Source organism: Vanellus vanellus (genome assembly GCF_965231255.1).
Source record: "Vanellus vanellus genome assembly, chromosome: 9".
Lineage (NCBI taxonomy): Eukaryota > Metazoa > Chordata > Aves > Charadriiformes > Charadriidae > Vanellus > Vanellus vanellus.
Genome location: NC_138914.1, coordinates 313878 through 1343378, shown reverse-complemented (window position 1 = coordinate 1343378; position 1029501 = coordinate 313878). Strand labels below are relative to the sequence as shown.

The following is a 1029501-nucleotide window of genomic DNA, read 5'->3' as shown; positions in this document are numbered from 1 at the left end:
GCACGCAGCCGCCCCGCGCACTCTGCGCGCCGCCCCTTCGGCTGCGGAGCGTGTGGCGGCGGAGGGAGGGAGGGAGGGGGCGGTTTTCGGGGGGGGGGGGGGGGGGGGAATTGAGGCGAGGTAATTTGCCGTTCGCGATGCTTCGGATTTTGCGCTCTCGCTCCAGCGGTGTCCGCGCGAAGTTACGCGTGTCGTTATGTGGCAGGGGGGCGGGGCTCCCTCTTGGGTGTCCGCGTCCCCCGTGTCCCCCAGCCGTCTGCATCATTGCCAGGGTGTCCGGTCCCCCCCGGTGTGTCGTCATCAACCCCCCTGAAATCATACAGTTCTCTCTGTCCCTTCAGTACTGTGTATTGCCAGAGGTTCCCCCACAGAATCATCTCTATTTTTTTGTTTGTTTGTTTGTTTCATGCTGTGCTGGGTATTGCCAGAAATTCTCACCAAAATCACACAGCTTTTTTTTCTCCCCACTACTACACGTTACTTTGGGTGTTGGCAGAGGCTCCCCCCCCCCCCCCCAAATCATACAGCTTCCCCCCTCCAATACTGTACTGGGTATTGCTCTCTACCCCCTCCAAAATCCCATAGCTTTTTTCTCCCCTCACAATATGCATCATTCTGGGTATTGCCTGAGGCACCCCTCAAAATTGCTGTTCTTTCCCCAGTATTGTGTGTTATACTGCGCATTTCCTGAGAGCCCCCTCAAAATGAGAGAGTTGTCTGATATTTTTGCGGAGTCAGGTGGAGCCCATCCCAAGGCACTCTGCATCCAAATTGTGATCCACACACACCCCCACCCCCCACCCCCAACAGCAGTTTCTAAGTGATTGATAACTTTGCACAGGAAACAGAAACAGAAAATGGTGTGAATTCAGGATGAAGGGATGGTTGCTTGTACTTGGCATTTCCTGGCGGTTCTGTGGTCTGCTGAAGTTTAAATTTCATTCAGAAGTAGTTTTCGTCTGTTTCTTTGGTAATTATTTCCATTATGGGGATTCTGTTTCAGAAGGGAAAGGGTTTGGCAGGGGTTTATCAGCGCGTGCTGTGCTCAGCTCTGGCTCTGTCATTTGCTGTGACCATCTCCTCCTCACTTACCTGCAAACCTTCCACATCTGTGGTGTTTCCAGAGGAGAGGACATGGGCGGCAGGAGGAGGAACAGAATAGGAAAATTCAGAAGTCATAGCTGCTCAGTGGAATGGCAGTGATTTTCTGTTTCCCCGCCTCAGCTTAGGGATCACTAAAGCAGAGCCCTCAGGGCTTGGGTACTTACCACTGCTGGGCTCTGACTTTTCTGGAAGAGGCTGTGGCTTTGTGTCCATCCAGGTTTACCCGGCGCAGCACAGGGTGCCAAATCAGTGGATTACACTGCAGCCGAAGGGCCCCTAATTAGGAGGCGTTGCGTTTTCATAGGCTTTCCTTTGACTTTCTCTCCACATCCCAGGTTGTGCCTGCCAAAAATTACAGTTGGAAGTTAAAAGTGCGGTCCTTACTAGGCAAAAGTGTTTATCCCACTAGGGATTTTACCCGTGTAAGGATTTAAGGACCTGATTAGGTGCCCTTGAGGGCACCGCCCTTCGGGGCGTGCAAAAAGTGGAGAAGGCGCTTGCGTAAGGATTTATCTAAAACAAAGCAAAAAATGTATAGGCTCTAAAGAAAGTTCTTATGCAACTTATCGTTCATTAAATCATTTCCTAAAACAGGTGAGGCTTGAAGGTTCAAATCCCATAAAAATAAAGATAAAAATTTGAGTTAAATTTCCCTGAATTTTTTGCTCCTATGAAAACCAAATCCCCACGTGCCTTGACCTTTTGGATTCTGCAGTGACATCTGTGCTCAGTTACTTACTGGGCTGCTCCAGAAAAACCTGCAAAATATTCCCCTTTCAGCAATCGATACCTAACTTTACAGATCTAATGCAATAGAGAGGTAGTCAGGTTCTCCCCCAGTACTGAGACTTACATCTTCAAATGGTGGCTCCCTGCTATGGGATGAGGCAATCTTAAAGTGAGTTTCAACAGGTCTCGTTACAGGAGAAAAGTTATTAAATACTACTCCAATCTCACAAAAGAAGAATAAAAGCAATGGATGATTTTTTTTTTTTTTGAAAGAGCATTTGCATCAGTATTTTTCTGACTGATTCAAAATCCTTTGCAAAAGCTGTTAATTACACCATTTTATATTTAAAATATGTTTTTACGTTACTTTAGGGTTTCCTGTCCTGGAAAGTGACAAATCTGAAACTGCCCCCCTGTATCTTGGAATTAGAGGAATTCTACACTTTCCATCCTCAGAGCAAACATGCAAGTAAGATGCAGAACACTGTCTCCTGAGGAGCGCAGATGACTTCAGACCCCTATAAGCTGCTAAGGAAGGTTTTCGAGTGGCAGTGCTCCCATCAAAACCCAGAAGGGTTCAGGCTGGATATTCACAGTAGTCCCCTCAGGTCTGAACTTCTAAAAACAAATCTGTAAACCGCCAATGTGGGCACGGACGGCTTGGTGCAGCATGCTGTGGTACAACGTGTACGATGACCCGCTTTTCCTGGAGCGGCAAATCAATCATTGCATCGCCACACATCAGTTTCGGAGCCGTAGTGACGGAAGTCGCTTTGTTTCACATTAGCAATTTGGGTGGGCAGAGAAATGGAAAGATGTACGGTGGAGATCCAGAGAACAAAATTAAACACGGTTAAATGAGAATCCATTTCCTGCAGTATCTCTTTGCCTGCGGCACACTGTCTATCAACAATACACAGGTACAAATTGGCCTGGAGATGTATCTTTAACTATCCAAACAGAGAAAACTGCATTAGCAGCGTGTTGCTCTGCCGGACCGGTGCCGTGTGTCTGGGGAGCACGTACATTAGATAGGGCAGCTGATCCTTTCCCAATGACTGGAGTGCTGTGGTGTGATTAAAATACCTGCTACTGTATGAAGCGGTTGTAAAGGGACGTTATAACATCGTGCAGTTAAACCACCATCTTGCAATATCTACCGTTAAACGTGGTGGGTGCAGTCAGGGTGAAAGGAATAGGATCAGCATCTCTGGTTTGCATGGAACAGTGAATAAAAGATAACTTTTATCTTTTTTTTCCCTCCTGTTTGAACAGGTAATATTTTTATGCTGCCTTCATCAACATATGGGCATCACTCCTGGGAAAGAAATGAAAGTCTGTTAATTTATTTGATCAGACATGAGAAATAATAGAAAAATGAAACAAAAAGACTCGCATTTGTCATATGTTTGAACTAGTGGAAAGCTGAAGAAAGCAGAAAAATATTGCAAGAAGTTCAAAGATGAGAGGGTTTATTGAATTAGAAAAATATTAATAGCATTAATCATTTCCAAAACAGGCTTCTTAACATCTATAATGACTATATAAAGGATTGGGGAAATAAAAATCACAGAAAAAAATCAGATGTAGAAAATTACACTTTTTTGTGTTTAGAAAGAAAGGGATGAGTTTTCACTGATTTACATCCAGCCAGCCTCTCTGAAATGGTTAAATCGTGGGGGAAATACCAGATGAGGATCGAGCCCTGAAAGGATAAATCAACATGAAGTGCCTGAGAAAACAGCTACAGTTCAGATTATAAGTAATGTGAGGTATAAACTTCCAGGTTAATTCAGCAGCCCTAGTTCCTGTCTAGCGTCACATAGAAAGGAAAAGAAGAATGCTGAACTTGGAGTTTCATAAATTATGTTATTGCAGTTACTTTCTCGCAGCCTCAGGATAGATGCATTCTTCTCAGAGTGCGCCATGAGGCTTTGAAAGTCTTAACAAGGCATCTGAGAACCCGCTGAGAAACAGAGGTGGAGGGCAAGCATAGCAGCTGTGAGGAAGAAAAAGACAGAGGGCTTTATTTCAATATAATCATAGCAATGGGCTATGTTGTTTGATTTGTGCAGACATAAAAATAGATTAACTCAGAGAGGCAGGTAAAGCAAAATGTATGAAAAATGTTGATGGGTGACGCAAACTCTAGGTAAAGACATATGCTGTAGGTCAGAGATTACCGCACATCTGTAGCGGTACCAGCATCGCATGAATGAGGGTATCTGAGTGCTGACTTGAGTGATGCTCCAAGATGTCCTGGCTGGGCAGTGTCCCACAGGGTTTTGCACAAGGTTCTTTAGGAAGACCCATACATTTCTTTCCCTGTGGTCTATAAAAGGAACCTCCACCTTAGGGTACCCTTAGGCTAAATCATTCAGTACAGACACTTGGTCACATGCTGAAAAACATACTTGAAAGCTTCATCTTAATCTTGAAGTCATACAGCTCTCTTGTCTCCTGAAATGGCCTCAAAATGACTGTGTTCTGTAAAAGCGTGTGGAGGGGCAGACTGATGAGCAATGAGTTTCTCTCTTTCAAAAGCAACTGTAGTTCAGAGTCTCATGGTATGACCTTGGTAGGGCTCTAAGTGTGTGTTTAATTCACAAATCCTCTCTTGTTAAAAGAAAAGAAGAAGAAAATCTATTACCAGTGTAGCAGTGAGCTGAGCAAGCATGTTAATGACTGGAGCTGAGGGATGAGCATGAAAGACCCATCTTACTGTCCTGCTTGTCTGTTACCCTGTAAGTAGCTCACCAGGAACACAATGTCTTTGCAGAATTTAAGGTGGCAACTAATGAGACAACAGACTGATGAACTTTCATTGTTGATGAAAAAAATTGTTTATAGGTTTCGATAATATTTGCGTTCAATGTAAGCATTGGGAACGTCAGTTGCAGAAAAGCAAAAATCCTTTTGACTGGGAAGGCTCTATCCGGCCTCGATGTTTTTGCACTATCATGCAGCTTGCCAGTGAGACATCTGCAACTCTCAGGTTTTTTCTACACAGTGAAGTTGACTCAAGGACAGGCAGGGTTTGTAGGCAGCATGAACTCAGGCTGAATATAAGCTGCAGTAAGGAACAGCGTGGGTGCAGTGTGCTGGGCCTAGTTATATTATAGACATAGTTAATATAAGAAATCTTCTTGTCTCTACTGACCTCAACTTCCAGACCAGTTGTCTTCCAGAGATCTCCAGAAAGCCACTATCACAATGGGATATCAAAGGCCTCATGCATTACAACCAAAACATCAGACTCCATCTTTTCCCCTGTAAGTAAATCAGTGAGAATGAATACATTTATTGAAGTTGGAATTTCTGCTGTTCCTTTCCCCCTCTTCCATTTCATTGCTACTTTCTGTCAAAGGAGTTAGTGCAACATGCTCCTGCCTTCCTGCATGGATGTCAAAAAGATGTGTCAGAACCTACTTGTGAAGGGTAAAGTCACAGGCGTGCAATGGTCCCAAGGGGGAGAGGCAATAATGGCTCTGTGACAAGACGTGACCTTCTAATATAAAGCCATTGCAAATGGTGTCCAAAGCCAGGCCACTGAAATTGCTCCACAATGAAGACCAATCAAGCAGACTGCAAAAAATACTTTCCTAGCCAATCCCAGGTGAGCACTTTAAGGCAAACCCCCTCTCTTCTATAAACAGTAGAACCAGTCTCCAAATCTGTTTAAGGAAAGAAGAGAAAGTTAAAGAGGAACATTTGCCAAACCCATGTTCTTTCAGAGATACACTTTTTGAGTGCAGGTCTAAGATGATGCGCAAACTTGTGTGGTCTGGCTGCCTTTTTAGTAGGTAATATCTTACAGCAGCTTGGATAGATGTGAATGATTAGATTCCAGAGATGAATGTAGCCCCTGGGGGGCGGGGGGGAAGGTCTTGACAGAAAAAAGGAACAAATAACATTTGTGTGTTACAGGGACAAGTAACTCTTACTTTATTTTGGGCCCCGTGTATTGCAATAGGGAAATGCAGGTTACAGATTGCAGCATAGTTTTGCCTTTGCCATTCCTCTCTGGTTCCACAGATCTGTGTTTGTTGTGTTTTTTTTTCTCATAACATTATCAGTTACTCAAATATGGGCTTGTGTGAAGCACTCTGGATTTGAGTGTGGACAGGCAGTACATTAGCTAATATGATTCCATTAAAAAGGGATTCCATGGCCAGTGCCCCAATTAAATGAAGAAGTGTCAATATCAATAAACCTTCCAAAGAAAGGGATAAAATCCGATACCCACAGTGACCCCACAGACATAAGCACTAGTCAGATCAATACATACCCATAAGCATTGATGGAAATAGCTAAACAACAAAAACATATCTAGGCCGCTGAAACTTGGCACTAAGCATAAAGTATCCTTTGTTTTCTCCAGTTTTGCTTTCCATTCCCTTACTCTCCAGCCAAAGATCAGTGTCATGAGAATGAGCTACCTGTCTGCAAACAGTTTCTTGCTAGAGTCCATCCTGTTTCCTCTTGATGCCTGGTCTAAAAAGGGTTTCTTGGAAGTGTAAAGATGCTGTCCAAAAAGTTGAATAAGCACTAATCGCAGCCCCTGCCAGCTTACATCCTTAATGCAACTGAAATGATTTTCATTCATCTTTTCAATTGTCATCACATATAGATCCACTGTAGCTGGGCACAACTCCACTGACGTAAATGACTGGGCATTCACTTTCTTGGAACTACACCTACTTGGATCCAAGTCAAAGTTTTGCCAATGCAAGGAGGGATGTGACCAAGTACCACAAAAATGCAGTTGTTACTTTCTACAGTGTTTCGCTACTTTGGAAGTGTTGCAACACTGTGCCCTTATCTTTTCTACCCAGATTTCTGTTCATGATGCATATCTTTGTGCCATCAAGGTCTGCTGGTTACAATGCACTGTGCTCACAGCTACAGTATAGGAGGGTTTAAAACATTTTAGAATTTTAGCATCTGTTTTATGTTGATTTCAAGAAGAGAATGGGAGAAGAGGATGCCAAGTTCCAGAGAACAATAAACACTTTGGGCCAAATTCTCCGTTCCTCTACACTGGTGTAAATCTAATGTCTCTTCATCCAGCTGACACGTAGATTTGAACCAGTATAATATAGGGCAGAGTCAAGTCCTTTAATTTGGAAGAACACAATTGCTTCCTCTGGCCCATGCCCAAGAAAATATATTTAAAATATACAATAGATAGTAGAAGAAATTTTAATTAACAATTTTTTATAGGGGTATTGGGTAAAAGCATTCCATTCCAGACTGAAAATGAGGCTTTCAAAACTGAGCCAAAAAGGGGAATATTTATCAAAAAAGCACTAAAGAGGAGTACAATTAAAATGTGTTTAGAACCTTGAACTGTTCTGTTCGGTTAATCAACATGAACTTATAGTTCCAGGTTTTAAAAAAACTAATGATGTCCAAATAGATTTTAGCATCTATTAAAGGTATCATCTTAAGACACATTGTTGGGGAAAAAAGAAACTGAGAGTAAAATTGCAAGACTAGTTCATGGTAAAGAAATATGAGGTCTCATAATTCTTCCCAAAGCATCACAGTTAGTAAAATATTACACTTTTTTTTTCTACAGGAGAAACACAACAGAACAACATTATTCTCAAGCGGTCAACATTAATTGCAAACTGATGGCCACTTCTGAACATGGGAGTCTTCACTGGGCCACATTTAATTATGTTAACTGCCAACACAGCAGCCCGGCTAGCTGCGCTGCTCTCAGCCGCGCCGGCCAAAGCACTCGTACCACACGGGGGAGTCTCTCTGCACGCACGGAAAAGTTCATGTTTCATAAATTACTCGCTTTGAAACCTGATTTCTTTGTACTGCAGCTTTGTCAGTTTGAGAGATAACACAAGATCCACAACGCTTGGCAGGGCAAAAAACAAAGCCTGAACTATGTTGTTTCTATAAATGAATTGATAATAAGTAAGGTGAGTAGGATTTTGTTGGTGGGGAAAACTGTGTCAAGCACGAGCCTCTTTATTAAACACTATTTAAGACACCAACTTGCCTGGTATTTCCATATAGAACACTAAAAAAACTTTGAGAGATCTCAGCTATCCGTTAATAAAATACTACAGATTTTATTTAATCATTTTGGAAAGCAGAGGGTGTGGCAGGTTCCTTGCACGGCATGGCAGCACGTTATCTCAGCCCAGCAAAAATGGAACAACAATGCTGGAGCAGGATTCAGCTATTTCAGCATCACATTTTTCATTGCAATGTGTAGCATAGCCTTCTACCGTGCAGTTACAGGAGTAACAGGCACAGACCACGGTGTAGGCTGTCTCTGAGTACACCTCTCCCGGGATTTAATGAGCCTGATATCTTGACAAAACACACCTTTCATGAAGTCCAGGCCATGAGCAGTGGACAGCCTGAAAATCGTGTAATGTATCTTGCGGGCTGAACCATCCTCATTCCCCAAATCCATCTCAACCCAGAGGATACAGTGAGGAGGCTCCTAACTGCACACAGGGAAGTGCTGACAGAGCTCTCTCAAGGTGGCACAGTTTTTTTGTAGCCTCAGACCATCCTAATGAGCTTTCTCTTGGATTTTTGTACATCATTCTTATGACCTTACCATGCCACACAGGAGACTTACTTTGCCAGCTCATTGTTACCTGCTACTAATACAGACTGCTGCTAGCACAATATACCATTATCCAGCAAAACAACATGTACTGACAAACACTCTTTAGTGGGTATTGGCTACCAATCTGAGAAAGCCAGGGTCACTGCTGAACAATACCAAAAGAGGTCTCACTAGCTTCTTCTCCTTCCTCCATTGAATGAGCTGTTAATAGACAAGCTGTTATAGAGAAAAAGAACTAAATAGTTTACAAGCTTACATTTGAAGGCCTGTGAATTGCATTAGCTGAGCCAGCTGACTGAGAGCCAAGGCAATCTCCCCAGGACTGTAGAAAATGTGGCATTGAGGCATGTGGAGGCAAAGGAAGAATGACAGTGACCAGGTTTACAATATGCAAAGCTGGAATAATTACTGCTTCCTGTGGCATAGAATCTTTAGCTGAACTACGATTTGGAATAAGCATCTCCTTTAAATGCACAAGTGTGCACGTGTGTTCAGATTTTAAAACCTTCCCTCTTTTATGCAAATATTAATTTACAGCCTTAATAGAAACTCTGTGAAGTTGACTTTTAATTTTTCCCCACTGGACCTTTCCCCCTCCTACCCCTCTTTCTCTACTGCACGGGCCACTCTCAGTATGAGCAATGACCACGGTTCCTTTTTATTACTCACTGTTTTCTTTGGGCCTAGCAGTTATGAATTGGAACGTGAACCACTTCCAATTCAATTATCCGGACAATTATTTGGGATCAGTGGAACTGGAACGTGCAGCTGAAAACATTTTTGGACCCTCCAGTTACCAGCCAAGAGACTGACAGCGTTCTTTTAAAAATTTTCTTCTGTTCTTTAGCTTTACCAGAGACACGACAGTTTTAAGAAGTGGCAGAACAAGAAAAATTATTAATAGAGAAACAGCAAAATTGAAAAATAAAGACTAGAACTCTCAGATCATTCATTTTAATACATTCAGCGGCAGAAAATAATGAAGGAAAGATGAAGGAAAGGACAGTTAAAAACCAGCCACCACTCTACACTGATCATTCAAAATTTCTAACTCCGAGAAAAGCTCAGAAACTTTTATGGGGTCAGATTTTCACACAAAAGAATCGCTTTGGATCAAATACAATTTTTAAAAGTTTCAGGTTAAATATTTCAACCTGATTACGAGTTTCCCTCTTTGTATTGTCCTCCCAGTTTTATACAGTGTTGGGTTAGAAACAAGCCAGGTGACATCTCTAACCCGTTGCTGCAATGACAGCTGTCTGACACAGGGCAGCAAGGGCTGAGGCCGCCGGTTTAACGCAGCCCTCACAAACAACCTAAGATGAGGCGATGGCGGAGAGGATATTCAGCAAAGTGTAGCAGTGGCGTTCGCCGTAACCTGCACTAACGGGTAGCTATCTTTGATAGCTCATTTACAGTCCACTTAAACCAGACAGAAATCAGCCTGACAGGAAACACATTTTTGGCTTTTTAAAAACAGATTTCTTGGTACATTATCATATAAATCGTTCACAAACTGGACTAACCTGGGTCAGTGATCCAGATAACAGCTTTTCTAGTCAGACTTTAGCTTTGCCCATTAAACTTTGTCTCGGAATCTGAGTATCTTTACCACAGAGAAACCTTTCAGTCACGCTAACTTACAGTATCAGCCATCTGTTGCTTACATCTAAAAGGAGAGCATTAGTCTATACTCAGAAATCCAACATCCCTCTACATGGGGGGAGAATTTCTGCCACTATTTTAAGGCCAAGGGCAAAACTCATGTTGACTTCAGAAGGGACAGAGTGACTCGCTGACTCGTTAGATGCTCTCTTTGGCTTCCAGTCCTGCAGTAACAGTATAGGCGAATCAGCTTCTACAATTATATTCACCTGAGATCAGACCAAGTGGAGATTATGCATTTTCAGGTCCCTGATTATGAAATTTTTTCAAATGCAAAGCTCACTCTTTCAGGGTATGGCTTACAGTTAGTTAATTTCACTGGAATTTCTCTTCATCCTTTTGGAACTCATGCTTTGGCATGCTTCAATATATCACCCTTTCTTCCATATTTTGGGAAGCTAAATGCTGAAGTCCCATCTCAGTATTTGCTGAGCAAAATTCCTTTTAAAGGCTTCAAAGAAACCATCATGTCAAGGGCAGTTTGTTTCAGTGAAAGGCTCAGGATTTATCTAATCAAACCCGGGAATTGTCCTCTTCTGTTTTGGTGGGTTGGTTCTTCTGAGCTGTTCAGTTTGCCCTCCTGTTAGATCCCTTCATTCAAGGTAGTAGTTTCCTCAGGTTGGCTGATCTTTATTTCTGCTTTTAATATTCTCTATTGATTTACTGTAGTGCACTTACATGCTGTTCAACAGTCCCCTACTACTGTAAATAAAATGAGATAAATAACTTGGCTTTCTTTCTGCATTTAAAATGTTTGGCAGCAGCCGTCTCCACCCTTAACTGAGCATTTGACAGTGTTACTGCCAGAACCAGTGAGGGCAGCTCCTGAGACCTGCGTGCCCCTCGTGTGTCTCTAGTGTGGATCATGCTAGTTAGATAAAGCTAGCTTGGGCTCCGCTGATATTACTGGCTGGCTTTATCTAGCAAGCAGAGCTACCAGTAGCATCTGTGCATCTCTTGGATGTGCCGACTGGGGGCAGCTGCCCTCGCAGACACGGGCAGTAATAGCAGTGTTAACACGTGCATCTATGACCAAGCAAGATATTGCTTATCTGCAGTATATGTGGAAGCCACTGAGGCTCCTGTTCTCACATCAGCTAGGTGTTATTCCTATCTATCACTTACAGACTTCGACTTAACTGGTCACTTAAATAACAATGATAAGATACAAAACACAGCTTCATCTTTCTTTCCCCTTGTGACAGCTCATTGCAGACATTCCTCTGCCCATTCACTGTCCTCGGGGAAAAAAACAACATAGTCGAAGTACAGAAGGTGCATTCCCCTTGGCTGGCAAGTCTGTAGAGCATTCCCAGCATCCACGCTCCCTTCAGACTCCTTGGTGTTGGTGGTGTCACCAGCACAGTTGGAGGTCAAAGCAACTGCTGAAGGGCTGGGGCAGGTTCTGGAGCAGAACCTGCGGCCTGCGCCAGGCTCTGCTCCGCCACAGTTTGCCGAGTTGGTCCTCACGGCATGTGGCTGTAGGGGCTGCGGTACAGACCTACCCTGAGAGTCCTGCCCTGTGAGCAGACACGGTACCAGAGCTTATTCTAGCTAGTTGGAGTATTGAAAGCATAGCAGCTGACTCCGACTGCTTGAATGAATGCCAGGGTCTGCTGGAGGCTCTACAGTCTGCTTAAGCCAGCATGGGGCCATCTTCATTGTTATTTCGCCCTGACCGAGACAGATTGGTCTGGGTGCAGGCTCCATGACTTCCCAAGACTGACTGCACCAGGTCTGAGTGGCTCAGTATTGATGTCCTCTACCTCTGCCAAGGTTAGAGATTTCAGCCTTACTGTGGGTGATGCTTACTCATCTTAAAGCCCTTTCTTTCACACACATTTTTTTTTCCTGTTGTGTCTGTAAGCTAGCACTGAAGATCGAACCTGGGCGGAGGTTCAGATCAACACTGCCAATAGACAGCTTTATTTCATCTCCAGAAATACACACCCTCTTGCAGATGTGTCTTCCTGCTGTGCCTTACATGGCTGCAGCCAAGACAGCCTATAAAACAGACCTTCACATGGGTATGTTCACATCCAGACATGCCGAAACAGTGCCAGCATTTTCTCCAATGTCCCAAATTTTAAAGAGTTCAGTGTGGAGTTACTGCTTTTGACTTACTTTTACTTAAATATACACCTGAGATCTAAAAAGACTGTGTTCTTTTAAATTTGTTCTCGTAAAAATAAATCTATTTCGGTTAGGTAATACAAACGATTTTGAAAAGAGCTGCAGAGTATCCCTATAAATATATTGTGAAAACAAGTAATTAAAATAGCCAAAATAATGAGTAAAAATCACATGACTTTAAGAAAGCAGATAAAGAGTAATCAAGCAGGGTAAAAGCAAATAAGATTAATTTAAGTTAGAGACTCGTGTATATGGTGTATTGTATTCTTTGGACTGAACAGAAACGCATGCTGTGAAAGGGTGTTCTGAACTCCATTAAAGAGTAATCTTTGTATGCAACAGTAGTGCTGTGCAAATAAATGTTGTGAGGAAAAATAAATAAGTTTTGAGAAATGAATGACTTTAGCAGTAGTTTGCCAATTAATTAGAACAAAGAGGGAAGTCTAGCAAACAACACAAAGAGGTAAATAAGAAAGAGTTCAAGTTGCTGTTGCTATTCTCTCACTCTACTTTTTGCTAATTCCTCTCACAAGCTTTGTGGGATTTTCTTTGGAGGGGGAGGGGATCCAAGAGGATGCAGTAGCACTTTTGCTCCCTCTTGAAATGCTATCTCAGGGTCTTACCTCAAAAAAGGTTAATTGTAACTTGATCCTTACCACAATTTGTTCTAACAAGGTAATGGAATGTGAACTAGAATGGAGAAAGAATTAGAGAAGATTTATCTAAGTTGCATATAGACTAGACAGCAAGACCTGTTCCCCTACAGCATTTAAGGAATTAACGAGTGCAATTTCATAATTATTAGTTACCATCTCTCAGAACCTGTGGAGGATAGGTCAAGTCCCAGAAAACTGGAAGAGGGTAAATGTAGTGCCTGCTTTCAAGAAAATGGAAAAAGGAACTTCCAAGAAACCATGGATTTCTCAGCCTAACTATAAACAAGCTATAACTGGAAAGAATAAATTAAAGATTATAACATTTGTGAATGACACCATCTTGGAAGGGACTGAATTAGAACTGGTGCTCTGGGAAAACCAGGGAAATTATCCCAATTCAACAAGGTCACATTTACTCAAGTGAATTAAAAAGAACTACATATAGGCAGGAGAGGCCAATTGTCCACATACCAAAAAAGCAGCAGAAGCCTGCAAGATCTGAAGGTGATAACATCCACAGTAAATGAGAAGTGAGATGTTCTTGCAGGAAAGCAAATCTCATAAAATGTACTAACAGTAGCACTGCTTGTAACATGCCAAGCATCGTTACTCTGTTGTGCTCAGAACTATTGGAGGTTTACCAGTTTACGTTGAATATGGCTTAAGTACCATATTTTTAAATAAAATGTTCAGTCCCGCTGGACAAGAACAGGAGTAAATAGAAAACTCTAAACGCATAAGCTATGAGAAAAGTTTGGAGAAACCTAGTTTGTTTCGTTTACACAACTGAGGGGAGTATGATAACAGACTTCCAGTGTGTAAGAAGCTACTAAAAGAAGAGAGTAATCCATTACCCACCAAGGTTAGGCCAGGAAAATTGCTTTAATTTCCACCACGGGAGATTTAGGTTATCTTTCTAACTATAAACCTAGGTAAGCACTGGAACGGGCTCCTAGAGTGCCTGTAGAATCTCCATTATTTGGGGTTTTAAAGAGCAGATAAGATAAGCCAGCTGCCAACCTTGTTGGGTGTATTTGATCCGCATACCTCAGCAGAGGTGGACTTACACCAAACATCCTTTAAGCTCCTTGCCAGCCCTACCTTCCTCAGCTCCTGAAATGCTGTAGTTTTGCAGCTGCAGATACACCATAATTTTAATTAAAAAAAAGCATACAATCAACCAACAACAACAAAAAAAAACCAAGAAAAGAAACTTGAAAATGTGTATCCTAGCATTTCAAAGACCAGAAATATGTAAAAAGAGTCAGTATCTTTTTGCTGACTCTGATGATTCTGAATCAGCTGTGTTTTAATAGAGGTATAGGACTTAGACAAAGACGAAGTAGAGATGCTGAAGGTGGGGATGGCAGAACTGGGGAATAAGGTACCCACCCTCTAAGAGCCTTCCCTGTATCTTTACCTCCCAGAAAATTTGGGAAGCTCTTGTTCTGTTTTTTCATTCTGTCTTTTCTCTGCTTTTGCATAGAGTCCAGGAAGAGTCCAGGAAGGGACCCTATGAGATGCATGAGCAAGAACTTGGTTGGAGCTGAAAAGAGCTCACAAACAGGTCTCTCTGAACATTGTTGCCAGCATTTCCATGTTCTTCTTCAGCATCACACAGTCTATGGTTTGAAACAGAGGATCCACAGAAAGGAGGTCAGAGGGTATATAAAGGTAGCAACAGAAAAAAGCAAGGGAGTGTCTTACGCAGATTCCTCCCCTGCACTGAGAGAACCCATTCCCCACGCAGCGGTGTCCTAACACAGTGAAATTTGCAGGGACAAAAGTGGCAGATTCAGCAAACATTGGGGGGTAGTTTAATATTGCTTTAACTATCCTCAGGCACTATTTTTTTTTTCTGTATGTTCAATTATGCTGTGGATTTACTGATAAATAAACCAAGCCCCTGCTTTCCATTTGCACACTGAGGGAAGCCACAGTTGAGTTGCAGAATTTTAGGAATACATTCATCTAAGCCTGTGAAATTCTCTTTGGTCTTTGAGTCCTCTTGCAAATAAACTACTCTTCCCATATTTATGGGGTACCAGCTTTTCAACTCTTAGTTTATAATCCATAGTCCTATGCCCTTTTGCAAATAACTTCTATCTTGCCCTGAAAGGTAGTCTGTCTCAGCTCACACAACCTATGTGTTTGTGCCTGTCTGCATTATTTATATCTCCACTAAAGACATTCCTCTTTTCCATGTTCTTATAATGGTGCCTATCATGCAATATTTGGACAGCTACTTCTTGTTGCCGTTGAGAGTTTGTCCTCTGCTCCCACCTTTATGGTACAAGCTTTCAGCACAGTTTTGAATTGTTGGCCCTGCAGCAGAGCCTCAGTAGTATCACGTCAGCTTCACGCAACAGCAGCAGATGTCCATTTTGCAAGTGAGTTATCAGAGGTATCTGGTGATGTTTGGAGTTTGATCTCAGCTTTTTTGAATTATGCTTTTTCATTTTGAATACTCATAGTGTTGATGTTCACTTCTAAACCATCATAATTTTGTGAGTCTCATCCAGCAAGACATCAAAGAGAGAGCCTACACCACATTTTCTTCCTCAATTACACTGAGATGTAGATTGTCTTCAGACAAGCTGTAAGCAGTGATTCCTACATATTAACTCTCTGTTTAAAAACATCTGTATTCCACAGCTGAAAGATGAAGAGGACAGTATTGCCCTCCTTTTCTTCCCTGATGTATCCTGACCTTAACTAAGAAAGAACCTTCCCAATCCTATCCGTGCTGAGTTTCAGAGAAGTGCACCGTGACATCAGGCCAGCAATCGCTACCCATTTCGTCTGTGCTGTCAGCCCTGTGACGAGAGCTTAGTGCTGATGGCTAAGTGGGCACATGAGAACCACAAGCTGTCTTAGTGATTAGACTGGCAGGAGGTGATAGCTCCAAGTCCTCCTAGAACCCCTTATTTTGTCATGCCCTGCAGAGAGATTGTAACCATATTTAGATTTCTAGCACAGCACCTTCTGGTGAGCTACTTACACGTTAAAGTAATGCCCAATCCCATAGCAGGATACACCTGGGAAAAAGTCTGTTCCCAGGAGTTATGAGGGAAAGGCTCTTGGGTTTTCAATATAAATATTTTAGCAAGCTATACAACCCCAGAGGAGGTGTTTGCTCCCCAATTCTGTCTGTTGATGCTTTTGTCTGAACTAACCAACTCTGCTTTTCACTGTCATTTGTAATTACAGTCTATAAATATTTTATATTACTTTAAAATCAAATTTTACAATATTTAAATTAAATGGGGCTGGTGAATTAGATAGCCAGGAATTTGAAACTGAGCTTGTCTAATCTTCTGTGCTGCTTTCTTCAGCTTTTAACTGTAGCCCAAACTCTCCCATTTTCTGCAGGATAAACCGATGGGAGATAATTTTACTTGTAACATATGAATGGTTTGATTCGGTTAGCCATGTTTTGTGTTTTCTTGCAATTATTTCAGCTAACTGAAACTGGGCTAACCAGGTTCCCTCTGAGTATCCAGGCTGCCGAAATATGAATTTGGATGGGTGGGCACCACAGAGGATCTGCCTGAGCCTTGTGAAATTCCACAGTTACAACCAGGATTTGTCTGTGAAATGGGAACCTATTGTGACATATCTTGTAGTCATGCTGTATGCTGTGCCCCATGCAGCACTCCCTGTATTCCCTAAAGTCTACTTAAGCAACAAAAAGATCCAGTGAATTCTCAGATGTCCCTTTTTGTACTGTGTCCAGTGACCACTTCAGGGCCTAGAAAGGATGTTTCCAATATATTCTGTATCATAGATACGTCGTGGCAATTGCCAGCATGTCCCATGCTGACTCCTGTAGCGACTACTTGTAGGAATAATCCCACAGACAGCATGCTCAAACTTAAGTTTTTATTTGGCATCTGAGATACATATAATGGGAACTTCCAGAGCTGAAAGTTATTACCTATTAGTGTGATGTTTCCTTTTACCCCAGGCTTGGGTAGTGTCCATGGAAGATTTTGGATGGATTGAAATGATTCTGCAGGCTGTTCATCAGGGAATAACTAAGGCAACAGTTGAAATCTCGGGGAATTGAGAAAGAGCGGATAAACCTGTTGAAAGTGTTTACTACAGTTATTGAAAGTTATTGAAAGTTATTGAAAGTTATTGAAAGTTATTACTACAGAAGACAACTTAGAGGCCCTGGGTGTAAAAGGCGAGGGAAACTTATGCTTATCAGAGTTGTTTTTTAGGAATATTTTATTTTCTTAAGAAGCTCAGATAAGCTATTATCTTTAATAACCAGAGACCTGTCTGATTTTCAAACCAAATACTGTCAGTCTTATTCAACAAAGCTATCCAGTTGTCTACCAGCTTGTACTGTGAGTGGATCTTGCAGGAGAGGAAGAGGAGAAGACGACAATCACGGAGGAAGGTATATTCCTGCAAGCTCCATTACCATTTATGGAGTTACTCACCTCTTATTCTTTTTAATCCTGAAGTGCAAGCTAATATTTAAGAAACATTTCTGGTATGAAACTCAAAGATACTGGATAGTAAAGCACAAGTGACACATTTCAATTCTTTTAGTAGAGCTTAAGCAGGTGTGAGGCCAGTGTCTCGTCTCACACACTTGGAACTCCTAGAAAAAGAGGAAGCTTGGGGCAAATACATATTTAGGACCTTTTCCTTAAATCCAGATCTTGCATTAGATTATTACCTTGTGTGTTATCCATAGGCTGAAGCAAACTATGGTTTCCCCTACCATCCCACTTAAACCCTAGAAATAGGGTTTATTTCACACACATTGACTAGTTGGGAGCAGGGAACAGTATGACTGATTTTCGCTGTGACAAAAGCCACCTGGTTCTCCTGGAGAGAGGACAGGGAGGAAGAACCAGACTTCCTCTTAGCTAAGCTCTTCATCTGTTTCTGCTCTACTAAAGATTATCTAAGGCCATTTTTTTCCTTGCAAAGCAAGTCATGCTTTGCATTCAAAGGAAATTTGTCCCAGGACTGTAATCATGGCATAAATAGACCTATGCAGGGCCTCCTGAATCTGCATTCACTGAAAAATCCATACCCAGCACGTCTGTGAGGAACCATTCAACCAGCTGACTAAGCGCATAAAGCATTTGAAAACACTAGCCTTATCTCCTCAAGAGTCGACAGCAAAATGTATGGCCACGTTGAAGTTTCTGGCAGTTCTAGAAATAGTGCCTGCTGAGCAAATAAGGTCAGAGTGGGTGGGTGAAAATAGATTGTTCTCAAAATTTGGCACATAAAACTTTAAAAGTGCTTTATGAACAGAAATCATCCTCTCAGGTCTTGATCCTGCAAAAGCTCATGTCGGTAGACTTCTCAGGCTCATAAATTTAAAGATCTGTTTATGTTTTTGCAGGGTGGGGTTTTAGACTAAATAAAAGGTGAAACACTAGCTACAGGAGGTTTCACCCTCAAAGGAAGATATCCATGCCTTTCTGGTTATTAGTTTTCCTGTAAGCAAAATACTTGACAAAATCATTTTTTTTCATTTGCCCACCCTTTCAAAACTTAAGAAGCAGTTCCTCTAAGGCACTCGTTTTGATTTTTCCACTTAGGTATTCTAGGAACTTGCTTAAATCATTTGACGTTTGTGTTAATAACATAAAATCGTAGTGATGTGAAATCTTTATATAATCAAGCAAAATAATACAGCTCCCTACATGGAACTAAAGTAGTTCGGGGAAATTCTCAGTGGAAATAAGGATGACTCATTCCTCAAGCAACACCAACAATTAAGTATACATAAGCTATCAGTTCCCAATTGGAAAAAATGGGGACATTTATATAATAAAGGACTTTCTTAATCTGCATGGAAAGATGATAAGGTATTTGTACCAGCTGAGATTTTATTCAGGAATATGTTTACCAGTACTCAAGTTTATTCTCAAGAGCAGCACCCAGTGAATAGGACCATACTGGTGGTAATTTTAAGCCTCACATATTTGTAAAATCATTATGCTGTCAGTCCTTTCTGATGCCAAAGTCTGCATGCTGTGCATTTAAGATTTTAGGATGAAGGACTGAAAAAAATTTCTACATTTAGGTATTTAGAACCAAACAAGAGTTGCGATTTGGGCAAAATCCAAAGAAAGAAAACCTTCTAAAGAAAAAGCAGCCTTAGGTGCTATAAAATCATTATCTTCCTGGTAGAGTTATATCATTTTGAAACTCTGTGTACCATTCAGCTTCTTCCTTTGATGTCAGCATGCCCCTTCCCTTCACTTTATTTGTCATGGCTTGAATCTGAGGTCTAATCACAACCATGCCATTGCACGCCTTGTGCAGGGTGATGGACATGCAAACCCTGGGATGCGTTTAGATCACCTCTGCCATTTGGGGTTTTGCCTGTCCTGCTGACAGAGAGATCCACGTGTGGAGAAACTCAACAATTCCTAACTTAAAGCACCACCAGGGGTCTGTTTGTAATTAATCATGTATTGGCACCTATCTCAGCTCCAGAGCAAAGCTCATCAGCCAGTCCCCATGCTGAAGGCTATGTGGGCCCTCAGCATTCACAAATGGGTGTCAGTGATATTGGCTAGCAGCACTGCTTGTGTTCCAGTCCCTGGTTTTCCCCCAGCACAACTTGGAATCCCACATTGTTTGTCTCCTGTTTATCACCTTGTTTCCCACTGAAATCTCATATTCTTCTCAACAGGCAGGGGCCAAGGCTGAGAGGAGAGCCAGCCAGGGTCACAGAGAAGGCTGTGAGGGCTGGAACAGTCCTTTGGCTCCGACCAGAGCTCCCCTCTGCACAGTGGGGCAGCAGCATTCCTGCACTGCAGGGCACTGTGAGGGGACATACCGCACTGTGAGGCTTTCAGACACTACAGGGATGCAACTGCATGACCAGAGCCAGGCACCTTTTTGTAACCTCTCCATGGCAAATGCTTACATCTAAGACCTGCTTAGCTGGTAACAACAACAGCTTTACTGAACCTATAGTTTTAGGAACACCAGCACATCATCTGTTCTTTCATCCTTTGGCTTTTTAGAGGCAGCTTGTCAGGAAGCATCGTGTCTATTAAACTTGCAGCTTGACAGATACGGCTCTCTTTTGATAGCTAACTTCATTACATGGGTGTCTCTTTGCTTACACAATACACCCAGTTACACTCCTTATTTCCTGAGGAGTGAGATGCTTTTTAAACTGACGCAAGATTTGATCCACCGTGTTTATAGCACATATTGGATGAACCCTAATTTGCAGGAAGTTTTTACAAGTGGAAAACCTTGCTAAAACACATATTATTGAATGGCTATCTTGCTGTGCTTGGATCAATGAAGCTTATACTGTGGCTTAGGCCTAATCTTATGACAATTCAGCAATTGAATCTCCTTACGTTAGTCTACTGGCAATGTTGCAGGACACATTTTGTATCTACTGATTAACTGTGTTCAGTTTGTGCATAAAATGAAGAAGAAATCAATGAAAACACTTAGAAAAATAAAATACAGAGAAAGAGATAGATATATCAAAAAACAAAAAGAAGAAACAGGCCTGTAGATTCTGTAGTGAGATGGCAGATTTCTCTGAGTTAGTATCTTTTTCTTGGTATCCTGGAATGATTCTTAGGTCATCACACTGTAAATTTAATTTTTAAACATTTAGTACTTTAATTCTTAAAACAGCAGCAGCTCTGGACATGTGATGGCTTTATGTAAGACCACTGCAAAAAGTCCACTGGAAGGTCATCGGCCAGCAGAAAGGACCATGATACTTGATAACATGATCAAGCAATGTTTCAGACTGGCTTCCTGGGATCATGCAATTATGGAGATGGGCACAGGGATGGAGTTCTCTAACTCCTACAGCTTTCATACACAGTGGCAGGCAGTGAGAGGAAAGAAGTGACCCTAATGATTCTGCTAAGGGGAAAAAAACTTCAATCACATCTCACACCTTATTAGATATTGGGAACTACACAGAGGCATCCTGAGTGTAATCCACAGAAAAACAGGCAATGTTAGTTTGGGATGCTCACAGAACTACTTGTTATGAATATGGACCTAAGAATTCAGCTCTCCCTGCTTAAATATTTTGGAAGTAATTTTCACTGTTGGATTCATCTCCAAATGGAAAAAAAAGTAGGTATATTAGCCGAGATTTTTTTGATCTTGCAAAGCATTCCCAAGGTCTGTCACTTTGTTCTTGCTAAGTGGCTTCATGTAGCTAGGGATACATCTTAGCATGTGTATTTAATGCTTTTGAAAGGTGCTTAGCTGACAGTCTCAGAGGATGATTCCTGGGCATATTCTGCCTTCAGATACGTGCAAGTTACTCCCCTTGATATCAGTGAGAACCACCTTTGTTTATGAGAGATGTAGACATCTTACCTCTTCCTCCTGTCTCTCCTCTGTTACTTTGACATACTGGCAACCCTGAACCTTCCCTGCTTTTAATTATCATTTTTAATTGTTACATGATTCTTATATGATTGATTAAAGTGTGCCTACTGGAAGTCAGTGCTGGAACTGTGGCTGTGTGAATGAAGCTTGCTTCATCATTTTGATCTTTTTCTTTAGACTAGCCTAAGCATCCCTTGATGATTTCTATAATTGTCCCCCAAATGCCTCTATTGAGTACATTATTCTGTATTTGCCTATGTTTTTACACCTTGATCTGATGCAGAATTATCTCACATTGGATTTGTGTTCTGATGTCTGTTTTTGTACTTGCATCCCTTCTACTTCTTTCCAAATCTGACCTAAGTTCCTGTTTGGGTACTATTGCTTCCTCTCTCAAAGATCTGAATTTGCTTTTGTTGCTTTGATCTTTGGCCATCTATTTTTATCCACAGGTCTAGCTTTCTAGTTCTCTCTGTTTTATTCTGGCATCCAGTGGCACCCACAGCGCCATCCAGATTGAGCTTGGCCAAAAAAAAAAAGCAGGTCCCTAGAGTGGCAGACAGTCATTGGTTTCAAAATTGCCATGGCCTGGCTGTGGGACATCACTCTATTTTGCTTACCCCAGCCATACTGACAACTCCTTCTGATGCCACAGGAGAGGACAGGGCAGGCAAGTGTGGTGAGGGAGCGGCACCATCCTCCCCACTGCTCCCATGAAAGCAGGAGGTGCTGCCTTATGATCCACAAATCTCTCCGTGCTCCTCAGTCCCAGCTATTTTCTTCAGAAGAGCAAAAATCAAATTTGCCTGCACTTCTGAGAAGCCAGGAGCTTTCTTCTGATGCCATCAGACTGAAGCATTGTCTGCTCTACACTTCTCTTAATATTCCCCTCTCCGCCCGCTTCCATTCCTATTGCTTAGGCTTTGTCATGATTTGAATCATCTGCTCTCTGACAGTAATCAGATTAAAATATTACGTTTCTACTTTTGAGATTTCCTTTCCTGACACTCACAGAAAAGAACTGCAATCTAAAGTGGTTCCTCAAAAACTGCTATCATAAAGTCCTATATTTACCCAAACTAAGTTGAAATTCACAGTCTGTACTTTAAGCATCACTTCCATAGATTATTTTACTATTACCCTTAAAAGACAATGCCAACAAGTTCTTCTTATGCTGCACTGATTTTCTAATTTCTTTTCTATTTTAATTTAAGCTAAAAGCTAACCATAGCCTTCCCACTGTTCAATCTATTGCTTCTTTGCCAGGAAATCATCTTCTGCAAGTGTTGTATTTGTGACCTAACAGCACACAAATCAGAAAGGAACTTTTGGTTTCCAGACTTACACCCAATGGGTAATAACCGCAGTTTGTAGTGCCAGGTACTTTTTCCTGTGATGTTACTGTGAGCACACAACCAAATCCTGCTTTTCTTATTAATGGAAAAAATCAGTGGAATCATACTAAATCTGCAAAGATGTTAATGTGCTAAGAAGCTGGTCAGGCCTTAGATGAGATAAGAAGAGGCCTCTATTTCCTAAGAAATAAAGATATGGGTGAAGATGAACAAAATCCTGTGCATAAAATGGAAAGTAAAGATCTTTCTCTTGTTTCCAATAGAGTGCTGCTAGAGGGTCTCCCAAGAGATCTAAGTTAGTCCATATATTTTAGATTCCTGGAGTTTAGTTGTTGCAGCACAAAAGTAATGAAATAATATAAACTGATGTCACAGCATACCCTTTTGGCTTGGTATCAGCTGTCTGAAGTCTTTAATTTTGACCAAGGTGCTACATCTCATCATTTGTAGTTTAGTTTAGGTTCACTTCTCATCACAGAGCTAATGGATTCATTCAGACTTGCAAGCCTGAGTGAGCTGGACAGGGGAGGGCTGGCAGCCAGAGATCCATGGTGTGGGTACAACTCAATAGCTTTCCTATAGTTTGGTTTTGAATATCGTAAAAGCCCATTCTTTGGTGACAGACTAGTGCATCGTATACTTAGTGCAATATTGTACAAACTCTGATGAATAATTACTTCTTTATCAGTAAATGTAGCCACATATACACAAAACTGTTTATACATCAAATAATGCCGGCATGAACATGACTATGTAAGTGTAAGTGTCTTTCCTTTAGTGCATAAACATTAATTTTTGTTGTGTTTAACTGCAACAGACACATTTTTATTAATTGCTTGTAAATTCCCTTCATACAGGACTTTTCAATTATTATTAATTGTTCCTATCCTCAAAGAAACAAGCCCACTATGTTCCAGAGTGCTGTCTCATTACCACTGTACATCTGCGCATAGATTGAAGCTGGGGAATGACTCGGCAGCACTCAGACGGCAGGTGCACTCAGCCTTGGTTTCTCCTCCATGGTAATATTTATAACCAAGAAGCTAACAATCAAAACGTAAAAGGGTAACAGAAGGTTTCTTCCGGGGTTGCATCCAAACCCCAAACCACATCAACAGTGGGTTCTTCCTCTTCTATTTCCCAGGCAGCTGTTTCACAGCTCTCGATTCACGTGTGAACATTTTATGTTGGTGAGTCGTGCTAAGGGATAGCCGGGCTGCAGCCCTTCCTCCTGCTCTGCTGGGGACTGCCCTGGTGCAAAAGGGAGAGGGTATTTGCCTCACCTTGCGGACACAAGTTATTGGGTGCAGACTGGGAAATACTACTGCTCAGTCATCCTAATGCTTGTGAAATCTACAGGTTTCTGACTGCCCTGCAGTGTGCCTAATTATTCCCAGCACAGGTACATACAAGCTGCTTTCACCCATGCTGTGGCATAGGGGTGCAGCAAATTTGCTCCCATTTCTCTGTGCAATAGATACTAAGTGCTGAAGTGATGTTAAAGTTGTGGCCTTTTCACCCTGTCCAGGCAGATTTCTGCCACTGAGCATGAAGGCTCTGTTCAGCTGCTGTCCTGCTGCATGCCATGCCCACTTTTATTTGTCACTGTCCCATCCATGTTCATCCACCAGTTGTAGGTTGACATCAGTTCCTTCTCATTCCTCCTGGTTGTACTCTGGGTTTAGCAAAACCTTAGCTTTTAATCTCAGATGATAATTTTCAGAAAGTAAGAGTTTCATAAGCAATAAACAATCCTGAATTTTTGGAATTAAGTGTAAGTGATTTCATGTAATTCTCACCTTTCAACTATCACTTTCAACTTTGCCTTTTATTCTTTTGAGTTGCTCCTTGTCATGTTGCAGTTCAGAAAACATTAAAAATAACCTTTTCCTTATGTTACAGATATCAGGAGAGTTGTCTGCCTGAGTAATGGAAATGTTTAATTTGAAGGGGGGGAAGTTATCAGCTGACTAATACAAAGGAAAGGAATTACATCTAGAGGCAAGGTCCCTGGACTGGGACTCAGGGATCTTCTCATCTCCACTGTGTGAATTTCTTTCTACCCCGTTTTCTCTTTTAAGCTTTATATATCTCATCTACTGGAGCACCTCTCCTATGAGGAGAGGCTGAGAGAGTTGGGGTTGTTCAGCCTGGAGATGAGAAGGCTCTGGGGAGACCTAGTGGAAGGTGTCCCTGCCCATGGCAGGGGGATGGAACTAGATGATTTTTAAGGCCCCTTCCAACCCATTCTATGATTCTATGATTCTACTTAGGCTTTAAGTTCTTTAGGGTAGGGGCTCTACCATGCACCAGTGCAGTCCCCAAAACTATGGCTCACTGAATTTTAACTGGAATGTCTGCGTACTTTTGTAATTGCAAAAAAAAAAAAAAAAAGAAATAGTAATAATGACTGGTAGAAACTAGTTCTCCTGGATTTTGCTTCTAGCTCTATTCAGTGGCTTAGTGTAGAAAACAGGCAAGCTACGTTGCCTTTCTAATCCAGACTCATTCCTAAAGGCACTCTGTTCATCATCTTAGCCTTTTACCACTATCTGAAGTTGGTTCTTTGTGTGTTTACGCACCAGTAAAGTGTACGCTGAAATTCTCATCTACCTCCTAGGGGTGTTATTAGGTTTAATACATTAATATTTATAAGTACTTTTATATGCTTGGACGAAAGTAGCTATAGATATATAGCAATGCTCTACATTAATGGCAAGGCTTAACATTAATAAAGCACTATGGAGAGGGAAAGGGGGCCTTGCATATAAGATACAGCCTCTCTGGGGGCAGCATGAGCCATAGGGGCATCCCAGTCCACGGATCTTACGCTGGGCACAGCATGTGTTCCTGGAGCTGAATGAGACAGGAATGTGCTGGTGAGCAAGGCTGCCCCATGGTGGGGAATGTGCTTGCCACTCAGAGCTCGAAGTACTGCACATAACTGTCCTGCCAAACCACAGAGCTGCAATCATACAGCTACCACACTTCTGCAGCAAGAAGAAGTCCAAAGAGATTTAATTGCTCCAGTTTTAGAATTGGGTAATTATAGCTGGTCAAAGTGTTTCGGTACTGAAGTAGTAATTAACCATGTAGTGCATTGGTTCTCCAGTCAGCCCTACAGTCCTCCTTCTCTATTAATATGCCTTTGCAACAAAATCTATGCCACTGACCTTATGTCTTAATGACCATTTGGGTATAGGAAGAGATGCAAGTCAGAACCCCAGAGATTAAATGTATCTAACTGCACAGTAAAAAAATACAATTTGGTCTGGGAACTAATTTCAGTTAACTTTGAAAAAGAAAAATCTCCATTACATGAGATGATTTTTAAATGCCAAGATCATCTATTTAGAAAACCTATTAAAAAGATTTTGTATTTCTGAGTTCCTAGTCTATTCACTTTATAAAAACTTCAGGTGAAAACTATATAATACAGACATTAAATATATTATACCAATTTATTTAAATTTCAGATTTCGAAAATTCTCCTTGGAGCACTATGTAACTACAAGTTCCTGTGAAGAAATTCCTCGTGTAAGCCAAGAGTCCAGTTCCTTGAGGACTGAAAGATGCAGCAATAATATTGGGTAGATGTGGCACTATGATGATTTTGAGTAACATGTGCTTTTAGAGAACAAAAAGAGAAAACCAGAAGAAGGCAGAGTTAATGAAACTGCCTGGCTGCTTGGGACAAATCCTGCAGACAGGAGATATTTATAAGATGCTTTGTGGTTATGCTGTGGTGGACCCATAGTTCAGTTCAATTTGATTAAATAGCTGGGGTCATCAAAGCCTTTGTGAGGCAAGTAACAAGTGTATGTTGGATGCGTGCCTACAGGAGGTGTTTGGAAAGCACAGAAAGATCAAATTGGGCGCTTTTCTGCCAATGGGATCCACCCACTCAACAGTGCCATCTGTGTTTTTTAAGCGAAAGAGACTACTCTGAAGAAGGTGACATATTAGAAAAGTCAGAATTTGAGCCGGTCTTAGGAGTTCATGACATTCAAAGTATTATATTTTAATTTATTTCATTTCAATTCAAGTGAGTCTGGCTGGATAGGAAGAAATCCTCCACAAAAGAAAAAGTTTTACAGCAGTTATTAGGTCTCTTGCATCACTTAGAAACCCTTCAACAACAGAACTAGGCCAACCACAACCTTTTTGTTGTATTTTGGGTCTCTAAAAGCTTGTAATGAAAAAGGGTAATTGCTCAGCAAGTAATCCAAAACCCCACTGAACCCCTCAGCCAGGGAAAAACTAGGTTCTGCATCCAGGGGAACTGACACTTTTGCTAGAGGGTTACCTGAGGCTGCTGGTAACAGTAGTAGGCTGCTCTCCCTTTGCAGACCTGCCGATTAAAGATGGCATTCACACTCTTATTGTCATTGATAGATATATCACATTAAAGAAAGTTTGGTTTGTACATATCATTGTTCAGAGACAAAGTATTCTGAACCCTGACAATGAAAAAAAGCTACAGAGTTAAAACATTCTTGAAATGGCTATGTGATGCAAATATATTTACAGAATATTTGCACAAGTTACATTCCAGTGTTGCACAGAGCATTTCTGCTCGCAAAAAATTATTCATTTGGAAAAAGAGAACAGGAAATATCACTATATTCAGTGCATTGTTCTACTGAGGAAAAATAACCTATTTAATTAAAGTGAATTGACTAATTTGAAGATGTCTGGAAGCTATTTCTGGACAATATTAAGGTGAAGGATAAAATGTATAGTTTATAGGAAACATGGCAAATGATATCTTCACTGATCATTGACTAGAAGTATTTGATATGAAACATCTGTCTCTTAATGAAATTGTTCCCCAAAATAATGATTACAAGGTGCTTCAGGAAATATTTAAGTCTAATTTAGCTTTATTACTAGTGTTCTAGGTTAATGAAAAGCACTCCCTATGCAGCTGCACATTGCCTGCTGAGTTTTTTCTTACTCTGTATCTCATGGCATAAGCCATAAGAATATTAAAAAAATACATGCTACAGGGTCGTAATGCACTTACAAGCTGGTGGAACAGTGTGAGCATACAACAGTCTGGCTACCTGCTCCAGCGCTCCTCTCTGATATCTGTGACGTTAGCAGCAGAAAGCAAATACAATTATTTGTGAAGTGTTATCTGTGTTCTTTATTTAAGAAAGGAACAAAAAAAAAAGTGAAACATACCAGTTAAGGTGCTGAAGCACTGGAGAGCCATTTACCAGCAGAAGTCCTTCCTAATGGAGATTTTTTTGCTTGAAATAATGTATACTGCATTATGTCTCTGCACTTTTCAAAGAACACCACCAAAGGTATCTGTAATGCAAAAGAACAGCCATTGATATGGTAATCAAATGTAAATGTCATAGTGGGTTACCTGAGATTATGTATTTTACAACCCAATTACATTCCCATTAAATTAATACAGGAATCTTGCATTAGCAAGTCACACTTGGTAGCAAATACCTACTAAATGGTTGTCTCTTACAGTGCAGAAAAATGCAAATTTTGACTGATGTTGAAATGCACTGCTTTGTTTTAATAGACAAATAATAAAATTCTAGTTAATCTAATTCTCAGTGGTTTGTGGGTTTATTTTTTCCTTATCTAATTTCTAGGTTTACAACCTAGGTACTTAATACACTGACCTGTATTTCGATATGTGATTGAAAAAAAAAAAACAACCAAACCCAATCACTGGGAGAATGTACAAGTTTTCATGTCCAAAGGGGAAATGCTTGAATAATTTATGTTTCTAATACTATGCCTTCTTTATCTTTAGTACACACCTCTAAGTACCAAGCTTAAGTGGTTTCCTGACTTAGGATTTTGTGTTGAAAACTTCAAAGTGGAACAACTTATTGTCCTGTTTATAGTCTTGAGTCTACTCTTGTCATGCTACAAGGTTCCCTACATTAATGATTTGTTACTTCCAGTTGATAGTATAAAGCCGCGGGCATTTGGCAGTGAACATATCAACTGCACTGAGTTACTTGATACAAAGGGCTGGAAACCCTTTTTACTTTTTTTCTTGCTGCAGCAATGGAAATCCCTACTTTCAGCTTCCTGACTTGCCAGGAGAGATGGAGAAAATCCTATATCCTGATGAGAACTCCAAGAGGAATTAGCATTCTCAAGATTTCCACCTAGAAGCTGTCCTTTTTCCAGAACTCTACAGGACTCACTATGTCTAACTGGGCTCTCTGATACTCTGGGAGACATTCTCACTGTCTAAACTAAAGTGCTTTGATAAGACATGCTGGATGTTTTCCCCTTTCTCCAGTGACTGGAAAGAGACTGCTGAAAGTTATGGAGGCCCCTACGAAATAAAAACAATATGTGATGGAAACTTGGGGCTGTTTCCTTGGCTGTGGTAGCTCAGAATAACTTTCACAAATTCAGTGCTGCTACACTTAATTACTCTGAATAAAAAATTTTGGTCCATATTTTCATCAGCCTTCCCAAGCAATAGAATCTTTGTCACCTACAACGCAGCCTTCATGGTGGCATACAACAGAATTAACTATGGCCATGAAAGCAGCACAGATCGATCACTGAATTAAAAAGCCTTGTTACTTACAAAGACAGACTTGCATTAAGTATGCACAAATCATAGGCTGAGTCAGAACAGCCTTTCCTATAGCAACTGTCAAAGGCTATGAAACAAAGTATTTGTGTAGATTCAGTTCTCATCATAGATATTAATGCATCCAAGTTCTTTCTGGATTCCTTTCTACAGCCACAAACCTTAGCTCAGTCTTAATCTCATGATTTGGCCTCAAACTTAGAAAAAAAAGTTGGTCATGTAGCATTTGCAGGCTTGCTGCAACATAATTTGTAGTAGAATGCTTGATTTATTGATGGTGCTCGCTTAAATCTTCTGTACCACAATGGATTGCATCTCAGTAAAAAGGGCCAAACCAAAATGGTATTTGGATGAAGTATAAAGCTTTAGACTCTGACCTGACCACATTCCTAAGACTCAATGACTTCATCATCCAGCCATTGCTAAATTAAAGATGAAGAGTGTAGGAAGCTGTGCATAGCATGTGCAAATGTGTTTTATATAGAAATGTGCTAACTTTGGCTATTTTTTTGTATTGTTTGCACACCCAAGGAAAGTAAGATGAATTTATACAGATTCTCTGTGGGTGTAGGAATTGCACACTTATCTAATAAAGGAAACTATATACATTAAAATTCAGTTTTCTTGGAATTTAACCAAATTCATCTCTGTGATGAATTTATATATATACATATTATATATATACATATATATATACATATATATACATGTTAATGTTTTTTTCTTCAAAGTACAAAAAATAATCAATCCTTGTCACAAGTCCACCTTAAGAGATCTGAGTTAAATAGTAGCAAAATGCATAAATTACATGGAAATCTCTGTGGTGATGTCCTTGTATGACAAAGACTGAATGTATATAAAGCCAAAGCTGAATAGGTTTATGAAACAGAGAAAAGTTTAAATGTCTGCTCTGGAGCCGAAAAGAATTGGAAAAAATCTCCTGTATGCTGAGAAAGAGGTGAAACAAAAAGAAAATTTGAAAACTGCCTCATATAGTAAGTAACACTATCTGTGATCTACATTTTAAGAGCATCTTCAGAAAGAACCAAGTCAAAACAAGGATTATCAATACAAAAGAATCATCATCAAGGATAGAATTTTATGGGCCTCCTTCCATGCTTAGACAAAGAGAAATAAACTTGTAAGTAGGAGGCTGAGAGAAGATTATGACATTAAATGGAATAATTATGCTTTTATTTCCACATGTAATCAAATGGAGAAACAATCAAGTCAAACTCAAGACATCCTTGCTTCTTTTTCCCTTTGTCTGTTGCTCTGATGAGGAAATTACAAATTCACAAGTGATGAAAAATAGTAATTCACAAGTTGTTCCTCCATTCAGTGTCAGAACTAGTAGACTGTGTTTACTTATGTAGGTATTGTGAACATCTGGAGCAAGGATGGTGAGCAGGGTCTGGATTTGTGAACAGACACAAAGGGCCTCAACTTAAGAAATGAAAACTTATAAAGAATCACTGCAAAAAGGATAAAATATATGTACAAATGGTCATTCATGAAAAGTAACATTCAGTGATGACAATAGTATTGTAGTCACTGTGGCAGTGAACACTGCAGCTCTCATCTTTCACACACTGCTTTTAACCCAATCTTAGTTCAAGTGTCATTGCCCATAAAGCCCTGACCAAATGTTTCAAGGTGACACTGGAATGCTTAGGATACCTTTTTCACCTCTTTTTTGATGTATGTGTGTTAAATCATTCTTAACTCTTGCTAACAAAGAGCTTGTATTTTTTCTATTTCTGTATGAAAGCCTAGAGCTCTTTTTTATGCAAGCACATACACTTCTACTCATTGCATTTAACCTAAACATTTCTATTTTTATTTAACACTTTATTTATATATAACCATTTACTATATCAAGATAATATAAGTTAATAGAAGAAGCATTTACCTTATAATGAGGATGCAGCTATTTCAACCTGATCGACCTTGTTACAGCTCGACTTTCAATTTCTTAATTAAAAAGATGCAATTTTGTTTCTATAAAGCACCTAAGGAAGATGAAATTCTGAACTAAAAATAAGCTAAACCTCTTCTGGAATTTATTTATAAAGAAATCTCTTGTCATATTCCAATGTGAAAGGTCATTGATTTACTGCCTCTGACTAATTATAATTAATTTGGAAAACAGAGTGTTTCTTACCCTCATTAATATTTTCCATTACCATAGGGATAGAGGTCTGCGACTTGGACAAAACAAGAAAGGTCATAAATGTAGAGCATCATTCTTTTTCTCTTTTGAGAATCTGCTGAAATCCTCAGAGAGGCAAGGTATTTAAGAATGTGCTTAAATGTCCCCTGTCGGTAAAGCACATTGGCACATTCTTGTTTGCTTGGAGATTTAGGTATCTTTTTACTGTGCTTGGTTGAACTGAGGAATCTTTCTAAATTCAGAGATAGAGCACAATTTGTACTGTAGGAAAACAGGGAAATATAAACACAAATTCCAACTTCCTCATAAAAAAGAATCTTAGCATTATTTGTCGACTCCATTTTGCAGAAATGAAAATAGACCATTTACACATATCCGCAAAATGCTTCTTTGGCAGTGGTGCTTTGCAGTGAGGATTGCTCCTTGATGTTTCCTTTTCAGAGTATGATAACTATGAAGAGTCCAGCTTTGTCTGATGGATTGTCCTCCAGTCACACCATTCATATGAGAAACTCCATCTATAAAGAAGATGGTAAGTTTCGAAAAGCAGCTGCCAGGCATCCTATCCAAATGGCAATGAGATCAGCATTTCAAGGAGCAAAGGATACGCTACAACCGGTTCATCTAATCCAGCCAAGCCCGGCAGTGTTCAGCAGGTGATGCCAAAAGGGTGTTACAGATGTTGTGACCAGTTTAATTTTTAAGGTTCTATTACTTTCTACATAATTTCATAAGCAGTTCACAGAAAGTAATGCAAGACATTAATTCAAGCATTGCATTTGCAGTTTAAAAATAAACTCACAACTGTAAATGCTTATATGTGTTAATAACATCACCAATGCAAACTAAGGACAAGCAAGTGTAATGTTACCTGGTGTATGATACTACAGATCTGAGTGAAAGCCCTTAGAAATCAATGGCTGTCAGTCTGTCCACTGACATCTGTCAGCTTGCTAAACACCGAAATAAATGTGGGTCATTCTGGAAGGTATTTTTGTCTGTTTTCTCCTGGGTAACTGCATTGTGTCACTTTTTATTCTTCCCCAAGAGTCAATTAAAAATGAATGCAGGAGGAAGGACTTTTTGCTGAGGGAAAAGTATCTTCTTGATCTTAGATGATTATAGATTTAATTACTCATTTCATTAGTTGACACTGCTCTGAATGTAAGTAGTTAAGAAAATATCAATCACTGTTTAAAATCCAGCTTCAAGTATTTGTCTGCAAATAGTTAACAGACAAGATGGATGGCGGAAGATGGAGACGAAGACGGTGCAGCAGGTTCTGTTGAGCCTGTTGTTGGCAAGAAGAGTTTCCATTGCAGAGCCCATTCCCTAGGCTCTGCGCAGCTGTGATTTTCTGCAGAGCACAAACTGAGGAAATGACCTTTGCAGTGGTGCTGCACGTAGCAAAGATGAGAAGTTTCAAACATCATATGTTTATTTCCAGCAAAGGGATGGACACCTTGTCAGCAACTGTCACAGAATGACACTGAATGACGTCTAATTCATCCTTGCCACTAGATGACAGCACAGCAACACACATCTATAAAGTAACCAGTATTTTGCTACGGGTTAAGAATTCCTGGACAAACAGGCTTCAGGAATTTGAGGACTAGCCCCATGACAAGAAAAGATGCCATGAAATTTCTACGTCTTTGGACTTTCTAAAGTCTTCGGACTTTACCATCCAACATGAATGTTGAGAAGGAACTTGCAGGACTTCTGTGCTGCTGAGCAGGACAAAAAGCATCACATAAAACGGAATGCTCTGCATCTGGATGGTTTCCTTATGTTTGTATAGATAAAGCAGAAAGTATGAGAATGTGGTGGCTAGCAACTCTCAATGCCAAAACACAAGCATGGCTACTAAATCCAAATGTTTTAAGGAAAGTATTTGGTATGAGAAGAAATTATGTGCATACTTTTGAAACTGGATGACTTACAATGTTTTAGTTTAACAAGCCTTCTCTCAATGCGGATCTGGTGATTCCAAGGATGCAGTAGACTTGTAGTCTACGCATTGAAAGACTAGAGAACTCTGATACTGATGGATGCTTTTGACTGGAAAACACCAATAATTCTGCCATTATTTCATGCACACTTCTTGACACACGCAGCACTTTTGGTTAAATACTTAACTTTTGTCAGTTGTTCTGAAGAGAAATAAAGACGATTAAGGGAAAAAAATCCATGGGTTCATTTTCAAATGCTAATTCTGGAGAGTTTACCGGAACAAAGGTCAGTCTGTCTTCTCTTTTTCCATACTCCAAGTTACACTATTCTTCCAAAGGAAGCGGCTGTAGTTTCCAACTAGGGAAAGGAGAGAGCTACCACACAAACAGGTCCCTTCTCCAAACTGCCAGTCCACTTACTGTGTGCTCATTGCAGGGAGGTGGACTACAGGACCTCTGTCAAGGTCCTTTCCAATTCCATTTTTCTTTCTAAAGTCATTGTAGTCCTTGAGTTTGAATTAATACAATATTTAGCTACGTTAATCCTTCAGTCCCAAAGGAGGAAGATTTAGGAGTAAGTCAGTATTCCCATGTCACAAGATAGCGCTCTACACCAGACTGTAATGAGAAAGGTCTTTCGTGATGGAATAACCCTCTCCTGGTGGAATAATAGAAGTAATTAACTGTTCCTTCAAATGAAGTCTTGGACTCGTTTCCCATACTCATGCAAGAACCCTACCTTCAAGATATTCTGGGGTCACTCCCAGTCTCTTTCCTCCCCTCCACCTTTTCCCAGAAATTTCTGAGCCTAAGACATTTTATTGCCTGTCAAAGAATATGGTGCATTCCTGTGAAAACTTTTGCTTCTGACAAATCACTGTTTTTCCAAGAAACACTGTTTTGTTTCCAAATCTTTTCCAATCAACAGCTGGAGAGAAGGTTTATGATTTTCTGTGTGGCAAAAAAGAACAACTATGGATTTAATTTCAATCTAACAATTTAAAACCTCAACAAAAAATATATTTGTCCTCACTTGTCCTTTCTTAAAGGCGTACTTGTCTAATACTCAATGAAAATAGTAGTTGCTCTTGCTTACCTCCACTTTCAGCCAATGTCGCTGATAATTAGCGCTACTGCATACGTGTATGTATTCACCACATACAGGTTGTGACACAACAGGACTGTAATATATTAGCATTTTGTGACCAATTCTTAAACATGTTTACAATTTTCTTCAACATTCTGCTTTCTTTCAAAGGCCAAGGAGAAATTACAGCCCACTGAGAAAAGTAGGAGAGAATAGCTGTGTGGGCAGAGAATAAGTATATTCCAGGATTTTGTGGCTTTTTCTTTCATCTATTTCTTTCTATTTGATAATACAGCTGGTGTATACCATACAGGGAGTACTTTATAATTGGCAAAAAATGTGTAGGAGAAAAAAAAACCAAGCATGCCATTAATTGCTTATAAATATATGCTCTCAACCCTAGCAACCAGCCTTCAGGATTTCTAACCTCTAAATTCTGTTCAATTCCTTCATTTGAATAAAATTATCAACTTGTATCTTTTCTAGCATGATTAAACACATTGCTTGCAGGGAGATTATGATTGAATAGGAAAGATTTGCATTTTTTGAAATACACGGTCTGTTTCTCTCTCTATAGGTGTGTCTATGTGTATACATGCAGCTATATAAACTTACACACATACACATTACACATACACACATGCCTGTATGTACTTTTGTCATACATACTTTTGTACATACACACGTGTGTGTGCATGCATGTGTGTATGCACATGTCTGGATATAAATGGAGGGCTTGGGGAGCAGGAAAAGCACAAAGGAAAGAAAAACCAAAGCTAAGTTAGATGGAGTCACCTAGATGTTAAGGCCAGATTTCTCAAGCTTCTGCACCCAGTTACAGCCACTGTGACATTCAGCAGAATTCAGTACTGGGTTTCTCAGGAAAGTTTAACACCCAAGAAGCTCAGCTTTTCTTACTCTTCCAACCACATAGCTTAAGGAGCTCAGCTGGAGGTTGTTATTTCTTACCTAGAAGACCTGTGTTTTAAAAGCAAGTAGGAAGAAAAAAGAAACTCAGCCTGCTGAAAGCTTTTTCTTTAGACAGTCATGCCTTACATACAAATGGTTGCACCTGCAAACACCATAGGCCTGTTGAAAAGCTGGCCATAAAAGTAATTTTCCCCAAAGCCATGGCTATAAAAAAAATTCCTTACCAAAACATTATGCACTTTTAAATCTGTTTTTATTTTCCTTACTTATTATTTACTGTCATTCCCCCTCCTGCCTACAGAGTACCAAGTAACCAATACAGCTGTGCTTGCAGAGAGACATAAACATTCTCTCCTGTTATGATCTGACACTGTGATGTGTTCTGATATTGCAATAATAAATGAGAAAATTAAGTGCCTATAATACAACATATCAGTATATGATAGGAAAAACCACACCAGTGATGGTAGAAAGGGAAGTATCTCATATCTGCTAAATGGTAATTGGGGCTGAGGTGAGCACTTTTGCTGATCATATGTCTGCCTATGGCAATTGAGTCTGAACTTCATATTTCTATCACTTGGATGGTTTAACACTGATATACCACCACTGTGGAATTATGGCCAACTGACGCAGGTAAAAGGGAAAATTAAGCCTTTTCTGCTGCATATCATCCAGTTGATCTTCTTATCCTCACAGTCTCTAGCTTTCCTCTGCCTGTGGCCAGCTAAATAGGAGGCTTCTTGTTCTTCTAGGGCAGGGTGCTTAATATGAGGTTGCTGTTCATCCTGCAGTTAGAGTTGTCAATCAGCTTCATTTGGTCCCATAGGACCAAAATGCAGAGAAATTCCATGTTATCATTTTCACTTCCAGTCTTCTATCATGAGAATCAGGAGTTCATCATGTTAATAAGATTATGGTAAGAAGAATGTTAGCAAGGCACGACAAATTCTAATGTCATGGGACCCATATGTCAGACAGTAGAGCTTTTCTCTTCATTCATCGATTTGCGTTACATCACTGCTGAGAGATTCTACTGTACTCCTCAGTAGAGAAGCTTGCAATACAAATAGGCAGGACTGATGAAGGCTAGGAAAAACCAGAATCATGATTCTAGACAGACAGACGTCCTGGGTCTCCATGAGATTAAATGATCTGCCCAAGACCGCACAAATAGTCTGTGGTAGTGCCGATTTTCTGTACTTCATACAGTCTTTTGTAAACCTGTGTGCTACACAGTCAACAGGTTTGCAAGTTGCCTTTTGACCTGTCTTTCATACCGTGATCTTATGCTTCAAAATAAGACCATGACTATGTAGCAAATGTAATTTAAAACAGTGTACACAGCCATTGTGATTCTTTTGGCCTAATTCTTCATAGGACAAGTTCCTCTCTGATTCCTACCCTATGCAGGAAAATAATTTAAGGTAAGGTAAGTAAGGTTTGATCTTTTAACAAGGAGCAGAAGAGCACATCTTTCTTTTATACACTATGCTATATTTTCCCTATTTTTTTTTTTTTTTACCAATCCAGAACTACTGCAGCTTTAACTGAAGAATGAACATTTTTAAAGTGAATTTGTCAACTGAGATGCATACCTTTATGTAAGCATGGTTAATTTTAAGTTCAAACTGACATCTACAGTCAGAATTTTTCTCCCTCCATGACGGGACAATGGGACACTTACTGCACACTCGTTTTCTAGCCTTCAGTCTGAAAGCAACAGTATGACTCTCAGGCAGCCCATATCGTATATACTAATAAATTATATGAAATTAAATTTTCTGCACTAAGTATGTGAAATGCCATTGCTAACCTGATGCTTAATTTAATCTCAGGAAGTAGAACAGGTTTACCTTGCTTAGTGATTATGTCTCGTTTGGATCAATAATAAAGACAGCTTGCAACAGAAAAATTCAACTGTGAGGAAGTTTGATGGTGTTTACAATACTTGCCAAACCTGGGAAATACTGAGCAGCTTCATTTCCTGGTTTAGCTCCCTCACAATTTTATCCACCTGGGCTGCGGCACAGTGATGGTACACCAGTTTACCCCCTGAGCATCTCATTCATGCATTCTCCCCGACTTTGCAACCTATTGGTGCAGACGTGTCACTTTTGTGATTCTGTCACCACTCAACAGGAGTCAATGATCCATTGCAGTAAATAAAATTTTCCTTATTTTTAATGTGACTTTTACAAAGATAGAAAGAGATATAAGGTTAAGGACTAAGAGTAGTTTTAAAAATGTATTTGGCAGGAACAAAGCAAAAAGATTTCAGTAAAGTCATGTATGCTGTAACAATGCTGATTTCAGGAAAATTGTGCCAAATAAATTTGACCCATTCACTTTTCACTTCACGTGAGGGGTAAGGGATGCTCAGAAAAAGACAGTCAGAAAGGACTAAACCAACCACAGATAATTCAGGTAAAAGGAGCTTAACGTGTAGCTGATCTACAGCTGACTAGGAAGTAGAAATGGCTGTAGTTAGACAAGGAAAATCCATAATTATTTGGGTATTTGCATGGACTGCACTTAATATGTTTGGGAATGGCATGCATAAAGTGCTAAAATTCTTTAATAAGCCAACTGTGTATTTGGGTATGGTGGAAAATCAGTTGAAAGGACTAAGAAAAGGTGGTTACACATATGGGGCAATGCTAGCATGACAGATGGTATTTGTTTTATTTATGTCTTCACAACTGTGTTTATGTTCTTTTAAGAAGTCTGTCTGGGTGGAGCCTTGCAGAGAAGTTGTGCAGACTCCTTCCCTGGGGAAGCTGTTGAGTATGTTCAGACAGAAACAATTGCAGGCTTCATGGGGCAGGCAAAAGATATACACAGAATGAAGATAATGGCTTGAAGCTCATGCAAAGACGCTGCAGGACTGGGAAGGGGGCAGTGAGGCAAATCTCACAAAAGGTGAAGAGGCCCTCCCAGGGACAAGAGGAGAACAGAATTTGCTCAGTGGCTTAGGAAGTTATTGAGTTTTTATTGATTGAAGCAATCAACTGCCTGCAAGGACAGAGGAACATGGGATAGCTGTGTACAAAACATTGCAATGCTGTTCTGTCCTCCCCAGCTGTTTTAAGTAGTATTTAATTTAAAAGTCTCACACCTAGTTTTTCTTCAAGTAAATGTTGGGTTTCTGAATTTAAAACGATTGTCTGCTCTGGGGTGAAGGTCTAGGCACACCAAACAGTGCTGTGGTTGACTCACTGTCCTGTCAACAGTCAAAATACAAAAAGTGTTAAAACAACCTAATTTAATGCAAACACCTATTAAACATTTTCTGACTTCTTGGGAAAACAGAAAGCACTGGAATTGATTGAGTTATAATGAAACCTTAAATTACTATTTTGGTCTTTAAACCTTTTTTCAAGAACAATGGATTATATTTAGAAAAATATCTTCACAAAGTACTGTTTCAGGAAGACTCACACTCTCCTAACAGAAGTTTATTTTTGCCAGATGTTTTTAGGAAACAAAGTCCCTTTGGCTCAATTGAATTTTCTCTTAGCACATAGTTCCATCTCCAAGTAAGTCTTTGGAGCAGATCACTAAAATACTGTTTATTCTTGTTGGTTCTTCAGATAACTGCTTCAGGTGCTTTTTGGCAACTGTAAAATAGAACTCTTTTATGGTGAAAAGATTTTGTTTTTTTCAGGACATTCCCAGGAGAACTGGATCATTCAGCTGTCAGTTTCTGTTAGGTAAGCAGCATATCTTGGACCTTAGCACAGAAGTCTCTCATTGCTACTACTGCCTATAGCATAATGCAAGCAATTTATACTTCCCATTTATGTTAATAGTGATTTATTAAAAATTCATCAGAACAACTGAAGCTGGCAGAATCCCTCAGAATCCCTAAATAATTAATAACTCTTCCACAAAGGTGACCTAGGCTCAGCATGCAATACCTATTTTTTGGCTTACCGGTGGAGTTTCTTGTCACCTACTAGAGTAAATAACTAGTCTCCCTATTCCAGCGCCAGGGAAGAACTAGGTATCTTTCACAACTATGTTGTTGAATAAGATGCTGCCTAATGTAACTGATAGTAAATGCCAAGGAGAGAAAAAGTTATTTCCTGATCTCCACTTTTTTCTGGCATTTTCCCCCCTCAGACCCATACAGATGTGAATTGCTGGCTCTCTACTTCAGATCCCTTTTCACAAAATACAGCAAGAAGTGGTGGTGTCGCCACTACCTTTTTATCTAGGTGATCAAGGGTTAGAGTGTGAAGGATATGAAAAATACAGGCTCAAATCTCTTTTTAGCTTCAGCAGAATTTAAGACACATCTTCATCCTTCTGTTTTCCAGCAGCCTGGTTGATTTTGAGAGTTGCTCTCAGTTTTGACTGTTATCATTTCCATTTGATATAACCTATCTGAAATAAAATACTTAGTTAAAAATATAAACAGTCATTGAAGAAAGAACCTAGGACTCCTCACTTCCCAAGTGGAGAGACAGATTTTAGTTGCACTCACTATTTTTATCTCTCTTTCTATAAAAATACATTGCATTTTCCATTAATATTCAATTTTCCCATGAAACATGCTACAGGTTCAAGAGATGAGTATTGTCTGTTGGAATAATGAATAATTGGGTTTTGAGGACAACATGACGGAATTTGCAGGGTCAAGTCCTCCTCAGGAAAAGAGAAAACTCAATATGGATCTGTCATGTCTTCAATTTGTTCATTCAAACATTTCAGCAAATTTGAGACGGACTCTGAACTGTTCAGCACTGGCATTTCTGATCATGATCAGTTATTGCTTGGCTGTTTATGATCATGATCAATTACTGGTGGACAAGTTTCACATTTATAGACTTCAGGTTGCAACTGAAGAGTGAATCTGAGGATTAAATGTGGTGTGAGTGTCTAAAGTCACACTTAGGTATATAAGTCCAGTATAAGGGCTTTAGAAGACCTTGCTCTTACTGAATTGTTACCAGTTGAATAACTAGGGCTATAGCATTACACTAGGTGTAATGCTGCGCTTTTCCTACTGTCATCTATGAGTAACTTCAATAATTTCAATTGTACCAGTTGACAAAAGAGGGGCACCTTCATTTCATTTCTACAGAATGGGAATCATAAATTATTTAACTTTTTAGTATTTTATATTATGATTAGAACAATGACTAAAAAAATACAATCATTTTAATGAAGAATGAAGGTCTGGAGTCTGTTACAACTAACTATACAAAACAATACTTTCTTTTATAGCTGTGCAAGTGAAACCATTTGTGCAACTGGTATCCTAAGGTATTGGTCAGGAAATCTAGTCCTCCAGTATTTTGCCTTTTTCATTTCATAAAATGTAAGTATCCATAGTCCTTCACAGTCATTTTAAAAAGGAGCATTGAAATGTATTCCTCCTTCCAAGAGGTTTGAATTACTAATTCTGGAGGTTTGAATTACTAATTCTGTTGGTTTGCCAGTACAATAATGTTGAAGTACCTCAGTAAGTGCTGAATTTGAGCCTGCCACAATGATCAGAGTTTTTTTGGACTGCCAGACAAATCAGTCTTAACAGCATATGTTCATTTCCAGTCTCTAAGTCTATAAGGACGCAATACATATTTGCTTACTCTTACCAACCTAATGACAACTGGTAAACACATGAAATTATAATGGGTACGTATTTGAGAGGATGCATATCTGGCCAAGGAGGATTGGAATATTAAATGAAAAATTTGTTCAAAATTATTGCACAAAAGAATCTGTTGGGCTGAGGGATGTTGTAAAGAGACAAAAAGAGGCCAACAGTGACCTTTCAACATTCAGACTAGAAGACTGCCTTATTATAACTTGTTTACTTAGAGACAGGAAGAATCTATTTGTTTAGCAGAGGAAAAGAACTCATTTGTTCCTCAGATAACCCACTTTTTATATGCCTTTGTGACATTTCTATCCCCCAGCCTTGCTCCCATATAGGAATCACAATGAAAAAGATAATGTAGAACTATAGAATATGTGTCCTAACACTGTGCTGTTGCTATAATGGGAATTACTTTGGGCGACTTTAATGCTCCTTAAGAGCTCACTTCATCAGTAGAGTGGCAAATGGAGCTACCTGGCACAAGGAAGACCAAACAATAATCTGGACCCCCAAAAGAGAGGGAGATTTCCTGTGGAAACGAGTAAGTTGCTCTCTCTGAGGAAGTATTTTCCCCCTTCAGTCCTTCTTCTAGACTGTGATCTTTAGGTGTGTGCTTCTTAGAGGTGTCTTGTTCTCTCTAGCTGAGTATAAAGGTAACTTTAATACTTTTGCGTCACCTTGAATTCTATTCTATTAGAGTGTCCTTGAAATCTCCCAGAGAAAACAAGCCTAACTCCTCATAATGGCTTTGTATCAAAGACTCTCATAACCCGGAACCACCCTGACTTCCTGCGCTGCACTCATCTAGGACTGACAGCATCCCATACATGATAAGGTAATCAAAGGTGACGGCAACACTGCAGATGGAACCAGATTTTATACACTATGTCTTTTCATTAGTATTCTCTGTCTCTGCATTTTCCTCTTTCTATTGATGCATTTCAGCAAGTGTGGTTTTTTTCAAATTCACTGGGATGATGACTTCAAGTAATTATTGACAACAGCCCTTACATATTCTTTTTCTGGTCAGTACTCTGCACAACTTTTCTATTTAATAAGTACTTCCTACTTCCTTACACAAACCCAAATTACCCGTATTGTTGGAGACCCTGAATGTCAGTTGCTCCTAATTCAAATACAGTTTATATCCCTTGGTAAAAGCCACTGAACGCCCCTGTGGTTACTCAGCTATGTAGCCTTCCATTATATGCCCACTGACTCGTAAGAACTGTGCATCCTGGTTGATGAGCAAGGAGACAAAGAGGAAATCATCTTCCTTTGTCAGACAATGTCTAGGTCTCTGTTATTACTGAGCCTGCACTCTTTCTGCCTTACTGTGAGAGGCCATTTTTTTCTTTAGAGAAACTAACATCTAAACAGACAAGATAAAGGATGGAGAAAGGAAGAATATATTACCCATTTTATAGATAAGTAAAAAAGGTACAGGGAAAGTAAGTGGTCACACAAGAGGTCTTTGGCACAGGCATGTTCCAAACAAAGCCTTCAGTCTTTGGTGAGGAGTGTATGAACTGTGAGTTGCAAGGATGTTAAAATTCTTTTGTTAAATCATGTTTCCTCTTTTAAGCAACATACAGCAGGGCTTTATATGGTAATCTTCTACGATGTTCCAACTAATCATCTTCAGACATATCAGTGCAGACTCAGTACCTGTATTTTCATGGAGCTGGCATTTGGTTTGGGGTTTTTTGGTTTTGTGTATGATGAAACCCTACCTGAATTCCTCCAGGTGTTTTGTTTTTATTAAACTTCACTGTCCCCCTGTTGCTGGCCAATTTCCTTGGTTACACTAATACTGTCTTCACTATGTGTGCAGCAGGTACCTGAGCCAAGTAACTGGTTTGTGCACAGAGTGAGCAGAGTTAATGGCTCCTGGTGCAGACTGGCTGTATCTGCACTAAATCTGGGCTAAAGTGAGAGAGTGAAGCCGGCTCAGTTACCACTGGAGCACTGCATGATGTGGAAGGAAGAAAACTTGTCTCAGAGTGCATTGTGTCTACACAGTGTAACACTGCCCTTTAATCTATATTAGGGTCTCTCTGTCCAGCAAATGAACTGGTTTTATCCAGAATGGGGTTAGGCAAGAAACTAGTACGTATATAGTGGGGACAACCGGGAGGCTTTGGCTTAAAGGCAAGCAAGTGAATCAATACAGCAGTGAAGCTAATGCTAATTGAATCTTTCCACTCAGCACAGGGATTAGTTTTGGCTGATTCTAGCATGGCCTTTTCCCTGATATCCTCACAGATGTCTTGTCAGCAGAAAGGATTAGTAGAGGACAAGCATGGAAATCTGTCTGATGGCACCATTGCTCTTGTATTCCCTTCTTGATTTGTCTCAACTTTAGAGCATGGCCTGAAAACTACCATTGGGCAGGACAAACAAATTCCCAAACACCTTAAATAATTTGCACTGTTAGACATCATCTAAGTTTCCAGGGGGTTCTCTGTTCCAGAGGCCATGGCTACCAGCATGGGTCAGGAGCACAGGTGGATGGTAACATGGACCTGATTCAGAATATAGTTTATTGGGGAATGGTGAGAATCAGGGATAAGTGGCAACGTGATAGGAAAGAAGCAAAAATACTTACAACCGTGCTCTTCTCAGGGAATAGTTTTTGTCTTGGAGGCATGGTTAAAAATGGGACTAAATTTGCATGTGTGCTTATGATCCCAAGAGTGGGTCAGGGCCTTTCAGTACAACGGAAGTACAGAACGGAAAAGCAGCCACAAAGAGCCTACATAAGAGACAGAAATTACTTTTCTGTTCCAGGACTAAGTGTATTCATCACATCATGATAGCTAGAATTTTTGTGGCTTGGTTTCCTTTGTTTGGTTGCTTTGCATTAATATTAAAGGATGACTGGGGGGGAGAAGAACATCTCTTGAGAAACAGAAATGCAAAGGAAAAAAAACCTTTTGTTTGCAAGTGCATCAGACCTTATAAAAGTATATAATCCATGGATCATTGGCACAATCAACTGTAATGGCTCCAAAAGAGCCATTGTGCTAATGTAGCCGATGAGCATGAGTACTGCCTCTGCATACTAAAAATCCTCATGAAAATTTTAGCAACATGCAGATAGTGGATAAGTGCAGCATGTAGTTGTTTTTAAAATCAAGAACATAGTACTGTAAGCTTCATCAAAATGCAGAAGGAAAACTGAAATATATCCACCAGCAAAATGTAACTTTAGCAACATCTGATATTTTTCCTCAGATAAAGTAACTGATTTTTGACAAAGGAAATGAAGTAGGTCTCATTTATCTGGACTTCATAAAGGTTTTTGATATAATACCATTTGGGAAATTACTAGTTAAGCAAGAGAAGTTGGGGAATATAGTACAAGAAATCTAAAGCAGACGAGAAAATATCTAAAGAAGAGATAACAATTTAAACAGAAAGCATTGCAATGAAAACAGCATGCTAATGGAGTTCTTCAAAGACTGATTTAATATTTTCATTAATGAGCATGACATGGAAAGGAAAAATGTGGTAATGAAATTTCCTGAAAACAGAAAATTGGGAGATATCATCAACACAGAAGAGGACTGGAATATCATGTGGGACAACTCAGATGATTTGATGGTCTCAGAAATACAAACAGAATGCCATTTAATATTGAACACCACAAAGTCATGAGTTCAAAGATAAAAAGGAGAATTTTTGCTTTCAGTCGGTGAAAGTCCACAAAAGGAGATCTAGGAGGCTTAATCAGCTGCAAGATAACTGTAAGGATCAATGCAAAATAGTAGTGAGAAAGGAAATCATCTTAGGACTTATCAGGAAGGTATGGGAAACAGTATTGCATTTAGACAGTGATGTATGACCTGATCTTGAATACGGTAGAGAATCACAGGCTGAAAGAACAGGATTACTAACGTGATTAGAGAAAATTTAAAGAATCTGACTTGTTTAGCCAGCAAAACAAAGGCTGAGAAAGGTTATAGTTAATGTCTGTAAATACTGCAGAGAGGTAAACACCAGACATAAAGCTATCTAAATTAAATGTATTGCCAATAATGGACAGAGTCACATTGGCAATGCATACTTTTTATTTGGAAATTAGAAGGATTCTGGTCATTAAAGGAGTGACATACTGGAACAACTTCTGATAGGAATAAGTGTCAAATACCTACTGGTTGCTAATATAGCATGTGAACAGTTTGTGAGTCAGACAGGAGATAGTGGTGGCAAGCCCACATGATAGGAATCACCTTTGCATGCCAGAATGTTATCTATGGAATAATATATTTTGAATAGTAATCTTACTAACTAACCTCTGAGGGAAAAGTCTGATCTTGGCACATGATTACGCAATTCGAACAATTATTCAGACATATGTCACATCTTCTGTTGCTTTCCATGAGAACTGGTATTGCTTTCCGTAAGTCCCATTTATGCTGGGACTGAACTTGTGCATTGAAAAACTTCTGTACTTTAAAACAAATGTGTAATTCTAAATCATGGTATTTCTAGCCCTCTTGATTTTTTCCTTTTATAATCCCTGTTTTTTAACTTTTCAGTTTCTACAATTTTGTAGTGAAATATTCTGATTTATTATGTAAAGAGTTTGTTTATTTCCAAATACTCTGGATTGGGTTTTTTGAAATTCATTACCTGTTACTTTTATCCAGCAACGATTAAGAATGAATGATAACCAAAAAAAAAAAAAGAGATGGACAGAGACACAGAATTTACAGCCTCCAAAGAGTATTCTGATGTTGCTGTGCATCGAATGATACACTATTAGTTATATATTTACTGCGGTATTTTCCATGGTAGGGAATATTAGGAACTTGCTTGGACTTCTCCATTTTTTACATTTTTCTGCTTCCTAAGAATCATCCCTCTTCAATCCTTTGGTATCTAACCTTTTTTCCATGAGGTCTCAAAGATGTCTGTCAGACCCTTCTCAGCCAATTCCTCAAGAACCTTTGGTTGAATATGATTTAGACCTTCTGAATCATAAATATTTAAATTATCTAAATATTATTTTACCTGCTTTTTATTAATTCTGCTGCTAGATATTCACAAAGCCTCATTAATATTTATCTCACTGAGCTCCATGCTTCCCTCTTCTTTTATATTAAATACTGGGAAAAAATGTAGATGTTGAGCAATTCTTTTTGTCTCTGGCCAGTATCAGTTGACCTTTCTTTTGATTTAAGATGATCTTTGTTTTCTTTTATCCATAGTGTATTTATTTTCTTCATCTCTTCTCCCAGGTTACACCCTTAACTTGAATTCTATTTTGCCCTCTCCGTTCTTTATTATTTCTATTGTTCTGTATACAGATGTACCTGCTTGTATTTTTAGCTCTTGTCTATTATGGGTTCTTTTCCTCCTGTAGTTTTGTAAATGGACTGTGTTGCCATATTTATGACTAAGCAATGTTTCTATGTAGAACTTGTATATTAAATGTGACTGCCTCATAAAAATATTAAAGTATGTACTTTATATATTTTTCATATGTACGGCTATATAAGAATAATGTCTGTTCAGTTTTGCTAATTTAAAATAATGGAATTTTAAATAGTAATTTAAGGAGGGTTGTTAGATGCAGGTGTTTGAATATGAACACTGTGTGATTAAATGCTGGCATCATTGTAGTCTATGGGAATTTTGCCATCGGCATCAGCTGGGTTAGCATTTTATTCTGATTCTGCACTTATACATAGATTTAACTTTATGCCTAGAACTAGACCCATGGACTTAGTAGAAGTTGCAAAGCAGTAACATTATTCCTCTGCCTAAGAGTTTGTTGAACTTGGGCAATATATTCCAGGTAAGAAATGTTTTCACACAGAGAACAAATTAATGTAAAATTAAGATGTTCCTATTTTAGAGTTAATAAACAACCTGAGCGAATCCTTCATGTGCACCCGCTCAAAAACCAATTTAAAAATAGCTTTGGACAATGTATTCTTTTAAAATATCTGCTATATACACATTCTCATTTTTATAAATGCTCTTTTGCAGTGCTCCATCCACAACAAAGCAGAGCAACTAAAACAATATTTTATTAATTAAGTAGTAAAAAAATCCTTAACTTGTGACATTAAGTAACCCTAATTCCAAAACAGAGGGACTTAAGTTTTTATTGTTGATCTTCCTTGATACAGGTTGCTATTTTTGGAATTTGGGGGTAATGTCTAACAAAAAAACCCCTAAAAAATACTACTGCTATGCTATGGCTACTATTACAGTATAGGTATGCATGCATATAAGTTCTTTTTAACCAATGATTACTCCACAGAAGCAAAACTTGCATTGTGTAGATAGTTGGAGTGTCACCTAAATGTAGGGTCCAGAGAAATTTACTAACTGCATGGCATTCTGCAAAAGGTCATACAATTGGTGCTGATATGTATTTGCAAGTGTGGCTGAAAGCTAAGGTGGGACTATGTCACATTATCTGTCTGCAGACTTGTCAGTTAAGGCTGGTCCAAGAATATAGCATCTTTTTCTCATCTGACTTTAATTTATTGGTTGGGAGTAGTTCTTTGAACTGCATCCTGAGCTTTTAAGGACATTGTTTTCTTATGTTGTATAATTAAAAGTCTCTCTATAGATATGACAAAAAAAACCTTACTCTTTCATGTTCTTTGTGCCGTTTCTTATTGCCAACTAAATAGATACTGAAATTTTTAATTTCTTAAAAATTAAGGTTACCATGGAAAAAACAGGCACTATATTAACTGCACTGAAGCCAAAGTTTATTATAAATATCATTGGTCCAGCTGTAGCTTTTTTATTGTAAAAGCTATCTTCTTAACTATTTCATTCAGAGTCAATAATGATAAATAAAACAAGACCTTCAGACACTACATAAAAGGACTATATGTAGACTACATTTCATGGAATCAGTCTACTTTTACAGGTTATTAATATGGATTGCGATTACTGCACTTTTTTAATTCACTTTCCATCTGCCTTTACCTTATGTTCTAGAAAAGGCATGTTTAGATAGAGATCTTGAATATCTGTCTTATTGGCTAAGCTGCTAGAAGCTGTAGTGCCAAAAGAATGAATGTGAAAACTGACATGCTATGAAGGCTGATAAATAGAGATGCAATAGCACGAAAATTATGGTTATGAATAAAAGATTTATCCTCAAAACCATGATTTCTGATATAGTTTATATCATCATAGTATACGATTTTCCACTGTCACTTACTCCTTGCTTGTGAGATTCTTCACAGAAAAGTAACTGATACTTTCAAGTCAGGAATACCAGCAATTGTTCAATAGCTAAAACAGGCAGTTGCATGAGAAATGGCCATAACAATGAGTTGGAGCTGCTCATCTGGGATCATTTTGTTTATATTGATCTCTTGCCAGTGTTTGCATAGAATAAAATATCTTAGCCAGTTTGTAGCATGGAAATAAATACAAATGTTTGAGGAGGTACTGTCTGTATCCTTTCCCAAATGTTGGTGTGCCAGCAGGACACTTTCCAATTTGCTTGTCTTCTTTCTTAATTCCATAAAAGCCCTTTTCTACCAAGAATATTAAAGTAATAAACAGACAGATCATGGGAACCCAATATAAAATGAAGATTCCTAAATATTTACTAAAAGTTTGTTGCAAAATGTCAGTGATATTGAAGTAAATCAACAAATATGGCCACCACCATTAACAAATGAAACACATATGAAAAACGAACTGAATCGCCACTACTTTTCCACTGTTGTGCAGCTCTAACTCCACGCTGTCTCTAGTGTGGCAATGCATTACTGTGGCCTGGTAGGTGTAATAGTCAAGTAAATACAATGAGGGCTCAGAGTCTGCTTCTTTCTACCAGACATTTATATGGCCCAGTCACCAAACATCATCAAGCACATGAATGTGTCAGCTAAAGGTCATATATTACACCTGCTATTGTATCATAGAAGGCTGGCTTTGCAGCTTGCTTTCACTGGTTTTACACTAGTGCAACTCCACTGAGTGAACAGTAATCTAGGACAGGTAGAGTGAGCTGAATTTCAAGCCCACCGGCTATCAGAGGTTCTCTGTTCCTGTAAGAGGAGGGAGTGGAAACAGAACGATGCCTTTAATTACTGGGTGCTACTCTGTCTCTATCACAGGTTCTTTGTTAGAGTATAATGTTTAAAACCTCTGATCAAACACTGTGCTCTGGTTCTGGACCCCTGTTTCTTCACTGCATGTCCCTCCACATCTCTGGAAAGTGGAATGGCTCATTGTTATGCAAAGAGGAGACAATCTGATGCAGGTGAATTCCTACAAATCACATCTTGCAGACCCATACTGTATCTTACTGAATATTAAATACAAAGCAGATACAATCTATGTTGTGCAGCAAAATTCACCATGCACCATATTTGCTGTATGTTTGTAAGTGGAATATTTCACCACGATAACAGTTCTCTGTTACTTAACACTATTCATGTTTGATTACAGAAACAGAGTATTGACTTCAAAGTTAAAACCCCCATTGCATTGAGTTGTTCTGTCCAGTTCATTACAAGGGATACTGCATGCAACATGCTTTGTATTGTGCAAGATTATGAAAATCTCCTTTCTGCATGAAATTCTTCAGGCTTTTCTAAGTCATGGGTGACCATATTTGATATTTCAGTGACAGCTGATTTTCTAAAACGAGTTGCAATATATATTTTAAAAGGCTTCTACATACTCGAAGTACAAAAAAAGTCTAAAAAACCTAAACCTGAATTTAATCTGAAAATTCAGGTTAAATTTATCACTCAGATTCTAGCTATATATTTTTCACTGGCTTGTTTTTCTGAAGATGGGGTACAACTATTTGAACTTACTCTAAATCCTAAGATTTTTCATCAGATTCTGTTTGACTTAGTAAAATTTGTGCTGCACTGCTTAAGTTGATGTCACTGCGCAGGGCTCAATTATGATTTTTCTATATGTTTTTCTATATATTTCATATTTTCTACAACCTTTGAACGTTCACCCCAATTAATCTGACAATGATACCAGCTCTGAGTTTAGTAAATCACAATAAACAGCACTTTACAGGCTTATGCTGCTAATTTGGTAAACATGTCTGTGATAAGAATATTATTTGGAAAGGAGACAGTGGTGAAAAATAACTGGTATTTGTTTACTTAAAACTTCTTGAGGTAGATAACCTGCTGACAATTAGGGGTTTTGTTTCCTGTAGAACAATTTTTTCAATTGATTTAAATCTGGGCCCTAATGAATGCCATTATTCCCTGGGTGTGACACTCAGTCAAAGGCCATACTAAAGCCAAATAAAAACAATTTTGATTAGTTCCAACCATTTAATATTATACATAAAATAACCATCTCAGCTACTGCCTAGGGATTCACACTATAAAAGAAAAAATCCAGAATAGCTAGTATTTTGTAACCTATCATTCTAATTGTGCTTTTGTGTACTTACACATGAGGAGGTAGTACACAGATAATAGCTATATAAGAAATTTAAGTAAAGAATCCTGTCATAAAAATCAGCAGCGATCATTTCAACTTCATTTTAAACCAGCCAAATTTTAAAGTAGATTTTTATGTGTCTTGGTATTCTTCAGGTATAATCCTTCATAGCATTCAAATGGAATGTCTTCAGGTTTTGTAATAAGGAAAATACCTGCCCAGCGATAGGCCTTATATTTTATGCTAAATATATTAAAATTCAAATGACATCTTATGGAAAAAAAGACTGAAACCAAGAGCCATTTATTAAACATCACATAAAAATTTTAGAGCAGCCAGGGCTAGATTCTGCTCCCCATGGAGGTATACTATAGTAAAAGGCAGAAGTGAGAAAGTAGGAATTAGGAAAAAACACGTGGACTTTCTTTTTCAGCACAGTAAGTTGGTTATGATTTTCCCCAGTGCCCAAGGATAGGGCTGCGCTCATTTGAACACTGTAGCTTCAAGATGGAATAATCTTTTTCTGACTTTCTATGTAACCTATTATCTATATCCTATTCCCATGTTACCCAGTGTATTATGTCATGGTGTTAACAAATCAAAGTGCATGCTGCTTCTCTTTCAAACAGAGAGTAGCTACATGTGCATTTTAGAGACTGAGTGAGGAATAAGTGAGGACTAAAGAATCCTTCCCCATCTTAAAGGGATCACAAAATATATCAACTAGGACAAGCCTTTTTGCCTACTCACTGCCTAAGTGGAATGCCAATCTAGGTTAAAGTTCTGCCTATAGCTTTTAGCTATTCTCCTCTACCAAATACAATATTATCCTCTACCAAAATAAAAGAAACATTTTTTTTCCACCACGAGCATACTACATTGCATTTAAATGTTCCATGTGGCCTGATGTCTGTGAGACTGGAATTTATCTGAACGGTTTTGTTGCCATTCTGTTGGCAATCAGTCTAGGCTTGCTGTCTTGCCAAATAAGAGATCTTAATAGTACTATCTGTTTCTTGAGTAGCACCATTTTTCTCTGTAATTCTCTACTTGCTTCTCATGTTAATTTTGCATTGCTTAGAAGCTTCTTGACATAGCTATGCAGTTTTGCTTTGTACTCTAATCTTTTTGCACAAAACGTATGAAAGCAAAAGGACAATTTAAAGAGTTTCTCTAGTGAATCATTACGTTTCGAAAATAAGTGGCTTCATAACGAATCCAGTTGGGAGGCTTATAAAGGACTGAATCTAAGCCTCAAATATCTTGGTCTTCCTCTTGAATTTAGCAATATAGCTTTTGATTAATTTATGCAGCTTGTATTTTTATAAGGTTAGTCTCAGTTGGTTGATCTCACTTCTGGACAATTCGTAGTGAGCACACAGAAGACACAGCCACAGAATACTGATGAAGGTGAAAGCAGAGTGGCAGCCTATGGTTAATTACTGTAAATCACCATTGAAACCACCTTCTTTAGATTCTCCCTCTCTCCAACCAGCAGTAGAGGCAACTTTTGCTGATATCCCAGTCTGAAACGCTCTCCTTTCCCCAAAGGAGTGGTGTAGGTGGGAATGTGACAAGACTGTGCTGAGATTGTGACGTTGAGTGCTGTGAATTTTTGTCAGTCTTTGCACAGGGCCATGCTGCTTCTACTACTGCCTTCCTGCTTGCAGACTACATTCCCAGATTAATGCCAGATATAAGAACCATATGTTAATAGAGAAAACTGGTCATGGTCTTACGTTAATTGGGGAACATCTATTCAAAACTCCATGGATTTCTTATTGAAAGAAATGTAAGACAGGGCCTTATGTGCTTTATTAAAACTCTCAAGTATAAACAAGAAGACATATTACTGGAACTATTATTAATATTAAAAGTAACTGAAATCTCAGCAAACAAATCAAAAGTACATTGATATAAAAGCAACCAGTCAACAAATGACTGCCAGGATGTAGTTCAATTATCCAGTTAATTAATGCTTAAAGTAATAATTTTTACACATTCTGAACACTTGAGAAAAATGACTGGTTATAGATGCCAAATAAAGAATTTACAAGGTGAGTCATATCTGTGATTTATACTCGTTAAAAAATGGCACCAAACCCAAGTTTCTTAATGTCCAAACCATAATTCTGACATCAGGTGTAAAGATTCCTCTTGCAGAATTCAGCTTATACTAATTTTGAAATTGTACTGTGTACCTGTACTGTGGTACTTCTATTGTGGAGGCTTACTCTTCCCTCACAGCAGTGATAGTGTGATACAGATTAGACGGAGAGCTTTGCTGATGGGAAGGGGATGACTACTGCTCCCAGTTTGACATTGTCTTACTTGGTATAGAATCATAGAATATTTTGGGTTGGAAGGGACCTTTAAAGGTCATCTAGTCCAAGTCCAACCTCCCCTGCAATGAGCAGGGACACATTCAACTAGATCATATTGCTCAGGACCCATCCAGCCTGATCTGGAATGCTTCCAGGGGTGGTTCTCTGGGCAACCTCTTCCAATGTTTCCAGTTGTCAAATTTTTTTTCCTTATATCTAGTCTAAATCTTCTCTCTTCTAGTTTAAAGCCATTACCCCTTGTCCTATCGTAACAGGTAAAAAGTTTGTCCCCATCTTTCCTGTAGGCTCCCTTTAAGTACTGAAAGGCCACAATAAGGTCTCCCCGGAGCCTTCTCTTCTCCTGGCTGAACAACCCCAACTCTCTCAGCCTGTCCTCATAGGAGAGGTGCTCCAGCTCTCTGATCATTTTTGCGGCCCTCCTCTGGACCCGCTCCAACAGGTCCATGTCTTTCCTGTGCTGAGGGCTCCAGAGCTTAATGTAGTACTCCAGGTGGGGTCTCATGAGAGTGGAGTAGAGGGGCAGAATCACCTCTCTCAACCTGCTGACCATGCCACTTTTGATGCAGCTCGATATGGTTGACTTTCTGGGCTGTGAGCAGACATTGTCAGCTCAGGTCCAGCTCTTCACCCACCAGTACCCCCAAGTCCTTCTCCAAGCAGGGCTGCTCTCAATGCCTTCATCCCCCAGCCTGTATTGATACCAGGGGTTGCCCTGACCCAGGTGCAGGATGCTGAACTTGGCCTTGTTGAACCTCATGAGGTTCACACGGGCCCACTTCTTGAGCTTTTCTAGGTCCCTCTGGATGGCATCCTGTCCCTCAGGCATGTCAACTGCACCACTCAGCCTGGTGTCATCCACAAACTTGCTGAGGGTGCACTCGATCCCATTGTCTACGTCATTGATGAAGACATTGAACAGTGCTGGTCCCAATACAGACCGCTGAGGGACACCATTCATCACTGATCTCCATCTGGACATTGAGCCATTGACCACTACCCTCTGGATGCAACCATCCAACCAATTCCTCATCCACCGAACAGTCCACCCAGCAAATCCATACTTCTCCAATTCAGAGAGAAGGATGTTGTGGGGGACTGTGTCAAAGCCCTTACAGAAGTCCATCTAGATGACATCCATAGCTCTTCCCTTGTCCACTGAGGTATTCACTCCATCATAGAAGGCCACTAGGTTGGTCAGGCAGGACTTGCCCTTGATGAAGCCATGTTGGCTGTCTCGAATCACCTCCCTGTCCTCCATGTGCCTTAGCATAGCTTCTAGGAGGATCTGTTCCATAATCTTCCCAGGCACAGAGGTGAGGCTGACAGGTCGGTAGTTCCCAGGGTCCTCCTTTCTACCCTTTTAAAAAATGGGTGCAATGTTTCCCTTTTTCCAGTCACCAGGGACTTCACCTGACTGTTTCAAATACCATGGAGAGTGGCTTGGCAACCACATCAGCCAATTCCCTCAGGACTCTGGGATCCAACTTGTCAGGTCCCATAGACTTCTGTATGTTCAGGTTCCTCAAGTGATCACAAACCTGATCTCTTACAGTGGGAGGGACTTTGCTCCCTCAGTCCCTGCCTTGCAATCCATCCACTTGAGAGGTGTAGGGATAAAGATTGTCAGTGAAGACTGAGGCAAAAATGTTGTTGAGTACCTCAGCCTTCCCCTTGTCTGTTGTTACCAGTTTGCCAGATAAAGATAGCATGATGTGTGACCAGGGAGAGACCGTGGTACTCTGTGGACTCCCTCGTCCCCGCTAGCAGCCCCATAGATGCAACTGTCCTTGCAACTGTTCAGAACAAACTTGAGAAACAGTAGTTTGATGATTCCCCTATACCAAAAATTACAGTAATAATATCAGTTCCTAAAGACTTTAAAGGTCAGAACACTCTTTAATAAAAAAGACTCTGAGACAGTATTTTAGTACTGTTTAAAACTCATTACTGTTTTTTCTAGCATTTTTTCTTCATTGACTGCATAGGTGCTCACAGAGGTATGTGCACATACAGTTTCCAAAACCTATGGTCACTTTCAAACCCCCTCCCTCGCTTGCAAAAAGAAATCACCAGAGAAACCAAAGAAAACAAAAAAATTGAAAAATATTGGAATATTCCCTATGAACTAAAAAGGGAGTACAAAGAGGAAAACGTGAAACATTTAAGCTATCAGGGGTCTGGAAACTCATTAGCTTTCTCAGTTTTCTGTTATCTGGTCAAGTAAGATTGGAACAGCATTTAAGTAGCTGCTGGCACAGCTGTTTTCACCACTGAATGCTTTCCACAAGCATCGAGAATTGTCGAAGGATGACTTATGTGTTTGTTGATACTTTGTCATACTGCTGTCAAGGTAAATATCCTTCAGGTAATTTATGGATTCAAAGGACAAGTTCTAAGTTGGGCCAGCAGGAATTGATCAAAAAAAACCCCTGATTTAAATCAGTTTTATGTGATTTAGGAAAAAGGTCCACAAATGACATTGTGTCAGTGACATATGGAAATTTTATAAAAAATACTCACTGAAAGTGAACCCATAGCTATATGTAGTTCTTCAATATTAGTCCATCAGACAATTTAAAATATATTTGAGCAAACTTATGATTGTTTTTGTTACTTCCAGTGAGACATTTACAAGAGAAATTTAGAGCATTTTCCTATGTAAAAGAGTTCTAAATCAACTTATCTTACAGAATCTTTAGGAGGAAAAGACAATTTGAAGCTTATCAAGATGAAACCACTTCACACAAGAAATTTTAAATTTTATCTAAGTTCTGTAAATCCATATGAGCCATATCCCTCACACAGAGTTTGTGTGTGAAGACTAGAGCTAGCCTGGAAAAGCACAAAGATTGTAACAATGCTTACCTATGCTGCTTTAAGTGCTGTTACTATCCTGCAACTTCTCTGCCTTTTGTTTCTTCCTTCCTAGTAAAGCACAATACTTTATAAGTAATATACTTGGTAAATTTTGAAAACATTTTCTAAATTCTGACATGCCATACCATGTGCCAAAACAAAAGTAATTTTCCCTTGATTTTGCAACAAGTATTGCACTTTGATGTATGCCTTTGATAGCATCACAACATGAATATTCTTTGCATTATTATTCCCATCCATTGTTTAACAACTTTTGAAGCTAACATATGTGCTGCCCAACCATTACTTCTATATTTAGTTATAGTAATATATGTTTTAGTTTCTGTGGTTCCTCACAAAATTGCCTAGATTTTGAAGGCTAAATGAGCTTTTGGTAGTACATGAGAGCTTCCTTGCTTTCTTTGTGATAAAAATACAGTTCTTTTTATATTAAAATGATCTTGCTTAAGGTTGTTGTTGCTCCTTTAGTTAAACAGGCACCATATACCATCTTTTTTCAAGCATTGCAGAAGGAATTAAAATAAACCCTCAAACAAACAAAAAATCTTTATTGTTGTTTTCAAAAAGAGGTAATGAGCTGTGATCATAAGAGTTATGTAAATACTGAAGTCATTATGTACAAAGCTGTTTATTTTTTTGCCTTTGACACTGATATTCTACTCATTATCCTCTAACAGTCTCAGGGTATTCATTGCATGGTATCTTTGGAATAGGCCCTCAGTCCACTCAGGCAAGCAGCATTCTGAGGAATCATCATGCCTACATTACATCGACCTCATACACTTGTGATTTAGCTCACTCAGTGTGTCCTTTCCCAGTAGCTTATGATTGCAACATAGGCCGAGTTATACTGTTAGTAAGGTCATTTAATAATAGAAACAATTGATAGGCTTTCCCTTAAGCTAGTGCATTGTTAACTATCTAAAGAATTACCTAATTTAGTCTGCACTGATCAAATTCATTTTTGATGGAGACAGCTGCTGTTGCATATGATGACAAACGAGATTCCCTGCTATACTGCAAAGTTTTCTGGCTAAATTGACTAGTTTCCCACTAGCCTCAATGGCCACGGAGAGCAAGAAAAAAAAAAAAACAGATGAAAGAATGACCCCTTAATGGGTTAGAAAAATATTAACAGTTCCCAAAATTTTTCCTTCATCTTTACCAGTTAGCTGAGGGATTGTAATTTAGGACTTACTGTGTGGGTGGGGTTTTTGTTTGGGTTTTTTTCTGTCTCTAAAATTTGAATTCAAGTTATCAAGCTGTGTTGATTCGAAAATTGGAGTTTACATTTTATTTATTGTATTGTATGCTATGACATATGTCTATGACCCTACATCAATTAACCAGTTTCTTTTTCAAGATGAGTGTTGTTTCAATTATCCTTTTGAAATTTTATTTGAGGCATGCTGTAATTATACCTTGCACATATATTTTGTAAAGTTTCCCGTTGAACTGAGAGACTGTGCATTGTGTTCACAAAAACCAGTTTGTTGTGTTCTCTGTATTGAGCATGCTGCGAAAGCTTGTCCCTTGTGCTCAAAATGTAAATTGGACGTAGCTAATTGCATCTACTGCTGGTGATCATGTTCAGAAAGTGCAAATTTCTGGAGGGAAATGTGCCTACGCTTCTCCTCATGCTTAGATATAACCGTGAGTCCTCCTTCAGATATGCTTTATTATTGGCAGGGTTAGACTTCATTGCCAGCGTTTCTTACGAGAAAGAAAAACATTTTGTACTCTACTTGTTGATATAAACCTGGAAATCTTTTTCTGTATTGGATTTAGAACTCTTCTCATAACTTTCTGTGCAAAATCCACTTCCTAAAATCTTAAGTGATGAAACTCTATCCTTAGAGTAAAAGTAACAGTTTTATGATTTTGTAGGTTCTTTCAGTCAAGAGAGAGGTACAACACATAACGTAAAGAGAGGCTGCAGTTCTGTGGTCAGCAGCTGCAGCTGCTGAGGTAGTGAAGAGGAAAGTTCATAAAAGGATGTGGTGCTCTTATTGAAAATACAGAATCATTTGTGGATGCCTTGTGGGTGCAGTCACGGGAAATGCACAGGGTGTAAACTCAGCAGACATCTGGCTACCAGAGAGGAATTAATGACTGGCTTCACAGAAGGGGCTGTTTTGGTTAGATGCAGTATCATTGTTACTCTGCCAAAAACATGAATACTGTTCCCAGTTTTGAGGAAAAGAGAAATGACTAATAGTGAGTTAGAAGAAACAGCCAATTGGTCTTAAAGAAGTAGCTGTTGAGTTGACCAGTGGACCATTGTGGCTTGAAGAAAATACTTCATGAGAGCAAACCTGCATCACAGTAATAAAAAAGTAGCCATGAAAGTGAAACTGTCTTAATGCCTAAGACCCAGCCTGCTTAAATTATTGGTAATCCAGCACAGTATATTCTCTGGATTCCACCTAAAACCAATAAAAGATAGCTTTAGGATTGAATACTAAAAAAAAGAAAACAATGAAAACTTCTTACAAAAGTCCTATGATGCTTCGTTGCTTTTCTGACAGCTATACACTAAGGTCACTTCTAACAGATGTTTGAGGATTGTGAATAATGTCATTTTATGTAGAAAGAAGAAATAGACACACACTTTAAATCTCAGGACCCAGCAGAAACAGACCATAAGAAGAATAACCTTGTTATATGAAGGATGACAAAACTGCAAGGTTTTGATTTACTAATACCATTGTTACTTCTTCAGAACTACTGTGTTCCTACTTCTTGGATACACAACAAATATTAAGGCAAAAGGCAGAAGAAAGTTTGTTTGAAAATACATGCTATGTAACATCACAGCTCTAGGACTTGTAATTTAAGATAAAAATAGTTTCATAGTGGAAACCAGAGAATTCACTGAAACCTAAACTACAATACCCATGCATCACACAGCCAGATAGACTCTCATGTATCACTTTGCAGGTAAAACAGCTTTTAAAAGGACCCGACTCACTGAAACTGTGAGATTGGCAAAGACAAGATATTAAGGGCTCCTGCTCCTGCTAAGGATTAGAGGGAGAAAAAAAAATGTTTCTGTGTAAGTACAAAGCAGCTGAGTGTGAAGGAACAAAGTGAACTGTCCCATCGAACAAATAAGCAGTAGCAAGCTAAAAGAATGTTTTCCTGGGTGGCTTTTCTTTAAGAGGAGATTTCATGCTCAGTTCAATGTTAGAAGCAGATTATCTAGAAACACACTTCACTTTTGCTTAGGTATTGCACTTGTTTTTCTCTGTTAATAACAGACTATTAAATCTATCTTTGGTAAGCAAAAGCTTCTGCTGTAGCAGTAGCCCACCTCTTCATGTGCTTTTTACATATTTTAGCAAGTATTTATGTAACACATAATCTCTGGTTACAGACAGAGGTTGAAACATTAGAATGGAGAATTATGACTAGAGCTATTCAAAGAGATTAGGATTTGCAGTTTGTTTTCAACGCTGTTGAATAACATTAACATTTGTGTTTTTCTTTTGTTGGTTTTAAAACTTTCTGACATATTCAAGCAGATTTTCTGATGTGCTGCTTTACTGAAGTCTCAATCCTTTTCAGCGTACACTTCAGTACAGTGTTTGTTTTCACAGTATCACAGGAGTGTGCCTGGGACAAGTGTCTTAAATTTTTGTTTGCAGACCTCAAAAGAGGGAAAGTTTTTGAAGACTATTTTAAAATACTGAGTAAACAAGGGACAATACATAAAAGGATAAATGAGCATATTTTTATCAGGGTGTGATAAGCACATCATCTCACACAGTACTCTTTGATTTGAGTGGAGTTCCATCTGCAAATGGCAGTGAAACTTTCTACATAGAAGCCTGATGATGTTTGGTTTTACTAGTGATATAGTCTCCTTAACAATTAATGGCAGTAAAGCATGTAACAAAGGGAAAAGTGAGATTCTTTCTTACAGGGTGGGATGACCAGAAAAGTCAAATAACTTAAAGGCAGCAAGGTGATGCAGATTAGGCTGTTGAAGTGACGGGACAATATGCACTGCATTCATGTTCCTTAATGACAAATTGAGTCAATTTGGGTAAACAGAGTCACTGCTATTTGCCTGCTCTACTATTATATATTATCTCAGTTCAGTGAGATCAATAAAACATGAGGAAAACTACCAAATAATTGCAAGGTAATAAAATCAATGCACAACTGTAATGTCATTAAAAACACTAGGACTTCAGGAAAGTACAAAGCAATCTTTATAGAGTCAAAATTTACTACACAGAAATTAGCACTTGCAATGACCTGGTAATTTGAGAGAAAGGTCTGTCTGCTATCCAGGGTGTAACTGCAGAAGATAATCATTAAAAAATATACAAAACCGACCCTATGATGTCAAAATATTTTACCTTTACTAAATAAGGGAATTGTACACACTGTATTTGCTTTTGTAAACAAAATGAGTGCTCAGTATGTTTCTCAGGATCAAGTGGATATAGGAAGAGCAGCCAGTACTGGATTATCAATTGCATAGTACTAGAAGACAGGTGTATGCACTTTAAAAGGGACATACCATCGGGGTAGCTTTGCAGACAGTTGACACAAGGGAGCTGTCACTGTGCACTGTCACAAAGGGCTGGCAAAACATGTAACAGAGGGGGGAATTAATGCTGTCCCTTCAGCATGGAGTGATTTTTTGGGATTAGGCAGGGGACTTTGCTGTATGGAAGTACAGATACCAAAGCATTATCCACAGCAGTGACATCAAAAGGCAATCTTGGCTCTCTGCTGGCATTAAGTAATAATGACGCTTGATACCACATTCATGGGTTGGTGACAACGATGTCTTCAATATGACTGTACAGGATAAGCTATGATATTTGCAGTATTGGTCATTACTTGTGGCAGTGTTCATTAATACAGCAATAAGAAGAGTGCCTCGCATTAATTCTCAATGGTACTGGCTCCAGCAAATAGATCAAACCTGTCTTCCATTTGTTATACTCATTTCCTTCAGAATATAAAGTAAAGTTCAAGGTCTGGGCTTGAGCCCAGCATATCTGATTGCCTGAAGCACTGGAATAACAGTAATGTTCAGCAACTTCATTCCTCTACAGTGGATGTACATAAAAGTAGCTCTATAAGAGAGCTTTCTTAGATACCAGACTGAAAATGAAATCTTCTCCAAACCAGTGGCCCCCTCGAAACCCGTCTTTCTACTGTAAGACCTCATCTTCACTAAAACGACTCAGTCCAACTGAACTAAAGCAAGCTACTAACCATGCTTTTTCCCTTCTAGGAAAAGGGTGGAGAGAGAAATATTTAATGGCAGAAGCTAATCGCAGTGCTGGATGCAGCGCTCCTGAAGGCGCCCGCTGCTGCAGGGGGGCCTGGTATGACCCCGGTGGTGAACTGAGGAGCACCAACACCTTGGTCTGTGCCAGGGAATCCAACAGGGACAAAGTCTCACTATCACTACACAGAAACGTAAAGTTAAAGCCACATGAGAGGAAAGGTAAATCGATGTTAATGCTGCAACTCTGTCACCAGTGTGGGCCAAAAGCAGGTACCTGGGCAACAGCATAAGCACGGGACACACACCGTGACACTACTTCCCCTCCTTGCCACAGTCCCTACTTGTAATGCTGAGTCAAGGGGGGGGACACCAGACAACTTGTGAGACTTTTCCCTACCGACTCGCTTGGGGCACAGCTGAACCCAGACACCGGTTTTACCGCCCACAGCAGAGCCCCAGCTGTGCTCCTCACCTCACCAGCTGTAACTCGTCTCTTGAGGGCTGTAACCCGAGGGGCGGCCACCGTGGCTAAGGAGCTGCTCTCCTCACGGTGGGAGAACCGCCCACCTTCCCCCGCTAACGGGCGGGCGGCAACACCCCCCCGCCACAGACCCGCCACCGTCCTCAGCACCCCGCGCATGCGCACAGACCTCCCCGGCGGCCATTACTGGAGAGGCGAACCCTCCTACCTGCCCGCCCCTCAGCTGCCACGGGCCGGAGTCGGCACGCCCCTTTTTCCCGGCCCAACGCATGCGTGTTAGGAGAGGGAGTGTAAGTCTCCATTTTGTCTTCCTTCTTCCTTGCTCCCACCTTATGCTGCTGAGCTTTCCAGCGGGGAGGAGACGGTGGCGGCCGCTGAGGAGAGCAGGGAGGGCGCGCTGTGCCATATCCCGCCGCCCTACTTCAGCGCTGGCCGCGCGCTCCCTGAGGCGGCTGCCGCCGGCGCCGCCCGCTGTTCCCTCAGCTCCCGGCTCACCGGCCCTTTCTTCCCCCTCTTTCTCCCGCCTCGATATTGAAAAACCGTGACGGGAGCGTTTCGCCCTAGTTTAGGCGATTTATTTGCTGGGACTGCTTTGGCCATGTCCCCTCGCTTGGGGCTGGCGTCGGGCGGTGCGCGGGCAGGGCGGCCCCTGGCCGCTGTGGTGGCATTTTCCCTCGGTGGTCAGCGGGAGGCGGGGGGGAACCCGCTCTCGGGCAGAAAGGCGGTGGGTGAAAGCAAATTAATTAACGCTCACGCCCCAGCAAAACCGTTGCAGCAACCTGCCTATGTTAGGAGCGTGGAGTCGCTGGCCGATCGCTTCAATTTAGATTTATGTGTAAGGTAGTAACGCTTAAAATCATTTTAGGTGCTTTACACGCTTTGTCCAAGTCATCGATCTGATGCTCTTGAAACACTTCATAAAATTTTAGCTGAACCTGGGTAGACTGAGTGAGAACACAATAAACACAGCAAAGGTAGTTGTGTTTTCTAAGGATAGCATGTGTCCAGGGAACAGATTATTTTTGCAGATTTTTACTAAGTCACTTAGGAAATCAGTAAAATCAAGATGGAGAACTGAAAAAAGTCATCTTGCTCTTGGTTCGAGGCTAAAACTGAAAAAAAATTGAGCTCAGGGATGTTCAGGTGAAAGTTGCTTTTGAGAGAAAAAGAAGCTTAGGCTTAAATTATTTTTGTGGGGCTTAATGTAATTAAAAATCTTAAATGATAACATTCTTAAAAAGAGGAAAATACAAACTCCAGTTCAAAGAATAATTGCACACAATATGACATCTGTAAGCAGTTTTCTGAGTAATTAATTTTCAAGTGGTGGATGTTGGTGATTCAAATAAGGCATTCCAGAGCATGTGCTAAGATCTTGGCTACCTAATTTTAAATCGAATCACTGAAATACCTGATGGAAAAATGACATTAAATACTTTGCCTTTTTCCTCCGGACAAGATATCTCATCTCTTATAAAGAGTAGGCCCCCTGATTTCATAACAGCTTTCATGTTTCCCCTCAAATGCATTTATAGATATTCTGAGTAGTTTTAAATCTTTGAATGACATCAGAGTACCATTCCTGTCTTTAAAAGTTACATTCTGTGTGCTGAAAAGAAATTCTGCACGCACACACTGCTTTTTTCTTGTGTTGGGCCTAGAGTGCAGGTAAAAGCTGAATTTAGTTCACTTGTCAATTCTGCTACTTAGTATGAAACCTTTAGTTGTATTTCTTTCGGCTTGTTTACTTTTTTCCCTTGTAATATATTTGGGCAGAAACATTGCTGTTTTCATTCAATGTGAGCTGTTATGTTTCCAAGTATAGCACTTCTGATGCAAGTTCTAATTAAATCTCTTCAAAACATGCTGTTTATTTAATTGGTATTATAGTCTTGAGAAAACTTAGAAGAAATAAAGCTGCAATATGTGAAAACTGTGAGCCTACCTGTTTTTATTTACTTATTTATTAAACAGGGTTTTTTTAGTTAAGTCCATTTTTCAAATGTTTGGTTCAGCTGTTTATAATTTTGCTTTACCTTTGTTATGGTTTATGTCTCAGTCTCAGAGTGCAATGAGAAGAGTGTGTTTAACTAAGGCTGTAGTAATAGTCAAATATTTCAGTTTCACAGCCTTTGAGTTGTACATTTGCAGTGTCCATTGACTTTGCTAGTAGCTAAGTTAATATTTTTACATGCTAGGAAAATTGGAGGATATAGAGATCATATTGGAAACAATGGCTTGGGTCAACTCATGTAACAATGTTGAGCACAGGATTATCCACTTGTCTTGCATATTACAGCTGTGTATGTACTTTACAGGATTTGTCTTTTTGTAGTTACAATGTGTAATCTTCTCATGTTCATTTTGTCATGTGTCACACGAATCCTTTTGTGAATTTTCAGTAAACATAATTATTCAGTTTTATACATGCCAAAGTCATTCTTCTCCAGTGTCTGCAGCTTCATTTATGTCAATTATGTTTATTGATATAATTTAATATATTTATAATTTTGTCTATTTCTGCAAAAGTTAAGAATATTGCCACTTTTCAACCCTTGTCAATTGATTTGCATACAGAATGTCAGTAGTGTGTATATAAACAGCTTCCAATTGGTAATGTTTACTACACAGAGGCCCAAATGTTGATCTAGTAAGTCTGCAAGAAAACTGTTGTTGACTTCTATAGCTCAAATTCTAATACTAGAATGATTCAAACGGCAAGTTGATTATTTCCAAATAGTTTGGTGCTATGTAGGCAATGTTTTATTTTGTGCATTAAGGTTAATTGTTTTTAAGTGGAACTTACATTGACCAGTATCATCTTTATTTTCTCCTTTTTTTTTAATAATAGCTTAAACGTCTTCTTTGCCTTACTATAGATTCTTCACACTTACATATAAATTATTCTTACAGGGCTACATGTTTTGTTGCTTTGTTATTTCCATAAGCTCTAGGGGAATGTGGCCGCTTTAAAGAAGGTCTTAATAAATTATGTTCATTCTTCTTGTCTTTCCCTACTGCACCAGTAATTTATCAAATAAAACTGTCGGATATGTTTGGCAGCAGTGTGTTCTTTGTGTATCTTTGTAGTTTATAACTCATATTTTCTTAGTGCAACATTAAAATCTGTATCTAATGGATTTTTTGTTGTGGGTTTTTTGTTTTTTGTTTTTTTTTTGGGGGGGGGGATGTTTTTAAAAAGCCTAACCAAATTTAGGTTTGGTTTATTTGGTGATAAAACGCCTACTGAGTTCCTTTGAGTGGTTGAGTCTACATGAGGGAAATATGATTGTCCCTAAAGCTACAAGGTAATTCTAAATATCCATTGTAAATACTCAATGTCAGAATTTGAAGCCTTTCACTTCTGAGTGTTTGTAAGTTTTTATAGTGAAATACTTAGTCTTTACATAATAGCATGCACACAAAGTAAGGATAAAATTGGGTTGTATGAGAAGCAGCTTCATAATGTTCAGCATTTAGAAAGCTTTATTAGTAAAATTGAAACTTGTTTTAGTTGAACTTGATTCCTATGCTTTTTTGGCTGTATCTGTAAGCTGAATCTAGCCCTGTTTATGGCTAACCCATCACTTTCTCTGTTGATGCAGTCTTATTGGTGAGTGTGCTACTAAAATTTAGTTGTTCTGTCAGAAGCCAGTAATTGATTGAGATGCTGAAAGAGCTTCCACAGAAGTCCTTTATTAAAGCTAATTCCCCTTCCCGCTTAAATAGGTTAATTGTATTCCTGCCAGAAACAGATTGGAGAGTTGTTATTGAAAAGAGCACTCCTCTACAAGTGCTTAGATTGTGAGAAGGAGTCCCGTACTGTAGAAGAATCCTAACAGAATGTAATCCCTCAGGGAGGTGTATCAGAGCCGGAGGGCTGAGGTTACATTCAGAAAGGAGAAAGTACATAGATAGGCTCCTGCAGATGGTTCTGATAGCAGAGTAGAGGACAAGACTGGTTTTGAGTGCATTGGACTTTGTTACTTTGAAGAATACACCCACCCACCCCACCCCCCGAAAGTTGAAATCTTTAACGTAAGAAATCCTGTAGCTAGACAGCACAATGTATTGAAGGTCTATTTTCTATTTTACTTGTTTCCCCTGTCTTCAGGTGAAGTACAGGAGATAAACATTGCAAACTTAGTGAATGTTTTCATAGATATTCAGTTTTAGTTGATCTTTTGCTATTATTGTGATATTCCAGCAGAAGATACCATTGTGCTGAATTTCAAGGATTGGGACAGTAATCAGATGAATCATTAGCTACTTTTTAATAGAATTATTATCTATAGTCAGCCAGAGAATTTGCTTTGATCGGCAAATGGAACATTAAAGAATCATCCTTGATTCTTAGTCTGGTTAAATTTTAGCTTGGGGTGGTGTTAAAGAGGGGCTTGATCAGCATAGCAATTATTCAAATATAGGAAAACTAGCATTCTGGAGATATATCTTACAGTAATCAGATTATTATAATTGTGGACAGTATGTTACTGACATTTCTAAGGAAATGCTTTGTTGTCCAGATTTTATTTTACTACAGTAATTAGAAATTTCTTTTTCCTCCTGTCTTACTTCTTGTGTATAAGAAGTAGTGTCACAGACCAAGTAGAGTTCAAAAAAAGCAAGTTTTCATAATGAATAAACAAAACAGCTAACACTATTTTTTAACTTAATTTTCCTTTATTGACACTTTATCCTTGTTAAAGTCAGCTGCTGATACTGGACCTTTCCACTCCTACTTGCTTTTCCAGATCTCACAAGATTACTTCAGCTTGCTTCTGCCAGTTGTTCTGTGTGAGTTACCAGGTTTCAGCTTCTTTGGAACAGAAGACAGGCAAGATAGTGTTCTGATGTACATTTCAAGTAAGTGAAATATTCTCCTTGCAAATATTTGTAATGAAGACCAAGGAGTACAGAATGTGTATTTTAAAATACTTAAGGTAAAAGTAAATTAGAGCGCTGACTCCTGTTAAAAAAGGAAGAAGAGATTGGGAGTACGAGCAGCTGTATAAATAGTGGTATATGCCTATTGTCCAGGGTGCTACTCCTCTGGCAGGGATCCCTAGAATGCAGTTTATTCTTGGTTTATACATGCACAGCACAGAAATGGTGATTTAGTTGTAAAGATTCAGGATACTGATTTGTCTTCATGTAAGTGAAAACTTTTGAACAGAAATGCATTTGATAATATTGTTTTCTCTGGGAGAGCCACAGATTCCTTGGGTCTTAGAAAAACTGCACAGAAAAACACAGTCCTGTCACATTAAAAAAAAAAAAAAGACAAAAGGAAATGCGTAGGAATTACTTAAAATAATTATCAATATGCAACCCTGTAGCAGAGTCAAACATTGGTATTTGCTGAAAATCAAATAAATTGTCATGGCCAGAAGCCCCTAGTAATTTTTGCTTTCTGTTTCTTCTTAGAAGGAACTTGGAAAAGTCAGGCATATTTTAATGGTCAACAGTGAATAGATGGGCAAGATGTAGACTTTGGACAGATCGTGCCTAGCAAGGTGGTGATTTAATGAATTCAAGATAGGTCATTGATAGCTAATACCTGTTTTTCATATGTGAAAAAACAGATATGCTGTATTTTGTTTTTCTTTTGAGGATAAAGGGTTATATTCCTTTGCGCCATGAGAAATAAGAGTATCCTTGAATGGTAGAGAGGTTTGGGTAATGCCAAATCTAATTCTTCAAAACCAAACCCTCAGTAACAAACATTTAAAAGTATAGTAGAAATTTTCTAAAGTATATAGTGTTTCTAGAGGCCTACTCTTTTTGGAAGTGGTGTGGTCATTCTAGTAGTAAACTTGAAAAATGATAAATAGGCCTTGGTAATAGTTGTTTTTAACCTTGTGGACAACACTAAAGAAAATTATTTAATTGTGAGATATAAATAGACCTTTTGATTTTAATCAGAATGTGTGCTTTTCCTCTCATCAATTTTTGCTGTGATACTTAACATTCCCACTATAGCGTATCAGATTTGCAATGTCATGCAACCAACTCCACAACTACATTTATCAGCTTCACGTTTTTAGATACTCCAAAGTACAGGTTTTCTGTATTGGCATCATAATGCTGCCTGTTACTTAATCAAAATAGTGCTGTGGCTTAGTGCATGGATAGTCAAAAACATTTACATTAATTCTTCTGAACATAACTGTGTTTTAGCATTAGCATTTGCACAGATTTTGCAAGTTGCTAAAAATCTGATGTGTCTGGTAAGTATTGGCTTCTGAGTGTATTCTGTTGTCTAGAAGTCATTGCACACTGACTTGTTGAAATAGTTTACATACGTCATTTAATTTGTTTTCAGAATGTTTTCTGAAATGTTAAAGAAAAAGGTTTAAATTGGCATAGTGCTGACATTTGGCACTAAGTATGCATATTATTTGTCCTGTTCAATGGTATTATGCTAATACTGAAAATTAAGCACCTTCTGAACTGTTTTGCTGGATTTGTGTACAAGTCTTAACTGAGAACTAAGAGATAATGAAGGCATGTTAGTGCTAGGTAACATACAAAACTCAAATTTGCATTTAGCTTAAGACTGGGAATCAGTGTTCTGTTAGTAAAAACAACATAATGATTCCCTGAACTGATCAGAAGTAAAGTATTTCATAGTCTTTTTGGATTTGGAAATAGCTTTTAAGTGGCATTCATGTGTTATTATATTTCTAAATGGTCACTAAAAGGAAGTGGTGCTGGATTTTATGTTTTCTGTTGTCAGTATTTTGTTCTTTTTGATTCTTTACCTGATTCTTGTGACCTTTTTGATATTCCACTTTGAAAAAAAATTCATTAATTTTATATACTTTACCCATGATCTTTGGCATCTCAGTGAATCAAAACCAGTAGCTTCGTAACATGCTTATTTAATATACAGTAGCAGAGCAACCAAGCTGACAGTCTTTAGATCCCTATGTGAAAGGACTTTGAAATTACACTTGCAGAGAAATCTGTGTCTCCTTTTTATTTCTTGTGCTGGGACATCTCCTAATGATTTCAGGCTTTCAGTCTTTTTAGTGCATGTTGTGTTATTAAATATTTAAGAATGATATGGTTGTGATGAATACTATTTCAGAATAGCATTCATTGCAGAGAAGTTTTCAGGTCAAATTTGGCTTTAAAACATTCAGTTTTAGAGATGGGGGAAGGACAGAAGGGAGCTTGCCTAAATCTAAGGTTTATAAAACTCTTCAGTCATATTCTTGATTAGGTAGATGTTTTGCTGAGGAAAATGTGTAGTCTTGTTTAAAATATTATATAGGTTCACATGTTTATGTAAAAAAAATACAGACAAGCACATCTGGAACGAATAGCTAATAGTCTGCCCAGTATTTCAATAGAAAATGTTATGACCCTGGACTTCAGCTTCCATTGCTATGCAAGATTTCATAGAAGTTGTATTTAAGTTATCATGAAACTACAGTGATGTTATTGTTTTGTAAAATGTTGGTTGTCGAACTATTGTGCCTTTTTGCATATTGCTGCATGCCATTTATCAACTAATATTTTTGGTTCAGTTATTATTACAGACTTTGTAAGAGTGGTCATATGCCTACTAAAACCCCCAACTAGTATTATTTCTATAATAGGTATTATTAAATACTTATTTTATTTATATAATAAATCATTATAAATTTATTTATTGTGCACTGTCCCACTAAGTACTGAATAGGAAGAGTATTCTTGGCAATTGGACTGTAGCAATTAAACTGTTCAGTGTGAGATGGTAAGTGGTTACTGGTCTGTAACTTTGTAGCAAAAATCAGGATTAGTTTTTGCAGTTATATAAGAGGATACTAGGTGCAGGATTTAAAACAGGAAAGATCTAGTGGTTGGATGTTTATGCAACATAGCTCAAAGAATCTTACTGTGGTTTTTATTTTGAACTCAGGATGCAATTTGAGGTACTCTAACATTAGACAAGTACTGCATTTTGGTATAGATATTTTTATGGGAGTAGTCAAATAAGTGAAAAGGGCTTTCTTAGGAAAACAGGTCTTTTTAAAGGATTTGTGTGCCTAAAGATGTGGACAAGTGCTTTAAAATTTGGAAAGAAAATATCAGAATAGAAAGAGGTTTTATTCTGTATTTGGCAGCTGTTTTTCCCTGTATTTTTCTAGAGTAATGTTAGTTTTTGAGGTACACTTAGCATGTATGTAACCATTCTTCGTCTGTACATTGAAACTACGAATATGAAGGCAGCATTAGAAAAGAGAAAATCACCCTATATTATTCCTTGAATGTTTTCTGTTTATTATAATATACCTACATCTTAACTAGTTCTCAGTTTTGTGTGTTGAGGCTGCATTATGCATCTACCAATAATATTTTCCAATGTTGCAAGAAACAGGCTATTGTAGAGCTGTTAATTCACAAATATTTTTGTACTAAATCACCTTATGAAACTTAGATACTTCAGGGCTGATGGTGAACAGATGATACTATATTCTTTCCTCTAAGCATCAGAGGTTGAAATCACATTTTAATTATTCAAATGATAAGAATATGTTTCTGAGACTGCTGCTGCCAGACCAAATGTGTTGCTGCTATGGTACTAGCATCGAGAAGGATAGAGCCATACAGGCAATTGAAGTGACTCACTTTGGAAGCTGTGCTAACATGGATTGAGTCCATGCAGAAACCACTGCAGAAATGTTCAAAGTCAAGGGTGGGAAAGATAGCTTGAAAATGGGAGTGAACTACACCTGTACTTGTAAGACTAACTTCTTGCTATGTAGGTGCAAGAAATACTGAGCTAGTACTCGAGTCTGGATACAGGGGTACATCTAGAGATACTTGGGTAATCATTTAAGGTAAGAAGTGATTAAAAAACCCCAGTTTCTAAACGGACTGCTAACTAACAGCATAAGAACTACTGCTTTTTTTTACGACAGAGTCGGTCTTAAGAGATTCAACCACTGCAAAAAGTAGGAATTATTAACAGAAGCTTTCATTCCTTGTTTTTATTTATTTTATTTTTAATAGCACAATACCTCTTCTCACAGGTAATTAATGACAGAACAAGAGGGAATGGCTTCAAGCTCCAACAGGGTAGGTTTAGACTGAACATTAGGAAAGAATTTTTCACAGAAAGGGTGGTCGGGCATTGGAATAGACTGCCCAGAGAGGTGGTTGAGTCACCATCCCTGGATGTGTTTAAGAGATGTTTAGGTGTGGTATTGGGGGATATGGTGTAGGGGAGAACTTTGTAGAGTAGGGTAGATGGTTGGCCTCGATGATCCCAAGGGTCTCTTCCAACCTAGACAATTCTATGATTCTATAAAATAATTTTTCCTTATATACCTTTAGCAGCCAGCCCAGTATATATATATTGAATTAAAAGTTTTTTAAAATAATGAAATAAACGCTACCTTAAAACCTATTGCTTGAAATACGTGTGACTATAAATATTTGGTGTTCCTAGGAGAAACTTTAAACTTTCCCTGACAGTTTAGAACTTATCATGAAGTCAAATTTGAGTGACTGCATACAGTGAAGTCTCATTCCCCTACCCCCCAGTTAAGATAGGCGTTCAGTAGTTCCTATTGAAAACAATTAAATTGTCCATTTTGATTTTTAGGAAAGTTAGAAAAAAAATCTTGAATGCTGTACTTGAAAAAGAGAAAAGCAATTTTAACTAATAATCAGATCAAGGTTTCTTCAGTCTAAATTTTTCTAAATTTATTTAAAAAAAAAAAAGTCTTGAAGAAAAAGAAGCAGGTTTTGACGGAATGAGCTTTTCCTGAAAGTTCAGTTCAGCAAAGCATTGTATTTCTTTACATCTTTTTATAGAAACAATCTTTTTCCTTTAATGATGTGAGTGGTGGAACTAGTATTTTTTTTCTACTAGACTCTGATGAGCATTCCATAGATTAGAGCTTTGCTAAGTGGAAACTGTAGTAATTAATGGTACATGTAGGCTTCCTTCTTCTACCCCAAACAAAACAAAACTGGAATTTACCTTACAGCAGAGTGATAACTTCCATTTCATGTTAATAAATCATAATGCAATAACATTTACTCCACTACTTATTTACCCTATTTTCAGCTCATTTGATATTACTTTCTGTGTCTGGAAATTGGGTCTTGCTCAAATTTCAGTCTCTCTAATGTTCATTTCCAAATGCTAGGTCCTGTATGACTCTGTTTGTGAGGTCAGAATGCTTTACATTGTTAGACTGTGTAAGTGTCTGTACACAGTGATCAGGTCCCTTTTCAACCTACCTGATAAGCTGAATAAGTTAAACTCCTTATTACAAAAAGATGAGCATATCAGATAGCTGTGGCAAAACGCAAGCTCTAGGATAAAATCCACCGTGAGCAAAGGAGAGCAAAAAAGACCAAAATAGTCTGGCAGAAGAGGAATGTGATTGTTGCCATAGTCAAAAAGGGTTGGCTGGCCTACAAGAAACTCAGATAATGAATTGCTGACACAGAAATGTTGAATTGCTGTTCTGGAAAACTGTCTTGTTCGTGATCCCACTTTAACGTGTTAGCTCTCATCAGCACTGCTTTTCAGATGATTTACAAACTCTGTTCTGTTGCTTATTGTCTCAGAGGCTATGTTAAATGTTATGATAGGATGAGGTGACCAAATTCTGTCTTTAGAAATATGTTTGGTTCGCTTTGCTGCTCATAGAAGTTACAAGGGTAGTGGTGGGTCTGCAAGAAAACAGACAATGTACAAAATTCATCCGCGAGTCATGCATAGTTACAAACTCATGGAGTTAACTATTTGTACTTCATTTCTGGCTGTTCTAATGTCTAAGTGGTTTGTTAAACTGAACATCTCCCTGTAAATGCTAAGAAGTTAAGCTTTAAACCAACTAGGCTAGAATCTAGTAATTTGAACTATTGCTGTTAGATTGAAACACATTATTTGACGAAGCTATATTGTCTTATTGCATCCCTCAAACAGAGTTTAGTCTTGGGTAAATACTAAATTAATCAGGATCTCTATTCTACTCACTGTTATTCTTTTCTCAAAAGCACCAAAGCTCACCTTCAGCATTTTAAAAATGTCTTTGTTTAATTAGTTGTATTTTACTCTCGTGCTATGTTTTCTAGTTTGGGCAGAACCCTGTTGTCACTTTCTCTGTGGAAGGTGTAGTCTGTTGGAGGTCGCACATTCTGAATCTAAACAGGGCTTTCACCCTTCCATGTTAATTCACGTCATTTCACCAGGCATAAGTAACACAGCTAGTTGCAGTAAGCTGTTCTGGAGCTTGCATAAAGTATGAGGTTTCTTTCTTTGTTTTTCCAAGTGTTTCAAGCAATGGTCAGCTTTGGTTGTTGATAAGTGGTTTATAACTCTTGTTGTAACATCTGTCCTTCCAGAAAGGAAGGTATTGTTGGCTGGTTTCAACTGAGTCTAATGTGTGTATAGTTCTGAGATCTTCTGTTCTTTGTAACTAGAGATTTTTGCTTGTCAGCACTGCTTGTCAGATTATTTATGCTGCAAATCTTGATTATTTTTGTTTTAACTCATTATCTCTGAAAATCTAAGATAATCAATGTAACTGAGAAGCTTTAAGTAGCCTACTGTATCCTGGGTGATCAAGAAGGCAACTATTGGCCACTTCTACAAAACCCAATTTTTAAAATGTTTTTGTAACTTATATTTTCTCTTTTAGGTGTCAACTCTTCAACTTAACTGATAGAAACTTGCATAACTGGCAGAAAAGGCTTTTCTATCTAGAGCTGAATTGTGCAGCTTTAGTTGGACACTGAGGGAGTAGAATTTCAGAAGAATCTTTCCTGAACCTGAGACTCTATGGGATGTTGTCTATTTAAAAATAATATTTAAAGATGCTTTTATTTTGGTAAAATGTTGTCTTTTTTTTTCCTTAAGTAGTTTTGTCATCTTTGTGTTTCTACATGGAAAATGAGACAGGCTAACGTTGTGCAAATCTGATTAAAATTATCTGTGCTGTTTCAAAGGTCAGGCACGCTCAGTGAATTTGCTTTCAAATTATTTTGTTTATTCTGTGTACGTATGCATCTTGAGCTCTATAAAGGTCAGGAGAGGGGATTCATTTTGGAATTTAAAGTTAGGTTTTTACTGCTGGTAGCCCTTGTTAGTTTCATTTGAACTAATGAAAATTGTTTTCCTTTGTTGTTTTTTTTCTGTCAGTTTTATTTCTCTAGTGAAGCTCATTTGTAACTATGAGGTCCATTTGAAAATAAAGCAGTATTAGTAAAGCATTTTATTTTTTTGTGTTTTATGGGATCTTAAAAATTAAGTACTGTTTGCACATATTAAACAGTAGTCTTATTTGATTTTTGGTTTCTTGGCTTGTTTAATTCATGTGGCAGACTAACATTTTCCTTGCTAGAATAATGTATTTAAAGGATACACAGTATTTAACTGTCTCTTGCCACAAATGGTATAATAAAATAGGAGTGGAAGTGCAATCTCTTAGAATTTTTAGCAGTCCTGCTTATTAATGTTCAGGTTGAATAATATAACCACAAAAGGATTCATGTGTGTGTCAGTGAAGCATAACTAATTGCAGTTTTCAGTCACAGAACCAAAGACAATTAGTGAGGAAGTGGGCTTCTGTTAAATACAGAAGAAACTGCGTCTGTAAGGTGCCTAATTTTTGTCCTAACAAAGGCTGTTATATAAGTCCCCTGACATTGTAGTTCTGTCTGTAGATGGTAGACACATTTTTGTTGATATTTAAAATGGTAACTCATAGCAATAAAGAGATTTTCAAAACAATAATAATGATGATTCTTCACTTAAACATGAATACTTTTTTCACAGTTTACATTCACTTGGAAAGTCTTGAACTGTTTAACCAAATCAGATTTATCTATCAAAAGTATTCTGATGTTCTTTCTTTCCTGACTTTAGGAGACGATATCTGAATGAGGCAGAACATGCTTATTGAATGAACATAATACCAAATCTTAACAAATCTCTATGTTTTAGTGCACATGGTATGGAAAGGATGGACGTATTTTGCAGTTATATGAAAGGTTAGAAAATTGTTCTGAGTCTCTTTTTATGGGTAAAAATATAAATCTCATCTAGGAAGTTGTGGCTCCTTCAGTAGTAAGTAATATATGTCTTTGCAAATAGAGCACTAATCTTCCTTGCCAAAGATTAATTTAGTATATATTTAATTTGGAGTTCCTTTGGATTGTGTGGATCTAACCAAGCTTGGATATTAGTAGCAACAGATTGGTCACACAGATTTCTTTTTAGTTTAAAAAATTGCTTTAGTAAATTCAGTGTTTGGTCAGGCTGGTGGACTCTAATTTCATGTGGCAAACAGTTGACTACTGGTACATAGTAAAGACATAGAAGACATAGAAAGACATAGAAGTTGATGAGTCCTAGACTGGTAGTGTGTTTGCTTTTGGGAGTTTTGCCAAGATGCTGCTACTGCTTTGAGGCTCTTATTTTTCTTGCCTGCTTCTTACTAATTAGTATAATTTGTAAGCTTCCCTCCTCTGATTCATTATTGTTAGTAGCAGGCACTGTCTTTTCTCTTTACCTGTGTCTTCAATTAGAGAGATTTCTGTGTCAGCTTTTCCTCAATTTTGCCGTTTGAATCCTAGTCCATTAAATATCTCTAGCGTTTTGTACCTGTTGTTTGACATACCTTCCCAGGGCTGCAACTGAAGCAGTATCTGTTAGGCCATGACAGTACGATTTAGCAAAACTAAAAAAATATAAAATCTGGGAGCTTTAGGGTATTTGAAGTACAACTTAGAATGTAAGTGTTTTATAACGTAAGCCATACAAAACTATTATTCATATTTGGTTTACTACAAAAACTAGTTTCTATTAAACAAGTTTTATCCTGTTTTTAACTCTCTCTGGTATCAGGAAACAAATTGCTTTCTGGTATTGTGACATTAACACTTTTCATCTCATGTTAATTCTGATGTGTGGCATGTTTTTCAAAGACTTGATTAGCTGGGATAAAATTTCAATATGACATAAGCTATAGTGGCTTGTCTCCAAGTGGTGAGTTTGAGTATCAGAATTAAAGACAAAGTATCAGTATCTAAATGCAGACTTATGTTAGCTCAGGTGAAAAGAGAAGAACAGAAAGGGAGAAAAGGTAGAGTGAGAAAATTATGTTCTTTAGAAGAAGATTAATAATACTTACCTTTTAGAGTGACATATAATGCCTGATGAAGCACTTAATCAGAATTAGAAATGGATGATTATCCACAGCATCTGGCTTATCTAAATACTTTGGATACTACTTAAAGGTTCTAAAATTACTTCCTTATTTTTCTCCAGAATTGTACTGTAATGTAGAGCCACATTCATATTAATATGCATAGCTTTACAGATAATGAAACATTGGTACCGGTGAAGATGTTTTAAACTTTCATATACATAAAATAATTCTCTTGAAACGTTTGGGTTTGTTGGTGGATTCCGATGCTATTAGGTACTAAGTGTCCTGTGAGATACACCAGGAGTCCTACAAATAGGGATACTTTGAACTTTTCCTTTGAACTTTTTTATTATTACTTGATACTGAGACTAGAGCAACAACTTTCTCTGTGTATGGAAATTTGGTATATGGGTGTGTTGTCAAATGTTCTGATATCTGTATGCTCTAGTGGGCACTGTATAACTATAATAGACACAGTCGTGAACTGGTCTAATAAGACCAGTTGAGGATGAATCCAGATGCCCGTGGAACAAATGTGAGTGTGTGGCATTGACTTGATTAGCATTGGGGTTCATACCAAGTAATTTCTTTAACCAATGTGACATTTCAGCAAAAGGCCTTTGCAGTTGCTTGGAGAAGTAAGAGTTACTAGACCTGACTTCATAGATGCTTACTTCTGAGGTAGCAATATTTCTTTGAAAGTTACTGCATATTTAAATTATGTTTGCATGTACATTAGATGTAGTAGGATAGGACTGCTTTGCCGAAGTTACTTAAAGTGTTAATCAGCATTTTGAATGGGGAAATAGCAAAACTCTTAACAGTGTAGAATAAAGTTTAATGAGCAGTGGATGTTTAACCTAAAACTGTTTGGCGTGTTCTGATGGATTGTCTCGGACTGTATTCCCCTGGGCACTTCTAATTAATGCAGTGTATGCACTGCAGGTATGTTGTGCAGCATATGCTAAGACAGTCTTACTTTCAACTTCTTGTGGATATGTACTGCAAACAGTGGAAACTAAATATGAAAAAAACTAGTGTTTTCTTAAATGCAAAGAATGCAACTGGCTAGGTGTTTGTGCATGTTGTTGTATGTGCATCTGTGATGTGAGATATCGGTGGCTGGTATTGTCTTCTGGCAACATCACTTCTGCTTTTGTGCCTGTAAATTCCTGAAGCTGAAAAGTTGTGGCTGTATTCTTTCTTTTTTTGCTTCAGCGTTATTCCATCATAAACATAAAGAATGTATATAAAACATGGAAGTAAATGATGCCGAGTATGAGCATTGTTCATTTGGTCTATATATACTACATGCTTATGCTGTTATCTATTTAGGGTTCTGTGCTCATAATTGACTGAATTAGTAACGCATTTGTTGAGTTCCACTTTGTTTTGGAGTATGTAGACTATGTCTTCAGGAAGTTTGAAGAAAAAGTTGGAGAATACTAAGAATAAAGTATTGTCAGTGTTGATGAAAAACAAATCAGAAAAAAATCTGGTAGCGTTGTTTAAGTAGCTTCTCATAAACGCATAAGATTCTCATTAGTCCAAGATCAGAAGACTAATGAATATTAATGAATGAGATCAAAGACATTTAGAAATCAAAGCAAGTAAACAACAATTATTTTTAAGAATTATATAAGTTTTTAACTGCGTAAAAATACATATCTTCTTAACTGAACAGCTCCATGAGAAGTTTTTCTTGAAAATATTTTTCCTGAAAATTTTTCTGTTGAACTAGAAAAGCATTTATGTAATATAAACAAAACAGAAAAATATATACATCAAAATCTGAAATATATAAAATGTTTTGAATATGGTGTATTGAAATACCTATAAATTCAACTGTGGAATCTAATAGATTGGGAATTTGAGTGTGGCCAAAGTCCATGATTTGAGCTTGATTCAGACCGCCAACACAAATTGGTGAAATATTGAGAAGGAAATTACTTTTGAATGGTTCAGACTTCTGCTCTTTCCTTCTGCATTTCTAGTGTTTTTGGACAAAAGTTACCTTTGCTGAATCATATGCATAGTGTAATTCTGTTAAAGAAAATAGTTTTATATGTCACTTAATAAAGGTTCTGATGATCAAATGTTAGAGTAAAATCAGAACTACCTTCATCTCAATATCTGATTTTTCAAATGTTATCTAGATCCACAATGTAACATGATGTTGTGGTTTAACCCCAGCCAGCTACTAGGACCTCTCAGCCGCTTGCTCACTCCCCCCACAGTGGGATGGGAAAAAGAATTGGAAAAGTAAAAGTGAGAAAACTTGTGCGTTGAGATAAAGACAATTTAATAAGTAAAGCAGAAGCTGTGCACACAAGCTAAGCAAAACAAGGAATTCATTCACTGCTTCCCATCATCAGGCAGATGTTCAGCCATCTCCAGGAAAACAGGGCTCCATCCCATGTAACAATTACTTGGGAAGACAAAAAGCCATTACACTGAACGTCTCTGCCTTCCTCCTTCTTTCTCCAGCTTTATATACTGAGCATAATGTCATATGGCATGGAATATCCCTTTGGTTGGTTGGGTTCAGCTGTCCCGACTGTGTTTCCTCCCAACTTTTTGTGCGGTCCCGGTCTACTTCTGGTGGAGCAGTATGAGGAGCAGAAAAGAAAAGGCCTTAACTGATTAGCATCAACCAAAACCATTAGCATGCGATCAGTAGTGTTCCCATCCCAAACCCAAAATGTGGCACTGTACAAGCTGCTAGTAAGAAAGTCCATCCTGGCTGAAACCACTACACATGATCTGTATACCACAGTTATTTAAACTTTGAACTGTGCACACTAGTAATATTGCATGGAGTATTTCATCATCACAATGTAATGGAAGTGAATCTTCCAAGATTTAGGGAAGGAATTGAAATAAATTGTTAAAGATTACCTTTTAGTTCTCTTTAAATGTCTACTGTCATACAATTAGTAATTCTTCTATTCCACTAAAAGAAAATAAAAACTTAATTTCTGTATGAGATGAGGATTTAAACAAAATAATAGATAGGCACAAGTTTAGATACTTTTTTTTTTTTTTATTTCTGCAATTAAAAAAAAGATATATACCTGTATAATCTTTCTTTAAGACGCTGAGAGGATTTTAACCTATTTAATCCACAAATGTCACAAAGGAAATATTACTCCTGAGGCACAGATCCCCTGGTGCAATATGGGAAGTGTTCTGGTCTTAAAGTACCCAATCCCTATGGGCAATAGTGACATTATTTGACAATTTGTGATTCCTACAAACTCTAATGGCAATGTAGGGCTCACAAGAGGATTCTTCAAATACTGTCAAAGTAACAGTTTCATTTTGAACCTAGATATAAAGCTAATGGTATCTAACAGCTTTTAGTGTCACTGAATCAGATTCCCCAAATAGAAAGAATGGTTGACATTCTGTTTTAAAGTGACCGTATGTTTGACCCAGTTCTGTGATCATGGTGTCATCGCAATTGTATCTTGCTGCTGTAGACTCTTGGAGGCTGACAAGCGGAACAAGTTGCTTTAGCTCACGTAGCTCATCTGTCACACTGAGCCACTTGCAGATGTCTATTATCTGAATGAAATGCAGAGAGAGTACTTCTCCCTGCTCTCTGCCCATCAGCATAGTCAGCAACCTGCTCACACCCCAAGTAAAAGAGTGAAATGAAATGCTAGAAAAATAGACAATAAAAAATATTTCCAGAGATGCAAATGTAAGCCACATTTAATAATGAAAAGGTTTGTGGTTAAAAAAAAAAAAAAAAAAAGAAATAATGCCCAGGAACTAGACAAATGGCTTTGAATTGCTTGGAAAGTTAATTTCCAAAGAAGGCTTGTGATTACCTTGTGTGAAAAGAAAGATTAAAAGCTTTTAGTTGTATATTTAAGATCCAATGCTAAGAACAGTCTTGTAGTTCAGGAGGGCAGTGACAGTATTTTCTGTTGTCATTGTGAGCACTTTTTTAGCATTTAAAATGTTCAAATATTTTGTTCTGGTGATTTTGTTATATTTTCCCAAAATAGTGCAGCTAGAATTTTGTACACTAGGCCAAATCTTGCTATAATCTCAACATAGAGTGCTCTGAAGTTCTGTGATGAGAGCAATGTTAGGTTGGTCTTTGAAGTTCATATGTGGCTGGCTTGACTGCTTTACTCTTGCAATGACTGATTTTTACTTGTCATTTTGAGACTATTAGCAAAAGAAGCACAAAATATGATGCTTAGTAAATGTTGGTTGGAGGTTTTTCCCATGTCAAACATAGGAAGAAGTTTTTCTAGCCCTTTATGATATGTCTAGTTTTTAAAATGATTTGACTAGAGTAAAATTTCAAAGTATAGTAACTGTTGAGTTTTCTTATCCACCTTAGAATAATCAGCAGTAATGCTCCTTTTAGGGTTATTGAATTAGCCATTATAGGAACCACAGAAAGTACATAACACTTCAGTTTGTGTTCACTTGAATTTGGTTTTTAAGCTTTGATGGAAATTCCATTTAACCAAATATTTTGATTTACAATAGTACAATGTTTTAACTCTTATCTGAGTAAAAATTGAAAAAAAAACCAAAACGTTTTATTGATCCTTGCTTTCATCTGTTGTAGCTACTTAATATAGTTCTAAAAATGTTTATTGGTCCTAAATTAGAAGATTTTTAGTCTCTTCTTCAAAGTACTGTCCTTTTTTCCTCTATGAACACTCAAGGTAAATTATATATAACTTTAAGTATATATTTTATATTTTAGTATATATGTAAGTATATATAATATATAAATATATATTTTATATTTTAGAACTATTTTACAGCGCTCAAATATAAAAATAGTAGTAGTAACAAATGATAAAAATTAGATCTTTGGGGAAAATTATTATGGGTTGAGTTTTAAAATGCATTGAATTGAGGTGTAATATTTAAGATTTGAAATACCTAAGACTTCTTTTAAATCATTACAGGTCTTACGGTAATGAGGTGATTCACACATAGTGTATACATATATTTTATAATAAAACTGCTTTGGTCTAGTCTTTTGAATTAAGGCATCATTTTCCCTAATGCATACAAAAATATGTAGTTCCTCAGTACCCCTAATTTTGGTAACTGCAACAAAAATGTGTGCAGTAGATAGTAAGCTAGCAAGATTGTGACTTCTCAAATAAAAGGGGTGTACCCTTATAGTTTTTATATTTTTTTTAAATGCTGCTGTGAATTACCTGTTCTGATTCACATCAACTTGCATCCAATTAGGTGTGCACTTGACTGATATTTAAAAATAATTTAACTGCAAAACTGAATACAAGTGTAATTTTAATAGTGAAAAGTAATCTTGCGATACTGGTGTGGATTTTTTTCTTTTGCTGTTTAAAAAGCATTAATTTTCTTTTAATCAGCTCTGAAAGCCAGCTATAGAAGTACTGCGGCTACTGGATGTAATGTTTACAAACACAGGATGTAATTTGTATTTAGTTATAGTACTTGTGGAATTGTCTTGTGACCTTTTTATTTGAAAGATTATGCTGATTATATGTTTTGTCTATTGCTTCCATAAACACATAGCACCTTAACTGTGTCTGCATTGTGCATGTCTTAAAATGTCTGTATGTTGAGAAAATTTAACCTTTCTCTACTGTGGCAGTAACAGTCTACTTTGGTGGTGGGTTTACAGAGGTGTTTAGAAACTAGACAAATGTTAGAACTGATGATCATTTGAGGATGATTGTGAGGCATCAGTGGAGAACATGCTGTTAAAAGTAGACAGATCAAGCCTTTGCTTTAGCTTCTAACAACTACAAACTGGTTTCTGTTTTTTATAATAAGAAAGTTTGTGGCATCCACAAGCAAAATGATCCATATGTGGCGCATGTCAGAAATGCCCTCTGGTATGTAAGAATGAGATCGATTACACTGGGGGAGAAGCCTGTTAATAATGTTTTTTTTCAAAGTAATGCTGTACAAAATTATTCAAATTTTGTACAGCATTACCAGCTGATATTTCTATCGAGGAAATGATGAGCTGAACCACCACAAACTAATCAAAAATAGGACTATGGAATGTGTGGCATATGTATGAGTTAGGAAGATATTTATACCTTTGGGCTTTACAGCTTCAGTGGAATAGAAGGGGTCATTCTGTAGTGATCGATGGATATGTGGTGAATTGCGTGAGATCTGAGAAAATGAGGATTGCATTTATCATATCTAAGGGGAATGTCAAAGTGTGTTACTGCCTATAACCCTATCAGTGGTAAAATGATTACAATATGCCTTTGGGAGGTACCAATCAATATGACTGTTGAAAAGCTCAACAACGGCTGATGACAATTCAGTTGATGAGTTCTGTGGATAGCTTAGAGAACTATAAAATAAAAACCAAAGAAAAATATAATCTTTGTACCCAAGACCTGTGTGGAAAAAGTTTGAAATAAGTCTCATAAAAATGAAATGTGACACAAAGTTCTAGGTTTGAAAAATTAGATAAAGATGTTCAGCTGAGTTCTGTTCACTTGGTCATTATAGATAGCACCTGTGCTCAATATCATAGTTGAAAGCATAACAAAGTACCAGAATGACTTCTCATGATCTTGAAGACTGAGCGTATAATGAACTTCCCGGAGTGCAATTTGTTGGTAAAACCATTGGTTTTGCTCAAAAGAAATAAAAGCTGTGACTTCTGACCAGAATGAATCAATGGCAATGTTGCAGAGGTAAAAAGAATATTCAAAACAAGCTTTGAAGTAAAATGTAAGTGAACAGGAACATTTTAAAAAGTCAGCAGAAGGCTGCTTCTTCTGTAATGAACTCTAAGCATATAAAGGCTAAAATGTATTTTGTATGGGGTTGTGGTTGGTTTTTTGTTTTTTGGGGTTTTTTTTGGTAAAAGACTGAAATCAGTTTTTCTGTGGATAAGAGAGAGGGATTTATGAGAGGATAACCCAAATGCATGCTGGTAAAAACATGGATATACAATTTATACATGCACACTTACAGTCTCTCTAAAAATTTCCAGCAACAGTGAAGATGTACACACCTGAAATCTACGTTCCTGTTTCCTAATTCCTAAGTTCCTAGGTGATACATGTGCAGCTTTGACCCTTGACTTAACTCATTTTTGTTGGAGTGGGTATCTGGCTCCTTAGATAGCCAGATCTTGCTAGCCTAGATAATCTGAAAAATAATTATCATTTAGGTGCAATTGTGAAATTAAAAGAGGGAAGAGGATAGAAATGTTTTTTCTTGGTCGAGCAGTAATGAGGTGAAGACAAGAGGTAATTCTCCCTCACATGATTATTCTCCTCTTCCAGGAAAACTGAAAGAAAGACTGATAAGAATTTGGGTTTGGACAAGTTTGTGTTTCTTCTTGTGCTAAAATAAGATTAAAATTGTACATAGGGTTACTAGAGTGATGTTTAGATTCACAGTAGTAAAGACCAGAAGAGAGCATTGAAGCGTTCAGTTTGATCTCCTGTGTCAGGAATGTGAATTTCACTTCTTTCTCTTGATGGAGGCAAATAACTTGTGTTAGGCTGAAGTGTATCTGCTGGAAAGCTTGTCTTCATTTGAAGAAATTGAGTGGGATGAGCATCCACTTCCTTTGGTAATTAGTTCTACTTGTTTGTTAATTATCTTGCAGATTAAACTTCGGTTTGTACAAATTGATCTTTTGGCTGTGTTGAGTTGTCTCACTGACAAACATGCAGGGCGGTTCCTCCGTAACTTTAGAGGAAATCAGTACTGGCCAAAATCACCTTAGTCTTGGCTCCCCTCTCTTTGTACACGACTGCTGGATGACTGTAGCATTAATGACTAAACTGTGGTGTCACTAAAACTGTAGAGAGAACCAACATCTTATTAGTACAGTCTTTTTTCGTACAGTCGTAGCTGAACAAAGTAAACATGATTATTAATATATAGGCCAAACATTCTCTTTTTAGTGGTAGGCAGGTCATTACTTTTATGTATGTATTTATTATCCCTTTGTAGCCTTGAAGCACAGAAAGAAGATACTGTAAAGGTAAGTGTATTTATTGCATCGCATTGACAAACATTGCCTTACACCCTTTGTTGTTATATTCACAGATCTAAGTGCATAGATTAAAGATAAAGCTGACAGGACAATTTCTTTAGTGACCTGGCTTCCCTATGATACAGAAATGCTGAGTGATAGAGGGAAAATGTAAAGAAAGTTGCTGTGCTGATAGTTGCCAAATCTTAGAGAATGACTGCTGACTTCTGCTTAGTTCACAGGGATTAAGATATTCTGGTGTAGTTATGTTTGCAAAATTTAATGCTAGGGTATTTAAAAGTAAATGCACTGATACTGGTTCTGGTCCGCAGCTAAATAATGTCAGGTGGGGGGAAAAAAAATTAAAAGTGGCTTTTTTTATGGTTCTTCTGAATTTGCATGAGGCTTGCTTATGTAGTAGTGTGCATCAAGCATTTCTACAGAAAGCAGGAAATTAAGATATGTAATACTGCATAGCTGTGGATTTTTCACTCTGTTGTAACTGGATAAATACTTAAAATGTAGGTAGCAGAGCGTAATAGTTGTCTGTGTATAAGGTATCACAGTAACTTTAGTCTTTCCTTTGAAGATACTTTAGCATTCTGTACTTACTCATAAATGTGTAACTTAATTGTTCTTTGATTAATAGTTAAAGTAGAAATAATTTTTTACTGAAAAGAGACTGGATAATACATCAGGCACCCTGACAGAGACCTATTTTCATCAATAAGCTTTTTTGGTCAGATTCAAATATCCCGTAATCTCGTATTTTTTTTAAATGACTACTTTTCATTCTGAGATGTTTATAGGTAGATGAATTAAAAAGAGATTGGCGCAAATAATTTTGGTGAATAAAAGTATTTTCAAAGGAAAACTTTTAAGAGAAGCAAGAAAGTGTACTTATATATGTGACAGCAGCAATTTGTAGGTTTACAGCTGTTTGTACCTGCATAATCTTTTGTGTAACTATAGTTATCATGGTAGCTGTAGTGGTGCATGCCATAGGTGGCCTGTGAACCAAATATCCTTATTATATTTATATTAGATGGTTTTGGCTTCCATTTCTTATACACACACACAGAGTTCTTTCTTATGTGCATAGCTGCTGTCAGATGCTGTTACCTGCATTCATTGTAAGGCTTGCCTTTCCTTGTAGGGGTGCTGGCAAGAGGAGAAATCTCCTCTGAGGAGGAGGTGATTAATTCTGCCCTAGTGTGAGCAGATTTCTTAAACGTTATGGTCCATGCAGAGAGAAGCTCTTCACACCTTCATTGTGAACTGGTAAATATGAGCTAGCTCCATCCTGAAGCTGCTGTCTCACACCTTTAGCACTGAGCTGAGCTCAAGCTACTATGATTTGCCCCGTAGCATAAGCTACTGATCTGGGTTTGATGCCAAATTAAGAGAATCATGTAGTTTTTCTTTGGAGTAAAAAGGCAGTGTAGCTATGCCTTCAGTATTTTAGTAGGATGTTAAGCAAACACACTGTGGTGAGCAGAAAACAGCAACAAAGAATCTCAAGTGTAGAAGCCTGTACTTGGCAGTAATGGAACTGTGTCTGTTGATCTCTGTGTCTCAGTGAGAGCCCGATTACTTTGCTTTTGAGCCCTGAGCAGGCCTGGTGAACTGGATCAATTTGTCTTTTTGTGAGAATGTGTGGCTTGATTTTCTGATTCTCTGAGCATGCTTGTGTTTGAACTGTGATTAGTCTGGCTCCACATACAGAAACCAGGAGCTCTGAAGGCATCTTTCATAAGAAAGCAGTGCCAGTGTCTTTCCTTCTGCAATTCTGTGTTCAGTCTGGTAGTGGAGGAGTTGTTAAGAGCTACGACAGTTCTCTTTCCTGTTGGAGGCCAGTGGTCATTGTCTTTATATGAAGTGTATATTTGTGTGTGTGAATTGGTAATCTCAAATAACAGATTAGAGACACAGCAAAATCAGAAATATTTTTGGACAACCAGAACTATGAAAGTCTGTATATGTGACCCAAGAAAGGAATTGATCATGTAGACAGAATGGAAGGAGTAGACTTGACAAGACGTAGTCATCAACCAGTCATCATTCTGAATTCTGCAAGAGAATTGGCATCCTGAGACAGCCAGGCCTAGAAATTTCAAGAACATATTCTGTTATGTAAATGTCTACGCTATGGAAATTGGTAAAGATGTAAGCACAGATAGCTGCTCAGCCCAACCTTTTAAACCTAAAAATAACACATATTTAAGTTTGAATAGACTACTCAAATACTGGCAAAGTAAGAATGTAATGGTGCATAGCAAGTGTCATTGTACTGCTATGCAAATTACAGATGACTCTTAATTTCTTAGAGATGTTGAAGGTTTAATGTCCGGCTGCTCTTCTCAAACCATTCATTCAAAAAAGGAAAAATTCGTCAAAGGAAACTCTGACTAGACTATTAGTGAAAATGTTTTGTGGAGTATTGACTCACCTCCAATGGGGAGGGGGGGCAAGTCTGCTTTTTGGCTTGGAATATTAAAATAAATATTTATAGCCTGTCTGAAAGGACTGAAAGAGTCAAAGGGTAGGGAGAACAATACTATGGCTAAATCGTGCCGAGTATTAGAGTTACTGGCTATCTGGAAACAAACAATGCTAAATACTGATGTATCAGTATTCTAACAGGGAAAAGCACAAGCAACAACATTAGACAGGGCTACAGGACACCAAACTGTATTTGAATATAGGATGCTGACATACCTAAAACCTGTGAAAGGTGGGACTTGCTATCCTGTCACTGAAAATGAATTCTATATACTGCCAGTTTTAAAATAGTCTCAGATTTTCCAATAGATAAAGGAAATAACCAAGGAAGGACAAAAAAGGATTGAGGAAGAGTGATTAAACTAGAAAAAAAGAACAATAAAATCTTAACCACTGGCACATCACTACCTGACAATAATGGTAATGCTTATTAGCTGGAAAGACAGAAGTGTTCTGGAAAAGCAGTTCATTTCCAAAGCAGCAGACTGTATTCACGTTGTTTTGCTGCTTGCACTGCAGTGGATCTAAATTTGGTCGAGTATTGTTGCCATTGAGAGGCAGTAAAAGTTTCCCCACTAACTGTTCCTAATGCATTTCTCTTAATTTATTGTGGACTCGAGAGTTGGAAACACTAATACTTGCTAAAATTCCACAAATGAGTGGGAGCAATCCTACCTTGAAACAAAATAGTAGTATCCCGTTCCTAGAGGAAGAAGTGTGTTCTCTGAATGCATTTATATTTCAGCAGATTAATTTAGGCACTTGGTGAAAGCAGCAAAGACCTGTTTTCCAAACTACCTCTTTTCATATATCTGAGATTTCTGTAGTAGTTGTTTGCTTGTGAGATGATTGATTTTTATTTTTTTCTGGGACAGTTGTTTATGGAAGCTATCACTGGGTTATATGTATATGTTCAAAATATAATTGCATTGAACAGCATAGGTTTAACTTTTTTTTTAAATAAATCATCTGAATTTTGAAGTAGTTGACTTTAGACACCTGACTCTGTCCTGTAGAAATCAGCATGGTAGAATTGGAATGTATGATTAATACGTCCTCTTTTTTGGAGACCGAATATTTATAGTAACAGAGTACCAATTACATTATTGATGCACCAGAAGAACGGAAAGGTGATTGCTTGAATTAAGGTGACATTGTATGCGAGTGTGATCGAATTTAGGTTCCCTCTTACCAAACACAATTGGTAAGCCCTTAGAATCTCCAAATAAATACATGTGCTTTAAGGTCAGTCCAGACCTCATGGATTGCTTTTGCTTTCCCTGATAAAAGCAGATGCAAGCATGCCAAATTGCTTTGCTCCAGCTTAACCCTAGAACTGTTTGAATTCATAAATGCTACAAAAGGAAAGCTTATAAACGCATATAACAGTGAAGTGGAAAAATGTCATGCCTCCCTAAACTATTTCCTGGGAAGGGGAGAAAAATCTCTTTATTCTTTTACTGAGACTTGGGGAATAAAATGAGGACTGGATATTATGCTTATAATGAAGAATTGTCTTTCATATTTTCAGTGGATATAAACCCAGTGTTTTCTGTTGTCTTTCTGGTATATTGTCTCTGAAACGAGACAGTAAAGGAACTTTTTTACTGTATTAAATGCAGCATACTATTCCAATTAAAATTATTTTTCATTTTTCGTACTTGTTTATATAATAGCTATTAAACAGCTGTTTTTCTGAAGCTTTTGGTTTAAGGATAAATTGTTCAAATGGTAGCACACCGTTTGGTAGATGAAACAACACAATGCTACATAAGAGCTTTATACAGTAATTAGTCTACAGCAATATTAGAAATGGTATCAATGGGAGCTTTGCTATGAATTGATAACAAGTACATAGTTTTAAATAACTTGGACAGGAAGAAAACGTTCCTAAAGTAGAACACTTCAGGGAAAATTAGGTTTTCACACTGTAAACAGGGTCCTTTGAAAGCTGGGGGAAGGAAAAAAATATGAGGGGGGGGAAAAAAGGAATTCATGCTGTGTTTCCATCATCAAGTTTTTGTCATAGCTTTGTGGCTCAGGACAAACTATATTTGCAACAGCCACTTTGTCAGAGCGCCACAGTACAGTAAGTTAAATCATTACATCATTTTAAGAACACATCCATTTGCAGAGGGTGGTTTTTTTTCAGACATCAGTAAGATGAATTGTTGAGAAAGGAAGTAAGTGTAGTAGTAGTGGGTAAAGTTCCATGCATGTGTTGATACTGCATCTTTTTGTATGCCTAAGTTGAATAGCTGAATGGAGTAATTTTCCCCATTATTACTTTCTGTAATGGTTTTCTTGTATCATGTTGTCTTAAATACTTCATGTACAGCCAGATATTGCAGTCACATGGTAATTTTTAATTCCTTGTTCACAGATGAGGACTGGGTGAGTTCCGAGTTGCTTCCTCAGTTTTAGATAGTATGGAAAACTATTACTGACACATCAGTCAAGATGTACTATGCTTTTGTCAAGGACAACAGTAGCGTTACACACATTGTTCCTTTACTGAAGAGAAGGATGTTTAGCGAGAATGGACTTATAGCTGTATGTAGTGTTTTCACAAATATTTTCTTTATATTTGTGCATATACTATGGGCATTTTAAATAGGTAGGGTGAATCCAAAAAAGGAAAAAAAGGTGTTTCCACAAGAGCCAGTGTTTTTTGTCCTGTTATATGGAAGAGTTCTTTCTTATTTCTGAACGTTGGTAAAGAAACAGTGCCTGGAAGGATTTTCTGGTTTCTCAACTGATCATCTTTGCCACTGTATTCACTGTGTGAGCTTATCAGGTACTGTCCTTCAAACTTCTGAAGATTAATGCGTTTTACACCTTGAAATTTAGGATTATATCTTTCAGGCTGTATACCACATTGATTTCTAACTTTAAATGTTTTCCACATACTAGTTTCCCAATTTATGTTAGAATTTAAGTATGGATGGAGAATGAGATAACAGCAGTGGCAATCTGTTTTCTAGGTGACTGCATCATATGGCCTAAAAATTCTGTATATCATGATAGGACTAAAATACAATAGCTCCATACAACCTGAAATGTGCATTTATACCAAGATTCAGGTTGCGTAACACTTATTTCTGATCTAGGAGGTTCAGATGATATTAAAAATGCAGCTGTCTCGGGATTAGTGTTCCATTTTTATACCAATATTTCTTGGCTAAGATGGAAATATTAAAATTGCTTACAGGTGATTTTTTCTAAGTGAAACAAAGTAGTTAACCTTCATAAACTGTAATTGTTGGAAATGCGTTGTTTACATTACTGAAGGCGGTTTAGTGGTGTTGTAAACTACTACCTGTAATCGTTAGTTAATCTGCAAACAGAATTTAAGTAATGAGATGTTCCTCAAGTTTTAAGTGAGGATAACTAATATCTTGTGTCTTATCAATGACTCTTACTTTATTTCATCAGAAATGTAGCACAAAATGATTTCATTATAAAGTTGAAATTCTGCATCTAACGGGTGTTGAAGCCTTCTCTTTTGGAAGGTGGTGTGTAAACTTGAATGCCTCTCATTGTGGTTCCAAGCCTGAAATAGGGCATGTTATTCGTAAGTTAAAATAGTTTTCCAAATGTTATAAATTCTTAAAAATAAAAACCAAAACCATTTTAGTAGGCAGTCTGTCAGCCCAATGAGGTATCGACAGGAATTTATAGGATGTGCAAAAGGCAGAGAAAGATCTAGTATTTCACCGCTAACATGCATTTTTCATTTTCTTTCCAGTGTCAGTCTGGTTATTAGGTTGCTACTTTTCCCACAAAACATAGTGTGTGGCTACCTAATTAGATTGCTTTAAAGCCCATTGGTGATGCCAAATTATTTCTCATAATCCTTTTGCCCTGGGTTGCTTTTGTTAAAGGCTAACTTCTCAGTCTTGGGAGAAAAGCTTGTTCACTGAGCTAAACATGAAAAATGCATTATGCTTGATGTTATGCTTGATGTTCTTTGTAAAAGTATAATGTGCAACAAAATTCTCTCTATACTGTGTCTCTTGAAGCTGTAGCTTCTGGGCAGAAATGGCAAAAAGATGTTCAGATTACAGTTAAAGGGATTCCACTTAATCATAGTTGGTAAGAGATTAAACTTTAATCATTCAATTAAAGCTTTTGGCCAAACTTTTTTAACACTAGAAGTTCAGTAACAAAAACCTTGGTCTGAGTAAGCGCGCGTTGCTTGACACTGCAAAACAGTATGCTCTTTGCACTACCATATTGAGTATTTTGTAAAGGAACGGTTTGTATTTAGTAGGGTAGTTGAAGAAATCACATAGTAGTACTTGATTTTTTTATATGCATTAAAATAGTCCACTAATGGAACCTACACTGTGACTGCTGTGTGAGAGCAGCAAGTCTGAAAGATCTTATTAGGCAATCGCTTATTTAAAGGTACTCAAACTCAGCTGCAGAGAATTGAAGTCACCAGGAAGATTTAGCAAAGAGCTTTGAATACCGTGCAGGAAGGCTGGACACTTTCAAGCCCCTCCATTTCATGTACTCTCAGGGTAAAGACAAAGCTAATGTTTGAAACCATTCAGCTGTCTTTTGAGCAGAAGCAGACCCAAAGCTGGACTCAAAAGCCTAGGCGTGGCAGGGCCATCGCTTGTCATTAAGTATGAGAAAATAAATTTTTCTTTTTAGGAGGCTCTTATTTCCTTCAACTATGTTTTAAAAAAATATTAAAAGACAAAAAACCAAAATAAACAAACCCCACCCTTGGCTGTATAACCTCTGGCATATATTTATTGTTTTATTGAAAATATTTCTGAAGGAAAAGCCACTGAAATACATCAGAACCCTGATGAGGGAATTTTGTTAGGAATAGAAACAGGGATAGTACATGTCACTGCAGGTGTTAGGCACCCTTTAAACTAATTAAATTAGGAAGACTGTCAAAAAGTTAATGGAAATCAATTTTCAAAAAAGACAGTCTTTATCAAGCACTTCTGAAATTGTAGTTTTGAAGTCTTATTAGAAATTAAATAGAGTCTAATTTTGTCTTTCATACTGTATACTGTCAACTTAAGAAGCTGGCTTAATTCAACATGAGTTCCCATTTATAGCTCAAAGTTGTAATTTTCATTATTGATACGTAGATTTAGGCATTATTCCTGGTTATCCATACTAGATGTGTATAATGCCATTTTTGTATGATGATAAAGTTTAATATCTAAATAATCATACTACTAAAATGCAGTATTGTATGTTACAGTATTTGAGATTTAAGACTAGGAATTTACAGCAATTTAAATCAAATTTGCATTAATTTGTTATCACTAAATATTTTGGTCACCAGTAAATAATTCTACAGTAGTCCAACTCTCTAAACAATTACTCTTCAATAAACAATTTTCAAGAAGCTTCTGTTTATCATCTTTAAACCCACATTGCATTTTTGTGGCTCTAACTGTTGTCCTCCGTCTTCATTTTTGAATGAAAAGAGCGGTTCTTGGAATCTCTGCTGAGATCTCTGGATCTCAGAGAAATCTCTGCTGGAATCTCTGCTCACTTCCAAGCTTGGACAACATTGAAGGGTCCTAAAAAGGATTTGCCCTTTCCTTATGTATTTAAAGACTAAACACAAGAATAAAAGTTTAGTGGTGAATACACTATTCTAAATTGATTGGAAAGTATGATAATGCATTTTTTTGCCTCTCTTAACTTAGAAACTTTTAGCTTTTTCATTTTCCCCTACCTGACAAAAGCTAATTTAATTAAGCAAACCAGATTGCACTTTGAAAATGTACAGAAGTTTGGTCCTATTTCATATGAGTATTGCTCCCTGGGTGTGTATCACCTTTCTCTCACAGGACTAATAGATGCTTAAATGGAAGAGATTCTACTTGTAGTGGGAGGCACTGACACCAGTTCAGTTGACCAGGTTGTTGGTGCCGTCTGATGTTGTCCCTTCTAATGTTACAGAACAAATTGCCTTGCAAAAGGTAAGAAGCATGCCCCGTCTGCCTTTATTGAAAGCTGTTTCTTCTGATCTGTCATGTCATGATAGCTTGTTTGAACAGTTTTCTTGAATAATCTTACGTTAAAGCCAAACTTTCAAAGCAGATTCCCATGGTGGAGTGATTGACTGTGGATGGGTATCAAAAGGCCTATTCACTATAACATCAAAGGGTCTATCTATTGCTACTAAAACATGTTAGATTATATTACAGATCTGCCGGTATCATGTGTTGGCAGGAGTGTTCTGCCATAAATCCCTTTGTTCAGTCACCAGATAACGAAACTAACAAACTTGATTTGTCCCATATAATTGAAATGAAGAAACAGATTTATTAATGGAGATCTTGCTGAAGGATTTCACTCATTCCCTTCTTTCGAAGTTCCATCTTTCCTTTATCCAAAACTGTGATTAACATTATGTTTTATGTGCTATATTTTATGCATTCTATTTCATGGGTTTTCTAATTGCATGTTGTTCAGCAGACGCTATGTTGTTTAGATTTAAAAATAATGAATTCTTAGCCTGAGCCTTTTTAGGAGGGAGAGGTTTACTGTAAACACTCCATAGCATGCTTACAGTTATACTGAAAAAAGAGAAAGTGATTAGCTGTAGCTTCTTCTTTCAGTTAAGTACTTCTTCGTTTTGTTAGTATTCAGAAAACTCGACAACAGCATTGGATTGTGAATCTGTTTATTGAACATTTTCTGTATGTTTTAAATAAGCTGTATTGTATATGATACAAGGACAAATCTTTTATTAGAGGTGGTATGTTCTGTTGCACTGCTGACACTTATGGCAAAAGGAGCTCTGGCCAGTTTTTCTCATTATCAGCTGTCTAATTAACTGTTACCCTCTTCCCATAAATACATGTTGTATGTTAAAGTCATTTTAAAAAAGGGAGGGAAGGAAAAAGGTGCTTTTGACACTATTGGTGTAGGAAAAAAAAGTGTTGGGAAAGGAAATCTGCTCTCCAAAGGTGGACATCAGAAGAAGAAGTGTAAGCAATTTCAAAGAAAACTTTTGGAACAAACACATGTATAGGTAGCCCTCTTTGCTTGGGAGGAGTCACTGTGTGTGAAAACTGAAAAAAGGATAATGATCTATGGAAACTCTGTCCACTGGAGCATTCGTACGGCAGAATCCATGTTATGAATTTAAGTTCTCAGAGCAACCTACCATGTGGGTATGAAGTGTTTATTTTTATTAGAACTGTATTCAAACAAAAGGTTTTCATAGGTTTTGTAGAATGAGTAGGACATACTTGAGATGTGAAAATTAGATGTTGGTTTGCTTGGGAATGCAACAATTCCGAGTAACCTTGCAGGGCTATTTCATTACAATGACAATGTTTTTTAGTGTCTTCGTAGGCAGAAACAGGTAGAAGGAACAGAGGCATGAAGATGAACTAGAGTTAAAAATGTATTACTGTACATCAAAAACATTTTTGAGAATGTTTTCAGAAGATGTTTTGATGAGTTCAGGGAGGAGTTGGTGGTATCATTAAATAAGTTGACAACTTCTGTAACCAGCTTTTTGGTATTATAGCTCAAGGGAAAGTCAATAAACTTTGATTCCCAGCATTAATGTAATTATTTTGATTTTTCTTTTCTTTTTTTCTGTTCTGGCTCTTTCTGCAGAAGGCTGCAGTAATGTAATATCAGATGGCCAAAAGCAATTCAGAAAGTCAGTATCCCATAGGATGACGTACAAATGTAGGAAGACTGGGGGTGGAATAAATCATTTCCTCTGATCTTGTTAGGGATGAAATTATTATAGAAGAGCAAATGTAATTTGTTGAATATTCTGGGAGGAAGAGAAGTATGAAGCTCCTTTGATTACCAAAGTTATTCTTCTTAAAGTGTTTTCCTCTCAACTACAGTATTTTCTTCACACAGTATACAAAGGTGTTCTCATTGCCACATGTTTTGGTAGTTGTAATATACTACTTTAGGTCAGCTGCTACTCTTGTATTTTGGTTGATTTGGGATAATCAAACATTAATCTTCATCTTCCCCTGTCTTTGGCCTAGTGAGAAATTACTTTAAATGTTTCAGTAAGCAAACTTACATTGTCTTTCTGATTATTTAATTATTCTGATATTAATGTATTCAATTTCATGCTCCCATGAGAGAATATGGGACAGGTGAGATGAGTGAATCGTAATAATATAAATGCCCTTTTGAATAGTGTAGGCCAAAGAACTTGCAAGTTGACGTGAAAACACAAAAGCTTGATCAACTTCCTGTGAAAACTCTTTTCTCTGAACAAAGGAAAATTAAAAGATGATGTACTGAATCTTTAAAATGAAACCTTGTTTGCAGGATTCAAAGAGTAAGAATCCTGAAAATACTAGCTTTTGATGTGTTTTGATACATTCTTTTTTCCTTCCCTTTTGTTTTTACTATATCTTCAGTAGGATGTATGAATACAAGAAAAGGATTTTAAATGCCTAAACTTCATCCTTAGAACTATATCTGCAGAACTCTGGTGGTGATAAAATAACCCAAGCCCCAAAACAAAGAAAGAGTTTGCGTGCTGCCTCTAAACAGAAAAGAACAGGTGATTTGTTTAGCATACACAAAGAGGGATTCTTGCCAGGTCCAAGCAGAAAATGCTGGAAAGTTATTCTTTTTGTACCTGCACCATACATTCTGGTATCATGCCAGTCCCTCTTGAGTGTGCAGCTTGTCCCAGGATGGTTCTGGTTTTAAGTATCTGGTCTGGGGGTGGTGCTGGAGGAGGTTTCTCACAGGACAGTAAAAGTAACTGTTCCAGACCCAGCCAAAAGTACCTGTCTGCTGTAAATAATCTTTGGTGAGCCCTGGTGCTGCCATTCCTTCACCTGAGAGCTACACCATCTGTGGTAAGCTTTTCCTTTCACCAGTCTGGCAGGCTTTGACCCAGAAGTCTACTCTGCTCCCCAGCCCTACTTCTGCCAGCACAAGCTGTAAATTATAAATGTGCAGCAGAGGCTGTATTCCAGAAGCATTTCGTCTGAAGTGATATGTGGAGCCTCTATAACATCCTGGTGGGACTGTGGTTATCTTCATAGCTTCCTACCAAAAACTGCAACTTAAAATCATCATCAGTATGGTTATTTAAGGCTGACCAACTGTGTTCTGTTCAAAGCATCATGTACAGCAGTAAAGGTAATCAGGTGTGATTTAGCAGCTGTGGTCATGTAGATCTGCTTTCAGTCACTTGAGCAGCTAGCAATTAGCAGCCATCATAGAAGGTTAATTTCAGTGTTAGTCTCAATGTGAGTCTGCCCTGAAGAGTCAAACAGTTACTAATAACTGTAACTAGGCAAGTACAATTCCATGTAATTTTCTAACTTTCATAATCTGGGATTTGATGTGCAGTGTTTTCTAGTTAAAACCTGGTTGGTTAGAGTTGTCAGTTATTGTTAGGGCAGAATAATGTTCCAAATGATTAAATTTGAGGGTAAGTTTTTCAGATATGCCCAACTGACTAAAGTGCCTGAATTCTGATTTTGGGAGAGGCTTGACTTTAATTAAGGTTAACGCTTTTTTTTTTACCTCATAAATTCAATGAATAATAAGAGAGACAGAATTTACTGCTTGGTGGTTTTCTGCGGTCATTCCCCAGGTAAACATTTGTAGAGCATACTAACATAAGATGCTTTTGTTTGCACTGCCTCACACTTGCTGCACACTAAGAGACATCCAGAGAATTAGGTTATATCATGATTAGTCTTACCTTTTTTTGTCATACTAACTTCCCCATGAAGAAAATCTTAGAGGTTCACCAGTACAAAGGAACCAGTTTCACGAAGCAATTACAGGTTTGGATGATGCAGCTAAGCATGTCTTATAAATCCCACTGTCTGCATTATTAGACATTTGAGTTGGGTGACCTGCAGTAATTAGATTGTGTGATCCTTCAAAACAAGGACAAGGCTCTTAGGTCACTCAGGTGTTTTGGAAAATGGTACTTTTTGATGTTTATCTGGTACAACTGCGATTTTCTGGCATTTAATAGGGAAAGTCTTTTACTACATGTAAAACTGAACCTGAACAAGGTAGTCTAAATGTTCCTTCCTTGTGGTTTGCTTTTGTTTTTTCTTATTTCCCTTTTGGTAGAAACTGGTAATCAGAATAGCAGACCTCTGTCTGGTAAGAGCTGTTTTGTATCGCTGGAAGTAGTACTGCACTTCGAAATGCTGACAGGCCTTGCATAAACCATGATCTGATTTTTCGTGCCTTCTGGCAAGACGGCAAGATCACGGTGCTTTATTATTGAGGCAGGTTCTTGTGTAGTGTAACTAAAGCTTGAAAAATCTCACATTGTTCTTAAATTTCATTTCTATGGGTTTGATAGTGCCAAGCTGTTCCCATGATTCTCTTCAGCAGAGCCTTCAGTGCACTGACTCACAAGTGAATTGAGCCAACACAACAGGAAAACACATACTTTTTCCTGACTAAAGAAAATATATACGTTAGAACTATAGAGGCTGAGTGGAGGTGAAAGTAAAAAAACATAATTTAACTCACTTGTTGGTTTTACTTATTACATAGTTGTTATCCTGCCGAAGTTCTGCAGGTAATAAAACTGTTTGTGTTGAACCCTCTTTGTTGTTGTTGTGGTTGTGGTTTGTTTTCATTGTATCACCACCTTAGAATGTTTTGTTTGTTTTTTTCCTGAAGACATAATTTCACCTTTCCCAAGCGTGTATTTTGAAGTGATCATTAGGGTCTATCCTTTGGAAATATGTTGTATTGGAGCATTAACAGTGCAGCTGAGTCATTGAAAAATGTGGGAACCATGGGCACATGAGGCATGCCAGGTATAGTTTTCTGTTAGAGAGTAGTAAGATTTTTTTAGTGGTTTTGAGTAGAGACGACTGTCAATCATGTTTACCTCAGGGAAGACAATGTATTGCAAGTGGAATAAGATGTAAAGATGTAAGTAATGTTATGGTTAAAGGTAATCTTTAATGGTGCTTATTAGCAGATGACACAGTTGCCCATGAAACAGATTACATACAGAACTGTCCTGTACACTATACTTCTGAAACAGCTATGTCAGTTGACTTATAGGTAATTATAGGTTTAATGACTTTTTGCATGCTTTCTTGAAAATTGACATGGGGAGTCTATAGTTATAGTTAATGGTAGCATCACAGAGGATTATTTTGCGTAGTGACTTGTGGTTTATTCCTAGGTGTGCACATACAGATCATTAAATTCCAATTCATGGTGCAAATATTTGTGTAAGTTCAAAATCCTGAATGACCAAGCAAATTTTATAGTTTGAAGTAATCTTCCACAGGCAGTTGGCTGTATGACTAATAGAATTATGTATGCGTAAAATTGCTTTTACTGTAGAAGCCAAAATGCAGAATAATAGCTTGTCAAACTGTCATTTGCAAGTGAGATCATAGATTTCATAGTCCAAATTAGGTTGTGTTCTTTTTCTTTTTGTCAGGTCACATTCTAATAACCATATTGTGCATTAAACCCTGTGATTATCTGAACACTTGACAGATGGTAGGATGTTAATTTATATGTAAGAGACAGTGATTGCCTGTGCGGTAACGTTATTCAACAAAATATGAAATGTCAAAATCCACTTTTTTGTTATGTTTTTACTTCACTTATTTCAGCAAGGTAATTCTAGCAGAGTAAATTTTTTTTTTCATAGTTAAACATATGCTTCATTTACTAGTGTGTTAACAGGTTTGGGGAGTCTTAAATCTTTTTGCATTGAGAGATGCTTACATGTTGGTGTACAGTAGAAGAAAGTTGTAGAGTACAGTGAAAATAAAAGAAGTTATTACAAATAGGAGTCTAAAGTTTCTAATATGTATATTACTCAATTTTAAGGAAAATGAGATTAGTTTTAGGATTGCTTAAGAAATAGTACGATACTGATCAGTTGGGTTTACAATAATGCAACTGTCCTAACTTTATACCAGAGTTCGATTAAATTGTTATCAAATTGAGTAGTTAGTTGCTCCTAATGTGTTTTTTAATTATCATCTTAACTCACTTATACATGTTGTGGAAAACAATCCATTTGAGTCCAAAGGATTTTGCCTTTTGGTGGATTCAATGTTCAAATGTATAGCTGGAAGGGAAAGAGTAAAAAGTGGCGCAGTACAGTTGCATGCACTTACCTGTACGAACTACATGAATGTCATGGATGTGCTTCCCAACCCAGTGTTTGTTCATCTTCATGAAAGCTGTGTTTCAGAAACATTTTGGTCTGCAATTGCTTGAAGGAAGTAGAGATTTGATAAACAGAATTTGGAAGAGTATTCCAAGCATACTGAGCAGCATGGAAGAGGTCTTAAACATAAAAAGAACATTGCTGTATTGTCCAGAGCAGTTAACACCAACAGGAGTAATTTCAGTTGCCTAGTATTTCTTGAAAGCTCTAACTTACTTGAATGGTTTTCCACATAAGTTGTCTATACATAGTTCAGATCGCTGGGATTGTGCTTTCTTGCAAATCATTGTAAGGTATAGGGTGGCTTTGCAATAATTAATGGTTAATTGGAAACATTTACTTAACCTTTGGAAATCAGGCTTTTTCACAAATAATGTGACTATTAATTGTTATTGGTTAATAAACTAATAACTAGTTAATAGAAATTTGACCTAGTGGTCAAAGATTTATTCTTAGTTTTACAGTTCAGTTGGTTCCTTAATTTTTACAAAGAAGTGTCTTTCATATCTTTTTCTTCAAAAGCAATACAAAAATAAAATTTCACCAGCTCTTTTCTCCAGATTGACATGCTTCTGAACTCTTAAAGAATGGCAGTTCCTCATAAAATTAGTTTTATGCAACTGCTGGAATTGTTTTATTAGGTGTTCAGTTGCTTTATAATCGGGATAGGAATAAGTAGTCCAGTGGAGTAGAGGAGAACACAGGCAGATTTTATTGGATGTTTGGTGTAAAAGCAAGACCGAGACTGGCAAGTAGGGGGTAAGTTGGACTATGTTGCAAGAAGTTGTGGTAAAACCATTTTGGAAAGGTCTAACTGGATAACAGTGACAGGTTTTACTCTGTAAAAATGAAGTCGTATGCCCAGTTATTAGGATTCTATTGTAATCATAAGTTCTAAGAGTATAAATTCTATTTTCTTTATTGAATGGGCTTTCTACTCCTACCTTAACCCCCTACTGGCATTTCAAATAAAACTTGTGTAAATGCTTAAACTCAAAAAGTTCTAGATGTTGAAGTCTAAAACCAACCATTATTCAGTGGAGATGTAGTGGCTGAACACTGGAAGTGGTATCTAGAAATCATGCATTCAGAGTGTTTGGAGAACTGACTGAATATAAAAGTATGCTGAAACCTGTTTGGAAACATAAGCACTAGGACTGCTATGAAGCTAACAAACAAGAGCATTCAAAGTACTGACAAGCAAATAAATATTGGACTTTTTTTTTTTTTTTTACTTACCTCAGATTTTATATGTACTTTATTGTCCTCTGTTGCCACTCATACCTCTTTTAAACCAGGGTATGAGTTGCTTTGAAGCCAGAATACTGACCTTCAAATGTAAGGGCAAATCTATTTACTTTATCTTATGATTAAGAAATCAGTGTTTTATATCTAAAATTTTCTGAAAACTAACTCATTCTGCAAAGAAAAATTGCCTTAATACTAGTACGGAACTAGAGATAGTCTTACTGCCTTTTCTTGAGAGTAGGGGATCCTATTGTAACTTTTATTAAAATGTTATCTCAGAACTGGTGGTTGTTCAGAGTTCAGAGAAGTGCCTGAAAAAATACTAGACAATACTAGAGAAACATCAAATTCTAATATTGATAACACTTTAAATACAAAAAGTGCATGACTCATGAAATAACTTTCTGAAGCTGAAATACCGATACCCAAATAAACTACCTGACATTTAACAATGCTATTTTCAGAAAATTCTTTCTACCTTTACCTCTTGTTGAGGAATTCTTTACTCCCTTGAGATCATTGAGCTCTCTGCTTGTATGCAGGTTCACAGGATTTGTTTATTTGTTACTGGTTTGTTATCTGCTGAACGTCCAACTAAATTTTAACACCTCTGAGTTGAAAAGCTTTGCTTTATAGGAGACTAAGTCCCCCAAATACTTGGCTTTTCAACAAACAGCTGAATTTTGTAGTTTTCTAATACTGGGGAAAAGAAATCAAGGAAAAGAAAAATAGGCAGCCAACTATTTCCTTTGCTTGGAACACTTTCCAACAGAAAAAAGTTGAAGTAGAAACTCCCAACAGACCTAATGATGCATTTTTACAGTTCAGTTGTCTTTGGCTGACAGATTATTATTATTATGCATTTATAATCGATCACTGTTGTATTTAGATATTCAGTAACTCTTGACTCACGGAGGAATAAGTTCCTTATTAATGTTCTTTAATAACAAACAAAATTAGTTTTCTGTAAGCTATGTTTCAGTAGGCCGAGAAAGGAGTCATCAAGCCCTAAAGAATGGCAATTGCTTTGCTTGTATTTCTAAGTGTCACAGCATTGTATTGTAATTTTCAGAGTGTGTATGTGTGGGAAGTCTTAAAGGCTGTGAATTGGTACTTCAGGAATAGAAATAGCAATGATCGTTTTTATGGAGTATGAGTTATAGGAATTTTTTGTTGGCTTCCAGGCTTGGGGAAAAAGTTTGTCGTCAACGTAGTTACTATGTATTATGTAAACACTATAAAAATATTAGCTCTGAAGTGTAATGTTCTTTAGGTGGAAGACCATGTACAAGAATTTCATAAGCAAAATAGGTTATGCTTCTTTTACAAGACTGATGCTTTTATCTAAATGTTCTAATCTCATAGACATTATGAAGGTATGTACAGTTAAGATATTTTAAAGGGATTGCAGAACAGTGCAGTATATGATGATCTGTATGTTATTGTTGTAATGATATTTCATGTAATCTTTTCCATATGCGTGCAAAAGCATTGCTTTTCTAATTTGATTATGTTCTAAGTACATACTGCCAAAGAGAGAAATTTAAATTTAAGTAACAGCATTGTTGCAGCTGTTCAGTTTTTCTGTAGTTTTGCCTGGTGTTTCCTGTAACACTAAAGTTTATTTAAAATAGAAAATGTGATTGCTAAGATTATCTTTTGCAGTACTAAAGAGTAGACCAAAAACCTACTGGGTCTGTCTGTCAAGCCAAGCTGCTGCTTAGTATTTCTTCTTAGAAAATACATTCCTTAACTTTGTAGTATAGTAGTAGCTGCTTCTTTAGTAATTTATTTATTAATTTTCTATTGTGGTCTTAATAAAAGTGTTGGCACATGGTTAAACAATTATTTGTATATCTGCCATTTCTGGATAAAAATCCTGCAGTTGTGCATCAGTCAGTTGTTACAAGAATTTGCTAATGGTTTTGTGTGCTCAGTTACTTGTTCTCAGGCCTTCTGTCATAGTGATGGAAGCACAAGCACAAAAATGGTTGCTAGAAGACATCACAAAAATGCTTGAAAGTGTTCCCTGCATTAGGATACTTGCATTCCATAGCTGATTAAAAATACGTTAAAGAAAAGCTTCTGAAAAGCATTAAGGAAAAGAGCGCCCACTATAGGATAAAGGACAACTGTACGAAACACATTAGCTAGAGCCTTAAATATGTGGTGTTAACAATGTTTATTTTAATGATTGTTGACAATGTAAATACTCCTATTTGTACTAGAAGTGTTGCATGGGGATTTTTGGTACCTATTTTCTGCAAGATTGAATACATTCAGGAGCTTTATTTAAAGCATACCACGGTAGCTGCAAACGTGGTATTGTAATATTGTTGCTTTTAATTTGATTAATAGACTTGTCTATATACTCTATGCCATTGAAACTTTTGATAGATGGAATTTTGAACAGAAGATTAAAACTTTTAACAGAGGCCAAAATATGAAGTTCTCATGGAGTCTCCTTTTGAAAAGAAAATCTTGAACAAAATATTTTTTCATTTAAATAATGAATCATTCTAGATGCACTCTTTATACGAAACCATCTTCCATTAAATTAGCTTTGGTAAATATGTCAAATGAATGATCCACATGCAGTATTTGTATTAGCAACTGTTTGGGGCGGGGGCAGAACATTAGGCATATCTAGTGGATTATAGACCTTAAATATGTTAGAAATTGTGAAGGCTGAGTGAAACACTAACGTTGTTGAAATATAACCTGTTATGCACCAGCAGCTTGTAGTTACGCAATAAAGGAGATAAAAATCATTGTACTTACTGCAAATATAAAAAGAAACAAACCAAACTGAAAATAAGTGCAAACATTAATGTCTTTTAATTAAAACATTATCTTCTGCTTCTAAAGAGAGTAAGCACTCCAAAAGGAATGATGTACAGGTGTTCGGGGCAGGAAGGAACTTGGAACTACTTTTCAACTTTATATTTTGTGGAATTTTTTGGACATAAAAGCCATTTCCCTTTGGGATAGCTGAGTGCTCAAAGTCCAACAATGCTGCCAAGAATTTGCCAACCATGATAGCTGGAAGAAAGAATGTTGGTCCTCATAACACTTGCTGAATCTTCTCAAAATCCTCATTCATCCTGAATAACTTTGGTAACCCCCTGTGATGACTGCCAGTTACCTTATCCATTCAGGTTTTGTCTCATTACTGCATACTTCTTGGAATGTACTACTTCCTATTGCAGTCTTTTCTTGAAGGCAGATAAGAATCAGGGGGCTATGTAATATATAAAAATAAGGTACAGTGAAATGTTTCAATATTTTTCACTGGAGTTGTGGTGGAAACGAGCTTTACAGCTTGCAGTCAGAACTAGATTCTTAATTGAGAAGAATTCTGGTGCACTGACAGACTCTGAGGAGCTCTTCAAAGTTAATTGCAATGTGTGTAGTTGCAGCTGACGAGTATCTGATGAGTTCTATAAATGCAGAGTAATAATTAATTCTGTGCGTAGTTGAAGGAAAAGATGTATAATACGTAGCTTTTTGTTATTTTGCTTGTGTTTTTTATATGGCGCTGATTATATTTTCAGTGCACCTAAAGTCACTCAAATACTACTTATGAATTGACATTTTACTTGACAGTGAGGTGTGTTTTCAAATAGGAATTATGTTCCAAAGTACTGTTTGAAATACTAAGCCTGTTTGTATTCCTGTAGTATGAAATGCTGTGAGATCCTTAGATGGATATAAGCATTAATGAATTAAGCCTTACTGCAAGGTAGGTATTATCCCAATTTCACAGATTGCACGGAGGTTAATTAACTTGCCCAGAGTCACTCAGTGATCTGTGATGAAATTGGTTTCTATTTAAAAATGTCTGGATTTGCATTCTCATGCTTTAACCATTAGACTGTGCTTCCAAAATAATTTTTGTGGTTGAAAATAATGTTTGGCTTATTATCAAGTTATGACAAGCTTTGTCTGTGGACAAAATAGAGTTGAGGTGACCACGTAAGTTTTAATTTTATCTGGGTACTCTGCAGGTTTTGAGTATAGACAACCGAATGCAGTTGCATTTGAGCTGGGTTTAATCTAAAACGAACTTAAATTAGTTGAATAGAAAACAGTCTTAATGCAAAGAGTGTGTCTGTGTGCAAGTTTGTGCTAGTTTATGTCAAAGTATAAATTAAAACTAGTGTTCTTTTTTGGTTTGAGTTTTTAATAGAAACAGTCTCATTTCACTTAATCTAATTTAACACAGATAATACAAGTTAAAAAGTGAGGGGAAAAGACATTTGTCAAATAATTTTAAAAGTCATTCTGTCACATGTCCTGTTGGTTCCAATTATTTAAGTTGTATAACCACCACTTCTAATTAAAAAAATATAAAAAATTGTTTCCTGTTCACTCTCATTAATGAAAGATACAACTTCAGCTGAAGAAACTTATTAGTAAAATTTTATTTCTGGGAGAATCCATCTCTGTAGTTTTTCTGGCTTGATAGGAAAGAAAGTAATTTAGGAGAGAAGGCTTTGTTTTATTTGATTTGCAGCCCTGTTTCCCCTGCTGGTACACCCAGGTATGCAGATCTGATAGTAAAAGTGATGATGCTTGGCTCCTAAGAAACCTGGAGCTTCTTTAGACTCCTGCTGTTGGTTCATCATGTATCCTTTGACAAGTCATTTAAACTGGTTTTAGTATAGTTACTGGATCTGCAAAATTAGCGTGATACTTGTAACTTCAAACTTTGAAAGTTTGAAATCTGTTATGGTCAGGCAAGCATTATTTTTATTATAAAAGTGTTAGAAGCTTTTCAAAATAGAATAACCTTTATTTCAAACTTTAAATTCAACCTAATAAATCCCAGCTAAATGCAATTTTGTTTAATGAATGAGGCTGGAATTCATCACTCATTCTCTTAATTAGCAGCGCAGGCATTTTGGTTTATACACCAAAATGCCTGATTTGAAAACTGTTACTTCTTTGCAGTTTAAAATAAAATAAATAAAATTTTAGGGCATAAAGTTTTTTTTTTTTAAATGCCCTATGAATTTATTGTCGTGATTTCTGATTATCAGTAATGCAACACCTATGTAGAGCATATAATTGTTGCACAACACAATTCTTCCAGCATTGCTGCTTCTAAGGTAATGCAGTAAGTGCGTAAGTGAGTGCTAAAGTTTTAAAGAGGAACATCATGTGATGTGGCATTCTCACCTAACAAACTGGTTTTTACGGCTTCAAATGCCATAAATTTTTAACATACAGGTTAATACATTCAGAAGATTTGCCTCTCTCAGAAATAAGACAATGAACCTTTCAATACTTCCTCTTCCCCTCTCTCCCATACCTTGTTTTTGGTTGAAAGCAAGCATATATTTGTAGTTCACCAATTCTATACTGGTTTTCCTAGATTTCTTTATTTTTGTCCATGCGATGGCAAAGGTTCTAAGACTATTCTGAAGGCAGTGGTCCCCTTAGTGCTGACTGTAACAACTTAAAATTTGTGTCTTCACTTGTATCTAATTTCCATAATGGCACTGTGGCCTGTAAGTGCAATATAATCTAAATAATACAACATGCTAACTAGGAAAAACAGTGTCCTGGTTCCGGCAAGGATGGGGTTAATTTCCAAGGAGCCGGCAGGGGAGGCACGTATTCCATACCACGTGACCCACGCCCCGCTATAAAAGGCGCTAGCCGGGGGGGGGGGGGGGGTCGGTCGCCACTCGGGGGCGGGCTGCGGCGGTGCGGGTCCGGTCGGTGCGCTTCGCGGCGGTACTGTAATCGCGTTCTTGTATTCCTTTACCGGTGTTATTGTTTTTCTTTCTTTCTTTTCTTTCTTTTTTCCCTTTGTCTGTTCTGCTAAATTATAATATTTCAACCCACGAGTTTTGCCCTTTTCTGCTGATTTTTCCCACGGCTGTGGGAGTCGTGCGAGCGGCTGCGTGGTTCTCTGTTGCTGGCTGAGGCCAAACCACGACAAACAGTTTAATAAATGTTCCTCCAACACATTAGTCATTCATTGCATATAATTACTTGGAGACTCAGAATAAGCATAGCTGTAATATGGCTAGTGTTAAAGTTGGAATTTTTCAGTAACGTATTTCATAGGTTACTTTTTCAGGTTTCCTTCAAGTTCCCTTCATTTTGTATTGTGCAGAAAATGACTTCAATCAGAAGTGGATTGACTAGGAAATGTTTAGTCTTGCTGCCACTCAGGCTTCTGAGAGAGTAGACTGGATTGTTCAGTTACACAGATGTAAAGTTAATAGCAGGTAAAAGCTTCCTGTGTTTGTCAGACTATTGTTTTTTTGAACACAATGTGATTGCTGCTTGAGGTATAGAACCACAATGAGAAGCGGCTGTGTGTAAATACAAACTTACTTCCCAGTGAAATAATTCAAAAATTTCAAGAACATGTTGCAAACAAAAACAGAGTGCCAGCCAAAGGTATACTCAAAGATTTGTCTAATTGTATTTGTACTGTACTAAATAGAAAAAAAAAGTTATACGTTTGACCAGAGTGTAGAGAGAGTACTACAACCTTGTAGTATTGGTAGTCTTGGTCATACGTTGCATTCTTGAAACACAAATTTGGGTCACTTTTGGTATGCGTGGCTACTTTAAGAAATGGACTTAATGATTTCAGTTGGACTTGCAAAGTCTCATACAGTTAATGCTCTTCACTGTTGAAGAAACAGTGTCCTGTCAGGTAGAAAATTGTTCTCAGTATTTCTTTATCCCACAGGCATGCTGAGAACAATACTAGTTGGGAGTAGCACCCAGCTTTTCTGTAGAATGGAAGATCAGTCTCTTCAGTTGATTTATTTCTAATTAGAAATAAATTTTATGTGGTATTCTCAGAAAAATCAGATGCAACTGTCCAGGGAATATATATCAAGGTAACACTATGCTTCCATGGTTAGGACAATATTTATTAGTTGTGTATTTAGTAGTAGGGGCAGGATTGTTATAGTCATTTTTTCCTCTTAATTTTGCTTTCAAATCTTTTGAACATTAAGGTGTTGTTATCTATGCCACAAAAATATGACTTCATACCATAGGTCATTTAGATGCTATTGAAAATTTACTTAAGGTTTCTCTAGATATGTTTGTATGTCTTTTCCAGGTTGGAAATGAAGATTTTTAAGATTTGTTTGATAGTGTTTCTTGGTTCTTTTTGGTGATCCTGTTTTGGTTTGATGGATAGGATTGTCTTGGTCTTCCTCCCTAAGTGTTTCAGAGCAGACTCAAGTATGCATTGCACGCCTCAGGTGGCTTAGGTGTGAGTGGGTACCTATTTGTCAAGCTGGAAAACTGTGATGGCTAAGGGGCAATTACAACATTATTTCTTTGTAGTGTGTTGGCTGCAGGTTCTGGCATACGTGTGCTAGCCCAAGTAATGTCGAAGCACTACACAACTTTCTTCATGTAACATCTGAATAGCTTTTGTAGAATCTGTCATCATATAACTATTATCTACCTTGATACCATCAGGCCAAAAGTAATTGAGGTTTTAATTGATTTTTTTTTTTGTAGGTAGACTTTGGTAAGTTATTTCACTGTTTCTTTGTGTTTGGTTAAATACCATCATTCCCAGTTTCCTGGGATTTATGGAATGACAGTTTGGGGCAGGGGGGAGGGAGTTTCCTTCTTCCCCTGTGTTTGCTACAGCTCTCGGGGTTTTGCATGTTTTTTTATTCATGTTAATGCCTTTCCATTGATAAATAAGACTTACTAAAAGTCGTAATGTAGTTCATCTGAGCACTTGGGCTGGGGAAAACCAATACCTAGTACCAAGGGAATGAACATCAAAAGAGACTATGGATTAAGGTTTTTTATTTATGGGTTTCTATCTTTTCTCCAGTTAATCTTGGTTTTAGCACATGCCTATGGAATGTCAATAGCATAAGAATTCTTCCTTTCAAAATTCTTGCATATAATAAAGGGATTTGTTCTATTAATACTCAAATTTGTTGTGATTCTGTGTAGTGACTCGGAAGTTATTTTGTGACGGTAATTATAAAGCATAAAAATCTACTAAAAAGAGGTCTTGACAATTGAAAATTTTGGAGGAAAACTGACTTCCTTTTCTTTTTTCCTAAAAGTAACTAAGGAAAATAGCCTAGTTCATACTATAACGTAAGGGCAGAATATGAAGCTGCTGAAGGTATGACTGCTCAAATGGCTGTTAAAGATAGTAATTTATGAACAGGAAAGATGTTTAGATTTTTCACTGACTTGCTTTTAGCGTGATGGATTACAGAAATCTATAATATAGGAGGCAGAACATGTTACTACCTGACTTAAACATTGAAAAAAATAGTTGTAGGAAAAAGTTTGGTAGTATTTTTTTAGTCCCCCCCTTTTTTCTCCCCCGTGTTCCTTGCTTTCTACTTTCTGCTGTACATTCCATCAAGTACTTCAGTGAAGTGCTCTGAGATCTGAAGGCAAAAAAGAGTGGATTTAGAAATAAATAATGAAAATCAGGCGGAGAACCATCTGACTCCTATTTATGCTTATAGTTGGAATGTAAGAATCAAGTATATCAGTGACAGAAAACATGAAAGTAAAGATGAACAAAAAAGGTGCTACTCTTGTGGTTTGGCAGCACATCTAACTTAGGAATTATTTTGTGTTAATAAGAAGTGATGTTAAACACAAATGAACCCCCCTTCTAAGTATTTTAACAAATGTGTGCTTCAAATTATTGTTGGCTTATACCAGCTGTTACTGCCTCTGCATAACAGCCTTCACAGTGGAATACCTCACCTGTATCAAGTTGAGTATATGCATAAATCTTTGTAGGACTGGAGCTGTAGCATTTCATTAAATGCAAAATGGTAAACTTTTATAGTTCTACACTTAATGTTTTTGTAAGCCAATCTATGATTTCATTATGGCAGGGGAAATTTTCTGAGTTTTATGATAAGCTGTCTAAACAATGACATTTTCTAAGTCTTTTAGAAGAGAGGAGATAAAAGGAAATGGGCTTTTGCTAGTGCTGAAGTAAATCTGTTTTGCTGTTGTTTTTTTTTTTTTTTAATGGAGCTGGGTGTATCCCTGCACACCCTGTAATTTGAGAATGTTTGTTTAATGAGGATCTTGTGTTGCTGCTTTTCTCTTGCTGTACTTCTGGCTCATAGGAGAAAGGCATCAGCATAGGGGGGAAAAAAAAGCTTGTTAGCTAAGAGGGTCTTGGTAAAAGACAGTAACTACATTTATCCTATCATTGTTCTCACTTTGCCATATGGCTGTTTTGGTGCTCTTATCTGTCATGTCATGTCTTCTGATCAAGACTGTAACATTTTATCCTTTTTCTAGGCACATAACTTAGCCCGATAAGTTGACTGATTGTCTTTGGCTCCCTTCATATTCAGAAGGGGGGAAAAGTGTGTGACTTAGAGCATCTCCAGAGGAGCTAGCCAGTCTCTTCTGCGTTTAGATGGCACATAAGAAGCTATAAAAGGTAGCAATCCACGACTAAAGCTACATAGGTTGCTGACATACTTTAATGTCTCAAATTTTTATTTTTGTTAGAAAGCAAGGAACATGAGATTTTTAAGACCAGGCTCAAACTCTTATAGGTTTTTATAACAAGTCAATACTCGCTTTGTAAAATATTTTTTTCTAGTTAGAGAACTGCTTATAAACTTTGGTCTTTGAGTTCACTTCTGCCCAGATTTGTCTCAACTTAATGTATGTATTCACATAGGCATGGTATTAAATTTTGCATACCTGAGAAGTTCATAAACTTGTGACTTGGACTTGAGTTCTGGCAGTTCAGAGAGGATTTGCTATTCTGGTATTAAGTTATGATGCATATAAGGAGGTAAAGTTCATAGTGGTGTTCAGTGTGGTAGAATATGAAAAGGGTGCAAAAAAATTTTTTAAAAAATCGCTCCCCAGTGATGCTTGGACTTGTTCTGAATGTGGTGGGTTGTTTCTGGTTTTGGGTTTTTGATTTTGGTTTGGGTTTTTTTTTTTTTTTTGGAATGATTCAGCTTTTTTGTTTCACATGGCTTTATTTTTGGAAGTCATAGCAGGGACAAGTTGGAGGCGTGTGAACTGAAGTAATTTCAGTTATGCATCTGAATAGCTATGTTAAGATATATAGTGGTGTATAGTTCAACTTCTTACGTGGCAGTGCTGAAGGAATGTTAGTCTTCTCAGATACTGACTTTTAATTAGTAATGGGGTTTGTGGATACTTACAGATAGCAAGATGTCACTGCTGGTGGGTTTCTTATATGTGTGGGTGTTTTTTGTTTGGTTGGTTCTTTTTCCTCTGAAGAAGAGCAATAAATAGCAAAGCATGTCGTTTAAGTGATTGCTGAAGTTGGTCTGAAGCAAAGATGAAACTTCTCCAAACTTTAACTCAAGTAAGTGATGTTAATAGCCTTCCTTTTGATTTGCAGGCAATACTTTGCTCTGTCATAACTTGATTAAAAACCATAAGACTCAAAATGCAGTTCTAAATTTTATAACTTTTTTGTGCAAGCAATGAATTACTGATGATAGAATATACTTTGAGAAAGAAAATTAATTGTTTTTGTTAAATTCTATTTGCACTACATTTTACTTGAATTTGTGGTACATACAATTTTCTAAGACATCTGTAAATGAACTCAGTGCAGTCATATTGAAATCATATTTTGGCCCTGGATAATTTTTCTTTTCAAAGCACAACATGCTATTACTGATTCTTAAAAATATTTTTTGTTTGTTTAAACATATTATTTCTGTTTCTTCTTTCCATCTTATATATGTAGCACCTAACATAAGGAAGATGTTTTCTTTTTCCCGCTTTATATTTTTAAATAGACGTTCAAACAGACTTCAGAGGTAATCTTACAGTTAGGCCACTGGGGAGAGAAGAGCAATCTATGGTGACAGGCTAAGGATGGAAACTGTACTCCCCAGATGCTGGTAGTATAGAATTTATGGAGTTATCCCAAGGGAACTACTTGGGTATCTAAAGATAAGCAAGTACATAAGTACTTGCAGAATTGGCAGCTAAGTGGCAAATAGAATATTTTATGTGGTGCTGCACTCATTCAGACTTATTTTGAGCAAATTTATCAGAGCCCCTTACCTTCATTTTCATGTTATTGCTAAAATAAAATCTCAACGTATTTGGAAGTCTGCACTTGGCATGTGATGTGTAAAGTTCATTTCCTATGCTTGTACTAATTCTTTTACAGATATGTTTTTACAGAAATAGTTGTAGAGAAATAGCAAAATTTGCTTTTACTATTACTCTATTATAGTATTGTGGTTTTGGTTTTTTTTTTTTTTTTACGATAAGTGTTGGGGGAAGGGTAGCTGAGTAGCTTAAGAAGCAAAGCTAGGTGGAAATGGTATGCATAAACTAATTGTTTCATAGGAACTTTTGGTCCCTGCTACTGCAACTTTAGGGTATTGAATATACTTGTATAATATTTGTTAATGATCCAGAGCTGATCCGCAGTAACAGAATGAATGTCTTTAAAAAGAGCGAATTTAATGTTTTTAAGGTATGAGTATAAATGAAACTGTCTCTTCTTAGAATTTTTTGCTTGTAATTGTTCAGTTTACCTGTATCCTTCCTCTTTAAAAATACATGTGTGAGAGATTCTAATGCATGTAATCAGAGCTTGCAAAAAGATTTACTGTGTTCTACCTAGAATATTAGTGTGGGGAGGTCTGAACCAGGTTTGAAGTTGATTTGCATCTAGCTTTTTTTTTTTTTTAACTACCTTGAGCTAGTTTTGCTCTTTTGTGACTTTCTTCTTTAACACTTAATTACAGGGATCATTTTAAGAAACAACGACAAAACCCCCGAAACAAAACCCCAGTTGTGACTAACTTTACGAAATCATTCTAATCCAACATCAGAAAAGAAAATTATACAGCATGAAACAAATCCACGTTTTGAAGTCACTGTAAATTATATAAATCTGTAAATATTGAGGCCTTTTATCTGTTACTTAGTTTATCATTATAGAAACAACAGTATCTAGAATTATTATTTACAATTATGATTTTGGCTACAGAGAACTTGTCAAGGCTACATATTTTCCTGAACCTTTAGTTTACTAAATGTGTCTTACATTCTAAAATGAATTTGAATGCACATACTAAATGAGTTGCAAGTCTTGGACTTGCTTCGTAAAAGACTAAAACAGACCCCCTGTGCCCAAACCACCAAAACAAAAAAAAAACAGCAAAAAACCCACCACAAAACCATAAAAATATCCACCAAAAAACCCACCCCAAAAACCAAAAAAGCCACACCAAAACCACCCACCCCCAAACCAAACCAAAATAAACCCCACCCCAAACCAATGATTAACTATTTATTTATTTGGCATCAAAGAAACAGTTGAAGTCTCATTTTGCCAGAAGTTTTGACCTCTCTGTGTACCAGTGATATCAGATGCAAGATGCTTACTGAACAGAAAAAGCAAAATTTAAATATTTTATATAGCTTGTGGTTTAAGGAATTATATTGGCAGGTATTAAAAATGTTCTTTGGAGTGTGCAACTTGGTTTGTATAAATTATTGTCATGTGTCTAGCGACACATGAATAGCAAGTGTATCTCATTTGTTAAAAATATCCTGCGCCAAATCAAGAATAAGCAGCTGTTTTGGTTTTGTTCATATTTGCACATTGATAAGTTAACTACTTTAACACTGCTTAAAGAAACTATGAAGAACAAGGTGCCAATGATGTTCATAAACTGTAGGAATTTCTACCCCGTGTCCTTAAAACTTCTACTTAAGTCTCCCTTATTTAAATTGCTCATTAAAGTTACACTATTAACTAGAAGCACAGCAAGTAGGACACAAAGAAAGAGGGCCAGACTGGATACTTAATCTCTTTTCTAGGGTTTATAAGCTCGTATTTAAAAAGGAAATGAAGAAACCTTTGTGCCAAATATACTGTATAATTTTGGGAAGTGATTAAAATCTGAAATGGCTTGAAATGCCCTTCTTTTTGGGGAAAAAAAAAAACAATTAAGCTTTCTTCACAGTACATGGTATTTTGATTTGTGGTATTGCAAATGGGACGTGATCCCATGTTCAAAATATCTTAAGAACAGGATGAATAGAAAAAACTAGTTCATGGAGCTAGTTCTGTCATCCTGACCTTATTACTACTTTTACTTAATTCTGTGAAATACAGTTGACCCTTTAAAGGCAACTTAATTAAAAAAACATTGGAATCAAAACTGGGAAACTGAACACTAAATTCAGTTCCTGGCTGTCATTCATGTTGCTTGTAATCTTGGCATGGAGGCCAAATTCAACTGTTTCAGTGTATTTTAATATGTGGTAATAGATGTTTTAGATTGTTATTTTATTAATGTACAAATTAAATAATTGTACAGAGTGACTTTTTTTATATAAAAATGGTATAGCTTGAATGAAGTGCTGGAAACGGATGTGCTTTGTAGGATGAATATTTACATAAATGTTTGAATCTTTCCCTTTGGCTTAAACCTTTTTATTTTCTTATTTGCTATAGAAATTAAAATGATAATATTGCATGTTGACAAACTCAGCTATACTGTGTGGTTTACCTAGGAGCATGTAAAGTGGCATCAGCCTTATAACTAAAACTAGAAATGATTGAAAACACTTTTCAAGAAACCCATGGGGATATAGCACCCTTTAATATTTTTTTTTTAAAGTGCGTGCTTATTAGAATTACTGCATACAGCTTAGAAACTTTAATAAAAAGGTAGATGAATTCTGAATTCTAGCAGGTTTTCTGTGCAGTTGGGCTATATGGAGACAGAGTTGTGAGATGGATTCCATTCTGGGTTATAGCATTTTACTGCCTTAATTAGTGTGTTCAGGCCCTATAGTCGTTATACCAATTCTCTGCCTTTTATCTTCAAGAAGCCACTTGCTGCTTTTCTGAACTGAAACTTCTCATATGTAAAAATGTAGCATTTGTTATTTGATTAATACAAGATTCAATATTCTATCTTGCCTGGATTTCCCACAGTAATGAAAACTCATCTTTTTTCATTTGGTTTAGTTCAGGAGTAAGCAAAACAAAAGAGCAAAACTTGGCTGTTACTTCCTCTCCCCTTTTTCTGCTCAGCATTCTTTACAGGGCATGACTGCATGGAGTCACACCTATAACTCCATGTAGTCATCTACAAGCTTGTCTTTATTACAGTTTTAGTATACCAGGAGATTTCACCTAAATGTCATGACTGAACATTTGTCTTGGAAAAGACCTAGAAGGCTAGTTAAACTGAGTAACTATACCTCCAGCATACACTATTGCCATTTTCTTAGTATTTTTATTTTTATTTTATTTTGAAAGTTTGTGAAATTCTGGAGGAATTTTTCATCAAGAACTGTGGAACATAAAAGGTCTTAATTTAGATGGGAGAGGTGTGGGGGGTTGGACTAGATGATCTCCAGAGGTCACTTCCAACCCTGACCATTCTGTGATTCTGTGGATGATATTATATAAATGGATGAGTCTGGACTCTGTTAAGCATTCTAGGAGGTCCCTTATGTTCCTGAGTTGTGTATCTTGGTTCCCCTTGCCCTTTATTGTGTCAATAAATCTTTGGCATCCTTTCCTAAATCACATACCTTATGTAAACATGCTGTGTTTCTGTCTATCAGTCCTCTCATCAAACTCATGGATCAATGTCAAATTTGGAAAAGGACCTCAGATAATTGAGGTCCTGTGAATTTCTGAGAGCGTGTGCTGACCAAACATCATCTACTTAAGATAATAACCGGGTTTTTATACTGTCAACAGTGCACAGTTGACTCTGCAACCAGCTGATGCCCGTGGCTGTTGGCAGCGATGACTCTGAACCATCTTTATCTGCCCTCTTTGTTGGCAGCTCCACAGCAGTAAGTCTTGCGGCCCTTCCCATTTGGGCAGGGTAACCAGTTTGAGAGAACAACCTTTTTAGTTAGTGCTTATCACTCTAGGTCTTGATTGCTTCTGGGTGTTTGATTGCTTCTAGCTCTCTTCAAGGAGACTTATCTGTAATGGCACAAAATTGGGCAAAAAGAGTTGAGTGTTAATATATTGAGGTAGCGTATTGGTAAATCAGTGCTGCCTTAGCAACCATCGTTGTTCAAGTGTTTTATATTAAAAAATAAATCATTAAACCTCCAAGTAGCCCTTGGACAAGTTAAAAGCATTGGTGGAAAAAAGTGAGTTGAATGAATTAATGAGTTATCCAAAGTTACCTGAAAACTTTTCTCTGTAAAGGTTAAACTTCACCATATTTTTTGGTTTAGAATTTTTCTGTGGATTTTTAACATGCTTTCCTCATTAACAGACATTTTACTTACCACTTAACAGGAGATGGATGTTGTACTTTGCGTTGAGGAACAGTATACTTTTAATATGATGGGAATCAGTTTATTATAAAGTTGGCTTTTTCACCCCAGGGAAGTTCTTAGACTTTCATAAACTTTTACTTACATGTTGGCTTTTTTATAGAATGATTTAGGTTAAAATGTTTAAAATTAGGGTTGAAAATAAGGTTTTCATTTCTTAATACCAAAGCATCCAAGTCTGTCTTGTGGGAGGAAGCTTCTCTCCAACTGAAATCCTGATGCAAGTAAATTTAAGAATTGCAAATAGCCTTAGTAACGCCAGTCCAGCAAACTCAACAATTTCACAGCATTTGAAAGAGAACCTGGGGGAGAAAAGATCCCTAGAAAGACGCGTTCTAGAAGATGGTGGGGTTATAGATGAGGATCAATCAGATGCTGACGTTCAGAGTAGTTGGAATTCAAGGTGCTGTAGATATTGTTTGTGATATGTATAGCGTTATTTAATTCAGATCTGCCGTGCTTTTAGATTTACAGTTAATTGTTGTTGTTCAGCTTTCTGATGGCATATTAAAAATATGGTCATAACACCCCTTTAATGTTAATGAGGACTGAATGTTCAATTCTCATCATGTCACTGATTTACTATTAAGTTTTTTGCATTTCTGAAGTCTTCCAACTTAATGTCAGCAGCCCCAAAGAAAGGGGACTGACTAGTATCTCTAGAAATCAAGCTTAATTTAATTTCATATACAGAGAACTATTTCTATAGGACCCAGCCCATGTTATCTCAAAGTCAACAATGGTTTTCCATGGACATCTACTGACTTTGGATCAGTTTCCTATAGAACCTGTTTATTTAACAACGTGAAGTGTTATTTTTTCCCCAAAAGTGGAAGATTACCTTTGGGTATGCAGTTTATTGGAGGAATGATAATAGATTAAAATGTATGCCAGGGTATTTGGTGGGTAGAATTTCTGAAGCTGTGTGTTGCATCTAAAACAACTATGTTGTTCAGTGGTAACTTATTTGCATTTTAGAATCTTTTACATGAATGTTATACACTGTCCTAGAGTTACCTCCATTTATTGATTTGGGACATATGCCAGTCTCTAATTGTTTCTTTCAAATAGCATTTGTTCGCAGTGCTGACTCCATTCTATTAATTCTTACCCTTCAGACTGTACTATCCTTTGCCATATTCTGCCAATCTCCCCAAGCAGTTTGAGGGGTTGTTTACTTGATCAGTCCTAGTCTTTGACCTACCAAATTCTTTCATACGTAAAGCATTTTGAAACTACTTTTCTGTTGCTAGCAGGCATTTTATTTTTTACATCTTAGTCTGTGAATTATGTGTCTTAAAACTCTTCTGTTTCTATGCCAGATGGAAGCATTCCATATGTCAGAGTACATCTGAATCCTTTACATACTGTTTTCTTTCTGCAGCCTAGTAGTCCCTCACTCTTTCGGACAGATTTATGCAGCTCCTTTCCCTGGAGGATCTTTCAGTTATATTTTATGCTGGTTACTTATTTTCTCATCACCCTGCCCCCAGCCCACAAAACTTAACAAACTGCATTTTCCTCTATCCCTCAGTTTTATTTCATTGCAGCTCAGACTTGTGTATTTTCATTCTTCTTTCATTCCATTATTTGCAAATAGTTATTTTAGGTATGTATTAATTATGGAGGAGAAAGTATTCTTATTTCATTTACATATATATGCTATGTATGTATATACAGAAAGATATATATGGTTTGTTAGAAGAACACTTTTCGATAACTTGAACAATTCTGATTTATGTTATGCACACGGTTTGGGCTGTGGGTTCTGCCCCCTCCCCATTTAGTGCTGGCATTGTTGTAGGTGTCTCGGTCAAATAGTGTTTGATTTTAAGTTTGGCTTGTTTAGTGGGTCAGGAACCTCCTTGTTCAGCCAGAGTTTTCATCCATTGTCTTGAGAATAGATACATAACTCCGAAGTAGAACATTTGGACACACTGATGCTGAACAATGTTTAAGTTGTACTTTCCTCTCTGTTTACTGCCACAGTTAAGACTTGAAACTAACTTACATTCCAAGTTTAAATTGGTAAACATTGTATTCCCTGTGAGAGGGAAATGAGTGAAAGGTGCTCAGGGAGACTTAAACTGTACCACTAAAAGTTAAGCGAAAGTTTCTTACTTAGAATAGCTTGCCCATTAGCACTACTGATAATTGAAGGGGGGGGGGGGGGAGGGGAGGGGTGTTTTCTGTGTGGGTTTGGGGCTTTTTTTTTTGTTTGCTTGTTTGATTTTTGGTTTTGTTTTTAAACCCTTTCCAAAGAGGTTTTAACTCAGCTGCAGAGAAATTTTTTTCCTTAGTTGAATCTAAGCTGGCTTCTAGAATACATCTCTAATCAAATGTGACAGACAGCTGTTTGAGAATTAAGATTATTTCTAGTCTTTAAAGTAGCCCTGGAGCTGCAAATATCACAGTAGTGCTGTATAATGAAGGAAAGGTTGGGGTGAAAATAGATTAAATGTTAACAGATATGAGCTCAGTTCCTAGCTCTTGCTCCTTAATGGCTTCTTACTTTGCACTGATAGAATAATTTTGGTTTGTCCAGTGTCTTGAGGATTTTATTTTCATAAATCCCACTGACTTTCAAAGTCAAAGGAATTTAGATGTGGAAGCAGATTATTTTGAAAAATTTTACCTTTCGTTCTTCGCTCCCATCTGGAGACAGATGATGATAATTCCATTCATTTACCTCCTTTTTAAATCTTCACTGGACAGGGAAACTGCGCTCCTGCATGTGAACAATGACCGTTCCAGTAGGACAGGGACAGTTTGAGAGTTCCAGAGCTCGTAGAAGACTATGGTAGAATCATACAATGGTTTTGGTTGGAAGGGACCTTTAAACATCATCTACTCCAACCCCCCTGCAATAAGCAGCAACATCTTCAACATTGTAAAAAATTTCTTCCTTATATCTAGATCTTATATCTAAATCTACCCTCTTTTAGTTTAAAGCCATTACGCCTTACCCTATCGCTACAGGCCATGCTAAAAAGTCTGTCCCCATCTTTCCTATAAGCCCCCTTTAAGTACTGGAAGGCTGCTATAAGGTTTCCCTGGAGTCTTCTCTCCTCCAGGTTGGACAACCTCAACTCTCTCAGCTTGTCCTCATAGGACAGGTGGTCCATCCCTCTGATCCTTTTTGTGGCCCTCCTCTGGACCCACTCTGACAGGTCCATGTCTTTCCCATGCTGAGGGCTCCAGAGCTGGATGCAGTACTCCAGGTGGGCTCTTATGAGAGTGGAGTAGAGGGGCAGAATCACCTCCCTCGACCTGCTGGCTACACTTCTTTTGATGCAGCCCAGGATATGGTTGGCTTCTGGGCTATGAGCACACATTGTTGGCTCATGTCCAGCTCTTCACCCACTGGTACTCCCAAGTCCTTCTTGGCAGGGCTGCTCTCAATGCCTTCATCCCCCAGCCTGTATTGATACCAGGGGTTGCCCTGACCCAGGTGCAGGATGCTGCACTTGGCCTTGTTGAACCTCATGAGGTTCACACGGACCCACTTCTTGAGCTTGTCCAGGGCCCTTGGGGTGGTATCATTCATGGAAATGTACAATGCGATGTTAAAAATTCTTTGAGATCTTGAAAACTGCAAATGAAAGGCATTTTTTTTTTTTTTTATTAAAAAAAGTCTATTTGTAGAGGTGCATAGTGGAAGTTATTATTGTGTCATCAGATTTCTTAGAGGTATGCTGAACAATAGCTCAGCTGAAAAAAAGCAAAACAATGTAATACAAGTTTGATGGATATGAACTATTTATGCAAAATGTCCTGGCAACTATAGTTTCTACATGGAAATTTCAAGGAGGAAGATTTTATTTTAGCTCTTCAGAAGAAAATTAAAATAACAAAATACAAACCAGCAACAAGAACTCAACTTGCCTGGATGCAAAAAGTATGAGAAGAGTTTTTGTAAGTATTTAGTTGTCTTAAATGTCTCGTCAAGGAGCTAGCCAGAATTGGATTTCAGTCTAAGTTAATGGCAGAACTGATAATAGGTTCTCTCAGCATGGAGCAATAGTAATAAACCTGATGCCTTGGCATGTCAAGAATTCCAGGAAGTACTGTGTTTCCCTGAGACATAGTGACTCCTACGGTCATATGGAAATGTATTTGGTGTCTTCAGAAGACTAATAGGTTCAAATCAAAATGATCTTGTATGATGCATAAAAAACAGGAGACTGAAATAGCCAGTTGGTTGGCCCAACTGGTATGATACAACTTTCAGCCATATGCCTAGCCATCAGCCTGTGCTTTATTTTTAAGGCAAAATAGATGTGTGCTTTGCTTGTTGATAACTATGGAATCACTTTATTTTTCAATGTAAGAGCTATTCAAATTAGATAAGAGATATAAGGTTTTTAATAATGGGTAAATAGATTTAAAACATCAGAGCTTTTAGCAACAGAACAAATAGGGGTCTTATGATGATGCACAACAGCTCCATTTATGTTCATCGTACGTTGGCTGTTTCTTAGGAAAGCTGTCATTTAGGATGTGGCTGCTGTCTAGATTATGTATGTGCAAAAATTAGAAATGCTGCTTTTGGTAAAATGCCTGAAAACCTATTAGAGGATTTTAAAAATGTGGAAAGCTATCTCATGGGTCCAGGTAATAAAATTATTTTAGCAACTTCAGGAATTGTATTTTGGTAGAATTATTAGAAAACGTGCATTCAGTTGATCTGGTTTGAAATTCTGAATTACTACACATGTCACCAAAAATCTGAAGGTTAGAAAGGTTTTCCTTTGTGGGGATGAATAGCAAAAAATTCTGTTGAAATACTGAGTGTGTAGATTCCCTCCCTCCCTCACCCGTTACCTGTTATATACAGCGGACAGTTAAACAAGTTGCAGTGGCTATGCAGCTTTGCTGCCTGATTTATGGCGCATTTAATTTAATTCACCAAAGGTGACCTTTTTGTATTTCACTGCAGAGACACAAAGTTTGCTGGCTCCGATTACCCAGTCTTATGTTGGAACTTCCCATGGTAAAAATGACATGAGAATTGTACCCACATGCGACCTGTTTTGTGAGCATTTATTTACCTAACTTGCCACTGTTTTAATTTCCTCGTCAGAGTTCCTCATTTTTAGAGGCTTGACTAAAAAAATTTCTCAAGCATGTCCGTAGCTACTATGTGCAAGCTACCTCAAATAACAGCTGCTTCTTCAGCACAGTGCAAAAACCTTTTGGACTGTTAATTGGAGAGAACACAGGATGGTTTTGTGCTACTGCTGTTTCTTTGGGTCTCTGATGTATGGAGGAATTACTTTGTGATATATATATATTTGTAGCTTTGAATATGTAATGCAAAACCTGTTCTCTCAGGAGAAACAGAGGAATGATGTCTTGCAAGAGTCAATTTCTTTGAGTGCATTCTGTGGGTAAGTTTAAGTGTGAGCTGGCCCTGTGGGTAGTTCCCGCAGTGCTACAAGTTAGTCCTTTGAACAGGGGGGAGTGTGGAGTGTAAGGCTGTATCTGTGCCTTTTGCTTTTTTTGGAGTGGGAGGTTGGCGGTGTTAGTAGTTGTTTTTTGCCAGTCAGGTCTCTCTTGGAAGACCTGGGAACTGATGCCTCCAGAAGCTTTCCCAAGGGATGGAAAATAAATAATTTTTAGGCAAAGAGGACAAGGCTTCCCTCTTTGTCTTTTGCCCGTCTCATACTTAAGGATGTAAAAAATGAATGACTGACAAGTGGTTCACCTGGACAGATCATCTCCTGCCTAGCTCTAGATTTTCTTTGTCCTTTCCTGGAACTCATAGGTCTTAAGTCAGTCTTACTGGAAAGTTTAAACAGTACCACTGTGGTTACTTTTCCTCAGTACTAAATTCCAAAAGTAGATCTAGGCAGTTACTGTGAAATACTGATTTTTACTCTGCCTCTTTTTTGTTTCTAAATAAGATGTCATAAAATAGCAGTAATTTTCTTCTGCGTTCAGCTCTAATTTAGTGTCAGAATTCAATCTAATTGACATATTTCAATTTTCCAAGAGAAGTTTGACTCTAATTTGATGTTTAGACACAGGTTGAATCTTGTGTATTTGCATATTAATAAGTATTCTAGAAAGGTATCTGATTTTCACAGCAATAAATTTTAACGACTTCTGTTTGTACAGCATTAGAAAACATCTGGTGTTATCAAACCTTATAGGCAAAATGAACTTGCTGGAGAGAAGACTGTACTTTTCTACTCATAATAACCTCAGCTGTTTTATTTACCCTTAAATGAAACCAAATTTGTGTGTATGTGATAATAAGACCCCTGCATTATTATATTTTGATATTATATAAAATTTGAAGAGCTGCTTTTGCTTACACAGTGATTTGGTGATGTAGGGTTTTTTTTCGTTTGTTGCAAATAGACATTTCCAAGTGAAAAAGGACAGTGTAAAAGCTGCTTTCTTCTAACTTGTGGAGAACTCTGTGTGTTTTTATAGCTGTTATACTTAAGTGTGTCTTGCAAAAAATATGCAAGAAGCGTAATAGTTAACTGCATAAAGGCTTTTTGGAAAATGACATAGCTAAAATTTTGGAAAGTTGCTGTGTGTATTTGCACCCATCCAATCCACCTGTAGAAAAAAGAACAATTACTCTCTTGAGCTTAAAATTTCGTAATTTTGTTGACACCTATGTGTGCTACAGATTTATGGTATTAGCTCTGTCACTGTGTTAGTCTGGTTTGTAGGTCGAAGGAGGTCATTCTCCCCCTCTACTCTGCACTGGTGAGGCCACAACTGGAATACTGTGTCCGGTTTTGGGCTCCCCAGTTCAAGAGGGACTGGGAACTGCTGGAGCGAGTCCAGCGAAGAGCAACTAAGATGATGAAGGGCTTGGAGCATCTCCCTTATGAGGAAAGGCCGAGAGAGCTGGGGCTCTTTAGCCTGGAGAAGAGAAGGCTGAGGGGAGACCTTACTATGGTGGACAAGTATTTAAAGGGTGGGTTGAAGGAGGATGGAGCCAGGCTCTTTTCAATGGTTCCCAGTGACAGGACGAGGGGTAATGGGCACAAGTTAGAACACAGGAAGTTCCGTTCAAATACACGGAAACACTTCCTTACGGTGAGGCTGACAGAGCACGGGCACAGGCTGCCCAGGGAGGGGGGGGGAGTCCCCTTCTCTGGAGATTGTCAAGACCCGCCTGGATGCAGTCCTGAGTAATGTGCTCTGGGCAATCCTGCTTTGGCAGGGGAGTTGGACCAGATGATCTCTAGAGGTCCCTTCCAACTCTGAAAACTCTGTGACTCCGTACCTCTATTTAATTTTTTTTTTTAATATATATGTACTAGTATTTAAAGTAGTAGTGAATAAGAAACATTGAGTAATACAGAAGACTGTTCATGATGTGTGCCTGATCCTCAGTCTGTATATTATAACTGATTTCCATCGTCTGTCGCGCCCCCTCCCCCCCCCCCCCCCCCCCCCCCCCGATTGAGATTATAGTGCATGAAAAGCAGGATGTTTGTAAATAGGGTTTATTCTTCTCCTTCAAATCCACCCAAAATGACTGTAGGGAATGGAAATTACTCTAGGGGACAGAAGTTAAAGATGGACAGTGTGGAGCTATACACCTCTGCACAATGGCACTCCTCACAGTAGTTCTTTCAAACAATGGTTATTTCACAGCAGTGTCATCTTCACTTCAGTATTATGGAAATTCCTCATGCTAAGTGATTTACCACTCACTGGATCTTCTTCTCTGCCACACAAAAAAATCCCAAAGGGTTGTTTAGGACAGCAAGCAAGTTGACTGTTCAAAGATGAGTGGTTTGTGGGTGTGGTGTGGTTTGGTGTGTGGCTTTGGCTTTTTTTTTTTTTCTTTCTCTCTCTCTGGTACCTGTTATCTGTTGTATCTTGGCCAAATCTCTTCTATCTTATCTGTGTGTTTGCAAGCACAATATAAAGACAGCTGTGCGTTGGAAAAGGATCTTGCATCAATTGCCAAAGCTGGGCATATGTGTGGCTGTCCCAGAGGATGTTATGTTCTGGAAACAAAGGGTAATATTGTAATAATAATAACAACTTTAAAAATAGTAAGTCCTGTATAATTTAAAAAAACACACAACACCCCAAACCAAAAAACTGTTGTCACATTTTGCAGTCTCCCGGTTTACCCTTATGAATATGAGAAACACGCTCACTGTATTGAATTTTAGTCCGGGGCAAATTCAGTGGAGCAAAGAATATTTATTACAGCACTGGGAGTTACACAGGGGATTTCTCCTCCTGTGGCTCATTTTTCCTTTACAAACGCTTGTTTTTATTTTGTATTCCTTATACTTATTCATGTTTCTTCTTGGAACATAATTTGCATAATCAAAGAGTTTTCGGAACACAACCCACCCTCAACTACATAATCAATTAGTTCTTGGAATGCAATCCACCCCTGAGCACGCCCCCTCCCTTCTAGCGGCGCAGGTGCTATGCTTCCTCAGGGGTCTTCCTGGTAGTCATTGGAGGCTCCAAGTCTTTATCATCATGTCCTTCTTGTGGGTTCTTCATTCTTTACACTCCTGTGGTTATCTTAGCTAACTACACCACCTTTTGTTCTGCAAGTTTCAGTACTTCCAACTGTTGCTTTTGTATCCTATCTAACACTATCCCTTTTCCAAACGCATAGCAAGCCCACACCCATCTTAGCTGAAGCCATAGCAAGCACACATTCATTTTAGCTGAAGCAAAATTCTTTTGCTTAATTACTTATTACATGTATAAGAAGGTTACCAAGTAAATAGTATGCCAATAATAAGATGTGAACCTGTTGGAGGGGGTCCAGAGGAGGGCCACAAAAAGGATCAGAGGGATGGACCACCTGTCCTATGAGGACAAGCTGAGAGAGTTGAGGTTGTCCAACCTGGAGGAGAGAAGACTCCAGGGAAACCTTATAGCAGCCTTCCAGTACTTAAAGGGGGCTTATAGGAAAGATGGGGACAGACTTTTTAGCATGGCCTGTAGCGATAGGATAAGGAGTAATGGCTTTAAACTAAAAGAGGGTAGATTTAGACTAGATATAAGGAAGAAATTTTTTACAATGAGGGTGTTGAAACACTGGAACAAGTTGCCCAGAGAGGTGGTAGATGCCCCATCCCTGGAAATGTTCAAGGTCAGGTTGGACGGGGCTCTGAGCAACCCAATCTGGTTGAAGATGTCCCTATTTAATTAGAACATGCTTCACCATTCTCTTCCCCATGAAGTATCATGAACAATTCTTCTCAAACTTATCTATATTTTTCTTAAATTTATGCTGAATTTGAACATGAGAAATTAAAGTGTTTTGTTGAAATAGTGAGAGAGACAGTTTGATCACTGTTGGAAAGTATGAACTAACTGTATTTGTGGGCTCCAAAATCAGAATATTAAAATGGCAGCCCTGAACCACTCAAAGCAGAGATTTCTTACTAGGTACATAGACAGATGCATACAAATACAATTTCATTTGACAGTGTGTGGTTTGTTTTTTTTTTTTAATCTGTCACTCATTTCTGTAGTTTTATGAGCAGGAGGCTGTAATCCTCTGTAATCTTGCATTATTAGTAGTAACATTTTTGGTTGTGTGTAATTATCTTGCTTTTTTCCCCCTTTTTGCATTTGTGTTCCATTCCCCTCTTTTTCCTGAACAATTGCTATTGTAGAATTGAAAAGCTGAGGCATGCTTTAAAAATATCTGTACTTTTCATACAATACCAGGTGTGCATTATGATTTCTTGTGAAGTACTTCAGGTCAGTGTTCTCAGAATATTTATTTAAAACACGTGTCACTTCCTCAATTATTTTCATGGACTGAGAAATTCTTATGGTCTCTTTCTACCCAAGATGAAAATCATATGAATAATTGTATGCTTACTAATGTAGACACTTTTTGTACATCAGTGAGTAGAGTACAGATGCACTGACTTAAGATGGATTTGAAATTAAAGGTTTGGTTGTTACTTCTTTGGGTAGGGCCATAGAAATGTTTCAGAGTATTTCTTAATTTTTTTTCAGTGATTTAGAAAAATACGTTGAAACTGCTTGGCTCTAATGTGTTGTATGTGGGTTTTGTTTGTTTGTTTTGTAGAGTTAATACTACTATATTACAGAAGCCTTGTTTTAACTTCAGAATGTTTTTGCTTTATCGGAGTGGAAGAGTAAACATCAGTCCTGAACATCAAATGTCCTGAGGAATCTTTTGTCTTAAGTGGAAAGTATTATAATATCCTACAACTTTTATCTTGAAATTTTCATATTAAAGGTAGTGGTGTTATGAAGGTTCATGTACACAGTGAAATGGTGTCAGTATTTGCAGGAGAGTAACCCCTGCCATCTTCAGTCAGCTCCTCTTCTTCCTCTTGCCTGTTTCCTTTCCCTTCCGTAAATTCCCTGAATTCCCTCTTTCTCCACGCAAGAGTTCAGGCAAGCTGATACAATTATTCAGTCCTTGTGTTCAGATGTTATATTGTAAAATGTAGTCACCCTAGTTCATGTATACATTTTCAAATGACTGCTTTTAGAGCTTCTTAAATGCTTCAGTAAGGTTGAATTGCATTTGTCTGGAAACAAGGCAAAAAGCAGGATGAGAGCAGAATCTTTTTCAAAAGAGTTTGGTCCTATCCAGTTTAATTGAAAAAGCAGCATGTTGGACAGGCTGTTATCCCTGTCTCACCATTCCCTTAAATCTGAAATTCTTGTAGACTATGGTAACGTCTTAAATAACATGGCAACTAACCCCTCTTGTTAACTCCCTGTAGAGTTGTTTTTTTCAGATCTGATTAGTGGCTGCTTACCAATGGACGTTTGTATTTTGTTAAAAACTAATTTTTGGACCGTTTGAGCAACAAGGAGCAGAATAAGAGTGATCTCAGACTCTTCACTCAGGAGCGTTATACGTATACTTTCTTCTCCAGCTGTGAGTGTAATAGCTTCAGTAAGGAAATCCTTGCTCACTATTTCCAGACCTGCCTCTCTGGGTCACAGTCTTGTTTTCTACTCTCTTGGGATTAAACTTTGCTTTTTGGCCTTTTAGAGTTTTTTTTTTTATTTTTCCTTCTGACACCTCCATGAATCTGGGGGTGGGATGTTAAATCAGTGAAATGCCCCAGGCTTTGCAAAAACACTTCTATCATTTAAAACTTGATTATTTTCCCAGAGAAACTTGTAGCATAGGCCTTTACGACTGATCCAGTGACTTGGTTAGCATCTTCTGCTGTTTCAGCTACATGAGCATATTAAGGAGCTTAAGTGCTTATAACATTTAGCCAAAGAAAGGTGGCTTAGTAAATTAATATTAAAATAATCAAGTAAATGTCAGCAAATTACATGAGCTACTTTCAGAACCTAGCTAGTAACATTTTGTGCTATATAATTCTGCAGAATAGAAACAAAGCAGCCGTGTCTTCAGAGAAGTTAACGTGCTCAGGACTGTGTAGGCAATTGATCTATTTTTGGAAAAAGCGTCAGTACCTTTTACAAAGATATATGGAGAAATAGTGGAAAAATGGTAATTTTCAGAAGAAAATCCAAATGGTAATTTTCATAATTTATGTATTTTAAAATTTATAACAAGAAGAAAAGTATTCCGTAATACTTTTCTCTTTGCAGAGATGAAGATCTAAAATTTTACTACGAATACAACTTATGTTAAAAGCATTTAATTCTAGGAGGTCTTCATGGGTTTTATTGAGCACTTAGAGTCACCTACATAGACTGACATACCTTGCCTATTGTTACTGCTAAATTAAATTTCATTTTGACAGCTGACCACCAAGTCACTCTTCCAGAGACTATTTTGTTCTTGGAGTGAATGTGACATAAGTAAAATTGTTTATTTGTGACTATTATTGCTTGTAGATTTTTTTGCTCTTACAGATATGCTTTAACAGGTTTCAAGATTCTTAGAAGAGTGCTTTTTTCATTCTCTTGACATTTTTTTCAGTGTGAAATTTGTGAAGTGTTGAAAGCATAGATTTTCCTTGATTAATGTAGCCTTTGAGATTATCAGCTTCTTGGCAGCACGTCCGTAAAGATTATTTTCTTTCTTCTTTTGATCCTCCCCCACCCCTCCCACCCCCCCACACCCCCCCAGGATACAGAGGACTAAACAGGTATATATTTCCCAGGGAAAAGAAATGCAAGGAGAACTTACCCCTAAATTTAAAAATAAAGTTGTTTCTTTGTTTTCTCCTGCTTCCCCCACCCCCATCATTCCCCTTCACTCACACTTTTAATGGGCTGTTTCCTTGTTAATAAAAAAAATGAATTGTTTAAAATATGTGTGCATCAGGGAAGTGGGATGACTCTTGTCTGTGTAGAGCGTTGTCATAAGAGAAGTTTGTTGAAGCATGAAGAAAAGCTGCGATGTACTGATGCTAAAAAGTTGAGTAAAAATAGTATATTAACTGAGTAGGAGGTAATCTAATTTTACAGATATAAGGTATACGAGATCTGTGAAGACAATGTGACATTGTTACAGCGTCTTGATGTAGTGTAGCATCAGTTGAGTGTCTTGATTCCGAATTGTCTGTAGACCTTATCTTTTAAAGCCATTCTAAATGCAGGATCAAACTCCACTGATTCAAAACCATGCTGTTTTGCTTTAAATCAGGAAACAAAACTCACTATCTACACTTTTTGCATTCAGAATAACATTAATATCATGAAGTAAAATAATGAAGACAGCGTGCCTGGTCTTTTTTGACTGCCTTTAGTTTGTGAAAGATGCTTCAAGTTCTAGTTTTCACTTTATGCGCTTGACTGTAGGTGTCTAGTGTTACACGAACACATATATAATGAAAATACTTGCAAGTAAAATTTACTATGTTTGATCTGTTTGTTTAAAAATATGCCATAGTATTTAGTCTGCGTACTGTAGGTATGAAAAGTTCCATGTTAGGTGATTTGTGTGTAAGGCTGATAAGGAAATGCGAGCACTTGGAAAAGTGTTTCCTAAGCCCTTCTAGAAACTGCTAAAAAAATAATTCTTAGCTATTGTTGCAGGAATAATTCAGCTTGTTAGATACCATATATCACCGCAGTGTTGAAATGAGCTGATGTTGTGTCTGTTGCACTGATAGTGAGATGTTTAGTAAACGTGACTACGAATTTAATTGTATAGCGCACTGAATTTAATTAGCCAATAAATTTGTCCTTATAGTGTCTTCCTTCATAAGTATAACGATTCTGTTTATATATCTGTTCTATGTCCTGAGTTTTCTCCCAAATTCCTTGTCCCTGAAAGATAAATAGATCCAACATACTTTTCATGCAGAATTAATCTTGTTTCAAGATGTCTTCAGTAGTTAGAGGGTTGGCAATGGAGTTTGAGCCTAGGCCTGAATCTGGACCTTCCTTGTGGGGGCTATTGCTGCGTACAGACTTGCAGAGAGCATCAGATGTTATCAGTACCAAAGCAGATATAATGTCTATTTTCTTGAGCCTGTTTTCAAAGCAGTCTCGTCTTCGTATGAAGAGAAACTTTCAGATTAAAGGCTTTGAAGAAGCTTGCTGTATTTGGATTGGGATCTCAGTTACAGAGAACCTAAGCTAATTGCTAGCGGTGTCTGAGTGACTCCTTCAGACTGATCTTAACCAGGTTTGAGTAAGATCTCATTCCTCATCAGTACCGCCCAATTCACAAATGGACAGATGAAATGTGAGCGAGAAGTAGATTGCTTCACAGATATCTTTCTTTGGGGATACTTTTCTGGTGTTTGTTTCTCCTGGGACAAAAGATGCAGAACACTGGAACAGGGTGGGTTTCTGAAGGCTGGCTGATGTTGTGTGCAAAGGCCGTTCCTGATGTAAGGAGAGGGGTATGATGGCAAGTCTTTAAGCTGTCTTTAGCCTTCTTTCTTGTAGATTGCTGTGCTCCACTACTGGGTAGGCAGTGAGCCTGTCAGAGAAGGAAACCTGTGCTGCAATCCCAGCAGGGGTTTTGTGGGAATGAACGTGGTCCTGCACAGCTCAGCAGCAGTGTGGGTGGCGGTCTTATTGGAGGGCTGAACGGAAAGATAAAGTTTAAAGGAAGCTGTCTTTTCTCATGATACTGTTCAGCCTATGTGTAGAATGCAATTATCACTGTTTTGATCTTTCAGATGATTTAGTTTTCTGCTTTTAAAACCTTTTGTCAGTCAGGTATATTCATGCTTGGTTTGGATTTGCCTCATTACTGTCTGTGTAGACTAAACGATGACCATTACTTTTGCTATTAGAATCAGCAGTGCAGCTGCAGAGGAAAAAGCCACAGCTATCGGTAGACATTAAAGAAATGCTTCTTGTTTGATGTTCAACTTGTCATGCCTTTTTTCTCATTGGGTCAAAATCTTCCTTTGTTCTTTTGAACATTTGAGGAATTAGGCTACATAGAAATGACACTTGCACCTGAACGTGGGGGTACCTAACTGCAGAACTCACCAACAACGTGAATTTCATACCTGTGAAGAGCTTACAAAGCAGCTTGCACTCTCTGACAATTTATGCTTAATTGGTTGAGATTTAAAGAACCTTAAGACAGCATTTATTCATAACTGTTTTTATTTTCCTCTGGTATTTCATATTTCTTACCTGAGAGCTTTCTAGCATTAATACACTGATGTTTTGAAATATAGATATATAAGAAAATAACTTCTTAATGAAGAGCATTTTATATATATATATATTATATATATGTAAGTGTGTGTGTATATATATATATATAAAAAACTGAGAGAACTAGATTTGTTTAAAAAAATCTAGATCTTTTGAGGTTTTGGAAGTGGGCTGTTTTGGTCTTGAGTCTAACTGAATTCTAGAAATAAAAGGCTATGATTTGTCAGTCATAAATGCCAGTCTTTTAAAATAGGATTTTTTTTTACCTTCAGTATCTGTATATCTATTTTTTATAGCTAGGATGATGTCATTGTGCCAGACCATGCCTTTTTTTTCACCCCTTACTGGAGACTGAGATTTTTTTTGTTTGCAGGTAATCTCAGGTGATTCCATTTGCTCTCTACAGTGTTTCATAAAGCAAAGACCCTCATTGGGGAAAGGTCAGTTTGTGTGGTCTTTGTGCATAAATGTGTGTTTAATTCACCTCAAGGTGTACAATAAAAATTCCCCAATGCTTTCCTTTGTTGGTAAGGTTCCATAACAAACAACTGCTTCTAAGTGTAAGAGAGTGTAAAAAGGGGGAAAAATGTATTCGGAGCCTCTGTACACTATAGACAAATATGAAGAGTAGTAGGCTTTAGAGTAGGTTAAGTAAGTTTTCAAGTTGTATCTCAAGTTATTCCAGCTATTGACAGTCAAATTAGGTTTTTTACTGAACACTTCTAGGAAATTAAAAGGTGATACGTAAAATATCAGCTCTGAAATAATGAAATCTGAATAACTATGCATTTCACAAGCTGCATTTCTCAAGTTTTGTAGAAGATTGGTATGGCTGATGGTTAGATTCTCTCTTAGCAGAGAATGTGATAAACCCTCCTCTCTTGGTCCAGTTCCAGTGTTGGATAATAAGAACATAACTAATTCATCATCTTTCTACAGATTTCCAGTAATCTGTTGTTAATGCTTGTATTGAAGTAAATATAACTAAAGCTGACAAATGGAAAAACTTGCATTCACATCCCAATGATGCAGTGAGGTGTGGAAAAAAAATGGCTAGGAGCTGTAAAGTATAGCCTTTTGCAAAACCTAATGACAGTGTCTAACTTTATGATGAAAACACATTATTGTGAATGTCAGCGCACCGAGAATTGTTTAGACAGACTGAAATGATGATTGCTAAAGAAAATATCAAAAGCAATAAAATGTAGAACAACAATCTTCCATTGGTTTTGTTATAATTCAAATATGTTATCACTTGTATAGTATCATTTCATACAGAGAATCCCATTCAGTATGACAGGTGATACTTTAAAAGGAAGTAATGGTAAAGAGGTTTGCTTTTGCTTTTAATATCTTAAAGGCTTAATATGGATGCTGGCATATATTTTGTGTCTAAAACCCAATATTACAGCAATTTGAAATGGAAGAAACTTTGAATTAGTTAAACTCCACCCACAGAAAAAGAATAGTTTGAGGCTCCAGTTAACTTTCATTAGGAATTAAAAGATCTACTCTGAACAGAATTGATTTGAACGGTAATCATACATAGTGGAAACAATTTATTAAAGGGGTTGTCTGGTTCTATCCTTTTTGCTTCTGCACATCAAGCAAATCAAAGGAGGCTGCTTTCTGTTGGTTGCCAATAAAAAAAGTTTGTATTTATGAACATTGGTTGTTTAGTCAAGATTGTTTCTGTATTCCATTTAAGATACGTTAAAGTACTGTTTACAATACTTTGTGATATAATTATATTTTTAGAAAGGAGAAGGTTTTATCCTTTTAAAAGGTCACTATGTACATGAGTTAATAAAACTCTCTGAGTTCCCTTGAAGTTGAAAATAAATTGCAAACCCTTGATCTCATACATCTAAATTATAGCTTTACTAGCAAATATCAGTTAGAGGTTAGTAGGGTGGAGTCATGCAAGGCGCACTACTTAAGGATACAATAGAAGGAAGCATTGAGGCAGTCGCCTTTGCATCTACTCTGTCTCATCAATGACTCATTCCTGAAGCCTTGAAGACAAGGCTTTGCAGAACTGTCTGATGCAGTGGGCGTTCAGAGACAAGACCACGGGCTGTGTCCTCTGGATGTGTTTTGTAATGTTGGCTGTTTTGGGGTAACCTTCAGTCCCCCATTATCCGCTCCTTTGGCACGAGGCACTTGTCCTATTATTGGTGTGAATGTCTCTCCTTGGTTAATCAGTGGCATTCTCACTCAGAAAGTAGAACCCTAGCAGAACTCAAACTTACAGCTCAAAATATAACTGATTTGTTCTGAATATGCTTATATGAGAAACAGGCAATGTTTACTACCTGTTTATAAAATTTTGATAAGTTCTAGTAATTTTTTCCTGTCTTAACTCCACACAATACCCCCTGTCCTTTCTGAATGAGTTAGGCTATCATTAAGGTGGATGAAAATACTACATTATTAATTTGTCTGTTCTGCTGTAGCAAATCAAATACTTACTTAAACACTAAGCAAAAAAAAATTTAGGATACCAATTTTTACATTAAATGTTTTTATTATTTTTTTTAAAAAATGCTTTTAAGACTTACATTCAGGGACAGTTTTATGGTGGGATGGGAGGGTAACTAAAAATAACTTTGTGCCAATCAAATTTAATTTTCTCCTAGTGTAATAGTGGATTGTCTTTTTGTGACACCTTGTTGATCAGAGTGTAGTCGATTTAAGCTTTCACTGTGTTGCATCTGTGGAGAGACAGAGATGGCTGAAGAGAATATAAAGAATCTCTGTTTTATCAGTTTTTTCTCTTTTCAGTGAAAGTGCTAGTTAGGTCCCTTGGCTGCCTGAACACAGACGCAAAAAGCAAGAAGAGATAGTGCAAGAAAAAGAATTTGTATGTAGGATTTCATCTAGTGAAATACAGAGAAACTTCCCATCCCCTTTCCCACTTCTGCAAAACCAAAAGCAAATTAATGAAAGCTAAGTAACAACAAAATCTTAAAAATTCAGGTCTTAGGTGAGTTTTTATGTTGGTTTTGTTGCATGCTGCTGACAAACTAGGATAACTTTTTTAAAATGTTAAACTGTTATAACTGAGTCATGCAGAGTACCTTGTCCTGTCATCTTGAATTTCTGTCTCTTCAGTTCAGTGAGCCCTTTCTAGTGTTATCAAACATGACTCAGTACTGGGAAATACTATGAGAATATTAAATTTGATATGGTTTTATTTTTAAGTTTCACTTATTGATAGGAAGCATCCCTCTTACATACAGAACTGTTGGTTTGGATCACTTCTGTTATGATAAACATAATGAATGAAACACTTTAAGTCCAGGCCATCTGAATGCTGCTGGTGAAGTCATCTTTTGTTCTCTCTCTCGTCTCCCTTCTTTCCTTCTCCACCTCACTTTATCTGGACTGCTCATTTCTGTTCCAATCGGTTTTGTGTTGCAACAAAGTAAAAATTCTTATTCTTTCTTTTAAGACGGAACTGTATATGTTCATAGTTAGTCTCTGTTCCAGGTTTTTCTCGTGTCCTCCAAAGCCTCCTTTTCCTATAAAGGCTTGGAAAAAGTTAAGTCAAATACAAATGTGAGAAAAGTGGTCAGAAATAAATGCTTTAATAAATACAAGTTCTGACCGTGGCAAAAATAATCTTCTAAGAGAAACAGAGTTTGTAATTTTTTTTCTTTCTTTATTCCAGATGAACAGGGTCTACAGAAAAAGGATAATAGGGGAAGAAGGTGGCTGAGGCCACCAAATCACCTCTGATCTCCCGTTTAAAAGCGGTGACCTCTAATTCTTCCTTGCCTGGATAAACACTAACCATTCTCTCCTTTGCAGGAGAGTACCCACTTCACTTCCCGTTTATGTTGACCAGGGGCTACATAATATATATGTGAAGATTAATACTGAAACAGGGACGAGGGAGATGGTAGACTTTATCTAATGGCTATTGGCCTACCTATTTTTTGACTTTTTGGATAATTAACTGAAGTGAAAGTTAAATGCTGGTACTTGACTTGTGATATGTTATTTTAGCATTAAAGGTATGTGTGAATAAAAAGGAAGTATTTGTCTCTAAACCTATTACACGGACAAATTCAGCTAAACTACAGTATACTACAGCATACTCTTCTGTATTCCATTTTTTAAATATAGAGAACATAAAAATTAAATATAGAGAACAAAAATCTTAAAATCTGTTACTGGATTGCTAAAACAGTCCACAAGCTTGTAGTATTCTTAAATTCTATGCTTGCATGGAAATTAAAATTTGAGAGAAATATTCACTTTCAGTTGTATGTAAGGACAAGATTATATGCAGATATTGTGCACTTAGATCTGGTTGTGGTGATCCCTAGCCCTTGTGACATCTGGCCTTTGCTTTTGTAAAGTTCTGCGTTTAGATGTGAAGTCAAGTCCTGCACAGTGCTGAGTACAGCAACCAGCTGTCTGAAAAGCAAAGGTTATTAGGAACGTGACACCTCCATCAGCACTTCCGTGTCTCCTCTTTGAGTATTTTAATGCCTGTGTCCTATTTTTTAGGTTTCATGCATGACTATGGCCCTTAATATCCAAAAGACGTCTTATATATTCAAAATAGTGATCTTTATTGACACCTTTTTTCTGCTGGCTGTCAACTGGTAGCTGAAGGTTTATCATAAATACCAAGCCACTTTTTTCTCTGTTATTTTTAAAAAACCTTTCTCATTCTCATATTTTATATTTGTATTAAAAAAAAGACCAAACAACCACAACAACAAACTCTGTCTCCTGGTGATAAGGTCAGAAACGATTGCTATCACACAAAGAAAGAGTTTGAATACTGTTGAAGGGAGCCAGAAAAAGAGCTTGCATAATGAGAGAACAGATTATGCCATTAAAGGGGCAGTGAAGGAAACTTGCTAAGTTTTTCAGGATCAAAGAAAATGTTTTTAAAGATGGTCATGGTGGAAGAGTAGACAGCCAAGTCAAGGGAAACTGTAAAAAATGGAAGAGGGATAACTGGGAACAAGAGGTGTTAAGGAATGTGGAGGAAGTTCTAGGCTTAAGGGTATATATTGGAAGCTACAGAAGAAATGCATTTGATTAGGAAGATACAGTAAAATATAGAGTGCAGGGATGATGGTATGCTATTTCTAAGAAGTAGCTGGCACTTGCATTCATCATTGGACCTGTAGTTATTGAAAAATCAAAACTTTCTTTAAGGAAAAAAGTTCATAAATAGCCTTTTCTATAATTAACAGCCTGTCTGGTCACTGAGCTGCCAAATATATGCTGAGCTTAGTATTCCCACTCTGATTTCTTTTTCCATAGTGGAAAGAGCAGGAATGGCTTTCATAAAAACTGTTTGCCATCTTTTAAAGCATGTATTGTTTTTCTCATTGACAAACTTGGCCTTTGGCATTCACAACTTGTGCTTTTCATAAATGCAATTCATTGTCAGAGTTAAACGTTCTGAGGTTTGTAAGTAGGATTGTATCAGGCAAACTAACTTGAAGAATTACTTGAATGCAGGATACCGTATACTTTCTGTAATGCAAATAAAGTGTTTAATAGACAAAAGCATAATCAGATGTTTTTACTTTTAATGGAAATATTTAAATTTGGAAGCCTAAATTATATTTGATATGTTAACATTACTTTGTGCTTTCTTTTACATGAGCTTCCTGCTTAAATTATGATTAGAGTGTTAGTTCAAAGATACAATTCATAATGAAGCCTTCACAGCATAATAGATGGGAGGCTAAAATGCAGCTCCTTGGCTCCAATTCAGCAAACCAGAGTTTGTTTTTTCAAAGCTGCAGTGACTAGTATTTGTAACAAATTATGTAGGTACTTAGAGACTATAGCAGATTAATAAATTTTCTGAAAGCTATAATAATCTATTTATAATTAATGTGATATTGTCATAGATTATTTCAGAGGAATATATTATAAGCCTGTGTTTGTTCTGTAATGATATCCAAGCAGTTGCAACTACTGTTGTGGCTATTATTCCCTGCTACCAACAGGTTAAATTTCAGGTCTGTATGACTTCAAATCAAAGGTTGTGTATTTATCATAGTTAAGAATCTGTATTTTGGGGCCTCTGCAAGCAAATTCTATCTTTAAAGTGAATATTGGCAAAATAAGCTTTCCCGTTAAATGTTAGTTATCTGTCTTTGTAAACTTGAGATGTGCATATTGAAAATAAAATTTTACATTTTTGTAGTAATGTGGAAAGGGCAGTGGGAAATAGGGAGTTTCTTACCATGTGTTGTATTTGTGGAGGGTTTTATTCTCTTCTGTGATCATGGCTGATGGAAGCTGAAGCTATCCATGGGGATATTTCAGAGTTTATTTTTAATTAAAAATGGATATGCTTCTTACTTGATTCAGTGTGGTGTTTTGAATGCTGTTAAATATTCTACAGGAGATATAAAACATTACCTTGCAAATAATCATTCTGTAGTCTAGGGGGAGATTGTTGTCCCTGAGGAGTTGGCGGCATAAAATAGAGAACTCTTAAGTCTTTTCTGGGATGAGCTCCACTATTGCAGAGAACGTTATTTTTGTCTAAGGTTTAATAATATTAAATACTCAATGTTCTGTGCACGTGTTTTACCAGGTGAGAAGACTCAAACACTTCACGTGTTAACTGTGACAGGAGTGATGATGCTAAAGAGTTTGGATTTGATGCCCCTGAGAATTATGAAAGAGGAGGCACAGTCAGGTCTATTCGAAAAACAGAATTGCAAAACAATGAAAAAGCATATGGGTGGTCAAAACCAGTTGGAAAGTCGGGAAGACGCACAGGGCAGGGAAGAGGAAAGAATATGGAGGAAATACGAAGCAAGAGGTTGGGGAAGAGGAACTTAGAGACGTGGACTGGTAGCTGTGAACAGGACTGCTGTAGGACAGGAGATGCTTGCTTTGATTATAATGATAAGCAGTTGTATGAATGGTAGCACCTTGTAAACTAAAGGCAAACTCCGCTTTGAAAAAGGAGTATTACAGTGATACTATTCTGTAGTCAAAATGGCTTCACAATTTTTTCATCAAAGAACTTTTATACTAATACAGAATCATAGTCTAACAGTAACGATGTATATCACTTTCTGCAATGTGAAATAACTTATGAACTAAAATACACTTCTTGATTTTAGTATTCATTGCCTTCTTAGGAAGTACACAAAGCAAACACTATGACTAAATATTGTGAGGGGGCATATAATGAGATTTATTTAGATTATAATCTATTATATTAATTAATTAAACTTTGTATTGGAATGCTGGTTTAGGTCTCTCTGTAGGATTGCAATTTATCCATTTTATCTAATGGAAATTAAAATTTTGGTGATGGTCAATATTGACCTGCAAGCCATTGACTAAATTTTGTGCTTGTTTGTTTCTGTATGTTTTAGGGACCTTGCTGTCTTTTTATTCCAGTTCTCATTTTGTTACTTATAGCAATGTCATAGTTTTCATGAACCTGTACTGAATGAAACTGTGTTCCTGATGACAGAACTACTTTAATTGAATCTGGAACTTCTGTTAAAAGGTGTGATTTTGGGATGTCTGGCATGTGCTTAATATCTCAGTTGTTTCAGAATGTATTTGGCTTTGCATTTGGTTAACAGGATTTCATTCTAAATCTAAATGTGCTGAAAAGATGGAGTTGCAATGGTTTTGCAATGGAGATGAGCCATACAGCTTTCTGAAGAAAGCTTTGTAGAAAGCTTTTGAGTTTTGAAAGCTTTATAGGAACAAGGGCTTTAGTTTTCTCTGATTATGAAAATTGTGGGAATTACAGCTTTAGGAAAAACAAAACCAACCCAAAATCTGCTGCTGTATTGTCATTACTTTTAAAAATATCTCTTTTATTATGCAGAAATTATTTCCTCAACTTGAGACATCTTGAGAATCAATCAGAAGTACTAGCATTATATGTGTTAGGGCATAGGTTGTTAATGCTGGCATTGTTCCTTTTGTCTTTTGAATAAACAAGGTAGGTGAAGCAGGTCACATCTGTCTAACCTTCATGTACTCAGAACAGGTAGGTCTTTCTCATTGTGTGACTTCCTCTGTGGAGGATTCTGCAGCAACTGGCAGAGTTGATGAAGTGGGGTGAGTGCTGTCACCAAATTTGCAGGAAGAAAACAGAAATGAGTGTTAGGCTACTGAGGCTGCGCCGCAGAAAAGCATGCAAGAGATACTTACTTGTTGCCTGGAGGCAATTAATGTGTCTGTTGCTAGCCACGCTTGCCAATCTTTATATAAAGACAGATAACTGCTTAAGAGAAAAAAAATGGGGGCAAACTCTGGGATGGAGTTTCAGCAGCAGAGAGCTATTCTGTGAAGAGGCATGCTGTTTTCCAAATACATGTTTCTGTGGCACCTATTGCAATAAAAAGTAAAAGTCAGATTCTCAGCTGCTAAAACTGGTTTAGTTTCAGTTATGCCTGTTATCCTCTTAAATTCATGCAGAGACTTAAGTGTCATGCTCCTCTAGCCTTACAGCATGTGAAGGACAGCAAATCATAAAATGCTGCTTCGTTCTAGGAATAATGTAATTGCATTGCCTAGTTCATTTGTTAATCAAATTTTCTAATAGTCTATGTTTTCTTCTGTACAGGTGATATAATGTAAGAAGAAAATAATCCCCAAATTTTGGGAAATAAATTTTGCTATAATGAAGCAAAAATGTAATGAAAATATATGGACATATTGGTGTTTTGCAAAAGGCTTTTTCTCTTGGCTGTTGTGTGCAGTTTGCACTGGTATTTATAAACAAAATATTCTTGCAGTTGATGTTTATAGTAATTGCTAGTTAGTCTTACTTTGCTAAATTATATCTAGAAGTTTCATAGCTCTAAATGTGCAAAAAACTAAGAATTCCAGAGAAAAACAAATGAAGAGTTCCAGAGAAAACTAGGATTCCAGAGAATTGGAATCTATGTTATTTACTTTTGAAGTCCTGCTTCTCCTGCGAAATAATGAAGTTCCACAGAAGTCTACTTTTTAGAGGTTACAATTATATATAGTGGTACATAGATGAGATACCATTGGAATATGTCATAGTTTCCCGATCTTCAGAAGAGTGGGTGGAGAAGGAGGGAGAGGAGTTTTAACACTTTGTTAAGAATCTTTCAGCTTAGAAATTGTTTTGTTTGAATTGGCTTAAAGCAGATGAGCATGATATTTTCATCATTATAAGGTACTACATAATAATTTAATGTCACCTGCAAGAATTAATTTGTAGAGGAGTTGTTTTGTACTTATTTTATCACATGGGAAACTGGTTGTGAGTAAGATATAAAATAAAAAAGCATAAACAAATACTCTAAAGTTTCCATAACTCTGGTAACTTAGTAGAAATAAAATGGGTTACAGTAAAACACACAATTCTCTTCTGTGCTCCGCCCCCCCCCCCCCAAAAAAAGCAGCCAACCACAAAACCCCCAAAACTCAACAAACCCAACCCCAAGCTCCACCTGTACTGTTGCTTTAAGGTTTTTTGGTATTTTAAGTATTCAAATATACCTTTTGGTGTTAGAATACGAGGTGTTGGATTTCAGTTTAGCTGAAATAGCAGAAAATAGCACTGATCAACCCTTCCTGTTGGTCCTCTTGTAGGTACAATTCTTAACATTTGATGTGAAAGGAAGGAATCTGAAAAATGAACAATAACAAACAGTTACTGCATTGAAGCTGTTTAACTTACCTTTAGATATAGAATAACTTACTCTTTAGATATAGAATAGTTGCCTGATTTTTTTTGTTGTACTTAAAAAAAAAAAAAAAAAAAAATCTTTGTGCCTTCTCAAAATCTCCAATGCCTTCTAAAAAATCTCATTTACACCAGTTTTTAAATTACGTTCTTAAATCGCCAACTTTTATTGACACCAGTAAGACTTTAATGGCTATTGACTACTGGGAGTGTATTTGAATTCAATATTAAATATTCTGTTTTAGAAAGACATTTATGGAGTGAAAAGAATACTCTGACTCCTTCCCTCCCTATAATTAATAATTTTGTCATGTGCCTTCTCTGTGCCTCTTCAGTAACCATGACTCACCTTAATACCAGTGTTTGACATTAGAAGCCTCTCCAGAGAGGAACAAAATCATTCAGAAATGAGTTGGATAAAGGTTATTAAGCCAACACTTAAAATTCTAGTCCTGCACGTTTTCCTTTACCCCTAATTAAATGCCAAGAACAGCAATGTAGAATTTCCAGTATATACATATGCTGAATATACCTTTATCAGAGGAAAAGTACGTACAGGGCAATGAAACTTTACTCCCAGCAGTTATATCATCTTGCTTATATACTTGGAATGCTTTTGTTTCAAAATGGGGAAAGAAATCTAGGGGATTGTATGTCCTATAACTACATGTTGAAGTAGATGTGATTCTTTTCTTACCCTTTCGTGCGTGAGTCACGTTTTTAGCTTGAGTTGTGTTATTGACTTCAGTGGTACTATTTGTATAAGTAAAGGCAAACTGCATGAGTAAAGTTGGTAACATTAGGTCGATCCTGTGTGTATATATCACTGCTTACAAGTTCCTCATTTGTCATCTCCCAGAAATCTCCAGGACTAACTTGAGTATCAATATGAATGATGGAACACCATATGAATTTTTTAACTGACTGAAACCTTTGAATTTGGAGGTGGGGGGGAATATCTTTGCACCCCAAAATTCTGTCTTACCTTATGTTTTTCTATTTCTAAAGCTTCTACAAGCTGTGTAGTCTTGAAAAAAAATTAATTTTTAATCAACAGAATGTAATGTGCTTAGTTACATTCTCTTTACATGTATGAGATACTGGCATCTGGAAAGCAGTGATAATTTGCAGCATTATCATTCTGACTTGCAGTGCATGACCCTGGTGAGGTCGGGTCCTTTCAATTAGCAAGATGATGGCATTAAATCCCATGCTATTATGCTCTTGTTGCCGGGCTCTACCACTGATTTACAGACTATTACATAGGTTGGCTTTTAAAGTCTAATTCCTTCAATAAAAATTTAACACAAACTTCTTTTCCTAATTTACAAAATTATCTACGTCTTTTTCTAACAAATTTTTTCAACCTTATGCGCATCAAATTCATACTTTGTAAAAGTCTAAAAGGCCTCTGGATCTTAAGTCTCTTGTGTTGGCTTTTCCAGTGAACTTTGCGTAATACTTTATTAAATGATTTTACTCTCATGAGTGGTAAACAGGTAATTAATTCAACCTTGCTGAGTACAGGTGCTATTTTTGACATTTAGTGCTTACTGGAAAATTTCTAAATAATTATAGCATCTCTAAAAGCCTTAGAATCCCTAAAGTGCTATAAAGCTGTGCTGGTACTTGTCCAGGATAGCTAATGCTTTTTTTTTTTTTTTTTTTTTTTCTCCTTTCCTGTGAGAAAACCAGGCTACCTTATAACAACCAAGGACTGATCGTTTAAATGGAGATCACTGTATGATGCTGCTCTTTCTATTTCATTCTGTAGTACTGTGATGAAGAAAAAAAAAAAAAGCGTTCCTTATTGAATTCTGATGAGTGATGATTGTTCTACAGTAAGTAGAACCGTGTTTGCCAATGAATGATTTGTTCTATATCAAGCACATAAAATCTCTGACAGTATGTTTTACTTTAAAAAGAGAAGTTTTCTGTAAATTCTCTGGTGGGATGCCTTCTAATGACATTTTTAAAATTAAAAAACTGAACAGCAATACAGCAAGCCCACATAATCACAAAATAAACACTACCTGGTTTCATGGAGGCTTATCTCTGTAGCGTGGACTGTGGCTGCTAAGGATTGTTTATAGTCATGTTCCTACTATGCCTTTTCTCTGTGATCTTTGTCTTGAATTTTACTCAAGTTCCTCTGCTGCCACCCCTTCTTCACACCTCCATGCCCTAAAGTTTGCTTGGTTGTCTCCCATGATTCCCACATAATCCTTGCCTGCATTTTTTCATTTCTTTTTTTCTGCACGTCTTTGTTGGTCCCTGAACATCAAGCCCTTCTGACAGCCTGTTGTTAATTCGTTGTTGCTCTAAGAAGAAAAGAAATCAGGAAGAAAGGTTCTGCTTTGAATGGTGGAAAGTATCTGTGAGAAAGTTGCAGGCTATTTTGAAAAGAGGAATAACCCAGGTAAAAATAAAAGCTGTCACACTGAATCTACACCTAAAAGACCATTACTACAATGAAGATATTAGTGCTTCCAGCCTCAAAAGACATGGAAGAAGAGAGCAAACTGACCAAAAAAGGTAATCCTGGATACCTCTATGGTGGATTTTAAATGGGATTGAAGGGTTTAGTTAGCAATGCATGGAAAGGAAGGAGAAAAATTCAAATTATATGCTGAGATATTCATCACTAGGTTTTTAACAAATTCTTTTCATCCATTTAATCAGAGGAAACAGGAAGGAAATTGTTAGTTTTTACACTTTTGTGACAGGTCAGAAGTTTCATGTTTTGTTTCCTGTAGCTGAATCGTGTTCTGTGCATTAACAAGTTCTTGACCCAGAACAAGAAATAATAATATTATAATAATATAATAATACTGTCCTAACAAAGTTTATAGGATACTGAGTGCTACCAACGTGTGTATCTCCCATCAAGAAGAATTGCTGCTCTTTTACAGCTGTCTTCTCCTAGATTAAGTGGAGATTTTATAAATACTTTTTTTGAAAAGAGGGTATGGCAGGAGAATGCGCTGTGGGTCAGGGGGCAAGGATAAGATACAGCAAGTATAGGAGAAAATGGTTTCTACACAGGTACTTCCTCCGTACAACTCCCAGTAATGGGATTATTCATGATAAAATTCCTGCGTTTGTTGAGACCAGTGACAGTCACAGGTGGGACCAAAGTTTGCCTTTTAAGTAAAGTTTGACTTTCTGCAAAGGCCCTTTGAGTTTCTGTTCTGCAGCCTTATTCTTCCTCTCTTATGTCCTGCAAACATCAGTTTTTAGGATCCCTTATCTGTCCTAATGTTACTTCCTATATCTCACTTCCTGTTGAGATGCTAATGCTGTGTCTGATGCCAGCTTCTCTCTTGCACTTGCGTAATGCTGTTCCTTTAGCCTAAACAGTTACCCAGTTCAGAAGCTATCAGAAGAAAAGGATGTTAGGATTATTAGGTGTAAATCTATTTATTTGCAAGGCTACAGAAATGTTTCCCTTAATGCCCTAGGAATTGAACAGACAACTTTGATATGCACTCAGCTCCAAGCAACCCTCTCCAGTCACCTCCTAACCTGAAAACCCTAGCAATTAACTGCTCTCAGGGTGATGCTTCCTGCAGTTATTCTCATTATGTTCTTGGATTTTGCCCTGCTTCATCAGTATGTGCTTTTGTTTCTTTGAAATATAAAAGTTGAACGTGGCTCCGTAAACAGTAAGTCTATTCGCATCTACTGACATCCCTAAGAAATTGCTTTTGTATTGGTGGCAAAGCTTCTTTAAACTCCTGAGGTGCAAGTGTGAATTATGGGTGGTGACCGACATTGCTTTATCCAAACAGATAGATAATTACCCCTCCTTTGGTCCTGCATGTCAGCTCAGCTCTTATGTCCAACAGTTTTAGTGAAACTTAAATTATTATATAGAATTAAATTTACTGGTAAGCACCTCTTGTGATTTCTGTCATGCTGCCCTTTCTACTTAGGAGTAACTCCCCTTAAATGCGTTTATAGCTACTGAATTATCTGTATTGAAACTTGTCCGTATCTCTTTAACTGTCATGTCCCGAAGATCTTAACATTAGGTAGGTTTCAGGTTTGCAAACAGTACTGCACGACTGCATAATTTCCTTTAAACATCTCATCTGCCTTTTGGAGTCTCTTGACTGAGCTATCCTACTTTGATCCATGTTAACAGAGAACCTAACAGCACGTTTATTCCCTGATTAGGCTTATGATACCAAAAATAATAATATGGCACCCCAAAAGCAAATTTTAGCCAAAATGAGAACTTCTAAATTGGCAAAACTTCTTATTAGGAGCCTATTTTCAAGGAACACAAAAAGCGGTGCTAGAAAAAAAAACTTGAGAATTATGAAAATCTGGAAATTCTGTTTGGATTTTTTGTGGTGGTTTCCAGCCCCTTCCCTCCCATAGGCGTGGTTTATGAAACAGCATTTATTTTATCTTATTTCTCAGTTCTTGAAATTCGCAGTGATAGACCTTGACAGGCTTGAGAAGTGGGCCTGTGTGAACGTCATGGAGTTCAACAAGGCCAAGTGCAAGGTCCTGCACATGGGTCAGGGGCATTCCCAAGGACAAACACAGACTCGGCGGAGAGTGCATTGAAAGCAGCCCTGAGGAGAAGGACTTGAGGGGTTGGTGGATGAGAAGCTCAACATGAGCCAACAATGTGCACTCGCAGCCCAGAAAGCTCTCATGAGACCCCACCTGAAGTACTGCATCCAGCTCTGGGGCACCAAAAATAAGAAGGGCATGGACCTGTCGGAATGAGTCCAGAGAAGGGCCACAAAAAAAAAAAGATCAGAGGACTGGAGCACCTCTGCTTTGAAGACAGAGCGAGAGAATTGGGGTTGTTCAGCCTGGAGAAAGCTCTAGGGAAACCTTATAGCAGTCTTCCAGTACCTAAAGGGGGCCTACAGGAAAGGTGGAGAGGGACGCTTTATCAGGGAATGTGGCGATAAGATGAGGGGTAACAGTTTTAAGCTGAAAAAGGGTAGATTTCCATTAGATATTAGGAAGAAATTCTTCACTCTGAGATGGTGGTGAGACACTGGCACAGGTTGCCCAGAGGAGCTGTGGCTGCCCCATCCCTGGAGGTGTTCCAGGACAGGTTGGACGGGGCTGGGAGCGACCTGGGCTGGGGGGAGGTGTCCCTGCCCAGGGCAGGGGGTTCGGAACTAGATGATCTTTAAGGTCCCTTCCAACCCAAACCATTGTGTGATTCTATTTGACAGTGACAAATTGAAATGCTGAAGATAAAAATCACACTCCAATTATATAAGTCAGAATAAAAGACAGATCTTGTAAGATTATGCTGTATGTATATGCTTTTTTTTTTCTTTGCATGTGCACGTAACCAGTGCTACTTTTGTCTCATGGTTCAGTTTTCATGTAAATACCTAATAAAACAGGTAGATAAACTGGACAGAAACAAATATCAGGGATTATGTCTTCTTGGTTTCCCAGTTTCACATCTATGAATAACAAAATTAGAATTTTGTTTTCTTAGCTAAGGATGCAGATTTCTGGTTTTAAAGGTTTCTCTGCTTCTTCATTTTAAGAATAGATATTCAATTTTTTTGTTGTTTTTATAAACATATTTTAATCCTAATTTGTAAATCAAATCATCCTGTTTCTTTTGAAACGCCTTACCCAAGCGTAGTTACAATGTTCTGCCCCTTGTGTCATTATCATTGTTCAGTGCAGAGGGAATGGTGCAGCATTACTGTTGCTCTTTGTCTCTTAAAATTCCTGTCATTTGCTTAAAAATCAACTTTCATGATGCACAAGAAATAAGGGCATCTGTCCTAAAACTTCTTAATGCTATTTTTAGATGTCCTTCATTTGAATCTGTGTTTCTTTTCGTATTGTTCTACTTTTTGGTGATATGATGAGAAAACAGCTATACTGCAGTGTCATCACTATTGATACCTTAGGAATGTTTATACTCGGTTAAAAGATGCAAAATTGAGAAATAACTTCATTAAAAATGTATTTCATTTAGCCAATGTAACATTTGAGAAGGGCTTTGATTCTGCAGCTAGTATTCATATTAATGCACCAGTAGCTGTGTTGTGTTCCAAATTTGTTTCTGATTTTGCCTTCAAAATGAGTAGCATGTATTCTTTGATTTCTCTGCTTCCTACTGGATATTTGCTGGCTTGCCAGAAGGTGTTTAATTGCAAACTAAGCCTATCTGTCGTGCAGTAAAGTAGATATATTTTTTTTTTTTATTAAACCTTAACTTTTGATAATGTAAAAAAACCCACAAACAATTGTGGTTATAAGACATCTATAAAGCAATCTTTTAATAAGATGAATGAGAGGTGAAATAATGAAGTCTGAGGATGTGGAACAATTTTCAAACCCACTTTTAATTTCATTAAATATATGCAACAAGGAGGAGGACAAGGGCTGGCATTTTATGCAGAATAAATACGAGAGAATTTGTTCATAAATTTCTTACAAAACATGGATGGTCAAAAATAAGGAGAAAACCCATAGTGTTTCTCTTCTGAGCTCATCTAAGTGATTTTGAAGAAGTTGAAAGAGAAGTCAAGGGGGAAAATGCTGAAATTAGCCTCAGGGAGGATGGGTGGATAATGATTAAAAAAAAAACCCCTATGCTAATTGCTGGTGTACCTAGTAGGTGTTAGTGGAGAGGAGGGTGGGAACCCTGCCCTTGAGGCCTTGATGAATAGTGGAAATTACTTGATGGAAAATAGTGTGTGGGTTCCCCATCCACCTGCCTTTTCAGGCTCTATTTGAGTTAGTTTTGTGCAACTCATTCGACTGGCTTTTAGGCAGCCCTTTTTTCAGCAGAGTTTTATAACCCAAAGGATTTTGCCAACGTTGCACAGGGCTATGTGGTAAAAATGGGACTGTGTCAAAAGGTGTGTGTGGAGTTGCTGTGGAGTAACATGCAGTGGTAACGGTACCAGAATTTCTCTTATGTTTCTTAAGTGCTCTTCATATTACTGGTCAGGTGAGTGATGCTACTAATTACTTTGCAGAGTCTTGCACAAGTAGACTGACAAGCCTGGCAGTAGTTTAAACTTCTCTGAGATAAAAGATAGTAACATTACTTCTTCCCTGAAAGTCGTACACGCAAGTTTCTGCAGGATTCACTTTCACTGCAGCTGTATAGGCAGTGAGTGCTTGGCTTGGTGGTGAAACAAACATGAATAAAGATGAAGAGTTGAGATATGTCAAATTAAATTATTTTTTGTCTTCTCTCTTCCAAACTCCTCGTCTCTCTGTGTTCCTAAACAGCAAAATGAAGGAAAGTTTCAAGTACTGAATTTGATTCAAACTCACAAAGGTTATTCTGATTTTGGGAGCTAATCTTTTGTGATGTTTTTACTTTTATAGACCATGATATGCCAATTTTAGTAATCCTAAATTGTTTAGATACTTTACATTTGCTTTTCAGTATTGTCTTTTAAATTATTTGTGTAATGCAATCTGAATTCCTCACCGTTACTGGTATGGCTTATCTTTTGTTCACATGCACACATGTTTATATTTTTATTTTTGTGAATGTTTACATCTGTCTCTGACTCACGTCTTTTTTGGAAGGTAATTTGGGGACATGCAGTTATCAATACGTAGATGACAATTTTTATTAATTCAAGAGTCTGGACTACTGCTGCTTTGTCAGAATCTGTTGATCTGTAGTGAAATTAATAGAGTAGATTTAATTAGGTGTGCTGGAAGGAGTATTAATTGAGAGAAAGAAGCATTCTGATGTGTGATTGATGCTAATGCAGGTGTTGCCGGTACAGCTTTTGCCCAAGTGATTCCTGTCTTGACAAGCCTGGTGGATGCATTGTTGTTTGTGTATTGAGGGTAAGAACTGGCAATCTGTAGGGTTATTGATTATCTGCAGCTGGCCAGGGGATTGCGGTCATTCATTCTCTAATGCTGGTTTTATAAGCTCCTGTAACTTATCTACGACCTGGTTATTTGTAGGTTTGACTGTTTTAGCCTATCCTAGTCTATGTTTTAGGGGGAAGAGAGGAAAGTTCCTGGTAACAGTCAAAGCATAAATAGTGGCGTGGTCCACTGGGAACCCCTGGTTCTCAAGGCTCAGCAGTAAGAGCTTTCAGTTCTCTTCTTGATATGGTCTTGATTCTTGGTCTGGAATTTAGTTATTGAAGGGTTTGACTTTAGCTCAAATCTCTATGAGATGAGATTTGTTAGAAAGCGTGCACATCTTGAGCTGCAGTCTAAAGCCTCCATATATAGATCTCATTCCCTTTCATGGTAACCCACAGAGCCAACATCTAGAAATGTTTTAGAGACAGTTAATTTGCTTAATCCCTTTTTAAGTCGTGTTTTGAATCTTAGTTTTTAAGAACTAATGCTGTAACACAATTGTTGTGATAACTGCTAGATTGATATCTGCAGAAATACTTATACTTCTTGTCTTATCCCAGACTTTTTCTGACTATAATTAAATTCACTGTATGTAATATATCTTCCAGAGTAACAGTCAGGTGCAAAAATTTTCTAGATTTGCTTTCATAATATTGATTGTGATATACAGGAGCGAACCAGTTTTACATTTGAGCAGTAACTCAGGAACCAGCATTGAATCATTTTAATAAATAAAATCCTATCATTAAAAAAAAAAAATCAAATACAGTGTGTGTTGTGCATTGAGTACTTGTCTCCCCTCCTATTATGGCAATTGTAATGGTCAACTGATATTCTTGACAAGGTACAGAGTCAGATTTATATAATTAGTGTACAGTTGCTTTGAGCTTTTTTGCAAAGGAGACGTGTTACTATTGAAGGTCTGTTCTCGTCATGTAGAGAACATTTTAGTCTTCAAACAATTTTCACTCCCTTAACCCTCTTTTTTTGTTGTGGGTGTTTTGGTAAGGTGTGTGTGTTTTGATTTTGGGTTTTTTGGGGGGGAAGCTATTATTGTTGGAAAGGTGCTAAAGTGTCCTTTATGAAGCCATTTGCGAGTGTCATGAATTTGCCAGCAGGGTATGAATAGCAGCGCAGCTGGTGGTCTCCCTATCCCCTCCAAGGCTACTGTTGCTATTTCACTTACAATAGTCTTAAACAACAACATTCTGTTGTTCTGCTTTGCAATTCATATTTTCCATCTTACAGTGCAATAAACTTCAATTCTTTTATAAAGCTATAGTGTTTCATTAAAACTAGCTATTGTGACTGTTTACTTAAATCCATTTTTGGTAAAGCAGAAAATTCAGTTTCTAAACCAAGTAAGTCTCTACTAACCTGTCTCATTTTATCAGTGAGCACTTGAGAGATTTAGTAGTCTCGGGAATCTTCCTGCATAACTGGTATGGATCAGTGGAGTTGAAGAAACTTGGTGTTTATGCTGGAATGGGGATGTAGGTGGAGTCCTTCCTACAGTAGGCAACAGGGATGGGAGCTGGCTATGGAACAATTGCTTTTAAGACCGTTCTTTCATTATAATACTAGTAAAAACAAGCTACAGTGGTGTGTAGTATGCATAGAGACCTCTCTCCTGCTTGACTTAAAGCACTTCAGTAATTTTTAGCAGAGGAACTTTTTAATTTCTTGTAATAGGAATTTTTAGCATTTTCTATTACCTTTTTCTGTACTTACCTGTTGTAACAAGTCTGGTTCTTTTATACATTTGTCTGATTTCTAAGAAGAGATTGTAAATGTTCCTAATAGCCAGCTGGCACGCAGAAATCAGAAGTAGTGGTTGCTTTTTTAACGTCTCATATAACTGTACTGAGTGTAGGAATCACAATTTAGTAGTGGGGGGGATGATCCTTTTCTTTCTAGCAGGGGGATAGAAAATGTTCTTTGTTACATTTGGTAGTAGTTATTCATAGTAGGAAAGATTTATATGGCAGACTTCTGCTGGAATATTAAGAAAAACTAGGAAAAGTCAATCAAAAATATTTATTTAGAAATATTGTAACTGCAGAGAATAGCTACTTATGATTATGACCAGGGCAAAAAATATCCCTCCAAAAATACTAACCTAGATTGTGGCTGTTGGTGTAACTGATTGTTACTGCAATAAAAGTAGTGGAGTGATTGCTTTTATTACGTGGACAGTCCAGGAACTGAGAAAAGATGAACTAGAGAAGGATTTTCTTCCTGTTTTTTTTCAAGCATCATTTGTGGAATATCTTCCATTTAAATTGTTACTACTGCTATTTGTTGGATTATTTCAGCTTTTATTGCTTTATATTTTCCACATTCTTTATTGTGAAATATTCTGTAAAAGTAGTAATTAAAATTTCCTGTGTTGAATCCTGTGTAAAATCGTAGTAAATGAAAGATAAAAACATGGGGAAGTTAATTCTAGGAATACGTACAATCTATAAAATCACATAAGATTCATTTTATACTGTCTTTATGTTAATCTCTCATCAGTACTAGAGGATCTAAATGCCTAAGGTTGGTTTGTACTCAAAGGTTATATTTGTGGGAGGGATATCCAGGGAAGCTTTGTAGCGCTCTGCCAGACAGGATTCTGAGGAAGAGAGCTCAGTGCTAAGAGGGGTTGGAGAAATAAGTCTTACTGAAGCTTGCGGGAATATCAGCGATTTATCATGTGATGGTTCAGATTTTGAGGTGAAGATGATTCTGAATACTTCTCTTAACAGCAGACCAGACAAAAATACAGTGCAAGCACTTGCTTTTGAGTGCATCGTAGCATTTGGATTCAATAAGAGGACCGTAATTAGAAAAAGCATCAATTATAGTTGGTTTTCTGTGGTTTTTTTTTGTTTGTTTTAATAATGTTAAATCTTTATATTTATATTGTATGGCTTGCCAAGAAGTATTGAATATCGTGTTCCATGATTTGCAGATTAATTATACAAAAAAGGTCTCTTAAGAAATCACTCTCCAAGGAAACTGTAGGGTGGAAATGTATAATTTTTGATGTTCTTGTTATTTACTTCTGGGTTTCTGAGCACTTAGCCTGGGTGGCTAAGTTTTTACTCTGAAAGAAAGGAGATGAAAAGTAGCTTTTTTTAAAGCATGGAAATATTTTGAAAACTTTGGCTATTCATTATTTAAGAAAAATACCAAATATTGCATCCTGCTGTACAGTTGTGAGTTCAATGCAAATCCCATGATGTTGTGAAGTGTTTAAGTCCTTGTAAAGATAGTGCTAAAAAAAGGCTGAACCATTTTTTCCTTCGTATTTGTCTTTATCACTCAAATAAGTCACTCAAAAATATCTGTTGGTGTGCTGCCTCATGAGAGTTTAATGATGACTTTCATTCAGCGTAAGCTGTCAGTAGGTCAGAGATGCCTTGTATCTTGGATGGAGTTATGAAACTTCCTGAGTTTATTACCCTATTAAAATTCATTTTAAATGTCAAAGTTTCTAATTTGTACAAGGAAACTTAATTTAGGACCATCTTCAAAGTAATACACAATTTTCTCCTTGAGTATCAAGTGAAGTATCAGATAAAAATACAAGACCTTTGCAGCATATTATATTCAATTATTTCTATGTTTTATCTTTAGATAGAGAGTTTGCAGAGGTGGGTATCAGAAATAATAATTTTGTAGTCTTTTATGGCTTTATGGCTTGTCTTTTATATTAAAAACAATTTGTATAAAAGTCTATCTAATTTTAACAAAAAATACTGATTATTTTTTTTTTTTTTAGTCAACATTCTCAGCAAAGCCCGCCTGCTATTTTTTCCTTAGAAAATTCTGTACTTTACTATCCCATGAATGGCTCATTGTTTGCTTTGACCCAGTTTGCACTCTGTTCTGTGATGTTAATTTAATTCTTTTGTCTGGCAAAGTTCTGCCCTGTCTGCAGTAGACCTTGGCCTCTGAGCTTGTGTAGTGCAGATTAGTTCATCTTCTTGTTGTATTGGGTGTTTTCCTAGTCAGGTACCTCCAGCTTCAACTACTGAACGAATGTTTTACAGGGGGTAGAGTATTACAGAGCAAATAGGTGGCAAGGCTAGATTGTAGTCCAAGTCTAAAATTGTTCAGATGAGCAGGAAGATTATCAGATAATGATCAAAGGACATTTTTTCTGAGCCTTTTTGGTGTGGTTCTGTTTTTGAAGCTGCACCCACAACTGTCCTGTCTGTGAGCTGCATGTAAAACCTGAAGCTTTGATAAATAGATTTTTTTTTTTTTCTTGTTAATAAAGAAATACGTCATTAATGATATTGGATAACATAGGTATTGGTTTCTTGCTCTCTGATTAATTCCTTTTGTGGAAGTTTGAGATTACCAATGGAGGACAAAAGACATGATAAATTAGTTCAGTGATAAGGACTGAGGGAGTGTAATCAGGAAGTAGCTTGCTGGTTTGTGAAGCTTAAATGTTACCACTCTCACACAAAATAATACTTGTGCTGTTTATATCCAGTATCACTAGATCCCTGTTGAGTTTTGAGGATAGCTAAATGTAAAGCTAAAGACAGCGTTTGGGAAATGAATAGCATGTATAAAGTGTATCTCGAATAGTCAAGTATCACTTGGTATCACACCATAATTTTTATTTCAACAGGAAAGTACAGCAGCATAGGAGAAAAATAATTGTACGATGTTTTTAAGTCACAATGAATTTTGTTTGAAACAAACCTCTTAGTGGTTGATACCTGCATCATAACCGAGTATGTGTAATGTTCATCCGAGTCCCCTCGTTACTGTAACTTTCTGTCAGTGCATGCTTACATGCTTACACACTCACAATCTATGTTAGAGATACTATTTTCAGAGATGATGGCCCGCATCTCTAATTGATAGTTGCTGTACTTGTGGGTCTTCAGTAGCTATGCATAAGCTCATTAGTCTTTACTAGATATTAGAAGTCTATATGGTATGCCAAAATCATTATTAAAACAGACTTAAATTACTTATATAAGAAAAGGGGATGACGTGAATGGTAATAAAAACTTATATTTAATGATTATATTTTCATGACTTGATCTTATGAAGTTTTGATTATGGAATCACAGAATCACGGAATTTTCAGAGTTGGAAGGGACCTCTAGAGATCACCCAGCCCCACTCCCCTGCCAAAGCAGGATTGCCCAGAGCACATCACTCAGGACTGCATCCAGGCGGGTCTTGACAATCTCCAGAGAAGGGGACTCCCCCCCCCCCTCCCTGGGCAGCCTGTGCCGGTGCTCTGTCACCCTCACCGTAAGGAAGTTTTTCCGTGTATTTGAACAGAACTTCCTGTGTTCTAACTTGTGCCCATTACCCCTCGTCCTGTCACTGGGAACCATTGAAAAGAGCCTGGCTCCATCCTCCTTCAACCCACCCTTTAAATACTTGTCCACCATAATAAGGTCTCCCCTCAGCCTTCTCTTCTCCAGGCTAAAGAGTCCCAGCTCTCTCAGCCTTTCCTCATACGGGAGATGCTCCAATCCCTCAATCATCTTAGTTGCTCTTCGCTGGACCCGCTCCAGCAGTTCCCTGTCCCTCTTGAACTGGGGAGCCCAAAACCGGACACAGTATTCCAGTTGTGGCCTCACCAGTGCAGAGTAGAGGGGGAGAATGACCTCCCTCGACCTACTGGCCACACTCTTCCCTATGCAGCCCAGGATTCCATTGGCCTTTTTGGCAACAAGGGCACATTCCTGGGCCATGGATAATTTACTGTCTACCACGACCCCCAGATCCTTCTCCTCAGAGCTACTTCCCATCAGGTCCGCCCCTAACCTATACTGGTGCCTAGCATTCTTCCTCCCCAGGTGCAGGACCTTGCACTTCCTTTTGTTGAACCTCATTAGGTTCTTCTCTGCCCAGCTCTCCAGCCTGTCCAGGTCACGCTGGATGGCAGCACGGCCCTCTGGGGTGTCAGCCACCCCACCCAGTTTGGTGTCATCAGCAAACTTGCTGAGGATACACTCTGTCCCCTCATCCAGGTCATTAATGAATATATTAAACAAAATTGGACCAAGTATTGACCCCTAGGGGACACCACTGGTTACAGGCCTCCAACTAGACTCTGTGCCGCTGATCACAACCCTCTGAGTTCTGTCCCCCAGCCAACCCTCAATCCACCTCACTGTCACCTCATCTAGCCCATACTTCCTCAGCTTCCTAATGAGGATGTCATGGGAGACAGTGTCAAAAGCCTTGCTGAAGTCAAGGTAGATGACATCTACAACTCTCCCCTCATCCAGCCAACCAGTTATAACATCATAGAAAGCTATCAGATTGGTCAAGCACGATTTACCCTTGGTAAATCCATGTTGACCCCTTCCAATAACTTCCTGTTCCTCAACGTGTTTGGAGATGACATCCAGAATGAGTCCTCCATTACCTTCCCAGGGACAGAGGTGAGACTAACCGGTCTGTAGTTCCCTGGGTCCTCCTTCTTGCCTTTTTTGAAGATCGGAGTGATGTCAGCCTTCCTCCAGTCCTCAGGCACCTCTCCGGTTCTCCATGACCGTTCAAAGACAATGGAGAGTGGTCTAGCAATAACATCCGCCAGCTCTCTCAGCACTCGCAGGTGCATGCCGTCAGGGCCCATGGACTTATGAATGTCCAGCTTGGCCAAGTGGTCTCTGACACGGTCCTCCTCAACTGAGGGAGATTACGTGATATGTTTATTTAGAATTTAAGTCACTGATTTATTCAGTCACTTAAATGTTAGCCTTCTCAGTTGAATGTGTTCCTCTGAGCAACTGTTCAAAAAATACTAATTTTGCTTGTTTCTTGTAACCCCACAGGAAAAAGACCCTATTTTTTGTTCTACAATGTGAGCACGAATGCAAACTATCTTAAATTCCGATATTGAGGTAAGAGGAGTTAATATCGGGAAATTGAATGTCTTTCATGTGCTCCAAACATAGGTTTCAAGACAGTTAATTTCAGAATGGCATATCTCAGCAGATGTGTTTATAACAGATTTCATCTTCACTATGAGCCATAATATATAGTTATATAAAAATTATAGAAACGTCAAGAAGATGGGGAAAAGTCTCAGTGCAAATCAATAACAATTTAGCTGTGTTGCCAGGTCAGTTGTATTCTGTGGTTTGTAATTTTTCAATGAATAGGCAATAATATTTTACATCTGCATTCTCATTTCTCTTTGTACTGATTCATGTTAATAGTTCCTTCTAGTTAACAGCATTACTATTATTTGTTTGACAGTACCACCTAGTGAATGCAGTTGTTGTCATAAACTGTAGTGTAAGTTTCTGCTCACACGTATAAGATACCTTACCAATAATACCAAAAGCAGGACAAAATATTATCTCCCTTTTACAGATGGCATGCTTAATGTGAATACTTACCTTAGCTTCTGGGCAAAATTGTACAGTTTCTGTAGGAAACTATGCTGCCACAACTACGCTGGTGGGCACTTTATCTCTGTAAACCCATGTCCTGAATGTTTTATTCATCTGCTCCTGATCCTTACCAACAGGAACTGGAACTGGTGGTGTTGCCTCTTCCATTGCACAGGGCTGACCGTGTTCCTGCAAAGCCTTCTCAAGACAGACAGCTTTTCTTCATTGAGCAGCCTAGTGCTTGGCAGGCTCATTGCAGCTCAGTCTGCTCTGCAGCTGCTCTTGTCTGAGTGGTGGTTGCAGCTGAGTGGCATAAAACAGTCTCTAAGATTTTTTTTGGAAGGCTGGATGTAAATATTAGTCTGTCTTATACCCATTCAGCAGGGGGCTATAGCTTGACCTATGACCCTCATTTAGGTCAGAGATGAGCTTGTTCATGTAACTGAGCTCCTGTTGAACAAAGGACAGTTTCTTTGTTAATCTAAGACCTCCTCTATTAATCAGAACGAAAAACATGATTGGGTTTTTAATCATCAGCATCAAAACTGTCAATAATAGTTCTCCATGAGTACAATGTGAGTATAGCTTTTATGCTTCACTGTATATTGTTCAGTGTACTCATTAAGGATGACTTCTCAGGTGTCCATCTTCCTTTTTGAGTTGGGTAACTATCTACAGCTCTGTTGCTTAGTAGTTGCATTTGTGAGATTGAGTATTGTGATAGCCTCTTTTTGTCTGTCTGTCCCCAGCTCTGTTTATCTTCCTCTCTCTTCCTTCCTCCCTCAAGCACACATAGATTTTTGTCTTGCTGTGTTTTAAAGTCATTCCCCAGTTTTCAAGTTGTTGGATTAAAAACTGTCATGATACAAGTAGATTACGAAGAATGAATTTCAACTAGTCAAGGAAGTGTATTCACACTTTATTTGCACAGATAAAGACAGACTGTAAAAAATGTTCTGGTCCTCCTGGCCACTGTTGTGATCCCCTGAATTTTATTGTGCAAGTAATTGTATCTTGATATTGAAGGGCATGTATCAGATGCTAGCTCAAATGACAGATTCTTTTGGTTTTTTTTCAATTTGTGTATTTTTAATATTGTTTTATATAGGTACTGTTGATTGAACACATACACTCTTAGGGGTGACACAAATTAATTCCACTCCCATCATGAAATCTCTCCATGGATTTATCACAAATTGCTGCAGCTATGAGTGATTCCATGCTCTCATGAGAAGTATGAGATTAAATTCTGTCACTACTGTACTATTTTTAATTAATTTAACCTCCAAACTAATCATTTCCCAGTGCCAGGTTCTCTCTCTCTGGTCAGTAGATTAATTAGTTAATGTCAAATTAATTAGTTAGTGTAGTCAATGTTTAAAAGCTTCATAAAAGTGATAAGAATGACTAGTTCAGATTCTGGAAGTTATGGAAGTAGGGGTTCATGTTTTTAACAGGAAAAACAAAAGTTACATTTTCACATTAGTCACTTGACTGCTGCTGTTCATTTGAATATGGAACATGCTTAGTTACAACAGCTAAAACCGTAGTGCCAATAGCTAGATCCTGAAGTGATCTTTCTCTAGTAATTTGGAGAATAACAAAAGAAAACAGGAATAACTCAGAGCCAAAAAGAATTGAACTGCGCTGCATGCTATGGAAGGAGCATTCTATTTATTTTGGAACAGGCATTGAGGTATTTCAAAACTAACCATAAATTTTTGAGCTTTTTAAAAGAGTTTGAAGTCCTTAGCATTATCTTATTGCTGAGTTTAGTCTGCGTGTTCGTATTGAGCAATTTCTTTATGTGGTGAATAATGGGGAAATGAATGCAATAAACTGAGAATTGTTGCACTTCTACTATTTTAATGAAGAATGTTCGTGCATTTGGCTTTCCTGGGAGATTAGCTTTACAAGGAAGGCTTAAATGGTGAGTGGGGCAATGAGCCTTGAAAAGCACTGTTACCTGAGTTGGCAGTGTCATCTCATCATCCTCAAGTCCTGACCTGTCAGCTTTGCCAAAACTGAGAAATTGGAGCTGTTTACAACATGTGACACTGAAAAAGGCAGAGGGAAGTTATGGGGTATAGCCAGTTACCACAAACTATATTTAGAAGTATCTATATTATGAAGCAAGATGTTTGCAGCTTGGTACTGGTAGAACACAGGGAACTAAGACAAAGTTGTGTCTAGCCAGGAGTTTGCGGAAATCGCCAACTATAGATAAGACAGCATTGAAGCACCTCTGTTTTTTGCAAATTGAGTCTCCTTTACTTAAGTGGCTTCTTGTCTCCTCTCAAACAGGTATATCTGTAGTCTTTCATATACCAGTAAAGTCATTTCTGTCTGCTCTAGTGGTTGGAACCTAGGGGTTATAACACAGACGCATTAGATTGATAGATCCCTCCAAAGAAGCCAAGTTTGAGTCCGAGTGCTGAAAAAAAGATAGAACAAAAAAGAATGACTCAAAACTACTTTCTGTAGGAAAAGAAACACTTATAAATGCTGTTTTGCTTTTGCACTGTCCAACTCATACCCATATGATTTTCTGAATACTTATGTCCTGGTTTCAGCTGAGATAGAGTTAATTTTCGTTCTAGTGGTTGCTGTGTTTTTAGATTTGGTATGAAAGGAACATCAATAATGCATATTGTTTTAGTGGATGCTAAGTGATGTTTCTACAAGTCAAGGACTCTTTTCAGCATCCCATAGAAGCTGGGAAGGAGCATAGACAGAACAACAGAATGGCCAACGGACTATTCCGTATCGGAGACGTGGTGCTCGCTATATAAATGGGGGTTGGCTGGGGTGGGGGTGAATCCACAGTCTTTGCTTGGGTCAGGCTGGGCAACCAATTGACTGGGCGATTAGAGTGACTTGTGTCTTGTATATTCTTTTACTGTTGTTATTATTATTGTTATTTTCCTTTTCCGTTATTGTTCTATTAAACTTTCTTTATCTCAACCCATGAGGTTCTTTTTCCCCTTTCCCTTCCTTCTCTCCCTCGTCTCCCTACCCTTCTGGGGCGGGAAGGGGGAGTGGGAGAGCAGCCGCATGGTCCTAGTTGCTGGCTGGGGTTAAACCATGGCAGCTTACAAAACTTTCAAATACATATGTGAACTTTGTGCTCTTACCTTTACTTGAAAGCAGTGTTTGAGTGTGATTTCTTGTAATTTCTGAAATAATGCCAGATTTTAAATACCTGTCACAAGTAAAATTTGTCTGTATGTCTAAGTGCTTAAATTAAGACTGCTAGGTGTAATAGGATAGGTGTTCATTCTGGTAAATTTGCAGTACGCTGAGGCCCCTTGAGATTAATTTTGTGCAAAATTATTATCACCACCATCAGCAGTGCTCTTAACTACCAAAGTATTTTGCATTAGCAAAACCAAGGTAATCAAACATAATGCAGATTGATTTTAATAGAGGAAATAACATGTCATGATAACATGTTAGTTCTGGGTTATGAGTTAGGTTATCCCACTTCTGTCAGTTTTCTTTCTAAGAGCTCTTTTTGCCATTTGCCACAGTCCTCTTTAGGGGGAAATAAAAAGGGAGTAGGGGGAAAGACAAAACAAGGCAGAAATGTATGTTAGTTACTTTTTACCTATAGATCATCTTATACTAAGAAGGATAACCTGTACTAGCTGTTGCAGAACTTGGAGATTATCTCTGCAAATCTGAATACACTTTTGACAAACCATTTGTGTATGAACTAGTTGTTTCTACGTTGCACTTTGAAGCTGGAAGTTGTGAGAGCCTTTGCTCATCTAATCATCTTATCAGCCTGTCTCTAAACGTACTCACTTTTCTTCAATTTACGTATCCAGGTCTGGATGGAAAAGTCCTGATACTATGTCACCAGTGGGCCTAGTATAATACTTACTGTTGGGTTAGGGATTTTTGTGCGTTCTAAGGTTTGAAAATCTTATGAGCATACCACAATAGCTCAGCATTGTCCTGTAATAAATTCTGTTCTTGTATCTCTTCTGCTGTTTGCAGTTGATAAGCTCTTAAGTCATTTTGTTATGGGCTCCTAAGTGTACAACTTCACATATTTTACCATGTATTTTTAGCCTATTTGCTTTTTCCAGACCTCAATATTGCCTGATTCTCTGTCTATAAGTATAGTGATCATCTTGTGTATTGGCAGTGTTGACCAATTCTAATGTTAGGAAACATTATCAGCACATACCCAATATTAATAAACATATTCAATGACTTGTGTTTCAAAAAATTTATTAACTTTTCTTCAACCTGATAAATCTCTTTTCAACAGTACTTGTTTGCTTTGCTTGAGCCCTCCAGTTACCTGTACTGGAATTGTCCCTGTCTCTTCTGTGTAAAGCTGTTAGGTCTTAATTTCATGGGTAAAAATAATTCTGTATATAAGTGATTATAAGCAGCTGGGATAGAAGGACTCTGTTCTGTAGGAATATAAATAATAGAGCAAAGGGATATTCCCCCCCCTTTTTTTTTGTCTTACACCGTCTAGTTTGGTTCTTTAGCATCATGGAATGCTTTGAAGAAGTTTTCATGAAGAACTTTCAATATTAAGTTTGCATTCGTGTACTATGTGCTCGTGTGCCCACTATATTACATGAGTGTCTCTGTCTATAAAAATGAGTGCTGAACTGTATTCACAAAATATTTGTGTACAATATTTTCCACTTCTTGAGTTAGCATAATATTTGGAAAAAAAATGCATGTTTCTATACCAAAATTAATTTTAAATCTAATGAATCAGTCTGGTGATCAAATAAGGTACACTTGCCCTCTGTATTTTGTGAATATTGTCAGGTACCATATTAAGAACTTCAACACTTGAATTTTTTTTAAAAGTTGTGATTTAGATTGGATTTACTGTCTTTAAGTGTGTTTAATCATGTAGATACTGACTTAACAGGGAGGATGAAATGCATATTTTGCAATTTTAATGAACCATTACCAAAGACATTTTGTTACTGGTTTCAAAAGTGGCATTGCGTTCTGTCGTGATTTTTTTCTAAATTGGGTATAAATGGGAAAAACAGCTGAAGTTATCCTGAAGATGCTCAGATAGGAGACAGCAAAAACTATTTCAATGATTAATACATAGCAAATGGAATTATTTAGAATGAGTGGCTGAATCCTTGCCAGTTAAATGAGTGTCAGAACAGATAATGGTTAACATGATTGGAAACGAGGTAATTTCTTCAAAATACAGTGGCTCATATAAAACAATTACATATACAAAAAACCTCAGTAATGATTTTAGAAAACCATCTCCTGTTATGCTGCATTTAATTGAACAGGTTTAATGTTTGTCATTATTTAGAGATACAGAAAGTTCAGAAATTATAGAGCTTGGTGAACTAGTGTGATGTTGATGTTCTGTAGTGAAGACAATGAGATTAATTTTAATGGGACCTTTAACATTTTTTTTTCATATTTTAAAAGAATACAAAATTGGTTAAAAAGACAAAGATTGTATACTGCAGTTGCAGCACAGGCAATACAAAAATGAAAAGTAAGGGAGAAATTTTCTCTCAAACCAATTTTTTTCCAATCTTTCTCTCTTTGAATTAAGTGAGTTCTAAACACTGTTGTTTGAGTAATATTTATTTTGGGTATTGAAGATTTCTGGCTACTTTTGATTTTGTTTCTGTGCTATAAGAAGTTCATTCAATTTCTTGTTTACTTGGCATGTGAAGTGACAAGTATGTGTTTGTCCTGAATATTAAACTGATTTATCTAAAGAAGTCAGGTAGGCAGAAAGGATGAATGTTTTGTGCTTAGCGTTTTTAATTGTCTTGCTCTGTTTCAAAGTCTTACAACCAGATTGTTGAACTAATTCACTGTTCGACTGACCTTTCTCATCCCTGGACTTCAGTATTGACCCTGCCTACTGTACCAGAAACAGAAAAGAAAGGCCTTTTTTTTTAGTTATTACAGCATTGTCATTTGCTTGTATTGAAACTCTTGCTTATATACTTGCAGCTTCTGGCTGGGCACTGCAGACAGCATTATTAAATTACAATTATTGCTCTGTATTCTGGCATGATGAGATGCTGTGTCAGAGGTGTTGATCACTGAGAACATTTTCTCTGCAGATGCTGGCAGCAATGCATCTCTGTTGCGATAACTGGCAAAGTAGTGGAGTTTATTGTAAGTATAAGTAATTGTTGTATTGCTACTAATCCCTGCTGGCGTCAAGAATGATTTCAGAAGTTCAAAACTGTACTGAAAATCTGGGTCTCCTTTGATATAAATAACATTAGATTTTATGTTTCCAATTTCTGTGTTTACAAAGCAATAATTGCAATTTTAAAAGTTACTGTGATCTTTTTCTACATTTTTTATTAACTAATAAAATAGCAAATTAAGTTAAATATTATATTTACTGCTTCTCTTTTAGTATACTGTATGATAAAGAGGCTTTAGGGCATTGGAAGATCTTTTCTTTCTGAGCTCTGACACTGAGGAGCTGTGTAACTTCAGGCAGAAAGTTCACACTCTGTATGTTAAATCTCATCTCTCACATCAAACTTAGGCGTTACAGACCTTGTGTAGCAAACAGGTACTGAACTGACATATCTGTAAGCATAGCCAGGCACAAACCAGATTCAGTGGCCTATGAAGATTATAAATAATGAGCTTCATGTTACATGTGGATCTTAGTTCAAGTCCTGTTCAAGGTAGAGCTAACTTGGACTTTATATCAGATTCCTTAGAGCCTTGTCCATTGGATGTTAAAAATCTCCAGTACTGGGAGATTCCACAGCTTGGCTGGATAGCCTGTTGCTTGGAAAGGACTTCTATATGTCATCTGCTTAAAGCACGATCACTGCCAATAATAGATCAAGTCAAACCATGGGTTAGTTAAATTTCTAAGGGTGTTGACCTACTACCATGTTGTTCCATTTATCTTAGTCTGTGTTTATTCTAAGTATTACTATTTATGAGTAGTAAACTGACTTTATTGCTGAATGTAAATTTATTCTACCACACAATAGTATTTTTATGGAATGATTTTTTTCTTTTTCGTAAAAAGAACCTTGTAAGTGACAGAGCCCAATGGAGATGGCTGTATGCTTACACTGTCCTTACGTACATCTATTCTTTGAAACTTGCATTGGGTTTTGGTGGTTTTTTTGTAGTGCTTTTTCCCCCCTCTCCTTCCATGCATTCCTATCTACTCTTTAAGAAATAACAGAATTTCTCCAGTGATGATTCAGGTATACTTTGAATTTTGCCGGCGTTTCCTGTATTTATTGCTTAATCTTTTCAAATGCTATTACCCATTTGATGTATTATAAGCTTCCGGGGAGAACAGAACACTAGTTTCTACATGAATAACTTATAAGAAAATGACCAAGTGGACTTGTTTATAGACCTAAAACATAGGGTTTCAACTCTAAAAAGAATGTAAGAACAATGGGCCCTGGTTAACATTCTGTGAAAGTCGACAGCTTTGATGTCTGCAGAACACAGATAATCATTATTTGGAAAAGGTGTGCAAATTAAAGATCTACTTGACCAGTCATAACGACAGCATTGTAAGGACAGAGTGGCACTGAGAAGTAATAAAATGGCCTTTGATCTCTTGCACTGTCAATTATAATCTGTTTGTGGCTAAGAGGAAATATTTTGGTGGCTTTAGTATACCATTCATGTGACTGCTAGGTGGGGTTTTCTTAACTTACAGACTTTACTCTGAGATAAGAAGCGTGTATTGCTTAGGAATTTCTTTAAAGAGGAAAAGCAGCTAAAAATGTGCCTTATTTCTTGGTTAAAAGCTCATCTGTTATTGGGGTTTGACTGTTACTCTGACTTCCTTTCTTTGGCATTGAAAGACGGGAGTTTTACACTTTTTATTTTATGATGTTGTAGCTGCCTGTGTTTTATTGAGATACTACAATGTCTTACTTAGCACTTAACCAAAAGAAAGACCTGTTCGCTTTTTTTAGAGCAAGTATCTCCATTTGGTTGCTGTGCCCGTTTTACCCAATTATAGTTCTTCAGGGTTTTTAGGATCAGTTACTTTACTGCGTTTTGTAACACTGCTTTTCTTTTATTTTTAATTTTTAGGTGTTCCTCCATCTGAATTTTGATTAATTAAAGTGAAATATGAGTGTTTCTAGTACTTAAGCTCTTTATTATATCAACAGAAAGCATAAACCATCAGACTAAATGTTCAGAAGAAAGAAAAACATACTAGAAGGGAAAACAATGACCTTACAGAATTGGACAAAATCATGCACTGTACGGGTAAACTTTACATTGTTTCACCTTCCATTACAGAATCAAAGTGTTGGCGTTCAGAAACACTGTGTACATTTCTCAGCCCTTTACAACGGAATACCAGAAGGTAACATTAAGCAGGAACTAGTAAATTTTTCTCTGTATAAGAAAAGCAACTCCAGTATACCGCCAGGAATAATAAACCAGGTACTTGACATGTTGTATGAACTATGTAGTGCAATCAGAGATGATATTCTTACACCAGAGGATTAAATTTACACATTACTGCTAAATAGTGCTTCTCTGTGCTTTTTGGTTCCTAAGGAAAAGCAAGATTTATAAGTTGCAGCTTAATACCACCTAAAGCGCCAGTTTCTTCTTAGTGAATTGTGAAATTTGCAAGTGGCTGTTTAACGATGGCCATGGCACTGTTCTTTCCTTAAGGGGTAGTAAAGCATGTATGGGTAGGAAAAGACTTTTACTGTGAGTACAGTCCAACATTGCTGACTATGATGCGGAGAATGTATTACGAATGCACCCTGTGGGAGAAGTCCCAGTAGAAGATGTGGAAATGGGTGGCATTGCTGGGGTTTGTTCACAGGGTTAGGCACTCTGGCTGTTAATGGACATACAGAAATGTTATGCTGAGAATTCTATACATTCCACTTCTTGTACCAGTTGTTTCTTATGCTTTGAGCTGAGACCTGTGAGACTGTTCTCAGGCCCTCTGGACTATGTCTGTAATTCAGCAGGAGTAGTGGGAGCCGTCATTTCTACTGCAGTGAGTACAAGTAAAGCTAAGTGGAAAAGAAACAAGTTCTGTCCAGAAGGCTACAAGAGCTAAGTGAACACAAATATCAACACAATTCAGTATTTTTAGTCTGCTGGGTATTCTATTTACTATTACTCTTTTCTCTCTGATTATGAGAATAAATAATTCTTATGCTGACTGTTTTGTAAACACTTTAACAATCATTTCATCTTGAATGATATTTTCAGCGGTTACCTGCTTTTATAAGAATCGTGGTGATATAGATTGCACTGTAGCATACTAAAGCAACTTCAGTATTTATGAAGAATATAAAGTGCTTGAGGTCTTAATAGCTGCAGTTTAATTACATTGATAGTAAATCAGGAATATTCTGAAAAGAATTTTGAATTAGAAACTTGGCAAGATTCTGAATCACTGGTATGTTTTTCGTTCTCTCACACGAAGAATGACTTTGCTTTTCCATTTAGTTTGCTTTGTTTTCTACACAGACCAAATACACTGAGAATTGGGATATGGTAGGTAGTGCCTTGTATTTAGATTTGCAAATCAGGTAAAGACAAACAGTCTTTAAAACCTCATTTAGTTTTAGTAGCTTTCACAGTAATGTTAACAGAACTATTGTCAGCACCTTTGCTGTCTTACTTAAAGTGCTGACACAAAGGAAGCCTGAGCTAGATCAAATATAGATTATTTTTTTCTTTTCAAAACTGCCATTCAGTTGTTTCTATCGTGCTTTGATCATTATAGTCAAATAGTTTCAAGCGTATTCTTTTCATTGACCGACTTACTTTTCTTTAATATACAGTTAGTGCAGTTGCACCAGTGCTATTCAGGAAAAGATGGACTGATAGTAATTCTTCTGTGTCTCTCCTGTGACTGTGCTAAAGCACCCAATACATTCCTAATCTTGGACTGTGTGATAAAAGCTTTAACCTCCTTTGCTCTTGCCATAATGCCAGTGCAGCTACCTCACCCACTATTTTCATTATATCATTACTCTTTGTTCCTTTGCTGATTTTCCTTTTGTCCTTGTGTCAAATTTTTAAATTCTTTATTTTAATTTTTGATAACAGTATTTAGAGCTTTGTTAGTTCTTACTCTTCTGCATCCTAAGCATTTTGGGATTTCTGCTGTTGCTCAAGTTCTGTCCTTGCATTTTTGAATGATTGTCTCTCTAGATAGTCCTTTGTAACTAGATCTTTTATGTTACTACTTTACTTTTGGCACAGTTTTCTTCACTATCGAGACTTTTTGTCTGTTGAACTCTTACTACAGCAACCATTTTAGTCTAATTATGACTGCCATAGTTGTGATACAGTGGTTTTCCAGAGTCTATGGTTGTCAAGGAGAACCTGCTGTTATTTCATGCAATCGTAGGATAGTAGAAGTCTCTAGACCAATTACCTGCTCAAAGCTAAAACTAAAGCAGATTGCTCAGGACCTTTTCCAGTTTAACTCTGAAAATCTATAAGGATGGGAAATTCTACAGCCTCTCTGGGCTACCTGTTGCAGTACTTAATTGTTCTGTTTGTGAAGAATTTTTCCTTACATGATTGGAATTTTTAATGCTACGGCTTGTGCCTATTGCCTTTTGCCCTTGCTTCTTGAGATGGAATTTGGAGAGTTGCTTATTGTCAATACCATAACTACAAAGAGGAATGCATAACAAAGGATACCTGTTAATTTGCACCGATAAATCTGTTCCCGTAAGTTTCACAGTCTGAGCCAAATAGCAGCAAAGTGATTGAGAGTGCTACGTAGTTTGCTAATTGAATTATTAATTTTGCCTACTTTCACTGAAATAAGAATATTAGCAGATCTAATACCAATATTGATTGCAGAGACTAACAGGTTTCAGGGAGTTTTCTCCCAGTATTTGCAGAGTTGGCTAACAACCAGAGAAACAAGAAACTTGCGAAACCAGAAACCATTGCTATGAATTAATTCTCATTTCATTGGCTAACTTGAAAAATCTGCTAAAATTAATTTCCAGTAATATCTAGCAGGAGAGGTAGCACTGTTGCACAGCAGGTGCTTGCAAATAATTTAAAACAAATATGGCTCTGGTTTCTTTTCTACTAAAGTAAACACGTACCGGCTAGAGACAGCTCAGAGGTGCAGCACATACTTGCTCACTGTTGTCAGAAGAGCCTTAACCTTTGTTTTTCCTAAATGAACTTCATGATCCTAGCTATATCCACTCAGTATCAAATACACTGTGAATAAATAACTTACCTTTTTTTGTGTGTTTTTAAAAAAATAAAAATAATTGTTGTATTCCCTACAAGTAGAAGTATCATTAAATTTAGCAATGATATAATGAAAATTGCTTCCAATTAAAACCCCTCTCATAACTTCCTCTCCTTCCGCTTCTTACCTCAACTAGAAATTTCATCTCTGTGTTACCTGTTGATCCAGCAACTAAAAAACTTGTCAGAGCTTTATTCTTGAAGAACATTGGAGAAGACTGTTCAGAAAAACAAGCCAAATGCTGTATGTCATCTTCAAATGTAGAATGTAAATTACCTCTTTGCTGTTCAGAAAGAATGTCGTAGCCTTCAGCAGATGGGAGGAAGGGAGACCATCAGGTTGCTTAGTTGGAAAGAGAATGTCTTGCGTTGCTGCAGTGGTTTGCACTGAAATATTATGGGCAAGTTTAGGTGATTTGGGACTGTGAACTGACGACCTTCTCTAGAGCTGTCTGTACTGGTGGGAGAGGCTGCTTACCTCTCTTCTGCTGCTGGTGGTTACCATGTTTTCAGACGTGCTGGTGAGGGTTGCTTGTCTGAGCACTTGGAATAAACATTGCAGTCAATGTGCTGTTCTAGTAAGCTTTTTAAGTTAACCTGGCTCAGGAAGAAGTACAAGGCTCTTGTTCTCATTTCTCCTTAAACTTACAGTTGTACCTGAAATTATACCATTTAACTTTTGAGCGATTTCTCAATATGTGACATTTAGGCTAGATTTGTTGTTCTGTGGATTTCAATGGCCTATTACTCAAACCACTAGTGGTATGAACTTCTGCTGTGGTTGTACCTGTTCCTGTGTTCTTTGGTATATATCCTCAGGAGTGGATCTGTTGTTCATGCGCCCCCCTCCCCACTTCCCCCCCTGCCTTCCTGCTGTGATATTGACTTTGGAATATCTTGAGTGGCCTGTTGTCTAAGGCATAAGCAGTCTTGATTTACTGTAAAAGTGTCATTTCTGTGATTCTTACTATCTTTCTTGGTGGGAAGTGTGCACCTGAAGGGTCTGGTAGTCGTTACAATGGAATAGATGTTTTTATTTGGTGATAAGGGTTTGTTAGCCTCTAGGTAGAAGTTTACAATATGTGGACAGATAGCTTCTGCCAATTAATTCTAACCAATGTAGGCACTCTATCTGACGGCCTGGGTACATTTGTTGTTATATGCCTGTTGTCCATACATTGAAGCCTGTCGACGGTCTGCTGGAAGGTGTCACTCTAGCAGGAAAGCATGATGGAAAACAAAAAACAGCAAAGAAAATGCTGGTTTCCCTTAGGGCAATAACTTTTGCTTTTATGTAGCAGCCATTTTCTGACAGGACACAGAATACCTTACTAAGCTTTCAAGTTTCTTGTATATTTTCTTCCCATGCTCCACACAAGGCATCCTGAGATGTTTATGCTTTTTTTTTTTTACTTCACTAAAGCACTTCCTTGGAGGAATAGTTCCTGTTCTCTTTGTGAGTCTTTCTACTTGGCTTGTTTTGTGTAGAATTATAAAGATGAGGAGGGTCAATACTACTACTTTTTTCAACAGGGGGAAAAAAAAAAAGTGTTTTTTCAAGACTCCTGTACTTAAGCAGGCTTGAAGGCAGGAACAGAGAACGTAAGTAAATACAGCTTTTGCAGGCATCTGGTTTGTAGACAGTAAGTATTTATCAAGCCAAGAAAAAAGCCTTGACAAACTTTAACATATCAATACAAATAATCTCCTGAAATCTGATTGCTCACAAACATGTACTGATCTGAAACATTCTTCAAAAATATAGAAATTACTTACTCTTGACTTTTGTAGTGCTCTTTTAGAACACCTTCATCAGAATCTCTCTGAAAGAGATTCTCTTCCCTTTGACATATTATTAACATGGGAAACAGGAATGTCACTGGCAGGAGTGATAGACCTATGGTGTTCTGAAGATAAATAAGAAGGTGATGTTACTTAGACTAGTTTTATTTATCTTATGTAAATAATGACTTCCATATGTATTTACTTTGAAAATAAGCTCCCCTTAAGAGGCCATCAGTAAGGATTTGATGAGTTTTATCGCTTGGGGGGCGGAGGTGGTGCGGTGCTTCAAAAGAACCAAAGTTATTAAAAATATTAGTAATAAACTTTAGATTTTGTATCAAAAAACCATTCTAGCATGGTTCTCTTCAGGATTTTGTGACAGGTAACTTCTAAATACTATTGAAAAATATTTTAGTCTCTAACATTTTTATGCTGCTTTGTCTTGTACAATAAAATGAGCAGAAGCGATTAAAAGCTCCTTTTTTTTTTTTTTTTTTTTTAAGACAATCTCTTTGCCTTCTTGAAGGAACATGAAGAATGCTTTTAGACTAATGTTTCTGTGAAACTCTCATTTTCAGTGTTTCAAATGGTAAAGATATCATTCCCATGTATGAGAGATGGATCTAGGCCACTGCTGCTTTTCCTCGCAAAGCAAGATTCCCCTGGACTGAAGAAGGGACGTGAGGCACTGGTGTGATGGTTTCAGAACTGGTTTTCAATTCTAAATTTGCAGCATCAGCATGAACAAGGTCACCATAGGGATTTGAAACGCAGAGCAATACTTAAAGAAATTCAAACTGTTTCTACCAGCTGAAACAATGTGAAATGTGTGCAGGAGAAAAGCTACCTGAAGCTCAGAGACCAGTGGTATTCTAAAGGCCCGAGAGAGATGCATTTTAATGCAGTGGCTTTATGTATCACATAAGATTGCTGGCTTGGAGGTTTGTTTTTTATAATGGATGGAAATAACTTCTAGACTCTGCCTATGGCTGCAGATATGTTAAAATCCTATTTGATAAATCGATTTCAGTGCTTCGGGTGAAGGCGTGTAAGTGATTCTAGGTTAAGAGTTTTTGGCTGATTTTCATTGCCAGGCCCTGGGCTAAGAACTTTTATCATCCTTTAGAATAACCAACCTATGAGTCCTTTTCCGAAGAAACTAAATAGTAAGTCCAATATAGACATAATTTGTTTTGCAAATAATTTATTCATCCTTGAATAAGAGAAACGGTAATTGTTGGTGAAAAGGCTGCCTAGGTGAGATGGGTACTTATGGGATTCTTTTGTTTGTGAATTTAAACACGTCACTGTTAGAAAAATATAAAAAGTGGCAAGTCGAGCAGGGAAATAACAGAATGTAGGCATAATGGCATGTGTAATGAAAATTTACTGAGCAATAAAATAGATATTGACAACACAAATTTCTTTCAGAAAGAAAAATGACACATGACATAATGGAAGCACGAAGTGGTAGTGGTTTGTGTTACAAATAAACAACTCCCTTGAGAAACCTGAAGAATTTTGTTAAATGGGGGCATTACTTCCACTGTATTGAAATGCACATTTTTACTCCTTTTGCTTTTCTTATGACAGCATATTTATATTAGGAAACTGCTTTCTTCTTCTTAATGCGGCTACACCACTGAAAGTTCTCATGTTGGCATAATTATTCCTCCTTAGGAATTACCATCATGTAATACTGATTTATATTGGTAAAAAGTCTCTATCTATTCTATAGCTTGTATTGGTAGGATCGAGTTCATATCACATCACTCGTTAACATATTTCAACTTCGAAAATTTTTACATTGTTTACCATTCTTTTGAGCATAGAGCATGTTGTTTCTGAAAAGACAGTTTTCCTCATAAAAATTGTCTCTGGTCTCAGAGGTCTGATCAGTGGTTGCACCTTATTTCTCACGACTGATGTAGTTGAGCCAGTGCAGGCCTTGTCTTATGTATATACAGATTATATGACTTGTCTGAACATTAACTTTGAATTGTGGCCAAAACTGAGGTTTAAATCTGTTATCTGTGTTTTTTTCTTAAGCTAGACTTCTAAGCCTACGGTAATGCTTGTATCATGGCTTTAACAAATAAAAACATTTAAGGTAAAAGAGGGTAGCTGAGAGAAAAGACTGCCCATAAAGGTCAGTAAATATATAAAAATACTCAGCGTTGATCTAATTTGATTAATTTTGAGAAGGTATCTAAAAGCTTTCTCCTTCCATATACAGTGTTTTCTGAATAGGTAGAAAAAGATTTTTGGAAAGATTTTTTAAATTATTCTAGCTTGTGTGAAATACTTGCTATTTCATTCTTACTCAGCTTTGCTCTGCAAAGCCTGTATGTCTTATTCCTATAATAATACCTTTATGACTAATGTCATGATGTGAAAAGTTATTGGAATTTATGGGAGGTTATGAAAATCTCGTAGGATAATTTTGCATTTCCTCCAACGTTCTGGAGGTCAAGATCTTGTCTTTGACAAGATCTTCAAGAACTGGAGGAGTACTAAGACATTCTGCTGTTGTGTTCCAAGAAAAAGGGAGAGCAACTGTGTAATCTCCAAGGGCACTTCAACTATGACTATCAGGCTGGCTTAGGCAGACCAGCCATAGACCCGTAAAATTATTTGTGCAAATCCTATTTGTATAGGTGCTTAGCCACCCACTTGAAAACCATGATGTCATAATTATATTTGAAACATTTGGACTGAGGGAGGTGCAAATGAAAATAGGCAAAGCGAAAATGAAGGCTGCAGTGTTGGCCTTGCATTACCCAGCCATACTGCAGAACAAGATGTTATGTGCCATTGAGATAAGCTTTCAGTACAGTAGCAGGACTGCCAGAAGAGGTAATGAGGTTTGCTGAAGGTCCTGACAGCAGACTAGAGTAAATGGCATAGATGGCGTAACATTTCACTGAACGTCTGTCAGTGTTTTAAGGGAGTGGATACTTCTGTACCAAATGGATAAACCCTTTTTGTCTCATCTTAATTAACAATAGCATGTTTCCTTCCTACCAACCTGAATGAGAAATTTTGAAAGCTGGCTTTCCTTTTGTTGAACATTTTGTGCTTGTTTTAGGAATGCATGGCAAATGGTTATCTCCAGAGAATTATCAGGCATATTCTTTTTTCAAATGTCTTGAGCACACTGCTCTTTAGAGTGTAGAAATTCAGATATATGGCTTAGACGTTTGTGTATTTAATGATGATGTATACCATAAAACATTCTAGGTGTCATAGTGATCTAGGGGAACTGGCACATACAGGCGTCCAAAGTTCTTGCTATGAATTCATGCATGAAATGTTCTAAGATTCATCTCACCTAAAGATGTCATGTATTGTTTCTTTTTTGTGTCTGATCTTTATTTTTGCAGATCTTGGTGCAAAATGCCAATTAATTAGTAGAGGTCAACAAAATAACTAAGAAAAAAAATCAACATTCTTTCCAACCACAGCACTGTAAGTCTTTCACAGGTTCACAGATTATTTTTCCTTCTCAGAAAAGCTAATTAGACAGTGGTTTAAGCTTGCATGACATGAAAACACTTCAAAGATGTGATTATCAGATTTCTGTGAAATCTCAGTTTGTTTACAGTTGCTGATGCATAGGATGTAGGTGAAGATTAACGGAGAACCAGACTGGCAAGAATTAGAAGTGTCTAGCATTATGTTACAAGCGTTTTTACCTGCTGTGGTATTCCCACAGAAGATACATTAGGCATGTTGAACAAGCAGAACAGTTTAAAAAATACATAAATATGTAAAAAAAAAAATAAATTTACTGTGTGACAGCAAAATCACAAGGTTCCAGTTTTAGACTTTTTCCTTCCGCTCCTGTGTTTGAAGAGCTTCAGCTGTTCTGAGAGTGGTTTTGGTTTCCTTCAGTTTTGGGATGGGCTGGAGCTCGTCCCTAAGGAAGGCCCTTCAGACCTCCTTCAGGAGAGATTCTGAGTTGGTCTCCTGATCTCCTCTTGGCTTGAGAGAGCCAGTTCAGGTAGCTTAAAATAGCCACTACTTTTTACCTACCTGTTCTCCTGGTTCATTAGTTTACTTACACGAACTGTAGGATCTACATTTCCCCTTTATTCAATGTTAGTGCAAAGTATCTTTAGTCTAAGAGTAAATTGGTCCCTTAGCAGTGTTGCTGGTATTTATAATAGTAAAGCTTCTTAAAAAAATAAAAAATCAGGAAATTTGAATTGTTTGCGGTATCTTGTGTAGAATCCGGTTACTAAAGAACAACTGTCACTTTCACCTCTAGAGCTTCATTAGCAATTTTTATGAAAAAAATGAAGTGAACTAGTTTAATCTAGTTCCCCCTGCCTCCTCTCCCCGAGGATGGGCGTCTTCTCCCATCTCATCTTTGCTTATCACGTGATCTCTGCTTTGACTCATCTTTGGGCTGACAGGTGTGATGGATGTGCAAGGAGTTCAGAGTTATTGCCAAGCTTTAAGCTTTTTTTTTTTTTTTGAAGTACCATGCTTTCAAACACTTTTTTCCTTATAAATTACTTTTCAAACTACAAATAACAGCAATAAAAAGGTTCATTAAATAGTTTGAAAATGCGTAACACCAGATCATGCTGACTTGCTACCCACAGGATGTCATTTTCATCTGAAACTAGCTAGAAGCCTTGAGTAAATTACAAATTTTTCTTCTGTATTCTAATTAGTATGAGCCGTGTTTAATGTGTCTCACCGTGGCTTTACCAGCTACCCAGTTTCTTTTTGTTATTAAATGACCCCTTTATACACTGCGATATTGGTGAAGCGCAGCCCTTCACAGGATGTCTGCTTTAGGAAGAAGCTTTCGGTGTTCTTGTTTTCATTCTCTTGCACACAGACAACATAGACTTCTCAAATATTATGGTAGTTTGTCATGTGTTGATCTTTGGCTTGTAATGTAGGAAACTTCTTGTTTCGCAGCTGGGGAGACAGGCCGCAGGACAAAGGAACAAGTGTGTTACAGGCGAGACCCAGAGCAAGGTCCTAATGAATAAGCGCGGCTGGTCTGTGCTGCCTGCGTGCAGAGCCGGGGAGATGTATCCACTCCCCGCTACTCGGAGCAATATTGCTGGGGGACATGTGCTGCAGAAATAACCAGATGAAGATAGTGTAGCTTGGAAGGGTGACTGCCACGGCTGCAGCCTGTTGTGAGGAAGAGTGGTGGCTTTAGCTGATGTGGCGGGAAAAGGTGTGAAGAGTTCCAACCCCTTCCATTCATTGAGAAACAAGCCAGGAAGCTCTGGTCTATACAGAGGATGGATGTGGTAACCAGTGCGAAACTAAAGTACTTCTGGAATGAAGGGGAAAAATATATTTGTGAAGGATCGTGAAAGTGGAATCCTGTTTTCAGTGGCTGTCCGTATATATTGTTTATGTCTATAAAGACTGTCAAGACCAGACCTGTTGTCTTGACCCTTAGGATAGATTTGGAAAACCTTTTTTTAGTGGTTTGCGTTTGCGGTTTTTTTGTAGTTTTGTTGTGGCAAATTTGTCTTGTGAAATATTTCTGAAAAGAAAAATTGGTTCTCAAGCTTATCTTGTACAGCGAGGTAAATGGACCTGCTCTTCTCTTTGACTACATGGTTTTGTATGGCAAAAACATAACTAGGTATTAACTTCTGCTCCAGATGCTCAAAGTGCCAATTCAACAGTATCTTACTACTGGACATTTCTCAATCTGTTTCCAAAATAAGTAGCACAAATAGGTGGTGCTAATGTAGTTCAAGTAGCTGAGTAGAAAGCCTTTTCTGTGTGCAAATATTGTCTTGCTCAGAAGGTGATAAGACTGCTTTTTGCTCACTGGTCCTTTTTGCTGCACGTAAACTGCAACTATTGTTGTCCTGAAGTCTGTGACAGGGCAAAGTACTGAACTCGGGTAACACAATTCTCAAATCTACTGACTAGATGATAAAATTATGCTTGCTGAATATGGTCTGGGAAGGAATTTTATTTGAAGTGTAAACTAAACAAAATAAAGTTTCTAGTTTTTTAACAATTCACTTATTTCTAAGCAATTTCAAACCTCAGCATTATCTGTAGTATAATTTGGACTTTCTTCTGTGAAAGGGGCAGTTCAGGAAGCAAACCTCTCCAGGGATGCTTTTAAAGAAAAGCATGAAAGTTTTTTGGTGTTTCCCCCCCTATTTTTGGAAAAACTATATCTTTATTTCTTGGCATTAAATAAAAGGATTAAAAAAAAAAGGAAAAGAAGAAAAGAAAAAAACTCGCGTTGGAGTAGTCACTGGGGAGACTATAATTTATATTTAAGATAATTGTGGAAGGTGGTAGAAGAGTGTTTTAAAAGATTCGATGCTACTGCCTGTTTTATCAGACTTCCTGCTGACTGCTGATGACAGCTGCTTTGCTGAGATTATTAGTTGTAGCATTTATTGTTGGAGTTTTAAAGCTATTTATGAATAATGAATGAACAAACTAAATGGTAGCATATCCCTATCTGTGCTTCGTTAACAAACAGGCTTACAGGAATATACTGACTTTCTAAACTTACGATACTTAATGCCAATCCTTAATGAAAATCTGTGCAACAGATTTCTTTCATACTTTTGTTTTCAAATTACACCTCTATACTCCTATGGGTGAGTTTTCAATGAGAAACTTTGCTTGAAAGCAGTGGGAATAGATGATGTGGCAAGAGTCTCCAAATTCCTTGGTTAATTTTTTAAAAATAAGTTTCTTTGCCAAGTGAATTTCATTTTGCTGCAACTTGTACTTGAACTGGAAATTCCTGTAGTTTTTGGTTAGGTGGTGGAGACAAGAACAACACCTGGCCTCAGAAGAATCAGGGTGCTACTTGCTTCCAGCAGCAACGCTGTCTTTGTGTATGGACTATTAAATTATTTTTGGTTTGGCTTCATGTATTTCTTCCATTCCTTTGTATGTTTGTGTCTTTGTGGTCTCACTTATTTGTGTAATTCATTCATGTTCTCTGTGCTTTTGTTCTTGTACTGCCAGTGGACTGGTATAAGACTTAGATCCTTCCTACAGTTGAGTGAACCATTGTAAATACTTTTTTGCAAGTTTAAATTCCTGGGTATAATAATGTTGTTTGTTTCGTTTACAAATCCATTGGGTTGATAAAATGTGAACTCTTCATCAGTAGTTAAGCATGTTGGCTCTCTGTAGGGTGCCTTTCTGTTAGTAGGCTGGGAAGAGTCTATTAGGATTAGATTTAGGTCTGTTTCCTAAATGGTAAGTAACACTTTGCAGCTTATTTATATCTTTAATTTCATGTCTCTGTTAAATGCATAGGATGCAATTAGCTGTGACTTCTTTTTGTTGTTGCATTCTGAAAGGTATTTTACTCCCTTTCTCCTTTGCAGCCCTGTCCCCCTAGTCCCCCCGCAAAAACATAAAACCACCCCAAACAAACTCTAAACTCCTGAGAAGATAAAAGGACTTTTAGACTTGGGACGAACCTTAGAAAAACTTATTCTCAGTATCTTCTGTGCTGAAGATACATTCAATCAGCTGTACTGTATCATCTCCTATTTGCCTACTGCTGCACAGTTTCACTGATGTGGAGATGTCTGATGGAAAAGAAATTCAAGATTGTTGTCTTTTTTCTGCATTGAAAATTACCTAGACTTTTACAAAGCTTTCAGAAAATTATTTGCAGTCCATTTGGGGAAGCTGGCTGAGCTATCAATAGATAAGTAGGTCTTTGCTTGTCTGAGCTATCCTTGAAAGTAAAGAATGCGAAAGGCTGAATTTTCTACTTGAATTTAACAGCTGCAGTTGTTCCAGAGTGAGCACTGAAAAAAACTACTGCATAGTTTTCTCCAGATCGTCTTTGCTGAAATGATAATGAGTGCTGCTGAGGGCATTGATTTTTGATAATATAAAATGATAATTTTACTTTTAAGGTAACACACTGTTTTACTCTGATCTGAGCTCTACTTGGTTACTCTGCCACAAAAAGAACAATATTTTTTTTGCTTTTGAGACTTAAGGATAGATTAGATCTTGCCTTTCTACTTTCATGCTTAGTAATCAGGTCCTGTATTACCTGTGGCCCTGGAGGGATGGGAGCATCTTAAACTCTGGGCCTACAAGTTGTGTGGACCCATTAGTCAATGCCACAGCGGTGAAGGAAATGTGTCTATAATTACGTGTTCATGTAGGCCTGCATCTTATATATTGTGCCTTCTTCCCACTAGAAGGTCCATTATCCAAACTTGAGAGCCTTGTGTTGTGAGAAAGGGAAGCTTGAGATTTTTGTGCTGCATTTATCACTTGCATATATTATTTCTCATTTCTAAGTATGAAAGGCATAAATGAACAGCTGAGTGCCAGGTGAAGCTTTCAGATTAATTCAGATTTATCCCAGATAGATTGTATGTCCATCTTTTAAGCTCTATGGATTAAGCCTTGTGCTCTGTTGGGAAACCATAGAAGATTAAAGCCTTGGCCCGGACTTCAGTTTCAGCAGAGCGTGATGAAGGCTGTTTCATCTGGGTGCTTTCTTATTTCAAGCGGTTCTCCGGACACTTTTTTGGGTAAAAGATGAGTGTCGTTTCTGTAGAGGTTGTGGTGTGGAAATTACTTGTGTTTTGATTTTCTGGGTTTATCTGGAAAAAAAAATAATTCTATTTGAGTTTTGCTTGAGATACGATCTCTCCAAAAGGAGGGCCAAGCAGGGAGTGTATGGTATGAATTATGTATTTAGATAAAGTTGTTCTCTTAGGTTATACAAGGGCTAAGTATGCTTCAGGTTGCTCAAAGAGCTCTTTGGACCATTTGATTATCTTAACTGGGAAAGTACACCTCTGTGGTGACAGGTCTGAGATTTGCAAAACTCTCTATAAAATCCTAGAATAGATATATAAGAACAAAGAAGGGGAGTGAAGTATATTCACCCCAGATTCTGCTGGGGAAGGTGTCTATCTAGATATTGTCATTCAGTGTAGATTTAATTCCTGTTAATCAGGGCACAAAACACTGCTTAGAGGAAATAAACTGGAAATCTTTAATCTTCTGCAAAAAAGCTCTTCCCAAAGTGGACAATTTAAAAAAAACCCTAGCAAAATACTGTCTGTTGTTTGAATGGTCTGCAGGCTTTATCTTCAGTTTAGACAAAGTAGAAGTTTCAAGTGGGGTTGCAGAACTTTGTTGTATTATGCTCTCTGCTACCATAAATTCTAGGATCTTATACAGAGGTGTAATGAAATCAACGCTAGTTGGAAATTCACTAAAATGCTTAGTAATTACTTTAATCTGTTCACTTCTTTCTCCAGGCTCTCCCATAGCTTTATTTTTACTTCTAAAATTATGTGACTTACCTAAGTTGAGTAAGCTTTTTCCTCTTCTTCTAAATTCCAGTTTTAATTTTGGTATTCCTCTAGTTTGCTTTGTTAGCTTTTTGGCCACTTGTTTGCTTTTCACTGGTCCAATGTTATTTCCAATTCCTTATTTTATTTTACATGATCTGAATATAATTGGAAGATTACTGTGCCCTCATTAGAGCCTAGGTTCTTCTCACGAGTGATTTCTCTTTGGCTATTATGGTATTTAGTGGGCTGATGGCTTTTTAAAGGCTCTAGATTTCAGTACTGTCCAGAGACTTCTTTGAGGTAGAAGTGCTACAAACTATTTTGCCTTTCCCTTCCTCTCAACCAAAGCTAATAGTGAAGTGGTAAAATGTGAAAGTGGGGCTGTTAGAAACAAAAAACTCCCCAAGGATTTTGCAGAATTCGAGGAGAGAAAGAAAAAAAAAAAAAAAAAAGAAAAAAAAAAGAAGTAGGATCTTTATAGTGGAAAAATTTAAAGATTTGGACTATTCCCCTAATCTGAATCTCTTGGAGCGAATGGGACGGCTTGAAGGATGGAAGATAGCAGATGTAATATTTCACGTGTCACCTGTTTCTCAAGTGTCAATCCTGAATTCTGACAATGGTGTGCTTAACCTGCTTTGTAGTTTGTAATATTAAATTAACCAACCAACACTGATATTGCAATTTGCATACACGTTTTATGTTGGTAGGAAAAGGAAGGACCAGGGATATAATAAAAGTTGACTCTACTCTGCCTTTTTGCTCTGAGATGTCCTTCAACTGTAGGGTTATTTCCGTTAATGTGGAGAAATCTGATGGTATCTTTTTGTGCTCCGCTGTTGGACCTTTTACTCATGTTTGTTCTCATATTTTTGCTGGTTTTCATTCTTTGTTTTTGCATCCTCCCCTGCTTTCCTTCCTGTTGTTTTTTTTTCCTAGCTGTAAAATATTTAATGATTCTTAAAGTTCAGGGCAACTTTGATTGACATAGTCAATTCAGAGTGCTAACGAAGTTGAGGAGTTTGGCAATTGTACAGAAAAGACTGTGTGGGTGACCAGTTTTCTGTTACAGTTGATGGCATTCACACTGAGAAAATAATTTAAAAGATACACTATTAACTCTTTTTAGATATTGGAAGTAATCAGGTGTTTTGGAATGTCTCTGGTGTTGGAAGCATGGGGAAGGAGAGGTGTTCTGTGCCAGCTTCTTCTTCCCTTTGTACAAAGGTAATGTAATGACAACTCTCACATCTGGGTTTATGGTCAGTGGGAGAAGATAGTAATGTGCCCTTCACCTAGAAGGCATTAAAGTACAGTTATCATTCAGTGATTTTGATTATTTCAGTGTCTACTCCCTTGTGTTTGTGGGTTTTTTTTAAGTATGAGTGAAAGTAATGTGGACTTTGAGAAATAACGTTGATTATTTAAAGAACCACTCATGATAAAATATCTCTGTCTGGGAATTTGTGTTCCAGTATATTAGTATTATTGATCATTCTCTCCTCACGTACTCTACAGATGATTTTAGAAATCTGAAGCTATTAGTCTTTTCTTGTCTGATGTAATTACCAGTACAAAGAATAATCTAATTAGAAGAAAACAAGGATGCATTCTAATTGTTCTAATAAATTATGTTAGTGCTTTATGCTTGCAGTCAGGTTTAGTAAGAAATCATTTGACAAAGTGACAGCTTGTCTTACGGTGCTAGCAAATATAGCTTCAGTTTTCTCTGACTGAAGCTTACTGGTAGTAGACTTGAAACTCTGTGTTAGAGGGTTTGGGCTCTTTGGGTACACTGCAAATTCTTAAAAATCATTTCCTATCTGTTTCTGGTAGTGCCAGTAGACTAATCTGTGTTTAGTCATTGGGGAAACCAGATGAATTGCTAACTTATCCTATGCAGTTCTTAAATAGTGCAGTAGGACAAGAAACAGGCATTCAAACAGTCCGACCACTTGTGAAAAATTTACTATGTAACTACACCTGGGACAAAGTGTGCTCGGATAGTGTGCAGATGTTTAATCTCTGGTTAGCTGTTTCTCATTGTTTTCATGGACTAAAGCCATTCTAGGCCGCTCTGCAGGACTGTAGAGTTGAATCTCTGTAATAACCACATGCATGCTTCTGATGCCTTTGGAAAACTGTCAGTGGACCCCATCTGCCTAATGATTGGGTTGGCATTACTGAACACATGAGTGTACGTTACCGTGCAAGGATCAAAAAATGCCTACAGACCTGCCAGGCTGTAGGTAATTAACGCAGGACTGAGTTCTTTGCTTAAAATTAATAAGATCATGCTTATGGCAACATAAGAATGACCAATATCCGTTGAAACCACGTGAAACAGAGCAATTGATAGTGGGGATGAGATTGGGGAAAGAAGATGTCAGATAGATTTTAAGTATATTCTACTCAACTCTTCTAATAGAAATTTCCCTCCCCTGCGTACCACCCTTTGATGATATTTTCAATGTATTTCCTATTGCTGACAAAATATTTCTGGCAACTTAAATCTAATAGGTGATCTCTCTTTCTCCAGAAAGAGATGTAGTACTCAGTTCTCACTAAATTGATCTCTGCATTCACTCTTGATTAGATGAAGTACTGAAGGTGGCACTACTTTTTTGTAGTATTATTATGTCTCCAGGTCAGAGATGAGTGCCTGCACGATCTATGATTAGTAGCATTAATGGGCTATTTTACTTCTAATTGTTGGCAACAAAGGGTAACAAGAAATCAGACTATTAATAAATATTTTATGATATAATTTGGAAACCTTTTCCCTGGACTTCTCTTCTTCTATTATTTTTATTTTTTTAAATAGAGTACAATGTGCAGGTAGAATTATTTCAGCGATGCCTGAGCTGCTTAGGTTTAGTAAACGTGCAATAAATAGTTTAAGACTATTAAGAGACTTTAAGATCACTTAAGTTCTCTCTAAACACTGTGTTCAAACTTTAGGCTTTACCTAGACCTTTAGGAAGGTCTGCCCTGACTGATCAACAAAACAAATTTATGTTAACAGGCCTTTAAAAGTTAGAATGATGGTATGCTGGTGAAACTTTGAATGGTAGTAGAAATTGTGGTTATCCTACACCAGGTTAGTTCCATGCATTGGCTATGAGACACAGTTACATATAGGAGGGATGTAAAAGGGATGCAATTTAAATATTTAAATAAAAACTATATTGGTAAAAGATACATCCATCCTTCTGATGGCTAGATGAAATTGCACTGGGTTACTGTCTGTCTCTATAAGCCATGCACTACCCTGCTGTTAAGTAGTCTTTCTATTTGTGTGTATGAAGAAATACCTTGCTCTTCATTTGCTTAATCTAAAATTCAAATGCTCATTGCAGTGTGCAACTGCATTAGGAGTACTTAGACAAATTAAATGATTCAGTATGGTAGCTTTGAAGAATCTAATTTTCACGTGGGGAATCATTTTTTATCATCTGGCAAAAAGACAAAACTTAAATTTTACATTGGCCGCTTTTTTTGTAGCTTTTATGTTGCACGGAGTTTGCTTTATTGTTAATCCAAACTCAAAGCATGGACCTGTTATTTAGCTCATAACTGCTTAACCAATGTTACAGATTTTTAATTCATTTACAGATATTAATCTGTCTACTCTGTTCTGAACTTCTCCTTTGCACACAGGTTACCGTGAGCTCTGCTGGAGCAATTCTTGTATTGATGCAATTTTGAACCATGATTTTCTTTGTGATTTGTACCTAACTGCCTCTGTAGCACCATTACGGTTTGTAACATAGTTATGTATCTACAGCATTTAAAAATATATGGTACCTGGAAGATACCTGTGGTGTACTGAGTTTGTCAGGAATTTTTTTGTCTTCATCTTCTGTTGCTGTGAATATTTATAAAAAAAGCATAATTTATCCATTGAAAAGTTTTAGTCGATTTCTGGTAATGAAGTAGGCCTTTGATAACCTTTACTAATATTTGTTCTGAAATACTGAAAATTCACAAACTTAAGAAGAAAATGGTATCTAGTCTGCATATTCACCTATCAATAACTAGTATTGACTAGTCGAGTGGGGTGAAGTTGCTTCTCGGATTGAAGCAAATTCTGTGGATGGCTCCCAGCAGGTCACTGCCTGGGGCTCCTTGGGTGGACGAACATAGGTTGTAACAATGGTTCTGAAGGGAAGCTGCAGAGACCTGCTGGTAAAAGAACTTTCCCTTTTGTTCATATTTTCTGCCTAACCTTAAGAACCTCAGATGTCATTCTTTTATTGCATTTCTTTTGGACAAATCTGGGTTGCTTTGAAGTTAACAGAAGCTTTGCCACTGATTCTAGGAGATCTGCAGTTCATCGCTGCGGATGGTTTAGTTCATGAATTTAGATTGCAGAATACTAGGTTTTCTGCTTTTATTGTTTTTTTTTCTGTTTTGTTTTGTTTTCAATTATAAGGGGAATAAGGAAAAAATAGTTAAACTAACTCTGCATAAGGCAGCTATCAATCTGAAGGTTTTTGCAGGCGTGCAGGGAGGTGATCAGTGCTCGTGCATGCTGCCAACAACCTATTGTCAGTCCTTTATAGGCTCTTAGAAAGCTAGTGCATAATTAACCTTTGCTTGAAATTATTCTCTTAACCAGAGAAGAAACCTCCCCGGATAAGCATGAAAAATATAATGGATGTTTCTAGATGCTTCTTTCCTGAACATTTCATGGCTTATTCCCAAATGACAGTGAAAACCATCAGGGCAGCAGCAGCCTGCTCTGGGAGGGAACTGGCTGATCAATATATTTGAGACCTTGGGGTTTCTGTATAGCCTTAAATTTTACATACAGGCCGAAAGTGTGTTTGCTGCTTTATAGTGTGTAGCAAAATACAGTCTGAAATCTCTGGTGCAGCCAAGACACGCTCTTAGCTAAAAAAAGGTTTATTCAGGAACAAAAAATGCATGCAAGTCAAAATCCATTAGGTAGTTCCAGGAGTGGGGTTAGAGTAGGGGATGTGAGACCGCGTGCTGACATAAGCTATACGTGTGTGAGGTTATCAACTCAAGCCATTAAGTGGGCACTTCAGTTGTAGCAAATATTTGGGCAAATATTTGTTGAAGCATAAAGGTTTTGTTTGGTTTAGCCTGGTTCCCTTTAGCTGATTCTAATCTCAGTTTCTCTTCTGCAAGCCTTCAGCACTTTCAGGTGTTTTTAATACATGGTTCTGGACTTACTGGAAACCATCTTAGGTACAAGAGACAGTGCCTCATTGAAGTTTTTGCTTTATTCGACCAAAATTCTGAGCACTAGTCTTGTTTTAAAATTCACGCTTCTCTCTGCTACCTGAGGTATAGCGCGTACTTATTTACCTTACTGAGCTAGACTCGGCAGGACTCCTGGGAGCTGTAGGTTCAAAGTTCAGTTTACAAGGTTGTGGGTGGGAAGCTGTTTCCTGCATTGACTGCGTATGCTCGGGGATATATCAGGGGGTGGGGGTGCTGTTTGGTGGGGGGGCTTTGTTGGTGTTGTGGTGGTTTTTTTGTGGTGGTGCTTTTTGCCTTTTTCTAAAAAAGTTGTATAAAGATGGCAAGAGAAGAAGTAGAGGAAATATTTTAAAGAGGGTGAATGGAATTCCAGGCCTTTCACATGAGAAGCAAGGCATGCCCCCAGAGCTGGGGGAAGATGAGAATATAGGGCATGGATATATACCAAGGTGATGAATCTTTCATGGCTTTTTTTTTTTTTTTCTTTGGTTTACGATGTTCTCTGACTATTGGGCTTGCAGCAAATCTGGGGATACAAGTATGTACGTCTCCTTTAGTTATCTGTCTGCTTTTTGGAGAAAATGTTTTGCCTAAAGTACAGTCTCCTTGTAAGTGCGGCGGTTTGATATCCTGCCTGTTAAGAAAATAATGGTCTGGGAAGTGCAAGCTAAGTCCTGTCTTAGTATAAACAAGAGGAAAGCTGATCGTTTTCCCAGGCCAAGCTTTACATCATTCTCACAGATGAATACTATAAATTGTAGACTTTTTTGTGTTGTTGGCTTTTCTTTACAGAAACTTCTGAAATGCAAGAATTTTAGACGAAAATGTAAAATAGCTGTGCCATGATCAAGGCTAGGATCAGACCAGTTCTGTCCTTCTAATTTGTGATTACAGTTTTTGCAAATTTGCTCCGTATTCTTGCACTGTTCAACACAAGCTGAGTACCTGAAACAATGCACCGTTGAATATTGCAACAACTCCCAAATTTGTCTTCAACTATTTTTAAGAGATCTTTATCTTCCCATGAAAGATTTTTAAAAAATGCTGGGGTAAAAAAGGTAATACTGGAAAAACTGTTAAGGCAAAATACGTATTTTTTGCTTTTGTCCTGCAGACCTCTCAAAGTCTCAGGTGTAGAGGTTCTGGATACAGATGGTATTCTAAAACTTGTGTTTTGATATTCCCATCCTTTTGACATTCCCTAAACACTCAGTTCCAAAAACTTTTGTATTAGCTTCAAGAATCAGAATTTTAGGGTGGTTTCATAGTGACCATATAGTCATTGTGTTATAAAAAGACCTATCTTGAAGCATGACAATAAACTATTATGAGGTTCTTCCAAATGGGTTTGAAATTTCTGTCTCCCATCTTTCCTAAATTTTGCCCAGATGTCTCATAAACACAACATTTCAAGCAGTATACTAGACTTGGCAGATACTAAATTCAACAGAATGTAAATTGCATTCAATGTGCTTATATATCCTCTTGGCATTTTTCTACTTCTGTAGACTCGGCACACTTTGTTACCCCAGTGAGTCCCGTTTCCTAGTAGGCTGGAATTCAACTGCAAGAGAATACTGTTTAAAAAATCTCAAGCAGCTCACTACAAACTTATGATCTTACAAAAATTACTTGCTACTTTATTTTTTATGATTTTCTTACTTGATTGTGTATTATAGTTGTTTTTTTGATGTCACCAAACTGTGGCAGTAGCTGTTAAAGTATCTATCCTGAAGTCTGCTCTTGTGGAAGCTGCTCTTAAGGGACTTTTATTAGCAGCTGCTGCTTTAAGGCTTGTGCATAGGATTTTCAAAAATTAAGGATTTCAGTTTTCAAACAACTATTCTGTGTTTTCAACTTGGTTTAAGCTCATCTTACTCCTGCACAATGGTAGAACTTTACAAATATTTGAATTTCTCAATGAATTGTCATTTTCCACGTTAGATATCATGGGTTTAACAAGCCACATTCTCATAAACTGGATTACTGTAGCGCTGAGTAATCAAGCTGCCAACAACTACCTTACAGAGCTATAGGGAAAAACCCTCTGATCCAGACAGCTTAAGGCCTCCAAGTGGAAGACTGAAACAAGCAGTACAGACGGATAGGTGGGAGTATGGAAGTACAGAAATAAGGTGTTGGCATGCTGGGCAGTTGTCTTAAATGCCCAAACCCTTATCTGGTACTAAGGTTTTTGTAGGTAAAACATATAGGCAAAACTTACAAGAAACTGAAGAGGATTTTTTTTTTTTTTTTTTTTTTTAGCTATTAAGTAGCTCTCATCCCTGAATTGCACTATATTGCTTGGATACTTTGCAGTTGATTCTCTCCTTTAATGACTTCTGGACATCACCTGAACAGAAATGAAGGTTAAAATCTTGTCTGACTAGCTTAACTAATACAGACCCATTAGCTGTCACAGGTGTCTATGATTAGCCTTTGGTTTAGCAATTACAGAAAAATGTTAAATACTCCCATTTGACTTTACAGAGTAAAAGCAATTTCAAGTATTCTCTGCTTGCTAGTGTTTCATTAGAAGAGTCTAGTTTTGCATATCTTTATAAAAAAGCAAACTGTGACTAACAGAATGAGTAAAGCATACAGTAAAACTGCCTCTCTGAGTAGTCTTTGGATTTCGATTTTCTCAGAGCAAGCTACAATCATCTGCCTTTTCTTGGGAAGGAACCACTGAAAGATCTCTGTGACTAAATTTAAACCTTCTAGCTGACATCTTTGCTGTGCATGTAGTAGGTGATGGACTGAATAAAAGTTCTAGATGGATTTGATAAGTTATGTTTGCTCCCTCCTCACAATTAGGAACGGCTGACTGGAGTGGGGAGAAGGTTACGCTGTAGGTACCGGCAGTATTTTGGTTGAGATTTTTGATGCAAGATGTAGTATTAAATTAGTGACAAGTTCAAAAGACTGGAATTCATTATGAAATCCTTAGAAATCAGTAAAAAAAATTCATCTGTGGCAGGTAGCATGACAGCCTTTCCGGATAGCTTTTAGCCTTTACACCCCTGTCTCATACTTCTGTACATGTTTCCCCGTGTTGTGGAGCTAGATTTGTTCTTGCTTGGACTTAATAAAATAGGATGCACCAATGTCAGTATTAATGAAAATCCGTCCACATTGAAATTCAGATATCCCAGATATGGAATATATCCTACTATAAATCACTGGTAGGAGCATACATCTTAATGTTACGGATGTGTCCGAGGATGAAAATATAGACGTTAATTTTTAAGATATTCGATACTTCAAGCAAACAAATCCTTCTTGGTTTTGCGTTTTTTTAAATGATGGAATATGATTAGCCCCATTACATGGACATGCTTATGTAACAGGTTATAAATATATATGAAACCCTTCCTACAGAAGATACAGTCTTTACTCCAGTGGTCTTAGTAACTTGCTGAGATGACAAATTTAGGGGAAAAAACCCCATACACCCTGATAAATGAATGTCTCCTCCTCTTTTCAACATTTCAAATGCCAAATCCCTCTAAAAACTTCCTGATAGATATATAAAATTTGCACTTTCTGCTTTGATTTGTCAGTACTTTTTCTTTGAGCCCTCTTCATCCTCGAAGAGACATGGTAGTTAATGATAATTACTAATTTATTGCTTTAGGTTATAATGAAAACCCCACCCAAATAATCAAGTTTCTTGCTGCTCCTTGTTTAAAAGGCTGTCCTGGGTTCTGCCCTGTAAACCTGAGGCTATACCTTTGGGTTTTAAATCCTGTGTTCTTTATTCCAAAGAATCAAAATGGTGGGCCTTGAAGCCGTGCCGCAGAATAAAAATTCATGAACCTGAGAACCGATGGAGTTTTTATATAATGAGTAGAGATCCTGCTTGTAACCTTTGGCAGTTATTTTTAAGTATCTTTCATGAATCTATCTGCTTTAGTCTTAAATAATGATTCTGAGACATACGCTGAGGAACGAATGTGTGTGATGTCAAGGAAGGTCAAATAACTGAAATATTAATATAGTTCTAAAACATACCTGAAATATGTTCAAGTATAAAGCTTCTTAATTAGCAGATGACTAGGCTTTTTGTTAATGTTTGTCTCTGTCAGTCTTTTCAAAGTGTTGGCTTGAAAACTAGTGTTTATACATGCTATATATATATGTTATCATCTCTAAGTTGACCTCTAAAGTTGCCTTTGTGCTGTCGAGTTGCTTAGCTGGAAAAATACGGGGATTTTTTTTTCAGGATAAAGAATAGAAGGTTTTTTAATGGGATTAATAAGGAAGACAAAATATTTTGGTGTTCCCTTTTATGTGGGGAGGAGGACTTTTTTTTTTATTAAGATTTCTTTTAACTGCTTGGATTCTCTACTTATAATGGCTTTGGAAAGAGCAGTATTAAATCGGCGAGCCGTGAACGGAAAAAAGAAAAAAAAAAAAAGGCAAACTATTCATTCCTGAAACACCAGCGAAAGCAGCCGTAGATGTTTCATAGCTCAAGTGAAGTTGCTCTGAATGCTCACGGCAGTGCATTTTATCCTTCCATGTTCTATCAGCTGAAGGCTATAAGTTTTGTACCAAAGGTAGGCTGTGCTATGACTTGAGACAGAAAAGAACGCGCACAGTAATCTCTCCAGAGACCTGGCACCCTATAAAGTGATCCCCTTCTGTTTGAACGGCTTCATTCAGATGTCCCCTTCTAGTTGAGAAAATGAGAATCAATATTTATCTTCTTTCCCTTATTCTTGGCAATGGTGAATACTAAAAGCTATGTGTGACTCAGTGTTGGTCCCTAGTGTTGGGCCACGGAGACACTTCAGTGCAGGGCGTATTGACTGTTCATGTTCATAGAATATTTAGGACAGGAGAATCCGTTCTTATTTGATCCTTAGCCACTAATACGGTAAACTGCTTAAATTACCAAAAAGTAAAAGTAGGAGTCAAAACCAAGCAAACAGTTGCTCTGTTAATGCTGTCAGAGGTAATGTTGAAAAAGGATTCCTGAAGAAACTTCTCAGTCTCAAGGAGTCTGTCCCAGCGTTTTGACCTTCCTTTAAAGATTGCTACTGGAATGATTGGTTATTGGTGCTTCTCTCCAGACGTGGTTTCCCGGAGTTGTTAGTTATTAAAATTCAATTATCCATGATTTATTTTATTCTTATTTTTCCTTGGAGGTACTTTTATTACCTTCTCAATCTGAGGAGAACATTTTTTTTTTTATTAGTGCAGATCCTGGTTTAGAAGTGGTGTTCAGAAACTGCTGAAACTTGTCAGCAGAGTATGTTGCTCTGGCAGTGTTCCCAGTAGCTGATATTAAGGTAGTTCCCAGTGGTCTTTTCAGGCCATTTTTGGTTAGGTCTCCAAAACCAAACTCTGGGTGTCGACTCTGACATCTGCCAATTCTAATCCAGGTGCTAGCGCTAGAGTGAACATCCTAGGGTGCTCATTAGCAGTCAAGTGTACCTTTAACGAGTCCTTATATTTTAAAATACTGTGTCCCTACGAACCAGAATTTGTACTTTCTTTAAACCTTTCTTTTCCATATTGTTAACCTTTCGTAATACCTAATGCTGTGCACACTGTTGTGAGCTTTTTGTTTGCATTTGAGAAAGGTGCTTTGAAGAATACAAAATGTATGTGTTTCTTCGTTCTTGTGATTCAACAACAGTCTATCCCAGACACTGGAATTACATTTCTGGAACAAGTTATTGCCTCTTTATAGATACTTACGTTACTTTTATGAAACCAAAAGGTTTTTATTGGATGACAGTAAATCATATTACTGGCAACAAAACAATAGATGAGTTACTGATGAGGAAATGACTGTCCCACAAAATGTGCACCTGGATAGAGAGATTTAATAGAACCATGGACTACTACGTAGAGCACTCGCCAGTGTTGTTAAACGCTTCGTAGACTGACAAAATGCCACATTAGGATAATTCTGTTCATAGTGGCTTTGTACTTATGCTTAGAGAAATCTTCATGTCACTAATTTACAGTAACAGTGTGGATTGTTTCATATACTTGTGTGCTCACATTGGCATATTTCTTACCCCAGGCCCATATTTCCTAATAACTCATTATCAAATCACATTTCGAAAAGGGACTGCTGAATTACTTAGCTAGAATGCAGTCATAGGTTTGGCCTTACTCATGACCTTCACCAAATAATAAGAGGCAGCTGCATACATCTTGTGCATGACAGGAATGTTTAATCTCCATTCTCCTGTAATATAGTAGTGTAATTGAGAGTGAAATGCATAGGGTCATTTTGTCTCTTCCTTGCACACTACAAAATCACTGTAATCATCCTCTGCAATGAGCTATGTGGTATGGATTTTTTTTTTTTTTTCATATCCTTGGACCTAAAATAGGTCCTAACAAGGAGTTCCTAACAGTATAGAAAAATGACAAATACCTTTGCTTTTCTGCTCTCTTCAGACAATGCATTGGTTTACTGTATAGTAGCGGGAAGTTAATGTCATTTCATGTAACCCTTTTAGAAGGTTGACTAGCTCTAGGTGTGCTGTCTGTAAGAACAGAATTGTGACTTGTTCTAAAGAGCAGATCTAATTAAAAAATTAATCTTTGGGCTGAGGCTTAAAAGAAAACCTGAATGAATGATGTAATGTTGAAGCTTTTCACCGAAGAAACATTAGGGTTGTCAAGGTTTTGCTTTATGGCAAAATTTGTGTTCAGTGGTTATCCTAAAATGCATGGTATTGATGGTAATGCTTTCCAATTATGACACTATTTACTAAATAGACATTTTGGCAACCGGTGCTTTAACAGGTAGCTGATAATTGATGCTCTAAATGTTAATGATTATTGAATTTTTTTGTTTTGAGGGTTTTGTGGTAGAAGTACGTACTGTAAAGCAATGTACACTTTTGTAACTATATGACCCCCAAAAAAAGTCAAATGTAAATTGAGTTCCCCAAAACTGAACTGTCCTATTCTGAGGAGTTCAGTAAGATTCCCATGGAGAATACAGACACAACAAACAACAATCAATTATGGATGAGTTTCTCTATTGAATAATCTTGTGACTCTCTTTAATAAAGGCCTCTAAGTTGTGTTTTCTTCTTTCAGGTAAAGATTGAGTAATACGTAGAAGAGGCCTCCTGCAACCTCCTAATGTAAGTTTGTGTTTCTCATATGAACGTACCACTCTGTTCACTGAGACATGAGACCCATCAGGGATTTCTTCACAAAGTCCTGACAGCAATGAACAAAGAAATGAATAACAAAATCCAAGTTGTTAACGTATTGTCACGGGGGGGTTATGTGACACGTATCCATTTCAGTATCTATTTAAACAGTGTTTGGAAACACCTTGAGGGGAAAGAAGCCACCCCAAAACAGGTAAATAGTGTAACAGGAACACCTGTGAGTCTCTAAATCTACATGCCTCATCTTTGAACTGGGAGCACAATCTTATGCATCAGAACCTGTTAGAAAGAGATAGAAAGATTACAATAGATCCAGTAATGCAAAACAGCTTTAGGTACTAAGGACACAGACTGTATATAAGGCTCTTTGAATAAGAGGTGAGGCTGAAGAATCCAACAACCAGTAGACAGAACTGGGTGAGGGTTATTTTGCAATCTGCGATGGAGCTTATTCCTCCATATCTCTTGCAAAAATGTTTTAATGCGTTCACAACAGCAGATTTTATGAAGCCAAGCACTTGACATTGGTAAACAGAGTACAAGCAAAGAAGGCTCTTACGTTTGGATTTCATTGGTCTTGTTATGGTGCCCCTCTTTGATAGGATTGTGGATTTGTTTTGGTAAACTGCAGTGGAGTGCAGTGGAAATGATCCAAGAAAGCATGCGGTAGAGTATGTGGCTGGCAGTACAATGGATTGAAGTATCAAAGCCTTGGATATATCATCAATTAAACATCTGTGGTCTCAGCTATTGGGGTGAGGGGAAGTATGCTGTGTTCCCACTCTGTAAATAAATTTCTTGACTAATATAGAACTGATCTAGTTAAAGCAGAGTCTCACTTGATTTGCCATTTCTCGAGTACTTCTCAGGCTCCAAATTCCTAAGAATTTAGGTTGTTTAGCAAGTAAGAAAAAAGAAACAAAAAACCTCTTATGTCTTCAAAACCAGAAATAACCATTGCAGAGGGGAACAAATTGAAATTTAAATAAAGTTTCAGGTTAGATGAGAAATACAGCAAGACTAGTTAAACATGCAAATGGATCAGAAACTTGATAATCTTTCTGTTTTGAATACGAATAGGTTATGGCAAAACTTCTGTCAGGCTACCTTGCAGCTCTTAGGTTCTTTGACCATCTTGGGTAAATAAAGCGGCTAATTCAGAAATGACCTGGGTTTATCCTGCAGTAGGGTGAAAATATGAACCAGATAATATCCAGAGAAACTTGCTTGCCTGCTGACTCACTGAGTGGCATAAAATGTATATGCTGCAGGACAGTTTGATATCAAAATTGTCCTTCTTGCATTTGTATTTTTATGAAGACAAAGAATTATTATCAGTCAGTTTAAGAATAAACCCATTATTAAACGTGTCATCTGAAAGGAAAAAGGGTTCTTTTGAAAAGCAACGGATACATATTCATTAATTGTTAAGCATTATGAAAAGAATTGTTTTGAAATTGAAACTAGTTTTAGCTGTGGAAGGACCAACTCAAGCAATTGGTGTATTGGCAGACACATACCTAGTAAATGAGTTCTAAATTATTCACTCTGATAACCAGCAGCTTTCACATATGTTGATATTCATCCCTTTTCCCTTGTATAAAACTGTGGAGGGTCATTAGCAACTCTTCTTGGAAGTAACCATTGCTTTTTGGTGATGGGGAGAAGTTGCTTTTTCATTTTATGCTTAATTCAAGGAATTTCTACTTCCTTAACTCTGACTGAGATCTACTTTTATTTTTCTTTTTTAAACAGGTTGCTTGCAAAAGGGAAATTAAAAAAAATTAAAGTTGTACCCTTTTCCATAAATCTTTTTCCCTTCTGATCCTCCCCCCCCCCCCCCGTAAGCTATGTTTTACTCTAGAGAAATGAGGTCTTGTCCAGTGGAAGGATGCTCAAAGCTGACCAAATAGCAGGAGACATTTTCATTTTAGTGAGAGAGAGGAACAAATAGATGTGTCTTCCCTGATCCCAGCTTTACAATCACAGTGAGAAAGAGGCAGACACTAGAGTCTGAGTCTGTTGCAGCCAGCTTGCTCCCCAAAGGAGGTAAAAAAGATAGTTGAATGCCGAGAATAGGGTGCGTTTTTTTTCTCCCCTCCAATGATGTTTTGTTGTTGTTGTTGTTTTTGTTTTGGATTTGTTTGTTTGGTTTTGTTGTTTGTTTTTTTTTTCCTCCCTGTCCCCCTGCCCTTTCCCCTTCCCATGGGAAGGGGCTGAAAGGTGATACAAGTACTACTTGCACGTGTTTTCAGTAACTGCAACAAGGCAACACTGATAACTGTTAGTTCTATACTTACATTGGAGACGTGCAAGGCTCAGGTGCCTCTCTGTAAGATGAGCAGCAGCTGATTGTCAGGGATCATCAATATTGTCTTGCCTACAATATACGGCAAATTCCAGATAGCCACATGTATTGCTTTTAGTCTCTGTTTCGAATGTGTGGATATGATTGTTCAAATACAGTGGCCTGAAGTTATTTATCTATTGAAATGATTCTCTTCAACTGTCTTGATCCTCAAAGTACTCTTGACAGATAAGAAATGTGCTATTCCTTATTTTATAATCAGATCACCTCTAGGGTACATCTCAAATAGCTGTGTATATAATACATTTTTCCATTTAAAGAAATGTTTTTAATTTCTACTAATCTCCTAATTTTTTTTTTTTTCAAGTCTGAAAACTGTGATTATATCACTTTGGATCTTTGCAGGACAGTGTATGTAGTGTACTGCTTTTGAGACAAAGAAGTTGTACATGAACATTAGATATTTTAATACATGATGTATTTGACATCAGTTTAGTGAATCAGACAAGAGATGCTTGTGACTATGTCTGCTTGCTGAGAATAAACCAGCTGGTATTTACTTGGGAAGTATTCAGAAAACACCCCCTTGTTAATGATCCATTGCATGATCTGGCATCTGGTAAACTAATATATTGTCATCTTTATGGTGAAAATCACCACAAATCATTAAAGCTTTTAAGAACCATTCAACTTCTTTATGCTTTCTAAAATGCGCTAATTACGGTAAAAATTGTTCTTATTAGCATCATTATTGAATGATGGTAACCCAAGACCGATCTGTTAGCACAGACAATAACAAATGTTAATTGCAGAAGTAGTTTCCCTCTTAAGCAAGCAGGTGGCTGAGGTTAGTAGAGTTTCGTTTTGGTATTGCACATGGTAGGATACAGTGGAGTTATTTTTTAATGGAATCCTGTAATCTAAACTGTTTTATTGACCCCTTCACTGAAGAACTGAGCATCTGGAGCCATCTTGACTTGATTTTATTTGTTTCAGTGAGACTTCTTAAGGTGAGAGTTACTTTTTCTCTTTTGAAACTGTATATGTGAGTGCATAACAAGATGATGTCAAGCTCCTTTTGAACCTTCCAGAAGATACGATTCCAAATGTAGCTTGAAATTCCTCAGAGGCATTGTGAAAGTTTCCCTTACCTATTCTGCAGTTGGTCAGAACTTAAAAAGTAGTATTCAACTGTTCTTGATATTTCATAGAATTGGTAAAAATAATAATTTTTCTGATTTTTGAAGATGTGGGATTCAGAGCGATGTCTAGGTGACAGAAGATAAAAATTCAAAGTTTTTTAATATGCAGCTTCAGTATACTTGTGGTGGGTAGCCGCTTAAGATTATGTGCTTGGTTTAAAAAACGCAAATTATTGAATCAAATCTTGGGATTTTGGGGGGAAGAATCATTAAAAGAGAAATGAAGGCTCTGAAATAGATAGGACAAGATTTATTCCTTCACTGAAATAAGGAAGTTCAGACAATAACATTTGGAGATGGAATCTCTAAGACCCATTTCAACTGTCAGGATCTTCTTGTTAGATCCTTCAGTTTAGTTTGGTGTCAATTTTCTCTTTTAGTGGACTTATGAGGCAGCAGATAGGGATGTAATGCTGGTGATTTAAAGACAGATGGATGCAAAGCCTATCTTTGAAAAGGCCAGACATCTGTCTCTCCCTCTTTCTCTATTTGCCCAATAACTGTCTTTCAAATGCTTGTCACCTTTTAAAGTTTATATCACTTGTTGCAAAGGTTGTCATAGTGGTTTATTTTCCATCGTAACTATTCTGTGTAAAGCATTTCTTCCAACGTTCTCTTTGAAGATGACCTTTCCTTAGCTTAAGTTCATGCCCTTTGTTTTTATATTTGACACAAGCTGCTATAGCCTTATAAACCATACCTTTTGGTTTTTTACAAAATTCTTGTCTAACTTGGCAAGATCTGCTGTTAATTTCCTTTTCCAAAGACTAGACCTCATTCCTCTAAGGTGTTTTTTTTTTTTGTTATTATTTTTATCTCAGATCTTCCAGTACCTGCATGTTTGAGTGATATCTTTATGTCTTTATTTTTGCATACTTCTCACAAAGCAGTGATTGGAAATGTGAGCATAGTTCCACATGTACTCAGAATCTCATATGTGCAATAGATGACGTTCCTCTGACTTACAACATGTTCATGCATGAAACTATTAAAAAATGTGTAAGCAGTATTTGTTGCATTTGAACCCACAGTACTATAGGATCAAATTTTCAGTTTTTTTTCCCATGGTAGCTTTTACTCAAAACATGAGTCTGCATAATTGGCAACTAAAGAAATGACCCTATTCATGGGCATAATCTGCACTAGAAAAAGTCAGTTACGTACCAGAAACAATCTAGCTTTCTATCAACTGAATTGCTGTACAAGTTCATCTACCTGCTTTAAAAGTGTCTGCACAGAATGGTAATTTGCCAAGATAAATCTGTGAATTTTCTCTCAAATTTGCAGTAATTGGTTTAAGCTATTTTTGGTTCTGTAGGAATGAATATACCACAGGAAGACAACAACAACAACAAAATCTTCAAATTCTTTGTTAGAACTGTTGCTAAACATCTTTTTACCCATCTTAAATTGTCTTTTATATTTGAGGGCCCTAATAGCTCTTGTGATAAGGAATCTCTCCTACAATGATACATTCAAGGAACTAGACATGTGGTGTTGCTTGTTCTTTCATGGTTAATACTTTCTGTAATATCAGAATTGTTTATCGAATTACTGGGAAGTACTTTTGAGTCTCTTGGCTATCTTTTAATAAAAATATTTATTGTTTTTCTTATTTTTTCCAAAGCTAAAATGCCTGGAGTCTTGAGAAGGTTGTCTTCTGTAGTAAAAGCTAAACCTGATCTGATTCTGATGAAGTGCATACTTTCTTTAGGACGTAAGTCATCTGACACTGGTTACTCGAAGACTTAACTAAGTAATTCTCTTAATAGTACTGTTACCACTTACACTATAACTAACAAACTGTGGGTGTCTTCTATGTCCTTTTCGATGTCTTACTTTATTCCTCCTTTTATGTGCCTCAGAATTCTATTTGTATCTATACAGCTTCATTGTTTATCTTCTGAAATCAACTCAAACTATATAATTTTCTTGTTTTTTATTGTGCCTTGCTGCAGGGCTCATTGCAAGCATCTGTTGATTTCTTTTGCCTTCCTGAAAGGGAAGGGACCAATTTAATTACCATGTAAAAATCAGTTTTGCACTGCACAGTATGGTAGAAAACAGGCTTTCTAAGGAAACTATCCTAAAGGTTGATTAGATAATCATATTTTCTTTAGAATTCTGTAATTTGTAAAATTAACTGTATGGAAGAATTATGAACTTTTATAATAAATGGTTTTGAAAGTTTTCATAAAACAGTATTGCTAATGTCTGTGACACACGCTGGTTTTGTCTTTATTAAAGACTGTAGGATATTATCAGAAGGATAATTCTTATGGTGCAACATAAATTATAACTCTTCAGTGCTTTTCAGCAAGCAATCCTGTTTTAAAATATTGTTTCTTCTTTTTGGTTACAGAGAAGTACTTTGGCTATTTCTCATGCCACATCAATAGCCAGTCCTTTGCATCAGCATTGCTTGCTATCTTATTGTCACTACTTTTTTTGAGATTTTTTCTTAAATTATTACTTAATCTTGATAATAATCCTTCCCTCTTTTTATCGCAAGCCCAGTTGTGAAAAACACAAATCCACTGAATATGATCCATCTCAGTGTTGGGCAGACATCAAGTTACTGGCATGGATTCTGAGAATGCAGAAGTACCATTAGTAAAATGGCTTCAGCATTGAACCATGTTGTTAGTTTGTATTTATATGGTGCTGGATTTTATGTAGATAGTTTGAGCAAACACTGTCTAACCTTGGCCTTGAAGGAAGGAACTTTATTTCAGTGTCCGTTCTTTGACTATACGTTTGAGTTCTGTGCCATCCGTGAATGGGAAGTTGAACATACTATTTAATTATACAGATATATCCAAAAGGGAGGTAATCATGTGTTTTACCTTTTTTTTTTTTTTTTTTTAATGCAATACAGGATCCAAATTCACCAAGGTGTACTGTGGTGAAAAAGCAGCAGCATGTAGGAGTTAGTAATGGCTTCTTTATGGAAAGAGACAATAATGTAAACAAATGTCAAAGGCAAGAATGTCAACGTTAAGTAATACAGTAGACTTAGGGATTCTTTCTGAAAAGGAGGAGAAAAATTCGTGACTGAAAAAGATTATTTACACATACACACGTATTCAGACACACAAAACCAAAGGTTAATTCCTAGATCTTGCCTTCATCTGTGGCATGCGTTTGGGCTGTTAGGCGCAATAAAATCTAATGCAGGTTCTGCTGCATAAGGGTGAACAAGACATTCTTGTCATGAGGGTATAGAAGGAGAAATCAAGCTGTACTGGAACCTTGATTTGTATGAGGGAGAAAATAAAAAGTTATATGAAATATCTCCCTAAGATTCTGTTGTCTGTTTTCCAGTACAGGATAATCTTCACTGACTTTGACTAAAACTTCTTAGTTTTGTCTAAGGAAAACAAAAATGCTTTCAAACTCTGACAATATTAAGAAAATTTCACTTTCTAAGTCTTAGTCTTACCTCAAATCTGATATCCCTAGCATGGATCATTTTTCTGCGTTTGCTCACAACCAGCTGGCAGTACCTTTCTGAGCAGAACAGGCTGTGAATACAAAATATTAATAAATGAGAAACATGGAGTTCCAAGACAAGCAGTTTTTAAAAATTGCATTATGTATACTTAATGCCTAACTGACCTTTTTTGCTGTTTCTTAAATCTCTTAAAAATTCATCTAATTTCAAAGCCAGAGTATTAGCCCATTTATATGTAAATTGCCTTTAATTCATGCATTGATTTGAAAGACTAATCCAAAAGATCCTTTACCACAAGTGACCTTTTTGACACTGTACTTCTGGGAAGACTGTAAAGTGGTTTCTTACGACCTCACATCCACCTGTAGCATAACATATGCCTACTTCAGTCTCTATAAATCAGTCATAAGAGAGTGGTTTTCAACCAACATTGAATTATTAACACTATAACTGTCTTGGTTACAGTTATAGTTAAAATAGGTCCTATTTAAACCAATGATTATTTTCTGTTGGCGTTCTGGTTTATTTTAGGTGTTAAATACAATTAAGGTGTTCCCTGATTATGCCCCTTGAATAATAAAGAGTAGTATAATCTAGCTTTTAAATTACAGTCTCCAAGGATTGTAAATTTCCAAAAACATTCAATATTTATAATTTGCCAGAATTTTAGGTCACGACACCTGCTAGAACAAATATGCTAAAGCTGACTTGTACTATTTCCTCTAGTAAAGATGAAACACTTCCCTTTGCAGATGAGAGTATACAAAACTGGGATTATGATGTATTAGGGATTATAAATTTATGTTTTCAACCATTCACGCTCCAGAAAGCCACTCCTGATCCACACAAGTGCGGCACTGTATGTTTCACTGCAGAGAACGAAGGCTCACCTGGCTGCATGAGCAGTCTATTATTTACTGTTTTCTCATGGTGGCAGGTTATTACTGGGAGGCTCCATAATAATTCTGCTGAATTACTGCAGTTGTTTATTGCTAATATATAATGTCAAAGAAAATAAATGCTATTTTTGTTTCTCTTTTCAAATAATCTTTTTTTTTTTTCAGTCAATTAAAGCTTCAGAAGAAAATGGTACAAAGATCTAACATTAAAGCTTGTTGCCTTCTTGCATAGTCATTGATAAGACAACAAATGATCTAATGTTCTCAAAATGTATTTTAGTTCAGTTATGATGAATTTTTTGGACTACGGAAAACCAAAATCCAGTTAGGCAATGAAGTATACCAGACAGTGCATTTTTATATTATTATCATTATACAGTAAGTGAAGATTATTTTTGTGTTGCATGCTTCATATGAGAAGGCATAAAATACTTTACACTGAGTTATAATAAAGGAATAATTATTTGCCAAGTTACATACAGTCATGGAAAAAGCGTGGCGATAATACGAGCTCCAAATTGGCCTGCGTCTATAATTATCACATACTTTTTCAGTCATGTCCGGATAAATCAGTATTAATGGTCTTTGTGGGAGGACAGGCCTGTCTGCTCTCTGTTGGCTTGAGGAGATTTTTTTTTTTTGGAAGAATGAGAACAAGATGGCATGAGAAGTAGTGCTTTATCATTTGTTGTTAAAAAACACACAAAAAAAACCCCAACCCAAACCCCACCTACCCACCATTGTTTTCAGGATAATATAAGTTATTTTAAGAAGAAGATATGATAAAACCACACAACAGAAATTGGTGCTGGAAACAAGAACATTTCCTGGCAGATTTTCTTAATAATTAAACTATCTACTTATGTGCTGGTTTAGCCATAAGTTGTTAATTATGTCCTAACTTGGCTTGTGGAGATTTCCTACTGTTAATAAGCTACCTCACTACTGCATATGATTTATTTTCCTTCTGAAATAGTGATCAAGCATTTAGTTACCCTGATCAAGGATTTAGTTACCATCAGTAAATAGTGTTATCTCAGCATATAAAGATCAAAGGGGTTTTACTTAATGTAAGTAAACATACAGGAACACTGGCAGAACATACTTGGTTAAAAAAGAAATTGGCATTTTGATGAGACTTGGAAGGTTTGGTAGAACTGAATTGGTTAAAAATGTTTTTTTTAAAAAAAAAGAAAACAAACAAACAAAAAAAACACCCCAAAACAACTACCCCGAAATCCTGTAGATGATAGGAGAACATCCTAATGATCTGGCTTTGTATTGAAGGCCTGAATGGCTGTAGCTGCGAAAATCACACGCGCAAGGGAATCGGACAAGGATATATATTAGTATCCTTGTCTGGTTTGCTTATGCATGTGATTACCCTTATTATTTGCTATGGTAATACAGTTGTCTGCTCAAAAATTAGAGATAATTAGATAATTAAAGGAATAGATGTAGGAAAGGCTGCTGGAAATTAGCTGCACATGCCAACAAATGTGGTGGAGTTTGTGGCTGAGCCAAGACCAAGAACAAAGCTGTCTAATGTGAGACCGGTAAATCTGAAATTCCTCTGGGTTTGAAGATACTCGTGAAAAGCTTGAAATGGTAGTATTGGGTTTAATTGCCAAACCCAGAAGGTGGTGTCCATCTAGAGGTTCCTTTGTTTTCCTGTTATCATAGTGTGATATGATAAAGAGTAGGACGGTGTACACTGTTACAGAATTTGTCAGTTTTTTCAACGGGTTGAAAGGAAATAAATATTTCAATTTGTCTTACACTAGTGTACATACAGACATAAATATGTATATGTATGTGTTTATATATATAGGCTTGTTACCCAGAGAACAAAATGCAAGAATGTATGAACAAGTGAATAAGAATAAGATGAGGGAGAAAAAAAGTTTTGATTAGAGCTAGTATTTAAATATTCTCATTATCTATTTCCTCTGGCTGGATAACTGCATGGCTAATAAGATCTATTTTTCATCATATTCTGGAGTGTACACGAGAAGGGTGGAGGAGGAAAAGCACAGAAAGACACCAACTTTTGAGTGTTTTCTGAATTTGTGAAAAATGCATTGCGCTATGGAGAGTGACGAGTGATAATACTCTTCTAGCATTACTGCTGTTTATTACAGCTACGAATCTGTCCCAGTGATGACCGCGTTTCTGAAAGCTATGTCCATTATCCTCCTTCCGGCTCTGGGATGGATTTCTGTTTAGCTGATATGAAAAATGTTGAATTTTGATATTGGGTAGCAGTGCAGAGAAAAGACGACTTCAATTTTCAGCTGTTCTAAATAAAAAGGATTCAGCTTCGTGTTTGTATGCATGCAAAGATGTGGAAGGGCTAACAGCTGTGCATACAAATTCTTGTCTCATATTTACTATGTGCTAGTATATAAAATTAAAACTTTATTTTTTTCTGTAACTATTTCATCGGTAATTCTATTTCAGTATAATAAGGTGTTCCAGTATAAAGTGGGAAGTGGTGCTGCACTAAATGTTAAATGAAATGACACTTTGAAGAGATGTGAGAAATTAGCTGGAGCTTCCGATATCCATGGTTTGGACTCCTTGCATCCTCACTTGACTATTGCTGAATGACTCTCTTCACCATTATAAACAACAAACATCTCTCAACAGTGCTACTTCTAAGTAAAGCCTCCGTTGCGGCAGGTAGCATTTAATGGGGTGGGACTTACGACTTTGTGGAAGTCAATTCCTGAGAGATGAATTTATGTTCAAACCTGGGAGGATCAAGGAGATTGATAATAATATATTAACAGGGTAACTGTCAGGAGGGACAGGACTGCAATACCAGGGATAAATGAAGATCTTGGTTCAGCATCGTAATACTTCACAGAGTGACAGCAAAAATAAGATGACAGAAAAGATTTATATTGATCAAAAGAAATACTAGCCTTGGGCTAAAGGAACAAAGGGATTAACAAAAAGTGATGCAACTGGCATTTAGTGACTAAATTTTGATACGATTCAGCACACATACCTTGGAAAACCCATGAATTCATGTGTCAAGGAGAGGGTTTCATGGCTGTATTAGTGCTGAAGTATTCTTCAACTGGATAAAAGAAAAAAGGGGTATGTAAAGGGGCATATGAGATTATGTACTGAGCTCCTTTGCAGTGTGTCTTAGACTATCGTGATTATACCCCCAACGTCACACGTTAAGGAAGGACTGCATTAACTTGTGGGTGCCGTGGAGATAGCTTTCTTCTGTGACTGTGCTGTGCGTATGTGGGATGGCATGACTTACTGCCCACCGAACAGGTAACCGGACCTTGCCTTCATAAAAGGTGTTCCAGTTCACCAGGTTTAATGTGCTGTGTTAGTCTGGTTATTTTTTGAGTTACGTGTTACAAGGAGAATCGGGGCCCTTTCTGTAAAGACAGATAGATGACCGTTATCCCTACTGTGATTTCCATGGCTGGAGTTGCACCTTATTACAACAGGGATACACTAATAAAGCAGGAAATGTGCTTTTCCTCACACAGGAAAGGGGCAATCACATCCTGCTGTGGTGTCTTGGCATACGTCAGCTGTTCAGTGATGGGTTCACTGCTCTCTTTGGTCATGTAGTAAATGAAGTACTACTCTGTGGTCCCTGTAAGCTTCTGAAATGAAGGGCTCAAGACGCTGTAAAGCATTCTGTCTAACTTCTGCTGTGAGGAGGAGCAACAGCAGTGTAGTAAGCGTATCAAAGAGAAGGTTTAGCTAAATTCAGGCAGGTGTGCTGTGGGTGACCAGCCCGTTCAGTGCTGTTGGATAACCAAGCCTGCACCGTGACAGGGAGGAGCACATCAATATGAGGATGAGGAGAAGATGGACAACTGTGTTTGAAGTACTTTTCTCTGGCTCAAAGGATCCTCTGAAGTGGTCCTCGGGATATAAATTGGCAAATCCATGCAAAGTGAGATTTGTCTCTAAGCTTCTATTGTGCTGGAATTTCTGTCCTTTTTCAGTACGTTTTTAGGATACTCTGGCTGGTACAGAGACCAGCTTAGATTTTTGCCTGGAGTTTTCAAAGAAAAAAAGAAGCTAACCCTGCAAGAATATGGTGGGCTCTAGACGCTGAACTCCCTCATCTTCTACATCAGTTTCAACAGCAATAAATGAACGAAACCATGTCAGTACTGACTGAAGAGATCTCCTCTAGCAGAGGGGAAGTCTTGTAATATTCTCATCCTCGGTAGCAGTTTTGTTTGTGTATCAGCAAAATGGCAGTAAGAGACGCGAATGTGGAATGGAGCTGACCCATAGCTTCTTGAGGGGTTGTTTTCTGTGAAAGTACCTTTTCCAGTCCTATACGAAGAAATATATTTTTGACATTAGAGTTGGTCTGATGACTGTAGTCAGATCTGTCAGCTTTCTGAAGATAGTCCAAAACCAGGACAACAACCTTTGACTGAAAATTTTGTTGAGAGAACCATTTCATGCTTTGACTCCCATCCCATCCCATGACTGCCCCCATCCCTTTTTGTTTCCTTTTAGAGTGTTTAAATTGAAAATATCCCTGACTTTGTTTTATCCAGTTCTTAATTTCTTCAATTCATTTATCTTTCTGTTCAAAAGGAATCATAGATCATAACTAGGAATTTTAACAATCCTTTACAGACCTTATGTTAGATGATGACTGGTATTCTGGTACCTCTGGTCCTTGCTGTTCACAAATACTCAACAAAGAACCCATGAAAGGTTATCTTTCTAATTTACAAGAAACAGTCTCAGAACCTTTATATCTTGCATTTCTTCTCCCATTTAAATTTTGGTACTAGAGCAATTGCATTGTTTTTTGATGAAGTTAAATTTTGAGCCTCTTATTGTTCTTCAGAAACTTTCTTTTCATGACAAGTGGATCTGATTTTCAAGATGTTAAATTTTTTTACCTCTTGATATAATAGATAATCCAAATACCATGCAATATTGGGAGAACATTTTTAGCCTTCTGCAAATAGCATTTCCTTGTGTGAATTCTGTAAAGTAAATTGTTTTGCTTACCCAATTTGTCTTGTGTAATACGTAGTTAAACTAAAGTTTAAGGTTCACTTGTTCTTTCCATCTGCAGCCTATTTTATAGTTTAGATATAGTTGCTAGTTTTGGGCTAATTCTCAAAATGTGTAGAACTTTAACCATGAGACGTATCCTTGTCTGATTCTTAAGTTCAGTTTATTTTTTTCTTTGTGGAAATGAAGCTAAATGGGATATTTACTTGTTTATATCTCTAGTTAATTCTTTTCATCTTTCTTTAATTTGTGCCGTAGCATCTTTTAATCATTCTTGTAGGGTATGCTGGCTCTGCTGCAGAAGAAAACCTGTCAAACTGGTCTAATAGAAATAACTTTATACTATTTCAGTCTTATCCCCAAAATGTTTAATGCTACTGGGCTATACCACTCCGTATTACATGTAGTTAGGAGATTCAGAGCATGTTCCAAATCTTAAAGATGTGATTATCAGCTTTGGCTGAGCATCAGTTTAGTCTTGGATTTGGATTATAGGCAAGATCGCTGTTGCTATCACTAAGTGCAATAAAGCTGCTTGGGATCAAGGCAAACACCTGTGTTCCAGCCTCTTTCTTTTTTGGGGTGACCAGAAATCTGGCCCTCAAGGTCTGAGAATGGATTTCTGTTCTGATTTTTGTGTTTTGCTATTATTGGTTTTCTTTTTGTGTTTTGTGTGTGTGTGTTATGTTCACATCTTTGGTATCAGATTGTTTTAATAGTAAATGTCTAATGCCTCCACTACTTTGATATTTTCTTCTCCCTCTTGATATGATGAAAAAGAAACATTCCAGTGTCTTTACTGCTTGCCCCATGTCAGGCAACTTTCTTGCAACTTAAAATCACTTCTGTTTGTTGCATCTTGTCAGGTGATATTTGGGTTTGACATGAAAGATGGAATACATGTTTCCTAAAACTGTTTCCAGAGTTATTCTAATGTTTACTGATGATGGAGGGCATGCAAATTTGAAAATTGCTTTTTCTAGAGATGTTTGAAAATCTGTAAAAGGCAGGCTGGTCAAAAGGAAAATGTCTTAAGGTTGGCTCTCATCTTATAAGTTGTTCATGGCCAACTCAAATCATGAATGTTCCTTTGAGACCACAAACTTTTTAATTTGCTATGGATAGTCTGTCTGACCATTATTTTTAGGTACAATGATAGGTATAACTTTGTTCATCTTAATTATTTTTTAAAACCACGTTGCTAATGAAATAACATCAGTTGTAAAAATACATTTAAAATAACAGATGCTTAATTTTGTTTCCTATTCCATTTTTTGAAGTTTGGAAACTGGAATAATTGTCATTGACTCGCGTTTAAGGGAAGTTACCTGCGACAGCTGAGCTGTTCTAACAACTCCCTACAGGTAGCAGGGGACCTGTTACTCTGCTCTCCCCACTCTGATGTGTGTTGAACTCATCCCTGTACCAATTCAACTTGTAATGTAACACAAAGTGTGTGTTATGCTGGGTTTGAGCATTCTGGGTGCCAGAGCTGAGCAGAGGGAGTACGTCTGGAAGGACAGGGGACATGGAAGAGGAATTCCAGGGTGAGAGGGGATTCCCCTTTTAGAGGCAAAGTCTGAGCTGGTGCAGCCGTCATTTGTAACTTCATTCTTCAGATGTTTACATAGCGATGCAATGCAGCCGTGTTTATGCTAAAAGTACTGAAAGGCAAAGGACTTCTCAGATTAAATATTAACTTATAGTTTTTTAAAATACAGAAATTCTGTTGCTCAATTTTTCAAAAAGCTGATGTGATTGTAAGTAAGTTGTGGGTGAATTTCATTTCATGCTATCCCAGAAGAAACCTCTCATTTTCTCATTCTCAAAATTAATCATTGTTTCCTGCTATTTAAGCTGTTGCTGAGCAGATTAAATCATGTAATTTGATTTTTTTTTTCTTTTAAATACTTTTTTTTTTTTTTTTGCAATGAGGGCAATCTAAGTGAAATGGATAGTTTGAGGGGGAAAAGGCTTGCTAGACTCCTCTATCAGTGTTATCTTGTATTCATTTCGTACTCCTCTCAACATCACAATGAAACTACTTCATTGTGTAATTTCCATGCATCTCCTTTTGCCTCTTTTTTCCCCAAATTCTAATAACTGCTTGCTGTTGTATCACAAAAGAACCAAGGAACCAGTGTATTTGTATGAAGGTCATTTTAAATGCTGTTGTCAAGGGTCATTAATCATTGTTGTTGTTAGACCTATAAAGCTCAATTTCTGCATACAGGAAAGACTGGGAGGTAGGAATCCAGTTTGGAAATAACTCTTTCGAATTAGCCTTTCACTTTCTGTGAGTTGCCAAATGCAAATTAAAAAGAATAGCAAGTCAAAATAGTTCACGTATCTTTGAGTTTTCTGCATCTGTTCTCCATAGCATTTGTTTTGAGAACTTGTGTTGTCATAAACACTTGCCACAATTTATATTCCTTCTATTTTTAAAATCCTTTTTCCTTCAAACTTTTTTTGGTTTTTTGGTTGCACATATTTCCTGGAAAATTACCTTAAAAGTTTTTCTTTGTTTTCTTAAATTGTAAACCCAATAGGCATATATCTGCTTATTTGAATTAGTTCTCATTTTTTTTTCCTGCAGGGAGAAATGTATTTGTTCTCAAATGAAATTAGACATTACTTAGTTAATCACTGATAGGAGCTGCATGAATGAAAATGTATAATTTACTATCAATACTGTATTATTAATAATAACAACAAAGCCACAGAAGTCAGTTTGTCAATGGCATGAATGGCTACAGATTCTGATGTTTTGAGTAACGGTAAAGCTAATAAAACACAACTTTGCTGTTCTTAAGAAAGGTCCACGGTGATCGTAAATGCATTCATTGTTGGCTGGAACCAGGTGCTCGTGATTCCTCCTACAGGCTGCTGTTAGGTTAGCCTGACTTACTGTTCAGTTACTTATCTGCCTGGTTAACTGCTGGCTGTGGCTCATAAGCGAATGAATTGCAATTTCCTTGTTAGCTGAATAATGCTGATGCAGTGTGCTGTGCTGAAAGCTTATTTATGCTAGAATAAATGTTTACATTTCAGTTTTTCATATAACTTTAAAAATAAAAATCCAACAAGAAAAAAGAAAAGGATGTTGGAAGTCTTCAGCCTAGCTTAGTAAGCAGGAAATTTAATAAGTGGTTGTGAGTTAAATATCTGCTATAGTGCAAGCTATCAAATGGAAAGTAGTGTATTGAGCATTAATTGACCTTAATTTCTTGTGAAAAATCCCAATACGCTATTTTCAAGCTATATTGCAATTGAGTGCTGACTACAAGTTTACTAAACATAAGAGGCAGAAGAGAAGTGATTTTATAGGTAAGCAATGACATTTTATTTCGGCAGTTTAAAGAAAAAAAGAATAAGATGTATATAATACCCTCCAGTGTGGAGTGGATTAGCATCTTTGTGTAGCGGACAATCATTGATTTGTGTTGTAAAGATTACCATGTTAGGCATTTTTCTTTATCTACAGATGATCAGAAAGGACTTGATACACGTAGTTACCATTTTGTATTCCATTGTAAATAAAGGCATGTTATGCGTTATGTACTGTTATGAAGAATAAGAAATAGTATAGAACTATAAATAAAATATACACTTTTTGTGAAAGGTGAAAGGTGCAAATGTTATTTTGTTTAAAATTGGTTAAAGTTATATGGAGATAATGTGGATGCAAAGCTGTGATTTGTGGAGTGTATATTTAAGAATCCAGTATCAGACTTCAACATTTTAATTACTAATTTGGGGAGAATAATTGAGAACGGTATAATATTAATATGAATATGCTGTAAACAAATCGGGAGTTCATTGCATTTGCTTACTCGCTTACTCTTTGATGAAAAATACAATATCCTGTAGAAATAGCAAAGCCTTGCTTCAGTCCATGGACCAGTAGGCTTTATGGAGATACTGCAACTTGGTTATTCCAGTTTGCCAAAAAACAGGGAAAGCTGCTTTCCCCTTTTGTGTAATTCTACTGCATGGAAAAATTCTCACTTTCGAGTCACAAATAATTAAATTAACAATTCCCATCCCCTTACTGCAATTTCTTCTTTAAATATCCATCTATAGAGTTTAGTCTTGGAAATTTTTTTAGTTTCCTTAAAAATGGTTGCTTTCAGATCCAGTTCTGTGGAAAGATCATCAGTATGAACTCCTCTGCATCGGAAGAGCCTGGCATGGTTATAATAAACCAGTTTAAATGTTTAGTGTGTTAACTAATAATAACTTATTCTCCTATCACATGATTTTACTTCGTTAGGAGAGGGCCTGGCTGCATTGCGGTTCTGTGAAGGTCGGGACTTCAGTTTAGAAAGATGGAAGAACTTGCTGTTCTCTTCAAACGTTGACCAAGAATAAACCCACTAGATCATGCTTATACTTGACATTTGTCTTCCTGAGCTAGAGGACTCTTATCAGAAAGCACATCTGCCTTCGTACCGTCTGAAGCATAGGAAGACTCTCTTCATACTGATTACGGTTCTTTTCTTCCTTGTTACTGATTGCGGAATTTATTTCTTGAGGAAGAGAAAATCATAAACTTTCCCGTTTATTTACCGCCTGAACATCTCGGCTTCTCAGAGTTTCCCCTTCCAGAGGACCACTTTTGGAAATCTGTAGCTAATCACTTTGGTAGTGTTCTTGCACTAAGCGTGATGTCAATAATGGCACAGGTAGAAGTTCTATTGACTTAAAAGTAACAACAACAGAAAAGGAAACTTAAACACTATACTCACTTTGGAAATACAGTTTTTTTCTTATTTATTTCAATGGCTGTTGGTTGATTTATTTTGGAATCAGTGAACTTTGGATCAAACAAAAAATTATTTCCCTTCCATCTCTTCTTTCCTCCTGTCTAAAAAGTGTTTCTTTCCCCATCGCTGACAGTCTTTATGTGGTTTTATATACACCCTACCCTATTTGAGCAATGTCCAGAGATCATAGTGCCGCCTAGGGAAATTTTACCAGCATCAGGATAATATTAAGAGGAGGAATCAAGCACTTAATTTATTTCAAGGTAAGATCAGCATATCTGACTAGATATTATATTACTACGTGTAGGAAAATTTCAAAGTTAATTTAGACTAAGTGAAGTAAAGTCATCCTTTTTCAGATGCATGAGAAGAGATGATTAAATTCCAGATTCCAGTGTAAATTAGCTTCTAAACATAGAGGTTTGCAGCTTGAATTGAATCAAAGAGTGTTTCAGAGGCTCAGAGTGTTAACTATTTGCTGATGGCTTTGCTCGATTCATTTCTGGAAATGATATCTCACTGGGGTTGTCCAATTCACAGTATATAATGGATTAATGGTTTGGAACTTTATCTATAATTCTTTGGCTTTATGTTTAAACAGTTCATAAACTCTTGATATCCTTTTCCCCCCTCTTGAATTCATTAAGAAAATACTATAAAGGAAAGCTAGCCCTTTCCTTTCTTCATATTTTATTATTTAGAAAAATGCATGGTTATGTCAGTATTCTAAACCACTGTAATGTAATAATTTAAGGACTTTGGGGAAGGAAGAAAACAGAAGTCAGTCTTCTGTTGAGTCGCTTCTGTTAAGAAGAGCTAAAATGGACAAATTCATCAAATCCCTGATGGATGGGGTGGTTACCTTTTTAAGGCTTTTCTAAGCCTAAGCTTTCTGGCTAATATTGCTCTCCTATGCAGCTCTTGCTGACCGCGTAGTACTGTTGCCATGGGTATGGCAGCTGCTGGAACACAATACAGAGCAACCATTGTTTTTAATCTTTGACTTCTGTCACTAACTCACTTAATACTAACCCTAATTCTGAAATGTATTCCATGAAAACTGCATTTTCAGGATTTTGAGCTGGACACAGCTAAGTCTGTCCATGTTTCCTGCCACCAGCTGTTGTCTTGAGATTTGTGGGAATGATTCTGTATCATTTATTTCGCACAGAATTCTGCTCGCTTTCCAGTGCAGTGGTTTCCCTCTCTGTCCCCTCACTTTTGTTAGTCTATACTTCGTTGTCATATTCAACATTTCTGTTTCAATTCATTTGGCTTAGATTATGAAATATCCTCCTTCGTGAGGGCAGTGGCACGTCCAGGACAGCGTTCTGTCTGACAGCAGTAATTTGAGATGCTGTTTAAGGGAGAGCACCTGGTCCCTATCGGTAGTCCATCCTCCTTGTCCTCTTAGCATCCGCAGTAGTCACCCTTGGTCTTTGCCTAGCAGATCTAGTTCTGGTCCTTTAAATAATTAAAGCAATTTCTAATATTTTAAAAGTTATCTCTGCAAATTCTAACACGCCTTCACTCTTTCCAGTTCTTCTTTTGATGATGCATCTTCTCAATGGCGACATATAACTTTTCTGCTGATTAGTCCTCTGTGAACTTGGTTTTATTGGTCTGTGCTCTCTGCTTACTTCCAGGGTGCTTCCTACTCTTTCAGATAGTAAATAATGCAATGGAGTTAAAGTATGGCCAATGAATGTTTTTTTTGATGTGGATAAGTGAGAGGGAGTGGATGAATACTGAAATAGGAAAAAATGGCAGGAATAAATGTTTGATGTAATTATTCCTTTTGGGGATGCCAAGATAAAAACTTGTTAAGCACTGAATGTATAACGTGCATTCCTGCGGAAAGGTTTACTTCGTTGGTAGATGATATTTACTAGCTCATGAGTATTAATAAACATTTGGAAACATTTTTGCTACGTCCAATTTTCATGTTCCTTTCATTACTGTTCCTTACCTCTTTCTTAAAAAAAACCCAAACCAAAACAAAAAAACCCCAACAAACAAAACAAACAAAAAACCCCAAGCAAATACAAAAAGCAAACAAAAAAACCCAAACAAAACCAACCAAAAAAATCCCCAAACCCAAGGGGATCTGACTTTGTCCAATATATACCATGTTTCCAACATCAGCAAGTTGGAGACAAGCCCCGTGTCTATGGAAGCAACCTTTCTTCAAATATTCAGCTGTTGGTGCATAAGTACATCTGATTCAAGCCAAGGAGGCAAAGGGCCAGTTGTGGTTTCTGAACAATCCCAGAAGCATCAGCTCTTGCAGGGCAATAGTTTTTGGCTTGGTAACACCAAGTATGAGCTATTCAGTGGCTTCTCTGATCTTAGTTTTCAATTCTGGAAACTATACTTTGGCAAAGAATCCATATTATTAAGAAATTGAGGAAAAAACCAACAACTTGGACACGTTTTTCTTGATTCCAAATTAATAGTAATGTATTTATCCAAATTCTCTGTTCAGAGATATCTGCATTTCGTCAAATCATTTTTACTCTTCACTCAAAAGCAGTATAGCTTCTTATCTTCCCCCCCCCCCCCCTTGAAATTCTAAACTGCTGGGAAGCAATGTGAATAATTGATACCTTTTATTACTCATTGTTCATTGCTCTTGCATAAAGAAAAAAATTTATCTTTTATAGTTTGCTCTCCTGTGTACTAAACTGGCTTTAGGCATGCAAAAATTAGCAGCTATAGAGACTACCATTTCTGAGGAGGTTTTTCATTTTCTGACTAGCTTGATGGACCTGCATTTTTAATTAGGAAGTCAACAAGCACTAGTGTGGTAGTAGTAGAGCTTAGGTGAAACGTGATCAGCCAAACCCATTTTAATGAGTGAAATTACTCTAGAGATTAATCTGTCTTGATGTAAAATGAAAGTGCTAGGAAAAACAATTTTCCTTGGAAGATACAGCTGTTTTCCTTCTGAAATGTTTTAGAAGCAGTTACAATTTAGATGTTATAAAGTTCTATGCTGGGAGCTAGTCAATATTTGAGGTTTATATCCAGCACAGATTTGATGTCAGATGAAGTATAAAATAGGACATTGCAATTCGTCTTTTCAAATTAACAGTCTGGTTCCAGATAAGTTCATCTAAAAAGAACAAGGAATTAATTTTACAGGCCAGCTTGAGACATTGTCACTGGCATGTACTAGAACCTGTTCAGTGAAGGTTTTGCGGACTGCTGTCACAGTATTTTTAATACATTTTAACTTTCTTGTGGCACGAAGATACGGCAATGCTGGTAGGCTTTGTGTTTTCATGTAAATAATAGGATAAACGTGAAGCTGTGTAGCCTTGGAAGTAGGATAAGGAAGAGGGTGTCGTATCTAAATTCTGTCTCCAGCTTTGTCACCGTTAAGACTTTGGCCATGTTACTTATCCTGTTGTGCCTTGTTCAGTAAAAAAGGGATAATGATGCCAGCTTAATATTGTTAAGCATTTTCAAGATGACAAAAACTTATAGTGTGGTGGCATTGCTTTTCTTAACGCGTTACTGGTAAACTTCAGTTCTGAAAAGAACTTTCATCTTTTGGGAGGGAGTGCTCTGCAATCTGTGGCCTGCATGCAAGACTTGTGGAAGGAGCCCTATTTAAAAGGTGCTGCTACCACAAGAGGAGAGGGTGATCTCTCACCACATCGCAGTGAATTAGTGACCGCTCCATTATTTTTTATAATGCTCTTTAATTTTTAGTAATAGGTTTGAGATTTTGAGAAGTTGATCTTTATGTGGCATTATTCAAGTTGGAAAATCTTGGATTAAATAATCATGCAGGGTTTTAGTTCGTTTAAGGAGAGAATAAAGGAATTTGAAATGTAGCTGAAGGTAGCTGTTGGCGGTTACTCCCTAGCTTGCTTTTGTTTCTGCCATTCGGTTTCCTTCATAAGCAGTGATATAAGCTTTTGCTTTTAAAGCCAAGCGGTATATTCTGGAAATGGGAGTGTCCCTTCATTTCATGGATATGTTTATAGTTTAGAGAAATGCTTTACCTGTGAAGTTAAAAGGATGGGTGGCTGGCACTTATCCACAGCTGTTAGTTCCAATTTAACAGCAACAACTGAATGAATATGGTTAGACACCATGAAGAAAATACTGAAGTGCTTGTTCAATGCTTTTGTAGATCCTGATATAGATCAAGACTGTGACAGTTGAGGACTGTGAGTTGAGGTAAGGTAGCAAAATTCTGTGTGCATTTGAAGTCTTTGAGCCATTCAAGTACTTTCTTCAGTGACTTGTCTTTTCCGCCATACACACTGTTTAGATAACTTCTCGACGAGAGTGAAATAGAAGCATAAAATATAAAAACATTTAAAGTGTGCCACTTGCTAAGGTGAATAGACCTCAAGAAGTAGCACAGTTCTGTAAAATATTATCTCAAACATTAACAGAAAACAGAAGAAAAGATAGAGCCACTACAAAAAGACATCTTTGGTTGCAGCAGGAAGGGAATTTGGCATAGTACTTTAGTGATTCCTGAAGTGGTAGAAATGGAATCCAAGTAAGTGTATTGATGTAGTGATTTAAAAAAAAAATATGTTTTTTAAGACAGCAGAATTCATGTGGTGCTGTTTTGTATAGGGTATCCTTTGTGTAAACTCTTGTGGTTTATACTTCCTGCTGCCAGTCTCAGTACTGTAACTTGTTTTTCAAACAAGGCATACTCAAATACCAGGTATGCGGAGCTGTGGACACCTCCAGAGCTGTCCCTCCTAATTTATACTGTTCTTTTTTTTTGTTGTGAAAATGAAATTGTGGCGAACTACCAAGTTTCTGCAAGCTTGAGTGTTTCACAGCGTTTGTACTTCTGTTCAATGCCCGCAGGCAAACTTCATTAGGAACAATTAAAAGCTTGGAAAGCTGGAACTTGGGAATGAGTTGTTTCTCAGTACAGTTAGGGCTTATTTTTCCCCGCTTTACAACTTCGTGGAATCATCAAGTAAACCCCAATTACTCAACTATGATGCATTGCAAGTAAAAGGCACATGCACAGAAAGGAGAATGAACAAACTTTAGCAAATGTTATCCTCATCACGTAATGAACTTTTTTTAATGTCCTAGACTTCACCAGTTCATGCTTGTCATAGGAGCGCAATGCTGTTATCAACACAGCATTCCCTGGCCTTCTTTCCAGAACATCTCAAGTTCATTATTCTCTGTTAAGATATGTAAAAGCTAAATTGAGCAATGCCATTTAATTACATAATATCATGATAGGAAAGGGGGCAAATGGTCATATCCTGAATCTTGTTTATCAGTTAATTCGTTATTATAGTGGAGCAGCAATTGCATATGCAAAGTGGAATACTAATTACATTCTGCATTTGTGTATAACAGTGTAGTAGTTTTATCAATGCTATTTAGCTGCATAATGCACACAGCCCAAACTATGGTACAGCAATAAAAATAATCTCTTTAATTTTCTATTAATGACTCTACAAAATGGAATGGTATTAGTATTTTCAGAACAAGTGGTTAATTACAAACATCACTTGCGTATTACCCTGTGTTGCTGCTGTATTTATTTGTTGACACTGGTTATAATTCTTTTGTGGAGAGTGTCTCATAGTGGGACATGCCAGGAGGCTGATGTCAAACTGTCTAGATTTTGGCCCAGATATCTCTCTTCTCAGAATCCTGCACAATGCTGGTGGTGAAAGTGTTCTGGGTTTTCGACTGGTTTTGGATTTTGTTATTTTTAATGGGTAAGTAGAGAAAAGAAGGTGGAAGAGACACAATGGAAGGTTTTCTTTTCTCATGCACTAGAAGCATTCTTTCATCCACTTTCTAGCTACAAAAGAGATTAGGTCTGAAAATGGGATTTTTCAAAGCTCACTTCTCTTGTGTCTCTTTTGAGAAGAATTTTGCTGTCGTAGAGGCACGGAGTTTCTGACAGTGCAGCAATTCATCAGTTTACTCATGTAGGCTGATTTTTATGCCTGCTTTTGTGGGAGGAGCAAAATGGAAATGAGTCCTGAAAACCCCAGCAGTCGGTGGTAAACATAGCATGAGGCTTAATTATCCAGTCACTGTGTGTTTATTAGGAAAAGAAGCTAGGCGGTAGTTAAATATGCCTGAAATATGCAGCAGAAAGCTCCCTCCCCTAGTTCAGTCGTTGTCTTAGTACATAATAAACTGTGATAGAGAGGTGAGAATTACTCATTCATGGCCAAGGCTTTGTTCTGCACAAGTAGCTGGAATCAGATAATCAATATAGTTGTTATTGCCAGATGTTATCTTGTCAGGGAAAAGTACCACTGATTAGGTCTCCTTTGTGGACAAAGAAAAATTTATTGCTAACTATAGGAACAAAAAAAACCTATAGAAAAAAAAATTAAAGTTTTAAGTCTGAAGTTCAAGTATGTTGACTGTCTCTTGAAAATAAGTGATAAATCTTCTCTTTAAATGTGTTTTTGTCTGCCTTTGAGCAGACATTGCGTTCACTGTAACCTCAAAATTCCCATTGTTGTCTTTATTAAATTATTGTCTTGTCTTTATTAAACTCGCTGGCATTCCCTGTTGATCATCATCTTCAGTAAACTCCAGTAAGGGTGAGAGTGCAACAGGGAAGTTGCCTTTTCATCTTTGACCTTTAGGTGGTTCAGTATCTTACTATTTTAAAACTGCATTGGGTTGACAATAACCTGCTAACCCAAATAACAGTTTGCTTAGAAGAAGCTGAGCACCTAGATTATCTAGCTGCTTGCATTTCTGTCTCTTCATTGGTAATTGAATACTAGATGCCTGAAGTGAGACGCTACCTGCATTTCTCTCACTCCTGTTCTCTCCAGAGTGAAGGGGGGCAGCCTGTTAAACTTTCAGTCTCCACCTATCCTGGCCTTAAGGAGGTATCATTTGATTCTTGTGGTATGGCTGCTCCTGGGGACTCAGGAGTTTTAGTATAAACCACGATTGATTAGCAGGTCTGATCGGATATTGCTCACTACAGTTCTCTTTTGGTAGGTAAAAGAGTACAAAAAACCTCAACATAACCTGTTAGTGGAAATAAGAAGTTAACAAAATTGTAGATAACAAGTCAATGTGCATCAACTTCAACTCAAGGGACAAGTCCAGCTTACCTTGGCCACTATTCCCTGTGCTTTAACTATTCTAAAATACTGTCACATCTTTTCTGATCTAGTGCTTCTCCTTTCCTTTGTTGTGTACAAAGCTATGTTTTTTTTGTTGGAGATTTCAAAGATAATCAAACAATTATCTGAAATGTTATACCTTAAACTGCTGCAAGCTCTTAGTTGCATGCTTGCATTCATGTTTTGCTTAGAGTCGCATGTGTACTGTCCGTGTCCATAATGCCTTACATCTTCTATCAAGAAGAATATGCAGCAGCATAGGTAAGGATCCATAGTCCCAGTAGTCCTTTCCCTAGCATCAGTTGTCAGTTTGCTTCTGGCACTGGCTCCCTCTCGATGGAGTTAGCAAGCAGTGACATCAGATATTTTAATTCTTTGCCTGTCTTCTTGCTCCCTAATCATTTACTAATCATTTTTCTCCTTGTTTGTGATCTTAGAGAAGAGTTGCCGGAGCCTAGGGATTTTGATTTCTTCACATGAGAATTATATATTTGAGGGAGAGGTGAGCAAGATGCTGAAAACTCTGCCCCTGCTTTGCTGTTGATTCTTACCAAATCTCACATGTAATTGTGCTGAAGTTGTACTTCACTTGACTCAGAATTTAGTTCACTTCTCTGAAATTGCTTTGGTTTTCCGCCCTGCTTTTTCTACTCTAATAAGCGGAATGAAGATTGTTGCTGTTGAAATATGTGCACTTTCTGTTAAGCCACATGAACTTGCAAATCTTTTTGCTAAGATTTGAAAAGTCAGACATTAAGGAGAATCAGAGAAAGGGTACTGACTGGTCAACAGAAAGTTTATCCAATTCAGTCTCATGGTTAGGCTTATTAGGCTTCATGGCAGCTTATTTGGAAACAGACACTGCAATTTCTTCTTATCAGCTCTGGCTGTAGACTCATAAAGTACATACATTAACCAAGAAAATAGTCTGTCTTCAGTTTACTAGTTTAATCTGTTATTTTTTAAATGTTACTACATGTGTCTTCATGTCTTTCTTTTAGCAGAACTAGCGTCTTGCCTTCAGTTGTCCATTTTGTATCTTCCACTCTATCCAAATACACGTATGTGTGTGTAAGTGTATATATATGCTTGCAAATACATCTATAAAATAAGTGTATTGCTCTAACCATTCAAAGAAGGAACCTGGTTGGGGGGAATCCTAATGGGTTTGCCAAGAGTCATAATTCTCTTTTGTTGCCTTCAGGTGAGATTTGATTGTATCATGTAATTCCTTTGCCTTATTTACTCTGGCTTTCTTCCTGGTCTGACTGTATTTTGTTTTAAAAATACTGGTAGTATTAGCATTTTGCAGCGAAGGGTTTCTCTTGAAGGGGAAGTTCCCGTCGTGAGCAAGACAGAGTAATCACCATGTAGTGGATCTGGATATTGGGATGTATTTAAGAACAAACAAGACAAGAGCTTTTACCCTGCTTGCTTATCACACTTGTTCCCTTCTAGCATTGCGTTCACTTGGTCTTGACTTTCCTTCCCAGTTGGGACATCACTTCCCTCTGGGAAGGCTGGGCAGAAAGTTGTGTCAGACTTTGCTGTTATTTTATTGTGGTGGTGTTGGTGTTGGTTTTGGTTGGTTGGTTTGTTTGTTTGTTTGTTTCCTATTTCCAGAAGTGTAGGTCTCCTTATGTTTCCTAATTTCCAAACAGATTGTAGTGGAGGGCAAAAATTTCATCCACGTTTTCTGGTGGCTTCCATGAACAAATCATAAAATATCTACACAGTCCCACTTTGTGAGTAGTGTTTGGGGTGAGATGGGAGGTTTGCGTATTTTTAGCCCAAGGTTGCAACAACATAAATTTTAACTGCTTAGGCCTGGGGAGCTTCTACTGTATTGATTTTTTACTTTGCAAAAAAGGCACTAGTGTTTGTATTTAAGAATAAAGACTTGGGAAGTACTGTCTTGGAAGAAAAGTACCACAGTTGACATAGAAGAAAGATTAATATTAGCTACATCCGACTACTTGGTATTCTATAGTAGCATTTCATTAACATTGTAAGGTTGTTTTGCACTTGGTTTCCTAGGGAATATGAAGCTTAATTTTAAAAGACTCCTAGTCTGGCAGTTCTGTCCTCTGGAGAACTTAGAAACCGCTTTTTCTGAGGACTGACTCCTTTCGGGGTCCCTGCTGTTGGCCCTGTGCTTATTACTCAAACAAAACTTGCTTTTCCTTCAGCAGACATCAAAGGCAATTTTGCCTGATTTATTTTTTGAGGATTTGGCCTGGAAATAGAGATGACCACTGGGAAAGTAACAGTTTTTTGAGTTTCATCAATGCTGTCCTTGCATTAGGCCATCCTTAAGAAATGAGTCTTTGAAATAGAAGTGTAAAATGGACACACCAGAAATTATTAATATTAAACATTTATTAACTGAGGTATTCCAATATCGAAATAGTCTGATATTTCTACTCAGGCTGCTCAGTAAATCTGTGAGATTTAACTTCAGTTCCAGAGAATGAATTTGACATTATAAAGTAACCAATAAAAGTAAACGTTCTAGAATTCTTTTTAATCTTTTAACTTGCTCTTAATTTTCCTAAGCCTACCGTATAGGTTGAAATCTAGCATCCCTAAAGTCCTCTGAAAATGCCAGTAGAATAATTCGATTGCTGGGCTTTTGTTTTTTGTGTTTGTTTTTGTTTGTTTGCTTGGTTGGTTGGTTGGGTTTTTTTTGTTTGGTTGGTTTTTTTGTTGTTTTTTTTTTTTTTTTCAATCTGAGAAGTATGCAGAATTTGTGAAATAGAGGCAGGTTAATATTCTTCTTCTAACATTCCCATTTGCTGACATTGCAGATGTATGTGTCCTTGCTTCCTACACTTGGCTGATAATTTATCTTTGCATTAATATCACTTTTGCATTTCACTGTGCATACAATGGCTGAAATTTTTGTGGTACTGAAGCCTACTCACGTTGGTAGGACTATTATGTCTCAAAACAAGCGACTGGATGATGCAGTAAGTGATCCGGTTCTGTTACAGGGCTGAGCAGAGACATAACCCTAAACTACATTAGAAGCAAAAGCATTTAATCCATTTTAATGAAGCGTTTTCTGAAGTGCTAAGCATCTGTTCTCTCTGTTAAGTATTAAGTTTACAAAATTTAGTTCACAATATACTTTAAGTAATGACTGTATTCTTAATTTGTGATCTCAGAAAAACAAGGGAAGTTGAAGAAATCCACTTTATTTAGGGCAAAACTTGTAGCTCAATTACAAAATACTGGTAATCTTTTTAACACAGAATTCTCAACCTGAATAATCTGATTTATTTAAAAAAATGAAATTTGATCAGAAGTATGGCAAGGACTTTCTCCTAGTCTTTGATTTGGTACTTGATGTTGATACCGTTTGGAACAAACAGTGTGTATCTTGTCTCCCTTTCACCTGTTTCTAAGGATGGCATGGTATTATTTGTTTTGTTTTTCTTCCCAAACAGTAAGCTTATAATCAAGATAGATAGACTCCTGTTCAGGAGTTTAGAGTAATAGAAATTCTTTATCACGCAAGTAAGTTCTGATTCTTTTAGAGAATTTCAAGTCTGACAATGAATTGACAGCTAAGGAGTAAATTCCCTCCCTTTCCTTGGAACCTCATTTAGGTACCTCAGTAGAAACTGTGTGTCTGTGAGCAGCTGATTTAGACCTTCCCTCCACAGTCAGAAGACCACTGGCTTGTGCTTTGTGGCAACCTTGAGTCAATGTTCACCTCCTTATTTCCAGCAGCTAAATTTCATTAAAAGACAGGCAAATTATATCGACTAGCTTGCTAAAATTACTGTCCAAAATAAGCAGTTGCACTTGCAAGTCATAATGTACAAGAGAGCTGTGTTTACTGTTTAAGTAATGGCAATTTTAAAATAAATTGACTATTCGTGTCCTTGATTATGGCTTCTTGCATTAGGCAGCGTCAGTTTATTTGTGTCTCAGGTGTTGTCTTATAAAGTACGTTCTTTCAGGGAATGTTCCATAATAGTCATCAATTGACCGTGAACCCACAAGGTTATAGACTAAGAATCTTCCAGTTTTAAAATAAGTAACTTTTTCAGCTCAGTAAGTTCGATGTGGATGTCTGAGCAGCTACATGCTTTCAAGCAGCTGTCCGTGACTAAAGAATTCTGATTTGACTTGCTTCTTCCTAAGTAGTGATACATGAAAACACGCAGCAAAGGAATCAAACCGGAAGAATCGGAGGTTTGCACAGAATTGCAGGAGTTTGGTCTCACTGGTAGAGCAGAGATGTAGTGGGGTGGCCTCTTGGCTTGAGTGCTGAAATGTATAGACACAGGATGAACAGACTGGGAAGGGGAGGGGCGGGGAGCGCATCCTATGGGGAGGAGGGGTCTGAATGCATGGAGCTCTGCTTTGAAATAGGTGATGAGCCAGTTGAGAGCTTTTTGGGTAAAGATCATTCCGTAAAATAATCATCCGTAAAAAATCTTTTGGCTTTATAGTGTTTTAATTTGAACACTAAGAACTGGAAAAACTTGGCATCAGTAATTTCTTTTAAAGAACCTTTTGGTCTCAGCCCCTTTGAGACTAGGGAGCTTTAAAGTGACTATATCAATATATTATGAGGTATTTGCATATAATATTGAGCAACCTGCACACTGGAATTTAGAAGACTAATGTAAGGTATTCCTTCCCCTGCCTTGATTTTACGGAATAACAGGGCAAAAAAAAAAGAGTAAAATCATAGAGATGGGAGAAAGCAGATTCACTTATAAGAAGGAGAGGTGGCAATAGATAAATTAGAACAACTGTGCTCCTTAAAACTGTTTTTCAGTGTATGTTAAAGGAGGCAAGTAAGGCTGTGGAGTGAAAATCTGAGAAGTGAATGAATAAATAACTTCATAGAAATCCAGATACTCTTTTGGAGTCCTGTTATCTTGACTTGAGAGGGGATGTACTGGGGGCTTGTACATGAGATGTGCTTTGCCCACATCAGAAAGCAGTTCTATAAGACTAAGATTCTTCTCAGAGGCCTGGTGGATGGCATCGCAGAAATAATAGCTAAATATACGTTTTTTCTAAATTTTGGCCAACGTTTTTAACCTCAGGTGCACAAATGAACTAGTGTCATTCTGTCCCTTGGTGGAGAGGATGTTTGACGTATGTGAGGTCACACTGCATAGGGTAGCAAAATTGATTTGTGCTAAAATACAAGAAAGGGATTTTCTACATTGCAGATGCATAGATTTGTAAAATGCAGAATACGTCAACCAGCATGGCAGTATTTTCCAATATATAGACAGAATGGCTGTGAAAATGCGTGCAATGCAGTAACAGGTCTGGATTTCAGAAACTTCACCTTTAACAGTGATATTGAAAAATAGCACAGTAGTTGATGGACAGGAAAGAACAAATTATTATTATTATTATTATTATCAGATTAAAGGTCTAGGTCTAGATATGTTAAATCCTGAGATGTAAATTACTAAATTGAGCAAGGAGCTACATGTGTATTTCTCTGGTTAGTGTAGGTGTGAAGGGGAAAAAGTGGTGGTGGTGTTAATTTTTGTCCATGTGTTTTGTTCCAAGATCAGCAGTCCTATAAGGAACAGAAAGTGGCAAATGTGCAGCAGTATCTCAGGGCAGTCCTCCCTTCCTCTGTGAGCAAAGGACACCATTTCTGCAGGAGGATTCTTCCTGTTTTGAGGCATCCAGAGGGCTAATTGGCACCAAAATAAATTTTGCCCGATTATAAAAGATTGCAGGGTTGACAAGGTCTACTGCATCAGTTTTCTAGACACTGGAATAAGCTGGTTTTGATTGCTTAACACTTTGATTTTTTGGGCCAGATTTAAAAAAAAAAAAAAAAAAGGAAATTGAAGATTAGACCCCCTATATGCTCCTGTGATCCAAATGTAATTTTCAGAAGTGTTCAGTATCCAGTCATTCTCATTAATGTCTCATTCAAGAAAATGTGGAAGTTAACCTGTACTCTGGAATACAGCAAGCTGGAAAGAAAATAGAGTTTTAGCATGTTCTTTAGTCATGAGATATACTTGCCTATCAAAATAAACAAAACAGAAGAATAGATAGAGGCATGGCTAGTGTTTATAAAGAAATCACAGGCCTTCCTGATAATAAAAAACTGTTCAAGAGGAATTAATCCTTGGGAAACGATTACCTCTGTCATCCAGCCAAGGTCAGTGGCACATTCAGTTGATAGCTACGTCAAAGACAGAAGCATAAATTAAAAGAATACCATAACTCCAAGTCAGTTGGGGCAGAAAATGAAAAGAGTGCAACTTGTAGGTTCTCCCTTAGCAGTTCCAGTTTTTGCATACAGGCTTATGGTCTTTTCTGTGGTAGTTTTCATTGTTAATAGTTCTCTCCCAAATTACATCCCAAATAGCCCAGGAAAATCAAATCTTGGCTATGTTCCGGTAGTGCCAAGATGCTATGGCCAGTAGACAGAGCTCTGATTTTGTGCCCACAGTGGGTATGTTGGTAAGCCTGGAAGTGATTCTACTGAAATGAATTTAAGCACTAATAGTTGTCGCTAAGTGGTAGAGGAAATATCTGTCCACAAACGCAGAACACGTCCAGTGCCGGAGGCATGTACACGTGCACGTGCTCTGGCAGTTGGACTCAACAACTAGTCCTGTCACAGCCAGTATTTATACATACATGAAAGTAGTAATTTTATTTGTGTCATAAACATTTGAAAAGTGAAAATATAAACCTAAAGGATTTAAATGATCCCTTCTCCTTTTGTGCCCCACTGCCCCAACAGTCAGCCAGAACCCCTTCCCACTGCTTTTCTTGCAGTTTAATTTATAGGTTATAAATAATTCTTTTCAATAGGTTTTGCTTTGAAGTCTAACTTTTGAACTTTAATGTGCACTACAATACTATATTGTTGCATTGGCAAACAATTGGCTGAGACAATGTAATATGATTTTAAAGCTGTTTGCTTTTGCCTATTTTAATAAAAAAAGAAAAATGGAACAGAAGATATGACTAAAAGAGGTCTGAATGATCTTAAGGCAAGATGATACTGTTACCACATGAGAAACCTTGTTTCATGTCACATGGGACTATTGGGAATGTTCTTTCTGTCTGTAGCCTTTTAAGGAAAATAAACAATCACGTTGACTAATGTTTTGCGTTTCCTTCTACTCGTCTGTGTGTATTCCCCTTGTCTGTCCGTCCAGATTGGAGTTCTGGGGCAGAGATTGTGCTGCTTTTTCTATCTGGATATAATGTAGTGACTCTCGGAACCTGTCTGAGTACGTACTGTAATAATGTTTAATCACACAATACAGGCAGGGGCTTCTTCCTAGGTAGAGACCCTTCCGTTTTATGTAGCGTGACTTGTGGGGAGTAAAGGTTTAGGTTTATTTTCTGTTTGCTTTGAATTTACAAATAGGTGTGTTTTTAGAATTTTCATGAACGTTATGAAGTAGAATGAGGTGGTTGTTTTTGTTTTTTTTTTTAAGTTACAACCGATACGATATAGGGATAGGAAGGAAATGTGGCTACGTTAATCAAAGTTGGCAGCTCTTGTTACTGGAGCACTCTTTGTATCCATTTTTAAAGTGTTTAATAAAACATAAGGACTGTTTCTCCTCTTTCTAGTCTGTAGTCATCTAACTGCACTGAAGTCAAGGAAGGTACTTTTCATGTACCCCACAGTAATGAAAACCATAGATTCTCTTCTGCTGAAGGTTTCAGCATCTGGTAAGCAGTTTCTTTTCCTGGGTTGGAAAAGAAATCAGCAGTAGGTAATGACCTCTGTTTAAAAGTCTTGATGCACAGTTGGCAGCTTTTCCTGGCTAGCTCTGGGGCACTGGTTATCTTGGATATGAATTTTGGGTCAAATTTTATGTAAATTTATTTCTGTAAATCAGATAAGGCTCTAATTTGATTTACTTGTTTAAGGAGTGAGAGGATAATTTAGTCTCTTGGTTTTATTACGTATTCTCATTGTGCAATTCTGTACGAGTGTATTAAAAATAAGTGAGATTGCTTGATTTTGCATGAGGCTAGGAAATGCATCCTTTCAAACCTCTGAAGTTTATGTTGTGTACTAAATGCATAAGTAGTTCTGCTGCCTTTCCAAGACGAGATCCTACCCGGTGTAGACTTTGGCAACTGCATAATTAAGACAGCCACAGAGGGCAGCAGTTTAGCTTGGGAGACAAGCACGAATTTCCCACTGAATTGAAATGGAGATTGTGAGGGTTCACCTGAGCCAACTCAGGCTGTCCGACTACTGGAACTACAATAGGGAAAGGAACTCTGCAGTTCTCATGGATGAAAAATAAAACTTGTTTCACTGTGCTTCTATAAGAGAAGATGTTGAGTACAGACATCTCTGTAAAAATTACTGCTGACAACTTTGCAGGAAGAAATAGAAAAGTGTTTACAAGAAACATTTTAAAACTAATTAGAATGGAAAGCAGTTTCTGGGTCTGACACAGAAAAGTGGTTTGCTGAACTCTTTTTTTTTTTTTTTTTTTTTCCTCCTTTTCCCATTTATCAAAGAGATTTTTCATCATATTGCACATCTGCAGCCTTCAGAACAAATTCTGGCAAGAGTACTCAGCGTCACCATGAGAAAGAGCCTTAGATATTTCCCCAGGATAGAAAAAAGCCGACCCCTATCAATTCCCATTTCTCAGACAGAATGATGCCTTTAACGGTCTGTAATGAAAGTTTTTATATGTGAGGGGGATTACTAACATCAGCCTGTATTGTTCTTCGACGTGCCCCAAAAATGTTGCAGTAGAAAGGTATTAAAGAATAAATTGTGGGAACTGAGTAGCCCCACCAGCACAGTTTGTCTCTTTGCCCTTAACCAGTTTGTGTCAGGATGAATTCCCTCCTTCACTGGGCTTATTGAGTTTCGCTAAGTATTTCTGTTTGTGTGCTTGTTTTGGTTTTTAGTTTCATATGTTCATCTCATGTACGTTGGTGACTTCTTGTTCTGCATTCATTGTCATTATCTCATAATTTAAGGGAAAGAAGTAAACCAGTAAAAATCTTGTGTCCCACTCCTCCATACAGTGGGAGCAAACCTCCTCAATCCTTTAGATGCAAAGGGACGGTTTGCGTGGAGGTTGTGATTGAGTGTCACTGAACTGGTAATCGTGTGAAAACCACTAGGTCTAAATCGTTAGGTATCAGCTGCTGCCATTCTCCAGAGAGTACTTGCTATGACTTGAGGTTAGTGCACATCATTCGCCTACCCACAGAATTATATTAAAAAATAAAAATTTAAAGAAGTCATCTATTTGGAGTGCTGCAGTTGTTGGTCTGTGCTCCCTACTTATTGGGATGAATATACAGAACAATAATTTCCCTGATATTTCTCAAAAAAACTCAACATACAGAAAAATCCATATGAATTATGTACATTTTTGTAACTATTTCCTTAATTATAGAAAATTAATTCACACATGATTTAGAACATATAAGCATGGACTGAAAGATAAATATCTGCATAAATGATTTAATGAAAAGGGAACGGATACATGTGAAGATTAGCCTCAAATGCAGTTCTGAATCCAGAGCTCAGATCTGATATGCCTAAATTAAATAATTTGAATAATTAGAAATTTATCCTCTCCCTTAGGGAACATTGTACCTTTCTAATTTTTTAAAATGTGGAAATATAAATTAAACAGAGCTCACTTTTTAGCTTTTCCTACTGTTTTTTTTTGTTCTTGCTTTGTGAGAGATAAGATCAAGAGTTAAGCCCTGCCTAAGGGCTGCTAATCTGTCTGCTCTTGATCGCCATGCCTCCTTCCAAGAGGCCAGAATACTGACTGTAAGGTTGATAGGTTTCTGGGTTCTGTTCTTTGCTTTTCAGTCCCTGAAGAGTACAGGGTCTCCTGCTAAGACAGTTCTTTTTATACTCTATCCTGTAGTAAAAAGTAAGCTGCATTTTAGCAGGACTTATGTTTTTAAACAAATGAAGATGTGCCCTCAGCAGAGGTATTTATACAATAGCGTAATCATTGTAATGGTTCTTTTCAGGCAAAGTGAGACATTTTAAATGAGCTCTTTTCCTATTCAAAACTCTGGAATCATTGGAGTGGGAAGCTAATAAAGTTCAATTTTAAATTCTAAAGGAGCGTGGGGTTTGTGTGTGTGTGTGTGTTAGGAGTCACTAGTCTTTGCTATTTCGCCTGCTAAACGTGGGCAATCCGTTTCTCTGGCTCTCAGGACACCTGCCTCGCTCTTAGTTTTCACTGAAGTGGTATTTGGCATTGGCCAAATCATCTCTTACTCTCTGTTTATGAATCCATCTCTTCAGCTTGTTAAATGAGATGGCAAATGCTTTTTCTTTGCAGTGTTTATGCTGAAGCTGCTGCCTAGCATTCCTGATTTGGCTAGGATCTTAGTTTTGCTGTAACACTGAGAAATGACTTTTTTTTTTTTTTTTTGTCTCCGCATCCTAAAAAGCAGCAGCCGCATAGTATTCTGCTGGAAATGGCTCTCTGGACCAGAAGAATGTTTAATTTTCCTTCAAAAACTTAAGGCTGGATGTGAGTGCGTAGGTGACAATAGAGACATGTAGACAGTAAGAAAAACTGTAGCCTGCTAAGTGCTGGTTTCTTGCAAGAGCTTTTGTAATGGTACTGCTGGTTCCCTGCCTGGAACCTCCAAAGGGGTTTGGAGCCCAGAAGTCGTTGCTAATCACTGCTAGCTGACGATAATGACAGTTTCCTGGATTAGTGGTATAACTGCTGTGTCTGCTCCCAAAGATGGCTACACTTCCAGAATGAAAGAAATTGTTCCCATGTAAATAATCTGTAAATTGGGTTTATAGTTTGTCAAGAAAGTTGGGTTGTTTGGAGGTAATAGTCTCTGTTTAAATATGCCTTTCTTGTTGCAAGAGTTCCTATCAGGTGAAACGTAACTGGGATCTGTCTGTTGGCTAGCTTTCTTATATGAAACTTGATTTTATTTTTTTTTTTCAGTACTTTTTAGACTTACCTCGGAATGCATTGGGTCACGCGGGTCTGCAAGAGTTGCATCCACCTTTCATCCTAACCAAACGCTAGGATGCGCTAGCATTCCCTTGTAGGAAGGCTTTTTCTGGAGTAATTTTCTCTTGAGATTCCTGGAGACTTGTATTAGACTTGTGATAGGCCTTGCACCAGCCCTGTAGGATGTGGCTATGCATTGCAGAAGCTGGCGGAAACACACTTTTACTGGTTTTCTTTATTGCCCAGAATCATACAGCCATTGCTGTAATGGAATACAAGTGAGCATGCTTTGATCTACATTAAAGATCCAAAAAATGCTGCGCTTTTCTGTTGGTTCTGAGTTGGCATGTCCTTCCCTTAAAATTTTCAGATGTTTTCTGTTTAGAATAGTGCTTATATTTTAGATGCATTGAAATTAATCGGAAGCTTCAACACATGTTTGAGTGTTGCCTGGAATAGGAATGGCCTTTTTTTTTTTTTTTTTTTTTTTTTTTAAAGGAAAAAGTGCATAAGTGTATTTCTGAATCAATCTCCAGACTCCAGAAACATCACTTTCTTCTACCTGGAGAAGCACTGTGACATATGACGGTGGCAGTGGCTGCTGAATCCTTCTGAAAACTTAGAACTATGTTGTATGAATTTTGTCTGGAATCTTGGAAAAAAAAACAACCAAACAAACCACTGGAGATGAAAGACCACTGCTCCATGTGCTGCTTTATACAACTCTCTAAGGATCAATTTTTCTGGTACTGGTGATGAGCAATTGTACCTAGTGGTAGTTTGGTAGCCGGTAAGTTGATGGAATTCCAGGACAATACAGACGTTTAACCATCTGCCTTTTTTGTTTTCACTTGAATAAGCTTTGCCCAGTTCAAACTAAACAATTTTGGAAGAGACTTAAGAGAGAAAAAGCCAAATATGTGTTCACTTATTTACAAAACAATATATTGTACTTAGTTTCAAGTATTGCTTACACTGTAATCAGCTTTTTAAATTTAGTTTTATACCAGATTGGAAATAAAGATGTATGTACGATTAGTGACGACCAGCCTTCTAACAGAGATCCAAAACTCTTTAAGTTATATTTTGAAAGTAAAAATAAATCACTGTTTTCCTGCCTGTGCTGGCAGACTTTTTTTGGCACTGAGAAAAGAGGCTGCATACCAAGTTTTCAAAAAGGTGCAAAGATAATGTTGATTAATATGGGTTATTATGTAAGTACTGGGCTAGCATTCATAACAGAATCAAAGGTGTAACAGAAATTAAACTTGCATTTAATTTTAATTACAAATTGCCTCATTTACTCAGTCCCCTATCACACCTGTCTGCTCAATGATCATTATTGTGACACTAAAAGCAACAAAATATTGGTGAACCTGCCATGGACAGCAGAAAGATTGCTTAAAGGAGCTATTTCCTACTTCAGAGAGGCAGACCCCAGTGTGGTCACCTTAGTCAGACTTCCACAGCCACTGGAGAAAGCTGTACGACTTCCTCAAATTAATTCATGGTTGAATTAGGTCTTTCAGAAATACACCTTATCTTGATTTCTTAAAAACGACTCTTGATAGAAAATCACTGCTCTTGGTAATTTATTCAAATAATAAATTATACTTAAGAGAAATACACCGAACAAAACATGCACTTAATTTCTGGTCTGACCTTTTTTAATAGTTACCATTTTCTATCAGTAGAAGCTTTTATACCATTGTGTTTTTAGATTGTGAAGATCTGTGTGGCTTGTAGCTGCTTTTGCACCCAAGACACTCCTCAAGCTTCCCTTCAATAAGTGAGATAGATGGAGTTCTGTGCCCTTTTGCAAAGTATGTTTTCGAACCGATTTGTTGTGTTTGTCTTGCTCAAATATTCTTCAATATATCCACCTGATTAAAAAAAATATAAATGCTTGAATGAAACCCTTTTCCAGCTGTGGCTGTACCAGTGCCAAATACAGACATTACTTTAACATCCCTCTGTGCGCTTGGAGATTTGCCTGTGTGCGTGGCCAGTGATGATGCTAGAGCTCGGCTGCAAGGTATGGGAGATTAATTCCAATGACTGTAGGTCTTTTCTAAACCGCTGATTCTCAGTGTAGTTTCTTGACACGCAAATATGACAACATACTTTTTGTTAAACTTGACATTTAGTGCAGCCTTTACTCTTCTTTGCTCAGCTTTCCCAGTCAACCCATCTTCTTGCTTTGTATTTTTGTATTTTAGAGCATTCTTCAGTCTATCATGCACAAGCTTTATCTGTAATGATTTGTTTCCTTTAAAATACCAGTAAAGAAGTTAATGTGGGGTTAAATGACAAATTCTGCAGTGTTCAGCTAAAAGCAGGTGATTCTTACTTACAGTTATTTATTGATGTCTATTCATGATTTTTTTTTATATATTTTGTGTAGTTCTTGAAGACTTTACATAATTCCAGTTTTCTAATGAAAATGTCGTGGACTGCTAAGTTGTTTTGCGAAAAGTGTATAATTTTGAAGATGCAGTCTTTTTTATCAGTCAAGCTTTTGAAATGCGTTAAAAAAAAAAAAGTTAGTTTCCAGATAGCTAACTTTATTTCCCATAAATCTATCTCGAATGGCATTAGTTTTACTTTATTTTAATTGCTTATTAGTAAAGTTGTATATCAACCACTCCAGTATTTTGCCACTAGCTGATTTCAGGCTAACAAGAATATAATTACCTGGCTTGCCCAATTTGTGGGTTTTGGTTTTGCTTGCTTGTTTTTTAAAGCTTAGCAACGTAATCTTTTTCTGACACTCTTGATGTTGCTTGGCTACCTGTCTCAAAATTCTGGGATGCAAGTTATCCAGGTCTATTTAATTTGAGCAACTGTTGATTAATTTTCTCTCCCTAATTATTGTTGCAGAAAGCACCTCACCCTGCTAGTGCATCATCTAGCTTTTTCCTGAAGACCTAATACTTTGTGAATACTTCCATTTTTTGTCTGTATTATTATTTCTGTTAATACTTGTCACAAACCATGCAGGTATACAGCTCACCTATAAATTCTGTGTTCTTAATGAAATCTTTCTTAGTGTCTTAAACTCTGCTGGCCATTCATTTTTCTACATTGTGTCTTTTTTCCCTGGTCAATTATGCGATTTATTATATTGCTGGGAATGGCTTTACATTCTTCTGTTCGTTGTGTGTCTTTCACTACTCATCTAAACCAAGTCAGTTTATTTTTTTAAAAATCAATCTGATCTAATTTCTGTTTGAGTTATGACTTTCTGTGAGCTTTCAGCACACTCTTAAACCGTGCCTGAATTTATACACCAAATCACTTGTTCTCAACTGAATTTTATAATGGACAATTCACACTGTTTTATTAGCCGGGTTTCCATAATTGCTTAGTTTATTGAACGTTTACTTAGTGTACTGTCACTTTGTTTTGTTCTCTGGCATTGTGGGTAGTTTTGTTTTGTACGTCTGAATCTTAACTGTACTTACGGTTTTGGGGAAGGGCTAAGCAAAGGCGAGATTGGTGATGTTTTCGAAATGGTCTTCCAAGAACTGTGACATCACATTCCTTTCTCTTTTTCGGTCTAGGATTGGTAGATCGGTCTATTTCTTTGACTATAGCTTGTCACGTTTGCTTCCATTTCTTAGTAATTCTTTGAACAGAAATGTGAGCAAATATATGCAGATGAAAAGTACTGTTTAAAGTTGCTCTGCATCTGAGACGTTGGTATTGCCAGGTACTAGAAAATCACAGAGCCCCATGGATCATTTCATAGAGTGGAAACAGCATGTGTTCAGCAGAGCTGGGGTGGATGCTGAAGGGCTTGGTTTCCTGTTCATAGTTTAGAAACAATCATAAGAAAATTCCTATAACACTTGTCCTTTGGAATAGACCTTCCGGTGCTTAGAGAAAATACTTGAGTATATTCCATAGAAAAAAGCAGACCAAGGAAGTTAGTCTGGTATAGTCTACCTTGTTTCTGCTATAAAGTATGCGTTTGATTTTGATAGATGAATGGAGTTTGGTTTGGAGGTGTATAGGTCAAGAAAAATATTAATAATTTGTCCTAAGTATTTCTGATGCTCTAAATAAATATAGAAATTTATTTAAAATTTGTGAGAAGACGTATCTGTTATTCAAATGCTCTGATTTGGAATAGAGATTTTGAGGTAGAAGTTAACGGACAGTATTGAATCCTGAAACAATGCTATCCGTTGTTTGTGAATTTGAGTGTAAGCCTGATAAGCACAATCATAGAATGATTCTTCTTCCTCACTTGAGTAACTGCCTGAAAAAAAACCTGTCCCTGGTTCATCTTGGTACAAAAGGACATTTGAGGATAATAAGTTTTTGTTTTGGAGTATTTTTATTTTTTCTAACTGATACTTATGAACACAAAATTTCTGCTTTGGTTTGGTCTTGCTCTTCTTGTATATGAACATTTTTCTGCTATAAAACTGATGTAAAATGTGCTACATGTAACAGTGAAAGGGTGTACGTACTGCTGAAAGTTAAACAGATGACAAAAAATTAACTGGTATCATCTTACTTTTGACTGCAGAAATAGGTCTTTGCCCGAACTAGGCAGTTCAAATAAACTGTGCAAATAGACAATGAGTTAATGGTATAAATTAGAAGGGGATTAGTAGTAGATGCCCTTTATTCATCAGAGGAATTTCAGAGAGCTGTATTAATTAAGAATAACATTTTCCAGTTTCAATGTTATTTCATATTATTGTTTTGATATACCCATGTTGAAGGGATACGATTGATCTTGAGTATTTGTTCTTGAACAGAATAGGTATATCCATTTATCATCCACTTTTTATTCCTCTTCATGTTTGGGGAACTTCACATTATTAAAATCATTTAAATCTGCATCAAATACTAGTCTGACTTCTGGGAGATCCATACCGTTGACTGATGAAATAGGCAAATAGGCTATAAATTCTTTCAAAGAGTAAAATAAATAATGGAAATTTTACCTCGTCTAACTTTAGGTAAGTGAAGCGGCACTAAATGATAGCCGAGAAGACTAGATCTACAATATTGATGTGGTAAGCGGGATTTCTGAGAACATATCTTGTCAGTTAGTGTGACGGAAATCCTTCCTTCCTGTGAAAAGGCTTTGGATCGTGCCTTTAGTAAATTAAACCAAAATAAAGTGAGAAATTAATTTAAAACAGTGTTGATTCAGAAATAATTAAGTATTGCAACACTTATATCTAATGCAGTCGAGAATTGTGTGTAAATACATATTGCGCTTAGGCTTACCTGGCTATTTACATACTATATGCACTCCAGAATAACAGCCTTAAATGCCTTTAAATGCAAACTGCTGCTGAGGTTTGATTGCTGATTTGAGATAATACTTCTCTTGCGTCTGGAAAACAAATACCTCTGGGGAAATCAATATTTGTCATGTCAGATTCTATACCTTCGTTTGTTGGGGGAGAGGGTTGCCTCTGGGGAAGAGCTGATCGCTCATATGCTACTGTATTAGCAAGATCTATTTGCCGAATAAAGGATTGCTCAGTCCAGATTCATCTATCATCCCGCTCTCCTCTGTCTCTTCCCTGAACACCCTGCGCCAGGGTGGGTAAATTCTACATGCTGAACTTGAGAAAAGTAATAGCTCTGGCTCCCGGTGCCTTGGCTTGTTTCCTATGGACCCAATAAATGTTTGACTGTGTATGTTTGTGTTCAGTAAGGATAGGGAATACCAGTGTACGGGAAAGAGAACGGGGATTGTAACTAGCTGGAGAAACACGCTTTACTGAGGTTTTTCTCCAACACAGAAATAACGACAAAGTGCGTGCAATAGAACTGCCTTTTTTTCCTCGTATTGTTCAATGGGTATAGGCATATATATGTGTGCACCAAATGTTTGTCAAATAAATGAGAAATACATACCAATAATATGCTCTGATATGTTTTCAGAATTCTCCCATGAAGTACGATGCTCCAAATAATTCCTCATACACATTTCTTCTTTAAATAAAAAGCTGGTTTCTAAATTTAACCATCTTTTCTCTATTGACATGTAGAAATTGGAGGAAAAAATTTACCTCCCTATCCACCTGGGTATGGTAGGCACAAGCGTGGTTCCCTCAGCTGTGCCTTTCTGAAGGTATATCTCCTGCAAAATGGGATCATGGCGCTCTGTTTGCCCCATGCACAGAACAAGTGTTCACCACGGGGGAACGTGGCTGCTCCGCACACCGCTTTTGCGTTTGAAATCATATTTCAAGAGATGCAATTGCCTCAGGGACGACTGGTGGGATTGTGCAACTCTTTCATCCAAGACTACTCGTGCCAAATTGCTGATTCTGCAGGGTAGCTTCGTTGGCAGTAATGCAAAGGTTCCCCAGAGTCTGCTTGCCCCCCCAACAGTGCAAGTGCCCAGGGCACAGGCGCAGACTGAGGCGCTGCATCTGAGCAAATTTAGAGATGCAGTATCCTGTGCTGTACGTTCTGAAGAGATGTATATAAAAATACTTCGTAAAAGTAATAATTTTGAGTAAAGTATTCAGCTGAAGGACTACAGATCAGCTACGGCTATAGCAGTCTGTAGACGTTCTTCATGTCAAACAATGAAGTACTAAATATCAATGCACCTTAAAGAGTAAGGCCAAAATTCCACTCTTCAAAGTTAACACATAGGTGACTCACAGCTTGGAACGTATGTACTGCATACAGGACTGGAATACTTTACTGTGTGTTGCTGTGTAGCAGTTGAGTTTCACGAAGTGCATGAAGAGTGTGTTACATGCAAACAAAACAACAAAAGAAAATCTCCAAGTGTTTTAATCACTTGAGACGTTGTGTTCAGGAAATGTTCAGTTTTGTGGCTGTGGGTTTCAGTGCTTTAACGCTGTAGCAGTGCGATACTGGAAAGCGAACTCCTATGAAGGCTCTTGAACAGGTCAAAGGGGAGGGTGTAGGGAGCATGTTGGATTGCTAGAGGGTAGATAAGCATATATTAAAATAAGAATTAATTATCAAGTTTAATACTAAATAACCTGTAGTAACTCAGGGTGGATTGTTAGCGCAGTTACCTCAGAGAGCACGAGAATGGGAATTAGTTGTTAAATCTTACTGTCAAAGAAAATCTTCCCTTGGAAGTGATCATCTATTAAACTGCATTAATTTGTGAAGTTTGACATTTTTTGAAGATTTAAATGATACAGAAGACAGAATTATATCTGTCTGGAAATTCACATGTGTTCATACATATACATGTGTACAAACATCTTGTTTAATCAAAAAGTAAAATATGAGCCAGTTTACCTATTTCTGCTGCAGAGAAATGATACTGGAAAAACCTTGCAATAGGCATGCTGGGAGAACTTGATCACAACAATGCAAAAGGAGCTTTCTTCAGTGCACTTGTAAGAACTTTCAGTGAAGGGGATGTGGATATTTTGCTTGTGCTAATCATGCAAGGAAGCAGGGGAAAGAGATTGGAAGAGGATGGGAAAAACACAGCCTTCCGTGTTTCTAGTGATTATTTGGAAGTCAATCTGTGGCAAGATGCCATCTAACAATTTGAGGGAGTAATACCGATGTAACATAAGAGCGTGCTGCCCCATAAGGCTTGTGATGTTTTTGGTGGAAACCTCATGATTTTTTTCTTTGGTGTTCATTCATAATCAACCTTTTTGCCCATATTGAAGAGCAAGTTTCTGGGATTCGTTGTGGAATGTCCATCCTTGGAGATTCAGCTGTCCAAAGTCGTGGTTGAAACGATCTAGTGTTTGTGATAGCTATACTTTTGTCCCAAGGTCGGAGGTGAGACTTGCAGAGATCCCTTCCAGCCAACATTTCTAGATTGCGTAGGAGTTCTAATAAAAATAGCTACTACTTCGCTCTGCACCTTTGACTTGCTGATCTTCTAATACTTGGGGGGGGGGGAATGCACAGTTTATTTATCTGGTTGTATTGCTGTCGGAAAAATAAATTATTAGCTAACTGAAAGTTGAAGGTGGTGTGGGGGGTGATTGTTTGTTTGTTTTGGCCATGTTGTCCTTTTGGGTTTTATGATTAATGATTAAATTTGTTGATTTCATACCAGTTTGTCTTTGCAACAGGCAGATTTTCTGGCAGGTGGTAACATCTGTGTGGGATTTTTAAAGATGCTACAAGTCCTAACCTTGGAATACGTTAAGATCTCCATAGTGCTTTTTTATGCAGTGTTTGTGTACTTGTGTATTTGTTGTTGTTTACTGAAATTTGCTTTCTTGGAAATTAAGTACTTCTTCAAGGGAGAGGAAAAATGAGCAAGCTTTCCATGGAATTTTTTCACTTTCCTTTTTTTCCAAAAGCTCATAAGATGAGAAATGTGCATCCATTTTACCAATTCTTAATTCAATTATAGCTTAAAGGTGATTAAATTGTAGGGTTTAATTTTTTTTTTTTGTTTCTTTGCCTTTTTTTTTTTTTTTTGTGGTAGAAAATGTTAGATCATTCAAAAGACTTCTGGTTTCTGGATAAATTTTTACCATTTCAAAATGAGAGCTTAAGTTTCTCAGCTACACTTTCCCTTTCTTCACATTACCAGATATTATGTGACCTCGTACTTCAGTACATTCTAACAGAGTTTAAATAAACCTTTTCTAAATTAGTGAAAGAAAATTAGAAAATTTCCAGGGAAATCCCTTGCTACACAGCACATCTGTCAGTGCATTTCAAGCAGGAGTAATTTTCATCAGCTTCCATCAGCAGTTTTGTTCAAAACTCAAATAAAATGTTTGCTAAAGGCAAATACAATTATTTTAGGGCATATCTCAAAACTTTGATTAGGTACCAAATATTTTAGTGTTGAAAATGTAATGTCCCAACTTGTATCAACAATGAACTAGTTAGATGCTTCTTTTAGTTTTTTATTTGAAATGATGCACAATAGTGTGAAAATCTCTGGAGACATTCTGTAAGCAAAGTGAAATAGAAATGACTACCCTTTTAAGTACTGATAATATGCAGAGATGTTTGTCTTCATCACTAGCTGGAAATGTTGCATATCACTATGTAAATTTGATCTTAGTCGTAATTAAATATTTAAAAGATGTTGGCTTTCTTTTGCCCTTTTGAGAAGGTGGAATATTCTAGGTAGAACATCTTCTGGCTTCATATTACTATAAAAATTGTTATAAATATGTAAGATCTGTTGACAAGGTGTAGTGAATACTGTCAATTTGAACAAAGAGTGTCTTCTAAGTACTCTCTGAAGACAGATAGTTTAGTTGGAATGGAATAGATTTCCCTTAAAGACCATTGTTAATTTTATGCAAATAAAATTAGTTAAAAGAGAATGTTATTCTCTTAAGGTTTTGTACAATTAGTCTCTGGGAAAATCTACTGTATTTTTCCAAATGATCAGTAAATATGTGATCACTTTCAAATGATTTAATATTCAAAAATACCATTTTAACTGGAATACATTATGTTATTTTAGTCCTTGAGTTCTAGGAAACTGCTGGAGCTGAAACTTACAGGATATGGTTCTGATCTCCTGTTGCTGGGTGTAACTCTTCTTGCTCTTAATGAGCAGCCTACGTGTCATCTAAATGAAATCAGGACTGGAAACTGTCGCGCTTCCTGGAGTCTGCTGTCTTGGGTCAGGTGGCAGGACTGCTTGTTTAGGGCTCTTTCTGGAAAAGCTGTGCTGTCAGAGGGCTGTCGCAATGGTATCCGCTGCCTTGAGAGCATGTATATGAAGTCTTGGGAAGGAGTCGGTTGACACCGGAAAAGGACTTGCATATAAAGCCTCACAAGTTCAGCCGTCACCCTGCTCCGATATGGTGCAGAGGGGCTTTTTTTGGAAGAGGAGGAAGGCACTGGGGAGCATGTCGGGGAGATGCTGTTACTCCTTGATTCCCGTGTGTACTTCTGGCTTAATTTCTGCCTGACGTATTTTCACACGAACTAGCAAAGGGAACGTGTCAGCTGCTGTTATTGTTGAGAATTACAATTGAATGCCTTTGATAAAAATGGAAAGGACAGTCCCCTGATATATTTTCCCTTCCCAAGTCCCTTATGGTAATACATAGTATGTGTTAACAGAAGTAGCACTTGGACCATTTCAGGCAGCCGAAGAGAAAATTCAGTAGAAGCCCTGCTGAATTTACCAAGCCGAGGCAAGCTTGGTATTTTGTTTTTCTCATGGATGTTTTTTAACCAAGCTTTGTTCATTACCACTTGTGCATGGAAATCAGAGATTCACAATGAGATCATAATTCATTCTTTGTATATAAATAGTACACGTACAAACTGCATGGAGAGAAGGTTATGAAGAATGCAAAAGCAAGCAGTCAAGAGAAGAGGGTGTTAACATGAAGGCTGGCGTTGCAACCTAAATTCAGCTTCTCTTATGCCTACGCATTATGATGAAGTCTTTAACTATTAGAACACGTAATACTTTTCCAGAAGACTTCTGACACAAGATGGACAGTACTCAATTAATGAGCAGCTATTCAAGATACTGTTTTATCCTTAGCGTATGATATGTGGCCCTAGGCCTTATTTACAGCACATCGTTCAGACGCTGCTCAGAAGTCAGAATTGTTAATTTCCTCATAGGCTTTTCTGTGCTGCTCATCACTACAGTATCCAAGTGCTTCACAGGTTTCAAATTAAATTTATCTTCACAAAACCCCAGTGAGGGATGCAGTATTATCTCTATTTTACAGATGGGGAGCTGACAGAGATTAAGGTCAGAAAAATTCACCAAATTTGGATGCACATTTTAAGACATAAGATTGGATTTTTAGAGCCCTTCAGATCATATAGTACATACTGTGTATTTTTGTTGTGTCTAAATATCTTCCCCAGCATCTGAAGTGTGTAAACTGAACATTTGCATGGCGCTATTGATCGCTGAGGAAAAGTTTGTATTTGATACCTTGTGCGGTATCACACGGGAACTCTGAGCTTTCTCTGAAAGAGGTGAAACTCCAGTGAATCACCTGCAGAGGAGAGGCAGTCAGTCCTGTTGAAAACTCTAATACATGATTTTATTATTAAAGACTCTTTCTCAATGCTTGCACATAAATTGGGTTTACACAAGCCATCTGAATTCTCATCCCTGTCAATTTGATTGTTTGGTTTTTGCAGTGGAGAAAGATTAATTGGGAACATTGAAATCCGTGATCTGGTTAATTTGGGGAAAGACTATTAATTGAGAAACCATATTGCCTAAAAGGTGGTACTATCTTTTCTATTAAAAATATTAAGAGGATCTTTCCAAGTGTACTTCCTTTTATTTTCATAGTAATTCAGATTTCTTTCTTCTATGAAGACATTCTAAATACCAGAAGATTCATGAGTGCGTATAGCAAAATACTGTTCCTCTGTGTAGAATAACTTGAACTGGTGATTCGTACGTGTTATCTCCACGTTTGTATAGCAAGTAGGTTTTACACGTAGCTGATTTTACTTCTGTTTTCTCCATTGACTGTTTATGCCAATTCTTCTTTTAGGCTTGCTGGCTGCCAAAGGAGTGGCATACGTAATTCAGGATAACACCTTAGTTCTTTTAAACCAGCAGTACGGATCTGAACCGAGGCTAAATATTTGTGAGTCCTTCTGCTTGTCCTGGTTCCGGCCAGGATGGGGTTAATGCCCCCCCGCGGCCGGGCGGGCCATCCCACGGGCCCCCTGCCCGGCGGCGGGAGGCGCGAGCCGGGGCCAGGGGGGCAGTCGCCGCTCGGGGCGGGGCGGGGCGGGGCGGGCCCGGTCGGTGCGCTGCGCCGCGCCGCGGTGCCGTACTCGCGTTCTTATGTTCCTTTACCGGTGTTACTGGTTTTCTTTCTTCTTCCCTTTGGCTGTTCTGTTAACTTGCACTATTTCGACCCACGAGTTTTGCCCTCGTCTGCCGATTTTTCCCACGGCTGTGGGAGCCGAGCGAGCGGCTGCGGGGCTCTGTCGCTGGCTGAGGCCAAACCACGTCGCTGTTAATTTTGGAGAATTTAAATTTTATTAGATTGACCAAGGAAACAAGATTTTATGGTATCATTTTTTGGCAATTTGTGCTCTCCTAAGTCTATCTGTGCTTTGTTTACTTATACATAAGATGGATATTTCTATATATTTTTTCCGAAGCGCTCTGAAATCTTTAGCTGACAGTGATTAGACAATTTAAACATTTCTTGTGTGCAGCGTGGCTCTGCCTATCTGAACAGTGGCCATGTATGTTGTAATTGCCTAGCTGGTTAAAGAAGCAGTTTCTTTAAACACCTTTTTAGTGTTAGCCTGCGTTCAGCTTGGTGTTAGACTACATCCCTCATGCTCTGCCAAGTGCATAGCTTGTATGGAACTGGAAGGCCACTCTCTGTGTAGGCTGTTGGGAGGTTTTGTCCTGACTATGAAGTGCGCTTGTGTAAGCCAATAAATCTCCTACAAAAATAAGACAAAACGATTCTTTTCAGTAGTTTCAGTCAAGGTCTCTTGTTTACCGTTGTAACTGTTTCCAGGCTGCTTGGAACTATCTATTCCCAGGGCTCCGGGGTATTGCTGAGACATTACTTGCAGCACAACTTCTTGCTATTGAGGAAAAAATGGAAGTTAGTGAGAACTTTACTTGACTAAGTAGAATTACCTACTCGGTAGCTTGTGTAGTACATACGTATCATGTAAATGACCTTTTAAATAATAAAGACCAGGCAAAAGGCATCCATTATTTAAGAGGTGCAATGATAGTCCAAAGTTTTCATTAGAAATAACAAATTCATGCCCACCCTCTGTGAAATATTTGATACTGGTACTCAAGCAGTCAGTGCTGTAAGTGGAACTGAGCTGGCAGTCTGCTTTAAGATTCTCTCTCCTCTGGAAACCAGCGCAGTCAGGAATTCACAAATAAATCGGAGCTTCAGCTTTGACAAACGGCAGCCAAATTCTTGAACCTACAGAGGGATCTCCAGTTGAGTTGTCTGCCAGTTTGCCATGCTTCAGCCTAAACATTCATCCTGCAGATTGCAGATTAAGATTTAATCATGTCTATAGATTTCTAATTACTCATGAATACCTTATTAGAAAGCCTTGCTGGCAAGGAACTCCAAGGCACTTTCAGTAGATTATACAGAAATTTGTTCCAGAATTAGTTGCAGAACAGTCATCTGGCACTCAATTCTTGTTTAAAATGTTATCAGGTTTACTGACAAATGAGAACATAATACTGTCTCAGTTATTCCAATTCACCGTGTGACCATAAATGTGGGGTTTTTTTTAATCTTGAAAAGTTAAAAGGAGTAACACTAAAACATTTTTTTTGTTGATGCCTGAAGTGATGCAAAGTTGGAAAGGAAGCCAGAAACATAGCAAAACCATACAAAATTATTTGCTTGGTTTATGGCTTGATTATGTGACTCATGCAATTCTATATGGTTGGACTAGGTAAAAAAAAAATAAATCACATAGACTATTGCCTAAAAGGGAAAAAACCCAGGAACCTTAGGGTAGCTACAGACAGATTAAAATGCATATTTTTCAGGATATTTGGCAACCATAAAGTAAAAAGCAAGCTGCAGAGTGGTGTGCATATGCAATTAAACGTTATAATTAGTACATGCTACAATGTACTTATGACATAGGACCATTAAAATGATACACTTGTAGAAACTATGTGCACAATTTCTCTATGTTTAAAGAAACATTTTAAGCAGTCCTTAATCTTTTACCAAAGAAGATGCAGGCCAGCATATTGAAAATGAAGGTTTAGGCTCTTTACCACAATATCTCCCTCTCTGGTTTTGACTTCTCTGCACTTCTGCTGCAAATATTACGGTGGAGAAAATACCTTATTACATCTGTATTTTTGAAATTTGACTTTAAGAATATCAGCAAGATTATCTTTGACTCCTGGTGCTTGTGTAAATTAATCAAAGGATAAAATGCTGGAGTTGTGTTAAGTCCTGATTCTGAAAGTATTCTACTGAAGCTAGAAAACTACGTGATACATTTTAGTGGTTAATTTGCTAAGAGCTCATGTCTACAATATAAAAAGACTCATAAAGAAAGCAATTTAGGGTGAACAACTTTAAATATAAAATATGCTTGGGAGACGCATGCAACACCGATGGCTGTTTCAGCAGGCAGCATAGCGGCCATTGCCCCACGCCAGATGAGGCTTACTGTAGCATTAAGATGTTGCGCAGAAATTATAATCTTCTGTTACTCCAATTTGAGAGCCTAAGTTTCACTACTGTTATGTTGGGGCACCACACTGCAGCTTGTTCTCCGAAGTCCAGACGGTTGAACGCAGGGAGATGGATTCACTCAGAGAGATCTCTTGCTGTAGCATTGTTTTCTAGAAAACGTGAAGAACGCATTCTCCCCAGCGTGATTGTGTCCATGGCCGTATTCCAAACAAAATTTGGGCTGAAATGAGCAAACCCTTCACTGACCCTTTTTTTTCATAAGTATATGTCACCTATGTTTTGAGGTCTGTGTCCAGTAAAGGCTCTGACAAACCTCACGTTGGCTTTAGAAAAGGAAATTTGGCTCTTCTCGTGGTGAAGGAGAGAGAAAGTAGTCAGGTTCTTATTGCTAAAACATAAACCCAAACTGCTAGGGTTAGCGTCTTACTGGGGTAAATCTAATGCATGTGTGTATTAGTTAACAGGAACCGCACGCCACTTTTCCTCTGCAGGAAATATCTTATGAAAAGGGGTCGCACTCAGTAAATAGATGTATTTGGATATAACCCTGCTAGGGTCAATTTCTGCTACCAGATATGCAAGATCTCCTCAAATATAATCACATAAGACTGGCCTATTTTTGCCTAAATTTAGTTTTGTCATGGTGTTCAGAATTATCTAAGCCACCACAGTAAACTGCAAGTAGGTTCCCATCATGCTTTAGTGCTGGTTTGCCAGTGAGGACGAGTTTGTTTCCCTTTCCAAAATGTGCTTATTCTTTCAGTTGACTTGCAACCCAGGTATCATTCACCGTTACCTTGCTGACTGAGTACCTCATAGTGCACTGTTCAAAAATACAGAAAGTTATGATCCCTGCCACAGGTATCTTTGACTAAAAGAGGGAACTGGCCAGAAAGCAGGAATGTTATTTGCCATTTTCTGAACATCTGTTCAAGTATACAGAGAGCATTTGTGGAAAATCAGAGAGAAAGTATGTGCAGAGGGGGAAAGTTAAACCTAGAAAAAGGTCCAACTTCTTTTGCTCAGACTCCTTTACTCGTGACCACCCTTCTTCCAATAGTTCGCTAAGTCTGTATTTTTTGAAAGACTGGCAAACCATTTTGTGCGTTTACAGCTATTTTCTCAGTCTTCTTTGGACCATTGTTTGCATGCAGTTTGCAGTCCCACTGGTTTAAATGAACCGGAAATAGTAAGAAAAAGTCACGCACAATTGTATTTTGCCAGTGACTATTGTAGAAACATTTTTTTTTACAATATTAAAAAATTTCAGCAGTTTACTTCATCTTTTAATTGTTTAGTATATAATTAGATACGTACATGTACTGTGGCGGTTATATAATTAGACTGTACAGTTATAACAGTCCATTTTTGGGCAGTGGCCTTGACCTGCTTATTATGATGGGAGAGCCTTTTCCTTCCCAACGGTTACAGATGTGGAACAACATGGTTTAAATGGCTTTGTTTTGGAGAGCACTTACGTATAGAAGGTGGCGAAATGAAAGCTAATGGGATGTTAGATTCCAGCATCTAGCATGAGACATAAACGCATTGTATGTAAACGTAAAGAACCCACTATCTAGTATTATTAGGTATGTATAAATGTAAATCTGACAATATATTCTCATTAAATTACTCTTTTAATCTATATGCCTGAGGAATTGTTAGGTAAAGTACAATATCTGCATTTTCCTCTAAATATTTTGTGTTACATTTATTAATTCAGCAAGATAAAATGCTTGGGGAGACACTTGAGTATTGCAGGAATTGCTCCAAATAGAACAAATTTGTAGTATTACAGAGGCAAAACCGTGGTCTAATATTAATACGTTGCATTCAGAATAAAATTAAGTATGATAACATAATCCCTGACTTGTGCTTACTGTTTGCGTCTTACTTTTCTCTACGTGGGCAAAAAGTATGGTCAGGAGTACTGTCACTGTATACGTGTAGCTTTTTTCTTTTCTTTGTGAGTTTTCAGAAGTCTCAACTGCCTTAATCTTTCTGTTGATCATTTTCTTTTTAGTAGGGGTGTATTTACTTCAACTGTGCAGTCCTTTAAACTAAAGTAGTTTCATCTGAAGAAGGCTAAGAATCAAAAATTTAGAGGACAAAAGAACAAAATACAGAAAATCTTTAAAGCATATACTGAATCAATAGGGTGTTTTGAAGTGACGTAACTGGTTTCTCAGTGACATAATTTTAAACATTCTGGACTTTGTCTGGAAACTCACGATGCAACGTCTGTTGTTCATCGCACATTTATTTTTGTCTGGACTTTTGTAATCCTGTGCTGGCCCTGAGTTGTGTGGACCATCCTTTTGCCATAGCGCACGCTGTGTTCTCTCTCTCTCTGATTGTGCTTTGGCTTATACCATCGTAGAGTTTTGGGAAGAGCCATTTCTCTCTTCTCCTCATGGACTTTTACTTCTTGAATCTTTTCACTTAGCTCCCCGCAGCTTTTCTTCTGCAACTCCATTTGCCCCATCTCTTCTGTCCAATACTACAGATGTCCAAACTGCATTCACTCAAAGGAAATAGTACAGCGCTTCGGAGGAAGGCTGAGTCTTGGTGTGTATTTCTAAAGCCTATAAGACGACTTTATGTAGTGCTATATCACTAATAAATAGGAATGGGAAAACATGACGTTTTTTTCTTTTCTCTGCATTCTAAAAGCCACTTTTGTCCACTGAAAGGTATAGCAAAAGAACATTCCTACTTGTTCCATCATGTCAGCTCTCTTAGTTCATAGCTTCAGAAGAAATGAGCTTAAACTCAAGCGTTTCAATGGGCAGTGCGCTAGTCTCTATAGCGACCTTCCTCCCCCATCTCTACCTTCACCAGGGTAGAGTTTGCCTCACACTTATATATCTCAAGAAATGTCAACTCTGTTATTGTTCCTCTGGCATGTGATGTAGCCCTAGGTAGCCACCCTAGAAGAAAGGATTTTCACAGTATAATTTCTGCCATTTACTGCATACTGTGGAGCATTTTCTTAAATTCTTCCTTTTCTGCCTTTCACCTTTCTGCTTTAAAAAATGGCATGCTGATATTAATATTTTTTCCCTCATAAAAATGTATTTTCCCTTGATCTTAGTGTTGGTAATACATTATTCAGTGTTTCTTCTTAATAAAAGCCATTGGTTGTTCCATTACTCAAAATAGTTATTGCAATGCTAAAGGTCTCGTTCATCAGAATGACTTTGCAGGCAAAACCCAAACCCTGATTTCTCCATGCGTCAGGATTATAGCTATGGTGGATGCAAGTTATTAAACAATGCTTAAAATATAATGTGTGTTTAGTTGGTTGGGGTTTTTTTATTTATTTTCTAAGAGATGAACACTGAGGAAATATTTGTGAACATAATTTATTGTATCCCTTAAAATCACTGATATAGTACAGGGATTTTGAGAAGTTCTTAGTTACCAGACTTTTCTTTAGATTCATGTCATCTTCTTGGATGACGATGGAAGGAGGAATCACAATCTTGGATCATCTGTGCTAGCATGAAGAAAAGTGGGCACAGATGTCTAGCAGAGAAGATTGTGAAGCTCTAGATCGAGTCTTGGAATTGGGATTCTGTGTGAAAGATATCTTCTGCAATATTGCGGTCTGTTAAGTTCATGCTTATGTATTCTGGCATAAAATGGACATAAACCAACTCAGTATAATGCAAGACAGGAATTTTATTTCATATTAGTCATCATAAAAGTTTTTTGAAAAAAGTAAGGTTGCAAGTATAGCTAGGGTGTCAAAATACAAAAAAATAGTTAATGTGATATTTGGAAACAAGTCCTAATATATGGAAAAGTTGAGCTGTTACCTGAGCACAGAGGCAGACAATAAGCTTCTGCTGCTAGAATTATTTTCTCAGTATGGTTAAATGTTGTATGAGTCATCTTCTCGTGGACACGGTATACGTATGGACAGTTGAAGGATGTAGCGCACATTTAGTGCTTTCATGACTCTTCTAAGCCTTCATTTTTCTTTGTTTAATGGGTTTTACAGTTCTTTTCCCACTACAAACCTTTTCATTTAAGGTGTGTAACTTTGCGCTCTTTACCCGAATTCTAAGAAACAAACAAGTTGGCCTAATTTGTATTCCAAAATGTTTGCTATAGAAATGAATTTGACAACTACTTCTACATCATTTAAAAATATATATGCCCTCTACATTTATTATGGATGGTATATTGCTTTTGATATCTAGCTTGATTCTGTGTTTGCTGATTAACTTGTCAATGTTGTGATTGCTTTACAGTGCTGCTACAGAGCTGTTCACTTCCTTTTAGGTGTCTGTATTCTTTTTGGTCAACAAAGACTTGAGTGTCTGGAGGTTTGAATTGGTTTTTGGGGGTTGTGGGGTTATTTTTTTTTTTTCAGGGGTCAGGTTTGGGGTTTTGTTGTCGGGCTTTTTTTTCCCCTGTTGTTTTGTTTGTTTGTTTTTTGGGGGTTTGTTTCATTTTTTTAAGTGAAGACTGTAAAAGTCATGGCAATGATGGACCAGACAACTAGGAGAGAGGAAACTGAGGACAGACTCGCATGCGTGTGCCTGGGCGTCCTCACACATTAGTTTATCAGGCGCAGTAGATGAGCTGCGTAATGCCTGAAGAGGAACAATTTTGAAAAAATGCATAAAGTCTACTTCAAAAATAAATAAATACAAGGGAAAAAGAACCAAAACAGATGAAGACCTAAAGGAGGCAGCAGGAAGATGTTTTAGCAGCATGTAAGGCTCCTATTAAAGTTTAACTTGTCTATCCTGGCATTTAGAATGGATCCAAGTTTTGCTTTATTCTGGCTGCTGTAATTTCAGATCCCAGTACAACTAGTGTATGCTAGTGTTGTCTTTGACCTATAGCTTTTAAATAGGCTAATAGTGTTTTCTTTGAATTTTGTGCATCTTCTGGGGCTGGGAAACGCTGCTGCAGCTTGGGCGAAAGGGAACTGAGCTGCAAGGGGAAGGCAGGCTATGGGATTGCAAATGGATGGCCCTTAGCATCATACACATTCAGGTGCTTAGGTACTATGCACCATACCACAGTCTATTTTAATTTTAAGTGTAGATAATTTAGCTTGATTGACCATGCTAAGAAAATGGCAATATATTTAAACAGTAATAATTTTGATGTTTTCTTCACTGCTAGATTAAGCAGGGGAAGCCACGTGTAGTGGATTCAAGTCCATCATAATCTGTGTATGATGTGAGAAATCGGTCCTTGTCAACACCGGCAGGATTGGTTGCATGCATCGCATTTAATGGGCTTTCTGTTCAGTAGCTTCTGTGGGTGGTGAAAATGGAAAATAATCCACAGAAGCTTTTCCCTTCAAACCCATGTAGAGCATTAAATACCATCCCCATGGAGAGAATCTAGGCTCTGGCTGTCAAAGATACTTGAGCACTTTTTCTTGTTTTTTAATTCTTGGCTTTTTGAGAACAGAAATAGCAGTAGCATGCTCTATTTTGGCTCACTAAGAGGGACAGAGTTTCTTTTTCTTGTTTGGTTTAGGTTTTGGGTTTATTTTTTAATTATTTTTTTAGAGGTCTTTTTCTGAAACTGGAAGAACTCAAAATATGTTGTTAAATCTTGTACAAGGGTGAAAAAAGAGGATGCTGAGAGATAAAGCTGCTCTAAGGACAAAGGACTAGTAGAAAAACTGAGTAATTTTAGAATAGCATTTAAGGATATAGTTTTTTAGGATAAAGGGCAGCTTAAAAAATGCAAAGGAAAAATCTGAAATTAGCCATACACATCACTTTCTGGAGAGTTACTTTGTTCCCTTAACTACAGTGTGTGACACAAGTTGTCTTACCTTGTTGAATTAAAAAAGAAATATGATTTTTTTGTAAGATCTTAAAAAAAAAAGAGTCAACTAAGTTGTTTTCATTTTGCTATATAAATTTACAGTGTTTTTATGGTGAAATAAAGTAGCAGAATCAGGAGTGTCAAACTTAATGAACAGGGTGATATAATTATGGTAAAACAACAAACTTCACAATCTAAGAATACTCCTTGGATTGTTTCTAAAATATTCATTTGTATTAGCACAAAGAGATAATGGTATTGTAATTGGTTTTCTTTAAGGTACACCTTTTAAGTTAGCAGCCCCTTTTGTATTATCTTTTGTTCACTCTTAGAACCAGATTCGTGGCTTTCCTAGAACAGTGCTGATGTGATTGCTCAGCAAAGGCCGTGAGCTTGGTTCCCAGTCGGTGGTGATCTCAACACCTTGTCATTAAGAGCAACCAATCATAAGATAAAATAAAGGGGCATTTTGGAGTACCAGCACGACCTCAATTAAGCATCCAACGGGGAGGTCTGTGGAGGCAGGAAGGCACCCTTAAGGGACCGGTGCCATCACTCCTTATAGTCAGTACAGAGAATGTAATTTCCAACGGTATTCCGGGCTATTGGTCTGTGGTTCTAGAGATGCCATCTGACAAGCAGACGCCTATCTTGATGTCCTAGAGATCTGTCTTTAGGTGAACCTTATCTTCTGCGCAGAGTTCTCCCTGTGTATTTGACACCAATGATTCTACAGCTTCTGCTATTTAAAAAATGAAACACAAAACAAACCCCCTAGTGCCCCAAACCAAGTAAGCTTGAAGAACACACCTGTGTTTAGATTTCCTCTCAAAAATGCATTAAACGTATGAGTAGCATTTATATACGCTGGGCAAATGCAATATGCCTCTTCTTGAAACTTTACAAAACTAATAACATTTGAAAATATTTCAGTGTATCTCAACATTTTTCTTAATGTTAGCACTCTTATTTTTCAGGGTTTAATGCAGAATACTAGTGTAGCTTTATTATTATTTTTTTTCCTAATACGGATTATGCAGATTTGAGATCTGTTGTGGCTGTGAAATTAGTCTACTTGCTGTGTTAGCCTTTAATACTATATTCCCACCTACAACTGCAGGAACACAGCTTGAAGGAAATTTAATTAGGAAAATGAGGCAGATGAAATAGGCAGTGTAATGTATACGTGCAATATGAAGAAGAGTAAATACACTTTTCATCTGAATAGTCAGAGTAGAAACTGTGTTAAACTGGGCTGAAATTTTCTTTTATCAGAAATGGATTTCTTTCATTTTCTAACATTACTATGTAATTGTCCTCCTTATTACTGGGATTAGAAAGACTACTATCATTAAAGAAGGAACATCTTTCACCAATTATATTTAGTTTCTGTTTTAGCTGGCAGTGACCTCCTCATTATGTGAAAAATGGAAATCCCTGGAGGAAGAGGCTTAGTGAGGTGACTCCAATCAGCCGGGAAACCTCGTGCACACACCATTTAGATCTCCTGACCTGCATGTGTGCACCTGTACTGTATTGATTCCTGCTTGTTTGCGGGCCACTCGAGCAATAAGCAGGTAGAATTCAGATGACAGAAAGCTTGCTCTGCTGGTAGCAGTTTCCTGCCTCGCTGCGCTCTGGAATATTCCAGCCTTGCTGCAGTGTGTTGCTGCGCAGCCACGGATTTTTCCATTGTTCCCATTGCTCATTTCCCAGTGTATTTTTTGGCATTTGTATTGGTTCTGAGCACAGACAGTCATGCTTTACAGAAAAACATTGAGGATCACTAGGGCAGAAAGCAGCTTAAGTAATATACAATAAATAATGAATAATTGCTTAAGAAAACAATTCCCATAATCCCCTTTCGGAATTGGAGACAACAGCAGTCGGAAGTCTGCAGTATTACGTTGTGCAACCAGTACAACTGACACGCTTGTTTGAATCACATGCTATATTTATTTAGTCTGAATGAAGGAATAAAAATATATTATTCAGATATATTATTGTGTAGTAAAGAAAAAGAAAAGGTTTTAATACATGGATTAATTCTATGCGTGAAATTTTAAAACACTCTAGTAATTCTGGGTCAACCCAGTTGGGCTGTAGCCTGAGTCTTCAAACTATTGCTTAGGGATATGTGAGGCCAGTGCTGTTACTATCCTGATCCTTTTACTTCTTTTAACAAGATGGCAGTGAAATCAGTAAAGATGCATGTGGTAGGCGTATTATGAATACATGGTACAGTCAAGCTAAATTCTGTGGTCCACAGAATCTATGCATGGATCCATTTAGCATTTTAAATTTTTTTTTTAAAAAATCAATATTAGAGAGCAATGGTGACTCAAACTCTGTGGCTAATAATGTTGCATGTGTTTATTTTGGCAAATGTTGAGTGTATTTATGCAGGATATCAACTCAACTGACAAAGCGTTTTTTGAAAATCTCTCTTGAAATATGAAGAAGGAGGTATGGTGTTGTTCTGATAGGGCCACCAGATATATATTTTTACCAATACAGCTTAGGGTTAATTTTAATAAAAACATTCCAGTGATGAAATTATGGTCAGTAACTGATAAGGTTCAGATGATGGTGAATATCCTGAAGAGACCCTTCTCCTTTATGGTGTTACCAGGGATTGCAGACGTGTTCTCCATCGGTTCATTGGAACCTACGCCTATGATGATGTAGAGATTTGTAGAGTCATGGCCTTGGTTTCCAGTTGTGAATGAGCTTCTTGGGCCCAGGGAATTCTGCCGCTTCCCTGCCTGCCATAGGTACCTACTGGGGCGGGACCTACTGGCTACGCTGCTCTATTCAACTTCAGGTAAACCCAAATTTCAGTTTTGGAATTTGGGCTCCATTCCATCATTCTGGTGTGTTCTACCCATTGCTTTGTGGTACTGGCTCTTCCCATTTTGAGATATTGAACACCCAGGATTTCCCATGAATTTATCATCTCTCGTATGCAGATGTTAAATGGGGGTCTTAAGGCCAGATTAGTAGTCTGCTATTAATTCTAAATAGTATTCCAAATCTTCAGAGTTAAAGAAGGAGAGAGAAATGCATTTTTGTTATATGGACAGTAAGGTATTGGGTAGGATAGTAGGATATTTATGTATGTAGTAGGATATTTAGATATTTAAGGTAGAACAGAAGATCTTCATAATGGATTTGTTGTTCAAATAAAAAGATTTTTTACTGCTTATCAGCTCTCCGATATGCTCCTTGTCTGTCCCAAATCCACTACTTGCAGTGATGTTTTGACTTAGCGAAACTTTTACCTTGAGGGATGTCCGTGCACTAAACGTGAAGTCCTTAGCACAGATTTAACCGTGGTTCTTGTAATTATCAGTATTTGTTCCATTCCGCAACTTGAAGAATTTCACAATGTACACTTGAGAGGGGGATTTGGTTGGTTTTAACAGTGAGTTTGAGTCACTGTTGGACTGACAAGCCCCACAGGACCCCCTAGTAATTTTAGGTAGATAATTAGAATAGAAAAGCACCACATCATCCATTTCCAGCTTTCTTGGATTCTCAGTTGTTGGATCTGTGTGTAAGTCTATTCCATGTCTCTGGACAGTGCTTTTGGTTATCAGTAGTCTGGAAGACAGAATAAGAAATGATTGGTAGAACTTTTATTTCTGTCCATATAATATTAGATGCAACGGCAGCTGTGGGAGGTACATTTGATTTTCCAGATACTGGAGGTTCTAGCTTACAGTTTCATCACTGGACAGTAGTACTGGCTATTTAATGTTTTTTGCCCCTTCATCAGAAACATTTCCTTCATGGCAAAGAGAACCACGTCTCTTTATCATATCATGTAAAAACATTCTTACATGTTTTAATCAAGATGAGAAACCCACACAGGGGGGTTGCTGACGGACTGCTTAAGAGAAATGAGGAAGACTGGTTGAAGTTCCTAATAATTATTTTTTTCAGACATCAGCACAAGATAGCAGGTGTCTCCTTTGCTAAGCGATTCTTCTAGTAAGTAAAGAGACTTGATTTTTGTATGCTGTCAAGTTTCAGGTTTAATATGCGTTAAGGGACACATCGTCTCAGACACTTAATCTTCTGTTGACTTTATGGGGGAAAAAATAATTATAGAACCTTTTCAGGTCTTTGAAACAGGGATGGTTAAAATCTCCACTCTTCCGTGCTCTGCTTAAGCATTTCCTTTAATCTGTAATTTTCAAAAAATAAACAAACCATGGTGCCTGCTTAAAGAATGTTTATTACTTGAATGTGTAGTCATCTGATTGGTTGCTGTATCTTATACTAAGTTTTATACAGGGTTTTTTTCTGGTGTAAAGCCTGATTTGATGCATCTGCTATCCTTAATATAATTTAGCTAAGTTCATTTGTGGAATCAGAGATCTGAAAAAAACAGAACTTCCTTCCAAAGAACGAGCACTTCTCAAAGACACTTCCAAAGTGTGTGCACTTAGCGGGGGTTGTTGCATGTACTTTTTGTTGGAGCAGATTCAAGGAGTGGGACCTTAAATTAGAAGAAGTCTTTTAGAATAAGAACAAAGTTTGGGTCTTACTAAACACAGTAGGTTTGCAAGAAAAGAACTGCACCAAAAGACCCTACATGATTCTAACAGTATCTTTCCCCATCTGAAGCAACTTATAAAACTGAATTTTCTGATTAGTCACTTGGTTCAAGCAAGGTAATGTGAGTGTAATGCTTTCGTTGTGTCTGAGGTATTGTGTCACATGAAATTCTTCATTAGTTCATAGTTCACCCTGCAGCACCTTGGATATTTCTGATTGAATTAAATACTTTAAATACTCTAGGGCTTAAAGACCTAAAATAGACACTGTTAGGACTGTACCATAGTTATTTAAGAAGTATTTTCATCCTCACCAGGAGGAGAGAAAATTTTAGTGAATAAAAGTGGTAATCTTTGGCTTTTTTTGCATAAGTGAAAATTGCACACAACTATTGATCGGCTTCACATTTCAGTTGCTGAAACTGGAAAGCATGGATGGAAAGTGACTAAATATGCTTTCCTTAATTTGTCAGTATTTCTTCAACGGAGGTATTTAGTGGAGAGATTTATTTAGAAAATGTGGTTTCTTTATTTTCTAAGTCCTGTGTGCATTGATTTGCATTGTGCAAAGGGCATGTGAAATACTATTTGTGCTTCTCCAAGCTCACATGACTCAAATGTATGCAATGAAGAACAAATGAAAATGGGAGAGAGAAATGACATTGTCTGTCTAGAATTCTGTAGCCCTTCCAAGATGATGAGAAAAGGCTTAAATAATTATATGTAAAATTTCTGCCTTGGAAAGAAGCCCTTCAAAGAAGTGATACTTTTAGGAAAGCCTTACCAACCTTTCCAAAGCACCTTGGTGATCCCAGGAGCACTTTCTTTCAGAAGCTGCCTAGACAATTTGGTTGCCTTATTTTGTCTTCGTCTTATTTTTTGTCTTTAATTCTCTTTCCTGTTGTTTGGAAAGGCAAAGTCAGCCCCTTAATTATCTTAACTATTGTCTCTTTCAGACCCTGAAGAGTTATCATGCTGAGATTTGGGCAGCACCTCGTCAAGCCCTCGGTGGTCTTCCTGCGGACTGAGCTCTCCTTCGCTCTCGTGAACCGGAGGCCGGTGGTCCCGGGGCGTATCCTTTTGAGCAGCGCCTCGACGGTGGGCACTCGCTCTTCTGGGAAAAGCAGGAGGAGCTCGGTGCGCTTCAAAGGCCAGGTAGGATGCTACGCGGGCTTATTCTGCAACCAGGCAGTGGAACGTAGTACGCTTGATCAGTGTTGCAGAACTGCCGAAAACAGTTGCTTAGCAACTGTGACCTTAGAGGTGAATTTCTATTGACCTTTTCACCACAGAAGATGTATAAACAACCAGGTGCTACTAAAAGCATTTTAAAGTGTATCCGAGGTGGTAGTGTTTAAATTTCATATTATGCTAAATAACACATCCTGCTTCCCTTTTAATAATGTCACTAATTTTTAGATGTGGTAACTTCTTTGTAAGGATTTTCAACTTCCTCTAGCTAAACGTACACAATTTGTCAAATGGCAGCAGAATCCTGTATGAAGACTTTGATTTTTTTGGGACGGATTGCTTTGATTAGTTTAGGTAGGAATGGATTAAATAAACCATCTGTAGAGCACACACATTTCCTGAGGAAAAAATGGAATCCCTATGTTGTAAGTAAGGTTTTTAGTTTAGAAACTGTAGGTTGATTCTGCAAGATGGTAAATGTACCTATTTAGTGTATTTTGGTAGTGTGGCTACTGCGTAACGTGCTGATTTCAGTGGCTGGAGGTGGAACTTTTCAGAAATGCTCAAGACTGATCATTTCCATAGAGGTCCATGGTAAAATTTTAGTAGGAATTCAGTAAAGCAATGGCTGAATGTGTTTTGGGAAAGGAGGAAAGTTGTCTGGAGTTTACTGAAAGTTTTCTTGTTCTTCTGTAGTTTTATGTTGTTTCTTTCATAATTTAAAGTATAAGTTAAAATTTAGTAACCTTGAATATATTTTTTAAAACCCATAAATCTGTTTCTTCTGAAACGTGGAACCTTCCTCTCCTCCTCACATTTCTGTAGATTATAATTGTTCAATATGGAACTTGTCTCTACACCTGCTTTGAATGGCGCCAGTTTGTACCAGAAGTCAGATCATTTGCTTAGGAATGCATGGCAAAGATGCTTAGGCTTTGCAGGTACTTTAAAGGTGTTACTGTCTCACCAACATATTTGAATGAACTAAATGCACGGTTCTTCTCAAGTTTCTGAAGTATGTGATGTAAATCAATGTTATTTACAGATTTGTCATAAAAAAACTCTACAAATTCTTCAAAGCTATCTAAAGACAGTATCACATCAGTCACTGTGAGACGCAGAGCCTCTGAACGCCTGAGCAGTGTGTTGGTATATGCATTGTCCAGATCCAATATTAAATAAAATGTTAACTTTACTCTGTGTGTAAGTTGTAAAAGCAATAGTTAATGATTTTTTCAATTAATCAGTTAAATGAACAATCACATCTGCTGTTAAAAGTAAAGAAGAGTTATTTCAGATGATACTTTTTAAAAAGTTTTGAGTGCCTAGTAATGACAATTTAAGCAGCCTATAAAACAACTATTACAAGCTTCTTTCCTTCTTAAATAATTAAAGAACAGAAACACTAGTTGTAGAGTTATTGTAGACTGTTTGGCAGATATATTTATTTGCACAGGTTTAGCTTTGTTATCCCATAATGAGTATTGCAGCATATTTTATAATGTCACATTGTTTTAATAGCTCATGTGTTGTAATATATAATGTAGTCCTTCTTTCTCTGTTGAATAAATATTCAGGTAAAAAAATCCAACCCTTTCCCTTTCTCATAAGAAAAAATTTAAAAAAATCTTGATGCAAAGGCTAGAATACAGTATGTAAAATGGAGCAATTTGCAGTTGTAAGCCTTTAAAATGTCTGTATAATGCAGCATTCATCTCAAGACCTAGCGGTAACAAGGGTATTTTCTTTGTTTTATTGCAATAATTTTATCTGCCTTGTCTTTGGCACACTTGTGACATTCCTTTTTTTTTTTTTTTTTTCCAGTAGAAAATAAAATATTAATGTGTATGAATTAGAGAGACAAAGGAAATCAGTTTGAAAGCCAGCTCACTCCAGGTGGTGGCTTTAATTAACTAGTAAGATTGAAATTCCATCTCAAAACAGAGCGTAGGATTGGAGTTGTGAATTTGCTGTAAGAGTTTTAAAATAAAGCTGTACTCTAGAAAAAAATCAGTCAAAATGGTCTTGTGGAGTCGGTGTTCATGATCTGAGCAGTGCCAAAGCATGCTTGTTCACTTAACACATTACAAAGTTTTGGTTTGTTTCTTTCCAGCTGCCAATTCTGTGAATTCAGTTTGGCACGTGAAAGTCTGAAAACTGTGCTAATAGTAACCAAGAGTAGGAACAGCAAGAACATAGTATTCCTGGTAAGGAAAGAGGTCCCCTATTCCTGGAGAAAGCTGCCTCAATTGCCCCAGCATTCGGCTTCTGTCTAATGAGCGCACACTAGCTCATGGACTCAGAGCCCTGTTCGTGATAGGATCCCTTTGGGTGAAGAGGAGATTATTGCAGATTCTTGAATAGGAAGTGACTGGGTCTTCCTGTTGAGTAAGGGGTATCTGGCATTCAACTGGAATCTACTGTGTAAGCTAAAATATGCGCATGTGTTTGACAGTAGTAGCAAACTCATTCACTCATTTGGCAAAAGCAAATGAGTGCTACACATGGTCAGTGTGCAGGATTAGTGCGTGTTTCCCTGAGGGCAGCCAGTCCCTTTGCTGTCACCTAATAGAAACATGGTTTAAGGCTCAGAGGTGTCTGACCACAGCCCGTCTGAAGACGTCAAGTCAGTCAACTCCCGTGACACAATGAGGAGAACGTACCTGCTCTGTTCTCCCATGTCATTCAAAGAGGAAGATGGGGCTTCCCTGCCCCTTTTACTTGTCTGCCATATTTCAGAGCAGCCAGGCACGTGGTATGGGGGCAGTCTCGATTCATGAGATACTGGGTTTGGGGGGGTGTTTTTATGTTGGTTTTCTCTTTTGTGAAGAAGTGGTATGATTTGGTTTTGCTAATGCCTGAGGATTGTTCTGGAGCCAAGAGCCTGGGTGGGAATACTGTATGCAGTGGGCGTCTTAGCCGTTAGCTTGGGGGTGGGGAGGCAGCGAGCTGGTTATTGTGCAAGCTTGCTGGGGTTTGTACGCTTATACAGGTTCTGATAGCTTTGTCTATGAAGAGTCCCTGTTTCCTCTGTCAGATTTCTACTCTGCAAAGAGTGATTGTGAAAGAAGTCATCTGTGGCTCCCTTGTACAACTACTTAGTTGTTTTAGAGGAGGTAGATATTCAGTAGCTGGAATAGTGCAGGGATATGTCTATAGTCAGCAAATGTATTGTTTCTGTCACAGAAAAGGCACGAGATGAACTGAATCAGCTCACGCAACCAGCATGAGCTAAGCTTCTACTTGTCTTACTTGAATTATTCCTTTCAGATCCTGGGTGCTTCCATAGTTCAGAGCAGAACTGTAGTGTCTTTTAAGAAAATCCATCTGCTCTTTGACAGGGACTTTTTGCTCTTTAATATGGTAACAAATACTCTGTGAATGACCTACCACGTTACTGATATTTTCCTAGCCATACGCCATAGCTTTATATGGTTTTGCTCACATTTTCAATAAATATGAACTGTTGTTTTTTTTTTTTATCACTGCCTTTCTCATTGCATTGTGCAATGTGTTAAACATGAGAAATGAATTTCAACATTAGTAGAATCCATTTGGGGACTTGGACTTTTATTATAAATAAAATTATTCATTTGTTATGCCCAATTTTTTTTCAGCAGACAAGATATTGATCTTTGGATTTGTGTTCAGGATGCCATAAGAAGAACTAACACAAAAGGAACACAGCAACATTTGTAAATTGATTGAATGCAATATGTAATGACAGAGACAAACATCAGATCTATGGCAATACTATATTACACAAAGCATTTTTCAACAGTTTATTGAATTGGTTATTAAAAAGAAAAGGCTTTCCAGCTGGGAACAAGGAGCTGAGGGTTATCGGGACCAAGCAATTTTATGGAAACTTGTGGTGGACAGCGTGGCTCCTTCAGTTAAGCGCACATGTATGTAATAAATTAGAATAAACACTCTACAATAACTTTTCATCTGGGTTTGATTATGAAAAGTTTTTTCTATTAAAAAAAAAAAGACAAAAAAGACACCATTTAACTGTTATATACTGAATTTTGCTGGACTATTTGGTATTGCTATTTCCATAGAGATCTAGTGTTTTCCACCAGAAAGTATTCTGATTGGGTTTTTATATATGGTCTATTCTCCACAAAGCATGTCATATTTTCTGGCAACTTCATCACTGTATGATGCTAATGGTCATTATTTGTTGCTGAAAGCGTGTGCTGTACTGTGAGGTACTTGTTTCTTTTATTAATGAGTAGAGAAAACATTAGTTGAACCAGATGCTCCTTCAAAGACTTGATAACACCCTAAGCTGCAGCGTAATTGTTCTGGGTCTGTTGCGTGGGTGGGATGGGATCCAGGGTCATGCAATGCAAGAATAGCATCTGCTTTGCTGTACGGTTTGTCGGTTCGTGAGCTTCCCTGTCGTATGCAGTCAGAATTGCCATACGTGACACTGACATATTCTGTATTGTCACAAATGATTGCTGCTTTTCTTAAAAGATTTGCAGTTGGAAAAAAAGTGATCCTTTTGATTAGTTTTATTTGTTAATTTAGTTACAGTCCTGCCAGAATTTCCATTGGACATAGCACACTGGCTCTGGAAAGAACAGTAGTATTCTCTCACAAGTTTAGTTGGAAGCCATGGTGTTTAGCATGCATATGAAATTTTAATTCTTCATAAAGTTACAGAGCTGCTGTTTATTGTGATTTAGTTAGTTTGTACATTGCATGTTTATCACATCTCTATTTATGCTACATAATTACGATTTTTATGGGGTTTTGCTTAAACAAATGTTAATATTTGCCACAAAACTAAGATTTTGAAAATAAAATCCAGGTGTATTGCAGAATATATAAATTTGCATTTACATATTGCAATAACGTACACTGCACTGTTACAACTACACATTATCCATATTGAACCCTGTGGGAAAGTACTCTTTAGTGCTTGTTATAGAAGTTTCGTATGCATTACTATTATTATTATTTTACTTTAGCACAATGCTAAGGAGCCGTCATGCTCCTTGTAGCTCTTTAGCAGAGAGCTAAAAATAAGGGGATTTTGTAAAGACTTTGTAACTTAATCTGATCCTGGGGATAGCAAGGGAATCACAGGGACACAGAAAATGTTGTTTGGCATGATAAGGAGTGAACTACTTATATGAAGTTCTCAAAATGTCGAGTAATTCTAGAAGAAGAGAGTACTAGGAAGAGGATGAAGTATCTTTGCTGGTGTAGAAAAAACCTCCTAAATAGGAAGAACAGATATAAATGATGGACCTTGTGTGAAAATGTGGGGGAAGTATAGAGAATATTTCTTCAGCGGGAATACAGAAGAGATTCAGACTTACTTTTTTGTGTTGTTGGTATCTTTTTCAGATACCATATTGACGCTATTGAGCATCAGTGGAAAGTTGCAAGTAGGGTTTTTTTTTCCTCGGACCCCAAATAAAGTTGTTCCATGACTCTTCCTTATATGAGCAGTCCTGATCCCTCGGGTAGGACTTATTAGTGCCATAATGTTTACTTGCACAAATGAGAGTAAGAAAAACAGTTCCTACGCTTAATATTTTTCAGCTAAATTAAACTATGTTGCGCAGAGGGTGAGGAGTGGGACTGCACCCTTGGGAGCAGCAAGCCAGTAGATCAACTTCACTGTATTCTCAGGCTACCCTCTGGGGAAAAGGGTCTCCTCAAACAGCCCGAAGAATGAGTGCTCCACTCTGTGTATGCAAACCACTTGAATTTAGTGGTGATAGAGAGACCAGTTAATTATCTCAGCGCTGGAGTCATTTTGTTTGCAGTCTACAAACAAAGGGATGGTGTTTGACTCGCATTAGGAAATGCTGCTTCTGAAGATAATGGATTCAGGGCTCTGTGCACAAAAGCTTCTCTGGCTGTCTTATTTGGGGGGCTGGAGTTCAACTGTGTCGTTTGGTCTGATAAAAATACTTTCTTTCCCTTCAAATCCTGTCTTGCTTGAAAGGTGCTCACTGTTGAAAGAGAACGTACTTCACCGTAAGGATTTAGCTCTTCTGTTTGCATTGTCATAGTTGCGTTAATATAATAGTGTTGAGGAAAATCCCATTCTAAATGCTTTGTGTCAGTATTTTCAATAGAAAGAGAAAATGAAAGTAATGAAATCAAAAGTAATTTTCGCTGATTTGCAGATGGATTAAGTTACAAACTAAATTACCCATTTACCTGCATTCAGCAAATTAGTGATAAGAATTTCTTAGGTTGTAGCACAACCTGGAAGAGAAATTAAAAAAAGCTGGTTTAAGGCCACATCTGGGAGAGGCAGTGGCTACTAGGTTGGACCGTGGTGCGTCTTACCAAATGCCATGGGGGATGAGCAGTCTCTTCCTAGTGATGTGTTCAACTGACCTTCAAACCTTGCTGTATGGAGAGTAATGACATCTCTGAAAAATGGGCTTTTAAGCTGTGTGTCTTGACAGGTTGGGTCTGTGCAATTAAATTTTTTGGCTACATTGCTAACATATGCTGAAATCCAGTTAAAAATTCCAATTCTGTTTTGGTCGAATCCCTTTTATTCACATGTTCGTCATCATCATTTGGAACTTATAAATGGCTTAAAGAAAACCACTTTGTGCATGAACCTCTCTACTGCTTTGTGTATTTCGGGGCCCTCACTGTACAGTTTTGAAGGTGCGTTACTAATGTATGTCCTGTAAAAGTGGAACTGCTTGTCTTTACAAGCTCTGGGGACACGCAGAAGAATTTTTGAAACCTAGTGTGCGAGTCCCACCATTGTGGTACCTACTTATGCGTACTTATACCATGCCCATAAAGTGAAGGACAATTTGGAAAGCCCGTTCTTGTCATCGTGAAAAAAAGTGAAACATCTACATTTTAGCTCAATTAGCTGATGATGGCTTTGGCAGATCAAATTTCACAGAGGCTGCCTACCGTCTTCCCAATGTTGTGATTTTTATTTTTATCATGTTATTGTAGCGACCCTGTTTTATATGAAAGCTTATTTTTTGAAGGTTGAAAATATTTAATTGAACTTAAATTCATATTTAAAATCATTGCACTGTGTGTTAGGTTAGTTACAGCCTCCCATTTTGTCATGTTTATCCTCATTAACAATTTGCAAAGCATATTACCATTTTCACATCAACTTACAGCTATGGCTTTATAGTAACTTCAGTGAATTTACTTTGAGGTTCCTGTCACTGGGGTGGCAGAGATCATCTGGAAAAAGGAGTTTACCCATTAATATTTGAGCATAGCAAGAACCTGGCTAAATGTTTAGTGAGAAAAACCTTATCCCGAGGAGCTGGAAGAAATCAAATTCAAGACACAAGAGCAAAGCTATGTAGAAGGAAGTAAAATTAAGAGGTAGCCAACTTTTGTATGAAAAGTGGCAGGGAAACTGAAGTGGGATACAGAAAAGGTAAAATGGGCATTTCCTTTGAGTTTAAACACAAGCGTTGGCATTCTTGTTTAAATCTGTGAAATCCCGTTCGTAACTAATGAATGCTTTTAGTCCTAGTCTAGTAGAGAGCAAATTTGTACTTGGTGTGGTTATTGAACCAACCTGTAATTTTATCCTTTTTATCATATCAGTAAACCCAAACAAACGCAACAGCCATAAATGGACAATAGATAACAAATACAAAGGGAGCGTTTGCTGCCGTTGCAATTTTCCCACTACAGAAAATTTAAGTACTTGCATCAACAGCAGATATCCACGTGCTTTGCATTCAGGTACCAATTACTGTGAACTTGATAAAAGAAAGGAATAAAGAGATATTTTTTTTTTTATCAGCACATAATTGGATTTAAATTCAGCTTTTTTTTTCTTTTGTTTTAAGTAGTTGCTGACTAATGAAGGAGATGACAGTTACAAGCCATTGCCGTTACAGTTTGTGCATGTCTAGGACCTTTTGTCCTCAGCGTAGCCATCAGAATGGGGTATGCAGCACACACACAGTTAACTGAGTCTGGACAAGGTATTGCATGGCTTGCTCTTATGGCAGAATATAATTAAAAGAGATGATTGGAATACATGGTTATTCATAATAGATGCCACACAATTACCATAAGTAATGCAATACATGCGAAATCTCCATTTGTAATGAGAATAGATTTGCTGGAAAGTCAATCGGAAATTTCATTTCTTGCTTATTGTTTCTAGCATATTGGAATATTTTGTGCTATTCATTGTAATACAGTATGTGTTTTCTTCAAGTACATATTTTTGAGAGGTATCTGATATGATCTTCCTGTTGCAACTCCTAAGAGAAGATCTAGTGACACGATGTTAAACTGTCATATCTTCTGTTTTCTGAATCTAGAATGTTTGCTGTGAGAGCCTAGTTTATAGTATTTTCCTGTTGAAACATATATAAATATTCCTTGGTGTACCATAATCATAATCTAAAGAAAATATTTCATAATTTCACAAGTAATCATTTTGCAGTCCTTATATTTAAAGGACCTCTGTCATGGTTTAACCCCGGTCAGCAACTAAGCCCCGTGCAGCTGCTCGCTCACTTCCCCTGGTGGGATGGGGAGAGAATTGGGAGGGTAAAAGTGATGAAAACTCGTGGGTTGAGATGAAGACAGTTTAATGGGTAAAGCAAAAGCTGCGTGAGCAAGCAAAGCAAAATGAAGAATTTATTCACTGCTTCCCATCAGCAGGCAGATGTTTAGCCATCTCCAGGAAAGTAGGACTCCATCAGGGCTCCAGGGAGACCTTCTTGAGGCCTTCCAGTCCCTAAAGGGGCTACAGGAGAGCTGGGGAGGGGCTTTTTACTGGGGCATGTAGCGATAGGACGAGGGGGAATGGCTTTAAACTGGAAGAGGGCAGGTTCAGATTGAACCTTAGGAAGAAGTTCTTCCCTGGGAGGGTGGTGCGGCACTGGGAGAGGTTGCCCAGAGAGGCTGTTGAGGCCCCATCCCTGGAGGTGTTCAAGGCCGGGCTGGATGTGGCCTTGGGCAACTTGGGCTGGTGGGAGGTGTCCCTGCCCAGGGCAGGGGGTTGGAACTCGATGATCTTCAAGGTCCTTTCCAACCCAAACCATTCTATGATTCTATGATCACGTGCAATGGTTACTTGGGAAGACAAATGCTGTAACTCCAAACACCCCCCCTCTTTATTTTCCCCCCAGTTTTTATTGCTGAGCATGACATCACACGGTATGGGATATCCCTTTGGTCAGTTGGGGTCAGCTGTCCCAGCTGCGTCCCCTCCCAACCTCTTGTGCACCCCAAGCCTACTCGCTGGCAGGGTGGTGTGAGGAGCAGAAAAGCCTTGGCACTGTAAGCCCTGCTCAGCAGTAGCTAAAACATCAGTGTGTTATCAACACTTTTCAGCACGAATCCAAAACATAGCCCTATCCAAGCTACTATGAAGAAAACTAACTCTATCCCAGACAAAACCAGTACAACCTCCAACAGTGAAGGGAAAAAAGGGCATGCCATGGACATGAACAATAAGCAGGCACGCTCTCTAAACATAGAGAAATGAAAGAATAGTGCATTGCGGTGTGTCATCCCAGCACCTTCTCCAGGGCATAGAGAGTGATAAATGATGGCATTGCCTAATCTCTTCGGAATTCCTGGTGTAGATGTCAGTCCTTTGAGCGTAAATCCAATTTACTGTATTCCCTCCGTGAGTGCAGACACGGAGGTCTTGAATAGAGTCCAGTCACTGATAGGAGTTTCTTCAGAGGCAACTTAAGGAAACCGTTCACAGAAGGAACACTTTGAACGCCCTTGCCTTACTCTCATGCAGCACTAGCCTTCTGGATACCTGTGCAAAATGAGATGCAAGGTGCCGGCTCTGGGCTTCACCCCTTATGGCACCTGTTGTTTTTTAGGTAGCACAAAGTCCTTCCCTCCTTTTCCTCCTCTCCACCGCCATAGCACAGTTAACTCATGCCCAGTGGTGTGCTTTCCTCCACTGCCAGCTCAGGAAGGTCTCTACCACGTTACTTTGTGCTCCTTTCTTTGTTTAGGAAATGCATTCTTCTGTGGGTTTGAACTGGCAGGTGAGACTATCAAAGACAGTGATTGCAAATGGCCCTATAATTGCTTTGCAGAGCTTCAGCTGAGGGTCAGGCACCTTCTCAAAGCAAGGTAATAGGGTGAATTATGTTTTAATAAGTTGTCTTGTGTAAAGTTAGATATGAACATAGCAGACAATGGAGGCTTTGTTGTAAAATGAGGCTACAGTGGGAAATGGAGTGCATAATTCATTGATACAGATGTATTTTGCTTTATCACTCATGCCACATCTAGGTTTCTAAGGTTGCACAAGAGTGTATAGTCTGCTATTCATTTGCTAATGCATTCTACTTTTTGCTGTTCCTTGTAACTTGCTGTCTTCCACTGTTTCTGATCAAAACACATAAACCTTAGCACCGCTCAGAGCGAGCTCTCTTGAGCAGATGTTCATGTTGTACAATAAAAGTTGAGAATTCCCCTACTGATACTCTTCAGTTTAACATCATACCGCATTCAGATGAGTGACCTCTCTACAGAAGCAGCCAAAGAGCAGTTAGTTTTAGTTCAGGATTTGTTATCTTCATCAGTTAATAAATGGGAATGCATTGAGATGACCTCGTTGCTGTTTGTTTCGTAAACTTGGAAATTGTGAGCAACTTGTATGAGTTGAAATAGGTGAATTTGGAAATTCTGCTTTTTATGAAGTCTGGTTTGATGGACTTCATGTAGCTGTATACAAGGTCTTGCTCTGATGTGTATGTGAAAATGTAACTATTTATGAATGTATTTTACAAGTGTGTCATCGTGTGGTTCTGTATTTCCTGTCACTCCCAGGTAGAATTTGCCTGGTTGGAGGGAAAGAATATATGGAACAGGTTCTATATATTTATATTATGCCATAGAAATGAATGTTGCCAGAACTCAGGCATTGCAGTTGAGTCACTATAAGCACACGTTTCAGGAACGCTTTCTTAGGCTCAGTTTTGTTAATGATGATTCAGTTGGAATAGAACTAGACTAGAATAGAATTGCTATGTCCTTCACTTTACTACGTTTGTACTCCAAGAATAAAGTTGAGAAAAAATATTGTAAGGGTATAGTTCGCTAAATAAATGGCATTCCTGGCCAAGAAGAAACCCAGAGCCTGATTTTGAAAACATCACATTTCTGTTAATACTATGGAATTCAAAACTGTGTGTGATTTGGGGAGCAAGAGGAAGAAGGGAGAAGTAGAGAGAGGGGTGAGGGAAATAGGTTTGCATTTGCTGCCTTACTTCTGACCTTGCTAGAGCTTTTCCTTATTAGAGCCGAATGCCTTGTGTCTTAACGTTCTATTGAAATTTTTGGCAGAAAGTCCACCTATCATATTTGCCAAATGAAATGACATGTTCCCCCTTTCCCCTCCCCCCTCCATTTACTTTAGCTCCAGGTAGTGCAAATGAAAGACAAAATGAAAGCAAACATTTTAACGTGCTCCATTTTGCATAGCTCCGTTGAGGTGGAGGGAAGTTATGTTGGGAGCGAAAACTTCATAAGCACTTTGAAATAGGATCAATGTATTTTTCAAATGACCCTCCTTAAAAAGTTTTAGTGAGAGACTTCAGACGTGGCTGTTTACGCTGAGTTGCAGAGGACCTAGTGGAGTATTGCAAGAAGGCTTTTTTTGGTCGGGTGTTTTTCTCTGCAGTCATTTTGAATGAATGTAAAATACAGAATTGCCACACTTCTTAGGCAGTAGGAGAACTTAAAAAACCCCCGTCACCTAATTAGCACGCGGTCGTGTGGAAGGATGCTAATGACATCTCTGTTCAATTAATGTTTCCCTACTATGACCCTATCAATATTAACAAAATAAGTTATACTTGCTTGTCTTTCAAAAAGATTCTGAATTTGACCTGGAGAAGGTTCATCACAAAAATATATTGTGCAGTTGTATAATTCTATTTTTGTCTTAATCTGAAAACAGCGACATTAATGGAACAGTGCTGACTTAGCATAATATTTTGCTGAGGTTATTTTAGCTTAGCAAACAATGAAAATATCCGTTTTCCTCTCCAGTTCCTTAACAAAATAAAATGCAATTCATTTAATATCGATTATGACTTGCTTATAAGTACCGCATGGTATTGAGTAATCTTTTTTAAACGGGGAGAAACATGCTTCTTGCGCGTTTCAGTACTAACTGAAAGGATATGATGCAAACAGATGTTTGTGTAAAGCAAAAACCAAGAAACGGCTTATAGTAGCATTTATGTATTCAGTTGAAATAGAAAAATGGGACAGAAATTTAAACTAAACTGAACTGCTTTCCTTAATGTTTATAAACCATCTAGCTTGGTTTTTATCATGTAGATCAACTAGTCATCTATCGCTTCGTTTTCTTCATTAGAAAGAAAACACAGTTAGAAGATGGAGGAAATGTTTTACTTTGGTTATAGTCATTACCAGTATTGGAGTTGATGTGGGTCTTATTCAAACTGGAGCACCATCAAGAGAACAAATTAGACTGTGTTTGCTGGAAACCGTATCAGGCTCGGGTTAGCCTCTGAAGGTGCCTTGCCTGGAAACGACGAGTTTTATGTAAGGCTGTAGCACAGCGTGCAGATACATGTTTCTGTGCAGTGCTCCTTCAGCTGCATGTACAGTTCTCCTTTGTGATGATTGTTTTCATAACATTTATTACATCTTTATATACAAATCTTAAACCTGTTTGACCCATTTTTAAACTACAGGGACACAAGATGAGAGATTTTTTTTTCTGTATATGTGAATTATATACTTAATCCGAACCAGTAGTGAGAGTCCAGGTCAGGCTTTATTCGCCCTTAAACAAGAAAAATCTGATCCATTTATGTGGCATTCACAGCAGCATTGGTTGTTTTAGTCTAACACTGATATGTAGTGTGGATTCTTTATTCTAGTTGATGACTATTTTGTTCAACGTGGATTTATCTGCGCATTCATGTATGTTATAGTGTTTGCAGAGTAGAAACTGACTGCTAAAAGTCGGGGTGGTTTTGCGTGCAGACCACATGGATGATACTTATGTTGATGCCTTAGTTCAGAATTGGGAGAATTATATGTGGGATGTATTTGGAAATGTAATGGGGCTTGATCCTCCTAAATTAAATAACAGGGTGAATAATAATGATTATTTTGATATGAAATGGGTACAAAGAGTCTGGCACTGCTAAATGAAAGAGAAAAAAATTAATATTTTAACCAAGCAGTAAAAATGCAAGGGCCCCTTCCGTGCAATGGTTGGATTGCTGTTGTGCCTGTATATTCCAAAAAACTAGTGCTTTTGAGATTTTCCTCCCTTTTTCCCAACATTTGGCGGGGGGATCAGGGAAAAGTCAATGATGTGCAGTTCAGCTTTGAGCATTTTTCTCAGATCCTCCTTGATCTTTAAGTGTCACGTTGATGGTGCCTGAATGAATGTAACGTTGTACCTCAGCTAAAGTGTTGTCCATAGGGGATCGTTTTAGATTGCCTACAAGATATCAGAGCAAAGAAGATAATGTGATTTGATGATTGTGTTGTGTCACGATTGAAAAGGCACAGAGAGATGCTCTATTTGTCTTTTTAAATAATGAAAGTTGAATCAGGATTGTCATCTGATCTGTCAGAGGGTTCAGCAGCGATAGCTATCTTCTATCTCATTAATTCCCCATCCCTTTTGAAACTTTCTAATCTTTGCAAGAAAAATTGTCAACTGTGTAGATCTCAAGTGTTTGTTGTGCCCACGTACTGCACAACTTAAGGATAAATATTTACTTTTGAATTGGTGATTTTGTGAGGAGATGACATTGTTCTCAATTGTCGTAGAGACCTCCTATGTTCCTGCAGGTTTGAGGGGAGAAATAGTGACTTATGTGATCTAATTATGTTTTTAATCCATGTGGTTGTTTAAAATGGTGGTAAGGGTTTTTTTAAGCCATATACGTTTGGTGGCTGAGATTTTCAAAGCCATTGCTGAGATTACTTTGAGTGACTCCTGTGATAATTTTTTCCGCTTGTGGGCGGGGGAGGGCATTTCATTAACTTCAAAAAGATCAGTATTTGTCCTTCTTTAAGCAAGATGTGTATCCTTGTTATTCTTTATGCTGTACCACTTAGTCAGTAGTCACAGATCGTTGTTCATTGCTAGCCACAAAGAAGGGTAGAAGATAGTTTAGGAGTAAGATACTCTTAAACCTAAGGAATTTGAGAATATTTTCCAGTTGGAATCCAGGTATTTGGAAACGTGACCTTTAAAACTGTGTATTTAGAAGTGCTTCATTTAAAAACGAAAAATGCCGGTAGAAATACTGGACAGAAAAGGAAGAGAAATGATCTGGAGGCATTGCAGTGTTTTGTGTTCTTCTCACGAGAGACAGTGGCCGTTCCCCTGTGCCCCTCCTGCGGGGCTGAGGGGGCTCCCCACGGGGTCCTCGGCCCGTAGGACTGGAGTGCAGCGAAAGGCAGCAGGCTGCTATAAGCCTAACGTTATTCCAAATCTGGAATCTAATTTTGGTCTGTTCGCAGTTGAGCTGCTGCACTCTGCAAAGCCTCTGCTCTCAGAGCCACAGAATTCTGAATATCTGTTTAAGAGGGTCCTTTGTGACTTCCTAATTACATTTCGTGACAGTCCTGCTTTGTTCAGTATAATAATGAAACGGAAAACTTTCAAAATTAGTTTTAATGTAAACATATAATATATGCAACACAGTGATAAACCTTGAAAAACTGCCATTCACACTGAGTAATTAAATATCATTACCTTTAGTTACTACTGGATTGTCTGTATTTTGTTTGTTAAGTAAAGGGAAGCATAAGTGTGCTGCGGATACTGAAAGCAATTCAATCTGCCCAATTAGCAAACTTTGATTGATTTGAGGCATGTTTCGTCTTATGATATTTGTTGTTTTGTGCCTCTTGATTTAAAAATGTTAGCCTTAAAATGTTTTTCCTTTTTATAATGTTGAGGCTTAATTTAACTCTAAAATTTTCTATGCAGATTCAGTTGAAAATTAAGTTAAAATACCCATCTCATAGAAAAGAAAAAGGCAGTCGTCATCTTTCCATCGTGCTCCTTTGGAAGTAGTCGTGCGAGGCACGCTGAGTACTGAGGATGTAACGTTGTGTGTCATTTTCTTTAGAGATATTCGTAGGCTCCAGTGCCTTGAATCTGCTCTGTTAGCAACTGATGCCGAGGCCCGGCCTCCGCCACTGTGCGCGGTTGGCAGTAAGGATGTGACGGAGCATTTGGCACTGACAAAAGGAAGTAGAGAAGTAATTAATTGGGTTTAACTCTGCAGATGATAGTGTAGCTCTGCTCGCTTAAGAATATAAAAATACCCCAAATGATGGACTTTTGGAAGTAGTTTCCGATAACTTGAAAATGTCTTTTACTGAAGCCATAGGAACAGTAAGGAATAACTCTAAAACTGGAAGGCTGTTATTGCTTATTTTCCAGTTCCCACCAATGCCTTTGGCAGCTATGAGAGATTTAGAACAGTGAAAGAAGGTAACCTGAAGGAAAGCAATATTTTTCCCAGTTCTACAGAAAGCAAAGATAGATAGCTTAGTGAAAGAAAGATATTTAAACTTAAATAAACTCTTTAGATTATCTAGGTCTATATGATGGCAATTATTAACCCAAATTAACATGTCTGAATTTATTCTCCAAAACTGTATTGGTTTGGTTGTTTCAACTATATTTCTGTACATTACAGGTCAGTATAGTGTATATATATATATTAGTGTTACAGGTTATAAGTGAGTCTACGCTAATATGGAGAAGGAAACGCTATTTACTCAGGTCGTTTTCAACAGAATTATTGAAATTTTTCCTAAGCTAATGATTCAAACAAAATCATTTTTTAAGTGTAAGCAAGCATTAATTGCTTTTTTGAACTGACCTTTCAAATCTGATTTCCACCTATGAAGTCATCAAACTTGTCTTGTGAAGGCACTATGGCAAGTCCTTGGGGGGAGGAGGAGATATCCTTTTTTCCTGTAGTGTTTGGTTACTTTGTCTCCAGTTTCATACATGACTGAACTGATTTTGATTGCTTAAAATCACATTGCCCATCAGTGGTTCAAGCTAGATAAAGAACTGAAGAACACACCTAGCGCCTCCTGCAATCTAATGAATTTACTTCTTTTCCTATACATAAAATACTGTAATGAATTAAAGAGAATCTGATAAAAAGGTTGGTTTGGTGTGTTAATATTGGACTCAAAGACTCATTTAGGAAGCAACCAACTTGTGGCTAAGAGGAAGGTTGCATTTTAATAAGCCTTTTGTAAGCTGGTAAACGGCATTAATCTAACAAAAGTCTTGTCTGTACTTGTACTTTTTTCTGGATTTTAAACATATTTTTCCGTGTATTAATCTTTCCATTTCTCTCTGTATTGTCTGTCTCATTTAGAAGATTGTGGTTGAGTGGAGATGCTCAGTACAATCCAAAAGCTGTGATTTCTTAAAAAGCCTGCTTAAATCAATGCATAGTTTCTGATGGCTACTTAATGGCTGTCTTAGAACCCCTTATTGTTTTTCTTTTTCTTGTCAAGGAAAATGGTTCTAATGAGAGAAAAAAACACAAGCCATATTCATGCAAAACAAGTCTTTTAGATTGCTTGCCATAATATTGTGTTAGTAAATATTTACCTTGGTAACCTGGGGTGAGCTTAATGTTTTTGAATATTAGGTATTAATAAAATAGTACTCTTTTAATGCCACAGTTGAATATGCTGCTTGCTTTTTTCTTATGATGGTTTTGATCCACCACAGCAGGTTTTGAGTTGTGTTGAGATATACTTTAAATTGTTGCTTTCGAGAAGAAGAAAATATTGCTGACGGCAAAATTTCTCTTCTTTTTCCTGCCTGTTTTCTTATTTAAATATTGTATTCTGGTCTTGTATACAGGTAGCTCTAGTCAATAATCGGTTTCCTATATCAGCTCTGGCTCGGTATTTGAGCCCTTGTTAGGATCAGTAAGAAGCAGAAGTAACCCATAGTAACACAGCAGAAAGTATGATAAACTTCATTACGCTGTGAAGAACACTGTCTTTAGGTGTATCAAGTATACTCACCTTTACATCAGGATTTGATAGAGCTGAAAAACTATTGTTTGAAGTTTCAATATATTTCATTGTCATGAATGAATGTTCAAAATCGTGATCCTTCTTTTAAATGGAGATGCATCACATAGACTCTAAAATCTAAATGATTTGTGCTAGTTTCATTTGGAAGTATAATTAAGGTGTATAATGTCATTTAACTGTTTAATGAACTCTGCATAATGTAATGGAATACAAATATTTGACCTTCCTGACAGTGACTGATGGATTGAAGTTGCACAGCATGCTATCATTAGAATGTCAAATAACATCATTATTCATGATTATCAGGAATTATTCAGGTGAAATGGCAAATGTAATGGAAAGCTATTATTTGTGTGTGGGCCGCAGATTGACTTTCTTTGTCAGTGCCAGTCTCTTGATGATACAGGGGGAAGATACTCAGATTTATTGAGCTACAAAGAATTAATGTTATAGGTTAAACAAATGTCAATAATATCAGAAAAGTATTTTCTGTAGGTCAGGTCATGTATTAAGTGACTAAGAGTAAGTACTAGTGACAATGTTTTAACTTCTATTCTACTTCTGGTAAATATTGAAAACATCGTTAGATTACGGGGTTTTGCAGCATAAGAATATATCAATAATCACAGTTTTCTGGGTGACATTTTTGATCAGTAGAAAGAAAAAATACCATACAGTTTGCAATAGAACTGCAATTTTACCCTCTGTTCTCAGAAGCCTAAATACAGAGTCCAGACTTTTGTTCTAAGAGGTTGTTGTTTAGAACTCAAACTGAAATCCCAACTGGGTATTTTTCCTTCACTTAAATGCACGGGAAGTTGGTGGCCTGGGTCAGGAACTCCCAGGTACTTTCACACAAGCCGTCCAGATGCCTAAAGCTGAGCACACACTTATGCAGTTTGTTGAATTATGGCCTATAGAAATAAATGATGACTAACCTGTGTTGATTTGGCTAATTAAGATCTTACACCTGAGACATGAATGGGCTGTGAAAATGAATTTTGCCTACGAGGACGAAAACTGTAATAATGTTTTATGACATGCTCTCACTGGATCTGAGTCATGCCAAAAGATCATTTTGAGGCCCCAACGTGCAGATACCGCTGCATTGTTCTCTTCAATGGGAGGTGGCAAGCTTAAGAAGTAGTAGAAGGATCACCTCCATTGTTCACAGTGAAAACAGGATGAAGCTGCAAATTATTTAAGTGACTGCACATAGCAGCCAATTTTCTTAGAGCTCCTGGAGTTTCCATAGGATTGGGTGTGTGTGGGTGTGTGTGTGTGTGTCTGTATTTGGTGTACAAATTGGCTTTTATTAGTAAGAGGTGGTCTATCGATAGGACAGTGGCTGCAGCATGGTGTGGCCAAGGCAGAGCAAACAAACAGTGAAGAGGAAGGGTGGGCAGCGGTGGTTGCATGCCGTGCTGTAGGATCACACGCCTTTATGCTATTTTTGTGTTGAGAAGGGGTTGTGCCCTGGCTTTGGGTTATATGATGGGTGTCCACAGCTTTAGTCAGGAATGGGTTTCTCTCCTCATGTCCCAGCACAATTATTTCTTCTGTGCTTTAAAGCTTTAAAAAAGCTATGTTGGGCCATAGTAGCTGGCTAAGACTAACCCTCCTAATTCCTGTAGACGCTCAGGTAAAGGCATGCCATCTGAAGATACCGAAACTATTGCCTTGGTGAAGTACTCTTACAGTTTGACCCCATACAGCATGGAGTTTAGTAAGACTGGCTTTTGTCTTACTCCACTGTTGAATCTTGCAATTTCTGTTGAGCTCTACACAGCCTCAACTGAAGTGTCTCTTTTTTTCCCTCCTTTTTTCCTCCCTGTTATGGTTTAGGCCCATAGCACAACGCTTCCCTATAGAGACAGAAATACTCACAGTAATTTGGAGTGCTTCCTAATTTGTATATTAAACCTAACTCACAATCCTAATGATTTCATCTGCCTTTTGTTCATGATGTGTAAGTCATAAAACCAGGCTGAAGTTGGCAGCTTGGGAATTTATGTGGAAGCGTATTTTCTCTTAAGTCCCTGTACAATGTAAATGTGCTTGAAGGGGCTGGCAGGAGGCTAGGTGATTTCCAGTACTTATTTTCAGTGTGTTAAAAACTTCTGAATCTTCTTTTGCTCCCCGCTGCCCTGGGCTTCTACCTCAGTCAACAGGTTTTCAATCTCACCAGAATTCCCACTTCACAAGTTGTCAAATGACTGCTCAAGCAGTAAATGGAAACCTTAAACACGGTGCGTGTGTGTGATTTGACGTATATATTATTAACCAGGGAGCTGAAAAGTAGAAGAATATGCAAAGAAGAATATGCAAAAGATGATGCGATATAACCCTTTACCTATTATGAAAATCTGGCAATGTGGAAGAGAGAAGTTATAGTTGCCATCATTTTTTTTTTTTTTCTTTTTAAAACACTGGAAAGCGATTCCAAAGCTTTGATGGAGTTTGCCAGTTGTTCCTCCCTCCAGCAGCCGGGTGGACAATCCTTTACACACCCAGGGAGTAGCACCTCCGGCAACGGTATGGCTTTGCAGCAGAATGTTAACAGCGTTTATCAGATGCTTGCAACTTATATTGTGCGTGTACACAGCGTGTTGCTCCGCTGAATACAGAGGACCCTGGCTTGCAAAGCAGTTCCAGAAGAAAAATTCCTATGCCAGGAAACGGCAGGTCAGAGCCTAGGGCTGTGACCCCGGTCATGTATACAACGTAAACAAATTCCGGTGCGATTTTCAAAATCATGTTCTGTTATCTTATTGCACTTGTCTTACAGAACAGAATAAATGCAAAAGGGCAGTAAAGGTGGTGCTAATTTGACTTTTGCGTACTACTGTGAATAGTTCTTATTAATTTAAGCTCTTCCTACTCAAATTCAAATGAGATCGCTTAATAAAACTAGCTTTGAGGAAGACTTTGTAGGAACAGATGCTGTATTTATATAAGAATAACATTTTAAAATTTTGTGAAATCATAATGAAAAACAAAAGACCTTATTGGTTATGTGTATATAACTTATTCTAAATAAAAGGGATGATGTATGTGCAGGGTCAGTACGTTACTGTTTCAGAGATTTGACTGTCTTTCCTAAGTGAGGTTATCAGTTTGGACTAAATTTGCAAGGGAAGATGTAGAAAGAATTTTGTATGTGAACAATGGTAAGCATTTATCATGTATGTATCATGATAACATTCGAATGTTATCATTTATCTTCAGACTGGAAGAGTTCCCTGCCCAATTTCAAACAGATTTGGCAGGGGGACAGAGTATATGTCAAATGTAAGTAGGCAGCAGAGTGGAGGAGGGATACTAATGGTGACCCAAACTGAAGATTTTACAGGGTCTTGCCTTTTATTAGACAGTAGAGAAATCGCACTAAACTGATTCCCTGAGGCATAAATCCATAGGAAAACAGTTTTGAGTTTGGGTGAGGTTTTAAAACTCTTGGTTTATAGTATCATTAGTGATATAGAAATGAAGAAAGTGTGTTCCTATTTAAGAATAATATTTCTCTTGAAGTCTTTGAAATAATTTAGTAATACGTGTATAGTATTGTAATTACACTATAGCTTAAAATGTGTCTGTATGAGAACGTAATTCATATATTCAGATCATCCCGGTATTGTTTATAAGGCACATGTTTTATTTTTGAAAATCTGCAGCACCAGTACAATATAATTTAATTTAGCTGATTCCATTCTCAGGTTAGTTTGTTGCTTTAGTCCAATTGCTTGTGCATACGTTATCTTGCTTGATGAGATGGAGAAAATTGAAATGGATTTAAAAGAATTTTAATTAATTATAATTGCCTGTATTCGTAACATATATTGAAGTAGAAATAGCTTTGTGAGCCATTAGAGTTATAGGAGCAGATCTAAATTCTATAAGGGTGAAAAGATTTATATTTAGCTCAAACTGAATCATAAGAGAAACTGAATGATGATACGGAAAATAAGCATGAGGTTTAGGTTTAGGCTTTTATCCTTTCAAGTGCAAGTGACTCAGGTTTTCCATAGCAGTATACATTTGCTGTTGCCTTTACTTGAAAGAAGACTAATCATGCCCGAGTGTCCTATGTGGTGTCCTTTATTGCTTCTTTGCCGAGTCTCTTAGCTTCTTTTCCTTTGGCCATACGTGCCAAACACACAGCAAACAAAAAGAATAGCCCTGATTTTATGATTACTTGCTTGCCTCAAAAAATAGTAGGATGAAAATTGCATCTCATCATTTTTTTTTGTGGCTCTTGTTAGTCAGGGCACGTGTCCAGCACGCACTTTGTACTTCAGTTGTTAACAACTGTGGAAGTGAATACTTTTTTAATGGTACGTATGCTTATGAGTGGGACATGAATGTCCCCCTAGAAAGTATGTTTCTTAGAAAAATCTGTTTATGGATGACACACTCATTTAAAGGTTAGTAAAACAGCTTGATTAGAACGAGATTTGTCATTTATCTATCATTTATTGCTACTATTTTTTTTTGTTTCAGGTTGATACCTGTTTCAAAAGAGCTCCTATCACAGAAAGACAATACAGATGTGTACATTTAAAAAAGGAATGACAGAGCCAAATAGGTCTTGCTGTCGCTTTCAGATGGCGAATTCAATGACCATTAACAGAACTTATGTCCTTAAGGCTGTTACGTTTCAGCCGGTGAAATTCTTTTATAAACCTATGCCTGCTATGTCCCATCTTGAAGTCTTAGTCTTTTCTGCTGTCCTGTAGGGATACTCAGGTCTTTTATAGTCAATTCCATTGAACGATAACTAGCTTTGATCTAAAAGATGCTGTTTTCCTGTATAATAAAGAAAATCTCCAGTCTCCTAGGACTTGTTTGCCTTCCTGCCCTACCATACATCCAAGTAGAAGTTTCAAGTACTTATTATAAGTCAATTTATATTCATGACTGTTTGTTTCTATACAGAAACAGCAAAATGAACTTTTGAATAATACCTTCATTAAAATAAAATAAAAATAAGCTTTTAACAAGTCCATTGTTTTGATGTAAATGCAGAATAAGGAGAACACTGCTTCATCTTAAGGATACTGGTATTAGAATTCAACTTTTTTTCTTCGTCTTAAGGGAATATTGAATTTCCAGCAATGTAGGGCTGTGTATTGTAAACGTAAAGATGTATTAGAATGAAAATGAGTGTAGTACTTCTCATAAACACCTCTTTAGTCAGTTTGGGCTTTAAAACAAGTACTGTTGTAATGGCACCTGTAGTTCTGTTCCTGATGTAGTAAATTTTAAGGAAATCAATAATGGCATAAAGACAGAATTAGTAGCTACCTCAAATGTCTCCATGCGAATGTAAAGGCTGTCTTATCTGTAAGGAGCTGATGGCTATAAAATGAAATGCATTTAAATACATGGCTAAAGATGATTAAAATATCATACAGAACCAAAGCACTTCAGCTGTAGATATTCATTAAATTGACCATTAATAACTTGAGATTTAAAGGAATATTACTGTATTCATAAATTTTGTATGCAGATTTTATTAAGCTGGCATGTTATATGAATTGATTCCCTGACATCTTCTGGCTGTGGCTGTATAGATAATAGTGTCTCGTATGAGTTTTCTATAATCTGGGAATTCTGATTGACTGTTTCTAACTAGAAATTACAATTTTGTTCCGGATGGCAATTCTTTCAGCCAGTTGGCAATCAAAAACCATAATAATAGTGTTGTGTTTGGAATGGCCATAGCGTTATGTCAGCATTTGGGTCACAAACTCTTTTTTTCAAAGTCTTTATTCTAAAATTCATTACTTAGAGAAATTATTTGAACAGACTAACAATGACGGACTATGCCTGTGGATACAAAACCTGAAAAATCTTGTCCTCCCAATTGTCGCTAGTGTAATTCTTCTCTGGAGGTATTGAGGGGAATAAAACACGTGGGCGTAGTGGAGGTTCCATGACTTTTTATACAAATGTTCTGTGCTTCCTACTGTTGCCAGATATCCATATCATACGATTTTTAATGGTAAATGCTGGAAAGTCAAGGTAGCTTGAGTGACAAGAGGTAGAGAGTTATTAGTTGGCGATCCACAGCTTAGGGATCTTTGGTTCAAATAAAATGGAAGTACGAAAGCAAGTCACCAGTCTTGGATGCAGTTATGTCTATGCTTAGGTGGTGTGTAGCTCAGGTTTCAGGTCCCTAACGAGTTATTTTTGAGAACTGCTTAATATTGTGTTATGTACAGTATGAGAAAACATTGAGATTACCTTCTCTTAAGGACCTGCATTTTTTTGTTTACAACTTCTTTGGAATAGACGTTTTAGGGAAATGTGACTTTTCAAAATCCTGCTAGGCTAAACATAACTCAGTATTTCCCATGAAAAAAGCTTTCTAATCTCCTGAATTCATTTTTAATCTACAGAATGTCTTAGACACTGGAGCCTTTTATGAGTCTAATCCTGATGGCTTTATTTGATTATTCTTTACATTAAAAAAAAAAGTTTTATTTAAATGAAGTAACTATGCAAATGTTTCTTTTCAGGCTACCACTTATATAATAGAAACGTAGATGATGCTCTTGCAAATAAGAGTTCAAGAGGTTTACTTTCTGAAGAATTAAGACTTAATTGTCCTAAAAGTATGCCTTAAAAAAGGAATTGTAATAAGGATATCTGCAGTTGTAGCTGCTTGATTTTTACCAGCAAAAACGTACTTTCTGGCACTTCTGCGGTTCATATCTGCAGTAGAATTGTTTATATAAAAGGATAGACCTGTGAGCTTAACCATGACTCAGTGTGTGTCCAAACAGGTCCTTCTGTGATAATAGTAAATGCATTTTCAGTGATAGTAAATGATTTTCAACAAGCTAGTGATTCACGTATTTCTTGCAAAAGTCTGCTTATGTGAGAAGCTGGAGCGTAACAAAGACTGGATAATAAAGCTTCTGAAAATGTATGTTCTATGCCAGCTTATTAATAACGTTATCATCAGATGTATTTTGCTTTTGGTGGGAGATCTTGTGTTTTGATATAATATAAACTGAAAATTACAAAACATTCACTATCCATTAACAAGAAAACCCCTCTTTCAGTTTTTTCAAAGTGAATTACTTAGATTATTAACCAGAAGTACACTATTGAATGTAATATAAAGTACAGTGATTTATCTGTGTTTGTTCTAAAGGTGAAATGTAGTTTTTCTTTAATAATATGTACAAAGCAGCTTTGATGTGGCATAAGTAATTATGAAAATTTTAACCATGATGTAATTTGTATCAGTGGTTCTGAGATAACAGGATCAGTAAGTTTGATGAAGAAATTGAGACTTTTGGAACATAGCGTTCAATATGTCTTAGACTTGATGTAGTTAAAAGTAAGGATGTTTCACACATTAGAGCCGAAAGAAAGCTGAGAAAACACTAAAGACTTTGTTCATTAAAGAGTTGCATGCTGCTGCCCATGCTTGACCTTTTCACAAGAGAAATATGAAATAAAAGCTGAAAATAGGACTACCGTACCTACTTCTTTTTCCCTGCTTATTGTTAAAACGCCTATCTCACCAGGCTACTTCCAACGAAATGAGCTTTCCTTTGGTTATTACAGCTGCTCAGAGAAGTGGGTAAGCTCCGGGCTTTAATTATTGACTCTCACTCTCTGAAAATAAATAGAGAAGCCATTTCTATTAGCCAGGACTTTACTGCCCTAGGTAGTATGAGGATTTCCTATGAATTTTGTAATTAGACTGGAAACATTATGTTCCAATAAGCGTAGATCTGAAAAGGACATGTTATACCACTTAGTGGGATCAGAAGGGCATTTGTTAAAATGCTGTCTCAAGCAGGAGCAGCGAGCAAGGAGCTGCAACTTTTGCTACATGAACGGAGGAATGAAAAACTCCGAAGGATATTGCACCCGTTCCTTGGTCGTCTTTGCATGTTTTACCTCCTTCTGGCAGACATGCAGAAATTTCATGTTTGATGCGCCTTCTGTTCTCCCTGGCTTCGTTGGGTATTTTCAAAGCTATGTAGTACACAAAATAGGTTGTTCAGTAATGCTGTTGATAGCAGCATGTTCACTTTGCCATGGGTTTCTTTGAAAACTATTTCTGAATCTCTTCTTCAGTCTGTTTTTCAAATTGTTAGATGTGTTGTCAAACAAAAAAAAAAGCATAATATCGCAAAGGATTCTTTATTTGAAAAAAGTATATGCATGTGCGCGCACACACACAAATGAACACACCCCTGATATTCATAGAATTTGTAATACCTACCCAGAGTAGTCAAGTCTTCAGTGACATTTCTTGCTTACACGTAAATTAAGAGCAAATATCCTGAATTTTAAAATAAGGAATATCTTTAGAGTATGATAATATCAATGTAGATACCTCCCAGGGAGGTTGTGGAGTCCCCTTCCCTGGAGATTTTCAAGACCCGCCTGGATGCAGTCCTGAGTAATGTGCTCTAGGCAATCCTGCTTTAGCAGGGGAGTGGGACTAGATGATCTCTAGAGGTCCCTTCCAACTCTGATAATTCTGTGATTCTGTGATTCTGTGAATGCTGTTAACACAGTTTAGGGAGAGATCTTGGTAGGAAGCAGCAATACTAGCCAATAAAAAGTGCTCTTCATTTAAAAAAAAAAAAAAAAGTAGTTGGAAATAAATCAGAATGAAAAGTCCGAGTCTGAATTTTCCACAACACAAACTGAAGTCAACTTCAGCTGGAGTCACAAAAATACAATATATGGATCATAAGGAAAATATAATTTCTGTGGTATGAAAATACAATTTCTCTAGTATTAAAATAACTCCTGCTGATGAATTTCATCTTTCATGCAAAGTATGACTGTTATTCAACTGAAATATGTTTTAGTTTTTAGAAGGAATAAAATAAAATGAAACAAAATTATAAAGTTGAAGTGTTTTAAGCTTAAAATAAGGTGAGAATTCATTTGAAGGTTTCATCTGTAAGAAATGTTATTCAAAGCAACCTGTTCTTGCAAAATGTTTCCATTTTAATATGACACCTTTTTTCAAACGAAAACAAGTTTGGCAACAAAATAAAATTGTTTGGGTTTGCTTAGAAAAAGCAGATTGTCAGAAAGGTGGTGAGGAAGCTCCAGTCCTTCTCAAGAGGCCATTCTTTCAGTGTGTCTGTATGTAAATCTTCTACTTCGCCGTTCTTCTGAAAGTAATATGCTGAGTTATTTAGAGGCAGAGATTTGTGATAGGAACCACTTGTAAGGAGCAAGGCAATGCTTACTTATCTCGACTCACAGGTAGTAGTTAAATATACATTTCGAATCAGAGCTATGACAGAACAGGGCCGTTTTAGAGAGCAGAAACAAAAACTACAGTAAAATAGTACTGCAGTAAGAAACTTTCTACGTGTAAGCTCTTTGAAAAGTAGTCATTTTTAATTATTTTTCTGTTTTAGACTTCTTACATCGGCACTAGAGGCTGATCACTGTGTTACTGACCACTGATCTGATCACTGTATGACATCACTTTGAATGCATCGGTGGGTACTTCGAAGGCAACCCAGCTAGAGGCTGGAGTCGTCGCGGAGTGCTCTGGTTGAATGAGGGTGATACGGTGCTTTTGGTTTTATACATCAATTATTCATAGTTGTAAGATGCTTACAGAAATTAAAAAACATTACTAGTGCCAACTTCCTTGCATAATTTGGCTGTGGGATGCAGGCTTTTTCTCCAAGCTTCTTTAACCTAAAATAGACTAAACCTTCTTATCTGCTCACTTTGCTCGATAAAGAATTTCCTGACACCCAAATACACACAGAGGAACGGGCACAGAGAAATTGCCATGGCAACCCTGAAGTCACCTCTCAAGTGACTTTATGCTGCTTTTCTGTCCAGCTCTTTCACGGTAGTGTCACCAATAAACCAGCTGGGAATTCAAAGACGTTTTCTCTTTTGAGAAAGAACACCTGCGTGTGTTTCGCAGGTAATTTGTGTGTCACACACTGACCCTATAAGAATCTGCTGGACTCTGAATTGTTTCTCTAACTTCTGATTTTTAATTATAAATACATTAAAGTGCAGTCATTAATGAGACTAAACTAAGAGGAACTAATGAGAAACTAATAGAAAGTATTGAATTCCAACTGGAATATGAATTCAAATTAAGAGTGCTCAAAGTTAAAAATGAAAAAATGAAAACATAAACCCCAAACACTCTTACTCATGAAATCGAGGAAATCGCAAATGATTGGGAACCTACACCCAATCTGCACATGCTTCCATGCATGTTTAATCTCTCTGACAGATACTGCCTCACCTTCCTAAGGTTAAGGTACTTATTGTTGATTATATATGCATTACTAAGGCATGTGCGTATTGTGTATTGATGGAAAAAGTATAAGGCTGGAGCTGTTTCATACTCTAGTCTGAGTAGCATACAATAAGTCTGTGTTTTCTGGAGGGTCTGGTTTGTTTTTCTCACACAGTCCTAGTAGGAAAGTGGATGAGCTTTGAAAACGCAGGTTTTGGAACACTGGCAATATTGCCAGACTTGGGGGGGGTGGGTGGGGGGGCGCATAGGGGAGTTTGAGAAGTGGGCTAAGCAACCAGGAATTGTGAGTTTGTATCAGACTAAAACATCTAGAGAACCTACTGTAGTCAGTGGTACGAATAAAAAAGGAAAATATAAGGAACACAAAATTTTGCATATATCTGCACATAGGTAAAGCTGCCTTGGCCTAATAAACCTTGGTTTGGTGTTACGGGTTTTTTTCCCTCAGCCGTATTCTTTGTTTTATAACTTTCCTCTTGCTCTTCTTTCCTGTAAAGAAACGTTCACACACTTGCCAAGCAGAACGCAAACAGGTCCCACTGAACCCAACAGGGTTACTCAGGGCTTGAGAAAAGCGCTGTGTGCAATATATATTTTTTTTTTTCCTAGGGCTGAGCTGGATGTTTGCTGTGTAGCAGCTCCAGTAAAAAGGTTTAGATTATGCTACTTCATAATTGGTCAAAACCGCAGCTCTCGGAGCTGTTTTGGTTCGCTCTCTTCCTTTCTTGTAATGCCGAGAGAACGAAGCGCAGCAATGGCGCGGGGTGCGTCCGGGAGTAGTGCGGGGCGACTCACCCAGAGCTGGTCTGACTGGGGTGCTGAATCCAGGTGGTCTCCCTTTTGCATTGCTGAATATTAATCAAGGAATGGACGGATTATGGAGGTTTTAAATAGTGCAAGAGATACACACGTATCAAGTACAGTAGATCGAGAAGTTGTTAAATATTACAAAAGCTGGCCGTCTCTCTCATGTGCCAGAACGTCTCCTGCCGTACAGGTTGTCTTTGACACATTGAACTGATAGTAGAAAGCCTGATGTTTAACCCTTTCATTTAAGTTGAACTTTGCGGGTAGAAACACTAAATTTTCATTCAGACTAGCTCTTTATACCATCTTAAAGAAAAAACCCACAGCTAACTAGCTGCACAGAAATCACATTTTTGCCGAGCAAATTGATGCTTGCCTTCAAAAAAATTCTTTCTCGTCAACAGACCATATTGGTGTCAGAAACTGAAAATATGCAATTGTTTGATAACCTTTTTTCTTCAATACGTTTCATTGCAATTATGGAAACATAAACATAAAAATGTTTGGGAGCCTGCCACTTAGGGTGGGGTCTTCTCTTGCTTGTTTATGTTTCCTAATTCCCTGAGCCCTCAGATGCTCTGTGTGGCTGTTCGCAAAGCTAAGGCTAAAAAGCCGGGAGATGTTGGACATGAAAAAAGGCCTAGTAAAATACCTAGAGAGAGAAATCTGCTGAGTGAATAATTCAGGAACTAAGACAATAGTAGCAAAAGTCCTGGTCAAAACTTAGGACGCAATGTTGGATGGTGGTCTTAACAACTGTAACCGTGTATTCTGCATAAAACAGTTGACTAGAAACAACATTTTCCTGCTGGTGTTTTTTCTTGTTGAAATCAGAATGAAAATTTTCAGAATATTTTTTTCAATTCAATCAAAAAGTTTTTTTCTGTTTTTGAACATAAAAGAATATTTAAAGTATTAACACAAATATAATTTCAAATTTAAAAAACAGTTATTAAAACATTTCTGAAAATTCAGAAGTATTTTGTTAATAAAAACTATTTTAGTATATCTTTTTATGGAATTCTTCAAACCAATTTTCCTTGAACTTTTCCAGGGAAAGTGTTCACCTCCCTCCTTTGTCGACAGACTTCTCAAGCTAGTATTCTGCAGTGAATTTCTATTCCTGTATTCTTCACAGAACCCCAGACTGGTGAGGGCCGGCAGGGCCCTCTGGAGCTCCCCCAGTGCCCCCCCCCGCCAGAGCGGGGGCACCTCCAGCAGTGGCACAGGACACCTCCAGGCGGGTTTGGAATGGCTCCAGAGGGGGAGACTCCCCCCCTCTCGGGGCAGCTGTGCCAGTGCTCTGCCGCCCCCACAGGAGAGAAGTCCCTCCTCAGGTTGGGATGGGACTGCCCACGGTCACGTTTGTGCCCGTTCCCTCTTGCCCTTCTTGTGCTCTTCCTTTTCAGCATTCGTGTCTATAAACACCTGTCTTATTGCTGTTGCATCTCTTCTGGAGGGGCTGTAAGAACATGGCCCTGCGTACTCCCGCAAATACCAGGGCAGGAGGGGAGACAAAACTTACACATCACTCCTTTTGGAGTGGGAGGAAAATAAAGAGATTTGTTTTCCCGTGCAGTAGCCATATTTTCCCTTACCTTTCTTCAAGCCCATTAATGGAAGAAATGTGTTTCCTAGGTATTGGAAGGGCAGTGTGTCTCCAGAACAGCAGAATCCCAGGAACGAGAATCTGAAAGTTGTTTTCAGCCTTCCCAAACAATTCATAATGCTCAGAGTGTGTCTTTGAGCATTCCAGCTGGAGGAGCATGTTTGAGAATCATTAAGCTGAATTGTGCTAAATCTGTTGTTGCCTCCCGGCAGATAGCAAAAGGCTTTGCGGTAAATTTGTCCAACATTGCTGTGTATGCTTCCAGCAGGTTGTTACATGGCTTTGATGGATAGGATACAGGTAGGAAAAATCACCATAACATCTGGGAAAGCAAGAATACAGGCATAGATATTGTTCTGGAAGAAGGTGACCACCTAGAGGTAATGACAGATGGTGAATAAGCAAACTTGTCATGTGATTTGATCAACTAATTACGGTTTTGGACGGCATAGTGCAGTGATACCAAGCCAAAAGCAATCTATATTTGGTACTGATTTGAGAATACCTGGCATATTGACTCAACTTAATCTCCAGTGTGTAACTTCTTCCACCTCAACGGTTGTGATGGAGGAGGATGCTGTTCCGTTTCAGACACTTCGTTGTCATAAATACTGTCATGATGATATCAAAATGAATGCTGCTATCGAAGAAGGCAATGAGGTTGTTCTTTGAGGAGAGGTATACTTTACAACCATCCTGCTTAAGACTGTGATGGATTGCTATGGAATGTTCAAATACCAAAAAAATTTTTATGAAGTCATAAAAAGCAACATGGTGGTTAATAATAAGACACAACAGGGAGGGAGAAAAAGAGTCAGCAGAAATCTTGAGTATCAGAAAAGTTTCTGAGAGTAAGATGTACTATCATTGTCTTTATAGTCTGTTATGCTTTGTGTGTTTAGAATTTAAGGGTTAAAAACACCACTGCAACATAATAGGAGAAGAGTTCTGTTCTTGTGGAGAGGTTCTATTAGATGATTTAATCAGCATTTTAAAAATTCCGGAGAGTCTTTGGCTTCTGGGAAATTAAGGCCTGAGAGACCCCATCCCTGATCTCTTCGATTCTAAAAAGCGTTCTGCTTTTACGCAGCATTTTTTACTTGGCTTATTGATGGTAACAAAATAGATTTAATAATCCTGATTTACCTACCTCTCTTAAAAGAAGCAAGATGTGACTGAGTTTTTTCATAATATGCACATATTGTTATTAATGACACTTGATCTACATAAGATAACATTAAGAAAAAAGCGCAACCTTTTCTTTTGCATGCTTTAGCGTTCAATAAGGCAGATGCTAGATGCTACTTGTTGGGGGAAGCAAATGATGTTTATTCAAGCCACTTGATTTTCCTGCAATTTATGGGATCTAATTGCTGCAATTTTAAGATCAAGAAGCCATTCCTATTCATTTGAACACTCATGTCTTTTGGGGTTTTGGGACTTTCTATTAATCCAAAATTTTTGTAATATGTTTGAAGGAGTCCATGAAATATGACAGTTCTCTGTGTGAAATGAATATCGTGGAGAGTCTTGTCAGTAGGGGAGAATTAAGCGCATTGGAAATCCATGGATTGCCGATATTGGAATAAAAATATCTATGTGCTGAACTTCAGTGTAGTGCCTCCTATAGGATGTATGTACAAGTATACAAATATGCAGTTAGAGATTAAAAAAGCTATTATCGAGAAAAAACTATTATACTATTATAAGAAATTTTCTAATTCTAGTGAATGAACTCTTTAACATGTTGGTAAAGCTGCTTCACTGAAATTGAAAATAAAAGGTGATATGAAAAGAGTATTCCCAAAGCGGTATCCATGGACTAGAAAGAAATGCCATCAGCAGTAGCGCTTGTATTTTAATCTTTGCATTTTCAAGAATCTGCTTTTTAAAACCTCTCTTCATTGTGGGTGTCCTACAGACATCCCGTCGCTATGTCCTGTAAAGCAGAGAGGGCCGAGAGCTTCTCAGCAGCAGTGGAGAAGTGTCTGTAGCCTTTTCCCGGGTAAGCTGCTGTGCCCTGTGAGGCCACATTGGGCGACGGGACGAGGGCATGCTGGTCACACTTACGGTGTCTGGTTTGGTGACAATAGCTGTGAAAAATGCTTTCTCTTCTAGCTGGTTCCGAAGTTTTATCAAGCTGTGACTTGTGCTCAGGACAGCTTACGTATTGCTGGCTGCCCGGTGCATCCTACTTCACATCCTCCCTGAAAAGCTGTTTTTATGCTGTGATTGATCCGGTCTTCTCTTCGGTAGTAGTTTGTCGTGAGATCTGTTGCCCGCTCCTCAGTCTTGCTGTTAGCACAAGGCAAACAGACTCTTTAGGGTGCACATCGCGATCGATAGTGTATGACTTGCTGGCACCTTCCAAAGGATTTGTAAAGCTGCTCGGTGAAATGGAAATTTGTGCTGTATGGCCGGTGACAGACTTACAAAGGCGGTGTGGTCGGGACTGGAGTCAGTGCTCCAGGCTGTTGTGGACCGCATGTACCGTACTTTGTCATCAACATGGTTGCATGATAGGGCTTTAATATATGCCGGTTTATGTATCTATTTTTATACAGTCTTTTTTACTATCTAACAAAAGTCATTGGGGTTAAGCAATGGAGTATTTAATAGAGTTGGTAATGTTTCCCCTGGGAAGTGCTTTCACTGTGGACTAGGTCCATAGACTGTTACTCTAGATCCTCTGCCTGTTAATGTTTGATCATGATTAAACATTTAGAAAATGAGCCCCACTCAGCACAACCAGACTATGGATTAAAACAATAAACTATAATCAGATAAGAGTGAAAGCATGCGCATCCAAGTTCTTGTACAGGGATGTTTCTCTAGATGATGCTGCAGTAGTTCACAAACTGAGGAAGTTCAAACATGACAAATTAGCAACCGAAATTTATAACCCATTTGTTGATTGCAGTTAACTACAAATTTTCCGGAGCAGTGCCTCATTCCCATCTGCCTATTTGCCAGTATATTAAAATATCAATTGTGTGAAACTTTACTGTAATTTGCTGGTGTCCTTAAGCAGGAAGATTATAGAACTCAAATGCCATTCATGTTTTCTCTGAAAAGAAAGCTCTTAATTGGTGATAATAAAACCTGAAAAGGTCTTCTAGGCTGAAAACCATTAGAAAAATTAATCAGGGCTAATCTGGGACAAAAAACATCACAAAAATTTGCCTTCCAGTCTAATGATAGCATAGGATCCCAATAGTTTTATGAACTGGGTACCAAAATATTTTAATGTGCGTGGTTTTACTTTTTGCAGATAACCGAGGCACCTTTTGATGCCATAAAATCAGGGGGGAAAGTCCTAGGAAAAAAGCCCAGGGAGGAAGGGAAACATATCTGCTAGGCAGTTGGAGAGGCTTCCTGCGGAGAAGCAACATCTGGTAGGTGTCATACTTTTGATAAATTTTCTAGGAAGCTGTGTCCCTGCACAACAACGGCAAATGGCTTTCCTAGGTCTAAGAACTTCCTTTCCAGCCTGAGAGTCTCACACTCTAAACTGACGAAAGACAGAACACCTGGGAAGGTTTAAAACTTGCTTAACGTAGAAACTCCGAGGAAGGAATGGGTTAACTTCCTACAGAATGCATCCAAGAGTTGTGGCTGGTATGTAACACCGTTCTGCTGGAACACATGCAGTGATTTCAAGAATATATTTTTGTCGCTCTTCTGTACGTCATATTTATTTCATGCATCTATCGTATTTATGTGTTTTAAACGAAAGTTATTGGTCCATGTTTTCTTAGTCATTCTGAATTAGGAGGGTTACATATGGCTGATTTTTAGAGACAGTGAAGCATGAGAAAAAGGGAATCAACATGTTCTGTAGCTGGTGTGGATTTTTACTATAAAATCAACAATGAGAGAAAATAGAGCCTGGAAGAGAGGCAGAGAAAATCTGGTTTTGATAATTTAATTCTCCCCAAAGAACTGCGCAGATCGTGCAACTAGTAAACTGCTGTTACCCGGGATGAGTATTCAAGTTCAGTGGTTTATTGAATTATATCACTTCACTGAATGATTAACTTCTCTGTTATATTACCAGTGCATGGCATAAAGATAGTATACAAATAAAAAAACCCGAAAGGTGCCACAGAGTTGACGTATTTCCTCTTTTATCTATTGTGAACTCTATTGTTTAGGTAGAGAATCAAGTAATTTTTCCTTTGCAGCTCTAGTGGAGATTTTTGGGAAGAGTTAGAGAGTTCCACTTGAACGCAAAGATTTTTATTCTCTGCTAGGAGGCAGCTGTTCTTCAGAAAACCAACCCAGAAACTTTACCCAGTAGGTTTCTTGCTTCCTCTCCTCTTTTAGAATGCAGAGAAGTACAAAAATGAAGTCTAGGAGATATTGCCTTATATATGAACTAATAACACCTTTCCTAGGACTCTTTAACAAATATGTGATCAAGTAGAGGCCGTGCTGTAGGCTGTGAAGAAATGAAGGAGTGATGATATCAGGAGGTAAGTTGCAACCCAGATTGCTTGCTGCCTTGTGGTTTTCTTGCGCGCTCGTTCTCAGTGGATTCCTGCACAGATATTGAACTGAAAAACTGCAGGTATATAAACAGTAAAATACTTTGTGTGGGTTTTGAAATTGGAAAACAATTATGATCGGTTTTATTATGTTCTGCTTTTTACTTTAGAACACACGTCTGTAGTGCCAGATAAATATTTGAAAAATATCAAGTAGAGATGATGAACTTCTGGCACTTGCTTTTGAGACGTGTATTTCCTAGAAGTCGAAAACAGCTGATCTGTATTGTGAATGGAATTAGATATTTCCCCAAAATCTTATGCTCCCTACTATCCACATGGAAGTAAAGGTGTGTGGGTTGCGACTGTGGCTCAGTCTTGAGTTAGTCCCTCAAGCTCAGCACTGGCTCTTCACAGCCTTCATTTGGGGAGCCAAGATAATAAGAAACAGCTTCTGGTCTCGGATTGATTGCTGGAAGCTGATGCATCCCATGTCCAGCTTCTTTCCAGGCCATTTCCTCAAGCACTCTACTCTGTTTTCTTTAAAATTAAAAATGCAAAGAAGAGTTATTAAATTGCCCTTAATATCTTCTCATTTTAATTTCCTGTAGTCTTTCCCATAACATTTACAGGTTACACTTGTGACACACGTTCACAAAACAGGCTGATATGCCTCTATGTAAGGAACAGTCTGGCAATCTTGCCTTTGGAGGTTTGAAAGATATTTCAAGAGAGTTTTTTGATCTGTGTGACTGTCAGGAAGATGTGTGGCATTGGTCTCCATCTTAATGGAGTTCTCAAACCCTCCGCACCCCCACATCCCCAAATCTTTAAAACAATAGAATACATTTGTGTCAGCAAAAAATGGAATTTTCAAAGAATTGACTGTCCAAAGAAGAGGTGTTGTTTCTGGATACATTTTTCTGTGTTTGTTTTTTTTTTTTTTTTTTTTTTTTACGAAAATAAGATTTATCCTGAGGAAGATAATTTTCAAACTACTGGAAAATGGCAACATACTTTTTTTTTTTTTTTTTAAAATTATGGATCTAGGATAATTCCATCTGCTATCAATTAAAAGAGGGGAAAATTACTAGAATTTGCAGGGCTACAACTGGGATGGAGGCATGAATACTTCTACTATCTGCAAATAGTCTTAAATCTCAAATTTTCAGGTAAATTTACATGTTTGAAAATTAAATGTAGAAACCTTTCATCTCCATAGGAGACATAATTCCATACAGAGAGCAGTGCCTTTTTGAGCTGAGTTGAAGACGTCAGCTTCACTCTAGCAGCACAAGCAGTGAGTGGGATTACAGGGTTATAATACAATGGCCTGAGAGACTTATTTTAATATCACAAAGAAAAAAGTAAATTGTAATTTCTTTTAATCCTCTCATAGGAGATTAATTAAAGGTTTTGTTTTCTTGAGACAGTACTGGCAGTACAGCAGGAGCAGAATAAGTTGGTGTGAAACTTGCATGTTACGACATGCAAAATATTTTACATTTTTAAAAAGTGTAATTTTATGTGTTTTTCTCTTTAGCTGTTTAAACAAATTTGACTTTAATAATGAGCAAGTATTGGGAACTTGGAAGATCTCAAAGTGTACCTGATTTCTTAAAACCAAGTTGCGGGTATTTCATTTCGGGGATGGAAATTTCATATTTTACAATACCTATTTTGATTAATTGCTTTAGATATGACTTTAGAGCAGAAAGAAGGAAAACAAAATATTTTGGTGATATAAACAATGTGGTATCAAAATACAGAGCACTCTCTTTTTAGCCCATGTCTTTTTTGGATAAGTATTACTACTTTAGTGTTGAAATTAAAGCAAACAAACAGTTCAGTAGTTTGAGCACGTAATGCTCAGTGGGCCCCTGAATTGTACTGCGTACGGAGCGAATAGGTATGGGGAAAGGTGGTGTTTTGGTTGATTGTATGGAATGTAACACATTTTCGTCAAAACTCAATTAGTTTACTGCTGTTTTCCTGAAGTAGCAATATGACTAACTCACTTTTTATGGGTTTTCGTTTAGCTTCTTGTGTCATCTAGCTGTTTGTTGGGGAAGTTCTTAAAGCATTATTACCATTCAAAGCACAACTGTTGTATTACCGCGAAGAAGCAAATCATCGTCTCATTGTTAAGGCAGGTGGTCAGGTCTCCAGAAGGCTGGATTCGCTTCCCAGCTCTACCGCTAACTTTCATCTTCTTTTATTTTTGTCTCGGGAAATCAGGAATTGCAGTGCTGTTCTCACAAATATCTGAAGATATTTTCTGATAGCAGAATGTTTGTCATTTGACACCTCAAATAGCATAGGAACATTAATGCTTGTAAGATGTTCTGAGGTGCTCATTACTACCTACGACATAGTCATCATAAGCATTCTTAATTACTAGAAAAAAGACGATACAGTTAAAAATAGCATGGCACAGTTAAACAGGAAATAAGGACATTTTGTGAATCCATTCTTTCAGCCAGAACGAAATCAGAGGGAGATGCGGATCGTGAACTACCTTATGATTCATCACCAAAGCCTAATGTTAATAGTGCCCTGTGTTTTGTAAATTTGTTCAAACTTTGCTTTTAGAGAAGAGAAATATATGTGCGGGTGTTAGATACGTTCTGCTACTCGCTGGAAAAGTGGAGTACTCTGATTTGTATTTCTATGGTTAGGTCATTTCTTATTCTTAGATCCATATGGTACTCTTTAAATATTAAAAATATTCCCGAAGAATAACTTTTAAAGTAAACTTTCACAGATGGGCTTTGGTAAGATGTCAACAAACATGACCTTTCAATCTCTAGTGCAAATGGCAATAAAAACCTAGCCTATCTAATCTGCCTGCAAATAGCTGTAGCTTCACTGATCTAGTCTAATCAAAGGAACAAGCCCACAGGGGTTTAAAAGATTTCTTGCTGTTGCTGCAGCCATTAATTTAATTGCTAGAGTACAGTGAACTCTCAGAGTACAGTAAATGTTTGGATCTGCAGGGAGATAAACAGCTGAACCCTTGGAAAAAAATCTAAAGCAAACAGGGTTTTCTCTGCAATTAGTGTTGTCTTAAAGTATGTTTTAAAAGCAAGACCCAGTGGAGCTGACATGAGTTATCATCTGCATTTCCATGTGATGTACCACTAGTTATTCCAACGCGTCTTGCAGTAACTCCAGTGAATGGGCTGAAACTACCAAGTGGAACGTGAGGCATAACTTGTGCCACTAGTGCACGTGGGGGTGGTAATGCTCATTCCATCATCTGCCTTGCTGCTGCCATCCTCCTCCTCTTAAAATTATAGTTTGAATTTTGAGATGCTTTTCCCCTCAAGGATGTATTTTCAAGGTGCTGCCGAACCTTTAATTACATTTAAAGCTAATTACTAGACAGGGCAAGGCTTGAATTATTAGTGGAATGTAAAGAACCGATGATACGGAGGAAAAAGGACTTCTTGTTGAACAGAAAGTGCTCTTAACTGCGCAAGTCTGAAGTGATTCCAGCTTGAGGAATGTTTCTGAATTTTAATTTTTTGTGGTGCTTCTCAAAGCAGAGTTGTCGTCTTTTCTGTCTCAAAGATATTTTAGTTTTGGTATTAATTTTAATAGAAGCATGGCTTTAGCAATGGTTGTATAAGGCGTCTTTTTCTTTGAATGAAGAACAGAAAATTAATGTTGTTTTCAAGAAAAATTGTTCCTCTGTAAAAGTTTGTGAGCACTTTACTGGTCAGCAAAGTTGGGTGCTTTCCCTTTTGTCAATGCACGTTCCCACTTATGGAATGATGGATCGATTTCATTTAATAATGAGAATTGGCTTGAGACAATGCCAAGTTTAGAATAAATAAATTCTATTTATTTAGAATAAATAAAAGATTCTTATTGAGTTAGAGTTTAAATTGTCCTCTACCTTCTCTCCACCTCTGCTCTAACACGTGTCCTTGTTTTGTTGTCCTGCTGCTGGCAGGCGTAGGACTTGGGATATCCGCTGTCAAGTCTGTAGAGTTCATGTGGTAGAGGAGGGTTGTATGAGCATGCAGATGTTTATCTGTTTGGTGGGACAGTTCATCACTGAAAGGAGTAGACTTTAAAACCGTTTGTAGGTGGAAATGCAGGATCCCCAATACAGTTGTAGGTTCTTGACATGTTTGTATGAGATTTTTGCATGGTTGGATGAGCAGGGATTTATTTTTAGCGTATGAAACATGGTTGTGAATTCTAATTAATTAATGAGTTATGCATATTGGAGACTTAATTGTAGCTTGCAGTGTTGCAAAATATTTAGGAGAAACAAGACTTTTTATGATATCTTTTTAGTGCAGAGCGTGAGAGTACAGATGTGTTAAGGCATGCATGTGTCTGCTTTCTTTTTAATGGAAAGTTGAAGACCTGCTTTTGGTTTCCCTTTCTCATTCACAAACCCCACTGACTTTTCCTCATCATGAAGGACAAACAGTTTAGTGCTCCCTCCCAGCTTTGCAAAGTCATAGGGTTCATTCCTTTCCGTCTTGTGTACCTTAGGCAATTTTATGAAATGTGTTTCTCACTGGGCTTGGCTAATCCAGTGGAAGCGCTAATGAGAAGGTTTAAAAAAAAATGTAAACATTGTCAAGTTCATTTCTAGATCAGATGCGACTACTGAAATGCAGGAAAATTCTCGGGAAAACTCTTATCGCCTGACTCTAACCGTGCGATCCAAATTACAATCTTTTACAAACGTACACTTGCAACAGCCCCTAGCTTGCCAGCAGGACCGCCACGGGGGGCTGTGTGGAGCCCTCCCTTGGATCATGCACGTTTTTCTTTAATGCAAACGACTCTACAGTTGAGCTGTTCAGTGAGCAGCACTGCACCAGTGTGCCCCAAAATGGGGTTTGGAAGCTTTCTTTGCAGTATGGTGCAGTCCTTGGAGGAACATGCTTTGTGCGTCAGAAGTCTCACTCTTCTTCTGCAGAACATTGTAAGAACTAAAGATAGGCTTTAAGAAGTGTTTAGGCACTGGAGAGGCAGCTGATTATCCAACAATACCTTCAGAATTACTTTGGTGCATATTAATTTCTAATGAAGACCTTTCATAGTACTTACTGACCACAGGCAATATTTTCTGAGGAGAAAAAGGAATGCTTAGTATCATTTAATGCGTACTTGCTTTTTGTTTGTGTTATGCTGCTTCAGAAGGGAATTGATTTCTATATGCTGACGTTGTAATCTAGGACTGCAGTATTGATATACTTAAAATCAGTCAGGTATAGAAGTAAGAAAATTCCAACGGTGCCCTCAAATTTAAAAAAAAAATGCTCGCTTAGGCGTACAGTAATTAAACTGTTCATGACTGCATGTAATTACATCATTATGTAAACAGTCCTGTTTCTGTAATTTGGATCATTGGAGGGCAAAGTGTCAAAATCTCTGTAATGATGTTTAATTCCATTTTAACATTTCCTAGAGGAATTGCTTTGAGTTTATTTTCAAACCGCAAAACTTAGAAAACCCCTTGAAGTTTGTGTGAACTATGTAAGTTACAACTACTCTTCTAAATCGGGTTGATAATGCAATCATTAGTTTGCCATGCCTTCCGATCCACCTCTTTGATTCTAACAAATGTGCAGGAGTTATAACAACCTAGTTCTTTTAGATTTTCTCAGTACCTTTAGGAGCTTAAATACAGGATGAATTTCATTTTTCACATGACTACACACTTTCACTGTTTTAGTTTGTAATCGCTGTACAGAAACTTCCTGTGTTGGTGTGAGCTTTTGCTTTGAAATACAATATGGGAAGTGCCATTTGACTCTTTATTTTTTAAGTCTGTACGACAGTCTAATGTGGCTTTTATCATCCATTCTGTGCTCTCATTTGTTTCATTTAAAAAAAAAAAAGAGCAGCGTATTTTAAAAAAGATGTACCTTGAGAGCTATAAATATGCATATGGGTTTTCCCCCTCAGTTAAGATCATTTTCACTTTGCAGAAATATTCTAAAAAGTAACCACGTTCCCAGGATGATAATTCTGAAGGCTTTTTATTAATTACTATTGTACTATCATTAAATCTTAAGATATTTAAAGGCACTCTTTCTTACAGTTGGATTTATCATAAGAAATGAGTAACTGCGTGGTTTTGGTTTTTTAATAGAAGATTTAATCTTTGTTGCTCACAAGAGTCTGAACGGTGAATTCAGTGGGCTTTGAATCAAGATGTAAAATAGGATTAAAAGCTGCACTGAATCTTACCAGACATGAGGTCAAGTCTGAGGTCTTCCAGTGACCGTCTTTGACATTGACAAGATTTTCCCCTCTTCCTGCCTCATTTTCTCTGTTTTAGCAATAGTGGAAGTATAATCACAGTCAGTCGAAGTTCCAAGCGCTCAGATTTCACTTCGGTCCTGAGATGAGGCAGTGGAAGAAGTGCCAATTTCTCCGTGGATGATAGAGTGAGCCTAAAGCGGCAGGATTGCTAATTAGGCAGAATCTAAGCCTCTGTGTCTCAGTTTCTCCACATACCAGGACAGAATAATTGTTTCACTTCCCTCCCATGTTTTTTAAGAATGTACTCATTAAATTGTAACCTTTTAGAGACAGACTCTCCCTTATTATGCATGAAGCATATTAAGGAGCTATTTTTAGTATAAATTAATATATAAATTAATAAATAGTTTGGGTTTAAAAGATTAATAAAAACTGTTAATTTTTTTAGCAGACGTGCTTACTCTGGAAGCCAGAGAGATGGTTTAAAGTCCGTACACAAAGTTTTTATATTTCAAAGCACATAAAATACCAGTTGCAGTTCTCATCAAGAAGAAAAGTTATCTAATAAGTTAGAACACCAGGTAGCTTTGATTCCTTCAAGAATACTAGCCTTCCATGTAGCTAGCCATAGCTCTGTCTATAATTGACCTCTTGGGATGTCTATTTTGTTGTTTGTGCAGTGGACAGGGTGAACGCGATGACAAATTATGAGCTAGCACAACAAGCCAACAGACTACTAGCGTTTAAAAAAAGCTTGATCCTTTTCACAGGCTTAATAATAGTATATGTTCGTTGTATGTTAGCTCCGAGGGACCCAGCCTGGAAATCAGGAGTGCTATTATGCTAATTACGACATAGACACAGAACAAAAGGTGTTCCTGCCCCAAAAAGACGAGGGTGCAAATGATACGCCAATTGTATACAGTTCCTTTAATAGCGGTGTATATGAATAGTAAATGCCCGTTGTCCCCTGACCTTTCTATATACGGAGCTTTGCACATATAAAGAAAAGAATTGAAAGAAAATGACTTTGCCCTACCAGATTTGAAAGGTGGAGACAAACCAGTGCTTATGGAAAGGCAATTTGTAATCTCAGTGCCAGGAAGATGTCTTCGTTTGCTAGAATGCAGCATCAAAGTGGACAAGAGGGACTGCGGGGAAAAAGGCGGCTTTCCGGATTCCTTGTAAACATAATGTAAACTGTCCTGGTAACTTGTTGGATGAGAGAGGGCTGCAGGTTTCAACTGCCCAGAAGTGACTGAAATGCCTATTGGCTAAAGGAGAGGAAAATGAGATAGCATGGGCTTTTAAAACTTGGAAAGGTTTTGACTGCCAGGCTTAGAATAATCAAAGACTTTATTCCATAGTGAAAATACTAGTCATACAAGAAAGCAAGAAAGCTTATAAAGACTTTAGGAGGAATATTTAGCACAAAATGAGGAGTAGATGAGCCAAGTATCCCAGGATGAGAATAATTAGAAGAAAGCCAGCAGGCTAAAGACAAACAATTAGAAGTTGGCATACATCCAGCTGCTATAAAGTCAGGTTATTCGAGGGCAAGAAATACACCGCTGTATACTGAAATTACAGTCAGCTTATCTTAAGCAGCAGCTTGTATCCGGGCAGTGTGTGGTGTTCTGTTCCGAACAAACAGAAGCCGTATCTCGCTGGCAGAAGAATCAAAGATAAATTCATATGTGAAGGTGCCACTCGTCAGGAATTATGTATTTCAACAGAAAAATTCTTCAGGATGCTGATACTGTATGTATTCTTGTGGGGGAGAGCGAGCCAGCGAGCGAGAGAGAGAGAATTTGGGGGTTAGACAAACTCCATAATCTTACACAGCTACTTCAAGAATGCATTTTGTAAGAACGTGGAAATGCTCTGAAAGAGGAGATCTTGTTTTCAGCAGTATTACCTGGTGGCCGTAGAGTATTTGGTGGGATGTTGGGGGAAACTGGCAGCTACTTTACACTTTTCCAAACTGTACTTAATGAAATATGTACTTTTAGTACGCTCATAGAGAAGCTCGTTATTCGCTTGAAGAAGAGGTTCAACACTACGAAAGCACCTCTTTTCCCCCTCCGCTGCTTCCAGAGCCAGCTTCTGGTGTGATGCTTCCAAATATATTTGGCCTTTGACCTAAAGCAAGATTCACATTGCTGTTCATATTGTCAAGAACCTTCTTGTATGGTTGTGGGGAAGATGTGAAGAGTTATAAGCACGTGGTGGTGGTCTAAAACTGGTGGGACATTGCGTTATGGAGAGGAGGAGGCTGAAGAGAACACGATTTACAAAGTTTATAAGAGGCATTTATTTAGTTTAAAAGGCATGGTGCGTTTAGTTTAAAAGGCGTAAGAGGCATGGCAGGTTTGGAAAAACAAAGAAAGCACATCTTTTCCTCTGTTCACTTCTTGCTGAATATCCATATCCACAGCCTTTCATCTGGACTTTAACCTGAATGCCGTTGTATGGTGCCCCTGGAATTTGTCCTCACACAGCATTTCACATCATTAATAAAGCCACAGTGTACGTTTTTCCCCGTTTCCTCCACCCTCCCCCTTGCCCCTTTGTTTCTGTTCTTCCAAATGACACCAACGGCAACATTTTTTACAAAAGGTCCAAAATTAAAATTGTACCAGTGGTGTATTTTCTCTCTCTCTTTTTTTCTCTAAGAAGCAGTTGCTTTCTGCAAAGCATGTCAAGAGCAAGAAGCTTGCTGTCCGATATCAAGGTTCCCTTGCTTTGTTAGTTTTGCAGCCGTAGACAGCACGTGTCGGAAAAGCGCGTGCCACGTCGCCAAAATGCCTTCCCCGCAGGCCGGCTGCAATGCACTTGAGCATGTCGGAGCTTGTTTGCAACTTGTTTTCCTTTCTTGCCATGATTATTTCTACTTGGCGTGATATCCTTAAAGCAACACTTTAAAATTTAACACACAAACGCACCGTTCTCAGAAACCACTCCTGTATTTAAGAGTGTGTTATTTAAATATGACAATCCTATCATTATTTTCCCAAAATGACAACTGCTTAGAATCCCTTTCTCCCATGTCGACTTTGAAAGCTTTAATTATAATCTCAGTAACAATAATCTTGTTCCAATACAGTCAATGTAAGCGTATCTACTGTCCTGTAAATCACTTTAATAACAGTGGCTTTTTTGTTTGAAGTAAGTGAAGCTATTATTATTACCAGAAAAATAACACCAGTCTTATTTGCTGGACGCAGCTTGTCACGCTGTGTGAAGTCCGACTACGGCTGATAAAGTCTGCAAGGGACAGAAGTGTTATCCTTCCAAGATAACTCAATTTCATCTATGTTTCTATAAATACAGAAAACCTAGAACATAACTGACATTACAAAGCCAGTCAGAAGTTAGGAAATACCAGAACTAAGATAATTTGTACAGTTTTTTTTTTGTTCCTGCGTATTCATGCCATCTCTAATTACGCACTATTTCTTTCTTTAAGGTCTCTGCATCTTTCAGCACGCAGGAAGAGCGGTGCTAGCTTCAGGAGCGGCTGTTGAGAGTTTTGTTTCCCTGCATGATTCAGTATACGGCCCTAGCTTTTATACGCTGTCCTAGGACTAGCTGCTGTATTAATTGCTTTATAGACTTCCCTCTGACACTTATCACAACTGTATGTATGAACTTCACAAATGTAATGAACTTGCGCTCGCACTGTCTCTGCTGGGGAATGATGTGATGGCGTTTATCCTCATTGATGCAGGCGGAGCTGCGGAGCAGTGAGCATAAACGTAGCTGATCTGGGAAGCCCAATCTGAGCCATGATTTTTCAGAGCTCTGTTTTATGTAGCCTTGTAAAATACAAAGTTCATCTCTTCCTTTATTTGCGGCTATGAGAAAAAAGGGATGGTTTTGCAAATCGGGACTGCACCAAACGAAGGGCTATGCAATGAGCAAAAAACTGAAGTAGCTTATTTTGCTTCGCATCCTGCAGGTCTGTTGCCCTTTTCTTAGATAGTGCGGGATCCTCCTGTCCCGTCTCTATCCTTTTCTCTCACGGCCAGTTGGATGCCTGACCAGATTTTTTTCTCACTCGATCCTTTTCAAAGTCTTCACACTTAACTCCTCTGTTTCCCTTTCTCCACCACTAATTTTCGTGGTCTCTGAGATCTTAACAAGACGAAGAAGCCTAAATGTTTTTCTTTTTTGTACTGCCGTCCTTATCTCAAGGTGTGCTTTTACCAAGTGATTTAATTCCCCCCCTGCGGTTTGGGCCAGATTTAGTGGCAGTAGAAGTAAGACTTAAGAGTTGCCGCGCCTGTGAGGATGCGTGGTGAGGGCAGCTGCGGGCGGCTGTGTCTCGTGAGAGTTGTGCGAGGAAGAGAAACCTGCGGGTAGTTCGTAAGAACAGGGCGGGCCCTTTCGTGTTAGCGCTAAGAGCTGTGGAAGCATCAAGCCTCGGCACACGGAGGCTGGGGGGGGTGTTAGTTATTTGACTGGGAATGTTGCAAGGGCCCTTCCTCGGCTGGCTTTACTGCGCATCCGAGGTGGAGGGATTTTTGACAAAGGTGCCCGGTGAGCTGCTCCTTCCCACTGCTTATGCCTAAAGTGCGGGAGGATAATCAAGGAAAAGGAGTAGGTAAAAGAAACTTATTCGCCACGAAGCCTGGTCACCAAAACAGTTGGAAAGGTTGGATAAACGCCAGCTGCTTGGGAACAATGGTGTTGGGCATTAAGTGAGAATTCAGCTGCGTAATGGTCCGCATGCAGAAGTGCAGCGCGTTTCTAACAGCTCTTCACTGAAGAGCAAATGTTCAAAAGCTTTTAAAGTCTTTTTTTTTACAATGGGGCTGGAGGAGAAGGCCAATTCCTTTGGGCTTGAGACTGGAAAGGTCTGGATCCGTTAATTCGGGGACTTACTGTTCAAAGAATGCCTGCACCTCCACTGAGGTATTAGAACTCTAAAGTTAAATATTTTATTAGGTTGTAAAATCTAGAAGTTGGTAGTGTCAGGAACATGACTGAGTCTTGACCACTTTTGTGTAGGCTTAGCATTAATCTGTTAAAAAGTGATAGATTTTTATTGTAAGCACAGTTCTGCTGAACACGTTGTGTAATACGGTAATTGGACATGCTTCTTTAGAATTGGTATGTGAATCATATTTACCGGTAGAATAAAATCATTCGATTAGTGAATGTATACAAATAGTCCATTTTGCAAAACAGAGTATATACAACAATGAAACTTGGATTTAATCTGTTTGTTGCAGAGAGCGCATTCTGGTTTGTCTGTGCATATTGGACAGTAAATCAATCTTCAGCAAAGATCTGCTTAGGATTTTTTTCCCTAGTAAGTTCCTGCAGTCACTGTGATATTTAACACCTAACGTGGGAGAGCAGACAGCCCGGATAATCCAGTCTGGGCTTCCGTAGACTTTCTCTGTAGCCCTTTATGAGCGTCAGTGCGAGCTGATGTGTTCAGGGCGTGTGTGTGCATGTGTGTGGAAAGGGGGGGGAAGAGCGCGAGTGTGAGTGTGTGTGTGCAGGGAAAGGTTTCAAAACACCATGCAGCAGAGTGGCAGTATTGTTTTGATAGGGAAAAAGCTTCTGGAAAAATACCGGTACGGTGCTTGGTTTCTAGTGTGCGCTTAAGTGACTTTGGATTATTTTACTTTTCGGTGCTCAGTTTTTACCATTTATAAACCAGGAGTAATTCCAGTACACTTGCTCCATATTTGTTTGCTCAAAAAACCAGTGGTTTTACCTTATGTAAGATTTGTTCAGTATGTTCATAACGTTCAAGCCCCTTGTTGCTTTGCATATTAGTTACTCACTGAGGTATAGCTAAAACTTCCATTTTCTCTTCCGATTGCGTAATTACTGCAGGGAACAAGTTACATTTGGCGTTTCAAAAGTAAGACACTATTTAAAATAAGTTTAAAATAAAATCACTGATCTTGACGGTCATAAAAATACCTGGTCAAGTTACCAGATGGTACTGTGTAGGCGTAGAATTCATAGCGTGGGTAACAATGGGGGGTAATTTACAGTCAAACCCCAAGTTCTGCATTTCCCTCTGTCCTTTTTCCAGTGTTGTTGCCTATTTTTAAAACAACTGACCAGAGGGCTCGTCTAGAGACTGTTTCATTAGATGGTAACTAGGATATCGTTGTCTGCGTTGTATTTATTTGGTACAAGTAATGGAACATTAATCAAATATTTTTTTTGCAATTGACTGTTCTCCATGGTGGGAATACTGCAGAAAGAGCAGGGTTTGGGAGCAAATTGAGATGATAAATTAGTTGAGTGCTCATTTGTGTCCCCTAGCCCGTTGTTCTAAGTGATTCTATGTGCTTTTTTTTGTCTTTAAATGAGGTAGGATTGTTTTTACTGTTTCTGCAGATGTGATTGTCTTAGAGAAGAGCGTCTGCATTGACTTCTTACAAATCGCTAGTCACAAATTTTATCTGCTGCTATAGTTTTGCATATAAACAAGTTTGGGTTTTTTTTTTCTATAAAAATACAGTAACATACGGTGCTACTTGTCAAACTGTATTGTTGTATTTGTTTGTGAGGTTCAAACAGGACAAGCTAAATAAAATGACTCTGTCATTAGGAATTTTAAGAGAGAGTCTTAACTGTATTTGCAAAAATGTTTCAAAAGTATTTTAAAGTTCTGATGTTTTAAGTGCCCAGAACACTGAACTGCCACACATAAAACTTTTAAAAATGGTCAGTTATTAAATTTACCTTCATTTGAACAATGAACAGGTGCAAGTCAGAAAATAGTCCCCTCGTTGCGGAACTTGATTTAACATGAAATGAATTAAATGGCGTCAATTTCTTTAGAAGACACATGTTGTAACTTTTTCCTTCCATGTGTTTTCTGAGATAGAGCTTCTCAGTGTATGTAAATAGGTATATTCTTTCATTACTTGTTTTTCTGTGCGTGAATATACATATTTATAAGCTCATGTAGCTTCTCGAGTCCTTCAATAATGACAGAAAAAACATTGCTACTAAATAAATCTATAGAAAGCAATGTTTTATTGTCTTCTCTTGCTTTGATAAGACTGTACGCTCTTTTTGGAAGTCCCTATAGGATGAGTTTAGAGCATCGTGTAGCTGCAAGCGCTTCAGACCGTTTCAGGGAGCGGTTCTACAAGCCCTCTGCAGGAAGAACCCAAGTCCCTTCCTTGGACTGAGTACAATCATGGTTAAGCTGAAATTCTGCTTTGGTAAATACTGTAACTATTTGGGCACCTTTGGTTCCTTCTGGGGGTGTTTTCTTTGGCTTGAAATACTGAAGTAATCATTTTAGGAGAGAGAAAGAATAACTTCTTACCCTGTGGAGGATTCCTGGAGTGCCAGACTTGCTTCAGTGAACGCAGTAGAACAGCATTAACTGTGAGACTGAGAGTACTCCGCGAGCAGACTAGTCCGTAATACACCTCCGGGGAGGTAAAGCCGGATATGTGGATTGCAGCAAACACAAAGAGGAGGAAAATGAACATAGATCTCTAGGCTCGTGGAAGGGCATTTTAAGTTCTGAACTGTACCATTAAAAGGGAACTGGCTCTACCTTTAACTTTTTGAAGCGTGCTCTTGTTTTCCCTTTGCTTTTCTTATAGATACCCACAATAAATATTTTATGTCAGGTTGAATTAACCATCTTGTGCCGAACTGAGAAAATCTTGTGCTGTTTCATTGCAGTCTGATGGGGAGAAACAAGATAAATAATGGAATACTTTAATCAAAACCAGTTTAGGGTTCTTGATGTGTTGTTTGGGGTTTTTTGATGGTTGGTTTTTTGTTTGTTTTTTTTTTTTTTTTTTTTTTTTCTTCCCAGTTTCAATGTTCAGCCAGAAAATCAGTTATTCACATCGTTCTTCTTATCAAATCATGAACTGATTCATGACCCAGTTTACTTAAAAGAATCTGTTCATGGTGGTACACCTCCTGGGGATTGCTTGTGCCATAGGTAACAGTACGTGAGAGAAAGTGGACTGTGCATAGCTGTCGTATTTAATGTGCTGTTGGTATACTTTGTGATGAGAAACATGGAATCTTACTTTCCCTCCCCCCCGCCCCCAGCAGGCAAAATAGTAACCATACCCTGCGTATGCGTATGCTTATTCAAACCTGTAATGTGCAATAATGAAATCCAAGATGGTATCAGAAGCAGTGCCCAATTACTTTTCTTCTATGCTGTCTGCCAGACAATATCAAAGACATTTAAAAGAAAGGTGAAACTTGTATGTTGACCATAATAAAGTCTGTTGCTATCAGGAAAAAGAAAGGAAAACATAATTACTTCAATGTATGAGGATGTACAGTCACTCAATGTACTTCAAAAATGTTCTCTATGTCTTCATTTATCATCATTATAAAGCGTTTCCAAAAGAGTGAATTTACCTTTATCAAGTTGTGAAAGGTATTTGCCTTCATGCATCCTTACCCACGTAAATTAAAATGTTTGTTTACTTTGACATTTTGAGTTGCACATGTGCATTATTCTTCATAAAAGTTTAAGTGACAAAATACAGGTGCAGTTTTTTAAACTAAAAATAAAATACTTTAAGCATAAATGAAAGTTTTGTATAAAAAGACTAGGGCGAACGGAAAAAAATCAAATGTTGGACGTGGTACATTAAATACAGAATATCAGTTTTCTCTGTGCACTAGAGTTCAGGAGCAGAAAAGGATGCATATATAGCTTTTAAATAATTTGCACAGCTTCAGAAGATATTTTTAGTTAAATCAGTACCCAGAGTCTCAGCAGGTATTAATAATTGTGCTTCCATTAACCTTGAAGTATTTACATCATCTGACTTTGGTTATGGAAGAAAAGAGCTGGTCTTCAGGAGAAAGTTTTTCAAGGCAAGGCTGGGTGTATTGGAGATAACCTCCGGAGCTGCGGAGCGTGTTTTGTATGACTGCAGTTCTCCCGGAATTGTTTCACCTACCAGTTTTACCCTAACATCCATCCAAATATAAGGAAAGGGTTTTCAATTCTTTTGGACACGTTTTTATATTCTGTATGTTAAGTTTGGTGTTAAGCAGCAGAAGGTGTTTGCGGTTCGCATGTCAGTCTCTTGTGGGCCTGGCAAGAAGCCACATGCAAGCTGATGCGTCCTGAACGTCAACAGAAGTGATAAACAATCAAAATAAATCAAAAATGGCTCTGTCCGCACAAGCAGCTTCTTCATACAGAAGGCAAGTGATAAGTGGTGATATTTCTAATCATTAAGTTTTTGTAGAAGTACCGTTGATTAAAACCAGGCACAGAAGTTAAAATAGGTATGGAGTAAATTTCTTGTTTCCATGTCCTGTGGATGCCTGTGGGCAAAAAAGAATGTTTTCTATTTTTCAGCTTGATTACTCTTTTGCTCTTTGTGGAGTATCAGGTACATCTTCAAAAAAGTGTTAGAAGTTTAAAGTGAGCAGGCTGGGTTATACGAATTAGCTGATTATTTTGGTCGTCTTTTGTAGATAACTAAAATGGGGTAACCGTATTCTGGTGGGTTTTTTCATGCCTTTCCTGCTAGTTTTCCATTTTCTTTTATCTTCATAGACAGCTTTGTCACCTTTGCTCTCAGTCTGTGACTTTTCTAACTTTATGCTCCATTCAATGAAGTTTCTATTTTCTTCCACAGATTTTAATGGCATTTGGAGTTTATCTAGGTTCTCCAGAAAGGAAAAATACCCTTTGTTTTCTGTAACATGTGGGCATATAACGTACTAAATTATGTGTTTATTTTATGTTGTCCCATAGCATTTAGGTGCTCTTGTGATGTTAAAGGCATGGTGTGCCCCCTCTGCACTGGATTAGTTCTAACCGCTGCTTCTGCCTCGTGAACAGTTGTGTTTCGTTAGCTGTTTTCAGTGCTGAGACCATTTCAGGGTTTGTTTTGGTAACCCCTTTGTTTGCCACTTCCTATTCATAACCAGCCTTACACCTTGCAGACTGAAAGTGTTATTTCTGTGCCTGGAATTTACCTGATTTTCACTCAGGTAAAATAAACGGTTTTCCTTAGCTTGCAATTCCTTTCCTGGTGGCTGCTCTGAAATCCGCACTTTGAAGATTGGGACCGATGCGAGGGAGCAGTATGTTGTCTTCCCCACTGTTCATTTCTTGTTAAAGAAACTGTCTCCCCCCCTCCCCGCCCCAGCGTTGTTTGCAGCCGACTTTATTCTTATTTTACTACCCCTATTTCTATTTCCTGTAAGGCTAAATCAGTCTTTCCAATAGGTTATAGGAGGGCTTGGGGGTTCCCATCGCGTTGCAAAGCTGAGATGTTAGAGGAACTGTACTCTGAATGGTTATCAGCGTTCCTTTTGCTGCCAAAACGAGTTAGGCAGATCTGATACTCCATAAATGGAGACTTGCAAAATTGTGACAGGAAATGAGGGCTCTTCTTCTGAAAATTAAAAAAACGGGCAGCACTGAGCTATTTTTCAGACCATCCTTGTCAGTTTTTCCTGCTTTATGAATATATGTATTTACTAATGAACTGTTTTTACTTTCTACTAGTTCTGTCCTCCAACTAAATCAGCGTGGTCCTTATTAGTCTTTACTTCTTTGAAGGCAACATCTTTATTCTACTGCTTGCTATTTTCCCTTTGTTGTGTCACATCTACAAGTGCAGAAAGTTGGCGTGCTCCCTAATCAAAAGCAAATTGTAAACCCTTTTCATTCAGTAGAACAGATAAATTTCTTTTTCTTCCTTTTTTTTTTTTTTAAATTCAAAATATATCCATGTCATGTAATGCAGAAAGGTAAACTGGAGGATTACAAGACAACTTTTCTGACATGACCGATTCTTGCTTGTTTCTGCTGTGGATTCAAGTTGAATATTGCCCATAAGATTGCTGCTGCCCGTTTCTTTCACAGAGGCATAATAATGATGGAAAAGAGCTTTCTCTATTGCACTGTTACCACTGTAGACTGTTCTACGCCTCTGTATATATTTAGAGAGAGATATATGCTGTGCAACAATTAATAGTTTCAAAACCATGGGGATTTATCATGATTAAAAGTCAAGGCCAATGCCTGAATGCTTGGCAACTTTTTTTTAAAGAAAAAATGAAGGAAAGAAGACAACGAATGTGATGATGTCTTTGTCAGGCTAGCTAATGCATGCATTTTAAATGTGAACCTGGTGGTAGGAGGTAAAATAAAAGGTGACATTTAGACCAGTGACATGATAATCACTCCTGCCCCTAGAGCTTGAAATTGCATCTTCTTATGTATCTGTGATCCATTATTTCTGAAGGGAACACGTGTCTTGGCATATCATGCACTGTCATGAAAATCTTGCTGTAGGTGTGAAATGAACGTGTGTAATGCCTGTATTTACAGACAATCCATAACATAATTCTTCCCTTTTCTAACTACAAGCTGAAAGCATGCAAAAACCAGCACAGTTTTTGGAGGGACAGAAAATGTTCCATAATTGAGATAGCTAATATTTGATAATATCAGGATCTGAAATGTTAAATCACAATTCTACATCTTGATGTGATATAAGAAAGGGAAAATTCGAAGTGTACTGGAGTAAAGATGTTGCTTATAAAGGAAGAGAATAATTACACATACAGTACTGATCTAGCTGAGAGAACGAATTGATTTAAGAGTTTGTTAGTAAATATATTTTTATATAAGGTACCATGGAAAGACAAAAAAAATATAGAAATGTTAAGCTAAAAATGATAGTCTCAAGAAAAGAGAACAATTTTAATGATTCTAATAGTGGCTGCTGTTAGGACGTTTAGAAGAAATAAAAAAACATATAGCTTTCTGATAGCAAAAAAACCAAATCCTAATGCTAAAGAAACAATGGTTTTGAATTTATAGAAGAAATCCAGATTCATTAACTGTTCTCTATCTGTTTGGCTGGTATAAAAAACTATACAATTTCAGAAATGTAGAAATTTGTTTTCTTTAACACAAGCAAAAATAACTATAAATACAGCTACTTTATTTTTTAGGGCCCTTTCTTACAGCCCATTTTAACCAGTTGTTTCATGCCCTGAAATATGCACACAAGGCACAAAGAAAAGAAGAACAGAAGAGTCCTGATTGTAGCTGGGTCGATTCCAATAGTATCAAGGGGATGGAATACATAAAAGGAGTAAGAACAGATAAAAGTGATTGGATATGACGTTTAGCATACTAAAAAAATGCTGTGATAATCATAAGCAATATAATGGCTGGAAGAAGTAATGTCTTTGATGAGATCAACTGGTATTGCTGGGGAAAAAAACACGTATTTTGACACAGAAGCACGTTTTCAGCTCTTTAGTTGTGGTCCGCTTCCCGTGTATGTGTGCTGATGTACTTAGTATGCTCTTCTCCCTTAATTTTTCACGATATCATTCATCTTTTAGTTTTGTTGGGAACTATTCTTCGAGTTCAGTCTTAGGAAATATGGTGGCTGATTGGAATAAATATTTAATTACAAACTCGCTTGGCTGCTTAGTACCAGGTTTTGTAGATTATTTTTTTTTTCATAGCTTTTGCATGTGTTGTCTTAACATTTACACGAACAGATTGAGAAGGTGCATGCAGAAATTTCTTCTATTGTTAAGATGAGTTAAGATGTTTTGTCTTTGGAGATTTCATGGCCCATTAACCCTAAATGATACTAATAATGTAGTTTTAAACCTCTTGTTTCCATTTGAGGTACAGCTGTATAGCATGGCACTGTCACATCAGTATCGTAACGTGTTGGTTTCTCTAAAAGGCAGTTAGCAGAGAAATACTGGAACTTGTGAAAAATACTGTCCTTCTCACTTTTGTGAGTATGATCTAAAATTGTCATGTCTGCTTTCATTTAGTGATTGGTACAAATAGTAAAATGTCTACAAAATGATGTTTTCTTTGCTTATTGACTGAATAAAAAGATTAAACTAATGCTGACAGTCCTCCCCCAAGTTGCTGTAAGGTTCAGTACAATTATAAGGGAAGAGCTGCAACTCATGCACCGAGTCAGGATAATCTAGTCTGAAGCAGGGATTTTATCTGAAGAGTGTTCTTGAGTTGCCCAATGGAAAAGCGTGTATACTGCTTGTAATCAGTTTTCTATTTAGCTTGCGTTTTCAATTATTTTGGTGCGTAGTGACACACTGTTTTTAAAAAATACAGCCATGGTAGACTTGCACGTGAAATTAGGCACCTATATGTATGAGGCTAGTACCTAGACACTTCCTTTGAATTTTGGATCTAAGCAAAATCACTGTGCAGTTTGGAAGACTCCAGATACAAGCATTTGTGCGGAATGCGGGGAGATGTACGTGCTTGTGGTACTGTCATTTAACACCTACATCGTGGAGTGGAAGAAAGTTTTGGATGTAGAGCTCTGACAAATAGCATCAGTGGATCTTAGTGTACAACTGCACCTACATAGCTGAAGGGGTGCGCTGCGGTAGAGACGTGAAGAGGAGCAGTGGGTGTTGCTGATACACACAAATCCGTGCTCCCAGGACACCGCTCGCAGACAAAGGACTTGGCACAGAGGGCCAGTCACCTTGGGTGCTTAAGAGATGTAGATGTGCAAGGAGGAAGTGGCAGGAGCCCAGAGGAACACTGTTCCCAGGGCAAAGGGAGTTGGTCTTTGGACAGAAAGGAGGTTCGGTGGTGTCGATGAGGCTTGCTTGGAAAAGAAGGAAAACCACTAATGTGGTCTACACAATTTTGTACTGTTTTGTGGAAACAATACCTGTTTAGTGAAAAAGAGGAGGATATAACTTATTGTATTACATGTTGTTGCATTTCTGTAGAATGGAGTAGAATGACTGCGACGGTGTGATTGGTTTCAACAAAGCAGACTAAGGAAAGTTGGAAAGCAATCCGTGGTGCGTATCACGTGATGAGATATCCAGCCTACTTAGAGAGTGGAAATCGTGTTGTTAGGAATTAGTGTCCTACAAAACTTTGTAACCACCAAAACCATAATCTCTTAATTCACGGACTGTAGGAGCTGTTGGTGGTAGAGCCTAACATGAGATTATTCTTAGATCTAGAAAAGTAGTAAAACAGGTGTGAAAACTATTAGTCTAAATGGAGTGATTGCGTCACCTCTACCTTGGTAAGCAGCAGAATTTGTAGCATGTATCTCGAGTGCATTCAGCACCTGGAAATCTCTCTTCTTTTGGATTATGTTAGGGAAATCGTGTTTGCCCAAGCACAGAATTTTGAATTTGAAATTAGAACATTTTTTTGTTTGGCTGCCATGACATCTGTTTCAGCTGCTACAGTGCACATGGCTATAGTTTATTGCACGTTGTTTGGAGACGGTTTTAAATTGCAGTGCAGGTTTGTATTTTGAGCATTTCAAGTTCTGTTGTAAAGTTTTCCCTGCAGGTGTATGTCTGAAACTATAAAGTAGGTCATATGAGTGCCAATGGTGTTCTAGTTAAAGGGGTTTCATTGTTTTCTGGAAGGCGTTTTTTGGTGATGCTTAACTGAGACCTTGTGAGAGGAGACAAACATGTAAATGAAGTCAACTTCTCAGACCTCTGGGATCTGTTACAGCATGAGTTACTCTTAACAGATAATTAGCTGGGGCTGTTAATCAAGTTTAACAGGTGTTGAGTAATGAACCGAGACAGGGCATCTGCTGTGACCGGCCTCTCACTCTAATCTGGTTAGGGAACCTAATGCCAGTTGGAGCCCAGAATACTTTAAAGTGAGATCCGGCATTGCTTTTTCCTGATGTTTCTGTCAGCCTTATGGTCACTGAAGAATGGTGACATTTGCAACAGGAATACATAAGGAATCAGCCCAAAATTCCCTAAGTGGAAGCTATTAATGAATGCACGTTCTTCATTTTCTTCTTAGATTTGAAAGCCCTTCCTTACCAAAGTTGAATGTGCAGTTGAAGTGTTGTCCATGTTTCTATCTATTTGTCTTCAAAAATGTAATGAAATACATTTTCGAGTACTGCTTAACTGGGACCCTGTAGAGCACTGTTGTCAAAGTGGTAGGTAAAGACACTTTTAGTATGTAATTTACAAGACCTCCTTGTAATCAGAACTTTGCAACTTCTTATTATGTTCTATGTTAAATTATTTTACGTAAGAGAGTCAGGCTTTGCAATTCGTTGTCACCAAGTAGCAACTTCAACGCTTTCATCATTGTATTATAAGCTGCTCCCTTGACCGTGAGGCCGCATGGTTTTCCCAACAATCTGTCTGCAAAGTGGGTGGTGTGAATTCTTAAAGACATTTTCAGCTCTGAGAGTGATGCCAAGTTTGGAGCTGACTAACAGGATTGCTTGTCAGAGCGCCCTTTGGGCTCACTTTGGGTCAGTCAAATGGTTTGCACAGGAGGGGGAATCCAGCACTGCTGAGTGTGCTGTGGGAGAAACATTCAGTACGGGTAGGTCCTAACGTGCCGTGCCTGACCAAGGTGCCTGTCTGTGTGTGTCTGTGTGTGTCTGTGTGTGTATGTATATGACAGATACTCTGTCATAGCTGCCTCTGCCCTGGGAAGTGTCTCGTGGTTGATGTGAGACAGGCAGGACGCCCCAGTGTCCTTCCTGGAGGAGCGCTGACAAGGGCTGTCGTACGGGTGAATGAGATGCGTATACTGTCTGAATAGGGAATGAGTTCCCATGTTTTCATGGTTTTGATATCACTTTGCTTGGATTTAGTTGTTGTAGCCTTTACACCGCTTTTCAACCTTTGCCCAAAAGGAGAAAGTAACCCAAACTTTCATTTCATTTCTTTTATTATTAATCAAAGATGCTTCAAGCAGGAGTTGAAGCTGGCTCGTGTTGTGAATGTTGCAATTCTGTGATTCCAACAAAGTCTGAGGCTTTCAGATCTGTGTTGTCATTAAATGTGGTTGCAACTGTGGCACTTTTGCGCCAGGGGTCTTCTGTGAGGTGCTTTGCTTGTGCTGGTCATTGTGTATCTTGCTGATCAAATTCATAGCCACGTTTCCATGCAACAGTCCTGTGCAACTGCTGTAGGTGACCCTGCTCTGGCAGGGGGTTGGACTAGATGATCTCCTGAGGTCCCTTCCAACCCTGACCAGTCTGTGATTCTGTGATTCCAGCTATTTGGACTTGTGTATCCAATAATAAGTAGCAATATGCAAAGAATAATATTGCAACTGGATGATTCAAACTATGTAGCCAATGTTCTGGGAAGAAGAAACACCAACCCCTTCTGCTGTTGGCAGTGTGTGGCACGTGTCTTTTGGTTGCTGTGGGATATTATGGTGCTCTTATTTACACGGGACTTAAAGTCTGAGGTTGTGATCACAGATCTCTGAAGCGATCATGGGGATTAGAAAACCGTCTGCAATGTTTCCTTACATGAGAAGCAAAATTCTGATCCAATGGACTCAGCAGCCAATTCCCACTGACCTCAGGAGATTTAGAGTATTGCCCAGGAAGTCAGGAGAAACTCGGTAGAATAGGGATAATATAAAGCAATGAGCGAGGCTAGAAACAAACCCGGAATAAGTACATGGGAATTCAGAACGAGGGAAATGAAGATATTGCACAGCTACAGAGAGAGCAGGAGGAAAATTGACTACAGTTGGAAACTGTGCTAGGAAAAAGAGGAGGATCACATAGACGACAAAATTTAGGCGAGTGCCATCTGAACAAAATCTGGAGAGGAATATGGACGGGCTAGTAACCTGGCGGTGGGGAGAAAGCATCCCCAGTGTGGCTTGTCGAGGACCAGCATCAGAGCCAAGAGGCAAGAGCATCTGTAGGTTGCTGCTTTCTTTTCAGTAACAGACTTGTGTAATATCTGCTGTGTAATTTTGTCTTCTAAAAGGTTGCCAGTGTTGAGCGGTGCTTGGCTGTCTTATTAGAGAGATACCTCTCTATATGTTTTTATTAAGGACATACAATTTTTCCTAATGGGAGCCATTCCTGTCTGTTACGTGCACTCAAAGGTATGTTAAAATTCATTGGGAAAGCTCTTAATATACGTGCAACGTAGCTATAATCTAAAGTAGCCATAACTCAAACATGGGTATTCCATATTTCTTTTTTCTTGTCTTTTCCTCTACCCTCAAAAGTATGAAAAGTGATTACAGCTTATTATGGACTTATCGCTTGCCAAATTTAACTTTAAAAATCCTCTGGGAAATTGCATGCAGTCTCATGAGTGTGATAGGTGTGATATTAACCTCTGCCATTACTGCAAGTAACAATTTGTAGGGCTGCTGGATGTGTTTTTTCCTCTCTCTGATTCATCTCAAGACCTTATTAGTCTCTTCTGCCTTGCCCCGTTTACCCTTAGGGAGGATTATGGTTCTGCATGACTGTTTGCCGTCTTAAGCCATCTGGATAACTGTGCATTCCTTTGATTTTGCTAGTACGACACCTTCAACTTTCAGAATGAACAAAACCAAATTTATGCATTTTGTCACTCCTCTGGATAAAAAAAAATGGGAATAGATGTCAAAACTTGGGATCTTTCTTCCTTGATGTTATTTTTACCTACATATATAGTACAGGCTCTGTAGACTCCTTTCCTGCATTCAGAATTAACCTGTCCACTCCTCTGAGCCCTTAACCTTTGCTCCAATAGATAAATCACTTCCTGGAAATGTCTGAAAAGTGTTTGAATGTTTGGGTTTTTTTTTCCCCTCACCAATGTCTTTTGTACAAATGCTTCTGTTAAGTAAAGTAGGTTTTAGTAATTCAGAGGTCCGTGGTTCTTTAGCAAGTCTTAAATGATTAGTCACCAGTGCATTTTCTTTCCCTTTTCAGGTTTTTTGCACTTCAAGTTTTTGTTGTTCTCAGAGTGCCTTAATAACAGACAGTACTATGGGATTTTTGTCTTTCTGTGAACTCATAGTGAAATTGCTTTTATAAGTAAACTCAGTGTATATTTTCCATCTTATTTCATACAAGAAAACATATGGTTTCTTTAAAGTTGGATGATACAGTATGTTATATCAATGGAAGCCACGTAAGCTCCAGAAAGTAGTTTTTGTTGGCCGGTCATAGAATCATCAAATGGTTTGGGTTGGAAGAGACCTTGAAGCTTACCTAGTTCCAACGCCCCTGCCCTGGGAGGGGCCACCTTTCACTATACCAGGTCGCTCCCAGCCCCAGCCAACCCGGCCTTGAACACCTCCAGGGATGGGGCAGCCACAGCTTCTCGGGGCACCCTGCGCCGGGGGCTCACCGCCATCTCAGAGTGAAGAATTTCTTCCTAATATCTAATCTAAATCACTCTTTTGGTTTAAAACCATTACCCTTTGTCCTGTCACTACGCTCCCTGGTAAAGAGTCCCTTGTCATCTTTCCTATAGGCCCCCTTCAGGTACTGGAAAGCTGCTATAAGGTCTCCCCAGAGCCTTCTCTTCTCCAGGCTGAACCCCCCCAACTCTCTCAGCCTCTCCTCATAGGAGAGCTGCTCCAGCCCTCGCATCATCCTTGTGGCTCTCCTCTGGACGTGCTCCAGCAGGTCCATGTCCTTCTTCTGTTGGGGACTCCAGAGCTGGAGGCAGTACTCCCGGTGGGGTCTCACGAGAGTGGAGCAGAGGGGCAGAATCGCCTCCCTCGACCCGCTGGCCACACTCCTGATGCAGCCCAGGATGCGGTTGGCCTTCTGGGCTGCGAGTGCACATTGGTGGCTCATATCCAGCTTTTCATCCACCAGCACTCCAAAGTCTTCCTCAGGGCTGCCCTCAATCCATTCTCCCAGTCTGTATTTGTGCTTAGGATTGCCTAATTAGCAGGCATTGCTGATAATTAACTTGCGGAGTAGAATACTTAGTCCTGTATTTTTTATTCGTAAAGCAGGAGGCAGCTACAGCTGTGTTGTATTTCTTTCAAATTCTGAGATTTTAGTGGCAAAGATAGAGCTGTGCAAACTTCTGCAAGTTTCTTCAGAAAGACTTTGACTTCTCTTATGACTTTTATTCATTTGACTTTTACATATTTCTCAGAAAGATATCATGGACACGGTACAAATGATATAAACGAGCAGTAGCAGGTTGTCATTCTCTGATCCCGAAACACACATTGCAGTGTACATAAGGATAATGTCTTGGTCTATCAAGGCTATGAGAACAAACTGAAGTTCTTCTGTCTTTTCCCTGGGTTTCTGTAACATGTATTTTTGATTATGCTGATTCTATCAAGGAGTCAGAAAAATCACGAGAAACTGTATGCCAAAAGTGCTTCCTTATAAACTTTTCAAGTACTATTTGAATAATCTTAGGAGTGTTCCAGTAAGTATTCCCATGCTTTTTTGGAGGTGCAGAGCTGCCCAGTACCACTAAATGACTCAAAGGAGCAATAAAGTATGTTAAATTAACAGTGTTGTTTCAGTCAACAATTACAACATTGTATAACCACATATAAGTTTGTCTGCATGAAATACTGAGCTGATATCTCTATCTCTATATAGATACGAGTGCAGAGATTGACCAGCCAAAAAGTCACTTTCTTCTTTTCAGCCAGTATCTGTCTGTTGCTGCAAATGATAATTTTTAGTTTCTAAAGTTGGTCTCTTAGAGTCACTTGCCTTTAAGTGGAAGATCCATTTTTTCTTTTTTCTAAAGGTAACTGTTTCTGCATTACACATAGTGTAATCCGAGTCGCAGTCACTCCACCATTTATTGTAGCAGTGTGTGCTGATTTGTATGATTCAGTCTAAAACATCTGCATTGTCTTATGTTGAATGTCTGACAGACAACTGGAAGCAGTGAAAACCCCAGGCTTATTTAGCAACAAGTGTTCTGGCAGTTGCTTCTTGTATAGAGGAGAAAAGTGCGACGGCTGTAGCTTGGTTGGAACACAGCTTCTGAGACTCTGGAAAGAATCCTTTTCAATTAAACTGGAGCTGAGCAAAAGGCTCTTTTTTTCCTGTCTGTAAGTTGATGCGCATCTGACAGGCGTCAGCTTCAAAGCCAAGATAAAGACATAAAAGCTTATTTTGGAAAGTCTTTTGGGAGAGGAATTCTTGAAATAAATATTGGATAGGGAGAATAATAGTTGCGGTGCTTCACCCGGACTTAAGAATCCATAGAGCTTGACGGAGGAAAATTGGAGGTAGCTTAGACTGCTTTAATGAGCCTACTTTGAAGTAACTGTAGTTGGTAGACAGTCACGGGAGCGCTGACTAGTATTGTAGGTGTCAAGAAGATGCCTCCATTCTTTTACGATTTGCTGTTTAGTGTGTTTCTGTTATTCCACACCGCAGAATTTGTTTCAGACTGGTTTTCTGGACAGCCTTGAACTCAACGTCTGCAGCCTCAGAAGCGCTCTGCCTCTTCTCTACATGGAAGGATGGAGGTATGGAACTGAGCGTAGCCCTTTTCCGTGGTTAGTGTGATGCCCACAGCGACATTCTCCCCACACCGTGGTCACCTTATTTGTACTGAAAAATGAGTTTACAGTATGATTACTTCTTGCCTTCCCATTCCACTCCCACTCACCCACCAAATCACTTTCGATTTGAAGCTCAGCAGAATCATAAATATTTCAAAACAATGTTTTAGTATTTTGAGACCTTGTTCAGGTTACGGGAAGACCGAGTGACATTTGGAAAGTAGGAACTGCTGTTAATGACTGCAACAGTAGTGTAGGTTTGTTTGGCCTTTTTAAATGGCAGATTTTGTTTGTTTTAGTGAAGTGAACCATATTATATTTTCCAACAGGAAGGAAGTTTCCATGGATCTTGTTTTTTATAATTCTTGTAATAGCATCAAACTGAACATTCTTACAGCGGAGACATCTGTTTTTCACAATCGCCTTCTGTAGGAAGAGACTTTGTTGTGTTTCGAAATTCTTACTTCATGTATTTTAGCAGATGATCATATTTAAGCCAGATTCTGATTGTCACCAGTACAAATCAGGAAATAACTCAGTTTATTTCACTTCATCTCTCCCAATTTATGTTAGTGTAAAGGAAAACTGAATCTAATGAATTGGCTGTTCTATGTCTTTGTTTAATTGTGTTGACAAGCATTATTTTAAGAGAAAAGAGACAACGCAATTGCATATAGCTCAGAAAGCTCCAGTATTCTGACAGCTTATTGGATTTTATTTTGCTATCTGGAAGAGTCACTGGAAGACTTGATTTTGGGTTGACAAACAGTATGTGGTATTCCAGCCTCCTGTGTGAAGCCTGGAGCGTGTTGACACATTCTTCCAATCCAAAAAGATTTTTTTTTTTTAATTATTTTAAGAGTTTGTATTTGTTCTCTCTGATGGTCAATTCCTTACAGACTTTATAAAATACTCAGGTTTTTGTTTTAGGTGAAAAAAAAAAAAATCCACTTTGCAGCATGTTGCAGCTACTGCAGTATGTTTCCTAAAATGCGTGAATATCAGTTGGGCTTTTAAGGTGACAGTATGGAGCAATGTGTGAACCCTCACAAACTATATCCTTATATCTGTGCAAGCCAATGTTTTGACTTTTGAACTTCTTCAAGGCAAATTGAGAGTTTCAGTGTGTGGAAATGGAAGTATATACCCAACTGTATTGGGCTCAAATAGATCTATTTCTCTTTCCCGTTTTATTTAGCTCTTAGAATGGAAATAGATGTCCTTAGTAAATCCTGACGCTTTTATGGCTCTTAGTTTTATCTCAGACAAATTACTGGAAAATGCACAATGCCATTGATCTGACTAGAACTAATAGGAGTTTTAAATAGCAAAGAAAATAAGACCTTTAATGCTGAAAACCTCTTCCTCTCTTCTCCCTTCCCTTCCTTCCTTCCCAAAAGCCATCAGCAAAAGAAGCTAATAAATGCAATTGATTTATTTTGAAGTGCTGTCTGTCTTTTTCACTTTTCTTCTGAATAGCAGAAAGTCTGTGGCAGCCCTGGCTCCAGATGTCTGAGACAAGCTATAATATGTTTCCGAAAGTCCCTGTTTGATTGCGTTTGTCTGGGGAAAAAAATGGAATAAGCTTTGTCTTGGCTACAATAATGCTTCGCTCCTGAGAACAACCTCCCAAGGAAGGAGGGCATTTCTGAACTCGGATTAACAAATCTCTCCGTGTGCAGTTGTTTCAGCATGTGTGTAGTAAGCACAAGCAGCGCTGTTTTTCTGCAGCACATGCTAATTAACATCCCTTTCGTTGTAGCTTTTACTGCAAATACCGGGAAATACAGCAGAATGCAATAAGCTGTTCTCAGGTCTGTGGTTTGAAGAGCTCTCTGTCCCAAACATGTTACAAAGAGCTGCGATGTTCTGCTCACACAGAGTAAATATTTTGAGCACAAAATATTTACTTGGGGTGTGCTTGGCCATGTCTATGAATGCAGGCATTCCCGTGAGCTTGAAAACCGCACCTATCTTTCTTGGAGTTATCCTCAAATATTTAATTATTGCAGAAAATGCTTAAGGCCAAAAGTTAAGGTGCTCCCATACCGTGTTTTCACTTCAGTTTGTGTAAGGCTTTGCTGGAACCACTAAATAGTCTTTTCAGGATTTTCTTTGCCAACTACAGGGGCCAGTGGTGCAGTTCAAACTGTGCATGCATAATCGAAACAGAATGTAAGAATCCAGCACCCAGTAGTGGTTGCTCTTGGATAGACTACAAGACGTGGATCAATACGGAATGATGCTTTCCCCTTAGCGTATGTTCCAGCCTGAACCGCCAGTGATTTACAGACTTCGTAAGTCTGTAAATTATTACATCATTGTTAGTAATCACAGATTACTTATTCTCCATGAATCTATTTAATTTCTCTTTGAATGCATTTATGCTCTTCTCCTACCTGCTGTTCTGTAGAGATGTGTTCCACAACTTAATTACGTGTTGCTTGAGAAACTTCCCACCAATATTGACATAACAGCTTTTTCATATAACATTGTCATTTTCTGTACATGTAGAGCTTTGGGAAAGGTGTTTGGGCCACTGTTCCTGCTTGTGTGCAGGTCTGGAGAATAGAGAATTAACCTTTCCTTCTCTGAATGTCTGTTTAGCTTTTGAATAAATTAATTTTGATGTCATTTGGCTGCATTTCTATGCTTTACTATTCTACATGCATTATGAGACAGAGTGAATGACTCAGAGGAATAATAGGGGGACATAATAGTTGTCGGTAAATTGTTAAAAACTCGCTGTCGGATGAATGGTAACAAAGGGACAGTTCCACGTGAGCTAAAATATTGGTTTCGGGTGGAGACGCATTACTACTGGCTCACCGTGGATTATGGGGGAGGATGTACCCCGATGAGAAAATTCAAGGCATATAATTTCCATGTTGAGAAATTTGGGCAGTGTGACATCTGTGTGCTTTTCTTCCTGGCAACATCCTTAGAAGCACTTTGAATGAAAAACAAGTGCAAGGCATTCCACCTGTGATCAATTTTTAAAGAAAGGACATTCACAGCAGAAATTATCTAACCTCACCAATCTTGACGTTGCAAGGGGATAATTTATTATAAATGGTTTTTAAGGTTAAGCTTGTTCATGTGTGTCAGGTATAATCTAACTAAGTCTGTGTTCTTGGCTTATGTGCCACATTTAATTGCAGCAGTTGGAATGGATTTCAGGAAACCATATTCCCAGTGTCAAGTGGGTTACATTTTCTTGTTTGTTAAAAAAGAAAAATTCTGGGAGTTGCATCTTGACTTTAAGAGGATCAGCTGTATTTTTCCTGCACCTTGAGTTTCTTCCATGGTGGCTCATTTTATTTGTCCTTTATTCAATTTTCAGTAGAAACTTAGTCAAATGTAGCCAGAAAAATGAAGAAGTTGCCAAGGAGACTTTATGGATATTTGATAAGATATTGGAAGGTATGTGTGGATTTGCTTTGGAGAGGAATAGCTACTGGATGCTAAGTCTCTAAACATGGTAGAAAAATAAGATACAAGATTCGATAGACTTGCTTTCCTACAAGCGGTTATCTTGATGAATTTGCTCTCTAATTTTTCTGAGGCAAGTACATTTTTAGATTGTCTGAAATGGAAGGACTGAGGAGAGGGCAATATATAGATGGGTGATCACTGTATATCTCTGATTAGGGAAGGCCTCGATGCTTGAATGTAATGACTGAAAGCCTGCACAGGACCTGATTTGTGATCCTGAGGAACCAGGAAGATCAGAGAAGAGAGACGTTTATTACTCTTCATTTTTTTTTTTAATGGAACCTCCTAAGTATTAACCTTATAGCTAGCACATGTGGTCGCAATCGTGTGTACAATAACTAGATGCTACCAATCCTTGAGACAGTACAGCTTCAGAGCAACACACAACCTGTCTTACCCTGTTTCTAAATGAATGTTTTTTCTTCTTCTCTCTAAATATTGGCTGGTATTAAATGTAAGTACAGAGGAGAAATAAAATTGTTGTAAGAGGAAACTGGCCTGTTACAGCCCCTGATCTTTGCTGCAGAATAGACCAAATCAAAGCTTTGGGAGCTGAGATATGGAGAGAAAACCTTTCCTCACTTATAAAATATGAGGGGAAGTAAACAAATGCATCCTATTTTCCTTGCTTTTGAAAGCCAGAATGTCCCTTTTCCATTAAGAGTGTTTTGCTCTTCTTTCAGAAATCTCTTTTAATTAAGGCTGTATAATATGTTTCCAAGGATATGAAAGAAATAATTCACCATGGCTCCAGCAGCTACTGTTGCTCTCTGATGAAGAAAAGCAAATATTTCTTATCACTTGGAGAGGCAGCAATGATTAGAAATAGGCTATAGTTAGGAATCAATTTGTCTTTCTCTGGGCAGTTTTAAAACACCGTTGGCTGTTTTGCTGTTTTATTCAGTGGTGTGCTGATATTGTACTACGGCTTCATGATCCTCACTGTGCTGGGACATTTCTGGCAGTAGCTCTCCAGCACGTAAACTAATAGAGGCTTGACTGAAGCCTTTTCAAAGTTTCTGGGATGCCACAGGCATGTTTGCAATATCATCACAGCAGTCAGCGTAGTCTGTTTGACCCAGAGAAAGGGCATCCAAACACCGCCAGAGTTACTATTAACTCCCCAGCTCAGATAGCTGCCCACTAGCCCAGAAGTGGTGTCAGTGTGCTTTTATCAAGAATGAATGGAGTCCGGTTTCTGCAGTGTCAGATGAACAAAGAAGAATATTTTTCAGAGCTTCCTGTACTAACACAGGACTTGCTTGGAGTAATTCTTGGCTAGTCCTTGTCCCAGAAAGAGCAAGAGGTGAAGTGAGAGCCTTGGCCACTGCCCCAGTGACCCTGGAACTGAAGAAGAGTCTTGTGTGTGTGCTCCTCAGAAGTACAGCAGGGTTTCAGCTCCTGCCCGGGCTGCTCCAGGACCTGTTAATGCCCGTACAGGCCTCTGCTTGAATCACAGTCTTCCCCTTACCTCACCTTCACAACCCGACCTGAATTCCTCTGTCTGCTTTTTGGCGATTATCTTGGTCTCCTTCACAACGTAGGTTCATCATAGGGAAAAATTGCCTGAGAAGAGAGAAAGTGAACTGCTAAATATGACGGTGCTAGAAAGTTTAAAGAACCTTTTTGAATTGCAAAAGGTGATGTCCTTGTGAAAGGCTTCAGTCTGCTTTTTGTTAAACATTTCTTTGAAGAACTGTCCGTCTCATTCACTTCCGCTGCTTACAAAAGGGAGCAATGACAGCCCTGGCTCCAGGTGTCTGTCAGGAGAGCAATAAAAGTTTCAGCCGTACCCAGTGTGATTGTGTTTGATAGGTAAAAACACACAGATGCTAATTCCAAAACTTGACTTTCAAGTAGACACTTCTCTGTATGTCAGGTTAAGGAAATGAGAGGTATATGTGGCTTACAGAAACAAGTCACTGAGGTTTTATGTGATTAAAAGAATTAAATTTATCTTTCACTTCATAGTGCTGATCAGAATTTCTACCAATAAGGCATGTGCATTTATTTTCTGCAGGCGCTGCAGTTTCACTGTCTCCCTTCAGAACAGAAGTGTTGGAAATGAGTCAAATGTGATTCACTGTACATATGATGACTGCCTTTGAAATAACACTGATAGCTCCAAGAGCAGGATGTATCTGTGTCGTGGTTTAGGCCAAAATCCACTGCTGGGGACCTGAGGGACCCCAGATGGGACCGACAGATGCTCCCCCCTACCCCTCTTCAAAGAGAGAGGCAGAGGAGGGAAAAAGAGACTTACGAGTTTAGAAGGAACTAAACTACTTTAATGAAATATTAATAATAAAATAAACAGAAATAATGAAATATATACAAAACCCTAGCAAGCTCCCGAGATGACAACCACGTCACCGACTGACACTGGAGAAGCTCCAGACTGGACTCAGTGACGGACGGGAACTGGATTCCAGATCTGGATTCACAGGCAGACAGACAGACAGAGTCCTCCTCAGACATCGGCCATTGAAGGAAGAGAGAGTGACCCTTTGATCCCTCAGCTTTTATACTGAGCGTGAGGCAGGTGGGATGGAATCCCCCGTTGGTCAGTTTGGGGTCACCTGTCCTGTCCGCTCCTCCCCGCAGGTGGGACCCCTCTACGCTTTTCTGCTTCCGACCCTCCAGCGGGGCAAATACCGAAGTGAGCTGCCCTGGGGGGTTACAGCAATGAGTATAAGCAGAGCCCCTCTGCACACCATGCCCGGGCCCCAGCTATAGACAGCGGTCTGACCTCTCTGAGAGAGCGAACAGCGTCTGCACAATATGCAGTTAGTGTCAGTGGTTAGAAGCGGCCCCGCTAAGAAGCGAAGTTACTGAACAAAATTGGTTCTGTTTTACCTCAAACCAGGACAATCTGGTATCACCTCTGATGTACGGACCCTATAGGGAGTGGGGTTAAAGTAGACGTAATCCAGGCTACTATGTCTTTTCCTCTGTTTTCCTTCTCTTGCTCCTGCTATTCTCCCTTTTACGTTTTATTTTTAACTTGCATTTTAGATGTGTTCTGAAGCTGCTTTTGTCAGAGTTATTGCTTGCTTTATGTAAAGGTTAGAGGTTTGGCACAGGACTGAAAACAATCCCCAGTTGTTGTTTACCCTGCGAGGCTCTGGGAAAACATCTTTCAGGAATTAATGAAGGACTGCTGGACCAAGTAGATTCAACAATTGTTTGGTGTGAATACGGCAGCTAGTTTAACGTTTGAGATACCTCACGTGTAATGCAAGTAATAAACATTTTAGGAACATCCTCCTGTGGCAGAACTGGCCTTCACGTTCTCAGTGGACCACTGTTAATGGTGAAAACCAGCATAAATAAAGCATCACAACACCTAAGTAAGCAGCTTGCATATAACTAGATGAAGGTATTTGTCTACTTTTTAACGGTATTAAGAATTAGATATAAGAGAAGGTGGTATTTTTTTTCCAGAAAGTACACTCATTTCCCTGCACTAGGAGAATTGAAATTATACTCAATATGCTATTCTGTATCATGTAATTGAATGAAAATTTAAAGTTGAGAACTGGCAATTACATTGATTTTCTTTTTGTTCCTGGGATATTCTTCAAAATGATAGTGCTTGTGGCAAATGTCACTTTGTCAACAACAGTCACACAACACCTTATTTCCAGTTATAAAGCACCATGAAAGTATTCAGAGAAGCAGATAAAAGCTCTGAAGGCTTCTTAGGATGGACAGCTGCGACACCATCAAAATTACCCTGAATTCATTGCATAGTCTGGGTATTTTTTCATTAGTTTGCTGGTGAAATAAATGGGGACATATGTTGCCCCAGGAAAGTAGCAGGAGATGACAATCCGTTAAACCCTGACAGGTATGGTAGGCTTGAGAATGAATAATGAAAAAAATGACAGTAATTAAAACATGTTTACTTAGGATGACAATTACTTGAAATATGGTTGCATAGTAAAGACCTCATTGTGATCCAGACTCTGTACGTAAAAATGATACTTATGTCAAGGGGTAATTAATTTGCTCTTGTAGGTGAGTGATAGGTCACTTGTGGTTCTGTCTCACCTTGTTTACATTTGATGGTTCTAGTAGTGCAGATGGTATTGTCCTTTGAACTCTTGGATGCTTTGAGGCTTAACATGACACTTTTATTTCTGTGTTTTCACAAAAGTATCTTTATACATTCGAATTGAAAACAGGATCAAGCCTTGAAAAGCATACCGACTTTCAAACAATATGTTCTCTTGCATAACTTCAGTTTCCTATAGCTGAAATAGTTGTTGCAGCCTCTTTGCATCTTTTATCTTTCAGTTTTTGTTTTGGCAGTATGGAACTAAGAAGTGTAATTGAACTATTACAAATGGTCTCAAGAGAGCAAGGGTTTGAGAGACATGTAAAAAACATCCAAGAAAAGCAGTTGATATGTTTTATCTTCCCTTGATAGGCAGTTCAGATGATGCTTGCACTCGGAGAGGCGTTTCTAATGAAGTCTAAGTACTTTGAGGTTTGTCCAGGGCGCATGGAATCACTGGACGTGTGACATTTCACAATGTTCTAAGAGTCCCCAGTATGATTAATTTTTTTAAGAGTTCAAACATCAGGTGTTGCTGAGGTGGCTGTCAGTCTTTAGCATGGTCAGAGCCTTGTCTAAGGAGGTGATGTAGAGTTATATTTGTGAAGAACCTCAGAAGAAGAGCTGAAAATTTTGAACTTATTTTTGCATTCGCTTTTTTGATACAATTCTGTTTTCTTTTTCCCTTATTAGTAGATGCTTAAAAAGCATAAAAAAGACACTTCTCCTCTTTTCCCTTTCCCTCCTTGCCATCCAATGTAATAATTTTTTGCTGGAGTTCAACTCTTCTTGACTATAAAAAGTTCACGATGTGCAAAAATTGAACCTTATTAAGAATCCCTGAAGGATTTTTATTTTTTCACATTTGAAATGTGCTGTGTATAATACAATGAGTACAATAATGATCATATACATTACAAAGTACAATACAATACAGTACAACAATTGTATGATCCTCATGTGTTTAAAATTTTGGGTATTCTGCAAAGATTTAAAGCAGTTGATACCACATTACAATATACTGACTTAGTTTAAGCAAGTTTTTAAAAACAGTGTCTGGTGCTAAAAGAACACGTCTTCTGTTCCAAATGATTAATATGTTATTTCTCACCACTTCTTAGAAATGAAAGATACTGTCATGCCAAACTGGTACCAGAATCATCTCTCCTGTTTAGTGTGTAGTGTCGTTTCATTTCTCTTGTGCGTGTTAATTGTTAATCAGTCATGATAGTGTGAAGTCTGATAAACAAATTGTGCTTTCACTGATTCAGTGAAAAACTAACAGATCCTTTTAACATATCTTGGGAACAGAAGAATTGGTTTACGGTATCATGCTAGTGGTCTGTCTTGTCCATTATCCTCTTCTCTAACAGTGCTGAAAATCAAATACTGAAAGGAAAATGAAATCTATCACTTACTGCAGCATTATGGAATAACACAGTCCTTGGTAGAGGTTGGGAAGAAAAATTCTAATGTTGTGGTTGGCTTATAGCCCTTAAAATGTGAGCACATACAGTTCTTCCTCATCTGACTGTCTTTACAGATGTGCTTTAGAAGTACCTAATCATTTTATTTTTTTTTTCTATCAAGTTGCTGTACCAAAATTTTGAGACCGTATCTTCTACAGGCTTTTTATGCCATGGGCTGGGGGGAGAGGGAAAGATCGTCTGGGGAAGTTCTCTTCTAACAGTTTAAAATAAATTGTTCTTCTTTATTAAAGAAGAATGCATTAGGAATATCTGTGCTACATTTTATGACCTCTCACTTTTGTCTTAATTAGTGTCATCTTAATTAATGTCTGTACTATTTTAGACAAATTTTGACTGAAGATCATACTTTACTTCTCATCCCTCAGTACGTATATTCCTGAATAGTCTTTTGTATGGAACTTTGAGGCAAAACCCATTATTTTCAAATCATTATTTCAAACCATGTTCCTTCACGCTAATGTCCATCTTTCAGAGGCGTAGCATGTTAGTTGTACATTTCTATCAGATTTTTTCTAACATGAGAGTAACTGTACCTTGTTAAACAGATGTAATTGCCTCCATAGCATGACTTCCATAAATACAAATTTTATGTTCTGACTTGTTTTGTTCGGGCTTTTCTTTGCCGGTTTCCTGCTCTGCCTTTCAGTTGTAGGGAAGAACAGACTTTTCCTTCAAATTCTGTGCCATCTGAAGCAGGCTCTAACTCCTAAATTGAAAGGCAAAAATTGATCCTGGGATAAAAGATAACACCCTAAGTTTCCAGGTCTCTGAAGTTAACTGTAGAAATGGGGGTGGAAGAATATTGTCACCTTTTATCTCTTCTGCAAGGTGCACAAAATACGGCGTAAGGATAGGGGCAAACCAAAACCGTTGGAAACGGAAGTCACGTTTTTAGTTCCAGAATATTGATTATGAATTTCATTGTTTTGTAAATCTTTGACATAAGCTTCTATATAAGCTTTTCCACAGTGTCAGATTATTTGCTTACTAATATTTCTAACACTACATCATTCTTTCTGTGTCTGTATTTCAAGGATGAACAAAAGATAGCATATAAATCGTTCCCATTCCGGAAATAATTTCAGCAGTTAATAGGACAGGTTAAGTTTTTGTATTTTGTTCTGTGATTTTGAAAAACAGTTTTCTTACTAAATTATTCTTTCTTTGATAGAATTGTATACTTTCTACCTCAAAGTGTCAGATTTAGTATAGACAAAGCTCACTGCACTAATATAGACAAAGGAACAATATTTTGATCTTCATATAATGACAGACTTTTCAGAGCTGTTTATTGCTCGTATAGATCCCATTGATCAAGCTCACAGTGAATTTTCTAATAACTTGTGTAATTTAAAGCTAATATTTAGTAGAGCTAAGGCTTAGCTAAGAATGAGCATACTGTGGCCAGTACTGACCCCGCTTCTACATTCACTCCTATTGATTCGAGTCATTTAGTTCAGAGATTTTGAATTCCCAGAACTACTCTTGACCTGCTATTGAAGAATAGGGTGGATTTGTCTTGGCAACGCAGAGCTGGAGTTCCTTAAATACCCATTAGCTCTAGGTTTATCCTTGTTTTACTTAGACACACATACACACATGGAGTAATTAGTTCGCTGTTGGCTTACATTTTCTGGATCACATCTACTTATAAAGACATCCTTACAGAAAGCAAGTACTTATTACTATCTCAGTAATTCCCCAATAAGGTCTAATTGATTGGCTTGTAGTCCCCAAGTCTACATTGTAGAAGGTTTCATGCTATTAGAAATCGTTCACTTTTCTAGGTGGAAGTAGTAGCTGGCAAATTGCTTAATTCCCATTGCATGAAAGGAAAAACTGTCCTCGATGTAAAATTATTGTGTGCAAAACTGCCTTTAATAGGAGATTTGTCTGCTATGGTTTTGTGATTCTTCTTTTTTGTTTGGTTTAATTTGTTGTGTTTGGGGTTGGGTCTTTTTAGGTTGTTCCCTCCCCGGGAGTAAAACAATTCTTCATGTCAGTTCTAAGAATTGGTAAAATTCAGTGGGCTTGATCTGATATGGAAAATGACCAAATCTGTCATTGAACATTTTTCTTAGTGTTAAATAAGCAAAATTCCACTGTAGGCAAAATCAGACATTTGGCCCAAAGTAAAATTTTGCTCTTTTCAGAGGGATTGTTCACCATTTTCACAGCCAGAGCATGGCTTCTGGGACAGAGAATGGAAAGCTGGAAGCCTTAAGCCTGTGTTTTCATGAAATCAAAAAAGAAATTTGAGATAAAATTGGAAAAACCCATGATTTTCATTTACCAGTTTTAAAGGCAGTAGGATTTGGTTTTGACTTTTTTTTCCATATAGCTCTACCAGTCATTTAAATTTCTTATTTGAATAAAGACTCTCAGGGGCATGTACAGATCTCAGTCTGTGTTTGAGACTCCCACTGACAGCAGTGGGAGATCAGTGTGTGAGCCAACAGCGGTTTATGGCCCATAGTTATTCTGTGCCTTAAAGGCACAATACACTTCTGCCACTTAACATTTAATTTACATATTCATAGTACATAGGGTTATCCAATCCTTTCCCATAACAGTTCTTCAAAACATGCAGGAAAGGAGAATAGCTGCTGTTAGAGTGCCCTGTTGACCAAATCTACAGAGTGACTTGGACCTTCTTATGCTGAGTTGTCACAGTGCATCATTTGAATTCCCAGAACTACTCTTGGCCTGCTGTTGAAGAATAGTCTTTGGGTTTGATGCTAAGTTAATGTTCGGGCTCCTACAGCGTAATGTGTGGGAGAGTGGGATACAACAGCCGCTGTCTTTGTGACCTGAGCTTATTCATACTGAAGAAAAAGTGTTTTTTAAATCCTGCTCTGGGAACTTCAACATTATCCGAGGCGTGGGGTAATGTACTTACTTCTGACAGAGACTCACAGACCAAAACCTCTTGAAGTTGGGCGCCCATATCATCAAAGTCTGAGCTGGGACTGCCCCTTTCTTAGAAAGCAGACGTGAAGGGGGATAGCGACAGTGCCTCCTCCACACAGTGAGTGAGGAAGGGCTCCTCTGGGATGTCAGGCTTTGTCAAGCTGGTCCATCCTCAGCTCTCGTGTCTCAGAAAAGTTCTTTGTCTACCAGGACAGCCTTTGTCCTGCTGTGAAGGGATGGGTCACCATTTCAGGTGAGTCTGTGCCTTTTGCAGAGGAAAGAAGAAGTGAGGATGTATTTGCAGGTTGATGAATATTTTCAAGCTTCACCCAACCAGAGGGAGGGAAGGGGGAGCCTGATGCCATAGTCTAGAGATTGGGGAACAAGGGGAACTTAGTCATAGGCAGGAATTCCAGGATCCAGTCTCCACTCCAAGGACTGCCTATGCATTTTACAGTAAATGACGACTGCAGAAAAAGAAACTTCAAGTGATATTGCCCGTAACTGTTAGCAGCATCTGCTTTTGCTGATTCACAGGGATTTGATTGATGTGTTTTAAAATTGCTTTGAGGGAGCAAAATCCGCATGGAGTAGGAGCTCAATATTTATTAAACAGAAACTTGTGGCCAGCTTCACATGATGGACTCCTAGCTCTGCAAATATCATTCAAAACTGTTCTAAAATTACAAATTGCCATTTTTATATGTGGCACTGATGTAGAGATATCCAAAACATCCTATTCAAACATCTTGTTTTCATTTCCTTGTAGCTCTTCCAGGTATTGTCTTCAGGGCTAAACTCTTTCATGCGTGATACAGACCCATTTTAGATTTTAGGCTGAATGGTATCATTGCATGTTTACCCATTTATTTTTTTTTTTTTTTTGTCATATTGCAAAATTTAGGTGAAGTTATTAATTTATTTCCAAAAAGAATACTAAGGAAAATGTTGGTTTTGAAAATATTCTAGTGGCCTTTCAAAAGTTTTTCTAGGCTCCATGGAATTCTGCCACTGAGCTGTGTCAGCATCTCCCAAGGGACAGTGTGTTTGAGAACAGTCTTTATTTCAAGCATTCACATCCCTCATTCTGTTTGAATTCTTCAACCACCCCAACATCTGCTGGAAAAGTAGCACAGTGGGCTGTACGCAATCCAGGAGACTCCTGGAGGGCATGGAGGATAACTTCTTGAGCCAGGTAATAGGCAGCCCTGCCAGAGCAGATGTGATACTGGAGCTGGTGGTCACCAACGCCAGCAAGCTTATCGGGATTGGAGGCAGCCTAGGCTGCAGTGATCGTGCACTGGTGGAGTTCGCAGTCCTGAGTGATAGGAGTCAGGTGAAGAATAAAGTCAGGACCCTGAATTCTAGGACAGCAAACTTCTTCAAGGAGTTAGTCAGTAGGACCCCCTGGGAAACTGCCTTCAGGGACAAGGGAGCAGAACAGAGCTGGCAGATCTTTAAGGACACTTTCCATGCAGCGCAAGAGCTCTGGTGAGACCCCACCTGGAGTACTGCGTCCAGCTCTGGAGAAAAGAGCACAGGAAAGACATGGACCTATTGGAATGGGTCCAGAGGAAGGCCACAAAAAGGATCAGAGGGATGGAACATCTCTCCAATGAGGACAGGCTGAGAAAGCCTGTTGAGCCTGGAGGAGGGAAGGCTCCAGGTAGACCTTATTGTGGCCTTCCAGTACTTAAAGGGGGCTTATAAGAAAGAGGGGGACAGACTTTTTAGCAGGGCCTGTTGCGATAGGAAAAGGGGTAATGGTTTTAAACTAAAAGAGGGTAGATTTAGACTAGATATAAGGAATAAGTTTTTTACGATGAGGGTGGTGAAACACTGGCCCAGGTTGCCCAGAGAGGGGGTAGGTGCCCCATCCCTGGGGACGTTCAAGGTCAGGTTGGACGGGGCTCTGAGCAACCTGATCCCGTTGAAGATGTCCCAGCTCATTGCAGGGGGGGGTGGACTAGGTGACCTTTAAATGTCCCTTCCAACCCAAACTGTTCTATGATTCCATGAAAATAAAGATGCAAAAGGAGGGAGAGAAAGAGAGAGCACTAAAATTAAGTGCAAGAGGAGTTGAAAACCCAATACGTACTTCACTCCATACCTTTGTCCTGGTAGGCGAGAATAGCTTTTCTCAGTGACGGAAGAGCTACAGTACCAAAATGCACATCAGAAAGCTGTTTTAATTTTTCTTCAGTCCTAGTTTTTTCTTTCATATTTCTCAGCAATTTCTGTGTGTTTTCAACCTCTCCTAATAAAATAACTTTCAGACCCCAAGTGATGCTTCTATGTACAGTCATTGGAAAAAAAAAACAAAAAAAAGCTGGTTAATGGATTTTGCTGTGAAAGTCACAGAATTGTGGAAAACAGGAATATTTATAGACAGACCTGCCAGAGAGTTTGTTAAATAATAACAGAAAATTACAGACAGCAAGGTGGTCTCATTATCTTTGGTACAAAATTAAATCAAGCATCCGGCAGAATTTGTTTAACCTTTTCATGAAATTGTACTGAATCGCTCCAGACAGCAGCAACAGTTCTTCAGGCCCTGGGTTTTTTTATTAACATAGTTCTAAAAGTTAATGGTGAAGTTTCATACCGACAGATACTGGAAATGTTATTCTTTAAACAAATGACTGGCGTGTTTAAAAAACTGCTATGAATTTTCTCCCCCTTTTTTTAATTACATGAGCCCTACTGGTATAGAAAGTATGTCCTTAGTACTACAGATGAGCAGGAATTCCTTTTGCAGAGGGAAGCGAGAAGAGGAATCTTTACATCTGAAAGTGGGGAATGGGGAAGGAAGAAAGCCCTACCAGTCCGTGGCTGATTTCTTCTTGGTGCATCAAAACTTTTATAAGACAATTCTCAGTTGATGGGGGAATCATTGTCTATTAGTACAGTTTCCACATGCTGGGGGAGTCTGGTTCGAGCCCACCTTTACTGCCTCCCTGGAAAGAGAAAGGGAGATGCAGACCTTAAATTAGGAGCAACCCTTAGCAGAAAGCCATTCTGTCTGTTCTTTGGGAGAAGCGCCGGGTGCTGAATTTCCGGGGCTTCTGTTGCCTTTAAGCCGAAGCCCGGAGTGCTGCAAGCCCTCTGGGAAGGCCTGGGAAGCTCTTGGGAGCTCTCAGGTCTGTATCATTCTTTCTTTCAATCTTGTGCTCTGCGCTTTGTCAGAAAGCCCACTTTGAAACAACTGTTTGACAAGAGCATCAGTGCTTGGGATCTGTTTCTGCAAGGCTTTGCATTACTCCTGCTCTTCCTGTAATGCATGCTTACCTCTAATGATCATCTTCTGGGGCTTGGGAACAGTGGATTCCAAGACTTCCAGATCAGTGGTGAAGCCCAAAATCTGAGTACAGAGCTCTAAGGAGAGCTCCACTGCAAGTAAAATATACAGTGTGAAGGTAAAAGCCCCAAACTAAAAGTAGAATCAAAGGGTAGGAATCATAGAATGGTTTGGGTTAGAAGAGACCTTTAAAGGTCATCTAGTTTCATGCCCCTTGCTGTGGGCAGGGACATCTGTCACTAGACCAGGTTGCTCAAAGCCCGTCCAACCTGACCTCGAACACTTTCAGGGATGGGGCAGCCACAGCTTCCCTAGGCAGCCTGTTCCAGTGCCTTATCATCCTCAACATAAAGAATGACTTTCTTAAATCTAATCTAAATCTGCCTATTTTAGTTTAAAACCATTACCTCTTGTTCTATCACTACAGTTCTTGGTAAAAAGCCTCTTTCCATGTTTTCTTATAACCCCCTTTAAGTATTGAAAGGCCACAACAAGGTCTCCCCTTCTCCAGGCTAAAACCCCCAAGTCTCTCAGCCTTTCTTCATGGGAGAGGTGTTCCAGCCCTCTGCTCATTTAACAGTGACTGCATGTCTGATTGAGGCATTTTTTGAGCCTCTGGGGAACTGAGACTCTTGGGAAAGTGATGAGATTTTAGTACACAGTAAGCCTTTGCTTCTCGTAAACATCCAGTCTAATGCTAGGGATGTGATTTTTGACTGCTGCTTGGCTAGCTTTCAGGAGATACTGTTGCATGTGGCAGCCTAAAGACATGTCTGTTCCAATAAACGGCGGTTTTATTTCTTTGACTGTGACATATTCAGCCTCTGCCAGCCTGTAGATGAGGGAATACGAGTCTTCTTTTAGCTTCCCACTGTGGTACAAAGTAGAGTGCACTCTATCCATGCCACTCAGTATGGACCAGATAAAATATAGAAGCAGTGAGTTCGTTTTGAAAGAAATATGTTTACAGCCAGTAGTATTTGAGGCAAAACTCATCATCGACATAACATAAAGCTTGCCTCTGAGATGGTTTTTATCCAACCCTTTCATCTTGTTAAATATAGTTCAGTGTTTTCTTTTTTTCTGGTGAACAGGTGATTGTATTAATTTAAAGAATAACAGCACACCAAACATGCAAATGGAGCAAGACTATGGAGATAAAACAGGGAGTAGTTGATCTGTTAAAAGAACTTGATTTTGTCTGTTTAAGAAACTAAATGCTATTCATTAAGTATAAGCCTGTAGCCACAGGTACTGCGTCCTTCAATGACTTCTCTACGAGTGTGCTTAGAGGTGGCTTAGAGTTGTGCTTCTGTAATAAATGAGATAGTCTTCAGTGCTTTAAAAATAGATAAATTATTTAGAGAAGGGGGAAAGTTTTCAACTTACTTTTATTCTCTGCAATCGCTGCCTGAATGAGTTCAGTTTAATGAGAAACTGATATTGTACTAGTCAAAATATATTTTAGAAAACCAACCTGAAGTCATCCTGAGTTCAAGTCAACTCTAATTTTTCCCTGTGGAAGACTGATGAAAGGCAATGACATCAGCCTTGCTAATAGCCCTTCCTTTAGATTATTGTTCACGATCACCATCAAATCAATTGCAGACTTGGTGGAATTCCAATGACTTAAACAGAGCTGTACCAGAGAGAAATTTTGCCCGCTTTAGATACCAGGAATACACGCAGTGAGGCCCGTGTCGTGTCCGGTGAGCCACATACTACACTCACAGATGTTTATTCTTAGGGCAATGGGAATTTAGTAACTCTGACCTTCCCTCCTTCCCTCCTTTGTACAAATTGACAGGCTTTACTAATTTCCCTGGACAAAAGTAGTACCTCTATAACATGCCTTTTTTACCTCCTTTTCAATGTTTTGCCTATGCCAAGAGAAATCCACATTTTGTGGGAATCATCACCATGCTACGTATATATTGTAGAAGGAACGTCCTGCTGGGGGCACATCTGTTGGCTAAATAAGAAAGGAGATATACAATAAGACCTATTCTACCGCAGCATACTGTCAACAGGTAACACAATTAACAAAGGCTAATTAGTTGCATTTTACTTATGTTATTTTATCACAAACATAAAACCCCCTAAAATTATGGAAAGCTCAGTAACAAGTTTACTAAGAGAGAACACTTGGAACAAAGAACATCCATTTTCCTGATTTCTCTTCCTCCTTTTCCTGTTCTACTAAGCAGGGAGAAAATATTTCTGTGGCCATCCAAAAGCGTGGTTAGATTTATCGCCTGGAGTTGCTTAATGTGGTGTTATTGCTCTAGTTCCATCAATTTTTGTCACCTGAAGATGATGAATTGCTGGTGGGGAACAAGGGGGACTGGATACGCACGTTAGAAGTCTGATAGGTTGCCCTCTGAACTCTTTAGAAAGAATGTGTTGAATGAAGGAGAGGCAGAGAGATGGGGTGAACAAGCCTGGAGGAGAGCAGCCTAAGACAGGGATGAGTTGCTGTTCTGCACCACCTGCATGGGGCTGGAGAGAAGGTGGAGCCAGGCTCTCCTCAGAGGAGCAGCTTGAAAGGCCAGGGGACAACAGGCGCAAGTTTGCAGCAAGGGAAATTTTGATTTGATGTCAGGGAAGACATCTTTCTCGGTAGAAGTGGTTACAAGCTGGAACTGAGGCTTGGAGAGACTGGGGGATGCCCATCCTTGGAGTTATTCAAAGCTTGGGAAGGCTCTGAGCTCCGGTCCAAATGATTATTATATTTCCCTTTTAGCCACTGTCACACTTGTTAGAAGATTAATCAGATGTACTCCAAGAACAGTTTTTGTTGGCTGTTTGAAATTAGGAGGAATGTAGGTTATCCTCTGTGTTGAGGAAGGTAATCCCATAATTGAAACCAACCCTGTAATGCAGGTATGGAAGGTGTAGAGTTAAGAGATCCCGAACTCTGGAATTTCCTCACCTAAGAATGCTTTGTCATACTCGTGTTTTGAGGTAGTTTTCTACAAAATCTTAGAAGGTATGGGTGGGGGGAAAGGTTTTTCAGCTCATACTGGTGAAGTGACATTGAACTGTGTTATTGTGCTGATGTGGGATGTTATTTGCAATCCTCTGAACTCTTAGTTCATTTAGATGTGAGGGATTTTGTTTGCTGTGGTGCTCGGTTCTCCAAGTCTTTGTGTCTATTTGATGACAGTGCACTGATTAAACAAAAGAATCATAAAGATTACAAAGATAAAGCAAAACTTTCAGTAAATTGAGGTGGTTACATAATTACCACAACTCGCAAGTAGATTTCAAGCACCAGACCTGTGTATTAAATAATTATCTGCATCACGTAGCAATTACTGCAACTATTTGCCAATAATGCTTTGTGTAAAGAAAAGGAATGCTGAACTACAGTAAATAGGTTCCTAATGTGTCTTAATTGACAAACATTTTTGAAGTTCAACAACCTCCTTTCAGAAAAACCTTCTTGCAGTTGATTTCATGCTCTTCTTTGTAAGCTGAGTTTACAACTTATGAATAATTTTGTTTCTGTTAGGCTTTTTTTTTAATACGAATGACATAGATTTCATTTTTGACAAAATAAATGTGTAGCTGTTGGACTATTTTTGAGAACTAGATGTCATTATTATGCTTTTCCCTTTTTTTTTGTATAACACCATCTGTTTAGTAAACATCAAAATGGATTGATATGAAACTTAAAAAGTTCGTAATGACAACAAAATAATGCATGACAGATTAGATAAGAACAAGTCATTAAAATGGCCTATAAAAGGACAACCATCTGTAGCACTAAAATAATCTTTCTATTGATGACAGTAATAACTTTCTAAGTCTGACAATTTTGGATTTACAGCATAAGTAGTAATCATATGAACCAAATAATTGGAATGTATTTTTTGTAATTAATGAATACTCTTTTTTTCCCTAGTGAAGAAACAGAATTTATACAAAATATATGTGTGTGTGCTTAATAATGACTTGCATATTATCTCCCAAGCTCACCAAAACCAATTATAAGCTCATTAAAAATATTCTTGTAACTCTAAGTCCGGGGAAAATAATTTCATGTTTATAGAAAATGTGTCTAATGTTCTTTGTCGCTCTGAAAACCTTAACGGTAGGCAAGGAGAGTGCAAACTGCTGAGGGTGCAATTTCAGTTAAAGATTCGGATTCACCACTGTCCCCTCTTGGAGAGGTCAGTGGGTATTGTCTGCGCAGAGAATGGCCATCGTATGACCAAGAGGAAAATATCTGTGCGTTACTTTAATTAAAAGGGTCCCTGATCATAATTGTTTGATTAATTGACCTCTTCAAGGGCATGTTATAGGGAAGTGCCTACTTTTAGTTGCACAGAACCTCCGTCTGGGAACCAGCACGGGCCCCTCTTGCACCAGGCTGCCAGGGTCACCTCTGTCGGTTTGCATCTTGCTGGAGTCCTCCGCTCCCTAACGGGTCGATCCTGTTGGGAGTTGATTTAATTCCTTGCACATGAAAATTTATGTTCTTAGACTTAAAGCAACCCTTGTAATTCACTTTCAATGCAAAAAGGAATTCACTGAATAGAAAGTATTACCTTTGCTTCTTTTATTAGGCATATAGTTAAAGCTTTTCATCTCCAAAGTACTTTAAAAATGCTAATTAACCTTCACAAAACTTCCCTCCCCTTAATGGTAGGTGGCACATGAATGACTCCCTGCAACATTATAATCCAGCCATTTTAGTAATTAGTTTTGAAGTATAGCACATGAACTAATTAGAAAATTGTGCAACTACTAGGCACCTGTTGGCTACAAATGCCTGGGAACTATCCAAAAATGTCACATAGTTTCAAGTGATGTTGTAGTTGTGTACCTCATGGAGTAATTAATTCTTTGTATGCCTTGAGACAGGTCTCTGGGAGTCAGCAATACTAAAAGTGCTCCTTGAAAGCTTTTCTCTCTTCCAGCCCCCCCTCCCCCCCGGGCTCTTTCTCCTTGTTGAAGAGCTTTGAGGCTATGAAACTGGAGGGCTGTGCCAAGCACCAGCGCATTTTATTAATCGCGCCTGTTGTACACAAGTGAAGCTGTGGCCAAGAGCCTCGCCGGACTGCTGAAAGAATGCCCTGGTGTCGCAACTAGGTCGTATAACTAAGCAGACCCTACTTGTTTGTCTTGGGCCAGATCACATCCCTGCTCTTCAGGCAAAGAAAGCCTGAAGCCTCCAAAAAGCACGTACAAAAGTAAGCACAGACTCTTTGACGGTTATCTTTCTCTTAGGTGCGGGAGGTTTTACATTCATATTAAAGGAGAGGCACAGTATGTTCGTGTTGAGTGCTTTTTGCCTGTAGAGTGGGGTTTTTTCTTCATTCTCAACTGCAAAGCAGAGGTGAAACTCGCGACACGTGCTGAATACTTGGAGTGCGGGTATACCTCTGTATGTATGTGTTTGCGTATGAAAAAGTGCTTCACCCTCTCTATTCTTGCTACTGAGTGTACCCTGTACTTCTGAAATAAAGATCCTCGGTATTTCTGAAAGACTGCATTGCTACCAAACCACAGAGCTCTAATTTATACAGGTCAGAAGTCCGCTTGAATTGACTAAGCAGTACCCTTGTTTATGTGACATAAGTTTAATTAAAGAAAATTGTCTCAGATCAAGTAGTTCTAGCCCTAGAAGATACAGTAAGCAAACCTTGATTCATTTTGGGGGGCAGTGTCTTCAAGGACATTAGTCTATTTTTTCATGCTTTTCGTGTTTTCTGGTCAATGCACAGCCAAGCAAACCAGCCTGAAACTGGAAATCAAATGTTTCGCTTCTTCAAATCGGTTTGCTGCAGTGTCACAGTCCTCCTGTCTTACTGCCACTACTAGAGTCGGGGACGCTGTGGTTTTGAATAGTTTCACTTTTGTATATCAGACTTCTAATAGCATATAAGACAAACTGTTGTACAAGTAAGCAGAGCTGAATTCCAGTTACTTCCATGGTAGGGGTGATGAAATTGGTCGCCCTTATCCATGTTACAGTATTGTGTACAGTCTCTGCGTAGGATGAGTCCATTTAGAGCACTTACAGGTGTGTGGCTTGTGATATGTCAGAATGTCACGTCACTTGTTTTTCTCTGAGTTAAGTAGTTTATTAAGTTCCTCTGATAGTCTGTCCTTTGAAGATATATCCGATTTCCTCAATTTTAAATTTAAACAGTTTTATATAATCGTGTTTGTAACTACTATGTCACTTTTAGAAAAGTCAACATACAACTGCACACAGCGTGCAACTATCACTTCCACCATTTTGATATTTCTCTCTCCTCCATTGTCCAAACACCCCTCCAAAACTCCAGTGACAAAACCCAAACCCATAAAAAATATTATTTCATACTAAAAGCGAAAACATTGCTGTTCTGTTGAAGACAGGACTGAACTGTTTAGGATTTGTTTCCAGAATTTTTTGTGTCAACTTTGAACAACTTTTTTCAGTTGTTTTCCAAGATGCAATAGTTTGACTAGATTTGGGTATTGATGAATAGCTGTGGGCTTTGCATCGTTTCAAGCATACACTGAAGCTGTTACTCAATTTGGGAATTCTTTGAAAATTTTATTGTTTTGGGGTTTTTTTTTGGCGAGGGAGGAGAATCCCCGTTCTTCTGTGTTTTCAGAATTATATCGATGTCTTTGGAAGATGTTCATCTGGGTGCCAGAAAACGAGTTGAATGCTTACCTGCCAGTTTGTGTGGAAGATTTGGTTGTCCTGAAATTGTCTACATCACAGAGCAATCAGGCTGTTCCTCTACCTTCCAGCATCTTTTCCAAAACTGCTCAAATTGTGCTGCCTGGAACAGTCATTACCCTGAGGGTAGGAGGGTTTGCTGGTTTTGTCTGGTTTTATTTTTTTCAATCGCAATAATTTTCTTTTCTGAAGATGGTGATTCTTCTGCCTGTGAGGATTGAGATTTGCTGCAGCTGTTACATAAACTTGATACAAAATTACGTTCTTGAAACTTAATATTTCTGTGCTTTTGGTTTCCACACCTTCCAAGGAGAGAGCAGTTTTTTGGCCAGAAAATCACAGACACTTTTATCTGCATTCCCTTTCATCACTCGCTCATAACTTTGTTCCTCAAAGTATTTAAACCTGTCCTCATCCTCAAGAACTAAGGATCAAAATAAATACTGAAGATATAACTTTTTTAAACTTGAAAATTTATTTACTCCCATACAGCTGTACATATCGTGAACATTTCACAGTGTTGAGTACCTCCCAATTTTTTATTGACGTCAACATGAGAGTTCTTCTTGGTCAGTACATTTGAAAGTATTATATTTTGCTTAGATAGGCATTAGATGTATGTATTAGACTAACGTATTAAAATTATAACTGAGTAATTTAAAAAATTTTCTTAATACTAATAATCAGCTGTAGAGTATATTAGAGATGTGCCACAACAAAAAATAAGAAAGGGTTTTTTTTTCTTGTTTAGTAACCATAATTTTTAATTCTCACCTGCTATCGCTGCACTAATTTAATGTTGTTGAATTGTAGTTGATTGAAACTGTAAACTTTAGCATAGAATTTAGTGCTTTAATATTATTAATGAATTCAGTATTGGATTTTTCTAAGCACTCACTGGATGAGTGAAGCAATAAATTAAGAGCTGTTTAGTGCAGTTCTTTGGCACTGGCTTTGTGGAGGGTTCACTGGAGGTGATTTTTCAGGAAAGAGTTTAGAGCAACTAAGGTGGATTCTCTTCCTTTCTTGTTTCCCTCTTTTCCTTAGATGAGCTGAATTATTTAGGGAGTTGGTCAAAAAGGGCAGAGTGATAGCACTACCTATTTCTTCGGAAAGTAAAAGAATTTGAGGAGCTATAAAATTTACTTGAACTACTGTTAATTCAGGTTGTTTTTGTGGGTTGTTTTTGTTTTTTTTTTCTCCAATCATGCCTAAGCTTCAGTAGTGGTTGTGATAGGAATGACTTGTAAATTTGCTTTATAGTGTTTTTAAGCTAGGTCCACCTAGTATCTAATGTATATTTGTGTGTTTAATGAATTTTTCAAGTTGACAACTGCATGTTCAAAATAGTGCATTTGATTGCTTGAGAAGTCTGTATTCTATCAAAGTGATAAACAACTTGCTTGATAACCTGGTCTGAATTATAAATTCATATGATCCATAAATGAATTTATATATACTGGTGGGTTGCAACACATTTCTTTTAATGGCGCTTAGTAAAATCCTGCCGTAGGTATTCATGGCACTAAAAATAGAGGTAGTACTTGCTGGTAGCTGCAGACAGCACTCGGCCTGCAATCTCAGGTCGTAATCCGAAGTTTCTAATACTTTGTGTGATGTATACTTTCCATCAGCTTCTCTCAAATGCTTACGAGTTAACAGAATTGTTGGTACTTTTAATACGGTAGATCTTGAAAGTGCAAGAGCAGAAATTGGCTGATTCTTGTCTGATGAGTAACCCTCTAGCATTTCTCATCACGAGTAAAAGTTATAGAGAAGTATCTCTTTTACTAATTCACAGTCTGTAGTATATATGCAGTATGAACTTATTAAATTATAATTTATTGTTTTGGTAATGGGTAAACGAATGTAAAAATATATATTCGTTCTCCTGCAACAAGCCTGTAGCTGTAATCGATCAATTTATGACTCTCCTGGTCTGTTTTTCTACAAATTTTCATGGTGCTCTGCAGTCTGGGAGTGCCCTTTTTCCGTGCGTGCAGTCCTTGCTCCGGCAGAGACGTGCACAGAAGTCGCTGTGCCCCCTGTTGGACACTGGCCTGGATTGGCTTACTGTAGAAGGTTCCATTTGTGCAAATATGCAGGTGGTGACACTCCACACATTCTTGAGAACTTTATTTATTTTCTTTAATTATGTTGTTGTTCAGAGAAAAAGATTAATCTGCATCGGCTTGAGGGCAGACTCAGTGAAAATGGCACGATCGAACCGGGTCGCTTGCTTACTAGCTTGTCTTATATTTTTCTAGTTTTCCTTATACAAAGCCCCTTGGGCATTCTTGCAGAGGCCAAGGCCCCACTTGCACCCATGCATTGTCCTGAGACGAGGAACATCAGGTCTGAAGCCTTACGGCGACTGCCCCGGGCAGCGGCACGCCAACCTTGGGTGTGCTGAGCAGGGCTTTCCTCGCCCAGGCAGAGACCGCCCTCGCCCAGAGCATGTCCTAGCCAACTAGTTGCATCACGGAGTAGCATTTTTTTTCTTGGGTGTGATTGCTGTTTTCTTAAGACATATGATTCATGGCTGAATTTCTTTCTTATACTTTATTACTAAACAAACAAACAAAAAGCACACTTACTGATCTGTACTCATTTCTCTTTTGCCCTGCACTGTCCTTTATCTTAACAGCTCTTGCCTCCTTTCATCTTGTCCTATCCTATCCCAATCCTTTATGTTATAGATATAACAACTGAGATCTCTTTGTCAGCTTCTATTCTGGCACGCTAAATGAGTCTGTTTTCCAATAATAAGATATATTGAATAAATACTTAAGTATATGACAATAAATTAAAAAATCAGCATTGCTTTTCTGTAGTCCACAGTTAAAGTTATCTTGTGGATATTTCGGTAAGTCACTTAAACTTGCTTAAACGCAATGTAAAACGCTATAACCTTTTTCTTCACTGTCCCCTCCCCTTAAAAAAAAAAGAGATATAACATTTCTTATTTGATTAAGCAAGTGTTTTGGTGTAAAATAAAAATGGAAACACAACTTCCCAGGCTGTGGAAGTTTTTTTGAGTAAGATTCTACACTATTTTAGAATAGCTGGTGATAGAAGATAACTTGGGGTCAACCTACTTTGTTTTTTCCTCGGCTTTGGTTGAGTTTTTAGAAGTCTTTCATTTCTTAGATGAAAAATCATATCTTGGAAGAAAGAGAATTGATTAGAGTATTCATCTCTCAGAAGAAAGACTTTTCTTTCAGGGTGACTGAGCACTGGAACAGGCTGCCAGAGAGGCTGCAGAGTCTCCATCCCTGGAGATGCTAGAAAACCTCCTGGAGGTGGTCCTGGGCAACCTGCTGTAGCTGACCCTGCTTGAACAGGGGGGTTCCACAGGAGTGGATAAGATGACCTCCAGAGGTCCCTTCCAACCCGAACCGTTCTGTGATTCGTTGATGGAACATCATATCTAGCCTTTTCGCACGTGCATCGGCTTTGTCCACTGCAGCGCACGCCATACAATCTGATGGTGTGCCTGCGTCTGCCCTGAAAACATTGATTGATTTTGAATCAATGCAGATATCTTGTTTCTGGCCACAAAACCTGCCTGTTCCATGACTGGTGTCAATACCAGTGTTTGATTTGCTGGGCTGATGTAGGTTCATAAGGAACTATTATAAGTGTCATGAAAATTTCAGAAAGGGCTAAGTCTCCATGTCTTAAACTCAGGCTTCATCCGTGTTCAGAACACATTCTCGTTGCTTGAACTGAACCACGAGACTTTTCCACTTTGGAGATCTCTTGTTTAGACTCAAAAACATTGATTCTGTGAACTTTCGTAGTATTTCTTGTTTTGGAATTTGAGGTGAATCCAAATTGTTCTGCTACTTGAAAACCTGTCACTTAACCCCCTTTGACAGTACACAGGTCTGAGCTTCAGGAACACTTATGCTACCTCTCCAAACAGATTTCTGTGCTCACTCTGTAGGAAGGTCTCTGTCACTTGTAGAAGTGTTTTTCTGGTTTAGGTGGTTGGTTCCCCCCCTTCTTTTTCTTTTTTTTTTTTCTTGTTTTTTTTTATTTATTTATTTTTTATTTCCACTAGTTAGCGCATACTCACGCATGCAGAAAATCTTACCAAGTAAAGGGCAAGACTCCCAGATCTCTCCGATATGACCCAATCTATCCACAGCAAGAATACAGGGACTTCCTATTAACTGCCGTTGTTTGTCATATTGTATAATGAGTGCTCATCTGCCGAAGGAGTGCTAAGTACGGTGTAAGGCTGCAAGATGTAGGGGTGTTGGAGAAAGGATAATTTTTTGTTAAGAGAGAATGGGACTAAGAAATGTGATAGACATTTTTTTAAAAATGGCAATATTTTAACAGGATAGAACTGAAGCCTGTTTAAACTTTCCCTTTTGCTTTCAGAGTAAATCTGACAATTTTTGAGCTGAGCACCTTTTCCAATCTAGTTCTGATTACACGACTACTAAAAGAGAGCTTTGTAATAGGGATGGATTGCAGCTTTAGCTCAGGAGCCGTTACTTCCTTTCCCTAATGTTCTTTACTCCCTCCTTCACTATACTCTTTATTAAATCATTCTATCATGCTCTTTGTTTGGCGCAGGCACAGTTGTGTAACTGCTGGCCCATAACAAAACATTTGTGGCACAGGTGGTTTTGGGAGCACAAGAGTTGCTCTCAGCCAGCCAGCTGCTCTATGTTTTGATGTCTGGAAGACAGCTTTCTTAATTTCATTAGATAGGAGGTGGTCCAGAAAATTAAAGGTGCTGACAATTCTAAGCAGCTGATTACAGACTAGAGTTATTAGTCCTTGTAGTTTCATGACAGCAACAATTGTTTACATTTTTTTAAGGATTAAAGATTCAGAAAAACAATGAAAATCAGGTAGAGCATTTAATATGTAATGAAATGAGGAAAGCTTTTATGCTAGTAACATTCTTTATTCCTTTTCCCTCTAGTTAGGCTAAATTTTATTTAAAAATCATCACCAAAAGCAATATTCACAGGTCTTTTTTAGCGAGAAGAGGCATATGTTAAAATGGAGTGAAGCTATTAGCACTACGTTTTGCAAATCTGATCCTGCTTCTGTGAAGGAAAGCAGGCACAAGGGAGCAGAAAGGACCAGTGGGCACAAGGAGGACAGGTTTGCGTGCCGATTATTTCTTCTTGTCTCACTCACAGAGAGGCATTGTTGGACTAATCAAGGCATTGCTGCCTTTCTCATTGTAATTTCTTAATAGAACTGCAAAAGGTGTTAATTTGGCTGCTTGAACCTGAGGTATGAAAAAAAATCTTGAAGAAGGGAGGATGATGGCAAGGGATGCAAAAGGGAAGGGAATTCACAAGAGGAACTGGTGTCTTGCACTGTGGATAGACCTGGAATTTACCTGAAGCAGGTGGAAGTGGTTTGGGCCAGGATACCGCTGAGGACCGGGACGGTGAAAGCCTAGTAGCCTGTGGTGCCACCCAAGGTGGAACAAGCAGCTGGGACAATAGAACATACTTTTTTCAGTCTACCAGTTCTCCACTGGGCCACTGAAGTCTAGTTTTAAAGACCTCAAAAAGGTCCAGCTGAGTGGCAGGGAGGCCCATTTCCTGGTCACTTTGTCTAGGCCTGATTTCTGATACATTGTTTCCATCTCTGAACGTAAGAATGGCTAAACTGCATGAGATCTTTGGCCCGTTCGGGCCAGGAAACTGTCTTTGACAGTTGCCAAAGCAGCTGTTTGTGGAAGAGTATGAGGGTATAACAGGGTGAGCATCTGGTGGTACTTCACTCCAGTGCTCTCCTGACACCCAACCATTTGCAGTTTCTGAGCCAGCGTACATCTTTGTGTGTTACATCTGACAATTAATTTCTCTTCTATGTTCAGCTACTCTTATAAATCACGATAGCTGATCGATAGCTGAAGATTGTAAACCTTCAATATTGCAGGACAAGACTATCCACAGCTCAACCATGCACTGTATGAGGAGCTGTCTCCCTTGTGGAACTGCTACCCGATAGCTTGGCATCTCCCCAGTCCTTGTGCTGGAAGATACCATGAACAGTTGAACTCACTCTTTCCACACCACTTGCAAGTTCGTAGATGTCTGCTGTATCCTCATCTGGTTGTCTGTTTTCTAAACTGAACAGTCCTAGTCTCATTTAGTAATTCTTCATAAGAAAAAGGTTTTATACTTTTGAGCTTTATCCTTCTCTAAACTTTTTCTAATATAACTCTGTCCAGCATGATTTCAGTATCATCCTTTTACATTTATGCTTGGACAAATCCATTTCCCTTCTATTTCTGTTTTCCTCTTTTCTGTTATTAGCCATTGCAGTAAATAAGTATAATGCTCAAGAACCTTCACCCACGTTTCAATGCCTGAATTTACCGTAGGGGCAAACTTACGACTCTGCAGTTGTCACACCAGCACAGTCCTACAACCTTTGCCTCGTCTGCTGGAAACACTTCTGTTTCACCATGGAAGCCAATGAGCAGAAGGATGCTCTTTGCTCCTGCAATAGTGTGTGGCATCTTTTTTGGTTGTTTTTGTTGTTGTTGTTTTCTTTCCCGTTTTTGTTTGTTTGTTTGTTTGTTGTTTTTTTTTTTTTTAACACAGTAGGGGATGGTGATGTCTACAGTTTTCTGGCTTTAATCTAAGGGACTCTTACCTTTACTGTGCTTCATGAACTTCTGTGTGCCGTGTGTTCAAGCACCTACTCTTTAGCACAGCATGCTGACCACAAGTCTGAGGACCCTTGATTCAAAACTAGTTACCACTTTTTTATTTTGTTTTGTTTAATAAGTTGCATGAACAGCAGTCTCTGAGTTTCATGCCCTGCTTTCTTTATGGTGTAATATATTTGTAAACTTGTTTCTTAACTTACTTCAAAACATGTTTGTTCTGCCTCATTTATTTGCAGATAACTTACTGTCTCTTGGATCTTTAGCTTCTTGTTCTAATGATTGCTTTGAAATATTATTTTAATGAACCTATGGAACACATCATTGTATTCTTTTTTTGTGGTTGGACTGCTAATGATACTCATCCATTAAGTAAATGGTTTTGTAAGCAATACAAATGTAATAAATAAAGTTAGTCAGTTCTTTTTTACCACTTTTCTGCTGATAGGCATCCCACATGCTGGGAAGGTAATGTTTCATGACCAGAATAGTTCAGTTTGTAGGCAGGCTGGGAGTCTTTGTATTTAGATTCAGTCAAAGAGCTTCAAAGAACATCACAAACTATAATTTATATACGTTAGAATTTAAAATTTTTAATCTGGTTGCAACGTAAGGTATACGTTTGACGTCAGCAGTGTATTCTGAAGCATTGTGGTTGGTTTAGGCCCCACTTTGCCTAGTCGTCGATGGAAATACTAGAATCGAATCCCTTATTATGTCTTATTATTTGAAGCCATCTCCGAAAGTGGGATTTCAGCTGCTGAATCTATGGACTCTGAAATATGGGGAGCAATTCACTGAGAGAAAGAAGGGTCCTGTGGCTGGGAGACGTAACGCACGCAGCGAGAAACTGTTCTATCTGCCTCAGGCAGCAGCTGGGCAGGTCTCCACCATGTGTTCCAATAGGAAAGTGAGGGTGATTTTCGGTCTCACAAGGGCGTTGGAGTTTATTTCATTAATGCTGTCATGTGCTGATTATGGAGTTTACACCAAATAACGTTAAGGCAATTTACTTAGAAAGATTGTGCATTTAAAAGAATAACAAGTATACTCAGAGTTAGTTATAACCCAAGGAGGACCGGAGGCAGAAAAAGGCGCCTGTTTGAATGTTTGAACTCGATCAAACCGTTTGAACTGCTGAGTATTTGTCTGAGACCTTCAGCGGAGGATGCAAACTGTCTTATTTCAGCATGCTGCACTGATTCTTGCCCATCCCTGACATCTGCTGGGGTCATCATTACAAATAACCCACTGGATAAATAGATTGTGGAAGAGAGCCAACCTGGCACATTCTCATCACACACCTTATAAATGGCTATAAATAACATTTCTGTTGACCTGCAAGGGTTAGCATTACAGCTAGGTACCTCTATTAAAAAACAAAACAAAACAAAACAAAACAACAAAAACCCCCCAAAACCACCCAAAAACCCCAGTTTAAAAAAAAAAAAAAAGTAGTATGCAGGTCACAAAAATATTAAAAGTATCCTAGCTTTCCATTGTTTTTGTTTTAATATTTCTAAGATGAGCACTTATAGGAATAACTCAAGGTGGATAGCGGAGATCTTTGGAATAGAGCTATAGCCCTTGCCATCCTAAATGGGAAATTTTCTTAATGAAGATAGATGTTTTCTTTGAAGTCCTGAGGGATCAATAGGAAATGTCACTGTACAAAATTTCTAGGGATGTGCCAATGGCATATAAGAATCAAGCTGGTTATAAGTTATAAATGAGACATTTGCCTGAACTACTAGAGATGATTCCCTAATGAGATTCACGTCTCTTGATTTATTTATTAATATATTTTAATTCTCTAAGGATATCAGAAATCTGTAATTTACAGTTCTGGAATATAATCAGATTTAGTCGTGAGGAGGCCAGGTTTAGCCACGTGAATGGAAATGCCATAATATTTTACCAGGTAATTATAACTGGATAATTTAGGTTGAAAGGATAGGTCAGAAGTCTTCTTTGAAATGTTATTAATTCACTTGAAGAAATGAGAGTTACTATAAAAATTATTATTTTATCTTTCTTGGGGAAAGCAGTGCCTTTGCACTGCTCTAAGTGGTTCATTTAGACTTAAGGCAGCTAGCACAAGCAAGAGTTCACTACCCCCAAGATTTTGAAGGCACCTGCCGCTAAGGATGAAAAATGAATTTACTAGTGTTTTATAAGGTCTTCTACAATCACTACTAATTTTGAAGCAGATAAAGGCAAGCATTGCCAGCAAGCATGCTTCTACTGCCCCAGGTTTTTTTTAGTAGCATTTTAAAATGATTGCCTCAGGCATTCGGGGAAGGAAGTACAGAGGTGATGGAAAATGGAGATTTTCATATGACTTCCACACATTAAAATGATTTGGGAAAATTATCCCATTTTCTAAATGTCCCACCATCATGAAATGCACAAAAGATTAGGATTTGCTTTGATTGAATGGCATTTTTCTTAGGCTTTCAGTGTGTTCTGAACTCTGATATTAGTCTGCTTGACTGGGGATTGAAGTACAGTGCAGGCTGCAGTTGCTGGGTTGAAGTTTTTGGCTTATGGAGAATTTTTTTAAAAATGTCCTTTAGCTTCTACAATGCAGGTGTTGTATATATTGGCTTAATAAAGCTAAATACAAATTTGAAGTGGCATTTTGATTTATTTTCTACAGGCTGATACAAATTAAATTGATATGTTATTGTAAAACTTCTGTGTTTTGGTGAGGAGAGAAATTAAGGTGAAGTTAAGAAGTTAAAACAGATTTGATAGATTTCTTTCGTACCGTATGGAGATGTTAGGTCCTGGGCATATCCTGATAGGGAGAAGAAATCATTCAGGATCTTACCCATGGTACGCAGATATGAATTGAGCTTGCAATGCAGAAGTTTTGGACTGGTTCTGAGATACCTGTTGCTCTCTGAATTTACTCTTCTGAACTTCTGAATCACCAGGATTTTCTGTTGCAATCCATGAAACAGATTTTTATTTGCTTATTTCTTTAATGACTTTAATGATTCATTTGGAAGAACTTTACTATCCCAGGAGTCGCATTAATAGCAGAGAAGTGTCCTAGTCACTCGATTCAAATGTCTCTAGAAAAAAGACCCCAAACAATTAGAGAATATTAAGATATCTCTGAGCATTTTTTGCTTTGGATTTTAGAATGAACATATTTTTCTGATTCACTTGTAAGCTACTAGCTTGGAATTGCCATAAGTACAGGGACACGAGTGCAGAAAAGTTCAGTGTTTGCTAATAAACTGAAATGGATGAATAAAAGACAACAAATGCACTTCACTGAAGACCTTTCCTAAATGATGATTAATTACTCCTTCAAGGTTTTTTTTTCTAGAGACATCCTGAACAACTCAACAGTAATTTGAAGTTGGCAGACCATGGTCACTTTCCCGTCTGCCCTTCTTCCACTGGCCAGCTTTTGTTGGAACATTGCAGTTATCCCATTTGGAAGTGAAGTGGGAAATATCATCCTTTAAATTTTAGCTGTCTTGTCAAATTAGGTCGGACTTTACAGCATGTCATAACACAAAGTGATGCAGCATGTTATAAACTAGAAGTGTGTGCATTGTATTGCTAGTTGTACGTTATTTGAGAATGAAAGTGACTTTCTGCTTATAAATCTTCATCGGCTTCGTAGCTCTTCTGAAAAGATGAATAGTGGGAATTACTGGGTCCTGCGATGTTGCAAATCATTTGTGGTGTTTGACTATTCTGTTGAAAAACCTATTGCAGTCGACAGCCCCGGTCTTCTAAAGAGGGTTGAGGTCTGCACAGAGCACTGAATCACTTCATAAAATAATTTCTGTGCAGCAAAGTTAAGCATAACACACTTTGAAAACCCGAAATATTGCAGGTGGTTTTGCCGGTTTACTGAATTGCAGAAATTATTGAATTTCTTTCGCAAAGGTGAAGAAAAGGTAGGCTTTTTTCTTGCTCGTAAGCAGAAGATCGTGAAGGAGAGCTCCACCCATTACAAAAGACGAGGTGTTGTATTACCAGTCTGTTACACCAGTCTGCTAGGCATGCTGGCAGGAGAAACCCGTAATACCGCGCATCCGAGTCTGCCAGTTCTGTTACAGGAAAAGCCCGGACAAAGGAATTTATGAGAAAATATTTTTTTTTTTTTTAAATTTAAAACCTATCCTGTTCCAACTTCGCTTAAGCATTCATGAGAAAAAATGATTGATGTTCGTTACCTGGAACTGTTTTGAGTAGGTTTTGTACAGAAGACTCTCATATATTATACAGCTGGTTTTGAAAAATATTGTTGCTTCTCTGCTAACCTGGATATGAATTGAAGTGTGAAATACATATCCGGAAAAAGGACCAAATGGCGTGCTGTACTTGGGGCACACTACCCTGATGCTGGCCTTGTGCTAGATACAGAAATTCAGTCAGATATAATCGTGGCGCTTGCTGTATTAGCTGGGATTCTTTGTTATCGACCGTACGTTGTGGTATGTGCGGCACAATCGCAGGTATGTCCTGCCACCACAAGCCGAGCAGGAAATACACAATGTGAGAGGCAACAACTCAACACGAGCGTGCAAAGAAGTACAAAGACCAACAGGAGAGTATTGGTGAGTGTGATTACTCGGTGTAATCAAAGGCAGGAGCGTGTAACACCAGATGTCGTAAAAAAATTTAATGAGTGAATGATTGTGCTTCACTGTTCCAGGCCTGCTTTGGGCGATGGCAGGTGACCCAGCCACGCGTACTCTTCATCTTGTGTCTGGCAATACACGGCGCAACACTCTGGACTAAGCTGCTTGAAGCACAGCTGAAAACTGAGAGCCCGTCTGTTTGTTTGTCATGGTGGTTTAGATAAATTTGAAAGATAACGTGACAGGATTCAGAATACGAGCAGATAAAGAAGTTCTGGCTCACAGCCTCTCTATCACTTAATACTCCGATAAACCAGCGACACTGACTTTCACGGCTGTAGGTCAGGTTGCTGAGTGCATAATGGCTGCTGTATTTACTTGGCAACAGCAAACACTTTGCTCTACTCCAGCGTGCCACTTGCCACTAAGGGCTGCGGCTTTCTCTTTCTGCAGTATGTCCGTGGCAACTCTGTACCTCAAAAAGGTTATCATTACTGTTACAGGGGAAGGGACGTGTGTGTGTACGAACGAGACAGGCCTGTGTGTGCACCCCCATGCGCATACCACGCACTGTAGATGTTTGTCATTCTACACCGTGGACTAAGGAACGGTGTAATATACTGCATTTGTTTTTTCCAACTTGGACTATAGTTTCTCTACGTTCCTCTTCAGCCCAGTTACAGAAGCAAGCAGCTCGCCACGGAAGTGCATGTTATTTGTATCATGATAAAGTTTAGTAGTCCAAACCAAGTATTTGAATTCCATCACAGTTAAGTACCTGGACGGAGATCATCTCCTGCTTGCAAAATCATACTGTCTAAAAAGGCAAAATCCATGAAAGACTGTGAGAGGAAAAGGCAGATCTAAAGGGTGAACAGATCTGGGCAGGGTTAAAGAGCAGCTTCAAGACCTTCATGGCTTAAATGTTCTTTCATTTAAGAAAGTACTTCTCCTAAATTTAGTGAATTTCTTTGGTTTCCATGCAAATCAAAGGAATGAGAAGGAACATTTGGTTGAACTTGACTCATTTGGCTCAAGATATTTTTAGTTCCTGGTTGCTGTTCCCATTGAATTTTCAGCTGCTTCTACAGAGTGAACAACTGCCGTGGGCAGTTCTCAGAGCTTCGCTTTGTCAGGAAACTACTGACTCTTGGGCTCTTCAGTGAAGGAAACCATGAGTTAGTCCTGTGGCAGTTTCGTGATTTCAGCCTTGAAAACGCTTTGTGCAGGTGGTACTATTAGGTACGTTCTATCTGCATGTGCCAAATGTGTGGTAGTGACTTGAACAACATTGCTCAGCAAACTCACGAAAAACAATTCCCCCTAGCTCTACTTTTGACAAGACCTGACAGGTAGGTAGGATTGACAGGTTGGAAAGATAACAGTTAGTAGGTCAACTTAGTCTACTAAGGACTTCTCTCAGTTGGTTTTCTTGGCCAAACAGAAATGGCTAAGGATTCCCGGCATTTCTCCTGTTGACATTCCCAAGTGGACTCACTCCATTTTGTAGCTTTATATACCGATATGTTCCTTAATAGATTCACAGATGGACAAGTAAATAATTCGGCATTATGTTGTGTTTGTGGAACCATATCTGTTTAAGAGTGTCCAGTATACCAAAACCAAAAAGATTTTGAAAGAAGAGAAACCATGCTTGAACTGGAATTAAAATATTTGCATGAAAACTCACCCTAAGGAGCGTAACCCATCTGTTTTAGATTATGCTTGCTGTAACTGATTGGCAGTGCACTACTCTGCCTTTTTTTTTTTTGCTTTAATGAGGAAAAGGTCCACTAACCACAGCGAAATCCCTGGTCTTAGATGTTGAAACAGAGTAACAATTTGCTAAAGTTAAGAGCAATAATGAATAATAAAAAGATGAGAAGATAAAACATGCTGACCTTCCTGGGGAAGTTACCAGTGGATGGAAGCAAAGATCTAGGGGCCTTTCTGGGCACATCTGTTTGGCAGCTCAGTGCAGACAATTTCAGCTATTCATGTGAATTACAGCTGTTAAGAAACAGAGAATCATCTATTGCTGTGTTGGGTTCCGATAGCTGTTTTTTGGTTTGGGGGTTTGTTTATTTATTTATTTATTTATTTCTGATAGGATTTCTTCTCTTATTGTGAGCCATAAAAGCAGAAAAGAATGTTGTAAGGAACTGTGGAGATACGGTGTGGGCTGTTAAGGGAGTTGAGTGTGCTGCGGTTCGTGAGTAGAGTTGAACGTTAAAGGAGCCACAGAGCTGTTAGAAACCAAGTGCTTGCAGGGCATGCTGCCCTTGGAGAGACGGCCCCTAACTGTAATGCGTGGGCTGAAGGAGTTTGGGAAGTTAGAGAGTGCAGGTAGAGCAGAAGACTTAGCAGGGCTTGTCATTTAGTGTCTTGAGTTCCTGATAGGCATGTCGCGGGTATTCTGTTCTTTCCCACGAAAGGATTGGTACCCAGTGGGTTTAAACACACCTTGACTCAATTTTCTATCTAAATACGATGACCCAGTAGAGCATTTGCTTTAAAATGTTTGCAGATTTTATACTGACTTAAGTTCTGTGATTTTTCAGTGAGGTGCCTTACCTGTTTGTGGACTATTTGCTCTTCTGGGACATTTTCCCCCTGCACCTCCCTGTGCTGGGAGTGAGGAAAAGAGGCTTTAAAAGAACTGCCATTTTTTTTCCTTTATTGTTTCTTCTTTTCTGTTTTGTTCTAATACAGTATTTGTGTGAAATAGTAAGAGGAAGCAATGTATGTGGCAAGCTGCCAGCTCAGCCCAGCTAGGTTTAAAAAACTTCTGCAAAAGATCTTACTTTTCTCTTCCATAGTCACAAACGAGAGAAAAGCAACAGAATTTGGCAGGTCTGGGAGAGAGCCAGCAGAAGCTCCAGGGAAGGGTTTTGCTCATCTTGCATTGCACTGTACAAGGTTCCTTCTGCTTGGCCTTGACATTAGTTTGCTTTTTTGGTTAATTCATGCTGGCCCGAAGCAACTGTTTATCACTCAATGTGATCAGACCTTTTATGAGCCATATTACTCACAAGCCAGTGATGTGCCCTGCACGTACATGCACTACCAAGCCAAACATGAGGTATGCTATTTTTTCCACGTTATAACCCACAAACCTTCTTCGTAGAGCTTTTTGTACGTTTTGAGTCCAGAATTGGTATCATAGTCTGAAGAGGGTATTTTAAAATAATTATTACATTTTTAAGCAGTTCCGTTTATCATATTTTGAGGTCAAAGACCGGTTCAAAGTGTCATCATTTCAGAAGTCTGGAAAATTCATAGCTCACCACATATACAAATAATCTACCCAGAAAAATGACTGCTTTCCCTTTTCATCTCCTCAGGATCTGAGATGTAGTGATGATGTGTGATTCTGAGGATGAAATGAACATAAAAGAGAATTAAAGGTGTTTAATAAGCACATCTGAACTCTACAGAGTAGGATCAAAAAAGAGCAGAAGACTGGTTTTGCCTTCCAACATCTGGTGTAGGATGGCATTATCCAATTAGTTAGCTGTCGGGAAAGGCTATTTTTGAACGTGCAGCTTGTAGACAGAAGCTTGTAATACCCAAGAATTACTAAGGACCCATTTAAAACCTCTGGATTTCATAAGGGGAATGATACCTTTTGCCACGCATTTGATTTGAACAATTTTAACATAAAATTGATGAGGAATCCAAGGCTCCCCGAATAGAATAATGGAGAGGGTGAAATGCAAGATTCAGTAATTCCTGGAGTTGCTCAAGTCGTTTGGTTAGTGAGATCTTTTTTTGTGTGTGCGTGTTGTATTTAACTTGGAACTTAGATTAAAATTGAACTACATCCCTATAAACATTGCACTACATACCCCATTCGTAGTCTCTATCAATACAGATGCCAAAGAGTTTCCAGCTGGAAGACATTCCCAGTTTTTACCATGTTTTTAGTGCAGATACAAATGCACAGATTGCTGCTGATTTAAAGCATGTGGAAGAAGCCCATGGAGATTTATATTTCTTTCATGATTGAATGCTGGTACTTGGTGTTATGTGGAAACGCAGTCACTCTGTTTAATAGTTGCACAGCTGGTGTTATCTGAAAAATAATCATTATGATAGAAAGTACACATTTTTCATGTTTTCTGTCAGGTCTGTCAGAATATGTTGTGTGCTACGTCTACACACTTCATCTGACATTCCTTAAATTAATATATTAACATATAATACTTTTAAGAATGTCACAGTTGTAAAATGTGACTGTAATTGAAAATGTAACAGAGTATGGCTGTGTAAAACAAAGCAATTTGCAGGACGCAGAAAGTGAGAAAGTCACTATGATCCGTGTTTAGAAACAACGTGACATTATTGTCTGGAAAGCAAGTGACAAATTGCAAGAATTAAAATTATACATAACCACGTCAGCTTGCTAATATGTGCTGATTTAACCATCTCTAAATTACAGCGAATATGAAAATATTAATTTGAAGTGCAAAACTGCTTGATTACAAAAGCTGGATTTCTCTTTACTTTTTCAGTACTTTTTCTCTGTACTTTTTCAGGCCTTTTAAGCAAGGGAGCAGAGACAGATCAATGAAGGCTTTAAATGAACACACAATCTCACTTCTGAGGATTTGGCTACTTGTTGGATGTCCATGATTTTTATCTGCAGTAACTGGACAGTTGATCTTTTTATCTTCTTGCTGCTAGAGGCAGGGGTCAGACTGGGAGAGAGAAGTTTATTTTCTAGTCTTCTCTCTTTATTATATGTTAGTGGACAACCTACTAACACATAGTTTTGTCCCCTGTGGACTTCCAGCAATGGAAGAAAGGATAAGGAGAAGGTAGAGTGTGAATGCAAAACAATCAAAGCAGTGACTAGTCAAGTTACACGGAGTACCTCCTCTCCTTGTTGCTTTGTCAAATGGCAGAGGTTTAATTTCCGAAATAAGGGGATTTTCTGAGATCCGGAAGGAAATGTTTCTATTTCTGAATTTGAACTATCTCCTCTTAACCTCATGAACTGGAATGTGAGTGGCTCCATGCTGAGTTGAAACTCTCACCCTTACAGATAATTCTGTGTCCGGAAAGGAACCTGGTGAGCTAAGGTCCATTTGCTGGGTCTGATGTCTTCTCCTTGGCCATTTCCCACGTGCAGTTCCTACAGGAAACTGAAGATTTTGTGGAAGGAGAGGTCCCATAATGTAGGAAGTAGGACACTAATTCTGTACTCAGAAAGACCTGTAGAATTTACCTGAAGCATAACCCTTAATGTGTAAATGATATTGAATGTAATCTGTTACTACCAGAAAATCCAAAGATTTGACTTATGAAAACTCATAATATTTATATTGCTTGCTTTTGCATTGCCATGACATTTTAAGGCTCTTCCCGGTATTTAAAAGCTTAACCCCATTCTGAAGAGGTTGCATTTTTGCCATGAATATTTCATATCAAAGAAGAGTACAGTAAGCTCAATTCAAATAGAGAAATTCAGGATTTACATGGACGTGTTCCAGCATATGTTATTGTTCTAGTTTAGTTAGCTGCTTTAGTAAAAATCGTATAGAAAATTCACCCTTCCTGATGTTAGCAGAACTTTCCATGCACTCATAGCTAGGGTTCATTCAATAAAGTAGCAATGACTACCCACTCTTAGTTTTCATACAGGCAGCAAAAGATAAGGATGATGGCAGAAAATAGAACTCGCAAGTCTCAGGGTCGTCAGCTACCCTTAGTTTCCCGCAGTGCAGCCAGAAAAGAAAAAGTGTTTATGGTACAAAGTGGAAGAACTCTTGAATATGTCCTTAATACTGAAGACAAATGCACTCATTCAAACAGTGCATTCAAGAAGTCCGGTTCACTGAGATTGCTCTTATATTTTAGTGAGTGAGTGTTTCTTTGTAAAGATAAATAGCATTCTGCACTACTAAAAAAATGTTTGGCCTTCGGTTACCTTGGTGGCCTTAATTTTGAAGTTGGGTAGTAAAAGGCTGGCTGTTTGCAAATGTAACTCTGTCTTCTCTCCCCCTGCCCTTGCTCTGATACTTGGCAATTTTCAAAGTGAATCTGACTCTTGAGCTAATTGGTGGGTTTGCATTAGGTTTTTTTCACCATGTCTAGTTTACCCTCAGGAATTCTATGGACACAAACAGAAATGGTTTGAAAGAGAAGGACAGTTCATCAGCATGAATTCTGAGCGGTTCAAGCAGTACTTGTCAGCAATGCTTACCTCTTGTGCTGTTTTTATTCATTCATTTGCCTTTTCATGACATTTTTCAGTGCCCTTCGCACCCATTTTTAGAAGAGTGTAGTCTTAATTGCTAGACACCAAGTCATGATGAACCTATGCAACCTCTCCGACGGAAAGAACTGCTCTAGTCTAACAAGGTGGACGAGGCGGTTGCGCTTATCGCTAATTCTCATCTCCACTCCTTGGAAACGGGGATGAATTGGCATCGCCACTTAAACAGTCTGCACTGTCGTAAGCCCTCCTATCGCATAGGATTATTGCTGTGAACTCCAAAAAGGAGCCTGAAGGGGCTGACGCCAAGCAAAATGCACGTGTGTTAAGAGTGTTGAGTTGCACCAGAGACACCAAGCTAACAGACTTATGTTTAAATAAATGGGTGGTTTGGAACAGCTGCTTTGCTCCTGTATTTATTTTAGGGTTCATGTTTTTAAATCTTTTTATTTTTCTTGTGTTTTTGCAACACAGCAATATCCAGCTATGCATGGATCAATCTGAAATATTGCTATTAGCCAGGAGAAATGTAAATTGTTTATGAAAAGAAACTTGTAAACTTAATGCCCTGTTTTTCTATTCAATTATAAGTTTACTAAATACTCCCTGGTGATGCAGTGAAGTGCGTGTTCATTCTTAGTATTTCAGTAAAATCTCAAGCAAGCACATTTTACTCCTTTATTGTCAGGACACTGGGAGCTCAAAATACATGGAAAATAAAGACCCAGTGTTATAGTTTGATATCACAAACAATAGGCATCAGGAAAAAAAAAAACCTGGGTAGAAAAATATTTTCTCATTTTAAAATGACTCTAATCCCCAATACTGTATGTTCTGGCTGTGGTTTCAAAACTCTTCTAGAATTTTGCCAGAGTTTTAAGGATAAGTCCATGCTTTCCACCTTCCCAGTTGTTCACAGATGTGTTCAGCTAGCGTGGATCCAGGTGGCAAGCTGCTTTTGCTGCTATCTGCAACAATTCAAGAGAAGACCCTTCCCATGAGATGACGTCTATTTACTTTGCAAGACTAAATATTGTCCCCTTGTCCCTCCTTGTTGCCTGCTTCGCGGCAGCAGTGATGGGCTCCCTTCTCTCCCGTTCGATCCAAGACCTCAGGCTTCCTTTGGGTGGTAGCACTGGCCTTTGCACTAAAGCTTTTCATGCTTTTGAATTCAAAGCTCGTTTCTCCCACTGTGTCTGGGGCCTTGCACACGCTAGAGAAGGAGCAGAATTTTGCCCTTTTATATTTATATGATAGATTTTGCCTTTATAGATCCCAAATCACTTCGCAAAATTCATAGGCTGGGAGAGACCTTAAGAGTTTATCCAGTGTATCCCTCTGCCAAAGGGATGCTGAGTTGAGCCTAAATTATACCTTATTGATGCTTGTCCAACTTAAACTTCCACAGCGTTTCTAGGCTTCTTATCACCAGGTAATTACAGCTCTTTTCAAATCTGAGGGGTTTGGTTGATCTTTTTGTTGGTTTTGTTTTGTCTGAATTTCAGTGGAGATCTTTATTATCAAGGATAGCCTTTCTCTTCCTACCTGTACTGGTTTAGGAAATGAAGCTCCAGATTGGACTGGAAGAGAACTACATGCTCAGATTTATTCTTATAAGTAGTTCTTTTTCAGTAAGTCAGGTTACACAAATACTCTTTAATCCAGAACTTGTGAACAGTTAAGTCAATCTAAAACTTGTGTACTTTGCTGGACAGGGCTTTAATATCCAATTTTGCAGTTCTTTTTAATGCTTATTAAATTTTTAGTTGTGTCTGATTAGCTGTATATTATTTTCAGAGCTTTCTGGCGTGGTCAATACGTAGATAACATTATTATCCATTACTAAATAAGGTCACTGAATCTGTTTACACTAATCTGTCTTGAGTATTGTAAGAAGGTTTCAGATTGCTTTGGGGTTATCTGGTTTTTTGTTTCATATGCAGTAGTTTATTTCTTTTTTGTAAAATACGAGGGATTGAAAACACAAATAGATTGATTTTCAGGCCTATTCAGTTATGGGTATTGATCAGATCTGAGGACTTTGAAGGAAAGTGTCACGAAGTTTAGCATCAAGAAGCTTATGCAGTAACGGCAATGGCCACGTGAGCCTCATTTCTTCTTATTGTGCCGCTGGTATTACTGTTGAAAACTGAGCACAAGTAACTTTTAAAACCGCATTATTCAAATACAGCTTCTGATTTGGTTTATCCTGCTAAATGCTACTTTGATTTATGCTTTAATATTTTGGAATATAGTCACAAGATTTTCAACTTAAAACAGTTTTACATTAATAAAATATATTTTATCCACCTGCTATATAGAAATTTATTTTATGTATTCCTGAATTTTCTGAAAAACGTGCCGTGTGAAGGAAATTTGGTTTAGACTTGAAGTGATAAGAATAACTTGCCCGTTTCCAGAGAGAGAAAAGATTGAGGCCGCTAAGATGCGCGTGTGTGTGACTGTCAGGGTGTGACAGGAACTGATGGGTGCTAACCACGGCGCGCTGATGTGTAAGCAGTTTTAGGCTCATGGGAGTGCCAGCCATCCCTCAGGGAGGCCAGGCAGAAAAGATGTTTAAGCTTTTCTGTGGGGAACATACCTGGAGAAAACAGATGGATGGGCTGAGCTGCTAGACCCGCAGTAATTGCAAACGGTTTGGGGCTGCGCAGATTAACCGGGCTTCCCGGAGACCAGGTGCAGAGGCAGAGCCTGGCTTGTTTATGGGTTTGCACCAGTCATCCCTGGATATGTTGGCACTGAAATTCCCCAGGAAACTAGTGAGAGAAGTGCGGTCACATGTGAAAACAGAGATACGGGTCCTGTAACCACCAGAACCAGTTTGAAAGGCAAAGTTGGAAACTCTATTGCTTTTTTTTTTTTTTTTTTCTTTTTCAGTAAGTTGTTTAGGTTGTAGCAGAACAGCACCTGATCTATATCACTGGGGTTTTTTGTCCTCAGGGGAACATGACATCACCCTTTTATTGGCTGACTCCTTTGCTGGGAAAAAAAAAAAAAAAAACAAAAGAACTCTCAAGTTTACACCTGTGGGTTTGCAGCTAAATGAGTGAGGAGCTCATTCTGCATGCTACGGCAACCCAAGAAATAAATTATCATGTGTTCAGCTTTACTCTAAAACATGATCTGAACATAAAAATCCTAGCTGTTTACAGCAGTTCAGAGATTCTGAGCTAGATTAAATTTGGGACTGTATGAGTGTGGAATTGTGTAGGGAAAGGGAGCGCACATTGTGTGGAAGGTTTTATAAAGCCAGGCAAGCCTAATCTTAGATTATCACAATGCTTTTCTAGTGCATACCAGTGTTTTCCTTTTTTGGGGGTTGGTGTTTTTTTTTTTTTTTTCTTCATAGGAGCATAATTAGATATGAAAACATTGTTTCCCAAGCTGCCAGGATTGCGTTAGGTTTTTATTTCAAGCTTTTAGTGTATTATAGCTGCCTTGGTTATATGCCAGGTTATCTGAACTGTTGCAAAAGCAAATGGTTTGAGTGATTCTGAGCATTTCTAGTTCTCTTTTTCCGTGCTTAAAATTTGGGCCTTGAATCCTGACCTGGGTTTTTAATGAAAGATTTCCAGCATTCAGGTGTGCTCTGCCACACTCCCAGTTCCCGTGCTCAGCAACTGGGTAGTCCGGCACCCCTTTCTTCTCGGTAGTAGCTCACTTGTCTTGGGGAGCTCAAACCCAAAGGGTGGTACCTGACTTCAGCACCCAGGTTTGAAAATCTGAGTCTACGTTAAACAGCAGTCATAGTATAAGGACCACCAGCAGAGTTTTGAGAGTATCTTAAATTACCATCGCAGCAGTTATGATTAATATATTTGTCTCTTTAGGGTTTTTGTGGCACTGATAATATTTGCTGTTCTCACTAAGACTCGATTAAATGAGTGCCTAAGACTGACGGGGAGTTTGTCTGTAATGACAAGTGCTTGACTGTAGCAGAAAATGATGAGCTGCCCCAGGGAGACATCACCACCCACTTGAGCGAGATCCATGAAGGGTTTATGACCCGTTTGAATCCTGATTGAGCATCACTGTCTTGACCCTCGGGGAGCCAATTGTCTGGAATACTTGCTCTGTCAGTCTGAGCGATGTGCTCAGAATCCCTCTGAAACCTGTACAGCTTGGTTGTGTGTAATACACACAGTGAATTATCAAAATGGTATAAAGATTGGGAAATATTTTATCACGGGGTATTGGTATGTCATATTTAGAGAGCACGCCGTTTCACTTGTCAAGTAAAATGTACTGTGAGCTTAACCCTTTCAGGAATAAATTATTTCAGATCTGACGTTTAATGTATGAAAGGTTTCCTTTGAGGCAAACGTGTCTGATAGGCGATTACTGAATGCAATTAATCTCCTTGTGGGCAGAAAATCTGTGCCCTGAGCCCCAGCGAAGCCTGAGGGCAAATTAACTTCTGGGGCAGTCGCTACCCCTCCACGGGAGCCCACAGCAAGCTATAGGCCCGGGCTGGTTGCAAGGTTTGGCCTGGTGAGCAACTGTAAGTTAAAGCCAGATCGATGGGGATGGCAGCAACTGGCGCGGCCATGGCTTCGTGGTTCTTCTAATCATAAAGAAGGTTTCGTTACTCCTCTGCAAGAGTGGAGCTGGAATCCTGTCTCTGCAGTGGGGAATCTTGGGAAGAGGCAGTTCAGGAGGGCAATGCTGGCTGGAATAGCTGCGGTAATCTTTTGGGTGATCATTGGAAGCAGACACCAAGAATGGCATGTGCCAGCTCCGCAGTGCCCTGAGTGTGGATGCTGCAGCGTAGCCCCTTAGGAGCTTAAGCCGGGAGCTCCTGTGTTCTCGCGACAGAGCACAGGCAAATGGCAGGTGAAAATGATTTTCTCATTAGTAGCATTACCAGTGGCTGCTAGACAGGAAGCTAAAAACACCAGGGTGGATGGTTGCTCAAAGTTTCTGACTTTTGCAGATGATTTTTTTAATTTCGAGAAAATTTGTCTTTGTATTCAGTGGAACACTGAAGAGTTGTTTTGTTGTTGGTTTTGGTTGTTTTTTAAATTCTAAATTACTTTCCTTGCTGCCTCTCTTTAACCTGCACCTCTGTTGTGCCTGGGTAGGACAACACAACTAGCATCACAACTTCATAGTAAGTTGCCTTTGAAAAGCAGGGGAAGCTCTTCAGGAGTTCTCTTATGCTCTTATTTTTGTCATTCGCCCTTTACATCGAAAGTGCTTTTCTCATACCAGACTCAGGATGGTCAAGTCTTAACCCCCTGTGCAATAGGAGGGGGGTCCTCCTATTAATGAATAAGCTGTCCCTCCTCTGCCAGGCTGTCTTTAGATTATGCGTGTATGTTGATATGTTGCAGAGAAGGAGGAGATAGTAGGACTGTTACTGAAAGGTTTTTAGAGGGGAAAAAACACAAAACAAACAAAACCCAAGTGAAACCAAAACCCAACCAACAAGAAAACCTAACAAAGAACCTTTCCTCTGTTCTACTCTGATCTCACAAAAGTAGAAAACAACATCTCAGGACTCGAAATGGAAAAAAATCCTCCTTTCTTTTATAGTTAGTATTTCACAGCCAGCTAATCTTTATTATTATGGCTACTGAAGCAATTAAACAGATTAAACAGGATTAACTGTTGTTTTTCTACTAACATAAATGTGGCCTCTTAATTTCTAATGCTCTTTTTCCTATGTAAATTGTACTTTCATATATAATTCCAAGAAAATTGTGGTGGGGTATGTGTATATGTCTATGCAGGTGCTATTGCTGTTAGCAATATTTTTTTAAATGACCACCTAGCATATGTAACTAAAACCGTGTTAAAAAACTCATTAAATGTTAAAAAAAGGTTAGATAAATTAAAGGAAGTAGTAGCAGAACTCTTGTATAACTCAGTACAAGAGAACATCAATATTGCTCATTGAACAGTCTATTCTTCTAATTTGAAAAGAACAACTATTTGTCATGGTTCCTGTCCTTGGGCTGGCAGTTATCTAATTAAATGCATATGAAATTCAAAAGCCTTTACTGAGGGACAGTAATTTTCCTTGGTTGTTTTTAAAGTCACCAAGATGAAAGAAGAATTACATTGAACAGATAATGGATGAATTTCTCCATTGTGCATTAAGGTCTTGGATTGACTAATCATCCCATGGTTATTAATCAATGTGTTATCTTATAGTTTGAAATTAAAGGTTCTGTTCTCATTATTGCTGACTTTAGGTAATAATACTTCCAGTCCTCGATTACCATGACACTACAATGTACTGCCTCGCAAAATACCACAAAACTAATCAAAAATAAATCAGATGTATAAAGAGCATTCCCAGTGCATTATATTTACATGACTCTCCAGCAAAGTGTTTTTCAATCTACTCTTTCCAGAATGCCCTCTGTAATGGTCCTGCAATGTTTTTCCCATTTATGTGAGTATGCTCCTTTTCCCTTACTCACCATCCAAACATAACGTGCTGATTTGCATTTGATGATATTGAGAGATAGAGACACTGCCCAAGATTTTCGCTTGAAGGAGACGATTCCCCCGGTCATGGCAGAATAATTGCAAGTGGTGGATTGTTCCAAGTGCACAGTATGTGCACATGCAGTGTAGACAGTAAATAGCATTTTAGAGTTACGATTTCTGTACTAAATATAAGGAAGCAGAAAAAGGGACCTTGTAGACATGAATTAGCTCTGACTGTACCGTGTGAAGGTAGCCTGGCAATTTGGAAAAGACAGCAATATGTAAATCTCTCTCTCTCTCTCTCTCAGTGCAATATTCTGGTATTTCTGAAGACCTATTTTTAATCACTGATTGTATACAAAGATGAAAAGACGTTACAGCAGCAGATGTGAGTACAGATTAATGGGAGAGTTTTGTTACTTCCACCCCCTTGGCAGGTTCCTATTGCTTTACTGTCTCTTGCCCTTACTTGTGCCCTACGGGCGGAAGTCCTCTGAGACTCCAAGCTCAGTGCACTCGAGGATCTTCTCTAGTAATGCTCAAACCGAAGTCATTTTAATTAGAGAGCAAAATAGTCCCCAGTTCTGTAACTGAAGCTTATAGGGGCATCATACAGATGCAAAGATCTGACTATTCATGTGCAGCTGTGGAATTAGGATCTTAAAAAGTGGGATGTAATGGTTGATTGCATCTGAAAATAGCATCTGCAAAAGGGCAATGGCAACAATAATAAAAGCTGTGTAAAATCCTTATTTCTGCCCTAAAACAATCAAGTTCAAGAAGCCTTCATCTGTAGCACGAGAATAGTGAAACAATCCAGAGGGTGACACTGGTTTCTTAGCAGATCTGGGAGATTCTTTGTTTTGAAGCGAGGATTAAAAAAATACAGTGTAAAATGTTTTTCATCAACTTCAAAGATAGTGCTCTGTTTAAGCATCAGGATGCTGCTTCTAACCCAAATTATCATTTAGTGAACTGCCAATAGTGATCTCTGCTCAGGAATGTTCTAGTATTGAACTCTTGTGATGGCAGAATAATGCTGCTTTTAACAGAACCTGACTCCTATTTTTGGTTTTGTCTACATCAGTGTCATGTTCAAAAGCGGTTAAATAATTCTAATTTCTGGGCTTGTTGATGTGAAGACACACTTCCATTCCTTATTTTAATTACTGGGAAAGGGCATTAAAAAGTCTTTTCATTAATAGTGAATATGCTTTAAAGGTAAATATTGTAGAGTTCTAGCTTTCAACAGAGATGAATGATGATAGACTTCGCATGTTAAAAATAAATTATCCATTGTATTGGAGGAAGACTAGAAAGAGCAAGTCATTATGCACAATCAAATGAAACAGCATTTCTGTGGTATGTTGGGATTCTTATCATCTACTTTAGTAGATAACCTAAGACATAGCAGAGATTAATCAATTATTTGCTGTACTTAAATCACAAAAAGTGCTTTTTTGGCCTCCTGATTTCAGTGGTCTTTCACTTGCTTATATCCTGGCTGTGTTTGAGCCAATGCAAATATAAAAAAAATCTGGACTCTTTGAAAGAAAATATCTCCCTACATGTCAGAGCTCAAAACTCCACAGTATTAAAATTATACTCTGTTGGAGTCTATAATGTCCTGGAGAGATTTCATTACGTTTCATACGCTGAAGTTTGTACTGAACTCCAATGTACAGTTCACACATCTGATAAAATATTAAAGAAGGACAAATGTAGGGCTTGCCAAGCTGAGCTGCTGTAAACTTGTCCGTGCATATTTGGCCTTTCATGACTTATTGTGCATCTTTATTTATTATTTCTGAACGAAGTGTATTGTCATGAAAATGACATTGTACTTGGAAAAATCCTACCAGGCAAAGTCAACTCCTAAAATAAGTGTTATAATAAATATGCAGAAATGTCATTCTTTACATTAGCCCAAAGGTTTTGTATAGCTTAAGGATATGTGCAGTAAGCTAACTATAAAAATAGAAGCTTGACAGTGGGGATGAATGTGTGTGTCAAAATAATATTACTCTTTCTGGGAGGATGGCAGAAAAAATGACACTACATCCACCAGCATGATTTTTATAGATCTGCCTCTTCGCCAGATGTCACCTTTTATAAACTACTTTATAAAAACATGACAGCATGGTGAAGTAGTGTGTTTATAGCTTGATAAACTTTTGTAATAAAGTTAGGATTGGCTGAAAATTAAAGCCTTAGAGCCTGCTCATTAAGCATTTGGGAAGCTTGCTCTGACTTTCAAAGAAAAATATTAAAGAAATATGCAGAATGAGTCACTAGCAGTAAGTGGCCTTTTTCGAGAGAGTATGGCTTCTGGTAGTGTTTACCAGTATGCCATGCAATAACCTATCCAGATATATTACTGGGATTTTAGAGAATAAAGTTTGCATTACTTTAAATGTAAACACACACAGACAAAATATACAGTGTGTATTAAATTATATGTTTCCGAAGAGTACTATGAGGGCATACGGGATTATGCCATAAATATCTCCCCAGCACACAATTGTTTTATTACATAATAAAGGTCTGTATATTACCCTCTGCTGCACCATGCGACACATAATTCAGATTTTTCACGACACGTCTAATTTATACAGGTCTCTGCCTCTAGAAATCATACAGGAATAATATCTTATACTTAAACTGTTACTAGCCTGAAAGCCTTCAACACCGGAATTGCTCTCCCAGAACGACCAGTGGTCTGTCGAAGCGGGGGTCGCCACACAGTGTGCCTCAACTGCAGTGAAAAGTCCCCTCCGGTCTGTAGGAAGGTTTGAGAGAGGCCTTAAAGGCAGAGATGCAAAGACCTCCTGCGCACCCTCTTACCTCTTAGAGAATTCCTGTCATGCCTCCTTCCTTACTTTTCTGCTTGGAGAAACTTTTAAAACTATTCCGCCAAACTTCAGTCCATACATATTAATAGACGGTGGGGAGAGGCCATTGGCAGTACGTGCAGCTCTGGTCTCTGCATCAGCTGCCACGACAGGGAGGCTCTCATCAAACAACAGAGGTGAAATCCTTTGCGTGCGCATGGTTTGCTCATAACTGGATGTACTGATGCACTGAGAAGTAGAAATGTGACCACTTGAAAGCGCCCACGCTTATTTGCTCAGCTGCATTCTTTTGACAGAGGCAACTTTACATAAAAATCATCCTGTAACATACAGGATCTTGTGTATGGGATGAACCGTAAGCAAGCCGCTCTTTCTTGAATTATTTCTATATCTGAGATTTTTGCAGCCATGTGAAAGATATTCAAACCAATGTTGAAAATATGGCTATGCTCTTGGATGTGTTTGAAGTTCTTAATCTCTCCCGCTCCTACCCAGCCAGAGATGCACTTTCTTTTACATCTTGTAACTAATCACTGTCTTTCTCTTGGGCTATGTAGGTTTGACTTTTGTGGGGAAAACCACACACAAACACAATTTAGAATCATAGAAAAATAGGCTTGAAGGTCTCTCAAGAGATAGTTTAGTGTGCACCGCTGTCCCAGGGCAGTATCAGCCCCTGTTGGGTTATGCTGGTGCTCTGCCTCTCAGATGTTTGCTTTGCCTTTTTTTTTTCCCGCAAATCTTTGGTCATGGAGGCTCCACAACATCTCTAGGAAAATCTGTTTCAGTATAATACTATTCATCTAGGGACATGTTGGGGGGAGGTGGGTTGTTGGTTTGTTTTTTTTCTGTTGTCTAACCTGACCGTCTTGTCAAATTTCCAGAAGCTCTCTCTTTGGGGTTGTTAGGGGTTTGGGGGTTTTTTGTTTGTTTGTTTGTTTGGGGGGGTTGTTTTGTTTTTTTTTTGTTTTTTTTTTTTTTTTTTTAAATAAGAGAAAATCATACTATCAGATTTCACTCTGCATGTTTTGTAATCCTCAGGTACCCTAAGAAAATGCGCAGTGCAGCAGCTAAAGCACAAATTTGCTAAACAACTTTAAGCTAAAGTTTACTCTAGTATTTAGTTGAAAGAAAACTAATCTAAACCAACCTTTTTTCTATAATGAGCAGTCAACAAAGTCTTTCCCTAAAGCACATTTTACCTAAACATTTGTCAGTGTAGTAGTGAGGATGTGTTGCTATAGAAAACATTAATTTGGAGTGTGTTTGAAGCTGGTGGATACTCTGCTTTATTCGTACTTAAACTGACAAGGCATATAATTTGGTGCATAGTCTCTGATTGCGTACGGTCTTCTGGCACTGAAACATTGTCACGGTTGATACCTGGCTTCTGGTAGAATAATATGGAACTGCTTTTATTGGTGGTTGTTTTTTACATTATCAATTTTTCCTGTGTAGTTTTATCTCCACACACTTTGAAGCTCTTAATATTGAGATCGTCACGTTGTCTAGCCCAAAGGTAGACTGCTGCAGATGACTTGTTGAAGAACACACTGCAGGTCACGTGCAGGACAAGCTGAAACCCTGGACTAGGCCACACCTTTTTTGTGTTAGTTTTTGGTTTTGTGGTTTTGTTGTTTTCATTGTTTGTTTGGGTTTTCTTTTGTTGTTGTTGTTGTTGTTGTTGTTGTTGTTGTTCTGTTTTTTGGGTGTTGTTGTTTTCGAATCTAGTAAACACTCTCCCCCATTTAAAACAGAGACATCACAAGTTTCTAGCATCCTAAGGGGTGAGAATTCATCACATAATAGGAAGAGTGTCTTGCTTACATGAGTAATCATCTCTTGCAGGTGTAGTCATATAGTGGGTGCCTCTCTAAGTGTGTAAGTCACATGACAGTATGGAGGGGACGGGATGTCGGGCTTTTCCTGGGAAATGTTCCTTACAGCTGAGCCCTCATGAGCACAGGCTCCTGCTGGGAGGCATCCTCTGGTGTGCGATGTGCAAGGTGCAGAAGACCTTGCACCGACCCCACCAAATTATACCAGCCCCAAAAGGCATGTGACCCATCGGGTAACAGAGCGGTAAAGAAGTCACTCTGTTGCATTGATTGATACCCAAGATGCAGGAGCTTGTTGGGAGGGGGATCATGGCAAAATGAAGGAGTCTCATGCTTATAGCTCGAGACTTTGCTCAGACAGTAGCTCAGAGACTTCCCCCTGCCCTTCCTCTCGCTGAGGAGCAGTCACAAAGCGGGCGGTTCCAGCGCACATCCTTTCTGTACCAATTTTCCGGACCCTGGTCCATTGATAGCTAATGTGTCTCTGAGCACTGCTGGATATTTCATCTTAGGAAAAACATAGGTTATGCTAGAGATGGATCTGTTCCTTCAATTCTCTGCCCTATAAACTGGACTGCGTGGATTTTGACAGTGTTAATAGATTTTGGGAGAAGACACCTAGCTGTTTGGGCCCAGTGTCCCTCGTGTCTCTGTCTATATCCTGTTATTCATGCAGTGCACTGACTGTTCATGGTACTTTCAGACAGTTAAATAACACAGTCCCTGCCTTAAACTGGCAAGCGTCTACCTTAATGGAGGAATATGAGGTGCTCTGGTAAATATCTAAGTAGTCATTAATGGTTGAAATGGAAATAGAGGAAAATTACATTACGGCGTTAGAACGGGTTAGATCTTAGTACATATTTTTAATGTGGTGAGGATTCATTTTATTCCCTTAGGATTTCATATACCTTTAAACATCTGATCTTAGGAAACACTTCTTTTAACTGCTGATCCTGAGAATCTGCTGGGAAGTATTAGAGGCTAGTTACTAGTTAGACCTTCTGGCTTTTACTGAGAGGGACACCAGAATTATAACCAAGGCTTATAAACAAGAATTATAAATAAGTTCTTCTCTTGTTCCTGTGATCCAAGCAGAATAACGTATGATGCAGGTGGTGCTCTTCTGGAAGTGGTGTGCTCTGAGCAGGACTATGATGTCCTGGTATTCCTGCAGGTTGGACGTTGCACTGAATGGAGACTGATGTCCTGTTGCAAATGGCTGGGTGGACGCTGGCGTTCACCTACCTGCATGGCAGGGAGTGGAGATGGGGACTGCGTAATCAGCAGTGCTGCAGGTGACAGCCATAGTGAATTATTGATATAAATACAGTCAGCGCACTGGAAGTGTTCTAAGGTAACTGAAGTATGTCACCAGCATGAGGCACTGGACAACCGTACCTGACATGGCTTTGACTGCTAGTCCTACAGACCTGGCCTTGGTTTATCCAAGTAGCTGTGGTAGCATGGAGTTCACTGGGGTCTGAGCAAACAAGTATCCACTTAGTTCCCTGTGCTGAGCTTTGTGCTATTGCAGCCAGATGCAACTATCCTGAAACTACATAGTTCAAAATTCAGCTTAAAAAAACTGACTATTTTCTGCTGATTTAGTAGACTGTGTGGGCTCCCTGAGGAGTCGTGAAAGCAGTGGGGTCAAGTGCAGTTTTTTTCTTATTACCATTTAGTGACTGTGCAATTATATGCAGGTTCCAATATGTCCGTACGTTTTCTGTATGCAGATGCTGAATTGTAAATGAAGGGATTTCCAGATGCGTGAGTTCTACTGATGGAGGGAACTTCTTGTGCTTCAAATGAAGCACTTGAGCAGCACTGCCTATTTTCTTCTAGCATACTTGCTTTTTCTTGATCCTTCTGTCATGTTGCTTGCTGTTGGTTTTCGAGTCTTGGCATAATAAAATCCTTTGTGGAAAATGTCATGTTTCTGTGCATGATTCCAAAGGGATAGGATTGCTTAAAATTTGCTCTTTGCTTTGTTTAGCTCTAAAAAAAAAAAAAAAAAAAAAAAAAAGAGGGAGAGGGGCCCAAAAAATCCTGTGATATTTATGAAAACTGATCAAATGTCACCAACACTAACACCACCAAAATTACACTATGGGTTATGTAGCTACTTCCTGGATTCTGTATGGGTATCTTCTTATGTATGTTAATTTCCATGAAACTCAAACTGAATGCATATAGAAAGGCATAGGTGCTCCTATAAGCATGAGGTTTAACTCTGGTTCTGTCTCGTGGGCTCCCAACCGTCTGTTGCCTTTCATTCCACTCAGCTCCTGCAGTCCATACCCCACCCAATGCAAGTCTTTCACAGACACTTCAAAACGCCCCAAGAGGAGGCTTGACCTAGTGGGTTTGTTTCCAAAGCTGGATTTAAAGCTCAGAGGAATTCAGCCGTGTTTTGTTTGGCTCATTTCTGTTCAAGATACTCGCTCCCTGCCAGCGCTGAATGTCAGCTGTAAAGATAAGAAGTGATTCTGCATCACGCACAATGCACTATTTTGTTTCATTCCATTTATTCAATACTTCGTCCTTTATGTTTTCACTCTTTGGTCCTTGCTGGTTCCTGCGAAAGCACAAAGTGAAATTTTCTAGCTGATTTGGGAGATGGAATTATAAAAAGTTCCGTCAGTTATATGATATGAGTTGATCTTTTAATACATCTGCTACTTCGTTTCTTCAAGTTATTTTTTAAAAACACCTAAAAGTTCTTCAAATTCTACTTGCAAGTTATTTTTAAATTGCTTATACCCAGAAATATGAAATAATGATAATTATAAAATTCAGTGAAGTATAGTGGAAGGATTATATAGCCTTCCATTGTGTGCCTAAACATTAGGCATAAAAGATTTAAGCCAAACACAATATACACATGGCCATTTCTTTTTTCCAATGCTGCATTTTTTAAAACTTAATTTTATTGCTTGTCTCAAAGTCATTTTTGAAAACAGTAGTTTTGCATGACTTGTAGCCAGTGAGATCTATGATTCTGGGTCACTGTCAGGTATGGAGGCTCCTCTGTCGGGGTTTCTTATGCTGAGTAAGTTCCTTCTGAAAACTAATGGGACAATCTGCCTTTATCTGTTGCTTCTGGAATGTGTCACAAAGATACATTGAACTCAGTTCCTCTTGACCCACAAGCCTCACTTCTGTCCCTCAGCGGAAGAGCTCACTCACTCTCTTTGTCTCCTCTCAGTTTTGGAGATTTTGTAGAGAGAAGTTGAGCATGAAGGCATGGGAGCAAGGCAACAATGAAGAAATGTAACTAAAGATGAGAACTGTTCGAGGGAGGAAAAAAAGCTAGCAAAATTTAAGGTTTATTAAGATCCAAATATACTTTTTATAGGAGAAAGGTGCTTGATTAACTTTATTAGGCTTAGCATCTGACCCAAAGTGGGTCAGCAGTGAGATACTGTATGGAAGTGTGATGAGATTGTAGAGAATTATCCCAAAAGCAGGATAATCTCTGAATTAGAAAAAGCATATGGAGGAATGGATTAGGAAGGGGTGTAAGTAGAATGTTTTTCAGAATATGAATAATAAAACTTTTTAGATTAATGTTTCTGATAAAACAGACAATGTTCTTCTCAAAAGTGAATAGATTTTCTTTGGCTGAGTATTTAGTGCTTTGTGGCAATAAGTCATTGCTTAGTTGAGAAAATCCTGTTGGAAAAAGAAGGATATTATGATAGAAGGAAAGCTTTAACAAGTGGTTCATTCACCTTTTTAATTTCTACTTGTACAGTTATGAAACTAGTCCCAGGGATGCTGTTGTCTGACATTGTCATTTTAGTAAAAATTTGAGTGAAGGTTACAGAGATGAGTACAGGACAATGCACATAACATTTATTAGGCATCATTTTTCCTTACTAGTTTAGTAAATAATATTTAGTGATATATATATCTCAATGAAAAATATAGCCAGCAAAATGCCTCATCTTTGCATCTTAACGGTAGCTGAAATAAATAGGCCTTGTTTGTGCATTACAAAGATTTAGGCTCTTCTGTTTCTGCAGTCTTTGGCAGCTGTAGACTTGGCTTTCTTTTGAATAAAACTGCTTTAAAAAAAAATAATTGTCCAGGAAGTAAAAGAAGCCATGTAAATCATGGCCATTTACAATTTGAGAATCTGAGGATCTTGGCAAATTACTTATTTTGACTTTCCAATAGATTTTTGCTTGTGCGTGTGGCTGTTTTTTCACAGAGAAAATACAGTGCAAAAGATCAAAGTAATAATTTTCATTACTCTTGTTTTCCTGACTGCCCCCAAATGATGATTGATGTATGAATTTTAACAGATTTCACTGAAGGGCCCAGGTAACTGCATCTGGTTTTTGTTATATGACAGGCTGTTGTGGTTTAGGCTGAACCGGCCGTTGGGCGAGTGGCAGATGCTCCCCCCTACCCCTCTTCAAAGAGAGAGGCAGAGGAGGGAAAAAGAGACTTACGAGTTTAGAAGGAACTAAACTACTTTAATGAAATATTAATAATACTATAAAAGAAAATAATGAAATATATACAAAACCCTAGCAAGCTCCCGAGATGACAACCACGTCACCGACTGACACTGAAGAAGCTCCAGACTGGACTCAGTGACGGACGGGAACTGGATTCCAGATCTGGATTCACAGGCAGACAGACAGACAGAGTCCTCCTCAGACATCGGCCATTGAAGGAAGAGAGAGTGACCCTTTGATCCCTCAGCTTTTATACTGAGCGTGAGGCAGGTGGGATGGAATCCCCCGTTGGTCAGTTTGGGGTCACCTGTCCTGTCCGCTCCTCCCCGCAGGTGGGACCCCTCTACGCTTTTCTGCTTCCGACCCTCCAGCGGGGCAAATACCGAAGTGAGCTGCCCTGGGGGGTTACAGCAATGAGTATAAGCAGAGCCCCTCTGCACACCATGCCCGGGCCCCAGCTATAGACAGCGGTCTGACCTCTGAGAGAGCGAACAGCGTCTGCACAATATGCAGTTAGTGTCAGTGGTTAGAAGCGGCCCCGCTAAGAAGCGAAGTTACTGAACAAAATTGGTTCTGTTTTACCTCAAACCAGAACACAGGCCAAAGTAAATAATCTTTTTCTTGTATGATAGTCTATCTTTTTTTTTGGGGGGGGGGGGGGGGAATCTACTTAAAAATCCATTGGTTCCTGAGAGTGGTCATATTAAACCTGTCCAAAAGTGCAAACCATGGACATACGAGAACTATTCACCATAGCTTTCAGAGGAGTAAATGTTATTCCTCCATGTTCTATTTTTTAAATAAACACTTGGTGGTCTCTGTTTCTGCAGTGTGTAGCTATCTTTGATGTTTTGTAGGCCTTGGCTACAGGATATGAAGATCATAATTGTTTTCCACGAGGTGGTAATTCTTTTCTGTTAATGTTATTGAAATTGATGAAAAATATTTTACTCATGGAAATGTGCTTTTCCTAAGTAACAGTAACTCTATTCCTTTGGAAATATAATATCTTAAAATTGTACAGTAGAAATAGCAAGCTCTTCCAGTATAGGTGATTCCAATGTTTTGATAGTCTGCAAAAGAGAGCAACAGGGTACGCTTTGTGGAGTTATTGTTGTAATTTCAGAAATGTCAGTTACTGAAATTAATTTTCAGATAAACCCAGAAGAAATATAGACAGAGGGAAACTTCCTGACTTATTAAAAAAAAGAGTTTGTAGTTCATCCCATGACAGGAAACTAGGCAGCCAGCTAGTATGAACATTTAAGAAGGAATTCCACTTCAGATTTTGATTAAGGGGCTTCGGTTTGCCCTGCAATTCAAGTAACTGTTCGTAGAAGAGCCTGGAAACCCATTGCAAACAGATTTGAAAGGGAAACTTAAACCACCTCAACTTCAACCTCAGACAGAATGTATCTTCTTAATCATTATGAACTCCTGCCATTAGTGCTGAGGTAGGTGATAAATAGCCTGTCAGAGGTCTCTATCCAGCCGTCTTCCTTTATATCTTTGGTATTGCAACATGTTAAGTTTCCAATTCTTTCTGGTGAGCTGTGACACCACAGATAATCTGTTCACTTAAGTGGAGTTCATATTAATTATATTGACAGTAAAATGAAGTATCTTAATTTTGCACTATCGATCAGAGGATTCTTTAGAAGACTACAGGACTGAGATAGATTTCTATTGGACCTGGACTTCATGCTGAAGGTCTCTGAAGTGGCTAATATATAGCCTTTTGTTGTCATCCATATGTGTTCTAATTTCTCATTTGATAGATGCTTTGTGTACTGACCAGCACTGGTATATGACTTTGTGCATTTAAGGGGCCAGTTTGTAAGGCACAATATAAAAAAATAACCCATTTATATCAGCCTCGAATGTCAGCCAAAATCTCTTGAGAGACAAGCGCAGCTGAATGTGTTTGAAACACTGCGAGGGAAGCTCCAGAAAACATCCTGGCCATGGGAGAAGCACACCTGCTTTCCTGAAGGTAGAAGGCTTTGAAACATCCCATTGTTAGCAAAGTTAATTCTTGGTTTATTTGTAATTAATCATGTGCTGTTGTTTGACAGTGCATAATAGAACTAGGAAACAATCACTTAGAACAAGAAACAACTGTCAATTAATACACTAATGAATCAAGTTTACCAAAGGTGAAACAACTTAAACTCCCAGGGGAAACGTATCAAATACATAGCTTCTGTGCACAGAAAATTCATCCTTTTGAATTTCAGATAGGTTTTGTTTTGTTTTCAAACAGCGGTTCCTCATTATTCTTGCAGTTTTTATGTTGGTACATGCCAATGCTGTACTTGCACATGTTTAAACTATTAAAATGTGATTAAATCTTCCCTCTGTAGCTAAAAAAAATCTATGTGTTTGTTTTAGTGCAAACATGAGAAGGGTCTGAAACCAGGGCTCAGCTTGATTCAGCAATGTTTTTAGTATTATTCAGATGAAGAGTCATTGTTGTTTTCAACAGGATGAGTCACATAATAGATGTGGTGCTGGGCCAGGCATTACCTCTAGTAGGTATTGGTAACACATGAGTGCTAGACAGACTTTTTTTTTTTTTTTTTTATTTGGCATTCCACTGGTACTTGCAAGCGGAGTCCAAAATGTGCTTGGATAATTCTGTTTGCAATTCAGTGTACTCTGCCACAAGTAGGTGAAAAGTCTGAGACACTTGATTTAAGAAAGTTTCTTGGCAATTTGGTATTCTGCCTCAAGGTTTCGGTAGCCCACATTTCAGATTTCATTGCAGTATGCTCTGTGATGTTGTTTCACATGAGTTTTGTTTCCTGTTCAAAAAAAATTGCAGTATTTTTGTGAGCCTTAAAGGTGTCTTTGCAATGAGAGTTGGCAACTCTCAGCTCTTTGCTGGACTCTAGGCATGGAAGCCTATCTGAGAAGAGATCCTATTCAACTGGAATCAGGTGCACTGTGAAAAGGATGCAAATGCTGAATCTATGAAAGCTGTCAGCGCCCTATATTGCCCTGTGGGCTGGGGTGTCCAGCAGTGCACAGTTTTTTCCATCTCTATAAAGCAGCAAGGCTGTGAAATGCCATATACATGGAGTTATCTCAGACATATCTCAGTCTATCAACGTACCATCTTAGCCTTCAGCCAGGCCAAGTGCCGGGGCCTGCACTTGGGTCACCACAACTCCATGCAGCGCCACAGGCCTGGGGAAGAGTGGCTGGAAAGCTGCTGTCCTGGTTTGAGTGACACAAGACTAATTTCTCGTATAATGCTTGGGAAAACTGCACTTTTAGAAGACTCTAGTGTCTGAATTTGTGAAAATATTTACTTTATAGCCAGCTATGGTATGCAGGTTTCAAGGTCTGAGTGTTTTTGAGCTAGCCAGGTGCAGGGATGAGGAGGAGCGAGACCCGGGCACTTGACCTAAGCTGGCCGACAGGATTATTTCATACCATCAATGTCACATTCACTATAAATTAGAAAGTTTGCTGCGAAGTTCTCTCTCCCTTCATGGCTGTGATCCTGAGAACTTCGTGCCCTGGTGCCGGACCCCCGAGGCCTTCCCTTCCTCCTGCAGTCGTAGCGCTCGCAGTGTCCGACATTAGCTGTCCGCTGCTGGGAGTGCACAGCTTCCTACGGATAGAATGGGCTGAGTATAATCTTCATATATTTTATATTGGTATTGGGATCAATACTGGGTCTTTAGTATTATTAATGTTAATTATCTAGTCTTATTCTATTAAATCTGTTTATGTTTCGACCCCCGGGTTCCCTTGTTTTTTCCCAATTCCCCTTCCTGGGTGGGGAGAGGTCATCGGGTGATAGTATAATTGTCTAAATGACAATAAATTGTTGTGAGTTTCTCAAACCATAACAGCAGCCTGGGGGTATTGGTCGACAGCCATGCTGAACATGAGCCAGCAGTGTGCCCAGGTGGCCAAGAAGGCCTGTGTCAGGAACAGTGTGGCCAGCAGGACTGGGGCACCTTAAGTACTGTGTTCAGTTTTGGGCCCTTCACTACAAGAAAGACACTGAGGTGTTGGAGCGTGTCCAGAGAAGGGCTACAAAGCTGGTGAAGGGTCTGGAGGACAAACCTTATGAGGAACGACTGAGGGATCTGGGGTTGTTTAGCCTGGAGAAGAGGAGGCTGAGGGGAGACCTTATCACCCTCTACAACTACCTGAAAGGAGGGGGTAGAGAGGTGGGGTTCAGTCTCTTCTCCCAAGTAACAAGTGATGGGACAAGAGGAAATGGCCTCAAGTTGTGCTGGGGGAGGTTTAGCGTGGATATTAGGAAAAATTTCCTCACAGAAAGGGCTGTCAAGCATTGGAAAAGGCTGCCCAGGGGAGTGGCTGAGTTGCCCTCCCTGGAGATAAAGACATGTAGATGTGGTGCTTAGGGACGTGATTTAGTGATGGACTTGGCAGTGCTAGGTTAATGGTTGGACTTGATCTTAAAGGTCTTTTCCAACCTAAATAATTCTATGACATTCAATTTACAGTTAGTTTCAATTTGAAAGCTGTTATAAATTTACCCCAGTGTTTCAAATGTAGGGGTTTTGTATCTTCAAGGAGGATTTTTCTTTTTGTTTTGGATTGTTTTATTTCTATAGATATGCACTTAGCATTTGAGTGCAGTAGCAAATGTTTTTGGAATCAAGCTAGTGAGCTTGAAGGTTAATTTTATCCCCAGCAAACTTGCACAAGAGGTCTCCGTACCACAATGCCGATAGCACTGCTGGCATTTCATACATCTTTACGTCGCTACCTGCGTTAGCCTGCAAGTTTGCCTGTGTTTCTTCTTTTACTGTGGTGTCATCTGACTGGGTGATACACTTTTAAATTCAGGATGGATCTCAAATGGGTTGGTTTTAAATGTAAGAGAAACAAAGTGCTATATCCTCATTCAGACAAGTAAATAAAATATGTCCTGAGGCAGCTCTTGAAGTGCCAGTAGGAAGCTGTATGAGAGGAAGCCATGTGCATTTCCTAGGCAAATCATTTTGATATTTTCAGCGTCCTGGAAACTTAGGCTGGTATAAAGGAATGCTGCAGGAGTTATACTAATGGTGTTTTCTAGCTGTGGAGATAGCGGCCAGCAGTGAAACCCAGGGTGGGTGTTCTATCGACTTATTCTAGTTATGATTTTGGTTTTATTTCACTCATTTTAAATAGTAGATGTATCTCTTGGGCTTGGGGTTTGTACTATTTTGATGCAAAACAATTTTCAATGACATGTAATTCTATTAGAGGTGAATATGGCACCTGTATAAATGAACACAGTCTTTTTAAATTGGCTTTTAATGTTATTGTCAGAAGTGCTGTCCTATAGGCTTTACTTTGGAAAATGCCACATGGTTTAAAAGGTGCACTTATTTGGTAATCTTAGAAACTGACTTTTGTGTTCTGTTGTGTATAGTAAAACATTTGGAATTAGCCTTCAATATATGTACAAAATTCAAGTAAAGTTTGACTGTATATTGTATATTTTTGAGTAAATCTTTTAAATATTATACTTTGTACCTGCTTCAGAAGTAGCGAAGGTGCAAAAAACTGTTTTAATATAAAAGTTCATTTAATTATCTATGCAGATACAGCTGAACAAGTTGACAACACAGCATAAATAGTAAATTATGTTGCTTTTACCCGTTAAAATATATATAAGTAGGCTTGTAAGTGCTTCTCCTGCTTAAGGCACTTGGCAGTTTATTTCTTATTTCCAGAATATTTCAAGATGTAAATGTTTTAATGTTCCAAAGAAGCAGGGGTGTAAAACACGTTGTTTTGAAACTCCAAGATGAATGAACAATTGGAGATATTGTTCCTTTAAAGCACCGGCTGAGAGACAACATTAACTGTGTGGCAATAACACATGGACCCACACGGAGGAAAACCACGGAGGAGATAGCTGCAGCCTGAAATATTGTTATTGGCAGGTTTCTGAATAATTTCACAAAGGCACTTCAGGCCAGGAATCTTGTTAGTGGAACCTGGTCTCACTTCAGTCTTTATATCTCCAGCATGTAAAACTCAGTTGTATCCTCCTAAGACTCTGAGTATTATTTTTTTATTCAATTCACTAGCTGTGATTGACAAGGACCTCTTCATGAATATGTTAAGAAAGAACTGTTTCCTGGATATTATGTCCTTTCATATCTGTCATAACTAGAATATTCATGATGCTGTTTTTAACAGGCTTCCTATTGTAAAAGAAATATCAGGGAAACATGTTCTAGTTTTTATAAAGTCCAGGGAAAAATGAATGCCTTAGGGGCCAATAGGTAAGGGTTTTTTTAACAATTCAGAAATACAATGTGACAGCTAGCAGAATATATATCAGCAAGCAGAAAGCTTTTAAATATCGTAGTCATGGGCCTAGAATTGATAAACTGGTAGGGATTTTATATTTATTTCTGTGTTTTCTGATGGTTAGTTTCATAATAAAACTATTGTAAATTTCTCTATTTAAAAAAGCAATTATGAAATCAGGTTCCTTCATAATTTTTGTTGCTGGATGCTGAAAGTCTTTTTTTTGGTCAAATTCTGCCAAAACTTAGACATGCACAGGCATACATCTTTGTTGTAGAGGAACACTGAGCTGGTGAATGCCAACCGCCCTTTGATGGTTTAGTGCTGGCTTCTCTAACGGTGCTTTTATACGATAAAAGAGAGGGGAAAAAAAATTGAAAGACTGAAAAGCAGGCACCTCTTCCATGCAGAAATAAGCATATGCAAAGCCCCCTAGTTTTTTTAGAGCAGATTGAATTACTTGTGGGAGATACTTTCTAAGCAAAAATATGATTTTGTCAAACAAATTTTCTGTTTAATATAAAAATATCTATTTGGTAAAAAGACTTATTCCTATAATAAATAGAAGAGAATGTTATAACTAATTTCATTTTTACTTACAAAGTACTTTAAATTCCTGGGTTTGAGATTAAAAGACAAAAGGAGATCCCATTTTATAGTCAGAATTGCAATTTTGGCTTACAATGCCATGCAACTTTGACTTTAGTCAAAAGTAAACTCATTAGCTTTTCAGATGAGTTAAATAGTTCCCATGGATAAGTCTCTCTTATTTGCTTTTCCTGAAAAACATTAAAGGTTCTTCTAGGGAAAAGAAATATTTTTCGAGCTGATTCTAATGATTTGTAGTCCAAGAGGCGTTATCTGGAAGTGAACAGTTCAGCTGTTGCGTAACTTTGTTAATTTTGACCCTGGGGACTTGCAGTATATTTCCAAATTTGTAATGTAGACACTTAGAAGTATGTTACACAGTTTAGTGCAAATGATGGGGTGACTTTTTCCACCACTGCACCTGACGCTGGAATTGTTAGGGTCTTGCTCGGCTCATTATTTCCTGGGGAAAAGATTAGTCTAAATAATGCATACATACAAGTAACTCTTTCTTAACTACTGGATGCCATTGGTTTATTCCAAAGGCATTATCATCTTTTTTCTTTAATAAGAAAAAAGAAACTTAATGTTTGTTAAAAGCCCCAAATTTGTGTTATTGGAGAACCACTCTATTAAGTTACTCTGTGGCTAATCATAGGCACCATCAGCCTTCAGCTGGAGCGTGCCACGTCTGTGAACAGATTCTTTGGGGCTGTAGAAGTGATCAAGGCCCTGCGCATACCCAGTGAAGTTGCACGTCATCTCAATTTCACGCACCAGATGGGGCAGCCCTGGTGTTTTCTTTTATTAATGTAATAGGAATAAACCTGCGAACAGCACTGTGTTTCTCCTAGGTCTCAGTACAGCACGTATTGACTTTTAGTCAGCAGGAGCTTGCTTCTCCCAAGAGCTGAGCGCTCTTGTCCCCCGCCGACTGCCCTGAGCAGCTCCTGGTGTCTGCAGGAGCTGAGGGCAGTTGCTGAGGACCACACAGCATGTTGCCAGATCAAGTTTCATAAGCTGGGGTGAAATTGAAGACACTGACCTACAGGTGAAAGGCTCTGTATCCTATTAGCGATCTTAGTATCATACAATCCCCCAAAGTAAATCATTCCTGATCAAAAAGCATGAAAACAGCCCTTCGTAGAAGCAAGTGCAAACTTATTGTGTGGATCAGCATGCTTAGGAAGGTCACGCCTGTCTGTCTCGGGTAGTGAGTATTGCTGGATATTTTCTCTGCCAGAAGGAAAAATGTCTTTTGCAAGGAAGAATGAGGTGCATGTACCACTGTCCTCTTAATTTGTCTTCAGATATTTTCTCAAAGCTTTATTTTTCATAGAAAAGTTGTATGCCAGATGGAAGATGTTCCAGTTCACTTTGAATGCCCATTGATCCCCGGGCAATGGGGATTGCTATAGGAGGTAAAAGGCACTGGATTTTGCTTTTTTCTCCAAAGAGGTTTCAGCCATCACGAGTTGTTGAGGCTTCGCTTTGGTTGACTCAGGAGATCAAAGCAACACAAGGGAAATTATAGGTGACAATTTTTATTATGTTCCCTATGTGGACAGGTTTTCCACCCTCATGTTCAGCAGGATCTGTACTGGCATATGCTGGATGAGATTGACCCAGGGCCTGCCATGCACTGTGCATGACTTAAGGATGCTCGTATTGGAGATATTAGTATGTTATTTCTGATAGCTAATGGGCTCTTAAAGATTTTATGAACATTTTACCCCATTATGTCACTGTTTTTGCATCATGTGAGTCACTGAGATCTCAGCACAGGTTCACAGAATTCTTCCACAGGCGTCATTGAACTAAATATGAAATTACCTTTTCCTTGCTCTTTGTAAGCTCTGTCCCTAGCTCTCATGGCTAAAGGGAAAATGGCAAAGCAGAGCCTGGATGAGTTAAATCTGGATTCTGTCTGTCTAAAACATGATTAAGTAGAAAAAAAGGAAAGCAATCAAAGTGGTGTTTTAATGCCAAAAGCAGTGAATAAAGAATGCTGCTGGCTTCTGTCTTAATCCATAAAAATCCCACAGCCGGAATGTATATGGAATAATCCTATACGAAAGAAACACAGGAAGAGAGAGAAGCCACACTGGTTTATAACAATCCATGGTTGTTAAACTATGTTCATCAGCACAATAAAAAATAAACAAACCAAAACACCACAAAAACAAACAAACAAAAAGCCCAACCAAAACAGGTTAGCATGCTTACTACTTGCAGTACTGTATGTGTGGATTTCTTTTTGGGTGTACTGCAGCTATGTTTCTGGTTGTTGATTGACATGGCAAAATTTTGATAAATGAAAAGAATTGTGAACTTGTGTACTATTGCTTCTGGTAACCTTTGGGGTATAAATTTTCTCCTGCTTTGAATAATTAATACAAGCTTGTATTAAATGAGTAGTACAGTAATGAAAGAAATAGGAGTGATGAGGATCTATATGTTTTTATGAAGAGATTCTTCATTTCTGTGAAAACATCATTTGGACATTGAGTGGTTATAGAAATGTAAGGATGAAACAGTTTGACCAGTTTCACAATAGTTATATAAGATAATTCATATCCCAGACAATACAGGGAAATGACCTTCTGTTGTGTCTGTAATTCACAACAACGTTTATATGGAGGCTCAATACTGTAGGATTTGTATTTATTTCTTCTCAGACCCATGGTTTTCTGAAGCTGCAGACACCCTGAAGCAGTATCTATATAGACATTTGAGCTAATTGGAAGTCTGTTTGAAAATTCTGAGTTTGCAAATGTGCACAGCGTGGATAGTTGAGAAGTGCTGACGTGAAGGATGAAGGACTAGTGAAGCTGGTAGCTGAAACAGGAGAGAATTGGGTGACCTCATTGGGACAGCAAAATGGTGGGGACAGGAAAATTGGGAGTTGGGAAGAAAGGAAATGGCATTGAGAGCTTTTGGGTGGAGGAAGATGAAAGGGAAAACATGTTCAAATCATCTTGAAAGATAAAGCTTGAAAGGCTTCTTGGGGTGGGAGCTCTTTTACTGTATAGTAGCTCTTACTGCATCGTGCAGACCCAGTAAGGTCATGTCCTGCTACTGCTCCCATCGTGACCCCAAACTGCAGTGTGGGTGCTATTGGAGTGATGCCAGATGCTTTTACAGCTGATGCTCCTTTCCATTTTGGAGCTGAAGGAGTGACCCAGAGAGATGGCAGTGTTTGTGTGGGACATAAACCAAATGGTTTTGAATGACAGTGCCTTGCATCCAGATCAGCTGGGCCTCAGTTCCCAATAATATCCTGGTGTCCATCCTAAGCCTGACTCCGGGGAGTATTCTTGTGCTATATTTCTGAAAAGAGATGGAAGCATTTATTTTATTTTTACATATGGCAGCATTTTCCTAAAAATAATTACGCAAGACGAGTGGGGCAGAATGTGAAGTCAGAGTTGACTGTAGCATACAGTGATATCTCCCCGTTGTGTCTGAACAGAAAACAGGAAAACATCTCAGCAAATAGTTTTTACATTGAACGATGCCACTCATCAACAATAACAGCCATTCTGTAAAATGTTGACCTAAAGTCTATGTTTTGCTAGCCACCATTTTAGAAGACGTTCAAGAAAGAACATTGCGTATCTTCTGTACGGCACCTCCAATTCTGAATAATTAGAATAGAAAGACTTTCAAGTTGGCTTCAAGTTTTAGGTTGTTATATAAATAAGTTCACAGGAATCTCAAATGCTTTACATAAATCTGACAGCAACTATAAAAGGCTTTTGAACATTTTTGTTGCCAAAGTCCCAGGGATTGCTGGAATCTTAAATAGCCTGTTTTAAGCTTCAATTCAGAAGCTTTTTGTCATGTTTAATAATGTGGTGAATAATTCCTTTTCTGTTCGTAGTTTCCACATTTATAATCCACAAGGATCTTTGAGGCATGGAATGGATGTTTTCCAGAGCTCTAAGTGTTAGGGGTCTTTCTTACCCCAAACTCAAAACTTGCTTTTCAAGTTCTCTGTGTGTTAGTCTTTGTCTGTGTCTGTGTTCTTCTAAAGGACTGTCATTAGAAGACGCTAAAATGAAAAGGTTGTCAGTTGTCTGAGGGAACTATATTTGAAATATCAAAGTACCAGACTAACCACGATGGTAAATACATCATGAAAACAGATGTGCAACACATGGCTTTATCAGGGAGAAGTCTACAAACACCAAAACGGTGGGATCCATGGCTCAGACTCAGTCCAGGGAGTTGAGCTCCACTGAGGTGCACCAATACATTTTTAGGGTGACACCTGCAGTGTAACATGATAATTAAAATCCAAGTATGTCCTCGAAGCACAAAGCACGGACTTTCACAGAGTCTCAGAAATGCCAGTGCCTGTCATCTGAAGATGACACGGGATGTTGTTCCTGCTGTCACTGTCAGGCTGGTAGTTCTTAGAGCTGCGGGTTCAGAATGTCATTTCAGTTAGTAGAAATGAGTGGAGTTTGCCTGGTTTAGGTGCATTTTGTAATGGTCTTCATATGAGTAACACTGTTGCTGTGTCCCAGCCTGGTCAAATTTTAAAAGTGGCCTCATCCCAACTGTTGTAGTTCCTTATGTTTTTGTGCATGCTCTTAAATTGCACTGATGTATATTTATTGTGTTCCTAAACAAGGTTGCTAGCTTTCATAGGTACATGGAGAGGTTCTTTATATAATTTTCTTCTTGAAATTCGATTTGTGAGGACAGAGTTGTTTGAATATGCTTAACTTTGTGCCTTGTGAGTAAGTCTTGGGAATATTAGGAGTTAAGAGACTGTTTATGAAAATACATCTGTATTTGAGCTGAACAGTTTTTCTTTGAAGTTCCATTTCTTCCTCTTCATCGCCACCATGAAGCAACATTAATTCTCAGTGCACTGTGAAGGAATCATTTGGTAGCAAAATCGTTTCAGAAAATATCTTGCCATATAAATCTGTGGAATGGTAAATGTTCTTTAAGGCGTATCTTTTAAGGGCTGTACATATCAAATGGTATGTATGTTTATTTCTGACAGTTGAAGTCCACACTGAAGCTTTCTACAAACCTTAGAAATAATCGTTCTAGCATATGTGAGTATTCTGAATAGCGCTTTTAATCCAAAATCTTGTAATTTGCCACAGGCATTCATTTTGTAATCAAAAACTTTAAGAAATTTTAGAATAATGAAACATGTATTTTTAAATTGCTCTAAAATGAAATGTACTTAATTATAAAACATGGTATAAATGGAATTTTCATTTTGTGATTGAATAAAAAAGGTTTATCTGCCTATTTTGATACCTATTACTGATTCTGCCTCAGTGATATTAATGCCCCACATTGTTGAGCTTTCATCAAAAGGCACAATAAAATTGTTTTCTTTCCATGAATAGCTCTGCTGTTTTGCAATCAAACATCTCTCTGCCATTTGTCATTGTATTCACTGCTCTCCAGTGTCGCTCTTTAATAAGGTTCTTTTATTTGCTGTTGTACACTTTCCGAGAATAATTTTTCCATTTCAGGGAAAAGTTTTGGTTTATTGTAGTTTTTCTAATCTCCTCATTTGATTTTACAGAGTCATACAGTGAGGTCGTCTTTCTTGTCTCCCCATTTTATTGTATGGCCTTCTTACATGGTTCCTATTATTTTATGATACACTCTTGTACTTCGCTTTGCAGTTCTTTCCAACAGATTTAACATTTAGCTGTCCACATCCACTTTATGGGTATGTATAATGTATGGATGGCAGTACTGTCCCATTAATTTTTAATGAATTGCCTCTTTATCCAGTGCTATCTAATAAAGATAATCATCAGAGTGCATTGTCATACTGCAGTGCCCAAGAAACTTTTTAATATTCCTTATTGCATATGCATATTCCCAGATTCTCTTTTACTCTCCTTTAGTATACCGTGGCTCAATCACATTTCCATTATTTAGTTGAAAATCTGCACGTTTCACTCCTAATACCTTGCAGTTCAGGATGAGCAGTAAATTGGCAGAGTGATGTGAAAAAAATTTTAAAGTCCCAGTGAAGAGTGGCTGGTCACTATTATTTTATTCTCTGCTTTTTTCCCAGAACTGAGAATTACTAACTTAAACTGAAAATTAAACCAAATCAGTGCCTCTGTGCTGATTCGCTAAAGTCTTGCTGTTTCCAGTTGCTTTGCTTTCTCACTGAAATTCTTCTGATGTCCATCAGGTAACTGTAAAATCTGATGCTGTGGTGTGGCTGGACAGCGGAGGAGGCAAAGTTATGTTTATGCTGAGTTAATCGTAGTTTCACAGATGTGCTGGCAGAGAAACACTGAGTTCAGAGTAAATAAGGATTTATTCACAGAATTATTTTATTCTGTCTGGAAGCTCACTACATATGCCAGCAATCAATGAGCTAATTTTTTTTTTTCTTAGAAAAGCGATATTTTAACTTCTTAAAGTACATAACTTCTTCTTTGTGCCATAAAGAATGCTATTTCCCACTCACTCTATGCCTTTCTGTGCTGTGCTTGTGCAGGTGTAGGTTTAGCACTTTTAAAGGGTGAAAATGAACAGTTTCAGAGGAGGAACGCTCAACGCAGTCACAGAACCGGCCAGCACAACTGCCGACTCTCTACAAGCACACTTCATTTTCTTTCCAGACCCGGTTTCCATGAATCTTGCTTAGCCATGAAACTGCCAAAATGGCTAGGAACTGCAACTGTGCCGTAGATAGTTGTCTGTAAGAGCACTGGGTGAAGCCGGGAGTTAATTTAACAGGGACTATTTATATGTCCCCAGATGGTCACAACCTTCAGTCACTGCTGGATTTGAACCAAAGACAGGAAGGCAGCATTTACATTGCAAACATTTGATTTCGGCCAATGCACAGGTGTGTACAGACAATGTAAACACCCCATCCGGGTTTCATGTTGAGAACAGGTTGCCTTTTATAATTGAAATTGAAACTTTAGTATTACCTTTCAGGTTGAAGTCCCTGAAGTCAGTCTTACATCTTCTCTCTCCACTCTGATTTTTGGTGAGGATAGTAAATTACTTACTTCAAATCCAAACCTTTAGTATATATAATGAAACGTGAACCAACCTGCTGCGTCAGCTCTTAGACTGTCCTTACGCTGCTAACTCTCACGGACTCCATCATTTCTCAGCCCTTCTTTCATGGCTGGTCCAGAAGCAATCTCCCCTTGCCCTCCCACGCTGCCACGGGCTGCACGGCCCTGTCTGTCTCGTTCACCTCCTCCTTGCATGCTGCTGAGGCACCCTGTGCTTCTGACTAGCAAAAGTGAGACTGACCTTGAGGCATCCCCAGGAGGGTCATCACCCCCTCTTCGTGCTGGTGGCAGCACCTCAGCGTGCCCCATTTTGTGCTCTCTTTTCCCACAGTGGGGGTGCAGGGCCACAGGACACGGTGCAGTGATTCAAAACCCTCCTCTGGCCTGTAGTGAACTTATTAAAGAAGTAGTTTGGTTTTATTACTGTAAATTCTAGATGTAACCATGTTCCAATAGTCATATGTTTCGATAATTGATCTTCAGATACAGACAATTGTCTTGGGAATAGAGATACTAAAATTGCCAGTTGGGTTCTGAATGTTTCTGAAAGGTACTTGAGTCTGTTTCTTTCATAAGAACTAAAGTGCCATCTGTGTGTCAGTGTATATATAAAGTCCCTTCCTGTTAGGTAAGTGGCTCTTAAAACTCAGGAGATAACATTATTTTAATTGCTGTCTTGAATAGATGCTGACTGTCATTATTATTAACGTTTACTGGATTCTTAGTGCTATTTGAATCATCAGAGAGCTGGTTTTGTTGCTTAAACAAGGCATTTCAGTTCTAATTTGCGAAAATGTTTTTTAATGCTAAAGTTTCTTTATAAAGAAAATAATGATAAGAAGAAAATTACTTTACTGTTAGATTTTCTATCATAAAAATATCCATATCAGGTCCGGCTGAAGTTGGAAACAGATAGCAAAGTTCTTCAGCACTCCCGGTATGTGGGGAAGCTGTTTTGGTAGTTGCTCAGGCTGTAAGGGTTCGAATTGCTTTGGGTTTGCCCTTGTGTTCAGAGGCTATAGTGCTTTTTCAAGACACTGTAAGATAATACAAAAGCTTGCTGACTTTTTTGGTATCTGCTGTTAAAATAGATATAATGGAATAACATTCAGCTTCAAAGAACAGCTTTGTAACTGAATCTTGACTGTAGGAATGAGACAATAGCAGCCAAAATAGGAGAAACACAAAAGTAGTTCATGGTTTTCTGGCCTAAGAGAAACAGTCTCTCTGGATACATCTGTAATGTAGTCACTTCTGTAGCTTGCATAAGACCTATATTAGCTTTAGACTAGCTAAAGAGACCTGTCATCGGTTTGTCTCAGACTAGACTGTAATAAATTCTAGGAGCGGTGGTGAGCAACCCACGCTGGGCATCAGAGCCCTGCAGCTATCCCGCTAGAGCAGCCGGCCCAGGCAGGGCTAAATGAGCTGCAGTTCCTGCTGGCGGCTCACAGCATCTCCCTTTACAATTGTACTTTCACAGCTCCTTAGCATGTGGCTTGTATGGTTTTATCTGGCATCTGCTGTTTCTCATTCCAGTCTCTGCTCCTGCATATAAATCATTTGGGGGGGGAAACAGACAGAGGCAGTGGGGAACTCTTGTGGTGGTGTTGAATCACAGCTGCTTCTAAATTCAGAGCCAGTCCAACAGCTGGAATTTAAGAGCAAATCTAAAATCTTCAATTTTATCTATAGTTTGGCTTAGTTATTTTAGAATGAAAAAGAACAACCACAGCTATTGAATATTGGCTGTTTCACAAAGATACAGTCCTTTCCAGCAAAGCAGATCAAAGAAAACTCCCCAAACCCACTGGAATACGTTTTCCCCTCCTAAACAGCATTGTTATGCTATCATTATCCTTCCTCTCTTTCCCATTTTGCCCAATAAGGCATCTGCTGGTTTTATATGACCAAAAAATGAATGTTAGGTCTGTCATAAAAGTAAAAAATTTACTTGGTATACATGCCTGTGTATTAGAGTAAATAAAGATCCTTTGAAGATAGTAGTCTTTCTTTGAAATTTTGTTTCATTGGCCAAAGAGCTGGCAGGCATAAAGACTGAGATGAAGAGGGGAGCTCTGATACTACAGCTATAGGTTTCAGTGGGGCTAGGATTTCACTCCAAGAAAGAATAATTTGGCTATCATTCTCATTTTCTACAAATTTAACCTTGTCTTTCCTGGCTTTATTTTAAATTCATTTCATAGAATCATAGAATCATAGAATCATAGAGTTGGAAGGGACCTCTGGAGATCATCTAGTCCAATCCCCCCTGCCAGAGCAGGGCCACCTTAGAGCAGGTTGCACAGGAACGCGTCCAGGCGGGTTTTGAATGTCTCCAGAGATGGAGACTCCACCACCTCCCTGGGCAGCCTGTGCCAGTGCTCTGCCACCCTCAAGGTAAAGAAGTTCCTCCTCATGTTTAGGTGGAACTTCCTATACTCAAGTTTGTGCCCGTTACCTCTTGTCCTGTCACTGGGCACCACCGAAAAGAGCCTGGCCCCATCCTCCTGGCACCCACCCTTTAAGTATTTATAAGCATGGATCAGGTCCCCCCTCAACCATCTTTTTTTCCAGACTAAAGAGACCCAATTCCCTCAGTCTTTCTTCATAAGAGAGGTGTTCCAGTCCCCTAATCATTTATCTCGAGGTTTTATATTGCTGTATGTTATGTTATTGTATGAACATCTTCCATAGAAAATCCAAACCAGCATTTTCTTAGATTTCATGGAGTCTCTGCAACCTCTATTTTCAGGCTAAAAACTGTTTTAGAGACTTGGTTAGTGTTTTAGTACTTTGGATGGAGGCTTATGCTGTTCTGGGAAACATGTGGCATTGTTTTTCTTTCAGAGCAATCTGCTTGGTAAGTACCTGCTGTCTGGTTTGTGTCGAATTTCTGCTTCCTAAGGTTATCCCATTAGCTTAACTGTTATCCCATCGGAAGGAAAAGGAGGACAGTTACTGTAAGAAGCTCTGTGGATGCTTTATCTCGCTTTAGCACAGAAAACAGTATTGAGTGAGAATGGGAGGGAAATCCCTGAGAATACGTAGCAGCCATTTCTGACTGTTTGCTCTCCCCATGGGCAGAAGCCTTTATCCAATTCATGTCCTTTTTAACTCTCTCCTGGAGGCTGTATTTACCTCCCTCTTAAGAAAAAAAAAAAAAACAACACAAAAAACCAAAACCAAACCAAAACACCAAAACACCAAAAAAAAAAAAAGGAAAAGAAAGAATTTTATAATTGTGTCACTATGTCACTACCTCAATAATTTTCAAAGTGAAGACAGATATCACAAGAGATGTAAAAATCTCAGTTGTATGTGCTTATTTTTGTACCTGATGCCTTCTGTCTTTTCCTCCCCATTCCCTGATCTCCAACACCAGTGGCGTTTTCCCAGGCAGCACTAGTTTGACATTTACAAGTTACAGTAAAGAAGAGCCTACATTATTGTTTTCTTAAACTTTCTATTAATATGCTCCATCATCTTAAGAATGACTGTAAAAACAATGGCAGGTTATACAAATTTCTTGTAAAAAGAAAAAATAAAATAAGTTCCTTTTATATGGAGGTTTTCCAAACCTGGTTACTGGGGTTTTTATGTGTAATTTCTCCTCACAGAGGCTATTTGTGTATGAAAATACATCAATTGCCCACTGACGCATGCAATCGGTGGTGGCTAGCAAACTTTTAACTCAAATATATACTTTTTGAAAAGAATGGCAAGTCTCCCATTCGCTCTCATGAGGGCATGAGCTGCTGGGCCATGGTAAGGCTGAACAAAGTTGTGTCTCTGGGTCTCGGCAGGTCCTTGGGGTGGAAGCTTTGTTCTTGGGTCCAGGGTGGTTGTAAATATCTGCCCGCACGCATCAGCTTATGCTGCTTCAATCTAAATTAGCACAGTTTTCAAAAGAGCTGGCAGCGTTATTTGATCAGAACCGCTGTGGTTTTTCTTTTTTCTTTTTTCCTGTCGCATATACAGACATTTATCTTTACTCTGGAACTTTGGCTTAGTTTGTAAATTCTCAGGAGGCAAGCAAACCCAGAAACTTCCAGAGTAAGGATGTGTTGAACCAGAAAAAACAGGACCTGCAGCTTTGAGCAACTGAATCTCTCTCTTGATAAGAGCTGAAACCCTGGGGCATACATATATATAGCCAAAAGCACAATAAATATCAATGCACAAAATGTGTCACCAGAAAAGGAACTGAGAATTCATTCTGGGCACAAAGATCTGCAAATCAATAAAAAAGGGGGAACGGGGAGATTTAACAAGAAACCTTACTGTGTTTCACCAAGACCACCGCCCTGCCGCCCCGATGACCAAGAATTGGGTTTTACATTTAAAGCACTGCAGAGATAAGTTGAGCTGTAACTTGTTCACACTACCTCTATTTTTCAAATTGTTTAAATGCTACGAATGTAACATTATCCTAATGAAAGAAAATGATATTTGTCTGGATATACTGCGAGTCAATAACTAGCACAGTGACAGAAACAACGTCCTGTTTCTCTTGCAGATAGCTATCTTCAGCACTATACTAGGTTTTAATTCAGTGGGGCTGCCTGTTGTAAAAATCACAGCACATTTGCTGTTGTGATCTCCAATGGTATTATTTATAATCTGCCTGCAGCCGAAGATTTGACAGATGCTTTACAAACAAGTACGTTGAGATGGTTGCAGCCACGTGTAGCTTATCACACAGAAAGCTGACACAATAAAGGGAGATGGAGAAGATGGAGCAAGCAAATTCAGTGATGGTATTTGCCTGTGGTTTCTTAGTCCCAAATTGTTGGGTTTATTAGTTGAAACAGGAATGGGGTCTAGCTAGATGCCTTTAAAGACATGAGTTTTGCTCAGGAAGAGGGGAAAAACCTATGGAAAACTGGGGAGTGACTGTATATAGAAAAAAAGCCTGAGGCATGAGTGGGAGAAAGTAGAGACCTTCATGATTATGGAGCTGAACTATATGGGATCAGGAGGACAGAGGTGTGAGAGGGAATGTGTGAAGGGAGAGAGGTGATATCTGTGGAAGCAGAGTGGCCCAGCACACTGAGCAAATGCTCGGTGACTGTTTTGAATGGAGGGAAGGGAAGTATGTATGTGCGAATCAACAGGTGTATTGGGGAGCTCAGACATCAAAACACACAGTGTTTCTTACAGACTTGGTCTAAAATGAGGCGTATATGTGAAATGGAGATAAAAGACTTTGGGGCCGATAAAGACAAACCCAAGACACCTTGCTGTTTGTTGTCCTAGGAGAGGTATTGCAAATGTCTGTAATCTGGTTTTCGGCCCCCGTGGAATTTCCTTTCAGATAACAAAGTTTCATCTTGGGATTTGGGATCAGAGATGCACTGGAGGGGCTCACTTGTGAGGTTTGGTTCCTGACACCACCTTAGTCTAGTTTTCTTATAGGCAATGAGCTTGCAAATTGTAAATGCTCTTGTAAATGTCCTGGCTTTGTCAGTGGGAGAGGAGGCCCCAGCAGACGAGTGGGCTGGGCATCTTTCCCCTCTCTATCCCCTGTGGCTGTCTTTTAGGAAAAGGAAATGTGCATCCTTAAAAGGAAAGCTCCGGATTTGCATAGTTTTATGTATATGCTTTTTAAAATTGGATGTGCCAAAGCATTAAACCAATTATGAAGAGCTCCTGTGCTAGAATCGCTTATCAGGTTGTTCTTTACTGCCTGCGGTCTGCGTGACCAGAATTCGTATGCAGCCTGGGCCCCTCCTGGGTGTGCCAAGTTCTACGTTTGTGTAACACTGGTTTTACAAAGGAAACTAGGGTTCTGCCTTATTTAAGCACTTTCCTATCAGTAAGGTACTATCAAAGATCAAATATAACCTGATTCAGGATTTCTTCTGGTCGTTGTAACCCAAGATTAAAGCTAATTACTTGATAGTATCAGTCAGTCAATCAAACAAGCCTTGTAAAAATCAATCCAGCTCGTAACATAATAATATCCTTTGTCCAGGCTCTTTATACATCATCTGCCACCTTAATTGGTACTGATGTAGAGCCACACGATGGTTCAAATCTGGACTGATTTGTTTTAGCAGTGACACTTTACCCAGCTAATGCAGGATCATTAACATCATTTTTCCAGTTACTGACCTTGGAGCAGCTGTTCCTAGTTTGCTTATGAAAATTGTCATTACCCTTTAGTTGCTTTTATTCTTCTGCTTCTTTCTGGATTACTCTTGACAAGAAGAGTCCTGAGCTAAGTCTTAACTGATTATAGAGCTTATTTTTCTAGCTGAATCTGAATTATTTTGCAGCAATGAAGTTCTAACGGTAACTAAGCAAAATTAAATTTCTTGAGTGTATGACCTCCAAAATGATGATACTACACATCATAAGGCTTATGGATCGGCAGTAAGTGGCTGGAAGGAATCTACTGCTTATCTTATTCACATCTTTGTCCCTATAATTCGTATTAATACAGAATATGACAGTAGTTGTGTGGCCATCCAAAAGCAAGGAGGACAAATTGCTTTAAAAAATTCTCACTGCCCTTTGGATTAACCAGTTTGCTGTCACCTAGTATGCCCGGCAACTGCTCAGACTGTAGCGATAGAATCCTCCAAACCTTTCTGTGCCTGAGAAATTTATCAACTCTGTCACATTTAAGAAATTTCTTTTCCTGCGATATGAACATTACTCCAGGGATTTACAAACTTAGCAAAAGCTTTGCAAATAAATGGGATAAATTCCCTAGGCCCAATCCAAGTCTTGCTGAAGTCAAAGGAAATTGTGACAATGATTTTTAGAGACCAAAATGGGGTTTAGCATATAACTGTACGTACACTGGAAGCTGATGGCTACTGGAAGAGGGTAAATGAGATTGCCAAGAAAGATGAATACAGATCTTATTTATGTTGCTGCATGAAGACTATATCTGCCATAGAGACATAATGGTGATGGGCAATTGAAATATAAACTATAAAATATAACCTGAAATAAGATACTTCATGTTCACTGAAAACTCTTTGCTAGTTGTCACTTAATACAAGACACCATGTTAACAGACAAAAAGTTGTTAGTTAAATATATTAGCTGGGCATATTTGGTTCAGTTCTGCTAAACGATCCTCCAGACAGAGCCATCTATTATCATTGACACTTTTTGGTAGCCTTTTGGTAGTTTTAGGGTTTGGTAGCTTCATTTTCTAAATAAGTCTAAGTCACATTAAAATGACAGGCAGCCTCTTACAGAATCTGCTGAGGGTTGAAATACTCTGGTAGTTGCTAGTAGGGATGGGGTTTATACAAGACATCTGGAACATTGCTCAAATATAGATATACATGAAAGGGTTTTCCCTTTAGATTTCTTTACATATCTGTGCCTGCCAGTTAAATAGTAATAATGACCATACTGGAAACATATGACCCTCAGATCAGTTCAGAAAAGAAGTGAATGCAGAGTGCAACGGACGACATTGTCAGCAGTGCTTCCAGCACCTCGTTCCATGCCCTCAGCCGGAAGGGTTCCCACTGTACTCCCATAAGGTGATGTTCCTTCTCCTTCAAAACTCTCCTTAAATATTTAATTTTCCATGGTATATGCACCAGAAATGTAATAGTTTAAGGTTATTGAGAGGGGTTGTTAGTAACTAGAGACTGCTGTAGAGATGCTGGACGGCAGTTTTGTATTCTGTGTTTCCATTTACCAGCGTTCCTTGTCTTCTGCTGGATGGTAAGATCTTTTCGAGCAAGATGGTTTTACGTTCTGCTTGAACTGGACTTGGTCTGGGGGTTGTGGTCCATGACTTGGCTCCCAGGTGCTATGCGAATGTAAATGATGATGGTGATGATAATCTTGGGTCTGTCACTTCAGCGCCTCACCTTACTCTCAGCCTTTGAAAAGGATGGGGTAGGGAACCCGCTAACCTCCCCGTGAGGATTATTAGCAGTGAATCCTGCAGGAATGTGGTGAGCTCTTCAGTGCTGTTCTCTGCGAATGCTGTCGGGTTGTATTAGGAGCTCCCTTTCCCCCCTCAGCCTCAGAGGGTCACAGTGAGGGGTTTTTTTTTTTGCTGCTTGCAATGAAGGGATTAAAAATTACAGTAGTGGCAAAGTAGCCATCCTCTGTCCTTCACACTTAATTGGTGGAAGAAACCAAGGGAATTTGTTTCTTTAGACATGCTCAGCACAATCCCAAGATTTAATCAAGAGACATGACAGGGAAAAATTCCACTAGATCCAATTCTGAGGGAACGCAGGTTTCTTACTTCATCAGGGTCTATTAATTACGTGCAATTTACAGGCTTTAAAAGAAAAGTAAATATAGCTGGTATTAATTTAGCATTTAGCTGGCTTAAGTAAAAACAACATCCTCAAAATAACCTTCCTTTAAGTCTCCCCAGGCTTGTCTACCACATTTCATTCTCATATTTACACAGGATGGGGAAAAAAAAAAAAAAAAAAGCCTGAAACAGAATATTGCAGTGATTCAAAACCCTTTCATCTGAGTGTCTCTCAGCATGTTATTCACCATATCACAACAGAAATGATCACACCCCTCAGATTTAATTGGCAAATCCCATTGTTATGAGGCCTCAACATATACTGAAGTGTCTCTATTTTGCAGTGAGCATGCAATGTGCTAGTCTCGGTTGAACACAATGAATATTTATATTCTCCCACTCTTCTCTGGGAGATTCAGAATTGTTTTGTGGTAGCTGCATCCTTCAGGACTCTTTCATTTTGTTTCCTGTTTCAAGGCTTAATATTTTCAGTGATTGTGAAAGTGTGTCTCACCAATTCCTTCTGTCACTGTCAGGTCTTGTTTCCTAGACTGATGCTGATGGTATCTTTCTGGAAAAAAAGCATCTTTTCTTTGATATTGTTTTTTAACATAATGAGAAACTGGAAGATGAGCGGTGACAACAACAAAAGCCATCTTAAAAAGTAATAATTTCTATTATGTAGCACAAAAATAGAAAGTTTAGCTCTGTGCAAAGGATATTGCCTCCTCCTGCCAGTGTTCCCATAATGATTTGCACAGCTGCTCCCTATCATAAGGATAATTTAGAATGTTGCCATCAGTGTATGATTTGTGAAGTCACTTTGGTAGAGTAAGTCCTAACAGTAGATACATGTTTTACCTTAAACTAATCCCCAAACTGTTTAACTTTCCTTTGATAATGGAAAAAAAAGTGCCACATACATGATGTCATACAGAAAATATTCACAATAGTCAATTACATCTTTAAAGAACCTCCATATTGTGATTGGGAATATAAGATTGTATTAAATACTGTACAAGTGCTAGAATAGTCGCAAAGCTACCTGCTACAGACAATTTCAAATTTATTTAAATTCCTACTTTCACATAGATATCATTGTCCTTTCCAAGGGATACAAGGTTTTACTATTGATTTTACGGGTGGGGTTGTCAAGAGTATCTGTAAAGCCTGAATTGATTTAATGTCAAAGTCCAAATACCACATTACTCCTCTGGAAATCTAATTAATTGAAATATATGCCATTTTAACATATTTGTAGTGAATGCTGTTAAGCAATACCTGTAACAAATAGTTTAGCTGCATTTCCCAGGATGATAGAAATCAGGTTGTTTTGATAATGGTAAAGAACACTCTCTCTTGTTTGGCTCAGGATTTGCAATGAATGTGTGTTTTATTGTTATGACTACCTATGGATGGAATTATATCTGAATTCTACATTTCACAGCGTCTGTTTTCACGTGGATTGTACAGCATAGCTTGCTAGGCTGTTTCCAAAATAGTATTTGTACGTATTAAACTTTGTCTCCAATGAAGTAGAATATAAGCAGCAATATAATAATAGGTGAATATATTTGATAAAGTTAATTCTGGAGGAAAACTCTCAAAACTGAAGAAAAATGTAAATAAGGATAGTTGACAGGCGTCAATGTTTCCACATTACTGTTGTGGAATCTTACAATACAGGGACTGGAAATGTGTTTGAAAGATAGTCAACTGACTGTAGTTTATTTTGTAAATAGAGAATAATAGAATCATAGAATGGTTTAGGTTGGAAAGGACTTGAAGTTCATCGAGTTCTCCATTTTCCCACTCCTCGCCTTTGCATTCCGCGTCACGGGCAGTGCGGCCGCGGTCCTTGCCAGTGAAGACTGAGTCAAAAAAGTCATTGAGTACCTCAGCTCTGTCTCTGTCCCGGGTAACCAGTTCTTGCGTTTCCTTCTGGAGAGGGCCCACAGTTTCCCTAGTCTTTCTTTTCTCGCTGACAAACGTAAAGAAGGATTTTTTGTTTGTCTTAATGTCCCTGGCCAGATTTAGTCCTGTCTGGGCTTTAGCTTGTCTAACCCGATCCCTGGCTGCTCAAACCATTCCTCTGTATCCCTCCCAGGCTACCCGCCCCTGTTTCCACTCCCTATTGGCCTCCTTTTTCCTTTTGGTCATGTCCAGGAGCTCCTTGTTCATCCATGCAGGCCTCCTGGCATTTCTGCCTGCCTTCCTCTTGTAGGGATTCATTGCTCCTGAGCTTGGAGGAGGTGGTCCTTGAATATTAACCAACTTTCTTGGGCCCCTGCCTGAATCCCACAGGCAATTCATGGTGTTTTCTGCCTGCTTCTCATGGGATGCTTTGAAAATGTACACCTCTGACATAATGATGCAGACATACAATAGCATGCTGTCATCATCAGAAATATTTATTTTTCCTTCAGAGTTGATCATACGTACGGACAATTTAATGATCTTTCTTGGAGACTTCAGACTGGTGGAAACTATGTATGTATTGCTTAGTTACCTCATTTGGAAGATGGCTGCGTACATCAATATTCATTTAGCCTGCATGCAGCAGACACCCAACATTATGGAAACAGTTGGAAACAGTAGATAAGTTTCCTTCTTCTGACCAACATAAATTACAACAGTTGGAGGGGGCAGCCAAGAGGGAAAAATACCTAGCTACAGCGTAGTTACTTTGAGATGAGTGCCCAAACATGGTAGTACCCTGAAACGTGTTCCTCTGTTTCCACAGTTCTTGGCTGTAACTGATGCTGACTGCCTAAAAAGCCTACAGGAGGATGGGGCTCTCCTGCTGTGAGCATCATCGCTGCTGCACTTGGTCACTCGTGACTTCAAGAGATGCTTTTCCTTTTTGGCCAATTGCAACTTTGTAAACCAGCTTTTCTCTTTCTAGTAACAAATAATAAAGTAAAACCAGCTGAAGCAGATCTTTTTCTGTTTGTGAAATAGAAGTGGATTTCTATAATATGACCACATGTGCCACGTCTTTTTGTGGTTTTAATCTCTCTTTTTCTAAATAACATCATCAGGCCCATCAAAATATTTTGATTTTGTCCATATTGAAACAAGGTGGCTTTAAAATAATGCATATGGAATTTCAAATGAAATGCAGATCTCATTTCCATATCACTGTTTTCTTTACTCTGTTTTTTTCCTTCAGAAAACAGTCAAGGAGTCATTATATTTTCCAGCAAGCTGTCTTGTACACCCTGAAGGGAATATTATAAGATTAAATGCAGAGTAGCATTCCTCTAGCAAGGTGAATGTTTCTCATTACAGAGATCCCTAGTTGATCTCCTAAATATAATTCCCTGTAATAATGTGAAACTTCTGAATTATTTATTGTTTCATATTAGATCAGGAGTATAATTTCTGAAAATAAATTTATTGTCATGAGCAAATCAGCTTATGAAGGTTATCTATAACCGTGGAATGAAAGAGAACAGATGCTGTGTTTTGCAAGACTATCCATTGTAGCTACTTTTTGGCTTTTAGGAGGAAGCTAAAAAGTGGATTTAAAAATTGATGAACCATGATTCTGTTAATGTGCAGGCTTGGAGTCGTGACACTTTGTGTCTTTACTATTTTATTCGTTTGAATAAAAACATCTTTGAGTGAAGATCCATGATTATCTGTGGCCCTCTGCCTGCCCATGTTACGAGGATTGCTGGGGCACTCGGAGGTGTAGATGATAGTGCAGAAAGTTAATTCTTAACACAGTTCTCCTAATGCATGAACCACCGATGACTTGATGATGCCACCAGTACTTTACAAACCACTGAGGTGCCCATGAACTTTTAATCGAGTCCTTTCAGAAATGACAGGTGTCTTTTACTTCGCACAGTCCCCACACCTCCAGATGAAGAATGCAGTGGGTCAATGCATCCAAAGTTTCCAGCTCCATCAGATGTTTCCTTGCCTTGGTGTTACACCTTCTGTCAGGGTCCTTGAAGTGGTCTTTCTCAGGTGGTTGTTCCTCACGGCAGTTCCTCTTCAGTGCTGGATCTCTTTCAAGTGCAGCTGAAATAACAAAGGGGTAATATTGCTGAGTGCCAGGGCATGTCCATAGAGGGCACTGGTCTTGATAAAGATGGAGCTTCCCATTTAGCTTCTCCTGATTACAGCAGTCAAGGTGCTCAGGGAAATTTGAGCATTGGAGGGAGCACCTTTATGATGGCTGCAAACGTCTCTCTTGTTTTTCCTGTCTCTGCTTTTTTTCCAGTACGTTCAGCCTCTCTTTGTGTTTCGGTGTACGTTTTTAGTCTCCCCATACTTGAGGAATGGATGAGTGAGCAAACTCTGTGATTCCTTTCCATTTACTGGGAGAGGTGACAGACTAGGACAGAAGTTTTGGGTTCTCTCGGCAGAAATAGATCCCTCTCTCTGTACGTGTCTCAGCTCTAGCAAGCAGCTTGCGTTGCATTCCACCTTCTCAGGGCATTCCTCAGAAGTGGTTAATAGCTGCTTGTTAACAAGTCACGAGTACAACTGTGTTTCAGCTCATTAGTAAAATAAACAGTGGTGTGCAAATTAAAACTGATTTTCGGACTGACACACAGCACTGAGAAACCTGTGAAAAATCTTCCACGGAATGACTCCTTCCACAAAACCTCGACTGTTGTGCAGATTGGGCATTTACTGTTCTATAGCTGATCAGACACAGGAAAAAACGTAACTGTGTTAGACCGAGGGACTCAGCAGGTAAAGTGTCTGTCTCCTGTCTGGGACAGAGGTTTAAGGCACAGTTGAAGTTTCAATTAACAGAACCTCATGGTTTCCTGCTGTGACTCTAATGGATAATGGTTCGCATTAAAAAGAACTAAACATAATTTAGCACATTTTGGTGCAGATGGCTGTCTATGTTGAAGAGATGGCCACCTGGTGACTGTATTATTTTTCACCCCTGAAGAATGGTTGCTGAGGTCAAGTCTTCAATCATTGGCAGGGATGTGGAGAGGCACTTGTGCTGTGACTCTGCGTGCCACCTGGCCTCTCTAATTAAGGACTACCATTTTCTGCTTTGATAGCCCCTCTGCCTTGGTATAAACAAAATTCAGTATGATTACAAACATCCCAAAATAATGAATGCTTTCTGGATCTGAGAAGGCAAACGTGGTGATTTTTAACTTTGTTCATTCTCTTTTGTAATTAAAAATATAGAAGTGCGGAAAAAATGTTTTGTTCTGCTCCTGCCTTAGAGTATACTTCTGGGAATTGATATAAAGTTGAAATCCTGCCTGAATCATTGCAGCTGAGCTGGAGCAAGCAACTGCAGAACTCCTGTGTGCTGCAGTTTCCTTAGCTGACTTCTAAGTTGCAAAAGATACTTCCAGGCCATTCATGCAAGAATGTTGTTACAAAATGTTTTAATTATGAACAATTAAGTAGTTAGCTGAGAGTCAAAAAATGCATTTCTTCTATTCTTGCGCATCTAATTTCTCACTCTGGTAAAGCTTTGAGTACAAATTCCAGCAGAAGAGTTTACATAATGCATGTGAAAGTCCTTTCTTTTTAATATTAAAATACAAAATTATAATTTCAGCATCAAGCTGGGAAATGATTCATTATTTGGATAATCAGAGAAACAAAGATGCGCTGGCTTGGGTGTATTATGATCCCTTTTGCAAGATTCATTAAATGGAGCCCCTGACTTCTAGAATCCATATCACTGTTCTCTGTCTTAGGGGGATTAAACTCTGTTATAGATTATATTTCATTCAACCATAGTGGATTAGTTGCAGTTTCTACCTTTTAATTAAACAGCTGCTGTAACTAAACACTAATTTGAATTATTTAAGAGTCCACAGTATTTTAGTCAACTCACAGTGCTTGGATTTTTTAATTATATGAACCTATACATTTTTTATGATGAAGGCTTTAGTCAGATCAATCGACAGTCACTAGAAACGTATCCTTTCTAGAAGGCTAAAGTGTTTTCCCAGAGCTTGAAAATATTTAAAGTGAATTAAAAAACAAGGCTATCTAAGACAATGTCTGTGTCACCTAAATTTGCTCAGTGGCTTTTGACAAAATGTTTGGGGTGGTTTTGTTGTTTTTAAAAGTATTCTATTGCCCTAGTGTGTCGTCCGATTTACAATGTCTGTCTCATTATATCCTAGTGTGAACGTTGCAGTAATGTTTAAAAGGTGGTAATTGTGCTAGATTAATGAGCATCAGGCTTAGATCAAAGCAGTATGATGCTGGGAATTTAAGTGTCAAAGTGAATACGCATTTAGGAGTTTTGCTTTGTATGAATAACTGCAGTGAATACACAGAACGCTTCTTTATGACATAATTAAAGCAAATCAATCAATCAAGTATCTGTTATCAGCAAGAATTAATTTGTACAACTGAAATAATTCCTTACACATGGTGAAGGTTTATATCTAAGCCATTGCTTACTTTTTCCTATCTTGGAATGAGTGGCTCTATACCTCAGAGTATATATGGACACTATGTACCCTAAAAAAGAATCCCAAAGCAATTATAGAAAAACTCACTTGTTTTGCCTTCCGTTGTGTAAGCTTACGCTACAGATTGTACATCTGTCTTTAATTTGTTAAGACACTGATTGATGTAAAAGAGGTTCATTGCTGAATTTCTTGGTATGAACGGTAATTCACCAGTTAAAAAGTTGGTATAGATATTCCTATGTTTGTGCACATATTTTAGCATTTCATATTTGTGATTTCCAGAAATGATGACCAGCACAATGAATAGAAAGAGATGTATGATGAGGAAGGTTGGTTGTAGGTGTCTAGGAAGACTTTTCCATTAAAGGCGAAAATGTCTAACTTCTAGGTAGCAGTGATGCCAAGAGCATAAGCGAATCTCTTTGATCAATGTGAGGAAAATACAGTGAACCACATGAAAATACTGTTGACAAAATATGGTTAACAACATTAAAACCAAATGAAACATGCCTTCATTATATGAAACATAGGTGAATCAAGCCTGAAAAATTTGGTGGCCTTCTACAACAGCGTTACAGCATTGGTGGATAAGGGAAGAGCAACTGACATCATCTACCTGGACCTATGCAAAGCGTTTGACACTGTCCTGCATGATATCCTGGTCTCTAAATTGAAGAGACATGGATTCGACAAATGGACCACTCGGTGGATAAGGAATTGGCTGGATAGCCACACTTAATTGCAGTCAGTGGATGGCCACACTGAGTTGCAGTCAATGGCTCAATGTCCAAGTGGTGACCAGTGATGAGTGGAGTTCCTCAGGAGTCGGTATTCAGGCTGGTGCTGTTTAACATCTTTGTCAGCGACACGGACACTGGGGTGGAGTGCATCCTCAGCAAGTTTGCCGACAAACCAAATTCTGTGTTGCAGTCGACACACTGCAGGGAAGGGATGCCATCCAGAGGGACCTGGACAGGCTGGAGAGGTGCGCCCAAGCCAACCTCACGCAGTTCAACAAGGCCAAGTGCAAGGTCCTACATCTGGGTCGGGGCAATCCAAAGCACAAATCCAGACTGGGCGGGGAATGGCTGGAGAGCAGCCCTGAGGAGAAGGACCTGGGGGTGCTGACTGATGAGAAGCTCAACATGAGCCAGCAATGTGCAATCGCAGCCCAGACAGCCAACCGTATCCTGGGCTGCATCAGAAGAAGTGCGGCCTGCAGGTCAAAGGAGAGGATTCTGCCCCTCTACTCCACTGTCATGGACCCCACCTGGAGTACTGCCTCCAGCTCTGGAGTCCCCAACAGAAGAAGGACATGGACCTGCTGGAGCACGTCCAGAGGAGAGCCATGAGGATGATGCGAGGGCTGGAGCAGCTCTCCTATGAGGAGAGGCTGAGAGAGTTGGGGCTGTTCAGCCTGGAGAAGAGAAGGCTCCGGGGAGACCTTATTGTGGCCTTCCAGTTCCTAAAGGGGGCCTACAGGAGAGCTGGGGAAGGGCTTTTTACTGGGGCATGTAGCGATAGACGAGGGGGAATGGCTTTAAACTGGAAGAGGGCAGGTTCAGATTGAACCTTAGGAAGAAGTTCTTCCCTGTGAGGGTGGTGCGGCACTGGGACAGGTTGCCCAGAGAGGTTGTTGAGGCTCCATCCCTGGAGGTGTTCAAGGCCAGGCTGGATGTGGCCTTGGGCAACCTGGGCTGGTGGGAGGTGTTCCTGCCCATGGCAGTGGTTGGAACTCGATGATCTTCAAGGTTCTTTCGAACCTAAACCATTCTGTGATTCTATGATATACATTACAATTAACATTTGGGGGGTGTTCATCAGTCAAGAGTGAATGGAAGTGCCCATGAATGAATTTGTAAGCTATGGCACATGTTATATTAAGCTCAGTAAGCTTTTAAGAATGCTTTTGTTGTCACCAAGGAAAATGATAGTTAAACTTGGGTATTCTCTCTTTATAGTGCCTCACTTCTACAGGGCATGAGCAGAATTCAACAGTGGGACTGTGGAGTCACTGAAGTTTAAGAGAATGGAACCTGTGTTCAAGGAAGTAATCCTCAATATGTATTAAGCACTATACTTAAAGCACAGGCCAGGATCAATCTTTATTTGGGTGGAACAAGAATAACCAGAAAAGGAATAGGATAAAGATTATGTTAGGATAAATATGAAAAAGTCACAAGATAGTGCTTTTTACTAAGCAGATAGGAATGAGATAGCTGGTTAGTCTTCCTAAAATGAAGAATGGCTGTAACAGTTAAGGCTTTTCTTAACGGCTAATACAGGAATTCCATTAAAACAAAGTAAAACAAAACAAAATAGTGAAAGTTAAGTTGTGTAAATATGTTATGTATTGGATTTTTGGAGATTACACAAAGCACTGAATTCTTAAGTATTACAGTAAACCTGAAAAACATATGTGTGATCTCTAAAGATTAAAACTCAGAAATCTAAGAGAACCTTCTATTTGCTGTATCTAATAAGAGGAGCTGTAATCTGGACTTCTGATTTTTAGGATGTGAAGTTAACAATGCTGGACTGAATGCGGACAGAGAAAACTATCAGAGGTGGACACAGGGGAAATCCGGGTGGTTTAGGGGCATGCGTGAGTTAGCGGAAAATTCTGAAAACTCAATGTTGAAATTTTAATCAGAAGTGCCCAGAAATAGTCCTCGGAAAGGTGTCTTGGAAATAAAGACAGACTAAGATAAGCAGCAGCGAGCAACAGATGATTGTCTATGAGCTTGTTCGAAGGCAAAGTGGATTCTTATCAGAACCACCTGATACATTTGAGAGAGAATGGAATGAACTGTGCCTAACAAGGATAGTCCTGACCTTTGTGATGTGGAGCCTGATCTCCTGTTGACTGGACACCGACAAGTCCCTATAGTAACTGGAAGCCTTAGTAATGTCACTGGATTGGCAAATATTTATCCAAGGTCTACAGCTTGAGCAAGCAGAGCCTCTATCAGTTATTCGTGCTGCAAAGGACTTTTGTGTCAATGCAAAGTGAGAAGAAAATGAAAATAGGCAACATTTGCCTCCGTTATGTTTTTAATACACTTTTTATTGTTTAATGAGTAGTTTTTGCCGTTTTACTGGTTGTGATTACCTAGTTAATGCAAACACATCTATGTTCTAATAAGATATGAAGCAATTACTGAAATGCCATTATTACTTTAATATAATTTAATTTACAATTTTTAAAAATTCTTTTACCAGCCTGGCAGACAGCTTTCAGTTTTTTTCTGTAGCATTAAAAGGAGAACAAATTAGCAGACATGATTGGTATTATGAACTACATTCTTACAAGTTTATTTTTAATACATATATCTCTCAGAAGAGATCAAAATAGCAACTGAAAATCCTTATTTCTGTTTTTTCCTGGCTTGCTTTTTCTGAAACGTTGCTATCTTGTACAAAACAAGTCAATAGTTTGTTTGTTGCTTTTTTTTTTTTTAATAATATTTCTGTCAGGCTGAGATACTGCTTATTAAGTTTTGTCTCAGAAAGAAAGATTTCAGTCAAATTGAAGCCTAATGGTTTTATTCTCTAGTAACCCTTGCCTTCAGTATTCTGAAGGCAGAAGCTCTGGAAATGGTTGCACCATGAAGGTCTTGGAGGATCCAGCCTGAAGTCTGTGTCACCACGGAATTAATCTCACAAATAGTATGTGCCCCGTTCCTTAACTTCAAAGAATTATGAAGCCATATTTTTCCCACCACTTCAAAATGTTTGTGACACACCTTTGCTGACAACCCCGTTCTGACCCTATTTTACTTTCTTTAGTGTGCTGAACTTGAATGTTGTCTGAGGTCCCGGTAAAGTTTAATTATTATGTTACCTTTAGTTTTCCTTGCTCGTATAGTAGAAGTTGTAAGAAGGCAAATTAGAGGATGCTTCGGGAAGTAGGGAAACTCTTTTGGGCTTCTGCCAGAGGGCAATGACTTTATGCATCTGGAGAGGAAAAGTGATTGCTCCAGGCTCAGTTATCTGGGTTCTTAACTGTTTAATGTATGGCGTGTCTAAAAAGAAGTTAGAAATTTATATGGCCAGATTTGGAAAGCGTGTGCAATTTTTTGACTACAAAGTAATTTCCTTAAGAGATTACATCTTATTTGATATTCTCAAATGGTCCAAATGTTTTTCCATGTTAGTTTGCTGATAGATCAGAAAGTAAATTCAAAGCTTTCTTAAATCAACATAGAAAATAATTTTATTAAAATGAGTCTAAATTCATGTCTGCCAAGAACAATAAAAATCAATAATTATTTGGAATTTTAAAACAAAAATGATCATAATTTTCTCTTGAGATTACTTTGTGGTTGGGATGAGAGAGCCTGGAGTTTGAGTTAAGAGTTTGAGGGTAGTGCAATTTGTAGAATTTCCTGGCAGTTCCCTGTTAAGTCAGAACCGTAGGCAAATAAAAGCCAGGATCCTAAGTCTGAGTTCAGATGTATCAATTCACATTGCCCTAGCATGGGGTGAGTCTCCACACTTGGAAGTTTCTAACTTCCAAGCTCAAGAACCTCAACACATGGGTGGCCTGCTACAAATAGGTCAAATTCAGTGCTTGGATTTTAGTTTTTTCTCATGTTGAAAAATGAACGCAACTGGGAATGCAAAGAGTAGGATAGTCACTCTCACTTCCTTTTTACCTACCAGAAGGGTTTCCAATTTCCCTTGAACTAAAGGGAAGGAAATGGCTTTCCACTTGAAACAAGTGTCTTCCTCTGTAACTCAGAAGAGTCATTATTGAAGGATAACAATACATGAATTAAAAAAAAAAAAAAGTGCATTAGTGAGTATAACTCTGAATTCAACCAGCCTCGCTGTGTCTGTTTGCAAGTGCGTTATCCTCTGACCCTCTGACATAGAGGCTGCAGAGAACAGATGTATCAGCTGTGATCAAGCAAAACTGAACTAATTTCTGTGATCTTCTCCCTGCAAGATTTCCTGCATTTCTTTTAATTGAACCTAATACCGTGTACGTGCACTTATATGAAAAGCTCTTTGCAGCGTGGACAAAATAGCAGTTTACATCCTCAGGAGGTCATAGGCCGCTATTTCGTCCTGCTTTTGTCCGGGACACGCTGCACTGTGGTGCTTGTGTCCTTGATGTATATTTGTTCTGTCCTCTGGCCTAATCCTCGTGGTTTTTAATTGCCTAAACTCTGAGCATTCCTAAGGCAAAAATCCGAAGGTTGCTATGGGTGCTGTGGAGGGTGGAATAATCTTGAAATTGTGTTACCTGTAGCTTGGACATTGTGGCAGTGTTTTGGTCTTGAACTTTTGCAACTGGGTATGAACATGTCATGTTTACGTTTATTGGCTGCGGGTTTTGACTGAACTCAGCTGATTTTCACTGCAGTGTGGTGTCCCTGGTGTCAGAGAAGCTGCGCGCGTGTGAACGGCTGCGCGGAGGTGAACCAGCTGCATCTCTTGTTCTTTAGCTTGGTAGCTCTAGCGGGAGAGCACTTTGTTAAATGAACATTTGAAGTTTGTTATTCAGTTTTTGCTTGAGAATATGTGCCTCAGTTACATTGCTGGAGTCCAACTTGGGCATCCGCTGTCATGCAGTAAAGAGGGTGTTTGGGGCAGCAGTGACATTCAGAGTTTGGGCTCTGCTTATGATCTCCGTGTGTGTTTGGGCTGAGCGGGTTATATTTAGCCTTTTGGCTACAGTTTATCTGAATGTAACATCTTCTTCCCGAATACCAAAAAAATTAGCATGGATGTTTCCGTCTGCACTTTCGGATCAAGATCCTCATTGAGTACAATCAATGGACATTATATGGAAATTTTATATATTTTTTTAACGTTTGTGGATTTTTCTATAAAGCAGTAAGTGCTGAGACCTTCCTCAGAGCTGTAAAGACTGTAGTGGCTGATGCTTAAGCTAGCTGTTCGGCAGTGCCGTTCGGGTTAACCTAGCTCGTTACCACAGCAAGCGTATTTTGAAAGGAATGCAAGAAAAACAAGAAAGAAAGATGACTAAATATTGTTGGCACTTGAATAAAACAAAAAACATAGAGTAATAATTTCCTCAGTCCCTGCAGTCATTCTTGAATTTTTAATATTGCTCTGTTTATTGTACCTTTACATTGCAGTCATGTTGTTTACCAAATAATTTCAGGCCATTGTAGTTGGAGAATGATGGCTTCCCAGAGTCACATTTTCCAGATGTCAATATGTGGTAGGAGCTTCTGGCTGGGTTCTGTTCCTTGTTGATTCGTTTGATTGTAGGCTGTCAAGTTTGGGGGATTTTTAAATAATTTTTTTCAATTGTGAGGTTACAAATGAGTCATTCTGAAATGTTTCCCTTTTGGTGTTTTTTAATGTCTGGGAAAAGAAAATCTGAAAATGTCTTTATGTTTTTTCCTCGCTCCTTTATTAGCAGATCTTAGAAGTGAAAGCCCCTTTACAATTACATTTAAGGTATCATTAAGGCCCTGTAAATATATTCAATCAAAATTTTCAGAAATTGTATAAAGTACAAGCTGTACAGACATTTCAAAGGCAGTATCATATTATTAAGTTTGGGTTGTACTCCCTTATTTTGGCAGCAGGACCCAGATAGGCTCGTTTTAGGCTTTCTTCTGCCTAAAGGAGCAAAAATGAGTTAGTACAGCACTCGCAGGTCCATTTGGCCGTGTTCCTGAACGGGGCCAGCAGAACAGGGCAAGTAAATACTGAGGTTTCCCCACAATGCTTTCCAGCTTCCAGCATGGGTCTTTGTTTAGTATAGTAGCTGAGTTATTTATGTTGTTGAAGGAGAGAACAATAAGGGCCATACACCATACGTCTGGAAAAAAGGGAAAATTACACATATGTGTTCGCAGTAGGAGGAGATGCCTAACCAAAGTCGCTGATTGTACTTTTAATTTGACTCCATCATCTTGATGGGAGACATGATGTTCCCACTTGTCTCTATATTAGACACTGTTTTCACTTAGTTGCTTTTGACACTTTCTCCTATCTTTCAAATGTACAATGTGTGTAGGCTGTATTTTATGCTTCTGCTGCAGTGTCTTTTGCTAAGAGAAATCCAAGCACTGTGGAGATGGATAGCTAAACTGCGTAATCTCCCTGTAGCATACTGCATCCTGCTCCTTGTATACCAGGTCCTATGTTCCTTGCTCAATTTTCACAGTCTTTACAAAAGCAATTTTCCTTTGACCTATATAGGTGTTTGCTTGAGTGAAAAAGGAGTTCAGGTGCCAGATTCAGCTCACTCGCAGCTGAGATGACAAATACACTGAGAATGCTATTACACTTGGTGTTATCTCGTGAGAAAGGTAGATTCTAGTTTTGCCTACGTATTTAATTTGCATGCACTCACATCTAATTGTTAGAGAAATAGATATATGTTAACTGTAAGGAAAATGAGAGTTAATATTCTTTCTTTTCTCAGAGTATACATGGGACTGTGAAAAGGATTCTATTCCAGTGAGTTTTCTGTTAAATCCATGGATCAGGATAATTTGCTGGAATGATTTTGACCAGCTAAGGCAAGAACCTCTGGACTGTTGGCTCTGAGCTGAGCATCCTTTTATGATGGTGAGGGTAGATGCCTATTCTAAGATCATGAGTTGATTCTTAGATTTTCAGACTGGAAAGGACCTTTAAGATAAGGTAGTCTGCTTTTTTGCGTACCACAGGGAGCGGAAGGATCAATGTGGTACCAGTGGCAGCCCCTTCAAACAGAAATTGTTGCATTTGGGTTTGTTTTCTAGGCTGGAGCATGGTACAAAGCCTCTCTTTAAAGAAGACTTTGGGAAATCTATATTTAAACTTTTGTGAAAGAAATTACGCATGCAAGTAGAAATCTATACACCATGAAGTAGAAATCTATACACTATACCCATGTAATTAGAACAGTAACAAAATTACATTCATAGAATCATAGAATGGTTTGGGTTGGAAGGCACCTTTAAAGGCCATCTAGTCCAACCCCCCTGCAATGAGCAGGGACACCTTCCACTAGACCAGGTTGCTCAGAGCCCCGTCCAGCCTGGCCTTGAGCATTTCCAGGGATGGGGCCTCAACAACCTCTCTGGGCAACCTGGGCCAGTGTCTCACCACCCTCACTGTAAAAAAATTCTTCCTTATATCTAGCCTAACTCTTTCCTCTTTTAACCTCTTGTCCTATCGCAACAGACCTTGCTAAAAAGTCTGTCCGTGTCTTTCCTATAAGCCTCCTTTAAGTACTGTAAGGCCACAATAAGGTTTCTCTGGAGCCTTCTCTCCTCCCGGATGAACAGCCCCAACTATCTCAGCCTCTCCTCATAGGAGAGGTGCTCCAGCCCTCTGATCCTTTTTGTGGCCCTCCTCTGGACACATTCCAGCAGGTCCATGTCCTTCTTAGGTTGGGGACTCCAGAGCTGGAGGCAGTACTCCAGGTGGGGTCTCACGAGAGCGGAGCAGAGGGGCAGAATCACCTCCTTCGACCTGCTGGCCACATTAAAGGAGGAAATTCATTATCATGCAGTGTAACCAGATACTGCAAGCTCCTGGTCATTAGTTTTAACATTTAAGTAGGAGAAATCGTAGTTCAGGAAGTTGCACAGAAAGAGTGATCTGAAAGAAAGCTTGGAAGTCCTCACAAGTAATCTAGCACAAAGAATTAAGTATTCCTCAAAAGATTTTGTATATAAAGAAGTGAGCACTGCAAAGGAGTGGTGGACAACAACCAGGCAAGTAAGTCCATCATGAATGCTTATGATGGCAGAGAATCACCCACAAAAGAACCTTAAAGGTCATTGATAAAAATCTTAAAAATCAATTTTCTGAGCGTCATGGAATAACTGAAAGAAAATCAAAGTGTACTTAATATGCTGAGGTTGCTTAACACTAGATAAGGCTGTTGCACCTGAATATAAAGTATGCTGATGTCTGACAGAGGAATATTCCTGTAAACCTACAAATACATATTTAATAATCAAGACATGATGTTATACATTTACCGTATGAACAAACAGCTGCCACATAATGTCCTTAGTACTGCTGAAGGGGGCCTATGAATTCTTCTTCATCTTTCTGATTAGAGTGAAACCAGACATAGTCATTATAACTGTCTGCAAATGAATGCTTTTAAATATACCTGCTCTTTCGCTGGCTCAAATCTTCTCTGGCTTATTTTAATCTTCATCCATATCTTGGCCAGACAGAATAAGGATATTCTTTTTTCCTTTTTTTTTTTTTTTTTCTGTGATGGCTCACAGGTACTGGGGAACCTTTCCACTTAAAGAAGAACTGACCTAGTTTATAGAATGTTATTTGTCTCTGAGGGATTTCTCCTCATTTGGTATCTGCCATACAATGAAGAAGTTTGTCATAGATGCTATACTTTGATCAGAAGTCACAAGAGGAGCATAAAAGTTATCTTTAGGGGAGATATTGGAACTTTTGTTCTTGTGAATAATGTAGGTAGTTAACAGTGCAATAACAAATACTGGGTATAGCAAGAAACTTTAATACAGACTATAGAGAACCACTGAAAGGAAGAATCATCTTTCTCTTAGCATCTCTAGGCATTTTTAAGCCTCAGCTCATCAATTCAAACCGGTTGAATATAGATAATTTCCAGGTAGAAGAGACCCAGTCATTAAAAAAGTATTAAGCATAAGCAATATTTTGCATTCTCTGCTTTAAAATATTTTATGTGATTTTCCTAGGGCAGTAGAAGCTACCTTGTATAAAATCTCTGGTTTGGCCCCAAATGTAAACACTTTTAAAACTAAAAATATGAGAGTTTATGAGTTACCTTATCCTTACACTTGAATTCCAGCTGGAAATGCAGAAGGGAACAGATAGAATCGAGCATTGTCCTCATGATTTTCCAACTTATTTTTCAGAACTTGCTCCCCTGTGTTTCATTTGAGCCATTTACATAACCCCATTCTTTTTTCCCAGAACTATCAGAACGAATAGCTTCAGGTCTAGTCAATACAGTGTCTTGTATCTGCTTCTGGGCATCCCCAGTTGTTTCAGAGAATGGTGCGGTAAGTAGTTGTCTTGATGTAATTCCAAATGGGCTCCAGTCATAATCCATGAGATTTTAATCGTTTCTATATTTTTTTTGATTACCATTTACTGTTTTGGCTCTCCCTGCTAGCCAGTCCATGCCCCCTCTGACTGTGATTCAGTTACTTTTAAAAATATGCCTTTCTGGAAGCATAGCCTGAGCAGAGCCAGTGCAGTTTCACTATGCCAGTGGCAGAGCTGCGAAGCTGTCTTTGGTCTCCTGCCCTGAGATGAGGGGGACACATCCCTGGAAAAACAGATTAGTTGATGTTGTGCCATGGGCGTTGTTTCTTCTGGTATATGTGTTGGAGAAGAGATAAGTCTAGGTAGGAAGCTTCTTTTTTTACTAAACATGCTAGCTTGATGTTTGAGCCGTGCATAAGTGGGGAGTTTGCTCCTGAGAGAATGTGTTATTTTTTGTTTGCCCGAGCGTCAAAGCTGTTGAGTGGTTAATGAAATGCAGTGTCAGCAGTACCTTTAGGAATCACAGAGTGGTCAGGGTTGGAAGGAACCTCTGGAGATCTCTGGTCCAACCCCCCCACCAGAGTAGGGATTGCACAGGAACGGGAAGTTTAGAAACAATAGTGGCTCTACTGATGCATGTTCTCCTCCTCTTTTCAGCTAAAATGTGCTTCAAGTAAATGATAGCCGTTGGGGGATGAGGAAAGTCCATTTTTCACCTGCCAATGCATTTAAGACTATGTCTGGTGGGGTCAAAAGCATGGGAGCAATGGAGGTTGCCAGAAAATTCCTAACCTCAGAAATACCACGTATGTCAGGAAACAGTTAATATTAAAATGATTGATTCAGTATTTGACGTTTCTCATACCATACAAGTCCTCAAATAAGTGACATATGGAAAGAATTAAAAGAAAGCAAAATAAAACACTAGTCCATTAGCACATGTAACAAAGGGGGAAAAGTTATGCTTTTATATTCACCTGTAGCCCTATGAGAGCGTGCCAGACAATAATTCATCTCTAGCTGCCACATAAAAATATCTTCAACAAATATAGTGTTAGCTTCCCAGAAAAAGACTAATCTTTAAGACAACAATAAAAAGGGCAAGGAAGAGAGAAAGAATGGTTGATGTATGAGTAATGTGCAATATATTGTACATACTGGATTTTAAAACCAGTTAGATCACAAAAGGCATATATGCCAAAGCCAAGATTTTCAGGAAGAGGCGCCTAAATCTTACCTGGATCTTGGTGCGTGCGACTGGTAGCTCAGTGCTTCTGAAAATCAGGCAGGTACCTCAGTCTGTATTTAGGAACCTAAATTTTAGTTTTTCTCATATTTTTTAAGTATCATGGTCTTCATAACTCTGCACCTATACAACTATACCTGTACAGTTGACACAGAGGATTTATCAAGAATCGGCACTCATTTGAGTTGAGCACTGCCAGTACCCTGTTGTGGTATTAGGCGCTTAGAATCATAAAGGGGATGGAAATGCCCAATAAAGTGGCTATAAACATGTCTGTTTCAGAGACCGAATGATAATGACAAGAACAAGAGAAAAAAGTCAGGCCGAATAACGACATAATGTCAGTGTAACTGTGTGCCAGACTGAACTTACACCCAGGACCGGCCCTGGGCACGTGTATGTGCTTTCAGAAATAAAAGCGATGTGAGCAGCTTAGCTAGAAAATATTAAGGGTGCTTGGAGTACAATTCTGTATCTTTTGACGTATCATGGTGGTTTGAGCATGTGTTTGACATGGGGGAAGTTCAAGAGTGGGTGCTGACTTCCCACTTCCATTAAAGTATTGAAAACTCCAGTGCTCATTTGTATTTCTCTTCATTCCCCTGACTGCTTTCCCTTCCCTCTGGTGCAGTGTGTTGCCAGTCCTCTTGCACGGAGTTCAGCATATCATCCTATTTTCTATCTTCTCATCCTCTTCATTAATGAGAAATTTCTGAGGTAAGTATTTTTGTCCCCTTCATTCAGCCAACTTGATGCCTCCTGTGCATCAAGAGTGTTGGCAAGAGTCTCAACAGTAAACAGTGGGTTGTTGCCAAGGTATTTTCTTGAAGAGGTTGACCTCATGCTACCAAAACGTATCACACTGGTATGGTATACAGCATGCTTTTAATAATACATGTGTAGGATGAGTATTTACTCCCTAGATTTATTTGAGATATTTAGTTATCTAATTTTATTGAGTACAGTCATTTGCCTCCAACCGTGTAAGTACAGTGCAATCTAGGGTACTTAGGTACTTTGAGCAAAGCCATTTGAAAATATGCAGCCAGCCAGCTGGATTTTTGAAAAGAAGTGAAGGTGCAGTGTTCTTAAAATTCGAATGGCTTGCACAGAGACTAAAACTATTTTAGAACAGGCAGAGGTTACTGCATCTTTGTAGAAGTGTACAAGGGCTCGACATGTTGCCTCCAGGCACAGCGGATGGAAAGCACCTGGCAGAGGAACTGGGGAAGAGTAACCAATATATGTTTTGCAGGTATTTATGTGCTCTTTGTTCCCTTCAATTTTTCCCAGTTTAGTCAGTTCTTTGGGTTTCAGAGCTGCCAGAAAGGGAGCACCATATTAATACATAGCTTTAAAAAAAAAAAAAGAACACAACAAAACCATGTGCCTGTTTTATTCTTCTTTTCTCTACCTCTGAGGTGTCACCTTGCTCTTTCTTGCTTAGCTGTCATTTCTTGGACATTACTCCCGAAAAGTGGAATGCCTTAGTCTTCCAGGTGTTACTGACCAAACAAGATACTATTGGCTCCCTGGTATTTTTCTAACAGCCAAAAACATACTAGCCGTCGGTGCTCTTTCTTGCCACATTCTGTGCTACCGACAGGGCCCTGCAAGTGGAGGGTGGGGGAAACTCATATTCATATCGCTCTGATTTGCGCTATTTTCTTATCCAAGCACAAGTATCCCAGAATTTCTCACTACCTAATTCCTGTGAGCATGGAAGCAGAAGTGTTTCCAAGAGCAGAACAGGAGAGGCTGTGGTGCAGATGTTGCATTTATGCTTTTACCTATCCGGAGCCTTCCATGGCTTCGCAGTCTCATGTTTTTACCATGGATAGTAAAAATACTATTGCCGTGCCCAAGGTTTCACCCAGAGCGCATGTGGCACCTTTTTAGTTGTGTGGTATTATCCCCAAGTCCCCCTGAATGCAGTGCAGAGGCTGCCCCAGAGCCTGCTTGTGCTCTGCTCCCTGCTACAAAAACCAGCTGAGGTGTCCGCCAGAGCTGCCTCTCTGGACTCCACAGGCTTAAACAGATTTTGCCAGAACAGATGCTCTATTTTAAGGTTTTGAAAATGCGTTGACTTAAGGAGTTGTACCTATCGCTGCTTTCTTCTTCACTCAGCATCTGTAGAAATGCTTTTGTAAAGGAGAGACCTAACCACCTTATTGCAGGACTTTGAAAGATAATTGAGTTGTCTACCATAAACTAATGTCTCTTACTCATTCCTGTTGAAAGATCACAAATCTTTATTCGGTGTGCGCTAGTTCTTATGTAAATTTTACTCCATAATATACGAGTGTGTAGGCCAGCTAATGTAGGACTACACAGTGTTTGGTTTTGAAGAATTGTACACACTTCCCAATGCAAAGGCATAAAGGAGGCGGGAGGAGCAGTTAGTATTTCATATCCATGCATTGCAGGAAATAAAAGTTACAGCTCTAGTAAAATTCATATGCCAGACAACTGAAGAGCTGAAGAGACAGAGAATCCCAGAGGGTTAACTCCTCCTCACCTAAGCAAAGTAAATTATTTGACTTTTTGAAATGTCTTCTGAAATGTAATAAAATCTGAAGGGGGTAAGGATCTTCATCTCATTAATACAGGGTCCCAGCAAATGTCATTTTCTAAGCTGCTTTGGGAAATGGGATTCTTTTCAGATTTCAGCGAATAGTTCGCAGTCACAGTGCATTACTTTAGCAGCACATTTCTCTTCCTTACACATTACATGCAGCACAGTTTAAACAGTAGAGTGAGCTTATTTTGGCTTCATTCCTTTGTATGAACAGAGAGAATTTTGATTTGCTATATATTTCACTGCTACTGTAGATTCCCTCTCCATCTTAAATGGTAGTTTATTAAGATTAAGTGCTTTCTTATGTAGATGTATTGAAAGGACCTTTGATTTGGTTTAAATTAAATTTGATTCAATTAAAATGTAAGATAGATTGAAGCACTTTCGTGAAGAGAAAATGAAAAAGGCTCTGTGAAAGAGAACCAAAGCTACAATAGACATGGAATCGGGAGATTGCTATCAGGCGGGCAGGTTTTGAAAATTGGATACCAGAAACATTACTTTCACTGAAGAGCCTAACCTTGTGGTATCTAGGTGGAGTACACAAAGAACGAACACTAAGAAATTATCCAAGGTGACTAACTGACTGGGTCAGGGCTCGTTAGAATTCAGCACCACTGCTTGGGCACGGAGAGAGGAAGAAGAAAAGAAACATGAAAGGAGAGATTAAAGGAGGGGAATGATACAGGAGAAAAAGAAGGATTTGTGAAAGCATTATGAACCCACTCCTTTTTGCTTTGTACTCTTCTCAACCCACGCTAAATCCATATACCAGGCTGCTAGGATGTCCTCTGGACAGGGCGAAAGAGGATTGTGCGTAGCTCATCTGCACTGAAGTCACTACTGGAGACCTCTGAAAAATTTGCCCTGGTACTGAACCTTTGCATGGTCTTTCGCCCCCACCTGAAGGGGTTTACGGACTGCCATTAGACTTCAGAGCCACCATGAGCTGTGCGTTTGGAGCCCAACCATTTCACTAAAACAACTGTTCACTAAAACATCAGCGTGAAGTACCCCAGCCTGTGCCAAGGATGTGTTACAGCCTGGAGAAAGGAGCTGAGCCTCTCCCTGGGAGCTGGCCCTGACTTTCAGCCCTGGCGAGCAACCTTCCCGAGATGGGAGTCATCCGCTACTGCAAAGCCCCAATATTTTCCACACAGACCACGTCACATTTACGCCGCTTTTGGTCATTCGCAACACAGGCTGAATTGAAATCAGCAGTTGTGAAATAGGAAGTATTTTACTGCGAACAGCCAGAGCTGCTTAGCCCGCTGCAAAAAGTTTAGAAAAGCTCGGGGGGTTTTTATCTCTTTTTTTTTTTTCCTTTTTCTTTGCATATATATGCTTCACTTCGAACCTGGAAATGCGTAAAGGCTTTTGCATTCACTGGCATTATATATAAATCTGATGTTTTACCATTAAGTCATTGTATGATTGTAAGTCACTATGATCAACTTAACAGTGAGTTTGGTTTAGCAATACAATACTAATAGGCCACCAAAGAAACGGTTTGGTTTGTCAGTTATGTATAAACTGTTTTCTCATTTACTTAATCAAAATTCTTATAAATGCTGGACTATTTTTTTCAAACTGTCGAAGTTGAAAGTTTAAATTCTCAGCAGTGCTTTAAAGATTTTCTTTTCTTCTGAGGCAAAGCCACAAAGATCAAGTTTAATGTTAAAATATTGATCCTAGAAACGGTGATCTGTAAGAAAGCCAATTTCAACGTTTTGTCTTGATTTAGTGAATTGCATTTAGATATTTTGCAGTCTGTTTGTTGAGTGATATTACATATCAAATGTAATCAGCTGATCACGTTGACTTAGATTTGACGTTTATCACATTTACAAAGTTATTTGAACTTGCCCGAGCTTTGTGCTGCTTGGCGGCACAAATAAGGGTTTGTCCCTGGTTTGGCCTTAGGGCCAAAGCATCAATTTAACGCCGTAGTTTTAAAAATACATATTTTAAAAGAAACACAGTGGGATTCTGACTCCATTTGCAAAAGGAAAGAAAACAGTAAAATTCAATTTTAAAAAAGAGCCACTAGATTCAGATATATGTATATATGCATACTGTTCTTGGAATAAATGCACAGATACGTGCCTTTCTTAGAAGAAGTCATAGTATGTTTTCTGAATGCACATTAGGAAGAATAAATAGACTGTGGAAAAAATATATTAGGTATTATATAGGTCCATAATATATAATGTGCATTTCTGTTAATTGATGTAGCCAATGTACGGTATAATAGCTGCAAAGGAACTGGTATGGTGCATGCTGTGAAGGCATATTAAAACAATACACAATAGTAATTTAAATTCTAATAAGTCCTTTAACGTACAGCAGGATTGGATCCAAGAGTATCTCTATGATTTTCCTGTCTCAAGGGGACCCATTGTAGTTTTTATTTCTGCAATATTAGTAGAAAATAAATGATGAGTCCGAGTGTATGGACTATACTATGTGTATACATATTGCTTTGGTGTCAGGTAGTATGAGTTTATTTTAAGTTTATTTAAGCAGGTTGAATAGTCCCTGTGCATTTAATATGAGCACCTAAACAACAGTTTCTGATAGTACAGTGCTGTTAACTACTTTGAAGAGTCTTTGCTGATTAAAAGGCAGTTGTGTATGATTCTTTTAAACGACTGAATACCTACTCGCCCATGTAATTCAATGCACTTCAAGAATGTGAGATGTCCAGAGCTTTTGACCTCAGTAAATGCAGTAAGACTGGATAAAGAATTTTTCAATTACCAGAGACCAAAACTCGGTGCCTAGCATTAAGTCAGATACAGTATCTGTGGCACAAAAGGAAAAATGGGCACTGAACAATGAGAAAGGTTAATAAACAAAGGTGAATACAAAAGATGTTATTTCCCTTGTATAATCCTCTGCGCTATAGTGTATCTTAAAGAGTGTGATGCCCAGAAACAGTGATCACAAATTAATCAAATACCACCTGAAAAGTAGAACTAGGGCTAAAAAGGACAGAGCTAATAAAGCAAAGGGCGAGATAAAAGGAAGGATTGCATAGGAAATGTTGTTTGTCGATTGCAATACAGCCATACAGATAAGGAGGAGGAGTGTTTTAAAAATTGCAGTAATTTCATATCTCACAAAGAAATACTGTGATATTTTTGTAGTTCATATATTAAAAAATAAAATAAAATCTCCCTTTAGGGATTTACACTGTAAAACCAAAGAACTAATCCTTTTACAGTAGCACCATAAAGGAAACCTCCTAATCCTTGTCAATGACTGTGTATCCAGTTATTGTACTGGTGCAGAATGTTTTGACAAACTCCCCTGCAGCCAGACTTGCCTAGGAACAAGATGGGCTTGGATGTCTTGAAACAGGCTGTAGAAAAGTTTCTCTTTCAATGCGAAATACTGTATAAACCCTTTGAAAGTTCATCTGATGAATTTCAATTTATACTAAAGAACTGTTGCTACTTAGCTGTCACCTGCCATTTGTCTTGATTGTACCCCAGCAAGACTGAAAGTTCAAAGGTGTGTCTCAGAATTTAGAGCAGTGGCAATTCTTCGAGCGGCATTTAAGGTAGACTTCCAGGCAAGATTTACAAACGTGTTTTCCTGGAGCTTGCTTTTCACATTCTTCAAATCATTAATAATTAGACATGCTGTCTGTGAAGAGCTTAGCTTGAGAATAATTTGAGCAGCAGGTGATCTCTCCTGCATTTGACCCCATTTTGCTTTTACTGAATGGAAAGGGTTCAGTTAGCTGGATCAGATTTAAGAAGACAAAAGATAATTGGTGCTGGAGCCTGAGCCCAATCCAAGGTGACATTTTCAGAGTCCTACTCTGAAACTACAAACCCTATCTCTATATTGGATTTCACAGGAAAAGTGGCCCGCATCTGCTGGAAGCGTGCCCTGGTAGTAGCAAGCCTGGACAAGAATTTTGCCTAGCTTGAACAAGCTAATTTCCGAGCTATGGTACTCGCTTCAGTTTGGAAAGAAGGGAAAGGTCTTTGCTGGTCTCTAAGGATGCCTGTCCTCTGCTGTCACTTTCCCTTGTGTGTCTTGTCTTTCCTCGTACAAATTCTTCTTAACTTTTGATAGGAACATGTTCGGGATATCGACAGAAAATGTGTCTTCACAAATGTCGAACACTGAACAGTCCTTTGTGTTGCCTTTTTGTTTCTGCACTGGGGACAATCCACAAAATGGGGCTTCTTGCTCACACTAAAAAAAAAAACAAAACCCCACACCAAAAAAAAAAATCCTCAAACCTCTTTGAAAGTTGTAGCTGTTTGCAAGTTCTAGCTATTTCCTTTGTCCCTTCTCTTATGGTCCAACAGAGTTTTTCTGCTTTCTGCTGCCCTGCTGATATGCAAGCTGCCAAGCATTACCACCTCTGTCTCTAAGAAAGAGCCGATATCGCATGTGAAGGGGAACAGGCAAGTGCTTTCTACCCAGCGAGCAGCAGAATGGAAAAGGGATCACCATGGCAGCAGTGTTATTAAGTGCAAAGCCTCTTTTCAATCATTTTCATTATATACCAACTCCCCAACAGTATTCTTTTCCCCTAAAGGTGGCAACTGTATTGCAAGCTGGCTGCAAGGCACAGATGCCAGCTTCAGAAATGCATTACACAGTCAGCTTTGAACCCAATAAAAACACGATCTTGTAAGATCTCTGCTCCAGGCTGGAGGCTGGTGCACTGAAGGATGTGGACACAGTTTATGGGACCGCTGTCAGTTTACGTGACTGCTGGGTTGCCTTCCCGCTTCAGGTAACATTGTGGGTTTTTCTTCTTGTCCGGTGATTGTCAGCGCCTCTTTTTTTCAGTGAGAGACAGCAGGGAATAAGCTCATGAGCGAGACACCTGAGGAGCTAGCTGCATGAAATGCACTTAGGTTTCTCCTGAGGTCCTGGAACTGCAATAGGTTTGAAATGATTACACCACTATTATGCTTGATTGCTTAAATATACGTTAAGAATTCATAAACAAGCATAGACTCCTCATGAAATAATAATGAAATAAACATGGCAGATGCATATTCCCATTTCAAATTTAGATGAGGTGCCTCTGAGTTCAGTTCCTCATTAATTTTGCTAAAATACAGTATATGTAATTTGGCTATTTAGATGCAGCATGCTTCGCTGTACATTCTGGCCTAGTCTGTATACGTTGCCTGAACGTTACTCACGCTCTGTCCCCTTCTCTGTGCCTCATTGCATCTTTCAGCAAGACTCTGCCGTGTGTGCGCCCCTCTGTTATGCTGCTGTTTCTTAGTTACTCTTGAGCATTTTGTTGGCTCAGACTTTAGGCTGAAGCGACTGTGCAACCTGAAGGATATGTGTTACTAAATCCACAGGAAAGTGATTGATCTCATTGTGTCCATACTGATTGACCTCATTCTGTCCATACTTCCATACCAAAGCCTATGCCAAAATGCAAAACAATGGGCTGTTTGGCTCCATCCCTTAGTGCTCATTAATGAACTTTTTATTCTAGCTCAAATGATACAAGAGTAGCAAGAACTCAGTGGTTGCCTGTGCTGTTTACTTCCTCATCTCATCTTATCTCCTGAAGCTACCTCCTGGAACAGATTCTGCCTTTACCTACGCGTCTTGATTTCTTCTATGGTGGCGAGTGCAAGGAATTACTGCTGGACCTTAATTTTGACACTGCTTTCTGAACAAGAGGACTAAGTCTCTTGGGGACTATAAAAGAGAGTATGAAACACCCTTTCTCTTGTGCTAGGAGTGCTGTGTCTTCTGTTGACTATGGTGCATCTTTCGCCTAATATCCTTAAAGATGGTACTGTTTTCAGCAAAAAAGGCAGGAAATTGCATAACAGTACCACAAGGAAAGTGAGCTCAATGCTGGTCAAAGAAAACTCGTATATGGTATTTCCATGTGAGTCATCTTAATACCTGCACTGATGCAGATAGAAAGAGAAAATGTACTGTTGTTTCTATTTAAAAATCAACAGCATTATAACTATTCCTTTTTATTTCAAGAAATAAATAATCGCAGCGACCTAGTGTTTGATAGCTCTTGGCAAAAGCTGTTTTCTTAAAATGATAACTGGTATTGCTCAATTAAAATAAAAAGAAGTTTCTCAATGAACCAACTGAAATGTACCTGTTGCACTAACAAGCTTTCTGCATATCAGTAAGCACAACAGAAAAACTTACCGTTGAAATTTCCGATAAAAGACAAGGCAGTGCGATAAGCAGGTATCCATCACTAGTATGATATTTAAGTAGCTCAGAATGCTTTGCTTCCGTCAGAATCGTGGGCCATGGAGCTCACCTAGGGATTCTTTAGAATTACCAGCACTTGAGAACAAAAATTACAGATAATTTTCCTTTCATCTCTTCTTCCCCATTTTTATTTCAAGGTTGTCATCATCCCCTTAATATCAGGACCCCTCCCTGTAGCAATATGCTAAGATTACTCTTATTTTCTTGCAGGTAATACTATGAAATTACCTACGGTCTTTTGGTAGTCTACGCAGTCATGGGGATGAAATCATATTTTTCCTAGATAGGTTACTGTCCTTCAGTAGACGGCTTTTCTGCCATTTTGCACAAGGTTTCCTGAAAACTCTCAGTTCTTTAATGTGCTGTAAACTGAGTATTTGGGGTTTTTATGTATTTTCATGTCGCCTTTATGCAAAGTAATAAGCTGTGCTTAGTTGTCAGGTATCAGGTATGTCTTCATCCCATGAGGACAGAGATCTTTAAATCAAATTATAGTAGGTTTAGGAAAAGGGAGAAAAAGAGAAAACCACTCTATTTTTTAGTAAAATTAGCCAACTTTAATTGCACGTTTTAATCGAACAATTACATCTAGTTTTTCTACCCTCTTGATCAAAACAAACAAGTTGGTGCCAGTGTTCACCTGGCAAATATTCATATAACAATTACAAAATGCTAGAGAAAGCGCTGCTCTCATTAGTTGAAGAAGATGGAGTGCTGTTAGAATATGGAAAACATTATCTTGTGTTCAGTACATTCTGTATCTGTTTACCTTAATAATTTTTTTTTTTTCTTTTCGTCCTTCCTGATTTCCAGCACTGATTTCAGGAAAAGTATGCATAACCTCATGAATAAATAGGTATTCATCTTTAACAATGGTTATGAGGCTATGTATAGCACCAAACAGCATGAAATGCTTGTAACAGGAGAGGTTAATGAAGGTGTAGAGAAGAGAAGTTATTTGCTGATGTCACACAGCTCTGTTTATGACAGAGGAAGAAGTGGAAGTAAGATTGCTTCATTTCCTGTCAAATATCTTAATCACAGGATTCTCTCTTTTCTTTTGGGATGTAACATAGAACATGTTGCATTGACGTTTTTAGGTATTGACTTTTAGGTCATTAAACACAAAACAGTCCATATTTTTGAAAGGGCAGAACTAAAAGCACTCAGGCAATTCTTTTGCATCCTCAATGAGACGCATGTAGTTGGAACAGAACTTGTTTAAACATGTAGAAACATGAAACCAAATATCTCTGATTCCCATCAGGAATTGTATGTCAGCCTCCATTCAAAAAAATTCTCCAAAACTTTGCAAAGAGGCTTCTTAGTCACATCAACAGTGCTGAGTTCTGCTGAGTGAAAGTTGACTGCACTTTAAGACTTTCTTATTTTTGTATTTATAATCCGTGGCATGGACTGACACTGTTAATTTCTATTACTTGGTTTATATATACACATTCTCGCTCTCATTTGTGCGCGCAGACACACACGCACACACAGACACACACACACAGACGCGTGTTCTATTGTTCTCTTGCTCCCCATTCCCAGCCCTCTCACTTCTCGCAGGTAGGAAGGTGCGAATGGATTTTCTGATGGTCTAATTACCTCTGATTTTGGTCCTTGAATGTCTTATCAATCTGCCTATTGCAAGAAATGAATGGAAATGAGTGTGATTCCGTGTAGAGGCTCTCGTCGTCAGCCCAGGCAGAAGGCAGGCATCTTTTTAACATACTGACCCTGCAAATTTAGTGACAGAAAGACACAGAATAACTGAACTGATGGGTGGGAGAGGAGAGGGACTTAAACAAGTTGGTAGTAGCTTCCCCTGCTGTTTTACAGGTTGCTTGCGTTGGTCTTTCCCCGCTTGTAACGTAACATGGAGGTGGGGTGTCGGGCAGGTAGTTTTATGGCTGGCTTTTGCTGCTCAGTTTCTAAGGAAGCCCTCTTTGGGTTTTTTTGACTAGAGAATTTTAAGGCCCTATTTCAGTTTTCAAGGCACTTTGAAATGCCTGAAGAGGACCAACTGAGAAAGGTCTACCGTGGTTCGAGTTGAAAGATGTTATCTAAGTAAAGATCGTAGTTACAGTGCTCTTAACTACTTTAGATAACATCTTATTTAAATAGACTTAGTAGGTTTTAATAGGTTTCTGTGCTACCCTTTCAGATTTTGACATTCACTCCAGGCTAATATCTAATTTTTAAAAGTGAGTTCGCAAATAAAGTTGGGTGATTCCAGGGCACCCTTGGCTCACTTCACGCTTGGCAAGCCATCCAAAAAAATTTGTTAGGTTTCCAGAAATGGCATACATTTATATGACTACCCCTATAAAAATGTGATTAAAATGCTTAATAAGGTTGGGGTTTTGCCCAAAGCACTCTGAATTCCTTTGGCTTATCACATCTTCACAGTGACGTACTTGGCTTTCTCATCATGTCCTTTGTACAGATTAAAGGTAAATACATTTTGAATGATTGATCAGATGGAATCTATACTCTTTGAATGTATAATTTTAACAGCTGTAGTGCATGTGCACCTGAGTGCGGGTTGATATACACGTAGGTATTTATAGACAGCGCAGTCCTGTGCTTTTCTGTAAGTGCATTCTCACTTACTCTCCTCTAGCTACCAATCCATGCACAGTCAGACCAGGCTGCGCTTCTTGTGCTCAACAGGGCCTGATGGAGCAATGCAGTTGTTTCCAACTTTTGGTGATCGAGCATTCTCACTTCATCTTCCTTTACTGCTTCCTGAATCCCTGTAATTTACAGTGTACTAACAAAAGAACGGAGGTTACACGGCCATAGCTGGAAGCTCTGGGAATTCATTGTGATGCGTAGTCTCTGTATTTGTTTTCCTTTGGAGCATCTAATATACTGTTCTGCTCGGATCCTCTGAACAACTCTGCAGTCGACTTTTAAAACATGACCGTCGCCCCTCTTATCACTATAACACATAATTGTATAAAGGGAAGCTGACAGAGCTAATTTGGGTCCTTTCCCTAAAAGATGTCAGCTGCCAATCTTTGTTTAAAGAGTGTGAATGTTATTAATCTTGGCCTTTATTTCATTTTTAATCTTAGAATTAGACAGTCCCACTTTGACGAAATTCTCATGGAGAAGTGAAGATTAGGTCTATGTCACGAGCAGTCAAATTGGTTCATAATCTGCTGCGTGGCTTGTAAAGCAGTTCAAGTTCTGTGTGGTTATTAACCACGTGGGTTTTTCATCTGGATCATAAATGAACAACTCTGAACATAAATATACATCATATATACTATGTATGTAATTTGTCCTTGGTAGATAAAATTCAACCAATGGAGGTAATGCTTGTACTGCTTTGTCCATCTTGCTAGCAGTTTTAGGAGGATAAATTGTCAGTGGTCATAGAAATATCTGATTCTTTCGCACACGATTCATAGCAGCAATGAGGGCCATGCTCTCACTTAGCGCTTGCAATGGCAATGGAGTATTGCAGAGGTCTTGCAGCGTGTTTTTACAGAGGCGTGCGCTTTCATCCTGCGCCTAGTTCATGTAATGGTGTAAGCAAAGATTAACTGGACATGTCAGAAGTGGAAAGGATAGCTACATTTAGGACCATAATCTTCTCTTATAACATATTAATGACAGTTTTATATCTCTGTCAAAAAGGAAACGTACCTCTTAATACTCCTAGTACTGGCGTATATTTTATTTATTGTATTAGTAAGACAAAGCACACAAGATGCGAATCGGCATTTCAGCTAATTGTCTTAAAATTACATAGGGTAAGGTTATAATCGTTACCTTCAAAAAGCTAGCTGGACTTCTTGGTGATGCCTAAAGGTTGTGGTGCCACTTGAAGCAATTACTATTGTGTCTTTCATTGCTGCCCGTTAGCATTAATGTAGCAAGAGGCCTAACTGCCAAACTCAGAACAAAATACAAAAACACATTAAATAGACTATTTCTTCAGTTGTAACTACTGGGGATTTAACTGCTGTCTTTACGAGACAATGGGACTCCAAGGCCAGTCAGAATAACAACAGGCTTTCACATCCTTGTTGAAAATCCTTGGATTTCTCTATTAGCTCGACTTCTTACAATAGGTGGTAAAGGCAGAATGCCGAGATAAAATCAGTTGTTAAAGAAATATTTACTTAACACCTTAATGAAGCCATCCATATTTGAACATTTTAGATCAACGCTATTGAGAAGATTAATCCTAAATTTCCTTCAAGGTTTTTGTGAAGATTGAAGGCAATTTCACTTATTTTTGAATGAAAACTTGAAGAAGGCTAATATGGCTGGCTAGAAGACACCAATTCCAAGGTGCACAAAAACACGATACTGTGAAATCGGCTTCATTTTCACTGCAATGAAAAGATCTTTTGAAAGGTTTTACAAAATAGAAGAGCAAGTAACCTGCTGCACTTCAAAGTTACTAAGCGCTTAGGGCGTTCATTTGGCGTGAACCAGATTCGAGCCACTGAAAGAAGCAGCGTAGGGATTTGAAGTTAGGCTTTCTGCATCCCAAATGAGTGTTCTTAGTTTTAAAAGGTATACTGGGTTTTTCGGGGTTTTTTGTTCATCTTTTTTTCTTTCTGTATGTTGTCTGCTTAATAAATTTGTTCTTCTACATGCTGAGCATAGGCAGTTAAAGATGTGGTGATTTCTTGTTTTCCTTTGGGTAACGGTCAAATAAGCTTCCCAAAGTGAAGTGTGTTTAGATGAACAGTTTTGCCCGTCCATTGAGGGCTTTTCAAACTTACTTTGTTTTTGGCACACTGCCGTGTTACTGTCATATGTGCAGTATTGTGGAGCTCCATAAAAATACAATGGTTTTGTTGAGGAGATACTGATTCCCTTTAGCTCCTTCACTTTCCTCAGAAAGTCTCTCTGGGCTAAATTTTCTTCTCATATGCCAAGCTGCAAATCCATGGAAGTAGCTGGAGCATTGTCTCTTCACCCTTTTGGCCCTGAACCTGAGTTTCCAAGCTGTCAAGGAAAGAAACACCAGGGATGGGATTTTTTGGAAGCTGTTAGGAAAAAACCACCTATCAGGAACCAAATTCACTCCGTAGCTTAACTGTGTTTTTTCTAAGGCATGAGTAGCCTTCTGCACCGGACAGTGCTGGGCACTGGACAGATCTTCAGTGTGAAGCCAGTAACAGCAACTAAGCTGGAGAAGTTATTTATTAGAAATGCTTATGCTATGTTGTAACTCAGAAGGGTGGTGGCACCCTTATGTGAGCTGTTTTGGTTTTTTTCCTCCTTTCTTTGTGCCACTACCTTACATGGCTCCAGAAATATGTCCTGTTTAAATATGTATTTTAAAATCCTATCTCTTGTTAGGTCCCTTTCAAAAATAGATAGCAAATAGTCAGTAGAACACGTGATCAAATTTCAGCTTTCTATTTTTAAAGCTTTCCCCAGGCTGCCTTATGATTTCTTAAGTGGCATAGTTCGGCGGCTCACTGTATTAGCCGTTTTGCAGTACATAACTTATAACACAGAAAATATATTATATGGCTGAAAAATTTTGTAGGGGCACTGCCCTTAGCTGCCATATCTCTCTCACAGCTATGCCACATCAGTTAATATTAAACTCCTAGTTGTTTTATATTTAGTGTATAAAGTGCTGGTGGCAGAGAAATGCTAAGCTTATCAAGTTTTGGGGTTGTTGTTTTGCTTTATGAACACCATATAACGTATAAGGAAGAAGAACACCATATAACGTATAAGGAAGGAGAAACAATAGGTCAGTAAGAAATAGGATTGAACGGAACTACATTGTCTGAAGTAGGCGATGTCAAGCTTACTGGCTGCAAAGGGGAAGACGGGGTGTTGCACAAAAGTGCAACATGGGTACAATTTGGCACAATACACGTGCATCACCCCCTCCGTCAGAGCCATGGCTGCACTCTCTTTGGTCCAAATGAAAGCTGGAACTCCACTGAGTTACATGCTGCCCAAGCACAAAGTAAGTGATTTAGAAGAGACTGGAAAGTAACTAAATATAAGAAGCAAATATGGCAGGAGAATGGGGCACGGAGGTAGGATGTCATTTGGAAAAGAGGTATGGCACATGAATGGCGGAGCTCAAATAGACTCGGGCAACCTGACATCAACCCTGACATCTTGTCCCCTTCCCTGCATTGCTTCTGGAAACATCCTGCCCTGAAAAATGGCAGTAGGTGTATACTGAAGTAACCTGTGCCAAGCTAGATGTTTCATTTTATTTTCATTTATAATTCAGGAAACATGTTTTGCAGAAAAATGTCTCAATGGTAATACTCATTACAAGCAGCGTGCGCTGTAGGATTCTCATTCTGGGAAGAGAAATACTGTGCTTGCACTCTGAATCTTTATTCCAGTAAACAACTAACTTAAGTCAAGCTCTGAATTGAATATTTGTGATTACAAATATGTTTACAAGTGGAAGAGGCCAGGTAAATAGAAATAAGCATTCCTTTGTGCAGGGCAGGCGATGCCAGTGCAGTGTTCAGCATTCTTGCTCTAATATGTTCTTCTGACTACAGTGACACCTGCTGAGATTATATTGGATTCTTATTTTACAATATCCTTTTTCTAAATTAATTACCAATCTGTAATCAGTCAACCATGGCTGCTGTTTGTAAACAACATCTCCTGTACAACTCTGAACAAGTGAATTAATGCTAATTAATTTCCAGTTACATTATTTAAGAGACAGAATGATAGTTGGGACAGTAGTATCTCTTGCTGTCTATGAATAGTCTCTTGAGATCCGTAGTGTCCAAGGAAATAAAAAAGAAGCAGATAGGAGGAGAGCACCATCATATGCTATCTGAAAAATGGTGTCTTATGATTGTGCGCCTTTCCTTAGGAAGGGAAACTGTAGTACTGGCTGTCAAGAGGAAAGTTGAAAGCAATAATCTCATGGGCTGGAAAATGACCCTGATGTTACACAACATGTAAAGGGTCCCCTTTGAGAAAATAGTTGTATTAATAGTCACATAATGAAGTTGTCTCTTGTTACAGATGACCTTCTCTTTTTAAGCAGATGTTTTAGATATTTTGAACTTTCACATATAAAAGTAGATTATAAAGTGATTACTTGTAGGGATTTCTAGGCCAGTTTGCAGAGTTTTCATTTGTTACTGCTTCAAAATAAAGATAGAGTTTTAAGTGGGGCAGTTGCTGTCTCAGAATTCCAAAATGTGACCTGTTTGGACACAGCTGGATGCTGGAAGAGAACGAGCTGCTGCAGAGCCAGCCAACAAATGAGGCTGTGAGAGGATGGCTCCACTTGGGACCCAACCAGGACAGTAAAAGCAGAAGTGCTGGGCTGCGTTGCGTTAGGAGCCCTGCTAGGAGGAGATGGAGAGGGTTTGGGATGGGGAGGAAAATCAATAAGAAGCAAAGCCGTACTGCTGAGGATGCACCAATAATGGAAAGTGACAACACAAAGTAATGAAAAGGAATATATACACATATGTATATATAATTGTAAAAAGCCTCGTTAAGATGCTGGAATTTATTGTCATGCTGCCACCGAAAAGCACACTTAGAATTCAAAACATTCCTCTTGCCAGCAGAAATGAACTGTGCTCTGGAACAATTAGACCATGCTTTTGTGTTTAGTATGTACAAGGCTGAATTAAGCTGCAAAATTAATACTTTTGCCTTTTACCTCCTGGTAGGTTGGTCTGAAATCATTGCTGGGTCTATGCTTTTTAAATATTTTTTTCTGGCTGGGTAAAAACGAAGTGAGAGATTTGCTTTGTAAATGCTGGTCTCCATATATTCATCTCACAAAGTCTTTCATACTATTGCCCATCAAGATGTCTAGGACTGGAAAGACCTCAGTATCACTGAGACCAGTGGTGGGTCATGTAGGGTTCGCTCCTTTGGCGATATCTTCCTTTCCTGTCATCAGAGAGCTTTCTACATTTACCTCTTATTATCATGAGCGTTAAACACCCTTCTGGTGCTCTGTATCTTGTGGACCGTTTTGATTTCAAAAGGTCCGGGAATATGGTTATCTGAATAGAAACCATCTATAGAAACACACAAACTTGTGCAGAAAGGCAGATGTATTTCTTGTGACTCACTTGAGCCGTGACATTAAGCGGATTCCTATTTATTATTAAAGTCAGGAATAAAAGAGGGATATGAGTCTTTCCCTGGGAAAGAGGAGGAGGAGGTGTAAGGAAAGTGGATCGGAACAAATTGAGGATAAGGCTGATGTTCCTTCTGATTCTTATTTAAATTAAAGATAATACTTGGGAAACAAAGTTTGAACTGGGCCCTTGAGTGACTATTGTGTTAGGGACAGAACTGTGTGGCGTGTGTTTTGCTCATAGATAAATTATTCCTGTAATATTGTGGGGTTTAATGTAATGTTTACATAAAAGTAAAAAAATATTCCCCCCCCCCCGCCCCCCCCAAAAATTAGGCATATTTTGAGTAATGTAAATCTTTTTTTAATATGTGTATGTATATTTGTGTGTGTGTTTATTCGTAGACAGGGCTATTTCCTAGTTTATTGACAAGGTATTCTTTTTCATCAGCCTTTAATGTGCTGACACATATGTATCTCTCGCTGTATGCACCAGCTGAGTTGTTCTATCTAAATGTAAAGAGTTTTCCTGGCTAGAATACAGCGTACAGGATGAGCTAAGTCTCTTGGGTCTTGCTCACAATCATAAGCTGACACTGATAGCATTTTGCAGATGGTGCTTGGATGGACAAAAGAAGCGAACATATACAGATCTAATGAACGCACTGAATTGGTTTCTGTTCAGCATTTCTCACTGGACTACCAGAGAAAGGAAATTAAATCAACTCACGACAGCTATCTTGCACATCTCACCTGGGAAGGTATGCATGAGGTAGGACAGGCACTGCTTAACATTAATCAGTCTCCTGAAGTCATTACATTCATGAGGAAATGTAATTCACATGTGATTACTTTTTAATTTACTCTGTAATCACATTCCAAGTGAACAGGGCAAGCTTAAAATGAAATTTAAAAGTCAAATACTGCTTTGTATTAAGAATTCACAATTTTTATATGCACTTAGGTTAATAAAGATTTTACAATAACCATTTGTGACTGAACATATAATTTTTTGATAGAAGCTGGTGCCATACTTTGGATAAAATGTATTTGATTTTTGTCCAAGCATTGCAGTGGACCTTAGGAGTTTCCGGATTATGTTTCATACTAAATTTTCATCTCGTTTAAACTTTCTTTTTTTAATAATAGAACAAAACAAAATGGCTGTATCCCAGATCTCAGTTTGCGTGAATTAATGCATTTTTAATTTCTACTTTGCCTATGAGGCAAATTATATGTTTGTTATATCCATCATCAGGAAAGGCAGGCAAGATTTCCTAATAACAGAACTGAGTTTAGAGATGAGAAATGTGGACGTACAGTCATTTCAAGTTCTTCAAGAGTTCCTTAAACTTTTGTTTTGATCCTAATTTCTGTGAATCAATTAAGAAATTCCTATATGTCATAAATGGAGTTGGGTGCTTTTCAGAATAACAAAACCCCTTGAAACGATCTAAACCTTCTAGTCTTGCTTAGCTCTATGCTTATCATTTTCATTTCTACAGAATTCTAGTTTAACGTGAAGCGGTCAGAAGACAGCAGGATGTTCAGTGCTACTGTATCTGAGTATTGCAAGCTAGAAGAATGTCGGGGGTAAATGAAAGCCAATTCACCTTGGTTTACTTTAAAAGGCAAAGTGAGTTCTTTCATGTAACATTAGGATTTTTGGTTTGTTGGTGCAAATCTAGCCCTCTGCTCCAGGCAGCCCTGCCGGCGGTGTATGGGTGACCTTGTTATACCTTCACAGAAAGTGCAGAACGTGATGGTGCATCCCAGAGAGCCTGATCATCTACTTCCCTTTGCACGGGGTAGCAGTTATGTCAGCAACAGGGAGAGGAGAGAGGCCATGAATTCACCTCTATAAGCTCACCAAGCTGAGGACCAAGAGTCAGCTCTCACAGTGGCAGTGGCTGTGGAATTGCTCCTTTGAGTTTCTGGGTCCAGAAAGTTGAGGGACGCGCTCCTTTGAGCTGGACTATCCAAGCTGTGGGTGAGGAGTGGGTTGGAAGAGCTCTTAGTACAGGAAAAGGGTCGCGATTATTTTGTTCTGGTTGTGTCCCCTAGAGGAATGAGAACAACATTTCTCTTTTTCTTCACAGTTGGCTCTGTGAAAGTGATGATTTGATACATATGTTCTAACTGATCTCTTGGCAATGAAACACGATGCATCAAAAAGGTAGCATCCACCTACATACTGATACATGTGATATAGGATTTGGGTTCATTTCGTGCTACTTATGGCAGAATACTCCCTGCACTCTTTATTTCTGCACAGAGGGAAAGGCAGATTATGAATTAAGCTGGAGGAATTTCTGAAACATGTTACTGTTGCCCCCACCTTTCGTGAAGCAAGAAGGGATATTTTGCCACTAGAGCTCACAGATTTCTGAGTCTACCAAAGGTCTTGTGCCCTCCTGTTTCCTCAGCAGCATCTTCTAGAGCGAGGAAACTAACAGGTAAACCTCATCCTGTGGATCCTCACAGGTTTGGTGTAGTCCTAGTCCTTGCCTTCCGAAGTTGCTGGCTCTCTCAGAGCGTCACTCGCTTCACTGGGCAGTTTGCACGCCCTGTATCGCTTATGACTATGACTTATATCCCTCTGCCTTCACATGTATTACTCATAAGGGAGGTATCAGAGTAATTGGGGATATTGCTCTTCACTGAGACCTTTTAATGGGAGGGAGTCTGGTTTGAAGATCTCTCTGCTGTTCTGCTTGCTGCTTCCTGGTGGATTGGGGATTTCTGATCCCAGAGGCTGGGACACACCTGCAGAAAGGAGACCGTGCTGCTAACATGTTTCTTGTGAATTATTTCAGTCTTTGCCAACATCAATATAAAATAGATCTTTTGGTAGTGTTTTTTAGTTGACTAACAAAAACCTAATTTTCCATTTTGAAGGCCCATGATGTAATGTGGTCAACCAGGGAGCTAAGAACTGGCTTAAACTAAGATCTCCAGTCTGCTAAAATGCAACATAAACTTTTACACGTCCTGTGTTAAAAAAAAGAGAACTGCCGCCATGGTTGCATGACTCTTCGTGGACTCTAAGTCTTCGACTCCTTCATGTTTAACAACACAAAGTCGTGGTAGATGAACCTTCAGGTCGACTTCCAGGCCTACCCTCTTTGGGAAATTTTACTTTCAACACGGAGATTGTCAGTTAAATCAGACCCTTTGCTGTATGCAGGCATTATCCCTTGCTGACTGTTTGCTTGACTTACGCTATCATGATATGTTAGAAGCTTCAGTACTGAAAAACTTCTGTAAGAGGCCAAGTAGAGGCTTTATATATTTCTAAAGCAGATAACCTTCATAAATAAGGGCACTGAGCATGCTGTTGCTAAATTACTTCTAAAATATGGTGAGATAGTTGGAATTAGGTTTCCCATGTGCTTGATCTGTGCCCAGCTCTTCGTATGGGTTTATGGAGCATGAATAATGAAAGAGACTTTGTACACTAACATCTGGAAAGTCATAAAAGTATATTTATCGCCACCCAAGATAGCAAGGCTAAAAAATGCTGTAGGACTTGTATGAGTAACAATAGTAACTGAGGAGGTGAGTTTAATTGATACAGCTCTCCAGAGGATCTCCTGAGCTATGTCTCTTGTCAGATTATTAAAATGGCAATTATAATCAAGCTAATTATTGTGGGATCTTTTGTTTTCAAGGACTGGGTGAAACACAGGTCATTTTCTGCTAGTCTTAGTCAAGACAGCTGACAGATGAAGGTGGGGTGTAGGGCAGGCCAGAGGTTTTACAGTAGTTGTTTTGCTCATCCTTTCTAGGGAAAGAGATGGAAATCTTTTAACAGTTCCCAGTAATACGTAAAAGCTGGAAAAAAACCCCACCTTTTATATAGGAAAATAAAGTCTGTAAGGAGTTGTGGTCAAAATGTAATTGGAAATCACCTACAGTGCCAAGATCCCCATCCCTGAGATTATACAAATTACCGTAGCAATTAAGAACAAGAAGTCTTCGGGTCCCAGTTTTTTGTGCCAAATCTTGGTACCCAGAACGGCTGTGCAATACCCACCTGTCTTTGGAGTGAGATCCTGCATCTGTAGGATCTCAGGGGGCATGGGGGAGCAGTCACCTGCTGAATTGCCAGGGCTGAATCACATTACCAGCGCTTTGTCAGCCTGGGTGCTACTGTGCTGGAAACCTGCCTCGGGATTTCTCCTATTCCTACGTGTCATTTCACTGCAAAGTGTAACGGGCATTTTTTTTAAATCAGTTTGCTGGGAAATAGATATCTTGAATTGAAAAGTTTGAAAATATTAACAACCTGTTAATTGCAGGGGACTTAACAACATTTTGCATAACTATAGCACTTTTTGATTTGATGATTTTGAAGCAGTCTTCTGCTCACAGTGGAGCTGATGACAGGATCTTTTCCAAAGCCTTTCACTTTCTCACGCATTGCATCAATGAGCCCAGTGCTACGGTACCGTGCTCAGCTCTGGTGCTCACAGGATGATGAAAAATAGTGAGACTGCAGAAAAGAACAATAACAATGAGTCAAGAAATTGAGAAAATGGCAAAGAGTGGAGAAGCCGTTGTTCAACCTGGTCATTTAATCAAAAAGATGGCTGAGAGATGCTGTGTCTACTGGCTGCAAGCGTTGTCATGAGGAGAAAATGGGTGCGTGCTAATGAGCTGCTTAGGCTTACAGGAGATGGAAACTAGAGGGCGAGCTTCACTGGTTGGGATTGTCCCACCGGGCTGGTGGGGTTGCTCATGTTTAAAGCCGAGCGTAACAAGACCCAAAAGTTTGTCCCATAATTAATTAAGGGACAAAAGCTACGACAAAACAGTTTGTTGTCACCTTAGGCAAAGATGCGCAGGCAACTGAATTTGTGTTTTCTTTTTTTCACACAAATAACTTATCTGCTGCTAAAAACAGTCAATGAAAAAAATGTTTCTGTGGTTGGCATGCACAGCTGTAGGAGAATGTTCCTTAGATTTGACATGCTAAAAAGATCGTTTGGTTTTTTGTTCCAGAATAACATTTTCTTCTAAAATCAGTCTGATTTAATTAAGCAAGTTCTACCATCACACATGCAGCATCCCAACCTGGAAATCATTTATTATAGATTGAAGGGATGGGTCTGGTTAACCTGGAATAAAAATGTGTTGTCCTGTCAGATGGTTTGGCTGTTCTGTTTGTTTTTGTTTTAATTAAAAATATATATATATATATTTTGGCTTATTTTGAAGTTACAGGTTTTCTGTTTGTTTTTTTTTCCCTGTTTAGCCAGTGATCTCAAGGAGCAACTATTTGACAGCTCTAGACCTCCCTTTCCTGTTTATTTGTGGAAAAAATAGCAGAGTAGCAGATGAATATGAATATCAGCATTTTCTCTAAGACTTTCACTGTCATTCATAAGCAAAATGTCAAAACGTTGCTTTCCTCTTTCCTTTGGCCTGCCCGGGCCGCACTAGCTGGGTTGTACTCTTTCCAGTGAGATTAAGTAACTGCATTTCTTTTGGGGGCGGAACACAGTATTCTCTCATAAAACACATCTGGTACAGCTGAAGGATCAGTCATGAGCTGACCTGGATGTGGGTTAGAAGTGTTCCTGAGGGGACACTTCTTTCTTTGGTCCTTTTGATCTTTTTAAAATCCTTAGAAGTTGCAGCCCAGCTATATAAATAGTTCCCGCTCCTAATTAACAGCTCTACCTTGCGGATGCAGGAGTATATAGACTTTGCTAAGTGAGTCTTAAGTGAGACTGGTTTGTGTTTACCTTTCATTAGGTCAGTGTCTCTTCCCTTCCCTTTTCTCGGAGGGAATAGTCACAGGTAAACGTCAGATAGTTTTTAAAGAAAAGCTCTCTTCATGCAGTTAAATTCAATTAACCCAAATTTGCTTTGAAGGAGTGTTTTCAGTGATTACTGCGTAGCTTGGCAAGGTGTCCCCTGCAATAGGTCTCTCCCAGTAGCGTGACACTGCTGAATCCCATCAGATTTACATGCAGCCTAGTTCCGTAGGCACTGGAAAAGAGAGAGGAGCAAAGTTGTGCTGCTCAGCAAAACTGTCCAGAACGAGGAAACAAAAGCTGAAGTGATTGATTGCGTGAAGATTTCCGCAAATGATACCAAAATTAAAACATTAAGCTAATGACTTTAAAGAAAATTGCATTGCCATGTGCAATTTGTTCAGCAGAGAGAAAGCAAATGCGGTTTTACTAATAACGCAAAAAAAGACTGAAATCAAATTGAGCAAAGGAACCTTATCTCCTTCCTTCTTTCTCTGTCTCCCTCTCCCTGGAGCTTCAAAACTGAGCGGCTGTCAGAATTTTTCATCTGTTTGACCTGTCGCAGGACAGGTCAGCGCTGATCAGTGACTATACTTTTTAACAGACGGAGGGCTGTAATTGAGAATAATTCCCCTGCAATTTGGTAGGCAGGGGTTGTTTCAAACTGGCTCTCAAAGGCAGTGCCAGAATGGAAATGTTAGAAACTATGTAAGTGAATCAGTTTTTATTTGTGGGGATGCAGAATTCTTTTTGGGTTTGTTTCTGTTGGTTTGTTTTTTTTCTCCCCTAATGAAACAATTGCAGAATGGAGGACTCAGATTTTAAACAGCAGTGTTTCTTCCAGAGATGACTTGAAGTGTAATCAATTCTTACCATCTCCTGGGGTGCCCTGCAGCTAACATGGGAAGGAGCCCAGAAATGCAGTATTTGCTCTGAGTGACAAGGCGCCGATTGTGAGGGCTCAGGTGCCCTGGGCTGGACATGAGGCACAGCAGCTGATGTGCAAATGCCCAAGCGGCTGCTCGGCCGCGGGCTCGTGCTTGGCAAGAGGAGGCACGGCTGCCAAAGGAAGAATTCGAGGGCTTCTCTCAAGTAGTACTTGGAGCGAATTGAGTTTATCTGTTCGGCACTGAACACCTTTGGTGAGAAGTTGTAGGAGGGAGCCCAGGTAAAGCTAGTCCTCCTGGTGCTTCTCAAGCATCAAAACGGCATAAGCACTGCAGCAGAGGCAGTTGTGTTTAGAGGATGAAGGGGACTGTGAGACTCTGTGGAAGATGATGCGTCTGCACTGAACTTCTTCAACCAAGGGCGAGTCGGTGTGCACAGGTAGAAGTGCCCTTGCCCAAGAATTATAAGAATTGCAAGTGAAATGCACGGATCAGTGCTGGGTGCAAAGTCCAAACACAGGAGGTAGACGGCAGCTGGGCCAGAGCTTCCTGGTGGCTGGTAAGAAGCCCCGGGTTCTGTTCACGCTGTGCCGCGTTCCACCGCCTTGGGCAGAGCAGCCCTGGGCCAGGCGCATCCTGTGCCTGAGCCAGTCCTGTGTCCCACGGCCGTCGTCTTCAACTGAGGACACCCACCCGTTGTGGCCTGTTTGAATATTGATGTCATTTTTGGGTGGCTTTTTAGATCATGGGGTTACAGTATCTTCAAGAGTTCTAAAGGACACAGTCTGCTAAACACCAATATGGCTTTCTCACTTTCTGAAAAAATAGTTTGTCCTTTAGTTAGAAATCTATAAAACCTTGATGGGTATAAACATTCAAGTGGCTCAGTTCTGCAACATCTTTGAAGTTCTTTCTTATTTTTTTACTTGAAGTACTGTAATATTAACCGGCTTTTTTGTTTGGTGTTTTGACAGCAGCTTACTGCCTTGTGAGAATCCTGTTCAGAGTGGTCAGAGATGCTGAGGTGTGTATTCATTAGGCACTGCCTGATCAGACACAAAGAAATATTAAACAAATAGAGAGTAAAAATTGGAATGCTTGATTCTCTTAAATCTTCCTCCCAACCCCACTTTATTCAGCAAAATAAATTCTTTTCTTTACCACGTTGACACTGTGGAGAAATTTTAAAAACTTCAGGTCATTTGAATACAACTAGTAGACTGCAAATTCTGAATAAGAAATACGCTTGTGCTGTAGTTACATACCTTTACTGTGCTTAGACTGATTATGTAAATTAATATGTTCAACTTGATTATGTAAATTGAGTTGATTTAGATCACAGCCTAGGCTGAGTACAATGACTATTTGGGGTTATTTGGCACGATACAGTATTATTCCCTTCCTCTCTCCTGGATATGACTGCATACTCCCAACAGGCCAAAGCGCAATTAATTTAGAAACATGATCAAATTCCGCAATCATTACTGGATGTTGTCCACAGTCTCTTGAGACCACTGATAAGAACAACAATAGACTAAGACATGGTAGTCTTCTCATCCAAAGTCTAATTACAAAGTTATACACTTTGATTCTCAAAGGACAGCCTTTTAGCAGAACTTCAGCAGCTTTGGGTTCTCTTTTTGCATTATATCTATAATTTTATCCATCTTTCTTTCTCTCTTTTACAAAGCATGAGAAACAGAGGCTAAATGTATAATAACTTGAGTCCGGCGTGACAGTATTAAGGGCTTTATCACTGATGGGTTGACTGTTGTGATTTCTGTGAGTGTGTGAGCGACTGAGAAATCTTTTTTTATCCTTTGTAAACAGGCACAGAGAGGACAGGGAGGTGGTTCAGAATTCTCACCACTGTGTTACCAGTGGTGCCCTTGGGACAGAAGAACGTTTCTTTGACCTTGTCTTGGATTTACTTGCTTTCAGCAGGCTCTAATAATGATCACTTTCATTTTTTTTATTGCATAAAAAAAAAAAAAAAAAGAGCCAGAGCTCTCGGACAGATGTAGACCAAAATGATCACAGAGCTTGAATAAGAGGAGAAATTTTACTCTTAAAATTTGAGAAATTAGCTGAAATCACAATTTAAATATCTACCACCTCTGGAGGGTTACGTTTCAGGCAGCCTTTATTTATGTTAGCCTTTTCTTAGGTTAAAGACATCTTAGTGATGTGTGATAAAATTCTATTTTCCTTAAATCTTAGTGTTCTGAATATAATACACCATTTTTTATCTTTGTTACCTCCAAATTGCCAAATATTTATTTATACCAAATTTCTTCCCCATCTTCAGTACCACTAGGTATGCCATCCTTCCTCCAGATGGAGTAATGACTTGGAAAATAGCAGGGATACACTTATTCCTGCTTTTTTATATGTCTGTGATCTTGCGAAAAAGAATTATATTGGTTCCTGCATTCAGAATTTACATCTTTTTTTTTTCTGGAATTCAGAGGTGTAATATAAACTAGTCCTGTCACTGCAGCAGAGGCATCTGACACATATTTGCACTGTCTGACTTGAGCTGTGTCTGCCCTGGGTAGCAGATTGGACTCCGTTGTGTGTGTGCTTTTCCATAGGGTGATTCTGGTAATCCATCCCACAGGAACAGGACAGCCAAGGCAGACTGAACACCCAAGGAAGCACCTGAGTTAGTTTTCTGCCTTGGCATGGCGACTGCATTAGGATGCGTGCGGAGGATATAATATAACATTGACTCACACTTCTCGCAGGTTTATCTGTGTATGAATAGTTACTTCACTGTTCTTACATTCAAACTATGTTTCGAGATTCAAAACATACGATTTTTAAAAAACTGATTAATGACAGTGAATGTAATGATGTGATTTTTCTTTTCACTGAGAAAGTAAAATAGATTCACTTTTTTCTTTTTTTCTTGCGGTTTTTTTCTCAAGATTTTTGGAAAGGATTAGGCAGAATTACTGTGCTGTATAATGACGCATCCCAGCTAATTCTCTGTGCATTCATAGAAGAGAGTGCTGCTGGTAATACAGACTGTTAGCACGTATTTTAATCGATGTAAATGTAGAAACAATTGGGCCACTTGAAATATGTAACAGAAGAAATGGAGCAGAGCTTTGTTTGGCCAATTAGTAATTTTTTTAATTTTGTCATTTAAAAACAAAACAAAACAAAAAAAGAAATATTTAGTTTTGTCATTTTCTAAAATAAAATATTTTTCTTTTTCAGAATAAGATTTCTTTTAATCCATTTCCTTAAAAGTTACTTAATTTTTTTGAGTTGGAGGCTGAAATGTAACACTTCAGTTTTGTAAAAGGGAAACATTTTTTCCCTATTTATGATCTGTCAGTAAATTTTAAGCATTGTTTTAATTTTCAACTGGAACTAATTTTCTTTTTTCTTTTTTTTCAATTGTGTGTGATCTAAATATCGTACTTCTTTTTCCCTCTGATTTCTAATGTGTGAGAGTTTATTTTAGTATACATGGAAAGGATATTCATTCTAATTAAGTTTTTCTCAATAGCTTTATGAGAGAAAATTTGCTTCTAGTGCACATGTAAACACAGACCCTGTGGAAGCCCAGTTCTGAGGTCCTGCTGTCATGGCAAAAACATTGGTAAATATAAAACGTACCATTTGGCCCATCGATATCTCCAGAAGGCGGAGAGACAAACGTGTGGGATGTCAAACCATCCTGGGGATTTTGCACCGCAACTTTAGCTAGAGCTCTGTTACGTGTTCTATGTATTGATATTGGTAAAGCTGTATACAGAAGTTGTATTTATAGTTTCATCATCTTTATGCTGAAGTGGTAAGGGACACAGACAAAAAGAATTGATGATAATCTTCATAAAGATCTTAGCTGGTGTGGGCATACCGCTGGTCTGTGCTTGGTGGAGGAGTTTGGAGTTTGGTTTGATTGTTCTGTTTTCCCTTCCCCAAGAAAGAGGCATTAGTAAGAAATGACGGCTTCCTTTCCTAGGTGGTTATATTCTAAAAGGGTTCCAGTGAGTATTCTGAAAAAACGTTCTTTATTTTTCTTTTTTTTTTTTTTTGTTTCTTTTGTGGGTTTTTATAGACATAAATTTTAGGGGAAAATTTGCTGAAGTCCCATTGCCATTTAACTGACTTCACAAGTTAAGCTGGAAAAAAGCTCGAGATACCACTTGAGCCATAAATGCAGTCACTTCTGTGATGCTATTAAAAAGTCTCTGCCTAAAGAAATCCATTGATGCACTATATTCTAATTTACAGTTCTGTGACTCACATTTGTAGCTATCAGCACCAGCTGCCAACACAGTCAAATAAATTCCAGCGATTCTGGGTATACTGATTTGTGATAAGATCCCTTAGAATGATGCTCGGGAAAACAGATACTGAAAAATAAAAATGTTACTTTATATTGCAAAATGATCTCGTGTTCATTCCGTTTTCCAAATAAGATTACCAAACAGGCAGTAAAATTATGTCAAGATCATCTGCATTAAAATGGCTATTAAAAGTTAAAGGTGCCAAAGTATCTTCTGTAATTTTTCCCTGCTGTTTGTAATAGCACCCTGTGAGGCTTGAAATTGGAATTGGATTGTCATCTGAAATGTTACTGTCTTCTCGTCGTTGTGCTTATGAATGCTGTTGCTGAGAAATGTGTTGAAAAAGACATATTGTGTTAAAATAGGCTCCTTTACAATACCATTGTGAGTGAGGCAAAGGCAGTGGGTGTTACAATGTCTCTTCCTGTTGAGATTCGTTATGAAGGGTTTCATCAGGAGGTTCTGCTGCTGGTCTCTCTGATGCATTGATGAATACCAAGAAACAAATCTCTACAACCATCTCTCTTACAGCTGAATCATCAATTTTCAGTTTTTGTGAATACAGTCATTATAAAATTGTTTTCCACATATATGAGGAGAATGTGAAAAAACCAGTGGTCACAGGAAAGCTAGATGAACAGAAGGAAGGTGAGATGAAGAGAGCGATGTGCTGAGAAAAGGAGGAGCAGAGCCCCGTGTCCTGAGCAAGGTAACGCACAGCAGGGAACAGGACTTCCAGGCAGCCTGCATTGTTCTTTAAAGACTTTCTTCCACCAAATCAGCCTTCATTTCTTTTAATTGGCACTTGTACCGGTGAGATACCCTGGAATATCGAAAAGTTTGTACACATGAGAGTAGAGACCAAGTGAAACAGTGTCTTGACATGTGGCCATTGGTCACGGTTGTCGGTGGCCAGTGTAGTGCACCGTACGAGGGCATACATGTTCGAGATCTGTTCATTTTGGGAAGGATTGCAGTGGTGGTACTGGTGAAGCCAAGGCTGGTTTTAGCCTCTGCCTCCCACTCCGTACCCGCAAACAACAAGCTGTTCTCACGATGCCATTTGAAAGAATAGAAAAGGTGTTATTTTAGACCTCAAAGGGGTTGTTCTGTTTTTGCGCATTCTGATTTGTTGTTTCCAGTTGAAATCTGTTCTCTGATGGCTCGTTTTCATGAGATAGACTGGGGCCACTCTGAAATCATGACTACTGAAAGAATATGAATCTGTTGTGCATTTAACGTGGGCAAGATTTGATCTTCCCCCTTATTTCCTGCTGCAGGGTAGGTTCACGTATTTCCCTTAGTCATATCTGTCATACCATACTGGGGGAGTTACTTGCCTTTTCCACATTTTATACTAAAAAAAATGCTATCCTAATATATGGGATTAGAGACTCTAAATGTGCTAAAAGGCTTTTCGGTAGGGCTCTGATTCTGACTGAGACCTGTCTGCTGCTGTTACTATCATCAACAGTGAATAACAGCGATGTTAAGGACCCGTGTTTGTGGGTCTTAAGCTGCAGAAATTGAGATTAATGCTCAGGTGGTGTGAATTGTGGGAGTGCCAGCGGTTGCCATTTCTGACTCACTGGTCACCAGATTCACGCCAATAAGTTATTTGAGACCAAACCTGTATCAGAGCGGTGACTCGTGTTGGAGCATTTGCAGGATCAGATTTTGTGTTTGTGCTCTGAAGTAATAAATCGCCTAGGGCAGAGTGTCATTTTTACATGGTATTTTAGACATAAAATCTGTTTGATGTTTAGGGTAGAAAATTTGATTAAAAATCAGGAATTAAAAATTTTAGTACCTCATAATTTGATGGTACCTGTCAACTTCCAGCCCAGGCTATGCATTTCAAATTCATGGGATGTTTACTTGAAAATAAATGACAAAATTATGTAGTGTGGGTGGTTTTTTTTTCACTTTAGAATGTAGCTTTTATATCCCTTTGTGGAATATTTTTGCCAGCTCCTGATAACCATCAAAAGTGGATTTGTGTGTAATTGGTTTAACTGAAAAATAATATGCGAAGATGGAGACGTAAGTTGTGGCTTTCCACGGTAATACCTCAGTTATATCGCTTTGGGTTATTCCTGCCATTTACAGAGCACTTCAAAACCACCTTCCTGACTCTGGTTTCTGAACTGATTTTTTCTCTATATGCCTCAAAAGCATTTAAATTTCATTTAGTGCGTTGTAATCTAACACTAATATTTTGCGTTTTGCAGAAGGCAGCTATAAGGCTACTTATTTTCCTCTTTGAAGTCTTTTACAGTTTCTTTACCTGCGTAGTCTTAGAATACTTTGCTTGTCTTCTGCATTACTGAAATGCTTCTGCCACCAATCACCATTTTGAAGCTCACCTGGGCTGTTTTCCCCTTCGTCAATTCATTTTCCAATGAAACATGTTTGTTTCCCACTGCAGTTCATGAGATATTGGTGAAATTACTGACCAGAAATAAAAATTGACAGATTTTAGTACACTTAGTGACACTAGAACATCTCTGCCCTCCATCGTTAGCCACTCTGATCTTAATGGCATACAACAAACGGTATCATGAAAGGGTTCGGGTGGAGTAATTTCAGCTGAGAAACTGCCCTTGAGCTTGCCTAAAAACAAGCCAGTTGTCCTAATCTTCCTGCATTACAGATGAAGAAGGTTTAGCATCCTTTTCCCCAAAAGTAACATCATGCGAAAGTGCATATTGGGGCAGAGAGCAGCCTCCGCTGGGAATCGCCGCTCTTCTCATAAGGGAAATGATAAGCATGTCTGGGCTCTTCCAGTGCACATCACAGCAAGGTGGCCTTGAATAATGGAAGGTGATTTAGGTAGAAGTGTTCTCCTTTGCACTGAGATAAAACTGGTTGCTTCCCATGCCGTCACTGTGTCTATCTCACAGCTGGTCAGTACCCTCCCAAGCTCTGCCGGCACAGGGTTAATATCCCAGGAAAGGGGTTGCTACAGTGTCTCCGGCAAAAGAGAAGGCTGTAGAAGGCAAAAATGTTCAGCGGAATGTGACTTCCCAAATACCAGTATTTTTGAATATACTTTTAAGCGATGTAACCTGGTGCTTGCAATGACAATTTACGAAGCAGCAGAAATTGTCATAAGCCGATCAGTCGCTGCTCTCATTCGCAGCACGTGCAGTTCTTTCTCCTACGTTTTCTCAAGTCACCCAATACAGAGGAAATGAGGAGTGGAGCAAATGTGTCCTGAACTCTGGCAAACCAAAAGCTCCGGTGTCATTTCATGGTGATTCCACTGCAGGTGTGAGGCAGAAGGTTGTATTTTTTTATTATTTATTTATTCAAAACACCCTCCCGTCCAACTTTCTTGTCTGCACCATTTCCCTTCACTGTGCCGTAACTGGTATAACAATATTCTCTATCTTTAATTAAAAATTAGAATTAATCTTTTCGAATTATGCCTTTTAATTGATAAGTGTAACACAACTGCAGTTAAGCTTCTCCCACTGCTTTTAGCTTGTGCCTGTTTTAAAAAGGGTTTGTTACAGAGCGACTTAATTTACATGTATCTGAGTGCATGCTCTATCAAGAAAGGCCTGGTAATTTGATTCGGTCACTGCATTTCTGGTATGACCCGTTTTATCACCTCTGTAAATTCCACTGAAAGGCTTTGCATTGGTCATATACCTATATTTGTTGTGAATACATTACACACCGTGGCATTGCTCTCTAACCAGTCAGCTGAGAGCAGTTAAACGGTACCCTGCAAACAGGCCAGATAATCTTAAGCAACATGAATGTACCTCGATCTCCCGAATCTGGGAGCAGTTTCTCTCCTGCTGTTTTACATGCTCACAGCATAATCTGAGTAATCTTTTTGGCTTTTCAGCCTATTTTTAGTGTGCTGTTTGTTTTGCATTTATCTACATAACAAGTGTGGGAGATTATATAGAAGAGAGGAATGGAGTGCCCTGACCTACATTAACTCGAAGCTGGGTAGCAGCAGCGTTTCTGATTTGATCTGACAACACCTGGTTAAATTGATGCATTATCTGTCCTAGCTGTTACTTTTTGAGATGACGCGCTGTGATCTTCCCTACCTGTCTATGATCTTCCCAACCTCAGTTGCGCAGGGCATTTCTTTCTGTGGGAGATAGTGGATTACTGTTCAGGCCCATGGTGCCTCCCCAAGCTATGTAGAAAGGGGTTCTGGCTGATTGTAGCCAAAAATCATTTCCTTTCTCAAGCAGTAGTGCCACGTATTTTACAGCCTCTGTTGTTTTGTATGAGCTGCTCTAGAGCTTAAGACAGAGAGGGCTGAGAAAAGCCACATAGCTCTGGTTTCTGTCCTTATGCTCCCAATAGAGATCCCTCCCACTGCACAGGCAAGAGGATGGATGTGCAACTCTCTCCAGATTCTTCCTGGATCTTTAACCCTTCCTGATAAGGGTGCATGCTAGATACTAACCCTATATGCCTATATGTTTCAGCACCTGTCCTTTGGCCGGCAGTCCTTTGGCCTTTGGTCATGGCAGTCACTCATAACCTGCTTTGGAGGACTGAGGATGTCCATATTAGCTCTGCGAGAGCCCTAGCAGTATGAAGCTTACAACTTGTTTTATTGCCAGAAAAAAGGGAAGTTAGCTTCACTGCTTGTATGCTAGGTGGGCTGTGGTCCCAGCCAAGGGTAAGATGTAGGAAGACAGCTGAGAGATACAGACATGTATTGTATAAATGGCTTCTTTCAACAAAAAACACAGGCTTCCAGTTCTGAGGAGTGACCAGGTTGTGAGCACTGTGCTTTGAGAATGAAGCTCTGCATTTCTTCTTCAAGTGCTTAAATAGACAGTGTGTCAATCTTAATCTTGGCCTCGTTTAGCTTTATTCGCCTTAACCACATTTGATCTGTGTGAATGGGCTGTTTATTGCTCTTAGAAAAGACAAGGGTAGTATTTGCCTTGTGTTGACATACCCGTGTACCTTTGACTTTTAAGATGTTCATTGTTTGTTTTACAAAGCATCTGTCTATGCTGTTGGCACTCCTGTAAATGTAAACACTACATAGTGCATCATACCAGATCAACACCCTCCTACACAGTATAAAATACTGCTCCATCTTAACGAACAACTCTCCTCCTCATTTCACAGCCTTCACCTAAAACTGCAGCAACAGATCAGCCATATAGTGTCTTGAAAGTCAATTGATGTGGACCAAGGGATTGGAGGGAGGAGCAGGTTTCAGCATTCGGATCTTTACTGCAGACCTCTATGTAAGCTTATGAACTTTCTTCACCCTCCAGAAAAAGTGTGCAAACACTTCTTCCTCTTCCAGTCTCTCTCCTCCTTCCGTGTCTCTGCTATACGTCTCATTGCCAGCTCTTTTACTCCAGATGAATGCCACCTCCTCAGCTCTTTGTGTGTTTCTCCTCTTTCTACTTGTGTGACAGCTTCTAGGTCTTTTGAACACTTGTCTTTGTAAATCTTCCTTTTCCCTACAATACTCTCCTTCCATTGATGTTCTGCTCCTGTCTGTTGCCCATAATTCTATACCTCTCTCCCCATATTTATTTTTGTGCTTTACCCTTTAATGTGTCTCTCCTCTAATCTGTTCAGTGAAAAATCAGGTGCTTCTCTTCCTATTGATAATTGTGAAAAGAGGTGAAAGCTATGGAGAGATGGGATGACAAGTTTGGGGATCCTCCTTGCCAGACTTGATCTGTTGACATTTTGCTGGTCATGTGGCCATCTCCTGGGTTGATAGCCTTGGCACTGACCTAGTTAAAGCCAATTCCCATAGTAAATGTTCCGTTTCCCTAGTTTGAGCTATGCCATGGTGCACCTCTTCTGGATAGCTAAATTTCTGACTAGCGAAGACTTTCATCTGAATATAAGTTACAGCATCTTTCTGTATTAAACAGACACACATTCTCCCCACTTCGCGTTCCCCATTTCTTCCCCGCAAACGCACATTTTCCTATATGGCCTTAGGGAGCTCCCTCTGCATTCCCAGATGTTTCTTTGCTTCTGAGATGCTTTGAAAGCATGTACACACTGCTGATTGTCAAGTGGCTGTCTGAACATTGGGACTTCAGTGTAAGTCACCATTATTTTCTGTTCAGCTGTTGTGCTTTGGGCAATTTCTAGTGCTTTGTTCCTTCTAGGTCGGTTTTGTCAAAGATCCTCATTGAGGTCTCTAATAACTTATGTCACAAACTGGTCTTCGTGTCTTCACAACAGGCTGCCCAGACTGCCTATGAATACGATAATCAGTGTCCTGGCCAGGCATGTATTGTACTTAAACTCTTGTGCAATTGCTAGCAGCTTAAGACTATGTTAGTTTGTGTCTTGCTGCTGCAGCTCCTTGAAAGATTTGTTACTGAGAATATGAACTGCTCTCAAACTTTTAATGAGACTGTACAGTGTGCATTTTTTCACCCTGCAAATTTCCAGCCCAATGTTCCTTACCATATTATCCTCAGTACAGCCTATGAAAGGGTTTCTGTATATTAAATCCAGTCCCCCTGATTTGAGCTATGCTGTGTAATTTCACTAATGTTGCAGTCAGATTCTCTAATGTACACTTAAGGTGATTAGAAATAGTTTAGTGTTCTTTCTCTGTCTCTTACCCTCTTTATTTTTTCTATCACTGTTACCCGAAGGAATTAAGAGCAGACACTGTATGGAAACACTTCCCTTGTTACATCATTGCTTCACATCCTCAGATTCCCTCTATAATGTATTCAATACCCTGTAATTATTCCCACTGTAACAGTAGGAACACACTTTTGGTAATTCCAGTGCTCCCTTTCACCACTAAAGTAACATTGGTTTTGCATTTAATATGACAGCATATCTAAGTTTAGTATATCTCCCAGTTTTACAACATTGGCATTCAGTGTACTGAGATTATCCATTTTCAACTGCTGCGTATTAATGTTGGCTTTGTGTGTATGAACTTTTGTTTTATGAACATGCTGCAATGCACTGTGCTGAAATTTGTAGATAGGCATAACATAGCATTTTGGCTATGCAAGATAAAATTTGAGAGCATAGTAATAGCAGAGCTTTCTGACAAGTGTACATGCTGCTTGGAGAGAGTGCAGCAGAAAAGCTGAGGAGACAACCAGGAAGATTTCTTCCGACCGTTAGGGGAGGTCAGCAAGAGAAATCTTAATCCTTGTGTCACAGACTGGCATTCTTTTTGCTAGTTAAAAGAATTACTAAGAGTGGGTGCATCTGCCAAGACTCCTGTTCAGGCTGTGGTTTGAAAGTGCTGGTCAATATTTAACCCAAATCCAATGGAACGACAATTATCCTGTGATATTGCTCTTCAGAGCAATGTTGTAAATCTTTCTCCTTTTCGGCAGCAGCCTAGTGGAGTCCAGTCTATGGGAGGGATGCATGGGTATCATTACAAACAGCAGGATGTAAAAGGAATAAATGTGCCTGGGGTTTCACTTTCATCTCTATACATCACTGGGTTTCTTCACCATTTGTTTTCTCAGAAAATGCCTTTCCGGTCTTTCATATATGTGGTGAATGTTGCAGAATGCTGAGGCTGCAAAGCTTGGCCAGGGCTTTCAGTCTAGTAGAGTAAACAACTCAGAATCATAGAATGGTTAGAGTTGGAAGGGATCTTTAAAGATCATCTAGTTCCAATCCCCCTGCCATGGGCAGGGACACCTTCCACTAGACCAGGTTGCTCAAAGCCCCATCCAACCTGTCCTGGAACACCTCCAGGGATGGGCAACCTGTGCCGGTGTCTCACCACCCACAGAGTAAAGAATTTCTTCCTAACGTCTAATCTAAATCTGCCTATTTTAGTTTAAAACCATTACCCCTTGTCCTATCACTATGCTCCCTGATAAAGAGTCCCTCCCCATCTTTCCTCTAGGCCCCCTTTAGGGACTGGAAGGACGCTGTAAGGTCCCCCCAGAGCCATCTCTTCTCCAGGCTGAACAACCCGAAGTCTCTCGGCCTGTCCTCATAGGAGAGGTACTCATCTTCATGGCTCTTCTCTGGACTCACTCCAGTAGGTCCATGTCTTTCTTATGTTGCAGGCTCCAGAGCTGGATGCAGTACTGCAGGTGGGGTCTCACGAGAATGGAGTAGAGGGGCAGAATCACTTCCCTCGACCTGCAGGCCACACTTCTGATGCAGCCCAGGATACGGTTGGCTTTCTGGGCTGCGATCGCACATTGCTGTCTCATGTTGAGCTTCTCATCCACCAACCCCCCAGGTCCTTCTCCTCAAGGCTGCTTTCAATGCATTCTCCGCTGAGTCTGTATTTGTGCCTGGAATTGCTCTGACCCACATGCAGGACCTCGCACTTGGCCTTGTTGAACTGCATGAGGTTGGCTTGGGCGCACCTCTCCAGCCTGTCCAGGTCCCTCTGGATGGCATCCCTCCCCTCCAGTGTGTCTACCTCGCCAAACAGCTTGGTATCATCGGCAAACTTGCTGAGGGTGCACTCGACCCCACTGTCCGTGTCGCTGACAAAGATGTTAAACAGCACCAACCTGAATACCGACTCCTGAGGAACTCCACTCATCACTTGTCACCACTTGGACATCGAGCCGTTGACCGCAACTCTTTGAGTGTGGCTATCCAGTCAATTCCTTATCCACCGAGTGATCCATTTGTCGAATCCATGTCTCTTCAATTTAGAGACCAGGATATCGTGCGGGACAGTGTCAAATGCTTTGCATAGGTCCAGGTAGATGATGTCAGTTGCTCTTCCCTTATCCACCAATGCTGTAACGCTGTTGTAGAAGGCCACCAAATTTGTCAGGCTTGATTCACCTATGTTTCATATAATGAAGGCATGTTTCATTTGGTTTTAATGTTGTTAATGGATTGATTCACCCTTAGTGAAACCATGTTGGCTGTTACCAATCACCTCCTTATTTTCCATGTACCTTAGCATAGTTCCCAGGAGGATGTGCTCCATGATCTTGCCCGGCACAGAGGTGAGACTGACTGGCCTGTGGTTCCTCAGGTCTTCCTTTTTTCCCTTTTTAAAAATGGGGGTTATATTTCCCCTTTTCCAGTCAGCAGAAACTTCACTGGACTGCCACGACTTCTCATATATGATAGGGCCTAGGAACTTTATCCACCAGTTCCCTCAGGACCTGCAGGTTAATCTCATCAGGTCCCATGGGCTTGTGCACCTTCAGGTTCCTTTGATGGTCTTGAACGTGATCTTCTCCTACGGTGGGTGGGTGGTTCCTCATTCTCCCAGTCCCTGCCTTTGCTGGGCAAAATGAGGTCTAAACAAAGACCTCCTGGATTCCACTAGTTCCTGAAAATTGCATTGGTCTTGCTAAGCCTGCTGAACGCTACGTATTAAGTCTGACATCCTGGCTAAATTACAAGTTTTGTGACACATTCTATGTTATCTGTATTCTGCCTCTTGACCATAATTACCATATTTTTGCTTCCCACCCGAGAATATACAGTGGTTTTTTGGTCCTTGCACTGAATATTTGTAGGCACCCTCATTGAGGTTCTGTAAGCTCTGTAACAGTTACTCTCACTGACCCTGAATTGGATGCACTTTAGCTGAGGGTATCATGATTCTTCTGTGCACAGTCTGCAGAGCGCTTGAAATTAAAGGCATTACGGAGATGTAATATGCTACTCAGAAATCTGAGCATGTCTATAAAATTAAAACAGTTTTATTTTTTTTAATTCATTGATAGTGTATCATTCCGGCTATCTTTACTCCACCTGTATTTCTCACTAATGGCTCTTTTTGGGCCCTACTGCTGGAAAAAAAAAAAAAAAACAAACAGAATAAAAAAAGCAACATCCATGCCATCATCCACCTCATATTGATGCTGTCTTGACTACCAGCCTAATGGCACACACTAGGCATGTTCCTTACCTTTCTTGTACAGAAGTGGTCTTTGACATTTCTAAAGGTTTTCAACCACTTTCCCACTCAGGTGAATTGCATTGCTTTCGGGTGAAAATAAACCATTGAAAAAATAAATTGTAAAATTTGATTGACAGAGCTTCCTTTCACAATCCCCACGTTTCCAACTCCTCCTCCACAGGAAGCAATTGTAAAGAACAATCTCTACCGGGCACTTAAAGACCTAGAAGCTATGTTTTCACCCTGACTGCAATTTCCAATCCTGGTTGCTTTGTGGGATCTTCAAATCACATTGTGAAGGCTTAGATCACATTGGCTAACCTCAAAGATGTTCAGCTGCCACAACAGTTGATTTAACAATTTTTCAAACATTTCCCTGATGCTAGCCTCCTACTAGAGAGAAAATGACATCTGTTCCTTATTAAGTCTGTGCATGTCCTTTCTTACCTCTTTCCCCTTTCTGTGTAAAGGTAATGTCTCACATCAGCATGGGCAATTGATTAAGCTGTTTTTCATATAGGGTCATTAGGACCGTTTCACTGTTTAGGTCACGTGCACGCTTTCACCTGGTGTTGCAGAACATCCTGGCGCATAGTTCCAAGCACTACCTGAGGGCTCGACATCTGATAAAGTTTGCTTGATGAATCCCAATGTGTCAAGATGGTCTTTCTAGTTTGATTTCTGCAGGGCTTTTGGTGTTCTTCCTTAGGAGCTTTCAAACAGCATTCACTTTTTCTTTTTTTTTTAAAGGAATGAGGGAACATAACTGTTCAAACTCAAGTGTTTTCTTAGAGAGCAGTATCAATTGTTAAAGAAGCGCCCTCTGACCTTTAAGCTTCAAATGACTGTGTCCAATTCTACTGGCAAGCTAAAGAGTACAGATGTATAGAAGTTGAACACAAATACTTCTTTCAGTGGGGTACAGAATAATGTGTGCAATCATTTTGTTTTATTTTCCCTTGTTATTCTTGCTTTTTTAACTGAACAGCCAGTAGTTACAACTGCTACTAAAAGAGTTTATTTTATTGGGACAATTAGCTGGGGCTGCAAAACATTCCAAGTGATCAGCCATAACTCCTAAAAAGACAGACAAGAGGATGCCCCTTTGTTTTGGATATGGAGAAAGTATTGCTGGATTAATGACTGGCATTGGAAGAGATCTGTAGTAGAAAATACTTCAGGTAATACAGGTGGTTTTGGAAACCGTATGCTTGGAAAACCTTTTATGCTGGGAATTGTGTTAGAGAGAAACTACCCATTGGACAGTGGCTGCAAGGTCTCTCTCTGGGTATTTGAGAAACACCAGTTTCTCATCAGTCCTTGTATGTTTTTTAAAGCAAAGATCATGGCTTGTTAAAAGTTCATAAAGTTTGGTGATGTCCAGAGAGCTCGAGAAAGATATTTTGAAACATCTAAACTCAAAGGCAAAAGGGTGTTTTCCCAATGCATATAAATAGCTGTAAACATTAATTTTTTAAGGCTCTTGGCAGTAAGGTCAAACAAGGTTTCTTACTCGGTATTTTGATTGTCCTCTAAGTTGTCAGTTCTGACAAAAGAAGGCGGTAGCTGGAAATGAGAGGAAACAAAAAGCAGATCTTGTCTCAGCTCACAGACATTAAAATGAAAGGCACGCATCCTGCCAGGGAAAGCAGAGCTCTGCTATTGCCTCACAGACTGCAGAGGTAAGTTGGGAGCAAACATCACTAAAGAATGTTTATTCACTGCTGGCTTGCAGGTAGCTCTCTGGAGGACTTTCTGTACAAGGTGTAAAAATCCAAGCAATATGACCTTCTCTGAGACATCTTCACAGAGTACTCTTCAGTATGAGCCTCTAAAGGCAAAATAAATAAATTAAAGGAATCCCCTAACATAAGCATTTCTATACCTGCTAAATCATCCACTAAGTCCCTCCAGGACAGAGGTGTTGGTGTACATTATCATGTCTGTCAAACAGGAGTATCTAAGGCCTTTGTATGGTTTCTTCTGAAATTATAGCTAGCTGAGCCATGTCACCACATGTGTTTATAAATATCTTTTAAGCCTATTTGCAGGTATATTGAACATTTAATGCTTGCAGTGGCTGCTTAGCATCAAAAGGCTGCATATTCAAGTCTTTTTGCAATTTCTTTATATTAAATGGACCCTTGTGGCACAGTCTAGTAGAAATCAGGAAATCCAGTATATTAAATGTTTGTTAGCTTTGCATTTATTATCTCAGAAAAGTTTGAAGATAAAATAAATAGAGTGCACTGCTCTGAACTTTCATATCTCCTTTAATCTGCACACATACCTGCAGTAACACTTGCACAGTGGTTTTCTGAAGGTGGTCCCTGTTTTGGAGTTAATAGAGGAGCTCTGTGTTCATAAACTCACAAGCTGTTACCTGCACTCGCTAATGCCTGATTTCTGTGGCTTATGGGACTGGATCACGGACGCAAGTGAGCTTCTTTTGGGCCCTAAAAAAAATCCATGGAAGAGACTGGAAATATGATTATCTTCACTTTGTGCCCCTTTATAGGGAGATCATCGTTTGGAGTTCATGCCAGATGCCTGTGTTGTGCCTGAAGGCAAAAAGAAACAACCGGTCGAGCCAGAGGCAGTTTGAGTAGCCTACACAGGACATGCCTGTGGCTCTAGGGTCTCTCAGGACATGGGGAGCAAAAGAGGTCCTGCCCAGAGAAGCAAACAAAATTTAGCAGAAGCAGAAGGTCAAATGTGTTGACACTAAAATTGCTTAAAATCGTTGTTTGGTTCCTTCCAAAAGGAGTCAGGTTTGAAATGTTACTCATTTTGTGTTAGAAAAAAAAATAATAATTACAGAACTTTTATTTGGAGTAGATGGAGCTGTGTGTATGGGCAGCGTTTCCACATGTCCTCACACACATACATGTCACAGTGAGAGAAGCAGACTGTGTGAGCATTCCTGAAAATCTGGCTTTTAGTCTTGTTCTCAAGTGTTTTCTAGAGCTGTGGAAACAGTTGGATGAAGAGTGTTTGAGTCTCTTAAGTCATGGAGTAGAGAAAGAAAAGGTATTAGCTAGACAATCTTCCACCACTCGTCAGACAGCGTGTGGCATAAGGAACCAACCCAAGCTCTGAGAGCTGCACAACTTCTGTCCTTTGTCAACAAAGATGACAGATGACAACTAGGCTTCTTCTTATTAGAGGGATGATATCATCTTTACTTTAGTTTGTACTTCCCGTTGACCCGTTTCATTCTTGTCTTTGTATGTAGATTGCAGAATCTAACAGCAGGAATTGTGGTTTTTCTTTCTGTCATTTAGCGTCTGACACGATGCTTTCTGCCACTGTAGGAACAGGACAGGGATAGCAGGGGTAGAACTGAAATGAGCAGGGCTTTAAACATGGAGTGGCAACAGGTTTTACCTGCTTCTGACATGCACTAGGTTGTGTCCCATCAGTGGAGAACTGACAACCACTTACCTGTTTCCCAGAAGCATTAACTCTCTTGCATTCATGTTTGCTGACACATTTAAGGGTTGAAATCCATGTAGGAGAGCACAAGAAGTTATACAAACTATTAAATCTTTCTCCCTCCCTAACACATACAACAAAATCGGACAGCTCCATTCTGTGATTCTGTGTAACTCCATTAAAGTCAAACTTAGTTAAGAAAAAAGAAAAAAAAATGAAAAGGACTTCCATTGTGACTGTGTACCAAGTCCCAACCTAGAGCAATTTTGTATAGTTTAATTATAAATTCTTGCAAACCGGGACTTATGCTAGTAGCAATGATACAGCCGTAGCTGTGGAACCGGAGCACGAACAGTTTCATTAACGTAAATAAGAGCAGTTGAACTAATGAAGCAAGGTCAAAGTAGACTCCTTTAACTGGGTCCTTACTTTTGATCACTGAAAACTACTGAAGTACAGATGGTATACAATCTATGTGGCTGAAAGCACCTGTATCCTAAATAATTAACCTGACATTTACATGACTGCTTACTCTTTTCTTCTTTTTTCCTTTTTTTTTTTTTTTTACCAATTACTTCCAATAATGATAGCAAGTTGGTTTCTACTCCTGACTGAGTTAGTGATTATAATGTCAAAGGGGCTTGTGTAATGTCTTCTGTGTCTTAATAAACCTGTCAGCTGAGGTTACGGTGCTTTCTAATTTTCACCAGTGTAACATGCTGCTGCACAGCTGGGGAGAAATGGCAGACCCGTGAGCAAGCAGCCCGCTGTTGTGTGTATTTTATTATAAGATTGTGTCCTGATCAAAACATACAAAATGGTTAAGCTCTAAGTTTACAGATTAATTCTACACGTTAAACATCAGTCTGCTGCTGTCTTTTTGTGTGCTTAGTTTTGACTGTTTGATCTGTATTGTCAGCCTTTTACATCTTTTTTCTTATTTTACTTGGTGGTGCCTCATTTTAACATGCAGAGTATAAATTCCACTTGCAGCAGGGTGCAAACAATTAGTAATCAACCATAATAACAGCTAGTAAATCCTAATGAATTACTGTGGAATATGTGTATGTAGTTTGTTTCCTTGATTTGTCTGTGTGTGTGTGATGTTTTAGAGCAAGCGAAAGCAAGAAGTTGTGGGAGGAGAACGCATAGCTCTGCAGATGGCTGGAAAGAAAAGCATCTCATTAGTTAGGTGGATGCGGTGGGAGCATTAGATTAATGGTTGCACCGTGTGAGTTCAGTCCCTTATATTTACTGTACATAATGATTTGCTTATGTGTAAGTGAGGCCTTGCAAAGAGGTCTGTGGAGACAGTGCATTCAGATGATTGTGGTTTCTACCAGGCAACTCTCCCTTTTACTTGAAATTTCCAGGAAATCAGCGGGGACTATTCAAAGGGGAATCCTAGGCAACTGTTTTTCCGGCTTCCTGTACTGGTGCAACGGTTGCATTCCTCAAAAGCTATTCTCAGGATTGCTTGGCTCTTCTAGCTGAGACTACAACAAGGCCAAATCACAGGAGCCTTCCTCCTCAGTCATGGGCTGCTGTGCACTGAGAAGACCTGGCCTCTTCTGGGTGCTTGTCAGTCCCATCTTCAGGTGTTCCTATGGCCTTAGCCCGTGGTGGCAAACCCTTGCTGAGAGCCCTTGTTGGATAGACTAAGGCCCTTGGAGGCTCCTCAGAACTACTTCATAAGAGCAGAAGCCATCTTTTTGTTTTGGACAGCGGGTAGCACAGTGCAGTCTTGGGTAAGTAACCCTTACTTGGGTAAGTAGCCCTTACTTGGGTAAGTAACCCTTACTCGCTAGTGAGAGTTAAGTCAGCTGTCCTGGACAGGGACCATGCAACAGATTCACCCTGAAGCTACCAAGTCCCAACTGTCTTCTTCAAACAACTGGTATATGCATTTGACCTGCTTTTTCTCCTGTAAATGTAGTGGTATGTGCACACGATATTATCAAATTGAATGACTGGAAGCGAATAATTCTCCTAAATGAAAAAGCAAACAACCATTACATGCTGTTTTCCCCACTGAAAAAGGAACACAAAGTATTTGCTGCACTGTCTAATGCACAATCAACAGTAATGTAAACACAGGGATAAGAGAGTGCCGTGAGTCCAGGCTAGCAGCTGAGCAGACCAGAAAGCCAGAAGTTCCAATTCTGTTGATACGCTGTTGCTCAGGACATCTGTCTATATCCCACATCTTTTTTTGCTGTTTTCCTTCCCTCACCAGGAATCACTGCCACTGGATATTTCTTTCCTTCTCTCTTTCTTGTTTCAGTCTGTCTCCCTCTTTCCATGAGCATGACCTCTCTTCTTCCCTGGCATGTTTTTTCCCTCCACTCTTGCCGCTTACTGGTTTCCTCTTTCTTTGTTTACCCGGGAGGGATGACCTTGCCTGAGGCTGTCTCCTCTCCCAGGCGCCAAGGCGAGAGGACCGGGTCCTCCCCATCCTGTGCACCATGCCTCATTTCCAAGTTAGGATTTCATTAGCCATGGGGTAGAACAACGGTGCCTGTAGCGGGGAAGGTGCAGCTCTGAGTATATGGCAAAGGCTGAATGACCGAGTCCAGCGTGCATTCGGCCTGCGATGGGGGCTGGATTCTGAGCTTCAGTTATTTGTGACAAGTGTGAGAATTTTTTTTCTGTTCTTCTCGTTACGTTTTAAAATTTGTATTGCGCAGAGCTAATCAATTATTGAAAGTGGCTCAAAATTTTCTCAAGACATATGGGAATTATTGGCATCTGTGTGTATAAGTAAGCAGGTATTTTACAGCTTGAAAATAGCATATGCCTAAGGTTTTAATGTAACAATTTAGTTTTGAAGAGCTGCAGCAGCAACACAAGTGTCTGTAACTCACCTACCATATGCTGTGGTGTGAGGGGACAGCAACAAACACTTATGTTACATATCCTGTTTCTTTGCTGGAGCTGGCTAAAAATGTGTAATTGAAATGTGTTTGGGTTTTTTAAGTGGAAAATAACATCCATTTTAAAATATTTTTATAAAACTCGGCATTTTAGTGGGCTGAGTTTAATATAGAAATGAAAATTGCCATGCTGGGTACTGTACAAGCTGGGTTTGTGTTCAAAAGCACTGAATCCAGTGGGTACCACCAGACATCTGTACCTCGGTCACTTGAGCACTATTGGCAATTCCATCTGGAAGCCATTATTCCAGTTTCCGTGTTTTTCAAGGTTTGTGAGTTTGCATACATCGATCATGATTTAAAGCATTTGTCCTTTATTTAGTTAACAAGGCGGCACAGCTGTTTGCTTGCTTCTCCCACCAATCTCTTTTGCAGAGTAGCTGTCTCAGAGGACTAAACTTACCTTGAGTTCATGTAATTCACCGTATGTTTCGGGAAGGCATTTTCCCAAACATTTCTGATATGCATCTTTCTCCTAATTAAAAAAAAAAAAAAAAAAAAGGGTATACCCCTTAAATAAGGTCTGCACCAACAAGCATTTAGGATTTCATTTTATCTGATCTTACCGTGTTGATTAAGACGTTGAAGGCAAATTTGTCCACTTTTGACTTGGAGCCTGACTTTAAGGTATAAATGATGCCATTTGTATTTTGGTAATTTATTTTCCTGCTTCTTTCTTTCCAAGTAATTTTGTAGAGAATGTTAAGGGCATTGGCCCAAATACACAGCTTAGCTGTGACTATAATCTCCCCCTTAGAAGAAGACTGGCTGACAAGGCTGCTAATGTGTCACCTTCTAATAATCTGATAATTATAAATGATGCAAACAGGAGCGTGGGATAGTTGAACAGCAGCACACAGCAGGCGTTGCCTGCCTGATGATTACAGCACAAAAGGGCGGGGAGGTTGTAAGCTTCAAGTCCAAAGGCCACCGTACTTTAACCACCTGAGGCATGCTTTAATTACCCTGAGAGGCACAGCCTGTCACGTTCTATTGCTATTATGAGTATATTATGGGAATAAGGTGTTATTTATACATCAGAGAACTGATTGTATATTATATTTTGCCTTTTATGAATTTAGAAAAGAGGTTGAGTTTTGTCAGTAAATCTGGCGTTCTGTTCTTTCAGGGGGAAAAAGTATAATTTGTACTTTAATTAACTTTTTTTTTTTTTTGTCTCAATTGCAGCCTGTTTTGCAACTAAGAGAGTGTTATTGGTTTGGAATTGATTTTGGTGTCATATGTTGTCATTTGACAAAAAACAGTTTTACTAAGCTGTTTGACATTAGAACAGCTGGTAATGTCACTTTTGTTAATGTCTTTAACCACATTTTTAACAAAACAGCAGATGCTCATCACAAAAGCCATTTTCCTCTTCCATCCAAATGTGTAAAATCAGCTAACTTACTGCTTCAATTAAAGCTGAGCCTTCTAAACAAGGGAACTGACCTGAAAACAGACAACAGGTTTAGGAATGCCCTTTAGGTATATATCTGGTTTACATAAAGACCACCCCTACATCTATGACATTTCTTTTTTGAAGAAATATGTTCTCCAGTACGTATGGCTGCTTCCAAGGGACCCCAAATTTGTTACCTCTGAATTCTGAAGTGTCTGTTTCAATGCTGAAATACTCAGCAGCCATGGGAAGGACTTACCATTACTATGCATACAGAACTATATGTTTTTGTAATATTTCAACTGAATAGGTCAACAGCTAAGAGGAACAGTAATCTGGGATGTTGTATACCTCAGACTGTAACATATGTAAAAAAATTTGTCTGTATAAGAATGTGTCTGTGTTTTTTCTGGTCACATAAAAGAGGATTTCCAATCAGAGCTGCATGTAAGTGCATGCTAACAAGTAAGAACTTCCCCCGAATCCACTCATTTCTTTTGGTGAGTGCAAATTTCATACATAGTTGATTTATGGTGAAAACAAAAGGTAATATGAATTTAGCAAATACAGTGCACGTAGTCCATTTTTTATGTTTTTCCTTGAAGTTTCTCAGACGTCTGACGTTCACTTACGTTAGATTTCAATTTGACTTTTGCTGTCAAGGTGACAGACTCATCCTCTGTGTCGTGGTTTAGCAACACTTCATAAAATCCTAGATTGGATGGTGAAATGGGAAATGGCTTAATGGGAGGATTGTTTAAGCCTTTCAGACGTTTTAATAGAAGTTAAAATGAACTTTTAGAAATTGCAGCACAGTAATTTTTAAATAATTTTATATTTTTAATACAGCAATTCTGTCTTTCTCTCTTTTTTGTTTTTAAATACTTCCTTTATTTTTAGCTGATGGTCAGTTCCAATACCGTAACTGTTCCTAGGCAACAATTAAAAATGCTATCTCCACAGCTTTTAAATTCTGTTTATTACACAGAATATGTTAAGCTTACATATGACTACTACAAAAAAAAAAATTATTGGCTGCTTTTTGTATGTGTGGTGATAGCAAAAGAGACATACACCTCATGACCAAGAACCATGCAGTTCATATTCTGAAATCTACCTTTTAAAAAGTGTCTACGTCTGTAACAATCCCTGCTAATACGAATTTGTTAAACTTTGTAACAAACTGTTATTGACATAGAATAGTAAAATTACGAGAGGTTCACTTGAATGCTGAAATCCTTTTTCTAATTTGTCATTTTTTTTTATATTCTTAGAGATTCAACAATACTGTCCTTGTACTGGAGCTCGTTGTATTGTGCTCCAAAATTTCTGCTGCTGTTTTCTTCCATTTGTAGCAGATTTTGTTCCAGTGGTGTTTTGGTAGGCAGCTCTCTCTTACTTTAAATGTGTTCTGAAAGTTTTATAAAATGCTGTAAAAATACTCTGTTTACTGCAGGTTATATTTATTGATGTATATGTGAATAGCCCTTAAGTGAAGGGCAAAGTGAAATAATTCTCATCTAATAAATTAAAGACAGTAGCTTGTTTCAGTGGGTGTAGAGTACAGCAGAGGAGGTGAAATCTGAGTAGGAGCTGGCAGGTTTTATATGACATTAATCTGAGTTTATCAGAGGATGGTCCTTCAGGGAGGGGTCTTGGGCCCCTTATTTTCACATTCCTCTGGAAAGTTTCTTCTCAATGTTTCTCTTCCCTACTGACTACAGTTTATGCCACCCTTGTCCAAACCATTATGGATCATTTCTTCAACTCTTCCTTTTTTGACCCAAATAGTAGCCCTGAATGCTGACTTGTTTTTTGCTGCTCAGTGGAGATCATAAGTCATGTGTTCCTTTTGTACTTTTCTTTTTTACACAGAATGATATTCCCCTAAACAGAGCAGGTTTAGTTGTTCAGTGATCCCTGAGCTGGCTTTTCTCAGTAGGTTTTTCCAGCAGGTTTTGTGACCACAGAACTCTCTCTCTTCTTGCTCTTGGAACCACATCCATGACTTTTTTCCTCTGCTGTTTTAATTAATTTGAAGTATTTCAATAATCTCTGAGTTTTCAGCCAATCTCCCAAGAAACACTTCTTGTTCTTGCTCTGAAATAGAATTCGCCCAAAACTTTTTAGATGATGCTGTGGTGTCTGTGGCAGCTCTCACTGATTCCAGCTCCTGCTACGTAGGAGCTTAGTCTTTCCTTCCTTTTTGCCCAGATAAAGAAAAGGCAGGCTGTTTGGGTAGAGAATTGCTTCGAGGTACCCTTTAATGTCTCCTCCGGCAATGTAAGGCTCCACACAGATAAATTATGCAAAATGTATCCTGTAGACCTATATGGAAAGAGCTAGATATGGATGTTGACACACTGTAGTTATTTTACTATCCTTTTGTTAAAGAATCCCTTTCGCTCTCTAGAGAGCATGGCCTAAAGGTTCATGACCTCAGCTTGTGTCAGATCAATTCCTGATCACATGCTATAGAATAATGCAATTGAGTTTACTGATGGGTTTTAATTTCAATATCAATATTTTTCTTTTTCTTCAATATCAATAAATGATATTTGAAGGTGGGAAATGAAATCCCTAAAATACATCCTCCAAAAGAGTCAGTTATTAGTATCACCCATCTTTCAGTAATTATAGTAACTCAGAAGTCATGAAATCCTGAAGATTAGTAGGCTCAAGACAACCTTGAATAATGTGTTAGTTCTATTCAGGGCAGTTTATCGAATGCAAGCTGACGAGTCAAGGTGAAATTTGCCATAAATTATTGCCAACTGTTTCTTTTGTTTTTGGAAAGTGTATGTTCTGCTTGGAGGTTGAAATTAACTGAAGTTGTTTCACTGAATTTTCATGATAATTACCTTTTAAAAAGTAGTTACTTGAGGACAATTTGGTTAAATAACTGTTAAGTATCTAGAAAAAAACCAACAGATTTCTGTAAATGATAATATACATGCAGTTTTGGTAGTGGTCAGTAACCACCGTCCTTCCGGGTGATTACCTGTGCCTGAGTATAGTTGAATTGTTGAACTATTAAAACATGTCAAACATCAAAAGCATAAATGTGGTTTAAAAAAAAAAAATCTATGTAATTTACATAGCAAAGTGGAGTTAGGAAATTCTTAAATTAAGATTGCCTGTGCAATTGACTGGAAAAGGCTTGCTTTTCTTCACTACTTGGATCCAAACACAGAGTGGAAGCAATGGCAAGTGTGGAGAGTCCCATTTTCCTTCCATTTAGATGCAAACCTTGCATTGGCCCATCGTGGTGGGGTGTTGCTGCTGATAGGGATGTCCCACACAAACTCCTGCAGGTTGCCATTGCAGAGATTTTAATGGATTAAACTGCAAAACTCCAGGAAATGCCTACTGTGAATCAGGGAACCAAACAGACAAGGTGATTGTTGTTAATCTTGTTGCTTAATATGCTGCTGGGAGAAACTGGGCCGTTAGAGGAATAAGCATTACATAAAAATGGTGTAAGATTTAAAAAAACGACTAAGAAACAAAAATCTTGAGACATGCAACTTGGAAAATATTAGTCCAAATTACTAAAATTTGTTGACATTACTAAGTGACTATAAACAATGTGGACAATTAAGACCAAAAAGAAATTACTTTTCTGAATAAGTATGAATATTTGCATTATTTTGCAGAAAATGGCAGTGCTAAGATGAGATTTTACTAGTGACCTAAGACAAACTTTATTATATTACAGCTGGAACCTCCCAGATGTACAAAGCACAGTGCTGCTACATGGACACGGCTTATTATCACTACCTACACAGTAGGCCAAATTAATCTCAGTGGTTTCAACTCTGTGTTTACAACCTAGAGTATATCAGAACTTGCTAATGTGGGTCTTTGGTGAATGACACAACAAATCACTTCTTTAGCAGCTTGCGTAGCCAGTCTGTATTTACTGTCTGAACCCTCAGTATTTGATTCAAAGTATTTTGATAGTTTTAACTGATAACTCAGCCCGCAAACGCTCTTCACTGATAAGACAGATTCCCTTTCGCTGCTCAGTTAGCAGTACCAACAACATCCTGCTATCCTTCTGTACTTCAGGGAAGTCAAATAAATTGCATACAGGGTTTTTTGAGCTGAAGTTTTCTTTGATCTGTGTGAATTCAGAGTTATTTTGTGAAATGACAAAGTTGAACCAGAAAATACTTGTTCATTTAACTAAGCATGTTTCAGTTGAAACCTTCCTGGATCAATGAACATTTCTGCATATGCCGTGCCACTGGAATGGTCTAATCTGGCCAAAAGAAACACTAACATCACTTACCCAACTGCAGGTGCCTGGGAGTCACAACTTTACCTTTTTGCCAGCTCCAGCGCAGATCAAATTCACATAGAATCACAGAATAATTCAGGTTGTAAGGGACTTCGCCTTTTCAATGGGATCTTCAATTTGTCTAAGCTTCAATGAGAGCTCATCTCTTACTAGACTGATGAGATCCAGGAGTTGAAGGAAAGAGTGTTTTTCATTTGTCCTGCTGTTCATGACATGCATTGGGGATTTGTGGGTTTGGTTTTGCTTTTATCCAAGAATTGTGAGTATAAATGATGAAGGGAATAGAAGACAGGTAACACCACACAGGAACAGAAGATAGGGATCCTGAAGAAGGAGGAAGTGCACGTGTACCCAGAGATGAGGTAGAGAGATCCTGGGATGGGCTGGAAGGTGTTGGGTGTTGAGGAATGAATGTTATCTTTGGCGCAGGAGAGAAAATGAGAAACCCTTCCCAGTGGCAGAGAGAAACACAAAGGTGAAACAGAGTCCTTGGAAGGAGAAGAGGAAGAGAACCGAAAAGGCAGAAGGAGTGTGAGGGTGTTATGATGTTAGGGACATGGTGAGCTCCCTCTGTCCTGGGATGGAGGAGAGACAGAGTGACAAGCTGTTCCCCAGCCACAGAGGAGGGGTTGTGGACTTCAGGACTTCGGGCGGCCCTGATGGCGTAGGGAAAGAGGAAGTGACTAGCTAGGGGGGTCAGCACGGAGCAAGGGATGGAAGCATAGAGGAAGCTCTGGACTTCTGCAGTGAGCTCATTCTATGGAGCCAAGACCCACTGCAATCCCATATTTCTTATGATAACTTTACTTGTTAGCCCCTTGGTACTGTCAAGTGAATGCGAATATACCATAGTCATTATATTGAATTTAGATCTTTGAGTGCATAATGAGTGCATTACCTGCTACAGCCAAAACTGGTGTCATATTTTGCTTGAATAGCACATAAGACATTTTTACATAATGCAGCTTTCTTGTTCCAACCTTTCAGCTAAATACTGCAAAATAATGACAACGAGAAAATAGTTTCTGCAAAGAAGCAGAAGTATTTTATGACAAAAGCAGCATTTGGAGTAACATTCTAGAAGAGTGCAGACACTTTTTTCCCCCTTGTCACTCTCATTAAGGCTCTGAGAGACTTTTTTGTACTATGTCTCGCTGTTGGAATACCTGTCTCCAAACAGCTTTCTGTAGTGGAAAATCCAATTTAATCTCAAACAGTTTTATCAGTTCTGCACTACTTTTTTCTCCTATTGGAAAATAAAATAAAAAGATCATATGTCAACTTGACTACAAGGTGTAAAGCTTCTGAGCTTGCATTAATAAATTTATGCATCAATTATATGTTTGCACATTCATATATGTATAGCTGAAGGCAGCCTCTTTGTAGGCTAAGGTTTATTTATGCTGCATAGAATATGTTTTTCCAATTTCTAGCATTCTTGAAAGGCAGATTTCTTCCAGAGATTGTCCAGCTTTCAGGTCTTCATGAGATGAAACTTAATTTCTTTTTCAGGGATAAGGAACCTGAGAAATTAAATAAAATGTCTGTCTGGGAATGCTATATGCATTTATTTACTTCAGTTCAAATGTTAACTCATTTTTTCACGGTGCGCTCCTGGTGATGCAGAGGGGTTGCATGTACTCGCTCATGCTGTGCTTTCTACAAACTAGGGTGGGTTTGGAGAGCCTGAAGGCAAAGGAAGGGCTTACAGAAGCCTTTTGTTTTAGCTCTGCAATTTAGAATATATTTAAACAGGGGGGTCAGAAAATTGCTACCTCTGCTTCTTTCTGAGTTGGAGATACAGACGGCCCTGTCAAGGCTCTTGCACCCATGTGCAGCCATCTCCAGGGCCCTGATTGTGCTTAATTGCCCTGACCAGTCTCACCTGCAGCCTCCACCCGCACCCCCTCAGCTTGTTGCTGAGGGCTCCGTTTAAGCTCAGCCCTGAGCAGTGAGGTGGCTGTTCCTGTCACCAGTGGTGGATGGAGTCTGGTCTGTCACTTGCTGTCTCTGGGGTGGTTGATGGACCCTGGAAGGAGCTTCTCTTTTTGCTGCTGTGCCCGGATGCTGCGGGGCTGTGTGAGGGGGAGGTCTCTGGAGTGGCCCTGATTCATCTTCCCTGTGGAGCAGCTGCTCAACACCAGTGACTCTCCTGTGGCACCTTACTGCCTTCAAGCAATGCCGTGGCAGCTCTGGATTTTGTATCCCTCTCTGCTTCCTGGGTCAGGTACGTCCACCAGCTCTGCAGGTTTCCCTACAGCTGGGCTTGCTTCCATGCACCGGGAATGTGCTGCAGAAGGCTGGAGGGGCTGCCCGGGGGAAAGCCCCTCTGTGGTTGCCTGTGGCCTGGTTTGGGGGCAGCTCTGTCACCTCCAGTGCCGGGAGAGCAATTCTCATTGATGTGAATTTAAGAAGGAAAGATAGGCTGGAAACAGAAACCCTATTTCCTTTTTAAACAGCAGCTGTGTAGTTGTACCCAAAGGAGAGAGTGCTTACCTTGGCTATGAAATAATGCCCACAGCTAAAAAGCTTTCGGCATTGTAAATGATCACACATTTCATTTCAAGGTATTTTCTCTTTCCTTTGGGCAGCGTTGTATAGCTCTATTCCTCAAAACATGACACTAGTTAATACTGCATCAAACACTTGAAAATAACACTAATGCAGCGCTAAGAATGAGAAGTACCCCAAAGTCAGAAAATACCAAGGGCCTGGCTTCTTCTGGAGCTGTTGGCTTTGCTATCCTGTATACTCCTACATATTTTATAATGTACTGAGGTAGCATGCTGCTAAGATGTTTGGTAAGGCCTCGGTTTATGAGGGAAGGAGGAATACAGAAAAGCACATGAGGCTTCAGTTAGAATTTTGGAGTGCTGGAATCTGACAGTTCTTGTAATAAATGTTGCCCCAAGACAGAGTTGTTTCACCTGTTTGGAAGTGGATGTAAAGCTTTCTCTGGAGCAGCTGTGAAATCTCGGTGCCGGAGGGTGGCACCGACCCCTTGGTGCGCGGGGTGCCCCCGCGGCTCGCTGCCGGGCCCGGGGGGGAGGCTGCTGTGGGGAGATGCCGGCCCGCTCAAACCTCCGGCGGGTGCGAGAGGGGCAAACACTGAGGACTAAGAATAGAGACTTTCAGTCCCAGTAGTGAAAATGTCAGAAAGGGCCTGAAGCACGAGATTGATAATTTTTCTGTCAGCTTTGCCACTGGTGCCTGCCCGGTAACAGAGATGCTGTGCCAGCGGCCTGTGCTGGCGCTTCCCCATACCGAGCGGTACTGTCTCCCACAAAGAGCTCTGATCAGCAGGCTGAGTGAAGAGCAGGGGCAACAAAACCCGACCTAAATAGTGATCAAAAATGCTTAATAAAGTGAGCTCAGGGCCATCCCAGGATGTGGGAAGCTGTGGCCGGAGGGTGGATTACAGCCTCTGTGGCCCTGGGCAGTGCTGGGTTTCCCATGCTGAGCCCAGCCGCAATGGTGGCATGTGCTTGAAGCGGTAGGAAAAAAACTGATCCAGATTTTGTGGGGTTTTGTAGCAGACCTGGGGCAGATGATTTGATTGTGCAGGATGGGGAAATTCCAGGTCGAGAGGAGCATCTGACAATGCCACCACAGCGTCTGGGTTGTGGAGGGACATTTTCAAATGGCAGCCCGGGGCTCGCCTGGAAATGGCGCTGTGGGGTTATTTGCAGACTGGGCAAATCCCATGTAGTGGTTGCCAGGAATCGGAGCCTTCAGCAGAATAAGTGTTATGTTATTTTCACTTGGATGTTAACTGATAATTAGTATTCTGTGTGACCATGTCTGCAACATGGGATGTACTCCATTTACTGAGAGACCTTAGAAACACTGGTGGTCTTTCACTTCATAATCTGAGCTACATTTGAGGTAAAGTGATCTTTGTTTGCATTATAAATGTTTATTTCCTACCTCTACTGTTTGTAAATCTAATTTATAATGATCTGCTGCTGGTTATTATCAAGTGTAATGTGCTCCTTTGTAGAAAATAATTAGAGTAATGTATTAGGGTTAGTTGTGTATGTGGGCGTGCAGCTTGTCATTGGTTTTGATATAAAAGAAAAACGGAGGTTAAAACAGTAATGCAGATGATATAGGCAAAAATACTCAACAAGGTTTAGTTGAATCTTCACTTTTTTTTTTTTAAACACTGCTGTAAAGCATGCTAGGTGTTAGAGCTATGCTTTTACATGTCATTCTGAAATCTGTGCGGTTGCCTGTTTTGAGAAATTTTCATGCAAACCTAAGATGCAGAAAACTATTTGAAATAAGCGCTGGTGATTAGACTTGCTGTAGTAACATCCTTGATTTTTACAGCGTTAAGGGTAAATCTACTTCATTTATTGCTGTAAATACTATGTATGTTAAATGGTCAGTGTTAGGAGACTTCTGATGTAAGCGTGCTTTGCAATTTTTTAAAGGTGATCTGAGCCCATAAGATTGGGGGGAGGAGCTTTAAGGCGTTTCGTATGATTGAAGGGGACAAAGCAGAAAGGCATTCTGTATGGTCCCTGAATAACAGTATTATTTTCATGCTAATAATCTGCCTGATTGCCAGGTGTCACTGGAATATGTTTATTTTCTTTTGACATATATGGTAGAATTGAAAAGCAGCCGTTGATGTGGGTGATAGCAGTGTGTTTAGCTGTCACACCTGACAAAGACCAGCTGAGGCAAATGAGGGGCCTTAGTTCAATGAAATGCATCTGTGTGCATCTACAGTCAAATGTGTGTATAAGTCAGCTTCTGTCTACTCCTTTGGCCTTCACAGTCACCTGCAAACTTAGGCCACGATCCTGCACCCTGCTCTGCATGGGTAGATTATATAGAGAGGTATTTTACAGGAGCAGATCAGAAGCCACAGTGAGGACTCGTGCTATATCACTGTTGTACAGTAGACCTTATTACCCTCTCATGTGCTGTCTCCTGGTAATAAATGTTTAGTTGATTGACTGAAATTATACTTAAGTAAAACTTGTAACCAGTTAAAAAAAAAAAAAAAAACAACCTCACAGGCAGTTGGCATCTGGTTTAGGTTTTCCTTAACTCTTTTAAGTATCTAATATGTTTATTTAAATAAACCCACAGTTTCCTCTGCTCTTTCTCTGTCCAAAGGGTTGATATCTTTCTCTCTTTTAGCCTTATAAACATTTGGTGTGTTGGGAAACGTATACACTTCAGTGCTTAGGAACATCAAAAGAGATGTTGTGCTCGCATCAGTGATCAGCACTGCGTATCAAGTAGTATTTGGGAGAGAATCTGGCATATCCCTCAGTGACTTATCTGGGAAGTGTGAATGGCATTTAATAAAACAGATTTTCCAGCAAATGACAGGCCAGAGCCTTGAAGCAAAAAGTACTTCTGCCCCGTGCCAATCATTCACTTTCTTCCAGCTCAGTGACTTATCCCACATAAAATGTTCTTGTATTTAAAACTGGTCCACACTGCGCCAATGGTAAGTTGTCAAAACCCTCACTGAAGAAATATCATAAAATAAAAAAAACTTGAACACAAACCAGAGTTGGGTTACTCATCACTGCATGGCCTGCCTGTCTTCCTGCAATTATTGGCAGACATCATGACTACTCTTGATACTACTTTGCATCTGCCTTGGGGAAATAAGGTTGTTGGTTTTGTTTGTGGAGTTGTGGGGGTTGGTTTGTTTTAAAGATATATAAAACAAAGTAGTTCTGCCATGGAAGTTGATGGCAAAGTTTACTTTGACTTAACCTGCCCAGAATTTTACCTGAAGACTTTTGCACAGGAAGTGTAGCTCTGAATTTCTACTTTGGTCTCCTGTACGGTGAAAGACACATTATTGGTGTGAAGGGATTGTACAGCCATGGAAATGTTCTCTTGGAAAACTGAAAAAAGCCATTACTACAGTAAGACAGAAGTTGTGATAACTTCTCCTGTTGCAGTTTGATCTGCTTTGGGCATATCTTTCCGCTCTGGGATTCCTTCGAGTGAGGTTTTGTCTCTTTAGCTGTATTCCCATTTAAATCCACAGCCAATTCAAAGACATTTCTTTACCTTCCCTGCTCCCCTGTGCTTACTACGTTTTTAGCTCTTGAGTTTTAATTTCATTCCACTTACCACATTCTCCCTTATATTATTCCTAGTAACAATAGGTTTGTTGCCTAGTACACCTTCCAAGCTTAAAATTGTAGTGTAGACAAGGTGCTTTTGAATTTTAATATGCACTGTGCGCTCTAAGAAAGCATTAGTATTCTGTGTGCTGTTTGCTTCAACTAATGAAATTATAGTAAAACCATAGTTTGCCTTATCTAAACTGAATTTTAACACGTTGGACATCTATTAACCAATGTGTTCCTTTTTCTTTTCTCCAAAAATTGTTGTTCACAGGAGATACCATAAACTCCTACTTAGCTAAGTGGGAAACCATGCTTCCCATTTTAGCTTTCTTTTTGACATAACCCTCCATGTAAACCTTGCTCTAAACACCTTTTCAGAGTTCAAATCATACTGATCATACTGCTAGTTACATCAGCATGCCTCATCACAGGAAAAAAAAACCACCTCATTCTTCCAAGGTCCTACATTCTTTTTTACAGATCATACTCATTTTCCATGAAAAAGTAATGCATTGCAGAATATTGTGACATTAAGCAAGTTCAGTTGTGTTTTGCAGTTGTTAATTACCCTTACAAGGTGGATAAGAAGTCTGTGGGGAATTCCTTAAAAGAGAAGTGCTTTGCCCTTGGGATGTGTATTACCATATGGAAGCAGGCTTATGTTCTTAGTTAATTATCTTTGTTGTTTCAGTTCATTTAAAGGAAATGTAATAATTTGTTGGTTGTTAGTACCTGTGTATTTTAAAATAGGAAATTGTTAGAATAATAAAGACCCCAAGGGGATGCTTACAGTACTCCAGAAAGACACATTCAATTATTATTTCCCAAGGCATTAATTTTTCTAAGTGGAACTGACAAAAATATTAAACAAAGGTGATATACAGCATCTTTGGGGAAGTGTGTTTCATTATTATTGCTATTTTTTGCCGTTGATTCAAAACTTTTCTCCTAATAATAATCTTATTCCTGTTTCTTTTTTCTGCAAGACTGGAATCACACTGATTTTGATAGCTTCGAGCAACAAAATATCAGATCAATAATTGAAAGTGGGTCGGGTGATAGTACTTAGTCTTGTCTCCTGGAAATGCGAAGGTCATGGAAATAGGCGAGGGAAAATCTCAGTATTACAATAAACAAATGGATATATGTATGATCCTATTGAACAGAGAGCCTGGGATTATTCCACCTGGCTGGTCACAGGATACTGCTTCTGTCACGGTAAAATAGAGTTCTTTGCTTCATAAGGTGCTAGGAAGCTCTTTGTTGTTCAGAGGGCATTGAGGATCCTGCAGAGCTGCGTGGGAAGCCAGTGATTTGGCTTCTCTAAAAGGCTCACATCTGTGGTCACGACTGAGGCCGCTCTTGTTTTGTTGCTCCTGCTGTAATTATTGCAGCACAGTTCCATTAACTTTTGGCAATATTTGGAAAAGCTTTAATTTTTATTCTTCAAGGTAAAAATAGGGTAATTTTTTCCTCTCAGTCAAACTAAAATTGCAGTTTATTATTATTTATAACATGTAGCTTTTGCTAGTCAAGTATTTTTATAGAAGCTTATGAAAACGAAGGGTCAAATTGAAGAGGTTATTCCACTGATTTCAAGTAGTCGCTTTGGATTTACCTCCATGTGACTGAGAGCAAGAAGCATCATCTAAATAAAAGAGCAATTATTTCCAAAGCACTCGGAAATTTGTAGGTTTATCACATTTCATTCTCTAGAAGAAAACAAAATCAGCTCTAAGCATTTCTTTCCTAAGCATTACCTTAGGAAATCGTTATGACTCTCCAAAGCTGATATTAAGAACGGTTGGGAACTTACTACGTGGGTCCCAGATTTTATACCTACTCTGCCTGACACTGTGTTGCAGTAGAAACGATAGACCTCATTTAGGAGGGAAGGAATTGAACAGCTGGCATCTGCTGCTGCCATGAACACTAGGGGTCTATGACTAAGGTGTTCTGAAATGGAAATAAAGACTGAAGGCGAATTAAAGCACCCCATTCCTCCCTGTGTCACTGAACAAGTAAATCAGCAGTGTGCACTCTTTAGGGCATAGTCAGCTCCCCTGTGCTGGGTACTGGAAAAACAATTAGACCCTTCTTTCAGTGTTCACAGGCATGAGTAAACATGTTCAAATGTGTTCCCAGAGGAGTTTCTTGGAGCTTGGAATGGACTTAATCTAAAAATCCTTACTTAGATTCTCTTCAAATTACAGCAGTTTTCTCCTCTGCTTGCTACAGACATTGCTTTAAAGTTAGGGTAGATCAGAAAAATACCTAAGAAGGTCACCTTCTTTGCCAACAAACTAGTCCCGTGTACATCCTGAGCCACTTATGCTGCCTTTGTCCCATTTGTACTTGCTTTGTATTCCAGTTAGTCTCACAGAGCCAGCATTGCACAAGCGTAATTGAGGGCAAGATTTGGTCAGGAGAATCTTGTTGCTTCTGCTGCGTGAACCAGAAAGAGCACAGCTTGACTTTCATATGCCTGAGGTTGAGTTTGCAGAAAGCTGAGCAAACTTGCTCTGGAAATGCCAGTCACCCTCCAGAGGAGAACTGTGATTTAATTTGGTGAAATGGCTAGTTCTGACGGTATTGACTAGCTCAGGTCAGATAGTACCCAAAGCCAGCATCTCCTTGCAGTAGCTGTTGCCATTAGGAAGCTGTGCCAAGGCCAGCAATGTTACTGTGCGAGTCTAATTGACCTTTTTGTGGGGATGCATCCTTTCAGCGTGGGTATGGGCTTTGCTTAATTAGAGCGAGGCTGAGGTGGGATGAGTACAGGTGTTTCAAAATTGGTATGGGGAGTAAGGCATCTTTAGCAAAATGAGCTTTATTTTGTGTTTCTCCACTCTGATAATTAGTCACATCAAGTTAGTAATATTGTTCAGAAGAAAAGAACGCAAATACATATTATGTGGAATGGAGATCATTCTGCTGTCTTTGGGGAAATGCTTTGGACATGTGTGGGAGTATAGATTACATTTATGTATTTCACGTTCCTAAATCCATGACTGCCTTATCAAACGAAGGTTTTGCCAGACTCGTGAGGCAGGCATGTGAACTCTATATCTGAAAACAGATGCATCTGGTTCTGTACTATGGTTTTCATCTAGTCTTTTAATTAAGTGTCTTTACACACCAAGAAGCATCCTGGCTTACGTTGTGAAGCTGTTACCTGCATGATTATATTGCTGCTTGATTTCTGTAAAATCTGCTTTTTAAAAAATCAATTGAATGTAAAATTACACTGGTAATACAGACATACGATTCTCACTTGTCATGAGCTCTGATTTGAGATTGATTGGTGGTCATTTTACAGTGCTTTCCACATAAGGTGGCAAAAGATAAATATATCTTCTGAGCTGCTATTTTAAGCATTACAGCTACAAATGAGTGACTGTAGCTTGCAGTTTAGGTCACTTAGTACATCCTAGCTTATGCGTGGTAAAACAAGCACAGGCTAAGGTTAAACACTGGCCTGCTTTTCTAACTTGGAGAGAGCAGACTATCTCAGTGTTTAAAATTAGAAGACCCCATCTTAACTTGTAGCCAATGGTTTGGTTATTTTATAGTCCTTTCTTCTCAATTAGGAGAATATAACTTTATTTTCGGAAATTATTTGGCCTTTTGTTTTTAAGTTTCCTGTCAGATGTTTACTTTGTCTAAGAAGATCTCATTTGATCCATAGCAATGTAACTATGGAGAAAGCAAGGAAGGAGAAAATGCAAGCAGCATGTTCATTTGAATGTCACCCCCACATAGTGGAATGGATGACGGGTTGGGTTTACAGCCAGGAGGAGTGAAATAGGGATTTTGTTTGCTGTACTATTTCATGTATGTAAAGAGTTGGTGTGTGCCTCTGGTCAGAAGCCAGTGATATGCTAAATGGTGCCCAAGCGGCAGTCATGTAGTATAATGCTTCTCCATAGCAGCCTTCTCCTCCTGCCAAGCATGGCTACTGCTGGTAGGTCTGTCTGGATCATTACTGCTGAAATAAAATTTTGCAAAGCAGCCTGTTGGAGGTCCAACCCTTGGAGGGTCCAGCTATGGGCCACTCAGGCTACTGGTTCATAGTGGGGGAAATTAGTCTGGTGTGAAATGTAGGCCTGAGTAGATACCTAGCAGATATTTGACCAAGCAGATAGCTAGCAGCTGTATGTGTGGACACCTCAAACATTTTAAACAGGCCAGAAATAGTACATAAGCAGTGTATAAACTTTGTTCTAGCCCTCCCCACTGAGATGAGGTCTCGTTAAAGGCTAAATGACGTTTAGTGTTGTTTGGGCTGGCACCGCCTGGAATCTCTTTGTCTGGTGTTGGAGGCAGCAGACAGAAGAGGAGGCAATACAGCCTTTGTCAGCTTTGCCCACAGTTGAGTTCAAAGAGCAAGATGGAGAAAATAACTGTCATTTAAAGACATCTGGCCATTCATCCGTGTGGACCGGGGCAGTGCAGGGTGTCCTTGCTGTGTGCTCAGCTGCCTCCGACAGCCTGCAGGTTTTTCACTTTAGAGTAGAAAGCGCAGCAGCAGCTCCAGGAATTAACACTTGAGAAGTTGGTTCTCTCCACCCCCCCTTATTTTCTTGACGGATTGCCTATAGGAGAGGGAGGATTTAGGACAAAAGATTTATCTGAAATGTTAAGCTGTATCACTGAAAAATGGACAGGAAAACACCTCAACAAGCTGTGTGAAGAACTCGAAGGCCATTTAGCTGGAGAGAAGCTGCAGGGTGTTCTGAGCACAGAGCACGGAGCAGCTGAAGAAATACAATGCATTAGACTTTAATGAGCATTACACAAGATCTTCCTAAAGTATTGATTAACTAGGCATCAGGGACTTTTGAACCTTAAATGCCTGCAGAAGCATGCAGGGTTTAAAAGACTCATCACTGCTACACAGAATAAGAATCAGGTTCTGGGTAAAATGACTGAATACGACAAAGTCTTTGGTATAGCTATTTTGGGCTACAAAAAGCCTTTGAGTGCTCAACAATAGCATCTGCGTTGGAAGCCCAAGAAGAAAAAAAGAACAGAAAAGCCATGTATTCTGAAAATTATCTACATGGCATTTAAGCTTGGCTAGGAGAGAATGAAAAGATCCAGATAAAACACAGCGTTGCACAAAAAAGACGCTATCTCATTTACATCCTCGCCTCTTATTTGGAGAGACTTTTTAGAAACTAGGACCATGGAAAGGGAAAGGCGTAATTAAAAGTATGTATGCCTACCATTTTCAGACCTCAGTACTTCATATTCTTGGGGCTGTGGTCATTTTCATAGGCTGGTAGTACTTCACCAGTGGTGCAAATGTGCTCAACTCTTCACCCAAGATGGTAGCCCTAAGTATCCTTAGAAATGGTAGGTCCTACTGCTACAAATCAAGGGTGGTCATGTGTGGTGATGACTGGGTGTGTAAAGAGGTTAAGGTAGTCCCACTGAAGAGACACTAGGAGAAAGCAGTTGACAAGATTATAAACTATGTATCTTGCAGTTCAGAAATTCGTATAAAGTTTTTTATATATATATATATATATATATGCGCCACACCAGGAAGTAGGAAAAAGCTACAGTGTGTGTAAAAGAACTGAATCCTAATTGAGAAGTCTATGGCAAACTGGCCAAAGAAGACAAGCATCAAAGACAGATCAACATTACTTGAATTTCGAAATGCTATAATGAACCAATCTCTTTTTGCTTCAAATATTCACATAATGCCTGTTCCATTTAGAAATGCTCAAGTAGATGGAATAAGACTGAAGTTGAAAGGGTAAAGTTCTGGAATTAAATATCCCCATCATATGAAGAAAAGGAAGGGGGGGGAGGGGAGGGGAGCGACGGATGGACACAGACAGACCCAACCACAAAAGAAGAAGGAGATTAAATGAGCCATACTGAAGGCAACAATAAAACTCTGAAGAAAGTGAAGTAAAATCAGCAGAAGGTGAACTCGTATGTGACAGAGTGGATCTGTCCAATGAAACACTCCAAGCCTTGCAAAACATGCTTACTTTAATAAAGAGATGCTGGTACAGGGATAATGACCTGGGATGGGTACAATACTGGAATGAATGATAGTGGGATAAAGTGTGCTTGAAGCTACAGTTTGGATGATTAGTATCTTTTTGATCTTTATATAAGCAATAAATTGCCATTTAGTGTAAATCTTGTGGTTATGATTACTACTTCTATACACTTAGGAAAATCTCATTGCTGGTTGAATCTGGTTGATCTGCTGTTTCACCGTTGATTAATTTGGTCCAAGATGTATATGTGTCTGATTAAAATATAAGATTTTTGCAAATACCTGCTATGTTATCGTGAGAAAAGACATAATCTTGATTAATTACAAACTAAACAAAAGCAATTAAAGATTTTTTTTTTTCTTAATTCTATCTCCTCAGCGCTTCACTGAATATTCGGGGCTTTACCTTTGGGCAGTTTATTCACCTGTGAGAAACCGCACAAAATGAGAATCAATGGATAGTCCAGGAAAGCATTAGCAAAACATGTCCATGCCTCCGTGTGACTTGCAAATGTCCTTTTTCTGGTGTGATTTGCTAGGAAGGAGAGTGTAATAGGGACAGTGTTGCTAATGTTGGAGTATATTTGCAATTAACAGCTTTCACAGCTAACTTACATCCTTATCTTTCTGTGACGTTTAATCACCTGCAGAAGGCACTTTTTCAATTGTGTATTCTAACATGAACGTTATCCTTTAATTGTAAACAAGCAGAATGAATTACGAGCAGTAGAGAAACTCACTGCAGCAAGCAAAAAAGGCAATGTATATTCAGAAGTTTCACTTAACAAGTCTTGTTCATCTTTGTACCAGACCTCCTACGTTTCAGCCATGCTCGATTTCTCCTGGGAGCTTTTGAATCCGTTGTCATTTTGTAAAATTAGAAAGAAGAGTGAGTTAAAACCTGTGTAGATGCTAGAATTTCCCTATTACAAATCATTTCTGCCTCAGTAGATTATCTACATATCCATCCATGGCCAAATGTTCTGAAACCTTTTCATCCTGTCACAATTTTCTTCTCATACTTTAGTGCATTTAACAACTGGGAAGTTTGCCTGAATTGTGCTACCTAAGAGAAAGTAAATTCTCACAGAAGAGAGAGAGAAAAGGTGAAGCAGGCAAAGTATGACAGTGTCACAGAGATGTATGTAATGTTGATGTGCGGATTCAGTTCCTACCGAAATAAACAAATGGCTGAATAGAGATAGTGAATAGGACACTTTAGCAGGCGATTACATTATTATAATACCCAAAGAATGAAGACTGTATTACTCTGTTATTCTTCTGAACGTTCAAGTCTGTCACATTTCACTTAAACGAGATGGTATTTGGGAAGATGTATGTATAGAAACATGTCAGTTATTAAAGGCCAGATCCTGCAACAGGCTCCAGTAATTTGTTAGAACAAGACAAAGCCTTTCCTTTAGAAATGTAAATTCTTTCATAAGAAGGGGTAACAGAGCAGCTCAGCAATCCTTTTCCATTAAGTACAAGTCTGGATTAGTTATAGCACATGACAGAGTGTAGAAACAAGTAAAACTCTGCAGACGTGGGAAATTAAAACATCAGACCTTTACTGGAGTCTATTTATGAGGATGATTTCTAAGCAGGAACCTGCTAGGCCAGAACAGTAAACCTTCCAGTAAACCATACTGCTGGGACTTGTGCTGCTGATATTTTAACAAGGACTAGACTATCACAATGGGGTGAATAACTAAATAAATCCCCTGTTAGTGCTGCCTCTCAGGGGAGAGGAACAGTGAGGTGGTGAGGTATCGATTCAATTATTTTCCTAATTAAACAAAAATTATCACAAATAACTACAGGCAAGGAAAGAGGCAGCAGACCTGCCCTCTGTGGATAAGGGTGAGATGTTGCACATGATACAGGTGTTGAATGCACCAAGGTTGCTACATGGCATTCATTCAGTCTCATCTGTGTCTTGTTCATGTAGGGGTGAAAATCTCGGGAACAGGGTAGGGGAGAAGCCATTTTGTTTGCTCTTAGTTCACAGCAAAATAGTGATGGATCAACTGAAGTATTTCTCAGAAGTATTTGTGGCCAGGATTGCTAGGCAGAGACATCACTGTGACACAGAACCCATTCTGAACGCATGGTTAATTTGGATAGCGTTTCTTTCAGATATACACTCAGAAAACGTCTGCCAGGATGTTATTCACCAAGAAACACCAGTCGCTCATCTAAGATGACTCATTTGTTAAATGTATATTTTAAACCGCTAAGGATACTTAAAGCAGTAGTATTTACTAGATGATCAGGCAATTAATGGCCCTTTCTTATGGTATGTTTGATTTTATATGAATAAATAGTGTTAATGGGATAACAAAATTCAGTTTCAGCCGCTCAGCGTTTGTATGGAGTGTTTAATATTTCAGTTGTGCAGATGTTCTAACTTAGGACTGCATGCTTCTGTCTCAGAGGCACTGCTCTGTACGTACTAAGTACTGAAACGTACGTCTTGAGTGGGCTTAAAGCGTGTTTTCAGTGAACCTCGGTGGGTTCTCTACATCACTTGGAGTGCAGTTTTTCTTGTGCAGAGACTTGATTCAAAGCCCATTGCTATAAGTAAAAAGGTATTAAGCCTAAGTGTGGGATAAGCTATATGCGTATGGGGAAGTGGTCCCTGTTTGCCCATCTAAGAAGTGCAAGCAGGTCATGTATCCTGTGAATTAGGAAGTCTCGCCCCTGTTCACAATCAGCCGTTGCTGTGGCCTTTTGCATGGGTAAAAGCAGTATCTGGTGTATATGCAGTGTGCAAATGGCATAGTCTGCGGGCACGTGGATTTGCTGCAAAAGGAGATGGTGTTTTCTGCTCATTTTCAATTCTTGCTTGCCACAGGGTGCTTGAGCCATTGTTTCTACCTATAGGTGTGCATTTCCCGTACTGCTGGCATACAGCATGGCAGCTCTGCCACAATCTGCCTGATTTGTCTCAGGACATAGTAGTTTTCTTATAGAAAGATAATTTGTGTGTATTATTAAGACAATGGATTTGACTTTTCAATGAGTTTATGTCTTTAAGAATAGTTTTCAGACAATGAGTCAGCCATATGTTAAATCAAATTTAACATCCATTATGAAACACTGAATCATACTTTATATCTCTGTAATGATAATAAATGATCATCTCTCCCATGTTCCCCTCATTTGTACTAGTATTCATCAATCTTGCTAATATCACAAAGATTTATTAAATGAATAATCTTCAAACTATAGCAGGTTTAATATTAATAGCTCCATTTTATGTTGTTTCTCTTACGATAATTCCATTTGTGTTTAAGCATACTGACTTTAAAAGTAATAATCCTTTTTATTGTGAAATTTAATGAATAGAAAACCAGTAAATCAATAATAAAGTCCTCCTTAATGAGATTTTGTGATTATACCAATACATTACAAAATACAGCAAATTTCTGAATGCCCTTCATATGTAGGAAAATCACAGAAGTAACAAACTACAGAATGAAAGCTGAGGTAGAACTCAGAGAAGAGATCTTGAGGTACCATTGTGAATATGTGTATCTGAATAAATGTATTTAGTCTATGCTTAAAAGTATCCCAAGATTGTAATGTGATGCTCAGTGAGTTGATGCTCAGTGAGTTACGGCTCAACTCACTTTAATGTAAAACCTCGATGTTAAAGATACAGGCTGAATGTTTCAGCTCTCCTGATTCTCTTAACACAGAAGTCCGGGTTATATTGGGGTGATATTTGGCCTGTCCTAGTTTTTGTTCTCCAAGAGCGCGTGGTATAACTTTGTTATATTTCCACACAGGCTGAACTGTACAATCCCTTTGTAACCACAGTGCCAGGCGATGAGTGCAGCTGGAGCTGTTTGCACAACACGCGTAGCTCAAGCCCATCTGACCCGCACATCTTCCTTTTGACGAAATAAATAGGTCTGAGTGGGTCTGTTGGTTACATTTGACTGGAGAGGCCCTGGGCTCTGGGACAGTGTGAAGGCAAATCTGCTTTCCGATGGGTGCCTGACGTGCAGAGCACCACGCAGTGCTCAACAAGTCCCGAACCCCTGTCTGCCCTCTCATTAATAACCATATAACACCCGGAAGGGCCAAATCTGTTTCTTGGACTTGCTGCTGGTGCAGGTGTGGGGAACTGTTGTTAGAGGTGGGGCTGGGAGAGCAGAAGTGCAGTTTGCTGCTTTGCCTCAGGTTCTTGTTAAGCCCTCAGCATGGGTGCAGTGGGCTGCGCTCACCGACAGCTACTTATCCCTCCGGCTTCACTATTTTTGCTGTGTTGCAGTTTCTGAAGTGTCTGGTCCGGAAGGCCTGTGAACAATGTGTTTCGATAATCCAGCTGAGATGTAATGAAAGCATGAATAACAGCCTAGCACCCTCCTGAGACAGCCTTGCTTGTAGCCTTACTTACTATCCTCTGCAGAGGTAGAAGTTTTTGTCATGTAGCTAAACTGATAATCAAAAGATGGGCTGATATCAAAGATGACCTCCAGGTCATGAACCTTCAAACCAGGCACTCTAAAACTTCCTTTAAAAGGAGCTGCAAGGGATGAAGTGCAATTCAAAAGGTATCAGGCACCAGCCAAAATAAGCTCAACATTCTTTAAATCTAATTGCAGGGCATGTTTTTCTGATACCCACAGCTAAACGTCATTAGGTGTCTCATCAAACAGGAAATTACTTCCCTTGGGTCACCTGTTATATGAAAATAAGCTGTGGCCTTATCAGTATAATAATAGTTTCAAATTATACCTCTCGGTCATAGTTCCTAATAAAACCCTAGGAGCACACAGCAGACACCTGTGAATTTAGGTCTGAGGGTCTCCATAGCACGTTTCTGGAGAAAAATAAAATAATAAAAGTCTTGTTCTGCCTTTGTCAGTGAAAACACCAGGAAGGCAGTGTGCAATAGGGAAGTGCTTTAGTACGTGGACTTGGAAAGGAGTGGTGAGAGTAAGAAACTGAGCAGGGGACTAGAGACAGGTTCAATTCCCTGATCCGTTAGAGGCTACATATGTCTTAAAGCCTATGCCGCTGTTTACTTTTGCTCTTCCTTTACAATTCAGGTTTTAATGAGCAGGTAACACCAAGTACAGTGTGGCTTTTGTTGTGGCTGAGGTCTTCCAGATCTGCTATTGTATAAATGATAAAAATAATTCCTTTCTGTGTTAGTCTTGTTGGTTTAGCTTTATGTACTTTCCAGATAAAACTGTCTTCGTAAAGGTAGGCATTTTTCCCCTTAAAAAGGTTTATATCTTAGTTCTACTGTCATTACATTATTTTACTCTGAGCTTTAACTGACAAACTGAATTCCTAAGAACTGGGACAATAAGATTATGGTATCATAGCAGTAAATGCTGCGATTTATTTTTTTTAAAGCAAAATCTAATGGAGCATTTTGTGTATAGTTGACCTTACTAGAAACATAGTGAACAATGACCGCCCGTTTCTAAAAGCTGCTTCCTTCTTACCAAAAGGAATTTAACAGCATATAAGTTCCCTTGAGCTGCTTGCTGCACTGTATACCCAAGTGTTAAAGCTCCTCGCTTGGCCATTCCACTAGTCTCCCACGCTTCTCTAACTTCCTGAAATCAGACATTTTAGATTACTTTGGCCTCTAGGGCTCTCACGTTTTAAGAAATAATCTTCCCCTTCTGGACCTCGGAACTACCTACTGGAAATCTTATCATCCATTTAGTTCAGCATGTATTAAAATTTGGCAATTAATTATCTGCAGTTCTAATCCAGTGAGTCTGTGCAATTAACATCTGGGATTCAGCACATCCTTTTGCTGACTTTTTAATTTAAGAACTTGGAGACAGTAGATCCCCTCTAGGAGAGCTGCAACAAGTAAAATCTAACCTAGACTTGGAATTTTTAATCCGTTTCCTGTCTTAGAACCCAGCCCGTTACTCACTGGCTCTCTAGTACCTCGTTATTTCTGAGCAACCGTGGCTGTTGCTCGTGGCGTTTTAATGTGTGGCAGCAAAATTGTGTGAGCTGAAGTGGTCTAATGGAGACAGAGAATGTGGGAATGGGGATTTCTAGGGCTCTGTTCTCGGCATGTTTCAACAGCCAGCAGGTGACATTGGCTTTTTTGTCCTCTTGTAAAATAATCTGAATGCTATTTGTGCCTCTGGTGTGACAGATTTAATTAATAAACAAACTTATCCTGAAACCCTATTAAAGGGTACGATAAAGGTGAAAAAAAAAACCCTGACTACTAAAGTTAGTTAAAGTCTTTCTTCAACCCTGCTTGTGGAGCTTAGTTATGTATTTATTTAGCAATTAAGCCATTTCCTGTTAAACAGCATGGGCGGGGGGGGGGGGGGGGGGGGGGGAGATTCTGCTCAGGTAAGGTTTCATCCTGGGCAACAAGGGGACTTAATTTCTAGTGAACAATAGTGGAAAATGCACCTGATTATTTGTTTCATAATAGGTATATGATATAGGTAACTTCCTTCCTGAAAGGTTTATTCTAGCAATCCCTGTAAATTCCTGAGCTGTCAAGCACTCAGCCATACCTTATCCTGCTAACGGAGCATAATCCTGTACCCCCACATCTTTTAAAGGCAAGAGCACTGCTCAGGACACAGTCCTTTTTTCGCATTATCAAAAAAACCACATTCTACCTTAAATACATTGAAGTAAAAATGGACATTTGCCTTTTGTTCACTGGGTGCCTAGATGCAAATTGCACCTGTGATACTTAAAATCCTGCAGACTTTCCCACAATGCCCACAATTCATAAATCCCTAATTATTCAGCTGTGGTGAAATGCAGTGACAACAGTGTCATTTACAAAATGATAGAGCTATGTCCTCTTAGGAGCAGTCAGCAATGATGACTCGCATTTCTCAGGGTAAGGTCTTTTAACAGTTTACTTAACTTGTCAGTGTAATCTGTCTTTCTTTTGGGAAAGAAGTTTCATTTCAGTTGTGTGTTTGTAGAGAAGCAAAAATTATTGCTTGGCATAAAGGTTTTGTTGTCTTTTTTTCTCCTTGGCTACGTCGCTCTTGCACTATTTCTTGCGTACTAGATCTGTTTTTCTGCAGGATTTAGCATTCAGGGTGGACTCTAGGCAAACTATTTGTGAGGGTGAGAACTGGCAAGTTTCTGTGTTTCATTACCGTTTCCTTCTCTTGCCTGAAATATTCCTGAGCACTGTGGGAAGACCTTGTCAGAATATGTAAAAGCATAACTCAATCAGCCTTCAAATCATATGTGTATATGCCACAGAATGGAATATAAAATATCTAGAACAGGGCAACTATTTACAGACATTCAGTGATTTACAGGAGTGTATCTAGAAGCTCGAATATTGTGTAGAAGGTATGGATTAAATATTTAAGGGTTAAGAGACAAACTGTATCTGTAGTCTCCCTGCTTGGCTGCAGGCATATGGGTAATACAAGGAAAGATGAACTCCAGTGGTTTTATCTCTGAGGTTTTATAGTGCAAGGTTTTCTGTGGCTCATCTACACGGGCAAAAAGCCAGACCTTCCTTAAGTCAGTGCAGAAGGGAGTTGGCTGGGTGACTGAGCAGCAGTGTCCACTGTACAGACCCCAGATGTGCCCAGTGCCATACATACAGCTATGGGCTGGGAAGGGCCCGGGGCTAGCTTTCGCACTGCCGCAGTGATCCTGTATGAAAGAGACGGCGAAGATAGGCAGGGAATTGATCTCTCAAGGTACCTATCTGCGCAGTTGATTCATGATTCTTAAGCAGAGCCCTAGAAATAACAGAGAGCATATTCCGTATAATAAAATTGCTTGGGCCTCTAGTTAACTGGTGAACTGCCCTTCCTTTGTCAGAGGAAGTCCTTAGCTCAGGGCATCGTAATTTCTTTGCAAAAGAGGTGCTCCCTTAAGCTGTTATTAAACTGGCCAAGTAATGGTTATGACTGTATTCAGGAAGCATAAGCTGGCATCCAAAAATTATAAAATTGGCTTAATAAAATAAGAGATTGAGAGGAAAGAGGACTAACCTTGGACTAGTTGTTGTTTGTCTTTTGGTTTCTGAACATTTTGGTTGCGTTGAGATGCATTTTCAGGCTTTTCTAATCCATCAGGAAGATTAAAAAATTGCTTTGTGTTTTCAGTAAAAGCAGGAATGTTCCTGAAAGCCACTGATCCCAGCATCCAAGGGAAAAATCCAGCTGTTGCAACAGTAAGTAGCACTCCAGGAAGATCAAGCATCAGACCATTCCAGTTTGTCTTCTGACCATAACGTTCTTTGAGACATGCTGTATGAGTGGTCCAGAATGGATTTGGCCCATGTAACGTGCATTTGAAAAGTAATATTTGGTGCCAATAAAACCAAAAGCCTTTACAGGGGACAACAGAAATCTCTCTGCCAGAGATGGGTGCTTCTACCAGCACGTATGGAAATCTAGCCTCCTTGTAATGACCTGAAGAACAGTCATCCGGCTCATTGCTTGTTCTGTTTATTTTGTCTTTCACCTTTGTATTTTAATTAGCTTCTTTTTTCTTCTCTTGTTGTGATTTAGTTTACATGCTATGGAACATGCATTTTATTTCACTATTTGTAACAGCATGATCAGCATGCAAACAACACTGGTAGATAGTATCTATTCAGCAGTTGTAGGTGTGTGACCCATTTTCTCATCTTAATCTGTTTGGAGCAAATGGATGTGTGTAAAGTGATTAAGAAAACAGCAACAGAACCGTTATCCAATTAGAAAGGCAGATGTATTTCAAAACCAGAAGCTTAAACTGAAGGACCTAAGGAGTAATGACCCCTATTCCTTTTGTTGGCCATATTATGTTACACATTTTTGAAGTGTGCTGCATAAAAGAAAACCTGCCTTTTTAGAAAGGGCTCAGTGATTGAGTTGCAGCACCTTCTGCTTTTGCATAGCTGAATGTTATCAAGGACTGAGGATGAGGTGCAGTTGTTAAAGGCTAGAAAGAGAAGGGTTGGCTGAACAGCATTTGCCTTGAGATTTAAGACTGAAACCTCCAGATTTATAACATGCTAAATGCAGCATCTAACCTAGTCCCTTGCTTTAACTATTTACACAGTAGCAGGGTGATAATATAAGCAGTTTTTCCTCACCCTTTCCCCAGACGTTAGTGTTTGTAAGCCACCTTTAGCATTTACCTCTTTGTTTGGACTAAATCGAGAGACACAGGGAGCTTGACTGAGGTCAAGAGCAAAGCATACATTTTCATAATGGTACCAGCATTGAAGGAAGGAAAGTTTAGCTTGTAAAAGAAAGTATTTAATGCAGCTTTGAATGTCTGAAGAGAAAAGCAATGGTTTCTATAGCATCACCAGAAATGCCTGTCTGAATATGGACGAGGATGTTTAACTCCAGGCTCAGGGTTCATCTGGCTTAGCAGTGCGCACAGAGTTAAGGGACCTCCGTCCAGACTGTTTTCTCCGTAGCTAGCGGGCAAACGGGCACTTTCAAAGGATCATTTAATAGACTATCGAGGGACCCCAGTGTGAGGAGGCTTCTCGTAGGTGCCTGATTTTAGACATGGAAAGGAGTGGGCGGTTTTATGAGCATATAAAACAACTCGGACACACATATAATGCCACAGTGTCTTTGACTCCTGCTCCTTCCCCGTGGCAGCCTGGCTGTTGAACTGCTTTGCTTTATGGTTTTACTGAAAACGTGTCCAGTTCATTTCAGTTGGGCTGTGCCGTATTTAGTGGCAGCTTAATGGGTTCTGTCCTTGATGGTCCCCTGGCTCCTGCTCTCAGCTCCATGCCACCCATTGTGCTGTTGGTGGTACAGTGTGGTGACCTGGATCAAGGGACTTCCCTGGCAGACTACAACCCGTCATGTGGATCCCCAGCCTCACAAATACAGGCTCAAAATGCACGGGAGATTTTAAAGCACTTTTTAAAAGGACAACCGTGTGAGCAAAGAAGGAGGAACTTCTCTGCAATGGGAGATGCAGGTGGAGAAATTGATTTCCAGGGTTAGCCAGCAGGCTGGTGGCAGAGCTGAGGGCAGAGCGTGGTGCCTGGCAGAATCTTTCTTCCTCCAGTAACAGGAGTACACAAATTTTTATTTTCATCATCTTTGACATTAGCAGTCTGTATGAATAGTTCTGGTTATTCTCTTCGCACTTCTGCTCGTGTTCTGCAGAACTTTGAGAATGGATTGGAATATTTTTTCAATTTAAAATGACTTGTTCTCTGTAAATCTCTGCTCAAAGGCATGTTGTGAATGCTAGTTAATCTAATGTTTCCTTCTGGCTAGCAGGTTTTAATTATAAAATGCAGAGCACTGGAAGATGGTTTAGGATAACTGATTAAAGGTTATTTCTGTATGTCGTAGCTACCATTAGATGAGCAGCACGGCACAGTTTTGGAGTGTCATATCCTTTTACATTTTATCTGAACTGATTGCTAATGTAGATATAAAAGGTCACATAAGTTCTGACCTCTTGCAATTCTAAATGCAAGAACCAACACCCAAGTGCCTTTGTTCTGAACTTTTTGGTGAAAGATTAGTTTGTAAGCGAGCTACCGATTAGCTCAGCGGTGCTGCATCAGACTGCAACAAGTCAGAGAAGGCCAGAGACAGCACTGTTGGGAATATGAACTGCTGAGGAGCAGGAGGGCTTGTAGACACATAGAAGATAGCATCAAGTGTAGTTACTTTAAGGAGTAAATGCCAACCTGGAAAACAGTGCTATAGATAGAAATAACTTTTTGGAGATGCCACAAATTATTTCAGCTTAAGCTGCCTTTTTTCTTTAAAAAAGAACACCGTCTTCTTACGGTGTAAATTCAAGCACATTGTTGCTGTATGCAGCACAGAGGGTGTGACATTGACTGGACTGCAGGTAAAGTGTGAGACTAACCAAAGTATAGGAGAAGGCACTTGGCTTGCAAGCCTTTTGGCAGAGACTGTGGGTATTTTTTGTTTGGGGTGTGTGTGTGCATGTGCACCCAGCACAGTGAGACATTTCTTTCAATTAAAATTTTTTTAGATGTTTAGAAATTGCCAGAAAAAAAATAGTAAAGAGTAATTTTTATTTTGTGGCTGGTCTCTAAGTCCTGCCAGCAGCAGAGGCATGAAGAGCCTCTGGGAAATGACCACCATTGATAGCTTTCTCCCTTTCAAATTGCTTGTGGGTAGGGGTCAAGCCCAAGGTCCAGAATCTCATCTTCTGGGTCCCTTGAAGGAGCGGGTGGTGCTGAGCCCAGCTGCTGGCCCTTCTGGCAAGGGAGGAGGTAGCAGGTTACTGAACCACCTAAAGGGGGAGGGAACATGCTGTATATACATTGATATATGTGATCTGTATGCATGTATACGTACAAATAACAAATTGGTCTCTTGTTGGGTGTTGCTCTTTGGCCTTTCATATAAAAGGTGTCATTTAATATTTTCCTCTCTGTGGAAAACCTTGGACTTGTTTTATTAGTATGTATTTTTTAATTTATCAAGTAAATATATAAATAACTGGAGCAGATATATTATTAATGCAGAACAGTTATTGTGTAAGTCACTGAAAGTCACAGATTTGTCATAAAAATAAATGACAATCGATAATAACAGGAAAATGTTATTTGTTTCTTGCAAAGCTGCAGCTAAACTCCCCTTCCTGCCAGTAGGAGTGTTATTGCCAAAGCCCTGCATAGGTAGTTCAGAACAGGCAGTATCATTCACAGCTTTAAAGAAATCAACTTCAAGAAGCAGACTTTCAAGCAAATACAGCACTGTTCTATATTGCAGAATAGCGCTATTTAAAAAGAAACCAGAAAAAGCTGACTGGGCTCTGAAAGGAAAGTCATCTTTGTCTGCATGGAAATGAATATTGCCTCTACATAATGTATGTACCACTTGGCCACTGTTTTCATTATTTTTCTCCTATAAATGTAGGTAATGTAGGACAGACAAGGGGATTTACTGGAGGTTGCTTATTGCTGTAAAGCTAGGATTCGTCGAAGCAGGCTTGCAAGCCAAAGGGGTGCATGGTATTTAAGTTATTCTGAGTGCATCAACTTGAATAACATTCAGGAAGCCCATCTGCATGAAAGTCACTTCACTTTAATTACAAAGAACGGATATTAAAATAATCTCCTTTAGCAAAAAGGAGTCAGTCCTACAGCCCTGGACCTATTTCCTTCCTATGCTCATGGACCCATCTGCAGCTTTGAAACTGTCCATCTTGTTGTGATTGTCCCATTTTCCTCAGCCACAATGCCCTAGTCCAGTTACTCTATTGATAGGACTCCTATAAATACATTAACTAAATATGTTTCTGAGCATATTGGCTTGACTCAGTTAATGCCTTTGATTTTTCTTAAATAATTTTGTTGTTTTGGGTCAGTATGTCTGATGCTCACTGGGTTCTTCGTAAAGAAAAGGGAGCTTGGATTTGTGGTGTGTGCAGGAGACCCCATGGAGAAGCCACAGCAGATATGGGGTGCTGAGTTGGGGTATTGATTTGGCCAAACTTCAGCACTTCAGACTTCAGCCCTACCAGCTGAAGCAGAAATTTTCCACTTTCCACTGCCCTATTTAGGTTATTCCCACGCACGGGAATATGCGCCCTTCTAGAGCATGCCTGGGCAGGACTTTAGGGTTTGATCCAGTCTAATTTTCTGCCAAACAAGAAGTGTTGGCATGTAGCTGCCACCTTGTTTTCATAGGTATACAGTTTCTCTGACTTATGAATCATGATGTATGAAAATGAAAAAAAAAACGTTGTGATGTGCTTTTGGCATCTTCTTTCTTTTCACAGATTCCTTATTACATTTTGACAGGTGTCTGACACAAGAAGCTGTCAATACTGTGATTTAACCTTGGTGTGCCACCTCCAATTTCAGTGCCTAGGACTGTGAAACAATAGATCTGATCTGAGCTGTTGAAACTTCAATAAAGTTGCATTTAATTTATTTTTTTTATGCGACGCTCTGTGTGTAGGAGAAATTTTCCCGGTGCTCAGGATAGAAGCCAAATTTGTTCACATTTTCTTGATTTGTAGGTTATCTTTTATGAGAATTATTCTCAGAAAAGTCAGATCAGACCAGCAAGATCAGACCATCTTGCAAAGCATTCAGTAAAAGAGATATAGTTGTTTTGCTACTTCCTTGTGTAATGGTAATTTAATTCATTATAAATATCTAAGCTGTTAATACCAAAACAATATTAGAGGATGCTACATGGACAAATGTGAAGCAATCCAAATGGGTGGTTGTGGTTTTTTTGTTTGGTTTTTTTTTTTTGTTTTTTTTGTTTTTTTTGTTTTTAAGACAATGCAATCCCTCAGAAACCTGCCGCAAATCGACTCTGGTCTACTTGGGCCCCGCAATTTTGTTTCATTTTGTCCAATTACCAGAGTTTGTGACTAACAAAGTACATGCATCTTGGTCTGTTTATCACAGCCTGGGGAACATGGTAGTGTCCCCCCTCCTTGTCTACCTTGCGTTAAGGTACTGTGCAGAACTGTTGCTCTCCTGTGCAACATCAGTGAGATGATGTTTAGGAAGGGCTCAGCAGCCGATGTTGCAGCCAGAATCGGGAGTGGGACCGTACATTCAATAGCACAAAACTGAGGTCCTGAGGCTTTTCTGTAGCAGAAGCCCGGTGGTATGAGACCGAGTCCAAACCCAGCAAGCGTCTGGCTCAGATTTCCAACCCAACTTCCAGCACTATTTCCCACAAAGTGCAAGGCCCTTTGCGCTGCCAGAGGAGCACGTTAATACAAGTCATTAGTGTTCCTGGAAATGTGATACCTGCCAAACCGAAGTCTGGCACTTCAAAAATATGTTGCCCTGTGTCAACTCTAAAGTATCAAAGATGATGATGTCACCTGACAGTGCTGGTAGGTGTTGTGGAAGGGGCTGTCATCTGGGCTTCATTGATCACACTAAGCAGCTTCTTTACTTTCAATTACTCATGGATGTCAGGAGGAGAAAGAGAACACTAGAGAGGTATTATATGTAGTGGCACTTCAAAGGTGATTACTCTTTCTTCCTATCAATCATGTTAAGGAAATTCTCCTAGTGCACTTGATAATCCTATTTTCCTTTGAAGAAAAGAAACAGTCTTGATTCCAAGCTAGCCACAGAATTAACAGTGTCATTACACATTTTTGAACTCATTAGAGTATACTTAGTATGCCTGAGATGTAATAGATTTGAAAAGCAATTTCTCCAACATTAATATGAAGTGGATAACAATTTTTTCCAAAACAAATTGCAGATCAACTCATCAGTCTTTTTCTCCTAGATTCTTATGTACAAATGCTTCACAGTTGTCTAGTAGCGTGACTTGTGAGAGGTTGAAATTAATTTGCAGAAATAATATAGGGACACAATAGAGCAAATAACATACATAGCATACATTTTGATTGAATGCAAATTTTTCAAGATGATTTCCTAGCCTGTTGTGATGGTACAATTTTCTTTTGCTTAAATCATGGTACCTGCACACCTAGATTAAATTCAAGATCTGCCATACAGCCAATCTATACAGAGAGTTTTGTTTATTTTGAAATCAATAGATTTCATAAGTGTGGGGTGGAGCAAGGTTTGAATCTTAATAAAGATAAGGGATTTATTGTCAGCCCTTCCTAATAGGTTACGCCTGCTCACCTGATGTTTTTCAGACAATCTGTTTATTGAGAAAAAGACACCTGAGTTATCTGCAGCCAGAACATTCACATGATGCATGCGGTGCGGAGTGAAAAAACTTTGCAAAGGACTAGTGATTCAGATCCGATGGCTCTTTTCTCACAGCAAATCTCAGCAGAGCCTGCTGGGTTTGCTGCAAAAAGTGGACTGCCTCCAGTAGACCTCCTCAATCACGTGTCCAACTTTTCTTCCCTTTTCCTTTCCTTTCTTTTACAACCCTTTCCCAATTTATTTCACAAATCTCGGGAAGCTTGAGCAAAGGGGCCCCTTGGGCTTTGTAGAGACCATTAATGATGGTGTAAGTGAGCCCCTTTGATTCCCCCTTGGGCTTGATTACGCACCTGACAGAGCAGAGGCTTCCCAAGGGGTCAAGAAGTCTGAGGGGAAGAAAACCTCAGACAAATCAGAGAGCTTCAAACAAATCCCCCCGCTTCTATCCCCCGGGCAAAATATGTGAGTCAGCAGTATTCCGAGATGGAAAAGGAAGAGCTTGCTTTGAGAGATTTCACTTGTTGTTAGTTCCTTCCCAGATTCTGGGACATTTGGACACTACAGGATCTTTTACTGAGAACGTTTGCTGTTCTGTCTGAGTGCAAATATTTTCTTCTTATTCTTGCCTCAAGGCATTAGTAGGTTGATTGAAAATACAGCTGACTGGTCTGTGATATGACCAGGATCACCAGGATTGTTAGATTTCCTGGAATACCTAATCTGTCACATACCTCTATCTGATTTACATAATTAATTTATCTGTAGAGAGGTGCCACCCACCTGGTCCTTCATTTCTAAAGTCTGTGATTGCTCACCTTTGCGAGCAGGATATTAGTATGTCAGACTGACAATTAAGGATGCCGAGACACAGAGATTAGAACGTTTTCCCAGATCATAATAAGGAGTTGGAAAGGCTGTGAAGAGCACGGGGTCTCCATGCCCTGCTCTGACTGGTAGATGTAAAGGCCTAAACAAAGGACAGTGTATGGAGAAAAATCATTCAAGCCAGCATTCTTGACAGCTTTTGGTTGCAACACGTGGAACTGTTATAACACAAGCACATCGCAGCAGTTGGGCAGAAGTGTGAGTGTGAGATCCGCAGAAGGTTGCAAATGTTCTCAGTGTATCACAATTATAGCCATCACAGTGCTAAACAACGCTGTGAAATTACAGGGTTGCGTAACCTGCAAGTTCTCACATCTTCCTGTGCTGAGGTAGATTTTGGGTAAAAATAGGACAGCACAGGATAAAATATGAAGGGATTTGGGTCACTTCTGTCCTTGACAAGCTTATATTTGTGCTCTGGACAACTAATGACAGTCAGAAGTGAGGCTTCTGACACAGTGGGTGAAATGCCTTAACCACTCTGATGTATCCTCTGAATATCTAAAATCCATTGTTTTTCAAAGTGTTTTGACTGCCTGTAATTGCTGGGAGCAGCCCTTCCTCCAGGGCTGGGGACAAGAACCTGCACCCAGTAATTAGTGGCTGCAGCAGCAAAGGCTCCTTCTCGGTCCCTGTGAGCTGCAGCGGCTAACGTACGTGCTTTGTGAGTCCTTTTGAATTCTTCTGCCTTTCTCTGTCTGGGGAAACCATCATTTTTCCATGGTTTGATAAACACTGACTGAATCTGTTGGGGGTCTGTTAAAAAGGAGTTGGCATTGAAGGTGTGGGGGGTTTAGCAGAGAGCCTATTCTGCCAGCCTGCAGTAGCTCAGTGCTCCCTCAGCTGCCTCTGCAGGAAGCAGAGGAAGATGTTGAAGATCCTGGACTCGATTCCTTTGTCCTATTGGCATATACCGTATTTGCAGACCCCTTTGTTACTCAAGGTGGTCACTCCTGGTTTCATGAGTGTCAGGGAAGAAGTCATCAGACTCTTGGCAGGATGCGTACATCTAGAGGACCATTCAAACACCTAGATGTTTAGGAATTTTTTGGTAGTGACTTTCAAGGGTCTTTAAAGCTTAAATCTTACATGCAAACTCTACATTTCTTTTAGAGAGATATATGCATATTAACCATGAATATATAACACCAAAATAGGTAAAACTATGTACCTGAGCAAATGGAGTTCTGATAGTCAGTATAATAAACGCTTCCATCTTGCCCTTGAGCAATTAGTTAAACACTTTGTGGGCAGTGAGCCCACAGAGGGGTCCTTGCTTCTGCAGCAGTCCAGAGATACCCGATGACAGAGTATAAAGGAGTAAGCAAACACCTGTGTGAGCTGTCCTGGCATCCTGGGTTGTCTTGGAGTCATTGCCTAAATAGATAAGAACATACCCGTCTCTTGATTCAGGTGGAATTTCAGAGATAACAATTACTTGTTGATTGGAGGCTAATAGACCCGGGAAAAAAAATGCCATGTAAAGTATCAAGTGCCTAACACTGCTTAAAATGATGGGGAACATGGGTAATTAGAATTATGTATTTTGCTTTCACTTTGTTACACTTTGATGTCCTTATATCTATTTCCTCCTTCTGTGCCAGTGCTGAATACACTGCTGACTGTTTGCCCTCTCTTAGCAAAAGATGAGAGTTGCCTTAAAAGAAAGCACTTAATCACAGGCCTTACTATACAAAATACTGGTTTTATTTCTTCTTTATCCCCCCCCCTCCCCCAATAACAGAGATTACAATTGGTTTGCGACAGCTGTTTCCAGAATCATGATAGTCGCTACCTTTGCTGGTAAATGAATGCTTTCTCTGGAGCTGTGACTATAGTAGTTTCCGGTTTAGGGTTAATGAGAAATCACATTTAAAAAATATTGGAGTAGCTTTTTCTCCCTAAATTTTGCTTTTGGGAATTAACCCAGATTGTATTATCAACATAATATATCATTAAAATAATGACACTAAATGATAGTTTACAATGTTCAGTACATACTGAAGCAGAAAAATATAATTAGCACATCTCTGCTGCAACTCTTTATTAGTCGGTATAACACCAGCGTACGTTCTGGTAAGGACACTAAATCACAGACTCTGTCACTGTAGTCTTGCTGCCGGTAGACAGCTGCAGCCCTTAGATGAAAATTACCAAGTTTTTCTGTGCCAGTTGCTTTTTCCACCCTCATAATCAGGGGTTATATTTTACTGTGACTCCTTGATGGCTAGAAAATGTTGCAGGATTTGGGGGGAGCCACAGAAATGAGTTACAAACTGCAGTAGCAGCAATATTCAGCTTTTTTCCACGTCTTTCCCTTTTTTCTTTCTTGTTTTTTTCACGAGTGAATTAGTCCTTATTTAAAAGAAGCAATAGCAAAGTGAGAAGGTGGGGGTCTGGGACAAGGCAAAATTGACAGATGACAGCCGAGAAATAAATGAAGGATGGAGTAAAGGAAACTCAATGGACAGACAGGAATGGAAGAAAGAAAAGGAATGGAAGAAGAAAGAAGGAGACAGGATGATGTCCTCAAAAATGAAATGAAATAAGGCCTTCTGCCCCCATCAGCCTCATGGTGCCCCTGCGCTGCCAGCCTTGTGTTGTTATTTTACAGAGCTTATTTGTGTGGCAGGATTCACAAGTGCGGGTCTGACCCCCGTCCTACAGGAAGCAGCGGATTTGCCAATGAGCTCAGTAGGACCAGTGCTTGCCTGGTCCTGGGAAATAAAGAAGCCAGATTTTAAGAGACACCGTCATCTTGCAGCTTGCATTTATGAACAAAGGTGACATTTTGCACTCCTAGTATCAATAACAACTTGCTACCAAACCAAAAGGAAATTACTTGCAAAAATACAGTGTTTTTTTTTCCCTTTATCTCGTGCAGTTGTCATTAAGCAGTGAGGTACTTAAGCACAATGCCTAGGCTTAGAATTAGCTACGGGTATAAATCAGTACCATTGCTGAGAAGGTACTACCGAGGAGGTAGCCAGCGTTTGGAGTCTAGCGGGCTGTTTCCTCCGGGAGGAGTAGCTGATGATGCAGTCTGGTATTTCTTTGCTGCCGTCAAGTTTATTCACAAAGCAAGCACCCTGTGACCTGTTTCCGCAGACACATTAGGCAGCAGGTAACAAGGCTACTTTTCTTTGTCTATGAGGCCGAGCCTCTTTTCTGGTTAGTGCTTTGCTCCATTTCTGGTCTTGCAGGGCAACTTTTCCAGTTCTGTTTTTATTGTGTAACTTTTGGGATGTTTCTCTCTGTCTAACACTTAAATGGTTTAAAGTGTTTCTGTTCTCTTTCTGCTTTCTACATACATAGACCCCTCATGATGGTAATATCTAGCAAAATGTAATATCTAGCAAAGGCTGATTCCTAAATAACCTTTCCTGAGGTTTGTTTGAGTGGATGAAATTGGTATTGTTTCGATTACACGGCTTTCCAACTGCTTCCTACATGTAGTCCAAATGAAATGGAGCTGCCAAAGGCCTCTGCTTCAAACAGATTTCACTCTTAATAGTACCTTGTTGACTCAGTTCCTGGGTTTGCTGTGTAAAGGCAGGCATTTTCTTTCTAGCGAAATATCAAATAAGAAGTAGGAAATCCATTAAAGTAAAAAGAAATATAAAAATGCTAATGCCAAAGTGTATTATCTAAAAAGAATCCTTCAAATGGCTCTGATTTTTTAAGAAATCCAGTAAAAAAAACCCCACCAGGATGATACGCTGGTTAGTTGGACGTTATTTCTGTCATTGAGGAGCCTCCCTTTGTTCTCTTAGCATGAAGTTTAGGATTCAAGCTTGTATTGGTTCAGATATCGCTCAACTGTAGTCTGCTTTTCCTTGATGCACACGTGAACCGGTGGCAACACCTATGCTGCCACCTTTTATATGTTTTCAGACTATGTAGAAAGAGATGAGACAAAGCACAAAAACTGTCTGGTCCTGTATTTACGTGTATGCGGCAGGCCTGGACTGCGCCTCTGTTGTTAAGCATTTTGCTACAGCAAATCAATCCTGGGGTTCCCGTATCCTTTTGCTGTTTTCCTGTATCTCCTAAAATCCATTGAGCTGGAAATTTGTTCCTTCTACGTTACTAGTGTCAAAACGGTAGCACGATTACAAGGCCTATTTCAGCCATGGTTGGGCATTGCTGATTTAGCTGAGGTTATTTTCATGGCTCATTAGGACAGCACAGGAAAAAAGGAATCCTAAACCCAAGCATAAACACTTACATCCAAATCAATACTGGCTCTTCAGGTTCACAGTAAATATGTTGTTCCTAATAAGATGACCCTGAACCCTCAGAATTGAGCTGGAATTGTACAGCCTCATTTTCTGTGTATAATAACGGACCAGAAACCCAAATATATTACTCAAGTCCCTTTCTGTAGCTTGATCACATCAGATGATCTTTCTCATTTTCCCTTTTGCATTGCAGAAAACTAATTTGAAATATAATTATGTTGCTGCTGGAAATCAGCGTGGCTGTTTGGCTGCCTGTGAGCTCGGTGATCACCATTTGCTAGGTGACATTGTGCGATATTATCTCCTCATCTATTACAGTCTCTTCCTCTCTCATACTTGCACAATTCAAGCTAATATCGCGGCGTCTGTGTGGGGAGCCTACATGGGTAATGATAGTTCTGGGTTTATGCTTGTTTGGTTTTGTTTTGTTTCTTTTCATCCCAGGTCAGCAACCGTTGCACAATGCTACCTTAATACATGAGAAACCCCAAAGGTTTATAATCAACCTGTGGTTTTATCAGCACAGAAATCAGAGTGGTTTTTTCAGCAATGCTTTTAATATTTTATAGGAAGGACTTTTTTAAAAGGTCACTTGAAAATGAAAAATTATTTGTTTTTTTCCTTTTTAAAAAAGTAATGTTAGCATTGACAGAGGGAGAGTATTTTAATGAGAACAGTTCGGTGAGCATGTCTGCTTTTCTACAGTATATTGTCTGAGGATTTGATCCCATTTCAGCCTGTGAAAACATCACTTACTTGACATGCTAAAAAATAGACTTTTTTTTTGTTTTAAAAGAGTGCGACTTTGTGACACCTGTCTATGCCTTGCTGTTTTCTTTTCTTACTTTGTTACATGTAAGCCTTGATATTTTGTGTTTTTTTTCTGAATACAGTGCTCCATGACTGGGAGCTTGCATGGGGAGCACTTGTGCCACTGGTTCTGTGGTGCACAAAAAAGCAGCAGGATGGTGCTGTGTGGAGTGTTGGTAGTAGGGAAGAGGGCTGTGAATCCGGGGGGGGTTCACTGCCTGGAATATATTAACATACGGAGCTCCCCTCTTCAGTTTCCAGGGTTTCTTGAGAAAAACAGGGGCTTGTTCACTTGAAATGCCGCTTGTTTTGTGTCCATGCTTCTGTTTGAAGAGATTCTTTCTGGCTGATTCTTATAAGTGACAAGCACTGGGTTCAGGAGCTTTAAATAAAGGCAACTCTTTCTTCTCCTTGGGAGATGAAAGCCATGCTTGAAAGCTATGTCTTTGAAAATGAGTTTCTGCTGTTGATGGGTCACTTGATGTGGTTACCCTAAGAACCAGTCAAACCTGTTCTACAGACTGAAATTATACCTTTTTGAAGTTTGAAAAATATGTCAATGTGTGTACTAAATGTTGTGGTTGGAAGAAAACAGCCTGCTGCTTTAAGCCTTTCTGGGTCTCCGGGGGGGGGGGGGGAGACGACCAAAATCTTACATAAAATCAGGGGTAAGTCTCAGGAGTGCCAGTCTTCAGTTTATCCTCTGCACTTGGCAAAACAGTGTTGGCTGTCTTGGCAGCTCTGTGTGCTCAGTGTGCCCAATGATGAGACCCCAACTGGGCCTTCGTTGCCACAGATGTCTGTTTTATAGGCAGTTACTCCAAATTATAATCATTGTTCAACGGAAAATGGAATATCTTCCCTTTGAATTCTCCTTCTCCTTGGCATCTGCTGTTATCTAAACTCATCCAGTCCCCAACTTGGTATAGCACCCATTCACTATGGCTTTATCAAATATTACAGCTTCCCCAGCATGATGACTGCAACATGTTCTTGTGTCAGAATTACATAAAAACATCTGAAAGAGACTTTCAGAGGTTGTCTAATCTGTTCCCTCCCCCAGGGCACAATCACAGAGGCAGAATGCCTTTGTCACCAGTGCAAGGTCCCACAGACTCTTCGGACACATCTATCCCAGAGCCCTACTGGGCATCCCCAAAAGAAAGATTTTCCTTTCTTAGGTGGCCCCTTCATGCTACAGTTTAAGCTCATTATGTTTTCTGGCCAGCAGACACAGGGAGAACAGTGTCTTGCTTTTGCAACAGATACAAAGATATCTCAAGATTGTTATGTTCCCATATTTTCTTTTTTAAGTTCCTGTAGCCCATTCCCAGTGATGTCATTTCAGATTTTTATCTAAAGCCTCTAGCACCCTCCTTAGGCAGAAGACATTTTAAAGAGCTCATAGGTCCCTGATGTGTGACTGCTCATCATAAATGAACGTCATCAATATAGACGTTGTACATACTGACCAAAACCTGATAAAAAGAAGAAAAATCCTTTTATTCTCAACTTTATTTATTATATCCTCCCCATTAAAGATTTAAATGCTCACATCTTCTAGACCTTCTTTCATATAGCGTGAAAGAAGTAGCTGCCCTCATTGCAGCTTCTTTGCCAAGTGAGATTAAAGATGTGCAAGATCTCTTTAATTTTGCAATAAAATTTTTCCAAGCTCATTACGTGCTTTTGTGGACAGTTGATGTGTTGGTTGTTTCAGCTGTGCCAGGCTCCTTCGCCTCCATTAGCAGATATGTGAATTAAGAGAGCCATTTCACTTTCACTAGTGTGTGTCTTCCCACTCCTGCTCGCAGGATATGCTTATTTGCTGTAATGCCACTGAAAAGGATCCTTTGCCTACTGTACGCAAATCCTTGGAATTTTTGCTGCTTCAGTAACTTATTATTTTAACTTACACCACATCATCTGCTGTATTTCCTAGTACTAGCATCAATATGTTTTTTGGGGGGTTGTTTCTGGTTGTTTTTTTTTTTTTTTTCCCCCTGGGTGCCAACCGAGGATAATGTGCTGTCCTTGCTGTTCTTGCCTACAGCAGAGTAATTTCAATATGCCATTCTTCCTTTGGCAGAACAGGAACAGATGACACTCATAAAACTGATCTCTGCATTAGTCCTGAGCCCTCTCCCACATCCCTGGCACCAATAAGATTTATTATTCTTTTAAATATCTCCTGGCAGGCTGCTCAGAATGCTGGAAAAATTATAATAAAGGATTTCAGTCTGAGCACAGACAGAATACTTCACTACTCAAAGAGAGTGGTGAACTATATTCTTCTGCCTGTTAGGCAGAAACACAAAGGGGATGTATCATAAAATTATGGATAAGGAAGGTGATGTGTGCACCCTAAGGGATGACCAACAGTCCTGGCTGAAATGACTGGCAAAACAGTTGTCTAAACTAGTGTACTGTCTTTACACTCCCTAGTTATTACTGAAGGTCTCATCGCACCATCTCCAGGGAGTCAGAAACTACCCATAGAGCCAAAGGGAGACTGTGTGTCGGACAAGTAGATAGTGTGATATTGTATTTAGTGCTCATCTCCAGAGTCTGCGCTTAACGCTTCAACCAAGAGAGGTTTTTCTTTTCCCTCTGCCATTACCATGCTACTCTATTACTAAGATTGGATTATTACTTGTCAACAAGACATTCTTTCTTTTATATTAAGAAGATAATAACCAATCCAGGAAGCACCTGGAGTTTCTATAGGGAACAAGCAATTAAAAATATTCTTGGAGACTCTAGAACTCCCAAATACAGAATCTGGAACACCTGAAGCAAAATCTAAAGCTTTTATTGCCAGTTACTTCTCTAGATGCCGATATGACAATTCTGACAGTAAATGCAGTGCTCCAGAGTTGCAATATAAATGGAGTGTGTAAGTAAAGCAATTTTGTGGTCTCTTGAGCCAAAAAAATTGTCAAAATTTAGAATCTCCGGGAGGTATTTTGGTTAGAAGGTAAGATTGATGCTTGATCCAGTGGATCCTTTGATCCACTGCAGATTAACTGGAGAAAAAAAAAAAAAAAAAAAAAAAACAAACAAAAAAAAAACCACCAAAAATTGCCAACCCTGCACAGAAGAAATCAGCCAGAAATAATTTTGCTGCTTATGCCACCATGACCCTAATTTTTTCCTTTTGTTTCAGGATCGCTGAATCTGGGTTGGGTTGGGTTGTGCTTTTCTTTTAATCTCTTTCTGACCTTTCTCTCTCTCTCTCAGACATGTGGCCACAAACTTAATTCAAATGATATTCAGAAAACTAGTTTTTATTCGGGTGGAGGCATAGCTGTGTTCGTGGGCTGGAACCTGCTACATTTAATTTTTTTTGCCTCCCAAGTTTGTAAGTGAGCTCAGTGATCCCCCCTAACTGTCCCAAATGAAGGGCAGCTATTATGGTCATCAGTCTCAGCAAAGGTCCCCACAATGTGCCCCAACATTAATAGGTTGTGCTCCTGGGTTATTTTCAGTACTACTGACACGGTGCTGGGTGAATATACTAATTTTATGGGAGCCCAGAGGGAAATGAGATAGGGGATGAGAAAAGCCTCTGCAAACACAAGATGTTGATTCCCACTAGTAAACCTCTTTTGGGTAATAGTATTAGAGACTGTAATATCCTCCTTTCTGAAATAAAACAGTTTTCCCGTTCAAGCCACATCACTTGAAAACGGCTGATGTAGCTGTGAGAGCTCCTCTGACAGCACCAGTTTGTGGGCCAGAGTGTGTCTGGTCTGCACAGAGGTATTTGTTCAAGACTTCTGGAAAATGTAGGGTGCTCTTTTTTAAGGGAGCTAGGGGATACAGTACTGTGTGAAACCCAGTAGTGGTAAAATAAGGTTTCAAGAGCCATGCAAATATTGCCAACTTCGTAAAGCAGCCTTCAAGCCAAGCAAGCACGTATCAGTGAACAAACAGCCAGATGTTTACTGCACACTGCAGGCTCCCTGGCAAATATGATTAATGGTTTTAGTTTTAGAAATTTCTTTCAGCTCTGTGTCATTTCAAGGGAAACCATAGAGGGAACGAAAGTTGTCCTTTCCTTTTCTAGCACTGCTAATTAGAGAATAACTGTAGGTTCTAGTGCTTGGGGGAAGATTTATCCCTTTTTCAGAAGCAGAGTATTGCAATGTTTTGTGTACTCACACACCTTCTGTTTGCTCAGAACGTCTGGGTGTTCCCATTCTCCAGTGCTGTTGGGCATTTCTCTGTAGATATTCAGACACTGCAGGTTAGTCGCAGCCCTCTAGGCACTTGTGTTGGCTTCTCCCATAGCCAGAACTTGTGCGAGGGGGCAGTTTGAGGTCCTCCTCTGATCCACGTTTGTATCTCCCCCAACCTCCATTTGCAGTCTGAACCCTAAATTGCATGCTTCTCAGAGCAGCTCTCCAGAATAATATATGGTGCACACATCCCGCCATGGGTCTTCTGACATCCCTGAAGCGCCCGCGAGTCGTGCAGCCAAGTGGCCCCAACAGCTCTCGGAGGCTGCAGCTGCCGAATGTCCCTAGCCCTGCTCTGTGTGGTGTTACCTTCAACTTTCTCCTCTCCTACCTGCCGATTTCCTTGAAATATCTATGAATTTTTATGTTGAGACTATTCCCAGCTAAGCTTTATCAGACCCCGTTGCTCAAGGTCAAAACATTTGGGGATGGGAAAGGCAGGGAAGAGAGGCCCAGAGCAAGGGACAGAGAGCAAGCTTATTGCCTGGCCTTCCCCCTCCTAGGAGATCAGGAGACTACTGCTGCTCTGGAGCATGCACTTAGCAGTTAGATCGCAAAAAAAAAATCAGGTAAGACTTACAGTCTAAGGGAAAGACCTTATTCTTTTTCTTTTCTATTGGGCTATTGGGCAAAAGAAATGGACCCAATACTTTGGGAAAAGGATGCAATTCTAATGACATGCAAGCTTTTATTCATGTTTCTCTTGTGAGGCGTGTAATACTAATAGGCAGTGTTCAAATCTTCCACAGAACTTCTTCAGGAAAAAAGCTTCAGTTATTAGTAAGCAGTGCATAATTTCTAGAAATCTGTTAAATTTTTCCCAGTTTAGTTTGTTGAAAGGGGTAAATGTCACACTGCCCAAGGTGGAGGAGAGGGTGAGGATTTTTCCTTTGGAAGTCAATTCTTCCTTAAAACGTATTTGTTGTATGATAACAGCATTAACGATATAATCATATTTCTTCGTGTTGTGAATAATTTAAAGGGAATTCAGCTTTGTAATTATACAGAAAAGAATCTTGGATTCTGGTGTTCTGCAGTTTAACAGTATTTAAGGTCAGTGGTTGGAAAGTAAACATTTCAATGGCCAGATCATTATAAAAATGCTTTTGGTCTGCCTTGAAATGCAGTGTATTTAATACTCTCTTGAATCTAAGAAATCCTTATTTAGTAAGACACACTTTCAATTGATTTCAGTGAAAATATGGAGCTAATAAACAAAGTAGTCCTGAATTAGGGATTGCTTTCCGACTGTGTGGAAAACATGTTGTTACTTAAGGAGCTATTCTTTCTAAGAGAGCCCCCAATATTACTGTATTTTCACGTCCTTTAGCCCACCCTTTATGAGGAGAGCCCATTTCGCAAGATAAGGTATGGGTGAATTTATAACTTTTTTCCTGTATACCCTGCTGGCACCAGTATGGAGAAACCTCCAGAAGGAACCCAGCAGAAATAGCTTATGCACTGTGATTTGCTAAATTCACCTTCTGTAGTAAAGAAACATAGATTACAGTGATAATTCAGATATTGAAGTGAACCTTCTATTAGAATACACTGGTGCGGGTTTCCCAGTTTCTGCAGTTTCTCTTTGCTAAGGATCCAGCCCTTCACCTCCCCAAAAATTGTCTTGGAAAATGTTACACCTTTTATGATACTTTAAAGGTGCATTATGGAAAAAATGGAAAAGTAATAACAAAACCAGGTAAAGTTAACAGCTTTTGTTGTCCGTCCCTTAGATGTGTCTGCGTTTGCTCCTCCATCAGCGGCAGTTCTTTCTTTAGACTGCAGTGCAACCTGTGTTCCTTGGTGAATATCATTGCAGCTTGTTTACAGCAGGGTTGGAATCGGTGGCACGATGGTACAGAGAGCGTGCCGAAAAGCTTCGCTGTGTACTTTTAAAATGCATGGTAGATATTACCGTTTAGGATGGAAGGAAATGATAGAACAGAGCAATGCAACCACGGCACATTAGTCATAGTTACACTCCCTCGTTACTGCTTCAAACTGAAAAATGCCAACCACGGCACAGCTCACTGAAGTAAGTTCAGAGAGAACTGCACACATTCAAAGGTCAGAAAAAGGAAAATTATAAACCATATTGTTTTACTGCCTCCACGTAATGATTTATTTTTTCTTTGTCTTACTTTCGAAGCTGAAAAGATAGAGGGATTGTGCTGGGGAATGAAATTTTAGAAATTATATTTACTTGCAATTCAACAGCTTTTTTTATGTGAGTGGAAAGCTTGTCAAGCAGGGCTGTATTTATAGACATCCTTTGGGAACTGTGCCTCACAAGGTGAGATTTGAGAAGCTTTGGAGGCTGATTTCTGGATATAAGGCAGGATAATTTAGCAGGATAGTGGGAGTATTTGCCTCTCTTAACTGCCTAATTTAATTTACCATTTTCTAAAGTTAGCTGTAGAGCATTTCCATTTTATGGTGTTTTATGATTTCTGTGTTGTAGGATGTCATTATTTTGCACGCTTGGAACCTTCCTAATTCTTTCTATTCTAACAAATAACATGTTACAGAATTCCACTATGCAAAAATTTTTCTGACTTCTTGGACTCTATGTTTTTTCTTTTTTTTTTTTTTTTTTTGGTGCACATTCTATTGTGTGACTGCATGCTCTGGGACTGCATCTACTTAGAAACCTGAAACCCATGTCTGACTGTGCTAGGAATATTCATAAGCTACACATTCATTTGTTGTTTTATTTTGTTTTGCACCAGAAAAACTTAATGTAAAATGTTTTCGTTTGTACAAACTTCATAGCTAATGGGTCTCAATGTAATTTTGTCTGAAATTTGTTATATATCGATGGATTTCTGTTTGTGTATACAAAACCAGACAAATATAAAATAGACATAAAATGTCTTCTCTATTTCTGGTTGAGGCTATTGTAATAATCATAACTGTGGCATGGTCTTGACTTCCACTGTTCTGACTGATGCCAAACGAAAGATTAAAACGTCCTCACTCATTGACAATTTCCACATGGGATTCTGATACAGAATAAAAAAACAATAGTTGTTGTTTCAGGGAAATTAACGTAGATAACAAACGGTTTAAGCATTTTGAGGTGTTCCTGTTCAAAACCGGTTGGATATATCGTCATAAGGCGCTTGTTATTCCTGTAAGCGAGGTAGATTTTTAGATGAATAGCTTTTATCATCTTTTTCTCTAATTAGCTATTAGTGAAGCCTCCGTTATTTGAAAGCTCTTAGGTGGATTTAACTCACCTGTGCCCTGGGTTTCTCAGCCAGGGCCTTTCAGACCCGAATGTAAGACTAGAAGTTTCTTTGGCAATGAAAAGCTGCGCGCTCTGTGGAGATGCAACTTGTTTGTGGAGAACAGGGTTTGTTTAAGTTTAATGTTGTCGTCAGAAAAGCCTCTTCTTGTTTACCAGTCTTACCCCATTCAATATTTCTGAGAGGAAGGTGCGAAACTGAGAGAAAAAAATATTCTAGCATGATACAATTTATTAGCGATATGAATTGAGTAGCAGTGTTCTTTAATGTAATGCAGTTAGTCGCTGGTAAAATAAGAGATTGGAATGCACAAATACAATGTGATCTGCTTACGGGGTTTTTAGCAGAAAACAGTCAAGCCAGTTGTCTTTATAAAGTAGAAATATATAGTGAAAACTTTTCATGGAGTTTCTTTGACTAATTTTCATTTTAAAATATACTTCTGTGGTAGGAGAAGGTGTAGAGGACCAGTTAGCATCAAAACCCCAGAAAGAGTGAAATGAGATGACAAGGAAGCAAGCATGCATTTCATATCTCCCGTTAAGAGCATGAAGCCGATGAATTTTGTAACAACATGCTCTCATTTTCGAGACGACTTTAATTCCTCATGTGACTTATTCAGCACTGAATTTTAATCAGTACACAGTTTGTTGATTGTTATTGTGTGAATTCGTAAAAATAACAAGTAATTGTGTGTGCTGCATAGTAAAAGGACGGTGTTCTGGTGGATCAATAATGAAGGATTCAGTGATCCTTAGCAAATCCCTAGATATTGATTCTGTGATCTAAATTCATTTTAAGTTGATTTTTCTCAGGCTGTACTGGAATGCTGTCCTCTGAAATCTCGGTTGTACTCCTCATTTGTTATATTAATATGTAGTCTGCATTAAAGCTATGTCAAATGAATCAAGCAATTTAAGTGACATTTGATTGCTGAGGTAGTTGTTTGGCTTGGGGTGGTTATTATTTCCTTCTAATCATAATAATGAAATTGCTTTGAAGCTTCATCTTTTTATGGCTCAAACAAGGTATAGAGCTTCTAAGAGTTATGTTGCAATTTCTTGTTGCCAGTGTCTGTCAACCATAAATAATTGTGACTGTCTTGATTTTTCTTTACACATCTAGATAGGTTGCCCAGTGGAGCAGAGAATACCAATTTAACACTATTTAGGACAGTATTGTGAAGTATGTCTTGAGCTATGAATTATCACTCAGGAGATGCCAGTGGGAAGCTAAGTTCAAAAAGGATGTTCATAAGAATGTGAATTTCGTAAATACAGTTTCTGTGTATCGATCAGTTGGGTACAAAATGAAAAGGTTGCATTTCTTTGTGGCCTTTTACCAGAGCGGAGGTTTTCCATAGGTGAGAGCTTGTTAGATCCCGAATTCCTTCTAAAGTCTGTCTGAAAGCAATTAAGAAAGAATGAAACAGTTTAAAAAATGAAGTATAGGATCGAAAAATGTGGAATAATCGAACTGGTTTTTATAATGGGAAAAATACTGGCTCAGATTAAAACCAAAACTGAGTAAGTTTTGGGGGACCTGGAGGAAGAAAGATTGGACACCGACTTCCAGAAAACTTGTGCACCGCGCTTTACAAAACGTAGGTCTCTAACATGTCTTGAAATGAGCCCTTTAAGTTTTACAAGCGCTCCTCAGAGTAGCTTTCATTGTCATAGCTTTGGCTCACAATGCTGCTCTGGTCACGTACGCTCAAGCCAATTGCTTTAATTGATAACAGTGAGCTACCAGTTACTACTGTAAGTTAGCAGTGAGCACAGTTGAATGAATTACCTGCTTTCTCTAGGTCGTTACAAGAGGCAATAAAAAAAAAAAAAAGATTTTGCTTTACATGTCTTTAAGATATTATATAATTGGATTTCATTAGTTTGTAATGCCCTGAGGCATAGTAGGTACCTTACAGAGCAGATAAGAAGACGCACTTCTTCATCCTTTTTATCCATAGTGAGTCTACATCTCAATTACAACGTTGGAACAAGAATGGCAGCAAACATAGTTATGGGTGTAATAGTAAGGCCGGAGGTGACAGTTGCAGCCGTAATATGTACGCAGGCTGGTCCTGATCCAGCACTGGCATTAGGTGGATATGGTTTATCTCACCATTTGAGTGGATTTTAAGAAAAGCACATAGGAATTCTTGCCCATGCATGTCTAAAATCATCAGACTTTTCTTCATGAGCAGTGTCTGTGCTGGGGATTTTGAGCAGCGCCTCAAGACTAATTCACTGGTAAAGGGATACGAAGCTCCTACTTCCAGAAGCTTACCGATTTGAAGCTATTTGAAATTTGGCCTCTGTAGTGTACAGACAAAAATTTTAGTTTGCTTATTTAATCAGTTGAAATGCGCAGCCACTTGCACCCAAAATGCTGGGATTTTTGCTTGGAAACATTGCATTTACAGAATTTATCGGTCCAGTTTATGTTGCTGCTGTTACAGTTAGTTAAGTGTTAGGTACATATGAGGAAATAGCTTACGTAGATATACCTTTGAAATGTGAAATGTAGTATTTAAAAATAGTTTGTCTCATTTATATTTTACACGATGTCCACAATTTTGTTATTCAGATTGGACTGTCTTGCTTCAGGGAGATATTATGAGCAGCTGAGCTGTTGTTTGTTATACGCATATTATTTATGCTCCCATCTTGTGTCAGGTTATCTGCTTGATCATGTAAAGTCGTAAGATTTCAAGAACTGTTTAAGATATTCTGCCCCTAAAATCAGTAGATACGATCGCCTAGAGTGAATCTGTCAGTCTCTGTTGTTTATGTGCTGCTTGGACCCTGGACCTGTGCTATGCTTTAGTTGACAAAGCTCCATAGGACCTGACCTGAAACTCGGGCAATTCATTTAAAGCCTTTGCAGTGACTTTGGAGAACTCTGAGAAAATACAAAGCATATAAGAAAATACCCAAATTGGCAAAAAATAACCAAAACCACAACCGAAAACCAAGCCCATAGTCAAGCACTAAGGGTGTCAGAACCCAGCAGTAGTTAAGACCTGTACTTGCATATGTGTGCAGGGATTCCGCTGTTGGGAATGAAAGTGCGGTAAGAGACATCGAATGCTCTGGGGCAGTCAGGAAAGCCACAGCAGTCCAAGACATAACTTTTCATTGACCGTTGCCCACTAGACATCTGCTCAGCGGTGCTTGTTTAGCCTGATTAAAGAAAACCTTGGAATGATATTTGGCTATGTATTTCCATATCTGTGTAAATATAATGCAATGGTGGAAGAAAAATTAATTGGTTTTTGGCTCACTTCCCATTTTTGTGCAGCCATTCCCTGGCTCTTTGAAGTCAGCATTGAGACCCAATACTCCTACTAGGGAAGTATAGTAAGCTATAGATTATTATCGCTGAAAGAGAGCCACAAAAAGTGAAGTGAAATTAAATTTCATTGAGATTGGTTCTAGAAATTCAGTGTCTTAGGCTATAAGTTCAAATTTGTGGCACGCGTTATAAGTTCGCATTCTGTTGGTTCAGTTGAGGTTTCACCAAACTGGTTTTTGAAAAAGGAATAAAGAAAAATGTTTAGATAATTGGTGTCTTATCTTGAGAAACCTACGTCTGAGTCTGTGAGAGAAAATGTGATGTCGCGTGTTCTTGACTGGAAGAGCATCCTGTTTACTTTAGTTCTGGATCTGATGTCTTGGCATAAAAAGTAATCACTATCATGCCAAGGAGAACAGTAATGAAATGAATTGCCTTTCAAATCATGTCTGGATTGGAAGAGATGGAGATCACACTCTGTTTTTAGATGTGCAGACCTCTAATACTCTGGCAGCCTAACCATCTCAGCAAGTAGAATTTTTTGTAAATTCTTTGAACCTACTCAAATTCATTACTAAAATATCTCACTTTGCTTTCACACCTGAAGCCAAACATCCTTCAACACTACAGGAAGTTACGGATGATTGAGCCTAGAGTGTATTTTCTCAGTCACCGGAGGCAATTTTGTGCTGGCTTGAAGAGGAATGGGGGACAAAGCGTGTTCAGGGACACCTGCCTGTCAGCGTGTGTGTTATGGGAGGATATCTGTCTGTTCTGCTCTACTCATTGCAGACTCTAAAAATGTTTGAGTCCCAAATGTTCCTGGCAGGTGCTAATGTTGCGCTGTTCTGGGTTTTTTAATCCCGCTAATTCTTTTGCTGTGTAAAATCCTAGACCATGAAATAGTTTCAACTTTTGCTCGTGGACTTGAAGTTGGATTTTAGAGATTCTACCTCACTTCTAGCTTACAAGCAATGGTGCAGGGTGGCGAGGTGAGATGTGGCAGCTCTGAACCCCTGTCCGAGGAAGGAGGAATGCTGTTCCCACTCAGAGGTTGGATTTGCAGGGGGTGAAGCAATGAGGAACTTACGGTCTGATCCCTGACCTTCGCAGGGTGGGCAGAAGGCAAGGCTGCTGACTGCTGATGCTGGCATCCACCCGGTTCTCCTCTGCACCTGCGCAAGTGCCCTGTGTTGAGTATTTCTTAATGGGTCACTGACTGTTGTTGCTTCACTGGGGCAGCAGCACATTATTTAGTGGGCTCCACTCTTCTTTCTGCTGCAAAGGAAGGTATTTAGGCTGCTCAGCGTTCTCCATAGCAGTGAAGGGTCACTAAGACTCTCACTGCATTCTGGTGTCTGAAATGCAGCTGCTGCTTGAGGCAGTTAGTGGAAAGAGCTTCATTAACTGGGCTGGGCACGTGCTGCATTTGGGTATAGCTCTTCAGTTTTCCTTTCTGCGTAGTGCAGGAGCTTAAAAACATTAGGCAGAAGACCAAGCAGGCGATTCTACAAATCCGCCAGGCTTACATGTGGCACGCACATCCCATGCCTGAAGCTGTCTTTGACTTTCTTAGTCAATTTGCTGACCAGTATCAGTAGCCATGTTGTTATTCCATCCGTCTCCAGCTTGCCATTCGGTGTGACTTAGCTCCTTGAATCCCAAGGTAGGACTTACTTCTGAAGTCCCAATTTATGTGTGTGACCCCCCCCCCCTCTTGGGGGCCCCTTTTGTCTAGGTATCTTTGACCCTGCGCAGAGGAACAGTAGGCAGGGTACACGTAATCCGAGGACAAATCAGCTATTTTGTGCAAAATGCACATATACGAGAGCTAGGGCAAATGTGCTTCATGGCAACACATTGTGTTTATGTACAACATATGTGTTTATATGTACATACGTTTAAGCACAACATAACGTGTTTGGCTTTAGTATGTTCACCACCCCCAAGGAGACACCAAAGAGTTCCCGGTGGCCAGGCAGGAGGGAGGGGAGCTGTTGTCCTCTGTTGTCCCTGGGAAAAGGCTGACCCTCAGTCTTGCTGAGTTGCCACCTTCTGCTTTTTTGCTTCTCCCCCTTCCCTCTATAATTTGGCTTATTTTAATGTCATTATTTTTCACTTGATAAGCTAATGATTATCAACTCAACAATTGTGTTTTGGTCTTCTTACTCTTCTTATGTTGCAGGGCTTTAGCGCACGGTGTCTATCCCAGCTCAGCAAAAATTTTCTCAGTAAAACTGGACCAAGGTTACCCAGCGGTGTTGGTAGTCCTTGGGCCACAGGTATTTGAAACCCGGCCCTGGGTTACATCTTTGGCTGAAAGAAATATGTGGTAGTTAGCTGGCTGGCTGAGGGTGTCCTGTGCTCCGTCTGTGCTGGGCAGAGCACCTTTCTGTCACTTAGTCAAAATATCTCCGATTCACTGACTTTCTGTTCTCAAGGGTTTGGTTCCTTGTTCTGGAATAACCAAAAGTACCTGGAAATGAGGGAGCCTGTAAGTGTTGAGAAGTTGCAGATGTATTACTGGAGAAGGCTCTGCAGAGTCCAGGTAGTGCAGGAGTGTGCTCAAAGCTGCGTCGAGAGTGGAATTAGAAAGGCTTCAACATAAATGGCAGCTTTGCCTGTGGTCAGCCTGTCTAGCCTCTCAGTTTCTTTGTGAAATGAGTATACTAATATATATTACAGAGTAGACAGTGAGGACTATGCGATTAACTTTTCTCGTGGTATTTTGTGAATGCAAAGTGCCATCTGTCTTCCGGATGAAAATGTTAGGAGCAATATGTAAACCCGAAGACTAAGGATGCTGTTACAAATTAGGTATTAGCCCTTGTCTTAACATTTTAAATCAAAAAAGGTAAACTTGACTGTATATAGACTTGTCTTCTGACCACAATATTTAAAAAGCACAGATCTTTTTACCATGTCATGCTGCAAATTGTTATGTTTAAAAATGGGGGTTCCAATAATGTAACATCTGGTTTGATTACGTTTTTCGGTCTTTCCATCAAGTTCGTATTTTTATTTTAAATGTAAAAACTATCTACTCAATGTCAAAATTTTGACATTTTGTTTTGTTCAAGCTCAAATTTTTGTCTATTCAAGGCGAAAACAAGTGGTGAACTTCTAGAATTTCCCCTAAAAGGAAAATTTCATTTTGCAACCCTCTCCAATTCTTTAAAACATTTAAATAACTGTGATGCCAGAACTGTCCTGTCTCCCCGTGACTGATAGTTGTGTCTTGTACGTGTAGTTAGAGCAGGTCAATAAAGATTGTTTTCCAAGAGGCAAGGTGGACCGCTCTCAACGTTCCTTAGTTTGGAAGCAAACCAACTGGTGCTGGAAGTGGGTTCTTGTTTATGTCCTGGCTGTAAGATATTTTAAAGGCAAAAGAACCATTTGGGTAGCACAAGCCGTCTTTGAACCAGAGTTGAAGGATATTCAATAAAGAAATAACTGCTTATTTTTGTACACTAAGAATTGGCAAACTAGAAGCTTATTCCATGGTTATCATTGTGTATTTCCTGGGTGTTATGGACATCACCAATATCTAATTCTACTCTTGACTACTTTCACAAATACTCCAGTTACCCTGTAGGTAGATTACTTTATACTTAAGCAGCTAGTTTTAGTATTTGTGTGGAAGAAAAGAAGCCTTCAGAGTAATACCTCTGGGCTTGAAGATTCATAATCAATGTGGAATATTATCACCGTGCATTACTAACCTGGTTTCTCATTGTCTTTTCTGGTTAGAGGATTTGGTTTTAAAATACCCTTTTCCAGCTAGAGACTCATGTGTCTGGAAGAGTGTTTGACAGGAGATTTTTTTTTTTTTCTTTTCCTAAGGAAGGGTAAAGTGACAAGGAGATGCACACTAGAGATGTCAGTTCATAGCATCCTGAACCTGGAATTGCTAATGAAGTCTCTGCTGTGCTTCATAGATGATATGCCAGTGCATTTCAGCTTCAAGAGGATAGAAGTACAAAGCAGTCAAGGGTACCTTCCTTATCACATAAGAAGAGAGGTTAAAAATACAAAAGAATGAGTCTGTAATTCTGAATGGGAGTGTTCTATTATTCATAAAGTATTTTGTTTCTGTGGAGAATCATATTATGATATGACATTCAAATCTTCTTACTCTTTTTGTTACTGTTGTGGTATGCAGCTGTTCTGCATTGGGGGCTTCTCCATTTGCTTTGCAGAACAATCCCTTTATAGTATTTATTTATACTTCTAGGGTGTGGTAAGAGAATAAAACTTCTGCTTTCTTGGATTTTTTGGCTGTTTTTATAAAATATGAATTATTTCTGGCGGTGTCACTAAACAGTGTGATCAGATATAAGAAATTAATACTGAAATTGAAGTACAAAAGTAGTAGTAAGAGATATACAAAGAAAAAAAATATTTTCCTTCAAAGTGCTGATGTGCTATGCATTTATAACACCCTTCATACGTTGTTATAGCATTCTGCATTTTAATTGTGACGCTTCAGGAGTAATACGAATGTTTTCAACAGCTCATTTGTATGCAGTGTAATAATTCTTACTCTCTCTTCCTTAGTGGTATCTCTTTGTTGGGCTTATATTCCAACTGGGGCACAAAAATTGCCTCTGTACAGTTGTATGATGGTAATTGTGGCTTCCAATTAGTACGGATAGTTTTTCTGCGGAAAATTCCGTTTTCCGTTTCTTCATTTGTCCCTTCTCAACCTGATACCGTGATTACCCACTGTATACCCAAGTAGAAATTTGGATAAACACTTCTGAGCTATAGTGTACTGCAAGTTAGTACAAAAAATACGTAATAATCTGTGGAGGTGACTGATTTAGATTAACTTAACAGTCCCTAAGGGGAAAAAACATACCTCAAATTTTTCTCTGTGGTGCCTATATCAACATTTGTAGCAGTGCTATTTCCAACAAACTTGCTATTTAGTGCTAGGTAGAAAACAAGACCACACTGCAAGTTTGTTAGTAGCCCTGGTGAATGAAAAATAATTAGCCTTAGACACGATTTCCTTCCCTGGAAAGGAAAATGCAACTCTCTGCGCATTGCATCAGCTTAACAAATTCACTATGAAGGGTCAAAGGCTGCAATGCGTGTGATCGAGCAAAGACTGGCACGGGTGGAAACAGTAGCTTCGGCTGCTTCATGCCACTTAGTTTTTCTGCAGAGAAAGCTTCATTTGTCGTCCCACCAGTAAGCTATTTGGATACAAGCAGGGCAAATCATGCATAAATGCATGATTGCGGGTACAAAATTGTGTAGATGATAGAAATAGAAAGTAATAAAAAGGCAGTCAAGATGCTGTAAAACACAGAGCTCCTGCAAGTGCTCTCTTACATATGCAAACACATAGATTATCTGTCTCAAACCTGGAGACTTTGTCACATGAGCTAACGACTGTCATCTCTGTGTGACATTAGATAGCCAATATTTACCATTTATCAGGCTACTGTAAGGGGGTACGATCTTAAACATGGGTATGAAGCTTGTAAATGGCACAGCCTGTGTAATTGGCAGGTTTCAAGAGCAAGAATTCCCGTGCTATAGTACGAAAATCTAATGTTAGAAATGAAAAAGGAACTTTGTGAACAGGTGAGAAGTAAGGTAGGAAACACAGCATGCGTTTTGGCATGGACGCTTGCACTTTTAAGTACTGCAAGGTTGTGGGTCTTTTTAATGTGCGTGAGTGTTTACAAGATCAAAGTCTAAAGTAGTACAGGAAGAGAAATACGCAATTTTCTGAGTCCTTGTGATCTCTATTAATAGCTCTCATCCCTGATGAGTGCAGGGATTTACATAACAGAGACAAATATACAAGAATCTCTGAATAAGAGCACAATATCCCCAATCTCCAGCCCTCCGAGAATTCCATTCCAAACCAATAGCCACTAGACAAAACAAGATTTTACTGCATGCGGTGGGCCACAAGACCCTTGTTGTTTGCCACAATGTTTAATTTGTTTCTTTCCATCTCCTTGGCTGATAATTGGAATACTCAACCTATGACTTTTAATAATCTGCCAGTCCCAAGGTTAATGATAGACTGAAGCTATGTAGACGCTTTGACTTGTTGTGTTTGGAATAAATAGTCTGCAATACAAAATTTAGATCAAGACCTCAGAAATCAAATTGACTAATTTAGAAAGAAACGAGAGCAACAGAGACTGTTATTTACAGTTACTGTTTCTCCTTGCACATTTTATCTGTTTCTTTTTGTTAGATAAATACCTACGGAGACAGATATATTTTTCAATCTAGACATGTATGTGGTTCCCACAAATATATCTGCCCTTCTGCTTGCTTGCGCGTGTTCTCTCTCTCTCCTAAGCTTTATATCCGAGTGATTCAAAGTGTAGCTAGGCTTTTATGGCAACTTTGTAGCTTTAACATTTTGGAAGGTTTATATTTAATTATTTTCTAAAATTAAAATGATGGCCTGTGACAAAATAATCGGGGATTTTGGATCACCACCTCTTTCAAAGTTTCATGAAACTTTAAACAGTGTCCCCAGTGCTCAATACTTTGGTGTAAATCAGAAGCTAAGGCCTGTAGAAATGTGATGTGGGAAGGACAGGGACAGAAAGAAAGTCTGGTAGTGTTATTAGTCTACTTCTGCATGAAAATGATTGAACAGGAATTATAAGTTAAGAAATTAAAATGTTGCAAAATAATTTGGGACTCAAGCATAAGCCAGCCATTTTTTTGGTTGTTTTTAATTAGTACGTTTAACATGTAGCTTACATTCTTGAGATTTTTGAGTTTACCATTAACGTTGACTATTAATAAGACTCGGAGTGCTGTGTGATTTCCAGAAGACTAGAGCAAATCTAATGTTGTGCTGCTATTTAAAAATTGTAAGTTTGACTTTTATGAAAAAATAACGGAGCAATTGATGTAAGATTTAGGTAATAATGCTGAAGAAGTGAAAAGAAGGTAATGCTTATCACTGTAAGTTTGCAGCACGTGGTCCTTATGAGACCTGTTGGATGGACTACTTAAATTCGATTCCAGGTTGCGCTGGTAAAGCTGATAATACTGGTGTGAGATTTCCATGTATCCTTCAACTTGGTATCACTTGTGTCACTTAGTATTTTTAGCAACGGTCAGGATGAAAGCACTGGACTGTTACTATTCCACTTTGCAGATGATACAGACAAGTGTGAGGCAAATACCAGAGAGTACCCAACCCGGCTGTAGGGGCGAAAGACTAATCGAACCATCTAGTAGCTGGTTCCCTCAGGATAGCTGGCTCTCGGCAGTGGGCAGCTTTACCCGGTAAAGGATGGCTTGCTAACACCGTGCAACCTGGACACAATACCTAATGTAAGTATGAGAAATTAGGACCTACTACCAGAATTGGTACCACCTCTGTAGCTCACACTGCATGCCTGGCTGCTGTCCTGATATGCTATACTATAATTCAGCACGAGTTCCTGACACTGCCACCTTTTCTGATTTCTGCTTTCCTCTGTTGCCCCGCTACAGTTTGCAGAAGAGAGGAATTAACGGCTTTGCCATTCCCCTGCAGTCCGTCAGGTGATGATACCTGTCAGACCTGTGGGTCTTTAAAAGCCAGAGGCAGCCTTTCTTCCTTGCCCAGAAAGTACTCCTAGTGATAGAGCCAGGAACCAGGCAGAGTACCCTCGTAACCACGCGTTTCCTGGGGTAAGCTGTAAGGTTCCTTCTGTGCTTGCTGGAAACCTAACTGTATCGCTCCCACGCACGCACGCACCCCGTAGTTGCCCAGCCCTTTATTTCGCGTGGGTCAGCCCTGGCCTCTGGCAGTCATCTCGGCTGAAAAGAAGCAGATAATTCCAGGAGGCAATTTATCCTGGTTACCTGAGACAGCTGCCATAGGACAGGAAAATTGCATTCTAGAGAAGTCTTTCTCTTTCCCCTGAGGACAGGTTTAAACTAGATTTAAACGCATTTAAACTACCCTAATATTTAGATGGCTAAAGTCAGGTGAAGTGAGCCCAAGGTATAGCAAGAAATAAGTGAGGGAGTTTGACTCTCATGCTATCGTATTTAAGACTCAGGGAGAAATTTCCCTTGGCTCACCCCACATCACTGCTTGGATTCAAGAAAAAAAGAATTTTTTCTTTTTTAGCGTCTTGAGAACTTTTGTCCGCAGGAAGCTGCCTGGGCTGGTTACTACATTTTTAAACAACTGCCCTGAGTTCTTTCGCCTGTCCTTGCTGTGCACGTTTGTCTTTCCGAGTGCTACTAGGCAAGGCTTGCAGTAGTCTTGACCATCTCACTGACTGCGAGACCAATACTATCTAGGAAGAATCTACATAGCCCAAATCCTTAGATGCCCATAACAATTCCTAAAGAATATTACTCAACAGGGACGTCTAAAGAAGACATAAAACGTAGTTTGCCTACTCCTGAAGTTGTAGGTTGCTTTCAAGTAGTGTCTAAAATTCACTGACAGGTAACAGGTCTTAGGATTAACTATTGGGACCCGGAAGAAATGGCAAGAAAACCTGTTTTTATTCTAATCATGGTTAGGCGCCTCGCTACTTCAAATGCCTGCCCGCATGCATGTGGCTTTACTCCGGGGTAACTGCTAGCCATGGTAAAGGCACTGCACACGTTTGTGTGTTTGTATCATCAGAAACACGGTGAGTACGATCCAAATAAAGAAGTAACTAAGAAGCCTTTGATGGGGAACTGTATTCGCAAGTCATAATTTTCTCTCTGTTCTGATCCCCATGCAATTTATTCTGAAGTCATTATGTAAAGAAACTGCAGGCTTTCCGTCAGGAAGGTGGCTGAGGAGCATTCATTAGAATAGCAGAAAGAGTAGTGAAACTGAGGGTGTTTGCCCGCCCTCCTCCTCTCCTCCCACAGAGAGCAGGAGCAAGCGTGCCTGTGGCTGGTTCCCAACTTACGCCACTTCAAAGAAGAAAGCCTCTTACACAAGTAGTCTGTAGAGAGCGAAGTATGCAGATAAAAGTTAACTGAGTGCACTGTGTAACGCAGGGTACTGGACTCTGGTAAGTGTTTATTCTATAAACACAGAAGCCCCTGGGAAGTAGCAGCTAATGCAGGTGGCGTGCTGGCAGCCAAACCAGGAAAGCCCTGGCCGCTCTTATGGGCAGGATTGGGCCGTCCTGGATGGCTGCACGGCCCCTGGCGTGGCAGGCTTTGAGGAACTTTTGACTGCTAGCCTTTTGTTGCAAACTTCACAGCCTCTTTAAATGGGGCAGTTTGGAGTCTTGCAAGATGGCACTGTGGAGCGCTGTTTTAATTCCTTTCGTCCTCAGCTTCCTGCTGGCCTCACGTGATCCGCGTTTCTTGCATCAGTGGGGAGCCGCAAGGCTGAACTGCTGTCGGGGGTTTGCAAGTGATCGCTTCGTCTGGGCACCGGGAAGAGAGCGAGGAGGAGGGGGTGGTTCAGGGGTTTGTAAATCCGTGGCAAGATGGAGACTCGGGGACCCCACAGATGGGGGGGTGTCTGCACCAGCATGTGGGGGGTTTCCAGACCTCATTGCCGAACAGTCATTTTCTTTCCTTGAGCACAAGTTAAGTCACTTATATTCACTTGGGGTGGGTAGCGCGTGCTTGTGCAGCTGCTCTGAATCAGCCGATGTGTGGTAGCTTCTTTCCCCCAGCAGTCGTTCCAGCCGTATGAGATTGTAATTACTTGCTGTTTGTATGTTATAGAAATTCAAATAATGAGCAAATATTGTATGGGTCAGGGTATAAACGTTTTTTAAAAACCATGTTTAGTCAGCCCTTGATGCTTGGTAGTCAGGCAATCCGAGTAGCAGTCAGGTAGAGAGGTGGCAAGTTATGCTGCCCTGGAGCCATGTAGACTTATGTGAAAATGTCCTACTTATGCAAATGGATCGTAAAAAAAGGACAGAGTCTGGCCTCCGGCACATTTAATAGCATTCTTAGGCTTTGCCAGGCAAGTGTTGCTTCCTGCCTCATGCTTTTGATAGATGGAAAGTTACTGCTAATGCATTTTTAACTCTGAGTGTTGTAGTGAAAATGTCACTGACTGAAATGCATTCTCTTTTCCACGCATATTGGCTCCCTTAACATGTCAAGTGCCGCTAAGTAGATAAAAGGTGTGTCTGCAATGAGATGGATCTACTCGTATCGTCCTGCTTATGGACTCAATTCTTTCAGTGTCCAGCATTTCTGATGCAAAGTGATCCATCGTGACGCAGATCCTCAGTTGTGCCAGAGCTCAGCCTGCCTCCTCGAGGGCCAGAAGTGAAAAAGGCTGAAGTTAGAAAACAACGTGACTTCAGGCTGTGGTGCTTTGGCTCCCCGGACTCCTCCAAATGACTCACAGCCGCAGTGACCCAGTCTGGACTTGGGGATGGCTAAGCAACAGCACAGTGGTGCAGAGACCCAGCAGCAGCCTTTGGAGATAGACCTCTACTGCCCCAGTAGTGCTCAGAGCTTCCTGTGGCACTGTGGTTAGAGCTCCGCAGTGACACCAATCAGCGTGGCCGTGGGACCGCTTAGCCGCATCAGTGCGACATTGCGTGGCTCAATTTGGGCAGGTGTTCGGGGCAAGCACCCCTCTCTGCTCCCGTGCCGGAGGTTTGTGCGGCCACGCGGGGCCCCGTGTGCTCAGGGGGCTGTGCCGTTGTCTGTTTGCTCGCGCTGGGCACGAGCGAGGGCTCGTGATCCGGGTTTGTGTGCTTTCCTCTGTGTTGTACACTGCGTTTAGTGCGCTTGACTTTATGAAAGCGTGGGCCTTGTTATTCAAAGTAGACAAACGTATTTCTAAATGCATTTCCTATTAAAGATCTCCATAGGGATTACTTAAGAACCTACCCATCAAAGCCCTGTTTGTCTTCTTTCTTGGTCAAATGTTACAGTTGGGTTTTTTTCTGCATACTTGTGATGTGACATATTTTCTGCAGTCTGTCCTTTTTCTGCTTAAGTCCTCACTTGTGTGTCACTTATGAAAGTTTTCATTTATGAAAATAAGGCCCTTACGTCCCTGGTTTAGGGCAGACCCTGTCCCGTAGGCATTCCCAGATTTGCAGCGCTACCTGCTTTTGATTAAGCTGGAGCAGAGCATGTCTAATCTACTGGGTTGTGCTGTCACGCGGGGGCCTTGGTGGGGAAAGAAGGCGGCTGATGTGTAAATATTCAACTTAAGCATTCACTGAAGCATTTTCTTGACTCGGAGCCCTCAGATCTCGGAGCGTGTGATCAGTGTGCTGAAGCTGTGCCAGCCAAATATTTACTATTACTCTGCTGCTTCTTGGAAAATGTAGAGAATTCACACATATTACGAAAAGTAGCATTTTTCAGAACAGCCGTCACTGAAAGACATGGTCTATTAGTGAAGTCGTATGTTTTGCACTGTTATAATTAGGGTTCAGCTCAGAGAACATTTTCTCGGTAGCCTCATGTTGTTTGTATAATTCCACCTATGAAGAATATTTTGAGCTAAACTCAGCTTTAATACCAGCCAATTTATGAACCTTTCATGAAAACACATTTCAGGATGTCACTGTTTTAAAACTAAAATAATTTGCCTTTCTGGTTACTGATTTGAAATATCTTCTTTTTGCTCTTCTAGCGTCCTTTGTTGAGGCATATAATACAGAGTGACATAACATGTTTCTGGCACTATTATCTGACGTAAATAGCTAAACTTTGTTACCGATTTGCTTTCTTGCATTCTTAAAATGAGTCCATGTGGATAGGGTTTCCATTGCAAACAGTACTGAGTTTTTCAGTCACCTGCAGCCTGTTTTTCTGAGTCAAATTACGACAGATTTTTAGCACAGTTTCCTTAGGAAATGGCATTCGTATGCTTCTGCTGTATCTCTCCGTTTTGAACGTGTGTTTCATTTCTTCTCCTCCTGTGATTCTGTCCCCTGTCTGCCCTGCGTGTTTTTTGAGCAGGGACTATTTCTTACCTTGTCTGTGCAGGACCGAGCGCCTGGCCTCTGGTTTTGCTTTGGCACCTGAAGGGAATGGTGGTTTATAGTTCAGGTGAAAAAATAAGTGATGTTGATAATGAACCATCTTGTCCACCTTCAAACAAAGGGAAAAAAAGGATTTAGATCCAAGCATCCCCGGGAGCCTACCCATGCTTCGAACTCGGTTAACCAACTTTGACAGGGAAGTGGTCTCCAGTGGTGAGAAGGAAAGGGGATATGTTCTCAGAGGTTCCCTGGTAACTGGATGGAGATGTTTGGGTGCAGGAGGCAGGCTCCGGCAGTCCTCCCTCGTTTCCCCTGTTCTCCCAAAGAGGGCTTGAAGCCTGAGCTTACAGCAGTGAACCACAGAGCCCTTATGAGTGGGGGTCAGCACAGGGGAGGCTTGGGGCAGAGTTTGCAACCTCCTGCACAGCAGAGGCCAGCGGTCGTTGAAACGCAGTGCGGAGGAGCCAGCCTGCTCCTGGTCAAGCCTTCCTTGAATTTGCTAATAAACCAAGTTTGGGGGAATTCTTTCTGACTCTGAGGAAAAAGATCATTTTAGTAATCTTTAAAGAAAGTCCTTGTTCTCTTGGCCTGTAATTCCACAATAATGGGTACTTTGGAGGAGGGTCTAACCTTTAAGTGAAACCAATCTTGTAGTAATTTTTAGCAGCAGTGCATACCCACCGAATTGTGAAAAATACAGGGATTGCTATATAGGTCTTAAACCTGAGGGAAACACTTTGGAGTTGTATAGGCAGCTTAATCTAATCTAAAGGGTGAGCATGGTTCTAAATGTATTTTCTGTACTCCTAGAAGCAGTAGAGAAAATTGCTTGACCAGCTAATGGGATTAGCCGACCACATTCAAAGGGTTACAGTCCATATGGAGTAGCTAATCGAGTAAGATGGATATTTCTAATATTCATTGCTTTAATTTCTATGTTTTATTAAGTATGAAAGGCTCAGCCGCTGCTTGGAAGAGAGCTAGAAGGTCTCCTGAGGGAGGAGTTGTTTAGGGTATAATAAACCAGAAAGACAGTAAAAAGAGGCAGAGAAGAAAATGTCTTGAGAGCTTCTACCACGCTAGGGTGTTTGTGCGTGTACATGCATTACTCGGCTAGACAGTATTATCTTACTGTGATGGTGTCATTGAAGGAGGGGGCAACTGTGATTTAAGAAGCCAGAATACAGGTTTATGGAAATAGTAATTGTTATTAGAATTATCTCAATATACAGCCTCTTTTCCTGATTTGCAACTGTTGTAGTGCTTAGGAGAAGATGCCAAGTGCAAGGATGGCAAACTTGAATCTTCCTGCATATGATTCTGGCAGCGTTAGGAGTACCAGGGTGGTCCTCCCTGCTACTTCTTCATCTCCCCCATGTCTTCTCTACGACCTTGGTGTCTGAACAAAGTGGAGGCGTAAGTCTGTCTCTGTGTCCTTGTTGCCTCTGGCACGAGTGTCAGCTCCCAGTGCAGGTGATGATGTCAATATTTCTCTGGAGCGCATGGGACCGAGATTGTCATGCTGCCCAGATCGTATGGAGCCAGCTGAAAAAGACTGGCCCTGACCCAGCCAGACTGTATGACAGTCATTGATAGCAGACTGAGCTCAAGTCCCTAGCTGTCAGACCTCCAGTCTGAATTATTTTAAGTCTTTTTGCAGTTCAGTAAGCTGTCAAGGTTAATACCCCTTTGGACAGGGCAAGCTGTGAGCGCTACTCTGTCCTGATAGCGGTACCCGGAGGGGAATCGACCTTTCCCACGTGTGCAGCGGCGATGGCCGGAGCTGTGGGAAGCCGTGGCAGGCCAGCAGGGCGAGAGGACTCCCTTGCAATTAGCTGTCGCTGTGCCTTCCCAAAGCTTTTGGGTGGGAAAACACCTGTGGCTGACTCTGAGCCAGAGGGCTGTGTGTGCACTGAGGCACTTCTTGCTCAGCGCTGAACAAGGAAGGCTCCCAATGCGGGAGAGGGCAGATAAAAATGTACGCTTGGTGACATCGCCAATGGAACATTATCCAAATAAGAATTGAAACAAGCACGCTACAGGACTTACAGGATTTGAACAAAATCTGTAAGATACAGTTAGCCATAAAGGCATAAGAAGTCACTCTGTTAATGAACATACAGAAGTTTCTAAAGATAGAGGGGAATTAACCCCATTAACCTGAAAGGGGGGAAAAAATAGCACGTGTCAATAAATATTTACTCTCCTCCTGGTATTTGAAAGTGTTTTTATTTGCACAGCCAACTGAGAGCTTTTCTGTGGGGATTTTGTAGAAGTAATATTAATATTAACTTTGTGTCGTCTTTGCTTTATTTTGTTTCTTTGAAACAAGTAGTAAATTTACCATTGCAAAATTGAGACTTTTTTTTCAGTTGTAAAATTTATCTCAGCTCATTTGTCATGAAAATTTGCCCCTTAGGACTAGTTTGAACAGTATCCCAGGTGTTTAATGTTGTTCACCTAATGAAGGCACAACTCATGAAAACAACTATTGAACTGTGGTACACTTCATGAATACTGAGGAGGCATTCAAATTTAAAATGCATGTAGTAGTAACTGGGTCTATAAACTGCTGCTCCTGAAGCCTCGATGCTCTATGCATATTTCTCCATATGAACATTTTTCACTTGCATGTTTTTCTGTTTTCAAAGACAGTTTGTATGTCTCCATTTAGCTTCATCAAGCCGGAGAGCGTACAGTTATAATTAGTTTGGCCATGGAGGGCTTGGCAGATTTTTTTGTGAAATACCGTAGTTCATAACATGCCTTACTAGTCACATTTCTGTGCGCTTGAATAAGAGGAGACAGATCATAGTGGGATGCAAATAATGTAGGAGAAGAGGTAAAGAGCAAAGAAAGAAGGCTTTTATGTCCGGGCGTTGGGGCCTGCTGTGCACTGCGCGTTGTTAAAAGCGCACGTTATATGGAGATGAGGCATGAATGTGGGTGGATTAGGAGAAACCTGCTGGAATGGGTCAGAAAGGAGATTAAAAGTAAAAAAAAAAAAAGCCTGACCCAGTTGTACCCCTGAGAGAGGGGAAGGGAACCAAATCAAGGGATGGGGCTCTGAATATCCCGGTCCAGTGGAAGGTGTAGGGGGTGGAACTAGATGATATTTAAGGTCCCTTGCAGCGCGAATGGTTGTATGATTCTGTGATCGGCGTAGACGCTGAGCACCGCGCTGTCAGCCCATCCCTGGGGCAACAGCTTCTGCTGAGACAGAAGAGCAGTAGATCTCCTGCACAAATGTGCTGTTGAGATGCTCCAGGGAAGCTGGAGGGTCAGGGAAGAGCCTATGCCTGGTGCACATACCCGAAAGATGTCGAGGGGTGCAGCTGCTGTAGAAATGAGATGTCACCCTCGCTACAGGAGAGCTGCAGCTCTGTCAGTCGTAGCCTAAAAAAGCGAAGTCTGTATTCTAGGTTACTGAAATGAAATAGATGTGGTTGTCTGCCACCCTGATGACAAACCCACTTTTTTTTTTTTTTTCTTAAGCTTCCTTTTGCAATGCCTGGCCCACAGGCGGGGGAGGATTCCGCTCTCTTCACTGAGCTGATGTTGCTTAGCTCTGCTAAAAACGTGTATCAGCATTTGCCAGATGCGAATCATTGTTCTTGACAGATTATGCAACTTGGATTATAAAAATCCGACTTTTTTCTCTTTCCTTTCTGTTTGAAATTTAAAACAGAAGTTTGTAATTTGCCAACTTGGTGGGAAGCATTAGTGTTCTCATTTAATTCTCGGAATTGTTAAAATTAGACATATTTGCAAATTTAGGCAGGCCAGAAGACGAGTTCTGTTCTGCGAAAAAATTGATGCTGTCCTGCTATTTGTTGTTACTGAAATGGCTGTTGACTTTCTCATTAAAAATCACTGTGCGCATGTAATACAGCACAGAACAGTCAGGATACTCGTAACAGGAGGCAGATCTCTGTGCAGAATTACTAAGCTCCAAATGAATGCTCACATCCCCATATTGTTGCTTGATGCGAGATCACGTAGAGTCTGGAGTCTTTTTAAACTATTATTATTATTAAATTATTAATTTTTATTTTTTTAAACAGGAATTGTCTTGTAACCCTGAAATTATTTTATAGCAATAATTGCCTGTGAATAAACAGTAACTGCAGAAGAAAAATAAAGAAGAATGCCAGATAGCTCGACTTTTCAACCTCTGCTATATTCCAGAATAGCTCCAGACCTCGTTCTGTTCTGAGATCTGCAGTGCACATCTCTGCTGTGATATGCTGCTCTCTCTGTATGTCCTGTATTTTTAGTGAAATCAGTGGGAGTTCAGAGTGCGTGGGACTGCAGAATCCTCGATCTTCCTTGCTGACCTGAGACTAGGTATTTCTTTTCCTGTGCTGGAAATGAACGTGCTGCTGTGATATTAAAAACGACTGTGAAAATTTTCATTCTTGTTGCAGTCTGGTGGTCATCGTTTTGCATTTAGCCCTTTGTATTTCCACGTGAAGCGCAAAAACGAACTCCTGATTCTGGGTTGTTTTGTTTGTTTTTTTTTTATTTTTGTTTTTATATTGAGGCCACCATGTATTGAACACTGTAGATGCAATACATTGTGTCGCCTCTGCCGTGATCCCTGTGGCTGAGATACAAGCATATTTTTATTTAAGGAGCTCAAAGTACCAGACTTGAGATCCTCTGGGCAGCTATAAGGGGTTTGTGCTGTGTGTGTTGCAGTGGTGAAATGTGAAATGGAGAGTTGGTGAAGAAGTCTTACTCGCAGATCAAATTTCTTAGCTGTCGTGCTTGAAAGCCAGACACTTAACATCATTTTAATGCAGTTTTTGTGTCTGAATTAATATAATAAATGTCAATGTTGAATAGCATAAGGTCACATTTTACTGCTTTGACCAGAAGTGTAATCTTCCAAGATTCAGTTTTATTACTATTGTAACAGTCATGCTGGATAAGGTCACCAATATTTCCTGCAATATGAAGTAATATGAAAGCATAGTTTATACCAACTTTATTCTCTGCGATGTGGGTTTGTGCTATGAGATGTATTGACAAAGATCTACCTTGGATATATTTGCATGTAACTCTGGAGCTGCTGTAATAGTGTGTTGGTTATGCTCATTAGGGCCTTAGTCATTGCAAAGAAACGAACCTTTGAGGTTTGTACTCTCCTACTTCAAAAGAAAAAGGGCATTTTCTTCAGCAGTATAGATATTTAGTCTGAAAGGCGCAGCTATACACTGCACAGCATGATGAAAATGATCTGGCTTTTGCGTACGTACACTTTGGTTGAACAACAACAGTCACCAGCGGTGCCAGGTTTCAAAGGTACATACATCACGCGTACGTATCAAAACCTGTGTGCACCCTCTCTGCTTATAAAGAGATAGACTGCACCAGTCTTAAAAGCTGAAGTAATGGGACACCTACCTGCATATTTACATTGCCTGACATGGTGTTACAACTGTTTTTTGTGAATTCCAAATGGCATTTGTAAAAGAGGCAATAGATACCCTGGATTTTTCTTTTGAGCGAGGGGCTGTGCTCCAAGTGAGGCCATCTCAGTCGCCCTCTGTCGAAACTCTAGCACAAATGATTTCCTTCTGTTTGGGCTTTCTCCTGGTTTTGTTTTTGTTTTTCAAGAATTCTGTATGAATGTATGTTGCGTGAGGATGAAATGCTGCTCAACTTACTAACTCGTATACCTTACTTCCTTAGAGAAAAGTCACCGGCTTTAGTGGAAATTGAATGTGAGAAAAACGCAGGGGTTAAAAGGCTTTGCAACATCCAGTACTGTACTAAATTATGTACGGCAAAAATATTAAATAATAATATATTCCTTATTGCACACAGTCTGTTTGGGGACTATTTAGAGCAGGATGGATAGATGCCAGGGTCCATCCTCTACTTTTTTTGTTGTTTTTTTTTTTTTAAGCATTCTTTTAGCTAAAAAAGTTGTTACCTTACTTGGAAAACTTTTTTGCCTTTTTTTTTTTTTCTCTCGAGGGTTAGCATTTCTGAATAGTAAAACTATTTTGTAAAGCTGAAGTCCCAAAACTGTTTCTCCTTTGCGCGGGTTTGTGTGCAAAACAAACAATATCGGTGTGTGGCTCCTGCTGTCAGTCAAGATCTCCTTTAGCTGTTGTGGAAGATTGTGTGCCCCGTGCCAAAGAAACTGGGTTTCAAGTCTTGTTTGACAGCTGTAGAGGGGCCTTTTCTGTGCATGCATCTATTTCTGTAGGTAAAGATACATAATGGAGTACGTTAGATTTTTCAGTGGCGTTTTCCCGATGGCACGATTTGTGCTGCGAGACGGCACCTGAGCACTGGGGGATGCACTGGGGCACCGGTAAGGCGCAACACACAAGTTGAGGGCTGCGTCCCTGCGCTGCTGCATCCTCCTGCCGGCAGTGGAGCGGGAGTGTGCTGCTGGCTGCCCGTACGTCTGCTCCCCGGGTACGGCCTCCCGCGCGTCAGCAGCACAGCCAGCCATGCCCGGCGCTTCCCTTGCGCCTGCCCCAGGGCAGGGTGAGTCATCCAGATGTGCTCTCACCCACACAGATCCCTTGTGGGAGAAGGGGGCTGCAAATGCGCCAGCTGCTCGACCCAACCTCTTGTCCATCAGTGTTAAGCCATGTTTTGGAAAAACATTTTGAAATCCTTCTGCGTGAGGAGACCGAATCAAGGTAAAACCATTTTATTGACATCTGCTTCCACGATGTTCTATTTGCCATTATGTGCAGGTGTGTTCTTTTGCATTGTGCTTGCCATTGTGGGAATGTTTTGTTCTCTGACGTACTCAAAATTATGTTTAATGACCTTAGCCTTCACCTATAGGGACTTGTTTCTGGGAAATCTACATGCTATAAGCATGCCAATGGAGGAAGCAGGCGTGTACGTACAGGCGTGTAAGCTAAACCTCCAAGTGAGAGTTCTCTGGTTGTTGGTAAGTTATGGGGTTTTTTAGGTAGATCAGTGGCAGTCTTAAAAATGCCATCCTCTAAAACACAATTGTTGTGTGGCTACGTGAGTTAAGGCAACAAAATACTTTCAAAAATTATATTTTAAGGAGATGTTCACTACTCTACTAATCTCTCCTGCTTTCTTAAAACTGATTTACTTTTGGCCTGCAGGTTGTCCTAGAGCACGCTTGGGGACACTGTAGATGTTTTTGATATTGGAGTTCTGAACCAGGAAACACACTTTGAGTTCCAGTGCACATACACATCTATATATCTATAGCTTGCACAAGTTTAAAGGAAATCAATTAGCAATTGCCTATTGCAGAGCAATAGCGATAGCATCTGGAAGTGTGGATAGTTTTCTAAGTTTGAGCAAGTCTCTTGATTTTTCTAGTACTTGTTGAGGTCAAAATTACTTGGGAGAGGGGGAAGCTCCTCCTTGCAGGATTTTATTATATCAGGATTTCTGTAAGTGCAGATAAAAATGCAGAGTGTGTAATTAAAAAGAACAGAGGAGTTATTGAATGTTTCCAAATCTAAAATCTGTAAGACAGAATAGCTGACAAGGCAATTCTCTAAGTGGCCCCCATGGCTTCGAGCTCTGTCTGCTCCTGTTGACCTTTAAAGTGTGCTGCAAGGCTTGTCCCTTCCCTGGGGCTTGGGAAGGCTACTGGGTGCAATTTGGGGTAATTCTTTCCTGCTCGGTCCTTGCTGGCTGGAAGGGTCAGGTGAAGCCGTCCAAGATGCCCAAGGGCAAACACGCTCTCCTGAACAAACTGAAAGAAGGTTAAAACATGTAAAATGACACCAATGTGACCATTCTTTCTCAGCAGCACAGTGTGTTGAGAGTATTTTATTCAAACGTTTGCTTCCCGTTCTTCCTCTCATTGGAAAACACTAAATTCTTATAAGTAATACGTGTTTCATGCATTTTGTAATACTTGAGGTCATAGAGGTTGCCAGTAAGTCTAGTGTTTTACTTTTAAATGTAGGCCCCTTGATGTCTTAGCTGCTGCCACTGGAGGTTTAGGTGTCAAAGTTGTGCTACACGTGTGGTGTCAGCTCTGCCTGTGAGCACAAGCTAGAGCTCCGTTTTCCATCCTTTTAATTGGTATTAAAGGAGACAGCAGCTACCTCGCAGCTGGCATCTCATTTCATCAAAGCAGTGATAAACTTTATATTCAAAAAAAACTTCTCTCACTTCAAAATCCTTTAGTTTTGGTGACAAATGTTGGGGTATATTTGCATACAAATCACTTTCTTCCAGGAAAAGGCTGATTTTTATTTTTTTTTTAATTTTTTTTTAATGCTTTCTAAACATAGTTTGTCTGAAAGTTTTATGAGCTAATTCTTTGTTTTCACACACAGTCTGATGAGCTGCTTCTGGAACAGAAGAGACTGAGGCAACATGAAATTGCCTTGTGGTTCTTCTTTTGAGGACATTCTGAACATGTTTAGCTACCGAACGATTTGCCTTTCCTCTTATAACTCTTTGGCATCTCGTATCCATTGATAACTTTACTTATCTTGTACTTATAAATTAGTAGTACAAATATAATTGCATCTGGCATCATGGCTACAAGGTGGTTTTTTTTAATTGTTCACTATTGGTTTAAGATTTTTTTTTTTAAAATTTGGTATAAAAGGTTGGGGTTTTTTTCAGTAACTTTCCATTCTAATCAAATGTCCTAAGAAAGTGGTAGTCAAACGGAAATTTTATTTACTCTTTCTCTTTCTAATGGAAAATAGAACTTAATTCTTTACTCCTGAAAATCTATCCTATAGAAGCACTTTTATCTCTTGGTGACTAGTTGCATGGCAAAAACATCTCAGCCTGATCTCAGCCTGATCCTGTTCTTGGACGCCATTTTATCTCCTCTGCAATCGACTTTGTCTGAAGCAGAACCACATTCTTTTTATCACCAAGGTCTGATCTTCAAGCTTTCACCTTCAAAAGCACAACCATCCTTAGGCAGACTGGTAGCTCAGAATGATTTATAACTGAGGAGAACTTTGAAGCTCCTATAAACAACTGAAAAGCAGTGCTTTCTGCCTTTTTTTAGTTATACTGCTGTTAGTTTGCTTGCTTCCGCTTAGGCATCTCTTGTGTCTTCCGTTCTGTATCGGTGACATGCAGCCGGGAATGACCGTGCCACCAGTTTCTGACTGGCCTGATAAGAAGCCTGAGATAGTAATGCAAAGCCCAGAAAAAGGATTCACGAGTGTTTTTTTCACCAGTGGTAAGTATCAGCAGGGGGTTGCATGTGAAAAGCAGACAGGCACATTCAAGGGGACTCTGCAGAGAACGTGTGTTTAATTTCCAGAGCATCGAGCGTGCGCATCGCTTTTGCAAGACTGAGTTTTAGAACTCAGCCATCGCTGACGTGTTGGGAGGTCGCTGGGTGATTCACATCCAGCAGCTTAACAGGAGGAAGCTGAACAAATGACAGTGGAGATGCTTTCATTTGGAGGATTACCAAATGTTCCTGCTCTTTCAGCCCCTAGATATCGGATATCTACTTTGTGACCTTCGGAAGGAGAAAGACATCTATGTTTCTCAGCAAGACAGCTTTGATGGTGATCATAAACCCCGAAGAAATGTCGTGTGCTTGTAATTTAAGGAAGAAGCACAGAGATACAGAAATTTGTTTGCTGGAACAAAGTTTGTGATACCAAATTCAACATCAATTTTCGCCCTCACATCCAGGGTGTGGTTGGAGTGCTGTCATCTTTCTTTGTTGGGGTTTTTTTTTGGCATAAATTTACTTTCTTTTTTAACATTGATAACATGTCAGATTTAAACCATTTTTTTCTTCACTCCAGGGAACTCTCTGCTAGCAACAAGCACAGTGACATATTGCTGTTATCAGCTTGTATTATGGTAACACTGAGAGGTCCAAACTGGAGATCACAGACCAAATCGTTGGGGGTATGTAGATGTGCTGTGAAGCGCCAACAGCTACTCAGGCCTTGCTCCAGGGAGACTTTTAGGCCTGTGATCAATTTGGAGGGCACAGCGGTCTTGCAGATTCCCACACTGGTTCCAACAGTGGCAAGGGAAATACCTATTAATGAGTGTAAGGTAGGATGTAAGGGTTGAAGTGCCGTAAAATCAGATCCTTGCCTTAACGGACCTCAGCCTAAAGCATCTGATAACCTTGAACCCTGCCCTTGCACTGCGCAGCACTCATAGGGAGCTTCATTCGATGCAGATATTGAGGTTCATATGGATGTTTCTATTTGGGCCTATGCAACTGGGGCTCAATAAATTGGAGGAGGAAGTGGAAGGGAGGAGAGCCGGTTCAGGTCTCTACTGAGCAGAACACAGGAGGTTTCATCTCTGCAAACGTCTATTAATTCCCCTTGTTCAATTGATTATTTTTTGTTGTTGTTGCTCTCACAACTACAAGACCTTCGGGGTCTCCCTTTCCCAGTGATGTGACACCATTCATTTGCTTTGGAACGTTTCCCAGCAGTGACCCTGTACTAGGTGAACCAAGATGAACATCTTTGATTCCTTTGTTGATACTTCTGAAAGTAGCCAAACATCCGTGGCTTTTACTAGCAACTGATGGCCTGCAGCAGACCATTTTGAGACCCATATGTGCTTTTGGAGACTCCTGTTTCTGTAGACCACTGGTCTGATGTGCTTGGCTTCTCGAGAATGTGTGCGTGTCCTGTGCCTCTCAACAAAGGCTGACCACTGTGGAGAGCGGCAACTGGTTGGTTTTGTGAAGGTGATGGGCTGATGTGGAGATCCTCCTGAGGGCAGAAAGCCAACATTGTGCCACACAACTCCCCGCTGCGCTCAGCCCTGCAGGGATTTTGTCGCGCTGCGTGTGATGGGCTTCGGTGCTTACAGACTGCGAGAGGGCAAACGAAGGAGGGGAAATGCCTTCTCCCCCTCTCCTCCTTGAGCACCTGTTAAGGAGCTAAGCATACGCTGGTTCTGGATTTGCAAATCATTATAATGACAGACTGTGACAATAAAAGGAGCCATGAAAATAGATCGTGTAAAGAAGTCCTGGATTAAGGAATCCCCTGGTACACTGGGACGTGATAAAAGCCCACTAAGTCAATAATCTGTGCATTAAGAACTCGTCTGGTTATGTAAAGGAACTAAAACAGTCTGTTTTTTTCAGTGAGCCAGAGGAAGCAGTAGCTTGGGTATGTAATAACGTGATAAAGAGTACTTGCTCTTCAGTAGCCCTTACAGTCCAACTTGATTTACAGATCAGATCTCTGTTGATGACAGTAGAAAGACTGTAATGATGCCAATGACCGTGTCTGAGAGAGTCTCGATTGTGTCTTTATTCCAAGTTCACAGAAAGGAAATCATAAAAACAGATAATCACATTAAAGTAATGGTTTCAGATGACACACACACAAAATAAGGTTATTCAGAGTTAAACTGCTAGTTTGTCTTCTTCATTCTCATGTTCTTGAATATTGCAGGGTGAGAGTATGGATTTATGTATCGTGCATGCTGAAATGCCTTCCTGTGCTGCGCAGATCTGGGAACAATGAGCATTAATGACAAGAATAGTATTAGAACAGCATCTACAGAGGCAATCATGACACAGGGCCCTGTTGTCCTTATCCAAGAGGGCTCATTATGCAAGTGAAAAACGGGGGGGAGACCTCCTTTCTGATTCCCTCCTCCTCTATAGCTTTCACTCTCTCGGGTGCTTTGTAAGCTATGTTTTACCATCTCTGCTTGAGTTTAGTTTTATATTAGAAGGAGGGCTTCGTACAGATAGTTTCATGTTGAAGATGTACTCTACATCTGTTTTACATTTTCTCAACCCTTATATATGATTTATCCAAAACTGGCAGGTGAGTGAAGGTGTATCTTTGGGAGCATTTTCCCCTGACACGTACACTTTCTGGGAGCATTCTTCTGGATACCAAGCTTTTTGTGTTAAAGCAGTTATGAAGTAAGTTGTCAAAATTAAGTAGCTAAAGAATAATGGCGTAAAATAATTTATTTGCATGCTGGGCTGCCTCTGAGTCTCTGCTTAAACACTACACAGGGTCTTTGGTGTTTCCACCCCACCTTTCCCTCTACTGCAGACGAGTGAAGGCCAATTCCCTGCTTTGCTGCACTACTTGTTTTAGTCCCCAGATATATAAACCGTAGGAGAGGCTGTTGCTATATTCCTCTTCATTTTGAAATACTTCTATCAGTGCCCAGTTATGTTTCCCTTGTTTACCATTTCAGTGTCCTTCTCCTCCAACTATTAACATTTCTAAAGGTCACCACCTGTCTCCTGAGTGCGCGGAGGGGTATGTGCGTGCTCCTGGGCTTCACTGGTGAATAATGTAGAACTCCTTGGGATGACAAGGACCTATTGCTTTCAGTAGGTCCTGCTGAACAGCAAAGAACTAATAACATTTGCAAAAACAATAATAAACCCTTTTACTTGCAAAGTCATCTCTCAACTACATCCGCTTCAACTGTGTATTAGCCAGTGCTGTAAAGATACTTATCTAGGTTCTTTATCACAGACTTCGCAATTTTAGGCATTCAAAGGAACAGATTTAATTTTAGGTGCAGCAGCAAAGATGAACATGTGATCTTGCAGGGCAAAGTTACTACGATTTGCCTTTCTGCTGTGAAAGTGTGTGGAACAGCTCTTTCATAAGCAGATAGAAAGTTGTCTTGTTTTTCAGATTGTTCCTAAAGGTGCTGATGTTCTTAAGGACGGCTAAGCCATTCTTGGAAGGGATGTAGAGAGCATTTCTTTTTTTGCAAGAGAGTTTCTTTCTCTCCTTTGTAATTTAGGCTTATTCTACTCTCATGGAATAGTTCCCCGGAACAGCATAGCCCATCCAGTTGGTTTAGAAGCAATTTTGCACTAAGCGTGCGAAATGCGCTTTGAGAGCTTCCAGCTTAAGACAAATACAGCTCTCCATTGACTTTAGTTGGAGCGGTTTCCTGAACGCCCTACCAGAACTAGGTAGAAACCCACTTCTCAGAAGTTAATGGGGATCAGGTGGTTTATTCCATTTAAAAACTTTGAAAATCCCAGCATACATTACAATATTCTTTGAGGAATACACTTAGTGTAAGACAGTCTGAATTACTCAAATTCAGTTTTCCAAAACTCCCTGTTATTCATGTTCCTCATTATCTATCAATTATCTTCAAAATTACCTTCATTACCTGAAACCTTGATTAACCAAACATATTCATTGTCCCCTGTGATACTCTTATAATTGATCTTGTACTGCATTGAACAGAACCTTAATTCCCAACATGTTCTGTGCTGTCTTTCTACCAAGTTAAAGCTTGTTTCCAATAAAACGTAGTGCCTGGAATATGGCATCCTATAAACTGCAAGAAAGTAAATTTGTCATAACTACTATTTAGTAATTAATTACTATGATACATTATATTACATTATACTTCCAGAATCATGGACTAGAATATCACTTCATAATGATCACACAATTTGTTTGAATATCGTGGTGCCACCGCTTTAATTAAGACTCAATGCTGAAGCAGTTTCTCAGAGAAGTTGTTTCTTATTCTCAGGCAGAGAGGCTGGATCGTGAGCTTACTTTCTGCGTGTGAAATGAGACTTTTCAATGGCACGTTGCAATTCCAACAGGGTTAAGTTTCGTTCTGGTGGTGCAGTGGTTTGGACACGACTTGAAGCTGCTGAGCCGATCTGCACGAACATATTAGTTCCTATGGCAAATACCATCGCTGCGATGTTTAGATAAGAAAATACTCTGTTGCATCCCAAGTGGTGTTTGGTTTCTGCTGTCACGTTCAGGCACGGCTCTTTATTTCCGTGGTCTTGAACATTTATAATTTATGTACGTGCATGGATAGCTTCATGTGTCTATAAACAGTTTTGTTGTATGTTTATAAGTAGGGTATATCATCCAGAGCAATATAGGCATAGTTCTTAGCTGACACGGGTTGTTGCACAACAGTATTTAGCAACGGTATTTATTTACAGGATCTTCTCAGAGCATCGTAGCAGTTGTAGATGAAGTCCTCTCATGTTGGGCCTTCTACATTTCCAATTTGGCCACTGGCTATTGCTTTTGGGCCTTCCAAGATCAAAAGCATTCTAGTGATTCTAGAATGTGATCATGATTCCTAGTACAAATGTAAGTTTAGGTCTGCGGTGAATTTCCACCAAATGAAACTTGGATTAGAGGCCTGTTTCTGAGCCACAAACTTTCCCACGGCTATTCTCACTGTGGTTCCACTTAGGCACCTGCTATTGCCCGAGGCTGCCCCTGAGGTGGGTAGCTAGCAGAAAAGGACGAGTCCTACAGTAAAATACCACTCGCTATGAGGAACTGAGCTTTTAGTGACCTACTTGACATACCCTAAAGGCATTTAAAGGGAATATCAAATATATGAAAGGCTTGTTTAAAATGAAAAGTGAACAGTTCTGAATCTCACGTTTCCCTGCTGTGGCCCTCTGTCTTGTGGAGTCGCTGTACTTTGAGTAGCAGTACTTTGTACTTTGGTGTGCTATCAAGCATGATTTAGACTATAAGCTGTATCGAAATGAGGTGTATTGACTTTCTTTTTTCTACAGAAAAAGGAAAATAATATTCACTGTTCATTTCTTGGAACTCTTGCACCTTTTGTTGATGTGAAGAATTATTTTATGTGGCATTAGTGGGGTGAGAAGATCAGGTAGAGAAAAAACCCCACTGTATAAAAGTTGCAGTGTCATCTTTAAACTGTGCACTTACCATAGTGCAGAGAGATCCATGTCAAAGATTTACACGGACTCCTCTCGGTTCCAATGGAACCGCTAATTCTCTGTTTTATTACATAAATCTGGTCTTCTGTATTAGTGTAAACATGTACTGAGCTGCCTTATCAAGATCGACTGTGTTTAGATAATTTGTCTTATCTTAATGACTTTTTTTGTTAATGCTAAGATGTGGCATAGCAAGATCAAAAAAATGAGTTGTGTGCAGTTTTGATAGTCTGAAGCAATTGTTAAGTTTATATTGTAATTTTATTGCATTTTCATTGGTTCTTAATCACCTTTATAGTTCACAGCTAAGTTTTCTCCCAAAGTAGCAAGTTCTATGATGTACTATTTCCTGTATTGTACCAAAGCAGCTTTCTAAAATATATTTAAATCCAGTTCTAAATGTAAAACCCTCTACAGAGTGCTCCTCCACCTTTTCCTATTATGAAATGCTCACTCTTAATCCAAATAGCCTCTACAGATTTCTTTCCAAAAGTGAGTCACTCCGTCTCATTGAATAAGACTTGTCCTGGGGGAAGATGTCAGTTCTTGCGTTGCTACAGTTTTATGTACATCCTAATTCAGTGGGTTTAGTGAGGACTGAATGGATGCCTCGACGTATTGTTGTTGTAATGAAGCAGAATATGCATATTCATTTTTAAAGGCTTTTTGATGCCCTGTATGTGCATGTGCACGCACTATTTCAGTTGTTTTCATTTCCTTCTTAACTTCTCCTATAGGCAGTGTCTGTGGAACCATTATTGTTTTCTTTGCATAGAGAAATTGCTCCTGTAGCCTTCAAAATGTGAATAATTGTTCAAGGGCAGAAAAAAGATAAATGACTGGCAGTTGTTTTTCAGTTGTATTAATTTTATTAGTCATGCATTCTCCTGTGCTTTTTCTGAGCTATGGGACTTCTTTCTGTTAGCAATTAGAGCTTTGGAACAAAGACAACTTCTGCTTAGACGCGATGATGAATTCAATACCCCTGCCTACACTCCTCAGTTGAATCTGGGGACAGCGTTGTGGTGAGTTTTAATACCTGAAGCTTCATCTGACTGATTGTCTCTGCTTGGGGCACTTCATGCAAATTCATGTAAAGCAGAGTGTAAGAAAAGAATAAGCCCTCACCCAGCTCCCCACAGCGCGTTACTCCTGCGTTCCCATCAGCTACCTTATGGATGTGCGGAAGGGGTCTTTCATACAGACACTTGAGATAGTTAGAAATAATCATTTATTGCAGTCTTCTGCAGCCAGTTCTCCTGGCCTCTGAGCTCCCAGCAGCCCCCGAGGTGTGGCCTTCCCACCTCAGTGACGGCTGAACTGGGCACCGAGCAGCATTGCGCTCAAGGGACGCTGTCTCTACATGTCTCTCGGATGCTTCCTGCTGTTAGAAAGAAATAGCAGCAGTATCCATGGTGCTACAGTCTGTATTAATCCTAAAATGAGCAAAGCCCTGATCTCCAAGGCAGGAGTTCTTGCTGAGAGTTGCTCTGTAAATGATTGGGGTGTTTTCAGCCAGGAGGGAGAGGCAGAGGCTACTGTGCTTTAAGTTGTTCGCCCAAGCTTATGAAATACGTGGAACAATATTAAGTCTCCCTAGGTACTGTAGTTTGGGACACTTTTTTTTTTTTAATGAAAACCAGTTAGTCAAAACCCAAATATTAATGAAAAAGTCAGTTTTGATGAGTTCCCCCAACTGAAATTATTAAGGAAAATTTTTATTATTAAATGAACTGCATTTTGTGTAAAAATGCTAAAATAGATATGTCAAGAGCTTTAAAGGTTTTGGAAATTTTATTAACTACTACTTTTAATTTTTAATTTTTTTTTTTTTTTGAGATTTTGACTCTTGTGCTCTTGTGAGAGGGAAGACTTCTTAAAATCTTTTTTAAAAGCCTCCTGAAACAGGAACAGTATTTCCATTCCAATGTGAGCTATGGATTCCTGACCATATTACACATTGAAAATAAATCATTTTCCTAAGTTAAAACCTTTTGTAACAAACGGTTTAGAAAACTAACAATATCGGTCAAACCCAGGAGCTTCATAAAGAAGCAATTACCCTTTCACTTTTAGATATTCTGCCTTTTCCCACTTGTATTTTGTTCTTTTAAAGCTTCACATATTAAGAAAATGTGTCAATTTTAATGTTTTAACTGGTTCCTCAAGAAGACAAAGAAAAAAATAGAACTTTATTCCTATTGTTAGAATGTCAGTACCTGGAGAGCCTTTAATTTTTCCTTTTATAAAGCTTTGAATTGTTCTGTTTGAAGATCAAATTCAGGAATAAAACAAAAGTCGAAAAGGAAACTATGTTTTCTATATAGCAAACTAATGGCCTTAACCAGGAAAAAGCTGTGTTTTGTTCTAAAACTTGTCACATTAAAAGATTATTAACCTCTTTGGGGTTTCTTTTTTTGGTTTTCTTTCTTTTTTTGACCCCCCAAAGGCCATTTTCCAACATTTCAGAACTACAGAATGCGTACGTTGATAGTTGTGTGTGGAAATTCATAATGGGCACTTTGTGGGGTTGATCAGAATCCCATCGAAGGGAACAGGAAACCTGGCTTAAACCTTAAATATAGAATTACAATAATTTAGGCTTCAAAGTACGAATTCAGATAAAGCAAATAAAAATTGCTACTGTGCCTTTCAATTTCAGCCTCCACTGTGTGTTAGCGGAAGGAAGATTGCATTTGAAGTGGTCCGCATGCAGACGTTGGCCATGTGTTTTGCTCTTCTGGTAGCACCTGGGCCCTCTCTGTCTGATCAGCTTAAAGTCGTTATGCACTTAACAAATGCTCACTTGTCAGTAGTGACCCATAACCTCCAGGCTGAGCATATCCTTAAATACCTAGGTGTACACTGGGGATTTGTTCGTGAGCTTGGCACAATTGAACATAGCGCTGACGGTGCCCGTGTGCCCACTGCAGAATCACATTGCAGTGAAGGCCTCTGCCAGTCTCAAAGGGCTCCGGTTATTATGGTCTAAAAAGTCAACGAGAGCGATTTACAGAAATGTGTGCAGGCTTGACTGTTGAGAGCTGGCACGTGGTTTCAACATCCTTGCTCTGCTGCTGTGTCGAAACTCGCGGAGCCATGCTTGCCCGGCCACGAGCCTGAGCTTTTCCAAACAGGTTACAGTCTTAACAGACCAACAGGCAAAGGCTGTTAATTGGAGTTATGGAGGCGGCTCACGGGCTTTGGTGCGTTAAAGAACCCATCCAAGGTTGTGCAGGGAGTGGGTCGCTGTGCCCGATGTGATTTTGTTGAAATCATAGGTCATCCTTAGGTTTTAGCTCGGTTTTGAGGGTAACGGGTCTGATCCACTGTGGCTTTACTGCTACTTTATGGTTATGCACTTCACTAATATACCTGGAGTCTCAGTGTATGTACTGGTAGTCTTTGGAAAATACTGACATTCCTAATTGTTTAATAAATCTTTAATGGAGCTTTTAGTGTGTGCGAGGTATGCACATTGATTTGTGTATGTGGATTTAGGCATTAGGAAAAAGTAAGGCTCTTGAGAGGCTTCTGCAAGATCTAGAGAGAGTAATGTCCGTTCACAGATTATAATAAGGTGTAAAGGTTTTCCACTCCTTAAAATGGAGAAGTTGACATATTAAATTGCACATACTCTAATGATGTGGACTGACTCAGAGAAATTGAAAGAAATAACAGCTGTGCACATCAAAGCTTAAAAATAGAAACTTCATCAGTCAGTAGCAGTTTAGAATGAATGGAGAAATCACAAAATTATTAATTATGGTGGTTAGAGAAAGGAAACATAAAGTTCAAACTTTCTGAAGGCAGATGCTGTCTTCAATCATGCAGCGCATCTGCCGGGTATCAGCCACTTCTCCTGCTGAGCCACTCTGTAAAGGTGGGGGCTGTTGCCCAAACATAGGCACCTACTGCCCTTTCGCGTAGCCTAAGGCGACTCAGGCTTCCCACCCGCCTGACAGATACCACGCAGGGCGTAGGGGAGACTCCTGCCCTTCTGGAGTGGCAGCTGGATGCCCCGAGGCATCTCAGATGGCAGTAGGTGCTTCTGTCTAAGGAGTAATTGCACGTAGACGTAAGTACAGACTCACTTTCACTTGCATCTTTAATACGCAGTCACCTGAAGCACATCAGTAGTTCACAGCAGTGTTTGCAGTGGATAATTGCATAAAGCAATGAACAGTTTATCTAATGTTACACTTAGGAGGAATTTTGAGATGGCTAGAACACTTACCCAGACTAAAATCTGACCAGGATATAAAGCTAAAAACTATCCGAGTTTTAAAAACTGCAGTTAAAAACTATGATTTAAAGTTGCAGTGGATGGTTGTTTTCTTAATGACCTCAAATCCATGAATTCATTCTAACACTTGCCTCTTCATATATTCATAGTTAAATATAACTTGAATGTTGTCCTAATTACATTCTCATGTTAATTTAGCTCTGATTCAGAATTTCTATCATTATTCTTTGTAGAATTATTTTGAAATGATGGAAAGTTCAGTAAAGACGCTCCAGTGCGTGATTGTGCCTTTGAATTATTTATCACATTCAAAGACAGAAATATGGTTAAAATCTAGTTTGAGTTGTAAATGAGTCTTGGTAACGTAAGGAGGAAGTGAAAATCCTTTTTGCAGAAGGACATGGTTTATGGGTGCATCGTTTGATACTGCGGGAGCTCTTCGTGGCCCCACGTGAGCGGAGAGCCTCATGGCTTAATAAGAAAACATCCATTGCACCAACTGGCAAATGCTGTCTAAGCAGATAAGACAGATAAAGTGTGGAAGAGGGGAGAGAGAGAGGTACAGAGACAACTTGCCCAAATGACAGAGCGGATTAGTGACAGATTTAAGAAGAGAAAAGAGATGTCCTGCCTTGGTACAACCAGCATTTACACTGCACACTCTTCTCCCTCTGCTACGTGCTATGGAAACAAAAGCTCTCACAAGCAGCGTTTAGCCCGTGTTTTTCACAATGCATCACAGTGACAAGTAGTGCAGCGTTAATGTGAGTTTGTAGAAACCGTGATTAATGCAAAAATTCATACTTGTGGCTGTGGCCCTGAGCCAGGCAGCGAACAAACAATTGCTGTTGCGGTGTGTGCGAGTCTGAGAGGGCGAGAAACTGCTGGGAAAAAATTCTAAAGGAGGAAAGGAAACTTGTCTTAATGTAAGCAGCAGTTTTGCTAGAGGTAAGTGAGGGGAAATTCTTCATTTATAAACGGTTCGTTGACCCATGATAATAAAGCAGTGCTGCAGAAGAAGGATAATTATCTACTTAAGTATCAGATGCCCTAAGGGTAAAAGCTTCCCTTCTCTCCTTTTGAAAAATGAACTCGGATTAAACGAATGTCCTTTTTCCTGTTTTACTGTTGACATGGATTTCCTTTTTATGAGTAAAATTAATTAGTTTTTCTATTCCTTTATTCCTGGTATGGAAATCAGGTCTGCCAAGCAACTTTCCAGCTCTTCCCTTGGGCCCTAAGTTCAGCCAATGGCATCCTTTATGGAGGTGCTGTGTACAGTGTGCTGGGAAGGCACAAATAAATTACAGGAGCTTTATTATGCCCAGTAGCTTGCCAAGAGGCACAGCATTTTAGAACTAAAACCCCACAAAGTAGGCTTTTTGTCCCCATCCAGGATTGGTTTATTTCCAAGTACCTGCTTTGTAAATACATATTTCTCCTTTCTTAAATTTTAGTACCGTAAGTTATAACAAGAGAAAAAAAAAAAAAAGGGAATAGTGGCGGCATAGCTGATGCTGTGCTAAAAAAAACGAGGGACAGATTTTCAAAGCAGGTTACCACCTGCGGCTGGGGCCAGTCTTCTGTTCTGTTGGGAGCTGCTAGCTGTGGAGCTCTCTCAAAAAACGTGCTCATGCTTTAGCAAATACCCATTGCAATCTTGTCTGTCCTCATCTGGACAAAATGATCAAAAACCTGCCCCTACTTCTTTACTTCCAGAATGTATCTGTTTTTCCCTCCAATCAGAATTATAAGTGTGATTTCTCTGATAAACTTGGTGAATGTCAAAATGTTGTCTCTGAGTTTGTGGAAATAAATTATCTTTCACATGTATTAATCCTTCTTTGTTTCAAACATCTCATGCAGTTCTTGAAAATCCGGTTGATGTAACCTTTGTGTGAACCTGTTAGCTACAGAGCATCTCCTAGTTACGTTTCTTGGACTATAGAGAATATTCCTGAATACCTGCAGGCTTCAAGATGCAGTAAAAATAAAAATGCCTGTAATACAATGGCACCTAACTTAGTTTTCTTCAAATAATCCCTTGAACACTTGTTCTAATACTGAAAAAATAAGAAGTTTTTAATTTTCATAGCCTTTGCTCATAAAAGTTCAAGTGATGTTAAAGGTGGTTTTAAGGTCTTTGTTCTGCAAACACAATACTGTGAGTCAGAGGAAAAAATCCTGTCTGCAGGGAATTGAAATGAGAATCAAGTCCCGAGTGCTTGCTTGTTGGATTTACGCAACCGAGGCTCTGCTAAGAATTCTGGACTCTATTAATAAAGTTACAAAATTGACATTCGGGTGAGGAATCATAGCAATTATTAATTTCTGTGAACGCAACAGATCAGGTGACTGTGAATAACGTCTGTGTTACTTCCGTTGTTTACTTTATAGCTTCATTTTACCGACTCACGAAGCACAGTCACCAAGGTAGAATAAAATCAATGTGTATTTGTAGCATTGTGAACACTGTGCTTAAAAGGGAATAGTCTTAATTATCTTAATGTGTTTCTAAAAACATATAATATTTGTAACACGTGAGCGTTCTTAGTGCGTGGTAATTAACATGATGTAGAAATAAGTGTTCTGCATGGTGTCAGCTTTTTCACATAGAGGTACCCAAAATTAGAGGTGTAAGATCAAGATTTTTTAAAAATATATGCCATGTATGTGGAAAAGCATTGTAAAACCACTGTCTCAGACCACGCACCCAAATCCATCTTAAATTCCTTTGGCTTTACCCCACTTTTAATCACAAAAGGAAATGTCTCTGACTTTCAGAGGTGTTAATTATGAGCATCTCTCCATCAAAATGGTAACTTCGAGTCTGTGAAAACTTTACTTTCCTTTAGATGTCTCAGTAGTAACATATGGACCTTATTTTAGTCATTTTACCCATATCTGAGGGGGTTGAGAAGACTTCTTCTGAAAAAGCATCATGTAATTCCCTGTATTTAGCCATATCTTTTAAGTGCTGTTGCGGAAATCCTTGGAGAGGAGGAATTTAGGCAATTCAGAAGTGATCAGAAGCAGGTTACGGGTGAGGGATTGAGCCGCTTGTCCTTCTGGACCACTCAGACTTGTGATTGTGCCTTGACAACAGTACCTTCAGATGTCCTTGTTTGTCCTCTACGGCCAGTGGAGCGTTTCCGTGACCTGTGTCCTGAGGAAGTGGCCGATTTATTTCGTACGGCACAAAGGGTTGGTAATGCGGTGGAGAAACACTTCTGTGGCACCTCGCTCACCATTTCTGTTCAGGTTTGTAAACCAGTCGACTCAAAAAGGTTTAATGATTTGTTTTATCAAGCTTTCAACCTTCTTCCCTAGTCCAATGACAAAAGGACATTCAAACTTCAAGGGGGCAATAAAGGCAAAATAATAATAATAAAAAAAGCATAACAACTGCGTTGCGGTCTGCCAGATTCGCCATTGAAAAAAACCTGAGGGAAACCATCAGGAAAGGGTGGATAGTTAATCGCTGCAAAACTTTGGAATAAGACTGCAAACCCTCCCGAATGCAGTGCTTGCTCGTGAGTAGTTCAGCAAGTACTCTTCCTTCAAAGACGAGTTTGCAGGACCGGCTTAGAGAAGGCTGCCACATCTCTGTTCAGCGGGTAACCTGCTGCTCGTGATGGAAACAGGTCATTCCTGCTCACTGCTATTTATATGCAGGCAGAGGGCTGTAGCCCTCTAAATATGTTATCAATTCTGACCTTTCAGTTATTTGTGCTGAGTGTTTTTATACCAAAAAAAGAGCTCTGTTTAAAGCAAATCAGGAGACTAGGCACGTTGCATTACAATAAGAATTTAAGCAAGCATGCTTTGATTAAATTCCCACTTACGTGTCTGATTTTGTATTCACAAGGATCAGAAATCTATTGCTAACTATTAAAAAATATGATCTGAAAGAATGAAAAATAGCAACTGTTGTTTTTGTGGTCTAAGATGCAGTTTCTCACTCTGCCACGGCCTGATGTGGAAAGACACCTTGTCCAAAAACTTTGTGTTGAATGGTCCACAGGAAAATATGCTAAATTAACATACAGTGAAATCGGGTGTAAGTGATTATTGAGTAAGATTTCTGAATCCCAGTGCGATCCTTGTTAGTTGCTCTAACCTGAGACTTCTCCCTTTGCTTGCAGGATGGCCCTGAGGCCGGACAAACGGTGAAGGTGAGTGCTTGTTATGCAGAATACAAATTAAGAGACAATTATAAGAACTAATAAAAGATCAAAGCTAGTCATCTGCAGACCATTACTGTATTGTTATTTTATCCTTCAGATCAAAAAATCCAAAGTCTACAATAGCTGTAAATACTTTTTAGTGAAATTGCACAGTATAATCTTTACAGGTTTTCTTTCGAGACAAAAAAAAATTCAATCATGAAAATATCTTTTCTAAGCTGCTGGGTGTATTTATGCAAGGAAAGCCTTAGAAAAGAGGCATCTGGTTAAGTTTTTTGTTTGTTTCGTGGAGAAAATATTGCCCTTCCACTCAGAATCTCTTTGTTTGTCTTTTTATTGCCTAATGAGTTGTAGCTAACTATAGGAACAGTTAAACTGAACCACATTATGAAAATATACCTTTTGTCTATGCTTTCTCTCTACATATTCATATCACATTCTTGTTACTGAGGTTCAAATGTAATGGAGCCAGTGAAGCTTAAAAACAGATTTTAAGTGTACTTCTGAAAAAAAGGCGGGGGGTGGAGGGGAAGAGAAGGATTTATGATTATACTCTCCACTTGAGTAATAACATAGATAACATCCAAGATGGCTCTCCAGCCATGTTTCACTGCCTCGTAATGCAAATGCAAATGCGTGTGTAGTTAGATTATATGCCTGAACAGTAGATAAAGGCTATTTTTTACATTTGGAATCAAAGCAAAGTCAAATATGGCTATGGGTTAGCACTTTGTAAAATCAGATTAGATGCCTCAAAGAAGCTGTTTGGGTTGATTAAGATAACTGTAACAACCAAATGACGGCATATAGAGCATTTTACCTCTTTCCAATTTGCTGTATTGACCTTATTTTTCCTACTCCTTTTTGTTGTCTGCTTTGAATATTTAGCAGAGAGGTAATGGGGAGAGAGAAGAACTTAGAAAACCCTCAAGCATTGGGAAGCTGAGGAGTGATGAAAGAATGTGATGCAGTTTACTTTAGTACTGCCACAAAACGGATTCCGCAGCTTGTGACTTGGAGTGCATTGAGGGCGTTTCGCTGGGAATGGCTGTTGATAGGTGGAAGTGTCAGTTTAAATACTTTCCCAAGAAAGTTTTGTCATTAGCGCCAACATGTTTTCACAAGCAGATCACAAGATTTCTTTTAATATCTTGGACAAAGGGTTTTTTCTGTGTAATGAAAGGGTTTATAGGACTGATTATATTAAAATGTGAGAAAATTTGCCAGTATGAATGAGCAAAACTAGATGTAAAAATTCCCACCTGTGATTGTGAGCAGTAACAAATGCTTGTATAGGCCTTAAAAAGGCGAGGAATTCTGTATCTTTTTGTATTTGTACTGGAGACAAAGAACAGTAAGTGTTAACCTATCCAGTACACTGCAGAATGGTAGCCACCCTTCGTGCTTCCTTCTCATACTTTTAATAAGCAATGAGATGAAAATGATCTGCTCTTACAGCTGTGAACCCCTAGACTCCGTAATGAAGAGTATGTATTCATAAATCAGAGGTTAGCAGTTTGCATTTCTCTACTTTTCTGCATCATTGGGCAACACTGTAATTTGTCATCATCACTTTGGGATGTTTATCATCAAAAAATGCCAACAACTATTTCCTTCAGAGAACTTAGAGCTTTCAGAACCTGAGTTGGGGAAGAAATTAGGATGATCAAGATCTTCTTTAAAGTGAACAATCGGGTGGATACATAAATAGCTGGTTCCATTTAAACTGTTTTGAATTAGAAAGTTTGAAAAAACACCTAAGTGATCTACAAATAATTTATGAACCTTAAATTCAATGTGTCATGTGTTTCTATATGCGTTTTCTTCGTGTGTAAGAATGCACATTAATCCAGTATTCCTCTAAGGGAACTTTGAATTAAAATTTCTGGAACAGACTAAACATCAGAAAAACATTCGAATAGTAAGAATAGCAAAGGATCACGATAGCTATCTCAGGGAGTTTGTGGAGACTTTGTTTCAATAGGGTAGGCAAGCGTATGTCAGGAGCTAATTAGGTGTAGCTCATATTGCTTTGAATGGGGTCATGTACCAGATGGCTTCAAGACTCCTTTCCATTTGTATTTTGTGTAATTTTGTATACCTGTATAAATATAGGCTACTGTACATGCTATGCAGGAAAAGAATTGCAGGAAGCAGGGGACGAGTACTGGCTGTTGCGTTGGGCAGTGCAAAGCTTTACTACAAAATGGAAAGCGCTATCAGCCTAGCTGAAGACGAAAACTGACTGAGAAATTTTGTCTGAAAAAGATAAGGAAGTTCTCTCTTTGTCAACAAGAAGGAATTGTAATCCATGTCCAAGAAAGCTTGGACCTCAGTTTGAGTATGAGTCTCAGGTCTGTCTTTGCTATGGAGATACTGAAAATTATGTGTGCAGTGCACGCACCAGGTTTAAAGGAGACTACCCTTTAACTGTGATTTTCGGATAGAAATCACTGATAAGATTGTCTGCCGATGTTACACGTTCAGTGTGCTGGTGTGAAATCTGTTTCAGTCGGACGTACCGGGTACTGCAACATCAGGAGTGGTGCCTCGGGGACAAAAACTTTCCCAGTTACCTCATGGGAAGCTGTTTATAATCTAACGTGTACCTCCGTTATTGCTGTGCTCTGGTCCTTGTGGATACTGTCCTCCCCTGAATCTAAGCGAGCAGAGCCTGCGGGACAGCCTTCTAGGGAAGCTTACGGTCCTTTCAAATTCCCCCATTGCTGCCGTCTGGGTGGTTGCATTGGATGGGTCTTTGGAAGAAATGAGACCTACCCTCCGCTCACCAACACTTTGGAAGTGTAGATGGATCTTTTCTTACCCTTTAGCTAGCAGCTGGAAACATACATTTGCTGAGGAATTCTGCACCATGTCCCAGGTCTCAGACCATAAAATAATACAATATATCGCTCCATAATCTTTTTCATAGCTGTCCACAGATTTGTGCCTGTTCCAACTCTGTCACCTGTTTATGAAGGGGACAAATGTGCCTCTCCAAAGGTGGTCACAGACTTGCACAATTTGTGTTTTGTTATAAGGAGTTCTTGCACCAAGTCACGGCAGAGAACCTGAGCGTCTCTGAGCAGTGTGCCAGCAAGCACAACCATCTTCCAGCGGTAAAGACGTTTTGAATACTTATTTCTTCTTACTTGAGAAAGGAAGGAAATTGTGTTTAGTTCCTCTCTTAAAGAATATTTATCTCTGCAATTTTGACCTCTGTTTTTCTTGGAGAACACAAAACCCACGGTGTCCTTGTGCCAGGAACGGAGGGTGAGTTTCATGCTAGTTCTGTTTGAGAATGCCTTAAATATCCAGGCAATTTCATGGATCAGGGAAATCAGCTCTGCATCTTAATGCAGGGCTCTTATTGCCATGTCAAGTGAGTGACGTCTCAAGATTTCCTCAGTATATTTTATAGCCTGCTTTTCAACATCAAGTCAGCAAATGCTCTAGCTGCCTTGGTGGATGTATAGCATAGTGCAGAATAAACTCTCAGGCTTACCTTTTATGTGAGATCTAATCACAAGAAGCTCCATGTACTCTGTACTCCGTAAATGCTAAACAAATCAAGCTGGCAGGAGCATGATGCAACTAATTTATCTGTAGAGACAAGATAATATTGCACAGCAAGTGTCCATTGCACAAACACATATGAACACATACTCTATTTTGCAGCAGTGTCAGGGCCTCCAGCAGCTCAGCACCTCCACTGTTGTCCATGACTAAGTGCCTGTTTGCCAATTACGGGTTCACCTAAATAAATGAGAAAGTGAGGCTGACGGTGGCAGTGTGGGTATATGTGCAGAAATTTATTTTATATGCCACACATCTCATTAATCATTTTACACCGAGAAGGTTGTCTCACCGTTATTTTTTCAGGTAGATGTTTTTCTTTCCCAAATGATTTTTTTTTAATGCTGTGTTAAATCAGTCCGCCTGGTTTGCGTTCTTTAGAAATCTTAATCTGAACTGTGGAGTCTAAGCCCATAGCAGACTGCTTTAAGATACTGTGTGTCTACTTATCTCTGAACCTGAAGTACTGGACTTCAGTTTTGAGTATTTAAATTTAATCAGATCTCATTGCGGACTGATTGTATCAGAAGGATTAAATTCACTAACTGCAATACTTTTGATGCCTCAGCTGGCTTTCCCTGCAGGCTAGCAGATGTGAGTCCTTGCTTAGTGGAGTGCTGGAAACCGCCTTTTGCTCTCTTAAAACAAAAAAAGCTGGTGTTTGAGAAATGCAAAGGTTTTTCTTACCTCTAAACAAATATAAAAATTCAAGTAGAAAAATCACGGAAGAAAGAAACAAGTTTTTGAAAACCAGTCTGTTCCAAAACACGCGAACAAATGGTCTTGTTCGCTTTACTCTGAAGAACCATGAATTGTCTGCAAACTTACTGAGGGTGCACTCGATCCCCTCGTCCGGGTCATTGGCAAAGATATTAAAGAGAACCGGCCCCAATACCCGAGCCCTGGGGAACACCACTTGTGACCAGCCGCCAACTGGATTTAACTCCATTCACCGCCACTCTCTGGGACCAGCCTTCCAGCCAGTTTTTTACCCAGCGAAGCATATGCCCATCCAAGCCATGAGCGGGCACGTCGGTTCCTGTAGTTAAAACATGGTAACAGTTGACAAAAGAAAGAAGTGTCTGTGTCCACTATACACCCATGTAAAGTCATAGAGGTTTTTTGAAGACTGAAAGAGATGAAAGAAAATTGGGAATGTGGAAACAGCCTAGTGATTGATGGACATGACACCACCCTAACAGAATACCAAAGGCTCCAAGGTACTGATAAATTGAAATGATGAACTGGATAATGAAGTCTGGTCTAGAAGTATCAGGCTGTGAAGTTCCCTGAAGGGATGGGGACAGAAATTTTTGAAAGACTCTTTTTAGCAGTGAATTATGATGGTTCTGAATCTGGATGATTTTGAATTTCCGGTAGTGAATGTCATGACATACTGTACCCCTGACTTGTAAAGTAATAACATTCTCTGTCCCTGGACAACCACAGAATAGTTTATACGGACTAGAAGGTAAAGAAAACCAAAACAGGATTGAAAATACGCAACTATAAATGAGAAAAGTAACAGAAATTTCAAAAGATATAAGTTGAAGGATGGTAACGAGAAGGAAGATTTTGCTGTTCCATGCCAGGAATTCTACTCTTCTTTCCTGCCATATGGATTTCTTAGATGAATATTCTCTTTAGGTAGTTTAATTCCAAAAATACCCCTAGAGCTAGTCAGAGTTATTGACACTGTCTAAATTAAACTATAATAAGCAAGTAAGTGGGCTCAAATGCTTGTTTAAATCGCCTTAGTGTACGGATATTAAAAATCATGCAGCTCTGTTGGCCGCATCCAGCCTCTAGCTCTTCCCTTGCTGGGCATGAGCCCCTTCAGCAGCAGGCCCGCAGAGTGCTGGCCACTGGCTTCCTGGTCTCCCAGAGGTCATCGGGTGAGAGCTAAACTGCGGGTAACGCGTGCAGACCTGCAAAGGTACTTGCATGTGCTTAAGACAAAGGGGGGTTGCACTTTCCGGAACGTCTGTGGGAGCACGGAGGTGCCTGTCCCAGTCCCCAGCAGCCACCGAGGGCGCCAGCGGAGCCCTGCAAGCCCGGGAGAGGCTGGGGCTGCGGGTGGCTGTGCCAGCAGCTAGTCCAAGTGGAAAGCCAACAGGCACCCCACGGAGCCTTGCTCCTGCTGGGACGCTCCGTTATGCGGCCCGCAGTGACCTGCCTGGTTGCCGCAGGGAAGGGTTGGACGCTGCCGGGGCCCCCCGTGCCCTACCCTTCTATGCAGCTCCAGGGGAGCCTGCTCCCGCTTTGACAAAAGCATTTTAGATGCACTTATTATTTTTTTTTTCTGCTGTATGTGTTCATGACAGAAGAATCTTGACCAATTCAGTTATTCAGAAGATTCAGAAGGGTTTATTTGGGAGATTGAAAGCTCTTAATTTTTTTTTTCGCTTTTTTTTTTTTTTCAATAAACAGAGTTACATTTCAAAATGAGAAAGTATTTCAGTATTTCTAGCTGAAAGGTGGAAAAGTTTTCCTCTGCAAATATTATAATAGGGTATTTTGACAACTCAAACTTTTTCTTCATGAAAACAAAACCTCTTTTGGAAATGCTTTCTGTTTTTCTGAATTGGCATTTTGTAACCAAAAAAAAACCCCAAACCAATATGGGGAAGGCTGTTGAGCAATACATGAATTGCTCTACATGCTGCTCTTCATTTGCCCCACAATGGCTGAGATTAGGAGCAAAAATCCTATGTTTTAATTAGAAAATATCTTTCACTTCTTTGTTCCCATGTTACAGCAATATGTTTTGCATTTAAATAATTCTCTGTCTCAGAGCATGTACGATCAATCAAATGCCACTCTTTGAGTACAGGTCCTACAAATGCCCTATTGTACTGTAAATGCAAAACCTCTAGAAATCCCAGACAATGCACGAGGTCTGAAATCATTAATAGCACAGTCAAGGCTGTCTGATTAATTTTTGTGTGGGTAGTGTATGAATTTCTTTTCAAGCTCCATCTCATCCATAATACTTTCTCTCTTTGTCAAACTCGTATCTTACAAAGTTCTTCATTTAACAGGGAATGCTTGCTTTATTTTTTCTTTTTTTTTTTTTTAGTTACAAAACATTGCATTCAACGGGAATGTAACTCACCAAGAAACGTGCAAAAGCATTCTTGTTTAATTCAGATGTGTAACTTGATGCTGTTGTGTTTTGTAGTAGGTGAAAATTGTTTATTAAGCAAGTGTCGCAAAGCTAGATTTCGGTTTAATAGGTTTCTGACTTAACTCTTTCTAAAAATTAATATAATGCTTTATAACAGAATATTGTGTGGCAGTGATTTTGCACATTTGTGTTTGCGTTCTTGCCTACCAGGTACCACTTTTGCTTCCTCCAAAGATCCACCGTAAAATGATTCCTGTGCTGACCGCAGGTTAGAAGGAATGTCGAAGGGCCATGTGCAAAACAGACTTCTTTTCTTTGTGCCAACGTGTGCCTTCTATAAGCAGGCATTTATCCACGCTTTAACTGTTTTGTAGTTGAGTTTATTGGGTGTTCTTGCCCAAAGGCATTTTCAGTTGACTGATTTGTGTTGAACTTTGGTTCCTCCGCCGTCTGGCTGGATGCTGTGACATCCCGAGTCTCCCAGGGAAGGGCAGAATCGCAGCGCTTTCCCAGTGTTAATGACTCAGTTTCAGCCAGACAAAGGGAACCCGTTTATTAGAGTCCTGGTGCCTTATCAATGCAGTAATAAAGAAAATGTTGTTGGCTCCATATTATTTTTCCCTTAAAGTCACCTCCCCGTTCGAAAATGAAAGAACTGTCTACTTAAAGCTGTCCCTGCAGCTCCCCACAGCCTGCACAACTTGAATGCGTTTGTTGCTTAAAAACGTCAGTAGGGAAAGAGTGTATGTAATGTTTTTGCTGGTGATGGCAGGGGGACGGAGCCCTTTCCTAGCCCCGTGTCCCTTTATCACGTGAAAAGCGTAGGTGGTTACGCTGTCTGGTAATCTACTGAAGTTCTAAGCACATCTGAAGTGCAGGTACATCTGATCTGGTCCGTTCTGACAGGACCGCGTTAGCCCACGTAGGGCTGACTTTCTTTCAGAGAAAGAGAAGCCGCTGCTTGAAATGATTTAGAAATAAGAAAACTAAGGTTAAAATAATAGAATAAAACTTGCTCAGCAAGCTCCAGACAGGATGACAGGGTGAAAAGTATGTAATATTTTTACTGTTTAAAAAAAAAATGTCAAGCATTCTGCATACCGCAGTGTGTTTTTGTATCGCGCTCATTGCAAGCCAGGCTGGACACACCAAGAGCTTCCTGCAAAATAAAGCAAACCCCCTCTTTCAAGCCTAATTTCCCCCATCCCTCCTGAAAGCTGCTTGGGTGCCCTCTGGCAAGACTGCTCATAGCAGGGTCGTTCCATAGAGCTAGGCTGTAGTTTGAAAGAATTTGAAATACACCTTTAAAATCCAGTCTCTGGGAGAGTTATCAAATGGCCTCTTCTTATTTGGTTAGCGGTAGGAAAAGCCCACGCTGGCCGGTGATGGAAGCGTTGCTGGAAGAGCAGTTTCCGAGGCTGAATGAGAAGGGACGCCAGCGCCTCTCCTGTGTGGTGCTCACCCGTCTGCGTTTTCCTTTCTCTTGCTTGTAGCGGGGGGAGTGAAAACCTGCAGCTTCCCCAGTGCTGCTCACGTGGTGACTCCACAAGGCAATGTGATATTCGATGAATATCTCCACTAGTTATGTTTTTAGAGGTCTATGACTTCACACAGCCGTTTTCGGTTTCACTGTTTCGGTGACAGCGATTGAGCAATTCTCCGCTGCTTACGCGGCGGTGCTTTCGTAGGCAAGGGAGGTGTAGCACTGCCTGGAGAGCTAGAGAAACGCTCCAAACCCCCTCCCTTTTGCAGAAATCCGAGCGCCAGAGTCTCCAGGCAAATTACACACACATACATGTACCAAGCCTGGAGATGTGTCTTTAAAAAGAGAAAGGAATAATCAATAAACAAAGGCTGATTCTTCCTTAAATGGAGGCACTTACCTGGTAAAAATGAGGTCGGCACATGTATCTTCTTCTCAGTTTTGAATCTCATAAAAGAAACCTGTATCGACTGGTGCAGTTGAGCGCAGCTGCCAGGCCTTTTCTGGAGAGAAATAACTTGCTTGACTAGCAGATAAGTTGCCAGTTAGGATTAAGATTCTTTAAATAAGCTATTCTTTGTCTGAATTAGCTGCTGTTGCTCATGATTTTCTTTCAATACATAAGCACTCTGCAGCCCCTTAATTTTGAAGGAAAAAAAAAAAAAAAAGCAACTTCCAAATAGTGAATTCTGTAAATAAAAGCATTTCTGGGTATTTTAAAATAGTTTTTTTGTATATTAATACTTTAAATTTCTAGGCATGATGCTACAATTGGCATAAATCGGGGAAAAGCAAATGCATTTCTAACAAGTACACTGTCCCCTTAAATGAGGTTACAGACAAAAGATTTGAGGAGAGAAGCTTAAATTCCCCACTTTAACGCAGTTACATACATTGGAGGTAAGGTGTTCAATTTCAGAGAGGAAAATTCACATAATTAGCCAGCTGAGTCAAATTCATCCCAAAGCTTGCTTTTTTACCGTTAGGTCTCCACACACTTTTTTCTTTTCCGTCACAGACTGCCTTTTTCTGGGTCTGGGATGCCTCAGTTCTTCCCGGGAGTTCTCGGTCCCTTGTTAGGTGCAGCAGACTGGTAATTCAATTTTACCAAACAAATTGTTGCAGCAAAAGTGATTTAAAGAAGGGCCGAGTCATAATTCCTGTTTTGTTGAGCAGATGAAGAGGCTGGGGCTCTGTCTTAGGGGCGGCGCAGAGTCATGGGCACGGCCCTGCTCTGGCCATGCCAGGAAAGCTCACCTGTATCCGGGACGCCTTGTTCTTCCCCGGGTCTTACATCTGCACCATGCCTTGCTTCTCTCCCGGGCTTTTCCCTTTCCCATCCCTCCTCCCGTTACCTGGGCTTTGCTTTGTGCGGGGTGTGAGTAGGACCCTTCGCTGTGGCGGTCCCAGGGAGAAGGGACAGCGTGCCCAAGTGAGAACCCTGAGAAATTAGTTTGTTTTTCATCACGGACGAACCCCATTACGGTTATGTCTACATGGACAGATGCAATTAGTCTGGATTCGTTGGCATGGTCTCGGGTCTGGGCCAGGAGGCTGCCTCTGCTTCTGGACTGGGAATGACATATGCAGTCAGAACAAATTTGGTTCTGCCCGTACTTGTACGCAAGGGCCAGTGCCAAGTGTGGTGTGTCCGTGCGCGTCTCCTCTAAACAAACCCTGCCTGCCCAGGAGCACTTTAGAGGAAGGCTGTGCAGCCAGGACCAGGGGAGATCTATACTCTGTAGTAAAGGCAGAATATTGGAAAGACAATCCTGTTTTGCTAGATTGCTCAGGTCTTTTGAAGGTCTGAGAAAAATGGTTTCTCCTTTGGTAATCTCCTAGCTTATTATCTCTGAAAAATCAAACCATTTTCTTTTCTCTTTCATTTATACTTTTTGTGAGTTACCTCCTTCATTGCTACCATGAAAATCTTCGTTTCATGTTGTCTGCCTGGCGTCACCGATCCAAATTCTCTCTGTGAGAGGCTGTAAGAATATAAACTAGACCAGATGGAAAGTACTCATGTGAATGATTGTCTTGATCTTGATTGTAAAGATGTTAAAATCTGAAATGCTGAATTCCTCTATCTGATTTCATGAATGTGGAACTTCTCTTTCTGATTTCAAGGCTATTTTTCAGTATTTGAAGTAAAGATAATGCCCAGAGGTAGCACTTGGGTTTCATCCTTTTTTTCTTTTTTTTTTTTTTTTTTGATGGATCTGTGAATGAGCTTTAGGAGTTCTCCATTGAGAAGGTATAGAAAAGACAATAATACTGTGACGTTTTCTCACCTGGCCTTCCATCACACCTCAGGTGGAGTGGAGTTATCATTAGGGGGTGCTCGGTCTGCCCAGACTGAGGAATGGGTCAGTTCACACCGTATTTAATGGATGCTTTTTTCTGCAAGTAATCTCTGAACTCCACAACAGCCATTCTTTCAATTGTGGCCTTTTGGTGAGGCCACCCTGCGTTACGTTTAGAATTATGAGCTAGCAGAATATGAATCTTTCTCTGAGTCCCCTGTAAGTGGAACAGCCTTGGTGTCGGAGGCTAGATTATTCTCTGCTATAAATGGTTCAGTTCACTTGTGAAAGTATTTGGACTAAATCAATAGAGCTTTTGCCATTGTTATACAAACATTTTTCACCTTCCTTGTGTATGCAACTCTTTGATCTCGGATAGTTTATCATTTAAACCTACAATTATTAGTCACGTGTCTAAATCTAGTCATTCCGAACGCAAAATAGCATTTTGACAAAATAACCTATGAAGCATAATTTGATAAAGTGTTTTCATTTTTTTCTTTAAGGATCATCCACTTCACCTGAAGAAGTTCACTGTTATAGTAACTATCAAGAAAAAAAAAAAAGGAAAAAATTCCAGAATTTATTAAGTTCTAATAAACGCTCCTCAGTGCACATACATTTACTCTCTTTCATTAACATTAATGAGAATTATGTATGCATCCTGGGGAGAATAGGCGCTGTTGTTTTATTTCTTTTCCTTCTTTTCAGGATTAAATCTTGTCCTGCAGTCAGTTCTGTAGGGCATACATGCATTCCTGCTGCTCAGTTATTTGTTCTACTTTATATATTCAGTTTGAGTACCTCCTTTTGCACAGTGAAGGTACAAAGTTCATAAATTAAAGAAAAATCTAACAGAATTTGTGGACGCATAAAAACAAGGGATATGCATATTAATAAATTAATAGATTGCTATTGATTACCAGTAAGGCCTAATTAAATAATAAATTTTCCCCTACACAATTACTCGTTTCATGTTATTAAATGATGAAATCCATAACTAGTTTGGAAGCTCGGGCTCTTAGAATTAAATGAGGTGCTCAAGAGAGCAAAGTTGTGTTTTGGAGCAACAGAGACAGAGGCAGGGCCTAGTTACATGGATTTATGATTTAATTTTCTGTGTAATCTAATTTAGTGTAACTATTGAGTTTCTAAAAAAAAAAAATGAACTTTGATTAGATTTTGCTGACAAAAATAAATACAAAATATGGGATAGTTTATTCATTATCTGTAGCATATTGAGAAGTGACTCAGTATTTCTGTACCTGAAGGGGCCTTTTTTCCCCATTTCCTGTGCTTTTAGCTGTATTCCACAGCAGGCAGTCATCCTCCAGGTCCCATCCAGGTGTAGTATGTTACGAAGATCCAAAATCGGGAGGATACAAACCTCATTTCTGTGGGAAACTTAATTCATTTTGTATAAATAACAGCTTCATCATTCCTCATTTCTGAGGTAGACATCAATATTTCATAGAGAGCATTAAGTATGTGAAGGTCCTGGGAGGAAAAGCACGTTGGAGAAGGAAAGTGAGCAAATAAAGCTCTTCAGTTTGACATGCTTTTACTTAATTGGGACTTTTAAGAGCAGATCGTGGAAGCAGGAAACGAGCCTTTCAGCTAATTCCCTTCTGCATGAAAAATACTGCGTGCCACAGCACTGCTGTCCCGGGCGAGAAATCTCCCTGGGAGTCATTCCTCAGCGCAGCGCCGTGCCACAGCAGTGCCCCGATGGCATCTGTGGCTCAGGCGTTGCCTACCTGCTCGGCTCTGTAATTAACGGCAGAGTGCGGCATGAGCAGCGGCACCTCGTTGGTTAGCGGTTAGGGCTGTGCTGCGCTTGCGTTTGCCGGGCTCGCCTGGCAGCAGATAGACGCGGGGAGACGAGATCGCTCGTTCTGTTGTAGAAAGCGCCGAGCCTGCCTGCGCGGGAGTCGGCACATCTGTACCGGCCTGGGCACGCGTTTAGTGGCCATTGTGCTGGGGAGCACACTGTCACCGAGCTAGCTCGCTGCGGCTAAGCTACCGGCCGGATTTAGAAGAGCACGTTGCCTCGGGCACAGCACTGTTCTGGGTTGGCTCTACTTGATGGAGCACCCTGGTGCGATGCCCTGAAGAGTTATGCTTGCGGTTACAACTCCCGGCTTTCGCTGCCTGGAGCCAAGCTGCCGCCTTTGTGGCGCAGAGCCAGCCAAGCGCTCGCTCCCCTCGCTGTGACGACCGCACGCCGGTGGGTGCTGTTCATCGGCATCACGTGCAGTAACGGCTCTGAAAGAGCGGGGGTGCAAGCAGTGACCGTTTAGAGAGACGTGGCTTCACTCACAACTCTGGGCTCGGGGCGGGGGTTCAGCGCTCTGGCGACTCTGGAGCAGCCGTACGTTAGAATAGCAGAGGTTGCCTTTTCTTGAGAACTGGAAGGGTTCCTTACGTGAAATGTGTGGACCCATTCATTTTCTAAACCCGCTTCCAGGTCTTTCCGTTTTCTTATGCTTAGCGTGTTGAATTTCCATATTAACCTTTCTCAGCCTTTGTTGAACACCCGGATGCGTAAGCAAAAAAGTTGTTCTGTAGTTGCCTGCCCGGCTGACTGTAATTAGCAGCAGATTGCAATGAATGACATCCTGTTCCTTAATGGTTAGGGCTGTGTTTTGCTTATGTTGGTTCGACTTGCCCTCAGCAGGTCTGGGCGGGCAATAGATGTCAGCTCGGTTTGGCAGAATATCTTCCGGTCACTCCAGTACAACGGGACGTGTGTGTGTATAGAAGTGAGAGGCGGAATATTTGCAGTAACCGTTGAGCGGAACATGCAAACAAATTTCAATAGGCAGGCAAAGACAGGTTGCAAACCCTATTGGGACATGATAAATTGCTGTTAAATGTTACAATTATCCCATGACATTCAGGACTGAAACTTAACTAAATTTTGCTGAAAACTTAAAAAATAATGGGAAGAGGAAATATGATTTAATAAATTAGCCACAGAGTAGGTGAAAAAATGAGAACACAGCAGAAAATTAATATTTATCTTTTACCGGTATGTAACGGGCTTTGTTAAAAAATGTCTGAAAGCAAAGAAGAGTTTGTTAGACAAATTATAATTTTAATTGCAGACGTAATTGATTATGCTCAGCATGCTCATTAGGTTAAGGGAGAATATGAGTCAACTCTCAAGGTCATTACAGTAATAGATATTGTAGGCATGTAATTTGTGATAAGCGGGTTCGTGAATATCTAATTGCTCATTCATGGCAGTGAGTCTGGCACTTTTACTCCCCAAACACCTCTTTGTCCAATTTATTTAACACCCCTTAATATTCCAGGGTCAAATTTACTACAGGAGGTATCAAGCAGTGAATTTTCAACCTCCAAATTATTACACCACTTCACTCTTTTTGTGCCTCAAAGACAGACCCTGCATTACTAAAAATTAGTGGTCTGGCACTAAGCAGGGTACATCACAAATAGAAACACTCACCCACAGAGACAAGCTAGAATTTCTCATGGAAAACAGCTGTTCCCTGCCCTCCCCAATGGCAGTCATACATCGGTGTAGGATGCCAAAAGAGATGTTCTTTTTAAAAAATGCACTAATTAATCAGAACTTTGTCTTTGTATTGTTCCTTGGAAGAACATACAATAATCGTGTTTTGTTAACTCTTTCATTTCGAGACTTGGACAGAAAGTCGTTAATATTAGCTGTCTCTTTGGCTGAAATGTCACCTACCACTTCTTACCGCCAGACAAAACAGAAAGAACCGCTTACAATGTACATCAACTATAAGTAACAACTGTACCTCACTTTGATAGAAAGCTTTATATTCTCAGATCTCAGAGAATGAATCGCTGTCCTAATTACTGAAGTGCAAATAGGTGAAGTCACTCGTCCAGGGCCAGGCAACAGCACAAGGGTGGCACTGGGAGCTGAAGCCAGGCATCCTGGGCTGCAGGTCGACTCATTTTCTACGTCCTCTCTACAGTCCTTCTGTCTTGACAGAGGATCAAACTGTTCTGATTTATTAATCAGTACCGTCACGTTATGTAGCATTGAGGAGTGGTGGCTGAGGTAAGACAACCAAAGTCATTCCCGTTAGATAGAGAAGTTTGATTCAGCCTCCTGTGTAAGGGGAAAATGTAACTTTTCGTTCAAATATCTTTGGCTGTATTCCAGAAATGAAGGGGTGGGGATTTTGTTTCAGATTTGCTTTTTTGTTTTGTTTTGTTTTGTTGTTTGTTTTTTTTTTTTTTTTAAATAAATACCATGGCTCTCGGAGAGGCATAGCTTTCCTTTATAATAATTTCATTATTTGCAATATATTATTTTCATTTGACATGACATAGTCCGCAATTATCTATTGCTTATTGCTGAAGTATGCACTAGATATAGATTTTTACATACCAAATAAATTCCAATCTGATTTCATAGCCATTCTTTGTTGATTTTTTTGGAAGATTCAAAGGTTTGAAGTCCCTCTTTGAAAAACAATTCTACCTAGAAATGTCATATTCTATATACTGGCCCTACTCCAATCTCTGTCCTTAGTACTATAATTTTGCTATTTAAAGAATTGTCCATAATGATAATACAACGTGGTTTGCTAAACCTCTCCTTTGCAATATAGAAATTACTATATTGACTGACTGATTGATATTGCCAAAAAACCCCCGCATGCTTACCAATATATATCAATCCCTATAACCACCTTGTAGATTGACCTGCTGAAAAAAATTGTTATGCAAACACACTGCCATCTGTTGTGTAGTTATTCTTCAGTAATAGAACATAAACTGGAGATATGTCAAAGTAATTTAGTAAGTTGACAAATGTAAAATGAGACTTGGTAAATACAGTGTTTTTCAGTAAGTTTTATTAATCATTGTCATCCGCAAGAATATACAGGTATACCAGTCATTTCAAAGTCCGGCTTGTTTTGTTTCATCCGTCAAATGCTGATGTCAAAGCTAGTTATGAGGAACATGATGGGAATTATAATAATTAATTAATTTTAAAATAAGGATTTAAAGAATTCTGTGGTTGATACAGAGCCTACTAAAAATTCAAGGAAGATACGAGCAATTTATAAGAATGTCAGTAAGTCCTAAACATCTTCATTTAATGAGTTCAGAGTGTACGTTCACGTTTATACTGGTGGTTGTGCTGCCCGTTCAAGAAAGTAAATGTGGAGTTACCACTCACTTCAGAAGTGGAGCTGATGTTACCCAAATAAAACAGGTACCTCCTAGAAGTAGGTGCTGTGTTTAAAGTAGAGTATTACAGTAAACTCTACAGAAGAATGAAAAAAATTGAGTTGGATTCTTTTTCTATAAGTGCAGTTCTCAAAATGGTGTTTAGACATCCTGATAATTAATGAAGAGGTTTCATATGAAGCATTTTCCAGTTTCGTATCTCTTTGCTAATTTCCATTTTTTCATTAAGAAAAGATAAATTGTATCCAATTATTGAAAATTATGTAGGTCATTATCATGAATGAAACTGCAATTAAAGTCAGTTTTCACAAAGGAAGAAGAGGTTATCTTGTCGTAGCGTAGGTGTTAGGACCAGCCAAGCTAGGCACACGCCTGCCTTCAGGCCAAGATTGCATTAGGGTCAAGCCCTACATCAGGCTGAAGAGCTGTATTTGACTGGGACTGTGCTAAGAGACTTTTAAGTGCCCTCAAGAACTAGAGCCTGAATCAGTGGCGGCAGTCCAAGCGTGTGTTCGGTGTCTCATAGCAGGTTACATTAACATAATCACCGGGGGATAACCCTTTTATCCTAAGCAGAGTTTACCTTTTCCCATGGAGAACAAACACAAGCCCTGGCAGCGGGTCGCTGTGGAGTGGATATGGGGTGATCTGGTCCCCTACACCAGCAGCTCCCCAAAATGCTGGGGGATCCAGACCCAGCCTCTCTTTTCTGAGGCTGAGCAGGAAGATACAGGTTTTGTCCCAAAGGGCTGATAATTTCACTGCAAATGAGACGTGACAGCGTGGTGAGAGAGCCCTGCTTGATCCTACCCCTCCAGCTCTTGGGAGTCACTCTGGGCATCTCTCCCTCCTCGTGCCAGCAGCCTGCCAGGGCAGTGGGCAGCAGGGTGGGAAGCTTTTGGGCTCGAAAGAGGAGAAGGGAACCCTGCGATGATCTGTGAGAGCAGGGAGATAACATCCCTGAGGAGCAAAACTGAGAGAAAAGGACAGGGATGGACAATGACCCCAAAGAACAAGCCGAACAAGATTCTCCTGTACTTGCTGGGTCTTTAATTTGGCCCGAAATAACATTTTTTTCTCTTAAAAAAATCCAAACAAACAAAACCAAAACCACCCCAAAACACCCCAAACAAGCCAAACCCTCAGTCATCACCGCGGCGATACTGGCATAAAAGCGTTGTGGGAAAAAGGATGAGGAGCTGAAGCGTGACCAGTGGTACCCAGCTTGTGCACCAGCACAACTTCCAGCTCAGGTTGGAGTCACGTCCACCCCACGGCTCTGCAGCTCCAGGGCTGCTGGTGTCTCTGTGGGCTTTGCGGAACAGGTGAATTTTATTGGGAGAATTAGGGAGGACTACGGGGACAACGTTATTTTAAGTGCTTACATTACTCAAAACGCTGTACCTGAGGAAATGTAAAGAAACTAAATTTATTCTATTTTCTAGCCAAATTTAATAAACTAATCTAACCCTCTAACTTATGTTAAACTACATTACAGTTTTCATATTAGTTTCACCTTAGATTTCACTCCAGTTATTATAGGCTTGGCTGCAATCACTGCCAATTACAGCTTCCCATCCTTTTCCAGAAATATATACTGTGAAGCGTTTTGCACTGTACACTTTTTTCTATTTATTGTTCATATCCAGTTGTATGTACTAATAAGCATTACCATGCAAATAATTATCATTAAGATTTGATATCCGTAGAGAACAAATGCTAATACAGTTAATACATCAAATATGAAAGAGGCTTTTAATTCAAAAAAGAAAAAAAGATTAAAAATATTAGCTTTTTATATAAAAAGCCTTTGCAATGATTATAAATTCTATTGAGCTTGCAGAAATCTTGAGCTTTGAGTTTGCAATATCTCTCATTAATGTTTAGCCTCAAGAAAGAGCTTATAATAAAGGGACTTATGCAGACAACAGATAAACAGAAATGATACAGCCAAGAGGGTTGAAGAGCCCTGGGTATGTTTGTTGTCATTCTACCATGCTGATTTCCATCAGAGGTGCCGAATATGCTAAGAGCTGTATAGAAGATGAAGTGAAATGCAATATGCATTGATAACAGCTAAGGCTAGAATGCCAGGAAATTATTTTCTTTTGATTTTCCTCTAAGTTTCTTTTTCTTGTTATTACTTCCTGTGGGATGGAGAGGTTAGCCCCGATCCCGCCAGCTCAGCTGGTTGGCCTAAACCTGCAGATCTCGGTGGAATGGTAATTGGGAGCAATCTAATGTGCCGTAAAACAGAGGTCAGCCTGGGTAATCCAGTGCCCCTGCTGGTTTTAAACATGTGAGTATCTCCTGTGGATTGGAAGGAAATGTTATCTGTGTAGGCACTGTGTGCCTCATGGCTTCGCTCTTTCTTTGCGCTGGTACCCGGGTCCCTCCGTGTGTCTCTGGGACTTCAATGCGGAAGAGGGACAGAAGCAAATCATCTTTGTTTCTAGCAGGCAGGCTGAGCTGAGTGGTTTGCTCCAAGGTGGTAAAGCCAAAAAAAAAAAAAAAAGACGGCTCCCCCGCGTGCTGCAAGCAGAAATGCGATGTGTGCAGGGTGGCGGACGCTACGCGAAGCGGGACGCTGGGGAGGAAGGAGGCTCAAGCACAACAGAGAGGGCCACAGGCCTGAGGCTGGGCGGGAACGGCCGGCACGCTTTCGGCTGCAGGTTGGGTTGGATGTGGCACAAGCTCAGCAGGGAACAGAGGAGGAGGACCCGTGATATTCGGGCACGGTGCACCGCCCTCTGAAGGCAAATCCTTCAGTGGGCAGGCCCGGGGTCATGGGACTTGGAATTGCGGGATGCGTCTAAGTTGACTTGAATATTTGTCCCTAAATAAAATCTGCTAAATGTAGTCCTCAAATGAAAAGTGAAAATGCACCAAAAGTAAGAGCAATATCAGCACTTTGTTTTCACAGTGTTTGCAACCAATGCTTTCAGTGTTCCAAGACAGAACTAGGAGAGGGGTTTGTTCTAAATACCTTTTTGTTTCTATAGCCTACTCAATAAATGCTAGTGACCTTAATCTCTTTCCCCAAGCACCATTATATTTTATGAATTTTTCATATAAATTAATTACTGAAATATTTAAGTCTTAATTAATTAATTACACCAGAAATTTACAGCCAGTGCAGTGTGACGTCTGTTAGAAAAATGACTTAATAGGCTTTCAGTCCTGCCATTGTTCTGCCTTGTCAATGAATGACTTAAGTGTCATTTGTTAAACGAGTTAGGTCAATAAAGTCCTTTAGTTGTTTTTCAGAGAGCGAGCATTATTTCCAGATAATGTATATCTAATTCTCTGTTCACTTTAGTCTATCTGCATTGGCTAGTGTGGGTTATTATTAATTAGCCCTTCATAGCAGATTAGGCAGGAGAGATCATGATGCAGTAATAAGTAAAGGTTCACGGAGACAAAATTCTCTAATTAGGAAGTATGGCTTAGTGGTGAGCAGTGTCTTCAAATGGATTGCCATCTGTTAAATTAAAGCTGATTTCCTTCATTTGCTTATATAATGTTTCTAAAGAAAGTGGCTCTTTTTATTTATGGAAATTATATATTCCCTTTCATGATTTTCTCTTAATTGATTCTGCATTCCTGTAATTAGTAAGCAATGAAAACATACAGTGCAGGAGAAGAGCCACAGTAGTGGACAACGTGACCCCGTACTAATTGCCATATGAACTGTGGAACGTCATTCCGCTTTAAGACGTTCCTTTTGATGTTTTCAGATTAAATGAATATAAATTCAAATTTCTGTTTCCAAGGGAATGAGATGCATCAGTTTGTGTCCTTTTTTCATACTGGTTATGGCAAACCCTGGAGTAGGCCTAGATATGTAGCCTTTTGCCGTTTAGGCTGAAAGACAAGGATTCTTGCTTTCCCATCCTTTCAAAACTCACTGATTTGGTTTGTAAATGGACGGAAGAATTAATCCTGGGTTATACAAATAGCAATATAGGCAAGAAAATTCTTGTTAGAGAAACTGATCTTGGTGAAATTTCCCTGATACTCAAGGACATCCTACAAATCTTGGAGTTTTCTTGACACCCTTGGAGTCCAGAGCTTTGCAGGTTTGTTCCTTTGCACGGGAATTTCAATGAAAGAAAACATAACTAGAAAAAAAACCCTCCTTGACCTGAAACTCTGTATTTTCCGTCTTTCTCTGATTTGTCTTACAGAAGCAGCTATTTGGTCCTGCAGTAAGCGGCTGTGGAGGGAAGACAATTAACACTCAGCGTTTGATAGACTGCAATAATAGCTGTATAGATCCGCCCTTTGTTCCCAGGGAAGGAAAACACTGCTGTGTTTTTGTTATTGTCAGTGTCTGCAGTACTGAACTCAGAAGTTTGCGTGTAGTGTTTGGTAGTTCCTGTTTGAAGAATAACATCTGTGGTGGCACTAGACAAGTCATGAATTACAGTTAAGTCAAAGATTATCTCTTCAAGATTTGCGCCTGTTGATTGCCGTGTGGAGAAATAAAGAAATCTCTCCTCCTCCCCTGGCTAGTATAGATAATTAGATGAACCGATAAGAGAGATTCAGCTTCTGCTGCAGCATCTGGCAGTTGCCAGTCCCACAGCAAGAGATGGGCCCCGATGGATTCCTTGGAGGGGTGGCGGTGCTTCTGGTACGGAGGGTGTCACAGGGTGATGCCTTTCAAGGAGCCGTTGTTAAGACGGGGTGTGCCGGATGCCTTCGGGGAAGCGGGGGAAGATTAACTTAGTTAAAGCTTACCTTGTGCTAAAAATTCCCTAAAGCCTCTTGCGCTGCGTATTCTGGGGTTGCATATGGGCTTTCCAGTGCAACCAAGGTACGGAAATTTGTGCATTATGTATTGAGAAACGGATCAATTAAAAACATAGAAACAGAAGTAATCAGATGTTCGCTTTATTTATGAACATATGTTCCATGTTACATTTCCACCGGGATATCTAATGAAACTAAGTCAGAAAAAGAGCAGTTCCTAACGTGTTCCTTACATGTTCTCCCCTCTCTGGTTTTTAGTTAGAATCGAAGTTGTTTCTAGTTTCTTTGAATTTCTTTATAATGTGGTACTTAGTACAGTTGTAACAGGCGAGGTGGAAAATGGGTAGAGGAGTACTACGGAAGGCTCTGCAGAGCTCACAAATGTTTCCTTCAGCGAAAAGTTAGAAAGCATCAGAAGGAAAAGACAGGGAGAGTTTCATTTAAAAACTCAATGTACAGTCCCTGAGGATACCCCCATGAGGATAAAGGAATCACTGAGGAGAACAAGTGCTATAGATTGCAATATAAAAATGTTCCACTTTTAAGTCATCTCACCACAACAGGGCCTTTAAATTGGAACAGTGAAGTTGGGCCTTTTTCAAACTACAGACAATGCATTAATTGCAGCTTTTTTTTTTTCTTTCTTTCTTTGTGTGTTGAAATTTGATGGGGGGAAAAAACGCGGAGACCTCATATGGAACAGTGGAAACATAGGAAAAGGCAAATAAAAGGCCTTTCTACTGCCGGTAGAAAGAATGCATAAAAATATGAGTATAGTTAATATCTTCTTTAATATTTCTTTCTCAATTCCAAACACCCTTTGCTTTCGAAATAGGAAAGTGGACCATAGAGAGAGAAATATACTGTAATTTTCTTCTAATAGCCCCAAACTCTTCCTGAAAATGTAACAGAAGCAACTCAGCAATTTTAGTGCCAGATGGGTAAAAAAAAAAAAAAAAATTGCATATTAAGCTTTCTTTGTTAATTAAAAAGAGAATACCAAGGCTTCGGTTTACAAACGCTTAGGTCTCCAAACGGATTTGTGTCTTGGGACGGGGTGCTGTTAATGCACTAGATATTGGCCTTGGATATTGTTTTGTTTGAATGTTAATAAGGTAATCACTGATGTTGTACAAAGGTGAAAAAAGGTACAACAGGAGTCGGTAAAACAGCGTTTCAGCATGTGTCACAGGGAGCAGCCCTGGGGGGGCAGGGCTACAGACAAGGTGGTCTAACAGTTTTGTTCTAGGTGTAATGCTTGAGCTTGCTATTTGAAGTCTGTTGCATTTGTGTCGATTTTGTGATGCTTAAGCTTAGCACCCCAAGAAGGAGGTACGCTGAAAGTGCTTGCACACACTCATGGCAAAATTCAGTTAGGCTGCTGTCTGCAGTCCACAGCCCAACATGTACGGCGAGGCCAGATCTCCGTTGGATTTGCACATGCTCATCTGTGTAAAAAAGAATTCGGCGAGGCATGGTGTGGGCCGCAATGCTTAACTGGTGCTCCTCATCCTTCTTCTGTAGGACCTAAAGTGTTCAAGGTGATAGAAGTCAGAGCTGCCTGTTTGCTGTATCTCGGATAAAAAGGGGAAGCGATTTGATCAAAAGGAGAACTCCTATCACGACACATTGTTTGTTCTCTTTGTCTTATATCTCTTGAAGATCACTTAACGGCTTTTCATTTAAGGCATTCAGTTTTTTCCATGCAACTACATACAGTTTCATCTTCTGAGATTTTTCCTTTATTCCCCTCCATAACAGCTGAGTGGAAGGAGATGAGTTCTTGTGAGATGATTTGCTTATGTTGTGGCTGCTCCCAGGTGATGGCTCTGTCACCACCCAGCCGGCGTAACAGAGAACTGGCTGGAACAGATTGCCTGCTACCGCACTCCTCAGCTGGTAGAGAGCAATGGATTACTGTATTTTTAGAATAAATTAGGATAAAAGCTACACTGTAGTTTTAGAGGGCAAAATCTGGGGTTAAATTCTTCTGTTAAAGAAAACGTGTGGTATTTCCCACTAAGTTATTCTGCATAACAAGAATGAGGAATGAACATCTGTCGTATGTAAAAAGAAGTAATACAGAGTTATCCTCTATGTACAGAATAAATATATTCCATAATACAAATTCAGTGGGTGAAGAGTGATGATATTTCATCTTCTGCCTATCAGAGATTTCTATATGCCTAGCTCGTGCCTGTTTGAAAATGTTGGCAGGAATTAATTTTTGAGTAAAAGCATAAGTACATCTATTTGCTTTACTTAAAAAGCAAAACAAAATTATTATTACCAGGCATTGCCTTTGTTGTAGCAGAAGTCTTATAACAATGCTTGCAATTAAACAAATGTTGTCTTATCTTAAAATAAAGTATTTGACAATAGAAGAGAATGTGGTAGGGAAGTGCAATCAGTGATGGAGGTAGATCTCTCTCGAAAGGAAAAACTGTAACGTTTGGTGAAATCAAGAAAAGACAGTGAGATAATGCAGGGATGCAAAGAGAGAGGTAGGGTGGCAAAAATAACAGGCTGAAGGGAGGTTTCACTGGGCTTCGGGGATGGGTGTAAGTGGAGGAAATTAGATTTGCCGTGGTCTGGAACAATGCCCCGAGCCAACACGGCAGCCAGCGGTTGTGGTCTGACGCAGAAATGTATATATATGTGTGTGTGTGCTCTGCACGAGCAGGTAACAGCTGCTGCGCGTGTGTAGGATTACCGGGAAAGGGAAGGAGCCATGGTTCCACCAGAGCCGCGAATAAGAAATGACAGGGAAAACGAAAGTTTTTCTGAAGAGGTATTAAGAGAAGGATCGAAAAGCAGACAGTGACGTAAGAGAAGACTGACTTGCAGTAGCAAAAGAAGGGCAAGATTTCAAGGAGAGCGATATAGACTAGGAAGGCGATTTTATTAGGAAAAAATGGCTAGAAGGGTCGCGTTTCCTTGTCCAGGAACTACACATTATCATATTTATGTAACAGTAAACTGTGTTTATGGCCAGCAGGGCTTGTTAGACACCCTGTTGCTCTGTAGGTTTGCTGAGATCTGATTTTTGCAGATAGCTGAACAGGAACGTGTCCCTGAACGTTGCATATCTTCCGTAGTGTCTTAAAGGCTTTTTGTAGAGAAACTGTCATGATGCATGTCAGAAAACCAACCACACCAGAATGTTTTTAGCTTTACATAAGAAAAGATGCTTTTTAGTTTTGCTAAACATAAAAACAGGAAACATAAGCCTGTTAATAAAAGAAGAGGCAAAAAAGAGCATGAATTATTTACAAATAAAATCGTAGCAAAAAACTTCTTTGACAACAGACCTAACTTAATTTGCCAACATACAGAAACAATCCAGTCTTTCACTTGGCTTTGTCTGGGTATTGTCTTCCAAAGAGGTTTTTGGTTTGGTTTATTTTTGTTTTGGTTTGGTTTGGTTTGTTTTACCGTTGCCCCTTTCTTATAATAATATGTCAGAACTTTTCCCTATAGGTATTTTTATTTTCAGATTACCAATGCTGAAATTTAAAATTCCACTAAAATTAATGATGTGCTGTATGTTGTCTAACAAAGGGTATTCCTTGATATTTTTTCCAGAACACTGATATTTCCAAGGCAAATGTGAGAAGAGAGATTTGTCCGAATAGTCAATTTATTGTTTTATCTTATCGCTAAAAAGATTGGCAATGAGTGTATCTCTGGTCCTAAGTGCTGCCTATTCACAGAGGACTTCACGTCAACTGATTTTTAATGATAGAGTAATCAATAACTTTTTCTGGTTTTGCTGATCTTGCAGATAGCTCACACTATTGAACAGATACCTAGAATCCCTATGGGTTATTACTGCATGCCAAGATAAAGTGTTTCTTGACCTCAGTAACAACATCTGCCTGCAAGCCCTTCGCACTTCGTGCATTCTACTGTTTTTTTACTTTATGGATTTTTAAGTTAACGTCATCCACTTGCACCCATTTGCACCACTCATTTCACACGTGCTTTATCCAAGTATGTGGTTTCTGCTGATTTGCCGATGGAAGTATTTGTACTTAATTTCCATTCTAAGGTAGTTAAAAAAGTTAAAATGCTAAAAATTGTTGGTTGTTTCCTTTGTTCAGCAAAAAAACGCCAGACCACGTCTATCTTTCCCTGTGTTGTGCAGCTGCTTTGTCGGTGCTGTGAGAATGAGGTGAAGTTTTGACTCCAAAATTCTCTAGACATTTGTCCATAGATTCATACATCACTTTAATATTGTGTATGTTTTGTGTTATCTTTCTGCAAAAGTGAAGAAAACTAAATAGCATCAGAAAACGGACGTCCATGTGAAAATGTTGGGCTTTATTCTATGTGTATAAAGACTATCAGAGATGAGTGGTTCTGTCATGTTTATGGATGGTACCCTAAGATCCTGGGGCAGGGTCTTCTTTCTCTGCTGTTTACAGGTGGTGGTACCCTTGGGAACTTACATCGCTCAGAGTAGCAAGGCTGAATTTATCATAGTAGTTTCACAAGGTCACTCCTAATCCAGAAACTCGCTGGCCTTTTTTGCTGCTGCTTCATCCCGTGCACAGCATGCCTGGCAAATGGCAAAAGCAGAAAATGGGAAAAGAGCACTACGAAATAACAGAGGAGCAGTGTGGTAAGATGTACAGCCAGGCTGGCTCACACCGGTGATTTTTTTTTTTTTAATTTGTTTTAGTCTAGTAATTTCTCACCAATAATGGCTAATCTCATGCACGTTAGGATGAAGCCCTATTGCAGGCAATAATGCAATAACCAGCCCTCTGGATACATTCCTTACTGGTCTTTGATGTTGGTTTAATCTCTACAGGGTAAGAAAGTTATCACTGTTATCACTGCGGCTCTTTCCAAACAGTTTTTGATTTGAGGTTATGGGGTTTGGGTTTGTTTGGTTTTGGTTGTGGTGGTTTTGGTGTTTGTTTTTTTTTCTCATATTTACTGCTACAGCTCTTAATACTAAGTTTATAGACAACCTTCAGATTGGGATTTTGAAGAAGGTTGAGAGATTTAGACACACAGACCTCATTGGGAGGTATCACTGAAAGTCCCAGCACTAGCAGGGTCAGGATTGCACCAGGACAGCCAAACAGCTTTGTAGGGGTTGGCTGGTTTGTTTGTTTGGGGGGGTGGTGTTCTATTTAACTTCTGAATTTTCCTCCCCCCACACTAGCACTGTGGACAGGGTGTGATCAGCTTGTGTAGCACGTGTTTGTACACTGCCAGTAGTATGTCTGAATTTGTTTCTTCTCTATCCCACGCCTAACATCGTGTGGTCCCATTACCTGATTCATCTGCCTTCTCATAGAAGACATTTTTCTCATATAAGTAATACTTAAGGTTAGGAATGACCAACGGAGGTCTAGATGCTGAGCGGGCGCCAAGAAGCTGTGGGGCTCTGCATTTGTTTTGCCCTTCAGTCACTTACCAGGAGGAGTCAAACAGCCTGGCATCCGGCAAGCATTGCGTCCTTGGGAAACAGGAGGAACTAAGCGATGCTCAAGCGCACGTTATGTTGCAGTGATATGAACCTCTTCATCTGTCCTGTGTTTTAATTATGCTGCCGAACTCCCCGGCGAGGTAGGTAAAACAGAGCCACATCTTTGGGAAGATACAGTGCTATCCTTTAAAAACAGCGTGTGGAAACTGGGTGAGAAAGATCTGATGGCTAGTTAAAAGGTGGGGAAGTGGGGCGTAAATTAGGTGGGACATGGTTACTTCAGTTGCGCTTTGCCCAGGACGTCGGTGCCAGCCTGTCTGCTCATACAGATCGGAGGTCGGGGGTCTAATCTGAGATGACCAGAAGTCAGCACTTCAGTCTTATGGCTTTGGTGAGGGTTTCCGAAGTCTCTCTACCATTTTAGCTGTAACTATTACGTTTTACATCATTCATCTATTAGATGTAACTGTGCATATAAATCTCTGGGTGGGGAGCTGGGTAATAAATGAGTCCTTTTTGTTCTGTAGAAAACTGGATGTGACAGATGTTTCACCTCCAGCCACACTGCGATCCAAGGGCCTCTTCCACTCATTTCTAGGTTTTGGGGTTTTTTTCTCTCCTGTAGCTTATCAGTGCCATATGTAAGCTCTGGGGATGTGTAACAACCTTTCACCTCTCCCGCCGTTCTTTTTAGGGTGAATTAACATTGTTCTGCATGAACAGATGAGCCTAATGAGCCTGAGTCTTTCAGGAGTGGTGAAGGTGATCGAGCTGTTCTCTGTGCTATGTTCTTTAATCACCGCAGACTTCCACATTCAATCCCCATAAGCAGTAATTGCTCCTTATGCCGCTGAGACAGGCATGAATAAACAAATGCATTTTTGGCCCTGTCCAGGCAAACTTGCAGCGTAGTAACTCTGTGAGCAATCCCAGGAAATTTGATCTGCACCGAGCGCCATGTAGGAAAGCTGCAGGTACTGGGCATCTCACAGCTCAAACCTGCGCTGCTCATCAGTAGCTATGGCGGCGTAAACCCCATGCAGCCCCTAAAGCCTAGTAGCGTCTCCTTGAGGTTTCAGTGCAAAAGCGTGTGGGATGTGATGGGTTGTACAACTGCTGTATAAGACCTGTCAGGGCAGTGTCCGTGAAAGGGTGACGGTAGTGGAAGTGCTGTGTGCTCCAGGGGCCGGGCTGGGGAGTTTGGCTCTTTGGGGCAACCCCATTGACCAGATTTCTAGTCTTGGACTTGGCAGTGGCTCGCTGCTTGTCCTCAATAAGTCGTGGTTAGCAGTGTGACTGTGGACAAGCCATTTCACCTTGTTATTGCCTCTCCCACCCTTTGCCTGTCTCGTCTGTTTAGGCTGTAAACAAAATGTTTCTTCGGGACAGCAATTTGTCTCTTAGGATGTATTTGTTCAGCAAGTACAAATAAGATCAAGGCCCCATGGCTGGGGTTTCTATGTGCTCCCACAACATGAATAATAAATAATAGCAGAGGTAAACTGATTGTGTTAGTACCATTTATGCGCGGAGGTATTATGGAATGAGACAACTAAGGAAGACGGTGGGAACATTCCTGAGCATTGCAGTAGGAAACAATGATTTCAAAATAACTTTTTTTGGATTTGTGGAGCAGATGTCTGTATACAACTGATGCAAAGATTGCTCTTTGCGCTGCATTTCTGTGGTAGCAGCGGTGCATTTAATCTCATATACGGAAATTCCGTTGTTACATTTTTAGGAAGAGTGAAAAAAAAAAGGTAACGCTACTCTGAGCTAAACACAAAAGGACTCCTCACCGTCTAGGAGGATCTGACAGTAGTCGGGATTTAAACCTTTGAGTATCGTGATACCAACCACACACTCCTTACCGGGTCTAATGGGAGGTGTCCCCGCACGTGGCAGGGGGTGGGAACTCGATGATCTTTAAGGTCCCTTCCAACCTAAACCATTCTCTGATTCTATGAAAACTATGCATGGCTGGATGTTAATGTTGCTTTGTATAGGTTTGGATGTGATTGAACTCCCACCAGAACATAGATTTTAATCAATGCTTTGATCTGTGGCTGTGCTGCAGAATCAGTTACAAACGAGTCTTGAATCTGTAAACCCAGAATTGTGCAGGACTACTACGTGTCGCCTATTTCAGAGACAGTGCGAATGATGGTATTTGTGAATCAAAGTCAAATCTGAGGGGAAATGTACGGAAAGTTACTAGAGGCTCTTAAATAGTCTCTTATCTATTAGTTCTGTATTGTTTCTTAAACTAGAAATAAGAAAACTCTAAAGACACTGTGACTTTCAACATGTTTACTTCCAAATTAAGAGAGAAAAATTAAGTTCCTCTGAGGAAAGCTGTTAAAGCATTGATATTGTTGCATATATAAAAACTTATTTTTTTCAAGTGTTTATCATCAGCCTATGTCCACTTGGCTGACTTCTGCAATCAAACTTCCAGCAGGAGCTGCACAAGCTGAATTAGTTCAGTACCGATTATTTCCTTTTAAGAAGTTCATCCTTATCTCCACAGAAATAAAGCCAAAGACCCATTTGATGACTTCAGCGAACTCAGTATTTTACTATTTTCCTTCTCCACTATGGCTGATGAGCCAAGTGAAAATTTCATATGTGATCAACCACAGAAGTAGAGTGCTATACATTGAACCTCTTGTCATCCTTTCCAGATTCACTGCCCCTTTCACTTTGAAAAACCAATTAGAGAAGACCAAAATAAGTTGCTAAGATCCGTCATGTGGACTTGTGCAGTACTGCCTTCTCTTTAAGTGTCTTCTATCGACTGTGAGAGCCTCATAACTGATGACACTGGATAACTCTTGATACCTATCCCTCCTCATCATGTCAGAAAGGCTCTCGTTGCCCTCAGTTAGACCCTGGGGCCTCTGTGCCATTGCTGCCAGAGAGTGGGGGTTCCGGGGGAGGTGGTGCGGCTCCAAGCTGTGCTCGTTTTCATGGCTAGAAATTGGAGTCCTGCAGCAGGCAGCACCGCTGAGCGCGGAATTCCGTTTGTGCTGCTGCTCCTATTGCAAACACAGTGGGGGAATGATCTCGGTTGTTGTCAGTGCTCACATCATTTTGCTCGTTTCCACAGACCCGTAGGGAAGGGCCGTAGGGCTTATCTCTGGAAGGTGAAAGGTTCACCATTCTCATTAGACAGTAAAAAAGAAAAAGAGTGCAACTTTGGCTACTTTGGTTCAAATGTTGTTCAAAAAAACATTATACCTAACATGAAACTGTCAGTAGAAAAAAAAGAGTTCAGAGGGCCTTTATCTTCCATAATTTAATTTCATTGTATTTGTAGACTTGAAAGTGGATTCTGGCTGCTGAGGATTGAAAGGCATTGCCCGAAACTTCAGATAGTGAGCTCAAGGAGCCTTCCAAAGAAAACACACACACACACACATACACAAAGCAATATAGTTTAAAGGTTAGAATTTCTTCTCAATTTCAAGGTGTCTTTGTATCTTTGCCCTAGCGTGACTGTGTTCCCCCGCTGACAGTGTTTACTCCCCAAATATTCTACTCCTGTGGAAGCCATCTGGCCTCCTCAAGTTGAGCTGGCCTTTCACAGATTTAGGTCTGATGGACTTGGTAAACGAACTCTGTTCAACATGAAAGAGAGAAGAGAGGCTCCTTAAAAAAAAAAAAAAAAACAAAACAAAAAAAAAAACCAAAACCCATACTCCAGACTTTTATGTCCTAGTTGGTCCTTTCTTGCACTCAGTATCACAGCTGGCCTAGGCAGCGTGCACAAAATTGCAGGATCTCTGCAAAAATGTGGAAAACAGCAAATATCAGGAGGTGTCTCGGAAGGTAAAAAATATAGCATATTGCTCATTTGGACTGCAGTTTGGTAAAATCTCTCCACTTTTGCTCTCAAATATGACTAGGCTCTCCCTGGATGGCATGCTGGGCGCTAAGAAGTTGCTACCAAGTGTTCAGATGTAAGCCAGTCCTTCAAAGTATGAACGCAGCTGTGCGTGACAGACTGAATTTGTTCACTTGTCATAGGGGGGAGGTAGGAGTTGTGTTGCAATTTCCCATCCTATACTAATACCTGAACAACAGTTACTCACATTTGTATTCAGTCAAATACAATCAATAGACATCTGTTTGTACATGAATGACTGTACACTGGTACCTGTTTACTGCTAATTAAGCTTCATTAGTGATTAGTTTGTCTTCAGGAAGGGAAAAAACCCTCCATAATTAAGGGCTAGCATATTATGTGGTCCCATATTTTCCCTTTTCAGAACTTGCATTCTAACAGGACCATTAGTCTGCAGTACATTTGTCTGTATTTAAATGTAACTACGTTTCCTTGAAAAGACCATCTGTTCATAAAGACCATCTTTTTCATGCTCCCTGCAGTAAACTTTAGAGAGCGGTAGAATTAGCAAAGGACTGTATTTAAATGAAAATATATGTGGATTGAGACTAGGTGAAGCTGTTCTGTACACATTAGAATGGTTCTGTGCTGGAAAGATTGTAATTATCTTCCTCCTTTACTTTTACAGATTTTTTTTTTTTTATCTGCACTGAATTCTGCCACCTTTAACTGAGTAATTCTGTTCTTTCTACCTACACCTGAATGGAATGTACCAAGTGGCAAATTACTTGAGTAGTGATTGTGGTGAAGCTGTTTTTACTTTGTAGAAAATGAAGCACTTAGGTTTTCATTTTGCTTGCATTGATCATAAATAGTCGCATTACAAACCTGCAGTGTAAAGGTCTGGATTCCACCCTACCACAGTAACGCTGAGTGCTGCTTTATTCTACAAATTGTCCTATTGTAGAGTTAGGCACTATTCAGTTTTTGAGTGGCCTGGAAGAACAGCAGGTTGGTCTCCTTTAAATAAACAATTCTGTCCAATTTAATCCTATGCATAAACTGAAAGAGTAGTCTAAATTGAATGTCAATGAGAAAGAACTCCGCCACCATAAAGATACCCGTGAAAGAATGTGAAAAGCTCCCCGTGAGGTTAGCAGCATAAAAAAATGCACAGAAGTGCTGTAAATGTTGGTAATGTTTTCATGCTGCATAAACCAGATGAAGTATTCCTGCTACTTCCGTGTGGATTGTGCACGCGCAGCTCTTCATGACCTGCACGGAAATAACCATGGCAATAGAGAGCAAACAAGATAACATTCTTATCCAGAATTCAGACAAGAGGATAAATGTTAACTCCACACAAGAGCTAAGATAAACATTTCTGTTGTTGTTGTTTAATGGTTTATTTCTTAGACCAAGTAAAGCATGTATACCGTATACTGAGCTTCCTTCGAAACCTATGCAAAACAGAATAATTGCAGCCAGAAATAACGAACTGAGCAATGCTGAAGTACTTGGGATGTGATTATTTTTTTTCCCCCAAAGATGAAGGGAAGATTACAAAGGAAATTCTTGTCATTAGCTAATAGCTTCTTCTGAAGCAGTGAAATTGGTGTTACCAGCAGTAAGAGAATCCTCTGACCATTAGCTCTATTGAATTGTCTCACCACAGTAAATTACCGTATATCAGACATAAACAAGTCACTGCTGTACGGAGCGCCTAAGTGACAGCTCCGCACTGTGGGAGTTATCAAACCTTCAATACCAATATGACCTACTGTATATTCTTATCAGAAGCGTATGCATCTCTTCTATGACGAGATACCCCCGAATGTCAGAGAGACTGCCAGATAATTTTATTGCCTGTGTTCTCCCCGTACTGTTCTCCAGAGGAGCTTCACGTAGTGGGATGAGTTATGCATAAATGCAAAAGGAGTTTCCATTTCATGAGGAATTATTTCTTCTAACAAAACATGCAGGGTTCATGAAAAAAAGACCTGGGACCACTTATTCACAAATAGTATATCTTGTACATTTTAGGTGGATCATGTTTTTATAGGCCCTTTGTATTCACTCTTTTCAGAATATTAATACGGATATGATTTTTCGTGCAAAACCAGAAGATATTAGCGTTACGGTGTCTGGTCCAAAGCTCTGGCATGATATCCAATGGATTTCTGTAACATTTGAACCAGATCCACACTTGAATAACCTTGGCGTACCAAAGCGCAGTTGGTATAAAAGTTTGCTAAGGGCACAAAAGGCCTGTTTGACACTTGTGAAGCAGGAAGCCGCAGTAAGGGTACGTAATGATTTGTCTGATTTTTTTTCCGTAGCCATTTGTGAAAGATATTCTGACAAATAAACAGCTGTAAGTCACAACCACAGAAGATAAGTGAGGCCTTTGGCTACCTGTTCCTTAAGACAGTTGCAAGCGGGCTCTGCCCGCGGTGCAGCTCAGGGGGGTGCGAGGCAGCACTGGTCCAAAAGCCCTGAGACTGTGCCAGCATCATGGTGAAGGCAAGACAGACGACCCAGCAAGCCCGGGCCAGGTACCGTGTAAACGCGGTCACGGTGCTTCAATCCCCGCTGACCCGCGCCCCACCTTTGGGCGTGCAAACGGTGAGTTCCCGCCTCTCTTCCAAAGACTGTAGGCAGAACTGTAGCTGGAGGATGAGGGGTTTTCCGGGGAGAGAGGCTCTGATTTGACACTTTTCTGGTTGGCGGGAGGTATTTTCCCCCCTTTGAACTAGGACCATTTTCAAATGCTTCTTTTTCTGTAAGTGGGTTGATAGAGTATGGTGATTAAGGTGTGTGTTAATGAGGTGCTGTGTTGCTACATATATTAGGCTAGAGAGAAAACCGTGATCAGTGCTCGGGTTTTCTCCAATACCCTTCACCTGTCTGTCAGTAACACGGCGGGAACGCAGGAACGCTAACATTGAAGAAAACAGTATCAGAGTCACAGAATCACAGAATAGTCAGGGTTGGAAGGGACCTCTGGAGATCATCTAGTCTTTGGATTTGTTCAGATTTTGCATTTATATTTTGAAGATACATAAACAAAGGCATGAAAATTGAAAATTATTAGGGTTTTCGTTTGTTTTAATAACAGCATAGTTGGATCAAATTGGAGAGCACAGGGTAATGGTCCTTACGAAGTGCAGAAGGATCTACTGAAGGTGCAAAAGTCTGTACCTGAGTATGCAATTGAAGCACTATGGAAAAGCCCAGGAAGTGCTGAAATGAAGTGTATCTCTCTGAAAATTCAATGAGTTATGAAGTTGGTAGGCCCAACTGTGTATGCTGTTGTTCAGTCTATGCCTGCAAGTTGTGTGGGAACAAGTGAGGTTTAGTAGGGATATGTCCTTGAGCTTATTTTCAATTGCTTGGCATTACTAAGCGCCACATCCTTTTTCTGAAATGAATTACAAAATCTAAGTTGACATAAACCAAACTTATACAGCTTTTATTTCAGTTACCAAACTGCCTATTTATTTCTTTTCATGATGCTGTTCTGCCCCCATATTGCGGGTGATGATCTTGCGAGCGTCTTCAGTGGTGACTTCTTTGCTGCTGTTTGATGCCTTCTTGGTTCTTCAGACTCAGAGATAACGTTTGCTTAATGCTTCTGAAGTCCTCCGTCAAGTGGCTCTGCCTGCAACTACAAAAGTGATTCAGTCAAAGATTGCTTCACACTTGGCTTATTACAATTCCCTTTTCAAAAGACCTCCTGTTCTTCTGTATCCTGCCCAAATGGGCTGCTCAACTTACACTGCTGCTTTTTGTGCTGCTCACGTGGTCCGTTGTTATTCAGTTACACTGTTTTCCCCTTGAACTCAAGTCTAATTTCAACAGTCTGCAGCCGGCTTTTAATACCCACTAGATAATGGAAGCACCCCACCTCTGTGTTCTCGTTTCTGGGCATTTCCGGGTATGTGTTCCATTTGTGTGACAGTTTGTTGCCGGTCTCTGCATCTTTTTTTTTTTTTTTCTCTAATTGTATATGAAGGGTGGACAACCTTCTCTCTCAAGACAGAAGCAAGAGCGTGTCAGAGCGGATGCTTGCAACGGTTTGCTGGGGGCGGAAGCTGTGGTGCTTGTGAGAGTCACTGTGTACATCAGTAATTTATGGTAATTGTTAAGTAGATAGTGCTCAAAGGTACAACAGCATTTCTCACAGAAAAGCATATGAAGTCGTCATAGTTGGAGCTAATATTAGGCTTATAGGTTGTTTTTATACTTGCGGAAGGCAGGATCTGGTGCAAAGGAGAGATGTTTCCCTTCACCGGATTCCCAGGTCTTTCTGCTCTATAATTTTGCAAGCCAGCCACCAAAAGAAAGACTACCTCCAGGGAAAAGCCTTTCTCTCCTCTAATGCCTGTATGAATGTTTCCAAGACATGTATTCTGCAGCCTGCCCGGTAGGGCTCCTGGGGCACCTCAGTCGTGACACTTAGCCCTGCCTCTGAGTGGCTGCTTAGGAGTATCATGGCAGTTCCCCCTTGAGCTGTCCGTATCCTGCGATGGTCTCCGGTGCTTGCGAAAGGCGGTCCCGTCACCAACTTATTATTTCACGTGTTTATTAGCACTATTTAATGGAGGTAAGAAACGTAAAGATTGTTTTGTACAAACGTGCGTCAGCAGTCCCCCTGTCTGTACTCTTGCTGTCACCGTAGGGCCCTCCATCCTACAGCCGCTTTGTGCGTAGGTGAGAACGGCAATCACATGCCTCAGAAGCATCTCCGCACACACTCTCTGCCTATAAGCTCTCCGTTGTATTAGCAGACCCCCTTTGTGCCGAAACAAATCCTTCCCTCCTCTTGTGTTTTTGTGGAGTGGTAGTGGTGTTGCTCAGAAAACATCACCTGTAACAGGAAAAGAAATCCATATGCTATCAATGTAATCATTATTAGACTCAAATTCTTAAAGCTAGCATGAAATTAACTGAAACAAATCTGAAAGCTGAGTTTGATGTTGGTGTCCTAAATCAAATTAAAATTGAGCTAGAATTAAGCACAGCATAAAATCTTATTTATACAAGTTACGTATTCAGTTAAATCTTATCTCGTTAGTTTAATCTTACTTGATAGCACCTCAAAATTTCTAATTTTACAAAAAAAAATCCAATGTTTTTATTTAATGAATATAGCAATTAAATGTAATGCTATGTTACGATTCATGGGATCATTTCATTAGAATTTACTGTGCTAGTGTACTGGATGTAAATCATTCTTGCCGGAGATGGGTAAACTATTACTGATGCACAGAAGTTCGATGTTCAAAGAAAGTTAGAACTGTAAAATTAAACTCTGAAGGATTAGGAAAAGGCAGAATTAAGACTGCCTGTGTAGCTTGAATTTGGAACATGAATGTGATACAGTCTTAAAGACTCGATCACAAGCTGCTACTTTATTCTGTGCACAGGGTGGACAAGATCAAGTGTTTATTTTTATCTGCGGTGTTCAGTGTGAAGCTCCAGTACTTAGATGCCATCCAAACTCTGCCCTGAATACAAGGTTATTAATGTCCTCTGAGCTTTCACACAGAGCCTCGCAGCAGAGTATCTGGAAGTCTCTGAAGCATTAATACGTATATTTTATATTTTAAGTAATGCTCATTCTCTTTGGGCGACAACTTAGCTCTTGATTTCTTCTGCATACTCAGCAACTTAAATGACAGATTCAGCTCATGCCTCTCGGAGACTACAGTTACACTTGTCATTGCTCAGGATTTCTGCAGACCAGGCCAGCGTGTTTCATGCGGATGCCCAGAAGGTGACCAACTGTGAGATGTTCTGGCTGAGGTGACTTCCCTAGCGGTACAAAATTGTGGCAGAGAAGAGGATAGGCTGAGTTCTGTAAAGTGGTGTTTGATTACCTTACCATGGATTTATCTTTAACCTTTTTCTTGTAACAGTCTTGTGCGTAACTTACTGTGCTTTCTCAAATGTCTCTACCAGATAGAGCAAGGACCATGTCGCAGAAAGCCTCCTTAACCTCAGTCTGCTGCTAGAACTCTTTCTTGAGCTCTGCGTGTTATCCCCCCTTTTTTAATATTTTCACTGTTCTTGCTTTTGACTAAATGTTTTAACCAATAATTAAGCAGCTATACAGTATTGCTTATAACCATATAGACTGATGTAAGTTTAATTTTCCATAGCAAAGCTGGTGCAAAGCCAGCAGGGATCCTAGCAGGCAGAGGCTCCTAGGAATAGCCCACGGTCTGCACTAGAGCTGTTGAACCGGATGCTAAATGGCCTATGAGGCTTTCTTGAAAACCCGCTCGTCCTTGTGTGAGCACCTTGAAGACCTAATACTCTGTAGGATCGTTCCGCACCAGTAACCCCTCTCTAGAGGTGTCCCCTCCTCTGCAAGGTAACTCTAAGCCTGTCGTGGCCCCTGGCAGTTCTCGTTTGCGGGCTGCTTTCGAGGGTTGATGGGCCTTGGATCCTTGTGAAAACATTGTGTCTCGTGCTCTTCGGGAGGGCAGGAGCTCGGTGGCTTGCTGTCCTGCCTAGCCGGGGTGCAGGGCTGTTGTTGGCTAATTGATCTATTATGCAGCTCAGGGGGAACTAAAATGAGGGGCACATTTTTTCTGTATTTCAAAGGGCAGAAGTATAGTTAAAATTTCCTTATGCACTTTGTAATGACTGAGAAAGGGAAAACTCCGGCATTGTATTTGAGAAGCCTTGGGATTAAATTATGTCATTTAAGAACTCATTAGCCTGTCTTTCAAGTGTATGCACTTTGGGGAATAATCATCTTTCTTCTCCTGCTTTGCCTTTGAGTTGCTCTCGCATCATATCTCTCGTGCCTCGGAACTGCAGCTTCATGGCACTTTGGATTGGATAAGCCCCCTTAGCTTTGAAATGTTAAATCCTTCAATTAGTTTGTGTTGAAGACTAAAGGCCAAACATTTCAAATGTGGGCACCTGAAGTCGACAGGAGCTGCAGGCATTCATCACCTCTGAAAATCAAACCAATCATTTAGGTAGCTCAATTTAGGTGCAGGTATCTTGCTTTTGCCAGCCCAGTTTAATCACAGAGTCCCGTAGTATTACTCTGGATCACACAGTCTTTTCCTGGCCCTTTGCACTTCTGTTGTGTTTTCCTTTTCCTTCCAGGACAAGGCTGGAATTTGTTTAGATGTTCATGTTATAATGTCCTCTTGACTCTCCCAGCAAGTTGGGTCACAACAGCCCCGTGCAGCGCTACAGGGTTGGGGAAGAGTGGCTGGAAAGCTGCCTGGAGAAAAAGAACTGGGGATATTGGTCAACAGGCGGCTGAACATGAGCCAGCAGTGTGCCCAGGTGGCCAAGAAGGCCAACGGCATCCCGGCCTGTGTCAGGAACAGTGTGGCCAGCAGGACTGGGGCAGTGATTGCCCCCCTGTACTCGGCACTGGTGAGGCACCACCTTGACTGCTGTGTTCAGTTTTGGGCCCTTCACTACAAGAAAGACACTGAGGTGTTGGAGCGTGTCCAGAGAAGGGCTACAAAGCCGGTGAGGGGTCTGGAGCACAAGTCTTATGAGGAGCAGCTGAGGGAAACTGGGGTTGTTCAGGCTGAAGAAATGGAGGCTGAGGGGAGACCTTATCGCTCTCTACAACTACCTGAAAGGAGAGGGTAGAGAGGTGGGGTTCAGTCTCTTTTCCCAAGTAACAAGTGATGGGACAAGAGGAAATGGCCTCAAGTTGTGCCGGGGGAGGTTTAGGACGGATATTAGAAAAAATTTCCTCACAGAAAGGGCTGTCAAGCATTGGAAAAGGCTGCCCAGGGGAGTGGTTGACTCGCCATCCCTGGAAGTTTTTAAAAGATGGGGAGAAGCGCTTAGGGACATGGTGTAGCGGTGGTTTTGGCAGCGTTAGGTTAATGGTTGGACTCAATGATCTCAAAGGTCCTTCCCAACCTAGACGATTCTATGATTCTAAGTTGCTCCCTGACAGATCCCTCCACTCCTTGTACTAAAAGCGCCTATTAGGTTCGGCAGTATAAAGCAAAAGTAGGTCCTAAAAAATTGCTTAGAAAAAGTCTGTGTTAACTTACCAAAGACATGTGCTAGTCTTCCATTGTCTCGGTGAACCTGTGGCCTGCTTTGCTGTGGTTAGCCACTATCCCTCCAAGCTGTCCTCTCTGGCTATCACCAATGCTCGTCCCCTGGTCAGGATGGTCCAAAAAAACCTGCCTTTCAAAACCTGCCCCTTGAAATGTATTTGGGCACTATTACACTAGTCGTAAGTTTTGACTTACTCCATACTTTTGGAGGAGATAAGGGATCAAGTGAGGGTTGTGTAATTTGGACGCCTGCTTTTATCTGTCTATACACATGGAAGGAATAGATTTCTTTAATTTTCTTACTGAGTGAGGTAGCAGAACAAGTATGGACAAATGAGCAACAGTGACTTGTGTAGATTTAGGTGTTTGCTGATACAACTGCCCAAAGAAGTAAATCCATGAGCAAAAAGAATTTTTGGAGATTTGTATTCATAAGATGAAAAGCTTCTGAAAAAAATGTAACAACTCTGGGACTAAACTGCCTTTCCATTGCCATGATCTTCTGCTTCTCCTGATTGTGGATGCTGAAAGTCTGCTCTGCTTCCCTGGGGTCCTGATACAAAATTCATTGTCAGAACTGGAAAGGCAGGAAACTAACAAAGACAAAACCCCAAACAAACAAAACTCTCAACCCCCCAAACAATCTCTTAATTATAGCTGCACCCTAAGCAGATGTTAACAAGTCTATTTAAACCTTTTTAGACTGTAATCTTTTGCTGGCCTCTTGTCCTCACCTAACTTGGCGTTTCCCTGATCAGCTAATTCTGCCCTGATTGGCATTTCAGAAATGCACAGGTTTTGTCAAACACAGCTTCGGAAGCTGTTTTGGAATATCCCTTTGGGTGGTTGGTTTTTGTAAGCTGCAGATTACAAAGCATGATTTGCCAGCCTGCTCCGTTATATTTATTCTGGCTTTGATTCAGCATGAGAAATGATTCATGACGTTGAAATGCATCACATGGGTGGACCTCACACAGTTGCATGGCCACTGCCTGGATGGTCTCAGCCTTGCTCATTATCCCGCTGTGGCACCGAGCATCAGCCTGCTCCCAGTGTCCTCCTTCCTTGGCAGGGGAGTACCTGTTGTCTGGGTGAACAGCCTCTCTAAGGAGGCAAAGAGGAAGTTTCTCTCTCCTGTATCTCCCCACCTCTTCTCTCTTGTGTAGAGGTCCGGGATCTGGTTCTGTGCTTGGAGAAGTAGGAAATGGAGAGTTTGCTTCCTCATAGAAATGGCGAGGGGGGGGAGGGGGGAAAATTTCAAGTTATTTTCAAATTGTTCAGAAAATTTGGGAAAAAACTCTCCCCTTAAAATGCCTGTTCAGCTGAGGAGTTTGGTGTAACCGAATTCAGTGCAGTGCAGTTCAGTTTTTTTGGAGAAAGAGGGTCCTTTTTTCCCAGACCATGTTTTGTGTGTTGCTTCAACAAAGAACAGGCATCTTCTTTTCTTGGACTTCTGAATATGGACTGCTTCCTTTCTCAGGCCTAAGAATATGGAATATTTCACCCCTTTCTTCTTCTGTTTATGCTCTCCTTGTGCCAGTATAAGAATCTTCTTTGTCCCTTATAGTATCATACGGCGCTTCGCCCCACACCTCCTGCTAAGAGTCATCGTTGCTCGTGGCAGTTCTCCTTGGAGAATATATTCTTGTCACCTGATAAGAACTTATCTTCCCAGAGATATCAAGGTTGTTTTAATATATATCAGTCTTTGCTCCTTCTCTCCAGCAGTAGCAAGAAGGTGTTTATTTGCTGACTGAGTTTGGTACAGTAGAGAGGTAAACGTTCCTAGCGGGTAAGTTACCAAAGTAGGAGTCTGCTTAGTGCTATTTTTAAGCTTAAAGTTTGGCTTCATTTTACTTGTCTAAGATGAACGTCCTGTGATGATACAAGACTTTGTGATAAACAGGCATGGTGGGATTGATCCCAGTTTCCTTACAATTTTGTATAGACTGAACTAGAAAATAAATCCCCGTGCAAAGGACCTTGACATGTCTCCAAAATAATAAAACAGTGCCTAAATACCATCTGGAAAAGACATATAGGTAGAAGTTTTCATGAGAGCTTAACATGAAACAGGGTTTTCAAAACTGATTGGCAATAATGTAGGTGGTTCATTTCTCTGAATTCTACTGAATGTTGAAGTGCTTTGAAAATCTGACAAGAAGCGTCAATGTCACAGTTACTGCTCATTGCAGGATGACTTTAGAAATTTGGCTTTAAATGTGGGTGTTTAAAAGTCTGGCCTAAGAGCAACAGTTACCAAAGAAGCAAATAAACAAGCTGGTTTTGGCCTTCTTTTCAGATGAGATGCCCAAAGGAAAGCTCTTAAGTGAGCGTTTCTAATGTCCGAACTTGTGATTTGATTTTCAGAATATCACCTTGCTCTCTAACTGTCACTTTGCACACCCTAAGGTTCTAAGACACAGGCTAGTTCAGTTCATATTGTTTAGCAAATTCTTACGTAGTAGGAATGTGAATGGCATCCACTTTGTATGAGCGTAGCTTTCACCTCAGGTTCCTCCGCTGGTTCAATTTTTAAGCTGAAATTCAGGTTTATTTTTATGTTTACAATCTGAACTACAAGGTTTTGTATTTATTGCATTCTTATTCTGCTGAGATGCCAAGAGACTGCCACGATGTGATTCACACAACTGGGGTTCTGCTTACTTGACTATGTCAAAATAATAGCAAGAAAGATCAAGCTCATCCCTGATGCACCTCCTGGAAGTGAGGACCATTCTGCTGAGGAGTGAATATGGCTCATTAGCTGTATCCCTATGCAACTCCTGCTGCTGCTGCTCATTGAAGAGTCAGAACTTCTGCATCCAGAATAGCATCCCAGGAGTGTTACTCCTCGCCTTCTGGAAACCTGGCCTAAAGCAAAGGTGTTGTGATGTAAAAACCGCTCGGCTCTCATCCACAGTCTTTGCGAGTGGTATTCTGGCATCTGGCTGTAAGGAAGCACTGAGCTTCTGACGCTGAAGAGAGTAGAAGAAAGTAGTCAGCGCCTCTTAAATTCAGGCCTTTGCTCCTGGTGGGCTGAAAGGAAACCAAAGATGGCAGACTGATCTGGGGAGCGTTCAGACTCTTGGAGATAACAAAGTTTAGGGGGAACTTTGGATCAAGTCCTGTCTTACCTGACCCGATTTGCTTGTTCCCAGGCAGTACATATCACTCTCTGAACACCCCTTGTTAGGAGCGCAGGATGCATTTCTGGAGCCGCCGCTTCACTCTGTACAACTAGCACGTTTGGGTTTTTTTAAATGTGTAACTGGCCTGAAAGTTGGAGTGGCTAACTCTGCTAATTATATGAAACTCTTTAATATGGTGCTGGAGGTGTTAAACAATTGTACCTGCATTAAATAGGCTGTGCTTACGCAAACGTGGCATACAGATTGCAAGTTCTAAAATTCATCATGCAGGCTAATTATATAAATGTGAGCTATAGGTTACATAAATAAATAGCTCTCCCTCAGTAAATGGCAAGGTGTCACGGTGTTAGCCGCGTGGCTTGTAGCAGAGTAGAATTAATGTTAACACTTCTGTAGCTTTCTTTCTCTGATTAGTAATTCTTTCGATGTTGGTAGATGAGCTGAATTTATGAAAGTTTTGCCTGCCCTCCAGGTCTCTATTTTGTATTCCTAGTGCATTGCAGCCTGCTTTTGACTCGGTAGCAATGTTGGATACTAAAACCACGAACAGCTCGGGCTCAGCTTCTGGAGTGAGGCAGATCCAAACCAAACTGGACGCTTCCCCTGGAGCAAGGTCTCTGCCCCCCCAGCTCCCGTAACCCGCTCCTCCAGCTACAGAAGCAGCCCCTTTGCAATTAGCAGCGTGTATATCATAGAGCAATGGCATCGAATTGCGTATACCGAGAAAAGAGAGATCACTGTGGTAATAAATAAGGAATTTGCCAGGATGGGCTCCTTGCCTTTTGCCGTTACACGTATGCTGCAGGAACGATGCGTATGTGTTCACAGGGAGGCACAAAGTGATGATGTGCTGCCTGCAACGTTTTAGGATGGTTTTTGAATGCAGAGTTATGAAAGCTCAGAAAATTCTAGATGAGAAAAGCTGCTCTAGCTAGTCAGAGTTTCATTACAGTTTCTTGCTGTTATTAGTTTTAAATTCACTTACGCCTGCTTCAGTTTCATTTCTGGAGGCACCTGCTCTGGTGGGTTTCTGGCAGCAGCGCTGCGGAGGGTGGCGAGTGTTAAGTGACAGGTTGCACATTCCTCCTCGGGCTCCTAGAAGTGGCTCTTTTTTTTTTTTTTTTCCCCTCCAGTCGTGCTAATTTACATGCAGCTTTAAAAACGAAGCCTGAGCAGGCATCCTCCCTCTCCTTCCCCATCTGCCCCAATTCCCACTCCTCCTTTTCTGCTGCACCGGCCTAATTGCCTGTTTTCACAAAAGTGAAAAGCAGGTGAGCGTTTCACTTACTCTTCAATTAAGAGGAATCTGCAGGCCTGATCCTGCATCCTCCGATGGCTGTTCAGGCAAACAGCGGGGAAGGTGCTCAGCAGTCCGTGGACGTGCTCAGCCTCGGGCAGCCCCGCAGCCCGGGCGCTGCCGTACTCCCCTGCAGCGCTGCAGCGCCGGGAGGCTCTCGCCCCGTCCGTTCCGTGGTGGGTGGGACGAACCTGGTTTCGTGGCAGTCGTTCAGCAGCGATGCCTGCCTTAGGCCCAGTGGAAGCAATTGGATCAACTCAGTTAGTGCAAGGGATTAAACGAAGCCAGATGCTGTCTTGATGGACAAGCATAAGGCGAAGTTGGAAACTGGGCCTTTTGGGGAAATTGAAAGCAGTTTAGTTCAGGTTCAGCTTAGAGGGCTGAGAAAGAAATTGTCTGTTAGTCTCAAACCAGGCTGACAGTGCACCCACACCGAGCTCGCAGATGCCCTGTGCCCGCCAGGCAGAGCCGCGCGTTAGCCTGCCGGCGACGCAGGGCACGTGCTCCCTCACGCTTCCCTGTGCTCCCCCGCGCTTCCCTGCGCAGCCTCGCACTTCCCCAAACTTCCCCACGCTCCCCTGCGCAGCCTCGCGCTCCCCCGCGCAGCGGCACAAGCAGCGACCCAGAGGTCACTGAGGCGCCTCCCCTGAGAGCAGCTCTCTGACTGGCACGAACGGGGCCCGTTTGTACCGTGTGAGGTCTGTCCAGCCCGACGCAGACCCGGCGGGCTGCTGTTTGCTCCTCAGCTCTCCGGCTCTGGGCTGGAGGGCGAAGTAGGGGCGGGATTCGGTCACCTGAGCGACCCCTCGGCCGGCACTTCTGGACAACACATTGCACCGGGTTTAGGCCGACGGAATCCTTTCCCCGGCCCCGCGAGGAAGGGGAGAGGGGGAGGCGGGTTGTGAGCCTGAGTCAGAAGCTGCCCTCCGCCCGGGGCCTGGGGCAGCGGATCAGCCCGTCGAGGCTGACGGTGGAACTGTGCTGTAGCCCTGCACAGGTAACCTTTGTGTTCAGCGCACACCCAGGTTGCTCTGCTGGTCTTTTCCTAGCCCAAAGGGAGGAAACACACACTAGTAGCGACTCCAGCTCCTTCTGAACAGAGCCGCTGGTGAACCGTGACAGCTGCGGTTAAGGCCCAGTGTGAAGCCCTGCATGAAGTTACGCTGTTTAAAATCAGTTGAATTCTTCACTACTAAATATTTCCTGGAAGCACTTCTGTCCTTCTTTCTTTTGTTTTCTGAGCACTTTTGATATTGCCAAGGTGTTTAGCTGCAAACATGGAAGGCCACGCAAATAAGACCAAGCCAGCTGCACAGATTTTGCACACTTTAATTAAGTTGTAGGGCTTCAAATGAATTTGGCTCCAGTTTCTGACGCTTCCATGCCCTGTATTCTGTTCCAGTGTGGATGGTAAATCGTGCAGAAATGGAGCGTGACCTAACTTTCACGTCAGTTGATCTGGCAGTAGCTGTTTTTGTGTAACTAATTTAAAAAGATTGATTGTTGGTTAATTACATTAATGAACTGAACCAACATGGGCACAGACCAGAGCGCAGCAGTCTCCTAAACAGTCATTAAGAATAGACATCTATCTTTTCACCTGCTTGTACAGCCTCCTGTTGGGTGGCAGAGTGCGAGGGATCATATTCTGAAGGTTAAACGACTTAGGGACGTAATCACAAACTGTTCACCTCTGCCACCCTTCTGCCCATATGGTCCGGGTAGTCACAGTCAAAGGCCGTTTGGACCAACTGTCTGTTGAAAGGTCTCCAGGACAGCAAGTCTGGTGGTTTCAGCTGGGTTCCTGGCAAACGCCAGCGTGCATTACAAATCCACCAAAGTTCCCTGGTTGAAAGGATTTTGTGGATTTAAACAACTTTGAAAGGACTCCTTTCCCAATTAGGGTAATTCATGCTTATCAAGGTGAAAGTGTACTAAGAATAGTTCACTCTTCTCTCTAGCCGGCTCATGAATATGAAGAAAGACTGAATCAATAATACATTTCTGTAATTAAATTGGTAAGTTAAAAAGATCGAGTTCTTGTTTTAGCAAACAGTCAGTGGAAGATGCGTTTCTGCGTGTGTATCCGTGTTGGCCTCGTAGCCATTCGCTGCGCTGGGGTGGGAGGTGCGCAGATGTTGCACGCCACGCGAGGGCTTACAAAAGCAGTACTTAAAGAGGTTAAAAAATGTTTGAGATGGAGACATTGGTACCTTTTCCAACCTGATTTCAAACTATTGCACAGTGAATAAAGGCAATGGAATGCATTTTCTTTTGTTTGAAGTTTGGGGAAATACTTTTGTATACCCGTTGCCGTTATTAGCAGATGCGCTTCCAGATTTCTACAGGTCATGAAGGACTTAACCTGAAGTTAGTTAGTAAGAGTGTTGCCACTGGCTTGAGCAGAGAGGGGACTAACCCAGGGCTGCATATTATGAAAGATGGCAGGAAAAATCCTTGTTACTTGGGAAATCAAGAATGAAAGTACTTTTGCACTGGTAGCCTGGGAGAAGTTCTTAGCTTGTATAGGTTTTTGTCAAAATATTCAAAGGTGACTTGTGTTGGTGCTGGTACCACGGTATTCTGCAAGGCCTGATCCAATGGCTGCTGAGACCGAGGAGTCGTTACGGGCATTTCAGTCACCTTTGGGTGGTGGTGTAGGTGACGGATGAAGTTTGATTTTCAAGGAGGCTGTTTACTTCCACAAAACCATTTTGTATCCCAAATTCAACAGTGTGTGGGGGAAGTAAGTCAGAGAAAAGTGGGATTGACCAGCAGTCGTATAGTCCCTGCCAAAAATCTGCTGTCTTGATTCTCAGCTCCCTCACTGGATATGCCGTTGAAATGGTTTGAGGAGACCTACTCCTGTGGGCTGCTTGGAGGCTGGTGGTGCTTCCCCCTTGTCCCAGAGTCTTGGTGGACTCTTGAGGGGTGGACAGATGAGCGGCTGCGTAAGGGATTTCAGGCGTTGGTTCTCGGCAGTTTAAAAATACTTTAAATGTGAGGTGAAGAAGTTGTGGAATGACACATATGCAAATGGTATTAAATTATGGTTTTATCTAAGATCTTCTGTTTCAAGCTAATTGAAAGACAGAGGCCAGTGCTGCAGGAGGAATAAATGAAAAGAAAACTATACTGAAACATAAAAGTGTTTCTGATCAAGTAAAATTCTGTTTCTGTTGAATGTTTTATTTTGTTCCAGTCACATAAATTACCATCTTTGAAACACTAAAACTCCCACAATCAGCTTTTTATAACAGAAAATAATTTACATTTAAAAGCTTTAACTGAAGCAGCTAAACCTTAGAGATGAATGTGCATATTTGGCAATAAAACGGGAAAACAGCTCGTGTTTTGGAACCCATGGCTGCTATATATAATTTTGATATTATAAATAACTAAATACAGTCTAGTGAGTGCTATAGGTACGCACAGAGATATTTGCTAGTTCTTGGGAAATGTATCCCTAAAGGTATGAAATGCCTCAGGACTGACACGGTGCCTCGGAAATCTCCCTGAACACTGGTAGATGCTGCCACGGAAGGCACCGTGGCTTGAATGCATTTCGTCCTCCGCAGAAAGTCATAAGGCTCGGTCACACTGCCGTCATCAGAAACCTTTTCTTTCTCCTTGTGGTAGCACCTCTCTTCCATCTTTAACTAATAAAGAGGAGGCAGGAAGAGTATTTTAATTCTGCGGGAACCTTGTCATCGTCCTAGAACAAGTTGCAACAGTTGTCTAAAAGGCAATAACCACAAAAATTAGAAATAATGATTTCCCTTTCAGAATAAGAGTAACTGGTATGTAAGGCTTGCCGCCCCCCTGCCACATCCATTCCTGATTTATCTTCTCTCGTTTTCCGCCAACTTCCCTACCCCCGCCTCGAAGGGGGAGTGGGCCATTGCTGCCGTAACGCGCTCATTCCCTGCTAGGGGAGAGAAGATATATTTCAGTTTTGTGCTCTCCTCAAATGTGCTCAGACACATGGAAGAAATATCTTACAGTTGTTTGTATCCTTGCGGACACCCCAGAGAATTGAAAACCCTCTGTATTCCCTCGACCCCAGTGCACTTTATATCTCAGCTGGGGTGCCCAGCCCTGCTGCTATTGGAGTCAGCGAGAAAATGGGTGGAGGTTTCAGCAAAATGGGGACGAGACCCTGGGTGTTAATCGTGGGGCTGTAGGGCCCACGTTGTGGGAGAAGCAGTACACAACTTCATGCGTAACAGTACTCTGTCCCCTCCGAGGGAGGTGGACCTTTCCTAACATCTCCGAGATTTGCCCCGGGGGGGTGGGGTGGTGGTGATCCTTACTCTTATGAATATCACAAAGTAAATTAGCATTATATTGCCCTTCATATCGGACCTTTTAGGGGTCTCCCATCCTTTTCATCCTTTTCATTTAGACTGGGTCTCTGAGGGAGAAACCCGGTAATAACACACTGGTGTGACAATTAGTGAGCACATTCTACATAATTGCAACGTTAGCATCTCAGGGGGGAAATGAAAGCCTGTGCTGTCCCTTTAACGGGACAATTTGATAATCCTCTTAGCGTTTTCTCTTTTGGCTGATAATATTTCACAGAATTTTACTTTGTAAAATATTCCTAAAGGGAGGCTTAAGCAATAATGCACAGATTATGGAAATGACTCTCATTAAGTATAGGGAGAGACTTCGGCAAAGCCATGAACTGCTTCGAAACATGTAACCCCCATTAGGAGCTTCATTTAAATGTTTATTCACAGAGCAGTAAATGTTTATTATAGAACATTTTATTGAAACATAAATTAAGGAACCCTAATTATACGTATCACAAGTGTTAAAACAATATGCATTTATCAAGACTTAACTAAAGATCAGAGGTGAGGGGAAATGCAATTGCGCTCTCATTTGCATCTCAGCAACACCAAATTTGCACTAAAACACCTGAGCAAAGTCACCCTGAGGGAAGGCAAAGCCCAGGACCCCAAGGCAGGTGCTCCCCAGCTGGCCCTAATCCTGCACCGCCTTCCCGAGCAGCTTCGGAGGCACCTTCGCTGGTTTGTGCATCAGCCTTACCGCCTGTAAAGTGGAAATGATGCTTTATGCAGGGGCTGCCAGGGTTTAGGGTTGTTCTTGCAGTTCTTCGGTATTCGAGGGTTAGGAAAAGCGGTACAGGTCTCTCAGTGTTCTGACTGTAGTGCTGCTGACATGTAATCCAGGAAACATGGCGTAGCAGTTTCCCCATCAGGGTCCTTGGTTGGACCAAGGACGTGTTCTTCCTATTGATCCACACAGAATAAAGGCTGATGCTCCTGCTGGTCTGCCCGTCCCGTCTGCTGTGGGTACGGGGGAGGTGATAGGCACTGAATAGTGGCAGATGAGAGGAGCTGGTGACGGTTCTTGGCCTGACCTTCCTACCATCATGTGTCGACCCTCATTCCTAGAGTTGTGGACCAGGTTAGAGGTCAGGAAATACCACTTCAGAAACACCATCCCGCCCTCATTTCCATTTAGTTTATTCATTTGCTGCCTTTCAGAGGATCTCGTAGGAGATGTCCAAATTACATTTGGATCACCACTTCCAATGAACAGGTTAATTACCCTCATTATTGTGCCAGTTTTCTTGGGTTTGGGGCTGGGGGAGAGGAGTTGGCAGTTTTCTTGCAAATGCTAAAGTTGCCTTCAGCTGTGGAAGTTATAACTGCGGATCTCAGGTGGGTTTAAAATCTTTCTATGCATATTTTCATTAGGTCTATAGGTCTCTTTTCCAGCTCATCCACAGCTCATTTCTTTAAAACGTTATAGCAGTTGACAGATACATTATTTATTGAGGATGCTGAATCTGCACATTTCTCAATCTACGTATTTGAAGGTGTACTCTGCTGCAAGTCCCCCACTTGGTTTGGTTTCTGATATATTTGCAAATTCTCTCCATTTTGTTGCTTTACCAAGTACACGTCCTCTGTGCTGACCAAGTATCTTGATAGTTGCTCTTCCAGAGGCAAGTCCACGGCATAAACGTTGGTAGGGATCATTGCGAAGCTTTCCATTTTCTCTCCTAAGGGCATGTGTACGGTGCAGCGCCATGCAGAGGTACACAAGCGGCCCCTGAAAGGGTCCTCACGCTGCAGCTTGGTAGCATCTGGGCAGCCTGTGCCGCCTTCTCTCCCGGGACTTGTTCCCCTGTCTCTTCAGGTTTCTCTCTTTGCACCCTCTTTCTGCACAATGTTTTTGATTCACAAAACTTCCACCACCGTCTGCGGTCTGTTGGTAGCTCGCACCCTTCCTGTTCTCTGGTGGCTCTTCTAGTCCAGTCCCTCCTGCGTCTGCTGGTTCCTCTGCTGTCATCCTGCGCTTCCTGAGGCAGACATGGATTTCCCTGTCCTTCCCCTTCCAAAGCACTGTCCCCCCGTACTGCTCTCGAGTCTGGCAGTCAGTGCCACCCCTTTCTGTCCGTATCGCATCCTTATGTTTCCCATGATGGAAGAAAAGCAAGCTTTGGGTTTGTGTTTTAATACACCAGAGCCAAAGAAGAGGTGTTAGAAGAGCGTGCTAGTCTGCGCAGCCTTCCTGGGTTTGGAGCAACCTTACCGCCGCAATGCCAGAGCTGCCGTCTGGGGGGGAGACACCGCGTATCTGCATCTGTACAGCCTCGTGCATGAGGCTTTAGTGAAGCTGTAAAGGAAAACGCTGATTCCTAGAAATGGGGCATTTTTGTAGGAAAGAAATCGTTTCCAGTAGTTTCCTGTCATGTTTTAGTATTTTATAAAAATTAGGTCTTTTAAAGTGGTCTTACTTTGTGTCATTTATAACTGCTGAAAATGTTACAAAAAATATATTAATGTTGGCAACAATTTTGAAGGCTGTGAAGACTGAGTATTTTAATTGGCCGAAGCTCTTTCTTTCCCTAATGTTGGACATGACTCTTTTTATTCTTTTATTTGTTTCTTCATTCCGACCCAATTCAGGACTAGGAAAAATGTCAAGAACTCATAAATACGCACTGAACAGCAATTGCTTTCCCATGAAGATGTCTGTGCCAGGGCCTGCAAGTCAAGGGCCCTAGAAATTGGCTTTCGATGCCTAGAAAGAGCGATTGTACCGAGTCTGCTAGGGTCTGGGTAATGCGATGTATCTTCAGGGACAGCAGAGGGAGTGCTTTCTGTTAATGAGCTATGGATATACAGGCAGGGCTTTCCGCGGAATAATTGTGTAACAGGGATAATTGAGCAGTTAATCAAGAATAGCAAACAAGGGCTCCATGGAAGCCCAGTTTACAGAGAGGACAAAATTGCCCTATTTTTCATGTGGCTATCTCACTATTACGGTTGATTTTCTTTATCACCCTCTAACAGTCTTACTTGGAGAATGGTTATTAGTTTGGAATTTCTACAGTTAATCTGGTAGTTTAGAAGAAGCATTATCACAGCCTCCCGTAAGAAGCCCATGTCTCTGTAGGGACATGGGGGGACTTCGTAGCAAACAAGTTGTTATCTGCAAACCACCATCCTTTTTCCCAGCGAACCGGCTGACGGGGTCTCCTGGCCAGCAAGTCTTGCCGCTTGCAGCCGCTAATGCCCTTCCTGCCCTTCCTTCTGCCTGAGCATGACAGTGGCGGGGACATTGGGGTTTATTCTTCCTGGCCCTGCTGTCCCGCCGTGCCCCACGTCACAGCCTTTCCTGATCTTGCTGCGCCACGAGGCCGTGGAAGCCCACGGCTGCAAAGCTTTCTCTCTGTGGAAGGAATGAACGGTAACACGGGAAAGGATTAAGCTGCTGAAAGGCATCTGCTTTTGCTGCGTGAAGGCACAGCTCAACCACGTACTGCTTTTGCAGGTGTGGGGGCAACAGACCCTTCCTCGGCCAACTTCTTGGCAGTCTGCCTGTCCTCAAGGGTGCGTGACCCATTGCCAGTTTTTATGTATTCATCCTATAGCAACGTTTATTGCTAATAGGCCCTGGGTGCGTGCTGAGGAGCTCTCATGCAGGCTGTCATCTCCCTTTCTGCTGGAAGCTGAGCTTTGTTGCTCTGCTAACCAGCACAGCAGCTGAGCGAACACAACATAATGTTCATGAATTATTGCAGGCAACGTCCATGTCCTCCCCAGTGGTGTGTGGCAGGGTCATCTGCTCTTCACTGTTCTGGTCTACCCGGGAAATCTCTTTCAGTGTCTATTTTTGCCTAGTATTTTTTGCTTTACATCCAGCGCAGTGGTGACACATTGGTTATTCGACCATAATTCAGTATATAAAAACAGCCGTAACCAGGAACATTGCTTTCTGTGTGGCCTTGAGTGCTGAAGCAAAACTCACCTGACCCGAATGGATGTTTTTCCAACAAAACAGGCTCCAGTTTTTATTTTGGCTGAGGCTCGGCGAGCGTTTTGCAGTCCTGGTTCACTGGAAATCAACTTCAGATGTATAATCCCACAAATGCCTGTGCTGCTGCCAGATTTCAGCAGTGGTGGGATGAGCGCACTCCGGAGTGCCCACTGGCAACCCCGTGCTCCCAGTCACGCTGGGAACGCCGCAGGGCTCAAGTGGACAATCCCCTCGCTGTGGTGGGAGGTCAGAGATGACACATGCTGGCTCTGGCTCACAGTTTCCCCTTGGCACTACAGATTTGTTCGTTGCAGTATGTTTCCTAATTCTCTGGCCATTTGGGGTTTAAAGGTCTTGAAAAAAGTCGAACAATTTTTTAATTAGTCATTCTAATATTTTTTTAATTTTGAAGTTCCTATGAAATTCAGCTCCTACAGCCTCCTTCCAGCTGCTGCAGCCCCGGACATCCCTGGCAGGAAACCTCGTCCCCCGTATCAGAAGCAACCGGTGGGGCTCAGTCATCTTTGACCCACACGGTGTCCCCACTTGGGGGCATATTGCTGTGTCCCCACGTTGTCATACCCAGTGTGCCCATCTCCTGCAATCGCCCGCAGCTTTCTCCATCAGTGTCTGCCGAGAAGAGGGAGCGGTAGCTAGCACGCTAAGCAATGCAAGCCTGTGTCTGCATTTTTCCTACCCTGATACGGGTGGTATTGATCGATCCATTAATGTAAATGTCTTGGCTGTTGTATGTTGCTTTTCTTGCTTATTAATCAAAATAATGCAAAATGAGGGGAAAGCAATTTTTTTTTAGGAAAAAAAAAAAACAACGAAATAAAATACAATCAACAGTGATTGAATACAGCCTGCTGGAATGTGATGGGGCTGTCTGCCACCCACCAGACATGAGGATACCCACAATAAGTGGGGGAAACGCTTTATTTTGACATTTTGTATACACAATGTTTGGACTTTTTGTCTCCAAGCAGTGTTTTGAGGGAAGATTTGCCTAAATCTGTTTGTCTGGTTAAAAAAAAAGGCAGCCAAATGTTTTGTTTGTATCTACTGACACATTTCAGTCAACTGCAAATGTCTTTTTTGGGCATGCAGGTTTTTGTTTTGCCTGGAAAACAAAATGGATTGAAGTAACTTTAATTTGTGGGCGGCTTGAAGTTATTTCTGTTGCCTCCGGTTTGGGAGACCTCCCTGTAGCCATCAGCGGATGCAAAACACCCAGACATATACATAATATCTGGGATGCAAGTACTCCCACCGAACCAATTCATGGTTTGGACATTGAACTAGCGCTTAAGTGCCTTGGTGGATTAGGCTTTAGCAATAACAAAGAGTCCTAAGGAGCAAAAATGATCAATTAAAGAACTCCTAATATGTCAAAATATCAGCGTTCCTGAATCAGGAAGGCCAGAAGCTGAAAGGCAGATTAGAGGAGGTGTGAAATCCCCTTGTTGGGTGTTTCTCAGTACGTGGTAGCCACTGCTCTCTTCTGCTTGTATTTCCCTGTGGGTTTTTGGTAAAGCTGAAGAGATGGAAACTACTTGAGCCGCTATTGCTGCTCCTATTTGTTTCTATTACACAAACAGTAGGGAGAATCCATATTTTTATTTATGAACCATGCACAGAATTTAAAAAATAAAATAAAATTAGGATGTCTGGAAAAAATTAATCTCTTTTAAATAGATTTTAGCTACCTCAAACCTTTGAAATACTCTTTTGTTTTCTGTTACGGTTGATGGATTTTGCTGTGCAGCCTGGCACTGTGTAAGAACGTAATGCATGTAATAAAGGTGACTAACCCCTGAGAGTGTCCCCACTGGTGCCAGCTCGCCCATATGCTGTCATAAACACTTTCTCTTCCTTTTTCCATGCTGATTGCAAGAGCCCATTTTGGGTAGGAGATCACGCTAGGCTCATTCGTTACCTGCTGTGCTGGTCTGTGGATCTGCGGCGCAGCGTCTCTGCCCCGAGCTTTGGACTACATCGCTGCAACAGACGTGTCTGTCGTGGGTATACAGGTCTTCTCCTGTGCACATCCCAGAACATTCTGCAGCAGAGAGAAAAATTACTCTTAAAGGCAGCTGAGCTTTTGGGGGATATGCTTGTCAATAGCTGATATTAGGCTGTATATCTATCATTAAGAGGAATTCCTGAAAATTTATATTTGTAGCAAAACCATCACTCCTTGTAGCAGAAGAGAAAGAAACTGTCTGGCACATTCTCTATTTTTATGAATAAATTTGAAATCTAATGAGAACTACAGGTGTGACACACTAGTGAAATTTTACGTTACCACTGCAAACTTTACTCTTCACTTTTATTTTTCTTGAAAGTCTGTCGTTGTACAAAAGCAAAATTTCAGGCCTAGGGCTACTGAAGACCATCTTTAAACTCGCCTTGTGATTTTGAGCAATACATCATGAAAGCGGTGATGTTCAGATGATACATTGCACTAATACATCACAAGAGCACTATCGCTCTCATGATATATTAGTATAATACACTATCAGAACACTATCACTGATGTATTACTCAAAGACACAGTTTTTAACCCTCAAGAATCATCCTCATCTCGAGGCTGAATACGCTGAGAGCCGTGTATAATGATAAGAACAAGCAATCGCATATTCGGTTTCTCTAGGGTAAGCTGAGAAAATAAGAGTGCTATTCGGAATATTTCATTAACTGAAACATCCCTGTGATTTCATTTTGTTCACTGAGCAGATGCTTTTATGGATTGAAGATAACACAATATAGGTGTGTTTGAATTTTCTTACAAATAGCCTAAGAAAATCTTTTTTGATTTTGGATTTCGTTATAGACTTGAGCCATGTTTTGAAAATGTTTCAATGAGGTGCATGAATTTCAGCTGATTTCCGCCTCATCAAATTGAGTCAGGTGCAAGCTATCTAAGTGTTTGGTGCTGTTTCTGATGCAGTCTTTTTTTTTTTTTTTTTTTTTTTTTTGAAAGGATTTAGGCACCATCTAAAGGGATCTGGAGATGCATAAATGTGATCTGTCACTCCAGTCTTTTGCTGCCTCTCCTCAGTGAGGTGTTGCGGTTTGTTTTTTTTCCTGAAGAATCATTCTCAGTTGTTTTAGGGTTTTGTTCCTCAAAATAGAGTGAAAGAGAAAGGGGAAAAGATAAAAGTATGCTTTGCAATTTTGTAGCTGCACTTGCTGCAGAAAAGCAGGTAGATGAGCTTTTGTTTGATTTCCTTAGTAGAGTTTGAGTCTTGAGAATCTTGAATTACCCCTCCTGTACGGTGTGATGAGACTGTCATAATCTCTTAACAGAAAAATAAAATGTAGTAACAATAAGAATACACATCAAGTTGGCAAGGTGGCAGGTCATATATTTGCTTTCTTGTCCATATTTTTGTTCCTTTTCCCCATATCTCATCAGCATTTGTGACAAAAATACACTGCCCTTCACCTCCATCCCACCCTGGGTAGCCCAAAGCTGCCTCTGCAGCTTATGGTCCTCAGCTCTGCTGCCCACCGAGCAATGGCCCGGCTGCCAGGAGAGCAGCGCTCGTGCTTCAGGCTCTGCAAAACTGGGCTCGTAATTCTCGTGCCTCGCAGGTTTGGGGCCACTTGCTGCACTGGAGCCAGTATCCCTGCAGGCGTGTGCCCCCAGCACGCATCGCATAGCTCTGGGGGCTTCAGGCTCTTATATTTGGGCTACACCCTCCTGGAAGGAAAAGCAAAACATCAAAGTCTTTTTAACCTCCCAAAATACGTTGCATTAGCCATACCGAAGAGCTTGTGCGCATCCTTTCCTGACAGCCCTTCTACCGGCATGGTCTCCATTCTGTGCCAGCAGTTCCTCTGCCCCCTGGCCCAGGGCTGCCCACGCCTGCTACAGCCACGTCCCATCACCGGCACCTTCTTATTCTTGTCGGGTTTGAAGTCATGACATGCAGCTCCGAGGTACATTGTCATTTCAAAGCTGTGGCTAAATTCGTCTCTGACCGACAACTATGAATAATTCCCCAGAGCCCCTAAACTTCCAGGCATTTCGCTCTGAAGCTCATATAATACAGCAGAGCTGCTCTCTCCTGTTTTTCATCTTTTATATTCTCCAAAGAGTCGAGATACATTAACCTGTTCTATAACTGTATTTTCCTCTGAAAATAATGCTGTGGGAGCCTATGCACGGTTACTCGTATGTGTGGAGAATAATGCTGATAATCCAGAAAAGAAAGTCACCAGCTTGATAGTCACCGTTATTTTGTCTCACGTTTTCAGCATGTTCATGTCCATGTCCTTCCAAGGAGAGCTGGAGACTTCAGCAGAAATGATGATGTCTACGAGGAGGTAAGGGTTGCACGCCGTTTCCTCTTCAGAGTTGATTTTGCTGTTAGAAAATCACGTTACAGGCCCTACCGGGGGTGGAGGTGGTTAATGGGACCTCTGCATCTTTAGAGGTTGCAAAGAGCCCGTGATAGCATCAAGCCCTCCGCTGGGATTTCCTGTGAGCTCTGGGTCAAGCTGTGGTCACTCAGGGTCCTGAGGGAGGATGCCGTTGACGTCTTCGGTACTTTGGTCCGTCTTCATGCACAGAGTGAGGTGACGTCTCTACCGATAGTTGTATTCTCTTATTATGAGAGCACAGAGAAAAAGCGTCAGCGCAGCGTTAGCCGGGCGTGCAGGGAGCGTGTCCTACACCGGCTGCTAGCCGGGGGTGCCAAACCTCCCCCTTCCAACAAGGGAAAACACAGGCGGCTGTTACAACTCAATCACAAATTGCCTTCCGGCCTGCTTTTTGTCAGGCCCTGCTCGGGCTCTGGACAAATCACGTTGTAGCCCCAAAGATAAAAATGAAAGAGCAGCTATGCATATAGATGTAACATATGCATGTGCGCAGATTGTACGGCAGAGCTGGGGACGTAAGCTGTTCCAGTGTGACTGAATTACTGGCTTTTGTTTAAATGAACAATTGTACAGGCATTAACAAAAAGTTTTCCCCAGCTTGACAGCTGTCACAGTGAGTTAATGGAAAAATCTCACTATTGTTGGATTTACGGACAGTTCTTCGTGGGTGTGGTAGGATCCTCTATCTCAAATATGACGTTTCCTTCTCTTTCTGAAAAGTAATTAATATAAACTTATTCAGTGCTACTGCAATACCATCTGCTTGAAGGAGAATTCATGACATATTATGCTTTTGTATTTTTTCCTTTGTGATATATACGTGATGACAACCCCCCACTTGCAAAAAAAATGATAGTGTACTTTAAAGTTTTCTAATGACTTAACTATGCAAAAGTAGCGAGAAAAGTTTATTATTGACCATTTACACAAAGTGTAGAGACTGAGAGCCCCACTAATAAGGGTGAAACCTTACGATGAGACTGCTGAGCAAGGAGATCAAAGGTAAATACATGATGGCCAGCTTACGTACTGCTGCAGTTAAGCGAGGCAACCTGGAAGTTAACAGTTTTTTCCTTTTCCAAAGTGTTAAGTGGTTTTAGATGCTGCACCAACCCACAAACTCTGTTTCTATTTTTGTTGTACTTGTAATGCCATTTTCGTTTTTAACACATTTATTTCTCCCTCGTTACATGTAAATACAAACAGACAAAACTCAATGAACTAGACTATACTTTTAGTGTTGTTAAGTGCAAAAGGGTGACAAATTGGTGAATACTATTTTTATCTTGTCATTTTCAGTTACAGCAATTGTAGGTGTTGCTTGAAGCAGACATAGGAAGCAAAAATATTTAGACACAGATGTGATAATATATCTTTTAACAGAGAATGTATAGCCTCAGAGTCTAACCAGCTATTCTTGAATACCACAGAGCTAACATATGCTTTTGTACAGACTGTAGCTGAACAAAGATGTTTTTTAGGATGCCAGAGAAAAAACCCATATTTGATGTTATAAAAAGTTTGATGCAAAGTTCTGTCGCTGGCTGGATTGGAGGATGGAGGGGCTTAAGCACAATGCTATGATAAATGGATACATCTATTTTTAAAAATACAAAATGGCCAACTTTTTGAAAATGCAGCCGATTTTGGCAATCATTTGGAGCTTGTGTCAGTAAGCAAAAATCTTTTGATATAAAGCATCTCTGTGTTGTACCAAGATGACGTATCCCTTTGTCCAGAGAAGATCTTTTAAAATATATAGGAAGATGCGTAGATCATAGAGGAGCAACAGACTGAAAATCTATGAGACAGAGTACCATTAGGTGAGATGGAGAGAGCTTTAAATCCATCGTCCATGAAATTTGTACTTAGGACAATCCAAAACCTGTTTATAAACGATTCTTCATTTCCATATATTTGAGTGATAGTTGGAGTTGATGTTTAGGCAGCGAAGACCACCTTCCAAAATCATCCCAAGAGCCTTTTCCTTGTCGTGTGAGACATGGAAGCTGATCAGACTCCCTTAAACAATTTGTGTAATTGTAAATCACACCCAGGCTAAATTTTGTGTATTGTGGTGCTTGGTTTAACTACCGCCGCTAAAGGCTTTACAGCTATTGTGGGTAATTTTCAGATTGTGTATCACAGCTCTGGTTCAGCACATCTATTGCAAACCCTTATCTATCTGTAAGTGCCTTTGAGCTCTCCAAGCTCGGCAGTTGTCATCTGTATATGCTCAGCAGATTGCTGACAAATCCCATTGCTCTGTGAGTGTTTGACAGGGAAAGGAATGCCCAGATGTTGAGACATCACTCCTCTTAGGAGACTTCTAGAGTTGAGACAGCTAGAAAGTACTTCCAGTCTTTTACCGAGTGCTTTATTTCTCCCATTTGGTTTGGGAGTGACCACTCATCTGACTGAAAAGACAGAAAAAAGCATATCAGGTTGATCCGTACTTAGTCTGTTTACTGGGCTCCGGTATCTTCAGGCTTTTGGCTCTGAAGCTCTGACATAGCTTCATCTAAAGCAGCTTTTATGTGTAAAGGGTATACTTAAAGTGAAAGTATATCTTTAGCACTTGGTTTTTAATAAGGTTGCTGATGGACACTAATGCCTGCTGGTTTCTGGATGTATATATTAGAACTTCAGTACTGGCACATTAATTGTAGAAGGGATAAAAGGGATAACACCCGTTCCACAGCGTCTTCTCCAAGGCATTTCTTGGTGGAATACGTCACTTAATATTTTAGGTTCCTGTACCTCAGTGCATATGAAAGAAGTCACTGCATGATTTTACAAAGATACAGGGAGAATGATTAATAATGAAAAAAAAATCTGCATTGAATGTTTTAGATGTAGTTCCTCTGCATCTTTGCGGGGCTGTTCCTTGGGAGGGTGTTTCCCAGGGAGCGTTAGCTAGCCGCCCTCTGGGCTCACAGCAGTGAAAAGCTAAAGGTATCATTTTTCAGTTCTTACATTTTCCTGCAATTATTCGAAACCTAATCCTGCAAGTGTGCACATGTCAGAGTTAAATTGGTCTTACAGTCTTTTTTAAAGGATCAGGCCCTTCGTATTTTACTGTTGCTGGATTATTTTTCTCATCTACATCTTGAGTAGTTCTTATTCATTGATTCAGTGTTTTTCTTGGACAGCAAAACTGTAGCAGCTTAATATTAGGAAAACTTTTAATCAGAATACCCCTTTATTCCTCTATGTTTTCTGTTTGGTTTGAAATAGATTAATATTTTTACATTTATTAATCAAGGAACTTAAAGGCCTTCCTACCACGGAGTTGCCTGCTTTGAAGTAGATGAGGTTTTTGCTATTGTAAGGGCACGTTCACAGTAACTGATAAGAATTTGGTATTAATGAACATCTTTACTGTAGAGTGGCACCCTGTGTTGTTGCAGTCAGCACAAGTACCGCAGAGTTGTTGGAGGTCGTCGTGTCCAAGGCGTTCAAGAACATTATCCTGAAATGTCTCAGCAGTTTCATACACTCAGCCGTCTGTGGCAGTCCTCAGTCAGCGCGTGGTTGCAAAGCCCGTAGCACAGCCTGTCCCTGGTCTCCACTGAGTGGTTAGCCATTACTGCAATATAAATGGCATTCATCATCCTTTAGGCTGGCAGGTAATAGCCATGCTGGGCCAGAGAGTGTGGGACTTTCTCAGAAAGGAAGACTGAATCAAAAGTCCACAATACCGCTGTTATGAGTACTGACCTCAATAAGTTAATTTTGAGGCTGACAGCCTCGGATGGGTGAGGGCAGCCTGGCCTCTCAGCGGAACCCTGAGCATCCCTGGTGTGCAGGGATGGGTTTCGTGGTTCTCTGTTCCTCCCCAAACCCTGTGTTTCGCTTGGTGGTTGCAGCCAAGTGGCGGATGCCACAGCGGTGCACATCCAGGGCGGTGCATGCAGGGCAAAGGGTCCCCATCCCCTCGCCAGCTTTGCTTTCATGCCCACCTCATTTTCTCAGCTGTCTTCAGTTCCCAACCCAGGCTGGAGAGCACTGAAAGTACCCTAAAAGGGGAAAGTGTGAATGAGAGAGGTTAACCTAAAGCCCTGTGTCTCCGTCCCTCGGCTGCCTGCCAGACCTGCGTCACGGACCTCTTGTAATGAGCCTGGCTGAAACTTCCTAATGTGAATTCTTCAGTAACATAGAGATTCTGTAAAACGCACAAGCCAGCAAAACAATTTGGTTCATGCTGTCCTCCTTCCCCTCTGGCATTCAGGCACGCAGCGAGAGAAGAGAGTCACTTAGGGAAAGGTATTTTGACGTAGTGATCTCATTCAGCACATTATGTTAAATCATTTCAGCAAGAATACCTATTAGTAATCATCCCCAATTCCAGGGAGGATGAAGGAGGCATTTTGGCATGTGACTCAAGAACCTGCTGGGCTGCTTCTTCAGGCTGGCAAAACAGGGGAACCATGGTGAATTGAGAAGTTTAGTCAAACAAGCCTGAAGTTTAATTCTCCGTGAGTGGCTTTGACTGTGACATGCCTTCGCTCCGACCTGCAGACAGCTTCTCGCCTGCTGCTGGGCACAGAGCCTGGTGGGGGGCTTGAAATGCGCACAGCTGCACTGAACTGTTTGGGCCGCTTCCTCCTTAAAGATAAGGTATATAATGAAAAGGTAAATAAGCCCTAATCCAGGTCCTGCTAGACAAAATGGAAAGATGCCCAACAGCTTCTGTGCGCGTTGGATTGAACTATTCATGAAAATTAATGGCATGCAGAGCTAATAGGCTGTTCCTTGGCCTCAGAATTATACTGCACCTTCTGGGAACATACTGCAGCCTGCTGGGAGATCAGCCTGCTGCATCTGAGCTCCCTTGGGGCCAGACTCTGCTTTCTTTGCGCCCTGCGTGGGTAAACCGGTGGAAAGGGAGGGAAACAGCACAGAATCTGAGTTGCTGCAGATTTTTTTAAGAAGCTCTGTTTTCCGCAGGTACAAGTCTATTTCCCTATCTTCTGATGCAGCAGCGAATAAATTTTTCCCAGTAGGCCGTGGATTTTATCCTGGTCTTGCCAGTGTTGCTCTTTCTGAGTGACAGAGCATCAGAGGAGGTTTCTGCTGGCCAAGGAGCATCAGCCGTTCCCAGTTGTCTCATGAGTCTTCTGATATTACAGCGACTCCAACAGGGCAGGACAGACTCACTGGGCGGGAATATTTCCAACGGAGAGCATTGCAGTAGAAGCTAAAACTGCGCAAATAATTATGTTTGGGGTTTGGTAGCTGAGTGACAAAAAGACATTTTGAGTTGACCTGAAACAATTTTCTTTTCCCATCAAACAAATTTCCTTTCTGAGTCAAACAGGATGATTTGTTTTCCGGACCATGATATTTTATCTGATTATGATTTGAACCCCCCTGGAGATTGCTGGCACCCCGTACAAGCTTCTTGCACGCGCCCAGCTTACTTAAGGCAAAACTGACAAATTTGTCAGTGGGGCCTAGAGGGAATACTGAGAGACATCCCAGCGTCACGTGTGTCTCCCTCCATGGAAACTAGTGTTTGTGGTATTTTCTGCCCTTCCCAACCCTGGGAGGCACTTCTTAATTTGATACCTGAAATCTCTGAGACCTTCCTGTGTGCTGCATACATTCCTGAACATATTTTGAGATAGCAGGGTCGCATCGTCAGATCTGATTAGCAGCCAAATGCACTGGTATTTTCCATCGCATCTAGGGGAGTGGAATCAGCTCAACTATAGGAACGAATTAGAAGGGTTCCCATGAAGGCAGCCACCCCTCATGATCACACACGTGCCCTTTACACCTCGACTTTGTCCGGAAGGTACTGTACATTTGGCATTTTACATAGCATCGTGTAGTCTCATTGCCCTCTAGCCTGGCTGTCTCTCTGCATTCCGTCACTGCTCGTGCTGCTTCTTACCCTTTCCTGCCTCGAGGTTTCTACAATCGTTTTCCTCATAGGTAAAAAATATCAGCTTCCAGAAATCACTTACGTTTAGTCTATAATATAGCAGAGACAAATTATTGTGACGATTACAAAAAATCTCTCGGCCCCTTCTGTAGGATGTTTACTGTGTTTAGCTCATGGTGTCTTTGCTCTTTGGTGTCTTTGATGGTAGTTCATTGGCAAGTGACTTAGTGACAAAGAGCCTCCAACCAATGACAAGTCGCTGATAAGGGGATTAAAGTGAACATGGTCTCTCAGGGCCGTTACTCTGTCAGTGCTCGGACTTGCTGAGCTGCTCAGGTGCTTCTTGTGTATTCCCAGTCCCCGAGGTAAAACTGTCTCCAGACCTCTGCTTATCCTTTGATGCGCAGTGTAAGCTGAATTCATGCTGGTGGGGAGAACATGCCCCATTAGTATCCTAGATACTCAGCTTTTTGGAACTGATGAGATGGAAAGTAAACAAGACTATCAGGGAGCTGGCATTTTCCAAAGAGAGATTTTTCTTCTCTCGACTGAAATGTTGCCATAAACTTAAAATGAAATGCTCCCTTGCATTCTATTGAAGCGTCGGGATGTGGGAGCAGTTAGTTGGTAACCCCCACCCCAAATCACACTGAAACCCGATGCACTGCATAACAGATGACGTCAGCAATTTGTTGTGCAAATGGCAAGAGCTTGGAGAGTCCCTTCTCAATTCCTGGGACTGGTTCTGATATGACCAGTAGCTCACAGCGATCCAACGCTCTGACCCCCACGCAGCTATGTAAAGATGCTACGGGTTTAGCTTGTGATCCCACAGGGAAAGAGCTCTTCGCACCCTGTAATTTGGGGCAGTTCCTTTATCTACCGCCTTGCAAATGTGGATCACAGTATTTTGGGAGATCAGCTTTGTCCCGTGGAGGTTCAAGTACCAGGTACCTGGGAAGTGAGCATCTCGTAGAAGACACCGTCTGAACTGGTTGTTGCTGGCAGTTTTGTTGGCTCACCTGGCACGGAATCAGCAGCTTCAGTGATTCAGATGCGATGCTATCTGTCACTTTCCAAATATGACTTTCGTAAATGAAGGTGGAGGTATACTAATGGAGCCAAGTGTTCTACCTGGTTGGGAAGTAAATAAAAGTCTGATGGGATGAGTTTACCAATATTGGCAAGGTCAAGTTAATTTATTTTTTGAGTCAAAAGAGTGAAAAAATATATAGATATGAGAAATAAGCTTTCCAGATATGTGCTTGTATTCAGGGTTTGTTCATTTTGTGGCAAAAAAAAAAGCACATGCTTTCTTTTTCACTTTTTCCTTTATATATTTGCCCACTGTTTTCCTTCTTTTTTTTATTTTTTTTTTCTTCTGGGGAAATAAAAGCGTAGAAAGAAGCTGAACTGAAAGAGAGTTAGAAAAAACTGCCAATAATCCTGAAATGGAAAATAGAGAACTGAATGTTTGTGGTTTTCAGAAACCAAAACGACATGCTCACAGTTTAAGTTGAAACAAAAATCGCCAGACCTCTTACTTAGGCACTTTTAAATATGAAATTTGATATTAAAATAATAGTGAAAATTATAAAGTCTGAAGACAAATGCTTCTTTTTAAAAAAACAGGTATTTATATATTTGCGTATTTATATTTATGGGCATACACTTTATGGGCTTACACTTACAGGCGTACCCGCCTGGACAGAGTGGAGGGCTCAGAAGCACATGGAGTATTTATTTTGGCCCCCTCTAAGATGAGGAAAAATGCTGCATTTTTACATTTTGTATTGTAGCATGCTAGAGCTGTGTGTTTGGGGTTTATTCATAAACTTAGTGTTCGTGCGAACTTGTGGACCTTCTGTTTTCCACAGAAACAAATTTTAAGGGAGGCTGTGGAGTCCCCTTCTCTGGAGATTGTCAAGACCCGCCTGGATGCAGTCCTGAGTGATGTGCTCTGGGCAGTCCTGCTTTGGCAGGGGAGTGGGGCTGGGTGATCTCTAGAGGTCCCTCCGTGATTCCGTGAAATGGGATTTGAGCATCTACATCTCTGAGCAAGAGCTGATGGTGTCATGCCTTTGCTCAGTATTCCTGCTACAACAATCATCAGTGAAACAGTTAACAACATTGAAATATAAATTGCCATCCTTGAGGCTCCAGAGTTAACACCTTTCTGTTACCAGCTCGCTGTGGTTTCACAGTTAACACCTCACCTCTTTCTGTAGAAGACAACACTTTACATTACAGCTTGCGGTCTGGCAAAAATGCTACAGAGTTTATCATAGGCAACTCTCGGTTTCATGCATTTAAAATAGTAGCTAAAAAATTCATTGCTTAAGATAGATCAGGCCCTGTTCTATACCATCATTGCCATATGTTAAGAAGGACTTAATGTGCATAAAAGGCGAAGGTACAAAATTATTTGAGGCTAAAGACTGCAGGAATACGGCTTCCCTTTCTAGAGGCCTTTGCGCAAAATTTTTTTCTTCTCTTTTGGGCCCCAGTGGTGCAAGCACGTGGGCCGGCTGGTGGGATGGCAAAGGCTCAGGTCTCCTGTGATTGAACCCATACGGTACCGGGGAGAAGGATGATGGTAAAATGAGTACAGAATGAGAGTGGACATTAGCTTTTGGTGCAATGTTTTTGGCATGAAGGCAGTCCAAAGAGACTGCAGACCTGTTCCCATACTGGGAAAGAACATGTTTATTTCAGTTTCAGAAAGGAGATTTTAACAAATCATTGCGGCAGAGTGAAAATTGAATTTGACAGAGTGTCAGGATAATTATATACAATTTGGTTTTGTTTAAATATGCTAAGCACCATTGTTTCTTTTCCATGTTAAGGATTGACTTGAGTGCTAGGTTGCAGCAGTTTTCCTTAATTGCTTTAATCCTTGGCCTTAGGAAAATGAATACTTTAAATTTACACTTGTTAAGTACACCGCTAATGAAGAAAAGGCTTTAGCAATCTTTGGCAGACCAAAACTATAGGTAGAAAAAAAAGAAAGGAAAAGGAGAGAGGGAGAAGCTAATCACCAAACCATTCTGTTAATGCTTATTTTAATCAGGCTGCCTGCCCTTCCTGGCAGACAGAGCCATTAGGCTGCAGAGGCAGGAGGCGAGCCATCACCGTCAAATGGCGCTGACGTTGAGAATTGGGCCCAGGAGTACAATTTGACTTGTCAGTTTATATAGACATAAAGCTTCATTGTTGTGCACAGACACAACTGGCTTTTTAAAAGTCTATTTTCCTCCTGATGATGTGAGAATCTGCTCCCCTCTCTCCTACTGTTCTCCAGCCCTCAAATTTATTAGATAGCGTTTATAACTCTGCACAGGGTTTACGTGGTGCCGCAGGGGCAGGTGGGCTTCGGCAGGGCCACCAGCAGACCACGGCGACCGCGCTTCCCGGCTTTGAAGCACAAGGCACCCGCGGGGTGGGGGGAGTGAAGAGCTTTAACTCCCACACTGGGTAATATCTCCTCGCAGGGAGCTTTAAAATGCTCATATCGCTGCAAAGTCTTCAGAATTGTTAATTCTCTTGGAATTAAGTGTGTGTTTTCAAACACACGGGATGCTCGAAAAGAGGAGAGCAGCAGTTTCCTTGGGAGGGGGGCAAAAATGAAACACCTCCAAAATTTAATTAATTACTGGAAAGGTATGATCTGTTTTCGAAACCAGCTTGTGTTGCTTTTTTCCGTGTATAGGAAACTCCAATCTTTCTGACAACTAACTTGTGTGCTAACAACTTCTTTTAGCTGAAAACGCCCCTCCCTGTTGCAGGGAGCCACTGAAAGGGTTTCAAGTAGCGCAGTGCAGCTTTTTCCCCCAATTTCAGCTTTTGCATTCTGCGAAATGGAGAAAGTGTTTATTGGTGCCCACACTGAGCAGCGGCATTTACTGCTTCAAGAAAAAGCAAGCTTTAAAATCCCACTTGACTGAGTTGCAACCTAATTATAGCTATCCGAGTGCAGGTATTCCAATAACCAGGAAAAGCAGGGAAATAAAGCAGCCTCTGTCCCACGTTGCCCGGAGAGTTGCAGTGTTTTGTATGGAGCTGGCAAAGAACTCCTTCCTTCATTTAATTGCAAAAACTCATCATGAGTTTATGGTAAACGTATAAGCAAATCCAACTAAACATTTGTATCTCCTTTTTGCCTCTGTAAATTACTTCTGTGGACTGGCAACTTGCTTCTAGGGATTGCAATCTCTGTGGAAGCGGGAAGGTATTGCAATAAATAGAGTTTTTAATGGAAGGCCTATTTTTAGATCTTTTTTCTTGAATGATCCCTTTTTTTCTTCCTTTTTTTTAAGGAAAAAGTCTATTCTTGTTCATTACATTAGTGTCTTTGAAGTGGCAAATGCATACAACTGCGAGATCAGGTACAGCATGGGAGTTATGCAGGGTTTTCTTCAGCTGAACCGTGCTTCTGAGCAGTAATTGAAATTACCTCCCCAGGAGAAGGGACTCTGCTCTCCTGATTTTTTTCTCAGTAAAATAGTTGCACTTAATGCATTTATGAGTAGAGTCTAAGTGCTCACATACTTTCTTCCTGTACTCCTGCCATTTCCGTGGCAGTCTTACTGAAGAAATAACAATACATAAAGCTGCCTAAACACTTAAGGTCTTAGGTGTCTGCTTCCACTGGCACTTTCAAATTTTGTATTTGAAGATAATTTCATTTCTCACTTTTACACCTGAAGTGTCTGGTTTTGGAGACCTCAGTGTATTACTTTTTTTTTCTTTTAACATATGTTAAGTTTCCTACCAGCTCTGTGAGTGCATTAAGTCATAGTACTTGCAGACGCGATGCAGAGAGGTGAAGGGACTTTGTGAAGTTATGGAGAGAGTCAGAGTGAAGCTGCTGAGTAGAGATACATCCATGAATCTCTGAACAAGCAAAAGGAGGGAGATGGATTGATCACCCATCTGCAGCTACATGGAGTAATCCAACACATGAAGTTCATGCTCCCTGTAGGAAATTGTGCCCCTAAGGCAGCCAATAGATCTGCTGGGATGGGCCTCCCGGCTTTGAGCAACGCTGAAAACTTGGATGACTCTAAAGAATTTTGCTTCGCCTTTTTCCTGGAGAATAATACTGCTGGCATTTACGAAGTTAGACTGTCACCGGCACTACGCTGGCTATGTTCAACTAAGGCCTGTGAGCTGTAGCAATTGCTGCTCTCTGAAGGTGGACACCTCAGGTATTTTAACAAGAGGTTTCATGTTCACCCACTCGTAGATAAGACTGGTTTTATTAGGTAGTGCTGGGGTTCTGCCTTCACTGGTGTGGTGTCTCCTAGTAAATGCTTAGGGGAAAAGTTATAAGAATGAACACATGTATGGAGTGTCCCAGCCTTTTTTGCTCCAGAAAGGCACATCTAGGGAGTCCTTTGCCATAAGTGGATTCTCAGGTGGAGTTTTCTAAAAAAAGATAAACAAAAGAGCCTGGGCTCTGCCTGCCATTGACTTTCAACAAGAGTCAGATGTCTAAATGCCTTAAAAACTTTTGAAAAGCCAACCCTTTATCCTTCTGTATTAGGTGGCGGTGAGCGGTATCGACACTCAGTAGGATGTTATTGGCATGTGATTTTCTCCTCTCATCTTGCACAGGGGCATGAGACGGAATTACTCTCCACTGTGTGCGAGCACAGGAGCTTTGGATTGATGGATGAGCACTTCGCATTTCTGGGTTGCTCTTGTGAACGTGTGCATAAGGAAAATAACAGTAAAACTAGGATAGTTCCCAGGTTAGATAACGTGGTCCGTTGATTAACATCCTTTGCTCTGCTTTGAAGTGTGGTAAACACAATGAAGCCGAGAACAATCTGGTGTTTTCCCATCACTTTTAGCAACCTTTTTGTCGTTTGTCATAAGCTGCTGATATTTCTTCTCTGGTGCTACCTGGTGATCCTTTTTATGCATTTATTACTGTTGCTTCTTTGCAAGAAATAAATTTGCTGAGAGTAAAGAAAGTTGCTCATTAGGGCAATGTAATTAAAGGAAAAGTAGACATCATGCCAAGTTCCGTTTTCTCTACAAAGCGCCACCTCGGAGATTGCCTGAAACTCAATTACTCCTTGCTATGCTTATTAGGGAGAACAATGTGCTGAAATGATCCCTGCTCCTAATAACCTTGTTTTCTACATGTGAATCATGTTAATGCTTTCTTCTTTAGTGCCTTAATTGCCATATATAAAATGGGTCTATTTCTAGAGGGAGAATGGGGAAGGTGGGCCGCATGGTGGGTGTTCTCTGAATTGCCACTCTCTGTGGAGAGTTTCTTGTTTCCTGCTGGTCCACAGTCATTTTTGTTTGTTGTTGGTTTCTTTTAATTACATGGAACGGCATTTATTAGCAAATTACATCTCGATAACCAGTTTTCCTCTGGCAAAATGAAAATGTTCATCCTCCGCCTTGCTCCCCTCCTTTGGGGGAAGGAGTGTGCGGTATCTTCCATGTCTCAGTCTCTTCCGCCTTACTCATGGTTTCACCAAGACAAATAACTTCCCCAACAGAACGATGGTGTTAACACTTGCTAAATAGCCTGGTTGCAATAACTAGTCCAGTGCCCAACTCTTTTCCCCAGTGTGCGACCCTGATTTCTTCCCATACTGATACGGTATCTTCAGCCTCTGGGAACAGGCTGTTCTGATGGCCCCAGAAAACCTGTGTGCCCGTGTGTTAAGCTGTGTTACAGGGACCTGTGAATAACGGTCTCCTGTTGAGGGCTTTGGAAGAGACCTGAAGCCATGAAGGAAACATGATGTACTCCCATCGAGCCCACAACATACCCTCCTTAGCTCCACGCTCAAGCCTACCGCTCTAAACGCAGAGGCAACCCATTAACTGGATATTCCATCAGAAGTGAAGGACAGGAGTCTTAATCATAGTAGTAAGTAAGGCCAAAACTGTCATGGGAATGTGGGGAAATTGCCTGAGGTTCGAGCTCTGTGGTGGCCAAGCTCATCTGAGTACCAGTAAGTTCCCCTGAAATTCTCAGCCAAAATGCGACAAGCATAATTGTGTGCAAGCCTCGTTTCTGATCAGAATTGTGGATGGAAGTGACTGAATGTTGAAAATATGTAAGGGAGAGAGAGGGAGGTCATTTGTTCATAAGCAAAAGAGAAATGAGCTCAACTGAGAAAACTTTACTGCCAGCGTGGAAAAGAACTGGAGAAATATAAGGCTCTTCTCTCTTTGGTGCATGTTTGTGCAGATGAAGAGGAGGCTAGTCCAACTACCGCCAGTGTCTTACGTATCGCGTGAACGACCAATTCTATGTTCTATGACTAAACTGTTCCTGAAAAATGCTCTGTGTTTTCGTCTTAGAAGGAAATGCGGGGCTGTGTAGTTAACTGTTCCTTCTCCCTCTTTCATGTCAGAATATTTCAGTCCTTTTATGCAGAGTGCAAGGGGACATGATTGAAAAGGAAAGCCCTACCCTTTGAAGTTTATTTGTTGCATTATCCACTTTTCATGGCTCTATTATTCCAGAATCCTATTGAGCCATTCAGCGCTGAGTGGAAACCTCCACTGCTGTCAGTAGGGAATTTCTGCCTCTAAATCGCATAATTTGGCCCCTGTTACTTAACTTGGGGCCAGATTCTCAAAAGTGTAGAGCACCAGCTTTCCAACGGCTTAGCACCTCCTACTGAGGACAGATTTTCACAACTGCTCAACACAGAGCAGCTCCTGTTGTGACCCTTTAAGGACAGATTTGCAGAAGAGCTCAGCAGTTCCCTTTCACCAAGGAGCTGAGCCCTTCCCAAAATCTGTCCAGCTTTATTTAGCACCGAGCTGGAAGATGAGGACTTTTGAAAATATGTTTTTCAGCAAACTCTCTGATATGGAAAACACTAAGTTACAAACATTGGGAAGGACTTGAAACAAGTGTTTGAAAAAGACAAACCTCCATGTTTCAAGACGTGCCAGGTTTTATTGACTGATAGAGTGGCTGGGAGAAAATTTTTAATCTGAACAGGTTTTCCCATAATTGCCCACTAGGAGGTTTCCTGCACATTCCCCTGCAGCAGCTGCCAGGCAGGATGCTGGAGCAGAGCACCGCTGTGCTGAGGCAGCACAGCAATTCCTGTGTTCCCAAAAATGCATTCACTTAGCAAAATGTGATTTGCAAGCAAAGTAGCACAAAGCAGCCATTATTCTTCTACCATCCTTCCCTGGGGAAAAAACAAAAAAAAGAAAAAAGAAAAAAAGAAGAGAAGAGAAAAGGAAAGCAAATGAAAGAAAAGAAAAAAAAAAAAACAACACAACAAAAAAGATTCATTTGCACCTTATAAAAATGGGTTGAATATTTTTTTTTGAGGTTTTAAACCCAAGTTTACCCTTGCAGACACTACACTGCGTTGTTCTCCAGAGAGACTTCCCTGACGTGGCTAGCAAGAAAAATCTGTGCAGTACAGTCTGTGTAACCTAGGAAGCTTAAGGGTTAATAGGTGAGTGTTAGTTCTTGATCTAGAAGTTATTACAGGCAGGTGGCAATGGAGAATGTGATGGGAGAGGGTATTTCAGTGTATTAAAATGCAAGACTGGAGGCTCCAAACCTAGGCAGCACTTGAGCTCCTTGGAAAGTAGTTCTGACAAACTTTTGTGTTTCAGTAAACCGAAACGGCACATCTTGCATGCGTCTGCTGGGAAACGGGTGTTTCACTCCCACGTGGGAGCAGGCAAAGGAGCAGTAAAGCCTCAGCAGCCGGTTCGGTACCTGGCACGGTCCGATGCAAAACAGCCATTTGTTTCTGACCTCGGGAGCTGCACAGGATGCCTCGGGAGCTTCAGCACATCTTGCCTTCAGTCCTCTGAGACCCCCTGTGAACTTAGGATGGGCTTTTCCTTTGGTTATCTAGCCCCACTTGCATTTGGTTTCACTTCAACATGGGTGCTTTTTAAAATACTGAAATCCATGAAAAAGAACTAAAGCAAAGGGGGAGGAGCAGGCTTGGTAAAAGCCTTCGTCATTGTTACAGGACCGTGCAGCGTCTGTGATTACCCCTTGCCTTGTTCAGCAGTGCGTAATTTAATGATTGCATCCAGGGCATGCTATTAACTCCCTTTTCTACTTCTACGACCCCAAAGCTCATTCATTCTTTTTACTATTCCCCACTTGTCGCGTGTGTATGTGTAGGGGGAGGGCAGCGGCTAAAGAAGCGTTATGGATTTCATATCTTAGCTTCGTCTGCCACATTATAGCAAATGACAGCTGATTAGGTCTTCCTGTAGATCATTACCAATTGTTTTCTACCTTGCAGATACTGCTATTACGACAAATCTATCATATCCTGGAGATCCTATGCAGCTTGTTATTTCTGCGTGATTTATTACACTCGCGGTAGAAATGTTGTTAGCGAACATTGGGGAAGCAGTGAATATATTGAGAAATATCAATGTATCCTCATGTTCTGGCTTGCAGTGACAGTCAGTGATCCATCTCGCTGACACTTACCTTGTTAACATTTTGATCAGATGGCAAATTTTTCATTTTTCATGGTAACAAGTATAAGTTTGTACAAGAATTGCAGAAACATGGGGAAGATAAAGGGCCCCTCTCTTAGTTTTTCCCAGTGTGATGTAATCAGTAATCTTTCTGGAAAATGAAATAATTACTTTGTGAAAAAGCTTATCCACTGGAAAATGTACCAGTGTTAGAAAGCTCAGATTTCTCTTCATTTGAGGATTGAATGAGTTCTTTTTGCAGCCATTACTGACACTTTGATTAACACACCAAACCGACATGAAATGATAATACAGAACAAAAAGGTTTACAGTCAGATTTCCTCTCCTTGATTGTAGCGGGGGACACAAAGATCTTGCAAGGAAAAGTGAAGGCATTATCTCTGGAAACAACGGAGTACAAAATACTGCAGACATGATGTTGCAGATTTCTTCTAGACCTCGCGGCGAAAGCCTGCTCTCAGCTGGGCTGTCGGCTCCGCAGCTCTCCCGCTCCAAAGCGTGGGCACCAAAACTGTGCTCAAAGCACAAGTGGGCTACACAGCGGGAAATTACAGTCCCTAAAGTACTAGAGCCACCTCAAGGTGCCAGTGACTCATCTGCACAGCCCACAAACGTAGGGAAGGGGGCAACAAAAAGAGTGGGATGTTGCCTCTTGGAGCAATACAGCTGTTCGCCATCCCTGTGCACGGCATTAATAAAGGCTTCTCCATGGGGGGGATTACGTAGGGCAGCACTGGTACGAAATCACCCTGGGCAGAGGGTGCATGCATGACTCTAGCATCAGGTCAGGACCAGACTAAACCCAACAGAAATAGCCCTTCTTCCAGGACTTGCATGAATTCGGTAGCTGGAAGTTGCTTATATTCAATTAATCCCTTTCGGTTTCATCCATTGAAAACTTCTTGGCTGCCCTATTTCAAATATCAGAGAGCCACAAATGGCAAGTGCTAAATGTAACCTCTCAGTCAACATAATGGAAAAACCAGGGGCCGAGCAAACAGTTCTTCATTTTAGCCTGATAGCTTAAAAAATGCAGGCAATATATACAGGCGGAGGAGTAGATCTTGAGAGTACTTGGACTGGAGTTTTATTGAAATGATCCGCTTTTCATTCTCGTCTTCACCTGAATGACCAGGGAGATCTGATCCTCAGCTAGGTTTGGTTTTATCTTGTTACTGCTTTTCTAACTTTCATAGAATCACGAAAACATAGAATCTCTTTCTTTGTAATGCATTGTCAGGATGTAAATGTTTTGAACGTAATATTTGAAAGGCTCAGATTGTATTCAGAGAACGCACACGGAAACTGAAAACTGCTTCAGTTGTGTCACTTTGGTCCTAAAAGTACAGCTTTGAATTGTGTAATGCTCCTAATGTTATGCATGGCAGTGCAATAGCTCAGGCACCAACGAACTCGAACAGCAAGTCTTAATGCTCTGCAGCAATTTGAGAAAGCACAATGCCATCCACTAGAAGGTCTAATTGTTATGATTAATATTTAGCATAGGGAAGTCTACGTGGAAGGGCACAAGTTACCTCCGCTTGCTGAATTGACTGAATTACTGATTTTTCATTTCCTTTTATTTTTAGCATCCTGTTGAATAGCAGAAAATGTATGACTACGTATTTGCTATAGCACTATCGCTTGGACTAAAGGCTCTGCCTCTCAAAAAGCCCCTCTTCAGATGTCTGGTCCAAGGGAGCAGGTGGGTGGCAGCCCGTTTGCTGCTCGCTGAAGTGTGAGCTGAGGGAGGGACATTTAGGTGCGCCGGAGTGTAGAGACCAGACAAGATGCAGGAATAGGGCTGACAAGGTAACAGGAGGCAGGAGTGAGCTCAGGCAGGTGGCTTTCCTTCCTGAAACCAACTGAGGCAGAGCATCTCACTGACGTACCGGGGCCTGACGGCACAATCTTTCTTTTTAATAGTGCTGCGCCGTGAATGCAACTGCCTGATAATTCCGGTCATTCAATAAGTGCTTCTTCTCAATGAAAACATAGGGACTTCATTAAAAAGGAAGAAAAACGGTTAATTTCCAGAAGGTATTGCTGAAGGAAGTTTGGCAAAATGTTTTCTGGGAGAAAAACTGATAGTGAAACAGGTGCAATGAGAATAGGCAGTGAAGTAAGTTGAAGAGCGCTGGTTGACAAGATATTGCTGCAATTTGTCTTTAAGATCACACAGAAAGCTGACAGATTTCTCTAGGTCTTGGTGACATTCATATAAAAAAAGTTTCCTAAATCACCAGCTGAAATTTCGGACAATGGTTTCTGATAAAGGGACGTCGGAAAGCTTCACCTTCTGAAATTGGTGACTCATTTGCCATTATCTCCATTGAACAGCTGAGATCCTCTCTTTAGGAAGAGAGATGAAAAATTATCTTCTGAATGTACCATATTGCTTCCGATTCCAGGGAGGAGAAGGGAATTAATGTTGAGGATAGTGTTGCAGTAATTAGTTTCAGATGCAACGGGCTAAGAGTAAATCCCAACAAGCAGCAAGCAGGGGATTCACCAGCAGAGCAGCTGGAGGGTGGTGTTTTTTTAGAATATGCAATCAGTGTTGTTCATCAGTGTTTTGCTCCTTAATAATTAGAGCAAGATTTAAAAAAAAAAAAAAAAGGGGCAAACCAAAAAACCAAGCAGAGCAGATTATCACTGGGAACTCATTTATGGCTGTATCAGGAGTTAATGTTAAACTCTGAAGGTGGTTAACACTTTTGACTGAGAGAGCATATGGAGGTGGTTAGTGCCTGATCGTGGGAATGCAGACCACCAGCTTCTGTTCAGTGCATTGGGAACTGAGGACATCTGTGCTCACACAGGCTCCTTGGAGTCCAGTCCTATTCCTATTTAAACCAGTGTAAAGATATATTAAGCTTGATTGGCATTAAAATAGGCTCTTGAACAAAAAATTATCCAGTGAGTACACATGCCATAGCTGAACCCTCTCTTTCCCCTTTATCTAAGTGATGGAGCTCCTCCTCTTGGGCTGTTGGCATCTCTCTTTTGCTGTCATCGATACAGAGAAATTTCCTGGGTCCGACTCTTGACCGCTGTGTGCATCCTGTTTTATCAGACTGTGGGTTTTGCTATTTCTTTGGAGAAGAGTGTATTATCAGATCGTGTGTTACGTGCTGGAAAATTGCACACTCTGTCTCTCTTAGGAGTTTTGTTCAGTCGTTTATGTTTTACCTATTTCTAAAATATAATTTTTAAGAGTCATCCTGACTTGCTGGGGTGGTAAAGAATGAACAAATATGTTTGTCCTCAAGTATCCATGAAAGAGGGCTTTCAGGTAGTTGAAGGCTTAGATGGCAAAATTTTGCTGCATTTGCGTTTCATTTAGCTACCATAAAAAACAGAACAAAACCCCCAAAAAACCAAAACACCCACCACCACCCACCCACCAAGAAAGAAAGCACCGTTTAATGAACATCTGTGGCTTCTGATGGCTTTGGCTAACTGCTTGCTAGTGGGATGGAGGATCCGGCAGCAGACTTGCAGTGACGGCTTGATCTTGTGATGATATAAAATAGCAGCTACATTGACCAGCAGTTTTGATATGTATAAAGCTCAGCTGCAGTCCATTGCACCTTGGGAAGCAGAGCTCAAAATCTCAGAGACTTTGAGAACCAGTAAGGAGGCTCCTTACTAGGACCTCTGCATTTGCAAAGAGTTTTCTCTGGGTTGAACATAGCTTTTTTAAGAAATCTGGTTGAATGCCTCGGAGTTTCTCAGTTCAGAGCCGTGTCTGTGGTGCTGGTGTTTCTCCTCACCCTCCCACCTGGAGGGTGTGCACAAGACAAAAGGGAAGGCGAGCTGGGGGGGTCTGGCAGGGTAGCTCCGCTGGCTTTGTCGAGGCAGCGCGGTCAGCAGATAAGCCCAGACGCGGTTCCTTGACTTCAGCTCCTAGGCAGAGTTTGCTGGGGGCCCTGGCTGGTAGGGCTTCTTCCCTGATTTGGCTATTGAAGCATTTATTTCACCGTAAAGGCTGGTTTCATCTAATCATTAGTGTGCTAGAAATGCTGTGGCTTCCCTTTTAATTTATTTGTTTTACCAAGAATGGAACGGTAAAGATTACTTCAGTACAGAACTGTAAGTTGCTGGATATCTGTGATTTGTCCTCCTCAGCCTTATTCATAGATATCTGACAAGGAAGTAGCAGCAAGTACATCTTGCTAACAGTAAGGTAAACCATCACAAAACAATCTTTGTGTGTGTGTGTTTATTTTTTTTTATTTCTGGCATCCAATATCAGTAGGGGGATTTTAATCTGAAGCAGAAAAAGCCCGACCAGGGTGTCTGAAAGCCAGACTTCAACCCGGGTGAGTCAGAAGAACACTGAACTCAAATGAGGTTATAGACAAATATTGAGTTTTGCTCATTGCAAACTTGACAGCCCACTTACAGCAGTTCAATGGCCTTTGCTAATGGACATTTGGTAATGTCCTATACCTCTAATAGCCATGACTTTATTTTTTAATGGATTTGTGGTTGCTGTGGCTGAGAAGTCCATACATTGACTTCTTGCTAATAATGCTTAACATTTCTATGAAACTTAGCTGTGTTTCTTCATTTCGTTATTATGGGGATATTACAGCCATGGCACTGCTGAAATGAGGATGTAATGCATCACCCCCTTCCCCCCTCCTCGTTTTCCACTCCTAAGAAAACCTGCTCATGGGAAAGACGGACTGACTTTGTTGTGGGCACGAGATATATAACTTGGCCAGGATTCACAAAGAAACAAAAATGGTTTTATGGAACTACTGTGGGTTTTATGTTTACTTTTTTGCTTTTGTGGTGGGCTGGCAACTCTGTAGCGTGAGTTGAGTGGTTGCCCAAGTGTGTGGTATTATTTGTCTGCAAATGCCAGATTGTCTTGTCAGGAAATAAAACCCACGTGATATACTTTCATTGCCAAGAATTATGTAAAGTTCTTTTTTGCTTTGTTTTATTAATTATTTTTTTTTTCCAGAATAGAAGTTCTACTGCTATCTTTGCTTTGCCAGAATCTCATGCTTCCATTTCTGTTCTGGCAGGACCAGCCTGACTTTGTTTTGCCAAGAATAATCTATGTCACTTCTGCCAGGAATCTGACAGCACTTCTTTCTTGCAGAGTTGTTATCTAAGTTTTTTTACAACGGGTGGGGAGCGATGGAGAATCTCAGGTGTCCAGTGCATAGATTGTGTCAGTGTGTGCCACAGAGAACCTGCACATTCCAGGTCTTTTCATATAAAACTTCAGCTTGGTTTGGACAGCAACTTAAGCATGCATTTGCTTAGTGTGAAAATACACAAATTTGTCCCATTAGAAAGTATTATTTGTCTTGCTTGAGACTGTGTTTGTTCCACTAAGATTTTTATCAGGGATTTGGTGCTTGTTTCTTTGGTGTCTTTATGCTTCAGGGTTGGCATTCTAGTGTACTACAAAGATAAGCAAATCTTCTCTGCCACCACTTTTCAAAATATTTGCCACCAGAAGACAAATGGTGCTGGCTTTGCATATCAGAGCATGTTGAGTTCAAAGGATGCGTAGTGTGTACAATGGAAAATAAGGGGTTAAGGAAGAGATTTTCACTCTTGCTGTAATTACCGGGATGTCTGCCTGCATACAAAACGAATACCCCCAATTGGAATAATTTTAAATAGACTGGACGGGAGACATGGAAATAAAAAAGGTGAACTGATGGGACCATTTTGTCAGGATGATGGACTGAAAAATACAGCAGGTATTTACTATCTTTTAACGTAAAAGGCCGTGTAGTGCAGCTTGGGCTCTCCCACCTGAGGGGCACGCGTGCCAGTTGGCAGCAGGCTCCCCCCTTGCTTGGCATGGCTGCCTTCCTGGGCCAGCCCTACTGAAGGAATGTGATTTGCTATGAAAAATGTGTCGATCGGGCTTGACTTTGTGCCACCAGGCAGATTAGCAAATTGCTTCGTCTGCCTCCCGTTGCTTTATCCCAGCCAGCAACATCTAAGCCTTGATGATTTTGCAGGTCTTCATTAAAAATAGCTGTTTCTATATCTGATTACTGAGCCCCATCTGGGGAGAAACGAACCTTTCATCTGTGTATTATGAGGCCATATCTGGGCACTTTGATTCCATAACACAGTAAAACCAGACAAACTTTCTGTTCAATTGCTTTTCCAGCTCATCTCCGAGTCCCTGTCCCCAGCACATCATGTCTGGGGTTAGGACTTTTTTCTTTTGTTTCTAATTGCTCTTTTACTGCTAAATGCCATTTTTGTAATTGGTTACATAACTCCAGGGTTTTATTTTAAATTAATCTAACTTTGCAGTCATTCTACGTATGTTGCTCTTAACATTTGCCTATTATTTGGATTAATTTCACTAATTTATCACCACTGTTCAAATATGCAGGTTTTATAAAACTTGCAATTGTGTTAAAGCACACGTGGTGGGCTAAAGGCAAAGTTTGCTCCACTAAATCAAGCAGCTTTCTTTTCCCTCTCTGTTACTATATATTTACTCAGACAGTGTTTTTCCTGTGCGCTCTGGTAGTCCGCTGTAAAAATGGCAAATATTCTGGTAAATAAATTCAAATTATTTTGATTATAGAGTAAAAGTAGTGGGTAATGTTGGCATTTTCTTTTTTTTTTTTTTTTGTCAAACTCTAAATTATTCCTCAATATTTAAACACCTGATTAGCGGCCAGCCTCTTACGCTTACATTTAGCGCTAATATTTGGTGGTGGCAGTAGTGAAAGCAATAGAACTGATGATTAGCTCGTATTTCTAGTTGGTGCCTGCCCTATTCATCTCCCGAGCCTAAAGCCAAATGGTCGGGTGGGGATAACCCAAAAGCCAGTACAGTCTGTCCTCCCAAGAGGAGGAGCTGCGTCATCAGGTGCCTTCTTTACACACAGAGCGAATGGAGATGTTTAATGGTGGTGCAGATCTCTCGTCTTCCTGTTTTCCCACTAGTGCATTGTACAGAGACCAGGCAAATTCATAATATGGGAGTTATGGGCAAATTGCTTTCTTAAAGGAAAATTTACTTTGAAAACTGGCTTCTGCTGTAAACAGGCTGTACTTTCGTAAGTAAAAATACAGAAAGAGAAACAGAAACGTTGAAATATTTCACTGGATATATATTAAAGCTGTCTTTAGGGACGTGGAAGAAAGGCTTCCTTCTGAATGCATGAAGGGAACAGCACACAATTTATTGTTTGACAGCCCTGGCCAAACTCTTTTTACATGAATACATGCATATATTTCTGAGATTTGGCATGTGAAAAACCCTTGTGGGATATCTCTTTAGGTATGCTATAGAATTAACATATAACAAATACTGAGACCAACCTTTTCTCAGCTGAGTAACTCTTCCATTGATGGTCAAGCTGCAAACAACAGAAATGTGAGTAAAGCATTTCTCAGATACGCAGTAGAGAAGGTGGCTCGGGTTTTCCATTGACTGTTAGCAGGGAGAGAGTACTTGCATAGTTACTGGAGGATACAGGCTTGATTAATAAAGGGCAACTCACATTCTGTCTAAAGTGAGGAATAGTCAGGGTTTTTCTCATAGCTGATCAATTCAGTACATGTAAAACGATATTTTTAAAAAGAAATAAACTGATTCCCTTAGATTCCACTCTTAATCATAGAATCACAGAATGGTTTAGGTTGGAAGGGACCTTGAAGATCATCGAGTTCCAACCCCCCTGCCCTGGGCAGGAACACCTCCCACTAGAGCAGGTTGCCCAAGGCCACATCCAGCCTGGCCTTGAATACCTCCAGGGATGGGGCCTCAACAACCTCTCTGGGCAACCTGTCCCAGTGCCGCACCACCCTCACAGGGAAACACTTCTTCCTAAGGTTCAATCTGAACCTGCCCTCTTCCAGTTTAAAGCCATTCCCCCTCATCCTATCGCTACATGCCCCAGTAAAAAGCCCTTCCCCAGCTCTCCTGTAGCCCCTTTAGGGACTGGAAGGCCGCAATAAGGTCTCCCCGGAGCCTTCTCTTCTCCAGCCTGAGCAGCCCCAACTCTCTCAGCCTCTCCTCATAGGAATAATCGCATGTAATACACAGTGAATTTATTTTGCTATAGTGTTAACAGAGATTGCATATCGTTATTTTTCTTCCAACATGTGGTGCTTTGATGATTTCTCACAAATTACAATTTTTAATCTTAAATTGAAAATGTGTCCAGAAAGTTAACTAGGCCCAGGCTTGCACTGTAGAAAATAAAGAAAAGGATTGCAGCTCTCATAAACCCTTATCCATGAGTAATTATCTTGTTATGTTAAAGTGGTTCTCCTGAATATTAAAATAATTAGGACCAACAATCTCAGCAATACTTTCCTCAGATGTTGTAATTGGCAGGGGGTGTTAACTAATTAAATGTATTTATATTGCTGGCTGGCTAAAGAAAAGGATGAAGCACTTGTAATTGCTGAAATTTAGCAAGAGCACATATTTACTACAGAGAATGAACATATAGATTACAGTATTTGCGACGGTCTAATAGCCGGAGACGGTAATCCAAACGCTTCCTGTGGGCATTTCTCACTGCTTGAGGGGGGCTTGGAAAAGAGCTTTGTCAGATGCAGGTAGGAGGGGGCTCTCCCCGGCGAGCACGGTGCCTCGGCAGCGCCGGCCGCAGGATGAGTCCCGCAGCCACCGGGGACTGCTCTGGGGCGGAGGGAAAAGGCACACGGCTCTTTGCAAGGCTGCGAGGGGTAAGCTCATGGTGCAAACGGGCCGGGAGTTGGTCAAGGCAGCCAGCCGGCCCCAAATCTGCGCAGGCTGAACACGTGCCCTGGGATCTCGCGCTGGGGCAGCAGACACCGAGTCCGGCACCGCGCTGTGCTTCCTTCCCCTCCTCTGCAAAGAGCCGCTGCCGGTGTCTGGGAAAGCTCTGGGCTCGTGGATACTTGCTCTTATTTCAAAAGTCTTTCTTTCTTTCTTTCTTTCTTTCTTTCTTTTTTTTTTTTAAGTTCATAGGAAAGACTTTTTAAAAAATTGCTATAAAACTGGCTATTGTCTGACCTCTGAAGTAATCAATTTTGGATTCAGCCCCCTATAACAGTTTGACATTTCGGGGTCAGCAGAACAACTTTCTGGCAGATTGAAAAGCAGTGATTCTGGGCCCGAGGTAGATTAGAGTAAAACCGGGCCAAATAAAATGAGGCTTCAAAGCATCTCACTTCTATTTCACTGCTATTGGAAAAGGCGGCGAGGGCTGGTTTTAGGGAGCAGGGATGACATAAACCTTGCCTCTTTCCATGCTTCGCTGTCTCCCCTTCCCCACGAGTGCTCCCCCTCTTCTTTTGGAGTAATCCCACGCAGGGCCGTCACTCCGGCTGGAGCAACCCAGTGCTGAAATCCGGGAGATGCACCCTCCTCCTCCTGCCTCTTCCTTCTCTTCACTTCCTTCCCCCATCCTCTCTCCTCCCCCTCCAGCTTTGTCCTCCTCTTTTTTCATTCTCCTGCCATTTCTTCTTGTTTTCACTGCCATCCCTCAGTCCACGCGCTCGTGACAGCACGAAACGACTGCGGTCCTTTTCCCAGCTCGGGGCAAGCGAGAGCCCATTAGCTGCCTCAGACAAAATCCATCTCCCCTCCTTGCTCCTCGGTTTTAGCCTCCTCATAAGTGAAAATTCAGTTCACTAGAAGGGACATATGTTACAGTCCCACAGCTGGTAGGTACATGCGTACCGGGAGCGGGTGCCAAGGTTATATAGATACATGTCACTTTCATCCCAGAATCCCATTTGGTGCCTGGGAACATCTTCATGCCATAATGCTGTGGAGGTCATTACTACACCCCGTAATCCTCCATGAAGGTTTTCGGTTTTCATTTATACACAGTAATAAAATACACATCTCAGCATCAGGCATTAGGATTAGTACTGACAAGGCTTAAGCTGAAATGTTTTAAGGATGCATTTCTGATGTGAATAAAATAGCTAGCACGCAGCGCACAATTATGCTGGCTTCATGGAGGGAAGGATTTATGTTTCAGTGCTGTTAATATCGCAGTGACACTGACAGTATAAAAGGAATTTTATTTAGAAAAATAAAGATTGAATTAATTTTCCATTGTAGTACCAATCTGGTATTATTAATTTATTTTAGGTTTCTAATCTCGATAACCTACCAGACCTGTGAAGAGAAACGTCCTCTCTAATTTCAGGGTGTCTTCTTTATTTCTTCAAGAAAGTTGAAATTCTGGGAAGCTGTGCCGTGACAACAGCTGGCGGGGTTCGGAGCAGGGAGAGGTGCTTGATGGCTCTGGGCAGAGCTGCCCGGGGGCAGAGCGGGTGTCTGGAGCAGCCCCCCACCCCGAGCCTGCCTTTCTTCGCCGATGCAGCAAAGCTTTCAGCTCTGTGCTCAACTCTCATTGCTTCCAACAGGGTTTCAGCCCATTCCTAAATGCACGTAAGCATGAGCACGCACCTTGCTGACCTAGTCCTTGTGTGTTTAGAGCCTGGCTTTGCTTGCTCCGGGCAGGTCGGGGTATTAATCCCCAGTGAAGCTTGTGGCCCCCAAGGCATGGGCTGCGCCGCCGCTGAGAGCCGGGGAAGGGGGAGGGCGCGCTATGTGCTGGGAGAGTTCCCCTCCTTCCCAGCTTCCTTTTTCTTTAAATGTCACAGCCCCGTTTTAGCAGCTGGGAAAAAGAGAGTTCTCTCCCTATCTTCTTCTGCCATCTGCTTCTCCTCTTCCTCAGCTGGAGGAAGAATCCCCCAGAGCCTCCTCAGAGGATGTATGAGAACTGGATGAGATGGAAGAGAAGGGGAGGTGCTTCTGGTGGCTGCTTCTGTGCAGCAGTTGGGCGAGACAGCCCTCACATCCCTGCCCCGTGGCCATGGGGTAAAAGCTAAGTCGACAGCATAACATGTGGTGCATTGCCAGAGAGGGAGAGCCGCCTCCTCAAAAGCCCTGTTATGCACCTCCATCCTTAGCATCAGGAGGCTCTAGACCTCTCCGCCGCCGCCACTTCATCGTGGAGCAATGGGCAGCCTCAAAGCAAAACAGAAATTCCTAGTGCAAAATGAATGAAAAGGGGCAAACAGCTTCATTACAGGCAATCGTCTTTCAGAAAACTTTTTTGAGTGCGCTGGTTACTTGGGGTGGGGGAGCCTGGCACAAGCGTGGTCAGTAGGTTATATATTCATTTCTAGTTTGTGGCCATTCTACACTACAATAAGCGCAACTGGAGCCCAGCGGGTTCAGACTGCTTTTACATTGCTAGATTTACAGTTGCTGGTATACTGGAGATATGAAGAATTGAGAAGCAATTTCATATATTGCTGTTGCCACTGCTGGCAGTTTCCTGCCCTTCAAGATATTTGTTGTGATAGTAGGGAACCACCCTCTCCAAAGGAAATATATTTTAAAGCCCAAGCTGCTGAAGGAATGCTCAGTGTGCTTACCTGGGGTTTGTATATATGTCGTTATTTTCTATTTACTTTTCTAATTCATATTTGTTTTTTAATTGCAGACTTAACTCCCTCTGCATTTTAGCAGAAATAGAAAAAAAAAAAATCACTCAGCCTGTTATAAGGGAAACAGATATGGCCTGAGGAAACCACACGGTCATTAAGTCCGTCTATTCTTTCCTACACTTTTGGGGTGAAAAGATGCAGTTTGCTGTCTTGCAGGATGGGTGCTATTTTGACAGAAAGGAATTTGCCTTCTCTCCAAAAAGGAATTAAAATCCTAAACCTTAAATACCTTAATTCACCAGTCCCTCATCCTGTGAGCCCAAGAAACCCTTAGGTGCAATTTCCTTTGCTTAAGGGAAACTCAAGCAGTTAAGAGCTAAGGTGCCAACGATCTTAGACGCCCCTCCGTGTGTACCTGCCCCCTGAAATGCAATGGCGCTGGGGGCTGTTAGCAGAAACTGCCTGAAAAGTATGTTAACCCGTGGTGGGGAATGGCCGTCAGACAGACAACCCTGGTGCACCTCTCTTCATGGCTTTCGTACTGAGCACATCCCAGCGAGACCCAGCAGCTGAGCTGGACAGTGCACAGCCGGCCGCACTGTGATGGTAGTTGTACTCCGCAGCTCTATAACGCCTTTTACAAAACACCAGGCAGTAGTGTAATATTTTATAGCTGGTGGGAATTCAGCCACTGAGAGGCTTGAATGTTTTTCAGACATGGTGATCTCAAGTCAGAAACCTAAATGGCGCTAAGACTTGTTGTGGTTGGTGGATCGGGTCTCTAAGTACATTTATTTAGCTGTCCAGCGTGACCTGGACAGACTGGAGAGCTGGGCAGAGAAGAACCTAATGAGGTTCAACAAAACCAAGTGCAAGGTCCTGCACCTGGGGAGGAAGAATGCTAGGCACCAGTACAGGTTAGGGGCGGACCTGCTGGGAAGCAGCTCGGAGGAGAAGGATCTGGGGGTTGTGGTAGACAGTAAATTATCCATGGCCCAGCAATGTGCCCTTGTCGCCAAAAAGGCCAATGGAATCCTGGGCTGCATAGGGAAGAGTGTGGCCAGTAGGTCGAGGGAGGTCATTCTCCCCCTCTACTCGGCACTGGTGAGGCCACAACTGGAATACTGTGTCCAGTTTTGGGCTCCCCAGTTCAAGAGGGACAGGGAACTGCTGGAGCGAGTCCAGCGAAGGGCAACTAAGATGATTAAGGGCTTGGAGCATCTCCCGTATGAGGAAAGGCCGAGAGAGCTGGGGCTCTTTAGCCTGGAGAAGAGAAGGCTGAGGGGAGACCTTATTATGGTGGACAAGTATCTAAAGGGTGGGCTGAAGGAGGATGGAGCCAGGCTCTTTTCAATGGTTCCCAGTGACAGGACGAGGGGCAATGGGCACAAGTTAGAACACAGGTAGTTCCGTTCAAATACACGGAAACACTTCCTTACGGTGAGGGTGACAGAGCACCGGCACAGGCTGCCCAGGGAGGGGGGGGAGTCCCCTTCTCTGGAGATTGTCAAGACCCGCCTGGATGCAGTCCTGAGTGATGTGCTCTGGGCAATCCTGCTTTGGCAGGGGAGTGGGGCTGGGTGATCTCTAGAGGTCCCTTCCAACTCTGATGATTCTGTGATTCTGTGATTCTGTAAGCCCGGGTTCAGTAGAGCGTCAATAGTGCTATTACACCGTGATGTAATTATTACGTGTTGCAGTATTGTTCGTTTGTGGTAGGGCAGCCCCCAGATCCTGGAGGGGATGAGGAGGTTGGTGTCTGTAGGAAGAGCGGGGAGGCAGAGGCAGCCTGGCTCCCCGGGAGGTGTTGGCAGTGTCCCGTCACGTCCCTGCGCACAGTCCCCTGTCTCTGCTGCTGCTGTCCTGTGCATTTCTCTCGTGTTCTTTTCCATTGTAGGGCTCAGACGTAATGTCTCCCTGTGTTAGATCAGAGCCATTTTTCTAGCTAAGAAAGCGGGAGGGGACACACGTCCCCTGACCCCGGACAGGATGTCTGTGCTCACGGGTCTGACACCTCATAGGAGCTGCCAGCAACTGCTGGCTTCCTGCAGCCGGCTGCTGCCCTTGGACACAATTTCTGTGGATTTCAGGGGGTTGTTCCTCCAAGGACCAAGTACCCAGACCACAGGGCCTCTGCGCTCTTGAGAGCCCCCACATCAGCCCCAGCACAGGAGCGGAGCACTATTGTTCATGTGCACTGCTGCAATTTAGGAATCAAAAAGCCCGTTATCGTTGCAATTCATACGAGTGTCCTGCACGTCAGCATGTGGTACAAAGGAAATCTGTGAAAAATATTGTATAGCAGGTCCCTAGCAGAGTGAATATGTTCCTGTTGTACGAATTTTTCATGATGGAATGGTCTCATCTCTGTGGAAAATCATTGTATTGCCCCAGCTGTTGTCAATAACTTTTATGCATTGACTGCTTTTTCCACCAGACAATATTTACACTTCTCCGCTCACCCCATTGATCTTCATTTTTGCAGGGAATTTTTTGGGGGTAAAATATTACCAGTTTTTTTTTAAAAGGTAAACATCCAAGAATTGCACTCGAGGGAAGATATACAGTGTAGACATAGTGACAACTTAATAGCTTGTAGTATATCAGATGTCTTCTGTGCTGCCATCTTCTTGGGGAAAGTATTTCTATACCATGTATAAAACTATGCACATAGAAAGCTGTATACGCTCCCTCATCTTTTTCTCTCTCTCTCAGCGTTCTTGGCCCCGGCAGGACGTGCGCAGTGCTGTACAGGCGCGCAGGCACAGTTCCTCTGCTGCGGGAAATGGAAGAAAGCATTAATTCTATGGCTCAGATATTCACAACAAGCCTGTAGATTAACCGTCCTTTCACTGAATACTGTTTACTCGTTTCAGAGAAAATGCATTATTTCGTTGATTTAGCTTCTGCTTGGTATGCTAAAGAAATCAAATTTCCATATAGAAAAGTATACACAAAGGATATGACCTTTTAAGTTTAGCAGAGAAAATAACTGAGTGCGGTGTAATTAATATGCCATATAAATGCCAACAACAACATTAATGCACCATAAAACCAGCACAGTTAAAATGATATAGTCTGGAAATGAAAAAGTTAAGTTTCTGTTAGCTTCATTAATTTGCTCACATGGTATTTCTGTGAAAGAAGCGTAATCTCCTTATGTAAACCAGGAAAATAGATACATAGTGAAAATACGCATGTTTGTCAGGAGGAAGCTGGATCTTGCTAAAGGCTTGACCAAACTCCTGTCAACCCTCCTTATGCTATAGCATAATTTTTCCAGTGTTCATACCTTTTAAATTTTTCCTAAAGCCTCACGAATTTCTCAGATACAAAGCCCGTCCACATCGGTAGATACGTCGGCAATAGTGCGGTAAAACACCACATTTCTATAGTTACACCATTATAATGTAGCTCTTCCTAGACTAAATGTTTTTTTCTGAAGTAGTTTTCTCATGCAGAGTATTTCGCTGTCATGGTTATGGTCCAGTTTCCTTATGCAGGTATGGTCTTCGCAGGGCATAAATGCTTTCTAAGGTTCAGGTGGCACCTTGTACCTAACTCTGACAAAGAGGTCTCCAGGGGAAAAACGCAGGTTTTTTTTTTGTTGTTCTGGAATGCAAAGGTAACAAGCTAATTAATGCCTAAACTTTCCAGCAAAAGGTAGCTGGGGGTCAGTGGTCGGCTACGCGAAATGTGGTCCCCACGGGGAGCACAGGAGGATGTCACTCAAGAGCTGACTCTTCAGTGGAAGTTGCTCTGCCACCGTTGTGTTGGAGGGTGGCGAATGCCTCCCACCACGGAAGCATTTAACATGACCGTTAACGTGACTGAGGCGTGTGCCCAGCTGTTCGTCCCTTGTTTTTGTCACTAGCGGTAAAAGGAACAGGGAGGAAAAAAGAGGCGAAGCTTTAGCTTAAAATAAAAGGGGATCTATTCTTCCCTCTGTATGTGCCCAACTCCCGTTAATAATAAAATGTTAATGATAGTTATGCGTTCACATCAAAGGCAGACCAGAGCCTTTCATCTCAGTTAAATCTTTTTCAAATAATTAATGGAAGTAGTTTTCTAGGAAAAAAAAAAAGAAGATACTAAGAAATTCCTTTGTAGAGCATTGCAAACGTTGCTGCCTCTAGGGAGTAGCTCCTGGAATCGAGGACGCCAACAAATGGCGTTTAAGTGGGTCTCTCCCTGCTTTCCGCCAGCCTTGACTGCACTGCATGCTAAAAAAGCTGTGAAACCTGTTATTGGCATTGCAGTAGATAATCCAACCAAAATCAAATCAAAAATCCCTGACAAGGCCTATGTTATGAAAATAATCATAAATCTTATGCTGTGGTAGCTGTGTGCGCCAGCATTAAGCGTCCTGCTCAGGCCTGCGCCAGCATAAAAAAAGGGGGGAAAAATGTCACTTGAAGTTCTCAAATCAACCCTGCAGCCGTTGTCGTCTTCTGTGCGCTGCTGCGGCAGGTCCCGCCAAACAGCGCTGCCGGCTGCCCCCCCGCTTTGGGGCTCCCACACCAATCTGAAACAACTCCCCCGGTTTCCGTGAGGCAGAGGGGGATGAGCCCAGTCCACAGCTCTCGTTAGCTGATAGGGGAGTCAGGTCTCGCTTCGGATGCGTTTTGGACTTCCTGCGAAGGCTGAAGTGCCCGTTGAAGCCTCTGCTTCTGGGTATTGCGATGGTTTCTGTTAGGGGGTTGCTTTCGGTGGTGCTGCGCAAGGGGGATGGGGGTGGAAATGTGCAGCGCGGAGCAGCAGCGCAGCTGGGGCGATGCTCCAGACGCCTGCACAATGGCTCCACATTGCTCGTCCCTGATGCATCAACCTGGTGACTTGGGAAGAGCCATCTGCCTGGGCGGCAGGACTCCAGGCCAGCCGAGAAGGGGCCTGGAGGCAGGTCCTGCCAGAAGGAGCTGCCTGCTCCTAACAGGTCTGACAGTACCTACCCACCTTCTGCTTTTTCAGCTTCACTTTGGCTTGTGTGGTCCCCACTCCAGGAGAAGCTCCTGAGGCTTAGCGCAAGTATTGCGTTCAGGAAGAAAATTTTTTCAGTGTTTTGGTAGACATCTGGAATTTGCTGTTGCCATCCCTGGAGCGTTCACCACCATGGGTCACTGATGTGGGTGCCAAGCCAGAGCGGATGGGGTTTCACTGGAGATGCGGAGGCACAACCCACCGGGAAGTGTTTCCTGCAAATAGCTTTCAGAATAACTGTCCTTCACACACGTTAACTCATTTAAGTTCTTGTGTAGAAGAAAGTGGTGGCAGGAAACACTTTGCCATTTCTTATCGCATTAATTTCGAGTGACAGAACGTACAAAAGCGTCGTGTGGGTCACAGGAAGCAGGGCAGGAACTGATTTCTGCCCCAGACGCTCATTGCATCAGCTGCCCTGGTCACCTGCTTTGTGTTTCCTCTTCACTGTTCATTAGATGTTAATGGGATGGGTAGTCTGAAAATGGTGCTAGCGTGGACGTCTCCAAGAGAGTGTAGCGTCCAGGGAGGCGGCAGTTGGGTACTTTGGCATGAATTTACCCATGTCTATGGATCCCTGCCATTCGCAAGCCCTGGCTCCTTTAGATCTGAGACTTCCACCAAAAAGACCTTGGAAGCAGAGGACAGTAATAATTTTAGAACTTTAGAGATCAAAAAGTTTTTTTATACATAGATGTGCACCGTAGAAGGGCATATAAATAGATATTAAAACTTGCAATTTATAGCCTATCATTTCATGGCCTTTCAAGGCTAGAAATAAAGCCGTATTCCACTGGGAAAATGAGATTTGTAGTTTTCCGTGACTTAAAGCTCCTGTTACTAACCCTGATGGGCTGCAAGATATTGGACAAGATATCTGTCACTGGTCTGGAACATATATAATATATATGAGTGTATATAAATTAGGGGAAAATGATGAAGTTTCTACCAGTAAATGAACAAGTTAGGAGATTGTAAGAAAACTTGCTGTGCCTGGGAGACATATCCCCAACGAAAGTAATTTTTTTTCCTCAGTAATGATAACTTAACAAAGGCAATTAATCCACTCTCCCCAGCAAACGAAGTCAATGGCATGGTAACCTCCTAATAGTGCTCCGAGGTAAAACGAGCTCCGTTAATGCACTTCTGAAATCACTTTGAAGCTGCAGTCAGTCCCGTGGAAGCTGTGAAGGGAACCTGCCCGGAGGATCCGCCTGCGAGATTTGTTCGCTCTGCTTTCGCTGGAGTGCGGCATGGGTCGTGCTCGCCATCACGCCAGTCTCTCACTCTTTTCGTGGAAAGGAATAGCCAGCACGGCTGCAAAGGAAAGGATTAATTAACAAAATGAGGGACGAATAAGCAAGGGACTTGGTTTCATCCTAATACTTGTTTCTCGCTTCTTCGTCTCTGAGTGTTTCATGGCGCTCAGTGATGTGTTACACTGATATTAATCTGTGCAAATCTGTTCCGGGCAGGTAGGTGCCCTCCTTGATGGCAGGGACCTTGGCTGTGCCGATTGCAGGGGGGGGCTGCTGGGACACGTCACTTGAATTAGAGGCCTAAAATCAGATGTCTTATTTGCTGTCCTCAGGCCTCCTCCCCTCCCCGCCTCCGATTTTTATGTGGACGGCTGCAGGATCTTTAGGCCCAATTTCCCTTTGTTGTGGTTTAACGTGGGGTAAATAATTTAAATAACTTGTCCAATATATAAAAAATTAAATGCCTATCAAAAGTATCCCTCTTTTAGCATTACATATTTATTAAAACAATTTGGAGGTGTAAACTACAATCAGTCGTACGGGTATGTGTCTGCTCGGTAACCCTGATTTTGAATCTTTGAGCTGTTTCCATCCCTCCAAATTAATTTTAAAAACGTATGATTTTCTCATGATCTAAGGCTAGCAGGAAATTTTAATCTGAAGTGGTTTAAAATACAACTGCTCTGTCCCAAACGGGGATTGCAGATGAGATTCTGTCTTTAGCTAAAGCATAGTTTCTGGTCCAAGCATTTATTTTGGTGAGATGGTAGTTGCACAATTGTTAAATTCACTATAACTTTGTGAGACATAATCATTCTTTATAAAATATTCTTGCTAATTAAAAAAGGTCTGTGGAGACATATGTGCATTTGAACTGGAGAAGAAATGAAAAATTACTATGTTGTGGTTGGGACACACAACAAAGATGTGAAATTGCAGAAGAAAACAGAAACATTTTTTATATAATTAACGTTGAAATGCAGCATCGATTATAATCTTCCTTCCCTTTCCTTCCCAGAACTCACAGCTTTCTATAAACAAAACCTTATCTTGGGCGCATTTCTTTTATTTTGTTTGGGTTTAGTACAGAATTGAATTTTTTGGATGTAAGGAAATTTCAGTGAAATCCATTGGACTAAACAGCTTCAGGAAAATCCACATGACTTCCCCAGGAAGGCAGACTAAGCAGGTTGAGGTTCTCCAGGTGGAAAAAAGGCACAGGAAGGAAATCCAGAGATCTCTGAAAACCATAGGTTAACACAGAGAGGGTACTGGGAGATGGTTATTCACCGTTCCTCCAAAGAAAGGGCAGGAGAGGACACGTAGTGAAACTCTGAAGCAAAATACGTGAGACAAACGGTAGAATTAGGTGATGCAGAATTGAACCGCGGAGGTTGGAAGCAGTTTTGGAGCCGCACTGGCTCTCCTGGCCTTTGGAAACGGTGGTGGTGGAGGGCTGTGACTCACCTGTTGGTGAGGGCTCACGATTCTCACCCCGTGGAGCTGCTGCCCTGCGCTGAGCAGCCTCAGCAGAGCGCTGGGAGCAGCCGCGCCGGGGTCTGGCTGTCCTTCGGCTCAGCAGAGTGGGAAAACGGCCCCCCTCAATTACAGACTGATCCCCAAATTAGCGTCTGCTGTTTTAGGATTGTTCTGTAGCAGAGACTCTGTGACCGGGCTTGAGGGGGAATCCCTGACCTTTGGACAGGGAGCGCTGTCTAGGAAGCAAAGGGTTAGATGTGGGAACAAAGCAACGAAAATTCCTGTTGTTGATAACCTCCATTAAGCCTTGGAGAGGAAGCAAAGCAGCTCCCAGAGGAACTTTTGAGGCAGACATTTGTCAACACTGGCAAGGACAGATTCACTCTTTTTTCAAGAACGTGTCTATAGTTGTGTTTTTCCCGGATCCAAGTTTCCACGCGGCTCTGCCACAGCACTGCCGTCGCGAGCCAGCGCCGTTTGCTCAGCAACGCTGCGTGAGGGACCCGCTCGTGTAGGACAGAGGTGCCACGCTTACGTCCCCTGGTGGCATCAAAGTGCCCTGATCTGCAAGAGATCTGTGAGGGAGGGGTTTTAATTGAAATATTAAATTAAAAAATTTGCAGATTATGGGCACGTTTTCAGTTTCTGACCTCGTAGGTTAGGGTGCTTGGTCTGGGACTGCCTCATTATCTGCAATAGCGCAGCCTCTAGGAACTCCTTACTTTTTGATGAGGCAGATATCACCTCTTTCCTGTAATTTAGGAGGAGATACATACATCATTGTTTATCTGAGGGCTGAGGTCCTCCAGCATTAGACTGCATCTGAATTTCTCTTCAGCTGGTGAAGGGTCTGGAGGACAAACCTTATGAGGCACGACTGAGGGATCTGGGGTTGTTTAGCCTGGAGAAGAGGAGGCTGAGGGGAGATCTCGTCACCCTCTACAACTACCTGAAAGGAGGTTTTAGAGAGATGGGAGCTGACCTCTTCTCCCTGGTGACAAGTGATAGGACAAGAGGAAACGGGTTCAAGTTATGTCAGGGCAGGTTTAGATTGGATATTAGGAAGCATTTTTTCACTGAAAGGGTTATTAAACATTGGAATAAGCTGCCCAGAGAGGTGGTGGATTCACCATCCCTGGAGGTGTTTAAGAAAAGGGTAGATGAGGTGCTTAGGGACATGGTTTAGAAGTGGTGGTGTTTTTATCAGGGTAGGTTAACGGTTGGACTTGATGATCTTAAAGGTCCCTTCCAACCTCACTGATTCTATGATTCTATGATTCTCTTGAATGCAGTAGCTCAGCAAAGTCACAGGGCTCTGGATGAATGGTGTCTCATGGCCTCAGAAAATGTATTTATGAAGCTGGACAGTATGAATGAAGGTGGACATTGATAAAGGGATATATTTGTTGTTTGAAAAGTTTCTAGCAAAATTTTCGAATTAAAATATTTATCTATATATGATGAAGGCTGACACTTTTCTCTCGTTTGGATGGTAATAGTCACTCTTCCTCTTCATAATTTACGTGGAAATGCCGAGGGCCTTGTGTTAAAGGTTACTGGGTTTTTTTCCCCCTGAATCACGGAATCATGGAATTTTCAGAGTTGGAAGGGACCTCCAGAGATCACCCAGCCCCACTCCCCTGCCAAAGCAGGATTGCCCAGAGCACATCACTCAGGACTGCATCCAGGCGGGTCTTGACAATCTCCAGAGAAGGGGACTCCCCCCCTCCCTGGGCAGCCTGTGCCCGTGCTCTGTCACCCTCACCGTAAGGAAGTGTTTCCGTGTATTTGAACGGAACTTCCTGTGTTCTAACTTGTGCCCATTGCCCCTCGTCCTGTCACTGGGAACCATTGAAAAGAGCCTGGCTCCATCCTCCTTCAACCCACCCTTTAGATACCTCAAACCAGGACAGAGACAAAGGCTCATACAGTTCACTGAGAAGGACTTTGTACTGAAGAATATAACTCAGAAGTCCAAGGAAATGCCTTAGAAGTACAAAGACAAAAAAAACCCCACATATATTTCTGGATGCTGTGAGAGAAGCTGCTTCCAAGGGGGAAAATCCTGCAGGGGTGACTGCAAAGAGGAAAACAGAAAATGGACCTGAGTCTCCGAGAGCCGTAGTCCTGCCTGGAGAGGGAGTGGAACAGGACCTGGTCCAGCTGAGCAACTACAAAAATGCAAAATAAGATCCAGGACTATGCCATGTCTGCAGGGACACAGGACCAGGCTCAGGTGCCCCACCTGGCCGAGCCATTTACGTTAGAGACCGTTCAACATCACCTTTATCGCAGCTTAGGGGGCTCATTCCCAGCAGCTGGTGGTCTTTTGGAGGATGGCAGCACCAGTTGTGCCCGTGCACGACACCATTGAGGTGCTTCATCATTTTCAAGTGTCTCCAGACCTCACTGGTCCCTTTGAACGGCAAATCACCATTCTGCAGGGCAGAGGGCTGGAGGTGTTGATGGGGTACTGCAACGGCAAGGTGTACGCCTGTCTGTGTACTCAGATATGCTAAACCCACGTTCAGCTTTCCAACCGTAAGAAGAGCGGGCCTGCTCTCAACTTTTCTTATTTTGAACATGCCTGTGTTTTTTTCAAAGTATAACATTTGTGCGTTTGTATTTAAATTAATGCCCTCTCCACCCCCAAATAAAACTCAAAGCCTGATAAGGGCCAATTAGAAGTATGTGATATGTAAATAGAAGGTTCAGTGCAAGCAGCCGAGCAGGCGGTGTCTCTTGTTGGTCAGGAAGCAAAGGAGGAGCGTGGGACTATTGGGTGAACTCTATTTGTGAAGGCAAAGGAAGTAGCGTTCAAAGCACTTTTCCAGTTTTTAGATCAGTGACTTTTTTTTCCATCATCATTGTTTCCCCAGTGTTGTTGAACCTGGGGTCCTGCTTCTGACTCAGCTGTGATACGCTGTTTTGCCCCGGAATATTTCCTTGCAGCTAGTTCCATGGCAGTAAGTCTTCGCTTCCACCCCTCAGAGCGGGTTTCACAGTGAAAGTCCCAAGCGTGTCCAAAACCTGTCACTAGTCAAATTCTGATTTTATTTAAATATTTCTTTCTGTTCTTTCCTGTTTGTTGCCTATAAGAGAAAATAACAAAATTTCAAGTGTACACAGTGATTGGGATACCTAAACTCCCCAAACAAACAAAAACCAAATTTCCACTTTGTACTAAGAGCTGAAAAGACATATAATAAATTTACATGTTCTAATCAACCTGTTTATTCTTTACAGATATACCAAAGACTAATTAAGATCTGATGGTAGCTGAGCAACTTAATAACTTAAATTATTAACACTTCTGTTTAGATGCATAATTTATATATAAATGGAAAAAGTAATTTGGTAATGCAGTTAAAATTTAAACTGCAGTGTGTGTGTGTATGCTTTGTTGCTATCCATTTTAAAAAGGAGCTTTGATAACTATGGTTAATCCATGGACCTGCATTCAGGCTTTTTTCTGATCTCATGTTTTTGCAAACAGTTAATAAATGATACGAATCTCAAGAGAGCCAGAGAAGCACACAAGGCGCAATATAGCCTCACCATCCCAGAGAGACAGATTAGGATTTATAAACTCAACAACTGCAAGGATAAGAGTGAAGGGAATGAATATTGAATGTATGAGGGGCATGCCAAAACAGAGTTGAAGGTGGAAAGTCTGCAACATATAAATCAAGGTTGTCTCTTGGCGGATAAATCCCATTGCAAGAACCCCCAAAAGCTGGGTGTTCCAACCGTCTTTGCTGCAATATTGTATGCAAACAGGCGATGGGCAAAGTGATGGAAATGGTGTCAGACCAAGCTGTGGCTTGGTGGTAGTAGTAGTGAGCTTCGAGAGAAAAAATAAATCACTGGTTGAATGAAAAGTACAATGAAAGCACCGACAGCAGAAGCTAGTGCTTGGGGCACATGTCATTTTGCAACTGAATTCCTGAAACTTTTGGAGAGTTTCAGGATCTTCCACAGCTGGGAACCGGGTTGTAAAATACGTATGGGCGATTTCCTGGCCATGCGGCAGACCCCTAAGTGTCTGATAGCACAAGTTAGCATCCCCTGTAGGTAGAGCTATGGCCAGAGTTTCCCACAGTAGGAATCTGCATTAAGTTAAATGAAGATGAGTTTAGGGCTAGTGAAAGACTGAAATTTGGGAGGAGTATGGGATCATGTGAGGGTGGAATTGAGGTTACTTGGAGTTGCAGCAGGCTGCAACAACTCGTCAAGGCAAGAGCAGAAGTGCACTGGTCCAGCGCTTTCGGCTCAAGCAGGCGGAGTTGAACCAGCGGCTGAAGTCAAAGCTATGCCTAATGCCATACTGAGGTTTGCAGAAACCATGGCAAGTTCCTGTGCAAGTTTAGGGAAAGAAGAAGAAGAGATTATAGGAGCGTTTGTTATGGAAAGAGGCGAGATCTGAGAGGAAAGTGAACGGTGATAAATGAACCTGCTATGAAGGGCAGTGGAGCAGCCTGCTTGCAGATCTGCAGGAGGCTGACTGCTAACCAGTGTAGATTTTTAAAGATAAACCAGAAGAAAACACAGTGAGAAACTCAGTGTTAAGAAATGATGCAGCTGACACACTGCTTCGCATGCAACGGGTACAGAAACATCAAAGTATAGGGAGAGAACAGAAAAATCTCAAGATGGAAGGAAACAACGGGCTTTATATGCTATGTGTAAACATTTCTATAAACCCCCAAAATCTTAATTTAACAATGTGATTTTCTATAGGTCAGTAATGAGATTAAATTAATATTTTTTTAATAAATAAATTATGGAGCTTGAAATGAGGTGTATTTTCATTAGTGTCGTGATTTTACCCCAGCCGGCAACTGTGTCTCTTCCCAGTTTCTTGTGCAGTCCTGGCCTACGCGCTGGCGGAGCGGTAGGAGGAGCAGAAAAGGCCACCAAAACCATCAGTGCGATATCAACACCATTCTCATCCCAAACCCAAACCACAGCACTATACCAGCCACCAGTAAGAAAGCCAACTCTATCCCGGCTGAAATCGTGACAATTAGACAATGCCAGTCCTGGTGCAGAGATGAGAGTGGATGAATATCGCCGAGCGCCCAGCATTTGGGGAAGTATCGGTGTGGCACAGCAGTACGGCCGCCTGTCACCAGCGGGGCTGTGGGGCTCCGGGCTGGGGGACGCCCGGGAGCAGCTGGAGCTGAGTCGCGGCAGGGACAGTGCCAGGGCTTTCGGTGCCTGCAGAAGCGTGGCAATGCACATGGTCTTCATCCGCGGCAAGGTTTGAAAGCTTACGGTAAAGTTCTGAGCGATCTCGGTTGTAAATCAGGTTATATCCACAGAGCTCTGTCTTTAAGGAAACACTCTTGTTTCTGGGGTGAAGAGGCAAGGCAGATTATTCCTTCTGATGCAGGCTTGCTATTAGAAGAGCGGCTAAAGATGGTAAATTTTTAATCTCCTTAAAAATACTCAGAGCGAGCAGACCTTTTTCTTTGTTTTGGGGTTTGGTTTTGTTACATAAAAGAGATTATCTTGAGCGACGCAGACATACTTTGAATAGATTCTCTGCAATACTGCGAAGTTTGGGGATTCAGAAACTGCCAGATTCTGAAAATTGCATAGAAAATATAGGATTTGTAGGATCGGTTGTTAATTGGACTGGGTGTTCTGCCTCCAAGGCTGAAAATCAGCAAAGCCACGCTGTGATTATATCTAGAAAACACATGTGGAGATTTAAAATCTTTAATCATTTTTAACTTTGTCAATAAAGGCCTCCAAACCAAGCTAAGGAACAACTCTGATTTCAAGCTAAAACACACTTGTTATGAAAAGATTTTATTCTAATAGGAATAGCTTATTTTATTGAAAATAATATTTTTTAAAAGTAGACTCTTCAATAAATATCTTTAAAAATGGAAGCTGTTAGTTTTCCCATTGAGAATCCGCATCTTTTAATGCTCATTGAGCTCACGCTCTCTCATATTTTTCCAATACACTTGAATAATCTGCTGCAACAAAACCAAGTACTTGACTCATTCTTTAATTGTATTTTTAGGCATTTAAGTAAGGGCCTGAATCTTCAAACGTGCCGATTACCCAGAACTTCTGTTGCCTCATGAAACTCACACCAAGCATCTAAATGTTTATTTCCAGTAGAGAAATTGCCAAAAATACGCAGAGCACTTATATAAGGGATTTTCTGGAGTTCACAAATGACGTCCTATGGTCCAATCTTGTTAGTGGGAAGTTAAAATCTATAGGCCATTTGCCCATCCTCTCTTCCTCAAAAAAATGTAGCCCCGTCTTTATTTTCTTTCTTTTTAAACAGTGGTTGTGTACAACCCTGTGTATCGGAAGTCCGATGCTAGGTGTGCGCAGCGAAAAATGCTCTCTTTGGCCCCTGTAACGTACTCGGGAACGCGAAATGGAGGAGCTCAACCCTTGAGGAGAACTGCAATAAAGCACGGAAATAAAAATGGACAGGATCACACTTGGGATGAAATTAACAGTTTTAAAATCAAATTATTTTTCCTACGCCTTCTCTGGCCTCCCTCCAATCTGAAATACACAGGGGGAAATGGTTTTTTTGCTTCATGATGTGCTGCTAGACACTGATGTGCTGTAGGAAACTTAATCTGCTTTGGTCTTTTGGGCATTTGCACCATGGTCTTCACTTTGCAGTAGACACGGACACCAACTCCATGAGATGTTAATTGGGAGGAGGAAGGAGAGGTCTTATTTCAAGGTTTTCCAGGGTGCTTGGGGATGTATTTTCAACCAAACTCAGCCAAGCTTCCCTCTTGCACTAATTCAGGGGTTTCTCTTAATTATTTCACATTAATTATAGCAGAAACTGTCTGCTTTTTCGTTACAGTTATTTAGTAACGATAAAAGATGAGGTGAAGGCAGTAGCTGCCCTATTCTGGGCAACAAGGAAACAAATTTTCTGTCTCAGGAAGATACCACCCAAGCACACCGCATGGGCTGTGGTTTAAATAAGCCAGCTGCCCATGCCAGTCCACCTCACTGAATCAGAAAATGCATTTCAATCAAATAAAATGTCACTCTCGTTCCTTGCAAGTCTTGAGAGCTACGGTTTTATTTAGCTGTAAATTTACTGAAGAAAGATTCCTTTAATATTTTATGACTCTAGTGGATTAAACCTTGTATAAATCAACAAATTAGCAGTCACACTATATTTACGTTCAGAAGAGGGCTGGGGAAGGTGAAGGCAAGATTACTCCTTCCTGGCAGGCTGACCAAACCGAAAAGCTAAATTGAATGACTTCGGCGTGCTCAGAGCAATGCAGAAGCGAGGTGGGGATGATAAATAATACACGCTGACTGCAGTTAAGGCAGGTGCAAAGTAGGAGGATTTTTGTTCTTCTTTGAAGTTTTCTTTTTCTCCCCCTTTGGTGCGGATCAAAGACTTCCCAGTTTTGGGGGGTTCTTTAGGAACTCAAATAAAATCTGAGGCAGTGACCTTCATTCAACTTCTTCTGCCCTGATATATATATACCTATAGTCAAATTCTCAAAAGTGCTGCTTGCGATAGCTAGCCAAAAAAGAAGAATCCGATATCTTTAAAATATTCAGAGGTGCTATGCCTTCTCAGAGTTCCTCGAGTTTTCTTTTGTTTACATAAATAATTTAAATCAGGAAAGAAGTGCCGATAGATGAAAACAGGTGCTCCAAGTGTGGAGTGGGCTTTGGAGACTGATTTGAAACAGAAGCAAATGGTCCTTGGCATCTTGAGAGCATGTTGAATGATTTTATTGTACTTTCCACCTGCCAATTTGGTTTTCTTCTAAGCAGCAGTGTAGAGCGATGGCAGCGGGGTGGCTCTGTGGGCAGAGAGTGGAGCAAATGCCCTTTGGTGAAATGCCGCTGCCATATTCCACCCTCCTGTTATAAACATGGTATGAGCCCGCACGTCTGAGCCTGTTGCCAATTCGGTTTTTTGAGATCCAAAATCAGAACGGCACCTTTGGGAGAGAAAACCTGAGAAAGAGGTGTGCTTACAACACATGAAACATTTGAAATACTTTTAAAAATTCAAGCCTTAAGGCAACTGGTTTTCTGAAAACAGAGTATCCTACAGTTGGTAGTTTAGAAAATTAATGCAAAAACACCATCTGCTAAACTTCAGATGTATGAATACTATTTGGTCTATAGAGAGTACAGACTGTACAGGAAACTATTGATCCCCCATCTGCTTCAAAATGATCTTTTAAGAATTTCTCTCGCTGAATCAAGTACTACATTAGTAACATAACATTATACGCGGTACAGCATCCCAGTTGCTCTTAGAGGTGCAGCAAGTCGAAATGTACTTCTGTCATCCTTCAGCCACCATAACACAGAAAAATGCTTTTGGCTTTCTGCATGTTTATTTCCAGTGCAGCCAAGAAAATATGGTATAAATCTCAATTAAATGCCCTTGTCTCCAAATGTCATGGGTTTGGATATATGCATTGTCAGATATTCCTAGGGGTAGACCACGCCTAACGGAGAGGTACCTTCCTTCCTATCTTCCGTCTTCTAATTAATAACTAGATAATATCCAGACGGTGAACCACGAGGAAGTCTATTTTCTGTTACCGTCTTTCGTGCAGTTCTTGTCCCTGAGTGCACTGGGGCGGAGGTTTGTATTCTGAACCTTCAGCCCTAAGACAAATACTCCAACTTGTGCGGATGGACTCCAGCACGGACTGAGAGGTGCCTCCCTGAGAACGATGGGCCTTCTTTCAAGATCCAGCCCTCCTTTATATGTAAATCCCACCATATTTCTAGACATTTTCACTGACACTCTCTTGGGTAGCCATCCAGTATCTAGCATCGTGTTCTGAAAAGGAAAAAGTGCGTCCCTTGTGCTTCATTGCAACAGACTGCAGGCGATTAGGCATGTTAAAGAATAGTCAGTGTAAAATAAGTAGAAAATCATTTACAAAAGTATTTCCCACCGCCCCGAGAATGCTCTGTGCGTGTGTGTTCACAAGATAAGTAGACACCTAAGTTGTCTAACTTAAAGGAATGCTATTTTATTGTTGTACCAAAAAATACATGTGTTTCACTGTGCTACGTATTTCTGTTGGTTTACTTCTGGTATAAGAAGATCTGTGCAGAAACAAAAACATCAGATCTTCACCAAAACCGCGGGTTAATTCTTATTTTGAATTCCCAAGATTTTACGGGGTGAATGTTGGCTCGGCGTAACAGCCATGCCAGCATAAACCCAGAACTCCAGCTTTCCAGCCTTTTGGGCCAGCATCCTTTTGTTAGTCCTCATAATTTCTTAGGGGTAGCGTGCAGCCTTATCAAGGAGCATTGAATTAAAAACGCCCAAAGGGTGTTATGTCTCTGCGGACCAGATAAGGTTCCCAGCAAAGGCTGCACAGGCTGTCAGTAGCCTGTGAACCTTAACTCAGGAAATCGAGATGCAGAAGATCAGTCATTCCTTGTGAGATTCACAGCCCCCTTCGCAGATCAAATTGGCTACGCTCCATACTGAGTTCCATTTATAAATTAAAGGTTAATATATTAGTGTTAGCAGTGATATATTTGTTCATCAGTGAGCCAATTTTTATATAGCCCCACAGCTTCAAAAAACAATTATCACCGTGACTTGCGATCGTCTCTAAAGCTTTCTTTTGTTGTATTTAGGGCCACGTCTAATGCACAATACTTATGTCTGTAGTATACGTATAAGAACTATTAGTAACTTTTAGACTTTTATGAGTAACTTATAAAAGGAGCCTGGTTCAGGAAATCCAGAGTGGGAGGAGAGTTTGGGGAAGTGTCAACGTATGCTCAACCTGTTCTTCTCTGCTTTCCTGCGACCCACAACCAGGCACCGATGGAGGCTGGTCCTGCGCTAGAGGGATTTGTACTTCAACTCATTCCCCTGCGGTTTTTCCCAAGTTCAGCGCAGCCAGTGAGAGGTTAGTTCTCTTAGAGCACACGCACATAAACTAAGCCATTTAATTTGGATTCTTTGGTTCTTGTACCCTCCAACCCCCTGACAACAACAAAAAGCAGTTTGTTATCCCAGCTATTGGCCAGCCAGCGTCTGCTTTTAATTAATCCCAAGAGAGAGCTGGTAGACATTTTTATAAGAATAGTTCAACAAGTTACATGTTGCAAAATTTTGCACTTTGTATTCTATCACCTTTCGAAATTCATGGTATGCGGATCCCAGGCGTCACACTGGCGCCTTTCCGTCGTTCTAGGGTTGAGCCAGGTTTTCCAAAAGCAGATCCTCTTCACTGTGTCTACAAGTGTCTGCATCTAACCAGGCTGGCCCAGGATCATCCTACCGACTTCCAAACACCCCAGCTCCCGTAGACCGGGGCACGGTTGCCCGTGCCCATGAAGACCAGGGGACCCTCCGGCGCCCCCTCCCCCTCTGTAGGGAGCGCAGGTGCTAATTGCAGCCATTCCTTCTCTCGCCGCGTGTCCGGTGGATGAACCCAGAGCTGTGTGATGTTGGGACAGTGGAAAATCGGGATCTACAGTTATGACAAAGTGAGTGGAAAGAGCCCTGGATGAACTCATTTGACCTCCCAGATATCTTTGTGTTGTCTGCTGCGTACCCGAGGCATTTGTTTCTCCATTAATGAAACACGAATCAGGACTTGAAGCCATCCATTTGAACAGGTGTAAGTAGTAAATAAAAGGCCTAAAGTACTGCACCACATGAAAATGTTAAACGTGAATAAGGTTGACGGTTCCACTTAATCAGAAACTGAGAAATTAAATGTTGTGAAATGCTTACAAGCCTAGGGACTGGGGTGCTCAAAGACAATTAGCAACTAAACATTTCATTAATGAAATAATGATTAATTATAATTACTAATTAAAATTCAGGATTATGGTGTTGGTTTTAAGCCTTAACAGGAGTAATGACATTACCATTTCAAATGAAATTCCAATAAAGAAAATTATAATACAACTTAAAAAAATAGGTACAGGCAACAGCAAGATTTGGAGTTATTGTTAAACCCAGGGGCATAGAATTTTCCCAGCTGGTGAACTTAAGTTAAGTAAGTTTAATGCACTGTAATTTAATTACTAATCATAGTTTTTCTTCGCAGTGGGAATTGATACTAGGTTTATATTTTACAAGAACAAAAGACGGAATTCGAATACCTGCTCTGTGATGGGTGATGACACTGTGCTACAGGCTACAAATAAATAATATTTTGCAGACTTCTGCATAACATTTGGATTTAGATATATTAGAGTATCATTTAAATATTATTTAATTAATGATTATTGGATTAGAAATTAAGTAGCCCCTGTAGATTTCGTAATACAAGTATAATGCAGCCTTTGTGAAGAGCATACTCAATACAATTTTGTATATGTATTAAATACGTCTTCTTTGAATAATTCATACAGGGGCATATTAGTAAATGTCAAATTCCCACAAGAAGATGGAATTTGACCTACATTAATAAAGCTATTTAGGATTCATTAATTGTAGACAGATTTCTTAAACTATTTGCTATTACTCACCTTTTCATGCATAATGCAATATGTTGGCTTAAATACAATTCCTAATTTACATACTGTTGGCTGTGTTGCCCTTCTTGCTATTCACTGTTTGACTTCTCTTAACCTGGCTGACTTATAGGTCCTCTTAGTAATTTGCTGCCTTGTGAAGTTCTCAAATGTCAAGGTCAATTAGAAGTCGTGTCACAGTTGGTCGTAGCTGAGCAATGAATGAGATTTCACTTTTTCCTGAATTTTCTGGAACAATAAAGAAGGGTTTAATGAAACAATTCTAAGGAGAGACCTGACTCATGTTTCCCTTGATGGTGAGGGATTGTTACATTGACATCGCTGAGGGACGAAGACAGATCCTACGAAAGGAGATTTGGGTCAGTTGGATGTGAATGTAAGGAATATAAACAAATCTGACCAGTTTTACCAACACTCGATAATACATTTCTAATACTTCAAGCTGAGATATGGAAGCCACATATATGCTAAATGTATGTAGGTTCAAAGAAAAATTGCCTTGAGGGATAAAAGGCTTTTTCTTGTTGTTTATATTTATAATTAGCTCTTTGTGTTCCAAAGAGATACTACATCCAAGACGGGGAGGAAATCAGCACAGAACATGCCTGAGGATGTACAAGTAGATACACAAATGGCTCTGTAGGGTACGTGCGAGTCAAATCCATTGAAAGGGTCGATGCGGTGGCAGTTCAGGAATATTAAAATCTGATCATTAAACTAGTCCTTAGCTCTCCGGGCAGTTTTGGGCATACTCAGGCAGCAGACAGGCTTACAGATGAGCCCTTCTCTAGATTGAGTTTGATATGATGCTGCTGGGGGAAGGCTATGTTGTGAGTTGCTACCCTGAATGAATGGTGATGTGAAAGCCCCAGGTATACTGTGGAAGACGGCGTTTTGAGGAATGATGCTTCCTTCTTGTGTTTGGAAAGTAATCAAATCTTCCTGAGAGCAATGGGCTTTCAATCAAAGCCATGTATGTTTGTATTGGAGTGTTAGAGAGAGATCCTCTCCCAAGAGATGACAACCAAACCTTCATTTCGCCGTACTGCTTTTAGCTTGTTTTAATCTTTTCTTCTTTTTAACGTTTGTATCCTAGGTAAAATTCAAATCGACAAACTAGTTGTTGTTGTGATTTCAGCAGGTAATTAATTTGAGGCAAACTTAGCCCATTGCCAGCTTTTCCTCCTGATGGTGCTGCAGATACTGTCACTGTCCCGTTGTGCTGCTTCGCGGAGACCCAGAAACCGACTATATCTGTTACCGTAATAAAATATCCCCCATATTGTTAAGATACATAAAATAGCATGGACAGGCAGCAAAGGAAGCCCAGTTTTGCAAACTAGGCTCCTAGGTTTTGTAATTAGTCTACAGCAAAGATGAAGCTTGACAGTCTTGCTCTTATACTGCTCCCTGGGGTACAAGTGCATGTGTAGCTTTCAGAGAAGAGCTGAAAATCAACCGGTACCTGGAATACTAATCTGTTGTCTGTACCCTTCTGCATGAGAAAAACGTGCCTTCTGGCAGACTCAGAAGTGCATTGTTTTCGTGCCTCTCCTTTGCTTAGCGGCTGTGTGCAGCAGTCACCACAAAGTACCCAATACCTCGGCAGTTTCTCCTCACATTAGCATTTTTTAATGAAAAAAATTGCACAAAGGCATAGAGTACTACTAATATCTGCGACATTAAATATCAGCTCATTGGTATTCTTTTTCTGTCCCAAGAGTCCTCGTCAGGCTGCGGACACTGGGAGTAAACCTTCAGGCAGAAGGAGAGCTTTGCCTGAGAAAAATACCAAATGACGGTGACATCCCATTGGCTCTCAGTGAGCTGAAATAGTTATGAAAAGTAACTGTTAACAATAACTAACAATGACAAAACTAACAATAGCAGTTGGGTGGTACGCGCACACGTGTTTGGCAGGGTAAATATTAATTCATAGAAGGGAAAACTTACTAATTGAAAAAACTTCCAATTAGATAGTATGATAATCTTCAAAGCGTGTTGAACAGGGCAGTGTTTGACTGGGCTGTTGACCTTTTCAGTGTACTTTCAAAAGAAACCCTTAGAAGTGAGGTGTTGTAAAATTAATAAGAGAGCAATTAATTTGTGCGGTTCGAGCAATATAATCCGAATTAAGGTGTATATACATATCAGAACATAAAGGGACTTTAATATCTAATGTGACTGGACAGGCTTCAATTTGTCATGAGAATTCGTTATACCAACAACTAAAAGAATGCACGAACGGGAGCTTCTTCACGCGAGACAGGCTCAGTGGTGGTCCGGGCATAAATGGAGAACCAGTACAAACTGTCATTGACTATTTAAAACGTTTTATCTGATATGAAAAGGTAAAGCGATCTATTTTATTAAGGCCAAGGTCTTGTCAAAAGACACAGTTTTACTATTTGTTTAAAAATACGAGGTTTCTGTTTCATTTTACGATTTGCAGCAAGAAAGATGTCCTGTTTTGCTTTGGCCTGTGTGAATTGCGTCGGCCACGGTCACCGCTGTGGAACAGGGTAGGAGGAGGAAGCCGAGCCTGCCGCCGCCGGGCCGCCGCCTTTCTCGCACGATAGCACGACCAGATAGCAAAGAGCACACCAAAACTAGAACACTGCATCATTCATGTGACTCCGTTCGCTTGAGAGACTCAAATCCAATCTACAGGCACCACCGCTCGTCGCACTGTTACTCTTAGGTATAAATTTTGCTTTTCAATTAAAGGACAGGAAGAAGGATATGAGATAAAAATTGCATAAAGCTATAAATAAGGAGCGGAGGCTCTCATGAATCCGTTTTTCTTTTGCATCGCTCTCTGGGAAAGTGTTTTCTATTACTGCTAACTGGATCAAAGACACAGATGGGATGTTTTTTTCTGACATACGTAGTCCAGAAGCACAATTTTAAAAATATATATTAGTTTAAATTCAAACTTGATGCTTCTAGATTTTTTAAAAAGAATTAATCTTTAGTTATTAGATATTCCTTTCATATTATATTTTTAGATAATATTTGCAGCCTGCTTCTCCACTTATTTTTAATTTTACTTTGTTAGCTGTCGGTTTCCGTAAAGTGCGATCGTTCCTCAACATTGGGTATAAATCTTTGATACGAGCCTAATGTGATTTCAAGCTCATCAGCTGAAATCAGTGCTCATCGGTCTTCCCCTCTGCGAGCATCTGACGCTCCTGTTTATCAGATTCTGTATTTTGTAAATTACTGAAGCATAGCTCCAATAAATAAGCCTACCTTAAAATCTGTGCCAGTCAAAATATTTTTCACAGTTTTATGTGAAGGCATACATTGTTTTTATGCAGCTGTCTCTTTCTGAGCTAATTTTATTGCCATACATCAAGCTTTAAAGACCATCTCATGTGAAACTTTGCCAATGCTTTAATGGGCTTAAAGTGCTAAGTATTCTTATTTATTTCGCTGTGTTTGCTTACAGGCACTGTAATGGCAAGCAAATGTAAGACCAGTGCTACAGAAAGCAGTGTGTCCGGGCTGAACGTGCTGCCCGTGTGCGTACGCATACTGAGGGCAAGGAAAACCAAAGCCAGGCGTAGCCCATAGCTGTCTCCTCCTCCCCCAGTCTGCAGGTTGTCATCTCCTGCAGGGAGGAGGAGCTGGTGGACCCACGTACCTGCTCCCAGTTCTCGTGGCACACTGGGAGCCCTGATGTCCAGCTCTAAGCCCACGAAGTCCCACAGAGCTGATGTAGCCTGATAGTTAGGGGCAAAGCCTGTTCCTCTGCCAGGTGGCTGATGAAACCCAAGGGCGATTCTGGCGCAGGTGGAAATGCACCCACAGCTGGAGTGAATCAGGGCATAAGCTGCTTCGCCGCCTCCCAACAACAGACCCCTACATCGGGTCATGCTTTCACCCAGGCTGAGTAATAAAGGCTGTGCTGGAGGCAGGTGAACCCAGTAGGACCACCGCTATGTAAATCCTTCTTTAGCAGCCTCGGCTTTTGCTGCTGCTCTCCTGCTGCCTGCGGTTGTCTCGCTCAGCCATGGCTGGGTAAGTGTTTCTTCTCCTTTCCCTTCCTTAGAAGCTGAAGCTCAGATCTGAAAGTCTCTGCTCCAAGTGGAGGTGGTTCCTGTGGCTCCTGCCTTGAACCTCACATCCGGGATTGATTTGGCATTTGAAGGGGTGCTCTCCTGGTGGATGTTGTCTTGTTGTAAATGAACATTTCAAAAGAGAACAGCAAATGCATGAGTAAAATTAAGTTGTTGAGTTGTTTTAACTGAAGGAGGAAAAGGGAGGCTTTGGACTGATAGAGCTGCAAAAGGGTATTTTGTGCATCTTGGAAACCAGGAGCTCCCGGTCATGCGGTGGAGATGCCCTTCACAACCTGAGTAGCCCCAGGGAGCCAGGCTGAGATATCTGTGCGGTGGCATTCCATCCGTGGGTAAGGCGTTCCTGTCCCTCAGGGAAAGGTGCTGTACCGACCTGGAGGACGGCCTCATGGCTGAGGCATATAATATCTGGGCCAGGGGAATAAAAAGTCTAGAGGGTCCAACAGGCAGAAAACATTGTGAGAACTATAGTTAAAAAGAAGTTGTTTTTATCTGCCTCACAGTAAGATCTAAAGCTTTGCCGTGGCTTGGCCAGCACGCTCGCGCGGAAAGCGGACACGGGGACCTGCTGTACGGAGAGGCTGTCTTGGGCCGACTTCACCTGGAACCATGGCTCCATGCTGGGGCCAAAGGTTTCTCCACTTCTTTCTGTTCTTTCTTGTCCCTTTACAATACCCGTATCCCTTTTTTCCTCACCCTTAAACAACTTTCAACATTTTCATTGCATGTCTAACTTAATGAGAAATTTGGGATGTGCCTGGAGCTGTATTCGAGGCTGTGCTCAGATGTTGAAATCGCTGCCTGAAAATTGGCTTCCCAGGTAATAACCTAGAGCTCAGTGTATGAAGTGTAGTGTGTTGTAGGTGTTCTCTCAGCGCAATTTCTTTGAAGAAATAAATTACCACTGTGTTTTGTATTGGGAGAAAGAGTGTTTTGTTGTTAAAAGTGACCCATAAAGATAACAGTTCTAGAATTTGGCACTTTACCTTTGCAGGCCTTTTTTAATAGCTTTAAAAAATTATAAAGGTTTTCTTATTATAAGGGTCTCCAGATTACTTATCTAAATTATGAGTGAGGTGGATGTTATCCTTCAAAAGACGCGCTTTCTGCTTGCTGTGTTCTTGGACAAAGTGTTTTCCAACAACGTGGTCTTCAATGTTTGCCCATTTTTGCACTATAATGAGATGTATGCCACTACAAAACTGCATTAAAAGACTTTTTAATGCAGTCGGGAGCCACAGCTAACAGGCCTTCTATCAATGTAAGTGCCATAGCTCAAACTGATAAAGAGCTAAAGCCCTAACAAGCTCTAAGTTACGGCATGGAAATAGAAAGTAGACTTTCTCCACGCACGTTTTAAGTACCTCATTAGTTCTCAATACGTCTACATGAGCCGAAAGTAATTGATCTCATTACTATGTATATAAATGTGGCAAGTTTCTTAAATTTTGCAACTTAGCTCTGTTCAATTAACCAGTTTGTTAAAATATATGCCACTTCAATTAATTGCCGGCGTGAGAGTGTGAAAGGGAATATATGCGTATGTTGGGGTCTAGAGGACAGAGGAGCTGAGTCTCATCCAAGTATCAGCCAGCGAGGGCGTTCTGAGAAGTCTGCTCTGCACGGGAAGCAGTACGCAGTAAGGGCTCTTTGCTGCTGGGGCGGAAGAGCCGCTGAGCCCTACGGTCTCGGGCAGAGAGGTAGGCTTGCGGCGGTGTCGATGATGCTGGAGGCTGTTCTCTGTTATTCATAGTATTAATCGCATGATGTTTGTCTTCTGAAACTCGTCTGAAAGGTATGCTTTGAGGACTGGGAGAGGCTCACAGAGCCTGCAGCTCTCCGCAGCACTCGGCCAGGTCTGAACTGGTGTGCCGAAACTTGCTCCCTTTGTGGGTCTTTATAGTGCCCCGTGGCCCAGGTGCGAGAGCGTTGCTGGGTTGAGATCTTTGGCGCATACGGGGCGCAGGTACACAGGCCGTGCGTGCACCCTCTGCTGAGAGGAGAATTTCCTTTGCTGTATCTCGGCGCTATGGAATAGTAGATTTGCAGTCTCATCCTTCATCTGGATTTCACGAGCTTCTCGGACACGGCATGATTCCCCTCTCAATGCCTGCAAAACGGCCACGGTGCCCTTGGTGCTCTGAGAAACAATTACAATAAATTCCTCTCCACCCTCCGCAGTGCAGCGGTTTCTGCAGCCCCGGGGCTTAGATATTTCCCATCCCTCCCAGGGCGGCCCAGCCAGAGGTGCAAGGTCGCCCGAGGTATGCGATGCGATGGGACGTGCCAGATGTGCGGGGGACTTGTTCTCATGTGCTCTCCGCCCTGAGCAGAGCTGCTGCTCTGCCTCGCAAGTGGCGATCGCTTCTGTGTAAGTCGTACCAGTAAGAGGGCTCTGGGCTGCAAACACACATCTGGAAAGGTCTCGGTGTCCGGGAAAAAGCCCGGCCCCACAGAAAAAATAGGGGTAGAACAAAGAAAAATAGTCTAAAGGAAAAATGTATGGTAGTGCAATTTCTGGGATACTGGAATAAATGTGAAAAGGCTGGAAAGCCCACAGTGGAGCCCATTTAACGCAGACGCGTAGAAGGAGACCTATAAGTAAAACGTAGCTCTGGCCAAGTAAGGAGATTTCTAATAGTCCTTGAGGCTTTATTTGCTATGTGATGCTCATTGCTGAAAGATGAGCCATAAGGATGGAATAACCAACGCAGTGTTTTTATTTTTACCTTCAGGAGTTCTTGAGCGTACCTGGACACTGCACGTTACTGGTGAAGGCTGTCCTTGGGCAAAGCTCTCCTTGTCTGCAGTGAAAGTTTTGCCATACGCAGAATTGCAGGATTTAGTTTTGTGGTGGTTTGTTTCCTCCAGTGTTCCTGACAAACTGTTTTCCCCTCCTTGGACCTTGTGACTTCTAAGAACTTTTTGGACGAAGTGATCTGTTCAGTTAGTTACGCTACGTAAAACATACCTAGAAATATTTGCAGCACGCCGTGGGTTTTTTCTTCAGTAACGAAAGAGCGTGTGCTTGTTCTATTAATTCTAGCTTTTGGAGGGCAGGAGGTTGTTTGGTTTGTGAGTAGTTTCTGTGTGTGACTTTACCCATAAACCAGATGTTAACACAAGACCCCACATGTCTGTGATCATTAGACAATATTAAAAGCTATCACTCAATCACCATTGGGAACAAGAACGCTGGGTGTTCTGCTACCTGCAAAGCCATAAAATTATTGTCTGACACATTTACAATCCCAGAACTAGCAATCTGCTTTTACATGGAATAAGGTGTGTTGTTACAATAGGGTGTCTTGCTGCGCTGTTCATATATAACATTTGCATTAGATAATTTAATTTAAATACATAGAGAGAGCACAGTTGTAGGTCTATAAATAAGAAACTGAGTGAGATGATGTTCAGATAGGTACTTCTGTAAATAATTGTGTCATTCTGAATTATTTTTTTACCTGTTTGCTATTAAACTTTGCCATTTTTTGCCAAAGAAACTAGAATAGGCTGGATATTTGCAAACACTTGGGAACTATACTTTTCTTTTATTTAACCATTCTTTTCAACACAGAAACAGTATCAGCATATTTTCCAGGTTCCAGAGGGTTTTGAAAAGAGTGATAGGAAGCCATAAACCTCCTGAAAGGACTTTACCTTGGCTGAAGACTTTATATATAAAGAGATCAATTTTCTGATAAGATTCTCTGGAATGAAAGGACATTTTGTAATTTTAGCAAACATGAATACCAAAGCTAGGGATGGCCGTTTGGGACCTGGAGCCTGATACAAACCTCATTATAGACGACGAAAAGTTTCCCGGAGCTTTTATGGCCTTTGGATCCCATCCATTAATGTGTCTGGTAAGGTGGCGGCTAAAACAGTTTGCAGTGCTCTGGTCTGTTCTCTGAAGGCTCCAGCGCCGCCAGCTTCAGCGGAAGGGCTTTGGCTCCCTGGCAGGCTCTTTCGGGGGGGAGAAAAAACCCCTTCCAGTGTTGGCAGCAATTATTATGTGATGTTATACCTCTGCCAATGTCTATTCCAACCTGACTTGGATAACAAGAAGCAAAATCTGGTTATCGCTATTGATTACACAATGACAAATAACTTTTGTATAACCCGCTGTTCTCACTGCGGGAAGGCAGTGTTTGCGGGGCGGGACTTGCACGAAGGAGCCGCGTTCTTGGTACAGACCTGGTACAAACGAAGGCGCCCGGCCTGGGAGCTGTGCTGGGTCTGGTGGCGGGTGGTGTCCGCGCAGGCGGTACTCTCGCAGCATCCTTCCCCTTCCCCTGAGGGACGGGGGTAAGGCAGGCGGGGCGGGACGCGAGTCTCTGATCGCTGGGGGGGCGTGTGCGTGCATCGCCCCCGTGTACAGAACCAGTGCCGGTAACGCCTTTCATAGTCAATTCTGACGTGTCAAGAAGAGCCACTCTTCTAACTTAAGACCGGTGGTAATGTTCATAGGGCAACAAAACTCCAGAAGCTCTTATTTCAATTGCCTGTGTACGGTAATTGGATGTTAAATATACAGTGGTTTCATCAGAAGTTCATCAGCTTGTTCCTTTAGGAATCGGAAGCCTACGGAGTTCAATAGGAAGGCAAAGTTGCTCCTGTACCCTCCTTCCTCCATAAACCCCCGAGACGTGTCTGTGTGAGCGCAAGGCAGAATTTGTCTGCGGTTCTGCGGGGTTTGGGTCCAGGCGTCGGCTCCGTGGCTGCTCTTGCTCACAGTAGCTGTAGCACAATTTGCTTTCTGCCCACCAGCAGGAGTCAAGGATCGTGACCCCACAAGTTTGCCCCCGAGTCTGGGCTTCCTCCAGCTGTGCAAGCCGCACAGCGCTTCGTGCACCGCCCCTTACTACCCTGTGAGCTGGAAGAGTGTGCCAAAAACTTGCTTTTCTGGGACGTGCCATTTCCAGCACTTTGAATGCTGTCTGTGTCTCAAACCCTGACAATCCTCTACGGCTCGCGCTGAGCTGGTCTGCAGCGCCCGGTGGGTGATTTAACCCTATAAGCAAGTAGTCGCTCCAATTGAAATATAAAGGTTTAATTCGGCTGCAGATGTGGCCGGGGCATCAGTAAGCAGTTACCCACAGAAATAAGGAACGCAGCATAACCTGAGGTCAGCCGAGGGCGTAATTGTCAGCGGTGAAATGCCCAGGGAAACACGGTATGAGGGTATGAGCCGACTTCCGATACGATGCTTTTCTTAGCTATCTGCCTTGAGGTTTACCCAGATTTTATTTTTTTTTTTATTATTTTTTGTTCCTTGGTTGCTGGGTGAGTTTAACGCTTTCCAACAAGGAGGGCTCTTGACGAGGAGGTGGATTGTGGTGCAGGTCGAGGTTCTGGACGGCTGCCGTGCCAAGTGGTTTAGACAGAGAGGCTCCGGGTAAGTGCCACAGTAGCTGCAAATTGGCAGGTCTCCTGCGCGTGGATGCCAGATAGCCGATTCCCACTTCACGGTGTTGAATAATGAACATTGTTTCTAAATTCTTTTAAGAATAAACTCCATTAGGATATTTGGAATGTAAATAATTCCTCTTAGAGAAAGTAATTATTTTAATTTGGTTTAATTCTATTATTAGGTCTGTTAATAAAAATGTCTATTTAAACTATTTAGGATGTCCACTAAAATTCTACAATATTAATTTTATGGAGAACTTCCAAAAGAACTCTATTGGTTTTCCTCCATTAAGGTAACATTATGGACTTTTAATAGAGCTCTTGGCTACAGCAATTTTTATTGACCTAGTTAGTAAATGAATTAACGTTATACGCAGTGTCTTCAAAATATGTGATATACTTTACTAAATTTTTCTTTTCATTTTAATTTCTCCCTTACAACAATGTTTACCACCCTTTGATCAGATGTGTACGTGCACCGAGTGAATTGTAGGTATGATTTAGCTTTGCTGAGGACTTTCTGGGCGCCTCAGGTAATGATTTTTAGTCTCCACATAACCTTATTTTTTTAAGTAAGGCAGAAAAATCAATTCTTACATGATCTCACCCACCAGTTGGTTCCATACCAATAGATCTCAGGATGGGATGTGTTAATTCTTTTAATAATGCTTTTTCTGCTCAATCAGATTGAATAAATGCAGCTAGGTTACCCACTGTGGATTATTTCTGGTTGATTTCTTTTCTTCCAAATTATGCATGGTTGCCGTGGTTGTTTGTATCTTGCTTCTAGATTTGATAAGTATTATGCTTTTTCTGCAGTTCTGGACAGAGGTTACTCTGAGTTTCATAAGGAACTGCATCGCATTCTTGCCCATGTCTCAGAGGAAGACCTAATCCTTTTCCGAGAGTTCCGCTCCCGACTGCTCTGACAGCCCAAGTTCCTGCTCAGCCTGGGCTTCTCAGCCCGCACCTCAGCACCGTGTTCCAAGCGGAGCATCGTGACTGGCGGTATCCTAAATTCATTACGAAAACGTACAATTCTTCTGGTTGTGGGGTTGTTCTGTATTTATATTTGACACACGTGACACTTGTACGCTCTTTAAAGCACCGTGCCATTAAATAGTCAATCCAGCGGTCCACTAGTGAGAATTTCATTTGAAAAGTAAAAGCAAACCAAATTAATGATATCTGAGTGTTAATAGTTAACTGAAGTCCATTTAAATGCCAAGTTAGATTATAGATGAATAATGTAACTTTTTTCCAAGGGCTATTTCATATAAACCGGCGCTGTCCTGTCTTCAACCTGAAGACCGATTATTTACGTTTGATTTGTTGGTTTTTTAGTGCATCCATTCATATTGCATTTCATATTCTGGGCTGTCATGTTGATAGGAATATGACCCAGTAGCACATCATACAGCATTTGTGTAATTCCAGCTCTTCGTAATGACCCGTCTTCCTCAAAACTGAGCATAAAATAAGCATCTGACCGAAAACGTTTGAGTTATTTACTTGCGTATCCGAGTTGGGTACCCGTAGGTGGTAATGCCAAGATGTCTAAAGCATCAGCTGTTAAACTGAAATGCCGGAGCTCACAAGCCAGAATGGGGCAGCCAGGAAAGTGAATCTTTCCTGCTGCCGGTCCTCTGCAGGCGGCTGAGTTTGGGTGCGCCGGATAGCTTACGTTGACTGCCTGCCATAGCTGACGCCAGAGAGATGGACGTTTAACCTCCATACAGAGGCCCACCACTAATTCAGTAAGTGACTCGGGCTTTTTCTGTGTGCCCTCTTGAGGGCTTTAAAATTGCCTGTAGGTTATTTTCTGGGTTGCTGCATAAGAATTGAGCTCATTTCTGGCCGCTGAATGCCCAGATGTGCCAGAGTGATTGTTTCCGTGTTGCAGGAGCTAGTGGTTTAGGTCTTCATCTTGTAAACGCTTGCTACTTAATTTAGCTTTGTTCCTAGGCACAGAGTCCTTCAATTGCTTTTCATTTACAGCTTTATTGGATCTGTCTGATGAATGTGAAGCACAGCATTTGCGTGTTTGGGTCTTCTGAGGTGTGCAAGACCACATGTACCAGCACTGTAGCCAAATGCTTTTTTGATGTACCAGGATCATCTTGGGAGTGGGCCGGCAGAGACTACAGATGATGAGGAAGGAAATAAAGCTGGATATGGAAAGGAGATGAACGAGATTTAAATGAGTCGCTACTGTCGTTCTTGACTTGAAAAAGTCGCTGTGGAAGCTGTGTCAGCACTAGACCTCGCTAGTCTGAGAGCCTAAAGGTTGTGCAGGCTCGTTAGTGGAGGTTGACAGAGGGATGTTTATTTTCAGCACTGTTCTCACACTGACAACTTCAGAGTGAAATGGATCCACAAATATGTGCGCTCGGGGATTTCAAGTAGCACGATCATCGCTTTTGCCACTTAATTCAGAGCTCGGTAAATTCTGGCCAACACATCTATGCCGGTTTGCCACTCGTGTATCATAGCTTCAGGCCCAATTTGAGATTGTTTAACGTTTGTTTGTTAATATTTTTAAAAACAGTGTAGCATAGCACAGTCGTGTTTGACTTTTCAAAATATTAAACAATATGGTGATACCAGTGCATCGTTTCAGTCTGTGCTAAAAACTACTCAGGTAGCAGAGTGTTTTTAGGGATCGACTTCTATACACTATACATAAAATATGTGGAGCCCATAAGGATAATCTAACATAGATGTAGTAGAAGACATCTGCTATGGGGATGCCGGGTCAACCATGCATTTGGGCAAATGCTTTTGACCGATGTTTGTGATGTAGATAAGTAATTCTTTGCGTGCATGCGTGTTCATTGTGTGGGTTCACGTAGGTGTCTGTCTGTCCCAGTTGTTAAATTGGTGATTGTCAGACTACGCGGTAACATGTTCCCTTCGGCCCCTTGTGTCTGCAAATCGCCCGGACGGGGCAATGAGGGCTCCTCAAGCACCACAGCTAAAGGACACTTTCACAGCCATAGTCTCAGGTGCCCTCATATGTACTTTAAGCAATATGACCACACTCGGAACAAGTTCTTCAGTCTTTTCAGGGTCTCTCCTTATTTCCAAAACCAGTGACTCATCTCAGCAATGCATGCAGCCCCTTTTTTGCTTGCTGCCTTTTTGCAGACTCTGCAGCCACCCCGTGCTGCTTTGTACGTAGCCTTGCCACTCTAGTGTAGGAACCTTTGCTGGTGTTCCTACCATCTGGAGAAGCCTCCGTGTATCTTTCTGCCTCATCAACTCTCCATCTCTTCAACTTTTGTCTTTTTTTTTTTTTTTTAAAGTAGATTTTCTCATCTGCATATGCCTCTTAATTTTTTTTTCTCACTCTTTTATTGGCCTTATGGCTCAGTGCCTTAATTTATTCATCATACAGTTTCTTTACACCACTGGTTTCTATAATTTATACTGTGTACTGCCTGCATCCACTGCTTCGTTGTATTTAATTCTGTTCAGTGTTTGGGAATACAGTTGGTATGAAAAGCAGTATATGATATAAAGTCGTATTATATTGTACAGAGATACAGCAGCATCTGCTGCTATACATATAAATATTCTAACTTTGCAACACTTCATTAAAGGAAGTAATTTGGGCTAGTTTTAAACAGGAAAAAAAAATCTGTGATAAGATGTATAAAATGATTGCAAAACAGAGCTTAGGACCTTTATGAATAGGGGTTAATCTCCAGCACAAGGTTTATTAACTCGTTTTTCATATAAATATATATTTATGCATGTGTCTGTGTGTGAGTGTGTATGTATACACTTTGTGTGTAATACACTATTGTTAAAGATCTCTGTTCTTGGAGCTCTGTGATCAAAGGAAGCCACTGCTTTCTTTTTTTCTTCCTTCAGTTCATGTTTTTCACGATTTTGGAGATTTGAGGTCTCATCAGGAGAGCTTTGCGCCTGGCTGTCCTGGCTCACAGGACTGCAGCCTTCCTTTTACGCCCGCAGTTGTGTGCTTGCGAGCTGGCGGTTTGCCGCAGGCACACCACCTGAGCTGCTCTGAACCGAGCCGCTTTGCCTCTCTTTGCGGGTACTCCGAAGTCCTCGAGTTAGGAGACAGATTTGAGAAATGTATCTCACAAAACAAATACCTGTGGCTTTGTTCAGGTCAGAATTAAATTCAAAACTCGATTTGCAGAATTCTGATCAGTCAAATAACGCTGTTCTGACCTCCCAGTTGTACGTTCCTGGGACTGAACCTCTCCACCTCTTCAAACTTCTGAAAGCTCAGAAGTCTTCCAACACCTGCAGGATTGCACAGCTTGGGAATGCTTGGCTCTGGCGGGTGGCTTCTGCTAGCAGGGCGACCCGCAGGGCTGCGCAGGCTTTCTGAGACCCATCCCTGCCTCAAAGCTGAGGCAACCACTATTTAAGTGTCCAGCTGGCAAAAGCAGTTGAGCATGGTTTCTGCTCAGGACCAGCAGCAGGATTCTCTCCCATCGCTATCCCACAATGGCAATCCCAAAGGCTTGTGGCTATGGCTAAACATGACTCTCTTAACGGTGACACCAGTATCTGTTGATTCTGGGGTGTCTCACTTATTTAATTTGACGTTCTTTGTCCGAGCTGTTGCTGCCAGAACTTCCTTCATGAGCTGAACCGGAGTAACAAGAGGCAACTATTTAAAGGAAATAATTTAAACATGAGGGTGTTGGTAATAAAAAGAGTTCATCTGTGCAACCATATTACATTTGCTATTGTATTTGATTACTAATGAATATAGACTATTCATCTTAGCAACAAGCGGAAAAGGGGAGGAAAAAAGTTTTGTATTAAATCAACTAAATGATGAAGTGAGTCAGCGGAGGCTGTTTTAGTATTCAGAATGCAAGATGTGCAGCTCATAACCGTGAAATTTACGGTACCTTTTATAAACATATTTTGATTGTAAATGTGTGTGAGAGATAAAAATGCTTAGATTTTAGGTCGAGATGGACAGCTAATTTTTTCAAAACCCATGGCATTAATGGCTGGAGCTGTAATGCCCCTGTTATTCAATCTTGAAAAAGTTTGCTTACAGTTCACTTCTAATGGCTCTTTCATACCATTATGAAATGACTGATAGTCATTGCAAGCATTTTAGCAGCTTTCAGATCTGTTATATTTTTAATTAAATTGGCTGTGAATTGCATAAGTAGCAAAGGTTGACAAACTAGCACTCGGTGCAGCACGGCTGTTTCTTGGCATAGCTGTCACAGGACATTCAGGGTCTTGATTTCTTCAAACGCTTTATGGCTCTTTTAATCTGTATCAGATGTTGACTGGGCACAGTAAGCAAACAGCTCTGGAGAGCAGGATGGGGTGGAAGCAGCCTGGTTCAGAGCGCTCGGAGCCGTCCGAGCTGCCGCAGAGGCGTGATGGCTGGGGCTGGCGCAGAGCGTGGCGCCTGCGCGGAAGGCTAAAGGCCTGTGCGTGTTGTACACGTGCATACTCGCACCGTGCCCTGTTGCCTAGCTGGAAGCTGTCAGTAAGGCCTCTTGAGCTTGCTGTCAAACATGGTATTGGAACAACATCCACAGTCCCCCCCAGGAATTGCAGATGTCCCTTAAGCATTGCAGATGACCGGTAAGCCGGTACTGTGGCAGCCCCTTGCTTGCAGAAAGGGGGATGAAAAATGAGAGGCCTCAGCCTACATTCCTCTGCCATCATTTCCTTTAAAATATGTTCCCGCGAATGCTGCCTTTGCTGTCATTGCCTCTTACGATTCTTTCTGCTAAGCCCCTCTTCCAGTTCCAAACCAGTAGAGCAACGCTGCAAACATAGGGGAATGTGACTCATTTTGAATAAGACATTGCAAATCAGCCGATCTTAGACCGAACTAGTTCAGCCCGGGAAAAGAGATCCAGAACGGAGTCGGGTTTTCACACAAGAGGTCACTGTTCTTTTCCCGTGTGCTGCTGCGTCCCTTCCTGTGCCGTGCAATACGCCTCGCTTTCTAAGAATGTTGTAACATATTCTTCTTGAAGAAACAAAAAGCTGCAATTTTTAGGACAGAGCACAAAAATCAAGGTCTGTTATTTGCATTCTCGCCTACTTTCACTGAGAATAGCAAAGCACGCCTTTGAGGGCTTCAGCACAGAAGGAACCCATGGCACCCCTCCAGCTCTTCTACCCCCCGTGGTCTGAAAGCCCCGTGGGCTGCTGGAGTCAATGAGGAGTTACATAGAGATGATGTCAACTGCTGCTGGTTTGTCTTGTTGCAGAACACGAGTCCAGTTTCAGATTAATTATTTAGGCTGCTCTCAGTTCATACTATTTTCCCCTCTTCCAGTGTTCCTCTCCTGACTGCCCAGGCTTTCAGCTGCTACCCCGCACGCTGTGCGCTTGTCCTGCGGACGGTCTATTTGAATCAAAGTACTGTTGATGAAGCAAGAAGAAAATAAGGGACTCTGGGATCGGTTCGGCTTCACTGTGCATTCAGTGTTACAAACACTTAAAGCAGTAACTGTGTCACTGTGTGTTAAAACTACATGTAAGTGGGAGCTTGAGGCAGCCTCTTCGCAGTCTGGAGGCTTTGTTCAGATCGAACTGTCCGTGTTGTTGAACTATATCCGTTGCTGTATCTGAACATGTCCTCACGCGCTCCTGGCAACCCTCCTCTCTGTTCCAGGGTGGACTTATGCCCCTTTTCTTCATTTTGGTCCACATGGACACTTTCTTCTTGAGTTTCTGCCGTTACTTGGCCCCTCTACCTGGTGTCAGTTGGCGCCCACAGTCTGACTGGGGCTTTGAGCAAAGAACTGTGATGTTTTCCCTACGTGCTTAGCAGGCACCGGACCTGCTTCTCTGCTCGCTCCGGGGCGAGCGGGGAGGTAAAAGGCACCAGTTCCCCACTGGAGTGCTCTCCAGTGGCTCAGCCCAGGAGAAAACACTGGGGGAAAACTCTTCGGAGAGCTACTGTCTCTCAGCTTTAGAGCATCATCTGCCAACCCAGGCCTGGCTCTGAACGCCAATGAAGTGCTGGGGAATTCGGGCACATGCAAACTTGTATGTCTTTGAAGAGCGCAGACGTTTGAGTCTAAATTCAGCCTCTACAAAGGTTGGCTTCAGCCGATGGGGTCGGACCACTCCCTACTTGAGAAGTGTGGCAGTTTGTGCTTAAGTGGATTAGCAGCTATCCATATCCCCTTGTTAGCATTGCAATTACAAATCAGTATCGCATAAAAGCTCGGTATAATTGTGCTGGAAATGAAAAATATCTCTTTGTGTTGCACATTTCGCGGGCACATTAGACTTGCAGAGCATTGTGGTAATGATCACTTTTTGCTGAGGGGGAGAGAAAAAGATAAATGACTTCTAAATCACCACATGACTCAGCCTGCAAGCTCTGAGTTTATTTGTAAGACATTTATCTCCTTGTATACTCACCAGGAAAAAAAATTATCATTTAATTAATAAACTTAATAGCCTGAGGTATTCTGATCAATAAAAAATAGTATGCGAGAACAGGGCCTGATGCAATGAAGTATTGAGTTGTCTGCGGACAAACCCACGATTTCCTTTAAAACTGATCGTGCTTCTGCCTAATTAGTTAGGGGAGACTGCACGGTAAGATGCATTGCTCTGCTGAAAATCAGACTGATAGGCCAGCCTGAACCAAAATTTGAAACGGCTCCTTGTGCCTTGGAACAATTTCCCCTTTATATTTTCTCTGTATGACCTTTCGAGCTTTTTTCCCTGCTGGCACTAAGATGCTGAACCCTCTTCCACTGAAGCCAGTGGGTGTTTTTCCACTGACTTTAGCAGGGCCCGGCTGGGTTGAATTCTGCTGCTGCCGGGGCCTGACTCGCTGCCTGCGCCTGTTGTGACATTAGAGCAAAGCCCCATTACAGCTCTGCAAATCCAGAGTGACCACGCTGGCTCCAGCGCTTATCCCGGATAACGCAGGTAACCGGCAGCAAGGTGCGCCCGGGTGCCCCGCTTCCGGCGGCTCAAATGCGGACAGCAGCAGCGGCCTGGCAGGACCGGCTTGGCTTGCTCTGTCTGCAGCTCCGCGACGAGCCCCGCTGTGATTTCACTCTCTGCCGAGGCAGCCAAGGGCTGAGCTAATGCACAAGTGGTTGCTGGGGGAAATATGCAAATGGGTCTTTTTTTTTTTTTTTTTATTCAATCTGTACTAAAAATGTGTCCTTAAAGAAAAGACCTATGGATGTTGGATGCTTTCTTTGTAGGCACGTGGAACAGCAGGAATTTTTCATCTCGGTTTGCATGGCAGCTTTATAGTGGCAGATAGAAATGGAAGCGATACACCTCTTCTCACAGACAAATGCATCTAATTAGCTCCACATGTCATTTCTGACATCAGCGTTAAATGGTGTATGGGCTTTAATTTGAATATGCTTTTGACACATCGTGTTAGAAGAAATGGTGCTGTGGACACCATGACCTGATTGTGAATTGGTTCTTCTCAGTTGATGCTTCCTGCAGTGAAAATACCACCCCCTCTCCGTCCTCGCCCCGTTCTTGGAGTCGGTGTCTCCTTCAGTCGCGTTAGGTGCTGCACAGCAGCTGGTTGGGCGTTGGACTAAGTAGAAAGTGAGAGAAAGAGAAGAACATAATGGAGAACAGAAAAACAGACGAGGGCGGGGAAGGATGGCCAGGACGGTGGTGTATCTCCTTCAATAGCAGCAGATGAGAGTCCTGACAAGCGTGTTGGCCTCACTCGGTCACAACTATGCTATCTGGAGCGAAAAGGAGCACTCTCCCCACTTTCACTGGAACGTGTTTGACCCCTTTTGTTCTCACGCTGCCTCTTTTTGAAGCTCCAAAGTGAGGTGGAAATATTAGACTAGGTATTATTCACCTTATTTTGTCACAAATTCAGTGTAATTGTGGATGTGCCAATTATGATCTAATCCTAATTTATTCCGTGTTAATCACAATTCTGAGTTTACATACAAAGCTGTCTAGTTTGGATGGATGAATGCAGGCTCTTCCCTTTCTGTCCTGTTTTTATCAACACCTGTTACAGGTTTCCAGACTATTGTGTGAAACCTCACATTTTCCTGCGCTGAGCTCACAATTACGGAAGACCTGCAGACCCCAATTATCACAGTGGGTCGAGGGACATGCTAGGCAATAAGAACAATGCTTATGAGTAAACACTGCAAGATGTGGTCCTCCCCTGCTGGATCTCCTTTTACCCCTTGAGTGCCATGCATATTTTCCATGTTGAGGCATAAGAATACTAGAAATAATACTAAGTGTTCCTTAGCCAGAGTTGCAACATGACAGTGGAAGAGTCTGATAACAGAAGAAGCTTCTGAAGATGCAAGAGAAGGGAGGCTAAGGATGAAGGAAATGTTTTCCTAAAATTTGTCAGAATGTTTGATTGATTTTTTTTTTTTTTTTTTTTTTTATTTGAACTAGCAGATAAAATTTTCAGGAAGAATTTAAACTAATTTGTCATAATCTTTCTCTAGTTTTAATCCAGCTCTGCATGCAGTTTTCTGCCTCACACTATGACTTAATTTCTCATTCTGTACTGTGCTCACTGCCATAGCATGTGAGCATTCAGATGTCTTCACTCAATCACTTTAATTAAAGCAGGAGTCCTTACACTCCAATGTGGTCAATGAGTAACGCACAGCCAGCTATGCTTGTTAGGCTCAGAAGGCTTTTTTAATTATATACGTGCCTACTGGTATTCAGTGCAACCTCATTTTAGCATTTAAGCGAGTGATCAGCTTAAGTGAGTTCAAACAGATCTTAAGCATATGCTCAGCATTGAGAGAGAACTTAAATGCCCTGCCGAATGGGGCCATGAATCAGCTTCTGATTTACTGACAAAATTGTTAGCTAGAGAAAATGTCCTTCCTTCCTCGAATCTTATTAGATGAGTTGGAGATAATGGCCTTTTCCTACTGGTGCCAAAATCAGCACAAGCTCTGTCTTCGTGTGGTACCCAACGGCTCGGTGCCGCAAGCTGGTACAAACTACTTCGCTTTCTTTAGGTTATTCTTAGCCTTTCCCTCTCCCATTATTAATGAACGAACACGAAATGCTTCACAATGTTAATTTTCAGGAGGCTCTCTAGTTGTGAACTGGGACAAAATTTTTTTCACGCTAATGTATTTATCCAAATTTTTACTGATGCTCCAAATCCGTGTCGCAGAAATATTCCATAACACAGTATTTATAGCTTTCCTAATGTTCTCAAGGCCTGAAATGTCTCCAGATCCTTGGCACTGTCATCTCAAGCAAACTTTAAAACAAACAAACCAACCAGAAAAAGAAAGGGGGAAAATAAGAAAGGCATCAGTTCACATAGCAGTGCCCGTAAGCGGTGACGGGGGCCCCGAACCGCTGCCCTGCGGGCTCCGTCCGGCCGTAAGGCAGCTGACAGAGTCCTGCCACTGCTTTCATGGAAGTAGGTCGGCCCCAGCGTGGCCAAAGTCACGAGAAGGTGTAGAGCGAGGTCTGAAGGCTGCATGAGCTCAGGTGGGGCACCATGCAAAGGTTTGGCCCTGGATGTTTGCCCAGGGATACAAGCGCCCGCCTGACGTAAGAGTTTCTCCCTGAGTTGGCTGAGTGGACCAAAGCCGTTCCAGGAGCCGAGTGACACTTGACAAAGAGAATGAGTAAAATTGGACCTGAAACAGGTTTTGAAATAAGAACGGATCCGTGCATAAATGCAGTGTGGTATTGGTTATAAATGGAAGTAGTGGAAATAGGATGATAGCAAAGAGTTTCTTTTTAACTACTATTTAGATTTTCCAAAATGTAGTACACTATAAGAACCAAGGGCTGGCAAAAATTCAGGTAAGGGTGAAACGTCACAATATTCAAGGCTCTCTGAGACTAGATAAAATACTAGAGAGAAATGGTGTGATAAGAAAAAACTTATTCCATCTAGAAATGTTAGTTTATAATGTTAGCTAAATTAAGCATTTATTTATTATTAATGTATGTTCTCATGTTCCTGGTGTATTTAATTTTTCTAAGCTTTCAGAATTTGCTATGGGGTGCCCTCAATTTGAGTGGCAACAGTGAAAGGTTTATGCTCTGTAGTATGTTGGCCATTCTGCCGGCAAAGTAAACAGTACTTTAGATAAGATTTGGGCTTGCAGCTTTGCTTAATGAGAACATTATCTTTCAGGGCACGGATTTGCTCGTGTAACCAAATAGGCCATGCATATCCCTATTTGTTATTAAAATTAATATACAAAATAAACTCTATTTATGTAGCTATACGGGCAAGTTATATCTGCGTCCCTATCTGTGTAACTTCATTATAACATTACTCAGTGGCTCAGAGAGGAAATGACAGTGAAGCTCTGTGGCGTCACACGGGTGCTTCAGATGGAGAAGAAAATCCAACAGTCTTGATACAAGAAGTACTCGTGATGTATCCCCACATGTTTTTCTACTGCAGTAAGCTGTAGATGATATGTACAGCACAAAATGCTTAGCTTTAAACTGAGGTTGAAATCAGTAATAGAACGTAGGAATTTGTAGAGTGTGGTATTTGATGATGAAATTAAATTGGATGCTTGTAAGAAGACAAACAGCTATGCCATATTGCTGCGTGGATGCTGTTATCTACGTATGTGTTCATTTTTCTAAATGCTAAAACAATGCTACAAACATGCAGTGAAAAGGAAAATAACGTCAGACTCATAGTCTGTTCAAGAATGCTGCTCCTTTTACCACAATCATGGTACAAAGCAAGAGCTTCCTCACCATGTTTCCCCATTAATGCAAGGATAACGTTAATCAGAGAATCATAGAACTGTCTGGGTTGGAAGGGACCTTTAAGATCACTGAGTCCAACCATTAACCTGACACTGCCAAGTCCACCACTAAACCATGACCCTAAGGACCACATCTACCCATCTTTTGAATACCTCCAGGGATGGTGCTTCAACCACTTCCCTGGGCAGCCTGTTCCAATGCTTGACTGCCCTTTCTGTGAAGAAATTTTTCCTAATATCCGTCCTAAACCTCCCCTGGTGTAACTTGAGGCCATTTCCTCTTGTCCTATCACTTGGGAGAAGGGACCAACCCCTACTTCTCTATAACCTCCTTTCAGGTAGTTGTAGAGAGCGCTAAGGTCTCCCCTCGGCCTCCTTTTCTCCAGACTAAACAACCCCAGTTCCCTCAGCTGCTCCTCGTAAGACTTGTGCTCCAGGCCCCTCACCAGCTTTGTTGCCCTTCTCAGGACGTGCTCCAGAATCTCAATGTCTTTCTTGTAGTGAGGGGCCCAAAACTGAACACAACTCGCACTTAAATGACATTATGTATTTTTATCAATTCAGAAGGAATCACAGAATGGTTAGAGTTGGAAGTGGCCTTGAAGATCATCTAGTTCTAATCTCCCTGCTATGGGCAGGGACACCTCCCACCCACTAGACCAGGTTGCTCAAATCCCCATCCAACCTGGCCTTGAATGCTTCCAGGGATGGAGCATCCTCAGCTTCCCTGGGCAACCTGTTCCAGTGCCTCACCACCCTCAGAGTAAAGAATTTCTTTTGAATATCTAACCTAGGTCTACCCTCTTTCAGTTTAAAACCGTTACCCCTCATCCTATTGCTCCACTCCCAGATAAAGAAAAAACAAGGAAAGCAAAAGGAGAGAGTCACGAGGTCCAGCTGTTGCCCTTCGATGCGGATAGGGAAGCCACTGACCAGCCTCAACCTATCATAGAGGCGTTAGATAACTCATTGAGATCACGCGGTTAGAGATCTGTCGTTCTACCCATGCTACACAATGCACAAGGTGTATTATGCAAAGTGTTCTTTACTTTACAGTTGCTATTTGTGTACCATAGTTGCATAGTGGTCAATAAGGCAATGTGTTCTCCTCTCCTTCCAGGCCTGTCAATAAATTTATACTTTTTCCAAGTTTGGTTTGTTGTTTTTTCTAAATTCAGACAGTTTAGAGTTACACTGATTGAGGTTTTCTTTCCTAATATAAGACGTTCAACCAAAGAAACATTCTTTAAAAACTCTAGTGATGGGAAATGTAAAGCAAATTTTTAAATTTGCTAATTGTAAACCCCTTTGTCTTTGGAGTGCCTCATAGCAGATCATTTCCAAGTAATTATTATGTGAAAAACGTAGAACCTTTTTTGGTTCATACATATATCGAAGAGATGCAGAGCCAATATAAAAAGAATTTTAATTGGTTTCAGATAGTAGCAGAAAATTATTTTCCTTCATTTGTAGAATAAAAAAAAATTAAGGTATCTCAGCTATTAAATTTGGGAAAGGAGCGCATATTTCAGTGCTGTAGTTACTCATGTGTGAAATACAGAAAAATGTTAATTGAGGTAGGCTTGTGAAGTGAAATTAGTTGCAAGTGGACTGTAGATGAGCACAGGGATTCCTAGGATGTTGCACCTCAGCCATACTTTGAGGTTAATTCATTAAAGATAATTGCAGTGTTAAATAGTTTCCTATAAGGAATTGCTGCTACAGCGGTCTAACACTTCTAGTCTGATTGAATCAAATGCTGATTATTAATATTCAGATTTATGTTATGCTTATTTATGTACTGGCCACCCTGATTACTTCCTTGACTGCTGCTAATCTTTTCTGTCAAGGGTGACAGCCCTTCAGCCACATGAAAATAAGGGCTTGAATGAGGGAAACTTCAGCAAGAGGGACTGCCTGTTCCTGTCCTTGTCTCCTTATCCACGAAGTCTGTGTTAAAAATAGGAGCAGTTGAGCAGTCTTTCAGAGTTTCATAGCCGATTAAATCCTCACCGATAACTCTAGAGTAAATGCGAATTATTTTTTGGTGTGGTTCTCCGAGTGGACTTGACAACACTTATGTACCACTGCACCCAAAACTCAAACAAATGGGCTCTGGGCATGGATGTAACAGTGGGTTTGCAGCCCAAATACCAAAGTGTGGTCTGGGTGCCTTTGGGACTTGAACGTGGCTTGTTGGACTCCAGTCAGCAAGACGGACCCATGGTCCTTGGGAGCAGGGAGAGGAGCTCTGGTCTTCCTGGCTCTGCCCCATCTCTCACCCGGCAGAGTGTGGCTGGACACGATATCCCTGCCCTCGTCCAGGAGAAAGGCAAACCAAACGATACAGGGTACGTTCTCCATTGTAAAAGCAGACTACCAAAGTGAGTTGGACAGATGTGAAAAGAAATGTTGTTTTACATCAGAAAGCCAAATAAAATGTATAGCCTAGTGCAGATTTCTTTTGCTTTCCTTTATTTATTACTGTGACATAAATGTCCTCTGCATCTATTTACTCTTACTTGGGGTCTCAAGCCCGCATATTTCATTTGCCCAGATGGCCTCCATCACTTTGTGAAGGATGATCTTTCTGTGCTGAAAAGGTATGTGTGCCAGGTCCCATGCATGTTATGACTTATTTATTGCCTCCCTGGCGGCACGCTGTCGCCAACAGGCGTATAATTAGAATAGCTCAGGCTGGAGACCTGTGGAAAGTCTGAGGACTTTCATAATTGGCCGGTGAGTGCTGTAGGCTCGTGCTCGAGTCCTCCACAGTTTCTGCTATCGGAAGCTCAAGCTTCTTTCCTCAGTGATGTATTTATCTTGTATTCTTATAAAAAGAGGAAATCCTTGCATTTTGGATCTGTTCTCGTTTGTGTTGACTTACTTGATGACTTGTTATTAGAAACAGCCGGCTTTTGCTTTTAGAGAAACTTCCAGTCATTTAAACAGAACAGCAGTGTCTCCTTCTTTTGGTGCTCCCACCCTGTACAGAAAGGGAAAAAGTGAAAAGTAAGAATAGGAGAAATGTTATCAGAAACAGCTAAGCCAACAGCATGATCCGCAAGTTCTGTGCATACTGTTATGATATCTGCAACATAATTATCAAGCTTAAGTTAATTAGACTAATGCTTAGAAAATCTGGCATGGCAGATTGTGGTAAGTAATTATATATACCGATTAAAAGATGTAATACACTGTGAGCAAAGGCAAAAAGAAAACTCCATTTGATACAGCCAGTGAACATAGACAATTAAGAAGTCAAGTAGATGAGCAGTGACAAAGATACCGAACTTTGTGGAAGATGATGGGCAAGATGCCAGTTTTCCAGTGAAACAGATTTTACATAGTATCAGTTAAACTTTTGTTTTATGAAAATCTATGCTACTGTTTCCTAACTGGAATATACGAAGGGCCACTTGCTTTTTGCATTAGGATTAGCTGACATGAATACAAGGGTATGTGCAAACAAGGATGTGACATTAGAGTACTAGTTTACATATATATAGAAGTTGTGTAAATGGCTTTTCTTAAAAGCAATTCACAAGATGTCATATGAGAAATAAAGCTGTGAAGACAGTGTCTTCTGCAATTAAATGTAATGTAATAACGCTTACGGGTCAGAATGAACGAGGAGAGCTTGTGCGCCTTTGTACACTTCAGTACGTGCACAGGCTAAACCCAGACTGAGAACACGATATTTTTTTGTGGATTTTGCTTGAAGGCTAGTTAAAAAAAAAAAAAAAAAGACTTAAAGAGAGGAGAGAAAAATGTAGCAATAGACCTTCTGTGGAGGAAGTTCTGGTTGCAAGGTACCCTGCTCTGACTTCAAATTGCGTCTGAATGAATAAAATTATTTTGCACGCCCTCCACAAAGTGTGTGTCTGTACAGCCTATTCCCCAATCAACCCCCTCCTGAAGAATGAGTGGGAAACCTGCAAATTCCTAGTCTGGCAAATTGGGATGAAGCAAGCCCATGCTAGATCCATTATCGCAGCACTTAATCCACAAGCATTTGCCCGAGCTTCTGGGGTAATGTACAGGCTCTTCTCAGCTGAGCCACGTGTTTTATTCGTATCTGCTGAAAACTGCTTTCATTTCTGTTGACCTCATTGTTTCCTAAGGCATGAGCAAACTGACTGAACTGAAAGCAAACAAAATTACTTCTTTGTCTCCGGAAACAGGGAATGTTTGGGTCGCTTTTCCTGGCTTCGTACCCTTCCTACCCCCATCCCCCCATGTTCATGCGATCCCCCATCCACGCAGGGTAGGACTCTCTGCAGCTCTGCAGCGTGTTCCGAGTCGTGCTGAGCGGAGGTGGGGATCTGCTGCCAGGGTAGCGGCACAGGAACAGACCTTGCAAAAATATTGCAAACAAAAAAAAGTCCTTGTGGCTTTTCCAGATGAATATTTCCAAAATGTCTGCGCTCAAAGATTTGAATATTAACTCTGTCCAAAAGCAACGGTACTGAAGCCTACGTGTTAAATACTAATTGTTATGCAAATGCTATCGATTCATGACTCTATACAGAAACATGGGGATGTCTGGGAGGCTGTAGCATGGGCAATGCCAACTGTTTTTTCCTAGGCAGTTTAATAAGATTTTCAATGTATTTTCATCAAAACCATCTTCCTACTAGCAGAAGCTATCAGCCTTAATTAACTGCAAAATCTATCCAGCTAAAATTAATTCTCCCCAAATTCACAGTCCCTTCACTGAAATTAATTGCAGAATATTGTATTCCCAGGATATTATGCCCTCCTTGTTCTTCAGCCTGGGCGTTATGTGGGTACAACTGTGGTCTTGGTTCTCAGAAAAGAATTTGGACGGAAGGCCAACATCGCAGGTTGGAAGAGGAGCAAACAGATTCTTCCTTCTCAAAGTGAAGGCAGCCTGTGCCCCTCTGCTCTCTGAAAAAGCCACTGTTGTCCCAGTCTGAGTTTCACCGAGTAAATAAGGGCTCCTGTGTCGGGCCCCTTCTCTGTGACTTTTTGCTCTAATTTGATTTAGTGTATGAGTTAAGAGGTTCATCTGAGGGATAAAGGAGCCTGCTTGAACAATACCAAACTGTTCCTCGCTCTTCCTCCTCTTCCCTTGTCTGGCTATTTCCACTAATGCTGGGAAGGCAATGCAGCAGGGACCTCTGGCACAGCTTACACCACTTGCGTCCGTTGGTCCCAAACAGAATCTTGGACCATATTCTGCTATGGGTAACATATCGTTGTGAAGTTTGTACAATAGGAAGAAAATAAATTGGGCAAAACCCCATTTGATGTCCCGTAAGGGAACTTCCCACATAAGTTTTATGGCAATATTAATTGACTGGAAACGCTGGAAGAAGTGGTTGACCATCTGAAATTTCCGATTCTGCTCCCATATCTGGCTCTAGAGCCATCCACTGCTATTATAACATCAAGAAGTGCAAGCCTCCGCTGGGTTTTATAAATATTCTAGACATTGAAGATTTTTTTTTCCTTTACTGCTACTTTAAAAGATGAATTTGCAGACTCTGGGGCATTTGCCCTTGACAAAGCTTGTCTGGTTCTTATGCCACTAGGTCAGTGGAATATCAATAGATTCTTAATGCAGTCTGTCTTTTAGAGTTTCTTTCGTTTCTCAGAGCAAGAGTAAATGTCATTCATATTGGCAGCTTATAATGGGAACATCGAGATACTAATTTTTAAAAATATACACAGCTTTTTTAAAATAGTCTTGCTCTCCCTCTTGTGTGTCTTCAGTGTGTCTATAGCAATTACAAGGTTAGATCTCCCTTAAGATGCTAGAAAAGGTCATTTTGTTGTCTTTTCTACCCCATGCCTCAGTGAAATATTCATGGTATGGCTCAGGTATTGGGATTGGGTTTAATGTTTCGTTGCATCGCCATCTGTTTTGTTGTTGCAGTTGTTGTTGTTTTTTCCCTTGGTGGGGGGTGAGGGAGCATGGAGGCGGCAGCGAGGGATGCTGGCATATGGGTCCAGGCCTGAGAGAAAAGATGAGCACTGAATCTGCAGGAAGAGAGTATCTCCTCTGTTCTGAGCTATTTTCTTTTTAACATTAAAAGTCTTTCTGGTGAAAATTATGCGTGTAGATCATCAGTGGTGGATAGGCTCTGTGTCTCCTCAAAGGCTGTGAAGCCACATTAAAGTAGGCTTTTACATCACATGTAAAGTTCATTCACAGAACTTAGCACAGGCATTGAAATAAAGCTCCTCACCGAGACAAAGGCATTAATAAGCTCCGAGGACATATTCAGGAGAGTTTTCCGGAGTATTGTGGTGCCTCAGTGGCAAAGGGCAGCACGGAGAAAGGCTAAACCTGCAAGGGGACGCAGGGTACCAGGAGGGCTTGGCTGCAGGTGCCCCAGTGCCCTGGCCACAGCCAGCCCCAGCCGGTGGTGGCACCACTCCTTGGCCGCCGGACCTGGGGACAACCGCGGTGAGACTGAGACCTAACGTGGAGAACATCTCACAGGAGGGGCAGAGTGGCTTTCTCAACAGCGGGCTTCTCATAGATGAGTTTTAAACTCCCTTGTGACTATTTTTACTGTAATGAGAGTGTTTGGCCCATAACGTTTTACCAGGATTTTTTAAATCCTTTTTGATCATCTTGCTCTTTTTCAGCATTTCCCTCTTACTGCTGTTGATTTAAATGTCATGACATTTTAAACATGACTTATTGTAACAAAACAGTATATAAAACAATATGCTGCATAATAAATGCAGCTGTATTTTTTGGAGTGAATGTTAAATGAGAGCAATTTATTCCTCAACCTATTTTAGTACCTCCTTACTAGAGGGTATTGGCTGCTTAAATCCTGGGGAGGCAATCTCAGAGGCGAGCTAGCCTTGCGTGTGCAAGGCTGAAAGCTAAAGAAGTATTTGAGGGATGCCTGGGGAAAAGGCCGTCCTGGGGATGCAGCTTCATCCAGGAGTCCCGTGATCCTGAGCGCTGCGGAGAAAGCCGACAGGGCCATCCTGGGAAGGTCTGTTGGCAGGTGAGGGGTCCCCTGAGAAGCACACACAAAAGCAGGCTTTGAAACCCCAGTGGTTTGCTTCAAGCATGTGGTATGTGTCATTCTAGACATCTGAGGCTCCTTAAAATCCTCCTGCAGCCAGTGGAGAGAGTGACTCAGAGTATGACTTACTCCAGGGCACATTGACTGAATGTTTTCTTCTTAATTTCAGAAGGTGTCGGAGGGGGAGAGGCGCGGGATTTGCTCAATAGGAATAAGCTAATTCCCAGAGAAGAAGAAATCTGTTCTCTGCTCTGGCCATCGTGGGCTCTTCCTGCAGCTCCCAGAGATGTGGTGAGGAGGGTGAAGCTCCCCCCAGGAAATGGGGACACACTCACGTCCCTCTGCGCACTGCACCGGCTCTGTGCCGATGCCGTGGGACCCGCAGCTGAGTTCCTTTGTGCTGGCAGAAAAATACAAAGAAAACAAATAAACTAAATCAAGCTCCCTAAGCACACGTGTGTCTTCCTTGGCATGTCATGAATCTTATTGAGTGCGCTCAGGGCACAGCAAGTATTTGTGTAAAGTTAAGAAGATTAGCAGGGGAAGTTCTGACTTTGAAACTCCCCGCGTCAGGAGCCAGAATACATCACCCTGATACAGGCACCTCGGGGTTATCTCTGCTCTTGGAGTGGGACACGCACATCGCTCTGCAGCTCTGACCTTTTGGGAAAAGGCTTTCAGTCAAGTAATACATGCACCTGCATGAAATTTTTGAATCACTGACTCTATCCTTGATTAAAGTGCTTTTCCTTGATTAAAAATAGCCTTTTTCCAAATGAGTAATGTTGCATGGCAGGCTGTGCACACAGGATAACGCTTCCTCCAACATTATCACATTGATGACATTGCCATTTCGTAGCCAGGTCTCTGTGCCACACGTTTTCTCGTGCAGGCAGCCCTCCCTAGCAAACGCCGTTAGGAAGCTCCCCACGGTCATCTACCTTTTCTTCCCAGGTGGGGAAGACTGCAGAGGGGTTTATGACATTATCTGCTAACTAGGAGGATAATGGGCATGGGAAAACGTATCCAAACACCTTTATAGAGTCTTGCCTTGATTCATATCAGACTGTAAATAGCAGTTCTCCAAGTCTTTGGCAGGACTTCGTACCCCAGTGGATATTCTTTCAAGTATCTCCTTTGTAACATGCTCACTTTCCAAGAATTTTATCTCGGTTGGAGCCAAACTGGAATTCTGTCAAGATTTGAGCTCTTCAGAGTGCAATCTACATATTTCACCGAATGGCAAATGTGTTTTCTATACAACTGTTGTTCTGCTCGTGGGCTTACTTGTCTTTTATACTTTCAAAAGCAAATTTCTTCGGATGCCTTTTATATTTATTCTTTTTCTTATTTTTGAATGCAGAATTGTTTGAAAGTAGTGTTTGTAGAGTTTATTTTAGCAAAGCACTTAAACATATATATGCTTAAGGGTTTTACTTAACCTTTATGTGTGTTCCACAATATTGTTTTCCTCTAAGTGCTTTGCTAAAAAAGGTGCAGCCACTCATATGTCTATGTGAAGTGTGAGGTTCAAGTCTTTCCCCAAAGCACAACAATAAAACTGAAAAAATATTTGCAGTCACTATGACAAAGAATAAATAGGAGAAAAAAACCCCACCACTCTAAAACACGGCTTTGATAAACCGAGATTCCTAATGGAATGTATGCTTTGTAGGAATAATAGCAGCAGCTGTGAGGTAGCAGTGTATTTCATGTGGCAGTGGTAAAATAATTGGAGAAGGATTTTCCAGTAGATAGTTAAAAACTGTGTTGCATGTAGAATGCAGGCAACTTAGGCTTCTTCTCCACCTCCTTAAATAACTCAGATGTAATGCAGCAAGTGAAAAACACCTCAAAATCAGGGATTTCTGATTCATGCAAATGCAGATACCGGTAGGATATAGAATCTTAAGCAAAGTCAGCAGATGAGAAAATTATAGGATGTGGGTTTTTTCTGCAGCGTTCACTGTAAATTAAAGCAATTAAATTACAGCAGTATTGTAGCTGTAATTAAATATGGAGATGGGCCCGGAGATGCGGAAAGCACTGAGCTGCCTGGGCTGCTCAGGCTGCGGCGTGGGAGCAATGGTAGGGGCGGCTCAGAAACGGGTCCTGACCCCGCAGCAGCTCAGGGGCAGCCGGGCCTCTTGCACCCTCTGTACACAGTATCTTGAGGTGGTCTCTCAGGTGGCCGAGAGGGAGCACGCCGTGCTTGCGCTCTGCCTGTGTTTTCGCCTTTCCTGGGGCCCTGCCCAGTTGCAGGGGGGTGCCCAGCTGGAGCGTACCCAGGGCTGGGAGCTCCTGTGGTGATTGGTCCCAGGAAGGTAAAAAAGGATTTAGGGCCATGTTGTGTCCGAGCAACCATATAAAGCAATCGCAGAATCCCTGAGAAGCTGCGCTGTGTTTCATCCGTTGTCCTTTCATTGCACATCGCTAGTCAAGTCGAGACTCAAACCACAGCTGAAGGCAAATGGGGTGGAGGCAGGAGACACGGACTGGCGTAGGAGGCTGCCCACCGAAGAGCAGAAACTCTCTTCAGCAAGACAGCAGAGGGTGAGGAAAGGATAGAGCATAGCAGGAGCTACAGATAATAGCAGTAAATGTCACATTTAATTACGTTGGGGGGTGGGGGTGGCAATGAAATCTTACTATAAGGATATAAGCTAAATATAAAGAGAAGTGAAAGGAAAGAAAGCACTGGGGGAAGAGAGCAAAGAGGACAAGGCCAGGGAGAAGAGGGCAAAGGAGGCAACTGAGGAATTAAGTTGATGCAAAGGCAGTACAAGAGGAGGTACGGATGGTCGGAAGTCGCCACCAGGACCAGGAGGAGGCCCTTAGTATCAGCAAAGGGCTGAGGAGCCATAGCCAGCTCAGTCCTTGAGCCTCCCCCGCCGTGGTGGGATGCTCAGGATGAAGCCTCACCACATCTGCTTGCTGCAGTGCAAGAGTGGGGGCAGGGATGTGCTGTGGGCGCGTGTTCATCACGTGGCTCCGGGTCCATAAGGGAGATGGAGCAGGAGGTACATGTAGCAGCCCTGGGATCGTTTTTGTCTCCAGTCTCTGGAAAAGGGTTACCACTGGAGAGAGGAGATGAGACTTTCAGGCTCCTCATGCTTCAGCTGTTAATCTGATGCTGAAATACCACTCTGCAGATTTCACCCAAGTGCAGGAATTAAGTATGGAAAAGATGCCTGGGTATTCCAAGGTGTATTGGTAATAAACACCACCGACTGAGCAATGCCTAATATCTGACCCAAACTGCTGGTAAAAATTTGGTTTGGGGTTTTTTGTTAGCTGCTGATTTTGATTATACATCTTATAATCACTTAAGCAGTTGAGTTTTGTTGTGTTGCAGCAGTTTGGCATAATTGCTCTCCATCACTGTGATTTTTCTTTTAGTTAAATGCATTGGAGGTTATAAACCCTTAACTATCAACAGTAAATATTCACGGAGAGTGAGAATAGTGCTAACTACCGTAAAAGCTTTTTTCCCAATACTTTTGGCTAGCGCTCTGTATTAACACAGGTTGCTTTTCTGTTGGTGTTATGGCATCAGTAGAATAGGCCATAATATAGATGTTACTTCAAACAACAGCCAGTGCTAGACCCAGGTCCCCTATAGTCTGCTGCATTGAGAATTCTGGGCTCCTCCGCAAAGGGCAAGAAGAAGAGGTTCCCCAATGCGAATGTGTTATAAAACAATACTGTGTTTCCCTTAAGAATTGCAGTGATAAAAACGCAGACCATTCTGCAGCACTAACAACTTTAATAAAACAACATAAAGCACAGCTGTCAGGTCTGCCAGCATCTCACACTGGGAGACATGAGTGAGAAAATGAACGCTTTTCACAAGCAGAAATATTCAAAGAGCTCCACTGTTTACAAGTAATCAAGACTGACAGTCATAGATTATTGGTGGAATAGCATTTTCTGCTTGAGGTGAAAGTAGAGGATAATTTATCAGGAAGCCCAAGAAGTCAGACATCAGTAATGATCTGCTTGAAGAAGGGCATATCTTAGAAATGGTGCATTTATTCGTACTGCAAGGCAAGAAGATGTACTAAGTTATAAACAAGAGTCGTAGTGCTTGAAGAATGTTGAGCAGATACAGTGTGTAATTTGCTGGGCAACTGCGATTAGAGAATTGACTAATGTGTGTCTCGGCGCTTGTCCAGAATATTAAAAGAAAAAGTTAGCATAACAGAGATTGTCTAAAAGAAATGTTCATTTTTACAGATGGATAGCTGGCAAATAGAGGTATTTTTTCCCTTTGCTTTGAGCAGAATCTTGGAGTGTTCTCCAGGTGCGGGACAGCATTGCTTCCCCTGTATCATCCAAACTTTCAATAGCATGTCAGATGTTTGTAAAGAAGCGCGGCTGGGACTTGCATGTGTGTGTGAATATGAACACACTCCGAGATACAGAAGTCTCTTAGAAACATGTATCTGCTGTTATGTTTTTCCCACCTGAGTTCTAAATCAATACAATGTAATACTGAAATATGTATGTTGTTTGTCCCTTAAAGTAGCCTTCAAACTCAGCCAAAATACTATGGATACTGTCTTAGCCTCTTTTTAAAAAAAAAAATAAAGTAGCTCTTGCTTATGGAGGCCCTCACATGAAGACCTGAATTGGGTTGAAAAGTTTCTTACATAAGAACACATGAAATAACCAGGTGAGACCAAACCCACCCATGATCCCAATACCTTGTCACCACTGGAGACCGGTAACAGATGCTAAGAGAAGACAAGTGCACCGCTGCGCCTGGAGCGCTCTCCATTGTGCTCTCCAGCCTCCATTAATTTGTGGCATCCAGAATCCATGAAACAGAGGTGGTATCATCAGCCCTTAACTTCTCATCCGTTTATGGGTGCTGTTGATCTTAAACCTGTGTAACTTTTAGCGTCCAGAACATCCTCCAGCAAGGTTATCTGCAATTTAAGTATTGTGCTTCAAAGCGACTCTACAGTTTGGCTTGTACTGGAGCTGCAGGATGCTGGTGGCAGAGATGGGTACGCACCTGCCAGAGACAGTTTTTCAAATCTCCACAGTGGTGGTTAGATAATATCAGAAACTAAGTGGCATTGGGGTGATAATTGCGTATTGCTCTTCAGAAATTACTGACACAGCAAGAGGTTTGAACGCAGAACAGTCCTGGGGTCCTGTTTGGGTAGACGTAGCAATTTTATACTTAAATCATCTATAAGTCAGTTGAACAATGAATACGTTAGCCGTGGCAGTGATTTAACACCACAGTCTGTTGTTCGTCATACCCAGTGTGTCCACAAAACGTGGATACGTCTTTTCAGTATGAGCGGCACGTGAACGCCTGCCGCGTCGGAGCGCGGTAAGGCGGCGCTGAGCGCTTTTACGCCAGGCTGGGGCTTGCTGCGTGGCACTGCGCGCTGCGTGCCGGCAGCCAGCACTGCTGAAGTAGGTTGGGTTTCCAGGCTAGTTTCGGAATTCATTGCTGCTCCCCATATATCTGTTTTAACCTTAAGTCAAAGATTGATTATTTTTAAAGGTTAGCAGTTGGGTAGCAAAAGAAACCCTCTCCTTTGCCAGCATCAAGAAGTCACTATGGGCTGCGACTTCACACGGTTTTAATTTAGACAACAACAATGGCCACTTCAGGATATGCCTCCTTATTACTGTTCACTTCAGTTTCTTTGAGCAGGGGAAATAAAAACTACAAGGCTGATCTCCACTTTACTAGTCTCCTCCTGGAGTTAGCTCTCACCTGGGTTGTGCAGAAACAGGATAGCGAGGGAGAACAGCAGCCAAATCGCGTCACTAAAAGCATTTCTTGCAGGTTAAACAAGGAGACCTTGAGGAACAGGGGCTGCCCTCCCTTGCCTTCTAGCTGTTGCCTGCTGTATCTCCTGCTGATGCCAGGTCGAATGAGCAAGACATTGCTTTTTTTGAAAAACAGCTCACACCTCAGACAGACAATTGATTTACCACCACTTGGCTTGTCCTGGTGCATCCTCTTGTGACGTGTAAATGCTCACAGTCCATGGAAAGTACAGAATGATGTATGCTGTTTCCTATAACTCCTCCCGTTGCCAGCTCAGCTGTGGTACCTGTGCACTGCATAGGTGTGTACAGTGGGTGAGAGCAGGCGCGGGGACACAAAGGATGCGTGTTGACGGACACAAAGGTTGCACGTTGACAGTGTACGCGCTGTACCGGTTCCTGGCTTTTCAATCTTTCTCTATAATTTGGTAGCATTATTACAAGGTGGATTTATAACACACCTAGAGCTAATGTAACAATGAAGATTAGTCCTCTACCAGTCGAACAGTAATACACTTTAATTTGCCCACAGCTACTGTTTCGTATTGGCATGAAAGGAAATAGCTTTCTAATGCAGCCTCATCTGCTGAGAAGGGAGAAATCTGTGCTGCAGAATGTAAAACTACGTAGGGCTATAGCTGGCAGCAAAATTCAGAGTAGGAGAAGCACAACACAAATATAAGTATCTGTGAGCTGGATGTATGCTAACAATGCTAGTGTGTTGCTGAACACGCCATATACAGTAATGCAGTTTGCTTGGCAGGTTCAATATTGTTTCGTCTTTGTTTTTTCACTGCTTCATCTTCTGTACTAAAACTTGTCCAGGAATAAAAGGTTATTCGTTTCCAACTTTGTTTGTGACATTAACAAAAAGTCGATATTATAATGTTCCTCAGAAGCCCTGATGCTGTTAATACAATCTGTGTCGTGCTCTGTACCTGGAGACACACTGGAAATCTCAATACTTAATGCATTAATGCAAATGTTTCTGATGTCTGTTGTAAATGTAGTCTTCCCTTGAGGAGTGTCAGGCATTCTTTGAGTGGACGTCTGTACAAATAGTCACTCAAGTGCTGGCATGCTATATTTACCATAAAATAGAACTCCCCTCTTCTAAAGAGCAGCAAAACCCTAAGCTTCTCCCTTCTTCTGGAGGGGCAAAGGATGTATTTGAAATTGTCATGTCTGGGATATCTCTTAATACTTACTGCATATGGGCTAGAACTTATTTTTGTGGGCATATTATGCAAGCTAGATGCAAAAATTAAATATTTCACATACTTTTGATTTTTTCCCCAGTAAATCATCAATGAAATATAGTAACGCTTAAAATAGCAGCCTTTGTTTCTAGACCAGGGATGTGTCTCACTTTCAGCAAGGGCAAGGAAGGGCTAATAACTTGCATGCGGAGGGGGAATGTATCTCTTCTGAAAACTACTGATAAAAACTGCTGGTGGGAAACAGCTCCAACAAGGCCTTGTTATCACGATAGGTCTTTGATGGGAAAGGTGGCCCCATGGGCAGAGGAAAAGCCAGAGAGAAAATTTTACATTCATTACTGACAAGATGCCCAGGCAGCTTCTGCCCAGCTCACTGCACGGATGTAATGGGCACTTCAAAATACCTGTGTCATCCTCTTACCTACCAGCTTTGCATCAAAGACTCACAAGGTGACTCACAAGGTATCTGACCATCAACTCACTGCCTATCAATCACCCTGGCACCTTGCGTTATCATCATAAATCCGTCAGAGCCAGTTAACTACTGTCACCACTCTAAACCAGTAACCTTCACCCTTCATCTCTACATCACCAGGTCCCTCCGTCCCACGGACACATGGAATAGTTGGATTAGTTGCATACAGGCATGCCCTGAATTTGACGATAAAACTGGGAAAAAGAATATCAACAAACTGTTTTGTTTTTTTTCTTCTTCCTCCCTCAAAAAAGTTGCAACAACACGACAAAGAGGATTCCTCTGACAAGTGGAGGACAGAAGAAGAAATGGCAGCTGAAGCGGCAATTCTGAAGAAGTATTTTCAGGAAAATTAAAGGTAATGATTTACTCGTTAACTTACTTCAGCAACACCCAAAACTCTGTTCAGTCCTCCATAGGCTTTTTAAGGACAGGGGGAGAATATGTAGAATTGAACAAAAGAAATGAAAGCTCTTAGGTTTGCATTGTTTCCAAAAGAACGCAGCACTCCAACAGTGGCTGAAATAATCGGCACCATCCTAGAGCATTTCGTTTCCGGACAGCAATAAAGAACATATCTAGAAATCAGAATCATCAGCAGTTACTTAAGAGGGATGTCTAACCTAACACATCCTCCCTGTGGTTTTAGAACAGAAAACAGCCTTGGTACCTCTATGATGAGTTAAAAACGGCTGTGTCTGTGTACACCCAGATATGCATATACACCTTGACATACAAAATCCCAGCAGAATTCAGACTATAGAGCGGATAAGAAAATGCTAACTTCGTTTGACAAATCTTAAATCATCTGATCAGTTCAACTTTCAGAATTAAAGCTGCTGGAAAACTGCCTGTTCTGCTAAATTTTCCACTGGCCCTAAAAGAAAAAAAGATTTGCAGGGAGGAATAGAAAAAACACTTGGCAAACACTAACATTGGTGCTCTAGAAATTGAGAGGTTTTCATTTTGTACCTGGAGTCCCAGAAGCCAGATTCTTCCAGTAGAAATGAACTGGCCCCCAGAGATCAATATGAGTTACACTGGGCTGTATGCTGCTGCAATGATGCCAAAAGCTCCCTCTCCCCAGTTCCCCATATGTGTTTTTGCCAACACCCAGCACTCTCGTTTCTCTGTCATTTCTTACTGTTTCATATTTCTTCCTCTGAAGAACTGAAATCTCATAAATAACCCTCCTCTTTGCCTGTGACTCACTGCTTGCAGCCCGCTTGAGACATCTTGAGCTAAACCGCACAGTGTGCGTGTGGCACACTTACGTGGCGGCTCTCGTCGCCCATGTCATTCCGCCATCTCCATTTCGGCTGGTTCATCACACTCTTTCCTTTCCATTTTTTCTTGCGTGATGACGGTGCTCTTGTCTTCTCCAGTCAAATTAGTTGTGTGAACACTTCTGTGGACTGGCACAGAGAAAGCTGTGTAACGTGCGTAAATCCCATCTGTGAAGGAAACTTGGCCTCAGAATCATAGAATCATAGAATGGTTTGGGTTGGAAGGGACCTTAAAGATCATCTAGTCCCACCCCCCTGCCCTGGGCAGGGACACCTCCCACTAGAGCAGGTTGCCCAAGGCCCCGTCCAACCTGACCTTGAACACCTCCAGGGATGGGGCAGCCACAGCTCCTCGGGGCTGCGCCAGGGGCTCACCGCCCCCACAGGGAAACATTTCTTCCTCATATCTAATCTAAATATACCCTCTGCCAGGTTGAAGCCATTCCCCCTCACCCTGTCAAATCTGGGAATCTGGGACCTAGGGACCTCCAGGGTGTGGAGCAGCAGGGTTTGGACTACACAGTCAGGTTTCCACAGTGGCTGCCGGGTTTGTATTTAGACACTCGCTTTTCACGTTCTCAGAGATATGCGTGTCAAAACTGAATTACTCGGCCAGAAAGAGCATACCCTTAGGTAATGCAGATGTAAGCACTCTTCTCTACTAACAGAGGCATTATGTAGTACTTCATCTATGGCATAGCAGCAAATGAACAGTACTTAGGATAAAATGGCACATCCCTGTTCCAATGTGATGTTGTTCCCCTTTATATATTTGGTGGGGTTTTGGAGAGGTTCTTTTAGTCCAGTTAGAAATGAATTTGAAATACTTTCCTGTGGAGATTCTCAAAGGGGTTGGAATTAAGTCCCCATGTATCAATAAAATGTTCTTGGGCTCTTCCGATACTAAACACAAAACTGGATAGATGGTATAGATTCATTCCTGTAAGCAAATTCCTGGACTTTCATTTCCATTTGTTATGAAAATAAAGCAGCATGTGTCCACATGGATGACCTCTTGATAAGTTCCCCGTGATATTAAGGTCATCACCTTTCCTAGAACACACTGGTAAATTAAATCTTACTGGCATCATTATCATGAGACTGTTTTGCCTAGTACAGGCAGTCCTTCCAACTCTTGATTCTCGATAGAAGGCATCGCTGCCAATCTCTTCTCTCTGACATTGTTTTGCTTCTGAGGTTTAAGGCTCTAAACCTGAGATAAAGGTATATCTGAGCAACTTCTGAATTTCTCAACCTTTAGCTGCTCTCTTAACCTTGCTTCTAAAGTGATGAAGATTGAAAACTTTTGGCAAATTATCAAGGCTGTGTGCATTCTTCTTCAAAGCTATTTTTGTTTTTAACCTACAAAGGATTTATTTTGCCATTTGTAAGTTTACCTGGATGCTATTTGACTTGAGTTTTTTCATGCAGCACGGGGAAAGTCAGAAAGAGCTGAATGTGGGTGTTCTGGAGCCAATAAATGGCAATTTTTAAGGCCTCATGCATTATTTTTCTACATAAATCTTTTGTTGAGAGAAGCCCAGCTCAGCTAGATTAGCCTGGACAGACTGAGCTGTGCTTCAGAGCTTTCCCAGCTACCTTTACATTTATCGCAAGTCTTCACCAACTGTGACAGCTCCTATATGACTTGGCCAGGTACAGTAGCACCTTTTGCCAGTGTCTGTAGACTATCTGAGCAAGGAGGACTTGCAGGTGACTTCTTTTTCCTAAGAAATACTTGAACAAGGCAAGAAGCTCTCGATTGTCTTCCTACTACATTTGCTGGCGCTGATTCCTCTTGGCTGGTTGGGTAGCCGCAGCTGAGTGCTTCTACACCAGTCCCCAGATGATCAGAAATATCCAGCCACCTGCTTAAAGAAATGCACCCCATTTAGCCTGGCTAATTTACACTCTTAAGAAAATAACTGGCATACAATAAATCAGTCGTGTGTACAAGTGCCTAGAGCAGATGAGACTGAAATCAGTGAGTGAATCTGTGTTTGGCGCGTGTTTCTAGTCTTACACTGCATGTCGCCACACCACTGTATCCCGTCTTATTAGAAGGGTTTGTCACTTCTTGAACACCATGAGCACGTGCGGGCTCTGCACTGCTGCTCGTGCTGCTGTGTCTGAAGAGCTCAAGTTTGGCAGAAGTTCACGTGGCTGTGGAGGGCAAGAAAGGGAAAAAAAAACTTTCTGTGGGAAGGATATTTAATGTATAATTGCCCCAGTTAGTCACTCTCTTGCTTAAGTAGCTCCAAGGTTTGACCTCTTTAGGAGCCATTCCTCATTCAGTGTTGACTGTCGTATGGTCAGTTGTGTTTGATAACTGGTCGCTCTTTGAGGTGGATCCAAAGGGAAAGAGTCCTTACTCAAAGAGCAAGATTTGGTGCAGCATCTTAGTTTCCAAGCCTATTTTCAGATGCACCTTTTAAATTTTCTAACTATCTATAGCTGGATAAGTGTTTTGATAGTCTGTTTTGTGCATTTTAAATTACACATGCCAGCAGAAAGGCTAAAGATTAAAAGAGTTACTAACCTTCAGATAGTATATAAAAAATGTTTCTCTTCAAAGGCAGTTTCACTTTGTGGTGTTGTTTTGAAGAAAGAACCAGGCTGCACAAGTTTCAGTAGAAGTTTTCCTGCTTTATGTATAACTGATGTAATACTGTTATACCATTAGAAAAGTAGTCAGTCTTAAGTCTGTCAAAATGTCCCTTTGCATAGAGGGGTTGACAGTGACGTTCTGTTGCCTAGTGCTTTTAGAGTTTCAAATATTCAATAGCTTTTAATTGCTTAACCATCTGAATATTTTGTGTCATTCAACATGCAAAATTCATTTCAAAATCTCCCAAATAATGCAGGCTGCACACGGGTGCAGGATTTCTGATGTTAATTCCCCCCTTCATCCCCAGTCCGGCAATGTTTCTGGAGAATACAGTCTTTTCAACTTTGTCAGAGAATATGAATTTTATTCTTTTTTTTTTTTCCCCACTGTGAAAGAGAGACTATCTTATTCTTTAAGAGCACTCATCCTGCCTCACAGCTGCCTCTTCTGCACCAAGATCTCAGTGTGTGTGAATTGATGCTGTTCTATTGACTTCAGCAGGGAAATTACCACTGTTAGCAGCAGCTGGCCAGAGGGAATTTAAGCTGGCAATTTGGCTGGCATCTGGTTTTGCTCCAGCACCTCGGACAATCCATGCTGCACGCGTGAGAGCGAGCACCAGAGCAATCCTATCTCCTATAATTTAGGCAAGTGTGACAAGATGGCTTGCAACACCCTTCTTTGGTTGCTTTACTGTAAGAAAAGCCCTCCTATTACTTCTGGTGCTTTAAACTGAATAAAACACAAAACGTTTATGCCTTGGAGTGGATTTGTCACACGTGCCGCGTGGTGAGAACACAGCCAGTCTGCACCAGAAGATGCTGTACCTGGGCAGTATGGACCCCAGGGCAGGTTGTCTCCTCGGTGGATGCCACAGTGACAACAGAGACATGGCCAGAGATGTTTTCTGTGATAGATGCTCCCCCACTGTAGGAAGCCTGTTGGCGAGCAGAATCAGCATGCAGTCATGGAAAACACAGCATGCTGTGGCTCTGGTGTATGGGGCATGGGAGCAGGGGAGAGGGCGCAGCAGGCAGGGACCCCTCAGTCGCGGCAGCCTGGCTTTAAAAGCAGGGCAATTTTTTGAGTGCTTACACTGGAATAAGACTCAAGGGCGCGCCTGATCCTGGGGAATTCCTGGAGAGCATTGTCGAGAGCTGTTCATGGCTGCACTTAAGAGCTGTTTGCATATAATCCCTAAGTAAATACACATCCTAGTAATCAGCTATAGATTTCTCTGCACTCCAGACTTAAGTGCTATTAATTATATCCCCCACTCAGAAGCCTCCAAGAACCATTAATTAGCGAGCAGGAGCGGACAGTTTGCTTGACTGTGTGAAACTGTTATGACCTGAGTGAAATATAAGCTTCAAAAGAAACATGGTTTATGAAGGTCACCTTGGAAAACATCATAACAATCTGTCAGGAGAAGAGAATGCAGCACTCCAAGTGCGCGTTGCAGTGTGACATTATGCTTTAAGTAGTTGGAAATAGCAAAGAGAAGATGGATCAGATCATAGGTCTATGCTTTTTCACCCAAAATTCTGTTTTTTCTGCAGTAAGTACATATAAAGTAATCTTTTTGACATTTCAGTGGAATGCAAGGAAAGTTAATATCAACAGAAATCCAATAGACAAACATAATCTGGCTCTTGTTGGTTATTTTTGAAGTGTAAAAACATCCAGACCCACCACGTCTGCAGCAGGGGGAAGGTTTATGCACAGGAGTGAGTTAAATTATCTCTTCAAGGGAAGATGTAAACAGCCAGAAGTGGTGCGGTGACTGTGTACAGCAGTAATACCTACCCTAGAAGGCTTAGGGCAAAAGGATTCCCCCAATAAATGCGGTGTGCTATTGCACAGCAGTCTCAGAACGGAGGTTGATTATTTTTCTGATTGAAGCATATCGTTATTCTTATGAAAACAAAGCTGCGACAGAGTTAGTTATGGTTATAACTGAAATATCTTCCTCTTGTAGGAGGCCAGCATAAACATAATGCCCCCCTCACAGCTATTCCGGGGCTCTATTTTGAGGCTGTAAGTAGTGCTGCGCGGAAAGTTATACACCTCATTCTCCGGACTTCCATTTCCCTATAGGTGGCCATTTAATTCAGCTGTAAAGAGCACATGAATTCCATACGGCACTGCTTGGGTCCTGTAATTATAGCTACAGTAGAAACGTCATGGCCAGAGACACAGACAAGATTGTACCACATAAAGGCAAAACAGCAAATGTGTTACTGTTAGCAAAGAAAGCTGACAGAGAGCCAGATGTTCTCCAACTTGCACATCCAGCAGCTTGAATGCTTACCTGGGCTATCCATCAAATACCAGGTATTTTCAGTCTGATCCTTTCTTGATTCATCATTAGGCTTTATGTGTGTCACGTTGTACGAGAGGAAGACGGGGAAAGCCAAGCATAACTGATGGACATTCTGTCCTGGGACCTGGGATAAAAGAATCATGGTACAGGACAATGCTGAGCTTCAAATAAGGATGATATTGCTGTGGTCAAGTACTTTTATACCCAACTCTGTGCTAAAATGTCCCTAATCTCTTGCCCCCAAAGCTGCAAAAGGATGCACTCTCTAAGCAGCCAGACCCTCCTTCAAGCAGACTCACAAAACATGTGCCAAGTAATTTACAGGCTGCCATCAAACTGTCAGTCAAGAAGGGCATACAATGGAAACTGTTGCTCAAAATGCCATCAAAAGGGGAAACATATGTTTCAGTGAGAAAAGACAATCAAACAAAGCATTGGGCGGTTGGGGAGTTGCAGCCGCAAAAGCAGCGAGGAGCCAAGCCTCATACAGCCGCGGGAAACAAGTTCGGGGGCCGTGCCCTCGTCTAACAGCTTTGTGTTTAATAAGCTGACATAATTTTCTGAGTATTGAAGCCAGCTCTAAACATGCTCTGAAGTGAAGGTACAAAACTGAAGATACCAAGCAAAAAGCCCACTTCACGCTCAATTATTAGCAAAGGTTGGTATCGTGTTATCCTACTGCTGTAGCTGCTGCATAATAGAACTGCCCAGAGAGACACTCTAACCAGCAACTCCAACGTGACCTCAAAGCTTAAAAGATGCCTTTGTGTTAGTTTCGGTATCTAGGCTGTGTAGGTGGAAAGGCATTAATAACTTCTCCAGTAGTAGTTATTTGAAAAAGGAGGGGGGTGATGGACATCTTTGGAAATATATGGACTGAGCGTGCTTGAGGCTCCGTTGTTTGCCAGGATGTCACTCACTACACAAAAGGACAGGTATGTGCAGGGGTAAACCCAAATGCCCGGTCTGTGTTGGCACCCGGGGCTGCTGCAAGCCTCCACTTAACGCTGCAACGACAACTGCACTGTGAGTTTGTGAAGGGATTTCGCACACAGTTTTCAGAGCTGCAGTCGGCTTCAGTTGTCAGACTCTCAGCATTTCTATTTCTCTGCTTCAGGAACACCTTCCACGTCTGTCATGGCACCTATCACAGGTCTTTTACTAGGATGGGCCACCAAGAGATGCATAAAATTTGAGCAGACGTAGGAAGAAATGCTCCTGTTCATTCTTCAGTGCCTGAGACTGGGGGCATTTTCAGGGTGCTGGTCCCAAATCACCGGTGTGTAATAGCCTGGCAGTAGCTAGGCTCCCACCGCAGGGTCAGGATGGATGAGGATATACGAGAGGTGATGATTTTGAAGAGCATTTGCAGGAGCTTATATAAGAGATCACGCACCCCAAAGACTCTTGCATGAGATTATTATAGCAAAATTGATTTGAAGACTAAGAAGCTGGATTTGATGACACAAGATGCCCTCTCTAATCCTTTGTTCCTATGACTAGTGGTCAAAAGAGCCGGGGACTGTGCTGCCTTACTCAGGGACATCAGAGGGGTGGCTTCACTTCATGTTTGTTTTTCACAAAATGATCCTGACCTCCTTTGGAGGCTGCTTTGTGAGTTAGGAATGAAACGCACAACATGAAAGGCAGGCGTTAGTATTATTTGGAAGCGAACCATATTGAAAAAGTAGATAATAAATCAAACAAATGCTCCTCTTTCTTGCTCTGATATGTAATTTTAAAATAGTTTTGTGTGAGGATTTTCTCCTTTCTCTATCACACATGCTATAATAGGAGCTGAAATGTGCTGTATGTGGATTTAACACCGAACGTTTTCTTTTGCCCACCGCTGTCAGTGTTTCCTGTTGGAACACAGTAATGAGCACCTAACTCGTTAGCAATAAACAGCCTTACATTTTGTCATACTAACAAAAAATCAAAGATACTGTTATATGTAACTATCTGTTATGTTTGATATTTCTCAGGTAACAAAGCGTTTGAAAAACATCCCGTGACACAAGAAACTCCCCAGAAAGACAGACGTCATGCTCCAGTTCTCAGTGGCCCTGGAGTTGCAGCTGAACAGTTTTATTATGTTCTACAAATATGGGATTCTTCCATGAAAAATTTTATTGGACCTTTGGATATCATCAAGGTTGAATTTCAGCTAAGACAACTAACAGCACTGATTCAAAATATCGCTCTGTGTAGTAACTCATATTTTGCTGTATTGTGTACTTGGGAAAAAATCTTTTTAAATTGTCCCTTAGCCTAAATTGAAATAAAGTGCTAGCGAAATCAGGTAGCTACTGTGTTTAGGTACATTACAAAGTGTTTACTCCATGTTGTGCTTTATGAGATTTGGTTATTGTATGTGGGCTATTACATCATAGAAAAATTAGATCTTTTAGCAGTATGACAACTCATAAAACCCAAGGCTTTGTTACAGACGAGCCAAGATAAACTTGGAGAGCTGCCGTTTTGTCAGGTAAGGTAGTATAACAAGAACTGTAATACTTCTTAAGATCTTTCCTTTTTCTGTTCCTTTTAATGCAGCGTCATAATGTTTCTGGAGCTTAAGGTGATACAAACACTTCTGCAAATCAACGAGCACGTAAAGCTGCTAATGGGATAGTAATGACATTAGGGTTAGACTGGCACGAACATCCTGCTGGCAGCAACAACCAGCATGAGTGGGAGCCACCCGTGTGGAACACTCCCTGGGTAAGAAACGCCACGTTCAGAGCCCCACCATGAGTGAGTTGTTGATCACTAACGTGTAATAAAGAAAAAAAGAAAGCCAAACAACAGATGGAAGAGAGAAGAAATGAGTCTGCAAGATACGCATGAAAAGAGCACCCGTAATCTTGCTCTTGAGTTGTGAGGAAGCGACACCTGAAGCTTTTTGTGTCCCCTGAACTCAGGATGAAAATGTGCCAAGTCTTTCAGTAAGAGCTGTGTTGAGGGGGGCTGTAGCGTGCAGAGTCTACCCAAAGGCTTGAGGAAGTCAGGGTCAAGTCCAAACCAGAGCCTGGCAGTGCTTTGCACGCCCGGCAGCACGGTGTGGTCACTGTCCTGAACAAATAAAAATGCTTCAAAATAGTCTGTCCTAAAGGCTCGCGGCCTGACCTGAAAAGTATGAAAACGCTCAATGTGCAAACTCATATAATTTTCCCTAAGTTTCTCTTTGCAGAGGAATTCAGTCTGTTGGTTTGAAGTCTTTGTACTGGTCAAATATAAATAGAAATACCAGAGCAAAATCACCGATGTTTGAGTCCACATTTTATTGTGGTGCTGTTAAAATATTGCTCCTGAAAAGCAAGTTAAATTCAAAGATTTGCCATGACCCAACGTGACCACCGACATCTTCCATTAGCCCCTTTAAAAACTGTACAGATTTTAACGCTATTTCTTTTTCCATGAGGAGTAAATGAAAAGTACCTTTTGATGGTGTCTGCACTTTTTAGACCCTGAACAAGGGCTGAATAAACAGGAAATGAAGGTCAAGGGGCAAGAAGTGACAGAGAAGAAAAGGTGAGTAGTCAGGATGGTCAAAGATGCTGGAAAACAGGCGAACACAAAGGGTTGTCTTTTTGCACTTTAATATTTAAAGCAGCTGTGATTTCACAAGAAGGAAGACAACAATTGTGCTGCTGGGGGAGCACTAAAAGGAAAACCTGAGCATTGGTTACATTTGCAAGGTATTTCCAAACCTGATGCTCAGCGGCTTCCTTAAAGTATGGAGTACGCTGTATTAATTCTGTAGCCTGTGATGAGTGGGCGCTGCGCCAACCATTTTGCACGGGGGCTGCTGAGCAGATGAGGGCTGAGCTGTATGGAAGATTTCATTTGTGTAAATGAGGAGGCCGTTATCACAGCACTAAAGGTCCTGTTTTTAAAAAAAGCCTCCTGTGGCATTATGCACAAAACAACCTATTTATGCAGCATGAAAATATTTATGTGCTTCGCTCCAGCTTAAAAGGGGAATTTGCAATAGATGAGGGACATGAGAAAGGATTGGAGTGAGAGATAAGGAGAGATTAGAAAAGACAGATCATGAAGTACATGACATCCTGCAGCAGTATGTGGAGTAACCCCCCCTTTTTTTAAGACCTAAGCCTTGCGGATGGTGTCTGGATCATTCATACACTTCCTATAGACTTAATTTTCCACAGGCAGGGCGCTGCATACAAAGATGCAGTTGCTGGAAATGTGAGAATCCGTTGTGCCGAAGGCAGTGATGGTCTTTGTAACCAACTTTGTCCTTTCCAACCTCAATCGCTTCCCCCACTGGGGTCATGCCCAGGGCTTGCCTCTGTGCTGGGGGATGCTGCGGAGTGCTGAGCTCACCCGTGCAGGGGCTCAGATGAACATCTTGCAAGTGGAGGGGTCCTGATGGGATGGCTTCATACCAGGATAGAGCTAATTGTGCTCGCTGTTACACGGCTCAGACCCTCGTTCCCTGCCCTTATGCACAAGCAAGTTTCCCGGGTTTTTTCAATTACTGAAAATTTGTTTTGCTGAAGTGAGCAGTTCCTCCAAGGGGCTGCGGCGGCTATGCCTGTGTGCCTCTATTTTCATTAGCAAAACAGCTGCGGTTCAGCCACTGTGCCCTTCATTGACTTTTGTAGGACAAGGCTGGGAGTAGGATGTGGCTCCACGTGCCCTCTTCCCCCTGCCTACCTTGAAAAAGAAATTGCAGAAGAGCTTTCTCAGGCATGGTTATTCCCATGGGCAGGAGAACGGCCAGGTTATTGGGAACACACATCTGATGGGGACATCCTGATGGGGCTTTGAGCAACCTGGTCTGGTGGAAGGTGTCCCTGCCCATGGCAGGGGGGTTGGAACTGGATGATCTTTACGGTCCTTTCCAACCTAAACCATTCTGTGATCCTCAGCCCATGCACCTGGTCCCTGCCATGCCAGGTAGTCCTGCTGGATAGTCCCATTTGAAGGCCACCTGGGAGCCTTATGCAGGTACGTTTTCAGGGCTGGGCAAAGAACATTAGGAATGAGTTCTGAAGGCTTTGCCGTGGCAGCAGCACGGGCCCATGTTGTGCTGTGCAAGGTCCCAGACACCCACCTTCCGTACATCCCTGCTTGGTTTTCGTGTGTGTGTGAATGCTCATCCGGATCGCAGTTATGTTTCTTTGTGCAGAAAGGCAACTTAGAAGGCTAACTGTCCTGCGGCAAATCTGCTTGCACTAAGGCAGGCAGGTAGTTTACAGCGCTTTCAATGAAGGCTGTGAGTACAGCATGAGGATAATTTTAATTTTCAGCAATTCAGCATCATCCTTGCTCCAGATGCCCCTGGTCCTCTACAGGACAGCCTGTGCCACATCAGGTGGCTCGAAGGGGCTTGCGTGTTGACAGATCGATGGGCTGGGGACGTGCCGCGTCGGCTCCTTCAAGTCTTTGTGCAGTATTTCAGAAATTGGCTCTGTGCTGCTTCTAACGTCCCCCAGCACACGTGCACCCCGCCCCCCAGGTATCAGGCTCTCGTTTGATCCTGTGCTCAAATAACACGGTGTTTTGGTTTTAATTAATGTTGCAGAGAGGGGAAAATGACCGTTTGGTCTCGGTGGGAGCCTGACTTGGCTGCAGACTCAGGACGACATCTAAGACAGAGGCTCCGGGCTGCGATGGGGGGAGTCAAGGTCAGCTCCTGGCTTGTGACAGCACCCTGAGATGTGACTGGGGACTGAGCACCACCAGAAATAAAAATACCTGGGCACATGTGGGATCTGGGCGTGATCTCACACCCAAGCTCTAAAGCAACAAAAATCATAATGCCTCAGTACCCGCAGAGCTAATGAAAAACTTGCAAAGCCAAATACACACATAGTGACAGCCATGAAAATACCTAAATCATTTCTATCTCAGCTTTCTGTGTCCTCCTATCCACTCCCCATCTCTCGCTGTCACTGCGGTCGATGGCTGCTGAAAAGCCGTGTCGGATTCCTGCATCTGGTTGCTAACGTTCAGGCCAGCAGCGCTGTGAAGGAGAAAACGCTGCTGCTCGTGTAAGCTGTCCTGTGTGTTGGCAGGGCTGTGAGTTTCAGAACAGAGTGATGTATTTCAGCTCTTGTGAAATTTCTGAATAATCAGCTCATCAAAAAGTATCATGCAGAGTTCCCTTGTAGTCCTCTCCAACTTGCCACCTCTCCTGCCAATAGCTCTGTAGGGTGACCACAGCTTGGCATAGCCCATTAGCAGAGCTCTGCACAATCAGTCATGAATAGAGCTGGCTGGAATATATGATTTTCCTTCTTGAAATACAAAAAAAAAAGCAGCTTTGGTAGGGCATGGGGATGTTTGGCTTGACGTTTCAGGATGAAGATTTTTTCCACTGCTCCCTCCAGCACCCTCTTCTGCTCCCCCTGCACCGCACCCTTTTCCTCCTAACCCCATTTTTTAGAAGGTGACTCCAGGAAAATAAAAACTCCACTTAAAGTGGCAAAGTCATTGGATGCTGTTTGATCTGCTGGTGACCTCCTCCCGGCCCCCAGGGCCTGGAGTCTCGCTGCAGGACAGGCACCAACCTGCCGGCACCTTCTCCAGCTGGAACTCCTGGGCAAGTTGTCCTTGGACCTTCGCTTTTTGCTGCCACTGCCCAGTTTCTTCTTGGAGTGTCCCTTCTCGAGCAGCTCAAAAACCTGCTGTTTAGGCGTCTGAGAGCTGGCAGCCGTGTCCCTGTTGTTCACAGGGTGATGGTGGGTGCTGGAAGGGCCTCGAGGTAAACCCGACCAGCGGTGCTGCGGAGAGAAGGGGCCGAGCAGCGGCCTGCCTTCAGCTGCTCCTCTCAGTCCTGGGGTGCCTCCAGGCACGTCCCCCTGTGCTTTCCCCTTCCTTTTGGACGTGTGTTTCTCAGTCACGGGTGATCGTTGCTGTGTCTGGAAAGAGCAGCCTCCCTCGCTGTGCCCTCGAACGATGTTCAGAGCTGAGCTGCGGGGAGGAGGCCGGGCTGGTTGCAGGCCCTGTCCTTGAGGCAGGCGGCACGTAACGCGTGCTGCTGAGGCAGGAGGTGCAACAGTCAGTGGTGAGTGCCTCAGGGTTAAAGCTGTGCCGTGAGAGCCTTGTAGGGCTGGGATTGTTACCATTTTTAGGCCCGTGATAGCTGCATTGACTGTGGCACTTGGCGCAACGTGGGCTGAGTCCTTGTGTCGCTTTGCACACCCCGTCCGCGCAGGCGGGACGCGACAGCATCGGTCAGCGAGAGGTGGCTCCCGCGCAGCGCGCAGCCTGTCCCCTCCTTGGCTCTGCCCACGACCTGCCCGCCGCTGCCCGGCCTTTGCTCTGTCCCTCTTTACTTGTGTCCCCCTCTCTCTTTCTGCGCAGCCTTTTGTCATTTCGTTTGTCACCATAGTGACAGGAAAAGAGTGATGATTGCTGGAGTAATTTCCCATATTAGCTAGCGCCGGCCTTTCAGCCTAAATCAGCGCTTCGTTCTCCCCGGGCTCCGGCTGAGCCTCAGCAGAGCGGTGGGAAAAGCGGTGGCACAGGGACCTCGGTGTGCCGCGGTGCTGCCGGCGCTCCTCCGGGACAGCCTGGGCAGGGACAGGGCTCAGCCACCGCGCGTCCCACCTCTGCACTCCAGGGAGGCACAGAGAAAAGGGGACGAAAAATCCACTTTACAAAGGTTTCTCCCTCAGTGCGTTTGCTGTGAGTCCTGTGGTCTGTAAAACCAGGGATTTGGGCACTTCTGTCGGTTTTGGGGCACGGGCACATCTGCGGGACGCACAGGAAGAGCTCCCCAGAGGTAACCGCTCGTTCCAACCTATGCGGTGAGTTCGCAAAGAGCCCACATGTACCCCCAGCCTGCGCTCCCCCGGCTCTGCGGCCCCCGCCGCCCCCAGGGGCCCCAAACCGGGGCTGGGACCAACCCCGGGCTCACGCTGGGGCAGGGGGGCAGCTCCCTCCGGAGTACCGCTCTTTCCAAGGCTTGATTAGTCATTTAGTGCATCTCAGAGAGACACACAGGATACACGCACACAAATACATACTTGAAAATCAAGATCATTAAGTACACAAATAGGTTTAAATAACAACCAAGCTACTGAAAAGCAGAGAAAGGTCACAAAATGCGAAATGAAAGCTGCTCTTCTGTTCTCCGCTCCAGCAGCGCCGGTGTCTGCCACAGAGGAGGATATATTAAGAAGAGTCAACCTTCAATTCAAGCGCGCTGCCTTTTGTCCTCATATCACAACATTAGCATTATCCCCACATAATTTTGTGTATTTAATTTTACAATAGGCTGTGCCAGTGAGCGCTGCCTGTAAATATTTGATCACCACTGTTCCTCTAGGATTATCTTATCAAGAGTAAAGATATTAAAATAGAAATCTTGTCATGTTACTGCCTTTATACTTCCAGCCTGAGAGTTGATTGACAGAAAATGAACTGCCTGAACTAGCTCTGAAGTGTCTTTTCACTGAGAGCTTTAATGCCAGAGGCTATAGAAAAAAAGGTAGCTAGTCATCGGAAACTAATGCCTTGCTGTAGTTACGGAGCTTTTGTACTGAAGATTAAAAAATATGAATCTACTAGGGGTATTTTTACAAGCGTAAAATGGTGTTGGTCTTTTTGTATCTTTTTGCCATCTCTAATGAGCCTTAAAAAGAGCCTTCCCTTTTCTTCCTGCACTTGAATATTAGATGCAGCCTCATCGCAGCTCCCAGACACGGCCTGAAGTTTTGCAAGAGTAAGCTCTTGACTTATCTAACCTACAAAATTTCCTTTTGGTGATAAAATGGATTGCAAGCCAGGACTGAACGTTCCTGCCTAGCTTGGAATATCAAACCACTATAGACAAGTCCAGGTTCTATTTATGGCCAAAGACACACTGGTAATGCTGTTTTAATGTTACAAAACTGCCCTGAAATTGTCATGTGTCTGAAGAGCACCACGCTGCAAATATATAGCCGGTCCCCGAGGGCTTCCTCAGCCTGTGCTCCAGCACAGATCAATGAGAGTTTTTGCTGGAGTAAGGACCCAAGCGCCAATTCAGGAAAGTACCTAAGCACAAGCAAACTTTAATCACAAGCTCGTGCTGCTTAGAAATCAATAAAGACAGCGGCTGGCTGGGGCGAGGGGGTGGTTAGGGCTGCGGGTCCCGCATCCCTGCAGCGCCTGCGGCCGGGCGGGCAAAGGGCCAGCCGTTCCCGGCATCCAGAATAAATCTGGTTTTGTCCTGTCATGATCCCGGAGGGCAGGAGAGGGTGGTTAGTTCACTGATCTGTCCCATCGCGATGACAAACCGTAGCCACCGGCATTAAATCACCCAAGACCTTCACGGCGGTAACAGAAGTGTTATTGCGGGATGACTGAGGCTGGAGTGGCCGGAGAAGATGGTGCAACCTGCTTTAGCCAGATCATTCCTCACACTTTTTTCCCCTCCAACATGAACAATGACTATATGAAATGAAAATAATTGGACACTAACAGCCCGTTACTGAGCTGACATGAAAGGGATTTGCATGGGTGGCTCCCGTTAACAGCAATGGGTGGTCCCCTCCACGCTCTCCCTGGGCTCACGCTGCAGAAAAGCTTGTCCTGATGTTTCGCTTAAGGGAAAGGTCAAGAGCCGTAGGTTTGTTCAGCATGCTCAATATATTCAATTAAAATATACCGGCGTGCTCATCAGCTATTAACTGGTTTTGCAATAGCTGTAATTAAACAGGTACTTACCTGTGAAAGCAAATCTCTCAAGACAAACTCTGACATGGTGGCTGAGGAGAGAGGGAACTTCCCAGGTCTCCGACGTGGCTTTGCTTTGTGTCTCCGCATGAATTCCTGAATGGCTGGAAGCTTTCCCGTCGCTGCTGCTGGAGCGAGGATGGCTTCGCGTCCCACTGGCAGCCACTGATTTCCACGCAGGTAGGACATGGCAGCAGGAGGCAAGGGGGTGGCCAGACCCAGCTCCTGCTCGTCCCGTCCCTGGCCGCGCGGGGGGCGAGCTGAGCCCCAGCAGTGCCGGCTGCTCGGCGGCCCTGGGGCAACGAAACCAGCCAGGCGATTTTCTCAACCAGGCAATTCACTTGCAGAAGTATCATTTCCCACATTCCACTTACAGCCTCGGGGATAAGAAATGAAGAATGGGAGAGAGTCGGCAGCTCAGGAGTTTTTAGCAAACTCAGAGGTTTTAGAGGGTTTAGCAGCTGGTGGCCTCCGATTCAATGGGCGGTAGAGTTAAAAGCCACGCACCCCGCTTTGAAAACTTCCTCCAAAGAGCCTGAAACGAAGAAAAACCCTAACAAGGCAGCGTAGTGCAAAGCAGAATAAGGAACTGAAGGAAGCAAAAAGTAATTACCTGAGCCAACTGTTCTAATTATATACACACAGCAGACAAACGGTGATAGCAATTGTTGGTGCTCTTAAGATGGATAGCAGGGAAATGGAGATACAGTAGAAAATAACACATATTAAGGAATTAGTATTCATTATGCTAAAGAAGGGGGCGGCTATTTACATTATTCAGAAATCAGGCGTGCAGAGAGATGGGTGACAGCAAGGAGAAGCGTAGCAAAGAAAGCCCAGCGCGCGGCTGTGACGGGTTTCCCCGGTAGCTGGGAACAGGGGGGCGCTGAGCCAGGCGCGATGCCACCAGCACCACCGCTTTTCCCCAGAGACCTCCCAGGGCTGAGCGGCGTGTGCTTGTCCCAGCAGCGATGTTCCTCTCAGCCAGTTTAGTCTCCTGTATGTACCCTCCTACATGCCAAAACACAGCCTTTCCCCAGGAGGCTCTGGAGCGCTCGTGTGCCACAAAGGGGTGTACCCTGCACAGGCAGCGGTTCTCCAGTTAAGGGCAGCCCCAGCGTTGCTCAACTATAGCACAGCTCCGTGCAGCTGATGGCATCCAACGTGCAGCTCCAGCCGCCTCCAGGCACAGGGCTGGAGCGGGGCACAAGGAAGCCCAGCGCCTCGGTGCAGGGCCACAGGATAGTGCACCACGTGTGACAAGCTGAGTGTGCTCCCTCTTGCCGTGGGGCTTTTGGGGGACAATAGGGTGTCCTCTGCCACGCTGTAGCAGCTGGCTTCGACCTCCTGTGCGCTGACGGTCTTCCACGTCCTTTCACTAAAATGTCCTGAAGCTCCTTGCGAGTTTGGGCCATCCTCCTCATCAGGTACCATCAGCAAACACCTGTGTGCCTCTGCTGAGGCCCTTAATGAAGACAGATAGCGACTGAAGAAAGCTTCAGCCCAGTCCTTGAAAAACCTCTCCTTTCACCATTACTGGGCCCTATTAGCCAGTTCCCACCCATTTCTGAGGTATTCCATTAATCCCCATCTTCTCCAGCACGGCTTCTAATGTTAGATGTTCGGAGCACTAAGGCAGGGGATTCACTGAAATCCCAGAGGAGCAGAACTGTTGGCTTTCCTTATCTGCAAGATCAGTTGGGGATTTCAGGTTAAATCTTGCTCGGTATGTCATGTTGCGTTTTATCCCGTTTGTGTTCATGTCTCTGTAAATGGTCTTTCTCTCAGAAAAATGTCACCAAGCTCCGAGTATGGGACCCTGTTCACGTAGCAAGTTGCCCTTCTTAAACAGATACAGTACGTTTGCCACACTCCAGGTACACAGTCCCACCGCTGAGCTGACACGCTTGGTAAGCACCCACCAGTGGGTGCATGGGCCAGATCCTTCAAAACTGCAGGACAGAGCGTGCCCACGTTTTGCTGTTGGGCACCCAAGCCCGCTCCTTAGGTGGCTAACAACGCCAGCACAGTACGGAAATACCTAAAAACCAGCCGGTTGCAAGTTCCTGCGGGGCAATAGGGAGCCATAAAACCGAGGTCAGCGTCGGCTGTTGGATGTGGGATTTCATGTCTGCACATCTTTCTCAATCTCCAGTTTTGCATTCGGTCCCTTTGCCGTGCTGCCTTTAGCCCATGCTCCGAATCTTCCTCCTCACCCAAGAGCCGGGCGTTTCGCCCAGTTTGAGGAAAGGCGTACATAACGTTATGGTTGCCCGTGTACTCCTGCCCGACGCTGCCAGCCCGCAGCCCTGCAGTCTCCTCTCCTCGGCCTTTCTCTTGCCCTGTGCTTGTAGAAGTCGTGCGTTTGAATAGTCTTTCCTCAGTCCCCCTAAGCGTGCGTTTTGGCACGTCTCTCCTCATCCTTTCCCTTCCTGTCCTGTTGCACGCAGCTTGCTTTGTTGCCAGGTCTTCCTTCTTCGTGCCGCTTAGACTCTGCTAAATCTTGGTGTCCTTTCTAAGAAGACGTTTTTCATCCAATTCCGCCTCCAGCTCCTTCCTCAAAGTTTTTTCCCCTTAAACCGGGAGGCATTTCCCAGATCCGAAGCAGGCGGCCCGTCCCCGCCGGCTCGCTGTGCGACGATGCAGACGGCGGAGTTGCACAGCTCCTCGGGTGATCAAGCACTTTATAAATTTCAAGCCAAGGATGCACAAAAAAAATTGAAAAAAAAACCCAACCCTTTCCAGGGAGCACAAAATCAACACAAGAACTTTAGCTGACTGCAGGCGGGCATTAACGTCACGCTGCCTTAAGTCTGCACAGATGTTTGTGCCTCAGCTAAACGGAGTTTTCCCGGTACCGCCCGCAGGCTCTGTCCCCTCTGGTGGCACGCGCCAGCCCCCCCGAGCCCCGGAACCAGAAGGGAAGGGAACGCCGAATCCCTAACCTCTCCTGGCATAAACCGGGCTGCAGATCATAAGCAAACCATCAGTAGGCAGCTGTGCAATAAACACTAAACAGGGGGTGTCAGTCAAGTCCAGCAGCTGAGAAGAACAGCATCCCTTTCCATCCCTCGGCCTCCTCTCCAAAGGCCCAGGCGCCACCGCTGGCCCCGCAGCAGGGCTCTGGCCCTCCGCCGCTCTCAGCCGCTCTCTGCAGTGACTTTTTGATTAGGTTGAGGCAACGATCGTCAGTAAAACAAGAGAGGACAGTCAACAGTTGCAAGCCCGGGGGGGTGTGTGCACGCCTGTGCGTCTCCCGCAGGACAGGCTTCAGCGCGCCCCCCGTTTATGGGTCTGACCGCAGCTGCCTGGAAAGGACGGGGGGATGGACATCCCATCCCCTCCCGACAGAGTGGCATGAAGGGACAGCGACACAAACACAAGCGCTCAGGCACTTTGGTGGCACTTCGCTGGACAGGAGGGCCAAGAGCAGCAGCAGAGGCGCTCCCCCACAGCTTCAGGGCAGCCGCTGCGGCCGCTGCTGAGCCCACGGGGACAGGCGCCAGCGCCGCAGCCCGCCCAGCAGCACGCGCCTGGTCGACACGTACAGACACGGGTGTAGATAAAGCTGTATAGGTACAGATAGATATACAGATATAGATCATTTTCGGGTATTTATATATAAAGGTCTTTATATATCTAAAAAAGAAATTATCTTTTTGATGTTTAAAAAGGGTGTGTATATGTATATTTATATGCATATATATATTCTGGTTGTATATGTGGATATAAAAACCTTTATACACATGCACGTATTTACACATATGTGTATACACACGTATATAAGACCCTTCTAGACATATACACACTTACATATATTCTATATACATTTACATATCTCAAGGTCTTTTAGAAGGACTATATATGTATGGATGTGCACGTATATACGTATATTTATATGAATATGTAGAGATGCATATGCTATATAAAATTATATATAAATAGATAGTATATTTTTATATAAATATAACACATAAATGATATGCATATTGCGATGCATATTTTATAATATACTAATCATAATTCTATAATAAATATGTACTACATTTTTATGTACATTTATATGGTTATAATTTTATATATATTTAGAATACATTTTTAAAGTCTTTTAAAAGGTCTTTATATACAAGTATAATCAGAATATATCTATATATGCGCATTTAAATACACATATATTTGTATATTTTTATGTATATCTGTGCATATGAATGAATGGAAAAATAAATACGTAAAAACGCAGAAACAAATTAACGGCATTTCAGTAGCAGCCCCGGGGTAGGCCTGAGGTAAGGTGAGGAGATTGCTCAAATAATTTGGCAGCCTTGTAATGAAAACTCTGTTCTCCAACTGCTTTCATTTAAGCAGCCCCGTTTTAACAATAGTTCCTTATTGCCTGGCAGATACAAATGTGAAAAGATGTAGATAATATCCTGCAATGATCGTAGGCTCTATATATACACACTCACAGAGATAATGTGTCTCTCTACGTGCCCACTGTGCGCACACACGTGCGCACACACACACAGAGCGTTTTGCGTTTCTCTCTGGGACCACCAGAAGGAAAAGCCGCTGAGGTGGGGCTCCGGGAGGCAGGGCTGGCACACACACTGAGCGCAGAAAATCTGCAACCCATCACCAAAGATTACCTAAATTCCAGGCGAAGAGGACCACGGTGGCTCCCTCCAGCTCCCCAGAGTTTTTTGCCGGGTGTGTATTTGTGGATGAAGCCCGGTGCGGCGCGCTGCAGCTCCCGCACTGTGGACACAAGGCGCCTGCCGTTGGCTGGCGAGAAGCCCCGGCACACCGGCAGCGCGGTGCCGGCGCTGGGCCGTGATGGGGGCGAGAGGCGCGGCCGGGCTGCGGGCGGCATCCCGTGCTGTGCCCCAGGGGCGGCCGTGCCCCAGGAGAAACCCCATGCTGGCTGTCCATCTGTCCGTCTGTCCGTCTAGCCCCCCTGCACAGGCACAGCCCCGGCTGGGAAGGAGCTGTCACACTGTGGCATTTCTCTTCTTCTCCGGCAAAGGGATCCTGTCGAAAGAAGTGAGGAAATAACATCAAAACCCCAGCCGGAGGCTGACAAGCAAACTGACATTTAACAAAAAAAAAAAAAAAAAAAAAAAAAGACAAAAAAAAAAAGAAAAAGGTGCGGTGGGCAGCCAAGGCTGGGTGGGTAGCTGGGTGTCTGCCTACGGTCGCAAATCTCTCAGGTGAGCCTTTCTGGCTCCCCAACATAAAAGCACTTCCAGACATGTTCCTAAAATGCCCAGAAAAGTACTTTCCCTCTCTTTTCCATGTCGTTAGCAGCTCTCCCAGAACTGCCCGCACCCAGAAGAGCGGCAGTGCTGAGGCGAGCGTTTCACCATCTTCAGCTCCAGCAGCAGGAGGAGGTGGGCAGGCAAGGGTTAAGTGACAGCTTATTTACGAGTGACGAGGGTGTGCAGAAGCCTGGATGATTTTTTTTTTCCAATTTTCATTGGGTGACAGACACTTTACAGGCAGTTCTGCTGTCCCTGGGAATGTCGGTGTGAAACGGAGAGCTGGTGGCATTTACAGACTGAAGTTTCTCCTTGTACTCAATGACAGAATAAAGGGGAAAAAGAAAAAAAAAAAAAAAAGCCAAACCAACGAATGTTTCTAACCACCAGTGCCTCCAGCCTGTGCTTATGCCAGCTCTGACTCGGGCTGGTTAGAGCCACTGCGCTGCTGCAGCGGGAGGCGGTTTGAGCTGCTGGTGGACAACGCTGCGTTTTGCTCAAACTATTTCTCACTCGCTTAATTATATCCTGCACTTACAGTTTTACAGAGAACAGATGTGAAGGCTTACCTTGGGACAGATACATTATGTATACAGCATTAACTTCACACCCATACAGCCCCCATTTTAATTACACAGCCAGTGGGGGACCCAGGATAGTTTGCTGGCAGAGCAGTTGGTTTCATTAGCAATTCCCAAGACCTCAGCTGTCTGCACGCATCCTCACCCACGCAGGCTGAGCCGCGCTGGAGATCCACCCCACGGCAGCCGAGCTCTGGGCTGCAATCGCGAGACCTGGTAGGGAAGGACACACGGGGGGACAGGCCCCCCCCAAAATCACCGAAAGACCAACTGCGGGCGTACACCTATGGGCTTGTGCAAGCTCCAGCCTGAGATTCACCTTCAACATCAGTATTTTGGAGAAAAGCGTGACATGTGACATGAATCGGGAGGCCAAAGGACATTGAAAGACAACTTGGACGTGCAGCGTTGTAGTAGTTTGTCTGCTCTCTGACCCCTGTCAGGGAAACATCGGTATGAGAGGTCCCCACAGGCTGCATCTCTCTGCTAATAAAAGCCTTTTAGCAACACTCAGAGAAGGGGTTCGCTCACAGCCTCGTGTTGGCTTTAACAGGTGGTGAAGCACAAGTTACCTTTTGCTTTTTCACTCCGTTTGACACATCTCCTCTTTCAACTGTCATAAGCAATGCCCTTACGTTGTGTTGGCTTCACAGGAACTCCAAAAATTCCTCCAAATTTTAACAGAACCAAAACTGGACTAAAATTTTGCTTGTGCTGCCATAAAGCACAGGAAACCGCTTTAAAAGAGCAGAATTTTCTCCATCGAGCCCACTGCATCAAAGCAATGTGAGGGGACGGCTTCTGCATTTGTTCCTTGCCAAGGCGAAGAGAAATAAGGGCTCTTTTCCTGCTTTCCCTTTTACATCTTTTCCAGGTGGCCAATGGCTCTGCTGAACCCTGTCGCCACAGCCACCTTTCATTAGCCGGGCTGCCCTTCTCCCTGCCCGCGGCACAGCCGCGCGGTCCTACGGTTCCAGCCCAGGAGAGAAATCATCAATATACATATGTCAGGTGAAATTAAAATTGTCCCTATGAGTTATTCTACGACACAAGCTAGCACCAGCTATATTAAATCCTATTAATTAATATTTAATTAATTCTTTTCCTTGCCTATAAACAGAGTGCTACTGCGGAGCACAGAGGCAATTATTATCTGGGCTGCTTATATTATAACTTTCAGAGTTACAAAAGCTGCATATTTGTTAGAAACAGCATGACAAATCTGTCGCTGTTAGAGCCGCTCTACCAAGACTAGAAAAATCCTGAATAAACTGCAATAGGTCAACAATTTGCCAGAAATATCAGCTGAATCAGGAGCCTGAGGTTTCATCTCACTGCAACATTACTTATTATGTGCACAAAGAGCCCTACCTCAGCAGAACACTGCGCATTACTTACCGAAGGGCCAGCACGGCATGGCTCCTGTTTCGCTAACTTCCACTCATTCCACCTTAATTCTTTGCTTAGTTATTTCTCGGCTGCTTTCTGACCTGGTAGGGAAGGACACATGGTGGGACAGGCAAACTCTGCCTCTTGTAGCGCACAAGACCTGTGCCGTGGCATGTGAGCAAAACTCAGCTGAAGTGGCCAAATTTCTGGAAACATGGTGCTCACTACTCCTCACTCACGGAAGTGATGCGGTAAGGTCCTTGCTGTGTGCTACCCCCATGGCTGGCACGGACAAGGGGGATACACGGGGTCGGGTGGTCCGAGGTGGTGAGCACCCAGGGCTGCCTTATCCCCGCCGGGTCCAGCACCGCTTGGTCCCCCCAGGGTATGAATGGGTCAATCAGGCTGGTGAAGAACAAGTCACCAGCGACCCACCGGCTTCTCACCAGGTCTATGCCTCTTGAAGAGGCAGCAGTGCTTTTGGTCTCCATCCCTACCAGGGTGACAGCTGGTGACATTTATTCACGGTGGTGACTTTCTTGGTGGCCTTAGGAGATCCGGGAGGTGAAGCACCCAAACAAGAGCCTTGGTGGCCTTTTGAAAAATTCAGCTCTTTGTTTCCCTGATGAAGTGGAAGAGGAAGAAGAGGAAGAAAAAACCTACGGCTTTACTGAAGTTGTTATGCAATGAGTCATTTGCTGCCTGACGGGAGATAGGCCAGAGTCTCTCTCTGCGCCGCAGTGATTTGACTAATTACTTCTATCTGCTCCAGCAGAAGAGCAGCCTCCTCCAGTCTTTCTGCTCTCTGGGTCCCGTCTGTCAGCAGCAGAGAAGTGGGTAGCGATGGCAAACAACATCCTTCTGGTTTGGGTGGTGGCATTTCGCCTGTTCCTCACCCCTGCTGGGTGGCAGGTCCCAAAATGAGGAGCCCCCACTCAGTGAAAAGCTGAAGCCTGAAAAACCGGGGCCGGGTAGGCTGGATGTTTCGGGGCTGGCGTGTGGGCGTTGGCATCTTCTCAGCGTGTTGTGGTTGCCCCTTTTGCACAAGCCCATGTCTCCGTACGCCTCTTGGCTGCACAACTGCGGGGGTGACGGTCCTGTGGGGACGGGGACGCTGCACGGCACAGCCCGCTGCAGTGCGCGCCGCGATTACAGCCTCCCTGGGAATTCACGGTGCGGACGAGTTCTTAGACTCAGCCAGTGGGCTTCAGGGGAAACAGTATTGGGTTTTAAGGTGCTATTTGCTTTCGGCTCGAAGCTGCTGAGTTCTCCTTGAGGATCTGGGGGCTGAAGTGCCATAGATCCCGCTGGAAAACATCGCCCGTCGAGGCTGGGCAGAGGGAGAGGACGGTGCACAGGCACCTGTGGGGCCTCTTCCAGCACTCGCAAAATGCCGTTGGCTCCTCTGAGCTGCTAAACAGGGCCCAGGACTTCCACAATTGTTAATTATAGGCGAATGTTATTAAAGTAAATTAGAAGAAAAAGGCAGCTGCGTATGCAAACTGATTATATTTTTACACTTGTTTAAAATCACAACTGTGATTTTTAATTATAGTGGATCAAAGAAAATAACCACATTAATCCAACGTAATCACGTGCGAGCTGATTTGATAACAACATTGTGTTTAATTGGCAGTAAGCTCAGGCAACGCTAAATACAAATGAAGAGCGCTGACACATTCTGAAGACTAATTAATATGACAGACTGGTAGCAAATGCATTGTTTATTGCTACTAATTTCCAGTAGCTGGTTCAACACCATTTTGTTACCATGATCCCCAGTGCTGCGTCCATCAATGCGTGATATTTAAAAGGAAAATTAAACATGATTTATTTTAAGGAGGAACAAAGGAGTTCAAAGATAATTAAATTATGCATTTCAAATACCAGGCTGCAGATAAAGAGCTTTAAAATACAGGATTTTTCTCTTTCCAACTGTAAGTCCCCTTGATATGTGCACATAATTCACATTAATGTGCTACATCAGTGATGGAAGACACTTTTTTCCCTGCACATTTTAATACAGTTAACAAATGGTGATTTTTTCAGGGGCTGACAAAACTCTCAGCGAAGTAAACAGAGGAATTACCCTCAGGACCCTGCCAAAGCCCAGCAAGCCACTGGAAGAATTTCCCTTGGCTCCAGTGGGCTCGCAGTCATATTCTAAGCTTTTCAGATCGGGGCCTGTTATCTTTTTTTTTTTCATCCTTAGAAAGTACCTAGCCGAAATGAAGAACACTCGTTCAGATAAAGTCTTTTAAATACAGTGTCCTGAAAGTTTGCTAAAGCTTTCCAGAGAGTCGCAGACATTAAAATTCTCCTACCTGACTGCACTACCTTCCTCAGTTGGTTATGGACTGTAATGGCACGTATTTGTCACACCTTGTTACAGCCTTGGTCAATAGAACAATGGAATAATCAATCATCTATATTTTAGTGTGAGACATAATAAATACAGTGCATAATAGTCAATCAGGTCTTCACCAAGGAAAAGTTGGACAATTACAGTGGTTGTCAATGGTAAACTGCCTATGATAAGTATGCAAACATTGACCCCAAGTGTTACACTGAGAACATGGAAATTAAAATCATCTATCTTACTTGATTCAAAGCCTCCCAGATAACAAGGATGGTATTTAAGGAAAACCTCGCTTGGACTCAGATTGCTTCTTTCTGTTAGATTAAAATTAAATTAAGTCAAAATTTAGAAAATACTGGTTTAATTAAAGATACTTCGCTAGCTCATAAATTATACATTCTCCGTCCTGTTGCGAAGTGTACGTTTGATATTAGGTGTCAGAGCTGCAGAGGATTCCTAAAGGTTAGTTCACATTTATGTGCTGTATAAAGCAGTCTTCTGGAAACGAATGACTAATTATTGAAGTTCCCAAATTGTTACCCCGGTCCACTTAGCAAATGCAGTCTCCCTGATTTCAGCAAAAGCAGTGTTTTATTCAGCAGCTTAGTGCAAATATGCAAAATAAGATGGCCAAAAGAGACCTTGGCCAAAAGCAGACATTGGCATGGAATCAAGCACAAAAATATTAATAGATAATCATCCAGAAACTAATTATGAAATGTAAAAAGTCCAGCTATCTTACACAGACCACTGCAAGGAAGAGCGTTTCGGTTTCATTAGCACAGCAGCAGCAGGAGAATCCTTGCAAAGTAGTTTTCTGAACTTCCTAATGCTCTTACAATGTACATCTGTTAGCTAAAGCCACACTCATTTAAATTAGAAGGGGAAAAATAGATTTAACAGTTAAAATGACAACTCACTGAAACATGCTGTAGATACAATTAAGAAAAAAAAAAATCAAAATACAGAAAGACTGAGGACGATACCTTCCTGGAAATATGGTGTAGTCCAGTGCATGTTATTGGGATCACCTCTAGGAAAACAGGCCAAAAGGAGATGGCTGGTGGCATAAAGCAGGCCAGGCTGGAAGGCTTAGTGACTTCTTTTGAACTCAAAACTTCTGCTTAAAATGCGCTTGGTTCAAAGAAATTAAAACTAAAATTAGTGGGATTAGGCATACTCAGACTTAGGCGTGGGGCAAAGAGCCTCTCCATCCTTCCGCTGCTTCAGCAGCAACAGTGCCGAGCCCTCCGGGCGACATCTCCACTCCAGCCACGGGTTCGGCCCAGCACACGTGGCCACGGCAGTCTGCCCCCTTCCTAATTGCAAGGTGGGGTTGCAGAAAGCAGCCTTACCCTGGGTGGGAGCTGGGCATGCATTTAACGAAGAGCTTGTGCTCTAGCAGGCTGCCGTTGCCCGCATCACAGCAGCGAGCAGAGGGCAGCAGCCGCATCCCCCATCAGCGCTTACACTGATGCCCGCTCAGTCGGCTGCCGCCCGGCGAAAGCGGCCATTACAAACCAAAAGGAGCCTGACAAACGCTCCCGCTGAGAGCAGAGCTACGCTGGCTGACACAGATGCTCATCGTCAGCTTGCTACCAGTAACGGTAGCGGTCTCAGTCAAGGTGCCTCCAACACAGGCTTGCGAATGCTTGGCCCTGAGCGCGTGGGTAAGAGATGCCCATCAGGGCTGAGGAAGACTGCTGAAGATGAAGGCGGGGGGAGGCAAACTCCCTGGCTCCAGGGAATCTGGAGAACTACAGACGTTATTGATTCGCAGCACTGCTGACAGGCTCCCTTGCTGCTAGGCAGCGCTGGCACTCAGTAAGATGTGATCCTCCCTCCAAAGAGCGTCTGTGATTGCCTGAACCGGTGCTAAAGACACACATCAGTGCATCCTGAAACGGTTAGAAAAGCTCCTTATGTATTGACCCAGCCGTTAGCAGGGTGCTGAGGGGCAGAGCGGGGAGCGAAACCCTCTGGCACGGCTCTCGGCCGCATCATACCACATTTGGGAGAGCTTTGCAGAACCTCAGAAGTCCCCCCGAGATGGTTTAGAAACCCCGGAGCTGATTATTCAGATAAGCCACGCTGCGATAAGCTCTGATATCACCAGAAAGGGTGCTCTGCGCTGTCACAGGAGGGAGAGAGATGGGAAGGATGCGAACTCTATTTAAGCGGTCCCGCGGTAAAACATCTTGCAGCCAGCGCACAACTTACTGTCAGCTCTCTTTGAGCGGCTCCTTTGATTGCGCTGCTCTGTGAAGGAGCACTTGTCACTTTTTATCGAAGGAGAGGGGAAGGAAGCAAGGCAGCCTGTTGCCAGGAGAAAAGATGCCACTCACTTCAAGTTAAAATATAGACAGCTGCGATGCCCTGGCTGCTGGTGATCGAGGACTAGCAGAAGCGCGAAGGAAGCAGCAATGCAGGGCAAGAAACAGAAAACAGTACGAGACTGGAGCGAGCGCCGAGCAGGGAGGGACGGGGCCGCGGACTCCCCGCTTGCAGCTGGCAGCGCCTGAAATGCCTGCACGCGCAGGAGGGGAAACGGCAACGATGCGCCCTTCAAAAGCCGGCAGCTCCCCGTCCGGCTGTCGGGATGCTGCTTCCACGGCCCCCGTGGCCACACAGCCGTGGGACACCTGCGCGGGGAGAAAAGGCAGACTCGGGGTCACCCGATGCAGAGGGGCGTTTTAAGTCCTCACCTAATAAAAGGGCAGTCGGTGGTTTGGCGCTGCCTGGCCGTGGGCTGGTTACCCCTAACGGCAAGTTACCCTCGGCACGCGATGAGCTGTGATGGAGACATCGTGGCACAGCACGGCCCGTCCCGCGGCCTCTGCCTTCCCCAGCACCAAGCTCGGAGCTGTTCAGTGAAACCCGCCTTGGGGAGCTGGAAATCCCGCGCTCCAGAGCAAGGGTATTAAGGCGCCGTGGTTGTATCCCTGTAACCCAGCTAGCAGAGGAAAACAACCTGGGGGAGGTACCAACGCTCAAGTAACACCACCGCCCCTTCCCCCCGCCGTTTGTCAGGATTCTGCTTGTTCAAGATCATAATCGGCCAACAGAAAACCCTGCACGGAGCGGCTCAGGCGGAGAAAGCCCAATTTCCCCTCAGCCTCTGGTGCTTCTGCTAAGAGTTACTTTGGCATATTAAAAGGCACTGGAGATGACAGTAGTAACCGAAAAGATGGAGGGAATGACTCTGCAGACATAGCAAGAGACAAAAACGCACAGCAATATTACACTATCCCGATTACCATGAGGCAAAGTGTTTCCCACTGGTGCTGGGAAAGCTGATATTTAACAGCTGGATCCTGCAGCCTAACCAATTTGCTTCTATGGTTTTGCTGCTTATAGCAAAGCAGAAAATGTCTATAGCTGTTGTTTTCCTCAATTCAGTTTAATCCTTGCCCGATTTGTCTACGAAACCTGTGTAATTTCTGGCAAGACTCCTTGGAAGTACTTCCCCACGCACACTTTGCAAAGTATATTGCATTTCCCAGTCCCGGAACACGCCTGCGGTGGCAGTGAGGATCTGACACCTCGTCCCAGGTACCGATTTTGAGGATCCTATCCCTTCATGCAAGCATAGGAATCACAAATGGTGTATCTGTCCTGAACTGATGGTGGATAAAGTCACTAAAATCACTTATCCACTCACTTTAGTGGCATTAGAGCACAATTAACGTTGTGTGCTGCAGAGGGGGGATAAGTGGAAGTCTGATTTTTCAGTTGGTTCTAGTCATCATCAGTCTGCTCGATCTCCTAATGCACGTTGCATATGCTCGTGCTGCATTCTTCCTTTAATATGAGCGCAGGGGCTTACTCACAGATTCCACAGTTCTGCCGCTACTGTCACTCTGTGTCTCGTGGCAGCACACAGCCATCCATCCCGGCAGTGGAGAGCAATCACGCTAAGAAATTGCACATACATTTGGCAACGGGCAGTACCAATGTCACCTTCTAAACGGGCAACCAAGGGATGCAGGAGAAAGCCGAGGAACAGCCTTTCCCCTGGAAGCAGGGGAAGGCAGCGACTCCACGTCCTGCAATACTGAGTTATCGTCTGGCCCTGGCTACGCTTCCCCGAGACCCGCGTCTCTTCACCTCAGCCTGTAGCAGATAGGTGACATATGGATGTCTTCACGCTCCTGGCTGTCTTGCCAGAGGTCACAGAAGTCCTTTTCTTTCCCCCTGGCGAGCTGGGGGTGGTTCCTGGAAGCATCGTGGACTCTTCCCACCCTGTCTGCCTTTTGAGCTCATTAGCTCTGCACCGACTTTGTGTGGAAGGGCTTCAGGTCCAACGCTGCCAGGTTCAAAACCATCGGATATTCTCCCACAGCACGAACCCCGTTTCTGCACGGGGCTACAGCGTGCTACGGGCACTAAACCCCCACCAGTACAGGGCTGCCTGGATGTGGCTCTCAGCACTGAGTGCGGAGGAGCGCAGGGGACCCTCACGCATCCCCGGGGCTAACGGGCCCAGGCAACGGCAGAAGGGGCACACACGGCATGGGAGCGGGGCCACGGTCCGAGGGGACCCATCCCTGGGGACGTGCCACACACAGCCAGAGCCATCGCTGTCCCATGGCACAGCGCCTGGGGACACGGGGTGTGCGTCACCCGTGGGGCAGGCCTGAGCCGAGACAGCATCTCTGCTGTATAAAGAAATGAAAATGCTTTTTTATTGTCTTTTGAGGGTGTTGTTTTTGCTTTTACGAGAGAGGACGGCAGATCTTGCCTATCCCAGGAAATATGTTATAAAACTGCAATTTGCCTGTCTTGGCTCTCTCACCCTAGCATTGACCCTAAAGATGAACTCCCATGAATAAGTCTAATCCTGTTTTTCATGTTTCCCCAGGCTAATGAATATTTATGAACTGTTTCTCCAGAGCCAAAGCATGGCCCTTACAACCGGCCATGATAGTTCAATTTGTTTTCTTGCCAATTCTTTGAATTGTTTTTTTGTTGTTGTTCTTTTTCAAACTTGGGGAGGGGAATCTCATTCCCAGTTGGTTCTTATTAAAATGTGTGGGGTTTTTGTTTGGGGTGGGGTTCTTTTTTGTTTTTTGTTGGTTTTTTTTTGTTTGTTTTTTTTTCTTTTTTTTTTTTAACTCAGCTGGTGCTTGGAGGCTTTCCAATCGGTTTGAATGATTAATGTGGTGCCACTGACTTGTTTTGTGTTTGCATTAAAAAAAAAAAAAAAAAGAAAAAAGCACAATCCATGTTTTCAAAAGAGCCAGTTAGGTATCTCTGATTGCCCATGCCATGTAAGTTTTAAATTGTTCTTTGTGTACCCAAAATGTATAGCAAAAAGGAAGCATTTCCACAGAGATGAATGGAACATTCAAGGTTAGAGACACAGGCAAAAAAGAAAAAACACTGCCTCTCAGCAAGCTGTGTATTAGCCTATAATCATTACAAAGCCAGGTCTTAATATCTTACATTTATTTAACGGAGAAGACTTGTTCTTTTGCCTACTATTTGTTTAGCTAGTCTAAATTCAGTCTGAATAGCAAAACAGCTTTCCCAGTTTAGCTGCATTACCAAGTCAAGGTCATTCCCCTCAGAGAAAGATCAAGATCCTCTATAAGGGGAAAAAAAAAAAAAGAAATTACTCTCTCTCCCTGATTGATCTACTGAACATCATTAGCGAAGGGTAAGAGATATCTAAACATGCTCTGTGGTCTATTGACTTGCACCAGTGCTTTTTGAGTGTGAAACAGACGGAAGTTATGCAATTATCTTGAGGAAAAAAATGTTCCTTTAGTGGTATTTGGCAATAAAAGGGAGTTGTGAAGGGGGGAGGATCCTGAAGGACTCTTAGAAGCTGCGTGTTTGTGAGTCAATAAAGTGGAAGAGAAATGCAGCTCTATTGATTTGCATTATGTGCTGCTTCCCAGGTGAGAGTTCAGCCTTTCATGATGTTTTTCATCCAATGTTTTAATAATTTCTTTGGAAGTTTGATAGCACTTAATAGCACATTTTTATTTAGAAATAATAACTGTTTGTGTTTAAACTCATTAGACTAAGACGTGCCATTGTAATCCTACCACTCTTGGCGAAGCATGCAGGAGCTACATCCAGGGAATGTAAATTTCACACCAGCCAAGGCATATTGCATTATAAAACCCCAAACAACAAAAACTATCATCGCATTCATTTTTGTGATTTTATCCTTATGCCAGAGGGAAAAAAACAAACAAGCAAACAAACAAAAGCTCGCTTTAAAGCCCGCAAGTGAAGGGTAGCCTTTCCCAGCTTGCTTTGCTGCAAGAAGAAAGATCATTACCAGAGACCCAGAAATTGTTCCGAGGGTTAAAGTTACGGCGTTTTAAGGGTGGCTCCTCCGCAGGCTCAGCCCTACCCGGGGTGGTGAGGCGGGCAAGCGGGCTCAGCTGCAGCAGCGTGGCCACGGGATGACGCTCCCCACCGTCTGGGGGCTCTCCAGGGCAGGAGCCGCTGCCGCCTGTTTATTTGAGCAAGAAATAAATCCGCAGAGGTCAGCGACCATGAACTTTGGCTAGGGCAGCACTGCAAAGCCAGCACTGCGCAGGAGTGCCTGTGCCCGCGGCGGCTTTAGCCGGAGTGGCCCGAGGAGGTGACAGCGCCGGGGTGACGTCCCGCCCGGACCCCGGCCTGGCACGTGCACAAGCCGCGTGCTGCCTGCCGGGACCAGCCTGGCTGCAGCTCAGGGCCTCCATGGCATCTCTCCTGCCCACGCGCCCCCACGCGTGTGCGTATAGATACAAGATACACATACACACACACACATCTACACATACACACACCCCTCCGTCCCTGCCAGCCAAACAGCAAGACCCTGAAACTTCCCCTTGCAAGGATAGATGGAAACGGTCTGGGAGGGCTCAGTTACTTTTAAATTCTAGCTCCTTTTTTTATCCACTGAGAGTTTAACCAGAGATCTCTGTGAAAATAGCCTTTTGATCCCCAGGAAGCTCAAAAATCCAGGTGGCTCAGCACCTTTGGAGGACGGAAGGTGCTCTTGCCGTCTCCGCCATGCTCACGGGTAAGCAGCACCAGCTCCACCGGAGCCAGCAGGTGTTGGCGCGACAGGGGATCGCTCTCGGAGCTGCTCCAGGGCTTGAGGAAGGGCCAGCACAGCTCAGTCTTGCACTTTTGGGAGACTGCAGTGTCTGCTGCCAGTGTCCTGCAGAGACCACACGGCAGAGGCAAAACAGGGCTAAACCAGTCTCCTCTGTCTCCCCGCCTGCCCGGGCCGAGGAGAGCGCAGCCCTCTTATGGTCCGCCATTAAGGAAAAAATAAAACAATACAAACCCCCCTTTCCTTTTCTTGCCTCCTTTGCCAGCTCACACAGACCACCGATACCCACTTCATGGGGTGCAGTCCCCACACCCACATTCTCTCCCACCGGTAAAGAGGAGTCAGTGGCTCACATCGCCCTTACCCACAGCTGGAGGAGGTGCCCGAAGGGGGAACGATGCTAACCAGAACCCAAATCTTAATGAACCATTAAGGAAAAACATTGCAGAAAGCCCCGTGAGATCCCTGCCTGCTCCTCGGCACACGCATCAGGCAGCTCCGGCAGCGCATTTGCTGGTTATCATTGCTGTAAATCAAAGCAGAATTAGCATAATTGTTCAGGTCTGGGGTTTGTTTTTACTGAGGTCATAAACAAGCTGATGACACTGGGGGTTTTTTTACACCACGTAATTGTGCTGGCAGCCTAATTTTCAACACCCTGCTCACCTACACTCAGTTGCAACAGTGTTAACGGCAACTTTCTTCGAAAGAAAACCAATCGTTCCAGGAACGCATCTGAATTCAGCAATATTTCTGTCAATCCAGTGGGCTGTCTTTACTGCTGCCTTCCTTAGGAGACAATCATTGCCTGCTGGGACTTCATGCATAGATTGCTAACTTGCTGTGCATACACCGATGCAACGAATGAGCTTCGTAATTTAAATAACAGACTGTGGAATTGATGACAGACACAAACACGGTCCTTCACCCAGCTGCAGAAAACTGCAGCTAAGGCTCCGGCAGGAGGGAGGAGGAAACATATTGCTTTCTTCAAGGACTGGAAACACAGCCTGCAGCCATGGCCATCACATGTAGGACACTGTATTTATGCATCCAAAATAAAGCAGAACGTAGTGATCCCCAAACCAGAAGGGGTTACGCGGTATCCAGCTCTGAGCAGAGGAGCCTTAACCCATTTACTCACCTGACTGGATCTTCAGTCCTACTCCGCTGCAAAGTGGAGATGTTCCTTCTTGCAAGGAGACTGGGGGAAAAAAAAAAAAAAGTGGGATTTAGTAAAATCCTGGTGGAGACTCCGTGGTCCCTGGAAAGGGCAGCTGGGGAAGACCCATCCACTCAAAGCCAGCGGCCCCGCTCTGCTGGGCAGGACCATACCCACCAATACTGCCTGCATCGGCAAAGCTGAGACAAGGAGCTCCCTCAGCCTCCAAACCGGGCTTTCCGCCCCTGGACACACCGCGATTTACCCCCAGGCATGGGCTCCCCAGCTGGTGGTGGGTCCCACAGCCACTCCAGTGCCTGCACCAGTCATCCTGGGGACCCGCAGTTGGACCCCAGGACTGGGAGCATCTCTGAGAAACAGCCCTGTGCAAGAGGATCATGCTGCAGGAGGTCTGCAAGACCCCCCTGTTCATAGGCGCAGAGCTGGGGAGGGCCCTTTTGAGGCTGGATGGGGCTTCTCGGGTAAGGGAGAAGAGGGTGTGGGTGAGCGTGAGCATGGGCCAAGGCTGGGCAGCGCCGCGTGACACAGCTGGTCCTAGACAATAAAAATGACAGCAAGAGTACAGAAAATTATTGTAAATACCTGTTCAGGTAAAATAAACCTCCTTAATCCGGTCTCTGTCATTTGCATAACAACAAAGACTTTTTTTTTTTTTAAGGGTGATAAATACATTTTCTTTTTGAAAAGAAGCAAAGACTCTGACAAGGCCTTTAATCATCAAATCAGTATAAACAACATTATAATACATTAGACTTGGAAATGATAAGCTGTGATTATGCACCAACTAATTAAATTAATACTGACAGCTTTCAAAGAGTAGGAGAAAAAGGCAAAATACATTCCTTGCTTTCAGGGATGATTTTTCCTAGAAGTGAAGACGGATGAGCTGTAGGCCCTTTCCATCTGGGGATGAGGATCCACGCAGGAAACACCCACACCTCAAACATGACCTCTCCCAACACTGACCAGGAAACCCATTTCACAAGCGGGAGCTGAGCCTGGTCAGCTGCGAGTAAGAAGCAACAAGTTCAAGCCAAGTCCTCCTTAAAATGAAATCCAAGAAGTACGCACTGGAAAAGACTCATTACAGCCGCTGTGCCACTGAGCGAGAGCTACCAGTCTTCTGGCAGTAACTTGAATTTCATTGTTAGGGAAGATGAAAGCCTTCACTCGGCTGGGGAACGGCACAGAAACAATTCATAAACAGGAGTGAGACAAACTGTATTTATTCATGAGTAGCATTAATACCCTTTTGAGGGCTCTTATAATAATTTAGGGTTGCTATGCAACACACAGGTCCAAACCTGATCCCAGTAGCAGCCACAAAGCAAACCATCTGCTGGCTTTGGTAGGACCTGGAGAGACCCTGCACAGACACCGATGACTGCACCCAGCACGGTGTCCCAGCTGCATATTTCCAAGTGAACTGGGGCTAAATGCAGCGTAAGCACCCAGACCGCCGCTGCGCACGGCTACGTTTCCATCCCAGGGAACAATAGTAATTGTAGAAGCAGAAACGCCTCCCAGCCCAAACTCTTGTCATATACAACACTTGTCAACTTGTCAAGATGTTACTTTCTATAAATGAGACTAATTTACATGTTAATAACACCAAAAACCATGGTGTGAGAGGGAGAGAGGAGACTGAGAAGAAAGCGAAGTGAGGAGGAGACATCTGAAACCTCCGTTGGAAATCTTGTCAGAATTGGGAATTCTGAAATGTTTCTATAAGCTCAAAATAAAAGCCATCCATTAATTCTACTTGCATTTCATGGCAGGACCCTCTAGTCATGCACCAGCTTTTCATCTTCTGGACATGTCTGCAGGTGGCCACATTACGCTCATGACAAACCTTGACTGTTGTGTTTCTGTTTTTTCATCACCGAAGTCCCACCTGTGCCTGCAAGAGCCAAACGCACCGCCGAGTCAGCACGTTGCTCTGCCAAAAACCTGCAGCACGACACGCAGCGAGCCAGCCCGCAGCCGAGCCAGGATTCGCAGGGGACACGCTCATGTCCCAGCACGGAGGAGGCAGCTGGTTGCTATTAGCAAGTTGGTGTCTAAACGCAGTGGGGAGAAAGGAAGCAAAAGCAGAAATGCTGCAGGAGCTGAGGGCCAAGAAAGCATCGCTGCTGCCCCGCTCGTGTCAGCAGGGCTGCGGAGGCGCGTGTGGCACAGGACCAGGCACCACAAGTGGAAAAGAAACTCTGGGCTGAACATCCCCAGCCCCAGCGAGGGGTTTCCAGCCCCCATGGACGGAGCTGCGTTACCCTTGGGCTGGTGCGGTCCTGACAATCCCCCGGCGCACTGCAGCACCCGCTCACGGACACGCTGGCAGCTCCCAGTCCCAGTATTCCCATCCCCACCGCAACCACCGCTTTCCTCCTCCTCACCTGCACTTACACCTCCGTGCATGAACACAGCAACAGGCTCTCAGCCGACCTAAACACCCTTTCCCAGCACAGATCTGGGATTTTCAGCGCATTCTTGTTTATCACCTTTTGCTTTCAGATGCTGAACCCTCCCTTCCTTAAAAACTTCGATTAGATGGTTATGTGCAGCCATGTTCCCATGATAACTGGCTTGGGGTGAATATATGGAGAGAACTGGGTGGAACGCAGCCAGTCAGCTACCTGCGTTTGTCTGGGAGGAAAGCTGGGGAAGGAGGGGAATCACGTTCCTAATAGCCATTCAGCACCAACAACTAAAAATGTGAAAAATCAGTTTGCTCTGCAAATGGCAGCAGCCAACAAGCTCAGCCACCCCACATCGTCGCAGGTCCTTTTGCTTTAGCTGTCCGTCCATAGCTCAGCAAAATCAGTAAAACGCAGGATCAGTCCAACAATTCAGCTTAGGAGGCAGCAGAAAACAATATTTTCTGTATTTAATTACTTTGTAATAATGGCCCGTGTCATCAGTTCAGCGTTTATGTTTGCCGCAATGTTCCACTGTCAGGGCTGAAGTAAAAGTAAAATTAAAGCTTTCTCCTGACTCTTTGTACTTGGCCACATCACATCCTTGCAAAGATGCCTAATCAATTCATTTGTGCATGAAAGGACCGATAGCGCGTCCTTCCCGAAGGGCCCCTCCTAGCACAGTCAGCGTGGGAGCAGAGGTGACTTGGAAAGAGATAATTAAAAGAAAACTCTACCCAGGACTCGCAAGCCCTCTACAGTTGCACATTTAGGGAAGCGTGGGCAGAGGTCCCTCTTCTTCCCTCTCCCCCTTCCCAGGGCTCATGGGTGGGTATTTTCAGAAGCGATGCAGCCTCAGAAGGGGAGCTCCAGAGATGCCGCTGAGCACAGCCAGGGATGAGGTCTGGAGACGCCTTTCCTCTCCGCAGAGCTCTCGCCCAGCCCGCAGGGGGACATGGACCCGTCAGGTTTACTCGGTGCAAAACCTTCAACTTTAAAAGCCATCGAAGTCAACTTTCCGTCCTTCCAATATACATCAGATAAACAAACCGATCGTAGAATAACAAAGAAATATAACCAGTGCCAGAAAAAGTCCTGCAGCCAGCAAGTCTCTCCTGCATATTTTATCTTATAATCCACTGCACTAACACTTAACCACCACACCAAGCAGGTGGAAGTTTGAGGGCCATTGAGCACTGTGAATTTTCCCAATGCATCACAATTACCAAAACACCTGTGCTAAATAACTTTGCGCTGAGCCACTGTGAAAATTCACAGAGTGCTCAATAGCCCTTGAAATTTCTCATTTCTAACCGGCGGTGGAGTGGCTGAGCGCTCACACATCACGCCGCAGCACGACGCGTGTAAGGACACTGGTTCAAGACCTCGTAAAGGCCCCTTTCTCCTCGGCTGGAAGTTATGCCGTCCCTGCGATTTTCAGCCTGCTCCTACTTTGTCTCCGCAATTACACTCACTTGGAGCTGGTGAACTTTTGCGTGAGCAGACTCCAAAGGCAGCCGAGCTCCCCTGTCCCTCCTTCCCAGCCCAGCCCAGCTGCCTGTCTCAGAACCTTCTGCTTCTTCTTGCCTAGCCAGGACAGATGCCAAAATAGAGGCACAGAAACCCCTCAGGCCACAACAGGCTGATCTTGAGCTTGGGGCTGCTCTCTCCACACTCCCCATCCCATTCTCATGGGGACACTGGCGCGGGACTAAGTACTCAGCCTGACCCTGGCCGCGGCAGCAGCTGCGGAGAAATGCAGCCCTGGAACGCCCGGAGCAGGGCCAGGCTCAGAGGGTGGCCAGAAGCACCGTAGCCGTGGTAGAAGACATGAAAGACCGCACAAACCCCTGCTGCATCTGGCTGGAAAAGAGGACGAGAACAAATTGGAGGGGTTTCAGCAGGCAGAAGCGAGAAGAATGGGAGGCTGATAAACCTCCCTTACAGCGGCGAACTAGAGACGTTCAATCCATTTAGTCTGTCCCCGGGTAGGTTAAGAGGTGACTTGAGAGTGGTCAGCAAGTGCATACGCAGAGAGAGGAGTAATAAGATGAGGCTTTTTAATCTGACAGAGGAAAGCATCTTGAGATCCAGTGGCTGGAAACTAAAGGCATTTCTACAGAGAAATAAAATTGTTCTTGGTGCAGAACGGTTAAAGTAATTAATTAACCACTGGAACAATTTACCTGAGGACGTGACAGATTCTCTGCCACTTCAGCTTTTTAGATTGCACCTCTGTGGGACATCTGAACTCCACCAGAGCATCTGGGTTTGAAGACTGGGGAGGGGAAGAGGGGGTCACACAGGAAAAATCACTGGTGTGCGCTACTGGGGGCTCCTTCTGCCTAGCCAGCCCAGAACTGGAGATCCTTGGAAGGCAGACAGCGAGAGCAGACAGCTGCTGCTGTACGAGATAAAAATGCAGAGGGGAAGTAAAAGCACAGGGAAGTGAGAATGACTTGGAAAGTATAATGCATCTCGTCAGACGTCCCCAAGCCTTAGAGCACAGCCCAGGGCTGTGCCAGCCCCTGCTCCCTGCCACTTTGCTGCTCAGAAGAGAGCAGAGCAGAAGAAAACCATCTGCTCGCGGACAGAGGCCGAGTACGGCCCCTCCGTGTCCCAGTCCTGTCATTCCCAACGAGGGCTATGAACTACCCACAACACCGCCCGCCACGCTGGGCTGTGGTCTCCACACGCCGGGTGCTCATCAGCCACTTCTAGTGGGACCGCAGAGCATCACTTTGGTCTCACCTCTGAGGCCAAGAGCCTTCCCGAGGAACCATTGGATTTGGCAGCAATGAAACACACTGTGGTGCGTGACTGCCCTCAGTGAAAGTCTTTTATCCTTAAAAAGACTGAAAGCAAGAGTTCAGATTAAAATTGCATCTTAAAAAATTGCCCTGGTTTTCCACAGGAAAATGCAATGCATTTCAGATTACACGGGCCCACCTTCTCACTTTCTGTAGCTTCTCAAGGCAGCCCATAGCACAGCCTCAGCTTCTCGGTACTGTGCCACCACTTATTTGTAGCACGTTGCCATGATAATGAAGTTGAACTTCTGTAGCCAATCTGTTGATACAAGTACTATAAACCTGATTTTAAGGCTGCTGAGCTCAGTCTCTAAAAGGTTTGCTGCATCTCTACCAACCTCCAGCTGAAATCCAGATTATTTTTTAAGAGATGACATTTTAGAAGCCTTAGGCTTTTCTGTTACTTTTTGTATTTTAGAAAAAGTGTGTTTTGGAGCCTTTGACACAAATAAGAGACGAATTTCAATGGTCCCAATTTAAATGTATTTTGGAGTTAGTGATGTTTAAACACGATTATTTTTGGTACATTAGCATAGGAATGTTGGCAGAAAAGCCCAATTTTCTCATGTGGTTTTCTGGTAATTAATACTCTAGACACTTCTGATTATAAAATGATATAAATACATCAGTGCAGCAATACAAAGTAAATAATAAAAAAATTCTCAGAAACAAGTGTATCGCATACATGCAAAAGAGACAGGAGGGATCAAAACCTGGCTGCACAGGCACACCATCCCCGCGCCTTCCCCTAAGTGATCTATCGCACACAGATTCATCAAACCAGGGGGCAAAAGAATTGAGAAAAACAAGCTCTGGAAAAGTAACTTTCTGCTTAAACCACAATTAACGAGGCTGCCGGAAGGATTCTCCTCTCCACAAAAGCGAGTGGAAACCCCCAATTTCCCCAGGCAGTACACTCACAACCTGCGCTGAGCGCCACTGAGCCCTACCTGACCCCCAGCTCCGGCTGCTGAGCGCCCCTCTCCGTGCCGGGGTGCTGCACGGCAGCACAGGCTCCTCCCGAGGGCACCCGGGGCCTCCGTGGGCTCCAGCAGCACTGCCACGAGCTGGGCTTTGCCCAGCCTTGTTCTCCCGCGGCCACAGGCGCCTGTCCAGTTTGCTCTTGCTCATCCTCAGACACCAGGACTATGTGTGCTCAGTGCTGCTTCAAGTTGTCAAAGAGCTGCCCGAGCAGTAAAACAATTTAAGCTTTCCACATATTCTGCTGTATTTGTTGTCAGCAAAGAGCAAAAATACATTGCCTTGCTCTGACTACGTAAAAGACTCATTTCACTGATTGCCCAGGCTTTATTTTTCTTTAAGCAACTCTAAACGGGTGGTGTTGCTATTAACCATCAAATAACCACAGTATTGCAGCCAAAGACCATTGCGAACTGTCCAGAAGTCTTACGGTTTTGCTATGGTGTGCAGAGAGGAATAATCAAAGTCCCGTTATAATTACAACAAATCCAAATGACCTGAGCCATCAGGTCAATGTCAGTAAAAGTGACTCTCGAATACACGACTTGGACGGCTTCCACAGATGCTGTTCCCTCTCCAGGAGCAAGAGACCACTCCAAATGTCAGTGGAAGGGTTTTTTTGTTTTTAATTGGCACCTGAGTTTTATTTGGCTGTTTTCTAAATGATTCCCTCCTCCTTTCTGATTAGCAGAGCTTTCGGATCTCACACAGAGGGCTCTCAGGCTCTTTGTTCTTCAAGATTTCTCTTTTTTAAAAAAAACAAAAACAACCACCAAATCCACACACAAAAAACTCACATCTGCAACCAGTCGTGCAGGAAGACGGCCAAAAATCAGATCGTGAACATTGACGTTTAACTATTGCTGTATTTCACCGTGTGCCTGTTCACATCTTGTATAAAGGCGGACACCCTTATGCTCCGTGTCCCCTGGAAACAGGCAAGTACACATGCTCCATTCATAATGAATGGCACGGCTTTTCCAAAAGCACTAACAGCTGCATCTGCTTCTGTCTGTGGAGGATTTGACCCTCGAGGTTTGGCTTCACCAGACAAATGCTCTGCCTGCAAAATAGCCACCTAGGAGACGCTGCAGCCAGCCTTTATCACCTGGATCCCAGACGGGTCCAAGCCAGCGGCAAACATAACCACACGTCTCCTCTGAAACTGATGCTGGCTTCGCCACCCATGTCAAGGGTGGGGGGCTTGGCCTCCAGACACTCGAGTTTCCAAGGCGCTCAGTGCTTAGGAATAGGACTAAGACCTCCTGAAGCCTCAAGCAAGCTGAGATCCCCCAGCACCCCTGCCGAACTGAACTATTACATTATTTCAAGCCATCGTAGCGCCCGGAGGACAGGTGGACACACACCACCATCAGCGCAGAGCTGCGCCCGCACCGGTCGGTCAGCACTTCATCTCTCAGCAGGGCAGCGGCGACACTCCTGGCAGGTGGGTTGCTACTAACAGGCATCAGAAGCCACCTGGAGATGGGCTGATTGGTTTTATTTGCTTGTTGCTGTGCCCATAGAATGAGATATGCCCCCAATATATTTATTTTGCTGAGACACCCAGAAAGAAAGCCTCCCCAAAGCAAGCTCTCTGCTGCCAGAGGCCCGACTCCAGTGAGGTTTTGGTTTTTAAGAGAACATAAAACTGTTGGCTAGTGCAGACTCCACCCAAAAATAACCCTCCGTTCCTTTTCCTGGTTGCTTTTATTTGTGCTTCTCTCCACCCAGTAAGACAGACCCCTCTTGTGCCGCCTTGGGAGGCTTCTCAACAAGGAAAATAAAAGCTTGGCTGCACCAGAAGGCATCGAGGGCTCTGAACGTGCCCCAGGAGAGCCCTCTGTGCCAGTGCCTTCCAAGCTGGTGGCCCAAAAGTTGCAGCAGACAGATGCTGGCAGCTGCTCTCAAAGGCAGAGACAGCCTTCAGCACAGCCAGGGACGTTGCTCCTCACCTTCCATTACGTCCCATCTTCACCATTCATATTCCAACACAGAATCCATTATAATTCTTTAGTGAGATGGGAGGAAAAAATATATCAAAAATAAGGTTTGTCTTACATCCTCCTTAGGCCACCTCCCCGCTCCCAACAGCTGCCTTCCCCTGGGTGCCCATGGAAGTCCACAAACAATATAATCTAAAAGTCAGGCTCTGTAGACAAACTGCCTCTAAGACGATTTCTTCTGAGAATGGCCAGAGGCACCGAAGGCCGAGGACAGATGCTAACAAAAAGGTTCCCCCCAAAACCAACAAGTTGAAATGTGCCCTGGGGCTTTGCTATACCCCATGACATGAACTTATTCCATAGTTATTCTGCAAGTTTTGCTTCACTTTTCCACCCATCACATGAAGTCACCCTCAGCAGCAATGCCCACAGGCATGCCGATCTTCACGTCTTCAGCTACAACAAAGCATTTTGCAGAGGGGAGTCCCCTGAAAATAATATCCACAGCTGTAGAAACCGAACTTTCTTGTCAAGATGCCCCAAATGGGTCCAAAAGACCTTGGTCAAAAGAAGAATACACCCTGATATGCTTGTTCTGCTTTTACCTCCGGCTTGGCTGTTTGTCTCTCATTTTGTGTGGTTCTTCCTTACTTTGGAGTGATCTCTGAAAACCTCTAAAAGGACGACATGGAGAGCACAAAGCTGGATAAAAACCTAGAGTATTTGCCAAACACACACACACACAAAACCCAAACACCCAAACAAACAAACCACCAAACACCCAAGAAGAGAAAACATCAAGCCAAGCTGAGTCAAACACCAATCTACTTTTTTGTGCTTTGTTTCATCAAGTTTAGTTTGTGATTCATTTGTAACAAACAGGTGGATAACGAGTACTTGCATCACAAACCTCTGTGTGCTTAAGAAATCACTCCCGCTCCACAAGGAAGGGTTGGGTAACAAAAACAGCCCTCTCACTTGCAGAAGTGTTTGGTGGTCTAAGCACGAATGGAGATGTCTCAAGCAGCGCCAAGCTGATAGCTCTAGCTATGGAGCAGTCAAGTCTCCACCAAAGCATTTGAGCCCAGTGGAGACAGCCCAGCCCATTGCATTTGTCTGCCAAGATGTCCTGAAAGCACATCTCTGAGCACGGGGTGGTTTTGGAGCAGCTGCCTCCCAGGCAGATGGCCCAGGAGACACCATGCATGGGTGGGCCAACATGGGTGGGTCTCCCAGAGGATGCTGCCAGCACTGTCTTAAGAGTCACTGGGTGGCAAGTGTCTGAGGCTGCAAGAAGTCTCAGCATCTAACACATCCATCTTGGTGATGGTCCTGCAGCTCAGGATCAGGTCTGGCTCCACCAGAGATGACCCAGGCCCCTTTCAACGTCACAGCCCAGGATCCCCAGGCTTTACAAGCACAAGAAAAACATCCCCTGTCACAAGCTGCTCACATTGCAGACTGGATGTGTCAGGTGGGCAAACACAAAGGAGAACCAAGCTGAGGGGGTGATATCACATTAAAACAAAATGGGCTTTGCCGACGAGTTAATTTCCCGTGCAATACTAGTCCGTTATACTGGTAAATTGCAGCATCTTTCTGGTTTACTTACCTTTCTTAATATTTCACTCATAAGTGATTCTACAAGGAGTCAGATCACTGTGAAGACATCAGACTTCCTAAAATTCCGGGTTTCTACACACTGATCGCTGTCTGCCTGTCACCTATCTCCTTCAGCCGGGATCACGAGATGCCCGAGGGAGGCAGGGAGCAGTCGCACCTCCCCTCCTGCCGACCGCCCTGCTCGCGGGAGCTGCTTCGGTAACGATAACTGCTGTGCTGGAGAGGGCATCTCCCGTATGACAGGCAGCTAGAAATGAGCTGATCGAGCAGGAAAAAAGCCCCCAGGATTGAATTGCAAGCAAGCTGCAGGTGTTGTGATAATTATAAGAGTTTGGCAAACCACGGGAACAGCACACATTCCTAAAACGACAGCACGGGCCTTTATACTTTCATTGCACATCTGTGCAGGAGTGTCTCAGCCCCCTCCCGGGCATTTTGAATGCACAGTAGAGCCACGCAAAGCCTTTGGGGGAAGACCCAAACACTCAGCAACGCGATAAACGGGATCTGTGCCCTTTCACACCGCCTAGACGGGCTGTTGAGGATGGGATGTTGCATGATGAAAGGTGACTCAGGGGGATGTTTTATGGCACCATGGCCATTACAGAGCTGGGGAACATGTCTCCTGCTGGACACCTTCAGCTATTTCGCTTGGTGAATCCCTCCCATCTATGCAGGAGATAGACAGAGCACAGCACACATTTCATGCCTTTTGCAAGGCAGCCCTGAAGGAATAAGCAGCCAAGAGGAAAGGTTTCCATTTCTGCCAACTGCAACTCACCCCCGTCCTTTTTTTCTTTTTTTTTTTTTTTTTTTTGAGCATTTTCCCCCCGTATTTCTACAATTTCCAATTTCGCAAGAATTCCAGTGTAAGAATATAGATTCTTTTCCACTATAAGGCCCCAGCAATAAAGCAACATTTATTACAGCCTGTATTTCCCCATCTCTGCTGAAGCAGAATTCTCCAGTGGAAGGGAAAGCCATGCAAGTTTACCAGCTTTTACTTTTCTGTGCATCCTGTTAACACACATTACAGCTTCCCGCTCATTAATCCTGCAAAGGAGCATTTACAGTGTATTTAAAATGGTTTTCCTCCTTTACTAGCTCCCTGCGGTGCCGTCCAGTTTCTGATCTGAAGAGCAATCAATACATAAGCTCTGCTGTCCGCCGGGGTTCCTGGCTGCCCGATTAGAATAGCAAACCTCAACATGCTGTTTTATTATACAATGACAGCAGTCGGCTTTGGCGCAGCTCGCAGCGCCTAATGCTGGTTTTAGATGTTTGCATTTGAGTAACAAAGCAGTGTTGGCCTGGGAAGTCAGCAGGGCTGTTCTCTGCCAAACTACATACAAATTCACTCACCGAGGACTGGAGTTTCCATCGCAGAGTGCTTTCGCCAACTGGTTGCGTGGGGGTTGATGGCCATGTCATCATTTTAATTGCTTGAAACACTGAATGGGCGGATTTCTGGCTTGTTCAAGGACACTGCATGGAAAAGAGACATTGCTAATCTCTCCACAGCCTAACTGGGGAGCAGGTCCTTAAAACAGCTGCCCCGCAAGGAAAACACACTCAGCAAGCGGCCAGCCTACCACGGCGAGGGACAGCGCAGACCTCGGCTCAAAGGGAAGGTGCTGCCGGCTGGTGAGCTCTTCTCAAGCTGCTAAATAAGCAACATTAAAAAGCCTCGTGAGAGGCACTATAAACAGAAGGCGCTGCTCCACCTCATACAGTTTTCAGAAAAAGGGGTATCTTTTCTTGGGGCACCACAAATGTACTTTGTGGACAATTGGCTTGTGCCAATGGGGTGCCACCACCTCTCCCCAGTGCCTGGCCAGCAGGAGACAATGGGCATCCACTGACGCTACTAGTGAAAAGAGCTGCTCAGCTGGTCTGGATCAGGCCCGAGGAGCCTGTTGAAAAAGCAAGGACCACACAGATGGGCTCTGCCTGTCTCGCCCACAGCCATGGGGATTTGTGCTGTCTGGCAGACCTGTGCTGATGCGCACAGCAGTTGTGGGAAAGGAGCAGGACATGATAGAAAGACTCAGTTTGCAGGTAACTGAGAAGAGGAACCCCATTTCACCAGACTGAGGTTTCTAAATGTATTTGAACTGAAAACCAAGCTAACTCTCCAAAAGCGTTGACAGGAGGGGACTGTGTAGCTTTGCAGAGAAGCACCACCTTCTTCAGTTATGTAGTTCCTCGGGTCACTGAGCTCCACAGAGGGCTTCAGAGAGCACGCTTTCACAGAACAGCAGTTCAGTCCACAGCGATCCTCATCACACTAAGGAAGGCACCAAGTTGGAAGAAACCACTTACCCAACAGACGCTGGTGGAGGAAGAGGCAGGAATCCCTGAGAGACAGCAGTGTCCCCATGTCACCATTTCCCTTGCCTTTAACATGTCCCTGCAAGGTCTATCCTGCAGCTCAGCCAGTAGGTCTGAACCCAGGCTTGCCTCGCTGCACTCCCACTGCTGGACCCCAGCCCTCTCTCCTGCTCCCCGTGCCCATCACAACCACCCAGCCAGCCACACCACTCCCCAAACCCAGTAACTTTTGAACTTAAAGTCAGATGCATGGCAAAAGCAGCGGCATGTTCCCACCAGCCAGCGCAGAACGGCACCTCGTAGGCAACGAGCAGACTCCGCTCCAGCAGGCAGCAAACCCAAACAGCTACCAAATGCAGAGTCCCTTCCCACAGATGTTCTCAAACATTAGATACAATAGGTTAGATATCATACAAAATACATCATTGCTTTGTATTTGAAACACAGGCTTATAGGGGAGGCCTGTGGATCTGAAGAGCTTGAGGACCATTTTCCAGCGCTGCCTCACCCACTGCCGGGCAGGTCCCTGCCCCCTCCGAAGCCACCCTTCTCCAGTCCACAACCACTACAAGTTCCTCAGGACATGGGTTGTTTATTACGATCACGCGTGCTACACTAGTGAAATTAGAGTGGCAACTAGTAATTTGTTTCCAGATTTCAGGGTTGTTTTGGGGAGTGGATTTTATGTCGTTTTTGCTTTTTTTTTAAAAAAAAGGAACATCCTGAGAACTGGAAGCATCGAATGCCCAGATATCAGGAGCAGAAGGGACAGCATCCTAGCACAACTGCACACAGGTTTGGCAACTCCAGCGTGGACCACAAACAAACATACCTATGACTCGCCACCATAAAAAAAAAAACATGTTTGGATATTTCAGCAGCTCAGACCAGCACCAGAAGGAAGCACAACACAGAGCCAAACCTTTCCCAAACAGCACACCGCCTTTTGCTAACAGCCTTAAATTCTTCTTAACCACGGAAGTACAAGAAGCAGATTTGGAAATAAAGGAGGATGGTGGTCACTCAGCAGGGGACAGCATTACCCTAGATGAGCCTCCTCCAGGAGTGAAGCAGGGATCATTAGAGAACTTGCTTGTCCTCATTTAAGCCTCCCCAACCCTACCAGGAGCCCAGTTGACCTGCTGTTACCTGGTGGGTAAGTGCAGATACGAGAGACTCATTACCCTAAGCTAAGGTATTGCAGGTCTCTGTGCCTCCTAAGAAGTAAAAGAGACAAGAGATTCCCAGTTTTCCTGTTTCCAGAGAGGAGTTGCACATCCATAAAACAGATGTCTTCTGAGGTACTTAATACAATAATTAGCAGGCATGAACTAGCTGCCAGCTTAACACCCGCAAAAAGGTTATATTCCTTCTTCCATCCTATTTTTAAGCACTGACGTTAGGAGAAAAGACACAAAGGGACTTAAACCTGTGGGAAGTCTTTAAGAGAGAACACATTTCTTCCACCTGCACTTTGCAGATAACACCCTAAATTTCCAGCTTTTCTGCCTTATTCCCATTAATTTTTCTACTGTACTACCTGCCCAATGAATGGGATATTAGCAAGCACCCGGCCGAGCTGCAGATACCTCTCACAGGCAGCCAGAGCATCCTCCAGTGGGGAGCTCTTTGCATCCTGCTCTTAAGTAGGTGAGTGCTTCCTCCTGGTCTCCCTCCTGAGTGCTCAGCCCTCAGGTGATGCACATCACACTTGATCTGTCTCCATTAGCAACTTGGCTACTTTCAATAGATGTTTGATTTTTTTTTTTTTCCAAGTCATAGAGTATTCCGATTGGCAGCTGCAGCCAAGAAACCATCGCAGAAAATTTAGTGGTAAATGGGCACAGTGGAAGTAATTAAAATAAAGGGAGTCCTGGTAGAGTGGAGACATGCAGGAGAACTAGTAGTCCCATCAAAACTGCTGCTGTCAGCCAAAGACCTGTCCGGAGGAGGAGGGAGATAGCTCTAACTCTTGTAGGAAAGCCACGTGCAGCTATAAGGAAGAGCTGCTGCCCTCCTCAGGTAGCAGTTTAATTAGGGAGACCTTTTTAGACCTTTTCCTTACAATCTCTGTGCTCTTGCAACTGTGCTTTGCTGTATTTTCACTTGAGAGAAGGCTGATGCTCCAGGCCAAACCCCGCTGCCGGGGAGCGACGCCTCCCCGGGGCTATGGTGGGGCAGCGTGTCAGGGCCCCTTCGCACCTCCCTGGGAGCGCTGGTGCTGCCGGGCCCTGAGACGGGCTCCCACAGCGCATGAATCACTGGTTTGATTACGCCTGGCAATTCCTACCCAGACGGACCAGGACAGACGCGTGCTCTGGACCCAGAAGGCAAAGCCCGAGCGTAGAGCCTGGGCTACAGCACAGCAGAGGTTTGCAGCGCGCGGCGTCAGCTTGCATCTTTCTGTCCCAGTTAGTGGTGGGGCGTGCCAGCAGGCATTTCACAAGAAACATCTCCCAAATGGGTGAGATGGTTATGGTCACTGGCAAAGCGGCCCCAGGACGACCCTACCCCAGGGCCTCGCCGCTCCAGGATGGTCCTTCTTGTTCACAAAGCCCACGCTGCAACTCTCCTGCCTTCAGCGCGCTGCAGCAAAGCAAAGGCTGGAAAGCAACTGAGCATCCCCCGACAGGAGAGGCCGCCCCGGCCCGGTGCTGCTGCCGCAAGGCTTGGGCTGGGCCCAGGGCCCCCCCAGACCGGCGTTTCCAAAACTCCTGCAGCATCTGAAACTCCAGTGGTGGCTGAGACTGGAGGAGGCCGAGGGGCTCCCCGCTGGCAGTGGGGCCGGCCCTAGCTCTGCACAGAGGGTTAGACAAACGCTGTGAAAGGCCCGAAGTACTGGTGGTTTACTCCAGAGGCTGCCCAAACAGCCTCATCTCCCCAACTTGCATTAAGCCCAAGCCCCACGGATCCGAATCTTTGCTGAACGGAGCCCTAAATAAGTAAATCAATCATTCTCCAGCGTACGATCCGTCACTGCCCGCTGAGCTGCCGCTCCCGCTTCCCCGGCCTCTCTCTAATAGGCTCATATTGACATTTAACAGTGAACGGTACAGATGGGAGCCGCTGCGTGTGGGTGTCCCGGAGGGGTCCGCAGGCCCTGCAGGCAGCACCCCGTGGCGCCACACGCCAGCGGGAGCCTGCAGACGTGGCGCTTCACACCGCGCTAATGACCACGACAAATCGCTGACGACGCTCAGCCGGTCCACACCAAGCTGCTCCGACGCTCCTGGTTGATACAAGCAGTGATGGGCAAGCGACAGGGAAACATTAGTCATCGCCAGCCCACAAATGCCAACCAAATCCCCCGTCCCCCCAGTCCCCTGCCTGCAGTGCAGCTGTGAAAGGGAAGATTACTCTGCACCGCCTGGACCACCTGCCTGTGCTGAGCTGAGAGGGGCGAGAGAAAGAAGACGGTGCCGGGACACAGCACCCTGCTCCCTCCGCTGAAGAGGTACCTCTGTAGAGACCAAGCCACCTTGGAGGACCACTTCAGCCATGAAGACTTCCGCTGTGAAGAACTAAGCCACATGCATGGAAATGCCGGTATTCCTCCACTTTTCCCATACACGAATTTCAAACACCAGTGCAGAAAGCTCAGCACGCGCACAGTCAGGCCTGGAGCGAGAGCTGCCTGCGGTTAGACGCAGAGACTCGTATATGCTAGGGAAGCTGATAGGTGTTGAAAGCAAAGGCGTGACACCGCCACATGCAAAGTGCATCCCACCCTGGGTTTAATCTAGACTTACGCTCTGCAGTGGACCAGACTCGCTGGGAGAGGGAGGGTCGTGTCAGGGCCAGCCCAGACTATGGGCAGGCAGCCCTGCGACTGTGCAGTGGCCACGCATTAACTTCCCCGTAAAATTAGTATCTAAGGGAAACACTGATGACCAGCTTACAAATGCTCCTGGCCTCTGATAGGACCCTACATGCTAGTTGGCCTTACTCCCTCGCCCTACAAGCCCTGTATCAGCTTTCATCCTTGTGGCTGCAATCACATTACATCTACGTATTAATTAAAGTGTAAAAGTCACTAGTTTTCATCCCCGTGAGCTTACAGGGTCTATGAGCGTTTCCAAGGTGGAGAGGAAACCGCAGCATTCTGCAGGAGAGGGAGGAATACCTGGCTGGTTGGCCAAGCTCCCAGTATTTCACTGGACACAGCAAGAAACAATCCAGGGAGATGGGTTTTGTGGCTTTTTTCTAATGAGGTCAGGCATCGTGGTATTTTAGCTGGATTAAGGGTCTGCAGCCACACACCTCCTCTTCGGTTTTCATGAGCTGCTCTCTGCTGTGCAGGGCCCGAGGCTGAATCAATCGTTGCTGTACTACTGGAGGTTCACCTTTTGCGCAATCAGCTCAACATTCCTGGAACAGCACGGATGGCCTTGTCAGTGGGAAGACTTTACACACGCCGGTAACCGGACGCCGGCTCTGGCGGGCTGGGTGACGAGAGCCCACCACTTCGGGCTGCCTGGGGGCCTGGCCCCAAATGCTCGGGGGCAGAGTGCAAGACTCCCCCCGCCCGCAGGGAGCCGGGCTGTAGGTCAGCAGGAGCCTCCAGGAGTGTTTCAATGCCAGCTGCTGAAACCCCACTCTGCGGCACGGAAATCTCCGCCCAGAATGAGGGGAGGCTGCTGTGGGAGGGCTGGGGCCACTCACACTGCAAATGCAGAAATCGCCCCACAATGGCTTCTGCCCCCGGGCGAATCTAGGTCACAAGCACAAGAGAAACGTAAACCCTGAGCGTTCAAGAGAAGGGAACGGGACACCTGAGCTTGGATTCAAGATGGGAGATGGGGCAAGACATGTCCTCTGAGGTCGGATTTATAAGAGACAAACTGCAAACACCCAAGAGCAACTTAATCTCCCCATCCCGCACAGCTCAGTCCAAGAGGGCATCAACCATTTCTAAAAATCCCTGGGAGAAGCAAACTGGGGAAGGGGACAAGGAAAACTGCTGATGAAAAAGGCATGACATACATAAGGGGTCGAATGTATGCACGGCCCCAAAGGCAGCTCGCATCTTCTCACCCCCCAGCTGCTCCCCCTGCACAAACCTGTGTCAAAGGACTGTGAAATGCAGTGTTCTGTGTAAAGTTTTTGGAGTCAAAACGAAGATAGCTTTCATGGAAGAAAGCTGCTTTAAAAGAGATGACTCAAAGGATGACACATCCTTAGTGCCTGCTGAGGAACTCCGAGGGGAACCCCAGCCGAGGAACTCGCTGCATACTGAAGCACTCCGAGCTGCTCTCGCGGCGCTGCCTGTGCACAAACATGCTCCATATCACAGGATAACCTTAAGGGGAATAGCTTTGAAAATCCAGAATTAGATGTTGCTATTAGACATTACAAGAGAAGATGTGCTGGCTTTTAATGTTGCTTCCACCCCGAGACTGGTTTGCACAGGTAGGAAGGAATGTCGTGTTTGTTTGCATTACTCACCAGGAGAAAAGACATCAAGAGCATCCACTGATAGCACTTTTCTGCCTTTCATGGGCACGCATCAGCCTTCGCTGAACTACCGACAACATATAGGCAGCCTCAGGCCAGCACAACTGCGTGTTGGTTTGCTAGGCTGCAAGACCTTGATCAGGTTTGTTTTCAGAGAAAGACATTAAAAATCTGAACGCCGGTGCAAGATGCAATTTGTGACAGTAGAGACCAACCAACTTTACATCTCTACCTGGAAACGTCCTTCCTCTACACCTCTGTCCCACCCACGACACCCTCTGCAGCTGCTACTCTACTGGTAATAGCAGAAAGTAGAGCATCGCTCCAGCAGATAAAGCCATATTCGTTCCATACAGATGGGACACAGCAGCAATTTTAAATCCCAGCACTGGCTTCAAACGGGTGACCTACTTGCAGATGGCTCCACAGTCACTGGGCAATGCCCTTCCCCATAAATGCTCAGGAAAGACAGAAGGCTGAAACAAAGACGCTGATGGACCCAAAATCAAAGTAGCCATACTTCCATTCATTTACATATTACACTAGAGGCAAAAGCTGTGCCTCATTTGACAATGTCAGGAAAAGAAACTTCGACAGCAGAAAAGGAAAAAGGCTTACTCCTATGCCAAATTACCAGACTGCCACGGAATAAAACCTTGTCATATATCATTCATGCACTACATACAGGCTTCACACTTCTCTAGCCTCTTCCTTCCTTTCTCCGATCTCAAAGCTGTTTGCAAACATAAAGGAATAAAACCTCTCACCTCCCATCAAGCAGGTAATTTGTTTTTATTAATACATAAATGATAGAGGAAATTAATTAAGGAACAGAAAGGGCAAGAGGCCCAAGCTCACACAGCAAGAGCACTTTAATCACTACATTCTGGCCACTTAAGCGTAGTGCTTGCATGCTAATGTCCTCCTGCGCTCCAGCAAGCGGATGCAAGGCACCACGTTTCCTCAGACTGAGGACCGCCCCAGCCCTGCCTACTTTGCAGCTTTGCCACGTCAGGGATGGGGAGTTTTTCTTCACATTCACACCATCACACCTCCGTCCCCTGGTTTACTTATTATTTATGCTGAATATAAATAGCAAAGAAGACGATCCTAAGATGAATAATGAAAAGGCAGCAAGAGACAAAAAACCTGCTCCAGTCAGCCAGTATCCTACCTGCTTTATATTAAAGACGCCTTAGCACTGCATACTGGCGGAGGAAGGGTGAGTTTGAGGGCCATTGCACAGTATGAACTTCCCCAATGTATCACAGTTACAGAACCTCCTGTGCCGAATAACTTTGTGCTGATCCACGGTGGAAATTCACAGTGTTCAACAAGCCTTGAAATTTCTAATCTGTACGTTCCCATAGAGGAGTGGCGCAGTGGGCGCATTTCCTGCTACAGTACTGCGCATCGGACGTGGGATCAGGCACTCTTTGGAGCCTGACCGCACTCCCCGAAATTTGTGCTTCTATTTTAATTATTAAGCAATGCATATCTATCTGCTTTCCCGTTTGCATCTAGCGCTTTTAACGACAGGAAAATACATCCTTTTTAAATGCTAACCTAGTAAGAGGCATTAGGAAAAGTGAAAGCTATTACACGTGCAAATTTCAGAGCAATTAGTCACAGAGGCACAAGCGCAGACACAAGATCGGTTCTCGAGTCTCCGCTCCTGTCTGCTTCCCCACTGGAGCCAGCAGCTTTGCTCAGAGCCAGGAGGTGAAGGCTCGCTCAGCACCAGCGCCACGCGCGGGACGTGACCCAGCACCCTGCAGGCCATGAGAAAGCGCAATGCCCTTCAGCCGCCATCCCCTACAGCTTCGCAAGGCTCTGAACCGGGCACAGGCTGTCAGAGCGAGCGGCCGAGGGGCAGGACTCGGAACAAATTTAGATATATGGAAACAAGAGTTTTCTTTCTCTATTTACCTGCAGCCAACATGATCCCACTGAAGAAAATATCCCCTGTGGATAAAATACTAAAAGTGCATGTTGAAAGGGAACACAAATAGCTGAATCCTGTTCATGTGAAGATTTCTTCCCCTGACAGTGCTATTCGAGATGCATCACTGCATATTTGCAGCGGAAGATGGAAATACTTCTGGCATTAAAGATAGTGACATTCTTAATTTACCTCACATGTGGGAAGGTGTGTGTGGGAGGAGTGTGAGCAACTCTTAGGAATATGTCCTATGTAGTTTAATAAAGAATAGTACGCATTTCCCCTAGGATTTTTTTTAATAAAGCTCAAAACTGTAATAGACGACTCTTTGCAAGAGTTTAGAATAAAATAACTAAGAGAAATAAATCTCATACTGTGCTCCATCTTGGAGGATTTTTGAGCACTGTATGTACATATAAAGAGATTAAACTATTAAAAAATGGAATCCAAATTGTTCTGCTTTTACAACACTCTCGAGCACTTACTCAAGTCTGCTGTCAGATCCAAATATCTGTAGATTTTGGAGTGTTCCCAGATTTAAACAAATCTGTGGCTACAGTTGTATTGTGGCCATGAAAAGCTGCAACTGAACCGCCTCCGGACTGTACCTCCGTTCCCTGGAGGGGACCGGGGCTGGGGAGATCCCACCGCCCCAGAGCATTCACACCCAGACCCCTAGGAGAAGCCAGGTCTGCCGCGAGGACAGGGCTGAGGAGGGAGTTTGAGGCGAATTTCCCAGGGCGCCTTTGCTGAATGCTCTTTCCCTGTCTACGCCGCACCACGCTCTGCAGCCCCACGGGCTGCACCTTCCCTGCCCGGCACCAGAGTCAGCCTCCCCTCTGCCCCTGGGGTGCTCCGGCTGGGAGCCACCGCGCCGGTACCTGCTGCGACCAGCAACGGGCACCTGGACTGCATAAGGCAAATGCCCGCACCGACAACCTGCTCCTAAAAAACCCCGAGGCTGGTTTTCAGCATCGGCAGGGACTCCCGCTGTTGTCAGTTAAAATCTCTCTCCGCAGCGCGGGGAGGTGTGCCCGGCCTGGGCTCTGGCTACCCAGCAGGAACAGCCGTCCCTGCTCGGCACCCCAACAGCGGCCCACAGCCTCGCTCAGCTGTGCCCTGAGCCTCAGCCCAGCCCCGCACCCTCACCCACCTCTACAGGCTGGCAAACATATTTAGGATAGGATAGGATAGGATAGGATAGGATAGGATAGGATAGGATAGGATAGGATAGGATAGGATAGGATAGGATAGGGTAGGATAGGGTAGGATAGGGTAGGATAGGATAGGATAGGATAGGACAGGACAGGATAGGGTAGGATAGGGTAGGACAGGATAGGGTAGGATAGGATAGGGTAGGATAGGATAGGGTAGGATAGGGTAGGATAGGATAGGATAGGGTAGGATAGGATAGGATAGGATAGGACAGGACAGGATAGGGTAGGACAGGATAGGGTAGGATAGGATAGGATAGGATAGGATAGGATAGGATAGGATAGGATAGGATAGGATAGGATAGGATAGGACAGGATAGGGTAGGATAGGGTAGGACAGGATAGGGTAGGACAGGATAGGGTAGGATAGGATAGGGTAGGATAGGATAGGATAGGATAGGATAGGATAGGATAGGATAGGATAGGATAGGATAGGATAGGATAGGATAGGATAGGATAGGGTAGGGTAGGGTAGGGTAGGATAGGGTAGGATAGGATAGGATAGGATAGGATGCCCTGTCCCAAGCAGGGCAGGGCTCCCAGCTGAAGATAAGCGTATGCAGAAGCGCCTTCCTGCGCCCCAGGAGCTGCTCGAGTTCCTAGCGGGAAATTGTAGAGTAACGATGTCACAGCGAGGGGATCCGGGTCCGCCTCTGAATACAAGAGCTACAAACAGTTTACTTTCCTCTGTCTGACAATACATTAGCACACCTATTTTTGTTGTTCATAGATGTTCACGGAAGACCTAAAGATACTCTGTTATTGTCAACAGAAAATGCAATTCAATTCCTTAAAAATATCAGGAACACAGGGTATGAAGAGTCTGTTTTTCGCCAGTAAGGCACTTTTTCATTATTGCCCTGGATTAAAATCAAATTGCTAGCATAAGGACAAGCAGATGAATCCATGGTTATGAGAGCATAGAAAAATGTCAATACAATGCTTGTACACTGTATGCTCCTTCAGTATTTAAAGATTCCTATCTCTAGAAAAATAGAAACTGAAACACATTGTGAGGATCTCGCACTATTAAATGAAGCAACGCGGCCCGTATTGCTTCACTTCTGGGGGCCGTCATCAGTCGTGCAGTATATACCATTTTGAAAGGAAGTTTCAGGACTGCTTTCTGGGTTTGCCTGCACAGGGAGCCGTTGTAGTCATCGTTCAAAAAGAGAGTAGGACCGTGTTCTTGTGCCTGCAAACCCAATGCTAACATTGGCAAAATACTAATAAAAATGCTAAAATTGTGTACGAACCCAAACCAAAACAAACCCGTACCAAACCCTGACTCACGGCAACTTTGTAGCAGCGGCAATGTGCTGTCAATCTTCGGTGAGAGAAAAAATAGCGAGTCGAGTTCTGAATCATTAAATAATATAACAATGACTTAAGGGGTCAAAGGAACTCTGTAATTTCCAATTCCACATAAGAACATAACAGTAATTGAGAAACAAACGGCTGTTTCAGAAACAGACACGTCCATGCATGCTTCCAAGTCGCTTTATAAGGCAACCTTTGCTCTGAAAATATCTTCTCTCTTCCCAGGGCGGCAGCAGGCTGAGGTGGAGGTTGCAGCCAAACTCCACTGAATTGAACTGAATCTCATTGCCCCACACATTCCCCCAGCCCAAAAGCTGGTGCTGACAGTTCCTTTACAGACCCTATTTCTGCCCGAGTCAGTATTCTCCTCGGTTTTCCTTTTTAGCTGGCAAAGAGTAATTTAATTTGCAAAATACATATTTTCACACTTGTTTCAAAGTAGTTTCATCACTAAGCCCTATATAAATACATGAGAACAGTGATTGACAGAAGAAGGTTACCAACAACAACCACTTTGAACCAATTAATTGGGAAGCGCTTTTGATGGAAATGACATGCACGCCGCTAATTTCATTTTTTCTTAGCAACCATTTTCCCTGGGATTATTCCCAGGATTCTGTACAGACGCAGTTCCCTCCTGAGACCACTGGCCGGTACAGAGACTCGGCAGTCCCCGAGAGAGAACTACCACGAGAGCGGGATTAAAGCATGCGAAGCTGCACAAAATCAGGCGCTCGAGTCCCTGAACCCGGTGCAAACCCCACAGCGCACACACCGCACACGGCCCCGCTGGCCCTCAGGCTCTCTCTGGAGATCAGAAAGGAAACCACGGCTTTGTTCCAGGAAAGTCACAAAGGGCCTCAGAAGTCACATTACCAAAGAGCTCCGCAGGCACGGGCCAGAGTGCAGCATTTTGTTATGTCGTCTCACCTTGCTGGAAACACGCTGGTGGCTTCTAAGGAAAAAGAATAGGGATTGGGTTTACTTCCATAAACTCAATTCTTTCTTTCTTTACTTTCTGGCCAACTGTTGAGGCTCATGCTTCCATACGTCGTCACTTGGAAAATATTCATCTAAAATCATACAGACAAAAAATATCACCGGTGGTTGTTGGAGTCTCAGGGGAGCACAAAATGAAAAAATAATTCCGGACAATTTCTGCTCTTCCTGTAATGAAAAAAGTAAATGAAAGTATTAAAGTGACACGTCCATCAATTTAGAATTAAGGAATCGACTTTTCCTGTCTCGAGTCAGAACACTACAAATGTCTGCCACTGTAAAAGCAGCTAATTCATTCCTCGATGCAGCCTTTTAATGTATAAGAAACAGTATATTATGCAAACTAATATACCTACTGAATTATACTCTACATGGTTCTTGTCTCACTTTTCACTTCTGTGCTTTCACTAATTGAGCTTCTGTTCTTCGTTATTTGTACAACAGTGTCTCAGGGGATCCTCTTGTTCTCTTTATGAAAATGTAACTTAAGTGCTGCCATAAAATAACCATGTCTTTGTATTAACTTGTGTTAATGGGTGTGCTTTAACTGCATAGCTGGATCATTTAAATGCACTGGAGAGGACGCAGCGAGTATATAGAAAGCTTGCACAGTGTTTACATAGTCTTCCCACACATTCTGCCCAAGCCGTATTGCTCCAAGTCCTGTGACACGCTAAACAAAAACAAATTCGAGCACCAACAAGGGCAAGCCTCTACAACAGAAACACGCAGTATGGAAATACGAGTGTTATTTACCATAAATCATATGGCTGAGATCTTTAAAGGAAGCTCCTTTCCTACAGGATCTCGATGTTACTGAAAGGAGTCACCCTCCAGGATGCGATACTCCCCGCAGGAGAGCTGAACAGCAATGCTCCACAATTATGCCTCACGAGCCCTCACCATATGCCACATGCAAAACACATGTAGCTTAGAAATCAAGGCTCTATCCCGCAAGCAGCTACGCGAAAGCGCAGCCATATTCATGCAAGTCCTGACAAGCAAAGGAAACTGCAAAATTAATTACGTGAGCTGGAATTTATGGGATCAGCTATTTACATAATGATTACAATTAACAACGTGTTTATCCGCATTTTTATTCCTCATCTATGTGCTTGGCATTTATATCAGACATACAGATTATACATTCAAAAAGGCAAAAGGTAATTCAGGTCAGCCAGGAAAAGTTCTCTTTGGGATGAAACTGGAACGAGAGCTGCACAGGATGGAAACCGTCCTCCACGCGTGTCCGCCATAAACCACACCGACGCATTTAAGCTCCAGCACAGGAAACATCAGACCTCTGAGCAGCCGCAGGTCTGGCCCTCCGCCCCCGCTCAGCCCGGCTGCCGCAAAGGCAGAGGCGGCAGCGGACTCGTGTTCCCACCGTGGGAGGACGCCGACAGCTGCAGAGCAAAGGTGACATCGGGTGGCAAAGGGCCCCTAGGCAGACAAAGTTACCCGCTCAGAATGAGACCTGCCCCTTGGAGCGCACCCCACCTGGAGCAGCCCTCGGCGCTCTGTGCCCTGGGCAGCTCTGGGACATGTCACGGGCAGAAGCGACCCCCCGCCCACGCTGGGCACCAGCTGGTGCTGCAGGAGGCACAGCCCATCTGCTCCTGCGGGGCGGCGGGTTACACAGGCACCCAGCTCCTCGCCAGCCGACAGTAAAACCCTGCGGGGCTGGAAGGTAACACCCGATGAAGAAGTCCGGGGGACACAAAGTCCCACAGGAAGGCATCCTTTTCCAAACTTAGCCTCAGAGGGCTGCTCGCGCCCGCCAGAAACCGCATGGCATGTGCCATCCTCCTTCCTGTTCCCTCTGCACCCACCCTAATCTGATGCGTTATTTGCAAATGAAGGCAAAGAGATGCAGTCGCGGCGACAGACTGCAGGGTTTCGCTCTGCACAGTACACTCTGTTTACCGTTGCTTCCACTGAGTTTTAAATTAATAATCAGAGACACAGCCTCTTCTGAAGAAAATAGTAAGAAAATACCTTTATGCTAACTGTCTCCCCCTCCGTGGCAGATCCGCCAGGAATTCCTCAGTTTCGTGCTAGGGCTGTAGTGAGCAGGTTGTGCTGGTGCACGTGGGTCGCAGGAGTACTTCGTGCCGTACGAGAGCCGGCCGTGGCGTGGGCATTCACAGCCCCGGGCGCTCCCCTTGAACATCCTTTCTGGGAAAGGTGTCTACGGGGCATTCCTTGGGTGTACGTTGCAAATGAGTTTTTTCTTTCAAAGATCAGTTCTGTACACATTTTGGCTCCTGACCCACACATGGCATATCTAATCAAGCTGTACTATACATTACATTAGCACTGTAAGGAAATATATCTTTTATATATTTTATATACACATACATGAACACTGTATTGTTTTTTCTAAAGTCTGTCAGATCACTACGTTATAACAGAGAGGCTATTACAGACAGGTTTAGCTAGCTGTGCATCATTTCACACCTTCATTACAATCGTTACTGGGAAAATGGATTGGTTTTGAGCCTCTCTCCATTCTCATTAAACTTCCACTCTTGCGAGGTGTCAGAATTGTAAAATGCCTAATATGGCCAGTTAATTATAACACTGCTCGCTGCTTTAGCCTTTTCAATTATCCGCGTTTCCACTGGCTGAAGCAGCCAAGCACCAGCCTAGGGTTAGTCAGACCAAAACTAACAAGGGAGACGGAGCGGTGGCCAGCAAACAGAGGACAACACGCTCTGCCGGCCAACACAGGGCCTGGGAAACCATCGGAAAGCTTTCCACCAGCAGGAGATGGCGTTTCTCGAGAGGTGGAATGGGAAGTCTGTGCTCATGCAAGGATGAAAGATGGAGGTGCAGTGTGGTTTTCAGCTTCCGCTGCAAATACTGGTAACTAAAACCCAACACTATAAACGTTATTAAGGAAGCTGTCCTTGGGGTTGCTCAGGGTAACAGTAGTAGTTGTCAGAACAAGAATTGACAGAAATTAGCCTGAAATCACATAAACAACTTTGATTTCTGCTTCAGGTTGCAAGCTGCCAGATAGCTCGGAGTTACCTCTCCCCTTGACCACTGTCACATTCTTCCACGTACGGCGAGACCTGCAAAAACACCGCTGCGGGCAGCTCCGGGGGATCAGACACGGGAAGGCTCCTCCTAGTCCAACGGGCTCGCTTCCACTCCCTCTGCAGGTGGGAAGAGAGCGAGGGTTTAGACAGAGTCTCTGACGCTTATGCAGACCAAACTGCTTCCACGTCCCTTGAGCTTCTGGGGATAGAGTATTTTGGGGCTGACATGAAGCTTTCTGAAGTTTCTTACCAGCTCAGACACTTTGGTGATCGGGAAGCCTGACATTTCTTCAACCATTGCTTCGTGGGTGGATGAAACACTTCTGATCACCCCACCCACCTCTCCTGACAGAGCCACCCTACCGGCTCCCACCTGAGCTGAGGCCACCCTGCTCAAAGAAATTTTGATTCAAAGTTTCTCATAGCAGCAAAGGCACTAGGACGCAAAGCAAGGTCTTCCGAGGATACATTACCCCCCTACGTGGCAGGCACGGCTCGTGCCCGCACAAAGGACACCGCTCTTTTCAGCTCTTTTCTCTTATCACGCAAACAAAGCAACTAAGGATTGGCCAAGTCACACCTTCCTGTACAAATGAATATTTCATTTTTAACAGGGAATAGTTTTCAATGTATTTATGAAGAAAGCATCCTTGCTGTAAAGGAACACCACGTTCTGGCAGAGACATCCCAAACACAACGGAGAAAGCCATCTCCCTGATGGGGGATCAGAAGATCAAAGTTGTGTTTTATTAGTTGTATGAAAAGTATCTTTAGCTCTCAGTTGAAAGGAAAAATTTGCATTTAAATAGAAAGATTAATAACTGTAATACACAGAGCCCACGCTGAATAATTTTTTGTAACAAAAAATAATTCATATTGTTTTATATACATTGTGCACCTTAAGTCAAGCTACAAAAGAATTATAATTGTAATATTTTATATGGAATAATTTTAATATAATACAGCTTTGTTACATTACTGTTCTCCATTGTAAATAATGCATGTCTGGAGCTTCGGGAAAGGCTGGATTTAAAATACTTATCTCTGAAAACTCAATAGGGCGTGTGCTTTTTGGTGTGTTTACACTATGCATGAGTTTTACTTATTAAAATAAATAAAAAAAAAATCCATCAGAAGGATAGGAACAAACCATCCCTCCTACTGCAAGGACAGACCAGGAGGTGATGCCTATGGAGAGCTTATTGAACTTTTTTGGAAAGAAAGCTTTTTCTCTAGAACGCACAGATTTGGATTCACTCAAGTATTTTGAAATGCTATTGAACTGTTGACTTGTTTCAGTCAGATTAAAAACCTGATCTTTCGACCTAAGAAATTCCATTTTGACATTCTTTTAGCATTGAGGGGCAGCTTTTAATTTTATTTTTAAATTATTTTTCACTTACAACTACATTTTTTAAACACTGACTCCAGGCCACAGGAAAACAGCCTCCCTTTTCCATTTCATTCGAAGCAAGCCTTCAAAAAAGAAAATAATAAAATATTGATGTTTCAGAGAAAACTTACCAAAAAATCCCTTAGGATCAACCTGAAGCATTTCCTTTTTGGTCTGTGTGTGATTTGCTTTAGTGCACTAGTTATTTGCCCAGCGCCGAGGAGGTCAGCTGGGAGCAGAGGGTTATGTCTCCGCATTATACCCCCTGGATGTCCCCCTGGGGCTGTCCCCGCAGGGCTGCGGTACCCCGGGGGTGGCAGGGTGGCAATTTCTCTCCGCTCCATCCTTCTGGGCCGCCAGCCTCCTCCCCGCTACCCACCCCGCCTGTCCGGCCCGCCGCGAGGGGTGCGCGGGGAGGGTGTCAGGTCGAGGCCTGAGCTGTAGCAGTCGGGCCGAAAAGCTGCCCTTCCCACCCTGCGCACAGAGAAGGAGGCCAGTGCAGCCCCGGGGCCGCGGCAACTGCTTTAAGCAGCTCCACTATTGCTCTCCGCCTGCTGGAAGGAGGCAATTCCTCCCCTTTCCTCTCCTGGACCGATGCCAGCAGAGCTCTGCCACACTCGGCGCGTTCACTTTGCCTTTGCTCAGGGGATAGCTTCTGCACCCCACGGCCCGTGCGCCACCGCTGGGCACTGCCGCCGGTGCCCGGGCACAGCAAACACGGTGGCTGCCTCCTCGCCTGCGGAGGGAAGCCGGCCGCTGCTGGAAGCGCCGCGAGCTCCCGTTCGCGATGGGAAAGGAGCAGTTTCTTCGCTGGTCTCACTGCGAGACGCAGGATCTATTTCCTGCCGCAGCACGAGCACAGAGCGGGGAACTCGCAGCGTTTAATTTATCGCTTCTTCATATATTCCAGTCCTTACCCAGAGAAACCTTTTAATTAGAGAAGGATCAGGAGGGAGTTGCCGGGCATTCCCCCAGTGCCACGCGGATAATAGAAGAAAGCAAAACCCCTTACTCTGCTCGGAGCCACTGGCACCACTAATTACCCTCCCAAAATTCAGCTCAGGTTCCTCTCGCTGCTCATTTAATCTCCGTCACTCTTGCTGCCTTCCATTTCATCGCGCGAGCACCGAGCAACAGGCACAGACACAATCAAGGAAGTCTGGAAGAGCTGTTGCTGGCGTGCAGCGGAGAGCCCAGCGCTCCTCGAAACGAGGGCTCAACAGCAGGCAATCAGGAAAAGATGCGCAGACGCTCGAAAACGCGGCGTGTGTCCATGAGGGAGCCCAGCTCTCTTTAGGCTCTAATGCGTCCGGACTCCAGAGGCTGCAGGCCTCGCCGTCCCTGCGACACTGCTACGTGCCAGCAACTGTGCTGGACCGTTAGGTTGGATGCCGGTGCAGGGACTGAGATGTCCCTCCTCACCTCCCGGCCCCCACCTCCAGTGCCACCGTGCGCCCGCAGCACACAGCCGGGGTGCCACCAGCACAGCCCCCTTGGCAAGGCTGGAGCCCTGGGGAATCCTTCGTATGTCGCTGTAATTACAGAGCCAACGCAAACCAAAAGCGTGCAGGGAACCACGGAACTTGTGAAATGCTATACAGATACAGACGCATCAAAACATAATTAAGAAGTCCCTTTTAACAGTCCAAGTGAAGAGGCAAAGCCCTTAACAACTGGAGGAGAGCACACGGGAGCTAACGAGGACGAGCCCCAACGTTAGCAGCAGCCCACCTGGAGAGCCGGTGAGATTTGGGTGACCAAAAACCTGACCTGCTGGTGCTGGCTGGGGTCCTCCTGGCTCATCTGCCCCCTTTGGTTTGGGAGCTCAGGCGCTCGGGGGGACGGAAGAGGACGGCAGGAGCTCAGGGGCAGTGCTTCCCCAGGGAAGGGGCTGGGTTTGAATTTGGTTAAGTAGATGATCTGCCTCAGGTTTGTGGCAGGGCGAGGAGGTGGGCGGCAGCAGGCGGCGGTGGCATGGAGGGCCGCCAGGCAGGCGTACAGCAGCTGGCCTGATGTGCAGACACAGCTGGAATTACAGCTTTCATTGCCTGCCTCGGGACCTAACGGCACAACCTACTACAAGTCAAAGTACTATCCCTTTTTTTCCTAAAAAAAAAAAAAAAAAAGACAAACCTAAAAAAAAAAGTGCTCAAGTAGAAATTTACGTTACAAATTTCCCATTGTCAGAAAAAAAATTTGGAGCAGCTCTACTGTAGCGGGGCTGGCTTAGGGACCGTCAGGGCGATGCCAGGGGCTGGGAGGCTGAGCTAAGCCGAAAGACAAGTGACCCACGCGTAGGCAGGGCCCGGGCTGCTCCCTCCCGCCCTCCTCCCGTGCCAGGGCCGGAGCTTGCTCTTACCTCTGCTCCCGAGAGGTGACGCAGCTTTCAGTTTCTCGGGATTCTGTTAGCGAGAGGCAGGTGACACGCCGGGGCAGTGGAGGCCACGGGTAGGCAATTTCTGCTCCAGGGACGATGCCAGCGTGGGACTGGCGAGGATGACGGGCAACTGGTTTAAATCCCAGTTCTTACAGCAAGATCCCAAAAGCTGCCGTTTACACACGGTTCTCCTGTGGCAGAGACGGGCTTTGAAAGTCCGCGAGCACGGATTTACAGGTGCTGCCGAAAGCTTTCCACCTTCCACAGCTGCAGAGTCAATCCCTGTGGCAGCAGGACCAAGTTACCCCTAAGGATGGCTGAGAGACTGCCTACCCCCAGCATTTCCATTATTTACCCCCCGAGTTAATGCCAGATTTCAAAAGCTAAAGTGCGTAGATGGAAGTGCTCAGGGAAACTTATTTGGAGCCACAAATGGATGCAACAGGTTGGAATCAGTCATCTGAATTTTGTTCAGGGAAAAATATTTTCACTCCTTTTTCCATTCTGATGTGAATGCAAATCAAAGCACTCCTCAGAAACAGCAAGGGGGAAACACAGAGAGTTTGGGAGCAGAAGCCTGCATATTTAGGTCCAGCAAGGCCACTCCCAGGCCCAGGAGTTTCTGCCGGGCTCCTCAAAGACTTTGCTCTTATGCCAGAGTCACCCAATGCTGTTTCCTCCACTCAAGCTGACCTTGATCATTCAAAGATCACCCTTGATATGCTGTCAGCTGCGGGATGCTTTGAGTGTCAAGACCTTTGTTCACAAAAAGAACACGAAGGACCTGAGAAAGCCCTCAGACCCGGGCGTTTCAGGCACGCTAAATGACGGGCCTGCCTTATCCTCATCTCTCTGAGGGGCCTTAGAAAGGAGGGGATAAGACGTTGGATGCTACAACTTCCAAAAGATGGATCTGAAAACAGGAGGACTGTTCTGCTGCCCGTGGCCACCTGACAGCTCTGCAAGGGTGAAAGAGCAATCCTTCCTTCAGCAACCGTCACTCCTTCAGGCAGCTGCGCGGGAATTTGTGGTCTAGTCACTTTTTTTCTCCATATTGAGTAGGCAAAGATTGATCAAATCTTTTCTGTTTAGAACAGCAATAAAAGCAAACAACCTGCTTTGTAAAGACTAATTTTCTTGCACGCAATGTCAGTTAGCTTTACAATATTTTGTCATATATTCCTTAGCTACTCAATGCTACTTCTGGAGCTTCTGAATGCAAGTATTTCCTGACAAGGAGAAGGATGAAACCAAATGATTTTTTATCTCAGTTATACATTCAGACATCATATATCTAAAGTTAACAAGTGATTCTCTTGTGTAAAGCGGTTTTCTACTTCCCATACACCCAAAATAACAGCTATGAAAATCCTCATCTATTATATAGTAAGATAGTTTGCTGCCTTTATTTTTCTGACCACATGTGTATTGTAAAAAAGAGGACAGTCTTTTATGTTATCATCCTGCTGTCTGGAAATCTCATTCTGCAATCTCTGCTTTTTCATTGCCATTTGCAGATGTTTAATGAAGCGATACATGGATATGAGATGCCCCTGTTATTTCTTTTGCCCAGTCTCTACTGTTTTCAATCGCAGAACTATTGAATAAATGGAAATATAGTTACCAGCTCTATTTTGAAATTCCTGAGCCAAACTGCCATTGGAAGCGATGAGAAACGCAGGTAAGATACACAATGCAGGTTTAACTCTCTTTCTTGTCCACATTGCCTGTGTGGAAGAACATAAAAGGAAGATGTTCACTGTTCATAGGCCCTCGTCTGCTTTTTAGACAAATATTACCATTAGGAAAGGGCGTTTTCTAAATGAACGATCTGTGTTCATACCCCGCCATGGCCGCTTCTTTACCTCATTGCCTTCCCCGTTGGGACCTCATGCTAGTACCAGCAAAAGTCCAAGACATAAATATGCCACACTCCTCTGCACACAGGTGGGGCTTTGCCCACGAAAGCTGTGCAGAAAGCTGATTTCTTACCATCTCCGGCTCCGAGGTGCACCACTGACCTTTTCTTCCCGCATAGCCATCTCAAATGACAGGAACGATCGGGCTTCAACGCTGAAGGTCAGTCACATCAACCTTGTCCGTTTTCTACTTGCATACAAGTTCACACACATCCTTCCGCTCGCCAGGATCATGCTCAGCCCACTGGTCTGCGAGAGCATACATTAGAGAGAATTTTAATGACTTGAACTCGTGCTGAACTTCCTCCTTTAGCTGCTGTTTTAGTGATTTGTTGACTCTCCAAGGCTCATTCAGGACTTTTTTTCAGCCTTGACAGAGTAGATAGAGTAGACGTGGATTTTATGTGCCAACTCTTCTGTATTTTTGGCACTCCATTTGTCACTGAGCAGGTCAGTGAAATACAAGTTCAAGCAACAGAGGATGCCTCCCGCGTATATCCGTGGTGTCTCAAAGTACCCTAAACTAATCTCTCCCTCTCTTCCCCATTAGCAGTGACGCTAAGCTGGAAGCAACGGCTGAGGATGCTTTAACAGCCCCACAGAATCTTAATAAGATCTACTCACATTTATATTGTGCATTTCAGGCCGGCTGGCTCAGTTTCCTTAGCCACAGCCTCACAAAAGGAGCTGAATACACTGGTTTATTTTTGTGGGCTTTTTAATTATTTTAGCATTGTCTCTGATTTTTCTATCAGCCATCTGCGAAGTGTGGCAGGATGTGTGTAATCTTCTATGGCACATGTTGTACTTTCTCCATTATTATCAGATGGGAGAGAAAACCAAAGTTAAGGGAGATTAAGGTCAGCATACTCTCAACATCCAATTGCTGTATAATCCACTGCGTTATCGCTAGGGAAGATTATCAGCCTTGATAGGACCCATTCTTCGAGCCATTCAGCTCTGTTGAGGCCCACTTCTCTCGCAGAATGGTGTTTCTGTTCAATCTGAAGGGAGAGAAATCGTATATAAATTTTCCACTACATCCCGCTAACGCGCAGCGAGTGATTGTCTTTGTGCAGCACGCGGGAAAGGCGTTTCCCTGCACAGCACAGCCCTGCTCTGCGCTGCCCGGGGCCGGAGCAGAAAGGATGCTAACACAGCCACGCCTGCAAGCCGGAGACAGCCCCTGCACAGCCTTCACCCCAGCAACGGGGAGCCGAGTCGATCGCTAAAACACCACGGGGATGAAGTCAAACAGAACAAGCTGCACTGACCGAGGGACTCCCTCCCGGCCAGGAAGGTGTTGCTGGGCAGGATCAGGCCTCCCAAGGCAGGAGTCACACGCCGTTTCTTGCAAAGGGCCCACAAGTGTGATTTTGTTGATGTTAAATGGTCCAAAGAATTATTTGGGAAGGGTGAGGCACAAAGTGCAGTGTGCTTGGGACGAGAGCGACTCCATGCCCTGCCTCCCCTCTCCCAGCAGAGATGCGTGACATTCCAAAAAATGCCCTGAAACCAAGATAATTAATGCATTATCTCCTGCTGCATCATCTCTCTCTAGCAGGAATATAGCTCAACAGACACGCTTCATCTACCAAAGTTCGGTAAAGCTGGGCCACACGCTGCTTCTGAGCATCGCCACGTTTAACCAGTTAATAGCCTCTGAATGTCGAGTGGAGAGCAGGGACAGGACCGAGCGGACGCTGGGCTCTGCCACACTTTGCACGGGGTAAATGCACCCCAAAAGAGAGAGGGAGGACAGCAATGCTTACACACAGATGCAGCCCCACTGTGAAACATCCAAACAATCCATTAGAAGGACCACGCCCCAAGAGTAACCAGAACACCCCAGATTTCAGGGTAATTTCCCTCTGTTTGCAATTAATGTATGAAGGTACGAGTGTTTTCAAATTACTTTAATTCGTGGTTCCTTATCCACTCCCAACAAGTTAATGACTGTTGCTCTTCCAGAAGTCGTCTCTTAGCAACAAAAAGGCTCATCAGCTCGGAGGACTCCCTCAATCGCCTGATGCTGGGAGCTCGTATTGGACGTCAAAGGAAGGCAAGATGGAAGAGCAGACGCTGACCTTGGGCAGGCAGTATTCAGCTCCAGGAAACTCACTGCCATTTATCACATTGTGTGCAAGTGAATGGGGGATCTTCCGCTCGATGCTGGCAGGGGACGGAGAAACAGGCATCGTCTCTTTCCCACAGGAAGATCCACCGTGTGCAGCAGGAGCTAACACCTCACTGCAAGCCTCGGCTGCAGCAGCTGCTCCTCACAAACTCCCACAACGAGCCACAGCGGCAGTTCAGGTGGTGGAGCAGTGCTAGAGAACGACTTGCAGTTTGGTTAGGCATCCCAAACCAGCACCGCGTTGTATCGACGGGGCTTGCCATCACCTGCACCTTACCTACGTCGCACCTTTCCCCCTCGGTAGTCTGAATTCCACAGCTGCTTTCCATGGATTTCCACTTATTTCTTGTTTCCAATGACGTGAGATTGAAGTCGTCATCTTCTGTCCCTTTTCAGTCCCTGCCTGAAAGGACGTATAGTCTGGATAAACATAGGGTGGGAATGGGAACCCCAAGACCAATGGATCTGGGGCTGAGCAAATGAGCAACCAGAGCTGATACTGCGGAAGGCATCAAAACAACGCAGTTTCAGCAAGCTACGAGCAAACGTGGGAGAAAGATGATAAAATATTTCCACTGTGGGAAAACAGGAGGCAAATACACACCACACACCCCAAAATGCTTCATTTTTAAGAAGTCAAAATATTTCATTTCAATGTTTTCCAAATGATGCTTGCAGGTTTTTCTCTTCAAAACTTTTTTGGTGTGTAATTCAGTTTTAAAAGGAAGAAAGCAAAGATTTTGGGGTCAGATCACCTACAAAGTAGCCACAGCATCCTTCTGTTTGATTGACAAATGATTCAGAAATTGCATCCGTGGGATCCCCTTTGAGGAATGAGGATTACTGGGATGCACCTAATGAAATGGGGCAAGAAGAAGTCAATAGCCTACTGAGGAGGGCATTCAACTAGGTTCACGGGGGTGAGATATCGAAGCCCAAAGGCTAGAGGGAAGACTGGGAGGGGAGGAAGCAGGCATACACAGGGGAAGGGGGAGACCCTGAAGAGGAACTGCTACAACTTGAGATTCTAAGTTACATTCAAACCAATTAAAACCACACATGACATTTTGCTACATTGCTTTCCTGGGCAATAAATGACCATAACTGTCATGGAGAAGGCAAATGAGTACGGTGAGAGGGGAGGCAGGCAGTGAAGCAGTGTAAAACACCGGCTCTCCCCAGTAGCAGAAGAGGTCTGGAGAGCTGAGAGTCAGGTTCTCACCATGGCGCTGGGAAAGCTGCGCTCTTTGCTCTAGGGTTTCCTGCAAGAGGAGAGATCATCACGAATCCCATAAAACATGGCACATCTCTACTCACAAAGCTGAAAAGAGGCTGTCAAGGCTGAGAGATGCTCAGACCCCCCCATGGGAACAGGATCTGGGTGAGCACCAGCGTGGTCTCCAGCACAGGTTTTGACCGAGACATTCCCTAGCAGAGAGGAACCGAACTGGACCCAAGCGAGCAGCATGTTTGCTCCAGTGTGGGAAACCTTCCCGAAGCCTAATCAACTTTCCAGCTAGGGTAAGGTCTTCATTCTGGTATACCTTTAATTTTTTGCTTATAGCTTTAGCGTTGCTATATCATATATAAGTGTACTTTCATGCTTGGTTAGCAGCAGTAATAGATCAGCAAGATTTCTTACACCTATCTCAGGAGGAAAAGTTTTATTAAATCATTAAATAAAATCATCGTGTAGTCTGCCTTTCCAAAATAAAAAAAAAAATGTCAGCTTTAGAACTGAATCAAGTGGGAAAGTAGGTGTTGTGAACATGACACCAACGTAGCTGAAGAGGATGCTGTGTATCGAGGAGGAAATAGAATACATGAATTTAAGACAAAAAGAGAGAAGACGCAAAGCAAAAAAAGATCCTTTAGAATTAAGCCTTTCTCACCTCTAACAAGGCTCTAGAAAGAGCACTAATCAATCCAAATGACACTTTAGTGTGGAGATCTATTATGTTCCTCAATGATCATATGGCTTTATATGTTATAATTTGGTTCTGAATTATGGCCTACATCAATTATAATTGAACACCGCTTCCCACTCTACAATCAGACTGTGATAAGAGCAGAAAGGCAGTGGACATTAGAGGATTACTATCAGAACCACCTAATTTAATTAAGGAGGAGATTTATTAAAATGGCAACATTAACAGGTGTTTTATGAGACTAATAATTAATAAGGTTTCTGCAGAACATTTGTAAGAGAAATAGACAATATGCAGTGCCAGCAGAACTCCCTGTAATGGGATAACAATAAAGCATTGCGAACTGTAGATCAGATATTATGATAATAATCTCATACTGTAAATTACGGCCTGAAGACGATTAAATGCCATTACTGCAAATTAGTATTTATTTAAGCCCCAGCAGGCCTTTGCACACCGTCTGGAGGGAAGGTGGGCTGCAGACAGCCTCTCCAGCACCGGCAATCGCTGTCCTCCTGACTCCTGCCACGACGAGCTGAGAACCTCTCTACCGCCAACACAGCCACGGCGCTGAGAGCCTCCGCCTGGGAAACGGCAGCGGGGCTGCGAGGGAGTGCTTCGTGCGACCTACTCCCACGACTCGGTTTTTGCAGCGGCCTTCAACAGCTGAGAGCGGGCGGCCCCACGGGCCTCCCCAGGGCGTCCCCGGGGACAGATGCGGGACGGGGCTCCATCGGCTCTCGGCACAGGGGACGGCAGAGCGCGGGAACAGCGGCGGCTGCTCTCTCCCTTCACGTTGCAAACCCCGCAGGCACAGCGCCAGGGGAGTCTCGGGAGCACGAGGGGAGAAAGGGGGAAGCGCGGGGGGACCGAGCGGGAAAAGCCCGCTCCCGCAGCAGGCAGCGGCGCCCCAGCTTGCTAAAGGGAGGGGCAGAGAGAAGATAGCCTCGGCGTCTTTTCTGGAATGAAGGTGCTACGGGACTTGGCCGGAGTTACTTAGCAATTTACAGCTCACGTTAACACCCGGCGCTTTCTGAGCTCTGGGCTTAAAAAAGTTTTGTCCCAGCCCCCAGGTGAGAGGCGGGAGGTGGCTGCGGAGCACGCAGCTCTTCCTCTACATCAGCTCCGATCCCTGACACAGTGATGGAAGAGGGTATTAGCAGCGGGGAATTTTTTCAAGGCCAGTACTTTAATGAGCTCCTAAATAATGACTTTATCTTGGAGGCACACTCGATATTCATCCAGTATCACGCCCGAACAATACCGCTGCCTGACTTCGGTCAACAGAAAACGAGTCCAGAGCTCCAGCTCAGAAACCGGCCCTCCGCTTTGGGAAGCGGCAATGGGACAGAGCACTCATGCCTCAGCGGGCGCAGGGTGACACTGCCCAGCACGACGGAGCCTGGCGTGGGCTGTGCTCCCCTCCACCCGCTGCCCCCGGCTGAGCCCGCGGCAGCGATAGCTCCCACCACCCTGCGTCGAGGCGAAGACGCCCGTGTGCCTGTGCAGCTCAAGGGGCTGCTCATGCCACTCAGATGAGGTCAGAGCCACCTTTTTTTCACTCGTTTAATTAGTATCTGATATCAACAACAAGCACAGAGTTTGCAGAGCAAATTAAATGGCCGCTCAGTGTCAAAGCCAGTGTCAGTTCCCTTCTCGGGTGCAGAGATGATGGTTCTGGACCAGGTCTCAGCTTTTTGTTTTTTTCAGGGGTGGGTTTGATCTGCTTTTTCATCAGGCTGAGCCAAGGGGGGAGGCCTTCAGCTTTGCTCCTAGCACCAAGCCGCTACAAAGGCTCCACCACAGTTTTCTTCCACAAATTGCCGCTAACCGCTTTGGGGTTACTTCAGACATGCCACTAATCACAGTTTAGTTGCCGTGAATAGTTCTGGTTAGCACATCGCAACTGGGCCCGTTTTGATCAAACTCTGCCTGGCTTTTGTTTCCAAGTTTTGGACCACAAACATCTTGGAGATTTGTACCTACCCCCAACATGAACTATTGTCTCTGCCAGACCCTGGGGGACTCCTGCAGGAGACTACTCCCATTAACTTTTCTCCATAGCCCAGAAATGGACTCTGTGCCACGGCTTTTTTATGGTTCTGGGATGCTTATGAGAGCAGATTAACCCGTCTTCACAGAGAAACCAGTTACCATCCAGCAGCCTCTGGAGCTCCCATATATCTACTTTCAAGTTTGGGTTTTTTTTCATTTTTAGCATTCTCCTTTACTGGTGCATGCCCACGGGGAGCAGGACCCCTTGCCAGAGCGCTGTGAATACCCCGCTTCCCCAGCCAAACGCCTCACGAGCAGCAGAGACTGAGAAACGCCTCTCATCAGCGCAGTGTTGCAGACTCTGGAGGTTCAGAGCATGTCACAAAACCTCCATCCCACTTCCCACAGGCAGGCAAGGACCCCTGGGCACTTCGAGGGGTCCCCAGCTCCCACTTCACGGACCGGCTCTGTGAATCCAAACCTCCTAAGGTCCTTTGAAATTCCCACCTGTAAGTGGCACACTTGTTGTGACTATTAATTAGCCAAACTCCTTCCATTTCACAGGAATGCTCTTTTTGTTTGTTTTGTACAGCGGATGACATGAAGAATAGACTGGGGTTTACATTTGAACAAACATCAGTTTCCTACCCTACAGAAACAACTGGTTCCCACGTGCAGCCCAAATATTCATATGTGCTTTAAAAGGCTGCAGGCTGCCCCCAGCGGTGCCAGCAGCAGGCATGCTGTTGGATTCACGGGCACAGTACAGGCCTGGAAGAAATACGGATGATATATTTCAAAGGGGAAAAGGGGCACAGTCTATTCCCTCCCCGCAAGGGAGATGCTCGGGGCCAGTTTGAGCCAAACTGTTGCGAAAGCAAAGCCTGCTTTCTTCCCTGGTACTGCTATTTAAATCACTTCTATGGGACGCCACTGTCAGTCACTGAGTTTTAATATTACCACAGCAGCATTACAGGCGAATGAGTGCTGAATCAATAAAAAAATTAAGGAAATACAGTTTTTATTACCCAGTGATATTTGGAATTGATCCCTTAGGCTTTCCAGTCGTCTCAGTTTCGTTTTATACGCCGGTGGACGGAGCGTCGCGCAAAGCAGTTTGAATGCAGGAACCAATCAGTCGCAATCTAATTTTAAATGGACCACAAGGAAACTGAGAAAATAAAGACAGGCAGGGGCATCGTGTTGACAGATGTGCCTATTGCATCTCTGCTCTGCCTAACTAGGAAAAATACTCCCTTAAATTGTTTTATCTATGTATAATGCCAATAACAAGAACAATAGGGGGGAAACTTGGTTTCTGCGGGGACGTGAAGAATAAATTTTAAAAAATAATGTGAAAAGATGAAATAATATCATCTCTTCTTGGCCTCGCTTGTAAAATGCTAAACTAACAGCCAACAAGCATATGAAAAGCATAGAATAAGCAGCACAGATGTTTTACTTGTTCGAGTTAACAGGGATTTCTCTCCGAGGCCAAAATCCAATTGTTCCTCTGACTCCTCAAGCGAAGGGGCTGAGATTTGCCTCGAGGAATTGCAGCCGAACAAAGAGACTGTGATAATCAGCAGGCAGTTACATACAGCACGGCGCACAGCCTTCTGCAACTTCACCTCATGCTGCAGTCCTAATTAATTTCAACTGCTTTCACCTGCTATTTGCAATTATGATTTCCTCTCTCATTTCTACCACCATGAGCTCTTATAGTTGACCAACCCCTCCCTGCTTAATCCAGCTTGCCTTGCTCCACCAAGCGGGTCCTTAAATCGTGACCTCCCTCACTGCTCCCACTGCTGCGAGACAGCAGCACTGAACCGTCAGCTGTGCGCACCACCGCCAAAATCTGACCCCCCAGGTAGTAACCCCTCAGCCTCAGCTTAATACCTTTCACTGCTTGAAGCTGCAGCCTCTGCTTGCTCCTCTGGGAGGGGTCTCTATGAGGGGTCCATCTTCCGCCTGCCAACCCCCGAGGGTGATCTGCCCACGCATCGGAAATTAGCTGAAGTGCTTTCGTGTGCCTTGAGACCCGACCCCTTCCAAGGGCAGCAGTTGGCTTTGGTCCTTCACTGAATCTGCACCTCTTACCTCTTTGTCGAGTCACCCGTTGCTGGAATTCCTGCTCTGTCCTGACTCAAACTGCTGCGTTTGCTTCCTAAACACAAAGAAAACAGAATTAGAGGCTTGTCTATAAATTTAAGACCCAGTTAGTACAGGATGCTACCACAGTGCATTAAGAGCCGTCACTCTCAGACCCCTCCAGACCTACTGAAATACATCTACCATAATATGTGGAAGAAGTTACATTACCACAGGGGCTCAACTTCAGGAAACACTTTAGAAACTGATATTTTTCTAACACAAAAAAATATAGCAGTTACATTGAGGTGGTTCAACAGTCAATCTCCCTGGATGAAAAAATAGATAAAGAGAACGAATCGCCAACCTAAATATTCATCATGGCTTCACTACTAGTAATCACGGTCACATTTCATTTCTCTCTGCAGATACGAGTTTGCCCGTGAGTGCTAACTGCTGGTACTCTAAAAAACCAACAAGCCAAACCAGCAACCGAAATGCTTTTGAGGCAAATAAAGTGCGAGTGAGTAATATCCAGGAGGTAAGAGAAAAAAAAAAAAAGAAAAAAGCCCCCACAACCCTACAACTGTGAAAGAAGGTTTCTTTAGTTAAAAAGGAAAAAAAAAATACCCAGTTAAAATGTGAGCTGTAAAAATAATCTAAAAATGCAATCACAAATGGAAAAATGATGGCTATGATCTCAAGGAGCATAAATCAGCAACAAGGAAGAGCAGATAATTTGAAAAAGGAACTTAAAGGTATCAACGGAAATTCTATGACTTGTAGAATAATAAAAATATGGAAATTTAATATAATGGCATGACATTAAATCCTCGCAAGATTGCAGATTTTGTAATAGACGAGGATGGAAAAATTATCAAACATCATGCAGAAAATGCAGAAATAAACAGCAAACATTTCGGTTCCGTATTTAAAATGACGGAAAATTTGCGCATCTTTTACAGCCACATTGCGACACTTTCTATTCCAACAGTAACAGATTTTAAACAGTCATTAAATGTAAACATTTAAGTACAAGATTGAATCGTTTGCTCTCCAGACTAGTTAAACAATTGATAGAGAACCCTCTGAAACAGCCACTTTCCTTTTGAATCATCCGCATTCAATGGGGAAGCCTCAAAGGAGCCTCAAGAAATTCAGGATCACCCCAGTACTGAGAAGGTCCCACAGGGTGACCCCAGCACGTACCCCCTGCACGAACCCCACAGGCCGGGTTCTCACCCCCGTCCTCCCCAGGTCAACAGGAAAAGGCATCGCTATGTTATTTCTTGGCTCTGAAAACTCTTTGCTGTCAATTTGTTTGATTTCCCTGTTCTCCAGCCCACCTCGGGGGATGTTATTTCCTAAATGGATCCTACTTGAGAGTTTGTGAATATATTTTGATTGGACTTGATTATCACATGCAAACCTCAGAGTACTTGGGCTGGCCAGGAATATAAATACAATTATTAGTAGTAACAAACATAAGCAAAGCTGCGCTGAGTCTCGGCAAAACGCTGGTCAGGCCCCAGCCAACCACCCGCTTTCCTTTGCTCTGCCACCCGCTGTTCGTGCAGCGGACGCTCTTTGGAGGAGAGGCTGTACCACCCTCACCCAGACTCCGAGTTCGACTTTTCGACACGTTTGCCCTCCTGCTTAAGTTGTGCCAGCCCATCTGCAGGCATAGCTAATCCTCTCATTAGCCAGCAACTGGTAGCTCAGCTCTGCTCCGCTGTGCTTAGCATTATACAGATCAACCAAGTATTGATGCAGCATCACTGAGAAGAATCTAGATTTTTTTTTTTCCCCATCCTTCCTCTTTTGAAACTTAAAATACATGCTGGAAATAATTTCAAGGGCTGCTGAACATTGCCACTGGGGGAATGCAAGGGGCTTTCAACATTAAGACTAAAAGACAGTTGGAAATTTGCAAGCGGCTGCCTTTGAAATTAGATTTTGAGGCTGAATTCAAAGAAGCCCCGGTAGCTTGTCCCACTCCCGGCAAACACACGTGGCGTTTCTGACAGAAGCTAACAAAAGCTCTTCTCTCTTGCTGGGCCCAGCCCACCGCGTCCCAGCCCAGAGCCCCGGCCCCACCGCAAGCACCCGGCCGGCGGGCGGGGGGGCAGCGGCACCAGCGCCGGACCCGCACCAGCATCATCCAGGGGCGGCCGAGGCAGCACTGCAGACCCACAGCAGTGCCGGCAGAGCCGCTGCCAGAGGCAGTTGCAGTTCAGCTCGTGATCGCCCGGCGTGCAAACTGAAGTCCAGATTTCCTCGAAGGAAACTCAACAGCAGAGCCAGGACGGGGAGAGCTCGCCCACGGCACCTCTGTCCCACCGGGTCCTGCGTCACCAGAGACAGCCGCAAGCCGTCAGATTCCGGTGCGCGTCTTGTGGTGTCATTTACCATCTCAGTAGCACGGCCCTGTTTTACCTCAAACCAGCACGCAGAAGCCTCCAACAGGAGGCAGACCTGCCTCTGTTACACCCTCTTCAGAACTCCTCACGGAGGGCAGTGGCACTCAGACCAGCCAACGCAGGCCAGCCGCGTTATAGACCCGATGGTACAGCAGGAAAAACAATACGGAACTTGTTAAAGCGCACAGAAGTCTTCTGCTGCAGAAGCAGAACTAAGCTCAGGTATCCTCCCCGGGCCTCGAGCTCAGACGCTCCTCACAATCCATTTATCTGATTTCCCTCTCACTCCTCGGCCCTCTGAGGCACAACAGTGCCACATCTTCTGCTCCTTCTCTCTAAAGGAAAGCGGCATTGGATCAGAAGATGAGCTGGTAGCAACAACCTTTGTACAGCAGGTTGCGTTCCACCCTCAGCGCTAGTCTCCATTCATGTCATATATTTTTAAATGACAAATTTCCACATTTTGTCTTCCTGTAACCTAAACGTAGCTTAGCAACATCTGCTTCCGTGCCATCTCCACTTTCACACAACGAGCGAAGGAGACGTGCCAAGTCATCTTCGTGGAGGGGTCACTTAATTTCGGTTTGTAAAGCCAAATCTCCTGTGATCTCCATCATTACCAATCAATTTTACATAAATAGCAAAATTAAGCCCCATTATTCTCATTTACCACAAAATTAAAGGAATTAATTAAACATGGGGAAAGTGCAGTTGTCTGCCAAACTGTTACTTCCAACAGACAAAAACAAATCCAGGGATGATGTGCAGACAGGAGAAGGAAATCAGCTTTCCATCCAGCAACTCGGTGAAGTGTTGCAAGGAAGGCTGTAAACAACAACAGCGCACCAGGCTTCTCTCTCTGAACACCGGCACAAGAAAGACACGGCCTTTGTTACGGAGGGAAAAAGCAACTCTGAAACAATCCCCTCGTGTTTGTTTTTGCAAACCAGAAAAGGCCCCGGGGACTGGTAACAACAGGCTTCAACATGAACGGTTCTTTCAAACTTTGATTGTCAAAGGACTGCGCTCTGCAATTATCATGAATGGCTTCAGCTAAACATCTCAAAGGAACAAAAGAGGGTGCAAACATTTGGAGGCAAATTGTGACCACAGGAAATCTTCGCAGGTGGCTGAATAATGGGGGGGGAAGAGGCTTCCCAAAGTGCAGGAACCAGGGCTGGGAAAACAGGGAACAACTGAACCGAGCCCTGAAGAGCTTTGAAACTCCGGCATCTTCTCCTGTCCTAATGAAGACGCATCAACAGGCTGATGCTGAAGTTACAGTCGTAAGACAAATGCATTACTGCAAGCAGTGTTTGAAAGACACTTGCAATTACAGCTGCTCTGGAACAATGAAATATATACTGTTCCTTAAATAAACTGAAAAAATGATAACCTCTTTTAACTGTCGTGGTGTAGTAGAGAGATCTTCATATCTTCCTTAATGAGATTTTTATTGCCAGTGTAAATTTGTCTTGAACTGAATTTTTGTCTTGGGAACTCTGAATTATGTTATACCGAGTTGTTCCTGGTAAGCATGCAGGCTTGCACACATTTTTTGCTGTGAAAATGGCTCCTTCTGGCAAACTGAAAGCAATTGAAGCTCAATTTAATTAGCTGCCTTCTGTAAATATACCATTATTCTTCTAACTCAGTGCTGGAGTTATATTTACAAAGGGAACAGATAGCAATAATTATTTTGGGCTGTAGTTAGTCAGTATTAGTTAATGCCTGAGCGTAATTGAGAGGAAATTAAGACAAGTGTAGTCTTTGGGGGGGGGGAACAAAAGCATATATCAGTCTACAGCAGTATAGCCACTGCACCTGTGTGTTCCTTCTTGGGCTGGAATACGTAGACAGTTTTAGCTAAAAAAAGCAAATATTTACCCTGTGCTCTGGAACCAGAGAGGGTTAACGATAATCACCTTGCGTTTTCATTCATTAAAAATTTGGTGGATTTTTAAAATAATTCTTGCCAACCTTCTTCTCTGAGTTTCTATCTGCCTCTCAAGTTACAGTCCCATAAACGAACGTCCTTTGCTGCGTTACTCCTCGCCGAGGAAAGGAGCGCTGAGCCGAGCAGCTCAGAACGCTGCAGCAGAGGCTCCTCAGCCTGAAGACAACAAGTTGCTCGCAGAAGTTTTGCGTGGCTCAGGACAGGGGGAACCTGCCCCAGTGACATTTTCATAGATCTCTGAAATGAGCTAATGCTTTCCGCTGCCCATCTTAAGAGGGAACGTGATCCTTCAAACCGAGGCACTGCCCCGTAGCCCTTTTCATGTGTCTGGATACATTATTCAAATAAACTTGCAGAACAGATTAGTTTAATTGCATCACTATGTAGATGTTCTATTTAGAATTAAAGAGGCCTAAATTCAATTTACCTTAATCCACTTTCACAGTAAATTATAGCAAATGAAGACTTCACTAATTCTGAATGATTGTTCACACTTAGGTTAAATGCAGTTTAACTAATTCTCTTTAAATGTATGTATCTACTTAACTTTCATTACTTTCCCTTTATGTCACCACAACACATTTCCCCTTCTTTGGGCTTGCAAGTGCCAAACCCTACGGGAAATACGAAAAAGGAACATGTCAGGTACTGCATTCCTTGACGGCACCAAAGTTCTTGAATAAATTTATGGGAATTCTTTTTTTTTGCACAGGGGTTAACAAACTGGGCCCACTGTTTCCATGCTGGAATGGTTGTCAATGCGAAGATGGTTTTGAGATTAGCTTATTGTACCAAGCAATAGAAGACAGTGTTTTGAGATTCATATTTCCAGCAAAAGCTCTCTCTGCCATACTGGACAAGCCCAGCGGGTAGGTGACAGCTGAGGGACGTGCCCGGGCCATCAGCATCAGCCCCGCTGGGATCCTGCACTGACAGCTGCTGTGCTAAACGGCTTCTGGCTCCGGGGCTCACTCCCCTGCCGTGCTGCCTGGCGCGATGGAGAAACACCCTCCACCTCCCCGGTCCTCCGCATCTCCTGTAAGACAGGGCCAGGAACCACTGTCTTCTCCTGCTCACTGCCTGTCCAAGTTGGCTCAGGGCCCCTCCGTGCGGTCATGAACAACACGGACAACAGCTGGAACCTGGGCCACAACACGGTGCGTCTCCACAGGACCACAGGGCTCGCACAGGAGAGTCGTGCCAGCCATCCCCCCCTCCCCTCCGCCCCCGGCAAAGGCGGATGCACCAGGGCTCACAGCACCCTGCTCCCAAGGGCGCCGCTCTCCCACTTGCCTTCAAATCACGGGGGTCTCACTGTGCTTAACCGTCGGCTAATCAGCATCACTGTGAGCAAACGCCCGAAGCTTCCTAACCTGCAGGTGGCAAGTTAATGGGGTTTGAGTAGCAAGACACCGACAAGCCGGAAAGTACCCAAGCTCCATTGGTGCTACTAACTCCTGCGCTATTTCCATGCGTACAGAGCGCTCCAGCAAATCAAAGGACCCCCAGGGTACCTATTCAACGAGGAACAAATTCTCATTTCAGCCATTATGTAAATGAAATGCTAAAAATGTTCTTTTGTTCCTCTGAGGTATTAGTACCACTAATGCAAAGTGCACAAACTTCATAATCAAGTAAAATATTATCTTGTGGTACTTGCAAAGTGCCAGAAGTCTATGGACTACATCTCTGGGAGACTCACAATGCTCACAGAGCTTTAGACGTCTTTTTGCCAAAGTTCAGACAAAAAGTGTTTTCATAATTTAAAATTCTGCTGTAGGGCAGGATGGGAAATGGCATGCATCTGGCACGTAGCTACTCAGGAATGAAGAGTTAGTACAATAGCAATAAAAAAAGATCTAGTGTATCTGAGCACACATGGTTACATGGCTTCTCCTTTGTGTAACTTACGATTGCAGAGCGCCCTGCCAAAGCCGAGCTGAACTATGAATACCAACTATTTTAGTCTTCAGGAGTTATAGTGCAGGAAATTCACATCCCTCTATTCTCTCCCCTGGCTGTCACTCAGGCTGCTCCTTGTGAAAGACCTGAATCCAAAAGCCAGCTTTGGACATTAATTTGACAGCAGACGGATCAGATAGATTGGACCCCCAATTCTCGCAGTGCAAAGCTGGAATACAGTGCCACAGTGCGTGCGGAATTGCTGCAGTCCCTGAATTTCAGCGTAACAGCCCCTGGTTGCCCCGGCTGGCGGCACCGCTGCTCCATGGGCTGGTGAGGATCTGTCCCAGGGTAATGCAGACCCACAGGCTCTCACAGAGGTATTTACCCTGATGGGCACGACAGCCATGCTCTGCAGCGAGCCACGCGCAGCACGAGAGTCACGGGAAATCAGTAAGAAGAGTCGCTGTCATCTAAGCACCAAACTCCAACCCACCAGCAGACTACAGAGAACTACCGCTGAACAAAGCCTCATCCACCCTCATGGCTTCCACCTGCTGACAACACTGATGAAACATCCAGGGCAGGTCCTTATAGAAATAACAGGTACTTTAATGGGATCATATCTCCCAGAAAATACATCCATCGCACCCAGCATTCCACTAACTTAAGTTTCTTCCCTGCACCCAACTTTAACCAGAGCCCTTACTAACAAAAGCGAGTGCTGCTGTTGTCCTTGGCAAGACACAAGAGCAGTCCTGAGCAAGCGTCGTCAACGCTGGCCCAAGCGTCCACCACATCAAAATGTTACAATCCAGCAGTCACATTTGGAGATTTGGCTCTGGCCTCCGCAAAATCCTACCGAAAGCAGGTGTAAGCGGTTCCAGCACTCAGAAAGGAGATGCAGTGACTCGGGCACAGAGCACAGGAGGAGAAAGGCAATCCTATTCACTCCCGGTGCGTGGCGCGCGTTCAGACGCAGGCGAGGCTCCAAAGAGGAGCAGGTGGTAAAGAATGGAGCACTGGGTCCAAATGAGACGCCTGAAGACGACAGACACAGATCATTGCTCCCTGGGAAGATGAACGGCAGGCGGGGGTGTGGATGAGGCTAAGGGGCTGGGGAAGGAGAAGGGCATGGGGTAAGGTTTACAGAGAGGGAGGCCAGGACAGAGTACGGAGTGACTTTCAAAGTCAATACATAGACCTGATGGAAAGACGAAGAAGGGTTTGGAGCAGGCAGTGGGTTGAACCAGAAGCGGGAGAGGCACGAGCTCAACTTAGCTGCCAAGAGCTGTGAAAGAGAAGACAGGCAAAGAGCCTGGAAGGTGCTGGTTACTCCTCCCAGCTGAGCGGTAGCTCTTGCTGAGCGATGCAACCACAAGAAATGCTTCTTTCCATACCTCAGAGTAATTCCAACTAGAGCACTAAATGGTTTTAACGCAGGAACAAGTAGCAGTGGACTGAGAAGGGCTCCCTGGGCAGCGAGCCCAGGCTCCTGCAGGACTCACCCTGTTTTATCTCAAACCAGGACACCCCCGTAACCCCTTTCATGCCCTGCGGATGCTCCGTTGAAAAGCCAGCTCTGTTTTTTTGCCTGACTGCTCTGCTGAGCCTTCGCCCCAGACTTGCCCTGACCAGAGATGAAGAAGCTTCCAGCATCCTAAATTAATTCATGACAAATCCAGCCCCCTTTGTTCTCCTGTTAGCATTATCCTCAGCTGAAACAGCTCTTCCCCACCCGCTTGGGCTTTTGCCCCTTGATGTGCTCATAGGAAGCAAATTAATCCCTTCTCGGCGTTTGTTTTTCTTGGCTAAGGAGGTCAAGCTGAAGTTAAAGTCTATTTGTTAGCTAAGACTTTGTAGCAGTTCCCATTAGTTTTTAAATAGAGCTAAAATGATGTGATAGTGGCCGCTTTTTTTTTCCTGCTACAGGCACAAAACTGGAAATATAGACACCAGGTGAATGAAATACATACAGGATGGTTAACACAGCAACCCACAGCTCACTTCTGCTGTTTACCTTGTGCAACCAGGTAGGATGGTTGAACTGAAGCCAAATTTAGCCCTCTTGCAATGGAGGGAAGCCTGCCAAACAGACACGCCTCACTAATGTCAAATACCTATGTTCAGAGGAAGCTATTTACATTCCTCTTAGGCCTGATTTGCAATTAAAAACTTCTAAAGCTTTTGAAATGCAGCGTTATCATTGAACAGGAGGTATCTTGGACACAGAGACAGACAAACGGAGAGCAGAATGCTGTAGGCGGAGGTCACAGCACTGCAGCCTCAGAGGGTAAAATGAGATGTCCAAAGGACGTACACTGGAGCAAAGAAGTTTGGGAAGTAAGCAGAGATGCAGAGACACCAGCAAGGCACAACGTCCACAGACAGCTGGAAGATGATGCCATTGCCCCACCAGTGAAGTCAAGAGAGAGACATGAAAACCTACGAAGGGCTCAATTCCCATTTGATTGCAAGGCTGAAATGGCGACCTCTTTTATTCCAGACTAACCTGGGTGCAGTAACTGTGCCAGACGAGCAGGAGGTTAAGGGCAGGCACAGCCATGAGGATATACTTGGAGCAGGGCTGTGCTTCGCACAGCAGCAGAGCTGTCTCAGCTCCACCGCTGTAACGTAGATGAAAGTGTGCCATTAAACATGTTACTCCGCTCAGCACTGCCATATATAAAAATGTTTTTCCAAGATACAATTCACTACAAAAAGAGTTGAGTACATTTCTCTGTCACAGCAAGAAAAAAAAATATGAGTAGTTAGGTTTAAAGGAGAAGAAAGCATGTGCCCTGCTTTCTGACCCTGGTTTTTGTTTATCGTTTGGATCCCACACCATATTTTTCTCGTTTTCTCCTTCAATTATTTACTAAGAAAAAAAAAGCAATGGAGAAGGGTTCTCTGTTCTTGTTTGTGCCACTGCTCATGGCTGCTGCTGTGGCAATACTGCTCACAGCAGCTACTAGTGTTTCATTAAAAATAATAAAGTATGTCGTTATCATAAAACAGCAATGTGATCAAAAGGATTATTCTCTTATGCCCTTGTCTGAGTTTTAACTGTAAATCAGAGCTCAGATAGAAACAATCGACTGTAGAGCACATAGTTTTGAAAAGCTGATATACTTCTACATAAACTGCCCGGTTAATCTCATGTATATGTTACAGAACACCCCCTCCCCGAGACTGGGAATCTCACCTGTATTTTTCATACTGAACCTTTCGGTCGGTATTGCCCAGCTGCGCAGGGGCGGTCGCTTTACCTCCCGTGACTGCCGCAGCGCCGCTCTGCCTCCGGCCCCGCTCCCGCCGCCGCGGAGCCCCCCCCGCCGCCCGCTCCGGCGGGAGCACTGCTCCACCTGCTGGGCGGCCGCAGGAGCGACAAGGGGGCTGCAGGGAGTTGACCAGTGCGAGCGACAAACGCGGGGCACGCTGACGCCTGGCCCCGGGGCGCGGAACCTGTCGCGTCAGCCAAAGCCGAGGCCAAAGGCAGGGCGCGCCGCTGAGCGGGACGTCCCCTGAAGCACGCACCGCCCTGCCGCCCGGGCCGGGGCACCCGCAGCTCCCCGAAGAGAAGCGGCTGCGCTCGTGAACTCCCCTCACGCGTCACCCCCCACAACTCCTCCTCGACGCTCCGCGCAAGTGCGCGCTGCTGCGCCGACGCTCCCGAGGCACAAGAACGCATGACGGGTTCCCTCACTCCCTGAAAATCCCAACCTCTCTGCAACAAGCCATTCTCCAACCCTCCCCTTTGGTTGAAGCTCTGTTGCTCGTTTGCAGATAAATTTTTTTCTTCTTTTCAGCCCACAGCCCAGATGGGTCTCAGCTATTACCAGTGACTCTCTTCCACTACCTGCGCTCTTTTCTAGCTTCTCATAGGTATATACATATACATATACGCACACACAGTAGATCGCACAGTCAAAATAGACCTGAGGCACAGCCAAACACATCTTCCAGCACTTGGTCTGACCAACGTGCGCCGGTAGTATCTCCTCCCGCCCCCTGCACGCCCGTACTCCTTTAAAAACAAGTGTGTTAGATGAATAAAATGGTGTCTTTCTCCAGCAATGTAACACAGCTTTGCATTGAAACAATCTGTTTAAAACTCCTTATTTAAAAAAAAAAAGTCCTTGTCTCGATTATTATTCAAAGCATATTCAATGATTCAAGTAAAAAAATTTTAAACATTTGCATTTAACTTCTCTCTTTATTATGCTTTATTCTCTTCTTGCATTTCTAAGAGCTCAGCCAGCGCAAAATACAGGAACTGACTTCCTGGCTTTGTTTTAACTTTTTAACATACCATCACCTTATAGTCAATTCACTTCGGGGTCCTTTTTCATTAACAGAAAGCGGTAACATCTGGATTGCAAATGCTGCAGGGCAACGTTCACTTCTGTAAAAAGTGTTCCTGCTGAAAATAAAGAAACAAAAGAAATTCATTTGTGGGCGCTTTTTTATTAACCCAGCAGCTAGCAGAGGTTGAGAACAACATCTAAACGGAGGGACAGTGTGACCTGGTGACCTGTCTGTAAGAGTCACGGATGGTTTTCAAGCCAGCAGTTTGGGATATGAATACTGCCGGGCAAACGGCTGGGGAGACCCTCTTGGCGCAGGAAGCGTTTGCAGAAGCCTCTGCTGCTGCCCTTCAGGCAGCTCAGGCTGCGGGAGAGCAGGGCGAGCGCTGCCCATCAGCCACTGGAGAAACAGAGATTATCTGGGATCTCACTGATCCACAGGAGGAGAATAACAGGTGGCAAGTGAAGGGAGCTCAGGGATGATGAAGTGAACTGTTTTTATGTATCCAGGACGCATAGTAAAGCAGCAGTCTTAATACTTATCCCCTAGCATTAAGCATTATATTGATGGAGTGACTTTTTGGTCAGAAGCCATCTGCTGTTTCCGTGGGTAAGAGTCTAAAAGAATTTGCAAAGCTGGCTATCAAAGCAGGAAAAGTTTCATTTGGCTGTGGGTGTTTTCATGAGGCACCAGAGCAGCAGCAACACCGAGATGCCAAATAAATCCGTTTCCAAGCCAAAACAGAGTGATCGAGGCATCCTGCTGCCAAGGCCCCCCCATGTGCTCGTGGTTAGCTACCCTTTGGGGTGCAGAAGGCAAAGGTCTGGTCTTTCTGGGAGAACTGGGATAAGTCCTGGTGTTTCTAGCTCTGAGACGGGTGGGGGTTGGGCTTGCTGGATTTATGGATTTCAAATCTGGCAAGTAGAGAGGGGGAAAGGAGGGACAGCAAGTCAAGGAGGGGAAGCAAAGATGGAACAGGGCAGGAAAGAAGGGCCGCAGGGAAGGCAGGGCACGGGGGCTGTGGGGTGCTGCCGGGGACTGCAGCAGGAGCAGCAAGAAGTCAACCAAACAGTGGCTGCCGACCCATACTGGCACCTGAGGAATGAGGTGCTGGGGGCCAGGGAACCCCAGGGACCCTGGAGCACGGCCGCATCCTGCAGCGGCGCGGCACCAGGAGCACTTCTGGCAGAGAAGGGGCAGGATCTTGCGCACGTCCTCTGGGGCTGGACTGCAACAACAGCCCCTGTGTCTTCAGGACAGGTCAGGGAGGGGAGGGTACAGAAAGAGAGTGACGTGCTTTCCGCTGAATGAGTTCAAAATTAATATACATCACTCCACCAACTACCTCCACGTGCCCCGGCCTGCTGCCTCCTCGGCTCGGAGCGGTGAACACACCACGTGCCAGTGCCCTGCGCTCCCGACCATGCTGCAGGGGCTGGGACACTGTGGGCATCCCCCCTGTGCCTCACAGCCACAAGAGGTGCTCAGCCATGGAAGGACAGGATGAGGGTGCAGGTGTGCCCCAGGGCGATGGCCTTCGCCAGATGCAGAGGGCACTCCTTAGCCCACGCTCATCCCCACACGTGCAGTCGCCCCAAGCAGAATAAACAGCAGCGTTTACAGGTGAAACAGTCGCGCAGCGCCAGTGGTGCACAGCCCCGGAGCTGGCAGCGTAAGATAAAAGCCCAAGTCACAGGTGGGAAGATGGGCAGACTTTCGAATTTTCACGAAGGTCGAGGCAGAGGTGGAGGGAGGGTGAACGACAGGACAGCCCGGCAGGAGCAGCCGGAACGGCTTCTCTGCTGTCGCTCCCCTGGCGCAAAGCAGCCAAATCCCTTCAGTTGTCAAACGGGCACTATGCTATTGTTAATGATGCTATTACTTACCATATGTTTAGCAGTATGGCTGGATTTATTCAGTTTATTCAAATGTGGGATTGAACATTTCAGTGTAGCGTGCGGCCTCAGGCTCAGGGGGAGCTGAACTGTGGGAGAAAGCAAAAGCTATTGCAGAGGAGGAAAAATGTTAGTTACTTAACAAGGTCAATAGCATAAATTCTTATTTTGTTTACTTCAGAGCGCACCGAAGCCGGTGTTTACACCATGTTTCTGTTAATTACTTGCAGAGTAGGCTGCAAAATCATTTGCTCCCCTACCTACAATTGTGCTTTATGCTGCTAAAAAGAGCTTCCAGCCATTTCACCCAGGAATGACTACGCTCTGTGGACAGACAAACTGACCCTTTTACACCAACACAGATGGGGTCAAGCTATAATATTCAGAGCCAGTGCTTGCAGGACCTGGAACGTTAGTTCAGCCACTTGAAAAAGTAAAGGTTATTTGTAAAATTTAGATTCAGGTTCAGCTTTCAAACTCGTCCAAAGATTCGGGTTATCCAGGGAGAAGAGCCTGGTAAGAGCTGGCTTGCTTTGGTTTATTTCTTAATCACAGGTGCTCAAGACCTGTAGCTGCCGTCGATTTCATATAAACCTGTATTCCGCATGGGGAAAAAGCAAGGCCTGGTAATTGCTGAAAGTAGCACAACCTTCCAGGAAAATTTGTAAATAAAGTCTTGCTAAGGATCATATTGGCTTGAAAGAGAAATAAGCCCAAGAATTATCTTGTTTCCCTTTGTCTTGCTGCTATGAAACTGACGTTAACACCGCCTATCTAACCCATGCGATATCTGTATTGGCTTCTTACCCAGTACAACCAGCTTAATTCCCGAGATCTTATTACCAGAACTTGCCCTGGTAACAAGGCACTCCCAGGATAGAATATTCTGCAGATGTGGCTGCTTTTACAGAAGAACGCAGCCCACCGACGACCTCTTTTACCCCTGCCAGTGTCATATTCTGGCTCCTCTTCAATGTATCCCAGCACAGCTCTAAATCCACCACCAGCCCAGATTCTTATTTTTATTCTGGCAGGCCTGCTGACAACAGTTGACAGAAAGGAAACATCTTCCAAAATTGTCTTAAAAAATACCGTTTTATTGGGAGTCCTTAATAAAACCAGTAAAACTCACGGCTTGTACAAAGCACAAATGATGGCAGCTGACTTGCAGTTGGACTGGATCATGTAGTGAAGAGAAAAGCAAACGGAAAACTTGCAGAATGGTAACTGTAAGCCTATTATTTTCCAAAGCTGCAAGAACCCTTGCGGGACCTCTCCAGCTATTTAACATCAAACATCCTTTCAGATATTAACTCATCTCAGAATAAACTGTACTGGTTCAACGCCCATGAACTGTGCCTTTACTGCCCATGGTTTCCAAGGAACAGACGTGGCAGTAATTAGTGGGGCATGAAAATCAATTCTGGTGACTCAAAAGACAATCTGTGATTGTGGAAGTGGCAGTGCCCGGAATAACAAGGAATACGCTTTGCATTCAGAACGAGACAAAGTCTTCCTTTGACCACAACCACACTTACGTGACACCGTTGTTTCAAACCAAACAAGAAGTAGCTCCAAACGCAGCCACCACCCAGAACTAGCAGGTGAAACACCATTCCTGAAGAAGAAAAAAATGCGTGCCGAAATCAGTGCTGCAGCGCCAGCTCTTCGCCTGGCCTTCACGAAGCTCCCAGAGCTCTGCCTTCACACCTGGCACTGTCCCAAACAGCACCTTCCTGGCCGTGTCTGCCGTGGCACGCTTGGAGCATCCTATCATTTTACATGAACAAGGAGATGAAGACGTGGCCCTCGACCCCTCTAATCCTCTGTTTGCTCCGGCTAAAAGGGGGCAATAGGTCCATATTTGCCTACCGGTGGATTGGCAATACAGGGAACCAAACACCGGCCTCGTGCAGAGTACCAGTTCAAGCCAATTCCAGTTACAGGCCCGGGAACATGTCGTCCCAACACACACTGAATGACGGGGAGTATTCCATGCCTCATTTTAGTGGATCTTCAAAACATAAAGCCCATCAACTTCTTCAAGACTAAAAGGTACTTTGGCAGAGAAGAGTAGCCATCAAGCAAATTTGCAACAAAAGGTGTTAAAAAACCCAGCAAGTTTCTTCTACAAACGACACCACGTGCTCTGCACGGAGCGCGCTGTAATTTACCCAAAGCACCCCCAGCCCGGCCGAGAGGCTCCCGTTCCACAGGAGCTGAGAGGCACCTAATAACGGACAATACCAGGATGGCTCTTGCACTGCCAGATCTTGCTTAAACCAGAAAATGTGTCTTTTTCAGGGTGGCTGCAAAGCCGAGGCGCTTTGTAGCATATACAAAACACTCAGTAAGTAACTGGACATCTTTACCGCTATGAGCCGATACAGCACAACCAGTTGCAAACAACGGCTCCCCAGTAGCCGCCTTCATTACTTTTACCTTCGCACACAACGCTGCGGCTGCGGGGCCGCCAGCACGATGCCGAATAACGGAGCAGCAAATCCTCAGCCCGTTTGTAATTCCATTCGAAACAGCAAAACATACTCGAGGGGACCGTGACGGGAGCTGGCAGCTTGTCTGAGTGCCCCAGCGCCGCTGGCGCACCACTCCACGGCCAGGCAGGACCGGCCCCCGCTGTGCGGACCAGCCTCCGACCGCGCGCTTCCCGCGCTGCTCCGAGCACGGCCCCGTTTCCATTACAGCTGGGGTGTAAAACATTAACGGCATAAAGAAATTTCAGGCATATGGGTATCAGCGTAAGGAAAGAAACAGAAAACTACCGGTTACATAGAGCAGGGAGAGAACAATGCTACGTGTAAAAAGAAATTTTAATAAGACATTTCCTTCGGGTCAAGATCTAATGCCTACCTTAGTGAGGGAAAAAGCACGAGGAAAGAACGCTAACAGATGCAAAAGCATCTGGGACTGAAAACAAAAAAAAAAAAAGAAAGAAAAGGGAAAAAAAACCCAAACATTTCAGACCTTAAAGTAGAAACTTAATAGTAGCAGGCTGTTCTTCAGCAAAAATGCTGCTTTGATCTGGCAGAGCTCTGCCTATGGGTGTGCTATCCCCAGCATTTCAAAGAAACCTCTTATCATTGTGTACCTGCCTCGGAGAAATCATACCGCTGAAGGAACAAAAAGGTTGATTGTTATTTTAATTGAATTTGTTTTCAATTTATTTCCAAGCTGTCTGGGGGAAACCTTTTACACGTGCGTTGTTTGATTTGTTTTTAACTTTGCTTCCATTATCCTAATAATGAAGCTTTTAAGGCATTTTAAGGAGCCTGTTTGTCAAAAAAGTTCCTCACGTTGATCAAATCAATACCTACAAAAGCGCCTGAAAGCAGGAAATAAATATGGATTAAAAAAGCCAGCATTATTTTACAGAACTCGGGTCTTGTTGTGACCTCACATGCTCAGCGTGAATCGCTGACTCGATCTCTGCCAACATACACATCCATGACCTAATGTGCCAGGGGATTATTTTCCAGCATCCCTTAATGCAGGCTACCCGCAGGGGGTCTCTTTTTCAATGGGGCTGAACACTTCCAGCTCACGCTGCTCCCTGCCTTAAGCTCCGGGACAAACCAGGACAGGAGGACTCCTTGAACGAGATTAACAGTAAAGCCAGGATTTGTGCTACAAGAGGGTTAATTAGATTTCTAGGTAGTTAGCTAACAGCTCTTTTCAACTTTATAACGAACCAGATGTGTATGAGCTGTGGAGCGGCAGGAAAGGGCGCACTGCATGCGGAAAGGGCTGTTGGGCAGCTACGCGCTGCTTCCGCAGACTCCCGCTGACTCCAACGGGCTTTGGGATGAGGCCCTGGACTGCAACAGCCCTTCTTCCCACGCGGGCCCCCTACGCTGCCCCGAAAGCATGAAAGGATCCTATAATCCCCTGCTCAGGCCAGGGGCATCCTCCCCCTCCGCCCTTCACGCTCAGACCTGGGGAGCCGCGCTCTGCCATACTGGACCTTTTTGCAAACCTATTTCTTACTGGGGAGCCACAGGGCAGGGGACGGCCGGGTGGGATGCGGGACGGCCGGGTGGGATGCGGGATGGCTGGGTGGGATGCGGGATGGCTGGGTGGGATGCGGGACGGCCGGGTGGCATGCATGGTGCCGCTCTGCCCAGGGGCAGCTGCCAGCCCGCAGCAGCCCTGCGAGCACCTCGCCTCCCGCTTCTCCACATCCATTTCTTTCGGGTCCGCATGCAACTTCCTCGCTACCCGCCTCCCTCCCACTCTTTGAATATGTCAAATTAGGCAAAACATGGTATGGCATAAGAAATCGAGGGGTTTTTTGTTTCTTTAAAGTGTGCTTTTGTGTTAAGACAAAAAGGTTTTAAAGTTGATCTTTTCATTTCTGAGCATTCTTCTCCAAGTGATACACGCCTTGGTTTTTAAAGATGTTTGGAGTTTTTAACACTTGGAACTAGTTTTCATTAATAATAATAATAATGAAAAAAATCTTAGCTAATCTTTTAATGATCACTTTCTTTAGTGCAGATTTAGCCCAGTTAATAGCTGCGTTTGCCTGTGTTGCCTGATGCAACAGCAGTGGCTCTCACCCAGCTCTCACATGCACTTTTTGCATTTAAGAATGAAATCCATTATTTCTTTTCCATGGTGGTAAAACAGCTGGGTGGCATTAGACAGACGGGCTCATGTTATTATTTCAGTGGAGATCTATTAATTTTTCTGAATATTAAGTTTCTTGAAAAGCAGAAATGAAAGGACCAAAATGACTTGTAATGAGTTGTTTCTGTCACTCCCTTCCCTTTCCGCTAGCCCCAGAAAAGGAAACAAACTGTCAACAGCATTAATTTTTAAAATGCCATTTTGAAATTAAACATTGAGCTAGGTTTTTAGAAGACAGGACAGTTTTAAAAATTAAAGAACAGAGAACTAAACTATGTACTTTTGCAGAGTACAGAGTATTTCTTTTTGGCCACTAAACTGTAGCTGCTCTTTCCACCGAGCCAATGTTTCAGTTTTATTAGTCATCCCAAATACTCACAATTTACTCAGCTCTGTCTTCACCTAAGCGGCAAACTAGAAGTTTTAATAATCTGAAGAGGAATCTATTTAATGTACGGTCCTTAGGGAAGGACCTGCCATCAGTCACATGTTTGTTCAGCATAAAGTTCAAATCTCAGTTCACTGCAAGACCATACTGCGATACGTGTAACAGGAGTGCCTTACGGCCGCGGCCGTCACTGACAGCCTGTACGGGAAGGCACAAAAGCAGAAATGCCAATGTAGGGAACCTGGGCCAAATTTAAACCCAGGGAATGACACGGAGGAAGGTTCATTTTCAGACAGGGGGATCTCTCAAAGCCGCGCTAGTCGCTGTTGTAAAGTCGTGCTGAGGAGTGATCGCAGTTCGGTCGCGCACCCAGCGGGACGGGCGAAAGCTGCAGCCGCTGCCTGTGCCCCGGGGCAGGGCTCACCGCGAGTCTGCCCTCGGGCACGGGACACGAAAAACAGCTCCAGCCTCTTTTGTAACCGGTTTTTCGTATCTCCTCGTGAAAGCCCTGAAGCCGAAGAGTGTTATTACCATGTCCTTAGATTGCACCACCCCCACCCGTATCAAGGAGCACTTTACAGTTCAGGTGGTCCCGCGGAGATGGATGAAAGCCTCAAGAAGCGCTAGACATGCAGGAGGGAGCAGTCTGGCCCAAAGTCAATGTCACTGTCACACGTGGGTCTCTTGAACTGGGAACCTCTATCGCTAGACCTGAGAGTAACTCCACGAGCGGCATCGGCCCTCGGCTCCTGGCCCGTACCAACCTGCTGCGGGCAAGGCACAGCCCTGCCAGGGCGCACCGCTGCGGCTGGTGCCAGCTCCGAGCAGAGGACGGAGCCCTGCCATCTGGGGCAGCAGGGACGTGCACGGCAGCTGCGCAGGGCCCCAACCCCACACCCTGAGGCTTTGGCAGACCCCAGGTTGAAGGCTTGGCCAGCCAACGAGACGTGTGCCATTGACAGCCAGGGGCTCCGGCGGTTAGTCCACTGGTTGGCGTCCGCGCTCCTCCAGCTGGAAAGCCTTTCATGACTCCCCTCCCCAGTGCCTTTTAGCAGCCAACGAAGGAAGGAGGACACGTGGTGCTGGCCTCCCTGGCTGGGCGCAGCCATCGCCCCGGCCCCTCAGTGCGCGCACAGGGCACAGCCAGTCCCAGGCCCCTGCCTGGGGCCGGGCGCAGCACACCCGCGTGCCAGCCTCCCCGCTGTCCTCATGGACCGCTGATTTAGATGCCACCACCATTGCCCTCCCACTTCTTCTTTAATTCCCGTTCCCTGCCGTTCACAGTAGTGAACAATGATGCATTACAATTTTCAGGTGCCTAAGGCTCAGAGAGCTTTCCTAGATATCATCAGCAGAAAAGAAGGATTTTGCGCTGAAAGCCAGCGCCAACATCCCTGCAGTGATAACCATCCCTGTATAATTAAAATGAACATTTCATAAAATGTCATCTCCAAGCAGCATATTTTAGAAAAAAATAATAAAAAAAACATTTCCAAGATCAAAAGAAGAGAATTATAATTGGGAAAGGGTGGAGGTGGGGGAGGACAGTGTGACAGCCCCAAGAAGCATTACTATTATTATGAGGCAAAGTTTGCTAAAATGCCAACTGCTCGCCCACAGTGAAAGGAAGCACCAGTTTACTTGTTAATCGCCTTAATTAATTAACTGGCATTGTCCTGGATTTCCTGAAGCTGGGTTTACTGTGGGAATCAATTTTAAAGAGCTTCCAGAAAGAAAATTTAAATTTCTGCTTAAAGACTTCACAGATTAGTAAACAAGAGCCTGCTTCCAAACCATTTGGACAAAACCACAGCATGATTTATGGAAACACAGTCTTTTTTCCCACAGAGTCTGTCGTGATCAGCTATATTGACCTACTGCACAGCACAAACTTCCCTAAATTAATCCCTCTCTGAACTATAGCAGCTCCGTTAGAAAAACAACCCATCCTGATTGTAAAATTGGCAGCGAAGCAGAAGCCAGCGTCGCCGTGGTGTGCCGTACCAGGGGCCGGTTCCTCTGCAACCCCTGCTTCCTTCCACCACCGATTTGTTCGGTTCCATACTCCACCCACCGCTGGTCTTCCCTTCTGCTAGGGTGAAGGGCGATTTGGCAAACCCTTGCTCCCTGTACAAGCACTTACAGATGGTGCCTGAGTTTCCACTACCAGGGCTGTGATCTTCCAGACTTTCTCAATTAAATGGGTATGAAACAGTCCCTGCGCTTTCTCAGGGTCCTCTGAGGCTAATCCCGTTCTTCGCGTGCTTCTCAAGCTCCGGGCACAGTTGCACCCAGTGCCAGATATTAGGGCAGCCGCGTCTTCCTGTTAATACGCACAGTTATCTGCTCTGGAACATCTGACCATAACATCACATTAGACTTACTCCCATCCCACGGATTATCCAGCCTGTGCTCCAAGTCTCACTTTAATCGCTGTTTCCGGGGATAGCGATTCCCACTCTAAACTGGACTACTGATCTCTGTTTGGCTGTAGTAAAACAGGTCTTAAAGTTACCTGTTACGTGAAATGGTAACTCGGAAAGCACACCCGCGTAAAAGTTTTCACATCTTGAACTTAAGTCTTCCCTTTCTGCATTCACCAGAGCCCTTTACTTTCCTGGAGCTCCGCAGAAGACAAAGATGTGGGATGGTACTCCCCTTACTGCAGACTTGAGCCATCGAGGCCTGGCACCCAAAACATTCTTTGTCATCAACGGGGAGAAACAGGGGCTTTTAGGGTTCGTTTCATCTCACCTGCCTTACACATCTATTTTTGGACAATGAATTAGATGTGTAAAGTACCGGTTTCCTTCCATGGACTGTACTAGAAGCTGCATGTATCCAAACTAAGATGAACACATCTACTTCAGGTTCGGTGAACCTCCCCCTTTGAGTCTAAACCCCACCTTTGAGTCTAAACAATATACTGCAGATAAACACAGCATAACAGGCATGACCTTATTAAAGTGCTCCAGTGGTAAAACACCCATCACATAAATATGGAAGTGGATATTTCTTTAAATAATGGATTTTAAGTGCTAATTTTGATGTCAGATTCTGTTCCTACATGCATGTAACAAGACAAGAGGGAGTAAAGGGTTCTCCCAGATCGGTCCTTGTAAAGAATAGCTGGGTAGAATCGGCCCCTTCCAAAAAGAGGCACGCAGGGATGGTTGTTCCCTCCTCCAACATGGTCAGCACCACAAAATAGGTGCTGACACATCCACCTCACCCTCATGTTAGCACGTCAGTCCCTTTCTGCCCAGGGGGGCAAGAGAAGATCACAGCCGAGCAGCAGCTTTCTTCTCTTCCTATTTCATGGAATGGGTCATTTATCAATGGGAAAATTTTCCCTGAGAAAACTATATTCCATGGAAGAAGGGCTCAACGAACCCTCACAAAGTCTCAAAGAGAAAGCTGAATGGAAAGCACACATAGGCGTTTTTCATTCAGCTTCTTCTAACATGCAGATACAACGGTTCCCCACTCTCCTGGCTAGAGGAGAAAAGCAACTAAGGAAGCAACGCTGACCTCCCAAAAACCGGAGAACTTCTCAGAAAAATCAAATGGAAAAACTGCTGCAGCCTTCCTGCCACACTCACAGCCTACGCCCGGTAACTGGTTTCTTACCCTGCCAGGCTCGCCAGGGAAGCTGCAAGGAAAGCGGGAAGAGGGAGATTTTGCAGAAATCCCTGCACACGTCAGCCCTGAACGTGCACCTCCACGTAGGATCGAGAGCGAGATAGCCCTCTGGTGCTGAATATGGGCATTTACATAAGGAGGAAAATTTGGGACAACACAATAGAATCTCCATCAACAGCAGAGAAATTTGGTGATACCTGAGGAGGGACAGAAGACTCAGTTTGAAGCGAGTGGGGAACAGAGGGAGAGAACGGCAGAACAACACGGCCTCTAGAGGGATGACCTGCACTTAAGGTCGGCTTGTCATCCTGCTGCTCCACTCGCCTTAGAAAGACTCCTTTCTCAGCACAGCTCTTTCCTACTTGTTTGACCGTGAAATCCTCTCGAAGAACCTCTCTAAGCTGGAGCTGGTCTCGGGGCAGTGGGGAGAACCAGGAACACGGCAAGAGGGATGCAGGGCCGGGGAGCCGCGTGCTGCCCGGGGCTGCCCAGGCACTGGTGGTGGGACAAGGCTGTGCAACACTGCAGTTCGGCATCTTTGGCCCACCTGGAGCTGCAGCAGTCCTGGCACAGCTGGACGGGCTTCACTTTGCACCCACCCATGCTCACAGCAAGAGAGCCGAGGCCCGCCGGCGCTTATCTGCAACAGCCACTTCTCTGAATGCTCGGCCATTGACTACTTCCAGAAGACCAACGCGTTAACTTTTCACAAGATTTAACTGAAGCTGCGCAGCGAATCCTGTGTTACACAGGACTTTTGGTAACCCCTAGCACTAGCAGCTGAGTCCTTGTCACCCACCCAGGTGACCGATGGGACACCAGGAGAGGACCTTAAGAGGCGGAAGGGAAAGTAGGACCAGGGGGGCTGGCAGATAATGGGTAAATACTGGGGTCCCAGGCAGAAACACCAAAGCAGCCCACAGTCAGAGTACGCTTAGGAAGGCCAAGTCTGCGTAGACCAAAACAGGAAAGTGTATTCTTTTTTTTGATGTGGGAAATCAAGTTGCAATGATGGGCGCTGGGTAACCTGTCCCCGCAGTCGGCACGCGCCGTGACTGGCTCCCACCCTCTCTCCCCTCTGAGACAGGTCCATCTTTCACGGGGACGGGGAAAGGCGTTCAAAGTCTTTCTTCACCACTGGAAGCTCTTCTACTCATTACTGAGCTAGGGGCCAGTTGATACCTGAAAAACCCCACACAGCAGGGGGAATTGTTGCTGGACGATTGGCAGAGCTCTGCAGCATTATGGGGCTTTGCCTAACCTCATCTCCGACAATACGAAGTTTCGCCTGACGGTTTGGTCTTTTCTCTGCAAAACCACTCTGGTACCAACACAGAGGCACGGATAAGTCACGCGCTGGCCCATTGCCCAGCTTGGTGCTTGGTTGGGCTTCAGCTGCTCAGCTGACATACACATCTTTCTTCAGTTTCCTGTCTCCAGTCTTCCATTTCCCAATGTCCCTTCTGCTCCCACCCCACCGCTTCCCGTCACCACTCAGCCCCCTGCACACACCCTCCATTCACAGGCAGGGCTGCACGTGACGCCTCACTTGTGTCACACAGACCCCTGTTCAGGCTGCGTTGTGCAAGTTATCACACACGCGCGCGAATAAAATTATAAAATCAATAGGACTACTGAGTAGACTACACTGGACCTGATGGAAAGGGCACAACAGCCCAGACAAGAAAGCGGAAGACGAAGTAGTCACGTCACATCCAGCTGTTTTACCTCGCCAGGTACTGCCTCCCGCAGCAACGACCCGGGCCATTAGACCCACTCAGCCTCTTTCACCTTTGTAGCCACCAGTCATTGATAATCCCTGCCGTTAACCCTGCCCGTCACCAAAGCTGCAGCGTACCTCCACGCTGCACCGCTGTGCAACGGCTGAATATGCTGCGTAAGAGCAAGAATCTTCTTAATGGCCTTCTGCAGCGCGAGAGGTAAGTGGGGGTGTTCCCAGCTACACAGATCCTCGTGAGAGGTAATGAACAGCACTCCCATAGCATTTTGCTAATAACCTCAGAGAGAGTGAAGAGTTCAGCTGGGAGGGGTGATTTTTTTTTTTTTTTTTAAAGTTTGATGAGCTTTCAGAATCCAATATTTCAGAGCTTGCTCGTTGCTAATTAAGGGTTAGTATACTAAATTAGCAGTAAATTAACATTCATTTCTCTGCTAGTACACTAGAGCTGCAGGAAATTACCCAAATTATTCAGGTAGTGACATTCATCACTGGGTGGAATGACTGTAGTTTAAACAAGATTTAGTGCTGCTCTGTAGCTAATATTCACAGCTGCAGTAGCAGAGAGGCAGGCTCCCTCGTTCACAGTAATTTTGACAGCATAGGTGCCAAGATAGGGTAAAATGTTCATCTGAGCTGTTGATTATTGAGGTAACAGGACGTGACAGGCCGTGCACTGCTGAGAGCTCACTGCACACTCGGGGTGCAAATGGGGAGACACCTGGCTGGTGGCTGCGAGTGACCAAATGCTGCTGTAAAATGAAAATACCACCCCAGAAACATCTCTGTGCAGTTGCTGGGGATAATTGATGCTGGTGCAGCATTACTTCAAACCAGTCATAAAGCTCCATCTGTAGCTGCAGCTCTATAGACATTTCATAATTATGTTTAATATTGCAATCCCCTATTTCTAGGGAGGATTTGAGGATCTCTGCGCATTTGTCTAAGTGATGAGCATTTTATCTAGGGCTTAGGAGCCTACCTTCTTCCTTGGGGGAATAGACAGCTCTGGAAGCTGCTGACTGCTTTCAGCCACCCCCCTTCCCCTCCTTTTCGGTCAAACCCAATGCAACCATAGCAGCCTGAAGAACCCACCACCAGACAAGCTTTTGATGGTCTGGGAAAGAAGTAGTGGGCACCTCACTGCAGCCATATGTCCATATCCAAGAAGAAACCTTTCTCGATTCATCCATCTTCAAGGAAAAGGGCACACCTGAAGTGCTGAAGCCTGGAGCTCGCTGTGTTCCCAGTCCAGGTGGTACCCAGTTGCTTTGACACTGGGGAGGATTTGTACCACCGTGATCCACCCTGTCCTACTGCAAACAAAGTCCTGCTGCTTTCACCAGTTATCCATTTGTAGCACATCGCTTGCAAGAACCTCGAGCCGACACACGTTTATGAAGAATGTAAAATTTGCACATTTGGCCTTTGTAGGCACTCCGTGCTTTTGAGCAGGCTGCGAGAAGCTGTGCAGGGAGGGAAGGTCCCTGTGGGAAGAACAAGCACTGTCCATGCCCCAGTGCCAATGAACTAGAGGGAGAGACGCAAAGAACCTGTGTGAGAAGGAAGATGGCAAAGGGGGAGATGGAGGCTTTGCGAACAAAGCACCGCTGCTTTCTCGTTCACTAAGACGGTGTCAGGAACCAAAAGCCCTTCATACTTGAGCAGAAGCTCTTCAGGATACCATTTTACCCTCGACTATTAAGAACACAGTCACTTTGTGCAATGCAAATGCCCAAATAGACAGTTACACAGACAACAGGACATACCCCTTTGATCACCGAGAAGTCCGTGGGCAGAATGGCAGCAGGGGTCTTTACACCCTATTTTTAAGTTTTCCAGCACTCGGCCTGGGGGAACGCACTGTTCGCCCCTGCAAATGAAGTCCCAGTCTAGAGCAGGCATGTTTTTCAGCTCAGGGATGGAGATTTCAGATGCCACCACTATTAATTTTCACTCTTCTGGCTCCGTTCCTTGTCTACTGCTGGCAATCACAGTGGGATCAAGAATGAGTCTCAAAACAGGAGGAAGAGACAGTTGTCTAGTTGTGCTTTTTACATTCTCTCACAAGCAGCCCAAAGCAGGGATGATAACGCATATCTTAATTAACTACGGCCCTCCACAAACAGCCTGGGGCAGGTTTTTATAGGTACTGGCTTCTGGCTGGACAACCGGCAAGCAGACTTTTACTGCCTGGAAACACAGGCGTTGCAAAAAGCCAGTAAGTTAAATCAATGTTCTATTAATTCATTTTTAAAGTCTCACAGGAACATAGGACTCTTTGTCCAAAAATGTTCCAGAGCTTTAACAGTTGCGCTGCTAGCACGGGAAGCAGAAGAACAGGCTTCTCAGATGTCAGTGTGTGCAGGGACATCGCTCTCTCCAGTCTAAAATCCACTAGACTTCAGACAAAGCTGGTATCAGCCCGCTTTTGTCACCCAGCTTGCCCTTAAAATGAAGAATCACCAGATTGCTGTGCTGGGAAGAGCTAATACCGCGAAAGCAGCAAATCTCTAGTTTGTGGGAAGGTGGGAACCCCCCAAAAACTCCAGTTTGTGTCTCTGCCTTCCTTGTCCTTCACGGTACGGGGTCCCCACGTACGTGCATTGATGTTGAGCAGCGGCAGAAGGAACAAATCCCCCGTCGCCACTTTGCAGCCACTCCTGGGGGTGAATATAAGAAGAATCTCTTTACTTGCTCCTTTGTGACCTGCAATGAAGAATGAATTTTGCGCAGTGCTCTGGGGAGGACCAGCCGCTGCCTCCCCTCCCAAAGCGATGAAGTTTGCTCTCGCTCGGTTTCAGCCTTGCTCTGCCAGGCAGCCTGGAGAGGACAGCAAGGGAACTGAAGTTCCCTAGATCTTTTTTAGCACTGTTTATCCTCAGGGAGACGGAAGGGGCAGGACCGCTTCTCATTAGCCAGGGCCTCATCCGAGTCCCTCAGTGACGGCCGTCTGCCTTGCAAAGCCCTTCCCGCAGGACCTACTTACTGAGAGCCTCGGTGGAAAACAGCGCTTCCAAGAGTCAGAGACTGTTGGGGGGAACATGGAGTAAAACCTGAGACTGCAAGAACAGATGAACAGAGAAACCCAGATCTATTATTTGGTATTGAAGCTGCGTTATGGCACCACGTGGGGCAGGAAAGCTGGCAGCTCACAGCACTGGGACATTCTGCGGCGTGGGGACAACACCCCGACCTGGCCCCGCACCCAGCCCTGTCCTCGAGAGGAGCAGTAACCATCTCACCCCCCCATTTAGTAACGCTGTTTCCCAGTAGCTCACGAAGCCCGTCTGTGGGGCTGGAGGATCACAATCCCCATTTTGCAGAGGGCTGAGGTCGCTGCGGTGACTTCCCTAAGCTCACCCAGGAGGTCTGGGCAGAGCCAAGAACAGACCGCAGGTCTCCTGCGTGCCAAGTTACCAGCTCTCCATTAGGCTAAACTGTCCTACAAGCATCAAGCGCCTCAGAGCACAATTTTTGGGCACGGAGTAGGAACTGCACAGAGCAGAGCATCTGTGCCGGCGCTGTACCCCAGGCTCAGCCTGCTCTGACTTTGCCTGTCCATCTGTGCCCTCCCCTTTTCCCAAGGGGCTCTCCCCAACCAAACATCACCGTACATTTTGGAAGGATTTCCACCCGATGGATATCTCGTGTGTTCTTAACTTTCCACGTTTTCAAAAGGGGAAAACACAAAAAGCAATAAACGTCTTGCAGTGACAAATAACGTATGCTGTGACATTGGAAAACATGCAGCATCTTATTAACAAAAGCTGTAGAACTAGTCTGTTACAGGGACTAAGTCAAAGTGCCAATTTTTTAATGCTGTTTACCAAATCAAACAGGCATTCTGCAGTCCACCTGTTCCTACTGCCGCTGACTTCACGATAGCCATTTTCTGAAGCCAGAGAAATAATTACTAGACCAGTTTATTGATGGCAGCTGGTTTGGAGTGAAAAAGTCCAAAATGTGCAATGATTAAAGACTATAAAGGATGCAAGCGATTAAAAGGACAAAGAAAGTAAAACAAACCAGTCTAGAATGAGCAAATAGACACCTTCCATGGGAAGCAAAAACCTCTCCGCCTCCAAGCTGTATTCACAGTCAACTCACAGAGGAGTCAATAAAGGCGGGGGGGGGGGGGGGGGGGGGGGGGGGTAGTGGGTGTGACAACAATCCGAACTTCTACACTTATTTTCTTTATCCAGGAATTACAGCCCAGCCCTCGTCGCCAGCACCGGATTCAAAGTGCTGGAGTCAAGCAATGGCCTAGAGACCGACCTGTGCCAGCTGCTTCAAAAGGCATTGTAAAATCCCATAATGGAGGATTATGCACCAGTATGCCTGAGGGAGAAGTTGTGTTCAGCATATGGCCAGAAGTACAAAGGATGAAACTCCAGCCCGCCTAACTGTAGATGATATTGCTAATCATACAAACGATGCCAATCTGTCGGTCTCGATATCCTACCTTGTGGCAGTGGGTCCCATAGGCTAATTAAAACTTAGGTTAAAAGTGCTTCCTATTAAAGCTGTTCAATGCACTGACTTCAAATTTAATTTGATGTCTCTTTTTCTTCTCCAAGAGAGGAAAAAGTCATGGCATTGTTGTTTTATTTATATCCATCATAGCCTGTCTCTCAGTGGCACATCCCACGTATTGTTCTCCCTAAAATAAACAGACCTAACCTTTGCAGTCTCTGCTTGCATGCAAATCTTCCCACTAAAGTATTTTCCATGCCTCTGATTAGGTTTGTTGCCCTTCACTGAACCTCTTCTATTTCCTGCTCTATCATTTTTTAATTAGGGTAACCAAACCAAACATGCCTCTCAAGGTGAGGCCACATCACCATCTCTAGAACACCACTGTCATATTTTCAGCATCGTCCTCTATTCAGCAAATTAATGTCACGCCATTTCGCATTTCTGCTTCCCTGATCACCGCTCAGACCTGAGCAGATGTTTTCCATTGAGCTCTTCCAGATCTTTTTCTGTTTCGAAGCTTGCCCCATTATAAGATCGACCGTTCCATCCAATTAAGAGTAACTTCCCTTTTACTCACTTTGCCTTTTTCTATCAGTGTTTTGATGACTAACATAGCTTTGATTAAGAGTTTCCTTCGAATTTATCGTGTTTAGATTTGTTTTAGATTTTGGAGCATCAAATTTCACCAGTTCGTTACGTACTGTCTTTTCCAGATTATCACACAATACTGGGTGTAGGCGGGGGGGTGCCTACCATACAAACGGCCGTTATTACTGAAGGTCTCCACGGACATATGATTTTTAAAGAACGCACGTATTATAACACAAATAAAAGCCTGATTTATTTTTAAAGCATTTTCAAATCTCAAACCCCATCTTTCTGCCCCTCGACCACAAGCCTACAAAGAGGGAAGGAGGGAAGCGGCCTCTGTGGCTTGGCAGGGTACGCTCACACGCGCGGCGCCAAGCCAAACCAACCCTCCTGCTCTACCTGCTGTAACGCAATTTTCAAGAAAGGTGAACACGACAGTCTTCAAAGGGATTTTAAACAAAACAATGTCAGGAAAGGCTTCATCACCCTTTGTACCACACACTTCTATAGCCTGTGAAGAGAAACACCCGTCTCGGTGAAATTCAGACCACATGTGGTTTCTGAATGCAGAATGTCTTTTTATAATGATATATTCATGCTTGCTGCCATCCTTCAGAGACTTCCTATAGAGTGGATGCTTTTCCCCTCGAAAAAAAAGTGCTGAATTACTTTAGTGGGAATCAAGTTTCTGAACATCCACGGGAAGAAGAGAAGAGATGAAGGGAATCTTCAGCAGTTTCACATCTAGATAAGAGTCCCTTTCCAAGGATTTAGCTAGATGTGTTCCTGCTAGAGAAATACTCCCGAGTTCTTGGCAGCAGCCTCCCGCAGCCACAGACAGGAGGCATTTTGCCCTTCAGATAGCCGAAAAGCTCACCTCAAATCAACACGTAGTGCTGTGGCTTTGGCAATGGTTCTGGGATGTTATCAATTACAGGAGTTGATATAAAGAAAAAACAATTTTCCTCAGCACACGACATACTAAATCGTCACACGTTATTTATTTCCAGTGGTAATTCCAGCATATTCGATACGAGAGACCAGAAGCATAGCTGGGTGCTACTTGAAAAAGCTGCATTCCTGCTGGGAAGGAAAAATCATCACATTTTCCAGAGATCAGCTTTCTAGAAAAGAAAAATGGTTACTTTCCTTTTAGAACAAAAACAATAGTTTCCACCTCAGCTAAAGCATCCCATCTGCTGCGGGCTCTGAGTCATCGGCTTATTAGCAGAATTGTCTGAGAGAAGCATAAATCTGATTTGCTCAGAAACCAAATCTGCAGTTCGACAAAAATCACCGTCTGCCACTTCCCCCTAAATCAGGCTCCGTCCTTGTCCGCAGCTCGTCACCGCCGATGACCATCAGCACCTGCCGGCCCGCTGCCAGACAGACCCTCCCCCAAATCTCCTGCAGCACTTTCCCTTTCACCACGAGGCTTCCAGCCAGCACCACCCCGGAGGGCCGGTGCCTCTCTGCCCGACAGGCAGTCCATCCACACCCCGTAATTTCTGGCTGGTGGTGTTTAGGCTGCGATTCCCTTTGGCCTTACGTACGGAGCAAGCCCATTTGTTTTGCTTTTTCCTCTCTGCCTCTCTATCTTCTGCATATAATACTCTGTCAGAAACACGGGTTGGTTTCTATCTTTTAACGGCTGTCACCACTCAGCAGCTCGCTCCACGCTTCTCTTTTAATGGCACGTTTCTCCTCTGCTTTACGCTGAGCCATTACTGCTTGGATGACCACCACTACACACTTCTGGGGTCAGGTGTGAGACTGGAGGTTTGCTGGGGTTAATTTCCGAGTTGCTTTTTCGCTGGTACTTAGACACGCTCTCTTAGTAAATCATCAGAGCTAATGGGAAGGGAGCCTGAGGAGGACGATGGAGGCATACTTTGCAGGCTATGTTTATAGCTCTTTTTTTTCTGTTCTCCATCCAAGCCTGTCATCCAGGGAGGTGGCACATCCCGATCTCTACTGATGCGAGATCAAAGCCTCCCAGAGCTGTCAGAACCCCGAGCCTGTCGCTGTCCCTATTTACACATGTTTATTTTTAGTATTATTATTAATATTAACTCATCTTGGCAGTTCCTGAGCAGCCACGTGGGCAAGGACCCTATCCGCTAAACACTCTACAAACACAAACCAAAATGACATCTCTCCAAAGAGATTACAGCCTCAGGAGACGCTTGTAACAGAGAAGACGTTTAAACGCTGGGCTTCATTCAGGTCGATTCGGTGTAACCAGAGACACGCTGCATAGGGCAGCTCATCACAGGGGTTGAGAGCGCCGCTTCTGTCATGGCGAGCCAGAAGTGGGCTCCTGGATGTCTCTGAAGAGATGGCTCTCAGTCCCCGTGCGCCTCATTTTCGGTAACAGTCGACAAACAATTGCTGGAGCAGCAGCACCCTGACGATGTCAGTGCTGCGCCCCGCGGGGCAGTGCCTCGTTTCAGGGCACCCTCAGGACGACCTGCGCCGGGATCTCGCAAGCCCAGTTCATCAGTCATCGAGGAACCCAACTGCCCCCCCAGCAGCAAAGCGCTCGAGTACCTGAAGGATTTGGGAGCTCATTCCGTTTTGGCAGAGCCACTCCCAACGCGAGAGCTGCTGCGAGCGCACAGCCATAACGTTCACAAGCGCAGAGGTCCGCTCGCAACCACTTCTGTGATAAACGGCACCGGAGGAGATCTGTGCCAAATGCAGTTGGAGCTTTACTGTTGTTCTTTTAGCACCTCTTTGGATTTTGTTTAGTTCACTTCTGCAACAACAGCTGGGAGCAATATTTCCTTCAAATTACAGAAAGATTTAGCGTTATCTTAATGTGATACAAGTGTAGCCTGAATTATATTTAGGGGGAAGCACAATATGTGCTGATGAATAATAAAGACTGCGTACAAGGGTATTGGCCTGTCCCCGACTGCTGCTGCTTGAGCCAGTTCCCACCTCCTTAATAGCGCCGGTAATTCACAATGCCTCTCCCACTCAGCAGCCTCCTCCCACGGGAGGACCTTGGAAACATCCTCCATTTTGCACAGTTTCGGCTGGAAAGAGGCACCTACTTCCAGACATGGCAGCGCTGAGGCGGCAGGCAGCTAGGACCTTCTTCCCCTCCGCTAAAACCGCCTGGCAGGATCGCAGAGCCGGCACCTACAAGACCAGGGGTGCCCCCATCCACCGTGAAAATCGACAGTTACCCAAAGAGTTTGGGCAGAGGCTCGGCCCCAGGTTCACTCCAAAAACTGACAGCAAGTCCAAGATGCAGTCCTTATTTCGCCCTTCACAGTTTGTCCATCTGCAATACAGAGGGGCATTTTGCAGAACGTTAATGTCTGTCTCGCGGCGACGGACGTGTGGCCGGTAGGAACCAGAAGTTCAGTGCAGTCAACAGCAAACCGTCAGCTGTGATCAAGAATAGCAGCAATATGGTTCACTGGTTATCTGAGTTACTTCAGGGTATCTTAGCAAATCCCTGCAATGTATCACAGCCACCAAAGGACCACATGATTTTAGGCAAAGAAGAACATTTTAAAAACACGCTACAAAAAAACAGGTACAAATAGCTGGGAAACTGAAGTGCTAATGGATGTTCCTTTCTTTCTGCATTATTTATCTTTCATAAAATACTACATAAACATGCTTTCTCCTACAGAAAGAGTCAAAAATAACGTATTTGACTTATCTGTTTAGGAAATAATGACATGTGTCAGCCAAATCGTTTCAACACAGGATTCTTCAGTCTCAGCAACTGTCATAGGGCTCCTCTATTGAAAATAATCGATGCCTTTGACAGATAAAGAGAGGTAATATAGTGACTTATTTTGATACAACTTGACAGCTTTTTTTGACAGTAGTTTTCACTGTCAGTCTATTGGATTTGAATTTCAACTGGGGCCCGGGAGAAATATGCTTTTGGTCTTTTGCACAAATCAAAAGGGCAGTGGGAGCACGGTGCTTACCTGGGGTTCATTTGCCATTATCTATCAGTCTTCAATTTTAATTACTCATTTTTAACACTTTTCCCAATTTTCATACTCTTGAGATGTCATAATAAGGCACATTTAAACTATACTTTGCTGCTCCCTTGGCAAGAAGGGACATTTCACACAGCTAGACTTGGAAACAGAGCTATTTTCTAATGTCACTGTGTTCAGATTGACGGTTCAGTTCCATCAAGAGCTCATCCGTTCTGCTCTTACAAGACAGCAGAAACTTAACAGAAGTTATTAATATAGATCAGGAAATATTCAAACACCGGCCGAGGCAGGAGCTTGTGGGGTTAAGGATCTCTTCATTAAAATTCTTGTACAAAACAAACCTTTCCATTAAAAATAATACTAATAAAAAAATAATTCAACAAAGGACCCAGGTCTGAATTCTCACAGAACAGAAACAAGGCATTTGAAAGAATCACTTAAATTACAACTAGGTCCTTCACCGCTGCCGAGCAGCACTGCCCGACCAAAGAGGGGAGGAGCCATAGCCTTGCTGTCGGCAGACGCTGCCCTTGGACAAAGAGGAGTCGGGGTAGGGTGAAGAAGACAGAGAGAAAATGTCATTATCCTGTATTTTGATAACACCCTCTTTCAATAATCACCATTTTGAACAACTTCTCCCACTGAGCGGTCGGGCAGAATCCACCTGCTCTGATCCAAATAGTTTATGGAAATTGCAGCCAGGAATGAATGTTGCCATCATATCATTTATTTTGTCTTTGATATAAATCTGTGACCTTGTGGGGTTCGGCATCTGAATGTTTATTTATGTCCGAGCCTAAATTCACAATGCGATGTGTGAAAATTCCCTTTGGTATAACAATGCTCGAAGAGACAAGGCTGCGAGATGACTGAAGGTACAAAGGTGCAGGAAATAAGAGGACTTGCATTCCCAACTCGTCATTCCATATACCACTCGAGACAAGAATCGCATCCCGGCTTTTGATGTATTGTTGTTGTATATGTTGAGAGCTCAGTTATGTTTAAATGTAGTACTTCAGCTCCTTTGCTTAACAACACCTGATAACTTGCTTGACATCTCAAAGAGTTTCTTAAAATATTCTTAAACCTTTGGCATCCCTTCCTGCCCTGGGCTTCATGAATAAAACATTTATCCAGTCAGCAGCTTCAGCAAAGAGGAACAGCCAAGTTCCATCCATCAACGTCAGCAGCTGAATTACTGAGTGATTTCAAATCCTTTAATAACTCTGTTTCTTTATGACTATGTTGGTAAACAATCAAATAGTGCTGGCACCTGGGTTTCAGTGAACATTAATTTTTTTTGCATTATCAAATACTACTAATACAGCTCATTGCTATTATTGTTATTTCAATAAAAAAACGTGTCCACAATGCTGTCTGCCTTCATGAAAATGCACTGAGGTTTATTCTTGATTTGTTATGAAGGTCATCAAAAGCTACTCACATTAAACCTGCTGGGACTTTAAAAAAAAAAGCAAGGATAAATAGAGCCTTTACTTCACATATAATGTGGTTCATTTATCATTGGGATCACCAAGTAGTAATACACTGCCCTTTTTGTAAGGTTGTTAATAGAAACTAAGCATTTTGGGGTGAAAAAACCAATGATATAAAGCTTCTGTTGTTGTAGAAGTCCAGTGAAGCCTGGAGATCCAAGTGCTATAAGGAAATCGCCTACAGAGATTCAAAAGGGGGTTCTTGGTTTGAGCCTGTGCGCTGGGGAGGGGGAGGAACGGGGAGAAGAAAAATCAGAGCTTTCCAAATTGAAAACCTAGCCGGCACAAATGTCTGAGCACATTTGGTTTGAATTAAATGGATACTTAAGATAAAAATCTTTTCATAGCACTGTACGCTGGCAGAACAGTAGAAGAGCTTTTGCACACATTCGGATACCAGCGCCGGTTTAGCCTCTAACCGGGGCATGCAAATGGAAAGCCCCGCTATTCAATCCTCTAACCTCTCATGCAGGAAAACTATTCTTAGGCATGCAAGAATAATACATTGAAGTCGAAAGGGTCATCCAAATAAGGCTGCCTGGCCACTGTACAGCCCCTGGCCTGTCTCTAGTCGCCAGGGATTTGTGCCTGGAATATAAACAGCGAATGCCCGCAGACACGCTGATATGAGCATAACTTTGAACATCTGATCCTGCATAAATGAACCTTCCCAGCTCTGGGAGAGGAACAACTACCGACATCAAATTTGCAGAGGATGGAAACCAAGTGAGACCCCAATAAACATGGAAGAGCACGAGCCTCCCGAAGCCCATCTCGACTTTTGCTCCTGAGCCCTTTGGGTGCCACTGCGGGATCGCCCCAGAGACGGCTCTGCTCCCAGCACGGCATCGGCGATACCTCCCGTGTCACCCTGCTCCGCTGAGCGCTCCCGGGCCAGACGCCAGCACTGAGTGTGTGCAGAAATACGGGAGGGTCCTTCTCACACACCCCCCCCCCCCCCCCGATACACGTTCCCAGCTGCAGAGCTGTGGGAAACCACAGGCTGATCGCACCAGAGAAAACGTGGTTTTTCCAGGTTTCCGCAGGTTTAAGTGAGCTCTTTGCTGCTGATGTCAGGGGGCACAGGTAGGGACCAGTAACATTTTCATTTAGAGGCATCTTAAAGCCTCTCCATAGGAAAATAAACAGACTCTTCAGTAAAATTACACCCAATTAAGCCACAGGTAAATAATTAAGCCACAGGCTTCAGTATTTAAGCACTTCCCAGTTGCTTGGATAAGTGAAGTGTCACTGTTATGGATTAAGGTTCTATACTCTAAGTTTTCTCTGTTGCATCTTAAAAATAAAAAACAACACTTCGTTATGCCTAACTGAAGACTGGCTCCAACTCCGTTGTTGAAACGAAGACAGGTTCTGCTCCTGAGGAGCACAAGGTAGCCCGTTCTTTGATTTCCAGGCAGGGCGATGGCAAAGATGATTAACCACGCACACGCCGGCTTGCTAGAACAAACCCCGCTGGCACTAAGGCGCGCTCCGGACCTTTGCACCGCCGCACACGCTGACCCGTGCACGTGTTGATCGGGGCTTGTCGTGCTGACCAAGTCCATCATCTCTTTTTCCTCTGCTCCTGGATATCCAGTTTTCATTCCCTCTTGTGTCCCGCATGCACCGCAGCCTCGCTGGAGGCAGCCCCGAGCTGCCCAAAGCCCTGCACGCCCACCCCCATGGCTGGCTCAGACCCTTTACTGACCTCTTTGGGGACCGCTGCCACTGGCAAGGGACAAGGAGGAGAAGTTCCCATCAAGATCTTCTCCCAGCTGCCCGGAGCAGCCCAACGAGGGCAGCAGAGCCAAGAGCCAGCCGGGCTTTCCAGCGAGACGCCGCGTGTCCTGCTCTCACTGGCAGAGGTTTGGGCACACCTTGGCAGAAATCTGCCTCCCCCCGAGCCAGAGACAGGCAGTGCCCGTCACCTGCTCCAACACCTGCAGGGCTGGGGTTCGGCATGGCTTTGAGGGTTTGGGTTTTTCTAAACTTCTTTTAAAATTTGCAATTCTTCCCATGCCCTGCTGAAGGAAAAACATAGGGCCCAACGGAGGTCTTTGAACGGGCTTTAGAGTGAGCCCCATTAATTTCTAGTTTCAGCTTAAATTAAAAAAAAAATAAATAAAATAAATTAAATCTCCAGAGAAATTAATTATTACTTTTTCGGGAGAGGCGGGATTTTTTGTTTTATTTTGTTTTGTCTGTTTTAAAGATTGTGGATTACATAACGAGATATGCGGGTAGCTTTATTTTCTTTAAAAAGAAAAAATAAAGAAGTAGAAAAGCAGTCCCACCTCCCCTATATCAACAGTAGCTGCAGCTGAAATGCCCAAGGCCAAAAATCCTTTGTCTTGAATTTAAAAAAAAAAAAAAAAGTATGGTTTTTTTCCCCCCATATCCCCACTGAATCATGTTTCACACTTAGATACTGGAAACATACCCTGCAGACATTTACATCACAGGCTTTGTTATTATAAGTTATAGAAAAAGACAAAAGGAACAAGGTTTTGTAACCAGAGGGCAAACATTGCAACTGCTAATTTGTTAGGGGGTGACATTTCTGATAATGCCGCTTTAGCCGAGCTACCATTCCATATTGTAATTTCATTATAGCATCCTATCACAGCACTTAATAGGAGAGATACACATCAACAGATCTATTACCTAAACCAAACAAAGATATTAGGAAACTTCTTGGGGCTGAGTTGTATATTGACTTTTGGTCAGCATTTCCAGAGAATTTCGTTAAATTTATGTCATCAAAAAACATAACACAAGGACCTTATGAACAGGAACTCGTACCAGCAGGAGTAACACAATAGTTTTTCCCCATTTTGCGATTTATCATCCATTACATTACAAGCTACACGGACTGTCATTTTTCTTTAAATGGGTTTGATAAAAGAGTTTTTGTGCTGCCAGGTCAGGTATTATTATTCACCAACATTATGTACCAACCAGCACGAACGCCAGCAGCAGCTGCCGAGCTGCCACTGCATATCAGAGTTAGCACCGGGCTTTTCCCCGCCGTACACTGGTCCCATAAAATGGGGCAGCAGCCGACGGGGAAGCAGCTCCCCGTTCCCTCCCTGGGCCAAGGAGGAATGCCGATACCGCAGCAGAAGGCTGCGGGAAGCAAAAAAGCCAGCCATGCCTTTCCACAGCACAGCCCGGCGAAAAGATTCAGAGCTACCTTTGCTGCCCGCCGCCGCTGCAGCAGGTCGCCACTCACACAGGTCTGTGTGTGGCTGTCACCGCGGTGGCTCCCTGTCAGTCCCCCTCTTGCAGCCGCAGCCGAGAGCCGCCCCAACCGACCTCCCACGCACTGCGCGGGGATGTGCGGCACAGCGGTGTCAGCGGCACTGCCACGAGTGCGGCACGAGGACGGAGACGCGCCCTTGCCGCCCGGCAGCCCTGGTGCGGCCGAACCCCCAGCACAGACGGCAGCGGGCTGGAGACCTGTCCTCCCCCCGCCGGCGCTCCCCAGCGCTCCTGGCCCTGCGCCGGCGGGATCAGCGCAGCGGAGCTCAGCAAAGGCAAGAGGCTCTCTTTGCACTTCTTGCCAGTTCTCAGATGTTCCCTTATCTGCTCTTAATTATCCGGGCTATTTTTACACTCTTTCTCCCCCCCACCTCCTAATTGCCCGAACTTATTTTCCTGATGGTTTTCTGCTGAAGATGAATTTCAGGAGCTCAGTATCTCAGGCAATTTCAAGACGTAATTAACATCACCACTCCCCTCATTAGTGAGTGGCCTACTTTCTCTCCAGCACTACCATCCCCCTAGATGTTTGGAGAAAGTCCTTATTATCCCCCTGTAGCTCCTTGACTAACATTATTAACTCCTTGTGCTTCACAGGGCTCTCCTCTCCCTGCCTGCCGGGGGGAACGCCTGCCAGAGCCCCCTTTGCTTGCCGGTTTCCTTCTCAAGTTTCTGCACTGGGTGGTTTTAGCTCCCAGTCACGGAGGAAGAGCTGCGCTGCCTGTCCCAGCACAGACTTAAGTCCCTTTTTGCCATCAAGGTGCACAGCTGACACTGTTCTAGGTGCTGCTCAGACTCCCAAGAGCGTTGCCCCTTCCAGAGGGCTTGCCATCGATACAGAGGAGACGAGGAAGAATGATCATCCCCACGGAAATTTTGGGTACTGAGGCCCAAACACACACAGCCTACAGCAGGCCTGGCTTCACCGCCCAGCTCCTAACCACCCTCGTCTGTCGAGTGCCCAAGCGCGTCTCTTCCCCTCCACCCACGCTGAACTTCTTTCGATTTCAGTAGGAGTTCTCCTTGAGTAAGAGCTGATTTGGGATAGCAGACTGGACTCTTCCAGCTTTCCTTTCCCACACTTCAGCGCCCTGAAGGTACTGATACATCCTACAAACCCACCACTTAGTAAGCAAACCCAAAGGTTTATTTCCAAAGCTAACCCATTGAGGGCTCACACGGGAGTCTCAACTTAATTGTCTGTGGCTGTAACAATATCCGATAACCCCCGCAGAGATAAACAAGCAGACTTGGGAGATTAATATTTTCTTTAATATAAACTTTGTAGGATGCTCTGTTGTCAAAAAGTCCACAGAGATTACTTGCGTTGTAGTAGGTGGCACTTCATTTTCCAGAATCTATGACCCAGCAGAAATTACTGTCAGCTCCCTGACCGGCCGAGGGGTATTGATTCCCCCGTTACTACAGCAACCCATTAGTTATTAGATCGCGTCTCGTATGCAGTGACTAATCTGCCTCGGCGAGGTCTCGGATTTTGACACTTTTTCATTCTAATCCTTAATTAGTTTATTTGATGCGGCCTGCACATTTTATTTTTATACTAAGTAGTTATTGAAAATACAGTCAAACTGAGCAGAGATCAAAGGAGCAAAACCAGTACGCTGTCAACTAAACTAGTTATGCAAAATAATAAGAAAAAAAAAGTTGCGTGCCATATCAAATGTGTAAGCCAGCTTCACTCGACACTCCTGAGGTTGCACAAAAAAATCAACCCAGGCCGCTCTTCTGTCCTCAGACTTCGCTTGAAACACGAGTGTCCCTGACAGATCACCTCCTTTGTATCACCTCCGTTCCAATGATTACACCAAAAGACTGGGAAGCATTCACCAGCAACTTTATCAGCTTCCTTTGATACTTGGCTTCTCAAGGAGGAGTAGACTTTGACAGGTAAATATCCATACATCTGACTGCACGCATTTCCATTGCTCGGTGTTATCACCAGGCTGGAGGGCGGCAGAGGCGGCGAATTCAGCCTGGGGACTCTCTGCTTCACCAGTATGCCCTGTCCCGCAACTTAAATTTCACAAAATTGAATAGATGGAAAGGGAACATTTAGACCACTCACTTCCCAGTCCCAGGTCACTCCCTGTAGCACGACCTCCAGTGCTTCGTTCAGTTTCAAAAGTCTCAAATAGACACGAAATGTGAATAGACTGAAATAGAATAGAATTTGGAATTGCCTCGATCTACGTGATGCAGCGTGGGAGCGTAGGTACGTGTGTGCCAGCAGTTTTCTGAAACACACCCACTTTGATCTATTAGAAAATTGACCTAGTATGTTCGAGAAAGTGTCTTGAATTAGCCCAAGTAACCCATTTATATTATCATCCATCTTGAACGATTCTCTGGATGTAATTCATGGAACTGTAGACCAGCTATTAAATTAGAGCGCTGCCCTCCAGAGAAATCTAACCCAGACTGAGCCCATGACGGCAACAGCAGTCAAGCGCTCCACCTATAGGCAGCCAAGTTGGACATGCCATATTACCTAAATGGAAAGCTTTCGGCACGGTGGATTCGGTAGTAAACCGCACAGTACTTGATTACATTAAGATACATTTCATTGGAGGTGGACAGAAGCAATAACAAAATGCAGGAGAAAGTTTCTCGTCACTGTTGGTGAAGATGTAGTAAAATCTTAAAGCAAGATGCAGTTGCATCAATAAAATATCACTTCGAAAATCCAAGGGCATTGGCAATTGGGAACTGGCATTTAATACAATCGGGCACATAATTAGGGAATGTGATTGACTAACAGACGCACCCGAAGAGCAAAGTCATTGCTCCTCACGCTCTTCATTAAGAAGATGGGGAGTCAGAAGCGGTCAGTAATAATACACTAACAAAACTGTCTGCTAGACAAACGCTTTCTGACAAAGTATTTCATAACATCATACACACCAGTTTCACCATAGATAAACAAGACTTTCAGCTCAGCCTTTTCTTCCAGAAGCCTAATATTCCAGCTATGAGTAACCCAGCCTCACATGTAAAAAAACCTGACATTTGAGGCCTTGATTTGAGGCGTAGAACAAGATCTGTCCCCCATATTCCCAGTCAGACCCCTAACTCCTGTGCCCCTGGCTGGTTTGGGGAGTAAGAACTGGTGCTCCCGTCCCTTGAGGTTTCCCTTCAAAGAGCCTCCATTTGGCCCCAGCGCAGGCCAGGAGAATCGCCCCCTCCCCAACCCTTTCCTATACCAAATGTCCTTCTCAATTTCTTCTGAGGCCAATGAGAGCACAGTACGTCCCACAACCACCACAGGAGACCACAGCTCCAAGCCCAAGGCCCAGCCTCGTTAACGCCGTGCGGCTGAGCACAAGGCACGTCAGCCATCCCCTTGAAGTCTCTTTTATTTAATTACCGCTGTCAGCTGTCGAAAAGGCTGTTAGCTAAGAAAGGATTTTAGGAAGGGCAGATGGAGAAGGGAAGTAGCGCTAGGAGAAGGGGCTTACAAAGAGTAAGTCTCATACACGTAGGCTTGGGGCTGAATGAAAGAGCAGAAGAGACACTGCAGCTTAGCACCCCCCCTGACTTTGTATATACCGTTACATACCCGGTTGCCCACAAACAAAGCACGTTCTTGCGCTCCTCTCCACATAATGTTTCACTGTAGCATGTGAATAGTCTGATGTGCCTGTAAGCAGAGCCCCGATTCAGGAATATTGAGAAATTGCACAGACACAGTAATGATGAAACAAAATTCCTAAGCCAGAGAAAAACCAGCTGTGTGTAATTCATTGTCACAAGACTGTCATGTTGCTCAACAGAAAAATATGCCTTTCGCCCGGCTTAGATCAGACCCTTTTGCTGCCAGGAATCACACTAAACCTATGGCAAAATACGAATTGTACTTCCGGATATCACACATTGGTCTTTGCAAACGTAACCGAACTTGAGACGCTTCTGAGAATAAAGCAACGCGCGATGCCAGTGTGCGTACAGCCACAGCAAACCGACAAACTACAGCGGGACACTACAAAGCGGTATACTGGAGCAGAGCATCTCTCAAGCACGAGTTCCGGCACCATCACCAGTACACATGTCCGTGGGCCACAGCCTCACGCTGACAGCCGTCAGCGCGATTCCCTTCGCTGCAGGGCAGCTGCACGCACAAGCACCGGTGCCTATGTGCTAAGTGAGGACAAGAACCAACGGCGAGGGAAAGGAACAAGACTGTAGCGGCCAGTTTATCATACTTGACCAAGGACTTATTCCTCTTCTACACTGCCCTTGGCAGCTGCCGTGCCTTGGAGGCATTTTCTTTGCTCAGAAAAAGCTGCGCGTAGTAACTCCTGCACCTTCTCCTAACGGTGGCTGGCTGTGATCCGATCACTGCTGTATGTAGCATTAAGGTCAATACGCCTGTAACCATAAATACCGAAATACATTTTGCTAATGATCAACCATCGTCACTGAGCAAAGACAAATGTGTTCACCGCAAACTCCGAGAGTGCCGTAGCGTTGCTTTTAGAAGAAGAAAATGCACTGAAGAACCTGGACTTCTTGTCCCTGGAAATAAGCCATGTCTTCATGGCCTGGTCACCTCTATAAATACAATGAAGGATGGTAAATACATCTGGGATTACATTAGACACTGAGCAATTTGGGAAGATTGGTCGACTGTGGAAATCCAAAATGATCTCACTAAAGCAGCTTAAGTGGTACTAGCTAAGCAGGTTTGGAGCCCACATTTCAATGAGGAATACCATTTTATATGAGAACTCGCTTTGCAAAACTGTCTAGGCTCAATGTCCATTACTAGACTCCTTGGTGATTTATTGTGTCATAAGTTGGAACTTCTCCTAGTGCCCTTTGTGTTGATGATGTCATTTGAAGATCACTTCTCTTTATGGTTGGTACATGCAGTAAAAAGATTTGCAGTGTCCATATGTCTCCACCAATGGCTCTTATGCACAACCTTTAAGATCCGAACACAAGAGAGTGGGATTCACCTCCCCTAACCAACCTCCCAAAGTCAGGCAGTCAGTCTGCATTGCTATACACAAGCTGTTTCAGTATAAAACGAAAAAGGAAAAGGCATCTTTAGAGCCACGAGGATGATGCGAGGGCTGGAGCACCTCTCCTATGAGGAGAGGCTGAAAGAGTTGGGGCTGTTCAGCCTGGAGAAGAGAAGGCTCCGGGGAGACCTTCTTGCGGCCTTCCAGTCCCTAAAGGGGCTACAGGAGAGCTGGGGAAGGGCTTTTTACTGGGGCATGTAGCGATAGGACCAGGGGGAATGGCTTTAAACTGGAAGAGGGCAGGTTCAGATTGAACCTTAGGAAGAAGTTTTTCCCTGCGAGGGTGGTGTGGCACTGGGACAGGTTGCCCAGAGAGGTTGTTGAGGCCCCATCCCTGGAGGCGTTCAAGGCCAGGCTGGACGTGGCCTTGGGCAACCTGGGCTGGTGGGAGGTGTCCCTGCCCAGGGCAGGGGGGTTGGAACTCGATGATCTTCAAGGTCCTTTCCAACCTAAACCATTCTGTGATTCCGTGATCTCCAGATCACAAGTCTTCTCATCTAGCTTAACTATCTACTTGATGAATCCAAGCCAAAATGAAGTTGCATACTTATCTGGTGATGCTATGTATGTTCAGGACAGACTTCTCTATGCTATAGAGCAGTAAAACCTCCACCCTGTAAGCAACAGAGGGGGAGGGGGGGGAGGAAGTGTATTAAGGTGGCATGCGTCCACCTTATGTGTATGTTTATAACTGGTTTAGTCCAATTCGTATCACAGAGTGATGAGATTTTTCCCTCCAAACTTCACTTATCCTGGAAACCCAGTGAAACAAAAACAAGTGAAGACACCTGAGCTCAAGGCACTCGCGAGCCTAAATTACACAGGAGAGAAAAGCAGTGGATTAATCCCGATCCTTCCCTAACAACACATTTGCACCACTCCTGCCCCACTGAGCTTTGGGGCAGAAGTGCCCCAGGAGGGGGGGTTATCCATTTTCACACAGCAAGACGGAATCCGTCACAGGCACGATGAAAACCAAGGCACTGTGTCCCGCAACAGGCGCTGAGCTCAGCTCCGTCCTGCAGCGAGGCACCTCCGCCTCCGCACCCCTGTGCCTTGGCAGCCCTGCTCAGCCGGGAGCGCGCCCCGCACGGCGGGGGCCAGTGCAGGCCCGCCCGGCCAGGGAGGGCAGGGGGGGCTGTGCAGACACCACTGCCTCACAGGACCCAAAACGCTGGCCCGGCTGCACTACTGGTGGGAAGGGGAAGGATACACAGCAGCACCTACAGCGGTACAGTAAGACCCACATCACGGTTCCTCCCTCGGAGGATTCAATAGGGATCTTTGCATTACCTGGAACTGAGGGAGACAGAAGCCTGCGCCATAGCAGCCTCAAAGGCATCCCCGAGGCCCGCTCAAAAAGCTGCTTTAAAGATAGCAGAGGAACAGAGCTGTTGTGTCGCTGCAGAGCAGCAGGCAGTGGAAGAAGCATCCCCACCTTCCCCGCGCGGGCTCAGGCTGGTCCCACCACAGGCCGCGGGGTTGCAGCTCTGCTGGCACCGGCTGCTCAACACAGCCCCCTCCGTTATTCTGCAGCCTTTCTCTGCCTTTCAGGAGCACTTACGTCTCCCATCTCATGGGAGGGAGATGCAACGCAGATGACAGAGCAAGTGGAGATAGCCACATTTCTGGGTGCTGGGACATCTCTCTTCCCCGGTATCTTGTGGAACACCGGCAGGAAAACCAGTTAGCACCTTATCCCTTGCGAGCACAAGTCCAGCCTCTGTATCCCCAAAGATTAAAACCACATCCGTTAAAAGCACAACCGTATCTACCTCTTTAAGATCCCGATGCCAAATTAGTAAAACATGCAGCTACGCTATGTCATTTTTATTGTATATAAAAAGAACCCATTATGCTTATTTGGTACTTTTTGTTGCTGTCATGAACGCCTAAATAATCCTTCTGTGTTTAGAAACAAGCCATTGGGGACCAATGAGATACATTTATTGCAATTTCGTGATTCTAATTAATTTTTGTCAGAAAATTTCAAAGTAAAAAACTCAAGCTAAATGTGCCCTCCTTCCCTCCAGCCAATAGACAAATTTCTGAGCCTTGCTTACAAAGCTCGCTTCCTTTTTGCCTAGTTGAAATAAAGTGGAATTGTTAGTGAGAGTGGGCAGAAAGGAAAGAACATTGTCGTTAGACCGTGTTGTTTAAATCAACCCCTAACAAGCATTTCATTTTGTTTGGGTCATTAACTACATTTGAGTGAAAAATGTAGTTTGCCTGGCAAATTGGTTGGTGGCCAAGTGCCTCCAACAGGAGACTCTTCTGGGTTAAACCCAAAGACTGCAACACAGACACAAATTTTACAGGTGGGAAACTTAACCGTAGTGAAAACACATTTCAAACAAGCATCCAAAGCAGTGGGTGCTTATCAAAGATAGACACAAAAATTGATATGCACTGATTTATGAGATTGTGCAGCCTGAGGCAATATTCTCATAATTTATCCTATTCTCCCCTGTAAGACAGATCACTGAATGTCATAAAATAATTCAGATAAGATAGTCTGTAATTAGGGACTAATGATACCAACTCTGCTGGACGCACAGCCACTTCTGACATATGACGCCCAAGTGATTTTACTCAAACAGTATACCGCATCCCTGGGTAAGCCGCAAACAAACCCGTTTGAATGGTCAGCCCCCCTTTTCCAAGCCACACTGGGCTTTGGGAATAGTTCACTTACTTTCTCTCTTGCTGCAATCATTTGCTGAGTTAAAAAGCTACCACCTCATCCCACTCCGCTTCCCATGATCTCAAATTAAATGAGCCCATCTCCCCCAGCCTCTCCGCGCAGCGTGTGCCCACCAGACCTTTGAGGCTCCCTGCAGCTCTCCTTCGGATCTCTCCAGCTCCTCACCTTCCCCCCAGCACGCCCCCAGCCCGCACGCTCTGCTCGAGCCCCCATCCCACCGGTGTGGGGAGTGAAAGGCGACTGCCCGTCTCCCATATGACACCTCAGGTTAGCAGCCTGTAAGCGATGGCTGGTTTGTTTTGTCTGCAGCAAAACACCGTTATTCACCCATTTAGTTCCTGATCCCTGATAAGCCTTCACATCCTTTTCTGCCATGCTTAGGCCGACACTGTCAGCTTGTGCCTCTGTTACTGAAAGCACATACATCCATATTTTTATTTATTGTTTTTTTAAACCAAACTGCTTTCTGATAATTTCTCATTTTTTCCACAGAGACACTGAATTCTAATGCTGATTTCCAGAGTGATGTCACCTTCCTCAGGCTGGTGTCACCTCTGGTCCCTGCATGTAGACTCTTAACTCCGCTGCCCAAGTCACCAGTGCAATATCAAACAGTCCCAGACCCCTAACAGGTACCGTAAGGTACCTCACCTAAAGCTCTCCCCAGTTTGACAGCAAACCACTGACAACTTCACCCTGCACACCACTTGCCGATCATTCACAACCTGTCTTAGAGACTCAATTTCCTTCAGTTGCTTTGGAGATCGATATGAGAGGTGGCATGAAAAGCCTCACCACAGTCACACTCTCCGACACCCCTCCTTACACCCCGTTGTGCTGTTATAGACGGAAACTAGGTGGGGTTGATGTGACATGTCCCTGACAGTTGTGCTGACTGTTCTTTATCACCTGTGATGCTCCAGGTGCGTGTGGACAGATCACTGGATCATCTGCCCCAGCAGTGAATTCAAGCAGACCAGTCTAGGCTTGCCCAGCTCTTCTTTTCCCTGTCTTTCAGAGGAAGGTGCTACCCACATCTCTTCTCTTCCCCTGGTGACTCCCCAGACCTCCTCTTGAAGATAACTGCCAATCAGCCCTGAAAGTTGTTCCAGCCTCTTCTCAAAATGCTCCAAGAGCTGGGAACATTGTTTGCCCCAGTATCCTAACAGCTGCAGAAATTTGGAAATCTACAGGGTCTGCTGGTGCGCTCGTTTCCAGAGAGCAAAAGGGAGATGTTTTCTCCCTAAGGCTCTAGCAAGCTCAGGGGCTCAGCACTGCTTATCTCTCTGGCTGTCTCATAGACCTTACATGTCAGTCCTAAAGCACATTGCCTTCAGTGGGAATCGTGAGCTTTCTTTTCACAACCATCACCTGCATTGCTTTTCACCTTTTCCCACTCCATCATCATGTCCCCGTTTCTTCAGATCGGTTCCTGCCCAGCCAGCTGCAAAGCTGCTGAGTGCCATGTCCTGCTGTGTTTCTCTTTCCAAACCCCACCCTGTGCTACCAGTGATCTGATCTGCCAGATGCTCAGCAGCAGCCTCATTCACCCCATCTCTTCGGTGGTCCATAGCCGACTGTCTCCGACAGACCGCCTGTTCCCAACAACCAGCACCCGGAGCCTTGCAGCAGACACACCACGACTTCAGTCTGAGCATCACTCTCCCCCCCGTGGCCGAGTCCTCCCTGAACAAGCTGTAAGCTCTTCCATCAGGACTCCAGCCACGGCCATTTTCTACCAAGCCTCTGCTATGGCATTTAAATTACAATATTGATTATACACAAGACCTGAAGTTCCTCCTTTTTATTCCTTGTGCTGACATATCTGAAACATTTGACTGATGGACCCCTTAATTTTCTTCTTGTGACAGTTATCCCTCAGGCTCTCCCAGCTCTCACTCCCATTTTAAAGCCTTCCTCAGCAGCAGCAAATCTCTCCTCACTGTGCATTTCCTGCGCACGCGGTTCCACTGGGACAATGCGTAACACAGGGACAGCGACTAGTCTTGTATTTGGTCCCTCTACTCTCAACTCCGGTCCCCCGCTGCCTATCATCTTAACTGCAGCAATGCCTACTTGAAACAACAACCCCAAGCTATTCTCTCCTATCTTCTTGTTTATGGAAAAGCACTGATTAACCAGAAGTCATTTTTTTTAAACCTAAAAGTAATTTATATTCTATAAGAAAAAAAGGTCAGGTAGATACTCCATTTATCACTATTACAAAGGGCTGTAACACAGTGATGAAAAGAAAGAGAAATTAATTACAAGTCAGAGGCTGCAATAACTCTCTCTGTAATTGTGACGAAAAATTTAAATTAACGTTTCTGTCACCAAGAGAAGTTTGATTAATTTTACAATGGTGGAGATGCTATCACCTTAATATTGGTGGGTAAGGAAATTTTACTATTTGCAATTTAGATGTAGATCATTTCTTTAAGACTCAAAAAGTGCCTGCGAGGCACCTTCACACTTTATTAACAGCTCAATCAGTGCCGTGCTAGAAATAATTAGCCAAGAAACCATGTAGTAAATACATCTAGACTAGCAAACCTGCAGAATAAGGAGTACGTGATAAAATCCAGACCCCTCCAAGAGCAGCGGCCTCTCTCCAGCGCTCCAAAGCAAGCGTTGCTGCCCAGCTGCCGGTATGCCACTCTGCCTTCAGGGAAACAACGCAAATACCAGACTTTCCGACAGCTTTGGCTTGTTTTCTGTTTTTAAGCCTCTGCTCAGCTGCAAAGCCAGAGGGCAGAAGGGTTGGATGCAAGCAGCGGCCGCTGACATTGCGGCCCGGCCCGGGGGCAGCCCCGCACGCTGGGTGCTGGACGAGGCGCTGGCTGCCCCCTGGGCTTCCCGGGTGCGAGGGGGCAGAGGGCTGTGAGGAAAGGTCGTTGCTGACAGAGAGCGAGGGAGAGGCAATGGGAGAGCACCCGAGGCGGGCAGGGGCCACCATGGGGTAGGAGCAGGGACTCGCCCGGTCTGCAGCAGCCACAGCCGAGCACAGCGCCCAGCGGCCAGGCAGCCCACCCCTTGGCACGGGAGTGGCCTTGTTTGGGTTTTGTTTGCCTTTCCCCAGCTTTTAATCCTCACAAGACCCCGACCAGCACTGGGGACTCGGACAGGACGCGGCATACCCAACCACCCCTACCCTGGCACACCTGCAGGCTTTCGTCTGGAACTCCCCACAGGCAGACCCTGGCCAGCCCCTCACCTCTCGCTGCACCGCTACAGCCTCCCGCCCCCTCGGGACAGGCCCGAGCGCCACGTGGGACAGGCCAGGTCCGGGGCAGCCTCTCCGCTCTAGCCGGGAGCGGCAGCACCCCTTGGACTCAAGCCCTTGGGCTCCTGGCTTTGCAGAACAAAGCATCCCATCCACGCGGCAACGGGCAGCACCGCCTCGTCGTCCCCTCCAAGACCCCTCCTGTCAACACCGCGCACGTCCCTGTGCCCTCCAGGACACTTATCATCAGTGGCTGCAAGAAGAGGACTCAGCTGATGTCTTTTTCTCCCCTGAAGGCCTTCCCCACCTGCGGCGCACACAGGAGCGGAGGGGGCCGCGCCGCGAGGCAGCGCAGGAGCGCAGAGCCAGGCCCTGCAGGCGACACCAGTCCCCGGGCGCTGCTACCAGAGCGACCCCTGCAAAAGGGGCCATTAATTTCTTCCTTTCATAAACACTGTGAACAATGAAAATCTGGAAAATGAAATGAGCCTAATGAAAATGTATTGGTTCTAAAGCAATCGATGCCATTCGGCTTACGGAGAAAAGGAAACACGGTTCCCCGCCTGTACTCTGCTCCTGTAGTCAACAAGGCTGCCCGTTTCCAGCATGGATCGATGAACCGTTCGTCAGAGGAAGTGAACCTGTACGAACAGCATTCGTCTCTCTCCTCCAGGGTCAAACAGAGCCGCATGGGAAGCTTCAGGACTGCTCCCGACACTCCAAGCCTAGGGAAGGTTGGGGCACCGGAAGGCAGTTTGCACATGACAGCGCCTGGCAAATCCCCGTACTCGCACGCAGAGCCTGAGCAGGAAGAAGCCCAGAGTGCGCACACGGAGGTTGGATCATCTCCTTGGCAGAGCAGAGGCGACACTGCTCCGGGGGGGCCGGGGCTCGGGAAAGCTATCGGGGGCGCAGGGGCCACCGGGCCTTCTCGTGCTGTCAGCTTGTAAGCAACATTAAACAGGCAATGCAATGTTCTCTTTGAATTTCATTAGATATAGTGGTGCTAAAGGGGGAGAGGGGAAGGATGAAAGGAAGGAAGCAGTGATGTTAGGATATCCAAACTACCATCATTCAAAGAACTTAAAGAACGTGGGCTTGCCCTAAGAAGCTGAAGATCTTTACAAGGAATGCTATTAAGAAACATTTATTCCAGCAGTCTGACAAATATGCCATTAATTTCCGAGAGTTCAGTCACTCGGAAGAGGCTTAGCTGCAAAAATGACCGACCAGAAAGTTGGTTCTGTTTTACCTCAGACAGGACACCCCCGAGGCAGGCAGGAGCTGGCGCTGCTGCGGTCAGCTCTGCGGCCCCGAAGCATTCGTGCTGGGGGAAGAGCCGGAGGTGACCGTTTGGTCATGTGCAAAGCCCTTTCCTCAGATGCGTCACCGTAACATCTGACAAATGGCACCTCCAGGACAGCTGGCAGAGGCTGTCATCGATAGCGTAGCAGTAGCCAGAGTAATTCAGCATGACATTGACTGACACGGGACAGCATGAGCTCCACAAACCACACTCGTTTAAATAACTAGAAAGCCAAAGAAAGCGCACACTGGCCAAGGAAGTGAACCGCAGCAAGCACATAAAAAGGCGAATTATAGTACATGGCTAAGGAAAGGCCACGTTCCTTCCTCCCACCGAATTGACACAAAAATTATGGGAGATCTTGATAAAGACAGGCTGTAGAAAGGGGCACTAAAGGCTGTTTCAAATGACTTTAAGGCATTTGGAAGAAGGCAACAATAAAGAGAGGAAATTATAAGAGACGGGTGCCAGACTGGCTGCAAAACTTAAAGGTGGCATTTCCTCATGTTCTGAATATTGTTGCAAGCCATGGAGAAACACTTAGCTGCCTTCTAAAAAACAGCCGGAAAAAAGATATGGAGAGCGAAGTGAGTGTAAGAGGATAATCCATCGGCACAGTGTGCACTGCAGTCTGAGCTACAGCTGACAACGAACAGGACCATCCCAGAGAGACCAGCACTGGGCACGACCACGGGCAAAGCACAGCACGGTCTCTGCTGACTCCGGCCACTGGAAGCATTCACCCCTACCACATGGCCAGTGTCACGAGGCAACTAAAAACACAGTTTTCCTCAAATTGCTCCAGCAGCTTTACGGCTGAGCTGCCTCTTGGGAGCAGGCACTGCCGATAGCCTCCAAGGAGAAAGAGCTCCCGACAGGCAGTGATAATCCCGCTGCCAAGACATTTTGGTAGGGCCTTTCACGTACACTAAAACCTGCAAATACTCCACTTTAGCGCTTTGCTAACATGCTGCGGACAGAAGGGCACAGTCCCCCGAGGACGCCATCCCCTCCCCACCCAGCCGGTGCTGCAATACGAGAGTAACGCTGAGCTCGGGCTTCCCCCAGTGTTCGGCTGCTCCTCCTTTCGGCACAGCTGCTTCCGACGCCCCTTCCCTGCTCCCTTTCCAGGGCTGCTCTCACACCCCGATTTTTCTTTAAACGCTTCCCTCCTGCCCGTTTCCCCAACCAGCACGTACAGAGCCACCTCTGCTCGGGTCGATGCCTTTTCCCAGCAGCTGGGCACTGTCAGAGCATACCGTACACGTGAAGTAGTAGGTCTCCGATAAGTATTTGACAGATTAAACATTGCCTTGAGCTTTAGTTCTTCAGCAGAGTTATGAAAAATAACTTCCACCGGAATTTGCATTTCGTGACAGCTTGCCGAGTGCCTGCCTGCCTGTTGGGGCTCTGCTTCGGAGCGCGTCTGCGCTTGGCAGGTGATCCCCCCGCACCCACCGGCTCCGGCTCCTGTTCTCACCGCACTGCAAACCAGAGGCGGAGACCTGGTGCTCCAGCTGCCCTGCAGGGATGACCCAAGAACATGGCAGGCTCCAGAGAGATGCCAAGGACAGTTTGTGTGCTACAGAGGCCGGTTTTGATGTGCTGTAATTAAGTATTCCAGCACAATTGGAGTTTGTCCTAGAGGTCTGATGGAGTCATCCCCAAGGACAGTCAATAGCAGAGGGCACAGATGCTCTACATGCACCCACATACTAATTGAAAGGAAAAAAGCAGGAGACATATTATGATTCTTGTTTTGAGAGATAAAGACATATTTAAGAACTTTATGAATCACGCAGAACAGCTACACACTTGTGTGACCTGCCAAGATACGAGGCTTTCCAAGCCGCTTACTATCTCTGGACAAGTGAACGTCACAAAGTACCCAGCTTCCCGATTACATGTTTTCTTCTTCCTCATCCCCGTAGATGTTCAGCTCAGGCAGTAGCCACAGAGAATCAATTGAACCTGTTTATTGAGAAAATACTTTCAAAGAAACAACTGATTCCTTATCAGGAAGGATGCACTCAGGAACTACGTACCATCTATGAATTAGATCCAAAAGCTTTCTAAAACTTCATGGGTTTGAATGGTAAAGTTTTAAGAAGGAAGAAAAAAAATCCAGGTCCAATAACATTGCTAGTAGCAGTTTACCTTTGACTATTGAGGGGGGGAAAAAAAAAGAAAAGAAAAAATCATTAAATGTATCTCTCTCAGAATCCATTTTACAAGCTAATGTCACTTTGCTTTGCTTTCAATCAGAGATTAAGGTTAATCTCCAGAACTACCGGCGCACATGCAGACACGGTGGAAATATGCAAATAACTCCGCTGAGGAGGCACAGAGAAGAAAGCTCTTCACCAGAAATCTATTATTCTACATTAAAATGCATCAGCTGATTTACAATCCCTGTTGGATACTAAAGTACAGCTGGGAACAGGCAGAAGCTCTGAGCCCAGAACACAGGACCATGAAAGCAGGTTACAGATGACTGCCTGTGCATCTGTGTCCATCTGGGGGGTACGGGGGCATACTTAAGTGCTTGTCAAACACTGACCTAGACGCACCTCATTTTCTGTCCATTAGAATAGCTCTGACGTGAGCCTGAATGAATACAGAAGGGTCCATTTTTGAAGGTGCAACCCTCACGGTGTCCTGCAGCACGAACTCTCAGTGAGCAGTTCCCAAGCCCTCAATACAGCGCCCTGACTCCCCGCGGCTGAACAAGAACCCCCAGCAAGAGCCTAAATGATGCAGGCAAAGGTATATGCTAGACACAGTTACCCCACACCGAGGGCAAACAGTTACCTGCCCCACGCTAGCAGGAATAGCTGTGTCCCGTGGAAGACAGCCAGCGTGAAGCCCAGGATTGCATCAGTGTGTCTGTTCCCAAAGAGACTGGCAGCTTTACCCCAGGGCTGGGCTTCACAGCAGCATCCTTGGCAACGGCTACCCATGAGATGCTGTTAATGTCCTCGGCACCTGCTGGCAGTTTTATTGCAAGGTGCCTCAGGGTGCCGCAGAAGAGGAAAAAAAGAAAGTGAAATTTTAATTATTCCAGTGAAAAGGCTGTCCTGATGTGCTGTAACCCAGAGGCTGTGTTACAGGCCTCTCGAATATGAAAAGCGTAGATCCTAAAAAAGGACTTGAAAAGGATGTGCCATAGGTCAGATATCCATGGTAAAGAAAACACTGAAGGGCAGTCACTTGCATCCTTTGATGCTATGAATTTGCCACAGAAGTTCAAAGCTTTGCTGTCCAGCCCTTCAAAAATTTCTCAGACCATCCTCAAAAATATTCCCTACTGGTCTGGCTCCGGTTGCGCCCTAAAGTATCCCATCACTGGACTCTGATGCTGCCACCACCCTTCTGAGACTTTTTTTCCTCCCTTATTTCTCTTCTTCCTCGGTTTTCTTTGCTTGATTTTGTCTGTGCTTAGCCAGAGTATGACTTTGCTGACCACAACTGACCTGGCATTTCACTGACGTGTTGGTCTGCCTGCGGTTATACTGCCGGCAGAACCACGTGTTGCTTCTTTTACTTTCCTTTACACCTGAACTTGCCCCTTGCAGACCCATTAGCACCTGCTGGGAAACCAGCAAATAGTTGTTTTATACCGCGGAGTATCTTCTCTCAAGCTAGCTGTACTTCTGCAGAACATCTACCAGGGTGCAGCAAACCCCCTCCGGGACTGTGCGAAAAAGACAATCTGGAAATGTGTCAGCAAGGAAAGCCCGAGGACACTATTTTGTAAAATGTGTCTGAAAGCTGTGGAAGGTCTGTCGTGTAGTCAAGACCTCATCATTAAAATTCAATCAAAAAAGGCAGTAGAACCTTCTAAGTTAAAACACTAAATAAGAGGAGATCAAGATAAATAGCAGATATCATCTGAGCCGGTCGTAAGAATGAATGTGCATCAATCCCCAAAAAAGTCACTCGAGATTGATAACACCAAAAGACAACATCTTGATAATCAGTTTTACAGTGATGGATTCAGGGAAAGTTTAATGAGTCAACTACAGGATTGGAATTTCATTAGAGACTTTACCAGAGCTAGAAAACCCTGTAAAAACACGAGACAAAATCTGCCTTGTAAAATACAGGAGCGCATACATTTCTGTCCACATGGTGAATTATCACATGTGTTTGTGTCAGGAGGAGTTTGACTGGAATCCACGGCGGGGGGGTGGGGGGGAACCAACACACCCAAACCAAAACGCACATCTCCGAGAACTCTATCATGCCTACCCCTCTGTAAGTTAGCAGTGGTGAGAGCTGACCTAACATAACGTAATTGTATTTTAATGTCTTCCAGGAGACCAAGGCTCACTAGTCACCTTCTAAAGAGAAACTCAAGCTGAAGTCACACGTCACTGCGCCAAGTTGCCGGGCACACGGGGCTCCCAACTAGCTTCACACTAACCTTTAAGTCAGACTCTGCTGGAGAATGAAATCTGATGGGACCACCCTTAGGATGCAAAGCTGGTTTGTGGTTTCAAAGTAAAATAAAAGCTGTTTCACCTCCCACATTAGCAGGGCTGGTGAAAAACTATGTCCATATTTCTTGGGTCAAATCCTCATTTTATTTAAAACAGCAAAGTTATTGTGGATTCAGTTGATCTGTATCAGATTTCGCAGCCAAAAGCTAGATCTTGATGCTAAAATTGTATCGGTAGAGAAGCATCCATGTTAGTTAAAGTATACTGTCTCCTCTTTACATAACACACTGGTTGTGGTTGGACTCCTCCTCTTTTCTCCTCCATTTGTTAATCCACTTGGCCGTTTGCCCAATTTAACTGTGTAGCGTAACTCAAAATATAACATGGCATGCTGCTTCAGAAGCTAAAATGCTAACGTGGAGCTCAAAAATCCCAACTCAAACGATGCTGCGACATAACAACAGAGTGAGTCCTAACTTTGTTGGTTTTCAGTAAAACTTCAGCTTTAACTTTTATGCTGAGAAAAGGTAGTTTTTCCCTGTTGTCGATGCAAATGGCATAAGCAACATGACTGCTAACATCACAGACCCACAGTGACTATAGAACTCTCCAGGTGTTACGTTAAGCACGTTGCCAACACCACGTATGTCTCTGGAAGGCAAACTCATTTTGCAAAGGTTTTTTCCTTTTATGGCTGCAAGATTTTTCCTTATTACAATAAAAGTGTATAATAATGATCCAGTAATGTGAGCATCACAAACAAGAGCATAATCCTTTACACGCGCTATCTGTGCAAGTTATTGACATAGGCAGAAACGCCGGGAGAAGGGTTCGACTATGAGCACAGTTCTATAGCCCCTGAGACTACCTAGCCGTGGTAAAATAGCTTATTATCCCTTTTGTAGGACATTTATTTGTGAAAAATTTACATTTTTCATTCCCTAAAAATGAATTATTAACAACAACTAGCACACCCTTGCCAGCGGGGTCCTGCCCGTGTAAGCCACGTGGAGAAGCAGCTCCGCGACCAGCTGCAGCCCGGGGAAGCGCCGGGGCAGCGCTTGCAGCTGAAGCGGTGCTTTCCTGGAGCGGACGTCCCAGAGCTTGCAGTCCTTCATCCGAGCGCCTCCCTCGGCTCGGGCTGGGCTGAAGGCAGACAGGCAGCAGCTCCCCGCCTCAGCGGGCAGCAACAGGCAGGGAAAGACCAAGCCCTGACCTCGGCCGGGCAGATAACACAACTGGGACACCCCAGCAGATCGCTGGGGGCACCCCTCAGTCCTGGGACGGGGGATTCCAGCCGGCACAAAGGGCAGCCTCTTCCGCCGGGGACGTCGGCCCAACCACGACGCCCGGTTTGCAAGGGGGGGCCTAACGCCATCCCTCAAACCGAATCTAGTCAGAACTGAAGGAAATCAAACCTGCGCCGCGTTCCCCAGAAGCCACAGCGGTGCCGGGCGCTCGCCCTTTTTGCGGCTGCCGCCAAGAAACATAATATTCTGGCAGGAGCAGACACCTCCGTGGCCCTTGCGGGGTCCCCGCTGCCACCGGACCTGTCCCAGCAGAAGCAGGTCAGAGCATCCCTGTGCAACTCTCCAGCAAGGACAGGGCAGGGCAACTTGGTAAAACTGTGATAAAACGAACATATTTAACAGACGCTGAAGTGAATACCTCTGGAAACCTAACCAGCAGACACCTGGGTCTTCCTAAGTGGATAATTGATCGCAAGGCTATGCCAGCGATGTTACGGTAATGAAACAAAGAGGGAACTGGGATTTAAAGATTTCAAATAAGCCTGTCAAAAACAGGTAATAATACCGTCAGATCAATTTGCTGTCAAATACAGGTGTGATACGATAAAACCTCGGAGTTTTTAGTAGATTATATTATTGAAGCGGTAATTTAAGAAAACCTTCTAGCTAATAAATTACAAGAAATCAAACTTTAAAACTTGAAAGCATGCACCAGAAGACATACAGAGTATGATACAAGAGAGACAAGTAAATTTAAACCGTATTCCCAAGCTGGAATAAAGCAAATTCAATTGCTTTAGAAAGATAATGATCAAAGCCTAGTTTTGTATGAAATCAATAAACCTCGCAAAGTTATACGGAAAAACCTGCTAAATGCTTCTGTCCTTCACCCTCCCGTGCTTCTAGTGCAAGCAGAACCAAAGGTGAGAGGAGTGCGAGGGGAATGCCCCCACAAAACACGGCGGTCAGTCATAAGTACTGCACAAACACAACAGGGTGCCATTTTAGAGTGAAACGGTTTTCCATAAGAACAGTTCAATTTCTGTGAACAGCATCATTTCATCAAAAAAGGGAAATACCTTCGGAGGTGCCAAAACGCTATCTGCTCTCCTACAGGAAAACACACGATTTTCTTTTCGAAAGTGTGGGTTTGTTCACAAAAAGAATTTTAATGTCTTCAAATTTACCCAAAGGTGAGTGTCTATCACTTATAGTCCATAATTCACCTGTTCCTGTCCTCCAGCACGACAAAAGGGATGGGAAGAGAAATCTGAAGTCACAGCTTGGACCAGATGGGAAGAGTGCCATCAGTCAATTTTACTGATGAGCACAAAACAATTAGGACAAGTACAACACATGGTGCTTAAACTACTTAAGCAGGATGCAACCAACCAGCAGGACAATATCATGCCTGATATTGCCTTAGTGACAAAGAAAGGAGAACAATGATTGATTATCGCAACGGCAGCCGGCAGAGATCGGGGAAGAAAATAAGTGGAATCTAATCTAGATCAGTGGAAAGAAGTTTGAGCAGCCTTCAGCAAAGGCCTTTCAGCAAAAGATGTTTTCTAAAACCAGATTACACGTTGTGCTCATAAGTTATAAGGTTATTGCTCATATGTTTTCCTAGTCAATCCATTTTGCAATTGGACTTAATTTTAAATTCCAAAAGAAAAAGAGAAAATACACCTATACGCCCTCTCCCACTTCTCAGTACATTCGTCATCAAATAGCATCTCTGCACCAGCCACTGTAGTTCCTTAAGTGGAGAAAAATAGCAGGAAAAGGAGTATTTAGTGTATTTTTAATATCTTTTAACACAGCTTAGCACCTGGAGCCCAGGATCCAGCGAGATATGGCCAGCCAGCGCCGTCCGCTGAAAAGGGATCCTTTACTGCGTTACTCGGGGGAATATTCTTCCAGCGCAGCAGGAGCAAGCGAGGAAGACGCTCTGCTGCCCAGGGATCAGAATCAGCAAAACGTTTCCTCTATTTTATTTTACATAGGTTTTCTTACAGAGAAAGAGACAGAGACTATCGTATTTCTCTGCCTTTGATGAACCTCTTTTCCCAGCAATCATTTGCCTCAGGTTTTCCCTTCAGAATTTGGGTCACAAGAAGCTTTGCTGACTTAACTTTCTGGTGCAGTATATTTTCCTCTGACAAGCAGAGCCCGAGAGCCAGGTCAGTATTACGGCAGCGCTCCTCTTCCTGCTCCGAGCTGGAACTGTTCCACCAAGATGTGTGGATACCCAATTTCTGTCGGGGCTTGCACTTAAAACGCACTGTCAGTTCTCATTTCTCACATTACCATCTCAAATGGGCAGAAAAGGACAACTAAACCAGCAATCAGCTTCCAAACAGAGAAGGTCAAAATAGAGTATCTCCCGCGAAGAGCTGTCGGCTGTCATGAGAAGGCCACGATAGCTGCAGCCAGCAGAGCGGGACGTTTAAGGCGCTCGCTGGAGGAGGTCGCGCCCGGGCAGACCCGTCCCCGGGGTCTGAGCATGAAACGCACGTCAATGAAGATGTCCCCCACCAGAGCCAGCCCCGGCTCAGCTCTGCATTGCTGTCTAAGCGACGCACACAATCTCAAGCGAATGCATCGCCCACCCGAAGGATTTCTGTTGTTTTTTTTAAAACCGTGGCACAACATGCCGCGGTGGCTGTTCAGCAGCACCCCGGCCACTGCTCCCGAGCCCGGCCGCGGGACGCCCCCAAAGCTGAAGGGCCACACAGAACTGCCCACAGCAGCACCGAACGGCACCAACCGCCCGGCGTGGGCCACACCAGAGTATGGGGACACTCAAGACAGGTAACGGCTCCACCTTATCTACACAAAACCCCCACAGACGGGACGTTTCTCCCTCGGCTCGAAGCACCCCCTGCGATGAATAAGACACCCCGTATCAGAGGCCCAGCTTCAACTCAGCTGCTAAGGAAGAAGCGCTGGCATTCAGCAATTTGACAGGAGAAAGGATTAAACGGAAAATAACCCCTTCCTTGTTCCTGGCTAGAAAGCACAATATCAAAACAGATCTCTGCTTCGCCTGTTTACTGAGCACAGGATTAGCCGGTGCCCCGTCTTGTACCAAACAGCACTTGGTCTAAATTTTCGTAAGCTTAGTGTTGTCACAAACTTCATCGCACATTAAAAGCCACTATCTGTTTCCCTCTCCCCACCCAGAAGGTGAATTGATATTGAACTGATGCCTTCTGCTGCTGCAACAAAATAAACCCCTAAAAACCAGGAGTAAATGGAAAACATAGTGCTTTTTATTGATTGTGATGTTTTCAGTTAACTAGGTTTTGCCTGTGGCCGTCCCCTCGCAGCACATGCGCACCGGGGGAAGTGCTGCGCTACTCCGACCAATAACTTTTAGGAAATGGAAAGCTGCGTCTGTTTAATAGATGTTTCCAATTTCTTACATCACCATCAGTATCTGTTTTAGTCACTTGGCAGGTTTTCTATAGCTTCCCAGGCCCAAGCTGATTTCAAACCCATTTGGTAATGTCAATGTGACTTCAAGGTTTAATGATTCATTATTTTTTAGACCTGAGAGCAAGAGAATGCGTTAATTCTTTTTTTCCTCCCCTGCATGGGCTTAGTGGTATCTTTCTGGTTTATTTCCTCCATATATCATTAAAAAGAAGGGCTGATAAGGGAAAAAAAAATATCTCCGTGAAACATACATAAAAGAGAATTGTTTAGTTTAAAAAACTACTATAAGTGCTCTACCTTTTAGAACCTGCAGAACCATTACACGGGTAACGGATCTCCATGCAAAACATCCTCTGCAGGAGTATCAGGCTAGTGAAAACTCACCGCTCTGCCCTTAGATTAAATTCACATGAACACATATATATTTGACGTATGCTAGAAAGTTTTGAGCCTTGTTCCTTCTCCTGCTTATTATTAAAGACGAAGGGGGAAAAAAATCCAACCAAAACTCCACCCACACACCACCTTCTGAGATAACCAGTCAGCAATCCGTATTGCTCTGGGTGAGCCCGGTAATAAAATAATTTGCCTAAGGAATGCTTTTAGCCACCACCAAGGCAACAGCACAAACACCGTCCCACACATCCAGTAAGCCCTTCCACAGCTGCTTCTAAATCTGCACATCTCACTGGAGTTTGTTTTATACCCAAAAGCCTTTTCTTCGGCATCAAAGTCACCAGTGGAGCATCGGGGACCTTCTTGCATTTCTTTCCTTGTCCCCCACAGGAGCAGCAACCACCGAGCCACCGAGCTCCTCAGGCGTGCCAGGTTTGGCGAGCGCAAGGACACAATGGACGTGTCGCACCGAGGACAAAGCGCACAGGAAGAGGATCTCTGTTGTAGGCAGCGCGGGCTGCCCTGCGGCCAGCCGGGCCCCCAGGGCCTCCTACCTGCCGGTCTGCGAGCCCAGAGCAGCGACAGCCACGGGAGCGTGCTGCGCACGGGCTCATCTTTTCCAGCACAAGCAGGAAAGAGCTGCTTTCTCACTAACCTCTGACAAATACTGTTTCCAGATCCCCCACCGCAAATCATCCTCACAAATAAAAGGGAAGAAAAAAAAAAAAAAGAAGATTTCTTCCTTCCTGTAGTTTTCAATGACGGCTGTTGCTGGCACATAGTCCAAACACGGGGCCGGGCACCTGTTCCGGGATTTCACTGCATACGTACCGGGATTCCACTGGTATTTGCTGCTTATCCACAACTGCCAGAGCCTGGAGAGGCAAAGAGGTTAGGAAGAATTCATCCAGAGTTTCCTTTCTCCCCCAACCTTTGCAGTTCATATAGAAAGAGGAGAAGATAGTCACATAAAGAAGAAACAGAGGACTGCAGCAGCTCTGGGAAGATGATGGATTTGGTTCGGAGTTAGCACTAGTCAATACTCTCCCGTAAACAGCTCGGGGCTCTCACATTTCTCCAGGGCCAAGAAAGCACCAGAAGGTGCAGGGGGAGAGTTCAGAGAGCTTTGGGCGGGCAGTCGGTCCCCACAGGGACCTGGGTAAGCACTGGGCCACAGCCAGCGCTCCCCACCCAGCGCCCCTCACAAGCGCCCCGGTGCCTCCTACACCCGCGGAGAGCCGACACGGTGCTAGGCGTCACAAACGCGCAGGGCGCAGGTCAAGCCAGAGAGACGTTCTTCTTCTAAAGGGATTATTTTCCAAACAACCGTTAACATCTGGTCCTTCGTGAGCAACGTCTTAGTTGTCTTGGCAGCAAAAATACACCCACCATTAAGATGTCTGCAGTTTCCCCCTCAATATTTCAGCTTCTGCATGACTCAGGAGCTCAGCGAGGTTTTTTTTCCTGCCACAGGAATCAAGATTGAGAGCTGAATGCACCAGGAGCAAGGCAAGACAAACGCTGGCCTGGGACATATGGAAAGGGAAGAAGGAAAGCATTTCACCCTAATCTTTCCTAACTGGAAAGGAACGTCCTGGCTTCAGTGCTGGCAGAGAGGGACTTGGACTTGAGGCTGGGCTGATATTTCATCAAACTGCATTCAGTCGTTGCTTGTAGGAACTGAAAAGACTGCAAATGGCCATTTTGGACCCACCTGGTCCAAACGACTGCCGTCGCTACCAGGGCTGAGCGCGTCGCATGGCTCTGGCGGGGAAGAAACAACTCTCACACAGAGACATTAACATGCTGAATACGCTACAGCTAAATGGCCTCATTCAGCCCAGAATGAAGAAGCAGTTTCACAGAATTTAATGACTGATTAATATTCATTTAATAATTCTTGCCTAAAACTGCAGCAAATGATGTTAAATTATACCATTTGGGAGACAGCAGACTCAATTCAACAGGATCACTGAGCTCAGACTGTCCAAGTCACTCTCTGGATTATTTGGTTCTTCCTTTCCTTGCCAGGTGACTGGCAGGCGTCTGCCTTCCCTTTCTTTCTCTACTTATTTCTGCCTTTTTATCTCTTTTCCTCCCCCTCCCCACGTTCTCTTTAAAATGCACCCAGCTCTAACAGGATACATAGAGGAGCTGCGAGCAGAGTGAGGCAATGGCCCTACTGTTGGCCAACCTTTGGAGGCAGCAGGCTGCGGCAAACCAAGAAGGACAAGCCGCGCTTGATCTGCTGCCAGCAGACTCCAAAGGGAGCGGTAAGGGCAGCTTGCAGGGTAGACAACAGATCGGAGCTAGCAAGCAGCACAGCTTGGGTCTGCTCGTGCTCTGCAGGAAGACGGGGATCTTAATGGCATTTTTTAAAAAATGCAAAACCAGAACAAAAACAAAGGAGCCTGGCGGGTTCCTGAGCACCCACCGCTCAGCGACTGCTAGTCTTAGCACCCAAACCTGCACCCACCAGCCCACAAAAAAGTCAAGGGAAGAACAGTGAAGGGAGAAAGCCAAAGCAACAACATCCACATCATATCAGCTCCAAACCTGTCCCTGGGGAGACGGGTCAGTGCATCGCGCAAGGCAGGAAAGTTACGCTCCTTCACAAAAAACCCACAGAGCGGCGACCCCCGGCACAACGCGCTTCACCTAGAGCGCACGCCAAGCCGCAGTGCCCCACGCGGACTCCAGCGCAGGCACAACGACAGGGTGTCCAACACAGCGTCTCTGGATGCTCGGGATCCACGACACCACAAACACAGCCCCGGCAGAGCAATAGGAGGCTCTGCAGCTATAGATGCCCCCGAGCCAATACCTCAGCCTCCCACTCAAGCGGAGCCCGGACAAGAGCACAGGCACTGAGCAGCCCACTCCGCTCCCACCTCTGCCTCCAAATGGAAGAAAGCTGTCGAGGCGCAAAAGCAGTGGTGCGGGAGCCCCTCGAACTCCAGAGGGCATTATTGCCGCTCCTGTTCTCCCCACAACCCCCACCGGCGCAGAGAGCATCACCTTTTCCTTACTGTACTATGCCCTGGCAGCCCGCTCCCCCTCATCCAGGGCCAACCTCCCTTCCCGTTCCCAGCGCCTTCACCCGAAACGCCTTCGGCATACCTGCATCTGGACAGCTACAACTCTTCCCTTTTCAATTTCAATTTTTATTGATTTTTGAGGCACTCATTTCTGAGATGTATGGTATCATTGGATTATACTGTTTAGCAATTTATTTGTGTCTCTCTTTATGCGCTGGATTGATTCTTTTTTCCACTGAGTCTCAAAAAAAGATGCTGCCACTGTTGTTATTCGGCTATCATAACAGCTCACGTAGCCCTGAACTATTAGGCAGTGCTGCTCCAAGAAATTTTGTGCTGAGGTAATTTGGAGACTAAATCAAGTTTTATCACTGAATGAGGTTAGTGGATATTAATGGGAAGGCAGGAGTTTGCGCTGAATCATTAATGTGGATAAACGGAGAGCGCCTGTTTAATGCTTTATACCACGAGTGCTAATAATGCCTGAAAATGGTGGGGAAACATTACAAGTTGTATTTAAACACAGCAGAGAAGGAGGTCTCATTTGACCCGTTCTGGTACCTTAGCTGTGACTATACCGTGGGACCCGCCGCGAGCCTGAGCCGTCTCTCCATGCTGCCCAGTGGTATTCCAGCATCCGAGTCCTCACTTTTAGGGATGTTTATGAGTTTCTGTAACTGAACAAAAGAAACACAAATGCAGCTGGGACAATACGTATTTGAAAGAAATTGCTGCAAACAAACATTTCCAGGAACTTGAAATTTTAAAATCATTTTTTAGACAATGAAAATTAACTTACAAAAGAAATAACAATTAGAGCCAAGTGTGACTGCCAGAAGCTGCCCATCAATTAAATGCAAAATGGTTCCCATACAGGCTCACGCATACATTGATTAGGCTGTTCAGAGTACTCACAGCTACTGTGACCTTCGTATGCTGAGCAAGAAGCAACTCTCCGGCACACAGGACCGGAATTGCCAGTCTATCGCAGCACTTTCAGAAGCCTCTGAACGAACGCATGGCAAGAGTGAAGCTAGAGAGGGAGGGACAGCGCCAGGGCATACTCCTGCGGCCAGTTTAACGGGCCAGAGCAAGGCAACGCACACAGCATTCACACGTTTTGCTTACAGGAGGAAATTCAGTAATAGTTGAATCATTTGTCTGCACTGGGGTGCGCACTGCGGCACTGTTGGAGTTTACGAAAGAAGTCCTGCAGCAACAGGCACTTCACTGCCAAGCAGCTGTCAGCCCAGTTATTCCAAGGTAATTCGCACTAAGCAAGGAAAGCGAAGGCACATTATCAGAAGCAGACACACAAGTCCGAGGTCACCTACTCCAGTAAGGAACATGCAGTCTCTGTACGCAGAAGAGAGCTACGAGAAGATGATGGGATTACAGAGGAAAGCTGAAGTGTGCTTACAGCTAGCAGAAGTAACATGGTATTCTCTGTTTCCCAAGCAAAAGCAACTGCTCAAAGCTTACACTACCCTCCATAACGGTAAGAATGAAGCTCAGCAGTACTCACCAGCTGAAGAAACAGAGACCACAGCCAGTTATAAACCAGCATCTGCTGGGCAGCTCTCCCACATATAAAGAGCACACACTGGAAAAGCAAATGAGGAAAAAAGGCTCCAAGAAAAAGGGAGCCCTACAGTAAGAGAGCTAAAAAAGGACTAGCGAGTCAAAGAGGTGCTGTTTGAATAGGAATTGACCCACACTGTTCAGAGAGCTTAGGTCCCCTTTTAAGCAGCTAAATGAAAGGACTACTACCCTGAAACGAGTGCCCCACACCCAGCAGGAGCTGAGCACAGCACCGTTTGTCACAATAAAATATTGGACACAGGTGAGCTGGGTGTGATCTGCCCTTCCCTGAACACAGCTGATAAACGAGCAGCTGATAATTAGCTGATAAGATGGCTCTGGGTATCAGAGGCCATTTGCTTCCTTACTGGCTCACTGGTCACAAAGTGCTGCTCAATGCAGCGCCCTTCGGGGGAGCCCTCAGTGCTCCTCTTGGTTTATGTCCTCAGCACTGCCTTTTCTAGGCTACGTTCCCAATGGAGTGCAACGTCCCTAGTTGCCGTGCAATGGTTTTGGGTTTCTACTACTGCCTCCTGTGCCTTGGTAGGACATGGGAAGCCTAGGACACCTCCTGACCTCGCCTGAGCAGAGCTGGTGCTGGTCCTGCAGGCAAGGCAGGTGGATGCTGCGCTTCGTTTCCAAAGCACAGTTTTCAAACCAATCTTCTGAATGCAACAGGAATGCTCTGCAATATTTAGTATTCATTAGCCTAACTGAGCATCAGTAAAGCAATTAGTGTGAATCTGATACAGAAGTGATTTGGGGGCTGCTCTTGAGTTGAGGACAAGGAGTTTGTCTGTCACTATTTCAACCGGAATTTCAGGAGAGTTTTCTGAGCTGGCAAATCTACCAAAAAAAAAAAAAAAAAAAAAAGACAGACGTGGTGAGCAGGCTTTCAGAGAGGCGTAGGCTAATACCTGATGTGTTGTTTGATTTCTCCTCCAGGAATTCAACTGTATCTCGCGTAGCATTTTGTAAGCTATTCCTTTGCGGGCTTCCCTGACTGCAGTTGCAGCACGTTTGGTTCTGCGTTAGAGCTCTGCCCGCCCTGTGCAAGTTGAAGACGCTGTTGGGAGCCCTCAGCAAGAGTGTTTAGTGGAGGATTAAAACTGGGGCTCCATGGTGGCATCCTCTTCCAAACGAGGAGGGAGGAGAGTAAGTCTGGTGGGGACAGCGATTCCCTCTTGCCCTGCTTGATGCTCCCAGCTGGTGCAGAAACCAACGAGACTGTCCTGGGGTGACTAATAGGGAAAGAATATGCCTAGATCCGTGCGGGCTACTTAGTGTACGTTGTGGCTGTTAAGCCAGGAAGGGTTGGATAGCTGCTGACCATCCGTGTGATCAGCAAGAGGCACGACGAAAGCCTGTGGTTACCTGTGGGGCAGCGGCGATCCCAGCGGCGCCAGGAACCGCCCGGCACCCACAGAGGGTGCCCCGCAGCTGCGGCTCCTCGGCAGCTACCGAGGGCCTGCCAGGAGGGCTGCTGCTTCCCGCTCCAAACTCCCCTATGATCAGAAAATTCAGTCAAATTGAGTTTCTCAGAAACTTCCCCAGGAATAAGGGGTTAGCCCAGCCGCGACTCACAGACCACGTCACGTGGATGAAAACCTGCCGCTTCGTTGGCTTTTCCAAGCAATGAGCTTCAGATAGCGTCATATTTTACTGAATGCATTTCACAGAGCGAATTGTGAAATGCAAAGGCAAAGCCCGGCTGCCAGTGTGCTATCAACAGCCTCGTCTAAACGGGGCCAGCAATTCCCTCTGGTTCTGATGCAGCGGAGCGCTTCAGTCGGCTGAGAGGAAAGGGGCTATCTGAGGAAGAAGTGAGTAAGTTAAACCGAGTTAGACTGCGCAGGGGAGCTCCGTTGTTCTGTACAGCTCGAAGCGCAATTGCAATTCATTCACTGTTTAACAATGAATCTTGTTATTTGCGAAAATGCAGTCTATTCTCTATTTTATGTATTTACTGGCAAGCACAGGAAGCGAAGAGTTAAAACGATACTAACGGCTAAATCAAAGAAAACCACGAGTAGTGGAACATCTCACACAGCAACAAGAGAATTATGATGAAGAAATGATTACAGTGTAGAAGGGCACAAAAGAACAATGTAAAAGACTGAGTTATAAAAAGAATTCCATGTAAGGGGAAAATACACATAAATAGAGAAGATGCAGAGAGCTAAGGAAAATGCTTTTGAAACTCTGAAATTTTGGGGTTTAGCACAGAACTATAATATTTTACAGTCTTTTGTTTTACAAAAACTTTTCAGGGTCCTGCAAATTTCTGCAGATCGAGGAAGCAGATGTTTATAGACCTTATAAAGGATGAAGGACAAAAGAGATACTTCACGTTTTTTTCTGATTTGCTCTCTAGCAGAACAACAACTGGAATTTCACTTTGTGAGTCTTTAGGAGACATCCCCCATTGATTTAAACACCCCACTGGTGGCAAATCTGCCACTTCTTCCTTTAAGCCGTTTCAATTATTACACTCATAGTTAAAAAACTGAATCATATTTCCAGTATAAATTCTGCTCACTTTTTCTATTCTCTGCTGTGAAATCCGACTCAGTCCACTAACCGGGTAGGTGCATTTCTTAAGCCACAAATTAGTTTTTAAAATTGGTCTCTGAACTTCTTTTAAAGAATGAACATCGGAACAATGGTCACAGTTTACATTAATTCAATACAGTTCTATACATTTTGAGATTATATATATATATTTTACATTACATACTCTCTGGAAGGCGCGGAAGGGCATTGCTCGTTTCACAGCTTTCCAAAGCTTCTGGAACACCCCAACAGTCTCACACTTCCCTCAAGTCCTTAGATTACCCAGGAGTCCGCTGCCTATCAGGAGTACGGAGTGGGAGATGGTGAAGGACAGTCACTTCTTGGCAAATCCTCGGCACCGCACCAATCCCTGCGTTCAGAGATAATCGCGTGATGCTTAATAAAGTATCAAAGTGTTTTTCAGCTTACATTCAAAAGACCTCACTGCAGCTTGGTTATCTGAGGAGACACCTTCTAGGAATCTGTTTTCAGGTTTCCTATCATCTCCCTTTTTAAACTTTTTCCCTCTTAGTGCACAAGAGAAGAATTGATGTTCGGAAAGGCAGGGAGCCGGGGAGACGGTTGTGGCGTTGCTGTTGGCCGGTTTCCTGCTCTCAGCCCCTGGTTGCACCAGGAGAATTGTGACTATGGCGAAGAGAGTAAGGGCTGAAAACCGCCTGGAGACAAGGATTAACCTCATGCTCGGATGTTCTCCGCAAATCCAAGCTTCAAAGGTTAGGCTGGATGGGTCCCAAAAGCTAAAGGCTTCCCTGTAAAGGTGGCTAGCGGATTCATGGCAGCGGCACAATCGGCCATAGCGGCTTGTGTAGACATAAATGAAATAGTGTGTAAGGCGCCATGCTGCATCTCTGTGGAGGAGAGAAATTCCCCCCAGAATGAGGGATTGAAAAGCCAAAATAATCTCTTTAGCCCTAACTGCAAATGAACCAATTTCCAAGGCAATATACTTAGACCTGAAAAGTCTCTCTCTATTTCACAGAAAATAAATTCAAACAGGAATGCGGAGGGGGGGGGAGCAGAGAATCCATCTCTAAGAAAATAATTATTTAGATGGCTTAAAATCAGGGAGGGAAACTTATTTTGAAAATATGTGTTTCTTCCAAAGCAAACATTACCCCTCCAGCAGCTCCCTCCACGTCCTCCCTGTACAGCGCTCGGGGTGACTGCAGTAATACTGCAAACAGTGGGGTCAAAGGGTGGCAGAATGAGAAGTCATAGAAGGTCTATTGAACAATATAGCCTTAAGTCAAAAAACTTGCATTTGCTTATTGTATCCCATTGAAGATTTAACTGCTTTTTTCGAACCAGCACATCAGTCCATAAACAGATGGAAGTCCAAGGCTCACCCCCCTGAAGAAAGCACCGTTCCTGTCCTACAGCCGTACAACCCGCATAAGCAGTGTCCGTGAAACTTTCTCCTGTTATAGTCCAGGACATTAGAGCTACAAAAGAGCTGCTATCAAACTCAGCCCTTTTTTATGCATCCATTGGCAATTTTACCAGCATCGTCTTAACCAGAGACAGTTCCAGCTCTCGGGGGGCAGCCAAGGGCTGCAGCAGGACCCGCGCTCTGCTCAGGAACTGGGGGAATGGCAGGAAGGGCAGATCTCCTGCAGGAACACAGGAGACATTGTAGGTGTGGGAGCCTGAGGAGGTCTGGTTTTGATGGAAAACTGCCATATGAATAGCCCCACTCTACATCTTCCCACGGAAAATCCAGTTCCTGCTCCATTGTTCCCTCTTCTCTGAGCTACCATAGCTTCACCACAGAAATCACCCCCAAAGGGACGGCTCTGCTGCAGAGGGGATCGAGCAAGCAGGCGTCCGAGAAAGGGGCTGCAGGAGGGGAGATCTGCGCCCACCAGGCAGGGCCAAGGCAGGGCCAGGCACGGAAACCGGGCTGAGCAGAGATGCAGGGCCACAGCCCCCACCGGGTCTGCGTTTTACTTGCAGGGCAGGTCCCCCCCTCAGGCAACGGCCTGCCTAGCCTGCGCCTGAGGCCCTGGCGATAGGGCCCGTCTGGTGAGCTGCGGCCCTGAAGACATCCCAGGGATCGGCTGTTTCCCTTGAGGAATCGGCTGGGGAGCGCTCCCAGGAGCTGGGGACTGGGCTGAAATCAATCAAGTTAAACGGTGGTATACGAGAATGGGAATGAACAAACCTCGAGGGATGTCGTTTGTCACTTACTGTACTTGTTAAAAGTTACAAAACCGCAGTTCAGCAGAGGTTAGAGAAAGGACAACGCCAGAGCACAAACTTTCAACCCATTTCCGAAACTGTGTACAGCTCCGTTTTCCAGGAAGATGAGCGATTCATAATGAGGAAAATAATAAGCATTAAAATGAAACTTCTTTTATTTCTGTTAACGTCAAAGTAATAAGCTATTCAGACCTCTCAACTGCCAGTAACCATTGCTTATAAGGTGACAGACCCCGATCCAGCCATCAAGAATTTTTGGACAATAAAATGTCCGTGAACAAACACGCGAAATAAACGACAATAAAGGAAACCGCACAGCCAGAGGTCAGACGTGCTTTATACTAGGAGCTGAACTCTGATAATTCACAGTAGATTAAATTCAGCAGCAGTAGAGGCTTAGCAAGGAATTTGGATGTTAGGAAGATTTAAGCTGGGAATAGGCCTTATTCTTATTTTACCAAAGGCCAGACACAGACTCATACATGTTTATGAGGAAAAAGCAAAGGTGACTGAATTTCAAAGAATGGTCTGTGTAGAAAATAGTTTGGGCATAGCAGAGCCTATGGAAAATGCTGTCAAAAGTTAGAGGGCAATAACTGAAATTTTCATCAGCAACTTTCAACTTTATATCCAAATGTCAAAAGCCAAAAACCGTGGCTAAGAATACTAAGCGCAGAATGGGTTTTGAGCGCATACTTGTCGTCTTCCAATGTGAAACTGAGAATTTTGAGAGAAAACAAATGTTTATGATCAGAATTTTTGTTACTTGGCATCAGGCTTTTGACTTAAAAAATGTTTTGAGGGACATTTTTCTATTAATTATGCTTTAAAGTCCAATTCCCTTTCCTTTGGAAATAGCACCACCTCTTTGATTATAGAGGGTGACAGAAATCTTCAGAGCAAAGCAGGAGACTCGGTAGCCCGGGGCCGCCCTGTGCCAGCCCTGGGGGAGGTCCGCGTGGCACAGCGAGCAAGGCGTCGGGCTGAGGACCAAATAGCAGCGTTCTCCGGGATCTGCTCCCAAGCAAGTGGGACCCTGCGCTCATCACTGCCTCCCGTCCCCTGCCTGCCTTCATCCATCTTACATCCTCACGCTACCTGTTCCTCCTGACACGAGGCTGTGGCTTGCAGAGCCGCTGCCGTGGCCTGCGGGGTCCCACACCGGCTGTGACAGCACCCAGGTTCAGTCACCAGGACACGGACTGGCGCAGAGTAGCCTGTGCTACTCGGGCGTGGATGCGCAGGCGTCCACACAACGGAGAATTTATTTGGGCAATTTAAAACTTCACATGGGAGAGTCCATCTTGGCACTTACTTTGCAATAAGTTAATTCCTGGTGGGCCAAAAAGCCCCTTCCGTGTGGCAGAGCCCCACAGCCGCTCCCGTGCCATCCTGCGGACGGCTCAGGGATTCGGGGGGGGTTCTGGGCGGAGGAATTGCAGGCTGAAATTTCCCAGTGACAGGAGGGCAGGGAATTTTCAGGGCAGTGGGGCAAAGCTGCCTGTCATTATTACTAGCCGGTGACTACTGCTGCAGTCCTGTGCTGTCAGTTACATTACCGCCCGCTGAGATCTTTAGCAATTCCTGCCCACAGCCTGTTCTTGAGAGGCAGTTGCTGTTGAAGAGGCGATATAATTTTGATACCTGCTTAATTTGTGTACCTATATCCTGCCTGACAGAATGATTTCTCTGGCTTTATAAATGGATCCGTGTTCCTCTCAATTGGCATTCGCTCCTCTTGCTGCAAGAGCATCCCTCTGCCCAAGATCTTTAGAGAAACAGTTCATAGGGAGAAGTTAATTGTGATCTCTCTCAAAAAAATTAGTCCCTATTTTTCCTCTGACAAATGAAGACATTGTTCCGACAATATTTTCCTTCTCCACTGGCAGTGCTAAATATTTATATCCTGTGCCTCCTAGCGATGCTAGTCTCCTCATGAATAAACACCAGGCTGGCAACCAGCAGCTTCCAAGAAGGACGCGGGGTGCAGCTGACCTATTCACACTCCTTCCCCATTTTAAATACCAGGTTCCCCATGACAGCCATTTAAAATCAACACTGAACTTGACACCTGAGCCGAGTTTTTTGTGTTTGCCAGAAAACATACTTAAAGAGGCCCGTCTTGGCAGTACCTAACAAACAAGCCCGAGCCTCGCATTGTAAGATGTTACAGCCCAAGCCGCATATTAAAACTGCAGAAATGAAATGAACGTGCGGTTGGTGAGCCTTGGTAAACGCGTCCCGTTCCCGCCAGCTTCCCTCTCCCTGTGCGTGCAAGTGTCGCCGTGGCGGTCCTCTTCACTCCCGCTCTTTGCGGGTTGACCTCTTCAGCAACGAGGCTCTAATTTGAAAGGGAGTGTTCCCTTATTAACCAGCAGGGCCCGATCCAGCGGACATGCCGAGGCCTCACGTTTGGTGACTGCGTGCTCGCAGCCCCTGCGCTCCCAGCGTTGCCGCCGTCCTCTCCCCAGAGCGCAGGCTGGGCCGGGAGCAGCTCAGCTCCCCGGGGAGCAGCCGCAGCCACGTACTTCCAGCAGCGCCGGCCAGCAGCGCGCCTTCCTCCCCAAGGCGAAGCTTTTACTCTCTCCTACATTTTTATTTCAAGTTTAAAAGAAGGAACACGGGAAGAAAATAAAATTGTGATGGCTGGCGGTGTTATTTTCACCGTTTACCATTTTTATTCTCCCGCCGTTCAGGATTACCTCACGCACTGGGAAACAGATGCATCAGCCCCGCTTCTGTCCGAGCCCTCTATCTCCCCGGGACTCCACCTACAGCAAAGCCATTTGCAAAGATGTCAAAATAACCACACAATTACATTTATAAGGTTCCTTTATTGTACGGAGTATCAGAAAGGCAGCCAATTTACAGCAGGAGAAGAGCTTTGTATTCTAATTACTGCAAAGTAGGACTCAAGCAATAATCAAACTAAATAGGTGTCTCTTCTGGGAGGTGAGTATATGAGCTGTGGTGGAGATTTTTTTGCTACATTCAGGGACGGGTTAGACAATTGGCTAAAACTACAGCACTGCTCCCAAAAGCGGCAGTCCCACACTCGCCACCCGTATGGCTATTCAGTATTTTTCCACATTTTAGGATGATTTTCCCTTTTGCTTATGCAGCTGTAATTGTTGTCATATTTACATCATCTCCTCTTTATCTTTTCCTTCTCAAACCTCCAATTACTGTGTGCCCACCGTGAGCCTTCGTGAAGTGCCCAGCTTCTGCGTCTGCCGTTAAAACAGCGCCGCCTCTTCCCCTTCGCAGGGCTTTTCCATCCTCAAAACCCTGTTCCCTCTGGAAGAACTGAGCAGCCTGCAGCAATCTTTCCTTCAGCTTTAGCCCTCTTACTATCACACGCAACTCCCATTTGAAATTAGCCCATCAATATTTAACTTCGATCATTACATCTGGTACGGGAAATGCACGCTCCCGTCCCTTGTTTGCTTGCTCCCACTGAGCGCCTCTGGAAACGATTCCTATGATGCTGGGTAACAAGCGCCAGTCTAAGTAAGGTAAACAAAGTTCTACATAGCTTCTCCTAGAAAATAATGCAAAAATTTCCCATCTTTTCTGCACAAGCAATTACAGTTCCTCCAATTCTCCTCCAGAGAAGCATCTTTCTGCTGCTAAAGAAATTTCTACACTATTTCCTTTATAGATGAACCAGCCTATGTGTGAGCCAACTCCTCCTAAATATTCCCCTGCAAACTGCATTGGCACAAGTTAAGTAGCCCACTGCATGGCACGAATAGGAACACTCTCCCAAAGTCCACGGAAGCCCACTCGCGCCGCGCAGGAGCTCAGTTCTGTTATTTAAAAACACTGAAAGTGTTCAGCTATTGCGGTCCATTTCTCAGTACTTCCAGTACCCTTTTCCAGACGGAAAGGAAACTGAACACTTCATGTTTAAACGAACATTTTATTTTGATCCCAAGAACACTTACTGAAGAAAAAAGTCCACAACAACAAATGTCTTTTCTGTGGACAGAAAATTTTATCAGAAATTACCTACTTTGCCAAGATCCCATCTGCACAACATTATTTGATTCCGTGTAAAGAGGAATCCAGAAGCATCGTTCCTAACTGTGTTTAAAACTCAGAGGAATATGTTTATTTATTTATTTTCTTAAAGATTAGCTTTTAAATCCTCACGGGTGCCTGCCTCTTCCCAACAGCCTAGTAGAGCTTTTGTTTTATTTAAAGGTCTATCACCACCTGCCAGTGCAGCATCAAGAAAACGCTGGAATATGCCATTAGTCCTGGGCTTGGATAGGACAGATGAGTTTTTTTAGCAGCTGTACTGTATTAGTGCCTTGTTAGGGTTTCTTATATGTCTCCTGCTAATAGGAATAACCTCTGGAGCAATAGCAATTTATCCATACATCTAGCTCACACTGCTTGTCACAGTTAGTAACAGCTGATAACCCTCTTGGGCTGCTTTTCATCTTCGGTAGAAGCGCTCTTAGTCTAGAATACATTATTTTAATCTGTCAAAGTATAAACAGGACAATTACTTAGACCAATGTAGGCTGAAAGTGTTGATAACTAAAGTTAAATCCAGCATTGTCGCTCTAATGTGCTCATGTTAAACCAAGCACAATGAGGCAACTTGCCCTCTCAAATGAAAACATTTGTCAAACTCGCTAATTCAAAATCGACCTAGCGCGGATCTCTTGATTTGCACTGCTTGCCGACAAGCCTGGGAAAGCAGCAATGGAAACAGCGAACTGATTATTGGGCAAAGAGAGAAAGTCATCAAGCAGGAAGAACCAAGCTGGCTTGTGTCTGCGAAGGGAGAACCCACCAGACTCCAGAGAAACAACAGCAGCCCACCCGTTGCACCGGGGTTTTGTGGGACTTGCACAAAATCCAGGCCTGCTCCCGCGCTCCTGAACACTCGAGAACAACATCTGGTGACTGGGTATTTCCGAGTCCGCGGAAGCTGCTATAGCTGCCTCTGCATCCTTCTCTAACCTGTCTCCCACGGGCGCGTGCAGCTGTGTCACCAGCAACACGGCTGTGCGCCACTCCAGCCCGTGCGTGCACGCCGCCCACCTGCTCTTGCTGACCAATTTCTTCGAAGTGAAAGGGCAAAAGATGTCAACACCATTTTCTTCCCTGCATCCCACCCTTCCTACAGCACCCCTGTCTCGCTTATCCCACGGGCACAACATTTCCCGCTACGCAGAGTCAACGGCAATGCTGCTCTCTGACCTTTCTGCCTTCTTCTCCAGGGACCGCTTCGGCGCTCTCTCTCAGATTTGACCTTATCTCTCTCCTCTGGCTCCCTCCTCTCCTTATTCAAACCTAACACAAACTCCCCTGAAATTGCCCTCCCGGAGGTCTCTGCTGACCAGACCTGGGGATTTGTCCTCCACCCGCAGCTTCCTTAAGCATTCTGCTATTGCCTACAGTTGCCTTACTTGTAAATATTCTACTTCACCTATTTAGGCATTAGCCCCCGGTCCAGCTCTGTTCAGACTGTGGTGAGACCTCGTCAATTTGTCAGTTTGCAAAAAGTTCTTAAAGAAATGTTGATCCAAATGCCCTATATCTGCTGCATCCCACCTGCTAAAAATAATCCCCAGGGACGTGCGGAGTTCTCTTTGACACTGCCGCTCCAGGGAGGAACAAAGCCACACACTGTTACTGAACCTAAAAGGAATATGAATATAGTTTTAGCAAAAATATGATGTCACGTATGTCTCTGTATCAAATCCTCACAAAGCACTCCATATTGGGTAAAAATCTTCCGCAAAACTTCAGATGAAGCAAAGGGATGGCTTTCTTTGTCTCCCCAGGATGGACCACGGCAAAACGGCAGGATTGCTGACAATCTGGACCTGGCACCAAGCCGAATTTTGCAGTACCTTGTTATGCTATGCCTAATCCCACATTAAAGTATCCTGAAATTTGGAAATGCAAACATCCCAGCTGGAAATAAATGGGCATCATTGATTGGATTCCTCTTTCACATAATTGCCATAAGCACTTTTCTCCTGTAACACTCAGCCCAGTTTTCATTCCCCTGTGATTGTGAGCAAGACAAAGGTTTGCTTATAGCGATCTGATAACTAATACGAAGAGTTGAATTGATAAGCAGCTGTAAACTTATTCCTGATTGCGTTCCTTTAAGTTTTTTAATGCCCATCAGTTATAAAAAATTTTATGAAATTATGTACCTTAATTTTATAGCATTTGTAATTTTTCCCCAATTGTTTTATTTCCATTACACTAACCATACCCTTCGATCTAACATTCAGATGGTAACACATCCTTTTATAATAGTTGGGCGAGTAATTCTAACAATGAACATATGTGCAGCTAATTGCTTGCACCCCTGGATAAAGCCTTTAACCCATGCTTTTCAGTAAGACTGTTTAATTGGAAAAACAAGTGTGAAAATTAATGACCCTACAAGTGCCATATGAAAATAACTGGAGACAGGAGATCACAAATAACCACCCATCAGGGTAGAAGGACTGGGGTTCGGATGTTTTCAAGCACAAAAGGCAAGGAAATGCTGGTTTGGCCACTGATGAGACTGACAGAAAAGATACGATTTAATAAGCCACAGTCCATTTAAAGTCTCAGGTTTATTAGATGTAGAGGCTAGCGACAGAAATGTTTAAAATGCAGTCAGAAAGGTTATAGATGGGTTTGTTGAATATTTCTCCTGCAAAAGCCCGTGCCACAGAAAATGAGGAAATATGTAGGGTTTTTACATCCAGCACAGCCTCTTACTGCACACTAAGCCGAACGCTGGACACACAGGTTAGGTTCATGTATCCTTCCGGCATCTCTTTGGACAGTTTTTCTCTCTTCCTAATCTTATCTTTGTACCATTCCTCTTCCTTTTCTAATTTGTAAACGCAGTTTCAAAGCGTTAATTTGTTTCAAAGTCTCCATTCAACTCTCCGCTACGACTGGTTCTTTAAAAGGCCAAAGTCCTTATTCATCACTCCGTTACTCTCTTCATGTCTACAGCTTCTTCTTTCCTACTGTTCGCTTCTTTATTTTACTGAGGACTAAACCCAAAAGTATCGGTTTGACACGGGAGAGAATGTATTTTCCACTGTTGCATTCTTCCCACTCCTTTGGGTACCTCCGGGGGTCTCTAAGATCTGACTGAAATTACGGACAGCAGTTCAGCAAACCAGGGAACTGATCCCCACCCAACCTTTGCAGCCCCAGGAACTTCCTGAACTGCAGGCTCTCGGCCACTGAGAGGCATCAATAACCGATGTACCCGTCAAAACCCCGCCAACATACCATCACTAGCATTGCACTGGATAACTACAGCTACAGCATTCTTCTTTAAACTAAAAGAACCCAGTTATTTCCATTTAGTCCATACTTAGGTCATTTTAGCCCAGAATAATTTTAAAATGTCATTTTCTTCTTCATTTTCACTTGTTACTTTTGACAGTAAAAAGAGAGGTATTTATTTATTTTAAGATATTGCTGTCTAAGATCCAATAGCGGCCTAAGCACAATGCTGTACTGAATACAGTGCTGAAGGTCAGAAGTTTTGCAATCTTACTCGGGTATATCACACGCACTGTAATGAAGAAGACACAGCTTATAATTGCAATAAAACCTTGAACGAGCAACCTCATTGTGGCACAACGGGGGAGTGAAAGTAGTTACAAACAGGGAGAAATGCCAATAAACATCAAAAGTAAAAGAGAGAAAGTTGGCAGCAATGCACCAGAAGCCACGAATGCCACAAAATTAATAAGGGAAGCAAAAGGACAACTGAAGAAATCAATGGTCAATAAAGCTAAGGACGATAAAATGAAGTTTATAAAGCGTGTTGTAACAAAGAGTATCTAACCAACAGCTACTGGTCCATTACCACTATGGAAATGATAACATTGTCAATAACACTGCAGGAAAGACCGTGTTCAATAAACACTTCTGTTCTCTGTTTCAGCTAATGCCAGCGATGTAGCCTTACAACAGATCAATGCTGATTAAATACTTCATTTTCCAGCAATAATTAATTGATAAGGATGTTAAACACCATCCCTTACAATCAGAATCTTTAACCAGCGATTCAAACAATTTATATCCAGGAGTTTAAAGGCTCCAGCTGAAGACTTTTTGTGCTCTTTTTCAGTCAGCCTCGAATATTCTCAAAATTACAGGCTCCAGTAAAGTTACTCTTGTCACAATATTTAAGGGATTTCAGCGAAATGGATGAATTGGTTATGGGCTTCAAAGGAGGAAAACAAACTGTCGAAAAAAAATGAACTGGGATTTAACTGGTAAAGAATTAACTGAAAGTACTTCGGGCACACCCTAAGCAACGGCAATGAACACTAATTCAAGAAAAACGGGCACTTTTGCTTTGTGTTGTATAAGATTGCCGAGTTATTTAAGAAGGATAACAGCCGTAACTAAACAAGAATACTCCTACCCCGTTTGACATGGCCTCCCACAGCATTTTGGCAAAGAAAACAGAACAGTCCAAATTTATCGAAACAGACATTAGACATTAGACACGTGTCGAAGAGATGCAACTGCCAACAGGAGAAACTCTTAGAGCAACCCAGCCAAGACGAGCGCCGCCGGCCTGGGCAGATCACATCCTCCCTCTTCCTCTGCTCCCTCTCGCCGACGTTGCACCAAGCTGCGCTCCACACGGGCAGCAAAAGCTGTGGATCACATTGGAGGAAATCATTTGAAATTGAGTGCCATGCAGTTAAAATACAGCGGGGGCGAGAAAACATTCTCCGAGAGACACTGAATTTACAGACAGGGGCAGTGGTGAAATAAGAACAGAGGCTTTGCTGTAGGACTCTGTGGATCAATGTACAAATTGTTATTCTCGTTGTTCGGTAGAACAATTACTAAAATCCATTTGCCGGTAAATGTGCCTTGTCTTGTAAATCATTGGGTCATTAACCTCAACAATGTCAGTGTGTTGTCACTATCCAATTCAATTAAATTACTGACCAAGGTAATACCTAAAAGCACATTTCAGACAAAGGGATCTACTATTATATTATTAACTATGACAACACTTAGCAATATCTTAATTTTGTACCTGGAAATAGGAATATATCCCAAAACTCCGGTAATATAGTCAAAAAGCCAGGTGAAGAGATACACAAACAGGCTGAACAGAAGAAATAGGAAGGGAAAGGTTAGAAAAAGAGGAAGGGGGGAAGAGAGAGAGAGAATGGAAAATGGTGCTGAATGATCACCTCCGAGGGGTCAGGCGTGCATTGTTACGCGCCATATTTCAATGTTCCTTGAGGTCAGAAGACAGGGACGCGGGATTTTCTCCTGTCCATCAGTTATTAAGTCTGGCAACCTGCCTTAGCAAATGTCCAGTGATGCTGTTTCTAAAAAGGGGCACTCTCTCCACACGCCAGAGTGACTGATACAGAAACGTACGGAAAAGGTAAAGAAAGTCCCTGATGACCCTCCCGGGCCAGCAGCGAAGCACAAGCCTGCCAGGCAAACCGGGAGGGGAAAGAGCAGCCGCCGATTTCCAGTTTCATGTGAAAGAACAGCTGTACACGTGAGACGCGAGGGCTGGCAAGCTGCTCTCACCACACTGAGGGGTTTCACTCGGACGTCTTTGCGCTGCATGCTTCCACGCGTATATTCTCGCGTTTCAGGCAGATTCTCAGCCTGAAAATCTTCCTGGTTCTTTTTGCTCCCTTTGTTTTCCTCCAGTTTCCTCCTTTACCCCTAAAAGCCCACGGGCTTTGCGACGCCAAGGCACAAACAGGCAGGCTCGCTGAGGTAGCTCATTGCGAACGGTTACACGACGCCTGCTTTTCCATGGCCCCGGCTGCTGCAGAAAGCCCGAGAAGAAGGGGCGGCCCTGCCTTCGGAGAGATGCCAGAGGGTTGTGGGCAGACGGCTGGAGAGTATGTGGAAACCACAAGAGCGCGTTTGTCAGTAGCTCGGGCGATAAGCAGCCCAGCCACTGACAGACATTTGTAAACCGGGCGGCAAATGAGTTTCTGGTCTCTGGCCCAGCCGTCGCATTGCAATGGAGAACTCGGGCCCATTTATTAGGCGTCCACAATCCCGGAGAGCGTCCTTGCTGGACACGTGCTGGGGCAGGCCTGCCAAGGCGGAACGCCTTCCTCTGAGTGCGTAGTTTCTACATATCACAAATTATGGAGGGCTTCCTCGGGGACGTGCTTGTGAAGCAGCACCACAGCCCCACATTAAACTCAACAGGGTCGCTCGGAAACAGCGGCCGCTGGCTTTGCAAGAACTGTTGATTCTGAGGCACCTATGAAAGCCGTGCTCCCGACTTGGCAAGTTTTGAGCTTAGGCCATTGTTTGTCCTGGTCTTGGAAGAAGACACAATTGTCGGTTGAGTCGAGAGCTGTATAAACCCTGCATGCACAGGGAGCCCGTGGTGATATACAGGAATGGCACATAAGGCCATGTGTGTTCCTCGTATTTGACAGAAAAGACTGTCTCTGCTCTCAAAGGTGCCGGGAGGAAAACAGAGTGAAAGAAAGTGAAAAAAAAATCAACTTCCCATTTTATATAACTGAAAATTTTGACCAAATAAATGCATTCTACTTTCAGTACAAGTTTTATCTTGAATGGAAAAATGAAAATGATTGTATCAAATATTTCCTAAAAAGTTATTTGGGCTACAAAAGAAAACAGAACCGAACTGGAAATGAACTAAACTAAATCACCCGCACAGCTCTATTTTTATGGGAGAAACGACGACAGGAATGGGCTTTAAGCATAGCAGCACAAACAAAAGGTGGAGCGATGCTTTGTTAATGAAATTGCACTGTGGATCATGAGCCGAACGGATGCAATTTTATGTGAAGAGCACATACAAAAAAATCCCTCAATAAACATATGGAACACAAGGCTTCTTTTCTCTTTCCTTCAACTAGGCAGCAGGGAAACATTACGACCGAAGAGTAGATATCAGCCTTAGAAGACTTATAGGGTTGCTTGAACGGGAGTTCAAAATAAAATAGAAGGCAGACAAAGTAATTGTTTGAGCAACATAAGTCATTATTGTTTTCCTTATAGGTTTTCTCTTCTTTCAGGAAATACTAACCTGGGCACATGTATACATTTTTAAAATTATATTTTCCTTTTAACTGCAGAAGTGTCTTCTGGATGTATCAGAAGAATAATATATCCTATAGAGTCTACTGCGAGAGCCAGAGGACTTTGAGGAGGAAAATATATTTCTAACAAAGGAGTATGTGAATAAAGAGACACAAAGCAAGGCTTAAACAACGCTCTGTGCTTTTCAGCGGTTTTTTTCAGGTAACAGATAATTAACTAGAAACCACTGACATTAACAATATTGGACTTGTATTACTTTCCTTGCTCTGGAAACTGGATTTGGCAGCACACTTAAGCGCTTTTCAGAAAGCTCCTGTTGATAAACTGTTAGAGTGAAATCCACATCCCATTTGCAGTTAACTGTCCTCATCAGATCATCTTTTAGTAGTCCCAGCTTGCAACCCTGCTGGCAGTGACTATTTGTTTTGAAGAGAGCGTCTCTTTTCAAAACTTACCGGACAGGAAGATGCTCATTATGTTGGAACTTATGGCAACCAAGGACAGCAGTTCCGGGCCTGGCAAACACTGGCTGTCGTTGCTCTCCCGTTCGCCAGTGCCAGGTCTCATAGGGATGATTGCAGCGCCATCCTTACAGCGGTCGTCCTCCTCCCTCGAGCCTTGCAAGGAAGGATTCCAACTACACCCTAAAGCTTGCTAAGAGACAATAACTCATTCAAAGACAAGTGCAGCAGCTTTCAGAGACAGATTTTCTTCACAAAAGTTACATGGATACTCCAAGCGCTTCATTGCCATTTGAAAAAAAAAAACCCTCCTCTCTTTGCTGCAGCAGTTTCCAAACCCTCCTTTTAGATTTCTCTGGAGAATTGGTATTTTACTGCAAAACTCTGCCCTTTCCGAGCTCCGAGCTGCAGTTTCAATGTATAGAATCTCAAAGGTCTGCCTGCAATGGCTTTGGGTTTGTTCCTTCTAGTCGGATTGCAAGTTAGTTAAAATCCGCAAGGCTTCCCGGCGGGCAATGGGAAGGGTGGTGCGGGTATGTAAAGTGCCAGCGTCCACAACCCGACAATCCCGACAGGCAATGTAACGTGGCCCTGAAGAGCAAGTTTTGTAGTCCTACGATGCATGTTTTCAAAACCTTTTCGCTATTTAGAAGGCGGCTATTCTGGCTCACTAAATGCTAATGATTAGGGCCAAACACTTGGAAGCTATTGATTATTGCAGAATTCTCCACGCTGTCAGTAGCACTGACACGCACGTACCACACAGCGTGGCTGTGAATACCAACACCCACAACCTGCCTTGCTTATTCATAGTGCATTAATTGCAACAGACCACACAGACCTCACACACTTCATCATCCTGATAAATTCTTATCACATGAATCATCTTATGGATTAGCTTTCAGCGCTTGTTCTGATCTTTGACTCCTGCAGCGGCACAGCCACACTCTGCCACTCACTCACCAGCAGATTCCACATCACGTTCCCCGTTTTTCCTGCGTGTTTGCGGTTTCCAACAGCACGGGGTTTGCAGAGCAGTCAATGACTGCAGTGATGCTGAAATGACTTCATCTACGCCTGCCTCGCTTTGCCTCTGACACCAGAGACACAGTGCCCAAACCCTTAGCAAAATGGCATTCTCCAAAAAGTCCAAAAACAGCAAGGCTTTCTGCTGATCCGTACTCCCGCTTCAGGACCCCAGAGCAAGTAGAGGCAATTTTTAGAGTACCTCAGCTTCGGCAAAGCTTCAGGAAAAGTTCATACTTCACTAACCTGCAGCTAGGCAAGTCTGCTAAATTTTTAATCACGGATATCCAGAAAAACACCCTGAAAACAATACAGGAGATCCTAAAACAACCTTCAAATATCAATGCCTGCATACGTTTAATTGTTACTGTGTGGAAAGTCTTGAGCTTACTGCAATGGAACTACCTTAGCTGAACCAGAATTTCACTGTTTCTGCAGGGCTCCCCTTCCGCCAAGGCTGCTTTTGCTCAGCAACGCCGCTCGCTGGTGGGCGGTGAGTACTCCGAAGTCCTGTGTAAGCTATAAGTACACTGTGATCTCTGTGTCCAATGGTTGCAAAATAAATCATTTTCTCATCATTTTAATGAAAATTTATTCCAATTGAATAAAGATATTGCACAAAAGATGTAACACAAGCATGCACGAGCAATTAGGAACGTTGCTCCATTTCATAAATATATTGTAATTAAATAAAGGTCAGCAGTTCAGTCTTATGCAGAGATGATCTGACAGTACTTGAGAATCCCAATTGCACAGTTCAAGGCAATTCTGGGACCTTGTTATTGTTTGCAGTATGTTTTTTTTCCTTATGCATTTTACTCTAACAACCGCTTAGCAAAATTGTACTCATCTTTAACAAACATCAGCTCTAACTAGGCATGGATGTATCATTATAAAGCCTTGCTCTCCATCACAAGCGAACACGGTAAGACAATCCTGTTGACCACTTTCCAGGCTTACAAACTCAGAAAGTCCCCCGTGTTTCTGTAGATACTGAATTCAAGGTTAAAACCCTCACTGTCAAGTGCCTCTCGGGGCAGCTCTGTCCCTGAGGGACAGCAGTCTTTGTTAAACTGCTTTAAATTCTTCAGCTCCTTGAAGCTGGCAGATCGCAGGAACTCTAACGAAAAGCCGCATTCCAGTGCTACCAGACATCGAGTCAGAAATGACCATGATTCTTTTCCACAACGTGACTCTCGGGTACACAGGAGGGCAGGGCTCGGTGCGACTGTTAATGCAAGACTTCGCCCAGGCCCACCAGCAGAACAACTGAAGACCACAGTCAGATGCCATTCCCAGCGGTGCGCACCAACCAGCACGACGTGTATCTATACAGCTGCCTAGGAAATCCAGACTCAGGAGAGTACAAGGGAAGAACGGGGGAAGTCCAAAAAGCTTCACTCACACGCTGAGCTCTGCAGGCAGGACCTTCTCCTTAGCCTCTGTCCTGTTCATGTTCAGAACCAGAATTCCTCACTCATGACTGGAGATAACAAGACAAGGAAGAAGAGACTGTCAGCTCCATTCCTGTGTTCACTGGTTGCTAATTACAGGGCAACAGAAGTGATATCTAGACATGCCTGACAGAAGAGACCAAAGCCCTGTTTTTCCTTTATATCACGCAATTTTGAAATCTTTAACAATAATAAGACATCCAGCAGAGAAAGGAGTTAGTATATAAGAGCTTCCATTTTTGTCCCAGGAATAAAAGAGTTAAATCATTCCAAACACCCAGCAGCACTTTTTTTCTGAGCTCAATATAACCATTTTCTGAGCTCAATATAACCATCACAGAGGCTGGATATCCAGGTAGCGGCACACCTCTGAGTACTGCTCTGTGGTGCCCATCATATTGGTCTCCTCCTGTGCTCAACTTTCTTGTGCTGATAAAAGAGCAGTTAGTGGCTCTTTGTTACATAAATGTCAGCAGAGGCAAACAGAGCGGAAATTTGGTGGTCGGGTGTAGGTGGCCGAGCACTGCTAAAAAGATGCGGTAGCTGATAGGGACTGGTATTTACCAGCTGCATCAGGTGTCAGGTGTTGCAGAGAGGTATTGTTCTCACAAAACCGGCTTGAAATAGGTTCCTTTTGTTGGCCCCAGGCTTTTCAGCTCGGCTGGAAAGGAACCCACTGATCTCCACAAGACAAAGAAGACCCTTGAAATACTTTAAAGCTTGGCTAAACCCTAAGAACCTCTTCCATAGTATTGCTGCACGGTGCCTTTGTGCCAAGATCAAAATCACAGAAATGCGGCTTTCTTCCAAGAAGTGAAATCAGCCATCACTGACTCAAGCATCTTACCAAGCTCCTCAGTTTCTCTGAAGGAGATTTATCAAGCGTTTGTAATTATAAGTTGCCTGTGCTGCAAATCGTTCCAGAGGACCGTGGAGCTCAAACGCCTGCCCTCAATGTCACAAGCCTCCAATGAATTGCAAGAAAGCTCCAGCACCTTCTGTGCAGGCCGTCGGGCAGGAGAAATTACAGTTGTTCTCTCCAGTCAGTGGAGCTACACTGATTTACGTCATGGGCGGATCTGCTCCCTGGTGTGCGACAAGTTTAAAGGGGGAAATAGATTGCATCTTGCCTGCTCCTTATCTCTGTTTCAACTCCCCAGTTAAAATTATATTCCTTGATTATGTCTAGACGACTTTTGAGTTTGTGATTATTTGGTCATGCGCTGTCCTCTGACGTGGGTGTGGAGCGATGGCAGACTCAGCTGCAGCACTGCTGCACTGTGGGAGCAGGCAAGAAGCTCCCGAGTGCTTCTACGTATTGCGGTATTGCTAAGGATTTGGGTTTCAGTATGGCGGGACATGTCCTCACCTGCCCGGGGTCCAGGCCCACGGCCCAGTTCTTTGGAAAGGGTGAAGCAGTGCATATACCCACCCGGGAAACGCGCGGCACCACGATGGCGAGACCAGTGCCAGGACCGTGTGAGGAATGTGTGTCTGCAGCTTATGCGTGCGCATTGTATAAACACCTGTAATTCTGAATACAGATGCTCGAAAAGGAAAACGTCGGGTCTTTTCTGAATGGGCCACTCCGAGGACCTGCAGACCTAAGGGCACAAGCTGCTGCAGCTCCAACTGAAAAAGCAGGCTCTGCAGCTGAGACGGTAGCCAGTTCACAGCCAGGACAGACTGCTGGGGCAGTGCATCGTGACCAATGGGTCGCATTTCTTCTTTACACGACACTTAATTCCTTACTACAGCTTGTGACTGCCTGAAATCCAATATGAAAAGAATGCACTCGCATAAACGTGAACGCTCGAATAAGTACCTCAATAACGTCAGGCAGCAACTCCTCACCATGAGAATAGCTGGTAACTAATTAAAAGCCTGAATGCACAGACGAGACAGAAACCATCCTCGCGCTTTGCTGAACAGGCTCAGGCAGCAGGCTGCGGAAGGGAAGCCTTTGATCCCAAGTGCCCCAGTACCAGAGAGAGACAGCTCATCTCCAGAGAAGGCAAGCACACAACACTCAGATCCAGCCCTCGTCTTGTCCACAAGCTCATGACTCCTCTGATGACACCCGGGGATGCAAAAACGCCTTTCCCGGGGCCTTCAAAGGGAAAATTTGGGGATGGGGTGTTACTGGAGACAGCACTCTGCTTTGCTGAGCAGTGTTCCAGAGCAGTCCTTTGGGCATAAGTGAAAGTGGGAGGAAGTCAAAGCACCTCTTTAGCACCCCCCAGAAAAACAAGGTTTCTATTTGGCTGCAGCATGTGAAAACTCTGCCTGAGCTGCCACTGGCAGAGCTTAAGGTCTGGTCCTACAACAAGCCCCAGCGCCATGATCAACGTGCTCTTTGTCACTGTTCTGTTTCAGTGTTTCTTAAAGGTCACTGAAGCGTGACTCTTGCATTCAAATGGCTGGTTTGGCAAGCAGAGGACACAGCACAGATTTTGGTGCATGCCGTATAAGCTTGTGCTTAGATACTGCATGGCAGAAACCTGACCTGGTGCAGCTTCATCACTTATTATAATTAGCAATCTGTGGCCGGTCTACACATGCCAAGAATCACACTTCACAGCACAATGCAAACCTAACCCATCTTAGAGTCCACACAGGGAGTTCGTACCAATTTTAATTAAATCAGTCTCCAGAACAATTCGACTACATTTCCTGTGTAGGCATGCCCCAGAAGCAAATGGGTTATGAAATTGCTCACTCTCATTTATTATCAATTTCATGTTAACAATTGCTCTTTCTTAAGCCTTAACTTCTGGAGTCATGGTATTGCCTGGGAAATTCAACTTCTATGTTTCTTTTAATCCTGCGTTTCAAAGAATGACATGAAAAGATATCCTTGTGTCCCATAACTGCTCAAAAATTTGCATGCAAATTATCCAACATGCATTGTTCTTGCTTTTAAAAAGTGGTTATTTGTATGCCAGTCCCATGATGCGCAGGAGCTGTACCCAGGATCCTTGAACCCGTGAGTAAGCAGTATGAAACGAGAATAAAAGGAAAGGGTCTTCAGAGATGCTTAACTGAGACAGCTGTGGTATTGGACTGTTAGCTCGAGGATCTTTAAAACCCCTGCAAAGGTTCGGGAACCCCAAGAAGGGGTCCTGATCTTGGCTGTACTGGATCACCCCTCGGTGGTACCTCTCTTTCCGGTGCCTACTTGAAAAGCCCAGGAGTGCTGTGTTAAAGGCTCCCGATTAAGCAGGACATTCTGCCTCCATACATGCACCGGGGAGACCCCGCACTGCTCCCCTCTACCAAAGCAGGCAGCACCACAAGGCAGAGACGGAAGTACCCAAACACCCAGCGCCCCTCACAGGGAGGCTCAAGTCCCTCCCTGCTAAATGCGATGAACAGAAACTATTCCGGAGCCATCCGTGTCGCAGTCACAGCTGCAAGCGCAGTTTCTCTATGGCCCAGGGACACCGGGACCAAGCCTGTAAAAAGGCTCCTGCCTTCTGGCGGGGCTGCTGCCTGCCCGGGTCCTCCTGCCGTTCCTCCTCCCGCCTACCAGCCCGGCTCTCGCCCTCATGACACAAACTCTTGTACTGAACAAAGGGAAGAGCATCCTGACAGACAGCTGTGAATGATCTGCCGTCCCACTCCGAAACTGCCAGCACAAAGGAGTTAACAAAATCTGTTTGAGCTGAGAGTGTTTATGCTTCAGCAGTTCCATTAATAGGTATTAAATAACGCTCCTTTAAGCTACAATGCTGCTGCATAGGGTTTCAGCCTCATCTTTATGGATGCCTTGTCATAATTTCTAGAATTATAGAACTTCCTGCGACGACCTACATATATCTGCAAAGTTACAAAATAGTCAAAGCTTATTTTTTCTTCCCAGAACTAGCAGAAATGACTTTTCATTAATCAGGATCAGACGAGATGAAATTAAATCAATTCTTCTCCCTAAAGTTTGAGATGCACGAAGAGGGAGAAACCACTTCTTCTCAACCCTCAGTTCAGGAGCTGTAAAGTGAAACCCCAGCCCTGGGTACACTGTCTCCGGAAGGAATTGCCACAACAAGTTGGCACCAGCTCCTTACCACCGCTCTTCCTCTCTGCACGCGCACACACACACACACACACACTCTGAATCAGGTTGTCCCCCTGCAGCCCGTAAAGGACTACATGGAGCACATATCCACCCTGCAGCCCACAGAGAGCCCGCACTGGAGCAGGCTGTTGGCAGGAACTGCAGTCCGCAGCGAGGAGCCCACACACGAGCACACTTTCTGGCAGGACCTGTGGTCTGTGAGGGACCCACTCTGGAGCAGTCTGTTCCTGAAGGACTGTATCCCATGAAGAGGTCCCATGCTGGAGCAGTTCTTGAAGAACTGCAGCCTGTGGGAACGACCCACGTTGGAGCAGTTCGTAAAGGACTGTATCCTATCAGAGGGACACCACGCTGGAGCGGGGGAAGAGTGTGAGAAGGAAGGAGCGGCAGAGACATCTAGCAATACGGAAAGTACACACTCTGTCCACCTCCGTGTATTTCATACGCACAGACTCATGTGCAACACAAGAATTCATGGGACACATATGAAGAACTACAGTATTTGATGATCCTTCCCTCATTACATCATTCACTTATTCCCAAAAACTCAATGACAGTCTAGTCCGTATGTTCATCCTCCTACATTGTACATCACAGTCTCATTAGGCATCATCTCCGAAAGGACCACCCAGGAGATACTGTATCCCGCATTCCTTTAGGCCATTCCAAATTTACCTAGAGCGGGTGATGAGGAGGCAATCTCCTACACGTGGCAAAAAATGTTGGGGAGCAATGAGAGGTACCAGGTGTGGGAGATGTAATTGTACCTGAGATGGAGAGAAGTAAATGGGCTTCACTGTAATACTACAAAATTCAGACTGCGTACTGACTTCAGGATTTCCACTGACCCAGAATCTGAGCTCAGATCTCACATACATCACTTCCAGTGTTTGCGTATGTGACCGCATCACAGTAGAGCAGGGTGATCGAGAAAAACCATGAGTCTGCTGCTGCTCATGCTGAAATCAATGGAAGTTTTGCTTAAAACCTCTCTGAGAATCCCTGAGCACAGTGAGACGCTGTTTGCGTTCCCAGGGACGGCATGCTTCAGGACACAGCCAGCCTTGCTGAGTACCTGTCCTCCCACCCATTTATCTCTACGTGACGTTGAGCGAGGCTTTTAATGCTGTTATAGCCTATCCTGCCCAGCCCAAAAGCAGCCAGCACAGTTCGCTGAGCCTTCTGCAGCATACACGGGAAACTTGAAAAACCATGGGTGAAGCGCATCAGGTCCCAATAAAATGAGATGACATCCTCCGCTCCGCAGAGGCCAGGACAGATTTCTGCCCGAACTGCAGCAGCAAACCAGCAAGATAAAAGAGCTAAAGCGAGAGGTTATGATATGCTTGAATCACTCCGGAGAAAGCAAGTGCTGTGTGTAACTAGGGAGATAAATAATCAGGCAGGCAGAGTAGCGCTGCCCCCTCACTCGCTTAAATCAAAGCAGCTTCTTTTGCCACCGCTCCGCCCACTTGGAACTGGCATCAGGGAAGTTTAAAAGTTGTCCTTGGGAGGAACAAACAGAGAAGCGCAATTCTGGAACTGAGATATAAACTCCCAGTCAGGAGCGATGCCTCTGCAGCTGTGCTAACAGGCGGTCCCGCAGGCCGGCTCCCCAGGGCACAGGCGGCACAGCCGAAGCGGGCAGGCAGGTTTCTCACACGGCCACCCAACGCTTGAACACACTCCGTTCCCTGACAAGGAGCTTGGGTTTTGGGGACAAGCGGAGCCGGACTGCAGCACCCTCAGCATATGTCAAAGCCAGGACATACAGGCCAAAATACGGCGGCAAACTACACCCAGGCATGCTTGGCGCAAGTCCTTTTTCGGAGATCCCAATGGCAGGCCGTCTGATGAGCTGGCAGTACGTGGCCCCTGACTGACTGATGCTGCTATTCAGCAGCTTGCATTTGGCCCTCAGCGGGATTTACATTCGGCCTGAAGAGCCATGCATTGAAAGCAGAGGGCCACGTGAGTATGTCCAAGGTCAGATTTTCCTGTAAGTAATACCCTCCACCTCAAAAGCAACTGCATGTTGCTGACAATTATTTGAGAAGGTAATTGAACTCAGCTGTTTCAAATGTGATTTCCATACAATGTGCACTGTGCTTTGATCCTGAGTTGAAAAAAGGAATAAATAATCCTGTTTTAACCTTGAGTTGACGTGGCACGTACTATGCGAACACCCTGCCTGCAGATCGCACGGCCCAAGGAGGAAAGAACGTGACATGCTAGCATGGGGGAGAGCTACTATTTGATATTTCTGCCCTTTAGCTCCCGGTGTCAAAAAGCCATCTGAAAGCTCACAAAACAGGTAAAATCTTAACAAGAAAAATCTGCTTTGGTCTCCCACCGCACTCTTGAAAGGGCAAACTTGAAACTGCATTTCTCACAAGGAGCAGGCGCTTCACGGCAGAAGGAGGCTCTTCAGTTCTCTTGCATTATCTTGTTGTACTTGTTGCGACACAGAATAAGATTTTTTTTCCTTACTGTAGATAAAGAGCAAGTTTCCAAAATGCATCCTTCGCATTACGAGCACGGCTGAGGAGGACCGGCTGTGAGGGAGAATCATGTTCTTCACAGGCTGCGGCAAGATCACAGCAAGAATATCAAGGAACAGGAAAGAAGTTTCCATGCAGACAGGACTCCAGTGAGCAACCGGCTGTGTGACTGTGTACTCACGTGGCTCTCCCCAACGCAGGGGCACGAGCTTCAGTGCGTTTATTCTTACAGCACGCCTGTCAGTTAGGGAAGTGACCTCTCTATTCCCACCCTCCAGCTGGGAGCAAAGGCAGAGAGAGGCCCAAGCAGCCTGTGGTGGATCGGAGAGCCGAACCCAGCTCTAAGCTAGCTGAGCTCACCGAGCGTCCTGGAGCAAGTCTGGTAACAGGGGAAAGAGAGAAGAGAGTACACAGACAAAGATACGCACAAACGCCTATCCACCCACTTGGACCAAGGGATAACTGCACACACAAATTCCAGGGCAGAAGTACACGCCTCTCGGCACGCAGAAAGTGAGGCTGTGCCTGAGAAGATCTAACTTTTGGGGTGCTGAGTGTAACTGCGAGCTTCCCTTCTATGAAACGTAAGGGTGTTCCAGACAGTGCAAGATTCGGTAAGAAACATAGAAACAGGCAAAGAAACGTAACTAAAAGGATGACATAAAAGCAACATTACAATTCCAAAAGCGTCTTAAGAGGACCAGCAACAAATTGGGGGCAGAGCTTCCCTAGCAATATCAAAGGAAAACATAGATGCCGTGACTGCAGAAAACGAGGCGAGGTACCAGTCAGGCTCAGCAGCGTGGAAAGCACTGACAGAAGGCAGAGGCAGAGGTGGGACGCTAACTCACAGATATTTGCATGAAGTTGTATTTAAACATCCAGCTAGCTTTGATCTGTTACTCTTGCAAAGAAGCTGTTCTTAGGAGTCTTTCTGATCTAATCCCTGTAAGCTGCTCTGTTTACCCTGCTGACATCTCTGTACAAAAATGCATCAAATACAGTCATGCACATTTGGGTGCAGGTGTGTCCATGCATGCACAAGCATATGCACAGGGTACATAAAAGAAAACACTGAATATGCTTTTTATCTTTGCATCCAGACCATTAACACACAGGACAGAAACCATATGTCCTTTTCATCTTCCACTGCGCCCGTGTCTGACTTCAGCAGAACCATTCCAGAATTAAATACTGCTCGTGGTGAGTGAGAAAGGCAAACTCCCGCTCCGAGTCTGTAACGGTCCACTCAGGATGCACCAAGGGATTCAGTGAGTCTCTACATATGCTTCCTCTCAGCATGCAGGTGTAAGATTTAAAAATCCGTATTTTTCTCCAATAAACTTAAAAACAGCTATAATACCAAGTACCGAAAGCACCATCTGTGCTTCACATATAGTGATGATGTTTTTTGCAGAGTTGATGCTGTTTCTTGGTATAGCTTGATCCTATTTTGTCAATCGCATCATGAAAAGTGCAAAGAACCCCTGTGGATCCAAATGTCTCCGAAACAAGATGCTTTAACAAGTGCATATGACATCTTTCTGCTTCTTTAAGGCACTATTGTTGACTCACATACACAGTAACATTTTGAATTGTAGAAATGTTCAACCCAGACATTGACGTGTTCCACACACCTTGGCAGTGATTGACGGGAGATTGCTGTGGCCGGCACAGAGCAAGTATTGCTTGCTGAAGAAAAGAAGCTGAAAAAGGCAAGCGCTTCCAAAGCTTTATTTTCCTTGCTGTGCAGGCAGCACCTCCTAGTTGGCCATCTCCCCTTTACTACATATACACCACTAACACCCCCTTCAAGAAAGTCCATCTCAAGCATCGCTCTCTGTAACCTCACCAGTATCAAAGCTTCTCTGCAGAAGGTCCACCGAGGACCTTGCTGCTCCAACGTGTCTTAAACAGCCAGCAGTCAGAGGCCTCGGTGATGGATGTGCGTATCAAATTCAAAGAGAGAGACCCGGCGAGGTAAGATTGTCCGGTTTTCCCCTCCCTCACTTTTCCTCTGCTGTAAACTGTAACTTAATTCCTTGTTGCCAAAAAGGCCAATGGAATCCTGGGCTGCATAGGGAAGAGTGTGGCCAGCAGGTCGAGGGAGGTCATTCTCCCCCTCTACTCTGCACTGGTGAGGCCACAGCTGGAATACTGTGTCCAGTTTTGGGCTCCCCAGTTCAAGAGGGACAGGGAACTGCTGGAGCGAGTCCAGCGAAGGGCAACTAAGATGATGAAGGGCTTGGAGCATCTCCCGTATGAAGAAAGGCCGAGAGAGCTGGGGCTCTTTAGCCTGGAGAAGAGAAGGCTGAGGGGAGACCTTATTATGGCATATGAGTATCTAAAGGGTGGGTTGAAGGAGGATGGAGCCAGGCTCTTTTCAATGGTTCCCAGTGACAGGACGAGGGGCAATGGGCACAAGTTAGAACACAGGAAGTTCCGTTCAAATACACGGAAACACTTCCTTACGGTGAGGGTGACAGAGCACGGGCACAGGCTGCCCAGGGAGGGGGGGGAGTCCCCTTCTCTGGAGATTGTCAAGACCCGCCTGGATGCAGTCCTGAGTGATGTGCTCTGGGCAATCCTGCTTTGGCAGGGGAGTGGGGCTGGGTGATCTCTGGAGGTCCCTTCCAACTCTGAAAACTCTGTGATTCTGTGATTAACCCCAGATCTGTTGCCTCTCCTCAGAGCTGTGTTAATGCTGTTCCATTAACCTGCTCTATTTAGGGCAATGTCCTTCCCAGAGGCACTGCAGGTATTTCTTACCATGCTCAAACGCTGGCAGTGTGGGCATGGGTGTCCACTTTAAACCTACGGTTACCGATTTGATGTTTGGAATTTGATTTGACTCAGAATCCACCGTATGGTCAGAAAACCGCTCCATATACGGTCACCTTGACAAGGCAAACCCTCCTCCGCTCTGTACCTTGGTAGAGTGCCTGCGCCTGCTCCTTTTCCTTTCCTTTCTTCTCTCACTTTCTTCAATTCCTTCTTTTTTGTCTCATAATGTCTGTAGGCAGAAACATTACCAAATGCTTCTTTACAGAAGGCTTCCAGTTGAAATAAAAAGATATTGTAAGAGAGAATCTGGGTCACAACAGGGCACAGAGACAGCATTTCACCAGAAAGTTCCCCGAGAATGTATTCTTAGAAAGTAACAGCAACTTTGAGCAATTTCCTTCAGTAATGTCAGCCTGACTTCCTTTGTCATCCTTTCGTTGGCTTCCTTTTGCTTCCTCGCTTTTATCTTTCCAGTGGAGCACAGCTTCACATCTGCAACTTTCTCTCTAGCAGAAACGCCATACCTCAGCAAGGCCAGTGCCCTGCGCTGTATACACCGTCTCCTCCTCCAGCACCCATAACGTTTTAAACGAGGATGAACCAGATGGCTACCATCACATAACCTATCATCACACCAGACAATGTACCAACGGAGCACTTCTTAGGAACGCATCCTTACTTGCCTTCTCTAGATGTGCTTCTCACCATGACTTCCTACCTAAGTCAGCATGTAAGTGAGCAAAAAATCACAGCACTTCATCCACAATCTAATACCACACGCGTCCTTTGAAAGTTCAGATCTATTTGTTTTGACCTAAACCCATTTGTACAAGCTCCCTCCTGCTGTACCGCAGGAGACACTCCCGATACATTCTCCTCCTGGCAAGAAATGCGGTATGAAGCAAGGATGTAAGGAGAGACATCAAACTGCATTCTCTGCTGGTGTTAATCAGCATAGTTCCACCCAATTCATTCTAGTTTTGCCAGTTTAAAACAAGAAAAAAAAGGTCCCTGCATCTCTCTTCAGCCTGTCGCTTGTCAGTCAGTTTGAACGGCAGTCATCCCATTCATATGCGCTGGGGTTCATAGGCACTACTTCCCTCCATCGCTTGAATGCTGAGGGTTTGGTACCACTCTTAGTAATATATCTCTTTCTTTCATAATTCTTTGCAAACATCAAAAAGAAAGAATAGAAATGATTTACTAGTGAAGCATATTAACATTTAAAACCAATGACCAATTAGAGATTTGAAAATGTCTGAATAGACCCACTATTCAAAATGCCATCTGGTCTCCTGATTATTCCTTCCATGTACTTCCTCATGACAACAACACAAAAGAAGATTAGGACAAAAAATTTTCTTTAAAAGAAGATCACTTTTACTGTACTTAGCTGCTGTCAGTGTTGGGCAGGGAAAACAATCAGCTTCCAACCAAAAATGCCTAAAGTGAGGTTACTGAATCAGACTTTTCTTCCGCTACTTTCTTTTGCACAGTTTCCAACCAACATCTATTGACTCACAGTGCAAAGCAGCAAGCGTACCTAAAGCTGTACTCTAAATTCACCCCTATTATCTTTGTGTTGACACTTCATCCTGGAAGATATATGCTGAGCTCCAGGTAGATCATTTGTAACCCTTATAATGATGATGGCAACAAATATAGCACAGTGCCCTCCAACTGACACGGAATGGATACTCAATGCTTCGCTATTTTGCAATGAATAAATTGGTTGTCAACATATGCGCAGTAGCAGTTTTTCCCCCAATTTAATGATCATACAGCCATGGCACAGCAGATCTCTATGTATTATAATGATCAGGAACGCTTGATTGAAAGATTTGGAGAATGAATTTCAAGCCAAAGTTGCACTTGCCCTGGAAAGCAGCCATATGAATTGATTTCTGGGTTGGAGAGATGCTGCACAGCAGTTTCACCTTGCATTGGGGTGACCTTCATTAAAATACAATCGCTTTCTCAGAACAATAAAAGCTCTCTCTTATCAAGCATATTTTCACGGATAGCCAGATGCAGTACCTATGTCTGCCCATAGACCGGGCATTTGTCCTGGCAGTTGGGTGACCAAACATGTAGCTGTGTAGGTGGTGGTTACATTGCAAGCCCAGGAGACCTGCACTGAGGTGCCCAAATGGCACGCCGCGGCAAGTAGGCTTATGTAAAGATTGCGAGCCATTTCCCTTCTTCCATACAAGTTCTGTATAGGAAAACAGTCTGTATAGGCCTGTACAGGAAGACAGACCTGCGTTGTGAGCATTTGGATCTTGGCACTCGGATGCTTTGATGGCCATAGGGAAGTAGCGACTCTCTGTGGAAGAGGGGACGTGGGTGTAGGTCACCAGCGCCAGGACAGCCCCCACTCAAATGCGGAGCTCCCTGCAATGCTGCAGTGGTGCCCGTCTCGGTCCCCGCTCGCTGCCGCGCTGCATTTCCAGCACAGTCCGACGAGAAGTTCAGTGGATATTTTTCAGAAAAAAAGTAGGGGTCTTGACAAGTAAAATTCTCACTGATGGTTTCTGCTTCTTTAAAGTTTTCTTTTTTGGTTTTTTTTTTAGGTGTCCATTCACAACTCAGTTTTTCATATTTTTTCCCAGATAATCTGAGGACACTCAATCTTTTCAGGCAAAAAAAAAAAGTCCAGATTTCAGATGACAATTTTCAGTTCTACTTTTTCAGCAAAATGTCAACTATTTGTTGAAAAAAAAAAATAGAAAAAAGAAATTTCAAAAGGAAAAACTAGACACCGCTAATGAGTTCCATCTCCCAGCATATACAGATCCATCTGGCACACAGCAGCAAATTGCTCATGACCCTCTGGCAATCCCTTCAACGTTAGGGGAGTCTTTAATCCCAGTCCTCTCCTAACCAGAATTAGTAGAACAGAGAGGTAAGTGGCCCTTTATTGATGTTAACAACCTTCATTATGAATTTATATTATGACTACTTTAAAAATTCACAGAAAGCACTATATTTTGAACACTGAAGACATAAAAAAATTACACTGGGATGGATTGATAATTATAAATCATGTGTTAAAATTGAGATTAATCCCTGTGCAAAAGCCACAACTGTTTGAATTTAGGGATTTGCCCCACAGAAATATTTGTGAAGAAAATCAGCAACTGAATTGTTATCCTGCCCCATTCATCTCATCAGCTGTCAAAGGGGAGAAAGTGCTTTAAACTTGAAGGGTTTTTTCTTCATTTTGCTAAACTTTAAGCATTTTTTAACGCATTCCTGCCCTCCAGCATATGCCTATGTACACATGCACACACGCACGCACTTTCAGCACTCAAAAGCAGCACTTTCTCTTACTGCTTTGTTTACCTTTTCCTACATTACTGGAAATAGGTTCATTCAAAGTGTGACTTTCACCTCTGACGCTCTCATTGCTTTGCTCTTTCTTAATTCTTTCCAGTTGGGAAAAAGTCAAGCAAACGAGGATGAGTCATTTTCACCCTTCTTTAGTTTTACCAGTGGGAAAAAACCCAAGGACTCTAGATGTGCTCTGGAGTATATCAATTAGCATAGCAATTAATTATGGTATCCAGTACCAATGAAAATTTGGTTCAGTGCAACAGCAACACCGTGTGACATTGTCTCACATTCCGAGTACATATATTTTCTCCCAAATTACACATGTAGGCCTAGAAACGTCTCACTTTTTAAATTAGGATCTCATACCAGATGGGATGACTAAGAGTGAGCGTTTAAAATTCATGTTCAAAACTTTTCTGCTGCAGAAGCCTATGACGGTTTCTAATGAGACGTGCCCCTCTCCAGCCGTGGGACAGCAGACCCTCCTCCCTTTTGGGGACATATGTGGTCATTACAGAAACGAATTGTGTGACCTCGAGACAACGCTCAGGACATCCCAGTGGCGGAGGCTTCACCTCACTCGGATTCTGCATTCGATGTGGCATCGCCCACTTCGAGCAGAATGACTTCTGGTTTCAGACCAGCTGAACATCAGCTCTCCAGGGCCCAGGCAATCGCGCTGATGAAGGCAGATGAAGACAAGGCAAGCCAAGCCATTTAGCAAACCTCAGGCCAGGGCATGAATTGACGCGGGAAGTTGCAGTCAACTTCCTCTTCCTCCCTCGCCACACTTCCAAGGGGCAGCGCAGCAGCTACTCCGCCTCAGCTGTGGCAGCAAGTTTTTGAAACTGCTTGCAGCTATTATTATATTTCTGCACTTTTTTCAAATTACACACTTCCCTTCGAATACAGTATTTGCTTTACGTATTTGGAGAATGCAAATTTCTTTATTTACTCATGCCTGAAAAAACTCCGACTCTGCTGTCTTCCCTGGGTAATTCAGTAATTCTCAGCAGCCTCCCTTCAGTTAATTACTTTGTAAGACTGGTGAAAAATTAATTCTGCCTGATTCCTCTCCTGAAAAACATGCAGCAAGCGGCAAGTCGGACTAATTCTTGCTGCAACAGAGCAGTGCACGGAACAAACAGCATGTGAAACAAATCAATATTGTAATCACCAATGCGACCAATCAAACGAAACTCCGGGATCAATCAATACTGTATTTTCCCAGATGACAACTGTGGAGCAGAAGTTTTAATACCTTTCCAAGACAAATCTCTTCCTCCACAATGTGAGACACGATTTGCCAGTCAGTTCTGTAGTTAGGGGAAGATTTTCCTAGACGGTAGCCAGACTGCAGATTAAAGCAGCCAAACCCTTCTGCATCTGAGGAGATCTCCCTGCCGCCTGTCCATTCAGGGACCCCGTTTATTTTTAACAGTAAGACTTCCTCTTCTTGTTATTACAAACCAAGCAATGAAAACCCTTCACGTTTGTCACTTCAGGAGAGCAAACCATTTCATGACTGAATCGTATCTGCCAAATTAAACACTTAATAGCCCAGAAACTCTTCTTTTAGCACCATCCGACTGTGGTTTCAGGGACTAAATCATGTAAATCACAGATACCAATGTGTTAATGTTAGCTTTAGATGATCACGCTCTATCTACGTACTTATTCTAGGAATGAAACCCATCTGTCTCAGCACTGTGCAATGATTAATAGGTTTTTATCCCATACTACCTTCATGATGCAGTGGGCTATTAGACCCCTTTGACAGAACCAAGACACGGGGAGATTAAGGGTATAGCCTACATAGATAGGTGCAGGCAAACGCACGCTCCTCTGCCTGTACTGGCTGGATGTGGATGTGTCTGGGCCGGGAACCCACGAGCACGCTGCTGTGCTCGAGGCGCGCTCAGCCGAGCCCTTCTCCCGGCACGGCACCATGCTAACAGCCCCCGCCAGGAGCCCTCCGTGCGCGGCCAGTCAGCCTGCAGAGGGGCACAGGTCCATCGGCCACCAGCCGTGGAGACACGGCTGTTTGCAGGGCCATCCCCCGCATGGCCTGATCTAGGGCATCCAGAAAGTTAACAGAGGCGTGAACTAGACCAAAGCCTGAGCAGCCAATTCACGAGATCATTGTTCCTATCTAAGCTACAAATTAGGCACGGTGCCTGCAAGCCAATACCCCAGGGAAGAGGAGGGGGAGGAGGAGGAAGAGAGAACATTTAAAGGGTTCTCCGTCCATCCCAGGGTTGGGAGCAGGGCCCAGGAAATCAAGGGGACCGGCATTGTGAGCACAGCAAACTATGGGCGTGTTTGCAGCGGGGGACCTTCCCTTTCACTGCCTTTTATTTTAGAAGAAAAGCCCTTCTGGCATCTGCAGGAGCATATCATAGCTGTGAGTAACTGCTATTCTTGCCCACTTTAAAAGCAGAGTAAGAAAAAATAAACAAACGAAAAAGTAGTTCTTTGTATTTAGTATGGCTCGCATTGAGATTCATTGAGATTATTGTCCCTAAAATACACCTGCAAGCGTCCAGCCATGACTCTGGCAATTACCCCGTGCATCAAACCTCCTACCTCGCAGAGGTCTCTCTTTAGAGCAACGAGGGGCACACGGAGAGCATCGGCATGACCTACATATTGGAAAAAAGGCTGTTTATAGCAGCTCTCATTAAGGAAGTAGGAGGGAGCTCCCTTGGAAAGAAGCAGCTGCAAGATTAGTTCTTTGATTAATTGATTTTCATGCCATTAAGGACCTTTCTGGTCCTCTCGCTCATTCTCCTGTGGGAAAAGTCGGGGGATTTTCCCAGAGACTGCCAGGGCTCTGCTGGAGATGATGTATCCATGGGGACAACCATCTGCCCAAATGGTGCCAGTCTCCAGATCAGAGCCTCAGTCTAGCGAGGGCCAAGTTTCACAGCCTGCAGACATTTCATTTTCAGTTTGGCATCCTGCTGATTCCATCAGAAGTGCTGACTGAGAAAAGACTGCACGTGGACCCTGAACCAGGATCTGGAACAGAAAGCGATTCTTTTTTAAAGCGTTTCCTTCGGCCTTTTAAACAGCATGTCAAGTGCTGTGGTTCCCACTGCCCCTGAGACATTGTACCAAAGCTCCTTTTCCTCAGGAAGCCTTTCCAAGCCTCTGATGTGCACATTTTACAGAGAGAATCCTAAAACGAAGATGACAGTCCTGTGCACCACTCTATTTCTTAGCATCTTTTCTCCCTTTAACTTTCCACTCCAGCAAGCGAAGTTTAACAGAATCAATTTCTCTATATGCTCAGTAAAATCCTCAGCGGGAGCCGCTGCTCCGTAGGCTTCTTCCAGTTATTTATTGCCTGCCTCCTGCATATGTTAAAAGATGTACTACCGGCTTAGAAAACAATTAATCCCATTATTGCTTGGAGCACGGATGCTGCAGAAGCAGTAACAGCACCAAGGTTAACTGCGCAGAAGGACGGAGTTCAAATAGAAAGGTTGGTTCCAGGATGTAGAAATACTTCACCTCACACACAGCACAACGGAATTTTCTCTACGTGCTCCAACTACTCTTATTGTCAAGATCCTGGATGTGATTTCCAGTCCCAGCAGTAAAATCTGGAGACATTTTGCAGTTTATTAAGTTTATCAGCAAACTGCTGCAGATATCTTGACTTCCCAAAGTTTGGGTGTTTACCTGAAACATGACAGATTTGGGTTGCACTCACCAGCCAGACCGTCGGCTGTGAGCAGGAGGTCCAAGCATCCTCTCCCTGGCGAAGCCCTCACTGAACCCAGCACGCTCCTGCTACCCATTCTCCTTCTAACACGTCTGCAGTTGTCAACAACAATATTTTTTCCTAAACTCAGTCATCTCTAATCCAAGTGTCTCTCACTTCCACTGACCTGTTAACAGAAAAAGGTTGTTCTGCACGTGGAGATGAAGCCCCGTCTCAGCACGTCAACTTGGACACCACAGGTCTGCCTGAGATAACCCTGACCGAGGATGTTGGTGCTGCCACAGCTACAGCCTTTCAGAGGACATAAAACAAGATCTCAACCCCTGTGGCCAGGAGAGATCCCTAAATGCTTTGCGTTTAGGCAGCAACATCAGCAGCGTGCCCTGGCTGAGCTCCACGCTGCTGTCAGAAGCTGGCCGCTCACCAGCCACACAGCACAGAGGGCACCCGCAACCCCACAGACAGCTTGCTTTGAAAGATAAAGCCTGCGTACAAAGCACAAGCTATCAAACTGGGAGGAGGGGAGGCTGTTGCACAGCAATATCCAGCACAAGTGCCGCAGAGTCAGGGCAGCGCTGTGAGAGACACCTGCGTGCGTTACCAGCGGTGTCAGCAAGTGACATCCCTGCCCCAGAGAAAGACAAACGTCTCAATGTGTTCGGTGGACATGTTAGGCAAAGACCTGGTTCTTGCTTCTCCGGTGTATTGTGCTATCAAGTGTGCAGAGATGACTGGGCTGTGACCATTTTTAGCTCAGCCTCAGTAAATCAATTTATCTGCAGGTTAAATCGATTCATCCCTCTTTGCCTTCATTTCTACACCTATAAAATGGGGATAGAGTCAGCAGCCTTTCTCTTTGGCAAAATATTTTAGGATCGTGATGAGCGTGATACGAGAACTCAGGTTTATTATACAGTTGCCATGTGCAGTTATGGTATGTCACCGCTCTAATTCCAAATGAAGGCAGTGGTGCTGTGAAAAGTTTCAAAATTTGCAGTTTTGTACCAAATTAAGACAAAAAATTGTATCTAATGGTGGAATTCCCTTCCCCTCTTGGACTCCACAGCTGCCTCTGGACTGCCGTGACACACAGCAGCACGTCCCTCAGGCAGTCACAGGAGCGATAACCTAACTGGGCAACGGGACATCCGTGGGGCCTCCAGCTATGCCTGTGGGACCCTGTGATGGCCCATGGTGCGACTGACAAGAAAAAATAGAATGTCTTTGTCAAATCTTCCCAACTTGAAACCAAATTGAACTTTCCCGGCAGAAAACCTCATCTTCTATGATTCTGTGATTCTGTATTCCCCTCTGACTGCTTCCAGTGAGGAACCGGGGTACAGGGCAGCTTTCACCTGCTCTGGCCCAGGCCGTCACAGTCCCTGTACACTTCTGGGCATCCAAATCTCACGTATTTGTCTTTCTCTAACCTCCAAGTCCAGGACATGTCTTTTTTTCCCCTGCTTGTTGGGGTGGCAATTACTCCTGCTGGAATTTTATAGCATCAGGCAGATGACCCTTCACTCCCGGTGCTTATCAGGCTGACAGAGGCCTTATATCTGAGCACCCACCACCGATCTGCTGCTCTTACAGGTCAACTGCTGCTCGCGCCCATCTGTCAGATGCCGGTTCTGCGCGGTGGGCACGGCCGCGGGCTGCGGCCCCAGACACAGCCGGGCCAGACGAGGTTGACGTGCTGCTGTAAATACCTTTGCTCTCAGGTAACCAGTTTGCTACCGCCAGCACTTCTATCCCACGAACAGGAAAAACTGAAACCCAGCTGAACCCCAAACTCTTTCCTTTTTGCAAGAGAAGCGAGTCATTCCTGCGCAGTCCAAAATGTCTCTGGTGGAGTCTGCTGGGCTGTAGCTTCATGGCTCAAAGCACTGCTTCACCTTCTGAGTCTTGCTCTCACAGCTGAATTACCTAAAATTTCCTGGACAGACCAGTCCCCCTCACCCGTCCTGCTCTGGGCAGAATCCCCCCAAGCGTCCCTCTGCCGTTCCTCTCCCTGTCTCTCTCTATTCCCCCAACCTACCTCCTGCTATTTTCCCCATGTTTGTAAAGAGCTTTTGCCGTCAGCCCCAGCACGCAGTCCCTGGGGCCGGGGAACTCAGCAGCCCTTCAGTTGCCACAGGCACCGGCGTCAAAGGCTCTGCCCTTCGCTCCGCAGCCCAAGAGACAGTCTGGCCTCCTGGAGCTGGAGGCACCCCCTCTCCCTGCCCACGGATCGGGGGCACGCAGCTCCCCCTTCGCAGCTCGGGCTCCAGGGAAAATGTTTGCAACACTAAAAGTTGATGTTGTCTAAACATCAGAAGCCAGAAAGAAAGCAGTGAAACAGAAATCTAAAAGTAATGAAACAGCTTGGTGACACAATTCTCCACCCTGAAGTCCTCAAAAATGGCAATTCACCGCTTGAATTATGGACAGAAGTGATTGCTGAGCAAATCTGGCTGTTGCTGACAGAAAGGGAAATGCAGCTTCTCGCCCTGGCTTTAGCTCCAGCCCCAGCCAGCCCCAGAAAACGCGGGTGAATGAGGGGAATAAGCAGTTCAGGAAGGCAAAGTCCCCCAGCTGGGAATGCCACTGCCTAAATTCTGTTTCAGTTTTCAGCTTCAGCGCTGGGCAGTTGTGACTTCATTTGACTCACTTTAATAATGCCTAATATTTACAAGTCTCCTGTAAATTCAGTTTATTTACGAGCAAATTCTATACATAGCTCTGATCCTCAGCGAGAAGGCTGTTAAAGTCAAGAGGAGTTTTTCTATGGGTTTTTGATTCCGTTCCCTAATCGCAAATAGAAACAATCTGTCCAGGCCAATTTAAATAAAGCGCTCCTAGAACGTTTACAGGAGAGTTTTACCGATGAATTTCTCCTGCCTACAGCTCTGCTGTGCTGCCAGAACACCGAAGGCGAAAGAAGAGTCTCCCTCAGTCAGGGATTGCTCTAGAAACACACTTAACATTTTACTACTACTTTAGCAGGAGCGGGACCAAATTCTACAGTAACCCCCACAAGTCAGCAATTGATGAAGGCAGTCAACATCGTCAGGCCAACAGACTTGTTCTCGCTGCTTAGAGGCCCGAATTCGGCCAGGCGTTATCACATCCAGCAAACGGAGCGGGCTGCCGTGCCCGCTGCTCCCCGCAGCGCTGATTCTCCACCCACAGCCATGTACGTCACATACTGAGGAAGTTCTCCCATGTGCAAATGAAGCTCTATTAGCTCTGTTACAGGGGCTTCTGCCACCCTGTCAAACGTGCCCGAGCCGGGCACCAAACTCCCGCTGACGGTTTTCTGGGTGAGTTACTACAGTTAGAAAAATACTGCCAATACTCCGTGCAACTTTCAAAGCATTATTAAAGCAATATTTTTTATATTATTACCAAGGTCTAATACTGTTTTGAATTTGCAGTTATGGAGTTCGTTTTAAAGCACTTGATTATACTTTGAGAGGGAATAGTCTTACAGTACAAGTCATTTTCTCAAGTACGCTTGAAGAAAGGATAGTCTATGGCTCAGTAAATACAACAGTCTGAAAAGTTATGAGCTATCAGACTAAGCTGAATTGACTTACTGATATTACCTGCAATGAATGAGTTTTAGATAGCCTCTCATAAATAGAAGGCTACAGAGCCTACGATTTTATGGATGTCTTGTACTTATCAATATATATGAGAAATGATGCTGTCAGGCTTTCGAGGGGATACTATGTGAACCACACCACTGTCAATTTAATTTTTTATGATTAAATATTTGGTGCTGTTAAAGGTTATTTAACATTTAATATAGCTGCTCTTCTACATAGCTGATAACTGTCATCTTTACATAATACTGAAGCTGAAAATGGATGGGGAAGGCATATTTTTTAGAAGGTTCCTATTTTTTTTTTCAATTTACTGTTAGATTTGTTCCAGTAATAGAATAATATTAGGTGAGTTTAAAAGGCTTTCAATATTCAGATGTTCAAAAATTTAGTCTTAATGCCAGCTGCAGCTGAGCTCAATGCTTGCTACTGAGGCTGCTGAATTTTCCTCTGCAGTAGAAAAATCTCTCCCAGGTTGTACTGCGGGACGTCAGCTCATCCCACAGCGGGGATCCTCGGGGCTCATATTCAATCTAATCAGCTTCTCTATCTTTAAAAGAGACATCATCAACTTAAACGTCACATTCCTGTTTGATCATTACTCTATTTTTTTGGTACCTGTTAAGGTTACTGCAGCTGAAAGAGATGGAAGATAAAATTATTTTTGTGTGTTTTGCAGAAAGTACACCCTGAGCAGCGGCAGAAGGCTGTCTAGGCAGGCACAAGGTGTCCCCCCCCAACCACCCCGCAAACACGTGCAGAGTTGAAAGAGAAATGCAACTGGCTCTACCCAGGCCGGTCTCAGCTCTTATTAAGACAACTCACGTGCGGAAAGGTAGGCGCAGGGGCACGTGTTTCCACAGCTCTTGCGTACAGCAAGATACGAAAAAGAAAAGCGCACAACAAGAGAAAGATGCCAATTCTTAAGGCCAAAGAAACTATCAGTAAACTGCACGGGCTTAATGAAAAGATCTGGTGCTTATACCACTCCCCACCATTTTTTTTTTCTTTTGACAACTGAGCATGTTAGCTGCGTTTCCTAAGCAAAGTCCAAAGCTATTCTTTGGGGTTTTTTTCTGCACTCACACATCAAAAAGATGGGTTTTTTAAAACATCTAGAGGCAGAAAATAAATGTTTCTATAATTAAAAGTAAAAACAAAACGTATAAACAAAAACAACCACACAAATGGAGTGCAGAATCAGGTCAGTTCAGGTCTTGATCCCAATTACATTTTCTGTCAAGTAGATCCCTTTGTGGAACTGAGACTTTGTATTTTCTTCAGTAGCACTTACCACGGTACATTTAGGAAGAAATCTTTATTGCTTTTCAGTGACTGAATTATATTTTTGTGTAATAAAACCCTTTATGTGGACTCCCCTTAGCGAAGTATTAATATAAAAATGCAAGCCTTCTTAATCTCCAAAAGCTATCGCTCAATTTTGCCCCAGCTCAGGCTCTTTGAATGCACCGCCCTGTGCCCCGGGCTAAGGTCCCACCAGCTGCTTTCTGGGCTTCACCAGTGTACCCCAAATGCAGGCATAAACCAGTGGTCTGCAGCCTGTAGCATTTTTCCTGTAACAAAGCTCATTAATTGTGACGCAGTCCCTCAACAACAGAGAAAACAGAGCAGAAGAATCACTCATCAGTGACACTAAAAACACGGACGGGGCTGTTGTTGCAGACAAACGCACGGACAACAAAGCACCGAGGCACTGAGGGTCCACTGCAGAGAGCCCTGGGCATCAGTTCCTCCTGCAGGAGCAGGGACAGCACTGCCATTCTGCTGCCCAAATGGACACGTCTTGCCTGGGTGCGATGTGGTAAGGGTGGATACGCTGGAAGGAGCTGCTGGAAGGAGGATATGCCGGAAGGAGGCAAAGTCGCCCGTCGGGGTGCAGCGGGGGGCAGCCAGCCCAGGAGACGCGCAGCTCACGGGTCTCGCGGAGGCTGATTAGGCTGGTTTCACGCACGTGACACTTTCAGGCTGTACTCCATAGCTACAAGAATTAACAACATAAACTAAAACACAAAGCCAAGAAGGTGGTGCGAGCACATATGCATGTTTGGGCCCAAAACACCAGCTTTGAATGATGCCATATCACAGATCTGGGAGAGCTCACATTTTTTTGCTGAAATTCTTTACAGCTCTTTCAATACAAAAGGCTTAAGCAGGGACCAGATTTTAACCACTCTGAGCTGCAACAACCATAGGTAACTGCTTCATATTTAACTTCAGAGACAAGCAATCTCTGAATCTGTGGGTCATTGAATTAAGGGGGCTTGGGGAGCATTTTTCAAATGAAACTTCTAATATGCCTACTGCTCCCTGTCAGTGCAGCCAAGCAAATTCAGACATTAAATGAAATGAGCACGTTTTCAGATATTTAAATTAAGTTTCTACACCCCCCAATAAAGTACATTTCATTATGTCGGGTCAAACCTGCAAAATAAATAGGGCAGAAATACAGATTTCCATATTAAAAAAAAAAAGAAAAACCCAAGAATTTTCTAGCGAAAATTCTCAAACACTTGAAAGGCCTCTTCTATCTCTTTGCAGCAGAGGTAGGAAGGGCAGAAAATTATGACACAGTAATTATTATGATGGATGTTGAGCCAGTCCCTTATATTAGATACACTGCTTGTGCAGGAACCAGCACTACAGATTGCATACTTCACTAAGCAGGACACTCAAGATTATAATGGGCAATATAGATTAACAACATTAGGTTAAAGCAGGATAATTCTTCTTCTTTCTCATTTCTTTTCCTTTCCCATGGACGAGCTTCTGCCTCACTTTTCTGTGCTCCTTGCTCCCAAGCCTTAATCTGCACATCAAGCAGGCACTTTCCATTTCAGCTGGTACAAATCTGGAGTAACTCGGTGGAGATTTATAAAATTGCACTGGTGTAAAACTCAACTATGACTAAAGAATCAGACCTCTCTGGTGCGAATTAAAGGTGATGTTGTGTTTGCTTTTGCTGTCTCGTGCAAACAGCAGGAAAGATTCCTCTTCCTCTAAACCAGCATGAGAATTTAAGAGAAAGACTTGTCTCTGCACAGTGTAAATAACCAGCATGCTGTTATAAAAGGGACAATTTATAATTGTAGCAATTATTTCAGCGTCGGTGTGAGACCGAAGCAGCGCAACGCTTTGCACGTAGGCAGGGGCTGGACGCTGTCCTATGCTCATCGCTCTCAGATTTGGGTTTGCTACCAAGGAAAAGCCAAACTGTGCTTCAGTAATTATCTTCCCAAAAGTAGCCTCGCTCCTGATGTTCAGGTGGAATCAGCTAAATACCTTGTGGAGCTCCGACTCAGGCCTTCGCCCCAGCATCCCTGGCACCAGCCCCCCTCGCGCCCCTCGGGCTGCTTTCAGCCAGGTAGCCCTGCAGAGCTACAGCAGCCCAGAGCTGGGCAGGGGCTAACTGCACAGAGTATTTACCCAGCTCCTTTTCTCCTTGGCTACCAAGCCCTTTGTCAGCATGGCTGCTCTGTATCTTCCAAGCTACTTAACAAGCTTAAAGATAAATTAGCCTGCAGGATCATGGTCACACCAGGGACCGCAAAACAGATGTGACCTTTATTTCTTTGGCCAAAATCAATTCCCTTCTCAGGTGACTCAGCACTCAGATACTAAACTTTACCCAAGAAAGGTCTGCGTATCAGAGGTGCTGGGCAAGCGCGGCTTCTATCCAGCTTCAGCGACTCACACCGATCAGCACTGCCTCCTCTCGCCATAAGGTAAGACGGCACGTACGTTCTGCAGTGCTTTTAAGCCTCACGTTGCAGCTGCTCTCTGCCATGACCAGGTGCATCTCCATCACACAAAAAAGGATACAGAAGTCCTCATCCCATCATGAACTCATACCCGGTTACACAGCAGGAGAGCACAAGCAACACGTTCACAGGGTGGCAGGCTGCTCGCAGGCCCGGGCCATTGACCATGCCTCTCCACAGCTCGTGCCAGGCAAGAGAGCGTGTGGGAAGCCAGCGCGTGGTTTCTCGGGTCTGCAGAGAGGGATGATGAATTGTCCCAGTCCTGGCAGCAGCGGGGCAGCCAGCCGTGCTCCACGCCGCCCCATTTCTCGTGCAGCCTCCAGGGGCCGTGCCTGTGGGACGCCGAGGCCCCCTTGCTCAGGCAGGGCTGCCGGCCTTGTGGCATTCCCCCTGCTGGCTCTACGCCGATTCCTAAAGGACCATTTTGGCGTGCGTCAGAGTGACCCCTTCCAGCACGCCACAGGACTGGGTTCCAGTATGGCTCATGAGGAGAGCTGTTAAATGTTTAATGTGAGCTGCAGCGGAGAAGCGCTGTAAACATTTCCTGTAATTGGTCTGCTTTAAATATTGATTTCATGTGAAAAAGCGAAGGAAGTACCACACTGCACTTTGTGGCTCGGGGGCGGTAGCAAGGCCTGAGATGTAAAACTCAGAGGGAAGGCGTTATCTTCGCAGCACTGGTCTTCCCGGGCGGTCTGGAGGGCAGACGTGCCCGTGCCCCGGCAGCGCGGATGCTGTTTGGACCTCAGCCAGGGCTACTGGGTGAGGCAGAGAGGTGCTGAGGGCTGCCCAAGCCTCAAGAGCAGCTTACGGGTCTTCCCTATTTCTCCCATGCTCAGCTCAATGCCTCCACTGATGGAAAGAAGCTCAGGAACATTCAGCAAACGTCTGCAGAAGGGGAAAAGTAAAGCATGAGCGGAAAGAAGGGAACTCTGTGACTTAGGTGACAGAGACGGAAAGGACTGGAGATTGCTTGTGCTGTGCGTTATCAGTCCTTAGGACTGGAGATAACAGAGGTGATAATACAAAAGCAAGCTTACTGTGAATTTATGAATTGGTAAGTCACTGTCTTATAACAGCCCACAGTAAATCACTGTTTGTTCCTGTGTTTCTGCAAGCTGTGCATTCCCTGCCCGCTATCTGGCTTTATTTCAGTTTGCTTCTTATTTGTCAGACAAAGAATTCAACATTTCTCCTAAATCAACTAGGCAAAACTCTGACACTTTCGGTCCTCTTGATTCTTAGAAAACAGAGGGAGAAGTGGCTTATTCTTGTAAGTCCTCATTCATCTAGTTCCAATTTCTGCAGAGTTTGGTTAGTCATTTTCTCATCTAGAAAACAGGTGGGCATCGCTGGATCTCTGGATTAGAAGAGGGGAATAGCTCAGTGGACCTGGGCTTAACGTACAAGGCGGCATCGCAGCTCCTGGCTCTACTGTTGGGGGTTTTTTGGTAGAACGGAGTCTCCCTCCCCTCAGACCTCAGCCATTGAGCAGAGAAGGTATTGCTCCACGTTCAGCCACTCGGTATTTCAGCCACTGTCCATAGCTCTTCACAGCCGATCTTTCTACTATTGTGAACATATATAATGTGTCTTTGATCTTGTTCAACTTCATGCCTCTCAGTGCCATAAAACACAGATTTTAATGTCCCTTTCTTCCCAGGATCTAGCAGCCTAGAGTGGGTATTAACTGATTGTTCTGTTCATTTTGTTTTGCAGGATTTCCCCGTGGTATTATCACCATGACAGAGAACAGGTTTCTTGCTTATAGGGGCTTATATTATGTCTCTTTTCTATATCTTATGAACATTGGCAGCATCACCTATATTTCTGCAGAAAAACAAATCCACAAAAACCACCTAACCTTTTTCTAAATAGTTTGTTACTGTGCTGTGTTCTCCATTTATTCCCTGTGAGCGCCTGTCACTTTCTCTTATTACTTCTGTAAGAAAATAATTTGTCCTGTCAAAAGTTCTGGTGCTCTTTAATAAGGAGTAATTAGGTATGGAAATAAACAATCTCTCTATTTTCATCCAGACACATAGATTGATTGGCTCATACTTTAGCTGGATGCACGAGACTGTTGTCTGCATGTGTGCAAATACGCAGGTGTGTGTGCAAGAGAAAGGAGGAAATTACTGAAGGAAACACAGCTTAAAGAAGTCAGTTTTGCATTTAGATTGATTCCTGTCCGGAGGCCGGGGTAACGTAACGTGAGTGACACCGAGGTTGCCAGAAGCACCTCATGAGGTTGGGCACACAACCTGAGACAGTTCCAAAGGCTTTACTTTTCACAGCCACTACAAAAAATAAGCTATAAAAAATACCACAGTATTGGCATTCCAAGCCTGATCTGCTCAAAACACTCTGTTCAAAAGTCATCACTTAAACTTCTCGCTACCACAGTTTATGAAGTGTGCGAAGAACAGCATCACAAACACTAGAACATGTATCTACACCTTGCAAACCTTTCCTTGAGAGGGGAGAACCAGTCGATCAGGCACGTCTGGACAGCCTTAGGGGTTTGCTTTTCCAAAATTACATCACTTCTGATATCTCACAGAGAAATTCGAGAATTAAACCTTCCTAATTAAGATGAATGGGATATTTTATAAGATGATATTATGCATGCCATATTATGATTTATTATTGACACATCACAAAAGAAATCAAAATTCCAACACTCCCCTCAAACTTCTAAAATGATATTTTAACTTACACTTCCTAGAAAGTTTCAGAAAGCTTTTCTTTGTACCAAACAGGAAGGAAAACACACACTGGAATGAAAACATTTCTTAAAAGATAAATTCGCAAGGTCAATTCATTGCTACTTCCTATACAGTAGTCATTCAATAACGGTCATAGTCCAGTCTCGTCTGGTGTAATATGTCAAAGAAAATGCTCTGGCTTTTAACGATCATTGTCTTCAAGCTATTTTTTCCCTCAGCTGTTGTTAAACCTTCAGGCACTATTAAGTCTCTTACAATGGCCCTTTTGCTGTTGGATGATGGGGCATCCCATAAGGAACTGTAATACTGAGGATGAGTAGTCATATTCTTCTACTATGGGTCAAGAATATTAAAGAGATTTTGTAATTTAAGCTGCTGAAGAAAGGAATAATTAACTGGCCCGAGGATTCTTGTGCTGCTGCAGAAAAAGGCCTTTTCTTGCTGGATTTCTTGGTTTTCATCGCTACTTGCTGCAGGAATTAGGGTAAGCTCTTTTCATTTACGAGTAGAGTTGCTCAGGAAAAGAGGAGCTTGCTTTCCTTTTCTTAGGCAAAAGCCCTAGCTTTGTGTGCTTTCAAATAGCATTCTAGAGAAAACAGTATTCCCAACGCCTCCCAGGTTTCTCCACGCAAGAAGTCAGTACGCCTTTGGCTCTCCTCTAAGCTGTATTTCAAATACTCCCTACTGTTTTGTAAAGGGTTAATGGTGTAAGCACGCTATACGTCACATATATATACATACATGTAATTAATAAATAGTAATAAATACATCTTACAGTTGGCCACGGGAACATCAGCAGACCCTTGGAGAAGAGCTTACAGCCACGGCCCGCTGGGGTATCAGCAAGAGCAAGAGGGGCAGGAGGGAAGTCCAGGAGGCAAAACTAAACCTACGGGTAGACAGGATGCTAGACACTGTAGAAAAGCTGCTTGTGAGATCGGAGAGACCAAACGGCCAACATCTAGTTGAGAAAATACTTACAATGAAAGTATTTACTCTAAAGGATTCCTATGAACTGAAATGACAAACTTGCATAGAAGGAACAGCAGCAATATCCTTTACTATGTAACTGAGGTAGTGATGAGATAAGGAAGATCAGATCTACAGTAACGCTCCACTCTAAAAGAAGAGCTACCTAAAAATGATTATTACTAGGAAATTAAGAAGTTGCAGGCAAAAGGTGGAGACATTTATGGGTGGCATGGGGGCTATTCAGAAAACCACGGGAGATGTTCAGAAGGAACATTTGCCACTTATCTTTTCAAAAGGACCAAATAAAGGTTGAGGTGGTCAAAGGGCTAATAAGAGGTCCTTTAAAAGCAGAAACGAGGTCCAAACAGGTAAAACAGAAGAGTTGAAACTCAGACACATTAGCTAGGAAGTTTAAGAAAGTAGGCCAAAAAAAAAAAAGGATTTAGAACAATCAACATGCCAAAGACACAAAAAGTAAATAGCAAAAACTTTTTCAATCCACAACTCAAAAAGGAATCCTACCAAAGAGTCTGCAGGGCTGATAAGAAATTGACCTATTAAAGAAAGATTGAAGGATGATAAAACCATTGCAAAAATCAAAAAAAGGAAAAAAAAAAAAGAAAAACCAGCCGTAACTGCATTCTTTACATCAGCTTTCTTGATGGAAGAGATTAAGGATGTTCAGATATCAGAGAGGTTTTTTGTGGTTTTTTTTTCCCTTTTCTACACAGGAAATATGTCTGAGGAATTGTGTCAAACTGAAATGTCAGTATGAGAAGTTTCAGAATAAATGAATAAAATTACTGGTAACAAGTCACCAGCCCCAAGATAGTATTGGATATGAAATTGCCAAAGTACTTACTGCGGCATGTACCCTATCGCTTACGTTCAGCTCAGTATTAAAGACAGGAAGAGATGAAAAAATGACAGCAATTTTTAAAAGGCTTCCCAGAAGACAGAAAGAGCGAGGTCCATTAAATCTGACTGGTTGGCTGAAACTAAAATAAAGAAAATAATTAGCAGACATTTAAATAAATACGGTATGATGAGAATGCACCAACACGGCCATTGTTGAAAGAAATCTTGCCTCACAAATACACTGGAGGAATGACGTAGGTGAAATATTGTACTTCCGCTTCAGAAAGGCTTTGGGTCATATTCCTCATGAAAAGCTCTTAAAGAGCTTCAGGTGTCCTGGGACAAGACAAGACGGTATTCCTGAGCCCACTAACAGGGACAGAGGCAGCAAATTCAGCACAGGAAGGAACAATGTGTCCCATGGGATCTGCTCACTGCGTTCACAGGTAACAGGAAAACTGATGTGAATCCTCAGGTGACAAATCTCACTGAATATACAAAACTGTTCCAGGTACTCAAAACCAAAATTGGCTGTGAGGTATCTTGCACATAAGACAATGAGGTGTTAGAATAGCAGATGAAACTCAATGTCAAGAAATGAAAGTCATGAAGAGGAAATACATGCATTTCTATACACACACCTTGATTACCTTCAAATTAAGCATGACCACTTAGGAAAGACCTCAGTCACTGTGAAGAGTTCTCTAGAAACATGCTCTTACTTAAAGTAGTGGTCAAAAAAGTAAATGCAATGCCAGAGCCTAGTAGGAACACAACAGTTAATTTAAAAATGGAACAGAGAAACAATCTTTTGTCACTCCATAAGTCAACATGTGCCACCTCTGTAGATAACACCATTTATCAAAATTGGTGGAGCAGAACTAGAGAGAGCAATGGAAGGGGTAACTAGCATGATCAAATACGTATGAAAAAAATCTACCAAATGTAATTTTGCTCTACTTCTCAAAATACAAGATGAAGGGGGCAAAAATGTAAATGCCAGAAACCAGTCTAAAACACACAAAAGGAAGGTCCTTTCCACAAAAGCTAGAATTACTTCTTAAATCTCCTGGCCACAAGACATTGTCTGTCCCAAGTCTTCATACAAGTCGGAGGAAAAATCACGCAAGTTCACAGAAGAAAGACATGATATGTGATTTTGTGAACATAACATCCAACTTACAAATTCCCCTAAGCCGCAACTGCCAGAATCTATGAAAATATCTAGGGAGAAAATTCACACTTTAATTGCTCCCTTTTTCTGCTCTTTCCTTGAATGTCTGCTATCGACTGCTGCCAAAACCAGAATACGGGACTGAAAAGACTGGGATTACACTGACTGCTCTGGCAGGGGGTTGGACTAGATGGTCTCCAGAGGTCCCTTCCAACCCTGACCATTCTGTGATGCTGTCATTCTGTGCTTCTGTGCCTGGGGCCGCTACTATGTTCCTACGAATACAGGAAATGTTATGTACGGTTGTAAGATAAGATTATACGGGAACGGTGATTAACTGGACACAATAGTGATCTTTGGTGATTTCTTCAAGACTCTCTGGTAAAATCCTTGAAGTTAACGGAACTTTAACATACAACGTGTGTGTTGTATAGGTATTTAAATAGGAATGCTTTAATTAGATATCTTCATAGCAAGTGGCCTTGATAATAAGTTAAATGCAGCTTCCATATTTACAGAAACTGCTCCCATTCTGAAATGTCTTGTCTTTGCCATTCAGTTTGGGAAAAATGCCAGAATCGTAAATTTTAATCTGAGCATTTTAACAAAAAAATAAATTTAAAAAACCACATTTTTTTCTCCAGAGGAGTCTTATTTATGGGGAAAGAGTTGTAATAACAACAGCCCTTTTCAGCAAAAAAAAAATCTGATTTTTAAAAAAAACACAAACCACCAAACATTCGGTCTCAGTACTAAATAGGTCACCTGCCCCAGATACACTTCGGCAGTGTTACTCTGGTAATTCGACGCAATGAGTTTTTCCTTGGTATGTGTGTTCATCACTCAGGTCACACAGCAGCAGAAAACCCGGAAAACAACCTATCGAGATGAAGATACAAACTCTTCTGTGCACTTTAAAGGGCACAAGATCCTACTATGGTTTAGTCCAAATTAAACTCCAAGCATCCAGCGATGCTGAACTGCAACAATCAGCTGCTCCACGCAGTATGCTCCGGCTCGCTCTCTTCTCTGAAGATCACGGCTGCCATTTCCAGTCTCAACCCAGGCTCTGTTTTGTATCGTGTCACCAGTCTTGTTTATGAGGCACGGTCAGGTTTGGTGTCTTGTGTTTGTGATTTTTCCTTCCCCTTGTACAAAGCACTTCCAGAGTAACTCTCTCGTACACTAACAGGGAGTCAAATTATATGTAACAAGGTCTACTGCGCTCCTAAGGACCAGGATTGATGGTGAGTGGAGGAGCAGGGGGACAGTGCATCCTTGCTGGAAAAGCTTTTAGTCTTGATGATCTCTAAGGACAGTAATCGAATTGCATAGAGAACCCAAAACATGCAAGCGTAATTCAGTCCTAAGATTCATATCACTGCCTTTCCAACAGCACTGGAATTTGCGTGTTATTTTGGGTGCCCTAGCTCAATTCACTGAAGGGAACTCCACCAGAAACAGCACTTCAAAAGGTCCTGTGCACAGCCGAGTTCCCTGCAATGTCTGTAGACCATGGCAAACCAAGATACATTACTTCAAAAACATCCCTTTGAATAATTCCCCAGAAGTTAGGAAAGATGAGCAGCAGTGTAGGCAAACTGCTTTCTTTTACTCTCTTCTAGATGCAAGAGCAGAAGCACAAACCTTTCTCATTTGCATTTTCACGGTTTTCAAGCTACGCAAGTTGTACTGTCACCAAGATTACACAAACTTGCTGAGAAGCTCCTAACCCGAGTAGCAAAAATACTGAGTGTATGCTGGAGTTTTTACTCACCGTGGACTAAATGCCTCTTCATCTTTTATTGCTGATAAAGAATGTTCATTCACTTTCAGCTCTATGTAGACCTGTTAGAGGTATGTGCATCACGAGTAGTCTGAAAAGCATATAAACACAAGGTCTGTGCAATTGTGTTTGCCAAGAGTATGGCATATTAATCTAATTTAATATCTTGCCTCAGCCAATTTCATTTCAGACTGAAAAGAGACCTGTTATTGTTCTGAGATTTCAGAATTCCATCTTCCTCCTGTGTACAGGGTTTTGGTGAATCAGTCGAGCAGGAACCCTGAGAAGCCCCCTGTGCTGAAAGTCTGTGTGCCACCCCAAAGCCCCCGCTCTTCTTCTGTCTCCCAGACCTGCACAGCTCAGTTCCCAAGATCTTCGCCCCGTTTTCTTTCTTCTTAAAGCCTGAAAGGCTACTTTCTACAGACTTTTAACAGTTCTTTGCCCAAATACAGTCCCTGAATTCTCCTCTCTAGTAAATTATCAGGCATAAGCCACAGCAGTCAGCAAAAAGCAAAATCTGCTCTTAAATAGCAGCCATAGAAATCAGCTCCTTTCAGTAATGAGGCTGATCCGTTTGTTTCCTTCCTTCCTCCCTAGGAATGCGAAGTGCACCTCTTGATCCCAGTCCTGACTTTCAACCTACGCTGTCGATATGGAAGTGATCAATGAAAAACAGGTTAGGGAGATGGAAGGGACCTGTCTTGCTCAAACGGAAATATTTGTTGGGGGATTTCTGCAAAATTCATTTTGGATTGATCCAGAACATTTCATTTGACCTAAAAGAAAATAATCTTGGCTTCACTATAGGGATTGTTTACCATTGTTTGTTTGTTTAACCTTCAAATTCAGGTCACACTTTTCCATGAAAAACGCTACTTTGTAACAAAAGGTTGGATTGAAACTAAAGGTTGGAAAGATTTTCTGGATGCTGTGTGGCTGCGCAACACTGGAGAAACCCCAAAATGAAGCATTTTGTTTGGATAACGTGGGGAAGAAACGCGCGTGGGGATGCTGCACCGGGTGAGGCTGCTGCCACGTCACAGCTCTGAGCCCCCACCTTGGGCTCGTCAGCACCCGCAGGAGAGGGGGCTTCAGCCACCCTCGAAAAAGGGTTTCAACATATTATAAATTCCTGTCCCTGTTTTAGTACGAACTACTGCCAGAACTCAATCCAAATTTGTAAATAGTGTGCGTCCCACCACCAAAATCTCATTTTTTAACATACACACTCCCCACCAAAATACCACCCGGTTCCTTCCAAACCTTCTGGCTACAAGAACGAGACAGACAGGGACCCGCCTGAAACGAGTCTCAAACTCTGTAGTGTTGCATCCCAATGAACAACCCCTCCTCCCCAGCCACTCCGCTCAGTGGCATTTCCCGGTAAACCTCCCTGCTAGACCTCCGAGTACGTTGCCAGAGGACTCGGGCAACCCCAGATGTCAGCTCTCTGAGCTTACGCATGTATTTCCATCCACAAGACCTTTTGCAAGCTGCAACGACCTGAAGTATGTCATAGACCCAGTCCCAAAATTTTATACCCTTCATTGTGTATCCAGTTATAGCACCACAATAAATGACCCGGATGAGGGGACAGAGTGTATCCTCAGCAAATTTGCCGATGATACCAAACTGGGTGGGGTGGCTGACACCCCAGAGGGCCGTGCTGCCATCCAGCGCGACCTGACAGGCTGGAGAGCTGGGCAGAGAAGAACCTAATGAGGTTCAACAAAAGGAAGTGCAGGGTCCTGCACCTGGGGAGGAAGAATGCTAGGCACCAGTATAGGTTAGGGGCGGACCTGCTGGGAAGTAGCTCGGAGGAGAAGGATCTGGGGGTCACGGTAGACAGTAAATTATCCATAGCCCAGCAATGTGCCCTTGTTGCCAAAAAGGCCAATGGAATCCTGGGCTGCATAGGGAAGAGTGTGGCCAGCAGGTCGAGGGAGGTCATTCTCCCCCTCTACTCTGCACTGGTGAGGCCACAACTGGAATACTGTGTCCGGTTTTGGGCTCCCCAGTTCAAGAGGGACAGGGAAGTGCTGGAGCGAGTCCAGCAAAGGGCAACTAAGATGATTAAGGGCTTGGAGCATCTCCCGTATGAGGAAAGGCCGAGAGAGCTGGGGCTCTTTAGCCTGGAGAAGAGGAGGCTGAGGGGAGACCTTATTATGGCGGACAAGTATCTAAAGGGTGGGTTGAAGGAGGATGGAGCCAGGCTCTTTTCAATGGTTCCCAGTGACAGGACGAGGGGCAATGGGCACAAGTTAGAACACAGGAAGTTCCGTTCAAATACACGGAAACACTTCCTTACGGTGAGGGTGACAGAGCACGGGCACAGGCTGCCCAGGGAGGGGGGGAGTCCCCTTCTCTGGAGACTGTCAAGCCCCGCCTGGATGCAGTCCTGAGTGATGTGCTCTGGGCAATCCTGCTTTGGCAGGGGAGTGGGGCTGGATGATCTCTAGAGGTCCCTTCCAACTCTGAAACTCCGCGATGCCGTGATTCCATAATTACAAATCCCAGGAGACACGGCACCAGTTCTCACTGACACACCAAAGAGCAGCCAATTCACATAGCACATTCATAAAAGTAGAAATTTTAAGTACTGCAGGACAAACCATCCCTTCCTCCAGTCAAAAACCCCTGTCCTAATTCTTCCAGTAGAAAGCCACATTCTGCGGCAATGATCTGAGTTTAAATGTCTCTGTTTCCGCTCATTTATACCCAGGCAGCTGTGAATCAAGGAGTTAGAGCCCGCTTATTCCCCCATGTCTCCAAGTATTTTCATTAAGTAATTCCAGCCAGGAAAAGAATCTGGTTCTGCATGTTTATATTTTTGCTACTCTCAGCTCTGCCCCCTCTTTTCAATGTGATTTACAAGCGACAGCCCCGCAGAAAGTGCTTTTAACACAATGTACTTATAAATTATGAAAAAACAGATTTACAATCTAATCTCTTCATGTGCAGTGATGTGTATTAAGTAAATTCTGTTAGCATCAGAAACCACTGTAAATTTGGTGTATGCCTAGGAAGCTACAGTCCACATTATCATCAGCAAAAATTGTGTGGTTTTTCCTCAGTTCTGCTACTTAGATGAGCTAGGGACAGTCTTATTGGAAGAAAATATAATTTTCCTAGCATGCTTTTCATTAGTTCAGAGCAGCAACAGTCCACTCAAAAAAAAGGAGTTAATGGCTGCTTTTTCCAGCTAGTGTCTACTCTTCAGTCATTAGCTAGCAAAATGTTTACTCCTATAAAAATATCTGTTTCCTAGGGATTATTAATCGTAGTTTATTGAGAAGCAATCAGTTATATAGTTGATTTTCCCACCCCTTTAGAAAATTAAAATGCTGAGATATTCATTTTTGCAATGAATATCTATCCAGTAATTACCATATTTACTTTTCATTTATGGGGGAATAATCTGTTTTAATTAAGCCTAACTGAAGAACTTTTATCAGATGTAATTATCCCTTTCGATAAATATGTCTCCGCTAATTACATTTAACCATGGGATTTATAGCTCTTAAGTCATTTGGTAGGAAACATAATAAATCTTTAGTAATACATGCTAAATTACTATAAATTAATTCAGATCATTAACATAATAAACAAATTAGGATAATTTCACTTAATTAGTTTGGGTGGTTAACTCAAAATCCCTTGTAAAGCTTCATGGTAATCAAAATTTTACCAGTATTTTTAGAGGTAATTTTTTGTAACAAGCCCGTTTGAATATTTACACAGAAAATTAGACCACTGCTGGAACACAGTAAACACGTATTCCTCTCAGATAATAAAGCCTTTTAGGAATTGATGCTTTTTAAATGCAATTAAATGTGCCTCCCGGGTTTTCAAGTTATCACCGTTGCATATCGAAGAACCTGCCTGGCGGGATGGTAAAACTCCAGAAGCGAACTCCTTCCTCTCTCCCCCTCCCCCTTTCTAGTTTTCGCTGCCCATCAAAAGGCAGGAAGGGGCAAAGGCAACGGCAGAGGACAGGGTGACCAAGAATAAGGGGGTTCCGCAGGGAAGTGAAGCCGCTCGCCCTGGCGGAGGTAGACGGCCAGCCCTGGACTGACCCCTGCCAGCTTCCTTTTCGTTTCGGGGGCGATGCGCCGGGGGACACAACTGAAGCGCCAAGCTGCAAGGACAATCACGCAGCCTCTTCCAGAGGCCCACCCTGACGTGCACCGTCAAACCACCAACGGCAGGCGTCTCCTCTCAAATGCCAGTTTATGCCCCGTTCCATGCCAGGACAACGCATGAACGGCGGGTGAGGGCACCGACACCGTGTGTAACCCACTCATCGGCTATCAGAAGTCCCTTTGCAATGTTCGTCTTGAACTGAACCGTTGGGGTGTCGGTCAAAGATTTTCCTGCAGTGGGTCCTGTTGCGCTAGCAGAGCTGTCTCCCTTTGCGTAGGTTACGGGGACAAAGCCTGCGGAAGACCAATGTGCTGGCACACGAACAGTTTGTAACTCCTGCTGACAAACTCCTCAGCAGTGTTTCCACCTCCTGCTAGTTGGAGATAAGTCCTGAGCTTAGTTCAGCCCAAGTCAAAACCCATCTATATATTTATACAGAAATCACTCATCAGATTACATGTTCAAGGTGAGGAATAAAGATGAAAGGAGATGAGCTTTTTAGTCGTGAACTTTTGGAGCTTAATCTTCTTAGATGAACTCAGACAAGCAAAGAGCTTCCCTGCAGGCAAAATATCCCTCATAAATAGAGAAAAATACCAGTCAACAAGACTTGTTATTAAAAGAACATTTTAAATCTTTTTCCCCAAAGTATTACTGGATCTTCCTGACGGGAGTGCCACCTTTACTCCACGCTGTCCTACTTTGCTGTGCTGATGGGTGAGAGGCAGGGGGTGTTTGGCTTACGGCTCAGGCTGGCTGCTTTTTCCGCTCGGGTTGCAGCTCGTGCAGGTGAGGGAAATAGGAGAGAGACAACTTTCCACGTCCCGGTATCAGGTCTCAGACTATTCACTGCATACAAAGCAAAACGAGAAAGATAATTTGGGGGATCTTGGCTCAGTTTTTATGTGCCGATCTTGTTCTTTTGTTCGCAGACACAAGAGTCGATGTCAGACCCGCTCAGGCAAGGCAGGGCAGATCCTCCCCTCGCTGAAAGCTTTGACTTCAGGGCTCAAGCTCTGGGAAAGAAATTAGGCTTACTCGCTACATAATACCTAGGACTAGGGCAAGGCGAGGCCAGCATCACGCACGGAGCTGGAGCTGTCCTTCTGCGAAGGAATGAATTTCACCCGAAACTGAATCTTTTAATAAGTAAGTCAGGAATCGTCCCTCCTCATGCCTTATTTTCTAAAGATGGATGGCGCAGATGGTTTATTTGACTTAATGCTGAGAAACTCAAAATCCTATTTGTATTTCCAAACTGCCATGTTAACTTTCCTCCCATTTTACTCAGCTCATTTTTTACCTTAGTCATATTAATGGTTATGTAATAATATTAGACAATGTTCGCTAACCATTAACTCCAAAAATAATGGTTGTGCTAAATCAGAGTTAATTAGTGTGTCACAAACTCCGGTCCTAGCACAGGGCGACGACTGAACGAAAAGAATGCAATGTCACTTCACCAAGAATTACATATACAATTTTAAGAGGTATTTTAAATATTTTTCGTAATAGCTGTCAGCAGAAACGATGGGATGTGATTCTTTAGAGAGCATTGCTCTTTACTAAGTACAGGCAAGTGAGCTATCACCAGCCTTACACTGGCTGCAGAGAACAGATTTAACATTAATTTATGAATAGTTGAACTTTTTCTCTTTAATGTTTAATAGTGAATCATACTCTAAACCCTTTATATTTCACTGCACATCAGCAAGGTTGTCAGGAGCAAAAGATCAGGATAACATAATTCTTACGGCTTGTTCTCACGCACCCCTCATTTATTCCTGAAGCAGCCTGAATCATCCTGAAAGTAAGACGCATGGGGTGGCAAAATTTAAATGTGAAAGGAGTTGCTCTTTAAGGGCCATCAAGTTTTTAAAAGCATAACTTCCAGCTGAAACCGTGCGAGCGGCATTCATTCTCTCGCACAGGCACTGAGTCATGCGCATTCATTTCCAGAGCCCGAAAGCAAAGGAAGGTCGGGCCACCGGCTGTGCCTACGTACCTGCGTCCCAGCAGGCACCACAGGTAGGAAGAAAATGCAGATGGCAAAGGCTCCCAAGACTCAGGTTTTTTACCTTTTCAAATCTTCTAATTCACGTAATGTGATGAAGGTATATATGCAGATATACCACTTCCTTGGTGCCTCGCGAGTCACGAAGCCGGCTGCCAAAACAGTGTCTTCTGTCATTGTTAGCAGCAGACCACAGCGTATTATGGATTCCACGCATTTTTAACTCTCCAATGTCTTTTCATGTAGAGCAGATGATACGTCAGATATTCACATACAGTGGAAAATTACACCACAGCTTTAACGATGTCTAAGGCCAGACCCTTAATGACTAATTTTACAACTGTATGCAGATAGACACTTAAAACATGTTCACAGCACGCTGCAGAATCACAGTATTGACACTAGTTTTCACTTTTAGCTTTCTCTTGTTTATGCATGTTTTCCACATTTATGAAACATTTACAAACATATGTAAGATATCTTTTTACTGCTAGTGAGAAGATTAAAAAAAAAAAAATAATTTTCAGGCCTAAAAGATATATTTATAGGAGATGTCTCGGCAGATTTTTCATTTGAAAGAAAAAAGAAGAAAAAAGTCATCACCAAGGGCTTCACAAGACCAGCAGAAACTGCGTGATTCTGCCACCACACAATGCAGAATCTTGGAAAAGCTCTCCCCACCTCCCTCCTAAAGCTTCCCGTGCAACGTGGGATGAGGAGCAGCACCACAGCAAAAAAACCCCACAATTCACTCATGTCACATCAGGCTGGGGTTTTTTATATTAACTTCTGTAGATGCTAGCCCCATCCCTCTCACTTCCTCTGCTTGATACTCCATCTCTAACCTCTATGGATGACAGCTCCCACCCTGCCTTAGGGTTCCCAGAAGGCACTGAGGCAATCTGAGTCTTTAGCCCTTCAATGCAAATGCTTGCAAAGAAAGTCAACCACAAAGTGCCCTTCCGCTATCTCTGTCGTCATATCCCTGGACACAAGCACAAAAGAACTTTGCTGAGAGTTGCATTTTTTTTTCTACATACTATGCAAAGTAAGAAATTCAACTGCAAGAATTCATCATCATTTACTTAGATCTAAAACGAATAGAGAGTTCAGGCTCCTGGAACTCTGGACATCACTAGTATGGCCAGTGAGGGTGGAGAGCAGAGGCCTCAAGCTCTAGAACACAGGCTCCACTTCAGCTGCAATCAAAAAGCTATCTAAGACCAAGGTGTAAAAATATCAAATGCCTGGTACGATATTCAAAGACACACGGGATAGTGTAGTGCCGCTTTCACTGCTGAGCTTTGACAGATGAACTGCTTTTCTCTATCATCTCAAAAACCTGCGGTCCTTCGATGAGACCCTGCAAGAGTGACTCTCTGACACCTGATGGAGGAGAAGGCTCCAGTTAAGAATCTGACCTCTGGTTTTATAATGATATAGGAGGAAGATGAGTACTCCACCGGAACATCCCTGGGACAGTTAACGGAATAAGTCTATTTTCTTACCAAGCAGACAATGGAAGGAAGAAGGTGAAAGGCTTTTATATAAGTCATTTAGTCATGACCACCACCACCTGGGCGTTCTGCCTACTCAAAATATCTCTATGATCTCTCAGGTGTGGTGAGACACTGACTAACGCTGGACATAAAGTTGGTTATCCTCAACGGTCTCAGTAACTCTCAGCATTTCCTGAGTAGCTGAAAACCGCCGACAGGCTGCTGCTCTCTCCTCCCCAGGCTTGCTTCTCAGTGACAGTAGATACATCCAACTCTACTGCTGCATCACCCCTTCAAGTGCTGCTGGTACAAACCATCGATTATGATTTGATAAAGCCATAGAGGCTGGTTGTTATACTAGATAATCATGAGACTGTTACGGAACTACGCAAGGAAAGTGAAGCCTCGGGCTGTTACAGTAGCTAACAAACCTGTCATTAATTACTGAGGAGAAGCTTTCTGCCTTTTAAATAATTTATACAGCTGGATCTACAGTAGCAAAAGATTAAACATAATTAAAATGGAAGCTTTAAATTCCAAGGGGTAGGCTGACTTGAGGACTCGGCCAGCACCGGCAGAGCACAGATAAGGACCACAGCTAATGACGATCCTGCCCTCGGGCTGGCACACGGCACTTCCAACGCTCACCCTGGACTGGGATTCCCTTTATGAAATAATTTCAGATAAAGATAAAGACCTGTTAATCTCATAAACTTGCACATTGGATGTCTTGCTTAAGCACTTTATCACTATGACCGGCGTATCTTTGGAAGAGCTTCTTTGTCTTAGTCTTTGAGGTTTAGTGAAGGGTAACATAATTTTCCACCAGCGTTACTGCCCTGCTAGGTTTCAATTTAATTGGGCTGTGCAGTAGTTCAAGTACTATGTTTATTTAAAAAAAAATAATCTTTGGGTGAATTCAATCCATATAGATAATATAGTCCCCTAATATGCAAAGCAGTGTGCTAATGCACTCCCAACCCATTTGCATTCTTCTTTCATAGGAAGCAACGTTTATTATACTGTATTTTAAAACGAAGTAAAATGTAGCAAAATATTAATCTCATCATTAAGCTTCATTATAGCAGTCCTCACAATATCTCCTGTTATGTCTGAAAATAGATCAGTATTGCCCCAGTTTTCAGAAATCCAAGCTTAATGAGAGGATTTTTTTTCCAGTCTGATGATTCAGATGTCAGGCATCAACAAGTTCTCAGACCAATTCCCTTTGAAACTCTTGGATACTTCAGCTTTCCCGAGTAATTCCAGAGTTCTAAAGATCTGTCCTTCTAGCAACGTGTGGAAAAATTTGTATATACATATTTTTTCATATATATACACAGACACAGTATGTCCAATTATTGTAACAGGACATGACTATGCTAATCCTCATCCTATGCAGTCCCATCAAGTGGACATCCTGATCAATAAAAAAGAACTTCCATATATGCCGGGGCTTTAGGATTTTTTAAAATTTATTTATTTTTTTAATGCTACTTCAAAGCTCTCTGTTATCTCTGGCTCAAAGGTAAGAGGTTTTTTCTTCAGTGCAGATTTAGGTCATTTTGGATATATCCAATACCTTATTTACATATGGAAATTGTCACAGCAAGAGCACCACTACCTCGGGTTTTGTCTACAGCCTCTAGTCCATACCTGTATTGCTTTATCTCTCTGCACAGAGGGACCACATCATGCAGTATATATTTTACAGTACAGTTACAGTGTTCTTCCTAAAACTACCTATGAGTCATACTTTATTATTACCTTTCAGTGTTAAGGTTATCTGAAAATAATGTTATTTGACATAAGTATCTCCCCATTATACGGAGTATTGCCCTAACACCACAGTGGCTAACCTAGATTAACCTCCACGTATTTAAATTAGCCTTTCATGTCTAATTATGCCCTGTGATAGGATATATTAGTTTCAATCCTCATGGCCATAAGGGACCTGTAGTTTCAAGCGACCTCTATACATGGACAATAATCCAAATTAAAACAGACATGAAAGCAGGATCAAGGTCTAGACATGTAGGATTTCGTAACAGTTTCCAAGGTCACCTTAAGCATTTGAAGATTCCGGGTACTGTTCTAGTTGGGAGCTCATGGAAAATTAACCCGGTTTGAAACTGACAGCACGGAAGTACTCAGCAAATAGTCTGTTTGCGCACAGATTAACTTTCTATCACATGTCTGTATCCTGACAGATTTATGTGCTGTCCTCAGCTACTTGCGCTAGCGATACACTCACTGCATTGGAGAATACACAGAAGCCCTTCGGAACGAGCTAATGATTTTACCCAAACAATAAACTGTTGCTATCTAATTCTTACAGAATAATCAAGTTGGCTTTTGATGCTCTGTTACTTTATGATTTTGCAGGTGATCACCTTCCCATCAATTTGCTGTTGTCACTTATCTGGCCTAATTCTGCTGTAATTTGGTTGGTTGGTAATTTTGCTAAGGTGTCCCTCACTGCGTTCCTCCTTACGCCACATTTCAGTTGTGCGACTGGGCACGAGCAGGATGGAATGGACGCGCTCAGAATGCTCAGCCAGAAATCAAGACATCTTGTGTTCTTAATGCTCAGCATCACCAGCCCAAAACTGGCTGAACTTTGCACAGCACCTCAAGCAGCTTCTCTCTAGCAAGCTGTAGGCTCTAAGGGCATGTCAGGTGGAGGAAGAAAATATCCGTGCCAGATGATCTTCAGCACAACAGCAGAAATTAACTCGTGGCTCCAGCAGAGACCTGATGCCTAAAGTTCTTTTCTCTGGCTATCATCAAGAGCTACATCTGGGAAAATGGGAGTTTTGCCACTGGCTTCACTAAGATAAGGACATTGCCCTTTAGACAGAAGTCATTCTGAACCTCCAGTGAACCCTGAAGAGAGCACTTGTTCCAGCAGGTCAGCAGTTTCCCCCACTTAACACATTGCTTATGCTGGACTGGCCCTGGGTAACTACCCAGCGGGGCTGCACGTCAACTCAGCAACAAATGCATCTAACGGTTGTCATTACTTTATGCAATCTGTATCTCACCCAAGTACTTTTGGCCCTTGTAATATGTTTCGATACCATTTAGCACAACGTGTTTTCTATATTCAACTCCTCACTCACTTTTTACCTCTATGTTCAACTCTCATGTACAGTAACAGGGCGTTTGGTTCCCAGTTCTACCTCCTGAATAACGCACAGAGCGGCACTGCAGCATAGCTCTCAGAAGCCATCCCCTTTCGCAGCTGGCAGTTACTGCATTTACACATCCCGGCACTCACTCGGTCTTCTCGCTGGCGCGTGCTGTCTTCTCCCACACCTGAGAGCCCCTTCCCCACTCCACAATTAAATGAGAGTTCAAAACCCCTCTTGCGTCAGATGGTCACCCGGCTAAGAAAAGCAGAGGTGCCTGTGCCAGTATGGAAGGCTGTTACCTGCCTAGAAGGGCACAATCCAACAGAAAATTACAGCCGGGACAGGCAGCAGAGTACGCCTGAGTAACCCCAGTCTGTCCCGTTGACTCACATCAAGGGACACCTTCCCCCAGGCAGCCCTCCAGGCTACTGCCTGCTAACTCCAGCTCAGGAATGAAAATGCAAAAAGACAAACCTTTGCCCCGTGGCGTCTTCCCCAGAGGGTTAGCATTTCCCATACAGACTATCAGTTCTACCACAGACTTCATAAAAAAGACAAAACCCACGAAGTTGAATCTTTTCTCCGCCTCCAGTTCAACGGCAAGCCTTATACTCCGGCAGTGGGTGCAAAGCAGCGCAGTCCTGTAGGACGGGAAAGGCGTTGAAAATCCACGAAGTTGTACCGGTTTTCACCAGCGGAGGATCTAGACCACTGTACTTAATGAGAGTTGGCTAAAGATCAAAGCACTACTAATATTTAGTGTCTGTAAAGAGCTAAGACTAATAAAACATTCAAAACAGGCAGGAAAAAAATACCCCAAAGGAGAAAAGATGCAATTATGTACTATAATTTCCTAAAGTACTTTCAGCGCCCACATCTCAGTGTATGACTTTTATTATTAATGAATTAAATGCATAAGTAACAAAGGACTTTGCTACCATTTACAGTTCATAATTACGCCACATTTGTCTGCAACCACTGATTCACTAATATTAATTTTGTTTAACATACACTGTGTGGAGAACTGTACAATAAATCTTGTGATATAAAGCAATAACATCTCCCAACCATATCTATGTGATTTCTCTCATCTTACCCAGAATACAGTTCATCTTTTTCATATTCTTTATACACTGTTTTAGGAATTAATAGCAATAAATGCATGTTTGTACTGCATAAAATGTGAATTATAGCAGAATCGTATTTTCTGAAAGGTCAGTACTGAGAGCACCTCACTGAACGTGGTATACCAACTGGGAATCAAAGGTCTAGAAAGTATAAAATGTATTACCGGAGGAGCCAGAACACAATCTAATTTGGCATTCTTTTCAAATATACACTGCCATGGAAATATTTTACTTGTCAGTGCCTTTCTCCATTTGACACAGATATCTTCTTTAATGTTATATTGGTACACTCTAAGATAACTTTTACCATTTGTTCTCTTCGCCCTGTAGCCAGATCCTTTACTGCTGTATATCTGAATAACTGGGCTAGATTTTATATTAATTTTCACAACGATCTACCATATTGCTACATTACAGGTCCTTGTTGTTGAAATCAATATTCAAAGTTACTTTTATATTCTGCAGGAACTTTCTATACTTCTGTAACTAGAGTGTACATAGTTTGTATTATTCAAGGCTCCTACAGCACCCCCAAGAATATTATATTATTATTCTAAAATTAACTTTTATGTGCATTTTACCGCAAGACAGTTGAGCAAAGAATATAAATACAGTTTAGTCCAGACATAGTAACCTCTTCTGAACATGTTTCGGAGACAACCAAAACTTTATACATCTGGGGGAAAAATAAATAGTTGTTTTACGAAGTACTTGGCTTGCAGAAGCTTTAACAAATATCCTCCATAGAAAACTGAAATCTACTGCTTATTCATTGCAAGACATTGGTGTTTCTTACTGACTTTTCCTTAGTTTTGCAAGAAACGGAGGACCAAAAATAATTCAGAATTTGTGAACCACAACATCCATTACTGTGTAAATGCTATGGATATAGTAATATTTGCTGCACTTCTATCCACTGCAATTGATTTTGATCTGACTAGGCTTATTACCTACCTATGGAAGACAACACCACTCTTGGCCAGTTCTGTGGCTGCAAAACTTTTCCCGTAAGTTTCCAAATATCACCAAAATATCAAACACTCAACGCCAAAACATCATCCTGATCTGATAGGCAAATTAGTTACAGGAGGTAACAACCCTCCTCAGAGCTTTGTTTTTTCCTTTCTTACCACCCCACCAGTGCACTTGTATCTGTAAAGCAGTACAGCATGGACAAGTAGGATTTAACGATCCACTTAAAACCCAGAAGTGGATGTGTGGCTGACAATTCATCTACCGCTTATTCGCTCCAGCTTAAACCCCGGAAAGCAATGTAGTAGCATTCAGCTCCAGCTTTGTTCACAGTAATATAATATATATTAACTTTAATCATGCCATTGCTCCCATCCTGGACTTAATTGCAGCCTGGCTGCAGATGCTTTCCAGAATAATGTCTTTATGTCAGTCGTTAAGATTTATATGCACAGATTTAATGGACCAACTCCAGACTTCCTTCTCACTAATGTCAATGGAGGGAAACGGTCACCCAAGACATCTGCACCCTAGCAGGACCATTCCTGGACTTCTGACAGCCACACAGCCTGACTCTACCAACTCTAACTGCAGTGACGAGTTCCTTCTCGTGCAAGCAGTCCCCTCCCACGCAAGCAGCAGCGTGGGAAGAATGACAGTTCTGCCCTGCAATCAGTGCTGGAAAAGGCAGACACACCAGAAAGCTTCATTGCACACTCCAAGGTAAAGATGAACCAAGCTCATCTAACTCAGTCCAAGCAGCATCTCTTCTTCTAAATGTATCTTTATCTAGTGTTCTGAATATATTGTCTTATTCCTTTTATGAAACAAGAAGCGTACAGCAAGTAAGGGCTTATCTCATACCTAAAAGATCTGGGTGGCAATCAGCTTTTTGATCAAGATGTCTAGCTTCCACAGCCATTCAGAAAAAGAATGATAAATGATAAAACCTGGTTACATGAGTGATCTCTCTGATGCCAAAAGTCCAGCCTTAAACCACTCCATCTCCCTCTCAAGAAGGAGCAACAATTATCTGTCCTTACTCAAGATACAGCATTTTATCTGTGTTGTGAAGAGGCACAATAGCATATTTAGATTGTATCACACAGATGATACAAAGCTCAACACGAAAAGTACTTTCCACAGAAGTCTCTACTGTCACTGTTAGCTATCCTTTACGAGATACCAGAGATGTGCTCTGTGCTGCAGAAAACATAGATTATGATTTAGTTTGTGTATCAAGGCACATAAACACAAATTAAAAAGGTTGATCGCACCCTGCATTGATTTCCAGCCACACCGGGACACTGACTACCATTTAACAGGCTTTAGCTGGAGTCAAGCTGAACCAAACGCCAAGATTCATACAGCTGGTTGCTATCATGTACAGAGCGGGAAGGTTAACTGAACAGCCCAGCACATTTTGACGCCTCTATTTCCATGAATTCCACAACAAAAATTGTTTCTTTAACATCCCAAATAGCAAACAACGAATTTGACAGGTCTCCTTCAGTGCCATGTAGTTCGGATCTATTTACCCCAAATTACTCTGTACTATACCCTTTTCTAAAATATAACGTGGTCAGCTGTAGTCTCATACCAGAAGAGCAGGGTGTAACAATCATCCCATGGTACGGTCCTGGGCAGGCTGGACTCAGTTCTTTTTGTTTCCTGTAACATTTCCCCCATAGATCAGATGTTTCTTTCCTATACAACTGATACGTTAGAGATCTAAAAACAAACAAAAGTATTGGGAAATAATTTCCAGGTTTATTGACTCCATGTTCCTCTGCACAAAAATAATTAAAACATACAAGTACTAAATTATTCAAAGTGCACACAAAAAAAAAGGTTTAAAAAGATGATATTCATAGCATTAATTTTCTTTTATCTTCACCTGGATCTGCTCCCTTAATATGCTCAGGTTTTTTTACTACATAATTACATTCTTAATTCTTAGGGAAAAAAAATGTATTTGCAGTTAACGATTAAAAATTATTTAATGGTTAAATGGCAACTTAGGAAGAAAGATTAAAGCCTTTATCGTTTACAAGACCAGAAGGACCTCAACTGCATACCTCGGTATTTGACTTTTGGCACAATATCTGTGTAAGCATACTGCTCCAACCAATAAGGCATACGGCATTACGGAACCACGCTACTTCCACTCAATATAATTTAGCACCACATGAACAGCAACATTTCAGATTTTCACAATAATGCTATAAACCGACCACGCAGTGGAAAAGTGCTGAAACAATTGCCAAAACTCCCCATAAAGTACAGGAACTCAGATTTATATTTTTATTCACCATAAATTCTGATGTCCAACCAAATACAAATTTCGATCAGTCCTTAGAGAATGGGGAAAGGAGAACATAGTTTGGACAAACGGGAATTTCTGATTTCTTCAGTGAGAGAGAACATGGAAGAAACTAGATGCTGCAGTGACGCAGCTACTGTCAGATGGACTTCTGAACGTAATTCAAAGATGAAAAAGCAGCGATTGGAGGATAACCCCTTCTTGCAAAGATAACCTGTTCCACTACTCTAGTTACTGAGCCTATTTTTGTTCATCAGCAGAGAGATGGTTGAGGAACTCCCCTCACTCCTAAGTCACTGCCACAAAGCCGGCACGCGTAAGAGCCATGACAGTGTCACTGCTTGGGCAGCCGTGGGGGAAACAGAGAGAACGCCTGCGCTCCGCTCCTAGCAAACGAGTTGTCGGAATCTGAAAACGATGGCCATGATGTCAGCCCTTTCCCGTCTAGTGACAAGTTCCAGAATGAAATAAATGCCTGTATCCAGTTTCTTGTTTAGCTGTCATGCTTTTGGCCCCGGAGACCCCTGGTTCAGTTCCCCAAATACGTGTTCACTGCCCGGGAATCGGTAGCTGCACTGCGTTATATGTGGATTTCCACTGCAAGAGCTGTCAGCCTGGCACTGTTCACCAAATATCAATGCTTTTCTGTCCTGATGACTGCTTCGTTGCTGTGACTCTGATGATGAATGAGCAGTAAACATGCCACAAAATTAATTCAACCCTATGGCAGATTATCGTGAGAAGCTGAGAGTTACAAAAATAGACTCATTCTTATTACAGCTTTAAGACTGATAGGTAAATCTCATTCACAAAAGGAAACTATAATGACATGAACATAAATGTTAATGTGAGGTTCAAATGCAATTTTAAATATTTATCTTGCAGAGGTAAACAGCCACGGTGAGTATCTGAAGAGTAAACACGCATTAAATCAATTCAAGTGCGTGCAAACTAATCTATTCTCAAATACATTTACTTAAAGGCAAAGAGTCTACATTGCCAAGAACCCAGACATTCACTGATGTCAACATACTTGAAAAGCATCAGCCTCTTGTAAGCAGCCATCTTCAGCAGGTCAGCTCTCAGATTTCCTGGGCTCTCTCATCACTAATTCTCAGGACAGTTTTGCTCTCTTTAAAGTTGGGATTGAACATTTGTCCCAAAAGTGCACACAGGTGTCAAAAAAAAAATAATAAAATGCTCCAAACATCTCCCTACTGTCTTTGAGGTGGAAGAGAGTGTAAAAAGCCAAAATGCGGACCCACTTTCATGCACCATTTTTGTTTTCATTGTCAAAATCCTGGACTAGCATCCAAGTGCAGCAGCTGATCTAAAACCCGAGAAGCTCCCATGGGCTAAGCGAACACTGCATGGAAACGTTGACTTTTCAATGGTTTTGACTGAATTTATTTTGATGGCTGGTATCCAAACATTTCCCAACGTACAGCTTTGCAAAAACAGATGTATTTTTGCCTTAGCCTTTTCTGAACCGTAGGTCTGGCATGCAGATGAAATACCATAGAACGTTTCATAAAGTGTGGCGGTCTTCTCGTTTAGCAAGACGGGCATAGAGATAGACCACCACTGAAGACACTGAGACCTTCTGAAACCTCTACTTCACTTTTCTCAGTAAACATGTCATGATATCCTTAAAATGTCATACCAATTGCCAGGTACAGAGAAGTGGGCCATATGGGAAACCATTGCCTTCATAAAGCAGTCATTATATTTGCATATAGTGCAGCCAATGAGGTTAAGATCGTAGCAAGAAAAAAAAAATGAACCCCCAAAACAGCTAGGAACTTCCAGACTGCTCCCTCCACATTATCCATAATATGGTTTATGTATCGCTACTTAAAACAACAGGATAGGAAAGTGAAACCTTAATACCTCTCTATTTTAAATGAATACTTTGTTTGGACTTCTTTTTAACACAGGCACCTTCTAAACTTTCAGTATCTCTCAAGACATTTTCAGTATCTCTTCCTTTGCACGTTGTCAGAGCTGGACATTACCTACAAAAGAATAATTATGATGTTCAATGAAGACTAGAGCTCTTTGTGGTTTTACAGTACGATGACAGAGTTGGAAACAAGGATATTTAATTTTCATCTGTATAATATAACTAATTACACAACAATTCCTAGATTAAACAAATCTTGTATAAACACAATGCACTCTCATTTGTAGGGAATTCCCTCTGTTTAGTTAAGCAATTGCTTTTCTAATTCTTGACGTGCCATTAAAAGCTTCCTAATTTGAACAGAAACAGATGTGTATCATAATACCATTGTCAAATGTAACCCTTGATATTTCAACAAATAAATGATGGAAAAATTATATTTTCCTCACGTGCTACTTAATCACTTGGTATGAAGAGGAAACAACTGCTAATGACAAAATTAACAGTTTCAAGATGTAATTTTATTAGGCTACCAGCATACCAGCATATAACTTGGCATACAGCAACATGTGTCAAAGTGATTTCCCATTCACATAGGGCATAACGTAATTTTAAAGGAAAAGAATCTAAAACCCTAGTATATTACTGAACTTGGTCACTTCCATAAAACAGCAGGAGATTCCTCAGCTGTGATACTAAATGATGTCCGGATATGGAGACCGTTGGCAGTTTGAACTGAAGATGAAGGCAGTTAATGGACCAACATCAGATGTTCTCAGATCACGAAGACGCTTATTTTACAGGATGTTATTATGCTAATAGATTGTAAAAGAGCTTACAAGTACCTGGCTTTAACGTGTTTACCCCTGAAGACCATCCAAAACCTGCCTTGTAGGCAATACTCATGAATTATTACAGACCTAAAAAACAATTACTGTGTTATCATCTGTTTCAGCTTTCAGGTTCATTACTGTAAATGTACATACAGTAAAAATAGCGAGCAATCTAGTGGAAAATACATCACTTACAAACAGAATACGATAGTGTGAGATTGATTAGACAAAATTAGGTAAAATTAAAGTCAGATGAATTAAATAAACAGACACTTCCACCCCAAAATTAAGGGCTTTACAGTCCAGGAACTGTGGAGTATTTCATAAGCATTGGGTTGAACAGCCACTGAAGTTCATATCTAATTCAGCAAGTCGCGTTTTCCCTGTTACTGCCAATACCTCACAGCCAGCTGCTCGGTAACTTCGAGCCTCCAGCAATGCCACCTCCCCTTTCTCCTTCCCAGCTGTTTTTCTTACATATGAGAAGAGGAAAACAGAGCAAGATAGACAGATCGGCCCAGGTTGGCAGCCATCTCTGGAGAAACCAGTCCAAATCAACGCCTTTTGGCATCTGTTTACCAGGTCCCTCGGGGCAATGAGCCTCACTTGAAAATACCTGCCTGAGGAGGCGTAGTCCTGTGCCGTGACAAGGCCGGCGTCTCCTGAGACGGACACAACGTCTCCCCTTCTCCTGCCACGCTACTCTTACATCAAGAGGTACAGGTCTTGTCAGGCACTGAAAGGCGGCACCCATCAGAGTTAGCGGGCGACTGCGCTAATTGCAGACGCTGCCGACGTTAGCGACAGGCTTTTCAAAAGCAAGTCCAGGCGGAGCTTACCGGGAGCAGTCCGCTGCAGCAAGAACTGGGACCGAGAGGCTGTGCTCGGCAATAGACGCAGGTCTTGGTAGAGCATTGCTAGGCACAATTTATGGCTATGATTTTAAAATTAAGGTAATGCAAAGCACTGAACTGAAGAGAGCTCAATTAATATGCCTGAGACCAAACTTCCTGCTGATACAATTTCTCCAACTTCAATGAAGTGAATCTTCAGAAGTGAATCTGGCTCATTATTTCCTATTCTTCTGAAGACATACAGACGACAGTATCTGTTAGACTGTTATCACAGCATGGAAGGAGCTCTGTTATAGTGACCGCTAATGCTGTAAGCTGCAGAAAAGATAAACGCTGTTTCTTGCTTCCAAACAATCAACAAGGAGATTGTATCTGGTGTCACATAAGCTAATATTCTGCGTAAGCCCTTACAGTACACCGTGATAACTGACATACTCTGGCTAAATATGAAAAAAGTCATGGATGCAGTCTTCCGAACAAGAAAATTAAAGATTTTAAATACTGCTCTCAGGCAAAAGTGAGGAAATGGAGGGCCTAGTCCAAATGCCACTGCAGACGTGGGCAATCTCACTGCTTTTCCCCACAGTTCAGACGCTACCCAGGTATGTGCTGACGTCTTATACATAAATCATTTTCTTTTTTTGCTTCTAATTTCAAAACTGTAACCTATTTTGCCTATCTCAGGGTTGGAATTTAACACAGTGATCTTGTTTTGCTGGTATTTGCGAAGCTGCATGCCAGGCGTTCCAAAAGGAGATGAACTCGTCCCGTTAGCTCATTTTATGCAGACTTCCAGTCCACGCGGGTGGTCACTCTACCTGCCTTGCAAACTAAAGGTCACAATTAAAGAACCATTCGCTGTGGAACGGGACACCGGAAAAATTTGAAAGCATGTCACTCTGTGCTTTTATCTTCTACCATTTTTTTTTTATTTTTATTTTTTACTTATGCAAACATTGCCACACAGGGCTAACCTATGAAAACGCAGAGTATTTAGCCAGGCTTGATGCCCTTCTAGCACTTAGTCCTTTTCCCTTCCAGCAGTAGCAACCAGAGAGATTTCATTAGTCTCATTCTACTCTAGTCAAACGTTCCCACTGAGGAACAGCAGCTAATTAAGCACATGAAGATTAATGAAAAATATAAGAAGAAAAGATACCACAGTTGTTAAATTTAAAATAGTTCCTGTGCCACTATTTAAAAAAATATACATCAACTTTCATTACAGCCTCATTTGAAGAAATGGTAAGAATTAATATTAACAGCAAATCTTCATTTCTTAGCTAGTCACTAGCAGTTACAAGCCAAATACCAGCAGTGTAATTTATGTTTATGGAAAATAAAACACAGTTGCAATGCTGGACCAGGAAGATAACAGTACACCTCAAGACATTCCCTGAGAGAACAGGCACCGGTAGAAAATCACTGTGGGTCAGATTTCACAGGTAGGTCGTGTTCTGCCATCTGCTAATAGTATCACAGAGTCTTATCAATTGAGACGGCACGCGCAGTTGCCTGATGAGACACTAGATAGCTATATAGCTGCATCAGAAGAATTAGCCAGGACACATCAATTTGGTAACCTTACTGTAATGAAATGATAGATGACCAGCTGGTGGGAAAGGCCACAGCTTCCTGGTTCCATGCTTTCTGAATCAAAGCTGACACTAAGTGAGACAGGGACATCCCTCCTCGGGTGGAACAAGCCTTAAAGGAAGCCTAGGCTCTTGAAATCAAACAATAAATGTAAGCTCAGGAGAAACTGAGCTGCAAAGAAAAGCTTTGTGTTTAAAGAATCTCAACAAGTCCTGAAATGGCTCTCCCTATAGCTTTTTGACAGCCGAAGCAACATCCCTTCCTTGCTAAAAGTGGCTTAGAAGGCTAAAGGAGATTTGCTTATGATGAAATGCACCACTGCCCAACAAGTAATGGCATTTACATAAATAAGTTGCAATTATTGATCCTCTCCTGCCTTGGAGAAAAGTCCAACATATTTTTCCAAGTGTATGCATGCACAGTTTTAAAACATTTTTGCCGTGGCCAAGGTGCTACCCAAATGTTGCACTCCGTGATTCTTCATCTCATTTGCTTTCTAATTCCCTCATGCTGCATTTTCGCTGGAAAACTGAAGGCCAGCCTTTGTTAAATGTTCTGTTAAATTCTGTCCTTCAGATTCTGACTTCCTTGAAGCCAAAAGAAGTTTGGCATTGAGTTTTGGATTGGGCAATGTTTTTGCCATGGGATCCGAGATGCAACTGTAGATTCCACCACATTTTGCTTGAGCCTTTACCAGCATTTGGATTCTAGTGCAGCTGATAACACATCAGTGAAAATTCTCTGCTACTCGCTATCCACACCAGATGTATTAACACCCCAGTGAATTAAGCTGCAATTACTTTTCTCCCACCTTTGCAATACGCTACAACAGATATGTGAACGGCTTGTTTCCTTGCTTCATGTCTCAACCCAAATATGCTCACATTAAAAAGCCTATTTGCTCACCATTATGAAGAGGCAATGTCTGACCCTAATTCTCGTGGGAGGCGGCCGGCTGCCTTGGCCTGTGTAGTGAGACAGAAGCACCACAGACACTGCTGTCATGGAATATTCAAGACTGCTGCTAAGACATTTTTTGCAGCAAGCCTATAAAAATGCCTGTGATGTTTCTGGCTAAACGGGTAAGGAAAAAGAATGCTTCCTGCATGAGCTGAAAATGAGAAGGGATAATTAAATCAACTCTTGATACTGAAACAACACAGTAATGGTTTCTCTCTCTCACTCAAATGCACAAAGTTCAGGCTGGCCTGACCTGATTACTGGAGCCCAGGATGACAAAGAAATGACCCAATGGAAGAAGAAATCACTCTCTAGGCACTTGCTGGCATGTGGTTCTCAAAACCGGGAAAAAGCTGATACTCTGTAGGCTCATCAGGATGTCTGTGTGGTAGGTGCCACGTACCCACGAGCCACATCCCGTTCAAGGCACACGCGCTCTGAAACATGTTTGTTGTGAACAGTTTTCTCTAGGAGCTGACTGACTGCTGGGTATGCGGAGAGTGAACCTGCATTCAGGGCTGCTGGGACAACCACAAGGAACTGCTGCTCAAAGTTGGCCTGGAAGAAGAGAATGACCATACAGATGGCCAAATGCAGATTTATTTTTTTTTTAATGGCAGGCAGAAAATCAGACTCCTAAAGCCATCCATGCACACCCACGGGGAACACTCAGCTGCCTTAGTGCTCGTTAAACGCAGTTCTCCCTGCTTCAGTTGAGCTTTGCCCATGCTCAGGAGAACGCCAGTAAAAATAGCAGTCTACCTATTTTGGAACATATTTTACTCTGAACTCACTGGGGTCAGCAACAAACCTGTCCCTTCGGGAAACCTTATTTTGCTTCTTGTCATCTCCTGCTTACAGCATAAAGGAGCTTGAACTGTTACTGTCCAAACGCTTGGTGCTCAGTTCCCTTCTAATAACCCAGCAGTACAGGAGGCTTACCTGACATTACAAGACTTCAGCTGGCCTTGTCCTTCTTGGACTCTGCAGGACAAACACTGTTTATGCTTGTTGCCACCAAAGCCAGGACAGAGCAGCCACAAAACAAACAAAAAGACAACTATTTTCCAGACTAAAAATTTAATTATACAGCTGTTAAGTCTGTGGTGCAAGTTCGTGGAGGGAGTATATTATTTCAGGCAATGTCATTTTTTTAGGGAGATTTTTCTTTTCTTCCACCAGCGTAGACCCAGAACGCAACCGTGTGAATAACAGACATGTCCCGTGAAGGACATCCAAACACTAGCTACAGCAGCACTGGTAGGTTCTTGAATAGATGCATGCTTTTCTTAGACCCTGTGCTGTGTTTAAATAATTCTAAGTATTAGACTTGTCCCTCCAACCCACTTTTGTATACATGAACAGCAAAAATATCTAAAATAGATGCATAGAAAATTGCTTGAAGGAACTTCCTGGACAATGTTATACAGAAGCACAAGTAGATTCTGCCAGCCTTGGAATCCACAAAATACTAAATTTATTGCTCTACATTAAGAGAAAAAAAAAAAAACAACTAACACCACCATTCACTTTTTTCAGTTACACAAGAATTATAGTGTATTTTTTATGTCTAGCTTGTTCAAGTTTAGCCTGTCTGTCCACATTCATACAAATGTGCTGATGCTGTTGTTTGTATACAGTCTCATGTTACTTTCTTACAGAGGAGACAAATTACTATTAGGGCACAGCAACAAATCTGTGACTGTGTATCGTGCGTGCTAGTTATCAAGGTATCTTTATTATAGCTAAGCATTTAAATATTGACCATGAAGTTGAGCAAGGGCACAAATGCTTTATTTAAATTAACTTTGATCAACTGGTTCGAGGAGGTTGCTGAAGATAAAGTAGTCAGTCTATAGGGCTTCCATGAAATCAGCCCCCCCCACTCATCTGTGGCGGAACTATCAGCAAAACCCTTCCAAGACGGATTGCAGCCTTATGGCCCAGGACTTAAGGCCTTCGTAACTGGTGACCTGAAACACATTTTGAGACACATTAGCAAGGAATACTACCAATGTCCTGTCATTTACACAGAAAAAGGGCTGTATCCACCTCACCTCACTCACTTCTCTAAGATCACTAGAAAGAGCAAAGAGGACTGGAGTGGACACGGGATCCTGAAGTAACGCCACACAGCAGAAATTCAGCTTTGCTCTTTACGTGGAGAAATAAAAGGCAGTGCAGATTCCTGCCAGTCCTAGTTATCTGTCTCAGGGACATTGCATGAGCCCAGCAGGTACCCATACCAGGAGATTGCCAGGCACCAGATGAAACAGGGAGGCATTGCAACATCACCATTCAGTAGAAGACTTAAAAACTAAATAAATTCATTTGATTACATTTTTCCTAATCTGACCTTTTCCTACCCATGTCCACACACCCTCTCCCACATATACACCAGGGCCAGACCAGCCAAAGAGGAAGAGAAGAGGCAAAGAGCTCTGAGGAGGTTCCATCTACCCTTAAAGCAGATGTCGTGACCGGCCCCCAGTGGTGCCACCAGCAGCAGGCTGAATCTGAATGCCCCCCGCGGACCTGCTGTTCAGCAGCACACAGCCAGGGACCAACGGAAGAGGGACACAGCACAACACTGCATCGCGTAAGAGGGTGATACAGGGAGAAAACATCTACAAGCGTCTCACTTTTAATCCATGCAGTCAGGACTGAGTTTACACACCAGCCTGATTTGCAGAGATGCCATTTAAAAAGAGGGGGAGAGAAAGAGCGGATAATGCTTCCAATAGGCGTGCTGAGCTGCGCTGAAAGATGAGACCCCTCCCAGCACCATTCCTGGAGGAGATGGCCACTAGACTGGATGGACCGCTGCATTGCTCCGGCCCCACAGCTCCCATGAAAATGACGGAGGGAAGCAGAGCGCTCCAGTTACCATGGCATCCTCAACAGCAGCCCTCCAAGTCTTACACTAATGATTTTGGAGTCTGATGTTTACATGCTTACTTTAAAAGTATAATGATTTAGGAGTCGACAGGATTACACCAGAGTAAAAGAGAAGCATTTTGCCTCGAGGCTTTCTTTAGAAATTAGACATATCACTTTTAAATATGCCCACTAGCATTTTTGTGTACCTTTGAGATGTTTCTGCTCTGATATGGCATTTCAATAGCACAGGAAGAAGAAAATGCAGGTCTTCAACATCTAGACTGTAGGAGAGAGAGGAGGTTGGTGTCCCCAAGGACATGGTTCGGGGCTAATCTATGGAATCGCTTTGTAATTCAGACTTTCTAATAAGACTCTTGCAATAAAGGCTCCTAAATCTCCATGCCTTTTGATTGATAAAGTAAGAGTATCCCTGGGCAGAAGGAGGACAACAGCAAACATGCTTTAAATTAAAAGGAAAGCAAGCTGAGCAAGATGTGACCCAAATAGCTGAGTGGCAGTGCACAGGCAGCATTTCTTGTCCAAGCCGCAGGGAATTTGCCAGGCACCGTTCAAATATGCACTGCTGCTCCAGCACTATGCAGAGGCCTGAGAACAAGAGACAGAGATAATGATCATGGTTACAACTTTACGGACTTTTTGCTCAGTACCTCTTATCGTAGATGAGCCAGACAGACAAAACAGGGACCAAGCAGAAGAAGCTACAACTGCAGTTACAGCTGATGTTGCTTAAATGTCTAATCGTCACCATTATATGACTTCAACATTAAAAAAAAAAAAAAAGTTTCCCATAATTATTTCAAGGTTTTGGCCTAATTCCAGTGCAGGCTTTAATGGGATTCATTCTGACAAGATATAGGATATTGTCCCAATAGAGCCTCATTTGGATATGGGCCACCTGCAATTACCAATAAGCAGAGCTGTGCAAGATTAAAAGCACAGGCAGTATAATTTCTACCTTGTGTCCCAGGCTCTGTGGATTTGTTACTCATCCAGCCTGTCCATCTGGGGAGCAAACAGCATGTACTCCTTGATGAGAAACTCTGGCCAACCGACCAGCTGTGAAAAAAATAGATTACTCTTGTCATTTTTTTCTCCTAGGTAATTTGCTGGGAGTAAAAATATAATTTCTTTGAAGGTTTAGAGTTAAAAGAAGATTCGAGGGATGGGTCTTATTTATATTTAAAGTTCACCACACTTTTATTTGCAAAATCCAATTCTGAAGATATATCACTGATGGAACAGTTTGCCCTGTCATTTGGGACACTGGAAAAGTGAATTTCTATTATTCAGAGTACTGTCAAAACCACAATGGCTGTTAAAGGAAAAAGTTCCTTATAAATGCACTACTGCACTGCATGAGAGAAAGTAGACATTATTAAAAAGGTATTAAGAAAATGATGGGGGGGAAGGGGGGGAAATCAGATGTTCCTGCTGCAGCCAGGAAACTGAACGGACAGATCTTTTCTTATTCAATAGGGCTTTGTGTAAAATTCCATAGTTCTGAAATTTAAAGTTATGAACAGATCAGTGACCTAGAACTCCTCTTAAAAGGCAGATTGCAAGTAACAGACTAAATGGCATTATAATACGAAAATTATACTTTTTGGCTTATATTCAGTTGTAGTCACAAGTCTATCAGATAGCGAGTGTGACGTCTGAGCTACTAACAGATTTACTGCTTGAGCTTAAGCAGCTGAGGGTTTTGCTATAGCTTCTAAGACTTTCTCTAGAAAACACCGCAAAAGGCTGCCCGAAAACCCACCTTTCCTGCAATAGAGAGTGAGAATCCAAGCAGGTCCAGATCGTGCTGTGGGTTTTAAAGGTATACAAGAGATTTCTGCTCTGTGCTTCTTAGACCTTGTATCTGATGAGACAAGACTACTTAGATATGCATGCAATGCTACTGGTCTTAAAACTTCCTTTAACACGTTGTCTCAACTACCAAGTGATTTTAGGAAGTTATTGGTGATTAGCACATCAACAGGACTTACTACTCAGCAGCTGTCCTAAACTATACCAACCAGCTGTTATGTATAGATTTAGGTCTATCAGTGCACGAATCACCCTTCCAGGGACGCCGGTTCCATGCACGTAAATCATGTCATACAGAGGTGAGAGCAGTGAATATAGTACAAACCCAAACTACATCATGAGAAGTAAAATGCTTTTATATCATCCTGTCATTCTACACCACCTGCCACAGTTCTAAAATTAAAAAAAGTAAATGCTATTACTTTTTTTACACCTAAAGAAATATAAAACTTGCAGAAAAGTATTCTGAAATAGAGAAAATACTGTTCTCCTTTATGATTCCCCCATTATCTCTGCTCCACATGGTATAAACTCCCTTCCTTTCCATGTGTACTGCACTTTCTACACTAGGTAATGGAAAGAGATGGATCTCAGTAATTACGAAGAGAGAAGCCACAACAGGAGAATCTGTGCTTGCTGTGTGTAATGCAGCAATCGCTAACCTGACCTGACTGGCAGAGGTCATGCAGAAGGTATGACTCCTGGTGCTGTCTGATGCCTCTGACTTTAAGCACCAAACTCCCCCAGATAACTGAGAGCTCGTCAGAACAGCATCTTCAATGTTAAAAGGAGAGGGAAGAACAGATGTGTTCCCCTTGGATTGAGAAAAATCTCTGGTAACAGCTGAGCTGTCAAAAGGAGATGATGGCAGGGAACCTGCACTACAAGCACCTGTACAGACTATTTACTCCTGTGATGTCAAAGACGGAATATCTCGGGGGACAGCACTTATCCAGCATACGCAGTACTACAACATTGAGACACGTACTTCAGCAGAGATGACCTCAAGAAACTGAGTTGCTTCCCATTCTTGTATTCAAAATCACCTTTGATCTAAGGAAGTAAGAGAAACATGCCAAAAAGCATTTCTTATCTTGCCTTTAACATTTTTATATTTCAATTTATCATAAAGAAAAACAACAACAACAAAATTTCTGGTGCCTTATGAGTACAGAGTGGTCTCAGATGGACCAGTTCACCCTGTAAGACTCATCCAGTCTTGAGTCAAGTAAACTTTCGGTAGAGATATCAATGAAAAACATCTAGCAATGACTTAGTAGAAATTAGTGGTAAAAATCCTACCATTTTCAAATTATTTTCACCCCATTACCCCATTCTTCTAGTTTTCCATGTATGTATAAAAGGAGCATGGGCGCACCCAAAGATACACATTGCAGTTGTCAAATTCAACATTCAGCCTTTCTTCAACAAAGAGAGAGTCCTATCAGAGCGCCCATGGGAAAAGAGGAGTTCCACAAAACAGAGGACAAATCCTAAGGCTTCTTGCTTCGTTTGCCTGAAACACTGTGGTCAGTCATTTTTAAACTCCCACACCAAGTTATGTATATCCCATACATGATTTTAGGTACACCGGACTATTCCCAACATGGAAGCAGGTTCTTGTGTAAATCATGCAAATCAGGGTGAAGTCAACGAGCTACACGCTAACTATGCTGCTATATTTCAGTAGAAACACTCACCCAAAGTCTTATTGGCTATTTTCACAAACAACTTGTTTCTGAAAGATTTTTATATATGTCGGGTACTGTAAATACTGTAAAAACTCTGCTTCTAAATGCACCTATACCTATATCTTTAGACCGGTCTTATGCTGGATTAAATTAAAAAATAGCTATAGATGAAGGGTTATCCTCAATTATAGAAATTTGAATAGCATTTTCTGGAAAAAAAAAAAATGCTGTTTTGAAGACAATATGATAAAAATGCATGCTTCTTTAGTTACATATTAATAAGTAGCCACTCCAAAGGAAGTCAGTCCAAATCAGGGTTTATAGGAATTTAAAAATCAAGACAATGTATGTCAATGAAGATTACTTTTTTTTATATTCTGGAGTGCCAAAATTCAGAAGTCTGACCGTTTAATTATAGAGAAATATATACCACAATGCACACAAGCACAGAGGGATAAATAAATATTTGAAAAATATATATACGCATATATGAAATAGATGTATTTCCTGCCTAATATTTCAAGTGTATTCTAATCAATGACTTATCATAAATAGAAGACAGATTATTTTCCACTGGTGATCTAGGCAGCTGTGCTGAATGTTACAAAATACTGACTCAATATACATTTGTTTTCATTTGACTGCACTGAAACCTATCTCGTAGTGAGTATCTCCACCAGAAAGAGGGTCTGACACTGGATTAGAAGCCATTTAAGCCTGAAAAATCAGTCTTTATCAGGCCTGTGCACAGGAGTAAGTTTCACATAATGAAGGCAACACGATTCAGCTGCGCAATGCTGTGTTTTAAGTAAAACGGACAGAAGGCAACATGCCCAAAACCCACAGTCTTCTGCTGCTACATGAGATGGAAGATATTTAGCCAAATATTCTGCTGGCATATGTCCACTGACTTGGAGTCAAAGCAGTCATAGCACTACAGAATCTGCTAACAATTAACCATATTCATACACACAGAAATAAATTGACATGAATACATATGCGCGCGCACACACACACACACACACACAAGCTTACTCCTCACACAGTTTCCAGATTAGTCATCTTGTGGGTACAAAAAGATACATGCTCATATTTTATACAGTACATTTGAAGTTTGAGCTACAAAAAGATTCCTGCATGTAAACGTATGGGTACATTTCCTCCGAGTGGAGAGGTATGTCAGGAGAATATGATTTCACAGCCAGATCTGTAACAACCACCCCGGAGATAACCCCAGAGGCAGTTCCACGACCAGCTGTTCGGAGTTCACAAAGAATTCAGGCAATAAGCCAGAGCCAAGCCCAGATGCTGCTATTGGGAACTTTCCAAAGCCTTACATCTGGATCCCGCTTCTGCCAAATGCCCCATCTGCCTATGAGGTGATAAATTCCACCTCTCAGAGGACAAGTAGCAAGAGAACACAGCAGGGAAAGGGAGCACCACCGGCACCAAACCGATAAGAGACAGTTAACACTTCCTTGGAATTTAACAAAGGGTTTTCTCAGTATTGTCCTGCTCCACATTCCTAATCCAGCCTTCCACAGAAGGCCCAAAGTACTGCTTTTCCATGGCCTTCAGCCAGTGAGACACTAGATATCCAGGAGACCTAAGGCGACAAGGCAAGTGCCAAGTGTGCGAGGGCAATACAAATGGCTTGCGGGGGTTTTTCCCCAAGATATCAAGAGAAGGCTCAGGTAAGTCTGTTCATGAGTCCCAACATAGAAGCACCAATATATGAGGCTGCCGAGGGGCAGGACTGTCCTTAACAAGGGTTGTAGGTTTGAAAAAGATGTTCAGGAGATAGAATTAGTACTACTAGAGTAAAAACGTATTCCTTTATGCTCATGAACAGCAGGGAGGAAGAGAAAACCGCACAGGAACAAAATATGTGTCTACTAGTGGGGCGACATATCTGATTTTTGCAACTGAGAACAGTATCACAGCAGCCAAAGAAGACAAATTCAGTGAGGAGTCACAGAGGACATTCTATATCCGGAACTGTGCAGCAAGAAGAGATTAAAAACATACTGTGGAAACAGTTTTAAGTGCTTTATGGTTTCTGTTGCACCCCTTTTTGGCACCTTCTCCTTCAAAACTGGCAGTAGCTCAAATCCCTCTGAATTTCACAGAATCGTCAGGTCTTCTCTCACACTGAATTGCAGAAAACTCAGCTTGGGGTGGCATCCTCAGTGAAAAGAACTTCTCTGAAAAAAAATCCATAGCATTACATAGCTCAAAGTCTTTGTAGTATTCACGATTGTTAACAGCAATGGTTTGTATACCACCCTAGAAAACTGCAATTATTTTTCAATGGGGCTAAGCATTTGAGGAAGGCTTACATGGCATCCACGCTTATAAAGGAATTAAGGGCCAAACTAGAAAACTACAGAGCTGTAGCACAGGCAAAGATCCTAAACCTGTCAATAAGGCAAAGAACAGAAGACTCTTTGGACAGGCTGCACAGTGAATGGTCCAAGAGGATTTCTAAAGGGGAGGTCATGCTCAGCAAAGCTTTTGTGAGCACAACAATGAAAAGCTGTCGGGACTGAAGCTAGAAATATGAGGTAGTAGACTCCATGGATGTTTTTTATACAATATTATGTAAGACTAGTATATAAAGATGAATCAGTATGGCAATGATAGCACAATTCATAGACAGGAAAATGAGCTTAGTGCTACATCTAAGGTCAGTGATTAGTAATAGATGGGTTCAATTTGGAAAGAAGTGACTTGTGTTGCAATCCGGCTTTGTGCAGGGCCCATTTAATAAAATAAGGCACAACAGCAGCATGGAGGAGGCGACTGAGTTTACTTCCTGCCTATACACTCATAGCTGGCTGAAGCCTTTATCAGTCCTGGAAAAACAGACACAAAAGCAGCTATAGATTAAAAAAAAAAGTAACTGGCAAGCCAGCGACTTACACGCAATGATAATTTCACATTAAATATCCCAGAGAACATAATACTACTTAGAGGCCAATCAAGTTCATAACCCTTTGTGCAAGGTACCATGTAAACAGAACAAATATCATCAGCTGTTCCAAAGGCCTTACAGCTGTGAGACAAAATAGAAAATACACGACACAGTGGGATCGACATTTCAAGAAGATAAAAGCCTAATAGCAAGCATGCTAAAGATACCACAGTGAAAACGGTCCAGAGAACAAAGGCAAACAAAAACTGAAAACCAAACAATAAGGGTTTGGCAGTTAGAAGGTATGGAAGCAACCAAGGTTGAGATCAAAACGCAACTGCACATGAGCAAGTCAAGGAAAACTCCTCGGGAGGTTCCTGCAGGAAGGGGCTAGAGCCACAAAAGGAAATACAGATACAGGTAGGCACAGATGTGCATACAGACACATAAAAACAGATACACAGGATTAGACCTTCCCGGATACTGAGGCAGAGCCCCACGGAGGCTGTGGGGTAGGACAACGAAGACCAATTCTGTAGGCAATCCTTCGGCCGACTCCTGTGAAGTTGAACCCTCACAAACTGCCCCACAGGGTGCTGCGGGGAACCACTCACCTCAGCCTGGGTCTCTGCAAGCGCAGGCTGAGAGCTGTGGCCTGCCCATAGCTGACGGCCTCTCCCCCCCTTCTCCACATACACACCGCTTGTGTTTCCTCTCAAACACACCTGAACTAGTGGAAAGAGACAACAACTTGTCCAGTAGGCACCATGGAGGAAACACAAATGCAAAATGCATCAGGTCAAAACCTGATCATTTTCACCAGAAAAAGTTCCAGGTTTTGTTCTTTAAAAACGGTCCATGAAACAACGCACAGCTACACAGAATGGTTGCTACGGACGTCCTCCACAACATACAGAAGCTGGGATGATTAACGCGATAGGAGACCGATGTCCCAAGAACTTCCACCACGGCAGCAAAGCTGTGGATCAGAACCCACCGCACCTTGACGATTTCCTGGCGTTTCTCCCGTACCTTTGACTAACTGAGCTTTACAGTGCAGTGATCTAGGGGAGCAAGAACAGAAGCGGACTTTGAGCACAGAATTGTGGGTTTTACAGGTGCTGTTTACTATTTAATACAGCTAGATTCCCGTAAGTCCTTCTGGTTTGGGGGACTGTTATGGGAGATTTTTGGTCCTGGATAGATGCTAGTGACCTGCGCTGTTTTCCAGCGTCGAAAGCCAAAGATTTATGTACCCTAGTAAAAAAATCAAAATCTTTCACAAGAAAGAAACACCGCAGCATGTTGCCAAAAAAGCAGAGCTGCTTACCGCCATGGCTAGAATGCATTTCTGCAACGGACTGAGCACCACTTTGATTTAACAGAAGAGCGATGCTGCCTTTCTGTATACCAGCCAGTGTAAGATTAATGCCTTCTGATGTGAGACGACTGCACACCAGAGAGAACTAACTGACAGAAGCATTAACTAATGTTTGTAACATGATGGTTTTACAATCAGTATCCTCATATCTTTTTAACCAAGGGCTCCTATAAAGCAGTAGGCAACACCACATGTCACTTCAAAAAGCCTCTAAAACCTAAATTCAAAATCTTGCTGTTTGTGCACAAAGGTATACATCTGTGTGTGTGCACACACAGGTACGCTCTATGAAACATCTTTTGAGATTAGTGCTTATAATTACTGGTACAGAATTGCACAAAGTAAGAAGAATTATTGCTTTTTAATGGAAAACAGCAGCACTATGAAATTAGCCATTTTCCAAATTTTAGTGAGACTATTTGTGGCTCTAAAGGTACTTCTCTGAGAACTCTGCTTTATTTATGTCATTTTCTAACAGGGCACATTAAATTGGTACAAAATCCTACCTCTTTGCCAACCAGTAGTCATGCCAATTTACAGCAAACTCAATATGGCTTACAAGTAGGAAGCCCGAATTCCAGCTTTGATTTCTCCTTTACTGTAAAACTGAAATTGAGCCATTTGGGGGTTAGAGATGAAAGAAAACAATGTGCTTGTAGACTCAGGCTCAATTCTAAGCAACAGCAAAATGAAGAACAACAAAATTAGTATTTTGAAGCCAGTGCTGAACTCTACTGAGCTGGAGACTACTCATTTATCTGTTGCTGGTTTGCAATATTTAAGACACGTGCCCAACTTCAGCAAGACTAAAACCAAAACTATTTCTACTTTTCCTCATCACCAATGCAGATTAATTCATTAAGAACTAAGCAAAGACCATCAATCTAGCTTCCAGGTAATCAATAATAAAGTCCTATCGGTTCAGACTGACCCATCTCTATTTTATTTTCAGTGGAAAATAATTAGTGGGTTGAGTGTTACTAGAGTATATTGGACCAATTCCGACAGAGATGTAATGAATGGAATTAAACTGATTTAATTAACAGCTGAATATTGAAAGACACGCAGAACAAGCCAGGCTAGAAATCTACAAGAAATGTGAGCCCAATCTGGATCTTCTCTTCAAGCCGCTCTCTGGAAAAAAACAACCCCGTTCTCTTGACTCCAGTCTCGGTCCCCTTATTTTGACCTGCAGCTCCCCTCGATCAGGGCAGCCTGGGAGGCTTTGCAGAGGCCTGACCGTGAAGTGCCCCTTTGCTGTGCTCTGTTATTCCCAAGAGGACAGTTAGAGGAGGCAGAGAAGTAATACGGAAACACAGCCAGTCAGATCACTCTCACATGGCAGCACGCAGCCTTGACACAGTTTGGTCTAGTGACTACTGTCCAGGCTCTGAGTGTGGAGTACAGGCAATGTTTGAAGAAAATGTCTTTTTTTTTTTTTAAAAATCCTTCCCCTTCTTTATGGGTTCATAAGAGAAATAAGTAGATATCACTAAATTCTGTTGTAGTCCTATTTTGCATCCAATGCTATAGCAGTCTGAACCACGTAAGAGCTGCAGACCCCAAGACAAGCCATACAAAGTTCTAACAGAAATTACAGCAGGAAGGAGAGATCTCAAGCCATCTAGCCCACATCCTTGTTCAAGTGACACTGCTTCAGTTCTATACATTTAAGGTGTCATCTTTCCATTTTTGTTCATATTTTTGCAGGTATGTCCTCTGTGTTTCAGACAGATGATTTTACTTTGGAGTTAATTTCTCACTCACATCCAGTTCTCTTCTCTTTTGTTTGCACATTAATAATAAAGCAGGGTTAAAAAAATAAAGAAGGTTCATTTGACAGCAATGCATTCATTCTTTTTAAACTAAAAACACTGACACAGCTCAAGCAGTTACCTCGTATCTCCAGGTTCCAGCAGACTAATGGAAGGACTGATAATCAACCCACTAATCATTTCTGTGCCTGTGAACATGTTAAATACAGGGTGTTTCTGTTCTGTGCAAAAGAATCTCTGTATTATCATCCTGTTTCTCCTTAAGACTTTGCTGCTGCTGCTTTTATGTTTCACTTAGGGTGGGAAGAAAAAATTAACAGATTTCTGTTCATCTTTTTCTCTACGGCCACAGCTGAGATGTGGCAATAGAGCAGATAATGTGTTTGACCTTGTGGGAGTGGTGGGGGCCTCAGGGCACCACGCTCTCGTGCTCTCTTCCTTTCTTTGGGACCCTGCAAGCAATGGACAGAGGATTATGAGGAGATGAAAAGATTCCTTTGAAGTTGCTGTTGAAATTAACTGATCAGACTCTGTCATCTGTAGGGTCCTGCTCTTCCTTTTCTTGCACTCTCCCTGCTGTGGGAATGAAACTCCGCAACGAGAACAAAAGTGCCACTCAATTCAACTGAAAGGAGTTCTCTGAAATGGCAAGCTGTTAATGTACATACTAAAGATCATCTCCCATTGTGCTCGTCAACCAGTTTGCCAATCATTTAAGCTAGCATTATCTTTTTGCTTTATCCTAAAAGACTGTGAGTTGCCATGACAAGTCTGGAAAAAATACCCTAATTGCTTCTTCATCTGGAGGAAGATAATTGATGACATGTTAAACTTGGGTCTATAAAAGCTAAGTACTAATTCCTGTCCATCTCAAGTCAGCAAGGTATGGGTAACTGGGAAAAGAACTCTGCAGAATTCAGACAAAATCAGGCTAAGGAAGTCTTCAGAAGTTTGTATCAGGGGTACTCTCATCAGTGAGCAACACCTGCAATGCCACTGCAGTAGAAGACAAACGTAAGGACAACATCCCCAAATAACTCATTTTGATGCATCCACTGCAGAAAGAAGTTATACATAAGGGACAGACTAGTTCTCCAGTAGGAAAAAGAAGCAGATAAATAACACAAATCAAGACTGCCCATTTTCTGTGTGAGGGTTGTCATCTTTAGGTGAAATTCCTAAAATAATGGAGTCCGGATCTTGCATTAGGGCACGCAGGCAAGACTCAACACATCATCAGCCATAACAGTAAAGCATTGGCATTTGAAGTCTTTTGGTGAAGCCAGTAGTGACTCAAGTGACTCAAAGCTTATGCTGGAGAAGTAGTTTCAGGGTGGAACAGTCAGTGTGATTTTCTGCAGGAAAGGGGCAGAGGGGAGTGGGAACAAGAGAAAAAATGACTGATGAGCTAGATATCTCTGTGGAAGGGAAATTTATTGCTACAATTATTATTTTTTTTTAATCTCAAGATCACCATTAGAAATGCATGCTTCCCATGCAAAGGTGCAATCCAGCATAAATTTGGTGAAAGTATGCTGAGGTCAATATTCATTTAGATTATAAAAAGGTGTCATGGCCTAGAAAGCTCCAAAATTACAACTGGTGTCAATAGAGGAATGTCCATTTGCAGACTCTTATATTAAGTTATCTAGTACCTGATAGCAAAGACATTTCTAAGGGCAATCTACAATGTTTGGGAACTTCTGCTATATTTATATTAAATTTAGCTGATGAGCTACAATACTTGAGCATGTGCACGCACATTGTTTGCGCAAAGGCCTTTCAAGCTGAGGGAATTTTAGGACACCGAAAATTCTCTCTCTTTTCCCTCTTCATATGTGCATAAACTACACTACCTGAAAATGCACAGGGTCAATAGCTTTGAAAGTGCTGGGACTCCTTTGTAGCTAACACAGATATTTTCTACTCAGAGTTACTAGCTCTTTAGAGAGTACCTTCCTTTAAATTCTCTCTTCTTCCTTTCATCAAGATCATTAATTGCATGTGTACTTCCAGTGCTATCTGTGACGGATGTCATCACATATCTTTGCCCAACTCATTTGATTAATTGCCTCCAAAGCACGCCTCTGGCTGGGGGGCATGCCACCTTTTACTACAATCCCTGCCAGTCACCAGCAATTTATTTGTCACGTGTACATACTCAGCCCTGGCTAAGAACGGCAAGGATCTATGTTACCATGACTATCTCATTAAATTAATTGCTTCAGTGGCAGGCCCCTGGCCACGACAAATTTGGGTAACTGTAGTGTTAAATGACCCGTGCAAACATTTTCCACATATATACTAAGTCCATTTACTGGATTTACCACTCACCTATTTTCTGTCACCATACACCCCAGTCCTTGCCACTCATTGGAAGGTTAAATATCACATGTACAACCTTGGCTCCAGCCACTGGTCTCAGCCTCTGCCTGTCCTTTGCCCCACGTTCTGGGGTTAGGATATGCTAGGCAAGGTACTGTTCTGCCCAGATCTGAATGTATTTCATTATTTCATTATGTATTTCATTCATGTATTTTCATTAGGAAGCGTCAGCATTAAGAAGGTAGATGGTATAAAATTTACATTATGTCAAATTTATATTTTGGGGAACTTACCTACATCCCTTGTTGCTTCGCTATGCCCAGCCAGCTGCAGCTTACACTGGGTATGCAGTGACCGAGAACTTACCCTTGCACACCTTAAAGAGTGTGCAAAAAGTCAGGATAGGGAGCTCCAGAAGTCCCCAGCTCAATAAATGGCATGTGGCATTCAGGCCAATAAAAGTATTAGGTCAGACTATACATGTCCGTGGACTCTGATTAAAAAAAAAAATTACACTATAACTGCGGTTGTGATCAATGCCTATGCAGTGTGAATCAGGCACGAGGATACGGAGAGAACATACTGCTGCAAATTCATAGATGCAGAAAATACTGGATGGGATCCCTTCAGCAGAGCCCAAACTTCACAAAATCAATGGGACATCTGCAACTGTCATTAACTACAGCAGGACTCCATCATAGTCTGGCACTCCAAACTGATTTTACAAAGTCAGAATTGCAACTGGTACACATCACTTTTAATTTCTTCATACTAATGATTAATCACTAAACTCTCCCCCCTCAAAAGTTACCCAGTAATGAAAAAATGTCATGAGAACAGCATTATAAATGTGTCTGATGAACAATTCAGCCTGACTGCCAGTGATTATGAGTTCGTAACACGTTACTTAACTTCAGTCTCTACATTACAGTCAGTCAAAACCATCTTAAGTAGTAGTGTAAGTAATTTACGGGGCAGGAAGTAACATTTCAGAAAAGAAACGACACTTGGAAAATCCTGCTGTTCTGGCATGGGTGAGTTGGTGCTGTAACACAAGAGAGGGAGCTGCTGCGTATGAACCCTTCATATGGGACAGTTACCCACACTCTGCATCTCATCAGTCTTGGAAGCACACATGCTATCCTCAGCCTGAATCAGGTAGAAGCTACACAGCAAGCAGGTATCTTCCAGGTTCACAAAACTGCACAAAAGCTCAAATATACCCTGGCCATTCTTCATTTAAGAGTCACCCACACAGCCATGTGTGCACAGCAGATTTATACACCAGTTAAGCAACTGCTGTTCATTCTGGATGCAGGACCATGCTCAGACTAACTACTGCAGTACAGCTGTATGCATTGGGAATGATACTATGATTTCTCTGGATATCAACCACATTTATGGAGCCTTATTTATTGATCTACCAAAGGTTTTGGATACAGTTGACCGCACATTTTTGTTACAGCAATTTAAGCGTGACACTGATTTTACTGTAGCTTGGTTTAGCAGCAATATAATTGGTCACTGGGTATTATGGGGAAGCTGGCATCACAACAGCTCAGCTGCATCTGTGCTGCAAAGAAAGGAGGTTCTATCCCCCCAGATAGTTGTCCTAGTATCTTTCCTGAGTATGGCATATTCACTCACCACAACCGGCACGATTCCCCTGAAAAGTTTGCAATAAACACTATCACATTCTTCAATCGAACCTGTCTACAGCTTGCAGCCTGGACAGACAAAGGGACAACAACAATTTTAAATACCCTCTCTGCTGCTCTGATTCCAAGCAACCTCAGGACTCAGAGGCCCCCAGCATAATCTTCCAGGCTTTCCCCATATGCTGCAAGATTCCCCAGTATTTAGTACTGCTGTCTCTCTAACCCTCATCCTAGCAGATACCTAATCCTAAGGCTTGCAGAGGGATGTGCAAAATCCCCTACAAACTTCAGGAAGTGATCTTACTTCAGGTGACAGCAGTCTATGTTAATATGTGTGTTGTTTTTAAAAATGTACATATACAAAGTGAAAGAGTTAGTTCTGAGAAAATGTAGCACTTCCTGCTTTATTTACTGTGCCTCTCATCTACCCCAAAAAGCAGAGTAATACACAAGAGAATGTCATTTACAGAAAAAATACATAGTATAACATGAGTTCCTAGGTAATATAGCAGTTCTGGCCTCAGAGGGCTAGCAAGTTGTAGGCAGAGGGGAGAAGCTTGGGCAGGACCAGTACAGCTCCAGCATCTGGGGAAGCAATGAAGTCACCGTTGCTGGGCATCACAAAACACCAGAGGTCTTACAAAAGAACACAGCTTGAACCCACTACTCAGCTTAGAAATGGAAGGGAAGAGAAGGAGCAATCTGTGGGCAGTTCTGGGGAGTCCCCTTATCCACAAGGCACAGCAAGCAAGAGCAGCCCTTTATTTTCCTCACTACTCAGCTCAACATTTGAAAAATGACTTTAATCAGCTCTTTCGTTTCAGGGGCTTATCTGATCACCTACCAGAGCTAACGAAGAATTTCTTTCCTTCCCAACTGAGCAGATGTACTCAAGTTCTTAAGATTCCTCTGCCTCCAGCCCTGAAGCATCAGAGATCAGCTGTAATATGTAGGATGTGGTGAAGAGAATTTCCTTCCTCAGGCACCCGTGTGTTCCTGGGTGCTGCAGGCATAGGTGGGAAGCATACCCCTCTTTCTCTGCCTCCGACACACATCTGCTTTTTCCAAAGGCTAAACACTTCAGTCTTACTAAAATCACTGGGCTGAAAGCACAGACACTTCAGTGAAAGGTAATGATCTCTGTTAATACAGAATTTACTTAATATTGAAGATGATACAGTGCCCTCATGTCACCTTTAACCCTGTGATGACAGTATCTTAATAAAATACATTAGCGGATTAAACTTGAGGTTCAGAAAGAAATACCATGGCATCTCTAAACTGAGCAGTTAACTCACTTTTTCCTGCAGAACATAAAATAAATTGGACTTTGAATGCTATATAGCACTCAAAGACTATGGCTTAGACTGCCTTCCCTCAAAAGTCCTTAGCAGAAGTGATGAATTGTCCAAAAAGTCCCTCACTGGAGGGGGAAGGCAGAAAACATTCCTCCACAAAGCCAAGAACATAGAGACGTGACCTCTCTTATCCCAACAGATCCTGGAATCCATAGCACGGTTCCCTGATGAATCTTCTGACATAGCAATTTGTAAGTGTTACAACACCAACACATGGGGCCAGAAGCTCTTACAACCTTATGTTTTTTCCCCATGAAAACAGCTGATTAAATTATTCCATACCCTCAAATAAAAAAAAAAAAAAAATTGCTGCATTTTCCTCTCTACAGTGTGTTTTGTTTCTATTCCAGTTCATCTAGGGTGATATTTCCATACCTTATGTGAAACGGTGAAGCTGATCTCCCTTTTACATTCCGATTAAAGATACTGGAATGCATTCCCTGTACACTTACACACAAAATGGCTTAGGTCCCATTCCAAATTATATGTACTTACTGAAATGGGATCCAAAAATGGATAGAACTTGAGATCACACACTTATATTAATTTTAATGTTCTCAAGATTAGTCAGAATTTTTTAAGCAAATCATTCATTTACTTGGATCCCTGCTTCACATTAGAGAGGATGGTTGTACCAAGATTTTAAATCAATTTTGGAGTCTTTTTCTACTGAGGATTAAGCTTGATGATTAAAGGGACTTCAAGTTAATTTCAATAAAATTTTGCTTCCCTTTACATTTACTATTTTATCAATTCAGTAAGAGAATTTTGCAGAGTCTCAGAGCTCATCTCTTGAGGTCTAGCACAACAGTTTCCTGGTAGGCTGTTCCTTCTCCCGTTTACACTGCCATGATAGAGGACTTTAGCAATGGTCATTCTCCCCTTTGACACTAACCTGCTGGAAGACCCCTAATGGCCTCCTCTCACCCCACTGTTCTCACTAAATATATTTTGACAAAAGATCCGAAAGGTGAATGACCAGCACATCCCCATGGCTACTTTGGGTTAGCCTCATAGCTGCTAAAGAGAACAAAACCAAATCACGATCTACGCGCAAAAGCCAAGAATAACTCACGGACAGCACTGCTGGTGCCTTTAGAAAGCTTTTCACACAATAATGAAAATCCTAGATACTGCTAGACAACATAAGAGAAAAACAAACCACCTGTAAATTTGAGCCCCAAGCTACAGTGACTGTTACCAGAGCCTGCGTTATGATAGCCCTGGAAACCCCAACCTAAAAAATCACATAAGAAAGGGCAAGAAAAGGTTCCGGGTTCATCAAACCCATTCCCTACCTAGGCAGCAACAACATGCCTAGCCATTCCTCTGAAGCGTTTGTCTTGCCTGTTCAATAACTCCGGCCCCTTCACGCTAGGTCTGCACGGCCAAAAAGGACTGGTCCCTGCACCACAATGGTTAATAGCTGAGGACAACAGAAACAGAAGGCAGGCAGAATTCGTTCCTCCCTGGTTACTAATAGGCAAGAGGGATCTCCCCAGGGTGCAGCCCCAAACACAGCTGTCCCAGCAGAAGAGACAAAGCTATCCTTCCAGTTAGATGATAACCCAAAATGCAGCCCTGCACACCAGACCTATTCACTCTGCGTGCACGTAACAGCCTCCAACTTCAGCAATGTTCCCACAAGAATCAGGCTGGGATCCAGGCTTAGTTCATAAGGCATTGGCCCTTCAAGTGCTTTGCCAAACTGGGTGCACAGCTTATAAATACAGAGCAGATTCGGATGAAGCAAAACATAAGGAGACCTGGGAAGTCCCAGGGAGCGAGTAGCTAAGACTGAACCAGAGAGCAAAAGCTACACGGAAGACTTTTCACCTAGCTAGGAGAGGAGACCTGAAAATAGAGATGGGCATCAACCCTGGAGCGTAAAGCAGTTTGGCCTTATAGACAGAGGGATGAGCTAACAGCCTTTGAAAACAAGAACGTACATTTCTTCCTAACCCTAACACTGCTCAGCTCTGTGACACAGGGCCAGCAACTTCCCTAGCCAGTGCCTTTCCTTTCCCCATCTCTTGCTGGCTTCATTAGAAGTTCTTCCAGGGAGGAACAGTCTCCCCGTACACATCCCCAGTACTCCGTCCCATGGTGTCATGGGCTCAGCTAGGACATCTGTTCCCTATCTCATACAATGAATCCAAAGAAAATCAAGGAATTTTCTCTACACTGCAGTAACAGTAATTTTCCACTTATTTTCTTGGCAATTTGCTTAAATATTAGATTTTGCTAATTATAAGAGAAATATTCACAAACACCCAAAATTTCATTTAATTTTCCCCTCAAAAAAAAATCCTCGCAATGAAAACTGATGGATTTGCAATTAATCTTTGTCACCATAAATTCTATTTTCACCAAGTACACCTACCAAGTGGTTAAAATATTGTCCAATTCCAAACAGGATACCAGCTGTGCAAAGTACTCAAAGTCAAGCCAGAGGTCAAATAGCTCAATAAATGGCAATGGTTGAAAACACACTCTTAACCTCACGATCCCCTCCACAGCATCTTGCTCCTGCACCACCTCATCCCGCTTTGATCAGTACCTGTATTAAGAAAAGGTACATAACTGACATCACCAACATCCTGTCCACGGCTAAAAATGCCTCAAATCTGTTGCTAGTCTCTCCCTCATCCCTAGTAAATCTATCAAAGAAATAAGTCCTTCTCTCTGTAGAACATGGAATTCTCCCCATCAGGAGACAGGGTAGATTTAAGACCCAACACCTAATGATTTAGCAGAGCCCGAAGGAGGAGCTGTTCAGTGGCAGAAAGGGAAGAATTTCAACTTTTTATTCTGAGGAGCATAGCATTTGCTTCTCCCATAAGTGTTCCCAAGAAAAGTGTGCCTAGAGAAGAGATTTGATGTCATTTTTTAAAGGGTTTTACCCTCCCACTGAGCCCTGTGCCTTTGGACTCATGCCAGGGTTGCTGAAGGATTACAGTGAGTGGATTCCAGCCATTCATTCTCCACTGCGCCCGTTTCAAATTCATCAAACAGGACTGGTTGGCTCTTCCTGCTTCCAATGGAGATTGCCAAGCAACGGCAATGCACGAGATGTTTTTGCTTATAGGATGAGGACAGGCTTCGTCACTGTAAATAGTTTCTTTAGACCTACTACCTCAGATCACAGATCTCTTAATAAACGTTAATGCTCACCATTTTCCCAGAGTGGTTTTACTGGAATCTCAGAAACAAGAGCACTTGGGCCTCAAACTGTGGTTGGTTTTTCCCTGGGCTTCACCCAAGGTCTTCTCAGCACTTGTTTCTCCTGCCAAGGGAACTGCTCCCTCATCCACACTCACAGCAAATCATAGAATCATCTAGATTTAAAGGGACCCTTAAGACCAGTGAGTCCAACCATCAACTTAACACTGCCAAAACCACTACTAAACCATGTCCCTAAGCACCATGTCTACCCATCTTTTAAATACCTCCAGGGATGGTGACTCCACCACTTCCCTGGGCAGCCTGTTCCAATGTTAGATAACCCTTTTGGTGAAGAAATTTTTCCTAATATCCAATCTAAACCTCCCCTGGCATAACTCGAGGTCATTTCCTCTTGCCCTATCGCTTGTTACTTGGGAGAAGAGACCAGCGGAATCTGCCGAGGGTTAACAACAGGTCAGCGGTACTCTCCTGCCCAACAAGTTCTGGGAATCTCCTTAATGGGAAGATGCGGATGAAGTTGTTCTCTCCCCATCCTGTGAGTTCTGCTTTGCCCAAGTTCTGGCATCCTCGTAGTCATCATGTTCAGAACACAATTACAGGACCCTTCCTTCTCTCTTACAGAATACCCTGGTCTGTCTTATTGTCACAGGAAACTACCAGGCAAGAAACCAGCCAGGTTTCTCCCACAGCAGTACAAACGACCCCCACATACTCATCAATGTACCATTAGACGATTCTTCTCTAGAGGACGCTATGCTGATCCACTGCTCAGTTCTACTCTTACTCAGGCTGACTATTTTGTAATGACAAAAAAAGGGTATAGAAACTGTGTTGCCCTATTCTTTAGACAAGCAATAATCCTTATATTGCTGTCAGCAGTTTGATTAACGTGGTTACTGCTCAGTACAGACTCCAGAGCTCCTTTTGAAAGATGTGTAGGTGAAAGGTTTGTCTGAGGAACCCACTGGAATCGGTCTGGGTTTAAAAAATAGTTTAACATGCTAATGTGACTATTAAATTCACAGAAGCTTATGGTTTTATTGCAGTTGTGAATGCAGAGATGCTAGGGACCATCTTTGTTATAATAAAGATACAAAAATCTTTTGCATTCATCTAGGGTTTTGAGCTGAGCCCAAGTGAAGCCAACAGTATCTTTTTCATGGTACACAGGGTTCTTAAGATGCCTCTGAAGCTTTTATCAGATATTTCAGCACACAGTTATTGAGCACAGGTGCCAAAATACAAGAGTACTTCCATCTCTGTCTGCACTCCTTGATGGAAGAAAACAGGTTCTCTGTTCTGTGCCACTGCTGCCATCCAGAGCCAGTACGAATGGCTGTTTTTCGAAAGTCTGACTCCAGCAGTAGGATATCTGCTAGAATTTCATGCTGCAGCATTGCTAGATATTATTTGCTGCATTTGCAATGCTACCCTTTTTCCCTTTAAACAAATTGACCATTAGAGAACATCCTCCGTGAAAACAGCTCAGAGAATGCTGGCACTTTGAATGTTATGCTGGAGGATGGGAAATTTGTATCTTTTGATGGAACAAAGTCACTGGTTTTACTTTGCTGTCGCTTTTTGTTAAGCATGTGTCCAGCTTCATTTACATGCCTGTCAACATCCCTTTTCCCTTGCTTAGAAACACTGAGGCTGATACCACAGAGCTCACACTGGAAATGGAAACACAAGAACGCATCTCTCTATATTTATACACGCACAGCCCTAATGTCAGTGCCAGGGGGCAGCCAGCAGAAAAATACCCGTGCATTTTAGTTATGACAGACACTCAAAGACCAGATTTTCTCAATTTGATGCCAAAAATATGCAGATTTCATTTTCTAAATAAACAAAGCGGCCTCTGCCATGCACTGAGAGTGCTTTATTTGTTCTTTAGAAGGATGTAGGGATGTAGAAAAGGAGAAGCATGCACCCTGCATTTCACTGCTGGATCTATTACATGAGTCCTATCCCACTTCATTCTGTTCTCTTCTGCCTTCCTAATAAAGACAGCTTCACAGCAAGCCCTCCTTGGCATAAAATCTGCTGCCAACTGATGTCAGAAACACACAGTATGCCACAGTTTTACAGGCTGGATTTAGTTCCCAAAGATGTCAGTGCAGTACTTGTGACCAGAGTGGACACTTCTCTCGGCATTTGCAAAAATGCGCGTGTAGCAGAGGATGGTCACCTGAAATCAAGCAAACCAGCCACTTCGGGGTAACATTGCACCAGGTAGAAAATGGGTAAGACAAGGGCATGTATAGGATTTAAACACAACAGAAAGGTCTTTCCATATATGATGTGATGCAGAAAACAGTCTGCTAACATGCAAGTGATGCAGGACTGCGTATACCAGCCTAACCCATGTGGTGTTCTTGAGGTTACTCAAACCACCATCTCCTGGTTCACCAATACCTGTCATCACATAGGATGCTCCTTCAGAGTAGGAGCCCAGTTCAGCTATGTGGACTCTTAACAGCACTGTCCTGCATCAGCATTCCATGAACAGGATCATTTAAAGACAGAAATAAACATTAATAAGGCAGGCATAATTCAAGCCAAAATGGCTTCAAGAAACATTAAGTATTTTTAGGCAGAATGGGGGCTGTTTTATCAAACTGCTGAATGCAGTAAAAGCATTCACTCTCTTGTACAAAACGACTGCCTGTCTCAGTCATTTTAGACTTATTTGACAGTGTTCTTGGTAAAATCAAATTTTTCTACATTCAGAAATTCAGCAGGGAATCTCACTTTGTTTGCAACTTTAGAACATCGGCACCTTCTAGACAAATTACTACTAGAAGTGCAATTCAAATTTATTTTTGTAGATCTCCATAGTAATAATAGTGGAAAATGCATCAGGCCTATTTAAAAGAAGACAAAATAAATTTTGATTTCCAAGGGCTTCTAATTTGCATTTGCATGATGATACAGTTAATCAAATCAATCTTATGCTCCAAAGATGAGTATTTAATTTAGTATTTTAAACCCTGTTGTACACTGTTCTACAGGAGAAACAGCCAGGGTGTATGCCTATGCCTTAATCAAGACCAACTCCATTTCACTAAGACACACATTCCCTTTGAGAAGAAAGGTGTTAGGATGGGATTCAGCAGGTGGCACTGTTACACATAATTTAACACTTTTTTACAGAATAGATATACTTTTTGATTTGGAGATAGGATACGCCTTTGTTAGTTTTTCCAGTGAAATTTCTTTCTGGAGAGCAGGAAAGAGAGAAGGACAGCTCTTCCAAAGCGTAGGAGGTTCCCCACTTTAATCTCTCTCACAGAAGTCAGCAGTTGCCGCAGAAATTGAGGTGTACATTGGAAACACTGGGAGACATTACACATTTAAGACCCTTCCTGTTTTAGGAACAAGGTGTACATTTAAATAAACCTCACATGACCTTGAATACAGCCAACATTTGTATTTCTCAGCTTCCAACAGGGAGTCAACTCACAAAATATCCTGAGTGACAAAACCTTCTTATCGATGATGATTACAATATTCGGTAGCAGTTATAAAAAATAATAAAACAAAAAGTTGAGTATCTAATGCTGTTTCTTATGCTGAATGTCACTTTATTATACAGAAATTAGCATGCTCCTCTATGTGAGCACCAGCAGGTCTATTGGCATTAACAACAGAAGAAATTTGGGGATACTACTTGAAGTCTATCCTTTTCTCCCACCCTTGTATTTTTTCTGGGTTAAGTGCAGTCCAGGTCCAACAGATGTCAGAAAGGATTTCCTTTCATGATTGTTACTCCTTGCTCGTAACTGCTTCCATCACTAGATCTTCCAAGAGGAGATGCAGTGATTTGTAGTTCCTCACCAAGGAAGAGTTAAGCATTAGAAAAACCCTTCTAACAGCAAGAAAAACAAATTGTCTACTGTTTTGGCACATCCATCACTCTCTAGTCTACCCTAAGATCTCCAAGCACCTCCCGTCAATGTGCACAGCAGTATTAGAATTAGTCTTGCAGGCAGAAAGCTGATCTCTCTAGGCTCCAGCCTTGTTTTCCTAGACCTCTCTCACTCACCCACTCTTACTGTCAGTCATGACAGAATTAGTTACTTCTGCTCCCCATCTACTTTCCACTTGTACGCTCTCTTCCCAGCATAGCTGGGTCTGCCACTGATTGCCCATCAACTCTTCCCAGTAATTTTTAAAATGTAACTTCATTTTCAAAGAACTGGTTCTATGTCACTGTTGCTAGTATTGCAAGGAATGAGATTTTGAATCCATGCAGTTTTGCTGCACAGCCAGTGATGGTAGCCAACGCTTTTGAATCAGATCTAAGTTTGGGGTTTTTCCCATCTACTTGCATAGAATTCACTAAACATGAAACAAATGAGCTTTTTCTTTTTTTAATTTTTTTTTAACCATACTGTTCAAACTGAACCCTGCCAGCATTAAAAGCTTTCAACTTCTATCTAGGAGGTTGAGCTGAGCAAATAACAACAGATATTGCTACCTAAGCTTTTGGGGAAAGGCAAGGATGTTGAAGCATCAGGAAAGATTTATGAGAGAGAACCGATTTGTCTATTTTGAGGCAAACCTATACTGAGATTAAAACAGTTTTTAAAACAGTTGTTTGAACCAGGAAACCATAGGTGGGAAGAGTCAGATGGAAAGGAAATCAGGAGAGAAGATCTATAAACGGCAGCCTGGCATCCATTGCAGACACTGAAGCAAGGGATCTCTTTGGCAGGTGCTCTGTGAGAAGACTTTGAGGAAAGTTATCAAAGAAAAAAGGAATTATTGGATTGTTCTGTTTTACTTGGGGGCATGCTTATTAATTTTCATGCAAGGATAAATGGAACTGAGAGGAACTCAGGCCTCTGTGTATGAACTGTAGAGACAAGTTATCAACCTACAATGGGAACAATCTAAATATAATTTGTTCCTAGATAATAGACAAGGAGACTGTACTTCCAAAAACATGCCTATTGCTTTGAGTTAGCATTTGCCTTTTGAACTCATATCCATTTGTAAAGTTAAGTCTTTGGCACCAAGAAGAGCTGTACAGAAGCTGCGTGTTTGGGAATGAATTCTCCATCACCAAGATTCCAGCGACCTTCACAGGACATGGCTGATTTCCATGCCTGCAAGTTATTCTGATAGGAAACTAATGCATGCAGTTTGAAGGCAGTATGTAAGCTAAGGAAACCAGCAGAGAAAACTCGGAGACCAGTATCAGATGGGCTCAAAGAGACTTTTAGTAGAGCAGGACATGCTGGGCTATTTTCTCTGTTAAACAATACCATCTGCCTTCCCCTTTAAAAATTAAAATTCAAATGAAAGCATAATTCTGACTGTTTCAGCCTTTATCAAACTCAACTGTTCAGCACAGCATTAAATAGTATGAAATAAGGACTCTTGGAGGACTGTGCATACTGCATGAAAGCATTCATTAAGTCCAAGTTATGGTTACTTCTGCTGTCAAGTCAACAATGCACAATCAGTGCTGGCTAAAATTTTAGGCGGGTATGTTAGACTAACAAACAGCTTTTGAGCCTATATAAATTCTGCTTCCTGCTAATGAGGACAAATTATATGTCACCACGGGATTAATTTCTTTCTTTGCTCTAAACAAAATAACAAGAAGAAACTTCTTGCAGATACAACTTTGTAAAAACTTGTCATGATTTTTGCTAGAAACAGCACTTCTGCTTTCAGCACTTCAGTTCAGCATAAGAGCATACACAGACGGGGCAAAGGCAATGACTAGAAGATTTGGATTCAAACACATCCAGACTTTGAAGAGAACGAATACAAAGAAATTGAAATTCACACCTACACATGATTATGCAAGTACCCCATGCTGTCACAAAGACACGTATTCACATGTAAATGAAGCACCTCTGAAGCTCAGGGTGTACTGAATCCAAACACAGATTTTACGACCAGGACCATCACAAGTTAGGATTGTTATCCTACAGTATAACAGACCATCATCTTGAGCTATTAGATTTTATCGAATACTCGTCCTAAAGTTCATAGGCCGCTCTTTGCTGGCTTGACAAGTGCCGACTCAGAGTCATTCACATCCGCACTGAGAACACTGTCCCTGTCTCATTTCTCTCCGCCTGTATCACCACCGCGTCCTGTAATCCACATCAGGCACAAAACCTTCTCTCCCCCACCGAGCCTGCCACAGCCAACTCCCACAGTGTCTCTAATAATGTTACTGATATCTGTCCAGCCAACACTGCTGGCTTCCATCACCTCAGAGTATTTTTTTTATTTTCTACCTCAGTGTCCCATAGAGCTCAGAGAAATTCCCAGTGAACAAGCCACCTTTCCTTTGCTGCGATGCACACAAAGCACTTCACGACAGGCAGGCTGCTGGCACAGCCTGACAGCTGCCTATCACGCTAACCAGGACCATCTCATTAATCTCAGGTGCTGCCCTCATCCAGCTGTTGCCTCCTCTCTTCTATTCCTATTACCCATCAGAGCGGTTGCTTTGCATCACAATACCGACCACAGCAGGACTTTGGCCCAATATCGAGGTACTTGGGTGTTGCTCCAGTGTAACGACGTGCTATTGCATACATTATTTTCTAACCTTGTCAGCCAGGCAACCACCCTAGCTTGTTGCCATTAACGGTAGCAGCAGGTAGAGGAAACTCTCCGTGCTTTGGTGCAAGAACAGAGTACAGAATTAGCCATGTACCTGAAAAACCATTAATTTAATCAAAACAATATGGCAAACCAGTCATAAGAGATTCTAGATGTAAATTAAATATATAGCACCTATCTCGAGACTGCAGTGATGCAGTTTTGAATTATTCTAAGTTTATATTATCACTTTAATATCAGCTGTTACTAGCGTACCATACTTATTTTGCACTCAGTGCCTTCCAGGCAGGATTGCTAGCACTGAAAGCTGAATTTCCACAGCTTTTAAAAATTTATCTAGAAAATGTTAGGTATATGGTATTTAGAGTAGGAATTGGGAATAACACCACTGGCCACAGCACCATGGAGCACATGAAGAGTGTGTAACTCCTCATGAAGGACCAAGCTTATACCTCAGGGACAAAACAAGAATCACACACACGTTTTACAGTTAGTATGCTTCCTCAGGATCACTAAAACAAAAAGTTACATGTTTTGCAGTCCAGATTGTGCAGTTGAACCAAGATAAAATGGCCCATACCTCTGTAGAGCTGCACTCTTCCATTGGGCAAAGAACCCCAGAAAGCAAGTGTGCTGGCAGTCAGAAGACAAGTTCTGTTCCCAATTTTGCCAAATGATCCCAGCCGAGACACTTGTCCTGTTAACATGCTATGGTCTTCACAACATAGCAATAGACTTCTATGACTTTAAAATCTGTAAGACATGAAAAATCTGCTAAGTTTAGTAAGATCACAAAACAAAAGGGACCTGGTTCTTGTTCTAGCATCAGAGTTAGTGAATTGCCAAAATAATTACATATAATTACCCACTATAGTTAACAAAACACACAAACTCTCACAAAGAAAAAACACAACTCAGTCCAAATTTGTCTACCTCCATGTGCTTTTGTAGGCTTGCTCCCCTGTTAGTAATAGAAATTTCCCAATATATGCCTACTATAGACCTCACTAGAGGTGAGAATAACCCCAGGGATGGGAATCGTCCTTTTCTCCTCCAGCACAGATTTAATGAAATGGGACATTTTGGGTTTAACAGGCTCAGCAGATGAGGCAAATTTCACCCTTTGCCTCTACAGTATTCCCTGATTGTATCATTAGCAGAATGCCTCCCACTAGGACAGAAGGAAAAGTGTGTGTGAGTGAGAAATACTGCACATACTATACACACACAGAAAACTACAAGGGAAGAAGCTGATGTGAAAAAAAATGAGTAAAATGACTGAAACAAGACAAGAAGGAGTACACTATCATTCATACGTTACTGTGTGCCCCTCTGCTCTCTAATAGCATCAATCATGATGGTCACTGGAGTGTATACACTGGAAACAATATCTTTAGATATTAAGAAAACCCTTTCCAACATTGGGTCACACACCTGAGAGAGGAAATAGCACAAGAGCCACTTGACCGATTCCTTGGGAAGGGTAAAAGCATTGCCTTTAAAATTTCATCCAAAGTGACTGTTCTTCCTTTTCCGTTTCTCTCTTCTGAAGTTGCTTACTGGGAAGCGACAGCTTCCTCGCCCTCATCCTGAGCCCCACCTGCAAAGTGGATTCTAGCAGGAAGTAAAGGTGCTCAGCTCCTATTAGGACAAGGCTGCTGTGTTTTAGTTGCTCCGTGCATCAGCCAAAGCAGGCTGTATCGAAGTGTCACATCGTAGCCAGTCCCTGCTTAGCGCACTGGCTTAATGGAAAACAGTAAGTGAACACTCAGCTTTCTCTTGTGTCTCTGTAATAGCAAAAAAACAAAAGTCAAACTTAGTAAGCCACCAGGAAAAGTTAATCCAAACTTCACATTCAACTTTTTGGAGACTTTTTGCATCCAAGGAGGTGTCTTCTAATCACCTCTGATATTTCTTATTTTCCAGACATCCTAGACACTGCCATGAGGAAACGGGTAATTGATTGGGGCCTTAAGAATTAATGTATTCACTGAACCTTGGTCCACTAACAGCTCATATTCATCTCAATAAGAATTGAATCAGCAGGTCACACCATGCCACCAGGATAATTACAGACAGACTGTATGAGATTTTTAAAATCCGCTACTTTTTGTGCAGTTTTAGTTTATATCAAGCATGAATGACAAGGAAGGTCCAAAAGGTTATAGCAAATGCTTAGCACAATAAATGGACAGCAGAATACTATGATATTCAGACCCAATACTGCTATCTTTAGTGAGTCAAAACACAGTTATTTTCAGTTGGAAGACTGTTTTTTTCAGAGTTTTTGTTTGCACAAATAACAACTGCAAGATTTGGCCCTATTCACATCTGAACATAGAGGCACTTCACTACAATTTATAGTGAAACTCAGAGAGCAAATACACATTCAAAAGTATTTATAAAAGCAATCACTTCTACAGTCCACAATTTCCACACTTCAATTTGGATCTTATTTCTTCACATTTTGTTATTTACTCAGTAATTTCTGTTTATCCAAGAGTGCACTACGCAGATGTAATATCTCGCAAGGCTCTGCTTCTTACCCAATTTTTCACAGCTAAGTTCACTGGAGTAGAAGAAGGTCAATAACTGGCTTTCTCAAAACTCTTAATAGATAATCTAATTATTTTATGTATTTTTTTACTTGACAATGGGAAGGGTTGATAACACCAGAGTCAGATAGACACACTGGAAACAGATGTTGGAGGCAAACTCTTCTGGCTTCCTGGTCTCTGGGTGCAGGCCATTGGCCAAGTCATAGGACTCTTGTTCATCCACCCCAAGAACAGTTCCTTTAGCAAGCACTTACACCCACTAAGCTACATCTCTAGCCTAATGACTTTAACAGATCCATTCCTGTGTCAGAGTTAGGTGCTGAACTTTGCTGAATCGTGACCAGGACCAACCTTGCAGTAGCTCTTGTGGAGCAGCTGGTAAGTGCTGACATTTCCATTGTGCATATTGTTAGCATACAGGTAGGACAGACGATGCTGACAGAGCATTAGGAGCCAGACAGAGCCTCCTAATACAACTAGGTACTCTCAGGTATTATGGAAAAGGAACTTAGCCCCGAAGAACAATGTTTAATATAACTTAGACTTTAATGTAGGCAGACAAAATCGTGTTTAACAACGGGCCAGCTGACCAGAGGTAAATCCTACAAGAGTCAGAGTTCTACTGACAGGCAGTCTTACTTTCACAAAAGCCTCACCCCACAAAGCCACACTTAATGAACTATTAGTTAAGCTATTCCTCACAATTGTGTTATAATATGGTCTAGGTTTTTTTACTGAAGACCAGTATAGATGGAATTCTGCAGGTAAAAGGTAAGTGATGAAGTAAGGAGAACACTGTCAGTAAATCAGGAGAACAGAAAAATGGCTTCTTGGCTGGTCAACAGTAACTCGTGTTGAGTTTTGTCCATTGCTACCAAGCAAAATCAAAATACTCCTGTAACCGTTTTTCATCCAGAAAAATCTCTGCTTATCCAGCCTTTGGTCTTCCTGAAGGAAAGATAGTCTTTTGCACATAAAAACTGCACATTGACACGTGTAAGGCTAAGATCTAGACAATTATTCCGATTCTTTGTGCAGCTGAAGACTCAGGTTCAAAAAATCCCATACTACTTCTTTTTAACTTAAAGATTTTTCAAGGTCCTTTCAGCAGGCAAGCATAGCACTTCATTTGATTTATCCTGTCTGTTCAAAGTAACAGAATGATGACCAGATTTAGAGGATTAAAAGTAGGACTTTGATGTTACTGTAATAGATTTAATGGAGCTGAGGGAATACTATGCAGAACTCCAACTTGCTACCCTTTTTCCTATAGTTGAATAGCTTTCTCTGCTGAAGTAAAGAACAGAATTTATACTTTTTCAGGACTTTAAATAAAGATATGGGAATTAAAATTCCAAGAGACCAAGTGCCATACAACAGTACCTTTGAATATACATTTAAATCCAGTCTCTGAAAAACTTACGAATGCATTTCTTAGACACCGCTACTATGTGGTCATTCTGCTGATATTTCCCAAGTAAACGAAGGAGGCCTGCAGTAATATGAAAAACCTACCTAATTTGACTACGTCATAGGGACCAAGAGGAATTCCTAATCGGGACAGGCAAGCCTGGCCAGATTTTCTCCTACATAGTGTATCTGCATTATTACAGTCTGTCATCTGTTCACTGTTAAACCAGAATAGCCGAATTTCCTTTGAATATTCCTTCTTCGCAAAAAATCCTACCAGCATTGTCTCTAAGTCTTGGTCAGGGCCCCAAGCCATGCCTGTTCTCTGTATGTATGCAGAGATGCTGAGGATTCATTATAATTTCATATGTTTATCATTCACTTTTACTAAAAGTCCAATTCTGCGATGTAAACATTACCATTCTGTGTGCAACGTTACCAAAGCTGATGGCAGGAATTCAACTGTGTTACATGAGTCTCCAGCCACGTGAGTGAGAAAAAAATCCTCTTCCTTTTGTTCCTAAATGGAACTCTAAATGGAGTGACCGTCATCTGAGCCTCTTGCTATGCCTGGAAAAACAAAAACAATAAATTACGTTGAGCTTTCACTAAAGGTTAATGTATAATTTAAGTGAAAAGTTCTCTACAGACACAAAACAAACACACTATGCATTACTGCTGTGTTGGTTGCTTTACTCAAGTATCTCCTGAGGCCATTAAATAGTTGACAATGTCTGCTGAAAGTAGAGGAATGTAGAGGAAGCTCCACCTTGTATGGAGATTTGTTAACCATGCAGCCCTTATATACCTTGAAAGTTCATAGGGTATGAAGTTGTTCTCCAGAAGATACTATATATGATCAAATATAAGGTTTAGAAATAATTTCTCTGAAACTCTTCATGGCTGTCATATAACAGTTGAAGAGGAATTTCCTGTTTTGCCGCAGTATCATAAAAGACTCCAATGAGAAACACAATCAGCCAAATTTGCCACTGGTTTAACAATCAAAACAAGAATTTTGCTGCTCACATTTAATTAAATAATACATTAAATGCTGAGAAACTATTTTCAGATGGGGAAATTTCAGGTCATTACGTTGCAGCTTGCTGTGTGAAAGATTCGGGATGCAAATATGGTTAACTTGGCATCAGCCACCAATAACCTGGCCCAGTTAATCACTGTCAAAGTAACTGAAATGTTATTAAAATTATCATCATAACACTTAGGAGTCACAGCCAGGCTTTACAAGTCCTTGATATTAGACACTAGGAAGAACAGAAAGATCGTACCCACTGTGAAAAGCTTACAGCTTAGTTTGTGATATAAGACAACAGAAGAATGGATACAAATAAGAAGAAAAAAACACACTGAAAATGTGTAAAGCTTATAGCAGAATGCTCTGCAGAGACCCCCAAGCTTGTTGGTAAGGTCACACAAGAAAATTAACCCATCTCCTGGTCTAGGAAAAGGGCTATGATCATTCCAGCTGTGTGTTCCCACCTATGTCCACAGTACATGTGTACTGGGTATCACACAGATGGCAAGGCAGCAACTTAACCACACTGATTCACTGCACATTCTTTACACTTTCAAAGTGCACACACACAGTACATCCCGCGCTCTTACTGGGACAGTGCATCCATATGCCCAAAAATGTCAGATAACATTACACTTCCCCAAAGTTCATCCCAGATTGTGGCAGCAAAAGATGACACAGCTAAGAGCGAGCAATATAGTTCTGTTCACACACCAACGACCTCTAGTAAATAAGCGCTAATACTCAGGCATATTAGCACAAAGGTAGCAAAGTGTAAATGAGGTCATTCCGCTTGAGAACCTTATTAGTCTGCACTCATGCAGGCTGAACGGCTGCATTTTGGACTGTAGAAGCCAAGACTCCAGCAGAAGCTGGAGTTCCCTGTTCCCTGCAGAAGGAGAGGACCCCACTCATAAGTTGAAACTCAGCTGGACTGGCGCCAGCGGTTCAAAATCAGCCCAGCTACCTTTGATGCATATGCTGCAACCGCTAGCCCATGCCCGTGGCTGCCATCAGTGAGTAAGGTCATTATGATTTGTTGCCATAACTTCTTTTTCTGAGACATTTTTAAACAGTTTTAACCCTAAAACTTGTCCATTCCCTCCTTATATTGCAATTTTGGGGTGCCTATTCTAAAACTTTCATGTGGTGGAATTCTGCAGTGTACGTTGGTGATTAAAGCTAAACAAACTCCATGTGTGGTTCAAAAGTTCAGCTACAATTCGAATGCTTTGGAGTAGAAAGTGATAAAAGAGCAGAGAAAAAAAGAGTGAGAAAATATAGGATGAAAAATGCAGTTGAGAGGAGGAAAGAGAAAGTTGTAAATGAGCATAGAAGCAATTTAATTACCATATACAGCACACTTGTCAAATGCTACATTTCCCTGATGTCTGATCTGCAGAGGAAAACTGTTTGCCGTTCCTTCCAAGGCAGTTTGGTTTTGCTTTAGTGATTCAGCAGATACCGTTGGGTCCTCTGCTCTCAACTTCTGCCAAACATAGCCCAGAGAATTTCACCAGTTGATTCCTGCACAGAGCTCAATAACTTCTTGTTGAACTGGGGCGTCTTTCAGGAAGACATCTGTTCCTGACTGGATCCATAGGTGAGTTGTTTCAATTATTAATTTCCCTTGCTGTTAAAAAATTTGCACTTTATTTCCCATTTGAATTTGCCAACCTTTGTTCTAACAGTCACAGGTTTGTACCCTCATGACAGCTCATCTATCAGCTCAGCATTAGACAATTCATATGTGCCAAAATATTTATTGGGAAGAGGACAATTCCATCTTTGGAAAGACCTTCCTTTAGAAGGGCCAATAAAAATAACTTTTGATAAAAACTCCTCAGCAAGAAAAACAGCCTTTAATAAAATCTCCTCTGTAACTAAAGAGTGAATCACAAACTACGGGGAGAAACGATACAGGGAGCAATCAGCAACAGCACTAGAAGCTAGAGTGACGAGTTCGAATGTGCGCAGCCTGAAAGGCAGCTGCTGATGCAAAACTAGAACACCCTCCCAATGATTTTTAATGACTCAGCGGTTCCGTGTTGGACTGCAAATCTTCACTAAAATGGAAGGGATGAGGTGCTCCAAAATTGTCTGTCTTTATCACCCAGACAAAGTCACTGTAGCAAAAAGTTATCATAGTCACTCCTTAATGACAGCAAAAGCAAGTTGAGAGTTGAACACTGTGGCTACTTTTAACTGCCATCCAATGTTTGTCGCTACCTGCAAATATCCAAACACTTCTATATCACCAACGGCAGCTGCCCAGAGCAAAGAGTAGTGCTAGGAGCAGGGAAGTGACTACTTATGGACTCAGCGTAGCACCAGTGGGTGGAACTCAGCTGGCTGAGGAAAACAGCTATGTGATCTTTTTGTAGGGTTAACCTACAGAAAAAGGGCTTGGCTAAGGAACACCATCTTGCTAAAGCCAGCTTTGCAGAACAAGGCAGTTTGACCGAATGGACAGCCTTCAGGGACACAGATGACTGTTTAATGCATACATATCTTCTGAATCCATTAATGTAACTATGGGAAATATCAGTGCACCAATTCTGCCAAATACCAAAGAGGGAAGAGAACAGACAACTACCCAGGAAAAAAAAAAAGTCACAATTTTTAGAAGTAAGATTAAGTATGCAGGGCACAGCAATACTGGCTAGAAGGAAATTTGTATCAGGACAGCAGAATCTTGTCTATACCCTCTAGAATCTCAACATCTTGATTTTCCCAGTTCTCTCTTAACATGCACACTATGTGCTTTCCTAAAACCTAACCCGAAATTCACGCATCCCTCTATTTACTCACTTGCAAGCTCCACATTATCTTTTTCCTTCTATTACTATATATACACACACACATATACATACATATATATAGTATGCATGTATGTATGTACTAGTTTAATTGCAGTCAACACAGCACTTACTTTGCATTACAAAGATTGTTGTTTGCATTCTCTATCTTACAAACACTCCTCTATCCGCTCTCCATTTGATTTTTATTTCAAGTCCACCTCCTTTTCTAGTTACCATTGTTTTATATTGCGTGGATGAAGCAAACAGAAGGGCTAGTTTGTTGCTAAAATCGTATAGCAAGCTGACCCAATGTCAACCATCACTCCCTCTATATTCCCCAATTCTGACATTCTTAATCTGAGAGATGTAAATGCACATATGAGATGGAACAACACTTTTTGACCTCACGTGGAGAGCAGACATAGAAGAAGTGATTTTCAGCCAAAACAGTTCACTTTTTACTCTGTGTATCAGGCATGAAATTAAAAATCACCAGAGCCATGTCTCAAGAACTAAGTTCAAGTTCTCTTGCATGCATCTACAATTTTGTTTATGAGAGACTGGCAGGTACATCACTGAGCACCGGAAGGGCTTGAATCAATATACGCTTCTGACTGACAGATGGTCAACCGCATAGTACAAAACTTCTCCACAAAGAGCCTCCTACATGTAGTACCATAGCAGCTAAGCTCCTATTCGGGTTAATGAGGAAAAGCAAAATGGAAAGGCCAAATGTGAAAGGCTGTGTATGAGCTGATTACTGCTCTCTCTTCTGCAGAAACCCTCTCCAGAAGGTATGGTAGACCATACAGGAAGTGTTGGATTTCAAGCAAACTGTTGACTTTTTATGTGGGGAACACCAAAACAGGATGAATGGCTATCATACTGCAGTTTAGCTTCTGCTCAGAGCACTTGTCAGATTGTGCTGGCTCACCCAGATTCAATTACAGACAAGCTGGCTTCCAGGAAGATTTACCATGAAGTCCAAATCAGTTATGTCAGATAAAGGGTCAGTGGTGGAAAGCCAAGGCTGATGAATGGCAGGCAAATGCTGACAAGCACCATATGTGCTTGTTTTATGATGGGCTCAAGGGAGTTTATGGACAAAGACAGAACACGACAATGCTGATCATAACCAGGGGAAAAAATGCACTGATCACAGATTGCCAAGGCATAAGGGCCCAACACTTCCAGTATTTGTTTAGCAAAAGCACAACCACCAGTAGAAATGTGTTGGATTCGCTTTTGAGGAGGTTTGGTTGTGCTACCAGCTATAGCCAAATTAGCAATAAAATAGCATCAATGCAAGATGGTAAATGACATCATTTCTTGAAACACAGAGTGTGAGCTGTTAGGCTCTGCCTAAATGATTGTACCATCTTCTTTTTTTATGTCACATTTGGGATGCAGATATCACTCCACACTATTTCAAAGATAGATACATCATCTAGAGACGGAAGGAAAGAAACATCACAGAGATCAGTCTCACCACTGACCTTCCCTAGCCAGTATCTTTCTCAGATTCTCCCCAATCTTTTGTCCTTCCATCTGACAAAGAGGAAAGTTCTGGACTGCAGGGTAGCTCTAAGGAAGCCACAAAACATTTTACATGCATCGTGTATCAGCAAATGAAGGAGAAGTGTTCAAGTTTTAATTAATCTAAAATGGGGAGCTCAGCTGCACTTCTATGACTACGCAAGAAAATTTCAATCGGCTTTAAGAGAGCTCTAGCAATCAAATGTACTGCACAGCAGAAAATGTGTCTCACCTTCTCCCTCTGACAAGCAAGGTTAAACAAGAATGTATCATTTGGGCCCTATGCTATTTGTATTATTTTATACGGCAGAGCTGGATCCAAGTGACCTAAACCTTACGGTGAATATCATGATTTGCTTTTGAACTGCCACAGGTTTGTTTCACCTATCGGGTTACAATGCTCAACTGACAGAGAACTGATGCTCAATACTTGCCGCACAGCAATCCTCTTTTCTGCCATTACCATATGCAGATCTAAACATCTGCCTGCTTAAATGTTCACTTTTCTTGTGAGAGTTTTGAATAACTGTGCCAATTCTGAAAGTCTGTTGCATCCAGATCAAGTTTCACACTAGAATGAAAGTGTACAAAACTGTTTTACCTACCACATTTTAAGTTGTGATGTTGTTTCAGAGCCAAGTTTATCAGCTGGAGAAATTCTACTCCAGCTAAAGGAATAGTCAGATACTTTTCTGAACACAGTAGTAAGACTAAGTGATGATTTCTTGCAACATGTTGATTCTGTGCTCACAAAAGAACTAATAATGAAAATATAACTGATGGGTCAGGCACACTTTCCAGATGTGAATGCCTTACTACCTCTTTTATAGATCATATTTAGCATGGAAAGCGGAAGCATGTTTGCCTAAGGAAGTGCAGCAAATACATACAAAAAGAATGCTTGTGCAAGTGTCATTTACTGGCTAACCCTCTCAAGATCTTTACTGCAAATAGGTAGCAATGAAGTGGCAATATGAGGAAAGGCATAGGGTGTCTGAACAGAAAGGACGTGTCCTTGGACAGAAAAAAGGTGTAAGTAAAAGACACAGCATGAAAACCAGAATGGCTTAAATAATGAACCTTACTAACCAAAGAAATGCTTTGAAAATGCTTACAAATAGCCCCAGCGTTGTTACAGATACCCTTTGAATTAGACCTTTAAGAGTATTGTATTATGTGTGGATACCGTGGAAGAAACTGATTTAAAAAAAACCCGGATGTTTTCTCCCCACTCAGCATGTCTGTAGTTGTTACGTTCCCACACTTCTGAAGTAAATCCTCATCAGCAAGCTTATATTTTTCCCAGACACACACTGACCTACACCCCAGACCACAGAAGAATATTCTATTATGTACTGCTGCATTCCTACATATTTTTTTATTAATTGTAAACTTGACTGAGAGAAGAAAAACTTTTGATTTGTGAAACCTATAATTTAGCTATCGCACAGCAAAACAAAGATACGGGAATTAATGGAGGGTTGCATTCTCATTTTATGAGTCTTCCTTTGTCATAGTTGTTGGTTCTGTTAATCGACAGAAGCTGTGAACACACTTCTTCCTTTTCAGTTCTACACAACTGTCACATTGGGCTGCAGAGCTAGTCCTTCAATTCTTCCAAAATTTAGAAAATATAAATCAAAATTTACTTAGTAAGTAGTATTATGTCTCTTAGAATCTAGTCCTTGTGGGGCTGCACTTGTGTGAGTCTTTGTAAATTCAAGTTTTAGACAACAGCAGTTTACAATCTAAATAAAGAAGCAGAGCTGGGATAAGGTAATCATATATAATGTTATCAACTCTAAACATTGCGCCTACAGCAGGTCTGGAATGGGAATCTTTTCAAATACTTTTGAGTTCTGTGGAAGTAGGAATTTCATTATTAAAACGAATCGGTGTCGTGGTTTGGCCTCAGCCAGCAACAGAGAACCACGCAGCCGCTCGCTCGACTCCCACAGCCGGGGGAAAAATCAGCAGAAAAGGGCAAATCTCGTGGGTTGAGATATTATAATTTAACAGAACAGACAAAGGGAAGAAAAAAAAAGAAAAACAATAACACCGGTAAAGGAATATAAGAACGCGATTACAGTACCGCCGCGAAGCGCACCGACCGGACCCGCACCGCCGCAGCCCGCCCCCGAGTGGCGACCGACCCCCCCGCCCCGGCTAGCGCCTTTTATAGCGGGGCGTGGGTCACGTGGGATGGAATACGTGCCTCCCCTGCCGGCTCCCTGGGGAAATTAACCCCATCCTTGCCGGAACCAGGACAATCGGCAATTGTTATTTCCATAGATGCCTTTCATAGCAGTGGCGATGACTTTGTCAGGGCCCACAGTTCCCTCCTGCTGACCTGTTCATCTGCCCTGGAATCGCACTCACCAATGGGAGAAACAAGGATTCTGACGCTTATATCTAGCGTTCCAGCAGCATGGATTGCGCATATCAGGTGACCGAGTCAAATAGAAAACTACCTCTTAATTTAGATATCACCTGCCCTAATCAGCATCATGATCTAATATGACTGTATTAGAGGAGCTATGCTGGATCTTGTTCTTACCAACAAGGAGGGGCTGGTAGACAGTGTGAAACTCAAGGGTAGCCTGGGCTATAGTGACCATGAAATGGTCAAGTTTGAGATCCTCGAGGCAGCGAGGAAGGTGCGCAGCAGGCTGACCACCCTGGACTTTGGGAGAGCTGACTTTGGCCTCTTGAAGAATCTGCTTGGTGTGGTGCCATGGGAGGAAGCGCTGGAGGGAAGGGGGGTCCAAGAAAGTTGGTTAATATTCAAGGACCACCTCCTCCAAGCTCAGGAGCAATGAATCCCTACAAGAGGAAGGCAGGCAGAAATGCCAGGAGGCCTGCATGGATGAACAAGGAGCTCCTGGACATGACCAAAAGGAAAAAGGAGGCCAATAGGGAGTGGAAACAGGGGCGGGTAGCCTGGGAGGGATACAGAGGAATGGTTTGAGCAGCCAGGGATCGGGTTAGACAAGCTAAAGCCCAGACAGGACTAAATCTGGCCAGGGACATTAAGACAAACAAAAAATCCTTCTTTACGTTTGTCAGCGAGAAAAGAAAGACTAGGGAAACTGTGGGCCCTCTCCAGAAGGAAACGCAAGAACTGGTTACCCGGGACAGAGACAGAGCTGAGGTACTCAATGACTTTTTTGCCTCAGTCTTCACTGGCAAGGACCGCGGCCGCACTGCCCGTGACGCGGAATGCAAAGGCGAGGAGTGGGAAAATGGAGAACCGCCCACTGTAGGTGAAGATCAAGTGTGAGACCACCTGAGGAATCTGAAGGTGCACAAGTCCATGGGACCTGATGAGATACACACCCGCAGGTCCTGAGGGAACTGGCAGATGAGGTCACTAAGCCACTAGCCATCATATTTGAGAAATCGTGGCGGTCTGGGACGTTCCTGCCGACTGGAAAAGGGGAAACATAACCCTGATTTTCAAAAAGAGAAACAAGGAAGACCAGGGGAACTACAGGCCAGTCAGTCTCACCTCTGTGCCTGGCAAGATCATGCAGCAGATCCTCCTGGAAACTCTGCTGAGGCACACAGAAAACAAGGAGGTGATTGGTGACAGCCAGCATGGCTTCACCAAGGGCAGGTCATGCCTGACAAACTTGGTGGCCTTCTACGAAGGGGTTACAGCGGCAGTGGACAAGGGAAGAGCAACCGATGTCATCTACCTGGACTTGTACAAAGCAGTTGACACTGTCCCACACGATATCCTGGTCTCCAAATTGGAGAGACATGGATTCGACAAATGGACTACTAGGTGGATAAAGAACTGGCTGGATGGTCGCACTCAAAGAGTTGCGGTCAACGGCTCGATGTCCAAGTGGAGAGCAGTGATGAGTGGCGTTCCTCAGGGGTCAGTACTGGGACCTGTACTGTTAAACATCTTTGTCAGCGACACGGACACTGGGGTTGAGTGCATCCTCAGCAAGTTTGCCGATGACACCAAGCTGTGTGGCGAGGTAGACACGCTGGAGGGGAGGGATGCCATCCAGAGGGACCTGGAGGGGCTGCAGAAGTGGGCCCAAGCCAACCTCACGCAGTTCAACAAGGCCAAGTGCAAGGTCCTACAGCTGGGTCGGGGCAATCCCAAGCACAAATCCAGGCTGGGCGGGGAATGGCCGGAGAGCAGCCCTGAGGAGAAAGACCTGGGGGTGCTGACTGACGAGAAGCTCAGCATGAGCCAGCAGCGTGCGATCGCAGCCCAGAAGGCCAACTGTATCCTGGGCTGCATCAGAAGAAGTGTGGCCAGCAGGTCAAAGGAGGGGATTCTGCCCCTCTACTCCACTGTCGTGAGACCCCACCTGGAGTACTGCCTCCAGCTCTGGAGTCCCCAGCATAAGAAGGACATGGACCTGCTGGAGCATCTGCAGAGGAGAGCCACGAGAATGATGCGAGGGCTGAAGCCCCTCTCCTCTGAGGAGAGGCTGAAAGAGTTGGGGCTGTTCAGCCTGGAGAAGAGAAGGCTCCGGGGAGATCTTATTGCGGCCTTCCAGTCCCTAAAGGGGGCCTACAGGAGAGCTGGGGAAGGGCTTTTTACTGGGGCATGTAGCGATAGGACCAGGGGGAATGGCTTTAAACCGGAAGAGGGCAGGTTCAGATTGAACATTAGGAAGAAGTTTTTCACTTTGAGGGTGGTGAGTAACTGGAACAGGTTGCCCAGAGAGGCTGTTGAGGCCCCATCCCTGGAGGTGTTCAAGGCCAGGCTGGATGTGTCTGTGGGCAACCTGGTCTAGTGGGAGGTGTCCCTGCCTATGGCGGGGGGTTGGAACTCGATGATCTTCAAGGTCCTTTCCAACCTAAACCATTCTATGACTCTATGATTCTATGTATCCACCAGCAATATGAGAAAGGGTGTCCAATGATGCTGAAAGTCTAGAAAACAAAGGCAGCAATTCTATATGAAAAGTTGGTAGCAGAAGAGAGATTCAACAATAAATAATTGAAACCAGCCCTTAAGATACAGACCAATTAAGAATTCAAACTATACCTCTTACCGCATATCTTAATTTTATACCATTCCTACAAAATAATTTCAAGCTCATGGGCTCCAGGTGACTCTCAGATTGATTTTGTGCAGTCACATCCATGCATACCCACAGACCCCAGCATAGCCACAGATTCCAGCACATTTCATAAAGTAATTCAGAGGTACAAGGCAACAGGCAGTCAGGCTTGGCAAGTTATGTGGCCTACTAAATTTTTAGTTAAGTTCCCTACTGTGCATTATTTTTATTGTTGTTATTATTATTATTAATTATTTGCTGTTGTTGTTGTCATCATTGTTATTATTTTTGTAGTTATTATTATTGCCTATCACCGTTAAATTCTGATGCCCTGGTAATAGTTACAGGCTACATTCAAACTGAGCTGTGCTGTGCTAGCCTCTATGCACATTCGTAAGCAGCTCAGCCTGGCCCAAAGGACATTGAACCAGAATTCTGGATCTTTCAAGGTTTGCCCTTCTCCTGTATTACGTTGGTTTCACATTTCACTTTGCATTGGCTATTCCATCATTTTTCAAACCTTTCTGGTTATTGTACCTGTCAAGGAAATGTGCATTAGCCTTCAACAGGAAAAGGCCATGTACCTGTAAGTGAAAAGCAATTAAGTCAATAATGAAAACAGTCAAGGTTTGCGTAGCTCTGTCAGAAAAATGAAAGATTTATTAATGGTACATTGGTTGGGGAAGGGAAACATTAACTTCTGTTTAGTTAACTTGTATACGCTTTGTACGTATTTTGCTTTTGTAAGAACTGGGGAATTAAACTGTTTTAATAGGTGCCTATTAAGAGGGCAAGTTTGTGTTCACAAAACCTTTGACCCACCAATCAATATTCACTAGTCCCAGCTACACATTGATATAAATGGAGTGCAAGCCTTTTCTGTTGCAATGAGAGAGCACTTACACTTAAGAGCTGTGAAGGTTTAAGTAGGTTTACAGCAGGTGGGGGAGCGAATATGAACAAGTTCACCTATAAGATGCAGAAGTATGCCTGAATTTTGTAGATTTGTGTCAAATAGGTCACAAAATACTCCTGCTGTGGGCAAAGCGAGTACTTGAAGATACTGGAAATTTGGATCCTAGAACTAACTTCTTCAGAACTTACTTGTCACTGCTATTCCCGGGCTATTTTGCCCAGCATCGTTACCTCATAGCAACCTTATAGCACATTCTCGCCCCAGTTAGCTTAGGTATAACTGTACTAACAAACTTATACATCTTTTAGCTCTGGAAGGTAACCTGCATCTTTTACACTGTTGTGGTGACTCACAGGCCTCTGAGACATGTTTTCATTGCAAAGAACTTCTTTTGGCTAGCAAAGGAAATAAGAGATTTATTGCCTGCTCCTTTCCTAGTTCTAGCCCAGGATGATGGCTAAGGGCTTGATAGAGACAAGGAGGAAAAGACTGAAGTGCACTGCTTACTGTATTTGTTACCATTGGAAAATCTCATGGAAGTTACAGGAACCCCGAATGCAAGCCAGAGCAGTCTTGAAATCTCTCTGACTCATTGAAGTCTCATAAGTATTGAGCATTCTCAATAAAAACCAGAACAAATATGGCCTAGAGCCACCTCTCCCTTTCCGCACTTGATTTCCTTTCTGACTTCATTCTTGCACTGGCATAAAGAAACAGGGCCATGTTGCTGAAGTATTTATTACAATCCATGACCACTTGAAATTAGAACTGACTCATAAATAAAGCGGCACAGACAGATTCGGGGTAAGCCTATCTGATTTACAGACTACAATGCTATGCACAGAAATAGCCTTGATTAGAAGCCATTTCAATTTAGCGGCTGCCTACTTACAGCACAGTTTATACAGACTTTCCCTTCATTCATTAGCTGCTCTTGTTTAGTACAATATTTGCTCCTTTATCACACGCACCTTTAAGAAAAGCGGCAGGGGAAAGCAATTATATGCAATCAAAGCCCTGCCTTCTAAACAAAGATATACAGGATGATCCCTCTGCTAGCATAGCTGAAGGCCATGATTGTAATTTATAAATAAACAAATGCCCATATGTATGACATTACAAGCTCTGAACCATGATGTGCAGGTAATGAAACTGTACAATCCTTATTTATGCTATGAAACAAGCTGTTACTTTTATTGCAACTAGATAAACCCTTCTTCTGTTGCTGTATGCAGGTGCAGCTCACAGTGAGTCAGGCAGGATTTGCAAATGCACCACAATGGCAGCTAAGGGCTGCCGACTTAAGTATGCACTTGGTTTTTAAGACCTCATACTCACGGGAGATATAAAATTGTCTTAAATGCTTACAACCTAGCAGGGCATACTGTTTTGAAAACATTTTATAGACAAACACAGCCTTACGATGCATGTTTTTAACCTTCCTTTGCCCCACTTGGCCCAGTAGAAAACCGTGAAAGAAAACGTTCAGCTGCCTTTGTAAAGCACTTTGAGTTCAAGGGCTGCCAGGTGCTAAGTACTGCAATATTAACTAGTAGTCGCACTACAATAAATTCATTGTCTTTAATAACCACACAAATTATTACTGTGAAAAAGGAGGTACTAGCACTTTGAATCGGGTGCAGCCTATCCTGCTGCAGTATCTCCTGATTATAGCTACCAAAAGGCATGGAACGTTCCCTAGAAGGCCACCCCAGTTACTAAGTTAGAGAAGATATAGAAATATTTTTATCTCTGCATTGTAAGCACAAAGCATGTGACCAGAGGAAAACGGGAAAAGTGTCAGTGCAGTAGGGTTTTCTTAGCTGGTTGGGAGTGCGAGCAGCCACGTGTTGGAACAGCCCGGAGGGCTCTGGGTGGCAGACGGGCTCCTGCGCACTGCTTTGGGCTCTGCAAGGAATAACCGTATGCTCTTTTGCCAGCCTTGAGCCAGAGCCGTCTGCTCCCCCACAGCAGCTAACAACGTCATCTTGTGTTACTGTCCTTCAGTTTCAGCTCCATACCTTCTTAGTATACCCTCATCCATCCCTATTTCTATGGCTGGCACTTTAATAAGAATTAAACCTGCTAACACTATTCTGATGTTAACTTTAATTTCAGTTTCTGCAGAACAGGTGTCATGAGGAATTAATACGATTGCATTTAGCGAATCAATTATTAAAAGAATTTTAAAATTACAGTAGTAATGAGAAAAAACTATTTAAACCCTTAGCAGTGTCAGAACTCCCAAATTTCAGTAAAAATATACAACCCTAATGAATTACTATTAACCCTGGAGCCTGAGAACAAAATTTGAATTCTTTGCTATCCAATCACAACTCTGTTCTTGGACTAACCAGTTCTTAATAATTTCTCTGCTGGTGATGAGGGCTATTTTGTAATGTTATTTCATCAATTTCTAGTAGAGCAAAGAGGACATGTAGTTGGATTCCATTTTTCATCTCTAAAGACATGGTTAAATTATCTGTGGATGCAGAATTTGAGCTTATGACATCTAAATAAATCATTTTCCTCTGTAAAAGCGATAGTAAACAAAAGTCAAACTCTTATTGACTTCACCTCACATTCACCACACTGGATCATACCATTGGCATCCAGAATCTGAATGCAAAATACATATTTTTTTAGCATTATGATTGTAGAGCTAAGCTTGAATCTGGACAGCAACAAAGCATATGTCACAGTTACCTGTCAGCGTATGTGGACAGTTTGAATAAAGTTCTAGCGGTGTCAGCCGCTCTAGTCTTCTTGTCCATGACAGTCAGGTAGACCCCACAACTCTGCAGCTGTACCATGTGTCAATTATCCAACATGCAAAATTCAAAATTTTTCCTATAAGAATTGCCTTGCTCCTGGCACGATGTGATATGACTTCCTGCTTGACCCACTTGTACTCGGTTCAGCTTCCCATCTTTCAGGGGGAAAGGTCTGGACAACCTGAGATCGTTTGGGGGGCAATGGAGCAGCCAGGAAGAGAGCTCATAAAGCAATCTACAAGTCATCACATATTTAAGAAAAAAGGAGATTCTGTGTTGGATTGCTCGAAGAGCAGCATTTTAGGAGACAAATCCTAAAGTTCTTTTGCAAACCATTGCAGACAACACAATCTGCAAAAAAATATAGACTGACAGAAACAATCCGTTATACATTTTATGTCAACTACTGTTCTCAAATATGGGACCATAGATGTGCATGCTTTGGCAAAAGCAAGAGAGTGACAATGGTGAACGCACCCTGCTAAGAGGACAATTTAAGGCAGTAAAACATTCTGGAATTGCTGATATCTAAGGTAGGACTGAATGCTGCAGCATGTGATTCCATTTTGCCACAGAGCCTTCACTGAACTTAGTAGCTGCAAATGAATGGATTACAGGATCTGATTAATTCATGTATTCACTTTAAGATTTTTAAAAATATAGGTAAAAATACATTGAGTAAAAATGCCAAAATACAACCCATTACAAAGTACTAGTAGTGATAAATGCAAGTGGTGAAAAGTGTGTTTTGGAATACTTCTCCACAGCCTCACACTTCTTTGGACTACGTGTGGCAAAAAAAATCTATTTGGCATAAAACCAAATTAATAGAAAAAAAACCACAAGATTTACAAAAAATACTTCCCATTAGAGCTCAACATTTCCAGAGTACAGGAAATGTTCCATATACAATCATCTAGACTCCTTTCAGTAGTAAATTTCCCAATGATAGTCATGGAAGCAAGACTGGATCCGGAATTATACAGAACATTTGCATTCTTCATTTTAGTAATTGCACAAAGTTCATCTGTTTGGCTAAGTGCCGACAAACAGCCATGAGAATGTGGTGACCAAACAGAACTGATGCCAGGGAAGACTGGCACATCAGACATGATTAACATTACTATAATACACAGCCAGCGAAACTGCCAGCTACTTCAGACTCCCTCCTCTTCCTCTCAAGAGGAAAAAATCTTAAATACTCAGGAAGGGGAATCAGGCTGGAAAGCCAAGCCCCTTGAATAAAAGATCTCTGGAATCAGATTTTTAGCTACACGAAACTGCTGTCATGTATCCAAGTCAAGATGCATTGAGGCAAGAACCACCCAAAGGGATAGTGTTTCAAGCACTGAAGAATGAAAGGTCCACAGACAACTAACAGCATGTGCAGTGCATGTAACAGCATTTCTGAGCTGGGGGAACGGGATTAACGCACACGTAATTTCTCAATCTAAGATGTGAGCAATGCTTTGCCCTCCATCAGAAGCAATGCACTTTCACGGGGCTTATCTTCTGTAAATATGTTGGACCTTCAGTGAGATTGCCAGGACACTATTTCCCTCAAAACTGTTCAGTACTTCACCTATGCACCACCCAGGAATTAGTTTTGTTAAGCAGCTTTATGATGACTGGTGCCATGACCTGAGTCCGACTAAATTAATTCTATAGGCCTTTTTAACTTAATCCAACAAAAACCTACTCATCCCAACATGGATTCATGGATCATTTTAATACATGTATTTATGCTAGTATAATTAATATTATCAATATAAATTAAATGAGAACCCTACCTTTTATTGTACACAGAATAGTGATAGAATAATTAAAGCCAGTGAGCACTAGAACTGTACAAAATATCTTTGAATATTAAACCGGATGTAGGCCATAGTTGTTTTAAAAGTACATGACCAGAGATAATTTGTTGATGTAAAAAAAAAAAAATCCTTTCTTTTTGTTTCATTACACATACAGAATTTTTTATTTACACATGCTTAAATACATATGTAGAACAGTTTGTAAAATATCACATTGTTAAATCCCCCAAGTGAAATTAAAATCCATAACAGACATGTTTCATTTCCTTAACCTACCTATACACCCGCATGTCTCCACTCAGCCACTACGTTTTCTGAGAGGCTAGTGTGCATTTTTACTGCTGTGACAGAGCCCTCCAGCAGATCACTCCATCTCTGTGTCATTAGAAACACCAAAGTATGATAAGAAGTATCTGTTCTGTACTGTATTTAATACCTACTCAATTCACAGACTGTTGAGTTCTTTTTCAGTTGTACCCACTTTTCCAGTCCCTCCATATCAAATGTCTGCAAAAGACAAACTGTTTTTATTTGACTTTTTTTTTCCTAATTTTTAAGGGACGACCATGCCTTCACCACCTGTCCTTCCAATTACCACTCATCATGTAGGCCCTTCCTTCTCCAAAAGACCAGCTGGGGGCCACCTCCTACTGCAATGCCAGCAAGGGCAGTAACAGTCAGTAGCCATGAGGAAAGATGAAGCTCCTTTATAGCACAGAAAAACGTCCTCAACCACTTTCAACCACTTCAGCAAGCACAAGGAACAATGTGAAAAATTATCATTTATCCTACGTAAAAATTCAAATCCAAGTAAGAATTCACTAAGTTTATGTAGCTTGAGAAGTTCAAAGTGTTATTCCGTTCCGTCTGGCAAAAAGTCTCAAAATGGGCACTAAATTTTATTCAAAATCCATTTTCATTTCATGTTAATTCCTAAAATAATAATGAATTTATTTTAATGGGTTTTCAGATAAATTGTCACACTCAAAGATTTACTTCATTTTATGCGTAAGGTAAAGTCTGAATTCTTCATTTAAACTCAAGTGCAGACCCTAACTATGAAATCACCACTCGTGCTTCCGGAAATCTCTACGGACAGATTTACTGGTGTGGAAAAACACATACTATTACACCAAAATTAAAAGGGTCAAGAAAATGGTTATGTTCTTGAAATAGCTTTCTGCATAAAGTGCAGCAACTTTGTAATAGGTAGAGCTAGAACAGCCCCTTATCTTAAAGCTTTTGCTGAGAGAAAGGAAGATTATTAAGTATGGTTTCTTTAAGGCAAAAGGCAAGTGCAAATATCTAATAAGTGATATACCACAAGTACACAATAAGAAAAAGAGTTTCTTTGTCAAGTACTGTACAAAATAATAGCTGGGTTTATATTAGGGACAGATACCCCTCGGCAAAAAAAGGTATCATTTGATAACATGAGTAGAAAACATGCATCGGAGAGATTAATAATTTTTGAAGCAACAGCAGTAATTAACTGATTAATACATAGAGCACTCTATCTCTATGCTTCTGTAATGGTCACGTTAAGTAAATTCCATTTCCCTGAAAAGATTCAGACTTACTGAAAGGTCTTTATGTACGTATGAATGTGTAAACAAAAGACGGGGAGGTAAAGGTTTCTAAGAGGTATTACTGCAATGCATATTTGATAATGAAATTTGCTGGTTAAATTAGCCAAAGAGAAAGTATAAAGGTCTAATGGGCTTGGTCTACCATTCAAAAAAGCACACACTTCCCATTGTAGCAAAGATATGATGGATGCTTTCTACAATGGAGTATCACAACTAGCAAGGACAGAGATAAATCTACCTGTTTGCAAGTGAGATATTTTTACAAATAATTTTGGCCATAAGCATGAACTCTTCTCTTTGTCAAACCAATCCCACTTACCATATTCACCAGTTCTAAAAAAAAAAAATAAATCCATCTTTTGTCTGAGTCATTGGGCACAAGTTAGAACACAGGAAGTTCCGTTCAAATACACGGAAACACTTCCTTACGGTGAGGGTGACAGAGCACCGGCACAGGCTGCCCAGGGAGGGGGGGAGTCCCCTTCTCTGGAGATTGTCAAGACCCGCCTGGATGCAGTCCTGAGTGATGTGCTCTGGGCAATCCTGCTTTGGCAGGGGAGTGGGGCTGGGTGATCTCTAGAGGTCCCTTCCAACTCTGAAAATTCTGTGATTCTGTGTGATTCTGTGATTGCAACTTGTCCACTTCAGGAATCCTGTACTGGATATTCACAGAGGGTCACTGATCACTTAAATCACAAGATATTGCTACTGTTCTGATCCCTAACTGGATTATTGAAATTAGAAAGCAATAAATAGCAAAAAAACCCACATGTCCATTCTGAACATTTGGATGCTTTCCGTTTGTAATTAAATTAATTATATTTTAAGATTTGCAATTAAAGTGAGGATTCACAGACTCCTGGGAGCTGTTCAGAATGCACACATTGGGAATTTTATGTCCCCAAAATTAATATAAATCAAACTCAAAGCTTCTACTTACCAAAATAACTTCAAATCAATCTTGTTAATAGTTGATTAGCCATACCAGCTGAACAGTTGCAACTCAGTGCTACTTATTACACTGGAGAGCAGAGCTGCCTAAAAGTGGAAATCAAAATCTCCAGCATTTAAAGATGCGAAACACTGGGGAGCCATTTGACCAGCACTCATCTATACACTCAGATTATATGACTAGTGGCTTATAAGGAATGAGTCAAGTGTCAGAAATGTGTCGTGTGTTATCATAGTATGCTATCTAGTATGTATAACGCTGTTGTTACCTGAGAGCTCATTGTTTATGAAAAGGAAAAAAACCTAGTGTGATGTAGTGAAATGGTAATGGTATATTTATGCAAATGCATCCTTTTCATCAACCTCCTCAACAAAGAAGATGAATTACAGTTCATTCTCAACTTCAGACAAATGATAAAATATCAGAATATTTTACAGTTATGAAATTACTTTCACCTGGAAGAACTCAATCTAAAGGGATAGTATGAAGTGGTGGAGGGCTCTGGGATAGGGTTTCTTTAAGTAAATACATCCCACATTTCTGTAGAGCATTACCTCATATTTCAGAGTTCTACATTAATATAAAATCATGAAAGAAAATTGTAAAACTTTACTGGTATTTTAATGGACTTCATCTTCCAAATAGGTGCCAGATTTATATTTCTTCTTATGAAATGCAACAAGCCCTTTCAGATTCCTTCTGAGGTGAAAAGAATTAATGTTCATTTCTGGAAGTGTGAGAAATTATGCTTTATCTGTAAATTTAATATCTTTACAGATTCTAGTGTGAAATTAATACATCACCACTACATAAAATGTATAATTCATTACCTGATACCCAGTCAGATGTAGCAACCATGAAAAATGAGGCATTTGCAAATCATCAGCATACCTCTGGAAAACAAGGGATGTCAACAATCCCATAAAAGTGGAATATGTTCGGGTTTCTTTAAAGTAAAAATTTTTCACTGCACCTACCTGTTACCTTTGCTATGTGAGATTTAAAAATGGAAAGAATACTTAGAAAATAAGCTATAAAATTGTTTTGAGAACCGCCCAAAAAATCATTATAATGTATACATGGGAAGCAAATGAGTTGTTACAGACTCTAGAAAACAAACAGCTATATACCATTAATATAATTGTGGCAGTATCTCTTGGAGAATAGTAAGGGCATATATTGAAACAGTGTTGTAGCTTCTAAGTGTTGCTGAGAGCTGAATTCGGGAAATCTACAGTGAGAAATCAGGAGCTAGTCAGACATAATATAGGCAGACCCTCAGAAATTCACATTTACTTTGAGTCCTTCTTTGTGGTGGACCAGAGTGCGGAGGGCAAAGGATCCTCCCCCTGCATGTTAGGGAGGTGAGGGGTCATAGATAGGGTCACGGAGGGCAGATTGCAGGGGTGGGAGAAGGGTGATCTCTCGGACAGATACAAAGCAGCAGCAGGAGCAGCAATATCGGCATTACATTCTTTTCTTCTCAAGTTTTTCAGACTTCCCCTACATTGACAATTTCAAGGGTAGAGTGGGGGGAGCACTGCACATTTGCTGCCAGCTCAGATCCTGAGCTTCTTTTCTAAGCCTGCTGAAGAATGCTTTCTTTAGTGTCACAAAGGATGAGGATTACTGTTTTGTGGGCACCTGCCAGATAGAAATTTGAGTAACATCGCTACCACACGCCAAACATATTTATTTGAATCAGCCCTGTGTATTTAGGATATATCATTGTAAGAATTTTCATCAAATAATCTATTATTTTAATTGTTGTTCTGTACCAGGAATGCTTAATTACTCATCGTGATGAATTATAAGTTTAAAATAGAAATTTTAAACAGAAAAGAACCTTGATTATATATCCTAGGGGCTGCTGATGCTAAGAAATGCTACTGTTCTAGACAAAGCGTCAAAAAAATAAGATCTTTGCTGAATTCCACATGTTGGTTAAGATTACTCAGTATTACAACCTTTCCTTCTCGGAAAGAAGTTTTACAGAACTTCATCCCAGATATTTGAATATTTCTTCTGGTAGAATATTCAATTCTCATATATTTAAGTCATTTGCCCCAGCCCCTCCAAGTTTTCCTAATGATTTATTTAGATTTGTACAACTGTCCTAATCCTCAGAGTACTGCTAAGATGTCCTCGAGATCTTGTTATTCATGGCAAGTGCTTCACTTTGACAATGAGACTGAATGATGAGCATCCACAGCTCTGGGAGCTGGGAAGCTGTAAGCACAATTGGAGCTGGGCTTTGGCACCAACCCCAAAGGAGAACACATCTTGTCCTGCAGGCTCTATTAGCTCCTCAGCAGCAACCTCACCAGGGCTGAATCTGGAAAAGCTGTATCCAGAAACAATCAGATCCGAAGTGGCGTAACCACAACATATAACATTATATTTTAAAATGCAATCTGAAAGACTGATTTCTTCTGGGCAGATGCACAATCCTGATATGAGGACGACTGAAGCCATGGAACATGCACCACAGAAGCAAATAAAGTAGCATACAAATTCATGGATTAGCTTAATTATCAGTAATTTAAACAATGCAAAGCTAGATATCTTTAATGTAATTTTATAAACAACAACAACAACAAAAAATATCCAAACCAAGCCAGAATCTGTACAACATATTTACTGGGAGAAGGAACTGAGTGGATTTGAGAGAGAGTGCGTAATAGGCGCTCAGCGTCTGATGTAGTAGATATCACAGCCACAGACTGAAAATGAGGCAACAAAAATGCCTTGCATCTGCCATGGCTGGCGTGCAGTGTATAGGGATCACAGCAGGAGAAGCAAGAAAAGCCAGTGCAAAACGCCTCATGGTTTTGCAGCTCTTTAAAGAGATCTCTTTCCCATTTCAGTTCAGTGCCAATGGCCCCACATAACCATTCAAAATACAGCCTGAAAGGCAATTGACTTTGTTGACTGACCCTCAGAGTATTCCCCCAAAGCATTCCTACTCATCCTTACAGGAAAATGCTGACACGATTTGCAGCATCTTGCGCAGAAGCCACAGGAGACAGAGGCCTCATTCTCCTCTCAAACACCTAAGGCTATATCCAGGAAAACCTTTCTCACATCCATGGAGCCTGATCTCACTTTGCACGCCAGCTGCCATTTGCTATTCTAATGGCTTCAGGCAGCCCTAACGCCCGTTAGCAAGGCACTGGCGAGCGGCCTTCCTTGCCAATTCTACGTTACCCCAGGAAAGGGGACATTTCCAGGGCACCCTGAACGCGCCGCGGTCCCAAGCTGTCAGCACAGCCTCTACAGTCACTGGCAGACAAATCATGGGAGGTGAGCTTTCACTAGGAACTGCAGCAGAAGTTGGATGGTTCAGGGTACTTGTGGCATAAAAGACAGCCTTTATGCCACCTTCACATGCAGCCACAAATGAGGGTCTGGCTCTTTGCACGGGGCTGATACATAAAAAGAATGTTTTAAAAGGATACAAGAGCAAAGAAGCATTTTGTACTGGCTTGTCCTGTTCTCCCCACTGTGATCTCTGCGCATTGGCATGCTGGCCTTGACAGATGCAAAGCGTTCTTTGTTCCTTCACTCTCATTTTGCAGTGGTGGCACACACTACAAGAAACACTGTGAATGTATTAATCAATTACTCTCAAATATCCAACTCTGCCTCAGAGCAAACAGATGTCCCACAAACTTGTCACTGCGTGCAGTGGGACGTATGTGCAAAGAAAATTGTTTAGTTGCTTTTAGTTATAGTAAATAAAGAATTAGCAGTAGAAGCTACATGTAAGATTTGAGGAATAAGAAAGACTTGGTACCTTTCGGTAAAATAATTTACCAGGTATCTTTAATAACTTTAATTAAAAGATTTATATATGGTTTAATACTTTCCCATTTTTCTATATCTATCCAAGATCAGGTCTTGGGGTCTCAATCCCAAGAAATGAAGAGACAAATATGCAAGAAATTGAACTGATATACAACTTTGTTCTTAAGAAAAAAGAAAACAGAACCTCTTGGAGTCTAGTCTGCTCCTCGTTCAAGCCACCATTTCATAATAACCCCTTTACATAGTTTTGTCTTAAAAGGCATTAGAATTTTTTTTTGCCCCCACATCTTTCACGGGAAAGCTGTTCCAGAATTTTACTTCATCGACAACTAAAAATGTCCTTCCAGTTCCCAAATTTAATTGTATTCATGATTGCTTTATACTCATTTGTCCTCTTGCCAACATTGCTCTTTAGCTTCAGCACTTCTTTTGCTTCCTCAGTCATTTCCCATATATGAGCTTGCTTATTAGTCTCCAAATGCATGACCTTGCACCACATAGCAGTGAATTTCATTTGATTTCTACTCCTCTGGGCCCTAAGTTCATGCAGTTCTTCCTATCTGACAGGCTGCTCCTATTCAGAGTTCAGTCACCTGTATATTTTACGAGTACACATCTCTTTTTTGGAACAATGACATTAACAAAAATACCAAAAAAGATTAGTCAGAAGACGAGTCCTTAATAATTGTCCTGAAACCTCCCCCTTCAACTAAAACTGTCCAGTGTCTCCTGTAGTTCTCAGACCTTTATATCATTTTTTACTCACTTTGCAACTTTCTTTCTGATGAGCGTTATCTCTAATCTCCCTAAGAGATGCCAAATCACATACACAACTGCAGTCCAGCTAGAAGAGTCCAATTGCATTTTTTTATATAGAAAATGAGTTATCTTATCAAAGATGTCCCCACGGATTTATCCTCAATGTATTCCATCAAATCAGTGCTAAGCAGTAGCCAAAAAGGCAAGTTGCTGAAAGACTGTTTGCAAAAATGCCAGGTGCTATATTTTTTATCCAGCCCAGTTCACCTTCATTGCTCATAATCCAAACCTCTATTAGTGGCAAATGTGACATCAGTGCCAATGTTTGCCACTGCCGAGCTAAACCAGATTCCATCATCACTTGGACCTAAGTAACCCTATTTTTCTCAGCAGCTACCTGGGGCAGAGAACCTCCCCATCTTCACTGTCTTTAGATTCACATTATATCAAGGTACAGCATATTCTGTAGCAGTCAGAAAACTACATCTTTAGCAGTAAGCTCCAAAAAGAACAAAAAGTTTAGTCAGGGAAGGGACAAGGTAAAAAATGTCATTTCTTTTCCCAGGTTCATAATGACATTCATGAAGAATTGAGCCAATAAACAGAGTTTCACATCATCATGATGTTGCTGGTGTGCAGGACTCATGTAAACTCCTGAACTATGCCAGTTTGATTTTCCCTAGGTACAGTTGTTTGTTCGGGATATATCTGCTTGGGAAGCATCTGGAAATAAGGAGGAAGGAGGTGATAATGAAATGAAGTATTACTGTATATAGTGATTGGCACCCCAAATTCTTCTACCCTGTCGCGCAACCCCCTGAGCTGAGAAGATGCTCCATCTTTAAAATCACTCTGGTCTGTATCTCAAGCTTCCACACAGGCCAGAGGTAACACGACAGAAGTTGAAGAGACTGAAAAACTTTTCCTATTTCAGCAATTCCCTAAAGCCTATTTGTCTACACTTACCATGCGTTTGGCTTTATCCATAACACCTAATGTTGAAAGCATATAAACTATATTAGCAGAGTTCTGCTAAAACTCTATGAAAGCTCAAATCATCAGTGCACACAAAAGCATGGTGTGCTTTCACCTTAGCAATGCAGCACACTGGTAAGAAGTAAATAAACGTACCTCTCCACAAACTATCCTCTATGAGGGTGGCTGCTCCCCCACAGGTAACCCACAGCACTTAGTTCATTAACTTAAAATGAAAGTTAGGGCAATTTAAGTTATGCTGCTTTTTTTTTTCTTTAAGAGGAATCAGTTAAAGTCGTACAGAATTCGTGCCTTGGAAGGGAGCAATGTATTTATGTCACGTGACCTACTACAAAGTCTCTGCAAGCAAGCATATAAACTTATAAAAGGCACGTCACATTCATTTCAGAAGGTTTGGGTTTGTTTATGCTCTCCTCCTGACAAAAGAATTTGTCAGCTCCCTCTTAGAAATGTACAGAAACATTTGTTTTAACTTGTTTAAACCAACTATCTAAGACATGGCCCCTGTCCTCTCTGCTTACAACAGAAAATAGAGCTGACTGTATCTGAAAGAGGAACACAACTTCAGTCTTTCCTATTTTGGATAACCAACTCCTCATTCATAACACAGTATATATTGATTGATATTTCAGGCCAAAGATATGAACAAAAGGCCATAGTCAGTCAACTTCCAGAATATAGTGTATTACACAGAAATGTAAGACTCTTTAGGTCACGTACTCCCTGGAAGTACTCAAAATCTTCCTCTCAAAATTTGTGACATTTTTTTAGCCTTATTTCATATGGAATATCCTAAGTTCCTGCAAGTTTTACGAAAATCAACAGCAGGGTGGAGAACAGATGTTATTAATGCTGCCATTATTGAAAGGTGGGAAGAATGAAGCCTCTATTCATTTTCTTTGGCAGCAGCCAGGCTAATATACATGTACTGGCTGTCCATTCTGCACATCTTCCGCACTGGACAAAACACAGAACGTACTTTCTTTTCTGGCTGCTGAGCAAAAAAAAGCACATAGAGGACTTAGGACATCTGGGAGCTCTGCACTGTGGGAAGAAGAGTTTTAGGAAAACAAAAACTGGCCAAAATACAGGATTGGGGAATGTGTAAATATTATAGAAGAAAAAGGAAAGACGAGTGGGGTCATTGCTTCAAGGGAGTCACAAGAGACAGAGGAAGTTGAGGTTGTTAGACTAGGGGAACCTAGGCATGAATCTGCATTAAATCTGTCTTTATGAAGACTTGTCCACAGAACAATTTCATAAAGCCGAAATGGAGAATGCTGTATGGAATCCGATGCCTCAGCCCAAAGGAAATCATTGAAAACTGCAGATGGTCTTTGTTTCTTGAAATTTGTATTTGGGTTTGTAGGTTTATCTGTATTCCAAATGCACACAGAATTTCATTTGAAAGTATTTGTATTTCTGCAAAACCCAGTATTAATTAGAAAAGATTAATTTAAGAGATATCAGAACAGAGGCATTTATATGTGGTGCATACTGGGAGAAACCTTAAACCCTAACAACGTGAACAATAAATAAATGAAAAAACACTATCAAAACACTAAACAAAAATCTGACAAGTTGGATGAGCAACGTCAAACTATATATTGACTTCTTTTCCTATCTTGTCAGTAAAAATAAAATTAAAAGTGGAAAGAAAACAAAAAATAAAACCCCACAGTAATCAGAACAAATAAAGGCTCTGTTTATCCCATCTTAGCATGAAAGAATACAGGAAATGTCAGAATACAAGCGACCATTTTGACCCATTGCAACCAATATCTTGCATTCTAATACTTCATGCTACTTCAGTGGAAATACTCAATGGCATTCTCCTTCATTGTACAATCTGTGTGATGGAGAGATGAAGAAATTCCTCTGTGACTCCAGATAGCCGTCCATTTTAACCCTGAATCATGAGGCTTCTTGTGAAATGCCAATTTTTATTCTTGTCTGTGCCAAGTCGCTAAAACGTTTTAGGCGTGATAAGCTATCTATCTACCTTAAGGATGTCCCAATAATAGCAGATTACAGTGTTTAAAAATTTTATTATATACCTACACATCATGATCAAACTGATAAATGCCATCAGTTAATTTCAAAGGTGAAATCCTCTGCAGTACTGCGCCTAGTGCAAAGATGGTTTCATTCTGAGAATAGCATGAAGATGGTTTCATTCCAGACTAAGAACACTATCATCCGATTTACAACAGATAATGTGCTGAGTGCATAATACAGAAAATGTAAAATTAGTTCTTGAGAAATCATTGGCAACTTAATTGTATTATAAAAATCAATAGTTTATCATTTAATGGCTTTACTGGACAGAGAAGAGTGGCTACGCTATTTAAAGTTCCCGCTGGTCATCCAGAGGATGTTTTTCTTTATTCCTTTTCAAAAATTATCTGAATCAATGAGGCGTGAACAAACTATAAGAAACATTAGAGGAAATCTCCTTCTACACTGTAAAGCTGAAACAAAACAACCAATAGATCAATATAGTTTGGAGTGTTTGAAGACAATAACTACTATAAAGCACACTAGCAGGTGCAAAGAGAACTTTTTTCACTTTAATATAACATGCCAAAGTTAAGCACAGATTGCTTCGATACTATAGCGAACCATGGCAGGTTTTCACTTTTCCTGTATGCTTTCATTGTTATTATGTAACTTTAATGAGCTATTCTGAAGGAATGAAGGTCATTGGCACACATACTGCATAAACCTGGTGGGTCTTTCAGTTAAAGAAATTTACTGCCTTTTTTCAGATGTTGTCACATTTATTGTATCTGTAAACAGATACCAGTTGCCCCATTTTAAACCAAACAAAGCAAAAAAAGAGGAACAAATTATTACTCTTTTCAGCTCTGTGCTGGTTGTCTTTCTATATCCAAGAATACTGGCTAACTAGTTAGGTATTCTCAATAAATATGTCTTTGTAATTTTCAGGGTTTAAATGCCTGCTCTGAACTGAAATTTGGCCAACTGATCACATGGGTGGATCCCTATTCAGCCTGACAAGACATAAGTAGCCAATTTTCCAGTTTCAAGTATTACTGTCTGAGCACTCAGTGCTCTCCGGAGTGGTGCAGCACATTTATTTCACAGAAAGAATATGATTTTTTTGTACGCTTCATGAACAGAATTAGTCTGGTGATAGTGGGATACTAATGTCTTTGCTCTCATCCCAGCACTGTCCAGTGTGGTGTAAAGAAGACAGACACAGAAGGAATGCCTCCACAGCTTTCCTATCCCTACTGCAGCTGCATTCAGCCCCTTAACAGTCCCCTTGAGCGTGGCACTCCCTGGCCATGGCCCCTTCCAAGCTTGAGCAACAAGACTGCTTAGCAGTGAGAGGAAACTTGATGAAAGTTTAATCTTGGAAGTACGCACCACAGAAATCCGCTCATCTATTTTTTTTTTTCATAACTATCCGCAATCCGCTAATAAGGATTCTACAGAACCTCTGTTGACGAAGTATTTGTGAGGCTTAGGAAAATAGGTTGTGAACTGATTCTCAATTTTAACATATTTACCCAAGAACTGTCTTCTCCAAAATGCTGTGTTTTCTGAATCAAAGTTCTTACTCCATTCTTCTGAAAGAAAAGCCTTAAGCTTATGGAGAGATTATAAAGATGCGTCTCTCAGAGAAATTATTCTGTTCTAGAAGTTCAAATAGAGACAGTTAGCATAACTAATGAAGTCCACTATTTTATTTATTTGAACAGTATTTATATCAGAAGACCAAGGTAGAAATAAAAGTCAGACAAAATTCAGAGTTCATATACATGGCTGAAGGAGGAAGCATTCTGCTGGAAAATTTTCAGAGATCCACAAACGGTAGTGGATACAATGGTGATCACGCAGTTAAATTACCCTGCACGATGTAAATCTTGGCAAACACATTCCTAGGAAGGTCACTAACTGAGGAGGAAAGCTCAAAGGAAATGAAGATCGGCCTGGCACTGGGGCAAATATGCCTCAGCTCCATGGCAGCTGTTACCAAGGGAAGGCTAAGCAGGCAACAAGGCACACCATGTCTCCCTTCCCTGTAAGGCAAGAATGGCAAGAAGGATCGACATAAAATTTCATAGGATGCTTGTGTATCTTCTTTCTTAGCTTAACTAGTATTTATAATTTATATAGCTCTCAAAACATGGCATTTTATGTAATGCAGCATGAACTAGAAAGACAAGAGATTTCCAGACTACATGAACTGACAGTCTAAAAAGGCATAAATGAAACCAATTTTGTATTGTTCTAATACAATACAGAACCGACTGGCAAATGGTCATTAGAGCTGAAATGGAGCTTTACACAGGAGGGGAGGGAGGCCACTTGCCATATATCAACTGAGAGGCTGCTCCAAGTGTGAGCAATGGTATGCAGTAAGTCGGGACTGGATGAAGGAAATTACAGTACTACTCCTATGGATATAAACCCAAGCTATGTCAGTGGGGCTCTTTTAAAAATGGCTGGGTTTAATATCACACATCAAATATCTAGTGCACATTGAATACTCTCCTAAATTAAATCAATTCTATTCTCAGCATCATGCTAGTAACATCTTGGTATTTTAATTTAAGACAGGAGACCTAACCACACCTTGAGCTTAGGGCATTTACAAGAAGAAGAGATGTCCATCTGTTCCAATTTCCTACTCCAAGAACCCAATCTCTTCACTAAAATGTGAAGAGGTACCATGTAAGAGGTTAAGTTCAGAACATAGAAGTGTTGTATTAGAAGATAAACATATATGAGTTCTCACAGTTTTCCCCAAACTATTACCCAAGCACTTGCTGAACACTCATCATATCTTTCCAGGGCTTTGGTAGACGTACACTGCACAGAGGCCTAAAATGTTTAGCCAGTGAAAAATACACATCCCAGTAGCTCATATACCAACAGCAGCTGATCTACAGATAAAACTTTAAAGAAGTCAGTATAACAAACATCTCAACTGTTTGATCATTACTTTTACAGTGTTTCCCACATTACTATAATTCCAAAACCGACCTTGGAAGTACGATGGGCTCAGGCCATAGATGGGCCAAATTCAATAACACGAGGTTCCTTGCTACTTTTACTTTACCTGCAATTTTTGAGTCATGGTGTCTAGAACAAATGATAGGATTTTTTTCTGTAAAACTGGAAGAAGCAGAGGAAAAGCTTTCCCCTCATGCTATGTCTAAAACCAGTTTCCTCCGGCAGCTGGCAAAGGGGACTTGTGCAGCCCAGCTGTGCCCTGAGCGGGCAGGTAGGTGCTGTAACACTCACAGCTGGATGCTTCACGTACCTTTACAGCTTTAGGCTCTTCAGCCTGAATCTCAGTATTTAACCAGAATTTCTTAACTCCTCAGGCCTTAGCATAACTCCTGTCACAAAGGATTTGGGCTTTTTAGATAGAGAGTTATGTGTAACAAATTTCAAGATGACTTCAGGTTAAACCACATATAATGAACTATGTAGTTTCTATTGGCTACAGAACCCCCCAATAGCTTTTTAACCTTTCTTTTGCTATCATCATCTCTTTCGTCCTTGTTCTATTAACTGTTTTTATTTAATAACCTGTAGCTCAGTGTTAGTATTATTGTTTTCCTTATCTCCAGTACCCAAGAACTCTAATCAGTGTAATCCAGTGTATGATAAAACTACACTGGATCTAGTTTCTTTGAAAATCCGAAAGTAAAATAAGAAAGCTAAATAAATCTTATAATTGATTTAACTCATTCCTTTCCTTCGCAAAACCCGGACAGTACCTTTCAGGAGCAAAAGCAAGGAAGGTGACCAGGGTGGCGGTGGGCTGAGACAGGGCAGGACCCATCCGTGGCACTTTCGGTCCGCGTACTTCATCACGCTGTGACGCGTTACAGGGTTCTCAATAACTGCTCTTTGTAGAAACATTAAGATGCACTTTGAGGAAGTAAAAAGTATTCAATTGTTCTCTTGTGGAAAGGCCACAAAGTTTCATGAAGAAATGCTGTGAGCAAAATCATTTCAAGGAAAGATCTTTGACTAACATCTCATTATAAAAACCAGGACCAAATTGGTTCCCCGTGACCTTCTTCCCAGAGGTTTTTGAAGCCATCAGGTGGCGTTTGCTTATTCTCGACAGGGATGTTAAACTACTGGGGCCATCCTCGTTTCCTTCTCCTAGACAAAAATGCCAGATCTGCATGTCCATTTTAACGCCTTAAAAACCAAGAACTTTGATACGGCTGCTCCGGCCCACAGCTTCCTACATCCTTCTCAAAAAAACCCACGTTATATGATGAAGCATTAAAGATTAAATGGCAAACGCGTTTCGGGAGTCGGGTTCCTGGCGACATTTGCATTTGAAACACCTCTACAGGCCCCGGGTGAGGGCTGCGCCATCTCACAGGGCTGCCCTCTGCCTCGGGTGCGCGAGGGACACCCCTGAGGGCGCCACCACAGCCCTCCGTGCCAGCCTCGGCCGGGCTTTATTCACTTAGCGACAGCCAGGGAGGCCCGCGGGCAGCGCGGCCACCGCCAGACGACCAGCACCCGCCTCATCCTCTGAGGAGCCGCCGCCGACAGAACCCGCATTGACGACGGCGCGGCCGTAGGCAGGTAACAGCCGCCCGCCATGACTGACCGATCGAGCCACGCCCCGCGCGCCGCCATTTCAAACGGTTCCCGCCCCCTCCGTAGGTGCGGTCTTGTTTCCAGTCGCTCTTGCCCAGGTGAGACCCGGCGGGGGCTCGGGCTCCCTGGGCTGAGCGGCCCCGGCCCGCTGTGGCGAGCGGTGGGGACGTAGTGGAGCGGGGTGGGGCTGCGCCGGCTGGCGGCCCAGGCCCGCCCTCGGCGGCGGCGGCGGCCCGGCGGCGGGGGAGGCGGCCCCGGCGCCGCGGTGGTGGAGGGAAGCGGCTGCGTAGGGGTGCTGGTGCCGCGATCGTGGGCCTGGTGTGCAAACGCTTTATGCCCGTTCTTTTATAAAAGTGAAAAGCTTGATTTTAACTTTTGTTTTTTCTTCTTAATTCTGCGAGTTGTGTGTAAAGGCTGGCTGTGCTGCTTCTCATGTAGGAACACCGGTAGTCTTGGTATAGTTTATTAATGGTCTTTCTGCCCATTTATTATGTTAACTTGTATTTTGAGAAAATATATAGCAGCATTACAAACCCAGCTTTAAATATTCAATATGTGGAATTCATTTGTCTGGAAGATACTAAAACCCTTCATCAGTGATGAACTGCTTTCCCTGCTGTGTCCCGGCCTGCCATAAATCAGCACTGGCTTTGGGCCCGTCATGGCGAGCTGTATCTATTAACAGTCCTGGGTCTAAGCCTGCGTTCCCTGCCAGAAATAGTGTATTTGTGTCATTTTTCAATGCAAATTAGCAGTAGGTACAAATTCACTTTATTTCGCTTCACACTTTTGATTTTAGAATAGAAAATCTTAAAAAACACAGCTTTTTCAACGCTGGGATGTTGATAGAAAAAATGTATTCGTATGCTTACGTAAGTTGTCCCTTTTAAGTCAAGGGCCTAACCATGACCACAAAGGCTTTTAGCGCTGTGTGAGTCTGTCCATCCCGGTCTCCCCTGGGGTTGGGACAGTGCTTAGTAGTAAGTAACTTAAGCATGAAGGTCTGTTTGCATATACTGTTTGTGAAATTGCTTGAGACTTACTAGGGACCAATTGTTTGAATCATGGGGCTACATAAACACAAAATATTATTGAAATATTTGAATGGGAAACATTCTAGTTTGAAGAAAAATTATACATAAGAAGATGTCATAGGATGGAGATACTTTTGTAGGGTCCGAAGTGGTTTGTGTGAATGGAAGGATTAGGGGGCCCTTTGGACTGCTGCTACTTTATTTTCTGTGTAGAAAACATTGTGAAACTAATGATCAAAGTCAGTGCACAAATCAAGATCTCGCAAGGTAAATCCTGATAGGAATCTATTCTTCCAAAGACAAATATCTTTCGTTGTTGCTTAACTGTATAAACTACATTCTTGATGGTTTGTGATTGACTGACGCTTTGAGCCTGTATTTCCAGTTGGACAGATGTAATAAAGCACATGGTTCAGGGCAATAAAAAAATAAGTTTAATCTGTGACTGCAAAATGAAAGAATTGCTAGTTTACGGTATTCTATAAAGATGTCATAAAGTATCTATTTATTTGATAAATATGCAAAAAAAAAAAAGAGGACTTGTATTTCAGGATGCTGTTGATTTTTCTAAAATAGTCCCTCTGGATTTTAAGAACTCTTGTTTTTTAGAATTTGTGGAGAGTCTAGGAGGAAGAAAGATGAAATGGGGAAGAATATTGCAACTATCAATTTTCTAGACCATTCTCCTTTATCTTTAAGCATGGGTTACTGTAACTAAAGACAATGACACTTGATGCATAATGAAAGCACCTCAATATTATCTCAGTAATTACGTGACAAATATGTCATTCAGTTGATGTTTTTAGTAGTCACCAATCTTAATAGCAAAGGTAATTTCTAGCCTTCATTTGTACTAACTTCATGGAAATTGGGAAATTACAAGTAAGCAATACGTGAGCAGAAATGTATTGCTGTGTCACTTGCAGTGTTTTTTGTCGTTATGAAACACAAATGGATGTTTCACTGATGTGTTTACAGTAATCGGCTTTGTAGTATGAATGAGTTGTCCTAACACAAATGCTTACAAACTTTGGGTCTAGTTTACCTTTCACTAAAGTTAAGAATAGTCATCTTGTTATGAATTTGATAGTTACAAGGGTCATCCGTGTCTTTGGGTCTGTATAAAATATGTTCTGCAAATTAGTAAATAACCAAGCTTGCCCATGTGTATGTCAGGTTAAAAAAAAAAGCTGCATTAGTGACAAATTTTAAGCCATATTGTAAGAGTGAACTTTACTTGACAATTTGAAATGTTAAGATTTCCAGTCCTTCAATAAGTGTTTATCACCTCACAGTTTTTGTATTTGTTTTTACTACCATATACTTCTTAGATGTTGTTTCTTCATATGTATGTCTACCTTTTCTGTGATCCATTATGAAAGTCTTTAATTATTTGTTCATTTCTATCTTAAGTATATCTTTTGCATGAGAACTTTTCAGTTCAGACCCATGCTTCCTCCACTTCAATTTAAGAAGTACTTAGTAGCAGAAGTTTTTTGTGTGATACAAGTGTGTGTCTTCGTGGTGTTTTACCAGTGCACGTATGTGTTTTCTGTGCGCAGAGCCAACTGAGAACTATTTCCATGCAATACAATGCGGAGATAAATTAGTGATGTCAAGCCAAAGCTAATAAGCACTGCTGAGAGGCAAAGTGTATTAGCACAGTGTTGAACCCAAGTTAATATATCAACATGGCTTCCGCTCACCTTGCGCAGTATGCAGAGCTGTTGCGTCTTCCTTCAAAACTGTGTGTTGTGCCATCAGTGGACTGGCTGTTATGAAAGCCAGGTATACTTTATGATAAAACGGTGAATAAAACTGAATACACGAGGGTTGTGTTAGATGCATCGCATGATGCTTGGCAGATCTGGAACTGATTTTTAAAGCAAAGTGAAAGGGCTTTGCTCCAAGAAAAAAGCAGTGTGTTCCTTTGTACCTCCTTCATGTAAAAGTACTAATAAACAAAAACTGGGGGGGTGGTCCCAGGTTTTATTTATTAGTACCAGATGGTTCCTTAGTCCTGGAAGGGTAAGTGCCTGACCATGTGAGTTACAGTAATACACTTATTGTAAATATGTACCGTAGGAGGGCATGACTTCTGCCCCTCTCTTGCTACTGGTCCTTCACATTTAGCTCTGCCAAAATGAATCAAAACAGTAGGTCCCTCTGAGGTTAGTTCCATGGTGCCATTACTTCTCACTAAGACATGAATCATGCAATTTTGAGTAGTTTTGCTTGTTTAAAGGCTGTACATAATAGCAAAGATAGGGCTGCAGACAAAAAAGTGAACAAACAGCGATTTCCAAAACGATTGCTCTGTATGTAAAGTGAATATATACAGAAGGAAAAAAATAATACACTTGCTTTAGAAGCGTGTTCTTTAAAAGTAATTTCTAAAATGTCTTGTTCATAATCTAGAAGAGTTCAATACAGCTATTAATGTAGTCATTCTTAAAAAAACAAATGTGCCCACTGAATAAGTGGGAAATTTGTATAGAAAATGGTCTAAAATGCAGAATAATGCAACTGATGTTAGATGTGCAGTAGTAGTATTAAAGTAATATGATCAAAATACTAATTATGGGGTTTGATGGGCCTGTTACAAGTGCTATGGTTTCTAAATTTAATTTTCCTTATAATAAAAAAAATGAAATGAAATAAAAATAGAAAAAAGATCAGATATATAAATTAGAGAATTTGAAGACAACTTCAAGACTTAAAATAGTTGTTGCTGTTCAAAATAATTGTGGTTAAACATCAACAGATTTCATCTTGTTTTCCTAAGTGAATGATGATACACTTTCTAAAATAGAATGCTGCTCTAATCCTTGAAATATGTACATTGTTTATGAACTCATGCATATTGTCAGTGAATTACTAGTTAATTTGCAGTCATATATCTCTTTTATAAAATTTTTTAATACTTTTTGTCACTTTCTGGTTGTGAGGCCTAAACTGTTCTTTATGAGAAGCTATACTTGTATTCTTCTGGTCAGCATATTGGGTTTTATCTGTTAAGAAAATGGTTTCAGGCTCAAAAAGAAGAACAGAATTATTTTTAATTACTGGGGTTTTTAAGTGGTCTATGCCTAAACTGAAGCAATGAACATAACAAAGTATATCAAATAAGAGACACGGTCTTGTGAAAGGATTTCTGTGAGTTGATGAGCTCTTTCAGTTTTCACAGTGAAGGTGCATGTTTTCTCTTGTGACTGGTTCTACCTGTCTTTGGAGACTGACAACTACCTTTTTTGTTCAGGGTCCCTTCACTTTCTGTTGACTTCAGGTGAAATAAATAGCAGACACTCAGCATGATCAAAGAGGGATGTGGGAGGCTTCCAGTGTCAGTCCCTTCACTTTCTACTGTTCTGATTCTGCAACTCCAGACATCTCTTAATTCGCATCGACTTTAGCAGCTCTCAGATAACTTAAGTGCTTAGTTTGAGTCTTATCATCCTCAAAGAAGAATGCTGAATGTGGAAGAAGATAATTTGTCTCAGAAGTCTCTGTCAGATATCTCTAGATGGAGTGGTTTCTATTGCAGCTGTTCCATATGTTTCTCTTTTTCTATATTAAATGTTAAGTTCCTCTTTAATGGAGTCTAATGTTTTCCAGTGGGCACTCAACACCAAAGAATAATAAAAAAAAAAGTGTATTAAAGATGATTTTTCAAACATGTTTAAAGCATGAGAAAACCTCCATTGTTAAAAGTAAGGGCTGATGATAAAATGACTAGTTTTACTTGGAATATATGGAAAGGCAGCCCTGAGTACTTGATGCATGAAGAGAACGTTTTCCAAGAGACCATCAATATTAATATTTTTTTCATCTTAATTCCTTTGCGATAGTGCTCTGATGCAGTTGATAGACATTATGTAGTCACGAAAAGTATTTCATAATAATACTCATATCTTTTAAACTATGGTTGGGATTTCATTGTAGGATTACTTTTTTTTTGTGTCAAATCTTATCTAAAGTTTTGTTTGTTTGTTTGTTTTCAGCATAGTCTGCAAGTGTCTCTACTGATTGAGAAGCTGACATTATTTTTTTGCCTATGAAAGCTGGAAAATGTTTAAAAATCAGTATCAGGTAAAACAGAACTAGTCTTACTTTACTCTTTAATTTCGCCTCTGAGAGCGCCCTGTGACTGGAAGCTGCCAGGTGTAGGCAGGCAAAAGAAAATACCTTATTCATATATGGCGCAGTGTTCTCTGAGAGCATAATTTGAAGAGCATTTATGTTGCTGGCATGGCTGCTGGCCCCTATTGCTCATTCTGACCTGTGTAAAATTGTTTGGGCAGCTGAACATAAAGAGAATTGAGTGCAGGCAACTAGGAATGAGAAGGGAGCGGCAGAGTTGTAATGATTGATTAGATCAACTATGCTGCTGAGAAAATGCTTAACTACTGGCTGAGTACATCAGATGTCATATTTTTTGTGACATCAAATGGGAAAAATGTTGAATCATATAATTCCCTAAGAAGAGGTGATAAAGCCTATCTCACCAAGAGCCTATGGTTAGATTCTGATGCCTAATAGGGCATGTATTCTGTGTAATAAGTTTTCACCTGGCAGGAGCATTCATAATCTTTTTCCAGTATTAATTCTCTGCCTCATGAAGGCTGCAGCAGCAGTACAGCCCTTACCTTTTTATGGTGATACCGTAGGACCAGATCTACTACTAGTCTGGGTAAGTTGTCGCAATTGAGTTTCCCAGACTGTGTGGTCAAATCAGGCTGGAATTTGGTAACTAGTAGAGCGGTTACTGGGAAATGTATTTGACGTACTCACATACACAGACAGAGCCAAACGTATTCACATATATAGACAGATTGTGTAAACTTCATCTCCATAGGAAATCAGACAAAAAAAACAATCTGCACAGTTTTTATTTTTTAGCATTATGTTTTAAAATTTACTTGATTTGGTGAGTTGTAGAAATAAACCATATCCAAATATAAATTACTAACCTCCTGCATGCTTTTAGAATGTTTACAATAATTTGAGTTTTTAGAGAATGACATTATAAATAAAATAATTTAAAATATTCTCTGGTATTCCTTTAATTTTATGTTCTGATCCTCTAGTAAACCCAAGTATTGACTACATGGATTACTATATTATAGCAGTCTAGAAGCTGTTACTCATATTCTGCTCTCTGACTAATCGGTAATACTGACTGTGGTAACAGTCTGATGTGGGGAGGGATTGTTCTTATGTACTCACGGAATCATGGAATTTTCAGAGTTGGAAGGGACCTCTAGAGATCACCCAGCCCCACTCCCCTGCCAAAGCAGGATTGCCCAGAGCACATCACTCAGGACTGCATCCAGGCGGGTCTTGACAATCTCCAGAGAAGGGGACTCCCCCCCCTCCCTGGGCAGCCTGTGCCCGTGCTCTGTCACCCTCACCGTAAGGAAGTGTTTCCGTGTATTTGAACGGAACTTCCTGTGTTCTAACTTGTGCCCATTGCCCCTCGTCCTGTCACTGGGAACCATTGAAAAGAGCCTGGCTCCATCCTCCTTCAACCCACCCTTTAGATACTTGTCCACCATAAGGTCTCCCCTCAGCCTTCTCTTCTCCAGGCTAAAGAGCCACAGCTCTCTCGGCCTTTCCTCATAAGGGAGATGCTCCAATCCCTCAGTCATCTTAGTTGCCCTTCGCTGGACTCGCTCCAGCATTTCCCTGTCCCTCTTGAACTGGGGAGCCCAAAACCGGACACAGTATTCCAGTTGTGGCCTCACCAGTGCAGAGCAGAGGGGGAGAATGACCTCCCTCGACCTGCTGGCCACACTCTTCCCTATGCAGCCCAGGATTCCATTGGCCTTTTTGGCAACAAGGGCACATTGCTGGGCCATGGATAATTTACTGTCTACCGTGACCCCCAGATCCTTCTCCTCAGAGCTACTCATCTTAACCATTGTTGATTCAGTGCTGAATATTTGGTTGGATGATGTATCCTTAAACCATTTTATTATAGGGTGGCCCATTTGTTGAAATATTCAGTGCTCAAGGCAAGAATCCAGGAGCAAAATGGAAGATCTTTGGCAATCCATCAGCTATATGGAAAGTAAGTTTTTAAAGAAACTTATAAAACCTAGAGTATAAAACAGAAAAATGTGAATGAAGCTTAAAATTAGAAAGTAATGAGGGCTTTGACCTGACAGTGGAGTTGTCACTTGCACTTCTGTCATTATGACAGACTGACTGCTTAAATTAGTTCTTTATGCCTGCTTGCAGACTAGGTTGGTTGCAGCATAATTTTATAGTTTAAATATTTAGTAAGTAATTTTGCTTTCTGATAACGGATTGAGTTGGACCCATTGGATCATGAGTCCTGTTTGTTGGCATTATTTGTTCACAAAACATGCAAGTAAAGGACATATTTCTATGGATTATATTATTACTGTCATACTTGCAAAGCTGTCTACCATTTGTGATTTTAAAAAAAAAACCACAAAACTCTGCACGTTAGTGGCATGGTTGGTTGTGAGGAGAATTCTATCAGGATGCTTATGTTTGTTGTTCCTTTTTGTAGGAATATGATAAAGAAGTTAAAGGCTTTGTTTTTGTACTTGAAGGAAGCAGTCAAATCAACAAAATGCAGCTACCAAAGGAAACTAGGCAAACTTGTAAGTATCAAAGAAATAAATGTCTGTGATGTTGTTCTGATTATTAAATCAGTCATATTGGAATGTAAAACTTACATTATTCTCCCTTACTTTGGGCATAAGCAGCATTAGCAAAATGTTTTTTCATTAACTTTTTAGCAGATCAGTTAAAAATAAGTAAAAGGTATAGAAATGCCATATTAAAGTAAGTGCTGTAGGGAAGATCCTTATTGATACACGTTGTCTTAGTGCTGCTAGGTTTGCTCCTGTACCTGGTCCCACTACAGAATGATGTCTGGCAAATAACTGCTGACTCCATTCAGCACTTACTAGCCAATAATTCTATTGGCATTACAGAATGTGAAATAGGTTCCTGTCCTCTTTCTCATTTTATTTTTTAAAGTATATTTACTTTTATGTATCAATTAAGCACTAGCAGTACAAGGAAGTTATACCCAAATTTCAGCTGTGTTTATGTGATCAGTCCTTGGTGAGTACTATGGAATGTTTTCTCAGGTTGTCTATTACTTACACCAGCATAAACCAGAATCAAAGAAATCTGTGTTTCTCGGGGCATACAGCAATTGTCATTATTTATACCTTAAACTCCACTGCAGGTTGTTATACCTTATAAGGTTGTAGTAATGAATCAAGCTAGCTTAGAATTAACTGCTTGCTTTTGAAGGAAAATTGAGATGGTGATTTTGGTCAAATGAAGCAGGAATCTTCCAGCATACTTCTCATGCAGGGTATATAATTAGAAATTAGTTTTTCCAAATTTACACAAAAAATAAATAAGAAATTGTATAGTCTGATCATGCACGAAGGCCTTGAAGATTAATCTGATTTCTATAAAAGAAATTTACGATTATCTTCAGTATAATAAATATTAGTCTAATGTATCTTTCTGAGAAATCCAACTTGAATTTCTTTATTGCTAATGTAACAATAAACTACTGCAGCCTAAAATGAGGATTGAGAATTAGTGATGTGGCTTATCATGGCTAAGAATAGTTTGGTTTTAAATTTCTTTCAGCTAGTGCTGCAATGCTACAGTCAAATTTCTATCTGTTGCCATTCTGTCTGTCTCTTCCTCTTTGGAGGTGTATGTACCTCAAGTATTTCACTTATATCAAGTATACAATCTCCCAGTTGTACTGTAATCTTTGAATATTCTTCCAAAATAAAAGATGTAATATATACAAATGTAACTCGAAATTTTAAAGTGTTGTTTGACCCACAAAAGAAGGAAGTTCTGAATTGGCATTCTTTAGAAGAGGAGCTAATGTTGCTGTTGCATCTTGTTAAGTCAATGAAGAGCAGCCTGTACCCTCCCTGATGGAATAACTAAGAAAACAACATATGGTTCAATTCAGACAGCTTTGTACTATCTGTTTTCCCTTGATAGGGAGCTACCTGAATCCTGAAAGATTTGTTCTGTTTGTTCCCTCAGTTAAATCAGTTGTTCTGAAAATCAGAAACCTCCACTGAGCATTGTTGTCATGATTTGGATTGCATTTTTACCCAAGGGGTTTTTGAAGTTGTTTAAGGTGTACGTTGTCACAAATGTGAGAGCAAGTTTCATATGACTATAAGATAATCTTGATAGGAAAGTGTTAGTTTATTTTATAATTCCTATGGGATATTTGGTGTCCACATGCTGTTGGAACACAATGTAAAATAGTAAGAAAAAAAGTTCCTTTTATTTTCATAAGAACCATTAAAGTCATAGGTGGGACTTTTAAAACAACACTTCCTTTGCAGTTTGAATTGGTTTTCTTCATGTTTTTCTCATGTTCATATGTTGTGTGAACACTGGGAAATAGTCTTGCAGAAGCATAGCTGTATGGTACAAAATTGAAATGCTTAATTGTGAAATGTGCACACAGCACATTATTAATTTTTTTTTTCCTGTTTCTAGTGGGACTGATCCAGCAATTTCTGACACTTCAGATTTTTGTGCCACTGGGACAAGACTTCTCCACTGAGTTACTGTAAGATGCATAAAATTTCCTTGAATGCTTAATGTAAAGTGAATGCCTGATTGCAGCCATTAATTGTAGTGACAGATTTTGCATTAAAGCATGGTGACTTATCAAGTCAATAAGAAGTAATTAAGCTAATGAGAATTTTTTTTCTTGGATGTTTTAAATACTGGTACTCCTTTGAAGAGAGAACAAGCTGTAAAAATCATGAATGAAGATGGTGAAAATACTGGCTCGTGAGGGTCTCCTGGAAATTCATGAGATGTATGAGAAATTCATGAGATGGAAATTCATGAGCTGGGCAGAGAAGAACCTAATGAGGTTCAACAAAAGCAAGTGCAAGGTCCTGCACCTGGGGAGGAAGAATGCTAGGCACCAGTACAGGTTAGGGGCGGACCTGCTGGGAAGTAGCTCTGAGGAGAAGGATCTGGGGGTCACGGTAGACAGTAAATTATCCATAGCCCAGCAATGTGCCCTTGTTGCCAAAAAGGCCAATGGAATCCTGGGCTGCATAGGGAAGAGTGTGGCCAGCAGGTCGAGGGAGGTCATTCTCCCCCTCTGCTCTGCACTGGTGAGGCCACAACTGGAATACTGTGTCCGGTTTTGGGCGCCCCAGTTCAAGAGGGACAGGGAACTGCTGGAGCAGGTCCAGCGAAGGGCAACTAAGATGACTGAGGGCTTGGAGCATCTCCCTTATGAGGAAAGGCTGAGAGCGCTGGGACTCTTTAGCCTGGAGAAGAGAAGGCTGAGGGGAGACCTTATGGTGGACAAGTATCTAAAGGGTGGGTTGAAGGAGGATGGAGCCAGGCTCTTTTCAATGGTTCCCAGTGACAGGACGAGGGGCAATGGGCACAAGTTAGAACACAGGAAGTTCCGTTCAAATACACGGAAACACTTCCTTACGGTGAGGGTGACAGAGCACGGGCACAGGCTGCCCAGGGAGGGGGGGGAGTCCCCTTCTCTGGAGATTGTCAAGACCCGCCTGGATGCAGTCCTGAGTGATGTGCTCTGGGCAATCCTGCTTTGGCAGGGGAGTGGGGCTGGGTGATCTCTAGAGGTCCCTTCCAACTCTGAAAATTCCGTGATTCCGTATAAATAACTATTCCAGGGCCCTTTGGTTCAGGGCAAAAAGAAATACATATTCTAATAATAGGGGGAGAAAAAAACAACCAAACTAATCATAAAAAGCTAGAACAGCTTGGAGTGCTCAATTGGTATAATTATGTCCGTCTTGTAAGGAAAGAGAGGAACAGTTGCAACAGACCTTCTTTCATTAGTTTGATGTGCAATGATTTAATACAGTTTTAAACTTGTACAATTGTCAGTCTTTGGACACTATTTCCCCTCTAGTGGCACCAGCTGTTAATAACCAGCACAGCCCATTCAGCTTTGCAGCCAGTAGAACACCGAAGATTTGGATTAACAAAAGAGATATGCCATTAGAAACCCTGCAAGTAAAGATGGATTGAAGGATATGCAATTAAACTGAGTAAAGTCAATGCAGAATTTTATTTTTTGTTTATCTTTCTGTAACTTTCCATTCATCTGTATCCATAGGTGTCAGCTTTTCTTGATTGTCTGAAGTCTCTTGTGTTTGGAGTAAGGGGAAACAACTCTTGTAGGTTTAAGTCAGAGGACAAAATGAGATGCTGAGGAGGTATTATTCCAGCTCTACAGTAGTAGAGAAACAGTGTACATTATAACGCAAATAATCTATTTCATGAAATTAGGATGGTGTGCTATGTTATGTTGCTGGGTAATTCTGTTAGCTTCTATGCCTTCACATAAGTACAGTCATCTTGGAATATTTTGTTATTTTAGCAAAGAATATGCTAGTGTGAATTGAGTCATATTAAAATTCCTCAGTTGATTTATAACAGTCTATGCAGGTATTTTTGTCTCAGTGGTTTGGGACTTAGTGGGCATTTACAACCTACATCATGTTTGTACCATTTTACATTCCTCTGACACGCTTAATTTCTAACAGGATTTTAGGATCTGAACATTAAGAAAATCCTCAAAGGATAAAATAACTTGTTTAGCACAGATCTTCACCAGAGAATATTTTTGCTTCTCCGTGGAGTGTGGAAATTTGAGAGAGAACACTGGGCTCAAAATACCTGTTTTAAAGACAACTTTGACTCTATGTGTCAAGATCTTGGTGCAGAAAATACTAATGTTTTACTAATTTAAAGTGAGAAACTGTTGGCAGGAAAGCTGGTAACTGCCAAATAGATGAGAAAACTGTAAGTTTTCAAGCAACTTCCCGTTCTCTCTAATTTTTCTTCCTACCACAGCCTTTATACATTTTCTGATAGGTTTTCCTTTCAAGGTAGTTCTTTTTATTTCTTACCTCATTTTGAATATTTTTTTTGGTTAGATATTAAGGTATCTTTGACATAAGTATACATGACTTCAAAGCTACTTTTTTTTTTTTTCTTTTCCTTTGTGTGTCAAATCACACTGACTTTTCCTGAGTGTAGTTCTGGTTGCACTTTCTGCTCCTATGGTTTTAATTGTTGCCTTACTTCTAAAAATGTGCAACAAAGGGCAAAACAAACAGGATAAGTCATGTAGTAAATAGAAACCAAGTGCATAAATTTGTTTCTGATAGACATTCTATAGACAGATGGCAGATACTTAGTGACAGGTACAGGAATTCAGATTTTCTGTAGTGTCGCATTGCGTTTGGTTCTTTTGGGTACTTGCCACCCATCTGTACCTCTTCACAAGAACCTCTTCACCTTTCTTCTACTCATTTTAACTTTTCATCTCTTGCTGGTTTTGGTAACTGAGAGACCTCTTATTTTCACCACTTCTCCCACCTTTCTTTGCCCTTTCTCTTTCCAGCTCCTATCTAGACTTTGTTTTCTTCATCTTTTCTCACTAATTCCTGTTCCCACCATCACTATGTCCCTCTTATAACAATATATATATTTACTTCTATAATATTCTTATGTACTTCTATAAATACATGTATGTATAGATTTGCACTGTGTATAGTTTATGCAAACATATACTGTATTTAAATAGTTATAATGTATTCGTCACTTCGTCTTTTTCTTTTTTCATCAGATTTCCTGATTCTAAATTAGTATTATCAGAAAGCCTGATACAAATCTTAATTCTCTCTCTTTATGTGCAGTGATATCAGTGTCTATGTGGATGAATCTCACTTAATACATTTCCATATACTTAGAATCATATACTTGCCTAGGTTGGAAGGGACATCTAAGATCATCGAGGCCAACCATCAACCTAACACTGCCAAAACCACTACTAAAGAATAGATGTTTAATTCAGTGTAACCGTTTCATTTCTTAATTACTCTTGTAATTATCAGAATAAGCATCATTTGATTATAACAGAAGTTTATCAATGTATTCAAAGTAACTGGAGTGACTTAAAGGTATATATGCCTAAAAAGTACAATCTCGTTTGTTCCCCACTTAGATTGACTGTATGCAGAAGTTAATAAAACTTCTTTAAAAATAAATTTAGTACTAAAGTTTTGTATTAGAAATCAGCTCTAACTTATTGATGTACCTATAAACACCTTCAAGACTTGCAAAATAGACAATGTATTTTATCCTAGCAAACTCATGATAATCTGGTAAATAATGTAGACAAGTCCTCCTTGCTTCATGTGACTACCATTTGGTTCTCTTAATTTCAGATGTTTTGAAAGGAATCTCTTGCTTGTTTGTGGACAGAATATTGATTGTGCTGGTGCTTCCTTGAGTTTAATGTTCGAAGATGGTTTCTTACATAATCTGACTGATTACTACTGAATCTTTGAGTAGCTTCAAGTGAAAATTGATAGCATACCAAGCCATCAAATTTACTTTATGCGAAAAACACTTTGGCAAGTTTTCTAATAGCTGCACATGATGCTTTATGGTACATTTCTTCCTGTCCCATTCTGCATAGAGATGGAAATACAAATTTAGTTGGAGCCTCATCCTCTCTTTTGCATTCTATTCAGTGATTGATCTGATCAGCAAACAAGAATTTCTTCAAGGCCATCCATCACTGCTGGCATTAGCTGAGCTAAACCTTCTAACTTGCTGCTATCAACCAGTCATGCAGGATTCCTGTAATAAATACTGAATGTGCAAACAACTGTTTAAATTATCTGGTTTGCCCTTTCTTTGGAAGAATTTTAAGTAGAATTTTAGATACATTGTTAGGTGGTGTGATGAGATGAGTGTTGCCACATTAACCAGCAATTTATTTTTCTGCCTAAAAATTGTGTAAAATAGATTGTGGATGAAAAATTTGGTGAAGCATAATAGAATCACAACTAAAGTACAGAGCATGTAATTTATGCAACCTTTTTGAAGCAAAGAGCAAAGTTGTTAGTAATGCTGTGAGTATAGCTGTCTGTTGTAAATGTAGTAGCCAGTTATTAAATCTTCAGGATTATGGATCTTGCTACCTTCCTGGAAAAGCAAAAGTAACTCCGTGTTTGAAAAAATATTTGTGTGTAAAAGAAAACAGCATCTGGCTTGTGTTGGCATTCTTGGTTTAATCACCAATATATTGACATGTGCAGGTGCTAGCACTTCTACTTGGCATTTTGTCAAGCACACAAACATTCATTCTTATTAAAATACTGTAATGCTGCTCATTGTCATACTTTATTTCTGCTATGTTTATTTTCAACATTAAGTATCACCTGAAATGATGTTGTTAAAGTTTTACAGCAAATGAGTAGAGATGTTGATGTGAGAAAATAGGCCTTCAAATTGTAGCATAGCCATAAAAAAGTGGGGTGGTCTGAGGTACAGACAAGGATCAGAAGCTCTATTTCTGGTGATGTACTGAAATATTATGTGGTCTTGTATGAGTCCCTGTAGGTTGCTCAGCCTTCCCCCCCCCGCCACCCCCAGTTCTCTGATACAAGTTATGGGAGTAATATTTATCAATTTTTTTGAAAATGTGTTACAACAAGTTAGTTAACTCTTTATATGATACTTTTAAATATATGAAGTGATAAAAAACGACATTATACTAAGTTTTTAAAATCTGGTGGTTGATCAAGTACGGTTTCATTGATATGCAGGCTAGTGTGTGCTGATAGGATAATACATCAAATATTAAGTCTGTACTATCACTGAATAGAGGCCAGTTGAGGGAGACAGCATTTTTGATGAAAAAGAGAAGTTTCCCAGTTTTGCATTTGGGCATCCAGACAGGACAGAAGATAATAACAAAATGCATTCAAACTAATGCGTAAAGCGATCCAACGAGGTCAGTGGCAGAACCAGGTATGGTATTTACTGATCCATTGCTGCAGCTGTTAAGTCATGTCATTTATCTCAATGATGGCCAGCTTCATGGTACTTCAGACTACTTGTTTAAATCTTTGGATGGTAAATGGCTATAAGTCACATGTAGCATACTTTGTAAATTTGGAGAGGTTTGAGGTCTCCTGTAAGATCCCCTCACCTCTGTGACTTGAAAACCTGCACAGCAAAAATGCACACCGTTAGTGATAGCTGCTTCTCAGTCAGAGCCCTGCTTCCATAACCCAGAACTTGGTGCCCAAAATGTGCCGTAGGACTCTGCTTTGTTGCCATTTCCTAGAATTACTCACCACCTTATGGACCATCTGGTTGGCATGAACGTGCTGCAGGTGACAGAATGGTTGCTCATTCGCTTTCGTGGTAACTTTAGTGGAGCTAGTGAAGCCTAGTGACAAGCAAAGCTAATCTGACTATGAACAGGCAGATACTAACTGAACAAAGCTGTTGATGAGCATTTTGCCAGCTGAGTGTTAAAAAAAATATTGAAACATTATGAAGAATAAGGATTCCCCCCCCCCCCCATGTTTTTCTCACAACCATGTGCTGACAGGAAAAATGTAAGAACGGACTGCAACCATTCACAGAATCGGGTTATAGTTGAGGTTGGGAAGGACCTCCAGAGATGGTCTAGTCCAACCCACCTGCTCAAAGCAGTCTCAGCTACAGCAGCCTGCCCATGACTCTGTCTAGTTGGGTTTTGAATCCCTGCAAGGATGGATACTGTACCATCTCTGTTTCAGTGTTCAGTCACCCTTAGAGAAATTTTTTTTTCCATACGTTTAAATAAAATCTCTTATATTTCGATTTGTTCACATTGCCTCTTTTCCATTCATTAGATACTGCTGAGGAGAGTCTGGTTCAGTCATCTTTACTCCCTCCCATCAGGTATTTATCTGTATTAGTGAGATCCCCCTTGAACCTTCTCAAGGCTAAACAATCCCAGCTCCCTCAACCTCTCCTACTAAGTCAGATGCTCTAGTCTCTTAGTCATCTTGATTATCCTGTGCTGTACTCACACCAGTGTGCCCATTGTCTCTCATATCGCAGAGCTGAGCATTGGACCCAGCGCTCTGGCTGTCGTCTTACTAGCGCTGAGTAGAGAGGAAGGATCACTTCCCTGGACCTGCTGGCAATGCTCTTCCTGATGCAGCCCAGGATGCTCTTGACTTTCTTTGCTGCAGAGGTGCTTTGCTGGTCATGGTCAACTTCTTGTCCACCAGGACCCTTGGGTCATTTTGTACAAAGCTACATTCCAGCCAGTCAGCCCTCAGACTGGGGGATTATTCCTCCCCCTGCACAGGATTTACAGTCTGTAATTTAAAGTTATGACTCTGTATTTTAAATGTAGTTTTGTTTTGGTTTTTTTACATGTTGAAGTTCATCAGAATTAAGGCAGATGCTTGCTTTTTGTTCACGTGTATTTTTTGCTAGGGAGAAGAATTTCAGAGACCTTGGGAATAATCAAACACAGTTGGTAGGTATTTAGCTTTTGAAAACTTGGCATTTTCCTAACTCTTTGGAATGACATTTCAGAATTAGCATGGCCTGAAACCACAGTTGTAGTTTATTTTCACTCTGTGAGGAGTGATGTTTTCGATCGTACATGGAAGCTTAGTGGATTTATAACACAAAGAAATGCTCTTGATTTATTTAATAAATGGGGACTCTAGAGTTTCAAACTCTGGAACATACCTGATAAGGTTTAAGAAGTTTTCTGTCAAAAGTTTAACTAGTTATGTGTAGAGGAATCTGCAGGGGGAAGGGGCGTAAAATGTCTGCATTCCTAAAGTACTTGTACTTGTTGATAAGAAATTTTATTGCAAGGCTCGTGAACAGCACAGTAGAATAAAGAATGTGCCATATTTCCTTTTTTCAAACAGTTTCTGTAAATATAAGGTTACTAATTTCAAATTTTTAATGACAACATACTAGATTTTACATGCATAGATCATTTATTCATAGATGCCATAATTTATGGGTTACGTGCCAGCATAATTAGTCATCGTTTTAGCTTTGCTGACAGAGATATGATAAATTATTCATGTTAATCTGAAGACTTAGCATGTTTTCAGATACAGAACAATAAAAATATGAACCTTATTTAGTCTTGCAAAACTTAGATCAACCTTTTAACATTAGAAGCAGTACATAGATGCTAATTCTATTGTGTACTTCTGACAGTATTGGAAGATTTTAGATAGAGACTGAGGTAAAATTTATTGAACAGATTTAGCTGGAGAGATTATTTGAAATTCTGATGTTTAGTAAGTAGCATGAGGCTTGCCTCATGAATTTTTTTGTGAAGCAGGAGTGAAATACAGAAACATTCTTAATACTATTAAGGTATGTTAAATTCCATAATTTAAGAAGGAGTTTAAGTCATATATTTAAAATAAACATTTTGTAATAGCTCTTCTAGTCATCACTTTCACTAGAGTAGCAACACAGATATCGAAAAAACGCGATCATGATCCCATGATCAGGGTGTCCTGCTTCCACATATATAAAAGAATTCACACAGTTGTTATAGAACTGATAACAAAATGCACAGTCCTCGTTAAAATTATGTTGCTGGTTAGATTAGCCACTTGGTCTGAAAGAAGATAGGTACTTTCTTTCCCCCTGGTCAGGATAAATCTGTTACCCCTTATTCTGCAAATATTTCTAATTTCTTGCATTTGGTGCCTTTCATTGCTTCTGCCATGGTAAAACTGTTCAAAGTCATCTTATACAAGAATTTCATTGCTTGCTCAATTAATCAGTATAAAATGTCAGGCACGAGAATGACTTCTTTTCACTGTTGATCTATTCTAGATCTTGCACACATCCATATTTACTTTCTGCTTATTGGAGGAATCTTCTTCAGAGGTATATACCTCTTGTTCTTTTTCCTCCATGATTATCAAGATCTCTAACTACTATCTATTTTTAGTTATATATATATTTTCTATATATATATAGAAAAATACTATATTTGTTCTGAGTGCCCCATAACAGTGTAATTATCAGTTCATCATTCTCCAGTATATCTTTAGACAATCTAGATTTTCATGTGTTCTCTTCTCTGTCCTTCTTGAGTCCATAGGTGTTAGTACCAGTTGAGGGGTAGTAGTGGATCTTTCTTTTTCAGCAGTGTTTCTTTCAGTGTTTGAATGTGTACCCTCTCTGTGCACAGTGTGAATCAGCTGTGTTTCTGAAAGCTATCAGTCAAGGAATTTTCAATTTTTAGTGTTGGTTGAACAGATACAGATCTGTACCAAATTTTCTTTTGTCTGAGGAATTGAATATGTGTTCCAGCCAGAACTTTCTCAGACATTGAAACTCTCTTCTGTCAATGGCTATAGACTGGGTCTTTTGGAGAAGGCTCTTTTATTGGAAATTTTTTCCTCGGGTGTTTTTTTAGCTGTAAACAAGAATATTCTCAAGAGGGTAACTTGTTGATTCTTCAGATATTGAAGGGGAGAATTCAGAATAAGTTTCTCGTATTCCTTTAAGAAAAAAAAAATCTGTTAAAAACTATAGGTTCAAAATTTGTCAATGTACACGTTTACCAAGGTGAGAAAGAAAGTAATGGTGATGGTGGAGCTGAATAAGCATCCTGAAACACTGAGAAGATTGCTCACACCTGGAGATCCAGGTGGCTAAAAAGTTGAATGTTGTCATCTTCAGTTATTTTGATGATAATCTTTTATTCTATCTTGTAAGAAAGCTTTTAAGTTAAAAGAAAAACAAAACAATAAAACCCATCACATCCTGCTAGAGTTAAAACAGAGAAGACTAGCATGATATCTAATTCTGCCCAATACATAAGTTCTTAAATTCTGAATAGCCTACAAAGGCGGTGAGCTGCTTGAAGGAAAACAAGAGAAGTTTTGATTTGTCAACAGTGTAGGTAGAGAAAAGATCATACTTCTCTGAATGTTATTATGAGCCCTGTCTTTTTCAAACTCCAGTGGCAAATCAACCATGAGATTTCTGCTTCAATTAATTCAGTTACTGCTTCAATACAACAGTAAAAAATAAGAAAGTAGGTTAATTAGAATATCCTCTAGTTGTAACCACATTGAGGCTTTAAGGAGACTGTCAGTGTGATATGAAAATCTACTTGAGTCAACACTTCTGAGTATCCTTTTGGTTGACTGGAAGCTGGGATAGAGACTGTTTGCCTTAATGTGACTGTTCGTGTCTACACAAATATCACTTTTTAGTTTGCTCACCTTTATTGTAGACAGGTGCATTTGCATAGTGATCTTAGTCTAGAGGTACTAATCTTCAACCTTTAAGGAAAGGAAGTGAAGGTGGAGCCACCCCTTCTCTTTTGCAGTTCCAACAGGTAAGGAGTAAGGATTGTTTGTCTATAAAGAGTACCACTGGCATGGTTGTGTTCTAATGTACAGCAACAGTGATCATATATAAGAACAGAGTTAGTGAGGTGCACGTGACTCCGGGATTTCCAGTCTTGTGTTGCAGCTCTCTCCATATAGATATTTTCTTGTATGTGCAATTACCATTTTAGAGACACCATTCAGACTTCAGTTTATTCAAAAACAAAATTCAGGGATAATGCCTCAAAGTTTCATGTGTTTTGAGATTTATTCTTGCTAGGAGGTGTGCCTGCTTACATTTCGGGTTGCTTTCCTGGAGATAACTTGCATACACATGATGGGATATGCAGACAGTGAAGAAAATTACACTATCTGACTGGATACCTACGAGCTGTCCTGTGTTCCTAGCTACCAAAGAGTAAGGCATGGCACTGCTACACAGATGAGGAGTAAAACAAGTTACTTAAACAGGCAGCTGAATGCGCATAGCGATGAATGCTCCGTAAAACAAATATACAGAGAGGCAGATTCTGGAAAAACTTTAATTGGAAAGGTGGGAACTGTTTTCTGCCTGGAGTCCCCAACATAAGAAGGACATGGACCTGCTGGAGTGTGTCCAGAGGAGAGCCACGAGGATGATGCGAGGGCTGGAGCAGCTCTCCTATGAGGAGAGGCTGAGAGAGTTGGGGCTGTTCAGCCTGGAGAAGAGAAGGCTCCAGGGAGATCTTATTGCGGCCTTCCAGTCCCTAAAGGGGCCTACAGGAGAGCTGGGGAAGGACTTCTTACTGGGGCATGTAGTGATAGGACCAGGGGGAATGGCTTTAAACTGGAAGAGGGCAGGTTCAGATTGAACCTTAGGAAGAAGTGTTTCCCTGTGAGGGTGGTGTGGCACTGGGACAGGTCGCCCAGAGAGGTTGTTGAGGCCCCATCCCTGGAGGTGTTCAAGGCCAGGCTGGAGGTGGCCTTGGGCAACCTGGGCTGGTGGGAGGTGTCCCTGCCTATGGTGGGGGGGTTGGAACTCGATGATCTTCAAGGTCCTTTCCAACCTAAACCATTCTATGATTCTTACCTTAACTGGGTATGATCCTTTTAAAAAGAAAACATTCCCATATAGTTGGTCAAAAAAGGATAGATGGTTCCTTGTATTCTTTGCAGTTAGGTCTTCATTGGCAGGCTTTCACCATGAGCTCAGTACTGTTGATGATTGTTTCCTAAATCTTACCACTAACATTTAGATATTTTGTTTTATTTTAAATTGGCAGGCAAAGCCCTTTCACTTGCTGTTCTGACCCCGATGGGCTTTTATTCTGTTACTGCTTTCAAAAGGGATCAGAGCAAAAGAAGCAGGTGAAGTAATTTAACTTATTGCAACACTATCAATCTGTTTCTTAAAGGGAGAATGCAGGGGGAGTCTAATGGCATAGACCTTGAGTATGACTTTGTTACATTCTTCAGGGAATTGAAGGATGGGGTTAGAAAACAGTTACCAGCTTTTTCACTGTGAAGATAAACTAGAATTCTAACTTCAGATAAAAATATTGCATTCTTCTGAATACTTTTTGACAAGTAAATTGAGGTCTGAAAAGAAGGAATACTTAGTCGCAGATTATGATAATCCAAGTAACATACCTAGTATCAAACTAGAAAGAAGATGGTTTGAGTCAGATTCTGGGTCAGGTAACTTGGAGTGGTCCTGAATTCGGGTTCTTCACTCAACTATAAAAAAAAAAAAAAAGAACACTTTCAAAATAAATTTACAGTTAGTCTTTGTCCATTGTGTGTCTTGAAGCTTGTGACTTCTTTTAGAATATCCTAAATCTGGATGAGGTCTGATTGTCCTAATTAATGCCTTAAACCAGTATTTTCCAGTATGTGTTCTTCTGGTGCTGTGATAAAGTTTTCCAGGTAGTATTTGGCAACAGTTTGTAGCTGCAGACCAGGAGGAGTCAATGCGGGAAGGCAGAACAAGCGTGAAAGCAGAGGAGGACCTGCCGAATAGGTGATGAAGAATAGTAGGGGAAGTGGAGATCGTTTTGGGAAGGAGGGGAGAGTGGAGGAAGGGGGCCTCTTCTCTTTCCAGGCACCAGTCTCCTTTTGGCGAATCGCTTTGGGCCTGCTAATGGACAGGTTATCCAGCGTTACCATTTATTTAAAGACCAGAAAAAACAGAATGATGAACAAAAATACATTTCTCGGATTTGTTACAGAAATAGCACATTGCGTTCTCCTCAGACCTGGGCATGCTCATCAGTCTGCCAAGCTCAAATTAGGTACAATTTGTACAGTGATGTCAACAGCTGTCACAAAAAGGAATATTTCTTTCATCAGGCTGTTGGATCCTCCGAGGCTGGTGTTACGGCATTTCTCTTGCACTTGTAGCATCTGCAAATGAACAGCTAGTCTAATTGCTTTTTTTTTTTTTAAATGCAGTTACAGGCAGTCTTAATGTAGTATAGCACAATACCTTTATCTTAGTAGGATGGTGAAGCATTGTGTCCAGTCTGTACAGTTCCCTCTCTTCCACTAGTCGCTTCAGTCCGAAATAAGAAGTTATATTTCTTTGTTGCAATATTTCTGCACAAGTTTCAAAATGCCCTAAAAGTAAATATTTTAACCAGTATCACTTTATCTTTGTTTAAATATATCATTGATCTGTTGGAACTGATGAGACAGATGCTTTATTTTGTTGTTTTAACTTGCTAGGTAGTGAGTCTATTTTAATCTATCATACAATATGCTATTAAATGAATAGAGTGAATGTTATCATGGTGTTCGATGCTGTCCTGGTGATAGTACAGAATAAATTACTGTCTTCTAAGACTTTAGAGAGAGGAAAAGTACTAATTATGTATATTTTGGTTGGTGGATCAATTTAAGTAACATGGAGTAAACTGAATCCTGTTTGAATATGATTGAATATGACTGAATATGTTTGGTTGGTAGGGTTTGTCAGTCAGGATTTTCATGTGCCAAATAAAGTAAATGCATGATTCAGTGTTAGCAAGAAAACTTAGTTTTGTCTTTTTAAAGGGCAGACTTCTTAGCAGTTCTCAGTAATTAAAATAAATGGTTTAAATGTGAGAAATATGGCTGTACTTGAGAAGTATTACATATAGCCGGTGTGAACATAACCTTTTCTTTGTCTTTGTAAACATGAAAGGACAGATTGTCTCTTTAGAATAGATAAATTCATGGAAAGAAAAAAAAATGGAAATATAACAGCCAATAAACTAAAGAAAAGAGCCAGCAGAATTAGTTGCAGGCATAAATAACTGCGTTATAAGGGTAATTTGTTTAGATTCCTGAAAAGAAGTAGGCACTAAACTTTCCACAAATTAATACGCATTAGAGTACTTTGTACTGAACAAATTTAAAACTATTTTCTAGAATTATAGTTTTCTGAACGGTTCGGCAAAGTTAGCCATGCTTCAGAGGAACATACCACCATGACTTAAAACAGAACTTACTAAATACTTGAAAATAAGAGAACCAATCAGAGCTCATCTGAAAACCGAGGATGTTAAAATATTGATAGAATCTAGACTATGTTATGAATATTAATGACCACTTCCAGAATTATTTTTGAAACATGTGAACTTCTCAGAGTAATCAAACTGTCACAGCAAATTGATCTTGATCAGTGAAAATACCAGGTGTTGATGTATTGATACTAGGTGTTGATGTGTTGATATCTTGTAGGGAGAGCTCAGGAATCACCAGTTCTGTGTAATTGTCCGTATTTGGGAAGTTTTTCTATTCTGGCAACCAGATTTGATGATTCTGTTTTTGCACCTGCCAAATGCATTACTGCTTTTTTATGGATACTGTTTAAGGGGACTTTGTTGTTTTTCCTCTTTAATTCTCTCCAGAAAAACATTATCAACAGAAGATTCCAGTATATAAAAATAAAGCTGATTCTTCATAACTTGTTCTCTAGGTCTAGGTGACATATCAATCTTCCTGATCTCATTTTGTAGAGATTTGATTGATTTTCAGCATAACTAAGTCTGGTTTTATGAGGGCAGAATACAGAGCTCTGGATTTCAGATGATCAGGCAGCCAGTTCAATAACGTATCTCCTGCAGACAAATTTACAAGTAGTGCATAAAATAAAACATATGTGAAGTACAGACTGCTCCTGAACAAGGAAGCTTCAGAATCTGTAAGCATGGCAAGTCAGCTGCCCATTGCTATTCCATTGCTTTTCTGTCTTTAAAATGGAGATGATATTATCTAATGTTTCTGAAGCACATACTTTTAATGGAGAAAATGACACTACAATTGCTAAGTACTAATATACTAACATCCTAATAGTTAAGCTTTACCGGAGGATTCTGTTTGGATTTTCACCAGGATACAAAGAGGTTTCCATTAATAATAAACTGTATGGGAGTTGCTCTTTGCTTAGCAACATCAATGAAATACCTGCTTTTGTGTTTGGTAAACTTCCAGTTTGTCATTTATAAGGAGAAAAACACTTTCATTTTAAGAACAAGTGAGCCCGATAAATGAAGCGTCCCTTCAACAGTCCAGCATCACTTTTTCTAAGTTCATTGTAAGCCTTGAATTGAACATTAACAAATGGTTATAAATTATTATACATACAAAAGCAAAGTGAATAGGTAATCTGAGAAGATGACTTTATCTGTACTCTTGGGTAGTTGCTACCATTTACTTGCAGTCTCACTATAGTTACCATTGTGAGGAGAATAGTCAATCAAAGTTGAAGATATAAAATAAAATTGAAAATTGAATTGGAAGGTAATTTTACTTTCAAATGGTTTGCAAATGTAGATGTTAAGTGTGAAATGAATGCAGTTAATGACCATAGCTGGGAGAGTTATGCACCTGCTGATCACAGGAATATTATTATAAATGAGGTTGGTTTTCCTGTTGACTACCTCATTTTTCTCAACATGGTCTCATTACTTTTCTATCACATGTCTGACCCTTAGATATAAATACCCAAGCACAGACATAATAAAAATACATTAACTCCTATGTAGATTTTCTTTAATGCATCTTTGAAAATCAAGATGTGTGCTGCAGATGTTTCTTGCCTTTGTAGGTTTAACACAGGTTGTGCCTTTTGATAACAACAAAAAAAAAAGTTGAGTTTCACCACAAGTACTCTTGTCATCTTATAAGTGACAGTTCTAATGTTCTAACTCCTATTACCTGAATTATTTCAGAAAAGAGCTTCATCAGACCCTTGTTTTATTTTTATTTCTCAAGAAGCAATGTAACTGAAAAGTCTGAAAGTTATGCCAACTCTCAAATAATTACCTTTCTTCTCTGAGGAAATAAATTATTTTACAGAATGTTAAGACCATCTTTCTCCAGTTTTGCTTGTTCTTAAAATATTTCACCTAATTTTGCCTGTAGAATATAAATATTTTTATTATTTTAAATTTATTTACTGAAATAAATTTTAAACTTCTTTAGGTGTGATTATAACTATATATCTAAGGTTTGCTGCCTCTTTACAGCATTCATACCATCACAAAAACATCTTCTTTTAGACTTATATGACAGTCTGCTATAAACATGTGTATTTTTAGATAAATGAATGTGTTTAGTATTGCACTTTGAAATGTAACTGAGCTGTGCATTTACTAATGGCCTTTTTATTGCTAAGGTACCTAATATTTTTTCAGGAGGGAAAAAGATAAAACTATTCATATAAATATAAATAATAAAATTTAAACAGACTGAACTAATATTATAAAGTGAACTTAATTTTTTATGGCCAGTTTTTTGGAGATATACATGACTAAGTCTCGGCTCCTACTGCTTTGTCGTAGCGTCATTTCAAGCAACATTCTCTATTGAGAATTACAGTTTGAGTTTCAGCAGGAATAGTATTTTTATTTGTGTTTTAGCACTTAAGTTCCTGCAACTGCCTGGTTCCTCAGCACGGTTGCTCAGCTTTACACGTCACAGGAGATCTAGGGGAGCTTCAAGCAACCACTACTCCCATTCTTTGAAGTTCTTTGGTGACTCAATTTCTTAACACTTCTGAACATCAAGATTTAGAACAGAATGGAGAGTTTCTGAAAACTACATCCATAAGTTTTTCTTCAAAGGGTATATGAGAAGCAAAGTGATGGACAGAACTAAGCCTTGATCTGGGGCACAGGCTTAGCTGTGCAGCGAACTTGCTGATGATCTTCGGATAATCATTTCACATCTTGCTTAAACTTCTTTCAAAGTAAGATCAAGCCCAGGTCTTACAATGAAATTGCTTTTCAAGGACTTGGTGGTGTTATTCATCCGTACATAAATATGTGTGCAGCTGATGCTGAAATCTGCTATGTCAACTGATAGCAGTGGTGAGGATATAACGTTCTTACCCCCAGCACGGTAGTGAAATTTCTGCCTTTGACGTGCATGTGATTTATGAGAGGAACTGCCAGTCTTTCCAAATGGAACAGCTGGTGGAATCTTTGGCTTTGTTTTGATTTGCCCAGGCATGTTATGAGGATGAATAGATTAAAGGTCAGATTGTCTGCAAGGGAGAGGAAGATGGACTTTGTTTGCTCTGCATGATGGTCTTCATGACTATGGGGAAACAAGAAGCTGTTCTTGTGCTTTTATCGCCTGTACTGGTAGAACCTTTTGATGTTTACATATTTGCAGTATATTTTATACTGTCCTTGGTTGAACTCTCAAATTGCCAAAAATAGCTAAAGTATTCAACCTTCTCCAGAGTTGATCCCCTCCTAAGTTGACCTAAAGAATCCTAAGGGCATTTCAAGGTGTTTATCTGCAAATTTTGGGTAACAACATTTCATTAGTTAAGCTGCAGGTAGTCCTTACTAATGAAGAAGTGTTTTCAGTAATAAAAAAAAAAATTCTACAGTGCAGCCTCACGATTTTTAAGTAAACCCCAGCACTTAAATATAATGATTATGAGTAATTATTTTAACAACACTAAGTAGTGACAGAAAGTTGTTTATTGTAATTATTTGTCATCTTCTCGGAGGGGCTGCTAATTGCAGAGAAATACCCATCTGTTAGAAATAGGCTTGATCAAAAATAATAGGTAAATTAATCATTATTTCCGCATACAGATTGCAGCCTTTAAAGTAATGTCTGTTCTCCTGTATAATAAGGCAGGACTGCTGGGGGATATCAAGGTCGTGCTGCTGTTGTGGTTTAACCACACACAGCTGTGCTCCCGCTCCCTCCACAGTGGGATGGGGGAAGAGAATCACAAGGGTAAAAGTGCAAAAACTCATGGGTTGAGATAAACACAGTTGGATAAGTAAAGCAAAAGCTGCATGTGTAACCAAAGCTAAATAAGGCATGTGCTGCTTCCCATCGGCAGGCAGGTGTTCGGCCACCTCCAGGAATGAAGGGCTTCTTCACGCATCTCTTGGGAAGACAAACACTGTAACTCTAAACTTCTCACCTTCTTCCCCCAGCTTTTACTGCTGAGTGTGACATTGTATGATATGGGATATCCCTTTGGTCAGTTGGGGTCAGCTGTCCTGGCTGTGTCCCCCCTCCCAACTTCTTGTGCACCCCCAGCCTACTTGCTGGCAGGGTGGTGCGAGATGCAGAAGAGAGCCTGATGCTGTGTGAGCGCTGCTCAGCAATAACCAAAACACCCCTATGTTATCCAAACTGTTTTTGTCACAGATCTAAAACATAGCACTATACAAGCTACTCTGAAGAAATTTAACTCTGTCCCAGCCAAAACTAGTACAGCTGCTCACAAGACTTGAAGAAAACGGAACGTAAAGAGCCTCTTCATCAGTTTAAAGGAAACCTAATCTTTGTGACCATGGCTGTGGTCGGAATCTATTAGAAATGTTCAGACTCAGTGTCTTGATGTCATTGTGAGATGACCTGAATAGTGAGCAATAAACTTCTGTATTATAATTCACATTTGAAAATGTGTGCTCAGGAAGTAAAACTAACAAATGTCTTGTGTATATCTTTAAGCCAACAGTCTATATAAAATGACAAAGGCATTTCTAGGAAAAGAAAGCAAATAATGTTTTTCTAGTTAGCAGGGGACAGTATGTCCCAAGACAACACAAGCTTAAGGGGCAGAAACAAGTGTGGTTATTAAAGGCTACTGGGTTCTCAGTTCATACAAATTAAATTCTTTCACAGTCTGAAGGGCTGTGGAAATCTAGTGAAGAGTATAGACTGTTGAAATAAAATTAACATGTAAAGTCATTTTATATATGCAGGAATATAGCCACCAAGTTTGTATTTGAGGAAGAAATCTCATTGCTTATCTTCTAAAAGAAGTAATTCTTAAATTCTGTGTTTGCTATCACTGACATAAAGGTTCTGTATATGAATAGGGTTTTTGTGATTGCCCAGAGATACTGGATTATTGAATTGACAAAGATCTGTTCCATTCTCTCCTTTTTCTTTTATAGGATAACAGATTTAGGAAATATTAAAAGAAGATTGTATTTATCAACTGTCCACAAGGAGTTGTCTGTAACCCCTCTGCATGCAAAAATTCCTCTATTTACAATCAAGCGCAAAATAGTAGGTACCTTGGGCATATTCCTTGAATTGTGGTTGAGCATGCTTTTTTTATCAGAAACGTTTTATGTAAATTTACACACCTGTTGAAGTTACTGTTTTGTTTAGAATTCAGTTCCTGCTGATTCAAGATACATGTTTATGTCCCCTCTGCTGGGTAGTATCAGAACCACTGCTCTCCTACCTTTTTTCTAACGTTACGAGTTCATTCCCATTTTCCAAGAGTAATGCTGTTTGTGATGTGTTTACCTCTCACTTCTGCTGTCTATTCAGCCTTTGTAAAGTTCTCTGTGTCTCTGATACTTCATTATAGTGCTCCTGTTCTTGTGTACCTTCTCCTATCCTTTTATTACCTTCGCTGGAGCTGCGGGTAGACTGTGGCTGCTTCCATGTGCTTCAGGTTCTTCCAGATTCTGGTATACATAAAACAATGTGTATGTTAAACAGATGAAAATAAAATGATAGCCATCAGCTTCTCCCTGCTCCTCTCTCCCACACCCAGCCACAGCATATGGTAATAGCTGTCAGGATACAAAACCTGATGGTTACCATGTAACCTTGTAAAGACTCAAGTCTGAAATACTGCTTCAGAAAATCATTCGGAGATGAGAACAGTTAGATGTCAAATATCTTAAAATATAAGTGTGCGCCAAGAGAACTAGATAACAGTATACTAAGCAGCTGTGGATTTAAGGTTAGACATGAGAGAGAATATTTTAGAGAAGTCTCTGAAGTTATGATTTCTTTTAAGGTAGTTTAGGTGAAGACAGCTGTGATAATATTAGATTTCAGGAGTTTTCTGCTTTGTGGGATGAACTGGTTGAATTTTTTTCATATGCATCAGATCATATCCCTGAAGTTGCCATTAATTCAAGATCCATTGAAATGAAATTATTTTTCTTCAGTATAATTTTAGTTAGTTGGTCTTGGTGTCAGGCTAGCACAAATGTTTCAGGATTAAAGTATGCATTAATGTACACCAAGTTAAATTCAATCAGAATATGAACTTCAGTGATGTGTTTTAATTTAGATAATAAAACATTCATCAGAGATCTGTCTAAATGCTCTGATCAGTTATAGCGACAAAATATTTTAATAACCTTAACGCTTGACCAACCTTAAAGAGTAGATCTGTATTTCTTAGTGTCATATCTGTCGTCTTCGAAATGGTTATCTGCCTTTTTATTGTTGCTTTTACTTAAAGGAGGTAGTATGCTGCTGCCAGTGATTAGACAGATCTTTTACACGGCTCTGATAGTTTAAGTTATTGTATACACAGGCTGACCATTATTATCAGTACGATTGATTGTGAGTAAGGATGTAGTATGTTGTTTGTTCCTTGAGTAGAAGATAGTTTGCCTTTTCATATGCTAGCTTCCTGTGTTGTATTCTTACAAATGATGCTATTTTTCAACCTCAGCAATAGAAATATCAGTTATAATTAAATACTGCATTTTCCATTCCATTGCTTCAAAACAAGTATTAACTTTCCTTCCAGAATTTCAGACTTAGAAGCCGAATAGTAATGTATGTACCTCATTTTTTCTCAAAAACTATTTACTATTTGGCATTTAGAAACTAGTACTTTGACTTTATAAGGAAATAAGGCATGTACAGTCACTATGTCTTAGTACTCTTCTCCCTTAATAAAACTTCAACCCATTGGTCAACTAAACTTTAAACATGAATAATCATATCGGGTTCTGCAAACTTCATGAAAATGGTTGCATTTCTCCTCAAGGCTATCTCTGTTTGTTTCCTGTCACAGAAGGTATCTTAGCGTCAGCTCGTCTCTCAATAGATACCCAAATCGATGAGGAGAAGAATTGTTAGGAACATGAGAACAATGAGCATATGTGTTTTTAAACATCAGAGACTCTAAATGGAAAATATAAAGCCATAAGAAAACATATTTTGTTAATTGTTCTGCTTGGCATATTTTTTTTTTATATGAAACTTCTTTTTTTTTCTAGAAGGATAGTGGCATTATAATACAGTCCACATGCAAAGTAGATACCTGTAACTGCTTATTTCTGTATTATAAAAAACAGCAATATACAAGTGTTGAATTAAGTGGAAAAAATTTGAAACTGAGAGAATTTTAAGAGCTACTAGGATAGTGCAAGAGAACGTAGCACGCTGATGTTAGTGTTCTAACAGTGCTTTCTGAAACAAATGGAATAATCTAATAAGAATTAAAATGTGTATTTAAGTAGGATCTGTAGCAATCCAGGCAGTTGTCATTATCTGATTTGTCTTTTAAAAATATCGTATCAGGAATGGAAAACATTTATTATAAACAAGAAGTAGTTTTAAGATGTTATGCTACACTGGGGTCTTATCCATACTAGAAATTTACCTGATAATTTTGAGCATGGAAGGGGTGCAGGCTTTGGAGAGGTCGTTTTTATGTGAATCTCGGAAAGAAATCATCAAAGAATCTCTAACTGTAGCCCTTGGAGCACATGAGCTGCGGGAACTTTAACTAATGAAGTAATACTGAATAACATTATTTTTTTTTTTTTTTTCCCCCAGAAAACCTTCAATAAATATACTTTCTCACAAGTTACTTAGAAATAGCTGTCAAACGTGTTGTGGCTATGCAGGGTAGCAGAGCTCACTTGGGCTGGCATTCAGTAGGTCATATGTACTGATTTCTTTGTATAAATAATTGTTGTAAGTGCAAATACACCACTATCTTTTTTATTATCAAAATGTCACACATTGTGAATCGCAGCCTGTGAGAATCTAATACTCCATGGAGACTTCATTTATAGAGAACTATACACTAATACTCTTCTGCAATGATTAGTGTTTGGGTTTTATTAAAGAGTATTGTTTCTCTTTTCTAGTGGTGCAATTTGTGTATTGACTTGGTAGCATTCACCAGTGAAATATTCAGAGGAGCCGTCTTCCAGTCTTTGGATGGAATTATTATTTCAGCTAACTGTAAACTGAGAAAGATCTTCACTTTAAAATCCAAGCCTCGAGATACGGCTGAGGAAGATGGTGTGTTATAATTACTATGTAGTCTTAATCATAACTGTTCATATTATAAAATCTAAAGCCTCTTAGTCATCAGATTGGCAATTTGAAAGATTGTGGTTTCATGAACATTAAAGAGGTAGGACAGCATATTAAATCCGCTAGTGTTGGACTTTAGGCAAGTAATTAAATATATGCGTATTCCTCTTAAACATTGACTTTGTTAGAAGTATTTTTTTGAAGAAATTCTGGCAAGATTTATCAAGAGCTTGTTTTAATAAGCGTATCTTATGATAATAGGAATCAGGTTTTGGCCAAGAACAGTGTGCATGAAATAAAAGAGAAAAACTTTACAGCATTTGCTCTTTGTTTTCTGAATTTTGGATGCTGGTAGCTGATGAAAGATTTCTTCTTTAAATAATCCAAAACAAGCCTATAAAAAAACATTATTATATGAAACAGCTATGAAACTATCATAAACAAATGTAAACATAAATGTGTGATCTTTAGTCTATTTATCCTAATGTGTCCTTGTTCATTGTGAAATTAATACTCGTGGTGAGCTGAAAAATGAGAGATTAAATTTGTAGTAGAGCAGGATATTGGTCAAAGGTTTACCAGTCTCCAAACTTGCATCATAATCCTGAATCATTATTTTCCAAAGCAGAGAACTTCATTCCTCTCTGATATTTGCAATAATAGAGGAGGAATTGAAAAACACTGCTGGCACTTTCCTGTTTTAGAGGAAGCCTAGGTATACTTCAGCTTCAATGTCACTCAAATTTTCGTTTTATGGCTTTTAAAGAACACACCTGAAAAAAACGTTCAGTTTCTGAAGGAGGAATAGTAAGCAGTATTGTAAGTCTAACAAAATGTATCTTCCATTTGGAAAACCTAAACCAGTAAGGGAGAGTATGTGATCATTGTGACTTCTCCTTTTTTTTTTTTTTTTTTTTTTTTTGTTGATGAGGTTGGAAATTACTACAGAGAGAATCTGGTAAAGTCTCAGCAGAAACTGCAGTCAGAGGCCTCCCTGGCTTTAATTTAAATCAATCCCATTGGTGCATTGTTTTCTAACTTCCATTCTAAACAGTTTTTGAAATGTGTGTAAATGTTCTAAATGAGTTCCAAAATTCCAAAATGTAGTTAACATAATGCGTAGACAGCTTTCATAAACTGTATGCATGGTAAAATATTACACTTTTAATTACTGGATTATCAATTCTGTGGTTATTGCACAGCTGGTGGGCATTAGTGTTTTCTGTATGCTTATGAATTGCCTTATCTAGGCAAGTCTTAAAATTACGTTACAGCTCATGGTTTTGCTGCATTAAAATAACTCTATACTTCATACCCAATTACAGGAAAACAATAGTAGTTTTGTTATTATTAATTAACTTTCAGTTAACAATCATGATCTGATAAAGCTTTTTTCCTCTGAGATGATTGGACCAGTTAGTTGAGCTCCACTGAATGCAATGACATTGCAACTTGTAATGAGGGTCGAATTCTTTGATTAAACCTCCTTGGTGGTGGAAGTAGGGATTTCAAGGCGCTATGTGTGTATTATTCTTTCTTAGTAGCTCGTATACAGTATGTTTTGTGTTCTTAAAATGATGGCAAGTGGAAAGGAGAAACCACACATACTAAGAAATTATTTCTGTATGAGATCATTGAGATAGAAGAGGAAAGAATTAATCTTCTCTGCCCCATGATATTGAGGCATACAAGCTTGATATATACCTAGTTTCTGGTTTCCATAGTAATCCCGAGGTTACGTATGGGTTTTTTATCACTGAGTATTGTCTTACTGCAGTAAATAATGCACCAGCTTGGTGAAAAAATGGTTGCTAGTATTTATCTTACTTAATTAAATAAGTCCACTACTGAAATACAACATGGGACACTTGAATTTTTCTATTAGGATCTCAATACTTGATCCATTATTTGCGTTTGGTTTTGGGGTTGTGTTTTCCTCTTCTTATCCTTGGAAAAGAGGCTAATATTTGTTACTTTACTATATTGAAGTCTTAAAATTTGGAATGAATTTGAATCGGAACATCAGGAATGGTTCTGACTCTGGATACCTTTCTTCTTAGAGAATAACTTTATAAACTCAGTCTATATTGATTAGCAAAGGGAAAGCAGAGACCATCAGATCACATTCTACTAGTGCCTGGTGTCACAAGAATAGATAGGTTGACAGCTTTTTAGGTTATCATGAAAGCATAATGGTGTCCAAAGTTTGGAATTAAAGCTTATCAAATTCTTTATTTGAATATATGGGACTTCTGTTTGCTACTTCAGGCCCACTGATATCAATACTATTTTCAGATGTTCATTTTGTCTGAAAATCAGTATATCAGTATTAGAATTAAAGCTGAGTTTTAATAAAATGTATTTGTGATTTTCTTTTGGCTGTTCACTTGCCAAATCAAAGAAGTTGATTTACTATGGCTATTCCAGCCGTTGGTGCATATTTCTTAGTTAAACGTATTCAAATTCTTTGGTCTAAAAAAGCCCACAATATCATTTTAAAATTCACATGCTTATTGTCTTAAAAGTGAACAATTGCAGCAAATTTTTCAAATTACTGTAATCAAATTGTTATAACCATGTGAACTAAAATATATGTAATCTAACAAATAATGTAAGTCAAATTTAATTCTGTTGTGTCATCTGAATGAAGTAAACCCCGTGTCTTTTGATTCTAGATACATGCGTTGTTCCATTTATGCCATATGAGCCCACAGATGTTATTCCTCAAACCTGCCAGCTAAATACAGATGTGCCACAAGTTACACAGTTGCTGAACCTGACTAAAATTCACAAGCCAGAAATAAAATGCAGCAGATACCCAGTAACAGTGCAAGAAACAGGTATTCTTTTGTACTAAAATACTGGGAATACGATCTATACAGTATGCATACAAATAATGGATTTTTTTGTAAAAGTGCATGTTAAGAGTTCCAGTGTCTTAAAATAAAACATGACAACTCTTGCATAGCTGTAATATCGTGAGCACATAGACACATGTCTGTTCTATAATTTCAGAGTTCTATGTCCAGCCTGAACAATTCTAATTCAAGCATGGGAATTATAATAACAATATTTGAGGTATGTCTATGTACTTTTTCATGAAAAACACTACAGAGCAGGTAACATGCAGGAAACATCATATTTTGCTAAACAAAGTCCCATTTCACTGGTTTTACTTCTTGTGGCCGCTGAGTTGAAAAATTATGAGCTGAGGACTACTGTACTAGGTAGGTGTGTAGCATGATAACATGTAAAATTTAACTTTGATAAATGCAAAGGATTATACATTGGGGAGAAACGTTAACTCCGCTTAAGCTTTAAAGTGCCAAAATTAAAAGACTCAAGGAAGGAAGGTTATCATCACCTTAGATATAGCCCAGTGGAATTCTAAGCTTAATATGTGGCTGAAAAGCTGAACGTGAGCCAACAATATGCACTCGCAGCCCAGAAAGGCAGCCATAACCATTGCTGCATCAAAAGCAGCATGACCAGCCGGTCGAAGAAGGGGATTCTGCCCCTCTGCTCTGCTCTGGTGAGACCCCACCTGGAGTACTGCATTGAGCTCTGGAGCCCTCAGCACAGGAAAGACATGGACCTGTTGGAGCGGGTCCAGAGGGGGGCCGCAAAAAGGATCAGAGGGCTGGAGCACCTCTCCTATGAGGAGAGGCTGAGAGAGTTGGGGCTGTTCAGCCGGGAGGAGAGAAGGCTCCGGGGAAACCTTATTGTGGCCTTTCGGTACTTAAAGGGGTCTGAAAGAAAGATGGGGACAGACTTTTTAGCAGGCCCTGTTGTGATAGGATAAGGGCTTTAAACTAAATGAGGGAAGATTTAGACTAGATACAAGGATCAAATTTTTTACGGTGAGGGTGATGAAACACTGGCACAGGTTGCCCAGAGAGGTGGCAGTTCCCTGGAAATGCTCAAGGCCAGGCTGGACGGGGCTCTGAGCAACCTGGTCTAGTGGAAGGTGTCCCTGCTCATTGCAGGGGGGTTGGACTAGATGGCCTTTAAAGGTGCCTTCCAACCCAAACCATTCTATGATTCTATGTAGGTACATTTAAAAAAAAAAAACTAGCATACTGAGTAGCAGGAAATTCAAATTCATATGAAATGGAAAAGGCATCAAACCTTTAAGTAAATCCGTTTTGCATTATTACCTGAAATAGTTTATGCATTATCAGTTAAACCGTCTCAGAAAAGATTTTACAGACAGAGAAATGATTCAGAGAGAAGCAGCATGAATAGAAAACTTTCACATGAAGATATGCTGAAAACATTAAAAATTGGCTTAAGGCAGTTTATAAAGTAACTAGTGATACTAAGAAAATTCAATAAAAGCTGCTTTTCCTGTATCACGGCACAAAACCAAGATGATTGATGTGATGATGCAGTTGAAAATTAAAAACCGATGAAATACCATGTTACACAGAATATGACTAAAATGTGGACTCCACAGCTACAATAAACTGGTGAAATAAAGAAATGTTAATGATTCCAAAATCAGTTTGCCACCTATATGGGTAAGAGTTAATGTCCATGTTGTCATATTGAGCACCAGTAAAAATGTGAAGGGTAGACTTAATCTTGTACTTTTAGGTTTTTCCAACCTTACTCTAAGAACAGTGTTGAAGGCAGATTATTTCATAAAGCCCAACTGAAATTAGCTTGTGCCATTTCTGAATCATTTGGGTTTGGCCGTTGTTTGAAACCGGATGTTAGACAGATTATTGGCCTGTTCTAGGATAGCTCTACCTGTGTTTTTCTATTTAAATTGGCGTGTCTCTCTGTGTAAGATTTCTGAGCCAAGAATCAGTAGAAACTGAACTGTAGAAGCAAATGCCGAGATTTGAATGTGAAATGGTTTAAATAGACTTGGGTCAGACAATTGACTGCTTTTTGCTAAAGCTGCTATTTTGCTTAAAAACTGTGTTTTGCTTCCTACAGTCACTAGCAAGATTTCACTAAGGCAAATGTCTTTACAGTCCTTAATGTTTTGATTCAAAAGAATGAATATCCCTTTAAAATAGCTTTTATAATGAGATAGATTGTCATTAAATAACAGCAATAGCATGAGAGACATAGATTGTGTTCATTAACGGAACTCTGTAGTTGTGAAATTATTCATAAACAGTAGTGGTTTTTAAAATATAACTTAAGGTAACTATCTAAAGACTGAAATAAAGTTTTCAGCTGTTTGCAGGGGGTTTTGTGGTTGAAGAAAATCAGGTTTTTTAAATCAGTTGTTGAGTTTTGAAGACATCAGCTACGTTTCCAATGAGGAAATAAATCAATGTAGAAAAAAACCCCACATTTTTCACTAGTAGTACATTTCATTGATTAGAATTCTAAACATGTCAAAAATATTTCCTCACTCCCAGGATATTCCTGGTTTTGTAAATCCCGTTGCACATAGCTAATCTGTACTATTTTATATTTTTTAAGTTATTCTGTATATCTATTTGCAACAGTAAATATTCCAGAGTATGTGCAATCTCTTCTTAAAAAAGAGGGTTATAATGGATTTTAAAATGAGAATATTTTGTATACTCTGATTCATGTCCTTCATGAAGAACTGATAATTTTGCACCTTTTAAAATGTTGAATTGATTGTTATTTTCAGTTTACACTTGAGAAGTACATAAACTCCTTACTGCTAGAGCTTATAAAAATACACAGGTGAAATCTGTCTCTGTAGGCACCCTCTTTCCTCTACTCTTTTGCTATATTGTTATTAGTTTCTGTAGGAGACAAGACTAAGCCTTTAATTTGGCCCATATAATAATTCGGGTGTCTTTTCAATTCATGTTTTTCATTTTCCTCTTGGTCTGTACTCCGTTTTCTGAGTCATTGATCCATCATACTAAAACAAGGCAATAGAACCCTTTTTGAGAAGGAAGTAGGTCTGGAGTAGCTTAGAAGTGGGTCTGAACAGCGAATTAGATAAAGAATGCATTTCCCATACAACTTCATCAGTGTGGGCAGTGTTAGAAGTGGTGCTGTAGGTAAGCAAGATACGTTTTTATTCCACTGGTTTTAGTACTTTCTCAGTCTTGAGGATTCTCATCTTTAGTGTTTGAATTCAGTGAATAATCATTTCCACCATTTCTGTAAAAATGCTCTGGAAATACATGTGCAAAGTATTGACCAAAGGAATAAGATAAATTTCAGGGAATGATAACCACCGGTGAAGATTAATGCTATAAAAGACAAAACTATTACAGCCAACGATAGTATTTAAAGGGTAGCATCTCATGAAACTCTAAAGGAAAATAAACTTTGAAAGAAGTATTTCTTTGAGAACAACCCTGATGATATGAAAAGTTTAAGAAAATACTTTTTAAACTTCTGCTTTTATCCTCACTAAGCTACTATGCTCATGCTTTTGCAAGTTGTTAACTTTTGCTCTGTCTTGATAGACCTCGTTAGTAATGGCAGTCTTTGTCCTACAACAGCTGAAATGAATAAGAGGGGGTTCAAATTTTTCCTTAGAGTAAGACCCTTCATACATTTACTTATTTATATTACATTCAGCTTCTTTTTACATGCAAGTACCATTTGTGTAATATTAAAGGGCAAATAATGTTTTTAGAGCATTATTGCCCTACAAGTAGTCAAGCCAAAGTTCTGTTGTGAAGTTTGATTATAAGTTTGTTTTTGAAATAGCAGAGGAAACTCTGGAGTTCAGTTTCTCGGCGATTGTATTCCAATATCAATTCTTCTTGGCTGGCTTGTCAAAATACGAGGGACTATAAGACTTAAACGAGTACAATAGTGTGAACGATATAACTGATATACCCTGAGGTATATAGTAAAACAATTAACGATAACATCCCTGACCTGCATGAAAATTAAATGCCTTCAGTTTAAGGTTTAGTCTTTATTTTCAATCCTGTCTTGGAAACATACCATGTGTTCTTCCAGACACGCTTTTCAAATTTCAGAAGTTGGCCGCCTTGAAAATGGAAGCTTTGGTATGTTTAAGTACATTTTAATTGGAAAATTTTCTTTTTATCCACTAGACTTTTTGTTTATTTGATAATCAAAAGCCAAAATTCTTTTTAGTATCATCCACTCAATTACACATATTATTTCATTATGCCATCAACACACTGTTATGTGTAGATATAGGTAACTAATTGCAGTCAATTAATGTGTTCATAAAGAGAGATTTTCATGCAAATCAGCTTTTATAATTGGAGCTAACAACATCCCAAGGTAGTCAGCAAATTAAAGAAATTGATGTTAACCAAGGCAGGTCATCTAATCTTGTGAAATGGCAGCTGTTAGCAGCAACCAAGTGTCACATCAGGAAAAAGGGAAGAAGGTAATGGCAGAATGTGGCTTCTTTTGTGCTTATTAGTACGGTAAATTATGATATGTGGTGGCTAAGGCATGATCTTTTTTTCATTTCCTTGATGACACTGGAAATAAAGCTGATCTTGAATTAAGATTAAATAAATCTTTAAAAAATGCTTAGGAGAATAAAAAAAAAAGTTTTGTTATTGCTTTATGAAGGTGTCAGATCTCTTAAGTGAGATAGCAATTTAACACTGAAGTTGTAGCAAGAAAAAATCTTCAGACATTCTAAATTTCAACTGTAAATTAATGTGAAGATACCCTTTTTTGTTGGTGCTGGAAAGGATGATTCACTGACAATCTCGGAGAATTAAAAAAGAGGAAAATAGATGTTACATGCAGTTCTGCAACCCTGGTGATAAAATTAATACATAAGCGCTTCACTGTCCTTCCCTTCTAATTTTTTTTCAGAACACTCATCTGCATTCCATGTTTACTTTTTGTTTGTTTTGCAGACTGGATGGCATTTTCTGTGCTTGAAAAGAATTATAAAAATATATCTACATTTTATACAGTAAAAAAATAATAATGGAAGGGGTAGAACATCTTAACAGGAATAAAGAACGTTTGCAATATTAGGGCTTAGCCCTGGTAATACAGTAGATTCAGTAATTTCCAAAAGTGAGCTACACATAAATAGTTCTCCTCTGAGCTGTGAGTGATACCTTGACTTTCTTGCCTCAGTTTTCTTGTGTTGTTATTTATTTATTGTTATTTATTATTAGTGTTGTTTTTTCTTCCTGTCAGAAGTTAGGTTTTCGTTGAAGTTCTAAAGAAATCATGCAAACTATTTTTTTTCTATTTATAAATACCCCCTTTTTAAATAAAACTTTAAAACAAGATTAAATATGTATCTGTGTAATAAACCAAAACTTTCTTGCTTGTATGTTGACACACTTTTATAAACATGCATTTGCTATTCCTGCATATTTCCAGGGATTGTGCAATAAAGGAACATAACTTTTATGTATGTTTGGTATCCATAATTCTTTTATTTCAGTTGATTTGAAAAAAGTATGAATAGTTATTCTTTCTAAGTATTGTAACATTTTTTTAAACTGTCCTTAACTTAGGTAGCTTGGTTAATAGAGGACAAGGCAATATACGCAGCAGTAAAACTCGGGACGTATCACATATTGCATTTGGATCAAAGATCCCTGGGCCACCTCCATCTTCCAACAGAAGAGCCAGCGCAAGGATATCTGGAGAGGTAAGAAGGCTTAAATTACAAGAAAAGTGCTGCCACCCCTACAAAGGAAGAGATTGGTAGGCAGAGGAGTTGCACTAAAGGGTTTTTTCAGAACCGATGTGAGGCTGTGTCTGGAGTACCGTGTTCGGTCGTGGACCGCCAGCGCGAGAGATACTGTAACATCCAGAGGAGGGCAAGTAAAATGCTTGGGTGGCTACAGCACCTGACACGGTTTGTCCGGCCAGCAGAAGAGAAGGCTAAGGCAGAATGTAGTTCCTATTTTCAACTAATGCAGGGTTGTAGAGAGGGCAGGCCCAGATTGTTCTAAGCCAAGAGGCAGCAGTCCCAAACTGCACCAGGGGAGCTCTGACTGAGTATAACGATAGTGTGGTTCAGTACTGGAACGGGGTCATAGGGAGACTGTGGAATTTCAAAAGTTTCAAAGATAACAGAACTTGACTGGAACAGGCTGATCTGATTTCAGCATTAGGCCTACAGAGATCTCTTCCTGCTGAAGTTACCTGGCAATTTCTTATCGTTCTTACTTTTCTGAATTTTTTGTTCTAGACTGCTAAAATTTGTGTGTGCGTGTATAAATATTTTTCCTTATATTGAGAGTTATGATGCAGAGCAGAAATTCTGCATTTCGCTGTGCTCTCAGTGGATGATAGTGAGCCATACAGTAGTTCACGTGATGCTCTCAATTACAGTGCCAGGGGTAGGTAGCATCTGGCCTCGCTCTGCCAGCAAACAATATGCAGGTTTTAGGAATCTGGTCGGGACTGCAATTCCCAGCTTAACACCATGAATAACGCCATGGGAGTTGGACTAGGTGATCTCTAGAGGTCCCTTCCAACTCTGGAAATCCGTGATTCCATAATAAAGGATCCGGCCAAAGGAAATAGACTCTTCTGTAGGAAGTCAGTTGAAAGCTAAGATGTAAAATGAGATTCCTTTCTCCAAAGAAGAAAGGACTCCTCTTGAGGTCTAGAATAGCCACAAGATTCTCTGTCTTTTTATCCAGATAGTGAATTTTAAGGTTTTTTTTCCTTCTTTTGCCTTGAACCCTGCCTGTTACTAGACTGTAAAGATTGAAGATACCACACAGAACTGTATCTACCGTAAAGTTTCCTGAAAAGATAATATTTAAAAAAAAAACAAAAAACCAAACAACGCTTTGGGAACATTTATTGAAAAATAAGCTTAATTCAAAATGTGTGTTTACCTTTGAGTATTTTGAAAGCTGTTACATTTTTCTTTCATTAAGAAAATAATGTCTTTCAAGGTAACTAAGACCTGCAGTAGCAAAAGTAATAGATCATGCCGACTTCAAAGTTCAGGAAAGGGAACCGATTTTGTACAAGACACTGAGAGGTTGGAGCTGTCATTCTCACTATGCAATGATTCTTTGGATCAAGGAGGCAAAAGAGATACTCGCCAAAGAGGTGAAGATCTATGTCAAAATGGTAAGAGCATAAAGCAAAGAATATGCAGAGTTCACAAACTGCCAAAATATCTGCATGATTTTGACTTCAGAATGTAAGACCTAATTCTCTGGTTTTCTAATCCTTTATCTACCTTGTTAATTACTGAAGACATTTATATTAAATCCCGGCTTATTCTCCTGTATGAGCTTGAATAAATGCTCATTCTCTCTGCAGGTACTGGTATTGTGTTCGAGCCACGGATCACTGCCTGCTGGCAGTAGCCACAGGTTATACACATATTCTGCTATCCCTCATGCTGTGTATGTAACTGGGCTACTGCAGTGGTTCTTGATTATTTTGCAGACTTTTGCAAGCCTGTTTTTTATAATTTCTATGGTTTTCCCTTCTTCCATGCCTAGTATTAAAGTTACTTTCTTGTGACTGTCTTGTATCTGCTGCCACACAAGATTCCGTGCTGTTTGGAAGATGTTTGTGTCCCAGGACAATGCTGGTTTTCTGTGCCTCAAGTAAGAAAAGCACACGATATGAGTGTTCACAGGCATTTCATAAGCATCTGGGTTGTATTTCAGACCCTGCAATTCAGCCTCAGAAAACCTCTGAGAGTAGAAGAGCAGATTTTCAGCTCGCCTCACCACAACAGCCATCAGCAGAAAAGAGCAGCCGTAGAACATCAGCTCTAAAAAATCCAGCCAAAAGCACATGGGAGATAACGAGTGGTATGGTGCTCATTTTATGTTATTTTTACATCTCGGTTATGTGTGGCTTGGGGGACTATCTGTTGTAAATTTCAAAGGACCCAGAATAGGTTCACGTAAAATATAAGTGTCTGTGTTGTGGGGGATTATGGAAATCAAACAGCCTGCAACAGAATTGCTTTTGAGCATTGATAAAGATTTGCAGGATTAAGCGGAGTACCAGAGCAGTGAATGAATAAAAAAAGAAAAATTCCATGCTCTCATGATTAAAGGGAAAGAACTAAAAATAATTTATTCTTTAAATCCCTATTAAATTCAACGCTAAAGACTCCAAACATCAAATGTACAAGAAATTTTACATGTCCCACATAAGAATTTAGGCTATTAAATATGGTATCCCTGTAATATCAGGGTTTTTTGTGTTGTTTTTAAAGTTCAGTGGTAAATTTTCTTTTTTTATTTTCCCTTACTCACAGAAAGACACCTCAGCTTATGTTTTTTTCCCTTTCACACCTATCTGCGAAAAGGTGTGGATATTTTTTTATCGTACACTATCAATCAACTTGCTTTGCATGTGTCTGGAAGGTACATCATTGTGGGAAAAAAAAAAAACCTTGTCTCTATGAAAACGTAGCTTTATTTTCTATTAAGAGGCATAGCCATCAATTGTAAAGTGGGCAGACTACTCAAATCTGCTCAAAACCAGAGAAGTTTTCCTTTACATCATGAGTTATTTCCATTTTGTTTAATCGTTGGGGTGTTTAGAGGCAGTTATATAAGATGACAATGTCAGTAATCCATAATTGCTATTATGGGTTTCATAATTTGACTGAAATGGATGCAAGATGCTAAGGCAAGTAGAGCCTTCTGGAGAATTTTTAAATTACTTCATATTTACCTGAATTTTGAGGATTCTGAGGCAGGAATCACTGTCTGTCTTGTTCTTCATCTAGAACACTAGGACCTCTATCTAATGCTGGAATTTCAGAAAAATGAATCGGCACTTGTTATTTTATGTAAATGTAAGTGATATGAAAAGAGAGAGACTTGGGGAAGTGGACTGGCATGTCTAAATGCCTTATGGTAAATTCAGAAGCGGAGAACTGAGAAAGCTGTGCCTCGTTCCTGGTTGGCACATCTAACATTTGAATGAGGAAGCGCTCCTCTACGCATTCCAGAAGCTTGATGGATAACATGTGAGCTGCTGTATTGTTCTTCCAGCAAATGTCTGGGTAGCTGAAGTCACCCATAAGAACCAGGTTCTGTTGACCCAAAGCTTGCGTAAGCGACCCAAATAATGCTTTGTTGGCCTTTTCATCTTGGTTTGGAGGTTGGCGGCAGATGCCTACTGTACTGTAAGATCTTACTACCTTAGAGGTTAGTCACTACTATTTTAATATTATCTTTTAGATTTCTAATAGAGCTCAAATCAGCATGTCTTCTGTAGCAGGTGTGCAGTACCTTTGCAACAGTAAATTGTTTTTAAGCAAGGGAAAAAATAAAATTAATGAGCATTGTTTATAGTTTGCCAATCTTATTTATGCAATGCTGAAACCTTCATTAAAATGTTAGGCTGCAATTAGAAGCTTTAGCATAAGTCTGACTGTGTAGAAGAACTAATTGGATGTTTAGGTGATCATTCTTGCATTTATCTTGTTTGCTGCAATGTTGTGATTACATAGTAATTTGCATATTTGCAAAGAAGATACTCCAAATCGTTCATTACAATTGACATGGAAATGCTGAGTTAGAAAGAAATTCCAGTATAGTTTGTGGTGGAGAGATAATAGGATTTGGTTTGGTCCAAAACACCCCATATCTTTCACTTGTAGACTATTAACAAAATGCTACACTGACTACAGGTTACAGCAGTTGCTGAACTCCATAGCCAGCGTAAAATGTCATCTTAAAGCCTTACAGACTTTTCTGTCTCCCCCATGCATATTTCATTAAGAATAACACAGTAGTATAGAAACTAATATTTGCGTTTAACCTATTACTAACCTAAGGAGTTTCTGCAACATCTCTGAAAACGACGAATGTTCTTTACAGAGAAGGTTAGTCTAGAAAAGCAGAATATGCAGGATAAATACTCTACAGATACTAAACCTTTTGAAGTAGTGCTTTATATTCCTGAAGTACTTTTGATTTGAGTAAAGACATTACTTTACTCACAATGCTGAGTAAAAAGTCAAGTGACGTGTAAGAAGTTTTTGGATGTCTGTCAGAGCCAGGAGTAGGACTCAGGAGTTTTAGCTTCTAACGGCCTCCTCTTCTCTAAGCGCTTGACAAAAACTGTTACTTAAAATTTCTTTTTTGTCTTTTGATACTTAATTCAAAATTGACAAGTGTTTTAACACCCTTTTTTAACTTCAGAATTCATTATAAAATTTTATCTGTAAGGACCACTGCAATTTAAACAGCAAAAACTGCATGAGAAGTCATTCTGGAATGAGAATAGAACAGGTGAGACTGCAGTTAGGGAAGTTCATTGTTACCGTCAGTAGGTCATAATAAAAGTTAAGCCGCTCTTCTCGGCTCATTCACAGTCCTTTGTGCGTAAATATTAGCAGATTCTCATGAAGCGGGTTTTACACTAGATGTACAACCGTACCATAGAGGGCTCGTTACTAGTGGTCTGAGCTATCAGTGCATATTTGAAAACTGCAAAGACAGCATGATACCTGTCAAATCTAAGTTCATGAGTGGGGAAAAGGCCTTCTGAATACTACAGAAGTATCTGTTATACATCTTGGTCTTAAACAAGGCACTGCCATTGAAACCTAGTAAAATGTGTCTAGATTAAAGTGTGGAAGGGTGGGTGCCAGACTGGTTAGAAGACTGCAGAGTGCTGAGATAGGAAAAACTGCAAAAAACCCAACATTTTCCTTAGCCAGGTAAGTTTCAAAGATATTTTTTGTTTTGAAAAAAATGTAGCAAGTTGAAAATTTTAGTATCATTGCCTTAGGAAAAAAAGAGTTGAGAGCATTTTAGACTTAGCATCCAGAATAGCTGGGGAAAAGATCACTTAACATATAGGAGAGTTGTCCAGCCAATTGAAGTTTGGGTAAGTAACTGAGTAAGTCACGTGTTTGTGGCATTTCTGCATAGCACTTTCTGGAGTTGCAGGTGTGGCAGCATCTCCAGCGCCAGCGACGTTCAAAACAATTTCGGGCTTGGTGGGCCAGATTGCTATCGGACAAATGATTGGGTACTTTAAAATACTGATTTAGTGTGAGATAGCTTTTTAATCATGTTAGGTCACAAAATCAATTGGGAAAAAGAGTTCCTGAGTCTTTGTTCTTGAGCATCCTCATACTGTGTTCAGCTTCATGTGGAAAGTTAATGAGAAGATCCCTCTTTCATTGCATTTTCATAAGGGAAATAATTACTTAAAAAATGCAGCTTATATAGATATTAAAATACAGTGAAAGCATAAAAACTGTGAAATGTGATTTCATGAATAATATTGTGTTTTCTCTTATGATTTCAATTGTTTTATTCACGTACAGCCTTTCACATGTAATTCCAGTTGCCTGACTAAGAAAAATATGTTATCAGAGGAGCGTGACACAATCTTGAGTGATCAAAGACAGGAGAATTCTGCCCCAGTATCCTCCTCTAAAAAACTTCTAGTATTGATCACAATGAAAGGTTATTGGGTTTACACAAGTGAAGGGTGGTTCTTAAAAGTTTTTAATAGCCTCACTGATTTCTTGACCCTCTTGAAAAAACTAGTCCAAAGTTATTTGTAAAATAAATGGCATTAATTACATGTTCATCTTTCAAGTCTTTCATTAATTAAAAGCAAGGTGAGATTTCTATATATTTACAGAGTAGATTTTTTATGTACAGTAGACAATAATCTACGAGATGGCTTTAAACCAGCATGAGAGTTTACTTGAAAAGCCTTGGGGCTTCTGACTATAGATGGTCTTTGTGTACAGACTGAAAAATAGTCTCTTTTGGAACAAGTAGGTGCCAGCCATGAATGTACAAGATGTGTTAAGTCCCTACTTTTTGCTGGTTCCTGGTGCGAGCTACGGTTTAGGATATTACCTGGAGTTTGGTAGCTCTACTAGCTATCTTCAGTAAACTAAAAATCACAGCAACCCAATGAGACGACAGCTGTTTCTCCTGCCATTCTCATTCTTCTTTCTTTTGCCTTCATACAGGCTGGTTCAGACCCGCCCCCCAAGGCTGCTGAATCTGCCTGAAGTGACAAATATCTCTAACAAAACTAAAAGGAGTAGAATACCATAGTAAACTTACTGTCTTCTGAGATGGCAAGCATTTTATTATTGCAGTGCTACTTTATTATTATGTTTTTATTGTTTTTTATTGAGGCTTTTTTAATATGGTTGGTGGTAACTTTGTTTTATGGAGCCAGAAAGTTTCAAGATCTAGCGAATAATCCACACCACACTACCTTTAATGAAGATAAGGGAGTATTGTATACTTGGGCAATTCTCCTTTTCTCAGATGCTATTTGAGATTGGTTTTAATCAATCAAATTGACATTTTTTTCTATACCATCATTCCAAACAGTAAAATATAAGTTAACAATAAGAGTATAAAAATGGCCTTTTCACATTTATCTGGTGCACTCAATCTTTAAATCCATTTCTGTAGTTTATTGTTTGTTTTAAAATTGGCAGATTAGTACTGCCTGTATTCAGGGAAACTTGGTGAAACAGATATCTTCATACATTTTTCATGTCACACTATTTTTCATTAGAGCTGTACTTTGAAATTGAGGCTTAAACGATAAGTTCTGGACATTAAAAAAGTGTAGAATTTCACAATAAAGAAGCAGCAGGTTGTAATGTTATGAAATTTCTACCAACTATGTGTGATTATTTTTTTTAAATGTCAACCACAAAAAATGCCTATAGAAAAAGATCAGTAGCCAAATGTCATAAAATTATGTTTTCCTACAACGAAATTCAGTTGAACAGTTTCAAATCTTAACAGCTAAATAGTTTCAGATTTGCAAATTGCAGGCTTGCATATCAGATATCATAGCCTGTGGACTTTTTGAGCTATGGTCTGGAAATATGTTGATTAACCTTGCCTCACTTCGAAAGCAGCCTGATCTTTTCCGTTGTATCCTCATCACTCTTCCAACTGTGTAAATCTGATAAGCAGAATGTTTCTGTATTAGAAAAAATTATTTTCCTGTACAACTTGCAGAGAACAGTAGAGTGGCCAGGGTAACATTCAGTTTACGTATTTGGCATTAAAATAAACATTGTATGTTTCAGATGAATGGGTGTTTCCAGAAAGTTTCCCTGATAGTATTCAGTTGGATAGGAGCGAGCAGTTCGTAGCTACTGAAGATTCAGCCTGCCATAATTTCACCTCACCACAGAATGCCTCTGTTGAACATCACAGCAATGAAACAGGTGATCACCAAGTGAATAATGAAGAGATTTTCACTTTTTCATCAAGACCTCGATCAGCACCCCATGGGAAGTCTTCAAATATGTCACCAGAATGTTGCATTTTCCCTTTGGATTTGAAGCAAGATAGTAACGGAGTGCATGGGAAAACCCAAATTGAAGATGACTTTCAAGGAACTGACAGCAGTGAAGAGGTAGGCCACTTTGTGCATTTAATTCTTGACAAAGCAGTCTTCATCCTTGATGATTTGTATTTCTGCTTTATATCCTGTCTGCTTTATATCCGTCACCAAATTGGTGATGCTAATTATGAAAAATTTAATAAAATGTAATAAAAATTTTCTCCGTTTTTTTTCTGTAGTTGTGGGGGGCTCCCCGTTATCTGGGGCAGCGTATTATTTGTTAACTTAAACCCATAGACTTTGTTATTTCAAACAAAGTTCCAGAATTTTGCAATTAAATCAGTTTTAGTCAAGATAATAGTTTGTGAGCAGTGATATATGGGATACCACTCTGAAGATACAGAACTGTTTGAATTTCAAAGAATTTGTCTGTTACGCTTTAAAGATTGATAGAAGATCCCTATCTTCTTTAAAAAGTATTAAGGTATTCTATAAACTGAAAACTTTTCTTTGCCTATATGCCAGAGGTGTGCTAGGGACCAGCTTTTGTTTCATTCGTTATCTTTGGATGCAAACTGCACTTAAATAGTATCAGCACTGCCGCTGGAGATGTATTAGAGTTACAAAGCTAGAAGATAATTACATGAAACAAATCTACAGCGTGCGAAGAAATTATCAAGTTCTTCTGTCAGTCTGACTAGTACATCAGTAATTCATAGTTAAGCCTTTCTTTCAAGTGAAAGAAGTCACTGGTGAACCAACAAACTACTTGGCAGTCATGTTTTGCCCGTATTCGTCCTCTTCCTTGTACAGGTACATTCTGTGTTGCTTCTTGAAGTCAGCTCTGTACTGATAAGTCTGGATACACGTTTAATATTCAGATTCCTCTACTTTGCATTACTGAAGTAAACTAGAGAAGAATTTTATTTAAAGCACTGAAAATACAGGAAAGAGGACCCTGGAAAAGCTGTGACAGTATCTTTTTTAGCACGAGTTAAGGTATCTTTGCGAATTACCAAAATTCTGTGGCCCAACCATAACATGTTTCCCATTTTACTTCACTTACATGACAAAATATTTTTTGCCTAAGTTATGTTGAATCTTGCAGTGCTTTTTAAAAATATTTGTTAATTTTACATACTGAAATAAGCTACATTGTTTCAGGTTTTCACACTATTACTGTTTCTCATGATCATTGTATTACAGCTTTCTTTGAAATTCAAATACGTTGTGTTTGTGTGTAACACATGGATGTGTGCACACTCTTAAAATATATCAAATAAAATATCTCATCCTACAATTTAAAGAATTGCCTGTGAGCAAAAATTGCCTTTATCCTAGAAAACTTAAGTAAAAATTAGTTTTAATTAAAAAAAAAATATATTTTGCATATCTTTATAATTTAAATATCTCGGACTGGTAAAAAGTCCAAAAGTTTTCATTGGGTTATTTATGTCACTGCATCGTGAACTAAAAAATTACGGTTAACGGGGCTAACTAGTTTCATCCTAGTCAACGTTTGAAGTTAGTGGAGCTGCAAAGAATTACGTACTTTTTTATTAAATCTGTGGAAAATCAGTAGTATCTACAAAAACTATTTACTTAGTTGTAAAATATAAGGGGCAGGTTGCGCATCAGGATAAATTTCAAATAAGCGAATGTTGACTCTCTTTATGTTGAATATACTGAAAGCCATAAGATTTGCACAATAAATGTGCTAAAATTATACAGTTTTCGTAACTTTGGCTTTTGGGGAGGAAATGTTTCAGCCTGCAAACTGAAAACTGGAAGGATTTATAAATTCCCTTTAGTGGTTGCTAATTAATCCCTAAAATAGCTGAATGCTGTTATTCAATTATCAGAGTCAAATAATCAGTAAAGGATAAAAATTGCTTCTTCTCATGGAACCGTTCACCATCAAGTGACTTATTTTATAATTATGTGAGTGTCCATGCTTTCAGCTTAAATTTCTGTCAGAGAATTAGTATAATTAAACTTGTCATGGCAGCATTTATGGATTCTGTCAAACCCAGAGCAAAACCAAGAACTTCCGCTGATCGCAGGAGTTGTGTGACTGTGGTAGGTGTGACCACATGCCACATAGTGCTTTCACAAATGCTGTTTTAAGTGTAACAGGCAAGTTCATCGGTGTAGCCTTCAGTAAAGAAATTGAGAATTTTTCTGTCCTTTTATGATTCAAAGAGTAAAGGGATAAGATTAAATGAGATAATGTACCCTTACAGAGGCCGACAGCTAATTTCACACTGATACCTCAGTAATAAAGCTCAGCGTACAAAGGGACTACATCCCATCTGCTCCTAGTAGGTGGTCCTCTACTACGGTCATTAGAACGATCTTCCTAAAATTGCAACCCAGCAAGAGCAGTCAGTTTTATGTATCTGGAGCTTCACATCTGCACGTTCTTTCAAGGAATATAATACATCAGTGGAAGCGCTGATTACTCAGGAAAATCATTCTCATCTTCAGTTTACATATGATGCACTACAGTTAATCAAGCAAACATTATTGATGTTTCTGGCACCATTTCATAATTCAGTATTTAACAAATTATTCTGGAACCGAAATACATATGGCTGAAGAGACATGGAAAGGTGAAAGGGGTTTAAGCTTCAGATAAATCAATGTTATCCATCTAATGTCTGGGAAAAAATACAGTGTTTTCTTTAGTAATCTTCCATCTTAAGTTAATCTAACTTAATATGGGCTTCCAGCACAGATTTAAGATAGCTTATGGCAAATAAAAATCCATGAAAAAAGAGGGAAATACAGATTTGTGTTTCAAGGAATTTACTCAGTGAGGGAATAAAACTGTGAACTTCCAAAACGTGTATCACTAATAAAACTGAGGGATTCTTTTCTTGAATGTGTATTTCATTCTGTGTGATCCGGTCCTGGACTCGCTGAAGTCAGCAACAAACTCGCATCGCTTTCACTTGCAGTACGACTGCACCTTGGCTGTGACAGTCGTGCTGAAGATGGCACTTCAGAGTCTCACTGAATCTTGCAGTATATACTGCCCGGCAGCCCGGTGTGGTAGCACGTGGTGCAGACCAGCGCGATGAGATGAAGATGAAGCCTCTCTCATCCCTTCTTCCTTGAGAATGAGAACATTGAGGCAAACACTGGATGTGCTTCCCCATTGTTTTTCTTTCCACGTGTTCGGACTTGCTGATTGTTGTTGAGACGGAGTATGAGTGAACAACATACGCTTGATTCATGGGATATTTTGCAGAGAAATTGTTAGAAGCTTGAATATAAGGTTAACAAACTTACCTCCAGAATTCTTAGATGGTATTCAAATGGTACTGAATATGATATTCAATGATATTACCAAAGGTGAGCAAAGGGATCTCAGCAGGAGTCACTCCTTCTATGTTTAAGTTGAAGATGCAATGTGAAAATATGGGATATCAGTAATTCAATGCAAAAACATGATTGTCGTGGACTTTTTTCTTTTTTACAGCTGTAATAAACTTTATTGAAGTTATGATTATTGTATAACACGCAGGCTTGGGAAGTTACCAGCATTCTAAATTTGGACTGACATTTCGAAAACTGTAATCTTGTCTCCCTCTACTCATCTTTCTACTTTTCACTACTTGAGATGTAAGAATGTGTTTATGGTATGTTCAGTGTAGTTGCCAGGAAGAACAGCTGGCTTACAGAATCCTCCCAAATTTAGAATTAGGCAGCAGAGATTGAAGAGCCATTTTGAAATTTTTAGGTTATGCAAAACCGTATTGTGTGATGATGAGAGGAACTCACTCTTGCTTTGTTTCCTAAATTTAGGATGACAACAATGAATTCATCCAGGGTACTGACAACCTCGAGATCAGCCACAGCAGGCGAGGAACATCTGATTCAGCAGTTTTTAAAGAGATCCCGTTAACGAGTATGTCGTGGAGAAATGAATACTTGAAGAATAAGGAACACAGCAAGCGTAACCTCAAAGAGACCGTCTTATCAAAACCACAGAGTTCCACTGTGAGAAAAACAGATTCTGTTAGCTCTCAGAGCAGCTTAAAGCCTACCCTTTCTCTTTCTCCAACTGGAAGCAAATCTGAATTCTTTAAAGTAATTCCAAATGGATCTGAAAAAACTGAGAGATACGAAGGAGTTTCTGATCAATTAAAAAGATCCATCAGTAAAAAGTCTCTCAAGAAAATCTCAAGAGAAAATCCATGTCTGACAACACAGGCTTGTGTAAGTGATTCTTACTTTGAAATTAAATTATTAGATTGTATAGAGAATCTATATTAGATATACCCATTTGCATGAAGTGAGAAATAAGTCGTCTTTCATCCATATATGTTCTGGTTTCATCATAACAGTATTTACTGAGCTCAGTCTGTTGAAAGTTGATTTCGTAGGATTTTGTGGCACACAAAATAGTACACCAAATAAAACAGAAATCACAAATTTTTTATAGATAAAAAGAGGTGTCATTAAGCAACTTACCGTTTGGAAATATGTGAGTTAGAAAGTAGTTTGGGGCTGAAAGATTACAAAGGAAAATTGACAGACTTCGAATTGATATCTTAACGAGTGGCAATAGACAGAGCGTTAATCTATGTACTTCGTAGTCTCTCTGCGACAGCCCTGAAAAATAATAAATTAAGTGCCGGAGGGGCAGCAGGAAGGCCGGGTCACAGGCTGAATTGCCAGGCTACTGCTGTAAATATAAGGTGAAAGTATACGGCAGATTTAGCTGTCGTACTTGATTTCATCAAGTAGTCAAATTTTCCCATCCAGAAGCCTTTCCTTGGAGTTGTTTGATGCTTCGTTTTGTACCAGGCCACGGTCAAAATTTGAAGACAAATTTGCATGCCGCTGACTCCTTTTAATCAGTGGTTGTTTATTCTGTAAGTGCTAGGGGAACATACTTTCTAATATGAAGTCAAATATATATTTTTATTAGTTTTTATTAAGAATACTTCCAATAATTTTAAAATTAATATAATAAGCTATTTGAATGTGGCCTTTTTCTGACCACATGCATATGTAAAGCTTTTTGTGTATCTGCTGGGCAGTTTTGCAGGAGGAGACTAGTGTTCCAAGTCCCCGCGAGGTTCAAGAGAAGAAGTGCTGACATATTGTTAACTACAGTGAGACAGCACTGGAGCTTTTTGTTGGCTGTGGGCATGTAATTATTTTATTTCCGTTTTGAAACACTTCATTGTTTTAAGAATTACATGAGAAAGGAGATGTTTGTATGGAAGGGTATTAGATTGAGAGTTTACAGAGTAGTCTCTTCTAATCTGCTCATACAGAGGACTGGTAAAGAAAAAACGCTTAACCAACTCTTCCTGCGGTAGCTTTGCTAACCACTTAATACACTTCAAGGACCTGGTTGCTTGCAGTGGTTTGTTCATGTTCTAATAGAGTTCTCTATTATTAAGTTCAAATATTTTTAATTAAGAAAGAAGTACAGCCCTCTGGGTAATATTGCAAGCGTGTAGATAGCTGGTAATTAAAGTTTTCCACACGTATAACTACATTCAAACAATTCTGAATAAATCATTTGAACCTAGAAGAATGCAGATGTCATTATACATGGAAAAAAATCTTTTAAACAACAGGTTTTGTCAATCTAGCAGAAGCTTTAAGCGCTTAATAAAAATACTTTATCATAAGGGGAGGATATGCAAAAAGACAAGATAAGCTTTTAATTACTAAATGAAATATTAATTTTAGACAAATTTACAAGTATTGCAAAATTACTTCTTACATCAAAAGTTTCTCCTAAATTACAAAGTGAACTTAATCTCAAATTAAATTTTCAAATTCTTTCTTTGAAAATTGGTTAAGACAATATAAAATTTGTGAAGAGGCTTTTTTTGTAGTAGTCGTCTGAAGCTACAGAATAAATAGTCCAAACTGTTTCTCCTTTATTACAAGGAGTTTATTGTACAGGATTTTAACACCGAAAATTGTCATGACATCTATTTTCCTTTCTGAGTGTGGTATTTCTAGGCTGAGAGCATTACAAGAAAAGAAAACAGAATGACAGTTTGAAATAAGCTGGGGAAAAAAACAATTGTTTCAAATTGTTTTCTAAAAATTCAAAAAATCTATGCATCTTTCTTCATAGGTGTGAAAGAAAAGACAAGCAGGGTTGGGCGATGTTCTGCCTTTGCTAAAAAGAGAATGAGGAAAATGTTCTTTCGATGCTTAGTGCTTTTATTCTGCATAGTGCTAGTTCATATTGTCATTTTAATGACCGCATGCCAGTATATGAGGTAAGAAAGATAAGCCAAAGCTTTTCTTACAATAATCAAATATGTGCAGAAGGCTCCTATATAGGAACATTAACAGGAAATCAGCATCTTCAGGAAGATCAATAAAAGTTATAGCAGCTGTAGAGCTGGTAGAATATTAATACATCAGGGCAAAGCAGACTTTCCAGATGTAACATAGCGAGCTTTGAATGAAGCGAACAAATAACTAATTGTAACTGAGCTAATAGCTTACATTCAGTAAAGGTCTAGAAAAACCGTAATGTTTTATTTTAGGATTAAAAAAGGTAGTAATAACCACACTGTTCAAGAATGAAGCTTGGACCTCAAATGCCAGAGGTAAAAAAGGGATGGCAGCTGCGCTAACAGCTTGTCCTCATCTTACACCTTGTACAAAATGGCAAACTACGTTTATCTGTGCCACAAAGTAGCCTCTGACTGCTTGAGGTAATCCCATAGAAAAAATCTTTGCAAATACATTTGACTTCAGAATTTGAGATACATAGTAAAAAATCCAAAATGTTTGCAATGGGCAATTAATTGTCTTTTTCCCAAAGGTTTGCATACTTGCACATGCAGCTGTTTCCATGTGAACGCCCTTCAGTCGTAAATCCTGGTTTATGTGATATATTTACCACTGATGGTCAGCTTGCGGGCGCATTCCCCATCAAAGGGGGTTTACTTTATTATTTCAGTGCTAATTTTCTTTTTGACCGATTATTTGCAATTAGATGGCTTTAAGTGAAAGCTATTATCACGGTAGTCAGAACGAAACATCAAAAATATATGATAGAGTTGCTACTCCCAAATCCTAATATTGGGCAGCAATCTTTAATGAATGGTACTTTATTTCTTAACTAGAATTAAAATAGGAAGTATTATTTTGCATACTATTGAGGTAATACTGTTGATTTCTTTTATGAGGAAACAAAAATATGCTACAGGTTTTTATTCTAAAACTCTTTTTGCAAATACATAGTGAAATATTCTAGAGCTTGAGCTGAAACCCAGGTTCTGTTCATCGCATGGTGCCATTACGTGTATTACTAACAAGGAAGGGTTTCTCCATCCGTCCTTGATCCAAAGTTCCCTTCCCCTGTGCTTTGTACTGCACATCCCATACCTGGAGTTCAGCACTGTGAATGAATCTGTGATCATATCCCCAGCTGAACTTCCAGAGGGGGAATAAGTAATGTAGTATCCTTCGTGATCTGGCTTTGCTCTGAGCCCAAAGACAAAGGAAGCTGGCAGGAAAGGGGGATCGGACTAACAGCAGTGCTTTTCTGATCCTGAGAAAATACAGTTTTCTGAGGGTATATGGAACTCCCTAAAACAGAAAAAAGTACGTGTGTCACTGCAAATAACCTCCTTTTTCAGCAGTGACATCATATAATCTTTCTAGTGAAAGTGAGCACTTTGCCTGTGAAATATTAAGCAATCTACATGACAATCTAGGATCTATAGATATCTTTTGGCATGATTTCCTTGAAGTACGGAAATCAATGTCCAACGTTTGACATCTTTTGTGGGCTGTATACGTCATTCCTCTGTGGAACTGAGTAATGGAACCTATATAACACTACTCACTCTAATATATACATGAGTGTTTTTAAAAGCAAATGTCACGTTTGTGTGACATCATAGCCTGAAGTTATTGAACAATACCTTGAAGGTATTGAGCTGGACTATTTCTCTTACTAAGACAAAGCTGCATTTCAAGTTTTCTGATGTCTCAGGTGTGACCAATTCGTATTATAAACCACGCAGAAGACTTAGATATGTGTCGTATGCACAGGAATAAAGCAGTGGAGGCTGTAGTAGTAATTCCAGTGTGTAATATTTCAGTGTGTCTTCAGGGGGTAAGGTGACTTTTGTACCCCCAGAAAACACACTGAAACACTACACACTGAAGTTCATAGCAGGAAGAAGTTAGCCGTGCTCGTGTCGCTAGTACTGCTGGCTTGCTTGTGTCCTTGAGGTCTTCGCTCACCCTGTGCCTCCCCACAGCACAAGGGGCTGCGAGACTGCCCCTTCTGCCAGGAGCGTGGTAAACTCCTGCTCTGAAAGCCCCGTTCTCTTCGCTAGAACCAAAGCACTGTCCCTCTCTGGGGTACTGTTACGTAGCGTCTCGCAGCCCACTGCCCAAGTGCCAGGGATCTGAAGTCTCTGAACTCCCGGTCGCTACTTGGGTTCCCTTTTCAAGCAGAAATCCTTCGTAATTCCATTCAGCACCAAAACTAGAGCCCTCGAGTATTGGGTCTATTCCTTTGAGAAACAGCAGTCCATGTGGGCCCTTTAAAAAAGGGAAAGTTTCTCTTTACGGACAAGTTCTTTAAATGAAGGTAACGCCACAGCAGGTTGGGTGAACTTAAAAAATCTTATCATGAGGTTTTGTCTGAGGCGTAAGTACAAACTGCAAAATAGTTAAGACATGTTTTTAGCTCTTGGCCTGTGGATCAAGTTTGATGTAACAATTAGACTTACGTTAAAAATTCAACCAATGAATGTAAAGAAAAATGAAAATATAGTGATGTTTATTTTAAAATGTATACGCTAGCAAGTTACCAAAATAACTTTTAAAATTTAGTGCTGACGTGTAGCTTTGCAGAGAAATTTTATGCTGTGCTTGACAAATAACTAAGTGTTATGTTGATGGTGTTTATGATACTATGATAACTCTGTGATTGGGTTTATTTCAAGATTGGCATTTAATGCTTTAGCAATTTTAGCTGCTGGATTCTTTAACTTCTGAAAGCCTGCTTTTATCTTCTAATTGCAGTGGAACAGCAACTTCACCAAACAGCCTGGATCCAAACTACAGTCCATAGCAGTGTTTGTGTTCTTCTTCCTTCCTGTAATTGCGTGTAAATATGCTCGATCTTCATAGCTGAACAGAAATCTGTTAACTAATCTTTTCTAGTAAACATTTTGTTTCTCTTTCAGTATTTTAGCTTCTTTAAGATTCCCCAAATATTCTCCAGCATAACTGTTTCACGCATATATTCTGTTTCGTGATCCTGCCTATATTGTTGACTTTTTTCCATTTTATTTCACAGGAGTATGACTGGAAAAACTACCAGTCAAATAGACTGAGTTCATCTGAACTACAGATGCTGGCTAGCATGAAGAGACAACAAAATGAAGAATTGAGGGATACTGGGATCTCGCATGGGCTGAGCGCATCGCAGATAGACGACTGCAATGTTAGCATAAGTACAAGCAGTGATGACACAGCAACCTGGAACTCTTGTCTCCCACCAGTAAGTCTAAACCCACAGTATTTTCTCTATATAGTTTCTATCAGTTTCGAGACTCAGGGGTCTTGAATATTAAAATGCCTTTGAGTAGCTTTGAAATTTAAGGTATCATTACCAAACATTTTTTAGAACTTAGCAAGTAAAACACGCAACCAAAACACGTGCACTTTCAGCAGGTTCTGTGGTACCACCATGGACAAAGAGCTAATCTATTATATATATTCCCTCCTCGTATCCTGAATAATCACGTAGGCTGTACAGCTTGTCCCAATAGTGGCTGACAACCTGCAGGTGTGTGATATAGTACTTAAAAATAGTTCCAGAATGAATGAAACCCAGATATACCAGTCAGCAACGGCATTATAGAGTGAGTAATGGAAAATAATTGCTTCTTACAATGATAGTCTCATTGCTGAAAAGCTAACTTTTTAAAGGACTGAAGCAGGAGATCAGCGGCAAAAGTCTGCGGTAGTTCTGAGCACTTAGTATGTGATCCTTCTGTATTTTACACCTTGTATTATTATTTTGCCTGGTGGTACAAAATCACACACAGCTGCAACTATGTGACAGAGCATTGTTATAAGATGCAGAGGAGTATTTGTTACAGTCCACTGAAGAATATTCAGCGTATGAAATCGCAGAATAACTTTTCAGCAGCTATATAAAGGTACTTGCAGGAGCTGCTGTAAAACTAGGTAACCTCATACTCCGTTTATATCTCAGGATCATAGTTCTTGTTTTATTATAGGTGAAACAATAATAAACAGTGAGCATGGCTTAAGTAAAGCACACAACTCTGAGAGACAGATCCAACATTAGAAGAGTAAACACTGCTACGTTGCCCCGATATAAACTATTGTAGGGTCAGTGCTGTAAAATGTTAGGTGCAAATTCACTCCAGGGATGTACAGGGCCCAAACAGAGACCTGTAGTAGCAATCCTCCGTAGTGAACGATCCACACAGCGTTGGAACTTTGTGGTATGCTGGTGCGTGAAGGCTTCAAAAGAGAAGAGATGTATCGATAAGTGGGTAGTTGTACAAATGAGAACTTGGTTTACAGAGTAATATTTTGCATTATATCAGAGCAACGTTAGTTGGTTTTAACTATTTGAGATATATCAACATTACACATTTAGTTGATTTCATCATATATCCAATGCGTTTTCTCAGTACTCATTAGATAGACTCAAACATGGTGTAAATCTGCAAGACTGGACAAATGGAGCTCAATTAAATAAAGAGAATAGCAGTCTCATTAATTTCTGAGTAGTTTAATTATAAGGAAATTGATAAGAATATTTAGACATGTCAGGTTTGGTTAATACAAATTACATGACTAAAAGAAAATGAACTTTTAAAGTAAAATGTACTGCTCTAGTATTCAGTGAAGCACAATGTGATTGTAAAGACAGTTCTTTGATCTTACTGCCTTGATCAGATTCTGTAGCTTCAGAAGCATCACTCGAAAAAAGCGTTTAGATATAATAGGTTAGTCATTTAAATTGTAATTTAATATAGCTGTAGCTTTTCATAATAGTCCTTTGTGGCCATCTTTCGCTACATAAATCAAGTGTAAAAGGCAACATATTTGTCTTTGAGAGAGAAGTTTTTCAAGTCTCATTCACTTGACTGAAGTGTTGGTGCGTCCTACGCATACAGCCTTGTCAGGTTTCTCCTCTCCAGTTTGCAAGGTGGGCGTTGAGGTTTTAAGCTTTAATAGCAAGAACGTCATTTCCGGAAGAGGTAATTTCAAAAGCAAACCTAATCTTTCTCAGGTAAGGATTAACCGCTTAATCCGTCGCTACAACCAACGCTGCTGAAACTCAGCTTCCACCGTCTTCCCTACCTGTATACCTCTGCCTTTATGCAAAGGGACTCTCTGTACCAGTACAATATCAGTTAGTCCACAGTATCTATTGATTTACTTCATATTTTCTTTGCTGAGATAGCTGCCATGGCACCAGCTATTTGTAGATGTGGCGTATGGACTTGTGTTTAGTGATGTAATTGCATTCCAATATTTGGAAAAATACAGAGTAGTCATGTGAGGGTGCTAATTCATTTTCTATAATCATCCCAAGTTGTTTAACACAGAAGCTTTTAAAAGAGTAGTTGGGGGCATTTTTGGTATGCTGGTGTTAAATTTTATTATATTTTTATATGCCTACAGCATTTCTGAAGACTTTGAGAGTAGTGATGCTGTGCCAGTATTCAAATGGGTAGCTGAAATGAAAAAGTTAGCATCAGGCAGTTAGTCTGGTGGCATTGTCAAGACAGTGAAAACCTGGTGTGGGGTTTAAAGGGTGGTAATGTGGTTAATGATAGTCAAGGTCATTTTATAGAAAACACATCCTGTTCAAAGAATCTAATTTTATTGATAAAGTTACCGTTGGTAAGGGAACTGCTTAGATGTAACATGTTAAGAGCATTGTAAATATTTGTTTAAAAATGAGCAGCATACAATATTGATAAAGCACCCCTTGAATGAACTTAGAACTGGTCAACTGAAAAATATCAAAGGCGGTCAGCAGGGAATTGTCTGCGAGTGGAGTATATTCAGAGGGACCCGGTGCATGGTTCATTCAGTTTTAGAACTGATGTTCAGTGGGTTTTGTTGGTCATCTACAGTTTAATAGCCTGTCATATACATCTGATCATGAGTAGATCTAATTCTTCCCTCTGGCTTTCAAATCTGTCAGATAACTTCACATAGCTGTTTTCAGTGCATCCCCGCACGTAGTATTCACACGTGCAGTAAATGTGTCGCTGCACACACAGGTAGTCTACGTAACTGAGAGAGCAAAACGCAGCCTAGTTGGAGTGATTAGAACACGTTCAAAGGTCGCTCCTTCTGGATTTCGGTCTTCTGCCATGCACGGTCTTGCTCTAAGACTTAAAATGAGTAAACTCATTGCTTCTTCAGCTTCCACTTTTTACCAAGAAGTGTTCGTCATAAGTACATTTCCTTCTTATATATATTATGTAAAAAACATATGTGTAGAATAAAAGCAAATTTGTTTTTATGTCACTGATCTTTAGCACCACCATCAAGTTGAGTCAAGAGAATTTGCAAATCATCAATCCTTCCAAAATCGGATGTGCAAACTTCAGAAAAGTTTGTGTGTGTCTGTAGCCATCTTCGAGTTGATTTTAGCAGTGCAGTAAGAAATAGAAATAATCCTCATAGTGTAGTTTGAGAAATTAAGGACAGCTTGAAATTCTTGTCATGATTAAACTTTCATGCTTACATGGGTTTCCAGGTTGTATCTTTCTGATTATTTAAATCAGTAGTAGCTATTGCTTTCTCTTATGTTCTTCAAAGATAAGTAAGCAGTATTTTTATTCCGGATTTTCTTTCCTTTTATACAACATTTTTGTCCCTTAGTGGAATCTATGGCAACAGCTCCACCAGAAGGCAGCTTTTTGTGTATCTTTCAGTTTGAAATACCTATGATTTTTTGCAATGCAGGGAACAGTGAACTTCTGTATCAAAGTCATATTTTATATATAAAATACATTTCTAGTGATTTTATTTTTTCCATCACTTGCCATTGTTAGTCTGATTTCCACATTCATTGAAAATTCTCATGTTACTGACTCTAATGAATCTCGGAAACCCTTCTGAATGTGAAGGCACATAGATCAATCATATTGCTACGTTGCAGCTAGAACAGATGTCCTTAAACAACTATAAAACGGATACACTAAAACCGTATTTTATAACCTATGATAGTTTATGAAGAACTGAATATATACTGTCAGGAGATATCGTTGAAATGTAAGTTGTTTAGCAGCTGCTGTAAACTATGACAGCCAAAAAGGAATAAAATAGCTCTGAATTTTATACATTACCCAGCATAGCTATCAGTTATAAATATGAAAAACTTCTATTTTAAAATGTATTTACTTTGAAGGAGAGTTGTAAACCCTCGTAACATGTGGGGGGGGCATAGTTCCAAATCAATAATATGCGAACGTAGAACTAAATATTTTAAGAGACTGTATTTGACTGTGTCTTAACTGAATGTTTTCTTAAACCTTAAGGTCTATGAAATTCCATGTTAGCTTTGCGACAATATGAAAGACACACTTCTGTATCTCGCAGAGTATAATGTGAGGTTTATACCCGCACGTATACAGGTTATCCGAGAAAATTTGCAAAGCTTACAAGACATTTCTGCCTAAATGCCTTGCTTTGTTCTAGAGATCCAGTAAGACCTTCCTGCCCTGTCAGCGAATTGACCCATTCAGCTTCTTGGATAGCTGTTCCCACACCGCAGACACCACTTCAGATAGAACCCAACCATTCTGGAGCGAGACCATATAGAAGAGAAGTCAGGATATCTTCTTCCATGTGGTCCCTGATTCTCGGTCAGAAATGCAGAGGAGGAGGAGGATTCTCCTAGATTGCTCATTGATATATCCTAGAAGCTTGTAGCAGTATAATGCAGACTCCAAAATATGTTCACCACTAAGACCTGTCTTTCACGTGAGGAGTACTCAAAGCGAAGAAAGATTACCTGTTCCCAAAGCAACTTCCTAAATATAAATTCAGTCACATATGCCTTGATCTGCAGAATATCTGAAAGGGTACTTCCAGGTTCATACCTAATTTGTGGAAGATCTTCTGGCCTCCTTTGTGACGATTCAGAAAAGAAGGCCACTTAACACAAAAATGGTCTGGCAGAACTGAAGTCTGACAGACAAGAGGAGTGATATTTAAACCCAGAATTATTCCAACAGAGAGCTCAGTTTGACAAGCCCTGGAGGGATCCGTTCACATCAAGTCAAATTGCAAAACTGAGGCAGACTATTCTTTACTATGAAATGAGACTAAAAATTATTTAGACAGATATTCTGGTTCATAGACTGACTAATTCACTTTCTGTCTCATCCTCAGTCTTCCACTAGCCATCATTTGGGAATTGCGCTATCCGCCACCAGGCAGTGACTCACATTTGGCAGTAATTAGGATGTCATTCATCCTGAACGTATATTTTACAACATACCTCCGCACTTCCTGAAACCATGAGAACACACTCATTTTTACATTGATTCCTGTAAAAAGGCAATTGCTTTCATAATGCTTAGTATTTATTTTTAGCATTTCATGTACTAAATCTTTAGTATTGTTAAGGTGTGCTTGTATTTTCACTTCTTTTGCATTTGCCTCAGTGATTTGTTTAGAACTGCCTTTGAGGTGTGTGATAATTGGGGGGGGGTCTCTTCCAGGAGCACTACATATATACTGAGAGAAAATGTATTTTGAATTTTAGAATTCTCGACTTTTTATACCAGTTTATGAATACTGGTCTTTCTTGCAAATAACTGTTCTTCATGCCATAAACCAAATGTAGTTTAAAAGCTTTGGGGCCCGTTCTTGCAATGGGTAGGTAAGATTTGAAGATTATGGAAAATAATCATATTTTGTATGAATATTCATACAGTCCACTGTTAGCTATTCATGAGCAGCTTAATCCAGGTTTCAAATTGGCAGTGCCGTAGGGAAGCGTATGTGCTTCAGCAAACTTCTTTGGGACTGCTGAGATTGCTGTTAATGGTGCTCGTGAGGAGAGAGGAGCCGTGCCTGCCAGCCCGCTTAGCTCGGGCTCCGCACTCTCTCCTTTGAGGAGCGGTTGGTTCTGCCCAGACCCAACTACGCGTTCCTGCACCGTGCTGCCTATGCACGTACACTCCAGGCTCTCCTGTCAGAGAAGGCTTTGCCACCCGTCCCTCTCCGTTTCCTGACTCTGTCCCAACACTCGCACAGGCAGCAGAGAAATGACCACGTGGCCGACTCCTGAATTCATATGTATTTCCACCCAGACAAGAATCAGCGGTTAAGTTGTACTTCTGCACAGTTAGGATCTGAATATCCCTTTTAAATTTCACAGGTAAGAAAAAAGACTGTAAAATTCTAATGTCAGAAGCTGCAAACGTGTATTCTCATGAAGGATCTCTTACATATTTTTAAACATTCTGAAAGAATATTTGCTAAGTTGTTTTCTCACTATGATTTTTTGTTTTCCGTAGCCCGTCAGTCAGGAGCATCACTATCAGAAAGAAATGAGCCCACTTTCTCATTCCAACCCACGGTAAGATTCCACTTATAGCCCAGGCAGCAAGGATTCAGTTGAGAGTTCTGAATATTAAATGTGACATTGTTTGATTTAATCTTAAATCTCTTTTCAGTTGCAACCTCCTCTCAGAAGGCTTTACTATTGCTCGTTTTAGTCATTGTCTGCAGGATGTCGGCATTGTCCTGGAACGCAGAACTGAATTCTGTGTTTTGGATGATCGCTGTGTACTTAAAGTACCTGACGCAGGGCTCGCTCCTGCACCCGCTTTGATGCGTGAGCCAGCAGATCTTCCTCATCTCACGTACAGGCACTCTCACTTACTTCTTTCTCCCACTCTCACTTACTTCTTTCTCCCTCTCTCCCTCTCTCCCTCTCTGCTTTGAAGGCTTAGAACTGGGATTCTGTACGTGACTGTAGGTGTCAGGGAATCCATTTGTTACAAAAGGTTTTAATGGTACTTATTTAGAGGGGCTTTCTTAATAGCTAGCCCAGTCAGGAGAGGCTGTTCCAACGCCGTGGGATAGTTCAAAGGGGTCCTGTCTACAACATGTTTTGGTTGTCAGGTTTTTACTTGATCTGTTTTGTTTGGAATCAGCAACAAAATCCCTGTGACTTTAATATAAGGTGAGATGGGGATTTGAAGACAAGGGGAGAGGCTGGCTAGGGAGAAATAATCAAATTGAGGCCACCAAAATTAATTGTCCGGTTTCAGAACTGCCTTGTGCCTGTGAAACCCCAACATCATTTTGTCAGTTTTTTAACAGCCGGAACAAGAGGTCTACTTATTTTAAAAAGTAGTCCTGTTTCACTTTCTCATGGTGTGATTAATGTGGATTTTGCTTGTCCAGATTTTAACTAGACAATGTATGTGTGTTGGATGGCACAGGAGGAGAGGATGTTTCAGATAATTCTTTATCTTTTAAAAACAGTCTGAAATGTTTTATGATAGCGCAGAGCCAGTCAGTTGTGCAGGATAATACGCATTTCTCAAGGTGTTTTCAGTCACTTGTCTCACTTGCCTTCCACATTTTTATTATCTTCTTGTTAGATTTTGTGAAGTGAACACTGTGAAACTGGCTGTGCATGTTCACCCAGATGCATCAGTTACTGCAGCATGCAGCCCTACGTTTCCTAGTGCACACAGTGTCTTACTGGAGCTACAAGTATAACCCTGGATTCCTGTTCCCTTTCACATGTAAATCAAAGTGTCCGTGTTGGTCTAGAAAGCCATCTGCCTTGGGTGCTCGTTATCAAAGGAACTATCTCTATCCGTGTGAATTGTTACAGTGGCTGAAGTGGACAGAGACGCTTGACTGTGGTCCACAGAATAAGATATCAGGTACCTCGTGACTGACGCTTTGTTGAGGACTCTTTATTCCAGAATCGATTTCATAATTCTGATGGCATTAGAATTGCCTGTATTTTAGTGCAAGCTACATTGTTTGTCTTCTTTTTGTCCATACATCGGTTGAGTCAGGTTTTATTAAGTTATTTTTATGCATGTGCTAAGGCAATTTGGTACTCAGTACGTTTTATATACTGAAAAACAGAATAAACGCCATTATCTGTAAAAATAAAGCGTTTCATCATATCAAGTTAATACGATCAACAATGAAAACTTGTATTCCACGTAATAAAATTTGAAGCAAAGTAGTATAAATTATGACTTAGTTCTTATGCTATTTTAATCCAGTACACACAGTAGACTTAAACTTCTTTAGAAATCCTTTTTGAGAAATGCAGGCAAAGTATTCGTAAAATACCTGACTGCGAGAGCATCATAAATTCAGTAGCCCTTATGAACTGCCAGAAAAGCATTATTGGGCTGTAAATACAGAAGATGACAAAATTATGAGGTCAGTTTGCATCATGATATAAAAACTGGAGATGATGTGACTTGAATACCGTTATTCACATCATTAACTTCTATTTATAATGGAAAACTCTGTAATGTTTTTCACAGAGGGTGTGTACCTAAATGAGAGGGAGATAAAATTCATGGTAATTCTATAACTTTGTTCCTAACTGTTTTTAAAGCCAATTTTAACAGGAAATGTATGAGCAACTGGAGAATGTCTATATCTTTATAAGCCTACTGTAGCTATGTAAGGGAACACACAGACTATTTGAAAAATTGATGTATGGAGATGAGTGAGTATAAATGCCATGGCATGAAGACAGTTACGTGATGCACTTACTGAAGCAACAAATAGTTTGTTGTAAAGAGCGATAAAGAATTCGACAGGTCTCAAGTAACTTTAAAAAGTGTAGTAGTGGTATTTTCTGGGAAATGAGAAGAGCAATGCGGCAGCTATTGTCCAGTAAATGTAGTTTCTGTCCATAATAAGATAAAAGAACAAGCCAGGAAAGAAAGCACCTGTGAAGATAATGGAAATACAGTCAATAAAAAGACCCAGATAGGCTCATTTTCCATTGGTTCCACTGGGTAAAGGTCGTAAGTCTGCCAAGAACATTGCTACTGCAATACAAATCACCTCCACGTCATGCTGCTTTGCAAGGCGTAGAACCAGTTAATGAAAGGAGACGGGCTGACAGCAGAGGCTGCAGAGCCGGGCGAGCCAGACGATGTGCAGTCTTTCAGGCCTCAGCTGTGCGCTTCCCCCGACTGATACCTGTATGGTCCCGGCTGAACTCTATTTCTGCCTCCAGTGCAGGGACTGGAAATCGCTGTGCACCCTGCACCTACTTCGTAAGCATTTGTCCTCCAAAATATTTGTGTGTCGTTAGAAGGCTTGGAAGTTTCATTAAAGGAAGTGCTGAAAGAAAGTAAATATTCTAGAGGAATTTCAGCCATACTGAACTGTAAAATGTAGAGCTGCTCTCTGAAAAAGGTCACTTGAGCCTAATTTTATGAAGATTTTCTGAACTTCTACAGATGCTCTCCAGAAAATTTCTCTCTGATAAGAGCTGATTTTTCACTCTTTGAGAGAGGGTTTTTTAATAAGTTGGAGGCATTTATAAGCATTGCCTCACCAGATTCTCCGTTGGCATCCTACTCAACTCTTCCCAAGCTACCAAATAAAATTTGTTCCTCCAAAGTTCAAACAGCTGTTCCCCAGAAACTGCACTAAAGTAGGGCGTGAATATTTCAGCATTTCATTGGCTATACTTTCACAAGAAGTATATTTTACTGAAGTAATTTCATACAAAATGTACATAGCCGGATTATCAGTTAGGTTTCACCCAGACGTTTGACTACGTGTTAAAAAAAAGGTATTCACATAGTGAATTGTGGGCACAGAGATTTGATGGTAGGCAATGTCTGTCTGATTTGGACTATAGCCAAGACTATAACATCAGCACATAAAACACGGGCATCGTTTTATGAGAAAGTCTATTGATCGGTGGTCTCAACCCAAAGAATGAGTGATCAAGCTGTGTTTCATTCATAAATAAAAATAATTGTTAAACTGAGGTTTAATTTGTTGTCCCTATTGGGTTTCGTATGTTAACAGCTCTAAAATCAGCAGCCTTCCCAAACTACTCCATATATGTGGGGCTGACAGCTTTTCCAAGGGTGGTTGGAACCAGCGGAAGCTAATTAGTGCATCAGTCAATGAAAGGGCTCTTTTGAAGTATTGTCTGTGCCTCTGCTGTGGGCTCGGTCAGGGTTACCTGCACAGAAGTACCAGACGTAAGGAGAACTCTACTCCCTTGGTGGTTCCACTTCTGGCTCCTCTGGGCTGCTGGAAGCTCACGCTGGTATGTTACAGTTGCTCTGAAGTGGTAGGAGTCAGGACCGTCCTCAAGACAGTCCAGCAGCTAACTTCTGAAATGAGCTAGATTGGTCTGCTCTGTACGTGCGAGTCAGTCGCTTCTTCCATGGGATTTTTTCTGTTTCAATTAGATTCCGTCAGTGGGTTTGCTGTGAATGAAAAAGAAACCTCTTAAAACTAAGGAGCACACGAGGTCTCTAAAATTTTAAGGAAAACCAGTGATATTAAGAAGTGTTTGCTAAAATTGCTAAATGGAAATATGATGCAATTCAGGCTAGCGTTTTGTCTGGATTTGTGTTTTATCTATAAAAAGTGTCACCACTGTACTGTGGTTTAAATCCTGTGTGGCTTTGCCACTTGCGGATGCGACAGAAGGCTCCTTGTGTCTATCACTGGCTGATAAGGGCTGCAGGCTTTGACAGCTGGTTGCTAGTCATTGACCTCGCTTTGCATGGGCTTGGTACGGGCTGACTAAAGCAAGCTGTCTTGTCGTTGTAACCTACATGTGTTACGTTAGACCGATTAGGATGTCATCGTTCCTCTACAATCTATAAAAACAACCCAAAAAAACCCTAACAATGTTTTCTTCCCTTTTTTGGTGAAGGTGTTGCTTCAATTATGATCACCGTTATAGAGTTGAGATTTATCATCACGAAAGATGACTTGCAGATTAACATGTTTGAGGAGGACAGTAACTATAAACTTTACAGCAAAAGTTGCAGGTTTTACCTTAAGATAAAAAAAGCAGAACTCATATCCTTAATTACTGCTTTATTACATTATTTATTACAATGTTATTTTCTTATTTTTGTAATGATAAGCGTGCATAGTAGTTCAGACAATCATTAAATGGATAAATATGTTTCTTTAAATGCATTTTGACTTCTTTTCAAACTTGATTATTGGTAAAATTCTGGTCAATTAGTCAAATATAATGAAGACCTCTTTCTATGCGTAGCTCTGACCACTCTCTATTGATTTTAGGAAATAAATTCTTTCTTTTGCTTTCTTTAAAAGTTTCTGCTAGGGACGTCTTTTTTTAGAACCTATGGTTGCCATAAATGTTACCATTATCGTGGCACCTGAAATTTGCATAATATAGCTATGGTTCCAGCACAAAAACACATCTTCTGCAAACTCTCGAGTATTAAAAGTGTGGTCAGCTTTGAGACTCCCATTCCAGTACTCTCATCTGTCCCAGGTGAAAAATAAAGTTCCAATAGCTGATGCGTGTGTTGTTATACCATGGAGAGATTCAGTAAGATTATACTCACCTACAAAATGGTGCAGTAAAAGAAGGATTGTAGTTATAATATGTAGTTGCACTACACCAAAACTTCTCCAACATGCATGCTCTGAAATTCAGACACAAAAGGTCTTTGTCTCACGTATTTCCAATCAAAGGCTTAAATAGTAGAATAACTTAAAGTTAAGAAGCAGTTTTAAAGATTGAGTTTTGCAAACAAAGAAGCATATTTATTTTTATGATTCATTACAAGATCAAAGTTATACAACTCCATTACTGCTGCAAAACAGACAATATTACATTATGAAGTATTATAAAATTATACAACAGTTGTCAAAATAAGTGAACAAGAAGAATGTATCACAAAATGTGCTTTGGTTTTTCATTGTGCTTGTTCGGTTACTTTACTCATCCACAAAATAGAGTAATTTGCAAGAGGTCTCCCAGTCGTTAATCTGAATTAGCAAAGTTCTGCTGCGTTTGTCAGGCTATAATATGCATGAAAAAGAACATGACAAAAGAAGCAAATGGCCCAGGAAACATCTAATTGAAAAGGTTAAAATTTTTAATCATGATGGTAAAAAGCTTAGCTGCAGAAAGGTTGTTGAGAACCGAGTGGCTAACATGTAAAAGCTTGTTAAAATAATCCCAAAATGGCTTTCCCTTGTGTGGGAATCTGAGAACATGAAAAAGTGTCAGCATACGTGCGCAGGGTTTGAATATAAAGCGTGGCAAATGCTTCCAAACATGCTGTTGCATCTGTGTTAGTGTAACGCAGATGATCTCTTTTGTGCCTGTGAAACCCCAACATCTGTGTTAGTGTAACGCAGATGATCTCTTTTTTCCTTTGTAGCTTCAGGACTTACTGAGAATATTTTTTTATTGGTTCCACCCTTTTTCTGAATATTCCTGGGCCGTTCAAACAGTGTTGTCTGACCGTGCTTATATGTAGAGATGATGGAGAATAGGCAGTACAAGATTGTAGATGCCTCTAAGATCTCTTGGGTGGAAAGGAAGAGAGAGGTGTTATGTGTAACTAGTCGGGGTTTCCCTCTTGGCAGTCTCTCCTCCAGTACGCAGCTGAGCGGCTGTTGCCCTTTGCCAGCGTGTCTTCTCCCAGGGGATCTCCCGTGGTTACAGATGAGAAGACACGTTGGTCCAGCCACAAGCCAGCATCTCGGGTCTGAGTCCAGCTTCTGACAACTCTTCGAGCCTTGGGGATTTTAGGGTAGTTCACAGGGCAGGCACGCTGCCCAATAGGTTTGTACCAGTGGTACCGTTCCCTTTTCTGGAGAGAAAAAGCTTACTACCAGCCCCCCATCTATGGAAATACTTTTTTATTCCTCCATCCTCCTGAACTGGAAGCTTTTTAAATACAGACAAATCGGGCTCCTTGATTGACATCCCATATGCGTACAACATTGTCTTACAGAGCAAAACTGTCTGGGTATCCAAGGGCTCCCTTCCCTGCTATTCCAGTGGCATTTGTGCAAGAGCGTTGGTTTTGATTCCTTTATGTTATTTTACCTTTGTTATTGAAAAGACTTTGATGGTTTTGAACAATTAAACAGAGGTAGCATGCTTCTCGCTTCGTGGTGAGGATTAAGTTTCCAGCTTCGTGCTGCACCATTCATTGCATTAACAGACTAAAAGGTCAGAGGTTTCTTGCAAACCAGGACACATACGAGTGGGTCTTTTTACCTTTCTGAAAAAGAAAGGTAGTTTTCACAGACTAGGAACATTCAACAGCATCGCCTTTAACAAGTTAGATAACATTAAACTTAGTGCTCTGTTGAGTCATGTCTCTCCATTGATTTTTAAAAGCCCTCTGGCTCCATGTCGTCCAGTTTAAAAGTTAAATGCGATGCGGTCTCCGTCCAGGATGCACAGAACAGTACGATGCTGGTGGTGCCTGGCTGTGGAGAAAAGGAATTACTTTAGTTGCACCAAGACTCCTTAGGCACTAGATTCAGGTGTTTCCTGACCTGGTGGAATATTAAAATGTATTTTTTTAAATAAATGGTTTATTTAATTGTTAAAAGTATGTAAAAAAAGAAGCACGCTACCTAACGGACACTTAAATGTGGAAACCCATTCGATTCGCTAATCGATGACTATCTGATGTAGTTATTAGAATTTACTTGCTTAACATGAAGGAATTTTAACACACCTTTGCATATTCATCGCTTCCAATGTATACAGCTGATCTTCTGATAAACAAATCAAAACTAGCGAAGAAGAAGGGGTTAGTATTTTACCTAAATTAGGTGATGAAACACTGGGTTTCTCCACTAGCGTCGTTTATATTGCTAGTGCACATTGAGGCTACAATCTAGCCAGCAAGCCGGCATGGTGATGAACTACAGCTTTTGTCTTTAAGTAAATTCCGATGTTATTGTTATTTAACAGAAGCTATGATAGAAGCTTCGCGGATTTGACTGAAAAACATTGACCAAATAGCACAATATATTAATTACTAAGCTGTTGAACCTCCAAGTTCAGGAGATTCATATTTTTAGACTGATGTAGATGACTGCATGTTTTTGATAACCTGCACAAATTTATCATTTGAACTTTGATAATGCAAATAAAAAGGGGTAGCATTAACAGGTCAAACTTTCAGCTAATATCAGTGTGATTATACTGTATGCACTTGTAATAGCACCTTACGCTATCTAAATTTCTTGTTTAATAAGTAGAATTCACATTTCCTTTGTTATCCTTGAATCTAATCTAACACCCATAAGCCAGTTCATTTACAGTTTTAAGACTTTAAGAGGAGCAGATTCGAGTCTTCCATGCACAGTTGCACTTGTACTTTTATGATCTCTTTTTTTGGTTACTAATTCATTGAAAATTAAATCATTTCGTTTTTAAGGAGGTCTTTCCGCCTCCATTAGAAGTGCAGTATTTGGCAGGCTGGACTTGCTGGAGTGGTTTGGAGGAAGGAAAAAGGCATTCTGTAAATATGCCCGTGATTTTCTAAGTCTTAGTGCCAGCAAAAAAAGAAAGTTCCAGTAGGGCATACAGTAAATGAAGATATTATGTATTAGGGATGGAATGAATCTGTCATTTTGACGGATTGTGAGGCAAAGAACAGATTAACAGATTACTCATAGTCAGAATGCAGCTCACTGTGAAAAATGTGCGGGAAATGATAAGTGTTGGATTGTGCTGATTTAATGATATTTTGAAACTACAATAACACTCCAGGAGAACAATACGATGTAGCTCATGGTTTGCATTTTTTTAATCATCAGCATATTGCCAGATTGCCCTTAAATTCTTAGGCGATTTCTTTTTAAAATAGAGCTTTTTATTCACGCAAAGTCATATGGACATGTATACTTATGTTATTTTTCAAGATTTTTATTAAAATGTGCATTCAAAAATCCTTGATTTGTATGTATAAGTATACTCTATATTCTTTTGGTAGTATATCTTCTTCTTCTGTATGCTCGCTCGGTTTTCCATTGTAAAGATACTGGTTTTCCCACCTGGAGCTGAGTAGCACTGAACAGTTATTGATGTATAAATTAATATTTTATGTTTCTTGGTTCATGGCATATTTCTGTAAGAACTTTAAGAATGACCAAAATTTGAAATAGTTTGAAGCATTTTAGATACAAAGATAGACAATTTAAGGCTAAGATGACTTCACAGTTATTATATACATATACGGTGGCAGGACCTGAAATTTGATTTCAACATTTTTTCAAGTGTGATTGCATTTTGTACGTAACACAAACACCATCTTATTGTTAATAGCCTTCGTAAGTCCTAGCTTCACTACTGAAACTGGTATTGAAGGGTTTATTTCAATGGGAATACTTCTATTAAAAACCCCCTCCCATTACGCATACATCATTAATATATTACAAAGCAGAACCCACATAGGTGTGCATACGTGATCTGAGTTGAGTTAATGAAGTTACACATATACATGAAGTTCAGCAGATGATAGGTAAACAATTGAAAATTCAGATCCTCTAAACTAGAGGAACCTAGTAAGTAATGCGTGCTCCAAAGAAGATGTAGCGGGGAATAGTCGAGGGGTTTTACAAAGCTAGGTGACTTCTTTTTATTGATTTATCTAGCAACTGAGTTAGTCTCTAACAGCCTTTCTTAAATAGATATAATTAAAAATCGGAACAACTGAGAAAAATAGGTCGTCCTCTAAGCTGAATTGAGTATTTAGGCTATACTGAACCATACTTGTGATCTGAGCTGGCACTTTGCATTCAGTGGGTCATGGTAAGGCATTACTTACTCACTTTGAACATTTGCAGCAGAATTTGCTTCATGTGGTATTAGATACTACTAATACGACAGAAGTATGTGCTGAGATTTTAGTTGATAGTTGCATAAGATGTCAAGAATTGGTCCTTTTTTCCTTAAAATATTTTTATACTCTTGATTCTTATATTGGCATTCTCTGGCCCTCCACAGAGTTAGTCAAATTATCCATTGTAAAAAATAATTCAGCAAATGTGCTCCTCTTATCACTCAGGCACGAGCCAGTTCTCCTCTCATATTCCTAAAGGTTTACTAAGTAGTTTATGCAGTTAAATACCATCTTTTGTGTTCCGTATTGATTGTACTCTTCAGATGCTTAATAGTCTGTCGATTTGATGTGTTCTTAATGATACAAAATTGATGGGATTTTTTCATGCCCTTATTTAATATAATGTAGCCTTTGCCTTGCATTTTTTAAGTATCCTCCCAGACTGAGCGACCAGCTTGAATGTTCCTTTCAATTTCTGTATAGATTGTTGGACAAAACCATACAAAAACTTTGAAGCATTTTAATATTGTTAATAATGTTGATTAAATCATCCCATTGATTTAAATAATGCAAATTAAGTCTGATCCAAAAGAAATGCAATAAAGTATGCTATCTCAATTTACAGCAATGTTAAAAACTATATACTAAGTGATTTGCCATTTTTTCGGTCCAGCCAGTAGGATAGGCTGAAAAGCAAAAATATCTGTAAAAAATCAAAGTATCAAAGATGTTCATTAAGATTTAAATCAAAACCCTCTGATGCTTCGGATTTCTGTTGATGGTAATAATTTTCATACATTGTCATTGGTAAGTGCTACTCAATAAAGCATCACTAATTTTCTCAACAGATTTTATTGATGGATGCCATTTTCTGCAAAATTTAACACTGAAAACAATGTTCATAACTCCAAAACATTCTTTTGCTTTCCATCACAGTTCAGCTATCATGTGATATTTCAATATATGCCAGTTATTTTCTGAAAGGATTTTTTAAGAAGAGACAATAATATCACAAGGTTACGTAACATTTTTTATTATATTTTGGTATGGAGAATAGCTCTCAGAAAAATGAAGCATTTCAGTGCGAGCAGTAAAGATGGATGATACTTTGAATATGCGTAGAAGCGATTCTGAGCCTTCATATGGCACAACTCACAATGTCAAAAGACAATGCTTAGCCTTCCGCATTGTTATCGGGAAAGCTCTGGATAGTTTATTGCATGCTGATTGTATTGATTACAGCTGGAGGCATTGATAGCATAAATAGAGTGTCTTTAATTAGTCAGAATGTGTGATTAACTTTTCTGTTTTAAGGAGATAAACTAGCTTCTCAAAGTTCCCCAAAAAATATTCTTTATTCAGTCGGAAAAAAAAAAAAACAAACCACAATAAATGGGACCACAGTCTGCAGTTCTCAGAGTATTGCCAGTTGTCTCCATGCTGGGCTCTGCTTGTAGGCAAGATGTAAAAATTTTTCAGGATTTTTTTTTTTTTTTTAAATTAACACATACGCTCTGTCTGACACACACACATGCTTTAGTTGCTTCCCAAAAGCAACTGCGGATTTCATTGTGGAAAGGTCTGTCTTGACTGCTAGACTACAGCATCTATCTGAATTACCACTGTAAACCCACTTTTCAGAAGTATATCAATCAACTGCCAGTATTAAATCTGCTGCGATTTGGCCAACAAGATTTCAGCACACGTGAGATTTTTTTTTTTTTTATTCTTTTTTTTCAAGAATTTACGAAAAGCTGATTTAGACATTGCTAACCAACTTGTGTAAGTAATCAACCAGGTTTTGATATGTGTTGTGTAAAATGCTTCAACCTTAAAAGGAATATTAAGTCCACAATGAATCCCTAATACCGTAGCATTTTGATTGCTTGTCTTGGTGGGAGGATCTTGAATAGCAAAGCTATTAGTTTTTCTTGGACATTGAGAGAAAAAAACATGAACTGAATCTAGACTGTCTTAATAGGAAATATTAAACTTGCCAACTCATCTCTGTTGCCTCTATCGTAAATAAAAATTCCTTTGCCTCCCTTTAGAACCATCAAAATCCCTAGATCCTACACTTGCATCTCCTGGAGAAAACAGTAATTCATCTACTGAACCAGATGCATCAAAGTAAATATAGAGATGAAACTGAACAACTCTACATGAGAATTGACTCCAATAAATATAGGACAAAATCAAAGCCAAAATCACCCAGCTACTCACAAATCATCCCATCTCTGATTTCTCAGATTTGATCTCTCAGGAGGACCTTCCAGAAATAAGACTTCAAAATTAAATTTATAAATTTCATGAGTAATAAGAACTATTAATTTAACAGGAATAAGGGTTTGATGGCACGTGATTGCCTCGCTCCCTCGATGTTCTCTAAATGAATCGGCTCTTTCTTTTCCATGGGCGGTAATTGCCTTATTATCGTTCTTTCCTTCTTACTAACACCTTCTCTGCTTTCCAGGTACTAATTGCTTTCTTCAGAAATTCTCTGATAGATATTTTATATGAAAAACACGTTATCTTTAAATTCTTCTGTTTTGCGCCAGACCTGTAGAACTGCATATATACTCTAGAGCTTCTTTCCTTTCTAACTACATTTATTGGTCCGACAGTGATAATTCTCTTTAGGAGCAGGCACTGTCTGTCCTCTGTCCTTGCACCGCTTTAGCCGGAGCAGTCTTCCTAGCAGAAATGCTCCGGTTGTTTGAGATCCAGAGAACAACTGGGCAATTTCTCCAAGAGGTTGCCTTTGCTGACACTGTGTTTCGGGGCAATTGGAGACAATCGGGTAAGGGATGATGCTTCGTACTCCCTGGCCCCATCCTGTGAGCGTGGTCAGGCGCCAGTCTTGGGCTTTTGTTGGCTGACTCTGAGGCAGCTCAAGCGCACGAGCAAGTGGCAGAAGTGGAAATACATTCTGCCGTGCGTTGGATATCACTGCATGCGTTTAACTGTTGTTCCTAAAAACTTTTGAAGCTTTGGTGTAAACAAAGACTCTTTGGCTGTATTCGGGGAACGCAGATACGGTGAGCAGCGACAGAGCGCGCTAATAATGAGGTGTCGAGGCAGGCGTATTGCTGTGTGGATTAGTTGTACCAGTTCTCACTGGTACTAGCCGAACAACAGAAGAGGAGAAGGATTGGTTTTGAAGTTGGCCATATATGTGAAAATAATACGATGGTGTAAAAAAAATTTGAAGTATGTTTTTTACATGTTGAAATGATGGAAAATTCAATATCTCTTCCTTTAAATCTGCTATACTACTTGCTGGATTTCTACACCAGCAGTTCTGTTTCCTGAGGCAGAAAATTAGTTTTTTCCTTTTTGACTGCAAGCAGATAGGTGGTTGTCCCCTGATTCACCCCAGATTATGCGTACATGCCAACAGGAGATGATGTGGAATCAATAACAAGTCCCAAAGTAGCAGAAAAACTAACAAAAAAGAAAAAAGCAATTGGCATATTTTAGCAACTATAACACATGACTGAGCCTTGCCAGATTTCTCTGTCAGAAGCAAATCTTACATGAGATCGTTGAGGCTTTTCAGAAAGTAGAAGTACATTACCTGTTTTCTTGGTGTTGGACAACTGAGTTGAGACAATTACAGTCTGACAATGTAAAGAAATCTGTCGAGCTTGGGAGAAATTCATCCCTTCTGGAGGAAGCCATGGATGTTGCAGGTACCCCTGCAGCTCTGGCTAATCTCCCTGGCCTCCAGCACAAGTTTGCACCCATAGTGGTCTTGTGCCAGCTGTTGGAACAGCCATGGCCGGACATAAATTGAATCAACCCCAAACCAAGTTTCATGTACTCTGTAGAGCTGCAGTGTTCCCATCAGCGTGCAGCAAGCACAAGGGCCCTTAAAGACCGCTTTTCCCTTCCATTCCCCTCGCCTTGCGGTGAAGTGGGTTGGTCAAAAAGGACGGACCTAGTTCTGGCAAAATGAGATGATTTACTGAGGTCCCTCGAATTCAAGTGTTAACTTGCAATTATTTAGTCTAGTTAATGGCGATATGGAAGCGCTAATGTGTTATAGCTCTTTACTGTTGAAGAGGAGAGATGGGAACTTAAGGAAACATCAGCTGTGCGCAGCGTTCAGCGATTAGTTTCGTATATGAACAGAATTACAAGAGACGGTCGCCTGCAGAAGGAATTTCTTAACTTTGTAACTTAGGTATGTCCTTCTAGGGCTGTCTTTCTCTGATTGATAGTATAATATGAGTGACTTTTTCAGTGAAAAAATCTGCAATTCAGTTTGCAATAAAAAGCAGTAACAATAACAATAAAAACAACCGTTGTTTTCCTTTCTTTGAGCTTTAACAATCAAAGACAGTGTATCATAAAGTGGTGTGTGTGAAATGAACATTGAACTTTGCATGAATGTATGATAATGTGAAAATCATTTTTAAAAGCTATCGCAAGGTAGTGTTCAGGAGAGACAGAAATTGCCTGTTAAATTGAATGGGTGAAGAAGGTCCATCCTACCTCCTTATGATAAAGATCCCATCAACATTTTTTTCTTTGCAGAAGGAAAATAGATATGTGACAGCTGTGATGAGAAATCCTCTGCATAGTCTTGCCAGTAGCTAAAATCACATCAGTCTCAAAAACAATTTTTTTATTTACAACATAAGACATTTTATAACACTAAAAATGCTATAAGCAATTGTTTATAATGTGTTTACTTAACAAACCTTTTTTCCAATATCAACAATATTATCAACAATAACATCCTGACTCAATCCAATGTTTCCTTCTTAAAAACACTGGGCAACTCTTAGTATTGTGCTCTTAGCTCTGATCGCTAATTCCATCCCTTCGTTGAAAAATTGTAAAGGTAGGTTAAACTGGAAAGATCAAATTATGCAATACAAACCAGCTGCCCCAGGGTTAATGAGCACTGAGTTGGTATCACACTGTTGGCGGCATCCGTCTCGTGGTTAAGCTGGGCTCTCGCTCAGCTGCCATCCAGGCTGTGAAGATGCACCGCGTGCTGTCACACTGTTACGGGGGCTCCCAGCAGTGCCGAGGCAGTGGTAACCAAACGCACCTCTCGTGGTGGTCTTTAAGCCTTTTCCTTAGGGAGGGGAAGGGGTTTTGATCAAACTGACCCCCAGGGTCTCTGGTCAAACACAGGTGCTCATCCCACCTTTGTTCCTCGGAAGAGGACCCTCCCCGAGTCCCATAGGCTTTCAGAGTACAGCTGCGTGCGTTATGGATCGCGCCTCACGGGCGCCTTTTTCTGAGAGAGCACTACCAGCTGAAATCTGCGAACCACAGATTTTTAGCGTGAACAGAAGAGGTGAAAACGCGGAGGAAGCCTTAACATTCAAGAATCGTCTTAACTGTAAAGTTTAATTTTAAAATAATAAAAGCCAGCTTCGTTTTGTTTCATGACACTCGACAGCCTGCCTTTAAAGTGTTGGGGTTTTTTTTCAATAATCAAAAGAATTAGAACAAATAGGAACACAAACTGTGTTTTTACAAATGATGTTTTGTTTTGTATTTTTCAGGGACTGGTTGAACATGTTCAGTCCCCCCATCATTCCTGGAAGCCAACAACTGGAAGAGCACAGTAAATCTTCAGCAAATCAGAGCATTCCAGGTAGGAATTTATGAAGACAATGAAAAGGACCTGAGTAGAAAGACATTTTTAAATGCTGTTTCCGTAGTGCCGGTGCTGCCTTTTCTGTAGTAGTTTTCTATACTGCTACGTCTTGGTTCCAAGTTCTCTTGTTTGGTATTCTCAGCTCCAGCTAGCAGAGTTTTCCATGCGGTATTATTTGCCTCTGACAGAAGAATAATTTGTGCAGTTTCAGTTCCATAATGTTCTGGCTCGATACACATTAAGTCATAAAAAACGCATCTTATTCGTTTAAAATAAGAAATTTTTGCTGGTGGGGATGGCAACCCTATGAAAGAAAGAACACAAAGACTAAATATTCTTATTCAGAAGCACAATTACACTTACGTAAGTGATACCTCTCTTATGAAGAAAAATTTCAGCTTTAGCCTTAAATGAAATCGCAGTGTGATATCCTGAGTAAAGACTGTTATCACCACCTAAAGTGCTGCAGGTTTTTGTTTATTAATGGTGTTTGCTTAGAGAATGGCAAAGAACTTAGCTGAAACTGGAAAGTCAACAATAGAACAAAACAAATACTTTCTTTTCTTCAAATGCCCTTTTTTCTTATCGGTTGTCTTAGGAAACAGGGTAGATATCTACATCTTTCTTCAAGTCTGAGGAATTCGATGTGAAATCTCATAAATCTGACCTGTGTATTTTGACTGCCCGAGGGATGAAGATGTCTCAGTGATTTACTGTCGAAAATAGATTATGCCCCTCAAATTGGAGATGTTTTCACAGATGTATATTTGTAATTGTTTATGACAGCAAAATAGAATTTTGCTGTCAGGAAGGGGCCTTGCTTTGAAGAATCAAATAATATGTTTTGTTAAGGGTCCTAAGTAAGCCAAAGAGAATTGGGCAGTAATCCTTGTGTTACAGGCATGTTGGATATAAATTTGTGATCGGTCTCTCAGAATTGTTTTGGGTTAGTATTAAGAAATCCAAGACTTGCTGCAGTAAAGCTGGAATTTTTGCAAATTTTAAAAATTTGATTATTATCTTTAAAAGCTTTTTAAAAATAAGTATACTTGGGAATTGGTTGTATTTCTTCTATTATTCACACTAGAATTCACACAAGCTGTTTTGTGAATTGTTCCTAAACTCATTTTCTTTTATGCTGAAATATTTTACATCGTGTGTCTGTGATTGCACGTTTGGAGAACAGACAATCTCTATATACCATAGCTTTTTATTTTGGCTTTTTATTTTTGTGCCTTTATTCAATCAAATTAAATTCCGACTCACGCATACGTATGATATTTGTAATTTTGATAACTTTACACAGAAAAATTCCTATCTCCAAATGCTCCAGAAGACCTGCCGTAACGTTGACGTGATCAAGCTTCGTTTCCCCGAGAAGTGGGAGAAAATAAGAGAGAACAGCAAAGCTGTTCCATGACCTTCCCTCCCCGAACAGGACAGTTTGGATTTTTTCTGAACTCCCGGACACCCTTCCCGGTGAAAGTAGCGGAGAAGCAGCCGAGTAGTCGTAGCAGCTGTGGGGAGGGGAGGCCTGGCTGGCAAAGTGAGGGGGTCCTGTACAGTATACAGCATCTTCTGCCAGTTCCCTACCTCCCTTTCCGATTGTTTACGGTCCTTGGCAAATAACGTCCTTGCACTACACTGAGAGAAAACTGGTATGGGTTTGCTCGCGTAAAGATACAGTTAAGTGGAACGCGGATCGTTAGGCAAAATATGGTGGTGTGTGAAAATGCAGTGCTGTGCAATACGTGCCTGTCAGATTGGGCCGTACCCGTTAACCATGAGAATCTGTGTGTTTGAAAAAAATCTTAACGGACAATATTAATTAGATGGTTTGGAGTAGCATTTTCGAACGAGGTGCTAAATAGGTCTTGTCCCGTGATACGTCTCTTGCACTTCGGAAAAAACTTTTTTTGCGTCTTAATCACTTTACTTGAGGTTAGTTATTTGTGTGATGAAATAACTGTTTTATTGCTGACAATTAAGTACCAAATGTGATCAACAAACTGAATGCTCAGATTCATTCCAGGAAATCCCGCTGCCCTACTCACTTTTTGGTGGGGTTTTTTTTTTTTTTTCAGATATCACATTAGAAAATTAGTTATTTCTTATGTTGGGAAGTGACTTAAGTGTCCCAAAACTATTTTTTGCGTGTGTGCAGTTTTCCAGTATTCCAGGTATCATGGGATAACAAAAGCATATTATCAGTACTGAAAATCTGCAGTGAGTCATAATGTATTCAAGATATTAATTTTATCTGAAAGTATCCTTAAAGAAAAATAGATAGTATATTTATTGAAATTCTTTAATTCTATATTTAGAAAAAAACTATAAGTTGGGGCATACCTTTGGGGAAAAAGGGGGTGATTTGTTTCTAAGAAAGCACTTTACTCTATAGTTCATTTCTTAATGTTTGCACTTAATTGTTAAATAGGGAGACGTAACGAGAAGTAGTTTTCTTTTCAGCAGGTCTCACAAGGCATCAAGAGGAAAATTTAGACTCATAAATATTTCCATAAACTTCCATAGATTTTTCCCTTATTGAGCATTGATATTTCTGATTTATAAGCAATTTGATTTATTTTGACATAACAAGTCATATAAGAAAGTTTCCACAGTAAGCGACAAAGGCAGAGTCACAGATTCTCTGGAACTTACTTTATTGTATCTGTTGCTTGTCTTAAAAGAGTGCTCTAGGAACCACAGCGCTGAACGGTCTTCTTTCTTGGACCACAGCTGTTGACAATAGCCATAGGGTAACCCTGCAGTACCTAATTACGGTGCAGGTTTGAGCGCTGTAGTTCAATGTTCAAGGATCGTACTGGAGAAAATACTAGCAGTGTTCTTTCCAGCATCCCTTCTCGCTGACAGCTGATCCAGTGCAGCTGACTAACTTCAGGGTCAGAATATGATCCACGTACCTTAAAGTGAGACTTGCTACAGGCTATTTTCTAATATTAAAACCTAGAATACAGTGAAAATGTATTTCTGTGAAAAGGGAAACTATTGTAGTTCTCCGGACTGCGGTGACTATGCAAACAGTGTTAACACAGTCCAAATAACACTGCAGTTATTTGTACGTTTATTTCAGAGTTCAGGAGAAGCTGCTACATGCCTCCTCCGTTCTTCGTTATCCAGGTTTAGACATGTTGAGCAAAAACCTTTCTCCATAAAAACAACAGCTCCCCTGATTTCAGTGGGGCAGCATTTCATTTCATATGACGGGTATCCGGAGGTACTGACTGTCTTCAGTCTTCTTTCAGCTCAGAACTGAAAAATACTCATCCCGCTATAACATATGTCACAGACTTCAGTTTTCATTTAAAACCAAGTTATTTTCTAGCCTAAGATACTGTTTAATTTCATCGTGATATAAGAACAAAAGCTTTGATTTTGCTTTCACCATGATATTCAAATTAAACTGCCAAAAGTTTTTTTCATGCAATCCTGAGCAGCTTCAAGCCAAAAGCGTGAATGGCGGCAGCATAAACAGCTATGGAAATTTTCTTTAAAAGTGACTTGTTTATCCGTTAATTTGGCCATGTACACTTTCATTCCTACATGCAGTCAGGTTGCACACAACATGCGATTTGAAAGTAGAAAGATGCCTTCACACAACTGTTGCACGTTAGTTGAGTCTTGTAGAAGAATGTCACTTAATTTAGTACTTCTTCTTAGGAAGTAGAAGAACAGAAGTGGAAGTGAAGTTTTCATATGGTTTTTTAATCTGTTCAAAACCGAATACTCCATGCTGCCATTGGAAATCTGTTGCAGCGTCTAGAAATGCCTTAAAATGCATTTGGGGATATTGCGAGATGCTAAAAGAAGGAAGCCTGACTTTAAAAACAAGATACAACTAGAAAACTGAGTTCTCTTCTTGTTCACATGAAAATACATGCGGGGAATTATTGCTATAAAGGTATAAATCCAGCTAGTCCTGGATGCAGTCTAGGTCTGATTTGGTGGGCATTTAAGGCATGCAGGGAAAGCGGTGCACCCCTGACGAGCCTGAAGAATTTCTTACTCCTAAATCAAACCAGGGAGTATATTGAGAGGCCACTTCCGAGGTAGAGAGGGAATGAGATTTAAGCTTAGAGAAGAAAAGAGAATGATTTTGAAGAGAAGCATAGGCAGGGAGAAGCAAAATAATAAAAAGAAGAATTCAGCGGAAATAACATGGTTTCGGGTGAAAATGTAAGGCTGTATGAGGGAATGAGGCACAAATACCATTTGCTTGTTTACTGGGATCTGAAGCGTAGAGAAAGACATTCAGTTCTACGCCTTCTTTCTCCACTGCATAATTTTTGCCAGAGCCGTCCAAACAATATATCTCCGTTACCCTCAATTAGCTTAGCAGTCCCGACGAAGTACCCACGGCAAGGAGGGCAGCGATTCCGCTTTACCCTTTTACCTGTGGTGACAGCGGGAGACAGTTCCTTTCTGATGGCATTTGTTAATGCTGCCGAGGAAACAGAAATGAAATCTCTTCCCAAACGATATAGCGCACTGTTCTTCTGTATGCGTTAAATGCGCCAACCTCCTTTCTGGCCCCCAGGTGATGTCAGCTATATATGGTTCTGTGATCCGGGCTGTAAATGGATTCCCAGCGCTGTGAGCTGCTGCTGTTAGCATAACGGGCCGTTCCTTAGTACGAAGTGTTAGGGCACACACAGCATTCGGTTTCTATGAGCAGTCTGAGAACGAGACGAACGTTTATGATGAAATTCAAGATGCAGATTGTGTTCAATTATTTCCTATCAAAAAGCTGTAGGTCAGATAACTTAGGTTTAGCTTGTGTGAAAGGCAGACGGGTTTAGAAAAGGAGCTACAATATATAAAGCCTCTGTAATAGTCTGTATGGCTTTGTCAATGTATGTTAGGCTAAGAACTCATTTCTGGTACCTGAAAACATTCTTGCATTTTAAATAACGTTAGACAACTTAGATTCTAAATATTTTATATTCTAAATATTTTTTTTTGTCTGAAAGAATCTTATTTCCCCTCTGAAAGCTCTTTTGTACAGATTTACCTGTACTGGACATTTACGTAACATACTGGATAGCAGACATTCAGATTCTTTCATTCTTACAGCCCTTGAGTACACACTGACTGTCTTTGTTCGTACTAAAACTTCATTGTTTAAGGAAGTCATTGAGAAAAAGATCACTTAGGGATACTTTGATCCACTCTCAGTAAAGGTACTTCTGGTGAACCGCTCCATTGGACTTTGTAAGGTCCAGTTGTTAAGCAAACTCTGGCTGACATCATTTCACCTCAACTAAATACAGGTCTTTAGAAATATAATAAAAATGTGAATTGCTGTTATCTTGAAGGTGACATTTCAGAAGATTATACGCTTTGAAGAGGTGTTCTGTCACATCTGACAGAGAGTATTTCCATGTTATTGTCTAAGGGAATAAGAGTGATTTGTTCTTACTTTTCCCTCTTGACACAGGTGAAGATGACCTCAATGCTGAAGAAGATGAGGAAGTTTTGACTCTTTTGTATGATCCATGTCTGAACTGCTACTTCGATCCAAGTTCTGGGAAGTACTATGAATTGGCATAGTCAGATCATGAGAGGATATCATTTTGTATTCAGAGTAGGTTTATCTTTTAACTGTTTGTAAAGTGTGACTGAGCCGTATAATTTACCGTGTAACTTAAAACTTGAATTAACCAATACTTTTGCAAACGAATGAATATATTTTGTCAAAGTGTCTTATTTTTGTAGTTTTGTATTAAGTTGTAATGCAGTGAAAAATCACATAACATAAAAGTTCCTTGTGACTAAGACATTTATTTGTTAGTCTAATTTATTTCCTATATCCAAAGGTTCTATGTGGAAACAAATGAAGTTGAATCAAGAAGTTTTGTGGCGTTTATCTGTAAATTATGGTTTTACTCAAATAAGAAAAAAAATAATTCATTACTTACTGTGTATTTTTAATTGGTTCTGAGCTATCTTGTTCTTTGTACTCCGAGATAGAGTGTTGTTCAAAGGCCTCCATTCCATAAGCTCGCTCTTTCCCTTTTGTCATCAGAGGAAGTAGTATTTTCCTCATCTTCAAGAAATTATTTATTGTTGCATATTACAGGTCAGAGCTGTAGGGTGGTACAGTGTGTACAGTGTGGTGCAATTTAAGGTGTGCGCGTGGGCAGTTTGTACATCTAGACCACAGCAGAGTAAATACGGAGGCTCTGGGAGTACCAGCTACTGTCTGCTTCACGGACGTCCTTTAACATAGGACTGAAGAGCAGTACGAGTGATTGCTTCAGCACTCGAAACTTGGCGCCTTGTTTCATGTGAGGCAAGAAGGTGTGGATGTGATTCATGTGGGAGGCTGTGCTCGGAGTCCAGGTCTTACATATGTGTGTTAGTTTTTCCCTTACACCTTGCAATAAAAGAACGTGACTTGTTTAACCCATCTGCATTGGGTTTCCAGTGAGGGTCCTGAAGTTCCAACTTAGACGTTTAAATTGCCTGCATCACTGTGCAATTTTTTTTGTGGTACATAAAATATCCCTATTGACCATGGAGAGAGACTATAGATATCAACCAGACCGTACACAGCCTTCAAAAGTAAAATCAGCATATGAACTGAACGAAATAGTGTGCACGGAGACATGTTGAGCTTTGTCTGAGCTAAAAGCCCGTTGACCTGATCCTGATGTTTCTGCGTTCCCGTGGCTGCCGCTTGGCTCCAAGCAGAGCCCGACGTTTCCAGCCCCAGAGCAAGGGAGATTCTGCAACAGGGCGCAGTGCTGCTTGCCACCAGTGCCCCCCCCGGCCAACGGGACGCTTGCTTAAAGGGTAAATTGATTTAAAAATCGGCTGCCTGGTATTGAAGAAAAAGTGTCAGGCAGGGGTCGCCCGAGAAACAAGAAATCTAAGGAGTTGTGTTGTGATGGAGCTGGGTGAGTGGGACAGCTTTGGGGTCCGCAGTTCAGTACTTAAGAGTTTGCTGGAGACGGTTGAAGGGAATGTCAAAAACACATGGCAAAATGATCTATATGCCCGCTGATTCTTGTTCTAAGCATCTACTTGATTATATCCAGTATTCCACTGTAACTATTTGCAAGCTGATTACTCAGTGAATTTTTAAGAATAATGTATTCGAATGCCATAAAGTGAGCTTAGTAAGCTCACTGGCCAGTGAGTTAAAGTGATATGTCTGTAAATTATATGTAGTCTTGGATCCCAGTTAATGAATATCCTAGAACCAATTGAAAATGCAGTTGTTAATAGTGACTTGGCATAAGATCAGATTGTGTATTTGGCTTCTGTGGCAGGTACAAACATATCATCACAAATTGATTCAAGTAAGAGTAGCACTGAAATCCACAGGAAGACAGATACTGTGTTGAGATAATTTACTTACCTGCCTTAGCCGGTTTCTCCCCGAAAGATTTGTACCTGTTCTTGCTAATGCCATAATCAGTTTAAAAGTTCAAAGAAATCACAATTTTGACCTTCAAAAATCAGAGGCTAGCTTGTACATGCTTGGGCATATCTAACCACTTTCTTTTTAGCATCATGTAGCGCTCAGGAGGGCGCTCCCTGTGCCTGTGCCAAGGGATATTTAAAATGTGTTGTTAGTTTTCCTTTCGCAGCCCCGCGTCCCGCAGGAGTGGTGGATGTCCTAAGGCACCACCGTGAATCCAGACTGGGTCACTGACACTACTGAGATAACCACTCGCTCTGGGGGGAAAAAAGCCACCACCAAAAAACGGGCTGCCAACCGGTGTGTGCCATTGCCGAGTCGGAAGTCGGCAAAGGGCCAAGGGGCGTCTGCCAGCGCCTGTCTGGGCAGATGCGCTTGTCCTGGCTTCTCAGCAGGCACTCGCTGATGTGTCACGTATACAAGCGTACCACTGGGCATCCAAAGCTTGGAGAAGAGGGAGTCCTTGGGGACGCCACGCTCCTACCCCCACCTTTAATGCCATAAGGAGGCGGGTGGGTGGCGACGCGAGGGCGAAGGTGAGTGTTGTTCCAGACAGGTTCATCGGCAAGTCCGGATACCCGCTGTTTTCCTGCCATTCGCACAGTAGTGCGCTGTAGGTGAGTCCTGCTTTTCCAAGTCAGCAGTTTGGGATCCTCGCCCTTTGTGTTCTGGTTGGCAGGTTCATGTCTTCAACGTCCACAGGGACGGAGTGCCGTAATGCTGTGAACAACAGCTGTGAGTGGAGCGGCACGAAAGGCTTTAGCTACGAGGCCTGTGAGTTTGGCTCGCAATGTTTTTCTTTACCATCCTCCTGTGAACCTAGAACTGAAGCGCTGCTGGCACGCAGCGTGCTTTCTGTTCAGCCAATTTGTCAAGGCCAGCATTTATGGCAGGTGGTGAGGAGCGCAGAGATTTGCTCCTAGCAGTCATGGCCGCGGTTTTAGTCCACGGGAATCACGCAGTTCTCACCGGAGCGTGCTTTCCAACGGGTGAACAGAGCTGTGGCTGGGCATAACGTTTGGGGTTAATGAAACTGTCTGCAGGGATTTATTTCTACAGGCCCAGCATCAGTTACGACTTTTGACAAGACAAGTTTTGAACTGCAGTAAATTGTAGTAAGGCTTCATTAATGTTTCTTAGATGTGCGTTGAAAATAGAGGAGTTGAAGATAGCTTGGTAGAGCTGCTGGAGTCAGCAGATCACAAATCAGTCAATTGGTCTCTCGGGCCTCTCTGCGTTCCTGACACACGTGAGGTGTGACAGACATCTCTGCTTTGTTTCCAGTTGCTGAGAACCACCGTCAACCAGCTTTCAGGTAGTTCAGGAGAAAAAAGACATCTTTAAACCATTTTGTATTTAGAGCCCAGAGCAGTGTGTTTCTGTGTCGGTGGAATGATTCTCCTCGTTTCTCTCGTTCTCTCTGCCTTAGGTCCACCTGCAGAGGCTTTCTCCAAAGCCCAGCCAAATAAGCAGGCTTCAGCCTTTGATCTCCGTGGGCTGCAGCAGCGTTGAGTTGCAGCTCACAGCCAGCCTGGTACACGTGAGCACCAGCACGGAGGCCTCCAAGCACCGCCAGGGCTTTGTAATCTCTGATCTCGCACGACTGTCACTTGTGCCCAAGTGCTGTGTGTACCTGTGAGCCTCGTTACGCCAAACAAAGAACACGCTCTGTCCTAAGGAGCTTACAGTAGGGCATCAATATTGATGTCTTCCCTCTGCTGCAGCGGTTATTAGGTGAGAAAACATGAAAAGTCATGCTTTATTATTCACCTCTCCTTCAGCCATAAAGCATTCGGGGTGGGGCGCATCCTCTAAACTTTGGGCCAAATGGCAAGGGCGCAAAGGCTGAAAAATCCTTGAAAAATAATTTTGCATGGTACGTTTCATATTAAAGTTATTTTTCCATGGTGTTTCTGTATTTTAGAAAAGGGCTTAGATTTTTAAGCAGTGGGCTACATGTAAAATGAAAAGACAATCCAGCCTGTCTTTTCTATGTGGTATTGCTGATAATCACCGCTTTTCTCATGGTTGCTATAGTAACTTGGCATCCTTATCTGCCACCTTTTTTGGCACCTTGAGAAAAACTATTTAAATTCAGTTCCCTGATAAACTGAAAGCTTGGCTTCACAGTACCCATGGGAGTACGTAAGTGTAACAACAATACTTGTCATTTTTTCTTATTTGGTGTTTAACTTGCTTGTTAGCGGCTGTACAGGCAGTTCTGATGGTGATGCTTTGGCATCCTGCTGCCCGCGTTATACCCAGCGCAAATGCGAAGGCCCTGGATGAAACCCCAGAAACAGCCACAAACTCCCGAGGGGTCACACGCAGCAGCCCATGATGCGAAGTCCTGAGCAGGATTTTGTTCTTCCCATGCCACACTAAAAGCAGTTCTGTTTCCAAGCTTGATGCTTTTCAAGAGGAAACGTAATCTGTGGACATTAAACTACGCGGTGAGAATTATTATGAAGGTTCCTGTGGTAAATCAGTAGTGAATCAACAACCTTGTGATGCTTTTAATCCCTCTCCAAGTTTGTGCCATCCAGCGTGCGTGGCAGATGAGAGTGGATCCAGGCTGGGGTTGCTGGAGAGCTGAGGGCAATTTTGGAGGTGAGTTCAAGGGCAGTGCAAACGGCCGGTGCCCCGGCTGAGCACAGCTCTCCAGCAGTTCCACCTCTTCTTTTTTGCTCTAACGGCACCAAAACGGTGCTTGTGGTATAGGTTGGGTTTCTTCTGTCAAAACGTGGCCCCGATACATGCCCCTGCTCGTGCAGCCCCTGTGCCTTAAGGTGCCCTTAAGCCTCTCCGCACAGCAGTACCCTCCTCACTGGAAGAGAACAGGAGACGGCGACACCTGAGCAGCTGGCGTGAGCTCCGGGCCGTGGGGCACAACGGTCCGGCGTGGCGGCAGAGGGGCTGAAGCCAGAGCGTTTGGTGATCCATCCCTGCAGCTGCGGCCTCTTCAGCAGGTCTCGGGCTTTTTTCTTTGTTATCACATTCTTTTGCCAGGAGTTTTGATGAGCGGACAGTTTTGAAAGGTATGTGGTTGCCAAACAACAGAGGAAAAATGCTTTCAAGAGCCATTCAATAAAAAGCAATTTTGCTTTTGCGGTGTGGCTGGAGTCCTCCTGGAGACTGACGGTGTGTCCTCATCCCACTCCTCACACGTATCCTCCCCTGGCCGCTGCCGGAGAAGAGGTGCGGGCTGTGCCGATGGCCGCTCCTCTGCGCT

At 41.2% G+C, this 1029501-nt stretch overlaps 2 protein-coding genes and 1 long non-coding RNA gene across 3 annotated transcripts; 2 read left to right on the top strand and 1 right to left on the bottom strand.

Moving 5' to 3' along the window:
* Nucleotides 1-66074: 66074 nt before the first annotated feature.
* Nucleotides 66075-679399, top strand: FHIT (fragile histidine triad diadenosine triphosphatase). Its single transcript, XM_082487872.1, has 9 exons — nt 66075-66183; nt 114132-114229; nt 188839-188885; nt 250095-250210; nt 533158-533303; nt 534188-534217; nt 589042-589110; nt 671145-671248; nt 679093-679399. The coding sequence occupies exons 4-8, from the start codon at nt 250111-250113 to the stop codon at nt 671244-671246; spliced, it is 447 nt and encodes a 148-aa protein (XP_082343998.1). The 5' UTR covers nt 66075-66183; nt 114132-114229; nt 188839-188885; nt 250095-250110; the 3' UTR covers nt 671247-671248; nt 679093-679399.
* LOC309675545 lies at nt 658836-672319 on the bottom strand. Its single transcript, XR_014269508.1, has 3 exons — nt 672165-672319; nt 660001-660108; nt 658836-659369 (listed from the first exon to the last, which is right to left on the bottom strand). It is a non-coding gene; the product is annotated as an uncharacterized lncRNA (long non-coding RNA).
* Nucleotides 679400-946430: 267031 nt separating the features above from the next.
* CFAP20DC (CFAP20 domain containing) lies at nt 946431-1024393 on the top strand (the record flags this gene model as incomplete). Its single annotated transcript, XM_082487531.1, has 16 exons — nt 946431-946451; nt 948343-948432; nt 948901-948994; nt 950895-950967; nt 968992-969106; nt 971956-972112; nt 974803-974967; nt 980557-980693; nt 981958-982138; nt 982690-982836; nt 988080-988411; nt 992150-992563; nt 997653-997856; nt 1003888-1003949; nt 1018728-1018819; nt 1024281-1024393. 16 exons carry the CDS (start codon nt 946431-946433, stop codon nt 1024391-1024393), a joined length of 2397 nt encoding a protein of 798 aa, XP_082343657.1.
* Nucleotides 1024394-1029501: the final 5108 nt, after the last annotated feature.

Bases quoted from the DNA above. Each gene is read 5' to 3' on its own strand.
- FHIT (XM_082487872.1), top strand. From the start codon at position 250,111: ATGCTGAGATTTGGGCAGCACCTCGTCAAGCCCTCGGTGGTCTTCCTG. The intron at 250,211-533,157 runs GTATCCTTTTGA...CAGTACCTTCAG, and splicing joins GAGGCCGGTGGTCCCGGGGC to ATGTCCTTGTTTGTCCTCTA. The intron at 589,111-671,144 runs GTAAGGGTTGCA...CCCTCAAAAAAG, and splicing joins ATGATGATGTCTACGAGGAG to TTGCAACAACACGACAAAGA.